Source organism: Pholcus phalangioides, unplaced genomic scaffold (assembly GCF_987345545.1).
Source record: "Pholcus phalangioides strain wild (caught in Gottingen) unplaced genomic scaffold, Ppha-v1.0 ptg000022l_1, whole genome shotgun sequence".
NCBI classification, from domain to species: domain Eukaryota; kingdom Metazoa; phylum Arthropoda; class Arachnida; order Araneae; family Pholcidae; genus Pholcus; species Pholcus phalangioides.
In genome coordinates this window covers 4,298,458-5,293,070 of record NW_028301615.1, presented here as the reverse complement: position 1 = coordinate 5,293,070, position 994,613 = coordinate 4,298,458, and the positions used below count along the sequence as shown (strand labels likewise).

At 37.5% G+C, this 994,613-nt stretch overlaps 16 protein-coding genes and 2 pseudogenes across 21 annotated transcripts; 9 read left to right on the top strand and 9 right to left on the bottom strand.

The window, feature by feature from the left end:
• Positions 1 to 27,099: 27,099 nt before the first annotated feature.
• LOC149069394 (uncharacterized) lies at positions 27,100 to 30,651 on the bottom strand. The gene is made up of 2 exons (XM_089250030.1): positions 28,855 to 30,651; positions 27,100 to 27,174 (listed from the first exon to the last, which is right to left on the bottom strand). Exons 1-2 carry the CDS (start codon positions 30,649 to 30,651, stop codon positions 27,100 to 27,102), a joined length of 1,872 nt encoding a protein of 623 aa, XP_089106156.1.
• A 25,735-nt stretch (positions 30,652 to 56,386) lies between these two features.
• LOC149069393 (U6 snRNA-associated Sm-like protein LSm5) lies at positions 56,387 to 56,961 on the bottom strand. Its single transcript, XM_089249860.1, has one exon. It carries the CDS (start codon positions 56,768 to 56,770, stop codon positions 56,495 to 56,497), a length of 276 nt encoding a protein of 91 aa, XP_089105986.1. The 5' UTR covers positions 56,771 to 56,961; the 3' UTR covers positions 56,387 to 56,494.
• A 48,329-nt stretch (positions 56,962 to 105,290) lies between these two features.
• On the bottom strand, positions 105,291 to 106,406 carry LOC149069392 (uncharacterized). The gene has a single exon (XM_089250027.1). The coding sequence runs from the start codon at positions 106,404 to 106,406 to the stop codon at positions 105,291 to 105,293; it is 1,116 nt and encodes a 371-aa protein (XP_089106153.1).
• A 3,368-nt stretch (positions 106,407 to 109,774) lies between these two features.
• On the top strand, positions 109,775 to 663,053 carry Polr1A (RNA polymerase I subunit RpI1). The gene is made up of 32 exons (XM_089249700.1): positions 109,775 to 109,868; positions 191,169 to 191,331; positions 216,627 to 216,754; positions 235,547 to 235,766; positions 248,216 to 248,447; positions 249,822 to 250,053; positions 261,402 to 261,533; positions 272,837 to 272,980; positions 296,073 to 296,293; positions 305,960 to 306,179; positions 328,212 to 328,465; positions 329,245 to 329,353; positions 364,266 to 364,349; positions 376,656 to 376,823; positions 418,343 to 418,462; positions 428,586 to 428,815; positions 430,075 to 430,159; positions 438,910 to 439,110; positions 441,304 to 441,432; positions 454,839 to 455,024; positions 495,019 to 495,176; positions 503,899 to 504,136; positions 523,786 to 524,010; positions 549,886 to 549,935; positions 559,866 to 560,033; positions 588,885 to 589,117; positions 600,444 to 600,583; positions 614,142 to 614,222; positions 653,896 to 654,063; positions 660,030 to 660,140; positions 660,316 to 660,508; positions 662,866 to 663,053. Exons 2-32 carry the CDS (start codon positions 191,172 to 191,174, stop codon positions 662,994 to 662,996), a joined length of 5,151 nt encoding a protein of 1,716 aa, XP_089105826.1. The 5' UTR covers positions 109,775 to 109,868; positions 191,169 to 191,171; the 3' UTR covers positions 662,997 to 663,053.
• Positions 124,940 to 126,982, top strand: LOC149069391 (uncharacterized). Its single transcript, XM_089250026.1, has one exon. It carries the CDS (start codon positions 124,940 to 124,942, stop codon positions 126,980 to 126,982), a length of 2,043 nt encoding a protein of 680 aa, XP_089106152.1.
• On the top strand, positions 128,376 to 128,801 carry LOC149069390 (uncharacterized). The gene has a single exon (XM_089250025.1). The coding sequence runs from the start codon at positions 128,376 to 128,378 to the stop codon at positions 128,799 to 128,801; it is 426 nt and encodes a 141-aa protein (XP_089106151.1).
• LOC149069389 (uncharacterized) lies at positions 156,232 to 161,229 on the bottom strand. Its single transcript, XM_089250023.1, has one exon. The coding sequence runs from the start codon at positions 161,227 to 161,229 to the stop codon at positions 156,232 to 156,234; it is 4,998 nt and encodes a 1,665-aa protein (XP_089106149.1).
• Positions 279,513 to 284,201, top strand: LOC149069388 (uncharacterized; annotated as a pseudogene).
• On the top strand, positions 386,486 to 387,459 carry LOC149069387 (uncharacterized). Its single transcript, XM_089249701.1, has one exon. It carries the CDS (start codon positions 386,486 to 386,488, stop codon positions 387,233 to 387,235), a length of 750 nt encoding a protein of 249 aa, XP_089105827.1. The 3' UTR covers positions 387,236 to 387,459.
• LOC149069386 (uncharacterized) lies at positions 642,120 to 645,318 on the bottom strand. Its single transcript, XM_089249702.1, has 2 exons — positions 644,320 to 645,318; positions 642,120 to 642,904 (listed from the first exon to the last, which is right to left on the bottom strand). The coding sequence occupies exons 1-2, from the start codon at positions 644,437 to 644,439 to the stop codon at positions 642,401 to 642,403; spliced, it is 624 nt and encodes a 207-aa protein (XP_089105828.1). The 5' UTR covers positions 644,440 to 645,318; the 3' UTR covers positions 642,120 to 642,400.
• Positions 663,054 to 666,089: 3,036 nt separating the features above from the next.
• l(2)10685 (5-methylcytosine rRNA methyltransferase l(2)10685) lies at positions 666,090 to 752,176 on the bottom strand. 2 transcript variants are annotated; one of them, XM_089249347.1, is made up of 6 exons: positions 751,971 to 752,176; positions 741,667 to 742,207; positions 704,378 to 704,509; positions 690,417 to 690,571; positions 673,435 to 673,559; positions 666,090 to 666,376 (listed from the first exon to the last, which is right to left on the bottom strand). In XM_089249347.1, exons 1-6 carry the CDS (start codon positions 752,079 to 752,081, stop codon positions 666,100 to 666,102), a joined length of 1,341 nt encoding a protein of 446 aa, XP_089105473.1. In that variant the 5' UTR covers positions 752,082 to 752,176; the 3' UTR covers positions 666,090 to 666,099. The 2 variants fall into 2 exon arrangements, with proteins under 2 accessions (XP_089105473.1, XP_089105474.1); XM_089249348.1 differs by lacking the exon at positions 704,378 to 704,509.
• Positions 744,517 to 746,655, top strand: LOC149069384 (uncharacterized; annotated as a pseudogene).
• Positions 752,177 to 769,080: 16,904 nt separating the features above from the next.
• On the bottom strand, positions 769,081 to 817,379 carry LOC149069381 (flavin-containing monooxygenase 5-like). Its single transcript, XM_089249438.1, has 3 exons — positions 816,696 to 817,379; positions 779,278 to 779,551; positions 769,081 to 769,922 (listed from the first exon to the last, which is right to left on the bottom strand). Exons 1-3 carry the CDS (start codon positions 817,317 to 817,319, stop codon positions 769,213 to 769,215), a joined length of 1,608 nt encoding a protein of 535 aa, XP_089105564.1. The 5' UTR covers positions 817,320 to 817,379; the 3' UTR covers positions 769,081 to 769,212.
• Positions 770,907 to 772,437, top strand: LOC149069382 (uncharacterized). Its single transcript, XM_089249439.1, has 2 exons — positions 770,907 to 771,428; positions 772,131 to 772,437. The coding sequence occupies exons 1-2, from the start codon at positions 771,318 to 771,320 to the stop codon at positions 772,329 to 772,331; spliced, it is 312 nt and encodes a 103-aa protein (XP_089105565.1). The 5' UTR covers positions 770,907 to 771,317; the 3' UTR covers positions 772,332 to 772,437.
• Positions 817,380 to 818,051: 672 nt separating the features above from the next.
• On the bottom strand, positions 818,052 to 870,217 carry LOC149069379 (large ribosomal subunit protein mL62). Of its 5 annotated transcripts, none has more exons than XM_089249225.1 (6): positions 869,619 to 870,217; positions 858,044 to 858,086; positions 848,460 to 848,519; positions 846,376 to 846,458; positions 823,664 to 823,833; positions 818,052 to 818,184 (listed from the first exon to the last, which is right to left on the bottom strand). In XM_089249225.1, exons 1-6 carry the CDS (start codon positions 869,727 to 869,729, stop codon positions 818,094 to 818,096), a joined length of 558 nt encoding a protein of 185 aa, XP_089105351.1. In that variant the 5' UTR covers positions 869,730 to 870,217; the 3' UTR covers positions 818,052 to 818,093. The 5 variants fall into 5 exon arrangements, with proteins under 5 accessions (XP_089105351.1, XP_089105353.1, XP_089105355.1 ...); XM_089249227.1 differs by having other exon boundaries at positions 869,364 to 869,934; XM_089249228.1 differs by lacking the exon at positions 818,052 to 818,184 and adding an exon at positions 819,782 to 819,884 and having other exon boundaries at positions 869,619 to 869,938.
• LOC149069380 (uncharacterized) lies at positions 834,801 to 840,318 on the bottom strand. Its single transcript, XM_089249923.1, has 3 exons — positions 837,772 to 840,318; positions 835,969 to 836,296; positions 834,801 to 835,343 (listed from the first exon to the last, which is right to left on the bottom strand). Exons 2-3 carry the CDS (start codon positions 836,233 to 836,235, stop codon positions 835,296 to 835,298), a joined length of 315 nt encoding a protein of 104 aa, XP_089106049.1. The 5' UTR covers positions 836,236 to 836,296; positions 837,772 to 840,318; the 3' UTR covers positions 834,801 to 835,295.
• Positions 870,218 to 870,244: 27 nt separating the features above from the next.
• Ubc4 (ubiquitin conjugating enzyme 4) lies at positions 870,245 to 928,558 on the top strand. Its single transcript, XM_089249224.1, has 6 exons — positions 870,245 to 870,386; positions 900,282 to 900,434; positions 904,567 to 904,649; positions 914,697 to 914,860; positions 921,294 to 921,358; positions 928,298 to 928,558. Exons 1-6 carry the CDS (start codon positions 870,324 to 870,326, stop codon positions 928,367 to 928,369), a joined length of 600 nt encoding a protein of 199 aa, XP_089105350.1. The 5' UTR covers positions 870,245 to 870,323; the 3' UTR covers positions 928,370 to 928,558.
• A 14,723-nt stretch (positions 928,559 to 943,281) lies between these two features.
• LOC149069377 (arginine kinase) lies at positions 943,282 to 984,992 on the top strand. The gene is made up of 6 exons (XM_089249223.1): positions 943,282 to 943,663; positions 963,516 to 963,775; positions 969,654 to 969,802; positions 971,131 to 971,296; positions 980,104 to 980,287; positions 984,634 to 984,992. The coding sequence occupies exons 1-6, from the start codon at positions 943,495 to 943,497 to the stop codon at positions 984,777 to 984,779; spliced, it is 1,074 nt and encodes a 357-aa protein (XP_089105349.1). The 5' UTR covers positions 943,282 to 943,494; the 3' UTR covers positions 984,780 to 984,992.
• Positions 984,993 to 994,613: the final 9,621 nt, after the last annotated feature.

The window sequence follows — 994,613 nt, the reverse complement described above, 5'->3', positions numbered from 1 at the left end:
TCATTTGGGGGGCAGGGGACCGTTTCCCCCCCCCCCTGGCTTATTAAAATACACTAAAAATTGTACAACGTTATACACTGCTGGCCACCGTAAATGCAACACCCTGAAGGAAGCATGCAAATAATATGAAATTTACAACATGCATTAGCGGAGGTGAGATATGTAAATGATTAGAATTTCAGCCCAGACGCACATCACACGCGCCTGTGGCGCCACTTCAAAGCGCTATTTAAGGCTTGGAGATTTCGACGATTTGAAGTACGGCAATTGTGTTTTTCTTGTGGTTTTTTCGAAAAAACGATCAATTATGCCTCGTAGAAAACAGCGATCATCTTTTGATCAAGTATCCGAGTTCGACAGAGGAAGGATAGTGGCCTACCGAGATTGTGGATTATCTTTCAGGGAAATCGGTAGTCGTGTTGGACGAAACCAAACAACTGTAATGCGGATATGTGATCGTTGGATGTAGGAGGGTACGACGGACCGACGTGTTCGATCGCATCCACCTCAGTGCACCACTTCACGTGATGACAGGCGTATTGTGCGTATGGCAGTGACGGATCGCTCAGCCACATCACGAACCATAGCACAGCACATTCAGTCTGTACCGCATCATCCAGTGTCTGCGCGTACCATTCGACGCCGTTTACAGCAGAGTGGTCTGTCCGCAAGACGTCCATTGCTTCGTCTACCCTTGACGCAGAACCACAGACGTGTCAGCCGCCAATGGTGTGATGAAAGAAGGATGTGGACGGCACAATGGAATAAAATTGTTTTTACTGACGAGTCACGCTTCTGTCTGCAACACCACGATGGTCGGATTCGAGTCTGGAGACACCGTGGAGAGAGGATGCTGAACAGCTGCGTTATGCACCGCCACACTGGTCCTGCACCGGGTATTATGGTATGGGGCGGTATTGGATATCACTCTCGCACTCCTCTAGTACGCATTGCCGGTACTTTAAAAAGCCAGCGCTACATCTCCGAGGTGTTGGAGCCAGTTGTCCTTCCTTACCTTCAGGGCTTGCCCACAGCCATATTTCAGCAGGATAATGCGCGACCACACGTGGCACGCATTGTCCAAAGGTTCTTCGTCAATCGCCAGATTGAATTGCTTCCCTGGCCAGCTCGCTCTCCGGATCTTTCGCCGATAGAAAACATGTGGTCCATGGTTGCTCAACGATTGACCCAGATTACATCCCCAGCTGCCACACCAGATCAACTTTGGCAACGCGTGGAAGCTGCTTGGTCTGCTGTACCCCAAGAACACATCCAAAGTCTCTTTGAATCAATGCCGAGGCGTGTGGCAGCGGTGATCTCCAACAATGGCGACTACTCTGGCTACTGATTTTGGCAGGAACCACACTTCACAGAAGTCTATAAATTTAATCATTTGATGCTTGGTCAACATGCTATCTACAAAATAAATATTGTTGCGATATCTCTTGTCTTTCTTGGTGTTGCAATTTGGGTGGCCAGCAGTGTATATACATACATTGAGTACATGTGCTTTGCCCCCCCCCCCCCCCAGAAAAAGTTGAAATGACGGTCCTGCTTACTGGCTTAAGAAAGAAAAAAATTCGAAATAAAATATTCATACAACTACATACACTGTTTTTTTTTTACATTTTTCTCATCCACGTTTTTCCTCTCTGCTCTGACGTTCTTCGTGTTTGATTGGATTATTTGAACATTAATTTGAACATGTTGTTGATATGTAAACATTAGGGCTGATCCGATCAATCGATCAAAAGTTAATCCCAGTTGAAAATTTTAGTTGAGTTTATCGGTCCGATCAATTCGATTAAAATTTGCGTGCAGTTTTTGTGGTGTCCTTATAAGAAATGACTAAAAGAACTAAACTGATAAGAACATACAACGCCACCTAGTGTTGTGTAAGGGGAACTAGGGAGTTCCACCTCGGACATCAAGTAGACAAGATGTCTACTGGAGGGACATTGATAGCGACATAGAAAAAGCTGCTAAAAACTGTCCAGATTCAAGTCCGATCCGGTGAAAGCAAGGGTACACCATTGGGAATACCCGAGTGCTCCGTGGGAGAGAATTCATGTAGATTTCGCTGGTCCCATATTCGAGCATATGTTTTTGATCGTAGTCGATGCTCATTCTAAATGGATGGAAGTATACCCGATGAAATCAACAAACACGTTCAAGACAGTTGTATGCCTACGGGACTGTTTCTCTCGATTTGGACTGCCTTTAGTGTTAGTGAGTGACAATGGTCCTCAGTTCACATCGCACGAGTTTGAAATATTCATGAGGAATAACGGAATAAAGCACAAAACGTGTGCTCCCTTCAAACCATCAAGCAACGGGCAGGCAGAGTGATACGTTCACACCTTAAAACAATCCCTTCAGGCGATGCAAAGATTTCCCGGAAACATCTACCAAAAAGTGAGCACGTTTCTGTTGAATTACAGAAAAGCGCCAAATGCGACTACCAAGCAAAGCCCAGGAATGTTATTCCTAAAAAGAGAAATCCGAACTAGGATAGACCTAGTCTTGCCAAATATCAAGAACAGGGTTCAAGAAAGAATCAGAAATTTGGTCACAGACTTCTATGACCGAACTTTCGAGCCAGGAGATCGTGTGGCTGTGCGACATTACAGATCCGCCAATAACAAGTGGAAGTTCGGAACTGTTCTCAACAAAGACGGAGTTCTACACTACACTGTAGATGAAAATGGAACTCTCTTCCGACGTCACATCGACCAGATGAGAGCAGCTGGCAATCAAGTTCAGCCAACCTTGGTGATACCCAGAGTTCCAGGCAAACTTTCATCAACTCCTGTCGCTGCTGACTCCGAAGTACAGATTGCTCCAGAAGAACAGACAACTCCGACAGAGATCAGTAGCGATCTACCAACACCAGCTAAGGCACCAGCGACGTCCAGCAAGCCACCAGCGATGTTTAATTTGATTTACATGACGAAATCAATTAGATGTCATATATAAAATTATGTTTCTATATAGTGTAGTATAGAACCGAGCACACCCAGGCTCTGTCGCTTTTGCGATATAAGCTCACTGATCGTGGGCGTGCCGGAAAAAACTACAGCCGGCCTGGGAAGCACACCCGGTTCGGACCAACATCCCGCCAACCCCCCCAAGCAGCACACCCAAACCCCCAATCTCAGGGCACATCACCGTTCGACAAAGTCAGGACAGCACCGCGGGCGCGACCCCCCCTTCAGCCCCGACACCCGTGACAAGGCCCCGCCGGAACGGCCCACAGCACCCCAACACGCCCCGCGAAGGGAGATCCCCGGACCACCCCCAAGAACTTCCATTGCGGACACGAGAGAGAACTCGCCACAGGACGGGAACACCACCCCTCATCAAGAAAAACATGGAACAGCTCGCGACAAGGGCCCCAATCGGCACGCCACTCCCGACCACGCATAAAGCCATTCGACCCGTCGACACCCAATCCCGCTCCCCCTGCCACTTCCCGCACCTCCGAACGGTCCGGCCTCCCATGGAAGGCCACGCTGAAGTCCAGGAACACAGTTTTTCAGGCGGAGCTCCTGGACATACTGGAAGCTGTCAAGGACGCAGCAAGGAGAGAAGTTCCTGCACACATTAGGACGGACAGCCTTTCCAGCCTACTAGCCCTCAGGAGCCCTATATCAGAACACGAAATGATCAGGCGGGTCAGAAACGTACTGATTAGACATCCAGCTTACATGGGTCAAAGCCCATGAGGGCACCTGGGGCAACGAGATAGCTGACCAAATGGCAAAAGCTGCCACCATAAACGGAACTGAATGGAACACGGTCAAGCTACCACACTCAGCGGCCAAAGCGATGCTAAGGGCAAGTTCACAATATCTACAGACAAAATGTTCGAGAGTCCAGATTCTGCGTCCTGATTGGGCAAAACGAAGGTTGCCGGAGCGCTGTCTGTTTGGCTACTTTCCCCTTTGCTTGGCTAGTTTCTCTTTCCATGTCGTGTCATTCTTTATCAGTGATGGTAACTTGTGGGAAATTTCCCATATTCATGGGAAAAATTGGCAAAAATTTAGCCAAGTGGGAAATTTTGAGAGTTCATCAAGTGAAAGAATTTTTTGAAAAAAATAAAAAATATTAATGCAGTGCAATACTTTTCTATTGTAAATACTTGACTAATTTACACCGGTAGATGGCAGCACAGTTTTTGGAATACGTGGGAAAAATTTAGTTAATACGTGGGAAATTTTGCTGGGAGAAAGAGGTTACCATCACGTTCTTTATACATTTCTCTCGACAAATTTCCTCGCTTTATTTTTCCCCTTTTTGATTTTTATCTTTTAAATTTTTAATCTTACGCTTAATTTTATTAATTTTACAAAAGGCGCTTCTCAGGACCAAATCACATTGATCGCAATGGAGGATCTCCCTAGTAATTACTGTTATAATCAGAAATGACGAGGAGAAAAAAACCGTTGTTTTTAGAGTAAAAGATGTGACAAACAAAGAAACCACTATGGTAAGTACTGTATAACCTTTCCGTTATACCAGGGGTCTTCAACGTCATTTTCTGAAAATAGTTGAAAACATTCAAAAACGATTTATTCCAGAGAATTTTAATTGAAGAAATAATTTTGAAATCAATGAAAAACGTAATTTCAGAATTTATGCAAGAAGAAATAAATACTGTAATTTCGGAATTTAAAAAAGAAATAATTCTAGAATAAATGAAGGAAATAATTCTAGGAATGAATGAAAGAAATCTAAAATTTAGTTAAATTATTCCAAAACTAATCGAAAATTCAGAATTAATGATAGAGATAATTCCAAAATTGATGAGAATCCTGAATTATTAGAATAAATAATTCCAGAATCGATTCAGAAACAAAAAATTTCCTATGTGAAGCTCAAGACAATCAACCACATGATTGAAACACTTCTGACACCATGGAGAAGTGATCAGCCCAGTTTCCCAAACTTTAAATTTTTCCCCCCTTGTCAACCAATAACTTCTGAGGGGGTGATGAAACGGTCCAGAGGAGCGAAGGCTGTAACGAGATGCCTTTGAATTTCCCTATATATTAATGATTTAAAACTCATCTCGCCTATTGCTTGTTAGCGCCCAAGAGTGCTGTTCAACAGCCCAATTGGAAACCGCATTCAAGAATTAACATTATGCTGGGTGTAGTCAAAGCAAGGTCATTGAAAGGGGTAGATTTCTCTCTCCCCGCAGAAAAAATTTCTGGCTATGCAAGAGAACTTCAGATCTTAAACAGCTACCTGAGACGCGGGTGGATGTCTGGCCAAGATTTTCCTGAGGTCCTACGTGACTAAAAATGGTCTGCCTATGAAAATTTACATGTATACTAAAGAAAATTTGAAGACATTCCCGCCAGGCTCGGGTGAGTTTATGTTAAGATGGCACTGTTCCACCCGTGTAAGGCATACATAGAAAAGTTCTGGGGGAAGGGCACAATGATATGCAATATATAATTGTCGCCATGGCCCCGCGAGGTTAGGTAGGGCCCGGGACAATCATTTCCCTTCATGCTACAAATTCACATTTAAAGGGCCCATGAAAAGTTTGGTCTGCGGGCCCACAAAATATCCCAGCCTAGGGGCCTTGCTTCAGGCTGTGGGGGGCCATGATGGTCCATAATCACTGGATTTATTACATTTATGGTAACTTACGCAAAAATTGTATAGGTTACCCCACATTCTTCAGCTGGGATCTTTGGCGTCCCATCCCCCACAGTAAATTTGTTCTGTGAAAAATATAAAAAAGTTAAAAGAATCATCCAGAGCTCTGTCAGACCCGTAATTGTGGGTGGACATGGGTCACCAGCATAGGCGGAGATAAACTTGAACATCTGGGGGGAACGCGATGACGTCAATTCATATATTATATATATATGCCTACGGCTGTGATCTCAGGGCCGCAACCACGGCCCCCACATGGACGGAGCTGACAGGGCTCTTGCTCTGGGGCCCGAGACAATTCTCATTTTTTTTTGCTTTTTCACGCTATAAATTAACTATAGAAGAACCCATGGAAAGTCTGACCGGGGGGAGGGGGGGCCCGTAAAAGATCCCAGCCTAGGGGCCCTGCTCCAAGATGTAGGGGCCATGGCCGCAACTAGGGGGGGCAGGTGGGTCTGGTGTCGCGGGCGCTGAACCAGAAGGGGGCACCGAATTCACCTTTTAACTGTTTCTTCTACATCAAGAGGCGCCAGAATGCCGGCTTGCCCCGGATCACAAAGTATCTAGTTGCGGCCCTGCTCGGGGTATACACCTCAGGAACCAACTTTTGCAAGGGCCCTGGGCAGGGTCCCCACGAGGGTGGGGCTGACAGATCTCCAGCCCTGGGGCCCAGGAATATGGACGAGATGGCCTGGGACGCTTCTCAGTATTTTTCACGTTATAAATTCATCATATAGGGGACCGTGAAAGATCCCAGTCTAGGGAGCCCTGCTCCAGGATGTGAGGACCATGGCCTTGGGCAAAGCAGACATTAACCCCCGCCCCTCTACTTGGGGAAAAGAATTTTTTTTCATTATATAATCTGCACTAATAAATCCGCGTGAACCGAGTAGGATCATTTCCGGTCGGCAGAAACGTAAAATTATGCTAGGTGTTTTTATTTTCCTAGTGTGGCGCATCTGTTCCATCGTTTGTATATCCACATATTTTTTGTCGCTTGACGTCAAATATGACGTGAAAATTTGTTCATTTTCTCTGTATGGCGTCAGTCAAAAAAAAAATCCCGTCAATTAGCCGCTGTGGTGGTCGAGTGGTTATAGTGACGGACCGGATGTGAGGATCCGGGTTCGAACCCCACAGTGGTGGTCGGTTGAAGTTGGTTTTCTGTGGTTCCCAACTTCAAGGCGCAAATGCGAGCCGATCTCCCCGTTAAAAAGTCTCGCCACAGAGAGCAACAGTCCTACAACGATAAATCATTCAATCATAACACTTCACTCATAGTTAGAAAAACTGGTGGCAGATGGCAGCACTACACATAACAAGCATTACAGAGAAACAACAAAAACTTCAGGTCACGTCAGGTTTCACTACACACACACGCACATTCCCGCATGTACCGATTCGTTGGGGGGTTCCGCGGGGGGGGGGGGGATGTAGTAGTAGTAGTAAGTAGGGCCTCCAAAGGATGGCTCGGGGATCCATGGTGTTCTGAAGTCAGCCACCTCGTTGGGCAATTTGCCTGTTGTGGCGTTATATTTGTATTTGTATTCAAAGCCATTTAATGACCACGAACAATAAAGGTCAGGAAATAACGTGATACTTAATGAAATATGACTTTCATGACCTTCATTAGCCATGAAGGTCATGAAATGACGTGATATTAAATGACGTAAATTATTACGCGTCATAAAAATCACGAATTTCTTTCGAACTGAAAAATTCTGTTCCGGATGAAAATATCAAAATTATCCAAAATATTTGTTAATGAACCTTCAGAGAGTGTTTCAAAATTAGCCTAGGCCTATTCGTTACTGGTTGTCACAAGATAAATGAAGTACTTTTAATTGCGATTTTGTTTGAATGGAAATGTAAAAATTTTCAATAAGTAATTGTTCATATAAATTTATCAACACAAATTGTAATTGCATCCATATCATGTTTTTTACGGAAGATCAAAGGATCTGTGAAATCTGTCGACAATTGAAAGAGATGCAACGAATTCTTTGAGCACCCCACAGACGTTTCGAGGGTATAAGTAAACTGGAAAAGCGGGCGTGGCTTCGAAATGCGCACACTTTGAGTCGTATCGTAAATTTTTACGTCATCACTTCTGACCAATTAAGGTGAAAGGGCATGTCTAAAACCTGGACAAAACAACGCCCTGAACGAAAATTTCCTACGGGGAGACTCTTCTGATCCCAAGGACAATGCACTAAATGTTATACAAAAAGGAAAACGCTTAATTACTCACACACATCACATCAAAATAAAAATTAAATTTTACCATAAGATGGGAAATTAATTTCGCGTTCTAATGATAGGTCACATGATATACTTTGACGCAATAAAGATACAGGAAGAATTTCGCCATATGACAAAGAAAATTAAAAAAATTAATTAACACATGATTTTAAATTCAAGTTGACACATTGAATACACTTTCTTGAATTATCTAAATATTTTCCAATCAAAATTATAATCCAAATTCAACCTAAACAAGTATCAATGGCACGAGTGTAAGTTTCTTTTTCGAAAAATATGAAATTATTAATGAATTATCTAAATTAATGACTCCAAAAATTGATTCAGCATGCATATCTTATCCTCTAGAAAAACTCTGATGACATGACAAAAGTTTTCAAACACGAAAAGCGGTAATTTTGTGTGTTTCAACAGCAACAATAAACAAAATAAAAAAAACCTCTCGCTGCATCACCTTTGAGATCGGAAACGAAAGTTCGAAAAATGGCCATCTCCTACCTTACTATGCTGGATCGAATTTAATTTTAACAAACTCTTAATTTCTCCAACGAAGATGCCTCAAAATCGGCTCACACTTGACGCCAAAGGGGAAAATTCCAGAGGATTACTTTAGACAAATCGGCAAAACTCTCCGATATCGGGATCGTATTCAAAATCCAAAATTTTGAAAACACATACAGTGTGTACTAAAAATGGGTGTGTAACCTACACGTTTTCCCAAATGAACAAGGACAAACAAACTAATTTTCCTGAAACACAATACGCATATCTACTATTTGACACAAAAATATCACATATAAATACAAATTGAATAACTCTTGATTACTAAATCTCTGTCATATGTCAAAAGAGGTGGGAAATGTGTCCTATGAATTTTCCACCTTGACAGAAGTGCGGTTTATACGGTGAAAATTAAATATTAATTTAATTGAATTATTAATTAAATATTTCAGGTTCTTATGGAGATACTATAATGATAAATGTTGGTGACTCTCGAAGTGGGGGGGTGGGGGGGTGGGGAGAAACTCTCGAGCTCATGGGGCAGATAGAAATTTACCATTAAAGATAGGCTCACTGTAATTTGGGGAATATCATACAAACCGAAATTTTTCCACATGATATTGAAATTTTAGCACAGCAAAAATCAATTATTTAACATTTCAAATTTTTATATAACTGAATTTTCAAATATAATTAAACTTTTATATGCAGTTAAATTTTTAAATGTAATTGATATTGTAATTTTAATTTCGATGACCTTTCCGCATTGACAAAAACTAATTATTTTCAGTTAATTGCGTGTACACTTTTGTTCATGTTTCTTATTTCACGTGTAAGACAAAACTTACAAGCTCGCGGGGAACATGTACAGTGAAGAATCGACGGTTCGACGAATTGATTCTGCGCTGTAATATATAAATTGACGTCACGACGAATTGACACGGTGACAAACTTGTACAGCTACGAATTGGAGCTGCGACGAATTGACAATCCGACAAATTTGTATTGCGACGAATTTGTACCGCGATGAATTGACACTGCGACAAATTTGTATTGCGACGAATTTGTACAGCGATGAATTGACACTGCGACAAATTTGTATTGCGACGAATTTGTACCGCGATGAATTGACACTGCGACAAATTTGTATCGCGACGAATTGACACTGCGACAAACTTGTACCGCGACAAATTGAGGCGCGACGAGTTGAGCGTGACAAGTTGAGTGCGACAAATTGACCGGCTACGTCGACGTAGTAATGGCGGTCGTGCTGAATTGTTTTTACCGATGAGCCGGACTTAAATAGGGAATTCAGAATAATTTATTAATTATAAGGTGATGAGTGACCGCGTTTAGGTATTAAATATATGTTAAGTAATTATCCCCGATCAATGAAAGCTTTCAACTACTTCTTGAAGCCATCAACAAGTGACGAAAGAAGGTGAGTAATGATACTTTTCTATGATTTCCTTCAAATCTGAACTTTATTCGCTAACAAAATGATCATTATCAAATAATGATAGAATTGTAAGTAGTATACGCAGCGCTTGAGGTACTTTAACGCACATTTCCGCCGCTAGATGGCGCCACCAGAAATGTTTTCTATTTTTCGCGCGTTTTTGACCGACTTCCTTTTTTAGCCGGATTTCGAACCGGATTACCTGTCGACCGTATTTATTTTCAAAATGGCGGTTGGTCTTATTTATTTGGAAAAAAACTTTTTCAGTACCCTATTCGAACCCATGACAACCGATAGAGTATATCGTTCTCCAGGCTAGTGTGTTAACCACTGAACCAAACAGCCTTGCTAGACGAATGCCTTATGAAATAAGTATATAAAAATAATAAAACGTAGAACGTTTAAGGAAGTGTATTAAAGAACGTCGCTCCTAAGTTTGATGTGCCTATGATCGACGATCGGCCACGGAGTTATTGGTGAAAAGTGCGCATATTGTGAACCATATCTACTGTTTTTCAATTATTTTCCACGAACCATTTTTATTTAAATACATTTTTAAAAATTTTCTCAAGATGGTCGATCACGTGACCCACGTTGATGACGATACTAGATGGCAGCACTACCGATATTTAACTTCCGTGAAAATTATTCACTATGTCGTTATATAAAAAAATTTATGAAATGTCGTCCCGATTTTCTCTTTGGACATGAAGCTGTATTAGAAATGAATTTAAAAGAGAAAAAATTAAGTCGCCAAATTACGGCGAAAATGTCAATTTTGGCACCAAACTCTCTAGCTGTTTTCAAATCTCAAGTTTGAAAAGATATAGTTCGTTTGTGGTTGATGATGATGCTAATTAACCACTAGTGTTCAAATTATGCTGCTTCGAGAAGAGCCTTTTTATTAAAAAAATATCCAAGTTAATCAAACATGATTCAAAAAAAACGCTCACTTTCCAAGCGTTATTATTTTTACCCATCGTCTTTGGATCTTTAAGAGATTAGATACCAAAAATATGCACAAAAAAAAACCACACACACAAGTTTTCATTGTCAACATTTCTATATTTCCTTCCATAACGAAACGAGATTTGTAACTACACCCTTAGAAAGCTTATTCTTTAGACATCACTTCTTATACCACATAAATAAGAAAGATATTGTGTCTTCCCGCACTTTATTATTTTATTTCTATTTTAGTTTTTCATTATGTCACTTTATTCATGGCTTTTATTTTATTCACTTCAAACACTTAAAAATTTATTTATTTCACTTTATCAAACTTATTCTATATTTAATTATTCAAACTTTTATTCAAAAATTTTTAATATTTTCTTTATTTTATTATCTTTTTCATTTCGTTTATTTTTAATCATTCAAAATTTTATTTTTTAATGTTTCATCGTTTATCTATTTGATTTTATTATCTTTGTGTGAACATTTTATTTTCATTGATATTATTTTATAAATTTAAACCTACTTTTAGTTTTTCATTATGTCACTTTATTCATGGCTTTTATTTTATTTTTTATTCACTTCAAGCACTTAAAAATTTATTTATTTCACTTTATCCAATTATTCTCTATTTAATTATTCAAACTTATATTCGAAAATTTAATTTTTTCTTTATTTTATCTATTTGATTTTATTATCTTAGTGTCATAATTTTATTTTCAGTGCTAGCTTATTTTTTCATTTTTAGTTTATTTTTATATTACATTCACAACCACTTAAAAATTATTTATTTCACTTGTTTTAGTTCACTTTATTTCCATTGATATATATATATTTTTTTTAATTCAAGCCTTTCCAACTTATTCTATATTTAATTATTCAAACTTTTATTCAAAAATTTTATTTTTTATTTATTTTATCTATTTGATTTTTATTATCTTAGTGTCATCATATTATTTTCATTTCGTTTATTTTTCAATCATTCAAAAAATTTTTTTTTAATGTTTCATCGTTTATCTATTTGATTTTTATTATCTTTGTGTCAACATTTTATTTTCTTTATGTTTTTATCGTTACTATTCATCTATATATCGTTTTTTCATTATCTTCGTTATTTTATTTTTATTTACTTAAAAGTGTTTATTTTGTCGTTTGAAGATTTTACATTTCTTAAATAATATATTTTTTAAATTAAAATGTCATGTGAATAAATTTCACGCGTAGTTCAAAAAATGAGACAGACTACAAGTTTATACAGTTCAAATATTTATTCATATCAAGATATCGATTGCATGCTCGATAAGTTTATACATTTGTCTGGAATTTAAATTAATTCCTTTTATCGTCGGTGTGTTATTGACAAAAACACGAATATCATAAATTGTATTACATCTCGTGAAAAAAACACCATCACCAAGAGATTCGGAACGAGAACAGTTTCCTCTAAATTTGAAGCTGGGGTCGTCGTACACATTCAACGCAAGGCTAGATAACGTGATAATCACGGACACAACGATGATCCCGATCAAGGCTTTTCTCTGGGCCGTCACAGCGCTATCCTTTGATACGTCTTGCATAACTCTGCACGTATCACGATCTCCACTGGAAGTGACAAATGCTAGCGGGATTTCAGCAATTAATATGCTTCAGTATGAAAAATCGACGTGGTCTTTCTTTTGTTAAATTATATTTACGTTGAATTGGGTGTGAAAACCGTGTCTCTGACATGTCTCAATGAATAAAATTTTCATAACTTAAGAAAATATTCATTTCCTGGCGTTTTATGAAATATGAATGTTTCTTACATTTCTGCTGAAAATATTTCTAATGTTTATCAATCCGGAAGGTTACTTCGGCTTACGTACTATGAAATATTATAACTGTATGTTTATTCGAGTTTTTTTTTTTCATGAATTTTATGTTCCTTAGCAGACATTGTTATAACGAGAGGCATGTTTTTTCGAATAGTGATGAGAATAACAAAAGGCTAAAAATAAACTACGGTATCCGATATGATGGGTGTCAACTAAAGAGTGGACACGACATTTTAACTTTTATTCTTTCTCGCATTATTCTATACCGCTACCGCTTTATCAGCGGTACTATTGATACTCGGATAATGAGTATCTATTTTCTGATGAATGTTGAGAGCGCCGAGAACCCCACTGTCGGAACCCCTTTAATGTGTTATCTATTAATTCGTGCCGCCGTCTATACTGTAAAATCGAACTATATATATATATACTATTACGAGTGAAAAACTCGATAAACAATCGTTTTAAGAAAATTTTGAAACAATACGTCATACAAATTCAGTCAAAGCTTCTACTGTTTTAATTTAAGAAGACGTTCGAGGGTTCAGTGTTAAAAAAAATTTATTATTCGCGAATTCGGCGTTGTCAGTATGCATCGACCCGTCGACTACCACAAGCTGGTTAATTTAACTGGTTCGTTTTCGCCTCATGAACTATCAACGCCTTCCAACAACTTCATAAAAAAAAACATACACGGGCTTAGTTACTTTCCTAGGCCTTGGGAGTATGACAGTGGTCACTTACTCCATTTTCAGCAGGTGCCCTCCGAGATTCTCCGTATCTATGACACGGAAAAAACATCTGAAAAGACACTAGTGGGTTATAAAGGAGGTACCTGTGAGGCACAGCTCTTAAACGGTTTAGGGATACCGGCCCTTAACATTGAGAGATTCGGCTGTCCAAAGGCCACCCTGCTGAAAAAGAAGGTTATGAATATCGAGACCGGTGAACCCTGGCGTCTGGCAACATCGATGAGCTGTGGTCATCACATCGACGGGGAGCGACATCACTGCCCATTGGATGAGGTTTATTTGTATAAATCCTGGATAGCATCAGCCCTGGGTGTGAAGTATAGGACGCTGTATGAAATCAGCCTATGAAAGCATGGTGAGTCATATTATTAAGTTTTTTTTTTAATTGTTAATTATATCTTTTCTTGAAATAGAACTATTTTAAAATATATCATACACAGAAATAACGGCTTTAAATTTTAGTCTTATCAGAACGCTCTCAATAAGCTTTGGAAAAAAAAAAAAAATCGAACGTCTTCTTAAATTAACTCTTTCCCTACTATATCCGGCCGATCCGGCTCGTCATGCAGACTACCAGATCCGGCCCAGCCGGCCGAGGTAGGGGGGATAGGCATTTCACATTCTTTTATTCCGTGGGCGGGACGCAGTGACGGATTGTTGACGGCTGCTGAGTGGGGTTCTTGTCGGAGAAAGAGGATTATTTTACAGCTAGTTGCCTGTGAAAGAATGGCTATTGACAATGACAATACCTCGGATGAGCTTTGAGAAAGACGCGTGGTTACTATCCTTTGAAATTTCGCCAACATTCTGATTTTCATTGAAAGTTTTCTTTGAAACTATAGTCCGTTTCAGGTTAACTTTGCAGTGAAGAGGAAGCTACGAGGGAACCGCATCACTCGTTGTTATGGCAACGAAAGCCTCTTAACCTATGTATCGATGCGCGGCCTTGGTAAGGTATGGCTGATTCTCGCCAATCTCGCAGAAAAAAATATTTTTTACGTGTAACGTAATGCTTGTAGAAAAAATTGCAGTCAGTTAGTAACAAAAAATTAGCTAATGAAAAAAAAAAATCATTGTCGATACTTTCAGAAATCAAAGTTGCGGTTTTTGAAATCATTTTTTTTTATTGAAAAGTATCTTAGTAACTCTTATTAACCGGTTTTGACGTTTGAATTTGGGAATAGCCCCAAATAATAATAATAAAAATGATAAGGCAAAATTTAGAATTCTTTTACTCACTTTTCTTGCCGAAATTTCCGTCGCTCATCCACCCGAACGCATATACGTCGATGCCACTTATTATCACTACAGTTTTAGTCATTTTTCACGGATTCCCATTCTATGGAATCCTCACTTGACGTTGTAGAACTATCTTATTAATTGTTGTTGCTCCAACATGTGTTCCATCAGGCCACCTGCAATCCGAAATTCCTATTCTTTTTCAATAACGTGCTTTATGCATTATTGCCAAAAAGAACGGAGAACGTTTTAGCGTGTCTATCTCTGGTGAAAAGCAAGATACAACCGTCACAGAAGAAAAAAATACACTGCAAGCCTAAACCATTGTGGGTCTCTCTCTCTCTCTTGCTTATTTATATTTATCTGGAGAGACACTGAAGGGTCATCTGGAGGAGCAGCCTCTGCTGTGGGGGAGGAAGTTGGTGTGGTGAAAAGAGACATTACTTATGTCAACACCCTCCGCTATCGGCTATTGGAATTCAGAAACCACCCCTATCCTATGAACACGGCAAGAAATAGATATTAAAAAAAGAGAGGGGGGGGGTCTGGAACCGTAACCTACCCCCATAAAGAGAGCCTCACAACGGTATCGGCGCTGTCGTGAAAGAGGGACACTTCCTGTAATCTGTGAGTGAATATCTGAATTCGTTGGAGGTTATTTTCGCGAGAAAAAAAAACCTGATTGAATATTCGTCTGGGTGTGTAGGCCTATAACTACATGCAAAACTGAATGAAAAATTGTATCGGAAAAAATTCAACAAAATGACGATATAATATATATATATAACTGAGCAATCAAAAAAAAAAAAGCACGACAGTGATATTGGCGGGGAAAATTTCTTGGAAATCGCGCCAAAATGTTCTTGAGCTCGCCATGGATTTTTGATAATGGTAACCAATATTTTTCTAATTTAAAAATTTTAAACGAATATACATTGGTTCAAAACGGTATTTTTTCAGTATCTTTTTCAAAATCATAAAAAAATTTGAAATATTCTATATAAATGATCATCATAAACCTCCGATGTATGGAACTATATTTTGCGGCGAAGGAATACACTCTCTACCTTTCTCTCCACTGCAAAGTTAACCTGAAACAAACTATAGTAAAAGATCCGCCAGCTAGCTATAGGTTTAATTAGTAGTCGAAGAATTTTTTCCGTAATACAATAGAAAAAAAAGAACATTAATTTAAATACATCAGAATATCTTAATTTATTTTTCTAATTAAAAACTTACGAAAATTTTATTTTTGACATTTTTTATGAAACACTCAAAAAGTTCAGATGCACTGTACATCGGACCCATTAAATTTTGAAGGAATCAATGTCGAAAAAGACAACTAAATATTATTGTACTTGCACATCACTGTCGTTATTGTTAATTAACTTACGTACAATTTCAAATGATTTCTAGAACTAAGATTACCGAAGTTCGATCTTTCCTTTTTTTTTCTAGCTGTTTGTGTTTTTCTAGCAAAACATACGCACACCAAGAAAATAAGATGTTTCCGTCAAAAAAGTAATTAAATATCTGTAAAACTGAAAGGGAAATTTTTATTTTTTATTTGTTTTGGATTTAGTGCGAATTCCATCTTCCACATCCAACTGCAGTGGTTCTCAACCTTTCGTCAGTCGTGGCCAAACCCCCCCCCCTCCACATATTGAATCAGATTGGCTCGGATCTCCTGCATCACGGGCCTTCTTATGCGGGAGGGGGGAATTAAGAATCATCCCGGACCCCGGGGCTGGTGCCCTGTCAGCTCTACCCTTGTGGGGGTCATGCCAACATCTACTAGAGAATTTTCAAGGTCGCAACACGAGCTCGTGACGTCACTAAACTTAGGCGACTGCTTGCGCTACGCACTGTGGAATCGACTTGATATATGTACCGTACTCATTTATTATTACGCGAGTAAAATTGGTGCTATGAAATATTTCTGCCTTAACGTTTTACTAGATGAATTTAGATTATATATATTTATATTTTTTTATTTTACTCACCCCCCCCCCCATTTTTCAGTTCAGACAAAAATACAAAAAATTCCCTGTACTTGTCTAGGTTCACAGAACCATTGAAAATATGAACCACAGAAAAAAATTATCCTTTTCCTCCTTGAAAATGGTTTTAGGAAAATAAATTTATAACTGAAATGAAATTTTTCTCAATCAAGTTTCATATCACACACCCACAGAGAAAAAAAAATCCACGGAAAGTGGAAGTTTTTTTGTAAATTAATATTTTCTAGTGGGTTTATTATGTTTTCTAGTGGGTGTTGGTCATGCTCGTGCCTCCCTTGCCCTGTTCATAGTTCATCTGTGGCTCGCAAAATAATTTAATATAGATATTGTACATCCATAAAAGAACCACTTCAAAGCATAAATAGGCACACACATACACATCAGTATTTCCAGCTCGTCGTGACACCCCTCACAAAAAAGTGGGAACACCCCCTAGGAGCCACAACGCACATTTTGAGAAACACTGCCCTGTCGGCTTAAAATTGGTGATAACAAAACTAGAATAGATTTTGATAAGCACCACTCCTTGTCTCCAACATTTTCAGCTTCTAATCCACTTGACAGAAGGTTGAGATACTTGAAGAATTCACTATCGCAAAGTGGACAATACATGTATGAGAAGATAAGTAAGGGCTGTTATACAGGCGAGTTCCAAGAAAAATTGGCCTGGCCTATACTCAACACATATATGCTTGTAACAATAGCAGAATTTGGGTTGTGGCTCTCACCATCGGTTTGTTGTGCTGTTTGTTATCCTGCTGCTTTTTCGTGTTTGGACATCTCTTTTCATTTTTAGCTCTCGTTTTGTTTGTATCAAAACAACGGCTGGATTAAGGAAAATATTCGCCCATGGGCAGGGCACTGCAAAAGAAAGACTTCGTGAAAACAGAAAGACTTACGGTGAAAAGATTCGGGGCTTCAAATGATTTGAATGATTTCCTACTGCGATTGGAGTTTGGGAGGTCCTTACTTATCTGAAAACACGGTATTTAAAATTCTTTTCAAAAAAGGGGATTTTTTTTATCGATTCATAGATTGGGAGTGGAGAACTACGGCTCTGTGGGTACGTACACGTGGCTCTTCAGTAAAACTAAGAAAAGCATAATACAGTGTAGTTTACTAGCAAAAAAAAGAAAAACTTTTTGTCTCGTGAATAAGTTTTGAGTTATTGTGAAAGACAGCTTTGAGTCTCCTTGGACTGAAAAGCTAGCTGACCCCAAGTGGCGTGTAATTCAGAGATCTCTATAAGTATTTTGTTGGGAAATGCAAAGGTGTTGTATTAGAGAAAATTTACCTTTATTCTCGTGTATTTCCCAGGGCACCTTTTTTTGACCACCAATGCGTCTGGTATTGGGTTCCATTGTGTGATAAATAAGGATTAAAAGTTTGTGGGATGTTTATATAGTCTAAACTCTGTCTTCTACTAACAGATATGCTACTAGTTATAAGCAATCTTCTTGAATAGATAATGTCCACAACATAGGCGTACCCAGAATTTTCTCGAGGGGGTTTTCAGATTTTTTTCCCTTCTGGGGAGGGGTTTTTACTTTTTTTCCTGCAAAATATTCTGCACTATAATATTGGCTCAACCTTCCCCCCCCCCCCACTACCCTGCGTACGCCAATGGTCCACACAATTCTGTAATGTGATTAGTTTAGGGATTATTTTTAAGCTTCACATTTCTCTAGTTTTCGTCATCTTGTCTTGATACATATTCTGTTTAAAACAGTAGGTCGTAAAATATTTTGTCACTCAGCCTCTTAAATCTTTATCGATTAATAAGTTTAATCCGATTTCTGCTGTCACAAAATGCCGTTGATGAGGACAATTGGCGAAGTTGGTTATGTCAAATAGCATAAGTAGCCAAAACTTTGCATCACGGGAAATTTACTGTGTGAAGAAAGACGAATCTTCTTTTCATACCCGTTCGCTTTGTTTGGTCGGAGAAGAGAGCGTTGAAATACTTTGCTTTCTACGAGTAGTCCAGTCATTGTTGCGAAAGGTTCTACAATGTGCAGCAGAAGAATAGACGAAATAAATATGGGGGGGAAGAAATTTGTCTCGAAGAAGCTCTCCGAAATTCTAGGGTCCATAGATTTGCACCCCTCTGGTAGGTAAAGAGTTAAAACAGTAGAAGCTTTGACTGAATTTGTATGACGTATTGTTTCAAAATTTTCTTAAAACGATTGTTTATCGAGTTTTTCACTCGTAATAGTATATATATATATAGTTCGATTTTACAGTATAGACGGCGGCACGAATTAATAGATAACACATTAAAGGGGTTCCGACAGTGGGGTTCTCGGCGCTCTCAACATTCATCAGAAAATAGATACTCATTATCCGAGTATCAATAGTACCGCTGATAAAGCGGTAGCGGTATAGAATAATGCGAGAAAGAATAAAAGTTAAAATGTCGTGTCCACTCTTTAGTTGACACCCATCATATCGGATACCGTAGTTTATTTTTAGCCTTTTGTTATTCTCATCACTATTCGAAAAAACATGCCTCTCGTTATAACAATGTCTGCTAAGGAACATAAAATTCATGAAAAAAAAAAACTCGAATAAACATACAGTTATAATATTTCATAGTACGTAAGCCGAAGTAACCTTCCGGATTGATAAACATTAGAAATATTTTCAGCAGAAATGTAAGAAACATTCATATTTCATAAAACGCCAGGAAATGAATATTTTCTTAAGTTATGAAAATTTTATTCATTGAGACATGTCAGAGACACGGTTTTCACACCCAATTCAACGTAAATATAATTTAACAAAAGAAAGACCACGTCGATTTTTCATACTGAAGCATATTAATTGCTGAAATCCCGCTAGCATTTGTCACTTCCAGTGGAGATCGTGATACGTGCAGAGTTATGCAAGACGTATCAAAGGATAGCGCTGTGACGGCCCAGAGAAAAGCCTTGATCGGGATCATCGTTGTGTCCGTGATTATCACGTTATCTAGCCTTGCGTTGAATGTGTACGACGACCCCAGCTTCAAATTTAGAGGAAACTGTTCTCGTTCCGAATCTCTTGGTGATGGTGTTTTTTTCACGAGATGTAATACAATTTATGATATTCGTGTTTTTGTCAATAACACACCGACGATAAAAGGAATTAATTTAAATTCCAGACAAATGTATAAACTTATCGAGCATGCAATCGATATCTTGATATGAATAAATATTTGAACTGTATAAACTTGTAGTCTGTCTCATTTTTTGAACTACGCGTGAAATTTATTCACATGACATTTTAATTTAAAAAATATATTATTTAAGAAATGTAAAATCTTCAAACGACAAAATAAACACTTTTAAGTAAATAAAAATAAAATAACGAAGATAATGAAAAAACGATATATAGATGAATAGTAACGATAAAAACATAAAGAAAATAAAATGTTGACACAAAGATAATAAAAATCAAATAGATAAACGATGAAACATTAAAAAAAAATTTTTTGAATGATTGAAAAATAAACGAAATGAAAATAATATGATGACACTAAGATAATAAAAATCAAATAGATAAAATAAATAAAAAATAAAATTTTTGAATAAAAGTTTGAATAATTAAATATAGAATAAGTTGGAAAGGCTTGAATTAAAAAAAATATATATATATCAATGGAAATAAAGTGAACTAAAACAAGTGAAATAAATAATTTTTAAGTGGTTGTGAATGTAATATAAAAATAAACTAAAAATGAAAAAATAAGCTAGCACTGAAAATAAAATTATGACACTAAGATAATAAAATCAAATAGATAAAATAAAGAAAAAATTAAATTTTCGAATATAAGTTTGAATAATTAAATAGAGAATAATTGGATAAAGTGAAATAAATAAATTTTTAAGTGCTTGAAGTGAATAAAAAATAAAATAAAAGCCATGAATAAAGTGACATAATGAAAAACTAAAAGTAGGTTTAAATTTATAAAATAATATCAATGAAAATAAAATGTTCACACAAAGATAATAAAATCAAATAGATAAACGATGAAACATTAAAAAATAAAATTTTGAATGATTAAAAATAAACGAAATGAAAAAGATAATAAAATAAAGAAAATATTAAAAATTTTTGAATAAAAGTTTGAATAATTAAATATAGAATAAGTTTGATAAAGTGAAATAAATAAATTTTTAAGTGTTTGAAGTGAATAAAATAAAAGCCATGAATAAAGTGACATAATGAAAAACTAAAATAGAAATAAAATAATAAAGTGCGGGAAGACACAATATCTTTCTTATTTATGTGGTATAAGAAGTGATGTCTAAAGAATAAGCTTTCTAAGGGTGTAGTTACAAATCTCGTTTCGTTATGGAAGGAAATATAGAAATGTTGACAATGAAAACTTGTGTGTGTGGTTTTTTTTTGTGCATATTTTTGGTATCTAATCTCTTAAAGATCCAAAGACGATGGGTAAAAATAATAACGCTTGGAAAGTGAGCGTTTTTTTTGAATCATGTTTGATTAACTTGGATATTTTTTTAATAAAAAGGCTCTTCTCGAAGCAGCATAATTTGAACACTAGTGGTTAATTAGCATCATCATCAACCACAAACGAACTATATCTTTTCAAACTTGAGATTTGAAAACAGCTAGAGAGTTTGGTGCCAAAATTGACATTTTCGCCGTAATTTGGCGACTTAATTTTTTCTCTTTTAAATTCATTTCTAATACAGCTTCATGTCCAAAGAGAAAATCGGGACGACATTTCATAAATTTTTTTATATAACGACATAGTGAATAATTTTCACGGAAGTTAAATATCGGTAGTGCTGCCATCTAGTATCGTCATCAACGTGGGTCACGTGATCGACCATCTTGAGAAAATTTTTAAAAATGTATTTAAATAAAAATGGTTCGTGGAAAATAATTGTAATAACGTTCTTTAATACACTTCCTTACACGTTCTACGTTTTATTATTTTTATATACTTATTTCATAAGGCATTCGTCTAGCAAGGCTGTTTGGTTCAGTGGTTAACACACTAGCCTGGAGAACGATATACTCTATCGGTTGTCATGGGTTCGAATAGGGTACTGAAAAAGTTTTTTTCCAAATAAATAAGACCAACCGCCATTTTGAAAATAAATACGGTCGACAGGTAATCCGGTTCGAAATCCGGCTAAAAAAGGAAGTCGGTCAAAAACGCGCGAAAAATAGAAAACATTTCTGGTGGCGCCATCTAGCGGCGGAAATGTGCGTTAAAGTACCTCAAGCGCTGCGTATACTACTATTGTATGTGTAATGTATTGATGTTAATGACAAATTCGTCTTTATGGTACCTGAAGCAGGGTCGTAGTGGGCTCTCTCGATGCAGACTTTTTTCTTGAGTGAGGGCCCCTGAAAGTATTATTATGTAAAATAAAATGTACATTTTTGTGAGGGCCCCATTCTCTCGGCCCTTGGAAAGTGCTCCGGTTGCCCCAGCTTATTTACGGTCCTGACCTACAGGTTAAAATGGTGGGGCATAGTGTCACGCTTTTGAAGTTTTTTCCTCCCTGAAAATAATGTATCATGGGTCTGAAAAGAAGTCATGAATATCTCTCTTGAATTGCAGGAATAGTCACTTGTATACAGCTTCGAATTTTCTCAGCATGAATCTTAATTTCTTTTTAGAAAAAAAAAGTCCCTAACCAGGACCATCTTAAGAGCATGATGGGTGGGGCAGCCCGAGACGAGAAATTTTTCTGTGGCCTTACCTGGTAAATTCTAGAAAATTTCAACCAGATCTCATTTTTGTGGGGCCTCCCTTTTCTCTTGAGGAGCCTCATACATTAAGAAGTCACAAAATGTACTAGGCAAAAGCGATCATTACAGTAGTTCATTTTAATTCCTAAACAATACGATATTCACCAACACTCTAAAATATAGATTGGTGTATGAAATGTTTCATCTCTAATATGAAAATATTTATATAAATGCCAAGCAAAATATATTACCTTTTTTTAGCTTTTACCTGTTGGCAGGAATATATATATTACATGATATTTTGCTGCTGTGTGTAAACATGATATTTTCCTTCTATATTTACTCGATCTCGCTTATAACATTCCCACGTATATTTTCCTGCTTAGTACTCGAACTATTTTTTATTAATATTTCCTGTTTAAAGCATTTTCCCCGCTTACATATTTCATTTTAATTTTTTTTTTAAAAAAACAAAAACTCTATATATGACATGAATGTCGCTCTCCACTTGTTAATACAAGATATACAGAACTTCTGTATATCTTGTATTAACAAGTGGGGAGCGACATTCATGTCATATATATAGCCCTCTGGTGGCTCGTCGTCCATGAGCTATTAGCTGATCGGTTTCACCGTCCATTGCACGGTTCCGTTCGACATATATACGCTCTAGCGAAGGAAACTCTCTCTCTTCTGTAGCTTAGCGATCAGAGCACACGTCCGGCAATCGAGGGACCCGGATTCGTCTCCCGGTAGAGACAGAGATGAGTTTTTTTCTTTCCTTAAAAAAAATTAACATCTCAAATAATTAATATCTTCACAACATCCAGTCTTCTGTATATCTTGTAAAAACTCTATAAGCAGAATCCACAGTATTTGCACAAATGAAAACATGCACAACAAAAAATATTTTCTGTGGTGCATTCTCATTATCCAAAATCATACAATTATCAGCTCATTTCATTCTATTTGTGCATCAATATTTTGCATATAATTATTGCAGTTCATTGGTTTATTATTTACAGTTAATCCTCACTACAATGATACTTGATATAACAATAAATCCCTCTACATCGATATTTTGAAAGTCTTGTTTGGAAGCTGATCTTTATCATACATACACTGCTGGCCACCGTAAACGCAACACCCTGAAGGAAGCATGCAAATAATATGAAATTTACAACATGCATTAGCGGAGGTGAGATATGTAAATGATTAGAATTTCAGCCCAGACGCACATCACACGCGCCTGTGGCGCCACTTCAAAGCGCTATTTAAGGCTTGGAGATTTCGACGATTTGAAGTACGGCAATTGTGTTTTTCTTGTGGTTTTTTCGAAAAAACGATCAATTATGCCTCGTAGAAAACAGCGATCATCTTTTGATCAAGTATCCGAGTTCGACAGAGGAAGGATAGTGGCCTACCGAGATTGTGGATTATCTTTCAGGGAAATCGGTAGTCGTGTTGGACGAAACCAAACAACTGTAATGCGGATATGTGATCGTTGGATGTAGGAGGGTACGACGGACCGACGTGTTCGATCGCATCCACCTCAGTGCACCACTTCACGTGATGACAGGCGTATTGTGCGTATGGCAGTGACGGATCGCTCAGCCACATCACGAACCATAGCACAGCACATTCAGTCTGTACCGCATCATCCAGTGTCTGCGCGTACCATTCGACGCCGTTTACAGCAGAGTGGTCTGTCCGCAAGACGTCCATTGCTTCGTCTACCCTTGACGCAGAACCACAGACGTCTCCGCCGCCAATGGTGCGATGAAAGAAGGATGTGGACGGCACAATGGAATGAAATTGTCTTTACTGACGAGTCACGCTTCTGTCTGCAACACCACGATGGTCGGATTCGAGTCTGGAGACACCGTGGAGAGAGGATGCTGAACAGCTGCGTTATGCACCGCCACACTGGTCCTGCACCGGGTATTATGGTATGGGGCGGTATTGGATATCACTCTCGCACTCCTCTAGTACGCATTGCCGGTACTTTAAAAAGCCAGCGCTACATCTCCGAGGTGTTGGAGCCAGTTGTCCTTCCTTACCTTCAGGGCTTGCCCACAGCCATATTTCAGCAGGATAATGCGCGACCACACGTGGCACGCATTGTCCAAAGGTTCTTCGTCAATCGCCAGATTGAATTGCTTCCCTGGCCAGCTCGCTCTCCGGATCTTTCGCCGATAGAAAACATGTGGTCCATGGTTGCTCAACGATTGACCCAGATTACATCCCCAGCTGCCACACCAGATCACCTTTGGCAGCGCGTGGAAGCTGCTTGGTCTGCTGTACCCCAAGAACACATCCAAAGTCTCTTTGAATCAATGCCGAGGCGTGTGGCAGCGGTGATCTCCAACAATGGCGGCTACTCTGGCTACTGATTTTGGCAGGAACCACACTTCACAGAAGTCTATAAATTTAATCATTTGATGCTTGGTCAACATGTTATCTACAAAATAAATATTGTTGCGATATCTCTTGTCTTTCTTGGTGTTGCAATTTGGGTGGCCAGCAGTGTATTTTAAGAGGGGCTATCTCACTTTCGCCAAATGCGGACTTCATCCTTATTCTCCCCTCGCCTTCACTGTCGTCGATCTTAGCCAAATCAGATCTAACGACTGAGACCTGGGTCCCGGAATCGACTACGCCTCTTATTGTCTTCTGACCACATTTCAAACTCACGGTCTGCGGTGTGTCAATGTCCGCACCAACACCAGCTGCCGGCACCGTGATATGTGCTGTTAGGACTGTGGTTTCTTCAATCGTGTCCCCCCTCTTCTGTTTGGACAGAGTTCACCTGGGCCCGACTCAATGGCTCCTGCTGGCCTCTTGCAGGACAAAACCTTGCTATATGGCCTTCTGCTCCACACGCGTAACAAGTGACTGCAGCTCTCTCTCTGGAATTCGAACCCATAGTCACCTTAGATGGGCAGGACTCACCCTGAAGCCTCTGGTTTCCGCTGGCTTTCCATCTCGGATTTTGATGAACAGGTCTTGGGATTCTCGTTCTGTCACTAGGGGAGGGTGTCCTCAGAGTCCTCTTCACATCATCGAACCTATCTAGTTTCTCCGATAGCTCACTTGGAGACACCATATCACTCCATTCGTCCAGATAGTGTTCTTTAAATTCTGCTGGGACGCGTTTTTTCATTTGATCGGTGATGATTAAATCTCTTAGTCGCTCAAACGTTGTGACCCCCAAAGCCGCCATCCATCCATCAAAATAGGTACACAGTTCGTGGTAGAAGTCGCTCCAAGTGCCCTCTTGATTCTTGTGGTGCGAAGAAAACATCTGTCGGAACTTCTCTGTGAGTTTGAATCTCGGCAATAATAATTCTTTAACATGGTTATAGTCCTGTACTTGCTCTTCCGGTTCGCGGGCAATTAACTGGTTCATCTCGTAGGGAAGAAGTCCCAAGAGCTCAGCTAACCAATCTTCCTGTGCCAGGGCCGCGCGACGAGCTTGTCGCTCGAACAGCACCAGGTACAGTCTTCTTCCATCCTGAACTTTTGCATCATGTTCTGGAAATCCCGGCTGGGGGTTCTGCCGTGCCCAGCTTGATTATTCTCCTCTCTTCTGGCTCCTGTCTCGATCCTCAGTCTTTCGAGTTCATGTTCCATCTCCTTTTCTCTACGCCGCTCCTCCATCTCTTTGTCTCTACGCCTCTCCTCCATCTCTTTGTCTCTACTCCTCTCCTCCATTTCCATCTCTCTACGCTTCTCCTCCATCTCTTCTCTTCCTTTCTTATTGCCTATGATCGTTTTCAGCATCTCTCTGCATGTCGCTTCGCTGTACAGTTCACTTTCCTGTATGGTACTCACTAGTTGCATTAAGTTGAACTCCGGTCGGAGTTCTATAGTTCTCAGATCACGAGAAGAGTTACGCGAACCCCCCCTCTCTGGAGAGGATCCATTTCGGCGTGGGGAAAGGATAAAAATTTTCCCGGGTTGCCAGTAAAGGCCGCAAATCGGTTCTCTCTGTGTTATGCGGGAATTCTTCACGCTTCAGTGAACTCCGTCAGTCTTCAGCCTTGAGTGAGCTGCGCTTTTTGTGTTGGCGTTTGTCAAAAGATGAACTCGAAAATTCTTGTTATAAATTTTGGAAGTAAATTAAATTTTTTAATTTAAAAAAATTTGAATTTTTATTAAATTTAATATTTTGAACTAAAATATTTGATACAGAAAAAATTCGAAGGGAGTAGTGATCATTTAGTAATGAAGGGAGTAAAATTACTTTAAGTTAATAATTTAATACAAAAGTAGAGTGTTATTAATATAATAATAATAATTTATTACTACTGTAAATTATATGGCATTTTCTTCCGTTTAATTTGTATACCGCAACGAGAGAATGCCACCTGCTAGCAATTAGCCGTTCTTCTTCTGTTTACCTTCTCTTATAGCTATATCATCGTCTTTTTTTCCTTTTTTACTTTCTCCACAGAAGCTACTCATATGGGCTTTTTAAACATGTGACAAATGCAGTAGTGACAAATAAAAAGATTGAGCATGCCTCCTTATCAAGTTTGCAGTTTCGTCTGTAGCCATCTTAAGGGCATGTTCCCCCAAGGGCAGGACTGACAGGGATCCAGCCCTGGGGCCCTGGATGATTCTAATCATTTTTTACAACTATAAATTCATTTTAGAGTGACCCGTCGAAGATCCCAATCTGAAAGCCCGGCTGCAAGATGTGGCAGCCATGCTTAAGGGCATCGGAAGAATGGTCCTCTCATGCTGCAGCAGGGATCCTGGCTGGGATCTCTCACCGGCCGTCTATTCTGAATTTACAGTGTGGGGAAAAAAAATTATAAGAATTCTCCTATAGGCTGGATTTTGTCAGCCCATCCTTCGTCTTCAGCTCGTCTGCCACTATGAAGGTTACCATCAAGGTCTATGGGTTCGAATCCGGGCACAGGACATGCGAAGCAAGTTCTTTACTTACGGAGCCTAGGTCGACCACCGATAAATGGAGCTTTCATTTCCCACTCAACTCCACTGGTTGGAAATTGCCGTATGGCGATATATGACCGGAGTTGGTGTGCGGTGTAGTAGCCCATCCATCTGGGGGCCATGGTCGAAAATGTTTTATACGATCAGTGTTCAGCTTCAGCTTGATGCATGGAACTGATTATTAAAAAAAGGCTGGAGTTTTCAATCCCTTCTGCGGAATAAAAAATAATTTTTTTGTATTATTTGCCGTGAGTGCTGGAGCAGCCGGGCCGTCTTAAGAGCATCACGGGCCTTCCCGGGCCAAGTGATTTTTCTGAGGCCCTACCACGTAAATTCTGGAAAATTTCAACCAGATCTTATTTTTGTGAATTTAATGCGAGAATGTCTCAAGACGACATTCTCGAACAGCCGGTGTTTACGCAACAAAAACACTGCGATGACGATGTTATCGAGAGCACTGCCGTGGCGCTTTTAGTGAAATTTCTAGGAGGCCAAAATAGCGCAAAAGACGCCAAACGGGAAAGCGCCGTTGCTAATGCGCTATTCTCGATGGGCAGTTGCTTTACCTAAAAGTAAATAATAGAATCGTCCGACGTGACGTAGCCAGTGTTCTTCTCGTGATCGGTGGACTATACCCCCAAGTTGGCGGCCATGGTCTCCAGATCCTAATTGTTCCCTTTTGCCAAATACGCCATCTTTATTTATCGTCTCGATACCGCCGTACAACACTTGCTCCTTTTCCCCTGGGCAGGATTGCCCCTCTCAGCACCGGTTGACTTCACGAAAAAAAAAACAGCATAGGTGCTCGACGCTGCTGCTATCCTTCTATACGAACCGGGGTGGTTCCACCGTCGCTAGGACGCTCTTCTTCGAATTCAGCTCACAATCTTGAGTCGTTGAAGCCACGACCCTATCCTGTCGACTGGAGAAACTGGAGAAACCGCGAGACACCCAGGCTCTGTCGCAAGAAGCAACGTAAGCACTTCGCCCCCCCCGGGGGGGGGGAAACAGGGCATCTCCGGTAAAACCAAAATTTATTGATACGTCAAAGATTACATATAGTGCAAGGAAATCAAAAATTATGTAAACCGAGGAATCAAATTAATCAAGTTAAAGTGAATTGCAACGGGCACGGATAATAAATAATCATGGAAAGTTGTATAAAAATCGTATCGCAAAAGGCGCAATCAGAAATTTGATTGATCAAGGATTGTATCAAATGACAAGAAGGGCAGAGCATCTCATTGCGCTCGGGCAGTTCAATACAGTCAGTCTAATTTCTCCGAGACGTCATTAATTAGGTTTGGGATTCATCCTGCTCCTCGCTCGCAAACAGTGCCACCAGCGCACTGTCAGGGTGAAGACGCGGCGATCTCCTTAACGGCGCTGGTACCGGAGTTGCAGGAGCTGGAGGAGACGGATCCCTTATCTTCTCGGGATGTTCCTCAAGGAATTTCACCATTTTTCTCATCTTTTCCTTTGATTCCTCTCGACGTAGTATGCCAAACATCCATGGTCTGTGTAGACGGGCAGCCGGTGAACAGAAGTGAAAGGGCATCGTTTCTGGACAGCATGTCGTAGTGTAGGGGCGTGCCAGGCTCAAGACAAGAGCATTTATCGCTGGCAATCACTTTAAAGCGATGTAAGGTTGCCGGAAAAGGCCCATGACCGGTGACAAATAAGATGAGCTCTCGTGACCAGCCCCTGCTCCTAGTATCTACTTTCTTTATAACTTCATGAGTTGATCTTCCTGACGCCTCCGGCATATCCCAATGCAATTGCCAATTTGCTATCATGTCCTTCCAGAGGAGTGATTTTGCGTGAGAAGCTGGATATAAGAGTTCGTCGTAAAAGACTCTGGTATTGGTCGCTTCTTTGGCCGCCGCATCCGCAAGCTCGTTTCCCCACTGGCCGTTGTGGGCTTTTACCCAGGAGATGCGTATTGATGGGTGAGATACAAGTATACTCCTTATCTTTCTCGCCATTGCGTTTGCAGAGAGCGGGTTTAGAATGGCCTGGAGACTTGAACGGCTATCCGATCTTATTACAGTCTGCCTCCTGTTTGTAGCTGCATCCAGAGCTGCTGTAAATATAGCGAGCATCTCAGCTTGATATATTGAATTATTTTCTTTTAGTTTAGCAGCCCATTTATGCACGATCTCCGTTCCCATGGTTTTTATACAGGCAGCTCCTGTACCTGATTCCAGTTTAGAGCCATCCGTGTAATATACGACGGATTTCTCCTCAGGTGTATCATCCTCCGAAGATTCTAGGAATACTTGATTGGCCTGCAGAGATTCTGCAGGATGCGAGGTCCAGCCTATAGTTTTTTGCTCGAAGTCGTCCGGGACTAATGTTTCCTCTAACAATGGACATGGCTTGTGAAGCTTTAGAAGACGTGTGACTCTTGCCAGGAATTCTATCTTCAGGGATAATGGCGGGAGCCCCAAGATCACCTGAAGAGCATTCGTAGGTGTAGTTCTATACGCACCAGAGATATATAGCAGGAAGGGCCTTTGTATAGAATCGAGCCGTCTGAACATCTGGGCCTTGGGAGAATGCCATATTGAAGCTCCATAAGCTATCATAGGCTCAATCACTGCCAAGTAGATGGATCTCCTCAGAGCCCGTGTCAGTCCCCACTGTGGTCCAGCCATCACGCGCATCTTCTGAAGAACACGTGACGCCTTTCTCTTCTGTTCTTTGATGTGATCTTCCCAGCTAAGTTGCTTATCGATAAAAACGCCTAAATAACATAGCACGTCCGTTTTCTTGATGGTTTTCCCTTGGAACCAGATGGTGGGAGGTCTTTTCTTTGATATCCACAAGAATTTTGTCTTAGCCATAGAGAGAGTGAGCTTATGCATGTGTAGCCAATTTGACACTGTTCTAAGGGCTTCTTCTGCTAGATCACCTGATCCCTTGACAGTAGGGGCAGATGCAATTACCAAAAGGTCATCAGCATAAGCCTGAACTTTGACGTTTGAGGGCCAATTAATTTTCAACAACTTATCCAGAACAAGATTCCATAACAAGGGGCCGGAACATGAGCCCTGAGGTGCACCCTTTTGAAGCTCTTTCTCAGCTTTTCCCGCATCCGTGACCAACACCACTCGGCGGTGGTTCAAAAGGTCCGATAATATTACCTTGAGCTGTTGTGGTATGGGCGCTATTGCTAGACGGCGGCGTATAGACGAGTATCTGAGGTTATCGAACGCTCCTTCTATATCCAGGGATATGATGGCTACGTCATTACCTCGATTTCTTTGCGTCTTAACCTCTTCCATCATGTCTGCAAGCGCCATTTCTGCTGAACGACTTCTTCTCGGTCGTAGGTCCTCAGCTGTACCTCCTCTACGATTTCAGGACGAAATAACTGGATTCTAGACTCCAAAAAGAAGAAAACAACACTATTTAATTTATTATCCAACACCTCTAACGAAACCTTCCTGTCTCTTCGGTACAAACTTTTACGCTGCCCCTTTTTTCGAATGTCTCAACTCGTTCTCGTTTCTCTCTCCTCGCGACTCCTGTTTCTCCTCGGCCTTTTTCCAACCTCTTTTTTTCCGAACCTTACATGGTGCAATAAGCACTGTGCTGTATTGCCGATGGTGGTGCATTAAGTATTGTGCTTAATTGCTTAATGTGGTACCCTGATATAGTGGTGCATCAAGTATTGTGCTGTATTGCTTAATGTGGTGCCCTGATATTGTGGTACATTAAATATTGTGCTGTATTGCTTAATGTGGTGCCCTGATATAGTGGTGCATTGTTTTTTGTAGTGCCCTTAATATAAGGCTGCACTCCTTATTGTGTTGCATTGCCTAAAATGGTGCATTGCGCATTGCAGCGCATCGCGTGATATATTGCTTACTGTAATGCAGTACTTTTTGCGTATATTATGCAAAAAGCTTCGCTTATTGTGGTGCATTACGTTTTATGCTGTATTGCGGGACACTGTAGATAGTGGTACATTGCTATTTTTGGTGCATTGCTTATTGTAATGCATCGTGTACTGTATTGCTTATTCTAATGCATTGCTTATATGGTGCTTTGCTTATGTGATGCATCGCGTATTGTACTGTATTGCCTATAGTTATATGTACTGTGGTGCATCCCGTGCTGTATTGCTTATTGTGGTGCGTTGCTAATTGTTATGCATTATAGTGTATTGTATTTCTCATTGCAATGCAGTGCTTATTGCGTATTGGGCTGTATTGCTTATTGTGGTGCGTTGCTAATTGTTATGCATTATAGTGTATTGTATTTCTCATTGCAATGCAGTGCTTATTGCGTATTGGGCTGTATTGCTTATTGCGTATTGGGCTGTATTGCTTATTGTGGCGCATTGCGTATTGGGCTGTATTGATTATTGTGGTGTACTGCAAATAGTTGTGCATCGCTGATTATAGCGCACTGCTGATTATAGTGTATCACTTGCTTATTGTGGTGCTTATTGCGATGTATAGTGCTTTATTGCGTATTGAGCTGTATTGCTTATTATGGTGTGTTTTACGTATTGTTATGCATTATGTGTTGTAGTGCATCGCTTACTGTATTATAATGCAGTACGTATTGCGTATTGTGGTGTATTGCGTTTTGTGCTACATTGCGTGTTGCTCGTACATCGTGTGCCGTATTGCTTATTATAATATCGTGCCTACTGCTTATTGTGGTGCACTGCAATATGGTGAATGTGGTGCATTGCGTATTGTTATGCATCAATGCAGTATGCGCATTGTATGGTGCCACACAATACGTAAATTGTGTGGTGCACCGCTGATTGTGTTGCATTGCGTAATGTGGTTCACCGTAGATTGTGGGTACATTGCGTATTGTATGCATTACGTAGTACATCGTGTTCCGTATTGCTTATTATAATGCCGTGTCTACTGCTTATTATGCTGTAGGCCTCATTGTAGTGCACTGCAATATGGTGCATTGCGTATTGTTATGCATCACGTATAGTGCATTGCATGCTGTATTGCTTATTATAATGCAGTGCTTATTCCGTATTGTGGTACATTGTGTATTGTGCTGTATCGCTTACTGTAATGCATTGCGTATTGTGCTGTATTGCTTATTGTAATGCAGTGGGTATTGCTATTGTAATGCAGTGGGTATTGCTATTGTTCTGTATTGCTTATTGTAATGCAGTAGGTATTGCTATTGTGCTGTATTGCTTATTGCGATGTTTCACTGAATGCAGTGCATTTCTGATTTTGCTGGTTGTTGATTTGTACTGTTATGCATTACGTACTGTAGTGCATAACGTGTTGTATTGCTTATTGTAATGCAGTTCTTATTGCGTATTGAGGTGCATTGCGTATTATTCTGCTTTGCTTGATGCGATACATCGCGTTTGCGTATTGTGGTGCATTGCGTATTATTATGCTTTGCTTGATGCGATACATCGCGTTTGCGTATTGTGGTGGATTGCATATTATACTGTATTGCTTATTGTGGTGCACTGCAAATGGGGGTGCATTACTGATTGTAATGCATTGCGTATTGTAGTGCATCGCGCGCTGTATTGCTTATTTTAATGAGTGCTTATCGCATATTGGGGTTTATTGCTTATTGCGGCGTACTGCGAATAGTGGTGCGTCATCACTCTCTCTCAGCTCATTACAATATTATTACTATTTTTTTTTTTTAGAGAATAAATATTTTGATATGCACACCAAAATTGTCATTGAGGACAAAAACAAAAATTCACATGAAAAGTTAAATGAGCTTGTATTCAAAAAATTGCTATTGCACTGGAAATACGATCAATTGCGGTCTAACCTTGTTTTCTCGTTTCCATTTATGTTTAGTGGTTGTCTGATCCATGAGAAAAACCATTCTGACCATCCCTGGTCAGAATCTGGGCTCAAGGTCCCTTGAATGAAATTGGGAGACGAATGAGCAGAACTACTACTTGAAGCAAGGCCAGCTGTCTCGCTATATTTTGATGTCCCTGCGGTACGCATTGTTCTAACCTGAACCACCGTTTTTGCTCGCCCTGTTTCATCTCTATCTCTTAGATTATACGTGTGAGTAGAGCTTGGCGGGAGAGGAGTTACTGGACGTCTTTGATTAGGGGAAGTTGGGAGTATAATGGGAGATATCGCATCCTCCTCATCTTCTGGAACAGTTTCAAGATCAAATTGTCTCCTAACTTCAGGCTGTAGGTATTCAAAAGGTAGGGATGCAAGTAGCTGTAGTTGGTTGTCACCAGTGTCTTCTAGGATATTACTATCGGAATCATTCCTTTCATTTGGAACTGTGTTATTGCCCTCAAACGGTATTGATTCTTGTGGTATAGGATCCTCTATAACTTTTACTTATGTATTTTCCATGTTTCTTCTCCCATCCAAAAATTCCCTTGCTAGGTTAACTTTTGTTAATCTATCAACGTGAATTAGCTGAGTATCCCGAGGATTATTGACATTTTTTACACTAAATAGAACTGGGGACTATTGCTCCTCCACCCGATAGGGTCCCTTTGATCAGGGGGACCGTTGAGGGGAGGAGGAAATCAATGAAACTATATGTAAAGTCCCAACTCGGGGCACCATTGTAATTTTTTTGTGCTGTATGCCATCTATTGTTCCTCCTTTTCGTTTGTACATATTTTTCTTACTTTCGGACTTTCTTATATTGGTCTTGGTGTGAATATAATATGTTGTACCAAATTTAAAATGTTACAATGCATAAATAGTCTTGACTCTGGTGTCGGATAAAAAAAAAATTAAGAGCACTACAATGATCGTATTATTGGCCGAATTTATATTTCTGTCCCCCCCCCCCCCTCCATAATTTAGTTGTCTTTAACATATATTATTGTCGTAGGATCATGACTGTAAAAAACGATTTCGTCGATAATATCTGAGTGAGAAAAAGAAAAACTAGAAAAAAATGAAGCCCGGCATATGGGAGGCTTCAGCTACTCTAAATAATCATTTCCCCTTGAAGGGAATTGTGTGTGTGTAATTTGTGTTTCACCCTTGTATTTCTTGGAAATAGCTAGTTCCTATGCGTGTGGAAAAAAATGAACTCTAAACAAACAAGTACAAAACCCTTTTCCCGCCATTTTTAGAATGAATAAACAACTTACAATTGTAGTTGTCGATTAACAAAACTGGGCATCTCGTGAACGATGCCGAAGTATGCAGCAGTCTACCGAAACCATTATATTCCTTTTACCGAAGCCATTTTATTGTATGTATGGCTTGGGAATGTCTATAGCCTGTCTGTCGTCTGCGGTACTTGAACATAAGCACGGCGGTCTTGTTGAAAGGACACAATAAAATACGCACTCTTTCCTCGAGTATAATTTTCTGCTCTTGTGAAGTAGCCCCAAAGGGACACCTGAATGAGAAGGGGGGTTACAGCTTGTCAATCACGACACAAAGGGTTTTGGGGGAAGGAACTAGCTTTCGCGAGCGTCTAAAGGCGCTCTCGCCCAGAATTGACATGGAAAATTTCGACGTCTTAAAACGCTCCTGCCCAGAAATGACATGGAACATTTGAGCGTCTAAAAGCGCTCCTACCGAAAAGACGGTTAAAACGTGTGGAAGCCATTGATCCCATTCTGATGTTTCGTTTACCATACATGGTAACGTGCGACCTATGGTAGCATGACTTCTTTCATTTTTGCCATTAGTGCTTGGGTGATAAGAAGACGTACTTAATTGCCGAATGTTTAATTTATCTAACATTTCCTTGAATACAGATGCATGCAAATTCTCACCTCTGTCACTTAGAACGTAATCGGGCTTACCGTATCTACAAACGATTTTCGAATAAAAGGTGTCTGCTAACGTTTGAGACCTCGTGTTTGGTAATGCCACCGCTTCTATAAATCGAGAAAAATCGTCCATCATAACAAATATATATTTATTTCCCCTTTCTGTTGTAGGAAATGATCCCATGATGTCTACAGATACAAGTTGGAAAGGGTAGTCGGGTTGAAAATTTCTCATTAATGGGGCTTTCTTATTCGCTTGATAACCTCTGCTTTCAATACATATTCTACAACTTTTTACGTATTTCTGACAGTCACTGTAATAGTTAGGCCAGAAGTACGAAGAACGTAACCTCTCAAAGCCTAAATGGCTGAACAGGTTATCATGAACTTCTTTAAAGATCTCTCTTTTCATAGCTGAGGGAATAACAACTTGCTCTACATATTCCGCACGAATCGGTCGGATGTGACTTGGAGCGTAGTGACAAAGAACACCGTCTTTTAAAAAGTACGCGTCCGAAACTTTCTTAACTGCCAAAGGGGTTTGTTCGGTCAGAGAGTGCATTATAGGAGCTAATTGTGGATCTGTCTTTGGTGATTCTCGAATACGCTTTTGCCGCTGCTCCTTTGTATCTACGGCGATTATGTGCGCTACTTGTCGAGAAAAAGCATCCGCTACCAGATTTTGACTTCCCGCTTTATGGGTAACATCAAAGCTGTATTCACCAAGACTCAGAGTCCACCGGGCTAATCGGGGGTTACCAGTCTTCAAAGACAAAAGGTATTTCAATGGTTTGTGGTCTGATTTCACCGTGAAGTGTCTCCATTTTAAGGTATAAGCGGAAATAATTGATACCCTCCATGATTGCTAATAGCTCTAATTCAATAGCCGGGTAATTTTTCTCTGGAGGTTTCAGTTTCCTTGACATAAATGCTATTGGTCTGAGACCTTCTTCGTGTATTTGATATAAATATGCAGAAATGACTATTTTAGAAGCATCACATCCGAGATAAAAGTGTTCATCAAATTTTGGATATGCTAAAACGGGAGGACTGATTGGAGCAGCTTTTAAATGCTGGAAGGCATTCTTCTCAACTTCAGTCCATCGGAAGTTAACTCCTTTCGTGGTTAAATCTGTTAACGGCTTAGCATTCAACGCGTAATATGGGATATGACGTATAAAAAATCCGCATATGCCGAGGAATCTCCTAACTTCTTTGACTGTTTTAGGGGCTGGGAAATCAACAATGGCTTCACATTATCGTCATGTGGTCAAATGCCCTGTGACCCAATAATATGGCCCTAATACTTTATCTCGGCACGAAAGAACTCGCATTTCTGAGGTGCTAACCGTAAATTATATTTGCGCAACATTTCAAAAACCTTGTGGAGTTTATGTAAGTGCTCTTCAGCAGTTTTTGATGCTATAAGCACATCGTCGATAAAACAAAATATTTTATCATCATGAAGTTCGGAAATGAATGCATGAGCCATTCGCTGAAACGCAGAAGGGGCAGTTTTTAATCCCATCGGCACAGTGTTAAATTGGAAAACCCTCTCCTTGTTCCAAAACGCTAACTTCGGTCTATCTTCTGGTGCAACTTCTAGTTGATAATATGAAGGCGTCATGTCTAAACTACTAAAAATTTGTGCACCATCGAGTTGTGCTAATATGTCTTGAAGTAATGGTAGAGCATAACTATAATTTTCAATTGCCATATTTGTGCGTCGCAAATCTACACACATCCTATATCCACCTTGTTTTTTTTTCACCATCAAAGTCGGAGCTGGGCAAGAGCTTACGCATTTCGATATAATATCTGCTTCTAACATATCATTTATTTGACGTTTTAGTTCCCCTCTGAGGGCATAAGGTGTACGGTATTTTGGTGACACCTGAATAGGTTGACCGTTCCAAGGAATTTTGTGGGTTGCTAAAGATAGGCGACCCAACTCCGTAATGTCTCGGGCAAAAATATCACTATATTGCTTAAGAAGTGCTTCTAACTGAACGCTAAGCTCCTCAGGCACATCGCCTAAATTGAAATCTTTTCCAGATAAGGGGGTAAATTCTTTTTTGTCAAGGGCACTGGTTCTTCCAAACAATTTTTGTCCTCATGAAAAGCTCGAGCAGTTCCTAATTTCATACTTTTATTTAAGTTACCCCACCTCGGACATATTAGAAATTAACACCTTAACTTTTCCTTGGTCATCTACTGTGCCTACCGAATGGGCAATTCTAATATCACTATTTTGTTGTTTGTCAAGGGGTGTGATGAGAACTTCACTACCGACTGGGAACTCTGCAGTGGCTACTGAAATGACCTTTTGTGTACGAGCAGGAACTCGAAATTTCTTTGTCAACGTTAATGTTTTGACAACTTCTTCCCGATCCAACAATGTAGCTACAACATTTTTATTACATAGTATACCTTTCTTCGAATCTAACGAAAATTTGCCATTCTTTAAAAAATCATAACCTAAAATTGCTTCGTACTCGTTACTTAAACTATTTTCAGTGACATATACCTTTTGATTAACGCAAAAGTTATTCAAACAGATCGGTACAATATAATATGCCTTATAATTAAGTGTTTTCCCTGTAACACCTTTTCATCATTTGAATTTTCTCATTTGAATATCATCATTATCTATCTTTACCCTCAAGTAATTTATTCATGAGACTACTTGTAATCAGAGAAATAGAGGCACCAGAGTCACACAATGCTGAAAACGTTTCATCGTAAGCATTTACTTTTATAATAGGAAGGGGAAAAACCTATACATTGGATGACGTTGTGTGACAAGTCGGAACTGAACGGCGAGCTACTGGATTTTCCCCACTTGATTTTCAATTGTTTGTCTGAGGTCCCTGCTGGTTTCGTTCAAAATTTTGGTTCACGGGATTTCCTTGAAAAAATTCACCTCCATGGAAATTTTGCTCGGTCGTGTTTGGTGAAAAAAAAGTAGCTCCGGAGAAATTGTTGGTATTTAACTGCTGAGTGCGTTGGTGTCCGGCTCTCGGACAAAATCTCTTTACGCAATGGCTGGTACTGGATTATTGCCATTGAATCTCTGATTCAAATCTCTTCTGTATCTAACTGTATTATTGTCTCGAGAAGGACGTGCGAAAGGTGAGACAGACATTGAAGCTTTTACCTGTGCAAGTTCCTCAGTTAATTTCTAAATCAACTCCCCCTGTCTCTGAGACTGGTGGAGAACTGTGGCTAATAATTCCTCCATAATTTTAGAATTTGAGGTTTCTACATTTTGTGCACCCGATGCATTCACATCAAAATGTGATTTAGACAAAACTTTCTCATTTCCCTCAATTAAGGCGGCAATGCGTACTGCACTATCAAAATCTGCTGGGTTTTGATTCATTACCGGTAGCTGTATAGTTGGGGTCAGCCCCGCGAGAAATTGGGACAGCCGTGTTCTATCAGCCAATTTTTCTGCTGCTGCATTGGATTCACCATCGCTCTGTAAGAGAGACCAAAAGCTGCCCTGCGTATTCTAGAAGCATATTCTCTCACCGTCTCCCCTTTTTTCTGCTGACAAAATGTAAACTCTCTTAATTTATGAACTAGAGGGAGTTCCTGTTCATGAAATTCTAAAAATGCTTTCTTGAACGTCGAAAAATTTCGCTCTACCCTTAATTCTGGATTATTTGCCAGAAATTCTGCCGTTTCCCGCGTAATTCAGATTTCAGCACAATAATTTTCTCTTGGGAATTCCACCCCGCTAAATCAGCTACTTCTTCTAACTGCGAAATAAAATAGGAAGCCGGATAATCTGCCTCAGAGCCACTAAACATTGGAAGTAATGATATATAACCAGGAATTGTACTCGATTACGAACGTGAACCGTTACTACTACTAAGTTCGTCCATTGCCATGTCAAATATAAATACAATATGTAAATATAAAAACAAATAACTCAAAAATTTACTTCACTATGCATTAAAATATTTGAACGAATAAATTTTCGCGAAACCTCAATGAATGGAATATCAGAATATTATATCCGTCATGGCAATGGCAAGGTCAGCGGCACCATTTATGTCCCAGAGCTGCTCTCAGCATCTGGGGCTGATACTCGAGATACCAATTAATATTACTCAATTATTCAACCCTTGTCCTCAGGTCGGAGTAAAAGATTATTTATTTACAGCTATAACCAATAATGTACATATGAGGATGTTTTTATAAATCTTATAAATCACTTATAAATCAGTTACCGTATATACTCATGTATAAGCCGACCCCCCCCCCCCACTTCAGGACCACCAAAACCGCAATAAATTGAAAACCCGTGTATAAGCCGACCCCAAAAAAATCTGTGCATTTTAGGGAAAAAAATTCTTATATTTTTATGCAAAATGAATAGCTTCCGGAAATTTACAATAGAAAATGATTCAAACTTTTTAATCCATTTCTTCTGAGTCTCCAAGCTCATCGTAATCGATCATATCATCATAGGGGGTGCGGCATCTTCGTTTTTATCTTCATCTGGGCTGACATCGCCATTGTCACTTTCAGAGGATATCATCTTCAGTTCCGTCCATCGCAACACTTTTTGAAGGATCGGATGATAATTTCGGTAAAAACAGAATTCCACTCCATTCTCGTGTACCCATTAGCACACTAGGCCAATGTCAGGTTTCTTCCAGGCACCACCTTTTTGTAGTTGCTTTATCATCAGGATTCACCCATTCGATCCAGAAATTTCTCAGTCTTTGAGAGGATTGTTGATGCTCACATCTAAAGGCTTCACAATCGACGTTAGCCCACCTGGTATAAAAGCCAATGATATTTTCGATTTCTTTGCCTCGGCTTTGACATTATCGGTTCTGTGGGGTTTGAACGTATCCCATACCAATAATGCCGGATTCTCGAACACTGCTCCGGGCCTTTTGTTCCATATTTCCTGGATCCATTGTAGAATGCCCTTTTCATCCATCCAGCCTTTTTCCTGGGCTTTCACGATCTTTCTTGGTGGGAACTTCATGTTCGAAGGAATTTTCTTCCTTTTGAAAATCACAACTGGAGGCAATTTCTTTCCATCGGCCATGCACGATAGCACGACCGTAAATCGTGTTTTTTCGTGCCCAGTTGTTCTAACAAAGATGGTTTTTTTTCCCCCGAGTTCATCAACAGTTCTATTGCTTGAAAAATCGAAAGTAACTGGAGTTTCGTCCATATTACCGATTTGTGACAGTTCAAATCCATGTCTTTTTCGCAGTTCAATTATGAACTTCTGGAAAGATTCAATTCTGCTTTCCAATTTTTCTGGGAGTTTTTGCGCGATCTTTGTTCGCTGGATTTGTGTCTTTGAATTTAACACTCTCAGCTGGTTTCGATGCTTTCGGACGAATGGCTGTCCTTGCCACGATTGTACCTTTCAGTCTGAGGTGTAGCACCCATTCATTCAATTCCTTCTCAAGTTCAATTTAACACCGATACTTTTCCTTGAAGAGTCTTTTTTGTCTTTCGCATGGCTGAAACTTTCTCTTTCATTTTCCGCCATTCTCTCACTTGTTTCTCATTGACGTTATATGTCCGAGCTGCAGCACAGTTATTGTTTTCTTCCGCGAATTTGATAACTTTTAGTTTGAAAGACGCATCATACGGAAATATTTTTGCTTTCTCCATTTTTCTCCATATACTTACTGATACAACACTAGATCAATGATTTTTCTGTGGGTGATCACGACTTGTACTGCCCGGGAAAAAAATTACCACGTGGATTTAACCTGGAAAGTACTAACACTACTAACACAACCGCCATGTATAGCTACAAAAATCACTCTGATGATTTGCAACACCATCTATCGCTACTAATCATTAGCGCCATCTATAGTTACAAAAATGACTACTGATTGCGGAGGTCGATATTTTCCCGTCAAAAACTGACCCGTGTATAAGCCGACCCCCCCCCCCCCACTTGAGGAACGAATTTTTCCACAAAAAAACTCGGCTTATACGGTACTTATAATCAGGATACTTATAAATCAGTACATATGTTTTATGCTACTACTCTTTGAGCGAGAGAGGAATGGAGAAAGCAGTAGGTCAAGACTTACCCCAAGCTTTCGTCATCCCCTACTGGAATCTCGCTGCTGCCCCGATGTATACATACCAATGATAAAATCCATCTACCACTCCTTCTCAAAATACCACTGCCCAAAGGGCAGGGTCATTTCTGAGAATCTGCAAAAGGCGTTGGAAGTAACACCTGTGCATATAGGTGCCTCACCTATTTCTATACACGATATCTGAATAAAAGTCCGACCCAATTTCCAGACTGTCTGGCGTCGTAAATAAAATTATATTCTAAAAGTCTTCATTAAAATTTAATGATTAGGGTGAATTAAATATTAATTAATAATTCTACAAATTAATGCAACAAGTCAGCGAGTAGCTTGTTACACAAGCCCTAACATCGGCTCCAATATTGGCGTTCCCACGAGCGGAGAGAAAATTTATCCTCGACACGGATACAAGTAACGACGGGATCGGAGCTGTTCTATCGCAAGAAGTGGACGGCAAAGAACACGTCATTACCTACTTCAGCAAGAGTTTGACCAAGCCCAAAAGGAATTATTGCGTCACGAGGAAAGAGCTGCTCGCAATCGTCAAAGCCGTCGAGCATTTCCATCACAGCTACGGTCGGAAGTTTCTCCTTTGCACGGATCACGCCTCATTGAGCTGGCTGTTGTACCTCAAGAACCCCGAGGGTCAAGTCGCTCGTTGGATAAAACGGCTGCACAAATACGACATGGAGATCCAGCATGCATCGTAAGGGAGCATCGCATGGAAATGCCGACGCCCTATCGAGAAGGCCGTGTCCACAGAATTGTCATTGCGTCAAGGCTGATGAATCCTATAGCAAGACAGGTAACATCGCAAGTCTCAAGTGACGATCCTTGGAGCAACGAGAACACCCGGAAGGCCCAGCTAGGAGATCCCGATATACGACCGAAAATGGACCTGAAAGAATCCACCGGGAATAAATTAACATGGCAAGACGTCACCTCTTCCAGTACACCGACCAAAAGATACTGGGCGCTATGGGACTCTCTGGAGATGAGAGATGGCGTGCTGTACCGCAAGTGGGAGTCGGAGGACGGGAAAACGTTCCGGTGGCAACTCGTCCTGCCGAGGAGTCGTGTGCAAGAAGTTTTAAAAGAGTGTGTAAAGCGGTGGACATTTCGGCATTACCAAGAGTCTCCAGAAGGTCCGTGAAAGGTTCTATTGGGACAAGTCCAGGACAGATGTAGATAAATGGTGCAAGAACTGCAACGACTGCGCCGCTCGCAAAGAATCTCCGAAGCGCACCCGAGCCCGCCTCCAACGTTACAACGTCCGCGCGCCGTTCGAGAGTATCGCCCTGGACATCCTCGGACCGTTACCCAGAACCCACAATGGTCACAAGTACATACTGGTGACCATGACTATTTTACCAAGTGGCCGGAAGCGTATCCCGTTCCTGATCAAGAAGCAGTGACGATGGCTGAAGTTCTGGTGCGAAATTGGGTGTCTCGAGTCCCAATGCTGATCCATTCTGACCAGGGAAGGAACTTCACTTCTGCGGCTTTCGGCGACATGTGCAAGCTTCTAGGAATGGAGACGACACAAACAACCCCGCTCTACCCGGAATCCGATGGGATGGTCGAGAGATTCAACAGAACCATTCTGAATTATCTCTCGCTCTTCGTGTCGTATAACCAACAAGATTGGGACTCAAAGTTACCGCTTTTCCTGCTGGCCTACCGAACTGCCGTCCACGAAAGCACCGGATTTTCACCAGCACAGATGCTGATGGGACGAGATCTTCGGCTGCCTGCTGTTTGGGCGACCGCCAGATGCTTCTCTTCCACCGGAAGAATACGTCCAGGGACTCCAGGAGCGCCTCGAGGACATGCATCGAATCGCCAGAGACAGGATCAACATCGGCTCCGAAAAGATGAAGAACCGCTACGATGCGAAAGCCACGTCTCATGACTTCAAGGAAGGAGACCTCAGTGGAAAGGACTGTGCCCGAAACTTCAGACGTCATGGGAAGGACCCTACAGAGTCGTGAAGAGACTGAACGACGTCGTAGCTCGGATCCAGAAAACGCCATCTTCGAAGTACAAGGTGGTCCACTTCAACAGACTGGCCTCTTACCACAGCGAATGCAACCCGCCGAACTGAATTGTCGGGATGAACAATTTTAAGAGAGGGGCAATGTTACGAACTATAGACGATAGATGGTACAATTCTTTATCGCAATCTTCCGTTGGCAACGAGAATTGATACTGGTTTCGGTTAATCGGGAAATGATACGATTAGCTGAGAACTAGCGGAGGGCAGGAAGAACATTCTAGAAGGTCCCGCCCCTCCAGACAGTCCGTACGGTGGCGCCGCCGACTTGAAAACTGTAAAATAGAATTTTCTAGAACATTCTTGTTCTCGACGTTTCCACCAGGGTTATAAATAGAGAGGCAATCACAGGGGGGAGAGAGAGATTCGATGAAAAGTCAGTTGTGTTTAAACTTTGCAAGAGTTGTTAGCCCTCTGATTAGGTTGTAAATACGTGTATAAATTGCTGTTCTGTAAATAAATCTGTTTGTCCGTCGAACCGCTTCTTGTTTTGCAATCTCGCCGCTGTGGTGGTCGAGTGGTTATAGTGCCGGACTCGTGATGCGAGAATCCGGGTTCGAACCCCACAGTGGTGGTCGGCTGAAGTTGGTTTTCTATGGTTCCCAACTTCAAGGCGCAAATGCGAGCCGATCTCCCCGTTAAAAAGTCTCGCCACAGAGAGCAACAGTCCTACAACGGTAAATCATTCAACCATAACACTTCACTCATAGTTAGTAAAACTGGGGGCAGATGACAGCACTACACATAACAAGCATTACACAGAAACAAAAACTTTACGTCAGGTTGCACTACACGTACACGCACATTCCCGCATGTACCGATTCGTTAGGGGGGGGTGCATGGGTGGTGTAGCAGTAGTAGGTAGGGGCTCGGGGATCCATGATGTTCTTAAGTCAGCCACCTCGTTGGGCAATTTGCCTGTTGTGGCGTTGTATTTGAAGTCTTGTGGAAAAATAGACTTGAACTTAATCCCTTGATAAAGTGCAGAAAGGAAGCTGCTCTGTTTTTAGATTTTGTGCATGGAAAATGTTGAAGAAAAATATAGGGAGCTAAACTGCACTATATTCAATGCACTGACTAGGGTTCCCATGATTAAAAAACCGAGATTAATTTTTTGTGTAATTCATTGCCCTAGTTGCTGATAATAAATAGATGTTGTACCAACATATCATTGGGCTTTTGACTACTTTTCGTATTAATATTTTGAGTTTGCTCGTTTTTTCACGAAAACTAATTGAATCTGTGAAAGAAGGAAAATGTGTAAACTATTAACACGATGCAAGTCAGAAACACTTCCATTCATTGTGCGAGAAACAATCTTGCCAATAGAATTTATTTTATTCAATTGATGCTGAATGGCCCTTTGGTTGTACATCAAGTGAATTGAGATGTCTACACCAGATTTGTGATACTGAGTTTGCCACCACTCATTCACTTTAATGCAGGGTTGGACAGTTTCTTCTGAAGTGGAAAAAACTGGCCAGAAGAAACTAGTTTTCCTCCAATAATTTGTCACATAAGTTGGAATTTATTCTTTAGATATAGCAAATGCATAATTTTTATAACATTAAGTAAATTTAATTGCACTAATTTAATTATGTATGCAAATTAATAACTACATCAGTCTTTTGAAGAGTTGGATAGTTTCGTCCGCTTGGAAAAAACTGCCAATCCTGCTTCCTTCTCAAGTGGAAGCAACCAGTCTTTACTCAGTATTTACAATTTGCACTACAATGTAAGATATGGCAAATACATTTTAACACCTCTAATAAATTTGTATTAGGCCTATGACAATTTAACTATGCGCATGTAAAATGAATTAGAAAAATTACATCGGACCTTTGACCAAGATCACATATCTAGCTGAAGCTTTCATCAGATCTACGAAATTTCATTGAAAGTTTAAAATCCATTTATCTAATTGAAAATTATTTTTAACTTTTTTACATAACAAAATGATTAAACATTATTCATTTATTAAATGGCACTGATCTCTTCCGTGCTATTGGAAAATGAAAATTAATCTTATATTAAAGATCACTAGAGAAAACAGATTATAAATAATAATTGCACAAAATATCAGAAAATATAAAAATCCTCATTTTCCTCACTGCAGTGCATCATTGGAAAACAAGTGTTTTTAACAGTCGTATGCTGTAATTTTTGATTTCTGAAAAATTTGCCTACTTCCTTTCATACTCATGCAAATCATAAGCTTAATTTACTGCTGTTTCAGGAGCATTTTATCAACTTTAATGTTAATATAGTATCAATTTTGAAAGGTTTTATTTGTTGTATATTTGAATAAAAAGTTCTTATTTATTTTATAAACTTCAAATTATTTTTATTAACAAGAAATATGGTCATTTTTAGAACTGATTGTTCACTTTCATCAGTTCAGTGTGACAAAACCTTTTTTTTGTTATGACAGCCATTAGGCTATTCCAAAGTTGAGTGGGTGAATCCAAAAACATATATAAAATTCTTTTAAAACCTGCCGAATTTACAGAACAACTTAAAAGCATTTCAACACAATCACAGCTTTTTGAGAATTTCAGATATTTAACACATTACTTCTTTACAGGGTTGGCAAGTTTTTGTGGCAAAAATTGATTCCCCCCCCCCCCCCCCCCATTTATGCATGTGAGGCATTACTGTGCATTTGTTCATTTTTTTTAAATGTAAATAAGGTAGTTTTTAACACAAATACACACTTCACGCTGAACTTTACTATAAGAATTAATAAATTTTTGAGTTGATGAGTTTTGCCATTTGCTGGAAAAAACTGCAGCAAAAAATGTCCTGGCAATAATATGTTTTTCCAACAATCAAAACTGATACTTCATACTTTTTTTATACCGCACATCTTGGCGAGATATTTATAATTAAATGTTAAAAAATATTGTTTTTAAAACATATTTGATATTTCACAACTAATGAGGTGAAATGACTAGCATTAATTATGTGTACTTCAACTAAACAGTAATTGATGCAGATGTTTTCAGTTTCTTCCAGTCTCGGAATAAACCCAACCCTGCTTTAATGTTGGTGTGGTTTCATGAATAAACACATTTTTTTTTAATAAAAAAAAATGCTAATCCATGAAGTTAATTTGAGCCCAATGATCTTTCATGTTACATACACAGATTTTTGGTGTTCATATTCTTTGCTTACAGTTTGTTTGTTATTTATTCATTAAATGCTTAATTTTAGCGATTAGGAGAAAAGAAAGCAGGTGATATGAAAATATGTATTATTAATGATTAACAAGATTTGTTTTCATTAATAAGCAGTCAGTTAATTTTAACCAAAAAAATCATGATTTTTTCACACTAGACTGAATGGCCCTCTATGTCTACAAACATTTTAAAATTCTTCGCAACTTAACACTAGTTTACTAAATCACTTGAGGTGTGTATTTTATGCATCCCTTTAAAAAATCGGCAACATTTTAAGAATAATTAAACAGTGACATCTTTGCTAAACAACAAACACAATGACCTTTTTTTCTTTCAAACCAAGCACAACTCTGGTCTATCGCAAAAACAATTTACTCATACTACCGATTGAGTTGTGCAGGAAGTGTATTGAAGTCCGAGTGAGTGTAGTGGTTTTTTTTAGTGGTGCTTTCTATATATACGAATTCTGAGTGAAGTGTAATGTTTTAATACATGTGCTGTTGCTCTCTCTGTGGTGAGACTTCTGGTATAGATACGCTATAATCCAGATAGCTAAGGATGCCAAAGCTAGCATAATGGCATTGGGTTGACATAACTTTTCTCTCGCTTCTAGAGATCATCCATTCCAGGTGGCACTAGTAGCATGGGCACTTCAAGCGGCTAACGCTGTCTTCTCCCTTTGTGTAATATTAGAAATAGTGTCATGCATTTTGTTTCCCATAGTGCCTGTTTCGTCACTAGGGCATTATCTGGATTACACAGCATACTGTCAGGTTGTATTTTTCTGATATATTCTTATTTTTTGTAACTTCTGCCTTTTTTTTCATGCCTTCTGTTTTTAGTCGCATAAATATCATTATTTTAGTTTATTTAAAATAGTGGATAACCCTAGAGCAGTGGTTCGCACCCATAGGGGTGCGGGAGAGTATTTTTGAGGGTGCAAGATGGGGAAAAAATTTTTCAACATGTTGACTGATTATTCAGGAAAATTAAAATGATAAAAACTAAATTTTTCAATTCCTAAAAAAATATGAATCACCAATATTTTGATGCTTCATCTTTCGAGTTCTGCTCACAGAAATGTGTCATGGATTTTATGTTGTAGAAGTTTCTTTTTCTATTAGAAATGCATTATTTGTTTACCATTATGGTTCTGAAAAAATTATTAGCTTTGTTGTGCTTAGGGGCTGTTCAAGTAGTTACATCAGCAAATTTTAGCCATTTTTAACCCCTTCCCCCCCCCCCCATCAGTAAAAGTAGGAAAAACTCTGACCCCCACTCCCTACTTGTCAGCAAGATTTCGTCAGCCCTGCCCTAAAGCATACTGGTGGGATCAGAAACGTACGAAGGAGGTAGTGTATAGGGGCTTGTTAGCTTCCTCCCCAAACAAAAAAACATTTTAATGTAAAAAACATTTTAAAATTAAAATTTTGAAAGAAAATACCTTTATATGTGTGTTATTATTGCAACCCACTCTCTAAGCCATATATGGTAAACCCTTGACTCATGGACCAAATGTGGCCCTGAAGGTTATCTGATCTGGCTTGTCCCCTCAAACCAAATTTTATAAAAATGAACTAAGCAACACATTTACAGAATGCTTAAATGACCCGTGGCACAATTCCAGAACTTTTAAATGGCCCATGACACATTTTCAGATCACTGAAGTAGGCCCGTGGCATATTCAAAGATGTCTGCTTCCATTTCTTCAGTGGGCTTGTACTTCACTGATACATCACCAGATGCCACCTTTTCTCGAATAAAATGTTCTTTGATGTTAATATGTTTCGATTTTGAACTAACAATTGGATTTCTTGACATGTTGTTTGCTGATTTATTGTCATTATATATAATTATCTGGTTTTGATTCAGTCCTAATTCATTTATCAGTTCTTTCAGATGAATCGCTTCTCTGGTAGTTTCTGTAAGGGAGTATATTCAGCTTCACATGATGACAGAGCCACAGTTCTTTGTTTCCTTGATTCCCATGATATAGCAGAACCTCCACACTTGAAACAGTAACCAGTGTAGGACTTACAATCCTCACTACATGAAGCCCATGTTGCATCAGCATATCCAACTATCATCTTCCCAGTCTTTTCTTATAATAATGATAGATTCATGGTTCCTTGTAAATATCTGAGAATTCTTTTTGCTGCCATCCAATGTGATTTTTCATGGCAATTATTGTATTGGCTCAAATAGCTAACAGCGTAGGTGATGTCAGGTTGAGTTCCTATAGATAAATACATAAGTGAACCAATAAGGCTTTGATACGGATATTCAGATGTTATATTTTTTCCTTTTGACAGTTTGAGAGATGATTCCATCGGAGTAGATATTGGCTTACATTCTGACATTCCAAATCTTTCAAGAATGTACTTTTGTTAAGACATTATTATCTTCGATTTCGTTTGAATTCGATTCCAAGACAGTACTGGAGTTCACCTAGGTCATGTATTTCGAAGGATTTCATAAGTTCAATTTTCAATTTTTCAAATTGTTGGACCTTATTCGTGGCTATAATGAGATCATCCACATATATTGCAACAATAGTTTTCTCTCCGCCTTTCAATGAGGAGTATAGACATGGATCAGCATTTAGTGATTGAAACCCACGTTCCTTGAGTTTTTTTGTCAAGTTTTGTAAACCATTGATGTTTGTTTCAGTCTTTATAATGCCTTCTTCAAATGACAGACTTTATGTGTTTCATCATTCCTCAGATCAGAAAGCATCTTTCTAGCTTTCATGAAAACTGTTTGATCAGTGTCTGAGCTGTGTTCCAGCATTATTTCAAAGACAAGATTTTCAAGCATCTCTGGTTTTTCCATGAAAATGTCCTCATTAATTTCTCCATTTAGAAATGCTGTAGAAACATCTAGTTGATGCAGATTCAAATCTTCTTCAACAGCTAATGCCAGTAATAGCCTAATTGAACTTAACTTCGCTACAGGAACATATGTTTCATGGTAATCGAGTTCTGGCTGCTGGTCATAACCTTTTGCAACTAAGCGAGCTTTTCTTCTTTCGAGATCTCCATTAGACTTGTACTTGTTCTTCAGAACCATCTTACATCCAATAATGTTCATCGAATTTTGCTTTTGAACAATTTCAAAAGCATCACTTTTTAGATGTGAAATAATTTCTTTTTTCATAGTATCACTCCATAACTGAGCATCAGGACCTTTGAGTGCTTCTTTCAATTGACAATAAGCTGACATTTCATACTCATTGAACTAAATCGGCGGTCTTCTAGTTCTTTGGATTCTAGTTTTATTCTCATCTTCAATTTTATCAGCTTGGTCTTTGTCATCTCTGTCTATATGTTGATTTTCATCAGATTCCGAGGACCTATCCTGACCAGAGTCCAACACAACATCAAATACTTCACCCATATTTTCATTTGGGATAGGAACTTGAAATTCTGTTTTGTTGGACACTTTTTCTTTTCTTTCTAGAAGGTTGTCAACATTATTTGAGTTCTTGTCATTGTAGAAAGTGTTCAGTACTTTCACATCTCTGGCTATTTCTATCTGCTTTTTGTTATTCATCCATATTCTATAAGCTTTTGAATATTCAGCATAACCTACAAACATGCCAACATTACCTCTTGGATCGAACTTCCCCTTTTTCATTTTCTTGTCTACGACATAAGTCTTTGATCCAAAAACTTGTAGATGCTTTACAGATGGAATTCTTCCAGTCCATCTTTCAAAAGGTGTTTTATGCTTAATCTAATCACTCTTGAAGGCGTTCTGTTACATAAATAATTTGCAGTATTGATGGCTTCAGCCCAAAGTGAAGGTGGAGCTTTAGATTCAATTAGAATGCATCTTGCTTTATCTAGAAGAGTTCTGTTTTTCCTCTCAGCTAGACCATTTTGTTCTGGCATATATGGTGTAGATAATCTTCTCTTGATTCCACATGCTTTTATGAATCACTGAATTCTGTACTACAGTATTCTCCAACTCCATTGTCACTCTGCAAATGTTTGATCTTTTCGCCAGTGTGATTTTCAACTTCATTTTTATATTCTTTGAAGAATTTCAGCACTTCATTTTTGTGTTTCAGGAAGTACACTTTACAATATCTGGAACTTTCATCAATAAAAGTTACGAAGTATTTTGATCTGCCAGGAGATGTTACTCGCATCGGCCCACAAACGTCTGAATGCACTATCTCTAACAAGTCCAGTTCTTTTGGATCTGTTCTCTCAAATGGGACTTTTGTCATCTTTCCTTGAATGCATGCTTCACAGTCATTCAGTTTTTCATTCAGATTAAAATACATTCCTTGGACTGCATTGTTTCTTTGTGCAGATTTAAGATCAACTTCATTGATATGACCTAGTTTCTTGTGCCAGGTCATGATCTTGGATTCTGCTGTATATCTTGAATTTTCTGGTCGATTACTAGCTTCATATGTGTACAGACCATTTTTCTTGGGTACAATCAAAGCTATTTCTCCTTTTTGGTTTTTAACAAGAGCTTCTTTCTTTTTGAAAATGACAGTTTCTCCACATTCAGTGATTTTGTTCACAGATAATAAATTTGTCATTAGTTCAGGAACATACAGCGTATTCTTTAATGTAACTGTAGAGTCTCTGTTGGATTTCAGTTCCACAGTTCCCTTTCCTTGGAATTTGGTGTTTTGACCCACAACTGCTAGATTTATCATTCCAGTATCATAGTCCTCAATGAGATTTTTGAAACTGGAGTCATCACAACACATGTGAGATGTGCTTCCACTATCCAAACACCAGGATGATTTGGCTTGTGGTTTGTCTATATGTGATGACAGACACTTCTCTTCTGCTTTGAAGGAAGAGTTATCTTTTTTTACATTCTTTGACCAGCAATCCCGAGCAAAATGTCCAGGCTTTTGGCACTTGTGGTATCAAAATCGTGTTTCTTTTTCACTTGATAATGTTTTTGTATGCCAAAACCTGCGGTGTGGTTTCCCTTTTCCATAAAATGCATCTTCAGGTTGCCTTTCAGCCTTGGAATGCAAGTTCCTTGCTTTACTTTCCTCTATTATCTTTATTTTCAGGTCTTCTGGTCGTGGCAATTCCTCTCAGCACTATATTGCAACCCGAAAGTTCTCAAATGATTCTGGAAGACTGTATAACATCATTACACACAGCAGATCATCATAGATTGTAACACCCATATCTATCAATTTGTCTACAGTGTCCATAAATGCATTGAGATGCTCTCTTGCACCAGCTTTCTCTTGCATCTTTAATAATATCAATTTTTTTAACAAAGTTGCTTTTCTTGCAGGACCAGAACTTTGATAGATACCTTTTAGTGTATCCCATACATCTTTGGATGTAGCACAATTTTTTACTTATTTCAGTTCTGTAGGGCTGATGATAAGCAACACATAAGATCTTGCCTCTAGATCTTTATCAAGCCAATTTTTGTCTCTCCTCATCTTCAGCTGGTTCTTTGATTTTCCCATTCACATAATCCCATAGTTTACTTTTAATAAGTAAAGCTTGTGCCGGGACCTTCCAGGTGTCATAGTTTTCTTTGGATAGCGGCTGTATATAACTTGAAACTCTGGTGGTTTCCATTTTAATATATTTATTCGGACTCACTAACTTACATTAAGCGCAAGCACTGGGCCCACGACCTAAAGTAACTTCAAACATTTTATTTAGACAGGAAAAATTGTAGTACCTTCAAAAGGAAAGACAAAGAGAATACAAACTACAAAAGGTAAACAAAAAAGACGTTGCCACACATATGTAACATAATACACTCTGAGAGGTGAAGAAGATTAAGTAAAATACTATCAATACATTTAGGTGGCCCATGACACATATTCAAAGATCACTTAAGTAACTTGTGACACAGTTTCAGAACACTTAAACCATCTGTGGCAAATTTAGAGATCCCTTAAGTGACATGTAGCAATTTAGAGAACTTACGCGGCCCCCAGTGCAGTTCTGCATCACTCAAGTTACCCGCGGAACATTCACAGATTACTTAAGTGATCCGTGACATAATTACGAATCACTTGATTATACGTTGCATAATTACAGATTACTTGAGTGATGCATTACACAGTTCCAGAGCACTTAAGCAGCCGGGACACATTTTCTGAGCACTTGAAGGATCCATGAAACATTTATAGCTCGCTGAAGTGGCTCTATAAGGGATTTATCATTAGGGATAATGTTAGTTAAGGTGCCCACAAACTAGCGAAAGATTTTTCTCGTTTTTGGAGCGCTGAGTAAGCTGCCATTAAGAATATTTCATATTTTTATAAAAGGAGGTTGATGACGTAAGCATCATTCAACCCCCCCCCCCCCCCACATCGATGCTGACGTTGTAATACTTGAATGACTCCTTCGATTTAATATTTTCTCGAACACGCATGGAAAAAGTAACAAAAATTAAGTCAATTGTCAAAGAAACATCAATTTTACCGTTGTTGCAGCTGGAATCAATAAGTGCAGGTATTCACAATGAATCTTTTTTTAGTTTTGTTTTCAACTTAAATTTTCCAAAAGAAATGAAGCTAAAATTAGCCATAGCCAAAAAGACAGGAATTAACAATCATTAAAAATTCAACAAAAGAATTCATAGAAATTAGTAATTGCCATATTAATAGCATTGTGGACCCTGGGCCAAGTGATTTTTCTTGGGCCCTTCCAGGTGAATACTCGAAAATTTGAAACGGTTCTAATTTTTTGTGAGGCCCCTCTTCTCTCGTGGCCCGGGTGGGCCCATGCTTTAAAACAGCACTGGTTATTGGATAATTAATGTAACCAATTACAGAGAAAAATCCTGAATTTTCTAACCCATAAAAACTTATTACCCTAGGGGGTGCAGGAAGGAGTCCGCATACATTCCTCTGGGAGTGTGGGAAGGAAAAAGGTTGGGAACCACTGCCTTAGAGACATGCCCCAATCGGTTTATCATTTCAGAGAGAGTCAGCGGGGTTCACTAATTTTTGTAAAAAAATTTCCCCGACTTTTCCAGTCAAATTTTCAAAAAATTCCAGGTATTTTTTTAAATAAAAAAATTCATATAAATTAATATTTACAAAAAAATTATAAAATTATTCATATTAATTATAAAATCAATAATTTTAATTACAATATCATAATTGTAGATTTTTTTACATGCATTTATGCTTTTCAAATACGCCTGATGGAGAAGAAAAATGGAACACACTTAAGAAATGAAAGATTTTTCCCTTTTTGTAAATTTCAATGCCCACAAGATTTAAGCCTTTACAGTTGTTTCCATTGTGACATAATTAATCAAAGATGTAGTTAGTTTCAGTGCATCAAAATTCTTTACAGTTGGCTTGCACTCGCGTAAGACTCGAACCGAGAAGTTTAGCAATCAGGGGTTCCTCATTGAACTCCTCTGATTTCATATGCTTGGAATGCTTTTGGATAACTTATCTGCTCATGTTGCAAGTTTTGCCGCAAAGTTGACACAATTTATACACAATATTTTTGACTGCTTCGATCCAATCAGCCTACTGACGATTCATCCACCCACACAAGTTTTCTTACAACTCATTGTGTTCAAATAAAAATACCCATGTGGAAAATCAAAATATACAAGTGCATCATCCGCCGCTGCTAACTGAAGTCAACTTACGAAATTGTCGCAACTGAGCATTGTACCCATGGCTTTCTACGAAGCACAGTTGTTTCTTCTGGAAGCACTAGAAAGAGTTACGATAAGGTCGTAGCAATACGCTTTTCCAAACGAACTTACTCCTCATTCCTCCTCAGCAGTATCTATAGTTTATTAACAATTTTTTATAGATTATCAATATATTTACGATGTTATCGCAATTGTGCTTTTTTATCCCGACCGAATTTTTTTTTTCTTTTATCAATCTTTTTTCCTGATCAGACGACAATCGTGACGATTTTCCAGGTCATTGTCTGAAATTTCTAGGTTTTAAAACAAAAATGGGCCATTTTCCCTGACTCCGGGTTTTCTTTTTTTATACGAAAAATTTATATTATTATTGTTGGTTTTCAATTTTCTTATGTTTTCTATGCTGGAGATTCTTTTTTCGTAGCATCTGTTTGGCCTTGGCGACTTTCTTTCGGGCCATTGGACATGTTTGGCGCCGAAAAAGTCTCCAAATATCTGAATTATACAGCATAAACCAGTGGTCTGCAAACCGCAGTTCGCGAGCCAAATGCGGCTCTTTGACTCCTTGATTGTGGCTCTTCCACAAAATACCACGTGCAGGCGCACAAAAATTTCAGATTTTTGCAAAATCAAGTTTAGACACGCATTTTGACCATGTTCTCGATCCCTTCCCCTCCCAAGTGAGTAATCTTTTTCACGGGTTTTTGCTGAAAAAAAGAGTGAAAGTCTGACGCTGCTGTCCACGACCAATCATGTCAGTCAAAACTGGGAAGTTCCAGAAAAGGTTGTCAAAAACGAGGTTTTTTTCCTAAGGTACTCGGGGTAGATAGACACAAAAGGCAAGTCTCCTCTCAGAACATGCAATGTTTTCCATACTAAGGAATGTAAACCTCTACCCTGCCAGATCATAGAAGACGCTCCTGAGCTACCACCCCTCATGACGACTCTTCCATGGCCACCTATCTGCATCCAACATCGGTCATTACTGCTAAAGCAATCCACTAGGGACAACCATCCGAAGACTATGCTCTTGGGGGCCTCTGCCCCACAAGACAGCCCGCCTTTGATCAATAACGTCCTCCAGCTAACATCTCGCCGGACAAGCTTACAGTAAACCCGTCTTCCGCACATTTCCCAGAAGGGAGCCAGACATCCGTAAGACAAGTAAAATAATAACTTAATAAACTTTAAGTAAAGTTTATTTAGTTTTAAGAAGCGTTATGGAGTGAAAGAAGATGCAGTGTCTAGGATTGAAAAGTATGTTGCGATGGTTTGGATATGTAGAGAGGATGAACGAAAGGAGATAAGACGAAACAAGTATACAAGACGAGTGTGGATGGGGTCGACCTCAGCAAACATACTTCAATCAGATCAAGGACGTTTTTAGCAAAGGCCAGCTTAGGAGTTCCTTAATTAAGTTAATAACAATGTACCTACCTATATAATTTAAGTTTGAAAAATTTGGCTCTCAAAATAAATTCAATGATTGCACTGTTCATATTTGGCTCTCAAAATAAATTCAATGATTGCACTGTTCATATTTGGCTCTGTTGACTAATGAGTTTGCCGACCACTGGCATAGACCATTGAGCTTATATTACTGGAGGAGTATGACATCAGCTGTCTTCGTCTTGGCGGTGCTGCGAACGCTATCCGCAACATCATTCGTCTGAAGATCATGTGACTCAATGAAAACACACACAATGCCCTGTTATTTTCTTATGGCATAAATAAGAGTTTAAAACAATAAATGAAAAATCAATTCAGCATCAATGAGATAATTCCAAAATTAATGAGATAGTTCCAGAGAATTGATGAAAGAGAATCAGTTCCAAAATAAATGAGTGATAATTCTAAAATTGATAAACGAAATAATTTCAGCATTAATGAAATAATTAATAAAGGTAATAATTCCAGAATTAACGAAAAATTATTCCAGTATTAATGAAATAACTGATTAAATCTTTTTTCATTTTTTAGAAGAATTTTCCATCTTTCTCATTAACCTTTCAAAAGCAATATTTAGAGACTGAACTGTACATCTCAATGGGGAAATTACGAGACAGGAAATGTGTTTTCACCGAGTCGTGATTTCCCTGCATTCGATGTTTCAGCCGTCAAAACGCGGCTGGATGCTCCCTCCAATAATATAAACTTGATGGCATAGACCTTTTAACAGGGAGATTGCCTCGCATTCGCGCCTTGAAGTTAGGAACCACAGAAAACAGCCAACCACCATTTGTGGCAGCAGTGGGGTTTGAGCCCGGTTCCTTGCAATGCTAGTCCATCACTCTGACCACCGAAGCACCAAAAATCTCAATGACTGTACATGACAAGTACACATCATTAAATGAAAGCAACAATCATTTTTCTTTTATTCATAGCACTCACTGATATAACCTTGCACAGCTGGTCACACAATTGGTCAACATACACAGATACAGAGCGAGTTGTTCACAATTCCGGCATTTCGCCACCAGGAACCATCATCGTTATGTTGTTACCGTTCAAGAGAATTTGGTCCAGCTTTGTTATCCTGCGTCCTTCGGGAGTGCTCTCGTATTCAGTAACGTCCTCCAGCACCATATTTACGAAATCATCGAACCCAAGTAACGTTCCGACGATTTCTTTATCGTTCTTCATTATTATATGAATTTTGGAACCGATACACTTGTCTATCAATTCTAGCGGCAACAGCGTTGACGGGTTAGGCAAGTTCGCAGCGGCCATATTTTCTCAATAACTGGAAAGAACTAAAAACTTTAATTACAACTATATCTGTGGTTCCGAGCAAACACACCATACAGTTTAACTGCAACACAGAAGAAAACAGCACAGGGATTTCTCTCTCGCAGTTTTTTTTCTGATATACACGACTCTGACTAAAGATGGGCGATCTGCTCATGAGCCGTCTAGAAGAGCGGCTCTTTTCACAGAGGGAGTGAGCGACGGTTCTTAAAAAAAAAAAAAAAGAACCGAAGCCGGGTTTTCTGTGCCGCGCGCAACATGAATCACAACGCGACACGCCGTCCACTCGCCAATAAGAAAATTAATTTATTCCGCCCCAGTCACCGTCGGGGACGGTCGCAAAAATTCTTGCTCCCAAATGATAGACTAAAATTGTCATTCCAAGGCCCGTACTCAGTCGGAGCCATATCAAACTAAATCAACCAAATAATCGTAATTTCCCCCCATTCTTTTTCTAGTTAACTAAGCTTTGCAATGGATCCCTCAAACGACTGTAAATATATCCCCGTGTGTTTCTTTCACGACGTGATAGAGCAACCAAACAACCCCGGTTGGCGTAAACTCACGGCGGAATTTCGCAGCAAGAAATCCACAGCCGAGCATGTTCTGTCCATGCAAGACTTCTTCGAAGGCATTCATGATGACTACACCAGCCTGCTACAAGCTGACAGCATGACGTCTAAATCGTGCAACAAAGGTCTCACCTTACAGAATACCTTCCTGGACTTTGGGAAAATCGCAGAAACATCGGAGCCAAAGGAGATCAAACGCCTTCAGCTTCTCTCAGAAGGAGGTATCAAGTACCTGATCAATTTTCCGAGCCCATGTTTCTACGACGAGTACCCTGGACTAGCCAACAGAAAAAGACTTGATATCCGGAAAAAGCTGGAAAATCTTGGAATCACCAAAACCGATTTCAGACAACAGGAAAAAAGCCAAATCACCCCTGGCCCCTGCTTCGAAACCACTAACGAAGCCCAAAACACAGGAAATATGCCGGAACCACCGCGAAAACTCTCCCGGAAAAGAAAGCGTCTCCGGAGAACTTTCAATAATCCCAACGGTCATCTTTGAAAACACGACGAAAGCTATCCCACAATGCCTTGCGGCGCAACCGGCAGCATCCCAAAAGCCTGCTGAAACGGACCAATCAAAAAGCGTCCCTGCAAAAGTCGCCACTCCCACCAACGTGAGTGACAGCTCGCAGCCACCGCAAGGAAACAGGTCAAGCTTCGCCGTATACATCTCGGCAGACGACCGCTGGTTTCAGCTAGCCGACCCCCTTAGAAAACTTTGTGCACACGACTTCAACGTTAAGCTAGAAAACGAACTCTACAAAATTTCGTTTCAAAGCAAGAATGATTTCAACTGTGCTACAAAATTCCTCCGCAGCAACGAAGTCGAAATTCCCCAAATCGCAAACAGCGATCAAGACAGCCAGAGCTTCGTTCTCAAAGGCCTCGGCTTAACAACACCTTCCTCAATAATCGAAAAAGAACTTAAAAACCTTGGCTTCTCTGCCCTGAGCATCACACAAATGCCCTCTAAGAAAAAATCCACACGACGTAGAAAACTTCCACTTTGGAAAGTTACACTCCCCCGTGACCAGACGTCCCGCAGCATAATCGAAGTTTCTTCTATAAAATTCGTCACCGTCAAGTTCACCCCTTTTCGACGCTCACCAAGACGGCCCACACCATCCAGATGCACCCGCTGCCAGCGGTGGACCCATCGAGCCGAAAACTGTGAATTTGAGGAACGATGTATCAAGTGCACCAAAAAGCATACGGGACAGCCATGCTCGTACATCTTCGGTGTCCACCAGCCAACTTGTGTGAATTGTAATACTGGAAATCATCCCGCCAGTTACAAGAAATGCAGTGCATACATCGCTGAACTTAAAAAAATGAGAGCAAACCACCCGAAAGTTCAAGACAGTGCACCCGTTTTCAGTGTCACTCAACGTAGCATCGAAAAAAACCCCCCAATTTTCGTGCCTCGCAGTGTTCTGAAAATATCTTCGGCACCAAGGAAAAAAATCTGTGTCTCCCCCACGCCACCGTTGCAACAATCCACCGTTAAACCGCTCGATCCAAGAAAAAAAGACAAGTCCGCAGAGAAAGTGAATTCAAACCGCAGCGAAAAAGTCGACTCTACGGACTTCCGACCATCGAATGGATCTACCGACTTCCAGAAACACTTAGAAAAATCCTCGAAAGCCCCAGCCGAAAGAAATGCCCACGCCAAGAAGCAGCCAGAAGATGCCGAACCCTTGACGGCAACACCGGCCGCCAACAGTGCCGATCTCTCTGACAGTTCTTCCACGTCAGATGACAGCTGCCCAAACTCGACGTATTACATTTTCGAGTACGCAAAATTATGCTTCGAGGACTCTCTACAGTTAAAAACAAAAAAAGAAAGGCAAGCGGTCTACGAGAAATTTCTTGTCGAGGCAGGAAATATAATCAGGCCTAGCTAAAGCCTCATCGAAGCTGCATTTTATAATCGGATTATCTCACTATCTTTTTTCTTTTTCCTTTCCCCATCTTTGCTCTGTCTTAATCAAAAAAAAAAAAAAAAAATTCTCCAAAAAAATTTTAAATATTTTGTGAAAAAAAAAAAAAATCGTGTTGTGAACATATATAATCGTTTTTAATCGACTTTAAATTTTCTCTTCTCTTAGTCGTTTGTCGAAATTCTACCATTTTTCCCAACTTTGTAATAATCGTACTAATTCTATCTCTGCTTTTCCCAGTCTTTGCTTTTTTACTGTATGAAATATGTATCTTTCCAGATTCCAGCCAATAGGGAATCGAGTCAGCGTCTCAGCCAATGAGAGACGCCCTGGTCAACATCAAAGCGTTGCCCGACCGGGCTTCTTCATATGCGAAGCTTCATAATAATACTAAAAAAAATCAACTGGGTCGCCGTGACGAGTGGTCGCATTTTTCGGAGCTCTTCAGCGTTAGTAGTATAACGAGAATCTACGGAGAAGCAGCGAATCGTCAAAATCTACGGTGTTTGGGTGTCCTGCTTGGATCGCATGTGGATAATGCTTCAGCTTGCTGTCAACGAAGATATCTTTTGATGGCGAAGCTTTCTCATCGTGAATCAGTGTGTACAAGTGTCAGTGTTTCAGTTCAGCCGATTTGTGTTCTCCCTGTGATTCCCCCAGTGTTTTCGTCTGCCCCTTTTCCCTTGTGTTTTTCCTTTTCAGATTTTCTTGTTGGATCTATCCAGGTGAGTTCTATTCTTGTAGTAAGTGCTCAATGGGTTTGATTTGTCCTTTTGCAAATGTGGGGAACATTCATGTTGTCAGAGAACTGTGCTCTCTGGCAGAGGATTACCATGATTCCCTTAATAAGAAAGAGGAATTTGAAAAACTTGTATTTAATTGGTTGAAAATCAGTTATGAAGAGGGTAATTCCCTAAATATCAATGACGAATGTGCAATAGCACAAAAACTTGAGGATGTATTTGCTGTATATGTTGTCTTGTTGGAATCCTCCCCTAGTGAGGAGGAAATTTTGCATGAAAAAGTATTAAAAATATCTCATGCATTTTTTGAAGAGGTCAATGCAAGTACATGCATTCATAGTAGCAAGCTTAGATTTAAGTCGGTAATTCCGAAACTTAGTGAAACCCCCACCTCGCCCTCTTGTGAAAAGAGGGCAAGGCGCAAGAAAGATAGGGGCAAAAAGAAAAATGGGAAAATGAGGAATACTGATGAAGAAGTTTCCAAAAAGGGAGATAGTCCGGATAAGTGTTATGATAAGGGGGATGTACATTTCTCTGGGACGAGCACCTCTAAAAGGGCAGGTAGGAGTAAGAAAAAGGTTGTACATAACAAAATAGAGTACGACTCAGTTACTTCGTCGTGCTCCAGTAGTGATACTTGTGATACCTGTACATCGGGTTCTACGGACAGTAGTTCATCTACTGTGTCATCAGATTCACCCCCGCCTGAGAGCTTAAGCGTGCTCATGGGGCTAAATGACTCTAGTGAATATACGCTTCCTATATTAGATATTCAGAATAGTACACTAAATTTTTCGATAAATGACACAATGGCTATGTCAAATGATAACATACCCAATAATAATTCGACGCTGTCTCCTTCTAAATTGTTACTGGAAAATACCTCGGATGTTTCAGAGGCAAATGATATTGGTCAAGTGTTGGCTGAACAATCGGACAGTGCAAATGACACACACAGCACTCCTGTACAAATTAAAACAGGTACAAAAACAAGTAACGACGAAGGATCAGATGGTAATGAAAGATGTGATGAAATTGCTGATAGCAATGATGGACTTTCGGTTATTTTTGGCAAAAAAAAGAAAAAATCAATAGATAACACATTGCACAATACACAACACTTACAGAACTTTCAAGTTAGTGTTCCCACTACAAATTCAGACTCTGATGGCTGTAATGATGATAACGAAGGGTTCATTATGGTAACAAAAAATAAAAAAAAGAGTAACATTCCCCCAATAATACTTTCTGATTGGGGAAACAAGTGGTTACAGGATTTCAGTGAAATTAAAGCAAAATGTGAATTTCCTCCGCAACAGAAGCCAACAGGTGATAAAATGACTTTTCAGGTTTTTTCGGAGAAAGATCACCGTACTGTCACAAAAATTTTTGACGAAAAAAAATACAAATATCATACATATCAGACTAAAGGTAATCGAACCATCAAATTTGTGATAAGAGGTCTGCCTGCGAATATAAAACCGCAGGAGATATCGGATGACCTGTCTAAACAGGGGTATCCCACTGTGAAGGTAGTTAATATGAAGAACTACTCGTCTGGTAGAGTACTACCGTTATTCTTAGTAGAGGTGACGATTGAAAATAAGAAGTTTGCAAATGTAAAAAACATAGGTGATATCCCAATCAGTATCGAACGTTATAGGGGTAACCAGGTGCCTCTTCAATGTAGGAACTGTATGTTGATGGGGCATAGTTCATATTTTTGCAAAAATTTGCCTGTATGTTCGTTCTGCTCAGGCAATCATGAGACTAGAAGTTGCGTTGTCAAAGGTGATAAGAAATATCTGAAGTGTTTTTTCTGTGGAGGAAGCCATACGGCTAGATTTTCAGGATGCAGTGCCAGACCTGGAGTTACAAACAGGAACACACGTACTTTTTTGCCTTTAATACCTACTGGTATTAAAACACCTAATCTTGATGACTTCCCAACCTTAGTTGGACAAGATGAAGAAAATTTCAATATAGGGTCTAATTCACTTTTTGTTAGATCTAAACAAGGGATGGACTTAAAACAACATAATACTCCCCTGTCAGCTCAAATGTGTACAGAAGAGGAAAAACTGGAATTACTGCGTAGACAGGAAGAGTTACACAGTGTTTTACACGAGGGCCCTCACCCTCTGGGTATTGGGAAAACACACAGAACTACTGACGAATGGAAGGAGGAGTTACAAAAAATATTACATCGTGATGTAATGCATGACATCATTACACACACTGAGGAACTTGACATGAGTGGTGTTGAAGTAACAGAGGAAGAAAATGTGCACAGTTCTGAGGAAAGTATGAGAGTGCAGATTGAAAATAATCAAAAAACTGTTAACTTTGGTGCTAAGACATTAGAAGACAAGACACAAAATACTGGTAACGAAGGTACTATGGTCATAGATAAAGTTGTGAACATACTTGAGTCAGCTAAAATTGACTCTGATAAGGTTAAACTGATTATTGCAATTCTAATTCAAACTCTCGAACAGCCTAACAATAGCTCAATTAATTAATGCCCCCCCCAGGCCATTGACCCTAATGGCCTGGAATGCAAATAGCTTAAGAGGAAGTACAAAAGAAATTTTCAAACAAACTCTTTTTGATCATCAAATTGATATAGCATTGATAAATGAGACATGGTTATTGCCTAGCAATAAATACGAAATTAATGGATACCAATGTATAAGAAGGGATAGACTTCATAATAGGGGGGGAGGAGTCGCCTTATTTATTAGGAACAATATCCCTTTTCAGCATTATGCACTCTCTGACTCTTACAATATTGAAGCAGTAGCTGCCACCATATATGTAAACAGAGTGGCTATGAGATTCTGTGCAATTTACAAGCCCCCGAATAACAATTTAGATATGGATCTCTTAAAAGAGATTTTTAACACTACTTTACCTGTCTTGGCAATAGGAGATTGGAACTGTAAATCTTCTCTTTTCTACTCCAGAACAACAAACAGACAGGGTAGGATATTGAGGAAATTCTGTTTGGATAATTTTTTGGAGGTTATATCTTCACCGGAGCCTACACATCACCCTCCTCAAAATTTTGGGTTTCCGGATGTTATAGACTTTGGAATCGCAAAGAACTTTTTACACAATATTAACATGCATGTCAAACCATTGCTTTCATCACCACATAATCCACTTTTCCTCACAATAGATTTCATGATTCCAAGGAAAAAGCTAATCTGGAATCAAATTGACTGGGCCCAGTACACTAACATACTAGAGGAATTACCGATCATTGAATTTAATGATCCAAGTGCTGTGGATATTGACCAAGCAGTTGATCATGTTACTACTGTAATTAATAATACAATAAAAGAAGTAACAACAGTTAAGCAAAGTTCCAAAAACAACTTTGGATTACCAAAAGAAATTCTTGAAAAAATCCAACACAAAAATAGAGTTAGGAAAAAATGGCAAACGTACAGGGGCAATTTGGATAAAATTATACTGAACAGATTACAGAAAGAAATCAAAAAAGAGGTCGCAAATTATGTCAATGAAAGGTTTTCAGAATTCATTGGTAATGCAACTGCAGAGAACGGAGGTCTCTGGAAAGCTTGGAGAATTTGCAAACCCAAAAATACAAGACTTAACAAAATTCAGACAACAGCTGGGAATCTGGTTTTTACTGATCAAGAGATAGCTGACACTTTTGCAGAAGTGTATGAAAATCAGTTCTCCAGGAATCCTAATCAACCAGTAAACACATACCAAAGACTGAGACACAGGGTGGCCTCTTATCTTTATAATGTTGCGAATTCACCACAAGGGCACATGGAACTAACCTCAACTAATGAAATTCGGGACATTATCAAACATCTGGATATTAAAAAAGCAGCTGGTATTGATGGAATTAGCAACAAAGCTTTAAAGTGTTTACCAGACAATACTGTAGAATCGATTAAGAATATATTTAATTCTGCCATACTGAACAATTATTTTCCTTCCCCCTGGAAGAAATCAGTAATCAGGGCAATTCATAAACCTAGTACAGATCCTATATTGGCAGAAAATTATAGACCAATTAGTCTTCTTAGTAATCTTGGCAAATTATTCGAAAGAATTGTGGCACCCAGGCTAATACAGTATATTGACACAAACAATGTCATAAGACCTGAGCAGCATGGGTTCAGGTCCCAACATTCATGCGTTACTCAGCTGATGAGAGTGTCAGAATTTATCACAAATGCATTTAATAATTTTGACCATGTTGCTTCTGCGTTCCTTGATATCTCAAAAGCCTTTGACCGTTGCGACCATGTCACATTACTTGCCAAGCTAATTCATCTTGACTTCCCGCCATATTTTATAATCTTCTTTTATAATTACCTTTTGGGTAGGACCTTTCAGGTTAAGATACAAGATTCTCTATCAGATGTTAAAACCATCCGAGCCTCTGTGCCACAGGGTAGTGTGTTGGGCCCGCAATTGTTCCTCTTATATATCAATGATATACCAGCTCCGCTGAATGGAACAATAGCGTTATTTGCGGACGACTGTGCGGTGTTGTGCAGCAGCAGAAGTGCATCACAAGCAGTGGAAAATTTACAGGATACTCTGGATCGCATCGAATACTGGTGTGATAAATCTGCTATCAAATTAAATGCTGCCAAGTGCAAATTCATGTGGTTTACGCGACGGCGTAAACTTCCCAGACAACTTATCCAAATTGGTGACCAGTTTCTAAGACCAGTAAACCAGGTGAAGTATCTGGGATGTACACTGAACAAAAATCTCTCATTTTCTTCACATATTGAATTTATCAAAAATAAGACTAACGGAGTAATGGGCATGTTAAACAAAATCACATTTCCACAGGCCAAATTGACATTGCATAACAAAATCATCCTCTTTAAATCAATACTCAGACCTACCCTACTTTATGCGTCCCCTGCTTGGGCCCATGCTTGCAAGATGAATATTAAAAACTTACAAACTGTTCAAAATAAAATTCTTAGAAGATTCACAAATGCCCCATGGTTCATCAGAGGTATTAATATTAGGAAAGACTTGGATATCCCACATATATTTGACTATATACAAACTCTAAACAAAGATCAGTTTGACAGAATGAGAGAGTCTACGTACCAACACCTTGCTGACATAGTGGACTATGATGTACAAGCCATAGGGAAATATAGGAGACCACAGCAGATATTCCATTTAAATTGGAATAATCTATAGCTGATACTTGTATATATGAAAATGTTGGCACTATATGTATATATAACGGTAGTTGAAATTTTCTAGTGTATTTTTTAGAAGTTTGAATCTTGTGTTTGTACATAATTCTTAAATTACTGAGCACTTACTGAATAGAACTCTTAAGAATGTATATATCTCACTGTATACTTTTGATATTGAACAATTGGAATAGTAGTGGCATTTTTTGAATGTGGCCATCTGGTTTCTTGACTGCAAACCCTCATGGAATGGAAATGATGTTGGCGAAATACTAACTTACAGTCAGTTATGCTTTTAGGACTGCCATCAACTGAAAGGTACAGAAATAAGTTAGTTTATGGATAATTACATCTTCAAAACGTATATTGAGGTTTTTTGCGCTGCGTCCCCCATGCAGTGTTTTTTTTTCCCCTTTTTCCCCCTGTATAGAATGGACGTTTACGAGTGAAGCTTTCTATGGGTTCTGTTCTTGATGTTTCTGCATAAGGACTGTTGGTTGTGGTGGCATAAAAAAAAAAAAAAAAAATCTCTGGCTTAAATTTGTATAGTCTGACCATTGATGACCAGCTGACGTTTTTCTTTTTTTCTCTTTCTTCTTCTCCCCTTAAGCTTTTTCATTCTTTCCCTCTTCATAGGCCTTCCTGGCCAGTTTGTATGCTGACAGTCGTCCATACAGGATGGGAATCAGCTAAAAGTTCTATTCTGGTCTGGTCTGGTATAATAATACTAACATCGTAAGGAAGTGGTGGCATTTTACATCGTCTAAATTTAATTGTAATTGAAAACCAGTGAACCATTAATTAACTTTTTCAAAAGAGGAATTTCTCCCAACCTTTCCCCTCTCGTACACTCACATACATATTTACACAAACATTACTCCCTTGTCTTTTTTCCTTCATCAGGGGGACGCGACGGGCCCCCAGCCTGTATGGGGAATATATGGCCCGCTTAACCGACTGACGGTCCTGCACGTATATGTACGTGTGAAGTTGATGCCTTCCAAACGGTCCAGGCCGTATTTTTACGTGTGAACATTTTGACTTCCAAATGGTCCTGGCCGTAAATATACCTTGCTTTCCCCCCATAAAGAATCACTAAGCTGGCTTAGCATACACCCCTCTCCTTTCTCCACAAAATGACCATTGTACTCGCAACGGCGCTGGGCGTTGAAAACGACAAAATGGCTTCTGCCTCTTCGGCGGGAGGGGACAGTTTTCAATTAACTTAGCAGATACAGACGTTTGACAGGGAGCTCTTGAATAGTCAGTTCAAAGAAGCCTTAATCCTTTTGTAAACGAAGAGGAATTTTTAGAAAGTATAAAGAAGGCTGCTCTTCAGCAAGAAATGCCCCACCTAAAAGACACGACTTTATCTTATTATATAAATTCTTATCGCTTGATTGTTGGATATGTACTGGCATTCACTTTTATTTTGGCATGAAAAAAAAATATATATCACATTGTATTAAAACTCATTGACTGCGAAACACTGTGACCCCCCTCCCGCGTGCAAAGTGATATTCGGGAAGGGGGGGGGGGGTTCAGTATTTCGATGGAAGTAACAGCTTACATATTTACATACTTTCGAAAATTATTGTATGCCAGAATTTTATCATGTAGGCCCCATGAAGACATTATACTCCTGCTAATACTATACCCAGACTATGCCTGGATCAGCCCATACTTGTGAACCAGAGTTGGGCGAACGTACACAGAGAAAGCATATGGGAACGTATACGCATCACATTTGTGGTAAGGCGTACATAACATGTATGAAATTCTATTAGCTTTGCGCAAACTATGCCATGCTAATGTTCAGTGAAATCAAGAATGCGGCTCATTTGCAATACCTAAATCCACGCATTCAATCTCTGCAACATTTCATTGCTTAGTTGATCATTTTCAGTTAGCACCAGTACTTATACAAATATATACATTTTTATATCATTGTTCATCGCTTCGCTGAGCAATGCTCTAAAAAATAAATAAGGCAAGGGCACTTGTGTGGCACTCGTTTTTTTTTTAATTTTATCGGTTATAGTAAGAATTTTTAAAAAAAACAGTTGGAAGTGGAAATAAATATAAGCATGTTATCACACACATTGTTGACCGGTCATGAGTAAATTCGAACTTTCAAGCAGGATAAACCTGTAACCCAGCGATTCTCAACCGGTGCTCCGCGGAGCCCTTGGGGCTCCGTGTACACTTCCCAGGGGCACCGCGGTGACTCGAGGAAAATAAAACAAATCAGTAACTTTGATAGATAAATAAAAAATAAGAGGCCTACAAGGTTCTACCATAAAAATTATATGCAAAAAGTGCTCCTCGAGTGAAACAGGGCTCCGCCATAGAATTTATATACTGAAAAGGGCTCCGCCCAAAAAGGATGAGAACCGCTGCTGTAACCGTTCATTAAGTGGAAAAACCACAGAAAACGAGCTTCGGTAGACCACCACTCTGCCGCCAGTGAGGTACAAACTTGGATGTTCATGATGAGATCCCAGAATGATGTCCACGCGACGATGCAGTAGCTCTAGAATATACTAAGTGGCCACGGGTGAAAATCCAGTAAAAAAGTATTGTGCTGTAAAAGCTGAGCCACGGCTTATGATTAAGCATTCCGTACAAAAAAAAAATGTGCAGCTCATCTATCAATTCCTCACACTTATGTGACAGGACATGAATAAGTTTGTACGTGTTCATCAAGCACAATGCCTCAACATTGAACGAAAAAAAAAGTACATTTAAATTTAAAAATAAAATATAATATTTTTTTATTGTACCTTTTGGTCATTTATCGCACTTCTTATAAAATGTGTGCTCAGTGTACAAACGAAACATCCAAATGGTTGACTGACTTCTTTTTTTTCCATCTAAGATAGTGATCTGGTGGCCCAGCCATTAGATACGTCGGAAGAGTTACGAAACCGTGGATGCAAAATGAATTTTGGGGGTGCTCAGATCAGTGGTACAAAATACTGTAGGTACTCGAGCACTCACTGCACCCTCTGGCTCCACCCCCACTGCCAGTCATCCCCCTAAATGCCAGAATTTTACTTATATATTGTGGAATCTTGTCTAAGTACTGCACTGTCAGTTCCCTTCCCCCAACCCACAAGAAATTTCTGGCTACGGCTCTTCCAATAGCACCATTGCCCACATAATAGAAAGGTCTTACAGGTCTTGAGGCCAAACAACCTAACATAACATTTATTTGCACAATAATGTTTTTAGGAAGAAATTTAACGATCAAAAACAGTTCAGCTCCTGGATGTAAAACGGGCCACAGCAATTGAATTCAATTAGTGAGAGAAACTAATTTCTTAGTAAAATAATTACCGTATTCCCCCACATTAGCTGGCATGCCGGGAAACAGTGAGGCAGACCAGCATGCTGAAAATATCCATATTTTCCGGAATGCCGATAAATTCGATTCACGGATTCTGGAAAATTCTTGAATATCTTTATTTTTTATTAATTTCTTATCAGGAAAATAGATTATACATATCCACGGAGCCAACCATGATGGCTCTTACTGGATGTTAGTGAAAAGAAACAGTTGAATATTTAATATTAGAATGAATAACTGAATGGGAGGAAGAAGGAAATGAAACATTTCAGAGAGAATCAGAAATATTGTTCAATGTCGGTACTGTAATTGAAAGAAGGTAAAATTTGATTAGTCTTCTATACATGTGTATGAACAGGGCCGCAACTAGATGCTTGGTCACCCGGGGCAAGCATCTTTACGCCCCCTTGTAATGGTAAAGGAGAGGTTTCAGAATGAAATTTGCACCCCCTCGGGTTCAGCGCCCGGGGTACGAGACCCGTTTGCTCCCCTTAGTTGCGGCCCTGTGTGTGAATGAAGGCTGACAGTTGAATTCATATCAAATGGCATAGAGTTATAAAATTCAGGAACTATGTAAATAAAATACTTTCTTTTCAAAGTTTTATGAACACAAGATAATGCATAGATTCAATTTATTCCTGAGGAAGAACGAGACAAATTAATATTTAAAGAAAACTTATTTTTTTGAAAATGAGGAAGTGTGATTTAGAAAAATATACACATATATATATCAACTTTATTCGGAAAATCCACTGATTCAGCTGAATGCATGCTGTGATCCTATTATAACCTCACTTTTTCTGGCATGCCAAAACTGGCCAAGACCACAACATACAAAAAGCTGGAGCCCCTCGTGTTTTACGGTATGCCGGCCAATGCGTGGTAATACGGTAAGTTTGTTGAAATTTTTGAGTAAAATAATTTGGTAGTTGTTCAAATCAGCGCTCGTGTAATCACTTCCATTTTGCCAAGATCTTTACTTGAAAAGTAAAAAATACGTTCGCAGAGGAATGGGAAAAAAGACGAGCCCACAAAAAGCCAAGTATTGTACTTAGTTTGAATCCTTTTACGAGAGAACACACCTTTTCTTTTCCTCTCCTACAAAGAAGCATTCAACAGTGGGCGGAACAAATATTTTAAACCACACAACACTAAATCCGATATCCCGCTGTTTGTACGGGGGGAAGGAAAAATTGTTGGATTTTTTTCGAAGAGGTTTTGTGACAATTACCTGAACCTTTTTCAAGTAGATTTTCTCAACACCCTCAAACCGTCAGTCGGTTAAGGGCCAGGCATCCCCTTAAAATTTTTATTCTGGTTCTGGTTCTGGCGGCCATCATTTGATAAAAATTGTTTTTTCGGGTTCGAAGACCGTCGTCCGTTTGAGTTAGTTCTCAACGTTTCCCCAACACTAGTGGTTGGCATCATCAGGAGAATTGATAAACTGGATCAAAGTCAAGTTTTCCAGACCAGACTCAAAATTTTGCGAAGGTGACTGGCCCTTAAAGCGGGCCATTAGCCTACAAACAGGCTGGGGCCCCTTGGGGACCCCCGGTGAAGAGAAGGACAAGTGAGTAATGTATGTGTAGTTGTGTAAGTGCATGTATGAGAGAGGAAGGTTTGGGAATAAATCCTCTTTTTCAAAAACAATGGTCAATTAATGGTCTGTTGGTTATTGAAAATTAAACGTCGGTAAAATGCCACCAGACCAGAATGTAAATTTCCCTGCCGGTTCCTGGCTAAGCCATCTCGAGGCTTAAGAAGTGGCCCTTCGGACCCTATGAAGAAAGAAAACGAGAGTATATTGAATGTGTGAAAAGAGAATATGTGTATGTGTGTAATGTGTGAAAAAAGAAAAGTCCAGTTAGATTGTTTGGGTGAAAAGTTCTTTTAAGATCAAACCATTCAGCGCCAAAATACAAAATTACTAATCCAGTGAATGAAAACCTTAGAAGCACCATCAAAGTAGGTTGGGATTTGTTTGCATATATCTATCCTTAACCAGTTCAAAGAATCTCTTTCCGCCCAGGGTGGATTTTTTTTTTTTTTTTTTTTTTGAATTTTTAATATTTTTGATTTAAATGCGGTTAAATAATTATATATAAAATGCGGTTAACATGCGATTAAATAAACAAAATACTCAAAGGGAGTTCAAAATACTTCCATTATTCAGGTTGGCTAAATATTTATCAAATTGTATTTACAGTTATGTACAGAAGTTTACAATGATTTTTCTCATTTCCCCATAAATATTAAAGTACTTTAATTATTAGATTTTATGATGGGGGAGGCCAATACAAATGCAGTAATTGCTTTGGTCTTCTATGAGTGGTATGTGTTGCGGATTCGTAATTAACGATTTCTCTGAGATGTTCAAATTCCGAATTTTCCATCGTATTATATTGCGATTGTGCAAGTTCTTTAATGTGATCCAGTATAATTTGTATATTTAAATCTTTTCTAATATTTGAATTTCTTATGAAGTAAGGGGCTTGTACAAAACGTCTTAAAATTTTGTTTTGAAGAATTTGTAATTTATCCATGTTACCCTTTGAAGCAAAAGCCCATGCTGAAGAGGCATAAGTTAAGATTGGTCTTATAATTGTTTTATATAGAACCATTTTATTTTCCAAGGACAGCTTAGCTTGTGGGAATAATATTCTGTTTAACATACCCATTGTCTTGTTAGCCTTATTTATTACATATTTGGTATGCTCATTAAAGTTGAGTAACTTGTCCAGAATAACACCCAAATACTTGATATTATATTTTGGTCTAAGAATTTCATTACCAATGTACAAAAATCTTCCAGGAATTTCTGTTCTTTTTGCAAACCATGTAAAATTGCATTTTTGAAAGTTTAATTGAATGTCTGAGTCCAAACACCATTCCTCCACTTCATCTACTGATTCTTGTAAGTTATCTATAGCATGAAATTTATCCCTGTGACTCGTAAGTATAGCTGCGTCATCTGCATATAAACTGATTATACCGTTATCAGGAGAAGGGAAGTCGTTTACAAAAAGAGAAAATAATATTGGGCCCAAACAAGATCCCTGTGGAACTGAAGCTGTAATTTGCCTGGTACTAGAAGTGTTATTCTGAATTTTTACTGCAAATGTTCTTCCTCTGAGATAGTTATTTATAAAAATTATAAAGTTGTGTGGGATACCCATTTCTAATAATTTGAAAATAAGAGTGTTGTGATTGGTTTTGTCGAAAGCCTTTGATATGTCAAGAAAGAGTGCACTAACATATTCTTTATTATTAAAGGCTGAAGTAATAAACTCGATCACTCTAAGAAGTTGAGTGATACATGAGTGATTATTCCTAAAACCATGTTGCTCAGGTCTAATTATTTGATTGTTATTTAGAAAAGAATTAAATCTCACAATGAAAATTTTTTCAAACAACTTGCTAACACTGCTCAATAACGAAATTGGTCTATATGAGTTTGGAATTAGGGGGTCCGTTCCAGGTTTGTGAATAGTTTTTGCAATTGAAAATTTCCAACTTGAAGGGAAATAATTTATTTTGAGCATATTATTAAAAAGATTAGTTATTGAAAAGATTATGTTAGTAGGTAGATTTTTAATGGCTTTATTTGTGATTTCGTCTGCTCCGGGGGCTTTCTTTGGCTGAAGTTCATTAATGAAGTATTTCACCTCCTCAATTGTGGTAGGATCTGTTTGTGGTATTTCAATTAAGTTATTATCTATTTGATGTTGATAGTTCCTGAGTCTCTGTAAAATTTGATTTTTGACAAATGAAGATTGTTTATTATTTGGAGAAAATTGCTGTTCGTATGTGTTAACAAAAAGTTCTGCTATGTTTGAGGCCTCATAAACTGGTCCATTTGGACCATGAAGTATGTTTACCTGTCTTTTTTTAGGTTTACAAATGTTCCAAGCTTTCCAGAATGAGCCATCCGGTACATTAACTTCTTGAATGAAAGTAGAAAATCTTTGATTGATAAATTCAGAAGTTTAAATTTTTATTTCTTTTTCCAATTTATTTAAAGCCAACTTTAAGTACCTGGTTCTTTGCCTTTGCCAAGCTCTTCTAATTCTGTTTTTAAGTTTAATTTTATTTTTTAGCTCTTTTGAAAGACCAAATTTATTAATTTTGATTGGGATTTTTTGAGACGAGTTTTCAATAGCAGTTTTTATCTTTTGAGTAAGGATGATTATTTCAGTGTCAATTTGATCTTCATTTGGGTTTGTTAATGAAATTATCTCTTCTGATTGAAGTTGTGAAATAAAATTTTCCCAATTAGTAATTTTTTTAGAAGCAAATTCTTTGGGAATGAAGAGTTCAAATTCAAATAAGATTGGATTGTGATCAGAATTACAAACTGACAAGTTAAACGTTCTAACATTACATGTCAAATTTCCTGAAACCCCAAAATCTATTACGTCCGTTGTCCATCTTTCTGGTCTGGGATGATAAGTTGGTATTGATGTTGAATGAACCTCAAGATTTTTATTTTCAATGAATTCTGCCAAAATGTCACCATTACGATTTGATCTTCTAGATTTCCAAAGTTGATTTTTGGAATTCCAGTCTCCCGCTATGATGTGTTTTCTTTAACACTTTTGTGAGCCGAGTGGATAACACATGGGTATTTATTTTGTTGAGTATTTATTATTACGATAGACTTAGATAGATTACATACATATATATAGGAAGAATTTATAAAGCGGAAAGAGCAGAACATTTAGACATCTTGTCTACTTGATGTCCGAGGTGGAACTCCCTAGTTCCCCTTACACAACACTAGGTGGCGTTGTATGTTCTTATCAGTTTAGTTCTTTTAGTCATTTCTTATAAGGACACCACATTCCTCCCCGCTAATTTAAAGATCCAACCGGACAGGAGCTTTCCTGGTTCGTTGGGAACGTCGCAAAGGAATGGGAGTACTGGACATCGCTGGTGGCTTGCTGGACGTCGCTGGTGCCTTAGCTGGTGTTGGTAGATCGCTACTGATCTCTGTCGGCGTTGTCTGTTCTTCTGGAGCAATCTGTACTTCGGAGTCAGCAGCGACAGGAGTTGATGAAAGTTTGCCTGGAACTCTGGGTATCACCAAGGTTAGCTGAACTTGATTGCCAGCTGCTCTCATCTGGTCGATGTGACGTCGGAAGAGAGTTCCATTTTCATCTACAGTGTAGTGTAGAACTCCGTCTTTGTTGAGAACAGTTCCGAACTTCCACTTGTTATTGGCGGATCTGTAATCTCGCTCAGCCACACGATCTCCTGGCTCAAAAGTTTGGTCATAGAAGTCTGTGACCTCATTTCTGATCCTTTCTTGAACCCTGTTCTTGATATTTGGCAAGACTAGGTCTATCCTAGTTCGGATTTCTCTTTTTAGGAATAACATTCCTGGGCTTTGCTTGGTAGTCGCATTTGGCGCTTTTCTGTAATTCAACAGAAACGTGCTCACTTTTTGGTAGATGTTTCCGGGAAATCTTTGCATCGCCTGAAGGGATTGTTTTAAGGTGTGAACGTATCGCTCTGCCTGCCCGTTGCTTGATGGTTTGAAGGGAGCACACGTTTTGTGCTTTATTTCGTTATTCCTCATGAATATTTCAAATTCGTACGATGTGAACTGAGGACCATTGTCACTCACTAACACTAAAGGCAGTCCAAATCGAGAGAAACAGTCCCGTAGGCATACAACTGTCTTGAACGTGTTTGTTGATTTCATCGGGTATACTTCCATCCATTTAGAATGAGCATCGACTACGATCAAAAACATATGCTCGAATATGGGACCAGCGAAATCTACATGAATTCTCTCCCACGGAGCACTCGGGTATTCCCAATGGTGTACCCTTGCTTTCACCGGATCGGACTTGAATCTGGAGCAATCTGGACAGTTTTTAGCAGCTTTTTCTATGTCGCTATCAATGTCCCTCCAGTAGACGTAGGATCGAGCAATTGCTTTCATTTTAACAATGCCCAGATGGCCTTGATGGAGTTCATCAAGAATTTGATTTCTAAATTTCTTCGGAATAAAAACTCTTTGGCCATGCATTATACATCCGTCCTGCAAGGTGTACTCGGCTTCCTTCCCTCCTAAAGGTTCACCGAAATTCAATTTCCTCAGCAATGGACCCAACTCTTCATCATTTTGTGTCTCTTTTGCTAAATGTTGAGCTTTCACTGATAGTGTTTCGATTTGATTCAACTGGAAGAGTTCTATGTCATCCTTGACAACTAAGTCTTCCGACCTTAAAGGTAATCGGGAAAGACAATCTACATTACCATGGTTCTGTGTGTTACGATAGATGATATCGAACTGACATGCTTGTAAGATCAAGGCATAATGCAGAAGTCGAGTAGCCGTCAACACTGGTAGACTTTTCTTCGAGTTGAATATCGCTACCAAAGGCCTATGATCTGTTATGAGAGTAAATCTTCGGCCTTTCAAGTAAAGCATAAATTTCTTTACTGCCCAGATAATTGCCAAAACTTCTTTGTCAATCTGGGAGTATCTCTGTTCCGTTTTCGTCAGCGTACGAGAAGCGAAGGCAATTGGTCTTTCTGTTCCATCTGGTAAGACATGTGATAGAACTGTTCCTATTCCCACTGGAGAAGCATCCGAAGCAAGAGTAAGAGGTAGTGTAGGATCATAGTGCATCAAGATTCGCTTTGAGCAAATTTCCTTTTTGATCTTCTTGAATGCAGTCTCACACTTTTTAGACCAACGCCACGGAACGTCCTTTTTTGTCAGCTCATTGAGAGGATAGGCAATGGTTGCCAGATTAGGACAAAATTTCCCGTAGAAATTTACCATGCCCAGAAAACTTTTTATTTCCTGAACGTTTTTCGATGCGGGAACTTTCAAAATTGCTTCAGTTTTCTCCTTCGTTTCACTTAGGCCATTTTCATCAATTTTGTGACCTAAGAAATTTATTTCTTTTTGAAAAAATGTGCTCTTTTTCAAATTTAACTTCAGCCCATGCTCCTGACATTTTTTGAAAAATTTTTCCAAAGCCCTGAGATGTGACTCGTCATTTGTTCCGGTCACTTTGGCGTCATCCATAAAAACTTTTACACCATCTATTCCTTGGAATAGCCCATCAATGTACCTCTGCCATATTTCTGGAGCTGCATTTAGGCCGTACATCAATCTTTTACAGGCGTATAACCCCTTATGAGTGTTTATGGTTAGGAGTCGTTGACTGTCAGGGTGCACTTTCATTTGCAAATATGCACGACTGAAATCCAATTTTGAAAATCGTTTACCCCCATTTAAACATGAGAATATTTCTTCAAACGTTGGTAAGGGATGCTGAGGCACCTCTAGCTTAGAATTTAATGTGACGGAATAATCTGCACATAACCTTATGGATCCGTCTGGTTTCACCACGGGAACAACTGGTGTAGCCCAATCTGAAGTTTCAACTCGCTCGATAATGCCTTCTCTTTCAAGCCGGTCTATTTCTTTTTCAACCCGGTCTTTTAATGCGAAGGGCACAGTTCTCGCTCTACGAAACTCTGGGGTAACATTTGGTTTTAGCTTTAGTTCCACTTCATGGTTATTTATCTCACCCAATTTGTTGTCGAAAATTTCTTTATAATCATCCAACAATTTTTTGAGATCCATGTCATTAGCGGTCCTCACAGCCTTAAGAGAGTTCCAGTCTAGATTGATTTTGTATAGCCATTCACGGCCAAAAATCGTGTCTAAATTTTCCCTCACTAAATATAAGTTCAAGTGCAACTTTTGTTTTCCGTACTTCACTTTCACAGTGACATATCCCGCTAGGACAATTTTTTCTCCATTGTATGTCCGGAATACTAAATTCGTAGGTTGAACTTTTTTCTTCGAGATTTTTCTGAATCTCTGTAAGCTCATTACTGATACTGTTCCACCCGTATCAACTTCCATACTCACTGGTTTATTGTCTATGTTGACAGTAACCATCATCGGAGGCTTTTTCGGCTCTTCACTCAATACCCACTCTAACCCAAACATGGAAACATTTTCGTTTTCCTCAACTGAAATCTGTTTCTGTTTGTTAGGTGTCGATTGAGTCTTCTTTGCCGCGTAGCAGGCTTTTTCTATATGCCCGATTTTTTTACAGAAGCGACATTTGCTAGCAATAAATCTGCAGGAGACTTTATCGTGATTTGTCCCTGTGCATCGTATACACGGCGGATATTTGACAGCGGCGGCAGAGTAGTTTCTATTTTGCGTGGGCAGTTTCGTTTTCCTCTTCCCCGCTTTCACTACATTCAGTTCTGCCGGCTTCCCGATAATCTCATTCGCCCCCTGAACAGCTTTCTCCATCGCCAGCGCGATCTTTATTGTTTTGTCTAGCTCGATGTCGTCTTCCTCAAATAAACGATCGAGGATCGCTCTATCTCGGAGCCCACTAACGAAAACATCCCGAAGCATGGTGTCAACATCTCTTGTTTATAATCGCACGCGATTGCGAGATGTCGCAATTCGGCTATATACGAACTGATGCTTTCGCCTTCGTTCTGCTTTCTGTTTATAAACATGTGCCTACTCGGTATAATCAATGCTTTAGGATTCAAATGGTTCTTCAAAACATTCTTTAAAATGGCGAATTCTTTCTCCGATGGATTGTCCGGAGACAGTAAATTTTTTAACAAGTTGTAGAGCTTTGCAGAAATGCTCGAAATTAAGACTTTAGCACGTTTTTCTTCTGGGGCATTTTGAATGTCTAAAAACGCCTCGAAACGTTCTATAAACGCATCGAAAGTCTCTGAAGCTTCATCGTATTTATCAAACGAAACCGTCACTTTTTGGTTTGTTGACGTTGAGCCTCGTTGCTCTTTGAGAGCTACCATTAGAACTTGATTCTGTCTTATTAATTCTTCAACTAAATTTTCCATCGTCAGAGATGTATGGAAATTTTTTCTCCTACCTTTTGCAGTCTTCGAGTAAATACTCTATCCAACTTTTAAGATGATCCTCGTCGCCACTTGTTGTGTTTTCTTTAACACTTTTGTGAGCCGAGTGGATAACACATGGGTATTTATTTTGATGAGTATTTATTATTACGTTAGACTTAGATAGATTACATACATATAGATAGAAAGAATTTATAAAGCGGAAAGAACAGAACATTTAGACATCTTGTCTACTTGATGTCTGAGGTGGAACTCACTAGTTCCCCTTACACAACACTAAGTGGCGTTGTATATTCTTATCAGTTCAGTTCTTTTAGTCATTTCTTATAAGGACACCACACCTGTGAAAGAAAAATTCATGTCGATAAGAATCTGAATATGGTGCATAAATTATAATAGCTGCATTGTGTTTATTGGCATGCATTTTAATCTTGTATGATCCTGTAAGATGATCCTCGTCGCCACTTGTTGTGTTTTCTTTAACACTTTTGTGAGCCGAGTGGATAACACATGGGTATTTATTTTGTTGAGTATTTATTATTACGTTAGACTTAGATAGATTACATACATATAGATAGGAAGAATTTATAAAGTGGAAAGAGTAGGCTGACCATATTTCCTCGAGCAAAATACGGGAAATCGCGATTCGAAATACGGGAAAATACGGGACATCGCCAATTATCGCCAAAAATGACGCCAAAACCGAACAAAAATGCTAAATATTTCCGAAGTTACGAAAAATCACAAAAGCGGGAAATGAAGCATTACTGCAAATTGTAGTGGATTAAAATGAATTCCACAATAAAAACGTTCACCAAGACAAATGTGGGAGATTAATATTCTCATTTATAGTTGTAATTATCATAACATAATTTATGAGTTGATTTTCAATCTTTGACTTCAATAAAGAATAAAGATTCAAGTAGGCTTCGTGTAAAATACGGGGAAAACCGGGAAACTTTTGCTAAAAAGTCGGGACGGCCAAAAAATAGAAAATACCGGGACTGTCCCGGGAAATACGGGACGTATGGTCACCCTAGGAAAGAGCAGAACATTTAGACATCTTGTCTACTTGATGTCCGAGGTGGAACTCCCTAGTTCCCCTTACACAACACTAGGTGGCGTTGTATGTTCTTATCAGTTTAGTTCTTTTAGTCATTTCTTACAAGGACACCACACGCTACAAATATGGTATCATGAGTATTAAATACTAAATTTAAAAAGTTTAAGTCAATTGTATTTCTTGGTGGCTTGTAGATCGAACAAAAAATATAAGCTTTCCTATTTATGAAAACCTTTATTGCTGTTGCTTCAAATTGCGTGGAGTTAGGAAGATCAATTAATTGATATGGAATATTATTTCTTATTATTATCGCAACTCCCCCTCCGCTGTTATGCAATCTGTCTTTTCGTAGGCATGTGTAACGTCCAATATTAATCTTTGCACTAGGTTTTAACATAGTTTCATTTAAGAGTGCAATGTCTACATTTCTCTCGAAAAGTATTTCCTTAAATTCTTCAAAACTGGATTTAATCCCTGTAGTGTTCCATGCCATTACTTGTAATGGCCTTATCGGTGAAAAGTTACTACTACTAATTGTTATTTGTTAAAAGTGTAATTAATAAGTTTGAAATCTTATTGTATTTTCTATCTATAATATTTTCTATCTATTTTCTATTTTATAATCTAAATTGTATTTTCTGGAACATTTGAATTTCTCAAAAGTGGAATTATTGTTGAGGTTATTAATGTAATTGTTTTAGTATTATCTACATTTATATTGGATTTATTTTTTTCAAAAACTAATGCTGTGGTTTGTTTATTCTCATCAATTTGGTTAGAATTATAAAAAGTATTTTCGTTGAAAATTTGATTACCTGTAATACCAGTATTTCTTGTACTTTTAACTATAAAATTACTATTCCCCTCATCCAATGTCTCTGATGAACAAATAGTTGTATTAGTAGCAGGTAGAACATCTGTGAGATTAACTTGGTCGTTTATTTGGTTTGAAGATTCTCTGTTTTGATTTTGTATTTCTTCAATAAATTTCTTATTTAAGTTGTTACATTCTATTTCTAATTCTTCCAGAGTTTTTTGCTTTTTGCCTCTACCTAATGGGTGCTTACCTGGTTTTATGCTCGAAACTTTGTTTTGTAGAATATCAGCAAAAGAACCCTGTGCTGTTACAGAATCTACACCCCTACTGTTGATTAATTTGCTCTGAGGAGCATTTTCTACCATATGAGTATTTTCCTCACTCAGTAACTCATATCTGTTTTTATTAACGAGTTTAGGGCTTGGGGATCTAATTTCTGGAGGTATTTTTGGTAAAATAATTCTTCCTTTGTCTATTGGTGGATTTGGACGGAGGGTAGATTCCCCCATACGTACCTGTGTGAGGACCTCTACAAAAATAACAGATTGGCTTGTTATTATTACCTTTAGCTGGACAATTTTTTGTAGAGTGTGACTTTGCACACATTGCACAATTTGGCGTTCTGTGACAGAAATATGAGCTGTGACCGTAATTTAAACAGTTTTTACATTGTATTGGAAAGTCATTTCCTCTATACCTTTCTATTGTTATCGGTATATCTGAAATTTCTGTTATATTAGCAATTTTCTTGGAAGAAACCGGTACTTCAACCAAAAACAGTGGAAGAGGTCTGCCATTAAATCTGTTCCTCATGTTGTTAATTTTCAATACCTGTATTTCCTTTTGAACAAGGTCGTCTTCAATTTCTGAGATGTTTACGTTTGCTGGGAGACCTTTCAGAACAAATTTTAAAGTTCTCTCCGATTGAAGTTGATAAGTATAATATTCGAATCCTTTGTTATCAAGAAATTTAGTAACTTTTCTATGATCAATATCCGAAAAAATATTTAAGTGAATTTTGTCAGTAGTGGGTTTAAAATTCGGACAGTTTTGACATATATTTTTGATTTCTTTGAAATCTTCTATCCAATTATCTCCCCAGTAAGTTAGCACGATGGGAGGAATTTTCTTATTTTTCTTATTTCTATTTACCACTATAAAATCTGAATCATCTTCACTTTCTTCTCTTTCCTCATTTACAACCCTTACTGAGTCTAAATTTTGTACATTTTTGTTACAAACCTTCTGTTGTTTTAAGTTCTGAGAATAACTGAATTTAGGAAAATCTAATCTTTTTGAAACATTTTTTGTACTTGTTGTGCTTGAACATTTTTTTGTTGTTGTATCTGATTCATCACAAGTATTAATTTCTCGGACATCATGAAATACATCAGTGTCTGAATCCCCACTTTCTGAGATCCTGTGTACATTCATATTTTTACCACCTGCACTAATAATTTCACTATCTTCATTTAAAATTGAAGGTTGATCCTCTGTATGCAAAAAATCATTATGTGTATATTTTTCCTCTGCAACTGAAATTTTAGCATTTTCTCTATTGCATACATCTTCTATAACCTGATTTAAGACCAAACTTACCGTGTTTTTCAATACCTTTTTATCATACCCTTTTTCTAATTCCAAATTTCCTTTATTCTGATCCTTTATTTTTTCGGACTCTAATTTTTCCACCCTTTTACCAGTTTTTTGAGCTTTTGTATTTTCTACATTGAAATTCCTCGTATTATCATATGTATTAAAAGCTAACTCATTATAATCACTTTTTTCTGGATTCATAGCTTTTTTGGATGTACTAGGGGTATTTACCCTGGACAAGTCCTCATCAGAAGTACCCCCAATCAAAGGCTCATGATTGAGACTTTTTTTTGGAACGTCTTTTCCTGTTTGAACCCTTTTTCAGAACGTAGCTCCTTAATTTTTTCTTTATAGGATGCGGAGATGAATCACTGTAACTTTCTCTCCCATCTTCACTCCTTTGTCCCACTCTAAACCTGCCCTTACTAAAATGACAACATAGTTCAAATCTCAAATTTTCAAAAAACTCCTGATCATATTTTGTAATGTTAAATAACATTTTTGAGCTCGGATCAATCAAATAAGTGGTGTAGTCAATAATTAGAGACTCGAATTTTCTAGAAACTGGGCAATCCTGATCTAATACTTCGAGAGAGTTACCCTCATTGAATTTTTCCCTTATGAAAACCACAAATTTTTCGCAAAATATTTCCGAGTTATTTGTTTCGTCATCATAAAATCCGTCTGCTAATCTACAAAGTTCCTTTCCTACACAAGATTTTTTCATGTGTCAAAAAAAAAAAATCGTGCTTTTAAACTTTCTCTTCATCGATAATTCTATCTTTTCTCGACTTTGAAAAATAATCGTATTAACACTATCTCTTTTTTTCCCACTCCTTGCCACTAATATATTTTGTGCATAACATGTATCTTTTCAGATTCCAGCCAATAGAGAATCGAGTTAGCGTCCCAATCAATGAGAGACGTCAAGGACAACATCAAGCGTTGCCCGACCGGGCACAAAAACACAACACATGATAACGCCCGAACGAAACGGTCACGCTTCTTTTTCAGCTCTCGTTCCGACGGACACTGTTTTGCTAACGCACGTTCTCCCGTAGGGGTCCGGGTGAGAAGGTATCTCAGCCCGGCCAAGGGAGTAAAACCCGGGGACCTAGGCCACAGTCAGGCCGGACGGGTCCCACTAACTGATCTCGCAAGATCAACTACAACACCGGATAGAGATCGACGCTCTCAACGGTTGTTTTGAAAACAAGGCTGGTGTCACCTGCTCGGGACCGCCGCAGCGACTTTGTACGCGAGGCTCTCCGGTGCGCTAGCCGCAGATCTTCACACGCCACTGTGCTGCATTCGCCCCCCCTCTTCCCCCTGTGACTTTCTCTCCCCCCCCCCCCAGTGCAATGGATTAACACATACTATTGGATTAATATAACAAGGTAAGTGGTCTTACATTGTGCCCTCTCTCTCTCGCCATGAGTGTTCTTTGCCCTTATGCCAGTGTCGAAGAAGATAAGATCTATGCGCAGCTCTCGCGCCAGTCGTTCTCGTATGACGAGCTCTCTAAAGAGCAAAGAATAGACTTTGCAAAGCTCACATGGGCAAAAAGCAAGGAGGACTCACTAAATGTGACCCCTCTCCAACCGCATACAAGCTGCAAGATAGATGCAGCCATCGAGTCACTAGCTACAAGCTATACCGAACTCATTAGTCGCCTTCATCCCAATAATCGAATCGTTAATCTTGACGAAAACGTCAACGAAGTCGAAAAAATTCAAATCGAAAAATTTATCTCGGAAGCCCGAGAATTCTTGGACAAATTTCAAGACGCATCTTGCTGCCACAAAGCGGCCAGAGCGTTCAAACTTGGTTTCTCATCTACCCCAATAATAACCGAAGCAAACCGCCCCCATTAGTCGAAACCCCAAAGAAAAAGGGGAAAAATAAGAAAAAGAAAAAAAGTCGCCCCCAAAATAGTTCGCCCCCTCCCTCGGGAGAAGACTCCTCCAGCGGTGTTGACGAAACGAACGAATTCACTCTTCATCTCTCACTCACTGGGAATTCAACCGGCATCAGTAATAGTGCCCAGTCGCCAGACTCAAGCTCATCACAGTCGTCCAGTGGCGTAACCGAACGCTCAAATTCCTGCTCAGAGGATTCCAGCACCTCTTCATCCACTGATGAACACCCCGCTGATATCCAAACGACAGTCGCGAACAGCCTTCACAACATTTCGGCATCCAGCAGCGACGAACCCCCCTCACCTCCAAATTCGCCCCCAGGGCCAATCCCTGAAATTCCCCTCTCCCAGCCCCAAACCACTGCTGAAAGCCCAGTCGCTAATCCCCCTCGCCCTCCCCCAATCAACCTAGGCGCTAGCACATCCGCTGACACAGCTCCCCCCACGTTGTCCCTTCTCGCCCCCACCGTCCAATCCCACCCCCCCCCCAGAAACCGAGCACGACGACAACGAAGGTTTCACCCTGGTGTCCTACAAGAAGGACAAGAAGAAGTCTTCGCCCCCCCCCGGCTTCACCTCCTCCCGCTCCCAACACCAACGCCGCCCCCAATCGCAACGCAACAGCCGCCCCCAATCGAAAAAAACTCAAAATACCATCGATTATTCTCTCAAGCTGGGGTGAAACATGGCTTCGTGATTTCGCCACCGTACGCAGAATGTGCGAGTACCCCCCTGAAGCCAAGCCTACCCAGAACACAATTGTATTCCAGCCCTTCTCCGAAAATGATCACCGCACTTCTACTAAATTTTTCGATTCCAAAAAATTTGCGTATCACACGTATCAACTTCAAAACGACAAGTCACTGAAATTTGTTATCCGGGGGCTACCCGCTAACGTCAAACCAACCGAAATAGAAGAGGCCCTTAAGGCCCAAGGCGTCCAAACCATCAAGATTACTAATATGCGTAATTACACCACTGGACGCTTTCTACCGCTCTTCCTAGTCGAAGTCTCCGTCGAAAACAAACACTTCGCCAATGTCACGGAGATAGAAGGCGCCCCCATCGAAGTAGAACGCTTCCAGGGGGGCTCCTCGCCCATTCAATGTAGGCGGTGCATGGCCCCCGGGCACTCAGCCTATTTTTGCCGAAACCTGCCCGTATGTGCCTTCTGTGCGGGCCGTCACGAAACAGCCCGATGCACCCTTAAGGGCAATAACAACTTTTTAAAGTGCTTTTTCTGCCGCGGCAAACACACCGCCACGTTCCCGGGATGTCCCGCCCGGCCCGCAGCCCTTAACAGCAACAGTCGAACGATTCTTCCTAAGCTCCCCCCAGCCCTTGCCCCCCCCCCAGCAACTGATTTCCCCCCCTCCCCCCAGCGGCCCCACTCATCAACTTCGATGACGACACATATGAGCACGGAGTCCCCATCGAAATTCGTCCCTCTCGCCCAATCGCTTCAAGTCAACCTACCACCACTGCTGCGCCGCCCCCGTTAAACGAGGCCGAACTACTCCGCAAACAAACCGAACTTCATGCTAAAATTTACCCAGGCGCCCCCCCCCCCCCCCCAAGCAGAGGGGAAACCCATTCTTTCAATGGAAGAAAAAATCGAAATCCTAGAAACCCGTAGAAAATACGCCCTCTGCGTCTACGAAGTAATTTACCAAACGCCACGACTCAATATCAGTGGCGTAAGTGACATCGACTCTACCGCCCACGATTTCACCGAATACCCACCCGCTCCCACAGAGCCCCCCCCCTACCCACTTCAAGCCCCCGCGAGCCCTTTCCCACGACTCAGCCCCCGCCCCCCCTCTTCCAAGACCAACACAACGTCGTCGCCCCCACCAACATCCATCGTCCAAAACCTAGGGATACAATTATCATCCCTTTCGCAGGAAACAATTTCTGCCCTAATCGCCCTCCTCACATCACTTTTAAATAATTGATACCTCGGTCGCCCCCCCAGGCCATTTATCGTAATGGCTTGGAATTGTAACGGTGTCAAAGACCGCATTCGCGAACTCCACTCCGAGGCAACTCGCCACCAAGTGGATGCCATCCTGCTTAGTGAAACTTGGCTCCTACCGAGCAAAAAAATTAAATTCCCCGGGTACTCCATTGTCCGTAACGATCGCCTCCATAACCGTGGAGGAGGAACCGTAAGGAACCGTAACTCTTAATGCAGCTTTGGCTGGGGGCGACTGGAACGCCAAGAGCCACCTCTGGTTTAGCAAAAAAAGGAACGCTGCAGGCACACAACTTCGTCGCTACTGCCTAAATAAATTTCTTGACATCCATTCTACCCCCACCGAGACCCACTTTCCCTCCCACCCCCGTCACGCCCCGGATGTCCTTGACTTCGGAATCTCAAAAAACTTTCTCTTTCACATCACTACGTACACAAAACCGCTTCTTTCGCCCCCGCACAACCCGGTCTTCTTTGAAATCGGCCTCCACGTCCCCAGGGCACAACGAATCATCAAGCAAACCAGCTGGGAACATTTCCAAGAAATTCTCAAAGACGACGCACCCCTTGATCCCGCGCCACCTCTCCCCACCGTCATTGACAACGCCGTCGACAAAATAACTGCTCGAATTCAGCACGCCCTCCACGAGGCTACCACCGAATTACCCAGTAACGACCTACGCTACGGGCTCCCCCGGGACATACTCGAAAAAATTAAATTTAAAAATAAAATAAGGAAAAATTGGCAAACACGACGCCGCCGCTCCGATAAACTTCTCCTTAATCGATTACAGAAGCAGCTCAAAAAAGATATCGATGATTTCGTCAACACACGATTCACGGAATTTATCAGTACAGCTACCGCCGAAAATAGTAACCTCTGGAAAGCCTGGCGGATCTGTCAACCCCGGGTACCCAAACTTAAAAAAGACGACTCTCTCACTTTCGACGATGACGTCATTGCTGAAACTTTCGCCGACGCCTTTGAAATCCAATTTTCACCCAATCGGGTACAACCACTTACTACGTCACGTAATAATCGTCGCAGATGCTCCTCCTTCATCCATCATTTTCTCCAGAGCACTCCTGACCATATGTCCCCCACTAATATTTCTGAAATCGCTGACTTCATACGAAAACTGGAGCCCAAAAAAGCCCCGGGCTACGACGACATCGGAAATAGGGCCCTTAAGCACCTCCCCCCCCATTATCCACTCATTGAAAAACATTTTTAATTGCTGTCTTTCCACTAATTATTTTCCAAAACCGTGGAAGCACGCAATTATCAAGGCGATCCCAAAAAGTGGTAATGACCCCCTTCTCCCCACCTCCTATCGCCCAATCAGCCTTCTCCCTGGGATCAGTAAGCTCTTTGAAAAGGTGGTAGCCCTTAGGCTTAACAGCTTCACAGCCGAACATAATATCCTCCGGCCCGAGCAGCATGGATTTCACCCGGAACATTCCTGTGTCACCCAGCTACTCAGGGTAACGGATTACATCACGAACGCCTTCAACTACGAGGACTCCGTCGCAGCCCTCTTCTGTGACATCTCGAAGGCGTTCGACAAGTGTAATTACGCCACGCTTCTTTCTAAAATGATCGACCTCCGTTTCCCCCCCCCCCATTTCATCGTCTTCTTCTTTCGCTACCTAACGCAGCGCACTTTCCAAGTTCGTCAAAATAAAACCATTTCTACCACCAGAAACATTCGAGCCTCCGTCCCTCAGGGCAGCGTCCTTGGCCCGCAACTTTTTCTATTTTTCATCAATGATTTCCCAACACCCAGAAATGGAAAACTTGCACTTTTCGCAGACGATGCTGTCGCCCTCTGTGGGGCGAGAAACCCATCATACGCTCTTTGGAACTTCCAAGACGCCGCAGCGAATATTGAAGAATGGTGCACCGAATCAGACATAGTTATGAACTTCTCCAAATGTAACTTTATGTGGTTCACACATAGAAAAAAGCTTCTCCCCCATCCCCTCCGCTTTGGTAACCGTAACCTGGACCCAGCCACCACCGTCAAATACCTTGGTTGCACCCTGGACAAAAAGCTTCTGTTCCGGGAACACGTCGCCATCTCCAAAAATAAAACAAACAGCATTTTAGGCATGCTCAACAAAATAACTTTCCCTAATGCCAAACTCTCCATAAACAACAAAGCTGGGAAAGGTTATAACTACATCTGCTCCACATAGATGGCAGCACTACAATTCTTCAACTTCACCATTTCTTCGTCGTTTTCCATGAACATCTAATCGATAATTGCTCTTCCATCGTTCTTCGGCTCCCCCACATCGATTCCACACAATCGTGAGAGAGAGAGGCCTTTGCCTGGCCACTTATTTTGTCTTCCATTTTGTGTTCCTCCCTTGCCTTCTCTTCTTTCCTTTGCCACGTTCTCTCCCCCCCTTACCATGTACTAACATCATTTCCCACTTTCCACCTTTCCTCCACCCCCCTTCACCATCGACCAATCCCTGCATTGCAGGCTCTCCAACGAATCGCATTGCTTCTCCAGTCTCAACGAAGGCTTCTCTTCTTCACAGCTCACTTCGCTATCTCACTTCGCTTTTAACTACTAACACGTGAGGTTGTGCCGCCATTTTACCTGTCGCATTGTCATCGCATAAATTTATGGAAATTGTTAAAATTTCTCCACCGACCAGTTGACCACTCTTATAAATAATTTGTTATAAGAGAAAAAAAAAATAATATCTTCTTTATTTCGGCAATTTGTTATTTAAAAAAAGAGCCTTTGGCCACCTCTTTCCCCCCTCTACATGCACATACACCGTTACACATACATAACTCCCTTGTCTGTCCCTTCATCGGGGGTCCCCAAGGGGCCCCAGCCTTTATGTTGGCTAATGGCCCGCTTTAAGGGCCAGTCACCATCGCGAAAATTTGAGTCTGGTCTGGCCCGACCGGGCTTCTTCACAAGCGAAGCTAATAACGTAAGGCAGTGGTGGCATTTTACCGAACACGAGATTTCGTGGACAGACTTCGTAGAGTAAAGACGTACTGATTTTCGCTCTTCAAAAATGAGTTTCTTGTTACCGTAAAGCGTTAGTATTATAACGAAACGGACTGCAGTGAAGTGAACGATTCTCTACAACGGACGTTACATCATAAACGCCGGATTTTGTTTTTGTGCTTCGCTTTTCAACGGCAAAATTTTGAAACCTTGAAGATGGTTTTTTTTTTTTGACAGAAAAAAGTTGTGGAAAGGAAAAAGAAAAGTATACTTTCCGATTATATGATGAAAAAGGTTTTTTCGATTTTTTTAACGAGGCTTAAGTTTCCGAGATGATGTTCCCGGCCTCGTACATGAATTTTTCGAAAACTGCTCGCCGTTCTTTTTTCGAATTAAGTTTTAGAATGTCCTCGAAGCAGAGCTTCGCATATTCAAACATGTACAGTGTTGAATTTGGGCAGCTATCATCGTCAGTTCCAGAGTCGGGGCCGGTTTTTTCAGCTTTTTTGTTAGCCGGTGATGCCGGGTTTGGTTCGGCTACTTTCTTGCCTTTCTGGACGGCCTTGCTGCTCGAAGTCTGCTGCTTCTGGGATTTTTGTCAAGTCCGTAGAGGTGGAACTCTGCTTGGGATTGGCTCCTGAGGTCTCTTTGGACTTGCGTTTTTCGGTCGTTGCGATGTTCGGACTTGTTTTTTTTGTCGATTTCTTGGGTTTGACTAATTTTTCGGGAAGTGGTACGTCTTTAAGAACTTTAGGTCGTGATGCGTTGATATTTTGCCAAACACTTCTCGGAAGAAAAGGCAGGCGTTCCGGCGATTTTGGAAGGGTTAAGTCAATAGCTATTGAAGGGCGTCCCGTATTTTCCGGTTTTTTGGCTCCGGCTTTTAGCTTTTTGAGTTCGGCTAGAGAAGAGCTGCATTTTTTGTAGCTCGCTGGGTGGCCTTCTTTTTTACAATTTACGCACTCCGGTTGGTGTGTTCCTCGAATTTTACTGCACGGGAGACCGATATGATTTTCCGTGCATTTAATACATCTTGCGATGAAGTTGCACGCGTCGGCTGTGTGCGTCCATCTTTGGCACTTTGTGCCGCGCTGCGGAAGATTGCGGCTTGGGTGTCGCTTGTAGAACACAACACTGATGGGCACAAATTTAAGATGGCGCAGCTGGAAAATGTCTTTCGACTTTTCGTTGCGGGGAAGCACGATTTTCCAGAGGGGTAACTTCCGTTTTTTCGATCGTTTGCGGTAGGAAGAAAGCTGTTGAATGTCTAAGATTTCGTGACCAAGGTGGGCAAGCTCGTCTTTGATCTCCCCGGCTGGTAGTAAATAGGAGAAGAAGAAGAGTGGATGGTTAGTAATAATGTAATTTATTGTGAAATTATGTATATAAAATTCCTTATAGTAAGAAGATTGTATTATAATATTCTCAAATTGTAGTAGTAACTGAATGTTGTAAATATTTTTGTAAGTAATAATTGATTTTGATGATTATTGAAGACTGTATTGTTCTAAATCGCTCCTCAGGCCATGCTAGTAATACATAGTGCTTACAATTTTTTCCATATTTAATGCATATTTTTGATTAAATGTGCTTTTTGCGCTAAGAGGTGAGCGGTTTTTCTACCCAATATCTAGAAAAAATGGGTTTTTTATAACCTTGTTTAACATCAGAAGGTTAATTTTTTTCTCCCATATCTTTAGATTCCACCATCATTATTCTACTGGTTATGGACGGCTTCGTTGTGAAGTGTGTGCTGCGTATGACATTGGACTTGTTGATCTTCCTGGATGTAGACTGACTCCTTCCTCACTGCGGGCGGTATCTTGTGAGAGATTGATCTTCCAAATTGGGACATCTTATATGAACATCTCTTCTACTGACACTTACTTTTCCTGATTTTGACATTTGCTTTCCTTCTGTCCTTTCTTCTTCTACACACACATTACGCACACTAATCTTTACACAACAAATCTCTCCTTCATAGCCGTTTCATGGCACTTCCTAAGAGTGGCAATTGGGAACTTCTCAGGAACCACCAAATTCACAATTCTATTCAGTTCAGAGAGCTGGTGTTGGACCACAATTTTTATACGATGTTTTCACGCTAAAATTAAGTAGTAATTTTGCAGAATTAATTATTTAATTAGCGGAATTATTGTAAATATGGTGTGACAGTCGTTCCCACTTCGTTTTGAGCTGGTGTGTAGTAGAAAGTTCGTATTGAACTCGTCGAAAGTATACTGCAAGCCGTATCGTGTGGTCAACGTTTTCGGTCGCCGTATAGTGTTTTCTTGTCGATTGCTGTTTTTCTTATGGTGGTTCCGGGCTTTCAAGGTAAGTGCTGTGTTTATTGCTAGTTATGGCCTTGAGGTGTCCGATAGTAAATAAGGTGGTAGAGGATGAACTCTCTGATTTGTGCGAAAGTGTACCAATAGCAAATGTTATCCCCTGTCTGAAACAAAGTGTTTCAGCTAAGATATTATCTTACTTGGCAAAACAGTGGCTTGAAACCTCGAAAAATCCTTTGGTTATTGGTGATGATTGTAATTTGGCTTTGATCTTGCAAGATCTAATTAATGAGTATTTGATCTACTTGAATGATAAAAATGATGAACTAGCAGAGTCTATTTTCCAGAAAATGGTGAAAATGGTGGATGCAACTTCAAACAAGGCTTGTATACATGTTACTCAAATGGCTTTTAAGGTTGGAGGTAAAAGCAGTTGTCAGATACCCATTTCAAATTCTCCAATTAATCACAGACTGAGGAGTGGTAAAAAGGGTAAGAAAGGTGTAAATCTTAAAAATCCTCGAGTTTCTGGAAATGAAATTCATAATAAATCTGGAAAAAAGGGAGAAAAATTCATCAAATCTCTTCTAGTGATGAAGAGCTTAATCCTCCGACTATGGTTCCGTTGGTACCATATGCTGACTCGTTGTTAATTGATCAAACGACTGCTGAAATGTATGGTGACCCGCTTGAAGGTACCTCTTCAGGTACAGGTGATACCCTTGTATGTAAAACTAGATTTGATGTATTAAATGAGTTATGTGATGAACAGGAGATTTCATCTCTCATTAAAGGCAGTGGTAGTGGTACTAGTGGTACACATGTCAATATAAAAGGCAAGGTAAGAAAAGGCTCGGTTGTGGTTAATACAGAGCGAGTTGCTTGTGTTAATCAGGATGAGGAAGATAATTCTGAGGGCTTATCTTCTGAAAGTGACTTAAATAGTGATGGATCTGAAGTAAATGAGGAATTCAATATTGTTGATAGATCGAGGAAAAGGAAGGATATTCCTCCTATTTCTTTGAGTACTTGGGGTACTAACTGGCTTGACACTTATTCGCAAATGTGTCGTATTGCAAAATATAAACCAGAATTTAATACTGGTGTTGATAAAATTGTTGTAAAGGTTTTTTCTGAACGAGACCATAGGAAGCTAACTTCCTTCTTTATTAATAACAAATTCAAATACCATACTTATCAACTACAAGCTGATAAAACCATAAAAGTGGTAGTTAGGGGTTTCCCTAGCAATATGCTTAAAGATAACATCAAGCAAGCTTTTGAGAGGAATGGGTTCACGATAGTCAATATTAATCAACTCAGGAATTATCGTGAGAGAAGGCTTCTCCCCATTTTTCTATTGGAAATTCCTGTAAGGGACAAAGGTATTCATAATACAACTGAAATTTCTGGTCTCCCTGTTTCTGTCGAGGCCTATAGGGGTACAAATCGCATACTTCAATGTAGGCGGTGCCCACATTTTTTTCACAGAGATACTGAATGTTTTAATGACCCAAGATGTAGTTTTTGCTCTGGGAAACATTTTACCCGGGACTGTAAGCATAAAGGAAATTCAGATAAACTGAAATGCCTTCACTGTGGCTCAAATGAGCATACTGGTACATATCGAAATTGCCCGAAGCATCCTAAGGTAGAAAAGAATACACGTAATAGGGAATTTGCTCCAATTATTCCCCCATATTTAAATGTGTCACGAGAAAATCTTGATGAACATTTTCCTATACTGAAGGAAAATGATAATAATTATGAAAACTGTGAAGTTAAAGGTACTGATGAAGTTGTATCTGTTAAAAGTTATGCTAACTGTGTATTAAATGTTTCTATGGTAACTGAGAGTGTAAATATGAATGTATTACGAAAAGGGGTACATCCCTTGCATAATGGACAACCGCAAAAGTCAGAGGCAGAGTGGCTAGCCATTCTTCATGAGATGGTGATGCAAGCGGAAGATGCTTCTGAAGATAAGGACTTATGTACTGATGATATAATAAATGATGGACAAAATAATGATGTAGATAATGTATTGGATTCTAATATCGTTTCAAAGTTAGCAACTTGTAAAAATAGTGATGTTGCCTTGCAATGTAAACAGAAAAATATTGATCTGGGAAAGCAAGTTGCTGATGGTATTACTGAGTGTGTATTTGTAAATAATAATTTTGAAAATGTAACGGATATTATTAAAAATGTACCTGATAATGTATACGAGGAACCTGATGATGATTATATGACTTCTATTATAGAAAAATGTGAGTCTGATTTTGAAAATGCAAATACTAGGATTGAAAGAACAAAAATCCTCTCAAAAGGCATTACTAATGCTATAAAAATTTTTCTTCAAACCTCTTATTCTAAACAATAGCTTCTTCGTAGCAGTCTCAAAATTCTCAAATTAATAGGCAGTTAACTTTTCTCAGTTGGAATTGTAATGGTATTAAATCTGACTTGGTGGAATTTCGACACACCATTCGTGAATTTTTTGTTGATATTGTGTTATTACAGGAGACCTTTTTAGTGCCTGGGGATAAGCCAAAATTTTATCATTATACTTGCTACAGGAAAGATCGGCTTCATAATCGGGGCAGTGGAGTACTGATTTTAATTCGGAATAATATTCCTCATGAACTGATGGATCTTCCTAGTTCAAACTCACATGAAGCAATTGCTGTAAAAATCTTTCTTCCTAATTCTTCTCCTATGGTTATTTGTTCATTTTATAAACCGCCGTTAAGGACTTTGGACCTTTCTCTTTTTCAATTCCTTCTTGATCTAAATCTGCCGACATTTATTGCTGGGGATTTTAATAGTAAACATGAACTTTTTAATTCTTATGCTTCAAACCCAGCAGGAAGGCTTTTGGCCTCGTATTGTGTTAAAGAGAATATTGATGTGCATGCTCCTAGGGATCCGACGCACTTTCCATTTAATTCGGATCATAGATTTGAGATTTTAGTTTTTGGACTATCAAAGAGAATACCATGTTATATCTTTGTGGATACCATTCCTACATTACACTCTGATCATGATCCTGTTGTTTTTAAACTTGATTTTTTAATGACTCATACATGCTCCTATGTTGTTAAAACAAATTGGCCTAAATTCACTGAACATCTTCATGGAATGGACGTTATACAAATAAACAATCTCACTGCTGAAGCAATTGAGAGTGCGGTTGAGCACTTTTCTGGGATTATTAAAAATGCAATAACAGAGACTTCCAAACAAATCAAACCTGTTGATAAATTGAACTTGGCATATGAAATTAAAACACTTATAAGAGAGAAAAATTGAGTTCGGAAAAGATGGCATAGATGCAGGAGAAGAGAGGATAAAGTACTTTTAAATAGGTTGGTTAATAATCTAAGAAAGGAAATTACAATGTATACAAATGAAAAATTCAGAAATTTTATTTCTGAGGTTAAACCAAGTGATAACTCACTTTGGAAGGCTTATAAAATTTGTAAGCCAAGAACTCCTAAAATAACAAGAATACATGGTTCAACTGGACTGGTCTATACTGACAAAGATATTGCTGAAGCTTTTTTTAACACCTTAGAACAACAGTTCTCACCGAACACAAATCAACCTCTTGATATTGCCGATCATAATGAGGAGGTAGTGTCAAATTATATTGACTCGTTTAATATGCCACTTGGTGGTGAATTGGCTGCCCCTCCTATTACTTATGATGAATTAAATAAAATCTGAGCTGAGCTGAGCTGAATAAAGCCTATTTTGCCGGTTCCGCGGCACAAATTCTATGGCCGTTCTACCGGTCTTATTAGGGGGTCACTATGGAAGTGACCTATCATGTATCGTGTACGTGCATGAGGTGTATAATGTGTGTTTTGTTGTGTAAAAGTTGGACAAAATCGGGATTCAAAGCTCATAACAACACAATTTTCGCAGGTAAAACGCCGCCGCCTTCTGAAAACAAGAAAGAGTAAGTCATGAGATTAATACGCTATGACAATGGTCAGTTCCGGTTAGTTCGTTCTGAAGCTTAGATGTTATTTCGAGGAAAAACAATACTCGATCTATTTGAGCATGAAAAAACCCCAAGACTTCTTTTGAGGGCCGTTAAAAATAGATTAAAGATAAGATAACAATAAATAATAATAATAAAATCGACCATGCCGATTTGAAGTGACATCATGGAGGTGAACTCTAATTTTAGCTGTTTTGCCTTCTCACAAGTATCAATGTCCATGAATGTTAGGGCGCCATCTATTATCAACATTTAAAGTGACTATTTCTGATATGGGGGAGCAAATCCTCTACAAGGCTTATACACATGTTTCAAATTTATAAAATACAATTAGGTAAAATACAATTAATGAAAAATTAAGGAGAAAAAATATCTACAGTGTATTTACAAATTTCCTATATACAAATTTACACTTGCCAAGTTCTATATAGAAGATTCTGCGGCCTTCCATACCTGAAAATTAGCGCTGGATCATAGTCAACCAGCTCAGCAAGCTGAGCATTCTCTGAGTTTCTCAGAGTTTCATACTGGGTCTCCGCAAGTCTCTTTATATACTCAAAAAATGAATCCATATGAATGTCTCTCCGTATGTCTATGTTCCTCATGTACCAACTGGCACCCGTAAATTTTCTGAAATTTTTATTTTCAAAAATCTGAAGTGTCTGAATATTTTTCTTTGTAGCAAAAGCCCATACAGGCGACGCATAAGAAATAATAGGACGAATAACTGTTCTATATAGATGTAGCTTATTTCTAAGAGAAAGACCACTCTTTGGGAAAAATATTTTGTTTAGCATCCCTAGGTTCTTTGTAGCTTTCATTCTCACTTGCTCAGTGTGAGCTTTGAAGTTAATTTTTCTGTCCATTACCACTCCTAGATATTTGATATGTGGCTTCGGGGCAAGTGTGACATTTCCTAGCTCTATATGGTAATTAGGGCCCATAGGAGGATTGTGTCTTTTATGAAACCAGATAAAGCTACATTTCGAGTGATTCAACGCTATATCCGAGTCTCTGCAGTAATCGTCTATTTCGTCCACAGTTTCTTGTAAGTTATCAAATGCTTTCCGTGCATCTCTGCAGTTCGTACTGATTAAAACATCATCAGCATATTGGCTTAGCAAACCTCTTTGAGGACCAGGAAAATCAGTCACATATAGTGAAAACAGTTGAGGGCCTAGGACACTTCCTTGGGGGACGGAAGCCCTGACTGGTCTAATGGTCGAGTGTGCGTCCCCTATTCGTACTTGGAACTGCCTCCCACTCAAGTAGTTTCGTATAAAGTAAACAAACTTCGTAGGAAAATTCATCCTTATCAGTTTATAGATAAGCGTATCATGGTTTGTTCTGTCAAAAGCCTTTGCAAAGTCCAGAGCCAAAGAACACACATACTCTTTGTGATTCACAGCATCCATTATAAACTCAGTGGTTCTAAGGAGTTGTGTGACACACGAGTGCGCCCCCCTGAATCCATGTTGTTCCGGTCGAATTATTGCATTGTTACTACAGAAATTATTAAACCTCTTGATGTAAATTCTTTCAAACAATTTCCCTACATTAGACAATAAACTGATGGGGCGATAATTTTGTGGGAAGAGCGGATCAGTGCCCGGTTTGTGAATAGCCTTAATAACGGCCATCTTCCAAATCTCAGGAAAATGATTAATCTGCAACATGTTGTTAAAAAGATTGACCAGAGACCTTATGATGTTCGTGGGCAAGGCCTTAAGGGCAAGGTTCGAGATCTTATCACGCCCTGGAGCCTTTCTATTCTTGAGCTTTCTGATAAGCTCATTGACTTCCTCCATGTTAGTAAGCGGTACTTCTGCCGATTCCAAAACCGGGGGTGTGTGTGACTCAGTGTATTCTCTGATACATTCTTGTATCTGTTCCCTCGTCGTTGAGGGTTGCAAGTTATTCGGCGCAAATTGCTCTTCAAATGTGTCAGCAAAAGCTTCCGCAATATCAGGGGGGTTAAAAACAACGCCACCCCTTTGCCTGTGAATTCTGCTAATAATTGTGGCTTTCGGCTTGCAAATCTTAAGGGCCCTCCAGAGAGAGCCGTCAGCAATGTTGACTTCCTGCATAAAAAAGTTAAATCTCTCATGAGTGTATGCTCTGATCTCAGCCCTAATTTCCCTCTCCATGCTATTGAGAAGCAATTTGTCAATTCTGATTCTAAACCTTTGCCACCTCTTCCGAACTTTGTTCTTTGCCCTGATTTTGTTCAATAGCTCCCTTGAGAGCCCAAACTGATGCTCACTAGTTTTAACTTTGATAGTACAACGACAGATGGCGCCATTAATCTCGTCAGTAAGGGAAGCAACACTGTCATCTATTGCTTGCTCCGTGGGATTTTGAAGACTAATTACTGGAACAGCCAAAAGTTCATTAGTGAATTTTTCCCAGTCAGTCTTAAGACTGTAAGGAATCTTCCTTGAGATTAGAAAATCAAGTTGCAGTACAATCGGATTGTGATTTGAATCAACAAGCTCTGGGGGATGTGATCGAAATTGCCGATTCAATGTTTTTCGCTAGCGCAAAATCAATGACCGAAGCACGTTGCAGAGAGCATGATGGGAAGTGTGTGGGGTCCTTGGTCGCAATAATATCAATAACATTGTTTTGACAATAATGAAATAATTTAGTGCCTGCCCTTTGATCGTAGTCACAGTTCCAGGCAGTATGATGTAGATTCCAGTCTCCTGCTATAATAGTGGGGGTGTCTTTGTTAAACAAATGTGTAAGCAAGTTATAATCCAGGTTATTGTTGGGGGGTTTATACAGGGAAACAATATTAATGTTGGTGTTGTTAACACAAATGGTTACTCCCACCGCCTCAGTAGTATTAGAGTTCGGTAATTCAAGTACATCATAGGGAATGTTGTTACGAATGTAAGCAGCGACTCCTCCCCCCCTATTATGAAGTCGATCGCGTCTGACGCACTGGTATCTAGGAATTTTAACAGTGACGCTTGGTATGAGCCATGTCTCCTGACAGAGAAAAACATCCACATTAAATTCTACAAGTGCCTCTGTTAATTCTTTAATGCTGGGTTTGAGACTCGTGGCATTCCACGAGAAAATCGTAAGTGGCCTCGGAGGGCCACAGGTAGGCATTGTTGTTGTTGTACTAATTTTTGGTGCCTTTTGATAGGAAGTTAAGAACTTCAGTGAGACTACGAAGGATTTCAGAGAGAGTCCTTTCGACCTCTTTGGGCGGTTTACAACAGTTTGTTATTTTCTGCATGGATAACATAATAGATTTAATTTCATAATTAACATTAGTCTCTGAGGGAGAGAATTCCATAGAATTAATAGGTTCCTCCTCTCCCCTTTCTAATAATGTGGGCGTGTCTTGTTTGTTTACATCAAATGTGTTTACCACTACAACGGGTCTCTCCACTACCTCCTTGACCATTTCTGTCACAATTTCTTGCACGTCGCTAGCCATCTTTCTATCCAATGCCTTCTCAAGTTCAATGGCATAATCATGTTGCTTCAAGGAGAAGCCCTTGTAGAGAGGGTGTGCCCCCTTTTTGTTATAGTAGTGAGAAATTTTAGTGAAAGCCAAGGAGTTGGGTTTCTCAGTGAGAGGCGTAAACGAATTTCGTCTTACAAGTGGAACGTGTGATGATATCTCCATGGGAGCATCTCCCTCTTCTTCTTCTGCTAGTACGCAGTCCCCAATGGGCGTTCCCCTGATCACTTCAGCAAAAGAGCGGGTTTTATTACTCCGATTTATAAGTGGGTCATCTCTAATAATTGCTGGGAGGGAGGGAATAACTAGCCTACCTGATCCCTGCTGCTGTCTTTGCAGTTTCACAGGGCATCCCCCATAAGTAGAACAATGCTTACCATTACACAAGAAACACTTCTTTAAATTGATGTTGCCTTTATTAGGGCAGTCCCGCCCACTATGCAGTTGCGCACAAAAGGCGCAACGTGATCTTTCTTTGCAAGACACCGATGTGTGCCCTAGGATAAGACAATTTCTACATTGCAGGGTATTCCTGTTTCCTTTATACCTTTCAATTTGTACAGGTATCCCAGCAATCTCTGTAATATTAAATATCTCTTTATCCTTGATTGAGAATTCAACAAGGTATAGTGGGTAGTCATAACCCGTCCTGTAGTTTTTCATTTTTGCTACTTTAATAACCTCATGCCCTTGTGACATGATATCCTCCGCTATATCATCAGGGGGCACATTCACAGGGAGTCCTCTAATCACTATTTTGAGGTTCCTCTCACTTTCCATTTGGAAAGTATGAAATTTGAAATTTTTCTCATTACAGTATCTAGTAACTTTCCTATAGTCATTTTCACAAAATACTTTGATGGACACCGTTGTCGGAGTTGACTTAGACTCCGGCGGGAAATCACACATTCTCCTAATCTCCGCATAATTTTTTAACCATTTGGGGCCCCATTCAGAAAGAACTATTGGTGGGATATTGCTTTTTCTCTTCTTATAACTAACTTGGGTGAAACCATCATTATCATCTGTGTCAAGTACCTCTGAGGGCATGTCTCCACTGTTTATGTTTACATTCTCTTCCGGGAGAGTCTGGGAGCAACTCCTTCGCTGTGATTGATCAACACTATTTATGCCACTGGATATTATGGGAGGAGTTGGTGCCTCCTTATTAGTCTCTTCACTAAGTCTCCTGGGATTGTTAATTTCGGAATCCAGTACCTCACTAGACATCAGGGTACTTCGTCGAGGGGACGGGATAATTGGAGAAGTACCCACTCTAGGAATTGTGGGAGGGCTATCCTCCTGCGATATTATGTGATTGTCCTCCTGCGAACCTTTTTCACCACCCATATTAGCGGTCCCCACGCTAGAATTAGGGCTAGCAGTAATATCTCCTTCATAGCATATAATAGAATCTTGCGTATCATCAGAATCTATAGCAAAAGCTAAAGTCTTCTTTTCTGGGGAAGGGCTGATTACATGCAGCCTTTTCCTCTTACGAGAGGTATCCAATTTTCGAGCAATGCTTTCTGGGGACTTGTCTATTTTGGGTCTCTTGCGAAATTCAAGAGCAAGAATATGACAACATGGTTTGAGGGCAATAAATTCAAAGAACTCGCAAAGGCCTGTCACTAGAGCCGCAGAGGGGTCCTGCTGGAAACTTTCGTCACTGTTTAGATGATCAGAGAACAGAGACAAAATGTTATCAAACTTCTCAGCCGTTTCACAATCAGCATCCTCAATTGGATATAGATTAAGTTGAGCATCATGAAAAAATCCCAACCAGGGTTCAATAATACTAATCAATTCCTCTAGATTTTCATTAAACAACCGGGCAAAATTATCTCTAATATAACAAAACTTATCATCTATATTGCCGCCATCAACGGGACGGATTGCCGGACAAAATCTGACCATCATGAAAAATAGCGCATAATCCCAATTGACTTACCCGGGATGACAAACGCTGGAGATTCGTGGCTTCTCCGCAGATCCTCGATAGAACGTTATAATACTGACGTCGTCGAAGAGCTCCAAATAGTGCGACTGTTCCTCAGCTTTTCAAATGGTCGTCATGTGTTCGTGTTGGGAAATAATTCACCTGTTGCCAAAGATTCTGAACTTTTATTTTTGAATTTGTGTTGTGTTAAATAAAATCATTTCCAAACTTAGTCTAAATAAGGCTCCAGGGTTTGATAGGATTTCAACGCACGCTATTAAGCAACTTCCGAGAAACATGAAACAATCTCTTGTTAATATTTTTAATGCTATGCTTTCTTTATGCTATTTTCCTAATTACTGGAAACTAGCAATTGTTAAGATGATACCCAAAACACAGGAAACTTCACTTTTTCCACAGAATTATAGACCAATTTCATTACTTAGCCATGTTGCTAAACATTTTGAAAGGATTGTAACAAACAGAATTACAGATTACTTGGAAAACAATAATCTGATTAGGCCTGAACAATTTGCTTTTCGAAAGGAACACGGTACGGTTTTGCAAGTCCAGAGACTTGTGGAATTAGTACAAGATGCAAAGATACACAAGGAAATTACTTGTGCTGCATTTTTGGATATAAAGGCTGCTTTTGATAAAATTGATTTTGATACTTTCATATGCAAACTCATTGATTTAAATTTCCCAATGTATCTCATACTTACTTTAAACAGCTATCTTAGAGATAGATTTTTTCAAGTTCAGATCCAAAATGCACTTTCTACAAAAAGACAAATTACTGTTTCTTTACCTCAGGGTTCCATAATTGGTCCGGTATGTTTCAATATTTGCATAAATGATTTTCCAGCACCCCAGAGAGGGGATCTAGCATTGTTTGCTGATGATGCTGCAGTTATTGCTATCACAAATTTGCACATAATGCATTAGAAAACCTTCAGAGTACAATTTTTGATATTGAGGACTGGTGTGACACAAATAGTGTTGTATTAAATCCAAATAAATGTCAGTTTATATGGTTTACAAACAGGACGAAATTCCCACGTGATGCATCAATCACTGTAAATGACACTGTCATAAACACTGTTTCTTGTGTCAAATATCTGGGTGTTCATTTGGACATTAAAATGAATTTCAACAAACATGTATCTCAGGCTATTGTGAAAGCAAACAGAGTTATGAATTTTTTGAACAAAATTTGTTTCAAATACAGAGGTCTTTCTATTAAAAATAAAGTCATCTTATATAAAACGGTCATTCGACCTACCTTACTTTATGGTTGTCAGGCCTATCAAAACAGACCAAATATGTTGGCTCTTCAGGTATGCCAAAATAAGATCTTGAGAAAATTGTTACATGCTCCATATTATATTAGGAATGTTGATATAAGGAAAGATCTTAAGTTAACGGACATGTTAACTTATTCTAAGAAGCTCTTAAAAGCTCAATATAACAAAATGAAAAATTCGCAATATGAGCACATTGGGAAAATAGCACCGTATAGAGCTAGACAACTTTTAAAATATCCAAGGCCAAAAAATCTTTTGGCTAGAAAATGTGACGTAGTAAATAGGAGAAGAAGAAGAGTGGATGGTTAGCAATAATGTAATTTATTGTATAATTATGTATATAGAATTCCTTATAGTAAGAAGATTGTATTATAATATTCTCAAATTGTAGTAGTAACTGAATGTTGTAAATATTTTTGTAAGTAATGATTGATTTTGATGATTATTGAAGACTGTATTGTTCTAAATCGCTTCTCAGGCCATGCTAGTAATACATAGTGCTTACAATTTTTTCCATATTTTAATGCATATTTTTGATTAAATGGGCTTTTTGCGCTCTAAGAGGTGAGCGGTTTTTCTACCCAATATCTAGAAAAAATGGGTTTTTTATAACCTTGTTTAACATCAGAAGGTTAATTTTTTCTCCGATATCTTTAGATTCCACCATCATTATTCTACTGGTTATGGACGGCTTCGTTGTGAAGTGTGTGCTGCGTATGACATTGGACTTGTTGATCTTCCTGGATGTAGACTGACTCCTTCCTCACTGCGGGCGGTATCTTGTGAGAGACTGATCTTCCAATTTGGGACATCTTATATGAACATCTCTTCTACTGACACTTACTTTTCCTGATTTTGACATTTGCTTTCCTTCTATCCTTTCCTCTTCTACACACACATTACACGCACTAATCTTTACACAACAAATCTCTCCTTCATAGCCGTTTCATAGCACTTCCTAAGAGTGGCAATTGGGAACTTCTCAGGAACCACCAAATTCACAATTCTATTCAGTTCAGTTCAGTTCAGAGAGCTGGTGTCCAGGAGAACACAACAACACATTATGAGATAGGCCCCAGATCTCGCAGGGGACGGTCGCAAAATCTTTTTCTTCCAGATGCTACCCTTAATCTAACTTAGCTTCTACAGCCCGTACTCAGTCGGCGCTACATTAACTTAACACCCAAGTTAACCTTAATCTCCCAAAGAAAAAATAACAGTCAAATTGTGAAGTAACAACTCCCCCATGATGTCTGATCTTACTAGTCCAAACAAAATACCCGTATGTCTTTTCCACGACTTCGTCAAACAGCCATCCTACAAGTGCTGGAGCGAACTGACTGCGGTGTATCAACGGAAAGCAGATCTTGGCACCAAGGAGAAGGCGCTGCTTCTTCTACTCAAAGATATCGTCACTAATCACAACAAGGTCATCGAGGCAATTTCCACCTCAGACAAAGCTTGCAAAAGTGGACACACGTTCAGAACAGCCCTGACGGACTTCAAAAAAATCCAGACTCTAAAGGATCCCGAAGAGATCAACCCGAATTTCGAATCTCATCGAAGGAGCCATTAAGTACCTCCTCAACTATCCCGATCCTTGCTACTATGAGGATTATCCTGGGCTGGCTGGAATGAAACTTGAAGAAGTGGCAAGGAAACTCGAACAGCTGAACAGAAAGCAACCCGTCCACACCCCAACGGGAAAACACACATCAAAATCGGTCACCAAAGTCTGCACCAACACCGCAGACACGAGAATCAAGGAAAACACAGCCTTGACTAACCTGAGCCTTCTATCACCGTCGACAGATGCCCCCCCCCCCAGTGGATGCCCATATTCCCACCATCATCTTCGAAAGAAAAATCGATAACGAAGGAAATCCTTCATCGAAATCGAACTTTCCACAGACCACCAAGAGTGATTGCTGCTCAACGGACCAACCAAACCGATCCCCAGAGGAAAACACCACGCCCTCGGCTGTGAGTGACAACTCGCCCACCTCAACGACAGCAAAAAACAGCCACGCCGTCACTTTCGTCGGCGGTGGCCGCTGGTTCCGGATCGCTCGGTCCATCAGTGACATCTGCGCACAACAGTTCGAAATCAAACTTAAAAAAGACTGTTACACGATTCTCCTTAAAAATGAAGTTAACCAAAAGGAAGTCCTGAAATTTCTACGCGAAAAAGGATTCGAAATAATCCACTACGCTACACAAGCAAGCGAGTCAACGGCCGTTTTGCTAAAAGGCCTAGACCCCCAAACACCCACAGGGGAGATCAAGGACGAGCTCGCAAAACTTGGATATAAAATTCTGGACATTCATCAACTCACTTCTCAAAAAAGTAGATTGAAAAAACGCAAACTGCCCCTCTGGAAAATCGTGACTCCTCGTGACGAGAAATCAAGAAGCATTCTTCAATTGCATCAACTTAACTTCGTGCCCATCCGAGTCGAGACCTTTAGACGACACCGAAGCCACATACTTCCCAAGCGCTGCGTAAAATGTCAAAGATGGACGCACACAGCCAACGAATGCAATTTCGCCGAAAGATGCATCAAATGCACAGAAAGTCACGTCGGTCACCCGTGCTACAAAATCAGAGGGACACATCTACCGGAGTGCGTAAACTGTAAGGAAAAAGGCCACCCAGCGAGCTACAAAAAATGTAGCTCTTACATAGCCGAACTCCAAAGGCTAAAATCCGGGAACTCGTTACCCGTAAAAAAGGGACGCCCCATCCAAGCAGTTGACGAAAATCCACCGAAACCGACGGAACGTCCAACGTTTCTCCCGAGATGTGTATGGAGAAACATAAATGCGTCTCGCACCACCGAAAAAAAAGACTTAACACCCGAAGGAAAAATTACCAAGAAATCGATAGAAAATACAAGTCCAGAAGTTGCATCGAAAGAAAAAACAAAGTCCGACGAGAACACAAGAACCAATCCCGAACCGAGTTCAAACTCTACGGACTTCGCAACACATTCTCCATCTACGGACATAACAAAAAACGAGAAATACCGAAACTCTGCTTCGAGGATATTCTCAAGTTCAACTCTAAAAAAGACCGGCGAGCAGTCTTCGATAAATTCTTATACGAGGCCGGGAATATTATCTAATGAAAATAAGCCTCGATTTTCCTCGCCCAAAAAATCGAAGAAACCCTTATAATAATCGGAAAGTATACTATTCTTTTCCGTTTTCCTTTCCTCATCTTTTTATCTATCAAAAAAAAAAACCCACTCTTCAAAAAAACTTTGAAAAATTTTGCTCAAAAAAAAAAAAATCGTGTTTTTAAACTTTCTTCTCATCGAAAATCCTATCTTTTCTGGACTTTAAAAATAATCGTACTAATACTGTCTCTTTTCTTTCCCACTCCTTGCTACTAACATTATTGTGCATTTCATGTTTTCTTGCAGATTCCAACCAATACGGAGTCGGGAACCGTCTAGACCAATACCAGACGAGCAGGCACACATCAAAGACGTTGTCCGACCGAGCTTTCTTCACAAGCGAAGCATAATCATAATAATACTGATAACGTTAGGAAGTGGTGGCATTTTGCATCGATAAAATTTAAATTTAATTGAAAATCAGTGAAACATTAAGTAACTTTTTTTCAAAAGAGGAATTACTCCCAACCTTCCCCCCTCAAACATTCACTTACACATTTACACAAACATTACTCCCTTGTCTTTCTCTTCACCAGGGGGACGCGACGGGCCCCCAGCCCTTATGGGAATAGATGGCCCGCACAAGGGCCAGTTAATTCCCGAAAATTTTTTATTCTGTTCTGGTGGTGTCCAGGATCTGCTCAATTTCTTCTCTTCGATTATAGCTGTTTTTGTGCTTGTATATTTCAATAGCCTCTCTGTAGATTCGTGGGAAGAAGTGGTCAACATTAGCTATTACCTGTGTTTTGCTGAACTGTACACTGTGATTGTCGTAAAGCGCATGCTCTGCCACCGCCGACTTTTCTGTTTGGCCCATTCTGCAGCATCGTTCGTGCTCTTTTATTCTCGTGGCCACAGATCTTTTTGTGGTTCCAATATATACCTCACCACAGGTGCACGGTATTCGGTAGATCCCCGGTGTTGATAGAGGGTCACGATGGTCTTTTGCTGATCGCAGCATTTCACATATTTTTCTGGTTGGTTTGAAAATGGTCTTTATATGATGTTTTTTCATGACCTTGCTGATTCTTGCCGTCACTCCGGGGATAAAAGGCAGCACAGCTTTTCCAATTGATTGTGACTGCTCTTTTTCCGTTGGTGATTCCTTGATGGAGCGCAAGGCTTTCTTGATGTCGTCTTTTGTGTACCCATTAGAGCGGAAAACTGTTAAGTGCTCAATCTCTTTACCTAGATCTTTTCCTTCACATAGTCTTCTTGCCCTCTCGATCAAGGTTTTCAATACGCCTCATTTTTGATGAGGATGATGATTGGAGAGCTTATGAACATATTTGTTGGTGTGAGTAGGCTTGCGATAGATGCTGTGGCCTAAACGTCGACCTTGACGGCTGGCCAGAACGTCCAAGAACGGGATCTGTCCTTCTTTCTCTATTTCCATAGTGAACTTCATGTTCTCATGAATTCCGTTGAGATGGTGCAAGAATCGGTGAAGATTTTCTTCACCATGCCCCCAAACAACGAATGTATCGTCAATGTAGCAGAGCCAAATTGTTGGTTTGAGAGGCGCTGTTGTTACTGCCTGCTCCTCGAATTTTTCCATAAAGAAGTTGGCAACTACCGGGCTCAAGGGGCTTCCCATAGCTACTCCATCCGTCTGTTCATAGATGATGTTGTTCCAGGTGAAATAGGTTGTAGTAAGGCAAAGCTGGAAAAGGCCTACTATATCTTTTTGGAATATTTCATCGAGTAGTGCTAAGACGTCTTTCAGTGGCACCTTGGTGAACAATGATACGATGTCGAAGCTCTCCAGTATATCATCAGGTTGCAAGTTGATATTTCTTATTTTTTCGACGAAGTGACCAGAATCTTTCACAAATATGCTTGTTTTTCCTATGTGCGGCTGCAAGATGGTGGTTAACACCTTGGCTAGATTGTAGGTGGGAGATCCAATGGAACTCACAATCGGCCGCAGCAGAACCAGTTCTTTATGTATTTTCGGCAAACCATAAATGCGAGGAGAAAGTGCTTCTGTTCTGCAGATACCTTTTTTCTCATTCTCAGGTAAAGACGAGGATTTTACCAAACTGTTCATCTTCCTCAGGATCTTTTGTGTTGGGTCTTTTTTGAGCACTCTATACGTTGATGGATCCAAGAGTTCTGTCAGTTTACGGCCGTATTCTTCTGTCTTCATTATTACCGTTGCATTTCCCTTGTCTGCTGACAGAATGAGAATATCTTTATCAGAGTTGAGGCTCCTAATCGCTCGTAGTTCGGCTGCTTTTAGATTTTTCCGGGGTGGCTTGGCTCTTGTCAGAATTCTGGATGTTTCTACTCGTATTTCTTCTGCTTGCTCTTCTGGCATGTTTCTCATGTACTGCTTCAACATTTGCGATGATTTCTTCATTGGGAATTTCCCGTGGGGTGATGGCAAAATTTCCTCCCTTGGCGAGCACTGACACTTCGTTTTCTGTAAGCACTCGATCTGTCAAGTTCACCACAGTCTTTTTCATGTCCATGGGTGGATGCTCAAACCGGCATTGGTTGATCTTATGAAACTTCACTTTTTGACGTTCTGTGTTGCGGTTGATGTGGTTCTCCATACTCCTGTACGTGATCCCATCGATTTTATTCCAGTACTCGGGACTCGGCTTGCTACTCAGGTGATAGAATATATCCAGTATGTTTTTGTCGGTTCTGGCAAGTTCTCTTCGCGTGAAGTGAATACGTTCGCGAAGCAACGATTTCTCCAATCGGTTGTAGATGCGGTGAGCTTATGCAGTAACGAAGAGGCGTTTCATCTTCAGAAAGGCGGGAATGATATTCGAATCTCGGCAACGTGACAAGAATGCGAGCGACGACAGCAGTTGCGCTTTTGATCTCCTAAGTTTACTTAACTTCCGGTAAGACTTGACAACTCCCTCCCCGTAGAGGCGATGTAAATAGTTGATAAGGTTTTCGCGACAATCATTTGATAAAATCAGTTTTCCGCTCTAATGGGTACACAAAAGACGACATCAAGAAAGCCTTACGCTCCATCAAGGAATCACCAACGGAAAATGAGCAGTCACAATCAATTGGAAAAGCTGTGCTGCCTTTTATCCCCGGAGTGACGGCAAGAATCAGCAAGGTCATGAAAAAACATCATATAAAGACCATTTTCAAACCAACCAGAAAAATATGTGAAATGCTGCGATCAGCAAAAGACCACCGTGACCCTCTATCAACACCGGGGATCTACCGAATACCGTGCACCTGTGGTCAGGTATATATTGGAACCACAAAAAGATCTGTGGCCACGAGAATAAAAGAGCACGAACGATGCTGCAGAATGGGCCAAACAACCATTGCCATTGTATGTGATTCGAAGCACCGGTTTTTACCGCATCTTCTTCGTCTTGGGAATTCATAATATGAATTACTGGTAATTAGACATGGCTATATACTCATTATAATTATTTAATGAGTATAGAAAGAGTGGAGACGAGACCCTAACATGACTGGGCGTGGAAAGGTTGGAGCAATGATGGGGATAATCTGGGCTAAATATGGATTATATACTTTATATACAAGCAACATTTCACAGTTATCATGAATTCTTTCTAATTTGCTTTATCGTGTGTTGGACTTGGTATTGTAATTTGTATACCTTGTTTTCTGCTTAAGTATGCATGTTACGAATATTTATTTCCTATAATTTTGCATATGTATTCGTTAAAAGGTCTGGGTTATAAAAATGGATAAATAAAATACACTGCTCAAAACAATTGGGAGAGCAAGCAAAAAAGTGAAGAAAACCGTGCGAGACAGCCACGTATTGGCATACAATGGATAGTACACGCGTATCAATGCGCAATACAGAAAAAAGACGTAAACAAATTTGGAATTAAGCTTTAATTCTTTGAAAATATGGAAAAAACATGAAAAGATGATTTAGGGCAACAATTTGGTTACATGTAAACTATAAAAAAAAGTACTGTTTAGACATGATGCATGAGTTTTAATAGGGCGTGTGGTCTCCTCGAACAGCTAAGACTGCTGCACACCTGTTTGCCATGGATGCGATGAGGTTATCGATCAGACTTTGGAGAATACTGTTCCACTCCTCAAGAAGTGCAATCTGCAAGTCTCGGACAGTAACAGGCGGCCTTGGTCGCGCAGCAATGCGTCGTCCAAGGATTGGATTGGATTCAGGTCAGGAGAGCACGCTGGCCATTCCATACGCTGTATTGTTTCAGCTTCAAGCATGTTCTCCACCAGACGAGCTCTATGCGGTCGGGCATTATCATCCTGGAAAACAAAGGAATCTCCAATGGCTCCAGCGTAAGGGATGACATGAGGTCGCAGTATCTCGTCTGAATACCTTCGGGCCGTCAAAGTGCCATCCCGAATGATATGCAGGTCCGTACGTCCGCCTATGCTGATTCCACCCCATACCATCCAACCAGCTCGTCTGTATTGTGACCTTTCACGAACGAATGCGGGGTTATTTCGAGTGCCCCTGTCCCTCCATACCAGAACACGTCGGGTGTCACACTCCAGACTGAATCGGGACTCGTCTGTAAACAGCACTTGGCTCCAATCATGTTGCTCCCAATCTCGATGTTCAGCAGCCCATCTTCTTCGGGCCGCACGGTGGCGTGGGGTCAACGGAATGCAGACCATTGGCCTACGTGCATAGAGCCCTCCCTCATGAAGCCGATTACGTACTGTTTGGCTGGACACCCTTCGTCCTGTTCACAAGAGCAACCGTCAGCAGCTGCGTAGCATTCTCTGTTCTGTTTCGACGGGCTGTTAACCGTACATACCGGTCATCAGTTGCTGTAGTGGCGCATGGCCGACCTTGCCCTGGTCGACGTCTAACATTTCCTGTTTCTTGGAATCGATTCCACAGCCCTGCAACAACACTTCTGGCGACTCCAACAGCGTCCGCGACACTACGTTGTGTTTGCCCGGATTCCAGTCTGCCTATAACACGCCATGCCATGGATTCCGGTAAATCACGTTGTTGAGACATCAAGTCACGTTGCCTCAAAAAAAAAAAAAATTACTGCGCAATCAAATTTCACAGTTACGGCAGTAAAACAGACGTTTCTGCAACATCCCGATTTCTGCCCTTATCTCCTTTTTCTGGTTTTTGACGTCATGAACTTTGATTTGCATATGAAGTTTTCTTCCGTTTCCTGCTAGGCTTTAAATTATGGATGATTCATTTTATGTTACTTATCGGTATACATCTTTGCGTAATTTTGTTAAAACCATGTGCTCCCCTAATTGTTTTGAGCAGTGTATATACAAGTTATGAGAATATTTTCTCTATGTCGCCATCTGTTGAGGATTCTTTGAGTTCGAAAAGTTCGAATATTTGTTGTCTTGGTTATCAGGAATAATATCTAATATCTGAGGTTTTTTATTTATTTATTTTTTTTATTATTTTATTTTTTATATGTTTTCCTGGATAGTAAAGATTACTAATATATATAGTCTGGGTTAAAATATATACATGTATTGCGAGAAGGGAATTCTCAAGGCAATCTTTTGACTTGATCATTTTATCTGTCTTTGGCGCCATCTATGATTTGCGAGAGAATTACAAATTTTTCATATACTCTTATTTTCTTCTTTTAGCGTTCATACGTAATCTGTTGTGGTCGAGATTAATTTGACCTTATCTATTTTCTTTTCTTTTTTCCCGACGGCCATTGTACTTTGCCTCGGGCGTATTAATGCCTCGTGGTTTTTTTCTTGTTGTATTTAGATCTCTCTCTTTTTTTTTTTTTTTGTTATTAATCGAGTTGAATTTGTTGTTAAAGTTGTTGAGTTTTCTTCGACGCAATATCATGGATTAGTTTATTTACTTCCATTTAGGGTAAGTGGTTTATTATCAATTCATAATTTCTTTTAGTCTTAATTTTTTGAGGTTATTTTCTTGCGGTTTTATTCTGGTGATTGCTTGTGTACTGTTTTTATTTCCTATGACACATGGTTGAGCTGGCTCGCTCGTTTGGCAGACGTGGTCTCGACGCGGTTTCCGTTCTGGTCATCATGGAAGCTCACTTCCAGACTATTTCTCCAGGATCATCCATCTTGTAAGTATCCTCGGGCAACCAGAGTGTTATTCTATAGCACGAAGAAAAAGCTTCAACGTCCGAAAAATTTCGGGAAAAGGGGGGGGGGGATTACTCGGACGGGACGAGGTTTGACTGCCTCCAAAAACAGAGATTGACCGACCAAGGGCGTAGCCGGGGGGGGGGACTTGGGGGTCTGGTCCCCCCCGCCGAAATGTGAGAAAATGACCGAAAAAAGGGAAAAAGATGGCCAAATCCATTGTTCTGTCACTTTGGTTCCCCCCCCGAACGAAATTTCTGGCTACGCCCCTGTGACCGACCCTCCAACGTTTCCGAAGTGTATATCAAAATGCAAAGGGGGCGGGGCTTAGGAATGCGCACCCTTTTGGTTCGTAGCGCAAAATTTTATCACCCAACTTGTGACCAATTGAGATGAAAGGGGCATTCCCTAAATCTGGAGTAGAACACGCCCTGAACCAGAACTAAACTACGGGGCCTTCAACTGAAACATCGAGGGATGATGCACTGAAATATTAACTAAAATACAAAACACTTAATTAAGCACAACACTTTAAATTAAAACACAACATATAAAAATCAAAATTTAAATTTTACCATCTTGTGGGAAATTGATTCAGCTTTACAACAAGAGGTCATACCACCCTTTGCTATATAAATAAAAGTACAGGAAAATATTTTTCCACACGACAAAGAAAATTAAAAAATTAATTAACACTCCATCTTAATTTCACGATGATACATAGAATACACATATTTGAAATATCTGCATGTTTTCTGATCGAAACTACAATTTATATTCATTGTTGACATGTTTTGAAGGCCCGTGTAGAGAACTTTCTTTTTCCAAAAATTTAAAATGTTTAACAAATTACTTAATTATTGCGGAGAAAAATTAGTTCAGTGTGAATACCTCATTCTCTAGTTAACTTCTAATGACAAAATTAAAAAATTCAGACACGAAATACGGTAGTTATGTGTATTTCAAGGCAATAAAATAAACAAAATAAAAAAAAATTCTCTCTCTGCGTCACCTTCGAGATCGGAAACGAAAGCTCGGAAAAAATGGCTATCTCTTGCCTTCTCACGAACGGATGAATTCACATTCACAAAAACTATTAATTTCTTCAACGAAGACACTTCAATTTGGCTCAAAACTTGACACAAAGGAGGGAAAAAAATTGAGGATTAATTTAGTGAAATCGGCTAAACACTCTTAGGCATCGGGACCGTACCCAAATTCCAAAATTTTGAAAAAAAAACATACAGTGTGTACCAAAAGTAGGTGTGCAGCCTACTCGTTTTCCCAAATGACAACTCGAGCTAGCATTTTTCCCGAATATTAACTGAATGGATAATCACAGGATTTAGACCTGCATCATCAAACAAAGACAGTAAACGAATTTTCTTGAGACGAAAAACACATATCTAGGATTTGACAAGAATCACACGTATAGGACATGACTAAATCTTGATTACAAATTCCCTATTTATGTCATATGTCAAAAGAGGGGGGAAAAGTGTCCCACGACTTTTCCACCTTGATATAAATATGCCTCGCAGTACGTATATGTTAGATCTATTATTATGTTTTTATTGTTTAGGGGCCGTTCAAGTATTACGTCATCATCGATGGGGGGGGGGGGTTCCGATTCACTGACTTTTGATGACAAGGGGGGAGGGGGGTTTGGATAATGCTTCCGTCAACAACCACCCTTTATGAAAATATGAGTTAGGATTCAGAGGGACAGAGCTGATGACGAAATTTTGCTGACAAGGGGGGGGGGGGCAAAAATGGCTAAAAATTTGCTTACGTAATACTTGAACGGTCCCTTATTAATTAAAGTATTGTCACGTAGAATTTTGAGTAGTTTCATGTGATGAAATAGTGAATGGTTCCGAGAGGCAAAAAATAAACTGTGAGCAAAACTAGAGGCAAACAACATCAATTGATGTTTATGTTTCAGGGAATGATTTTCCCTGAATACTCCCACACACAAATGTGCGTGTATGTGACCTAAATTACAGACATTCCAAGCAAGGGGGAAAATCGGAGAACATATCCCTATAGAACATATACTTGTTTAGGTACACGTTGTGAAAGTAGACCGTAATTTTAAAATTCCTATATAGGTGCTTACCCAGGGCCGTTTTAAATGTATCATGGGCTCCCGAGCCATGTGCTTTTTTCTGACGCCTTACTTAGCAAATTCACTTGGTTACTCCTGAAATTTTTTTTACCAGATGTAATTTTCGTGACGCCCCATCTTCTTTCGAAACTCCCCAGGGCCGGGCCGTCATTTCAACTTTTCCCGGGGGGGGCAAAGAACATGTACTCAATGTATTTATAATTTTATATATATATATTTGTATATATACTGTCTTTAGTGTATTTTCAAAAGACAGGGTTGGGTGCCCCCTGACCCCCCCCCCCAAATCACGGGCCTGCTCCTGGGGCCAATCCCAGCTGGGCCCCGTGTGTTTACCACAAACCCGTCATTTGAAGGATAGGGGGGCTCTTGACCCCCTCCGGCTTTCAAAAATACGCTAGAAATTATATATATATTTCTTGCGATTTCTACAGACGCAAGGTGTATCTCGGCAGGTGAGCAAGGTGTAGCAATTCAGATCTCGACTAATGACGAACGAACTGACTTAGCGGTACTACATATTTTGGTCGCCAAGTCACCGCCAAAGTTGGCGAGATATCGTAATTCAACACTCCCACCCAATATGTAGCCCATTACTTTTGCGAATACAATTAAAAATTACTCTTGACAATGGCTTTGTCATGATATCAGCCCGTTGATCTCGGGATGGTACATACATCACAGACATTACATTATTTTCACATTTTTCACTCACTGAATGAAATCGAACGTCAGTATGCTTTGATCTACGATGAAATTGCGGATTTTGCACCAGCTTTATAGTACTTTGGTTGTCCACATAGAGAACTGGAATGTTACAGAATCCGATACGTTCTTTGAACAACAGCTTCAACCACACCAGCTCATTAGCAGCTTCACTTGCGGCTACATACTCAGCCTCCGTCGAGGAGATGGCTACACTGTGTTGAAGTCTTGAACACAGGTGATAGTAGCACCTGAATTCAAAGAGACCATTCCAGAAGCTGACCTTCGAGTTTTCTGATCACCAGCATGACCTGCATCACTGTAAACACAGAAGCTTGATCTCAGAGATGAACGATACATCAGGCCCAAATCAGTGGTACCACGAAGGTATCTGTAAATCCTTTTCACACGAATCCAGTGATCTTTTGTTGGTTTGCACAAAGCTCGAGACAAAAGTTACAGCAAACGCTATATCTGGGCGAGTAGCCACAGCTAGATACTGTAAGCACCCAACTGCTTCTCTATGGGGAACATCGACAGGATGAGTCGAGTCCTGAGCTTCACTGGTTTCACATGGAGTAGCTACTGGCTTAGCTTGCTCCATACCAAAACGATGCAAGATTTTCTCAGCATACAGGCCCTGAAATATGAAAATGTCCTCATTTTCTTTCTGTTGAACTTGGACACCCAAGAACGAGTCTAGTGGACCATCAGTTATCTTGAACTCTTGCTTCAGATCAGCGATCAGCTTGTCTATCTCCAACTTGCTTGATCCAGCTACCAGTCCGTCATCAACATATAGAGCGATGATGAGCATCTCTTCCTCAGTCTTTCTAGTAAACAGACAAGGATCAGCCTGAAATTGTTGAAAATTCAACTTGGTGATGAATTGCCCGAATCGACGATTCCAGCATCGAGGAGCTTGCTTTAGTCCATAAAGCGAACGTATAAGGCGACATACTCGACCAGAGCCATCATCATATCCCTCTGGTTGTCGCATATAAATTTCCTCATCAAGAAATCCATACTGGAAAGCTGTTTTCACATCAAATTGATGAATATGTCAAGGTGGGAAAAGTCGTGGGACACTTTTCCCCCTCTTTTGACATATGACAAAGATTTAGTAATCGAAATTGTTCATGTCTAGTGTATGTGACGTTTTTTTGTGTGTCAAATATTGGATATGTGTATTTTGTTTCAAGAAAATTAGTTTGTTGTCCTTGTTCATTAGGGAAAACGATTAGGTTGCATACATATTTTTTGAACACACTGTATGTGTTTTCAAAATTTTTCGACTTTCGATGCGATCTCGATATCGGAAAGTTTGCCGATTTGTCTAAATTAATCCTCTGGAATTTTGCCCCCTTGGTGTCAAGTTTTGAACCTATTTGAGGTGTCTTCGTTGGAAAAAAATTGATAGCTTGTAAAAATTTAAATTCAATCCAGTATGGTAAGGCGAGAGATAGCCATTTCCCCGAGCTCTCAAAGGTGACTCAGTGAGAGGATTTTTTTATTATTTTGTTTATTTTTGCTGTTTGAAACACACAAAATTACCGCATTTCCTGTTTGAAACTTTTGTTATGTCATCAGAGTTTTTCTAGAGGATGAGATAATCATTCTGTGTGTATGTGTGTGTGTGAGTTAATTTTTGGATTCATTAATTAATTAAGTCATTAATAATTTCATATTTTTGGAAAAGGAAAGTTACACACGGGCCTTTGATAATTGTTAACGTTGAATTTTGATTATAATTTTGATTGGAAAATATACGGATATTTCAAGCAAGTGTATTCTACGTGTCATCATGAATTTAAGATCATGTGTTAATAATTTTTTTTAATTTTCTTTGTCGAGTGACAAGATTTTCCTGTACCTTTGTTTATGCACCAAAGTATGTCGTGTGACCTATCGTCGAAACGCGGAATTAATTTCCCATGAAAATTTTAATGCTAAAATTTGATTTTTATTTTGATATGTTTTGTGACGTAATTAAGCGTTTTCTTTTTTGTATAACATTTACAGTGCATTTTCCCTGATGTCAGAAGAGCCCCGTAGGAAGTCAGTTTTCGTTCAGGGCGGCATTTGGTCCAGGTTTTAGACATGCCCCTTCACCTTAATTGGTCAAAAGTGGTGTCGTAAAATGGTACGCCACGCATCAAAGTGTGCGCATTTCGTAGCCACGCCCACTTTTCCAGTTTATATATATATATACTCTCGAAACGTCAGTGGGTTGGTTCAGTTTTCGGGTTTCTCACGACAGGGGCGCGTTCCCTTCGCGATGGAAGTCCCCCCCCCCCTTTCCCCAATAGAAATGTGAATTTTTCCTCGCGAAATGTAGTAAATGTTCGCTACCGTTGTAGTTCTCACATTTTTGCCGATTCTATCATGATGAGGTATCCTGGAGTTTGTCACCATGGCCAGAGCGGAGCCGGAGTACGTGTCTACGCGGGTATCTACCTCAACTAAAAAAGTTCTCGAGAATGTCACTTCTATCTTGGATCGGTCACCTGCTTCCCGGTAGCACAATTCCATTATGTACACAGGTTTAAACCTGGGATACGCTCATTGGCGAAGATCACAATGACGTCATTTAAGATCGAGGGAAATTCTAACTCCGAAACTTTCTCGTGACGTACTAGCCGAAGAGCCGAACATTACCGATTCGGAGCAATGGCTGTTACCCTTCCCGGTACCCATTGGACTTCATTGAGAACTGTACTTGGTACGTCCAGAGGACTCGGAATGCCGACTCCTGAGAGACCAAAGGTAAAGCCACTCGGAATTTGAAGGTATGTGAGATTACTTTCTTGTTTTCTCTCTCATTTACCATTTTGTTTGTGTAGCGGGTCTGGTTGTTAATATTGTAGTGCGTTCTTATCTGTATAGATGGCGCACCCTCCTCACGCTCCTGGTGATTGTAAAAAAAAGAAAATTTGTCAGTTGGAATTGTACTACCGATTTGTATACACGTGTCATCCTTCTCGTTATGTTTCTTTCGTATGTTAAGTCGTTAAGTTTTCATTACGTTTTATGTCGTCACTACAAGCATCGGATCACTGGTGACCTATAGGACGCATCTGATTTTGGACATTGAAGTTTATTTCTCCATCGTTTAAATTTCGTTTTCGCGCCTTGTGCTTTCCGTTCGTACGCTCTTCAAAGATGAAACTTTTCTAATCTCCTAGTCTTTTGGATATATATATGCCACGCCTACTCGTTTCTACCCAATATAGAGATGTTCCTGTAAATTCAAGGTGAGGAATAAACTTTCTACTCTCGATTTGCCGGTCTCCATACTTGCATTTGTCATGGCTCAACCTATTGCATCAGCTGAAGCTTCACGTGTTGCCTTTCGAGCCCCTCCGTTCTGGGAAGCAAATCCAGAGATTTGGTTTCTTCAAATTGAGTCACAATTCAAAACGGCAGGCATAACCGCCGATGAAACTAAATTTCACGCCGTTGTAGGAGCTCTTGGTTGCGAAGTTTTGAACCTTAGATACATAGTTCAAAACTTCGATATATCGACTTTCTAATAAAATAAAATAAAAAACTTTCAATAAAACTTTCTAATATCGTTCGCAATCCTCTTCAACAGCACATGTACGAGACTCTCAAAACTCGGGTGCTGGAGCAGTTTCAACAATCAGAATCTTCCAAATTGCGAATGTTACTCCAGGAGCTTCAACTAGGCGACAAACGCCCGTCCCAGCTTTTGCACGAAATGCAAACGTTAGCTGAGGGTAAAATGGAAAGTGACATTTTGAGAAATCTCTGGATGCAGAGATTACCTTTGCACTCCCAACAAATATTACAAGCTTCTAGTGAACCGTTAATTGGGTTAGCGGAAATAGCTGACAAAATCTGTGAGCTTTCTCATGTTTCATCTAATACTTCAGCTGTGTCTCTTCAGAGTTTGATGATTTGAAAAACGAAATTGCTTCGCTACGGCAATCATTTGAAAGGCTTTCGCGATCTCCTAGACCATCTCGCGGTTATTTTATTTATTTATTTATTATTTACAAACCTGTGCAAGGCCAGTAGGCTCTAACTCCACAGGTGCACAATTCAAACAATCAATAAAATTGGAAAGAGACGGCAGGGAACATCAGTACACATTCATACACACGAATATATGCAAAGAGAAAAATGCATAAAAGATGACGCTAATAAAGAAAAAAAAAATCGGAAACGATCTCAATCTCGTAACCGAAAGAAATTCGGCGATGCTTTGAAAAACGGAAGGCTTTGCTGGTACCATGAGCAGTTTGGAGAAAAAGTTCATAAATGTATTCCTCCATGTCAATTTCAGGAAAACTAGTGGGCTCGTCTGTTTCGGCGACAGCTGACGAAAGCCTTCTCCATAGTCGCCTATTTGTCAGCGACGTTAATACGGGTTTCCGATTTCTAATTGACACTGGCGCATCAATCAGTTGTTTTCCAAAACGCCTGACTAACTTGACAAAACCTCACAACCTCTCACTATATGCTGCAAATGGATCCGAAATCCAAACGTTTGGCAACAAAAATCTAGTTCTGCATCTTGGATTAAGGAGGGACTTTCCTTTCGTTTTCACTGTGGCAGATGTTTCACATCCCATTATTGGAGCCGACTTTTTGGAAAGATTTGGTTTGCTTATAGCTGTTAAAAATTCTCGTTTGATCGATAACGAAACATCGCTATCAGTGAATGGTTTAGAATCCCAAAACGGCTCTTTTGGTTTAACGCCGATCTCTGGTGATTCTCCATACCACCGCATATTAGCCAAATTTCCTCAGCTTACCAGCTCAGTTTTAAATGCAGTTCCAAAGAAACACTCTGTCATGCACTTCATCGAAACTACGGGACCACCGGTTTTCGCAAAAGCTACAAGATTGTCTTCAGAAAAACTTGCAGCTGTTAAAAAAGAATTCAATGAACTGGTGCAAAAAGGTATAATTCGGCCTTCAAAAAGCCCTTGGTCGAGTCCCATCCATCTTGTACCCAAAAAAAGCAACGAATGGAGAATTTGTGGGGACTTCCGCGGACTCAATGCAATAACCATTCCAGATAGATACCCGCTTCTAAATATACAGGATTTTTCCATCAACTTGAGTGGTAAAAAGATTTTTTCAAAAATCGATTTAATAAAAGCATATCACCAAATACCGATCAATCCTAAAGACATTCCCAAAACCGCCATAATTACGCCCATTGGGCTATACGAATATGTTTATATGTGCTTCGGCCTGAAAAATGCAGCTCAAACGTTTCAGCGTTTCATTGACGAAGCATTTCGTGACTTAGATTGTTGTTACGCATATCTCGATGATTTGTTAATCGCTTCCATTGACGAAAAATCTCATAAAGCTGACTTAAAACGTGTTTTTGAAAGACTAAATGACTATGGTATCGTGATCAATCCATCTAAATGTGTATTCGGTCAACGTCAAATTAATTTTCTGGGTTTTCTTATTTCTCCCGATGGGATTGCACCTTTACCAGATCGAGTGCAAACATTGCTCGATTATCCATTCCCATCAACAGTGACTGAATTGAAGCGTTTTTTGGCAATTGTAAATTTCTATCACAGATTCCTTAAAGATGCCGCCAGGGTGCAAGCTCCTTTGCATGAATTAGCAAAAAGCAAGATAAAAAAAGATAAAACTGAAATAGTTTGGTCTGAGGAGGCCAAATCCGCTTTTTTGTCATGCAAGCAATCAATTGCCAACGCCGCACTTCTGGCCCATCCAGTTCCGAATGCAAAATTGTTTTTGACTGCCGATGCTTCCGACACTTCATTGGGTACAGTCCTTCAACAGCAAATAGGAAACAAAACCCAACCATTGTCATTTTTTTCACGCAAGCTCAGTTCGACTGAAAAAAGTACAGTACATATGACAGAGAGCTCTTAGCAATATATTCAGCTGTTAAGCATTTCAAGAGGGAACGACTCGGACCTTTGAGGAGTGAGGTCATGCTAAAATGACCTCCCGCCGACGTGGGCTTCCTTTTTAACTCTGCCGACGTGTGGTGTTAAGGCATTGGCCTAACTTCGTCGTGAGCTACTCGACAACGAAAGGATAAATTTCCTTCTTTCGCGAAGTGATTTTTTAACGTAATAACTCGTCGCCAATTGGATATTTCCTCGTTCTTCCTTGCGAGTGTGTAAAGTGATCCTCCGACCATCTTCGTGTCGAAGTTTGTGATCCTGCGTTCAACGTGGAAAAAGCTACGTGTATTTTCCCGGATCGCCTCTTTTCAGCGGATTTCAATGTTTTCCTATGGACGATGAAGTTTGCCCTCCGCCTGCGTCCCTTCCCAAGAACGACCGCTCCTGTGATTCCTACTGAAGGTAAACAATTTGCTCCCGTATTTTTTACCGTTCTCCGTTTCCTGCTGCGACCAATGGTTCGTCAAATATTCCGCTTTGGAATCCTGTGCGCATCGGCCACCCACGCCACTTCGCTCTCTTCACACAAAGACTGTATTATCCCCTCTCCGGATATCACCAGTTTCGTAGCGTCTCTTCTCGGCCATTGTGAGTAAGTGTCATCATAGTGTCTACATTGTGCGTGTGTATTTATCGGATAGTTGGGTATTATACGAACATTTTTTTTCTTCTTTTTTTTTGTTTGACATGGTCTACTCCTCCCCCTCCGCCTGGGGCTGTAGGAGCTAACTTCTCTCCGGCTGATCCGATCATCCCTGTACTTGGTGAGGAGACTGCTCACATCGTATAAGGGACTGTCAAAGTTGTCCCATTCAGATTGCTCGTCCCGCTCCTGAGTTATCTGGATTTTTTTTTTTTGTGATATTGTACATATTTCTGTGTTTTTGCATCGTGTCTTTTTGCAGTATATATTTTGCATCGTGTCTTTTTGCATCGTGTCTTTTTGCATCGTGTCTTTTTGCATCGTGTCTTTTTGCATCGTGTCTTTTTGCATCGTGTCTTTTTGCAGTGTATATTTTGCATCGTGTCTTTTTGCATCGTGTCTTTTTGCATCGTGTCTTTTTGCATCGTGTCTTTTTGCAGTGTATATTTTGCATCGTGTCTTTTTGCATCGTGTCTTTTTGCATCGTGTCTTTTTGCATCGTGTCTTTTTGCATCGTGTCTTTTTGCAGTGTATATTTTGCATCGTGTCTTTTTGCAGTGTATATTTTGCATCGTGTCTTTTTGCAGTGTATATTTTGCATCGTGTCTTTTTGCAGTGTATATTTTGCATCGTGTCTTTTTGCATCGTGTCTTTTTGCATCGTGTCTTTTTGCATCGTGTCTTTTTGCAGTGTATATTTTGCATCGTGTCTTTTTGCATCGTGTCTTTTTGCATCGTGTCTTTTTGCATCGTGTCTTTTTGCAGTGTATATTTTGCATCGTGTCTTTTTGCAGTGTATATTTTGCATCGTGTCTTTTTGCAGTGTATATTTTGCATCGTGTCTTTTTGCAGTGTATATTTTGCATTGGGTATTTTTGCATTGTGATAATTTTCTAGTGCCCCACACCTATCATTCTGTGCATTTCTGTGTACCCGCCCCCTTGTTTTCGAGCCCGTATTTTCTCCACCCCCGTTTTGCTCTGCTCGATAAGTTTCCTCTTGCCCGAACGGCATGTACTCTAAGCGCTTCTTGAGCATTGTTGAGGGGAAGACCCCTGCCCCCGCAGATAACAAGCAAAATCAGGACTATAGGATGATGAAGAAGCGCATGCGGGCACGCATCCGATCACAGGTGTGGCCCAGTGAGCTGAAGGACTCCCTTCACATCCCCACAGCCTACGAGGATGACAGTGGAAGTGAGTCCTCAACTGCTACTGTCGTCTCCATTTCATCGATCTCGAGCTCCAATGGATCCCTCCTCCTAGACGTACCACCAACCAATACAATCGCTGAGATCGTGCTTTCCCCAGTCTCTACGGACGCCCGGCCGTGCCAGGCCTCCCCGAAAGACAATAGCAGCGGATCACTGGATCTCTCGCGAAAGCTGGACGAGCCTGGCCTGCAACAATTCTTCTGCTCAACCCCCCTTTCGCCCAGGGGTAAGCTACCCTCGAAACGCACTTCATCAACCCTGGCATCCTCCCCGATTCTCCCGGAGAGTCAGAAAACAAGATTACACACCGAAGACGTGGCCGCCGTTGTCTCAACAGCCATGGAGGACATCCTGTCCCGGCCCCCCAACACTTCCCAAGCGCCTGCGACCTCCGAGACCCAGAGGAAGGTCGAGGCCCGGTCTCACGAGCCTCGGGAGTCGTCGAACGACCCAAGGAGCTGACCCCAGAAGGAATCAGCTTCACCAACAACGCCCACTGGGGATGTGAGCTCGTTCTTTGTTTCGCCGCTCGACATTCACGACGAAGAACGATCAGAAGGAGAAACTCACGAACCCTCGTCATCTTTCCCCCCGCCCACATTGTGCGTTCGCACAGCCAAGCATGTGTCTGCCCCCCCGCAGGAAGCCTCGTCATCGGACTTCCTGGCAGCAAAGATACACGAAGACCCGTCATGCTCCCCCGCCGCCGGGAGTCCAAGGGGCGAGAGTCTAGGCAAGAAAGCCAAGAGAAGGAGAGCCCTGGACAACAACCTGGGAATCCCGTACTCCGCTACGGACTCCGGAGAAGACTTTGATCTCCCCCCCCCTCGTCGTCACACGCTCCCCGACATAGATCCCCCTGCAGCGAACGCCCCCAGCCCCAGAGATATGGCACGAACACGCCGGACAACGCTGCCAGCTGACCCAATTACCCCCCTGGAAAGGCATAATGGGCAATCGAAAATCACTGCGAACTCTGACGCTTCCAAGCCGGGCCCAGATAAGATTACGACCTCCCCTACGCGCCGTACGCTGATCAACGTCTCGGATATCATCCAAGAAGTCAGGGAGATTGTCCTGCACGCTTCAGGGAAGGGGAAGAATCTCCGCTACGGCGTCCCCTCAGCCCATAGGAAGACTGCCCTCCGGCACTTAGATACCCTCGCTCTGTGGGCCGACAAGGCGGACCAGATGCCTGTCCCCACGAGATCAGCGACACCGCCTGCCGGAACAGGGTACTACGCCACCTCGCCAACGTTAATGAACTCTGGCGCCCGCCCGAAAGAGTCCAAGCGCAACCAACAGACCCAGACAGACGAAATAAGGGAAAGAACTATCCAGGACATCATGGAAGGAGATGGAATCTTCAGTGCTGCCACCCGCCTACAGGATAACACCCTCAAGGAAAACGTTCCATCACCCAGGCCCCAGAGACCGCAACGAAATCGCATTAGGGGCCGCAACGTATCAACTATGCACCCTACGCCCCCCTTGCGAGGGCCCCCGGGGCCTGGGACTTCTGGAGAAAACTGGCACGCCTCCACAGGACACCTCGGACCCTCCAGCGGACTCGCCAGTGGCGTACGAGGACGATGCACCCATCCCTCCCACCCCGGAATTTGCGGACACCACTAGAGGGCCGACAATCATGCAAGCGACAGCAGCGGACGAGACCTCCAACAGAGCCGCGGACACGACAAGACAGGACAATCCCCCAGCGAGTACACAGGGCCATGTGTTACCTCAGCCGACCGCCTTTCAACTGAGACTTTTGGAACTGGCCGACAGATCGGCACCGGATTTACAATACCGAAGGGAGAACCCTTGGACCGAGGTCACCAGCCAAAAGTTCCGTCGTCGACAGCGTCATGCGCCAAAGCGATCCCGCCACGTCCACTTCGAAACGCCCAGATACCTGAAGGAACACCCCTCGACCTGCCCTCGGAACCCCCCCATTCGCAATAGATACACGGCAACCCCTCATCAAGAACAGAACCTTCGTCAGCACCCTGACCGAAGGCGTCAGCAACAGGAGCGGACTATTGACCCCAACCGGCGCCCCAACATGGTGAGAGGCAATGACTGGGCCCGAACAACACCCACGCATGGGCAGCGCCCGAAACCAACCAGAGCGACGCAATTCCAGAGGGACCGCCCTCGCATTACTGACCACCCCTCCAGCGCCCCGCATCTGAACAGCCGCCCCCAACAGTCTTTCACAATGGATCCTCCTCGCTATATCACGTATGCAAGGGCAGTGGGCAACGCCCATCAAACCTCGCACTTCTCCAGGCAGTGGGCCCTCCACGCATACTTCTTCTCCCCGGAACAGCGCACCAATAGGAAGGTTTACGACGACCTCATGGAGCAAATCCTCCTTTCCAACATCATTTCGCTGGAAGCCAAACCACTAGTCACTGCTAAACTTACCTCAAGTGGCATCACCATCACGGGACAGACCACAACATTCCGTCGCCAAGTGGTACAGGAGATATCAAACAACTTTAAGCTTAAGCATAACATCTACATTGCCTAACTTTTTTCTGTTCTCCTCCGAGCCATTATATGTCTTCATCAACAACTTCTTCCTCAAACTCTGACTCAGACTCCCTACTGGACCCTTCCTCGCTTTCTGGGAGAGGCCTTAAGATCCTACAGATCAATCTGGACAAGGCACATGCCGCCACCTCCAACGCCTACGTCCACGCCAGAAAACATGAATACGACTTCCTCCTTGTGCAAGAGCCAGCCCTACTGCACCACAGAGTGGACTGCCCCAATAACTGGCGTTACTGGCAGTCCCGAAACGCAAAAGCGGCAATCATCCAAATCAACCAGTCCTTTTCCCCCATTATCCTGTTCCACAGCCAAGGGGCAGTTGCCATCAAGTTGTCCCTCCCATCCTCTACGGTGGTCCTCTGCTCGGCATACTGTTCGCCATTAGCGGACATTGACGCGTCCATTGCCGAACTGGACTCTCTCATCCAGGCAGCAGGCCCGGCAGACACTATCTTTGCTACAGACCTCAACGCCCACAGTCCTGTCTGGGGTTATAGAAATCAAGATGACAGGGGCAGAAAAGTCTTGGATTTCCTGTCGTCTTTTAACCTTTTCCTGCTGAATGACCCCTCTTCACCTGCCACATACACGCATGGAACGGGCTTCGGCTGGCCAGATATCGCATTCACAAATTCCAAGCATATCTTTGATCGCACGAAGTGGGCCGTGGACACAAGGAATAAATCCCTTTCCAGCCACAAGTACATCGACATTCACGTCCACGATCGCCATCTTCAACACAACCTGCCAGGACCTATCCGGTATAAAGACACGCAACGATGCCTGCTCAGACTCCGCGCTCATCTCCCTGCAGCACTCAATCAACTCTGCCGGGAATTGTCCTTCATCTCCACAAAAGCGGATCTCGACACGCACGTTACCACGCTGGTTTCTGCTCTTCAAGCGTCCTGCGCATCCACTCTCGGAGTCAAGTTACCCCCAACCTTCACGCAGGGCATACGCTGGTGGTCCCCCCAACTTTCGACAGAGAAAAGGGCCATCAGAGCCCTGGAGAGGCGCATCTCCAGATGCAAAAGGCGCCAACAAGACACGACGGAAGAAACTCTCTCCCTGCGACAACTTCGCGCCAATTTCAAACGGTTGGTTAAACGTACTCGGATCGAATCCTGGAGAAAGCTCTGCACGAAGACAAACACAACATTCGGAACACCTTACAAAGCTATCTTTCGTTCAAAGAAACCGCCGCCATCGCCTCCTACGCCTCATCCCCATCTCTCAGCAAAAGAACTGGCAGCCATGCAGCTCAGGGACTTTTTTCCCGACGTGGAGACAAACATACACATCCAAGCACCGACAATCAATACACACCATGAGCCGCCTTTCCACCCACAGGAGGTCCTCCGCATAGCAAAGGCACTGAAACCCAACAAGGCGTCCGGTCCAGACGGGCTCTCCAACAGAATTGTACAGGCGTTTGTCCAGACAATGTTGGACTACTGGAAAGGAGTGTGCAACAAGTGCCTGGATTTTTCCCTGTTCCCATCCATCTTCAAAAAGGGCCGCCTGGTACTTGTACCTAAGCCTGGTTCCGCACTAACAACGTCATCCCGGCCTATCACGCTGACCTCGAACTGGAAAAACTAATCGCACAGAGGCTGACGTTTTACTTGGAGCAAGGAGAGGCGCTTCATCCGATGCAATTCGGCTTCAGGGCAGGAAGATCAGCAGACGACGCCCTTCGCCACCTGATGACTTCGATCGAGGCAAACCGCAGGGAGAATCTCCTTACGGCAGTCATCTCGCTGGACATCAAGGGAGCCTTTAATAACGTACGCCACGAGAAAGTCATCAGCGCCATCCGCAGCCTTGATGTCCCAGCCCCATTTAGTGCGCTCCTAGAGGATATCCTGCCGGACAGAGAGGTCACCCTGTCTACGGACATGGGCGAGGTATCACGCACTTTAGTGAGTGGCTGCCCGCAAGGTTCATGCACCGGTCCGGCCTTCTGGAACCTCGCATTCGATCCTCTTCTTCACTCATCGTTCCCCCTTCCCCCTGGCACAAAGGCGTTCCTTCAAGCCTATGCCGACGACCTGTTGCTAGTCCTAGCCGCTCGCCAACCGGAGAATGTCACGTCACTGAGACGCATCGTTCTCCCTACGATCTCCAGATGGCTCCAGGAAAACGACCTTCAGGTGGAACCATCCAAATCACTGGTCCTGTGGCCAAACAAGCGCCTGAAGAAGCCCTCGTTCAAACTGAACAACGTCAGGCTAAAGCATACCTCATCAATTAAGGTTCTAGGGATAATTATTGATAAGAACTTTAACTTCCTCTCGCACGTGTCGTACTTGCAGAAGAAGACGGCAAAGATGCTCAAAGACTTCAGGCGCCTCTCAGGCTCGAATTGGGGCTACGGCAAGGAGTTTCGGAATACCCTCTATCGTCAGATAATTGTCAGGCAAGTGGCCTACGGTGCATCCATATGGTATTCCGACCCCGGCGTCAGGCTCTCAAGGGCGGTTCAGGCTCTTCAGCGCCCGCACCTCCTGTTCATCACTCGAGCATACAGGTCCACGTCGAACAAGGTACTCCAGCTGGCCACCCACAACCCTCCTCTGGGCCTCGTTCTGCAAGCGGAGAATCGCCAGGTTCGGCTGCTTAGGTTCAGGGAAGACGTCACGTTTTTTAACACGAGATTCCTGGCCGACAGGTTTGAACGCCCGGTCCCCAGCGTTCCCCAGCACCCGTCAAAGGAGCTGCCCACGGACCAAATTGCTCTTTTCCAGGCGCCATTCAACGAACAACAGTGGCAGATCTTCACAGATGGCTCCAAGAACTCCGACGGCGTGGCCTCTGCATTCGTGGCATTCCGCAACCATGTCCGAGTACAAGACTGGAGCTCCCGACTCAACAATTTCAACTCGATCTTCCAAGCCGAGATTTTTGCCATTCTCCAAGCGGTCCGCTTCGCTTCATCATGCTCTGAACCTTCTATGATCTTCACTGACAGCCTCTCTTCCCTCCACGCCATATCAAACACGTTCAACCGAACCCAACTGGTGAACGACACTCGCAATACCCTCCTCCTGCACCCACGCATACGCCTTTCATGGATTAAAGCCCACCAAGGATTTAAAGGCAACGAGGAGGCCGACACCCTAGCAAAAAGCGCCACGACAGCCACTTCTGCCATCACTCTCCCGCTGCCAGCTTCGCACGCGAAGTCGCATTTTGCTACGCTGGTCCTCCGCAGGTGGCAACTCATATGGAATGCGGAGGAGACTTCCACCAACGTTAACCTCATTGTCCCAACGGTCTCACGTGGTCGGGAGGTGTGGTCAAGGACGAAAATCATCTTTTACACGGAACATGGTCCCTTCCCGACGTACTTGAAGAGGTTTAAGGCCTCGACTAACCACTTCTGCGCCTGCGGGAGAATCGGCGATCTCCATCACTACGTTTCCATATGTACCCTTACGGAATCGTACCACTCCTTCTTCTTGGGAGACTGGAGCGTGCACCAATATGCATGGAAACGACGTATGGTACGCAGCCCCTTCAACTACAACAAAATTGCTGCACTAATTAACTTCTTGGAAGCTTTTTCGCACCTTCTACGTCAAGATACCATGTCTGACCCCCCGTCTAGCGACCCTGACAGCGGAAATACGGATGATCTTGACCCGCCAGTTACCAGATCACGCTCCACCGGTCAACATTTTATGCTGGTGTAATCCGAAACCCCTCAACGAGATGCGATACGACCAACTCACCCACTCACCACACCCAGGGCTTGTGTAAGCTCCCTGATGTCCACGCCGTAACTATAGGATCACATGTGTATTATCGTGTGTATATAGTGTGTATTATAGGATCTCCTGGACATTTTGTATATTTGTATACTGTTCTTTCTTGCACTTTTTTTTTTTCACTTTTTTTTTTTCATCATTTTGGAAATCTGCACAGCACGGGCACTCTGCTTCGCTCAATCTTTTTTTTTTCTTTCCCTGTAACTGTCGTAGAGGGACGGTGCGGTGTCCCCCCTTGGTAAAACTTGGCTCTCCAGCTTCCTGGATGGGAGCGCTCTCTAGCAACGGCTAGATGGGGGCCATCACTCTCTGGCAGACGGCCAACAGAGATGCTCCCCGGCGCAGACGGCCCGGGTGGGAGCCTAGGTCTGGACACCAAGCTCCCTCGAAAGCGGACGCGCTGCTCTGTCACCTTTCCTTTTCTCACATATATCTATCCAAGAATCTTGGACTCGTGATGGGATAGTATTGTCTTCCACGGTTGTGTCCATTCTGTATGGCTCTCGCAGTCAGATTTTCTTTTACTCAATAAACGGTCTCCGGCGCGTCTCCAATACGTTAGAGGTTCTCACGAATATTAACGTGGAGGCGCGTCTGGTCTTTCGGTCTTTCGGTTAAGCATTTCAAGCACATTTTGGAGGGACGCAACTTCATAATTTTCAGTGATCATCGTCCTCTCACGTATCCCTTCAAACAACGTAATGATAAATGTTCTCCCCGGCAACTTAGACATCTTGAATATATTAGTCAGTTTTCGACAGATTTACGATATTTGCCTGGGGATAGTAACGTCATAGCTGATGATTTCTCAAGAATTTGTGAAATCCACACTTCTTGTGCAATCGATTATGCAGAATTGGCACGGGCGCAGGCAGATGATGATGAATTGCATACCTTGCTTCAAAGTGAAACTGGGCTTCAGCTAAAACGCCTCGATATCTCCGGTGTTAATATCTACTGCGATGTGTCTACTGACGATATACGCCCGTATGTACCAGTTTCAATGCGACGTCTAGCGTTCGACTCTGTGCATAATCTGTCCCATCCTGGGACTAAAGCCACTCTAGGTATGGTACGCAAACGATTTATTTGGAAATCGATTGCGAGAGACTGCAAAGATTGGTGTCGTACTTGCATCGCTTGCCAGAAGTCCAAGGTTATCAAACATACAAAGTCTCCTTTAGGCTCTTTCCGGGTTCCTGATTCTAGCTTTGCATACGTTCATCTGGACATTGTCGGACCCTTGCCTCCCTCTAAAGGATACACGTATCTCTTGACATGCGTTGATCGGTACACACGGTGGCCCGAAGCGGTACCAATGTCCAACCAAACCGCTGAAACTACAGCTGAGACATTCTTTTCTACCTGGGTGTGTCGGTTTGGCGTTCCTGAAAAGTTGACCACAGATCAAGGGCGTCAGTTTGAGAGTGATCTATTTCGCTCTCTTGCACGGCTGTGCGGCATCGAAAAATCCCGCACCACTGCCTACAATCCAAAGTGTAACGGTCAGGTTGAGAGATTCCACCGCGATCTCAAAGCCTCTCTGACGTGTGTCCTCAAAGGTAACGAGCACTGGACAGAGGTTCTACCTACAGTCCTGTTGGGGTTACGTTCCAGCATCAAAGAGGACCTCCAAGTATCAACCGCTGAGTTGGTATACGGCACAGCCCTACGCCTTCCTGGTGAACTCTTCCGGCACTCGGATGAGATGAGCGAGACGTCCTACCTCGATATGACTTCTTGAAGAGACTGAGAGACCATTTCTCCCGTGTGATCAATATTTTCAGTAATATCCAAATTCTTTGAGGTTAGATATCCAACTCCCCCTTTGAATTTTTTTTTTTTTTTTTTTTAGTATTGTTTAAGCATAAAAGTTCTTTAAGATGTCTTAATATTAGAGACATTGGTGACAATGCACATGTATGGTTTTTTGGCGGAAAAAATAATTTATTTATTTATTTACAATAACCCCAGAAGGCATGAAATGCACTTATACTGTAAGAAAAAAATAATAATAATAGTCAGTACGGGAAGCACTTCGCATACGGAGTCAGGTCGAAATCCCCAATAGTGGAAGCGAATCTTGCGTAGGAGGCACATACAAGTTCTGATGGAAGACTGTTCCATATTCTTGCCACACGGCATCTATATCCGTGGAAAAATGTGTGTTAATAAATGCCAGGAGCTTGGGTAATAAGAAAGATTTTTTAGAAACTATGATAGTTGTGGAGGGCCTGGATCTTATAGCCATTACAGAATCTTGAGCAAACGATGGGGATGAATCTTTCTTGCACATCTCAGGATACAATTCTTTTTTGAGAAATAGTTCTGATAGGAAAGGGGGTGGGGTGTTGATATACGTGAAATCCTGTTTGAAGGCTAGAGAGTGTAACGTGCAGAGAAGTGATATTGAAACCATATGGGTTGAACTTGAGAACAAAAGACGTCATAAGCTTATTGTTGGGGTTTGTTACAATCCACCGAATAGGGATCAAAACTACACTGCCAAAATGCATGATGAAATTTCCTACATGTGTAAGCGAAAGAGGGTTCTCATACTAGGGGATTTCAATTACCCGGGTATTGATTGGGAGAACCTTTCATCTGGAAATCAGTATGAAAGAGACTTTCTTAAGTTGGTGCTCGAAAATTTTTTGTATCAGCATGTATCAGAAGGCACAAGGGGTACTGCTATTTTGGATTTAGTTCTTACTAGTTCTGAGGATCTAGTTGAACATGTTTCGGTGGGGGAAAAGTTTTCTTCCAGTGATCATCGTATCGTCAGATTTCACTGTAACTTTTCCTCGGGTAAGGTTGATAACAAAAGACTGGTTCCTTGTTTTCGGAGAACTAACTCTGATGTTTTGAGAAGAAGGTTAGCGGAAGTTTTCAAAGACCGGTTGGAATCAGTAGGGGTGGTAAGTCAATGGGAAGAATTTAGTACGAAGCTGTCCTCTGTTTTGCACGACGTCATACCCTTTGTTCGAAAAAAGCGTGTTTGTACATCACACCCTCTATGGTTCACGGATAGCGGGCGGAACCTTTATCTTGAAAAAAAAGAGCATTCAGAGAGTATAAAAGTGGACGAGGTGACCTATCAAAGAAGACTGTTGAAGAAAGCGATAAGGGATAGTAAAAAGGAAGTTGAATCTAGGTTGGCAGATAACATTGGCTCTGACCCAAAATCATTTTTTCGATACGTCAATAATGGATGTAAGGGGACAGTTGGCCCCCTCTCGATAGGAGGCTCTAAGGTAGATAGCAATGTAGGCATGTGTAGTGCTTTCAATGACTTTTTCGCGTCGGTTTTTAATGGAGATAATGATGTTCGATATACGGGTGTTGCATGGGGTAATAAAACCCTCAACGATATTCAAGTAGAAGACGTGGAGGTCCTAAATCTTCTAAGAAATGTATGTGCAAGCAAAGCACCAGGACCAGATGATATCTATCCCAGGGTTCTCAGGGAAGGTGCTAATGAATTGTTGGGGCCAGTCGCACAGATATACAGGAGTAGTGTTGCTGAGGGTATCGTCCCGAGAGATTGGAAACTGGCTAACGTTGTTCCGATATTTAAGAAGGGTAGTAGAGAAGTGGTGTCTAATTATCGTCCAGTGAGTTTGACGAGCTCCCTCTCGAAAATTTTGGAAATTATCATCAAAAGGCAGTTTGTGAAGTGGATAGACGAGAATAATGTATTGTCGGATAATCAGCATGGGTTCAGGAAGGAGAAGTCATGTGTAACTAACCTACTTTGCTTCTATGATTACGTGACTAAGGCTTTGGGTAAGAGCAAAAATGTCGACGTTTACCTTGATTTCCAGAAGGCATTCGATCGGGTCCAACATGGCAAACTCTTGAAGCGTTTACACGAGATTGGAATAGGGGGCAACTTGCTGAATTGGATAGAATCGTGGTTAAGAGATAGGTCGCAACGAGTTATGGTGAACGGGGAATTCTCTGGTTGGACAGACGTCACAAGTGGAGTTCCTCAGGGAAGTGTCCTTGGCCCCATACTTTTTTCACTTTTTATCGACATACTCGATCAGGGTATCGATGGAATTACTAGCAAATTCGCAGATGATGTGAAGTTAATGGGGGTAATCGGGAATGAAAGCGATAGGGAGTTGCTCCAGACCAACTTAAACGAGATTGCAGCATGGGCAAATGAATGGAGCATGCCGTTTAGCGTAGATAAGTGCATGGTCGCTCATTTTGGTTCGAACAACCCACGGTTCTCTTACGAGTTGAATGGTGTCACTATCCCGGATGCAACTAGAGTCACCGATTTGGGAATTCTCATTGACGAGCGACTTAAGTTTTCTGAACATTGTTCAGCGGTTGTCAAAAAAGCGAATAGAATGCTTGGTCTCATTTTCAAAAAGGTCTCTTCGCGTTCTCCTAAAGTCATTCTTCCGCTTTTTCGAGGCTTAGTTCGTCCTGGACTGGAGTATGCTGTAAGGTTTTGGAGACCATACCTACAGAGGGACATAGACTTGGTTGAAAAGCTACGCGTGTGCTTATTGGCACACAGGGCTTGAGTTATGAAGAGAGACTTCATTTTTTGAATATGTTTACATTGGATGAACGCAGGTGTCGAGGAGATATGATCGAAGTGTTCAAAATTTTCAATGGGATGGATAGGATGGACCATAAACGTTTAGTACACCGCCAATCGACTGCTTTTACAAGGGGACACCAGTATCGATTGGTGAGGGACAATGCAAGGTTATGGTGTCGCAGGGAATTTTTCTCTAATAGGGTTGTTAATAAATGGAATAGCTTACCCCCGGAGGTAGTAAATTGTAACACAATTGACACGTTTAAAAAAAAATACGATAAACATGTTTGGGTAAATCGAGAAGCTATCCATTCTTAGAATAAGACAACCATAAGTATTCTTTATGGGCATTGTGTATAATATTTTATCATGTGTGTATATTGTTTATAATTTGTTATTGTTAATTGCATTTTTAATTGGGTTGCTGTATTTTTGAAACATATGACATCCATATTTTTATGGGCATCTTTTTATCAGCCACCTCGTTGGGCATTTTGCCTGTTGTGGCGTTGTATTTGTATTTGTATTTGAAAAAGTAATCCCTTCTAGCCGTTGGTATTCTTATTTGGAAGCGATGCGTACGTAGGTTAACACGCCTGTCCATGATCTCAAAGAAAGGCTCTCTCGATGGTAGATAAACAATTTGGTAGACTAGTTTGTAGCACATCTTCAGATCTGCAGCGATTCTACGCCATTCCAGTGAGTGTAAACCCAGAAATTGAAAACTCTGGCAATAAGATAGACCGCTCATGCCAGGTATTCGTTAAGTAAACGACCTCTGTGGCTTTTCGAGGAGCTGTATGTCCTTGATTTTGTAAGGGCTCCATACTTGCGAACAGAACTCCAGAGTCGGAGTTGGTATGTCTAATTTTCTCTGTTTAAAGTAAAAATTGTTTCATAATTAAGTTGGAAAATCAACTTCCTTCGTGGAGAGACTGTGTTTGAATTTGTACAATGTCAGGCTTGTGAAATAGTTAAGTGTCTCTAAATGGTGTTTTTGTAATTACGGTATCTATAAGAGAAAAGTAATTAAAATTGAATGTGTTCTTTACTTATAATAACTGTGTGTGACTATTAGGATGAGTCCGTGGATCCAGTTGTTGTATGAAGACATGGATATCCTTCACAACGCTTTGCTTTTGCACACCGAAGTTAGGTGGTTGTCCCAAGGTCAAGTCCTAATGTTGCTGTTCGAACTTTGGCACGAGGTAGCCTTTTTTTGGGGAAGTGTTTGAAACACTTCACGATTTATTGTCACAAGCTGAGCTAAATTTAACAGTCGGCCACTTGGGAGGATTGAAATCCTTGCTTGAAAAATATTTTTCAGAACCGGAAATGGGTGATCGGTGGACATCTAATCCTTTTCAAAAAAGAGTATTTTGAACCGTTTTGATTGTTGATTCCAGAAGAGGAGAAATTGCTGGAGCTCGCATCAGATACCCCTCTGAAGATCCTCTTCAATAACGGAATGGCGAACCTAGTCAGTTTTTGGGCTTACCGCGGTGAGAATACGTTGAACTTTCTAGAAAAGCCATATGTCTTTGTTGTCGTCTGTTAGCACGGAGCTTGTTGAACAGGCGTTTTCTTCGTATACTTACATTAAAAATACTCGTAAATATAAGAAGCAAATTGAACGCAGCTCCAGATTTGAGTTTGTATTTATCCTCTTTTGAGCTTAATTTTTCCAAACTTTGTAATTCAATACAGTCCCAAACGTCACATTAATTTTTTTCCCAATCTTTGTGTTAATAATTTGTTTCTTCCTTGAAAAATAAAAAACCGAAATAATGAATTTATTTTATTTAATTCAACATGCACCTTTTTTTGAAGTTTTTCGAAAACTGTTATGGGTGAAACAGATTGGGGGGGGGGTGCCTGGAAGGAGTGGGGGTACGCGGAAAGTAACCGAGCCAGCTGGGGATACGCGGACTGAAAAAGGTTGGGAACCGCTGTTTTAGCCTAACGAACCGCGCCGTGATGAACTGCGAGCGGTGGAAATTCAAATGAACCGTTTCGTGTTGAAACGCCTGAAATTTTTCGGCTATGACCATCGAGCTTATATTACTCGATAGATATGACTCGTAAACCGCTTCGCTTTTTTCGCCATGTTTCCTGCTCCTTATTGGCTACATGGAGGAACGAATAACGAATCGTGACGAATCACGAGCGGCGGAAATTTAAGTGAACCGTTTCCAGTTAAAAGGCCTGCTGAAATGAACCGTGAGCCGCTTCGCTCGCCACTACACTTCTTCAGAACTTACAAACAACTAGTCTTTTTCCAAGTCCCCACCCTCCATTCTGAGAACGCGTGGGCCACCTTTTCTGCTTTTTCTCCCTTTTTTACAAAAGGTTTTATAACCCCCTTTCGCTTGTTTATTTTTTACGTTTACTTTTTTTTCCCCTCTTTCTCCATATATATTTTATTTCCCAAACAGGGAATGTGGGATGACCCTCATGCATAAAGTCCTGTATAATTAAGAAGGAGAAGAACACGTGATAACATGATAGACCATGATATGTCACGTTGTACATAAAAAAAAATATATTCAAGTGTCAAAGATTACGAATTTCTCTTATTGATTGGTGATTGCCGTTGAACAGGTAAAATATTTAAAGTTCGGGTTTCCTCCTAGTTCGATTTAATTTATTTGAACCAAGTTGCGGTAGGGATTTGAGTGGATTGTTGTTTCGAGTTTACCACGTGCAGAGTACGCTTCCGGTTTCACTATGAAGCTATTTCAAAAAGTTAATTTGAGAAATTGCAACATGCATGAATTTGGTCTGTTGTTTGATTCTAATAATGAAGCCGGGTTTTCCTAGGGAGCAATATACAGGGTGATTATGAAAAAACTCTCCCGACATATGGGCCCCTAACCAGGGGCGTCGGAACTGTTTCGAACCTGTGGGTGCCCGTCTTGAGATTCATATAGGAAATTTCGATTTTTGAATCAATTCTGTGGGTGCTCGAACCCGCTCTACAAACTTTCGTGGGTGCTCGAGCACCCCCGGCTCCGACGCCACTGCCCCTAACTATCATACCATTCACAGAAACTGAATGAAATTTTGGCATAAGGTATTTTGATGTATGCGCTCAAGAATGATGTGGAAAACAACAGTGTCACTCTAACAGTTACGGTTACAGTGAGAAAATTTCGAAAATATCAAATGGCAACACTAAGTTTTTTGTATTGGAATGTGATCACCATTGTGAAAAACCCTAAATAGCGTTCGAACGGCAACTGCGGCATGAAAATCACCGGCGGTAGATACGCTAAAAGTGAGGACAACCAATAAGGACAGAGAAGCGGCATAAAATAAAGCATTTTATTGTGTTTCACAAATTTTCCACATGACTTTGTGGAGGACTAATCAGGCTGGGATCTCAGCCGAAGAAACCGTGTGACGAATGAAACGAACATTAATGCTCTGGTGCACGGCAAAGTCCTTTTTACCTTTTCCTTGCCTAGCTCCGGGGATTTTCGTGCTACAGGTGCCATTCCAACGCTATTTAGTGTTTTTCAGTATGGAGATCGTATTCCAATACAAAAAACTTGGTGTTGCATTTGATATTTTCTCACTGTAATCGTAACTGTTAGAGTGAGACTGTTGTTTTCCATATCATTCTTGAGCGCATACCTCAAAATACCTTATGCCAAAATTTCATTCAGTTTCTGTGAATTGTATGATAGTTAGGGGCCCATATGTCGGGATAGTTTTTTTATAATCACCTTGCATTCCGCTCTGCGTGAACCGAATAGGACCATTTCGCATAGCCGGAAAGCAGGGGCGTAGCCAGAAATTTCGTTCGGGGGGGGGGGGGACCAAAGTGACAGAACAATGGATTTGGCCATCTTTTTCCCTTTTTTCGGTCATTTTCTCACATTTCGGGGGGGGGGGGAAACCCGGCGTTACGTCATCTGCATGTTCACTCATTTTTGACATTTTGAGCAATGAAAAAAGATACCGAAATTAAGAAAAAATAACACACAAGTGAAGAGAAGGTCTGTAAAATGCACGACGCATTTGACTCCAGAAGCAATCGGCCAGTCACGCCCGACTTACAACACTGTAGAGTGGACAGCATGTCACGCTGGGTGATTAACGTTGCACACGGTGCAGAAAACCTGCTCCTTTGAAAATCCATCTTAAGAATAGACAAATGCAAATTAGATACATGAACAAGGCTGCAACTAGTCAAGCAAAAATTTTTCCCCCCCACTGTGTAATGTTGAAGTAGCAGTGCAGAGACACCTGACCTGCCTGCTCTCATCTAGTTGCTGCCTTGGGTATGAAATCATTGTGGAGATGTACTTTAAAGTCGGGGGGGGGGGCAATAATGTTAATTCGTATGTATGCATAAGAGGTAATAGCTGTCTTTGAACCATAGGTAGAGATAGACCTGGAAGTCTGGGGGGGGGGGCATGGTCATTATTGCTGGGGGCGCAATGATGATGATGATAATTTATATATGCATATATACATTAGATCAGTCGACTCCACCTTTGACGCTGGAGGGGAGGGGGCAATATCCTTCTTCGCCCCTGTATCTCCGCCCATGCTTTGAACATATACAGCTCGTTGCGGTCATTTGGCTCTGCCTTTGATGCTGGAGGCCCCCACCCACGCATAAGTTAAACTGGCAAAATCCATCTGAAACTAGGTTATGTTCATTAACAAAAATAATTAGGCAGTTATAATTTCCAGCTCTCAAGGAAAGTAAAAAATCAGAACTCACTAAAATCAATCGAAAGTAGTTATGTAGGCTCATTGGGTTGGTTTTTTTTTTGAAGGACAAACTTAATTCATTCCATTCAATTCTGTTCTTGAGAAGGATGATTGCATCCCCCTCTCTGGATCCGCTTCTGCCCAGGGGTCCAGATCAATCTTATTTATAGAATTTTTTTCATTATAAATTTAGTTTAGACTAAATTCAATAAGTAGAAAGGATCTCCCTCTTGGATGGGGAAGCGTGATAAGATGGTGGTGGGGGGGGGGGTCATCAGGGCCTGGCTTAGGAATTTTGTGGCCCTCCAAAAAAATGTTATGCAGTCGCTCCCAAACTTAAACTGAAGGGAAAATTGTTCAGGAACAACTCATTTTATTACATTTATTTTTTCATTATTCCAGGAACGCTTTGATAGTTGAGATCGTAATCAAACACTATATATTGAAAGGAAATTTTGTTTTAATCAATTTGACAAAATTTATAAATGACTAATAATTAGCATGGTCTACATGCTTACACTTACTTCATCATTGCTTGAATCATATTGGACATACTTTTAAAGTGTTTTGTCATCTTTATCAAAGATAAATTACAATTCGATAACTTGATCATTTTTTGAATCTATTATTGTTGTTTCTGCACAACTAATGGAATAAAAGGAATCAAGTACTGGGATTCACGAAAATAAAAGTGCATTCTGTTTAACGTTCCTACTTGGAAAGTTCTCACTGAGAAGGACTTATTTTCATAATTCTAACTTTTACAAACACTTGAAATTTCCTGTTTAAAGCGTTTTCCCACCTACAATGTTTTTGACAAGTTTTTGAAAAAAACGCTTTAAGTGGGATTCATATACGAGCACTCCGATCTTATTATTTGTTTAAAACCAAGATTTTCTGGCCACAAATAATATTCAAGATTGTGATATTAATATTTGAATATTCAAACTTTAAATTCAAAAAGATTCCCTTGTATAGGTTGTCTAATATTAGCAACGCTAGCTGCAATCAGTTTCACCTCAGATATAATTTATTTAATAGTTGGCAAACAAATTTTCTTATCAGAGAATGAACTATCGGGGCTGCAAGCAACATCCTAGCCTACATCATAAATTTTCAGACCTTTGTGCTCTTATGTTTTTATGCAGCAACTCTGACTCTCTGTTCATGAAACAAAATATCGGAACAGCTTTGGTATAAGGGACAGGTTGGCGATTTGCGGCGCCAAACATGTCAGACGACCCCATCAAAAGTCACCAAGGCCGTTAGACACATTCGGGTGGCAGAAAAAAAAAATCTAAATGAACGAAAAGAAAATGAACTGATTTTTTTTCCAACAGTTTTTCAAAGAACAATGCAGCCAATTGGCTGCTTTCAAGCGCTAGGAACACGAAAAAACAACAACCAGCGCCACCACCTGGCAGAATTCAGAACAGCTGTAGAATAGGGTAGAACATTCTGGAACAACAACAACCCAACAGAACAACAACGAACCAGAGCACGCCAACGACGGCAACTTATCGCCGGAAAAAGTCGCCAATTTGGCGTGTCCCAAAGCTGTTCCGCCTCGCCTATATTTTTCTTCAGTTTCTAAAAATTCAGTTCAGTTCTAAAAATTGTCAAAATTTAGAATTCATACATTGTATATCAGTCTTCTGGAATATATGAGAGAATGTGTATATATTGTTTATAATTTTTGTTAATTGTATTTTTAATTGGGTTGCTATATTTTTGAAATATATGACATCCATATTTTTATGGGCATCTTTTTCTCAGCCACCTCGTTGGGTATTTTGCCTGTTGTGGCGTTGTATTTGTATTTGTATAATGGTTCTCAGATGGTGGTGTTTGGAAATTTGAAGTTTTCAAGACTCCTTAGCAGGGCTGTAACTATGCTGGGGCAACTGGGCCGTGACTGGTCTGTCGGGGCAACTGGGGAACTGTCCCAGGGCCCCGAGCCGAATGGGGGGACGCCAGAAAAATACTTTTTTGCTCAATTGAAACCCTTTCAAGAAGGGCTCCAAGGAAAAGTCTGCGGAAAAGCACACTACCGCCTTCCTCCCTAGAGAAACATGACAGTTCCCAGGAAGGTATGCAATTAACACTTGGAAGGACAGTTGATGTTGCCTCACTCCAGGACAGTCGTCATCTAGAGATGTCCATGCCACAGGCTACTATGGCTAATGGAAGCACCAACGGATGAAACAACACATTTCACACACTATTGGTACCTTCAGACCAGATGGTACCCGAATAACTCAATAAAGGAAAAAATTTATAAATTTCAGACAAAAAAATTTTGACGGATGATACTGAAATATCTGAAAATAATTGCCTTTTATTGTATCTATCAAAAATGGGTTAATTATGAACTCAATTTGTGGCGCCTGTTTATTTAGAAAATTTGGCCTGAATTGAAATAAATAAAATGCTATATTATTCATGAAAGCATAAGTGTTATGATTAGAGATGCGAGGTGAGAATATTCTCAGAGAACGAGGATGTTCTGAGAATATTCTCTCGGATGTAAAAATTGGAGAATAATCAAATATTCATTTTTCTTTTAAATAATGAAATTATTTTTACTAATTTTGTTTATATTATGAAACAAGTCAGTTTTCATTTTGCCTGAAATATTTAAAACAGTCATTTTTGGCATGATCATCCCCCACAATGACGACTTTTAGTTCATGAATATTCTCAGAATATTCTGTCGCTCATGGTGAGAGGTTTTAAAAGTTTGGTTACGAAGATTTTAGAAATCTTTAGATTAAAATTAAAAAATGATTTTAAAATTAGATAAATTTTCAGAAATGAGTTAAAAGCAAAAAATTAAACCAAAGTTGATTGGCAAAAGAAATTATACTTGTAAACGCCTAAATTCTAAAAAGATACAGAACCGTTTTCTTCAATGTACATACACTTAACTTCTGTATCACTCGTATTTCTTTAAAAGTGGCATTTAATTTTCAGCCATGTTGGTTTCATTTTCTTGCTTTTAAACTTCAATATTCTGGGATACAAACTTCAGTAATCCCATCTTCTTGACGGGGACAGAGAATATTCTCTCAAAGGACTACTGTTATAAATTACTAGAGAATATTCTTATCGAAAATAATAACTAGAGCCCGGATTATATGCACTAAAAAAAGGGCAAAATATGCAGTAAAAATATGCAAATATGCACTAAAAATATGCAAATATGCCTTAAAAAACGTTGAAATATGCACTAAAAAAACTGAAATATGATATTGAAAATGGAAAAATACGCAGTAAAATTGGCTGCATTGATTGTACCTACAATTTAAAAGAATAACCATGTAATAAAAAATCCAAAACACATATTTAAAAAAGAAAAAATATGCTAATTCCGCGCGCAAAAAAAATTATTTTTCGAAAACCCCCATATGATTTACTACATGTCATTAAGAAATAATTAAAAATATTCTTATACAAAAATATTAACTTACTTCGTCAAGTAGCATAATTCCTGTTGCAATATATAACGATATGCTTTTCAATGTTTTGCATAGTCATGCTCTGTCTCTTATCCTGCAGTAGAATCTTATACGCAGAAAATGTCCTTTCTATGTCCACAGAGCTTACGGGGCAATATTTATAAAATTTGGCTTTCGATTCTTGAATTTCAGATGGTAATTGGACATCTTCCCCATTCAAATAACTGTTAATTGTTTGTAATGTACGAAAACCACAGTTTTTCTCCAACGCCATCTCCAATTTTTCTTTTATGGACTCTCCCATAGAATTTGGAATGTCTAAAATGCATTCTTGAGCTTTCCTTACAACCTGTATGGCTTCATTTAATGAAAGACCTCGGGTTTCCAATTTAATTATGCTGCTCCGCAACCAAAACAAATGTGTTTGAATTAGACTCAGATCTCTTCTCAGCATTTCACTGGAAAAAAAACGCTTTCGCGGCAATTATGGCAGACGAATCATTATCGAAAGAGTCAACCACACTTTTCACATCATCAAAATTTTCAGAATAAAATAATGCTGCTTCCACCCACGTTCCTCATCTAGTCAAAATAGGCTCAGGTGGCAGGGGGATGTTTGGACATGCTTCTTTGTACACTTTTGATCGCAATAGAGTTTTCACAAATATTTTTTTCACGGATGAAATGACTTTGTTCACGGACACATTCAGCTCTCTAACTTTTTCTGTAATGCGATGCAACCCATGAGCTAAGCAAGTCACGTGTACAAGGTTAGGGTAAAACACTTTGAGTGCTTTTCCAGCTTTCACCATGTACGGGACAGCATTACTGATAAAAGCAAGGATGTTTTCACAGGAGGAATCACTTTTCGGCCATAAAATGCGCAAAGAATCATTTATAAATCTGGCGATTCCAGAATGATCCACTTTTTCAAGAGCCTTGCATGCGAGCAAATGTGGTCGAGATGGCCCTTTAAAATCCATTTTTCCACATATCAAATGCGCCACATAGCGACCACAAGCATCAGTGGTTTCATCTACACTTATCCAAATATGGTTGTTTTTCAAATCACTACGAATTTCCTGGACCACTTGATCATACACAATCTCCAAATAATTTTTCCGAACGGTTGATTCATCTGGGACATTCTGATTTTTACAGTACTTTTTTAGAAAATTTCTAAAATTTACATTGTTTAGTTTGTAGAAAGGAATGTTGCTTCCTACCAGAGCATTGCATAAATCCATTGAAAATTCGTTTTTCCCTTCACACTGCGAAGTTGAAACGGTGGTCAACAGTGCCTGCATAGAATGTTGTTCACTCTTTCCTTTCCTAGCAGTATGTCCACTCGTTTTCACGTGCTGGTCAACTTGGAATTTCTTTTCGCAAGCAATATTTTTTTCACATAGCCTGCAATATATTATTTGTCCATCTGTCATCAAATCTTTAGGATTTTCGGAAATCCATTTTCTTAACACATCGCTTCTGCATCCTTTCGTTTTAGGCATTTCCAAGTGCGGTCACTAACGAGAAAAAATCGAAGAAAATCTCTGAAGAAGAAAACACGACTTGCTTACGCCAGTAGAGTAAAGAAAAATAGAAGTGGACGAATATATATATATATGTTTACCTTGCATTTAAAATCCTACTAAAAATAAGTGAATGGTTTCATGGCTTCAACCTAGGGCTTATGTAGTTAAGAAATGGGAGTGGTGATATAGAGTCTGCCACCAGAAAAATGTCGCCAGTTTTTTTTTGTGTTTTTTCATTTGTACTGTTAAAATATTTTTAGAATAGCAATAGAATGGCACAAATATTCTTTCTTTTCCTTTTCCGAGAAACATCAAAATGAAATGAAAATAAGAAAGAAACCCGCTTCTTTATGGTGAGATGAAATATGCCTCTTCATGAAAGTTTGAACAATTATCCTGCGTCTATTGTCCTCTGCCGCCTAACATGTATATGCTAAACGTCGGCTTTTTTTCCGCGTTCGCCAGAGATGCCAAAGCCTCCTGAACACTTCTAGGAAGCTTTGGAGATGCCAGAGTTCCTCACAGGTACAGAGCCTGGGCGTCTTTCTCGGGTCCAGTCAATACCTCCTATAGATACGTATCTCCTCGTGTAGGTATTGGTATATATGAGGTATTGGTCGAGTCAGCGTTTTCTTAACGAGTGAAAAAAAAAAGAATTCATCTATGAAATTTACTTAAATCACCCCCTGAAGTCAAAACGACCGTTTCGGAACATATGGTCACTGTTCACTTTGAACCTTTGACAAGTAATGGATTGCTCTTTACAGACAAGAGAGATCGACACCCCGAAAAGCTAAAAAATATAAATAGTTAAAATGGTAATTTTCTTTTCCGCTTCTTCTCTTATCCTCACTTTGTTGCGGTATGACATATACCCTTCTCGAGAGATCAGTGTTCTTTGCAAGTCCGAAAAAAAATATATACACTTCTGGCCACCCAAATTGCAACACCAAGAAAGACAAGAAATATCGCAACAATATTTATTTTGTAGATAACATGTTGACCAAGCATCAAATGATTAAATTTATAGACTTCTGTGAAGTGTGGTTCCTGCCAAAATAAGTAGCCAGAGTAGCCGCCATTGTTGGAGATCACCGCTGCCACACGCCTCTGCATTGATTCAAAGAGACTTTGGATGTGTTCTTGGGGTACAGCAGACCAAGCAGCTTCCACGCGTTGCCAAAGTTGATCAGGTGTGGCAGCTGGGGATGTAATCTGGGTCAATCGTTGAGCAACCATGGACCACATGTTTTCTATCGGCGAAAGATCCGGAGAGCGAGCTGGCCAGGGAAGCAATTCAATCTGGCGATTGACAAAGAAGGTAAGGAAGGACAACTGGCTCCAACACCTCGGTGTAGCGCTGGCTTTTTAAAGTACCGGCAATGCGTACTAGAGGAGTGCGAGAGTGATATCCAATACCGCCCTATACCATAATACCCGGTGCAGGACCAGTGTGGCGGTGCGTTCAGCATCCTCTCTCCACGGTGTCTCCAGACTCAAATCCGACCATCGTGGTGTTGCAGACAGAAGCGTGACTCGTCAGTAAAAACAATTTTATTCCATTGTGCCGTCCACATCCTTCTTTCATCACACCATTGGCGGCGGACACGTCTGTGGTTCTGCGTCAAGGGTAGACGAAGCAATGGACCTCTTGCGGACAGACCACTCTGCTGTAAACGGCGTCGAATGGTACGCGCAGACACTGGATGATGCGGTACAGACTGAATGTGCTGTGCTATGGTTCGTGATGTGGCTGAGCGATCCGTCACTGCCATATGCACCATACGCCTGTCATCACGTGAAGTGGTGCACTGAGGTGGATGCGATCGAACACGTCGGTCCGTCGTACCCTCCTGCATCCAACGATCATATATCCGCATTACAGTTGTTTGGTTTCGTCCAACACGACTACCGATTTCCCTGAAAGATAATCCACAATCTCGGTAGGCCACTATCCTTACTCTGTCGAACTCGGATACTTGATCAAAAGATGATCGTTGTTTTCTACGAGGCATAATTGATCGTTTTTTTTAAAAAACCACAAGAAAAACACAATTGCCGTACTTCAAATCGTCGAAATCTCCAAGCCTTAAATAGCGCTTTGAAGTGGCGCCACAGGCGCGCGTGATGTGCGTCTGCGCTGAAATTCTAATCATTTGCATATCTCACCTCCGCTAATGCATGGTGTAAATTTCATATTATTTGCATGCTTCCTTCAGGGTGTTGCATTTACGGTGGCCAGCAGTGTAGTTTTATGCATTTATATGCTTTAACGACAAAAAATGCTAAAATATGCAATTGCATATGCTCATATGCATTTGCATATAATCTGGGCTCTAATAATAACTAATCTCAAGTTATAGAGATTATTTGTAATAACATGTATTATAACTAATATTCTTGAGAATACGTTCTCTGGAACAGGATTGCTATTATAAATAACTGAAGAATATTCTCTGGAAGGACTATTATAAATGACTTGAGAATAATTCTTATTATTTTCGATTAGAATATTCCCCAGTAATTTATAAAGTATTCCCTCCAGAGAATATTCTCAAAAGTAATATAACTATATTATAACAGGAGAATATTCTCAAGTAGTAGGCCTATAATAGTAGTCCGTCCAGAGAATATTCCTTCTCAAGAATTTTACATCTCTAAAATTATTAGAGAATATTCTTATCAAAGGTAATGAGAATTATTCTCAAGTTATTTATAGAGATTTATTATAATACATGTATATATTGATTTTCTGTGTGTGTGTATGTTCTCTATCAAATCTACAACTTTAGATCGATTGTCACCAAATTTTGCCTATATACCAAATGGGACCAGACTTGAACGATGGGCAATTTAAAATTTCATCAGAGCAGCGCAAATCCCGAAATGGGCAAAAAAACTGTCGTTCAATAATGGTTTCTCTGCCTCAACAATTATTTTCGGAACGTTTACTTTGGTTACCGTGGTTCCGTAGCAGTGCATTTCAGATGTGTATGGGTTATTCCCAAAAAAAGTGTACAAACTGTTTTGGAGACTTTGTAATTTTTTTTACAAAATTTCAGAGCACTCTGGTGATAATTTAAATTTTTTTTCTAGTTCTTCAGTTAATTCTCTGTCATGCAGTGTTTCTTAATTTGTTTCAGATGGTATATAATTTTTTTTAAAAATCATTGTTTGTAGCAAAACGTCAAAATCTGACTGTCCCAGCTTCAAAAAAATGTTAAACAAAGAGACTTGGTGCAAACCTGGAATTTTTTTTTAGAAAACTTGGAATCACATTTTATATATGTGCCATAGATTAATAAAACTGACAATAAAAATTTTTCTCAATTTATTTCTTATGAAAACTATTTTTTTTGTTTATGTCCCGAAGTTTTTCCCATTTTAAAATGTCCACTCTGTTACGGTTATTTAGGAAATATATTTTTATACCAGATTAAATCTGATAACACTTTTGAGCTCATTGAAAGGTTTACTTTAAATGCGTGATCAACAATTTTGGATTTGACTTTTGCAAAATGACTTAATATTCACGTTATGTCTTTAGTACACAATTTTTCTCTGTCAGATGTCCACTCTTGTTATGTCATTATCATAAATAATTAGGATTTTTTTTCATCAATATCAGCATCTAGTCATAGCACATGGAGATATGCTTCAAAATATAATAAAAGTTTTCACAAGTCATTTAAATTTATAATGAAAAAAAAATAATTTAGGCTAATTTGTCCACTCTGTTACGTGTCCACTGTTACGTCTTCCAAAAACTCAACCAACGCAACAGAATGGAAACTATATGTGTGATTTAAAGTAAAGTATTCTTAGTTAAGAGGTTTTGAAGTTTTAAGTTAAATTTAATAAGTTATCTATTCAATTTAAACCCTTTACAACATTCTCCCCATCTCATATTTTTTCAGTTAAATACGAAAATTAAATAGTAAAGATCGTCAAAATCACTGCCAGGCACAGATCCAGGGAGATTTGACATAAGGGGCATTTTAGTATGAATAAAGGTTGTTATATGACAATATGGCAATACATTCTGTATTTTAAAGGGACCACAATTATTTCCCTATAAAATTATTTAAATTATTTTTGTTTCCTGGCTCTATCCCCCCACCCCAAGTCTCACTGGATATACTCGGGATCACTAATGTGAGAGACATAAACGTGAGATTTATACCAACATCAAATTGCCATTCAATTTCAACAAAAAATTTTGTTGGAAAAGAAAGTTGGAAATAGGTAAACACATGCTTATATATGTTTGCAGCACAATAATTTGAAATATAAATTGATTGCACTATATAAACTGAGATTAATCCAAACAACATCTGAAATCATAGTTGATGATATCACGTGTAGCAGAGAGTCTAAATCTTGTATGTATGGCAAATGTTTGAATTGCCATGACAAGATGGTATCCATGAATGCAATTTCTAAATCGCTGGATGAGAATAGCACTGTACAGTGTGTAGAATGGCATCGCAAACAAGAAAAAGTGGAAAAGAATAGTAAAATGAGACGTTACAAAAATAACAAAAGAGCAGAGATTGTGGAACCTAACAGACTTAATCAAGGTTTTTCAAAAAGAAATTAAATTGTTCAAGAAATACATTTTTAATATTCAACACCAATATAGGGCTTACCAAATGTGTTTTAGAAACATACAAAAACATGAAGCTGTTCTTCATGTGTATTTCAGTGAAAATTATAATTGCAAATTATCTGAAGGAGTGTAAAGTCATCATTTCGGTGGGTCAAGAAATCAAATATGTCTTCATACCTGTGTGCTGTATGTTGCGGAATGTGAGAAGTCAATTTCGTCATGCTCAGTGTCACCAAATTTTGAGCATGGATCATCTATTTGGGCTCGTGTGGAACCGATTTTGAAAGCGATGAAAGAAGAATATGAAATAAATGTGGTTCACTTTTTTTTCTGATGGATCTTGTACTCAGTACAAACAAAAGAAAAATTTTTACTTATTGGACAAATAGGTCTCAAAATATTTCAAGTGGTTTACTTGGAATTTTCTTGAAGCAAACCATGGAAAAGGAGCGGTTGATGGTGATAGTGATATATTGAAAAGGACAGCTGATAGCATGTGGGAATGGCATCAGATACTACTCAGTTTTTCACAATTCTCAAAGATGCCACCAATATAAAATTGTATGAAATCAAAAATGAAGAAATAAAAGGTATAAAAAAAATTATCCTAAATGATATACCTGTGCTGAAAGGCACTATGGCAGGCCACCAAATAGTAGCAACTGGCAATGGATTGTTGCAATACAGAGATGTTTCTTGCTTTTGTGAATGAAATGTTAATCTCTGTGAATGCTACGAAAAGTGAACTTACTCTTGCCAAAGAAGTATAAAACTGGAAGTTCCATAACCGATTTCAGAGTTTGAATCTCTGGAAAATGACACACAAGAAAATAGTGAAAACTATGCTATCGATTCCAAAGAAAATAAATAGCAATGAAGAAATGTCAACTGGTCTAATTAAAGCATGTGTTCGTATGCTCATGAAATTTGATTCTGGTGGTGTATATAAATCTACATACCGATATGTTGTTGTAGCCCAAAATGACATCGAAGATGATGGTGGAGGTCAAAGTTATATGTGCTTCAAAACTATGAATGATGCTAGGAAGTTGTTCAGAGCTGATGACAAAGATATCTCTTACATCCACTTTGACCAGAGCCAAAATTGAAACCACGAGGGGGGGGGGGTAAGTGTGTGTGTTTTGAATTTCCTCATAGCGTGGATGTTTTTCAGATGTCATAGAGGAGTCTCTGGGATACCTTTCATATTGTCTATATAATTGTTGAAAAAATAAGTGTGTTTAGAATAATTGTGATTGCTTACTCCAAGTTAAACAGTTCTGTCCACTCTGTTACAGGAAGCATTTTTGCAGTTCACAGGTAAAAAAATTAAAAAACACTTCAAACTAAGATGTTAAATTATAAGTTATCAACCCATTGTCTGCCAGAAATAAAAAAAAATAATTTTAAGTAGTTGAAAAAAAATGTAAAAAATAAACTTTTCTATGTGCTATTGTGAAAAAGTCATGAAAAACTATCAAAACGACAGAAAAAAAAGTCGAATTTTTTTTAAAACTATTTTTTTTCAGCCCATTTGTAAGAAATAAGCTGATTTAATTATTTTAATGAGTAAAAACAGCAGAAATAATATTTTTTTAAAGCGATATTTGTTTTTGTAACAGAGTGGACAAAATCCATCATTTTCAGTCATAAAACCCAAAAAATAAGATATTATTACAAAATAAAGGTGAAAAATATTTATGAAATATTAAACTTCAAGTCATTGGCTATAATTTGAGATTAGTTTTGTTTTGAAAATTCAACTTTGAATTTTTCATCTCAAAAATGTGGAATGTACACTTTTTTTGGAATGACCCGTATATGCCTTTACAATGGTTTGTCGCTTCTTCAATGTGTATAATGTTTATGCCTTTATAATGGTTTGCCATCTTTTCAATCCTCTCAGTAATGAGAGCTTTTTGAATAGACACCATCATCAGCATCCCTTTGATGGTAAGGCAAAGGATGATCCCTAAAGAAATCAGTGTTAAAATTGCTGATTTTACTGTAGAAATGCAGAAATTTATTGGAGTTTTCTGACAAAATTTTAAAAATTGTATTGAATTCTCAATTTTTGAAATATTAAGTTCACTTAGGATACGAAGCCCAGAAAATTAAATATGAAGTAATTAGCCGGACCTACTTTTGAGTTGGATATGACATTGACTTCAACTGTTTATCATTAATGTCAATGATTGTTTATCATTTACAATTAATGTCTCTGTATTGTCTTTTAATATTCACCTGCATAAATTCATATAGTTTAGGATGTTTTAAAATTAGATATGGGCCCGTAAAGTACATCAAAGAAATTCCACAGCTTTAATTAAGTATTTTTTGAAGCCGAAACAGGCAGATGCATAACTTGAAGTTCGGGGGTGGGGGGGGAATCTAAATACATACCACACCCCCTAAAAAGGAAAAAAATATTAATTTCTATGTTTCTTTTAATCTAGATTTGTTTCTTTCATGAGTCGCTCGAGAAGTCCTCATATTGGTTACCTTAGACACGGTTTGCATGTCCCTTTAAGAACGTGATCCAAAAAGCTTCATTGAAGAAAACCTGGGCAGCGCCGGGTATTATAGCTAGTTACATATATTCTTGAGAATGACTCTCTGGAAGGACTTCTATAACTGGAGAATATTCTCTGAAAGGACTATTATTAATAATGTAAGAATAATTATAAGTTGTTAATAATATTTAAGTTTCGATAATATTTCCCAGTAGTTTATAAAAGTAGTCCTTCCAGAGAATATTTTCGAACATCAAAGTTGGCAAGTTTTTGCTGCAGTGGAAAAAACCGCCGTAAAATCAGCCCCGGCAAAAACAGTTGCCGCCACATTTTTGCCAGTGGCAAAAATTCATAGAATTAAAAAATTAGATTTATCTGTTTCAAACTTTATGAATAATTATAAAGCCTTATACTTATCAATTTCCATAACAAATCTGGATGATGCATATTTTACTTGGATATGTTTTCATATTTTTGGTCGCTCAATATTCATTTTTGTACCATGTGATTTTATAGGTTTAACATGTTTTTTAAGTTTTTAAATTGGAAATAATATTTTGTAATTGAAAAACCAAGCTTGGTATGTCTTGATTAAAAAGAATAATTTTTGCTTTGTTTTTTTCCACTTTTTTGCCACTGCCCGGCAGAAAGGGATTATTGCCGGCAGAAACCCAACCCTGTCATCAAGGATATTATGTATAACTATATTATAAGCTAGCCGTTACTCGCTGCTTCACTCGCGGGAATTTGATAATTCAAAAATTCTTTTGTGAGACCCCTTTATGGAGTGAATTTTGAAAAATCCCTTCTTAGCGAGTATTTGCATCATAAAATGAAGATACTGACCAAATTTCAAATTTATAGTTTCATTGGTTTCGGCGTGGTGATGATGAATCAGTCAGTCAGGATATGTCATTATATATATATTGTTACGATTTATAGCCTAGATCAGTGGTTCTCAACCTTTTTTTGTCCATGGCCCCCTTTCAACCATTTCTCATTCCTGTGGCCCCCTTGCGAACATTAATAATTTTCTACTCCCCCTTCCTTTCTCCCCCCCCCCCTGTTTTCCCATTAGAAGATAGTTATTCAAAAATTGTCTGAAGTATAAATATTTTTGAATTTAATTCGATTAATTTTTAATTTATGAAAATAACGAAAAAGCAAAATAAACATAATAGAATACAGTAAAAATAGAATAAATCCCTTGGGGTCACAAAGGGTCTGTATCATCGTAATGTTACTTTTTGTGAAGTTTATTGTTTTGTGTTTTTCTCAGTTTGATTTGTATGTTTTATGTGTTGTGTCACACAGTCCAATTAAAAAAAAAAATTTAATCAATGTAAACTCTGCGCTTGAAGACGGCACAATGTCATCAAGTTACTGTACTGGATGAAATTTTTATTATTTCCAAATTAGTTTTTTTTGTGTAAAAGATTATGGTTTCATTGAGAAATGTCAGTTGTAGCATCCAAAATACGTATTCTTATAATGATAAAAATCGCAAAAAGTGGTAGCAAGCAGTTTTATTAATTTTATTCTCTTCGTGCGGATAAATGTAGTAATGAGGGAGTAGCCACACAAATGAATCACAATTGAAAAGTTCAACCTTCCAACAATAATACATGTATCAAGGATATAGGTTCATGTTGTAGCCCTACTATAAATTTAAAAAAGAAACTAAAATGCGTGTGAAAATGTTTTTAAATATTTGTTTGAACCATTCACATTCCAGAGAAATCATGTACGCAGTGACAAAACTGTTCGTGTGAACATAATAATGATTCATTATCAGGATTTCAAGCCCATCGGAAAATATAAATAATCAGATTTTCAAATACGAAAATTATCAGTTTGTTGACTTCAATTTCGATACGGTGAAAATCTGATATTTCATTGGATGACAAGCTACCTTCAAGTGGCTTTTTGGTTCATAATGTGACCGCTGTCTCTCAGGCAAACGAAGCAACGTGCGTGTTTGCTTAAACACAACACAATATTTCACATAACACAGTACGTACTATATTTCATATACAGGGCGCATAGGTAACGGAGCATATGTCATTTTACTGGCGAACCATTGGTCTTAGAGGCATACTTTCAGTTGGAAAAAGTATCTGAATAATGTGTAGTACTCAGATATTTGATTCATATTGCCAGGGGTTACAGAGTTATTAAAATAAAAATGTTAACTTTTTATGTGGATACCCTGGGCCCCAAAACCCAACTGGAAAGTTGGTTCCTGGTCTCCGACTAAAAATTCAACGTGTCTAACTTCAAATTTTCACTGAGATATTCCAAGAAAGTTGGAAAAAAACAGCATTAAATGAGGGGAAACCATTTTACCCGCATTGAATGCTGTTTTTTCCCAAATTTCCTCAATTTTCGAATTCACATATCTCGGTGAATATTGCACTTAGAAACATGAAATTAATTTAGTTGGCATCGGGAAAGACAGAGCAACAACTTCTTAATTGGGTTCTTTGGCACACGGGGACGGTATAAAGAGTTGTTTTTTATTTAATTTTATAGCTATACAACCCCTCACAACATGAATGACATATCTGAGTTGGACACGTGATTTGGATACTTTTTCTAGTTGGGTATGTCTCTAAGATTAATGGCTCACCAGTAAAGTGCCATACACCCTGTTACCCATGCAGCCTCCAAATACACGTAAAAAAATAGCTTGAGACGAAATACAGTCAACTCTCATTGTAACAAATACCATTACAATGGGGAAAATATCGTTTTAACGAAAACTTTTCTAATCCCTCGGATAGGTTTACATAGGAACAATATAAAAATATGGAATTCCTTTGTAACGAAATTTCGTTATTACGAAGTGATTTCTCGGGTCTCTTGGAGTTCCGGTCTAATGGAGTTTGACCAAAGCGTATTAATAAAGGGTCTTTAATACGCTTTGGGTTTGACTGTATTTCCCCCCAAAAAAATCGGACATTTTTGTAGTAAAGTAATTGAACTTCAACAATATTTGATCTGAAAAAAGTCCTTTTTATAATGGTTATGTCCTTTTTACTTTTATAAATTTTGGAAGGAAACAAAAGGAAGAAAGGATGGGGAGAAAAAGAAAAATGGTCAAGACGGGCTCGGCTGTGCGTAAATGCCTCGAAATTCCACTTGTGCGCAAAGGGATTAGTGCCTCACTCTCAGTTTTATGACAAAATTTCACATTTATGAGACGTATGACTACGGCACGAGATTAATCTATATATATATAGCTTTCAATATTAAAATATTTCATTCATACGAAGCACAATTTCAATTATTTGACATTTTCATTTTGATTCGAACTCCAAATCTTTGGCATTTAGACATTTCCAGCTATCAAATTCAAGCAGTTTTAGCAGATTGTGTAGACCCGTCGCTGAATTGGTTTTGTATGCTTATTATCAACACTAAAAACCATAAATTTTAGGTTGACAGATACAAAGAGGCGCATTGAGCGGGTTATGGACATTTCAAAGTGAAGACTTAACGTGAGAATTTATTGCACTTTTTGTAGAAATCAGCAGATGCAGTGGGTCTCTAATAAACGGATTTAAATTGCTTTAAATGTAGTCATACACCTTTTTTAAAAAAAATTTCTGATGTCCACAACATTGTTCTTGCAGGATAGGATGAAATTAGTAGGGCAGTGAAAAGGAAGCATTACAGTATCGATTAAAAAAACTTTAAAGATGTGGTGTCAATTTTGGACGAAGTCCCAATACAGGGGCAGCTCGAGCTTACCTGCCGCCCGGGTGCGAAGTCTCATGTGCCGCCCCTACTGGCAACCCTGCCAGGAGTCTGATAGGGATTCGGTGAAGGGCACCTGGAAATATACCTGATTTTTTTTCAGAAGAAAGCCGCACATAATTGTTTACTGTGCAAAATGTGCGTGACCATACGTTTTGAAGTAGAAAATTTTTTGTTCTAGAAAATTTTTTGTTCTAGAATTATTTTACCACTCTTAATAAATGCCAGATAACTTAATCCTTGAAAGAGCACTTATTTTTGTGAGCCATCATCACTTATCCTGTGAAGATGATATTTAACGGGGTAATTTTTATTAAGAAAATTTTTTCAAAGGTGTTTCTGGTATTCCAGGGGCCGGACAAGTGAAAAACCAAAATTTTCCTTTGCCTTCATTTGACTATTGTGGATCAAATTCTGAGTGAGGGTATGGGCCCCTAGGCTGGGATCTTCAGCAGGCCCCCTCCCAGTCAGATTTCTCACGGCCCCTTCTATAGTTAATTTATAGCCTGAAAAAGCCAAAAAAGTATGAGAATTATCCTGGGCTCTTGCGGGGGCCATGGGTGAAGGAAACAAAATGGCCCTTGTAATAGAGTAAACAGGGTGGCACTTTTCCACGCGACCCATTGCGGCCACACGAGGCACCGCTTAAGAGGATGCTAAATCCGGGGTGAATGGGTAAAAAAAAATTCAATTTGCTAAAAAAAAACCAAACTGTCGGCTCTGGAGGGGCGCAAAATCGGAAATGAAGGGCCGAAAAAATGTTTTGTTAAGAATTGTTTGGATACATTGTGAGGGAGGTTCATGACCTTCTAAGGGTAGGGCTGACATATCTCCAGCTTGAGGCACGGAACTAAATCGTTATAACTTTTATTTTTTCACTCTATAAATTAACTGTAGAAGGGCCCCGTGGAAAATCGGGCATGGGCCCCACGAAAGATTCCCTGACGCAGGAGGTAGGGGCTATGGAGGGAGCAATACGTAGGAGGTGCAAAAAATAAGTCCGACACGGGTACAGATTTTGTCTCGAGCCGCCCAGATAGCTTACATTCTTGTTTCTGGTATTACGATCAGAGGCCTTGTCTATTTTCTCAACGTTTCCGTTGTCGAGGTATAGTAGGACTCAAAAGCGTGATGTCGTGAATTTTTACTGTGTTAAATTTTGTTGTCTTAAGTAAAGGCTACGCTGCCGCCCGAGTGCACCACCGCACCCTCGCTTAAGCCGCCCCTGTCCCAATACATTATCACAGCAATGTAGTTTTAAAAAATTTTAAATTTCGCGGGTATTTTTCACCATGTATGATTTGATTTCTTGGAGTTCGTTATAACTGAATTCGACTTTATTTCTTTTTAGCAGAGGTAATGGATTGGCACCCCCTTTCAAAATTCATAAAAAAATACCCCAGAGCAATCATTCTCTATTCGATTTTTATAAATATATTCCCCATCAGACCACTCAGTGCTGGCTGAAGATAGCTTTGTGCTAAACTAGATGGCTATCCATCTGTAATTGCATGAAAACGATGCGTTTTTTTACAAGCTTACATTTTTCCACCCATCTACTTCTTGAATTACATTTACTACCAGCACTCAAAAGAATGTCAATGAATGATCAACAAATCTTTGTCTGTTTTCTTTATGGCAGCCCTCTTTGAATGAAAAGTCTGAACGCACAATCTTCTGTCTTTACAGTTATTCCATTTTGCTTAAACCTCTTCTATAGTTTGTGTCAGGGCCTACTATCACCCCCCAAGTCGTAAAACCACCGAGATTACATGAACCACTTTTTTTTATTTCCTTCCTCATGTTAATGTTACTTGAATGGGGAAAAATTACGAAAAATATATTTTATGCATTTTGTTTGAAATTTAATTTTTTTAGTCACTCTGACTAAAAAAATTTAATGTCACAAATTGGCCGCTGTGGTGGTCGAGTGGTTATAGTGAAGGACTCGCGATGCGAGGATCCGGGTTCGAACCCCACAGTGGTGGTCTGCTGAAGTCTGCTGTGGTTCCCAACTTCAAGGCGCAAATGTGAGCCGATCTCCCTGTTAATAAGTCTCGCCACAGAGAGCAACAGTCCTACAACGATAAATCATTCAATCATAACACTTCACTCATAGTTAGAAAAACTGGTGGCAGATGGCAGCACTACACATAACAAGCATTACAGAGAAACAAAAAACTTCACGTCAGGTTTCACTACACGTACACGCACATTCCCGCATGTACCGATCCGTTGGGGGGGGTGTGGGCGGGGTAGGGGGGTGGTGTAGCAGTAGTAGGTAGGGCCTCCAAAACATGGCTCTCGGGGATCCATGATGTTCTTAAGTCAGCCACCTTGTTGGGCACTTTGCCTGTTGTGGCATTGTATTTGTACTTTGTATTTGTACATTGTATTTGTATAAATTTTTTCGTGGCCCCCCATATCAGTAGCCATGGCTCCCCTTTTGCAAGATTTTCATCCGTGGCCCCCGGTTGAGAACCACTGGCCTAGATGATAGATGGCGCGATTTGTCGATGGCTCTCAGAAATATTGAAATCTGTTGGCAACGGCAGATGATACCGGTTTCGGTTTAGCGCAAGGACATGCGATTGGTGGAAAACGCGGAGGGTTGGCAGGAACATTCCAGAGGGTTCTGCTCCTCCAGACAGTGGCGTCACAAACCTGGTAATATGAAATAGAAATTTTTAGAATATTCTTTTTCTCGAAGTTTCAACCAGAGCTATAAATAGTGAGACGATCAAAAGAGAGAGATTCCAGATTAGAGAGATTTGATGAAAAGTCAGTTGTGTTTGAACTTTGCAAGAAAGTGGTTAGCTCTCTGATTAGCTTGTAAATACGTGTGAATTGCTGTTCTGTAAATCTGTGTTTGCCCGTCGAACCGCTTCTTGTTTTGCAATCTCGAAGTCTTGTGGAAATTATCCAGAGCAATATATATATATAGATAATGACATGTCCTGACTGACATCGTTTTGCACATAAGCAGCATCAGTAAAACTACCATGATAACTCAATTCCCAGCTGTGTTCCACTTCTTCTCACCACAGGGCGTGAGAGAATTTTTAGCTACTGGTTCCTCAGAGTGATGTCGATCAACAGACCATCAATTTCTAATGCTAACCAGTTTGTAATAAAGGCAGGAGAACATCAATATTAGTGATTCTGTAAAAAATCATATTTTTAGAAGCAGAAGCATACAATCGTAATTATTTGCTATAATCATACTAAATACAATAAAATTGTAATGGTTGGAAGATATGACATTATTTTGCATTGAAGACGCATGAATTTTTTTATGAACTTTATTTATTCTTTGAACTTAGTGTTAATTTCATGAAGGAAAATGCATACAGAGCTGTGCTGTAATCCTTGTATTTGGAGGGGGAAGGTAAACTATCTGCAGTCCTCTGAACTACTGGTCGGAAGACCGAAGTTAAGGACAGTGTTCAGTTCGAAACGTGCTGGCCGGGGAAATTAACTGCTACCAGCATCGCGGGTTCAATTATTAATTTGAAGAGCGACAAAAAAACTTAACGTGTTTTTATTTACATCTTTTCAAAGGAACACTCCAAGACTGGACTGGACTCGCCAGCTTGACAAAACTAACTGTTGCCACTCACATGAACAGAAAAATAATAATAATTATAAAAAATATCCGAAAAGCCCATACAAGACTTGACATCCTCCCACCTTAAGTTGTTGGAAAACAACTTAATCCTCATCAAAATCTAAGAACAAACATGATATGCAAAATTGCGACTTCAACTCAAAGGCAAAAAAAATTATTTTCAATTAGTCAAAATAAAAAAAAATGAGACAATTTTCAAAGTTTCAGTCTTGTAGGAGCTTTTACTGTCCTGCCAGACCTAGTCTTCACCTCCTTCATCTTGGACCTTTGAGTATCATCCGCTGAGACTTCTAGGAGGATAAGTCTCTGAACTGGTCTCAGGCATTCACCCTTAGATGTTTTCAGCCGCACCAATCTTTTCACTTGGTCTCTGCCAGGCAATATCTCTGTTACCAGTCCCAATGGCCATTCGATAGATTTTGTTGAATCATTTCCAATGAGCACAATGTCACAGCATTTATCTGCTTGTCATATTTCTTACACTCACCCCTCTGAATCAGAAGCCCCAAATATTCAGATCGAAATATTTTCCGAAGGTCATTTACCAATTGCTGTCGATACTTCATTCTCTTATTAAGACTTTTTTCATCAATTTGATCAACATCAGGCACTCCAGTTTCACAGATGTCTTGCAAGAAACTGTTTGATGATAGCGGAATTAAGCTACTATCCACAGTTGATACATGGGTAAGTGGTCTAGAATTCACTATTGACTCAGTGTCACACAACACAGTCAAAAGTTCTTCATATGACAGAAGAGATCGACCAAGAACCTTTCTCAAAATCTGTTTGGTAACACCAATCAATCGTTCCCAAAAACCACCCCACAAGGCAGCAGTAGGTGGGTTAAAGAACCACTGAATTCTCTTTGTAGTGCTATGTCGGGCAATTTCATCCCAGTCAACCAGTTTCAATTGATTGGAAGCACCCACAAAATTGGTACCGTTATCACAGTAAACAATAGAGGGCCTACCTCTACGTGCAATAAATCTCCGAAAACCTTGCAGGAAAGCCTCAGTAGATAGAGATGATAAAAGTTCAAAATGAACAGCTCGAAATACAGCACAGGTGTATATGCATATCCACGCCTTGATATTTCCCTTCAAGTATAAGGGCCCAGCTGTATCGATTCCAACAATCTCAAAAACACTTGCGTCTTTTATTCTGTTTTCAGGCAGCGAAGATGTTGGAGCAGTCAGTGTCTGTTTGGCATGCCTCAAGCAAACAACACACTTAGCCAAAACAGATCTTACAGTTTTTCTTGCATTCAAAATCCAATAATGTTCTCTTAGAATATTCAACAGCATCTGAGTCCCAGCATGCGAATTCTTCTTATGCTCTGTCATTATTAGTCGCTTTACCACCTTGTGGTCTGAAGGCAAAACGATAGGACTGCGAAAATCAAACGTATCTTTCCTGTAAGTTATCTTGGTTTTCAACCTCAAAAGTCCATCATTATCTGTGAATGGCATTAATGAACTCAATTTCTTTTTGTTCTTTTCATCCAAGAAGTATTCGTTTTGCACAACTTTCAGCAACTTGATTTCTGCTCTTTTGACTTCTTCATACGATAATTCTCCAGTCACTCTCAAAGATTTAGAAACACGACAGTTAGAAATAAATCTCAACATCCAGGCCATCATTCGAATCATCTTGTCATAGCTTGAGAAATAGTAGTCGAATTGAGATGCATCTCCATCTCCTTCAGTAGTTGACTGGCTCAATGAACAAATAGTTACAGAACTTGATGTAGATTTCTTTTTTTCTCTTAAGATAGCATCTCTGTCAAATACAAGTTCTGTAGCAGGCCACTCTGCTTCTGGTTGTGAAAGCCATGTAGGTCCCTTCCACCATTTATTCGACAACAATTGTCTGGCTGAACAGCCTCTTGATGGTAGGTCAGCTGGATTGCTAGTCCCTGGAATATATCTCCAGAGGTCTGGATCTGTCAACTTCCTTATCTCCTGTACTCGATTATGTACAAAAACATTCCACGGTTCATTTTGTTGTATCCAGGTCAATACTGTGGTAGAATCAGTCCAAAAATGTTGTTCAATATCCTTCCACTGGAGCCCCTCTAAAACAGATTTACATAAGCGAGCTCCCACCGTGGCAGCCAACAGTTCTAAACGAGGGATAGAGACGGGCTTCACAGGAGAAACTCTAGATTTAGCTGCCAATAGATGGACTTTGATGCCCTGCAAACACGTAACACGAATGAAGACTGCAGCGGCGTATGCATAGCCACTTGCATCGCAGAAGGTGTGAACACTAACACTTTTCTTACTCTCTGATTCATGCAAAAAATGACGCTCAATGGACACATCCCTCAAAAGAATAAGGTCCACATACCAATCCATAAACTCCTTTTTCAAATCATCTTTCACCTCATTGTCCCATGACAAGCCATCCCTCCACATTCTCTGTAACAACAGCTTAGGTTTCAGCAAAACAGGACACAAGAAACCGATAGGATCAAAAATTTTGTGTGTCACAGAAAGAATTGTCCTTTTGGAAATCTTATCAAATTCGTAAGTCTCCAACCAATCCAAGTTCATTTTAAGAACATCTTTTTCACGATCCCACACAAGTCCTAGAAGTGCTGTGAATTTATCTGGGTTGTCATCTCCTGTGTACTGCCATCCTCTCAAATTGAACTTTCCATCAGCCATGATTGAACGAGCTTGTTCAATGAAATATGGAATTTCAAATTCATTATCCAGACTGATGACAAGATTATCAACATAGAAGTTCTTGAGGAGTTTCTCAGCAGTGTGTTGGAATTTTGAATAATTTAAGTATTTCTTCAAGTGATGATCCAGAACAGCTTCTAAGAGAAATGGACTACTTTTGACGCCAAATACAACTCTAGAATGACGCAGGATCATCAAGTTTTCCTTCTCATTCCACCACAAGAAACGTAGATAATCGCGATCTCCTGGACGTACACTTATTTGTAAAAAAGCCTTCTCAATATCTGCAGTGAGCCCATACTTGAATTCTCTGAATCTTAGAAGAAGGTTAGGGATCAATTCCAACAAGTTGGGACCAGGTTCCAAACACTGATTTAAAGAGGGCGATCCTACCTTCCTAGCTGAAGCATCAAACACAGGACGCACCTTGAAGGTTCCTTGTTTCTTGACAACCGGTCTATGAGGCAAATAATGTTCTTTTTCTACAGCTTCATCTGGTACTTCTTCGATGATACCTAAGGACGCCCATTCCTTGAAGACATCACCATATGAGTTGAACAAATTTTCTGTATGGAGTCTCTTGGTCATGGTGTCCAACCTCTTTACAGCCAAGTCCTTATTAGAGGGTAGGGGTGAATGATCTTCACGCCAAGGTAGAGCAATTTCATACCTGCCATCTGTATTCACCTGGACAGTCTCTTCAAAAAATTGTTTGGTCAGAAACTCCTTCTCTTGCTTCAGTTTTGTGGCAGCGGGATCAGTTATGCCAAGCACATCAAGGTCGAAAAGATCTGATATCTTGGATTCTTTTACAAACATTGCAATGGTCGTTGCTGCTACTGTATCTCCATCTTCCAAATACATATTAGTCTTTCCCAGCAAAGTCCATCCAAGACAGGTCTCCATAGCAACAAGTCCACATTTGAGAACCCTTTTCTTTCCAGTGAATAATCTTCCCGCCACATCAGCTCCAATCAACACGTCAACACCTTTTGTATCTTCAGCATCTTCCACAAAAATTTTCATAGATCTCAATTCCTCCATCCAAGGTCCATTCTGTGCTGAAGGGATGTTGTCACAGATTTCGTCTTGTTCAAGAGCATCAAAGTTGCAGAGGAATTTACCATCCAAACTTCCTAATTCTATCTTATATACATTATGAACTTCTTCACCAATTTTTCTCCCACCAAAAAGAGAATGAGAAAGCACTTGTTGGCGCAAAGGTACATATCCTAAAACAGAAGCTGTCTCTTTTCTAATGTACGATTTTTGAGAGCCGGTGTCAAATAATACTCTCACCTTCAAAGTACGCTTCCCTTTGACTAAATAACAATTAAGCGTTTGCAACAGTACTTTCGGATTTGATTTGGAGAACTTAGCCAAATTGATTGACTCTTCTTTATGTAACTTCACAGCATCTTTGACACGTTCACCTTGACACGTCCCTGTAACTGGTTTGTTACTTGCTAAATCTGGACACATAACAACATGGTGACCCTTAGAACAAATAGCACATTTCACAAATTGTTTACATCTGACAGCTCGATGAGACCCCTTCAAACACTTGAAACAATGTCCCTTATCTTTGAGTAATTTTTGTTTATCTGCAAAAATCATCTTTTGAGCCTTGAAACAATTTGAACTTTCATGCTTACAATTGCAAAAAACACAAACTTTTCCATCACGTACACTTGAAGTAAGCAAACTAGCGGCAGTGGGCACCTTCTCACAAGTTGCTCTATGAGATCCTCCTTTATTTGGCAACACTTCCCTCAAACCAAATCCAGCCATTGCGAGATTGATCCGTTCTTCAGACTCAACTTCAGATTTAACAAACTTGAGCAAGCTCTCCAGTCGGATCTGTGGATCACTTCGATGTTCAACATTTGGACTTCTCTGCCAAGCTCTGAGTAGCTCCTCTGGAAGACAGGATTCCACTAGCGGAAAAAGTAGCGCAGCACTTTTCTCAGTTGTAACTCCCAGAGTCTCGAGGGCACGTATTTGTGACTCCAAGCTATCATAAAGTACACATAACCTGTCTGAATAACCTTGAGATGTGGCATTCTTTAGAACCAACTTCAAAAGTTCCCTGACGTACACCTCTACCAATAAATCATCACGTCCAAACCGACACTTCAAACTGTCCACTGCCTTCTGATAATTTTCCCCGGTGGGTGGAAAACTTTCCGCCACCTCTCTCGCACGAGATCCTTCCACCGTTGATTGCAACAAGTACTGGAACTTGTCCGATTCAGCAATGTCCTTGTCCACGTGGATCTTTTCAAATTGGCTCCAGAACGGCAACCATTCTTTTACCTCACCATCAAATTTTCGCAACTCTAGCTTCGGTAACCTAAACTTTCGGTCCATAACATTTTCACGAATTACCGAGGTGTCAGCACTGCTGTTTCCGTGATGAGGTGTATCGATGATTCTTTGAGCACTTAAACGAATTCTTAAAGCTCTATCACGAAAATCCTCCACAATCTCATACTCAGCCTCAAATTCGGCTTCATCCAGAAGGGCTAAAATAGCCGTGTGCGTGCCGTCCAACCGCTCTGCCTTAGAAATGTTCAGTTCTGCCTCTACCGCCACTGACTGCACATCACTGGTAGAAAGTAACACTTCCAACTTATTATATGATTTCGTATAAGCAGTTCGTTGTGCCGCTCTTGTTTTCTTCAAAGTTTCCATTTCGCGATGAGAAACACACTAGAAACAAATTACGGGAAATACTACACTATTAATCGAAACAGTCCCGCCGAGGGTACCAAAAAATGTTCAGTTCGAAACGTGCTGGCCGGGGAAATTAACTGCTACCAGCATCGCGGGTTCAATTATTAATTTGAAGAGCGACAAAAAAACTTAACGTGTTTTTATTTACATCTTTTCAAAGGAACACTCCAAGACTGGACTGGACTCGCCAGCTTGACAAAACTAACTGTTGCCACTCACATGAACAGAAAAATAATAATAATTATAAAAAATATCCGAAAAGCCCATACAAGACTTGACAGACAGCTTCAACTACTAGTAGTTGATAGCAACCAAGAAGAACTGCAAGTCTCATGACTTAACGTCTTATGTCCTTAACGTCTCATGACTTACAATAGTAGTTGGAGGGAAAGAAAAGTTTTGGTTTCAAGAGTAACAGATCTTTAACCAATCGGGATGCCGTTTGAACTCTACAACTCTTCCTAATCATTTACCAATCATTTTTCTGCAGTGGTTGTGGCAGCGATTTCACATAAATAAACTTTCTTTGTAAACAGAATTTTTTCCGATGGATTTTTTTCTCGCCAAAAATGATTGCCACCTGTGCTTTGCAATTTATTTTTTTACACCGATAATGCTAGCTAGTTTACGTATTTTGTAAACAGGATATAATAATAGTAAAAATGTGTTTTTTGTCCGAGCTCATAGACCCCCCACACCCCCCTTGTTGAAATATTTCCAAGGACCCATGCTTTTGGATACTCGAGGAAACAAGTATCTGAGGCCCCAGCTGCATAGAAGTGGGTCTGATATTGATAAAACACCGAAATTTGAAAATAAATAAAACAAAATATAAAATTATAAATTAAGGTCACTGGTTGAGGCCCCCCCCCCCCAATAGCAATTCTTCCAAGGGCCCTGCTGAATACTATTTTTAATATTGAGTGCTACCTAAAGATAAATTAATTAAATGATTTTTTTGATTATCCAATTTATTACTTTGAAAAGACTTCATTGGAACAAGGAACTGCAAATTCTTTTTGGAGCAACTAAATTTCAAATTAGACAATTTGTAATTAAAAATAATTAACTGCCTTTCATCTTATTGTAATTCTGGTATCTTGAACTGTGGGTTTTTACTCAGTCTTGAGAAAGTATTATCAGAACATAGTTTTCTATAAATGAGCACTTACCCGCTCTAGAACACTTCAATATTTTAAAAATATATATATGTTTATATTAAAGATGTTTTACCAATCTATCTGTTTCATACTTAGCTTCCAACAAATAACTTCACCCGATAACGGTCGTTTGACTGTGTACTTCATTTCAGTTAGTTATTAATGCAAAGCCACAACAATCAAAATGCCCAACGAGGTGGCTGAGAAAAAGATGCCCATAACAAACATGTCATAATTTGATGACACGGATGTCATATATTTCTAAAATACAGCAACCCAATTAAAAATGCAATTACAAAAACTATATAAACGTGATAAAATAGAAAAAAAAATTGAAACATGTCTTAGAAATGAGGAACTTGTGCAAATGATTTGTCATACAAAAATATTTTATTTTAAACATATGTTCATAGAGAGCTATCATAATCACAATTAATTTGAAATTTATGTTTATTAGAAATTGCAGCATTTCAAGAATAGATTATTATTGAATAAAAATACTATCTGGGATTCATTAATTTTCATCTGCATCTTCAAATGTTGATTTACCTGAAATTAGAATGAGAGAAAAAAAATCTTTTATTATGCTTATCAATCTTAAAAATGTTGCACATTTTTTTCAAATTATAACAGTCTTCAGTTGTATAAGTACACATAAATTGTGCGCTATAGCACTTTCAGGTGACCTGCCACCATTTAATCACAGTAAGAACCAAGATATATCAACTGTGTTTGTAATGGAGGCGTGGCATTGCATACAGATGCACATGATCATGTCCAGATGTGTCTACCAAGGGCTTAGCAAATAACAGGAGCCAAGTCACCATGGCAAAAAAAGAATTCATATTGGCACCTAAAATTTTCTATGCGTGATTGTTGAAGAGGTTCACCGGACGCGGCCGGAGATGTAAACGAACTAGTTTCGTAGCACAACATATTATATATTACTAGGCATTATAAACAGGACATTGCGAAAATGATAATAATAACCTTTTCAATTAAAGAATTACAATTTAACTTTATTCATTCATTGAAAATACTTCGACACGGTGAATTACACTAAACTCGATACAATTTATATGAAACATTGGACACTCTCACTTCACCAAATTAAACACACAATAATTATATATATAGTTTGAATCACTCACCGTCATCTCGGGGCAAGGTTTCCTGCGTCCCCTACATTGAGGGATCTCGACCCGGGGTTAGGAGGAGAGAAAGAGTAAATTAACGACTCTTCAAGCGTGACATGTTGGTCGTCCAACCTCCAGCAATACTCTCTCTCTCTGGCAAAAGCCTCGTGTATTCTCAAACCCAAGTTGGTGAAGACCTCTGCTATTGGTCAAAGGCAATCGCCTGATTTCTGTAAGGGGTTTCATTGGCCCAGAGGCACAATGTGTGTGTCTGTAGAGTTGTGATTGTGTTATGTAATTCGTACTTATTCGGTGCTCAAGTGCGTCTTAGAAATACCTGGTGAGGGAAAAATAGAGCACACGTGTTGCATCCCATGTATTAAATTGCCATGTATAGACTGCCATTAAATTTGGCTGACACCTAAAATGGTTTCCTTTTTTTTGAGCCCTGTTTCTACCCTAAAATTTTGTTCACAGAGATGAAGCAAAAAACTATTTCATGCTGATTTTAGCTTCACTCAAACACATTCTTAGCATCAATGCCGCTCATGTATTGTTTCCCTCTCATATTTCAATAAATTTATAGTTAATTTCATCTTGAATTGTCCCTTTATTTATCGATGGTTCGTTTAGCGGAATATGCAGTGCTAGTTACCCTAGACCAGTGTTTCCCAAACTTATTCAGTCCATCGCCCCCTTTTCAAAAACAAAATTTCTCATCACCCCCCCTGGAAGAGATGTTAAAACCCCACTTTTTTAAAAGTTGAAAGATGCAGTGACAAATTTTTGATTTTTTTGCATTATTGTTTTCCTGAAACATTTCTAGTATAAAAAGGGTTAAAAATAATTACAATTAAAAAAATTACAGTAAACTTCATTGCAAAACAAAAAAAAAATAAATTTGTGAATTATAAAATTATAAACATACATATAGCACAAAGCCACCTCTGAGCCTTCTCAGCCACCTCGTTGAGCATTTTGCCTGCTGTGGCGTTGTATTTGTATAAAACATATGCATTTATTGTGATCAATGTAATATTCGCATCACCCAAAAAATATCCATTAATGTTGAAATTATTTAAAAATACAGACGCAAAACTACAATTGTTACTTAGTTTTAATAAAAATAATTTTATTAATAGATGTTTTCTAAGTGTGATGATTATCGCTTGGTTTTATTAAGCAGCATTCTCAAATCCTCACAATTGAATATCTGTAGGTGATTTTGATTTTTGTTGAAGAATTTGTGACTGCATTAAAATGTCTTGCACATGAAAAATCCTCTCAATAATAACGGACACTCACGGCAGGGCTGTCTTAATGGAATCTCCCCCCCCCCCCTCCCCCCGGCCAAGTGATTTTTTTGAGGTCCTGGAAACTTCTCAAAAAATTCAACTACTTCTCGTTTTTCTGAGGCCCCTCTTTTTTTCAAGAGCCCATTCGTTAAGCCGGCACTGACTCACGAGACAGAAAAATTTCACTGCTAACGAGGAGTGTCTGTGTTAATAGATAGTAAAATAATCAGTCTCATATCTGGAGTCCCGTTGACGTAATTCAAAAAGCGTTTGGTAACTGGAGGTGTCCGCTAAAAACGGGGAGTGTCCGTTTTATGGGAGGTTCCACTATATATCCCCATAAATTGCAGGTACATTGTTTGCTTTTGCAGCCAGAAAAATTAACAGCCATCTTCAAATTTGAACCCGTCAGACCGTCTTTTAATGCTATTCCTGTCAGTTTTTCATGTAAATGTGATACTTTTCTTTTCGATCTCCAATAATTATCGAAAATTGTTATTTTTTCATTCAGTACAGATTATTTATTTCATTGAAGATTGTAAGGATCTCTTGGGAATACATGATGATCACGTTACATAAAAAATAAATATTTTAATCTCTCCCCAAGCCCCCTCTCCCTATTGAAATTGTCCAAGTCCGTCGGAATGCACAATGGACATGAATGGGTGCAGGTGATCAGACAGGATGCTTACGTACCTGTCACCTGTCAGAGTCGTATCTAGACGTATCATGGGTCCCATATCATGCCAACTGCACACGCCCCATACCATCACAGAGCCTCCACCAGCTTGAACAGTCCCCTGTTGACATGTAGGGTCCATGGATTCATGAGGTTGTCTCCATACCCGTACACGTCCATCAGCTCAAAGCAATTGGAACCGAGACTCGTCAGACCAGGCAACATGTTTCCAGTTCTCAACAGTCCAATGTCAGAGTTGTCGGGCCCAGGCGAGGCGTAAAGCTTTGTGTCGTGCAGTCATCAAGGGTGCACGAGTGAGCCTTCGGCTCCGAAAGCCCATATCGATGATGTTTCGTTGAATGGTTCACACGCTGACACTTGTTGATGGCCCATCATTGAAATCTGGAGCAATTTGTGGAAGGGTTGCACGTCTGTCATGTTTAATGATTCTCGTCAGTCGTCGTTGGTCCCGTTCTTCCATGACCTTTTCCCGGCCACAGCGATGTCGTAGAATTAATTTTTTACCGGGTTCCCAAAATTCACGGTACACTCGTGAAATGGTCGTACGTGAAAATCCAAATTTCATCGCTACCTCGGAGATGCTATGTCCCATCTCTCGTGCGCAGACTATAACACCACGTTCAAACTCACTTAAATCTCGATAACCTGCCATTGTAGCAGCAGTAACCGATCTAACAACTATGCCAGACACTTGTTGTGTTATATAGGCGTTGCCGATCGCAGCGCCGTACTCTGATTGGTTCCATATCTCTTTATTTGCATACGCATGCCTGTGTACCAGTTTCTTCAGTTTATATACAGCAGACTCTCGGTAACTCGACACCCTAAAAGTACCGACAAACATGTCGACTTAAGCGGATGTCGAGTTAGCAGGGTTTCGCTGTAAATTTTTGTCTGATCGTTTTTGTGTACGTAATTATACGCATTCCAACAATTCGATTGAATAAAATAATAATTCTCTCATTAATTTTAATTCGGGGTTGCTTCATAATAGAATCAAAACATATATAAACAATTTACCTCATCAAAAATAATCAAGTATATTTGTTTGTTTTTCTTTCCACAGAGAGAACAAAAATTCTTCTACACCTTTCAGTTTATCCCGCGATTGTTATTCTTTTTCCTGAGTGTGTAGGAATCGACGTATCACATCTACAGCTTATAATGCATCATGGCGAGATGGTGCACATACTTCTTCATCTGAACTTTCTGTGTGTGATTCTATTTTTTCGGAACATGAAGCACTTCCTCTTTGATTGATTGATTCTAGAATATCATCGTCTTCTAAAAGTCCTGAAGTTACGAAGTCAACGTTCAAAAATTCATCCTCTATAAAATCACCTGTAGCGTTATTTATGCTTTCTCCACACGTAATTTGAGAGGAATCTTCGGAAAAACTATCGTTTTCCAAAGACTTAGAACAAAAACCAACATGACGAAATCAGTTCCGAATGCTTTCGTCGTGACTGACTTCCACGCAGAATCAATCATTTCTAGCATCTAAAACAAATTTTTGCGTCCATTCCAGCATCCACAAATTTTTTTGGTCTGTAATTTTATGTAAAGAGTTTTCATACTTAGGATAATTCCTTGATCCAGTGGTTGTGAAATTGCAGTCGAATTAGGTGGTAAAAAGCATAATTTTATAGCAGAAAGGTCCGCTATTTTTGGATGTGAGCGGTGCAATTATCCAAAATAAATAAAACTTTTCTTTTCTCACTTAAAAATTTTCTATCTAACTTCCTCAACCATTGTTCGGAAATCTCTGATGCCATCCATGCCTTTTTGTTGCCATCATAGTCCACAGCAGTGTCCACACATAATATGCAGTGCTAGTTACCCTAGACCAGTGTTTCCCAAACTTATTCAGTCCATCGCCCCCTTTTCAAAAACAAAATTTCTCATCACCCCCCCTGGAAGAGATGTTAAAACCCCACTTTTTTAAAAGTTGAAAGATGCAGTGACAAATTTTTGATTTTTTTGCATTATTGTTTTCCTGAAACATTTCTAGTATAAAAAGGGTTAAAAATAATTACAATTAAAAAAATTACAGTAAACTTCATTGCAAAACAAAAAAAAATAAATTTGTGAATTATAAAATTATAAACATACATATAGCACAAAGCCACCTCTGAGCCTTCTCAGCCACCTCGTTGAGCATTTTGCCTGCTGTGGCATTGTATTTGTATAAAACATATGCATTTATTGTGATCAATGTAATATTCGCATCACCCAAAAAATATCCATTAATGTTGAAATTATTTAAAAATACAGACGCAAAACTACAATTGTTACTTAGTTTTAATAAAAATAATTTTATTAATAGATGTTTTCTAAGTGTGATGATTATCGCTTGGTTTTATTAAGCAGCATTCTCAAATCCTCACAATTGAATATCTGTAGGTGATTTTGATTTTTGTTGAAGAATTTGTGACTGCATTAAAATGTCTTGCACATGAAAAATCCTCTCAATAATAACGGACACTCACGGCAGGGCTGTCTTAATGGAATCTCTCCCCCCCCCCTCCCCCCGGCCAAGTGATTTTTTTGAGGTCCTGGAAACTTCTCAAAAAATTCAACTACTTCTCGTTTTTCTGAGGCCCCTCTTTTTTTCAAGAGCCCATTCGTTAAGATGGCACTGACTCACGAGACAGAAAAATTTCACTGCTAACGAGGAGTGTCTGTGTTAATAGATAGTAAAATAATCAGTCTCATATCTGGAGTCCCGTTGACGTAATTCAAAAAGCGTTTGGTAACTGGAGGTGTCCGCTAAAAACGGGGAGTGTCCGTTTTATGGGAGGTTCCACTATATATCCCCATAAATTGCAGGTACATTGTTTGCTTTTGCAGCCAGAAAAATTAACAGCCATCTTCAAATTTGAACCCGTCAGACCGTCTTTTAATGCTATTCCTGTCAGTTTTTCATGTAAATGTGATACTTTTCTTTTCGATCTCCAATAATTATCGAAAATTGTTATTTTTTCATTCAGTACAGATTATTTATTTCATTGAAGATTGTAAGGATCTCTTGGGAATACATGATGATCACGTTACATAAAAAATAAATATTTTAATCTCTCCCCAAGCCCCCTCTCCCTATTGAAATTGTCCAAGTCCGTCGGAATGCACAATGGACATGAATGGGTGCAGGTGATCAGACAGGATGCTTACGTACCTGTCACCTGTCAGAGTCGTATCTAGACGTATCATGGGTCCCATATCATGCCAACTGCACACGCCCCATACCATCACAGAGCCTCCACCAGCTTGAACAGTCCCCTGTTGACATGTAGGGTCCATGGATTCATGAGGTTGTCTCCATACCCGTACACGTCCATCAGCTCAAAGCAATTGGAACCGAGACTCGTCAGACCAGGCAACATGTTTCCAGTCCTCAACAGTCCAATGTCAGAGTTGTCGGGCCCAGGCGAGGCGTAAAGCTTTGTGTCGTGCAGTCATCAAGGGTGCACGAGTGAGCCTTCGGCTCCGAAAGCCCATATCGATGATGTTTCGTTGAATGGTTCACACGCTGACACTTGTTGATGGCCCATCATTGAAATCTGGAGCAATTTGTGGAAGGGTTGCACGTCTGTCATGTTTAATGATTCTCGTCAGTCGTCGTTGGTCCCGTTCTTCCATGACCTTTTCCCGGCCACAGCGATGTCGTAGAATTCATTTTTTACCGGGTTCCCAAAATTCACGGTACACTCGTGAAATGGTCGTACGTGAAAATCCAAATTTCATCGCTACCTCGGAGATGCTATGTCCCATCTCTCGTGCGCAGACTATAACACCACGTTCAAACTCACTTAAATCTCGATAACCTGCCATTGTAGCAGCAGTAACCGATCTAACAACTATGCCAGACACTTGTTGTGTTATATAGGCGTTGCCGATCGCAGCGCCGTACTCTGATTGGTTCCATATCTCTTTATTTGCATACGCATGTCTGTGTACCAGTTTCTTCAGTTTATATACAGCAGACTCTCGGTAACTCGACACCCTAAAAGTACCGACAAACATGTCGACTTAAGCGGATGTCGAGTTAGCAGGGTTTCGCTGTAAATTTTTGTCTGATCGTTTTTGTGTACGTAATTATACGCATTCCAACAATTCGATTGAATAAAATAATAATTCTCTCATTAATTTTAATTCGGGGTTGCTTCATAATAGAATCAAAACATATATAAACAATTTACCTCATCAAAAATAATCAAGTATATTTGTTTGTTTTTCTTTCCACAGAGAGAACAAAAATTCTTCTACACCTTTCAGTTTATCCCGCGATTGTTATTCTTTTTCCTGAGTGTGTAGGAATCGACGTATCACATCTACAGCTTATAATGCATCATGGCGAGATGGTGCACATACTTCTTCATCTGAACTTTCTGTGTGTGATTCTATTTTTTCGGAACATGAAGCACTTCCTCTTTGATTGATTGATTCTAGAATATCATCGTCTTCTAAAAGTCCTGAAGTTACGAAGTCAACGTTCAAAAATTCATCCTCTATAAAATCACCTGTAGCGTTATTTATGCTTTCTCCACACGTAATTTGAGAGGAATCTTCGGAAAAACTATCGTTTTCCAAAGACTTAGAACAAAAACCAACATGACGAAATCAGTTCCGAATGCTTTCGTCGTGACTGACTTCCACGCAGAATCAATCATTTCTAGCATCTAAAACAAATTTTTGCGTCCATTCCAGCATCCACAAATTTTTTTGGTCTGTAATTTTATGTAAAGAGTTTTCATACTTAGGATAATTCCTTGATCCAGTGGTTGTGAAATTGCAGTCGAATTAGGTGGTAAAAAGCATAATTTTATAGCAGAAAGGTCCGCTATTTTTGGATGTGAGCGGTGCAATTATCCAAAATAAATAAAACTTTTCTTTTCTCACTTAAAAATTTTCTATCTAACTTCCTCAACCATTGTTCGGAAATCTCTGATGCCATCCATGCCTTTTTGTTGCCATCATAGTCCACAGGAAGAGTTTCAACATTTTTAAAGCACTGCGGGTTTTTTGATTTTCCGAATAACTAACGGTTTCAATTTTTCAGAACCGTCTGAGTTAGCAGCCAACTGTCAAACAATCTTTGTGTTTTTTACCTCCTTCACATTTTTTGCCTTTGAGGGCAAGCGCTTGGTTAGGCAAAATGCGGAAAAATAAACCTGTCTCATCACAATTAAACACATCTGCATCTTTATACCCTTCTATCATTGGTTTCAGAATATTATTCTTCCAATTATCAACAGTTTCTTGAGATGCAGACATGCTCTCTCCACAAACTTTCCTAAAAACAATGCCATGGCGCTCTTTGAATCGGGTCAACCATCCAAGAAATCGTAAAACTGAGTTCCACCGAAAACATTCTTTACAACAGACGATATCAAAACTCCCAATAGATAAGATTTTCATCATTATTGGATGTTGACAATATCCACACTTTTTTTTACCATGAAAAGAATGAAAGACCTTTTTTGGATCCACTAAAATGATAAGCCGGCCAACAACCCCCCCCCCCACTCCCAATGCACAAAAGGGGACCCATCATAGAGAAGAAAGAAACAAAGGATTGTCAAAGTACCCATGAATAATGTCAAAAAATTTTTAGAACTGGTAACACAAGGACAATTGTAAAAACCAGTCGTGGTAAAGTGACAAAAATCGTAATCGACTTAAGCGGAGTTAAGCCAAACATGTATCGAATTAGAGAGGTTTCCCTACACTGAAATTAGTATTGTGCCAACCAAGGGAATAATAGGTGTCGAGTTACCGAGAGTCTACTGTATAATGTATTAAAAATGGAATTGATGCAAACTACTTGGCGGCATCGATTTTATAGTGACCGTCTTAGAAATATGTGCACATGGCTATCCCATTAGAATTAGTGTTGTTGTAACACACTAAATACGCAATCAAATTCACACTCCCTGGATCATGGGGGTCGGCAACCAAATTTACCTGGCAATCTACTGCTTTATGACTTTTCCCCTTCGAAGTGATCAGAGGTTGGACACGAGTCCCAGCTATTTCGTTGTTTTTATTTTAAACACTAGAATACTGCCAAAAAATTATTCTAGTTTTGTCTTTGAATTGTCGATTGGATTTTTACCAATCTTGTACATTTGCAATTAAATACGTTTACAATTTAGAATTGCAATAATACTTTTCCTCATAAATTAAAGAAAGAAGCAACAATAAAGGCAAATAAAGAGGAAAACGCTATGAATTCTCAAAGCATCTCATTATACTATGGGTGCAGTCTTCAAAGAATGAATACAACCACTATCAACGCAGGCCGGGAATCCCACTTGGGTTGATTACCAAATTATAAGCACATCGAAAAAAATACATCAATTCACGTCAGAAACTGTGGTCAGAATCAAGTGTCCTTCGCGTGGGCATTCTGCCCACGGAGATAAGAGCCTACTTTGCTCTTATTCATTTCGATTAGCAATAACACTAATAAATGATTTGAACTCAAAATGTTCAACAATAAAGCTTGTAAAAAAATTTGATCATGAAAATAAATTCATTTTTATTATTATTATTATTATTTGTATAAATTCATTTTTGAAATTATCAATCTTGGAAGCTTGTGAGACATTCGTTGGTGTTTCTGGTTTGTTAACCAAGTAAATTCTGAAACGAACTTGAACGCAAGTATGTTTTGTTATATTACCTTATTTTCTGTCATGTTATTTCGGGTGTGAACCAGGGTTTAAGCTGTATAAAAAATTCCTTTCGCAAAAAAGCGATTATGGGAGGAAAAGCTTTAGCAAAATGCTGCAATGTTAATGTAATGTTTGATGGTTGAATGTCTCATTGCATACCTCCTGTACGCATTTTTGCGAAAGTGGCTGCTACTTTTTGCACATTCTACGATTTTCTTTCGCATTTTGCAAAAAATGCAGCCGTATCTTAAACCCTGGTGTGAACTGTTCGATAGAGAAAATGGAGTTTCTCGCCAAAGAAGATAATGAACGAATGAAAAAAAGGAGACATCTGATATTTTATTTAGATAATTTCCTATACAAAACATTATCTCGGCATTATATTCGCTGGGTAAACGAAATATTTGGACTCAAATCACAGAGGCCCTAATTCCTGCCTTGCCCAGGACCTCTTTGTGTCTAAGTCGGGCTCTGGCTCTAGTTGTCATTTATTTTTCAAATCGCCAGAGTTACTACGATATTATATAGGTCCATATTTTAAGAAAATGTAATTGAGTATACAGGACGACAAGCAACTTTATGCCTCCCCCCCCCCCTCCCAGTGGCGTCGGACAAGCACCCACGGATGTTTGTAGAACGGGTCTGAGCACCCACAGAATTGATTCAAAAATCGAAATTTCCTACATGAATCTCAAGACGGGCACCCACACGTTCGAAACACTTCCAACGTCCCCTGCCCTCTGCAATATTTTTTTCATGTCGCCGCCTCTGATAGATAGTACTGCCCAAGTGCCTTACATAAGTCATGAAAATCGGTCAGTATAAGAGGATTTAGTAATATCAAAATTTTGATGGAAAAAAATACATTATTGTACTTACTGTGTGGATTACACAAACATCTTCCACATTACATTCATTTCTTTCCGAACACCATCGAAATTACAAATGCAAACACAAAGGTTCCAAGAGGCAAATTGCCCAAAGAGGTGGCTGAAAGGCATATTTGAACCATGAAATGGAGGTCCATCTTTTGTGTAACAAACACTTTAGGTATGTGACTTTTTTGCACGAAAATTCAAGACTGCTCGTTTGTAATTCATATTTTGGTACTTCCTCACACGCTATGTTTGGGTTTAAGTAATTCACAAACTTGAACGAATACATTACAAAAAATTTTCTATTACAGCAGTTCCTCAAAGTGAGCATCAGGGATCCTAGTAGTGTCGCGTGACGAGCTGTTGACCATTGGTGTTTGCGTCTGTTCCTAAGCGGTTCTTTTATATAAAAAACCATCATACAACAAGACCATAGCCGTAAGTGAATTAACAGGGATGCTAAAATCATGCCCTTCAAGTGCATCCTGCAGCAGGTTCCTGAGTCCGCGGTTCTAGTGTTAAAACACAATAGTCCAAAATAGTCATATTGTTTCAGCTACACTGGTGAAATAAATTAAGAGAATTTGCATATTTTATCGAATTTCATGAAAAGAACTGAACTGAATGTAAAATCACTGCTTCTAGACAAAAATGCAAATCTTGTACGTCAAATACGTAAGCGTACACGTGTGTGTAGGCGGAGCCAGTAGAGAAACAGGCTTTATAAGCGTGCGTAAGTTAAGACGCATTTCGTTCGCTAGCACACCTCAGCGAATTTTTTGGTGTTGTTTTGCGCAATCGGTTAATTTCAAATTGTAACAGTAAAAATGAGTAACCACCAACGTTTAGATGATGGAATGAGGTGGCGAATTGTGGGGAGGCTAGAAGCAGGCCAAATCTCAAGTCCAGATTTGTAGAGAGTTCAATTTAACGCCCAGCATCGTGTGTAACTTATGGAAACAGTTCCAGGATACCAGAATCCATCGAGAGAAGGTCTGGGCAAGGTCGTCCAAGAGCCACGACGGCCAGAGAATATCGCCATTTGTCGATTATAGCGAGGCGTAACAGGAGTGCTACAGCTTCTCATGACTTGTATGCAGCCACAAGAACCTGTGTATCAAGGGTGACTGTTTCCAAAAGACTTCATGAGAGAGGGCTGTTTGCAAGAAGACCTGCTGTTTGCGTCCCGCTCACTTCTACGGACAGGAGAATCCGTTTATCATGGTGCAGAGACCATAGAGATTGGAGTATGGATCAATGGGCGACCGTTCTCTTCACTGATGAGTCCCGGTTCAGTCTAAGCACCGATTCTCGGCGTACATTCATATAGAGAGAAGCAGGGACCTGCTACCTACCCTCCAATGTCAGTGAAATCGACCATTATGGCAGAGGAGGTGGTCTGGGCAGGCATCACGTGTGTATTACAATTATTGAATGGTTATTTGTTTTGTATTGTATCAATGTATGTACATATCAAATTTCATTAAAATCGGTACAATAGTTCTAGAGATAATCAGCCAAGTCTGCAAATTCTCTTAACCTTTTAACGGCCAATGTTCCCAATTGGGAACATACTTTTGATTAATTCAAAAAAAATATTTCTCTTTAATGAAAATAGCTGATTTTTTTTCCCTGAACATATAAGGTTCTGAACTTAATTTAGAAAAGACAAAAGTTATTCGATTCAGCTCTTATCATATCAATTTATTATTCTAAAATCACCCATTTTCAAGGGAAATTATCTGTAAGTTTATGTTTTAATTATTAAAATAGTTTTTGTAAACATACATGCATCTCAATTTTTTTTTAATTGTAGAATATTGCCAAGAATAAGAATTGCTCAATGAGAGAAAAAAAAAATTTGTTTGAATTCCAGGGAACTTTTCCTACGATTGTTCCCAATTGGGAACATTGGCCACTACTGACTATTCTAAAGTGCAATGCAGGGGAGTGGCATTCCGAAAAAACAATTTATTGCTTTTTCCTTCTCTCTGGTGTGTCTCAAAAGGAAGGAAAAGTATCAAATTTCACATTCCGATGTTTACATGCAGCACCCCCTTTTTTCTGTGACTGACTTTGCCCCCCCCCCCCCCGATCCCCTCCCCTTCAACCTTCCCTCTACGTTTTGAGTAATTTTGTTGGTACGTTGGTCTTTCAGTTCTCAGTTGATATCTGGTCTTGTGACTTTCTACACTTCTTTTTCCCATCTTTTTTGTTATACTAGTAGCTTATTAGACTGAGTTTGAGAGATTCTGATATATCACATCTCTCTGATGAAGAATTCGAAATGTGCCAGCTACTGCCTGATGAAAATGAGCGGGCTACAGATGAGGAAGATATCGATGACAACATGCTTGGCCCGGTCGTTCCTGCAGATGTTTGTGGATATCTGTGTTTTAAAATCACCACGTAGTTCATTTGTGGGTGAATTTGTAGATCCCATCAACATGCCTTCTGCATCAAAATTGCCTTCCAAAGATCAGATAATTACCCAGTCAAAAAATAAGAAAACATCATGTGTCAAGTGCCAAAAGACTAAAATTCATTCAACCGAAGTGGAAAAAAAGTACTGCATTCGACAAAAATATAAGTGAACCTACTGGAGCAATCAGTCATAAGTTTCCTGAGCTAAGTGCAAGCCGACTCGATTGATATTTTTTTTCAAATTTTTACCGCAAGAGTATCTCAGTTACTTGGCTGAGATGACAAATATTTATGTCGCACAACATGGATCGAATTTGAAAATTGAGTGGAAAAAAATCGCAAAGTTTTTTGGATTGGTTTTGCTAAGTGGGTATCACAGAATACCAAGTGAAAATGATTACTGTACTGGGGTACTTTCAGTAGACACAGCAGTACCGATTGTCCCCACTGTTATGCCGAGAAATAACTTTAGAGACATAAAAAATAACTTCCATTTGATGGATAACTCTTTGTTACAACCCGGTGATAAGTTGGCTATCTATGATGAATTAAATGAAAAATTCACACACATTCGGTTTGAGTTGTTCCATGATAAACAAAGCATCGATGAATCAATAGTACCGTATTACGCTCATCATTCAAGTAAGATGTTCATATGGGGAAAACCGATTCGCTTTGGATTTAAAATTTGGATGATTTGCTCAAACAATGTGGTTTCCCATATAAAATGGAAGTATATGCTAGTAAGCAGTCATCGGAGCCTGTGCCTTTAGGTACCAGAGTTGTAAATAATATTTTCTCTCTCTTTATATTTTTAAATAATATCTTTTAATTTAACAAGGGATCCATACAAAAACCTAAATCTGTATGTATGTATTCTTTTGTGAATTTTAGACCAGCATTTCAGCTCGTCATAAGCTCTTTATTATAACCCAGATATACATGCCTTTTGAGTGTATTCAAGAGAAATTTATTTCCATCATTTTTAAAATTCTATATGTATGTTCTTTAATTTTTAAAATAAATTTATTAAATGATGACGAATTTTGCATCATCCTGTAAGATGGCTTCACTGCGAATATTATGTTTAGTCAGATCCGGCCAATGTTCCCAATTGGGAACATTCAAGAAAACGCATAGGGAAATTTTATTTCTTCAATTTCTCGATTGATATCTCTTAACTAAAAAATCAGAAGGAGAAATTAACAAAAAAAATAATGAAAATCACTTGGAATCTGAATTCGGCCGGTAAAAGGTTAATTTCTTACACAAGTGTATTTGATATTCAAAAGACATTCAGGTATAATTATTTAGATACAGGGAAATAACATGAAAAACTTTTATTCATGTTTGTTGTGGGAGTGTAGTTTTAACTTCATGTATATGCTAATGGTAGCATTTTGATATCATATATACACTGCTTGCCATCCAAAATGCAAACTTGAACATGTTGTACTATATGTATGAAATTTTTACCATAATAAATAAACATGTGGATGAGTATGCAATTGAAAAATCAGAAGGAAATATGCTTTATTTCCTTTTTTAGCGAGCTCATTCCATAAAAAACATACCAAAAAATCTCAAAAGTCTGTTGCATTTGACAGACTTTGATTTTCTTCAAACTTGATAGACTTACTGTCAAGGTATAAAACTACCCAAAGTTTCAATGACTGGCTCTAAGTATTTGTGGAGCCACATGAATTTAAATTTTGTAAACAAAAAAAAAAAGATGGTTTTGTTTTTGTCACAAAATTTAAATTCATGTAACTCCAGATCATTGAAACTGTTATAGGGTATTTTCAAACCTTGACAGAGTCTGTATACCCATTTTGAAGGAAATCTCAGTGAGTCAACTGACTTTCAATGTTTTTGGTTGATTTTTTTATGGAATGAGCTCTCTGTAAAACATGAAATCTGCAAATGTTTGCTTTTGATTTTGTGATGATATGCAATCGAACTTGGTTAATTCAAAGTCAAAGTTACTGGAAAAAAGTTAAAATTATTCAAAATTTCAATTGTCCAATTAATTTTTACTGGATCCGTAAAATGACTACAAATTGCAACTTAATCATCAACTTTCATATGGGGGGGGGGAAATAATAGTTATCAGTTATTACAATTTTATCATCAATTATGCAACTGTTTCCCAAATTTTAATCATTTACAACTATAATAATTGATTTTAGCTGCTACATCATTCCACTGTTATAGAATCAGCATCACTGCAGAATTTCTTGACCATGCTCGAGCCTGATTTACGGAAACAGTTCATGATCATGCATTACCAAACTGTTTAACAAATTTTACTTATTAGTCTTATGCTACCAAAGAAACATATTTTCATTAATGTATTATAATTTGCACTTTTGGTTACTTTCCATACTCTCAATGATAATGAAAAAATTCTGATTTCGAAAGGTACACCTTGATTCATAGGTTAAACAAAATTTGTATCAACCCCAAAGCAGAATATGCCAAAATCTGCAACATATGGTGCAGAACAATCAGTGCCACTGCAGAACAGTCTGGAAGAATTTTAAGAAAACGTGTAAAAAACACTATTATGGGGATTTTTACCGCAGAACATTTCGACTCAGGTAAGGGCTCGTTGAAAACATTCTGGTTTAGGGCTGGGTTGTCAAATTTGCTACCCGAGTAGATATCCATCCCCCCCCCCCTCTGCTGAGTTTTTTTGGGAAAATAGTTTGTTTTCGAAGAAAATGTGTTGCTTTCAGGTTAAAATTTTATTTTAAGGTTAGTTTATGTATTCCAAAAATTTCTGCATAGTGCAGGTTTAGAATATGTATATTTTGAAGTATTTTTAAAAAAAGATTTTTTTGGGAGCCAAAATGTGTGATAATTTCTTTGAATCACAAACACGCTTTTTTATAATTCTTCCGACTACCTTTTTTCATGTAAGCATTTAGGTACGCGATTCACATATTAAAATGTTACAAGAAACCACAAACAGAAAATGTAACCACTAACTTAGATATGTACTATACCCCTGATATGTAATATGTGATGAAAATATCCAAAGAAATTACTGCTTATTTTATAATGCATACAGGGGTGGGAACTCTGCGCCAAAACTAATATCTTGCGCCATCCTGCTCCAATAGCGTATTTTCGTATTTTTCTGCGCCAAATAGCGAATTTTGCTTCAGTATGCCCGGAACTCAGGAAAGGACGCCAAAAAATTTTTGTTCCTGCTAGCCACGAAACGATTCTTTTCGAGAAGAGCGTGTTTTATTCCACTGTACCTAAACTATCGGCCCCTCATCGGGCTTTCCATCGTGAAACCCCGATATTGTCCGTGATCGTGGAACTGAAGATGGTTTGCAATGCCTTTCAGCTTTAAATTGCAAATGCGAGAGTTTCCGTTTAAAAAAAAAAGTCGCCACTGGAAGCAGCAGGAATTACTGTAGTCGATTGTCATATGTTAAATCCCGATGTTTCGTGACAAAAATTTTCATTCCGGGAGTAAAAAGCGCGTGTTCGCCGAATTACGAATGTTAGTTCAGAAACTTTGCCGAATAACGAGCGTTAAACCGCCAATTTTGCCGAATAACGAGCGTTAAATCGTCAATATCGCCAAATAACGAGTGTCAGATCGCCAATCTCGCCAGATAATGAGTGCTGAATCGCCAAACTATGTGTTGATTCTTCCGAAATTCTCTCCCATTTTGCAACAATTTCTTTCCAAGTATAAAAAAAATTGAAAACTTATAAAATTCTTTTAACTCTCATTTGAAGTGCTGCTGTTCAAGGCAGCAATTAGTGCCCTCAGTAAGCAAAAATCATCTTAGATACACGGGTGCAAAAAATTTTATGACAGCTGCTCTTTCAAACAAGGTGTCAAAAGCCTAAAACACCAAAAACAAAAATCAAGCTGACGAAAAGATGTTTGATAACAAAAGAGTGTAGTTTTATTTTGAAAAGGGTTGTGGGTTAACGAAAATATTCTTGTTAATTTCACTGCTCCAATTTATAAATATCTGCTCCGAATACCATATTTTGCTGCTCCAAATCCTGAATTTTGCTGCTCCAAAGCTGCTCCAAAATGGACTTAGTCACTTCCCACCCCTGTGCATAGTAATTTACCCCACACACACAAATCCTTGTATAAATAAATTGAAGCCTCTGTGAAGAGAAGTAAACCAATGTATGTAGACTGAATTTTCATTGAAAAAATATTTACATGTTTGCATTGCATTTTTATAAGATTATTAACTGATGGATTATTATTAATCCAAAAAATCTAATGCGCTCAAAAATCCTTAATTTCTACCTCCACTCGTAGTCTCAAGAACCTCATCTCTACCCAAAAGTCCAAGTTCCTAACCCACTCTTGACCAGATTACTTATAAAACAAATCCTACCAAATTTTGGAACTTCCTCAGACCTAAATCTGTTGGACCCACTTCTCTCAAAATCTCAAAAATGTCTCATCTTTTTCAGCTATTGCCACTGAGTTCAATTTGGCTTTCTGCTCAGTTTTTTCAGTTTTTTTTTGTTTTGATCCCACTCCCCCACAATACTCATTCGTCGATACTGTCCATAACTCAAATCCGGTCCTTTTCACGAAAGAAGGTATTTTAAAGTTACTAAAAACACTGAAAACCCATTCTGTAGGCCCCGATTTCATTCCAAACTCCATTTTCAAAAATTGCGCAGATGAAATCTCAGACTATCTTCTAATCTTATTTAATGTCTCACTGTCATCCTCTCCACCGATTGGAAAATCAATAAAATTATTCCCATTCACAAAACCGGTCCCCTCTCCGCCCCCCTTAACTTCAGACCAATATCTATTACTTCATTGTGTTATAAGATATTCGAACATTTTATAACAAAGGAAATCCATGCCCATTTAGACTCCATTAACTCCATTAAACGTTTCAGACGATCCCTTTCTACTGCATCTCAACTGTCCCTTTTCATCCATGACCTTCCCAAGGCCATTGATAATAAGTTACATACCAATATCATCATCTTGGATTTTTCTAAAGCCTATGATAAAATTCCACACAAATAGACTCCTCTTTAAAGTTTCAAATCTTGGTCTTGATGTACAATTGCTCAAATGGTTAGAAGCTTTCCTAAAAAATCGTAAACAGTTTGTTCATTTTAAAGATGGATTCACCTTTTGCCACTGTAAATTCAGGTACTCCTCAAGGAGCGGTTCTCTCGCTTTTATTGTTTTTAATATATATAAACGATCTCCCTGAAACCCTCAACTGCAACACTAGATTTTTTGCTGATGACTGTGTAATCTATAATTAATCATAAATCTGATCAAGAAACTTTCCACGTAATCTTGTTTCCATCTCAGATCGGTGCTCATTTTGGCATATGCCTATCAACCTATCTAAAACAGTTTTCATCAGAGCTACTCGTAAAAATCTTCCCCTCGAATTCTCATACTCGATCAATAACTTAACCATATTTCAAGTTTCTCAATTTAAATATCTGGGAGTCATAAAGTAAAGTTCCCCTCTTCTTCTTATCGGTCGTAGGTCCTCGGCTGTACCTCCACTACGATTCCAGGGCGAAATAACTGGATTCTAGACTCCCAAAAGGAAGAAAACAACACTTTATTTAATTTATTATCCAACACCTCCACGAAACCGTCCTGTCTCTTCGGTACAAACTTTTACACTACTTCTCTTTTTCGAATGTCTCAACTCGTTCTCGTTTCTCTCTCTCGCGACTCCTGTTTCTCCGCGTTTTTTTCCAACCTCTTTTCTCCTGAACCTTACACGTCCCATCATCGAAAAGCACATCCATCATTTTTAAATGATGATGATGCTTCAAGAGCGTAACTCGGTTTCTCACTGCTACTGTGAGAAACTTATCTTACTTATCTTCTAAAAGCATTTTAAGCATCTTTTTAAATTTACAGAAATTGATTACACGCAATGGTGTTTTCTTTTGATATTTTAATTTTTTTTTTCAAAAATGCTTTCAATTTCTGATTGTTTTGTGATAGAGCACGTGCACAGGCGTCGGCATTATCTTGCGTATCACCCTTTCGGGACCCCCAGGCCAACGCATGACGCTATCCGGTAGGCGAGTGTTGTACCGTGCAGTAGCAGCTACTTTGGCGGCGGCCATACCACCCTTGAATGGCAAATAACGGTTGTTCATCCAAGAGTTTATGGGGTGGTGGTCACCACCGGCACAAGAGAAGGATGACCTTTTCCTGCCCTGATTCCTGGGTACGCCGTTGTTGATGATTGAAGATTTAGCCGGTTGGCTTCTGGTTTTCTCGGTCTTCGAGTGCCGGTTCGTAGCTCTGTTGATTCCTTTGGCAAATGGACACGAAAACAATCGCCAGTCCGATTGCTTGGACGTTTCCTGCCTAGCCGGGAACTGGTTCGTTGCCGATCTCCTCCTGTTGACAGCATGACCATCGTCGTATCGTTTCGAGTTCATCTCCTTGAGCTGCGAGGCCTTGCCCTCGGATGCGGACGCGTCCCGATTGGTCTTGCACTTGACGAGGGCGAGCGTCTTCTTCACCATGTTCCCGTTGACGTAGGGACAGCGCCTCGTACAGACATATGGTATCTTGGATCCTCGATTGACGACTGCCACGTCGACGACTTCTCCGTGTTCTGATATAAACTGCGACACTGACTCGGGTGTCATTCCCTCGGATGGCATGTTGCAGACCGGGGTCATTTTAGCGCATCTGGTCTCGCAAGCCGGTACGGGCACAATACAGCGCACTTTAGTGCCTCCTCCGTTGACTTGGAATTTGTTCGAGTTCCTGAGACAGTACCGGACGACCCTCCAGTCCTTGATCAGAGTCTTGACCTTCCTGAAAGATGAGACCAACCTCAGGCTGATGTAGCCCTCCTTGTTTCTCTGGATTTGTTTCAGCAGAAAGTTGTTCTTCATGATGTTGAAGTTGGTGAAGTAGCTCTCGACTTGGGATATGATCCTCTCTTCAAGTTCTTCGTTAGGTATGCAAAAATCGTTGTTATTGCCGTTGTTGGCCTTCTGTTTGCCATCGGCAGATGAAGTACACACACCGTCCCTACGGCTCGGCTCATTGATCGGACTTGGAACTGGTACATTTTCCAAGAGTGTGTCGTATGCCGTCGGACATATTAACATTTCATTTATCAAGCGACTCGACACTGCGCAAGTAATTGGCACGTATCCGTGTTTGCCATCGCTGATCTTCATCATACATATTTTGAGAGGGGCTATCTCACTTTCGCCAAATGCGGACTTGATCCTTATTCTCCCCTCGCCTTCACTGTCGTCGATTTCAACCGAATCAGATCTAACGACTGAGATCTGGGTCCCAGAATCAACTACGCCTCTTATTGTCTTCTGACCACATTTCAAACTCACGGTCTGCGGTGTGTCAATGTCCGCACCAACACCAGCTGCTGGCACCGTGATATGTGCTGTTAGAACTGTGGTTTCTTCAATCGTGTCCCCCTCTTCTGTCTGGACAGAGTTCACCTCGGCCCGACTCAATGGCTCCTGCTGGCCTCTTGCAGAACAAAACCTTGCTATATGGCCTTCTGCTCCACACGCGTAACAAGTGACTGCAGCTCTCTCTCTGGGATTCGAACCCATCGTCGCCTTAGGTGTGAAGGACTCACCCTGAAGCCTATGGTTTCCGCTGGCTTTCCATCTCGGATTTTGATGAACCGGTCTTGGGGTTCTCGTTCTGTCACTAAGGAAGGGTGTCTTCAGAGTCCTCTTCACATCATCGAACCTATCTAGTTTCTCCGATAGCTCACTTGGAGACACCATATCACTCCATTCGTCCAGATAGTGTTCCTTAAAATCTGCTGGGACACGTTTTTTCATTTGATCGGTGATGATTAAATCTCTTAGTTGCTCAAACGTCGTGACCCCCAAAGCCTCCGTCCATCCATCAAAATGGGTACACAGTTCGTGGTAGAAATCTCTCCAGGTGCCCTCTTGATTCTTGTGGCACGAAGAAAACATCTGTCGGAACTTCTCTGGGGTGAGTTTGAATCTCCGCAATAACAATTCCTTAACTTGATTATAGTCCTGTACTTGCTCTTCCGGCTCGCGGGCAATTAACTGGTTCATCTCGTAGGGTAGAAGTCCCAAGAGCTCAGCTAACCAATCTTCCCGTGCCAGGGCCGGGCGACAAGCTTGCCGCTCGAACAGCACCAGGTACAGACTTATGTCTTCTTCCATTCTGAACTTTTGCATCATGTTCTGGAAATCCCGGCTGGGGGTTCTGCCGCGCCCAGCTTGATTATTCTCCTCTCTTATGGCTCCTGTCTCGATCCTCAGTCTTTCGAGTTCATGTTCCATCTCCTTTTCTCTACGCCGCTCCTCCATCTCCTTCTCTCTACGCCTCTCCTCCATCTCCTTCTCTCTAGCCTCTCCATCTCCTTCTCTCTACGCCTCTCCTCCATCTCTTCTCTTTCTTTCCTATTGCCTATGATCGTTTTCAGCATCTCTCTGCACGTCGCTTCGTTGTACAGTTCACTTTCCTGTATGGTACTCACTAGTTGCATTAAGTTGAACTCCGGTCGGACTTCTAACCCCAAGTTGGCGGCCATGGTCTCCAGATCCTCCTTGTTCCCCTTTGCCAAATACGCCATTTTTATTTATCGTCTCGATACCGCCATACAACACCTGCTCCTTTTTGCCTGGGCAGGATTGCCCCCCTCAGCACCGGTTATCGGGTTGACTTCACGGAAAAAAAAAACACAGCGTGGGTGCTTGACGCTGCTACTATCCTTCTATACGAACCGGGTGGTTCCACCGTCGCTAGGACACTCTTCTTCGAATTCAGCTCGCAATCTTGAGTCGTTGAAGCTACGACCTCATCCTGTCGACTGCGCCAGTAAAGTTCCCCTCTTCTTCTTATCGGTCGTAGGTCCTCGGCTGTACCTCCACTACGATTCCAGGGCGAAATAACTGGATTCTAGACTCCCAAAAGGAAGAAAACAACACTTTATTTAATTTATTATCCAACACCTCCACGAAACCGTCCTGTCTCTTCGGTACAAACTTTTACACTACTTCTCTTTTTCGAATGTCTCAACTCGTTCTCGTTTCTCTCTCGCGCGACTCCTGTTTCTCCGCGTTTTTTTCCAACCTCTTTTCTCCTGAACCTTACACATAACCTCGGCTGATATATCTCGCTCACTTGCTCTCTCTCTCTGTGTTAGAATAATCATATAGATTTTGTCTACCAGAAATGTCTCGACAAACTTTTCCTTCGTTGCAACCTCAAACATTCTACTCGTGACGTCCGACTTCTCTGCTACCAAACTTATATTTCTCCCATTCTTTCTTATGCGGCTGAGGTCTGGGACCCCCCACACCTCTAGTAACATCGACAGACTTGAATCTATCCAAAATAAATCTGCCCGCTTTATTCCCAACTGCTGATAATCTTTTAGTTCAGTTTCCGATCTTAAACTCAAACTTAATCTCCACCCACTCGTTACTCATCGACTTATCTCCCGCTTAGCCATATTTTACAAGATTATTCGTGGTCATTTAAATTTCGATACATCCTGTATTATGACTAAGCCTTCCTATGTTTCCAATAGACTTGACCACCCAAAAAATTAAAACCTATTTTTGCCTCTACACAGATTGTTTTAAATTCAGTTTTTTTCCCAATACCATAGTTGAATGGAACAAGCTTCCCTCTACTATTGTTAACACAAATTGTTGTCAAATGTTTCAAAACATTATGTGTACAAATCTACCGCATCCAGGACCATCATTTCAACTTTTTCCAGGGGGGAGGGGGGCAAAGAACATGTACTCATTGTATTTATAATTATATATAAACTGAAGAGCCAAAAAAACTGGTACACTGGCATGCGTATGCAAATAAAGAGATATGGAACCAATCAGAGTACGGCGCTGAGGTCGGCAACGCCGATATAACACAAGTGTCTGGCATAGTTGTTAGATCGGTTACTGCTGCTACAATGGCAGGTTATCAAGATTTAAGTGAGTTTGAACGTGGTGTTATAGTCTGCGCACGAGAGATGGGACATAGCATCTCCTAGGTAGCGATGAAATTTGGATTTTCACGTATGACCATTTCACGAGTGTACCGTGAATATCGGGAATCCGGTAAAAAAATTAATTCTACGACATCGCTGCGGCAGGAAAAAGGTCATGCAAGAACGGGACCAATGACGACTGATGAGAATCATTAAACGTGACAGACGTGCAACCCTTCCACAAATTGCTGCAGATTTCAATGCTGGGCCATCAACAAGTGTCAGTGTGCGAACCATTCATCGATATGGGCTTTCGGAACCGAAGGCCCACTCGTGTACCCTTGATGACTGCACGACACAAAACTTTACGCCTCGCCTGGGCCCGACAACTCTGACATTGGACTGTTGAGGACTGGAAACACGTTGCCTGGTCTGACAAGTCTCGGTCCCAATTGCTTTGAGCTGATGGACGTGTACGGGTATGGAGACAACCTCATGAATCCATGGACCCTACATGTCAACAGGGAATTGTTCAAGCTGGTGGAGGCTCTGTCATGGTATGGGGCGTGTGCAGTTGGCATGATATGTGACCCCTGATACGTCTAGATATGACTCTGACAGGTACGTAAGCATCCTGTCTGATCACCTGCACCCATTCATGTCCATTGTGCATTCCGACGGACTTGGACAATTTCAGCTGGACAATGTGACACCCCACACGTCCAGAATTGCTACAAAGTGGCTCCAGGAACATTCTTCTGACTTTAGACGCTTCCGCTGGCCACCTAAATCCCCAGACATGAACATTATTGAACACTAGCTATAATACCCGGCGCTGCCCGGGTTTTCTTCAATGAGGCTTTTCTGGATCACGTGATATCTCCCTCTCTTTTTCTTGAGGGACATACAAACCGTGTCCAAGTTAACCAATATGGCGACCTGCGCGATTCATGAAATAAACAAATCTAGATTTACACAGAAACGTAGAAATGAATATATTTTTTTCTTTTTTTAAGGGGCGCTAGGTATTTCGATCCCCCCCCCCCCTGAACTTCAAGTTATCCATCTGTCTGTTCCAGCTTCCAAAAATCCTTAGTTAAAGCTGTGGAATTTTTTCGATGCACTTTTCACAGGCTCATAACTAATTTTAAAATATCCTAACCCACATGAATTTATGCAAATAAATATCGAAAGAGACAATATGGAGACATTAATTTTCATACTTGAGAAGATATAAATGAAATCAATGATATTGCTCGAATATCCAACTTAAGAGTATAGGTTTGGCTAATTACTTCATATTTAATCTACTGGGTTTCGTATATCTCTAACCGAACTGAATATTTCAAAAATCGAGAATTCAATACAATTTTTAAAATTATTGATGGTGCGGAAAATCCCACTAATTTCCGCATTTCTACAGTAATATCGACAATTTTAGCACTGATTTCTATGAGGATCACCCTTTTCCTGACTCTCAAAGCGATGCTGATGATGATTATGACGTCTATTGAAAAAGCCTCATTACTGAGAGTATATTGAAAATGTGGCAAACCATTATAAAGGCATAAACTATGACACATATACTAACAGGATTAAAGAAGTGACAAACCGTTGTAAAGGCATATACACGTCTGAAATGCATTGCTAGGGAACCACGGTAACCAAAGTAAATGTTCGGAAAGTGACTGTTGAAGCCCAAAAACCATTGTTGCCAGACAGTTTTTTGCTTATTTGGGGCATTTGCCCTGGGCTGACGAAATTTTAAAGTAGCCTATCGTTCAAGTCAGGTCCCATTTGGTACATATGCAAAATTTGGCGACGATCGATCTAAAATTGTAGATTTGTATGGAGAACATACACACACACAGACAGACAGAAAATCAATTTTATATATATAGATATCTGGGATGCGTTGCAACATGCTGTTCAGAAGAGATCTCCACCCCCCTCTTACTCCTACGGATTTATGGACAGCCCTGCAGGATTCATGGTGTCAATTACCTCCAGCACTACTTCAGGCATTAGTTGAATCCATGCCACGTCGTGTTGCGGCACTTCTGCGTGCTCGCGGAGGCCCTACACGTAGGCAGGATGTATAAGCCCGGATAGCCAAGCGGAGATGTAGTTCGGAAAGAAAATTCACGTTTCTCTGTGGGGAATTGAACCACCAATTTTTCACCGTCCGGGCGAGTGTTCTAACCATTGAACTACAGAGGACAGACATTTTCCTTACTTAGAGCATGTGTATGAATAGGATTGTGCATGGACAGCCTCAAGGGCGTAGCCAGGGGGGGGGGAACTTGGGGGCCTGGTCCCCCCCCCCCCCGAAATGTGAGAAAATGACCGAAGAAAGGGAAAAAGATGGCCAAATCCATTGTTCTGTCACTTTGGTCCCCCCCCCCCCGAAATGAAAGTGGTCTCCCCCCCCCCCCCCCCGAACGAAATTTCTGGCTACGCCCCTGGACAGCCTCCTAGCTTAGCTAATAGCTCTTACGACGTTAGCCCCCAGTATGAAAGTCTGGTTATCGTACTTCGTAATTATTCCCTTGTTGTATGGTCAATTTTATTAATCAAATGCATAGCTGAATGTGCACCAAAAATGTATATGTATGATGTACACATAAAGGATGTACATACATATTTAAATTAGATATTTTGAGGTTATGGAAATAGGAAATTCAATTTTCCCCATTTTGTCCATGAAACCCAGGGTTTTTTACAACCCTGATTTAAACACTCAGTAAGGCCATTGTGGCTAACCTACAATAAGCTTATTCATGTCGTTGACTTATTGTTGTGATGGGAGGATCTCCAATCACCGAAAATCCAGATACCTGCTGGTGACTATGGGGGAAAGCATCGTCTTTCCTAAACAGGCCCTGCGCATTTTTGAAGAATTTATCTGAATTCGCATAACTGTGGAAGGGTTAATAAAGTGGAACCAGTTTATAACAAAGTCGAAAAAACAGTGAAACTATTTGTTATATCTGTACCGGCTTGTAAAAATAATGCATGTAAACAAAATGTAACGTAACTTATACGCACCGACACGTGATTTTCAATAATCTAAGAATTAAAATAGAGATTGAAATAACTTAAAGAAAGTAAAAACATTAATTAAAAAATATTGCATGACTACATCAGCAAACATCAACAAAAAACGTGTGTACATCATTGTTTTTTTCTTGATATGGATTGTAGACGTCAAACGCTTTTTCACTTCTAATGCTGGAACAGCAATACCTCAGAATGAAAAATAATTTTTAAGATTTTCTAAACTCAGAATGGCTACCCGGTTTGCAATATTTTTTATTTCAATAACAGCTTCTCTCTCATCATCTTTGTCATTTAAGATTGTATCATTTTTATTTTGGATTTCATCAGCAAAGTCTGCTTTTGTCATTTTGATTTCCACCAGTATATCCTCATCAATATTTACATAATATTTTGAAAGAAAATTCAGGAACAATCTTTCTTTTTTTACATTAGGTGAATTCAAGTTTTTTCTCCATTCTGTGAACAGCAGAATGGTGAACACTCGATAGATTTTCAGTCCATTCCTGCAAATATCTTATCCACAACCCACACGCCTCCAACAATTCTGAATGGCCACTTTCTAAACCTCATTCCAAGCATTACCTAACATGAGACAAGAGTGGCACACATCAATTATTGCTCCTTCATCTTTTTTCCACACTAATTAAAACTTTCGAAGTACACTTCTTCTGTTCATTATTTTAAGGTTCTTTATTATGCCTTGATCCAGAGGCTGTAACTTGCTCGTGCAATTTGGTGGCAGACAATGAACAGTGATCGATTTCAAAATTACCTTGGTGTTGCAAGATGTACAGTTGTCTGTTAGAAGAAAAAATTTTCGTTTCTTATAAGGCTTATCTCATCGAATTCCCTCAACCATTCAGAAATATTCTCAGAAGTCATCCATGCTTTTTTGTTTGGTAACATCATCACAATCAACATCCAAATCTAGCTACCTAGTGGCACGAGTGCATGAAAGGTGTTAGATTGTTGGAATAAAAACCTTTATTTTTTCTTTCTAATATATAAGGTTTTTTACAGGCAAAATAGGACTTAACAAAGAAAAAGAAGGAAAAAAAGGAAGCAAAGAGGATCATAAACAACATTTAAAAATGTCCTAATAGAACGCCTTCCAAAAAAAAACAATAGTGGGGGGGGGGGGGTCATTGTAGAAAGATTAATCTAACGATAAAGAGGATTTAGATAAGATTCGGGCAAATTCATACTTGAAAGCCACTTAAAAATTTATTATAGGTAGGGTACGCCAATTTAAATCATTTAATTAAGAAAAAATCCATTGATTTAAATCACAAAATTTAAATTTTGTTTTTTCTTTACATAACTTCACTGTTGAAGTAAAAGTAACCTGGTAGGGTTTGCATGTTACTGATATGTGGTAAAGTTCACGATTGGAAGAAGTATAGATCTTTGGGGTAAATATAGGCTTGAACTTAATCCCTAGATACACAGGCAGAAAGGAAGCTGCTGTATTTCTAGATTTTGTGCATGGAAAACATTGAAGAAAACTATAGGAAGATAAGCTTAGCTAAACTGCATTATATTCAATGCATTGCCATGTGGCGCTAGGCTTCCAATAATTAAAAAACAGGAATTATTCTTTGTATAAAGCCTTGAATTCTATGCCCTAATTGTTGTTTCAAAATAATAGATTTTGCACCAACGTAAATATCATTTGGCTTTTGACTACTTTTCGTATTAAAATTTTGAGTTTGCTCGTTTTTTTACCAAAATCCATTACATCTGTGAAAGAATAAAAATGTGTAAACTATATTAAGCAACATCATGCAAGTCAGAAACACATCCATTAAGTATTGAAGAAACAATCTTGCAAATAGAATTTGTTTTATTTAGTTGATGCTGAATGAACCTTTGTGCATAGAGTGAATTGAGATACCTGCATCATATGTGTGATACTGAGTTGCTACCACACATTCACTTTAATGAGAGAGGAGCCTTCATGAATGAAAGCACTTTCTAAAAGACAAGTGTTAATCCATGGAGTTAATTTGGGCTCAACTACCTTTCATGTTATATAAACACAGATTTTTTTATGTTCATATTTTTTGCTTTCAGTTCATTTGTAATTTATTCATTAATACTGAATTAAAGTTGAGCAATTAGGAGAAAAAATGCAGGTGATATGAAAATGTCCATTCTTAATGATTAACAAGATTTTTTTTAATTAATAAGTAGTCAGTTAATAAAAAAATCTCATGTTTTATTTTTTTTTTAATCATGATTTTTTCATACTCTGGCTTATTTGTATATTTTTCGGAAATCTGTATTTGTTATGAACAATTAAAATAACATAGATAAGCACTTTGAAATTTTGGAGACAGAAAAACTTTGTATAAGTGAAAATTCATAATATCCGTTTTCGTTATAAGCGAGTTCAACTGTATCTTACTTTTGTGTATACAATGCATTAAATATTTTTGGTTTCGAAAATGTCATTTTCATGATACACGAATTTTGGTATTGTTTTGTAGATCCTAAAATTTTCTATAAAAATTCTCTTGTATTTGGGAGACAAAGTAAATGATGCATATATTGATGCAATATTTTTACTGATGTATATTATTTCTGTTTCTAGGCCATGGGTATCAGGATTCCACATAGAGAAGTGGAGAATCTGAAATTCTCTGTATATAGACCTCAGGAAGTGAGGAAATTGAGTGTAGTCCAGATCTTGAATCCAACTGCTTTTGATGGCCTAGATCATCCTGTTTCAAAGGGATTATATGATCCTCATATGGGTTAGAAGATTTTTTTTTATATATTGCTGCTTTGCACTTCTTATGTGGGTGATTTTCTGCTATAATGTTGATATTGTTTTATTGTTTCTTTTTAGAGGCAACACTGGCACAGTATTGCAACCCTTTCGACACAGGATTGTGCCATACCCCCCCCCCCCATTTCTTTCTTGCTTTTTTTTCGGTGCCATGTCAGAAATATTTCACTCACGACACTGTATATACAGGGTGCCCTGTAAGTGCTAGCATAGCCTTTATCTCATCAACCATCCGTCGTAGAGGTATGATTCCCATTTAAAAAATACTGAATAGGCTTTCAGAAATTCAAAATTTATGTAGGGTAAGGGATGGAAAAAATACAGGTTGTCTACTATCACGGAATGAGAGAAAGGTTACGGAAAAGTCATAAAATTTGGACGAAGGTCACAGATTTTTTACATCTTAGAAAACGTTTTTTTTCTAAATTACTCTATTTTTCGAGGGCATTCAATATTTTTTTTATCTTCTCAGTTTCTTATTCTTCAGGTTTTTTTCCCCCTGAGGTGGGGGGATGGCTAAACAAAAAAGAAGCAGAAACAAAAACATCATCTGTCAATGTCTATATTGGTGAAGAGGATGGGTATCATTATAGGTAGGGGGAAAAGCTATTTATATAGCTGGATGAACAAAAGAACTTTTTCTTTCTTTGCTTGTTCGGACCTTTCACATCTGTGACCTTTCAAAACTGTCCAAAACCTCCAAGTTTAGAAATGTTATGTGGAAACCTTTGGTTTTTTTTCCATGCTACTAACATATTAAAAAATAATACTAGCAGAAAATAAAACTAACTAAATCAAAAATATTTCAAAAATGTGTCATTTGGTTTTTTTTTTACTAAGTTAACTGTTTCACCAAATTTATGGTTTTAGGCTGGAAAAATCTGATAGTAAATTAATATCACTCATATGTAACTGTTTAAATAAACACTGTTTTAAATTTTTTTAGTTTGTTGTGAATGTTATTTCTACTTCACATCTTATTTTTCATTTTTTCATGTATGATTAGGCCTATGAAGCAGGTACTGTATAAAGGCAGTGCTTGTCCAAAACCCTGCCGAATCTGTCCAAACATCTATCTTTAAAAAATACATTATATTGAAGGTACCAAATACGCATAGTCACAGTTATAAGCATTGTATTATTGTGAAACTAAACATAAATATTTATTAGATACCAATATAATGATGTGAATAAATATCAATGGTGTAGTGTTTATTTAATGCAAATTGTTCTATTTTGACTTATCTAACTTTTTTCTTTAAATTTTCAAGTGACCTTTCTATTTTACATTCTCAATTTTCAAAAACTAATTATAAATAAAGGAAAATATCCAAAGAAAATGAGGCCAATATGTAGAACCTACACATGACTAACAGAACACATTTTCACAAACCCTGATTACGCCTACATGATAAGACCTAAAATTTTTGTTAAATTTAAATTATTGCTCTTATGAGGCTAGAAGCTAATATTTCACCGAATAGATTCAAGCTATATTTATAATTCCATCAAATGGGGGACAGCAATAACAAAAAAAAACTGGAAGAAGGCTTATCAAAAGACTGTCTTTAACACATTGTTTTTTTATTTTCGTGTCCCCCAAGTTATGCATCAATTGAAAGAATATTTTCAAATTTTGTTATCTTAGAAATCATCTTGGCACAGATAAGGCAGCTAAATTTGTTATGTGTTATCAAATGTTAAAAGACGCAGTTGCGCTTATGTTTGCAGATTATTAGTGTTCGATTATTATGTAAGTTTAATTTTATGCAGTAGTGACACGGCGTTCACTCACCGATAAGAAAAGCAGTATGACTGTTTTCCTACAGAGCGCAATACGCCTCACAGCAGTGCTTTACGTTGGGCGTGATTGACCCACTGCTTCTGGAGGAGTCAAATGCGTCGTGCGCTGCGTGTTTTGCCGATGTTCTCTCCACTCTCTCTCTCTCTCTCTCTCTCTCTCATGTTTTCTTTCGCTTCCCTTCAAACCGGAGCATGCAGACGACAGAGTAGCTGATGCCAAGGCCATGTACTATACTATAGCCGCCCTGATCTGATGCATCACGCTAGGAAAACACAAATGAATAGTGTAATTATATAACACATTTCTGCCGGCGTGAAATGGTCTAATTCGGTTCACGCTGTACAAAAAACTTATTCCTAGGAAAACCCGGCTTAAGATGAGGGATATCTAGTTGCTTCCCTGAATGAGGGGCCGTGTACAGAAGTTTCAAATTTTGGTTTTTTATTACCCCTGCAGATTTTCTCCCTTCTGGTTATATATGGGAAATTACGGTACTTTCGCTGCTATCTGCCGGCATTCAAAGACCGCGTCTCTACGGCGTAAACTTGTCTTGTTCCTACAATATTGCGAATGCACATTTTTAAAAAAAAAATCGTAATAGATTAGAATGCCTGTTCAAATTGTAAAACCTTTCCAATATCGTGGGAAAAAAACCTAAACTGTAAATACTCGACCTTGAATAACCAGTTTTGTCATCTAGCTGCTATGCGGTAGGCCTAGTCACCGTTTTGCATCGCGAAAATCATGGGTGTGTACGCAGAATCTGCTTTTGGAGGGGCACCAGAATCAAATTCTTCAGATAGTTGATAGTATAAAATAAATTATTTTATTCGAATATGTTAATTCTCTACAAACATATTAATTTTTGATCTGGGGGGGGGGGAAGGGAGAGGCCCTTTTTATAACCTCCCCCAAATTTTGCTTTTGGTGAAAATCCGTGTTTGGAACTTGCGATTGCGCAATGGTAATCGGCTAAAAATGTGATTTTCTAAAGATTTCAAATTTTGAGTTGGCTATTCCTTTGAAAAAAAACTGGTTGCCATGGCAATCACACAGACCTACAATACGAATATGCATACATTAAACTTCAAATGCACGCATTACCAGTTTGAAGAATAGATGCAGGGCTGCAACTGGAAGGGGCAGGCGGGCCTAGTGTCCTGTGCTCTGGACTATAGGATGCACCAAATTCACCCTTTATAACTGCTTCTTCTACATTACATGGATGTGCCAAAATGTGTACTTGCCCCGTTTGAGAAAGTATCTAGTTGCGACGCTAGATAGATGGCACCTCATACTGAACACAAAACACGCCAAATGCTGAGTACACACACATAAGCACACTATTAAGTTTCTCCAACACAAATCTGACATAGCTCCCATATTCAGGTGTTGAAATATGTGGCAGTTAAATGGCCACGGATCAGAATGGTGGACCATCAGGGAAGGAAAATAAAATCATTTTATCAGGATAACAAAAGTATAAATAGGGAATGAGAAGATGTGTCTGAGAGAGAGGAGAGAGAGAATCTGATTTGCTTTAAATTTTTGATCAGAAGATATTGAAAATGCTAAGATATTTTTAACAAAATGTAAAATCAATCAGAAGGGAATTTATACATTGATTGATAGTAAATATAAATGTTCGCCGATATGTTTTATCTGTGCTCGGTAGTGCAATCAGTAAAGAAATAGGTTTATTTATGTACATTCTATTTAGACAACATTTTCTTTTGATGCACATCGCTATCTAGCGATGAGCGTTGATTTCAACCACAGATCGTTGAACCTATGAAACAAATTGCTTGTCCCTCAACGATGTTGTAAGCTCTTTTGCTGTTTTGAGCCCACTATTGCTATGCGTTGCAGTGCTTCGATGCGCAATACGGACATCATGCACACGGCTTAAATAGGATTTATACATCCTTACAAACTCCTTAAAAAGTTCTAACTTTTCATTTCCCTCTGGAAGGGCCTTTATTGCTCCTTACTTTTTGCAGCCACTCCTGAAAAAGTCCTTTATTTTTTTCTCTGAAGGAATGATCTTTCTTAGAATAGGCATTCTCCATGGTGATTAATAGCATTGCCTAGAAAAATAAGAGGAACCTTCCTCCGAATATAAAGAGGGAGAAAAAAGAAAAACCCGCTTTTGTGATACAAATACAATGCCACAACAGGCAAAATGGCCAACGAGGTGGCTGAGAAAAAGAGGCCCATAAAAATATGGATGTCATATACACTGCTGGCCACCCAAATTGCAACACCAAGAAAGACAAGAGATATCGCAACAATATTTATTTTGTAGATAACATGTTGACCAAGCATCAAATGATTAAATTTATAGACTTCTGTGAAGTGTGGTTCCTGCCAAAATCAGTAGCCAGAGTAGCCGCCATTGTTGGAGATCACCGCTGCCACACGCCTCGGCATTGATTCAAAGAGACTTTGGATGAGTTCTTGGGGTACAGCAGACCAAGCAGCTTCCACGCGTTGCCAAAGTTGATCTGGTGTGGCAGCTGGGGATGTAATCTGGGTCAATCGTTGAGCAACCATGGACCACATGTTTTCTATCGGCGAAAGATCCGGAGAGCGAGCTGGCCAGGGAAGCAATTCAATCTGGCGATTGACGAAGAACCTTTGGACAATGCGTACCACGTGTGGTCGCGCATTATCCAGTTGAAATATGGCTGTGGGCAAGCCCTGAAGGTAAGGAAGGACAACTGGCTCCAACACCTCGGAGATGTAGCGCTGGCTTTTTAAAGTACCGGCAATGCGTACTAGAGGAGTGCGAGAGTGATATCCAATACCGCCCCATACCATAATACCCGATGCAGGACCAGTGTGGCGGTGCTTAACGCAGCTGTTCAGCATCCTCTCTCCACGGTGTCTCCAGACTCGAATCCGACCATCGTGGTGTTGCAGACAGAAGCGTGACTCGTCAGTAAAGACAATTTCATTCCATTGTGCCGTCCACATCCTTCTTTCATCGCACCATTGGTGGCGGAGACATCTGTGGTTCTGCGTCAAGGGTAGACGAAGCAATGGACGTCTTGCGACAGACCACTCTGCTGTAAACGGCGTCAAATGGTACGCGCAGACACTGGATGATGCGGTACAGACTGAATGTGCTGTGCTATGGTTCGTGATGTGGCTGAGCGATCCGTCACTGCCATACGCACAATACGCCTGTCATCACGTGAAGTGGTGCACTGAGGTGGATGCGATCGAACACGTCAGTCCGTCAAACCCTCCTGCATCCAACGATCACATATACGCATTACAGTTGTTTGGTTTCGTCCAACACGACTACCGATTTCCCTGAAAGATAATCCACAATCTCGGTAGGCCACTATCCTTCCTCTGTCGAACTCGGATACTTGATCAAAAGATGATCGATGTTTTCTACGAGGCATAATTGATCCTTTTTTTGAAAAAACCACAAGAAAAACACAATTGCCATACTTCAAATCGTTGAAATCTCCAAGCCTTAAATAGCGCTTTGAAGTGGTGCCACAGGCGCGCGTGATGTGCGTCTGCGCTGAAATTCTAATCATTTGCATATCTCACCTCCGCTAATGCATGTTGTAAATTTCATATTATTTGCATGCTTCCTTCAGGGTGTTGCATTTACGGTGGCCAGAAGTGTATTTCAAAAATATAGCAACCCAATTAAAAATGCAATTAACACAAATTATAAACAATATATACACATGATAAAATATTATACAATGCTCATAAAGAATACTTATGGTTGTCTTATTCTAAGAATGGATAGCTTCTCGATTTACCCCAACATGTTTATCGTATTTCTTTTTAAACGTGTCAATTGTGTTATAATTTACTACCTCTGGGGGTAAGCTATTCCATTTATTAACAACCCTATTAGAGAAAAATTCCCTGTGACACCACAATCTAGAATTGTCCCTGAATCAATCGATATTGGTGTCCCCTTGTAAAAGCAGTCGATTGGTGGTGCACTAAAAGTTCATGGTCCATCCTATCCATCCCATTGAAAATTTTGAACACTTCGATCATATCTCCTCGACACCTGCATTCATCCAATGTGAACATATTCAAAAAATGAAGTCTCTCTTCATATCTCAAGCCCTGTGTGCCAATAAGGACATGAGTAGCTCTTCTCTGCACCCGTTCAACCAAGTCTATGTCCCTCTGTAGGTATGGTCTCCAAAACCTTACAGCATACTCCAGTCCAGGACGAACTAAGCCTCAAAAAAGTGGAAGAATGACTTTAGTAAAATGCGAAGAGACCTTTTTGAAAATGAGACCAAGCATTCTATTCGCTTTTTTGACCACCGCTGAACAATATTCAGAAAACCTAAGCAGCTCATCAATGAGAATTCCCAAATCGGTGACCCTAGTGGCATCCAGGATAGTGACACCATTCAACTCGTAAGAGAACCGTGGGTTGTTCGAACCAAAATGAGCGACCATGCACTTATCTACGCTAAACGTCATGCTCCATTCATTTGCCCATTCTGCAATCTTGTTTAAGTTGGTCTGGAGCAACTCCCTATCGCTTTCATTTCCGATTACCCCCATTAGCTTCACATCATCTGCGAATTTGCTAGTAATTCCATCGATACCCTGATCGAGTTTGTCGATAAAAAGTGAAAAAAGTATGGGGCCAAGGACACTTCCCTGCAAGCGTTCTAAAATATACATCTCGGTTTTAGCGTAATCACGTTAGTTTATGAATGTCATTATAACCGAGTTTCAATGTATGCTCATGTAGGAACCGCTGAATTGACCACCGCTGAACAATATTCAGAAAACCTAAGCAGCTCATCAATGAGAATTCCCAAATCGGTGACCCTAGTGGCATCCAGGATAGTGACACCATTCAACTCGTAAGAGAATCGTGGGTTGTTCGAACCAAAATGAGTGACATGCGCTTATCAACACTAAACGTCATGCTCCATTCATTTGCCCATGCTGCAATCCGGTATGAGGCCAAGGACACTTCCTTGAGGAACTCCACTTGTGATGTCTGTTCAACCAGAGAATTCCCCGTTACAGGAAATTTGAAAGCAAGGGATAGGATGGGAACATCCAATGGTTGTGCATACCTGCCAACCTTTACGATTTTGTCGTATTTAGTAAGATTTTAGCAAATTAAATACAATTATACGCTTTTGCTTCTAAAAATATGATTTTTTACCGAATTGCCAATATTGAAGTTTTCCTGCAATGTATGTCGCAAACTGGTCAGCATTGGAAATCGATGGTCCATTGAACGAATCACTCCTTGGAACCAGTAGCCGAAAATGCCCCACGCCCAGCGGTGATAAAAAGTTGAACTCCGCTAAGAGTATTGTTTACTGGTTTGGCTTATGCTGCGAAACGATGTCTTGAGCTGCCTATATTATGCAGTATGCTGAGTGGCTCCTCAATCCTTTAGCATCTGTTTGATGGATCAATATTTTTCCGAACTTTGTATGCCATCCTAATCCTTTATGCTTTCATGAATTATTTTATACAGCATTTATAATTTTTTATTAATCCAGGCAGAATTTTCTAAATGAACTTGTGTGCCGAAAATTGAGTTCATAATTCACACATTTTTAATATATATTTACAATAATAGACAATTATTTTCCAATATTTGAGTATCGTAAATTTTTACACGTCCGAAATTTTTGGATTACTTTGGATTTTCTGAAATTTTTGACAAAAAATAATATTGCTCTTGATATAGTTCTATCAATATTGATCATTAAGGTGACTCTAGAATGTCTAATTTTTTGTTTTGAATATCAGTTGATTTTCGACCCTTTAGCATCCATCTAATTTTGGAATTAGAATTTTTATGTTTTCACGTGATCAGGAGTGTCCCACTGAGCAAAATCATATTTCAGTTTAGATAAAACGTTACGGTAGAACAAAAGAATTTTTTCATTTTATTTTTTTAAATTAAATCATACCTTTTTTTCTCATGCAGCAAATTTATTTGTTGTGTAATTAATACAAGTGAAAAAATTTTGTCACCCTCACGGGAGTTACAGGAAGTTGATATGGCTCCAGGTCAGGGTCCCTGATGGGGAAGTTGACAGGTTTCATTTCGGGGGTTCCCTGGATGAGTCTCATTGTTTTTGTAGCTTTAGCAAAGTAAGAGTTTACTATTAATCCATGTATCTGGCCCATAAAAAATCTGCATATTCACTTCCCTCTCCTTGGTTGGGGGCCCTTGGATTTCAGTCGTTGGTAAAATGAATGTTAATTAAAATTTTTGTGGTCCTCATGGGGGGGAGGGGGTACAACAGGGCTCCCCAGGCTGGGGACCCTCATTAGGGAAGTTGACCCATTTTGGAAGGGTGCTTGATGAATCTCATTGGTTTTTTTTGTTGCAGATATGCACAACCTGCCAGCTGTTAAGATTTTGTCGTATTTAGTATGATTTTAGCAAATTAATATGATTATATGATTTTGCTTCTAAAAATATGATTTCTTACTGAATTGCTAATATTGATATTTTCCTGCCTTTTTTCACGGCCGGATTAACCATTACGCAAAATAAGCATGTGCTTAGGGCATCACACCATAAAAAATGATCAAATAGTACATTGTGCTTAAATGAACAGTTTTCCCCCAGCATCAAGTTTTTCCACTAGTAGGAAATCCTAAAATTTTTAAAGCACTTGATTGTACAGTTGAAGATTTTTATTGAAAGGTTGGCCAGGGCAGCAATTAAAAGAGGACAGGGTTTGTTTCCCAGGTGCTGGACCAGCAAAGGCGTCGAGTTCATTCTTTTTCCGTTAAAAATTATGGGGGGGGGGGTGCCAAACTATAAACTGGGGGTCATAGTTTTCCAAACTCTTTGTTCCATTGCTCCCTTTTTCAGAATTTTTTTTTCCCTCATTGCCCCCAATTCAAGTAAACCAGCAGGATCCTATGTTATACCCATAGCTTCCCCCCTGACCTCTCTATTGCTCCTTCCCAAGGGGCGATATTGACCACTTTCAGGGCCGGTCTTACACCAAGTGGTGCCCGGTGCAAAAACAGTAGTCAGTGCCCCCCCCCCCCATTCGCGAATCATGTCAGAGGAGGCAATTTTTGCTAGTCATTACTGGCCTGTAAAATACAGGACAGATTTATTCTACCATATTATCAGACTCTTGGTGTGATCATCTAAGCCTCGTCCTGGCCCATTGGGCTATATGACAAGATCTGTTAATCTGACGCTGAGTGAGCAATCCCGCTCAAGATGTTTTCTTTAAAAATTAAATGTCCCTATGTTAGTGGTGCGAAATGGTTGTATATAGAGCTGTGCCATACATCGTCATCATTGTGTCTCCTCTCCTGGGGGCCATTGCTTATCCCCAACCTAAAAAAAAAAAAAAAAAAACACATACCAGGGGTTCTTACTGGGTGCCCATAAACCACATTATCTACTAATTCAATGGCATTTTGTTATGTTCAGATTATAATATAGGCGTATGCCCAGATAATCTATGAAGTTTTTGTATGCTATTCTGTTGTTTCCCAACCTAATTGGTGGCTTTCTCTTAATTTCTTGTCCATATGTGTAAACACAAAAACATGATTTCTCCAAGTTAATTTGGAGTTAATATTTTTCTGTCCATTCATTGACCCTATTCAGCAAGCCTTGACTCATACCTTCTAGATCAGTATAATTGGTTGTAAGCAACGCAATAATTATATCATCGGCGAAAGCCTGAATTCTTTCGTGTTCCTCAAGTTGTCCTTCTAATAGTTCATTTGCCACCATAAGCCACAAGATTGGTCCTAAAGACGAGCCCTGTAGAACTCCAGTACTATATTCTTATGCATCTTCATCTTCAACCTCTATACATCTATCTGATAAAAAGCTCTTGACCATTGTGGCAAGATATTCTGGCACATTGTATACCGCTAAAGTGTCTATTAATCTGGCGATATTCACAGAATTGAAAGCGTTTTTAATATCTAATGATATAAGGCAGATGTATCTATGTTCTATATTATTATGTAGTGTTGAAATAATTCTTTTTAACCCAAGTTCTGCACCCAATCCGCGCCGAAACCCAAATTGGTTTTGTGATAACAAATTATTTGCCTTGAGATGGTACACCAATATGTTAGTCAAGATTTTGTCCAATATCTTCCCCCAAACAGGGAGAAGACATATAGGCCGATATGATCCCGGTTCTAAGGGATCTGTTCCCTGTTTATGAATATAAATAACTTTGGCTTTTTTTCCAAGCTCTAATGAACTCTCTAATGTATAAGCATCTATTTAATACCATCAGGAACCACTCTGGATTAGTGTAATATATTTCACGAATAACACCAAATGTTAGCCCATCTGGGCCCGCGGCCTTGTCCGGTTGGATGTCATTGAGTGTATATATAAGTTCTTCCATTGTAATCTCTATCAGGTCTTGTTGTGTTTCTGGGCGTTCCTCTTGTTCTATTTCGAGGATCATTTCTCCTCTATTTACTCTAAAATGGTGTTCTCTCAGGACTGCGATTGTTTGTGCAACGTGTGATCTTTCCAACCCTCTATTCCTTTCCTCCATATTTCTTTCCTTTTGGTATAAACGTCGGAGTGCTCTCACGTAGCTTCTCTGCATTCACTCTTGGTGTGGTGATCGTCCCCATCACCCCACCCCCCACCTCGTGGTTGGATAGTGACGAAGAAGTCAAAAAAGCTTTCTTCCTAGAATGGGATTACTGCTATTCAACTTGTAAACAAGAATAAAAACCCAACTTATTTTATTTAATTAACAGATTTAGAAACATTTGGAAAGCAAAACGTCACACATTTATGCAGGATACTCATCACAAAGGATCTATCTCCTTCAAACTTATTTTAATTGAATTTTATGGTAAAATTCGTGTAGTGCACCCATCATGTACGGGCTAAGCTGCTAATAAAAGTAGTTAAATTAAAGTGATATTTTTGTATCATTTCTTTCATATTTATAAAACATGAACTTCATTTAAAATTATCCCTTTCAGACCCATTACTAAGAAACAGAAGGGAAGGTAAACACCAGCTAAAGCACCGGGCCTGCAACTTGGGCAGGCCCCCTAACTATTCTGAGGCTACTTGGGTGCTGCCCCAAGCCGAATGTGGGGGTGCTTGTAACTCCTCCTTTTTCTGAACATAACTATTTCAAGGAGACTCCAAAAAAAAAAAAAAAGACTGCTCCCGAGAAAGCAAGCTACGGCCATCGGGAAGGAGCAGAGCTGTCTTAAGGAAACTGTATGTAGTTTTTGTTTTTTGGGAACTGACGTTCCCAAAGGACTAATTTAGTTTTGAACACTTTCACGCAGTCATAAAGATTATGACAAGTAGGTCTTCCCAGTAAGCAGTAGTTTAGAATCTAAACTTTATATAGATCATTCAGATGACCAGTGATATCGACAACAAATGAGAAATCTCTCACCAACTTTTTATCTTGAAACTCTCCTATAAGTTTTCCTTTGGATTCCATGAATTCAACTTCCTCCTCCAAGAAAAACAGATGCTGAAGCATCTTTCCCCAGCTCAACCAGCGTACAATAAATAACATTGCCATGCTCAGCTTCCAAATCGTCTAAGAATTTTTGAAGCTGTCTGTGGTTAAGTCCTTTGGATCGAATGAAGTTAACCGTTTTCACTTCAACAGACATTACATGTTCAAAGTTGGAGAAAAACTTTTTGCACAAGTTTTCCTGGTGTATGATGCAGTGGAAAGCCATCATCTTCGTATTTACGCATTTTCAGCATCTGACTTTATCAATGCAGACCTCGCAGACCTCCTATTTTTCCTACTTTTCTTATTTTTTAGAAATGTCCTATTTCCCTACTTTTGTCACAATCATCCTATTTTATCCCAGTTCTCTCCTACTATTCCTATTTTATCCCTTCCTCTTTTTGTTTATGGCCAATATCTCACTATGAAAATTCCTAGAAACCGCAAAATGTCACTGCTTACTGTCCCTTTTTGACGTGTTTTATTCACATCACATATCGCCACTGAAAAAGGGGGGGAAAATAAAATTTTTTGTCATTTCCACCGGAGCAGGGGACGACGACAAGCATATCTTTTTGCCCCCGCGCTGTATAGTCAGTGCTAAAAAGTCCAGTGGGGAAACCGAATCTGTCTGGGAACTAGCGGCTAAAAATCTGACATTCCCTAGTGAACTCGACCAATCACAGAGGAGCGGGAATGAGTTACTCTCAGTATGGGAATTTAGCGGCATAAACACTGTAAGGTGTAAACAACAGAGTGAAACCTTCCGAGCTGGAGAAAAGTTGAAATAGTTCCAAAAGAAAGTGGCTGGGCCGTAAAGTTCAAGTATTACTTAAGCAAAATAATGGTTTTATTTCCCCTCCCCAACCCCACTTGTTAGGAAAATTAAGTAAACTGGATTAAAACCTTCTAGATTAGTACCGTTATTAACCAACGGGCTTCGGCTGCCCTCCCCCATTCTAGAGAGATACATGGGTGGGGGATATAGTAATATATTGTATAATGTATACCCCCCCCCCCCCCGTAACCTCCAAGTGATAAAAATTGAATTTAAAAATTTAAATTTGAATAATTAAAAAAAAATGAAATATCTTAGAAAAATGTCCGTGTACTGTTTTGATTAATTTCTGTAATTTTAAAATATTTTTTGGAAGCTTGTGATGAGGAAATATTTGACCCTGTGCCCCCCCCCCCTTTAAAGGTAGGTACTGTTTAAGCCCCCTGGCCCTCTTTACTTCTCTTGTTCTGAAGCAACCTAGGAGAATAGATCGAGATTTCAGGGCATGGCACTGCTGAGGTGAGCACCACTAAGAATCAACAAAACAACCATCAATTGCCATTGTGCTTTATATTATTTTACTAAGGGGCCGTTCAAGTATTACGTAAGCATATTTTTAGCCATTTTTGACCCCCTCCCCCCTTTTGTCAGCAAAATTTCGTCATCAGCTCTGCCCCTCTGAATCCTAACTCATATTTTCATAAAGGGTGGTCGATGACGTAAGCATTATCAAAACCCCCCTCCCCCCCTTGTCATCAAAAGTCAGCAAATCGGTAACCCCCCCCCCCCCATCGATGATGAAGTAATACTTGAATGACCCCTAACATCTTGCCAGCAAAACTAAAAATATAACTTTTTGATTCCTTAATAGTGCATGTACATTTTGAATGCCCAGAAGAGCATCGATCAAGTTGGTTTCAAAATCCCTTTGATCTAAACAATAATCTTCCAAGGCATGGTTTGCTGAGCTGTTTACTAATATGTGTAGCATATCTTAGTGCCCTGTGAGTTTCATTAAAATGTCAAATGTGGCTATTACCTTGATTTGGTCCAAGTATTGATGCATTATTTTCCAAATAACATACCAATGCTTTGATTGAAAGGGTGAAGACTGATTCTATTAAAAATCTATCAGTGCGATGAACGCTCAATTAACAGGAAATTGTTGATAATTATGTCTTTAGTTGTGTGAGATACTGTATTAGATTTGGTTGGAAATGAGGACGGGGCTGCAACTGTGGGACAGGCAGGTCTGGTGCCCCGGGTGCTGAACCAGAAGTGGCGCCAAATTCACCCTTTAACTGCTTCCTCTGCATGCAAGGGGCGCCAAAATTCCTGCCTGCCCTGGGTGACATAGTATCTAGTTGCGGCTCTGAATGAGGATACAGTAGGCTACTGTATGAAGAAATTTGTTTCAGAATCACTTTTGTTGGTTGAAACACAATTTCCCATAAGTTTCTATGGAATATTATTTAATTTATTCCAGGTATGGCTCAAAATTCAAAGATAAGTTTTTAAAAATACCAAGGAATATTATAAAGACGATAAAAACTGACCAAATGCTAAAATGAATAGCTTTGAAATTGTAATGAATGAGAATTTATAGGAGTATGAGATACAGATCTTATTTTAAACTATGCACTCAATAAACACCAGCTTTATTTTGCTTAAGCTGGTGTTAACACAGTTAAGTGTGTAGGTGTCCCCCATCTGTTTGTGTTTTGGTACATCTGGAGAAAAGATTACAAAAATTGGATGTGAGTAAATCAATGCTCGAGTGACATACTGACAATGATTAGCTTAAATTCAGCTCATGATGCAGCTGATTTATGTCATTGCTTGCATTTGTATCAAATAAAATGTTCATTTATCGCATCTGTTAGCGAAGGCAGAAAAACTATGAAAAAAAATTATCACTAGCAGATAGGCATTTGTTAGCCAAGGTACTGTAGTTATATGTCCTCAATAAACTGATGATACATTCGATTTTCTTCAAACCTGATTTGAATAAAGCCATGCCAATATGTTCTCATCCAAATGCTTGGATAATTTTCATTCCAATCCCTCCCTTTCTTGTTATTAAAAGCAAATACAAAAATACAAGACCCTATTTTACCCTATTGGTGCTTATGTAATATTTGAACGGTTGTGAGAATAATAGAAATGTACAAATAATTATAAACAGTGAGAGGGAAAAAATTTTTGAACACAAATTTTTTTATTAAGTCATATGTTACTGAATAATGTTTAACATAAGTAAACAAAGTTGCACACACATGTCATAGTCCCAAAGGCAATCTATATATACAAAATTGATTTTCTGTCTGTGTGTCTGTGTATGTTCTCTACACAAATCTACAATTTTGGATCGATCGTCACCAAATTTTGCGTAAATACCAAATGGGACCCGACTTGAACGATAGGCTACTTTAAAATTTTGTCAGAGCAGGGCAAATGCCCCAAATAAGCAAAAAACTGTCTGGCAACAATGGTTTTTGGGCCTCAACTGTCACTTTCCGAACATTTACTTTGGTTATCGTGGTTCCCTAGCAATGCGTTTCAGACGTGTATATGCCTTTACAATGGTTTGTTACTTCTCTAATCCTGTTACTATATGAATAATAATTTATGCCTTTATAATGCTTTGCCACATTTTCAATACTCTCAGTAATGAGGCTTTTTGAATAGACATCATAATCATCATCACTTTGAGGGTCAGGAAAAGGGTGATCCTCATAGAAATCAGTGTTAAACTTGTAGAAATGCGGAAATTTTTGGTGGGGTTTTCCATCACATCAATAGTTTTAGAAATTGTAGTGAATTCTCAATTTTAAAATATTTAGTTTGCTTAGAGATATACGAAGCCCAGGAGATTAAATACAAAGTAATTATCCGGACCTACTTTTGAGTTGGATATTCCATGCCATAACATTGATTTCAACTTTTTATTTACATCTTCTCAAGCATGAAATTTAAGTTCTCCGCATTGTCTTTTTATATTCAACTGCATAAATTGATATAGTTTAGGTTGTTTTAAAATCAATTATGGGTCCGTAAAGTACATCAAAGAAATTCCACAGCTTTAAGCATTTTTGGAAGCAGGAACAGGCAGAAATTCGGGAATTGAAGTTCGGGAGGGGGATCGGCCATTCAACATGATGCCTGCCCAGACCATTAAACCTCCTCTGCCATAATGGTCGATTTCGCGGACATTGGAGGGTAGGTAGCGGGTCCCTGGTTCTCTCCATATGAACGTACGCCGAGAATCGATGCTTAGACTGAACCGGGACTCATCAGTGAAGAGAACAGTCGCCCATTGATCCATACTCCAATCTCTATGCTCTCTGCACCATGATAAACGGATTCTCCTGTCCGTAGAAGTGAGCGGGACGCAAACAGCAGGTCTTCTTGCAAACAGCCCTCTCTCATGAAGTCTTTTGGAAACAGTCACCCTTGATACACAGGTTCCTGTGGCTGCATACAAGTCATGAGAAGCTGTAGCACTCCTGTTACGCCTCGCTATAATAGACAAATGGCGATATTCTCTGGCCGTCGTGGCTCTTGGACGACCTTGCCCAGACCTTCTCTCGATGGATTCTGGTATCCTGGAACTGTTTCCATAAGTTACACACGATGCTGGGCGTTAAATTGAACTCTCTACAAATCTGGACTTGAGATTGGCCTGCTTCTAGCCTCCCCACAATTCGCCACCTCATTCCATCATTTAAACGTTGGTGGTTACTCATGCTACTGTTACAATTTGAAATTAACCGATTGCTGCAAAACAATACCAAGAAATTCGCCGAGGTGTGCTAGCGAACGAAATGCCTCTTAACTTACGCGCGCTTATAAAGCCTGTTTCTCTACTGGCTCCGCTTACACACACGTGTACGCTTATGTATTTGACGTACAAGATTTGCATTTTTGTCTAGAAGCAGTGGTTTTACATTCAGTTCAGTTCTTTTCATGAAATTCGATAAAATATGCAAATTCTCTCAATTTATTTCACCAGTGTAGTTAGAAATAAACATGATTTTATAAATTTTGAAATTGAAATTCTTTTTTAATTGCTGCTTGTATTTCCATAGATTTAAAATGCTATTTTTCATAGTATTTTGTAATACTGTGCAGATGTACGTGGTGTTTTGAATTTTTATACATTATAGAATAAGAAATTTCCTTATATAGCAGAGAGGATCAGACCATCAAAATCAATATGAGATCAGACATTCTATAACATTGAAGATAAACATATACACTATCTACCAATAAGTATTTTTGGACACCTGTGATAGAAAAGAAAAACTAACTTTATTCAAAATCAATAGTTGGTAGACCCTCCACGAGAGGCAATTACAGCGTGAACCCTCCGGGGCATACTTTCCACAAGTCCTTGTGTGACGGCTAGTGGTATTTTCTTCCACTCGGCTTGGAGAAGACATGTCAGTTCCTTCACCGATTTTGGACGGGTAGGGCACCCCTTAATTCGGCGATCCAACTCATCCCAGAGGTTTTTGATAGGGTTCACGTCTGGGCTCTGGGCAGGCTAGTCCATTCGATGAACCCCATTGGCACCATACCAAGCCTTGGTTAACCTCGCAGTATGACAGCTGGCATTGTCGTCCTGGAAGTAACAGGGGTCCACCCTGTAAAACTGCCACAACGTAGGAAGCACATTGTCATCCAAAATAGTGCAGTAGGCATCGGCGTTGAGCTTACCTTGAATGGGGACCAAGGGTCTTAGTGCATACCAAGAGAAACACCCCCCAGACCATAATTCCACCTCCGCGGAACTTGACTGTTGGCACAATGCATTCTGGCAGGAGATTTTCTCCAGGCAGATGCCAGACCCAGACCCTGCCATCCGAACGGTAGAGGGGTGAACCTTGATTTGTCACTCCAAAGAACCCGTTTCCACTGATCTACGGTGCAATTTCGATGTGCTTTTCACCACATTAACCGAGCAACGCGGTTGGATTTTGTGATCAAAGGCTTATGGGCAGCAGCACGACCATGAAAACCAATCAGATGTGCTTCCTTACGGATGGTATTCATTGAAACAATACTCCCGGATGCCTGTTGAAACTCCTCGCGGATGAGGGCCATCGGTTGGGTGCGGTTCTTCCAAATTTCTCTGGACAGCACCCGTCGGTCCCTATCTCCCAGTTTCGTTGGTCTGTCGACTTGGGGCAAATTCCGACAATCACAGCTCACCTTCCACTTCTTAATCACATAGGCCACTGTCGATTTTGGGTACTTCAGCTCGCTAGATATGTCCCTTAAGGATCAGTCATTTTTGTGATACCCGATAATTATACCTTTCTCGAAATCAGAGAGCTCCGAGCTGCGCGACATCTTGCATGCGACTAATGCCGATGTTGTTTCCTACACGATATATACCGGTGGAGGGCGTGACGTATCTCAAGACCGCAGATATCGTCATTTGCATAGGTGTCCAAATACTTATTGGTAGATAGTGTATATACAGTAGATAAACAGAAATTGTGACAGTACCCAATTGTCTGGGGAAAATATGTTGTAAAAATTTTGTATGCTTTTTTTTTTCTTTTTTGACACAAAAGTAAGTGTTCCAGACTCTGCCATGAAGCTGGGCTGGAAGAGATCTTGGCAACAGGATAAGTCCAGTGGCAAAGTTCTGGCGTTCATTCATTCAGTAGATAAACAGATATAAACTGTAGAATGAACAATTATTCTAACAGCCGAGAGGATAAGGCCATCAATAAGACATTGCAGACACGATTCTACAATATTAAAAATACACATGATCATGCATTTTAAATTAATATTATAGACCATGTTGCTCTGCCCGAAGAGACCTTTTTTACCCTTTCAGCTGCAATCCTGAGATATCTTGTCAAACCTGATGTGCTTTATTTCTGTCACCTCAAAATATTTTGTCTCCTATAAAAATGCAGTGAAACTTTTTACAATAAAACATGTTCTCCATTCCCCTCCAACCAATCAACTGTCAGTGGGTGGAGTTAGCTATTGTTCTAGGTTATATAAGAAGAAGCGAGAAAAAAAGAGAGAAATAAATATATGCTCGGTATAAATAATACGAAAAGGTTTCTCTTCATAGAAAGCCACACACGTAATGGCATGGTTTTGCAATATTGAATGTGGCAATTGTAATGCTGATCAGGAAAATTTCAAAAGCCACTTAAAAGGTTAAATGGGAGTTTGGCTTAGATTTGCACCTTAAAATTGCAAAAACCAACTTGAGCTAACTATCCCAAAAGTGGGGCTAAAACAACTCTTAATAACTTACTGCTAATCCCAAAGTATCGGTATGAGGATGTGTTCTATCCATAGTACCAAGTCAAGAAAACCTTAAGGGTTGTGGAAATGATTAGTTTTCTAAATTCAAAAGTCATAAGCTTGTCACAAAAGTTCAGCGATACAAGCAGGAAATGTAGTAAACCACTTTGAAACTGCTCAAATGTTAATGAATTTAGACAGCTTTATTTTTTTTGGTTCCTTCCCACGTAGAATAAATCATAGAAAGGGCATGAGCAAAGAGACTTAGACATTGTAAATTCTATTCTATTTCATCCCAAAGATTTCTTTAATTCTATTGATTCATATTTAAAAGGGGTTCACAGAAATTAAACAAATAGTTAATTACAGGAAAGCATAGGGACATGCAACGGGGGGCATAGGGAAAGCATAGGACAAGCGTACGTAGAATTTTCTCGAGGAGGAGGTTTCAGATTTTTTATCCTTTGCAGGAAAGTATACTTACTGTAGAAAATATAATTACAAGAAAATGTACTTAATATGCAGGAAAAATAAAAACAGAAAAGTACATGTAATGTAGGAAAAGTAAATTACAGGAAAATACACAATGTAGGAAAAATTACAGGAAACTACTTAATGTATGAAAAATAAAAACAGAAAAATGTACATAATATAGGAAAATTAATAACAAGAAAATGTATTTAATGCAGAAAAAAATAAAAACAGAAAAATACACAATGTAGGAAAAATAATTATAAAAAAAAAAATCAATTAATCTAAAATACATAAACGCAAACAAACAGGAAATTGATGAAAAAAAGAGAACTATATAAAAAGAAAGGATTGATGGGGGGGGGGGAAAGATGAGACAGAAAAAAATGAGAAAAAAGAGCGCAGAAATATTATGTTACGAAAACACGCTTGCGCATTGTAAAGCCAGGTTATCCTAGAAGCAGGTTTCTACAGCGCATGCAGCATAAAAACAGTTTCTGAAGTCTTCCACTCGAAGTAGCGACCGGTTCAAGATGAACACACTCCCGCTCCTCTGTGATTGGTCAAGTTTACCAGGGAATGTCGGTATGTCGGATTTTTAGCCGCTAGTGTTTGGGAGATCAGTTGCCATAAATAAGAAGGCAAAAAAAAGGGGGTGGGGTAGAGACAGGCTCTCTTTGTCCGCGCACAAGAAAGATTCCATGAGAGACTATAAGTTTATCTCCCGGTATCTCGTAGCGTGGGTTCAAAGCCGGGTTTTCCTAGTAGACGCCGTGAACCGAACTGGATCATTTCGCTTCAGCAGAAATGTGTTACATAATTACGCTGCACATTTGTTTTCCAAGCGTGGCGCATCAGATCAGGGCAGCTATATTGAGTATATGACCCTGGGGCAGGGCCGCAACTAGATGCTTGGTCGCCCGGGGCAAGTGCACATTTTGGCGCCCCCTTGTAATGTTGAAGGAGAGGGTAGCCCCTGTTTGAGAATAAAATTTGTGCCCCCTCTGTGGGGGACCCCCTAAGGGACAGAGTCTGTGTCATGTCTGGTCTTAAAGCTACTCTATCGGCTGCATGCTCTGGTTTGAAGGGAAGGGAAAGAGAACACAACAAAAATAAAGAGAAGATTGGCGAAACGTGCTGCACACGACGCATTCAACTCCTCCAGAAACAATCCGCCATATCATGCCCAATGTAAAGCGTTTTTATGAGCCGTATTGCGCTCTGTAGGAAAACTGTGCTTTTCTTATTGGTGAGTGGGCGGCCTGTCGCGTTGGGTGATTCACGTTGCGCGCGGCATAGAAAACCTGCTCCTGTGAAAACACTCCTTAGATGCCTTTCACACGGAGTGGACGCGGGTGCGGAAGAAATTTTAACAATTGGAATATGCTGAGCCTTTCAGACGAGTCAAAATATCTCTGCACCTAGGAAATGTTCATGCGGTTCCGGACGTCGTCCGCATGTGTCAAAACCTAAGTGCTGGCTCCGCATCCGCACATAGAAGTCTTGACAATAGGTTTATTCGGAACTATTCACACGATGTGGAGTAAATTCGTCCGCATCTTTGGCTACTTTTTAACGGAATTTTGCTAAATTATTTAGCCATAAATACCCTTAAAAACACCATATGAGCATCCCTGTTCATCAAATATGATGTACGCACATACGTCTATCCCTTTGTTTTCTTCTGAGATTGAGATATAGCAACTTTAACTGCCTGTTGTCCATACTTTTCAATTTTATACAATAAAACTTGTCAACAACGGCCACTGACGGGACCAAACTTAAAAGCTGTTCTGTTCATTATGAATATTTAATTGACTACATACTTTAATAACTTTTAATATAAAAATTGTAATTTTTTTCTTTCTAAATTTTTAAAATTATTTAAAAAGTATAAATTTTAAAAAAAAACCGTTTAATTAAACAACGTTATACACGTACGCCGTTCACTCAGGGCCGGATTAAGACGATTGCAGGCCCTAAGTACTTGAATAGTTTTGGTGCCCCCCGATACCTACAAGTATATTTTACTCAATATTGAGTCTATAAACTAAAAAAAAAAAAAAAAAAATGAAATTTTATATTTCAGAAGTGACTAATCTAAGGATGGGACTTCACTCTAAAAGGTTTATGAAAGTTATTTTATAAAACTTGAAAAAAGCAACCAATTAATTTATCAGCTTATTTGTTGCATTTTTAAGAGGAGAATTATAAAATTTTTATAGTGCAATCTGGGCTTAAGGCCGGGATCACACTATAAAGTTTATAAAATATCTTTTATAAAAGTTGAAAATTCAACCAATAGGCGCATCGTTTGCATTCAAGCAACTGGTGGAATTTGGAACCAATTGGTTGAATTTTTCACGTTTTATCAAACAGCTTCTAAAAAACTTTTAGAGTGTGATCTCTGCTTAAGGCCGGTATTACACCATAAAAGTTTGATAAAATCCCTTTTCTAAAACTAAAAAAATTCAACCAATAAAGCTCATAGGTTACATTCGAATAAATGCAACCGATAATCTTATTGGTGGCATTTTTCAAGTTTTATAAAATTACTTTTATCAAACTTTTATAGTGTAATCCCGTCCTAAGACAGAATTGTGATGTGAATATTTCTAAGCACAGGCGTTTTGAAAGTCTCCACCCCTCCCCTTTTTTTCTACTTACAAATTCTTTGATATCTCCTGAATTTTTTTTTTTTAGAACATCGAATGTTTTGGATTTTTCGAACATTGGATGTTTTTGGAATTTTTCTTTCATATTTTTCCGAAAAGTTTTTTTTTCAAAATCTTTTGAAAATATTTGAAGACATTTTCTCCCATCGACTACTTGTGAAGCAATGAAGACATCTTTATTCCCATATTCTATGTGGCTCTAGATTAAACCACCAAAGAATGGCTCTAGGCTGCCTATGGGCACTGAATCAGGGGTGAAGGAGAAAAATAATTAATGGGTGAAATACCCGCATCTTTAGTGTGGAAGGGTACGCGGATATGCATCCGCTCTGTGTGACGGGACAGAGCCCGAGCCACGTCCGGTCTTACGGGGGGGGGGGGGGGGGTTAGACGAGCCAATTAGCCGCTCGCTAAACTCTCGGGTTTCTTTATCTTCAGAGTCATTTAAGTATTACGTCAGTATCGATGGTGTGGGGGGGGGCGTGTTGTTCCGATTTGCTGACTTTTGATGACGGAGAGGGGGTGTTAGGATGTTTACTTCAGCACCCGCCCTTTAGAAAAATATGAAATATTCTTAAAGGCATCTTACTCAGTGCGCCAAAAACGAGTAAAACTTTTCGCTGGTTTGTTTGCACCTGAACTAACATTCTTCCTATTGAGTCCCTTATAGAACCACTTTAGTGATCTCTAAATACTTAGCGGATCCAAGTGCTCTGGTCCTGTGTCGCGCATCATACAAGTGATACGTGATTATGCCCCGGATCACTAAAGTAATCTGGGAATGGGTTGTGGATAACTTGAGTGATGTAGAGCCGCACTTGTGCCGCGCCAGTGCTCTAAAACTGTGTCACATGTCACTCAAGGGATCTCTAAATGTGTCACGGATAGCTTAAATGGTCTGGAATTGTGTCACGGGTCACTTAAGCAATCTGTGAATGTGCCACTTGGTTCATTTTTACTTAACTAGGTTTGAGAGGGACAGGCCACATTTAGGCCGCACAGGCCAAGTGTTTACCATGGGTCGAGGGTTACTTATGGTCTTAGAGGTAGGGTCGCAATGAATTTCTTAAAAAGAAATTTTGAGTTCTTAGCCTTCAAATAATATTAAAATTAACAGAAATTCATTGTAATAAGATATTTTCTTTCGAAATTTTAATTATTAAAGACATACTTTTGATCGTCTGGGGGGGGGGGGGGGAAGGACCACGTGTGTGTGTGTGTGTCCGTCCCACGTATATCTCTGATCCCACCACTATGCGTTATGAGGTAGGGGTAGAGCACTGACGAAATTTTGCTGAAAGGGGGAGGATCAGTTTTGCTGACTTCCTAACAAGGGGGAAGGGGTCGAAAATCGCTAAAAATTTGCTGACGTAATACTTGAATGGCCCCTTATTTTAAGCATCTTCCCTTTGTGTTCAACCCATGGGCTAAATATGGCATGCCTCAAGTGGCCTTGGTACACTTACAGTTAAATTAAATGTCCCGTGGCACATTTCCAGATCACAAATAATCTGCGGCACTGTTCTAGATCACTTAATTAAGTGGCCTGTGACGCTTTTTCAAATCAGTGAAGTGGTCCCACACTATTCCAAAGGTTGAGTTAAGTTGTAATGTGCCGCGAGTCATTCAAGTGGTCTGAAAGTGTGACGCGGGCCGTTTGAGTCATCTCGAAATGTGCCACAAGTCACTTGAATGATCTGAAAGTGTGCAGCAGGCCATTTTGCAACCTTTATCTTGCATTTCCTGGTTCTTTAGCATTTCTTCCCCCAGTAACCATTGAATGGATAACAACAATGACAGGATTTTGATTAAACTATAAGCATTTATTCAATTATATATTAACTACTGATATAAAATTTTAACAACAATTATCACAATTAAACCTTTTTCTCAATATTATATCAGAACAATAAAACTGAACGGTCTCACCGCCATGTCCAGGTTTCCACGTATTAGTTCACATCGACCGATAGACACTCCCAGGTGTCAACCTCACAGCAGAAGACTCCCAGACACCAGTTTCAGACGGGTTTGGTGTCTCCAAACACACGTTGAGGTCACAGCTCAGCCACTGCATAGGGAACTGGAGGCGAACGTCCACGGGTAGCCGGTCTAGCCACTAACCAATCCACAGGCGACAGGATCACGACGACATTGGGTTTTCACATCCAGCGATGACACGGGTGAGATGCCAAGGGCACACCTCTACAATTTCAATTCATTGTTTTTGAGAGATTTCATTGTTTGTTCAGCCTAAGCACCAATTCTCGCCGTACGTTCATATGGAGAGAACCAGGGACCCGCTACCTAACCTCCAATGTCCGCGAAATCAACCATTATGGAGGAGGAGGTTTAATGGTTTGGGCAGGCATCATGTTGGATGGCCGCACACCTCTCCATGTCTTTGAAAGAGGCACTGTGACTGGTGTGAGGTATAGGGATGAGGTCTTGGAGCCCTATGTTCGCCTTTTCAGGGGTGCAGTTGGCCCTGACTTCATTTTAATAGACGATAACGCAAGACCGCATAGAGCTCTTCTGCTCGACGATTTTCTAGAGAGTGAGGATATTCGCCAGATGGATTGGCCAGCCAGATCTCCAGACCTTAACCCTATAGAGCATGTCTGGGACGCTTTGGGGAGGGCAATTGTAACTCGCAACCCCCCTTCGGGAACCATCCAGGGAATGAAAACAGTGTTGCTGAACGAGTGGGACCAATTGCCACAGGAAATGATAAACAGCCTTATTTCAAGTATGAAATCACGCTGCGAGACCTGTATATCTGTAAGAGGGGACCATACCCCCTATTATCCATCTATTAACCTATTTTTTTGTTTATTCTGCAACCGCTGTTTCATACCTTCCGACTCCAACGAGTGTTACGCACGATCATACGTGTGTATTACAATTATTGAATGGTTATTTGTTTTGTATTGTATCAATGTATGTACATATCAAATTTCATTATAATCGGTACAGTAGTTCTAGAGAAAATCGAACAAGTCTGCAAATTCTCTTAATTTCTTACACCAGTGTATAAATGGTAATATATATGTTTTTTGTACATTGCGTCTGTATTATATGTTGTACATGTGTGTGTGTGTAATAATAAATTTAAAATTTCAAAAAAAAAAAGTTACGAAAAGTCGGCATTCTTCAAAAACTGATGCTTTTTTCGTTCATCTTCTGATGATTTTAGGGTCATTCTCACAGAATGTTTGTTCAGATTGTTTCTGATCGAACACAATATTCTTTTTCTAGATCACCATTGAAGTTTTGGCCTCCAATTTCATTTGTTTTTGTATAGGGATTTTATTTCCAAGGGTTTAACTTCCCTGTGTGTAAAATTCCTATTTTATTTGACTTCCAAGTTTTGAGTAGGGATTTCATTCCCTACACTTCCACTTTTATGTGTGGAAAATCCCTATTTTATTTGGAAAAATCCCTTTTGCATTATTAGGGAGTGGTTTTAGTATAAATTACAAGTCTGTGCGAAAATCTCCATTTTCAAAAGTTGGCAGCTATGCTTTTATCTCTTCGCTCTACTATAACCAGTCTTAGATGGAGCACAGCATATCTCACTTATTACAGCTTTTAAAAACAGATTGACAATGATCTGCATGCTGTAGAGAAAAAAATTAACCCTATTTGTGTGTTATTCAATCAGACATCCCATGCTTTTTTTTTCTCTTTCTGTAAAGTTAGGAATTTTTGATGTTCGAGGTTTTTTATTATAGGGTGACTATGTTATTTCATATATCTTCTTTTTTTATGAAGGTCCATCTGAGCCACATGAAACATGCTTAACTTGTGGCTTAGGAACAATGCACTGTCCAGGACATATTGGGCACATTGAACTGCCATTACCAGTTTATAATCCAGTATTCATAAAGACTTTATACCAGGTGTGTGCAAAATTCTTTTTTTTTTTAATTAACATGTTCCAAGATGGCATGAATTTTGTATTGAATGTGATTTAGATTTGTGTTCAACTAACTTTTTTTAATGTCACTGCAGTATAAATTGCAATTTTGGTAAATTCTGTTAGAATTCGGCAAAATAAGTAACTTAATCTCTTGAATATTAGAAAGATCAATTGTGCACCCCAAAAAATGTGAGGTTTGTATAAAACGTATACCCATAATTTTTTGTATATAAACCAATGAAGCTAGGATAGTCATGGTTTGGTGCAGGGGCGTCATTTCAACTTTTTCCGGGGGGGGGGGGCAAAGCACATGTATATATATGTATATATATATATATACCATTTTTAGTGTGTTTTCAAAAGCCGGGGGGGGGGGGTGCTTAAAAAAAAATTAGATACCATCTGAAACAAATTAAGAAATGCTGTGACAGAGAATTAAATGAAGTACTGGAAAAAAAATGAAAATTACTACCAGAATGCTCTGAAATTTTATTTAAAAAATTAGTCTCAAAAATGGTTTATACATTTTTTTGGGAATGACCCACATGCACTAAACCAGGACCATCATTTAGGGGGGGGGGGGCCCTCCCTATTCATCATCATCATCACACCCATTTGGTTTGGAGGGAGTGCTTCGGATTTTTTTTCACTTTTGGCGCTCTCTCTGCTTTTCGATTCCCATTGTGCTTAACCCAGTCTATCCTAATTTAAAAGTTTGACAATTGTTGTGGTAGCATTTTACGGATTAATTCCCCCCGTCATTTTTTTAGACGTGAATATTTTTCAAAATTTTTCTGGGACTACGAGATAGATTCGTACGTAATAGATTATCTATTGCGAAATATCATATTTCACAAATTTCCGCCCATCCCATATTGCGCTTTTTGCATGGAAAACTACACTATGCGCAAGAGAACTTCTTTCTGACGAACGAACAGTGCTGCAACAAGGAGGGGGGCAGGGGTTGGTCTGGTTTCCCGGGCGTAGTATCAGAAGGGGCGCAAATTCTATCATTCAAATTTCATCTTTTCAATTGTCCCTGAATAGATTTTAATAAAAAACGTACTGCCATGGGACATAGGCACCAGAACATGGTGGGGGGGGGGGGCTGCTGCTATTTCAACCCCCCAATAAATTTTGTGTTGGGGGCAAAGCGTATCAATAATAAGCGTTCCCACCGTGTATCAGAAAGAGAAGCCGATTGACTCGAGCGCCATCTTGTGGGAGAGGGCTGAATTCGAACGGCGCTCCAGACATGCCCACATTAACGTTGATTGACAGCGCTGATTTTCCCCTTCCTGCTACTATAATATCCAACTATTATAGACAGCTTTGCTCTTAACCTCTCAACATTGCATGAGAGGTTGATATAATTTCGCAATTTCTTTACCACTGGTATTCGAGGATGAATAGAAAATCGCGGTTGGATCCAGAATAAATGTCAACGAATATATATTCCGAAGTAAGCGGAATGATAAAAATTAGGTGAAAAAAATTTAAAACTATGGAATTCAGTACCAACCAAAAATTTTGATTTTTGTGAAGAAAAAAAAAGTAAATACGTTCACAGATGCAATCTTTAAAATTTTTTTACCTCAGGAAGATAATTTGATCTTGCCGCGTGCTGGCCATATAACTCATCCTTATAAAAAAGAAATCTCGTTCTTGAAAGTAAACAATATTCTTCACGTTTAATAGAATTACAATGAAATCCCAAGGGGGATGGGGGAAAGAGAATTTCTTGAAGCAAAATTGATACATCAAACACCCCCTTTCCCCACAAAGATGATCCCATCATTATTTCATTTCTTCTACATTATGAAATTGCTCCAGACCATGTACTAATAGTAATAATTGATTAGATTGACAATAGAAAATACAAGCAAGTATGGCAAACATTTTATTACATAACGTGGAAGTACATGAATGAGATCAGCTACATAAGCAGTAAAAAAATCTTCACCAACAGGAGATTGCATTATCATTTATAAATGCTGAAATACATGTGGATATTTTATATACACTATTTAAATCGATCTTCAATGTTTTCTTAAAATGTCATTCCCATTTGCCACTTCAAAACTTATGCATCGCTATCATAAAGTTCTGAAATTAAGCTGGGGAAAAAAATGTCTACATGCCTATCTCTTGGTGTAATAACCACGAGTATTGTCATTACACATTTGTGAAATAAATGTTCGACTTATCTCTTACCACATCTTCCCAAAAGATGAAAAATTAACACTTCATTCGACAGTGTTGCTCTGAAGCAACATGACAAATCATTCATACATTTCTCGAGTGCATTGATGCTTTGAAGCAATTCCTGAACTATTTAGCAATGCTTGCAGTTTTAATGATCACCTATAAAAAATGATCGACTCAAAAAAGTACACATGGTTTCTACTTTTTGGTAAGTCAATAGAGGACGATTGTTAACCGTTGGATTTTGGGGAGTGAAATATTCAGTACGTGTTTTTAATATTTAGATGTTGAAAAGTACCTGCACATTCCTAAACAATGAAACAGTTACATTGTCAAACAATGATATTTTTGAACTATTCTAATCAGGACTGGGTTTTGACATAAAAAAACTGGTTTAAATGGTGTGAATATACTTAAATGTGAATGCTTCTGAATAATGTTTTGAACATAATTTGTATGCGATATGATGAAGCATTTCCTTGTACATTGTGTGTTTCATTTTTAACATTTAATTTATTGCAATGCTCAAAACAAGATATTGGTTGTAATTTGCAATTTTGAATTTTTTTTTGACAAAAAGAGAGGCCTAGAACATATAAAATATAATTTTGTGGTCCATTTCACCTGACCCAACTTTGATCTCACCTGATTTTTTGGAAAAAAAAAAATTGTTCAAGCTGTAAAATAGTTTCGTGCGGTTTTGTATCAAAGAAGAAAGAGCAGCTATATGTAGTTTGCTGTTTCACATCAGTGGTTTTCAACCTTTCTAAAAGATTCCACATTACGTATACAATGACTTACCTACCAGTGCCCACTTAGCTTTTTTATCTGTTAGAAAATTTAGTTTTTATGTAATTCATTACAATAATTATCTGTTAAATAACTTCTATAATTTTTTCTATAACCAATTGCAAACTCTTTCACTTGTTATTTAATGTCACACACATTTTTGGTTCTGGGAAATATTCAGTTTTGGCTTTTGTTTCTGAAAAGTTAAAAAGCTATCTCTGAAACAGTAATTGTTTGTTTTTCGAAGTTAGGGAAAAGGGATAAATGAATAGTGCTTACTATTTCCAGCTGGAATAAATATGCATGGTATGTGTTCAACACTTCATTAAATTTTTATATGCTTTTCTTAAGTCATGCTCATGACAATGTCAAATCTAAGAGACAGTTTTTGACAAAAACTGGTTTAAACCGTCAAAAACCTAAATGAATACCTTTTGATAATGTTCTAAGGTGTAATAGGTATATAACATGATGAAAAACTTACTTTTTTTGCATATCACAATGTTTTTTCGGAAAATTAATTCATTACAATAATTAAAACAAAATATTAATTGTAATTTGCAATTTTGAATTTTTCAACATACGAGTCTGGAGCATAAGATTTTATGGTTTATTTATCTAAGCTGTAATCATTACTTGTGTTCAATTTGCTATGTGGAATAGAGCTGTTTATTCAAAATATGTATAGCAGCACATCAGAGGTTAGATTTTTGACCTCAGAAACTAACTCGGTATTAAAACTGTCAAAACTTACTGTCAATGATGTGAAATAGTTTTTGTTAACCTGATAGCTATGTTAAATAACAAAACACTCAATTTCATGTAAATTGAAGGGTTTTATATTCAGAATTATCATTATACTGAAGAGAAATATCTATTTTTTGATATTTTAAATTTTCTGATGTGCCCAAAATTTAATTCCATATAAAAATTCTCTCACAAAGCATCTGTCTTTTAATACACTAATTAAACTCATTCATTCTCACGTAAAAATTTCTTAGCTCAGGGTGTTTAAATTCACAGAGTTTTGAAGTGTATTTTCAACCACGGCAGAGCTGATAGGACGTGACACCTAAAGCATTTTTTTTTGCATGTTTGGATACAGCTTCAATTGGAAAACCATTGCATTATAAATGTTAGTAAATATCCCATATCTTAGTGCAAAAGCAGGAATAACTAAGTTCAGCTAAAGACAAGTTACTAGAGTTTCTTAAGCATCATATCAGCTAGCATTGTCAAATTACATGATAATTTAGTCCTTTCATTTACTCTATTTTGCTCGCTAGATATATTTTAATGTTCTGCGCAATAAGAGTATCATGGGTACCTATATCATTCAATAATAACAGACACCACCATGAAATATATGATGTAATCAACTTCTTTACACACCTATCTGTTGTAAAAAGAGTACACCAGATGGTTTATATCAATGCACACATATATATAAGCAGTTGAAGAAATTTAGGTTACTTACAATGAATAGTGGGGGGGGGGGGGAATTAAATGTCTTACAAGGTTCCACTAATACGAAAATGGTTAGATTTTCATTCAGAAAAAGTTAAGCGTGACAAAAAAAAAAGTGAAATATAATTACTCTTTGCAACAGATATATTTTGAAACCAATATCAGTTACCATTACATGATTTAATTAATATCCACACTCATTCACATTAACCTCCTCACTTAATTCCACCACTGCTGGAAAAATTCAACAGCATCATATAAACTACTAATTTAATTGAAAATATAATAATAGTTATGACAGCAATTAGAAAACTTTCCCGAATGGTTTGCTCAAGAGTATAAAGAAAATGGTCTCTACTATTACATTTCATACCATCAATTAATTTTCAATATAAATATAAGTTCACACTTTATATAAACTGATGTGATAAGTAATTGCTTAGCTAGTTGTTTGTGCAAACTTACTACTTTTACAAGTGGTAGGCTGCACATTGAGGATGACAACAAAATGCACATAAAAAAAATATTGACATGAAATGTATCTGCAAATACACATCCCAAAATATAAACCATTCCCTCGAAAAACTGTTGAGAAAAATATATTTCCCATAAAATATTATGGTTGTCTTGATCTCGGTAAGGACCAATTCTTGATTAATTCCATCATAGGTATCATATTCCTTTTAAAACAGGACTATTGCAATAGATACCAGTCTAAGCTATTCCATTTATTCACAACAACCCTGTTGCAGAAAAGTTTTCTGAAACAAAATTGCAGGCACAGTAGCCCAGGTCGATTAGACACTCGCCTGAACTAACACAGTAAAGTTTTACTGGTTCATGTTGGAATACCGTGCAATGGGAAAGCAGACACAGCACCTAGAACATCTGTTTAACATCAACAATAGCCTTTTGGTCCCTGTAAGTGACCATTTTTCAGTCCTCCGAAAAGTGGTGCATTGCTGCTGGCAGGAACAATCTGATTAATAATAAGCTGCATGCCATCAGATCCACACTTGGCCATTGCCGTTAAAGCTGCACGAGTTACTGAAAGGAGGAAGACTTGTTAGCCTGGTTATGCATAGGACACAGTTGGCTCGCACAATCATTGCTTTCATTTCGAAAGTCAACCAGAGTGCCCCCATTGTCAGAGTCCATTGAACATTGTTCATGCTTTTTGTCCACACCATCATTATCATTGTATGACAACTTTTGGTCAAAGTCGTCTTTCTCTTCGTGGCATTCCATCTGACCATTGAGATGCATCTCCCATTTCTAAATTCATCAAAGCCATTGGTTTTTACAACAAATTAGTTATTTACAGTCTGCATCGTTGTTTTACATTTTACTTAACATTGTTTTCTTAACGTGCATACTTTGACTTTCCAGACTTGAAAAGAACAAGTTTGATTAATAATTGGTCATTTGTTTTGGCGCAGTTTGGCCTAATTAGTCCCACACTGAAGGGGGTTAGCGCACCAAACTCTGAGCATGGATAAGGCTTCAATGGATTCGGAAGCAGCAATAAATTACAGGTCCCAATCTAATTAGCCCTCGTGTGCAGAAAGTAAGCACGGTGTGACAAAAATTATGAACAAAACAACCTGCAGGGGACTTTACTTTTGGAAGCATTGAATTTGGACAACATTGATTTTTGAAATACGCAAACTCTCGACATGAGAGGAACAAATGAATTTGAATGACCATTGTAATGCATCTCACATTGTTAAATTCATCAAAGCCATTGGTTTTTACAAGAAATTGCAATTGCATCATTGCAATACATCTCACATTTTTAAATTCATCAAAGCCATTGGTTTTTACAAGAAATTGCAATTGCACCATTGCAATACATCTCACATTTTTAAATTCATCAAAGCCATTGGTTTTTATAACAAATTGCAATTGCACCATTGCAATATATCTCACATTTTTAAATTCATCAAAGCCATTGGTTTTCACAACAAATTGCAATTGCACCATTGCAATACATCTCACATTTTTAAATTCATCAAAGCCATTGGTTTTTACAACAAATTGCTGTTGTTTACAATCCATGTTATTGTTTTACATACCACGCAACATTGATTCGACAAATGGCAACACTACTTTACTTATTGTGCATGCTGTTACTGAGATGACAGGAAGAAATTTAACCTTAATAGTCATTTGTTTTGGCGCAGTTTGACCTAATTGGTCTTTTCGCTAAAAAAATCAAATCCACCAAACATTATCTCATTTCTAATTGGTCATTTGTTTTAGCCCAGTTTGACCTAAAAAGCAGAACCAAATCTAACAATTTGAATTAGATGCCACATTTCACACAAAAAAAATAAATAAATAAATAACCACTGCATGCTTCTCACTCATGGTTCATGACAAAGACCAACCAATAACTCACCACAAAGCTGTTCACTGAAAGGAAAAGTTCACCAACAAACAAGTCCCTGACACAAAATTCACTAAAAGGAAAAATCACCTGTGAGAAAATTCAATGCCTCAGAGATCGAGCGAGTGGCTGAGTGATCATGTTGGCCAAGTGATAAAATGAGTAGGAAAGAGCATAACAGGAAAGATGAGTCACTGAGTGAGCAAGTGACAGATTTAGATAGCAAAACAGCGAGCAAGTGATTGGGTCAGCGAGTAAGGAAAAGAAATTATGTGTAACAAAGTTAGTGGGCAAGAGTCACTCGCTCAATCATTTGATCAATTAGTCTGCCACTCACTCAATTCCTCACTTACTCCACCATTCGCCCACGCAATTACAAGTACTTTCTTGCTCACTCTAAGAGTCACTTGCTTACTCACTCACACGATCACTTACTCATTCACCCGCTGAAGCAATCACTCACTCACACATTCACTTTCTTGTGCATTCTGACTATCACTTTCTTACTCACACAATCACTTGTTCATGCACACAACCATACACTTCCTTACTCACACAGTCACTTTCTTGTGCATTCTGACTATCACTTTCTTACTCACACAATCACTTGTTCATGCGCACAACCATACACTTCCTTACTCACACAGTCACTTGCTCATTCACCTGTCCACTCTTACATCCAATCAATTGCTCAGCCACCCACTCACTATCTTATTACTCATTTCTCATTTTCTAACTTACTGGCTCAATCACTTGTTTGATCACTTACTCGCTCATTTGCTCTCTGAATCAGTCACTTGCTCACTCAGTCACTCACCTTGTCTGTCACCTGCTAGCTGGCTCATTCCGTCACTTGACCAGCTCAGTCACTTGGCCCCTTTCTCGATTTCTCAGTCAGGGAATTTTCCTGCAGGGAAATTTGCCCTTGTATGTTGGTGAATTTTTCCTATCATGCTTACACTCTTTTTCTCTTTGCCAGAGTTCGAATGTTTTTAATGTCAAAAGTCGTTGATAACTTTCTATTCCTCTCTCTGAGATATATTTTAAGAAGAAGCTTTGAAGCATGAGTGGTTATTTTTTCTTTTAAAACTTCTGCGTGGGCATCACAATCGATGAAATCCAGAAGCCTCGCCTCACGCACTGTCTGTTTAAGGTGCAGTAACATGCATCCTTTTGATATGGACGAGGCTAGATGGGTTTCAGTGATTGTCATGCCAGCAGCAAAGAATCGCACAAAATTTTCTGATGGACGTTTCAATCCGTAGTCGCTATTGCTGTCGTACTGCTTGAAGTATATATACAGCAGGTGTTCCTTCAACTTAGCAGAGTCAAACATCGCTGTTTCGCACAGCGTGCAACTAACACCAGACAGAGCTCTGCGAGCTATGTAGCCAGCAATGTATGAACATGCATTAACCTCTGTTAATGACATGGCATCCATAGAAGATTTATTGAGCAATTCATCATCTGCATCTGGAGTGGCTGACTCACAGCATGATGGTTGCTCTTCCTCCTCTGATGGAACAAACTGTGAACCAGACGATAGTAAGTGGAACATGAACTTGTCACCATCTGGTTCACAGTTCGTGAACCTGCTGGCTCCCCCTCCCCCCATCTCACTATTTCAGTATACTGTAAGATTGACTCAAACTAAAGCAAAATTACAGAAATGACTTGTTCACAAAAAACAATATTTGGCCAAAACAGTATACTAGCAACTACAGATAATTCTTTTCTGTCTCTCCTCACAATATTTAACATTTTTTATTTTTTGGAGTCTTCTACAGCCCAGTGTAACTACTCTCTTTGACAATTCACATGACAAATTATGAAGATATGTAAGTTTTTAAGAATGAAGCTTTTTTGAGATCACTTCCAAAAGCACAGTGAAAAATGTGTAAATTACACGAACATACAACAGCATATCTGGCCACATGAAAAGGTCACTGTGCCATGAAAAAGTTGAAAGAAGCATTATTTTAGAAATTTTTCTTCAGGTAAAGGTTTTGTTTGTACCTACATTTTTTTGCGACTTGCCCAGCTTTGCTTAAGCCCTAAAAAAATGAGTACACAATTTTGGACTGGTTTCATCAGGAAAAAAAGTTGCTTGGCGTCATTACATTTTGTCACGCCTTAATATAAGACTGAAGTAATTAATTTTTAGCTCTGGGCTTCTTATACATTAATGGATATTAATAATGTAATTATATAGAGCGTACATCTCCATACATGTATATTGGGTTTGTGCAAACCCCCATGGCACCCACATCCTGAAGCAGGGGCCCTACGCTTGATTATGGAAGGGCCCATAGCCCCCACGTCCTGGAGCAGAGCTTCTAGGTGGATATCACTGGTAGGCCCGAAGCCAGACTTTTCATGGGCCCTTCTCTAATGAATTTACAGTACAGAGAAAATTATAATTTTTCCAGGCCCCCAAGATTGAAGCTCTGTTGCCTCCTTCCTCCTCCATGGAGGGCCTGCTGAACAAGGGGTGGCCCGCAAGGTTTATTTTATCATTTATTATTATTAATTATCATTTTCTTTGTACTGTAAATTCATTAGAGAAGGGGCCCATGAAAAGTCTGGCTTCATGCCTACCAGTGATATCCATCCACCTAGAAGCCCTGCTCCAGGACGTGGGGGCTATGGGCCCTTCCATAATCAATTACAGCCTGATAAAAGAAAAAAAAATTATGGTAATTGTTCCGGGCTGGTGCCGTTCCAGCCCCCCCCCCCACCTAAATTTTTCAAAAACTAATACTCATTTGACAATTGTAAGTAGTAGTAAAGAAAGATAAGAAATTCATAACTAACCTGTTGTCTTTAGGAAATCTGAACATATGAGCTCCTTTAGTATTGGAATGCCTTTCACATCCTTGGTAACTACAACGGTTAGAAGTTTTTGCCATCGCAAAAATGAACGTAATTCAAAAAATTAAATAAAAAATAAACTTCAAAAGGGAAAAACACGTTCAGAAAAGTTAAAGAAAAAAAATAATGGCCCTGAAAAGGACTTTTTATTAAAATAATTAAACTAAATGATGAAATTAAACGGGAGAAAAAGAGTACCACGAGTCGCTAATACAAGGAAAAGGAGGTGGAATGTCCTTCAAATTCAAATCCCCCCGCCCCCAACGGCAGTTTCGGAAGTTCTGCCCTCTGCCGACGGTGTCGCATGCCCTTGAAAGGATTGACCTATCATCTCCGAGGAGAGGACCGGTTCCTTCATAGGAGAGAAGACGCTTGTCTTTAATACGCTTTGGTTGGGGGGGCTGAGAACCCCCTTCCCCACCCAATTAATGAATAAATAAAGGTGGGCACTGCATCCTTCTACATACAGGCTCGAGGCTCGTCACGGGACGACTGGCAACTTTCAGCCCTCTTAATGTTTTTTTATGCCCACGCCTTTGCCCTGGGCTGCAAAATGTAAAGGGTGGCAAATTTTTTTAATAATAATAAATTTTTAATAATGTGATCCTCACGTATTCCCAAGTGATCAGCACGATCCGTCCAGGGAATTTGTTAGTGTTAAACATTAATGCTTCGAACCGGGATTCGAGCCCAGACCTGCACATTGAGAGGCTAGCTCCCTAACCACTTGACTGCCAGGCAGTCGGAAATGGAAAATTTTCTGTCGGGAACTGGAAAACCACTAAAAATCATAAGTTATATACCACTATAAATCATTATGCAGTCGCTGGGGCGGAAAAATCCAGTCTTCCCCACAAACACATCAAAAATCTTTTAGAAAGAAAACTTTATCTATATACTGTCTATACCAGCAGTTCTTAACCAGTGCTCCACATTCTCTCAATTAAAGTAAAGTGAATCAGAAAATTTTATGACCAAATGAAAAAAAAAACGTAGCGTACGGGACTCCGTCGTAGAAATTATATACTAAAAAGGGCTCCGTGACTCAGAAAAAAGGTTGAGAATTGCTGGTGGATACTAATTTTTTACTCAATACTGAACATGTTCTTAGAATTTCAACGAAAATTTGTAGATTTTTCCAGGAACGTCATTTCAGCGTTTTCCAGGGGAGGGGGGAAGGCAAAGAACATGAACTCAATGTAAGTATGGGGTGATTATAAAAAAAACTATCCCGACATATGGGCCCCTAACTATCATACCATCCACAGAAACTGAATGAAATTTTGGCATAAGATATTTTGAGGTATGCGCTCAAGAATGATATGGAAAACAACAGTGTCCCTCTAACAGTTACGGTTACAGTGAGAAAATTTCGAAAATATCAAATGGCAACACCAAGTTTTTTTGTATTGGAATGCGATCTCCATACTGAAAAACACTAAATAGTGTTGGAATGGCACCTGTAGCACGAAAATCCCCGGAGCTAGGCAAGGAAAAAGTAAAAAGGACTTTGCCGTGCACCAGAGCATTAATGCTCGTTTCATTCGTCACACCGTTTCTTCGGCTGAGATCCCAGCCTGATTAGTCCTCCACAAGGTCCCTAGTCTGGAATAGATGGCGAACCCCCAAACCAGCTTTTCAGGGGCCCTCTGTGGTTAATTTATACTGTGAAAAATCAGAAAGTGATAAGAATCGTTCCGGCCCCTGTCAGCCCTGCCCTTGCCCCCCTCCCCCCACAGTAGAGAGGTATGTATATGATACATATACATATAACATCAGTGCTCCCAACACACAGGGTCAGGGTACCGGGGGATTGCACATATACCTTAATGGGGAAGTTAAAAGGTTTGATTTACAGGGCCCTTGATGGATCTCGTTGTTTTCTTGCTGCTTTGACATTGAAAAATTTGCGATAGCGGAAGCCCAAGATATATCCAGTCTGGGAACCCCATAAAATTTGGGAATTCGGTCACGGGTAATTGTGGGGGGGGGGCTGGAATGTATTCGTTGGTAAAATGAATACAAATGAACATTTGCCGTGGCACTCACAGGGGTGATGTATGACAAGCTCCGAGTCAGGGGGCCCTGGATGAATCTCATTCTTTTCTGTTATTTAACATTTCAGAATTTGCAACAACGAAAGCCCAAGATAAAGCCAATCTGGGGGCCCACTAAAAGTATGCGAATTGGTGTCCCAGGTAATTGGTTGGAAGCGCTGGATTTTATTCGTTGGTAAAATGAATACAAATGAAGATTTTCATGGCGATCGCAGCGGGGGATGACCGACAAGCTTCCAAGTCGGGAGCCCCATGTTTACAGGTTTCACTTTGGGGGCCCTGGATAAATCTCATTCTTTTCTGTTGTTTAACATTGTAAAATTTGCAACACGTCGGTAGCCCGAGATAAATCCAGCCTGGGCCCCACTAAAATTCAGCGAATTGGAGTCTGGGGATCCCCATGGGAAAGTTTTCTGTGGTACTTGATGAATCACATTTGTTTTTTGTTGTTTTATTATTATAAAATTTGCTTGTTCAGTAAGCTAGTGCTTTCACATGTCCCTTTCCGTAGTACGCTGATGAAGTGGGACGAAATAAACAAAATATGTTGTGATGAGAAAAGGGGGGGGGGTTGGTCGCTAAAGTGTATGTTATAGTGTATTTTCAAAAGCTCTCCCCCCCCTCCCTCAAATGACAGCTCTGGATTTGTCAACACGTTGATGGATTAGCAGGGGTTCTCAAACTGCGCGCGCGCCAACCTTTGTCAGGGGTGCAGCTTCGCAGTGGTCCTGACAAAGGTTTTTCAAAGAAATGCTTTGCTTACAACTGCTCTTCACATAGGCGTACGCAGAATATTCTCTGGCGGGGGGGGGGGGGGGGGGGTTCAAATTTGTTTTTCCTTCTGGGGGGGTTTACGTTTTTTCTGGCAAAATAACACTATAATCTTGGCTTAAGGGGGGGGGTGAGAATCCTAAATCCCCCCCCCCTTTGCGTACGCCAATGGCTCTTCATAAGGGAAATGGGTGGTGCAGGTGAAAAATGTTTGAGATTGAGAACCCGTTTTTAAGAAAACGGATAAACACTGTTTTGATTGCTAATCGCTTACTAACATTGTCGAAACACAGGGTTTCTGTTTTTTTTTCTCTTTTATTTTATTGTACTGAATATCTGTTATTTCCGTGGATTTGAATTGGAATGCCGAGTGTTATGGAAGAGACACGAAATTTTTTTCTGATACAAATAATGAACATCTCACACACAATACATATCTCTGTATTTCTTACAAACTCGAAACCAGTTTATTGCAGCATCTGTGCGTTCATTGAAATTGGTTATGCACAGAACATGCCGGATAAAAGCAGTGCCGTCTTAAGGCATGGGCCCACCAGGACCTCAAGATAAAAAAGGCTTCACAAAAGAGAGATGTGATTGAGATTTTCAAGAATTTGCCTGGTAGGGCCTCAGAAAAATCATTTGGCCCATGATGCTCTTAAGACGGCCCTGCTTATAGGAGGAATCTATAATTCTGGGATGTCATAAATAATGGATCCACACTGATAACTTGTGATTAACGACCACGTATACATTTATCGCTATTAACAATTATTTTCATAATGATACGCTGGCCATAAAAAAATTACGGTTTCATCATCGAGGTGTATGGATAACTTTTCGCTTCATCTTATTAACGGTGACATTTTATTTAGAAAGTATCGAAATTAACTTCTGCGGATTATAGGCATGTATTTTTATTGTGTCTAACTAATTCTGTTGTCTCTCTATCTTGATTGAAGTAAAATTATTTAAATCTTTGTACACATATTATGCAATAATATTCGAAACAACGGTTTGATACAAGAAGTCATTAAAAACATATATCAGAACTTGTAGTCTTTTGAGGATTAACGCGTTTATTGCAGCGCTTCGCTTCTCAACCTTTTTTGACCCTCGGAGCCCTTTCTGGTACGTAATTTCTATGGCAGTCCCAGACGACTATTTTTTATTTATTCATCAAAGTTTCTGTCTTATTTTTATTATTCAAAAATATAAATAATTATTTTTTCAAATTTACTGGGTTTTTTTATTTATTTTCCTTGAGTGGCCACTAGCCCCTGAGAGTTCACACGGGGCCCTGGTTGAGAACCGCTGGTTTATTGGAATCCTCCAATATTGTCAAACTGATTGATTTAGCATGAACAGGCTGGTAGGGTTACTAGTTGACGAGATGTCATGTTTCCCGCTCAAAGGCTTTTCTTCTTTACCCTTCAGAACGCCTGCGGTCATTTTCGCTCTCCTCTGCCTCCTCAGTATGTTAGGGGACATCGATGCTGATCTTGATGTATTTTCTCTTTTGAAATCGCTCTCTTTGTTTGACTCCCCAGTATGTGTTCGGCCTTAAGGGCTTATGTGGTTGTACACACAACATTAAGTACATATAGTGTAGCCCAGTGATATCCAAACATTTTCGGTTCACGGTGCTGTTTGTATTACTGCTGAAAAAAAATTGTGATAATTTTTTTCAGCCCCAGTCCAGCCTTACAGAAAAATAGAACTATAATAGTTCCTCCGAGGCTTGCACCAGGCCTGCGATACACTGCAACATTTTCTTTTTTGGCCACCCAGTCAATGTATATGAACTTTTCTGTTTCAACGTACAAAAACAGATGCCGTACTAATTAAAAACTCTTGTTCCTTGAATCTAGATTTGTCAATATTGGGTTTTATTTCTGCATTAACCATCATCCGGTCTGTGAATTCATTCCATTTCTTATATTTTTTTTCAATCTTTCAAATTTTTCACACATTTTCATTGGTCCACAGATGAGAAAAGGTTTAAGAATACCGATGTACAGTTTATCATAAGAAATGTTTTAATAAATCATACCATTTTTTGAATTACTGAATGTATAGAACACTATGATACTATGGCACACAATTTGGAAACCAATGGTACAGCAAATCTAAGCCTTTTGTTCTCTGCGGACCAAGAAAATATATCGCTGAAGAGCAGTGGCCCTTACCCTTTTTTTTCCATTCTGCTACCCCATGTGCAATATGACTTACCTTCCTACACCTCCTTGGATAATCAATTTTCTATTCGTTATTTCTTTCAATGAATTACAATTATCTGTATTAATTAATTTTTAGTTTTTTTTTTCAGCTACTATCAACATTTATTTGTGGCTGTTTTTTTTCCCCAATAAATTCAAAATTTATACTAAAAAAGAGGTACTGTTTTATAACATTTTTTGAATGAATTGTTATTTACTTATTGATTCCAGCTGGTGCAACAGTATACAGGGTGTCCTTTAAGTTGTGACTCAGCTCTTACCTCATCAAGCGTTCGTCGTAAAGAAATGGTTCCAATTTTAAAAATGCTCAAATTGTATTGGAAAAAAACCACCTTGTACCAATTTAAAAACCACTACTGTAGAGGGATTACCGTTATATCGGGAGGCAGTTTACTTAGACTGCAGGGCATTTCCAAACAAGATTTGAAAAAAATATCGTGGAAGAGGGATTTATTAGGGTATCGAGTATTGTGCTACGGATCGTTTAAGTGTTCTGTAACTGTGTCGTGTGTTACTTAGGTGATCTTTGAATGTGAAAGTGATCTTTGAGGCCTACTTCAGTGATCTGAAAATGTGCCATGGGTCATTTAAGCGATTTGTAAATATGCCGCTTAGTTCATTTTTACAAAATTAGGTTTGGGGGAGCAAGCCACATCAGATAACCTTTAGGGCCATATTTGGTCCGCGGGTCAAGGGTTTACCATGTACAGTCGAATCCTGTTATAACGAATGCCAAGAGACAGGAGGAATCACTTCATTAAAACAAAATTTCGTTATAAAGGAATTCCAGGCTATGTAGCATTGTTCCTATGTAAACTTATTCGGGGTTAAAAAAGTGTTCGTTATAAAACAAGATTTTCGCTATATCGGTATTCGTTAAAACAGGATTTGACTGTACGGCTTAAAGAGTGGGTTGCAATGAATTTCTTAAAGAGAAATTTTGAGTTCTTGCCCTTCAAATAGCATTGAAATTAAAAGAAATTGATTATAATAACATATAAAGGTATTTTCTTTTTAAATACCTTTAAAATTTTTATTTTTTTGTAAAATGTTTTTTGCATTAAAAATTTTTTTTTTTTCATCTGGGGAGGAAGGAGAAGGCACACGAGCCCTCTATGCTCCCTCCTGTGTACATTTCTGATCCCACCAACCACCAATATGCATTAGGAGGTGGGGGCAGTGGTGACAAAATTTTGCTGACGGGGGGAGGGAGTCAAAAATGGCTAAAAATTTTCTTACGTAACGGCTTCGTACTTGAACGGCCCCACAGATAAAATTCATGGGGGGGGGGGGGATGACTAGGAAGCTTAAAATTTTTCGAACATGGATTTATAACAACAAGCAATTTCTGAACTTTAGTTTTTTTTCTGCCATATGGTCACCACCAAATTCAGAGGCTGGTGGAATAAAAAGATTTGTGGTGAAGCGAGTCTGTCTGTCTGCCTGCCTGCCTGCCTGCGTGCGTGCGTGTGTGTGTTGCTAAGCAATACCATTCAAGTGATTGGTATTGCTCGAGCAAATATCTTCCGGCGTCCGTGACGGTTGAATACGGTATTCAACAGGGCTCGGCACGGGTTACTTTTTCCACTAAAAGTCACTTTTTTAAAAACTGGTCACTTTTATTATAAATATTTTTGGCCCAGGTCACTTTTTCCACTTTTTTAGCAGAAAAAACAGCGACCTCGGTCTCTAGCGCTTTTCTGCTGTCAGTGTTTCTCTTTTCTTTAAAAAGGAGGAACTTTACCGGTTCAAGGTCGCTAATTTTCTCCCTCACTTCATTGAAATACTATTGTTGGCGCCCTTCCCGGGAGCATACCATGTCAGCATAACTTGATTTCAATGCACTTAGAATAAAAGCTCCTTGGTTAAAGAGTCGTAATTTTATGGAAAAGGCCGGTCGGAAACAAACTAACATGAAAGATGTACTACAGTAAAGGATTTTTTCCCTTCCTCTACTACCATTCTTTCTTATTTCCCCACGTGCTCACCCATTCTTTCATTTACATCTTATTTTAAAATTTATCCTTTATTTTATTTTATTTTAAAAAGTTTTAATCCCAAGGGCCGAATTCCTTTCTTGAAAAATCGCTCAAGTTACATTTGTTTGTTCTAGCGTTACTTTTTTTTTTTTATCGTTACTTTTGTCAATGTTTTTTAATGTTATTTGAAATGACGATTTAAGAGGGCCGTGTTGAAACCAACTTGTGTGCAGAGGGAGAATACTCTTGTAGCTGGCCAAGGTCAAAGAAGCATGCAGGTATTTTGAATTTACTTGCAATAAAAAAATCATCCGATTGAAAATCTGTTCTATGTAGAAATAAAATTTGTGCTATATTTTCAAATTGGATTTAAATCTCAGCAAGAAACCTTATCCCCAAGTATGATTGAAAAAAGAACTATTTATGAAAAGAACACGGAATCCTGCAATTCAACGTTTAGTTTAACACAAGGGTTTTCAAATCAGACGAAAATTGGTCATTAGGCTGATAAAAACAGTTAATGTGCATTCGAGCCGTAAATAGAGGCGTATTTAATGGTGGACACACAGAGCGGGCCCTAGGCCCCTACTTTATTTTATGTCCAGAGCTGTTATCTGACCTTTATCCTCTTCTGGCCGTAACTTAATATAGAGCATCTTCACGATACTTATTGTTGATTTAATATCGACATCTTACGCTCGATTCTTGGTGTTTAAAAAAATCCCCCTTTTAGACCTCGGAAGTTATTAAAACGTTTTTGTCTCGCAGTAGTGGCTGTTATGACCGCAATAGGAGAGGGCAGGAGTCTGGTTCCACTGGTGCTGAACGAGGAAGGGTGCTGAGTTTACTCTTTTTCTGTTTAAAAAAATGGATACTACACTCAGGCGATAGTAAATTTTTTTTTTTACTTGCAGCCTGGGTTGCTACATACTGTGATCAGATCCAAAACTGGAGGAAGGAAGTGCCTTGGACGGCAATTTTTAGTGGAATGGTATATTTAAGAAAAGCCAATAAATTCCTTTGCAAAATTATATAATTTGACAGTCAAGGGACAGGCAAACAGACAGGCTTGATCGCTGACCTCCCAGAGAGACCATGTAGGGATGGTTTGTGCTCTTTCCCAAAGGGATGGACGGTCTCGGAGAGCAGTCAAAAAGCAGTAAAATTACATTTCCCCTCCAGAAAAAAATTGTATTATGGCCTTGGTAAATCGGGTGCCACAGATGGAGGCGAATTCACTGTTTTTGTTCATTCAAAACTACGGGAGGAGTCAGCACTAACGTGGCGACTTTTTTTCGTGCTAAAATAGGTAACCCTAACAGCAGCATCCGTAAATTCTGTATTAACCTCATTTATAAACCCTGTATGTCGAAGATTCAATTTTTGTGTTCATTTTATCTTAATTTTCCGTATTTCCCGCCATATTTTATCACTTTTTGCACATCGTTGCATATTAGGTTGATTCGTATTATAAATTATATATTTTTTGTAATTTTATGTGCTCTTTTTCAGCCATCTTGAATTGACCACTGTAAAACAGTGATTCCTTGGCACGAAAAAAAGTCGCCACATTGGTGCTTACAAGGTTTCATGGGTAAATTTACAGAGAAATGCTGCGGAGTCTTTTTCCGTTAAAAATTACGGGGGGGGGGGCAAAATTACCAAAATTATACTGTTGCTGGGCAAATGAGTAACTGTGTTTTTTCTCTTTTTTTTCCTGCAGTGGTGTATGCTGTGTGTAAAAAATATATGTATGAAATATGAAAACTTTTTCCCGTTTTGAAGTTTTTCCTTCTTAAATTGATTTTAAGATGGGTTGTGGAAAGCAACATGGGGAAAAGCATTCAACTGCTACTTATAAATGATGTAATGTAGTTACTCTCTCACACATAGTTGTTGATATTATTTCACACTATTGTGTAAAAAAGAAGCAATTTCGATCAGTTCCATTGAAATACAAAGTTTAGTAAAAATTAAGTTCAATTTTTTTACATTTTATTACAGATTCTTCAAGGTAGCTGCTTCAATTGCCACAGACTCATGGCTCCAGAAACAGCGATAACACTTGCTCTCCATCAATTTAGAGCCCTGGATTATGGCTTAGTAGGTGTTGTGAAAGAATTAGCAGAAGTTGTTTCAGATCAATCATCTGTATTGCCGTTGGATGACACATCCAGTGGAATAAAGAGCCGACTGGAGAGTTTTATTTCTGATTCCTTAGCAGGTTGGTAATAGTTTCTTTGAACTGATTCATTGGTATAAAAGTTAAAACTTCATAAACTTCAGAACATGCTCATGGAAAGGGCTAGAAGAATTTGTAGAAAGTAAAGATTTTGATGTAGAAACAAATAAAAAATTGAAAATTTTCTCCTTTTTCCAGAAAGAAACTAATACCCAAGGAACCAAACTGCCACCTTTTGAATTTTTTTTCTTATTATTACTATTACTTATTAAAAGTATTAAGGGGAAGAACTCTTAAAACATTATTCTACCCTCACAGAAAAATTTGTCAAATCTTAATTTGAATGAGGAACATCATTGCAACCCATGACTGACAGCCAGTACTACGGAAATCTTTGTAATGAGTAGATTGAAAAGAGAACATCTTTAATAGCTGATTGTGCTTATTGTTCTTTTGTGTAGTGAAAGCTACTCAGCTCTTTATAAGAGACACAATTTTCATGGAATATATGCACCAGTGGGTCATTCCATTTCAAATCACCCGGCAAAATGCCAAAATGACACCCATAGTCCCAGATTTCAATGATTTTTTTTTATTTGTTGCATTTACCATCCTTATTAACCGTGTGAAATATTATTTGCATATATCTAAAACTTTTTGAGAAAAAAAATGTTGAAATTTATCAAAAACTGATGCAGATGACTTTTCCGAGGCTCAATTTTTAAGCGGCATTGTTTGGAGAAAGTAAATCATAACTTTTTCAATTTTCAGTATATTCAAGTGAAATTTTCACTAAAGTGTTCACAAAAACATACAAAATATGAATAAAAATAATTCATACACTTACATTTGAAATTTACATGCAAAAAAATTATGTAAACTTTGTTTTTGTGGAATTTTTCGTTAGAAAAAATACAATTTTTCAAACTTATTTTTAGACCAGAGGCACAACAGTTACCAAAACAACTTTTATTTTAAATTTCTCCTAAATATATGAAGTAAAATACTGGAGAAAAAAAATAATGGTTTTTTGACCACTAATATGTTTATTCTGGCTCGCAACACAAAATTCATCGAAATAAGACTGGATCGTTCCGATTTCAAATCATTTAACTAGATACTAAAATGCAACCCATCATCCCAGATTCCAATCATTATTTTTTGTTTATTGCTTCTACCATGCTTGTTGACCATGCAAAGTTTCATGTACATATCTTAAAAACTTTTTGAGAAAAAAAATGTTTTCTAACCTCACGAATGACGTCTCTTAGGCTAACCCCATTCAAGCAATATTATTTGTTAAAATATATCATAACTTTGCAGATTTTCAATACATTCAAATGAAATTTCCACTAAAATGCTCACAAAAAAATGCAGATTATGACTAGGAAAGAAAATTTAAACCTTTGTATTAAAAAATTAGATTGCAAAAAAAATTGTTGAAATTTAATGTGATTCTTTTTATAATAAAAACGCAATGGCTCACCTTTGCTTTTTCATTTACAAAAGCTCTCCTGCTTTTCGCACAGCATATTCAGTGATATTGAACTCTTCAGATTTTTTTCCTTGTTCCCCTTTCTTAAAGCAGGGGCCAGAGTTAAAATTTGAGTTTTCCCCTTGTTGTGATGGTTAAATTGAGTCTTATTTCTAATTAACTTTATCAAAATAATCATATTTGCTTTCTGTTTGATACCTTCATTAAGTGTGCTTTGAGATTCATTTTCTGGTAATTCTTCAAAAACTTTACAAACATTTGATTTTAAAGTGTTGCAAGCAGATTCAAGTTTTCTTTTGGCATTGTTTGACTTGCACTGTGGAGCTACCCTATGAAGTTTAATTGGTGACTCTTCTATGTTCTGTAGAGATGAATTTATTTCTTGAATTGCTTCTTGTTTAATAATTGACATTTTTCCAAGTTATTTCTCTACATTACTATCACTGTTCATCTCTTCACAGTATTCAGTTTCTTCACCTAATTTATTGTTGTTTATATTCACTGTCCCTACAGGCATGGCATATTTTTGGAATTTATTTTGTACAACCATTTATTTCATTTATACATGAAAAATACAAGTTTACTATCCTTAAACCTTTTGTTATTTTTTTCTTATGACATTTTAAAGGATTAAAGCATACTTTCGGATATATTTCATAAACTTTGAGAAAAAAGCTCTATGATGCTTAAACACACAGTAGATTAATGTTCAGAACTTGCTCCACTCTTCAATATTGATGTCCGATAGGCCCAATGTTGTAATGGATAACAGATTTTACACTTTTGCATAACACTTTTTATGACAGTCAGATCCAGTTTCTTTTCCAGCACTCACACTTTTCCAACAAATTTCAAGTGTCTTTTCTGACATTTTACTTTGAATTCCAAAATGATGATATAAAATATTTAGCTCAAATGGGAATTGTGTTATCATAAGAAAAATTTGCTAACCCTGGAGTAGGCTACTTTATGGAGCACATTCTGTCTTCAGCAAGATCATAATTGAGACTTGAATCATTTGAGGGGGGGGGGAACAGTTTAGTTCTAACACTTTTGTTTTAGTTTTCCCAATGAAGCAGCAGCAGTGACTTTATCATCACCTGCTGGGATGATAAAGTCTTATAATTAAATAAGACACCAGCTGCCCTCTGAAGGACAAAGACCAGTGTGCCATAGTTTATATCTTCACAGAAGCTATTATTATTTTTTACAATCATCATCACAGCAAGAAACATCACATCTAATATATCACCCCCAGGCATTATATACATTATGTTTTCAATTCTACTCTCTTCCATCTGCCTCATTATTTCATTCTTTGTTATTTAATGCCTCATATTCTGGCTTTTTATCAGCAATTTTAAATTATTTCTTGGGAAAAATATATAGAGGCTTGTGTTAAATATTATAATGTAGATTTTTTTTCACACAAGTATAACCATTTCATATTTATCATATACATTAAATATATGTTTATTAAAATATATACTGTAAAAGTTGAAGTAATTAAAAAAAAATTTAACACTGTTGTGGTAAAATAACTTTATAATTAAGCATGCTAAAAACTTCAAAAATTAACCTATATATATGATTAACATTATCTGGATTTATCAAATACAAAATAATTCTTTATGAAAAAATATATCAGATTGCAAAAGTTTGTCTTTGTTGCATCATAAGAAATATTTATAGATCAACTAAAAGTGAAATTAATTATTTGGAATTTGAACACTTCTAAGAATCTGAACATGAATGTTTAATTTAAAAAATTATTTCATTCACTGAAAACCTTTTTTTTTTCACCAACTCCCATTTGCCACATTACATTAACATTTCTAATTATTTCATGAATTCTTTTAATCCTAGAATTTTAAAATTTATTAATTGTTTTGAATTATTGCATTAACTACTCATGAAACTTAATTTAGTGAATACTGTAATAAATGTATAAGCGTACATGAAAAATAAAATATAAATTTCTTTTTACTAAGCATGAATCATATTAAGTCAAAATGTACAAATATAATTAATGTAGGCATATAAGTACATTGTGTTTCGTTACTCAAATGTATTAACTGTCAAAATAATGTTTACTTTTCTACAGTCTTCTTAATATATTAATAGGATTAAATTTTAAAAAAAATTGAAAATTCATGCTGTGCATCCAAAAAAAAGTGTTTAAAAAATTGTGTTAAAAAAAAAAAAATTAATAAAAAAATTAAATTTAAATGACTTTTTTCCTCTAAGGTTTACATTTTTTTCTATTCATAATCTGCATTTTTTTGTGAGCATTTTAGTGGAAATTTCATTTGAATGTATTGAAAATCTGCAAAGTTATGATATATTTTCACAAATAATATTGCTTGAATGGGGTTAGCCTACCAATTAAACTTCATAGGGTAGCTCCACAGTGCAAGTCAAACAATGCCAAAAGAAAACTTGAATCTGCTTGCAACACTTTAAAATCAAATGTTTGTAAAGTTTTTGAAGAATTACCAGAAAATGAATCTCAAAGCACACTTAATGAAGGTATCAAACAGAAAGCAAATATGATTATTTTGATAAAGTTAATTAGAAATAAGACTCAATTTAACCATCACAACAAGGGGAAAACTCAAATTTTAACTCTGGCCCCTGCTTTAAGAAAGGGGAACAAGGAAAAAAATCTGAAGAGTTCAATATCACTGAATATGCTGTGCGAAAAGCAGGAGAGCTTTTGTAAATGAAAAAGCAAAGGTGAGCCATTGCGTTTTTATTATAAAAAGAATCACATTAAATTTCAACAATTTTTTTTGCAATCTAATTTTTTAATACAAAGGTTTAAATTTTCTTTCCTAGTCATAATCTGCATTTTTTTGTGAGCATTTTAGTGGAAATTTCATTTGAATGTATTGAAAATCTGCAAAGTTATGATATATTTTAACAAATAATATTGCTTGAATGGGGTTAGCCTAAGAGACGTCATTCGTGAGGTTAGAAAACATTTTTTTTCTCAAAAAGTTTTTAAGATATGTACATGAAACTTTGCATGGTCAACAAGCATGGTAGAAGCAATAAACAAAAAATAATGATTGGAATCTGGGATGATGGGTTGCATTTTAGTATCTAGTTAAATGATTTGAAATCGGAACGATCCAGTCTTATTTCGATGAATTTTGTGTTGCGAGCCAGAATAAACATATTAGTGGTCAAAAAACCATTATTTTTTTTCTCCAGTATTTTACTTCATATATTTAGGAGAAATTTAAAATAAAAGTTGTTTTGGTAACTGTTGTGCCTCTGGTCTAAAAATAAGTTTGAAAAATTGTATTTTTTCTAACGAAAAATTCCACAAAAACAAAGTTTACATAATTTTTTTGCATGTAAATTTCAAATGTAAGTGTATGAATTATTTTTATTCATATTTTGTATGTTTTTGTGAACACTTTAGTGAAAATTTCACTTGAATATACTGAAAATTGAAAAAGTTATGATTTACTTTCTCCAAACAATGCCGCTTAAAAATTGAGCCTCGGAAAAGTCATCTGCATCAGTTTTTGATAAATTTCAACATTTTTTTTCTCAAAAAGTTTTAGATATATGCAAATAATATTTCACACGGTTAATAAGGATGGTAAATGCAACAAATAAAAAAAAATCATTGAAATCTGAGACTATGGGTGTCATGGCTGGGTGATTTGACATGGAATGACCCCAGTGTTAGATTGATAGGGATAACATGAACAGAATTTCTGCAAATATTTGCAGGATGATTAACTGTTTCAATGCCAAACTATGAGCAGATTTACTTTTTTGTTTTGAAATTTGGGATTCCATGTTCTTTTACATGCCTATTCATATATCCAATTTAAAATTTCTTTGTTTTTACGGCTCCTTAGGGCAGGCATCTTCAATTCGTTGCTCATGAGCATCACAGTGCTCCCTAAAGTACCCAGAGTGCTCGATGTTTGTGCCCAATTTCATGTTCGTGTGCAATTGGCCAACTTTCCAATTAAAACCCCTTGTAAAAATTTCATTCAAGGATTGAAATTATCCTGAGGTTTCATGCATTTGTATGTGAAACTTGCCATAAGGGTGCTTTTCTTTTGACGGGTACAGGCAGTCTCACAATTGAAGACCTCTGTCTTAGGGAGAGGTGAAGACAGAAACTTGTGCTACCTGTAAGTTATTTTTATATGGTGACATTTCTGAAGTATCATTATAATAAGCAATTTTTTACTTCAAATCACCAATTCATTTGTTTCCCAAAAAATATATATATTTACTGATAATTCACAATTTATTTCTTATGCCTGTGACAAGACGGAAACACTTTTGATAAACCCATTTTTAACTTTGCCAAAGTTTTTTAGCACACAGCACACTGTTTATGTATTTTAGACATAATAATCCATTAAGTGATCTGACTTCTATTCCAGTATAAGGCAATATAAAAGCCTGAGTGGTGGGGGGAGAGGTTTGTACACCATTGGGAGGTTGCCATCAGGCATAGGTGCCAATGCTTCCAATTTACCTGGAAGCCTTCCAATTTTTCAGCCTTATTAAAATCTTCCTGTTGGAAATCCAGTTCTTTTGATTTTTTGTATCCTCATAGAAAAATCCCTAAGAGTAATGAAATTGAGCTTTGTTTGAATGGAAAATCCCTAAAGAACTTACTCTTCCAATTCTTGAAATTTCAGGCTGACCCCATTTCCTCAGGAAAAATATGGGGAATCAGGATTTCAAGTACGAAAAATTGGTAATTGTCGCCAAATATTATGCCAAAAGCAAGCAAAGTGACCAATTATAGCTAAAAAATTGGGACAGCAAAAAATGCATCCTGGAAAAATAGGCTTTATATATGGTCACCCATTGAAATTTCTAAAAAGTCCCCGGTTTCTCTCTTTTATTTGTTTGATACGTTTTCTTTGATGAATGTGTCATCACAGGATAAACTACAGATTTTCCAAGTCTGTGAATTGGCACCTATGCCATCAGGTCACAGGTTTGAACCATGGGAAGAATATTGATAAGATGTTTTTTCATAACAAGCTTGAGGTAACCACTGATAGATGGTGCTTTCATTTTTAACCCGACTTGTTAATGACAATAAATTGTAGTATAGTAATATAGACGGAGTAAGTGTGTGGTGGAGTAGTTGCAGCAGGGCTTTTGGGGGTGGGGAATATTCAAATTCTCCTTCATTGTAGAAAACGTAACTTTTCTATTTGAAATTACAAATAGAAATATGCAGGCACCCTACCTATTTCTCATAATTTTTCAAATATAATTCAACATGATATAGATAGCATGTTCAAAGAATTGCTGAACAACTTCTATCACCATTTATTATTTTTTATTCACATCTATAACTCCAGAGTTGTTTGTCCATTACATCAACACTACACGTTCCTTCATTATTTTTTCAAGATTTGAGGCTTCTGTCTGTCAATCTAACTTTTGTAAGTTCATGAGTGTTCAAAGGTTCATGAGTATAATAGTTCCGGACAACACAACTGCATTAACCAACATACATTGAACCATTGGATTGATAATCTTGTTTGAATTATCTTGAACCAGCTTCATGAAGTTTTAACACTTTATCCTCCTCATCACAAAATATATCAAGCGTTCCGTATACATCAGCTGGTGGTGTTGTCACAAAATTATTTTTAAAAATGTTATTCTCATCCATGTCTCGGGTTCAACAGCAGATAATTGACATATATTTCAGTTCAGCTAACTAGTTAGAACTATATTCGAAGGATGTAAGGAAAAAAAAACCTGCACCCAATATAAACAATCCAACCCAAACAGCCTATTCTTTGGTATAGAACAGTTTCCTAACCTTTTTTTCCCATATTGCCCTTTTTCAAAAATGTTTCTCAAATCACCTCCCACCAATGCAATCTAACCAATAGGATCCTATGTTTTACCTGTAGATTCTACCACCTCCTGGAACATCCCATCGTCCCCCAAGGGGTTAACACCCATGTTGGGAATCATTGGTCTAAAACAGTGGTTCTCAACATTTTTTGGTCCATGGCCCCCTTTCAACCATTTCTCATTCCTGTGGCCCCCTTGTGAACATGAATAATTTTCTACTCCCCCTTCCTTTCTCCCCCTCCCCCATTTTCCCATTAGAAGATAGTTATTCAAAAATTGTCTGAAGTATAAATATTTTTGAATTTAATTTGATTAATTTTTAATTTATGAAAATAACGGGGAAGCAAAATAAACATAATAGAATACAGTAAAAATAGAATAAATCCCTTACGGTCACAAAGTGTCTCTATCATCGTAATGTTACTTTTTGTGAAGTTTATTGTTTTGTGTTTTTCTCAGTTTGATTTGTATATTTTATGTGTTGTGTCACACAGTCCAATTAAAAAAAAAAATTTAATCAATGTAAACTCTGCGCTTGAAGACGGCACAATGTCATCAAGTTACTGTACTGGATGAAATTTTTATTATTTCCAAATTAGTTTTTTTTGTGTAAAAGATTATGGTTTCATTGAGAAATGTCAGTTGTAGCTTCCAAAATATGCATTCTTACAATGATAAAAATCGCAAAAAGTGGTAGAAAGCAGTTTTATTAGTTTTATTCTCTTTATGCGGATAAAAGTAGTAATGAGGGAGTAGCCACACAAATGAATCACAATTGAAAAGTTCAACCTTCCAACAATAATACATGTATCAAGGATATAGGTTCATGTTGTAGCCCTACTATAAATTTAAAAAAAAAACTAAAATGCGTGTGAAAATGTTTTTAAATATTTGTTTGAACCATTCACATTCCAGAGAAATCATGTACGCAGTGACAAAACTGTTCGTGTGAACATAATAATGATTCATTATCAGGATTTCAAGCCCATCGGAAAATATAAATAATCAGATTTTCAAATACGAAAATTATCAGTTTGTTGACTTCAATTTCGATACGGTGAAAATCTGATATTTCATTGGATGACAAGCTACCTTCAAGTGGCTTTTTGGTTCATAATGTGACCGCTGTCTCTCAGGCAAACGAAGCAACGTGCGTGTTTGCTTAAACACAACACAATATTTCACATAACACAGTACGTACTATATTTCATATACAGGGCGCATAGGTAACGGAGCATATGTCATTTTACTGGCGAACCATTGGTCTTAGAGGCATACTTTCAGTTGGAAAAAGTATCTGAATAATGTGTAGTACTCAGATATTTGATTCATATTGCCAGGGGTTACAGAGTTATTAAAATAAAAATGTTAACTTTTTATGTGGATACCCTGGGCCCCAAAACCCAACTGGAAAGTTGGTTCCTGGTCTCCGACTAAAAATTCAACGTGTCTAACTTCAAATTTTCACTGAGATATTCCAAGAAAGTTGGAAAAAAACAGCATTAAATGAGGGGAAACCATTTTACCCGCATTGAATGCTGTTTTTTCCCAAATTTCCTCAATTTTCGAATTCACATATCTCGGTGAATATTGCACTTAGAAACATGAAATTAATTTAGTTGGCATCGGGAAAGACAGAGCAACAACTTCTTAATTGGGTTCTTTGGCACACGGGGACGGTATAAAGAGTTGTTTTTTATTTAATTTTATAGCTATACAACCCCTCACAACATGAATGACATATCTGAGTTGGACACGTGATTTGGATACTTTTTCTAGTTGGGTATGTCTCTAAGATTAATGGCTCACCAGTAAAGTGCCATACACCCTGTTACCCATGCAGCCTCCAAATACACGTAAAAAAATAGCTTGAGACGAAATACAGTCAACTCTCATTGTAACAAATACCATTACAATGGGGAAAATATCGTTTTAACGAAAACTTTTCTAATCCCTCGGATAGGTTTACATAGGAACAATATAAAAATATGGAATTCCTTTGTAACGAAATTTCGTTATTACGAAGTGATTTCTCGGGTCTCTTGGAGTTCCGGTCTAATGGAGTTTGACCAAAGCGTATTAATAAAGGGTCTTTAATACGCTTTGGGTTTGACTGTATTTCCCCCCAAAAAAATCGGACATTTTTGTAGTAAAGTAATTGAACTTCAACAATATTTGATCTGAAAAAAGTCCTTTTTATAATGGTTATGTCCTTTTTACTTTTATAAATTTTGGAAGGAAACAAAAGGAAGAAAGGATGGGGAGAAAAAGAAAAATGGTCAAGACGGGCTCGGCTGTGCGTAAATGCCTCGAAATTCCACTTGTGCGCAAAGGGATTAGTGCCTCACTCTCAGTTTTATGACAAAATTTCACATTTATGAGACGTATGACTACGGCACGAGATTAATCTATATATATATAGCTTTCAATATTAAAATATTTCATTCATACGAAGCACAATTTCAATTATTTGACATTTTCATTTTGATTCGAACTCCAAATCTTTGGCATTTAGACATTTCCAGCTATCAAATTCAAGCAGTTTTAGCAGATTGTGTAGACCCGTCGCTGAATTGGTTTTGTATGCTTATTATCAACACTAAAAACCATAAATTTTAGGTTGACAGATACAAAGAGGCGCATTGAGCGGGTTATGGACATTTCAAAGTGAAGACTTAACGTGAGAATTTATTGCACTTTTTGTAGAAATCAGCAGATGCAGTGAGCCTCTAATAAACGGATTTAAATTGCTGGACAAGTGAAAAACCAAAATTTCCCTTTGTCTTCATTTGACTATTGTGGATCAAATTCTGAGTGAGGGTATGGGCCCCTAGGAAGGGATCTTTCGCAGGCCCCCTCCAAGTCAGATTTTTCACAGCCCCTTCCATAGTTAATTTATAGCCTGAAAAAGCCAAAAAATTATGAGAATTATTCCAGGCTCTTGTGGGGGCCATGGGTGAGAGAACCAAAATAGCCCTTGTAATAGAGTACAGGGGTGGCGCTTGGCCACGCGACTCATACCGGCCACACGGGGCACTGCTTAAGAGGATGCTAAATCCGGGGTGAATGGGTAAAAAAAAATTCAGTTTGCCAAAAAAAACCAAACTGTCGGCTCTGGAGGGGCGCGAAATCGGAAATGAAGGACCGAAAAAATGTTTTGTTAGGAATTGTTTGGATAAATTGTGAGGAAGGGGCATGACCTTCTAAGGGTAGGGCTGACAGGACTCTAGCTTGAGGCCCAGGACTAAATCCTCATAACTTTTCTTTTTTCACTATACAAATTAACTGCAGAAGGGGCTCCGCGGAAAATTGGGCAGGGGCCCCAAGAAAGATTCCCTGACGCAGGAGGTAGGGCTATGGAGGGAGCAATAGGTAGGAGGTGCAAAAAATAAGTCCCATACGGGCACAGATTTTGTCTTGAGCCGCCCAGATAGCTTACATTCTTGTTTCTGGCATTACGATCGTGTCCGTTATCGAGGTATAGTAGGACTCAAAAGCGTGATGTCATGAATTTTTTTACTGTGTCGAGTTTTGTTGTCTTAAGTAAAGTCTATGCTGCCGCCCCTTACAACCTGCCGCCTGGGTGCACCACACCCCTGTCCCAATACATTATCACACAGCAATCTGGTTTTAAAAAATTTTAAATTTTGTGGGTATTTTTCCTTATGTATGATTTGATCTCTTGGAGTTCGTTATAACTGAATTCGACTTTATTTCTTTTCAGCAGAGGCAATGGATTGGCACCCCCCTTTCAAAATTCATAAAAAATACCCCAGAGCAATCATTATTTATTCGATTTTTATAAATATATTCCCCATCAGACCACTCAGTGCTGGCTGAAGATAGCTTTGTGCTAAACTAGATGGCTATCCGTCTGTAATTGCATGAAAACGATAAAACGATGGGTTTTTTACAAGTTTTCATTTTTCACCCATCTACTTCTTGGATTACATTTACTACCAGCACTCAAAAGAATGTCAATGAATGGTAAACAAATCTTTGTCTGTTTTCTTTAATGCAGCCCTCTTTTAATGAAAAGTCTGAACACACACAATTTTCTGTCTACAGTTATTCCATTTTGCTTAAACCTCTTCTATAGTTTGTGTCAGAGCCTACTATCACCCCCAAGTCGTAAAACCACCAAGATTACATGAACCACTTTTTTTATTTATTTCTTCCTCATGTTAATGTTACTTGAATGGGGAAAAATTACGAAAAAGGTATTCTATGTATTTTGTTTGAAATTAAATTTTTTTAGTCACTCTGACTAAAAAAATTTAATGTCACAAATTTCTTCGTGGTCCCGTATCAGTAGCCGTGGCTCCCCTTTTGCAAGATTTTCATACGTGTCTCCCCCCCCCCCGCCGGAATATCCTGGGGCCCCTGGTTGAGAACCACTGGTCTAGAATATAATTTTACCCAAAATTTGTCTCTCTGCACATGATAAATAAACATTAGTTCAAACAAAAATACCAAAAAGCAACCAACATACGTCGGATACTGGCTGCAAATCCTACTCTCTTGAAATACCAATGTTTCATAAATGGAACATGCATTTTTGAATGCACGTAGCGTGTTCATGTGTAACAATACAAAGAAACTGATTGTGATGTAATTCGATTGACCTATTCACTAGTAAAGACAAAAAATAATTTTCAATATACATGAAAACTGAAATTTTAGCAAATTTTAATCAAAATGCAGAAAAAGTCAAATTTCGAAATTCTGTCCAAAAACGTTTATATTAACTTGAAGTGTTTCTAAACATAAAGTATGTTTAGAAACAAATAATCCTATATATGATAAAAAAAACGGAAATGTTTGAATCAATTTTTATCTGATATTTCTGCAAAAAAACTTATGTTCCATTCATGGAGCAGCAGTACATTGTTTCCCATCTCAAGAATGGAAAACAATTCCAGAAAACACCAATTTCTAGTGTTACAGAAACATTCAAAATAGTTTTAAACTTCTGGTAGTTTTTTAACCTGAAGAATGATTTTTCATTTGACTGTGTGCAGGTTTTTTTTCCAAAGATGTGTTAATTTTAATATTTTATTCTTAATGCACTAATTTGGTACATAAAAATGAAAGTTCAATTTTTGCTAGTGTCTTGTTACCATTTTATTAGTTTCAGGCTATCAAGAAGAGTCGAGACACGTTTCACGCACCAAGAATTTGACTGAATGTACCCAACGTGTTATAAAAGAATTTATTCAAACACACTTATTGGAGTCAAAGTCAACTTGTCCATATTGTAATTCTAAGAAGCAAAGGGTTTTTCTTCGCCAAAACCACCGCTTTGTGTGCGGAGTTAAAAACCAAATAACAGTAGCTTCAAAGATGCAGGAACAAAATTTGAGGTGAGCTTATAACAACCGTTTCATTTTTATGCTCTTGAATGATAACTCTTCTTGAGTTGATATCAGTGTTCCCTTTAAACTTCTCACATAGTAAACAAATACTTCAGCATACACTATTTTTGGGGTGCAGAAGAAATATGTTTTAATGTATAGGTCTATTGCAGCAGTTTATTTTGCCTATGATATCAAAATTGTCCAATTAGAAAAAAAAGGTTTATGCTTTATGCAAATCCAACCTATTATGTGGGTCAGCAACCAGTTCATAGCTCTGCAAGCTGGTGCATTATGATGTGATGGAATTGGTGTAGCATAATCTCATTATATATAGTATCACAATAGGTAGCTCTGAAATGTGGAACATGCACTCCAATCACTGCACCGAAAAGAAGAGCAAAAGTGATTGTTTGATGGGTTATTATAGCTGCCAAGTTTTCCCAGATTTTCCGGGTGGCTTCAAAATTTCTATTCTATCTCCTGGACTCCAGAAAAATTCTTATATCTCCTGAATTTTGACCACAATTGTAAAAAATTAGGAGAAGAAAATTATTTCTAAAGAATTTACCTGGAAAAAAAAAAATCATTGCTTTCATTTTTTTATCCCCAAAATGATCTCACTTGTGTAATGTAAATAATTGTCATTGTATCAAATCACTAACAAAAGTATTTTAAGGGAGAAAGCAACAAAATTTACCAAACAGCCTTTGTCAATTTGATGAGATGACTTGTATCTTCACGATATACTCTGTTTTGGGTCCCTAAAGTAATTTTTTTGTTGGCAAGATTTGATGTCAGAGTAGTAATGACAATTAATTCAACCTACTGGTTGGCTGTGATTGACGACTCGCGCTAATAGCAATGGCTGGCACAATTTTACAAAAGGGAAAAATCCCTAAAATTTTACTTTTCCCTTTTTGTCAATCTCTTTATTGTTTTCCAAAATCCCTTTTATTTTTATTTTTGTATGGAATTTGGATCCATGCGATGACCTCCCTAATTCTGATTCTCCAATGTTGGGGTATTTTCTTTTCAGTGCGACAAAGACCTAGATACAAGCACCAGTTTTTTGTGCTCTACTGAAGAAACCAGTGCATATTTTAAATTATGCAGGCCACCCATTCAAGAGCTTGTGTCGAAGTTTTTAACTCGTAAAATTCCTACCTCAACATTTTCAAAGTATTGATCTACTGAAGGGGTAACAAGAATATTATACAACAACATGCTGTTTTCAACAGTATTTAATATGTCAGTGGGATCCGATGCGCGGAAATATGATTTTAGTATATCATTCCCTTTTTGATCTCGGAGTACGTAGAAAGTCAAAACAATTCAAACACATGAATACTTGTAAAGTTTGGCATATGTTTGTCATTTTAGTTTTCCCACACCGGAAAATGAAGAACTTGAAGAAAATGTGGTGAATCACCAGTTTAATACTGATCTGACACCTGTAATAGTAAAAGATCATCTGAAGGAAGTATGGAAAAATGATAGTGCCTTGCTTAGACGATTATTCAGCATTTTGAATGTTCAAGATACAGAAACTGGATGTCCAGTGGATGTGTTCTTCACTGATTACCTAATGGTACCACCTGCCCGATTCCGACCAGTAAGTATTTACTAATTTATTTCTTCTTTAATTTGTTATTAGTTTGAGATATTGTATTTAACACTAGAACCGCGGAGTTGGTCAATTTGACCCAAATCAAAATTTGTTTTCATTTATCTCAAAAACTTACACGCAGATGTTAAAAAAATTTCTTGACTTTTTATGATATCATATGAATTCACTAAAATTTTATCATCTTCACATTTCATGTTTCAGAGGCATAAGCACTTATACCTAGAACCGCGGTTTGGGTCATTTTGACCCAACGTACTATTCCATAGGAAAAAAGAGGTGCAGAATTTTCTTGGAAGTGGTTACCCTTTCTAAAAGTGTGTGTAAATGAAGATAGTGAAGAATAAAGGTCTTTGAAGGTCAAGGCCAATTCATTGTCTGAACAGACAATTTTTTTCAATAGGGTAATGGCACAAGTAGAGCTAAATATTTTTTTTCCTTTGTAAACTAGAATACCTGGAAATCTGACGGGACTCAATGAAGATTTTGAGAGAGTAAAAACTTAAGTCTAGAAAAAACGTGTTGTTAAAATTTCTGTAGGCAAACGATGTCACAGAGAAAGAGTAAACTTCTAGTTTGCACCAAATATGTTTTGCACGGATTTCGAAACCTTGGGAAGTATCAGCGTCCAACGAATCTCTCTTTCAGAGCACATAGTGATGCAACTAATCAAACCATTTGAGAACAAGGGCAGAAATGCCTCAACCGACACCTCTTTTCACTACGCTGAAGCTGGCTCAAATGCTAAAAGCCAAGAAATACGAGCTTAGTAGAGACGATGAGACGAAATCGAAGAGCAATATTATCTCACACAATAAATATAGTGAAACTACAGTTGTATGGAACAATGATGCCACAATGACAATTTATCAAGGAAAGAACAATATAAGTTATTCATTACTCAGCACGCTTCATCTGGCAGTCGATATTGGAAGTAGTTAGCTTCAAAAAGCTTCCTCACACACAGAAACTATTTCATACTACAGTTCAACAAAGTGTGACGATCGTAGTTGTAGCGATCAAATGCCCAGAAAATATTCGGCATCATAGACGTTTTCTATAACATCCTGGATCTCACTATAAAAATATTCCTGTATTTTTTGTAGAGCAGTACAGAAGGCCAGAACTATTTTTTGAAAGCAGTTCCTCTAAAATCTTATTGAAGAGCTGCGTTCATCATATGTGTTGGCCTTGCGCAAAAGGAAACGTTCGTGCGCTCTTGATCATGTATCTGTTCGTGAGCGATCAAAATAGTAATAAATAAAAATAAACGAGTCTTATATGTCAGGTAACATAAAAATGTGGAAACAAAACTGTTAATTTTTGCATGGGTTGTGCAAATGTGCAAGAATATTGGAAAAAAAATTCCTCAACTGCTCATCATAAATTCCACTATCAGTAAGAAATCAATACTTATTTGACAGAATCATATTACAGACTTTTTCATGCTCAATTTGACGTGCTTATTTTACATCTTTGTCATATTATGGGATTGCTGAAAAACCTTTTTGGACTAAATAGAGTAAATAATGTATACTAAATCTTATTTTTACTGAATTACATCATTTTTTTAGCTAATTTTGAAGCCCATTTTATATTCATAAACAAATATAATTTTCCATTATGAATACGCAATTAAACAACAATGATTAAGAGTAGGGAGAAACCCAGAAACCAAAAATAAATATCCGGTATTCACTATGAAACGCTGTTTTTCGGAAACTGTTTCTATGAAACACTGAAGTTTGGGTCAATTTGACCAGTCCGCGGTTCTAGTGTTAAAACACAATAGTCCAAAATAGTCATATTGTTTCAGCTACACTGGTGAAATAAATTAAGAGAATTTGCATATTTTATCGAATTTCATGAAAAGAACTGAACTGAATGTAAAATCACTGCTTCTAGACAAAAATGCAAATCTTGTACGTCAAATACGTAAGCGTACACGTGTGTGTAGGCGGAGCCAGTAGAGAAACAGGCTTTATAAGCGTGCGTAAGTTAAGACGCATTTCGTTCGCTAGCACACCTCAGCGAATTTTTTGGTGTTGTTTTGCGCAATCGGTTAATTTCAAATTGTAACAGTAAAAATGAGTAACCACCAACGTTTAGATGATGGAATGAGGTGGCGAATTGTGGGGAGGCTAGAAGCAGGCCAAATCTCAAGTCCAGATTTGTAGAGAGTTCAATTTAACGCCCAGCATCGTGTGTAACTTATGGAAACAGTTCCAGGATACCAGAATCCATCGAGAGAAGGTCTGGGCAAGGTCGTCCAAGAGCCACGACGGCCAGAGAATATCGCCATTTGTCGATTATAGCGAGGCGTAACAGGAGTGCTACAGCTTCTCATGACTTGTATGCAGCCACAAGAACCTGTGTATCAAGGGTGACTGTTTCCAAAAGACTTCATGAGAGAGGGCTGTTTGCAAGAAGACCTGCTGTTTGCGTCCCGCTCACTTCTACGGACAGGAGAATCCGTTTATCATGGTGCAGAGACCATAGAGATTGGAGTATGGATCAATGGGCGACCGTTCTCTTCACTGATGAGTCCCGGTTCAGTCTAAGCACCGATTCTCAGCGTACATTCATATAGAGAGAAGCAGGGACCCGCTACCTACCCTCCAATGTCCGTGAAATCGACCATTATGGCAGAGGAGGTTTAATGGTCTGGGCAGGCATCACGTGTGTATTACAATTATTGAATGGTTATTTGTTTTGTATTGTATCAATGTATGTACATATCAAATTTCATTAAAATCGGTACAATAGTTCTAGAGATAATCAGCCAAGTCTGCAAATTCTCTTAATTTCTTACACCAGTGTATTTGATATTCAAAAGACATTCAGGTATAATTATTTAGATACAGGGAAATAACATGAAAAACTTTTATTCATGTTTGTTGTGGGAGTGTAGTTTTAACTTCATGTATACGCTAATGGTAGCATTTTGATATCATATATACACTGCTTGCCATCCAAAATGCAAACTTGAACATGTTGTACTATATGTATGAAATTTTTACCATAATAAATAAACATGTGGATGAGTATGCAATCGAAAAATCAGAAGGAAATATGCTTTATTTCCTTTTTTAGCGAGCTCATTCCATAAAAAACATACCAAAAAATCTCAAAAGTCTGTTGCATTTGACAGACTTTGATTTTCTTCAAACTTGATAGACTTACTGTCAAGGTATAAAACTACCCAAAGTTTCAATGACTGGCTCTAAGTATTTGTGGAGCCACATGAATTTAAATTTTGTAAACAAAAAAAAAAAAAGATGGTTTTGTTTTTGTCACAAAATTTAACATGGTTCGTACGGTCCTTGAAAACCTTGAAAAGTCCTTGAAAAAAAAAAGTTCATTTTCAAGGCCTTGAAAGTCCTTGAAAATAAATAAGAGTCCTTGAAAAAGAATTTTTTTTAAAGAATTCTGTGAGAGTCCTTGAAAAATTTATGTTTTCCGAAATAGTTTTCGCCACTTTTTTTTTTTTACTTCGCAAGTGACGTCCTTAAAAAAGTGCAAAGCACAGGGAAAAAGCCTTAGTAGCCAATAACCCTGGATAATTGGATTTAAAGCACGTTTTTCCCCATTATTATAAAGCCGAGTTTTCGTAGGAGCAGGTTTTTTGTGGCGCGTGCAAAGTGAATCGCCCAGCGTGACACGCCGTCCTTTCACCAATAATAAGAAAACCTAGATCCTAGAGAGCGCAACAAGCCTCACACGGCAGGGTTTTATGTCGGGCGTGATTGGCCGACTGTTTCTGGAGGAGTCAAATGCGTTGTGCGCCACTCGTTTTACCGATCTTCTCTTCATTTTTGTTTTCTTTCACTTCCCTTCATCGAGCTCGATGCTTCCCTTCAAACCGGAGCATGCAGATGACAGAGTAGCTGATAGCAGGGCCGTGAGCTGATGCGCCACGGTAGGAATACACAAACGCGTAGTGTGATTATGTAAAACGTTTCTGTCGACGCGAAATGATACAGTTCGGTTCATGCGGCGCCAAAAACCTATGTTGGAATGTTTTTTCCCTTTTTATTCTCTGTGCACGTGGAACCGCTCGGCCCGACGCAATATGTAAATCGCTGACGGCATGCTCTCACCCTCACGGGAGCTCGGCTTTGTACTGTAGGCTGGTTTTTTTCCGCGTCTATGTCGGGATTGTTTTTTTTCTCCCTGAGATTGCCGGTTGTTATTTGTCGGCCGTTTTATTTATTTATTTCTTTTATGATCGTAAATGATCTTGTTTTTTTTCCTTGCAACTTTTATGGAATAAAAGCTAGAGTTCAAAATGAACTTCCGATCGTTGTTTTTTTTCTTCAGCTCAGTCGGCACACTCTGACCCCCCCCCCCCCCCAACAACCAACCAATACCTATTTCTAGAGTAGAAGTCCTTCTGTTCTAGAAGGTATTGCAACAACCCACTTCTAGGAAAACCCGGCTTTATGGTAGCATGTATCCTGTGATCGTATGTAGACGTATTTGGAGTCGTTGGAAGTCATGAAACTTTTGTACAAGGTATTTTTTCTGGAGGACTTGAGAAATCAATATCTTAATAAAAAATTGTCATAATTTTTGCCGAAATAATTTCAGCCTTTCGGTCCGTGCATATATACATTAGATCAGTCAACTTCACATCCCCCCCCCCCCCCGTATCTCCGCCCATGCTGTCTAAGGTTGTATAAGGTTCTTTAAAGAAAGAAAACAAAAAATGAGTAACAAGTGTGTGTACTTTTAATTACTTGTGTGGCTGAAAAATCCCTTCTATCAAGATTGGTTGCTGAGTGTGCCAGACAAAAATGTCGCCAAATGCAAGGTGTATTTCAATGGGTGAATCGGCGCTGAAATCCATTGAGCTTATATTACTGGAGGGAGTATGATGCAGGGCCATAACTAGGATTTTTGTATTGTCTTGCCGCCCCCACCAATTCGGAATTCGATAATTTTATAACGGTGTTCACCTAAAAATTGCCACCCGGGGCAGTTGCCCCCCCCCCCTCCCGCGTTCTAGTACCGGCGCTGGTATGACTTCAGTGGTCTACATAATTACTTGGAAGATCACGTGACGCGTTGAATGTCGGCGCATCTCCGTTATTTTCTAATGGCATCCATAGTTGTTTAAAGGAGTTTAAAACAATAAATGAAAGAAATAATTTCAGTATCGATGATATGATTCCAAAATTAATGAAAGAGATAGTTCCAGAATTAATGAAAGAAAGAATTAAAATTAATGAAAGAATTACAGAATTAATGAAAGAAAGAATTGAAATTAATGAAAGAAAGAATTAAAATTAATGAAAGAATTACGGAATTAATTAAATATAATTCCAGAATTAATGAAATAATTTTAGAATCAATAAAAGAATTCAGCATTAGCGAAAGAAACAAATCCAGAATTGATGAAAGCAATTATTCCAGAATTGTTGAAAGAAATAATTCCAGAATTGATGAAAGAAATAATTCCAGAATTAATGAAAGAAATTATTCCAGCATTAATGAAATAAATAAATTCAGAATTAATGAAAGAAATAATTTAATCTTTTTTTTATCTTTAGAAGAGTTCTTTTTTTTAGTCTTTAAAAAGAAATTAATTGCAATATTTAGAGACTAAACTACGTTTCAATGAGGAAATTGACAGGCACGAACTGTGTTATTCAATGTGTCATATGTTTTGTATGATATATATGTGTATGTGGCCTCCTTTATTCATTACAGATGATGTGAAATAAAGTAGGTAGAAATGTAATCTCTGAAAGTTTTAATCAAAATTAAATATGCGCCTATTCATGTTAAAAATATGCTTTTGTAAAAAAAGTCCTTGAATTTTTAAGTTTTACCTTGAAAAGTGCTTGAATAGTCCTTGAATTTTTTTTCGTTGGAAGAGTACGAACCATGTTTAAATTCATGTAGCTCCAGATCATTGAAACTGTTATAGGGTATTTTCAAACCTTGACAGAGTCTGTATACCGATTTTGAAGGAAATCTCAGTGAGTCAACTGACTTTTAATGTTTTTGGTTGATTTTTTTATGGAATGAGCTCTCTGTAAAACATGAAATCTGCAAATGTTTGCTTTTGATTTTGTGATGATATGCAATCGAACTTGGTTAATTCAAAGTCAAAGTTACTGGAAAAAAGTTAAAATTATTCAAAATTTCAATTGTCCAATTAATTTTTACTGGATCCGTAAAATGACTACAAATTGCAACTTAATCATCAACTTTCATATGGGGGGGGGGGAAATAATAGTTATCAGTTATTACAATTTTATCATCAATTATGCAACTGTTTCCCAAATTTTAATCATTTACAACTATAATAATTGATTTTAGCTGCTACATCATTCCACTGTTATAGAATCAGCATCACTGCAGAATTTCTTGACCATGCTCGAGCCTGATTTACGGAAACAGTTCATGATCATGCATTACCAAACTGTTTAACAAATTTTACTTATTAGTCTTATGCTACCAAAGAAACATATTTTCATTAATGTATTATAATTTGCACTTTTGGTTACTTTCCATACTCTCAATGATAATGAAAAAATTCTGATTTCGAAAGGTACACCTTGATTCATAGGTTAAACAAAATTTGTATCAACCCCAAAGCAGAATATGCCAAAATCTGCGACATATGGTGCAGAACAATCAGTGCCACTGCAGAACAGTCTGGAAGAATTTTAAGAAAACGTGTAAAAAACACTATTATGGGGATTTTTACCGCAGAACATTTCGACTCAGGTAAGGGCTCGTTGAAAACATTCTGGTTTAGGGCTGGGTTGTCAAATTTGCTACCCGAGTAGATATCCATCCCCCCCCCCCCCTCTGCTGAGTTTTTTTGGGAAAATAGTTTGTTTTCGAAGAAAATGTGTTGCTTTCAGGTTAAAATTTTATTTTAAGGTTAGTTTATGTATTCCAAAAATTGCTGCATAGTGCAGGTTTAGAATATGTATATTTTGAAGTATTTTTAAAAAAAGATTTTTTTGGGAGCCAAAATGTGTGATAATTTCTTTGAATCACAAACATGCTTTTTTATAATTCTTCCGACTACCTTTTTTCATGTAAGCATTTAGGTACGCGATTCACATATTAAAATGTTACAAGAAACCACAAACAGAAAATGTAACCATTAACTTAGATATGTACTATACCCCTGATATGTAATATGTGATGAAAATATCCAAAGAAATTACTGCTTATTTTATAATGCATAGTAATTTACCCCACACACACAAATCCTTGTATAAATAAATTGAAGCCTCTGTGAAGAGAAGTAAACCAATGTATGTAGACTGAATTTTCATTGAAAAAATATTTACATGTTTGCATTGCATTTTTATAAGATTATTAACTGATGGATTATTATTAATCCAAAAAATCTAATGCGCTCAAAAATCCTTAATTTCTACCTCCACTCGTAGTCTCAAGAACCTCATCTCTACCCAAAAGTCCAAGTTCCTAACCCACTCTTGACCAGATTACTTATAAAACAAATCCTACCAAATTTTGGAACTTCCTCAGACCTAAATCTGTTGGACCCACTTCTCTCAAAATCTCAAAAATGTCTCATCTTTTTCAGCTATTGCCACTGAGTTCAATTTGGCTTTCTGCTCAGTTTTTTCAGTTTTTTTTTGTTTTGATCCCACTCCCCCACAATACTCATTCGTCGATACTGTCCATAACTCAAATCCGGTCCTTTTCACGAAAGAAGGTATTTTAAAGTTACTAAAAACACTGAAAACCCATTCTGTAGGCCCCGATTTCATTCCAAACTCCATTTTCAAAAATTGCGCAGATGAAATCTCAGACTATCTTCTAATCTTATTTAATGTCTCACTGTCATCCTCTCCACCGATTGGAAAATCAATAAAATTATTCCCATTCACAAAACCGGTCCCCTCTCCGCCCCCCTTAACTTCAGACCAATATCTATTACTTCATTGTGTTATAAGATATTCGAACATTTTATAACAAAGGAAATCCATGCCCATTTAGACTCCATTAACTCCATTAAACGTTTCAGACGATCCCTTTCTACTGCATCTCAACTGTCCCTTTTCATCCATGACCTTCCCAAGGCCATTGATAATAAGTTACATACCAATATCATCATCTTGGATTTTTCTAAAGCCTATGATAAAATTCCACACAAATAGACTCCTCTTTAAAGTTTCAAATCTTGGTCTTGATGTACAATTGCTCAAATGGTTAGAAGCTTTCCTAAAAAATCGTAAACAGTTTGTTCATTTTAAAGATGGATTCACCTTTTGCCACTGTAAATTCAGGTACTCCTCAAGGAGCGGTTCTCTCGCTTTTATTGTTTTTAATATATATAAACGATCTCCCTGAAACCCTCAACTGCAACACTAGATTTTTTGCTGATGACTGTGTAATCTATAATTAATCATAAATCTGATCAAGAAACTTTCCACGTAATCTTGTTTCCATCTCAGATCGGTGCTCATTTTGGCATATGCCTATCAACCTATCTAAAACAGTTTTCATCAGAGCTACTCGTAAAAATCTTCCCCTCGAATTCTCATACTCGATCAATAACTTAACCATATTTCAAGTTTCTCAATTTAAATATCTGGGAGTCATAACCTCGGCTGATATATCTCGCTCACTTGCTCTCTCTCTCTGTGTTAGAATAATCATATAGATTATGTCTACCAGAAATGTCTCGACAAACTTTTCCTTCGTTGCAACCTCAAACATTCTACTCATGACGTCCGACTTCTCTGCTACCAAACTTATATTTCTCCCATTCTTTCTTATGCAGCTGAGGTCTGGGACCCCCCACACCTCTAGTAACATCGACAGACTTGAATCTATCCAAAATAAATCTGCCCGCTTTATTCCCAACTGCTGATAATCTTTTAGTTCAGTTTCCGATCTTAAACTCAAACTTAATCTCCACCCACTCGTTACTCATCGACTTATCTCCCGCTTAGCCATATTTTACAAGATTATTCGTGGTCATTTAAATTTCGATACATCCTGTATTATGACTTGACCACCCAATAGACTTGACCACCCAAAAAATTAAAACCTATTTTTGCCTCTACACAGATTGTTTTAAATTCAGTTTTTTTCCCAATTCAGTTTTTTTCCAGAAGTGTTGTTGCAAGGCTGTGGAATCGATTGCAAGAAACAGAAAATGTTAGACGTCGACCAGGGCAAGGTCGGCCACGCGCTACTAATGACCGGTATATACGGTTAACAGCCCATCGAAACAACAGAGAATGCTACGCAGCTGCAAAGACGTTTGCTCTTGGCAACAGGACGAAGGGTGTCCAGCCGAACAGTATGTAATCGGCTTCATGAGGGAGGGCTCTACGCACGTAGGCCGATGGTCTGCATTCCACTGACCCCATGCCACCGTGCGGCCCGAAGAAGATGGGCTGCTGAACATCGAGATTGGGAGCAACATGATTGGAGCCAAGTGCTGTTTACAGACGAGTCCCGATTCAGTCTGGAGTGTGACACCCGACGTGTTCTGGTATGGAGGGACAGGGGCACTCGAAATAACCCCACATTCGTTCGTGAAAGGTCACAATACAGACGAGCTGGTTGGATGGTATGGGGTGGAATCAGCATAGGCGGACGTACGGACCTGCATATCATTCAGAATGGCACTTTGACGGCCCGAAGGTATGCAGACGAGATACTGCGACCTCATGTCGTCCCTTACACTGGAGCCATTGGAGATTCCTTTGTTTTCCAGGATGATAATGCCCGACCGCATAGAGCTCGTCTGGTGGAGAACATGCTTGAAGCTGAAACAATACAGCGTATGGAATGGCCAGCGTGCTCTCCTGACCTGAACGCATTGCTGCGCGACCAAGGTCGCCTGTTACTGTCCGAGACTTGCAGATTGCACTTCTTGAGGAGTGGTACAGTATTCCCCAAAGTCGGATCGATTACCTCATCGCATCCATGGCAAACAGGTGTGCAGCAGTCTTAGCTGTTCGAGGAGACCACACACCCTATTAAAACTCATGCATCATGTCTAAACAGTACTTTTTTTTATCGTTTACATGTAACCAAATTGTTGCCCTAAATCATCTTTTCATGTTTTTTCCATATTTTCAAAGAATTAAAGCTTAATTCCAAATTTTTTTATGTCTTTTTTCTGTATTGCGCATTGATACGCGTGTACTATCCATTGTATGCCAATACGTGGCTGTCTCACACGGTTTTCTTTACTTTTTTGCTTGCTCTCCTAATTGTTTTGAGCAGTGTACATAGTTTAACATACACCAAAAATGTATATTTAGATATAATATAAGATGTACACATAAATGATGTACATACATGTTTAAGTTACATATTTTGAGGTTGTGGGAAAAAAAATTAAATTTTCCTCCCACTTTGCACAAAAAAACCCATCCCAGGCCATGCCCGAGTGGCATGGTGGTAAGATGCTCATCTACCATTGTGAAGGTTGTTGTCAGGGTCCCGGGTTCGAACCCAAAGGAGGATATAGATAAGATATTTTCCCAAACAAATTCGAGGTGACCACCAATAGACAGCACCTACACTTCCAACCCATCTCACTAATGGCAGTAAATTGTAATATAGCAGTATGGCCAGAATTGGTGTTTGGTGAAGTAGCCCAGGCTGTAAGTGAACAATTATTCCTTTATTGTATGGTCAATTTTATTAATCAAATACAGTTTAACAGTAACAAGAATTTTTATTTAGATAATGTAAGATGTACACATAAAGGATCTACATACATGTTTAAATTATATATGTTGAGATTGTAGAAATAGGAAATTTAATTTTCTCTATTTTGCCCAAAAAACCCTGGTTTAGGGGTTATCAAGTGGTACACATTCTCATTTCATTCTAGCTGTACAAAGTTAAAATGGACATCAATTACATTAATTTAACAAAGAAAGAGTGGAGAAAAATAGAATTTTCAAAACTTTTATTTGTCTTTAAAGATTTGTCTTTTAGCAATTCGGTCAAGAAAAGCAAAGTCTGGCTTCTTGGAGAAATTTTCAAACTAAATTTTCTCTTATAAAAATAATGATCATCTTCCTCCAACTTTGAATTATCTAAGATATTAGAGAAAAAATTTGAATTAAACAAAAAATTTCAACAGTATATATTTTATAGAAAATTTATAGAAATTTATCTATATTTTATAGAAAACTCAAGGAGAGTTTGAATTAATCACCATGTTCTTCTTTACTCGTCTATGTGATTACTTTCTCTGTTAAAAATTTCAAGCACATTCAAGGTTTTTGTATTTTGGATGGCCAGCAGGGTATATTGTAATCATAATTTCAGTATCATAACATCATTCATTTAATTTTTTTTCCCCCCAGATATCTGTGGTTAAAGGTAGAAAATACATGAATGCACAATCAACTGTTCTTAAAGATGTTCTTAATGATGTGGTTTCATTACGAAACTTGTTGAAAAGCATGAAGGGGGAAAAGATTGGAAGTGTTGAACAAGTAATTTTTTTGTAGATTATCTTTAATATTGTAACCTTTAAGAAAGGAGTGACAGATTTTATAGTTTTGTTCATTTTTAACTCGTGTAGTTTTGATAAAGTGTGTTTGACAATTTTGGTTTTACTTGTTGGGTAATTAAGCTATATATATTCTAGCGGGGTGTGTGTGTGGCATATGACTCCATATTGAATATACGAACTTGAAAAGGTTAACAACTATTTATTAAACTATTAGCAATTAAACATTCAACAATCAAACGATTAAATATTGGGATATAATTAATTACATAAAATTTAAGAATTTAGATCATCAGCACGACCAGCGTGGATGTGGTGGCTAGTGGCAGAGAGTGAGGTAAAGACAATCTTCCAGGTTGATTCTGGTTTATATGTGGGTGGACCGCAAATGCTAGATGTGCACATCACAGCACGGCAATTTGCTACGCCACAGGATACCTGAACTGGTGGACGAGGTGCAGGACTGTTCATTCCGGACTGTTCGTGCTGAACACTCTATTTGGATAGTTCTGAATCTTTGGACGAGTGCTCCAAATATGCAGGCTTCAGCCGGTCTAGCAATACTGTAGACATCCGAGTACCAATGAGGACTGTGAAGAATTTCGGATGGCGTTTCAGAACAGCATATGGACCATATAAAAGACACTGTAGTGGCAGTCAAACAGAGTCACGTCTCAGAAAGACGTGACTGCAGGTAGCAAGATCCTTGTGCACGAACATTTTATGGGAACCATGATGGGCCACAGGAGCAGGACGGAGTTTACTCATAAACTCCCTCAGTTTCTCTGTGAAAATGGCTCCGGAACTGCAGGTGGGTTGTGAAGGATCAAAGAACTTGCCTGACAGCTTCAAAGTCGTTCCGTACAGCATCTTCGCTGAACTGAGTCTGATATACTCTTTTACGGCAGCTTGAATGCCCAGGAGGACAAACAGCAAGCATCGTGTCCAAGACGACGAGGGATGGCATCGTATTGCTGACTTTAGTTGTCTGTGATACCGCTTGACCATCCCATTTGACTGAGAATGGTATGCAATGAGGTAAAGATCATTTTCCAGGTTGATTCCTGTTTATATGTGGGTAGACTGCAAGCGCCAGATGTGCACGTCTCAGCACGACATTTGCATACGGCGCAATATTACAGTGTACAGACGAAAGCTCGATGCTTCATGTGCAGTTGCAACAGACGTTAGCGGTACATACAATATTCTTTCTTTTGATTAAAATATCTAAAAGCGAAATGTCTAAGCTTGTAAAACAAAAAGCGTTTGTCCTTGACTTAACAACCTGTGCCATGTCTTGTTAGGTTTGAAGCCTTCTTCTGTATTAAATTATTTGTGTGATTTCTATGGCTGCACAATGTGAATAAAGTAATAAATTGATATTGAAAGAGCTGTTGTTTCGTGTAAATTTGTATCGCATGGGTGTCATACGAGAAAGTGTGCTGACTTATCATGCTTATTTAAATTACAATTTTTCTTATAGAGAGATGATGATGTGATGCCATGCTCTACTATTTATGCAAAGTATGAAATGCTATTCATATGCTATTCAGTCAAAATGCTCTTCTTTGTATGAAGCTATTCATGCAAAGTAGGAAACTAGATGCATTGTGGAGATGATTTTTTTTGGAAGGTAAATTTATAGGCCTCCAAGCAAATAAAACTACCATCCCCCTCTCAATCCGAGTGAGTGTGCTAATCAATACGCTTTTTTTTTCTTTCTTTCGAACCGAGTACAACTCAGGTCTATCACCATCGTCATCTATGGAATATTTACTTCCTAGTGAGTTGTAACTGTGTGTGTACCTTACAGTTTGAGCGCGTATGTAGTGTTGGGCTTGATGTTTCATTATCTCCATCTATATTTCAGAAGTGAAGTAAGTGATGTGTTATGATTGAATTACATTTGTAGGTGTGTTGCTCTCTGTGGCGAGAATTTTTAAAGGGGAGATTGGTTCGCATTCACGCCTTGAAGTTGGAAACCACAGAAAACCAACTTCAGCCGACCACCACTGTGGCGACGGTGGGGTTCGAACCCGGGACCTCGCGACACGAGTCCGTCACTATGACCACTCGGCCACCACAGTGGCTAATCAATACGCTATTGGAGATGGTCCTTTCCTTTGAGCATGTAAGTTACGTGCTAAACAGGACTGTATATGGAATGTCTGACCAAACTCAGCCAATGGCTTGTGACAGCATTGACTATCAGATGGCAACATAAAGAGAGATGTCACTCTCCTCCATTTCATCTGTTCATACTAAGTATAGGAATGTCTGACCAAACTCAGCTAATGGCTTGTGACAACATTGACTATCAGATGGCAACATACAGAGAGATGTCGCACAACAGATAAATAAAGTGTGACCTTCATATAGCACCTTGTCTTCTGACTAAAATTCTACGAACTTCTCATAGTTCTGTGAAAGCAGTGCCTCTTTATAAGCATGGGAAGAGCGAGATTATTCTACCATCTTCTCGGAACATCTTTACTCCTTTGGCAACATTGCAGAATCGGAACTGTTGCCAAACGTGCGAGTTGGTCATTAATTTGGTAAGACTTACAGAGATATATACCACCTATTATTTACAGGTGAAAGATGGTGCAATAAATGATAAATAATCACTATTTACATAATTTCCATAACACTACCCCATTCTTTAGAATTTTGTTCCAGCAATTCAGTCCTTAAGTTGGCGGGCCACCCTTGATCACTCACTATGGTAAGGAGCTAGTCTGTTGAAGTGGACCACCTTGCAATTTGAAGATGGCTTCCTTTGAATCTGAACTACTACATTGTTTAGTTTCTTCACAACTCTGTAGGATCCTCCCCATGATGTCTGGAAATTTGGGCACAGGCCTTTTGGATTTGTGGTTGCCTCAGATTCCTTTCATGCTTTGGGTTCAGCCAGACGAGGTCTCCTTCCTTGAAGTCATAAGATCGGCCTTTGCATCATAACGGTCCTTTATCTTCTGAGAGTCTATGTTGATCCTGTTTCTGGCGATTCAATGCACATATCTTCGAGGTGCTCCTGGAGTCTCTCAACATATTTTTCTGGTGGAAGGGCATCTGGTGGTCGCCCAAACAGCGGGCCATCTAGCAGCAGAAGATCTTGTCCCATGAGCATTTCCAAAGGCGAGAATTCGGTGCTCTCGTGGATGGTTCTTGGTAATGGTTCCAGGACCTTTATGCCGATTGTCTTGAACAGTTCTTCAATGTTGTGGTGTTGAAGGCGGGCTTGGATGCACTTCCGAGGTCCTTTATGAGCGTCGCAGGCATCACAATTCTTGCACCACTCTTCCACATTGGTCCTGTACTTGTCCCAATAGAATCATTCATGGACCTTCTAAAGTTTTGGTTAGGCATCGAGCGTCGCCGGCATCACAATTCTTGAACACTATTCCACATTGGTCCTGTACTTGTCCCAATAGAATCATTCACGGACCTTCTGAAGTCTTAGTTAGGCTGAAATGTCTACCAGTCAGGCTTAAATTTAACTCATTCAAAGCTTCTTTTACATCAGGGTTCGCACATCCTTACAAACTCCTTAAAAACTCCTAACTTTTCATTTCCCTCCGGAAGGGCCTTTATAACTCCTTACTTTTTGCAGCCACGCCTGAAAAAGTCCTTTTTTTTTCTCTGAAGGGATGATCTTTCTTAGAATAGGCATTCCCCATGGCGATGAATAGCATTGCCTAGAAAAATAAGAGGAAGCTTCCCCCGAATATAAAGAGGAGGAAAAGGGGGAAAAAAACGCTCTCTCCCTTTGTAATAGGAAATGTGAAAGCAGGGGATGGGATTGGAACATCCAATGGTTGTGCATACCTGCCAACCGTTACAATTTTGTGGTATTTAGTAAATTAATACGATTATATACTTTTGCTTCTAAAAATACGATTTTTTACCGAATCGCTAGTTTTGACGTGTTTTCCTGCCTGTGTCGCAAACTGGTCAGCATTGGAAATCGATGGTCCATAGAACGACATCACTCCGCTAAGCCAGTAGCCGAAAATTCCCCCATGCCCAGTGGTGAGAAAATTTTTACTTATTCAGCGAAACGATGTCTCGAACCTCCTATATTACGCAGTATACTGAGTGCAGACCTCGCAGCTTTCCTATTTTTCCTACTATTTTCCTACTTTCACCGCAATCGTCTTTTTTTTACCGCAATTCTCTCCTACTATTCCTATTTTATCCCTCCTTCCCATTTGCTTACAGTCAATATCTCACTACGAAAATTCAGAGAAACCGCAAAATGTCACTGCTTTCCACAGTTTTTTAGACGTGTTTTATGTGTTTTATTCACATTACAACTCGCTACTGAAAAAGAAGAAAGAAAACAAAATTTCAGTTCGACTGGAGTAAGGGACGACGACAAGCGTATCTTTTTGCCGCCGCGCCTTAAAAACTGAAGTCCAGTGGAGAAAGCGAATCTGTTTCACAGATTGGTTGCCGTAAATAAAAAGGCAAAAAAAAGAAAGAAAGAGGAACAGGCTCTATCCACACACAAGAGATTCCATGAGAGAGACAATGGGTTTATCTCTCCTGGGATCCCGTAACGAGCGTTCATCCCTGAAGCCAGGTTTTCCTAGGAGTAGGCTTTTTGGGCCGTGTGAACCTAACTGGATCATTTCGTGTAGGCAGAAATGAGTTACATAATGACATTACGTATTTGCGTTTTCCAAGCGTGGCGCATCGACTCAGGACGGCTATATAGTATATGACCCTGGCGTCATCTACTCTATCGGCTGCATGCTCCGGTTTAAAGGGAAGAGACACAACACGAAAATGAAGGGAAGATCGCTGAAACGCTCGGCACACGATGCTTAACTCCTCCAGAAGCAGTCTGCCAATCACGGCCGACGTAAAGCGCTGTCATGAGCCGTATTGCGCTCTGTAGGAAAACAGTCGTACTGCTTTTCATATTGATGAATAGATGCCGTGTCGCGCTGGGTGATTCACGTTGCATGCGCCATAGAAAACCTGCTAGTAAAACCCAGCTTTTAAAAGTGACAGCCCGAGCCACGTCTGGTTTTACAGGAGGAGGGGGGGGGGAGGACGAGCCGATCAGCCGCTATAGCTGAACCCACTTTTTTTAACCTTCAGAAAATAACTTTCAGGTATCTTTATGTTAGGGGTCATTCGAGTATTACGTCAGCATGGATGGGGGATTTTCGATTTGCTGACTTGATGACGTGGAGGGGTTGGATGATTCTTACGTCATCAACCACCCTTTATAAAAAATATGAAATATTCTCAATGGCGTCTTACTCGGTGTGAGAAAAACGAGTAAAACTTTTCACTAGTTTGTGTGCACCTGAACTAACATTCTCCCTATTGAATCCCCTACATAGCCACTCTAGTGATCTTCAAATACTTAGTGGATCCAAATGCTCTGGAGCTGTGCGTCATATCTTATCGCGCGTCATATAAGTGATCCGTGATTATGCCGCAGATCACTTAAGTAATCTGGGAATGTGCCGCGGATAACTTGAGTGATGTAGAACTGCACTGGTGGCAGGACCAATGCTCTAAAACTTTGTCACATGTCACTCAAGGGATCACTTAATGTGCCACAGATCGCTTAAATGGTCTGGAATGGTGCCACGAGTCACTTAAGCGATCTGTAAATGTGTCACTTGGTTCATTGTTACAAAAATAGATTTAGAGATAGGCCACATTATAACACCAGGGCCACATTTGGTCCGCACAGGCCGAATCTTTATTGCGGGTCAAGGGTTACCAAGGGCTTAGAGAGGTAGGGTCGCAATGAATTTTTTGAGCAATTTTGGGTTCTTAGCCTTCAAATAGCATTGAAATTAACAAAAATTGATTATAAAAACATATAAAGATATTTTGTTTCGAAATTGTAAAAAATATTTTTACAATTCTTTTAAAAAATATTTTGTGGATTAAAAAAATAAATTTTTGATCATCTGGGGTAAAGCCCCCAATTCAGATTCAGATTCCACCAATAAGCGTTAGGAGGAAGGGGGCAGAGCGCTGACAGGGGGAGGGTAAGAGTTTTGCTGACTTTTTCTGACAAGAGGGGCGAGTCAAAAATTGCTGTAAATTTTCTGACGTAATACAGCCCCTTATTTTAAAGCATGCATGTGCTCAACACATGGCCTAAATGTGGCCTGCCTCAAGTGGCGCTGGTACACTTTACAGATGAATTAAGTGGCTCGTGGCAAATTCTTACTTCAATCGAGCGGCCTGCGGCACATTCCCAGATTGTTTGAGTGAGTGATTTCTGGGGGGAGGGGAAGGCGCTTTCTTTCTTTCAAACCAAGCTCAACTCAGATCTATTACCATCTATGGGCAATTTACTATCTAGGGAGTTGTGCTGGAAGTGTGTATGCCTAACAGTCTGAGTGCATATGTAGTGTTTGATTTTTTCAGTGCTGCCATCTATATTTCAGACGTGAAGTTAGTGATGTGTTATGATTGAATTACATTTGTACTCAATTGTAGGTTTCTTGCTCTCTATGGAGAGACTTTTTACAGTGGAGATCGGCTCGCATTTGCACCTTGAAGTTGGGAACCACAGAAAACCAGCTTCAGCCTTTTGTAATTTTAGCAGTAAAAGTTTGCTATAAATCAATGTATCGGGCCCATAAAAAAATCTGCATATTGACTTCCCGCTCCTTGGTTGGGGGCTCTTGTATTTTAGTCGTTGGTAAAATGAATATGAATTACAATTTTTTGTGGTACTCATGGGGTGGGGACTTCAGGCTGGGGACCCTCATGAGGGAAGTTGATCCATTTTGGAAGGGTGCTTGATGAATCTCATTGGTTTTTTTGTTGCTTTAAGATTGTAAAATTCCTCAGTAAGCTGGTGCTTTCAAATGCCACTTTTCATTTTCACTCTGATGAAGTGGGACAAAATAAACAAGATATGATGTGAAGAGAAGAAGGTGTTGCCGCCAAAGGGTGCAGGAAGGCTTTGCCCTTCCTCCCAGTATAGCTATGTTCATAAACTTTTCCTCAGTATTTAATTTTTAATAAAAAATTTTTGACTCATTCACAAATGCAGATCATGTGAAGCTGTCATGACTTATAGAAGAAAAAACTGGACGAGTTTTCTTAAAATTCCTTTTTGTGGCTTTCTTGGGAAAAAAAAAACAATGTATAGAAAGGATTTGATTTTTTTATTTTGTAGCTTATGAGCATATTTTCATAAACAGTTTACAGTGATTTAACTCTTATTTGGTTAACATCTGCCCATTCTTTATGGGCATTATATAATATTTTATCACGTGTATATATTGTTTATAATTTTTATTAATTGCATTTTTAATTGGGTTGCTGTATTTTTGAAATATATGGCATCTATATTTTTTTTTTCTCTTCCACCTCGTTGGGCATTTTGCCTGTTGTGGCGTTGTATTTGTATCTCTGTCTGGCAGAAGTGGCCACAGCTCAAGCAAGATAAAAACAAAATTTATTGCAAACTCAGTACATCACTTCAGATTTCTTTAAATCATTTTAATACTATATACTACCGCAACTCTCTCTCTCTCTTCTTTCTTACTACACTTCTCAATACCTAATCTTGATCATCATGCTCTGTTACTGTTCGAATTTGTGTTCTCTTGTCGCTTGTTACTCGCGCATACAGTCACGGCATATCTCTTCCTTTTCAGCTTAAATTCCTACCCATCATACCCTTTATTCTGAAAGTTGAAATCTTGGAAACATTGAAATAGAAATTAAAGAAAAAATACATTTAAATGAAAATCAATTCACATGTGGGCTTCTTTTGTTTTTCTGTGGGCTTCTTTTATTGTCTAGTGGTGAAATTTTTTTTTTCAGAGGTGGCGTGGCCCCATGACACCTTAAAAACTCCTTACTTTTCATTTTGGAAATTTTGTATGAACCCTGAAGAGTTGCTGCAAATATAAATAATTTTGTAAGAAAAATCTTTGTCGGCTGTGGTTTTTATTTTGAATAATTGGAAAGGGAATGAATATCACTTTTAGAATTTTTATAATTTATGTGATGCTGTTATGAGTTATATTTTTGACTAATACTTGAAGGTTTTAGAGCACTTTGGTGATGACAGAAAGCATGTATGTGGATTGATTATTTTATGAATTCTTATGATGCTGGGTAATCAAAACTTGTAATTTTTGAACCATTTCTACATCTATATTTTTGAGAAGAGGGGAAGTTTGTTTGCAAATTAAAAATAAATTTGCATATGTGCCCCGCCCTTTTTTTTTTGCTGTAAAACTTGTAAGTTATGAAGTTTGCCATGACTCCCATTTGCAGTACAGCATGACATCTCCCATCTCCAGGGAGTCCCATAGCCCCCAGTATCATCGGACTGGAAGAGGCGACTTCTTGCCACGTTGGTTTATTCCAGGTGGATTCCTTCCAAATCCATTGTTGGTCGTATGTCTTGTCTCTCCAAGGATTATCACTTGAGACTTTAGATGTTATCTGTCTCACTACAAGGTTCAATGGCCCATATTTCTCTTCTGCCTTGAGGCAATGACAATGGTTCTGTGGACCCGGTTCTCTCGTGAGGGTGTCGGCATTTTCATACAATGTTTCTTCATCTTCATGAGGCTGGATCTTCCTCTTCATGCCATCATTGATGAACTCTTTTTCTGCTTTTGGAATCGCCACCACATTCCGTGGAGGAAATTTGCCATGATCTCACCCGAGTAGGGCGATGCATTCCTTCGGAGTATGTAACTGGTCATTCCTCATGTCCCAAGAAAAATCCATGTTTCCAAGTCCAGTGCGATGATACACAGGTCTTTTATATCGTGCCACAAAGACTGTGTGTTGGTCAGCAACTGTGGTGAACTTCACTGAGATTTCTAATTTTTCCCGCACAGTCATTTTTCTCCGGTCTTCAGCGTCAACAAAAGTGACGTGTAGAAAAATCATTGGTGGAATTTTTGAGCCAGGTTCTTCCTAACTATACTCATTTTGGCTACAGTGTTGATGACATCCTTCATGAAAATCCATCAATTTTGCCTTTCGCATAGAATCCATGGTCTCCATCATTGGCGTACGCAAAGGGAGGGTTTTGGGGTTCTAAACCCCCCCCCCTTCCCCCGAGCCAAGATTCTAGTGTTATTTTACAGGAAAAAGCGTAAACTCCCCCCCCCCCCCTCGAGAAAATTCTGCGTACGCCTATGGTCACCATGCAGGCATGAGATGTGGTAAACTCGCCATGATGAAGCATTGAGGAGGGTGAATGTCCCTGATATCCGATGAGCAATCAGAGTAAGTTAACTGATAGAGCCTTTTGATGTCCATGGCCAGCTCTTGCAATGCCTTGCAAGCTTTCTGGTGCCTGGTCTTCAGTTGCAGATGGTGGAAGCCCTTGAGGTAGTTCTCTCTGAACCTCATCTCAAGTCTGTTCATCAGAGCTGGATCTGTCTTCAGCAGCGAGTGTGTGTAGAACCTCTGTGGCTTCACCTGAAAGTATGGTAGCTAGGTGAAAGTCCTTGTGTACACAATCCCATCTTTTTGCATAGGCAATCATCTCAAATAGGGTCCTGTAAATGGACCATGATGTCCTTCCATCGTACGTCGATGCTCGATGTTCGACCAACTGACTATGGCTAGCAAGACGAAGTGATCATCCGCGGAAGACGTAGGCTCTTCAATTTTCTTCTTGAGCTTCACTATACTTTTTGAGATCTTATCACTGACAGCATTCACCTACTCAAGGACAGAATTTATCTCTTGGGAGAGTTCTTTCACGGTGTAAACTATTCCTTCCATTCTGCTTTCAATGACAACAATGTCTCCCTTCACTCTGGCAATCGATGTGGTAATTTCTTCCTTTACTCTGCTGTCATCAGTGTGGCTATTTCCTCTTTCATTGCATTGACATCTGAGCTTGCCGATTCGATCTTATTCACAGCAGCGGCAACATCTCCCTTAACTTCAACAATAGAGTTTGACATCTTCTTTCATGTCAACGATGTATGTGTTGACAGTGGTTGGAGATTTATTCATCTCTTCCAAGATCCCAGTTTCATCTGGCGCATAACATTTATCAACTGGTTCAGCTGTTCTAGCATACTATCAAATTCTTTCACTCTGATCTTCACCATTCAATTCTGTGAATTACCCCCACTCCTGGCACCAAATTGTTCTGGATAATGTCTCTCACAAGCACTTGAGATGGCAAATCGTGAAGCAATTTCGTGGGAAACAGATTTCTTATACAATACATGTATTTACAAACAGCAGTTTCGAAACATGACTGATAAATAGAGTGACCTACAAATAACACCTTGTCTTCTGACTAAGATTCTACAAACTGCTCATAGTTCCGTAAAAGCGCCGCCACTTTATTAGCACGGGATGAGCTTCAAGATTATTCTACCATCTTCTCGGAACATCTTAGCACTTCTCCTTTAGCATAATGGCATTGCCAAATTGGAGCTGTCGCCAAACTCACCAAGTTTGCCTTTAATTTGGTGGGATTTACAGATGTGTGCCTCTAATTATTTACATGGGAAAGATGATGATATAAATGATAAATAATCAATATTTTCATAATTTTCGTGTAAACAATATTTATGTGTATGCAAAAATAAGCAGTGGTGCTATGCATTTTGTTTTTACTTTAAAAGAAAAAGGGCAAATGTGTGATTCTTGAAACTTGAAAATCAGCAGGAATGGAATAATAGGGAAAATGTATGTGGTCCTCTTGTTAACCTTGGGTAGCATTTTCCAAAGTGCGCAATAATAGTTGCAGGCATAATATAGGAGGGAGGGGAGAATTGAAATTTTCTTTAAGAAACGCAGAAGGGGGGGGGTGTTGATGAACAAGAAAATTGTTGATGAATGTAAGAATAGAAACACCTGTAAATAGGAAAACCTAGTTGAGAGTTTGCGTTAAAATAAAAGCAGATTTCAACAACCCATATAATTAAAGTAAAATACATTTGGTTTTTTAATTTTCAGTATTAATTTGTTGCTGATATTATAATCATGAAATTGTAATTACACAGAAACAGCTGCAAATTATCTCTAAAAATTAAAAAATTCATTTATAAGATTATTTTTCATTATCCAAGATTTGCATTACAATCCTATTTAATAAAGTGGAAAATATTTTGATTTAATAAAATTTGGAACACTTATTCATGCTCCGACATTTAATGCTTTCTGTCTTTTACCTCAGTAACTACCAGTTTAATATCCCATAGAAAAACGTTCAGAAAAATATCTCAAGAATAAACTTCCCGACCTCAGGATTGTCATGATTTTTTTCTTTTAAGATATAATTTTTTTTTTTTCTTCTAGGACCTAGTTGATAAAATACAAGGAAAAACAGATTGGCAGAAAATGAATCACATCTGGCATGAACTACAAATGCATGTAAACTATGTTTATGATAGTGACCTAGATAAGTTGAACAAAGATAAACAAAATCGTGGTGTCAAACAAGTAAATATATAATCAAACCTTATTGATCACAGGGTTTGCAACTATATTTATATAATATCTATATTTTCATATATAGTGAAAATCCTGTATAATGATGCTCTCTATGACAATTGACTGTATAATGTTACTACTCTAGGGTCCTAGCAGTGTTAATAATTAATGTATTCCACCTACAGAGTTGCCAAATGCTATGGATTGTCCGTAGTCTCTAGGGACATCATTTTATTGATTTTCAGTTTTTTATTTTCATGTTGACCTTTACCATAACAATGAATTTGTATATGCATGTGAGAGAGTTCGAGAGAAGACAAACTCAAACTTGAAAGGGGTCTGTAATAAAATGAAGCCTTTCAGTGGGTGTGCTTATGTAGGAGGTAGGCACTCAGTTTTCCTTAGTGTTTCTCCTACATACATGCACTCGCTGGAAGGTTAGAGGAATACGCAATGAAAAGCTTGCAATCCAGGCTGACATCAGAGCATGACAATAGGGTGATAGCAAGTATCTAATATCAGCCTTCGAAAATCAGAAAAGTATCAGTTATATAAGTGAAATCTGTGTGTCCTCATGGATCCCCCATATCTGGTTTAGACGGTTTTGGATACACTCACCATGCTACTCAATGCCCAGGGATGGGAGTGCTATGCCATTAAGAATTTCCTGCTATATAATGTGCCATAACGTTGATTTTTTACAAAAATTTGTCACTTCTGCACCGATCAGGGTTCACTGAAATTTCTCTCTTCAACTTTTGCTTTTGAGAATTTCAGTCTTTTCTCATCATTCGAGTCTCAACCTTTGACATTAACCTTGGCATTGCTACAGCAACTTATAGAGAGCCTTTTTATGTGTTTTCCTGTTTTTGTTTGTAAAATTCATCAAGGTACCGGTTTTGCCAACGCGCATCGTGCCCATCTTTCCGAAATTTTAGTACGTCAAGAAACAGTTTTTTTTCATTGAGAAAAAGTTTTTTTTATTTAGAAGCTGTTTTTTTCCTTGCAACTATAGTCCAGGGCTCATTTGGTACCAAAAAGGATAAGAGGCTCTATTGCACGTGGTTTTAGTTTTTGAAATGGCATATGCGAAGTTGAGAGGTTAGTCAATCAATTAAATTATCAGTATTTTATTAATATAAATTATTAAGTTATCATATAATGCGAGCATTTTTTTCTTTTTCTGTCGTCCGGTATCAAAAACTTGTGTTTAAAGAGACGACGGCTATTGTTATTAGATGTACCTGCTACATCTTTTCATCCATTTCTGTTGAGACTTCCAGCAATGAAAATTGTTTGGAAAATATTAGTTTCTCGAACCATGTTCTGGAAAAACCAAACATTTCTAGAAACATTTTCCGTAAAAACTGAGTGACTTCCCCAATATTTTCCGGCATGCTGGATTTCATGTGGGAATAAGGTATATACTCTTTTGCTTGGTGGGGGGATAGTGATTTGCAAGTCCCAGCACTGCAGTATCAATGCTGACTGTGTGAAACAAAAAAACATATTCAAGCAGCTCACTTTTTTTGAAAGTGAGCTTCTTTAGTTAGCCCTTCCATTTATCTAAAAAAACGGAAAAACATTTTCTCAGTATTTCACTTAAAATTTATGATGATTTTATTGGTTTGTTCAAAATAAACTAGTAAAATGAATGGTATTAAAATTGTAATGGTTGAATGTTTTCAGGGGGAAAAATTGGCGGTAAAGCATTTTTTGTATAATAAACTGAAGAGCCAAAAAAAACTGGTACAGGCATGCGTATGCAAATAAAGAGATGTGGAACTAATCAGAGTACGACGCTGCGTTCGGCAATGCCTTGTCTGGCATAGTTGTTAGACCGGTTACTGCTGCTGCAATGGCAGGTTATCAAGATTTAAGTGAGTTTGAACATGGTGTTATAGACGGCGCACGAGAGATGGGACATAGCATCTCCGAGGTAGCGATGAAATTTGGATTTTCACGTACGACCATTTCACGAGTGTACCATGAATATCGGGAATCCGGTAAAAAATTAAATCTACGACATCGCTGCGCCGGAAAAAGATCATGCAAAAACAGGACCAACGATGACTGACGAGAATCATTAAACGTGACAGACGTGCAACCCTTCCACAAATTGCTGCGGATTTCAATGCTGGGCCATCAACAAGTGTCAGCGTGCGAACCATTCAATGAAACATCAACGATATGGGCTTTCGGAGCCGAAGGCCCACTCGTGTACCCTTGATGGCTGCACGACACAAAGCTTTACGCCTCGCCTGGGCCCGACAACACCGACAGTGGACTGGAAACACGTTGCCTGGTCTGACGAGTCTCGGTTCCAATTGCTTCGAGCTGATGGACAGGTATGGAGACAACCTCATCAATCCATGGACCCTACATGTCAACAGGGGACTGTTGAAGCTGGTGGAGGCTCTGTGATGGTATGGAGCTTGTGCAGTTGGCGTGATATGGGACCCCTGATATGTCTAGATACGACTCTGACAGGTACGTAAGCATCCTGTCTGATCACCTGCACCCATTCATGTCCATTGTGCATTCTGACGGACTTGGACAATTTCAGCAGGACAATGCGACACCCCACACATCCAGAATTGCTACAAAGTGGCTCCAGGAACACTCTTCTGACTTTAGACACTTCCGCTGGCCACCAAAATCCCCAGACATGAACATTATTGAACATATCTGGGATGCCTTGCAACGTGCTGTTCAGAAGAGATCTCCGCCCCCTCTTACTCCTACGGATTTATGGACATCCCTGCAGGATTCATGGTGTGAATTACCTCCATCACTACTTCAGGCATTAGTCGAATCCATGCCACGTCGTGTTGCGGCACTTCTGCGTGCTCGCAGGGGCCCTACACAGTATTAGGCAGGTTTACCAGTTTTTTTGGCTCTTCAGTGTATATAAAAAAAATTTTCATATGACTTATGATCAGGGTTTTAGGGCTATAGTCACATTTTTTGCAAAATGTTAGAGAAGTAGTGGCTACTTTCCCAAAACTGTGTACAGGAGGTATAAAAGGAGTAGACCCATCTATCATTCGATTATCTCCGGGACCACACATTATGGTGATGACACTGGGTGAAGGTCAGGAAGGACAGGGTGGAAAGGCAGACAGAAGGACTCCAGTCAACACTTTATAGTTGGAGGGGATGGCAAAGCTGCATTCTTCAGCTGGTTCTGTTAGGAGTTGTTGGTTCAGTCCCTGGTCAAGTTCATTCATTGCTTTTTTTTTCTGGCGACAGCGACAAAAAAAAAATACTTAGTATTAATTTTGCGACGTCCATCCTCTGGTTATATTATTTTTTATCTTCACTCGACAAGAAATATAATGGATAAATTTCTAATAAGCGCAAGAATTGTGAATCTGATAGAAACATTACTGAAAATAGCCAAACAAAAAAGATTAACTCGGATTTGCCATCTAAACATCTTGTAAGCAAATGGTGTGCGCTTTACGGATGGCTTGAAGTGGAATGGACGGATGAGAAACTTCCTGTTCCTTTTTTCAAATGCAATTATTGTGTACAAGCCAAGAAAAGAAACCTTCTGGCAAGTGATAAAGGTAAGCCAAGTTTTACATGCCGTATAAAAAATTTCTTCGTATTAGCAAACATGGAATTTCATATTCTATTTTTCATTCACTTCCTAATGTGCTAAAATTTTGAAATTATGTATACTGTGCTTTTGTGCTCTCGATGACAATAAAATATTATAAACAAAATTGGTAAATTTTTAGTGTTGAGATGCTATTCTTTCCAGTTCACGATTACAGTGATGTATCATTTTTAGGGCAGAGATTGCTGCGTGCGTGCTGACTGAGTTCAAGAAAAAATAACGATCGGAAGTTCTTTTGGAAGTCTAACTTTTATTTCTTAAAAGTTGCAAGAACAATAAAAAGTTTAACAAGATCATTCACGATCATCATAAATGAAACAGCCGACAAAAACAGCCGGCGATCAAAGGGAGAAAAAACATAAAATCCAGACATACAAGTGGAAAAGAACAGATACGCAACATATACTTGTAGAGAAACACTAGTCTACTATATAAAGCTGCGCTTCCATGTGGGTGAGAGCGTGCCACCGCCGATTTGCATAATGTGTCGGGCCGACCGGTTTCATGTGCATAAAAAGGGGGAACATTCCAACAAAATACTGTATTTCAGCACAAAATGCGTGATGCCGGAAAGTCAAGGCACGCCAGCTTTTTAATTTCCAGAAGTTGGTCTTTTCCGGCATGCTGAGAAAAGCAAGGTTTCTCATTAATACTGAATTTTGACATGAAGTTCATATTTTTAAATACAGAATGACTTAGTTTGTTCTTTTTGAGACAGTTAATGCATAGGTTTTATTTAATTCTTTAATATGATGAATTTTTGTAATTACTGTAATTTGCAAAAATACCTATTTTGCAAATTATAGTGCATCTACCACATAGACCGCTGGGCTGCAGCCTGGTACCGGGAGAAGTCACAAAATGAAAAGCAAATCAAATTTTTTTTATAACTTTCGCGATAAGTTTTCACGTTTGGGTCTTCAAAGAACTGCCTGATCTCGCACCTTCAACTTCCGATGCGGTATGTCCGGATTCCAATCCGAAACAGAAGCATGGTAGGATAATCATTCAGAAAGGCAAAAATTGTAGGTTCAAAAAGTTTTTAGGTATCTCTCTGGCATAAAAATTATTGTGTTCCGACAAAAATGATCTTTTAAAGCAGTGGTTCTCAACTTTTCTTGACTCACAGAGCCCTTTTCAGTCTATAAATTTCTATCCCCGGAAGCCTCTTTCTTTATTTATCAAATTTACTGATTCATTTTATATTGTCCTAGAGCATACATACTCACCCCATGACCCACGGGCCAAATGTGGCCTTCGGAGCCACATTGGCCGAAGTCATGGGGTGAGTATGTATGTATCCGTCGTTTGTTGTGAAGCGACAAATGACCTCAAACATAATTTTGTAAAGCCACGCATACATTAGTGTGCCGATCTTGCAACGTATGACCCCCTGCAGCGTTTCTAATCCATTCGTGGGTAGACGAACTTCCTTTGTGCTCCTTTCTTCCCTTTGTGTTCATTGAAAAAGCAGATTCCAGGTGGGTCCAGTTCAAACAGATCGAAAATAGTTCACAACACCGTACAAATTACTGAACAACCAATTGCAAATGCTTACCTTGCATGATCAATGCGCTAATGTATACACGCCTTAAGAATGAACTAAGCAGCACATTTACAGATCACTCGAGTGAAACGCCGCACAGTTTCAGCTCGCTTAGGTGACCAGCAGTGTAGTTCCATGTCACTTCAGTGGTCCTCGGTACATTTAATAAGTGCCTTGAGTGATCCGCGACAGAGTTTCAGAAAGCATGTAAGCAGCCCGCACAGTTCTGTACATCACTTCAGTTACCAACGGGTTGAAGATGCCTGTTCCAGAGTATCTGTGGAGCTTCCGAAAAGTGCACAAGCGGTGCCTAAGGGCTTCACAGAGCTCAGATTGATGAGAACCCCTGACTTAAAGGATATTAAATGCCTGGTTTTTCCATGGCAGTCAATCAGGCTTTGTTATTGCAATACATGGTCCAACAAATTTGTAATGTTCCAGTAAACTTGCCTAAGTCACTGGTACTACTAAGTTCTGATATATTCTTCCAGCAAATAATTATTGCTATTTTGCATATGTTTTGAAAAGATTGAGCTTGTCACAACTCATGGGTGAATTACATAAATAATAAAACTGATATGATACGTTTTGATATTGCAGGATGTCTTGTTTCTAAGGGGATACCTTGAAAAAACATGAGATAAGTGTGGATCATAATTATGCTGTGGAAGCTAGATCCTTGAATGAAAGTAATGTGTGGCAAAAGTCAGTGGCATCATCATGTGGTAAAGCTGAGGAATCTGTTGTGTCTGCCATGAAGACTGTTTATATATGCAAGCCAAGGAAGACTGTTTATATATGCAAGCCAAGAAAGACTGTTTATATATGCAAGCCAAGGAAGAATGTTTATATATATACAAGCCAAGGAAGAATGTTTATATATATATAGGCAAGCTAAGGAAGACTTGGCAAAAAATTAAGGAAGTAATTTATGCAATTTCAATTGCAAATTTGAATGTGACTTCCAGGGAAGAAGTCACATTCAAACCAGTCACATTATTATGAAAGTTATGACTCAATACAAGATATGGAAGAGGCTAGGGCATTAGTAATCCAAGGAGAAATAGTAGAGCAGATAAAAAAAAAAAAAAAAAAGTGTTTTTTTTCAATTAAGATAGATAAATGCACTGATGTGTCAGTGGAACAAAGTCTCATAATTTATGTGAAATTTGTTCACCAGGGTAAAATATTTACCCACTATTTGTGTTTAGTGGAAATTGAGGAGCTTCTGCCAATGAATTGTATACTTCTGTGGTGAAAACATTGGAGAAATTGGGCATTGATGTATCTAAATGTTCTTCTTTTGCCACAGATGATCCCTCAGTAATGACGAACTATAGCGGAAGTGGCTTCTCTTTTCCAAAAACGCAATGTCCATCTTCTTTCAGTGCATTGTGTTTCATAGGCTGGCACTTGCATCTATCCATGCTGCTGCCGAATTCGTGTATCTGGTAAAATATCAAGACATTTTGTAGCGTGTGCACTTGTATTTTGAAAAGTCTCTTTGTAATCCATGAAAAACAAAATTGGCACACATTTGATGGACTTCCTAGATAAAATTTCTAAAAATTTTGGAGAAAATTTTGAATATGAAATGTGTATTGTGTGTTTCTAACAACCAGAAACAAAGAGAAATTTGAAAGCTTGTTGGAAGAGTTTCTTTCCACACTAATCATGAATATTCAAGACGGATTGGGGGGATATGGACAAAATTTCAATTTTCAATGTTTTTTTGCTAACCAACCTGCCCAAACCTGCTGAATTTGAGACATATGGCAGAGATGAAATGTCTCAAATCTCTAAACTGCTGAGTGAAAATCCTAAACTAATGGAATTTGATTCATCTGATTTGTTATCTGAGTGGGCTTTATTTAAACAAATCATGTACAACATGTGCAAACGAATGTACTTGAAAGTGCTGCTAGACTACATGTTTGTAAATGAAATGTCGTTTGAATATCCATTGATGTGTTCCCTTGTCGAGTACGCTGTAACAATTCTTTTGAATACAACAGACTGTGAAAGAGGTTTCAGTGCATTAAACATAATCGAAACTGACATTCGAAACTGAATCAAATTATGCCATGTCAATGTCGTGATGAGAAAAATTTAAGGGCTGGAAAGAAAAACATTAATTTTGGAAAAGTTTTTGAGAAGTGGGCCAGTTTGAAAGAAAGAAAGGTCTTAAATTCCAAACCCAAGTGTTTTGAAAAAAAATAATTATTTGTTTCATAAAATTGTGTTTGTTATTTGTGTGTCATTTGTTTCTATTGTTATTTTTTGAAGCTACTTGAAAAATGCAGTTATCCTTAACTATTAGATGTAAATTGGCATTTTAGCATTTTGCTAAACCTTTTTTTCCCATTTTCGCTCTTTTGCTAAATAGATTTTTTATCTATCTGAAACCCTACTTATGATAAATAGCCTTTCTGAGAGATTATTTGTGTTTTACCAACTAAGACATATTGGAGTTCGTCTCGAGTGTTATCAAAATTCATAAAAAGAAAATCTATTTTACCCCTTGGGCATATTGGTCTGCTGGGGTATCAGGAAAACTCCTGGGGGGGGGGGGGTCTATTACGCTCACGTTGTTATACAACGAGTTCATTAGTGACGTCACAGCCTTAACGCAAATTCTCAACGAGACCCATAATGCAAATCTCAATGAACATCATTAAAACTTAATTTTTCTCAGCAGCCAGCGGTATGTCGTTATCGATTTTACAAAAAACTCCCTGGTCCGAAAGTTGCGTTCGAAAGGGATGGATCAATCAGATAATTTTCTCCGCTGCTGATAAACATCATCACTATCAACAAGTGCTGAAAAACATGTGCGTAAAATTATTTTATTTTGTGTGCATTGATTGTTCCTAATTTAATAAGCTACAGTTACCTCATATAAGCTACATATAATATATATATTTTTTAGTTCATCCGGATTCTTTTTATTTTTATCATATATTTGAGAAAGAGGTACGCTATACAAGCACGTGAAACTGTCACAGGGAAATTTTCTAAATTATTACGTTTAAAACATGATTTTATGTAAATTTTCAAAATGACTAGCAAAAATATCACCATCATATATTCCCATGTTTTTACATATTTATCTACTGTCTTGATATTAAGACAAAATCTATAACAAGTAACCTTTTATTTACATCATTAATTAGACAATTGGTTTCCTTGTTTCACACAACATGAAAATGAAGTGCCACCAAATTGACACTGTTTTGTTGACGTCTCTTTTATACTCCTATCAGAAAATGCACTCAAGGATTAGAAAAAATTAGTTGATTAATAAAATTTACTTAAATTTTTTATAGTGTACTTGGTGCGCAGAGTATAGTGTGTGTGTGTAAAAGGATGTTTACTGCATTACACTTCTATGTACTGCACAGAAAGTAGCAATACAATTATTTTTACATTATCGGTGATATTACAAAATATCGATGTTATTAAATGAATTGAGAAGGGAAAAATATGAAGACGTTCAAAAATATATTGACATGGATTTAGAATGAGATGTAAAAAAATATTGTAGTGAATTTCAAAATACCTTGAAAACATATCGTGATAGAGAGATATTTACCAGTTAAATAATATTCTTGTATTGAGATGAGTTTAAGATTAAAATAAAGGCATTTCTATGCAAGATGTGAAAAAAAAAACATTGTAGAGTAATTTATATCTTTGTACCAAGTATAATAATTTATAACGATTTATCACTATGAATAATTTTTTCCAATCAGTATGTGTACAGATGACATTTTAAACAATGATGCTGTCTCTGAATCATGTTACTAAATTAAGTAATGTAATTCATTATAATGAAAACTTGATAAATTAATAATGAATAAATAATTTCTAATTCTAACCAATTTGTCTCCGTTGCTCTCACCTTTATCGAAAAATGTATGTGCTAGCGGCCATGTTTATTTCCGTAATGCGAGCTTAATTAGTGGTCTCCGCTTCTCGTTAGCTAACGTTTCACGTAGCAATAACGAAAATCGCTAGTTATGATGTGAGAAAAATCAACCTTTAGCGATGATGATGTAAATCTATCCCACAATGCACTGCAAACCCCAAACACATTTGAAATGCTGGCATAACAACATCAGCGTAATAGACCCCCTGGATTTTAGCATTGGTTTTTCTTATATTAGGACAGGAAAAATTGTCTATATACTATATTTAAAAAAAATTGCAATTTTCTCATGATAACCAGATGAAAAAGAATGTGGAAAACCTGAAATAAATTTGTTTCATTTTTAAAGACTAAACCTATATTTCATTGGTGTGTATGTGTGTTTTTTCTTATTTTTATTTTATTTATTAAATTTTTGTTGTAATTTATGTTCAGAAATTGTAGTTAGGGTTCTGTGAATGTTTATTGGCCTCTAAAATGTGTCATTGCTCAAGAAGATAGAAAACTGCTGATCTAGAGGGTAGGGTGACAAGAAAAAACTCAATTTTTTTTTCTATACTGAAGTTTTCAAAAGGTCCCATGTGAGGTCCTACGATTCTAAAAATGTTATTTTTTCTTTGCCCTTATCTTTTATTGATACAGAATTGATGTATCAGTACTATCTTAAACATTGATGGTGTCTAGTAATTTGTAAGTTCCTTGTAAAAGTTTCATGCAGTTAATTTAAAGCAAGTCTATATTTACAACTCGTATTAGTACTATGGAATTTCCTTTATTTTGCAGATCCCAAATCTGCATGATTTAATGCAGATATCCTTGAAGAAATTGATTTCAATGGAGAAAATATCTGACTGGTGCAGGGAAAGTATGAAACTTGAAGATGGTTATTGTACAGTCTGCAATGTTACAATCAGTTGTAAGCAACATGGTGTGACTGCGATCAAAAATCATGCTCAAGGTAAAAAATATGTGCTGTATTGTGATGGGAAAAGAGATTCCAATGGACATTTAAAGTCAACTAATCAACCTCTTCTAAATTTCCAGGGGAAGAAAAATGAGCATTTGTCATTCAGACCAAGTGTCTATTGCTGATGCTTTGCAATTTCAGTTGCTGCTAACAATATACCATATACATTTGCAGATACTGGAACAAAATGTTATTCCAAGTTATGTTAGGACATTCTAAAATGAGGAACAGTTAAATGAAACAATTTTTTATGCCATAGAAACAAGGTTGCATGTAAGATATAAGATGGCATTGCATCTCATATGAAAAATTTGATGATAGAGGAAATCAATCTGACAAATGCCTTCATGATCATGCAAGTGTATAAAACTTCAGTTGCTGAAAAACATGTCCAGCAGTTTGATATTTTTGTCAGGTATTGCAGTGAATCCTCTAAGAAGGTAGTTGTTGAAATTAAAGCATCTTGAATAATTTAACATTGGGCATGCAGAATCTGACATCTTACATGAAAAGATTGAAACTGCTTTGTTGGCTTGAACTCGGCTCAGGTTATTAGTTTTCATAGTGATGGCCCAAATGTCATGAAAGCATTGAAGAATAAAATGGAGGTATGTTATCCAGAGTTATTGTACATTGGAGAATGCTTTCACCATAAAGTGCATAATGCTCTTGTTCATGGACTGAACTGTTTTGGGGGAGAAATAGAATCTCTCATCAATATCTACTACTTTTTTGAAAGATCTGCCGTACAGAGTAGTGATTCCAGAAATAATCTGCAGTGTGCTTTAGACATCCCAGAGTATACCTGTGTTTGCCAGGTGCATAGCAGAGGCTTACACTAACTGTCTCTTTCATTATTTATCGAGAAGGTGTAGACATTGAAGAAGTTTTTCAAAGTAAGGAGTCCAGACTCATTTCGACTGCATCAAATCCAGGAAGTCCTTTCAGATAAAAGTGTTTTGGTCAAAGCTTCGTTTCTGAAAAAACGTCAGACCTTTTCGGCGGCTTTCTGACATCATTTCAAAAAGTCCCCCCCCCCCACACACACACACACACACACACATTTTCTATGACGAGCTAGAAATTCTTGTTAGAAAAATTATAGGGCATTTCGTGAAACCTGAACATATCCAGAATGTAGAGTTGCAGAGCTCCAGAATGTAGCTGTAGAAAACAGTGAGAACTGGAGGAAAAAGGTGGTGGTTGGTTGTTGGGGCTGACATAGAATCCAAACTTGCTGAGCTGGGGCATCCTTGTTAAAGAGACAGAGGTGCGAACGAGACCAAGACAAGACAATTTATTACAAGATAGGAAAATATACAAGTGCACACACACACACATGCTGATAACTGAAAATGACCGGTTCATGAACATACAGCACCATCTATACAGATCAGATACAACATAGACCAGGGCGACAATACAAATTTGGGCAATGCCTTCGTGAGCATATCAACAATTTGTAATTTTGTGAAAACATATTCAATTTGAATATTATTTTCTTTGATAACATCACATAAAAACTTGAGCTTAATGTCCAAATGCTTTAGCCTACCATGACTGTTCTCATTTGTTACACATTTTTAATACATGATTATTTTTTCATATACAATGACATTTTCAACATTTTATTGCAGAAGATACATTCTTAACCTGGGTTGAAACATGCTATAAGTACTTACACGAGGATGCTCGGTGGGTCTATCGGACCCGGTCAGTCGTTTTTGTTAAATATTACAACAGAGAATGTGTTTTACCACATCAAATGAATTTTCTATGAGAAAACAGACGCTAAGTGTATATTAAAAATAATTATTTACAAAAAATACAATTTATTCAAATTCTTTGCAAATATAAATGGTGTGTTCACTACAGATATTTTTATCGCCCTTGGCAAAACAAATTTCAGATTTTCTGTCTTTTTTACTTGGACAAATGTGGCATCTTTTCCTTTGTCCACGTTTTTGTACCTTGATGGCTCACTAGTCTGACTTGAAGAACAAAGTTCTATCAGTTGTTCTCTCAATTTTCATGGAAGTGATTGCTACATGCTTCAGTTTGGAACATGTTCCTTTATAAGCTCTAAAGCAAGTTCTTTCAAAAATTGTTGCAGACCCTTTGCTGTTTTTGGTTTTTAGCTGGCAATAAAAGCACACGAGCATTTATAGCTGCTGTGTTTAGTACACAAAAAAACACTACCACTGGCCATCTTTTGCTTATTCATGCAGTAGAAAAGTTTTCAGACATTTCATCCAGGACATCTACTACTCCCTTTGTGAAATCATAAAATGTTATGATCTCTGGCTTTTTAGCATCGCCAGTTGCTAAGTCTATTGAATCATCATAGTGCATTGTTGACAAAACATTAACACATTTATTGTTTTTTGGTATATATGAAACTAATGTAATGTGTTTCTGAAAGCTGAAAAAAGACGAATGCACTTCTCAGTTTTTCCTGTGATGAATTCCTTAGGTAATTCTCGCTTATTTTTTCTAATTGTTCCCACAAGTGTGGTTTTTTTTCTTTAGAAGGTCTTTAGCCAAATTATAACTTGTATACCAGTTGTCCACTGTAAGGCTTCCAAAATTTGAGAGCTTTCTCTGTTAATCTCTTTACGATTTCATCAGCAGAATTATTTAGTTTATACAGACCATCAGGTTGTGCACATGCATAAATTTCTAAATTCCAGGTATAAAATGTTCTGGAATCCACAAGAGCAAAGATTTTTTATACCATATTTTGCAGATTTGTTAGGAATGTATTGACGAAAAGAGCATTGCTCTCTAAAAGCTTCATGCTTTTCATCAATTGTTATTTATATATTCACCCACAATATAACATTTTTGGCAGTTTCTTACAAAAGCTTCAAACATATCCCTTACTGGAGTGAGTTTGTCTGTCTCTCTTCTTCTAGTACAGTCTGTAACATTATGGAATCGTAAACACTTCAAAAGGAGTAAAAATTCTGAGACATAGTTCGATGGAAAATGTTGAGACCCAGAGATTTTTCACATTTACATACAACGATTTGTGAAGTCCTCCAAAGTACAAAAGACCAATCACCCAGTTTCTGTTAGTGAAGTTTCTTTGGCATCACGATCTCTCTCAAAATTATTTGCTATAGTCTCTATATACTTATTTGTGCAAATCACGATATCCATTAGAATACTATCATCAATCAATAGTTGCCACGAATCAATTATCAGACATTTTTTTTTTTTGCATCACCAAAGAAGCGGGTCTGGTTTCCTACCAGGCTACCACTGAATCGGGAGAAGTGATTAGATGTCATGTGCGTCAACTATTCAAGCGTGACCACCACCAAACCTACCAATAGTGCAACCTGATGAGGATCTTATACCTGCAAAACCAGAGCCATCGCCATCCCATGAATCGTCAGAGCAGTTCAAGCATGCCGATATGCCATCCGATCATCAGGAGAAATCACAGAACCAGTGCTACAACCTAAACGAACTATCAAAAAACCATCCAGGTTCAAAGACTTTGTATCACTGTAGTTGGAGGAGAGGGGTGTTGCGATCTGATATGCAGATTGAATGCTGTCATATCAATTTGCCGTGGCGTCATCGATCATGAGTGATTCGCCTATATAGGGGAAGATCTCCATACATACACACACACACTTAGTTCTGCCTTCAGTTTGATATCTCGATGCTGTGTGCTCATGAGAGATGTTTTAATTTTAACTGTTTTTTGTTTTATTATGTTAATTCTTGAATAAATTAATCCTAAAACCACTGCATTTCCGCCTCTTTAAACATGATTTTTAAGCTCCTTATCTAAGCCAGCAATTAAGAAATCAAAACAATGATAACGTTCTTATTATCATTAATATTTCAGACAAAAATACACAGTTCAGAAACATTAAATGAAACCTACTTTGACCACAAAGTTGACAAATTTCTGATACCATTGATCTAGGCTATGTTTTAATCCATTGAGATTTTTCTTCAGCTTGCACTTCTGGTCACTGTCGTCGTCATATCCTTGAGGTTGATCCATACAGTTTACTTCATGTAAGTTGCCATTCAAGAAAGTGGTATTTACATCTAACACAAACACTTGTAGAATTCTCTTGAAGTATCACCACAAGTACAAGTGGAGAGCCAAGATATTGATGACTGGTGAATATATTTCATTGTAATCCAGTCCTCCTCTTTGTATGTAGCTGCTAGCTACAAGTCGAGTGTTGTGCTTGCCATCACATTTCTTTCTGAAGACCCACTTACATGAGATTGCTTTCTTTTCTAATAAAAATGAATCTTTCTTATTCCTTTCTAATCTTTCTTATTCCTTTCTAATCTTTCTTATTCCTTTCTAATCTTATTCCTTTCTAATCTTTCTTATTCCTTTCTAATCTTTCTTATTCCTTTCTAATCTTTCTTATTCCTTTCCTGATCTTATTTATGATGTCCTTCAAAGTTCATATGTTTTTCTTGATCACGCATTTCATCTCTTCCTCCAATCGCTTGCTTCCAGGGTCATTGTTCCTCTTTCAAAAATGATTGAATATTGTTGTAGTCAAGCGTTTCTTGACAGGCAATCAATGCCATATAGGTTTCCAGGATCAGAATACTGGAACAGCAGTTTTTTTTCTCTTTTGGATCTCCTTCACTCTGGTGGGGCATGGCCGATTTCATTACTCTTTCCTTCTTCGTTGGATCACCATCACTGTCCTGAGAAGAGAGATTATTTTTCACAGTTGATCGATTGGGTCGTCTATGTTGTCACTGATGATGATAACCTGCCCTTTGCCCTTCATTGAATTTTACATTTCTGGAGACCATGATATGTTTTGTCTCTGAATCCATGAGTCAGTTTCCCATTGTATCTGACGAAGATAATTTTTTTCAATCTCTCGTCCAGTTTCTTTCTTAGAGCTGCAGGAGTTAGCATGTATGCACTGCACCCAAAAACTCGAATATTGCTTAAATCAGGATCAGACCCAAACTTCAGTTTGTACTGTGTATAGTTATGGTATTGCTTGGAATTTGATTATACGTGTACACAATAAGCTCGAATTGCTTCATCCCCCATTTGTTTTGATAAGTTGGCTTCAAAGATGAGGGTCTTTGTCCAACAAAGTTTGATTTGCTTTTTCAGCAATTCTGTTCAACATTGGAGTATAAAGAGGAGCAGGATCAATCAGGATATCATTTTCTGTTGCGTAACAAACAAGTTCATCTTTCACATATTTGCTAGCAATATCACATCTGATTTTCTTTATAGAAGTATTCAGCTTCAGAAATTTTATCAGTTCTGTAGGAATTTTTCTTTTTCAGCAATCACAGCGATCAAACCTGCATTAAAGTATGAGTGATCATCAATAAAAGTGATGAAATACTTCTCCCCCGTGTGGGTCGCTGGAGTGATCGGGCCACAAATATCATTGTGCACCATCATGATAGGCTCTTTTTCTTAGTCCTTTCCCAATCAGTTTAGCGCTTCACTTGAAAAATTTACATACTTCACAAAATAAATCTTCAACTGAAAGCCTGAGTTCTTTCACAGCTGAGTTTGATGGATGACCCGACCTTCAATGCCACATTTTTGCATTAGATTCAGCAACATACGATGAAGCTACGTGAGGAGAGAAACCACTTTCCATACTGTCCTTTTTTTGTTTAGTTGCGCTATGATGAAACTTTCATTTCACCCGAACACAGCTTTCTGAAAAGATAACCATGAATCCAGCTGCTTGAATTTGTTTCACAGACATCAGCTCACCATTGAGATCCGGAACATATTACACATTAGTCAGGGTCCAGATTTTTCCCATCACCAACAAAGTTCTATAACGATAGTTCCAATTTCTTGAATATTCAACTGTTGAGTTTTTGAGGCACAGTCAACAGTTCCATTATGTGATGTCAAAGTTGCAAACCATTCCTTCATACCACACATATGTGACGTAGCACCAGAATCCACGATGAACCTTTTATTGACAGCAACAACAACAAACATCACAGCAGCCTATTCAAACTGCTTTGCAGCAGAATCTTTACAAAATAAACAGACTTTAGTGCCAAAAAACTTTTGATAATAAAGTTCCACAACCAGATGAGAATTATTGGCTAAAAGCAGAGGAAAGCAAGTTGGAAATTCAGTTATGAAAAAGTATGATGAGGACTGCAGAAAAAATTATAGAAGTGGGGATAAAAAGAAAAAAAATTGTGGATATCGGAAGGAAAAGTGTGTTCTTGAGATATTAGAGGAAAATATATAGAAAGAACAGAAAAGAAAAAAATTAAAAAAGTTTGAGTGTCATGAGTTTTTTCTTTTTTTATTGTATGTTTATTTATTTTTTTTATTTGTGAATTTATACTTTCTATTTTTAATTCCAGCTTGGATTATGACTAGTTTTTAAGTCTCTAAGTGGATATGAGTTTTACGGAACACATAAAATTGATTTTGGATAGTAGAACCCTATCACTGGTTGAAATGTTCAAAAATTATGCGAGAACACTTTTTAAATAATCTAATTACCTCAGTTCAAAAAAAATTTCGTTTTTGATTTTGACGAAGGTGATAATGATTCTGTGTGCTGCTCCGAATTCACAGATTCCTGCTTCGAAACACAAAATTTACTGCTCAGAAAAGTGTTAACAGCAATCCCATCCCTGAATGCCTATATGTAAAAAATGGTTTTTGCTGTCAAAATCAATCCCACACTATGGGGTAAAAACAACTTTTGAAACAATTGAGCACAGTGAGTGTGGACCCAGGTTTATTTGCATGTATAGTGCGAGATTGAGGAGAGAATGTTTCATCACAGGTGCTCTGATACAAGGAAAACGGGGCAGGGGCTATAGTTGCTTGATGTTCATATATATATATATATATATATGACCCACCAGGGCATAAGCAGGGTGGGATTGCATTGAATCTTCATGAACTACTAAGGAACTCGAGGACCTCACAAAATTGCTTGGGGAAGAGGGGGGGGTGGGCTCATGTAACATATCCATAGACCCCAGTGGAGAAGTCCTTATCTAGTCATTTTCAGTGCATATTTACCATTACATGCCTTCCTGGGTCGGTCTGCATGATCGCTTGCTGGCGATTGTGGCCGATTGCTGTTGTCAGATTTTAATTGTCACAATCTTTCAATATCGCATGATTATATGTAAATTGTGCTAATCTCATTGATCATGGAGCTGATTGGTTTGTTTGATCACATGTGACTAAGAATTTCCCTTTTAATGCGGGTTGTGTGCATTCGATATTTGCTATTCACTTCCTCTTGTGCTCTCTTGCAGTTATGACCTGAACAATAGCAAAGTACTTTCAACACTTTCTGTTCCTGTGGATGTTAGTAGATAGAATGTGGTAAATCTTGCCTTAGTGATTGCTTGCCATCCTTGCTGCTGATGAACAAATGGATATAGTTTCTTCGTTAAAAATCCTTCTAATACTGCCATTGTCCTGCTTTTACTAGTGATCATAACTACCTCCATTTTCTTCTCTTCCTGAACTGATTGTGGATTGGCACGACGGCACTCTCTCTGATGGTTTTATGGTGTCTGTGGAAAGGTTATGCAGACATATGCATGCATTTCCTAGCCGTTACATGTGATTGTGGTGCTGCAGAAAGGTCGTTCCAGTGTCGAAATGGATTTCCTGATAGGTTCTAGTCGGACAGTTGTTAATTGGGTGAGATCAGTCTGGTTTACCAACTGTGATAAACTTTTTGATATTTTATTAGCTCTAAAACCTAAAAATTGTTTATGTAACTTAAAGTAACTGTAATAAATGTTTCAAGTGGAAAATTGTTATGTTTTTCTTTATTGCCATCAGCCAATGTTCTACTTTGGAAAAAAAAACAAATGAAATAAACCAGAAATGCAACTAGTTTTTTTGGTGCATGTTTGGTGCAGACATTCCAACAATAAATAATAAATCCTGCAGAATGATACCTTCAGTCCCCCAAGCATTATTGTATAAAATTTTCATTTGTACGTTTAATATTTTGGATAAATTAGTGAACCTATTATTGGTTGTGAATGCTTTTAAGCATGATGTAAACTAATGATTTCTTTCACCTAAAAAATTTCATTTGATATTAATGAAATATTTCAAATCTTTTTTGCATTCAAGTGGAGAAGCAATAAGTAATTGCTTTGCTTGGTTGGCTATACTAGCTTAATATTTCCTTATCAAATTATGGGGTGCGTATTCAAGAGTTCTTTTTTGAAACAGTGGCTTCTTGGTTCAATTTATTATATATTGAGGTTTCAGGTATTTTTAAAACCGACATGTTTTTATGAACTAGTCTTCTGATCCAAACAAAATACCATTTTCATAACTGCCAAGTCTCTCAAATTTGTGCTCCATCTCCTGGATTCACAAAATTTCTTATATCTACTGAAGTTTGACCTGAGAAAACGGAAAGAGATGGAAGCAAGTGAGGAGAGAAAACGGAAAGAGATGGAAGCAAGTGAGGAGAGAAAACGGAAAGAGATGGAAGCAAGTGAGGAGAGAAAACGGAAAGAGATGGAAGCTAGTGAGGAGAGACGAATGGAGTTTGAACTCAGAAAAATGCAACTAGAAAATGAAAGGATTCGCATCAGCGCGGCAGGTGAATCCCCGATTAACTCAAGGCCAAGGCTAGAGCTACAGAACATTTTGCAAAAGTTCGATCCGAAGAGCAACGAGATCAGCCTCTACCTGGTGCTGTTTGAAAGACAAGCGGAAAGAGCCGAAATAAAAAGGGAACTTTGGGTTTCATATCTGATTGGACTATTACCTTATGATGTGGCGCAAGTTATTGCTAGAGAAAATGAAGAGACAACAGATGACTATGACCAAGTCAAATCCATTTTGCTTAAGAGATATAAGCTTACTCCCGAGAGGTTTCGACAGATGTTCACGAAGCACAGTAAACGATCGGAAGCAATGTGGTGTGATTTTGCTTATGAACTCAGAAACTTCTTCACTGAATGGATCCGAGGCCTGGAGATTACCACGGTTGAAGAACTGTCTGATTTGATTATTACGGATCAGATAAAACGCAAAGTACCGTCAGAGATTCGAGATCATTTTATTGACAAGTGGTCTCAATTCAAGTGACCCGACATCCTTGCTAATAAGTTGGATGACTATGAGAACGTCAGGGCAGATATCGGCGAGGATAAGAAAGCTTTCTACGGAGAATAAAAGTCATTGTTACAGCAACAACACTTCAGTTATAGAGAGGGACGAGGAACATCAACAAGAACAGCATATCAACCACCAACTCAGAAATATCATAGCAATAAGGACTGGAACAAGACCGAAAACACGATTATCAGAAAAACCCCAAAGGAGTGTTACATCTGTGGACTGAACCATTTCGCTCGAGATTGTGACCGAAGATATAAGGCTAACACAAAAGAGAAATCGGAAGATAATGTGTTGATCGCAGAAATTCGATCGGAATTATTTAATTCCAGTGAATCGAATCTGGATTTGAACCATTTACGTTATGCTGATATTTGTGTAGACGATAGAAAAATCAGAAGCTTAGTGGATTCTGGTTGTCAAATCCCAGTGATTCATTCTGACTGTATACAGGGACCAATAACTAAGAAAGGCAAAATCATCTTAGCGAGTGCATTTGGAGAAAGAGTTGAAGCATCCCTTGTGAATATCAGTGCTTCGCTGGAAATAGGAAATAACGAAGATTTTTGTAAACCTGTTGAAATTCTCGCTGCAGTAACAGATAAAATTCGAGAACAATGCATTATTCCACCAAACGTACATGGACTACTTTGTGAGGCCGCAGACACCAAAGAAGGGCGATTGTCCTTCCCCACTATAAGGGAATATCACAAGCCTCCTGCGACAGAGCGAAGGGAGAAGGGCGTGAGTGTGAATATTGAAGAGGACAAGATGTCATCTCTACCCGAGGACAAATACAAAAGACAGACTGAGCTGATGGATGACCTGACTGAGCATTTTGACACCACCAAAATCTGAGAAACCAAACGCGAGAAGGTTGGAGAAACTCGCCATCTCAATACAACCAAGAGCCAAAGCAAATCTGAGTGCACGCTACAAATGGAATTGGATCTAAGAAGGATCATAGCGGAAGCTCGTTATTATGACGAAATGGCATACTTGTGGACATCTTGGAGAGACGTCACTGATAAACCCGTCAGGAAATATTTCTGGGAATTCGAGAAGCTCAGCAACGAAACCGCGAAGCTTAATGACTTTGAAGACACCATATCCATGTGGCGGGATAGCTACGAGTGTGACATACTCGAAGACGCCATATCTAAGCTGTGGAATCAGGTGAAACCGCCGTACAAGCAACTCCCCGCTTATGTCCAGTGCATGCACAGGAACTGTTATGGTAGCGACAAGATTCAAGAATGCGGACCCGTTCCGGCGCATATTTTAGAGGACATGTGGACCCATCAATGGGGTAGCATTATGGACCACATGAAGCTATTTACCGAGAAGCCATCGGTGGATGTCGCTGTGGCACTAAAAGTGAAGAATATGACGGGGCTAAAAGTGAAGACGGCTGAAGAGTTTTTCACTTCGTTGAGATTGATGTTGAATAGAAGATGTTTATATTCAACAGATCCAAAGGCAAAAAGATGGTTTGCCACGCGTTTGTCCACAAATTGTCCAATGGATTGGACTTCTGGATCAAAATGTTCGCAGACAGAATCGAGGGTGATTTCCTCACTATTCACCATGAGATGGGACACATTCAGTTTTTCATGCAGTACGTGCATCTGCCACACGTTTTCCGGGGCGGAACAAATCCTGGTTTCCACGAGGCCACCGGGGACATCCCCTCGTCCTGCTGTGAATAAAGGGCTTCGACGTGAAACACGAGGGTTTAATCACGTTGATGTCCGACGTGTTGCGGTCGTTTCTGAACATCGACATGAACGTGCTGATTCATATCAATCGGTCTGACAAGTTCTGCGAGTCTACCGTAGGTTGCAGGGATGCGGCGACCGGCAAGATGCTCGAGAAACTCCTCCAAACTAATTACTTCCGAATCTTTGTGATAGATGACGTGGAGATCATCGAGGTGATAACGATCAGGGCATCTAGAGAGTTGATGCTGGACCGTTGCTGAGATACTTCGAGCCGCGCTGTTGGAATTCGTCAAAGAACAGAACAAACAAGAGAGTTCAGTTTGTGTTTATAGGTAAACCCAATCTTGCGTGGGGGGTGTAGTGTTCTGTAGTGCGTCTCTCAGTTGAGAACCTTGACGTAACAATATGGTATAAAGCTCGAGAGCGCAAGAAGAAGAAAAGCCTCAGGAGATGGAAGATTGCAAAAACAAAATTGGACATTCGAAAATAAAGAGAGAGGGAGAAGTGTGTGGGAAAGCAGTCGAGTAAGATCATCGTCGCATATTTACGTTCTTTTTTTAAATTTTTTTATTAATAAATTTTTGTTTATGTTTGTCATGATGAGTGCTCACTATTCAAAGAACATAAGGTCACTACACTGGATATACAACAAGTCACTCACCCATTTTGCTCCACCGAAGCTTGGCCCTTTCCCATTCCAAGAGAGTTAAAAAATGTGACTACCTTATGGAAAAACTTTACCCTCTCTGCCGAAAAGCCTTGTGTGTTTCCACACAAAGTCAGTAAAGCGAAAGCAATCGCCTGATATCTCTAAGACGTTTTCATTGGCTCAGAGGAACAATGTCGGTCTCTGGTGACCAAAGAGAGTTATGGAGTTCCCTGGCGATGGAAAGGTGAACACACATGTTGCTTCCAATGTATTGATGTGTGTTTTGTGGTTTCTCTATGGGAAGGAAAGAGAGGGGGAGATTGAATGTTGGGGTGCACTCGTGACAAGACAAAATTTGCCAAACAACCAGCATCAATTCGTTTTTTTTTGGCATCTGAAATTGGCGAGATGACATGAATCTGAAATTATTATTAATGAAAAATCCCTATATTGTTTTAAAAATCCCTTTTATATTTATTTTTGTACGGGATTTGGACCCGCTTTAAAATCTTCCTAATTTTCATTTTCCATAGTAGGCAACTTTGAGATTCTTTGAGCATCTTTCCCATTTGCAAATTACAGGAGAAAGATTTAATTAGTTTGTCATGTTTGCTTCAACATGGTTATCTTGAATTAGCATAACAGAATATCTTCAGAGCCACTCATAGTTATGTGCAACAGACACAACTGCACTGCGCCCCTCCGTGCTTAAAGGGGCTTTGCACTTGAGGAATTGAAATTGAAAAAAAAAAGTTTTTATTTTCGCAATAAAATAAGTTGATTGCACTTCATCTATAACTATGATCATAAAAATTAATAAAAGCCTGCACAGTAAAGTAAGACCTTGATAATGTAAATTCATTAATTCAATATTCATTGTCAAACTAGTCTCACTATGTTTAATCCAAAAAAATATAGGGAAAGTGAGATCCTTGATATGTGTGTGGAAAAAGAAGGAATATTGCCAATTTATTGTTGAAATTGCCAGTGGACAGGATAAAGGGCTACTGCTCTCACAACCCTTGCAGAGGCATGCAAGGGTGAATATAGAATGAATTATTAGTTCAACAATTAAAAAAATAGTTTGGTTCATAATTAAAAGTCTGAGTCAAGTTCAGGAATGATACTTTTATTAATACATATTTTTTATTATGAATTTTATAGGTTAAACTCTATAAACAGCTATAATATACCCAGCACTGCCGGGTTTTTTTTCTATATACCGGGAGCATTAAAAAAGTTACGAACTATTGTGAAGGAGTAAACATGTCTGAAACACACTGTTTGGGAACCACGGTAACGAAAGTGAACATTCCAGAAGTCATGGTTGAAGCCCAAAACTATTGTTGTTCGAGACAGTTTTTTTTTTTAATTTGCCCAATTCTGACAAACTTTTAATGTATGCTATCACATTCAATCTGGGTCTTGTTTCATATTTATACAAAATTTAGCTTTGCTGAATCTGAAATTGTAGATTTGTATAAAGAAGACACACACATACACAGAAAATCAATTTTATATACATAGATTTGTTTCTTTTCAAGGTTCTTGAGAAGAAAGAAGGTCTCTTTCGCAAGCATATGATGGGAAAAAGAGTAAATTATGCTGCTAGATCAGTTATATCACCAGATCCGTACATAATGGTTGATGAAATTGGAGTACCTTTGGTTTTTGCTCAGAAATTAACTTTTCCAGTACCTGTTACTGATTGGAACATAAAAGACATGATGAATGCTGTCATCAATGGACCTAATGTTTATCCAGGGTAGGTAAAAAATGCATAGAGAATACATCGTAAAAAGTTTCATGAACATACTTGCCACTTGAAAAAGTGTTAAAATAAAATTATTTTCAGTCAGCATAATATCCTGTCAGCAATGAAAGATCAATGGATTTCTTGAATTCACTAGCAAATGTCTCATCCTCAGATTGGAACGTAGGTGGATCAAATCAAAACTTAATTCTGATCTCAAATAACTGACCGCTCCACCACAGTTCATTGTGAATTAATTTATCAGGAGACAAGCCACTTGACACCAGATCTGCTGGATTGTCTCTGGGTCTAACATGGCACCACTTATACCCACTAGTTATTTCCTGATAACTGCCACTCTATTGGCAGGGCCGGTCTTTGACAAAGTGATGCCCTATGCAAGATAAAAATTTGGTGCTCCCCCCTCGTTTTTTTTACTGTGGTGATTTCCAAATGTTGTATTACGACTCCGTTAATAGATAGATAGAACCACTCACAACCTCAGACTGATGCAAAGTAACTTACTTCCATTACCTCAAAAGTGGCAGGGTTGTGTCAGAAAAAGTTGGCAAAGATTTATGGCACTAGTGCCCCTTGCCTTGTTCTCGCAAGTATCAAATCACTCACGTCGTTCTCTCTATGAAGACAGGTATCAACTATATGTAACGTACAAGCCATTTCATTTGACTAAAATAGATAGCTGAACTAAATGACTAGGGAGAAAAATTGCACATGCTCCCAGTGGCAGCACATAAGGGCCGGAGACTGCAGTCTGGAATTTCAAGAAAGAAGTGTGTGGACAGGGCCGTCATTTTAACTTTTTCCGGGGGGGGGGGGGCGCAAAGCACATGTACTCAATGTATGTATATATATATTTGTATATATATATATAAAATGGTGTATATATATATATATATATATATATATATATATATGTATGTATATATATGCACACACACACACCATTTTCAGTGTATTTTCAAGAGCCGGGCCCCCCTAAATGACGGACCTGTGTGTGGAAAAGACTTGTGGGGCACAAGTAAGAAGTAGTAGTTAGCATGTTGAAGTGGGAGAGATTTGAGAATGATCTAAATACACAATATACAGCGCCTTCACTGTGATGGAAAACGAAGAAACAAAGCCAAAAAGAAAAAAAAACTGACCCAGCATTGGCTAAGCAGTTTTGCTTCCCTTTAGTTCTACAGAATATGTGATATACAAACACATGAAAACACACAGAGCCTCCATTCACAGTGCTGAGCATTTACATTTGAATTACTGTCATATATTATTTGCACGTTTTATAAATATTTTCTCTTTTTTATGTAATTGTGAATTCACATAAACATTACAATAAATGCAATACATATTGAGAACAAATGTCATGTGCTCATACTAATATTCATTTACAATATTATTATCATGCTATGCTAGTGTATATACTAAAACATTAGTATTATTCATCTGGTTGTTTACAACAGGGTCGCTGTGTCACTTTTAAAATAGGGTGTGTGAGGACTATATACACTAATTCTTACTTTCAAAAATAGCTCACACACAGATCCTTCATTTCACATCATAAATTATACAGTGTGTATCACTTATATATTATGCTATAGGAGCTGAAGTTGGCCCCTTTATCTTGAATCTGCTATTTCAGATTCTACTTCTGAATCACTGGTACTTTGTTCATTACTTCCAGTTATTATCAAAATAGTTTATTTATTATTCACCAGATAGTTCAAGACTTGTAGTTTTCTCGTTGCAAATCTTTGTAAAATAATTTTCTTTTTCCATAAGATTCGTGGCTCGTAGGGTACCCGACATCAATCAAAAAATATTTCCCTATGTCCCCACATAGGCTCAAATCATCGCAGCATACCGTTAAGACAAGGATTCTCTCTCAATTTTTTTCGACCCGAAAACCTTAACGAATCAAAATCAGCAACACTATCAACTTCGTGACCTATTGAATTCCAATTAATTTTCAAATCATTTCTATCATTTATTTTATTTTGCATTAATTTTAGAATTGTTTTTCCTCAATACACTCAAATAATTTTCCATTAATTATGGAAATGGCTTTCATTAAATCTGGAATAATGTTTTTAAATTAATTTCAAACTTTATGCAGGGCCACATTGAATTAACCTTATACCTAGCGGGATCCGTAGTATGCAAAAAAGGGAGGAAATTCGGTTTTTATATTGATGCAAACATTCAATTTTTTTCTTTTTTCTCTCATTTTTATTCTTTTCATATTTCTCTTCATGATCATTTCTTGAACAATAAAAATTATTTTGAACCATGTCTTACTTTGAAATTTTCAATGCTTTTTAGCACCCCTATCACTCGGTGCCCTGTGCATTTCAACAAGTTGCACTGCCCTAAAACTGCTGCTGCACCCCATGCCCATCCCACATTCAGCAGCAGGTCCCCAGAACAGACTTTTCATGGGCCCCTTTATAGTCAATTTATAATGTGGAAAGAGAAAAAAATTGAATCGTCTTGGGACGAGCCCTGTCAGCCCACCTGTATAGGTGGATCGTGCTGTTATCCAAAGAACTCCAGATGTGTGACTTGCTCAAATTATTTTGACACCCCTAACATTTGGTGTACTGTGCCAAATGTCACAAGTTGCACCCCCTCTGCCACATCCAAGTTACAGAACTGCGTTAGCGGAAGGTCGGTTACTATTTGTCACATGCTTTGCTTGATGCTTTGAATGAAAACAGCGCATCATTTATTCATGCATAAACTATACTTTTAATGTTATTACATTTTTCATGAATAATGTTTACTGTGAAGCTCACACAACTCAAGTATGTTGCCAGAAATCAAAAGGTAGGACCCTGTCAAAAAACATTTTAAGAGTTGAGAAATTTTTCTCTAAGTGATGCAATGTGATCAGCTATTGTGGTCACAGCGACTGTTCTGCCAGTACTGGAACTAGGGGGGGGGGGGGGCAGAAGAGGCAACTTCCCCGGGTGGCAAAATTTGGGGGGGGGGCAGCAGTTTGGCGAGCTGGACAACTAAGGGCATTAAGTAACACTTTTTTTTGTTAAAAACTACATTGAGTAGGAATGAAAATAAACCTGGCCCCACATGAGAGTAAGCTTTCCTTTCTAGTTGCGGCCTTGCTTACAAACCAGATTAATTCTGGGCGTGGTTATCTAGAACTTCAGTCTGTGAAACTCCGAAAGGTGTTCAGTTGTGAATGTGTGGCCTGTTGTAATTTTTCTAATCATGTGCATGCCCTGTTCTGCACCACTAGGAAAGTCTGGTGAGCCTGCAGGCATACCAGTAGTCCAAAGTAATTTGGGAGGCCAAATGCATAGTTTCCCAATGTGAGACTTTTTTTTTCTAATCTGTCCTTGTGAGATGGGTAGAAAAACGGTGCCCAGGTGCAAAATCCCTCTATTCGAACAGGGCCTACAAATAATTACTTCTATTCTCATTCATTTTTTAAAAATATTCCTTACATCAATAGTTGAAAAGGGTACTTAATTTGAGGAGGGGAATTAAGAGAACTCCCAGACGGCGCAGTCAGCCTGGCCATCAAAAAAAAAAAATATATATATATATATCTTTGGAAAAAAAACATAACTTTTTCTTGACTCTCAGCAGCACAGGGAAACACCATTCAGGAAAAATCTGGGGAAACACTTTCTCTTGTTAGCAGAAAAATGGGGGGGGGGGATGGAGGGATACAATTCCAATTCTTTTTATTTTTTCCATGAGCAAAGGGACAACAAAAGAGGAATCAAACTGTTCAGTATCTCTGGGATGCGCTTGATGGAGAAAAAAAGCTAGTGTTGTGTATTCTTATCTTCAAAATTGGTATACAGTAGATGCCGGAATGGTTGAACGCCCCCTTTCCCTCCATGTGCACTTGAACTTTTCCCTCACTGTTATTTTCTATGTATATTTTGTACGATAATTTTTCTTTTTAAATTCCTTAAACATTATTTTCTATTTATGTGAATCTAATTTTTCTTCCTTGTTTTTTGGCATCCCCTATTATTTTCCTGTGCAATTGCATCTGTCTCACTGCCCTAAGACTGCCCTGTCTTAGTGGCTATAAAAGTTTTGAACAAATGAGATGAGGTCAGGGGCGTAAATTTGATAGATAAGTGAATAAAAAAGGCTTACAAGGTTCTGCCATAAAAATTATGTACAAAAAAAGGTTTTCTCCACCAGGAACAGGGCTCCGTGCATCAAAAAAAATTGAGAACCTCTGCTCTAAAGTATAGCTTCCCAACCTTTTTTGTCCCATCGCTCTCCAACACAATGTTATTATACCCGTAGCTTCTACCGCTCCCTGGAACATTATCGCCCCCCAGGGGGTGTTGTTAATGCCCACGTTGGGAATCACTGCTCTAGAGCATCATGTAGCTCATGTGCACCAGACAAGATGTCATCCACATAAAAGTCTAAAACTGCAATCTTGGACACAAAAAAACCGAGATTATTCATCTAGCGCAAGCTGTTTCTGCACATGTGTTGTCAAATACAGAGCACAAGCTGTACTGTAGGTAACAATCAATAATCTAAACATCTCTTAACCGGATCGTTCATATTTTCTTTCTATACAATTCTCTGCAAATCAGAGTGGCTGGATTCAACTAGAATTTGCCAGTACATTGTGACAATGTTCGCGGTGAAAGCATATTTATGTTGACGAAATCTCATCATGATTGAGAACAAATCCTGCTAAATAGTTCCACCATTCATGAGGAAATCATTGAGAGAAAGCCCGAAGAACAAATGGCAGAGGCATCAAAGAGAATGCTAAGTTTTGTACTTTCAGTATCGAGTAGGGGAACGCCATGATGTGTCATATAGTAGGTGTTGTGGTCCACTGCATCATAGGCAAATTCTTCCACGTGTCCCAGATCCTCATACTCCTTCATAAAGGACACGTAGAGTTTCTTCATATCTCTATCCTTGTCTAGTCATTTACACATTGTATTCTATCTTCTAATAGCCATGGCCAAAAAATCTCCCAATTTTGTTTAGTCTGATTTAAGAGGTAGCTGCACTGCATATCTACCTGCCTCGTTTCTAGAATGAGTTTCACAAAAATGCTTTTCGCAAAGAAATTTCTCAGTACTTTCAATAAGCTTGTTTTCGTTTATGGATTCCAAGTCCCGGAATCTGCTCAAGGTGTTATCTAAGTGTTCTAATTCATTCGATAAATGACAATATCAAACATTACTTTCGACTTGGTTTTGCACAACACCCCAAACTATCTAACCAAAAATAGTTTCTTGCAACAATATTTTAATTATGGTAATACAATGTTTGCATAAAATTTCAAAAGAATATTTTGTAAACTAATAAAATGTTGATTCTATTCAGAACATTAAAGTCTGGATCTGCTACTCGTAAATTCTCAGGGAGGGAAACTTCAGATTTGTTGATGTATCTCGAAGAACTGAAACCCATCACTTTCGGAACTATTAGCAACTCTAATGAGCACCTAAATGTGTCACCTGAAGATAAAATTATCACATGCAATTTCTGGTTTATGTTTACTGGAAAGCTGCTCAACAGCGACGAAAATTTAATTTCTTTTCAGCCTATTTGCACATTCAGTTGTAACAAAGCTTGATTGCGATGCACTATCCAACAGCACCCTACATGGTTGTGAACAACCTCTAACGAGTCTTTTTTTTTTTTTAACTCTATGAAGGAGGGTGTGATGTTTGTAACTCTTGGTGTTTTTATAATCGTGCAATTGCAGATGGTTCCATTCCTCATATGCATAAAAACATGAAGATGTATGTAACTGAAGCTGTAGTGGCAAAGATACTGCCTGTGTACCAACGACTTGCTTCCAATGAACTAATCGTGAATTCGTTATTTTAACATGAGCTATAGGCCCTGCATCAATGACATGCTTTTTTCCTTTGGTCATCCTAGTTGTACACATAACTTCAGAATAACGAAAAACATTCTCATTTAATCATTATTCTCCACCACCTTCATTTTCTACACAACGGGACTAATTAGCAGGGCCACAATTAGATACTTTGTCACCCGGGGCAAGCTGGAATTTTGCATGCAGAGGAAGCAGTTAAAGGGTGAATTCAGCACCCCTTATGGTTCAGTGCCCGGGGCACCAGACCCGCCTACTCCCCCTCATTGCGGCCCTGCTAATTAGACGTTACTTATACAGTTCAGAACCGATTCCGAATGGCTTTTTTATGTTTCTCACTGAGAGGTTCGAACTCCAAACGTTTGGTGTGCAGACTTTCCTCAATAGAAATCTGCTGTTTGATCATCATGTCACTGTTTTTGTAATAGTTCTCAAAGCAGAGAAGAGACTGGCGAGGACAAAAGAGGGTTTCGAATGCACAACATCTCTGAGCATCTTATGGCCAGTTCGCAAATACCATATTGACTTATACCAGGGCATCAATATTACTGAAATTATACAATATTGGCTACTATATTCCACTGCTATGTAAGTAGTATTCCACAAATACCCATGGTTTTTCAATCATGGCAACTAATACAAAGTTTCTCTGATTTCTTGTTTAAGTATTACCATTATAATTCACGAAATACAAGCAGTCACAAAAATAACATTGTAAAAAATGTTTCATGAAAATTGGCTTCAATGATAAATAAAGTAACAAAATACAGAACAAAGAAAAAAATTACTACTCTCTGTACTTGGTCACCTGGTTCAGTGTGAATTTTAGCATACACCATTCTCACCTAAAATATGGAATGAAAGGTCCGCAACACCCTTTACAAAGGTTGGCAATGCCCCTGAGAGCCGCGATGCATGGTTTGAGACACTAATGTCCAGTATTTTGGTCCCTTTCTTTTAGACAACTTTTAAAGAGCTAGATTTGATTCATTATCTGCTGTGCTTTTAGATATGGAAAACAGAACAAAAAAAAAAATCTTTCTTGAAAATGTGAAAAATTGTTTTTTTCCAAATATTCAGAAGATCAATATAAGAATACTCAAGATTTAAGTAACGGTGATGTAATGCAAATTACAGTTATTTAAGTTTATTTATAATATCATTTTGAAAAAGTTAATGTGGGGGGGGGGGTAATTATTCTCAAGAATGATTATCATATACCTAACAAAATGCAATTAAAACCATTGAATTTTTGTGACATTGTCTTTGAGGTCTATGGGGCAGGGCATCATTTTCAGTGAATTTCCAGTTGTACGATTTTCTCCCATATACAATGTTTTGACGTGACGTCTTGAACATTGTATAAACAAGATTCCATTTGTGGTAAAGAATCTGTAAAGTGGGAAAAATGACCTCAGGCAAGTTAGAAAGTGAAGCTTTTCCTTTTCTGTGTATTGCGATTGTTACTTAGGATTAGCTATTCAGAAAAACGATAAGAATCTGACATGAAGTTCAATTGGCCATTTGAAAGAAGAGAGGCGGGAGACCACAGAATGCAAAGAAACAATTTAAAAGTTCCATATCTGTGGAGGAAGAGCCTCATGAAATTTTTGCATGCAGGTCTTCAGTTTTTGGAATACCAATTCTGAGGAAGTCTTTTTATAAAATATTGCTTCAGGTGAAACAGTATCAAGAAAAATTTCAGAAAAAATCAGTGTTCCGGGATATTTTGGGTTCCGTCACTTTTGATTCAGCGGAACCCCAAAAAAGCTCTCACAGAACCCTAGGGTTCCTCGGAACACCAGTTGGAAAACCCTCTACTAGTGAGGAAAATGTTGAACGATTTCACCAGCACATAAAAGCAATGGAAGACCAATACCAAGGCAGATGTGATACTCATATGATGTTACATAACTGTTGGAATCTGTAAGAATGCCATGTAAACGAAGTTCACTTAAGAATTCCAAACAGAAGAAACTTTCGGAGTGGAAAAAAATAACTTTTCCTGTTATTTTTATCTGATTTTTTTCATTTCTGATTTTTAATTAAGGTATTAAGATTTACAAGAGTTGCTGTGTGTTTTTCCATCAGTTGAAATGATAAAAATTAATTTTTTTCTTCAATTTAACATGTATACCATAAGCCTAATTAAAGGTGTTAATGTGTGTTAATAACATTATTTTCATATTTCACAAATAAGAGCTGATAGGTGAAAACTAATGTCACATCGGGTTTCAGGACATGAAATACACAGTCAGTTAAAAAACCCTGGTACCAAAATCAGTGTTGCGCAGTGTTATAGATCAAATGTTCTATTTTGCATACGGTTCCTGTAGTTAAAGGATTTTATAGCTAATGTCCTTGATATATTTATAGGTGAATTGTGAGGCTCACAAATGAGCATGGGTTCGCTTGATGCCTTCCGAAAATTAACATCTACTTTCCAAAAACATAATTAAACACTCCCAACTAGTAATTTCTGTATATTTTAGAGTCATTTTGAATTCTTTTCTTTTTTCTCTGTCCGCTTTTCTGAGAATTAAAATTGGATGATATTACTTCACTCAGAGCATCTATTTTAACATTTGCAATGTTGAATGCTCTCAGGTGCTTTAGAACATTATCTAGCAAGGCTCAAGTCTTTAGCCGATTCATGGGCGATTTTAGGGATTTAAACTAATGTGTTGATATGCGTATCAAAAATTAAACGTTTCTTTTCAAATCGTTTCTCTAGTGCAGAGAATAATGAATCGAAGGTGTCCTCAATGCTTTGAACCTGCCTAGCTTCACCTTTTAAGGCAGTTTATAAATAATACATTTTGTACCGGAAAGGTGGTTATTTTTGGTGAGCAGAGCATTGCACTGATTTTTGAACAGTCCACTTTTCATATTTATTGCTAAATTGCGACAGAAGAATTTTCGTTTTGCTCAGAAACACAGTTTCGATTTACTTGGAATGAAACTCAACAAATTCAAACGTATTTAAATGTCCTCTAATTTTTCTTCAGAGCTCTATATTTAGAACTTTGAATTCATCTTTTAACACTTCATAATATTTCAATTTCAAATCTTCAAAATTGTTTTTTGTCGCTGGTAATGTTTCTTGTCTGTATATAATTACTATCTCACTGGTGCTTTCATTATTTGACAAGAATTTATCAAGTCTGGTGATTTGTGTTTTGACGTTGCCCTTACGTCGACTTAACACAGTTAAATTCGCCATCGTGTGAAACAATATCAAATTGGTGAAATTCTACTTACAGGTTCTTGTAATGTTTTGTACAAAACAAAAGTTGAGTTTCCAAAGTATCCAAAGTAATTGATTTTTCGTTAATCATTTATCAATCCATAGTTTCACTGGTGTTCATGTGACAACGGGCCACACACATGGTCACTACCATGAATAAATAATGCACTGTTTTAAAACTTGACAATCAATGCCATAAGAAGGGTGATTCAATAATGTATCGATAAAACGCAGGGGAAAATTACATTGAGAGTTGTCAACATATACACACATTTCTCCTGAGAGAAACATAATAAAAAGAAAAAAAAACAAGAAAAAGAAAAGTTAAAGTTGACATCAACTCTATCTTGTGTCGAGCAAGAGATAAAAAAGTTAGAACAACTATATTTCAATTCGTGGGAGGGAAGAGGGGAAGCAACACACACTTGTATGTGTACTAAATCAGAGGAAGCCCTCTTAGAAAGAAAGATGTGCAATTTTGTTTATTTTCCATTCTCATAATATTATGATGTTAATAGTTAGGTTTTTACTTTTATTTCTTTCATTACAGAGCAGATAAGGTGGAAATAGAAGATGGCAAAATTGTAAAATTGAAAGCTGATGATCCTGTTCAGAGACAAGGGATTGCTTGCAAACTTCTAACACCATCATCACGTCATGATTTACAGCATGGATTTCCTAAAAAAGTTCACAGGCATTTGAAAAATGGTGATATCATGCTATTAAATAGGCAGCCTACCTTGCACAAACCTAGCATAATGGCACATAAAGTATGATTCACATAATTACATTTTAAATTGAATGTTTTTTTGATTCAATCATTTTGAATTTTCCTGATTGAAAAATTACTTAATTTTTATATTCTATATATTGCCGGAAATTTTTCCTTTTGCTCTGGATAAAATTTTCAACATACTGAGACTTTAATCGAATGACATATTAATTTTCTTATGACCAAAATGGGCTATAGCTAATGGCTCATTCTATAGCAACTTGACCAATGAGGGTTGCATGACTAACTCCAATTTTTTTTCAATATACAGAATATACTGTTTTCATAGATACCTAACACCCTTATATTAATACAGCTGCTATACAAAAAACAGCAAGATTAATTTTATTATTTTTTTCGATAGTTCCACAAAATTTTAAATGTAGCTTTACCTATAGGTGTAGCAAGTCGCTGAAAATTTTAGTGTTTTCATTCTTGCACAGCCCCTGTGTATATTCCGAATTTGAAGGAAATCAGAGACAGTCTGACTATCAATTTTTTGGTTGATTCATTATGGAACAAGTCTAATAAAAGTTGAAGCATCTGTTGTTTTTTTTTTGGGGGGGGGGGATGGAGGAGGATCATACACAAAATTATTTCAGAGACAAATTTGACTAATAACTTGTTTATTCATCAGGGAAACTTTTATGTATAAGCCATGTAAAGAGGCCATGACATTATGTAACATTATGTAAGACATTATGTAAAGAAGCCATGTTTGTTATGAGATATATATCTTTATACAGCCCCTTAAAGTTTGGCTAGATTGATAAGGCTGGTCATTCACTGGAAGTGACAACACGTGGCAAGCACTATGAGGAACAACAGCAAACATTGAGTCAGATGACTAGAATGTCTGATGTCGTCCACTGACCTTTACACGCTACTGAATTTGTGACTGTGCTCCTTGCAGATGAGAGAGTGTTCACTAATAATCTTGAAAAAATATTAAAAAACAATTGTAATGAAAAATGGATTCAGAGGACCTGTATTTATCAAGTCCATATTTCAGGGGTGGAAAATTTGCTACAAATTGCTACAATTTCCACAGTTTTTGATTCACAATTTCAATCTGAGACAGTTCCAGAGAACGGTGATCAACCCTTCCAAGATCTGAATACTATGTGAAACATTGGTCTGTATCATAGAATACGATATGATCTAACAAATCTATGAATTAAATCGCCCTGGACTTTTTAATGGTCATCCCAAGCAGCTTACAGTGCTTTGACATGGTTCGTACGGTCCTTGAAAACCTTGAAAAGTCCTTGAAAATAAATAAGTCCTTGAAAAAGAATTTTTTTTTAAGAATTCTGTGAGATTCCTTGAGAAATTTGTGTTTTCCGAAATAGTTTTCGCCACTTTTTTTTTTTACTTCGTAAGTGACGTCCTTAAAAAAGTGAAAAGCACAGGGAAAAAGCCTTAGTAGCCAATAACCCTGGATAATTGGATTTAAAGCACGTTTTTCCCCATTATTATAAAGCCGAGTTTTCATAGGAGCAGGTTTTTTGTGCCGCGTGCAAAGTGAATCGCCCAGCGTGACACGCCGTCCACTCACCAATAATAAGAAAACCTAGATCCTAGAGAGCGCAACAAGCCTCACACGGCAGTGTTTTACGTCGGGCGTGATTGGCCGACTGTTTCTGGAGGAGTCAAATGCGTTGTGCGCCACTCGTTTTACCGATCTTCTCTTCATTTTTATTTTCTTTCACTTCCCTTCATCGAGCTCGATGCTTCCCTTCAAACCGGAGCATGCAGATGACAGAGTAGATGCATGCAGATAGCAGGGCCGTGAGCTGATGCGCCACGGTAGGAATACACAAACGCGTAGTGTGATTATGTAAAACGTTTCTGTCGACACGAAATGATACAGTTCGGTTCATGCGGCGCCAAAAACCTATGTTGGAATGTTTTTTCCCTTTTTATTCTCTGTGCACGTGGAACCGCTCGTCCCGACGCAATATGTAAATCGCTGACGGCATGCTCTCACCCTCACGGGAGCTCAGCTTTGTACTGTAGGCTGGTTTTTTTCCGCGTCTATGTCGGGATTGTTTTTTTTCTCCCTGAGATTGCCGGTTGTTATTTGTCAGCCGTTTTATTTATTTATTTCTTTTATGATCGTAAATGATCTTGTTTTTTTTCCTTGCAACTTTTATGGAATAAAAGCTAGAGTTCAAAATGAACTTCCGATCGTTGTTTTTTTTCTTCAGCTCAGTCGGCACACTCTGACCCCCAACAACCAACCAATACCTATTTCTAGAGTAGAAATCCTTCTGTTCTAGAAGGTATTGCAACAACCCACTTCTAGGAAAACCCGGCTTTATGGTAGCATGTATCATGTGATCGTATGTAGATGTATTTGGAGTCGTTGGAAGTCATTAAACTTTTGTACAAGGTATTTTTTCTGGAGGACTTGAGAAATCAATATCTTAATAAAAAAGTGTCATAATTTTTGCCGAAATAATTTCAGCCTTTCGGTCCGTAAGTGAGCGAAGCTTCCTCTGATTACTGTCAACTATAGGCGGAGATTGACTTGGAAGTCTGGGGGGGGGGGACACGATGATGATGTCAATTCATATATGCATATATACATTAGATCAGTCAACTTCACATCCCCCCCCCCCCGTATCTCCGCCCATGCTGTCTAAGGTTGTATAAGGTTCTTTAAAGAAAGAAAACAAAAAATGAGTAACAAGTGTGTGTACTTTTAATTAATTGTGTGGCTGAAAAATCCCTTCTATCAAGATTGGTTGCTGAGTGTGCCAGACAAAAATGTCGCCAAATGCAAACTGTACTTCAATGGGTGAATCGGCACTGAAATCCATTGAGCTTATATTACTGGAGGGAGTATGACGCAGGGCCATAACTAGGATTTTTGTATTGTCTTGCCGCCCCCACCAATTCGGAATTCGATAATTTTATAACGGTGTTCACCTAAAAACTGCCACCCGGGGCAGTTGCCCCCCCCCCCTCCCGCGTTCTAGTACCGGCGCTGGTATGACTTCAGTGGTCTACATAATTACTTGGAAGATCACGTGACGCGTTGAATGTCGGCGCATCTCCGTTATTTTCTAATGGCATCCATAGTTGTTTAAAGGAGTTTAAAACAATAAATGAAAGAAATAATTTCAGTATCGATGATATGATTCCAAAATTAATGAAAGAGATAGTTCCAGAATTAATGAAAGAAAAAATTACAGAATTAATGAAAGAAAAAATTACAGAATTAATGAAAGAAAGAATTAAAATTAATGAAAGAATTACAGAATTAATGAAAGAAAGAATTAAAATTAATGAAAGAATTACAGAATTAATGAAAGAAAGAATTAAAATTAATGAAAGAATTACAGAATTAATGAAATATAATTCCAGAATTAATGAAATAATTTTAGAATCAATAAAAGAATTCAGCATTAGCGAAAGAAACAAATCCAGAATTGATGAAAGCAATTATTCCAAAAGTTATGAAAAATTATTCCAGAATTGTTGAAAGAAATAATTCCAGAATTGATGAAAAAATTCCAGAATTAATGAAAGAAATTATTCCAGCATTAATGAAATAAATAAATTCAGAATTAATGAAAGAAATAATTTAATCTTTTTCTATCTTTAGAAGAGTTCTTTTTTTCAATCTTTAAAAGAAAATAAGAAAATTAATTGCAATTTTTAGAGACTAAACTACGTTTCAATGAAGAAATTGACAGGCACGAACTGTGTTATTCAATGTGTCATATGTTTTGTATGACATATATGTGTATGTGGCCTCCTTTATTCATTACAGATGATGTGAAATAAAGTAGGTAGAAATGTAATCTCTGAAAGTTTTAATCAAAATTAAATATGCGCCTATTCATGTTAAAAATGCTTTTGTAAAAAAAGTCCTTGAATTTTTAAGTTTTACCTTGAAAAGTGCTTGAATAGTCCTTGAATTTTTTTTCGTTGGAAGAGTACGAACCATGTTTGAAATAGAGCAGTTATACTGACAGCTAGGGGCTTCCACATCTTGGAATTTGGTATGTCTAGGTCATTATTTTCTATGAACAGTCGGTCACAATTTTTCACAGATCCCTTTATTTAAAAAAAAAAGAAATATTCCCTGTTCAATCTAGTGAAGAGGCAGGGAAGGCTCGAGACAAAATTCTCACCTCTGCAAGACATCATTTTGGTGCCTCTCTGACATATAAGTCGCAAGAGTAAAATTATCTGGGGGAATCTCAGATTTGTATATGCCATGAGTAATATGGTGAGAGATAACATAGGCAGTTTAGTCATTGAAGCTCTTATCCTGGGTTTTATATTCACCCATTTTATAAAATTACATATATTTTATTGTATACTTCCTTAGTTGTGTTCCAGCTAGATAAAATGAACCAGAAATTACAATGGTTTCTGCAAATTATTCCATCCACTACAGTCATAGTGAAACTCGCAGAAAAAGTTTTCATTTTCATTCTCGTTTTTGATTTGGAAGTTAAATGGCAACACTTGAATATATAACAAGCACAACACTTACATGCATGATATTTTTCTCCCTTTCAAACCAACCACAACCAGACCATGGTCTAGACCAGCGGTTCTCAACCTTTTGTGACTCGCAGAGCCCTTTTCAGTGAATAATGTCTATGGCGGAGGCATGTTTAATTCGAGGAGCCCTTTTTAGTACATTATTTATATGGTGGTTATTGGCCTTTAGGCCTCTTTTTTTTTGTTTATCAAATTTATTGATTTATTTTATTATTCTCGACTGGCCGTGGGGCCCCTGGGAATTGCACATGCAGCACGGTTGAGAACCGCTGGTCTAGACAATGTAATTTTAATTAATGCTCATTTGGAAACCGTTTTCCATTGAACACTAAAGATTGTGGTGAATGACTTGAAAGGAAATGGCATATCAAGAGAATAAAGTAGTAGAAAATAGGAAACTTGGAAGCAAAATGAGAGACTGAAAATCTGTTGAAGATGCTGGGAGATAAAATACATGGAGCAATCATAAATCAGTTAAAAACAGGGAGTGAAAATGGATTCACCCAAATTGAATTTTTTGTGAAAATAGAATCATTCTATTAAATTTCTAATATTTTAATCATCATTCTTTTGTTTTTATTTCTATAGTTTTTAATCTCTATTAAATTTTTGAGAATTTCTAATAAATATTCTAAGAATGACCCAGCAAAAGAAGTTATCCCAAAGTATGTTGAATCAAACTGAGGTAATGACAACGAGCAAACTCAAAAAGAAACACTTATCATTTAAAATAGGAAATAGGTAAATTCTGGTAAAAGAAGCAAGATCAAACGTTGAAAAATGCGCGAAACTGAATAGTACAAAGGCACAACTTAGACTTGCATCAGCGGCAAAAACAAGAAAAATAATTACTTTTCTAATGAGTGTTTCAAGTCTCTGGTTTAGTGATTTTTTTTTAAATTACTGATTATACCAAGTTTACACAGTAAATCTAAAATTACTCATTTTCAAATTAGTTGTTAAATCTGAAATACCATTTGTTAAAATGTCTTTATGTTAGAAGTCTCGCATTTGTTGATATTGTAGAGAATGTAAAAATATAAATATATCAAGAAGTCTCTCAAAAAATTTCTATGATTAAAAAATAAGTTCTTCTAGAGGAAATCTATGTATTTTGCGCCTTGGGGAGGGGCACCCCCTTCTTCTGAGCTGAGATAACACTGTTTTTTTTTGTGTGTGCGTGTGCGCGATGGTAGGTCAAAAAATAAAATTCACATTTTTTTAGTGGGCCCCGGTGATAAATAAGTACTAAATGGTCTCAAAATAACACTCATGATTTTTTTCTTACATTCTGATTAGTGTAACTGCCTCCGGATTGATATTGACTTTTTGGTTTTTTCCATATTTTTATTTATTTTTCCTAGGTAGGTTTCAGTCAGGGTTTCAACGAATTGCATTACTTTCTACATAGACAATTCGTCGCGTTGTAGTTGTGAGAGAGTCTAGGGAGACCATACGCGCGCATGTGACACCCATGTTTCTCAGTATAACTCCCGCTGAAATAAGGCAAGGTTGTGTTGCATTCGTTTGTGCCATTTTCATCATGGATCATACTGGTTCAAAGTGGAAATGTTCATTTCATGATCCAATTGACTTTAAATGCAATATATTACCAACTTACAAAGATATTATTAAGTTCTATGAGGGAAACCATCATAAAATGAAACGTGATAATGAAATAATAAAAGAGGCCACATAAAGAACTAGAGCACATTGTCAGGGCAAAAATTGAAGAAATATAGTCAAGAGATTCCATTCCTTCTGTCCAACAAAAACGAGTGAAAGTCGTACCATATATGAAATACAAATATCTTTTAAAATCACACTCTAAAATACCAAAGAAGCAATTAGAAGATTTTCGCCGTAAATTATTGTTTGACATTTATTTCATCTTGCAAGTGTAAGAACATTGAAGAGTGTGTTTGCCTTAAATACAAAATATTCCTTTCAGAGAGAAAAGCTTCCTAATCGACCTATGAGTGACCAAAGTCCTGCAAATAACTGCTTTGTACTTCGTCGGATGGAAGGATAAAACTTTAATTATATCAAAAAATGACGGAAAAATGTATAGACAGAGCATTCTTGAAGAGCATATAACTTGTTGATAATGGAACCATCGTCGAAGCACCAACTTCTGGCATATCTGAGTGCTTAAAACAAGCTATCTTAGATTTCTTCTTGGAATCAGAAATATCTATGGAGTCTTTAGTGGCAGTTGGATGTGATGTGGAAAATGTGAACGTTGATTAATATGGAGGGTGTCATACATCTGCTTGAAAAAAATTAGATAAGCTGTGTTGCAGTGGATTATCTGTTTACTGCATATGAACGAATTACCCTTCTGACACTTGTTTCTACATATTGACGGCAGCACATCTGGACCCAAAACATTTTCAGGGAGAATCGGCAAAGATATAGAAATATGTGAAAAAAAACTCGGTGTTTCAAGTTATTTGAAAAGAGTTACCAAAGCTTTCTATTCAAGGTATTAGCACAGACCAAACATATTTGTACAGAATAGTCTCAGCAGTTTCAAAAGGCCTAAGGCTTTGGCAAACAAATCGCCAGGGGGTGCAATAGCCCAGGTCGACAAGATACTCATTTAAAAAACCAAAGAATGTTTAGAGGGTCGCGAGTTCGATACCCGGTTCGTCCTTGTCAGAAAACTTTCCTTACACGGGTACAACTAAAACGGCGATGTGACTGCAGAAAAAGTTTACTACTGTAGGGGAGTTCTCCATTGAGGGGTTAGCGCACCAACCTCTCGATGAGTATAAAAAACAAGCCTGGCATTCAGAATCGGCAATAAATTACAGGTTCCGGTGTAATTAGCCCTCGTGTGCAGAAAAACGACCATGGTGCGGAAATATGATTAACAAATCGCAAGGCAAAATGTCTCATGCCCAATGGCTGACTCATGCTGATCGAATTCTACGTTTGTATATTTTGCTGAAATCTACTGAAAATTTAATTCTAGCAACATATGTCGTCAAGTTTTATGCTTCAACATGGTTTGCTATCAAAACTCACCCTTCCTGTAAAGATGGAACACAGCACCTGTTCAAGCTCATTGCTGCAACTAGGTATTTGCCCATAGAACTGAAAGGCGAAATATATCCAGTTATTCTCAAAGACACACTTACTTCACACACCCTGAAAATTCATTGATCACAATGCTGACCGACTCTGAACCGCACATCCGTGAAGTAACAGCCCACCGCATTCAGAAAAATAGACTCGGACTGTTTCAATTTGCTATTGTAAAACTTGATGAATCTTACATTGATCTCATTGAATGGCAGAAGTAGAATATATCTGATCCATTGTCATATCCTGGCGGTTAGAAATTTTTAGGAATATGGACTGGGTCGCTGTTTCGGTTAATAAGTAATCTCAAAACGCTGTGCCGAAATTCAATAGTAAGAAGGACTTTTGCGCTATTTGAAATATGATGATAATGATATAAATGTCACTTTTTTGTAAACTTTTTCTTATAATAAATAAATTTTACTCATGTGAACCATTAAAATTTTTTTTTAAAACCTTATGTGACAACTCATCAAAAAAATTCTTTTTTCAAAATATGTATTCTTTTAAGTCTATCCGGAGGCAGAAGATAACCCATTCTTAAAAAAATTTATATGTGAGCTAAAAGCATCATTTGGCACCCTTTTTGTGCTGTGCTGGATAGAAATTTAAGAAAAAAATTTTACATAGAATGGTGACCCACCCTAGTGTGCTCGCTACTCAATATGTGCATATGAAAACTATTTTATTTACTGCCAAAGTTTTAAAGTGCTACACAAAACTGATACATGCTGCTACGAAAACGAGTTTCCTGCTACAAAAATAAAGTTTTAATTTTCCACCCCGATACTTGCTGATGTTATGGAATGTAATATCCATATTAAGCACAGTGCACTTATGTGATCATGCAGGCTACTCGTCAGTTCCTATCCTGCCTTCTCACTGTTCGCACGCTTGTATCTTTGTGAGTATGTGATGATCCGGTTTTTCTTTATTATGTACAGCGAACATTTCCATTACATAATATGTGTCTATGGATCTATTTCCCGGCGTTAAGAGGTTATGGACCCAGGCTTATGCCTGTAGACCTTCGTATGAGCGAGGATTAGTTTCTGAAATAAGAAATGTGACGACAAACAAGATTGTGGTTGTGATACATTCTCAGAGCTCTCACTTACTTTTGTCATACTTTCTATGTTTCATCCTACTTTCTCGTTTTTGTCCAACTTTTTTACCAAATCGTATCAGCAAAACTCATGTAATTGATTTTAATTGAAGAGGGAATCATTGATATATTGCAAAATATTGCAAATGCTGAAGATTGCAATTAAGATTCTGCCAAAGCAGACATTTTATTGTTTTTCGCATTATTTGGGGTGTATGTGGATCATTTGGCTTATTAATTTATTTTATTTGCTTAGTTTGAGGGTTTAGCAAGTAGAGCAAGTCATTAAAAACTTTTGTCTGGATAGAAAAAATAATTTTGTGTTTACTACTTCATGGTCTTGGATAGTAACTAGCAGACATCATTCAAAATTATGGTGCACATTTTATGCATAGGTGAAACAACAGTTTGCGTAAAAAAGCAGTTGGATACGTAGGCCTATTCTAGGTTTGGCGATTCTGATGCTACCCAACAGCATTCAATTGTCTTCTGTATTTTTAGAGCATGCAGAGGCATAAACAATAAGTACAATGCTCATCAAAGAGCTTGAAATGAAAGTGCTTCATTTGTCAAAAACGATGACACTGGCATTGAACAGTAAAATATGAAAAAGTCCTTTTTAAGAAAACGATAGACAACACAGTAAAACCATCTGGTTCACCTTAACTTATTTGCAGTGGATCTTGTAATTTACATATTTTGCACTGTGCTTTTGAATGTGGTCTCAAAAGAATTTCATTTTTAAACTTACATGTCTTTATAATTTGCTGTGCATACATTGTTGAAGAGAGTTGACAGACTGTGATTCAACAAAAGAATGGAATATATGTTGGATTTGTAGTTATAGTTCTTTTTGTTATTGGTAGATCACGCTGCGGCATGCAGGGGGAATAAATAGTATTGTAAAAATTAGTTTTGGCAACAAGTGGGTTCGCCGGGAGAAGTTGGCAGGAAAGGCCACGCTTTTTCTTATGTCTGTGTGTGATCATCTTGTATGTTTTGTGCACGTAATAAGTGTTTCGAAAATACAGGCTGTGTGTGTGTTTCTCTGTGAAGAGCCCCACAGAGAAAAATGGATGCTTGGCCGGGATTGATTTGAATTTGCAGATTTGGATGTGAGGGTGAATCTTCTTGATTCGAGTTCCCTCTTCGGGTCGCGCTGATTCAAGTGAACCACCCAGGCTCGGAGGTTCGACGATCGCAAGAAGGTTTCGTCTTTGTCAGAGTCAGCCCGACTCAAGATTTCGTGATCAGTTTCGTCTTCACAAGACGGTCCTGAAGATTTCGCAATTAGTTCCATGTTCACGAGACTGTGCTGAGGATTTCGTCATTGGTTTCATGTTTGCGAGACTGTGCTGAATATTTGGCGACTGGCTTCATGTTTGCGAGACTGTGCTGAGGATTTCACAATCAGTTTCGTCTTCATGAGATTGTGCTGGAGATTTCGCTATCTCTTTCGTCTTCGCCGTGGGTCGTCAAGACTCGAAAAGTGCGCATCTGTGATAAATGTGGATCGCAATAAGTGTTTCACGCCTGTGAAAAAAAGTGTTTCTGACCGAAAGTACACTGCAGTGTCATTTATGTGTAACTAACTTGAGTTTCCCTTGTGGGAATGTTTCCAATTTCATTTTGCATGTATTCGTTTATCTTGTAACTCATCCACATATATCTTTATGAATTGAGCCTTTTACACGAGGTGGCCATGTCTTATTTGACATAGGGCATCAAAGAGGACTTGAAGGTGCTCGCGAGTGAATTGGGGTTGGACACTTCTCCTAATTTCAAAATCACAGATCTCAAGGCCATTCTGAAAAGCAAAAACTATGATGAGGAGTTTGCAAAGAGTTACTGAAAACTATCATAGGTGATAAAAAGGAAGAGAAAAAGAGAAAAGCTGATTTCAAGGAGCAGTGAACAAAAGATGAAATCGAGGAGCAGTGGAGAAGAGACGTAATGGAAGAGCAATGTATGAGACTGGAAATAGAGAAACTGAAAATCAAGGTAAAATCCTGATCAGGTGGAAGGACTCAGTTTGAAAACACTAAAAGTCCAGGCAGAGAGTTCCAAAACCTGATGCAAAGGTTCGATATGAGCGATGATATAAGTCTCTACCTTGTACTCTTTGAGCGGCAAGCTTGCCGGGTATTAGTACCAAAGGAGGAATGGGTCACTCATCTAGGACTGCTACCTCATGAAATAAATCAACTGATTACATGAGAGCCCGAGGAGAATGTGGAAAATCATGACCTTGTAAAAGAACTGTTGATGAAAAGATTTAAATTGATGGCAGAATAGTTTTGTCAGCTGTTTGTCTCGCATCAACAGAAGCAGACCCGTACTTGACGAGACTATCATCATGAATTATGTGCATATTTTGATGGCTACACGGACAGTGATGCAGATTTTCCCCATTTAGAGACCAATCCAAATAATATTTTCAATTTTGAAGACATTGTCCAGAAAAGTAACTTGGTCAAGCGTATAGAGCACCAATTGAACAATCTGCAAAATATTTTCTAATGAGCCAGAGATGACTCATCTGGTCGAACATGATATCACATTTATAATTGATAAGCCCATCAGAGCTAGGCTGTCAAAGAATTATCAACAACAGAATGGTATTTAAAAGACTGAAATTCAATTCAATGAATATTAGATTTGAAAATCATTGAAGTAGGGAAATCGGATTATGCCTTACCAATTATCTTAGTTGAAGCACCACATAAGGATTCCAGACATTGTATTAATTACTGCGGATTAAATGAAGTGATACGTACCAAATTTTTTCAATTGCTAAATATTGAGGGAAGACTTGAATTAGTTTTGTCAACAAAATTCATTACTATAGATTTATACTTAGATTACTTAGTATACTTACTTTCATTACTTAGATTTATCCAAAGGGTACTGCAGATTCCGTTGAGTTCCATAGCTCAAATATTTGCTGCTTTTATTACCAATTTCGGAACATACAGGTCATTACATATGCCATTTGGTCTGGAAAATGCTCCATATTCCTTTAGTAAACTTGTGTCAGAATTACGAAGGAGATACAGAAATTTTACTGCACCATATCTTGATGATATAGCAATATTTTCCGAGTCATGGGAGACTCACCTAAAACATATTGAATTTGTATCAGAATGCTTGAAGGGTACTAAATTAACACCAAAACCATCTAAATGTCATTTTGCCCAAGATCAGGTGAAAACCATGTGAAGCGAAAATTGAGGCAATCGAAAAGTTTTCTACTCTAGGAACAAAAACTGAAATGGGAGCCTTTTTAGGATTGGTAGGATATTATAGTCACTACATTCCTATGTTTTCGGTATCGGCTGCAAAGCAAGAAATTGTTTTGACTCCCGATTGTAATGGAAGTTTCACTTGTTTGAAACAATTTAATAAATCAGCCAGTGCTATATGCACCAGATTTCTCTAAACAGTTTATTGTGTGGACAAATTTTTCTCAGATGATGTTGCATGGAATTTTTTTTATATGCATTATGCTAATAGGACTCCAGGGAGCTTGTATAAAATATTGAATTTCATTATTTTTTGTGCTATATAAATGGTTTCTAGGATGATAGGTGCGATTTATCATTTTCATGATGTTTTTTGTAGTTTTAAGTTCTAAATTTGTAACCTGAAATTCTAGAGGACTAATGGTTTAAGAATTGGACAATGATAGCAGTAGACTCCCTACACAGTTGAATTCTGTTATAATTAATTTCAAGGGACTGAAGAAATTTCATCATGAAGGAATTTCCGATTTTTAACTTTCATTAAAATTCTTTTGTTATAGCAGAATTCAATTCTGTGGAAAAAATTACTTATTTATGTAGCAGGTAATGGAAATAATGAAATTAAATTTCAAAAATAACTTTAATCAGATAGGCATTGAATTTTTTTTTGGACGAGTTATATTTATCCGAGGATGATGTCACTTTCCGCTATCCATACAGAGGTTTTTAACAGCTGGCTAATGTGAAGATATATTTTGGAAAGGGAGAAAATTGAACCGCCCCTACAGGGGAATCGAACCCACATCCTTTCACTTTCCGGGTGAACGCCCTGGACCACTAGACAACAGAGACAACCAATATCTCAATCTCTCCTTGGAACTCATGTGCACTGAACGGGACCTTACATGGATGGTCTGACCTAACTCAGGATAAAGCTCACATTTGCTGACAATGCCACCAGATAGTGTGGGTTTGATGCCTTATAGAGGCAGTTGAATTTCCTCTTTCAAAAATGAATCTTCGCATCAGCCCGCTATAAAAAACCTTTGTATGGACAGCAGAGAGTGACATCATCCTCAGATAAGTCGCCATCTGGTGACATTGTCAGCAATAGTGAGCTTTGGCTTGAGTTAGGTCCGACCATCCATGTATGGTCCCATTCAGTGCACACAAGCTCCAAGGAAAGATTGAGATATTCGTTGCCTCTGTACTCTAAGGCATTTGCCCTGAAAGTGAAAGGACGTGTTTTCAGTTTCCCACAGGGGCAGTTGAATTTCCTCTCTTTTTATATATCTTCACATCAGCCAGCTGTTAAAAACCTTTGTAAGTTTTTATTTACTTAATATATTTGAGGTAAATAATCTATAATTTTTTTTTGTGCAAGTAATGTTTAAACTGTTGAAACAACAAATTTCTCATGCATGCTCAAACGTGTGCAATGCTTGAAACAAATGTTTGGACGATCTTGCATCTAACAGAGCACATGCAAATTCCAAAATCTTTTCTCATATGAGTGGGCCTGTAACTGGCACATTTTGGAAATGAATCTCCTGAAACCATGTGTGTTTCTGGAAAATGTATTGCACCAAATGTCCCAATAAATGCAGCTACATCCACATGTAGAAAATGTTGAAGTCTAGTCCAGGGGTCTGTCAACTTTTTTTGGCTGGTCAAAATCAACCAAAATGTGTTTATTAAGATGATTTCTTGGGTATATACTTTAATATACCTGAATATAATTATATTTTATTTTCAGAAAGTGGGTGACTCGTGGGTCATAGGTTGCAGAGGCCTGGTCTAGTCTTTTTTCTATGGGATCCTGGAAACTGCTGTTTGAATCTGAAATTCCACCTTAGGTCAATTTTACAAAAATGCTGAAAGAGTAAATGGAGATATGCCATATTTAATACCACATAGTTTTCATTTGCTCCAGCATCAACTTCAGAAATGATCTTGAGTTTTTCTTTAATTGGAAACTCTTTCTTTTAGAGGCCACTCATTTTGAAAAGGAAGAAATAAACTGAAGAGTCAAAAAAACTGGTACACAGGCATGCGTATGCAAATAAAGAGATATGGAACCAATCAGAGTATGGCGCTGTGGTCGGCAACGTCGATACAACACAACAAGCGTATGGCATAGTTGTTAGATCGGTTACTGCTGCTACAATGGCAGGTTATCGAGATTTAAGTGAGTTTGATCGTGGTGTTATAGTCAGCGCACGAGAGATGGGACATAGCATCTCCGAGGTAGCGATGAAATTTGGATTTTCACGTACGACCATTTCACGAGTATACCGTGAATAACGGGAATTCCGGTAAAAAATTAAATCTGCAAAATCGCTGCAGCCGGAAAAAGATCTGATCTTTCAGGGGTGCAAGAGCTGCGCCAATTGCGCCAAACTGCGCCGAAACTGTTCTCTTGCTACATGGTGCGCCAAGACGCCAAATCCCTGCGCATTCGCGCCAATTCTTGTTTCTGGTTCGCGTAGGTACCGCTAATCCACTGTAGTGCGTCAAATACCGGGAATTTAGGAAAAAGAAGCATGAAAATTTTGTTCACGGGACGCGTTCTTTCCGAGACACGGAAAAAAAATACGGAGGGAGAAACTTTAATTTTTTTTTCACTTCCCACCATCTACCACAATCGCGTTATGTCGTGACCTTGGAAAGTAGTTCTACTACCTTGAAGTATAAAGTCCTATACTGTTATTGGTTAACCGGCGGGCTATCAAAGTCCCTGAATGAATATGCCGAATTTTCCGATTTCGAAGACCGTTTTTTCTCCTCCAGGTTATATACTGAAAATTACGGTAATTTCGCGGCTGCCAACATGCGTTCTAAGACCGCATACATCGAAAAGAGGATTAGTTTACTCGTTAATTTACCGACATTTTTCGAAGATCATTGGAAAAAAATGGGATCTGTTAAAACTCCAGCTAAAATATTCATAGGTTTGTCATCTAGTCACTATGCGGTCGTGTGATTATCGTCGGCAGTTGCCGATCGTGGCAATTTCACATTGCGAAAATCCGGATTTGGTGAACACAGGGGCAGCTCAAGGAAAACGATTTCTACCCATGTGGAATCTGTTTTTGGCGCTACTGAAGGCGTTTTTTTTTTGGTAAACAAAGCTTTTTTCACCCTTTCAATTCCATTCAGCACCCCTCCTAGAGCGGCGCCCAATATGGCAGCACGGTCCGCCACTGCATTGGTGGGGGAGGGGCATGCTCTTAACAATAGTCAAAGGAAGGAATTAGTACTAGGAGCATGTGCTCATTTTACATAACTTCTGTGAGATACCTTTTTTATATTAATGTCCTACCTTTCCCAAACATGTTGTTGGAGAGAATGAAACGTTTGCACTCCCTCTCGTGCATTGCTGGGATGGTACATTACTCCCTCACGTATTGCTGGGATGTTGCTCAACATTGTATCACCAACAGAACTATTAATTATGTGTGATGAATGGGTTGCAAATACAATGCAAATAATTACAAGAAGTGAAATCAGTTCAGAGAATAGATTGATATTGGGCAGACATATTCAAACTTTATAACCTTGAAAGCAGCCCAAAGTTCAAAATTTTGCCAGTTTTGGTGAAGGCTTTTTTTATCTTCAGCATACGATAATGCAGACAGTGAAAGAGAGTTCATTGTTAACAAATAAATGAAAGTCTGTTTGAACATTGAAAAATCTGTCCATCCAATGCTTTAATGGAATAAGACATATAAAATCTTATGTTCAAGTGCATGAAAAATTTGAAAAAAAATTGTCGTTGAGATGCTGAACTTCTGAAAGCGACTCGTGATTCGTAATCTATTAACATGCTATTTTAGGTTGAGAAATTGTTTAAGTAAATAAGGTATTTATATTTTTCTCGTTTTTTGCATTTTGCTTTTAAATTTAATAATTTCTTTAAATTTTGTGAGAAGCTAATTTTTTTTTCACGAAAACCCTTATTATATTCTGCACGCACTTTTTTTGCTATATCAGGATGAATAAGATTTTGGTGTTCAAGCAGCATAAATTCTTGTTGCCTAGGTTTTTAGTATGCATGTTGCTTAATTTGAAAAGAGTCTCATAATTTTTATTCGTCATTTCAGTAATGCATGTTTTAGTAATGACAGATAAAATTATTCAGAAAAAATTTAAATGGGTTTCAATTTGTGAAGGAAATTTATTTAGAATTATTTGTTTCAACCATTTTTGGCAAAACTTTTTAGGCATTTCACAGAAAAATTACTCCTTATATTGCAGATATAGTTTGTTTTTAGTTCTGTTCCATTTTCAAAATTTCTGCTCCAAAAATGAAATTTGCTGCTCCGAAATAGATGAGGGGCACTTGCACCCCTGAGATCATGAAAGAACGGGACTGACGAGAATCAATAAATGTGACAGACGTGCAACCCTTCCGCAAATTGCCACAGATTTCAATGCTGGGCCATCAACAAGTGTCAGCGTGCGAACCATTCAACGAAACATCATCGATATGGGCTTTCGGAACCGAAGGCCCACTCGTGTACCCTTGGTGACTGCACGACACAAAGCTTTACGCCTCGCCTGGGCCCGACAACACCGACATTGGACTGTTGAGGATTGGAAACACGTTGCCTGGTCTGACGAGTCTCGGTTCCAATTGCTTTGAGCTGATGGACGTGCACGGGTATGGAGACAACCTCATGAATCCATGGACCCTACATGTCAACAGGGAATTGTTCAAGCTGGTGGAGGCTCTGTGATGGTATGGGGCGTGTGCAGTTGGCATGATATGTGACCCCTGATACGTCTAGATACGACTCTGACAGGTACGTAAGCATCCTGTCTGATCACCTGCACCCATTCATGTCCATTGTGCATTCCGACGGACTTGGACAATTTCAGCAGGACAATGCGACACCCCACATGTCCAGAATTGCTACAAAGTGGCTCCAGGAACATTCTTCTGACTTTAGACACTTCCGCTGGCCACCAAAATCCCCAGACATGAACATTATTGAACATATCTGGGATGCCTTGCAACCTGCTGTTCAGAAGAGATCTCCACTCCCTCTTACTCCTACGGATTTATAAACAGCCCTGCAGGATTCATGGTGTCAATTACCTCCAGCACTACTTCACACATTAGTCGGCACTTCTGCGGGCTCGCGGAGACCCTACACGATATTAAGCAGGTTTACCAGTTTTTTAGGCTCTTCAGTGTATGAAACATTCCTAATGTCAGGGGTGGGAACTCTGCGCCAATTGCGCCGCACTGCGCCAAAACTAATATCTTGCGCCATCCTGCTCCAATAGCGTATTTTCGCATTTTTCTGCGCCAAATAGCGAATTTTGCTTCAGTATGCCCGGAATTTCGGAAAGGACGCCAAAAAAATTTTGTTCCTGCTAGCCACGAAACGTTTCTTTACGAGAGAAGAGCGTGTTTTATTCCACTATACTTAAACTATCGGCCCCTGATCGGGCTTTCCATCGCGAAACCCCGATATTGTCCGTGATCGTGGAACTGAAGATGGCTTGCAATGCCTTTCAGCTTTAAAGTGCAAATTCGAGTGTTTCCGTTTAAAAAAAAAAGTCGTCACTGGAAGCAGCAGAAATTACTGTAGTCGATTGTCATTGTGTTAAATCCCGATGTTTCGTGAAAAAAATTTTCATTCCGGGAGTACAAAGCGCATGCCCGCCGAATTACGAATGATAGTTTAGAAACTTTGCCGAATAACGAGCGTTAAATCGCTAATTTTGCCGAATAACGAGCGTTAAATCATCAATATCGCCAAATAACGAGCGTTAAATCGTCAATATCGCCAAATTACGAGCGTTAAATCGTCAATCTCGCCAAATAGCGAGTGTCAGATCGCCAATCTCGCCAGATGAGTGCTGAATCGCCAAACATCGAGTTGATTGTTCCGAAATTCTCTCCCATTTTGCAACAATTTCTTTCCAAGTATAAAAAAATTAAAAACTTATAAAATTTTTTTAGCTCATTTGAAGTGCTGCTGTTCAAGGCAGCAAATAGTGCCCACAGTAAGCAAAAATCATCTTAAATAGACGGGTGCAAAAAATTTTATGATAGCCGCTCTTTCAAACAAGGTGTCAAAAGCCTAAAACACCAAAAATCAAGCTGACGAAAAGATGTTTGATAACAAAAGACAGTGCAGTTTTATTTTGAAAAGGGTTGAGGGTTAACGGAAATATTCTTGTTAATTTCACTGTTCCAATTTATAAATATCTGCTCCGAATCCCATATTTTGCTGCTCCAAATCCTGAATTTGCTGCTCCAAAACTGCTCCAAATCCTGAATTTTGCTGCTCCAAAGCTGCTCCGAAATGGACTTAGTCACTTCCCACCCCTGTAATGTGTATCATTTGCGTTCTACAGGTGTTATTCTTTTTTGCTCACTCACCGTATTGGTTAAATTTTATCTTCACAAGCCATAAAAGAACAATTCTTCTTCCCCAACAGCTCAGCAAGTTAATTCTGTAAAACCAATTCGTTATCAGTTTTTGGAATATTCTGTACTATTTTGTTGATTTTCAGAAACTTGTATTTGAATTCATTATAATCAAGGCCCGGATGTTGACATTTGAATTTTTTTATGTTTCGGGCATCTTTTGGCATTTTTAGAATATTTTCACTTTTCTACAAAAATTTTGAGAGTATAAAAGGTGAAAGAAATTAAATATAGGTGTTTATGCTAATTACATTGAGTAATATTATCGAAAATATCATTTATATAAAAAAAGCTTGAATCAAACAGCTTTTTAAGCAAACTACGACTGTGGTCGTGATAAAAGAATTCAATTTAAACAAAAAACTAAGTACACATAGAAAAATATCTCCATCCAAATTTTGGCACCAGACAGAAAAAGAGCATGGTTTATAATTTTTTTGCAGTCACAGCGTGAAAAATACAACAGTTTGGTATATGAACTTCAAAAGTCTTTCACCGAAGATAAGAAGTCAGTTAAGCCGTTTATCGGCAAGAGAGAGCAAAGGAGAAGAAATGTTTGACTATGAAAATTTATGCATGAAAAGGAAATTAAAAACATGGCCCATTACTTGGAAAGGACTCTCACTTCACGATAGGTGTCTCTTGGGAAGCAACATATTTTTTTCCTGGCACAATGGACACTAACTTGAAAATTTTCGCAACCTTTTGCACCACAGCTTGTGTGCTGAACAAGGATTGCTGAATTTTGAATAATGCCCAAAAGCAAACCATCTAAATTTTGTCTCTTGCAAAAGCTAGTTAAAGAATTTGGGGAGGATGTTTTTTATATTGATCGGATCATTTTGTTTTGCTAAGTGTGTGAAATTAAAGTTGCAGCTGAAAAGAAATTTACTGTTGCACAGCACATTTGAAGGAATAAGCATAAAAAGAAATTTAGAAGAAAGGAAGTAAAAAAAAGTTCAATCGCCTCAACTCTTTGAACAGTGTAAGCATCATCCTCTTCAAAGAAGACATCTTTCTTCAAGAAAATGCACGGTATGTTAATATCAGCTGACACCTTTTGAAAAGCTAAACAATTCAAAGTTTAGGGACTTCTTGGAGAAGTACAGGACATTGTATATCCAATGAATCAACGCTGCAAAAAAAAGTTTGTGAGTGATTGTTTTATTGAAATGATGAACAAGGTAAGATTTTCATAGCAGGCAAAAAAGAATTTGTTTCAATAGATGAAGCAACTGATGCTGAAGCCCACTCTGTTGCTAATATCATCATAGGAATTCTTGTGCTAGATCGTCCAGGAAAATGTTTTCTATTAAATTCTGAGATTATAGAAAAAGTTAATCATTCCACTGTCAACTTTTTGACAAAAGCGTGAAGATTTTGTGGCCAAATGATGTAGAGCACAATAATATTTTACTTTTCTTGACTGATGTTACTCCATATATGATAAAAGCAGGGCAAGCGATTAGAAGCTTCTATCCAAAAGCTGTACCTGTAACTTGCCTTGCAATGCATAGCACCTTTCCAATGTGAAAAGGTTTTTGTGAAATCTCGTTATCACATAATAGCTTTTAAAGCCAAAGCTCCTGCATTAGCTCTGCCTCCAAAGCCAGTTATCGCGCAATGGGGAACATGGCTAAATGATTACATATTCTGCAGTGAAAATTTTCAAATGGTCAAATCCATACTAAATGAATTTGATAAGGAAGTGCTGCATACATTAAAATTTCACAAACTTTGTTTTGCCAAGGGAATATTGAAGGACAGTTGAAGTATATAAGATCAAATTTCAGTATTTTGGTTTCCACTATCCAGTGGAAATTATTAGGTATACCAAAGGCGGGGTAGGCCAATCTGTTGTAGAAAATTTGACAAAGTGACTGAAAAAAACAGTGGACTTACTACCCTCAGAAAAATTTCTGCTGTCTTCACGGGGAAGTCAGAAAATTTCATGATTGAAGAGGAACTAACTGAGTGAATCAGTTCTTTCCCCAAATATACCCCTATAACATCTAAACCTTTGAAAAGATAAGTTTAAATATACCTATTATTTTTTATTCATTGAATGGATAAATAAGTTTTTGCGGTATATATTTGTATATTTCCACTTTCAGATTACATACCCCATTCAAAAATTATAATTTTTGTATTAGGAAAACTGTATTGGTTTTTGAAAAAAATGTAATGTCGGGGGGGGGGGGGGGCCAAAGAAAAAAAACATGTTTTTCTAGGAACATTTTCCTTGGACTTTTGAACATAACTGGTTTTTAAGAACTGTGTGTTGTTATTCTGATGCATGTTTTGAGATTTTTAGGAATTTCTTTTCAAGTTTGATGGTCATCTTTTAGAATTTTTTATGTCAACAACATCCGGGACTTGTTTATAACAGATTTTTAATTTCATAGTATCAGAATTTGCAAAACAGTGGAACTTCAAACAAAAAATGTGTGAATTTTGATTTGATTAACGAGCTGTAATTCATGTTATGCATTTTGTTTATTTAGTTTCATGTTATCACAACTGAGATGATTTTTCACAATCAAATGTGCCTCACTCGAAAAATTAACGCATGTGCAAGTGGGACTGTTGCCAAACTATGATGCGAAACTAGATGTAGCATTGTAACCACATGTATGTGCACTTCAAGTTTTCTCTTCAATTCTGCTCAGAGAAAACTGTGGGCTGATTGTGTTATTGAACGTGACTGAGGAGTTGCTCATGAACAGAAACCACCATTTGTTAAAGAGGTTATGTCCTTGGTGAAGACAGTAGGACTTAAGATCGTGGAATAAAGGTGACATTCAAGAACTAGTGGAGGAGCATGGCTAGGAGTTGACCAGAGACAAAATGATGGATCTCCGTTGTGTACAATAGCAAGAGCTTATGGATAGAATCTCATCTAAGGAAGAGAAGTGAGAAATGAGGAAAAATCCCTCACTTCAAACAGGAATCACTGAGAGATAGGCTATGTTAAATATTGGAAGCAGAGCAAAGTTTTGTAGAAAAGAACCACCAAAAATTAAGCTATAGCAGTGTGTGATCAAGGAATCTACAATGATGATGCAATTTCTCATTTCCAAAAAATCTTAACAAGGCAAAAGCAAGCGTCATTGGATAGGTTCTTTTCAAAGTCACACTAAAAGAATGAGTTTGCAGTTAACAGTAAGTCCTAAATCTTCAGTACTTCTCTCTCATTGTGTTTGGAGTGAGTTAATTAGTAAACATTATTGTATTGTGTTTACTTATGATATTATTGTATTATCTTATTTATAGAATATCTTCCTCTGTGTATTTGTATTATTTATTATTGATTGAGTGCTGTTTTTATCAATAATTTTTATGTGAATGAATAATTGGAACTATGGGGATGTTTTATTTGAATGACGAGCGAGTTGGATAATGGGCATGTTCATGGAATGAATTAAGTTCGTTATTCCAAGTTCCACTGTACATTGTTCCTATGTAAACTTATTTAAGGATTAGAAAATTTTTCGTTACCGCAAGATTTTTGCTATAACGGTATTCAACTGTATATGCATAACTCATGTCAAAAAATTAGACATACTGCTCTCTAATATTTAAACTTCATTTTAATTGATTTTATCTCAGTTGCATCTTTTTTTGCAGGCTAGAGTTTTGCCTGGAGAAAAAACCTTAAGACTTCACTATGCAAATTGTAAAGCATACAATGCTGACTTTGATGGGGATGAGATGAATGCCCATTTTCCACAGAGTGAATTAGCTCGTGCTGAGGGCTACCACATAATGAATGTAAACCATCAGTACTTGGTACCTAAGGATGGCACACCACTTAGTGGTCTTATTCAAGATCATATTATTGCTGGTACTCTCCTCACGTTACGAGACAGATTTTTCACCAGGTTAATGCAAAAATATTTTTTTATTATTATTTTAAATTCATGTAGAGAATTATAAATTTTCAAATACAGTGAAACTTCTGTTTTCCGGACACCCGTGTGACAAAAGAATTTTGTCCGTGAGTGAGAGGTGACCATTAATCAAGTGTTTGAAATACATACTTTTATTATATAAGGGGAAATTATTATTTCACTGTAAAAGAGGAGTGATTGCATCTGAGGGGTGTCTGTTAAGAGGGGTTTTACTGTAAATAGAAGTGAAGTGAATTTTGCAAGATTTGTTCACAACCAAGACATGATTATGAAAAAATTTAATGCCTTTGAAAGAATACGCCATTTTCAATAAAACATTTTTCTCTACAAAAACTTTTTCTGTCTCCTTTGATTTATATTTTTGTTTCAACTACTAAGGACATCAATCAAAAAATATCCCCAAAAAAAGTAAAATAATTAATGAGCCTAATTGTATTGGAATATATGATTAACATAGATTTTTTTATGTGGCAGTTCTGACATATAGCCAGAGCCATAATAAAATATTATGTGTCATGATGCAGATCTTCCCCTCATTCACTTTAATACGGGTTTAAATCTTGGCAAAAGAATTGTAAGCATAGTCCTTTGGAATAAGTTTTGTGCAGGAATCTACTTATCTCTCACGTGCAATAACTGAGTGGTGCATCAAGATGATCAAACTAATTTTTAGTATGTTTAGAATTTATTAGTAGTAAATCTTTGTTTTTATACTCTCATTGATGAAGTATTTTTGTTTTATATGATAGACAAGAATATCACCAGCTGGTGTATGGGGCCATCGATTTTGTTCAAAAAAGTATTTTTACTCTATCACCATGTCTGATTAAACCGAAACAGTTATGGTCTGGAAAACAGGTATGCTTTTTTCTTCACTTACTTTTACACTTGTTCCTTCGCTTTTTGGTTCCATAACTTGTGCAATAGAACCTCTCTGATCTGGACTCTTTCAAGACGTAGGTAATTCCAATTTTGTTTGTTTACCAAATTTTCATTGTTTAAATTAGTAATATGCTTCTTTGAGTGTTTTTATTTATATTTTCCATTAAAACAAGCAATAATTAATAAAGCAATTATTAATAAGCAAATTAATAAAGCAATATACAACAGAGATGCAGCTGTACTCTTAATTTACCTGGGTCATTAAAAAAATCTGGGTCCTTTTTGAATGAAAGTGGATCCCTCTCAAAAACATTTTTTCTTGAAAAAAATTATGCCCCCCCCCCCATAATTCACTGGTATCTGAATTTTCTTCCATGCCCCAGGTCTTTGATGACCTGCTTATATTTCTTCGTTGAGACTGAGCAGTGGGTCACGTTCTGGGTAGGAGAAGGAGGTATCTGTGAATCAAGTATTATTCATTTCTAAAAACATGTTCTATCCAAATGTTCATTTACTTTCATTGTATACCAGTAGGAAGAAGCATATTAGCACTGAGAATTAAACGTATGGAATAATGCACATGTAATAAATCTAAAACAAATATACTGTTGATCCCGCGTATAATGTTTCTCTCATTTAGAATGTTTTTCCACGTAGGACGACGAAAATAAATTTTACTAACAATAAGTAATTTTTTTTCTCATCAAGGTTTTCTATTTACCATGTTTTTTATGACGATTTTTTGAAAAATGTTATAAGCAGGATCCACTGTAATTAACAGTTGGAGGCACACATTTATATATTTACTACTTAATCAATCTATAAATTCCCTTCTGATTGATTTTACATTTCATTAAAAAAATCTTAGCACTTTCAATATCTTCTGATCAAACTTGAAGCAAATTAGATTCTCTCTCTCTATTTTCTGTCAGACCAGACCAGGCACGGATCCAGGGTGATGTGTTGGGGGGGGGGTGATTTTTTACAGTGGAAATGTGATCGGTGAGACCTAACCTGGTGTCCGCAGGTGCCAAAACATACTTAAAATACTTACTTAATACATACTTAAATCTAAATTAAAATTATATTTTTTCAATATGCAATATACTTATTTAAAAAATTACTTGCAGCAACTGGTGTTACAATTAATGAATAAGATGTTTTTGATAATAAATTTGAACATTTGTGCTGGCTACCCTCGCAAAAAATACCGTATGAAAAAAAAGTTTGAGGTGCAGACTGAATAATGTGTGTTATATTTATAAACATTGTAAGAAATTCTGATGCACATTACCAGCTAAAAATGTTTTATTAACAGTATCATGAGCAATTGTACAAATAAATAAAAACTTTGCAGATGAAAAGAGAGCAGAATATGAAAAGCATGTGAAGAATTATTATTTTTTAAAATGTTCCTAGAATCCTACTTCTTCCTCCTTCGCTTGATAAAAATTAAAGCTCACAGTTAACCGGACAAAACAATGTGAACAAATAAAAATTCATCCGGATGTATTCGATAAATGCTTTTTTTCCAGATTTTCAAATCAAAGTAGATAGATACTTTCCGTTTAAATTTAATTTTTTTTATACCTGTGAAAGTATTAAATGTTTCTCTTTGTGACGTTATGATAACAATTAGGCAAAATAATATGAATAAAATAAGGATCTCGGTCAACCAGAGGAAATGAATTCTAAGCTAACTCGGATACAAGAAACCTCGTTTAAGAGAGACGATCCTTGAACATTTGAAGGAAAAAAAATTATATAAAGCCCTGACCATGGCCTCCACATCCTAGAGCGGAGCCCTTAGGCTAAAACCTCTAGTGGGCCCCCAGACCAGACTTTTCACGGGCCCCTTTATGGTTAATTTATAGCTTAAAAAAAACAAAAAAGATGATGAGAATCGTCCCCGGCCCTGTCAGCTCCACCCTTAGGAGCATGAACTTGATGCACAACAACAAAGTAGTTATCAAATAAATAGGTACTACGCACACACAATGACAGCCCTCTTACCCGTAACGGGTCGCACTGAGCTTGTTGTGACCGCTCAAACTTTAAATTACTGCATGCTTTCAGATCCGTACTTGTTCGGTCATTCACAAAGGAAGACGCTCGTTCCTCTGCCTTTGTATTGAAAGCCATAAAAATTATTGCTTCCCCAAAGCCCGAGACGACCGCAGATCCTGACAAAGACTTTTATTATCTTTAACTTTAATTATCTCACCCAGCTTCCCTAGCGAACTCTCGTGGGACGGACCTTTAAAAGAGTGACTTTAACACAGGTGTACTTGCAGGAGTGGGAGGGGGGCTATGACATGGGATGGAAAATTCGTGGATAGAGTAGTCAAGAAAATTAGACTAGAGTGGAAGAAGGGCGGTGAAATTTGTGTAGCTTACAGGCGGCAAAACCGTAAATGCGCTTCTGACTGAACATCAAAATTACTCTCAATCTCCTAACCTGAATCTCTGGTTCGGTTTCAAATAAACAACTCATAAAGGATGAAAACTTTAATTTGGAACCACCTTGTTGTTGTCAAAAACCTATTCAAAAACAGTTTTTCGCTACAGATACGTTAAATAGCAAAAGCTTACTTTCATGCAAATTGGAATGATTTTCATTAATATTTAATTATGATTATCAAGTGCACAATATTAATTTTCAGATTTTTTGTCTGAAATTTAAATTTCAGAGATTTAGATTTTTTGTGGTTAAATTTAATTCCCACAGAACATCCGACACCACACAATCAATTTTATATAGTGGATTCTACTTATAACGTTCCCCAAGGCCGAAACTTTGGAAGAGGAGGTAGGTATGGTGCCCCGGGCGCTGGACCGGAGAGGGGGGGGTATGAATTAAAACCTTTTACCTGCCCTTTAACATTACAAGGGACACCAAGATGCTGACCAAGCATCTGGTTGCGGCACTGCTCTTAGAATCTTTTCCCCGCTTAGTGCGATTCATTTTTGTAGTCCCATCTTCAACTAATGCTCAGACTACAAAGACGTTGCAAGGGGAAAAACGCTTTAAACGGGAAATGTTAATATTAACGTTTAAAGCTTTTTTCTGCTTAAAATGACTTTTATGGCGGTTTTTGGAAAAGCATTATACGCGGGATCCACTTATAACGTTTAATCCAGGTACTTATTTCAAATTATGAACGCTTTAATTATTAGATGGGGCAGAGGCCTATATTTTCATAGATATTATAGAGAAGCTATGTGTGTGTGTTCAAATGCTCACCTTCTGCAGCAGGGCTTTTGAGCTACGCTTTTGGGGGGGGGGGGCTTTGCTGAGATTTTTCATACTTTTAGGCCCTACTATAGTGAATTTGTAGAGTGAAAATCAAAAAATGATAAGAATCGTCCTGAGTCCTGTTAGCCTAACCCTGTGGGGAACTCCCCGTTAATGCCATTATCAGTGAATCCGTAAGCGAATGCAGCGGAAAACCCCAGATGTGCTACAAAAGTAATAGAATTAATTTTCCTAGCACCCATTTATTTTAAAATTTTAACATTTTTGCATACTGAAAACAGTTTTCTTCAAAGATATGGTCATTTTTTGATCCACGTCAAGCTTGCGTATTTCAGGACTGAATTTAAGAAAAATAGATTACAAGGGCTTGAAAACGATGATTCATCTTATTGGATGGCTTGTGCTTTATTTCGCGTTACCAAGAAAACTGAATGGTGTACATATTTTTGCCTCTCTACACAAGCCCGTAGGCACTAGGGGATATGTTGCAGCGAAAAGGCAGCGTGACGGCCGAATCGCATGGAATCTCTGTAGAACCTTAGTGGGAATACAATTGACCCTCCCCCGGCTATGACTTCTTTATTTTTTCGACCTTACCAGCAGAAGAAATCTCCAGGTGGAACTTCTTCGAGTGCACAAATTTTAGGGAAAGGAACTTTGAGAAAAAAAAAGGAAATTAATTTAAAAAATTAGGGATTAATAAAGAAAAAAAGTGAGGTAACTGGAGTTATGCTTGCTTGAAGGCTCTTGGGAGGGGCGATCGCCCCTGAACCTATTGTTTAAAGGCTCTTAGGGGGGGGTGCGATTGCCCCCCCCCCCCCCCCCTGGATCCGCCACTGGACCAGACACGACCCAGGCTCTGCTGACCCTTCTGGGATGTAAGTCTTTTACCCGCGTGGCTTCTCTCTCTATCCGACACTTATCTTCTGATTCCCTATTCATACTTTAGTTTTCCTGGTAAAATGATCTTATTTTCCCTCCCTGATGGTCCACCACTCTGATTTGTTGCCATTTAAATGTCATATATTTTCACACCTGAATATGGGAGCTATGTCATATTTCTGTTTGAGAAACTTGACAATGTGCTTATGTGTGCTTGACCAGTATTTGTGATTTTGTGATCATTAGGTGATGCTATCTATCTAGGGCCGCAACTAGATACTTTCTCAAACGGCACAAGCACACATTTTGGCACCCTGTGTAATGTAGAAGAAACAGTTATAAACGGTGATTTGGTGCCCCCGCTAGTCCAGAGCCTGGGACACTAGACCCACCTGTCCCTCCCAGTTGCGGCCCTGCATCTATCCTCCAAACTGGTAATGCTTGCATTTGAAGTTTAATGTATACATATTTGTGATGTAGGTCTGTATGATCGCTGTGGCAACCATAAGTTTTTTAAAGGAATAGCCAACTCAAAATTTGAAAACCTTAGAAAATCACATTTTTAGCCTATTACCATTGCGCAATCATGGGTTCCAAACCTGGATTTTCACCAAAAGCAAAATTTGGGGGGTTATAAGGGGCCTCTTCCCCCCCCCCTCCCACGAAGATCATAAATTAAAAACATTTTTGTAGGGAATTAAAATATTGGAATAAAATAATTTATTTTATACTATCTGTTAATTTAAAATTGTTTTTCAGTGTTAGTGACTCAGACTTTCTGTGAAGAATTTAGATCCTTGTTCACCTCCAAAAGCTGATTCTGCGTACACACCCATGATTTTCGCAATGCAAAACGGTGACTACCACAGCAGCTAAATTACAAAACTGTGGTTATTCAAAATAGTTTTTAGATTCAGGTTTTTTTCCATGATCTCGGGAAAGTTTTACAATTTTAACAGGTATTCTAGTCCTTTACGATAAAAAGAAAGGAGCATTCGCAATATTGTAGGAACAAAGCAAATTTATGCCGTATAGGCGCTGTCTTTGAATGCTGGCAGACAGCCACGAAAGTGCCGTAATTTCCAGTATGTAACTAGAAGGGAGAAAATCTACAGGGGAATAAAAACTCCAAAATTTGACAATTACCTTCATTCAGGGAAGCAACTAGATATCCCTATTCTTATTCTTAAACAACCCGCATGTATATCAATACAGTACAGTGTACAAAGTAGTAAAACCACTTTTTCAAGGTTGCACAATCATGATAGATGGTAAAAAGAAGAAAAGAAAGGGAAAAAAAGTTGGGGAGGTTTTTCTCTCATCTTAGAACTAGGCAAGAATGCATCCCGGAGGACGCGTGAACAAAATTTTTAGGCGTCCTTTTCCGAAATTATGTGTAATACTCAGATATGTTGTTCATGTTGCAAATGGGTAAACTGTTTTACCTGCATTTAATACAGTTTTTTCTACACTTTCCTCCATTTTTCGAATTCAAATGTCAGGGAATATTGTGTGTCCATATAAAAAGACAATTTTTTCATTTTAATAACTATACAACCCCCTTGCAACATGAATGACATATCCGAGCACTACATGTTATTTACATAGCTGCCAACTTTTGAAAATGAAAATTCGAGAGATTTTCGCGCACACCCGTATTTTATGCTAAAACCACTCCCTAATAAATACAATAGGGATTTTTCCAAATAAAATAGGGATTTTCCAAACATAAAAGTTGAAGCATAGGGAATAAAATCCCTACTCAAAAACTGAAGTCAAATTAAAATAGGGATTTTACACACATGGAAGTTAAACCCTTGGGAATAAAATTCCTACGCAAAAAACAAGTGAAATTGGAGGTCAAAACTTCAATGATGTAAAAATAAATATTGTGTTCAATCAGAAACACTGTGAACAAACATTCTCCGCGAATGACCCCAAAATCATCGGAAGATGAAGGAAAACACCGTCAATTTTTGAAGAACACTGACTTTTTGTGACACTTGCTTGATGGTTTTTTTTCACTTCACGACTGATGATGGCAGTCTTTCCATGACCGATGTTTATGTCCGTAACACAACTTGTACAAAAAGGAAAAATCGACCCTCTTCTGGAACGTTTGATGAAAGAAAATTCATCGGAATAAGTATCTTTAAAATTGATTAAATATGTTTTTGCTTATCATTATTCATGCTTTGTTATATCGCACGTACGTAACTTCAACAAAAGAAATTTTGACCACATGTGCATCACCATAATCTTCAATTATTATCCAGGACTATTGGCTGCTAAGCCATTTCCCTGCACGATAAGACAAACAACTTTCTTGTTACCATCAGAGGGTTTGTAAAACTTCCTTAAAAAGGGAATTTCCCCATTTACGACGTGTGACGTCATTTCGAAAGGGAAAAAAAGAGGCTTCATGCCCCACAAGAAATTTCTTAGGGATTGTTTTCATAAGCAGAGATTTTTTTAATGAAGTAGGGAATTTTTAGGGACAATTAGGGATTTTTGTGATTTTCGTAAAAATTTGGGAGATTTAAGAACATTTCGGGAGATCGAGCGATGAAGATAAAATTCGGGAGATTCCCGAAAAATTCGGGAGACTTGGCAGCTATGTATTTAGATACTTTTTCTAACTGTAAGTGTGCCTCCAGGATCAACAGTTTACCAGTAAAATGTGTGCAACCGGTCAATTTGTCACACTCAACTTGTTGTGGTACAAGTTTGTCGCAGTACAAATTTGAAGCAATTCCAATTAGTCGCGGTTTAAGTTTGTCGCAGTGTCAATTCGTTGCGGTACAAATTTTTCGCAGCTCCAATTCAGCGTGGTACAAGTTCGTTGCATTTTCAATTAGTCGAGTTGCAAATTTGTTGCAACTCCAATACGTAGCTGTACAAGTTTGCTGCCGTGTCAATTTGTGACGTCAATTTATTGCAGAATTAATGTTGCACGCGAGCTTGTATATAGGTTTTTGTCTTAAATGTGAAATAAGAAACATGAACAAAAGTGTACACGCAGTTTACTGAAAATAATTATTTTTTGTCATTGCAGAAAGGTCATCAAAATTAAAATTACAGTATCAATTACATTTAAAAATTTAACAGCATATAAAAATTTGATTATATTTGAAAATTCAGTTATGAAAATTTGAAATGTTAAATAATGATTTTTGCTGTGTTAAAATTTCAATATCATGTGGAAAAATTTTGATTTGTATGATATTCACCAAATTACAGTGAGCCTTATCTTTAACAGTAAATTTCTATATGCCCCATGGGGGGCTCGAGCGTTTCTCCCCTTCTGAGAGTCACTAACATTTACCATCACAGTATCTCCATAAGAACCTGAAATATTTAATTTATAATTCAATTAGATTAAATTTCCACCGTATACGCTGCACTTCCCGTTTCCTGTCAGGATTTCTATTTCTCGCAGCGAAGGGAGTTAGGCGCAGATCAAGGGTAGAAATGTACAGTGCTTATGCATGACGATTCAACAAAGCTTTCATATTGCCCACAGGATGAGCACTGACAAAGACTATATAATCACCAATAAGAAAGACGACTGGGTCAGTCGCATATATATAACCATTAATCTTATGTTTATGGTCAGTCGCATATCTTTGGCTGGCTTGTTTGAATATGTTCACATAGTTTTCATTAGTGTCTAAGCTTTTGGTACAAGGTTTGTGTGCTTAGTCTACATTTTTCTGTTCGCAAAAACATTGAATATTGCAAAACTGAACGTGGAAATGATAAGTTGGTTTGCGTGTGTGTTTAGAAGTTTTTCACCCATAATTCATGTTCTAAAATTAGAAAAACTTTCAATGCAATTGAATGAATTAGCCTATAATTTTTTTTGAGTTGTTTTATTGTATCTTAAAATAGATACGATTATATGGATGAAAAAAAAATGTATTACTTTTTAGATTAAATTGTTTAAATTCAATTTAAATTGCAATAAATTGAAATCTTCTACGTATCGTTAAAAAAAGGAAAAAATTATGGTAGCTTAAAATTGCATTACTTATTATTCTATTAATCATCATCAGGCTTTTTACTGCGATATTCACGTTATATAAGTGTTCAAATAAAATGATACTCAAAGGCACTAAAAATAAACAATGGTTTAGATATTGTGGAGTGTTTATACGTACGATAAATGTAGGCTATAATCAGAGGCGGATTTATAGCTTTGCCTCCTGTGGGCTATTTAAACCTTGCCACCTTTCTCCCTTTCTAATTAATGTTCTTGATCACTAATTACTCAATTTTGGTTACGCCCTTTCACTTGAACTTGTCATCTTGGGATAATGCCCGCGTATCCCCTTCCTACCCAGGAAATATACCTCTGAATATAATCTTATATTGTCTGTTAATATTACAAATACAAATACAACGCCACAACAGGCAAATTGCCCAACGAGGTGGCTGACTTAAGAACATCATGGATCCCCGAGCCCTTTTTTACCCTACCTACGAGCCCTACCTACTACTGCTACACCACACATGCACCCCGCCCACAACCCCCCGCGGAACCCCCCAACGAATCGGTACATGCGGGAATGTGTGTGTACGTGTAGTGAAACCTGACGTGAAGTTTGTTCCTGTGTAATGCTTGTTATGTGTCGTGCTGCCATCTGCCACCAGTTTTTTTCAAACTATGAGTGAAGTGTTATGATTGAATGATTTATCGTTGCAGGACTGTTGCTCTCTGTGGCGAGACTTTTTAACGGGGAGATCGGCTCGCATTTGCGCCTTGAAGTTGGAAACCACAGAAAACCAACTTCAGCCGACCACCACTGCGGGGTTCGAACCCGGATCCTCGCATCGCGAGTCCGTCACTATAACCACTCGACCACCACAGTGGCTATTCAAAGTTAGTGGCTATTCAGTGACATTAATTCACTTGTGTTATAAGAAGAAAATTTTACTAATCGTTGACTGGAGTGTCATGTACATGAAGTTACATACAATGAGCTAATTAAGTCTGATTTCATTCTTTTTACTTGAGAATTTTTACTTTAAAGTTGAAAAAGAAGTTAAAAATTGATTGACATTTGCAGGGATGCTGTGGGTGCCCAGGGTACTTTATGGAATGGGTATGAGCACCCAGAGAAATGATTTAGAAATCAAAATTTCCTACTTAAAGATCAAGACAAGAACTCACAAGTTCCAAACACTTTCAGCACCCTTGGCCAGTCAAAGGTGCAAACATGAAGGAAACATTGAGGGAGAGGGGCTGGAAATCGCCATTCATTCCATATATAAGGAACCCAAACCTGTACTCTGGAGGTGAAATGGTGCATTGCATTGTATATTCATGAGTTATTGAGTGGGGGAGGGGGGGGGGTCAAATGGCATCAGCCCCCAGTTTCTGGTGCCTATGGTGGGAGTGTTTGAATGTTATTTCGGTGTGATAATACAAAGTGATTTTAAATGTACATTGCATTGGAAAAAAAATAATCTGAAAATTAGACTTTTCGTAGCTGTTACTCATAAAACTTAAATAAATTGTCAATAAAAAGATTTCTCAAAGATATATTTAATATTGAATTATGGAAATTTTGCTGGGGGGGGGGGGGACACATTGATCGCAATTTATTATCTTGATGTGCACCCCGATGCCCCTCGTTGCAAGAAATGGAAATCCCTACAGAAAGTGGGAAGCACGGCCTATATGATGGGAACTAAATTTTAAAAATTTATTTGATCCCAATTTATTATCTTGGTTTACTCCCCAATGCCCCCTCACTGTGAGAAATGGAAATCCCTACAGAAATGCAGCTTATATGGGGAAAATCAAATTTTTAGAATTTATTGAATTGCAATTTATTATCTTCTTCGTGTCCCTCGATGACTTCAATGAATACTTTCCTTCATTTGTTAAAAATTAAAATAGAGATGGGAAGTGGGAACATTTCCAGCAAATGAGAAAAAAATTAATTCAATTTTTTACGCCTACAGCAACTATCCTGATAAAGATCACAGCATATAAGATCACAACAAACATTTTAATTTTAAAGGAATTCAAATTTGTCATGATGAATTGACATCACGACGAAATGACTTCGCTACAACTTTGTACAGCGACGAAATGTTCTGCGACAAATTTGTACCACTACGGAATGAGTCTGCGACAAGTTTATAGCATGACAAATTCACGCTGCGACAAGTTGAGAGCAAAGAATTGACTTAGACCCCATATCCGAGTACTACATGTTATTTGGATACTTTTTCTAACTGGAAGTGTGCCTCCAGGATCAACAGTTTACCAGTAAAATGTCATGCACCAATGTTTTTGCTCTTTTTTTCTTTTTACAGCAACTTGATTGGAGTGATATAGGAATAATAAGTATCTAAGTATTTTCTGTATATTCAGAATAAAAATATTGTAACATCAGATTGGAAAGAGGGAAAATCATATCCCCTATCATTTTTCCTGTTGTAACAATATTATTTGGTGAAACTTTCTGTTACATGAATTTCTTTGTATCGCCTTACTTTTTTAGAAATGTTTCAGCTTCAAAGCCATTCTCAGAGCAGAAAATTCAATTTTGTTCAATTTGGCAGCCATTTTTTGCAGAGAGAGCACGCAGATAGAGCTTTCCATTTTATTAGATACAAACAACAGATATGTCTGCTATTCATTGAAAAAATGTACCTTTGGGAAATAAATGCATAAATAGATATTTTGATTACAGCTCTAGAGCAGTAATGTAGTGCGCAAACTGTGGGTCGCATCAATGAACTAGATGGGTCATGAGAGATTCTCCAAAATAAAAACTTCAAATAAGATATTTGTTTTTATTTAAAAATATGTCAAAAACTGAAGAATGCCTTTATTCAGCTGAGCCAATTACCATGTATCACAAAATGTAATTTTATCAAATTCTACTTGCACAATAATCAATATATTCGGCTCTGTCAGAATCATGAATGTGCAATGTCCTTGTAAAAAAAAAGGACGTGGGAAATGACATTTGAAAATGTTTACTCTACCCATATTATTCTATGGAAGTTATTTTCCTAAAATGTTTTGTAACGTGTTTCAATAGGATACACATTTGCATTTCAAACACAAAGTAGATAGCAAAATAAGATATCCAAACAGCTGATAAAAAAAGGAAAATTTGTGCCTTCGTGCTTCTAGCATGCAGTGGACGATATCAAGTTAGTACCTTTACAGAGTCACTTAAAGCGAATCACCCGATTTCCAAATTGTATATTTCTTAAAAATTAAAAACACAGAATCTTGTGTCTTTCTTTGTGTCTTTCTTCGTGTCTCGTGAGTTTTACTTAGCGTGTTGTTTATTTTTGGGTCATATTCTGCTGTGGTTTTCTTTTTTTCAGCGCACGTTGGATTGTGAGATAAGTGGTTTTTTTAATTATATTGCTCTCATTTTTTTTAAATTTTCGTTGTGTATTTTCGATCGACTTAAATTTATTTTTCTCGTTCGCATTTCATTTTCGTTGTTTTTTCGCCAGGTTCGCTCGCTTCTTTGATATAAGTTCGTAGGTTTTTGGACGTTAGTGTTAGCAAACAGTGTATACTTTTTCCCGGGTACTCTCAATAACTTTGTTTTCCTTCCATTTGGGCCTATTGTTGTAGTGTAAGTGTGATGAGATAGTTAGCTAATTCTAATAAGTATAAATTGTACTTCGTAGCTTAGTACTTTTTTTTAGAGGGTGTGGTATTCTTTATATACATATTTATTTTATTCTTCGTGATTTAGTGCTGAGCATTCTACTTTACGTAATTTTTTCGTATAATCTCTTACGTATATTTTGCATAGTAATGTATTTTGCATTATTTTAATTTCCAGTTAACGTTTCTCATTTTCCTATTTTTAAGTATTATTATTATTATTATCTAGCTTTAGCAATAGTGTTAGTATGCCTCGACCTCGACTAGTGTTGTGTAGAGCTTGCGCCGGGAGGTTTCCATGGTCTAGGGGTATAGTAGCTGATAGTTTCAATTGTAAAGGGTGCTTGGTTAGGAAAAGGCTGGAACTCGAGGTCGAAGCTTTACGGGAAAAAGTTAGGGTGCTAGAGGGCCCGGTTATAATGGAGCCTCTGGTCGTCGAGCCACCTGTTGATGAAGAAGCAATCTCCACGAACAACGATATTTTAGAGGGCGAATGGGTGGTCGTGGATGAGGTAGAGGGGGATAGTGATAGGGGTTTAATCATCGGCGATTCTATGGTTAGGGAACTTGGGAACCGAGTGTGTAGGGATTTTCGGGGTTTCGAGCGCTGTTGTCTTCCTGGGGGGAAGATTGGCAACGTTCGAGACGTTTTTCATCGCCGAAAGTTGCCCTTGCGGGTGATTCTGTGGGTGGGAACAAATCAGGTAGGAGCGAATATTAGTGAGTCTCTGTCAGAATACCGGGATTTACTATTATCCGCTAGGGAGGAGAGTTCAGATGTGGCAGTGATTCCAGTGCTGCCAAGGGGTAGTAGGGGATATAGGAGTAGGATCCACCAATTCAATATAGGCCTGAAGGACATTTGCTCCTCACTTGGGGTCACGTTCTTGGAGCTTCCCGCATTTACCGATAGGTGGCTTCGTTCGGATGGGATCCATCTAAATAAGAGAGGTGTGAATGATAATCACAACAGTACTGACGGAAAATTACCCACCTCTGACTTGGATGGCTTCTCGATTGACACTAAATCACCGGGCAAATTAAAATGTGTGTTAATAAATGCCAGGAGCTTGGGTAATAAGAAAGATTTTTTAAAAACTATGATAGTTGTGGAGGGCTTCTTGCACATATCAGGATACAATACTTTTTTGAGAAATAGTTCTGATAGGAAAGGGGGTGGGGTGTTGATATACGTGAAATCATGTTTGAAGGCTAGAGAGTGAAACGTGAAGAGAAATGATATTGAAACTATATGGGTTGATCTTGAACACAAAAGACATCATAAACTTATTGTTGGGGTTTGTTACAATCCACTGAATAGGGCTTCAAACTACATCACGAAATTTCATGATGAAATTTCCTACATGTGTAAGCATAAGAGGGTTCTCATACTAGGGGATTTCAATTACTCAGGTATTGATTGGGAGAACCTTTCTTCTAGAGATCAGTATGAAAGAAACTTTCTTAAGTTCGTGCTCGAAAATTTTTGTATCAGCATGTATCAGTAGCCACTAGGGGTACTGCTATTTTGGATTTAGTTTGTACTAGTTCTGAGGATCTAGTTGAACATGTTTCGGTGGGGGAAGAGTTTTCTTCCAGTGATCATCGTATCGTCAGATTTCACTGTAACTTTTCCTCGGGTAAGGTTGATAACAAAAGACTGGTTCCTTGTTTTCGGAGAACTAACTTTGATGTTTTGAGAAGAAGGTTAGCTGAAGTTTTCAAAGACCGGTTGGAATCAGTAGGGGTGGTAAGTCAATGGGAAGAATTTAGTACGAAGCTGTCCTCTGTTTTGCACGACGTCATACCCTTTGTTCGAAAAAAGCGTGTTTGTACATCACACCCTCTATGGTTCACGGATAGCGTGCGGAACCTTTATCTTGAAAAGAAAAGAGCATTCAGAGAGTATAAAAGTGAACGTGGTGACCTCTCATTGTTTACTGATAAAAGAAGACTGTTGAAGAAAGCGATAAGGGATAGTAAAAAGGAAGTTGAATCTAGGTTGGCAGATAACATTGGCTCTGACCCAAAATCATTTTTTCGATACGTCAATAATGGATGTAAGGGGACAGTTGGCCCCCTCTCGATAGGAGGCTCTAAAGTAGAGAGCAATGTAGGCATGTGTAGTGCTTTCAATGACTTTTTCGTGTCGGTTTTTAATGGAGATAATGATATTCGATATACGGGTGTTGCATGGGGTAATAAAACCCTCAACGATATTCAAGTAGAAGACGTGGAGGTCCTAAATCTTCTAAGAAATGTATGTGCAAGCAAAGCACCAGGACCAGATGATATCTATCCCAGGATTCTCAGGGAAGGTGCTAATTAATTGTTGGGGCCAGTCGCACAGATATTCAGGAGTAGTGTTGCTGAGGGTATCGTCCCGAGAGATTGGAAACTAGCTAACGTTGTTCCGATATTTAAGAAGGGTAGTAGAGAGGTGGTGTCTAATTATCATCCGGTGAGTTTGACGAGCTCCCTCTCGAAAATTTTGGAAATTATCATCAAAAGGCAGTTTGTGAAGTGGATAGACGAGAATAATGTATTGTCGGATAATCAGCATGGGTTCAGGAAGGGGAAGTCATGTGTAACTAACCTCCTTTGCTTCTATGATTACGTGACTAAGGCTTTGGGTAAGAGCAAAAATGTCGACGTTGTTTACCTTGATTTCCAGAAGGCATTCGATCGGGTCCAACATGGCAAACTCTTGAAGCGTTTACACGAGATTGGAATAGGGGGCAACTTGCTGAATTGGATAGAATCGTGGTTAAGAGATAGGTCGCAACGAGTTATGGTGAACGGGGAATTCTCTGGTTGGACAGACGTCACAAGTGGAGTTCCTCAGGGAAGTGTCCTTGGCCCCATACTTTTTTCACTTTTTATCGACAAACTCGATCAGGGTATCGATGGAATTACTAGCAAATTCGCAGATGATGTGAAGCTAATGGGGGTAATCGGGAATGAAAGCAATAGGGAGTTGCTCCAGACCAACTTAAACAAGATTGCAGCATGGGCAAATGAATGGGGCATGACGTTTAGCGTAGATAAGTGCATGGTCGCTCATTTTGGTTCGAACAACCCATGGTTATCTTACGAGTTGAATGGTGTTACTATCCCGGATGCAACTAGAGTCACCGATTTGGGAATTCTCATTGACGAGCGACTTAAGTTTTCTGAACATTGTTCAGCGGTTGTCAAAAAAGCGAATAGAATGATTGGTCTCATTTTCAAAAAGGTCTCTTCGCGTTCTCCTAAAGTCATTCTTCCGCTTTTTCGAGGCTTAGTTCGTCCTGGACTGGAGTATGCTGTAAGGTTTTGGAGACCATACCTACAGAGGGACATAGACTTGATTGAAGGGGTGCAGAGAAGAGCTACGCGTGTCCTTATTGGCACACAGGGCTTGAGTTATGAAGAGAGACTTCATTTTTTGAATATGTTTACATTGGATGAACGCAGGTGTCGAGGAGATATGATCGAAGTGTTCAAAATTTTCAATGGGATGGATAGGATGGACCATGAACTTTTAGTACACCGCCAATCGACTGCTTTTACAAGGGGACACCAGTATCGATTGGTGAGGGACAATGCAAGGTTATGGTGTCGCAGGGAATTTTTCTCTAATAGGGTTGTTAATAAATGGAATAGCTTACCCCCGGAGGTAGTAAATTGTAACACAATTGACACGTTTAAAAAGAAATACGATAAACATGTTGGGGTAAATCGAGAAGCTATCCATTCTTAGAATAAGACAACCATAAGTATTCTTTATGGGCATTGTGTATAATATTTTATCATGTGTATATATTGTTTATAATTTGTTATTGTTAATTGCATTTTTAATTGGGTTGCTGTATTTTTGAAACATATGACATCCATATTTTTATGGGCATCTTTTTATCAGCCACCTCGTTGGGCATTTTGCCTGTTGTGGCGTTGTATTTGTATAATATAGAATGATATGTGAATACGAGTCATTCCCAAAAAAAGAAAATTTCACTTTTTTGAAATGAAAATTTCTAAGGCAAGTTTTGAAAATAAAATTGATCTCAAATTATAGCTAACTAGCTATAATACCCGGCGCTGCCCGGGTTTTCTTCAATGAGGCTTTTTTGGATCACGTGATATCTCCCTCTCTTTTTCTTGAGGGACATACAAACCGTGTCCAAGTTAACCAATATGGCGACCTGCGCGATTCATGAAATAAACAAATGTAGATTTACACAGAAACGTAGAAATAAATATATTTTTTTCTTTTTTTAAGGGGCGCTAGGTATTTCGATCCCCCCCCCCCTTTGAACTTCAAGTTATCCATCTGTCTGTTCCAGCTTCCAAAATCCTTAGTTAAAGCTGTGGAATTTTTTCGATGCATTTTTCACGGGCTCCTAACTAATTTTAAAATATCCTAACCCACATGAATTTATGCAAATAAATATCAAAAGAGACAATATAAAGACATTAATTTTCATACTTGAGAAGATACAAATGAAATCAATGATATTGCTCGAATATCCAACTCAAAAGTATAGGTTTAGCTAATTACTTCATATTTAATCTCCTGGGCTTCGTATATCTCTAAGCGAACTGAATATTTCAAAAATCGAGAATTCAATACAGTTTTTAAAATTATTGATGGGGCGGAAAATCCCACTAATTTCCGCATTTCTACAGTAAAATCGACAATTTTAGTACTGATTTCTATGAAGATCACCCTTTTCCTGACTCTCAAAGCGATGCTGATGATGATTATGACGTCTATTCAAAAAGCCTCATCACTGAGAGTATATTGAAAATGTGGCAAACCATTATAAAGGCATAAACTATTATACATATACTAACAGGATTAAAGAAGTCACAAACCGTTGTAAAGGCTTATACATGTCTGAAACGCATTGCTAGGGAACCACGGTAACCAAAGTAAACGTTCGGAAAGTGATTGTTGAGGCCCAAAAACCATTGTTGCCGGACAGTTTTTTGCCCATTTGGGGCATTTGCCCTGGGCTGACGAAATTTTAAAGTAGCCTATCGTTCAAGTCGGGTCCTGTTTGGTATATATGCAAAATTTGGCAACGATCGATCTAAAATTGTAGATTTGTATAGAGAACATACACACACAGACAGACAGACAATCAATTTTATATATATAGATGACTTGATGTTTAATATTTCTATATGTATAAATTTGATTTTCTGTCTGTCTTGCACGCGTGTGTGTTCTCTATACAAATCTACAATTTTAGATTTATCATTGCCACAAATTTTGCATATATACCAAATGGGACCCAACTTGAATGATAGGCTACTTTAAAAAGTTGTCAGAGCAAGGCAAATGCCTGAAATGGGCCGCAATGATTTCTGGGCTTCAACAATCACTTTTGGAGTGTTTATTTTGGTTGCCATGGTTCCCTATCAATGCGTTTCAGATGTGCATATGCCTTTACAAAATGCTTTGTCACTTCTTCAATGCTGTCAGTATATGTATAATAGTTAATGCCTTTATAATGGTTTGCCACATTTTCAATCCTCCCAGTAATGAGACTTTTTGAATATACGTCAGAATCATCAGCATCACTTTTAGGGTCAGGCAAAGGATGATCCCTTATAATCGATCGGTGTTAAAACTGCCAATTTTACTGCAGAAATGTGGAAATTTAGTGGGGTTTTCCGCCACATTAATAATTTAAAAAATTGTATTGAATTCTTGATTTTTGAAATATTCAACTGCATAAATTCATATAGTTTATGATGTTTTAAAATTAATTAATGAGCCTATAAAGTACATAGAAGAAATTCCAGAGCTTTAACTAAGCATTTTTGGAAGCAGAAACAGGCGAATGGGTAACTTGAAGTTTGGGGGAGGGGGAATCAAAATACCTAGCACCCCTTAAAAAAGTTAAAAAATACAGGGTCTTTCTAAAAGAATCACCCAATTTGAAACACAAATATTACAGAAAATATTAAGCATAGACACTTAAGATTCTTAATTTTATATTACATGGCTAATCATAACTTTTTTTACAAACCAAATTAAAGATGCTCAATATATTTACTTTGGGATGCACAGCATATGTTTATTCCAGGGTTGGGAAGGTTTTGGACAGTACGGTAAAAACTGTCCAAAACCTCCTATTTATAACTATAAGTGAAAAACTTTGCAATTTGATGAAGAAGTAACTTCTATAATAAAATTTAGAAATTCAAAACAGTATGTGCAAAGGGTTATATGACTGATATCAGGTTATCAAACAATTTAAAACTGAACTGTCTTGAAGTTAAATATTAGATTTATGGAAACATGAACGATACAAGAATGGGATAGAAATTTGTCAAATGAAAATTAGAAAAAAGCAATAGATATGACTACAGAATGAAATTAAACATAATAATCGAACACTAATAATTAATCGCAGCTGCGCTTCTTAACATTTGATAACACATAACTAGTTTAGCTGCCGTATCTGTGCGAAGATTTCTAAGATAACAAAATTTGAAAATATTCTTTCAATTGATGCATAACTTTGGGGACACGAAAATAAAAAAAATTTTTAAAGACAGTCTTTTGATAAGCCTTCTTCCACTGTTTTTCTTATTGCTGTCCTCCATGTGATAGAATAGTAAATATAGCTTGAATTTATTTGGTGAAATATTAGCTTCTAGTCTCATAAGAGCAACAATTTAAATTTAACAAAAATTTTGGGTCTTGAAGTCTTTTATCATCATGTAGGCATAATCAGTGTTTGTGAAATTTTGTTCTGTTAGTCATGTGTAGATGCTACATAGTGGCCTCATTTTCTTTGGATATTTTAGCCTTTATTTTTGGTATTTTATTTTGGTATATATGCAAAATTTTGCTACGATCAATCTGAAATTGTAGATTTGTACAGAGAACATACAGACACACTGACAGAAAATCAATTTTATATATATAGATATTAATTTACTATCAGATTTCCAGCCTAAAACCATAAATTTTGTGAAACAATTAACTTTAAAAAAACCAAATGACACCTTTTTGAAATATTTTTGATTTAATTAGTTTTATTTTCTGCTAGTATTTTTTTTAAAAATATGTTAGTATCATGGGGAAAAAAAATCCAAATGTTTCCACATAACATTTTGAAACTTGGAGGTTTCAGACAGTTTTGGACAGTTTATCCCACGTGTCCTGTCCAAAACCCCAACTTTGGTTTATACAGTAGCCAAATTCGTCCTAAACTTTTGCAAGCCTGTTTGCATCCACTGCTGCTGTTATGCATATCTTTAGTTCGGCTGATTTCGGAAGGGGAGGCACATAAACGTAGTCTTTTATAAAGCCCCACAAGAAGAAATTGCACACTGTGAGGACTGGCGATCTTAGAGGTCAGTGATGTTTAACTAAATCATCAAGTCCCGTAGGGCGGATCTATCATTTAGGAATGTGATTGTTCAAAACTTCTCGAACGTCCAAGCTCCAGTGTGGTGATGCCCTGTCCTGCAGGAGAAAATAGTTATCCGAATCGGTTTCTAACTGTGGGAAAAGCCAATCTTGACAAACAGCGATCTTAGAGGTCAGTGATGTTTAACCAAATCGTCAAGTCCCGTAGGGCTGATCTATCATTTAGGAATGTGATTGTTCAAAACTTCTCGAACGTCCAAGCTCCAGTGTGGTGATGCCCTGTCCTGCAGAAGAAAATAGTTATCCGAATCGGTTTCTAACTGTGGGAAAAGCCAATCTTGAAAAACACAGAAGTGGCAGCCGAAGGAAGAGGGTTCGCGCTACATGTCAGCAACTGCGTGAAACTCAAGATTTCCCTTTTTCTGCCTATACATTATTCAATCAAAACAGATTAAAAGCTAAATAGTTATCATTTTTTTAAATCGGATGATTATTTTTGAAACACCCTGTACATCATTTATATGTTTCTTTAAATCTAGATGTGTTTCTTTCATGAGTCTGCAACCATTCAAAGCACTCCCAGAATCCATTTTTATCCTTCAAGTCATATGACAGTGAAGGAACTGACTGAAAGTCATATTTCAAACTAAGACATTTATTCAAATTCTCAAAAATAAAAAATTACTAAATTTTATTAAAAAAAACACCTTGCTAGTGTTACTGAAATTTTTAGTATAATATTAAAAGATTAATATATATTGCAAAAAAGTTTCACATATCACTATTGCACTTATCTGATAATGGGTCCGGAATTTCAGTATGTGACTAGATTTTCACTGTCCATGGGATTTTCAATATCCAGATGTTTGCCGATAGACGTCTTTGGAGTGGTTGAATCGACGGAGACCAGTTCATAGTATTTCCCAAGTGAGCTTAGCTCACTGGACGTTGTATTACCACACACCAAAGCACACTATATGGCATTAGCATAGCATCTAAGCCTGTAGAAATACGATCAATGAAACCAGTCGGACAAGTGATGCAAGGCCATCGGAGGCATCAATCATCGGACGTTTGTTCGAAGATTGCTAATGGACACAATTTGGAGTAGGATTAGAGTCAGGATCCAATGAGATACAGACGTTGAGGATTGCGAGAGTCAACCAATCCAGTTGACATGGTAGACAATGCCAACTTGATCAGCACCGAGTATATATATATGTCAAGACTCTCCGTCATCACACAGTGAGCTTTGAGAAAGCTAAGTCACAGCTCACATTAGAGAATTAGTATTAACTTATCATAAAAAGTCCAAAACTGCCGAGACACAAACGCAAGTTTAGTAAGACATTAGGGGTTATAATTCCAAGCCAAAGGCTAGATGAGATTTCATTACGTATCTACTGATATGTAAAACACTAAAGTACCACTGTGTTACAACATTGCGAAAATAAGTTTGAAAAACAAATACAATTGTTCAATAAACACGAATCCATACTTATAATCATCACAAATAAAATAATCTTGGTACATTTGGACCACGGAAACACTTCATCTCAACAAGAAAAATAATATGTCATATAATGCATATTTAGATATAATTTGCATACACTTTCACAAATATTATCATAACTAAAAAACATTAGTTGGCAACATGCCAAGTGAACTGATCAGGTTTACCCAACATGACGAAGTCTCTCTTAATGTTAAGTATTAACAATAAAAACATGACCCGGAAGCTGTCATGTTACAAGTCACGCAGGAAAGCGCCATATTGGTTAACTTAGACACGATTTGTATGTCCCTCAAAGAAAGAGGGAGATATCACATGATCCAAAAAGCCTCATTGAAAAAAAACCCGGACAGTACTGGGTGTTATAGCTAGTCATAAATGTTTTCACTTTTATTTTGTAATATTTTATTTTTTGAGTTTTATGACTGAAAATCGTGGATTTTGTCCACTTTGCTATGAAAACAAATATTGCTCTTAAAAAAATTGTTATTTCTGCTGTTTTTATCTCTTAAAATAATGAAATCAGCTTATTCCATACATATATGCTAAAAAAAGCAGTTAAAATTTTCTTTTACTTTTTTCTGTCGTTTTGATGATTTTTCATTTTTTCAAAATATCACATGGTTTATTTCCATATATTTAGCTACTTAAAATCAAAACTTTTCAGTTCTGACAGAATGGGTTAGTAATTTATAATTTAACATCTTAGTTTGAAGTGTTCTTAAATTTTTCTGTCTGTGTACTGCAAAAATACTTTCCGTATCAGAGTGGACACGTTTTTACAGAGTGCACAGAAATGTTTAACTGAGAGAAAGATATCTCAAATATTCTAAATAGGCCATGCGAATACTTTTATTTTCCCAAAAATTATATACAAAATCTGATAGATGACCCAGAGACTCCTCTCAATTTAACCTTTGAAAAATGTCTGCCCATAAGAACAAAAAAAAAAAAACACTCATCTCACCCCTTGCAGTTTGAGTTTTGGTCTGGTAAAATGATTAAAATCTGGTCAAAGTGGACATTGGACTTGCTCAGCTGTATATTATATCATTAGGATGATTTTTCTTTCACAGAATTTTTTATTGAAATTGAATAGTAATTTCATGTTAGTATGAATCTCACATTTATTCCTCTCACATTAGGGATCTATAGTAGACTTGGATGGGGGGGAGAGGATTGGGCATGGAAACAAAAGTATAAGAAGATACTGGTTCTGTCCCATAAAATGCAGAATGCATTATCATATAACGACCTTCACTCGTACTAAAATGCCCCTTATGACATCCCTGGATCTGTGCCTGGCAGTGATTTTAATGATCTGTACTACTTTACTTTCGTATTTTATTTAGAAAGTAACATGATAGAGAATATGGTAAAGGTTTTAAATTGAACAGGTTAGTTATTAAATTCAATTTAAACCCTCAAAACCTTCGAACAAAGAAAAATTTACTTTGCCATTGTTTCCATTCTGTTGCATTGCTTGAGTTTTCGGAAGACAAAACATTGTGGTCAAATAACCCTAAATTACTATCTTTTCTATTATATATTTAAATGATTGATGAAAACTTTTTTTATATTTTGAAGCATATCTCCATGTACTATTACTTGATGCTGATCTAGATTCAAAAAAAAATTAACTATTTATGATGAGAGTGGTAAAATCTGGTGCTAAAGGCAACATTAATATTAAGTCGTTTTACAAAAGTTAAATTCAAAATTGTTAAGCATTAAAAGTGAACCTTTCAATGAGCAAAAAGTGTTACCCGATTTAATCTGGCATGAAAATATATTTCCCAAATGACCTTAACACAGTGGACATTTTAAAATGGAAAATTTTTCGGGACGCAAACAAAAAAATAGTTTTTCACAAGAAAACAATTTTTTTTATTGTCAGTTTTATTCATCTATGGCACACATAGAAAACATGATTCAAATTTTTTTGGAAAAAATTCCAGGTTTGTGCACTTTTTTTGTTTAAAACTTTTTTCAAGCTGGAACAACCAGATTTTAAGGTCTTGCTACAAACAATGATTTAAAAAGAAAATTAGATACCATCTGAAACAAATTAAGAAATGCCATATGACAGAATTAAATGAAGTACTAGAAAAAAATTAAAATTACTACCAAAGTACTCAGAAATTTTGTAAAAAAATTACAAAGTCCCGGAAACGATTTGTACACTTTTTTTGGGAATGACCAATATACGGAGAAATGTGTTTACATTTTATGAAAAATTTTTTATTGGTCGATTTCAAGTGTAGAATCATTTTGAAATCGGATGATTCGTATCAACCTGTATATGAAAATCAAGGACCATACATGTCGCTATATTTCCATCTTGCATAAAGGACACTAAGTACATCAAAAAATAAAGTTAATATTTATATCATATTTAAAAAAATTGAATATCTTCGGAAGTCAGTATTGCCTAATTCAAATCAAAACAAGCATTTCAAAAAGTACTTTTGGGGCAGCATATTTACTGACAAAAAAAATCTGAATGTCCCAGAAAACCTGGGCATACAGTCAGCCTTTGTAGGGGACGGCAATAAATTTTTTGATCAAAAGGTGGTCGCGCTTCAGAAAGTTCGCACTTTTTTTTTTTTTTTTTTTTTTTTTTTATTTCCAAATATTTATTTGTTTCCAAAGTTAAATAATACATGAAACAGTGAAATCTCAATATTTGTTGTCAAGAGGCCTGAGCCTGTACAGAGCAACTAATTAAAGATAAAGACGAAAGAAACAAAAAAATAACACAAAACTTATAATAAAAATAAAAAAAATAAAAAAATAAAAAATAGTTAAATAATGAAATGAATTTTCAAATAAATTTTTCTAATAATTATTCTGATATACAAGTTCACATTTGATATAATAACAATTGATATGAGGCAACTACAGGCGTATGGATAATAATATAATTCGCTTCTATAATTGAAAATATACATCTATATCGTCTATTGCTATTAGAAATTCAAAAAGGGATTTTTTAAATGATGCAAACCTAGATATATTCTGCATTACCAACGGTAAAGAGCATATTTAAAAAATTCAATTTTGGCCATGTTGGCAGCCATTTTATTCAGAGAGGGCAAGCAGGTAGAGCTTTACATTTCAGTGGATAAAAACAGATATTTCTACTGTTCATTAAAAAAAATTGATTCTGGAAAATGAACACATAAATAGTTATTGGGATTATGGGCCTAGAGCAGGAGTGTCAAACTCATGATTAAAAAATAATAATAAATTATTTAATAATTTTTTTATCAAAGATGCTGAAGAATTTAAAAGAAGACAAAAAAAAGAAAAAAAAGAGAGAGAGGTTTTACATTTACAAAATCAACTACATATTCGCAAAACAATCCAAGCCTTTGATTGATGGTTCCTTAGTTCAGGAATGGCTGATAAATGCTGCAGAAATGCCTGTCTTAAAATATGTGCTAGCATTTTATGATATTTTTGTATTGAGACATATTGGGGTCAAAAGAATAACAGCAGTAGTTGATAATTTGTGTTACCAGTTGGAAGTAATACCCCAAATGTACATAGCTTCTCAATAGTGGTCCACAAAATTTCCGGTGTTCATGAATGTGGCTTAAATGGGCTGTTGCGAACACAGGGTTCGCACATCCTTACAAACTCCTTAAAAACTCCTAACTTTTCCCTCTGGAAGAGCCCTTATTGCTCCTTACTTTTTGCAGCCACGCCTGAAAAAGTCCTTTTTTTTTCTCTGAAGGGATGATCTTTCTTAGAATAGGCATTCCCAATGGTGATGAATAGCATTGCCTAGAAAAATAAGAGGAAGCTTCCCCCGAATATAAAGAGGAGGAAAAGGGGGAAAAAAAACGCTATCTCCCTTTGTAATAGGAAATGTGAAAGCAGGGGATGGGATTGGAACATCCAATGGTTGTGCATACCTGCCAACCGTTACAATTTTGTGGTATTTAGTAAATTAATACGATTATATGCTTTTGCTTCTAAAAATACGATTTTTTACAGAATCGCTAGTTTTGACGTGTTTTCCTGCCTGTGTCGCAAACTGGTCAGCGTTGGAAATCGATGGTCCGTAGAACGACATCACTCCGCTGAACCAGTAGCCGAAAATTCCCCCATGCCCAGTGGTGAGAAAATTTTTACTTATTCAGCGAAACGATGTCTCAAACCTCCTATATTACGCAGTATACTGAGTGCAGACCTCGCAGCTTTCCTATTTTTCCTACTATTTTCCTACTTTCGCCGCAATCGTCTTTTTTTTACCGCAATTCTCTCCTACTATTCCTATTTTATCCCTCCTTCCCATTTGCTTACAGTCAATATCTCACTACGAAAATTCAGAGAAACCGCAAAATGTCACTGCTTTCCACAGTTTTTTAGACGTGTTTTATGTGTTTTATTCACATTACAACTCGCTACTGAAAAAGAAGAAAGGAAACAAAATTTCAGTTCGACTGGAGTAAGGGACGACGACAAGCGTATCTTTTTGCCGCCGCGCCTTAAAAACTGAAGTCCAGTGGAGAAAGCGAATCTGTTTCACAGATTGGTTGCCGTAAATAAAAAGGCAAAAAAAAAGAAAGAAAGAGGAACAGGCTCTATCCACACACAAGAGATTCCATGAGAGAGACAATGGGTTTATCTCTCCTGGGATCCCGTAACGAGCGTTCATCCCTGAAGCCAGGTTTTCCTAGGAGTAGGCTTTTTGGGCCGCGTGAACCTAACTGGATCATTTCGTGTAGGCAGAAATGAGTTACATAATGACATTACGTATTTGCGTTTTCCAAGCGTGGCGCATCGACTCAGGACGGCTATATAGTATATGACCCTGGCGTCATCTACTCTATCGGCTGCATGCTCCAGTTTAAAGGGAAGAGACACAACACGAAAATGAAGGGAAGATCGCTGAAACGCTCGGCACATGATGCTTAACTCCTCCAGAAGCAGTCTGCCAATCACGGCCGACGTAAAGCACTGTCATGAGCCGTATTGCGCTCTGTAGGAAAACAGTCGTATTGCTTTTCATATTGATGAATAGATGCCGTGTCGCGCTGGGTGATTCACGTTGCATGCGCCATAGAAAACCTGCTAGTAAAACCCAGCTTTTAAAAGTGACAGCCCGAGCCACGTCTGGTTTTACAGGAGGGGGGGGGGAGGACGAGCCGATCAGCCGCTATAGCTGAACCCACTTTTTTTAACCTTCAGAAAATAACTTTCAGCTATCTTTATGTTAGGGGTCATTCGAGTATTACGTCAGCATGGATGAGGATTTTCGATTTGCTGACTTGATGACGTGGGTGGGGGGAGGGGTGAATGATTCTTACATCATTAACCACCCTTTATAAAAAATATGAAATATTCTCAGTGGCATCTTACTCGGTGCAAGAAAAACGAGTAAAACTTTTCACTATTTTGTGGGCACCTGAACTAACATTCTCCCTATTGAGTCCCCTACATAGCCACTCTTGTGATCTTCAAATACTTAGCGGATTCAAATGCTCTGGAGCTGTGCCGCGCGTCATATAAGTGATCCGTGATTATGCCAAAGATCACTTAAGTAATCTGAGAATGTGCCGCGGATAACTATAGTGATGTAGAACCACACTGGTGGCAGGACCAATGCTCTAAAACTTTGTCACATGTCACTCAAGGGATCGCTTAAATGGTCTGGAATTGTGCCACGAGTCACTTAAGCGATCTGTAAATGTATCACTTGGTTCATTGTTACAAAAATAGATTTAGGGACAGGCCACATCATAACGCCAGGGCCACATTTGGTCCGCACAGGCCGAATGTTTACCGCGGGTCAAGGGTTACCAAGGGCTTAGAGAGGTAGGGTCGCAATGAATTTCTTGAGCAATTTTGGATTCTTAGCCTTCAAATAGCATTGAAATTAACAAAAATTGATTATAATAACATATAAAGATATTTTGTTTCAAAATTGTAAAAAATATTTTGTGGATTAAAAAAATAAATTTTTGATCATCTGGGGGGAAGCCCCCAATTCAGATTCCACCAATAAGCGTTAGGAGGAAGGGGGCAGAGCGCTGACAGGGGGAGGGTGAGAGTTTTGCTGACGTTTTCTGACAAGAGGGGCGAGTCAAAAATTGCTGAAAATTTGCTGACGTAGTACTTGAACAGCCCCTTATTTTAAAGCATACTTGTGCTCAACACATGGCCTACATGTGGCGCCGATACACTTTATTTACAGATGAATTAAGTGGCTCGTGGCAAATTCTTACTTCAATTGAACGGGCTGCGGCACATTCCCAGATTGTTTGAGTGAGTGATTTCCGGGGGGGGGGGGGGTAAGTTGTGCTGGAAGTGTGTGTGTGCCTAACAGTCTGAGTGCATATGTAGTGTTTGATTTTTCAGTGCTGCCATCTATATTTCAGAAGTGAAGTTAGTGATGTGTTATGATTGAATTACATTTGTACTCAATTGTAGGTTTCTTGCTCTCTATGGAGAGACTTTTTACAGTGGAGATCGGCTCGCATTTGCACCTTGAAGTTGGGAACCACAGAAAACCAGCTTCAGCCTTTTGTAATTTTAGCAGTAAAAGTTTGCTATAAATCAATGTATCGGGCCCATAAAAAAAATCTGCATATTGACTTCCCGCTCCTTGGTTGGGGGCTCTTGGATTTTAGTCGTTGGTAAAATGAATATGAATTACAATTTTTTGTGGTACTCATGGGGTGGGGACTTCAGGCTGGGGACCCTCATGAGGGAAGTTGACCCATTTTGGAAGGGTGCTTGATGAATCTCATTGGTTTTTTTGTTGCTTTAAGATTGTAAAATTCCTCAGTAAGCTGGTGCTTTCGAATGCCACTTTTCATTTTCACTCTGATGAAGTGGGACAAAATAAACAAGATATGATGTGAAGAGAAAAAGGTGTTGCCGCCAAAGGGTGCAAGAAGGCTTTGCCCTTCCTCCCAGTATAGCTATGTTCATAAACTTTTCCTCAATATTTAATTTTTAATAAAAATTTTTTGACTCATTCACAAATGCAGATCATGTGAAGCTGTCATGACTTTTAGAAGAAAAAACTGGACGAGTTTTCTTAAAATTCCTTTTTGTGGCTTTTTTGGGGAAAAAAAAACAATGTATAGAAAGGATTTGATTTTTTTATTTTGTAGCTTATGAGCATATTTTCATAAACAGTTTACAGTGATTTAACTCTTATTTGGTTAACATCTGCCCATTCTTTATGGGCATTATATAATATTTTATCACGTGTATATATTGTTTATAATTTTTATTGATTGCATTTTTAATTGGGTTGCTGTATTTTTGAAATATATGGCATCTATATTTTTTTCTCTTCCACCTCGTTGGGCATTTTGCCTGTTGTGGCATTGTATTTGTATCTCTGTCTGGCAGAAGTGACCACAGCTCAAGCAAGATAAAAACAAAATTTATTGCAAACTCAGTACATCACTTCAGATTTCTTTAAATCATTTTAATACTATATACTACCGCAACTCTCTCTCTTCTTTCTTACTACACTTCTCAATACCTAATCTTGATCATCATGCTCTGTTACTGTTCGAATTTGTGTTCTCTTGTCGCTTGTTACTCGCGCATACAGTCACGGCATATCTCTTCCTTTTCCGCTGAAATTCCTACCCTTTTTGAAAATGAGACCAAGCATTTTATTCGCTTTTTTCACCACCGCTGAACAATGTTCAGAAAACCTAAACCGCTCATCAATAAGAATTCCCAAATCAGTGACCCTAGTTGCATCCGGGATAGTGATACCATCCAACTCTTAAGAGAACCGTGGGTTGTTCGAACCAAAATGAGCGACCATGCACTTATCTACCATGCCCCATTCATTTGCCCATGCTGCAATCCTGTTTAAGTTGGTCTGCATCAACTTCCTATCACTTTGATTCCAATTACCTCCATTAGCTTCCCGTCATCTGCGAATTTGCTAACAATCGCATCGATACCCTGATCGAGTTTATCTACAAGAAGTGAAAAAAGTATGCGGCCAAGCACACTTCCTTGAGGAACGCCACTTGTGACACTTGTCCAAACAGAGAATTCCCCCATTCACCATAACTTGTTGAGACCTATCTCTTAACCATTGTTCTATCCAATTCAGCAAGTTGCCCCCAATCTCATGTAAACGCTGCAAGAGTTTACCATGTTGGACCTGATCGAATGCCTTCTGGAAATCAAGGTAAACAACATCTACATTTTTGCTCTTACCCCTTGCTTTAGTCACATGATCATAGAAGCAAATGGGATTAGTTACACGTGACTTCCCCTTCCTGAACCCATGCTGATTTTTCGACAATACATTATTCTTGTCTATAATCTTGGACGATAATTGGACACAGCTTCTGTACTACCCTTCTTAAATATCGGAACAACATTAGCAAGTTTCCAATCCCTTGGGACGATATCCTCAGCAACACTGCTCCTATATATCTGTTCTGTGTGACTGGCACCAACAATTCATTAGCACATTCTCCGAGAACCCTCGGATAGATATCATCTGGTCCTGGTGCCTTGCTTGCACATACATTTTTTAGAGGATTCGGGACCTCCACGTCTTCCACTTGAATATCGTTGGGGATTTTATTACCCCATGCAACACCCGTATGTTGAATATAATTATCTCCATTAAAAACCGATGCGAAATAGCCATTGAAAGCACTACACATGTCTACATTGCTCTCTAACCTAGAGCCTCCTATCGAGAGGGGCGCCAACTGCCACCTCTACATCCATTATTGACGTATCAAAAAAATGATTTTGGGTCAGAGCCAATGTTATCTGCCAACCCAGATTCAACGTCCTTTTTACTATCCCTTATTGCTTTCTTCAACACTCTTCTTTTATCAGTAAACAATGATAGGTCACCTCACCCACTTTCATACTCTTTGAATGCTCTTTTCTTTTCAAGATAAAGGTTATGCACGATATCCGTGAATCATAGAGGGTGCGATGTACAAACACTTTTTTTGAACAAAGGGTATGACGTTGTGCAAAACAGAGGACGGTTTCGTACTAAATTCTTCCCATTGACTTACCACCCCTACTGATTTCAACCGGTCTTTGAAAAATTCCGCTAACTTTCCTCTCAAAACATCAAAGTTAGTTCTCTGAAAACAAGGAACCAGTCTTTTGTTATCAACCTTACCCAAGGAAGACTGGTTCCTTCTTTTCAGAGAACTAACTTTGATGTTTTGAGAGAAAAGTTAGCAGAAGTTTTCAAAGACTGGTTGAAATCAGTAGGGGTGGTAAGTCAATGGGAGTATTAGTGAAATATGATGATACGATGATCACTGGAAGAAAACTCTTCTCCCACCAAAATATGTTCAACAGGATCCTCAGAACTAGTACGAACTAAATCCAAAATAGCAGTACCCCTAGTGGCTACTGATACATGCTGATACAAAAATTTTCGAGCACGAACTTAAGAAAGTTTCTTTCATACTGATCTCTAGAAGAAAGGTTCTCCCAATCAATACCTGAGTAATTGAAATCCCCTAGTATGAGAACCCTCTTATGCTTACACATGTAGGAAATTTCATCATGAAATTTTGTGATGTAGTTTGAAGCCCTATTCAGTGGATTGTAACAAACCCCAACAATAAGTTTATGATGTCTTTTGTGTTCAAGATCAACCCATATAGTTTCAATATCATTTCTCTTCACGTTTCACTCTCTAGCCTTCAAACATGATTTCACGTATATCAACACCCCACCCCCTTTCCTATCAGAACTATTTCTCAAAAAAGTATTGTATCCTGATATGTGCAAGAAAGATTCATCCCCATCGTTTGCTCAAGATTCTGTAATGGCTATAAGATCCAGGCCCTTAACAATTCTCATAGTTTCTAAAAAATCTTTCTTATTACCCAAGCTCCAGGCATTAATTAACACACATTTTAATTTGCCCGGTGATTTAATGTCAATCAAGAAGCCATCCAAGTCAGAGGTGGGTAATTCCCTGTCAGTACTGTTGTGATTATAATTAACTAACCCGCATTCTCTACTACGTGGTCTGGGAGTAAAAAACCTGACCTATAAGACTATCGTAAACCTCCCAGACCCACCCCCCTATTATTTAGATGGATCCCCTCCGAATGAAGCCACCTATCGGTAAATGTGGGAAGTGCCAAGAATGTGACCCCAAGTGAGGAGCAAATGTCCTTCAGGCCTATATTGAATTGGTGGATCCTAAAACTATACCACCTACTACCCCTTGGCAGCACTGGAATCACTGCCACATCTGAACTCTCCTCCCTAGCGGATAATAGTAAATCCCGGTATTCTGACAGAGACTCACTAATATTCGCTCCTACCTGATTTGTTCCCACCCACAGAATCACCCGCAAGGGCAACTTTCGGCGATGACAAACGTCTCGAACGTTGCCAATCTTCCTCCCAGGAAGACAACAGTGCTCGAAACCCCGAAAATCCCTACACACTCTGTTCCCAAGTTCTCTAACCATTAATCGCCGATGATTAAACCCCTATCACTGTCCCCCGCTACCTCATCCATGACCACCCATTTGCTCTCTAAACTGTTGTTGTTCATGGAGATTGCTTCTTCATCAACAGGTGGCTCGACGACAAGAGGCTCCATTATAACCGGGCCCTCTAGCACCCCAACTTTTTCCCGTAACGCTTCGACCTCGAGTTCCAATCTTACCCTATCCAAGCACCCTTTACAATTGAAACTGTCAGCTACTATATCCCTAGACCAGGGAAACCTCCCGTCGCAAGCTAACACAACACAACACTAGTCGATGTTAAGGCATACTAACACTATTGCTAAACTAGATAATAATAGTTAAAAATAGGGAAATTAGAAACGTTAGCAAGAAATTGAAAAAGAAATGTAAAATACATTATAATGCGAAATATACGTAGGAGATGGTATCAAAAAATTAAGTAAAATAGAATGTTGAACACTATATCACGAAGAAAAAAAAAATATAATAAAAGAATACAACACACTCTAAAAACGTACTAAGCTGCAAAGTACAATTTATACTTATTAAAACTAGCCAACTATATCTGTTCATTAACCTAAAACAATAGGACCCAAAATGAAAAAAAAATTACTGGGAATACCCAGGAAAACGTTCACTAACACTAATGCCCAAAAAGTCACGAAGATATATCAGAAAACGAGGAAAGAAGACGAAAAATGGCACAAAAAATCATAGACAAAAACAACTGTAACAAACCTGGCGAAAGTACGCTGAAAATGAAAGAAAGAGAGAAAGAAAATAAAATTTAAATCAACCGAAAATACCAACGAAAATTTTAAAAATTGAGAGCAATAAATTAAAAAAAACCACTTATCTAGCAAATCCAAAGATGTGCTAGAAAAAACAAGAAAACACTGCAGAATATGACCAAAAAATAAGAAAAAACACTAAGTAAAACACATGGGAACGAAGAAAAACACTGAGAAAGACAAGTTCCACAAATATGTGGAGTGGGGCGCTGAAAATTTTGGTATTTTCATACCTTGGCACCACCTGTACGTGTGCTGAATTAAAAAAAAATCTGAGTTGGTCATGTACATATAATGATATTACATAGCATTTTCAAGTAAGAAGGATTCCTCTTCCTCTTCTTTAAACATATTTTTTATAGGCATTGCACATATTACATAGCTGCCAAGTCTCCCGAATTTTTCGGGAATCTCCCGAATTTTATCTTCATCGCTCGATCTCCCGAAAAGTTCTTAAATCTCCCAAATTTTTACGAAAATCACAAAAATCCCTAATTGTCCCTAAAAATTCCCTACTTCATTAAAAAAATCTCTGCTTATGAAAACAATCCCTAAGAAATTTCTTGTGGGGCATGAAGCCTCTTTTTTTCCCTTTCGAAATGACGTCACACGTCGTAAATGGGGAAATTCCCTTTTTAAGGAAGTTTTACAAACCCTCTGATGGTAACAAGAAAGTTGTTTGTCTTATCGTGCAGGGAAATGGCTTAGCAGCCAATAGTCCTGGATAATAATTGAAGATTATGGTGATGCACATGTGGTCAAAATTTCTTTTGTTGAAGTTGCGTACGTGCGATATAACAAAGCATGAATAATGATAAGCAAAAACATATTTAATCAATTTTAAAGATACTTATTCCGATGAATTTCCTTTCATCAAACGTTCCAGAAGAGGGCTGACTTTTCATTTTTGTACAAGTTGTGTTACGGATTATAAACATCGGTCATGGAAAGACCCATCGTCAGTCGTGAAGTGAATAAAAAACATCAAGCAAGTGTCACAAAAAGTCAGTGTTCTTCAAAAATTGACAGTGTTTTCCTTCATCTTCCGATGATTTTGTGGTCATTCGCGGAGAATGTTTGTTCACAGCGTTTCTGATTGAACACAATATTTATTTTTACATCATTGAAGTTTTGGCCTCCAATTTCACTTGTTTTTTGCGTAGGAATTTTATTCCCAAGGGTTTAACTTCCATGTGTGTAAAATCCGTATTTTAATTGGACTTCAGTTTTGGAGTAGGGATTTTATTCCCTACGCTTCAACTTTTATGTTTTGAAAATCCCTATTTTATTTGGAAAAATCCCTATTGTATTTATTAGGGAGTGGTTTTAGCATAAATACGGGTGTGCGCGAAAATCTCCTGAATTTTCATTTTCAAAAGTTGGCAGCTATGATATTAAAGAAAAAACCGAAAAAAAAATTTCTGAAGATTTTAGAATCTAGACTTTTTTTGGTTCCATATTCTTCACACAATATTTGTACTGGTTTTCTATGTTCTAACTTTTTCAAAAGTTCAGCTTTCCACATACTTGAAGCTTTGTTTCCCTTTGCAACTTATACCTGCCACATCACTTGACGTTTTCGGCATGTTTGGAAATTTGCTTAGAGAATCACAGAAAATAATAGAACTCTGGACAAGTTCTGAAACACTTGAGGTTAACTCTGCAGCACAGAGAAATGAAATGAAGAAAGAAAAATTATTTTTATCAAGCTTTCTGACTAATCATATTCATTTATATACGCAAGTGACACAAAATTGTTTTCACTTTCTCAAAAGCCTCAAAACCATAGTGGACACCAACAATATATCAGAAAAATGTTTTACAGAAAAGATGGAAAATGGCTGATGTAATAGAAAAACAAACAGAATTTGGGTAAAGAGAAATATCAAAGTTCCTGATTGAAAAAGAAAATTCTCTGCAGATGTGTCTGGATTTGAGAGGTTCTCTATGCATTTATTAAATAAGTATTAGGGCAAGGCTGTAATTTTGGCCAATCAAAACCATTTTCGACCAGAACCTAGTTCAAAAGTAGTTGTAACTGCCTAAAAGTGGTCAAAATAGGTGAAATTGCATTGGCAAAGGCTTTCATGGCTGGTGTCTAATTAAAAGCACAGACTTACCATGCTGTGTGACTGACTGTCTTCTATTTATTCCTGAACTTTATTATTACCCACTGTGTGTGCTGTGGCAGCATCTTCAGAGGTGAAAGTACTATGAGCAGCGATGAGGTGCCCTCCTGCAATGATACTGGTTCAAACCTTGTTGGTGGCACAGTGGTAGTTGACCAAAGTTTGTTGATCTGCGGTTTTCCAATTTAAATGATCAAATGCCAGCCAATTGCTCACTCAAAAAAGTCTTTACGCAAAGAGCAGGCTGATGATCAATAGGATACTTACTTAACATGAAAATTTTGGGCATTTTGCCATTTTTACTTTGAATTATGGAAGACAGATAATGCACATCCTTGCTTATGGTTAGTGCCACTCATATACTGAGAACACACATTCTGGTATGTGATCTCACTGACTTAACAAGATTTAGGGGCTGAGCCCAAGAATTCTTCAAGACTGCTTTTTTTATTTAATGAGCAACAAAATTAAAAAATATATATTGTGTAATATATATTAAGAAAACCTTCTATAATATAGGGCACTTGTTTAACTTGGAGCCACATGACCTATTTGTCAAAACGCTACTGACTATGAGAGTAGTATTGATAGCACAAGCCCATGAAAGACTTTCTCACCCTCTTTTTTTTGGGGGGGGGGGGGATTTCAAAGTGAAGCACAAGCTCTTTTTTGTATCATTCCAAAAAATCTACATGCCTTCAATAAAAAAATATAAAGCATGTTTATGCAACAAATTATGCTTGTAAACTGAAGTTTGACTGCATTGCAATTATTTTTTACAAGTTGTTCAATGATTTATCAGTATTTTGTTGTGTGTTTTTGTATTAGGTTTTTTCAACAGTGGTAATTAATCTTATTCCAACCGGCAAACCACTGCCTACTGTGGAAGGGAAAGCCAAAGTGTCTTCCAAGGTACATTTAATTTTTTTTTAGAAAAAAAACTATGTACTATAGTATTTCTAATTTCTATAATATACTGAACTTTATGATTTATCAGTTATATTTAGTTCAACCTCTTTACTGTGGAACATGTTTTGGAAAAATGCATAAAAAATGGAAATCCTTTTTTCCTTGCGTAATTTCATTCATTATATAGCTGCCAAGTCTCCCAGATGTTTGCTCCTTCTTCTGGACTCCCAAAAAATTCTTATATCGCCTGACTTTTGACCTACTTTTAGGGAAAAATTATTCCCAAAGAATTTTCTCAGAGAAAAGACTTTTGCTCTCATTTTTTATCCACAAAATGATAGCACAATGTAAATTTTCGCTGTTGTCTAGTAACAAAATACAGTATTTCATTTTGGGGGGAAGGGGGCAAATTTGCCCAACAGCCAGCGTCAATTCGGCCTTTTGACATCTGATGTCTTGTATCTGCTTTGACCATTTGTCCCATTAATTCTGTAATCTGTGATTTATTTGTTTTAATGATTTGATTCGTGAGTAGTAATGACAGATGATTTAACCCTCAAGCTTATATTACTATAATATAAGCTCGATAGATTTAACTTGTTGGCAATGATTGCCAATGGCTTGCATGTCACATTTTTGCAAATACGAAAAATCCCTACATTGTTTTTGAAAACTCCCTTATATATTTTTGTGCAGAATTTGGATCTGTGCAAAAAAAATCTCTAATTCTCCGAAGTTGGCAGCTATGGCATTATATCGTAAAAAAAAGAAAAACTGATTTTTTGCATCAAAATAAAGTCTAATCACAAATATTATACTTATCAGTTGGGGTGATACAGGCAAGGTATTAAAAAAGTAAATATTTATATCAACCGTTTTCATAACAGAGTTGAATCTCAGACAAGGATTCCTTCTCAGCAATCTAATCTGCTTCGAGACCAAAACCCAGTCATACCCAGCTCAGTGCCTAGATTAATTTACAAGCACAGGTGACCAAGTTGATTATAATCATTATTATTATTGGTCTGTGTTTATCTAGAACAGTGTTTCCCAAAAAGTGGGCAATATCGCCCCCGGTGGGCGATGGAATGGTCCAGGGGGCCATAGAAGCTACGGATTTAGCATGGGACCTTATGGGTTCACTTGAGTTGGAGGGCGATGACAGAAAAAAAATTCTGGTGAAGGGGGCGATGGAACAAAAAAGTTTGGGAAACTATGATCTAGAACATTGGAAAAGGGGGAAGGGGAAAAATTTTTTGAATATGTTTGTATGAATGACATTTTTGATTCCTTGCTATATGGGGGGTAAATACTATTTTTTAAATACATCTCATACGTTCCACCAAACTTTGATCAGAAGGGGAAAAACTTGTTATATAAGAAAAAGCTTGAACACTAAAACAGTATGAAACAGGTTTTGAAACCTCATGAAAACTTACATTGTGTTTGAGCATTTGAGATCAAAAATAAGCATTCAGTTAAATGATTCAAAATAGTATTTATGTATATGATTTTTTGCATATCACTTTATGGAAATCAGGACTAGAAAAATTTTATATTTACTTTACCAGTTTATCTTCTTATTCAGTATGCACTCACAGAGGCTTGACTGGTTTTTTTTCTATTTATAAATTTTTTATTACTTAGTTGTGTTTGAGACTAAGAAGTTTGTAGCAATTGATTTTAATCAATATGTAATAAAAATATAAAAGAGTATCATTCTTAAAAAAGATGAAAATTATTTTCCCAAATGGAAAAAAAAAAAAAAATTTTCAACTTTACTTTTTGTTTGGTGCAATGTAAAAAGCAGAATGTGAGACTAGTCTGAGAAGTGCTTCGCAGCAAGATTAGTAATCTGTGAGGTATATTATTTTCATTAATATTTTTCAAACAATTGCAGTTGAACCCACTTTGTTATAAGTTGGGAAAAAACAGGGCCAATTCAGTATGCAAACTTTGTTATATCCCTACTGGCTTGCAAAATTAATCATCCCTTTCATTTTCATGTTAATGATGTTTTCCCAAGAAATTTCTAGATTTAAAGTTTATCACATTGAGGCAATATTTGTTTGTATTATTGAGGCCTAATATTAGGGGGGGGGGGAAAGATTTATTGCATGTTTGGGGCTTCGACTTGCTTCTCACCAGCATGACACGTGGAGCATTATCATATTTCCCCATAATTTTTCACTTCCTGACTTTTCGTATATAAATGAAATGAAGAATGGAAATGGGGGAACGCAGTAAGTGCCAAATCATAAATTTTGCAGGAAAATTAAAAATAAATTTCAGGCAACACAGACTAGCATGTTAACTGTTTAACCGCCAATATTCTGTGAATGGAACATAGCCATTATCTGCAAAAATATCAGCTAAACATTAATTCAAACACCTCTGGTTTTATGTTAAAATTTGACAATGTTTTGGGGATCCTTTTCCACATTTTGATTAAAATTTGCCAAAATTTCAATTTAGAAGTTTGAAAATTACTTTGTGTTTCTTTATACTACTGAATATATTAATTGAAGTAAATCAATCAGTTTCTTTGTACTGTTACACATCAACATGGTAGGTGCATTCAAAAATGCATGTTCCATTTATGGAACATTGGCCTTTTAAGGGAAGAGAATTTGCTGCCAGTATCTGATGTATGTTGGCCTGCTTGAATGTTCTTGTTCAAACAAGAACATTGAAAAACTGGGAGTTTGTAAGAAGATGGTAGAATTTTCTCGAAGCTCCTCTTGTGCCTATAAAGTGGCGCCACCAAAAGAGAACTAAGAACAGTTAGTAGAATTTTATTTTGAAGGCGAGTTCTCTATCTCTCTCTCTTATTGGTAAGTCGTGTTTCAAATCTCATTGTTTGTGAATACGTGTGCATAGCTGTTCTGTAACATAAATTTGTGTTTTCCGTGAAATTGCTTCATACTTTGCACATCTTGTGAGAGACCTTAACTGGATCACACACACAATATGCCAGTTATTCGTTGTTGAATCTGGGCCAGTGGGTCTATTACGCTCACATCGTTATACAACGATGTCGTTAGTGACGTCAAACCCTTAACACAAATTCGCAACGAGCCCCATAACGCAAATCTCAACTACCACCATCAAAACTTGATTTTTCTCAGTAAGCCGTGGTATGTTGTTATCTATTTGACGAAAAACTCTCTGGGCCGAGAGTATGTGTTAGGTCTGAAAGAAATGGACAAATCAGATAATTTTCTCCGCTGCTGATAATCATCATCACTATCAACGAGTACTGGAGCACATGCGTTATCATTATTGTATTTTTATTTATTTTGTGCACGTTTGTGTGTGTTGATTGTCCCTAATTCTCGCGTAAGCTTTTTTTTTTTTAATTCATCCGGATTCTTTTTATTTTCACCAAATATTTGAGAAAGAGGTAGGCTATGCGCGCACATGAAACTGGCACGGGGAAATTTTCTAAATTATTACCTTTAAAAAAATGTTCTATTGAAGTTTAATAATGTTATATATGAATTTTCACAACGACTAGCAAAAATATCACCATCGTATATTCCCATGTTTTTACATATATATTTACCGTCTTGATATTAAACCAAAATCAAGAACAAGTAACCTTATATTTACATCATTAATTAGACAATTGGTTTGCTGTTTCACACAACATAAAAATGAAGTGCCACCAAATTTACACTGTTGTTGACTCTTTTATACTCCGATCAGAAAATGCACTCAAGGATTAGAAAAAATTTATTTGTTGATTAATAAAATTGTTAGATTTTTTATAGTGTACTTACTTAGTGCGCAGAGTATACTGTTTGTGTGCGTGTAAGGGTGTTTACTGCATTACACTTCTGTGTACTGCATGGAAAGTAGCAATACAATTATTTTAACATCAGTGATAAAATGACGTATTACAAAATATTGATATTACTGAACGAATTAATAAAAAAAAATCTGGGGATAAGTTTAAAAATATAAACTTCGATTGTGAACGAGATATATAAAAAAAAAAATTGTAGCAAATTTTTCAAAATGTCTTGAAAACATCGCGAGATAGAGAGAGATTTACCAATTAAATAATATTCTTATATTGAGATGAGTTTAACTTAAGAATAAAGGCATTTCCATGCAAGATTTGAGAAAAAAATATCGCTGTAGAGAGATTTATCTTATTTATTTAGTACCGAGTATAATAACTTATAACGATTTATTACTATGAATAATTTTTCCAATCAGTATATGTAATTAGATAACATTTTAAACAGTAATGGTGTCTCTGAATCATGTTACCAAATAAAGTAATGTAATTCAGAGAATTATTATTCATTATAATGAACTTCATAAATTAATAATGAATCAGGGGTGGGAACTGTGCGCCAATTGCGCCGCACTGTACCAAAATTAACATCTTGCGCCATCCTGATCCAATAGTGTAATTTCGTATTTTTCTGTGCCAAATAGCGAATTTTGCTTCACTATACCCGGAATTTCAGAAAGGACACCAAAAATTTTTCGGTCCTGCTTGCCGTGAAACGATTATTTCCGAGAAGGGCGTGTTTTATTCCACTGTACTTGAACTATCACCTTATTTAAACTATCGGCCCCTGCATCTGGCTTTCCATTGCGAAATCCCGATATTATCCGTGATCATGCAACTGAAGATGGTTTGGTTTTTGTTTTGGTCTTTCAGCTTTAAAGCGCATGAACGATAACTCACTCGACAAAAGTGGACTGTAAACACTTATAATAATTTTACGATAATTTTAATTCACAAATATAACAAATTAACTCGCACGAAATCCCGATCGAGGGAATCATTGTACAATTGACCAGCTCGAGGTCTCAACTCATACTCACTCACACACCCACTGTTACACACTTATAAAAACGTTTTTTTCTCTCTCTCCCTCCCTGGGAACGGGAGGGGAGCTCTCATCACCTTTTGACTTCTTCTCTCTCCTTACTTTTCTTCTTTTTTACTATTATTATTATTACGCAGCAACATACCGCCGGGCGTTGCAATGTTCTTTGAACATTCAACCAATTGCAATTATAATGTAATGATACATAAAACTGATCATTTCAAAACTTGAACAAATACAAATTTTAACTAAATACACAGAATAAAGAAAAATGACACACACTCAATTACATTATAAATCAACACTTTCCGATACATAATAAAAGCATAATATACGATATTTACATTAATTTTCTATAGGTAAAATACACAATTTTGAAATAGGTCGCTTATATGTGCCTGGAGCCGTTTTCACAGAAACAACTCTAATCCTGTTTGCCAGGATATGTTTCCGTAATTCGACCTATAGACCATTTACAAGGAGGTAAATTGTCCTCTTTAACAATGACCATGTCACCTATTTTTACGTTTTTCTTTTCGAAGAACCACTTATTCCGTTGCTGTAATGTACTCAAATATTCTCGATGCCACCTTTCCCAAATGACTTGCACGAATTTCGTTGTTTGTTGCCATCGGTTAAGCCGATTTTCTGGCACCGAAGTCAACTTTGGTTCTGGAAGTGAGGTGATAGGTCTTCCAATAAGAAAATGCCCAGGTGTTAGGGCCTCCAAGTCATTGGGTCTTCTGACATGGCAGATATTGGTCTAGAATTTAGGACTCCTTCTATTTGAGTCAAAACAGTAAGAAATTCTTCATAAGTGAGCCTTGTCTGGCCGATGGTGCGTTTTAAGTGGTATTTGCAAGATTTCACTCCTGCTTCGCAGACACCACCGAAGTTTGGTGTTCGGGGAGGAATGAATTTCCAATCTATGCCATCTGAGGATAAATAGCCAGCAAGGTCCTCATCTGGTTGAGCTACAAGATTGTATAACCCTTTCAGCTCAACATTTGCTCCCACAAAATTTTTTGCATTATCTGAATACAACTTAACACACTTTCCCCTTCGAGAAGTGAACCTTTTAAGAGTTGCAATAAATGCAGCAGTGGTAAGATCAGTAACAATATCCAGATGGATCGCTTTCGTAACTAAACATACAAAAATACACACATATATTTTATTCAAGGTACCTTTTCTTTGATTTTTGTACTTTATAGAAAAGGATCCACAAAAATCGACACCAGAAATGTTGAATGCAAAATCTCTCGTTACACAATCCTTAGGTAAAACACCCATAATTTGTTGAGCCGTTATAGGTTTAGCTTTAAAGCACACAATGCAATCATGAACAATTTTTCTACATACACTTTTACCATTTATAACCCAAAACTTTTGTCTGAGTTGATTCAATAATGCTTGTGGTCCTAAATGCAGATACTTATGATAATGTACAACAATCAACTTGGTTAATCGGTGTTTTGTAGGCAATAGAATAGGAAACTTCTGATTATAGCCCAGTGTACTATTACTTAATCTGCTACCAACTCTAAAGATTCCTTTTTCATCCACAAAAGGATTCAAACTTTTTATCGGACCGTCGAAAGGGACCTTACCTTTTTCTTTCAGACCTTTGAGTTCTGGTTTGAACTCCTCACCTTGAATCAATTTCTTGAGATGTAGCTCAGCATTATTGATTTCTTCAGCATCTAAAGCACTATATTTTTTCTTGTTTTTACAATTATTAAGAAACCTAAAAATGAAACTCAAAATACGAACAATCTTAATATACACATTACTTAGATTCAAAATATCACTGATAAATGATCGAACTGAAACACTAAAAGTTTGTATATCACACACATTGTCACTCATACTGCCAACTTTGAATTCACGCTGAAAGTCATCTTGTATGACTGCTGACGGGATCGTTCTGTTTGGGTATTCACTGTCCATAAGAAACTTTGGACCGTTCCACCATAAAACACTTTGTTCCAGTCTCTCTGGAGCTAGACCTCTGGAAATGAGATCTGCGGGATTTTCTTCGGATGAAACATGTCTCCATTTTTGCACAGTTGTTAGTTCCTGTATTGTAGCTACACGATTTGCCAAGAACGTTTTCAGAAGATGTGGTTCTTTGTGGATCCAAGACAGCACAACCATAGAGTCACTCCACAAATACACTGCTGAAACGTCGAGCTTCAGTGAAGCTTTTATACTCTTCATCAACTTAGCTAGCAACACTGCCGCGCACAGTTCCAACTGCGGAATAGTTGTATGTTTAATTGGAGCCACTCTTGATTTGCTCGAAACCATTTTTACTGTCACACATCCTGTAGATGAAGTTGAATTGCAATAGATAACAGCCCCATATGCAGATTCAGAGGCATCTGCAAACCCACGAATCTCGATCGTAGTTGGCTCAGATATCAAAATACATCTATCTATTTTTAGGTTATTTATAGACAGAAGAGATTCAATGAATTCGTTCCACTCTTGTGCCTCTTTTGCTGGAAGTGGATCATTCCAGTCAATTTTCAGAAGCCACAGTTCTTGTATGAAAGTTTTTGCTTTTGATACCACAGGTCCTATCAATCCCAGTGGATCAAAAAGTCTTGCGATGGTAGATAGAACATTCCGTTTGGTGAATACTGTATTGCTGTCAGCTTTCACACTGAAAGAGAAGCAATCCTCACTTGGCTTCCAGGAAATTCCCCGAGCCTTTATTTCACTTGGGTCGGAAAAGGTATAATCACAATCCGAAACTAATTTTGGAATGAGCGCTGGATTATTTCTGCACCACTTATGCAGCTTCATGCCTGCAGTATTGAGGATGGCTATCAGTTGCTGTTGAAGCTATTTAGCCTTATATAGCAAGCTATAACTTATACTAGCAAGGTTGGTGCCTCCGATAGGACGTCATCCAAATAAAAATCACTGGTTAGGACAGGAGCCGCTAGAGGAAAACTGTTTCCTTCATTCTGTGCGAGTTGTTTCAAGGTTCTCATATCGAGAAAGGGTGCGCTCACTGTCCCGTAAGTTACAGTTGACAACTCATAAATTTTTATGGGCTCGTTCTTGCCTTCCTTCCACAAAATTCTTTGAAGGCTTTTTTGATTTGGATGAATTTTTATCATTCGGTACATCTTTTCGATGTCCGCAATGAAAGCAAACTCGTGCTTCCTACATCGAATCATTATTGAAAAAAAGATCCTCTTGGATCACTCCTCCGTTATACTGAAGAGAATTCAAAGAATTGTCCCTTGTGGTAATCGTGGAAGCATTAAAAACAGTTCGTAGTTTTGTAGTCGTTTTATTAGGACGGTATACACCGTGATGGAGCATGTAATATGTGACCTTTGGCTCTGTAGTCTCATTCACCTCACTCATATGACCAAGTTCTAGATATTCTTTGAGAAAATCTGTGTATAATGTCTGATAATTTTTGTCTCTCTTTAACTGATTGCACAGTGAGTTTAGTTGTTTTAACGCCATACTCTTGGACTCTCCAAGGCACCCGGGATCCTCCTTGAGAGGCATGGTGACTATATATTGCCCATTATTGTCTCTCATATGAGTCTCCTCATAATGGGTTTCACAAATTTCGTTTTCTTTTGATATTATTGGCTTTTTTCCAACACTTTCAATTTCCCAAAATTTTTGCATTGTTTTATTCAAGTTCTCTTGCTGAACTAGTCCACAATGTATTGTTTGTTTCTCTTTAGTGGATAATGCGCCACTTACAATGTACCCGAACACTGTATTTTGCAGAATTGAATCGGTACCACTAGGCGAAATTTGTCCTGTCAATAATAGTTCATAAAATATTTCCGCTCCCAACAATATATGTATGCTTCCCGGTTCGTTAAATTCTGGATCAGCTAAATTTACGTCCCTCATCCCCTCAATACACACTTCTAACTTTTGGGAGGGAGTGCTATTTGTTATTTTCTCCACTGTCAAAAGTCCAATTCCCTCTCATAGTCCTTTCTTCTATTAGCGAGAGAGGTTCTCATGCATCCCTTGATTGGCATTGACGCCCCGTTTAAGCAGGATACAACAAGATTTATTTTTTCTTTCTTCAACTCAAGTTTCTCTGCAAACTTTCTGGTTACGAAGTTCAACATAGAGCCCCCATCTAGCAGTGCTCTACCATTGTGGTATTGACCATCCTTATCTTGTACAAGGCATCTCGCTGTACTAAGTAAAACTGTCTTTTTTTGTTTGTTTCCCATGCAGCTGGTGGCTGTTATGGGGTTGGCATTGTGCTGTTTCGCCGTTGTTAAATTGCTCGGGGGAGAATCTGTCATCCCCATTCTTCCTGCAGTAGCAGCAACAACAGTTTCTTCTTTGCGGGGGAAGTGCAGGGTCACATGGTGTCTTTTATTGCACTTGGGGCAAGAGAACCTTGACCTGCATTTTTTCACCCCCATGGGAAGATGACAGACAATTGAAGCACAAATTATTACTTTTTACAATTTTAATTCTCTTGTCTACTGATTTGCTTCTGTAATCAGAACACTTGTACAATGCGTGAGTTTCAATTCCGCATTGTACGCATAATGAGTCTTTTGAATCCGAGAGAAATACCTTTGACACATTTTTATTATTTTTTAAGTGGAAATTTCCTTGGTGTTTTTGAAACCCACTATTGCTCTCAGTGAGAGATCTACCTCGTGAACCAAAATATAAGTCGCTCTCTTTAGCTAATTCAAGCGGTCGAAACCATTTTTCTCCTTGCCTCACACTAATATGAGAAGCAGTTTCTCTATCTAATGTCTCAAACAACTTATCTACAACAATGAGGTCTTTTAATGTGTCAAAATCTGACAATCCTCTGAGCTTCAGATAGTAATCGAAACTTGTTTTTAACCTCAACGCAAATTGCACATGTGTTTCATTATTATGATGAGCCCTTCGAAAATTCTCTAGACAAACCTGCGGTGTAGGCTCGTACTCTCGTAAAATAATTTCTTTTACCTTATCATAATTTGACAGTTCATTATCGCTTATGTGAGACAAAACGTTGGTTGCCTTTTCACCCAACAAATTCAATAAAATTTCTGACTTAAATTTCTCTGGCACTTTTTTTGTGTTGAATGCTCTTTCAAGTGATGCGAAGAAATACCCCCAACCTTCCGGCTGATAGGGCACTCTAACAGAGTTCTCACACTTTTAATGAGAGATTCAATTGTGTTTTCCTGTACTTCGGTTTTATTCTGCTCTGTGCCTTCACAATTAAATTCTACACATACTCTAACTCTAATTCTGTTTTGACGCGCTCTAATTTCATGCGTTCTAATTCAATCTCTCTTAGTTCCTCTGACTTTCTATCTGCTATTATTGTGGCTAGATAGTCTTTTACAAAGTCAGGATCTTTTATACATGCTTGATTTTGCAAAATAAGTTCTTTTAACTCGCTCACCTTCGCATTCTCTAACTTTTTCTCCAAGGTCCTGAGCAACTTGGATCAAGTCCTGCTTTTTGGCTCCAGCGAACATTTTGACAATGAAAGTTACGTATTCCGAATTATGTTAGCACTACTCACAGTTCTTTCGTGGTCACACAAGAACTCAACGAATACAAACTCGCTCCACAGACGTCTTCTCCGATTTGAACGGCATTTTTCACTGTTCTTAGTCTCCGTTTAAGACGGAGCAGCTAAACGATAACTCACTCGAAAAAAGTGGACTGTAAACACTTATAATAATTTTACGATAATTTTAATTCACAAATATAACAAATTAACTCACACGAAATCCCGATCGAGGGAATCGTTGTACAATTGACCAGCTCGAGGTCTCAACTCATACTCACTCACACACACACTGTTACACACTTATAAAAACGTTTTTTTCTCTCTCTCCCTCCCTGGGAACGGGAGGGGAGCTCTCATCACCTTTTGACTTCTGCTCTCTCCTTACTTTTCTTCTTCTGTTTTACTATTATTATTATTACGCAGGAACTGCGAGTCAGTTTCTGTTTTCAAAAAAAAGTCGCCACTGGAAGCAGCAGAAATTACTGTAGTTGATCGTCATTTCGTCAAATCCCGATGTATCGTGAAACAATTTTTCATTCCGGCAGTAAAAAATTTAAAAAATTTGCTGAATAGTAAGCGGTAAATCGCCAATGTTGCAGAATAACGAGTATTGAATCGCTAATATCACCAAATAACTACTGTCAGATCGCCAATCTTGTCAAATAATGAGTGCTGAATTGCCAAACATTGTGTTGATTCTTTCGAAATTCTTTCCCATTTTGCAATAATATCTTTCCGAAGAAAATTATAGAAAATTTGTAGCCCATTTGAAGGGCGGCTGTTCCAGACAGCAACTAGTGCCCTCAGTAAGCAAAAATCATCTGAAATAGACTGGTCCAAAAAATTAAATTTTATGACAGCCGCTCTTTCAAACAAGGTGTCAAAAGCCTGAAACAACAAAAAACAAGCTGATAAAAAGATGTTTGATTAAAAAAAAGACGGTGCAATTGTTTTATTTTGAAAAGGGATGAGGGTTAACGAAAATATTGTTAATTTCGCTGCTCCAAAACTGCTCCGAATCCTCAATTTGCTGCTCCAAAACTGCTCAGAATCCTGAATTTTGCTGCTACGAAATGAACTTTGTCACTTCCCACCCCTGATGAATGAATAATTTCCAATTCTACCAATTAGTCTCCGTTGCTGTCGCCTTCATCGAAAAATGTATGCGCGAGCAGCCATGTTTATTTCCGTAACGTGAACTTAACGAGTGGTCTCCGGTTCTCCCTAGCTAATGTTTCACGTAGCGATAACGAAAATAACATTTTCAAAAATGATTTGGTGACAACTATGCTGGATAAATTTTTAGGATGAAAAAAATGGAGGAATAATTATTAAAACTTCCTGAAGCTTGTTCTCCAAGACAATTTTTTTGGTACTTTTTGCATTTTACATTTTTAAATCTCCTGTTTCCTCAAATTTTTTCAATGAAGCATACTTTAATTTTTAATCTTTTCTAGAATCAGAGATGAAGATGATTTTCGTGATTTATAAATTATGCTATGAAATATGACTATAAATATTGATCTGACAAATTTGCCATGGTTAATTCCCCCCTTTCCCTGTGAGACATTTGAATCACTGCAGATTTGCTGTATCATATATTTCTTGCCAAGCATTGTTCATAAAAAATACACAGTGATTTCAGCTTTAAATGGCAGCATTTTTGAGAGTATTAGCTTTATATTTATGATCCAGATTTCCTGTAATTTGCTTGATAATATATGGTCTTCCAAATTACTTTTCGTCAAAAAGGTTTTTAGATCATCAACCATGGTTCCAACGACAAAATTTCACAGAATCTTTGATGAGGTTATGGACGAGTTTAACCATATTTTCCTTCAAAAATAAGAAATATATATATATTCTAATTCAATTATATTATTCTAATTAAAAAAATTGTTCAATATTTTTCACAATAATTACTAGAATTGGCAAAATGGGAAAGCTAAGAAATGGCATGTTGGAGGAGCACTATCAGGTGATGATATGACAGAGAGTGAAGTTATTATTCGCTCAGGTGAATTGTTATGTGGTATAATTGACAAGGCTCAAGTGGGTCCAACACCATATGGCTTGATTCATTGTTGTTATGAGGTAAGCTAAAATGATCTCATATATACATTTTAATTGTGACTTTTCATTATTTTTTGTGTACTAGAGTGAGTATTTTGATTTGATGATCATCTTTTTTTTTGCTGTGGAATTATGTAAAATGAGTTCCATTTGTGTATAAAAGTGTAGTTATTTGTAGTTTTTCTATAACTTCTCTTATAAAGCACATAACCTAGTCTATAAAACTCAGTCACATATAAACTACACTTACTACTTCAACTAAGTATAGCTAATTATGTATAGTGAAAACAAGAACTTTTTCATCCATAAAAGTTCTTGGCATTCATCCCATTAGTACCACCCTCTTTTCGCAGTAGCTTGTTGTGCCTACTATCAAAGAGCCTCCTAGGTACTACAAGCCTGGAGCATATCTTCGTGATGTCACAACCCTTCTCCTACCACATACACACTTTTCAAGCAGTTAAAACTTGTAATCAACATGTATTTTTTTTACACTTAAAAAGAAAAATTCATGATTTTTTTCCCCTACTACCTTGTATGGTATACGGACACTAAATATTAAATTAATGAATTAAATATGGAAAACATACAGGTTTTGAAATTCTCTGCTAACAAGTAACTCTAGATGTTGTTTCTTTCAAGCAAATATTTTTGAAAAATCTGGCAATATATTTGACTGTTGAGCAACTTTTTTCTAAAAATTTATATAATAGAACTTATTAGAATTTTTAATTAAAATAAAAGGGGGGACATACAGGCAATGCACAGAAAAAACAGTTATTAAATATTTTTTATTCAACTGAATTACATTCATATTTTCAATCTAATTCAAAGGAAAATTGGTTGCCGCTCTAAACATTATCATATAAAATTCTTTGAAAGTTCAAATTTATAAATGTATGAGGAACTTCGAAAACACAACATTTCACAATTTTAATCTGATAATTATCACTATAGTACATATACTTTGAAATTGAATTTTATGGCCGAAATGAATATTTTAAAAAAAAGTGATTTTTGTCTCCTCTCTCTAAGAATCAAACCTGGGTCTCCTTGCATACCAGGAAAGTGTGGAATGTATCGAGACACACTTTCAATTCCTTATAACTCACATTATTAGCGTGAAGTGCTGACGAGACATTGCAGCCTCCACTAACTACAGCAACTTTTGCCCCAGATGACATTTTATTGTAAGAGATGTTTTTCTACCCAAAATATAATAAGAAATTGGATTTTCTGGATGTTATGCCAAAATGAATATTTGGAAAGAAAAGTGATTTGTCTCTTCTGGGAATGGAACCCTGGGTCCCCTTGCATTCTGGGCTAGTGCGTCCACCAGTACACCAGAGAGACACACTTTTCAATTTTCTTATAACACTGTTGCTGAAGTTATATGAAGTTGCAATGTCTCCACTCAGCGCTTCATGTTAATAATGCATGTCATAAGGAATTGAAAAGTGTGTTGCCGGTGTATTAGTTAGCTCTCTTGACTGTATGCAAGGAGACTGGGTTCGATTCCTGGAGAAGACATCACTTTTCTTTCCAACTCTTCGTTTGGCGTAACATCTAGAATATTCAATTTCTTAGTGTAAAAAACACCATTTCTTAATATATATACTTTCTTGCAATATTGCACATTATGAAAAGTCTTATTTATTTTCATTTATATAAAATTTTTATAAAATAAATTTTAGTTTTCAATTTTAAATGGTAAGTTATATATGGACAACATATAAATAACACGTTTTATTTGCAGAAGTTTAGATGGGATGGATTTTTTTAAGTAATAGTTTCAAATCCATAAGAAAGATGTATATCTTCTGAAAAATTTCCATACGTATAATCAAAATGCACCTTTTTAATTTTTACTTAAAATACCCAAAACTATTCAATATAATTAAGATTGTTTTACAGCAGCAAGTTTTCATTTTATTGAAGACTTTTGGTGTGAATGTTATCATTTTTAGATTTTATGTAATTATTAAAAATGTGTTGCATATTACAGTGAAACCTCAATATAACGATACTCTCTGGACATAAAAAAAATGTTCCAGAGGGATCATCATTATATTGAGAGACAGCAGTTTAATATTAGACTTTTGACAGTTCCAAACAAGATTTGAAAAAATATCATTGTAGAGGGATGGTTTTACCATTATATCGAGTATCGTTGTAGCAAGGTTTCACTGTATTTTGATACAATCATTACAGACTTACCACAATCATAAATACCTTTAAATATTGTCCATCACCTTGTGTTGATCTCAAATTGATAGCCAAAACTTTAATTGTGATTTTCTTATAGAATGTTCTTGGCTTAACATAAATTTTGTGCATAATCAAACCAATAAACTTCTTAATTTCGAGAATTTCACCTCATTTTCCTGCTACATCTTTCATAAGCAAAGTTCTCTACACTCTGGAACCACCTACATTTTACAGCAAAACTTGAAGTAATATGTGTGAGTATGTAGGGCTGGCACTAGGTGGCATGATTACAGGAGAGGCATTTTTTATTACAATATTTTCACTCACAAATTTTTACACATCAAAATAATTTTGAAGGGAAAGCACAAAAATAGATAAATAAACGCAAGTAAATACAGTAATTTTCAGTGTTGAAATGCTATTCAGTGCTTAATTCATCTCAATGCACCTCCTTTCCTGCACTTCCAAAAAGTGCCATCTATCTCTAGAGAAGCTGGTTTCTAAAAAAAAATTTTTTTTTTCTTTTGTTTTTTATTAAGTATCTTTTCTCATCACTCTTTATCAACATTTTTTCAATTGACTTCCCTTTTTTTAATCAAATCCTCCAGCACAAGTTATTTTCTGACAAATTCCTCTTTCAGCCAACACCATACTAAGATAAGCTCTTGTGGGCGCTGTTTGGCTCTGGAATGTTCTGACTGCCCATTTCTGAATACCTATATCTGTTCTTTATGTCGGGTTTATAATTTCAATTTTTTCGCAGAAACCTTAATACAGTTATAAGGCTGTTCCATGGAACCCTTGATGATAATGAGGCCGTTGTACATAATTTGAACAAATTTTTGAATATTTTATCCAAAAAAAGTGTCTCTCTACTGCCGTCCTTACAACATCATAACCCCAAGGCAAAATGAAAGAGGGCCACGTAACACCTCTTAGTTTACATATTTTATTGCCATAAATTGTTGTGCTAGATCTTATTGTGGAAGCTTCTATTCAAATGAGGTCCCTCACAAAATGAGTGGGTTAGGCAGGCTTCCTTCTGGGGGTCAGAGGTTATTCTCATCAGATGTGATTCTATTTTTGTTTTTCATGCTACACATTCATATTGAAGGGGGCCACATGAAGAGTCTGACCTGATGTCCAACTGAAGATCTCAGTCTAGGGGCCCTACTACAGCATGTGAGGCCATGAGTCTCTATGCCATGCTCAGTTGAACTCATGGTTGGGACTCACAAGGTTGGAGCCCTGTAAATCTATTGGGAGGCATTTTCATGAATAAAGAGCTTTGATTATAACCATCACCAGACGAAAAGTACCCGTACAAGAACTCAGGCATGTGGCTTTAACTGAAATAATCATTGACTCATAGGGTGTTCATCTGAGTTGTCTGTGAATATCTCCGGAGTATGAAATCAAGCATCTATTCTCAATGGTTTAAGTGAGCACTATGACTCCTACAAGGGTAGGGCTAGCTTGGGGATCCGGGACAAACCTCATTTTTTTTTTTTCACTATAGAGGACGCCTCCACCAAAGATCCGTCTTGGGGAAGAGGCTATCTCTAGGATAAGGGGATGGAGGAAGCATGATGAGCACAGAAATACTCACTGTAAAAAAAAAATGCCCTTTATCTTTTTTTATTTCATATAAGTGTGCAAAAGCATATTTGTAATAATTGAATAAGATCTTTCTTCAAACTATTTTTAGTAAATTTTATGTTGAATTTCAATGTTATATGATATATATGTGCTAAATATAGCTCAATTAATTCTTTTAAATGCAGACATTTTTCCAAAACCCATAGGAAAAAATATAAATAGGTGCATCCACTATAGGACCACCATCCCTCTTTAAAGAAGAGTTATTGTATATATATTTGATCTGATATATATTTACTCATCAGAGTGGCGCCATAGTGGTGGTCGGCTTAAATTGGTTTTCTGTGGTTCTCTCCCCCAGCTTTGAGGCACGAATGCAAGCCAATCTTTGTTAAAAAGTCTCACCACAGAAAGCAACAGGCCTACGAACAGTACAAATATTCAATCATTATGCTTCACTTCTGAAATATAAATCATAGCACTGAAAAATCAGACACAACACTAGATACACACTGAGACTGTTAGGTACTTACACTTCCAACACAACTCACTTAAATTGCCCATAACAGGACCGGGAAATTTGCTGAGATTGCTAGAAGCTGCTGCAATTTCCAACGTCTGCTACAAGAACACTAGAATTCTTCAATTATGCGTCATCTCGCACCAAAAACAAAATTTTCCCTTAAGAAACTTTGAAGTTGCATCACAATAGAAGCTGACTTTTCGATAACATCATTTGTTTTCCATGCAATTTGATTTCTTGGGATCACAAATAGAATTAGCTTAATTCCCTCTCCCCAGGATTTGACGCCCAGGCTTCTGATAACGCATGAAATAGGGTCAAACTATAGAAATTGCAGCTCATCTGCAGAATTTAAAAAAAAGACCTTCAATCGCGGTTTCCAGCTATTTTTTTAACAAAGAAAAGTTTACTCCTTTGATTTATGCGTTCCTTACATTAATTATTTTTAAATTGTATTAATTTCCCCTTACTGGCTGGTGTGTATCCTTTAACAGAATGGAAAAGTTTGGAAAGAACTTATTATTTCACTGGAAAAGCAAGCAATGAGGAATCGGTCTTCACCATCAGAAGTTGCAACACATTTTGTGAAAATAGAATTGTTCTATTAAATTTCTAATAGTTTAATCATTATTCTATAGTTTTTATTTCTATAGTTAAAGTTGAAAATAATTTAAGTCTATAGTTTTTATCACTCTATTAAATTTCTTAGAATTTCTAATAAATATTCTAAGAATGACCCAGCAAAAAATAAGTTATCTCGAAGTATGTTGAATCAAACTGAGGTAATGATCAAGAGCAAGCTAAAAAAGAAGCACATTTTAAATATAAAATGAGTATATTCTGATAAAAGAAGCAAGATCAAACAATCAAAAATGCTTGAAACTGAAGAAAACCAAAGCACAACTTAGTCTTGCATCAGTGGAAAAAACAAGAAAAATAATTACTTTTCTAATGAGTGTTTCAAGTCTCTCCTGTAGGGATTTTTTTTTAAATTAGTGATTACTAAGTCTACAAGCTAAATCTAGAAAACTCATTTTCAAATTAGTTTTGAAATCTGAAATACCATGTGTTAAATGTCTTTATGTTAGAAGCCTCACATTTGTTGATATTGTAGAGAATCTAAAAATATAAATATCAAGAAATCTCTCAAAAAATGTGTATGATTAAAAAATAAAAAAAAAATTCTAGAGCAAATCTATGTATTTTGTGCCTTGGGGAGGGGCACCCCTTCTTCTCTCTCTCTCTCTCTGAGCTAACACTGTTTTTTAAATTAAAAAATCCTGTGTATGCTACTGAATATATGTTTTTTTATTATATTGCTCTCAATTTTTTTTATTTTTCGTTGTGTATTTTCGATCGACTTAAATTTATTTTTCTCGTTCACATTTCATTTTCATTGTTTTTTCGCCAGATTTGTGTTTTCTTGCTTCTTTGATATAAATTTGTAGGTTTTTGGACGTTACTGTTAGCAAACAGTGTATACTTTTTCCCGGGTACTCTCAATAACTTTGTTTTTCCTTCCACTTGGGCCTATTGTTGTAGTGTTGATGATTTGAGATAGTTAGCTAATTCTAATAAGTATAAATTGTACTTTGTAGCTTAATACTTTTTTTTTAGGGTGTTGTATTCTTTATATACATATATATTTTTTTTTCTTGATTTAGTTTTGAGCATTCTATTTTACGTAATTTTTTCGTATAATCTCTTACAAATATTTTGCTTAGTAATGTATTTTACATTATATTAATTTCCAGTTAACGTTTCTCATTTTCCTATTTTTAAGTTTCATTATTATCTAGCTTTAGCAATATTGTTAGTATGCCTCGACCTCGACTAGTGTTGTGTAGAGCTTGCAACGGGAGGTTTCCCTGGTCTAGGGATATAGTAGCTGACAGTTTCAATTGTAAAGGGTGCTTGGATAGGACAAGGCTGGGAGGAAGATTGGCAATGCTCGATATGTTTTTCACCGCCAAAAGTTGTCCTTGCGGGTGATTCTGAGGGTGTGAACGAATCAGGTAGGAGAGAATATTAGTGAGTCTCTGTCAGAGTACAGGAATTTACTATTATCCACTAGGGAGGGGGTTCAGATGTGGCAGTGATTCCAGTGCTGCCAAGGGGTAGTAGGTGGTATAGTTTTAGGATCCACCAATTCAATATAGGCCTGAAGGACATTTGCTCCTCACTTGGGGTCACATTCTTGGCACTTCCCACATTTACCGATAGGTGGCTTCATTCGGAGGGGATCCATCTAAATAAGAGGGGGGGGGGTCTGGGAGGTTTACGATAGTCTTAGGTCAGGTTTTTTACTCCCAGACCACGTAGTCGAGAATGCGGGTTAGTTAATGATAATCACAACAGTACTGACAGGGAATTACACACCTCTGACTTGGATGGCTTCTTGATTGACATTAAATCACCGGGCAAATTAAAATGTGTGTTAATTAATGCCTGGAGCTTGGGTAATAAGAAAGATTTTTTAGAAACTATGAGAATTGTTAAGGGCCTGGATCTTATAGCCATTACAGAATCTTGAGCAAATGATGGGGATGAATCTTTCTTGCACATCTCAGGATACAATACTTTTTTGAGAAATAGTTCTGATAGGAAAGAGGGTGGGGTGTTGATATACGTGAAATCATGTTTGAAGGCTAGAGAGTGAAACGTGAAGAGAAATTATATTGAAACTATATGGGTTGATCTTGAACACAAAAGACATCATAAACTTATTGTTGGGGTTTGTTACAATCCACTGAATAGGGATTCAAACTACATCACGAAATTTCATGATGAAATTTCCTACATGTGTAAGCATAAGAGGGTTCTCATACTAGGGGATTTCAATTACTCAGGTATTGATTGGGAGAACCTTTCTTCTAGAGATCAGTATGAAAGAAACTTTCTTAAGTTCGTGCTCGGAAATTTTTGTATCAGCATGTATCAGTAGCCACTAGGGGTACTGCTATTTTGGATTTAGTTCGTACTAGTTCTGAGGATCCTGTTGAACATATTTTGGTGGGAGAAGAGTTTTCTTCCAGTGATCATCGTATCGTCATATTTCACTGTAACTTTTCCTTGGGTAAGGTTGATAACAAAAGACTGGTTCCTTGTTTTCAGAGAACTAACTTTGATGTTTTGAGAGGAAAGTTAGCGGAATTTTTCAAAGACCGGTTGAAATCAGTAGGGGTGGTAAGTCAATGGGAAGAATTTAGTACGAAACCGTCCTCTGTTTTGCACAACGTCATACCCTTTGTTCAAAAAAAGTGTTTGTACATCGCACCCTCTATGATTCACGGATATCGTGCATAACCTTTATCTTGAAAAGAAAAGAGCATTCAAAGAGTATGAAAGTGGGTGAGGTGACCTATCATTGTTTACTGATAAAAGAAGAGTGTTGAAGAAAGCAATAAGGGATAGTAAAAAGGACGTTGAATCTGGGTTGGCAGATAACATTGGCTCTGACCCAAAATCATTTTTTTGATACGTCAATAATGGATGTAGAGGTGGCAGTTGGCGCCCCTCTCGATAGGAGGCTCTAGGTTAGAGAGCAATGTAGACATGTGTAGTGCTTTCAATGGCTATTTCACATCGGTTTTTAATGGAGATAATTATATTCAATATACGGGTGTTGCATGGGGTAATAAAATCCCCAACGATATTCAAGTGGAAGACGTGGAGGTCCTGAATCCTCTAAAAAATGTATGTGCAAGCAAGGTACCAGGACCAGATGATATCTATCCGAGGGTTCTCGGAGAATGTGCTAATGAATTGTTGGTGCCAGTCACACAGAACAGATATATAGGAGCAGTGTTGCTGAGGGTATCGTCCCAAGGGATTGGAAACTTGCTTCATCGAAAATTTTGGAAATTATCATCAAAAGGCAGTTTGTGGAGTGGATAGACGAGAATAATGTATTGTCAGATAATCAGCATGGGTTCAGGAAGGGGAAGTCATGTGTAACTAACCTCCTTTGCTTCTATGATCATGTGACTAAAACTTTGGTTAAGAGCAAAAATGTAGATGTTGTTTAACTTGATTTCCAGAAGGCATTCGATCTTATCCAACATGGTAAACTCTTGAAGCGTTTACACGAGATTGGAATTGAGGGCAACTTGCTGAATTGGATAGAATCATGGTTAAGAGATAGGTCGCAACGCGTTATGGTGAACAGGGAATTCTCTGGTTGGACAGGTGCCACAATTGGAGTTCCTCAAGGAAGTGCCCTTGACCCCATACGTTTTTCACTTTTTATCGATAAACTTGATCAGGGTATCGATGGGATTACTAGTAAATTCGCAGATGACGTGTAGCTAATGGGGTAATCGTGAATCAAAGCGATGGGGAGTTGCTCGAGACCAACTTAAACAGGATTGCAGCATGGGCAAATGAATGAAGCATGATGTTTAGCGTTGATAAGTTCATGGTCGCTTATTTTGGTTCGAACAACCCACGGTTCTCTTAGGAGTTGAATGGTATCACTATCCCGGGTGCAACTAGGGTCACAGATTTGGGAATTCTTATTGATGAGCGGTTTAGGTTTTCTGAACATTGTTCAGCGGTGGTGAAAAAAGCGAATAAAATGCTTGGTCTCATTTTCAAAAAGGTCTCTTCGCGTTCTCCTAAAGTCATTCTTCCGCTTTTTCGAGGCTTAGTTCATCCTGGACTGGAGTATGCTGTAAGGCTTTGGAGACCATACCTACAGAGGGATGCAGAGAAGAGCTACGTGTGTCCTTATTGGCACACAGGGCTTGAGTTATGAAGAAAGACTTCATTTTTTGAATATGTTTACATTGGACGAGCGCATGTGTCGAGGAGATATGATCGAAGTGTTCAAAATTTTCAATGGGATGGATAGGATGGACCATGAACTTTTAGTACACCGCCAATCGACTGCTTTTACAAGGGGACACCAGTATCGATTGGTGAGGGACAGCAGGGAATTTTTCTCTAATGGGGTTGTTAATAAATGGAATAGCTTACCCCCGGAGGTAGTAAATTGTAACACAATTGACATGTGGCGTCGCCGCCGACGTGTGGGAAAAGAAAGCCATTTCCTCAGAACGAGGATTGATGTACGCGCTCAAAGCGCCATCAGGTGATTATTCTAGTTATTGCGCAGTTCGTTTCTCGTCACGTCATGTATATAGGATGTTGTGTGAAATAAAGTCCGTCCCTTGTGTAAGATATGTCTCTGTAACTACACGCAACCGGTGCGTCTCATAATTCCCGATATTGGTGACCTTGGAAAGTCTGATCATCAGTTGAGACATTATATCTAAAAAAAGAAACAGCGGGCGCATCTCAACGGAAACAACACGTGCTGTTGAACATTCTCGCCCACGCAAAAAGCGAAATCATGGCGGACGTTGCAGCGGTAAAGATACCACCGTACAATTTCGCCGATCCTACACTGTGGTTCCTGATGTGCGAATCAACTTTCGAACTGGAGATTCCGAAACCGGTAACGGACAGTCGCACAAAATTCAACTACATAGTGGCCCATCTACCACCGGAAGCAGCTTCCATCATCCGCGATGTCATTACGAATCCAACGGCAACAGATCCCTACGGACACGTGAAATCGGAGTTAATCAAGCGCAGTGGTGAATCGTCACAGCAAGAGATACGGAAACTTCTCACCGGGGAGCAACTCGGTGATCGTCGTCCAAGCGAACTTTTGCGCGTCATGCGGCGTCGCGCGGAATCACACAGCGTTCCGGACGAGCTCATGTTGGAACTGTTTCTTCAGCATTTGCCGACATCTGTGCAATCCATCCTGGCTGCGGTCACACCACTAACGTTGGACAAAGCGGCCGAAATCGCCGATCGCGTCATGGACGTAGCACCACAAGCGGTAAGTGCCTGTTCTAACTCTTCCGCGAATTCCATCGAGGAACGTCTGTTGTCGGAAATCGAAAAGCTCCATCTGCGAATCGACGAAATTTCCCTAGGGCGAAGTCGTAGCCCGTACCGAAATCGCTACCCGCGACAGCGTAGCAGATCGAAAAATCGCGACGAGTGTTGGTATCATCGACGATTCGGCACCGATGCCAAGAAATGTGTCTCTCCCTGCAAATATTCGGGAAACGAACTCAGCAAAGAGTAGAGGCGACTTGCTCTTTGCCATCTACGTCACGTCGCCTGTTTGTGAAAGACATGAAAACGAATCTATCTTTCCTCGTTGATACGGGCAGTGATGTTTCGATCTTGCCGGCAAGCCTTTCTCAGCGCAAACAACGGCCTGTTCAAGCGTTCGCAGCCGCGAATTCATCATCCATCGAGGTGTACGGCCAACGAATTCTTTCCGTGGATTTCGGCTTGAGACGAAATTTTTCCTGGCCATTTTACATCGCCAATGTGTCAACTCCTATACTGGGTGCGGACTTGCTTCATTATTTCGACTTAGTCCCAGACCTTCGCAACAAGTTCCTACGCGATTTGAAAACGAAATTGAAACGTCCCGGACGCGTCTCAAACGCAAAGTGCATTCATTCGGTGAAAACGATTACCGGTGACTCAGTGTATCACAAGCTGATTTCTGAATTCCCGGAGATCACTAAACTTCCTAATCCAAATGCACCAGTAAAGCACAACACCATCCATCATATATCCACAAAAGGACCGCCTGTGGTGGCGAAACCTCGTAGGTTAGCTCCAGACAGATTAAAAATAGCGAAATCGGAATTTCACAACATGCTGCAACTGGGGCATTTGAGACCTTCGAGGAGTAATTACGCCTCACCACTTCATATGGTACCAAAAAAGGGTACCTTGGAATTTCGACCGGTCGGAGATTTCCGTGCTTTAAATGCACAAACGTTAAAAGACAAATATCCCATTCCTTGCATTACTGATTTCACTGCTGAACTGCATGGTACTAAAATTTTCAGCCATGTGGATCTCATAAAAGCCTACCATCAGATCCCAATAAATCCTGATGACATCCACAAAACAGCAATATGCACACCTTTCGGCTTGTTTGAGAGCACCAGGATGCAATTCGGATTGTGCAACGTTTCTGCAACCTTCCAGCGATTCATCGATGAAGTGACCAGAGGACTTCCTGGAGTTTACGCATTCGTTGACGACATCCTGATTGCATCAAAAGATCCTGATGAACACATCCATCATCTCAAGACTCTCTTCAACAGACTTCAAGAATATGGACTCTGCGTCAACGTCTCCAAGTGCAACTTCGGTAAAGAAACCATCGACTTTCTTGGATTCCGGCTATCTACAAGCGGCATCGAACCTCTGACTGACAGATCGAGTTCAGTGTATCTTGGATTATCCACAGCCAACGACCTTGACACAACTTCGAAGATTTCTCGGTATATACAATTTTTATCGACGTTTCATTCCGAAAGCTGCCGATTTGTTACATCTGTTAATAAAATTTCTCGAAGGTCATAAAAATAAAAAATTACCTCGTTCTGCTCGTGCCAACGACCAACTCGCGTGGACCGATGAAGCAACAAAGTCATTCACTTTGGCCAAAGATGCCATGGCAAATGCCACACTCCTGAGACATCCACTTCCTGGAGCTAAATTAAGTGTTTGGGTAGATGCTTCAGATGTCGCAGTGGGTGGTGCTCTCATGCAATTAGCCGACAAATGGGAACCCATCGCATTCTTCTCTATGAAATTGTCCAAAAGTCAAAACAAATGGTCCGCATACGACCGAGAACTGTTTGTAATTTATTCATCTATAAAAAAATTCAAGCATATGCTCGAAGGCAGGGAGTTCATTATCTACACAGATCAGAGGCCCCTAATTTATGCCTTCAAGCAAAATCCAAACAAATGTTCGCCGCGACAGCTTCGTCATTTGGACTTGATATCCCAGTATTCAACCGATATCCGTCACGTCCAAGGCTCTCAAAATTATGTCGCAGATGCACTGTCAAGAATTGAAATCGACGCAATAACTGGTTCTAAGGACATTAATTTTAAAGAATTTGGGGAATTTCAATCAATCGACCCGGAACTGAAAGAAATTTTGAAGGGTAACAACACATCTCTACAGCTGGAACTGAAGCCCTGTCATCTAACAGATGGTGAATTATGGTGTGACATTTCAACTGGCTCACCCAGACCTTTCGTTCCAGACTCGTATCGAAAGCTGATTTTTGACCACCTTCACAATCTATCGCATCCCGGAATCGCTGTAACAAAAAACCTCATTTGCTCACGATATGTGTGGCCAAACATGAACAAAAACATCACAGCTTGGGTACGCTGCTGCCAATCATGCCAGCGATCGAAAATCCAGAGGCACACAAAAGCACCTCTGAGCACCTTCGCACTTCCCGACGCTCATTTTTCACATGTGCACATTGACATTATAGGCCCTTATCCACCATCAAACGGGAACATCTACTGTCTTACCATGATAGACAGATTTACAAGATGGCCCGAAGTAACACCGATACCGGACATACGCGCCGAAACCATCTGCAAAGCATTCTTTGATTCATGGATCAGTCGTTTTGGTTGTCCCTCAACATTGACCACAGATCGTGGAACTCAATTTGAATCTCATCTCTTCCAGCAGCTCGCAGCACTACTAGGAACAGATCGCATACGAACCACTGCATATCATCCAATTGCCAATGGTCTGGTCGAGCGATTTCATCGCACCCTAAAAAGTGTCATCATTGCTCACGACAATACCAAATGGTCAGAATCGCTTCCGATAGTCCTCCTGGGTCTACGATCCGCTTTCATGGAGGATCTTCAAGCTACCTGTGCCGAACAGGTGTATGGAACCACTATTAGATTGCCATCTGACCTACTTTCAGATGAGGTGTCCAAATCTACACCAGACGCTACCTATGCATCAATGCTGTCTTCGCTCATGAGGAGTTTATCACCTGTATCTCCTTCTCATAAGAATACTTACAAGATTTATGTTCATCCTTCCTTAAAATCTTGATCTCATGTGTTCTTACGCGTAGACAAAGTTCGACCTGCATTAAGCGCACCCTACACTGGACCATATCCTGTAGTGCAAAGGACCGACAAAGTTTTTGTAATCAAAGTAAATGGTAAATCTATCTCAGTGTCTATTGACAGAGTCAAACCTGCATTCGCCATGGATGACAGAGAACCACCTTCAGTCACCGAACTACCAAATGAGATCAGTTCTAAACAGGACTCCAAAAGTCCAGTGTCAACGACAGAAAAAACAGTAACAACTCGTTATGGACGAAGAGTTCATTTTCCAGAACGATTTGTTTCGTATTTTTGATTGCATATGTTTTTACACCCATTTATATTCTTGTGTTATGCCTTTACATTTTCGCATATGTGTATGTATTATTTTTGCATTTCTCGTATAAGTGTTAATTTACATTTTTTTTTTTTTTTTTAAATCATTGCAAACATGTTAACATCGTATACATTCGTATTTTTCATTCGTCTTTGCAAAATATTGAATTCTCAGCTGCCGCAAATATTTATACACACATGCACATTGCTTATTATTTGTTATAATTTTGTATCATCAATATGTGAATGTCAATCTTGTATTTCCTACATTAGCGTTCGCTCGCTCACTGGGGGGATAGTCTGTGGCGTCGCCGCCGACGTGTGGGAAAAGAAAGCCATTTCCTCAGAACGAGGATTGATGTACGTGCTCAAAGCGCCATCAGGTGATTATTCTAGTTATTGCGCAGTTCGTTTCTCGTCATGTATATAGGATGTTGTGTGAAATAAAGTCCGTCCCTTGTGTAAGATATGTCTCTGTAACTACACGCAACCGATGCATCTCATAATTCCCGATAGACAAGTTTAAAAAGAAATACGATAAACATGTTGGGGGCTAAATCGAGTAGCTATCCATACTTAGAATAAGAGAACCATAAGTATCCTTTATGGGCATTGTATAATATTTTATCATGTGTATATATTGTTTAAAATTTTTGTTAATTGCATTTTTAATTGGGTTGCTATATTTTTGAAATATATGACATCCATATTTTTATGGCCATCTTTTTCTCAGCCACCTTGTTGGGAATTTTGCTTGTTGTGACATTGTATTTGTATGCAAAAGCTGTGTATTTTATTTACTGCCTCACTTTCAAAGTGCTACAAAACTGATAAATGCTGCTACAGAAATCAAATTTCCATTTTCCACCCCTGCCAAAGTGATAGACCGGAGTTGTGCTTGGTGGGGGGGGGGGGGGTGAGGGTTTTCTTTGTTTTCCTGAAAATTCACTGCCTGGACAACTGCTTCATCACTTGCTCTAGTTCCCGACACTGCAGTTGTTCATAAGCAGATAGCTACAATCTCTTTGAACTTGAATGAGGGGAGACACAAAAGGTGTGAAAAGTGAGCAAGGAGTGTGATTCTTTACCTCTCTCTTCCCACCTATGGCAGTAATAAAATTTGTTTTTAATTTGGAGGTCTTCCCCATATCCATCTAATGTAGCTTGCTCGGCACATGACTGTTTTTTTTTTAAAAGAATGAAAATAACATCAATGTTAGCAGGTGCAGTTGTGGTTCAAATGTGGTTGTTAATTTACTGCCCAGTTAGATGCCTATTCCTCCACCTCATCCCCTGCTGAGTTTTTTTGCCTGAAAAACAAAGTTTTTTTAAGTTCATTTAATTGAAAAATAGCAGCATATTCCAGTGTTTAAAAAATATACAGACCCAATTGAAAGCATTAAAATAATTTTTTGAAAGTAAAAATGAAATAGTGAAGCATTTGGTTATGTGCAAACACCTTTTTTTATTCAATAGTTAATTAGGTTTTTCCGCAGTCGTTCAATAATAAGATTCTCCTGGGAATCCGGAGCGCAAAGGGGCTATCATGAGTTTGAGGATCAATATTTCCTGATGAAGCAAACTGCTTGTGTTCCATAAATGTTGAGTTGATACTGAAACTCAGGATAGTCAATTATCAATGATATATGATTCAGATAGAAATAATTTGTTCTTAATTATTTTTGATCATGAAACTGGAGGAAAGAATAGAGCTTCTGAGTCAGAACTTGTTGCTTCTATAGATCAAAAAGATGAGTGTCAAGAAGTAGAGGAACAATGAAACTTCATTGATATAGTGTTGAAACTATTCCAGAAGCAATGATTGGTGGCCAAATTCTTGTCAGCTTCACAGATAAAAAGTCAGTAAAGATGTTTGGTAGACAACTAACTGAAGTTAAGACTCGTGAGGAAGGGAAAATTTAGAAGAATCAGTACTACATCTACCTTTCTATGGCTTAACATTCAAGACAAAATTCTGATTAAAATTGATAAGGAAATGATTAGAAGTTTGATAGTTTAGGAAAATTCACATTTCCCTTCTCTCATTTGCCTTATATAATGTCGGGGGATTATTACATAGCGTGTTTTCCAAAGTTGTTAATCGGCATTGTAAGTTTATTGCACACTCTATAGTTGTTAATTAGCTGTATATAACAGAATAATAAAATGTTTGGGTTTTTTATGGTTCAAAGGAATTGTTTTCCCTTTGTTTACACTTCTTTCATTTATGAAGCATCATTTTCTAAATGCTTTCAACAAGCACAATCAGCCATAGGTTCCACTTTCCCCACGAGGCAAGAGGAACTCTTTGCCAAATAAAAATAAAATTAATCTTGAAAAAAGAATACTACAGAAAATAAATTTAGAACATCATTCTTGACAAAAGCATGATTCGAAAAACATTCTGCCATATGTTCAAGAAGTTTCATTGACTTATCCAATGTAGGTGCTAGGTTGAATTCATGCTAATGAAAAAAGTAGTTTCACTTAGCGTCTGTGAGTAGGACAACAGCAGCAACAAACAAGCAGAGCCAGACGTCTTTGACTCTCGAATTCTGTTGTGTTTCCACTAGCAGAAAATAGAATATAAGTATATAAGCTGAGGAGATATTCCAGCACCATTGTGAGGGGAGAACTACAGTATCCCCTCGCAGTCTGAAGGACGAGGAAAGAAGAAAGAAAAAAAAATTAATTTTAAAAGTCACATGCTTCGATGAACGTAGACGATTTTTCCAAACATTTTTGCACGTCTGTGTCTTTTTCACAATGCTTTACGGATGATGGAGGAGGTGTTTGGAATGGATGCATGTGTCTTTTGTAGGGCGGCTGAGGCACACTGTTGATGAGCGGAAAGGCAGGTTTTAACCTGCTGATGAAGGTAGGGTCTCTTTTCACCGCCGTCGTTGGAGTTGGTTGTATGAGACCTCCTTTCTCCATCAACTACCAACATCTCCTCGAACAAAAGTAACTCCACTCATATTTGTGAAAACAAACAATATATTTAATTACCAACTGAGAGTACAAGAAAACCACATTCTCTCTCTCTCCAGCACACACATAAAGAAAAACCCTCCGGCCTTCGTCACCAGAGATGCACCCCCCTACGTCTCTTCTTCTTTTTCTCTTCCTCCGGGGCCCCCAACAAGAATTCACTCCCCCGCAGTCTCTTTTTTCCTTGCTCAGTTCTTTCCTGTAAGATCCCTAGGCATGACACCTCCCCTCCAGTTTACAATTACTGGACAATTGTCCATAATTCGTAAACTCATACACCAAAATAACCAAGGTTCATTCATTATGTTACTCTGAGCCATGATCGGAATTAAAAAAACAAAAATACACTATATGCAGGTAATACATAATATGCAGATAACATATAAATACTTCAAATGCTAATCTAAATACATGAAATGCCAATGACATACAAATACATGAAATGCCAATGACATACAAATACATGAAATGCCAATGACATACAAATACATGAAATGCCAATGACATACAAATACATGAAATGCAAATAACATACAAATACATGAAATGCAAATAACACACAGCACAACGTACATCTTTTTTTTTCTTCGCTTGATATACAATTCACATCTTTCTTTTTTTTTCCACATCCACACTTATTCAATCACATATAAGGTAGATCATACTGGTAAATATAATTTGCTATGACATATTTCCCCTTTTCGTACAACATCATTAGTAGAGCCTGGATAGAGCATCCGCATCTGTATTTTGGCTTCCGGTTTTGTGACTTATAGATAGTTGAAACTTTGAAAGAGCCAGAGCGGATTGTGGTCCGTGTACAGGTGGGTCATCCTACCTAAAATCCAGTGCTCAAATTTTCCCAAAGCCCAAACGACCGCATAAGCCTCTCGTTCTATTGTACTCCATTTACTCTGAGTGGGAGGCAGTTTCTGGCTCACAAAGGCGATCGGTCTGACTTTGCCATCGACCCCTCGCTGCACTAAACAAGCACCAACTCCTGTTTCTGATGCGTCGGTATGGATTTCGAATGGTTTCTCTAAATCGGGCGTGAATAAAGAAACCACACTGCACAATGCTCCTTTTAGTTTCTGAAAAGCGGTGTCTGCCTCTTCCGTCCACGGAACATCATTCGGTATTGACTTCTTCGTTAGATCGGTCAATGGTTTAGCCACGGTCGAGTAATCTTTCATATATTTCCGGTAATAGTTAAACAGTCCTAACACTGACCTCAGCATCTTTTTCGTCTTGGGAACCTTCAGCATTTTTATAGTTGCCAACTTCGCCGGATCAGGACCATGTTTCCCTGAACCAATGACGTTTCCCAGGTACTTCACTTCCGATTTTCCAAATGTACATTTCTCCAGATTGGCCGAGAAGTTCAAAGATTTCAATGTGCTCAGCACTGCTTCCAAGTTAGTCATATGCTCTTCCCAACTACCTGAATAAATAACAATATCATCTATGAAACTCTCTGCGTACCCACTATGTATTCTCAAAGCCTGGTTCATCGTCCTTTGGAACGTTGCCGTCAGCCCCCGATAAATCAAATGCCATCACCTTCCACTGATACTGGCTTCTTGGTGATACGAAACTTGTCAACTCTCTACAACCCTTATCCAAAGGAATTTCCCAATATCCTTTTAAAATATCTAGTGTAGTCAAATAACGTGCCGCTCCTGCTCTGCATTGGAAATGGTACCACCTTACTAGCTGCGTTAAGTGCCCGATAGTCACAACAAAGTCTTACAGTACCATCTTTCTTGGCCACACACACAATAGGGTACACGATCTCAGCTCTAGATGGTTCAATTAGACCCCTATCCAACAACTCTCCAATCTGGCGTTCTACTTGAGGTTTCAGTGCTTCTGGAACTCTGTAGATGTGGGGGCTGTTTCCTTGTTATTCCTGGTTTCAGCTGGATTAAGTGAGACCCTACTTTGGCACGTTTTATTTCCCCTTCAAACAAGGTTTGAAACTTCCCGATAATTTGTTTCAGATCCCTGACCTGTTTTTCATCCAAATGGCTTAATTTTTCCATTCCGTTAGATTTTTCTAATGAACCGTCTACTTTCCGATGCTCAACAGGGACATGCCGAATTTCGCCAAAGTCATCGTCTTCCTCATAGATTAAACCCACCGCCCGTATCGGCTGTATGTATTTGCATAATTTGTTTTGGTGTAAATTCCTTACGCTTCCGTCGGGTAACCTAACAAAATATGAATGGGGACCCCTGATGTCTACGATCTCTCCTGGACCACTCCATTTCGAACAAAGCTTGTTTGTTGAATCTGGGATAAGGACTACCACCTCATCACCCACTTCGAACTTTTCATCCTTAGATCGCAAATTATAATGATGTACATACTTTTCTTGTTGTTTATTAACAGTTGTAGACACATTGTTCTCCTTCCGCTATATTTTCCCGAAGGGATCGCAAATACTGTGACACTAAACCTCCAATACCCTGTGATAAAACCTCATCATCCTCCCAACTAGACCTTAGTATGGCCAAAGGACCTATTGGCATATGACCATGCACAAGCAGAAATAGAGGTACTCCGGTCGTTGAATTGGGAACTTCTCGGTAAGCCCACAGTAAAAACGGTAATTGTTTATCCCATACTCTACCATGACTATGAATTGCGTGATGCAGCATGTTTTTCATCGTTCCCACGAAACGCTCAACCAGCCCATTCGACTGTGGATAACCCGGCATAGAAAACTTAGGGCAGCACCCTAGTCTACTCAAAAATTTCTGTGTGAGACTCGCCGAAAAATTTGTAGCATTATCCATCGCTATAATTCTCGGTATTCCCGTCCGCATGAAAACTTGATAAAAACGTCGCAAGTAGCCTTAGCAGTTAAAGATTTAAATGGTATAGCTTCCAGCCACCTACTGTGTTGGTCCATTATACACAACACACAACTATGCCCTCTTGATGACTTAGGCTCGATGGGCCCTAACACATCCGCGTTGACCACCTGAAATGGTAACTCTGGCCTTCCTACAGCTTCGATGGGTGCTCTATCTTTAATCTTCTCTCTCCGACGCATCTGACAATCATGACATGACTCACACAATTTTTTAACATCAGCTAACAAGCCATCTCACCAAAACGACAAGGCAATCCGGTCTCTGGTCTTCCTATAACCCAGATGACCCACCCGAAGTTTCTTGAGCCAATTTGAGAATTTCCTTTCTCCGGGATTTCGGAATCACCAACTGACTATATTTCTGGCCAGCTACGGACCCTGTATGATACAATATATCAGTCTGCAAATAATATCCGTTTTTCCCCTGCCTGGCTTCCTCAAACGCTCTCTTCAAGGATTCGCATTCTGCTTGTTCTTGCCTAAATTTCTGAGTCTGAGATAATGGGTTATTATTACCTCCTTCTCTCTCCCAGTGTACCTCAACACTTTCGCTTGCCACTGGACACACAGGAACTGCCAGCCTGGCATCAGCACCTTTCCTTGTAAACTCCGCTGATTCCGCCGTGACCTCACCCCCTTCCCGCTCCTCCAGTTGTCTAATTTCTTCAATTACTCCATGATCCCTACTTGGTCTGAAGAAATCAGTCTCTTTTCCAAGGTACTTTATTTTCTGATCCTTTAACAATGTATACACCTCTGGTGTTATTAATGCCATTTCGTTCAGATTTTCAGCCACTGCTACATGAACATTCACAAAGGATCTTATTTCCCCCTCCTCCATCCACAAACTTAGAGGCAATGTTACTAATTTAGATTCTACTTGTGGTTCAAAAGCAGGTCTCAACATAACCTTACCAGCTGATTTGAGATACTCCTTGGGAACCAAGCATTGTCGTAACACTGAGATTTCTGCACCACTATCCACAATGCCCTGAAACTTTCCCGGACCGATCGCCAACTCAATCTTTGACCCTCTTTCGTTCCTCTGTCTGCTATCTCGTCCATCAGTTCCATGGTACTTTTCACTAGAGCGCATGCTTTGTCCCTCTCTTCATTGCTCTTGACTGCAGATTTTGCTATTGTGTTTATTCTTGGACAAAACTTCCGAATATGACCTTCCTGGTTGCATTTGAAACATTTAACAACCTTACCCTGCACCGTTTTAATGGATGAACCATGAAAATCACCAATCTTCCCAGACCTAGCATCAGAACTTCCTAGTCTACCCTTTATATACACCTGCTCAAAACAATTAGGGGAGCACATGGTTTTAACAAAATTACGCAAAGATGTATACCGATAAGTAACATAAAATGAATCATCCATAATTTAAAGCCTAGCAGGAAACGGAAGAAAACTTCATATGCAAATCGAAGTTCATGACGTCAAAAACCAGAAAAAGGAGATAAGGGCAGAAATCGGGATGTTGCAGAAACGTCTGTTTTACTGCCGTAACTGTGAAATTCGATTGCGCAGTATTTTTTTTTTGAGACAAGGTGACTTGAGGATGTCTCAACAACATGATTTACCGGAATCCATGGCATGGCGTGTTATAGGCAGACTGGAATCCGGCAAACACAACGTAGTGTCGCAGACACTGTTGGAGTCGCCAGAAGTGTTGTTGCAAGGCTGTGGAATCGATTCCAAGAAACAGGAAATGTTAGACGTCGACCAGGGCAAGGTCGGCCACGCGCCACTACAGCAACTGATGACCGGTATGTACAGTTAACAGGCCCGTCGAAACAGAACAGAGAATGCTACGCAGCTGCAAAGACGGTTCCTCTTGGCAACAGGACGAAGGGTGTCCAGCCAAACAGTACGTAATCGGCTTCATGAGGAAGGGCTCTATGCACGTAGGCCAATGGTCTGCATTCCGTTGACCCCACGCCACCGTGCGGCCCGAAGAAGATGGGCTGCTGAACATCGAGATTGGGAGCAACATGAGTGGAGCCAAGTGCTGTTTACAGACGAGTCCCGATTCAGTCTGGAGTGTGACACCCGACGTGTTCTGGTATGGAGGGACAGGGGCACTCGAAATAACCCCGCATTCGTTCGTGAAAGGTCACAATACAGACGAGCTAGTTGGATGGTATGGGGTGGAATCAGCATAGGCGGACGTACGGACCTGCATATCATTTGGAATGGCACTTTGACGGCCCGAAGGTATGCAGACGAGATACTGTGACCTCATGTCATCCCTTACGCTGGAGCCATTGGAGATTCCTTTGTTTTCCAGGATGATAATGCCCGACCGCATAGAGCTCATCTGGTGGAGAACATGCTTGAAGCTGAAACAATACAGCGTATGGAATGGCCAGCGTGCTTTCCTGACCTGAATCGACGACGCATTGCTGCTCGACCAAGGCCACCTGTTACTGTCCGAGACTTGCAGATTGCACTTAGTATTCCCCAAAGTCTGATCGATAACCTCATCGCATCCATGGCAAATAGGTGTGTAGCAGTCTTAGTTGTTCGAGGAGACCGCAAGCCCTATTAAAACTCATGCATCATGTCTAAACAGTACTTTTTTTTATCGTTTACATGTAACCAAATTGTTGCCCTAAATCATCTTTTCATGTTTTTTCCTTATTTTCAAAGAATTAAAGCTTAATTCCAAATTTTTTTTACATCTTTTTTCTGTATTGCGCATTGATACGCGTGTACTATCCATTGTATGCCAATACGTGGCTGTCTCGCACGGTTTTCTTCACTTTTTTGCTTGCTCCCCTAATTGTTTTGAGCAATGTATCATACCATTCACAGAAACTGAATGAAATTTTGGCATAAGGTATTTTGAGGTATGCGCTCAAGAATGATATGGAAAACAACAGTGTCACTCTAACAGTTACGGTTACAGTGAGAAAATTTCGAAAATATCAAATGGCAACACACTAGTGTTTGCAATACTGCAAAACACTAAATAGCTTTGGAATGGCACCTGTAGCACGAAAATCCCTGGAGCTAGGCAAGGAAAAAGTAAAAAGGACTTTGCCGTGCACGAGAGCATTAATGTTTGTTTCATTCGTCACACCGTTTCTTCGGCTGAGATCCCAGCCTGATTAATCCTCCACAAGGTCATGTGGAAAATTAGTGAAACACAATAAAATGCTTTATTTTATGCTGCTTCTCTGTCCTTATTGGTTGTCCTCACTTTTAGCCTATCTACTTCCAGTGATTTTCATGCTACAGTTGCCGTTCGAATGCTATTTAGGGTTTTTCACAATGGAGATCTCATTCCAATACAAAAAAACTTGGTGTTGCCATTTGATATTTTTGGAATTTTCTCTAGATTAACCCAGGCTCCTTGTTGTCCAATATATACTTAGAATAAAACGATGACTCATGAAAAGAAAGAATCAGTTAAATTTCAATAGCATTTAATATTTAATCAAATGATCATATGAAAAGAACGAGTTATATTTACTCAAATGATCATATGAGAAGAACAAGTTATATTTACACAAATAAAAAGTCAATTAAAAAAACCATTTCCACGATATCAAATTCTGCATAATACATAGACAGAATACTATATGTTCAATTATAATAATTTTAACTTGATGTTGGAATAACTCTCTTTTAATCACTGTCTCGCACAGTTTTCTTCACTTTTTTGCTTGCTCCCCTAATTCTTTTGAGCAGTGTAGTTCGAATGTGGGGTTATGCCTGCTAATACAAAATTGTCCAGCGCTCTAGCTAACTCTTCCCTCGACAACCAAGTTTCGGTTTCTTTCAAATAGATATGAGACTTGACATCCCTAGGCAGACTATCCTTAACTCTATCTACTATCAACAGGTCCCTCAACATTTTCAAAGTATCCACTTGTCTAGATTCCAAATACAGTTCCTATGCGTGTCCCAATCTATTCATATACTGAGTATACGACTCATTAACCCTTTTTTCACATTTTTCCAGGTTCTTTTTATGTTGTAGGGGGGGGGGGTGATTTGGTGTTCCTTGAGCACACAGTATTTAATTTTTGTATAGTCATCCAACTCATCACCAGTCAACATCGTGCTCAATCCCTTTATCCTTCCCTTTAGAGTGTACAACATAATCTTACCCTGATAAGATTCCGGGACTTCATACAATTTGAACATGGTCTCTACCTGGTGAAAGAAAAATGGCCATTCCTCAGACCGCTCTGGTGGCTCCGGTAGGACTCCCTTGATAACCTTAAACAAATCCATAAGGTTATTGCCAGCCCTATTCACACTGCCACCAGACGCTGAAACCAAATTTTCTTCTCCCCTTTGAGCACCATTCTGATTTTCCAGTTGTCTTAATCTCATCTCATTTTCTTGCCTTTTTCAACTCAAACTCCCGTTCTTCTCTTTTCGATTTTTCCTCACTTTCCTGCTTTTGCAACTCATACTCCCGTTTTTCCTTTGCTAACCTTTCATCGACTATCGCCTTCACTAACTCTCTCACCGCCTCTTCGTCAAATTTGTCAGACCTCAATATCATTTCTTTAATATCATATTTTATTTATACCACCTTTGTATTTGGTGGTACCTCCACTCCTATCTCTTCAGCCAAAACAAGTAAATCTTCCTTCCTTGCCTTACTGAAACAAGCCATGGTTTATTTTTTTCCATTTTTATCTTCTTATAATTATGCAATAATGATAACTATGCATACATAATTCATACAAAAAAAAAATTACCTATATATAATATATACGCATACGTAAAACTTCTATTACTCATGAATACACTAAAAATGGCTCAGAGAACACAAGTATAGGGATTCACTCACCCTGTGTATGAATGACCTTCGCTAGATATTGATCACAAGACCTTGTTCTTTTCCTCAAGATTCGCCGTAGAGAGTTATATTGCCTTGTTGGCGGACGTTTAATCACTAATCACATCACCGACGATTGCTGATCCTCCACCATCCCATTGATACAAGCACACTGGTCGGATATCACTGATCGCATCACCACAGACTATCGCTGACCATCCCGTTGACGAAACCACACCCGTCGCCCATCAAACAACCATCAAGCCTAGCGCGTCTTTCTCCCTGGAAATGGAAGCCATGACACCGGAAATTCGCTACGAAAATACAGCGTTCTCACGGAAAGTTTATGCTATATTGGTTCGAATCCATTGCAACTGCGACACTATGAGATCTCCTTTCTCCATCAACTACCAACATCTCCTCGAACAAAAGTAACTCCACTCATATTTATGAAAACAAACAATATATTTAATTACCAACTGAGAGTACAAGAAAACCACATTCTCTCTCTCTCCAGCACACACATGATACATAAAAAAGAAAAACCCTCCGGCCTTCATCACCAGAGATGCAGATCCCCTACGTCTCTTCTTTTTCTCTTCCTCCGGGGTCCCCCAACAAGAATTCACTCCCGCGCAGTCTATTTTTTTCTTGATCAGTTCTTTCCTGTAAGACCCCTGGGCATGACAGGTTGTAGCTGCTGCATCTGGTCTCTTAGGATGGAGACGAATTCTGTGGTACACGGTATGTTGTTGCTACTGTTGGTGATCAGATTGCCAGGCAGTTGGAGTGCCATATAGGAGTTGCGCTGGTGTGGCTTTGAGATCTTCTTTGTAGCAGGATCGTAGCCCTAACAAGACTGTTGGAAGTTTGTTCACCCAGTTCATGTTCGACCTAGCTATCAGAGCTGCTTTCAGTTGTAGATGAACTCTTGCTATCATCTCGTTAGCTTGAATGTCAAGGAGTTTGGTGAGTTTGTGAAAGGTGAAGCTTTTGAACTGTCGACCTTGGTCTGCTGTTATTTTCTTAGGGGTTCCAAAACAACTGATAAAACCAGAATAGAATGTTGAAGCAACAGTGGCTGCTGTCATGTTTTTCATCAGTAAGACTTCAATCCAACGGCTGAATTGATTGATGCAGGCGAGGCAATGTGAGTAATCTTGGGATGACGGAAGTGAACCAATAATATTGATGTGGACGTGCTTGAAATGAGCATCTGGCATTTCTATTTTTCCCAGACTTGAAACAGATTGTTTGTGCACCTTTGACTTTTGGTAAGGCACACAACATCAAGTCGAGGTACTGCAGGCTTTTCAAATTGAAAGCCATACAAAGCGATCGCAGACAAGACGTGTTGTGTCTTTGATGCCTAGGTGACATAGATGGTGAATAACATCGAAAATGTGTCTTCAAAGTTTATTCGGTATATATGGATGTACTCGATTGGAAGATATGTCACACCAGAGTGGTTTGTCTGTAACCAACTGAACTGCAGATGTTGAGTTTTAATGAGGAGGAATGATTGAGGAAGTCAAGTTCACTGTCTGTCGCTTGAGCTTCTGTGATCTTGAAATAGTCTATTGATGGAGGGCATGCAATGGCTTGTATTCTAGAAAGAGGATCAGAGACTTGGTTCAGTATACCTGATATGTGTCGTATGTTGGTGGAATTTGTCCGATGAAGTAAAGATGTCAGGTTTGTCTGAGAGATGTCTTATGAGGCTTTTGACAAAATGCAAACGTCAAGGGATGATCGGGGTAGAGCCAATACCTTCTAGAGCAGAAGGCCTGACCCCGAGATTTGTGACGTCATCAAATTCCGTCCTAGAATCGTCTTCCCTGTAAGATCGTTTTCCAGCAGCACCACCATGCACTGTGTAACGCCGTTATATATGTATATATATTTTTTTGACTCACCCCGCTGCAATGTACAGTAGACTCTCAGTAACTCGACACGTGGATAACTCGACTATCCGGATAACTCAACATCTATTATTCCCTTGGTTGGCACAATACTAATTTCAATGTAGGAAAACCTCTCTAACTCGACACATGTTTGGCTTAACTCCGCTTAAGTCGACTACGATTTCTGTCTCTTCACCACGACTGGTTTTTACAATTGGCCTTCTATTATCAGTTATAAGAATTTTTTGACATTGTTCATGGGTACTTTGAGAGTTCTTTGTTTCTTTATTCTCTATGATGGGTCCCTTTTTTGCATTGGGGGCGGAGGGGGGTCGTGTATGTGAAGAATGAATGTTTGAAATCTGTTGTCTGGCTAATCATTTTAGTGGAGTTTCCAAAAAAGTTCTTTCACTCTTTTCATGGTCAAAAAAACGTGTGAGTATTGTCAACATCCAATAGGGATGAAAATCTTATCTATTGGGAGTTTTGATACCGTCTGTTGTAAGGAATGTTTTCGGTGGAACTCAGTTTCACGATTTCTTCGAAAAAGAGTAAAAGAAAAAGAGCTAAAGCCTAGTAAGACGCTGAATATGTCATTTGGTTGTCTCTTGAACTCGCCAAAGAATATGGAGTTACGCGGAACACTATTTCAACATTTGCAAAAAATAAGGAAAAATTTTTGTCAGCATTTGAATCTTATGAACCAAGCAGAAAATGCATAAGAAAATCAGACTTCATTGACGTGGAAGCAACTCTTTTGTGGTTCAAATCCACTCGATCTCACTCAATCCCATTATCCAGACCAATAATTCAAGAGAAAGCAAAGGATTTCGCAAAAAATCTCATTCAAGGTATTTTACTGCGAGCAGTGGATGGTTGACCCGATTCAAAGAGCGCCATGGCATTGTTTTTAGGAAAGTTTGTGGAAAGAGCATATCTGCATCTCAAGAAAATGTTGAAAATTGGAAGAATGTTATTCTGAAACCAAAAATGATAGAAGGGTATAAAGATGCAGATGTATTTAATTATGATGAGACAGATTTATTTCTTCGCCTTTTGCCTAACGAAACGCTTGCCTTCGAACGCGAAAAATGTGAAGGAGGTAAAAAACACAAAGATCGTTTGACAGTTCTTTTGGCTGCAAACTAGAAAAATTGAAACCGTTAGTTTTTTTTATCGGAAAATCAAAAACCCGCAGTTCAGATGAAGAAGTATCTACACCATCTCGCCATGATGCATTGAAAGCTGTGATACATCGATTCCTACGCATTCAGGTAAAAGCCTAACAATCGCGGGATAAACTGAACAGTGTAGAATTTTTGTTTTCTCTGCGGAAAGAAAAACAAATATACTTGATTATTTTTCATGAGGTAAATTTATTTATATGTTTTGATTCTATTATGAAACAACCCCAAATTAAAATTAATGAGAGAATTAGCATTTTATTTAATCGAATTGTTTGAATGCGTATACTTTTAGGGTGTCGAGTTACAGACAATCTACTATATTATATTTTTTTTCTTATAAAGAAAGGTTGAATTAGCAAAGAATTGACACTCGAATGGACGAGTTTATACTTATAACTCAACATTATTTTCAAGTATCAATTAAAGCCAGAGTTTTTACGAAAACTTAACATTTGAAAAAATTACCATTTGACATCAAAATTTCCCCAAGAGAATTAATTTTTCGGAATTTCATTTGTTGATTTTAACCAAAAAAATATCCATTGAATACCAAAATTCAACTATATATATAAAATATCCTTTATTTTTCATTTAGACATATGCAATATTCACTATATATTTTGTCGTTTAAAAAAAATATACACTCATTTCCATAAAAATTTGCGCACCAAGAAATAATTGGGGGATCGAAAAGAAAGTTGGCCTGAAGGTACATGTCGGGTAGATGTGCAAATGATTAGAAATGCAGCGTGATTGTGCATTGCGTAATGCCACTAGAGGGCGTTGAACTTCGTTCTCCTTGGAATATAAAACAGGTAAGCAGAGCTTGCTGGAGTGTATTTAATCGTTTGCAAAGGAAATGCTGAGGTAGACATGCCGTTACGCCGCCGTCGAAGACCATATGAGCAGTTGTCAGAGTTCGATAGGGGAAGAATCATCGGGATGATGGAAGCTGGGTGGTCAGCTCGGCGAGTAGCTCGTCAACTAGGCCGTTCTGATTTCACTGTGAGGAGGTGTTGGGACCAGTAGACAGAAGAGACGTCATTTACACGGCGACCAGGTTCAGGACGCCCTCGACAGACCAGTCGTCGAGAAGACCGTCACATCATTCGAAACGCACGCGTAGAGCCAACTGCCTCATTGGCCGCTATCCGGACACAGGCAGCAGCTTCACTACGGGCCCCTGTGTCTTCCCGAACCATCGCAAGGCGCCTGGCTGAAGGACATCTGGTATCACGGCGCCCATTACGTGTGCTGCCAATGACACCCACCCACCAACGCCTCCGTTTGGAGTGGTGTCGAGCACGACGGGATTGGACTGCAACGGAATGGAATCAGGTCGTCTTCAGCGACGAATCGAGATTCAACTTGAGCAGTGATGACAATCGTGTTCGTGTGTGGAGGCCCCGTGGTGAACGCTTCAATCCTGCCTTCGCTTTACAGCGACACACCGCTCCCACAGCTGGTGTCATGGTATGGGGTGCTATTGCTTACGATACACGGTCACCCCTAATATTGATCCATGGCACAATGACAGCTCAGCGGTACGTCCATAACATCCTTCAGCCACATGTGTTGCCACTCATGGCAGGGCTCCCAGGAGTCATTTTTCAACAAGACAATGCTAGGCCACACATAGCAAGGATGTCACAAGACTGCCTCCGTCACATTACCACCCTTCCCTGGCCTGCTCTATCCCCAGATTTGTCACCAATCGAGCATATCTGGGACGGCAAGTTGTACACCCTACGAGGTTGGTCGAACTAGAGGCGCATTTACAGCAACTGTGGAACGAGATGTCTCAGGACATCATACGGAACTTGTATGCCTCAATGCCCGCTCGTATCGCATCGTGCATTCGCGCTAGAGGGGGTCCAACAGAGTACTAAAACTTCTGTTCATCTGTACTTTTTTCTGCAATAAATGATCCTTTTTCTTGGATTTTCTAATCACTTACTTATATCAACGTAGTACTTACATGTGTAAAATTTCGTTTCATTTTGACGACTTCTTCTGGGTGCGCAAATTTTTACGGCAATGAGTGTATATATACAAACTTTTCATGTAATGTGTATTTTATTGAAAGGAAGAAAAAAAAGAACGAATGAACAAATAAATATGCTTTGCTTTGCTCTTTCCAGAAAATTTCAATGTAAACTGTGGATTAAATATAGATTGCATGATTCTCATTCATACACAAATGCATAACATTTAAGTAGTAAAAATCTATTTCAAAAATTTTTTTTTTTCAATATATGCCACCAGTTTCTTCTTTGCATATAAAATTGTTTTATTTATAACTTCTCTTAAAAATTCATTTTTATTCTAAGATTCTTTAGAAATAAGCCAGAAAAAAAAAACCAAGAATACGTACATTAATTTTGAGACTTACGTTATGAAGCAAAGTGTGATCTATGTTCAAGATTATAAATATCATCAGGTTCATATACTATTTAGGCTGGGGAGCGAAAATTCTGTCCAATGTTTTCCACTACACACATGGAATTACACAATAAATAAAATTTTCTAGAATTGAAAAACAATCTTTAATTGAACATTTGCATTTGACATGAATTCAACATCATTTTTTAGTTTCTCAGTCATAATGTAATTATATAGAACATAACTAACAACTACAGGAGTTGGACACGACAAACCCCTTTAACCAAATTTTGTATGATTATGAAACTTCTATTGTTTAAACACATTTCTTTTCAGTAGTTAGATACTCTTTCCACTCTGAGCATTTCAGTTTTTTCATGAAAGCATGTGAGCAATATATATATATTCAGAACTTGATGCCAATTTTCTGTGAACGACTAAAATCGTTACCCACCATCATTTATGTATAACTTTTTTTTTTTAAAAAAAGGGGAGGTGTGAATATACCAGTAATGAGACACTTATTTCAAAGATTTAAAAATAAAAAATGAATTTAAGGTGAATTTTGAGCTGATAATGATGGATAAATGTTTCACTGATATTGAAAAGTAAGTGAGTAAATATTATTTCAAGTTTGGGAGCTAACTATAAGTAATTAAATGTTAAGTGGTCCATTACTTATATATTTACCAAACTTGATCAAAACACTCAAGTTTCCTCTTTGCACATTTTTCATTCCTAATTTCCCCTTTTTTCTTTGTCACCAAATCATTTTTATTCATACACAGATTTTTGAGTAAAATATTAGATAAAATCCATAAAATTTTTTTAGCAATATCAGCTTTCCTGTGACCATTACAACATTCATATACATTTCCTAAAATTTCAAACTCTTCCAAGGTGGTAAAAGCTGTGTTTACAATAACTTCTCTATGCTTACTGTGATTATGATTATTATATTATTATATATGATTATTACTATATATGATATGATTACTATATATGATTATCTGATTGCTGTGATAAATTCAGCAGTATGAGTAAAATGAGGGATATTTCTGTCTGGACCCAATATATTTAAAGCCTCGCAAACAAACTAATTAAAGACTGAGTACAAGTTTGATGTTTTGTCTCTCTAAATTAGAAGGTCTGAGAAATTTCCATGTTAGCCCTCTTGCATATGAGACAACATTTGCAGAGTCTGTCATACAGTTGTTTCAATGATGCAAAAGATGCTGTACAAAAATTGTCAACTGAAAAATCAAAGTTCAGGTAAAAATAGCACTTGCCATCATTTCTTTGATTCAACCAGTTATTTCTGATATTTTTTAACAAATACACACTATCTATAACAAAAAATAGTGGTCTTGATGGACACTGAGGCTGGGGATACATATATAAATTCTTATGTGGCTTTGTGAACAAGCTCATTGCTTTTCTATTGATAGCATTGTTATCAGTGACAACACCAATAACTGTGAAACCAATATTTTCTAAACCTAAAATAACTTAGGATAACATTATGTAACAATACATGATTTATCTTGAACACAGGTAAAATATGCACAACTTCTTTGAAAGAGGACATTAAGCTGGAATCCATAAACACAAAAGCACTCTTTGCAGCTTCTTCTGTATTGAAGGCCATGACAACAGAACCTCCCTTATAATCAAAATAAGGTTTTATGTAAATTTCGTCAACATGGAGAATAACTTTTTTTATCTGCATCAGAAATATATTTTGCTCTGGCTCTTATGTATATCAAGAAATTTTGACTCACCTCCTCGGTTGGTGAAACTGGTAGTCGCTGACTAATTTTCCACAAAGTTGATGGATGAGGCAGTATCATTTTATTGCTAGATCTTATAAATTTGTACGCTAGTGGTGAAATTGAATGTAACAGAGTAGCAAATACTATGATGTCATTAGAGTATTTAAAGTTGTTTTTTGCACAACGACTAATCTTAATTTGTTCCTCTATAAAATTTATCAGTAATTCATTTTCACCAGTCTTCAAACAAGACAGAGCATCATTGAAGAAATCTATTTTAGAGGAATTTTCCTCACACATAGGATTCATACTTTTAAGTGTGTGTAATATATCAATTAAGTCATTGAAATTTGTGAACTTATATGGGAGGGTAAATTTTGAAATTTTTTTCAATGCAATACTTTTTAGATAAACGGAAACATTAAGATTACTTACAACCACTGAATGCGAAATCTGTGGGTATGGTTGTATATCCAAATGATAAACACAAAATTTGTCACTGATTCGCCACTTCATAAAAATTGTCAAGACCAAATGTTTCAACACATCACTGTAGATCTTCCATACTGCTGATTTGTCTCTGTTGAGAATATGTTGCTGCCATAGGAAGTGCCATAGAAGTTGAGGGATATCCTTCGAAGATGCATGGTACAGCGTTCTTTCTTCTCTTAATTTTCAACGGAGCTGTTACAGTCTTGCCACTCTTTTCATCAAAAGCCGTAGATTATGTTATCAAATCCGTGGCCAGAAAATGCAGTTCGCATACCTAGACATAAAATAAGCATAATCAGACTGATGGCTATTGGTAATAACATGAAATTAATTTAGTCTCTGACCATTACTTGTTCTCCATAAGAGATGGGACAAATAATCTGCTGCTAAATTATACATAATATATTACTATTATAACTAGTTAAATACTAGTTCATAAATTATATGGTGCATTACTAGTTAGGAGTAAATAATGATTTACATTTCCTTGATTGGATATGAAATTGTAATTAATTAAAAACAAAAATCATTTTGTAATATTAATGTACTATGTATCTGTCAAATTTTGTCAGTACCATGGCAATATCTCCCAATTACCAGTTTTTCAATCTCTCTCTATTGAAATAAAAAAAATTCCATACTTAAAATTCAATATTTAAAATTATCAATAATTTCATTTTTTAATTAAAAACACCAATTTCATTTACAATTGTGATGAATTTTAAGGAAATTAATATTTGGCCACGAAATATTTGATATCTGGCCAAAACATTAACTGAATATTTGTCCCATCTCTATTCTTAATATCGGAGTTGATTTTTTTGCATTCCGTTGTTTTTTTTTAAATTTTTCTTAAAGAATAAAACAATATAATGTTAGGAAATGAGCACTTACACTACTGCAATCATTCGGTACGAAGTCCTTTCTTTGGATGGCATTCAACCACTTCTTCTTCAGATCTTCACATTTCGGAAAATAAAATACAGATACTTTTGGTCCTGACAGATAATTTCCTCTGCAATACGGGTCAGACATATTTCTATAAAAAAATATCTAATCGACGACCGACCATGTGCCTTCGTTACAACCTGATGTTTTAATGGCGATGGGAGAAGCAGAGCGTGGATCGGGGGAGAATGCAGAGAAGAAGAAATTCTCTTTCTCGTTTAAGCTGGAGTGTGGTGACGTCACAGCATCGAAAATATCGCGGGCGAAGTCTTCCTGCTCTAGAAGGTATTGGTAGAGCGCGGTTTTCCAAACTTTTTGTTCCATCACCCCCTTCAGAAATTTTTTTCTCTCATCATCCCCGACTCATGGGAACCCATAAGATCATGTGTTATACTCGTAGTTTTTGTCGCCCCCCCCCCTGCACCATTCCATCACCCATCAGGGGGCGATATTGCTCATTTTGGGAGACACTGGTGTAGAGGATGAAATGCTTCCTTCGATCTTGTGTTGAAATTGCTTCACTACCGCATAAGCTGCTAGTATCTCTCTGTCGTATACAGGGGTGGGAACTCTGCACCGTAGTGCGCCAAAACTAATATCTTGCGCCATCCTGCTCCAATAGCGTATTTTCGCATTTTTCTGCGCCAAATAGCGAATTTTGCTTCAGTATGCCCGGAATTTCGAAAAGGATGGCAAAAAGTTTTTGTTCTTGCTAGCCACGAAACGTTTCTTTACGAGAAGAGCGTGTTTTATTCCACTATACTTAAACTATTGGCCCAAATGGCCTGATGCACATAACCTCAAAAACAATTTCTCTTTTCACAAAAAATAAATATCCCCCCCCCCCCCCCCAGGATCAAAATTAATGGTAAAAATATTAAATGTGTAAACAATCTCAAATATTTAGGCGTAACCATCCAAAAAATCCTCGGCTGGGAATCACACATCAATGAACACAAACTGAAAGCGACTCGCTTCCATTTTAAACTGACTAAAATAGCAGGAAATCCTGGGGCATCTCACAGACATTAGGAACACCATTTACAAGACGGTAGTCGAGAAATTCTTAGCGCATGGCATCTCAGCTTGGTATAAGCATCCAACCAAAAAAAAAACATCAGGCCTTAGATAGCGCACACAGGAAAATTTTCTTTTAACAATTACGGGGGCCTATGACACAACTGCCATGCTTGGACTCACGGTGATCACAGGCAACTGAATACTACACCTAAAGCTCCAAATAGAAGCAGTCTATACAAATGCAGTTAGGTTTAGGAAAAACATTCAACCAGAACTTCTACACTTTGACCCCAATAACTTTGAAGCACACGGCCACGATATAAAACTAACAAACACCCACATATATACAGATGGCTCCAAAACTGATGAAGGCATCAGGGCAGCTTATTGTGTATACACAAACAATACAGAAAGGCAAGAAGCACTAGATAAAAACAATATTAACTTTCAAGCAGAATTATTAGTGATAGAAGCAGCTACACAATAGGCAACAGGAACAGAAGAACAAGTTCTAATAATAACTGATAGCCTCTCCTGCTTTCCAGCACTTCTAGATCCAACAAATAGAAACACAATAGTATGTAATAGTACACAATAGTACCAGCCAGAGCGAGTCAACCAAACCAACAAGACCGAAGCTGATCCTTAGCTAAGGCTCTCTCCAGACCATCCCCCATTTAAATCAAGCTCACATTGCTCACCAAAATAGGTTTAGGGCGAGACGACTTGACCTGGCAGTTATATATCTATATATATAAAATTGATTTTGTGTGTGTGTGTGTGTGCGTGTGTTTTCTCTCTATACAAATCTACAATTTTAGATTGATCGTCGTCAAATTTTGCATATATACCAAATGGGTTCTGACTTAAATGATAGGCTACTTTAAAATTTCGTCAGAGTAGGGCAAATGCCCGAAATGGGCATAAAACCGTAGGGCAACAACGGTTTTTGGGCCTCAACAATCACTTTCCGAATGTTTACTTTGGTTACCGTGGTTCCCTAGCAATGTGTTTAAGACGTGTATATGCCTTTACAATGGTTTGTCATTTCTTCAACGCTGTCAGTATATGTATAATATTTATGCCTTTATAATGGTTTGCCATATTTTCAATACTCCCAGTAATGAGGTTTTTTGAATGAAGTTGTAATCATCATCAGCATCGCTTTGATGGTCAGGAAAAGGGTGATCCTCATAAAAATCGGTGTTAAAATTTTGATTTTAATGTAGAAATGCGGAAATTTGGTGGGGTTTTCTGTCACATCAATAATTTTAAAAATTGTATTAAATACTCGATTTTTGAAATATTGAGTTCGCTTAGAGATACGAAGCCCAGGAGATTAAATATGAAGTAATTAGCCTGACCTACTTTCGAGTTGAACATTCAATCACGTTGATTTCAACTTTTTATTTATATCCTCTCAAGCATGAAAATTAATGTCTCCATATTGTCTTTTAATCTTCAACTGCTTAAATCCATGTAGGTTAGGATATTTTAAAATTAATTATGGGCCTGTAAAAAGTACATTGAAAAAATTCCACAGCTTCAATTAAGTATTTTTTGAAGCAGAAACAAGCAGAGATGGATAACTTGAAGTTCGGGGGGGGGGGGGGAAATCGAAATACTGAGCACCCTTTTTAAATAAAGAAAAAAAAATATATTTATTTTTACGTTTCTTTAAATCTAGAATTGTTTCTTTCATGAGTCGCGCAGGAAGTCGCCATATTGGTGAACTTAGACACGGTTTGCATGTCCCTCAAAGAAAGAGGGAGATATCACGTGATCCAAAAAAGCCTCATTGAAGAAAACCTGGGCAACACCGGGTATTATAGCTAGTATGTATATAATGTGTGTATATGTGTATTTCTCTTTCCTCTATTCAAATTATTCATGCATTTCATGTCCGCAACACGTGCATACTCATATTGTTGTATTCATTTTGCCCACCGAATAAGGTGCTAAGCAAGATGGCATGGGTGATCCCTAATTGTATATATTCCCCCACACAATATTTCTATTTTGCATGTTTTCATCAAATCCTACCCTGGAGCGAGTGAACTCAACCTAATAAAACTGATGCTGGCTTCTAGTCCGCATGTTATTTAACCCATTTGCTCACCAATAAGGTGTTAAGCGAGACGACTCGCTCCAATGGATATTTTATATTTCACAATGGATATTCTATATATAATATGGCAAGTGTAAGATAACAGATGAGATGGCATGGGGGGCTCTTCAATTGCTTTTGAAAACATACCCCCATCCTAATAATGTGTACATTCATCCGTCTTAACAAAATGCAGAAACTTTTCTCTAACTCCCAACTCCATCATCTATAATTACCACAAAATTTGTTAATCGCGACAGTACCCAATTGTCTGGGGAAAATATGTAGTGAAAAAAAAATTGTTGACACAAAATAAAGTGTTCCAGACTCTACCATGAAGCTGGGCTGGAAGAGATCTCGGCAATGGGATAAGTCCAGTGCCAAAGTTTTGGCATTCATTCGCTAAGCCAGTATAGATCGAGTAGATTTGGGCAATTGTTGCAGGAAGAGTTTTGTCAATAGTTCATTCGAAACGCTGTGAGATTACATTCTTCGTTTCCATTCACAGTGAACGTCAGACAGTTTCTGATCTTCTAATGGCTACATTATTCTAAATTACTTAAAAACAAACCCTACCAAATTTTGGAACTTCCTCAGACCTAGTTGACTGTTGGACCCATTTCTCTCAAAATCTCAAATAAAAATGTCTCTTCTCCTTCAGATATTGCTACTGAATTCAATTTGGCTTTCTGCTCAGTTTTTTCAGTTGATCCCACTCCATCACAATGCTCATTCGTTGATTCTGTCCATAACTAAAATCCGGTCCTTTTTACTAAAGAATGTATTTTGAAGTTACTAAAAAAACTGAAACCCCATTCTGTAGGCCCGATGACATTCCAAACTCTATTTTCAAATATTGTGCGGAAGAAATCTCTGATTATTTTCTAATCTTATTTAACGTCTCACTAAATACCTCCATACTCTCCATCGATTGGAAAATCAATAAAACTATAGAAATGGACCTTTTGGATTTTATAATAGTTGATTAATGAATAATCAACATTAGATTTACCCAAAATTCCGAAACGAACATGGCTATATGATTTCGGAACTGTATGAAGTTCCTTCATCAGTAGCAGAAACAAAGAAGAAAATATTGAAAAACTCCTTATAGCTGGAGTTACTCGCTGTTGTAGACGAGAGTCAAATTCAAAATGAACTGGCAGCAAAAGAGTAGAGGAAGAGGACAGAAAAGAAAAATGACGGAGCCAATCGCAACTGAGAACGTGATAGTGTGATAGTGATGCTGATGGAAAGAATAATTATTGTAGAAACTGTTGCCAGATTTTTGAGAAGGGTGGTGTGCTAGATAGGTTGTTGACCAACTGGTTTGTGTTTTTGTTGATGTGGAATGATTCGAAGAAATCCAAGTCAGATGGTGAGGGACATTTTTGGATTATTTTGGCAGAAGAGAAGTCGAATTTATGGTCAAAGGACCAGCAGTGTTGGGGTAGGGATGAGCGGTTAAAGTCTTGGTTGCTTACGTATCTTCTATGCTCATTTAAACGGTATTTTAGGGAACATTTAGTTTGGCATATATATATATATATATGATAATCCGCATTGGCATGAAATACTGTAGATGCCCCAGTTGTGTCCATGGGATCTTCAGGTTAAGAGAAGCGAAGTTTATTGACGGGGGGTGAAAACCACAGAAAAATTGTATTTTCGAAGGATTTTAGCGATGCGTTGGCTGGTTTTTGGGAAGAAAGGCAAAATGGTCAAGTTTTTGTGTTCAGGTTAAGGCTTGGTTTTAGAATGTTTTTTAATCAGTTTACTGTGTAGATTATCAATGAGAGAGCTGTGGTAGCCACGATCGACTGCTATTGCTCTAAGGATATTCAGTTCAGCATCGAGTAACGTAGGTGAAGAACAGATATTAATGGCTCGCTTCACGTATGTGTAGAACGAGGCATACTTTTGTGCCGGAGAATGCACAGAGAGGTTGTGAGGGGGTAGAGAAACAGCAAACGGTTTGCAAAAGACAGTGGTAGAGAAATTCATTCGTGGCGAGTGATCAATACGTCCAGGAATAAAACTATTCCCATTCACAAAACCTGTCGCCTCTCCTACCCCCTTAACTTCAGACCAATATCTATTACTTTATCCTGTTGTAAGATTTTCGAACATATTATAGCAAAGGAAATCCACGCTCATTTAGACTCCATTAACTTTTTCTTTCTCAACCAACACAGCTTCAGACGATCCCTTTCTACTACATCCCAACTGCCCCTTTTCATCCATGACCTTACAAAGGCCATTGACGGGAAGGTACAAACCGATATCATCTTCTTGGAAGATCTCTAAAGCCTATGATAAAGTTCTGCACAATAAACTCCTCCTTAAACTTTCAAATCTTTGTCTTAATGTACAATTGCTCAAATGGTTAGAGAAGCTTTCCTAAAACATCATAAACAATTCGTTCATTTTAAAGATCATGATTCACTTTTTTCCACCGTAAATTCAGGTACTCCTCAAGGAGTGGTTCTCTCGCCTTTATTGTTTTTAATTTATATAAACGACCTCCATGAAACCCTCAACTGCACCACCAGATTTTTTACTGATGATTGTGTAATCTACCGCGCAATTAATGACAGATCTGATCAAGAAATTCTCCAGCATAATCTTGTTTCCATCTCAGATTGGTGCTCATGTTGGCACATGCCTATTAACCTATCTAAAACAGTTTTCATGAGAGCTACAAGTAAAACTTTTCCCCTCGAATTTTCATACTAGATCAACAACGTAACCATATCCCAAGTTTCTTAATTTAAATATCTGGGAGTCATAATGTCGGCTGATCTCCATTGGAATAATCATATCGATTATGTTTACCAGAAATGCCTCAACAAACTTTTTTCCTTCTCCGCAACCTCAAACATTCTACTCGTGACGTCCGACTTCTCTGCTACCAAACTTATATTTTTCCTGTTCTTTCTTATGCAGCTGAGGTCTGGGACCCCTACACCTCTAGTAACATCAACAAACTTGAATCTATCCAAAATAAATTTGCCCGCTTTATTCCAGACTGCTGGTCATCTTTTAGTTCAGCTTCCGATCTTAAACTTGAACTTAATCTCCCGCTTAGCCATGCTTTACAAGAGTATTCATGGTCATTTAAATTTTGATACATTCGGTATTCTGACTAAGCCTTCCTATGTTTCCAATAGACTCGACCACCCAAAAAATTAAAACCTATTTTTGCCTCTACAGATTGTTTTAAATTCAGTCTCTTTCCCAATACCATAGTTGAATGGAACAAACTTCCCTCTACTATTGTTAACTTCTCCACGATCTCAGATTTCTTGTCAAATGTTTCAAAGCGTACCGCATCCTCTTGTATAAGCCTTGGGCCAACAATATTGTATCAATAAAATAAATAATGGCTCACACGAGAAGTTTCCTAAGCTGTGTAGACGAAGATTCACTGCAACGTGCGACTAGTTAACACTTTAGTTTTTCGTATGGCTCCGAAGTTGGCAGGTTCCTGAGAATGTCTTGTACTAGCGATGCGTTATCAGAAGGTAGATTTTGCAATGATGTAGTTGTATTTTGTTTTTGACTCTGTTATCAGTTTCAGAGTGCCCAAAAGGAAAGTGCTTTCACACATCACAAACCATAACGAAACATCACACATGTTGAATGGCAGTATAACTACAGCACTCACCTCTACCATGGTGATTTTTTTTAATTTCACGTCCGGTGTTTCCAATCTTTAGTTGATCCATGAAATGATTTTGTTTATATATTTACACTTTATTTACAACAGATAATATTTACATAATACAAATGGGAATGCTGGTAGAGAAAAATGTGGCCCATGCATGGAGAGAGACAGACACATGCATCAGCGAGTAGGACAACATCAACAACAAACAAGCAGAGCTAGATGCTTTTGACTTCCGATTTCTGTTGTGTTGCCACCAGCAGAAAATAGAATAATAGCTATATAAGCTGCAGAGATACCCCAGCGTCATCATACGGGGAACACCACAAACTCGTATTATTTAAAAAAGCAGTTTCACTTACTTCGGTTTACCTTAATTAATTAAAATGACAAAATGGATTCTCTTGGATGTATTTAAAACAAATATGAATAATGTTGTGAAATCAAACTCAATATATTTCACTAACAGACATGTTTTAGTAGCACATTAACAATGTAACTCTCCTAAGTACCAAAGGATGTTTAGAGGTGTCACGAGTTCGATACCCTGGTCGTCCTTGTCAAAAAACATTCCTGACACGGGTACAACAGAAATGGCGACAGGACAGCAAAAAAAATTGCTAGCGCAGGGAGTCCCCCATCAAGGGGTTTTCGTACCAACCTCTCGATGAGTATAAAAAACAAGCCTGCCGTTCTGAATTGGCAATAATTTACAGATCCCTCGTGTGCAGAAAATAATCGTGGTGCAACAAAAATAATCAAATTATCATTGACAGTGTCATCAGAATTCTAATTGAAGAAAATGTCAATGAGACTGAAATTGTCATGTTTGCGAAGGACAAGTGGAACTCGATGAATACATGCTAATCTCACATTGGCTTCATCAATTGTGGTATGAAACTTGAGAAATGGATAAAGCTCCAGTCAGCACAAACTGCTTATATGGACCTAAACAGAGATGCTGCTGTCCCGTTATTTGCGAAATCTTAGTCCTTTTTGAGTGAAATTAGATCCCTCTCAAAAAATAAAAATAAAGTATGGTCCTTTTCCTCCCTCATAATCATTTACTGCTATTCCTGTGAAATAAATAGTTAATTTCTAAAAACATGTTGGGAGAAGGGTTTTTCTGTCTTTTTTTTCTTTCTTTGTTGAACCAAATTTTTATGCATCCTTTTCCGAAATTTCGGGTATTTGGCTCATTATAGTATGTTAGCAGCATCTCTGCCTAAAAGATGAGTGCCGAGTAGTACAGGAGCAATGGAACTTCATAGATATATTATTAAAAACCATTTCAGAAGCAAAGGTTGGTGACTAGGTTCTTGCCAACTTCACGAATAAAAAGTCAGTAAAGATGTTTGTTGGGCAATTATTCTAGTTTGGTAGAAGAATCAGTTTTATACCTACCTTCAGACCTTTCTTCCTGCCTTGACTATCCCCAAAGCAGAATGTTTTGCATTGTTCTGCAATGAGCTCTCAGCCTGGCTGAAAATGTTCTGCATTAAAAATTCTTATGAAAATGTTTTCTACACAGAAAAGGGCTTTCCTAAAATTCTTCCAGAGATTGTTCTGCAGTAGCACTGTTTGTTCTGAGATGTGCTGACAGTTTTCAGCTTATTCTGCTTTGGATTCCCTGCCAAATTTTTTATATAAAAAAAAAGAATTCTGCTTGTCAACCAAATCTTGAATGTCATTTTATATAAAGGCAGTAATAATTTGTTTTAGAGTTCTATTTCATATACCTCAGACTATTTTTGGTCCAATTTTAATCTAGATTTTCTTTATTCTAGCTGTATGGTGGTGAAGTTTCAACTGCTTTATTGACAGCTTTAGCAAAGTTATTTACTCACTTCCTTCAAATCCATGCTGGATTTACTCTTGGAATTGAAGATATACTTCTCACTGAAAAGGTTTGTTTTCTTAAGATGGTTTCTATTGATATTTATATTGATGTACAGGGTGTTCCCAAAACTTGACCTACAAAATGAGATGTGTAATGGTACTAGGTATGGGACGAATAGTGATTTGGCCGAATATTCAGCTGATGTTCTCGAATACCAAATATTCGGTGGCCAAATATAGATTTTCTTAAAATTCATAAAAGAGGAAAATAAAATTGTTTTTAATTGTGAATGAGATTATTGGTAATTTTAAATGATATTGCATTTCAATTATGAAATTTATTATTCAAATAAATATTAAAAATCGGAGTAATTGAAAGATTTTTATTCTCATAATACTGAGACAATCAAATTTAACGATGATGTATAATCGAACTTGGTTAATTCAATATCCAAAGTCACTGGAAAGAAGTTTGATTTATCCAAAATTCGAATTATCTAATTATTCTATAGCCTTAATCTGTAAAAAGGCTACAAATTGTAACTGAAACTGTTTCCCAAATTTTAATTATTTATAATTATAATTGATCTTAGCTACTGTTCTGGAATGAACATCACTGCAGAATTTCTTGACCATGCTCAAAGCCTTACTTAAGGAAACAATTAATGATCATCGGTTATGAAACTTTTCTAAATTTTGATTGTCATTCTTATGCTATCAAGGAAGTATACTTTTGTTAATATATTTCAATTTGTACTTTGACTATAAAAAGATTCAGATTTCAAATGGCACACCTTGATTCATAGGTTAAACATCATAATTGGTATCAAGTGGTACACATTCTCGATGCACTCCAGCTGAACAATATCAAAATAGGCATCAAATTATAATAGAAAGAACCAAAAACCGTAAACCGTAATTGGTGAAACAGGGTTCCAATGGATAGTTATAATCCATCAAACCCCCTTCATCATGACTCTGCCAATTCCTGTGCAGTAGTGCGCTTTGCAATGATAGTTAGATTCTAATAAGGTGGGTGAAGATGTAGGTTCACCTGAGACCCAAGGGTTTTTTTTTTTTTCAAAAGTTTTCAAATCTTCATAGACCTGGCAACACAGGTCGAGGCATGTGTAGAAAATTTTTTGGTCTTTTTAATCGTGCTTTGTGTCTACTGTCGTATGATGAAATCTCCACAAGGTGTGGAAATTCAGAATCGTTCAATTTATCAAATAAGTTCTTTGCCAGTTTCTTTGCATATGACGTTACATCAGCCACTCCGGAATCACGTCTGATATTAAAATTTCTAACGTACCAAGGTAGTCCGGTGTATCTCCTCAGAGTCTTGTTCTGAAATCTCTCCAGAGCGATGATATTCATTTTCTTCGAGAACAACCAGACAGGCGCAGCATACAGAAGAATCGGTCTAATTGCCATCTTATGCAGAATAATTTTATTTCGAATTGAAAGACTTGAGTGCCTGTGGCTTAGTCTGTTGAGCATGACCGAGGCCACGGTTGCCCTACGGATGGCATCAACACACTACCGGGAGAAACTGAATCCCTTGTCCATTATCACCCCCAAATATTTATTGTGAATGACTGGGTTGATTATAACTCCTTGTACCTCTATGTGTGCTTGTTGTGGTAATGAGGACTTGTTAGTGAACCACATGAATTTGGTTTTATCTGCATTCAGTTCAACACGGGTTCGCACACACCAGCGCTCGACCAATCTTACCATTTCTTGCAAGTTTGAAAGGGCCTTGCCAGGGTCCCTATCTGTGCAACAAAGGGCACTATCGTCGGCATAAAGAGCGGTGAAACCCTTAGGGGCAACTGGGAAGTCATTCATATGAAAATTGTGTAGGATAGGACCTAACACACTTCCCTGAGCTATTGATGAACGAATCTGTCTAGAATTAGATATTGGGTCATTTATCTGTACACGGAAAGAGCGCGAGTCGAGATAATTGCTCACAAATTTGATGATGTTATACGGCATTCCCATGCGAATCATCTTAAACAGCAGCCCATTGTGCCAAACTTTATCAAAAGATTTCTTTAAATCGAAAAAGGCTACTGCTGCAGTGTCTTTATAAATTTTGGCTTCTTGAATTCGTTCTACGAACCGCAATAATTGAGTGGTGGTCGAGTGCTTGCTGCGGAAACCGTGCTGCTCTGGACCGATAATGTTATTGTCCTCTACAAATTTGTGTAGTCTGATGGCTACCACTCTCTCAAAAAGTTTCCCTAATGAACTGAGAAGTGAGATTGGGCGCCAATTATGTGGATAGTGTAGGTCATGTCCAGCTTTGGGGATGACCTTAACTTTAGCGAGTTTCCATTCTGCCGGAAAGTGGTTTGTACGAAGTAATTCGTTGAATATGTTGACCAGCTGGCGAACCATATTTTCGGGGAGATTCTTGATAGTGTTGTTGGTGATGGTGTCCTGACCAGGTGATTTTTTCTTTTTGAGGTTTTTGATAATGTTTGTTACTTCTTCAGTGTTCGTAGGAAATAAAGCAGAGGGTTGTTCTGGGGGAATATCCCTAAAGAATACTTGAACTTCTCTGTCAACACTGGCAATAAGCTGAGGAGGAGTGTTATCACATGGAGAGAACGGTCTCTCATATGTGTCAGCAAATACTTCCGCTTTATCACTGTCACTATATACTGTTCTGCTTGTGCCGACAATAGGAGGAATCCTCGAATAAGTGGGCTTACATGTTTTATACACTTTGTATAACGTGCCATCAGCACAATTTGCCTCACGTAAAAAGCTGAAGTAACGCTCACTCATAAATTCTTTGATTTCTCTAGATACTTCTCTTTTTATAGATCTGTATCTATCTTGGTAGTACGGATTTAACGTTCTTTGCCATTTCCTCCTAAATTTGTTTTTTAATTTGATGCGTTCCTTAATCCAGCGGGGAATACCCAGTGGATTATTAGTGGGAGCATCTCGGGTGGATTCCTTAGCAGTGTTAGTGATGGTTTCTGTGAGAAACAATAAGTCAGATTCAATTTGATCAATATTGCCACCCGTGAAGGAAGGCAAGGTGATTCTGGCCAGCTTTCGCTTAAATAATGGCCATATCACTATTTTCTTTGGTTTACATATAAAAGGAATATTGAAATCCGCTACCAGAAATATAGGGTTGTGATCAGAATCCGTGACAGGTTGAACGTGAACCGACATAGCAAATGTAAGGTTCTTAGCAAGCGCTATGTCAAGAATATCTGGTGACTGGCCAGCCTGGTCAGGAAAATGAGTTGGAGTGTATGGCGCATAAGGTTGAATGCTCTTTCTGATACAAAAATTTTCGAGCACCCTGCCTTGGGTGTTTGTAGAGTACGAGTTCCACAGAAAGGATTTAGCATTCATGTCGCCACACATTATCACTGGGTACTGACAATTGAAAAATTCGTTAAAAAGTGGAATGTCTATAGTATTTCTCGAAGGTTTATAGCACACTCCTATCCTAATTTTTTTATTGTTTACGTAGATCTCTATTGCTATTACCTCACATTGTGTCGAGGGAGGTAGCTGAATAATATCATAATTAATGTGTCGCTTTCCTTTATATAGCTACTCCTCCTCCTGGACCAAAGCTTCTATCCTGTCTGATACAGTCATAATTTGCTACTTTGGCACTGTGATAAGGACGAAGCCAAGTTTCCCCCACCAGTGCCAAATGAACACCCTCAGTGTCAAGGATGTCCCTGAACTCAGTCATGCTAGAGACCAAGCTTTGGGCATTCCAAGCCATGATCTTCATGTTATGCAACACAACATTTGATGTACTAGACATTCGTGAGTGTTGAAGCAAATAAGTGTTCAGCTGCAGTTAGAAAACAGTTGAAGAAGATTTCTATTTTCTCCTCGTTTGAAGTAGCTCTGAGGATTTTCAGAAAGCAGTCCTTCGTAATAGATATTAGTTGTTGAATCAGGAAAATTATGCTATTAGAGTTCATATTGATATCGTTATTTGCTATTTTCGTGGGTTCTTTTTCCACACGGTTGCCACCACACATGTCAGATCATTGATTCGAAGTTGTTGGTTTCACCACATTGCAGTTTACTTTACTGCTATTGGAAGCTGCTTTGGAGACCCGCACGTCTCTAACAGCTGTTGCCGGTGATTCACTTCGTCGAGGAGGGGACCTCAGTATTTTGGCAAAAGGCACCATCTCGTCGGTAGCCCGCTGAACCACGGCACTCTCGTCATCATGAGTTGGCACTGCCTCGGCCGTTGGTACAGTAGAAGTCCTTTTAGGTTCGTTGAACCTTCCCTACCATCCTTTGGGCCAGCCTCTAGCTGAACTGACGCTTGAGCAGTCATCATCATGGTCATCTTGAGATTTATATTGAGATTTGTGACTTGGTCTCAACTTGTCGGATTGTCTATCATTTTCACGATTATGCATACCAATATGTGGTCTGTTTCTTGGTATATCTGGATGTCTTGTCATGTTTTCATTTCTGGCCATTCTGCCTTTGCTAGTGGGGCACGATAAACAGCCTCTGTAATTTGCACTGTGTTTTCCTCCACAGTTGGTGCATATCGGGTCTTGCTCACCCCGCTTCAGACTGCATTCAGAGGAGTGATGTTCCCCTGGACACTTGACACAGCGTAGATCATTATGACATGACTTCGATGTATGTCGCCAGGCCTGACAATTGAAACACTGCACCACACCCTGGCGTTTTCTATACATCTCAACTCGAATTCTGATGTAGTTCAAAGAAGTCAACTTATAAATTTCCTTACTCCGATTTTTTCGGGGCATTTCCACTAGCCAAATCGGAATTGGTACTACTATTCTGTCAGGGCCCTGTCCTCTATGGCTTTTTAACTGAGCAACATTTATGATTTCGAAGCCCTCGGCTTCCAGCGACTCTTTGATCACTTCACAGGGGGTATTTCTTTCTAAGTCCTTGATAACCACTTTTATTGTCTTATCTGAATGGAGCATGTATGTGCTATACTTTATGTTATTTGCATCGAACATTTTTGTAATCGCACGGTGGTCATTTTCACAGTTCAAAAACATCATATTTTTACCGGCTGTTTTTGCCGAAAAAGTCTCTTGGCAGGTGCTTTTAATTTTTTGCAGCAATTCCATCCAGTTCCCATACTTGGTAAGAGTCAATGGGGGAATGCGAACTTTCTTATGAGAGACTTCTCTCCATTGATTAGGATTATCAGGGTCTGGATCATCAATTTCTTCATTTTTTGAATTATTTCCAGAGTTTCCGATATTTCGTCCTGTATTTCCCGCATTTCCTACGGTACTTGTTGATGGTATAGCTTTAGTGACATCGCTCCTGCGCGTCTTATTGCTGGTTGAGTCCTGATTGGCTGTAGCAATGACGTCACAAGTAGCTTTTTGCCCATTGGCTGGAGCGACCACGTCATTACTGGCTGTTACAGCATTAGCCAAATCGACCTTTGATGCGCTGGCCACAGCGTAGGCACAAACAAGCGGGGATTCGTTTGAACCATCATTACACAGGGTACCCTGGGGCACCTCACACCTTTCTACAATAATGGGCTCACAAATAATGTCCTTCGGGCCATTATCTCTCTTCTTTTTCTTCTTATTTCTCTTTTTCTTCTGACCTCCCTTTCCATTGACGCTATTTGCATCGTCATCAGATGATTGACGGGGAGAAGGGCTGTTTTTGCGAAATATACCACAAGATGATGCCTCGGCATCGAGCACTTCACCCAGTTTCCATATCATAGCATCCTCAATTTCGTATTTGTCATAATCAACTTCACAGTTTACGAGCCTAAAGCCCAGTTCAATAAGTTCACAGAAAGAATTGTTACCACTGCACGCGCCTCTTGAAGACGATTTAATCTCTGCATGTCTCGTACGGACGAATGCATGTCGAGAGTTTTTAGTATGGCGACTATTAGGTCTTGTCTAACACTAGTTTCGTTAGGGGCCTCGTCGTCGTCACTACGTGCGTTCATATCATATTCAAGTAATGAAATATAAGCATTAGATACCTTGTCCCATGCCGCACGATGGCTGGCAAAAGAAATCCCATGCAAAAAACACAGTTTCGACATACTCTTACTTCCCATTTTCAAGCGCACTGACTGCCCAACAAAAATAAAATCGGCATAATCAGAAGACTCACCCCTCACAGCAACCCACGGCGACGAATATTTTCCGACGACGAGGCTGAAGTGAAGTAAAAGTCAACCACACCAGTCCTTGAGCTGCGAAAACGTGACTTATTTGTGTATGACGTTAACACGTTGAATTTTTTAATGTCATTTTAACAAAGTACGACGCATCACTTCTCAGATAGTATCAAAACACTGTGCGAGGGTAAAACTGGGTCGTCCAGTTCAATTCAAACCTATAATAGAAAGAATAGAGAAAAACAGAATATTCAAAACTTTAGCTTTGAAAATTTGTTGTTTAGCAACTTGGTCAAATAAAACAAAGTCTCTGTGTGGCTTTTAGAATTTTTCCAAACTAAATTTGCTGATACAAAAATCAGAATTTTTTTCCCTTTAACTTTGAATGAAACAAGACATTTTAACATTAAATTAGACAAAAAAACTCAAGGAGTGTTTGTAAGAGTTTGAATTATCTAAAATTTGATATAATCGAGTTCAAATTAATCAAGTTCTATAGTGTATTGTATTTTAATAGTACTTAAAAAGAATCAATTTTTTCAATTCTTGTCTCAATTGTACATTTGATCAAAAAAATTTCAACTATTATTTACTCTCAATTAGTAATGCATCATAAAATTTACGACTTATTTTCCCTCTTTAAATGTTCTTTGTCCCTTTTGCCTCTTCCAGTATTTTAATATGTTTCTTTTCTAGGTACATCCTTCAGTTAATGAACTTGTGTGATTCATGCTCACTTCCACTTTATTGCAGTAGGATTCTATTCTCAGTTTCATGCTTTTTTTATCCTAGAAGAATGCCTCTCATACCGAAAGGCAATAATATAAAGGCATATAATCAACAAATTTTTAATTTATGCAAAAAATTCCAATAAATATTGTTTTTTAAAATTAGTTTGTTGCATTTGGATTTATGCAGATATTTGGCCAAATACCTAAGTATTATTTAGTAAGGAGGCTGAATCACTGCAATCTGGAGGGAGGTTACAGTGATTCAGCCTCCCTCCAGAATGAACTCAATATCCTTCGTGACATCGCTTCTAATCGGGGTTTTTCACCTTTTATCATCGACAAGGTCCTCAGAAAAATGACCCAGACATGCACCACGAACCTGCTCCCAGCTGACTCAAAACAGTTTTCTAATACCATTGTTCTTCCATTCGTTTCTTCAAGTTTCATGATCTCTTCTATCTTCAAGAAATTTGACTTCCATACAATATTCCAGCCAACAAATATACTCACCTTTTCCCATCTGAAAGATCCTATCTCACCCTCCAAAGAATCTGGTATCTACTTCATCCCATGCAAGAATTGTGAAAATGGATATATTGGCCAAACTAGAAGAAATCTAAATATTCGAGTTCTCGAACACCGAAAGCATGTTGAGAAGGGACAGACGGATAATTCGGCTATTGCCCAACACTGTTGGCAATATTCACATTATTTTGATTTTGATAAAGCGTTTGTTTTTAAAAAAGCAACACACAATTCTGAATTGAATTTTCTCGAGGGATACTTCATCAGAACATGCCAGAATTTCCTCGTTAATGATGGAAGAAACACACCACCTATTTCGTCAGCTTGGACAGGCTTTATTAACCTCAGTTGTGACAAAACTTTCAACACTTTACAACAGATGGCTCCCCAATTCGCATCCAAAGACCACTCGGACGCAGCAAATACAAAGGCGAACTCTTAGGACGACCAGACGTAAACATCACTCTTCCACGATTCATTCGTGTGAATCCTGACCACGAAGTCCTGATGACGGCTCTCCATTGAAGAGCCGAAACGCGTCGACCATTCGACCAATTGAATTTATTTGTCTTTAAAACGTGGCAATTTTTGTATAAATTAAAACCAGGCAAAGTTACTCATTTTTTGTGATAATATTTTAATACAGTCGAACCTCGCTATGGTGTGCACGGGATATAGTGAACTCTTGGCTATAGTGAACTTTTTCGGTGGTCCCAATTGAACACCTATTCCATTAATGTTATTTTAAATGCTTATAGTGAACTGAGAAAATGAAAGTCTGCTTATAGTGAACGGAAATGTCTTTTCTGCAGATTTTTTCCAGTTTTTCAAAGGTGAGTTTACACTTATATGGACCCTGAACGACATCATTTTTTCCTTGACTTCCATGTCAAATTCTACTTTTTCATCTTCCCCCACCGTTTTTAGGACTCGACTACCAATCCACTACAAGACTCCACTCTTTTCAAACCATCTTTTGAAAAATCAGAACAATAGTGGAACAGACCTAGAAGTAAGATCTTAAGTGCATCAAGCTTATTTTTTTGCCTCCCAATACAACTTCTGTGTTGCAACCGATGGATGGATCAGAGCGTTATTCGTAGCTTCAAATACCACTACAGGAAGCAGTTTGTTATGCGTATTTTGGAAATGTAGGATGAAAACAGTGAGTATAACATCTTTCTTTTAGAAGCAATTGTTTTGCTGGAGAAGTCTTGGAAACGAGTAACCGATGCAACAATTTGCAACTGCTTTCAACACATGGGTCTTTCCAAGAATGTATTGAAGCAAGAAAGAGACAGTATTGTGAATGACGAAGATGAAAACCTATCGATTGATTTATGGCTAGAAAAGCATTGTGAATCTTTTTCCAAAGATGAAATTGAACACTTCGAATCTTGTGATAAGAGTTGTGTACTTCAGATATTTCTATGGATGATGACATTGTATCTGAAGTAAAGCAAAGAACGAAGATTCCCTATCCTCAGAAGAAGAAAGTGAAATGTCAGCACCTTCAATCTCCAAAGTGAAAGGGCTGCAAAGATTTGAATACTTTTTTCCAAGGCAAATGTGAACAAAAAAAATGACTGTTTCCTGATTGTCGATAAGAAAATTGATGAAATTTACTCACAATGGAAATGTATCCAATCAAAAATAACAAATTTTTTTATAGGATGTAAAAATAAAAATAAGTACTACTACTTAAGTTCTTTCTTTTTAATATTTGATTGTCTATTTAAGAAATTACTAATTTATTAGTAAATTGTGTGTTATCACAGTGAATGTTTCCAACAAAGCCACCATCAAATGCTAAGAAATATCAATGTTTCAAAAAATTTGGATATAGTGAACCTTAGGTTATAGTGAACTTTTTATTGGGTCCACAGACAGTTCACTATAATGGGGTTTTCCTGTATAATCAATTATATAACTATTGTAATCAGTTACAGACTGGATTGTCATTTCACATGCTATGTACGTGGTTCGCAAATTTTAGTTGTTTTTTCCAGATATAATTTTTCTTTTATTTCCTCTCCCAATGATGGCCACCTCCCAACAATGTCCACATTTTCACTGTCCCGTTAGTGGCTGTTGTTAGGAGATTTTACTGTATTTAATTTATAAATGTATGTGACAGAAATTTTTTATAGAAAAATATTCTTCTGACAACAAGAGTTGTGGCCATTCATGTGCGCTTTTGAAAACCAACTAACTCCTCATTCTTGACAACCTCGACTCTGTGGTTGGTTTTGACCGATTCCCCTCGCAAACTACATATTTATTGTATAATACCATAGTTATGTTCCCAGCTAGATGCAATGCATCAGAAACTACAGTTTTCTCTTTCAATTACTCCATTCAATACTTTGGTAGTATGAAAATTACCAAAAATATTTTTTTCTACTTTTTCTGTAATTATCAGTTTTTTCTTTTCTCTTCATTTAGCGCCTGTCCTATAGTTATTTCTCCCCCTAGTTATACTGTTTAAGTATAAAAGCATGTGCAAGTAGTTTTCAGGTCAAAATGTGTCATTCTAGAGTTAAGCAATCAAAAATGGCTTCTTTTCTGCTTATACCTGCTGAATACACAAATAGAATGTCATTACTATTTCACATTTTTTTACCCACCATTTGGGCATTTTGTCTGTTATGGCCTTTATATTTATATTTTTCTGTCACATCAAGTTTTTCTTTAAGCCAATATTCCTTGACTAATGATTGAAATAAAAAGATAAATATTTAAATTGAATGAATGCATTTGATATTCTTTAAATAGTTGTTTATTTTGCAGGCGACACAAAAAAGAAGAAAGATAATACATAGTGATGTTGAAGCAGGAAATGAAGTCATTGCTGCATCATTTGATTTGGATGTATCAGCTGTAAAAAATCAAACGATTGTAAACAAGTTTCGTCAAGCACATTTAAAAAGAGAGGATACATTATTGAAATTGCTTGATTTTGAGATGAAAAAAATCACAGACTCTTTAAATAATGATATTAATGGGTGAGTTGATTAGATCTAAACCCCCCCCCCCCCCACACACACACACACAAATTTCTTCAATCTACAGGTGTAAATAAGAAAAACTTTATTTTACTGTAGAGGCACACCTGTAGTACTACTGTTATATGATTATATTTTGCATTGGAAAATAAATTTAAAAAAACTTTATTTATGGCACACAAAGTTTGAGCCGGCAAGAACTGATATGATCTGTGGACAGAGAGAAAAAAAGTATTCAAGGAAACAGTTATTTTCCGGATATTATGCTGAGGTGAGCTCGGAAAGAAAAGTCATCACGTCTCTGCCGGGACACGAACCCAGGCCCTCTTGCATACCGGGCAAGCATGCTACCATCTACACCACTGGAGACACATGAATCTGCCTTCCTAATTTCACGCACTGTGTCGTGAGGCGCTGAAGTAGAGGCATTAGTAGCCTCTCTTAACTTCAGGAAATGGCCCCCGGGTGGGACGGTGTCCCGGCGGAGACGTGATGACTTTTCTTTCCGAGCTCACCTCAGCATAATATCCGAAAAATAACTGTTTCCTTGATATCTCTGGCTGAGAAAAAAGCCATCTATATCTCTCTAAAAAAAGTATTGTTAAGTTTTTTATTTTGTGCTTCAAAGTCACCTTTTTTTCTTTTTTGTCTTCTGTTAATAAATACATGTTGTATTTTTGTAATTTGTAAATATGGTATTCAGTATTTTATTTGTTTGATGGAGTCTGGTTTCTAATCACTTAAACTGTCACATGGTAATGGGTCTAACACAGTGGTTCTCAACCTTTTTGACTTGCAGAGACTTTTTTAGTTTATAACTTCTGTGGCGGAGCACCAATGTTTTTTTTCTTGTTTTTTATTTATTTATCAACTTTACTGTTTTATTTTCCTTGGGCGGTCACAGAGTCCCTCGGAAGGGACACGGAGCACCGGTTGAATTAAAATAAAACCTTCAGGACTCAAGATTTTGGGATTTTAACTCTGCCATGGCTTTTATTTGCAAGCTTGTTTTTCAGAATCCAACTGAAGGCTAAATAAAAATGGTTTGAAAAAATTAACTTCTAAAAATGCTGTTGTAGCAATAACACATAAAATGAGGTTTTGTAAAGCAGAGGTTACCAGTGAATGTTGTTGTAGCAATAACACATAAAATGAAGTTTTGTAAAGCAGAGGTTACCAGTGAATGTTAAAATGGTAATAATTATTATCAAAGCTTATAAAACCTCTTTGTATTTTTAATTTCAAATCATGTTTTACAGGATCTGTATGCCTGATGGTCTTTTGAAAAAGTTTCCAAAAAATAATTTGCAATTGATGGTGCAATCTGGAGCAAAAGGATCAACTGTACGTATACATTTCATGCTGATTCTAATTTTCTGATGAAACATTTTTTTAGGCTGGTTGACTAGTCATTCAACAAACATGATGACTAAACTTTTTATGGAAATTTGATAACAATATGGATACAAATTTAAATTAGATACAGCTTTTTTTTGTTTAACACTACAGTGCATGACTTTTTTTTTTCTTTTGAGCTGATAGCTTTTTCTGTAGTTAATGAAGCATATAGAAAGCTTGAAAAAATATTTTCAAAAAATCTGTTTCAAATTGTACTGCATATATATAGGGTCTTAAAGAGAATGTATAAAGGACATAAAATAAATGTATTGAAGTATGTATTATTACTTTCGAAATTTATAACTACCTTCTTTGGGATTCAAACTATAGAAATGAAAAAAAAAATTGGGTTGCAAACTTCAACCTAAAAAAAGAAAGGCAAACAAAATATTTAAACCCTAGAGTGAGTGCATGATTTTTTTTTTTCACGTAATATTTAAATTTCTTTTTTAATTGGGGAGTTTTACTGCTATCTATGCATGGTTTTCTAATGAAAATGAAAAAAAAAACAAAAAAAAAACTGGAAATAATTAAATGTCTCAAACATGAAGTTGCCAATTGGTAACAGACAAGATTATTTTGGGAATTAGGAAAAAGGAGCTATATCAGTGTTTCCCAAAGTGGGGAACAGGACTATTCGGGGGGGGGGAGTGATACCAATTTCAGATATGTTTGGGGGGCTCCCGATGGAGGGCCATCATGGGTGTCAAAGGTGAAGTTGACTGATCTAATGTATATATGCATATATGAATTGACATCATCATCGTGCCCCCCCCCCCCCCCAGACTTCCAAGTCTATCTCCGCCATGAATGAACATAAGAGGGGCAATGTGAGGATGACAGGAAAATATCAGTTTTCAAAAATTCAGACAATTTTCCCAAGGGAGTTTTCGTAAATAGCCGTGCTTTAGGTAAAAAAAACAAACAAACCAAGAATATTGCACATGGAAAGTGTAATATTCTTGGGCAAGAGAGAGCAAAGAGAGGAAGAAACGGAGTAAAAGTGTTTTTTCCCCCACTTTGAATATGCACTATACATTCCTGATGTACTGTAACTCTAATTAATCAATCAAGTCTTCTGTCACAGGTTTCAACACCATCTGGGTCCAACATTCCCCTGGGGCTGGTTTTACTAATGACTAGGTCATTATTGGAGCTATGGCCCTCATAAATTTGGGGCTGGAATCAAGGTTCTGGTTTAAGGGTCTGAGACGATTCTCATTTTTTTTACATTATAAATTCACAGACCTGCCAACTCTCCGGATTTAGGCGGGACACTCCGGATTTTTCATCCTTCCTCTCGCTCTCCGGATTTGTTAAAATTTCTCCGGATTTTCGCAGAAAATTATTTTGCGCGAGCTTTTAAGCAACTGGAAAAGACGTGACTTTGTGTATGTAGCGCTTATTGGCAATCATTTATCAGGGGCATGACGTTGGTTCTGTATAAATTCCTGTATAATCGTTATTGTATTCCATTAACAGTTGTTCGGTAAACACAAGTTTTTTCACCAGCAGCTTTGTATTTTGAAGTTTTTTAATTATTTCCTCCGATTAAATATGCCTTCAGAAAGAAAATATAAATTTTTAAGGTATATAAAGCTAAGTATAAAGCTTTTAAGAGTTCATATACCCAAGATCATCAATTACTGATGGCATCCACGAAAAGAAACACGTTGAATCCATACTGTGAGTGCATAAATTTTTTTTTTTTTCCTTTTTTTTCAAAATATTTGTTACTAAATCCTCCCATGTTGACCGATTTTCATACCAGCTGGGTGCTATCTGCTCATGCTTATCAAGAATGCTATCTGTATCCTCAGTGATTGTGACAATATAGGGATTTTTATAGCACCAAATTTTGGTACTGCAGTTGACACCTGATACGACGACTCCCTTCGTCCTGTTAAAATGGATATTAAATTTGGTGAGTCATTATTGAAAGTAATAATAACATATATAATAGTCATTCTACAAAAGCATTTGTGACGTATCGTACAGGAAGGGTTATCATCATTGTAATGGAATGATTGCTATAACATAAAGCTGTTATAGGCGAGCATAGACTCCATCTCCGAAAACATGCCTCATTTCTCCTCCGAATATTTTCAGGAAAATAGGGATATACATGCTCTTTCAGCATCCTATGAGAGCATTTTTTTCTCACAATGTTTTTGGTTAATAAAAAAGTATGGTTTTTTTTTTATGAAAACATAGTGTAACATAGTGTTTTTCCTTGAAAGAAAACAATGTGCATTTTCGCATGACTTTTCAAGATTGATTCAACTCAATTCAAAATCAACCCCTTCTGAAGTATAGTACTATATTAATAGTATTACTCAATGATATAATTATATTATCAAGCATATCTCTCGGAAAGAATTTTTAGAATTTTTTAATGTTTAATCAATGTGGTTTCATCTGAATTTTTTTCTTTTAATGTTTGAGCTGATAGTGGAAGTTTGTTGCAATCTAATGTGATTTCTGATATGTTCATAAAACAATTGTAACTTTTAAATAATGATTCTCCCCCCCCCCCCCCATTGTTGCTTGCCAGTTTTAATCAAGAAAGAAGTGATTCATGCCATTTGAAATTATGCAAAATTACATTTTCTTAAAATATGGACCTGAATAATATCGCAGTAACACTGGTGATTTGAAAGATAAATGACAGATAGCTGGAGCCTAATCTAGATACAAGGAGGTCCTGATCAAGGCAGAAATTGAGGCACCTCTGACTTGAGTTCAAATATTTTGGCTATCTGAACTGGCCTAGATAATGTTTTGGATAGGAAACTAACAAAATAAAATATCAGACATGATCTTTTTCCTATTTGTTCATTGCTTGGTGAAACTCCATTTTCTGCTGTGAAATCATTTACACCTGAAATAACATAATAGAAAATAAGGTGATATAATAAGAAAATACTTGCGTTTGAATTCATTTCTCCACCAAAAAAGAACATTAAATGTCTCATGTTATTGAATGGCACAAGCAGCTTGATTGAATATTTCAGCAACTAATTTGATTTTACAATTAAATTTTAATTTTTTTTTTCTTAAACATTATTGCTGAACACTTGGAGTTCAAAGCATTTATTAGTGTTATTGCTAATCAATCCAAACACTAAATATTTTTGGCAGTATTCTGGTGATTAAAAAAAACAACGAAATAGCTGGAACCTATGCCCTATCAAAGTCTATATCTGATAAGGGAAAAGGTCAATAAAGTAGCAGATTGACAAGTAAATTTGGTTGCCGACCCATGCTTCAGAGAGTGAACACGATTACGTATGAAGTGCAACAATACTAATTCTCAAGGAAACAGTTATTTTCCGGATATTATGCTGAGGTGAGCTCGGAAAGAAAAGTCATCACGTCTCCGCCGGGACTCGAACCCAGGCCTCTTGCATACCGGGCAAGCATGCTACCATCTACACCACTGGAGACACATGAATCTGCCTTCCTAATTTCACGCACTTCAGCGCCTCACGACACAGTGCGTGAAATTAGGAAGGCAGATTCATGTGTCTCAAGTGGTGTAGATGGTAGCATGCTTGCCCGGTATGCAAGAGGCCTGGGTTCGAGTCCCGGCGGAGACGTGATGACTTTTCTTTCCGAGCTCACCTCAGCATAATATCCGGAAAATAACTGTTTCCTTGATATCTCTGGCTGAGAAAGAAGCCATCCATATCTCTCTAAAATACTAATTCTAATTGGATAGCCATGTGTGCTCATATCTCTAAGATGGTTATTATAAAATCAAAATCATTGAGTAGCTTGCATCAATTGCATTTTTTTTTAATATTTTAAATTCAGCCAGGTGCAAGTGATTTTCATTGAACTTGAGTAATGAGGATTGGCTGAATTTCATCATCAATGAAGCAGACCTGCGAACTCTCCGGATTTGGGCGGGAGACTCCGGATTTGTTAAAATTTCTCCGGATTTTGGTAGGAAATTAGATTTCACGCGAGCTCTCACGTTGTCATGATGTCAATGACTGCCGTTTTTGTTAGGGAAAAACACCCATAGAGGACAGCTGTGGTCATTTCCATGGAGCAGCCGTAAAAAAAAGTGTTGGCTACCGCATTGAAGCAACTGGCAAAGGCATGACTGTTTATGTGGAGTTTATTGGCAATCCTTTATTAGGGGCGTGATCTTGGTTGCCGAAATTCCTCTATAACTGTTATTGTATTTTATTAGCAGCCGTGTGGTAAACACAATTTTTTTGTCAGCAGTTTTGTGTTTTGAAATTTTTTAATTGTTTCCTCTGATTAAATGTCTTCAGAAAGAAAATATAAAACTTTAAGCTATATATAAAGCTAAATATAAAGCTTTTAAGAGTTCATATACCCAAGATTATCAATCACTGATAGCATCCACAAAAGGAAACACGTTTTGTGAACAGTATGTAGATCTGATTTCTCTATTCTGCATGAAAAAAAAGATTGGCATGGAATTACATTCTGCTCAGGGACAATGCAGAACCTACCTTGGGGGGGGGGACTTTTTCTTAATTGATTAACAATTTTTTTTTTTTTTTTTTTTCCTTATCTAGTCTATTAGTGCTGGGGGAAGTACCCCCTCAGGAGAATCTCAGATTTCTGGATTCCAAAAGTTTTCACATCTGATGAAGGTTTATGCATTCATAAGTCAACTCATCAACACTTTACTTTATTATCTATGTCAAAGTAGAACACTCAAGTCCAACATGCATCGATGGGAATAATTTCGTGTAAAATAAAATTTCTGGGTATGCAATTTCATAAGTGAATATCACATGCTAAATGCAGTTTAAATTATTTCAGGAATATGTGAGGTGAAGTTGACGATAAGTGAGGATGGCGATTAAAGAATAAAAATAACATTTTTCAATCTTCAACAATAACAATAATCGCCTTTACAACAAAATATAGCAGGAATAGCATTAAAAGAAGGTCTGAAGTTCAAATTTAAAGATGACTATTTATTGTTCTGATTAAAAAAGGAAATGCTGTACCTGATCTTTATGGGATATACAGTAGAACCTCCCATAATGGACACTCCCTGTTAGCAGACACCTCCTGTTTTTGACGCTTTTTGAATTAAGCAATTAAGCAATCATAAGCAATTGATTATTTTGCTATCCATTAACACTCTTCATTAGCAGAGACATCTTTTCGTCCCATGAATGTCTGCTATCGAGAGGCTCTAATGCAATGTTTCCCAAAGTGGGCAATATCGTCCCCCTGGTGGGCGATGGAATAGTCCAGGGGGGGCGATGGAAACTATGTTTATATCATTGGATTCTGTGGGCTTCTTAGAGTTGGGGGGCGATGAGAGAGAAAAATTTCTGAAGAAGGGGGCGATGGAACGAAAAAGTTTGGAAAACTATGCTCTAATGTAACACAAATATTTTTAGGTGAGAGATGTTTCAATGCGGTCACAAATCTTTTGACAAAAATCAAGTACAAATATTCAGTTGTGGAGATTTGAGAATGCAAATCTGGTTTTACAGGGGGGGGGGGGGAAGATGAGCCGATTAGCCTCTGAACCCAGTTTTTTGTTTACCTTCAGAAAATGAATTTCAGGCGTGTTTGTTTGGGGTCATTCAAGTATTACGTCAGCATAACTTGAGTGATGTAGAACCGCACTGGTGGCCGCACCAATGCTCTAAAACTGTCACATGTTGCTCAAGGGATCTCTAAATGTGCCACGGATTGCTTAAATTGTCTGGAATTGTGCCGTGGGTCACTTAAGCGATCTGTGAATGTACTGCTTGTTTCATTTTTACAAAATTAGGTTTGAGAGGGACAGACAGCAATATAACCCCAGGGCCACATTTGGTTCGCACGGGCCAAGTGTTTATCGCTGGTCAAGGGTTACCTATGTGGCTTACAGGCAGGGTTGCAATGAATTTCTTAAAAAGAAATTTTGAGTTCTTAGCCTTCAAAGAGCATTGAAATTAACAGAAATTGATTATAATCGATATTTTCGTTGGAATTTTTAATTCTTTTACAAAAATTAATTTTTTGCATTAAAAAAATATATTTTTGATCGTTTTGGGGGGGGGGGCAGACTTGATATTGTGTATCTCTAGAAGCTCTTGCCTGAAGTTTTTAATTAAAATATTTAAAAATAAAAGTAATTTTTACTTGATGCAGATTTTTTTTTGATTAAGAAATAAGATATACATATATAAATTTTTTACGGGGCGGGCAACATCACCGTGTATTAGCTAGTAATCTATACAAAATGCATTGAGCCACTTAAAATGTTAACATATCGCAGACCATTACGTGATCTGTGTTCTGCGAGCCACTCAAGTGATCTTGAAGCGTGCCACGTGCCACTCAAATGATCTGTAAATGTGCCTCCAGCCACTTACAGTAATCTGGAACTGAACTACATGCCACTTAAGTGAACTGGGGGTTTGCTGCAGGTTGCTCAAGTGATTTTGAAATGTGCTTGGGGTCAGTTAGGTGATCTGGAAATGTGCTTGGGGTCACTTAGGTTATCTGGAAATGTGCTTGGGGTCAGTTAGGTGATCTGGAAATGTGCTTGGGGTCACTTAGGTTATCTGGAAATGTGCTTGGGGTCACTTAGGTGATCTGGAAATGTGCTTGGGGTCACTTAGGTGATCTAGAAATGTGCATTGGGTCACTTAGGTGATCTAGAAATGTGCGTTGGGTCACTTAGGTGATCTAGAAATGTGCGTTGGGTCACTTAGGTGATCTGGATATGTACTGTTGGCAGCATGAATGATCTGCAAATGTGCCGCAAGCCATTGAAGTTATCTGGAAATGTGTCCCACTTAAATGATTTGATGATCGTTCATGGGCCACTTGTGTGGTTTTGTTATTTGTCCTGGGCTACGTGAGATGACTGAGGTATATGGGTTAGCATGTTTGTTTTAAGGCATACTAGGTTCGTGCGTATGCTATTGACGACTGCCGTCGTCTTTAAAAAAAAACCAGACATTCGTGAACATATGCAGGCCATTCTAATCGCTGTATCCTTCTGGTTTTATGTAACTCCAGGAGGTGTTACATCAAGGGTGTTCAACATTCGGTGGAATGTGAGCCATTTCATTGATTTTGAAATTTGTCGTGGGTCATTTAAACTGACCTGTAAATATGTCTGTGCCAATTGAGTACTCTGGAATAGTGCCATGGTTATCAGTCAATTTTCCGCAGTTCACCTAAATGATCTGGGAATGTGCCGCAGCACACTGAAAGAATGTGGAACTGTGGCACAGGTTACTTGAGTGATCTTTAAAAGTTTCATGGATCAATTGAGTGCTCTGGAACTGTGCTGCGGTGATCTCTAAATACGCTGTGAAATATTTAATGATCAGGGAATGTGCCGCAGGTCACTTGAATGACGTGTAAATGTACCTCGGTTCACTTGAGTGGTCTGGAACTTTGCCATGAGTCACTTAAGTGTTGGTGAACAGTGTTGTAGGTCACTCAAGTGATCTAGGAATGTGCCACAGCTCACTTAAGTGAAGTGGAACAGCAGCTCGGGTAACTTGAGTAATCTGGAACTGTGCCGTGGTGATCTGTAAATTAATCTTAGCTACTGGTATCGGAGCCACTTGAATGTCCTCAAAATGTGCCACAGGGTCTCTTGAACGATCTGGAAGTGTATCGCTTAGTTCATTTTAACAAAATTAGGTTTGAAAATGTGGGCCACAAAAGATGACTCTGGGGCCATATTTGGCCCATGGACAGTGGGTTAAGATACATGTACTACATTTCTATGGCACCAAGACAGTTTTTTTTCTTACTTCGAAAAGCACAGGGAGAAAAAATGGATCAAGATCATCAAGTGGACTTTTCAATTAACTATAGAAATTTGATTCATTTCTTTTTAGTTTTGCTATTTGCATTGTTTTTGATCCCACATTCTGTGGAAATGAACGATTTTGAAATTCGTTAGAGGGAGAACTTCAGTTTCTTGAAATATCAATAGATAATACTATAATTAAAATATATAAGGTGTGAATTTGAATGGCACGGCATTTTTAAACACCACTATAATTTGGGAATTCCATTTTTTTCTTATTTTTTGTCGGTGGTCATATTTTTCCTTTTTTTTTTTCAAATTTTCACCTCTAGGCCTGTATATGTGTGTATAATAATCACTTTACTTATTGGTATTAGTCCAATTTTGTTTTTTGGTATTCAATTTTTAGACAATTTTTATTGTAATAAAATTTCAAATAACCAATAACAATAGTTTGTGTGAATGATTTTTTTAAGCATGTACATGAGTGTTGCACAGAGATATTGAGACCAGTGTCATCTTAACACATGGGCCCACCCAGGTCTCAAGAGAAGAGGGGTCTCACAAAAATGAGATCCAGTTGAAATTTTCTAGGATTTACCAAGTACGGCCTCCGAAAAACCGCTTCAGTGATGGTCATGATATTTGCTATTTGTGGTTCCTTATGAATAAAATTCTGTCAAATGAGTGATAGTTTTTGTTGTACGAGTAAGCCATGCTACCAGTTGAATGAATCTTCATTTCAAGTTCCCCCAAATATCCATATACCCCTCATTTTTAATTCACTAGATTTATTGTTTTAGTTACACATGTTGCCATACAAGTAAAAAATGATAATGTGGACAGATGAAGAGTTTATTTTATTTTTGTGGTTTTTTGTGAGTTTAACATTATGAAAAGAACAAAATGCTTGAATTTTATTTTTTGAAAGGTGAATGCTATGCAGATATCATGTCTGCTTGGGCAGATAGAATTAGAAGGAAGAAGAGTGCCATTGATGATAAATGGAAGCACTTTACCATCGTTTAAATCATATGACACATCTCCAAGTGCTGGTGGGTTTGTGAATGGACGATTTCTGACTGGAATTCGACCTCAGGAATTTTTCTTCCACTGTATGGCTGGGCGTGAGGTAGGATTATTCATTTCTTATCTTGAATAGTTTTAATATTTCTTTTATTCAAATACGAAGCCACAACAGGCAAAATGCCCAATGAGGTGGCTGAGAAAAAGATGCCCTGCCCATAACAAATATGGCTGTCAATATTTCTGTACAGCAACCTAATCAAAAATGTAATTTTGTGTTTTATTAATCCTCTTTTTTTCCCTCTAATGCATGATAATAATAATGTCACATTAGCTTTTTGTCATATATGATGGTAAAAATAGGGGAAAATAGAATATATATCTTGCAAATACATTATGATACTATTTCAGTTACTATTGCTTTTATAAGAGCATGTTAATTTGTGTGTTAAAAACCTTTAAAAAGCCAAAACATGCTAAGGAACTGCTGTAAATTGTTTTATTTTTGTTTTTGATGTACACTGCACTCAGTGTTAGGCCCATATTGAAAATCTGTGACACCGAACTCACAGACAAATAGTTAATCACTCCCCTTACATTTTCTCTTGCTGAATTCAATCTCAAAATCATTCAAAAAAATGTTTACCCAAAAAGTCTTATTTTACGTTGAACTTGCCTAAACACAGCCATATTTATAGTGAATGCAAATGAAACATTTTTTTAATGAAATTGTTTTCTGAATCTCCATATTGAGTTCTATTTCCTTGAGATATAGATATGAATCAAACAGAAAGAGACGAAGAATTGCTGGGGATAAATAAAAACATTCCTGGTATGAAAAATAATTGTCCTTACATACTCAAGATTTAGATAGCATTATGTTTTTCAAGAGCAAAGCCGCAGTAAAAGTTTGTCTGATATAAATGGCTACACAAAAAAATTTTAATCACCATCTGAGCATCTTTAAACTCAAACAGTCATTGACGTTTTTAGTATTGCTTTTAAATAATTCTTTGAAGCAGGTTTTTCCATAGACTTTTCTTATTTTTTAAGAAACGGTTTTTTCATAATTTTTCTTATTACACTTCTTTTATTAGGGAGATATATCTCGTCCTCAACCCAATCAACTCTAATTTAAATATTCTATGTGTAAACATTGCACTCAGATTTTACCCAATTAACTCGTGTTAATTATTGTTTATGGTTTAATGATCTCGAGTTGATTGGGTAAATCTCAAAATTATCTCCCTCAATTAATTCCATTTAATCATCTCCCTTAATAATCTTTAATTTCATTGACATTCATGTCAATTGAACTAAAAGCACAGTTACGAAAGAATCAGGGTTTAAGCTAGATAAGAAATTCCTTTAGCAAAAAAAGGGGGAGGGAAAACTTTAGCAAAATGCTGCAATGCTAGTGATTGATGGTTTGATGTCTATTCGTTTCGTACCTCCTGTATGCATTTTTGCAAAAGTGGCTACTACTTCTTTCACATTTTGCGAAAAATGCAACCATACCTTAAACCCAGGAAAGAATGTCACGTCATATGAATTGATTGGGTTAAGTAGCTAAAAGGAATAATTTAGAGCTCTTTTCTTTCCTTCTCATCCTGACATGTTGTTGGTAACTCTATGATAGGAATTTTTTTTTTTTCATTTATCTCAGCATTTTCTTTTCTCTCTCACTATTTCCTCTAGTGTTAGCAATATGCAAATTAATTTTCTAAAGTGCAAATCATGTTCAAAGAATGTGAAAGAGGATATGGTTTGATGAGTAAAAATTATGAATCTTGCATGCAGGTACATAGGATAAGGGGTGGTGGATAAATTAGGGTGGGGGGGGCATACCATATTCTCATCTTTTTCTTTCATTTCCTAAATCTTAAAGATATATCGCTTCAGAGATACATTGATGGTACTTCCACTATATAGAGTGCATAGGTAACAGAGCATTGCCATATGCCCTGTTACCTATGCACCCTGTATATTGCCCAATGTTTTTGTTAAAAGCCTGTTAGTAAAGGGGTTAAATAGTTTGTACACTAATCATGCAGTGAGAGTGTGAAAAATAGTTGAAGACTTCTTGTGTTATTAAAAGGAGACAAAAGTAGGTTTGATAAGGTGTAATAGACAGTGCCTGCAGTTATGGTGAACACTGGTCAGTGTATCTGAAGTGAAAAAATTGATGAAAATTATAAAATGATGCAATAAAATAAAATGAAATGATTGACAAAGACCATTTAAAAAATAAAAAGGTTAAAGTTGAATGTCTCTCATTATTATTATTTTTTGTTTTCAGGGTCTTGTAGATACAGCTGTTAAAACCAGTCGAAGTGGGTATCTGCAACGTTGTCTAATCAAGCATTTGGAAGGATTGGTAGTTAACTATGACCTTACTGTGAGAGACAGTGATGGAAGCTTGATTCAGGTATTGGATTAAGATGTTATGTATTTAAAAGTACTGCATTGAATTTTCTCCGTCTCCATTCGATGAAATTAGCTTTTAATAAACTGTCTATGGGTTTCACAGTGTGTCCGATTCTTCAACCTTCTTAAAATCTTCCAGTTGGAAACCGGATTCTTTTAAATTTTCTCATCTTTATAGAAAAATCCCTAAAAATCCTCAAATAGTGCTTTGCTTGAATGAAAAATTTCTAAAGAAAATACTCTCAGTCCTTGCATTTTATGCTGACTTTCAGGAAAAATATGGATATGATGCCATAAGGCAAGCAAAGTTACCAATTTTTGCCAAAATTACGGAAAAATTACCTATGGCGGGAAATAGAGCACTATTGCAAATCACAGTGGATTAAAATGAATTCTATGAGAAAAATGTTCAATATGATAGTGTATTTAAAATTTTTAAAAAACTGGAAAAGATAAATGCCTGCAATGGAAATACATGAATGGAATTGAACAGAAATATTGAGTATAACGTACTTCCAAATTTTCAAGATCCAATGGCTATTAAATTAGTAATGACTTTATTACGAGGAATTGAAATACTAATGAACAAAATAACTATTGTATCCATTGTATGGAACAAAATAAAGCTACAAACAATTCAATCAATTTTATGTTTCTTGCTGATATAAATCAACAAGAATTAAAGCGTGTTATAAGAGATTTGAAGGAGAATAAAGTACGTGGTTATGATAGATTGATCCCAAAAATAATTATAATAATTATGAACTACCACTTATATATATATACCTACCATGAAAAAAATTAATTGATCGTTCTGTATTGAATGAAATCTTTTGCCATGATTTGAAATACTCTCTAGTCCATCCTGTATATAAAGCAGGAGATAGTAATGATTTGATGAATAAAACTAATATCAATACTTTTTTTTCTCAAAAATAATTGAAAAAATTTATAAAAATCACCTGCTTGATTTCCTAAATAGACAAAAAAATTTCTCAACGATATGGATTCAATATGGATTTCAAAAAAAAAAAAAAAAAGAATACATTCAACAATAATAAATATTCCATAACTGTGTTCCTAGATTTGAAAAGAGCATTTGATTTTGTGGATTTGGATATTCTAACAAATAAACTATTTGTAATAGGAGCCAGAAGAAACATACTTGAATGGTTTAAATCATATTATTGCAACAGAAAACAAACAGTTGTAATTCAAAAAGAAGTACTTTTCAAGAAATGAAGATAGATATACCTTAAGTTTCTGTTCTGGGTCCTATATAATTTTTAATATATGCATAAATGATTTATGCAAATCACAATTAGAGGGAAAACTGATAACCCTTGCAGATGATACAGTGCTTTATGTAGAAAATGCTAATACAGCAAATTTATTTTAAAAAGTAGATTATCTAACAAATATTAATAGCTGGTTAATTAAACATAAATTAAAACCTAAAACTTGAAAAACAAAATTTATGCATATAAAGACAAGAAACACTGACAATGATTATGTATATTTATGTTATATTCAGTGCCTAAAAAACAGTCAGTGCCATTGCCAAGAAATAGATATTGAATAAAACTGGCAACAGTAGTTGGAGTGATTGCACACATGTTTTATTTACGCTTTCCAAAGAGGAGAAAGAAAGGTCAAGATTTTTTTTGTCTTCCTTCGTTAGGTTCAATTTTCTAAAAACATTTAAAATATATAATTCGCAACATTTTTAATTCATATGATCCATTTAATGTGCAGTATTTATGTTAGTTAAATCGTACATTAATTATCTAAGCACGAGTTACAAAGCTATCAGTCCAAGTGTAAATTGTGTTCTGAAGTCATTTTTACATTGGATGATCGATGTATGCAAAAATGTATTTAATTTTTTCTGTGGTGGACTAAGTGAAAGATTGTTTTGAAAACATAAACATGATGAAAGTTTTTGGAACTGTTTCAAATGCAAAAACTCATATAAATCATGATGCATCATCAATATCTTCAGCCTCATCGATGCTAACATTAATGACTACAGCAACAGCATTGACATCAATAGTCACACCCAAGATCATAACTAGGATTTTTGCCTCCCCAAAAGTTTAAAATTTGATAATTTTGTAATGGTGTTTTTGTTCCCACCTAAAACTGCCGCCCGGGGCAGTTGACTCCTCTAGTTTCCGCCCTGGTCACACCATTCACAGCTTCATCAGGTGCTGTCAGTACAAGTTTACCATATATCTCTATCTCAACAAACACAGCATCTAGTTTCAACATCATTTCCGCTCATCGGACTGTCAACAGTATCTTACACAGATTGCTCAATATCAGTGAATACCCAAATGCGTTTATCATCTAGCGATGAACAATATTTACAAAACTTGCCATCTGAACTAATACAAATAGTTTATTTAATCAATAAGTCTTTCGAAAACCAAATCATGGCCCTAAAATCGTACATTTCTACTCAGTTCCCTACTTTGACAGAGCAAAACCATCAATATCAAATTCAAATAGCCAACCTCAAAAACAAACACCAGGAAATAATATCAGAAAACTCAGTTTTGAAAACAGACATCACAAAACTGCAAAGTGAAATTGGGGGTCTGCAACAATATTCTAGAAAAGTGTTTCCCAAAGTAGTCAATATTGCTTCTGGTGGGCGATGGAATGGTCCAGGGGGGCGATAGAAGCTACAGACATTGAACCCATAGGATCCTATGGGTTTGCTTGAGTTGGGGGGGGGGGGGCGATGAGAAAAAAAAGTTTTTGGTGAAGAATGCAATGGAAGAAAAAGTTTAGGGAACTATGTTCTAAAAGATGCAACATCGAAATACAAGGATTGTGTGAGTCGCCAGAGGGAAAATGTCAACAATTTAAAAATGAGTATTATGTCTCTAGTTGATTCCAAGATGTCAAATGCCACCACAGCCATCCACCACATTGCGACGAAGATAAAGGACAAAATTAAGCCCATAATTGTCCAGTTTGACAGGAAATCCATCAGAAACAAATTTCTACGAGCCACAAAAAAAAATTGTTAGCGTCATCAATTCATAACAGACTTAGCTTGGTGCCTGTGTATTTTAATTGTACTTGTGTCCATATATGAAGAATTTTTATTACCACTGTAAAGAATTCAAGCAACACATGAATTTTAATCTCTGCTATAAAAATTTTGTAAAACTGGTCAAATCCAAAACAGGATTTGCTAAAATTGAATATTTTATTTATTATTTCACCCAATTTTCAAAATGTAACACTTCCGCTAAACCTTGGAAATTCATTGATAGTATAATTATTAAAACTGATGGTCATAATAAATTGTTTTCTTCAGATTCTGATCCTATTTCAATGGCCCAAAACTTTAATTCCCATTTTGTAAATATTTCCCCACTCAATATCAACATGAATAATGATTTTAAGCAATACATGGAATCGCATGGTCACTCAATATACCATTTTCCAACAACTGCAGATGAAATCTTGACAATTACCCACATCTGGATCCTTTGTAGAAACAATCAACACCAAGGTCTTGAAAATTCTTCCATATACAGTGAAACCTATATAAAACGGAAGGTCAAGAGACTGAAATCATTTTCTGCTCTAGACAGGTTTCCATTTTATAGAAGTGCATATAAAAATATATGCAGTGATTTATTTCTATAGTTTACGAAACTTAAGTTTTGAGAACATCACCGTAACTTGTATGAACTAAGGAGTTCATATGCATGTCTCATAAATAGAGACATGCATTATATATGTATAGCGTATTATTATTTTGAATTTTTTCATGTTTGCTGATTCAAATAACTATACATTTGAAATTTCATATTTAATGCACTGATAGTTAAACTTAAATATAAAACGTTCTCTTGAATAGCAATAGAATGAACACTTTCTTTGGTCAAAAATGAAACATTTTTAATACAGTAAACACCCCCCTCCCCCCCTGATATAACAGTATTCTGCCAACCAAAAAAAAATATCGTTGTAGAGGGATTATATCATTGTATCGAGAGGCAAAATTATCCTTACGTATGATCAAATTTATGCTGTTGTCTTTTCTGCATCAACATTGTTGTTAATATCATCAGAAAATACTTATGTATTTATTCTCCACAAAACATTGTAATTGATTAATTTATAACAAAAATTCAGTAAGATGCTTTGCCCCTGTAGAGAAGTTCACTGCATTGCACTTTCGTGTCTTACACAGAAAGTAGCAATAACGTCCTTCAGCTTTCAGTAATTTTGTAGTGCAAAATATTGATGTTATTAGATGTCTTCAGAAGAAGGGAAACAAGTGACAAAGTTAAAATTAAATTCAAAGCGATTTTGAGCAAAATATTTAAAAAAATATCATTTTTTATATCGGTTTCAGAAATCTTAAAATAATGTTATAGAGAGGGATTTATCGTAGTAAAAGATATTGTTATATTGAGTATCATTGTAGAGAGGTTTCACTGTATTTAAAATAAAAATTGAGAAATTGCATACCTCTTTAAATACTGACAGTGAGATCAAAGACCAAAAAAAGTTTGTGAAAGAAAAATTCTACATATCGGTAGCACTTAAATCTTGCTTTTTTACACCTCTATGAACTCAATTTTTGTGTTTAAATTCAATACACATTTCATGTTGCTGGGCCATCTCTACACTGAGTAAAAATCTTTGAAGTAGCCAAAACACAGTATCTAGAAATTGTGAATAGAATTCAGTCTTTCTCGCATATTACTTTCCCAAAATTATCAGACTTTTTCCAAGAAATAGGAGTGTTTTCTAACAAAAGTTACCATTTCCATCATAAATGAAATACTAAACAAGGTTTTACTAAATTTTGAATAGTAAATCCGCTTCTTCTCAAGACCGCCCCCTTATTCGGGTAGTTAATTAGCATTCATCTTTCGTTTTTCCAAGAAGTGAAAGAGTTCACCTAACAAAAGGGGGATCAGAAAGACATAACTAGAGCCTGGAAGTTCAGGCAAAATATCTTTTTTTACCTACTTTGACACTTTTCTCTAATAATGCCTTTTTTGTACTTTTTCTGCCATAAATGCCTATTTTATCATAGTTTCAAGTTTATTGGTGCATTTCTGAGGCCAATGCTCAAACATCCATCCTGAGGTGTAGGGAACTTTTCTTTGACCGCGGATGGTGTTAGACATTGTGTTTTCAGATTAACGCAGCCCATGTTAGAAAAGCAGAGGAAAATTATAAATTTTTTTCTTCACATGACATGTCTCGCTCAGCCATTGGACTGCATTGTGTATGTATAGCTGACTGATGACTGTCCCAAGAGATGACTGTCAAAAATTCTTTCCCTTTTAGCAGGTTTGTATCTACAGATAGATTAAATATGCCTTCCGTTTCCACGTTAGACAGTTTCCGTCTCAAAGACGTTTCCTATTATTGAAAAACATTAATTATTCATAAGACAAAATATTTGTTCTGCTACAGGTTTCTGTGTAATAGTGTCCGTCTTAGACAGGTTTCACTGTAATATTTTGAATACTCTCTCAGATTTAATTAATATATGTATGTCCAGTGGTGAATTTCCAAGATCTCTAATCTAAAATCAGCTAGCGTTACCCCCCCCCCCCCCATTTATAAATCTGGAGATCTAACTTATTTTAATATTTTCAGGCCAATCTCAGTTTTACTTCCTATCTCAAAAGTATTTGAAACAATTATTAAAAATGGAATTTTTTCAATCTTGTCACATTTCAATTTCTTTAAAAATCAATTTGGATTCCTTTCTAATAAAAATACAAGAACTGCTTGTTGGACATTTACAAAATTTTTGTCGCTGAAAATATTGATAAATAAAGAACCATTGCAATATTTCTTGACATAAGAAAAGCTTTTGATTGTGTGAATCATTATATATTACTAAATGAGTTGCCAAATTATGGAATCAGAGATAATGCTTTAATTGCTTCTTATTTAACCCATAGAACAAAATCGGTCAAAATTCCCAATGAACTTAGCACCTTTTTGGAAATAGTGAAATTTAGTGAATTTCTCCAGGGCTCTGTCTTGGGACCATTATTATTTTTAATATTCATAAATGATTTATGCAACTTAAATATAAATAGCAATATAGTAACTTTCACCGATGACACAGTATTACTTTACTCATATGACGATATCCAATCTCTAACTAACTTAACCAATACTGATTTAATTGTAATTCAAAAGGGATCTGTTTCTAACAACCTACAGATAAACATCAAAAACTAAGTTTATAAATTTCTCTTCTCAAACTAACATTCATTTTAACCCTCATTTAATTTCCCATAATCACAATTGTACTATTCTAATGTAAATTCTGATTGTAATTGTTCACGTCTTTCAACAAGTTATTACAATCAAATACCTTGGCATATACATTGATCACAATCTTGAATGGAAGAGTCAGGTTAATTCTATGGCTCAGCATGATTTAATTAACTTTTAATAAAAAGACTACGGGTAGCAACTTGTAAATTTTACTATCTAAAACCTTACTTGAATCAGTCTTTTTTGCTAACTCTGTATTACTCCTTGTTTCACTCACTCATAATGGCCTAACTGCTCGAGGTTCTGACTATCTTTCAACCCTTTTCCCTATAATCAGCTTCCATGAAAGAATAATTGAAATCATCACAAATGATTTTAATATGCTATCAATACAATGTCATCAACATATCATATCTGCCAAGTCTCCCGAAGTTTAGCTTCATTTCTCGACCTCCCAAAAAGTTCTTAAATTTCCCAAATTTTTAGAAAAATCATAAAAAATCCCTAATTGTCTCTAAAATTCCCTACTTCATCTAAAAAGAATCCTCGCTTCTGAAAACAATCCCTAAGGAATTTCTTGTGGGGCAAAAAGTCTTTTGCCTCTGTTTTTTCCCCCTTTCGAAATGACATCACATGTCATGAATGGGGGAAGAGTGGGAAATTCCTTTTTTAAGGAAGTTTTTACAAACCCTCTAAGGGTAACAAGAAAAATTGTTTTTCTTATCGTGCAGGCAAATAGCTCAGCAGCCAATAGTCCTGGTTACAAATACAATTACAACGCCACAACAGGCAAAATGCCCAACCAGGTGGCTGAAAAAAGATGGCCATAAGAATATGGATGTCATATATTTCAAAAATACAGCAACCCAATTAAAAATGCAATTAACAAAAATTGTAAACAATATATACACATGATAAAATATTATACAATGCCCATGAAGAATACTTATGGTTGTCTTATTCTAAGTATGGATAGCTTCTCGATTTACCTTAACATTTTTATCGTATTTCTTTTTAAACGTTTCATTTGTGCTACAATTTACTACCTCCGGATGTAAGCTATTTCATTTATTAACAACCCCATTAGAGAAAAATTCCCTGTGACACCATAGCCTTGCATTGTCCCTCACTAATCGATACTGGTGTCCCCTTGTAAAAGCAGTCGATTGGCGGTGTACTAAAAGTTTATGGTCCATCCTATCGAAAATTTTGAACACTTCGATCATATTTCCTCGACACCTGCATTCGAGGAGATATTGAATAAGCAGATATTAAATATAGAAGTGATAATTGAAGATTATAGTGATGCGCATGTGGTCAAAACTTCCTCTTTTGTTGAAGTTATGTATGTGCGATAACAAAACATGAATACAGATAAAATATTCCCCGATGAATTTCCTTTCATCAAACATCCCAGAAAAGGGCCGAAAAAGTCTGCCGCTGAGAATTTCTAAATTGATCACCCTAGTTGCATCCAGGATAGTTACACCATTCAACTCAAAAGAGAAAAGTGGGTTGTTCGAACCAAAATGAGCGACCCTGCATTTGTCAACGCTGAACTTCATGCTCCATTCATTTGCCTATGTTCCAATCCTGTTCAAGTGGGTCTGGAGCAACTCCCTATCGCTTTGATGCCCAACTACCACCACTGTGACAACATGATGACCAACATCATCTGCGAATTTGCTAACAATCCCATCAATACCCTTATCGAGTTTATCAATAAAAAGGGGAAAAGTATTGGGCCAAAGAGATTTCATTCAGGAATTCCACTACTGACACCTGTTGAATCCAGGTTGTAAAAAATCCAGCTCGGGCAGGTTTTTCTAAAAAACCGGTGTTTTTTGGGCAAAATAGGTAAAATCGAATTTCTTTTTCCCCCACAACCACAAAATATCTAATTTAAACATGTATGTACATTCTTCATGTGTACATCTTACATTATGCATAAATACATATTTTTAGTGCATGTTAAACTATGTATTTGATTAATAAAATTGGCCATACTATAAGGGAATAATTGTTCACTTACAGCCCGTGTGGGATTTTTAGTCAAAATGGGAGGAAAATTGAATTTCTTTTTTTCCACAACTTCAATATGTAACTTAAACATGTATGTACATTAGGATGGGTTGAAAAAAAAATGAAGTTTTTATTTTCAAATTGCTAAAAATAGTGCAGAAAAGGTCACCTCCTTTAATAAGAAAAACAACATAAAAATTGTAAAATCAGTTGATATCTTATGGTTGTGCATAGTACTTGAAGCTTATGGAAACTGACAAAATTGAATATTTCTCTTAATTTTGTTAATATTACTTAAAATTGAACGATCGACACACAAAAGTTTGTTATGCTTATTTTATGATTCAATAAAGTAAAATAAATTAAAACATCATTAATATTTCAATGTTTATTGGTCGCCCAATGTGTTTGAAAAACGGGAATGACCAAATTTTTGCAAGTTCCATTGTGCAGCTCTTTGCATGCTTTGTCAGAACAAAATGACCCATATTTTACCACGTTGAGGTGGCTGCACATTGAATTTCACCCACACTCTATCCAATTAACCATTCAAAGTAGGAGAGAGCGTTGTAATTGACATTATATTTAAAAAAATTTTACCAAAATTGACATGTTCAAAATCTGACAATTAGGAGAAATCAGGTGTAACTGATCTTGGTAATAGTGTAGATCTGATGTGCCCATTTCTAGCTTCATGTCTACATGCTTTAGTTGAGGCCTCTGTAACAAGTTTTACACATCTCTGGACTGTGAGTGTGACAGGGTAACTTTTTGATGGCTCTGATATTAGTGTCGGAATTGATTAATATAATATTACATACTTCCTGTAGCATTGGGGGATACAACAGGCCATTATTCCAGTAAATAATTTGAAGGTAATCTCTAGCTTTAAAGTTAATCTTAGTTAGCATGAAGTGTCTGAACTGTGAACTGAACAGAACAAACTGAGCACAACCAGGCTTTGTCACATTAGCGATGTAAGCTCAGTACCGAGAAGGGCACAGTCATGCTGGATAAAACTCCAGTCGGTAGTTTGGGCAGTTAATCAAGGGATCAAAAAAAGTGAGAAATTAAAAATGGTAGCACAGAAAATTATAACAATTAAGCTAGGCTAATGCAATTAAGCTTAGCATAAAGTGTTCAATAGTTCTTAATTCAGAGGCGGATTACCTTGCTTCTAAAATTCTTCTATACCCAATCTCTCTTGAATGTGTTCTCTGTCATCAATGATCATAGCCAATAGTAAATTTTCAGGTTGTACAAAGAATGCATTGTGCTCAATTATTGGATTAACAACTTGAAGTAAGTCATCAAATAAATACCTCAATGTTTGAACTGCTAGAAAAACATGATTATCGCGTCACTAAAATACTTTTTATTTTTGATGTTGAACCATGACAGAGGACCAGGATCTCAAATTGGCAAATCCTCTGGTTAATGTCTAATTTTATTGCTTTGGATATGTCTAATAAATACAGTACTGCTGGTCTTTGCATAGCATCTTTCTGGTTACTTCTAGAATCAAATAATCTCATGATTCATACTCCACCACAGTGAGCTTTTCAAACTCAGTAAGCTGTTATCCAATGGGCACAGAAAAAAGATTTTAGTCCGGTATGTGCATCATCTATATGCTGAAAAATATGACGGAAAGGGAGTTCGTTGAAATGGAGTAGACACATGTTGTTGTCTTCCCACATGAAAATCACATATGCTACAGTCCCACTCAGGCAGTCTAGAGATGTGCCTGGCTTGTTACAGAATCCTCAACTAAAGTATGTGGAGATGAAGCTATAGAGATTGCTACACCATATCTACACTGTTATCAAAATTAGTCATACCTATTTTCTCCCAAAAGTTACTTTAAACGTGAAAACTTGGAAAAGAAACAATAGAAGAAACTGTAAACCACTAAATACTAGTCAATTTTGGTAACTATAATGTAAATTACACACACTCTCTACTTTGGATGGTTGATTGGATAGGGTGTGGGTGAAACTCAATGTGCAGCCACCTCAACATGGTAAAATCTGTGTCATTTTGTTCTGACAAAGCATGCAAAGAGCTGCACAATGAAACTTGCAAAAATTTGGTCATTCCCGTTTTTCAAACACATTGGGCGACCAATAAACATTGAAATATTAATGATGTTTTAATTTATTTTACTTTATTGAACCATAAAATAAGCATAACAAACATTTGTGTGTTGATCGTTCAATTTTAAGTAATATTAAAAAAATAAGGAAAGTGTTCAATTTTGTCAATTTTTATAAACTTCAAGTACGATGCACAACCGAAAGATGTCAACAGATGTTAAATTCTTTTATGTCATTTTTATTTTTATCAAAGAAGGAAACTTTTCCGCACTATAGCGATTTGAAAATAAATTTGTTTTTCTGACCCACCCTAATATACATCCTTTATGTGTACATCTTATATTGTGTCTAAATATACATTTTTGGTGCATGTTAAACTATGTATTTGATCAATAAAATTGACCATACTATAATGTTCACACACAAACACACCCACTTGTGTGTAATTGTATCTGAACCTTGAGTTGTATGCAGAACTGTAGCAAGAAGATTGTTTGTGGTAAAATAGATGAATTTAGATAATGAAAATTCGGAGAAATCAGACTGGTGCCTGAATTTTTTTTTCTTCAAATTTTTCTAACCCTGCAGAAAATGTATCCAAAAGTGTCCTGATACATCAAAAATAAAACCTTTAGCTATGTAACCAGGACCAACGTTTTTTTTTTAAATCGAACCCAAACTATCAGGAGCTAAAGTCATGCTTCTCTTTTTCTTGAATTCCTCACTGCTAAAGAATATCCGTACTTCATTCAATTAAATTCTGAAATATTTTCAAAGAATCAGTAATAATTAACAAATGATCTGGCTAAGAGGAGGAGATAGCAGTCATTCTGAGGATTCATTACTCTGGAGGTGTTTTCCACTTGTCCAGATTAGCCATTTTTGGAAACTTGAAACTACAGAATAACTTGAATTATCATTAAATACAAATGTCAATAACATTATTGTATATTAATATCACTTTATACAAGAAAACCTGTCATGTATAGCAACAGACCTACAGAATGTCATCTGGCTGACGATTTCAACAAGCTAATTTTCGGGTTCGGACTTATATTATGAGCATCTTGAAAAATCAAGCTAAGGCTTTTTTTCTGGTTAGGTGTTATTTTCGTAAGAAAAACTATACTTTTTTGTTCTGTGTCACTTGAAGGCATTCGTTACCAATGTTCAATTCAAGAATCCCACAATGTTATTTTCTATTCGTTATGAGTTAATGTTATTTGTGTCTCTTGATATTTCAGTTATGAAAGTCTGATGTACCTGTATTAAACTTACAAAAATGTAATGCAAACATGTAAATATTTTTTGAATGAAAATTCAGTTTACATACATTGGTTTTCTTCTTCACACACGCTTCAATTTATTTATACAAGGATTTGGGTGTGTGTGTGAAAAATTATTGTGTATCATAAATAAGCAATTTCTGTGGGTATGCTTATCACATTTATCAGGTATATTTGTTAAACTAAGGTCCATGGTTACACATTTTCTGTTTGCGATTTCTTGTAACAATTTAATATGTGAATCTCATACCTAAATGCTTACATAGAAAAAGGTAGAAGAATTATAAAAAAGTGTGTTTGTGATTCCAAGAAATTATTTATTATCACATTTTTGTTCCTAAAAAAACATTTAAAAATATACATATTCTAAACACTGCACTATGCAGCAATTTTTGGAATATATAAACTATGCTAAAACTAAAATTTTAATGTGAAAGCAACGCATTTTCTTCAAAAACCAAAAACAAACAATATTTCCCAGAAAACCAGGGGTTTTTAAGGCTAAAAAATCCAGCCCGGGGGGGGGGGGGAAATGATTATCTACCCGGGGAGCAAATTTGACAAACTTGGTTGAATCAGAGAATTCACTGTTCACCATAACCCGTTGTGACCTATCTCTCAACCACAATTCTATCCACTTCAGCAAGTTGCCCTCAATCCCAATCTTGTATAAACACGCCAAGAGTTTATCATGTTAGAGTTTAACAAGGATCACATTATGTATTCAAAAATTTCAAAGAACTTTTATAATAAAAATATTTGAGAATTTTTCAGAATCTGCGATTCAAATTTCCAAACATTCTGGTGTCCCTTGATGTTTCTCAGGATACTGCCTAATGCGGTGGAATACAGTAAAGTGGGCCAGCATGCGAAAGTATAAAATAGAATGGTAAGTGTGGGGGGGGGGCATTTACATCATCCAGTTGACTCGCTCCTTGCTATGACTCCTCCCTGTTTCCAGTTAGGGTGCTACTTAACTACAGGGTTTATTGTAGAAGTGACGGCTTCATCTTTCCTTCTCCAAGTATCAAAAGTCAAGCTCAAACACAATGACAGATTTTTCAAGTTCCTTTGCAAAAAAAAAAAAAGAGAGTCCGAGCTGAGATTGGTCATTGTAATGGATTGAATCATATTTACCGGTCATTACTATATCGGATAAAAAAATGACAGAAATGGGAAAACATTTGGGACCTGTTGTAATGGAAGCGTCATTATAATGAGTGCCAACTGATATAATATAATAAAAAATATGACAAATTTATAACATACATATATATAATAAAAATATACATATAACCCATATTTAATCATAATTTTTAATTTGCAAGGTGACAAGATAATTTTAATTCTTGCTGTCAGTGAAGGATAAAAAATTCGAGAGGCTCTATAGAAATTACAAAAAAAAACAGGATATTTTCATTAAAAAAAGTTGGGACAACAAAAATATATCAGAACCGCCTGAAATGTGTTATATGGTCATGCAATGAAATCCAAAAATCTCTCCAGTTTTCCCTTTTATTTGTATGGAATATTTTCTTTGATGTGAAAGATTTTATCACCTGACAAACTACAGATTTTTCGAATCTTGGAATTTGCACCTATAAATGTCTATAAAGTAAAAATTAATTTATAGCTCTTTTTTTTCTCTGAAATGGTTCTTCTTAATTCTTCTTCTTAATTCATTCATAGTTTATCTCAATTTTTCTTGTAAATTTTTGGTTTAGTTTCTGTATGGAGAAGATGGTCTTGACATTTCTAAGATGCAGATGTTGAAAAAAGAAAAATTCAAATTGATGATTAACAATTCTAATGCTGTGATGAATGAATCCTGTTTGCATGAATTCATTAAGCATCAAGAACAATCATCTTTCACCAGAGGAGATCAAAATCCATTGCTGATGAAAAATGCTGTAAGCATCTGGACTTATTCAATTATTATTTCATATGCATTTTATAAAATTTCCAGTGAATAAGCAGTACCCAGAAATATCATGGAGGAAAAGTTTTCATAGAAGCGCTGCGGGTGTGTGTCCATGATATTCCATACATTTTTATAAAGACTTTTTTTGTTTTGTTCAATAAAACTAAGGTTGTCAGATCTACTGCCCAGGTGGATACCAATTTCTCTCCACCCCCCCCCCCCCCCCCACCTCTCAAGTTTTTTAAATGTTAATATGTATATAGATATAGATATACACACACACACACACACAATCAAACCTCAGTAAGCAGTCATACTTAAGAGAGAAAATATATGACCACAAAAGTGGAGCGGTCCGATATATAGAGCAAGTCATGACCTTGCTACTTCCTTTTCCTTTTCATGCATCTAAACCCAACTTTTTGTTTAATGAGTTCAATCTTGGAAAGTTTCTACATTAATTTTTATTATTTATTTCAGTTTTCTCTTCAATCACAAAATTTGGGTATTACTCCAAGTCCAAGATTGGGTCATTTTGACTGCAAAAGACTTTTATAGTTTTTATGCTATACTCTAATAGTAGTAATAATTAAGGCTCAGATTTTTATGGCCTTTAAATCTTAGAAATATGCAAGCATTTATGGCCTGAAAAACGAAAAAATATGACCTTATAATTTTCCGCATTATTTCATATCTTTTTTTTTTTTCAAAAGTCAATGTTACTTTTACTGGAAACTAATCAGTAAATGCATCAATTTTTTAAAAAATCCAAATGAATTTTAATTAAAACTATCCAACTCAAAATTCAAATGGAAACACTTACCTTATGCACAATTAGTATTCTTTTAGAATGTTCTAGAATTGCACTAAATTATAGGGAGGTAACGAATAGTGATTTGATCGAATATTTGGTGGCCGAATATTAATTTTCCTAAAATTCATCAGCATTATAAATTCAATAAAATTGATGTTTTTAATTTAAAATAAAATTATTGGTAATCTCAAATGATTGATATTGGAGTGTAATTATGCAATTTATTATTGAAATAAATATTAAAAAGCTGGTAACTGAAAGACTTATTGCCATGATACTGACAATCAAATTTAACGATGATGTATTGTATTTTAATATTACAGTGATACCTTGGCTAATGGAGATAATTCGTTCTAGAATAGAGTTTGTATAGTTGTCCCCCATCTATTTGTGATTTGGTCAGCTCATTTCTGTTTGATACATGCAGATGGAAAAGATAAGCTCTTAGAATGTCCAGACTGTTCAGTTGCATCCTAAGAGTAATGCACTGAAAGAACACATGCTCTGAAAACAAGTCCTTCCTTTTTTTTCAGTGAATTTTCTATTTTGGCTGAATCTTTCATCTATATATATCAAATTGATTTTTTTGTATGACTGTGTATGTTCTCTATACAAATCTACAATTTTAGATCGTCGCCAAATTTTGCATATATATCAAATGGGACCCGACTTGAACGATAGGCTACTTTAAAATTTCGTCAGAGCAGGTGCAAATGCCCCAAATGGGCAAAAAACTGTCGAGCAACAATGGTTTTTGGGCCTCAACAAGCACTTTCGGGACGTTTACTTTGGTTACCATGGTTCCCTAGCAATGTGTTTCAGACATGTATATATCTTTACAATGGTTTGTCACTTCTTCAACACTGCCAGTAGTGTGTATGTATAATAGTTTATACCTTTTATAATGGTTTGCCACTTTTTCAATCCTCCCTGTAATGAAAGCTTTTTGAATAGACGTCATAATCATCATCAGCATCACTTTGAGGGTCAGGCAAAGGATGATCCCCAAAGAAATCAGTGTTAAAATTGCAGATTTTACTGTAGAAATGGGGAAATTTAGTGGTATTTTCCGCCACATCAATAATTTTAAAAATTGTATTAAATACTCGATTTTTGAAATATTGAGTTCGCTTAGACATATACGAAGCCCAGGAGATTAAATATGAACTAATTAGCCGCACCTACTTTTGAGTTGGATATCCATGCAATAACGTTGATTTCAACTTTTATTTAAATCTTCTGAAGCGTGAAAATTAATGTCTCCGTATAGTCTTTTGATATTCAACTGCATAAATTGATATAGTTTAAGTTGTATTAAAAATAATTATGGGCCCATAAAGTACATCAAAGAAATTCCACAGCTTTAATTAAGCATTTTTTGAAGCAGAAATAGGCAGATGGATAACTTAAAGTTTGTGGGGGGGGGGGAAGATAGATTGAAATACCTAGTGCCGCTTGAAAAAGGAAAAAAAATATTTTCATTTCTTTGCTTCTTTAAATCTAGATTTGTTTATATCATGAGCCACATAGGAAGTCGCCATATATTGGTTAACGTGGACACTGTTTGTATGTCTCTCAAAGAAAGAGGGAGATATTGCGGGATCTAAAAAGCTCCATTGAAGAAAACCTGGGCAGTGCCGGGTAATATAGCTAGTTTTATATGAAATGGTTCAAAGAATTTGAACATTTCAGAAAAAGAAATGTAGCTTCATCTGAAAGATTCCAAAGTGGACCTAAATTGATCAGGCTCAAGTGACAGTAATTGTGATTATGATTAGGATGTGAAAATTCATCTCAAGACACAGCTATTTTATGTTAGTGCCTTTATATCATTGAAAATATTTGTTAGCTGAATCCCTATTTGTTAGCCGAGGTATCACTGTACTTACCTAGGGTTCATACATCCTTATGAACTTCTTAAAAAGTCCCAACTTTTCATTTTGCTCCGGAGGGGCCCTTATAACTCCTTACTTTTTGCAGCCACTCCTGAAAAAGTCTATTTTTTTTCTCTGAAAGGATGATCTTTCTTAGAATAGGCATTCCCCACGGTGATGAATAGCATTGCCTAGAAAAATAAGAGGAAGCTTCCCCTGAATATGAAGTGGCAGATAAGAGAAAAAAACCCTCTTTTGTAATAGGGAATATGAAAGCAGGGGATGGGATTGGAGCATCCAAGGGTTGTGCATACCAACTTTTATGATTTTGTCATATTTAGCAAGATTTTAGCAAATTAAATATGATTATATGCTTTCGCTTGTAAAAATACGATTTTTCACCAAATCACTAATATTGAAGTTTTCCTGCCTATGTCACAAACTGGTCAGCATTGGAAATCGATGGTCCGTTGAACGACATCACTCCTCGGAACCAGTAGCCAAAAATTCCCTCACGCCCAGCAGTGAAAAAAAGTTGAACACCGCTCAGAGTATTCTTTACTGGTGTGGCTTATGTGGCGAAACAATGTCTCGAGCCGCCTATATTATGCATTATACTGAGTGGCATCTCTTTGATGGATTAATATTTTTCCTAAATTTGTATGCCATCCTTATCCTTTATCCTTTTATGAATTATACAGCATTTAACTTTTTTAATCCAGGCCAAATGAACTTGTGTCAAAAATTTAGTTCATAATTCACGCATTTTTGATATATATTTACAATAATAGACAATTATTTTCTAATATTTAAGTATCGTAAATTTTTTCATGTGTGAAATTTTTTTATTACTTTGGAATTTTGGAAATTTTCGACAAAAAATAATATTTCTTGATATAGTTCTATTAATATTGATCATTCAGGTGACTATAATGTCTAATTTTGAGTTATGAATATCAGTTGATTTTCAACCCTTTAGCATCCATCTAGTTTTGGAATTAGAATTTTTATATTTTCACGTGATCAGGGGTGTCCCAGTGAGCAAAATCATATTTCAGTTTAGATAAAACCTTACGGTAGAACAAAAGATACACAAGCAAACAATTTTTTTGTTTTATTTTTTAAAATTAAGTCATACCTTTTTTTCTCATGCAGCAATTACTTTTTCTAATTGTAATTATATAACTTCCTAATGAATACTATAAAGTATGTTGTCCCCCCACCCAACCTCTTTTTTTCGTGAATTCAAAAACGAGCCATGTTGCACTTTTTATGAATAGAGTAGGATTTTTTCCCTTCAGATGTTGGCAGGTCTGGCTGTGTGTTTGGGAGGGTTGTTAACAATCCAATCATTTCTGTGGGGGGATGGGTAAATCTCATTGTTTTTTTGTTATATAACATTGTAAAATTTGCAACAATGGAAGCCTGAGATAAATTCAGTCAGGTGGCCCTGGAATTTATTTGTTGTGTAATTCATACAAGTGAAAAATTTTCGTGACCCTCATGGGAGTTACGGAAAGTTGATATGGCTCCAGGTCAGGGTTCCCGATGGAGAAGTTGACAGGTTTCATTTCTGGGGCCCCTGGATGAATCTCATTGTTTTTGTAGCTTTAGCTGTAAAAGTTTGCTATAAATGTATGTATCTGGCCCATAAAAAATCTGCATATTGGCTTCCCGCTCCTTGGTTGGTCCTCCCTTGGATTTTAGTCGTTGGTAAAATGAATATGAATTTGAAATTTTTGTGGTCTTCATTGGGGGGGGGGGTGCAACAGGGCTCCAGGCTGGGGGCCCTCATGGGGAAAGTTGACCCATTTTGGAAGGGTGCTTGATGAATCTCGTTGGTTTTTTTGTTGCTTCAAGATTGTAAAATTTCTCAGTAAGCTGGTGCTTTCATATGTCACTTTTTATATCACTCTGACAAAGTGAGACAAAATAAACAAGATATGATGTGACGAGAAAAATGGTGTTGCCATTGAAGGGTGCATGAAGGCTTTGCCCCCTCCCCTCTAGTATAGCTATGTTCATAAACTTTCCCTGATATTTAATTTTTAATAAAAAAATGTTGACTCTTTCACAAATGCAGATCATGTGAAGCTGTCATGACTTGTAGAAGAAAAAACTGGATGAGTTTTCTTAAAAATACATTTTGTGGCGTTTTTGGAAAAAAAACCAATGTATATGAAAGGATTTGAATGAAAAATGAAGTTGTTAGTTATTTTGTAGCTTGTGAGCATATTTTCTTAAACAGTTTACAGTGATTAACATTTGTTATCTCTTTTTCTCGCAGAAGTGGCCACGGCTGAAGCAAGATAAAAACAAATTTTATTACAAACTCAGTACATCACTTCCGATTTCTTTTAAATCATTTTAATACTACAACAGCAACTCTCAGTTTTTTCTTTCTTACTATACTTCTCAATACCTAATCCTGATCATCATGCTCTGTTACTGATCGAATTTGTGTTCCCAAACAGCCGCTTGTTACTCACGCATACAGTCATGGCATATCTCTTCCTTTTCAGCAGCTGAAATTCCTACCCATCATACTTTTAACTCTCAATCTTGGAACCATTGAAATAAAAAAAAAAGACATTTAAATGAAAATCAATCTGCATGTGGGCTTCTTTTCTTTTTAGTCTAGTGGTGCAATTTTTTATCAGGGGGCAGCCCCCACGACTCGTTAAAAACTCTTTACTTCTTGTTTTGAAAATTTTGAATGAACCCTGTCACCGAATCAATTTATTTTTGAAACACTTGTTACAATTTTACGTCTAATTAAGAAATTCACCCATCATTTACTCTTAAGTATTTTTGTGCACCACAAAAATTGAAAATTTTTTCCTCTCTAGATGTTTTTTGTCCATTTGAATAGCTCAATATCTTTCTTGTTTTGGATTCTATTTCACTAGGAAATTTGCCGTGACATAACCTCTTGTACAGAAAGGGATATTCACCACTATTCACCACACAATAAAATATAATCATTAATATTAATCATCAATATTGGGCAAAAAAGCAGAATAGGCTGAATACAGAATAGCAGCCGAATATTCGTCCCATCTCTACTAAGTTATGAAAAATGTATTTCGAAATGTTTAAAAAAAAATGAAAAAAGACAACTGCTATAATTTAATTTCAGTATACTGTGGGGGCGGGGGGGGGGAGGAAGCTGTACCTTAATCGCACATGCAGCTCGTAAGTATCTCGCTGAGGAACTTCTAATGAATTGGTGCATGCCATGTAACATGTAAAATGGTAATTCATTATGTAACTCATTACAGTTATTATACAATTGATTATATTAGAATAATAATTATATTGATGATAATATATATAAATATATTTATCAATCTATAGTACGCTATTTTGGAATCCTATAATATAGGCTTACAATGCTAAGATAGAACACGACAGAAGTGATTGGCGAAAAAAAACTAATATGAACCAAGATGGTGTACCAGCAACCCCAAATAGTTCTTTGTTCCAACTCATAATCAACTACACCATACATGCTTAAACGATAACAAGCTAGTCAAATGTGCCCCCGGAGTCATCTGATGTGGCCTGTGATCTCAAGGGAAATTTTGTAAGAATAAACTAAGCGGCACATTCTCCGATCACTTCAGTGACTCACAGCACATTCACAGATCACTTAAATGACCTGCAGTGCATTTAAATATCCTTAAGTGGGGTTCACAACATATTTTTAGATTACTTAAGTGGCCTGCGGCACATTTACAGATTACTCAAGTTACTTGCAGAGCATATGAAGATCACTTCAGTGGCCTGCTGTACCACTATAGATCACTTAATTGGCCTTTTTTTCCTCTCCACATACTTCAGTAAACCCATCCAGGAAAACAAATCAAAATTCCCCCCATTAAGTTTGGGGAGGGGAAAAAATCCCTTAGAAATCAGTGAAATTTTTTTTTTCTCATCGCAATATGCATATTTTTTTCTGACTCCATCTCCAAAGTGGCTGTTGTTTAGAAATCATTGTTCTGAGGTTACTTGTTATGTATTAAGTCTATGGGGTGCATTCCATTCCTGCAACAGGGGTGCAAGAGCTGCGCCAAACTGCGCCGAAACGGTTCTCTTGCTACATGGTGCGCCACGACGCCAAATCCCTGCGCATTTGTGCCAATTCTTGTTTGTGGTTCTCGGAGGTACTGCTAATGCCCTGTAGTGCGTCAAATATCCGGAATTTAGGAAAAAGAAGCATGAATTTTTTTTTCACTGGACCCGTTCTTTCCGATACACGGAAAAAGATATTGAGGGAAGAAACTTTAATTTTTTTTTTTCACTTCCCACCATCTACCACAATATCGTTATCTCGTGACCTTGGAAAGTAGTTTTACTACCTTGAAGTTTAATGTCCCATACTGTTATTAGCTAACCGGCGGGCTATCAAAGTCCCTGAATGAATATGCCGAATTTTCCGATTTCAGAGACCGTTTTTTCTCCTGCGGGTTATATACTGAAAATAACGGTCATTTCACGGCTGCCAACCTGCGTTCAAAGACGGCATACATCGAAAAAGGGATTGGTTTACTTGTTTAAATTACAGACATTTTTCGAAGATCGTTGGGAAAAAATGGGCTCTGTGAAAACTCCAGCTAAAATATTCGTAGTTTTGTCATCTAGCCACTATGCGGTCGTGTGGTTATCGTCGGCGGTTGGTTGCCGATTGTGGTAATTTCACATTGCAAAAATCCGGATTTGGTGAACGAGGCGGCTCGAGGAAAAAAATTTCTACCCATGAGGAATCTATTTTTGGCGCTACTGACAGCAGTTTTTTTTTGGTCAACAAAGCTTTTTTCATCCTTTCAACTCCATTTGGCACCCCTCCTAGAGCGGTGCGTAATATGGCCGCACAGTCCGCCACTGCATTGGTGGGGGAGGGGCATGCTCTTAAGAATAGTCAAAAGAAGGAGTTTGTACTAGGAGCACGCTTATTTTACATAACTTCTGTGATATACCTTTTTTATATTAATGTCCTACCTTTCCAGAACATGTTGTTGGAGAGAATGAAACGTTTGCACCTTTTCTTGTTTTTTGCACTTCCTCTCGTGCATTGCTGGGATGGTACGTTACTCCCTCACTTATTGCTGGGATGTTGCTTAACATTGTATCACCAACAGAACTATTGATTATGTGTGATGAATGGGTTGCACTACAATGCAAAGAATTACAAGAAGTTAAATCAGTTCAGAGAATAGATAGATAGATATTGGGCCAACATATTCAAACTTTGTAACCTTGAAAGCAGCCCAAAGTTCAAAATTTAGCCAGTTTTGGTGAAGGCTTTTTTATCTTTAGCACATGGTTACGCAGACAGTGAAAGAGTTCAGTGTTAACAAATAAATAAAAGATTGTTTGAACATTGAAAAATCTGTCCATCCAATGCTTTAACCAGCTGAGGGGCCGCAACGCATATGTAAGTCAAAACTCTAGTGTACCAAAAGGGGAAGCAACTCACATATGCGTTCACCAAAAATGGTTTCGAAAGTGCCAGGAACGCACATCTGCGTCGGAGAAAATCAGTTCCTTCCCCCATATCTTTTGTATTGCACCGGACACTAATACTGCCATGTCATACGCCCCTTTCCTTTCTCCATTTTTAATCTTTCAGAATGCCCCTCACTTGAAGATCTCTAAAATAAAAGGACACGGGGAAAAAAGAGTTGTGGAGCACATGTACCTTCCTACACATTGATAACATAAATACTCATACATAGACAAACACAAATGAACAATTGAGTGTTGAGAGGAATGATGTCACTCTCCGCATTTCATACAAAGTACGAAAGCCTGGATAACCAAGCGGAGATCGAGAAGTTGTTCGGAAAGAAAATTCACATTCCTCTGTGGGGAATATGAGTCCCGTTCAGCATTCATGCATATGCTCTAAGGATTGAAAGTGTCTGTCCTCTGTAGTTCAATGGTTAGAACACTCGCCCGGACAGTGAGAGATTGGTGGTTCGATTCCCCACAGAGGAATGTGAATTTTCTTTCCGAACAACTTCTCGATCTCCGCTTGGTTATCCAGGCTTTTGTACTTCGTATGAAAAGCGGAGAGTGACATAGTTTGTCTCTATGTGTCGCCATCTGGGGGCTAACGTCGTAAGGGCTATTAGCTGAGCTTGTAGGCTGTCCATGCGCAGTCCCGTTCAGCATTCATGCATATGCTCTAAGGATTGAAAATGTCTGTCCTTTGTAGTTCAATGGTTAGAACACTCGCCCGGACAGTGAGAGATTGGTGGTTCGATTCCCCACAGAGGAATGTGAATTTTCTTTCCGAACAACTTCTCGATCTCCGCTTGGTTATCCAGGCTTTCGTACTTCGTATGAAAAGCGGAGAGTGACATAGTTTCTCTCTATATGTCGCCATCTGGGGGCTAACGTCGTAAGGGCTATTAGCTGAGCTTGGAGGCTGTCCATGCGCAGTCCCGTTCAGCATTCATGCATACGCTCTAAGGATTGAAAATGTCTGTCCTCTGTAGTTCAATGGTTAGAACACTCGCCCGGACAGTGAGAGATTGGTGGTTCGATTCCCCACAGAGGAATGTGAATTTTCTTTCGGAACAACTTCTCGATCTCCGCTTGGTTATCCAGGCTTTCGTACTTTGTAATTGAGTGTTGTTTGACATCGGTTTTCTTCGAGGATTATCAGGAAGACTACTTTGGGTTGGGGAGGTATTAGGAACTCAGCAGTGAAATGAAAGCATTTTCTTGGGTATCAGATAATTCCAGTCAACAGAGGGAAACAGATTTTCTTGAAAAAAGCATTGATAGATTGTAGCATATTTCATTCTGTCAATTTATCAATGTCGCCAATTTTTATTAAACGTTGTGTTTATCATAGAAATTTTATGCAACCATCCAATAATTGTGTGTCGCAATTTAAAAATTAAATACCTGTAGCAGAGCAATAAAATCATGAGTGGAAACGGGGGGACTGGTCGCCTCTACCGAGTGGCGTATGCAGGATCAACTTTCGGGAGAGGCATAAAAGACTTCGGGGGGGGGGGGCAGAAAAATTTTCTTCCTGAGAAATTCTGAGTTACTACCCTTCAAAAAGCATTTATATTAACAGAAGTTGGTAAATATAACACATAAAGAGTATTTTCTTTTTTGATATTTCAATTTTTTTTATATAAATCTAGTGAAACTTTCATAGGTGGCTAGCCCTATTCTCTGGCCAACTTACCTTTGCGGCAAGTTTTTCTCGGAACGGAAAATAGGCTCCATAGACATGATACAAAAAAGAAAAATAACCCCCTATTTCGTGGCCACCTCTGTATGCGATCATCAGCCAACCTGTCGTCTTAGAGGAGTTTCACTGTATAATTTCTTTTTCCTTATTTTTAATGGGCTTCGGGGGTGGGGGTCGGTGCACGGGCCCAGTCTCCGTGCCCCTTTGCCCCTACAACCCTCTGTTTCCCCAAAAATAAATCTGTATTATCATAGGTGGAGAGTGGAGGAAGAAAATCCGCCCCCCCCCCTCTTTCGAAGTGCCTGCATCCGCTTATGAGTGAAATACAGTGTTAATCCCCTCTCTTGCGGACACCCTGCAGAGCAAAACAACTTGTCCGTAAAAGAGGAGTGACCATAAAGAATGAGTTTTTTGTTTGTGATTGAGAAATTACTTTTTGTAAAGAAATTCATCATTTGAACATCGGTGGCAAAGGGTCCATAGGTGGATCCTTTGATCTCAGATTTATTTTCCTTGTAATCTTGCACATAGTTATGAGCGGGGGGGGGGGGGGGTTCAACATAATTTTTAGGAATTTTTTCAGGTTTATTAGCTTTGCGTTGAGATAAGTAGACCATTCTTCAAATACAGATAAATATCCCGTATTACCTGTACAAAATACATTCCTATTCATTGTACTAGCAAGTTTGAAAGAAACTTAACGTCAGTACCAGCAAGTGAAAGAGATAAAGATTTTCCTTTCGTCTCTAAATCCTCTTCCACAATAAGAGAGAGAGAGAAAGAGTTGGAATTCTTTTTTTCCCCTCCTTTTATTGTTAGCTAAAATTGTTTCTTTCCTGATAAGAAACTATCTCAAAAATGGTTATTCAGTTGCCTATTATCAATTGACTGACTGCTTCATCACCTTCATTTTCACTTGCGACAATATTGAAACAAAGTAAAAAAAAAGTGAGCGACAGAGAAGAGCTTTTATCAAGCTGAGAAAATGAATCATCTAAATCATCCGTTTCCGAGTCGGAAGAGGAAGACAAATGATGTAATATGGACTGGTGCAAACTTATTGCAAGAAATCCTCAAGAAATATGCGAGAATATTATTAATATTGCAAATGTGGCGCTAGTTCCCAAGGCCTTGCAATGCGGAACATTTTACTGAATTTTTGTAGCCTACTCTATTTTCATGGTGCCTTTTCCCTTTTTTTATTTTTCTACTATCGGTTCAATTCACAAATTTAATAATTGCTACTTCAGGTGTCCTTCTTATATTCATTATAATTTTCAAGTACTTCGTTTACCCAACATCTGTATGTTAGAGAAAATACTTCATTGAAAAGCTATCAAAATTCATTTTGTGAGAATGGTATGAACTCATGTGTATATGTTGCAGTAAATATGAAAAATCAGTGATTACCCATAATCATCAGTTATTATGCGTAATCACCAATCGCGTCAGTATAAAGTAGATTCATTTTTCCTACATTTATCACTTTTATCAGTGATTACGCGTAATTCCTGAATGTAGTTGATAAGTAACATAAATATGGAACAAATCACACAAACATGCAGAAATATCCCCAAATTCAACCACGTATCAGTTTTTCCCGTACTTGATGGGAGGAATTAAATTAAATGAAAATAATGTTATAATGATAAAAACATATAAATTATTATCAATCTTGTAATGTTAGCTATCGTTAGAATGTTACCTTTAGAAGGTTGGAATTACCTTTTGGGTGAGACAATACATTAGGGAAACAACGTGAGCATACCAAAAATTAGAAGAGAACAACAGCTAGATGCGTTTCGGAACTGTATGAAGTTCCTTCTTCAGTAGCAGAGACAAATAGTGGAAAGACAAAATAATCTTTATAGCAGGAGTTACTCGCTGTTCAAGACAAAGAGTCGGAGTTTTTGACTCTCTGTCTTGAACATCGGTATTTGTCTATTTATCACCGGTAAATGTGATAAATTCGGAAAATTAAACAAATTTGTCAAAATGGTCTGGAATTATACATAATAACCGAATTTTTCACATTTACCATAAAATATATGCGGGGGGCACAGGTAACGGTACGCACGCCATTTTACTGGCGAACATTGTCACTAGAGGCATACTCCCAATTAGAAAAAGCATCCAAATTGCGAGCATTACTCAGATACGTCATTCATGTTTTAAAGGGTTGTTAGTTACTAAAATAAAACACATTAATTTTTATATGGACACCCTGTGCCCGAAAATCAAATTAAAAAGTTCTACCCTGTCTGTCTCTGTACTGCAGCCAACAAAAACAAATGCCACGTTTCCACGTGGTAAAACAGTTTATCCACATTCCAATGCTATTTTTCTCCAGTTTTTCTAATTCGAATAACTCAGTGAATATTCCACTTAGAAACGTGGAATTTTTTGACATCATAAGGAGAGCGAGGGCAACAACTTTCTAGTTGGATTTTTTGGCATAGTATGTCCGTATAGAAAGTTAAATTTTATATTTTAATAACTATAGTACCCCTTGCAACATGAATGCGTGTCTATGCATTCACGACTTCAGTAAATTTACAAATTTAAATAAAGCCTCGTTGAAAAAAACGGAACAAATTATTTAAAAAAATAATCGGATCAAAAATTACAGGAATGTCCCATAATAGGGGACACATGTGGTCCGAAAAATTGTATAAGACATTTCAGTGGTCCTTGGGTTCAGAAAGGTTGAGAAACACCGAACTAAAAAATTTGAGTCTTGAAAATGGAAATGACATAGCATTAAATTAAATAGGAGTTTTTTTGGCTTTTTTTTGCCATAACACAAATCCAACAGAATGATCAACTTTAGAAGCCTTATATTTTGAATCTGAAAGCGCCTATTAAATACCAATACAAACATCTATAAAAAAGTTTGTATACACCTATACAAACAAAATGTTGAATTTTCATTATTTGTGAAATTAGTGGAACAGCAAATATAAGGTTAGATATAATAGCTTATAATTTAGATGGATTTGTATGACCCATTTCTGAAGTCAATGCGATAAGAACGCCTAAAATAGATTGATGATCTAAAAAAAAAATCAAGCATAAATTATACGTTCAAGATCTATACACACTTTTCCTCCTTTATTTTTTTAACACCTAAATTATAAATTATCTCATGAACACCTAAAATACAAATTTTTCAGCATATTTCCCTCATCTATATTTTTAAATAGTCAAACTGGAACGAGTAAGTAACTCTCTACTCTGTCAGTACGATTGAGCAGGTTCGACAAAAATCCAGAGGTGCACTATTGTTAAGCCTAAAGAATAGATGCATTAAGTGGGCGTTACACAAATGCCACTTCAGTCAAATCCCTAGTACCCCTTGCTCGATGTCCTGCGGAGCAGAAGGGGGGAAAGCATTTTTTAGCTGGCCACTTTTGAAAACCTTTTGTTGAAGGTGAAGTGTTTTTTTTTCTTCTGTGATCCTCAGTGGGTTAACAGGATAACACATACAAAATCTTATGTTCAAGAGATGCTGAACTTCTGAAAGCGACTCGTAATCTATTAACATGCTATTAGGTTTGAGAAATTGTTTAAGTAAATAAGGTATTTATATTTTTCTCGTTTTTTGCATTTTGCTTTTAAATTTGGTAATTCCTTTAAATTATGTGGGAAGCTAATGTTTTTTTCACGGAAACCCTTATTATATTCTGCACGCACTTTTTTGCTATATCAGGATGAATAAGATTTTGGTGTTCAAGTAGCAGTCTTGCTGCCTAGGTTCTTAGTATGCATGTTGCTTAATTTGAAAAGAGTCTAATTTTTATTCGTCATTTTGGTAATGCATATTTTAGTAGTGACAGATAAGATAATTCAGAAAAAATTTAGATGGTTTTTAATTTGTGAAGAAAATTTATTTAGAATTATTTGTTTCAACCATTTTTGGCATTTCACAGAAAAATTACTCCTTATATTGCAGATATAGTTCGTTTTTAGTTCTGCTCCATTTTCAAAATTTCTGCTCCAAGATAACAGAAATGTCAGTAGACGTTACAGTACAGGTCGCCCCCAAGTTATAATGCCGAATGAAGACCGGTATTTGGCAGTAACTGCGAAAAGAAGCAGACGGTGCACAGCATCCGACCAGTCTCGTCAGCTATCTGCAGCCACGGGTACCACAGTTTCAAGGAAAACTGTGTCAGACATTTGGGAGATATTGGTCTATATGCTTGCAGGCCTGTCAGATGTGTTCCGCTCACGGCAACTCACTGTCGGCAGTGATTAGCCTGGAGTAGAGAACATGCATCGTCACAGTGGGCTTGTGTGATGTTTTCCGATGAGTCCAGGTTTAGCTTGCATTCTCGTCGGACATTCATATGGAGAACGCCAGGTACCCGTTACCACCAAGACAACATCATTGAAAGACACCGTTGCGGTGGTGCAGCATTGCTCGTTTGGGGTGGAATTATACTGGGTTCCAGAACAGATCTGCGTGTTCAAACCGGAACCTTGAAAGCCCAAATTTATCGGGACATCATTCTGGAACAACATGTACGTTTTTTTAGGGGTGCCATGGGTGCAGAATTTGTGTTTATGGATGACAACGCCCGTCCTCACGAAGCAAACATCGTAAATGAATGCCTTGAATCTGAGGATATAACCCGTATGGAATGGCCAGCATTCTCACCTGACTTGAATCCGATAAAGCATGTGTGGGACATGCTTGGCCGACGGGTTGCAGCCCGTCAACCACCTCCTACATGTGTACCGGAACTTCGGAGAGCATTGCTTGCTGAGTGGAGTGATCTTCCCCAAGATCAGATCGATAATTTGATACTCAGCATGCCTAGGCGTTGTACGGACTGTATTTCATCGCATGGGAGACATACAATGTATTAACCATCATACCAACCATGTAATAGTAAGTTTTTGTAAAGGAGATATTTTTTACAATTGCTCCAGGGAGCAAAAATCGCAGTTTTTATGAATGGTATCATACATACACCATCATTTTTTTTCTTTATCTTTTGTTTAATAAATGGGCTTTATGAATAAGTAACGTTTGTTTTGTTTCTGAACCCTTATTTGCCGGAGCTGGCATTATCCTCAATTTATGGACATGAGTGTAGATGAGGGGCGCTTGCACCGCTGCTACAAAATGTAGCCATTGTTCGGAGGTGGCCATTAGAAGAGGTTTTATTGTACATGCACAATTTGGTGATGATCTCTCTAAAATTGCTGACAGAAAATCACACAATTTTATGTACATAGATTTATTTTGCCTGTTTCAGGGTAGAAAATCTACTACAATTGCTACAATTTCTGGCATTTGCTATATTTTGCTGCAAAAATGCCAAATTCTACAATTCCACACCATCTTCCTTTTTCTCCCTTAAAAAACTTTGAAGTCGCGTCACAGTAGAAGCTGACTTTTCAGTAACATCATTTGTCCTCCCTGCAGTTTTATTTCTTTGGGCCACAAATGGCATTTGTTTAAGCTCCTCTTCCCCAGGATTTGGTACCCAGGCTTCTGACAACGTATAAAATGGGGTCAAACTATGCTAATTTCCGCTCAGCTGCAGAGAAATGAAAAACCCTTCAATTGCTGTTTCCAGCTACTTTTTACGAAAGAAGATTTACTTCTTTGATTTATGTGTTAGGTTAATTATTTTTTTAATTGCCTCGATTTTCCCTGACCGACTGTATTTGACGAAACATTTGTTATCCTTGAACAGAACAGGAAAAAGTTCATGAAATAATGTATTATTGCACTGGAAAAACTGCCACTTTTTCATCACCTCATCAGGAATTGCGATGCAAAAGCTGCCTGTAAATTCAGGGTGTCTACTATCATAGAAAAGTGACAAAATCCCAGAAAACTAAAAACATGAAATAGCTAAAAAATAGGGAGAGAAAACATGAATTTTTGTGAAAATAATCATTCTATCAAATTTCTAATAGTTTAACACTAGAACCGCGGCACTTTCGGTATACCTAAAACTGTGGACTGGGTCAAATTGACCCAAACTGTGAAAGAACGGTGTTTCATAGCGAAAACAGGAATTTATTTTTGGTTTCTGGCTATAAATAGGCTTCAAAATTAGCTAAAAATGATGCGATTCAGTAAAAATAAGATTTAGAATACATTATTTACTTTATTCAGTCCAAAAACATTTTTCAGTAATTCCATAATATGACATAGATGTAAAATAAGCATGTCAAATTGAATATGAGGAAGTCTATAACACGATTCTGTGAAATAAGTATTGAATTCTTACTGATAAGTGGAATTTATGATCAGTAGTTTGGAGCTATTTTTTTTTTTCATTATTCTTGCATATTCATCGCATGTTGAAGTTGCACAACCCATGCAAAAATTAAGTTTTGTTTCCACATTTTTATGTTACCTGACATCAGACTCATTTATTTTTATTTATTACTATCATTATTATTATTTTTATCATGCACGGACAGTTACATTATCAAGAGCGCACAAATGTTTCCTTTTGTGCAAGGGCACGTATGATGAATGCAGCTCTTCAATAAGATTTTAGAGGAACTGCTTTCAAAAAATAGTTCTGGCCTTCTGTATTGCTCTATACAAAATCCAGGAATATTTTTATTGTGAGATCCAGGATGTTGTAGAAAACATCTAAGATGCCACCTTCACTGAATACTTTCTGGGCATTTGATCGCTACAACTACGATTGTTACACTTTGTTGAATTGTAGTGTGAAATGGAACCAATCAGAGTATGGCGCTGCGGTCGGCAACGTCTATATAACACAACAAGCGTATGGCATAGTTGTTAGATCGGTTACTGCTGATACAATGGCAGGTTATCGAGATTTAAGTGAGTTTGAACGTGGTGTTATAGTCGACGCACAAGAGATGGGACATAGCATCTCCGAGGTAGCTATGAAATTTGGATTTTCACGTACGACCATTTCACGAGTGTACCGGGAATATCGGGAACCCGGTAAAAAATTAAATCTCTCACTGTGATGTGTCACGGTGTCAATTACCTCCAGCACTACTTCAGACATTAGTCGAGTCCATGCCACGTCGTGTTGCGGCACTTCTGCGTGCTAGCGGGGGGTGCCCTACACGATATTGGGCAGGTGCACCAGTTTTTTTTGCTCTTCAGTGTCGTTTCTTGGTGGGTGTGTGTGTGTGTGCATGCATGCAAGCGTTTTGAGGCTAAATTACTGCCAATATCAACTGCCAGATGAAGCGTGCTGAGTAATGAAAAACTTAATCACGTTCTTTCCGTGATAAATTGTCATTGTGGCATCATTGTTCCATACAACTGTAGTTTCACTATATTTATTATATTAATAAATAATATTACTCTTCAATTTCGTCTCACAGTCTCTACTAAGCTCGTATTTTTTGGCTTTTAGCATTGGAGCCAGCTTAAGTGTAGTGAGAAAAGATGTCGGTTGAGGCATTTCTGCCCTTGTTCTCAAATGGCTTGATCAGTTGCATCACTATGTGCTCTGGAAGAGAGAGAGATTTGTTGGACACTGATACTTCCCAAGGTTTGGAAATCCGTGCAAAACGAATTTGGTGCAAGCCAAAAGTGACATCGTTTGCCTACAAAAATTTCAACTTCATGTTTTGTAAGAGAAGCTTTTACTCTCCCAAAATCTATTGAGTCCCGTCAGAATTCCAGTTATTCAAGTTTACAAAGGAAAAAAAAATTTAGCTCTACTTGCCATTCCTCCATTGAAAAAAGATAATATTCTCTGACAATGAATTGGCCTTGACCTTGAAAGACCTTTATTCTTCACTATCTTAATTTACAAATAATTTTAGAAAGGGTAACCACTTCCAAGAAAATTCTACACCCCCTTCTTCCTATAGAATAGTAAGTTGGGTCAATATGACCCAAACCGCGGTTTTAGGTATAAGTGCTTATAGCTCTGAAACACGAAATGTGAAGATAATAAAATTTTTGTGAATTAATATTCATATGATATCATGAAAAGTCATGAAAGTTTTTTAACATCTGCGCATAAGTTTTCGAAGAAAACAAAGTTTGATTTGGATCAAATTCACCCACTCAGCAGTTCTAGTGTTAATCATTATTTTCTGTAGTTTTTATTTTGATAGTTTAAATTAAAAATAATTTAATTCTATAGTTTAAATTACTATAGTTTAACTTATTTACAATAAATATTCTAAGAATGACCCCAGCAAAAGAAGTCGGCTCAAAATATGTTTAATCCAACCAAGGTAATTATTATGAGCGAACTCTTAGAGAAACACTTATTTTAAATATGAAATGGTCAAGTTCTGAGGTAAAAGAAGCAAAATCAAACGTTCAAAAATGCTTGAAACTGAATAGAACAAAAGCCCAACTTATTCTTGCATCAGCTGCAAAAACAAGAAAAATGATTTTATTTTCTAATGAATGTTTCAAGTCTCTCATTTAGTGATTTTTTTTAAATTAGTGATTACCAAGTTTACAAGGTAAATCTAGAAACACTTATTTTTTCATATTGTAGGGAATGTAAAAATGTAAACATCAAGTTTTTATCAAATTTTTTTTATGACCTAAAAATTAAAAACAAATTATTTATCTAGAGGAAATTTCTATGTATTTTGTGCCTTGGAGGCGGGGTGGGGGGTGAGCACCCTCCTTCTTTTGAGCTGAGATAACACTGTTTCCTAAAGTAAAAAAATAATCCCGTGTTCGCTACTGCATATATGTATATGAAAACTGTATATTTTATTTACTGCCAAAATTTTAAAGTGCTACAAAACTGTTGGATACTGTTACAAAAACAACATTTTTGTTGTTACATAAATAAAATTTCCATTTTCCACTTCTGCTGCTTCAACTGTATGTGAATTTTAAAAGTTTTAGCCTGGCTGCTTTCTGTCGAGAGAGTTTTTAAATTGGAATCGGCTCGCATTTGAACCTTTAAGTTCGAAACAGTGGCATCTTAACGCAGTGTTCCATGGCCTGGATGCCTCAAGTGCAGAAGGAGCCTCGTTAAAATGAGATCTGCTTAAAATATTACACAGTAATGGATGTAAATTGGTAAGTAGGTATTTCTAGCAAGGTAAGGGTCTGAAAATAAATCACTTTGCCCAGGTGGCAGTAACAAACCAGGGCCGTGTCAAAAACCCACTGGCACCATGTTGTCAGTGGGGTTTGAACCTGTGTCCTCTCAAAGCAAGTCCATTACAATGCTAACACAACTGCGTAGCAGCGGAAGGGGGTTGTTATCAAAGACTACTACTCAACCACACATGCACCTTGTTCATGTTCCTCTGTGAATTAGTACATGTTGGAATATATGTGTAGTGAAACCTGATGTGAAGTTTGTTTCTGTGTAATGCTTGTTATGTGTAGTGCTGCCATCTGCCACCATCTTTTCTAACTATGAGTGATGTGTAATCAGGGTTCATACAGTGCTTAAAAAGTCATTAATTTTCATTTCCTTTTTAAGGCCCCTTTAAAACTCCTGAAAATCCTTCCAGCTGTTTCTAAAAAGAGTCGGCTTTTCCCCCACCCTGGAATATTTCCTGCTAAGGTCGATGAATGGTTGATGATGAGTAGTACTTGATACTGAAAGAAAGTAATTGAAAAAAAAAGGAAAAAGAAAACACGGCATGTCTGGGGGGGGGGGAAGATTTGTTTATAGGGTTTTCAAGGACACCCTGTAGCAGGTGGGAACAGCTCTGCCGGCGACCAGCGCAGCTAAGAGATAACGGCACCTGATTGGTCGGACTAAAGTCGTCCCACCCGCTTCTGATATGCTAAGAAAAACGGGAAAAGAAGATTGTTGTGTGTGCTGTTGAAAAATTGACGATGAAAGTGAAATAAAGAAGTTGGCTAAGTTACTACTATCATTCCTGCCAGAAAATGATGCTACCAGTGGTGGGAACTCTGTGCCAAAATTAACATCATGCTCCTATAATGTATTTTCATATTTTTCTGCGTCAAATAGAGCAGTGTTTTCATTTTTTTGTGTACTTGGAAACTCCTCGAAATAATTTTATAACTGCCTTGTATGTACCTTAGAGCAGAAATAGAGAAATACTGATACCTTACTCCTCTATGGTATGTAGAATATTTAATGCTCAGCACATTAAATTCCCAGACTTTCTGAAAAGGGCACAAAAATAAAGTTTTAATTTCACGTGCCACGAAACAATTCTTTCCCAGAGAGCGTGTTTTATTCCTTCATATTTCAGTACAACCCCTTCCTCCCATCTTCCATGGTCGCACTTAGATTTGTCTGAGAAAATAATTTTGAAGAGTAATTTTACTCTCCAAAATTTTAAGGGGTATTTTAAAAAAATTTAATATTATTAAATTTTTTTATTTTTTTAAGTATTTTCAGTCCTCTACAAAATTTGGAGGATTGAAATTGAATTTAGATGGGTATTGGATTTTCTCTGCAAGTTCCCTCTCTCGATTTTGTCCCCGAAAATCGGATTGTGGTAACCGCAGCTCTTTATTCAAATTATCGGACCCTCATCGGGCTTTTCATCGTAAATCCCCGATTATATCCTCGATCGTGCAGCTGAAGATGGTTTACATATGATTCTAGTCAGCGTTTCTCCAGTGCAGTCTTAACGTATGGGCCGACCTGGTCATGGCCCAGGGGCCTCATAAAAATGTGATCTCATTAAAATTTACTAGAATTTACCTGGCGGAGTCTCAGAAAAACCTCTTAGCCTGGGGGCCCACGATGCTCTGCGTTGCTCAATTACCGACCACGGTTTCCGTTTTTTTTTTAAAAAGAACTATGGTCGATCGTCATTGCGTCAAATCCCAATGTTTTGTGGGGAAAAAAATGTAATTTAATGAATAAAAGAGCTAGTCCGCTGAATCATGAGTGATATGAATCATGAAATGAATACCACTTAGAATTTTTATAATTTATGTGATGCTGTTAAGAGTTATATTTTTAACCGAAGCTTGAAGATTTTTAAAACACTTTGGTGACAACAGAAAAGTATTTACTATCTTTATGTGGATTATTTTATGAATTCTTATTATGCTGGTTAACAAATCGAAAGTTGTAATTTTAGAACCACTTCTACGTCTATATTTTCGAGAAGAGGGAAAATTTGTTTGGCAAATTAAAAATATAAATTAGCATATGTGCACCACCCTTTTATTTATTTATTTCTTGCTGTATAACTTGTAAGTTATGAAGTTTTTCATGACTCCTTAAAAACTGTTTGTAAACTCCTTAATTTTTATTTAGGAAATTTTGTATGAACCCTGGTAATGATTGAACAATTTATCGTTGTAGGCCTGTTGCTCTCTGTGGCGAGACTTTTTAATGGGGAGATTGGCATTTGCGCTTGAAAGTTGGGAACCACAGGAAACCAACTTTAGCCGACCACCACTATGATGACGGTGGGGCTCGAACTCTGATCCTCGCAATTCAAGTCTGTCACTATGACCACTCGACCACCACAGCGACTGGTATCAAAGACTGCATAACCTAGTTATGACTGACTTTTGACATGATGAAAACGCATCAAACGCAAAGGTTTCGTGTGTCCAAATGAATAAGGTCTTTCACACGTGTTTGGTGTGCCATCCATCTACCTTCAGAAGCTCAGAAGCATAGAAAGGGGTTTTTCCCCTAAAAAAATTTATTTAAAGATACATACATTTCTTCAATTATATACTATATTTTGTATATTGTATAATATACAAATATATTGTATAATAATGTTCTTGCTGTTTGATCTATCAAATTTGATTGTTCAACAAATCAAACTTTTTGGTGATAAATGAACAAAAAATATGTTGGAAATGTCATAAAAATCTAAGCCCTGGTTGTTTTAAATTGTTTAAAACCATCAAAATGGATTGAACAGAATAAAAATATGTTTATTTCATCAATAATTATTAATTAAAGGTACAATTGAAACAACTACCCACTTTACTGAGAAACATAAGTGTATAAGCCGAGTTTTTTTGTTGAAAAATTTGTTCATCAAGTTGGGGGTTCGGCTTATACTCTGGTCAGTTTTTGATGAGAAAATGTCGACCCCACAATCAGTAGTCATTTTTGTAGCAGTGTTCGAGAAACCGGCATTATTGGTAGGGGATATGTTCAAACCCCCGAAAATGTCAAAGACGGGGCAAAGAAATCGAAAACATCATTGGCTTAGATACCAGGTGGGCTAATGTCAATTGGAAAGCCTTATATGAGCATCAACAAGTCTTTCAAGATTATTTGAGGAATTTGTGGATCGAATAGATGAGTTCCGATGATAAAGAAACTACAAAAAAAGTGGTTGTCTTGAAGAAACCTGATATTGGCTTAGTGTGCCAATGGGTACATGAGGCATGGAATTCTGTTTCCACCGAAATTATCATCCGATCCTTCAAAACGTGTTGCATCAGCAATGCAATGGACAGAACTGAAGATGATATCCTCTTTGAAAGTGACAATGGCGATAACAGCCCAGATGAAGATGAAAACAAAGATGCCGCACCCCCTATGATAATTTGATGGATTACGATGAGCTTGGAGAAACGGATTAAAAGGTTTTAATCGTTTTCTATTGTAAATTTCCGTAAACTATTAATTTTTCATGAAAATATAAGAATTAATTTTCTCTGAAATATATTGATTTTTTGGGGTCGGCTTATACACGGGTTTTAAATTTATTGCGATTTTTGTGGTCCTGAAGTGGGGGGGGGGTCGGCTTATATACGAGTCGGCTTATACACGAATATATATGGTAATAGGTTTTTGTTATCATTTCTTCATGATGAGAGCATTATAGACTACTAGGCTGCAACATTGTCGAAACATATTGATAAATGATGAAAATGACTTTTACATGAATGCCTAATTCTTCATTTTCAAAATTCAAAAATTTTTTGACAGCAAAAGGAAACGACTCAACGTCATATTTCACATCAAGACATTTATTCAATCACAAAAAAAAACCCCATGATTACGAAATTTAGTTAAGACCTTGCTAACTATATTAAAATTTAGCAAAATATTAAATGACGAATATATATATCACAGAAACTTTTTCAAGTATCACTATTGCACTTATCTGAAACCAGAATTTCCGCATGCAACCAGAACTTGAATTCCACGCGACTTCCAAAGTCCAACAGCTTCCAGGTGAACATATTATGAGTAGTAGAGCCGATGGAGACGACTCACAATAGTCCCGAGGTGGATGAAACATGCTGGAGGTTGTATCACCACATATCAAGGCGCACTGTCTGGAACTAGCACAAAATCGGAACCAAATAATGAATCTGGCCTGGCAAGTGATGCAAGTCCGTAAGCGAGACGTTGTCATCGGACGTCAGCTCAGAGAATGCCAAAGGACTTGGAGTTAGGTCATGACAAGGCAGATGTTGTTTCATTCAAAAATTGTAAATCTTTGAAATTATGAGAAAGCACAAAATTGAAAAGAAAGAATAATAATATGCAAATAGGCATTATTATTTATTATGTCATCTTTTGCTTGTAAATAGTCATATTCGCATTTCTCTGTAAGTATCGTCAAGTTGGCAAGAAACTGGTGACAGTTCCGATGATTTGGCGATGCCATAACGTCAATAAAAGTGTAAAGATTTCACGAGAATATGGTAGAATTCTCTCAAAGCTTTTCCTATACAAAAGCGACGGCACAGCGGAACTATGTGCACTTTTGTGCGAAGGAAGTTTTACAAACCCTCTGATGGTAACAAGAAAAGTTCTTTGTCTTATCGTGCAGGCAAGTAGCTCAGCAGCCAATAGTCCTGGATTAAAATTGAAGATTATGTAACACAACGACCTCCGGGTCATGTTTTTCTTACTAATCTTAATATCAAGAGAGACTCACCTGGTTACTTGAAAATGTCACCTGGTCTCATTAGGGTTTTGTGTCTTTTTTTTTTCTTTGTGCATTAACTATAAGTTTTTATTGCATGCTCTTAAATATTTAGTTTGCCGGCGGATGGCCGCGGACATCCATTGGTAAATTATTCTTAATTGTCGTTGGTCGTGTTGGGTGAACCTGGCCAGTTTGCCTGGCGTGCTGCCAAACGGTGATTTGTTGTTTACAATAATATTTCTGAATCTTTATGTAAATTGTGTATCGAAATGTACTTTGTGTGACAAAGTGTTTCCGTGATCCAAGTGAACCAAGAATATTTATTTCATGATCCGTATAAATACGGCTGTTTCTTGAACATTCACATTTTCGTTTCACGAGCTTAGTTCTCCGATGTGATAGCACAGTAGTGCTTTAGTGTTTTACGCATCAACTTAAATGTAACGAAACTTCATCTAACCTCAGGCTTGAAAATGTATCCTCTAATGTTTTTCAAAATTTGCATTTGTGTCTCTGCAGGTCCGGATTTCTTTTATGAACTAATAATAACTTCAAGTGAGAGCTGTGACTTAGTTTGATTTAAAGCTCACCCGGTGACAATGAAAAGTCTCAACACCTAGTGTCCCCGGTGCTGAACAAGTTGATATTGTCAACCACATCTAATCGATGGGTCGATTCAAGCTAACCTCAACATCTGCCTTGTCATGACCTAACTCCAAATCTCCTTCAAACCGAGTCCTTTGGCATTCTCTGAGCTGACGTCCGATGACAACGTCTTGTTTACGGACTTGCATCACTTGCCAGGCCAGATTCATTATTTGGTTCCGATTTTGTGCTAGTTCCAGACAGTGCGCCTTGATATGTGGTGATACAACCTCCAGCGTGTTTCATCCACCTCGGGACTATTGTGAGTCGCCTCCATCGGCTCTACTACTCATAATATGTTCACCTGGAAGCTGTTGGACTTTGGAAGTCGCGTGGAATTCAAGTTCTGGTTGCATGCGGAAATTCTGGTTTCAGATAAGTGCAATAGTGATACTTGAAAAAGTTTGTGATATATATACTCGTCATTTAATATTTTGCTAAATTTTAATATAGTTAGCAAGGTCTTAACTAAATTTCGTAATCATGGGGTTTTTTTTTTGTGATTGAATAAATGTCTTGATGTGAAATATGACGTTGAGTCGTTTCCTTTTGCTGTCAAAAAACTTGAGTTAAAAATAGAATCTGGGAGTGCATTTTTTATATAGGTTGCAATTATAGTGACGTGGATGTGGTCAAAACTTCCTCTTTTGTTGAAGCTATGTACGTAAACATGAATACTGATAAGCAAAAAAATATTTAATCAATCATACTTTCATCGAATGTCACAGAAAAAAAGGATTATTTTTCTTTTTATACTAGTTGTGTTACGGACATAAACATCAGTCATGGTGGCAGGGCTGCAACTAGATGCTTGGTCACCTGGGGCAAGCGCATATTTTGACACCCCCCTTGTGATGTTGAAGGAGAGGTTTCAGAATGAAATTTGCGCCCCCCCTGGGGTCTAGCGCCCGGGGCACAAGACCCGCCTGCTCCCCCTAGTTGCAGCCCTGCATGGTATGAAGATTGAAGTCATCGCCCATGTGAAATAAAAAAACATCAAGTCACAAGGAGTCAGTGTTCTTCAAAAATTGATGCTTTTTTCCCTTCATCTTCCAATGATTTTGGGGTCATTCGCGCAGAATGTTTGTTCACATCGTTTCTGATTGAAAACAATATTTATTTTCTTAGATCACCATTAAAATTTTGGTCTCCAATTTCACTTGTTTTTTGCTTAGGGATTTTATTCCCTATGCTTTAACTTTTATGTGTGATCCCTATTTTCCTATTTTATTTGAAAAAATCCCCTTTGAATTTATTAGGGAGTAATTTTAGTATAAAATACGGGTCTGCGCGAAAATCTCCCTAATTTTCGTTTTTAAAAGTTGGCAGCTATGAGGTTACAATCAAACAGTTAACAATAAAAGAATTCTCAAATATTCATACCAGTCCGCATGTAAGTCTGAAGAAATGTCACAGTCTGAAGTAGCAGTTGAAGCTAGATGATGACATTTGAACTACACAGGCCTTTACATCATCTACCTTGAAAAGTGCAGGCAGGGTCATGATTTAATGAGGCTCAATATGTCAGAAATGCGTAGCAAAACAGGACACCAGTAGACCTGACAGTAAGAGCCGGGGCAATGATCAACTCCAAGTAAGATAGCGTATGACTAGAACCAAGCATTGCCGCAACCAGGGTGAGCTGGTGGGTCTCGTGCCCGGGGTGCTGGAGCAGAGGGGGCGCAAGTTTCATTCTGCAATTTCTCCTTCAACATTACAAGGGGGTGTCAAAATGCACGCTTGCCCCGGGTGACCAAGCATCATGCCGAGACAAACAAAAGGAGGAGGGGCAATGTTAAGAAAATTATGTATAAGTAGTCATTATTTATCATTTATTACGGCATTTTTCTCCTGTAAAAAGGCATATCTGCATTTCTCTGTAAATATCACCAAGTTGGAAACAAACTGTTGACGGCTCTGATGATGTGAGAATGTCACAACTTCCAGAAAAGTGTAAAGATCTTACGGAATAGGGTAGAACTCTCTCAAAACTTTTCTCAGCCTATACAAGAGTGCCCCCATAGCTGAACTATGCGCACTTTTGTTGAGATTTCTTATATGGAGAGCGGTAACTCTCTGGTTAGTGTTTCATCAAAATGAGGATAAATGAGTGTGAATAGCTCTTCTGTAAAATAAATCTGCATTGTCCTCGGAATTGCTTCATGCTTTGCCATCTCGAGTGCTTGTGAGAGACATTATCTGGAACAATATCAAGAAATACATCATAATATTTCTAGCATTCTTTCTGAATATTATAAGTACCAATTAGGTTTTTTGATGTCATAGGAAAAAAAGAAAATCTAATTTTTTGGATTAAATTAGCCATACTTGCTGTGTTGTCTTAATGTATGCACCCACCTGAGTATGGCCTGGAGGCCCTCAGCTGCATATACTAACCTCGAATCAATGAGACCGAAATTGAAAAAAATAATGTTTAGTTTTGTAACAGCATACTAGATTCTAAATTATGGGTAGAAAGCAATCAGATTTTCCAAAAAGTGACCTGTAACTGTTGACATGTTATCCAGGTGACCTGCTAACGAGGTTTGACTGTATATACACTGCTGGCCACCCAAATTGCAACACCAAGAAAGACAAGAGATATCGCATTTATTTTGTAGATAACATGTTGACCAAGCATCAAATGATTAAATTTATAGACTTCTGTGAAGTGTGGTTCCTGCCAAAATCAGTAGCCAGACTAGCCGCCATTGTTGGATAACACCGCTGCCACACGCCTCGGCATTGATTCAAAGAGACTTTGGATGTGTTCTTGGGGTACAGCAGACCAAGCAGCTTCCACGCGCTGCCAAAGGTGATCTGGTGTGGCAGCTGATGATGTAATCTGGGTCAATCGTTGAGCAACCATGGACCACATGTTTTCTATCGGCGAAAGATCCGGAGAGCGAGCTGGCCAGGGAAGCAATTCAATCTGGCGATTGACGAAGAACCTTTGGACAATGCGTGCCACGTGTGGTTGCGCATTATCCTGTTGAAATATGGCTGCGGGCAAGCCCTGAAGGTAAGGGAGGACAACTGGCTCCAACACCTCGGAGATGTAGCGCTGGCTTTTTAAAGTACCGGCAATGCGTACTAGAGGAGTGCGAGAGTGATATCCAATACCGCCCTATACCATAATACCCGGTGCAGGACCAGTGTGGCGGTGCATAACGCAGCTGTTCAGCATCCTCTCTCCACGGTGTCTCCAGCCTCGAATCCGACCATCGTGGTGTTGCAGACAGAAGCGCGACTCGTCAGTAAAGACAATTTCATTCCGTTGTGCCGTCCACATCCTTCTTTCATCGCACCATTGGCGGCGGAGACGTCTGTGGTTCTGCGTCAAGGGTAGACGAAGCATTGGACGTCTTGCGAACAGACCACTCTGCTGTAAACGGTGTCGAATGGTACGCGCAGACACTGGATGATGCAGTACAGACTGAATGTGCTGTGCTATGGTTCGTGATGTGGCTGAGCGATCCGTCACTGCCATACGCACAATACGCCTCTCATCACGTGAAGTGGTGCACTGAGGTGGATGCGATCGAACACGTCGGTCCGTCGTACCCTCCTGCATCCAACGATCACATATCCGCATTACAGTTGTTTGGTTTCGTCCAACACGACTACCGATTTCCCTGAAAGATAATCCACAATCTCGGTAGGCCACTATCCTTCCTCTGTCGAACTCGGATACTTGATCAAAAGATGATCGCTGTTTTCTACGAGGCATAATTGATCGTTTTTTTGAAAAAACCACAAGAAAAACACAATTGCCGTACTTCAAATCGTCGAAATCTCCAAGCCTTAAATAGCGCTTTGAAGTGGCGCCACAGGCGCGCGTGATGTGCGTCTGCGCTGAAATTCTAATCATTTGCATATCTCACCTCCGCTAATACATGTTGTAAATTTCATATTATTTGCATGCTTCCTTCAGGGTGTTGCATTTACGGTGGCCAGCAGTGTACTTATGTCAGCCAAATTAAAGAAATTGAATTTTCTCTCTATTGTTCCTAAAAAAGTTCCTAAAAAAATATAACCCAGATCCTGATATGTATGACTCTAATCCTGATAAAAATTCCAACTTGGTCTTCTTTTCCCTTGATTTTTTTCTCTTTCTCTTGTCTAGAATTTATTGTAACAGTTGTACATAACATTGGAACTTCAAATGTATTATCATGTATTTAAAAATGGAAAATATAACGAGAAATTATAAATCAATCTAAATTATAGGTTGTAATCTGAAAACAAAACTTTTGATTTAAATTTTTGTTTCTTTGTGCCTGTCAGTTTTTGTGTCTCCTGTTCATAAAGTGATACCTTCCCCATTAGGGCAAGAGTCCTGTAAACCTCCATCATGATGGGAGGGGAGGGGGGATACATCACAACCATTTGTCTAGTTTTTTCAGTTCTACAGTCAACATGTGAACCGACACGCTTTTACCAACTACATATTCCTGTGGTCCCAAACATATTTCTTTGAACGTTTTTCCCATTTACGATCTTCCAATTTTACAATACTTTTGTGAATTTCAATTCCGTCAATTTCTAAAAATGAGTACCTACTGTATCTCAAAAAGCGGTCCTTTCTCCATCCTGCAGCATAATTTAATTCAAAAAAGTTCAAAAATAATTTTTTTTCTTTAAGATAGTCACAACAGTCATGTTTAAAGCAAAGCAATTTATTGCGATTGGTAACAAAAATAATTAAAATTCATATGCCAAAATTTTCATCCATATTTTGCTATTTATTAATTTAACATTGAATCCAATTATATTAGTATATTTTTCTACTTTGGTAGGTTAAATTTTGGGCAGGCATATACTTACTTTTTCAGTATACTTTCTTTTACAGTTTTTCCTGTGAGATTTTCTATTCGTAATAAATTTATTTTTTTTATTAATGTTACTTACAGAAGAGATTGCTTTGCTTAAAAATATAATAACGAGAACAGGGAGAAGTATTTCTATCCCTATTTTTTTGTAATGCTTGGAAATTCTTCCATCAAAGTGATAAAAAACTAAATATTATATCTATAACCAATATTTCAATAGCTACCTTCTTTCATTTATTAACCTTTCTATATAACGTTTCGTTATAACGTTTGCTATTCAGTAATATTTGAATTAGCTGTTATACATTTTTGCAGCTCACCAACAACTCTCTTAGAGCACTCTGGTTGAAAAACTTTGATGTATAAGTAACGTTCTATTTCTGTGCGCCAAAGTATGCAATTTGTTAACACTTTAATTTGCCAGATACGTAAAAGTAGCAAATAGACTTCAACACATTTATTTCACAGTTGTGTCATTGTTTTGTAATAGCATCATTTCGTATAAGTGAATATTTTTTGTAGTTAAAACACAGTAGAGAAACAAAATACAGTGGAACTTCGGTTAACAAGGTGGTTCAGTTAATGCCCAATTCATATAATGAGCAAAAATTTTGAACAAATTTTTATTTAATTAATGAGTGATGATTCACATTATTAGCAAAAAATTTGGACTTTGTTTATTTATATTTTCACGCTATCATAACTGAGCTAATGGTTTTTCGCTTTTGCCCATACAAGTGCTGTGAAATTGTAGGTAATATACTTACCTACGGTAAGTCTTCGGTCAGCATGCCTAACTCAAAAAATGAACACCCCCTACGAACGTGACTGTTTACGATATCTATGAAACTAGATGCAGCATTGTAACCATGCATATGTGCGCTTGAAGTTTTTTAAATTCTGCGTGGGGAAAAACTTTGGCCTTGATTGCTTTATTGACAGTGACTTTGAGGGGCTAGCTCATGAACAAGGGCCACCATTTCTTGGGAGATTGTGTCCTTGGGGAAGATCATGAGACTGAAGGTGCATGAGCCCAAACGGGGTTCCCAGCGACCTTGAAAGTCAGGGAATCGGAAAACGGTCAGGGAAAATGTTAAATATTTCTCAAAAGTCAGGGAAAATTCTAACTACTTGGGAAAAGTCAGGGAAAATCTGAAGGAGAAAAAAATCAGAGGATAAATCTACCTTCAAGTGGTTTACCTTCACTTTTTTCCATGGAAGATTATTTTTCAGATCCTCAGTGGGAGGGAATAGCGAAAAGATTAATTTACTCTTCTATAAAGGGAAGGGGTAGTGAAACGTCTCTTTCATCAAAATTTTATGCAAGTAAAAATTGATTTCATTGGTTTAAAAAAAGGTTTGGATTACACAATGTAAAAATCACTGGCGATCAAGCCACTGCTGACCAGGAAGCAGCTAGAAAATTTCCAAAGACTTTGTAGAAAATTATTGAAGAGAATTGATATTCACCTCAGCAGATGTTTAACGCTGATAAAACTGCACTATTTTGGAAGAAAAAGCCGTAGAAAACATTTATCACCCATGAAGAAAAGCGAGCCCCTGATTTTAAGGCAGACTTACGGTAGTTAAGGTAGACTTACTATGTTGTTTGTGCAAATGCGTATGGGTACATGGTAAAGCCCACCATCAATTTTAAATCTATGAATCCATGAGCATTGAAGAAAAAGGATAAGTCAAATCTCCTGCACAGTATTTTTGATGAACATTAGAAAAGCTTGGACTACGAAAACACTTTTCTTGGATTGGTTTAAACAATATTTTATTCCAAAAGTCCGGAAGTACCTTGAGAGTGAAGACATGCCATTTAAAGTTCTTTTGATACTGAATAAAACTCTTGGACACCCAGATGTCAATTAGTTCAAAGTTGATGGTGTGGAAGTCTGCTATATGCCTTTTAATACAACATCTATCATTTTAGTCCCCTTGATCAGGGGTAATGCGAGCATTCAAAGCTCACTATATATGTCACTCAATGAAGATGATTGTGCATGCAAATGCAGAAAATATCTTGAAGGTATGGAGGAATTGCGCTATCACTAATGCCATTACTGTCTTCACTAGAACCATGGCAGCTCTTAAGAGAGAAACTATCAACTCAGTTGGATTGATCTTTGGCCACAATGTGCACTCCAGGACACAACCATTTTTACAGAGCCAACTGAAGAGATTATAAAAGACATTGTCATGTTAGCCAAACTGGTGGGTGGAGAAAGGTATAATGATGTGGATATAGAACAGAAGTCGAACAGCTAATTAATAGAAATTCAGAGGCATTGACCGAGGAAGAATTAATGCAGTTGATTGCTCATGAAACAAGCGGAATCAAAATAAAGAAGTAAAATACAAGTTCACCATGAGTAACATGGGGAGGGCTTCGCAAGTTGAAATCAGCGATAGATTATTTTCATGATATAGATCCCTCTATGGTACATTCTTCACATGTAGAAAAATTGGTAGAGGAAGTCTTGTCAACACACTCCAACATACTTGATGATATGAAGAAGAAACAGCAAACAGAAATCGCAATGTTCTATCAGAAAACATCACCAACAATCAATTGCTGCACCCTGTTTTACATTCCCTTATAATTTTGCGTCATCCTGCTCTTTTCATTCATGATGTTCAAGAAACGAGATAAACAAATAAAACTATGTTTTCGGTAATTCGCAGATTTCCCGTATTTTCCCCACCCCCGGAATGTAACACCCATGAATACGGGGGGGGGGGGGTGTGATGATGATAATTTAGAGTGATATTGGATGGTTTAAAGTTATTATGCACGTTACAGTGTACACGCTTTTGGTCAGGGAAATGATCAAGCAGATTTTGCTGGGAACCCTGCCAAAATTCAAGAACAATTGGAGGAACATGATCATATCTACAGACGAATTGATGGATCTCCATTGCACACAACAGCAAGAGCTTATGCACGTAGAGCTTATTAAGAACTTGCTTTTTATGATTAACGCAAGAGATTATTATGATCTGGTCTAAGGAAGATGAAGAGAGAAATGAAAAGTCCCTCACTTGATGAGATTAAGAGATGTGTGAACATGGAAATCTGTGCAAAACTTGTAAAAGAGAGAAGCATCTCAAATAAAACTGTAACAGTGTGAACAATGAAGGCAACAATGATCTCCCATTTCCAAAAATTAAAAAAAAAACAGGCAAAACAAGTGTCATAGATCAGGTTCCATTTGTAAGTCACACAAATAAGTTTACAGACAATGAGTACAATGCGTAAGTCATCCTAAACGATAGTCCTTCTCCTCCTCTGTCTGGTTGTTTAGAATAATTTAATTTGTAAACATTATTGTATTGTATATTTATTTATGGTATTATTTTTTAAATATTGTTATTATATTATTATGTTGCATAATTGAATGAATGAAGGATGTTTTTTTATTAGTCATTTTCATCTGAATTGTGGAACAAATTATCCAATTTTGCATCATTTCCTATGAAGAAGTTTGATTCGCATAATGAGTGATTTGGATAATGAGCATGATTATAGAATGAATTAAGCTCGTTAACCGAAGTTTCACTGTATATTCAAAATACTGTATAATAAAATATTTATTAGCATTAATATTTTTTCTATAGAAAACAATTTCATTCATTTTGCTTGATATTGGGTATCAATTATAAATTTTAACTGAAATAACATAGATGGAAGAAAAATAAATCTTCAATATGGCTGCAGTTTTATTAAGATTGGTTGTATGAACTCACTAAACACGAATCCTATAGTAAGTCCGAAAAAAACCTATTTAGCACAAATATATGAGTTGATATAGCTGCAGCAATGAAATTATCATGAATCTATAAGAAAAACTTAATTCCATTATTTTTTTCAGTCCAGTATAAGTCCATGAAATTACATAAGTTACACAAGACTCTTGAAATATGCAGACACATGCTATGTAAGCATTTGATTCTAGAGGCTACTTCAGCACACCCCCTAACTGCAGCTATTATAATAGCTCCTACTTGCAAGGCAAAACATGAAAAAAGCATTCTTCAGCATACTTTCCACCAGTATTCAGTGGTAACACAGTTGCCATAGTGGTGGTCGGCTGAAGTTGGTTTCCTGTGGTTCCCAACTTCGAGGCGCAAATGCGAGCCGATCTCCTCATTAAAAAGTCTCGCCACAGAGAGCAACAGGCCTACAACGATTAATTATTCAATCATTACACTCGTATTTAGAAAAACTGGTGGCCGATGGCAGAACTACACATAACAAGCATTACACAGAAACAAACTTTACGTCAGGTTTCACTACACGTACACACACATTCCCGCATGTACCAATTCGTTAGAGGTTCCGCAGGGGAATATGAACGAGGTACATGTGTGGTTTAGTAGTAGTAGTAGTGGTAACACAGTTATTCCGCTCTGTCCAAGCCATCTAAGAGGCAGCTATATATTCTAAATATTTTAGAATCACCAATATTCTCATTAACTTTATGCCCATATATGGGGATGTGAATAAATACATTCTGTAGCATTAAAACGGTTTCAGAGACATGAACACAATTACACAAGTACCATAAAAATTACAACTGTGACAACTGTACCAGAATTAACCAATGCTTATGAAAAACATAGAAAACACAGAGCTCTTTCTTTCTCGCTTCCAGGATTTCTCTGTTCTCTTCAAAATAAATTCAGTTTTGTGAAATAAAAATAGATAAATATCTAGTAAAATATTGACAATAATAAACTGTATGTACAAGCATAACATTCTGCTTAATTTGATTGTTTATCTCGTACCCATATTCGTATAAAAACTTCTCTGCTACACCAAGGTCGAAATTTAAAACAATATTTTGCTTCAAGAAAACATTTTTCTGAATTTTATGCTGAGGTGAACACGGAAAGTTATCTGGTCTCAGCTGGACTTGAACCCAGGCCCTCTTGTATACCCGGTAAGCAGGCTACTCTGTACACCACTGGAGACATGACCCTGCCTTCCTTATTTAAGGCACTGTGGCATGAGGCGCTGAAGTGTGGAGTCATTTTTAGCCTTTTTTAACTTCAGCAAATGGCCTCCAAGCCGAATGGTAGAGAGATAGCCTTTTCTAGGCCAACCTACAAGGAAACATATATTTTCTGGATATTATGCCAAGGTGACCTCAGAAAGGAACATCATTTGGTCTCTGCTGGCACTCTGACCCAGGCCCTCTTGCATCATGGGGAAAAACGCATGAAATAAGGAAGGCAGGGTCATATCTCCAGTGGGGTCGATGGTGGCATGCTTGCACGGTATGCAAGAGGGCCTGAGTTGAAGTCCCGGCGGAGACTAGATGACTTTCCTTTCCAAGTTCCCCTCGGCATAGCATCCAAAATAACATGTTTCTTTGATATGTTCAGCTGAGAAAATGCAGTCTATCTCTAATATTTTGTTTGACTTTGTAATAATTTTCAGTTTAAAGTAATTTTCTACATTAAACAATGCCATATGATAATTAATTTTCATATTAAATTTTTCAAAATGTATTTTACAAAACAAAAATTAATGTAGATGCTGTACCAACGTTTGCTTAGCAAGCCACCAAAATAATGTTTTCAAAAATATGAGTACAGCTGAAGCAGGAAATACTGTAACTTTTTTAAAAATTTTAACATTTTATATTGTAGGCCTACTTATGAATATTCTTCAAGTTGTATCCTGAAATTTGAGTAGGTTCCTAATTTATATTATAGTATGGGAGTTTATTGAAGCTCTATAAAATTCAATCTTCTCTATTTGTGGCCTCAAAACTGTTTTGATCAATATTAAAATGTTATACTTATTGTATTGGAAGTTTTAAAACCGTCTGTAGTTGCTCATATAAGTTACAAATGAATTTTTTTTAAATATATTATATAAAATTCAAATGACTTTCTTTGTTAGTTTTGCTCAAGGAACCTATGCTTGGACTTTTTATGTCAAGCTTTTACGAAATGTAAAAACATAGACTAGGATTTATACAGGATTGTATTTAAAAAAAACTTATTTTAACATAGCACGGGCACAACATAAATGTGAGAGAGTTTCCAACCTAGCAATGTTTCTTTCATGATATCCCTGGAGAAATCAACTGCACAAATCACACTTTAACTTTTCAATGCATGAACCTTATATACATCAAAAGTACTATATATTATGAATTATATAAAATTATCATTTTTAACAACGTTTGCACTACGGTAGTTCAACATTAGTTTCAACAGATAATGGCATATTTTTATGTCAATCAAGTAGAATAATCTCTTATTGCAGGATTATGGAATAATTGTAATTAGTCTAAAACAAGTTTAGTCTAAGGCACAACACACACTTCTGACTCGTTTATAACTGATTATATGGAAAGGTTATCAATCACCTTTCTAATTGTTCTTCAATTTATTTAGAATTATAACTTTCATTTAAAATATAAAAACAATGAAATCCTAATTTAATGATGGTCAAGAATCGAGAGAGATTATTATTGTACACAATTTATTGTTATCAATGAAATACAGGGTGGCCAAAAAGTCCACAGAAACTTCAAAAATTCATAAAATTCGGAAAAGTAACCGAAATAAAAATGGTTTGCATGGTTAGCATCGCTAGGTCATGGGAATTTTTTTTTAAGATGGAAGAAAAAAAAACTCAAATACAGCCGATAGATAGGAGCTGACGTAAACAAGTCAAAGAAAAGATATGCAAATAACGAACAGAATACCTCCAAATCGTTTATTACAGCAGTATGTGTTCCACATGACCACCCCCTTGTAAAAGCAGTCCATTGGTGGTGTACTAAAAGTTCATGGTCCATCCCATTGAAATTTTTGAACACTTCGATCATATCTCCTCGACACCTGCGTTCATCCAATGTAAATATATTCAAAAAATGAAGTCTCTCTTCATAACTCAAGCCCTGTGTGCCAATAAGGACACGCGTAGCTCTTCTCTGCACCCCTTCAACCAAGTCTATGTCCCTCTGTAGGTATGGTCTCCAAAAACTTACAGCGTACTCCAGTACAGGACGAACTAAATCTCGAAAAAACAAGAAGAATGACTATAGGAGAACGCGAAGAGACCTTTTTGAAAATGGAACCGAGCATCCTATTCGTTTTTTTTACCACAGCTGAACAATGTTCAGAAAACCTAAGACGCTCGTCAATGAGAATTCCCAAATCGGTGACCCTAGTTGCATCCGGGATAGTGACATCCTTCAACTCGTAAGAGAACAGTGGGTTGTTCGAACCAAAATGAGCGACCATGCACTTATCAACACTAAACGTCATGCTCCATTCATTTGCCCATGCTGCAATCCGGTTTAAGTTGCTCTGCAGCAACTCCCCATCGCTTTGACTCCCGATTACCCCCATTAGCTACACTTCATCTGCGAATTTGCTAGTAATCCCATCGATACCCTGATCGAGTTTATCGATAAAAAGTGAAAAAAGTATGGGGTCAAGGACACTTCCTTGAGGAACTCTACTTGTGGCACCTATCCAACCAGAGAATTCCCCGTTCCCCATAACTTGTTGCGACCTATCTCTTAACCATGATCCTATCCAATTCAGCAAGTTGCCCCCAATTCCAATCTTGTGTAAATGCTTCAAGAGTTTACCTTGTTGGATCCGATCGAATGCCTTCTGGAAATCAAGGTAAACAACATCTACATTTTTGCTCTTACTCAAAAAGTCATTGAAAGCACTACACATGTCTACATTGCATAGCTGCCAAGTCTCCCGAATTTTCCGGGAATCTCCCGAATTTTAGCTTCATCCCTCGACCTCCCGAAAAGTTCTTAAATCTCCCGAAATGTTACGAAAATCAAAAAAATCCCTCTAATTGTCCCTAAAAATTCTCTACTTCATTAAAAAAAATCCCCGCTTATGAAAACAATCCTTAAGGAATTTCTTGTGGGGCATGAAGCCTCTTTTTTTTTTTCTCCTTTCGAAATGATTTCAAACGTCATATAAATGGGGAAATTCCCCATTTTACAAACCCTCTGATGGTAACAAGAAAGTTGTTTGTCTTATCATGCAGGGAAATAGCTTAGCAGCCAATAGTCCTGGATAATAATTGATTATAGTGACGCGCATATGGTCAAAATTTCTTTTGTTGAAGTTACGTACGTGCGATATAACAAAACATGAATACTGATAAGCAAAAACATAGTTAATAAATTTTCAAGATACTTATTCCGATGAATTTCCTTTCATCAAACGTTCCAGAAGAGGGCCGACTTTTCCTTTTTTGTACAAGTTGTGTTACTGACATAAACATCGGTCATGGTGGAAAGACTGACATCATCACCCATGTGAAATGAAAAAAAACATCAAGCAAGTGTCTCCAGAGTCAGTGTTCTTCAAAAATTGACACTCTTTCCCTTCATCTTCCGATGATTTTGGGGTCATTCGCGCAGAATGTTTGTTCACAGCGTTTCTGATTGAACACAGTATTTTTTTTTTTTTTTAGATCACCATTTTGAAGTTTTGGCGTCCAATTTCACTTGTTTTTTGCGTAGAGATTTTATTCCCAAGGGTTTAACTTCCATGTGTGTAAAATCCCTATTTTAATTTGACTTCAGTTTTTCGAGTAGGGATTTTATTCCCCAACGCTTTAACTTTTATGGGTGTAAAATCCCTATTTCATTTGAAAAATCCCTTTCGTATTTATTAGGGAGTGGTTTTAGCATAAAATACGGGTTCGCGCGAAAATCTCCCGAATTTTCATTTTCAAAAGTTGGCAGCTATGACATTGCTCTCTAACCTAGAGCCGCCTATCGAGAGGGTGCCAACTGTCACTACATCCATTATTGACGTATCAAAAAAATGATTTTGGGTCAGAGCCAATGTTATCTGCCAACCTAGATTCAACGTCCTTTTTACTATCCCTTATTGCTTTCTTCAACACTCTTCTTTTATCAGTAAACAATAATAGGTCACCTCGTCCACTTTCATAGTCTTTGAATGCTCTTTTCTTTTCAAGATAATGGTTACTCACTCTATCTGTGAACCATGGAGGGTACGGTGTACAAACACACTTTTTTTGAACAAAGGGTATGATGTCATGCAAAACAGAGGACAGCTTCGTACTAAATTCTTCCCATTGACTTACCACCCCTACTGATTCCAACCGGTCTTTGAAAACTTCTGCTAACCTTCCTCTCAAAACATCAAAGTTAGTTCTTCGAAAACAAGGAACCAGTCTTTTGTTATCAATCTTACGAAAAGTTACAGTGAAATCTGACTATACGATGACCAGTGGTTGAAAATTCTTCCCTTACCAAAACATGCTCAACAAGATCCTCAGAACTAGTAAGAACTAAATCCAAAATAGCAGTACCCCTAGTAGCTTCAAAAATTCAAAATTTTTGCCATGTAAACCAGATGCTTGTACTCGCACTTTCCAGTGAAGATTCAGTCACTAGTACATTTAGGGGACCCAACAATAAATTAACAAAAATATATTTTTCGATCCACCCTGCATCATCGGAAGCTGTATTTTCATAAAATATTTTACTGGCTCTGCGTAATTTTTGCATGCATATTCAGACAATATGAAAATTTCTTTAAAAAATTCTAATTTTATTCATGTTTTGTACTTACAGCATGCAGAATTTTTAATCAAGTTTCATGAAACTGAAAACTTGCAGTTTTTGTATGAAAAAAGATTTACAGAAATTTTAAATGTAAACATTAAATATTCAAAGATACATGTGTGGCAGAATTTCGCCAACGCTTGGCGTAACAAGTGACTGTGCAGATTAGGTGCGCCAAGCAACCGGAAGAAGAAAAGAATATACAGTTGTTGCGTGCATGGCCCCCACAAGGGGTGGGCTGACAAGGCTCCAGCCCTGGGGCCCAGGAGGATTTTAATCATTTTTTTGTTTTTTCACGCTATAAATTCATTTTAAAGGGGGCCTCATAGAAGTCTGGGGGGGGGGGCCCGTAAGAGATCCCAGCCTAGGGGCCCTGCTTCAGGATGTGGGGGCCATGGTTGCGTATCAGTGTATATATATTGATGTTTTTTCGTGTGTGTGATTTTTGTAAATAAATTAATATTGTGATTGTTGACAAGTTGTCTTATAATCAGAGTGGAGTCAGAGATATGCATTATCAAATCCCAAACATGAGCATAACTGGATGATAAGGTATTTTTTGTAAATTACCATTTTGACTTCTTTTTTTTTTGTCAACCTAGTTTTTTTACGTTTTTTACTTTTTACGTTTAATTTACTTACATTTGTTAATTTTGACATCAAACATGTGTTTTATTCTCAAGTATTATTTTGCTTCTCTTATATAGCATTAGACATATGTATTGTTTGTTTGCATAAGGCTGGGATTACACTACATAAGTTTAATAAAAGTTCATTTATAAAACGTAAAAAATGCAACCAATAAGGTTACCAGTTGCATTTGCTTAAATGTATCCGTTCGTCTTATTGGTGTCATTTTCAAGTTTTGTAAATTAAATTTTATGAAAATTTTATAGTGTAATCCCAACCTAATATACAAGGGGATTTATTTCTGAAATGTAATCAAATAACAAAAAATAATCGAAATGACAATTTGTTATAAATTCCTTATCATCCAGCTACTTCCAGAAAGTAACTTAAATACAGCTTTATATATTGTTGTATATTTCTGAGTTTTCAGGATGTTAAACTGAAAATTTCATATAAGTTGCCATGTATATGAGTTGGCAATCAAGGTATAAAAAATTAAAACCCGCTCTCTGGTGTGCATACTAGTTTTGCAATTATGTATTTTTCTTTATGCATTTATTTTAGATAGCCAAATGGAAAAGAAAAACAAGAAAAAGGGAAAAAACTCGTTATTCTCCAATTTCAATATTTGAAGCTGAATATTTCCATCCAGAAAAAGAATGCCAAAATCGAGAAGAGCTTTTAAAAGCATGGCGTCATTTGAAGCCCGAATGCAAAGCAAAGTAAATGTTATTCTTTTTTTTTTTCAATTAAATGCCATACCTTATTTCATAACTGATACGTCCTTTAATTATATGTGTATGACTTTAAGTGTGGAAGCTCTCATGTACTTTTGTGACATGCTTTTTTTTCCTCCTTGCATGTATGCTCATATTTTTTTGTATTATATTTATTTGTGGAACTTCATTATTATTATTTGTATTATTCTTTGCCTTTCTGTATTGCAATGTGCTGTTTATTTTCTTTTGTTTTCACTCCTCTGTTTGGGAATATGCCTGTTGTGTGAGTTTATCAGTAAATAAATAATACAATCCATCTTTCTCATATAATTTTGGATAAAGTATATTGATTATGGGGTGGAAAAATATTCATCTTTGCTAATTTAGGTGTTAGGAAATGAAATTTATTGTTTTATAAGAGCTTTACTTTCAATAATTACTTTTAATTTTCATGAGTTGCACAATGTGAATAATAAATTTTTATGATGAAGTTATGTTCATTACTGTTTGTAATGAAAGATTAGCAGTAAAACTGCTCTGTTGAGGACACTTGTCGGACACTAAAATTCACCCATAAAAGAGGGAGAAAAGGATGTTTCTATTGAAGCCTCTAAAATAGTTCATTTCGAAATAAATACAATTTCAATGATATTAAGTCAGATTGTGTGTGAAACTGGTACATACCTCGCCAAATACTGTTTAATTTAATGGAACAAAAAAAGTACTGTTCTGGATAATTTCTCAAGTCCTTGAAATAAGCAGAGAAACAATTTGCAGGATGTCACAAATTTATTTTATAGAAAACAGCTATTTGCACGACAAATAGAGCTCTCATTGAACATAAAGTCCAACAACTGACCACCCTCTCTATTCCTCTCATGGTTTTTAAAGATACAGGGAATTTTCGAAAAAAAAGTCTACCATAGTTCACAACCAGTAGCACCATCCTCTTGAATTAATTTAAGAGTTTCTAGATCAATCTCTAGAACAGTGGTTCTCAACCTTTTTTGACTCGCGAGCCCTTTTTGGTATATAAATTTCTATAGCGGAGTCGTATTTTTTATTTATACATCCAAGTCACTGATTTATATTTATTTAAAAATATTTGTAATTTAATTTTTTTAATTTTTTTTTATATTATTTTCCTTGATTGGCTGCGTTGCACCTGAGGAGTGCACACTAAGCCATTGGGGCTCCATAGAGTGCTGGATAAGAACTGCTGCTCTAGAAGATTCGCTCCAACTTGATGAGATTTTGAGGTGTTTGTAACAAATTGTGCACTACCAATATTTACAGAAGGACAATGACATAATGATAAAACATAATTTTTGTAACAGTACATATATATACACACACACAAAACATAATTATTTGAAGAAATAAAAATAGAAGATGGAATATATTCTTGTAAGAGTGAGATAGAACCTATGCACTGAGTTGATTGGGGGAACCTCATGCATGGTTTGGAAAAATAGGCATTTCTGAAGGATGCCTAATTGCACTAAAAGTGCCAACCCTTATTTACCAATGCCTGCCTTCTCAAAAAATATTTTGGCAAACAAGTGGAATGAAAAAGTAAGTAAAATAAACACTTACCAAAAAAGGTGAAGTCTTGTGTTTTTTTGTATACTTCTTTCCCATCTATTAATAGTTTTATATATTTTTAGATCCATTAAGTTGATTTTGTCTTCTTTTATGGTTTCCTTCAGAGAAAGCTCTAGAATTTTTTATTTTAGTAATAATAATACTATTCGTTCCTGGCATCACAGAAAAAGTTAGGAAAATCGTGAAGAAACATAATATCAAACAACTACAGGTTAACTAATAGTATAACTAAGGAAAATGAATCTGAACCAACGACAGCCCTTTGTTAAGAGAACCTCTCTTTCTATTTTGTTGATGTTTGGTATTAAAATTCAGCTCATAATATAGATTTTTTATGTTGGTAAATACGTCTACTAAAACATTCGCTAGCCAAATCTATATTTGTTAGCTGAATTTTTGAAAACCGCAGAAAGCATTAGTTTAAAAACATTTGTTAGCTAAAAAACATCTGTAAGCATAGTTGCTTGTCAACAGAGGGAAAAAGTGTGCTATGTAATTACTTTTTTTCCTACAAAACAAGTGTTATGTTTAGAAAATGCTTGCTTTGTAATACTCAGAACTGATTCAGAATACAGTAAAGCCTGTTTATAACGATACTGTAGAGACCTAGCAAAAAATAGTTATAGACCAGTATTGCTGTAGACAGTTTGAGGATTTGTGCATCCAATGTTTTTGTACGTATAATGTGTGCATGTAATAAACTGAAGAGCCAAAAAAACTGGCATAGGCAGGTACTAAGCAGAGCCATGGCCATAATTATACTCTGTTGGCCAGGGCAAGCACATATTTTTGCACCCCCCATGTAATGTTGAAGTGTATCGATGGGCAAAACATTGCTATGACCAAAACATTGCCGAAAATTAAAAAAATATGAATTGAAGAGCCAAAAAAACTGATACAGGCATGCGTATGCATATAAAGAGATATGGAACCAATCAGAGTACGGCGCTGCGGTCGGCAACTCCTATATAACACAACAAGTGTCTGGCACAGTTGTTAGATTGGTTACTGCTGCTACAATGGCAGGTTATCGAGATTTAGGTGAGTTTGAACGTGATGTTATAGTCGGCGCACGAGAAATGGGACATAGCATCTCCGAGGTAGCGATGCAATTCGGATTTTCACGTACGACCATTTCACGAGTGTACCGTGAATATCGGGAATCCGGTAAAAAATTAAATCTACGACATCGCTGCGGCCGGGAAAAGATCATGCAAGAACGGGACTGAGGAGAATCATTAAACGTGACAGACGTGCAACCCTTCCGCAAATTGCTGCAGATTTCAATGCTGGGCCATCAACAAGTGTCAGCGTGCGAACCATTCAACGAAACATCATCAATATGGGCTTTCGGAGCCGAAGGGCCACTCGTGTACCCTTTTTGACTGCACGACACAAAGCTTTATGCATCGCCTGGGCCAGACAACGCTGACATTGGACTGTTGAGGACCGGAAACACGTTGCCTGGTCTGACGAGTCTCGGTTCCAATTGCTTCGAGCTGATGGACGTGTACGGGTATGGAGACAACCTCATGAATCCATGGACCCTACATGTGGTATGAGGCGTGTGCAGTTGGCGTGATATGGGACCCCTGATACGTCTAGATACGACTCTGACAGGTGACAGATACGTAAGCATCCTGTCTGATCACCTGCACCCATTCATGTCCATTGTGCATTCCGATGGACTTGGACAATTTCAGCAGGACAATGTGACACCCCACACGTCCAGAATTGCTACAAAGTGGCTCCAGGAACACTCTTCTGACTTTAGACACTTCCGCTGGCCACCTAAATCCCCAGACATGAACATTATTGAACATATCTGGGATGCCTTGCAACGTGCTGTTCAGAAGAGATCTCCACCCCCTTTTACTCCTACGGATTTATGGACAGCCCTGCAGGATTCATGGTGTCAATTATCTCCAGCACTACTGCAGACATTAGTCGAGTCCATGCCACGTCGTGTTGCGGCACTTCTGCGGGCTCGTGGGGCCCTACTTGATATTAGGCAGGTGAACCAGTTTTTTTGGTTCTTCAGTGTATAACGTATATAGGCTAGTTCTAATTACATTGCACTCTTATTGATTTTTCTTACAGATACTTGCTTATATAAAATTGTATTTTATAAACTTTAAATTATTTAAACTTTTTTTAAGAACTTTAAAGTGAAATTTTTAGTTTAGATTTTTACTAACACTCTCTATACAAAAGTATGCATAAAAGGAAGATGTAAGTGTATTTTATTTCGTAATAAAATTACAGAAAAAAAACTTAATTTTTTTTGTTCACTTGTTGATGCAAATGACACTTGCATACACAGTTTTAGCCCATCAAATTGAGATCAAATGCACATATTGGAAACATTCGCTAATGTTCAAGCAAAATCCTGTAAAGTGTGTATTAGGAATGGCATCCTTAGAAGAAATTTGCAGTTTGTCTTGTGAATTTTGTGTGTGTGTGTGTGTGTGTGTGTGTGTGTGTGTGTGTGTGTGTGTGTGTGTGTGTGTGTGTGTGTGTGTGTGTGTGTGTGTGTGTGTGTGTGTGTGTGTGTGTGTGTGTGTGTGTGTGTGTGTGTGTGTGTGTGTGTGTGTGTGTGTGTGTGTGTGTGTGTGTGTGTGTGTGTGTGTGTGTGTGTGTGTGTGTGTGTGTGTGTGTGTGTGTGTGTGTGTGTGTGTGTGTGTGTGTGTGTGTGTGTGTGTGTGTGTGTGTGTGTGTGTGTGTGTGTGTGTGTGTGTGTGTGTGTGTGTGTGTGTGTGTGTGTGTGTGTGTGTGTGTGTGTGTGTGTGTGTGTGTGTGTGTGTGTGTGTGTGTGTGTGTGTGTGTGTGTGTGTGTGTGTGTGTGTGTGTGTGTGTGTGTGTGTGTGTGTGTGTGTGTGTGTGTGAGAGAGAGAGAGAGAGAGAGAGAGAGAGAGAGAGAGAGAGAGAGAGAGAGAGACACACACACACACACACACACACACTAGCACCTCCTAGAGATAGAAGGCCTCTGCACGGGTTGCCAAGTTCACCTGTAATGTTACTATGACTATCTAGCAAGTTTGCCACATTTGGAACCAGAGCATCCTATTTCGTTCCTTCTTATTTTAGCATAGAATCTTCCTGGTTGGTTCACAAATACTGCATGGTGATAGGATATGGAGCATAGAAATCACCAATTCTGAGCCTGATGATACTGGCACAAGTAGGCAATTTTTCCCTGAATATTCTGAGGGAAAATTGACTACTTTGCTGACAGCATGAGGAGCCTTTTATCTTTAGGAGGTGCTGGTGTGACCTAGTAGTTATCTTCTACAATAATCTCTTCATCACTTGCGCCGGACACTAGCACTTCATTGTCTTAGAATTCTTCAGGGTTAAATGGAAAAGACAGGTTGAATGAGCATTGGTAAGCATTAACACACATGCACATTTCAGTCACTAGCCCTGGCCTCTGCAAAGCCTCCTCTCTCCAATTTCCCTGCAATCATTTCTACCACTTATATGCACAATCTTTTGTTATCTCACATTCTGGACCACAGGATTTTGTTTTGACCACACAAGACGAAATCTGGATTTAATGTATTATCAATTTTCTCAAAAGATAAAGTTATCATTATAGACAGGAGCAGCTTAAGCAAGGGTAGTGGGTGGCAGCTTAGATTGACTTTAGACAGACACTTAATTTTAAAAAAATTTCCAGTTGTAAAAATTCAAATGAAATTAGGCATTTGAGCCATATTTTGATGACGAAAATATTGAGAAAATGTGGGACTGTAATTACCAAAAACAAGAATATACTTTTTCACAAGAGGCTAGTGTGTAATTTTGTGTCTCTGCTGGATTGCGCTCCCACCCAGAAATTTTTCTGGAGCAGTCAAATGAAGACAAAGGAAAAATTTGGCTTCTTGTCTTGCTCTGGAGCACCAAAAACAAATTTGAAATAAATTCCTTGAAAAGTTTTGCCTTGTTATACCTTCTGTTTGCAGGATAAGTGTAAGCAATGATGTCTAATCAGTAGAGCCTGGATTATATGCACTAAAAAGTGGCAAAATATGCTCTAAATAATATGCACTTAAAAATGCAAAAATATGCACTTGAAAATGCAAAAATATGCACTTGAAAATGCAAAAATATGCACTTGAAAATGCAAAAATATGCACTTGAAAATGCAAAAATATGCACTTGAAAATGCAAAAATATGCACTTGAAAATGCAAAAATATGCACTTGAAAATGCAAAAATATGCACTTGAAAATGCAAAAATTAAATTAAACACCCCAGAATAGCACTAGAAATCTTGTAAAAATCAAAAATTCCGAAATATGTACAAAAAATTGAGAAAATATGCATTGAAAAAAATCACCATCCAAAAAAAGATGTGTTTTTAAAAGGCAACTTTTCTATTTCTTAGTGCACATGTATTGATTTGCAAAAAAATATCCCCTCATATGTATATATATAGGCCTATACCGCATATGCAAATGACTTCTACATATTTTTTATTTGGGCATTTTTTAATTTTTAGTTTGTTTTAGCTGCTCAATAACTAAAATAATTGTAAGAAAAGAATTTCGACGCTATTTCTAAAAAAAATTAACACTTTAACATATCTCTAGAAATAGCCTTACAATAAAACAGAATTCGTAAAATACTTTATAAATATGTATTAATTCACTAAATTTCACCTGCAGGGAAAAAGCAGATGTTATGAAAATATTTCGAATAATATTTATTTGAAAAATTATTTAAAAAAATTGAGTGAACTTTTAAATAAACCTCCAAAAATATGCACTTATACAGAAAATTCTTTGATTTTGTTCATTTATATGCATTAATGTTAAAAAAGGCCAAAATATGCATATATGCATTTGCATATAATCCGTGCTTTACTAATCAGTAAGCACTGTAATGGGGGTTAAGTTATCTGGCATAATTTAGAATGGTATAATGATCCTGGATCAAAATGTGGGAGTTTCTTGAAAAGCAGGACATATAGTCAAAGGCATTTCATACGGAAAAATGATGTGCAGCAGTTAATACTAAAAAATTCAGGTTGATAACCGTGTAACCTGAGGTAAATTCCTGTCAGCCCTACTGCAAGGGTAGTCTTTAGGAGCGGCACATGAGGCTTTACAACCGGGTGGCAGGTAGGCTTGAGCCGCCCCCAGTTATAGACAGTTGCATCTGAAAGTGATTATTGCTGTAGGCAGATTCAAAATACACTGCTGGCCTCCGTAAATGCAACACCCTGAAGGAAGCATGTAAATAATATGAAATTTACAACATGCATTAGCGGAGGTGAGATATGCAAATGATTAGAATTTCAGCGCAGGCGCACATCACGCGCGCCTGTGGTGCCACTTCAAAGCGCTATTTAAGGCTTGGATATTTCGACGATTTGAAGTACGGCAATTATGTTTTTCTTGTGGTTTTTTCAAAAAAACGATCAATTATGCCTCGTAGAAAACAGCGATCATCTTTTGATCAAGTATCCGAGTTCGACAGAGGAAGGATAGTGGCCTACCGAGATTGTGGATTATCTTTCAGGGAAATCGGTAGTCGTGTTGGACGAAATCAAACAACTGTAATGCGGATATGTGATCGTTGGATGTAGGAGGGTACGACGGACCGACGTGTTCGATCGCATCCACCTCAGTGCACCACTTCACGTGATGACAGACGTATGGCAGTGACGGATCGCTCAGCCACATCACGAACCATAGCACAGCACATTCAGTCTGTACCGCATCATCCAGTGTCTGCGCGTACCATTCGACGCCATTTACAGCAGAGTGGTCTGTCCGCAAGACGTCCATTGCTTCGTCTACCCTTGACGCAGAACCACAGACGTCTCCGCCGCCAATGGTGCGATGAAAGAAGGATGTGGACGGCACAATGGAATGAAATTGTTTTTACTGACGAGTCACGCTTCTGTCTGCAACACCACGATGGTCGGATTCGAGTCTGGAGACACCGTGGAGAGAGGATGCTGAACAGCTGCGTTATGCACCGCCACACTGGTCCTGCACCGGGTATTATGGTATAGGGCGGTATTGGATATCACTCTCGCACTCCTCTAGTACGCATTGCCGGTACTTTAAAAAGCCAGCACTACATCTCCAAGGTGTTGGAGCCATTTGTCCTTCCTTACCTTCAGGGCTTGCCCACAGCCATATTTCAACAGGATAATGCGCGACCACACGTGGCACGCATTGTCCAAAGGTTCTTCGTCAATCGCCAGATTGAATTGCTTCCCTGGCCAGCTCGCTCTCCGGATCTTTCGCCGATAGAAAACATGTGGTCCATGGTTGCTCAACGATTGACCCAGATTACATCATCAGCTGCCACACCAGATCACCTTTGGCAGCGCGTGGAAGCTGCTTGGTCTGCTGTACCCCAAGAACACATCCAAAGTCTCTTTGAATCAATGCCGAGGCGTGTGGCAGCGGTGATCTCCAACAATGGCGGCTACTCTGGCTACTGATTTTGGCAGGAACCACACTTCACAGAAGTTTATAAATTTAATCATTTGATGCTTGGTCAACATGTTATCTACAAAATAAATATTGTTGCGATATCTCTTGTCTTTCTTGGTGTTGCAATTTGGGTGGCCAGCAGTGTACATTGAATAAATATGAATTTCTTTGAGACAGAAGAAGATGTCATTATAGGCAAATTTATCGTTATAGAGAGTATCATTATACAAAGGTTTCACTGCAGTTGAAATACTCTTCAATTACTATTAGAAATATATAAGATATTCTCAATAAAATTCTTTAATGTTGTGTTTTTTAAAGTAAAAACCAACATATGTTGCCATAAGTAGATACAGGTTCTTCGAACGTACAGGAGAAGAATCACTGAGGGTGTGCTATAGTGGGGGGGAAAAATGTCCAACTTCATTTTGTCTATGCCAATAATATAGTTTTTCATGGAAGTCAGATCAGTGCAAGTTCCGATAATGTTTTGCAAATTTATAAAACATTGCAGAACGTATTCCAAGAAATAATAGCACATGTTCAAAGCATCATTACTGTTTTATTGATGTAAGGGCTTGTTTTTGTTTAAAAAAATCAATCATTGAATTAGTCGGGATGTCTTTTATTGAATTTCACCTAATCTAATTTTTTTCTTTCAGGTGTGTTGTAACAAAATGCCCTGACCCTGTAACTTCAGTATTCAGACCAGATTTAGTTTTTGGAGCTGTTTCTGAAAGATTAGATGGTTTGATTGAAGATTATGTGGCAGAAAAAAAAAAGAAAGCATTCTTAGAAACAGATTCTTTATTAAATGATCGTTTTAAAAATTTGGTATATTACAGGACAGTTAATGCGCTGGCACACCCTGGCGAAGCAGTAGGCTTATTAGCCGCACAAGTAAGTATGTTTAAAAGTGTATAAAATTTGTGTATACAATGGAACCTGTACAAAATGGAATGTCAAGAGAATAAAATAATATTCCATTTTAGACAAGTTTCCATTTTGTAAAGGTGCATATCAATGCACTAATCATTGTTGGGATTATTGTTTGTTTCCACTCAAAATAGATTTCAGTATAGTTACCGAATGAGACAAGTCTACTTTAGAGCCAGCAAAATGAGAATTCAAAAAACTTGTTATAACAAACTTTAGGGACTAGAAATTTAGTTGGCTATACCATAATGTCATCTTATGGTAAAGAATAAAAAATTTTGCTCTTCATATCCAAAAATGCTTTATTGTGCCAGGTATGCTATAGCTGGGTTAGAGTATACAGTAAAACTTTGGTTAACAAGCAATTCGCATAACGAGCAAAAATTTTGGCTCCGTTAGCGAGCGATGATTCACATTACAAGCAAAACTTTTGCTCTTTATTTATTTTCACGTTATCAAAACTGAGGTGACAGTTTTTCTGCTTTCGCCCACACATGTGTTATGGAATTGTGGGTAATATTATCCCCTAAAGTCTCCGGTAAGCATGCCTCACGTCAAAAATTAGCACATGTGCGAGTAAATACTTTTACGATACAAAACTAGATGTAGCATCGCAGACATGCAGTATGTGCACTTGAAGTTATTTTTCAAATTCTGCTTGCATGTGTGAAGAAAAATGTGGGCTGATTGCATTATTGAACATGGGCATCTTTTTCCTCAGCCACCTCGTAGGACATTTTGCCTGTTGTGGCCTTGTATTTGTGATTTTAAGGGTCTAGCTCATGATAAGGAACCACTACTTATCAAAGAGATTGTGTGCTTCAGAGAAAGCCGTGTACTGGTTGTTTATGAGGATGACATTCAAAAACTAATGGTGAAATATGTCTAGGAGTTGCATGGCCCCCACATGCTAGTGCCAGGCCTTAGGTCAGGATTTTTCATGGAGCCCCTCACTCCCAGCTGAGATTATGGTTTATGTTTGCAGTAAAAAAAAACAGAACCTCTTTCAGGAAGGAAAAAAAAGCTAAGTGAATCTCCCCCCCCCCCATGGGGGTGGAGATACTGGAGCATTGGGGCATTCCCCCCCCCCCTCCAGCGTCAGAGGTGGAATCGACTGATCTAATGTATATATGTATAGACATCTATCCAAGTCCATCTCCGCCTATGCCCCCCCCCCAGATGAGAAAATGAGAAAATCCTAAGCAGTTTGTATATAGTAAAACCTCGCTACAACAACACTCAATGATAAATGTTTGTACAATGATATTTTTTAAATCTTGTTTGGAATTGCCTAGTATGATGTCCAACTATCGATACAGGGATATCCTTCGCTTTCTTTCTTTCAAACCGATCACAACTCAGGTCTATCAACATCTATGGGTGATTTACTACCTAGTGAGTTGTGCCGGAAGTGTAACTGTGTGTGTGTACCTAACACAATCTGAGTGCATATGTTGCTGTGTTGTGTTTGATTTTTCAGTGCTGCCATCTATATTTCAGAAGTGAAGTGAGTGATGTGTTATGATTAAATTATAATTTGTACTGTTTGTAGGTCTGTTACTCTCTATGGCGAGACTTTTTAAAGGGGAGATAGGCTCGCATTTGCAATCTCCTTCACTACAATAAATCCCCTCTATAATGATATTGCTTTATGGAATTTGAAACTACTATGCAAAGATATTTTTTTTATATTTCGCTCGAAATTCCCCTGCTATATATTTTTTAATTCTTCAATAGTTTTTGTTCTTTTGGAAGTGTTTATTAAGTTGCAGTGAAGCTACTTTCTGTGTCGTACCCAAAAGGATTGTGCAGTGAATCATTTTATAGTATGGAAGTTTTTGGTGGTGTCCATGGTCACAGGGCCATAAGTGGGGGTGAGGAGAACAAGTGGGTCTCTTCCCCTGAACTAGAAAAGGGCGCAAATTTCACCTTTTAACATCTCGTTGAACATTAAATAGGGGTGATAAAATGTGTGCTTGCCTCAGCTGATCAAGCATCTTGTTGTGGCCCTGGTGGTTGGTATTCAATGTCAGTCGTCTTTCCATTTAACGATAACAGCTCTACTATGATATTTTTCTTCGTCCACAGGATATTGTTATATTGAGATTTCACTTAATTTTATTATGAATATAAACAATGTCAAATTTATCCTTAATTTCTCTCAAATAAGATATCCACCACATCTCATCAGTTTCTTTGCTCATCAAACAAGTATACTCAGACTATTATACTGCAATATTGTTGGGAATAATGTAATTTTATAAAAAGAAATTATTTAGAAAAATGCATTTAACTACAGAAAAATCATTTTTCTCCATTCGGAGTAATTTCAATATTTATAGAACAATCCTTCAAACAATTTGAGCTAGGTACAGTGATCTCTCACCTATGCACCCACTCACTTATACCTTTCCCTCAGTTATAAGACGATTTTCTACATACCTTTCCCTCAGTTATAAGACGATTTTCTACATACCTTTCCCTCAGTTATAAGACGATTTTCTGCACTCCTGGTCAAAGATATACTATTCCATTATACGTGTCTCTCATTTATGCGTCTTTTTTTCTTGTTCCCTGGTGCCGATGCTTAAGTGAGAGATCACTAAGCATTTTATGTTTCAAAATTACAAAAAAACACATTTTACTGACTTAGTTTTGAAACAGAGATTTGCCGTTGCAAAAAGGTTTCACGTCCTGAACTTACGGTGACCCACTAGTTGATGAGTGATTTCAAATGAAAGAAAAATAAAGATCGAATTCAAATTACTTATTTATTCAAGATTCTTACTGTCCTTAAAATTAATGGAAATTTTTTTATCATTTCAAAATGTCTGGGCTTGTCAGTGTTAAAATAAGGGGAATAAGAGAGATTCAAGGGGAATAGAGGCATCTCGTCAATGCTGCAAAGAGGATTAAATACACTGTGTGCTGGTATGCAAGAGGGCCTGGGTTTGAGTCCCGGTGGAGACAAAATGACTTTTCTTTTCGAGTTCACCTCAGCATAATATTCAGAAAATATTTTTCCTTGATATCTTTGGCCGAGAAAATCTGTCTATCTTTCTCTACCGTCCCACCTGAAGGAGCAGGGCATTTCCTGAAGTTATAAGAGGCTGCTAATACTTCTACTTCAGTACCTCACGCCACAGTGCGTGAAATAAGGAAGGCAGGGTCATGTTTCCAGTGCTGTAGATGGTAGCATACTTTACCGGTATGCAAGAGGGCCTGGGTTCATGTCCTGGTGAAGACAAGATGAATTTTCTTTCTGAGTTCATCTCATCATAATATCCAGAAGATGTTTTCCTGCCACTCTGTGCAATTTAATAATTTATCTAATAAGATCAAAGATCAGCTTCTAAAATTCATGCTTCTGGTAATAAAATCTACTTAGGTATGTCTAGTTCAGTATAGAAATGTAATCTAGTTCAACTGTATTCTTTTTCAGGGATCCTGGGAATTCTCCGGTTGCATTTTATTTGAGAAATAACGGGAGAGAAACCCTTTGACATATGTATGAAACTAGAGTCTCTACATAACAAACCACTTTGAACCATCTTTTACACAAAAAACAATTTCTATCCAGACTTTCAATTTTCCTTTAATTTAGAAAAAAATTCAAAGATTATTCCTCTTATATATACATGAATTTTCTATATGACACATTTTTTGATAAAACAAAGTGAATCTGTTATGCCAGGCGATTCACTATGAGCGTCCAAAAAAGAATTTATTGAATTAAAGAGTAAATGGCAGGGCCATAAATCGGCTAGGTCAATCATGGCACTGCCCCTGGACCCCGAGCCGAATGGGGGCTCCACAAATGTTTACATTTGTTTAGCATAATAAGAGGGACCCCCAAGGAAAAGTCTGCCCCGGTCAGGGTTTAAGCTGGATAAAAAATTCCTTTCGCAAAAAAGCGAAAATTGCGGAATAAGCTTTAGCAAAATGCTACAATGCTATGTAATGATTGATGGTTCGATGTCTTACTCATTTCGTACCTCCTGTAAGCATTTTTGCGAAAGTGGCTACTTCTTCTTTCATATTCTACAATTTTCTTTCGCATTTTGCGATAAATGCGACCGTAGCTTAAACCCTGACCCCGGTGCTCAGAGAAAGCATACTACGACCCTGGTAAATGGAAATAATAATACTGAATAACTACAGTAAAACCTCGATAAGTCGTCACCTCAAGTTATCGAAAAATTGTGACGGCTTAAGCGGAGTGCCATCAGTTTAAATGTGCAGTACTGTAAAACTTTATAAAATTTAAATATACAGTTAAACCTCCGTTTTAGGGAATAAAATAAAGAACTACTCTATTTTAAGTCCACTATTCCATGATCTGTCACCTTCAAATATGAATTAATTTACCTTTGAATTAGGGGACACTTCCATGGGTGTCCCTTATTGAGAGGTTACACTGCATAGCATTGTATTAAAGAATAACTTGGATAGAAATGAATTACCTTTTGGGTTTGATAATACGATTGAATAATCGACGTTTGCGTGTACCCAAAATTCCAAGACGAACACAGCTATACGCATTTCGGAACTATATGAAGTTCCTTCATCAGTAGCAGGAAGAAAGAAAAATATTGAAACTCCTTATAGCGGAAGTTACTGGCTGTTGTAGACGCTGTTTTTGAGTTTGACTCTTGTCTACAACAGCAAGTAACTCCCGCTATAAGGAGTTTCAATATTTTTCTTTCTTTCTTTGTTTCAGTTGTTTTGTTGTTGAGCAGAGAGCAGCTATTAAAATAAATAACTTTTTCCTCTAACACATTTAGTGCTTTTAATTCTTCATCGGTTGTTCCTTGCACAGATGTAAGGTAATCTCGAACAGTCTCTAAAGCTTCAAGAACTTTTGTTTTTTTAGGTGGCAAACAAATTTCCTCTATGTCACTTTCGTCACTCGAACTGTTATGTTGTTTTTCCTCTGACAGTTTGGCACATAACACTTTCATGGTCGCTTCTGAGCATATTGCAAGGTTGTTCTCAATGTCTATATAATCAATGATGTTGGGAATATATTAGTTTTGAAGATTTATGTCATCCAGTAAATTGGGAAAAGTATCAGAATCGGGGTCTTCATTTTCAACCACATTTTGCTGATCATTACTCACGAGCCCTGCGTGTTTAAACACATTTTTCACTGTTTTCTGTGATATTAAATTCCAACTTTTGTGGGTATACTTAATTGCATCTAAAACGGACATTTTGAACTTTTAATTTTCTTCAACATTTTTCAGTAAATCTTTAATGAGCAATTTTTTATAAACTCATTTAAATTTTCGAATTACTCCTTGATTGAGAAGCTGGAGAAGTGCGGTAACATTTGGCGGTAAAAATATCATTTCAATGGCTTTCAAATTTTCAAGACGAGTGTGAGCTGGGCAGTTATCTACTATGATAGCAACTTTGCTCCTTTGTTTTGAAAATTGCTTATCCAATTTACGAATTTGCTGTTCCCAAATTATTGATGACATCTAAGCAGTTTGAATTGCTATCATAATCCACTGGGAGGGATTTAATGTTCTTGAAGCACCAAGATCTCCTGCTTTTTCCAATCACCAGAGGCTTTAGCTTTTCAGTTCCATCCATATATTCACACCAAGCAAAATTACCAAACATTGTTTACTTAGTTTACCGGCAGTACACTTTTCTCCCTTAAATGCTAAAGTCTTATCTGGCAAAAGACTGTAATATAGTCCAGTTTCATCCATGTTGAACACATCCGATTCAAAATAACGTGTTAAAATATCCTTCAGGATAGGATTTTTCCAGTGTTCTACCACAATGACATCAACACATGCTGCTTCCCTGTTCACTTTCTTAAAGGAAAGACTATGTCTCTTCTTGAAGCATTCAATCCTGCCTGTACTGGCATTGAAACCTTCAACATCAAGTTCCTTTGTAATTTCTAGGGCTTTTTTTCTCAGAATAACAGCGGAAATTGGGACATTTTCTGATCTAATGAATTTTAACCACTGAGAAGGACCGCTTCGACATCTTAAAATTTTGATTTTCGCAATCGCTTCCTTTGATCCATGCAATCACTTGCCTCTATACTTTCTTTGGACGATAAAATATCGTTTAACATGGTCCGCGGAATACCGTGTTCTTTGGCAAAAGCAGACTTCAAAACATTAGATTTTTCGAAAAGAGCAACCAAATCTTTTTTTAGAAGAGTTGGACCCCTTTGCCCAAGAATATTGAGAAGACACCAACGAATAAGGCAAATACACAAAAAATAATAAAAGTCCTAATGCATTTCAACACCAATGGGTGTCGTCTTCAGAGGAAAAATTTAACCACTAGTCTCACTGACTGAGTTTCCCACTTGGGTTGAATACCAAATCTTCACGCTCGGTTGCTCAGCGGAAGAAGTACGTCTGTTCACTTCAAACTTTGTGGTCAGAATGAAGCTGTGAGCCTGCGTGAGATACTAATGCAGCGTCCTGATTGGACATTTGCGGAATAGTGCTATCCAATTGGTCCATTCGAATTTTCTTGTAATTCCCGCTCGAAATGAATTTAAGCCATGGTGTTGCGATCGGTGGTGTTGATTTATTATCGTTCACTAGTATATTTTTGAAGGCCCGAATATATGTGCCTTCGTAGAAATCTAGATCAACTGTGGACTTGACTTTGTGAAAAACTCTCGCTTCTTGAAATTTGAATTTATGGCCTTCTTGCCAACAGTGAGCGGTGATGGTCGATTTTTCACATTCCTGTTTCTTAACACAGCGAGCATGTTCATTTAATCTTGCTTTTATGGGTGTCCTTGTCTGCCCTATAACCAAGAGAGCAATCACCACATGGAATGTAATAAATGCCCCATTGTTTATTCTGCGCTATAGCATCTCTAGGGGGCAAGGAACCAAAGTTTTTAGTGTGCAGATCTATGGTTGTTAGATTAAACTTTTTACGAATCGGTTTGATCTTCAGTGAGAGTATTGGATCGTAGGGTATGACTACACTTTCTCTGAGTGGTCTCTCTGTAATATTTTCTAGAATGGTTCCTCGTGCCGGTTTCAAGAATTTTCTACTTAATTCGTCAATGATCTTGGGGTTGAACCCCCTGTCTATCGCAATTGCTCTGATGGTTTCAAGTTCATGGTCTAATGTGTTCCGATCTGAACGGATGTTAAATGCTCTCGCTACAAATACGAAAAGCCGAAAGTTTCTGTTGCATGGGATGGCAAGATCTGAAATGAGGTGGTAATGAGACCGCGAAAGGCTTACGATAGACCGAGGTTTGGAACTGTGATTTCTGTTTCGTTACTAATTCCTCCAAGAAAGAGAGTTCATTGTTAGTTTCAAATTCGGCTGTGAACTGAACATGAGGGTCTATGACATTCATAACGAGTAACAATTGTTCCCAGTCATCTTTAGAGCCGTCCCAAAGCACAAAAGTATCGTCCACGTATCTTCGATAAAATGAGAAGGGCACAACGTTCAATAGCTTACTCTCAAAGTCGTCCATATATATATATATATCACACAAAATCGCCGAGATGGGATTGCCCATTGCTAGACCATCTGTCTGGGTGTAAAACTTGTCATCGAAACTGAAGGCTGTTTGTGAGATACATGTGAAGGTGAGATTGTAAATTTCTTCTACTTCAGGCTGTGAAAAATTGTGGGTTTTAAGTCGTCTTACTAGACAACTGATACTACATTGACACTACATCAAAAGACACCATGTTGAGCTGTTTGGGTTCAATTGTACGTATTATTTGAGCGAAGCTAGATGAATTTCTAACTGTATTATTATTTGATTTAGTGAGTGGAGAGAGAATTGGGACAAGGAATTTAGCGAGCTTGTATGACGCTGTACCAATGTTAGAGACTACAGGACGGAGAGATAGTGTTGGTTTGTGCACTTTGGGTAGGCCATAGATCCGTGACGAAATGGCGTTTGATGGAATTACGCTCTTTTTTGCATGCTCCGGAAGAGAGACACTGGTCTTTACCATTTCTTTTCATTTTCTCAAGTGAGAATCAGATGGATCTTTCTTTAATTCTTTATAAGGACCACTGAAAATATGTGATGTCATCAACTCTGAATATTGCTCTTTAGGCATTATCACAATTTGCCCCCCTTTATCTGCTCTAGATATTACGATATTATTATCATTTTGCAGTTGTTTGATGCTTCAACGTTCATCCGGTGAGTAGCCTACAGTGACCTTCTTGTTGTTCTTTCGCTCATTATACACCAAAATGTTGGATATGAGATGTCTCAGGGTGTCTTTTTGTTCAGGTAGAATCTTACTGCGTGAAACTGACTTCTCTATAGGGGCAATGAAATTAATTGGGTTAAATTTAGGTTTGTCGCAGAAATTAATTTCCAGTTCCAAAGCTTTAGTTTGCATTTCTGTCAATTGGTTGCCAGTTAAATTAAGTATTTTAGCTTTATTAACTAATGGGGGTGCAGACAAGAAGCATTAGGAGAGACACTATTAGATTTTAATTTGGAAAATTTCTTGTTGAGGGTGTCATGATGACGTTTGGACTCCTTCACAGTTCACAGTATGAATTTTGCTCTAAGCTAGGGGGATAATGGCAAAGCACGGTGAAATCCCTCGCGTTGAGCTAATTCCAAATGAGACAAATACAAGCCTTCCTCGACGGAGACTAGTGCACTCCTGAGATCTTGTATGAGGCAACGTAGTATAATAATTTTACTGTGATTAAGGCCTTTGTTTACATGGGGGGGGGGCTCTCTCTAACGAGCAGGACAAATTCAAAATTTTCGGGGTGATCCCCGACGACTTACATTTCAACAGTTTTCTTATTTGTTGGTGTCTTCTCAATATTCTTGGGCAAAGTGGATCAACTCTTCTATGTTTTAGACGGCAACGGGTCTATCATCATGAATACTTTTAACATCTTTTTGCAGCTACAAAGGAAGCGTGAACACCGGCTGAATAGGATTCGGTTCCTGTTGAAAGACTTACATCAATATCATCAAGAAAATATATGACCAAGGAACTGCAACCATTCATTTGCATAAAGGAAAAGCAAAGATTAAACTTGGGAAAGGTGTGCGACAGGGTTATACTATCTCACCAAAACTCTTTACCGCTGTTTTAAAAGAAGTATTCAGAAAACTGGATTGGGATAAAAAGGGAATTAAAGTAAATGGAGAATTTCTCAACCATTTGCGTTTTGCAGACGACGACGTTGTTATCGGCAGTAATCCAGGGGGTGAACAATCCCACTTTCCTTATATAATGCCCGTTCCGCACTTGTCGTTAGATAAGGAACTATCGTAAGGAACGTGCTAAGGAAAATTCCTTAAGCGGCACTCTCCCCTTTGCGTTGAGCATTGTCCTTAGGATCACGTGACGGGTTGCAGAGGAAAAAACCGGTCTTTCGGTTCATTTGTTCGTTTCTATGGTTCAGCTCACTATTCAACCAATCAACGTAAAGCAAAAAGTGTACAACTACTACTACGTATTAAAAATCAATATTTTTTCAACATTCGTGGCAACAATTGCTTTATTTACTTTATTTTCATGTAATATATATATTTTTTTACATTGGCATGATCAAAAGTTTCTTCTTATTTTTAATAATTCTTTATAAGATATTTTAATAATTTTCTTACTGGACGTATAAATTTGTTTTAGAGACAATTCAAGTTTTTTTGAATAGAAATTTTAAATTACAATTTTTTCTGAAAGGTAATTTTAATTTCTCATGACGTATTACCAATTAGAGGTTAATACAGCAAGTGTCAGGCTCAATCATGGGGGAAAAATATTGATCTTTCAGGTCTATGAGTTTTAATGGCTCATGTTTTAATGTTAACGATTTTCTCACTTAGGAAAATATATTGAGATTTCTTATCTATCCACTCTTGACATGTTGGAACTGTAGCTATTCCCCCTTATATACATGTTTGGCAAATATTATTTGATACTATATATGTTGATATTGCTTGAGCCATGCCATTCACCATATCTCGCAATAAAATTTTAATTTCTCTCCAATCATCCAATCATTTCATTAAATTTTCTGACAACATAAGTAATCAACTGCAGTGAAACGCTTTGGACAGAAAATTTTGATGAGTCGACAAAATAAGTCATTCTAAATGGAAACGTTATTCGTTTTATGATTTCAGATGCATTTTCATTTAATCAAGAAAATAAATTATATAACTCTGGGTAAAATAAATCAAAACTTCATTGCACTGAGCTGTTTAAATGTTTGCATACAAAACTGTTTTCTTGACAACTAATTCTAGATTTATTGTAGTACAAAAATGTAACATTCATAAACATTTTTTCTAAATATAATCACAAAGAAAACAAACTGATTTACTGCTTACGATCATGGATAAATTTATTAGATAAATGTGTGAACAGTATTTCATGCACATATATGATTGCGGCTGTGTATGAATATACATATAAGTGCTAGTTAATAGAGTTGTTGCTCAAATAACAATTTCTAGTTTTACACTGGTAGGCCATAACTTGTGTCATTGCATTCAACATTTTCACCTGAAATGAAAATGGTAAATTGTATGATAGTTTTGAGTATTGAACTTTGTGCATGTCACAAAAAATTCCAAAGAAAAATGAAAGAGATTCAACTTACCTGCGAAATCTATGGTTTAATCCATCGGAGTACATAAGTACACACCATGAGCACAGATTTCTGTCTTCAACAGGCATGTAATGTCTTCATTTTGCGACTCTCATTTCAGTAGATGGTCAAGAACCTAATAAGCATTTCAAATAGTATATAACAAAGTACCAAAATATATAAATAATAGTACCAAACATATTTCAATGTATCAGCGGTGTGATGGAATAAAATAACATGTTATTTGTCAACTAAATTTGACAACTGCTAATACTACTAAACCACATATACAAGTGATATATTTCTGAGGAATTTCTAATTGACATGTTTTGGAAAGTGTTATGTTGTTATATCGAACCACTGGAAGAATATACGGGTTGATAATGAAAAAACTATCCCGACATATGGGCCCCTAACTACACTGCTCAAAGCAATTAGGAGAGCACATGGTTTTAACAAAATTACACAAAGATGTATACCGATAAGTAACATAAAATTAATCATCCATAATTTAAAGTCTAGCAGGAAACGGAAGAAGAAAACTTCATATGCAAATCAAAGTTCATGACGTCAGAAACCAGAAAAAGGAGATAAGGGCAGAAATCGGGATGTTGCAGAAACGTCTGTTTTACTTCCGTAACTGTGAAATTCGATTGCGCAGTATTTTTTTTTTTTTGAGACAAGGTGACTTGAGGATGTCTCAACAACGTGATTTACCGGAATCCATGGCATGGCGTGTTATAGGCAGACTGGAATCCGGGCAAACACAACGTAGTGTCGCGGATGCTGTTGGAGTCGCCATAAATGTTGTTGTTGCAAGGCTGTGGAATCGATTCCAAGAAACAGAAAATGTTAGACGTCGATCAGGGCAAGGTCGGCCACGCGCCGCTACAGCAACTGATGACCGGTATATACGGTTAACAGCCCGTCGAAACAGAACAGAGAATGCTATGCAGCTTCAAAGACGGTTGGTCAGGCTGCAACAGGACGAAGGGTGTCCAGCCAAACAGTACGTAATCGGCTTCATGAGGGAAGGCTCTATGCACGTAGGCCAATGGTCTGCATTCCGTTGACCCCACGCCACCGTGCGGCCCGAAGAAGATGGGCTGCTGAACATCGAGATTGGGAGCAACATGATTGGAGCCAAGTGCTGTTTACAGACGAGTCCCGATTCAGTCTGGAGTGTGACACCCGACGTGTTCTGGTATGGAGGGACAGGGGCACTCGAAATAACCCAGCATTCGTTCGTGAAAGGTCACAATACAGACGAGCTGGTTGGATGGTATGGTGTGGAATCAGCATATGCGGACGTATGGACCTGCATATCATTCGGAATGGCACTTTGACGGCCCGAAGGTATGCAGACGAGATACTGCGACCTCATGTCATCCCTTACGCTGGAGCCATTGGAGATTCCTTTGTTTTCCAGGATGATAATGCCCGACTGCATAGAGCTCGTCTGGTGGAGAACATGATTGAAGCTGAAACAATACAGCGTATGGAATGGCCAGCGTGCTCTCCTGACCTGAACGCATTTCTGCGCGACCAAGGGCGCCTGTTACTGTCCGAGACTTGCAGATTGCACTTCTTGAGGAGTGGAACAGTATTCCCCAAAGTCTGATCGATAACCTCATCGCATCCATGGCAAACAGGTGTGCAGCAGTCTTAGCTGTTCGAGGAGACCACACGCCCTATTAAAACTCATGCGTCATGTATAAACAGTACTTTTTTTTATCGCTTACATGTAACCAAATTGTTGCCCTAAATCATCTTTTCATGTTTTTTCCATATTTTCAAAGAATTAAAGCTTTATTCCAAATTTTTTTTACATCTTTTTTCTGTATTGCGCATTGATACGCGTGTACTATCCATTGTATGCCAATACGTGGCTGTCTCGCACGGCTTTCTTCACTTTCTTGCTTGCTCCCCTAATTGTTTTGAGCCGTGTATCATACCATTCACAGAAACTGAATGAAATTTTGGCATAAGGTATTTTGAGGTATGCGCTCAAGAATGTTATGGAAAACAACAGTGTCACTCTAACAGTTACGGTTACAGTGAGAAAATTTTGAAAATATCAAATGGCAACACCAAGTTTTTTGTATTGGAATGCGATATCCATACTGAAAAACACTAAATGGCATTGGAATGGCACCTGTAGCACGAAAATCCCCGGAGCTAGGCAAGGAAAAAGTAAAAGGACTTTGCCGTGCACCAGAGCATTCATGTTCGTTTCATTCGTCACACCGTTTCTTCGGCTGAGATCCCAGCCTGATTAATCCTCCACAAGGTCATGTGGAAAATTTGTGAAACACAATAAAATGCTTTATTTTATGCTGCTTCTCTGTCCTTATTGGTTGTCCTCACTTTTAGCCTATCTACTTCCGGTGATTTTCATGCTACAGTTGCCGTTCGAACGCTATTTAGGGTTTTTCACAATGGAGATCACATTCCAATACAAAAAACTTGGTGTTGCCATTTGATATTTTTGGAATTTTCTCTAGATTAACCCAGGCTCCTAGTGGTCCAATACATATTTAGAATAAAACGATGACTCATGAAAAGAAAGAAATCAGTTAAATTTCAATAGCATTTAATATTTAATCAAATGATTATATGAAAAGAACGAGTTATATTTACTCAAATGATCATATGAGAAGAACGAGTTATATTTACACAAATAAAAAGTCAATTAAAAAAACCATTTCCACGATATCAAATTCTGCATAATACATAGACAGAATACTATATGTTCAATTATAATAATTTTGACTTGATGTTGGAATAACTCTCTTTTAATCACTCTTTATGCCTAATTTCGCCATCTGCCCCCTGTTAATTCCTCCTAATTTAGGTTTTAACTAAACGTCTATAATTTACTAAAAATATGGTAAGAATTTCTTTCCTACCCTTCCTCCATCCCTTTCATCACAGATGATCGCCGCTCCTGATGCTGATCGATTGCAATGTGTAAAAACAAAAATCTAACTACATCTTTTCTCAACTAGATTTTTAGCTTGCACTAATCAATCTGCTTTAATTTTTCAAAGATTCCAAAAAGTAAAGTTTTGAGGGGTATCAACCCTCCTTTTCTAATTGGTAGTCCGGCTTCAAAGAAAGATCCTTCCATTGGGTGATGAGGATTACGTAGGTACAAATTAGTATTAATATTGACATCATTGGTCAAGGTTCACCCCCTATGATCTTTCGAAGCATATGGGAGGAAGATGTTTTCTGTGGGGGGGGGGGGAGTTGTACAAGAAAAAAGAGAAGGAAAAGAGAAGAAGAGAGGAAGCAAGAAAGTCAGAAGGCACATATTCCCAAGAAGGGATGCGTACAATAGATGAAATAAAGCCAATAAAGTCAATTGCCTGCAGGTGGCAATTACAATGGTCAAGAGCCAAGAGGCGTCAGTATATAGGGGAGAGAGAGAGAGAGAAAAGAAGAATATGGAGCGGCTATTACGCAAACTTTGAAGGGGCCCTTTAAGTAAGTGGCCATAAAATTAAGGAATGTTGATGGAGGGGAAAGAGCATGTTTTGTACATTTAAATGGCTTAAGTCCCCTTTTCCCTTATTATTATATTATATTGGGCTGGAAATTGGAACTCTCCCGCTTCATCTGATAGTGATGGCTATTGACGCCATAGCAATGCATATCCATCTTGCGGAAAAAGAAAAAAAAGAAAAGAAAAAGAAAATATAATTCGGGAGATTACAATACTGGCAATAAAATTATGTTTGCTCTTCAAAACATGAATGAAAATCTGGTATGTACAAATGTACATCACTTGAAACAAAGGTAAGCAATGTAGGAATGCATTGAAAAGAATACTCGTACCTAGATATACATATGCGAAAAGAAAAATATATTACATATATATTACATATGTGTAATATAAAAATTAGAAGTGAATATACATTTATGTGTTGTAGATATATACATGTGCTTCGATATTGTCGTAAGTGAATTGCAGAAAGATAATATAAGCTGAAATAAAATAATATACAAAAGAGCTTTGCAAAAATCACTGAGCATGAAATACACAGAAGCTTTTAAAAATTTCATGAATTCATAACGTAGATTACGTATCATCCCTTTCGATTATTTATCGGAAGTATTTTTTATTTTTTTTCTTCTCTCGGAATAGCGAAGATACGTATAATTTCTTTGGATAAAGTCACATAAAAATATGAGAATGATATGTTTAGACATAGCAACAAGAAAATCACTGTTGCATTTATCACTGAAATGAATGTAATATTAAGTGTCGCTGAATATGTTTCCCTGATAATGCTGCGCATCGATACTAGATAAGTTACAGCACATTCATTACTCAACTTCAACGTACTTGTTCAGTGCCTCGAGAGTTATTAGTTCAAAAGTGTAAGTTTTCAAAATCCAGCTGTGCAGGAAACAAATTGGCTTGTCGTGGCTCAATCCGCACTAGACCCAATGTCAGGAATCAGTCCTCATGATGTTTAGCGTGGGTTGCACTTTGCAGCGGATGTATATCGTAGAGAGCGTCGAATGTGTTTGTTCTTTTCACATGTCAGTCACTGAATAGAGGACGACGCTGGAGTACTGTCGAAGTGAAAATTATTAAACTAAATTATTGGACCGTTCGTTCGTGTTCAGACGTGCAGTCAGTCCCGAACACTGTTTGTTACACAGACTACTGAGGACAACCAAAGTGTGACACCGGCGAAGCATCTCGTTCCGTAGGCGTATCCAAGAGAAATTGTACGGAAACAATTTCAGTGTATGGTGTCTGGAAATGGCAGTTCAATATGAAGTTTTGAACACATTTGTGAAGTTAGCAAATTTCTTTGCTTGAAGACATCACTGCCAAATTACTCGGTGAACCATCGCATCAACGAGTCTGAGTGATCGATGTCGTTGTCTGCTGAAAAGGAATTTGCATCGTTCGAAGGGCGAGTTTGAAACAGTTGACAACTGTCTCCTCTAAGCAGAGTTAATTGAAATTTGTGAGCAGTGTCCTGAGAGTACGGGCACATTTCACTTATGAATTATGAACGTTGAAGGGATATAGAAACATAGTATATAAAACATTTGGCAGAGAAAGAAAAAATCTTACCACAGTGATCATTTATAATCATTCCCAAATTAAACTTGTTTAAATGCTCAATACAAATATTATAACCCTAATAACTCTGAGGGATTATAGATTCCAACATCAAATTATACTACACTAATACGCAGTATGTTGTATTCTTAACACAATATTGCATATATGCTATATGTGGATATTTACATGAAAGTACTTGCATGCATAAGTGTACAATATTAATACTTTTGTTCCTCATGCACATTTTTAACATTTTGACAATTTTTTTTTCTGTTTTTCTTCACTTCCATTTTTTCTTCTTTCATAATTTAATTTTTTTTCTTCTTTCATAATTTAATTTTTTTTCTTAATTTAATTTTTTTTTCCTTAATTTCATTTTTTTCATCCTTATTTTGTTTTTGTCTTTTTCGTATACTTTCATTTCTTTTTTTTTTTTTCTCTATACTTTCATCTTTTTTCTATAAGTTCAATTTTCCTTTTATAATTTCATTTTTTTTCTTTCATCTTTTTTTCTCATAGTCTCATTTTTTTCTCACACTTTCATAATTTTTTTTTCTCATAATTCCATTATAATTCTACTTTGTTTTCAAGGTTTTAACAATTTTTTCTCAAATATAATAGAGCGAAATTGATTACGCATAGAAATGAACAATGTAAATGCATCCATTAAACACATACTTTTCAATATAAACATAATTTGACAGTCATTTATGTTGAATGCTTCATCTTCTTCTTCTTCAGAAATAGAGATATGTACATATGTGAAACTGTTTTTTTTTTTTTTAAATAAGATGGTGCTTTATCAAACTTGTAGTGCACTTCAATGTCTACCTCAAATTTAATTTGTGAAAGAGAGATAGTGAGTTTGAAGAAAAATTTTGCATGGAAAAAAAAAAGGAAAATTGGAAACAAATAAGTGTTCACCATCCAATGAGGGGCCCTACTCACTGAACAATCAACAGCATATTTGTATCCACGACGGAATTTCAGCAATAAAAAAAAACTTATCACTGAATACAATTATAAAATTCGATGAATTAATTTTCAAATAATCGTTATAGAAGTTTTAAAAAAAATTACCATTTTCAAGTCCCATATTATTTATGTATTTACATACACAACACTTGATTAATATGTTCCAAAAGTGAAAGTGTTAATTTGTGCTGGCCGGTTAGAGCGCAAATTGTATCGATGACCAACAGAACGCTGAGGCAATAAATTACGGGACATATTGTCCAGAGCAGGGGGAGCATCACTTGCTGTACTTGTGGAAGGCCTTTGGGTTTGACATCCTTGAATAGAAGATTGTGGTCTTACAATGGCAGGGTTATCTGTGTTTCAAGAAGGCTCCTCGGAATAGTGCCCAGGGCTACTGCTGGGTGGGTTCCCCACCGAACGTGTGGCACTAGGAGAAATACATTGAAGGTCAGACAATTCATCGAAACTAGCGTGTGGCCTTTGTTGTACAATGGAGTCTGCCGGATTTCTACTATTCTCGTTTTCCCTAATAGCACTGTGCATATAATCCAATTCTTGACGTCTTTCTTTGAATGGGATCAACCTGTTTGCATGTACTTTAATAGGTTTTGCTTTTGGATTTCTTGAATCAATTATTGTAAAATTTACAGGATTGTGAACTGTGAGAATTCTGTAGGGACTGACGAAATTTCTTCTCTTAGGAAGCAAAGCGTGTCTATCAGCGTCGGGTTGATGCAAGAATACTAATTGACCTAGGTGAAAATTCCTATCTTTCGCGAATTTTCGTTGGTAATTTCCCTGCCTCTCTGCTGATGTAATTAGACTTTCACGCACTTTGTTGAATGTGTACTGCAGTTGTGTTGTTTTTTGTGTGAAAAAATCAGAATATGAGACACGTGTATGTGGAGTTGTCTGATTAAGTATGTCTGTTGGAAGTGTAGGGTCGTAGGAAAGATGTAAATACACTGGCTTTTCCTGTGTCGCTTGATGAATAGTTGAATTATAAATTAATTCATAGTAATTAATGTATGCATCCCAATCAGTTGTTCCTAGTGCAAATATAGACAGGGACTTCTTCAAGTTAGAATTTATCCTTTCACTTTGACCATTGGATTGTAGGCACATCTCCGTTGTTTGCAATTTCGTTACCCCTAGGCGACTACAAAGTGTTTTAAAAAGGTCACTCACAAAATTTGAACCTTTGTCTGATAATAATTTCTCAGGAAATCCAAAAGTGCAAGCAAAGTCAAGGAATTTCTCTGCTGTTGTTTTTGATGTTTGGTCGGGAACTGCGTATAGTTTCACAAATTTTGTGAAATGATCAATGAACGTAAGTATATAGCAGTTTCCACGTGAGGTGTTAGGCAATCTTCCGACAAAATCGCAAGAGACATATTCCATTGGTCGAGATGGAATAAAATGACGTTGCAATGGAACAGGTGGTACTCTACAAGGAGATCGGAAAGATATGCAATGTTGGAACATGGTTATAGTTTTGTCACCCCCCCCCCCAAAAGTGTTTATTTTCATGTCTCTCTATCAATCACTATATTCGTAGTGGTTGAAAAATTCTCCTTTTAACTGCCATGACAGCTGCAAATAAGCAAATATGCTTTTCAGTTATAAAATATATGGAAATCTTAACTTGTTTTGAGTATTTTTCTCTGGGTTTATATATATTCAGTTTTGCCTCATGTACTGAATAACTTTTAAATTAAGTGTTTTTCTTTTTTTAGAGAAAGCTTTTTAAAAATCATCAACTTCATTTATGTTTAAAAAGATTTTTATAATGTGTACTTAGAAAAGTCTTTTTTGCTCTACCTTTAGGGTCTGTGAGGAACCTCAAGATATTAAAATATTTTCCTAGATTTTGGTACAATATCTTAAAACCTTGAAAGGCATCTTTTGAATACTAAGGCAACATCAATTTTTAAAAAATGTGAAAAAACACCCACCCTACTGAGGACCTCTGACATAAACCTGTAGTTAATGTAGTAAAAAATTTAGAGGAGACCTTCATCCAGCAGTGGATTGAAAATGGTTGTTGTTGATGATGATGATGATTTACTTATTGATTGAATGCCATTTTTATTAGTCATTTTTATGTGAATTGTGGAAAAAATTATCAGAGTTTCCATTATTCCCTATGGGGAAGTTTGATTCGAATAACGAGCAATTCATATAATGAGCACGTTGGTGGAACAAATTAAGCTTGTTAAAAGTTCCACTGTATATATATATCTTTCAGACCCAGTAGTAAGAAACACATGGTGTTGTTTTTTCTGGTTGTCATTATTCTTGTTTAATCTTAGGAAATTCAGCCTTGACTACAATGATAACACACACATAATTCTTGAAGTTGGCTGAACTCCTGGAGGTTAAAAAATAGTACCTGAAGTGAGTAAAAGCAACCTGCAAGTTTGTACATACAGGAGGCTAGGACCACACATCAATCTTTTGTAACTCATCAAGTTGCTCACCAGTTGAATGCTGTTGCAGACGCTTGCTATAATCAACGAAAGCATCATTCTCATAATTCACTTGAGTCGATGAACATCATTGAACCAGATTATGCTTGAACTTGAACTACCAGACAGATATGCTGATAAACACTTCAACTTCCCTTCTTCATGCATTAACTTTTTTGCCTCAGGTAGTGCCAGTTATTTCTGCTAGTGTTCCAACATTAGATAGATTGTGCAACAGTGACCAAACAAGAAATTCAGTTCAAGAAATGTTTTGTACAGGTGATGTCTTGAACTGAAACAAAAAAGGTTTTTCATGCCTTTGAAAAATAACGGTCTCTTAAGGAATTATTTTAAAATGTCATGATGCCAAGTTGTCAGTTTTTTATTTTGGTTTTTTCAGTCACAGTAGATTGTTTTTCAAATAGAGCTTGGAAATTTGGTGTTATTACCATTTTTTAAACTATTTTTTTCAAATCAAGTCTATAGGTGAACCATCAACTCAGATGACATTGAATACATTCCATTTTGCCGGAAGGGGCGAAATGAATGTGACCTTGGGTATTCCAAGATTAAGGGAAATTCTGATGGTTGCAAGTGCTAATATTGCTACACCCACTATGGATCTTCCATTAAAAGATGTACCACATGTCGAAGATAAAGCAGAGAAACTGCGGTTGAAGTTATCTTCTATTTATTTAAAGCAGGTATGAATATGTGTATGCTTGCTTGTATTTTCCATAAATACATGTTTCATTAAAAGTTAGTTTATAAACATGGCTGAATTAAGAAACCTAGTTCTAAATTTGTCTTCTATAATTTGAATTTCCCTAATCTCAGAGTTTTCTATTGAATATATCTATGTGGTAATAAATTGTCATAATGTAGAATGGGTGCTCTATAAAATTTCAAAATAGATTTTCTCTTTTGTGTTAAAAGACATGTAAATTAGTAATGAAGTTAAATCATCAAAATATTTTCAAAGTTGCTAATACAATCATATTAAGTTGCGGAAATTTTATACAAAATTAAATGAGAGGAGGAGGGGGTATATCCTGCCCCCCCCCCACCACCAAATATAGTATCATTATACTTTAATGGCTTGTTTATTGCCACCACCCCTTGGTTATCAAATTTCATGCATTTTGGATTTTGGTTTCGATTAACCCGTGAGTTTCAGATACATAAATAAATAAGTGAATAAAATTGCTTGACTGATTTTTAGTTATTTATTTATTTTTTTTTTTTTTTGCGTAAAGATTTTTGTGACTTGTTTAATGAATAATATTTTCTTATAGTCTAAGGGGGCAGTCTTCGGTTTGAGTATAGACTCGCTTATAACACATGGTTTGGATTGGTTGCTTTAAATAACTGACACTACTCAGACATATGTAGTGTCATGAAAGAAAAGTCGTGGGACACTCTTCCCTCTGTTGACATAAGTGTATTCAAAACTGTATTTCATGTGCATAAGTATTATAATCCAGACTAGTCGTTTTGTCTAGATATTTGTATGTGTTATCTGTACCACAGATAAAAAAAAATTTTTTAGCTTCATATGATTTTTGTACGCTGGATCAAATCCAGATATTATCCAAACATAATTTTTTTTTTCATGTGTCACAGTTCTGAAGAGAAATTGTGACATTTAATCATAAATCATCACTTGAGTATAGAAGGACACTTATGCATCACACTATGTGTTTGTTGGGAAATCCTGAATGTTAAATGATTCAGATGTCAGAGCAATCTCTCGAGCTCAACGACAAATTCCTAAAATTTTTCTGGTTCTTCCTGTAAAATTTTGGGTGGTTCCGAATTAATTTGAATGAGAAAATGTGTTCTTTTGAATAATATATTTCTTTTGTGAGAGAAATGCCTAATGATCCACAGAAAATCGCGGAAGATATTGCCATATTTGATGAGTCATTTTTGTTGTTCATTCATGCACGAAATATTTCTTATACAAGTAAAATGAAAATTTTTTCCCCTCTCTTCATTTGTTACCCATTAAATATATATTTTTTATTTGAAAACCCAATTTTTCGTCTTCAGAATATTATGAGTCAATATTGTCATATGAGACCTGTGAGTCTTTCAATTTTAAAATTTAATTTTTTTCCCCCCATTCCTTTTCCTCTCTACTGTTTCTGATGCTTGAGAGAAATTGTTGTTATAAAATGTTATGAGAGAGAGAAACTTTAAAATAATGGCATATACGATTGAATTTGGTCTTCATCACAAGAGGGTGTTAAATTTGAAATTTTTTAAAGATTTTCCTTTGTCAATTTTTTGGCATGTTATGAAATAAAAATATTTACATGTGATGTTGGGTATTGTTAGAAAGCTTGTTTTATTTCCCAAATTGAGGTGATAATTTCAAAATTTCATGTAAAATGTGTGATTTAATCAAGATTTTTGAGATCTTAAAATTTTCTTTGTTAGACTACTTACCTGAACTGTTGTCCAACACCTGCAGTAGGAAGAATAATTTTTTTTCTTTTTGTTGTTTTTTGGCACCCCGAGTGGATTAATGTGGGAATAAAGTTTTTTGTGTGTTCCAAATGGTTAAGTTCATTGCTGTAGGTCCTCCCCCTTTTAAAAAGTCAGGAGCAAGATTTTTCCATGACTTCAACTGGAAATATTTTAGCTTTCAGTTGCCAGATAGAGTTGCAGACCTCCTTGAGCCGCTGAAGGAAAGCAGCACGAAGTTGTTGGGAATTTAGCAGAGATGTCGTTTCAAAGCATGAACTGCTCAGCAATTAAATAACTAGTTTATTATAAAAAGATTAATATAATCACACGGAAAAACACAATACAACCATCACGTCTATCGACTAACAAGCCATTCTATATATTGGCGGGAAAACATATATGACCTACTTTCTCGCTGCCACAAACAAACTTCAGAGGAGGTAAGCGGTGAAGAAAACATTACTGTAAATATCTCAATAATCCCCCTCTTGATGTAAAGTTTTCTTTTACAACATATGCAAAACAAATTTCACACAAAAAATTCAATATATATATTCATATACAAACCCCCCCCCCCTCTTAAACATATAACGATCAATGTAATTTTCGTGGCATAATGCAACGAAAAAAAAATAAATATAATTAACATGAAATGCAACACAAAATTTTGAATCAAATAATATGCATTATACAGAATACAATCCTAGCACGCTTACATCATTTTTCATGCTTACCTTTACCAAGTGCTTCCGTGAGCATGTCAGAAAGTATATCCAAAAATGCTAAATATTTTACGTTGATAACACTATTTTCATAAATTTCGCGAACAAAATGGCAACGTATATCAATATGTTACTTCTATAGTTTGTTTCAGGTTAACTTTGCAGTGAAGTGAAAGGTAGAGAGAGTATTCCTTCGCCGCAAAATATAGTTCTCATACATCGGAGGTTTCTGATGATCATTTATATAGAATATTTAAATTTTTTTATGATTTTGAAAAAGATACTGAAAAAATACCGTTTTGAGCCAATGTATATCCGTTTAAAATTTTTAAATTAGAAAAAATATTGATTACCATTATAAAAAATCCATGGTGAGCTCAAGAACATTTTGGCGCGATTTCCTAGAAATTTTCCCCGTCAATATCACTGTCGTGCTTTTTTTTTGGTTGCACAATTATATATATACTAGCTACAATACCCGGCGCTGCCCGGGTTTTCTTCAATGAGGCTTTTTGGATCATGCGATATCTCCCTCTTTCTTTGAGGGACATGCAAACCGTGTCTAAGTTAACCAATATGGCGACGTCCTGCGCGACTCATGAAATAAACAAATCTAAATTTGAAGAAACGTAGAAATGAATAGTCCCCCCCCCCTTTTTTTTTATGGGTGTTAGGTATTTCGATTCCCTCCCCCTGAACTTCAAGTTATCTATTTCTGCCTGTTTCAGCTTCCAAAAATGCTTAATTAAAGCTGTGGAATTTTTTCGATGCACTTTACGGGGCCCATAACTAATTTTAAAAACATCCTAAACTATATGAATTTATGCAAATAAATATCAAAAGACAACATGGAGACATTAATTTTCATGCTTGAGAAGATGTAAGTAAAAAGTTGAAATCAATGTTATTACATGGATATCAAACTCAAAAGTAGATCTGGCAAATTATTCATATTTTTAATTTTCTGGGCTTCGTATCTCCAAGTGAATTCAATATTTCAAAAATCGAGAATTCAATTTAATTTTTAAAATTATTGATGTGGCAGGAAACCCCCCCCCCCCCACTAAATTTCCGTATTTATGCAGTTAAATGGGCAATTTTAATACTGATTTCTATGAGGATCACCCTTTTCCTGACCCTCAAAGCGATGATGGTGATGATTATGACGTCTATTCAAAAAGCCTCATTACTGAGAGTATTGAAAATGTGGCAAACCTAAAGGCATAAACTATTATACATAACTGGCAGGATTAAAGAAGTGACAAACCGTTGTAAAGGCATATACGCGTCTGAAACTCATCGCTAAGGAACCACGGTAACCAAAGTAAAGGTTCGGAAAATGATTGTTGAGGCCCAAAAACCATTGTTGCCGGACAGTTTTTTGCCCATTTGGGGCATTTGCCCTGGTCTGACGAAATTTTAAAGTAGTCTATCGTTCAAGTCGGGTCCCATTTGGTATATATGCAAAATTTGGCGACGATCGATCTAAAATTGTAGATTTGTATAGAGAACATACACACACACACACACAGAAGATCAATTTTATATATATAGATATTATATTGTCATTTTGTTGAATTTTCCAATAGATAAAATTTTTCATCCAGTTTTGCATGTAGTTATAGGCCTTCACACCCAGACGAATATTCAGTCAGTTTTTTTTTCCTCCCGAAAATAGCCTCCAACGAATTCCGATATTCACTCATAGATTACAGAAGTGTCCTTCTTTCATGACAGCACCAATACCGTTGTGAGAGACTCTCTTTATGGGTGTAGGTTACGGTTCCAGGAACCCCTTTTTTTTTTAAATTATCTATTTCTTACCGTGTTCGTAGGATAGGGGTTGCTTCTGAATTCCAATAGCCGATAGCGGAGGGTGTTGACATAAGTAATGTCTATTTTTCACCCACACCAACGTCATCTTCTCCCCCACAGCAGAGGCTGTTCCTCCAGATGCCCCTTCAGTGTGTCTCCAGATAAATATAAATAAGCAAAAGAGAGAGAGACCTACAATGGTTTAGGCTTGCAGTGTATTTTTTCCGCCGCTGTGGTGATTGAGCGGTCATAATGACGGACTCACATCGCGAGGATCCGGGTTCGAACCCCACCCTCGCCATAGTGGTGGTCGGCTGAAGTTGGTTTCCTGTGGTTCTTAACTTCAAGGCGCAAATGCGAGCCAATCTCCCTATTAAAAAGTCTCGCCACAGAGAGCAACAGGCCTACAACGATTAATTATTCAATCATTACACTTCACTCGTATTTAGAAAAAAAAATGGTGGCAGATGGTAGCACTACATGTAACAAGCATCACACAGAAACAAACTTTCTGTCAGGTTTCACTACACGTACACACACATTCCCGCATGTACCAATTCGTTAGAGGTTCCGCAGAGGAATATGAACGAGGTACACATGTGTGGTTTAGTAGTAGTGTATTTTTTCCTTCTATGGCAGCTGTATCTTTTTTTTTTCAGCAGAGATAGACATGCTAAAATGTTCTCCGTTCTGTTCGGCAATAATGCATAAAGCACGTTATTGAAAAAGAAGAGGAATTTTGGATTGCAGGTGGCTTGATGGAACACATGTTGAAGCAACAACAATTAATAAGTAATAGAGAATCTGATAGTTCTTCAACTTCAAATGAGGATTCCATAGAATGGGAATCCGTAAAAAATGACTAAAACTGTAGTGATAACAAGTGGCATCGACGTATATGCGTTCGGGTGGGTGAGCGACAGAAATTCCGGCAAGAAAAGTGAGTAAAAGAATTCGAAATTTTTCCTTATCATTTCTATTATTATTATTTGGGGCTATTCCTAAATTCAAACGTGAAAACCGGGTTAATAGGAGTTACTAAGACACTTTTCAATTTTTAAAAAAATGATTTAAAAACCGCTCTTTAATTTCTCAAAGTATAGACGATGGTTTTTTTTTTAATTAGGTAATTGTTACTAACTGACTGCAATTTTTTCTACAAGCATTAGGTTACACGTAAAAAATATTTTTTCTCAGAGATTGGCGAGAATCAGCCATACCTTACCGAGGCCATGCATCGATACATAGGTTAAGAGGCTTTGGTTGTCATAGCAACGAGTGATGCGGTTCCCTCGTAGCTTCCTCTTCACTGCAAAGTTAACCTGAAACGGACTTTAGCATGAAACACAGGATTTTGCACAAGCTTTGCTGCTGATTGGGTGTCGCAAAACACTGTCATGAGTGCAGTCAATGAACTTGGAGACAGTTCAAGGATGAAATTTTTCAAATATGCAGTCTCTTTTGCAGCTTCGGATAACGGCATGTACTCTGCTTCAGTCGATGATAATGCGACACTTCATTGTTTTCGGGATTCCCAGGTCACGGCTCCTCCAGCTAGTGTGAACACGTATCCAGAGTATGATCTTCTGTCATTGATGTCTGAAGCCCAGTCGGCATCTACATATGCAGTCAATGGCTTTCCCGAATGCTTGAATGCGAGACATTGATCTATGGTGCCCTTAAGGTACCTCAGGATTCTCTTAGCTGCAACCCAATGACATTTTCCGGGGTTGTTGTTGAATTGGCTGAGAAAATTCACAGCATGCGTGATGTCAGGTCTAGTTGCCACAGATAGATACATCAGAGAACCAATCAGACTTCGGTACGGAACATCTTTCATTTCGGATTTTTCCACATCATTTCCAGGACACATCTCTTTAGTCAGTTTGATGCCGCTTTCCATCGGTGTGGATACAAGCTTAGCTTCTTGCATCTTGAACTTCCCCAGGATATCCTCTGTGTACTTCTTTTGAGGCATTTTGATACAGTCCATGGTTTGTTCAAACTCTATGCCCAAACAATAATGCAGCTTTCCAAGATCCTTCATCTTGAAAGAATTCGCGAGATTATCCCTAATGATTTTGTAGTTCTCTTTCTAATTTGTAAACAGAATTAGATCATCAACATATACAATGATTATTGTTTCTGTGGTAGACGTTTTTTTGAAATACACACACTTATCAGAATTTAGAGGATGGAAATTCAGAGATTTCAATTTTTCATCCAATTTCTTGTACCACTTTCTTCCAGATTGCTTCAGTGCGTACAGTAATCGCTTTAACAGACACTTTTTCAGCACTCAATTCATCCTGGAATCCGTCTGGGATTTCCATGTAGATTTCTTTATCTAAATCACCATTCACATATGCCATCACAAAGTCTAGTTGATAACCCATGAGATTATTCTCAACTGCATAGGCGATTACAGTTCTGATTGAACTCAGCCTTGCCACAGGTGAATAATTTTCTGCAAAGTCCACTCCAGGTACTTCAGAGCAAACTTTAGCGATGAGCCTTGCTTTGTATTTTTCTACACTTCTGTCAGGTTCGTACTTTAATTTTAGTGCCCACTCGCAGCCAATCACCTTTTTGTTTCTTGGTCTATTGAGTATTTCCCATGCTTTTTCTTGGGTTAAGGCATCATATTCATCGCTCATGGCTTGTTTCCATTGTGCTCGATGTGGCCCACGCAAAGCTTCAGAAACAGTAGGATTATTATCAGCATCACATCAACCAGCTGCACGGCCTCGTTATCTCAGATTGTTTTCATTTGGTACTCATTTCGCAGTTTTCCTCTTTTCCCCGTCTTGATAAGCTTAGGACGACCAGGTGCTCGCGCTTGAATGGAGGGCAGGGTAGGAGATGCGTCGGTGTCTGACTCATCTTAACCCCCCTCAGAACTTTTTCTAATGGATTGTTATACAGAATGTATATAACAGTGCATAGCTAATTAGTGTAATTAGTGTGTGTTTAGTCCTATTTTCTTTGGTACATATATTTTATTATTTTTTATTTTTCTCCTATGATAATCCTGTATGTATGATAATCCTATGAGTGTATTGTGCTCAATGTTTTCTGATGGATTCATGGCCCCCACATCCTGAAGCAGGGCCCCTAGGCTGGGATCTTTTACGGGCCCCCCGACCAGAATTTCACGGGGCCCCCTTTATGATGAATTTATAGCGTGAAAAAACAAAAAAATGATTAAAATCCTCCCGGGCCCCAGGGCTGGAGCCTTATCAGCCCACCCCTTGTGGGAGCCATGGATGGATTGTTTCCATAGAATGTATATAATGGTGCATAGCCGATTTGTGTAAATTTGCCTTTTTTTCTTTGGTACTTAATTATATTTCATTTTTCTTTTATGTTAATATTGATTGAATTGTGCTCAAAGTTTTCTGATGGATTGTTTCCACAGAATGTATATAATAGTGCATAGCTAATTAGTGCAAATTAGTGTGCATTTAATCTGTTTTCACTGGTTTTGTATTTCATTTTTATATTACATTTCTCTCTTAGTTAATCTTAATTGTATGTATCCTCAAGCTCTTCTGATGGATTGTTTCCATAGAATGTATATTATAATTTTTCATTTGTTGAATAAATAGAAGATGCTCTCTGACACGACTCAGTCTCCTAGGAGGTAAGGAGAGGAAGTTGTCTTGCACAACAGCTCTGGGCGTGAGCGGTCATCAATCAGTCAATCAGAAGAACTTTCGTTCTCACTAGAATCTGAATGAAGTGACAACGGATTTACATCGTTGTTCCTTCTTTCTGTGTTTGTGCTTTCGCGAATGTATACAGGAAATGCGTTTTCACTTTCATCACAATCGCTTTCACTCGTGTCGGTTGGAAATATATATTCGACTTCACCATCAGAAGGAAGATTATTTTCAAACTCGTCAAAGAATTTTATGTCACGGCTTGCAATCACCTTTCTTGATTGCTTGTCCCACAGCCTATACGCTTTCGATTTAGATGCATATCCGATGAAAATATGCTCTTGCAATCTCTGCTCAAATTTGCCTTTTAATCGCTTGTTCATCACGAATGCTTTGTCCAAATACCTTGAAGTAGGATACACTTGGCTTGATGCCAAAAATCTCTTCGTATGGAGTCGTCATCTCTTCGACAACCCTAGTAGGCAAGGGCGTAGCGAGGGGGGGACTTGGGGGTCTGGTTCCCCCCCCCCCCCCCCGAAATGTGAGAAAATGACTGAAAAAAGGGGAAAAGATAGCCAAATCCATTGTTCTGTCACTTTGCCCCCCCCCCGAAATGAAAGTGGTCCCCCCCCCCCACGAACGAAATTTCTGGCTACGCCCCTGCTAGTAGGTGATCGATTTTGGAGGTACACATCAAAATTTACAGCTTCCACCGAGAAACTTGCTGGTAGCTTTGACTGGATCAATAGACATCTTGCCATTTCCACAATTGTATGATTCATACGGTCGGTGACACTGTTTTGTTGAGGAGTGTATGCAGCCGATTTTGCTTCGAGTGGATAATTTTTATCTCCGTCATCTGTTTTTTTAAAATTCATTCAACCTAGTTTTTTGATATGGCATAGAGAGCAATGTACTCACTTGCACTGGAACCTGGCCAGTAATCTTCAACCTCCAAGTTGACTGATAGTTTTCTTCATTAATATCTAAAATTCAAATCCATATCTGACTGGGACATTCCTGAAGTTCGTCGTCGCGACTTTTCCAGTCACACGTCCACCATTTCCTGAAAATGAAGTTCACGACTTTTTCAATCGCACGTCCACTGTTCCCTGGAGTGTGTGAAAATGCAGATTAATGATAATTGGAGAGAAAGCTCCCAGAACTGTTAAAAGGAAATGAACTGACCTCTTGTCATTTATGAAAATTATGTTGAGGTTCTACTCATAGGAGAAACCCAATGTTAGTACCAAAATTTTCTTCCATTTTGAATCTTAGGGGGTGTGTCAGACTGTAGATTAAATGTTAATAATTTCATATAAACTGAAGAGCCAAAAAAACTGGTAACAGGCATGCGTATGCAAATAAAGAGATATGGAACCAATCAGAGTACGGCGCTGCGGTCGGCAATGCCTATATAACACAACAAGTGTCTGGCACAGTTGTTAGATTGGTTACTGCTGCTACAATGGCAGGTTATCGAGATTTAAGTGAGTTTGAACGTGGTGTTATAGTCGGCGCACGAGAGATGGGACATAGCATCTCCGAGGTAGCGATGAAATTTACATTTTCACTTACGACCATTTCACGAGTTTATCGTGAATATCAGGAATCCGGTAAAAAATTGAATCTACGACATCGCTGCGGCCGGAAAAAGATCATGCAAGAACGGGACCCATGACGACTGACGAGAATCATTAAACGTGACAGACGTGAAACCCTTCCGCAAATTGCTGCAGATTTCAATGCTGGGCCATCAACAAGTGTCAGCGTGCGAACCATTCAACGAAACATCATCAATATGGGCTTTCGGAGCCGAAGGGCCACTCGTGTACCCTTTTTGACTGCACGACACAAAGCTTTATGCATCGCCTGGGCCAGACAACACTGACATTGGACTGTTGAGGACCGGAAACACGTTGCCTGGTCTGACGAGTCTCGGTTCCAATTGCTTCGAGCTGATGGACGTGTACGGGTATGGAGACAACCTCATGAATCCATGGACCCTACATGTCAACAGGGGACTGTTCAAGCTGGTGGAGGCTCTGTGATGGTGTGGGGCGTGTGCAGTTGGCTTGATATGGGACCCCTGATACATCTAGATACGACTCTGACAGGTGACAGGTACGTAAGCATCCTGTCTGATCACCTGCACCCATTCATGTCCATTGTGCATTCCGACGGGCTTGCAATTTCAGCAGGACAATGCGACACCCCACACGTCCAGAATTGCTACAAAGTGGCTCCAGGAACACTCTTCTGACTTTAGACACTTCCGCTGGCCACCTAAATCCCCAGACATGAACATTATTGAACATATCTGGGATGCCTTGCAACGTGCTGTTCAGAAGAGATCTCCACCCCCTTTTACTCCTACGGATTTATGGACAGCCCTGCAGGATTCATGGTGTCAATTATCTCCAGCACTACTGCAGACATTAGTCGAGTCCATGCCACGTCGTGTTGCGGCACTTCTGTGGGCTCGTGGGGGCCCTACTTGATATTAGGCAGGTGAACCAGTTTTTTTGGCTCTTCAGTGTATAATACCCTCTATATTTTCCTTTTCTTTTGATGAATTAACTTTAAAATTCAGGCATGTAGTCAGGGTATTTTATTCTGTTTGTGGTTGAAACACACCATAATATTTGCATAACAATAAATGTTTGTTCTTAAGAAAACTTTTTGAATTTGAAACTGTGTGTGTGACATAATTTTTTTCTCTATTTTATTCGACTAGCTGAAAGAGTACAGTTAAGAAATTAAAACACTCAATATTGGTAGTTATGCGAGCATATGATGACAATGCAATGTAAAAACTTTCCACTATACGATTAATAGAAAAATTCAACCGTAACATAAGTCATACTTAAAGTTGCGTGTGAGAGAGCATAAAAAATATGTATAAAAAACCCACCATAACATAATTGGTGTAGAAAAATCTGACCCTTACTTATTGGTACCGTTTTAATATTGTGTTGTGACAGAAAATACCATTTTCCATTGGGTGGAGAAACAAACTATTACAGTAGCGCCCATTCTGATATAGGTATATTGATGAAACTTGGTATATGGACCATGAGGAAAAGATTCAATAAAAAATAAGTTCAATTTTTTACCACCAGGTGAAAAAGTGGTACTTTTCCCGTGTTCAAAATAGCATACAATCGAACCCCATTGTAGCACCAACTCTGCTATGCGCCACAAATTTTCACTGAACAAATCATTCATATAGGGATTATGAGAAAACCCTGTTTTAGAGCCAACTCGTTATAATGTCAAGTGTTGTTTGAATGTATATGAAGTCAATGTGTCATTTACCAAGAATTTCCACTACATTTCTTTTCCCATCATTTTTTTATTTTTTTTTGGAAAGAAGTTACAGGATTTATCCTTTTTTTTTACATTCCACTGTTAGTATCGGTTAACATGTACACACAATAGTTTAGAGCAGAGATTCCTAAACATTTTTTTTTTAGTTCTATCGCCCTCTCCCTCAAAAAAAATTTTCTCATTGCCCCTCTCCCCAATCAAGAGTTCACCCATAGGATCCTATATTAAATCTATAGCTGCGACACCCCCCCCCCCTCGACCATTCCATCACTCCCTTTGGGAAACACTGCTTTAGAGCAAATGACTTGAAAAATAAAGAATGGTGTTGTCTTAGGGGGTTTCAAAAACCACATTGAATACCTGAACATGTATGTAGACCGAAACAACATACGTATTCAATGAAATAGATATATTGATAAGGGAAAGTGTACTATGATAGTATTGCACTAGTTTGTTCAAGGTTGCCAAGAAAAGTTTGTCCAACAGTGCAGTGTTTTTACTCGCAGGTCATTACATTTCGAGTCCTATCATCTTTCTCAATTCTCTCCATTCAAATTGAGTCGAAAGGGGTTTTAAATATGTGAAAAATGGGAAATTTGTGATTATAAATTCAATGTGCTGAAAACAATGCCATCATTATTTCCCTATGTTTATTGTGTTTTTGTACTTATAAAATGTGCAGCACCTAATTATATGACATGATGTCGCTCTCCACTTGTTAATGCAAGATATACAGAAAACTGGATGTTGTGAAGATATTTATTATTTGAGATGTTGATTTTTTTTAAGTAAGGAAAAAACTCATCTCTGCCTCTATCGAGAGTTTTCTGTATATCTTGCATTAACAAGTGGAGAGCGACATCATGTCATATATATATATAGCCATCTGGTAACTTGTCGTCCATGAGCTATTAGCTGATCATGTCACTGTCCATTGCACAGTTCTGTTCGGCATATATACGCTCTAACGAAGGAAAATCTCTATCTCCTCTGTAGCTTAGTGGTCAGAGCACTCGTCCGACAATCAAGGGACCCGAGTTTTACTCCCGGTAGAGGCAGAGATGAGTTTTTTTCCCTTCCTTAAAAAATCATCTCAAATAATAAATATCTTCACAACATCCAGTTTTCTGTATATCTAGCACCTAATTATCCCAAAAATACATATATATATGTGAAACAACAAATGTCACATAAAGGGGAAACATCTGGAAGCATGTTCTGTATCTTGCTTTGCATTATTGCAGCAGCAGTATCTGAGGCATTTCTATTTTGCTTCGATATCGAGCTGGACCGTTGTTAATTCAACAGAGAATGGCAGAACTTTGTCATTACAAGATTTTTATTTCAAACCTCAAAGAACCTTGGCACGTACCCCAACTAATGTGGCTAATTCTACCCCCAAAAGGCAGTGGGTTTTGTCATCATCTGACCTATCGAATGATGGCCATTCTTAGAAATGTGAGTGCGATAATTATTTTTTGGAAATCAAGAATTTGCTGTTATGTAGCACAAGTGCCATGAATGTTCTTAAATCCAAGTTTGACACATTTGAAAAAACTTTGCTCAAACCAAGTCAGATGTTGAAAACTTGAAAACAAGCAAAAAGTGTTTATAAGACCAAAACGAGGAGTTAGAGTCCAAGATCGCCACTCTTAAATGAAAACTGGTTGATCAGGAGCAATACATTCAAATCTGATTTTTTACTTAATAGATGTCAACAAAAACTTGAGCTGTGGTGAATGTGAAGACAGACTCAAGGAATATTTGTGTGATGTGAAAACCCAAATGCGGCCTCTGTAGTATTTGACATTGTGCATGTTCTCCCGCACCGTGGTGATACGAACCCTCCAGTTATTGCACAATTTGTAAAGAGAACTGTAAAAAATCAGGTACTTCAAAGTTATCATAAAATGAAGCTTGCAAAATTCTCAAAATTTGATCCAGTTCTGAATTCAAGTGCCTCCAATATGAATCAAAGCTCAAGTAGAACTAATGACCCATCAGAAATGAGTAATCCAGCAGAGGAAAATTTCAGTGTTACAGCTCTCAATGCATAAAAATTTTGGGAAATTTCTGTCATGTATTTAAAATAATATTAAAACCAATTATGAGGGTAGCTATATCTAAAGGGAAGAAAGCAAGATTACCGAAAGATTGCTTAGTTATAGAAATTATGCATTTTACATTTGGTTAGATTTGAATACTTCGATTTCAACCAATAGTCATGATGTTTTTTTGAGAAAATTAATCAATTATTTACCAGTGAATAATAGACTAACGATTAAGTCCTGAAAAGGCAGCCGAGAGCCTGTAAAATTAAAACTTCGTGTAAATAAATTGTCCAAATATTTTGAGAACCAAAACCCTCCAGTGTATCATAAAGCAAATCCTATGTTAAATAACATAGCTTTTAACGCAGACACTACAGTTTCTAACCAACATGGATGTAATTTGGATGATGTAAGTAATCTTCTGTGATCAGAATATTAATCCTGATGAGAGTAATTTTAATTTTGATTTATTGTTTGCAGATCAAAGTGTTGATTTGTTTACTGTATCTCAAAGTGCTAATTTGAATTTAGTTGATGCACACACTGATTTGATCATTTGCAACCAAAGTGCTGATTTGAGAGTTGATGGTTTGTGCTGTGTTTTTAATATTAACAATCCAAATGTTAATTTATATGAGGAAAATCAAAGTTTTAAATCCAAATAATATAATTAATGGTAACCAGGATAACTCCGATAAAACATTGATTCATCACAAAACTGGATTGTTTGTAAAATTAATAAAATAAAACAAATTAATGTGTCTCTGATCGCTATTGTTGGAGTTTATTTACCCCTGGGCACACAGATCATAATCATTTAATTTTTTCCCTAAAAAATGTAATCTACAATTTGATTGACCAAGGTTTTTAATATAATATTGTTATAATATATAATATACACAAAGACACATATTGGACTAATGACAACTATTAAACCAGACATGCACCTCGTCCATATTCCTCTGCGGAACTACTAACGAATTGGTGGATGTTGGAATGTGTGTGTACCAGGTGTACAAGTATGAAATGCAGTTTTTTTTCAAAAAAATCACGTTAAATTCGGAAGAATGATAAAAAGTGCTTTATTCAAAGTATGCTCCATTGCTTGTTATACATTTCCCCCATCTTTCCTGAAATTTGTGAATACCACACCAGTAAAAATCTTCCCCTTTTGCTGCAAACCATTCATCAAGCTATTTTTTCACGTCTTCGTCCGAACCAAAGCGTTGCTCAGAAACTGCATGACCCATCAATGCAAATAAGTGGTAATTGGAAGGAGCTAAGTCTGGTGAGTAAGCCGCATAGGGTAGAACTTCCAGCTGAGTGCTTCCAATGTGCCGCAAACCGCTTTTGCTGTATGTGATGGAGCATTGCACATTGACCATTGAACATTGTCAAGGAACATTTCACGTTGTGATGGAGCATTGCGATTGGAAACAGCTTGTTGACTAACGCCCAATTGCTCTGCGAGTTGTTTTTGTGTCTGTGTAGTATCATCTTCGTCCAACAATGCTTCCAATTCCATATCTTCTTTTTGGCGGTTTTCCATGTTCCTTGTCTGCAAACATCGAAGTCGCCACTTTTGAAACACCGAAACCATCATTCACACATATCTTGCAATGGAACATGTTCACCATAAGCTTCTCGAAGTAATTGGTATGATTCAGCAGCAGTTTTCTTCAAATAAAAACAAAAAAATTAATGCTGTCCGCAAATGCTCTTTGTTCAGTATAACTTTCGACATATTGAACACAACAATATAACACTATGCACATACTTTTCCAATTTATCACTCGTGCGCATCTGAAACTTGTTGATGACACAACAAAATGGCGCAGTGTCAAATATTTATAGCACAAACTGCATTGGTGCACCATTTGTTTTCTGAAATTCTCATTTCATACTTGTACACCTAGTATAGTGAACCTTCCGTGAAGTTTGTTTTTGTGCAATGCTTGTTATGTGTAGTGCTGCCATCTGCAATCAATTTTTTAAACTATGAGTTTTTTCTGAACTCATTTTCTGTAGTGAGTGAAGTGTAATGAATGAATAGTTGTAACGTTGTAGGCCTGTTGCTCTCTGCAGCGAAACTTTTAACACACATATTGGACTGAAAGACGATCTACATGCTGGAGATAATATATTTTATCATTCAACTTTCATACATCAGTAATCTCTTGATAATAATTTAAATATTCATGAGAAATTATTTTTGGATCTATGTAATGATTGCTCATTGTTAATCCTAAATAGAAGAATGGCAAGTGATTTTATTGGACAATTTATTTTTATTGGGGGACGGATCTAGTGTCATTGATTATGTTACAATCTCTCCTACTTTATTGCAGCTTATGCCTAGGAGATGGTAGATTCTGATTCCAAACTACCCTGACACTGGGCAGCAGCAATGTCAGTACTGGTCTTTGACCAGGTAGCTGTTCACAGAAATGTGGATAGTACTGCAAGAAGAAAGCAATGGCAAGCTACTTCTCATCATTGACAAGAAAACTCTTATGGATAAGACTCAAAAAGAAAATATGTCATGTCGCCGGAAGATGGCCTCCAGGTCGGAAAGCAACCACTTTATTACTGGGAACATGCAAGAAGACTATCCTGGTGGGTCCTGGTCTTTTGATCACAATGACGTAGATAGATCAAAGCCTTTAGGAATATTATCTAATGATGAAAGAAACACTTGGAAATCTTTGAGTTTAACAAAGAAAATATACAGGATGGGAACATGGAATGTTAGGAGTATGAATAATGGAAAATTAGAAGTTGTAAAGAAAGAAATGCAAAGAACAAAGACAGACATTTTCGGATTAAGCGAACTGAAATGAACGGGTGCGAGATTTTTTTCAGTCGGATGACTATACGATTTATTACTCTGGACATGAAAATCATAAAAAAAATGGAGTGGCAATAAGTATTAAAAATAACATTGATGCATCTGTGTAAGGGTATGTCAATCAGAATAAAAAGTAGTCCAATAAATATAACGATCATCCAAGTATATGCGCCATCAACTGATGCTGAAGAAGAAGTTAGCTATGAATTCTATAATGTACTACAACAAATTATTGATCAAACACCCAGTAAAGATATGTTGATGATCATTGGGGATTTAAACGCAAATGTTGGAGATGTGGCAGTTCCAGGTACAACAGGAAACTTTGGGCTTGGAAATAGGAATGAAGCTGACAAAAGTTAATTGAATTCTGTTCATCAAATGATCTTTTCATTGCTAATACTTACTTTAAGCAGCCTAAAAGAAGAATGTACACATGCACATCACCAAATGGCATGTACAAGAACCAAATTGATTACGTAATTGGCAGCAAAAGATGGAAAAGCTCTGTGACAACATGCAAGACTCTGCCAAGTGCTGAATGTGGGTCTGATCACCAGTTACTCATTTTAGAGATCAGACTTAAAATAAAGAAAATCAATAAAGGAAATCGCCAATCATAAAGGAATGGGGGGAAGGCCGGTAACTCCTCTTTTTTCTGAGCATAACCATTTTAAGGAGACTCTAAGAAAAGACTGCCCCGAAAAAGCACGCTACGGCCCTGGGGAAGGGGCAGGGCCGTCTTAAGAGCATCAGGGGCACCCAGGCAAAGTGGTTTTTCTGAGGCCCAACCTAGTAAATTCTAGAAAATTTTAACTAGATCTCATTTTCGTGAGGCCCATCTAGTCTTGAGGCTCCCTGGCCTTGCCCGGATGGGCCCATGCATTAAGACGGCACTGGGAAGGGGGTTATTTTTTTTTTAAACCTCAGGGACCACCTTTATCCTCAACGATAACGCACAATTCTTGAAGTTTGGGCTGAACATCTCTGAGGTTAAAAAAACATATATCCAAAGTGAAAAGAAGCAACCCGCACGTTTGTGCATACAGGGTCTAAAAGGATTATGCATAATTGCTGGTAAAGGTAATAAATGTTGCGAAATTTATCAACTTACTGAGACGATTGGTGATTAGGCATTACCGATATGCTTCACCGATTCAATGCATTTACCCTAATTTACATTTAATTCTATATTTCATCAGCTTCAAAAAAACTAATTTCAAGTTTACATTGATACATATCTGAAATTTCTCTTATTCGAAATAGGTTTGCCCCTTTGTTTTCGATATGTGACTATTTGGATATGGAAGTTCCAATTAACCTATCCCATTCTGCTGCTTATATTCCGTGGGATTATACATTTAAAATAAATTACATTGAAATAAAAACAAAACGTCGGAAATGAATTTTTTAGTGTGGATCAAAGCTGCATGAAGTGTTTCAAGTTTAAAGCGGCTTTAGTGTGGATAAACCATTGCATCTTATCTACAACTCTTTTTTTCTCAGAGAGGTTTCGTTAGTTATAATTACATTAAACATTTATTTACAAAACATATATTTTTTTAATTTTTATAGATGGGGGGGATGTCAGTACAAAAATTGACATTTTTACTACAAAACCATGTTGAACCCCCCCCCCCCCCCATGAGAGAGATTTTATATTCGTAAATGAAATTTTCTCATGTGGGTTATATATACCGCTGCGGGCTATATATGGTGTCTTTTTCCCCTCAAACTAGTGCAGTTTACATCTGCAAATTATAAGCAACAAAATTCGATAGGGGTTTTGTTTAATTCTTATTCAAGATTCACATGGAGAAGAGAGACAAACAGAAAGTGACCCCCCACCCGTATCCAGTGTATGTCAAAGCGTGTGGGTGAGAAAAAAATCTTGTTGACAAAAACTTTTTGTTTATAGGAGTCCAGAGCAGCTGCAAAGAAATGAATTTTCATATGGCTCTGCCAAACAAAATAGACACGCATATTTCATTTATGTCATCAAACAATGAAGAAGAGAAAGCTCTTTCTCTTGCAAGACCTCTTGAAGAAGCGTATATCAAATCTGTTTGCGAATAGGAGTAATAATAAAATGAAACTTCCATTTAAAAAAGGGGGACAGTAATGTTTGAGTGAGAAAGGCGTGTCCTGTCAACGCCCACCCTGAAGACATAGCAGCGAAAACGCTTTGTGACAGATCTTTAAAAAATATTTTTCCCCGTCTTCCAGATGACTTGGATAATATGGAATAAATATTTAAAAAAAATAAATATTATGAGGTATTTTATGGTATGAGAAGCAAACGAGAAAGGACTGTATTTTTGGCTGTGTTGTACAGTAAGAAAAGGTGAAATGTTCTTCAACCAATCATTTTGAGCATCGCACACATGCTTTTATTTACATCAGGACCTAAGTTGGAATGAACAGAGATTAGGGGCATCACCAGCCTTCATCACGAGATTGCGGTGAACTAGAGGTATTGATTTGTGTGTCTATTTATGCTTTGAAGTAGTTTTTTGATAAGTGAAAATATCTATTAAACTACTTTAGCAAACAACAGATGAGCCATAAAGTGAGCAAGGGAGCTGCGAGTGACAAAGCAGGGTTGGGGTTTTGCATGAAAGTGGCAAAAAAGTAGAAAAAACCAGGCAAAAATTAGTAAAAAATTATTCTTTTTACTCAAGATGTGCCAAGCTTAGTTTTTCAATTAGGGGCCGTTCAAGTATTACATCATCGTCGATGGGGGGTGGGGGGTTTCCGAATTGCTGACTTTTGATGACAAGGGGGGTGGGGGTTTGGATAAAGCTTACGTAATCAACCACCCTTTATGAAAATATGAAATATTTTTAATGGCACCTTACTCGGTGCCCCAAAAACGAGAAAAACCTTTTGATAGTTTGTGGGCACTGGAAGTAACATGCCCCCCTATTGATAAGTGCCCTATAGAGCCACTTTAGTGATCTCTAAATGTTTCGTGGATCCAAGTGATCTGGAAATGTGTCCGGGCCGTTTAAGTGCTCTGGAACTGTGCCACGCATCGTTTAAATAATCTGAGAATGTGCCGCGATTAACTTCAGTGATGTAGAACCACACTGGGGGCCACGTCACATGTCACTCAAGGGATCTCTAAATGTGTCACGGATCGCTCAAGTGCTCTGGAACTGTGTCCCTGGTCATTTAAGTGATCTGAAAATATGCCACGGGCTGCTTAAATGTTCTGGTACCACGGGACAGTTAAGGGATCTGTAAATTTGCCGCTTCAGATAACCCCAGGGCCATGTAGCAACCCTTTTTAAACTGTTTATTATCATTTTTTTTTATTATTATTTATGTCAGTGTGGCAACGTGTATTTTTATGCAGTCAAAGCCGACTATCTGTATTGTTTGTTTTGCATTCGGCTTCTCCCATGGAGGAAAGAATAACAGGAGGTGACGCGACCAGCGCCTCCGTTGAGAAAGCGTGGGGAATCTGGGTTGCCAGATGAAGCCAGTGATCGCTCTATTAAAGGGACCAAGTAAGCCCAAACAAACCGTGGCTTCCCATGCTTTCCTATGAGAAACATCCCCGTTTTTAAAAATCATTTAAAAATTTACTATTCACTTTAGGAACTCGATTTTTTTCCCTCAAATTCTTTGGATATATTTATACAATTGAACGAGAGCTTTTACAATTTTAGTTGTTATTTGTTTTCGAATATTAACTTCGACAACATGGAACCTTTTACAAAAATAACCAAAATTTACCCATATCTTGTGCCACAAAATTTCTTCTCGGCATTTTAATTTTTAAAAAAATTATGCCAAAGTATGTAACACCTCAGTGCTGAGAGAAAGACAATGTTTAAGGACACTTGAACAAGCGGTGTTTGAAAAAACCTGACTTTTTTTGCGAAAAACATTATATATGCAAAACGTTAGCATATATAATGCCTTTCAGCTGTATATATTGAAATATTGTAGAAATATTTCTCCATTCCAGGCAAAAACTCTAACACAAATTTAGATTTCAAATTCAATTCGAAACTTTTTTGTCAAATTTTCGTACACATAACACTTTAAAATCAAAGTAATTGATACAAAATGAAGAGAAAAAGAAACAGCCCAGATTATTTTTCTAGATACTATAGGCCAGAGAGATGACTTATCGCGGCTCGTAAAAAAAGTTTCTTATTTTTTAATATTTTTTTCTCAATACATCTACATAACGGAAAGTTCGGATGGGCGGCATATATTTCCAGTAATACGTATTCAAGAATATGAGAGTGGAACAGAAGAAGGGTGGCAAAATTTGTACAGCCTACAGGCAGCAAAACCATAAATACACAGTGGCGGACGACGTTAGAGCACTTGCAGTACTTTCAGGCACAGGGGCGGCAAAATGCTGTTTGCCCCGGACGGCTGAATCATGTTTGCCCGGGTGATAAAAATCCTAGCTACGGCCCTGTCAGAAGGTGCTCGAGCACCTCAGAACTGATTCAGAAATCAAAATTCCTCATGTAAAGCTTAAGACGAGCACCCACGGGCCTGAAACACTTTCGAAATGTCCCGATCCATCATAATGATGAACGAACGAAAGAAAGAGGCAAGATAAACAGTTAAAAGAAAAAAATTATGAAATTGCATTTTATTGCAGCTTCATATTATTTTAATTAATCATATTCCCGTAGACATTAATGTGATGCATCAAATTTTTAAAATAAATTGAAGGCACGGAACTTATGACGAGTTGAGAGTGAAAAGTGATCTTCCCCTTTTTCAAAAATAAATTTAAAATATAACAACCCCTTTTATAAGGATAAGATTTTATTTTTCCCCTTTATTAGATCATGTAGATTACCTGAAGACGCATTAAACAGTCATGGTGCTTAAATTTATTTAGTTATTAATATTTTAAAAGAATTCGATCCGGCAAAACACATGTTAAGTATAGGGAAAAGAGCGGTTTGTTTGGGCTTACTCGTCAGCCCATAGGGTTGCCACAACGGCTTCAATTTTCGTTCCCGATGTCACCTCCTGTTATTCTTTCCTCCATGGGCTTCTCCGTACGTCTGCCACACGCTCCTGCTATTAAAGTTATAATGGTTGTATAAATTGTAAATAAAACATGTAAATAATTAACAATCGCTATATTCTACTTGTGAACGAGCCTACCGAACGACGTTGCGCCCCCAACGTGTAACAGTGGTGACCTGTTTTTTTTTGAACATGTGAGATGCAAGTTGCTCTTTCCCTTTCCCGACCACGTTGTTTGTGCTACGACCGTGAACTTGCGTTTTCGGCTACCAGCGTTTTACGGTTTCCGATGAAAACAGATGCAGTCATCTCACCTTCTGAAGATGTTGTCAAGCATACGGTAGGCTCTTTTTGAACTTTTCTTGATTTTAATTTAGATCAGCAGGAACTCTCGGTCATTTCGGATATCTTAATGAATCCACTGGCTCAAAATAGCTATGATGCCCTGAAAGAGCGGTTGATATCCCAGTATGCCGATTCCGAATCTTCTAAGTTGAGGGCTCTTTTGTAAGGCCTAGTTTTGGGTGACAAGCGCCCGTCACGTTTGCTATTGGAGATGCGCGATTTAGCTGGTAAGCATTTTGATGATAAAATTTTGAAAACGTTGTGGTTACGACAATTGCCAGTAGCAGTTCAGCAGATATTAGCCGTAAGCACTGACGTCTTGCCGAAGCTTGCGGAGATGGCAGACGGCATATTGGACGTTACCAAGCCCACGGAAGTCAGTTCGGTCCAGCCATGCCCAATCGATACCAGATTAGATGAGATCTGCACTCCTGTCTAGATTAGAAACTAGACCTCATGGTCAGCGTTTTCGTTCGCTATCTGTCTCACCAATCTCTCCCAGCGGGACAAACATCTCAAATATGCTGGTACCACAGGAAATTCAGAGAAAAAGTGCACAGCGCCCTGCTCTTACAAGCACTCGTAGAGCTTTCGTTGGGGGCGCATAGCGAAAATGCTAATATTGCAAGTTGCCTATTTGTGTACGATCGTAAAAACGGATTGTACTTCCTTGTTGATACTGGAGCATCGGTATCTGTGTTACCCGCTGAAAAATCTGAATTGTCAAACAAAACCAATTCCTTTCAGTTAACTGCTGCTAATGTCACTCAGATTCCTACATTTGGTACTAAGATACTGAACTTGGACTTTGGTCTGCATAAGAATTTTGTTTGGAAATTTGTTGTGGTCTCAATCAATAAGCCAATCTTAGGCGCTGATTTTCTTAGTCGATACAGCCTTTTGGTTCACATGAACAAATGTCGATTAGTTTCACAAGATTCAAAATTGTCCATATCCGGATCCAGGGCAGAAGTACCCTCCACTGGTTTGACATTTGCTATGCATGATACTACTGATTATCATAAGCTGTTATCCAAATTTCCCGATCTGACTAAGATAAATTTCTCGACCAAGTCGGTTAAACATAACGTTACTCATTTTATCGAGACGACAGGCCCACCTGTGTTTGCCAAGGCCAGACATTTGGCACAAGACAAGCTTACTATCGCTAAATGCGAATTCGCTTACATGGAAAGTCAAGGTTGGTGTCGGCCCTCCAAAAGCAATTGGGCAAGCCCTTTGCATATGGTTGCGAAAGCAGATAGAAGATGGCGTTGTTGCGGGGATTATCGCATGTTAAATGCGAGAACGAAACCCGACCACTACCCAATTCCACACGTTCATGACTTTGCTAATTTTCTCGCTGGCAAAACAATATTCAGTACCCTTGACTTGGTTAAAGCATATTACCAGATTCCTGTACAGCCAGCACACATTGAGTAGACGGCAGTCATCACTCCATTTGGACTGTACGAGTTTCTTTACATGCCTTTCGGTTTGTGCAATGCTGGTCAAACATTGCAAAGGTTCATGAACTCTGTACTTCAAGAATTTGACTTTTGTTTTCTGTACTTGGATGATGTACTTATCGCTTCGACATCTCCAGAGGAACATCTCGTTCACTTAAGATGCATTTTCGAGAAATGCTCCGAATTTGGAATTGTCTTGAATATTGATAAGTGCATTTTCGGAAAATCTGAAGTAGCATTTTTAGGACATACTGTAAGTGAGCACGGTATCAAACCATTGGAAAAGAAAGTTGAAGCTATCCTGAACTATCCACAACCGCAGACTATTCAAGAGCTGCGCCGATTTCTCGGGATGCTTAATTTTTACAGATGCTTTATCCCAAACGGCGCGAAAAAGCAAATTTTGCTCAACGTGTACCTTAAAGATAGCAAAAGGCACGATAAACGTCTCATCGAATGGACTGAAGAATCCAAAATTGCCTTCTGAAAATTGCTAGACTGATTTGGCTAATATAACCCTTTTGTCATATCCACAGCAAAATTCTGTGTTGGCACTGATGGCCGATGGATCCGACTATGCGATTGGAGGTGCCCTTCAACAACAAGTTGGAAATAACTGGCAGCCCATCGCATTTTTCTCTCGTAAATTGTCAAAATCTGAGCAGAACTACAGTGCTTTCGACAGAGAACTATTAGCTATATACGTTGCCGTAAAGCATTTTCTATACCTATTAGAAGGACGGCACTTTATAATTTTTAGTGACCATAAACCATTGTCCTATGCCTTCAGTCACATCAATAAGAACAACTCAGCCAGGCAGATAAGGTATCTGGACTTTATATCGCAATACTCCACCGATATTCGTCATATTACTGGTGTTGAAAATGTTGTTGCTGACGCTTTTTCCCGTATCAGTTCGATCAAATTTCCTTCTCCTCTCGATTATAGGGAAATTGCCAAATCTCAAAGGGAAGATGAAGAGTTGAAACAACTTCACACTTCTACTAGCTTAGAGTTCAAACCCATGCTGATCAACAGCGAAATTGAAATTTTATGCAACGTTTCAACTGGAAAGGTGTGACCTCACATTCCTGAACCATTCAGATTTCAAGCATTCAGCACTGTTCACAACTTGAATCATCCTGGCAAACGAGCTACTGAAAACTTGCTCTGCAGTCGTTTCGTTTGGAAAGATATGAAAAAAGACTGTGCAGAATGGTGCAAGACTTGTCTTGCATGCCAAAAATCTAAAATCATCAAACACATCAAAGCGGCACTTGGAAAATTCCCGTTGTGTGATAAACGTTTTGGACATGTGCACATAGACATTGTGGGACCACTCCCACCCTCCTGTGTATTCCAGTACTGCCTAACAATAGTGGATCGTTTCACTCGATGGCCGGAAGTTATTCCCATGGAGGACATGACAGCAGAAACTGTTGCAAGATGTTTCTTTTCAGGTTGGATCAGCCGTTTCGGTACCCCTGAAACCATCACCAGTGATCAAGGTTGGCAGTTTGAAAGTTCCTTGTTTCGAGCCCTTGCTAGAATTTTTGGTATTAAAAGAATTCGTACACCATTTCCACACCATATCATCCGGCCGCAAATGTGGTTGTGTTGAACGTTTTCATCGTGACCTGAAGACAGCGTTACGCTGCCTCGAAACTGACCACTGGACCAACATGCTTCCTAGCATTCTTCTAGGTATCCGCTCGTGTGTAAAGGAGGACATCGGAGCTTCATCACAAAATGTTTCTAATGATGGTAAGCCTAATAGGCATAAAATTAATATCACTTCTCCCGACATTTTTGTGATAAACAAGCTTTAGAAGTCAAAAGGCAAAAATGAGAATACACAATTAAAACCAAAAAAATATGAATAACAAATGAGTAGCACAATATAAAAATATATATACACAAAGTGTGTAAAAATTGAAAAATGAGAAAAATTGCGGATTGAAGAAAACATACCAAGAGTTATATTTAAAAACATGCCGCCTAAATTAACTATTAGGAAAACGTGGGTGAAATTTTGAAACCCAAAAAAGAAGATGGATAACCGTTGCCACTCAAGATATTTAAAAATTCAGAATATGCTTCTAAAAAATGCTTAGCATTATTACAGGTTTTTTTTATTCTTGAAAGTTGTCCAAAAAATATATTTTTCAAAATTCTAATACTAATATTAGAATTGAAATTAGACAGAAAATTTACTTCAAATTTAAATTCTTTCCTTTTATCGAAAATTTGTAGCATTTCTGTAACTTCTTTAGGAAGTATATTTTCATCTTTATACAAGGTAACCTCTGAACCCTTGGTATACTATTCACATTATGTTTATTGTCTTGTAAATGTATTTTCAAAAAATAATTCAACCTAAATTTTGAGTATTTTCACTCCCTAAGAAAATTTGGTGGGGGGGGGGTTAAAATTAATTTCAGGGGGTGAAATTAAATTAATTTATTGGCGGACACTGTATCTGAATGTGTAGTATCAGTTCATTTATACTTGCCCTGCACAATTTTTTTGTATTTTATTGTTTCAGTTGAGATTTTTTTTTTTTGTAAATTATAGTATTGTATTCGTAGTTATTTTATTTGCATAGTATTACCAAAAATTATTATCTTTCAAATATGATATTTTCATGCTGAAAAAATGAGGCTCTCCATTCTTACCTAAAGGCAACCTTATTTTTATTGGGTGGTATATTTTCTTTTTTTTATAGTTTCTTCATTAAAATTTCATTAATTTTAAACTGCTGTATTTGGAAATAATTGAAATTCCTATTTGTAATTCACAATTTTTGAATTTGTTGTGTTGTTTGAATTTGTTAATAAGAATTTTCTTAATGTAGGTACTTGAAGCAATTGGAGTGGAAGAAACTATTGTTGTTGAACAATCATTGTAAGTTGTTTGTATTTTTATTTATTTATTCAAATACATACTGAGCTACAAAAAACAATCCAATTACACCAAGGTAAGACAGAAATGTAAATACAATAATAAAATGAAACCAGATATAAAACAAAAATAAAAACAAACACAAGTCAATACAAAATAAGTAAAATGAAGGCCTATATAAAAATCACTGGATGAATTAAAAATGAAAATGAATAAAAGCAGATTGACGAGATTAAAAATAAAACTGAATAAAAACACACTGACGAGATTAAAAATAAAAATGAATAAAAACACACTGACAAAATTAAAAATAAAATTGAATAAAAACACACTGCCAAGATTAAAAATAAAAATGAATAAAAACACACTGACAAAATTAAAAATAAAATTGAATAAAAACACACTGCCAAGATTAAAAATAAAAATGAATAAAAACACACTGACAAAATTAAAAATAAAATTGAATAAAAACACACTGCCAAGATTAAAAATAAATGAACAAAATACGAAATATTTTAACAATCACGTACAACAAATCATTTGAAGAAGAAAAAATCGCTCATCAATCAGAGAGAAGCTTTTTAAATTTACCAATAGGTGCTGCGAATATATCAAATTCATCTGGTAAACTATTATATACAATACAAATTTGTTTATACCACAAGAAAAGCCAATTGAGGTCCTAAAGTGTGCTATATGAATTTATGGACATTAATTGCTGGTCTTCTGCTCAGGATTCAATTCCTGGCTTCAATAAATTCTTGTGATACAAACTCTTACTATGAATGTATCAGTTGGTTAGGTTAAATTTAATTTTTAATTTTAAAAAAACTACCTTTTTTTTAAAGAGGAAAAAGTGTCACACATGGTAATGTATTCAATCATTTCTTAATATTTTCTTTTGTTTTTGAGTAATTCTTTTATCATATGCATTAATTCTCAATTAGCAATGTGTTAGCATCCAATGAAAAACTGCAAATTATCGTTAGTTCAACCCTGAACATCAGAAAATCTGATTTTGGAGAAGTAAGAAAAAAAAAAGATTTTTTAAAAGTAATAGTGCATTTACAGGAGTGGGAAATCTGCTACAGTTGCTACAATTTTGACAATTTTCCCCTCATTTGCTACGTACTGCTACAAAAATGCCAGGAATTCTTCAATTCTGCTCCATCTTGCACCCACAAACAAAATTTTCCCTTAGGAAACATTGAAGTTGCATCACAATAGAAGCTGACTTTTTCATGATGCTGTTTGTCCTCCTCGAAATTTTATTTTTTGGGGACCGTAAATGGAATTAGCCTGAGGCCCCCCTCTCCAGGATTTGGTGCCTAAGCTTCTGACAACGTATAAAATGGGGTCAAACTAAGTGCAGACCTGCCAACTCTCCGGATTTAGGCGGGAGAATCCGGATTTTAAACCCTTCCTCCTGCTCTCCAGATTTGTTAAAATTTCTCATGATTTTTCCGCGAGCTTTCACGTTGTCATGACGTCAATGACTACCGTCATCGTTAGGGAAAAAACACATAGAAAGCAGCTGTGGTCATTTCCATCAATCAGCCATAAAAAAAGTATTGGTGTTCACCTTTAAGCAATCCTTTTAAACAATCCTTTTCGTATAAATGATGGTCTTATAGACCGCCAAACCTATATTTAGTATGGTAGGTACTCTAAAAAAATTATTTGTGATGGTTTTCTATTCAATGCGATTCTGTTCGGTATTTCATCTTTGACCATAGTTGCTGAACGTCCCTATGTTCACGAGATTCAGGATTGTCCCCAGCTAGGACATGCATTGTATAGTACAATTACATTGTACATTCATGTATTGTAGGGAAAAGGGACAAGCCCTCTTACAAAGTTTATTGGGGGTAGGTGGAGGGGCCTAAACACCTTGAGTGCTCAGGTTCCTGTGTCTATGTGCAACATGGTGTAAGTAAGATGAACTTCCACCGATATACGTATTTACACAATTTGCATTTAGTAGTGAAAATTATTATTCAAAATATAAAAACAGTTTAGAATTCAAAAGAGTGGCAAACTGGACATTTTTTAATGAAAATTAAAGGAGAGCCAAACAGTATTTCACAGTAATAGAGAAGATTGCTCATGTCCCTTAAAAACAGGACGTATAATCTGCATGTTAGAATGCGTAGAGTAGCATACCCATCGAAAATAATCTTGATTTTGGCACTTGGAAAAAAATTGTCTACTCCTGGTCTAGACCATGGTCATGGTTGGTTTGAGAGGTATTTGATGTAAGATTCCAGTAAAGCTTATTCAGGCAGACTAGCAGAGGTCAACAAAAATTCACAAAACTTTTCTTTGGGTATGTGGTAGACACTCTGAAAATGATACAGTAACAAGCTAGCATCCCTCACAGCTACAGTGACCATTTTTGTCTCATCATTATCATATTCTGCATACCAAGGCTAATTGCATTGGGATCTACAGTTTATAGCCAATTCCAAAACAGATGCAGTTCCAGAGGACAGTGATCGCTCCTTCCAAGATCTGAATACTATGAGAAACATTGATCTGTATCATAAAATACGAGATGATCTAACAAACCTATGAAATAAGTTGCCCTAGCCCTATCCTTTTTTTTAACGGTCATCCCAAGCAGGCTACAATGCTTTTAGTTAGAGCAGTTATGCCGACAGCTAGGAACTTCCACATCTGGGAATGTGGTTTGCCTAGGTCGTTTTATTCTATGGACACCCAGGTCACAATTTTTCACGGGTCCCTTTATTAAAAAAAATATATACTATCTCCTGTGTAATCGTGAAGGAGCAGGGAAGGCTTGAGACAAAATTCTCACCTGTGCAAGACATCATTTTGGTGCCTCTGGCATATAAGCCACATGAGTAAAATTATCTGGGGGGGGGGGGAACTCACAGATTTATATATGCCATGAGTAATATGGTGGGAGATCAGGAGCGGATCTAAAACTTGCTGTTGGGAGGGGTGGTTTTTCCCTCCCCTTGCATTGTTGTGGATGATGATGACGATACGTCTCGTATTGTCCTGTATTTTCGAGCAATTGTGGTTTTCTTTCTCTCCCAACTTTTTTTGAGTAAAATGCCCTGGTTTTTTCAGTTTTTTAGTCCAAGTTTTGTTGAATTTGTTATTTAATCGGTAATAATGATACGAGTAATTTTCAATAGATTTATTAAATATGCAATATTATCATATTCACATGTCTCTTTTGGGGGGGGGGGTGATCAGGGTGACCAACTTCACCCCATAGGTCAATGCCTGTGAGAAATAGCATAGGCAGTTTGGTCATTAAAGCTCTTATCCTAGGCTCTCATTAAAGCTCTTATTCCCTTACTTACATATATTTTTGTATACTATCTGAGTGTTGTTTTAGCTAGATGAAATGAATCAGAAATTACAATGGTTTCTGCTAATTATTTCATCCAAAACAGTCATAGTTTGAAATTTGCAGAAAAGATTTTCATTTTCATTGTAATTTTTGATTTGGAAGATCGTAACATTTCAATAAATAACAAACGCAACACTTACACAAATTATCTTTTCGTTCCTTTGAAACCAACCATGACCATGGTCTAGACCAGTGATTTCCAACGTGGGTGTTAATGCCCCCTGGGGGGACGATAGATTGTTTCAGGGGGCGGTAGAAGCTACAGATATAACATAGGATCCTATGTGTTAGATTGCGTTGGTAAGGTGATGCGACAAAAAGATTGGGAAACTGGTCTAGACAAAGTAATTTTAATTAATGCTCATCTAGAAACTATTTTCCATTAAACACTAAACGTGTCGGTGAATGGCGTAAAAGGAAATGGTATATCAAGAGAATGAACAGTAGAAAATTAATAATAAAAAACTTGGAATTAAAATGGGAGACTTAAAAATCTGTTAAAGATGCTGTAAAATAAAATACATATAGCAACCACAAATCAGTTAAAAAATAAATAGTGACAACAAATGTTCTCGGCTTGAATTTTTTGTGAAAATACATAGAATCACTGTATTAAATTTCTAATCGTTTAATCATTATTTTATAGTTTTTATTTCTGTGTAGTTTAAATTAAAAATAATTTAATTTGTGTTTAAATTACTATAGTTTAAGTTAAAAATAATGTAAGTCTAGTTTTTAATAACTCTATTAAATTTCTGAGAATAAATAAATATTTTAAGAATGACCAAAGAAAAGAAGTTGTCTCAGGGTATGTTGAATCAAATTGAGGTAATATAATCAAGAGCAAACTCAAAAAGAAACACATTTTAAATATTAAATAGGTAAATTCTGGTAAAAGAAGCAGGATCAAAAGTTCAAAAATGCTTGAAACTGAAGGGAACAAAAGCACTACACAGACTTGCATCAACAAGAAAAATAATTACTTTTCTAATGAGTTTCAAACCTCTCCTTTAGTGGTTTTTTTTTTTAATTGCTGATTACCAAGTCTACAAGCTAAATCTAAAAGCACTCATTTCCAAATTATTTTTTGAATCTAAAACACACCATGTGTCTGTATATAAACCCTCTCATTTGTTGATATTGTAGAGAATGTAAAAATATAAATATCAAGAAGTCTCTCAAAATGTTTTTATGCTTTGAAAATATATAATTATTTCTTCTAGATGAAGTCTCTATAAACTTTGTACCTGGTGGGGGGGGGGGGAAGAGACGCCCCCTTCTTCTGAGCTGAGATAACGCTCTTTCTTGAAGTAAAATGTAATCCTGTGTATGATACTGTATATACACTGCTCAAAACAATTAGGGGAGCAAGCAAAAAAGTGAAGAAAACCGTGTGAGACAGCCACGTATTGGCATACAATGGATAGTACACGCTTATCAATGCGCAATACAGAAAAAAGACGTAAAAAAAAAATTTGGAATTAAGCTTTAATTCTTTGAATATATGGAAAAAACATGAAAAGATGATTTAGGGCAACAATTTGGTTACATGTAAACGATAAAAAAAAGTACTGTTTATACATGACGCATGAGTTTTAATAGGACGTGTGGTCTCCTCGAACAGCTAAGACTGCTGCACACCTGTTTGCCATGGATACGATGAGGTTATCGATCAGACTTTGGGGAATACTGTTCCACTCCTCAAGAAGTGCAATCTGCAAGTCTCTGACAGTAACAGGCGGCCTTGGTTGCGCAGCAATGCGTCGTCCGAGCATGTCCCAAACATGCTCGATTGGATTCAGGTCAGGAGAGCACGCTGGCCATTCCATACGCTGTATTGTTTCAGCTTCAAGCATGTTCTCGACCAGACGAGCTCTATGCAGTCTGGCATTATCATCCTGGAAAACAAAGGAATCTCCAATGGCTCCAGCGTAAGGGATGACATGAGGTCGCAGTATCTCGTCTGCATACCTTCGGGCCGTCAAAGTGCCATCCTGAATGATATGCAGGTCCATACGTCCGCCTATGCTGATTCCACCCCATACCATCCAACCAGCTCGTCTGTATTGTGACCTTTCACAAACGAATGCGGGGTTATTTCGAGTGCCCTTGTCCCTCCATACCAGAACACGTCGGGTGTCACACTCCAGACTGAATCGGGACTCGTCTGTAAACAGCACTTGGCTCCAATCATGTTGCTCCCAATCTCGATGTTCAGTAGCCCATCTTCTTCGGGCTGCACGGTGGCGTGGGGTCAACGGAATGCAGACCATTGGCCTACGTGCATAGAGCCCTCCCTCATGAAGCCGATTACGTACTGTTTGGCTGGACACCCTTCGTCCTGTTGCCAAGAGCAACCGTCTTTGCAGCTACGTAGCATTCTTTGTTCGGTTTCGACGGGCTGTTAACCGTACATACTGGTCATCAGTTGCTGTAGTGGAACGTGGCCGACCTTGCCCTGGTCGACGTCTAACATTTTCTGTTTCTTGGAATCGATTCCACAGCCTTGCAACAACACTTCTGGCGACTCCAACAGCGTCCGCGACACTACGTTGTGTTTGCCCGGATTCCAGTCTGCCTATAACACGCCATGCCATGGATTCCGGTAAATCACGTTATTGAGACATCCTCAAGTCACCTTGTCTCAAAAAAAAATACTGCGCAATCTTAATTTCACAGTTACGGCAGTAAAACAGAGTTTCTGCAACATCCCGATTTCTGCCCTTATCTCCTTTTTCTTGTTTTTGACGTCATGAACTTTGATTTGCATATGAAGTTTTCTTCTTCCGTTTCCTGCTAGGCTTTAAATTATGGATGATTCATTTTATGTTACTTATAGGTATACATCTTTGCGTAATTTTGTTAAAACCATGTGCTCCCCTAATGGTTTTGAGCAGCGTATATGTATATAAATACTGTGTATTTTATTTACTGCAAAAATTTTAAATTGCTACAAAACTAATAAATGCTGCTACGAAAATAGTTTTTCCTGCTACAAAAATCAAATTTCCATTTTCCACCCCTGTATTTACGAATTGTCATATTTTAAAAAAATGTCCAACTATACTCGAGATCAAAAAATTTTAGATTTATTAAATTTAAAACAGATTAATTCTAATTCAATTGTATTTAATCTGTAGACAGGGTGAATGTGACATGTAATGTCAAACGGAACGGGGTGATAAACAAGCCCAAGTAGAACATGAAACATCCTATCAACCCAGTTCTATCTCGAACTGTTTTCGAGTTATGAAGGGTAATTGATTATGGAAAAAATATGTGTGACACACACACAAGTCTGAAAGAGCCAGAGTTCGTGAAGTTTCTGAAATACCTACATGCATGCTAAGCAATTTTTTTTTTTTTTTTTTGGGAAGAATGGAAAAAATCTTGCATTTGGATTTAATTGCATATTTGGATTTAAAGGCAAGCTACAAGCGCTGAAAGATTGCCAAAGTTCAAAATCGAATCGTCGTCAATTTTTTCATCACTAACACCCTTCTAGCTACAATCAGCCAAATTTACCAAAAACAACTTGCCCATTCCACTAGCTTTTGAAAGAACTTACAATTAACCATATCGGTGCTCTGGTCAGGAGAAATTTATCCTTTGGTTCGGAATACATCTCTGAAATCAGTATTTCTCAAACTAGATATTCAAATAAAATTTGAAATTGGCCGATATAGATTTTGGTAATGACTTGATTTTGCAGAAAAAATCCTTTTAAGTGATGCTATCACTATCTACAGGATATCTGTATTTAATGGGAAGTTTCAAGTGCTGAGAGTTTGGTGAAGGGAAAAATCAAATTGTTGCCTAAACCTACTACAATTACTTCAAGGGATGTAGATTTCAGTGATGTATTGGAAACGAAATGCTAAATTTCTCCTGAACCAGAACCCTGATGTGATTGATTATAGGCTTTTTAGAAAGCTGGCAGAATGTACAAGTTTTTGGTAAATTTTGACCGATTGTAGCGTGATTGTAGGGTGTTTGCATAATTGGGGATGAGAAATTTTGATGGCAATTCAATTTTGAACTTCGCTAATCTATCATTATCAGGTAGCTGGCTATTAAATCCAAATATTTCAATGAAATTGGTGTCACCTTATAGGATTTTTTTCTGTTCTTTTGAAATATATGTGCTTAGTTTTCATTTAAGTCTTACAAATTTGGGTTTTTCCAGTCTTGACACATTTTTTTCCCATAATCAATTATACACCATAACTAAAAACGGTTTGAGATAGAACAGGGTTAGTGGCAGGAGGGGGGGGGGGCTATGCAGGATCAACCGGTGAAGGAACTCAAAATTATTGGGAGGGGTTTTTCTTCCTAAGAAATTTTGAATTACTACCCTTTAAAAGCATTTAAATTAACGAAAATTGTTTAATATAGCATATAAAGGGTATTTTCATTCAATATTTTTTCCCCAAAATATTAGTTTTTTCCCTCTCAGCTTTCATTGGCTTGTAGGGGAGGAGCACCTTTCCCTATATCCCCTTGCACTTGCATATACCTCTGGTTGATAGAGTTTCATATTCAACTTGGGCTTGTCCATCATGCCTTTTTGTTTAACAGAACATGCCATATTCACCCTGTATAAAAATAAAAGGGCAATTCTCACGAAATTGGCGTGAATTTTGTGTCGCTAGCAATTTACATTAAATATACTTGACACTTTCCATTGAAGTTCTAGTTTCTGACAAGTTATCACTATGTTTTTAATTTTTTCATCAATAGATTTTTAAAATTTGCTTGAACAAATTTTCATTCGTTAAGGAATGGTTTGGATGTCCTGGCTGTCCCTAATCCATTTTTTCTCATTTTAAAATTATAACTGTCTATCTTAAAATAATGTTCTTATTTTCAATAATATATATTTTTAATACCAGTATATATATCCATATTTCATTGTTTTCAAATACTTTTTATCAATAGTTTACAGCCTAATGAACATTTTCCCCAGCTTTTTTTTCCATTCGTGACATTTGGAAAACATTGGTCAAGTCCTACAACACCAGTTGTCAAGACTTACTTGGAAATGTCTATACTGTAATGTTAAACTGCTGCCTCTCTCGTGTTATAATGATAATCCCTTTGCTACGGTATTCTTCTTGGTCCACAGAGTATCATTACATCAAGGTTTCTCTATATAAAATTGATTTTCTCTGTGTTTACTCTATAAAAATCTACTATTTTAGACTGATCCCCATCAAATTTTGCATATATACCAAACAGGACTCAACTTGAATGATGGACTACTTTAAAAGTTTGTCAGAACTAGACCTACATCTAAAACGGGCAAAAAAACTGTTGGGCAATAATGATGCTTCTGCCTTAACAATGACTTTTGAAATGTTTACTTTGGCTACTGTGGTTCCCAAACAATGTGTTTCAGACATGTGTACTACTTTACAATGGTTTGTCTCTTCTGTGCTCCCAGTATATAGAGGAAACCTGAGCAGTGCCTATTATAGCAGTATTTTATAGCTATATAGTATTATAAATCTAAAGTTTTTTCTATAATTTCAAGTAATGTGTTTCTAGAAGCATTCTTAAGATATCAAAGTTCAACTACAAATGAATAAATGCCGCTTTGCTATGTCATACTAGATTGGCCAGGACTAGTTTTTAACATCGTTCATAGGAGTAAAAAATCTTTAATTCTTCAATCTAAATCTTTACCCTGATATTTTTATTTTTTTGCCTCATTGAGCAGCCAGAAAGCCAGTTTCGAAATCACTTATCTAATGCGCTTTCAAATATGATGCATTTATGAATATAAAATTTCTCGTGTGTTATTTCTTATTTTTTTGCTTTTATGAGTATAATATTTCTTATGCTATACAGCAGTGTTTCTCAAAGTGCTCATCACGGCTCCTATGGGCATTGCCAGTTGTTGTTAAGGTCGAGCTGGAGATATTGATCTGCATGCCTATTTATCAGGGTTTAAGCTGGAAACAAAATTCCTTGCACAAAAAAGCAAAAATTGGGGGAAACGCTTTAGCAAAATGCTACATGTAATGATTAATGGTCGGATGTCCAACTCGTTTCGTACCTCCTGTACACATTTTTGCGAAAGTGGCTACTACTAATTTTGCCTTCTAGAATTTATTTTTTTTTGCATTTTGCAAAAAATGCTACCATAGCTTAAACCCTGCTATGTATGCTTTGAAACAGGGCCGTCTTAAGAGTATCATGGGCTCCCTGGCCAATTGATTTTTCTGAGGCCGTACCAAACAAATTCTTGAAAATTTCAACCAGATCTCATTTTGTGAGGTCCCTCTCTGTTTGAGGCCCCTGAGCTGTGCCCAGGTGATCACATGCCTTAAGACGGCACTACTCTGAAATGTTGCTTTTATAAGTGAAACTATTTACGAAACTGTTCTGGGGTGCTGCAGATGAACTTTGAATTAGGCAAGGGAGCCGTGGGTGACAAAAGTTTTAGAATCACTGCTATACAGAGTAAGATAGGCTATATTGTATATGATTCAAAGAACATCTTCTTATCATGTAGTGTGCGCATTTTGATAATTTTTTTATATTAGAAACCGCTTTCGGAAGTATTCTGTAAAATTGAACATTCTGCCATTTGATGCTTACAAAGACGTGTATTACACTAGTCCAACGGAGATTCTAACTTACATTGAGAATGTTTTCATTCATAATGTAATAACAGCCATGAAAAAGAAATATGCAAACTTCAAAGATTCAAAGTGAGTGAAAGTTTTTTATTATTCCGTAATATTGTAAAATATAAAGTTTATTGATATATTACATCGGATTACATAGAATATTTACATCGGATGAGGAAAATTTTGTACGCTCTGAACACTAAGAAACATTGCTCATTGGCCCATTTCTCATGTCATTCCAAAGATAGATGGCAGTACTACTTGACTTTGAAAACCAAACCACCAGACCAATCGTGACCCCCTGCTCTGTGGAGACTTGAGGAAAATGAAATGAGTCAGTAAATCTGATAGATAAGTAAATAAGAGAGGCATACAAGGTTCTGCCATAACAATTATGAACAAAAAAGGGCTCCGCGAGTCAAAAAATTTGAGAACTGTGCCCTAGAGGATATAAGCTGGTCTGGCTCAGGAGATGTGGGCCAACAGTGGAAAAATCCAACGACATCCAAGACCAGCAAACCACCCCCACCAAGCTAACCAGCAGCAGGACTCCTGATTCAACTTCCACCCCCCCCCCCCACATTTCCCTGCTTGTTGTACATGAAATGATCTATCAATAGAAAGATATGGAGGAACATGGGCAAGTGCACAGACACACATCGCCTGCAGGCCATGAATGGGGCCCATGAAAACTAGTTACACAAGTTATATATTTATACACTTATGAGCATGTAGACAACAATGCAACTATGAAAAGATACAAAAGAATTGGAAATGATACGTGGTAATCATATATGCAACAAATACAATGTACAAAATCAGAAATTAAAAAACAGTCCAAAACATTTGATTTGTGCATCATCATCATCCTTTGGCGTCCCAAAAGGGAAGAGCCTAAGCAAATTATGCCCATTGCTCTAACACCAAGTGGTTTAACATGAACCAGGGATGCCGCTGAACTCTAATTTACCTGGGTCCCAGAACCCAGGTTATTTGAAAAATCTGGGTCCTTTTGAGTGAAAGTGGGTCCCTCTCAAAAAAATTTATCTTGAAAAAAATTGTCCCCTTCCCCCATAATTCACTGGTATCTCTATGAATTTTCTTCCAGTATGCCCCAGGTTTTTGATCACCTTCTTATATTTCTTTTTTGAGACTGAATGGTGGATCATGTTCCGGGTAAGAGAAGAAGGTATCTGTGAATCAAGTACATTTCTAAACACATGTTCTATCCAAAGGATCATTTACTTTCATTGTCTACTAGTAGGAAAACTCATTAGCACTGAGAATTTAACGTATGGAATTCCGCACATGTAATAAATCTAAAACAAATATACAGTTGATCCCGCTTATAACGTTTCTCCCATTTAGAATGTATTAACTTATTTTCGTGGTCTTAACATAAATAAGCAATTCTCATTGAGATTTCCCGTTCAAAGTGTTTTCTTATTTATAACATTTTTTATGACGATTTTTGAAAAATGGTATAAGCAGGATCCACTTTAATTAACAGTTGAAGGCATACATTTATATATTTACTTATTTATCACACATTATATTATATACATTATTATTATATCACACATTATATTATATACATTATTATTATATCACACATTATATTATATACATTATTATTATATCACACATTATATATTTTACATATTATATATGTATTAATCAATGTATAAATTCCCTTTTGATTGATTTTACATTTCGTTAAAAATATCAGCATTTTCAATATCTTCTGATAAGATTTAAAGCAAATCAGATTCTTTCTCAGACACTTATCTTCTGATTCCCTATTCATACTTCGGTTTTCCTGGCAAAATGATTTTATTTTCCCTCCCTGGTGGTTCACCATTCTGATCTGTTGCCATTTAGCTGTCACATATTTTAACATCTGAATATGGCAGCTATGTCAGATTTGTGTTGGAGAGACTTAACAGTGTGCTTATGTGTGTAGGCCCAGCATTTGGCATGTTTTTTGTTCAGTAGGTGGTGCCATCTATCTAGTGTTGCAACTAGATACTTTCACAAATGGGGCAAGTACACATTTTGGCACACCCATGTAATGTAGAAGAAGCAGTTATAAAGGGTGAATTTGGTGTCCTCTATAGTCCAGAGTGCAGGACACTAGGCCCGCCTGCCCCTCCCAGTTGCGGCCCTGCATCTATTCTCCAAACTGGTAATGTGTGCATTTGAAGTTCAATGTATTCACATTTGTATTGTAGGTCTGTGTGATCGCCATGGCAACCAGAAGTTTTTTTTCAAAGGAATAGCCAAGTCAAAATTTGAAATCTTTAGAAAATCACATTTTTAGCCAATTATATCTTTCCCCCCCCCCCCCCCCCCCGAGATCAAAAAATAAAAAATATTTTTGTAGAGAATTAAAATATTGGAATAAAATGATTTATTTTATACTATCTGAAGAATTTTATTCTGGTGCCCTACCAAAAGCCGATTCTGCATACACACCTGTGATTTTCGCGATGCAAAACTGTGACTACCGCATAGCAGCTATATGACAAAACTGGATATTCAAGGTCGAGTTTTTACAGATTCCGTTTTTTTTCCACGATATTGGGAAGGTTTTACAATTTGAACGAGCATTCTAATCCTTTACGATTTTTAAAAAAAATGTGCATTCGCAATATTGTGGGAACAAGACGAATTTATGCCGTAGAGATGTGGTCTTTAAATGCTGGCCAATAGCTGCGAAAGTACTGTAACTTCCCGTATATAACCAGAAGGGAAAAAATCTGCAGGGTAATAAAAATCCGAAATTTCAAAATTTCTGTACACAGCATCTCATTCAAGCAACTAGATATCCCTCATCTTAAGCCGGGTTTTCCTAGGAATGAGTTTTTTGCACAGTGGGAACCAAATTAGACCATTTCACGCCGGCAGAAACATGTTACATAATTATGATACGCATTTGTGTTTTCCTAGTGTGGCGCATCAGATTAGGGCGGCTATATTATAGTACATGGCCTTGGCATCAGCTACTCTGTTGTCTGCATGCTCCGGTTTGAAGGGAAGCGAAAGAAAACACGAGAGAGAGTGAATAGAACATCTGCAAAATGCACGACACATTTGACTCCTCCAGAAGCAGTGGGCCAATCACGCCCGACGTAAAGCACTGTCATGAGGCGTATTGCGCTCTGTAGCAAAACGGTCATGCTGCTTTTCTTATCGGTGAGTGGACGGCTTGTAGTGCTAGGCAAATTACGTTGCGCACAGCACAGGAAACCTGCTCCTAGGAAAAAACCCCGGCTTTATTCTTCAACAACCCGCGTGTAATATTATTAACGCAATACAGTACAGTGTACAGAGTAGTAAAACCAGTTTTTCAAGGTTGCGTGATCATGATACACAGTAAAAAGAGGGGGAAAAAAGGGAAAACAGTTGGGGAGGTTTTCTCTCTACTTTTTTCTTCTTAGAACTAGGAAAGAATTCACCCTTTTCCAAAATTCCAGGTATTTGACGTGTTATAATGCGTCAATGGCATCTCTGATGAACTGTGGGTCATGTGAGAAAGAAGTATTATTCTGTGGAAATTCCCAGGGTTTGGTGGCCGCTCTGGGGACAAAAGTTATGGTATCTGTTACCATTATATTGAATCCCTGCATGTAAGGCTGCTCCTGTCTGCGGTACCCTTTTTTTAAAAGGAGCAGAGGAGGAGAGATATGGCCAAGAACTCAACATGAAGTTATTATATATTAACGCATGAGAGTTCAAATTAGAGCAGAATTTAAGCTCACTATGAATTCAGGTGTTTAGTGTAATTGAGAAAATTTACCAGGTTGTAAATGCTTGGAACATTTACAACTTCACTTAGTGTCACTTGATGATCACCGAAGTAGTTCCTTCTTGGGATAGAGAAGGCGGGACATCGTCCCACATAGTGGAGTGGAGTTTCGTCTTCTTCTCCATATGCAGGACAAATTGGTGAATCTACATAGCCACAGTTGTGTAGGTTAGCATGGCCAGTGATGATCTGTATAACCGGTCGAATTTGTTTCCTGTTCAATGAGATAAGTTTTTTGACAATATTCGCTGCCTATTTGCCTATCTGGTCTGCGAGTTCATTCCACTGGAAATTTACATGACCAGGAACCCAGTAAAGGTTGATGTTGTTGTCCAATGCTCCTCCAAAAGTATTTTACACACAGTTGAAACTTGAAGTTGTCAAGAGCCAATAGTGCTGCTTGGCTGTCAGAGAAAATAACAATTTGTTTACCATGATACCCCTTAGAAATCAGGCTTTCAGCTAGTATGGCTGTCGCTAATACTTCAGCTTGGAAGACTGCGGTCGTTTTGCCTACATACAAATGTATCTTATGGAAGTCGTGATCCACTCCAAAGATGCTCCAGCCCCAGTATCAGTAATCCTAGAGCCATCAGTGTAACACTCAATAACTCCTGTTGTGATGTTATCAATTATGTGATCAACTTCATTTCTCCTGGGTATTTGGATAGTGAAGCATTAAGTGAAATTTTTTGTTTTGGAACAGGAGTCTTTTGGCATTAGTAGAGAGGGGATCTCCACTTTTCCCAGTAGACAGCTGTCAAAGTGATTCTTGAAAGAAGGTTTGTATCCCAAATAAGGTTGCACCATGTACCATTTCTTTCCAACCTATACATGGTTTTGAAAGCTTCTCCTTGTAGGTATCATCTTCTTCTTGTAGGTGGTAGCTTGAGAGTAGTTTCAAGGGCGATGGATGGAGAGCTGGGTAAGGCTCCCGTAATAAGAATGCAATCTAGTCTTTGCACTTTTTGTAAGACAGTTTCATAAGAGGTCTTTGATATCGCCTGACGCCATACCACACAACCATAGCTCAGCATTGGGCGTGCAATAGCAGTATAGATCCGCTGGGTGGTTTTAGGGTTTAATCCCCAGGTTTTGCCAAATATTCTTTTGCATAGCATAAGTATATTAGTGGCTCGTTTATCTCATTCTTGAATAGGGGATTTCCAGGAGAGCTTAGAATCTAAATGACAACCAAGGTATTTCACTCCGTCACATATGGTTAATTCTTGTCCCATGAAGGTTAAGTTTTCAATTTCCCATTTTCTATTCCATGTGAAAATAACAATTCTGTTTTTTTCCGTGGAAAATGTTAGTTGGTGTTTGTTACCTTATCTGCTGACAGAGTTTAAAATTTGTTGAGCAAGAATCCAATTGTGGATAAATCATGCCCTTGAATGAGCACGACTATATCGTCTGCATAGGCCTGTGTATATCCTGGTCCTTTTATTAGATCAGGGAGCTGAAGACTATGTTCCATAGAAAAGGAGAAAGGATTCCTCCTTGCGAACAACCTCTTCTGATAGCTCTTTCAGCTTGAGCGTCAAGAACACGAGCAGTGATTGTTTGGCGCCTTACATACAGAGTCAAAAGTAACGTTGTCAAAGGCTCCAACAATGTCCAGAAAAATACCAACAGTAAATTGTCCATTGATAATTGTGTTTTCAATTCTCCAAATCAGTTGATGAATAGCAGAGTCAGTGGAAAACCCTGTATTAAAACCATGCTGGTTCACATTAATCTTACCCATTAAGAGAGGAATATCTTGAAGATGCCAGAGTATCAGTTTTTCTAGTAACTTTAGCTGGAAAGAAGATAATATAATCATTCTGAAGGATGATGATTTATAATAGGTGTCTTTTCCTGGTTTTGGTAGGAAGGCACCTCTGGAGCTCTTCCATACTTTGGGTATATATCCCAAAGCTAAGCTAGCTTTGAAGAGGCGAATCAGCTCAATGCCTATAGCTTCCCATTCTTTTTGTAAAAAGACAGGATATATTCCATCTGTGCCTGATGACTTGAAGGGAGAAAATCAAAGGCTCACCCTCAAGGCTTCGGTACATTTGTTATATTCAACTATCATGTTGGATATTGAGGTGTCTACTGGTTCAAGGATGGGCCTAGTCTGTACACCACAGTCTGGTTCCGTTCGTCCACCTAGGTGATGGTCCAGAAGACATTCCAGCGTCTCCACTGGGCTGGCGATACAGTTACCATCTGGTCGTTCTATGACATTAATTTTATCATAGGAATTGTTTTTGATCAATTTTATGACCCTGGCAGTTTCTGACAGTGAATTCATCTCTGTGCAAAACTTCTTCCAAGAACTATTTTTCACTTTTCTGATTTCTTTCTTGAACTTTCTTTGAACTTCCTTAAAGTAAGTCCAATTCGAATCAAGTTTAGTCCTAACAGCCTTCCTGTGTGCCTTCCTCGTTTCTTTACAGAGGAGTTCAAGATCTTTAGTCCACCAATTTTTTGAGTAGACTTTAGATTTATCAGGCTTGAGTGGACACGCCTGATTTGCGAAGTTCTTGATCACCCCTGTCAGAATGGCAGCATGGTGGTCCAAGTCATCTACTGTTAAGATCTCGTCACCAGGGTTGGCGAGAGTGTTGAGCTGTGTTGAGAGTGTTTCTTTTATAAAGATCCCAGTTTGTGTTCTTGAAATTCTGAAAAAAAGTGGGAATAAATGTTTCTTCGTAGTAGAAGTTTATGAAACTGTGATCAGATAAGGAGGGTTCATCGCTGACCTTCCATCTCTTGATCGTGTTTGCAGTATCTATTGAGACCAGGGTCAGGTCGATAACTTCTTCCTGATTACGTGTATGGAAGGTTGGTATGTGCCCTTGGTTGGCCCAAACCAGATTTGTTTTCATGAGGAGCTCTAGTAATGTTTTTCCTCTCTGGTTTATATCTGAGCTGCCCCACACTGTGTGGTGAGCATTGGCATCACATCCAAATATCATACTCATATTGTGATGTTCACAGTATTCCACCAGTGCACAGAACATTTGCAGAATTTTGAGATCATAGGCCATATAGACTGAGCAGATCATGATAGGGTGATTCTTGTTTAGTTCATTACCCTTTATCAGAACTGGAACAACAACATCTGATGTGAATTGTGGCAATGCCCAGGCATGGTACACACATGCTCTTGGATGAAACACAGTTCCTTTCTTAACGAAGAGTTGGGAATTGGGTAGTTGGCCCATAATCACCCCGTTTCTGACCCATGGTTCTTGAATCAGAGCTGCAAAATGATTGTAGTTGCGAAAGGAGGCAGCAAGATTATAGAATGCAGCTTTGCTATGTTGTAAATTTATCTGCCTAAATAGCATTGGCAAGGTATATTACAAAATTTACTTACCCTTGGGTAAAAATACCACTCGGTGTATAGTTTTAACCAAGGAGGTTGCAAAATGTCCTAAGATAGGTCAGAGTCGGACCTGGTGTTATCCTCCAGGTCCAACACCACTTCCATCTATGGGTCCTTGTCCTTATTTACTTCTAAGGGTCTATAGGTAGACCCCATTTCATCAGTGGGTGCTAGCCATTGGCCTGGCCCACCCTGGCCTGTGCTGTCGAGATGGCTCCCTGAACGTGACAGCACTCAAGCCACAATGCACGGTAAAAGATCTAGTGGCAAGCCACTCCACCATCACTTGCTCCACCCTGATCACCAGGGTATTATCCCTGTTTCCCGGGATGACAGCTCGCAGGTGAAGTTGGCCAGGCACCAGATCCTTATTGCATTTACCGATCAGTTTTAGAGATTTGTTAGGATCCCTGTCTGCAGGAATCCAGACGAAGAATTTTTTCATTGGAGGTCTATTACCAGGTCCTAGAGCAAGGTACTCGGTGTGATCATCAATGTTTGATGGAGGTGGTATACCATTGAGATCGCAGTTTTCAACCACTCTAGGGTGGTCTGGTCTCTGCATATAATGCGAAGACCCTCCTCCCCAAAGATGGTTCGATCAACTTGAGGGAAAATACCCCCAGTGTCCTTCAACATCTGGTCCTCCACTGAGTTGGTAATGTGAGACACATCAGCTGGAGTCATTTTCCTTTCTGGATCCTTAGCCTGGACCTTGAGGGTGATGCCTTTCTTTGTAGCCTTGCTGTAGGAAGGGCCCTTGCAAGGCTTCTTGAAATCTGATTCTGGCGTGTCGTCAGGGACCCTTCCGCGTTTGCGAGAAATGGCCCCCTTTGCTTGTGAGGCCTCTGCATTGCCCGATGCAATTCCTGAGGGTCCGGGCGTGGAGGCCTTCTCCTCATTCCTCACATCATCCTCTGCCAAGGTCACATTTGCCAGAGCTTTCAAATACAAATACAACGCCACAACAGGCAAAATGCCGTATGAGGTGGTTGAGAAAAAGATGCCCATAAAAATATGGATGTCATATATTTAAAAAATATAGCAACCCAATTAAAAATGTAATTAACAAATCTCCAGGTTACGCCTTTCTCTTTGGCGTTTCTTTTTAATTTTCTTCTTCTCGCTGGTCGAGAGAAGTTGATTTCCCTCTACTGGGCTTCCGCTTGTGCTTCCACGGGTGTTTCCACACGTGCTTCAGCTCTCGTTTCCACTCTCACTTCCACCTCTCCTCCTGGTGCAGGGGTTATATGCATTGCGGATTGACATCCTGTATTTTTTTCTCTTTTTTTTTTGGTTGTCCATATTCATGGTTGTTTGTAGAAAGAATGTGCGACCAGTGTCCCTGGGTTTCCTCCGAGAGAGATTTCCTAGAGCTAATCCCAGATTCCTTCATGCAGCAGTGGCCTCGGGAGAGCCCCCCACATCGTCGAGCATTACCCCACCCAGGTGCCACCTGGAAATATAGGACGAGCGGGATTATACACCAGTTGATAGGGCAGCCTCCCTGTTGGCTAGACAGGGTTCGGCCCCTGTACTACCTGGCGGCCCTGCAAACGCTAAACCCAGTTTTTCACCTGTACCCTCTACTGCAGACATCTTCTGAGACCCTATTCCATCCTCCATGGTGTTCCTCCAGTTCTTCTGATCGCACAAGGGAAGAAGCTGCCACTTTCTTTGTTCGAGTGTCGTTGCCTTAGCAAACACAAGATCCCAGGGGGCCCGGGCGTTGAGGTGTAGGTAAGTGGCTTTGACTGCATAGGGCTCACCGAAATTGCCTGCACCAGTCGAGGACTGGGTTTAGGGCCAATATCAACTCCATCAGGGTTTTTGACTCAACAATGTGGAGAGTCCCTGCTAGCCTTTTGCCCCCCTTTGATTTGTGCAAATAAAAATACAAATATAATGAAGGATCGACCAAACACCAATATATGCCAAAATCTCTGTATACAAAATTTTTAGTCCGAATTTTGTATACAGAGAATTACACTTGCTGCATAAACACATTCAAAATCACTTTCCAATAAAACTTTGACAACGGTTCATCGTGATACAACTACAGAACACTGACACAATGGAAATTTTTGCAAATAAATGCATCAAAAGATCTTCAAAATTAAAACCATTTCGCAGAAGGTTTGAAAGATCGACAAAATGTTAAGGTGGGACAAAAACTTTGTACATAAGATTTGGTTGACAATTCAGAAATTAAATATTTGAATAAGAAATGGTATGGAACCAAGAAGAGAGTTGCCAGTGTTCATGACAAATCATTTCACTCGCGACGGAAATCAGCCAAATGTCAGTATCCGTGTGGGTACCAACTGCTTATGGCAAGAAATCTTCATCAGAATTTTACGAGGAGTCAACATCTGGGTCTGTTAGTTGACACCTCAGATATATTATTAATGGAAGAATATTATAAATGGGGAATTATGGAGTCATGATTGTAGTAAACTTTCCCCCAACTTCTTATCGGTCGCAGGCCCTCGGCTGTACCTCCACTACGATTCCAGGATGAAATTACTGGATTCTAGATTCCCAAAAGAAGAAAACAACACTTTGTTTAATTTATTATCCAACACCTCCAACGAAACCGTCCTGTCTCTTTGATACCAACTTTCACACTTCCCTCTTTTTCGAATGTCTCAAATCGTTCTCAGTTCTCTCTCGCGCGACTCCTGTTTCTCTTCTGCCTTTTTCCAACCTCTTTTCTCCTGAACCTTACAATTGTCTTTAATGAAACGAACTAGGTTGGCAATTTGCTGACAGCAGGACTTCTTCTGAAGAAGATGTGGTCTCCAGAGAGTTTTGTTTGCCTCAGAGAATTTCCCAAAGTGAAATTTTTTGGTAAATTGGCACTCCTTGGCATAATGTGTCACATTCTCCTCACCTCCGCACTTACGGGTACTCTGGTTTGCCTTACCAAATTGGTGAAGGTAAGAGGAAAATGGCCTGTGCTCTGTGAAGAAGTAGACCATTTCCCTAGTACATCTGGGACTTCAGAAGGCCACTGCTGGGACGATTTCGTGAACTTTCCTCCTGAAACGAACTGTAGAGTCCCAGTAATGTTGCCATGTATTTAATAGCTCCTTCAACAGCTTTTTGGCCCATGAAACTGGGGGAAGCAGTGAAATACTGATCTCTTCACTCTTTGTTGTTTCTTTGTCCAGTCGACCCGCTGCCTCATTTCCCCAGTTCTGTGCATGTGCCTTGACCCATGGTAAGGATATGTGGGAGTGTTCAGAGCAAGGCATACGAATATCCCTGGCCATGGAGTGGGATGACTGGGGGTTCAGAATAGCATACAGAGAAGAAAGAGATTCCATATACACTGCTCAAAACCATTAGGGGAGCACATGGTTTTAACAAAATTACGCAAAGATGTATACCTATAAGTAACATAAAATGAATCATCCATAATTTAAAGCCTAGCAGGAAACGGAAGAAGAAAACTTCATATGCAAATCAAAGTTCATGACTTCAAAAACAAGAAAAAGGAGATAAGGGCAGAAATCGGGATGTTGCAGAAACTCTGTTTTACTGCCGTAACTGTGAAATTAAGATTGCGCAGTATTTTTTTTTTGAGACAAGGTGACTTGAGGATGTCTCAATAACGTGATTTACCGGAATCCATGGCATGGCGTGTTATAGGCAGACTGGAATCCGGGCAAACACAACGTAGTGTCGCGGACGCTGTTGGAGTCGCCAGAAGTGTTGTTGCAAGGCTGTGGAATCGATTCCAAGAAACAGGAAATGTTAGACGTCGACCAGGGCAAGGTCGGCCACGTTCCACTACAGCAACTGATGACCAGTATGTACGGTTAACAGCCCGTCGAAACCGAACAAAGAATGCTACGTAGCTGCAAAGACGGTTGCTCTTGGCAACAGGACGAAGGGTGTCCAGCCAAACAGTACGTAATCGGCTTCATGAGGGAGGGCTCTATGCACGTAGGCCAATGGTCTGCATTCCGTTGACCCCACGCCACCGTGCAGCCCGAAGAAGATGGGCTACTGAACATCGAGATTGGGAGCAACATGATTGGAGCCAAGTGCTGTTTACAGACAAGTCCCGATTCAGTCTGGAGTGTGACACCCAACGTGTTCTGGTATGGAGGGATTGGGGCACTCGAAATAACCCCCTCATTCGTTCGTGAAAGGTCACAATACAGACGAGCTGATTGGATGGTATGGGGTGGAATCAGCATAGGTGGACGTACGGACCTGCATATCATTCGGAATGGCACTTTGACGGCCCGAAGGTATGCAGACGAGATACTGCGACCTCATGTCATCCCTTACGCTGGAGCCATTGGAGATTCCTTTGTTTTCCAGGATGATAATGCCCGACTGCATAGAGCTCGTCTGGAGGTCGCAGTATCTCGTCTGCATACCTGGATGAAGCAATGCGTCATCCGAGCATGTCCCAAACATGCTCGGATGACGCATTGCTGCGCAACCAAGGCCGCCTGTTACTGTCCGAGACTTGCAGATTGCAGTTCTTGAGGAGTGGAATAGTATTCCCCAAAGTCTGATCGATAACCTCATCGCATCCATGGCAAACAGGTGTGCAGCAGTCTTAGCTGTTCGAGGAGACCACACGCCCTATTAAAACTCATGCATCATGTCTAAACAGTACTTTTTTTTTATCGTTTACATGTAACCAAATTGTTGCCCTAAATCATCTTTTCATGTTTTTTCCATATTTTCAAAGAATTAAAGCTTAATTCCAAAATTTTATTTGTCTTTTTTCTGTATTGCCCATTGATACACGTTTACTGTCCATTTTATGCCAATACGTGGCTGTCTCGCACGGTTTTCTTCGTTTTTTTGCTTGCTCCCCTAATTGTTTTGAACAGTGTAGATGTTTTTGACTTCTCTTGTCCTGGTAGCATATTTAGTGGCCTCCCTTAAGTTGTTGTTTAGTCTGATGGTAGGAGGTCTATGAGAAGAAATCCAAAGAAAATTGGTTATTTCTAATGCAATGGTTAGATGATGATCACGGAGCCAGGCATCTATTATTGGAAGTACCGACGTTGCTCGATCGCCCACTCATTGTAATGTTGGGCCAGAAACTATTAGTAAAATGTCATCCGCATAGGCCTTGATATTCCTCGGCTATTGGATTTTGAGAGGATCAATGACACTGTTCCAAAAGAGAGGTACAGAACAAGAGCCTTGAGGACATTCTCTCGTGAACAAGGCCTGTAGGGGTTTGTAAAGTCACGGTTCTATTTGTTAGAATGTCTGCAGAAATATCAAGCAGCTGGGTGGAAATGGGCGTGGAGCGGAGTCTCTGTCTGATGATGGGATATTCAATGCAGTCGAAAGCATCTTTGATATCTAGCCAGATTATCGTGATGTTATGCTTTTTCAATTTTGTGCCTGTATTGTCTGTTTGATTTGTAGAAGGGTTGTCTCAGTGGAGCGACAGGCTCTGAACCCATGTTGCGCATCACTCCAGAAATTGTTTGATTCTGTATGATATTGAATCTGTTGGACAATAATTTCTTCCAGGACTTTTCCCACTGTGGAGAGCAGATTTATTGCTTTATTCTTTTTCAAAAAAATAGGAGTAAGTTCGCTTTTTTGAAATGTGATGGAAATAAGCTGACTTGAAGACATTTGTTAAACAACTGGAACAGGAATTCCGGAAATTTTTTTATTAATTGCCTTATGCAATACGTTGTTGATTCTGTCTGGACCTGGCGATTTTTTGTCATTGAGTCTATCGATGATGCACCAAATTTCAATGTTAGATATCTTTCTTTCTTGTGTAAAAATGTTTGAAATTGTTTCAGTGGAAGAGAAGTCGACACCATCTGGCAAATCTTCATACGGGAAAATGCGGGAAAGTTGCTCGGCAGCAGCTTCGTCAATGCTGCGGTTGTCGACATTTTCTTTCATTCTCTCCAGGTCGCTCTCCTAGTTCTTCTGATAGTCTTGGTGTATTTGACTCTATTCTTACGAAACACCTCCCACCAGTGGGATTTTGAAGCTGCGTCAGCCCTTAGAAACCTCTTTGCCGCTCTTACCCCCTTTCGAAGAATTCGTAGTTATTGCGTCCATCAGGGGGTTGATTTAATATCATCTGGCCTTTGAACCAGGAGGGTCTTCTCTTGGATGCCGCATGGTTGATAGCGTTAAAGATGTGATTGGTTGTTCAATCAAGGTCCTCTTTATTATTGGATGGCCGGATTGTCCCCGTAATTGTTGGTAAAGATTGTTTAAATAGTTTTGAAAAATTCTCTATTCTTCTTGAGTTGGAAAAGGTCAGTTTATGCGTAGTTGTTGGATTTTGCATAATCTCGATAGAAATATATTTGTGAGGAATCAAAGAGACCTCATCTTCTGTGTGCCAGGAGATATTGTGCAATCCGTGATGTTGACTAGTAAGAGTAATGTCACGGCTCCCAGATGCCTTGAACTGGTATGTAATATCCCCATCATTGAGGATAACTAGATTATGGGATTGGATGAAATCCAACATTTCAAGGTTTTTAATATCCTTGTAGCCAAACAACGTGTGATGACTGATGACATCAGCCCCTAAGAGTAGCTGAGTGTTTTTGGCACAGGCAACGATTGAGTTGAATTCGGCAATCACAATGTTTACCAGTTGGTTTGGAGACAAATAAGCCGACACTAACACCAGTTCTATATCACCCATTTTTATTTTGATGGACACAGAGTTGCTGTTAGTGATGGAAATGGAACCTAGAATTAACTTATTTGGGATTATAATGGCAGCTTTAAGATTAGATGAAGACCATTTCGCCCAATCTGCTGGATAGCCCTTTACCTAAAAGCAGAATATGCCAAAATCTGTTACGTACATCGCAGAATAATCAGTGCTACAGCAGAACAATCTGGAAGGATTTTAAGAAAAATGTAGAAAACTGGATTATGGAAATTTTTATTGCAGAACATTTCCAGTCAGCCAAGGGTTCGTTGCAGAACAATATAAAACATTCTGCTTTGGGGGCCCTTTATAGATTTGTCATTTATCCAAAGTTCTTGAACCAATAAAACATCGTAACTTCTCTCCACTGCCTGTTTAACCAGCAGCCTAGTGGCTTCTATACATTGATTCGCATTGAACTGTAAAATTCTCATGGAAAGTATCATGGAAAAGATGTAGAGATGATGTTATTTAGCACTTGGTTGTTGATATTTACTGTTATAAAAAATCTGCATATCATTTGTAGGATTTCGAATAGTGGAATTCGATCGGGTTGCGTATCCAAATTTGAAATTCGTGGAGTATGTATCTGGCCTTCCTCGTTGAAACTGCACTCGTTGATGTGTTGGGATGATTGCAAAGTACCGCAGTCTCAATGATTTGTTGGTCAGGATCCAATTTTTGATTGCAAAGCAATCCGCCATCGAATTACAAATGGCTATGCCATTTTTAATATTCCTTATACCGTGTATAATACCATGGTACAGATATAAAAACGTATCCTCAAGGTTCTCTTGAGTGTTTCAGTTCCTATTGTTGTATATCAATACGATGTAAGAACATCTACCATGATATCAAGTCTTGTTCTGTGTATACAGTTTTGGATGTCGTCTGGAGTCTTTCCCTTTTGTTTGGCAAGACCATTTTAAAAAGAGTCTGCATCGTCGATAGTAACGGATGAAGCTTCAGCACTACTCCTATTTACAGCCTGAGGCTGCACTTGATTAGCGCCATAGCTCGTACCAAGTTGGAACATTTCGACTATGTTGGAGTCTCTGGCGTTAGAAGTTTGGGTATCCTTCGTGGTTCTCCGACTAGACGTTTCGGTATTATCTTCAGCATTCTCTGCAGGTTTTCCTTGAGAATTGTGAGGGTGTACTTGTGAATATGATGGGATGGTTACGAAGTACCGCTGTCTCAATTGTTTGTTGGTCAGGATCCAATTTTTGATTGCAAAGCAATCCCCCATCGAATTACAATCAACGGCTATGCCATTTTTAATATTCCTTATACCGTGTATAATATCATGGTGCAGATGTAAAAACATGATATAAGCAAGGTTTTCTCGAGTGCTGAAGTTCCTGTTGTTGTATATCAGTACAGTGTGGAGACTTTTATCATATTTAGTCTTGTTCTGTGCAAACAGTCTTGGATTTCTTCTCTAGAGTCTTTTCTTCGGCAAGACCACTTGAAAAGAGTCTTCGTCATCGACAGTGACCTATGAAGCTTCAGAACTACTTGTACTTGCATCCCGAGGCTGCGCTTGATTAGTGTTATAGTTCATACCAAGTTGCAACATTTCGGCTGTATAGGAGTCTATGGCATTACAGGCTTGGGTCTTCTTGGCAGTTTGCCGACTGAACGTGTCGTTTCTGTCTCCAGCTTTCTCAACAGCACATTTCAGGTTTCTCGCAGTAGATGTATTGTCTCTGTGGACAAGATCTTTCTGAGTAGACTTATGCCTCCCTCTAGGCGGCTTTGGGTGGGGCTTCACTGGCTGAAGATGCTTGCCTGTATGATCCAGTACTGGAATCAGTGGTTTTGCATTCTTTATCCTGTTGTTCCACGTTATGGTCTTCGACCCACGACCTGATTTATTCTAGTAGTTTACTTGCTCAAAGCCTTAGAGTTTTAGGGATGTAGTATTTCCTTGAAGCGTCATTAGTAATTCCCCCCCGGGCAAAGATCGACAATACGGTTAATGCAATTCAGCATCTTTAGGACACTCATACATTTTTGAGAGAATGAGAATTCTTTGAATGCCATTTTCTCCTCTGAGTCATTGTTTGCTTTCCGATTTGTAAGCTTAAATAATATTCTGTGATCGTAGGATTCAGTTGAATCCTGTTCTTTGGAGGTTGTTGGAGTTCGAGAAGTGATGTCCTTGCCCTTGAGAGTCTGGATATTGTCGAGTATGATTAGGTGTCTTCTCTACTGTCTGTTTTTCCCTTTGGTGTCCATTCCACTGTGGGTGATATACCTTGAGGAAGAAATTGTTGAGGCGATTCCAACGGATTATCCTCTTTTGCAGATATGCCCACATTATCTTCCAGTGATGTCATCATGTTGATTTCCTCGATGCAGCCTTTGAGGATTTTCCCTTTCTTTCTCTTGTGTTTCTTTTTTCCTTTCTTTTCAAGGTTGTTTTTTGTTGTATCATCTGGAGTAATGGTAGTTCCCCTAAGGTGATCTGTATTGGAATCACCTGATTTGTAACATTCGAAACGGTTTAGGCCATTAGGCTGATTTTCCGGCTGCTTGGATGAAGACTAGTCGTTCGAAGCATTGCAGGGTCCGTTGTCTCCCTCCTCAAAGGCAGAAGCCATTGAATAAGAGTTCAAATTGAGGGAATGATTCTCGAATAAAGACGAGCCCACGATATTTGAGGTTGAAAATCCGAATCGGGCCTGTGTGGCCAACACCTTCTAGAGCAGTAATCCTGACCCCAAGATTTGTGACATCATCAAGATCCGTCATACGAAACTAATCTTCCCTGTAAGATTGTTTTCCAGCAGCACCACACACTAACGCAGATGTTATATATTTGACCCACATATTTTTTCACCCGCTATATTTTTTCTCAATGTTATAGAAAAAGAGGCTGAATTAGTAAAGACTTGAGCACTCGAATAGACACGTTTATACTTATAATTCATTATTTTCAAGTATCAATTAGGGCCAGAGTTTTAATAAAAACTTGACAATATTTGAGAACTTCCCCAAGGGCATTAATTTTTCAGAACTTCATTTCTGTTGATTTTAACCAAAGAAATATCCATTGAATACCAAAAGAAAATTGAGACCAATTCAACTATATAATATCCTTTATTTTTCATCACACATGCAATATATATTTTCAGCCATTTATAAAAAAATATAAATATGTAAAAGGAACTTTTCATGAAATAAATATACGTTGCTTTGCTCCTTCCACTATGGATTGAATATGGATGATTGCACGATTCTCATTCATACACAGAATCTTAAAACTGTCACCAGCTTCCTTTTTGCATGGAATTTTTTTTACTATAATTTTTCTTTAAAAGTGCATTTTTATTTGAAGGTTCTTTAGAAATATGTTAAAAAAAAATCTACAGAATTACCCCCTCCCTCACATTTTAAAACTTACCTCAAAGAAATATTGTTAGTACCTGTCTATATTTCCCACACCTGGCTTTTGAATAAGTATTTGTATATATTTTCCAGTTAAAACATGGAAAACCAAATTCATCAACACAGTATTGTGTAATTTCTAAAGAACCCAAAGTTGTTTATCATAACACATTGCGAGTCTATTTCGAAAAAATCACCACTTGTACCAATCATTGAGAAACGTAGATTAATTTTGAGAATTATATTATGAAGCAACGTGTGATCTATGTTCAAGAAGGGCAAAACATGAATCTCAAGAAATTTATAGTTGGGGCGAAGTTCTTATTTGGGGAAAAAAATACCATTTTTTAATACAGCCAGCTTTTCTTATATTTTTAATCAGATGTACTATCAGGGAAAAAAATGGTCTGGCCCTGTATGTTGAAGGGCGTGGATGAACATGGAAATTTATATGGGGACTGATGGACAAACCCACTATTTTGTTATTAATGCAATTACCAGTTGCGATGGCTACAACAATAAAGCCAATAACATCCAAACGTGGATCAATTTTGAGAATAACATTATAAAGAAACGAGCCATATATGTTCAAGACAGGCAAAATATGTATCTGACCAAATTTATAGACATGGGGCAAAATTATATTTAATACTCTATGATTATACATTACTTCCACATTGATATCAACAATATAATAATCACTTTAATATTTTAAGTTGTTTTATGTGAAGAATTTATGTATAGTTGAAATATCTTGCCTTTTGGTGTTTCCAATAAAGTCAGAGGAAATTAGGTTTCTAATAAAGTTATATGGAAAAATAAATTGACATTTCTTCATCATAATACAGTTGAGCCCAGTTATAACGCCACCACCCATCCCAAGGAATTTTGGCATTATATCGGTTAATATGGTTGGAGTAGTGTTTCAGAGAGGCTTCATTACATAAATTCACACGTTTATAATGAAACACTGTATCTTTGTCTTATTAGCGTTATTCTATAAATATTTCAACACTCATTCAATTTTAAGAAAAGAAAATTCGTGAAATTTTTAAAACTGAACAATATATATTACTTGAATATTTCTTGATATAAAACTTGAGACACATATTTTAAACTTACCTTTGAAATTATTTTAGTTCTACATAACATTATAATCCCTCTGTTTTCTACATTTTAATCCCATTAGGGGCCGTTCAAGTACTACGTCATCATCGATGGGAGGGGGGGGGGGTTTCCGATTTGCTGACTTTTGATGACAAGGGGGGAGGGGGGTTTGGATAATGCTTACGTCATCAACCACCCTTTATGAAAATATGAGTTAGGATTCAGAGGGGCAGAGCTGATGACGAAATTTTGCTGGGAGGGGGTCAGCGTTTTGCTGACTTCTGCTGACAAGGGGGGGGGGGGCGTCAAAAATAGCTAAAATTTTGATTACGCAATACTTGAATGGCCCCTTATGGAAGATGTGTTGATTGAAAATTTTTGGCGACAAGCGGGGTTGGCACTACAACAGGGGGTGCTATAACGAGGTTCAACTGTACTTTCAAAATATGCAGGAACATTGAGGTCATTCACATTTACTGTGAATAAAATCTGGGCATAAGCATGCACCTGTAGTGACTGATTGTATAAGCACAAATAGTTTACCAAAAGACTGTCTTTAGATATTTGAATGTGGCGAAACACTGTTCAGCTCACTGTATTTCAAACGTGTGCTACTTTATATTGTTAATTATATCTAATCAAAATGTTTCACAACACACACTGTTTATGCCCCCCACACACACACATACATCTTGACGTGGTTAGGCCCAATATGCATCATTCCAGACGGTTGCTTGTGTTTCATCATTGGTTGGTAGTTACAATCAATGCTAGCTCCAGCCCTCGCTCTTCTTGGGTGTTTAGCAAATTCACATGATCCTATGATACTGTCCAAGTCATACACACCTATTGACATGAAATAAAAGCATCATTAGACTTTTGAATTTTTCAGAATTTGTGAATGTATTTAGTTGAAATTATAACATTAAAAAAATTTGGGATTTTCATTACTTTGACCCTAGCAGGTCTTACCAAGATCTCCACAGATCTTACCAAGGGACCCAGTTTCAGGAGGGGGCATGAAATAAAATATTTCCTTTCACAAACACACATGTAATTATTTGAAATTCCATCGAAGGCTACAATGAGAAATATTAGTGGGATCCACTAAAAATTTTATCATAGAAGCCCGGCTCCAGGATGTGAGGGGGAGGGGGGGGCATGAAATATATTTTCTGTACTTATTCTAAATTCCCTCCAACTGTTTATTCGTTAAAAATTTCTTACGTTGAAGGATAACATTAAAAAATGATTCTAATAGCACAGCACCAATATTATCAATTAACTTAATAAAGCCCTATCCCACAGCACTGAGTTTATGAAAATTGGGATTATGAGATTAACTATGTTTGTTATAATAATATTACAGACTATTCATCAATGCATTTCATGTAATAGTAAAAAATGAACTCACCTGTGTTATTTTATATGCAGCTGCACAGATAGGCCTATACTTCCTTCACTGAAACTTGCTGGTGGCCGGATTAGCTGTTGTTTTTTTTCAACTATTCTTTTTAAAGGACTTTGGCAACAATATTGTTTATTGCCTTGCCAAGAAATGAATAAAATTAAAGTTTTAAACTAGAAATTTATCATTAAAAAACTGTGCGCATGTGCGTGCTAACGACTGTCAATATGGCGATCAGGGACAAACAGCTACCGAAGGGGAAAAAAACAGGCCGAGGCGTGATAACGTCACAGCATCGAAAATATCGTGGGCGAAGACTTTCTGCTCTAGAAAGTATTGGTGTGGCAGGATTAGGTGGTGTTGCATGTCATTGAAGATCTCCAGCTTGATGCGCAGAATCCAACAATATAGGTGAGACGCCTGGTGAATTGTTCATCTCCGACATTGGGGTGACAGACAAATTAAAAGCCAATGATGTTTGCGTAGGCCCTTTAGCAGTGGAACACATGGAGCGCAGCCATTGGCTTCGTCTGGGTGGATTGGGACAGGTATATCGGATAAAAGATGGGCCTCTGTCACACATTATTGGAGAATCTACACTACTGTTCCGAGAAGCCTGTGCATCGTCAGTTAGCGTCTCTTCGTGATTTGACTAATATTGTCAAGATTCCCAAAAATAGTTGCAAGTTTTTCTGTCGATTTCTGGTTTGCTAAAACATTTTTCAGCTATTTAAAGTGTTCGGAGGATGTGTGACTTATTTTACACTGTTTTTGCACAATAAGTGACAAAAAAAAGTAACAAAAACAGGACAAATAATGGGAATGTGACGTATGGTAACAATGTTCAGATTTCACCATCTAGCACTAAATTTAGTAGGAAACAATTGATTCAACAATGCCAAGAAATGACGTAGTCCCAAATTGAAATATATACAAAAAATTCCAGTTTAAAATATGGTCTGCCTATATAGTAGTGATATAAACACACAATGGTATGCAGTTAAGGTTATTCTCAAATATATTAATGACGCAATATGAATAAAATGTCACAATCTCAGAAAATAAATACATTATGAGTACCATAGGGCCATCATACCACAAAATGTATGATCATGTGAGACACTATGATATGATATATAGATGCATACAATAGACACTGTTTTTTTTCTACATTCTACATCTCGCAAAATTTTAAAATAATATGGTCACCAACCTATTACGGGACTGAGTAATAATCAATGGTTAAATGGTCCACAGGGTACTCAACACTGTTATATGACTTATACATCCATACAATCAGCATATAATGTAAATATACAATGTGCAGATTTTCAATTTAAATTATGGTCTGTCTTCAAATATGGAACTATAGAGTCTAGCTTGCATTCAATTTATAACCTCCAAGTTACAACCCTGTATAATTTTAGCAAGCCTTTGTCCCTGGCCACGTTGCTTAGATAATGGCAACCAAATGTCAAAACCAATGTTGTAATAAGCATTCAAAAATATATATCTTGAATAATAATCATCTCGGAACATAAATAAAGCCAGATTCTGAATCAACAAAAATAATGAATTTTTTAAGACAAACGTTCCGGTTGGATCATAACAATGAAACCTTATAAACCTATTACGTAAGAGAAATTGTTTTGGCTAACAAAGGTGAGGCCGCAGTGTTCAGCTTTCAGAAACGTTTGGCTCCAAATGTTTTGGGTATATTGTTATGAATTTTTTCCAAAGATTTTTTTTTTAGTGATTTCCGTACTTACGGCTCCCGAACATTTCACACCACACGGCCGTGTTAGCCCTAACACCTAGCAACCGCGTGGCATTACCAATATTGAAAACTTTCTTTCAATTCACTCAATTGCACAATTTTATGTATACACTGTTTCTCCTATACACTTAATCAATGCTTATAACACATATACTGCTCGTTGTGTCCTAATATACACATAAAAAAATGTAATTTTTATTCGAGCATGAAAATAATCAAAGTTCCTTCATTATGACTTGACTGGACCTATTCGAAAATCAAACCTAACCCTGACTTGTGACTGAAAAGTGATATCTATTGTAAACTTTATAAGACTTGCTCCACATAAGTGCAGGCGCTTGCCAACCTTTTGATTTTGACCTATTTACATCACACAAGTTTACATAATCATATTATTCAAAATTGCTTGAAACACAGTGACACTTGCTATTGATTGCAAGTTTATAATCCTATCACCATTCTCCCAGCACATTAATTCAAATAACCCTTTTATTGAAATCACTATCACTTTAGAAGCGATCTGGGTCAATTAATACTGATAAGTCACATAGAACAAGGTGACGATGAACACTAGAATCCTACCATGAGGGTTGTACGGAGTGGAAAAGAACCTTCATACAGATATCATTCTGATTGATGGCCAGTCAGTCATAAACAGGGATATGGCCAAAGGCTAGGATTCCCAAATTGTGCTTCGTCAAGGATTTCTGGGTGTTCCACAAAGATATTGAAAAATCAATAAATCATTTTTTCCCAAGAGTATTCCAAAAATTTACATCCATACTATGTTAAAGCTGGGAGCTCTATCAGTGAAAGCAAATGTTATTAATATGGTAAAATGTATGGAGTAAACATCAGATATTGTTTTTGAACTAAACTTTGCATTTGTTTGACCAAAAAATTTCTTTAGTTATTTTTTCTCAGGTTGATCCCTTGTGCCAAAAACAAAATTTTCCCTTAAGAAACTTTGAAGTTGCATCACAATATAAGCTGACTTTTCGATAATATTTGTTCTTCTTGCAATTTGATTTCTTGGGACCACAAATAGAATTAGCTTGAGGCCCCTTCCCCAGGATTTGGCACCCAGGCTTCCGACAATGTATAAAATAACTTGCAAACAGTTTCCGGGTTATTAGGCCATGGTCTAGGAGATTTTCTTCCTGACGTTTCGCCCACATCTGTGGCAGGCATCATCTGAGGTTTCCCACATATGTTCTGCAACGGCTGAACTTTCCGTTTTACCCAGGCGGCAGCTCCTCTGGTGTTCCTTTATTCTTGGAAGGAAGGAACACCAGAGGAGCTGCCGCCTGGGTAAAACGAAAAGTTCAGCCATTGCAGAACATATGTGGGAAACCGGCCACAAAATTAAATTTGAAAAGACCGAGGTAATATCGTCGGAGGTGCACTATCATGCTCGTCTTCATAGAGAAGCCATTGAAATATTCAAGTACCACAACATGAATCGAAAGGAAGAGACGATGAAGGTGCATCCCACTTGGGTCCTGGTACTTCAGCGACGCATAGAGTCAAGATGTGCCCCCGATGAATGCCAGAGAGAAAATGACCTCGACAGCCAATCGTCGCCAGACACCACTTGCAGCCAATCGGCGCACAACACATCCACACAAGCCAACCAATGTGGTTCTTCTGCGGCTGATCAAGTCTCAGAAATGCATATAGAGAACAAGTCGATGACAGTAGATGTACGAAGCCTTTCTCGCTTGCCGTGGAGACTTATGTCCAAATAACCTCAGATGATGCCTGCCATAGATGTGGGCTAAACATCAGGAAGAAAATCTCCTAGACCATGGCCTAATAACCCGGAAACCGTTTGCAAGTCATTTAACGCCGGCCATGAAAGCCTCAGACAATATTTCAATGTATAAAATAGTGTCAAACTATGCAAATTGCCGCTCACCTGCAGAACAATGAATTACCTTCAATCACTGTTTCCAGCTATTTTTTTACAAAAACAAAACCACTTCTTTGATTTATGCGTGCCTTATGTTAATTATTTTTTAAATTTCATCGATTTTCTCTTAGGGGAAACATTTATGTATCCTTTAACAGAATGGAAAAGTTCGCGAAAGAGCATATTACGGTAGAACCTTTCAATAACTGACTTCACTGGGAACGAAATTTTCGTCCACTAACGCGGACTGCCTGTTTTTAGGGAGGTACAATATAGCAATTGATTCCTATATGTTACTGTGTTTAAAAGTGATACAATGGTGGTTTTGCATAACCATCAATCGTATCGATAAAGAAATTTTGATTAAATTTTGCTTCATTTACCACTTCTACTGGCGATTATGCAATCCTCAAGTAAAGTTGGAAACTGATAAATATAGAAAAATTCATAACCTACCTTTCTTCTCTTCATTAAACCAGTTAATTATTTTTATACCCGAACATGATAGTTACACTATGCATATTTTGCAATAAAAATTGAATTAAATTAAAATAAGTGTAAAGAGAAGAAATAAATGTTCAAAACAGCATTATGTTGGCTTTCTTTACATATATCAACAAGTGTAAACAAAACCACTAGTACCATTTGGAATCAGCATCCTGGACAACAGTCATGTTATTATGGTCGTGGATTGCCACATTTACCAATGCAAGCTTGGGACTATACTTAATCACCTTTGAATATGATTAACTCTCGATTTATGAACAAAAATTCCAGTTTGGGATAAAACAAATTATAGTTTGGGGAAAAAAATTAGTTTGCCTGATTAATGTGTCTGCTAATGGGGAGTGAAATACATTAAAGTCCTATCCCATGGGACCAGGAATCAGAGAAGTGCCCATTAAGGAAAGGTGTCTGCTAACATATGCAGTTCTTTACTTCATATATATATGTATATAAAAACTGTGTATTTTATTTACTGCCAAAATTTTAAAGTGCTAGAAAAATAATTTTTCTGCTACAAAAATCAAATTTCCATTTTCCACCCCTGCACTCTATATCCCAAGTCCTTCTGTGTCACCTCTGGACCACCGGTGACTATGGGAAAAAGTGGTCATCATGTCAGTGAAATCTTTGCATCTCCATGCTCTGGTGACATTTCTTGAGGGGTGATGGTACCAATTGCTGCGTTATTCAATGTGATGGGGAGGGGTGATCTGTTGTAAGGTGTGTCCAAAAAAACTGAATTTTTATTTTCGAATCGCTATAGTGGGGAAAAATTGCCTCCTTTAATAAGAAGAAAAATGACGTAAAAAATTTTAAAATTGGTTTATATCTTCCGGTCGCGCATCGAACTTGAAGTTTATGAAAATTTATGAAATCGGGCATTTTTCTTAAATTTTTTAATATTAGATAAAATTCTATGATCAACACGCAAAAGTTTGTTACGCTTATTTTATGGTTCAATAAAGTAAAATAGATTAAAACATCATTAATATTTTAATGTTTATTGGTTGCGCAGCCTGTTCGAAAAAAAGGAATTTACCAAATTTTTGCTGGTTTCATTGTGCAGCTTTTTGTCCATTTTGTCAGAATAAAACGACCCAGAATTCATCACTTGGAGGTGGCTGCACATCGAGTTCCACCCACACGCAACCCAATCAACCATCCAAACTAGGCGTGTGCAATTCACACTATATTTGAAAAATAGTTATTACAATTGACTAGAATTCGGTGGTCTGACCTTTGGAAGAAATCAAGCATGACTGATTTTGATAATAGCGTTGATCTGTGATGTAGCTATCTCTATCTCCATGTAACATCCTTTAGTTGAGGCCTTTGTAACAATTTAGGCATATCCCTCAACTGTCTGAGTCTGACTGGATCACTTGTAAACTGCACGTGGAAAGACCACTATAGTGAATCGTTGATCTACTCCATTTCAACGAAATTCCTCTCCGTCATATTTTTTTCCCGTATATAGATGGTGCAATGAATCAATGAACGTCAGGACTCTGCCATCTGTCTTATCCTGCTGCCGAGATCTCTTCCAGTCCAGCTTCGTTACGAGTCTGGAACAAAATATGTGCACCTGACAATCTGAGCCGTATTTATTGTTGTGCGGGAATGTTTAGTGCTGTCATCTAAATTTGAAATTATGAGTGAAGTGAAATGATTGAATATTTGTACCGTTGTAGGCCTGTTGCTCTCTATGGCAAGATTTTTTAACAGGGAAATCAGCTCGCATTCGCACCTTGGAGTCGGGAACCACAGATGTAGATGGTGCATCTACAGGGCCAAAATCTTTTTCTGGGCCCATTTGATAACAGCTTACTGAATGTGAAAGCTCTCTGTGTTGGAGTATGAATCTGTAGATTGTTGGTTTCTAGAAGTAGACAGAAAGATGCTGAGAAAAGACGAGTAGTACTGTATTTATTAGGCATATCCAAAACAATAAAGCCAGGAAATTTTCCAGGGGATTTGTAAGTTCGAGATCCTGGTTGTCTGTCACATTCTAGATGGCTAAATGCGGCCAATAGAGTGCTAAGGTTATAGGAATACTTAAGTTAGCCAAATCCTTTTGAGAACCAGAAGTTCTCTTCATCTTGAAATCGTACGTGCCTCTGTGGTTCCACATGAAAAAAACAAGTATTTCAATGATGAGCTAAACATGTTTTTCCAGTAGTTCAAAAATTGTGGTATTTGTTTGATGAGAGAGAGAGTATATTAAAGTTGTTAATCCTAGTAGTTGAACCCAATGCGTTCTTTGGACACCCTGAAAATTTACTGTTGGCTATGATTGTTGATGAAATTCGAGAGAACTTGGATATAGAAGAACTTTAACTTTTTTATACCCAGATGGTACTTTAAAGTACCAGGGTAAGTAAATTTGTTTCGAACTGACTAATTTTTTTCAGTTTCTCTTTAATTAGAACTAAAATGACTTACCAAATAATTTACATGATAACTATTTGTTATTGACATCACATTTATGCTTTTATTTTAATTTATTTTAATTTTCCTCTTATTCTACTTCTCACAATGTCAGATATAAAGGGTTAAAGCAAGACAATCCGTCTTTAAAGGAAAAACCATTAGATACTTTGTGCTACGTAACAAAAACTTTAAAGCTACAGAATACACACTGGAATTATTAACCGGAATACTTGCTTGTTGTATCCTTCCCCCAATGCTACGGGAAGTATGTGATGATGATATATTATTCATCAAATCTGACATCGGAGGCATCGAAAGGCTTTACGACGGACTCAGACAGTCGAGGGATGTATCAAACTTGTTACTGAGGCCTGAAATAAAGTATATAGGCACGAGAAGCTTAAACATCAGATCTACGTTATTATCAAGATCAGTTTTATGAATGATTTCTCCCAAAAGTCATATTTTGAACGTGTTAATTTTGATGACTAGCTTTGATATACTGTATAATATAAATTATACGCACACGTCTATTTCGGTGATTGGGTTGCGTGTGTGTGAAACTGGACATGCAACCACCTCCTTGTGATGAATTCTGGGTCGTTTGTTCTAACAAAACGGGCGAAGAGTTACACAACGTAACTTGAAGCAAACAAAACAAAAATTTGGTGAATTCCTTTTTTTCGAACACGTTGCGCAACCAAGGAACATTGAAATATTAATGATGTTTTAGTTTATTTTACTTTATTCGACCATAAAATGAACATAACAAACAATAGCGTGCGATCCTAGAATTTCAAGTAATATTAAGAAATTTCAGAAAAATGTTCAATTCCGTCAATTTCCATAAACTTCAAGTCCGATGCACGACCGGAAGATATCAATCGATTTTTAAATTTTTTACATTGTTTTTCTTCTTATTAAAGGAGGCCACTATAGCGATTTGAAAATAAACATTTCATTTTTTTCGACCCACCCTAGTGATCTGTTCTCCTAGTAACTGGAGTTAGTTTATCATGAACTTGCTCCAGGTTGTTCTCAAGAAATCTTGAAAGATCCCCCCCCCCCCAATAGTCTTAGATGATTGTTGATCCCTCACAACCTTTTGGTAGCACTCCTTGAATAATTCTACCCTCAGTTTAACCATGTGAAACTGGCATGTGTGCAGGCAGGCAGTTACACAATGAAGTGGGCTGCGCACTGCCCCGCATAGTCATCTATCATAGCTTGTCATCTTTATTGCTCCAGGTAGGTCGGAATTGAAGAATGGTGTGAGAAAAACAATTTTTTTTTTTCTCTGGCCCATTCCACTAGTTTCAGATTTACACTGGGCAGCTCTATTTATTCTTTGTCTCCGGATCATCCCAGAACTTCTGCCAACTTGTCCACATCCTTCCACAAAAACTTGCAGAAATGCTCAGATATGAAGCAACTCTCTTGGAAAAAGAGCAGGTAAAATTATCTATCATTTTACCTTGTGGTAGAATAACTAGGATCAAGTAAAAATTAGCGTGAAAAAAAGTTCAGAAAACTGGCAATTTGACTTAATAAAAAAATTACTCTTGGTTTCTAAAAACAGCATTTCTATCAAAACCCGGACATCTGGCCATGGCATACATTCAAACTAAATCGTGGTTGCACACAGTTCAAGCGTGACTTCTGACATTGACTTTAGTGCTCCGCAAATAGTTTTTTGCCCAAAAAACTGCTCTGTGACTCTTGAGAATCACTGGTCTAAGGAAAGAAGAGAATGCTATCTATATATTAAATTGAATAATTAGAATATGCTGAATTATTGCAAATTTAGTTACACTTGGAAGCTTCATTGAAAATCTGTTTAGATTCTTTAAGTAATCATCTTTTGGGGAGAAAGCAAAAAAATCTGAACTTTCTGCGACTGATATTTGAGAGGTATTTCGCAAAATGAGTCATATAAATGAAAAAGAACTAGTATTATTTTCCTATCCCTTCTGGCTGGGAGCACAAAAAATCACCTTATAACTGAGAGAAACGTATAAGTGAGAGATCACTGTATAAAATATTTTTTTAAAACTGATTCAAAAAAAAAACCATCAGGATATTTAAGTGCCTTAAATTAAAATTTTAAACAGATCAAATTAAATAAAATTTACTGTGGTTTTATTATTTTACGTTCTATGGAATATCATATATGAGTAAAGGATATTGTCTTTGTGCAGCCATTCATCGTAAGATTACTAAGGTTATTTGATTTATGGGACTGATGCAATTTTTCTCCATGTTTCACCTGCTTGAATGACTTTTTGATAAAACTTGTCAACCATGTTGACAGAATGACCTTTGAAGCATTGTTGTAGATGAAATTTGTGTGTAAGCTCTTTTTCTCCCCTCCAAATTTTGATCCAGTATTGCATTAAATTTATATTTAGATGAAGGTAAAACAGTCTACTAAATTTCATTGCGCGATGATTTTAGGGTGCATTGTAAAAAAAAATCATGTAAATTTGATCAAGGTTATGGGAAAATTTGTTTGTTTGATATTTCTAGGCTAGTGAGTTATGCTCCTAAGTCACAAAGATCTGCTATGTATAATGAAGACATAGGTCCAGCTCCTGAAGTTGAAAATATTATTTCGGTGAATGAGCCTTCTAATTTGGAAGGTGATTCCTCTGATGATGGGGAAGGAGATGGCGATACTGTTTCAACAAAATTAAAAAATCGTCATAATCAAGAGTCAGAGTATGAAGAACCTAATGAGGAAGAAAAAATAAAGGACACAGGTTAGTTATCATTCCTTTTATTTGAAATACAGCCATTTGCTTACTTGCAAATGTTTCAGAAATGAATCAGATGTTTTGGACCTGAAAAAATAGTTGAAGAAAAACAGAACAATTTTCAACATTCTTTTGGTGTGAGTGCTGAAACTTGCTGTTTGTAATTACTTTTTGAACTCGTCACATAAATAAAAAAAAATTAATATTTTGTATTTTAGTATTATGATTATTGATATAGAGTTAAAACTCATTATGAGGTAAAATTAAACCTCCTAATAATCACTATTTTTTGCATGTTCTACAAACTGAACAATTCAAAACTGAACTTGTCAATTTCTGGAAGAAAAGGACTTAAGAAATAAATAAAAACGGGGTTGATAGGGTTCCAGCTCTGTGGCCTCAGATGGTTATTGGTTTTTTTTTCACACTGTAAATTCCCTATGAAGGGCCCCATGAAAAATCTGACTAGGGTCTACAAGAGATCCCAGCCTAGGGGCCCTGCTGTAGATGCTGGGCCATGATCACATCTGAGTAAGCCCCTCAAGCCTTCTAAATCATGTTTTTAAAAATCCAAATGCTATGTGGGGTAGGCTAAAAAATACAGTATTGTAGAAATACTATCATTTTTCAATTACAGCAACATAAATAGAAATGTTAGTTTTGAAAGAAGATTTCTCTTCTGCATTTTGCATTACAGCTGTGTAATTTAATGAGATGCACCATTAAACAAGGGTATTTAGGGGGGTAAGTTTAATATTGCATGATATGAGAGGGCCATCATAATGCTTACACATGGTTCGAGAGGCACGCCTTTGGTATATGATTAAAATCAAATCACACAATGGAAAAAAATAATAGTTAACACAATGTACTAGATATACCTTAACGTGGAGTTACTTGGGTTCAGATTGTGCTCATTTCTGCATTATCTCCTTTAGGAATTAAAATTTTTTACCAAAAGTTACCACTAGAAAGGTTTTTTTTTCAAGGATACAAATACAACTCCACTCCTATTAACAGGCAAAATGCCCAACAAAGTGGCTGAGGAAAAAGATGTATATAACAAATATGGATGTCATATATTTCAAAAATACAGCAATTCAATTAAAATGCAATTACAAACAATATATATATATATATATATACATGATAAAATATTATACAATGCCCATAAAGAATATGTATGGTTGTCTTATTCCAAGTATATGGATAGCTTCTCGATTTACCCCAACATATCATATTTTTTAAACGTGTCAATTGTGTTGGAATAGCTAACCCCCTGAGGTAGTAAAATTCTATCTATTAACAACCCCATTTAGAGCAAAATTCTCTGCGAAACCATAACCATGCATTGTCCCTTACCAATCGATACTGGTTTCCCCTTGTAAAAGCAGTCGATTGACGGTGTAATAATAATTCATGGTCTATCCTATCCATCCCATCGAAAATTTTGAACACTTTGATCATATCTCCCCGACATCTGTGTTCATCCGATGTAAGCATGTTAAAAAAAATCAAGTCTGTCTTCATAACTCAAGCCCCGTGTGCTGATAAGGACACGTGTAGCTCTTCTCTGCACCCCTTCAACCAAGTCTATGTCTCTCTGTAGGTATGGTATCCAAAACCTTACAGCATACTCCAGTCCAGGACGAACTAAGCCTCAAAAAAGTGGGAGAATGACTTTAGGAGAACGCGAAGATACTTTTTTGAAAATGAAACCAAGCATTCTATTTACTTTTTTGGCCACCGCTGAACAATGTTCAGAAAACCGAGGCCACTCGTCAATGAGAATTCCCAAATCTGTGACCCCAGTTGCATCCGAGGTAGTGACACCAGTCAACTAGTAAGAGACCCGTGGGTTATTCGAATCAAAATGAGCAACCATGCACTTTTCAATGCTAAACGGCATGCTCCATTCATTTGCCCATATTGCAATCCTGTTTAAGTGGGTCTCTGGAGTAACTCCCTATCGCTTTGATTCTTGATTACCTCCATTAGCTTCACGTCATCTGCTAATTTGCTAACAATCCCATTGATACCTTGATCAAGTTTATCTATAGAAAGAGAAAAAGTATGGACCCAATGACATTGCCTTGAGGAACTCCATTTGTGACCATGGGCAGAGATACGGGGTCGTGGCGGAGCATTGCCCCCCAGCGCCAAAGGTGGAGTCGACTGATCTAATGTATATATGAATTGACATCATCATCATGCCCCCCCCCCCCAGACTTCCAAGTCTATCTCCGCCTATGCTTGTGACACCTGTCCAACCAGAAAATTCCCCATTCACCATAACTCGTTGCGACCTATCTCTTAACCACGATTCTATCCAATTCAGCAAGTTGCCACCAATCTCATATAAACGCTTCAAGAGTTTACCATGTTCGACCCTATCGAATGCCATCTGGAAATCGAGATAAACAACATTACATTTTTTCCCTTACTTAAAGCCCTCATTATGTGATCATAGAAGCAAAGGAGAGGTTAGTCTCACATGACTTCCCCTTTCTGAACCCATGCTGATTATCCAACAATACATTATTCTTGTCTATCCACTTCACCAATTGTCTTTTGGTATTAATTTCCAAAATTTTTGAGAGGGAGCTCTTCAAATTCACTGGACGATAATTGGACACAGTTTCTCTACTACCCTTAAATATTGGAACAACATTAGCAAGTTTCCAATCCCTTGGAATGATACCCTCAGCAACACTACTCCTGTATATCTATGCAACTGGCTCCAAAAATTCATTAGCGCATTCCCTGAGGACCCTGGGATAGATATCATCTGGTCCTGGTGCTTTGTTAGCACATACATTTTTTAGAAGATTTAGGACCGCCACGTCTTCCACTTGAATATTGTTGAATGTTTTATTACCCGACACAACACCCATATATTGAATATCATTATCTCTAATTATCACACATTTTAATTTGTCCTGTGATTTAGAGTCAATCGAGAAGCCATTCAAGTCAGTGATGGGTAATTCCCCGTCAATATTGTTGCTATTGTCATTAACTAACCCGCATTCCCGTCTACATGGTCTGGCAGTAAAAAACCTGACCTAAGCCTATCATAAACCTCCCAGACCCCCTCCTATTCAAATGAATCCTATCCCAACAAAGCCACCTATTGTTAAATGCGGGTAGCTCCAAGGATGTGATCCCAAGTGAGGAGCAAATGTCCTTCAGGCCTAAATTGAAATTGTGGATCCACTCTAACCTGATTTGTTCCTGCCCACTGGATTACTCACACGGGGAGCTTTCGACGATGAAAAATGTCTCGAACATTGCTAATCTTTCCCCCAGAAAAACAACAGCACTCGAAAATCCCTATACACTCTGTTCCCCAGTTCTCTAACCATAGAATCACAGATGATTAAACCTCCATCACTATCCCCCTCTAACTCATCCATGATCACCCATTCGCTCTCTAAACTGTCGTTCGTGGAGATTGCTTCTTCATGAACAGGTGGCTCGACGACAAGTGGCTCCATTATAACCGGGCCCTCTAAAACCCTAACTTTTTTCGTAACGCTTTGACCTTGAGTTCCAACTTTGCCTTATCCAAACACCCCTTACACTTGAAACTAGAAACCATCAGCTACTATCCCCCTCATAGGTATACACTGAATTTTCTGGAGGAGGATTCAGATTTTTTCCCTTTTGGGGGTTTACGTTTTTTCTTCCAAAATAACACTATCGATATTTACCCCAACATGTTTATCTTTTTTTTTTAACGTGTTAATTTTGTTAGAATTTATTACCCCTGAGAAGTAAGCTATTCGATTTATTAACAACCCTATCAGAGAATACCCTGCGACACCATAACCCAGAATTGTCCTTTACCAATTGATACCTTGTAATCTAATGTACCAATCTTTACCCCTTGTGAAAGCAGTCTAATTATGTTGTACTAATAATTCATGATGCATCCTCACCATAGGCGTACACAGAATTTTCTCAAGGGGGGTTTCAATTTTTTTTCAGTGGGGTTTAAGTTTTTTTCTGCCAAATAGCACTATATAATCTTGGCTTGGGGGGGGGGGGGTTAGAAAACCTAGCCCCCCTTTGCCTACGCCAATGATCCCTCTAGATCAGAGAAACCTCCTTTCACAAGCTCTACACAACATTAGTTGAGGTTGAGGCATACTATTGCAAAAAACTAGATAATTATACTTAAAAATAGGAAAATGAGAAACATTAACAGAAAATGAAAATAACGTAAAATACATTACGATGCAAAATATATGTAAAAGATTGTGCGAAAAAAATAAAATAAAATAAAATGCTCAACATTGAATCGCAAAAAAATATATATGTATATAAAGAATGAAATACACCCGTAAAAAAGGTATTGAGCTACAAAGTACAATTTATACTTATTAGTATTAGCTAACTATCTCTATTCACTACACTAAAACAATAGGGCCCAAGTGAAATAAAATTACTTAGAGTACCCGGGAAAAAGTATACACTGTTCTCTAACACTAACGTCCAAAAAACCCATGAATTTATATCAAAGAAGAGGGGAAAAACACGAACCTGGTGAAAGTACAATAAAATGAGATGGTTTATTTGTTTATTTTTGGTTCTATTATGATTACAGGGCTTCCACTCGTCCCACTTTTTGTACAATATCCTACTTTTGTCCTATTTTTCCTACTTTTTTTACCAAATCCTATCTACAAAATTTGTGTAATTGAGCTGGGAATCATTAATATATTGCCAAATAGTACAAATGTTGTAGATTACAATTAATGATTCTGCCAAAGTATAAATTGTATCCTTTTCAAGGGTATTTGGGGGGGGGGGGGTGTATGTGGACCATTTGGTTTATTAATTTTTCATTTGCTTAGTTTGAGGGTTCAACAAGTAGAGTAGCCATTAAAACTTCTGTCTGGATGGAAAAAAAAATTTGTATTTACTACTCCATAGTCTTGGATAGTAACAAACATATATCATTCAAAATTATGGTCCACATTTCATGTATAGGTGAAGCAACAGTTTGCATTACAAAGCAGTTGGATGTATAGGCCTATTCTAGTTTTGGTGATTCTGATGCAACCCAACAGCATTCCATTGTCTAGGGCATGCAGAATCATAAACAATGTATACAATACTCAACAAAGAACTAGAAATGAAAGTGCTTCATTTTTCAAAAAGAGTTTCCTAACCTTTTTTGTTCCATCACCCCCCTTCAGAAATTTTTTTCCCATCGCAATCTAACTCATAGGATCCTATGTTATACCTGTAGCTACTACGGCCCCCTTGAACATTCCATAGCTCCCCAGGGAGCGTTAATGCCCACATTGGGAATCATTGGTTTAGACTATCCATGTCATCAATGGTTATTCTTTTTCCTGAAATAACTAATATAAAATACTGTCTTCAAGTCACCCCACAATTCTTAAACATTTCACTAATGAAGCAACTATTAATTAACAAATTCATTTAATTAGATAATTTATCACCCATAATTGAAACAATAAATATACCTACCAAAGCAAACTTCTATCAAGACTGTAACATGCAATCACTAAGCTCTGTAAACAAAGTTTTGCAATGGTTTCATGAAACCTTAAAATGCAGGTTATGATAAAAGTAAGCAAGAAAAAATATGGGGTAATTATATCAGAGATGCCATTGATGTGCTATAATGCACGAAATACCTAAAATTTCAAGAAGGGACACAAAAATTTGGTTCCCACTTCACAAACACTTTGGTTCACACTTGACTTCACTGGTGTGAATTAGTGTGTATCTACATCAATATACTGTATATAAAAATAACATGTCTTGACTGATTCTTCATTACCGAGCCAAAACCGCTGAAGCTATAAATACCAAATTTTGTGAATAGGTTTGTTTTGGGATGGGAAAACTCACTATATAAGAAAGGGTTTCTCCATATTTGACTTAGAAGGAGGATTCAATAATCGAGGGAGTCATACGCACGGTTGTTTGGTTTAAACCATGTGGTTTTTTCAAAAAATCAAATAAAAGTGGCCTAAATATCTTTTATTTTTTATTTTTTTTTGAAAAATATTGTATTGGTTCATTATTAGCCAAAATTTTTCATTGCTACCACATTTTATATCCTTAGGGTACATTCTGATGGTATATCTTTAAATGACATGAGATTTTATAAGTGGTTTTTTCAAAAAGGCTTATAAATGTGGCCAGAATATATATTTTTTTTTCATATGAAGTTTCTTAGTTATTTAAATTTATATACAAAAGCCAAAATTTCTCATTCTTACAACATTGTCTAACCTTTTGCTACATTCTGATGCTCTATATATCTTTAGCAAATTCATGAATAAGGATTGCATCACACATCTAAATTTAGTGGTGTATTATCTCACAGCTTTCTTTTTCCCTTCACAAACAAGCAGCAACAGTAGTGACACCATCATACTAGGGGCAGGTGGTCCTATAATCCAATAGACACCAGCTGTCCTTAAAGGACAAAGACTAGTGTACTAGTAGTTACATTGTTCGAACCCAAGGGAGTATATAGATAAGATATTTTCCCAAAACGAACTGGAGGCGACTACCGATAGACAGCACCTTCACTTCCAACCCATCTCACTAATGGCAGTAAATTGCAATATAGCGATATGGCCAGAGTTGGTGTTTGGTGAAGTAGTAGTTACATTACCTCACATACATTTTCATTTTCTTTCATATAAGAAGTTGCACATCTCCTACTGTATATCTCTCAGTCTTAATATTCAATAGTTGGTTTTTTTTTATACTTTAATGGTAAACCCAGTTAATCAAGTTTCTACTGTGTAATAATAACAGATTTATGAAAAATAATCAGCTGTATACAGGGTGATTATAATTTGAAGTTTTGATTCCAAAACTATTCAATAAGAACTACTGGTCAGAATGACTTGAAAATATGCATAGATACTCCTGAAGCAGTGGAAGTTTCTTTCGCAAAAGGAAAAAAAAGTGCAAGTAGGTGGTGCTGTACTTGGCCAGCAGTATAATCTATTTTGTGCAACCACATCATTTTGGCACTTCCACAGCATCAGTGTGTGGACAGAACTTCTATCAAGATGCACATTGCAATACCAGCAAAGCAGCTGCTGAAGACCCATTTTGACAGGATGCACCTTAACCCTTGCAACTTCTGGCTGTGGGAGGTACCTCAAAATGTCATAAACAGTGGTCAGATTGCGAACTTTGGTGAATTGCAATCTCCAGCACATCAGCTATATGTTAGACGTTCCTCAGAAATATTAACGTGGGACGCGTTTGATTTAATAAAGCTGAAGTTCAAGCACATGCACATCTTAACCATGGCATACTCTGATCTGTTGTTGAACAAGAATTTTTGAGCTTTCACCTCATAGCCAGAACATGGTAGACAACATATTTAACATTTCTTTAGTAAGTTGTAGTTATTTGTTCAATTACTTTGTTTTTTGTGATGTTTCCATGAATTATGAAATCGTGCAATGCTATAATTAAGTTATCATTTTGCCATGGCTGGCTATCGTTTCCATTCTGTGAGCAAATTTCCCACATGTTGGGTGATGTCATTAATTTTACATTTTTAATTATTTTTCCCCTTTACCAAATAAAATTTAATTTTTTCAGGAATATTCATGTCAATTTTCACGTCATTCTGACAATTGTTCTTTTTTTACAGTGTTTTGAAATCAGAACCTTAGTTATAATCATCCTGTATATCGTAAATCATTGCTAATTAATCTGCATTATTTATGCTTCATTAAATACATTATATTCACCTAATTTTTATTACTTTTTGCAAAATAGCTTCCTAATTAAGTCTACTGAAAGTAACTAAAGAAAAACCTTCATATGTTATATGATTAATAATAACATTGAAAGAATTTTCCAACACACAGTAATCCATTGAGTTAAGCAAAAAATAATTAAATTGCAAAAGTTGGTTTTTATTAAAATGTAAAATATTTATTAATTAATATGGGAATAGTGTTAATTACCATTAATAAACATTTTATTATAATAATTAAAAGTTTCAATGATTTTTCAGAACTTTTATTGTTTTTAATGTTAATACTATTTTAAACAAAACAAAAAACTGGTTTAAACCTGGTTTAAACTGAAAAAAACCCTGGTTTTTTGGTTTTTTTACCAACCCTGGCTCATACGTTTGAATCACGCTGAGCTGAAACCACTGAAGTATATAAGTATGCCATTAAATCAGTATTATAATATAGACAATATAATATAGAACAATCATATTTTTTTCATTATTTGTGACACTACTAGGTTAAAAGTAACTAACTAATTCATTCACTCCCTCACTCACTCTCCCGCTTACTCACGCGCACTCAGTAGCTTGCTCACTCATTGATGGACTTACTCGCTTATTGACTCAGTAACTCACTCCCTCTCTCACTCACTCACTCACTCAGTAACTCACTCCCTCTCTCACTCACTGACTCAGTAACTCCATCCCTTGCTAACTGACTCGCATTGAACTGTTGTTGGTGAATTGTTAGTCATGGATTTTCCTAGCTGTGAATTGCATGGTGGTGAATTGTTTGTTGGTGAATTTTCCAGACACAAATATACATGCTGGTTGTTAAAGATATTTAGTTCCTCTTAATGAGGGGCCATGTACAGAATTTTCAAAGAGAATTTCGAAGTTTTTACTCCCCTACGGATTTTCACCCCTCCAGTTATATATTGGAGATTACGGTACTTTTGCGGCTATCTGCCAGCATTCAAAGACAGCTGCCTATACACTGTGAATTCGCCTTGTTCTTACAAGATTGTGAATGCGTAAGTTTGAAAAATCATAAAGGATTTGGAATGCGTGTTCAAATTGTAAAACATTTTCCCCTTCAAGATCCAGCAACAGAATGATGACAACAGCCAATCAGATAAATCTACATCTCTTGGCTAATCAGGTTCTCCCAGCATAAGAACTGTTTTCAATTCGTTGCCAGCCATAGGATCAACTGACCAATCACAAAACAATAGTGTATGTCAAGCCACTCATGTACATAAATACAACCTGAGACACCGGAAAACTTGACTTTTGATCCAGTTTTATCAATTCTACTGATGATGCCAACCATTAGTGTTGGGGAAACGTTGATAATTAAGTAATGGACGACTGTCTTCGAACCCAAACAAACAATTTTCATCAAATGATGGCCGTGAAAACCTTATCAACTATTTTCTGAGATCGTTAAAAAAAATCGAACATGTAAAAACTCTACCTTGAGTATTTGGTTTCGTCATCTAGCTGCTATGTGGTAGTCACTGTTTCATATCGTTAAAATCACTGGTGTGTATGCAGAATTGGCTTTAGGAGGGGCAAAAAGATTTCTTCCACAGAAATTGTGGATCATTGAAGCTCAAAAGAATTTTAAATTAACATAGTATAAATGACTATTTTCTCCAATATTTTAATTTTCTACAAAAATAGTTTTAATTCTTTCTTCCTTGGGGGGGGGGTGCCCTCCCCGATTTTGCATTTGGTGAAAATTCGGGTTTGGAACCCGCGATTGTTTAGTGGTAATTTCGAGAATTCACCCTTTATAACTGCCTCTTCTACATTACACTGGGTGCCGAAATGTGTTCCTGTCTCATTTGAGAAAGTATCTAGTTGCAGCCTTAGATACACTGGTGTAAGATTAAGAGAATTTGCAGACTTGGTCGATTATCTCTAGAACTACTGTACCGATTTTAATGAAATTTGATATGTACATACATTGATACAATACAAAACAAATAACCATTCAATAATTGTAATACACACGCATGATTGTGCGTAACACTCGTTGGAGTCTGAAGGTATGAAACAGTGGTTGCAGAATAAACAAAAAAATAGGTTAATAGGGGGTATGGTCCCCTTTCACAGATATACAGGTCTCGCAGCATGATTTCATACTTGAAATAAGGCAGTTTATCATTTCCTGTGGCAATTGGTCCCTCTCGTTCAGCAACGCTGTGTTCATTCCCTGGATGGTTCCCGGAGGGGGGTTGCGAGTTTCAATTGCCCTCCCCAGAGCGTCTCAGACATGCTCTATAGGGTTAAGGTCTGGAGATCTGGCTGGCCAATCCATCCGGCGAATATCCTCACTCTCTAGAAAATCGTCGAGCAGAAGAGCTCTATGTGGCCTCGCGTTATCGTCCATTAAAATGAACTCAGGGCCAACTGCACCCCTGAAAAGGCGAACATAGGGCTCCAAGACCTCATCCCTATACCTCACACCAGTCACAGTGCCTCTTTCAAAGACATGGAGAAGTGTGTGGCCATCCAACATGATGCCTGCCCAGCATTGAAATCGCTTCGAAAGGATTTGTATGAAATCCTTGCTCATATGAATAGAGAATCGGAAGATAAGTGTCTGAGAGAGTGTGTACTGAATTTTTTTAAAGAAATAAAAAATCAATCGGAAGGGAATTAATAAATCAATCTATTAGTAAATATATAAATGTGTGTTTCTCTAACTTTTAATTACAGTGGGTACTGCTTATAACGTTTTTCAAAAAACTGTTATAAAAAAAGTCGTAAGCAGGAAAACACTTCAAACAGGAAATCTTAATAAGAATTGCTTAAAGTTAGGACCCTATAAAAATCAGTTGTACCAAGTGGAAAAATGTTCTGAATGGGAATGTTATAAGCTGGGTTTAGATTTTTTATATGTGCTACATAACATATGTTAAATTCTCATTAATGGGCTTCTTTGTAAGCTTTTCCTACTAGTAGACGATGAAAGTAAATGAACCTTTTTGGATAGAGCATGTTTTTAGAAATGAATCATTTGATTCACAGAACTGCCTCCTCCTCCTACCAGAACATGGCCCGCTGCTCTGTCTCATTGAAGAGATATAAGCAGGTGATGAAAAACCTGGGGCATGCTGGAAAAAATTCATAGATATACCAGTGAATTATGGGGAGAAATGAGGGTGGGCATACTTTTTTGGGCATGTTTTTCGAGAGGGACTCGCTTTCACTCAAAAGGGACCCACATTTTTTTAATACCCTGGGTTCCGGGACTCAGGTAAATTAAAGTACAGCGGCATCTGTGATTATATGAGAGATCTGGTCAAAATTTTTAGGGAGGCTCACTCTTGTGTTTGGACCTGAAATCACCTTTCATTTTCATTCGCAATGGCTATGGTGTCATGTAAAATAAAAAAATAGAGCAAGAACCCAAGTCACCCCACTTTAAGTTAAATTATTTTATATTATTTTTGCAAGGATTGGGATTTAAGGCATCCAAATCTGGTTTTGGACTAGAAATACAGTTTTACTGTTCATGCATTTATATACTTATTCACTAATTGAATGAGCTATGTTGTTTTTCAGTTGATGATATCTCTGACAATGAGGAAGACTCAATTTGTTTGCAAAATGAAGGAAGCGAAACCAAAACAATTTCACAAAAAAGTGAATCAGAGAGATTAAAAAGTGTTAAAGAAAAGACCATGAAGCAATCACGAATAAAGGCAAGCATAATTCTTTTCTGTGTCACCTCTAGTGTCAATTAGAACTGAACATGTATATGAATGATGTAGAATTTTTAGGGGAAATATTAATCTATGAAAAGAATTGAATGAGTGTACATGTCCATTGCATGTCAATCACAACTGTTTTTTTTTTACAATCTCAATTGAAATTTCTGAAAAACCTTTATCAGAGCCATGGCCATAATTATACTCTGTTGGCCAGGGCAAGCACATATTTTTGCACCCCCATGTAATGTTGAAGTGTATAGATGGGCAAAACATTGCTATGACCAAAACATTGCCGAAAATTAAAAAAATATGAACTGAAGAGCCAAAAAAACTGATACAGGCATGCGTATGCAAATAAAGAGATATGGAACCAATCAGAGTATGGTGCTGCGGTCGGCAACGCCTATATAACACAACAAGTGTCTGGTATAGTTGTTAGATCGGTACTGCTGCTACAATGGCAGGTTATCGGGATTTAAGTGAGTTTGAGCGTGATGTTATAGTCGGCACACGAGAGATGGGACATAGCATCTCCGAGGTAGCGATGAAATTTGGATTTTCACGTACAACCATTTCACGAGTGTACTGTGAATATTGAGAATTCGGTAAAAAATTAAATCTACGACATCGCTGTGGCCGGAAAAAGATCATGCAAGAACCAGACCAACGACGACTGACGAGAATCATTAAACGTGACAGATGTGCAACTCTTTAGCGTGCAAATACCCTTTGTATGCTATTTCAATCGATTTCTGTTAATTAGTGAGTTTGACGAGCTCCCTCTCGAAAATTTTGGAAATTATCATCAAAAGGCAGTTTGTGAAGTGGATAGACGAGAATAATGTATTGTCGGATAATCAGCATGGGTTCAGGAAGGGGAAGTCATGTGTAACTAACCTCCTTTGCTTCTATGATTACGTGACTAAGGCTTTGGGTAAGAGCAAAAATGTCGACGTTGTTTACCTTGATATCCAGAAGGCATTCGATCGGGTCCAACATGGCAAACTCTTGAGGCGTTTACACGAGATTGGAATAGGGGGCAACTTGCTGAATTGGATAGAATCGTGGTTAAGAGATAGGTCGCAACGAGTTATGGTGAACGGGGAATTCTCTGGTTGGACAGACGTCACAAGTGGAGTTCCTCAGGGAAGTGTCCTTGGCCCCATACTTTTTTCACTTTTTATCGATAAACTCGATCAGGGTATCGATGGAATTACTAGCAAATTCGCAGATGATGTGAAGCTAATGGGGGTAATCGGGAATGAAAGCGATAGGGAGTTGCTCCAGACCAACTTAAACAAGATTGCAGCATGGGCAAATGAATGGAGCATGACGTTTAGCGTAGATAAGTGCATGGTCGCTCATTTTGGTTCGAACAACCCACGGTTCTCTTACGAGTTGAATGGTGTCACTATCCCGGATGCAACTAGAGTCACCGATTTGGGAATTCTCATTGACGAGCGACTTAAGTTTTCTGAACATTGTTCAGCGGTTGTCAAAAAATCGAATAAAATGCTTGGTCTCATTTTCAAAAAGGTCTCCTCGCGTTCTCCTAAAGTCATTCTTCCTCTTTTTCGAGGCTTAGTTCGTCCTGGACTGGAGTATGCTGTAAGGTTTTGGAGACCATACCTACAGAGGGACATAGACTTGGTTGAAGGGGTGCAGAGAAGAGCTACGCGTGTCCTTATTGGCACACAGGGCTTGAGTTATGAAGAAAGACTTCATTTTTTGAATATGTTTACATTGGATGAACGCAGGTGTCGAGGAGATATGATCGAAGTGTTCAAAATTTTCAATGGGATGGATAGGATGGACCATGAACTTTTAGTACACCGCCAATCGACTGCTTTTACAAGGGGACACCAGTATCGATTGGTGAGGGACAATGCAAGGTTATGGTGTCGCAGGGAATTTTTCTCCAATAGGGTTGTTAATAAATGGAATAGCTTACCCCCGGAGGTAGTAAATTGTAACACAATTGACACGTTTAAAAAGAAATACGATAAACATGTTGGGGTAAATCGAGAAGCTATCCATTCTTAGAATAAGACAACCATAAGTAATCTTTATGGGCATCGTATAATATTTTATCATGTGTATATATTGTTTGTAATTTGTGTTAATTGCATTTTTAATTGGGTTGCTGTATTTTTGAAACATATGACAACCATATTTTTATGGGCATCTTTTTATCAGCCACCTCGTTGGGCATTTTGCCTGTTGTGGCGTTGTATTTGTTGTATTTGTATAATGCTTTTTGAAGGGTGGTAACTCTTCTCCGGAAAAAAATTCCATGTCTCTCCCCTTCCCCTACAAACCAAAGAGTACCGTAAAGCTCTTCAAACTTTGTCATAACACTGTCATAAACACTGTCTGTACCTCATCATCAAGAGAAGAACACCCTTATGGCAAGTTTGACATACAAATGCATAAAAAATTAGTATGATTTTACCCTTGGCTTTAATTTGTAAAAGGTGTTTAACCCTAGAACCGCGGAGTGGGTCAATTTGACCCGAATCAAACTTTGTTTTCATTTATCTCGAAAACTTACTGGCAGATGTTGAACAAATTTCGTGACTTTTCATGATACCATATGAATGTTAATTCACGAAAATTTTATTATCTTCCCATTTCGCGTTCCAGAGCTATAAGCACTTATACCTAGAACCGTGGTTTGGGTCATTTTGACCCAACGTACTATTCTATAGGAAAAAAAGGGTGTATACTTTTCTTGGAAGTGGTTACCCTTTATAAAAAGTATTTGTAAATGAAGATAGTGAAGAATAAAGGTCTTTCAAGGTCAAGGCCAATTCATTGTTAGAGCAGATTATCTTTTTTCAATGGAGGAATGGCAAGTAGAGCTAAATATTTTTTTTCCTTTGTGTACTTGAATACCTGGAATTCTGATGAGACTCGGTAAAGATTTTTGGGGAGTAAACTCTAGAAAAACCTGTAGTTGACACAGGCGCGGATCCAGGGTGATGTGTTGGGGGGGGCGATTTTTTACAATGAAGATGTCGATCGGTGAGACCCAACCTAGTGTCCGCAGGTGCCAAACGTACTTGAAATAAAAAAACTAATAAAAAATTAATTAAGAATTAAAACTATTTAAAACTTTCAATTAATTTTCATTTAAAAAATTAATTGATTAAAATTAATTACGATTACATTTTAATTGAAAATAAAAATTAATTAAAAAATGAAGGTGGTTAAAAATTAAATCTAAATTAAAATTTATATTTATAAAAATTATATTTTTTCAATATGCAACATACTTATTTAAAAACTTGCTTGCAGCAACTGGTGTTACAATTAATGAATAAGTTGTTTTTGATAATAAATTTGAACGTTTGTGCCGGCTACCCTCGCAAAAAATACCGTACGAAAAAAAAGTTTGAGGTGCAGACTGAATAATGTGTGTTATATTTATAAACATTGTAAGGAATTCTGATGCACATTACCAGTTAAAAATGTTTTTTTATTAACAGTATCATGAGCAATTGCACAAATAAATAAAAACTTTGCAGATGAAAAGAGAGCAGAATATGAAAAGCGTATGAAGAATTGGTATTTTAAAATGTTCCTAGAATACTACTTCCTCCTTCGCTTGATAAAAATTAAAAATTAAGGCTCACAGTTAACCAGACAAAACAATGTGCACAAATAAAAATTCATCCGAATGTATTCGATGAATGCTTTTTCCCAGCTTTTCAAGTCAAAGTAGGGAGATACTTTCCTTTTAAATTTAATTTTTTTTTATCCCTGTGAAAGTATTAAACGTTTCTCTTTGTGACGTTATGATAACAATTAGGCAAAATAATATGAATAAAATAAGGATCTCGGTCAACCAGAGGAAATGAATTCTAAGCTAACTCGGATACAAGAAACCTCGTTTAATAGAGACGATCCTTGAACATTTGAAGGGAAAAAAAATTATCTAAAGCCCTGACCATGGCCTCCACATCCTAGAGCGGGGCCCCTAGGCTAAAGCCTCTAGTGGGCCCCCAGACCAGACTTTTCAAGGGCCCCTTTATAGTTAATTTATAGCTTAAAAAAACAAAAAAAATGATGAGAATCGTCGCCGGCCCTGTCAGCTCCACCCTTGGGAACATGAACTTTACGCACAACAACAAAGTAGTTATCAAATAAATAGGTAGCACTACGCGCACATTGACAGCCCCCTTACCCGTAACGGGTCGCACTGAGCTTGCGAAAAATTCTTGTGACCGCTCAAACTTTAAATGACTTCATGGCTTCAGATAAAAAGCTGAACCTATGCGGCGCAGCTTTTGTCCTCTCATATGTAGGGTCCGTGATAAGGCAGTTTCGGTTTCAGTACAGCACAGGGTAGATGTTTTCCCTGTTCAGATTTTGAATGCCAGTGATGGGATCGGCCAAATGAGCTTTGTTTACATCAGTGATTCCAGGTGAGCCCTCTGGGGTCTGTCTCGTTCGATAGAGAATTCTATCTATTTGCCGGCAGATCCATGTGGGGCCCTCAACTGGCTCTGCTTGTCTCGTACTAATTCATATCAGCTCAGTACTCCCCACTCGGCACTGGACCCGACCAAAGGGACTTTGTTTCCATCCATGGGGTCCCTAAGGTGGTCCCTCTTGTTTCGCTCAATACTTTGTTTAGTATTTACTCATGATCTGCTTGGCGTATGCACTGAAAAGGTTCGGAACCGCTGCTGGAAACTCAAGCATCCAAAGCCGAGCTACACTCACTCCAGCAACTTTTCGTGTTCACGTATACGCTTCGAGGACTTGGCGATTGGTGTAGAGAACTTTAAGCAGTCTTCTTTCAGTTACTCACGTTCTAGACAATTAATTTTTCTTTCTGTGAACAATTTTATAGCACACCAAACTTGTATCCTTTCTTAAAATGAAAATAAGTACTACACACAATAAAACACCCATTTATGACATGTCTGTATTTACAAATAATACCTTTAACTTCCTCATTTATCACTTATAATTTTCAAACGAGGCGATAAAATTTAAAAAATTACAAATTTCCAGCTTTGTATACCCGATTTATGGAAATATTTTGCGTCTGAAACCCATTTTTGTCTGCAAATAAAGTTTCCCATCCTACTACGTATAGAGTCAGACTTTCAATAATCCCTCCAGTAATCCGGTGTTTTTAGGCCGGTTTTCTCCGAGCATAGAAGAGGAAAACATAGTGCGCACATGTTTATGAGCAGAAGTTTGTTATTTAAATGGACTTTTTCAATCAATCTGCAGTAATTCGGTGATTTCGTTAACCCAGTACACCCTGGTGTGATATGTGCCAGATTAGCGAGAGTCTACTGTACTAATAATTCATATCTCTATTTGTTCTAGAAAAATTGAATTCCATCAGTCTTTTTTTTTAGCTGGTAATTTTTCAGTTTTTCCCCTCAATTTTTTTTTGCAACACTGATTTTAACCATCCTCATGCCCCGTTACTGAAGACAATGTCCTATTTACAGGAGAACTAAATGGGCTACAGCCCAGGGCGGCAAGTTCAGAAGGTCGGCAAATTTGAGGATTGAGTGGCCAAGAAAATTAGCAAAATGGGAGAAGGGCGGTGAAATTTTTATAACCCTCAAATAAACCCACCTCTTCCCAGACAGCAAGTGACCGTGTCAGTGAGTGACCTAGAGAGTTTGCAAGCACGTGAATGAGCAAAAGCGTGACTTAGAGCGGGAGTAAGAATGTGAATGGTCAAATGAGTGAGGGACCAGTTCAGTGAGTGGCCTAGAGTCAGCCGTCAGAAGCGTATACTGGGCCCTCGGAAAAAGTAATTTTTCTAAGCCCCCTACCTGGCGAGACACGTTTACTTTTAAAATTTTAAACCAGAGGCCCCTCTGCATTTGAGGCCCCCGCCCGCGGGGAATGCGTTAAGACGGTATTGTCTAGAGCGCGTGTAAGTAACGAAACAATTACCAAAACCAGCGTCAAACACGTGTGACCAAAACAGGGTGCAAACATGTAAATGACTAAAAGGTCCGTCCCACGAGCGTTTGCTAGGGGACGCTGGGTAAGGTAATTAAAGTTAATAAAAGTCTTTGTCGGACATAAACCGCAAAAATAACAGCCGGCATGAAGTAAACCGTGCTTGTTCGGTCATTCACAAAGGAAGACGCTCGTTCCTCTGCCTTTGTATTGAAAGCCTTAAAAATTATTGCTTCCCCGAAGCCCGAGACGACCGCGGATCCTGACAAAGAGATTTATTATCTTTAACTTTAATTATCTTATCCAGCGTCCCCTAACAAACTCTCGTGGGACAGACCTTTAAAAAAGTGACTTTAATACAGGTGTACTTGCAGGAGTGGGGGGAAGGGGGCTATAACATGGGATGGAAAATTCGTGGATAGAGTAGTCGAGAAAATTAGACTTGAGTGGAAGGGCGGTGAAATTTGAATAGCCTTCAAATCGGCAAAACCATAAATGCGCTTCTGACTGAACATCAAAATTACTCTCAATCTTCTAACCTGAATCTCTGGTTCGGTTTCAAATAAACAACTCATAAAGGATGAAAACTTTAATTTGGAACCACCTTAGCATGAATTTCAGGGAATTACTAATCAGGAAATATAAAATCTTGGAAACACAAATACGCGAAATACTAAATGGTAAATCTTGCTTATTCGAATAGGACGTCAAGATAAAATATGAAAATATTTTTAAATATGAAAATATAGCATTGAAAAGTTGAAACAAGTATAGACTGTTTTCGATAACAAGAAATAATTGACACATATTTCAATAAAATATGTGGGTACTAATTTGTCTGCATAATTAAGAAAAATTTAAGAGTAAAAAAACTTCCTAATGAAATTCTAATATTGCGTGATTTAAAATAATAAATTTCTTATTCAATTTTGTGCAGACTATATGGTTGTCAAAAACCTATTCAAAAACAGTTTTTTTAAATAGCAAAAGCTTACTTTCATGCAAATTGGAATGATTTTCATTAATATTTAATTATGATTATCAAGTGCACAATATTAATTTTCAGATGTTTTGTCTGAAAAGATGGTGGTTAAATTTAATTCCCGCAGAACATCCGACACCACACAATCAATTTTATATAGTAGATTCCACTTATAACGTTCCTCAAGGCCGAAACGTGGGAAGAAGAGGTAGGTTTGGTGCCCCGGGCACTGGACCGGAGGGGGGGGGGGGCGTGAATTTCAACCTTTTACCTGCCCTTTAACATTACAAGGGACACCAAGATGCTGACCAAGAATCTGGTTGCGGCACTGCTCTTAGAACCTTTTCCCGCTTAGTGCGATTCATTTTCGTGGTTCCATCTTCAACTAATGCTCAGACTATAGAGACGTTGCAAGCGGAAAAACGCTTTAAAGCGTTTTTCCGCTTAAAACGAATTTATGGCGGTTTTTGGAAAAGCATTATACGTGCGATCCACTTATAATGTTTAATCCAGGTACTTATTTCAAATTACAAAGGCTTTAATTATTAGATGGGGCCGAGGCCTATATTTTCATAGATATATTTACATATAGACATACATTTTCATATAGTGAGAGCTACGTTTTCGAGGAGGGGGGGGGGGGCTTTGCTGAGATTTTTCATACTTTTAGGCCCCACTATAGTGAATTTTTAGAGTGAAAATCAAAAAATGATGAGAATCGTCCTGAGCCCTGTTAGCCTCACTCTGTGGGGAACCCCCCGTTAATGTCATTATCAGTGAATCCGTAAGCGAATGCAGCTTCATTCTCTGGGAAAACCCCAGATGTGCTACAAAAGTAATAGAATTAATTTTCTTAACACCCATTTATTTAAAAATTTTAAAATTTTTACTTACCAAAAACAGTTTTTTTCGAAGATATTTCCATTTTTTGATCTTCGTCAACCTTGCGTGTTTCAGGACTGAATTTAAAAAAAAGAGATAACAAAGGCTAGAAAACGATGATTCATCTTATTGGATGGCTTGTGCTTTATTGCGCATTACCAAGAAAACTGAAGGGTGTACATTTTTTTGCCTCTCTACACGAGCCCTTAGGCGCTAGGCAGCCGAATCGCATTGAATCCCTGTAGAACCTTGGTGGGAATACAATTGACCCTCCTCCGGCTATGACTTCTTTATTTTTTTGACCTTACCAGCAGAAGAAATCTCAAGGTGGAACTTGGGGAACAAATTTTAGGGAAAGGAACTTTGAGAAAAAAAGGAAATTAATTAAAAAATTTAAGGATTAATAAAGAAAAAAAGTGAGGTAACTGGAGTTATGTTTGCTTGAAGGCTCTTGGGAGGGGTGATCGCCCCTTCACCTATTGTTTAAAGGCTCTTGGGGGGGGCGATCGCCCCTATCGCCCCCCCCCCCTGGATCCGCCACTGAGTTGACATTTCTGTAGGCAAACGATGTCACAGAAAAAGAATAAAATTCTGGTCTGCACCAAGTAGGTTTTGAATGGATTTCCCAATCTTGGGAAGTATCAGCGTCCAACGAATCTCTCTCTTTCAGAGCACATAGTGATGCAACTGATTAAGTCATTTGAGAACAAGGGCAGAAATGCCTCAACCGACACCTCTTTTCACTACGCTGAAGCTGGCTCAAATGCTAAAAGCCAAAAAATACGAGCTTAGTAGAGACGGTGAGACGAAATCGAAGAGCAATATTATCTGATGCAATAAAGTTAGTGAAACTACAGTTGTATGGAACAATGATGCCACAATGACAATTTATCAAGGAAAGAACAATATAAGTTTTTCATTACTCAGCACGCTTCATCTGGCAGTCGATATTGGCAGTAGTAGCCCCAAAAAGCTTCCACACACATAGAAACTATTTCACACTACAATTGAACAAAGTGTAACGATCGTAGTTGTAGCAATCAAATACCCAGAAAATATTCGGTGAAGGTGGCATCACAGACGTTTTCTACAACATTCTGGACCTCACTATAAACATATTCCTGTATTTTGTATAGAGCAGTACAGAAGGCCAGAATTAGTTTTTGGAAAGCAGTTCCTCTAAATCTTATTGAAGAACTGCGTTCATCATATGTGTTGCCCTTGCTCAAAAGTATAAATTAATTAATTATTAATAGTAATAAATAAAAATAAACGATCTGATGTGTCAGGTAACATAAAAATGTGGAAACGAAACTGTTAATTTTTGCATGGGATATACAACTTCAACATGCGATGAATGTGCAAGAATAATGAAGAAAAAAATTTGTTCACTGCTCATTATAAATTCCACTTATCAGTAAGAAATCAATACTTATTTGACAGAATCATATTATAGACTTTCTCATGTGCAATGTGACACACTTATTTTACATCTTTGTCCTATTATACGATTACTGAAAAATGTTTTTGGACTGAATATAGTAAATAATGTATACTAAATCTTATTTTTACTTAATTACATCATTTTTTAGCTAATTTTGAAGCCCATTATATATTCATAAACAAATATAATTTTTCATTATGAATACTTAATTAAATAACATTGAATAAGAGTAAGGAAAAACCCAGGAACCAAAAATAAATTCCTCTTTTTTCGCTATGAAATACAGTTTTTTCACAGTTTGGGTCAATTCGACCCAGTCCGCGGTTCTAGGTATACCGAAAGTGCCGCGGTTCTAGTGTTAATCTGGATGTTAAGTGCTCGTGAGCATGAAATCGAGCACTCTGGGTACTTCAGGGAGCACCGTGTTGCTTGCGAGCAATGGGCTCAAGATGCCTGGAGTATCGTGTCTAAACATCCTGAACAATATCATAAATGAAATATTTTTAACTTTAAAAAGTATATAGAATAATCTTGGCCAAAAAAAAGTCATATAAACGAAGAGAATCGTGTAAACAGGGTTTCATTTTAAATAAGTGATTTCGGAAATTTTTCCGTTTTCAATGATTTCAAAATGTCATGAATTTGGAAACTCATATTCCAATCTACGTAGATCACATAAATACAGTGTGTAGCTTAAAATTCAACACTTCATATTTTTTAAATATTGACACTTTTTTTTTTTTTTTTTTTTTTTGTGTCATGAAATGGAATTCAGGGTACCTCACTCGCTTAATATAATCCCTGAAAATTTTTCTCTCCTAGATATTTTTATGCTCGCCAATGAATAGGTTTAGTAAGAATTTCTTTATATTCTATATCAGCGGTTCTCAACCTTTTTTGACTCGCTGAGGTCTTTTTAGTTAAATTCTATGGGGCGTAGTCCCCTATGTTTTAATTATTCATCAAATTTACTGATTTGTTTTGATTATTAAGAAATGCTTATACCATATTTTCCAGCATATAATCTGCAGTGGCACATAATCTGCATGCAAAATTTAAAGAAAGGACAAAAAATCAACATATAATCTATGGCGGCATGTTATCCTCAGGATTTTTATAAAAAAACCTTGTGTTTCAATAATCAATCCATTAGTACGCTAATTAAACTTATTTACGAAAAATAGCATTATTTACACACACAACAAAATTTACAGTTCTGTCAAAAATCTTCAAATTCTGACATGATTCGGCATTAAATAACAGTTCTTCATATAATTCGAAAGAGTCAGTATAATAATCAAGAGTATTTTCATTTTCAGAATCACTGGAGTCCAAAGTTCCAAGTCCACATTTTGTGAATGAACTCACTGATTATAAAATCACCTCTTTCCAGGCATCACTAACCCACTGGCATACATCAGAATAGGAAGCTCGGCGTAAATTTCCACCTTTGTATAGGAATGGATTGCTTCAGTCATCCAACTTTTGACTACAGGCTCTAATAATTTAGCTTTTGAACGACCTGTTTATATTCCTGAATCTAAATTCTACAACTTCTTAGTCAAACCACCAGAAAGACAAGCAACACAATTTTTGAAGCATGTTTTATGTTTTCTTGAATATGAGCTTTCATTGAATCCATAGCTAGGAGAGTCATATTTCAGCAGCTGATAACATCATATTCTGCAGATTATCCACAGCAGTAGATAATCCACATTTTTCAATGTTTAACCACTTTTTTAAGAGATAATCCGCAGATTTTACGAAGTAAAATATGGTAATTATTGTTTTTTAATTTACTGCTTTCTTTATTTTCCTTGAGTGGTCGCGGAGCCCTTGAAGAGTGCACACGGAGCCCAGGTTGAGAACTGCTGTTCTATATGGTTTCGTACAGGGATGTCTTAAAAGCATGAGGTGCCGTGGGGAAAAGTGAAAAATTAGTACCCCCTCGCAAACTATCTGTGTTACTCTTTATTTCACCAGCCTATCAACTTACATAATTTTTCCCCGAAATCATAGATGATTTGAATGACCTGAATACTAGATATCATCATGAGGACTCCAGGCACTTTCGCCCTCCCCTCCCAGCCGCGTGTCCAGATAATTCACCGCCAGCAATTCTCAGACAGCAGTTTGATGCTTGTCAGTGAGAGAGTGAGTAAGTTAGTTACTGGTCAAATAAATGCAAGTCAGTCTGTGAGTGAGAGAGTAAGTGACCTAATGAGTATGTGAGTGAATGAGTGAGTGACCCAGTGAGAGTAAGTAATTGAGTGAGTGAGGGAGTGAATTGGTTAGTTAGTTAGTTCATTAGTTTTTAACCTAAGTAGTGTCACAAATGATTAAAAAATCTGATTGTTTCATATTATGTTGTCTATATTATAGTATTTACCTAATGTTATATTTATAGCTTCAGCGATTTAGGCTCGGCGTGATTTCAACGTATGACTCCCTCCATTTTTGAACCCCTTAAGGGATCGAATATGGAAAAACCCGTTCTTAGTGAGTTTTTACGTCGTGAAACAAAACTGTTCACAAAATGATATTTATAGCTTCAGCAGTTTTGGCTCTGCAATGAAGAATCAGTCAGGACATGTTATTTTTATATACAGTATATAGATGTAGATACACACTAAGACAGGATTTCTGAAAGTTCATCACCCATGGGGATCATCGCTGAATAAATTTGAGATTGCTGAATTCACACCAGTGAAGTCGCAGATAACAGCTAGTTCATCATAAAAAAAATCCATTGGTTACTGATGATCTACAATGTTTTTCTAATATCAAATTGATAACAGGAGATGGTTTTAACCATTTTAGGGGGTTAATATATTGTGTATCAACTTACTTTATTATCTTTTATTTCTGTTGTTTTATTCTTTTTAGCATTTCATTGGAAGTCTCTGAGTAAAACAAAATTTAACGGAATTATTGAATATACTCTCTTGTATTGTGCAACAGCAATTTGTAATTTCTTCCATACCCTCTAAATTTCTTAAAATAGTCATTGTAAAAAATTTCGGTTATATCTTTAGGGTGACTCTCTAGGTCACTCACTCTCTTACTCACTGGGTCACTCACTAGATCATTCATTCACTCACTTACTCACTCATCCTCTCACTCACTGACGGATTCAGTAGCTTGGTCACTCACTCACTCAGAAGCTCGGTCGGTCACTCACTCAGAAGCTCGGTCACTCACTCACTCAGAAGCTCACTCGCTCATGGACTCTGTAGCTCTCTCACTCACTGATTCAGTAACTTAATCGCTCACTCCCTTGCTTACTGACTCGCATCGAACTGTTGTCAGTGAATTGCTAATCAGTGAATTTGATGGTTTTGTTTGCGATGTTTTGACGTAGGCAAATGTTAAAGGTGGGGTAAAAAGTTATTTCCCATAATCTGGTCTTGCTTCTTAGATTGCCCTGCTTCCTCCTTCCTCGTTAGTAGCGGCCCGGAGCCTGAGAACAAATTTATTGGGTCCTGTTTAAATACAGTAAAATCTCCCTTTTGACGGCACCCCTCCGATATGGACGGCTTTTATATAAAAGAACCAAGCGCTATTTATAACATTTTTGAGATATAAGGACATCTGACCTATTGAAAGAGATGGAATTTTTTATCTAAATAGAACCAAGTGACATATAGGCTGTGATACCATCTGTGTGCACTTGAACCAACTACCAAAATGAAGAGAGAACTGAATTGAAGATAACTTTAAATAGTTATTTTCAGTTTTGATTTAATGGCGCTTGGTTCCTTTTATATAAAAACAGTCTATATGATCGCATCTGTTTTACAGGCAAATAGGAATTTCTCCTTGTATAATAAAAGTATGCATTTCACCCCTCTTTTATGGACAAATTGTTTTGTCCATTGGGTGTCCGCAAAAGAGAGGTTTTACTGTTTGAAATTTCATGAAGATTAGCAAAAAATGATTGAAAAAGTTAAAAATGACATCAGTTCAAGATTCATAATTTCCCTATCATCCAGCTGTTATTCATTATATGTTTTGACTCTGTTCTACCAATCAGAAAAAACATTTTAAAATTCTACACTGGTAGAATTCTGGAAAATTGGACACCAAGAATTTGTGTTGGCAGCAATTCATTTGTAAAGTTTTCAAAGTAAAAATATTTAAAGTTTGCTAATCAAATATTTACATATTTTTCATATCGCAAACATTATTTTTTGGTATGACTAAATGTAGATCTATATAATTGCATAACATTATATAGATGAGAGAAACTTTGCAAAAGGTTCAAGCATTTCAATGTTTTTTGTTAATTTTTTTTCTTTCAGCATGTTCAAGAAAAATATGAGTGGATATCAGACTATAATTATTGCTTAAAAAGTGCACCTTTCTGTGAATTCACCATACAGGTAAAATCTCATTGCATTTATAATTATCATGTGTGAGTTCTTTGCAGAACACTCAAGCAGGAACAAATATAGATGCTAATTCCATGGCCAGAATCATAAGAATTATTAGTGTGCTTGTTTTGGACAATGCAAAATGCTTTTACGTCAGTAATAACTCTAGAAAATCTAGAGCAAAAAACTAAAATATAGTAAATTCCAACAGAAGAAGATTTTGTAACTCAGTTGATGAATAGTTTGCAAGACGAGCAAAAGTTTTAACAAGCTCTGAGTTGATTAACAAGCAATGTCTCGCAGGGGGAAGTAAAAATTTAAAAAAATTCAAATATATATTGAGAGCTCCCACTCGTCTTACTTTTGTCACACTTTTTCTGTTATGTCCTACATTCTAGTTTTTGTTCTACTTTTTTACTAAAACCTATCAACAAAATCAGTGTAATAGGTTTTTATTGAAGAGGGAATCATAGATATATTGCCAAATAATACAAATATGTAGTAGATTGCAATTAATGATTTTGCCAAAGCAGAAATTGTTTCGTTTTCAAGTTTATTGGGGGGGGGGCGTATGTGGACCATTTGGTTTATTAATTTTTCATTTGCTTAGTTTGAGGGTTCAACAAGTAGAGTAGCCATTAAAACTTCTGTCTGGATGGAAAAAATAATTTTTTTTTACTACTTCATGGTCTTGGATAGTAACAAACATTCATCATTCAAAATTATGGTCCACATTTCGTATATAGGTGAAGCAACAGTTCTCTTGGAAGTGGTCTAGAAAGTGTCGTTCTTAAAAAACTTACATGTCTTCATAATTTGCTGTGTTCATTGTCAAAGAGGGTTGTTACAGACTGGACTGTGGAAGACCTCAAAAAAGAATATAATTTATATTGTGAGAAGAGACAGAAAATAATCATCTGTGGTTGCTAGTAGTACCCCGTTTGACCAAAAATTGATTTTCTTATCTAGTCATTTCTGTCATTTTTCTTTGGTTTGGGACAGCCCTGATTTTATTTTTCTAGCCGTCCTGATTTTTTTGGCAAAACTTTCCCGGCTTTTCCCGTTTTTTTACATGACGCCTACTTGGATTTTTGTTCTTCATTGAAGTCAAAGATTGAAAATATTTTTGAACTCATAAATTATATTATGATAATTACAACTGCGAATGACAACATTAATCTCCCACATTTGCCTTGGTGAATGTTTTATTTCGGGGAATCCACTGCAATTTGCAGTAATGCTTCGTTTCCCGTCATTGCGATTTTTCCATAATTTCAGCAATATTTGACAGCATTGTTCACTTTTGGCGTCTTTCTTGGCGATGGACAATAATTGGCGATGTACCGTATTTTCACATGTTTGGAATCCTAATTTTCCGTATTTCTCTGGAGGAAATATGGTCAGCCTACTCTTACAGGATACTGAAATAGTGCTAAAAGATTTTTAATAATATTATGCTATGATTACATTGTCTGGGGGGGGGGGGGAGTTACCCTCCCCGTCCTACTTTTTAGTCCTACTTTGTCTAATTTTTTTGAGTAGGATCTCTGTATATTTATTTTTACTTGAATATTTATACATGGGTCATTCTCACAAAGTTGGCCTTGCTTTTCCTAGGCTTAGTTCATCCTACACTGGATTATGCAGTAAGGTTTTGGAGACCATATCTACAGATAGACATAGACTTGGTTGAGGGGGTGCAAACAAGAGCTACGCATGCTCTTGTTGGTACACAAGCCTTGAGCTATGAGTAAAGACTTGATTTCTTGAGTATGTTTACGTTGGAGGAAGGCAGCTGTTCGGCTGGGGGGGGGGAGGGGGGATATGATCAAAGTGTTCAAAATTTCCAATGGGATGGATAAGGTTGACCATGCGTAGGGATATGTATAAATTTGGTATTTATGAAATATCTCTAATAAATGCGACATTTAATTTTTTTTTCTTTCTTTCTTAATAGCCCTATTTACTTGAACAAGATTAGCGTTTCAATGTAGGTGGTTTGTTGCCTACTTGGCATTTTTTCCTCTCGTAGGGAAAAAAAGAAGGAAAAATTTGTAAACCCTCTTGTTCGGTGAATTTTTGTGGTTTCATGCTCCTTTCCCATAATCCTTTGCGATTTTTCCCTATTGGCAAATGAAAAACAGATTTCTTACAGTCAAACCCAGATTTAACAAATGGAAATAAACTGACAATTTCATTTGTTGAATTGAGGAAATTGTTGAATTGGGGTGAAATTTATTAGGAGCTTTATTTATAAGCTCCTAATAAATTTCACCCCAATTCAACAATTTCCTAAGTTACGAAATAGGGTCGCACATAAATAATATTTTATTCAAACTTGGTTATAAATATTAGGTTTTTCGTTAAAGTTCTTTTAGTAACAGAGTTTCTAAAGAAATTTTCGGTCACACCAATTACATAGCGTTGGACCACTGTCACAAGAGTCAAACGATTCAATTGAGAGGTTCATCCCAACCATCTCTCGATGGTGTCACCGCGGTATCGGGCAACAAACGACAACTCCGACGAACTTCCTTGTCAGTAGAGCCAATGTATTCCAGTTCAATCAGTAATGTAGCGGCCATATGAAATCTGACGACCACCATTAGCACATGATGTTGGTAGAGGCGATCGGCAATCAGGCGGAGCCATGTGTAAGTCCGCTACTCAATCAACGGTTCATGACGATGCAAAAGGCTATGTCCGGCGCGCACCCGACCGGGTGAAATGCCTTAGTAAGAGCAGTTCAATGCATTGGTGATTCAGTATATTTGGGCCGTTTCCAACATACCGCCGCTATTTAAAGGGCTATTCCCAGCATCCCCTGCTTCACCATCGAATCAGGATGCACAATCTCCAGCTATGGAAAGGCAAGTGCTATTTGCATAAATATTCAGAATAAAAATACAATGACATGAAATCTGGCAATACTGATATGCAAACAATGGCGGCCAATCGGCGAAAATCTATAGTCTGTTTTAGGTTAACTTTGCAGTGAAGGGGAAGCTACGAGGGAACCGCATCACTCGTTGCTATGGGAACGAAAGCCTCTTAACCAATGTATCGATGCACGGCCTCGGTAAGGTATAGCCGATTCTCGCCAATCTCACTGAGAAAAATATTTTTTACGTGTAACGTAATTGCACAGTTGAATTAGTAATAATTATAGAATTAAAAGAAAACCATTGCCGATACTTTCAGAAATTAAAGTGAGGTTTTTGAAATCATTTGTTTTGTTTTTTGATTAGAAAGTGTTTTAAAATTTAGAAGAAATAATAATCTTCTATCAGCGTGTCACTTACTCTTCATTGATGGGCCGTAAGTAACACTAAAAATATCAAAAAACAGTCATATGTTTCTGCAATATTTCCCTTCCCTCAGCTGAAATTTATTTACAAAAAGAAATCCAAACAATATTATGAAAGCAACGTATAATTTTAAAATACTGTATATTAACTATGGCTCTCAAAAACTTGGGGATTTTTAATTTTTTCTTCAATTTAAATGGAAAAAATTAACGTTAAATAAAATTGAGAAGCAGATTAACTCTGTTTTCACGTGTAAATGCAGGAATAGCACCAAATAATAATAATGATACGGAAAAGTTTAGAATTTTTCTACTCTCTTTTCTTGCCAAAATTTCCGTCGCTGGACTTCCCCACTTCCCCGAACGGTATACGTCGATGCCACTTGTTTTCACGACAGCTTTAGTCTTGTTACGGTTGATGTGGTACTCATGGTTATTACGGATGATTCTTATAGAGTTTTGTTTACAGCGAGTATTCAAAAACCAAAAATATAGTATTCAGGAATGGAAGAGCAGAGAACTTTAGCTTGGCTATCTCTGGTGAAAATAAAGACACAACTGTCACATAAAAGATGAAAGCCCAGACCACTGTGGACCCCCCCCCCCCATTTATTTTATCTGAAGAGACACTAAAGGCAAGGGGCATCGTGAGAAACAGGTGGGTGGAATATCACGTCCGTTCGTGTGAGTGGAAGTCGCGACTCTGTCAACACTCTCCGTGATCGGAAACTAAAACTATCCCATAAACATGGCGAAAAAAAAAAAAATTGAAAAAAAGGAAAACTTAACCAAAACTTCTGCACCCATAAACAGCCTCTCGCAATAGTATCGGCAATCTTGTAGAAGAGAAACACTTCTTGTAATCTATGAGTGAATATCTGAACTCACTGAGCCTATTTTTGGGAGAAAATAAAACTGATTGAATATTCATTTTTATGTAAGCCTATAACTGCATGTAAAACAATGAAAAATTGTATCGTTATGGAAAATTCAACCAAATAACGAAAAAAATATATATATACACTATACAATTGTGTAACGGAAAAAACACGACAGTGATATTGGCGGGGAAAATTTCTAGGATATCGCCCCAAAGTGTCGTTGCCGTTGCTATGAATTTTTGATTATGGTAACCAATATTTTTTACAATTTAAAAATTTTAAACAAGTAAACATCGGTTCAAAACGATGTTTTTTCATTATATTTTTTACTATAAGGAATACACTCTCTACCTTTCTCTTCACTGCAAAGTTAACCTGAAACAGACTATACAGCGGACCGGTTCTTGGAGGTGAATTAAAGGTAAATAAAGATTTCAAAATGACTAGATCTAGGACTGTTCCACGGAGGGCCCAAGGTAATTATAATAACGACGCAGCCGAAACACGGGAAGAACCACACTTTTTGTGCTAGGTGCATTTTCTTTAATTAAGGTATATACACTGCTCAAAACAATTAGGGGAGCACATGGTTTTAACAAAATTACGCAAAGATGTATACCGATAAGTAACATAAAATGAATCATCCATAATTTAAATTATCCGGTTGATCCGGTTTGTTTTTACCGTGAAGTAAAATTGGACGCTATTTGAGGATTGGTCAGTTTTCTCCCTTTTTTTTTCTCCTCGCTCTCTTGTAAAAAAAAAAAACTTCTGAGGGGAAATCATCATCATCATCACACCCATTTGGTTTGGAGGGGGTGATTCGGATTTTTTTCCCACTTTTCGCGCTCTCTCTTCTTTTCCATTTCCATTGTGCTTAACCCAGTCTATCCTAATTTAAAAGTTTGACGATTGTTGTGATAGCATTTTACGGATTAATTCCCCCATCATTTTTTTAAACGAATATTTTTTAAAATTTTACTGGGACTACAAGATATTTAGCAAATTTCCGCCCATCCCATTGCATGGAAAACTACACTATGTGCAAGAGAACTTTTTCACGAACGAACAGTGCTGCAACTAGGAGGGGAGCAGGGGGGGGGTCTGGTTTCCCGGGCGTAGCATCAGAAGAGACGCAAATTTCATCTTTTCAATTGTCCCTGAATAGCTTTTAATAAGATACGTACTGCCATGGGACATAGGCACCAGAACATGGTGGGTGGAGGGGCGGCATTCCAACCCCCCCCCCCCCCAAGAAATTTTGTGTTGGGGGGCTGAGAACCCCCTTCCCCAATTAATGAATAAATAATGCGGGGCACTGCATCCTTCTTCGGGCTCGAGGATCGTCACGGGACGACTGGCAACTTTCAGCCCTCACAATGTTTTTTCATGACCACGCCTTTGCCCTGGGCTGCAAAATGTAAAGGGTGGCAAATTTCTGTCGGAAACTGGAAATCCACTATAAAATCATATATACATAAGTATATACACTGCTCAAAACAATTAAGGGAGCACATGGTTTTAACAAAATTACGCAAAGATGTATACCGATAAGTAACATAAGACGAATCATCCATAATTTAAAGCCTAGCAGGAAACGGAAGAAGAAAACTTCATATGCAAATCAAAGTTCATGACTTCAAAAACCAGAAAAAGGAGATAAGGGCAGAAATCGGGATGTTGCAGAAACGTCTGTTTTACTGCCGCAACTGTGAAATTCGATTGGGCAGTATTTTTTTTGAGACAAGGTGACTTGAGGATATCTCAATAACGTGATTTACTGGAATCCATGGCATGGCGTGTTATAGGCAGACTGGAATCCGGGCAAACACAACGTAGTGTCGCGGACGCTGTTGGAGTCGCCAGAAGTGTTGTTGCAAGGCTGTGGAATCGATTCCAAGAAACAGGAAATGTTAGACGTCGACCAGGGCAAGGTCGGCCACGTTCCACTACAGCAACTGATGACCGGTATATACGGTTAACAGCCCATCGAAACAGAACAGAGAATGCTACGCAGCTCCCTGCAAAGGCGGTTGCTCTTGGCAACAGGACGAAGGGTGTCCAGCCAAACAGTACGTAATCGGCTTCATGAGGGAGGGCTCTATGCACGTAGGCCAATGGTCTGCATTCTGTTGACCCCACGCCACCGTGCGGCCCGAAGAAGATGGGCTACTGAACATCGAGATTGGGAGCAACATGATTGGAGCCAAGTGCTGTTTACAGACATGTCTCGATTCAGTCTGGAGTGTGACACCCGACGTGTTCTGGTATGGAGGGACAGGGGCACTCGAAATAACCCCGCATTCGTTCGTGAAAGGCCACAATACAGATGAGCTGGTTGGATGGTATGGGGTGGAATCAGCATAGGCAGACGTACGGACCTGCATATCATTCGGAATGGCACTTTGATGGCCCGAAGGTATGCAGACGAGATACTGCGACCTCCTGTCATCCCTTACGTTGGAGCCATTGGAGATTCCTTTGTTTTCCAGGATGATAATGCCCGACCGCATAGAGCTCGTCTGGTGGAGAACATGCTTGAAGCTGAAACAATACGGCGTATGGAATGGCCAGCGTGCTCTCCTGACCTGAATCCAATCGAGCATGTTTGGGACATGCTCGGACGACGCATTGCTGCGCGACCAAGGCCGCCTGTTACTGTCCGAGACTTGCAGATTGCACTTCTTGAGGAGTGGAACAGTATTCCCCAAAGTCTGATCGATAACCTCATTGCATCCATGGCAAACAGGTGTGCAGCAGTCTTAGCTGTTCGAGGAGACCACACGCCCTATTAAAACTCATGCATCATGTCTAAACAGTACTTAAGAAACAGTACCAAATTGTTGCCCTAAATCATCTTTTCATGTTTTTTCCATATTTTCAAAGAATTAAAGCTTAATTCCAAAATTTTTTTTACGCCTTTTTTGTGTATTGCGCATTGATACGCGTGTACTATCCATTGTATGCCAATACGTGGCTGTCTCGCACGGTTTTCTTCACTTTTTTGCTTGCTCTCCTAATTGTTTTGAGCAGTGTATTTTATTTATCCATTTTTATAACCCAGACCTTTTAACGAATACATATGCAAAATTATAGGAAATAAATATTCATGACATGCATACTTAAGCAGAAAATTTTGAGCAGTGTATGTTAATTATGTACACTTATTACATCGTAGGTATAATTTGGTTAGCCAGCTCTTCACATGAGCTGCCTACATCCTCTCGTTTGTACGTTCCCTCCTAGAATGTCTCTCTTTTGTCACCTCCTCTTCTTGTCCACCTCTTTCTCTCCTCCGTCCCTCGGCTCCTGGTATGCAGCTGTCCAGTCCCCTTATCTCACCCTTGACCTTTCACACGCTTTCGTTGTGGAAGGACATCACAGATCTCACCTCGTTTGTACGTTTACTCCTAGAATGTCTCTTTTTCCCCTCCTCTCCTTGTCCACCTCTCTCTCTCCTCGGCTCCTGGTGTGCAGTTATCCAGTCCCCTTATCTGACCCTTGACCTTTCACGAGCTTTCATTGTGGAAGGACATCACAGATCTCACCTCGTTTGTAAGTTCACTCCTAGAATGTCTCTTTTTCCCCTCCTCTCCTTGTCCACCTCTCTCTCTCCTCGGCTCCTGGTATGCAGTTGTCCAGTCCCCTTATCTGACCCTTGACCTTTCACAAGCTTTCGTCCTGGAAGGTCATCACCGATCTCACACGCCCAAACACAAGTAAAAACTCTGCCTTCATGGTTGAGTTTTTCTTTCCTCTCCTTGCGCTGTTGTTGGCACCGTAGGATACAATGGACTTGCCAGGATTCGGACACTCTTTGTTTATGCTGGCATATGTATTTCTCAGGTCAAGATGGTGTAGAGAGGGAGAAATAGCCCTGGTGATTGTGCTTCTTCCCACCCTTTTATGACGGGATAGCCTTCTCATTATAGACTCTCCTCATTTTCTCTTTCTTCCAATGCAACAGTTTCCCAACCAGCTGGGAGAATGTGTGGGTGTTTCTTTTCCTTTTTTTTTTTGACGCACACACAACACTGGACCCTTTTCTTGGAATAATAACAGAGTGAAGTGAACAGTTTCCCTCACCCCAAGAAAGCTGGATACTGCATATACCAAATAATAATACTAATAAAAGAAACATTTACTATATTCTAATGATCTACTTATAATTAATATGAAAAAATTATCATAACTAGACTTATTTACAAAAAAAAAGATTTACTCTTTTACAATTTAATCCCAATTTTCTCTACTTAACCTCGATAGAGCATCGGCTCCCAGATGCTGCGCTCCTGCCTTGTGAGTGATATTTAAATTCCATCTTTGCAGGGTTAAGGACCACCGTAACAATTTCGGACTTTTTGGAGTCGTTTTCGGTCAAATACTTTAAAGGATTGTGATCCGTTATAATCTCCACGTTCCGGCCATGGATCCATTTTTCAAACTTTCTCAATCCAAATAATACGGCCCAAGCTTCTTTCTCTATACTGGCCCATCTCTTTTGGGTGTTGTTCAGCTTCTGGATCCCGAAAGCGATAGGCTAGTATCTGCCTTCAACCCCTTGAGTTAAGCAACAACCTACTGCTAAGTCAGATGCGTCAGTGTGTAACTGAAACGGCAGTTCTAAATTTGGTGTTGCCAGCCTGGTCACGTTGCACAGGTGTTCTTTAAGTTTTTCGAAAGCCACATCTGCCTCTTCATCCCACGGGATGGGATTTGAAATATTGGATTTTGTCAGATTTGTCAGGGGAATCGATAACTCTGCAAAATTTTGTATGTAATTTCTATAGAATCCCATAAACCCAAGCACTGATCTAACGTCCTTCTTAGTGACTGGTTTCTTTAGTTCTCTTATAGCCGCAATTTTATCTTCATCTGGAGCGTGATTACCCCCACCTATCTCATGTCCCAAGTATTTCAGTTCCTTCTGAGCAAACTTACATTTCTCTAATTTAACTGTGAAACCTGATTTTCTTAATTCCTGAAAAACTGAAATGAGGTGGCGTTTATGTTCTTCCCAGCTGTTAGAAAAATTATGATATCGTCTATGACATCAAGAGTATGCTTGTGCATATACTGTGGTATGCTTGTGCATACTCTTGGTGGTTTCTCAGAACGTTATTCATTTCCCTTTGAAATGTCCCTGCCGCACCGGATAATCCGAATGGCATTGTTTTCCACTGATATGTGCCGTTATGAGTGGCAAAGGAAGTCAAATGTTTACTGCCCTCATACATCTTAATTTGCCAATAACCACGCAACATATCTAAACTTGTTAACCAGTTTGCCGCTCCAGCCGTATATAGCAATTTTTGTGCATCCTTCATTGGGTAATAAGGCACTCGTGTAATTGCGTTTAGAGCCCTGAAATCAACGCATAACCTTACTGATGAATACTTTTTAGCCACGCAAACGACCGGATGTGCTATTTCGGCTGTGGATGGTTCAATCGAATTCAATTCTAATAATTCCTGGATTTGTTGGTTTACCTCATCTCTATATACCATGGGGAATACTGTAACAATGGGGTTTCTTTTGAGCCGCCCCTTCTACTAACTCTATTCGGTGTTCTCTTACCTTGGCAAGTTTTACTGGACCTTGAAACAACTCTTTAAATTCTATTAGTAATTCTTTCAATTCCTGTTTTTCCCTCGGTCCCAAATCAGAATTTTTTAAATCACATATTTTTTTCTCTACTACAGCTTCCTCCCCATTTACCGGTGTGAATTCTACCTGTCCGAAATCCTCCTCCCCCTCGAAAAGTACATTCACTGCGTTTGCCCTAATTATATATTTCCGAATTTTGTTCTGATGCGCATGTTCGCAACTACCGTCTTCTAGTTCAACTATGAATGAATGTTGGTTCTTTTGTTCCACAATTGTACCTGGCCCTTGCCATCGTGAGTATATCTTATTAGTGGAATCGGGAATCAACAGTATAACTGTATCTCCCACATTAAAAGTTCTATCCGTTGACCTCAGGTTGTAATATTTACCCATACGTTCCTGCATCACCTCCGAAGTTAGCTTAGCTAAATCTGCTGCATTTTGTAGTCGGTCCTTGAGTTTCTGTAGGTATAGCGAAGTGGGCATAGTGTTCAGTTGAGCGTTGTGATATTTTTCGGTCCAGGAAGATTTCAAAATCTATAATGGACCTTCTGGGGGTCTACCATACAGTAGTTGAAACGGTGCCACACCCGTTGTACTGTTAGGTACTTCTCTATAAGCCCATAAAATGTAGGGTACGTGTTCATGCCATTTCCTACCCTTTTCTCTTATGGTATGATGCAACATACGCTTCAATGTTTGATTACATCGTTCCACCAATCCATTGGATTGTGGATACTGAGGGGTCGAAAATCGTGGACTTACCCCAAGTATTTTTTCGAACTCTCTGGTCAAAGACGAATTCAAATTCGTTCCATTATCCGACGCTATCACATTGGGTATCCCAGTTCTAGAAAAGGTTTGCAACAACACTTCACAAATACTTTTTGCCAATAAACTACCTAGTGGAATGGCTTCTGCCCAACGTGTATGCTGGTCCACTAAACATAAAATATACTTATGTCCCTTCGAACTCGGTGGATCTATGGAACCTATTATATCCACATTTACCACTTGGAATGGCAGATCAGGTCTTGCCACTGGGGTAATAGGTGCTCTATCTTTAACCCTTTCTCTTCTCGTTAGCTGGCATGCATTACACGATTCGCAGAATTTTTTTACCTCTGTTGACAAACCATCCCAAAAAAATGAATATTTGATTCTTTGGCTTGTTTTTCGTGCCCCATTGTGTCCTCCGAACACTGAAGCATGGGCTAAATTGATAACTTCTTCGCGCTTACACTTAGGCACTACTAGCTGCCCAACAGCTTCTCCTAAAATATTATCCTTGTGAAATAATAAACCATCTACCACATAGTAGCCCGATTTCTTATTTCTTTCCGCTTCCCAAAATTTCACTAAATCTGGGCAATCCCGTTGCTCTTTTGAGAACCTTTCGGAATTTGATATAGTGTTCTCCGAATCCTGAGGGAAATTACTGATATCCGCCTCTTCAATGACACACAACCCTAACAAATTTGAATCCTTTTCCACTCCGGCTGTTATTCATTCTTCGCTGGTATCTCCTAAGGTTGGATAATCCACATTTTGTCCCTTCAGTTCTTTTAGTGTATTGGGGTGTATGATCATTTCCTCAATCAACTCCGGGGCTACAGCACACATTGTTTCTTGGTGTAACACATTAGTGTTCATCCCTGAAGCAATCGCTACTCGCAATTGTACCAACGGAACCTGAACAGCATTTCCGAAAGCACCTTCATGATAAATGGTTGCCGCCCCCTCTAAAGTTATCCCGGAACCACATCAGCTCTCACGACAGTCATTTCGCTTCCGGAATCAACTAATGCCTGTACCAGTTTCCCGTTAATGCTTAAAGCACACCTTTCGAGTTCATTAAACTGGCTATTACAGCTCCTTAGATACCTTTCCCCGGACACTCTGGCGAGAACTGCCCCCTCCGGAACCTCACCTTTCCCCGATAACGCTTGGTGCACCCCTGTTTTTCCTGATCTCGGATGTCCTCCACTTCCCCCTTGTCCCTTCAACTGTGGGCAAGCCTTTTTGAAGTATCCCTTCAATCCGCAGGAAAAACAGCTCCTGTCACCCCTTACCGGTGAAGCTTGGTTCCCAATTTGGGAGTTTTCTATGATATGAGGGTCTTTCCCTTTTTCCTCATACCTATACATTCCTCCATTGTGCCTAGGTTTCTCTTTATTGAATCCAGAAACCAAAAATGATTTGTTCTTAGCCAAAAAGTACTTGTCGCACTCCTGGGCTATTCCAATGGGTTCCAACCATTTCTCTTTGCTGGTATTCAGCTGGATATGTGCGCCAGTCTCCTGATCTAGGGTGTTGATTAGAGCATCGACAACGATCAATTTATTAACCTTTTCAATCGTGGCGGCCCCCCTAAGTTTACAGTAATGTTCCCACCCTGTGATCAACCTGGATGCGAACTGTACGTGGTTTTCCTCTTGATACCGTTTGGCTTTCCTGAAATTTTCCATGCATGCCTGCGCAGATGGCTCATATTCTCTGAGAATCAGCATCTTCACATCTTCGTAAGAGACTATCGATTCCCCTGACAAATGAGTCAAAATATTTGCCGCTTTACTGCCCAGCAATGTTATCAAAATTTCGGCTTTCAACGGCTCTGGCACATTTTTCGTTCTAAAAGCTCTCTCCAAGCTGAAGAAGAACAAATTCCAGCCTTCGGACTTCCGCAGAACCTCCACCGTGAACGCCCGAATACTTTTCAGATATGTTTCCACGGAACCGCTTTATTCCGTCCTACGAGATCCATAGCCTGATTTTTTTTAGCTCCAACTCATTAGCGAGTCTTAGTTTTTCTAACTCAAGTTGTTGTGATCACTCTTCTTCTTGTTTTCTTTCCTCAACTATAGTTTTTAACCGTTCCTCTACTGCTTCTTCCTCAAAATTTTTACTTTTAAGTATTAACTTTCTGAGTTCAAATACTATGGCATTACCGGGATCTTCACCCAATTCTTTGGCAAGTACCCTTAAATCACATTGTTTTGCTTTCATTAGAAATGACATGATGAAATACTATAAATGTTAATTATACTCTATCAAAAATATTTTAAAATTAACCAAACAACTTGAATTTATCTCATCAGATTCAGCAATCTTAAGGTTTCAGATAAACATGCCACTCACCCCTTATTTCCAGGATCTCCATACAGCCTTGTTGTTCCAATGCGCCAGTCCCTTGTTGAAAACTCTTTCGCACTATTTCACGTCAGTTCGTCCTTTCGGTGTTCCGTCGATTCCTCCGTGCTGATTCTCCTACTGCTGACATCGTCACTCCTCCATCCAAGACAGTGGATTCTATCATCCCACCGCTGCCACCAATATAATAACGACACAGTTAAAACACTGGAAGAACCACACTTTTTGTGCTAGGTGCATTTTCTTTAATTAAGGTACATATGTTAATTATGTACACTTATTACATCGTAGGTATAATTTGGTTAGCCAGCTCTTCACATGAACTGCTTACATCCTCTCGTTTGTACGTTCCCTCCTAGAATGTCTCTCTTTTGTCACCTCCTCTTGTCCACCTCTTTCTCTCCTCCATCCCTCGGCTCCTGGTATGCAGCTGTCCAGTCCCCTTATCTCACCCTTGACCTTTCACACGCTTTCGTCGTGGAAGGTCATCACGGATCTCACCTCGTTTGTACGTTCACTCCTAGAATGTCTTTCTTTTTCCCCTCCTCTCCTTGTCCACCTCTCTCTCTCCTCGGCTCGTGGTATGCAGTTGTCCAGTCCCCTTATCTGACCCTTGACCTTTCACAAGCTTTCGTCGTGGAAGGTCATCACGGATCTCACAGTAATGTTACAGTTCGTCCTTGTCAGAAGACTTCCCTGACACAGGGGTACAACAGAAACACCAACAGGACAGTATAAAAACGATTGCTACCTCAGGGAGTCCCACATTAAGGGGTTATCGCACCAACCTCTCGATGAGTATGAAAAAGTCTGCTGTTTGGAATCTGCAATAAATTGTAGGTCCCAATCTAATTAGCTCTCATGTGCAGAAAATGACTGTGGTTTGCCAAAAATGATTGAAATGACATGATAAGAATATGTTTTAAAGCTAATATTTCTTTCCATACACTTCATCACCCTGCTGTACGTTATTATTTCTCAAAATGTGTGCCTGGTTCAGGTAACCTTCCTTCTGGAGACAATCTCAGATGCAAATATGTTCCAGTTTGTGGAATTTTGAAAAAAGAGACTATAAAACAACATTTGAAAAATAAACCGGTAGTTATAATGGCCGATGAATCATCCGATAAACAAGGGAGGTATGTTTTTTCAGTCTTATTGAAAACCATGATTATGAACCAGAACAATCATGCTACCTGTCTAGCGTATCCTTCTTAGACGTAGTTAGTTCTTCCTTGTGCTCCCAAGCTATAATTGACACCTAAGTAATACAAAATTGAATTCAAGTAAAGGGCCAAGTATCACTCCACCCATTATATGACTGTGTGCTTCAATTTATTGAAAACACTTCTAGGTGACAAAATTTTGCACTACCAATGCTGGGTACATAAAGTGAATCCTGTAGGTGACATATTCATAAAATAGTTCAAAGAATTGAATTCTGTTGTTGCCAAGAGGAAACAACTTTTCTGCACTCAAGAAAAATACAAAGTGCATATTTGAACTACTTAAAAGAAAAAGTATCACAACTGTGCCAGCAAAACTCTTTCCATCATCTGTAGTAACCAGGTGGAATTCATGGTTTTAAGTTGTCATTTATCTAAACGAATATGTAGAACATATTGTTGTTTTTCTCAATAAATATGAAGACGATAACTTGAGCATAAGTTTCTTAAAGAAATGTTTCGTGAATGAAATTGTCTCTCGTAAAATATAAGTTCTGCTGACTTTTGGTTCCGAGTTCTGTGCGAAAATTATGAAGGTAATCAAAAATTTGGAAGGATCAAACAACCCATTCACACACATTTTGTGGAGTAAGTTTTAGTAGACTTCAAATCTTCTCTTGAACGATAAAGTTAAGGACATGTTTAAGAAAAAACAGAATTTTGACAAATGAGAATGGTGAGAAATTGATGTTGAGCTGAAGACAACAGCAGCAGGGAAGAGTTTAAATAAATTGTTAGAATATTATGTTAATGGACAAACAATTTATTCATTTCTGTTTTTGGTATCTGGAAACTCATTATTAGTCAAGTATTTAGTTTCAGAGTTTTGGCAACAGCACAGAAAACATGGCTGCTCAAGTTTGAACAACAACAGATGTTGTCTCTCACTTTAAGTGTTTAAATCTCTATTAAACATGTGTCTCTGTCTTGTCTGTCTCTGTCTATTTTGAATGCAACAAAATGCTGCTACATGAACTTAGCAAAAGCAGCTATCGAAAGCCTTCATAGATCCATTAATAGCTGCTATGGTGGTTGACTGGTCATAGTGACTGACTCCCATTGCGGGAACCCAGGCTCGAGCCCCACCGTCGCCACAATCGTGGTTGGCTGAAGTTAGTTTTCTGTGGTTCCCATCGTCAAGGTGCAAATACGAGTCGTCTCCTCATTCAAAAGTCTCGCCTCAGAGAGCAACTGGCCTACAAACAGTACAAGTATTCAGTCATTGCACTTCACTTGTTCACTTGGGGCCATTCAAGTATTACGTAAGCAGATTTTCAGCCATTTTTGCCCCCCCCCCCCCCGGTCAGAAAAACTCGTCACCAGCTTAGAATATTTCATATCTTCAAAAGGGGTGGTTGATGACGTAAGCAATCTTCAAACCCTCTCCCCCTTGTCATCAAAAGTCAGCAAATCCGAAACCCCCTCCCCCCTCGATACTGACGTAATACTGAGTGATATGTCCATACAATTTCTTTCATATCCTTTCAGCCTCAGTACTAAGAAACGGAAGGGACAGGCCCATAACTAGGTTGAGGCAATTTGTGCTGTGCCTAAGCTAAATGGGGAAGAGGCCCACCTTTCTCTGAGCATAACAATTTCAAGAAGACTCCAAGGAAAGTATGCTGCGGTCCTGGGGACGGGGTTATTTTTCTCTCTGTACATTTTTTTTTAACCTCGGGGACTTCAGCTTTAATTTCAACAATACGCACAGTTCTTAAAGTTTGGGCTGAACATCCCTAAGGTTAAAAGAAAAGAATATCTAAAATGAAAAAAATCAACTAGCACGACTGCATACAGGGCCTAAAAGGATTATGCATAATCACCGGTAAAAGTGATTAAATGTTGTGAAATTTATCAAACTTACCGAGACAATTGTTGCATTACCAATTCCACACATTTACCGTAACAATTATGTTGAAACAAGGAACAAAACATCAGCAGGGCTCTTACTTGTCTCACTTTTCCTACTTTTTGGTAAAATGTCCTACTTTTCTACCAAATTTTATCTACAAAATTTGTGTAATGCCTAACACATACTGGGGAGTCGAACAAAGAGAGCGATTTCAAAAGAGAAAATACATCGAGATGGGCATCGATGTCCCCTCACATACTGACGATGCAGAGGAGAGTGAAAATGACTGCAGGTGTTCTGAAGGGTAAAGAAGAAAAGCCTTTGAGCAGGAAACGTGACATCTCGCCAACTAGTAACCCTACCAGCCTGTTCATGCCAAATCAACCAATTTGGCAATATTATAGGATTCCAATAAACCAGCGGTTCTCAACCAGTACTCTGCAGTGCTCTTATGGCCCTATGTGAACTCCCAGGGGCGCTGCGGCCACTCGAGAAAAATAAATTTTAAAAAAACCAGTAAATTTGAAAAAAATAATATTTTTGAATAATAAAAATAAGTAAGAAACTGATGAATAAATAAAACAATAGGTGTCCGGGGCTCCATATAACTTCTTGTATCAAACTGTTGTTTCGAATATTATTGCGTAATATTTATAAAGATTGAAATAATTATACTTCAATCAAGATAGAGACAACAGAATTAGTTGGACACTGAATACATGCCTATAATCCGCAGAAGCTAATTTCGATACTTTCTAAAGAAAATATCACAGTTAATGAGATGAATCGAGAAGTTATCTATACACCTCTCGATGATGAAACCATAATTTTTTTATGGCCAGTGTATCATTATGAAAATGATTGTTATTAGCGATAAATGTATACATGGTCGTTAATCACAAATTATCAGTGTGGATCCATTATTTATGACATCACAGAATTATACATTCTTCCTATATGCAGGGCTGTCTTAAGAGCATCATAGGCCCCTGGGCCAAATGATTTTTCTGAGGCCCTACCATGCAAATTCTCGAAAATCTCAACCACATCTCACTTTTGTGAAGCCTTTTTTATCTTGACGTCGCCCGTGCCGTGCCCTGGTTTGCCCATGCCTCAAGACGCCAATGCTTATATCCGGCATGTTCTGTGCATAACCAATTTCAATGAACACACTGATGTTGCAATAAACTGGTTTCGATTTTGTAAGAAATAGAGCTATGTGTAGGGACCCTTTTTCAACTATGTTTATTATCATTCTCTTTATTATTATTATTTATGTCAGTGTTGCAACATGTCTATTTTTATGTAGTCAAAGCCGATTATCATTGTTGTTTGTTTACATTCGGCTTACCCGCATGCCTGCCATATGCTCCTGCCGTTAAAGTTATAATGGTTGTATAAATTGTAAATAATTAACAATCGCTGTATTCAACTTGTGAGCTCGCCTACCGAACGAGGTTGCGCTCCCTAACGCGTAACAGTGGTGACCTGTTTTTTTTAACAAGTGAGATGCAAGTTGCTGTTTCCCTTTCCTGACCACGTTGTTTGTGCTACGACCGTGAACTTGTGTTTTTGGCTACTGGCTTCTTACTGTTTCCGATGAAAACAGATGATGTCATCTCACCTTCTGAAGATGTTGTCAAGAATGGGGTAGGCTCTTTTTGAACTTTTCTTGATTTGTGTGTCGCAAGCGCCACGATGCCAAAGACTCAACCCGAATCGACGGAAATCAACCCAGTCGCGGTAAAAATGCCTCCATTTTGGCGAAATCGCCCGGAATTATGGTTCAAACAAATCGAATCGCAATTTTCGCTCTCCAAAATTAGCAGTGACTCGACGAAATTCAACTATGTAATTACTAGTTTAGATCAGCAGGAACTCTCCGCCATTTCGGATATCTTAATGAATCCACCGGCTCAAAATAGCTATGATGCCCTGAAAGAGCGGGTTATATCCCAGTATGCCAATTCCGAATCTTCTAGGTTAAAGGCTCTTTTGCAAGACCTAGTTTTGGGTGACAAGCGCCCGTCACGTTTGCTATTGGAGATGCGCGATTTAGGTGGTAAGCATTTTGATGATAAAATTTTGAAAACCTTGTGGTTACAACAATTGCCAGTAGCTGTCCAGCAAATATTAGCCGTAAGCATTGACGACTTGCCGAAGCTTGCAGAGATGGCAGACAGCATATTGGGCGTTACCAGATTAGATGAGATCTGCACTCTCCTGTCTAAATTAGAAACAAGACCTCATGGTCAGCGTTTTCGCTATCATTCGCGATCTAAGTCTTGCCAATCTCTCTCAGCGGGACAGACATCTCAAATATGCTGGTACCACAGGAAATTCAGAGAAAAGGCGCACAAGTGCACAGCCCCATGCTCTTACAAGCAATCAAAAAACGAGTAGAGCATTCGTTGGGGGGCGCACAGCGAAAATGCTAATATTGCAAGTCGCCTATTTGTGTATGATCGTAAAAACGGATTGCACTTCCTTGTTGCTACTGGAGTGTCAGTATCTGTGTTACCCGCTGAAAAATCAGAATTGTCAACTAAAACCAATTCCTTTCAGTTAACTGCTGCTAATGGCACTCAGATTCCTACATTCGGTACTAAGATATTGAACTTGAACTTTGGTCTGCATAAGAATTTCATTTGGAAATTTGTTGCGCCTCAATCAATAAGCCAAACCTAGGCACTGATTTTCTTAGTCGATACAGCTTTTTGGTTGACATGAACAAATGTTGATAATGCTGACTAAGATAAATTTCACGGACTAAGTCCGTAAAACATAACGTTACTCATTTTATCGAGACGACAGGCCCACCTGTGTTTGCCAAGGCCAGGCGTTTGGCGCAGAACAAGCTTACTATCGCTAAACGCGAATTCGCTTACATGGAAAGTCAAGGTTGGTGTCGCCCTCCAAAAGCAATTGGGCCAGCCCTTTGCACATGGTTGCGAAAGCATATGGAGGATGGAGTTGTTGCGGGGATTATCGCATGTTAAATGCGAGAACGAAACCCGACCGCTACCCAATTCCACACGTTCATGACTTTGCTAATTTTCTCGCTGGCAAAACAATATTCAGTACCCTTGACTTGGTTAAAGCATATTACCAGATTCCTGTACAGCCAGCACACATTGAGTAGACGGCAGTCATCACTCCATTTGGACTGTACGAGTTTCTTTACATGCCTTTCGGTTTGTGCAATGCTGGTCAAACATTGCAAAGGTTCATGAACTCTGTACTTCAAGAATTTGACTTTTGTTTTCTGTACTTGGATGATGTACTTATCGCTTCAACATCTCCAGAGGAACATCTCGTTCACTTAAGATGCATTTTCGAGAAATGCTCCGAATTTGGAATTGTCTTGAATATTGATAAGTGCATTTTCGGAAAATCTGAAGTAGCATTTTTAGGACATACTGTAAGTGAGCACGGTATCAAACCATTGGAAAAGAAAGTTGAAGCTATCCTGAACTATCCACAACCGCAGACTATTCAAGAGCTGCGCCGATTTCTCGGGATGCTTAATTTTTACAGATGCTTTATCCCAAACGGCGCGAAAAAGCAAATTTTGCTCAACATGTACCTTAAAGATAGCAAAAGGCACGATAAACGTCTCATCGAATGGACTGAAGAATCCAAAATTGCCTTCTGAAAATTGCTAGACTGATTTGGCTAATATAACCCTTTTGTCATATCCACAGCAAAATTCTGTGTTGGCACTGATGGCCGATGGATCCGACTATGCGATTGGAGGTGCCCTTCAACAACAAGTTGGAAATAACTGGCAGCCCATCGCATTTTTCTCTCGTAAATTGTCAAAATCTGAGCAGAACTACAGTGCTTTCGACAGAGAACTATTAGCTATATACGCTGCCGTAAAGCATTTTCTATACCTATTAGAAGGACGGCACTTTATAATTTTTAGTGACCATAAACCATTGTCCTATGCCTTCAGTCACATCAATAAGAACAACTCAGCCAGGCAGATAAGGTATCTGGACTTTATATCGCAATACTCCACCGATATTCGTCATATTACTGGTGTTGAAAATGTTGTTGCTGACGCTTTTTCCCTTATCAGTTCGATCGAATTTCCTTCTCCTCTCGATTATAGGGAAATTGCCAAATCTCAAAGGGAAGATGAAGAGTTGAAACAACTTCGCACTTCTACTAGCTTAGAGTTCAAACCCATGCTGATCAACAGCGAAATTGAAATTTTATGCAACGTTTCAACTGGAAAGGTGTGATCTCACATTCCTGAACCATTCAGATTTCAAGCATTCAGCACTGTTCACAACTTGAATCATCCTGGCAAACGAGCTACTGAAACCTTGCTCTGCAGTCGTTTTGTTTGGAAAGATATAGGGGTGGGAACTCTTGCGCCATCCTGCTCCAATAGCGTATTTTCGCATTTTTCTGCGCCAAATAGCGAATTTCGCTTCAGTATGCCCGGAATTTCGAAAAGGACGCCAAAACATTTTTGTTCCTGCTAGCCACGAAACGTTTCTTTACGAGAAAGAGCGTGTTTTATTCCACTATACTTAAACTATCTCCTCATGATCATGCTTTCCATCGCGAAACCCCGATATTGTCCGTGATCGTTTAACTGAAGATGGTTTGCAATGCCTTTCAGCTTTAAAGTGCAAATTCGAGTGTTTCCGTTTAAAAAAAAAAAAGTCGTCACTGGAAGCAGCAGAAATTACTGTAGTCGATTGTCATATGTTAAATCTCGATGTTTCGTGCAAAACATTTTCATTCCGGGAGTAAAAAGCGCGTGTCCGCCGAATTACGAATGTTAGTTTAGAAACTTTGCCGAATAACGAGCGTTAAATTGCCAATGTTGTCGAATAACGAGCGTTAAATCGCTAATGTTGCCGAATAACGAGCGTTAAATCGCCAATTTTGCCGAATAACGAGCGTTAAATCGCTAATGTTGCCGAATAACGAGCGTTAAATCGTCAATATCGCCAAATAACGAGAGTTAAATAGTCACTCTTCGCGAAATAGCGATCGCCAATCTTGCCAGATAATGAGTGCTGAATCGCCAAACATCGAGTTGATTCTTCCGAAATTCTCTCCCATTTTGCAACAATTTTTTTCCAAGTATAAAAAAATTAAAAACTTATAAAATTTTTTTAGCTCATTTGAAGTGCTGCTGTTCCAGACAGCAAATAGTGCCCTCAGTAAGCAAAAATCATCTTAAATAGACGGGTGCAAAACATTTTATGACAGCTGCTCTTTTAAACAAGGTGTCAAAAGCCTAAAACACCAAAAACAAAAATTAAGCTGACGAAAAGATGTTTGATAACAAAAGACAGTGCAGTTTTATTTTGAAAAGGCAGGGGTGGGAACTCTGCCCCGCACTGCGCCAAAATTAACATCTTGCTCCATCCTGCTCCAATAGGGTATTTTCGCATTTTTCTGCGCCAAATAGCGAATTTTGCTTCAGTATGCCCGGAATTTCGGAAAGGACGTCAAAAAATTTTTGTTCCTACTTGCCGCGAAACGATTCTTTCCGAAAAGAGCGTGTTTTATTCCACTGTACTTAAAGTATCGCTTTATTTAAACTATCGGCCCATCATCGGGCTTTTCATCGCGAAACCCCAATAATATCCGTGATCGTGCAACTGAGGATGGTTTGCAGTGGTCTTTCAGCTTTAAAGCGCAAATACGAGTCAGTTTCCGTTTTCCAAAAAAAAGTCGCCATTGGAAATAGCAGAAATTACTGTAGTCGATCTTCATTGCGTCAAATCCCGATGTTTCGTGAAAAAAATGTTCCGGGAGTGAAAAGAGCATGTCCGCCGAATTATGATTGCTAATTCAGAAACTTTGCCGAATAACAAGCGTTAAATCGTGAATGTTGCCGAATAATGAGTGTTAAATCATCAATGTTGCCGAATAACGAGTGTTAAATCGGCAAATAACGAGTAAGATCGCGAATAGCGCCAAATAATGAGTGCTGAATCGCCAACCATCGTGTTGATTCTTACGAAATTCTCTCCCATTTTTTAACAATTTCTTTCTGAGTATAAACAAATTGAAAAACTTGATACAGAAAATTTATAATACCTATAAACACTAGAAAATGTTTAGTCCATTTGAAGGGCTGCTGTTCCAGACAGCAAATAGTGCCCTCAGTAAGCAAAAATCATCTTAAATACACTGGTGCGGAAAATTTTATGACAGCCACTCTTTCAAACAAGGTGTCAAAAGCCTGAAGCACCAAAATCAGAAAACAAGCTAATGAAAAGATCTTTGATAACAAAGGACAGTGCAGTTGTTTTATTTTGAAAAGGGGTGAGGGTTAACGAAAATATTGTTGTTAATTTCGCTGCTCCAATTTATAAATATATGCTCCGAATCCTATATTTTGTTTCTCCAAAACTGCTCCGAGTCCTGAATTTTGCTGCTCCAAAGCTGCTCCGAAATGGACTTTGTCACTTCCCACCCCTGAAAAGGGTTGAGGGTTAACGAAAATATTCTTGTTAATTTCACTGCTCCAATTTATAAATATCTGCTCCGAATCTCATATTTTGCTGCTCCAAAATTGTTCCAATTCCTGAATTTGCTGCTCCACAACTGCTCCAAATCCTGAATTTTGCTGCTCCAAAGCTGCTCTGAAATGGACTTAGTCACTTCCCACCCCTTTGAAAAAAAGACTGGGCAGAATGGTGCAAGACTTGTTTTGCATGCCAAAAATCTAAAATCATCCAACACACCAAAGTGCCACTTGGAAAATTCCCGTTGTGTGATAAATGTTTTGGACATGTGCATATAGATATTGTGGGACCACTCCCACCCTCCCGTGGATTTCGGTACTGCCTAACAATAGTGGATCGTTTCACTCGATGGCCGGAAGTTATTCCCATGGAGGACATGACAGCAGAAACTGTTGCAAGATGTTTCTTTTCAGGTTGGATCAGCCGGTACCCCTGAAACCATCACCAGTGATCAAGGTCGGCAGTTTGAAAGTTCCTTGTTTCGAGCCCTTGCTACAATTCTTGGTATTAAAAGAATTCGTACCACACCATATCATCCGGCAGCAAATGTGGTTGTGTTGAACGTTTTCATCGTGACCTGAAGACAGCGTTACGCTGCCTCGAAACTGACCACTGGACCAACATGCTTCCTAGCATTCTTCTAGGTATCCGCTCATGTGTAAAGGAGGACATCAAAGCTTCATCAGCAGACCTCGTCTATAGGACGGCACTTTGCTTACCTGGGGAGTTTTTCCAGCTCTCCAACGATGTTCCGCCCGATGAATTTGTGGAAACCCTCCACAACACTATGTTGCAAATTCGTCCAGTTCCTACATCCACACATGGCTCGCACAAAATCTTCTAGCATCCAGCTCTAGATGACTGTTCTCACTTTTTTGTGCGATGTGACGCAGTTAAGCCTACTTTGCGGCCGCCTTATGATGGCCCTTACGCAGTCATCAGCAGAGGTGATAGACATTTCACATTGCAGTTCCCGGACCGTGTCACTACCATAAGTGTTGACAGACTGAAACCTACCTGCCTTAATGAAGCCAAAGGACATAATTTCGATCCCACAGAAGATTGTACCCTCAGGCCAAAAAGAAATGGAACTGCGTTCCGGAAAGAAAGTGTGTTTCAACTTATAATTCGTCGAGAACCTATGATCCTCTCGACTGGGAGGGGGTCATGTAGCGACCCTTTTTCAACTATGTTTATTATCATTCTCTTTATTATTATTATTTATGTTAGTGTGGCAACATGTCTATTTTTATGTAGTCAAAGCCGACTATCATTGTTGTTTGTTTACATTCGGCTTACCCGCATGCCTGCCACACGCTCTTGCCGTTAAAGTTATAATGGTTGTATAAATTGTAAATAAAACATGTAAATAATTAACAATCCCTGTATTCAACTTGTGAGCTTGCCTACCAAATGACGTTGCGCCTCCAACAACGTAACGTATGTATTGTGTGTGAGATGTTCATATGTATCAGGAAAAAAAAAAATCGTGTGTCTCTTTCATAACGCATGGCATTCCAATTCAAATCCACGGAAATAACAGATATTCAGTACAATAAAATAGAAAAAAACTGAAACCATGTTTCGACAATGTTAGTAAGCGATGAGCAATCATCACGGTGTTAATCCGTTTTCTTAAAACCCAGGGGTCCTCAATCTCAAACATTTTCCACACGCACTGCCCCTTTCCCTTATGAAGAGCGATTGGCGTACGCAAAGGAAGGATTTGGGGTTCTAACTCTCCCCCCCCCCTCCCTTAAGCCAAGATTATAGTGTTATTTTGCAGGAAAAGACTTAAACCCCCAGAAGGAAAAAGAAATCTGTACAACCCCCCCCCCCCCACCCCCGGAGAAGATTCTGCATACACCTATAAACCTTTGTCAGGACCACTGCGAAGCTGCACCCCCGACAAAGGTTGGCACACACAGTTTGAGAATTGAGAACCCCTGCTAATCCATCAATGTCTTGACAACTCCAGGGCCGTCATTTGAGCGGGGGGGGGGGGGGGTCGGAGGCTTTTGAAAATACACTAAAAATGGTGTATATATACATACTGATGATGATTATGATGTCTATTCCAAAAGCCTCATTATCGTGATGTAATTTCTAAGCTGGAAAGATAATTTTAATCGTTGATTTGAAGAATAAAAAGTGAAGTTGACTTCGTTGAAAATATTTGAAAACTCGGGACATTTCTGCAAAAAAGTCGGGACAGCAAAAAAAACTGAAAAAAACCGGGACTGTCCCGAGAAATACGGGATGTATGGTCACCCTGCTTATTGCTATTCTATCTCTCAAAAAATTGTCAAATGTTGAAAAATTGATAATTATGGTTGAAATTGATGGGAAAGAAATGCTGATGAGTATGTACGAAGAAGGACTACAATAAATTGCTGTAAATAAAAATGTATTTCACGAAATAAATGTTATGTTATTGATATTTTTTTAAAAATGTCTTGTTTTTGTTATGTAAAAAAGAAACACGTCACAAATATGCGACATGAACGTTTATGCTTACAATCATAATTAATCGTACCGTGATTTGTAAGAAATTAAAATTATCTTCCTCCACGTTTTCAGTCAAGATTGATCAAATTTCAGCGAGTCAAGTGAGTTTAGTCGAAAATACGGGACATTTTGAAAAACAAATTCGGGACAGTGAAAATAAAAGATAAATAGCAAAATATAGGCCTACTTAGTAAGCGTTTTGTGGTGACCTTATGCATATGACACATATGTCACGCATTTCCCGGGATATTCCCGTATTTTCACTTTATTTTGGCTGTCCCGACTTTTTTTGCAAGAATGCTGTGGTTTGTCGCGAATGTTCTACATTGTAGAATCTACAAAGCCTACTTTTAGATGCTTATAGTTTTATACTTTATTAAAATCAACTATTGAAATTATTTTTCGACGCATAAATTATATCACTATAATTACAACTATGAATAAGAATATTCACCTCACATACATCATGGTTTTTTTACTTACTTGATAAAGTGATCCTGTATGATCTGTTCAGGGAATTTGTTAATGTTAATAAACATCCATGCCCGAGAGAATCGGGGTTCGAACCAACACTTCCACAGTAAAACGCTAGCTCCCAAACTACTCCACTGCAAGACGGCAAATACTAAACGTTGATTTAATTGTTTGCCCCTTCAAACGTTTTATTTCGTTATTTTACAATGTACTTCGTGGAATACAGTTTTGTTCACTGCAATTCTCTCAGAGTAATGCTTTGTTTCCTGCCATTGGTGTTTTTTAAGGGATTTCTGCAAAAGTTTTCAACTTTGCTTACATTCGGCGTCATTTATGGTGATGATTGGCGATGTTCCGTATTTTACCCGTATTTGAAATCCTGAGTTCCGATATTTTTCTCGAAGAAATTTGGTTAGCCTAAATGTGCAATAAAACTTAGTGACATGGTTTTTACAATCTACCAAAATTGCGAGAATTCTTTGGATAGCAATTTACTTTAGCTTTGGGAGCTTAGGTCAGTGGTGAAATAATTGACGTTATGTGTCTCATCAGGCCCCTAGCCAGAAATTTCATTCCAAGGGGGATCACTTTCATTTCGTGGGGAGGGACCAAAGTGATAGAAAACTGGTTCCAAAATTTTTTACGTCGCAGGGCACTTTTCAGAATTGTTATCATTGAGCACTAAATTTGACAACATTTACAGGTTGGTGCCATGTATAAAATACAGTAATTGTGATAAATCTGGTGATTATGCATAATCGCCGGTTATTATGCACAATAATTTCATCTGTTTTGATCGGTGATTATGTATAGTAATCGATATAAATCCGGTGATTTTGCGTAATTACAGATTTATGCCGTTTTGTTTACGGTAACATATAAAAGGTATTCCACGAAAAACGTCTGAAAGCGATAAAATGTTGTTGTCTGTATCCGATTTGAAATTCCAAAAAGAAATTACCCGCTTAAATTCAGTTGTGATTTATTTTGACGAATGAATTTTAATTTGACGAAAATGTGACATTTCATATCGTCCATCCACAGATCCCTTGTCAATAAAGCCAAAGGAAAAGTTTACAGAAAAAAATTAGGAAAAATTATGTTAAATTGTAATCGTATAAATTGAATATTTTATACCGCCCCAATAAACAGATCCCTTCTCCAGAGAGCCAGACGTTAAGGTTTCCCGGAAAAATCGAAGAAAACTGTGTGAAAATTTAGTTTGACGACACCGCCCCTCAAGGGATTCCTTCTCAAGAGAGTTAAAGGAAAACGTTTCAAATTGAAAACTGTGTGAAATTTTAATTTGACGACACCGCCCCTCAAGGGATCCCTTCTCAAGCCGCGTATACACTAGCGCGCGGATCGTGCAATGCAAGCATTCGCAAGCGCTCGCAATGCATTCAGTGGGTACGATTTCCGAAACGAATCATCATCATCAACGATGGCTCCATCCGAGAGCTGTTTTAACGCCATCTGTAGGTTGTGAGCGGCGGTAACAACTATTGAGGAACGTAGATAGGCTAGTGAGTAGTTTTTGTCATAAAAAAAATGTCTCGTGAGGAAAACTTGGCTTTAGTTGTAATGAGTAGTGCGGTCATATTAATGGCTGGGCTAAATAAAAAAGAGAGAAAACCTCGACGTTGGTGGAGGACGAAGCTGTATAAAAAACGGTCTGGTGCGGAATTAATGTTGGACTTAAAGGCTCAGAGTATGAGTGGGCAATACAAAAATTTCTCAAGGATGTCTCCTTCCGATTTCGAGGATCTTCTCAAGAGAATAGGACCTTTAATTTCGAAGACGGAAACTCGTATGCGTTCTCCTATCTCCGCTCAAGACAGGTAAGCTTATATTGTTCATACGTTTTGCTTGGATTCCCCCCCTTCCCTTTCAATTTTAAAAAGAAAATCAAATCATTGCAAACACAAATTCCTTTTGGAGTTTTATAATTTTCATGTTTAATTCTTTTGTTACATTTATTAGTCAAATTAGTTGCTTATAATTTTGCATATCTTATCAGCTATAAGCAGCACATTTTAAAAAATGTGCTGCGATAAATGTGTAGTTCTTATAGAGCGATTTAGACAAGTTTTGGCGTGAATTTGATAGTAATTGTAGTTGCTTAATAGAAAATAAGCAATACGAAGTCAGCCAATGCATAATGCGAGTATAAATTTATACAGGTTGGCTGTAACGCTGCGATACCTCGCAACTGGAGATTCGTATACCAGTCTGCAGTATCTCTTCAGAATTTCAAAGCAATCAATTGGACGAATAATTCCAGAGGTTTGTGCAGCACTTATCCAAGAATTGAAAGGATACGTTAAGGTAATTTAAAAAAAATTAGCTTGTTCGATATTTTTTATTGGTTTCTTGTGGCTCCAGACTTCCCATTTTAAAAACAGTAAGCATCAGACCCACAACATATATATAACTTCATTACACGTTAATACGGATAATCTCACCACTGGATTTATCACATTGCGGAGATATCTTTCAGCCCAGCTTCGTGGCAAAGTTGAACACATTATGATGTGGTTGACTGCACTACACACATAACTCGCCTCTTCCATAGGAAATGGTAGTGAATTGCAGTATGGACAGTTTGAAAAAATTACTCAAAAATGTTTTCTCAAAAATTTTAGTTTAAATATATTTATTGACAAAAGAAAAAAAAAATTACACATAATCATCGAAATCATCATGTGACTGTTGGCTCATTGTTGAAGTCGATGGTGACTCCATCGAGACAGGCCTTGAAGGGCGCGGTGATGAACTTACCGCAGAAAGATGAGAGATGTGTGGCCTAGATGGCCTATATGTTGTCAAGGCACTTTCACGGGGCCAATCGTACAACCCTTGATCGGCTTTCATCAAAATTTCAAATACTGCGCATTGAACCGCTCTCTGTGCATCTGGAGAAAAGTTTTTTGTTTTCGCTGCGGCATAATTGAAGAAAGATGAAATCTCATCATTCTCTGCTGGCATTTTCTTCAGGTTCGAAGAAGCACTCTTCAGAATAGAAAATGCGCTTGAAAACATTTCTGCGTTGGAATCTTTGTCTTTACTTTTCCGCTTAAGAGGTCTCTGAGGAGTGCCCATTTCCTCTGGTGGAGCATCTTCATCTCCTGCCACAATATATTCCACCTCCAGTTCTTCTTCTCCAACAGCATCCAAATTTTCCTGAAAATACATATAGTGAGAAACCATGAGTTCAATACAATGAACAAATTATTTCATGTTCTTGAAGCAGAGAAAAACCATTCTTAACCACAGCATGTATTTTTTTTGTGTTAGAAAGAAATTTCTCTACTTATGAAGATTAAAAATGATTTATTTCATTTAATGAAATTTAATATGCTCAATGATTAGTCAATGATTTTTGCTTTAGGAAATTATATTGTTTTATTTTATTTCAGCGTCCCAGCACACCCACTGATTGGAAGGAAATCGCTACAGCCTTTGAAAAAATTTGGAATCTGCCTCACTGTGTAGGTGCCCTCGATGGCAAACATGTAACCCTACAAGCCCCCATAAAATCTGGCAGTGACTATTTCAATTACAAATCTTTCTTCAATGTGGTCCTGTTAGCATTGGTGGATGCAGAGTACAATTTCATTTTTGCTGACGCAGGGTGTCAAGGCAGAATATCGGATGGGGGGGTTTTCAAAACATGTAAACTGTACAATATATGCTCACAGAAAATACAATGGGATTGCCATTAGCAGAAGAACTTCCTGGACGCAGTATGAAAGTTCCATACTTCGTTGTAGGTGACAGTGCATTTCCTCTAAGTGAAAACATCATGAAGCCCTATTCGGGAGAGCATCCAAAAGGTTCAGTCAAGAGGATTTTCAACTACAGACTGAGTAGAGCTCGCCGAGTTGTGGAAAATGCTTTCGGAATATCAAGCTCAGTATTTCGGGTACTGAGAAAACCAATGCTTCTGGAGCCGGAGAAGGCAGAGTTGATAATAATGTGCATCATCATGTTACATAATTATTTAAGGGCCAATTCAAAGAATTTATACACACCACCTGGCTCACTAGATCATGAAGAGAATGGTGTTTTAACTATAGGGTCGTGGAGGAACACCGAAGACATGACCTCTATGGTACCGCTGAAAAATACACCTAGAAGATCTTCAGCCTACTTTCACAAAATAAGAGATGAATTAGCTGACTATTGCATGAAAGAAGGGGCTCTGTCCTGGCAGAATTTATATTCATGAACATGGTCAAATCTTGACGAATATGGTAATAAAAATTATTAAACGAATGTGAAGGAATTATTTTGATGCAATTGTATGTCATTACACCAGCGGTTCTCAGATGGTGTTCGGTGGATCCCTTGGGGCTCTGTGTTGACTCCCAGGGACCCCTCGGCCACTCAAGGAAAATAAAAACCAAGTAAGTTTGAAAAAAATATTTTTAAAAATAAACACAAATCAGTATAAAATGGGCCCGAGGCAGGGTAGGGAATCATGTCTTTGAACACTCTTCGGTACAGTAGGGGAGTATTTAATCAACCTATGTTATTGTCCCTACTTGTATTTTAATGAAGTTTGGAACATATAAGTAAAGCTTTATTTTACTCACTGTATCTATTCTACTCCTCGGAGTATCCCTATCCTGTAAAAATCGGAACGCTTCATAAGCAAACCATCTGCTGACAAAAACGTCCGTGGTTCCTAGAAAAAAAATATATTCATGCAACATTTCAATGCCAGTTTATGTAAAAAAATATATTTGGGTGTGTACTCATTAATGTGTGCTGATCGGTTTAACAATCAACAGGTTCAATATTACATCATTTCAATGTTTTTTGCAATTAATTTTGTTCAATCAACACACATTAATCGAGATAACAAAATAATTAGGAGTAAACATTAAGAAATATTATCGAGAGACCATGTTTTACTTCAAGTTAGAACTATAGATAAATATATAGAAATCCTCAATACAAAAAAACCACCTACCTTTTCCTGTTCCTTTACTATTTTTTTCTCTGGCTTTTTCTCTACGGTAGGATGCCAGCAGGCTAATTATTTTCGACTTGCACTCATCTGCTGGTCGGCCCATGGTGCAGCTAATCTCTCGCCACGCATCCTCCTTCAAATTCTTGCGGAAATGATGTACATGGCGAGGATCCCATAATAATGTTTGGGATTTATACATTTCAATCAGCTGAAAACAATCTTCTTCGGTCCACGCCATATGATAAACGAATTTAATGACTATTAAAATGACGATAAATGACTATTAAAAATTACAAATTTATTAGGACTATAAATGGCTTTCGCGAAATAAGACGAGGAAAAAAAAATTGAGGCTATAGATAGGCTCAGAAGCACGTACAAACACGCACACCGATAATGATGCCGTCCAAACTAGAAGGAAGAATCCCTTTGTGTTCGTCGAAAAAACCGACTCCCAGTGGACCGGTTCAAACAGATCAAGAATGATTCGTTAATCGTTCGCAACACCGTACAAATTACTAAACAACCGATTGCGAACGCTTGCATTACACGATCCGCGCGCTAGTGTATACGCGCCTTAAAGAGAGCGAAAGGGAAACGTTTCCGGAAAAAAATGACAAATATTCTGTGAAATTTTAATGTGACGAAATTGTAGTATTTTTACCTCCCCTCAACAGATCCTTTTTCACGAGAGCAAAAGGGAAACGTTTCCGGGAAAAAATGATGAAAATTCTGCGAAATTTTAATTAGAAGAAATTGTAATATTTTATACCGCCCCTCAACAGATCCTTTTTCACGAGAGCAAAAGGGAAACGTTTCCAGAAAAAAAAGAAAATTCTGTGAAATTTTAATTTTATGTAATATTTTGTACCGCTCCTAAAGAGATTTGTTGGAAGAAGATATTTCATACTTTGCCTGGATTGTGTTTAGGCATTCTATAGAATGCCTAGGCAAAGTATAGAATAAAACCGGTATTTCATACTTTGCCTAAAACGACCAGGCATTCTATAGAATACCTGGATTTCATACTTTGCCGGTAACATATACATATTATATAATATACAAAGATATTTTTTTATTAAGTATTTACAGGTACCACATGTATTCTATTGACACATTCATAAACGAAATTAATTATTTGCTTGATTATAAACGAGATAAAGATATGTATTTGATCGGTGACGTGAACATTGATATTTTAAGATCTGAAGACTTAAATATTTTTTCTTGATGTGAATTTGATGTCAAGATCTGGATTTCAGTCGTTAATTAATTCTCCAACTAGAGAAACCGATGAAATGTCACCTTGCATAGATAATATTTTTTGTATATCCACAAATTTAAATTTAAAAAATACTGTACTTTTCGATTTGTGCATAACTGATCATAAAATGGCTTTATTTTATTTAGAAACAGATCATGACAGCAATGACTCAAATTCTGAAACAAGGTGCTTTACCTATCTTGGTAAAAATCAATTAATTGATCTTGTGAAAATGGTTATGGGGGATACTGTTTACAGTTGTGAATCTGCAAACTCGGGAATGAATACTTTCTTGGATTTAATTAAGAATTGTGTTGATGCTTCTACTAGAGTAAAGTATAATAAAATAATATAAGAAAACCCTGGGTTACGAAAAAAGTTTATGAAAAAATTAAAATTAATCATAGAGATTGCTGAAAGAAATTAAAAAGAAACCGTTTGATATTGAGCTGTGATATAATTTCAAAATATTTAGAAATACGAACAATGAGATAAAACAAAATAAGAATGATTATTATACTGCAGCATTTATTCAAGCTAACATCAGATCTGCCAACTCTCCGGATTTTTGAAAATTTCTCCAGATTTTCGCTGAAAATTAGATTTTTGCGAGCTTTCACGTTGTCGTGACGTCAATGAAAGTAGTCGTCGTTAGGGAAAACAACCATAGAGGACAGCCGTGGTCATTTCCATCGAGCAGCCGTATAAAAAAGTGTTGGTGACCGCATTTAAGCAACTGGCAAAGACTTTAAGTAGCGTTTATCGGCAATCATTTATCAGGGGCATGACTTTGGTTGCCGAAATTCCTGTATAATCGTTATTGTATTCCATTAACAGCCATGCGGTAAACACAAGTTTTTTTGTCAGCAGCTTTGTATTTTGAAATTTTTTAATTGTTTCCTCTGATTAAATATGTCTTCAGAAAGAAAATATAAAACTTTAAGCTATATACAGCTAAATATAAAGCTTTTGAGAGTTCATATACTCAAGATTATCAATCACTGATAGCATCCACGAAAGGAAACTTAAGTTTTATTAACAGTATACGTAAATGTGATTTCTCTATTCTGCATGGAAAGACTGACATGGAATTATATTCTGCTGGGGGGGGGGGGGCGGTGGCAATGGAACTTTTTCATAATTTATTTCAAAAAAAATGTTTTCGAAAAAAAAAAAGTTGTGATTTTTTTTTTGATCGAGTCTATGAGTGCCGGGGGTACCCCCCGTCGGAAGATTCTCCGGATTTCTGAATTCCAAAAGTTGGCACGTCTGGAACATTGATTCGAAATCTCAATGGAATTTAATTAACACAATTAGGTGAAGATAAATATAGCAGCACATTGACGCTGTTTTTACTGAAACAACTGGTGAAATAACAAATCTAATTGATATTGGTGAATGTTTTAATGACTTTTTTTCTAATTTTTGTAACAATGATTATCTTCCTCATAATTGTAATTCATTACATTGTTCAAATTTAAATTTTTTTGAGAAATCCTTTTTTGTATACCCTACGGATAGTTATAAAGTATTGAGTATAATAAATTCTTTAGATTCCAAAAAATCATCAGGATTTGACAAAATTAATTCCATAACATTGAAGCGCATTGCACCATTGTAAGTGATGTTATATCGTTTATTTTTAATTTTAGTTTTATCACTGGTGAATTTCCAGAGTGCCTGAAACTTGCAATTGTTTCTCCAATACACAAAAAAGGAGACAAAAACAGTGTTAATAATTACAGACCGATTTCTTTACTCTGTCTTCTCAAAGGTCATAGAAAAAATAATTAAATCCAGAATAATTAAATGTCTTGACAGCATTAATTTTTTTAATGATAATTAATTTCGATTCAGAAAGGCAAAAAGTACAGAGGACGCTCTTGTTAATTTTCTTTCAAATGCGTATATAGCAGATAACAATAATTGTAAAGTTGTGTCATTATTTTTAGAAATCAGCAAAGCTTTTGATACCGTGAATCATAGTATTCTTCTAACAAAACTAGAATATGCAGGAATTCAGGGTTTGCCACTTAAATTTTTCAAAACATCTTACTAACAGAGTTCAAAGTGTGAAAGTATATTCCGTTTTGAGTACTAAAAGACAAATTACATCTGGTGTACCTCAAGAATAAGTACTGGACCTATTTTATTCCTAATATACATAAATGGCCTGTGCAACTTTAATTTGAAAGGAAAAATCACTGCTTTTGCTCTGAAAGCTCTTCAATCAACTTGAGGAATAACATGCAAAATGATCTTAACTCGGTAAATATCTGGTTTAGAAATAATAATTTAAAATTAAATATATATAAAACTAAATATCTGTTATTTGGTTCTGGTACTTTCAATGATTTTGGTGTCCTGAAATATCATAGTGTGATAGAGGGTTGTATCTCTTATTGTATGTGAACAGCTGTAAATAGAGTAGACACCTTTTAAGTATTTAGGGATTTTTTTTAGATTCAAAACTATCCTGAAAACACATATTAATTATTTGATTGTAGAATTAAATCGGAACATTGGGAAATTTTATTTTATCAGGAATAAATGTTCCCATTCCATTTTAAAACTTCTTCATTTTGCATTAGTAGAATCTAGATTGAGTTACGGCTTTACATGTTGGGGTGGGACATACTTCAGCAATCTTTCCTCACTTTTTGTCACACAGAAGTCCTTCATCCGTCTCATTCTGAGTAAAAATAGACTTGCATATACATTTCCACTTTTCAATCAATTGAAACTACTCCCTCTACAACATTTGTACGTTTACAAAAGTTTAAAAATGTTTTATAAAAGAAGTGGCCATCTCAATCTGAAATTACATAAGTCTGGAATGCAATTTAGACGTCATACTATACAGGTACAGAGGCCAAATAAAACTCGTTTCCAAAAATTTTTCCTTTATTTAACTCCCAAAATATTTAATTTACTTCCTCAGTTAATAAAAGAACAATCTTCGTGTACATCTTTTTTTATCAATTTAAAATCTTGGTTGTTAACTCAAGAAGATTTAAATTATCTGTTTGATATTGTAATGTAATCTTTTATCTTGCATAAGCTGCTAAATGCCAAATTTTTTTATTTATCAATTCCATTCCTGTTGCCACTTATTTCTTGGTGGTATATGTATATATATATTTTTTTTTCTCTCGTTATTATTTATGGCGACAGATATGTATCGGATATTGTTTTGTGGGCTCACAAACTTGCTTAGCCCCTAAATGTTTTGTAACTGTGTTTAAAAATCTTAAATAAAAGAAATATCTATCTAAAAAAAATAAAAAATTCTATTAATTTTGCACATGAGTGTATTTAAAACTTTATATATTGATAAAAAAATGGGGAGGGGGAGAAGGGAAATGTATATGTAATGTGATTACACTAATATAAGATAGAATGTAAATGTACACGTAACATGCTGTTAACTAATTCATTGTGCTGTGCTACTTTATATTGAAATAAAAAAAACTAAAAGATTATTTTAATAAATAACATAAAAAAATCCTTGAAAAAAGAGTGATGGTTGCCATGTGCTAAGAGACAATAGATTATTTTTTGTAAACCTACACCCACGTTCCTTAGGGTCACAGAGTGAATGTTCCTAATGGTGTATTGTGACAATCTATAATCCTAGATTGCACATCTTCCGAGAAGTGGCATTTTCCTCACGTCAACATACATATTTTTCTGCTACACTGCTGTACCAGTGTGAAGAGGGAAATCCTTCCTAGTATGCAAATTAGCCTAAATGGCGCTTGCAGTGCTTTAACTTGTATGAAAAGGCGTAGTTCTCCTTCTCGCTTCACTGCATTTGTGCATTGACTGACCTTGAGCATTACTGGTGGACTTTCGAGTGCTTCATCCCTAGAAGCGATCTGCCAAGTCCTTGCTGAGATCTCTGAAAAATACATAGATACGGCTTCTCTTTTCTGAGGACCACCTCCACCAGAAGTTGCCTATGCTGAGTTTTCAGATAGACTCATCTCGATCTACTATGTTAGACTTATCTACTGTTCTTGAACATCCTTGCTTCATGATTATCAGATGGACTAACAGTACCACCGGGAGCCTACGCTTCCATCTCTGCCGACCATACCCTACAATCTCATTGCAGATTGTTTGCAGCTGACTGGACTCTACGACTCCGTCATTCCAGACTGAACCCTACGATCTTGTTGCTTCTGAGCAGACCCTACAGAGTCGTCATCACCTCCAGTCGGACTGTGATCTCATCACAGACTGCACCCTACATATATATATACTTGTTGCCAACTACTCATCATCGCCGATTGCTCATCTCTGCCTACCGGACCCTACTGACTCGTTATTACTTGTTTGTAAACTTGTCTCAACCTCTTTGAATTTCCTGACTCGTGAAAAAAGTGATAAACTTTTCCATTCAGGAAACCTAATAAATTGTTTCTTCATTGTCACTGTTTCTTTTTGCCTGGTCACTTGCAGCGATGTATACAAAAACCTTTAATGTAACTAACACATTGCAATATTTATATGATGGGTTTTTTGTTTGTTTTTGTCTCAGTTTGTACTTGTTGTGTTTTTGTCAAATACAAAAAATGGAGACAAAAATGTCTCTCTACTAGCATTAGGCGACCAGAAGGAAGGTTTGAACGTAAGTTTGACGGGATAAAATGAAAGAAAAAACAGGTTTCTTGATGGCAACATTAAGCTGCAGTAATGTTTCATCTGATGACTTTGCTTTGAGAATGCCTCTCCTGCTCTAGCAAAACAAAGACAAGTTCGAAATCTGTTGACCCCAAGCGAGAAACACAAATTTAAAAAAAAGTGTTATTTTGACAAAAAAAAATTGCTCAGAGTATCAGCACTTGTAAAGAATGAAGATGAGTAACTAAGACAGATGGAACATGATGCTAATGTCAATCACAAATATTAAATCAGTAGTGGTGAAATAGGCAAAATGCCATGTCAGATTTGCATATCTTTTAAGATTGTTAAACTTAGATTAATTTTTTCGACCATTAATTTTGAACAAACTTTGCTGCTGACCATATTTCATTTATCAGGAGGTAAAGAAGTGTCCCTAAGAATTTTTTGGTGGCATGATATTTATTTTTGATACTTTTTTTCATTTTTTGTCGAATTTCGTGGGAATGACCCATATATAGGGTGACCTGGAACTCCATGTACAAACTTGGAGGGGAGGTAGAGAACATCGTTAGGAATCGTCGCATAGGAAAGCATGGTCAGAAATGTCAACCTCAAGGGATAAAGAGACAGTGAGGACGCAATATAGAAAGCAGTATTAAAGTGCTTTATTACCCAAAAAACAGTTCAGTAGTAGCTACAAGCGTCACAGGTGTTGTTGAAAATTCACCCATTGGCATTGATGCACAGATGGCATCTATGTCACATGGATTGCCAAACATTTTCAAAGATCAAACATTTGATTTGGCAGGCGCCTCATCAGAAATCTTTCCCGATAGAAACGTACAGCAGCACGTTCATTTCTGTTAGCTAGATCATACATGAAGTCAATATCGGTCAACTCATAGTTGGTGAAACAATTCATGTTGACTGCACTCAGTCGATGTCTACAATAAGGAACCCGCACGTGTCAACCTTGAGAGGTCACGTACAGTGCCACCTACCCATTTCCAACCATGCTTTCCTATGTGATTATGATTCCTAACAATGTTCTCTACCTCCCCTCCAAGTTTGCACATTGAGTTCCAGGAAACGCATAAATATTTTTTTCAATACAAGTAGTACACATGTCAAAGACTCCTAGATCAACACTATAACTTTACACATTCACTTTGTCTGTCAAGCATTACATGGTCATAACTAATAAGCAGACAGCTTACTTCTGACTGCAAACAAGTCCATCTTAACAAGTCAAATGGCCAAGCTCAAACATGTTTTGGGGTTTCTTATTTTAATGAAAGACAAAATTGAAAAATTTATAAAAGTTTAAGGGGCCCCCCTGTTTGATTTGGGCCTGTTTAAACTCATTATTCATATTGCCAGAGTTATGCTTGTTCTGTACAGTAAAACCTGTCAAGAACCAAGGGACCAAGATTTTTTTCTGTTGAACACAGGTTTCCACTTAATAAGGTTTCAATATATAATGTGTAACAATCTCGTGTGTGATTGAAATAAAATAAAAATAAATTAATCAGAGATAAAATAATTTAAATAAAGAATAAAATAGATAATTAGTCACAACGTTTTTTTTTATAATTACTAAGCATTGTATTTAGATTTTGACAGCATCTGTATAAAATTCCGACCTACACTGCTTTTCTTCTAAAATGACATTTACCTTTTTATAACTTCCTCAAAAATTTTTAATTAGGATGTCAATATTTGTCATGTCAGGATTGGTAATTAATTCCGGCCCTGCATATCATTTGGAAATTCAACCCTTTACACTGATTTCTCCCGTGGAAAAACCTGTTTTTCTGAAAACATCTGTTACCATTTCAGAAAGAAACTGCTTTACTACATATGCCTTATCAAAACCACTGTATCAAGTGCAGAAATGAACTCTCATTCGCAAGCATAGATTGCTTAAAACATTTCGGTGGAGCACTTTACCATTTTGTATGATCCTTTGGTCTATTGTTCGCCGAACATTCAGTGTTGTGTGAAATTTTCCATTAAAGGGTGCATTTTTCCTTTCTCATTTCCACGTTAGACAGGTTCCATTTAATCCAGGTTTTTAAATGTATATTTTGGCATTGAAATCACGGGACCACGTTTTTTTTCTGTTGAAGACAGGTTTCCGTTAAAGACAGGTTTTACTGTATTTTAGTAGTGCTACAACCTGTCTTCCATATTATAAAGTAAAAAGGCCAGATAGCTGATGTAAGTATCATGTTGATGGTCTACCTGCTCTCTGCAGAGAGACTTTTTGAATGGGGGACTGGCCTGCCAGAGACTGAAATTTCTCTGAGGCTTACAGCTCAATACAGGAACAGTGCTCCACCACGTAAAAGGGTGTATATTATACAGTGATTTGGTAGCTAACAACCAGCACCATATGACGAGACCTATTATGGACGAAAGTGTTGCATGAAAACTTTTCAGAATTTTTTGCGTGAAAATGCTCTTACGCTGCTTACCATTGGAACTATCACTTATTTTAGTTTTGAAGTGCTGAAATTTTCTGCCTACAATAAAGATACTGTCAAGATCGGCTGAAGTTGGTTTTCTGTGGTTCCCAACTTCAAGGCGCAAATGCGAGCCGATCTCCCCGTTAAAAAGTCTCGCTACAGGGAGCAACAGTCCTACAACGATAAATCATTCAATCATAACACTTCACTCATAGTTAGAAAAACTGGTGGCAGATGGCAGCACTACACATAAGCATTACAGAGAAACAACAAAAACTTCACGTCAGGTTTCACTACACGTACACGCACATTCCGCATGTACCGATTCGTTGGGGGGTTCCGCGGGGGGGGGGGGTGCTGGCGGGGTGCATGTGTGGTGTAGTAGTAGTAGTAGTAGTAGGTAGGGCCTCCAAAAAATGGTTCGGGGGTCGATGATGTTCTTAAGTCAGCCACCTCGTTGTGCAATTTGCCTGTTGTGGCGTTGTATTTGTATAAAGATACTTTACCAGGTCGTTAATTTTCTACAGAAGAATTCAAGGGAAATTGTACATAAATGTTTGAGTGACTAGCTGAAAACATTCTCCGAAAGAATAGGCAAGCTTGTGGACTGCTGGACCAACTGCATCCAAAAAGGAAGAACATGTATAAAAATTACATACTCGTCCTACCCCATATTTGTATGAATAAATTTTTAAAATAAAGCATGGATCATTTTTGACTTTCATTATAAGAAGAGGTTATGTGGACATTACAGTCGGAATAAGGCAGTTTTGTATTGTGATACAACATCAGTTTTTCCTCCCGTGATATTATCTCTCTTTTTTTTGTTTTGCAGCTACATTTGGAAAACAATAGATTAGATTTACATTCTATTGTTGAAGATGTTGCATCACATTCTGTTCTGTACAGTGTGCCAGGAATCAAGAAAGCTTTCCTCGTAAAGAATTCACATTCTCAGGATACGTCTTCCAAGATGTTGAAAACAGATGGAGTCAATTTCTTAGTGAGACACTTTTATTTCATATATTTTCTTTAAAAAAGTAATCTCTTCTCTCTATGAAAAATATATAAAATTTATTTAGTGACGTAATTATATATATTATAGCTGTTTGTCTTTTTTGCGAGTGATAATTACCTGCATTAGTATTTTATTGTAATCATTCCAATCTCTTCATGTTTCTAAGATGTGTCTGTTGATACAGGTTTAAACTTTTTGGAAGTAGATTAGTTTCTATTATATACTGCTTTCAATACTAAATTGTACCGAGTGGAACATATTTGTTTACAGTTCAGTATAATTTTAAATTTATAATGCAGCGCAATAGTCATGTACTGAATACTCTGTCCTTCCTGAAGCTCAAACATTCATGCCAAATTCATTGTCCCTGGGATAACTTTTGTCTGTTAAGACGACAGGCTGTGATCAAATTGAAAATTTTTACTGCCTCATATCTAATGATGCTTTTATTTTTGAGTGCATTTGACAAGGAGCTAGTACTTTACGATCTGCACAAAAATGTATTCCACACAAGATGTGCCTCTTTCTAGATATATTCGACAAAATCTTGATGCTTTAATGACATTGCCCGAGCACCAACTGTGCTCATACTTACACGTTTCCCCATTCATTATTTAGTTGTAGTTATCAAGTCATTAATAATTTAGAAAAGCACATCACCTGTTGCATGATCGGGAGACCTGCTATGATGGCGAACCTTCAGAAGATAAAAATCTTATACCTTCTTTATGAAAATCCTGTAATTTACTTAAAAATCTGGTAAATCTAATTGTGAATCGTGGTTTGTACTCTCCCAACGAAAAAAAATTCAAGGACTATTCAAGCACTTTTCAAGGTAAAACTTAAAAATTCAAGGACATTTTTTAAAAACGCATTTTTCACATGAATAGGCGCATATTTAATTTTGATTAAAACTTTCAGAGATTACATTTCTACCTACTTTATTTCACATCATCCGTAATGAATAAAAGAGGCCACATACACATATATGTCATACAAAACATATGACACATTGAATAACACAGTTCGTGCCTGTCAATTTCCTCATTGAAACGTAGTTTAGTCTCTAAAAATTGCAATTAATTTTCTTATTTTCTTTTAAAGATTGAAAAAAAGAACTCTTCTAAAGATAGAAAAAGATTAAATTATTTCTTTCATTAATGCTGAAAAAATTTCTTTCGTTAATGCTGGAATAATTTCTTTTATTAATTCTGGAATTTTTTCATCAATTCTAGAATTATTTCTTTCAACAATTCTGGAATTATTTCTTTTATTACATTTGGAATACAGTGAAACCTCGTTAGTGCATCACCCGGTTAACACGTCATTCCACTTACCAGGTCACTTTTTGGAAGTCCCAATTGTCCTCAGGCAGAAATTCGCACAGCTATGGCTCATTCTGTTTAACGAGTCACTCTGTGTACTAAGTCATATTTTTGCTCTCCCAAGAGTGACTCATTAACGAGGTTTTACTGTAATTGCTTTCATCAGTTCTGGATTTGTTTCTTTCGCTAATGCTGAAATTCTATCTTTCATTAATGCTGAATTCTTTTATTGATTCTAAAATTATTTCATTAATTCTAAAATTATTGCTTTATTAATTCTGGAATTATTGCGTTATTAATTTTGGAATTATCTCTCATTAATTTTGGAATTATCTTTCATTAATTCTGTAATTTTTTCTTTCATTAATTCTGGAACTATCTCTCATTAATTTTGGAATTGTATCATCAATACTGAACTTATTTCTTTCATTTACTGTTTTAAACTCCTTTAAACAACTATGGATGCCATTAGAAAATAACGGAGATGCGCAGACATTCAACCCATCACGTGATCTTCCAAGGAATCAAGGAATGATGTAGACCACTGACGTCATACCAGCGCCAGTACTAGAGGGCACAGGGGGGGGGGGGCAACTAGGGGGATATACTGCTCCGGGTGGCAATTTTTAGGTGAACACCGTTATAAAATTATCGAATTCGGAATTGGGGGGGGGCGGCAAGACAATACAAAAATCCTAGTTATGGCCCTGCCTCATACTCCCTCCTTTAATATAAGGTCAAGGGATTTCAGCGCCGATTCACCCATTGAAGCACAGCTTGCATTCGGTGCAGAATTTTTGTCTGGCTCACTCAGCAACCAATCTTGATAGAAGGGATTTTTCAGCCACAAGTAATTAAAAGTACACACACTTGTTACTCATTTTTTGTTTTCTTTCTTTAAAGAATCTTATACAACCTTAGACAGCATGGGCGGAGATACGGGGGGGGGGGATGTGAAGTTGACTGATCTAATGTATATATGCATATATGAATTGACATCATCATCGTGTCCCCCCCCCCCCCCCAGCCTTCCAAGTCAATCTCCGCCTATAGTTGACAGTAATCAGAGGAAGCGAAAGGCTGAAATTATATGGGCGGAGATACAGTGGAGGGGGGGGGCAGCGTGAAAGGTGAAGTTGACTGATCTAATGTATATATGCATACGGGGTGATTATAAAAAAACTATCCCGACATATGGGCCCCTAACTATCATACCATTCACAGAAACTGAATGAAATTTTGGCATAAGGTATTTTGAGGTATGCGCTCAAGAATGATATGGAAAACAACAGTGTCACTCTAACAGTTACGGTTACAGTGAGAAAATTTCGAAAATATCAAATGGCAACACTTGTATTGGAATGCGATCTCCATACTGAAAAACACTAAATAGCATTGGAATGGCACCTGTAGCATGAAAATCCCTGGAGCTAGGCAAGGAAAAAGTAAAAAGGACTTTGCCGTGCACCAGAGCATTAATGTTTGTTTCATTCGTCACACCGTTTCTTCGGCTGAGATCCCAGCCTGATTAGTCCTCCACAAGGTCATGTGGAAAATTTGTGAAACACAATAAAATGCTTTATTTTATGCTGCTTCTCTGTCCTTATTGGTTGTCCTCACTTTTAGCCTATCTACTGCCGGTGATTTTCATGCTACAGTTGCCGTTCGAACGCTATTTAGGGTTTTTCACAATGGAGATCACATTCCAATACAAAAAACTTGGTGTTGCCATTTGATATTTTCGAAATTTTCTCACTGTAACTGTTAGAGTGACACTGTTGTTTTCCATATCATTCTTGAGCGCATACATCAAAATACCTTATGCCAAAATTTCATTCAGTTTCTGTGAATGGTATGATAGTTAGGGGCCCACGTGTCGGGATAGCTTTTTTATAATCACCCTGTATATGAATTAATATCATCATCGTGCCCCCCCCCCCAGACTTCCAAGTCTATCTCCGCCTATGGTTGACAGTAATCAGAGGAAGCTTTGCTCACTTACGGACCGAAAGGCTGAAATTATTTCGGCAAAAATTATGAAACTTTTTTTTCTAAGATATTGATTTCTCAAGTCCTCCAGAAAAAATACCTAGTACAAAAGTTGAATGACTTCTAATGACTCCAAATACGTCTACATACGATCACGGGATACATGCTACCATAAAGCGGGTTTTCCTAGAAGTGGGTTGTTGCAATACCTTCTAGAGCAGAAGGACTTCTACTCTAGAAGGAGGTATTGGTTGTTGGGGGCCAGAGCTTGCCGACTGAGCTGAAGGAAAAAAACAATGATTGAAAGTTCAGTTTGAACTCTAGCTTTTATCCCATAAAAGTTGCAAGGAAAAAAAACAAGATCATTTACGATCATAAAAAAAATAAATAAAACAGCCGACAAATAACAACCGCGGCGATCTCAGGGAAAAAAAAAACAATCTCGACATACACGTGGAATACAGTATAAAGCCGAGCTCCCATGAGGGTGAGAGCACATCACCGGCAATTTACATATTGCTTCGGGCCGAGCGGGTCCATGTGCACAGATATTCTCCGTGCACGAATAAAAGGGGGGGGGGGAAACATTCCAACATAGGTTTTTGGTGCCGCGCATGAAGCGAACTGGATCATTTCGCAGAAATGTGTTACGTAATCACACTACGCATTTGTGTATTCCTACCATGGCGCATCAGCTACTCTGTCATCTGCATGCCCCGGTTTGAAGGGAAGCATAGAGCTCGATGAAGGGAAGTGAAAGAAAACAAAAATGAAACGCATTTGACTCCTCCAGAAGCAGTCGGCCAATCATGCCCGACGTAAAACACTGCCATGAGGCTTGTTGCGTTCTCTAGGAAAACAGTCGAACTTGTATTCTTATTATTGGTGAGTGGACAGCGTGTCACGCTGGGCGATTCACTTTGCACGCGGCACAGAAAACCTGCTCCTAAGAAAACCTGGCTTTATAATAATGGGGGAAAACGTGCTTTAAATCCAATTATCCAGGGTTATTGGCTACTAAGGCCTGTGCTTTGCACTTTTTTAAGGACGTCACTTACGGAGTAAAAAAAAAAGTGGCGAAAACTATTTCAGAAAACACAAATTTTTCAAGGACTCTCACAGAATTCTTAAAAAAAATTTCTTTTTCAAGGACTCTTATGGATTTTCAAGGCCTTGAAAATTAACTTTTTTTTCCAAGGTTTTCAAGGACCGTACGAACCATGTGAATGTTAAAAAAAAATCTATGGCCATTATAAGCACCAAAATAGGATAGTAAGACGTAAGATGACCATATTACCCATATTTTATGAAACTGTCATATTTTTTGTTATCATTTGGTGTCTTACTATTTGGTGCTATTTTATTATTGTTTGTGGGCATTTCTGTTATGTTTTACGTTTTTTCGGTGAAATCATTTTAATGAAACAAGATTTATAGTAGCACTCATTTTCAGCAATAAATTTTATAAGAAACTTTGTGGGAAAAAAGCAACTTTGACCACAAATTTCGATGTCCCTTATTTTCTTGTATATAGATCCCAATTTCCCGTAATTTTCACTATGAAATACAGTTGTATAGTATCATAAAGAGAAAATGTGGTGATTGAATATCAGCCACTTTATGATCAAAGACATATAAAAAATGCTTTCAAAGTGAAGGGTCCACTGTGTTTGGATGCCTTTATTCATCATTCATACAGGCTATCACACATGGATTTCAGGTGTTGCAATATTGCAAGAGTTTTTTCATGAAATGGGTATGAGGGTTGCTTTCTAAAGGAAAAAACAGTGGAAAAAAAGCAAAAGCTATATTTATTTTCTTAATTATTTTGAAGTTTTCATTCTTTCTGTGTTATCATAATAATTTAAAACTGACAATATGAATATGTATATAACCTGGATGCCCTGTAAACCTAGAGAAATCTGACATTGCCTGACTAAATCCAGAAAGTTAACAGCTCTGGATTGGGTAAGGGTTTACATAGCGTGAAATCTTCAAAAACTTTTTTGTGTTACTCTCTGGAAAATGATTCTGAGGTAGAAATGAAATTATCTGGCCCAAGTGACTGTTACTGATTGAATTAATTTTGATCGACAGGAAAATTCAGCTCTTGACGGTGTTTTATGTTAGTGCACGCACTTATATCAATGAAAATGATATAGACGCATGGTAAATATGGTAAATTCTCGGTTAATAACCCAAAATTGATTATTTAGAGTTTGCCTGATTTTACTGTCCACTATCATCCAAAGTGTTTACTAACGTGGCTAGCCCTATTCCATGGAATCGGGGATCAGAAAGAGTTCTTTAATGGGAGGTTCTACTGTATTTCATATTAATTGATTATCATTATTTCAGTCCGATTTGCACATGTATATATATATATATTGTTTTTATTAACAATTCATATCAGTCTTTTTAATTTATTCTGAGATTATTATTGAACCTCGCTTTTCCTGGCAATGAATGGACAAGACCTCTAATATTGAGGAAACTGGTATCTCCTTCCCCCCCCCCCCGCGAGTTTTACGACATGCCGACTAATCCGAGGAATACAGTTAGAAGGTAATAATAAAAAATAATCTGAAACTTTATAATCCTCTAAATCTTTCATTGCATTATTATAATTTTTGTCAGGAAATTTTCAAGTATGATGACATCCTGGACATGCAACAAGTATACAGCAATGATATCCATGCCATCTCAAAAATTTATGGTATTGAAGCTGCTTCAAGAGTCATCGTGAAGGTATATCATATTTTATTGTATTTATGTATTGCATTTGTATGTACATCACAGCACTTTCATTATCGTCTGTTCTTTTATTAGTATTTTAATCAGCATTAATCTATCGCTATTAGTTTGAATAGCTATAATATAGAGAAATCATATGACATTAATTCACATTAAAATTCATCATTAGGAAATAAAGAATGTTTTTGCAACTTATGGAATCGAAGTAGATCCTCGGCATTTACTCCTGATTTCTGATTACATGACATTTGATGGGACTTACAAACCTTGTAATCGAATAGGAATGTCAAATAGTGCTTCTCCCCTCCAACAGATGTCGTTTGAAACCACTATGAATTTTTTGCAGTCTGCTGCTTTATCAGGTATGGTGTGTGATGTGTAAAGATGCATATTTTTCTGTGTTAAAGAGGAGTGTTTTTTTTCTTCTCTCCAATTTGCATATTTTCTCTTAAGTGATTTTTGAACTGTGACTTCTAGAATCTAACCTTTACTTAGAAAAGTGGCTGAATCCAAAAAAAAATAAATTTCTGTGGGGATGTCAACATTTGGTATCCATTTTAAAATGGGGAGGAGCACCCCAAAAACAATCAAAAATGAAAATATTTTGTAAAAAAACCTAGAGAAAATTTTTTTTGCACTATATTTTTTTATTCCCGTTAATTTAAAATGCTTTCTGTAAGTAACTCGAATTTCTGTGGAAGAAAATCTCTACCCCCCTCCCCCAATTTTGATCATTTGTGTTCACCCGTTTACAAGGTGCTTTCTTTAAATATGTATTACAGCAGAAAAAATGATAAAGTAAACAAATAAATGCTAGAGAATTTCTTTAAAAAAAATTCATATTTCTTTGCTCAGCAACGAGTTTTCATTTGCACTGAGTGATAATGCTATGACTAAACTTTTAAGTAATTTATTTTGTAATACTTTTTTTATTGTAATTTATTTTTTATTTCTTTTCTTTTGATTTCTTAAGCAACTTGGAAATAAGGCTCCAGTTGCATTTTGGAAATTTGCTGAAAGGTGTAATTTTCATTATACATTGGTCAATTGCCATTCAATACACTGTTGCAATACACAATTCAATCGTACAAATTCTTTGTCAGACATTGCATCTACAGAAATTTCCAAATTGAAATAATCATCCACTAACACTCGCCCGCATCACCATTGCTGCTGAATGAGAGGGTTTTAGTTCTCATTCAAAATTGTCTTTTCCACATGATCCACATTATCGTTCTTGAAGGATATCGTTGCAAAAACTTCCCTTTTATCGTTGATAATGAGTGTTCGCAGGCTACTTTGCAGATTAAAGGATAGAATGCTTGCTGAGGGCAAGTAGATGGTTAACCCCCAGGATAAAGGAGCTTCCCAATGCATGCTGTATATACACAGTATACTAATAATTATTAGTTTATTTATTAAATGGTTACTGTTATTAACACGCTGTTAACCAGTCACGAGATAACTCATGTTTTTACACTTATACGTAGCCGTATGTGAGTGACCTTTGTAATAAAAAACTGGTCTGTAATGTGTTAAGTGCCTTATCAAAAACAACTGCATTGATTATCAATACATAGATACTAATTGTTCTTACCACGTCCTGGTAAATTCTCAACCCTGCCCAACTACCAACATCGAGCAGAAATCTGTCGGTAGTACAACAGCTTATTTTCACGAGTGGTAAAATTTACTTTGACTTACGTCATTGGTCTTGGGACAAATTACTGTACAGCAGTGGTTCCCTAACTTTTGCCTCCCTCTGCTCTCCATAATAGTTTAGTTGATATTTTAACCAGGGCTTGACAAATCATAAAAATATTTAGGTGATAGCCAAATTTCTTAGAAGCCAAGCATGGTATTTGCCCAAGAAAAACTGTTCTAAATAATGTTTCTTTTACTTTTCCCCTGTTGAAATATATTGCGCAACAAAGTCACAAACTTCTGTGTTACTATTAGACTGCAATCTAGAAATTTACTCAAATTTAGCAATCGCGTTTACAAAATTTTAGATGCCAATAATGATTTTCTAGTTGCTGTAGCAACAACCTGTCACCTCTGAATTTAGTTAATTAAAAACCAATTTCAAAAGCGCACAAATGAATACTGTTGAATCCCATTTGAACAAATATTGCTATAGCGAAAAGCTCGTTGTAACGGAAATGTTTTCTAATCCTTAAATAAGTTTGCATAAGAACAATGTGTTGCAAATTCCAATATTACAAAATGAGAAATTCTTTATATCTTATTTTTATTATCTAGAACATAAATACATTGTTTCTTTGGATTCAAAGTCTGCTACAAAAAAATTGTTATAACGAATGTTAAAGTTCATAAAATCAGAAATTCCTTTATAACAAAATTTTGTGATAACGAAAGTGATTTCTTTGGTGACTTCGAGATCGGGTATAGGGATTGAACTATATCTCCAGCACACGATGATGCTCCCATAGAAGCTGCAACGAACTCTTTGAGAAAACACTGCTGTACAGGGTATTACTGTAATCAGTTATAGAAGTAATAAATATACAGTGAAACTCTTATATAATGATATCACAATCTACAACGCGATTATATTCCTTTATAATGACGTGTTTCTTTGGTTCCTTGAGTATAGTTACATAGGCGAATCACTGTATATTTATAAAGTTATATCTTATTTTTATTTAAATTTTGATCATTCTAGTGCATCATGACTTTAATACTTCTATGTTTGCAGGATCAGTAGAACAACTGAGGTCACCATCATCACGAATTATTGTTGGAAAGTTAGTTTCCAGTGGAACAGGCATCTTTGATTTGTGGCTTAAAATGCAAAACACAAACTCTAAAACTGTGGTGCAAACCTAAAATCGACATGTAAATTTATGGAAATTTTTCTTTTCAATAAATGAGAAATATATGTCAGTTCTTTTTTCAATTTTATATGTTATGCAATGCTTGAATTCTGACAATTTTCTATAGTATTCTACTGGGGAAAAAATGATTGCTAAACTGCACCTTTGTGATCAGATAACACATGTAATCGTCATGTATTCAAAAATCTCATCCATCAACAAAAACAGAGTTCCTTGTGGTTGTGTGGCAGCATATTTTGAAATGAAATACAGTAGATTTTACTTAACTGCTCATCTGAGTTTTTAATTCTCAAATAAATGGTATTTAAAGAGGTAACTGGTTTGGTTTTTCCTTTTTCTTTGAAAACTATGTAGCCAGAAGGTACCCAGACCACACCACTTTGTGAGGATATCTGCAATTTTCCTCACGGACATGTGTACCTCTAGAACATCTTTTATGCAATAAATATTCAATTATAAAAATAAATTGTCAAAATTACAAGATGGCAATCAATTAAAATATTTAATTACTTGTATAAAGATTCATTACAATGTTGATTGGTGTACTGAACGTCCTGTCATGCTGATTGAATGATTGCTAATTTTTAATCTAATTTGAAATCATCTATATGCATTAATTGTCAGTGATTATTCAATAGTCAGTGTCAGGAATCAACATTAGAATGCAGTTATCAAACAGCATAAAAACCGTTCTACCCACATTTAATGCTGTTCTTTCTCAAATTTCCTATTTTTTGAATTTGAATATCTGTGAGTATTGCACTTGGAAAACTGAAATATTTTTTTTTGATGTCATCAGAGAAGAGAGTGGGCAACAACTTTCTAGTTGGGTTCTTGAGCTCATAGGGAACACATAAAAATTTACACTTTTTATTTTGTGACACACTGTATTTCCACTCTCACAACTGCTGCAGACGATGAGAAAAGGCTGTGCTAGCACTTACAGGACACCCTGTATATATGTGTGTGTGTGTGGGAAGTAAATGGCACCATGCTACAAAAAAATTTTTTACAGGAGAGCGACCAGCGCATGGTCACTCATTTTGGTTTACTCAAATAACCCATGTTTCACTTACAAGTTGAATGGTATTACTATCCCGGATGCAACCAGGGACACCGATTTAGCAATTCTCATTGACGAGCGGCTTGGATTTTCTGAACATTGTTCAACAGTGGTTAAAAAATCAGATAGAATGTTCAGTTTCATTCTTATAAAAGTGCCTTCACACTCTGCCTTTCTGAGGCTTGATTCGTCCTGGAATGGGTTATGCTGTAAAGTTTTGGAGACCATACCTACCTACATAGAGGGACAAGTCTATGTGAGTGACCATACACTTATCAATGTCACAATCATATTCCGGTTCGTCTGGAACCTCTCCTTATGGTTTGGATTCTTGACTGCCTTCATTAGCTTTGTCATCTGCAAATTTGCTAATAATCCCATCGATATCCTGAGTTTATAAAAAATGAGAAAAGGATGGGCCCAAAGACACTGTCTTGAGGGACTTCACTTGTGACGCCTGTTCAATCAGAAAATTCCCAGTTCATCATATAACCTGTTATGACCTATCTCGCAGCAACCATGATTCCATCCAATTCAACAAGTTGCCCCAATCTCATGTAAACCCTTTAAGAGTTTACCTGATTGAATGCTTTCTGGAAATCAAGATAAAATATATCAACATTTTTTGCCTTAGCCTTAGTTTCCCAAAGGCTTAGTCGCGTGATCATAGAAACAAAGGAGGTTGGTTACATGTGACTTCCCTTTCTTAAACTCATGCTGGTTTTCTGACATGTTATTCTTGTCTTATCTATTTTTCCAATTGCATTTGAATAATAATTTCCAAAATTTTTGAGAGTGCGTCAAATTCACTGGACGAGAATTCAACACAGCTACTGTACTATACTTTTTAAATATTGGATAATCAGCAAGCTTCCAATCCCTTGGGACAACATTCTCAGCAACACAAATCTGTGTAACTGTTCCCCAACAGTTTATTAGCACATTCTCTAAGGACCCTGGGATAAATATCTAGTCCTAGTATGTGTTTTGCTTGCATACATTTTTTTAGAACATTTTAGGGGACTTCTATTTGAATATTGTCAAGGACTTTATAATGCTATGAAACACCCATACTTTGAATATCACCTTCCCTATTAAAAACTGATGCAAGAAAGTCATCAAACGCACCACACATGCCTACATTGCTCTCTACCCTCCTTTCGATAGGGGGCCAACTATCTCCTTACATCCATTATTGCATATCAAAAAAATGATTTTGGGTCAAAGCCAGTGTTATCTGCCAACCTAGATTCAACTTCCTAATCACCTTCAATGTCCTTTTTTCAGTATGATGCCAGGTCACCCACTCCACTTTTATATATACTCTAAACGCCCTCTTGTTTTCAAGATAAAAATTACTCGTGTTTTTCCTTGAACCAGAGGGGGTGTGATAAACGTGCTTTTCATGAGAAAAAGTTTGATGTCATGCAAGACAGAGGAAGGTTTCGCCTTAAATTTTTCCCATTAACTTACTGCAATAACTCCCACTATCCTTTCTCTGAAGACCAAAATGGGTTTAAAAAAAGAGAACCATTCTCTTCTGCTATCAGCTTTACCCGAAGAAAAGTTACGAAGAAAACTAATGACAAAATGATCACTAGAAAACTCATCCCCCCGCTGAAAAATGTTCAACATGATCCTGTGAACTTTGTGAGAAGTAAATTATTGAGTACTCATATTCATCTCTAGCCAATATTTTCTCCCAATCAATACCCAAAAAATTGAAATCTCTTAATCTGACAACCCTCTTATGCTTACACATGTAGGAAATTTCCTCGTAAAGTTTGATGATGTAGTTTGGATCCCTATTCAGTGGATTGTAACAAATTTGAATCTCGTAATAAAAAGCTCACAATCATTAAAAAAATTTAGTTTTTTTCCAGGCTGTATCTATCTTGAATGAATCAATCGTGAATCAATCACTCAATATTGAAGGGGGGAAAAAGTATTTTAAACGTTGTGTGTGTGAAATAAGAATAAATAATTGAGAATAATAATAATCAAAAAATGAAATTTCATCACTTAAAATGAACTATTTTATTCTACATATTTTACATATGTACATTGGCCCATAATTCAAAGGCAAGAAGGGTACCACCAGTTGTCCATATTTACAGGTTTCGCTGAATTTGAACATTTCTTTCAAGACATAAAATATTTTAGTCAGATCCTTCACAACAAATTCATAGCTACTATCATTGCACAGTTTGTTCAGGGCCATATGAACAACTCCATCATTTTGCATGGGAGACAAAGTACATGTAGAATATACCAGTGAACCTCCAGGTTTCAAAGCTTTCAGAGCATTACTAAAATAACAAATATTATACAAATATAAAGAACAATATCATTACCATTTTGTGAATTATCAAAACAACATTGACGAGAAATATATTGAAGCTAATATCTATATTGTGTAACTTTCCCCCACTTTTAACACAAATACTAAAATTCAAAATGTTTGGCACACATTCCAATAAACAGTAGGCATTTACAATTCACTACAGGTAATATTTACTTGATGTGCAGTCTGAACAAAAAGAATGTAATCTTATATATAAATGTGAAAGTATGTATGTTCTTTATACAAATCTACAGTTTTGCATATATACCAAGTAGGATTGAACCGTAGGCTACTTTAAAAGTCCGTCAGAGCTGGGCAAATGCCCTAAATGGACGAAAAACTGTCTGGCAACAATGGTTTTGGGGCCTCAACAATTACTTTCAGAACGTTTACTTTGGTTACCATGGTTTCCAACAATGTGTTTCAGACTTGTATATATGCTTTTACAATGGTTTGTCACACCTTTAACTCTGTTATTATGACAGTTTATTCCTTTATAACGGTTTGTAACTTTTCCAATCCTCCCAGGAATTGAAGAAAACCCGGGAAGAGCACCGGGTATTTCTGCTAGTCTATATACAGGGTATCTTATAAGTGCTAATGTGGCCTTTATCTCATCAACCGCCCATCGTAGAGGTACAGTTTCAATTTAAAGCTTTTTAATGCTTAAAAGGCGTTTGAATAATATTCGCTGCACAAGCTGGACGTATGACGTCGCTAACAACAGAGAACAACAACTACGATGACAAAATTGGGAATAAAAATGTTTAATGCCAGCTGATGAACTCAATGCTTGCCTCAAATCATCAACACTCTGGCACAAAGTTAAAAATCATCATTATCCACCAACAAGCGAGTTCAACTGCAAAATGACTCGGCACTGCAATCATTTTCACGTCAGTTGATCAAACTTGGCAATGGAAGAATTTCCGTAGACCGAAGCACTGGACTGATTACGTTCCCAAATGGATTTTGCCAGTTGCTAAACTCAGTTCAAGAACTCGCAGACAGTCTTCCCAAACATTGAACAAAATCACCGAAACCATGAGCGGCTTTGTGAGAGAGCGATTCCGGCATAGAAAAATGACAGTGTGAACAAGATCAACGAAAAAATCCTAAAAATTATTCCGGGAGACTCCACATCTTAAAATCGGTTGACACTGTCACAGACTCAGCGCAGACATTTCTGTATCCTGCAGAATTTCTGAACTCTCTTAATATTCCGGGTATGTCACCATACAACTTGACCCTCAAAGTCAGAGCACCTAGAAATTTGGAGACACAGAGACCATGAAATCAATTACCATGAAGAAATTGCATCATTGAAGCAACGATTCTAACTGGATGTGCCAAAGGAGAAGACGTCTTCATTCCACGTATTCCAATTATCACTGAAGAAATGTCATTCACTTTAAAGCGATAACAGTTCCCAATTCGTTCAACTTTTGCCATGACAATCAACAAAGCGCAAGGCCAGTCGTTAGCAGTGGCAGGTATCAACCTACTTGAGCCCTGTATTTCTCACGGCCAGCTTTTCGTCGCCTGTTGGCGTGTTAGTAATCCCAAAAATTTGTACATCTACACACCAGATGGAAAAACAAAAAAATATTGTGTATTCACAAGCGATTGCCTGAATATTTTAATTAAAATATTTAAAAGTAAAAGTAATTTTTTCTTAATTGATGCAGAATTTTTTTTGATTAAAAAATAATACTTATATAAATTTTTTATGTGGCGGGCAACTTCGCCGGGTATCAGCTAGTAAATAATAAAAAGACAAATACAGCGATATATTGACTTGAAAGTTTATTTTCTCACCAATAGAGCATTGCGGGACAAATTTTTCTTTGTGAAAATCGGGAAATCTTTCATTTGTTCTACATTTCTATACTATTGGTTACACCCCAGGCTATCACTAACAAAATGCCAGTCTCCTGCAGTTCTTCTAGATTAAATCCTTCAATCATTAAACTGTTTCGATCTCTTTATAGGCAACTGATACAATATTATCAATTTTTATACAATACATTCCGCTTCATGTGATATAATTAATATTTATAATTTCTGATAACAATGAGTGATTAATAACTGTACCCAAAAAAATAACCTAGGTTGTAAGTACAATCCTGACATGTCCCATTTGGTCAAATGGGATGTATGAAAACTGAACTGTTTTTCTTTGTCACCACATAACTGGTTTCAAGATGTTAAATCATGGAGTTTTTCTTTTTTTCATTTTCCAAAATGAAATTTTTTTCCCTTTCGAGCTGAAACCCTCATTTCAGAAATTGTGAGTAATTAAAATGGAACTGTCTAATGTGTGTATTGCGAAATTACGGTACTTTTTATACTGTACGATATGTGTCAGATTTTTCGAGGTGGTCTTCTGGCCAAGGAACTGACCATGAACTGGAAAGACTTTACCTTACACACGGGTCATTACATTTCAAATCACCCGGCAAAATGCCAAAATGACACCCATAGTCTCAGATTTCAATGATTTTTTTTTATTTGTTGCATTTACCATCCTTATTAACCGTGTGAAATATTATTTGCATATCTCTAAAACTTTTTGAGAAAAAAAATGTTGAAATTTATCAAAAACTGATGCAGATGACTTTTCCGAGACTCAATTTTTAAGCGGCATTGTTTGGAGAAAATAAATCATAACTTTTTCAATTTTCAGTATATTCAAGTGAAATTTTCACTAAAGTGTTCACAAAAACATACAAAATATGAATAAAAATAATTCATACACTTACATTTGAAATTTGCATGCAAAAAAATTATGTAAACTTTGTTTTTGTGGAATTTTTCATTAGAAAAAATACAATTTTTCAAACTTATTTTTAGACCAGAAGCACAGCAGTAACCAAAACAACTTTTATTTTAAATTTCTCCTAAATATATGAAGTAAAATACTGGAGAAAAAAAATAATGGTTTTTTGACCGCTAATATGTTTATTCTGGCTTGCAACACAAAATTCATCGAAATAAAACTGGATCGTTCCGATTTCAAATCATTCAACTAGATACTGAAATGCAACCCATCATCCCGGCCTCCAATCATTATTTTTTGTTTAATGCTTCTACCATGCTTGTTGACCATGCAAAGTTTGATGTACATATCTTAAAAACTTTTTGAGAAAAAAAATGTTTTCTAACCTCACAAATGACGTCTCTTAGGCTAACCCCATTCAAGCAATATTATTTGTGAAAATATATCATAACTTTGCAGATTTTCAATACATTCAAATGAAATTTCCACTAAAATGCTCACAAAAAAATGTAGATTATGACTAGGAAAGAAAATTTAAACCTTTGCATTAACAAATTAGATTGCAAAAAAATTGTTGAAATTTAATTTGATTCTTTTTATAATAAAAACACAATGGCTCACCTTTGCTTTTTCATTTACAAAAGCTCTCCTGCTTTTCGCACAGCATATTCAGTGACATTGAACTCTTCAGATTTTTTTCCTTGTTCCCCTTTCTTAAAGCAGGGGCCAGAGTTAAAATTTACAGTTTTCCCCTTGTTGTGATGGTTAAATTGAGTCTTATTTCTAATTAACTTTATCAAAATAATCATATCATTTGCTTTCTGTTTAATATCTTCATTAAATGTGCTTTGAGATTCATTTTCTGGTAATTTTTCAAAAACTTTACAAACATTTGATTTTAAAGTGTTGCAAGCAGATTCAACTTTTCTTTTGGCATTGTTTGACTTGCACTGTGGAGCTACCCTATGAAGTTTAATTGGTGACTCTTCTATGTTTTGTAGAGATGAATTTATTTCTTCAAGTGCTTCTTGTTTAATAATTGACATTTTTCCAAGTTACTTCTCTACATTACTATCACTGTTCATCTCTTCACAGTATTCAGTTTCTTCACCTAATTTATTGTTGTTTATATTCACTGTCCCTACAGGCATGGCATATTTTTTGCCCTGGAATTGATTTTGTACAACCATTTATTTCATTTATACATGAAAAATACAAGTTTACTATCCTTAAACCTTTTGTTATTTTTTTCTTATGACATTTTAAAGGATTAAAGCATACTTTCGGATATATTTCATAAACTTTGAGAAAAAAAAGCTCTATGATGCTTAAACTAAAATATTTAGCTCAAATGGGAATTGTGTTATCATAAGAAAAATTTGCTAACCCTGGAGTAGGCTACTTTATGGAGCACATTCTGCATTCTGTCTTCAGCAAGATCATAATTGAGACTTGCATCATTTGATGGGGGGGGGGGGAAAGCAGTTTAGTTCGGTGTTTTTCTTTTCTTCAAGGAAGGACTTTAAAGGTTCAAGGTCGCTAATTTTCTCTCTCCCTTCATTGAACTACGATCGTTAGCTCCCTTCCCGTAGAACCAAAGCCTTCAGAGCATCTTCACGATACCGATTGTTGGATTAATATCGGTGTTGTGTAAAACAATCCCCTTTTTAGACCTCGAAAGTTATTAAAAAGTTTGTCTCGAGTCTTTGTTATGACCGCAATAGGAGAGGGCGGGGTCTGGTTCCATGGGTGTTGAACGAGGAAGGGTGCCGAGTTTACTCTTTTTCCGTTAAAAAAATGGATACCGGCCCCGGCAATAGTAAATTTTCGTTCGTACTTGCGCCCGGGTTGCTACATACCGTGATCGGATCCAAAACTGGGGGGGGGGGGGCAATGCCTCGAATGGCATTTTTGATGGAATGGTATATTTAAGAAAAGGCAATCAAATTTATTTGCAAAATTATCGAATTTCACAGTCAAGGGGCAGTAAAATTATGTTTCCCCTCCAGAAAAAAATATCGTATTATGGCCATGGTAAATCGGGAGCCTCGGGTGGGGGGGGGGCAAATTCACTGTTTTTGTTCGTTGAAAATTACGGGAGGAGTCTGAGCTAACGTGGCGACTTTTTTTCACGCTAAAATAGGTAACCCTGACAGCAGCATCCATAAACTCTGTATCAACTGCATTTATAAACCCCGTATGTCGTTGACAGGGCCGTCTTAAGAGTATCATGGGCCCCAGGCCAATTGTTTTTTCGGAGGCCCTACCAAACATTCTCGAAAATTTCAACCAGATCTCATTTTTGTGAGGCCCCTCTTCGCTTGAGGCCCCCGGGTGGGCCCATGCCTTAAGACGGCACTGGTCGTTGATTCGATTTTTGTGTTCATTTTATCCTAATTTTCCGTATTTCCCGATATATTTCTATCGATTTTTGCATATTAGGTTGATTCATATTATAAATTATATATTTTTTTGTAATTTTATGTGCCCTTTGTCAGCCATCTTGAATTGACCGCCGCAAAACGGCGATTGATTGGCGCGGAAAAAAGCCGCCACGTTGGTGCTTACAAGGTTCATGGGAAATTTACCGGGGAAGGCCGCGGAGTCTTTTTCTGTTAAAAATTACGGGTGGAGGGGCCAAAATTATACTGTTTCTGGGTAAAGGAGTAAATGTTTTTTTTGCAGGGGTGTATGTTGTATGCAAAAAAAAAAAAGAAAAATATATATTTACAAATTTTTCTCTCAAACCAAACAATTTCAAAATTTTCTCCCTCACAAAGGGCCTTATTATTTTGGTGCCCCATCCTTCTCAGTCCAGCCATAGACTTGAAGGTTTTAGGGGTGCAGCAGATGACAATGCATCAGTAGGCTTTGCCATTGACGCTGGGGGGTGGATTGTCCTCCCTCAACGTATAACAATTTAAATAATTTAGTTTTTTAATAATTAAAATAATTTAGTTAATTTAATAATTTAAATACTTTATTCAATTTAATAATTTAAATACTTTATTCAATTTAATAATTTAAATACTTTATTCAATTTAATAATTTATTTAATTCAGTAATTTAAGTAATATTTTAATTTAATAATTTAAAATAATATTGTAAAAATGTAATTTTATAGGTCTTTTTTTTAAATCATTATAGTAAATTTCTTAAAATTTGTTGGAATACAAACCTAGGTATGTAAATAAAATTTGTACTAGTTAAAAAAAGTTTGAGTACATTTTGTATACTGTCATTCATAGCATAACATGAATGAAAAATCCACTTGAATGTAGATTGGACAAATTCTCTCATCAAATTTTGTGTTATTTCATTTTTTTTTTCCTTCTTTGGATGTGAAAATTTTTTCCCGTTTTTGAAGTTTTTCCTGCTTAAATTGATTTTAAGATGGGTTGTGGAAAGCTACATGGGGGAAAGGCATTGCTACTGTTACTTAAAAAGGATGTAATGTTACTCTCTCACACATAGTTGTTGATAAATTATTCAAAACTTTTCTGGTTAGCAGAATGCGTTTGAGTTTGATTTTTTTCACACTACTATGTAAAAAAACCCAATTTCAATGAGTTCCATTGAAATACTAAGTTTAGTAAAAACTAAATTCAATTTCAATTCATTGCATTTGGTAATAATCAAAATTCAATGTCCATTTGATCTCTGTCTAAAATTATTTTGGTCACTTTTAAACAATTTGGTCACTATTTGGTCTCTTTTTTTGAACATTTTGGTCACTATTTTCACTAGTTTTGAGGCCATGATCAGTGCTGAGCCCTGAACAGGTGATGCATGCTGTAAGATGTGTCAGACAAATGTACATGGAGAAGCTGATGAAGTGCCTCACCATTGCATTTCCTTATCAAATGAGCAACAGAATTTCCTTTGTTTGTGAGGGCCCTAAGGTAACCCAACGTGGACAATGGACAACTGATAAAACATCCAACTACTGCACCAGAAGTTTCGGGTGTTCCTACCTGCTCAATCATTGTCAGAATCTCTTTGAGTAGAAGCCCAACTTCGATTTTTAAAAGAATAATGTCGTCAAGATTGAAGCAGTTAGTGCACCAACCTTGTTCAGATCATGGGAAAAATGACAGGGTAATTTCTTTCTTTTCTTTCAGTTGCACATTGTATTTTTAACAAATTTGTCTCGCTTGAAACTTTGATTATCCACAAGTTGAGATGCTTGTTATTCGCAGTATCACCATGTATGAGAAAACAAACTTTATAAAATATATATTTACCAAAGCATTTCAGTTTGCGTCTTGGGTAACATCATCCTCTCATTGAAACGAGTTTGTTTGAAAATGCTATTCCCTTCCCTCATAACTGATAAGCGATCATTTGTACAAGGTACATCTAGTAGAATCTGAAAATCCCAAACATATATATTACTTCAGGCGTCATAGCTATATATATAATACTTTATATATTAACATGTAAAGCACTGAATGGTGTTTACTGTTTTGGCCAAGTGTAGAAAAAAGTCTTTGGAGTCCACTGTTAAGACTTTTTATCGGCAGAGACAAAACATAAGGGGGTAAAAAGATCAATTGAAACAAGATGGAAGAAATTAAGATCAGACTCCCATACAACGATATTAAAGATAAGGCACCTTGATAATCAGGCAAACTGATCGTTCTCCTTCTTAGAGGTACAAAACCACTTTTTGGTCAGAGTGTCATGTAATTGTTTAAAAAAGCGGGATAGCAAAAAGTGATTGGCTGTAGTGATTATACTGATGTCATACTTTGCACAAAGATGATGGATAAGTCAGACTGGGTTTCTGGGAGCCTTAGTTGAAAGGACCAGAGAAACACATTGTTACAGATAGAATATATTAATACTATGAAAAGTGGGCAATAGCACCAAGGTTTCTAGAATATATAAGGTTAGGTATTAGCAAGCGCACGCTTCAGAATGAAACTCGTTTTGGCGTCACCCGATTCCTCATGTGACTCACTCAAACCGGAGCATAATGTAAAAAATTGTGGGTCTTTCATGAATTTTTTCGCATAGTTTTCACGCTCAGAACTTCATTTTTTTTGAGCGGATGCCACAAAAACCGCTTATTGTCAAGATTTTTTTTTTTAATTTTTAAACAATTTATTTGATTTTTAATGAATTTTTTTTCCCAACTCATGTATGCTATGCACATTGCTATTTGTACTGCAAATATTCTGCTATTCTGCTGATACTTTTATTGAAAACTGTCTTATTACTACACATAGGCATACGCAGGATTTTCCCAAGGGCTGGGTTCAGGGTTTAATTTTTTTCTGATGGGGGTGGGAGACCCGTCATTGCAATATTAAGTCAATGGAAGCAGCTTCTTTCTTCCATGAGAGGGAAATTCTAGAAACCATGAGGGAAATTATCAGGAACGCATCTTTACAGAGAAAAAAACATACAGGGAAAGAAAATATTAGATACATTTAAAGTGTTTAATAATTTTGATTGAATTAAAAAAAATTTCTTGATAAAATAACAATTATTAATTATTATTATCATTATTTTGAACTCGCCTACACCTGAACTTGTTTAAACAGTTATGATGTAGTGAAATTGATTCCCACACAGTATGCCACGGAACCGTGGGTAAAGGGCAATAACAAGAGGAAGGGATTTTCGTTCGTTTTTAACTGAATTAAAAAAAAGTAATTGCACTCTTTCCTAGTGTATTCTTAACGCAGGGGTCTCACGCAGAGGTGGCCCTCATGATAATGAGATATCGTTTGAGATTAAGCGTGCAAATTGATAAGCAATCATGGGGCTGCAACTAGGGGAGAGCAGTCATGTCTAGTGCCCAGGGCACTAAACCAGAAGGGGTGCAAATTTCAACCTTTAATCTCTCCTTCAATATTAAAAGGAAGCACTAAAATGCGTGCATGCCCTGACTGACCAATCATCTAGTTGCGGCGCTGTGTAACCATTTCTAGTTAGGTAGGGAGGTTGTAAAAAAATAAATTTGCCCGGAGAGCCCCAGATGCTCTTAGGATGACTCTGCTGTTCCCTCCAAGTACGGCAGTGCCACGAGATATGTTAGGGATTATATTGAAGACAGTACAATATACAGTGACAGGGCTGTGATTCCCGAATGATGAGCCACATCATCTTGAGATGCCATTGCTATTTGTATTGCAAATATTCTACTATTCTGCTGATACTTTTATTGAAAACTGTCTTATTACTACACATAGGCATACGCAGGATTTTCCCAAGGGCTGGGGTCAGGGTTTCATTTTTTTCTGATGGGGGTGGGAGACCTGTCATTGCAATATTTTCTGGGGGGGGAGACAAAGAACTTATACTCAATATATGTATACACATATATCGCTTCTATTGCATTTTTTTAAGCCAGGGAAGGGAGCAAGGACCCCCCCCCCCCCGGACTTCCCAAATGATGGGCCTAGGGGTATGTTTTTTCCTGAAAGATAACACTATAATTTCGGCTCTAGAAGGAGGGGTATTATACATCCCCCCCCTTTGCACATGTGAATGTTGCCACATGCAATTACGTTTAATGCTATAATACATTTAGTTAAACCTAGGGTGCACAACTTCCAGCACCCAGTTCCGGAATTGGGCAGCTGCAAAGGGTGCAATTGCACTGGGCCGCAAAATATTAGGAGCCGTAAAAATAGGTTTTACTGCATTGATTATATATAATATTTTACGCTAACTACATACTTCAAAAAGTAAGAACTTAAAATTTTATTGAATCCATTGATGAAAAATATGTTGATTTATTAAAAGACACATATGGTAGTGAATCTGCAGCCCCCACATCCTTGAATGGGGGCCTTAATTTTTGAAAGTACCCCCAGACTAAGATTTTTATCTGGCTTCTTTGGTTTAAATTCAAGAAAATTTATATTTTTATATATTTATAAATATAAGATCGATAACTAAAGCCCCTACAGCCCGGTCTGCCTTTCCCATACATTGGCCATGGCCTTAACACTGTGATAAGCCCTCGGTGCAAGGGACTCGCCCTATCAGACTTAAAGCGCCAGTCATCCAGATTCAAAATCTTATTTCACAGTATTTGACATCAGGGCCGCAACTACATGCTTGGTCAGCCGGGGCAAGCATGCATTTTGGAACCCTCTCATAATGTTGAAGGAGAGATTACAGAGTGAAATTTGCACCCCCTCTAGTACAGCATCCGGGGCACCAGACCCGCCTGCATCCCCCTATTTGCTGCCCTGTTAGACATTATATTGTTTTACATATTTCTTGTTAACGTGAAGCTTTGTAACCACCTGCACTGCCCATGCGCTAGAATGGCCCTACTTACTGGGGTCCCCTCCTCAGAAAGATTTTTTACGGATCCCCAAATTCGAAGATCCCCCACCCCGCCCCTAAAAGAAATTTCGGTGGATTTATAGAGCAAAAATTAGTTAACCCCAGAGCCTAACCCCTATCACCAGGACCACAAAACTGTTCTTGCACCGTGCTGCTGAATGACTAAACCCGGCCTTGACCCCGGGCCATAGACACTGCAACCTGGGGTTGAAGATGTTTGAGCCCCTCCCTAAAAAATAGTGCGAAGGGATTAACCCCTATTAATAAATATATAATGCAACGTACCACTGCCCCTCCTGCATAAGGGCTAGAGTCCCGTATATACTGGACTCTTATGAAAGGAGGGGCAGTGGGACAAGAGATATCATCCGGCTCCATCAACGTGTTGTTAAGTAAGTACCCCCTTCTAAATGCGCACTTGCTTCGGGTGACCAAGCATCTAGTTACAGCTTTGCTTGTAATGTTGATTGAAGGAGAGGTGAAATTTGCCCCCTCCCGGACCAGAGCCACCTGCTCTCCCCCTAGTTACGGCTCTGAATGTAAGGCCGAGTTATAAGAAAAAGATGTAAACTACTTATTTCAATTTATACATTCCCACTGAATGTCCCTGTTTTAGTTAAAGTTTATCTTCACCCTTAGGCTGCAGGAATAGTTGGTAAAAAGCTGCTATTAGTGCAGCTATAAGAAAAAAAATCCTTTTTCAGTTGTCTTTTGTGGAAGATAGATGGCAATCAAACTCAGATTTACAAATTGAATACAATAATTAAAAAAGGTGTGGTTCAAACAGAGAATCTGTTGCGAAACAAGGAGGTGGGTAGACTGGATACATTGAGTATAAATGAAAGACACTCTTCACACAAGGAAACGCAGGTCCTTCAACACCAATTTTATTTACAGGAGCCATTCTTTTAAACATGTTGCCACGATGTGAACTGCAATTCTCTTTATGCTTTTGGCATAACCAGCCATTATAAAACCTTCGCTTTTATATTTTATATCATAACACTCCTCCTCGCCAAAGCATAACATTGATGCGCTTCATCCTTGCTTTCAGTTAGTTTGCTGCTGTTAAATTTGCTGGCCTTTGACTCATTCTTTCTTCCCTCTCGTCTTCTTCGGCACCGTTATCAATGTCGAAATCTTAATTCTTCGACTTCTCAGCTTGGTGACCATCATCCCTTTTCTTGGATGGCAAAACTTCATCCTTTTATTCGCACCCCCGCTCTACCATTTTTTCGTCCTTTTTCTTTTCTGTCTGCCGGCCTCTCGCTTTGGTAATTTCAATTTGTAATTTGAACCCAAACCAGCAATGTCAGCACTGTCCTTCTCCTCGTGTTTGGAACCTTCTTCATCTCTAGCTTTTGTAGCTGCGCCTTGAGCTCACATTTTTCCAGACAGGCTTTCACGATGCCGATACCATTCTTGATGAAGTCGTTGTCTTGGTTGCTTTCCTTGGCAGCTGCTTTAGTGGGTCTAATGTACATTTTCCGACTAGTTATCATCATCATCATCTGTTGTTGACTTTGCAGATTTAGTTGCCTGACCATGTTTCCTGGTTGCCGGTTTCTCTTCAATGGCAGTGTCACTCACCTTGCCAGCTTCCTAAACAGCCACTAGTTCTGCTTCTTGCATCAGATGATTTCATCGATCCTTCGATGGTGGCTGGATCCTTGATCCGAATATCAGCATTAGACTGCGCTTCATTGACAGCTTTGTATGACACTGGGTTCTCGTAACTTGCAGGTCTTCTTAGTCTCTTGCTTCTTCTAACATCAGGAGGTTGATTCGCAGCGACTGTAGGCTGTTTTGAATTTCCAACCATTTGCTCTGCATGCTTTAAGTTGGGTAATGCATCCCTTAGAGAGGTTCCAGGAGATGTCACTTGTACTTGCTGGCCATTTAGATTGTCAACTGAAAGGAAGTGAATTAGTAGTCAATCTATTTGGCTCCTCCTGAATGAAAAAACAGCCTCAACAAACCTCACATTCCTACTGGCGAAAAATATGTCTTTGTCTATGCTCTACAACTTGTATCCCTTGACCCCCCTTCAGGATATCCAATGAAAATGCATTCTTGTGAGCACTTTCCTAACTTTCCATTCACTTGCGTTTTATCAATTTGAGAATATGCTTTGCAACCAAAAATTTTAAGATGACTAGTTTCGACACGCCTTTTGTTAAAAAGTTATTTGGGTATACTTTCCTGTATAGCCTCAGATGAACATTTATTCTGCAAATTGCAGGCGGCAGCGATGGCATCTGTCCACAAGTTGTTTGGGACCTTCGAGTCCAGAAGAAGGCATCTGCTCATATTGAACAGAGTGCAATTCATTTTCTAAGCCGCTCCATTCTGCTCTGGAGACCATGATCTGCCTCAATATTGCATTCTTGATTAAAAAATCGTCAAATGCACAACATATATATTCTCAATTGTTGCTTCGTAGAGTGGCGATTTTAAACTCCATGGAAATGCCAAAGTGGAAAAGTCATAGCACACTTTTCCCCCTCTTTTGACATATGACAGAGTTTTTGTAATTGAGAGTTATTCATATCATATTTATGTGAGATATTTTTGTGTCATATCTACTATTTGTGTTTTGTGTTGTAAGAAAATTAGTTTGTTGTCCTTTTTCAGTTTGGGAAAACGAGTAGGTTACACACCTACTCGTTTTTTGTACACATAGTATGTGTTTTCAAAATTTTGATTTTCGATACGATCCCGATATCGTAGACTTTGACCGATTATTCTAAATTAATCTTTTGGAATTTTCGCTCCTTGGTGTCAAGTGTGAGCCGATTTTGAGGCATCTTCGTTGGAGAAATTAAGAGTTTGTAAAAATATAAATTTGTTCCAGGATAGTAAGGCAGGAGATGGCCATTTTTCGAACTTTCGTTTCCGATCTCGAAGGTGACACAGAATTTTTTTTTGTTTATTTTTGCAGATGGAAACACACAAAATTACCGCTTTTCGTGTTTGAAACTTTTGCCATGTCATCAGAATTTTTCTGGAGGATGAGACATACATGCTGAACTATTTTGTGGAGTCATTAATTAAGTAATTCATTAATAATTTCATTTTTTTTAAGGAAACTTACACACGTGCCGTTGATATTTGTTAACATTGAATTTGGATAATACAAGAAAGTGTATTCTAAGTGTCATCTTGAATTTAAAATCATGTGTTAATTAATTTTCTTTGTCATATGACGAAATTCTTCCTGTATCATTAATTATGCGTCGAAGTATGTGATCTATCATTGGAACGCGGAAATAATTTCCCATCTAATGGTAAAATTTGATTTGTATTTTATAATGATGTGTGTGCGTAATTAAGCGTTTTCCTTTTTGTATAACATTTAGTGCATTGTCCTTGGGATCAGAAGAGTCTCCCCATAGGAAGAAAGTTTCGTTCAGGGTGTTATTTTTGTCCGGATTTTAGACTTGCCCTTTCACCTTAATTGGTCAAAAGTGATGTCGTAAAAAATTACGCCACGAATCAAAGTGTGCGCATTTCGAAGCCATGCCCACTTTTCAATTTACTTATACCCTCGAAACGTCGGTGGGTTGGTTCAGTCTTCCATTTTCTCTCGTCGAAAAAAAGCGGTCCATTCGATGTTAGTAATGTGAAATCGTTTTCGCGAGATGTTGCTGTTTGCTACCACAGTTCTCCCATTTTGTTGCCGAGGCGATCCTGAAGCCTGTCAACATGTCCTGAGCAGAGCCTGAGAGCGTTCTATGCCAGCTGAGAAGGATCCGGAGAGTTTTGTCCTATCTGGGATAGGCCACCTGTTTCCCGATGTCACTCGAACTTGACTCAAGATCCAAGAACTGTGGCAGTTACCTTTAGAGGATATGGGACACTGACCCCTGGGTGGCAGAACATCAAGTCACTCGGAATTTGTAAGTATGTGGAAGTTATTCCCTTGGTTTTATCTCTCATTCACCATTTTTCTTTTTAGTTCGTGGCGGTGATCTGAGAATTTGTAATTTTTTGTTAAGATCATGATTCATTGAGGTTAGATCGAACTCCCCCCCCCCCCCCCGTTGAAATTTTCGGTTAAGTATAAAGTTCTTTAAGGTGTCTTAATTCTAATGATCTCTATGACAATGCACAATTTCGGGTTGATTTTGATATGTTTGTTTCGCTGTTTAAGGTAAAGGTTTGTTAAATGTTGATGTTGGAAAAGCATTTTTTCTGCAATGAGAGACTGTTTTGAATTTGCGCAATGTCAGTTTTTGAAGTATTTTAAATGATGCTGCTGTATTGTTAAAATATCTCGTTGAGGAAGAAAAGTAATTAAAATTTAATTATCTTAACTATTATAAATGTGTATGTGTGACTTGTAGTAATTTGGTTCTTTTTACTTGTTTTCATGTGGTAAAACCTAATTAAGATGGAACTCTAGCACTCCCCGTAGATAAGGGTTATTTTGTGGTCAAGGTAACTACGCTCTGTAGGCCTATGCCCTATTCGAATCACTCACTGGCCTAGGTGTTGAAAGATACTCATATAAGGAGCAAAATAGTCATAGTTCTCATAAATAATATTGTTTTGGTGAAATAGTGTCTCTTTGGGAACTAACATGATATAATATATTAGTGCTGTGATTGTGTAAGTTAAAATTTTCAGAGAGTAACTTAAGCAAGAGAACTTATAACATATTGGTAACGTGTAATTTTTTTTTTGTGATATAAAATCCAACATCACAGAAATTCTCAACAGTCCTTTTGAATTCGATGAATTTTTTGAGGACTTGACATTTGGATTTTATAGGCTTAACTACAGCATACCATGAGTAGTCGTCAACAAAGGTGGCAATATACCTTGACCCTCCTTTAGATGTAGGCATGATAAGTCCTGTGACATCACTATGAATGAGTTGAAGTGGTGTTGTTGCATGTTGGCCAGATAGAATGTTTCTCGACCACAGGATTCAAAATAATATCACCTTTTCCACCTACTTCCATTTTCTCGGGATTATCTATTTCTACTTCGAGACTTTATAGTCGAGGAACTTATATTTTTGTGAACACATGTGCTCTGTTGCACCACTGTCTAGATACGAATTGCAGCTAGGCTTCTTGTTACCAGTATTGCCAGTCAGTACTCAATTTACATTCTGCGAAACCACCTTGGCCTGATGAGACCTATTCTTCGAAGTGCAGTTTCCGGCTATGTGTTCTCAAACACCACAGGAAAAACATTGAATTCTTCCCTCATTGTTTCTATCTCCCTGATTGTATGCAAGTTTTTTCTACATCGTCAGTTTTAAAAGCTCTCTCGCCCATCGCCAGCGTTTCGTTTCACCATTCGTTTGTGTATATATAGTCACACAGTAGCTTCTTCTCTTCCACAATTAGACTCGATTTTACCATTTTTGTGGACAGTTCATTCTGATCATGCTCTAAGTTCGGTATCAGGCATTCGTACTCTAGACCCGTTAACATCACAAGAGCAATGCTCCTGTCGGTAAAACCTTATCTATAGGACATCACCTTTCAATGCAAGTGCATCAATCTTCCTAAGTATGCACTTACGCATTCGTCAGGTCTCATCGCAACATTACAAAACTCTCTAAGAAGCTGAAACCAGGGTTGGCAGGTTTTTGACACATGTCACGTCAAAAACCTCAAATACTGCTTTTCGATATAAAAATTCCCATTGGAAATGCACACATTAATTGCATGTAATGTTTAAAGTGACTGTTATACAAATAATAAATATTTAATATGATTCTAAAATAATTTTCTACTCTTTAAAGAATTATTTTGGACAATATATATGTGTTTTTTTTCTTATAAAATTTGAATAAAGCATAACATGAACATTGAAGGGAAAACTGTGGAACGATTTGACATTCTTTGATTCAAGATGATTCTTGACCTTCCAAAATTTCTTCAACTGCTTATATATGTTTGCGTTGATATAAACCGTCTGCTGTCCTCTTTTTACAACAGATAAGTGTTTAAAAAAGTTAATAACAGAAATCAACATTACATACATGATGTAATAATTAAATTATCTAGATAACCACTGATACTTAAAACGATACTTTTATTGTGCATAACATTGAAATATATCTAGCGATCGAAATACTAAATTGTTGGACTAAAATGTCATTTAATTTGGCAATGCTAGCTTGTATATGCCAAACTTAGTTATTCTTACTTTTGCAATATGATATGGTGCATTTACTAGCATTTATAATGCAATGGTTTTCCAATTGAAGCTGTATTCAAATGTGCAAAACAAATGCTCTGGGTATCAAGTCTTGAAAATATTCTTAAAAACTCTGAATTTATACACTCTGAGCTCTCTAAGAAATTTTTAGATGAAAAAAAATGAGTTTAATTAGTGTATTAGCAGATGCTGCATGAGAATTTTTATATGGAATAAAACTTTAGGCGGATCAGAAAATTTAAAATATCAAAATAGATATTTTCCTCAGTAATTATCATTCTGAATATAAAACCCTTTAATCTAAATAAAAGTAAGTGTTTTGTTGTTTAACATATCTATCAAGTTAACAAAAACTATTTGACAGCTAATGAGTAGCTTAGATAAATAAACCATAAAATTATATTTTATATGTTCTAGGCTCTTATGTTGAAGAATTCAAAATTGCAAATTATAATTAATATTTTGTTTTAATTATTGTTATAAATTAATGTTTAAAAACAAAACATTGTTATATGTAAAAAGTAAGTTTTTCATCATGTTGTATACCTATTGTGTTCAAAACATTATCAAAAGGCATTCATTTAGGTTTTCGACGGTTTTCAACAGTTTTTAATGGTTTAAACCAGTTTTTGATGTCAAAAACCCAACCCTGGCTGTAGTGTGTGTAATAATCCAAACTTTGTGTGAATGCCCTTCTGGGATACTCAAGCATCCCTCGCTCTTGCCCAGTCTGACTCCAGACATTGTAATTGTCCCCATTGGGCTTTGGAATCTTCAATTCCCCCATCTCTATTGAGCTTATTTTCGAGCGTGTAGAATTTCCTAGAATCCTTTGTGAAACTAGATTTCAGTTATCTATGTACTTCCACTTAGCGATGAAACATTATCCAAGAGCCGCTGTGCTGATAATGTCTTGCGAAACAATGGGGTGGGTAGACTGGATACATTTAGTGGGGGTACCCCCTCCCCGGGCACTCATAGACTCGATCAAAAATAAAAAAATTTTCACAAAAAACTTTTTCAATCAATTAAGAAAAAGTTCATTCATCCCCCCCCCTCAAGGCAGGTTCTGCATTGCCCCTGAGCAGAATATAATTCTATGTCAGTCTTTCCATGCTGAATAGAGAAATCACATCTACACTGTTCATAAAACAAGTGTTTCCTTTCATGGATGCTATCAGTAGGAATACGTAAATTTCGCAAAAAAAAATTTTTTTTAATCATAACTTTTGCATTTATTTGCAAAATAAAAAAAATAAAAAAATAAATAAATTCAGGTCAGAAATTTCGTAGTTTACAAAAAAAATTCATTTTTTCACAAAAAATAAAAATTTTAAAAAATAAAATTTTATTTTTTTAAATTATATATTATTTAAAATTTATTTTAATAATTTTTTTTAATATATTAAAAAATATCATATAGGCCCTTGGCTAAAATGATTTGCATGAGGCCCCCTCCACACTTGAGGTTTCTGGGCCGTGCGCATGCATTAAGACGGCACTGGTTGGATGTCATGTGTGAAGTCAATTTATTTTAACTCTTTTCTGCTGCTGTGTCTTCAGTAGAATGCTATGCTGTTCATCAATTCCAACATACAATAGAATCTCATTTATCCGACCTTCCGTATTATCAGACATCCCACGGAAAAAAAAATTTATCAAGCACCAACTGTTGAGCTTTCAGAATTTTACATAACGCTGGAGTTAAGGCTCTAGAAACTGCAATTAAATACATTGAGCAACAAGAAGAAGCTACAGGAATCGACATAATCATGCTGCAAAGATGGCGAGATTTGGCAACGAAGAAACAGCACTCATTAGGAAAGCAGACTACGATCAAAAATTTTTCTAAATCATCACAGGACTGAACTTTTTAAAGTACTGTATTTGACTTGAAAATATTCTGTAACAGTAAGTTCATTTTCTCACTAAATTTTTTTCTGTTTTGCTGTAAACATGATTATTAGGTTCGTAATGTGCAAAATTATAACATAGTTTGACGTTTAATAGGCTTTTCCTTAACACCTCCGTATTATCTGACGTTCTGCCAGCCCGTTTATGTCCGATAAACGAGACTCTGCTGTACTCATTTGTGTCAATTTTTTTTTTCTCGTAAAAATACCCTTGAAATTTTAGACCAAAAGATTTCAAATCTACTAACTTACTTCAGAAAACATGCGCAAAAGAAAAGTTTGATCCTTTCAAAAAAATTGTCAATTATCATAACTTTCCTACAGAACTCTGAAATGAAAGTCAATTGAACTCTTATTTTATGAGCTAGAATTTCATTGTCAAAACTTCAGAAACTTATGCTGGAGTAATCGTCTTCATATTTATTGAGAAAAGCAGCAATATATGATATTCGCTCAGATGGATGACACCTTTGAACCACGAATTCTGCTTTGTTACTACAGGCGTTGGGAAGAATTTCACTGTCAGTAATAGACTACTTATACAGTGATAGTGGTAGCTTAAATACGCGCTGCTCGTTTTTTGAGTGCAAAAAAACGTTATCTTCGTCTTGGCCACAACAGAATTAAATTCTTTACTGAATGCATCACCCACAAGATTCACTTTATGCGCCCAGCATTGGTTAGTGCAAAATGTTGTCACCAAGAAGTGTTTTTAATAACTTGAAGCACACAGTCATGTAACGCACGGAGTCTGATAATAGATCCTTTATTTTCGTAATTAGTTTCATATTCATTTAAGGTGTCAGTTATAGCTTGGAAATACATGGAAGAATTAACGGTAACATTTAAATTATCGAGATTTTGCAGAAAAGTAATAAAAATGCAAATTTTTACATTTATTCGTCAAAATTAACAAAAAATTCGCATTTATCACATTTATTTGGTGAATTTCGCATTTATTACGGTTATTTCGTAAATACGAAGTTTACATATCCCTAGCTACAGGCCTAGAATTAAAAAAAAAAAAAAAAGTAGGAAAAATAAGAAAAAAATAGGAGGGAAAAAATGGAATTGCCAAATTATCATAGCATATAAAAATGTTGTGCCATTAAGATTCACACCTTATATACTTTAATTATAGTATTATCTATAGATATTTTAAGAAACTCAAGTTCTCTAACAAATTTAAAAATCTTTCATTTTCCCAGAATGTGGTATCGAAAACAATGTAAATAAGCAAAACTAAAAAGAAATTAATCAAATTGCTACTGTTACTTGAAAAGTCCAACTATTGATCGTGATCCATTTTTCCCTGTGCTTTTCGAAGAAAGAAAAAAACCTGTCTAGGTGCCATAGAAATGTAACCCATGCATGCTTAACCCATTGTCCAAGGGCCGAATGTGGCCCAGGAGTGATCTGTTGTGGCTCACAACTTTAAATCTTTTTTTGTAAAAATGAACCAAGCGACACTTCCAGATCGTTCAAGAAACCCTGCAGCACAGATTCAGGTCATTCAAGTGGCTCTCTTCACATTCACAGATCACCGCGGCACAGTTCCAGATTACTGAAGGTACCCCAGCTGCTGTTTTACTGCACTTAAATGACTGTGGCACATTCCTAGATCACTTAAGTGACTCACGGCAGAGTTCCAGACCCCTCAAGGACCTGCGGCACGTTTACACGTCATTCAAGTGAGCCGCGGCACAGTTCCAGAGCATTCAATTGACCCATGAAACTTTTAAAAGAACACTCAAGTAACCTGCATCACAGTTCTACATTCTTAGTATACTGCTGCACATTCCCAGATCATTTAGGTGACCCACGGAAAATTTACAGATCACCGCGGCACAGTTCCAGAGCATTCAATTGACCCAGACATATTTACAGGTCAGCTTAACTGACCCGCGCCACATTTCAAAATCAATGAAATGGCCCACTCTCTACTAAATGTTGAACATCTTTGATGCAACACCTCCTGGCGTTACATTACACCCGAAGGATACAACGATTAGAATGGCCTGCGTATTAAGTTCATGAATGTTTTTCTTTCAAGACAACGTCGTCAATAGCGTACACACGAACCTAGTTATGCCTTAAAACACACATGCTAACCAATGGCCCTCAGAGTTATCTTATATGGCCCAGGACGAATAACAAAACCACACAAGTGGCTCAAGAGCGATCATCAAATCATTTAAGTAGGACTCATTTCCAGATTACTTCAGTGGCAAGCAGCATATATCCAGATCACCTAAGTGACCTCAAGCACATTTCCAGATCACCTAAGTGACCCCAAGCACATTTCCAGATCATTTAAGTGACACCATGCACATTTGCAAATCACTTATGCGACCCGCGACAAACCCCCAGTTCACTTGAGCGGCTGGAGGCACATTTACATATCATTTTGGCGGCACGCTTTGAGATCACTTGAGTGGCTCGCAGCACATAGATCACCTAATGGTCTGCAATACATTAACACTTTAAGTGGCTTGATGCATTTTTCATAGATTATTTCAGTGGCGATTAGTGATTATTAGATTGATTATTATTATTATTATTATTATTATTATTATTGTGTGATTTTAGTGATTATTTTAGATTATTTTATTCAAGTGGCCGCTGCACACTTTCAGATTATCCAAGTGACTTGTGGCACATTTCCAAATGACTCAAGCGGCACCTTTCCAGATGACTCAAACGGCCCGGGCACACTTACAGACCACCTGAATGACTCGCAGCATATTACAATTTAACTCAACCTTTTCAAGAGTGTGGGGCCACTTCATTGATTTTAAAACGTGTCGCGGGCCACTTAATTAAGTGATCCAGAACAGCGCCGCAGATTATTTGTGTGATCTGTAAATGTGCCGCGGGTCACTCAAGTCACCTGGAAATGTGCAGCGGGCCACTTAAGTGCTCTGGAAATTTGCCTCGGGCCACTTAATTGAAGTAAGAATGCGCCGGGAGCCCCTTGAGTGATCTGGAAATATGCCGCGCGTCATTTAAATGATGTAAGAATATGCCGCGAGCCACTTAATTTATCCGTAAGTGTACCGAGGCCACTTAAGGCACGCGACATTTAGGAAGTGGGTTGAGCACATGCTTAAAATAAGCGGCCGTTCAAGTATTACGGCAGCAAAGTTTCAGCGATTTTTGACCCCTCTTGTTAGGAAAAGTCAGAAAAAATCTGACTTTCCCCCTATCAGCAAAATTTCGTTAGCACTCTGCCTCTTACCTCCTAACGCATAGTGGTGGGATCAGAGACGTACGTGGGAGGGGAGATCTTGGTTGGGAGGCTCGTGGTCCTCCCCCCCCCCCCCCCCCCAGACGATCAAAAATATATTTTTTAATCAATATTATTTGAAAACTAAGAACTCAAAATTTATTTTTAAGAAATTCATTGCGACCCTACCTCTAAGCCCATAGGTAATCCTTGACTTGCGGTAAACACTTGGCCTGTGCCGGCTCAAATGTGGCCTGTCCCTCTCAAACCTAATTTTGTAAAAATGAACCAAGTGGCACATTCACAGATCGCTTAAGTGACCCGTGACACATTTAGAGATCCCTTGAGTGATTTGTGGAGAGCACTGGCGCGGCCACAAGTGCGGTTTTACGTCACTCAAGTAATCCGCGGCCCATTCCCAGATTTACTTAAATGATCCACGGCATAATCACGGATCACTTGTATAACGCGCGGCACAGGTCCAAAGCACTTGGATCCGCTAAGTATTTAGAGATCACTAACGTGGGTCTGTAGGGGACTCAGTAGGGAGAATATTAGTTCAGGTGCCCACAAACTAGCGAAAACTTTTACTCGTTTTTGGCACACCGAGTAAGATGCCATTAAGAATATTTCATATTTTTATAAAAGGAGGTTGATGACGTAAGCATCATTCAACCCCCCCCCCCCCCACACACACATCGATGCTGACGTAATAATTGAATGACCCCGAAAATAACGAAACCTGAAAGATATTTTTCTGAAGGTTAAAAAACCCCCCGTGAAACCAGATGTTGCTCGGGCTCTGCCCCGTAAAGCCGGGTTTTCCTAGGAGTAGAACTTTTGCGCCGTGTGCAGCGTGAAAACGCTGATTGGTTAAAAACTTGAAATTCTGGTTTTTTTTTACCAATCAGAGTTTTCCCGATGCGCCCACTGTAGAAACCTGTTCCTATGAGCAGGTTTTCGATGCCGTGCGCAACGTGAATCACCCAGCGCGACACGCCGTCTCCTCACCAATAAAGAAGGCACTGCTGTTTTCCTACAGAGCGCAATACGGCTCACGACAACGCTTTACGACGGGCCTGACTGGCGGATTGCTTCTGAAGGAGTTGAATGCGTCGTGTGCCGCGCGTTTCACCGATCTTCTTTTCATTTTTGTTGTGTTCTCTTTCCCTTTCCGTCAAACCGGAGCATGCAGCCGATAGAGTAGCTGACCCCAGGGTCATATACTACAATATAGCTGCCCTAATCTGATGCGCCACGCTTGGAAAACACAAATGCGTAGCGTGATTATGTAACACATTTCTGCTGAAGCGAAATGATCCAGTTCGGTTCACGTGGCGCGAAACGCCTACTAGGAAAACCCGGCTTTGAACGCTCATTACGAGATACCGAGAGAGAAACCTATAGTCTCTCATGGAACCTCTTGTGTGTGGATAAAGCCTGTCCCTACCCCCCCCCCTTTTTCACCACCTTATTTATGACAACCGATCTCCCAAACAGATTCTCTTTCCTCACTGGACTTCAGTTTTTAGCACTTTGACTATACGGTGTGGGGGCGAAAAGATACACTTGTCGTCGTCCCCTGCTCCAATAGAACTGAAAAAAAAATTCCCCTCTTTTTTTTCAGTAGCCAGTTGTGATGTGACTAAAACACGTGAAAGAGGGACATTTTGTGGTTTCTCGGAATTTTCGTAGACATCGGCCGTAAACAAAAGGAGGAAGGGATAAAATAGGAATAGTAGGAAAGAATTGGAATAAAATAGGACGACTGGGAGGAAAATAGGAGGACATTTCTAAAAAATAGGAAAAGTAGGAAAAATAGGAGCGCTGCGAGGTCTGTAGCTATCAGCGATGGATAATCTTGGGTATATGAAGTCTTAAAAGCTTTATATTTAGCTTTTTATAGCTTAAAGTTTTATATTTTCTTTTTGAAGACATATTTAATCAGAGGAAACAATTTAAAAATTTCAAAATACAAAGCTGCTGACGAAAAAACTTGTGTACCGCACGGCTGTTAATGGAATACAATAACGATTATACAGGAATTTCCAGCAGCCAAGGGCTACCCCCTGATAAATGATTGCTGATATACGCTACGTAAAACAGTCACAACTTTGCTAGTTGCTTAAATGAGGTCACCAAGACTTTTTTATGGCTGCTCGATGGAAATGACCACGGCTGTCCTCTATGGGTGTTTTTCCTAACAGCGATGGAATTCATTGACGTCACAACAACGTGAAAGCTCACATAAAATCTAATTTTCTGCCAAAATCGGGAGAAATTTTAACAAATCCAGAGATCAGGAGGAAGGATGAAAAATCCGAAGTCTCCCGCCTAAATCTGGAGAGCTGGCAAGTCTGCACTACTCAATAATATACACCTGTCCAATACAAGCAAACCTGTCAGAAAATACAGAAACAATCCCAAAACAAAAAACTAGAATATAAATAGAATATATAAATGTGTGTGCACTCCATCTATGTCATTTAACGAATTTCATCTTAAAAGAAAATAATTGTAATCATCCCTACGCAGCAGCATGCTGAGGGTTTAAGAAAACCTTTTTCATGCAGATCGCAGACGATAAAATGTGACTTACTTTATCAAATGTTCCAAACATATGCCACGAACAAACATCAACATTAGAAACCAATATTTTTCTATTCCATTCCTGAGCATATGGTAAATAAGAATTCAATACGGTCTTCAGCTTCTTCACCCTAGATGGACTTGCATCGTTGCAAACTATTTTTCCTAACAGATGAAATTTAAAAAATGAATAATTTTCATGATCCGTAATGACTAATCTACTTTATTGATGAATGTACACAACCCCAGTCCGTTGCCACAGAGTTAACCTAAAATTGAGGATCCATCACAAAACTAGACATGACTCCTTGTCCATTTACTCGAGGCAGAATTTGCTGCATTGATACAAAAATCAGTCAGTTAAGACTCAAGTAGAAGTCAAGTGGTAGCAGCAGTTTTTTTTTTGCAATGCACATCAGTTTTTGTTTATAGAGCGAAACCTTGCTACAACAATAAAATCCATCTACACTGCTCAAAACAATTAGGGGAGCACATGGTTTTAACAAAATTATGAAAAGATGTATACCGATAAGTAACATAAAATGAATCATCCATAATTTAAAGCCTAGCAGGAAACGGAAGAAGAAAACTTCATATGCAAATCAAAGTTCATGACGTCAAAAACCAGAAAAAGGAGATAAGGGCAGAAATCGGGATGTTGCAGAAACGTCTGCTTTACTGCCTTAACTGTGAAATTCGATTGCGCAGTATTTTTTTTTTTTTGAGACAAGGTGACTTGAGGATGTCTCAACAATGTGATTTACCGGAATCCATGGCATGGTGTGTTATAGGCAGACTGGAATCCGGGCAAACACAACGTAGTGTCCAGACGCTGTTGGAGTCGCCAGAAGTGTTGTTGCAAGGCTGTGGAATCGATTCCAAGAAACAAGAAATGTTAGACGTCGACCAGGGCAAGGTCGGCCACGCACCACTACAGCAACTGATGACCGGTATATACGGTTAACAGCCCGTCGAAACAGAACACAGAATGCTACGCAGCTGCAAAGACGGTTGCTCTTGGCAACAGGACGAAGGGTGTCCAGCCAAATAGTACGTAATCGGCTTCATGAGGGAGGGCTCTATGCACGTAGGCCAATGGTCTGCATTCCGTTGACCCCATTCCACCGCGTGGCCCGAAGAAGATGGGCTGCTGAACATCGAGAATGGGAGCAACATGATTGGAGCCAAGTGCTGTTTACAGACGAATCCCGATTCAGTCTGGAGTGTGACACCCGACGTGTTCTGGTATGGAGGGACAGGGGCACTCGAAATAACCCCGCATTCGTTCGTGAAAGGTCACAATACAGACGAGCTGGTTGGATGGTATGGGGTGGAATCAGCATAGGCGGACGTACGGACCTGCATATCATTCGGAATGGCACTTTGACGGCCCGAAGGTATGCAGATGAGATACTGCGACCTCATGTCATCCCTTACGCTGGAGCCATTGGAGATTCCTTTGTTTTCCCAGGATGATAATGCCCGACCGCATAGAGCTCGTCTGGTGGAGAACATGCTTGAAGCTGAAACAATACAGCGTATGGAATGGCCAGCGTGCTCTCCTGACCTGAATCCAATCGAGCATGTCATGCTCGGACGACGCATTGCTGCGCGACCAAGGCCGCCTGTTACTGTCCGAGACTTGCAGATTGCACTTCTTGAGGAGTGGAACAGTATTCTCCAAAGTCTGATCGATAACCTCATCGCATCCATGGCAAACAGGTGTGCAGCAGTCTTAGCTGTTCGAGGAGACCACACGCCCTATTAAAACTCATGCATCATGTCTAAACAGTACTTTTTTTTTTATAGTTTACATGTAACCAAATTGTTGCCCTAAATCATCTTTTTTCCATATTTTCAAAGAATTAAAGCTTAACTCCAAATTTTTTTTACGTCTTTTTTCTGTATTGCGCATTGATACGCGTGTACTATCCATTGTATGCCAATATGTGACTGTCTCGCATGGTTTTCTTCACTTTTTTGCTTGCTCCCCTAAATGTTTTGAGCAGTGTGCAATAGGTGCAGGACCAATCCCAGGCGCCACGTCTGGAGATTGGTGCCTTTTTTTTTTTTATGTTTGATAACTCGGAAACACAAAATTTTCTGAAATTAAGTCAGACACTCCACTAGCAAGAAAAGGGGTCTCCAAGAAAGATGGAGGGATTACACTATTTTGGATAAATTTTTTCTGAGGCATAATTCCATTGATTAGAATAAATCGTTAATTAATAATGAATCATTAAATTAAAATAAATTAACAAAAATAATTGATTGAATAAACATTACCCTGGAAGTTCTTTTATAAATTATTTTCAAGAGATTTTGGCCTTTTTTTTGGTTGAAATACATTAACAAAACCTTAATAATTTCATACTGACAATATTTTTGTATACACGTTGCGGCACACACCACCAGGTTTCCAAAATAACTTACTTCATCTAGATAATTTGAAATGGGTGTCAAACTCGTGGGCCGCATGCGGCCCCCAAAGGAATAATTTGTGGCCTGGGACAAGACCAGAAAAATAGTGTCTTTATTTTATTAAAAAAATGTAATGTACACAGATAAATTCTTAATGCTTTTTTATTTCAAACTAGCTATAATACCCGGCTCTGCCTGGGTTTTCTTCAATGAGGCTGTTTGGATCATGTGATATCTCCCTCTTTCTTTGAGGGACATGCAAACTGTGTCTAAATTTAATCAATATGGTGACTTCCTGCGCGACTCATGAAATAAACAAATCTACATTTAAAGAAACGTGGAAATGAATAGTCCCCCCCCCCACCCCCTTTTTTTTATGGGTGCTAGGTATTTCGATTCCCTCCCCCTGAACTTCAAGTTATCTATTTCTGCCTGTTTCAGCTTCCAAAAATGCTTAAAGTTGTAGAATTTCTTCGATGTACTTTTGGGGCCCATAATTAATTTTAAAACATCCTAAACTATATGAATTTATGCAGTTGAATATTAACAGATAATACGGGGAGACATTAATTTTCGTTTTTCGAGAAGATGTAAGTAAAAAGTTGAAATCAATGTCATTGCATGGATATCCAACGCAAAAGTAGGTCCTGGGTTAATTACTTCCTATTTAATCTCCTGGGCTTCGTATATCTCTAAGCGAACTCAATATTTCGAAAATCTAGAATTCAATAAAATTTTTAAACTTATTGATGTGGCGGAAAAACCCCACCAAATTTCCGCATTTCTACAGTAAAATCGACAATTTTAACACTGATTTCTATGGGGATCATCCTTTGCCTGACCATCAAAGTGATGCTGATAATGATTATGGCATCTATTCAAAAAGTCTCATTACTGGGAGGATTGAAAAAGTGGCAAACCATTATAAAGGCATATACACGTCTGAAATGCATCGCTAGGGAACCACGGTAACCAAAGTAAACGTTCCAAAAAGGATTGTTGAGGCCCAAAAACCATTGTTGCCCAACAGTTTTTTTGCCCATTTGGGGCACTTGCCCTGCTCTGACGAAATTTTAAAGTAGCCTATCATTCAAGTCGGGCCCCATTTGGTATATATGCAAAATTTGGTGACGATTGATCTAAAATTGTAGATTTGTATAGAGAACATACACACACAGAAAATCAATTTTATATATATAGATAAAAATTACTCCAAATGAATTGGCAGTGAGAGCTGCTACATTATATGAAATCAGCCACATATTTGTGAGAAATTCCAAGCTTTTTAGCGAAGGTTTCTTTTTTAAGCAATGAATGATAAATGCTGCAGAAAATGTGTGTCTTTAGTATATGCAAGCATTTGTCATGTTACTTCGTATACCGAGATGTATTGTGATTGAAAGAATAACAACAATGTTGAGAATTTGTGATCAGTAGCAAGTAATATCCTCAAATGAATCAAATTTTGGGTGTTGAAGGAGTGGCTCAAATGACTCCGGTTCTTCAGCTTGTGATGCCAATTTTTATATCACTGAAGTTTTAGAAATTTTTTCTATTCATGAAGCCACCAGGGAAGTGGGGAGATATTTCCAAGGCGTCATGGCAAAGTGTATCAAATTAATCATTTGATCATTGTCGCACAACTATTTTCCTGCACATGAGGACTAATTAGACTGGGACTCACAATTTATTGAATTCTGAATGGCAGCCTTTATTTTTATACTCACCGAGACAATGGTGTTCTAACTCCTTTGATTTCGATGTAGGACTCCCTGCGGTAACAATCTTTTTCTGTGGTTGTCACTGTTTCTGTTGTACCCGTGTCAGGAAAGTTTCTGACAAGGACACGAAATGACAAAAGGCTGTCCGCAAGGGTCCTGCTCCAGACTCACAATGTGGTGCTTGACAGTTTAGTAAAGCTGACATGGCCAGAAAATACCAGGGTCCAGGCCTTTGAGGACGATATCACTATCACTGTCTCAGGCCCTATGATCAAGAATACAGTTAACCACACTGCCACTGAAACTCCGGAGAGTTGACAGCTGGCTGACCGGCAAAGGGCTAAAACTGGCAACTGACAAGTCCAAATATTTGTGGCATACCCACAAAAAGCCGAGTTTAGCTCTCAAATTGAATGGCTCTAATATCAAACGGTAAAGCTCCTAAAATACCTTGGGGTCCACATTGACCCAGTTCTCACATTCAAGAAGCATGTCAGCAAACAGGCAGACACAAAGCCAACACGATACTGTCCAAAACTTCTCTCCTGTGCTGGCACCAATTGGGATATCAACAGTAGTATGCATCGGACCCTATACGTGACTGTAATTCAGAGAATACTTGCTTACACAGTGCCGGTCTGGGGAGTGAGACTCACCAAGGATACAGGCAAAATTTGACTCAGCTCAAAGGGATTTCCTCCTCTATAACTAAGGCCTACTGTACGATTCCAAACACCCTCCAGGTGATCTTAGGTCTTCCCCCTTTGAGTCTATGGGTCAAATACAAAGCAAAGGTGGGCCTGCTGACAAGAATGAAACAGAATGTGGACAACTTCCAACACGTACAGATCCAGCAGAGACAGACAGGATGGTCAGTCCACCCACCCAGCCAATGAAATCAAGGAGAACCAGATTTCATTCAGGTGTGACAAGTCCCTGGAATCCATTAATATGTCCACTAACAGGTCTAAGATGGAGGAGAAAACTGGTGCAGCCTTCATTGTGTGACGGACAGGCAGACACACACACACACACGCTGCACACAAAATCACTCCACTTCTGAACGCTACCTGATGAAAACATACAGCTTTGGAGGGCACAGCTCATGGGCGGGACTCCCACAGCATCAAAGGTGAAGTCGACTAATCTAATGTATATGTGTATATATGAATGAAAGTCCATCTCTGCCTATTGCACAGCTACTATAAACAAAAAGCTGCACTAATAGAATAGGACAGCTCCTCACTCCACTGGAAAAAAATCAGGAAGAGTTTATATTTAAAGAGGCCTGCCAGTGTCCAACAAGACGAAGACTTGTCAGATCCAGAGACCTGACCCTACTACAGCTGAAGGCGAGAAGTGGCGAATCTTACCTGATCAAGAGCAGAGACACAACAAAATAGTCTTTTCTGAATATATATATATGTGTGTGTGTGTATGTATATATTTAATTTCCTCATTGAGAGTATGTTTTAACTATGACATGAATGTCGCTCTCCACTTGTTAATACAAGATATACAGAAGACTGGATGTTGTGAAGATATTTATTATTTGAGATGTTAATTTTTTAAGGAAGGGACCCGGGTTCGACTCCCGGTAGAGGCAAAGATGAGTTTTTTCCTTCCTTAAAAAAAATGAACACCTCAAATAATAAATATCTTCACAACACGCAGTCTTCTGTATATCTTGTATTAACAAGTGGAGAGCGACATTCATGTCATATATATAGCCCTCTGGTGGCTCGTCGTCCATGAGCTATTAGCTGATCGGTTTCACCGTCCATTGCACGGTTCCGTTCGGCATATATACGCTCTAGCAAAGGAAAATCTCTATCTCCTCTGTAGCTTAGTGGTCAGAGCACTCGTCCGGCAATCGAGGGACCCGGGTTCGACTCCCGGTAGAGCAGAGATGAGTTTTTTCCTTCCTTAAAAAATTAACATCTCAAATAATAAATATCTTCATAACATCCAGTCTTCTGTATATCTTGTATTAACAAGTGGAGAGCAACATTCACGTCATATATACAGCCCTCTGGTTGCTCGTCGTCCATGAGCTATTAGCTGATCGGTTTCACCGTCCATTGCACGGTTCCGTTCGGCATATATATGTTCTAGCGAAGGAAAATCTCTATCTCCTCTGTAGCTTAGTGGTCAGAGCACTCGTCCGGCAATCGAGGGACCCGGGTTCGACTCCCGGTAGAGCAGAGATGAGTTTTTTCCTTCCTTAAAAAATTAACATCTCAAATAATAAATATCTTCATAACATCCAGTCTTCTGTATATCTTGTATTAACAAGTGGAGAGCGACATTCACGTCATATATACAGCCCTCTGGTTGCTCGTCGTCCATGAGCTATTAGCTGATCGGTTTCACCGTCCATTGCACGGTTCCGTTCGGCATATATACGCTCTAGCGAAGGAAAATCTCTATCTCCTCTGTAGCTTAGTGGTCAGAGCACTCGTCCGGCAATTGAGGGACCCGGGTTCGACTCCCGGTAGAGGCAGAGATGAGTTTTTTCCTTCCTTAAAAAATTAACATCTCAAATAATAAATATCTTCACAACATCCAGTCTTCTGTATATCTTGTATGTTTTAACTATGCTGTGCGTCAAACTGTGCGTATACAATTTATAATAGTGATCATAAATATCGTTGCACTGTGTAGAGCGCTGTGCACTGAATAGACTTGCATCAATTATTGTACGGAACCCACATTGTATTATATGGTACCACATTTTGATTTGTGAAATTCCACATGTATGGTATACACTGGTGTAAGAAATTAATAGAATTTGCAGACTTGGTCGATTATCTCTAGAACTACTGTACCGATTTTAATGAAATTTGATATGTACATACATTGGTACAATACAAAACAAATAACTATTCAATAATTGTAAAATACACACACATGATCGTGCCTAACACTCGTTGGAGTCGGAAGGTATGAAACAGCGGATGCAGAATAAACAAAAAAATGGGTTAATAGATGGGTTAATAGGGGGTATGGTCCCCTCTTACAGATATACAGGTCTCGCAGCGTGATTTCATACTTGAAATAAGGCAGTTTGAAATTTCCTGTGGCAATTGGTCCCACTCTTTCAGCAACGCTGTTTTAAATTCCCTGGATGGTTCCCAGAGGGGGGTTGCGAGTTGCAATTGCCCTCCCCAGAGCGTCCCAGATATGCTCTATAGGGTTGAGGTCTGGAGATCTGGCTGGCCAATCCATCCGGCAAATATCCTCACTCTCTAGAAAATCGTCGAGCAGAAGAACTCTATGTGGCCTCATGTTATCATCCATTAAAATGAACTCAGGGCCAACTGCACCCCTGAAGTGAGCGGGATGCAAACGGCAGGTCTTCTTGCAAACAACCCTCTCTCATGAAGTCTTTTGGAAACAGTCACCCTTGATACACAGGTTCGTGTGGCTGCATACAAGTCACGAGAGACCTGAGAAGCTGTAGCACTCATGTTACGCCTCGCTATAATCGACAAACGGCGATCTTCTCTGGCTGTCGTGGCTCTTGAACGACCTTGCCCAGGCTTTCTCTCCATGGATCAGGTATCTTGGAACTGTTTCCATAAGTTACACATGACGCTGGGCGTTAAATTGAACTCTCTACAAATCTGGACTTAAGATTGGCCTGCTTCTAGCCTCCCCACAATTCACCACCTCATTCCATCATCTAAACGTTGGTGGTTACTCATTTTTACTGTTACAATTTGAAATTAACCGATTGCTGCAAAATAACACCAAGAAATTCGCCGAGGTGTGCTAGCGAACGAAATGTGTCTTAACTTACGCGCGCTTATAAAGCCTGTTTCTCTACTGGCCCCACCTACACACACGTGTATGCTTACATATTTGACATACAAGATTTTCATTTTTGTCTAGAAGCAGTGGTTTTACATTCAGTTCAGTTCTATTCAGTTCATGAAATTCGATAAAATATGAAAATTCTCTTAATTTATTTCACCAGTGTAGTTCTGTACCATGTATGTACGAAATTGATTCATGTATTTTGTATCGCATCTTCTATTGCACAAATAATATTGTATCAAGTAATGTATAGCGCAACAGTGTGTACTGTAAAGCATTGCATCCTGCCATACTGCATCAAGAATCAAATACTATAGTAATAGGTATAGACCAGTATTAAAACATCTGCCATACAACTTTTCATTGCATAAGTTTGAATAGAATTGTATCATATATTATGTAGTCCTGCATCATTCAACACAAATGTATGTACAAAATTCAGACATATTTTGTATTGTGCATCATAAACTGAAGAGCCAAAAACACTGGTACAGGCATACGTATGCAAATAAAGAGATATGGAACCAATCAGAGTACGGCACTGCTGTCGGCAACGCCTATATAACACAACAAGTGTCTGGCATAGTTGTTAGATCGGTTACTGCTGCCACAATGGCAGGTTATCGAGATTTAAGTGAGTTTGAACGTGGTGTTATAGTCGGCGCACGAGAGATGGGACATAGCACCTCCGATGTAGCAATGAAATTTGGATTTTCAAGTACGACCATTTCACGAGTGTAGCGTGAATATTGGGAATCCGGTAAAAAATTAAATCTATGACATCGCTGCGGCTGGGAAAAGATCATGCAAGAACGGGACCAAAGACAACTGACGAGAATCATTAAATGTGACAGACGTGCAACCCTTCCGCAAATTGCCGCAGATTTCAATGCTGGGCCATCAACAAGTGTCAGCGTGCGAACCATTCAGCGAAACATCATAGATATGGGCTTTCGGAGCCGAAGGCCCACTTGTGTACCCTTGATGACTGCACAACACAAAGCTTTATGCCTTGCGACAACACCGACATTGGACTGTTGAGGACTGGAAACACGTTGCCTGGTCTGACGAGTCTCGGTTCCAATTGCTTCGAGCTGATGGACGTGTACGGGTATGGAGACAACCTCATGAATCCATGGACCCTACATGTCAACAGGGAATTGTTCAAGCTGGTGGAGGCTCTGTCATGGTATGGGGCGTGTGCAGTTGGCATGATATGGGACCCCTGATACATACGTAAGCATCCTGTCTGATCACCTGCACCCATTCATGTCCATTGTGCATTCCGACGGACTTGGACAATTTCAGCAGGACAATACAATACCCCACACGTCCAGAATTGCTACAAAGTGGCTACAAGAACACTCTTCTGACTTTAGACACTTCCGCTGGCCACCTAAATCCCCAGACATGAACATTATTGAACATATCTGGGATGCCTTGCAACGTGCTGTTCAGAAGAGATCTCCACCCCCTCTTACTCCTACGGATTTATGGACAGCCCTGCAGGATTCATGGTGTCAATTATCTCCAGCACTACTTCAGACATTAGTCGAGTCCATGCCACGTCGTGTTGCGGCACTTCTGCGGGCGACCTTACTTGATATTAGGCAGGTGAATCAGTTTTTTTTGGCTCTTCAGTGTATATATAGTACACATAGTACCATATCGTGCAACGTACAAAGTTATTTGCCAATGTGGCACAGTGGAGTGGATTGCACAATATAATATCATGTCATATCGCAGCAAGTATTTAATAATATTACAAGTATAGCTCAGTATTACAATATGTAGCATACAATTTCAATTTGTGGGATTTTGAATAGAATAGCATCATATATTTCACAGTTCCGTATCAAGTATTATGAAATTCAGCATAATGTTATGCATCATATTTAGTATGGCCCAGCAGGCCCGCACTGCATCTTTTGTTCTGCTTTATGCTTTGCTTCATATACCATATTGTTCCACATCATACATTGGAGTCTCACACTAGTAGTCATCGCATCATGAATGTATAATACCGAACCATGTATTTTGTATTGCACACATAATACTGAAATACCTAATGAAAATATCTAATATAGTATCTCCTCATGTAATGTATAATATCGCATTGTATATTGTGTATTGTACAGCATAGCAAAATGTCATATTGCATCATCTAAGACAGCAATCAACAACAGATTTGAACAGAACGTGGGCTGGTCACATTAGACTCTCTTACTCCATAAGGACAATCGACAGAGATGTCACAATATATGTGCCCTGAAGGGTAAATTTTCTGTATAGAGGACTTTTTGGACTTTGAGGACTTCTGTATAGAGGAGAAGAGAGATTTTTGTGCGATAGGAAGAAAACAAATATGTAAGCCGCACCCTGCTGGGGCAATTGTCGCACACAGCAAGTAGCCAAGACTCGATTCAAAATGCTGAATGTACTACACATGTAAATAAAGAAACCTGGATAATTGCAGAAGGGGGGGGGGGGGGTCTGCTGGGGACTCAACATGACAAGTATCAAAAACTGGTTTAAACCGTCAAAAACCTGAAGAAATGCTTTTGGATAATATTTTGAACACAATAGGTTGATAATATGAGAAACTTACTTTTTGTATATTACGTTTTATTTAAAACACTAATTTTATAACAATTATTAAAACAAGATATTAATTATTTTCAATTTTGAATTTTTTGACAGTCTGAAACATATATAAATTCATGGTCCATTTTGTCTAAACTACTGATTATCTGTGTTCAATTTACTAAGCGAAATAGAGTTGTTTGTTCAAAATATGTGTGATAGGAGATCATAACTTTAGATTTTTACGATCAGAAACTTACTCAGTACTAAAAGTCAAACTTATTGCCAATCTTACTTTTGCACTTAGAATAAGTACGTTTTTTTCTTAAGTATCATATGCAATCAGTAATTCTAAATTAAAGGACATTTTAGTCCTACAATTTAGTATTTCTATTACAATGTTATATGCGCAATAAGGGTATCATTTTAAGTATCAGTGATTATCTCTAGAAGATTTAATAACAAAAATCAACATTACATGCATGGCATAAAAGAACTTATCAAATACATTTCTGTTATAAGAATAGTACAGCAGATAGTTTATATCAATACACATATCTAAGCAGTTTTAAAAATTTTGGAGGGTTGAGAATCATGTTGAATTGAAGTAAAACATAGTACATAAACTATCAAATAGTTCTATAGTTTTTCCTTCAACTTTTATGATATGCTCTATTGAAATTGTATATTTTACATGAAAAAATACACATATATTGTCCAAAATAATTTGGTAGAGAGCAGAAATTATTTTACAATCATATTAAGTATTTATTATTTGTATAACAGTGACTTTAAACATTACATGCAATCAATGTGTGTAGTTTCAAAGGGAATTTTTGTATTGAAAAGCAATATTTAAGGTTTTTAACAGAGGTGTTTGACGTAAAACTGTCATGCATCAAAAACCTGCCAACCCTGGATGTAATGCAAGTCACACATGACCCCTGGGTGAAAATGTTTGGTGCCTATGAAATTTTGCTGGTGTCTAAATATTAACCCAGTTTGTCATTCCCTACTCTACAATATTTTTTCAAATCTAGTTTGGAATGGCTTATAGTCTAATGTTAAATTCCTCTGGATAAAATGATATCCTTTAAATATATAAAGAATCTATATGCATAAAATTGATTTTCTCTATGTGTATATATGTGTTTTCTATACAAATCTACAATTTTAGATCGATAGTCGCGAAATTTCGCATATATACCAAATTGGACCCGACTTGAACAATAGGCTACTTTAAAAGTTCATCAGAGTAGGGCAAATGTCCTAAATGGGCAAAAACTGTCAGGCAACAATGGTTTCTGGGCCTTAGCAATCACTGTTGGAATGTTTATTTTAGTTACTGTGATTCATCATTGAGTTTCAGACGTGCATATGGCTTTACAAAATGGTTTATCACACTTCAATGATCCCAGTATATGTGTAATAGCTTATGCCTTTATAATGGTTTGCCACACTTTCAGTCCTCCCAGTAATGAGAGCTTTTTGAATAGAAATCAGCATCACTTTGAGGGTCAGGCAAAAGATGATCCCCATAGAAATCAGTGTTAAAATTGCTGATTCTACTGTAGAAATGTAAATTTTTAAAATAATGAGTTCGCTTAGAGATACGAAGCCCAGAAAATGAAATATGAAGTAATTAGCCAGACCTACTTTTGAGTTAGATATCCATGCAATAATGTTGATTTCAACCATTTATTCACATCTTCTCAAGCATGAAAATTAATTTCTTCTACTTGTTTTTTAATATTCAAATGCATAAATTCATATAGTTTAGGATGTGTTAAAATTAATTATGGGCCCGTAACGTACATCAAAGAAATTCCACACACACAGCTTTAATTGAGCATTTTTAGAAGCAAAAACAGACAGATGGATAACATGAAGTTCAGGGGGGAGGGGGAATCAAAATACCCAGCACGCCCCCTGAAAAAAGGGGAAGTACAGGGTGTTTCAAAAGGAATCACCTGATTTGAAATGCGTATATTACGAAAAATATTAAACATAGACATTTAAGATTAATTTTATATTACATAGCTAATCTTAAGGTTTTTTACAAACCAAATTAAACGTGCTCAATACATCCACCTTCGGATGCAAGGCTGGTCTATAAGGTAGTCAAATTTGTCTCCTAAACTTTTGCAAGCATGTTTGCATCCACTGCTTCTGTTATATGTATCTTCAGTTAGGCTAATGTAGCTGAAGGAGAGGCACATAAACGTAGTCTTTTACAAACCCCCACAAGAATAAATCACACACTGAGATCTGGCGATCATCACCGAGTCCAGTGATGTTTAACTGAATCGTCAGGTCCTGTACGACCGATTCATCGTTTAGGAATGTAATTGTTCAAAAATTCTCGAACATCCAAGCTAGAGTGTGGTGGTGCCCAGTCCTGCTGGAAAATGAAGTCATCAGAATCAGTTTCTAACTGTGGGAAAAGCCAATCTTGACAAACACTGAAGTAGCGACCTAAGGAAGAGCGTTAGCACTACCTGTCGCAACTGCATGAAACTCAAGATTTCCCTCTTTCTATCTATACATTAATCAATCAAAACAGATTAAAAGCTGAATAATATAATAATAAGTTAAGATTCTGAATCCCTGTATATTCACTTCTACGTTTTTTTAAATCTAGATTTGTTTCTTTCATGAGTCGTGCAGGAAGGCTAACCATAGATACGGTTTGTGTGTCCTCAAAGAAAGAGGGGAGATATCACATGATCCGAAAAGCCTCATTTTTGGATAAACCAGGACAGTGCTGGTCATTATAGCTAGTATATATATATATATATATATATATAATAGATCCCTCTATATAATGTTAATTTTTAGGCAATTTTTTAAAACTGCTACGACGATTTTTAAAAAAAAATTTTGCTGGAAATATCTTTTGATATATTTTAAAACTCGTCACATATTTTAGTTCGTCAGAGGACCTCTAATAATATCTGTATTTTGGTACCACCTGATCACAGAAAGTGTTGATAAAATTTTTGATATTGCTACTTTTTATGTGATACACCAAAGTGAATTGCGATAAAACTCTTTACACAGGCAATACACACGTAACTGAATTTTGTTTATCAACTGATCAATTAAAATTTTTTGTGGCAAATAAATACTCAATCTAATTTTGAGGTGGTACTAACAATGCTGATTTAGAAAAGATGTTAGCAACAGCAGCATAAATTTGATGACATGTGATGATAATGTTGCCTCTCGATATAGGCTCATGATAATCCTTCTACAAACTAATTTTTTCTTGGTCTGCGGGATGCTGCTATACAGTATCAAGGTTTCACTGTATCCTGCTATGGGGGATTCAATTAGGTTGTATAGTTAAAATTATATTGTGTATCATGATGTATACTAAACTGCGTCAGTAACAAATGAAACTTTATTTTTTTCCCTGCACACCTACCAAATTTCATCCCAAATATTACTGCCAATGCTTTTCCACCTGGAGATGCACAGAAATCTCCAACAGTATCCCCTTTTTGAATACTGAGTGCTAGGACCGGAAGAATGGAAGCACCATCCATCAAGTAGTAATCTAGTAGTATATGCAAAAATTATATATATACATGAACAAATTATATTCAACTATGAACAAGAAACAATTAACAAACAACTATCAGCAAGAAATAATACAATTAATACACAGGTACTTCCAGAATTATGATTGTAATAGATTTACAGAGGCTCTACTACTATTTCTCCTCTAATATTCAATATTTCAAGAGTATTATCCAAGAGGCAATATCCACTTAGTATAGAATATAGTCGTCCCCTGGTATTTGCAGGGTTACATTCCAGGATGGGGGAGGCAGGGTCACTGCGAATAGTGCAAACCACAAACTTTTGTAAAGAGAAACAATGTCACTCTCCACTGTTCATACGAAGTACGAAAGCCTGGATAACCAAGAGGAGATTGAGAAGTAGTTCGGAAAGAAAATTCACATTCCTCTGTGGGGAATCGAACCACCAATCTTACTGTCTGGGAGAGTGTTCTAACCATTGAACTACAGAGGACAGACATTTTCCTTCCTTAGTTCACTCCCAGCATTCATACATATGCTCTATCTCTGCGGTCCTTAGCCGAAAAAAAGTAGTTAAGCACCGATTTGTCCTTAGCTGGCCAGTAGTTCGACTTTTCGATACTATCTCTAAGCTAAAGACTTTTTTTAGTAGTTACTTAAGACCGCTGCTAAGGACTAAGGACTGCCTAGCACCAGCCGTAAAGCAGCAAGAAAAGTAGCTCACGGCGGCCATTTTGGAAAAGAGGAAATTTCGCCCCTGGCCGCGAGCTCTCGCTGTGATATTTAGCAATGAAATATGCTGTTTTTTTTCGAATTAAACAATTTTTTATGATAATAATGACAGATAAAACTTAGATTATATTTTCGGTGTCATCAAAGTTGAAGTGATTCATCGTTATATCCTCCAAAACCTATGGTATACGTGTATGTTGACATCGGCGATCGAAGCCACGACGAAGTGCTAGCATGTTCATTACTGAGGTAAGAATTATTTTATTGCTATCGAACTATATGAGAAAAGTGTTTAGAAATAGTCTTAATATTTTTTGGCTCGGTAAAGGCGTTATTTAAAAATATAAATGGACATAATGTCACGCAATCAATAGGGCAGTGGATCCCACTTGGTAATGCTGAAAAATATCAAATAGCCCATGTATATTTTGGATTGTATTGAAAATATTTACATGGCAAATGAAACATAAATCTGCAATTGCCATAATATCAGATCGAAATTTTACATTCTATGTTTTTATGTCTAAATAAATTGAGCATGTGTGTAAATAAATAATTTGAATATTGTTGGCACAATAAAAATTGTGCTTGGATGACTATGCTATAAATAATCGCTTATAAATAAGGAAATTGAAAATTTGTGTTTCAGATCAACCTCCCTTCAATGCACAAAGTAACTAATAAGCTACAATTCATTGATAATAAATTATAGCACCTAAATGATAAAAATTTTAATTATTTTTTTGTGATGAGTAATGGTGAAATTTAAATAAAGCATGGTAAAAAAAAATTGGCAGTAATGTTAAATATTAATTTTTGTAAAACTCATGCACTAAAGGATTAAAATATAGATTTGATATTTTGAACTGTTCAATATTGTAATACTTAGTGGAAGTTAAATTTTTAGAAAAAAAAATCATGTGCCACTTCTTGAAAAATTGCACTCTGTAACTCGCTATGAGATGAGGAATATTTAATAAGGAATCATTATATTGTTTTGTTGATATAAAAAATGAAATTAGTATAATGGGACTAAAAAACAAAGTTGGAATTTCAGGCACAGTTTTTATTGAGATATATACATTATAATGAGAGGAAGCAGATTAGTGTTCGAAACATATTACTACTTCAGTATTTGGGTTATGGCCTTGCTGTGTGTGTTCAAATTTAATTTTTTGCCAAAAATTGTTTTTGATTTTGTGTATGGGTAAACACAGAAAAAAAATTTCCATGTCGAATATTTAAGAACTTTAAAATATAACATTGAGATGTTATGGAACTGAAACTTTTAACAAGCATTGTTTTTTTAACAATGTTAGTAAACAGCTGATATATATATATATATACAGTCAAACCTCGTTAATGAGTCACTCTTGGGAGAGCAAAAATATGACTTGATATGCGGAGTGGCTCATTAAAAGGAATAGGCCATAGCTGTGCCATTTCCTGCCTGAAGATAATAGGGACTTCCAAAAAGTGATCCGGTAAGAGGAATGACGTGTTAACCGGGTGAGGACTAACGAGGTTTGACTGTATTTATATATATTGTATATACATTTGTGAGACTTTTCTAACTCTTGAAAAATTTTATTTCCCAGGAACTTGGCTGTAGGTAGCTACAAAGTTATGTGAAGGTTTTCAAGGTTACCAAACAATTCTACCAGAGCAAACAAAGGTAATTTTAATTATTTGTATTAAACTTTGAGCAAAAGTTTCTATTATTATTTTCATGTAAAATAAAATATTTCCATGCGTGATTTAATGACATAAATTTTAACAATCATCATTTTCACTGATTTCATTTGTATCAACAACCCTAGTGGAACAAATACAGTAGAACCCTGATTTAACACCACCATCCCTCCCATAGAATTTTGACGTTATATCTGATTATAGTCATAACAGTGTTTCGGAGAGGTTGTATTACATAAATTCACATGTTTATTAAGAAATGTTGTATTTCAGTGTCTTATTTATGTTGCACCATGATTAAAATAACCTATTTCATACACATTCAATTTTAAGTTGAGAAAATTCATAAAAATTGTAAACTGTACAATCACTTGAATATTTCTCAATATAAAACTCAACAGAAACATACTTCCCTCTGAAATTATTGTAATTTCAGCGACACATTTTATATGTGCAAAAACAAAATAAGCAGGGGGGGGGGGAAGGTGGCATTGTTTTTAGTCCATACCATATTGGTTTTTTTCGAGAAATATCTTGCTATGAGTAATTTTCTTTATAATCATAATTTTTTTAGATACTATTGAAAGAACAACTCTTTTTGACATAATTGAATTGAGCAAATTAAGATAGACGATTTCTTAATGGCTACCTGTACCACTCAAAATTTGACCAGTTCAAGCAAAAACATGTACTGTTGAAAAACTTGTCTTGCTATATAAATGAGAGGGGGGGACATTAAAAAAAACCTTTAGAAGCTTTGCTAACTGAAAAGCAATATTAACTCTTTGAAAAAGTTATTATATTTACTGATGAGCAAATTTTGTGAATGGAAATATTAAAACAATCAATATACTTGATGACAAATAATACATAACGAGACCATACAATTCTGCAAAATTTCTATGTTAATTTAAATAGGGGTTCCCCGATCCACAAGAGGTTGCTAAGGATGTGTTTTAGAGCAAAGCTGAAAGTACAGTGAAAATATAAAGTAAGCTGCGTGCCAATAGGTTTTTTCACTTCATCTGTCCTGACCAAAATTTTAGGGTAGAAACATGGCTCGAAAATTGAAAAACATTTTGGCACCGGCCAAATTTGTTGGCAGCCAAGCATATTTTTAGGAGAAATAGTCCAAAGTAAAAGAAATTATATTAAACTTTTTCAGCACTTAGTGATGATCTTAACATGTTTTTTTTTTTTTTTTCCAAACCGAGCACAACTCAGGTCTATTGCCATAGGCAATTTTCTACCTAGTGAGTTGTGCCGGAAGTGTAAGTGTGTGTACCTAACCGTCTGAGTGCGTATCTAGCGTTGTGTATGATTTTTCAGTGCTGCCATCTATATCTCAGAAGTGAAGTGAGTGATGTGTCGTGACTGAATATTTGTACTGTTACTCTCTGTGGCGAGACTTTTTAATGGGGAGATCGGCTCGCATTTGCGCCTCGAAGTTGGGAACCACAGAAAACCAACTTCAGCCGACCACCACTGTGGTGACGGTGGGGCTCGAACCCGGGTCCCCGCGATGCGAGTCCGTCACTATGACCACTCGACCACCACAGCGGCGATCTTAACATGTTGGAAGATTCAGACATAAACTCCAAATATTTTGTGATCTGCATAGAAAATTTTAGGTGTCGGTATGAATTTTTTTTGTAATGTTGGCTCCTAAGATTTGTCAATCCCTAGGTAAATACATCTAGACATGAACATGTGCATCTGTGTGCAATACCAGGCTTCGCTTGCAAAACACAGTTGATACATTTTGGATCCTACTGTGATAAAATGGTGGTGAGTCAACTCAATGTCGACAAAGTGCTATCGTGTATGAATTATCTCTACTCATACAACTAAAGACTGTATTATAATTTGAAATAAAATATACAGTACATTTAAAGATTGATAAGCATAATAAAAGGGTTTTTTTCTTCCTCTTTCTAATTTCAGGTAAATCAACATTTGAGGATGCAGATGAAAATTTATGAATCTCAAAAAATTATATTCTTGAAAAGTGTGATTTCTAAGAAAAGTACAACAAATAAATTGTGATTATGATAACTTTCTATGAACATATGTTTGAAATAAAATGTTTTTGTATGACAAATCATGTGTGCAAGTTGTTATTTAATTCATGTTTCTATTACTCAACTTCAATCAATCATTCATCTTCTAATCAACTCAAATGAAATATACTGTCAAATGAAAGTTATATATATCAGGTGAAATTATTTGTTGGAAGCCAAATATGAAACAGATAAATTGAAATATTTTTAATATAGACGTATATATATTTTAAATATTGAAGTATTCACTTGTGTGCATTAACAGGTAAGTGCTCATTCATAGAAAATCATGTTCTGGTAATATTTTTTAATACTGAGGAGAAACCCATAGTTTAAAATACAGAACTACAATATGCAGTAGTATAAAATAGGCAGTTAATTCTTTTAGTTATAAATTATCAATAATTTAATATTTTAGTTGCTCCAAAAATAATTAGCAATTCATTGTTTCAATGAATTTAAAAGGAATAAAAATGGATAATAAAAAATCATTTAATAAATTGGTCTTTAAAAAAAAAGTGGCACTCAATATTAAAAATAGTATTCAGCTGGGGTCTCAGGGTCCCCGAGGCAAATAGGGGGCCCAAAAATCTACAATTATTTTGCATAATAACCCTTTCAAGAAGAGCTCCCCCCCCCCAAAAAAAAAGGGGAAGTCTGCCCCGAAAAGACACTACGGCCATAGGCTCAACTAGTGCCGGTAACCTTAATTCGAAATATTACATTTTGTTATAAGAATTTTTTTTTTCAAATTTTGATTTTATCAGTATGCGACCCACTTATATGTTGCTGGGGTCCCAGATACTCGCTTTTCAAGTATCCAAAAGTGGGGTCCATGAGCTCGGACAAGAAAAATACTGAATCTTATTCTAAAAAAAAGTTGCAAGATGAAAAATGCAACGTCCTCATACGTTTACAAAATAATTAAACTAGCTAACGATATTAGAGTAAAAAAATTGCAAAGCACGGGTGACAAAAAATGTATGGTAAGTCCCTCGGAAAAAAAAGTTTGTTTACAATCAGTTGTAAACATGAAATCGCTGCCACCACCCACTGCGGAAAAACGATTGTTAAATAATTAGTAGTAGTTGTAGGCTTTAAACAGCATTCCAATTGGTTAGAGATCTGTTACACTCGAAACTAAAAATTTTCTCCCCCTCTAACTACTGTTCCACATCACATGACCTTAAGGACTGGTAGTTTATAGTACCGTTTAACTACTAGTAGTTGAAGCGGTCCTTAGCTTCAGTCTTAAGACCGGTAGTTCATTAGGACTAGTAGTTACTAAGGACTGCAGAGATAGTTCACCCCCTGAATGGGACTGTGCATGGACAGCCTCCAAGCTCAGCTAATAACTGTTACGATGTTAGCCCCCCAGATGGTGACATATAGAGAAACGATGTCACGCTCCGCTGCTGTTCATTATGACATTAGCCCCCCAGATGGCAACATATAGAGAGAAGCTACGTCACTCTCTATATAAGCTGAGCTAGGAGGCTGTCCATGCACAGTCCCTTTCATGCTCTAAGGAAGGAAAATGTCCTGTGTAGTTCAATGGCTAGAACACTCGCCCGGACAGTGAGAGATTGGTGGTTCTATTCCCTACAGAGGAATGTGAATTTTCTTTCCGAACTACATCTCAATCTCTGTTTGGTTAGCCAGGCTTTTTTACTTCATAAACTTTTTTGTTTTGTTTTTTTAGGCATCTTGATTGCATCTTGTGTGGCAGAAGTAGGAGGGTGTCCAGTGATTATTGGTGATGTTTTCTGAAAGAACAACATAATGCCTGTTGCCCATTTTTTTCTTTATTTCAGTAATTTGTTGAGTATAGTAACAAGCAGGGCATGAAAAAATGATTTTTTTTTTAAAAATTCAGATTTTTTAAATCAAACTTGACTGATTATTAATTAAAACTAATCTTTTTAATCATTAAGAATGCATATTTTCATATCACCTGTTTTTTCTCTTAATTGCTCAAATTTGATAAAGCATTAATGAATAAACTACAAGCGAACTACAAGCAAAAAATATGAATGCCAAAAATCAGGTTTATGTAACAGAAAGGTCATTCAGCTCAAATCAACTTCATAGATTATAATTTTTTTATATAGAGACAAGTGCTTTTATTCATGAGCCCCCCCCCCCCCACATTAAAATGAGAGTGGTGGCAACTCAGTGTCACATATATGGTATGGGTATTGTGACGGTGTCGACTGGGGAAGGGGCACGAAATGAAAAACAATTAAATTTACGATTAAGGACTATTTTTGCGTTGTGTTTTGTGACGTCCGTCAACAAAGAAATTGACCATTGAAAACTAATAGAATTCACACGAAGGGGTTAGTAATAACAAAGTAATTTAATCAATTAACAATTAAAAATAAGAGCTATTCAAAGAGGAGATCCTTATCCAACATGATATAACGCCATCGCACATACATACATGAACTTGACAGGCCGAATTTTAAGTGATTAATTATCTGCATAGAAATGGAACTTAGATTATTTACTGAGAGAGATAATCCTGAGACTATATTTATACGGCACTCACCACCAAATCTTTCGGACCCATCTCAATCCTGATCGTCCGTACTCATCACCAGAGATTCCCTTCGTTCTCCTCTCACCTCGACTCTTCTCACTTCCTTTACGACTACGGGGAAAAAGACCCTGTTTTTAGCAGCGTCCCACCTTATATAGGCCCGATGGTACCAGCGGTTCCTCAGAAGAATTGCTTCTCGGAACTCGCCGGTTCCCTTCATGTCGGCGGCTCTATTATTACGAGAGACCGTCGAGGCGCCAGAAACTGTAACACCGTCTGCGTCTCGCAGTGTTACATACCTTTCTCCTTCATGGAAATCTACACCGTAGATTTATAGATACGTCGGTATTCATCGTCATATAGCTCACATATTAAACATAAAAATCAATATCCTAATGGTGGTGAGGCCCTGATTTTCATACTTCTATCTCTCTAGTTATATAAATACCCTGTAAAACTCAAATTCAACAAAAACATACATGTCAACCTATTCTTGCAAAAGAAAAAACAACATACAATCACTCGCTCTATATACATTGGTTATACAGATTACATACATAACTATTAATTTGCTCTTTTGCAACACAATGATAAACTTCAGTCCCATGCATAACAACTTCCAATATTACGGTATATATAATTCCTATACAAGCAAAAATAAAAATGTATCTCAACCATAAATTGTAGAGTGAGGAAAAGAAAAGGCTTTGCTATGGAAAGAGTACACAAAACACTTTCGGAATAGTCTCCATCATTTTTTTTTTTTCTTCTTAGTTCACTAATCCCGACACTTCTTTCAAACCCGAAAACACTGTGAAGAAGTTATGTTCTTTCCCTGAACAACACTGAATTCCGTCATTCAGATGGCACACGCACTACACTTTTCAAGTCTCTTTGTGGATCAAGTCTCTCTATGGGAGTCTTTATTGCGACACAAAGCATATCGATTCCGACGTGGCGACAAGCCGTCTCGAGCGTCCGACAAGACAACACAGTCTCTTCGCGCACACATTGATGTTCGTCTTCTTTGTGGTTTTGTTTTCACAGGCCGACTTGACCGGGCGGTTTTGGATTGTCGGAGATGCCTCCCATCAATCCACAGGTGTTGCGGATAAGAAGACCTACCCAGTCTTCCTCAGGGACCCATCAGTCACCTTATCACAACTATGTGCCGGCGCCCAATCATAGTAACCACCTGGCATTGCATTAACCTTCCGACTTTTCCATCAGCATGTTCCAGATGTCGGCAAACCATTTTCGTCGTCGTTAAGCTGAACACAAAGAGGTGCGGTTCCAAAAAAAATGTTTCAGAACTGCTTCCGGACTGTTTTGTTTGAGTATATACACATCACGAGAGAAAATTGCCGCGAAGAGGGATGGGCTGTTACTTTAGCTACCATCATCATCGTGAAAGTCCCGACATTGAGTGACAAAACTATTGTTTGCTTAGGGAATCCGCATTCACAATGGTCACTTTGGTGGTGTAAACTGTCATTAAACATAATAGAGACATATACATATATACATAAAGTAGTGAGTGCCATAAGAAGAAAAAGAAATTTCTCTCTCATTACAAGGTTAAAATGTCATTGCAATTTACATGTGTCAAGATATACATATACATATATATAATTATATATTTTTTTACGATACAAATACAATACGATACCCTAACAATTATTAACAACACATTAAAAGGCATTTCAAATTCATAATGCGCTGAAATAATCCAAATACTTCGAAAACAAGTACTATATACACGTGTTTCTAATATTAAAAAAAAATTTCTCACTCTTCAATTATTATTCGTCATCCCAGAACCATTTCAACACTCTCTCCGTGAGAGAGGCAGGGTATTTAACAGCTGTTTGATTTACATCAGTGCTTTCTACATGCGCTATGCGAGTGTGTCGTGGTCTGAGATTGTATCTGCTATGAGTGGCCTCAGTCGATTGCTGTTCAGGCCCGTACTGCGGTTCCTCATAAGAATTGCTTCTCGGAACTCGCCGGTTCCCTTCATGTCGGCGGCTCTATTATTACGAGAGACCGTCGAGGCGCCAGAAACTGTAACACCGTCTGCATCTCGCAGTGTTACAGTATCTCTCAATTCACTTGATGCACAACCAAAGGGCCATTCAGCATCAACTAAATAAAACATTCTATTAGCAAGATCGTTTCTTGCATAATTAATGAATGTGTTTCTGACTTGCATAATGTTGCTTAATAGTTTACACATTTTTATTTTCTCACAGATGTAATGGGTTTTGGTAAAAAAAACGAGAAAACTCAAAATTTTAATACGAAAAGTAAAGTCAAAGGCCCAATGATATTTATATATTTATATATTGGTGCAACATCTATTTATTTTGAATCAACAATTAGGGCATAGAATTCAAGGCTTTATACAAAAAATAATTCCTCTTTTTTTAAATCAAAGAAACCCTTGTAATGCACTGAAAATACTTAGTGCAGTTAAGATAAGTGCTTAGTTCAACTTTCCCTATTAATTTTCTGAAATTTTTTTTCCATGCAACAAAATCTAGAAATAGAGCAGTTTTATTTCTGCACTGTGCCAGGGATAAAGTTCAAGTCTATATTTACCCCGAAAGAGATCTATATTTTAATCACAAACTTTACCACATATCAATAAAACACGTATACCATACCAGGTTACTTTTACTTCAATATCATTGAAGTTATGTAAAGAAAAAAACAAAATTAAAATTTTTAAATTTAAATCAATAATTCTTTTTAAATAAAGTGATTTAAATCAAGCTGATTTAAATTGGTGTACCCTATAGTAACAAGGCTTCCTCTACCAATTTTTCCACTCATGAAAAGTGTACCATAAATGGATCAATGTCATGGAAACAATCCATTACCAATTTAAACTTATGAGCAACATGACGCAAGGGTTTCACAAGACATTTCTTGCATTTGAAACTTCTTTGATCGCTTGCACAATCATCGAGTAATGTGTATAGTGAGTCATAGATTTTCGCATAACTCCTGATCAAGCACCTGAACGCTAGATGTTGAGTTATAAGGAATATAGAGGACTTCAATGCCGCAGTGTTCAAGGGCATTATATAGCATTCAACAAACTTTAAATAGTATATCTTAAATGTGTGTCAAGGTGCCTTCTGACTTTGGGAAAGAAGCACTGTTTAACTAATGTTACTACTGCCACACTGAAACTAATCCAGGAAAAATGTTTTTGTAATGCCACCTTTTCTATATTGTTCATATAGAATACTTATTTTTTTACTGTGATATAATCGATGCCTGCAGATGTTCAGATTTAATAATGATGGTTATTATATGCAATACATAACCTGCATACCTTTTTTAATCGCACCCTCAGAAAAAACAGCACTTTCTACGCGAGAGACATGTGGATTCAGGGCTATATAGCAGCAGGTCTAGCTACAGCAATGGCTGATCAAATTTGAAGTTTTTTTTCTCTTGATGAATCTTACTGTAATGATGCCACAGCAATGAAGCCAACCACTGTCAACATTTTAAATTTTTCTTTCAAAATTTTTATTTTCAGAATCATTTGAATAAAGACTTTTAGAGACATTTACAGAAGCACTGGAAAAATTTTTAGGAGGGGTTTTTAAAACGTTTGTTTACCATACACAATTTGTATTTTGTTCGGATATAAGAACTGGCACTACAATTGCGTTTTCTTGAAAACTGGGAAAGAGACCACGAATATGAGATACACAAATACTTAGGGCTGAGCAGGGTTTAAGCTACGGTCACATGTTTCGCAAAATGCGAAAGAAAATTGTAGAATGGAAAAAAGTAGTAGCCACTTCTGCAAAAATGCGTACAGAAGGTACGCAATGAGTAGACATCCATCAATCATTACATTAGCATTGTAGCATTTTGCTAAAGCTTTTCTCCCCATTTTCACTTTTTTGCGAAAGGAATTTTTTATCCAGCTTAAACCCTGGGGCTGACTGTATACGATACACAGGCTGTCCCGAGTTTGAAGTTTGTACAACGAATATCACCACAAGCATTGACTTAAGAAACATATTTCCAATTAAAAAATACTTTCAAATGAAGTGCATCATTCAGAATGCCATAAATTTTCTGAGGGGGTTGTATACATGAAAAAATAGAAAAATTATCTTTTTTATGTAGACCCCCCATGTGCTAAAACTTCTAATTAGTGAAATAAGAGAACCTGCTCAGTAAAGTCATTTGCAAAAAAAACCCATATTTTTAAATGCAATGTTCATAGAAATAATAAAAATGAAAAATTATAATGTTTTGGCAATTTACTGCTGCCTCAGCGAGTTCACATCAAAGAAAACATGTCAAACAAATAAAAGGGGAAAACTGGGGACCTTTTTTTTTGAAATTGCAACGGGTGACCATATATAAATCCCGTTTTTCCAGGATGCATTTTTCCATCCTGATTTTTTCAGCAATAATTACCCCTTGCTGGGAATCAGACCCTGTCCTTTGCCGGGTGAGCACCCAGGACCATTAAACTACAAAGCCAATGAATCCTCTTTCCTTAAGCTTGTGTGCACTGAACCAACACCATCTATAGCAGGCCTCTGCGCGTAGCTTTGACGTCATTAAAGAAGTCCATTTCACCTGTAGCCATTCGATATGGCAGGCAGACACATGTGATATCTTTACCATTTTTTGCAGTATATCCGATTACTATATGTGAAAAGGAATTCTTCAGTGACATCACGAGCTTCGCGCAGACGCTTTCTGCTGTAGATGGTGCTGGCTGGACAGCAAGACCTGACTCAGGCTAAAGCTCACATTGCTGACATTGTCACCAGATGGTGACTTATCCAATTAGTCTGTCATGCATGAGAGTAATTAATTTGACTTAAAATTTTTTTAAAGACTTTAAGTGGACTGTCATATGTTTTTTATTTATCTCCATAACATATCGTAGCACACCAGTTGGGAAACACTAATCTAAACCATCAGAACTTTTTTGCTCTTAACCAGTATGGTTTTCAAAAAAATAAAAATACAGAAATGGCAATAGTTGAATTAAATGATTACTTAAATAAAGGATTTAACAAGAATAAATATTCTATTTCTAGATTTAAGAAGAGCATTCAATTTTGTGGACTTGGATATACTAACTAGAAAATTATCAATAATAGGTATAGAAGGCCATATGTTAAAATGGTTTGTAACCTAGTAGTATAATAGATTTCTGTGGTTCCCAACTTCGAGGTGAGAATGCAAGCTGATCTCCCCATTAAAAAGTCTCGCCGCAGAGAGCAACAGGCATACAATGATAAAATCTTCAAACATTGCACTTCACTCATCTTTTGCTGATGATACTGTGCTATATGTTGAGGAGTCTGAATTAGAAAGTGTCGTAAAAAAGGTAGACGAGGACTTGATTAACATCAACTTATGACTTGTCAAACATAAACTAAAATTAAATACAAAAAACTAAACACATGTGTTCAAAAACCAGAAACACAAACACTAACAGACATCTGCATTAAAATACACACCCACTGCCACTGTCAACAACCCATTGTAACTGTCAAGAAATAGCGTATCGGAATATGATTATTTGGGCATAATTATACATGACAATTTGAAATGGACTTTGCATTGCAAGAAAGTAATTTAAAAAAATAAGAAATTTTTAGTTTTCTTGTATAAACTTAAGTATATTGTTGATAAAAAATTTCTCAAAGATGTATTTTAAGTATGGATTTAATCAATTGTGAATTACGTAATTTGTGATTGGGGGCATACGATAGCAACATATATAAACTGAACAACACATACAATAGAATAAGGTCCCAAATAATAAATAATTCTAATCCAAATAAAATAGAATGCCATGCCTTAACACTCAAAGTTATATATATACAGGATTTTAAAATTTATATTAATAAATAATAATTGATTAATAAAAAAACCAAAATAGAAATTAAGATATAGAGGGACCAGACACACTTTGCTTTCCATCTCAGAGATATCAAAGCTTTCCTGGGGATGGGTGTATCCAAAAATTTATTAATTTATGTGAAAATAACAAGCAACGATATACATATATGCAATAAAGAATCTGAAGTAAAAATTGTGATCGTAGCATAGAAATTCAGACACGCATATTAAAATATAACGACAAAGCAATGTTATAAACCAACTCTACAACACCATAGTAACCAACGCTGTTGCATTGTAACTACAGTATGTGCCTCATCTAGATCTGATGGAAGGATTGCAAAATCCCTATAGGTCACAAAGTGTGTATGTGTTCATTTTTCTATTTTTTGTTTATATTATAGTGTTTTGGTGTATGATTGTCTGTGTAGTTGAAATAAAAAAGTCAAGAATCATCTTGAATCAGAGAATGTCACATCATTCCATAGTTTTCCCTTCAGTGTTTAGTGGTTTAAACCATCAAAAACGGCAATATGTCAAAAACTTGCCAACCCTGATCTATTTATACAGATATCTGATTTTTTCTTAATTAATGAATCATATGTATGATTTCATCATCTTTGAAGTTATTGGAAAAGTGTTTTCAATTCTCTCAGTGGAATTTCTTGGAAATAAACTAGCACCTAACTTTTGAGGGCTGTCACGACCCCCCCCCCCCAAATGATGTATTTTTTTAACGTGAAAAAGTTGTATAAATGGATACATTTAATTACCAATACCTTGAATTATAAAAAAAAAATGGCACACATTTTTACCTATTGAGCTCTTGTTTATTGGGGACTTCCGAAATTTCCGTGTCTTCAGAATTTTCATGTTTACATTCAGCTGAAATTGTACCTTGTAATTTTTATCCCCATCAGTCACCCTTCACAAGAAACACCCAGTGTACATTGCAATTCCCCCCCCCCTCTCCCACTTTCAGATGCACAGGCATGAGCGAGTAGCATTAGAACTACTACTAAACCACATATACATCTTGCCCATTCCTTTGCAGAACTTCTAACAAATTGGTGCATGTTGAAATGTGTGTGTACATGTAGCGAACCTGACAACATGAGGCTTTGTTCCTATTCAATGCTTATTATGTGTAGTGCTGCCACGAATTTTTCAAAATACAGTCGAATCCTGTTATAACGAACTCCAAGAGACAGAAGAAATCACTTACTTTGTTATAAAGGAAAGTCTTAAAAACGTGGCAATTTTTGTATAAAAAATATAAAGAAATTGCCAATTTTTAACATGTGCAAAAAAAAAAATCATGATAGCAAAATTTAATTCTAAGGAAAAAACTACATCTTTACATTCTAGATAATAAAAAGAATAAAGTTGAATTTTAAACATAACACAAAGCTACTAAAATCAATTAAGCACTGAAGTTTTTGCATAAGTTTTACTTAATTAACATTTTAGAAGCAAATAATTCGTAATTATTTTTTTGCACAAGTATTGCAGAAGCAGAGGAAACAACAAATTTCTCTAAAGTATGCGCATGATCAAACAAATTGTCCAGAAGAATCTCATAAATATTGTTTTAGAGTTCCAAATTGGCCAAGGCTTCAGATGCTGTAGGTACCAAAGCTTACTCTTCTACATCACTGCTATCCGCAAGCGATTGTTCATTGTTTTCTTGTATCATAGGAAAAAATATCATTGCCCATTAACAGTTCCGAAATGAAAACGTCATCGTCAGAGAAAACTAATCGTCCAGCATCCATTTGGAAAGGACGTTTCTTTTGCGATATGTTCCCACAAAAGCTGCAAAGCGATGGATGCACTTTCATCAGCTTTATTCAGTGTTTCACAGAATTTTGTTTTGATCAAATTGGCTTTCTTCTACCCATTACATAACTTTTTGTGCAATATTCTTCCAAGCTCCAGTTATCATATACATAGCTTGCTTTGGTCAGGCCTCACTATTTCTTCTTTATTATCAAGCTGGTGAATACATGTATATATTCGATGAAAATGCACTCTAATTTTGAAGATTTAATGTGTGCCGTACAATTGGTGATAAGAAGCAGGATCTGTTTCTATTTTTTTCACTTCATTTTTCCATAAAATTTAACTAGCCCCTCATTTAAAATTCTTGTAGTCATCCAAGCCCTTCAACTTGATTTTTAATTACAAAGCAGTGACTTCATGTTCTTCAGGCACCACGGATTCACAAATTTTCCACAGTCACCATAACTTTTTTTTTCCGGTTCCGTTCATGTTGCAGCAAAACAAAGCAATAAGAGTTGCTTGGAGTTTTTGCCACCAATGCACTTGTCTTTTTTTAAATGTCAAATTTTTGTTAGGTAACAGTTGGAAAAAGATACCGGCTTTGTCTGCATTGAATACGTCAGAAGGATCATATGACTTTTATCACTTTTGCTATTTCACCAGCTTTCCATTCATTATATTTTTCATATCAACTGAATTTGCCTCCCTGCAAATCTGTTTTGCTACCATACCATACCTTTCTTTGAAATGATTCAGCCAGCCAACACTTGCTTGAAAGATTTTGCATCCAAAAGCACGTGTGAATTCCAAAACCTCTTCTCCTATGAAGAGGACTGGTAACTGGCACATTTGAGGAACGAATGTCCTGAAACCAGGTAAAGACAGCTGCATCCACATCTGGTAAATTTGAAAGTTAGCTCTTTTTCCTTGGAGATCCTATAACTACTGTTTGAATTTGCAATTTCTTTTGATTTTTGCAAAACCATTGAAAAAATAGATGGATATAGACTCTTTTTTCTCGGACACTTGTTTTTGAGTTCGTTATAACAGATTTTTCATTTCGTTATATTGGAAACGCGCAATACATTGTTGCTATGTAAATTGATTTGAAGGATTGGAAAAGTTTTCGTTACGAGATTTTTGCTATAATCAACAGGATCCAACTGTATAAGTGAAGTGTAATAATGGAATAATTGTACCCTTTGTAGGCCTGTTGCTCTCTGCAGTGAGACTTTGTTAAAGGGGAGATTGGCTCGCATTTGCACCTCAAGTTGGGAACCAACATCAACCAACCATCACTGTAGTGACCATACAACCAGATCCTTGCAATGTGATTGTCACTATGACCACTTGACCACCAGAGTGGCAGTAATGTTAAAGCAGCTTTAGGTGGCCAGCTGATGGCATGCCAATTATTTCTCCAAAAAATCAAATAAATTATATTTAACTATTTAAATTCTCTCAGATTTCAGAACCATCTTTTACTTATCAATTATTGTCTTGTAGGCTACAAAACTTATATTCAGTATGATTGGCCTTATTAACAATAACACAACTCAACATGAATGTGGGGTTTGCAGAATGGCAGATGTTTTTTAGTAAAGCAGCCACTTTAATCACAAAAATGAAATTTGTTTTTTTCCCCATCACCAACAGATTTTTCACAAATAAAAAAACAGAGGGAAGTCTATCTAATAACATTATTGTGAAATATGATAAATTCTAATAACAATGTATTTTATTCCAACATTTTTGAGTAAAATGATAATTATTATAAAATACAATGCTATAGTGCCATTGGCATAAGCAGGGGCAGGGTCGCAACTAGATGCTTGGTCACCCGGGGCAAGTGCACATTTTGGCGCCCCCCTTGTAATGTTAAAGGAGAGGTTTGAGAATAAAATTTTCGCCCCCCTTTGGGCACGAGACCCCCCTGCTCTCCCCCCCCTAGTTGTGGCCCTGAGCAGCGGGTCTTAAGCCAGGATTACAGAATTATTTTCCAAGAAAAAAAAATAAACTCCCCCTCTTAAGAAAAAAAAATTAACCCATCCCCCCAAGAAAATTCTGCATACGAATATGGGTGGCGCCACTCAATGTTCTATTTCACCTCGCTCTTTTTTCATCCGCACATGTAGTGATTATACACTTATTTTGTTAGCTTATTTTACAGCAATATGGCATCAAGAGGTTGTATAAATAACCCAGACGGCTTTTGTTACATTTGTGGTAAATACTTTGTGAAGAAAAGGCAATGTTGCATAACTGGCTTTGTTAGAAAGGCATATCATGCTTACTTCGGTATGCAACTTAACGACCAGGAGAAGAAATGGGCTCCGCATAAAGTGTCACACTTGTGCTGAACATTTACAGAAATAAATTTTAGGTGAAAAAACTCTCTTCCATTAGCTATTCCAAATGTTAGGCAAGAGCCAGCAAGTCAAGATGATTGGTATTTCTGTTTAACCAACATGAAAGGCTACAATAGCAAAAACAAAGGTAATGTTGTCTACACAGAAATCATTTCAGCCATTAGACCCCATGGTCCTGATTTACCTGTGCTTGTACCTTCCACATCCTTTCATTTATCATCTGATTCTGAAGAATTAAGCAGCAATGAAACTGGAATCTTATACACAAGCCAAGAAACAAACATAGAAGCACAAAAGTTTAAACAAAGTGAGTTAAGTGATTTAGTGCAGGATTTAAATCTTTCAAAAGAAAGTTCTCAAGTTATAGAACCATGACTTAAAAATAAAAATGTACTTGTCACAGGGACATTATTTCTTGGTACAGAAATCAAGAAAAAGAATTTACCAGGTATTTTTTCGCAAAAAAAATCACTTGTATACGGTGTGGATATCCTGGAACTCGCAGCTCATTTGTCTTCCTCCGCCACTGATCATGATCCATCTCAGTGGAGACTATTTATTGATTGCAGAGTAAGAGAAGCTTAAAAGGTGTCTTATTGCATAATGGTAATGATCTTGCTTCAATTCGTGTAGCTCATTCAGTAATATCAAAAGAATCATATGAAAACCTTGGGGAAAATTTGGGTAAATTTAAAAATGTTTCCTATATGAATGGGATAGTAGAGCTAAAAACTAACACTGGATAAGGAAAGAAAGGCCTCCAAGGGAAAATTTGAATCCAAGATCAAAGAATGCGATTCAGCAGAACTTGGTGGATCCAAAAAAAAGTCCTCTTACCACCGTCGCACATAAAACTAGGTTTAATGAAACAATCTGTGATAGCTTTGGACAAAAATTTGCGATTTATTTTGTTATTTATTTGATGTTTTTCCACACCAGAGGAATGGGAAACCACAAAGAAGGAAATCCATATCGGAAGGCAAAATCAAAGGTGGTGTGTTCGTTAGCCCAGATATAAGATGGTTGATGGACCACAAATTTGAGGAAGAAATGAAATCAATCAAGATAAAATCATGGGTTAGTTTCAAAGACGTCACAGAGATTTTTAGGAAATAACAAAGATCTTAACTATACAATGATAGTGTAAAAATGCTGCAAAACTTTAAAAAACTGGGTTGTAACATGAGCTTGAACATACAATTTTTACACTCCCATCTTGAATATTTCCCAGAAAATCATAGTGCATTGAGCAAGGAACAAGGTGAGAGATTTGGCTAGGACATAAAATGCATGGGAAAATGATATCAAAGACACTGGAATGTCAAAATGATGGCAGATTACTGTTGGGCATTAAAAAGAGAGATTGCACCAGTTTCAAAAAAAGGACAGGCATTCTTTTGGAGGAAAAGAATAATTTATTGTGTAAAATATTTAACCTAATTTCTTTTGGGTCATTCCACGTGACCAACGTAACATTCACAGCCAAAATGAGCTCTGTTTTTCGCTTGAAAGTAATATAATTTTATAAAAAGATAATTTATAAAACTTAAAACCATCTCAGGAAATGGTATAAAAATTGTTGAATGCATATAATTTTTACTCAATCTATTAATTTTTTTCGTAAATAGTGGCTGTGACTAATGTAGCAGCTTTTATACCCCCTTAAAAAACACTTCATTTCTTGTAGCAATTCCTCTGAATCTACATGTTTTCAAGTCTAATTTTTTCACAAAATAAAGCTTTCAAGTGTTTAATTTAATGCTTTGGCAGGTATATAACTTTAAAAAAAATTTTTTTTATTTGTGCTGAAGTGCGTGTGACCAACGTAACTTGCAAAATTGTAATATAAAAAATACATGTAAGCAGAGTAAATAAAGCCAAATTCTTTTTATTTGCAAAGTATTGCTTTTAAATTGATGTTTTCTGCAAATGGAATTAGGTCTCCAGTGTTTGTGTATGTGTTAACACGCAACTTTAGATACCAAAAGGGAAGATTTAATTCCATTTAGTGGATTCCTCCCTCTAAACAGTTTTTCCATTTCTGCCATCTTATTATCAATGACATCTGTGGAGATATATATGCATTTGATGTTCAGGCTACTTTGGTTCACTTCTTTGAAGAATTCACTTGCATCAGCTATGTGAGTTTTACCTTGCTTTTTCCAAACATGGCGCTTCAGGACCGCACCAATGCCATCATGAGGACCTTTTCCATGGTAAGATGCACAAAAGTTCCACTCTGAAATTAAATTCGAACACGACATTGCAGCAATTGAGTAAAAATTCTTGAAATGTGTAGCAGCGCCATTGCTCCAAATTATAGCCTTTCCTACAACATTAGTGATTTTTTGAGAAAATCTGCTATCAAATACTCATTAAAAATCTTGACTTCATAGGATGTATGTTTTTTGTGTTGGATATAATGACATGTATGACTTTTTTTCAAAATCATCTATTTGTTTTCTGTAATATATTACAGCAGTATATATGGTTACAGTTGGGTTCTTGTCACTTCATTTTGGTGTTTCATTTGATCGTTTTGAGCAAAATCTGTTTGGAGTAGGATCTCATTTGGCAGCAAATTATCTTTCTGCTTTCTCAGCTCTTTTGCTTGGCAAGTTATGTTGTAGACATGTTCTGCAATTATCATAGTCTGTTTTGCTAACTCTAAACTAGGGGTGAATTTCTTGCTTCTAATTTACTTCCATTCCACTGCTGCACACACCTTCAGGTTTAACTTCCACAGAGTTAGAAATTGCCTCAAAAAACTGTGATGAACATGTTTCACATTCTGCTTACATACAATCAGCAGACTTCGTATCACATACGATCATTACCAAAAGATCATTCAGATTTAATATTGGAATTTCCCCATCCACACATGAATGTATCAGAAAAGACATGTTTTCACAATAAGGGCAACAACAAACTTCTTGATCTTTAGAACTGATGGTATTTACTTCCACTGGTCTGAATTGACAAAATTTAGAAACACCTATTGAAGCATCAGCATTTTCAGCTTTGAATAATTCATACACCTCATTCAAATTGAACATTAGAAGACGTCTTGCCAAAAATCTTTCTCCTTAGTTACAGGGTCTCTAATTGATTTTACATCTTTTTTCCTGGAAGCTGATGGGAAATATCATCTCTATAATAAAATTCTTCAACCTTACTTACCACTTTCTATTATACTCATTACCAGAAATTGGAATCCCTAAATCAGTAGCCATTTTTTTAACAAGTGCAACTTTTTTTCTTGCACTCTTTAGTTTTTTGGAGAGCCTTTCCAAAGCTCTGAGAACTTCTGAAAAGATTTGCTTTGGGTATCTGTGAAAATAAATTTTTTTTACGTATTTTTTGCATTCTCAATTTTGATGCATGGTGCTCTTTCTCTATCCATTTTGCATTGTTTTTTCTCTTTAGTCGCAATAACTTCAACTCTAGCCTTTTCTCTTTCTCCAACTTTTTGTCTGGGGTTTGGTTAGCACAACTTTTCCTTTTTTGTTATTTTATCACTCATTGGCACCATTTTTTTTCCTTAAAAAAAGCAAAAAAAAAAAAAAAAAAAAAAAAATTCTCAGCTGTGCATCATATCATAACTTAAAATTGAAGGAGAAAATTTTAAATAAATAAAAAATAATGTGAACATAGAAATTCATAAAAGCAAAACTTTATTCAGTTACGTTGGTCACACAAATATTGTTCGTTAGTCTCTCTCTCACAGCTATAGAAATTGAAATAATTTTACTAAAATGTTTTTGAGATATTTTTCCAGTAGACCAGAGCTTAGAAAAAAAGAAAATGAAAATTTCTATTCATAAAATTGTTCGACTCAAAACAAAAAACAATTTTTGTGACCAATGTAACATGTAAAGCAACAAAGAGAAATAAAATAACATAAAATACATACCTTTAGTATTCTTCAAAGCCAGTAATGAATTATAGTTTATTTTTGTCTGTTGCTGAAAATAAGACAATATTCAAGATAAATTTTTTTTTTAATATTCACAAAAATGACTGATTCTGCAGCATCAAATTCAAGATCTAAATCCCATAAACTACAATCTTGTGCATTTCAAGTCTGAACTGTTGCCAGATTTTGATACTAGAATATGTGTGAAATAAAATGGTGTGCCATATTCAAAGATTTCTTAAACTTTTTTCGTCATTTTTGACTTCATTGCCGTGGAATGATCCTTTTCAGACATATATCTGATTTCATTATTCATTTGACTTTTTTCAAGTGATTTTTAAAGTAAAAAAATACATGTTTTGCAATTTGTATATGCGAATATTTATAAAAATGTATCAAATTCGAATTTTTTAGTTTCACAATTGTAAAAAATCCTTACGGGATACAGAAAAATTGATATTATATTTGTTTATAGTTCTGTAACTCACTACCAGATGGCGTTTGTGTTCTTTTTTTTATATTATTTCATGTTAATTTTCTTGTGCAGATGTTTGGTGCTCGGCACTAAGTGTGTTGTTGTTACTGCCGTTCGAGAAGCATGGCAGATAAATTTTTCATCTGATCAATTCAAAGTTGTTGTTTCGCTTAAACCTGGAATTATATTCTTTCGCAGCCACAAATTTTTTTGGGGGGCTCGTCCAGGATCCGAATCGGAATCAGATCATCTTGCCTGAAAATGCAGACAGAAATTGCCAAGCTACGAGGTTGAGAAAAGACCGCTCTGACTCACATTGCCAGTTTCGCAGCATTGCTGGAGGACTCTACACCAATGGAAGCAGTCCTGGTGAGACTAGAACAGATTGAAGATGCCTTCAACAGGTTTCTGGACTATGACCAAGCACTTCTAGACGAGTTATCTGAGATGGGAGAAGTCAAAGATCAGTATTTCACGTCAAAACGAAGATGAACAGATTCATCAATGCCAAGATGGTGGAGGCGTCGAACTCCAACTACTCATCTCAAGTCCAGAACCCGGTCATTGGGTCAAGTGGGTTCAAACTCCCGAAGCTGCACATTTCTGCATTCAGCGTAGATTACATGGAATGGCTCAGCTTCAAGTACATGTATCTAGGTGTTGTGCATAATAACGAAACTCTCAGCCCAATACAGAAGTTTCATTATTTGAAAGAACTCCTCGAGAAAGCTCCAGCCGATATCATCTGCCACATTCCAATGTCGGAGACTAGCTATCAAGAAGCTTGGGGAAGGCTGGTGGAGAGCTACAACAAGAGAAAGCAAATAGCCAGCTCGCTGGTTTCTACTTTCTTGAATCAACCCAGGGTCACCAGTGGGATATCTAACTCACGATGTATAGCCGACACTTCCGAGCAAGTCGTTCGGGGCTTGAAAACTCTTGGTGATAGGCTCATCAAATTCGCAATCACTTCTAATTCGCACAGAGCTGGATGCAGATTGTGATGACCACAATATTGCAATAGACAGCAATGAACAGTCCAAGGTATTGGGATTGAACTGGAACTCTGGATGATGCATTTTTTTTCACATTATGTTTGAACATTGATGTTCCCTTGACGAAATGCAAAGTCCTCTCTAGATCTGCTCAGATATTAGATTCAATGGGATTAATTTCCCCATGCATGGATCAAAATATTCTACCAAAAGTTGTGGGTGGCGAAATGTGATTGGGATGATCCATTACCCGATGTTCTAAAGAAGGAATGGCTTGAGTTTCAAGCTCATTTCAATGTAATAAATGTGCGAAAGGTGCCTCGGTGTGTATCAGCATCAGAGGGTCCGGTATCATTACATGGATTTTGTGATTCCTCAGCTCAAGCTTATGCTGCTGTGATTTATTACTGTCAAGGAAATTCTGAGCATACTAAGGTCACTATGTTTATGTCAAAGACTAAGGTAGCACGTGTGAAACAACTATCAATCCCAAAACTTGAACTCTGGTATACATTCCTGCTAGCTCAGCTGTTCAAATCGGTGCTGAAAATTATCAAGCTACCAGACATTCAAGTTTTTGCGTGAACTGATTCCAGAATGATTTTGTCCTGGTTATCGTCACACCCACGAAGATGGAAAACCTTTGTTGCCTACGGGACTTCAGAGATTCTCGATACGCTCCCAGTAAGTGTGTGGAATCATGTCGCATCAAAGAACAACCCGGCTGATCTTGCGTCTCGAGGAACTATTCCTGAGCTGCTGCAAAGAATGTGAACTCTGGTGGCATGGACCACCATTTCTCCATGCTCCATCTACGACCTGGTCTAAGACAAATGACGACTTGCTCAAATCATCACCTATACCTGAACAAAGACTGGATCCAATATACCCATACGCAACATCGATCAACGACACTGAGTGATTTATTTGAAAAATGCTCATTTCTGTCCAAAATCATTCGTATAGTTGCATACTGTTTCAGATTTTTGTCAAAATGCTTCGGGACAAAACCCACTGGCAGCAACATCATGAAACCCACTGTGAAGCCATTGCAGTTGTCCAAGATAGAACATGCAAAGAAGATCATTCGGTGGGTTCAAGACTGTTCCTTCAACGATGAGATAAATTGCACTCGTAACGAAAGACCATGGAACTGTAAAAGCATTCTTGGAGCACTGAATCCATTTATCGATAAAGATGGTGTTTTATGAGCAGAAGGCAGGATTCAACGATCAAAATTGACTTATGGAGCCACACCCAATCATTCTGCCAAAAGATCATCAAATTAGTCTGCTTATTATTCGTGAATCCCACATTGTGAATCTGCATGCTGGTCTTGAACAATCGTATTGGATTATTGGAGCTAAGAGGATAATTCATAGCGTTATTCATAAGTGCATTGTGTGTTTCCGGTTCCATTGCAAATCAACTTCTCAGCTGATGGCTGATTTACCAGGTCCTCGAGTCACCATGAGCAGACCATTCACAAACTATGGTGTGGATTTTGCTGGCCCTATCAAGATAAAGCTTAATAAGGGTTGTGGATCCAAATTCGTGAAGGGATACATTGCTCTTTTCATATGCTTGGCAACTAAGGCTGTACACCTAGAAATTGGGGGAGTGATCTCTCATCAAATTCTTTCATTGCGGCCTTGAAGAGATTAAATGCGTGACGTGGCTCGCCATTGAATATGTACTGGGATAATGCAACGAACTTCATTGATGCACGGCATAAGCTTGATGAATTAACGTTGTTCGCAAAGGAGATAAACAACAATCCAAAAATCTCATATTTCCTCAACCAACGTTCCATTCAGTGGCACATGATACCACCTTCCTCTCCTCATTTCGGAGCGCTTTGGGAGGCCATTATTAAATCAGTCAAGTTTCATTTAAAAAGAGTCCTTGGAAATTCACGCTTGACATTTGAAGAGCTATCTACTCTAGTGTAAAATCGAAAGGATACTCAATTCCAGACCATTGGTGACTCACAACGACGAAAACATAGACTCTGTGCAAGTGTTGAAACCCTCTCATTTTTTGACTGGCGATATTCTGTGCTCAGTTCCAGAAGTCGACGATATCAAACATCCATCAATGAGATGACAACTTGTTCAGAATCAGAAGAATAGTTTCTGGAAACTATGGCACACTTGATGTCTCTGCAACAAAGGCATAAATGGAAGAACACCTGCCTTAACGTGTCTGTAGGTGATATTGTGGTACTTAAGGAGAGCAACCTTCCACCATTAACCAGGCTGATTGCTAAAATTGTGGAAACACATCCCGGAACTGATGGACTCGTTCATGTAGTCACGGCGAAGACTTACTAGGGCCTCTACAAGCGGACTATCACCAAGATCATCAAGCTTCCCTTGCGAATCTAAGGTATAATAATTAATAGTAATTAATTAGGGCAGGAGTATTTTTATAGTTCTGTAACTCACCACCAGATGGTGTTTGAATTCTTATTTTTTATCTTCTTTCTTGTTAATTTTCTTGTGCAGATGTTTGGTGCTTGGCGCTAAGTGTGTCCGAGTGTTGTTGTTATCGCCGTTCGAGAAGCATGGCAGCTAATTTTTTCATCTGATCAATTCAGAGTTAAATAAAGTTCGTTGTTTCGTTTAAACCCGGAATTCTATTCTTTCACAGACGCGAACGGAACAATATTTGAAACTGGCATATCATATTTCATCTACATTATCTAAATTTATGTAAACCCCACACAAAAAGTTAAATTTTGTAGGCCTGTGTAATTAAGATAACTTGAATAAAAATTAAAAGTTATCTTAAGTTTATTTAATTTTATTCGAACGAAAACACATTGAAAAGAAGTCATGAGACAAGCAAGGGTTGTCTAAGTAGCCCTATCGGCCTCCTGAGCAGATTATATTGGGTCTCTACATAGCTCAAAGTATCTGTCTACTCTGATTTCTGATTACTATATTTACTTTCAATAATCAGTACCAATCTCATTATCGCGAGACCTCGCCCATCCAGAGACATTCATAGGATCAACCTTTGGAGAGAGCACAAAAGAGTCAGAGGGGGGGGGGGGGGGGGGGAAGCACAAAAAATTTTTACAGGTAAATTTTGTTACCACCCTTCAAACTACATTTAAATTAACAGAAATTGGTTAAAATAGAATATAAAAGGTATTTTGATATATTTCAATTTTTTTTACCAAAATGTTAATTTTTTCTAATTTTGGTTTCCTTGGGAGGGGAGGACAGGGGTCCCCTACACCCCCCACCATATACTTTAAGGCTCCCAGGCTACCATGCATTGAGACAGCCATGTAGAGAATGTTTATTAAATGGGTTTTGGTTGTTTTTAATTTGAAAACAAAGGTGAAAAAAGAGTATTGGGGATAGGGATGGGAGGCTAGGTCGCTGGACGTCTCATATGTACGAAATTCAAGGGCATCCCCACAGATTGCATTTTATATTCATGGAATTATTAGGAGTGGGGTAGTACCGAGGGCCAGGATTTAAGCTATGGTTGCATTTTTCGCGAAATGCAAAAGAAAATCTTTCTAGAACAAAAAAATACGTACAGGAGATACAAAATGAGCAGACATTCAACCATCAATCATTAGCATTGTAGCATTTTGCTAAAGCTCCCCCCATTTTCACTCTTTTGCTAAAGGAATTTTTTTTATCTAGCTTGGACCCTGCCCAGAGCCTCCAGGTTTTGGTGCCTATGCATAACATATTGTACATAAAATGAGCTTCTATCAATGGAAGTACACGATTTGCACTATGAAAATTTAGATTTGTGACCTAGAAATAAAAAAAAAAAAAAAAAAAAAATATTTTGCTTAAAAAAGGTGACGAAACACGCATGGTTGTGAAATTAAGAAGATAGCCGAAACATTGTGAAAGGAAGATGCTATATCCTGTAATAGCGGAACGTGTGGTCTGCGTATTGGAGTTTTCGAGTAGTGGCACGAATATCAAATATTTTCTTTATAGTGCTATGGCTTGAGAGGAGGTTGGCCATCAATGAATTAAAAGATTATTTGTGCTATCTATATATATAAAATATATTTTGTGTGTGTGTGTTCTCTATACAAATCTACAATTTTAGACTGTCACCAAATTTTGTATATATACCAAACAGAGAACGCGGATTGAACGATAAGGTACTTTGAAAGTTTGTCAGAGCTGGCCAAAAACCTGTCTGGCAATAATGGTTTCTGAGTTTTAGAATGTTTACTTTGGTTACTGTGGTTCCCTAACAATGTGTTTGACATGTATATGCCTTTATAATGGTTTGTAAATTCTTTAATATGCTCCCAGTGTATAGAAAAAACCCAGGCAGTGCCAGGTATTACAGCTAGTTGCTTATAAAATTGCTTATTATGTAAGTACTAGGTGTTCTGCATTATACTCTCCAAAAAAATTCTCTGTGACCTAAAAATTTTGGGAAACACTGGTTGAAGATATATTTTATTTCGCATGAATGTGCAAATTCCGGGGGGGGGGGGGGAGAAAGAACGTAAGGAATGGCATTTGAATATTTACTCTCTTCACGTACACTATGGAAGTTATTTTCCTGAAATGTTTTGTAACATGTGTTTCAGTAGGGATACAAATTTGCATTTCTGGCAAAACTTAGATAGCTAAACAAGGGATCTTATCACCACTTAACTGTACATGCACCTCGTACACATTCCTCTGCAGAATTTTCAGACGAATTGTTACATTCCGGAATTTATTGTGCGTATGCCTGGCCCCAACATATATTGTCAGAATTGTGCTTGTTTTCTAATCTGCTGGTGCTGCCATCTGTCTTAAATATTTTGAAGTACATATAGTAAATTCTGTATTTTCATGTTGTGTCAGCATCTTGTTGAAGGTCTGTATGCTCTCTGCAGAGAGACTGGCTCGCATTCGCACATTGAAATTGGAAATTCACAGAAAACACCAACTTCAGCCGATCACCACATTGTTCAAACCTGTGCAACATAAGAATAATAAAGTTGCATTCCTGGATTCATATCGGATCCAAATTGCTAGACAGCAAAATGGAAACAAATCATTTCTAACAAAAACGATTTATTTTTCTATTATAATCAAATTTTCCGATCTCACCCAAAAGATCCAGCAGTCCATAGTTTTCAATATAAAATTGAGCATTTCAGTCCTCTGTTTGACAACGCAAGAATTGTCAGCTTTCCTCAGGAACCGGTTCGGCAGTTATGGACGCGAAGCTGCACCGTAGATGATTCAACCAAGTTCCCCGAGTGGTTGTCTATTGGTAGTTTTGGCAAACTACGTCACCTCCAAGTCTTAGTGCATTGTCGTAGAGGATGGATCGCCTAATATCCAGTCTTCATCGGACGTTCTCTATCACCACGATTTGACATCGTGTCAACGTTAGAATCAACAATGACGGCCTTAGGCCCCTTTCACATGGAGTGGATGCGGGTCCACATACCCTTTCAAACGAGCACTGAAGATGCGGACGAATCGCCCGCATCTTTAGTTCGAAATTCGTGCATAAAAACTGTTTTTTCGCAATTTTTGTAATTATTTTTCTCCTTCACCCCTGATTCAGTGCCCATAGGCATTCTTTGGTGGTTTAACCTAGAGCCACATAGAATATGGGAATAAAGATGTCTTCATTCCAATCCTCACAAGTAGTCGATGGGAGAAAATGTCTTCAAATATTTTCAAAATATTCTGAAAAATATGGAAGAAAAATTCCAAAAACATCCAATGTTTGAAAAATCAAATCCAAAAACATCCAAAACATTCGATGTCCAAAAAAAAGAAAAAAAATTTGGGAGATATCAAAGAATTTGCAAGTAGTAAAAAAGGGGAGGGGTAGAGACTTTCAAAATGCCTGTGCTTAGAAATATTCACATCACAATTAGGCCGGGATTACACTATAAAAGTTCGTTTATAAAACTTGAAAAATGCAACCAATAGGCGGATCAGTTAAGTTCTCTCGAATGTAACAGATGTGTTTATTGGTTACATTTTTCAAGTTTTATAAAATAACTTTCATAAACCTTTTAAAGTGAAATCCCATCCTTAGATTAGTCACTTCTGAAATATAAAATTTCATTTTTTTTTGTCAGTTTATAGACTGAATATCGAGTAAAATAAACTTGTAGGTATCGGGGGAACCACCAAAAATATTCAAGTGCTAGGGTCTTCAAACGACTTAATCCGGCCCTGAGTGAACACCGTACGTGGATAACGTTGTTTAATAAAAGTATTTTTTCTAAAGTTTAAAAAAATTAACAGATTAAAAATATAAAAAAATAAATATTTCAGATATTCATATTTTTAAATAATTTTAAAAATTTAAAAAGAAAAAAATTAAAATTTTTAAATTAAATTTAAAAGTTATTATAGTATGTAGTCAATTAAATATTCATAATGAACAAAACGGCTTATGATTTTGGTCCCGTCAGTGGCCATTGTTGGCAGGTTTTATTGTATAAAATTCTGAAATATGGACAAAAGGCAGTTAAAGTTACTATATCTCCATCTCAGAAGGAAACGGAGGGATAGACATATGTAGGTACATTATATTAATGAGCAGGGACCATCATATGGTGTTTTTAAGGGTATTTATGGCAAATAATTAAAAAAATTCAGTGAAAAATCACCTTCAAAAAGTAGCCAAAGATGCAGACGAATTCGCTCCGCATCCGCATCGTGTGAATAACTCCAAATAAACCTCTTGTCAAAACTTCCATGTGCGGATGCGGAGCCCGCACTTAGGTTTTGACACATGCGGATGACGTCCGACCCGCATGAACATTTCTTAGGTGCGGAGATCTTTCGGCTCGTCTGAAAGGCACAGTATATTCCAATTGTTAAAACTTCTTTCAGACCCGCGTCTGCATCCGCATCAGCTCCGTGTGAAAGGCCTCTTAGGCAAAGGACCCTTATTGTCCTCAACGAGATCGTCCCCACTTGGTCTGCAGTAGAGCTCAACATTATTTTGTAAAGTACCAGCCAGTAGGAGTGCCTCGGCACGATCAATTAGCATTTTCATATCATGTTAACTTCAATCGGAAAGAGTAGCAGGTCGCAACCGACTTGAAACAAATATTTATACATTAAGGAACCGGTATTTTTCAAGGCATAATCGGATTACCTATACCTTACGTCTCGGGGTACAAAAATACGTTATAGTCGAAATATCAGCAAAATTTACATATTTCAAATTGAAACAATCGATACTAGTTGTTCGCAATCGCCGATCGTACGGCAATCACGATAGATCTCTGGGAAAACAAAGGTAATAATTTATACATATTCACTCAACTAACATAACACTATTAACTTAAACCACCGATCAGATTGAATCAAAAGGTGAACTTTTGCGCCAGGGGACTAACGATACTTTACACCTGGATCCTGAGGAGTCCAGAACGATGCACACATGACCACTCAGCGATAAAGGATCCAACCAGCTCATAAAAAATTTTTTTTGCACATTTTTGTTTCTGACGTGAGGGAGACTATATGGAAATATAAGATGCAGTTACAAAAACCTAAAGCAATGTTAGAATATGTTTACCGTTACAGTAAGTATAGTCATCCACGCCCAAGATCAGACTTGACCAAGTCACATCAGATGGTTCTATACTTATAGTTAAAGGGCTTGCACATCATGTCACCTTTCTTCCTACATCTTGAAAAATGGTATATAAACAGCGAATACTCTGGTTTTAAGTGTATTGTCCAAAACCTCGCCAACTGTAAATTGTAGATTATTCTTTGATTTTTTACCTTTTTATATGACTTGAATTAAATTTTATTCAAATTAATAGTAATTCTTTATTTAAATACAATTAAATTATTAACTAATTTGCATTTAAATGTTCATTCTTTATTTCTTCAGTCGTTAATTGAGAGAGAGAGAGAGAGAATTGGGTTATTTTTCTATTTCTTTTAATGGTACAGTTGATTACAATAATTTGATTACAGACATACGCAAATATATGATGATAACGGACACACAATTACACAGATACTATCATAACAACGCAGTGCGAACTGACTAAACGTCCGATAGCAGTGATACAATACAATGGCATGGTAGTGCCATCTGTCTGACAATAAGGGAACCACACACGTCTCCTCCCTTTCTTAGCATTGCATATGTCACCTTCATAATCCATAATCCAAGTCGGTCTGGAGGCTTTCTTTTTCAGGTGGACCTATAAAGCACAGAATGGTTGGCTCGACGCCCAATGACAATATTACCAGTCTCATTTTCAACTGTCTCGTCCTCAGCTGTGTGTGGCGATCCTCCACTCCAGGTCGGCTGTCAATACCAGTGTGAGAACCTGAAAAACCTGATCATTATTACTACAAGTAGCCATTGACTGTTCTGTCGTCCTTTACAGCTTTTCTGGATTTGGTCGACATGACGTCTCCAGATTTCAGCTCCTGCTTGCATGCTGTATGACAGGGCACCATCTCTGTTCAGTACAGTTCCAAACTCCCATTTCTCAACACCACGATAGTTCCTAACAGAAACTTTTTCTCCCGCTAAAAATTCATGATGGAATGCACGTGTGTGTGATTCTTGTTTTCTCTGCACATCCCCTCTCACATCAGGATGCATCAAGTCCAATCTGATAAGCATCTCTCTTTTCAAAAACAACATACTCAGCTTTTCGCCAGTTAGTGAGTGTGGTATTATTCTATACATCAGTAAGAATTGTTGCAATCTCTTATGTAGAACCGATTCTGTAAGAAAGGTAGATTTTATTGAACACTTGAATGACTAGACCATTCTTTCAGCCTGACCATTCGTAGCATGATGGTATGAAGCCTAGAGATGCGAGGTGAGAATATTCTTCTGGATGTAAAAATTGGAGAAAATATATATATATAATCAAGAATATTTATTTCTTTTAAATAATTCCATTTTTTTTATTAATTTTGTTTATATTGTGAAATATAAATCAGTTTTCATCGCCTGAAACATTTACAACAAAACAATTTTTGGTGTAATCACCCCCAATGACAACTTTTAGTTCGAGAATATTCTCCAGGTCATGATGAGAGGTTTTAAAAGTTTGATTACGAAGATTTTAGAAATCTTTAGATTAAAACCTTAAAAAATTATTTTAAAATTAGATAAATTTTCAGAAATAAGTTCAAAACAAAAGAAATTAAACCAAAAGTGATTGATAAAGGACACTATTCTTATACAATTACTTTCATTTTAAGAAGATACAGAACTGTTGTTATCTTCGTTGCACATACACTTAATTTCTGTATCACTCACATTTCTTTAAAAGTTGTGCAAATCAGCCTTGTTGGTTTAATTTTCATGCTTTTGAACTTTAATATTGTGGTGTCTACAGACTTCAATATTCCCATCTTCTTGACGAGGACAGAGAATATTCTCTCAAAGGACTACTATTATAAATTACTACAGAATATTCTTATTGAAAATAATTATTCTAAAGTTATTTATCGAGATTATTTATTATAATACATGTTATTACACATATTCTTGATAATACTCTCTGGAAAGATTTCAGTATAACTGAAGAATATTCTCATCGAGGAGAACATTCTGTGGAAGGACTATTATTAACTTCAGAGAATAATTCTTATTATTTTCTATAAGAATATTCCTCAGTAATTAAATAATGAGAATAATCCTTCCAGAGAATATTCTCAAGGATATCATATGTAACTATATTATAAATAACAGGAGAATATTCTCATCAAGAACTTATAAGAATATTCTCAAGTTATTTATAATAGTAGTCTTACCAGAGAATATTCTCGAATATTCTCATCGGAGTATTCTTGAGAATATTCTACAAATAATCTTTTGGAGATTATTCTTGAGAATTTTACATCTCTAATGAAGCCGATACTACGTGTTTGATCCCATTTGACTTGAGAAATTCCTGAAACTCCATGCTCGTGAAATTTGTTCCATTATCAGAAACCAAAGTTTGAGGCAAACCGAAGTGAGCAAACATTTTACGAAGTTGATACAGTGGTACTAGCAGTTATGTTTGGTGTTATAATGAGTTCAGTCCACTTGGAATATGCATCACAAACTACAAGAAACATTTTTCCGAAATATGAATCTGCATAATCGATGTGTATTCATTGCCAAGGACCATTTGGCCATTTTCAGGGATGTCTCAAATCTTTTGGTGGTTCTTTTGTTTTCTGACAAGATTCACAATTTGATACAAAAATCTTGATACCTCCGCCTATACCAGACCAAAAGCAATGACTTTGTGCTAAAGCCTTCATTTTAATTATAACAGGATGACCTACATGTAGTTCAAGAACTTTCTGTCTAAACTTTTGTGGAATGATGACCCTATTTCCAAGTGAAATACATCCATGTTGCAACGAAAATTCAATCTATTTTGTTTTCCAAGATGCAGGGTAGTTCAGTCCCTATAAGCAAGCAGTGATATAGTTCAGAAAGATTTTTTATGTTGGGTAGTCCTGGAAATTTCTTGAGCAGTCAGAGGCACACACAGTTTCAATCTGCATTACATTGAAACAGTCAACTTCATTATAACCGTCCTCTTGACTATCCACAGGAAGTCCCGAAATAGCATTAGCATTCCAATGATCCAAAAGTTGGCACGTCTGTGTGTAGGTTCTTATCATGGCAATAAAATGACAAATATAAATTGCGAAAAAAATTTCGTAAGTAAATGGCGAAAAAAAAATTCTCTGCATTTTGTTCAAAGTTACATTTTTTTGTCATTCCTTTCACAAATTTATTCGTGCCCCCCCCCCCCCCTATCAGCAGCTGTGGCTCCCCTTTTGCGAGATTTTCATCTATGCCCTACTGAAATATTCTAGGGTCCCCGGTTGATAACCACTGCTCTTGACCATTCAGAAAAAATCTCAGAAGTCATCCATGCTTTTTTTTCTTTGCTGTGTATGATACAGGAAGTTCCCCCCCCCCTTTATAAAGCATCATGGATTTTTAGATTTCCCTATGATGAGAATTTTTTTTTTTCACTGCCATCCTCCATGTTCGTACATACCATAGCAGATAGGCGAAGTTTGAATTTTTACCACTTCTGCATTCTTCTCTTGAAAGCCATAGTTTTTGGAGAAGGCAACTGATAAAATATTCCAGTCTCATTTGCATTATACACATCCACAGGTTTGTAACAGTAAATCGTAGCTGCCAACTTTGGAGAATGAGAATTTGGGAGTTTTTTGTGCGGATCGAAATTCCGTACAAAAATAAATGTAAAAGGTGTCTTTTAAAACATTTTAGGGATTTTCCATTAGTAAAAGGGAAATTTCATGGATATTTCCTGTTGCAAAAACTGTGACACTGTGCAAGCCATCGCTAATCATGGCCAACAAGTAGGTTAAAGTCCTTGGGTTAAATTACCTCTCAAAAATAAAATCTAGCAAACCAAAAAATTGCTGTCGGGCCCAAAATGGGACACATGGATAAAGCAGATTCAGGTGATCGTGCCAATTTTGGATTTTGAAAGGCGGGATTGATGCTTGTTGAGTGGCAAATTTTGAAGCAGCAGTTTTTTTTTTTTTTTGAGTAAATTCCTGGGGAATAATATATTTTCCAAATGTAGGGATTTTTTTACAATCACAGACGAAATTCAGGAGATAAAAGAATTTTTTGGGAGCCTGAGAGATAGAGTAGAAATTTGGGAGACTTGGCAGCTATGGTAAATAAGTTCTTTACTGGTTTTTAACCATTTTTCAACAGCTTCACTGTCAACCGAAACACTTTAGCTGGAAATTAATTCACCTGTGATACCATGGTGATCTTTAAATCTTTGTAACCAGTCGCGTTAAAATCATTTTTGCCTATTAAGCATACAAAATGTAATGCTTTTTCTTGGTCTGTTACTGGAACCTTTTTTCTGGCTCACTTCTTCAAACTTTTTCAAAAGAGCTGCTTCCACATCAATATGAGCTGCTCCTCTGAATCTCTTCTTGGAGATGGCTAGCTCGCCATCTAAAAAGTTTCTTTTCAATTCCTATTTTGTCTTTAAAATTGTGGGTATCGAACTTGGAAGAATTCCAAATTTCTTTGAAACCTTTTTTTTCTACATTTTCTGCTCTCAACCAACTACTACTAAACCAGACATGCACCTTGTCCATATTACTCTGCAGAACTTCTAATGAATTGGTACATGTTGGAATGTGTGTGTGCATTGTATAGAACCTTCCGTGAAGTTTGTTTCTGTGCAGTGTTTGCTATGTGTAATGCTGCCATCTGCCATTAATTTTCCTAACTGTGCATGAAGTGTAATGATTAAATAGTATATCATTGTAGGCCTGTTGCTCTGTGGCGAGACTTTTTAACAGAACAGGTGTTCGACATTGCAGCATGCAAATGTGATTTTAAAGACTTTAAGTGTGACAAGTTGAGAAAGGTCCCAAATTTAGAGCGAGATTTCTTGCAAGATCAAAGAAGTACCCGCAAGATGGCCCCTTGGTCGAGTAGATGTCCTAACAACGAAGAAATTGAAAAACAATGAACAAAGGAAAATGAAAATTGTATCCCATTTGAAGAAGAAACGGCGGAAACTAGTTCATCAACCACTGAAAACTCATCTATATCCAACGATTCTGAGGAAAGTGATCTGTATAAGCCAAAGCACAGTTTACCGTTGAAGTTAACATTTCCATCTACTAGTACTGAAGCTGGTCCATCAATCGGTGCCGAAGCAAGTACTTCATTTGCTTCTGAACAACTCCAAGAAGCAGTAGAGCAAGGGATATAAAGTCATCAATAATAGACTTTTTGAAGCAAGATTTTGATACGAAGGAATTGATGGCAATCGGATGCGATGGGACTGTTACCAATACTGGTTATAAAAATGGTGTTATCAAATTAATAGAGAAAAAAATAGGCCATATCCATTGCAATGGCTTATTTGTCTTTTTCACTTTAATTAGTTACCTCTAAGGCATCTTGTGAAGCATCTAGATCAGTGATTCCCAACGTGGGTGTTAACGACCCCTGTGGGGCGATGGAATGTTCCGGGGGGGGGGGGGAGCGGTGTAGAAGCTACGGGTATAACATGGGATCCTATGGGTTAGATTATGTTTGGGGCAATGGGCGAAAAAACTTCTATGTCCACCCAGAGAATTTATTGCTCTCATTACTCTCAGATGAGAATCTCATTTACAAAAACTGGGAATCAAGAGAATTTTGAAAATTAGAAATGAAGGATTATCAGAATCAGAAATCTGTATATCCCATGTTTCGAAAATAAACTTTTCTGCTAAGGACTATTCGGAACTATGTGCGAGTGACTGAACCCCCTATTGTAAAAAATCAGCAAATGGACCCACAAAAATGATCCGAACCTGCTTTTCCATCTATACCGAATTTTCCGTGTCACACATAAGCAGTTGAACGGTGCGTACGACTCGTAACTGAAGCACCTCTTGCTGTATCAACAACTGAGAGTCGTAAAGGCTTCATTCAAGCCAGAATAAAATCAAGGAGTACTTTTCCATCATTTGAAAAAAAAAGCGGACCACTACAAAAAAGTGAAATGTAATAACAGTGTGATAACAGAGGAAGCAATAGAGGCATTCTCCTGACACCTACAACATCAAACTGTTTTTTTTGTTTTTATAATTTGGAATATGGTTATAGTTTTGTCTCCCCCCCCCCACAAAAAAGGGTTTATTTTATTTATATATATATATTTAAAAAGATTTTTATAATGTGCACTTCTTAGAAAAGTCTTTTTGCTCGACCTTTAGGGTTTGTGAGGAACCTCAAGATATTAAAATATTTTCCTAGATTTTGGTACAACATCTTAAAACCTTGAAAGGCATCTTTTGAATACTAAGGCAACATCAATTTCCAAAGAGAGTAAAAAAACCACCCTAGTAGAATGACTTCTAAGAAGAAAAAAAAAGGGGCATTATCAGTTGCAGCTACGCATTGTAGAAAAGTAGATTTACTGATAAGAAGATTTAGATAAGATTACAAAGAAATTCTGGGAAATTTGTGGTTAAAAGCTGGTTGAAAATTTGTTATAGGCATACTTTGCTGAAATCTGTGTTCATTATAAGCAATCAAAATAACACAGATAAGCACTTCATACTTCTTGAAACATGGAAAAACTGTCATAAGTGAAAATTCATAATATCTGTGTTTGTTGTGAGTTTGACTGTATTTTTTAACAAATTCGGCTTCCTTCCATTTTCCAGCAAGTGTATACAAGAAAAGGTTGTAAGGAAGAGTGTGCCATTGAGAAATCAACTCTACAAAATATCTAGGCTTGTCAATGCTAAAATATGAGGCTTTTAAGGAGGCGAGAAACCTCATCAATGCCGCTGAATGGGTAAGCCAATCTCGTGTAACCACTTTTTGAGAATCGAAGAGAAAAAATTTGAGGTTTGAGTTTTTACTACTTGAAGTGGTTGAAACTGGAACATTGATACAACCCTGGGTATGGTCCGAAAAAAAAAAGTTGTATTCTTATCTAAATAAACCAAGATGTTATCAAAACATTCAAAGTGTACCACATATGAACATGACGTTCATTTCCTTAGATATCTTAGGGGCTACAGATTTTTCAAGGATTAGACCACAGTCACAAGGCAAGCCAGATTCTACGAAGCCTTCAATAGTGAAATAATTTTTTTTTCATTCAATTATATATAGTGCAGGAATAACTTCAGCTTCAATTACTGGTCTATGCTATAAGAAAAAATAAAAGTGTCATACTAACTCAACAATCCGGAAGCATCCTGAACAGGTGAAGGGAACTCTTTTGACTTGCCTCGAGGAAACATATAGACATCCAAGTGTTCTGGGTATTCGATAGGTTCTTCTTCGTAGGCTATTTTGAAATCCCCAATACTCGAAAGATACGATGAATAATCGAATGGCTCTTCAACAACATCATTGAGATCTTTCAGTTTTGTAACTGGAACAAAATCATCATCACCTGGTTCATCCAAGAATGTATTGGATGCTTCATCAGATTCATGGTTCATTTCCTGAAGCAATTGATGTTCTGAAATACCACTGAGGTGCGAATCGCCTAATCTTTCTTTGCATTTATCGATGTCATACATGTCTGTCATTTTAAGAGCCCCCATTTCATAGAAAAATTCAGAGTTGTGCTTAAAGTCAGAGAAAGAGTTCACAACTGCACAATAGTTGTGTGGACAGAGTAGTGCAAGTCGAATGGAAGTCCAGTCATTGAAAGTTGGTCCATAAAAGTTGTCAAAATGATTCAAAGCAAAGTCTTTTGCACGAGTCTTCGCCTGTAAAAAATAAACACCATAAAATCATTATTATTTTGTTTCTGTTTTTCCTTATTCCTCTTTCTCGCTGCTGCTATTATGTTTCCTCATAATCCAGGGATCTACAAATCCTAGACACTAGGTTGCCATGATTACTGCAAAATTAAAATTAGGGCCTAAAGTTTTCTATATGTGATTGCTTAATTGGAGGCTCTGGAGATTACACAAAATTTTCTGATTTCATGGCAGTGAATATGGGGAAGGAGTGTTTGGTCTTGAAAAAGTAGAAAAACTTTGACTTTTTTTTAGAAAAAACCATGCTTTTTTTTTTGTCAAGTCGTCTTTAACCTCCAACTAAGCCTGGCCCAAATCACTTAAGCGCTATTTTGTTATTATTTTAACTTAACCTTTCAAGCCGGTTCAGAAAATTTAATCAAAGGGAATAGTTATGATGATTCATCTTCCAAAAGGCCAAAGCTAGCTATATGAATAGTACAGCAGAAAAAATCTCAACAGAGAGTGTGGAGCAAGACATACAGCAATCCGCAAATGGGGCCTACTACTTGTGGCTTACCATGCAGAGGAGTTAATATAGTCAGAAAAATATTTAAAAAATAAAAATTTTAATTCAGATTCTTTAAGCAGTTGAAGTGAGAGAAAATTTTTTTTAGAAATAAACTTTTTTTACGAGCCGCGATAAGTCATCTCTCTGGCCTATAGTATTTAGGAAAATAATCACTTGGGCTGTTGTTTTCGTCGGAACATTGTTTCTTTCGTCTGAAGATTACGTGGCTGTGAAAACAAACACAATCCCCTGTTATTTTCTTATGGCATCCACAAGAATTTAAAACAATAAATGAAAGAAATAATTTTGGCATCGATGAGATAGAGATAATTCCAGAATTAATGAAAAAAATAATAAAATTAATGAAAGATAATTCCAGAATTAAAGAAAGAGACTAATGAAAGAAAAGTCTAGAATAAATGAAAGATAATTCCAGAACTAATGAAAGAAATAAAATTGATGAAAGAATTCCAGAATGAAGGAAAGATAATTCCAAAATTAATGAGTGATATTTCCAAAATTAATGAAAGAGATAATTCCAGAATTAATGAGAGAGATAATTCCAGAATTAATGAAAGAGATAATTCCAGAATTAATGAGGTATAATTTCAGAATCAATCAAAAATAATTCCAATATTAATAAAATAATTTCAGCATTAATGAAACAAATTCAGAATTAATACAAGAAATTATTCCAGAAGTAATGAAAAGAAATAAAAGAAATAATTCGAGAATTGATGAAAGAAACTTTGAAGAATGAATGAAGGAAAATTCAAGAATTGATGAAAGAAATTTTTCAGCATTAACTAAAGAAATTATTCCAGAATTAATGAAATAAATAATTTAATCTTTTTTCATCATTAGATGAGTTCTCCATCCTTTTTTTTAATCTTTAAAACCCAATAGTTAGAGACTGAACTGTACATTTCTATGGGCCAACACGAACCAGGCACGAACTTTGTTTTCACAGTCACATGATTTCCTTGCATATGATGTCACTGCCGTGGCGGCGGCTGGACGCTCCCTCTGATAATATAAGCTTGATGGGTAGATCAGGAAGCATAAAAATTATTTCAATCTATTTATACATCTGCCACTTTCACTTCGATTCAGAAGATGGACAATGTGACATTTCAATGCGAGTAACGTATTTAGCCTCAGACATACTTAAATACATTATGAGCACAGCAATTTCTGGCACACACCAATTTGTTCAAAATTCCTAAACACTGGTTCCCAAACCTTTTTGGATTCATGGCACCCTTTGCTTGTGCATCTGCAATCTAGTATCATACGATAGCCACTGTGCACATCATGATGGGCTCGTATCGTGATGACTCAGAATTGAACCATAGCAGCAGCACAGTGGTGGTTGGCTGGAGCGAGTTTTGTCTCAGTTTTCCAACTTCGAGGTACAAATACTAGCCGGTCTTTTGTTTCATTTGTACTTGAAAAGTTTCAAAGCAAAAAGCAGGCAGGATTTCAATGTGGTATTTGCATAACACAAAACTTCAGGCATCTGCCAGTTTTACTTCTAATATGAAAAACTGATAGCAAAAAAAAAAAACCTTTCTACCACAAACCACTCATAACCAGTGGTGTAGCCAGGGTGCGCAGCCGTAACCCTCGAAAACTGAGATGACCTGCGCACCTCTTTCGCTATCGTTTGTGACGTCAGCAACAGAAGATCCACTATTGTCCAGTGTACAGAACCAGTTGTACACTTGACATTGGCACGTGATGGTGATGCTCGTGGCCACGTGTCTCGATTTAATTTCATTATAAAAGATCATTCAAATCATTTTTATAGTTTAATGATAATTTTAAATTAAGGATGCCGACTCCATGCTGCGTTCCACGATGTAATGGAAATTATAAAAATGGGCCCTCAGTTAAAGTTTATAGTTTCCCCTGCAACGATGATGTGAGAGCAAAATGGACGAAAGCTATCAACAGAAAAGATTTTACGCCAACAAAATATAGCAAGGTAAGATTCTCCAATTCATTATTTTGTGTGTGCTTGAACTATTATTTCCTAAATATAATACCAAATATTTATAATATTGCACCAAATAATTATATACACAGTATAGTTATTCTAATTCTGAAATTTTCAAGCTTTTCTGCTAAGAAATGAGTTGCTATTCAATGGTTAATAATTTTTTCACACATGATATCACAGTAATTAGACAGTTTTGTGTGTTGGCTGAGTCATGAGCCACTAATTGTGATTTATTAATCAAGCATGTTACGCTTTTAAGGCGACACAGGACATGCGAAAGGCAATAAATGCAGCATGTAATTAAAAATTCCTGGTTAGGAAATAGGAAACATAGTTCATGAGATATCGTGCTCACAGCGACAAAAATTGATTTGAGAAAAATGCGTTTAAAGATTGAAGTATGAATTTTGATTAAATTATTTTTTCTCGAGCCCAATACCATACGGATTCATGGGAATAGCCTCAATGTTCAATAATATAATCAGTTTTTAACATTGCCATCATGTTTCCATACTTTAATTTAGCATTTTAATGTTTTGAGATGACTGCCACCTCAAACGCTCAACACACAGCAAGTTGAGAAAAGCCACAGATTAAATAAAGAACTAATGAGGCAAAAATTCACTTGAATTTATTTTTCAGTCCGTATTATTTTACCATTTAATGTGTTCTGTGAGTAATATTTGAAATTTATTATCAACTAACCCAAGAAAACTGACAAGAAATTAGTTGGCATAGTCAAGGACTCGTTGATTTGTGAATTTGTGGTAAAAAAAATCTCAGTGTGTGTGTGAGGTTTTTCTTCATATAAGTAGTGGCGGCATTAGCATGAATAGATTTTGAGATTTTGTGGTAACATTTTGATAGAAGAAACATGATTACAGTTTATTTTGGAAGACAAAGTGTGCAAAAGTTTGTGGACGAGAAAGTTTTCGAAAACTATCAACAACAAATCTCATTGCATTGACATGCAAGTGCATGACATTTCAATTTACCTAATATTATTTACTAGAGATTGCTTCTATAGTTTTTCTAATTTATCTTGTATTGTAGGTTTGTGAAAGGCATTTTCTTGAGCAAGACTTCCAATTCTATGCCGAGGCTTTTGATGAGAAAAAAAATGTCTCCATAAGAGTCAAGCTGGAAAGACCACATTTGAGGGCTGGAGTTATACCATCACAGTTTCCAAATCAGCCATCCTATTTATCACAGCCTTCGTCATCAAGAAGGGTGAGTCCAGAGGCAAAGAGACAGAAGCGAGAGAAAGCACACTTCTTTGCTGCCCTTGAAGAAAGCCTTCGACAGAAGGATGAACTGGAAAAACTCAAGCAATTTGCATCACTCTCAGAATTTGCAAGTAAAATTGAATTTCTGGACACTGTATACTGGACAGTCATCAACAGAGGTAATGAAATTCTATTGTGCCACATTGTCGATGCACCTGCTCCAACAATTCAGAGTTCTATAGTAATTTCTAATGATCTCAACATCACTCTGTACTGTAATAACATCAAACTGGAAAAACTTGGCAACTGGCAGTTTCCACTAAAGGTTTCGAATACTGATGAAGTGAATAACATTTTGAGTTTCATGAAAAGTCTTGATTCACCTGATCATGTTTTTGATGCAGTTGATCTAGTAATATCAATTTTAAGTTCTGGTGCATTTCACACTTTCAATGAGAGTTGTATATCTTTTATGAAAGAGCAATTGTCATTGCTTATAGCCCCTCCTAACTCTAAACGATATTCCTCAGACATAATGGTGTTTGCCTCTCTTCTGTTCACTATTTCACCTCAAGCATATAAATTTATTCGTAATTCCCAATTTTTCATCATGCCTCACCCATCCACAATCAGAAGAGTATGTTCTTCTTATAATGTAAAGCCTCAACATGAGCAACTAAATTCTAAATTTTGTTCGTATGTAAAACAAAAATCAGGTACTTTGAAAAATTCGGACAAAAATGTTGTTTTGATGATAGACGAAATTCACTTAAAGCAATGTGTGGATTATTCAGGAGGAAACATTATTGGTCTAGCACAAACATCTGATTTTGTTTCTAGTGCCCACGTTTTTATGATCAGTAGTATCCTGTCCCCTTATAAAGATGTGGTACACGTTTTACCAGTTAAGAACATAGATGCTGAAATCTTGTATGCATACACAAAAAATGTTATCATAGAATTAGAAAAAGTGGGCTTTCATGTAATATGTATAATCACAGATAATAATTCTATCAATCGGAAAGCTGCTTCCATGTTTGTCTCTCCATCAAAATTGCAAATTGTATATACAAATCCACTACGACCTAACAAACCATTATTTTATATGATTGACACAGTACATATATTTAAATGTGTCCGCAATAATTGGGTAAATCAGAAAAATAGTGGAACATGTATATTTTATCCAAAATTCAAGTTTTTTGAAACTGGCGAATCCACAGATGACAAAACATTTTCTACAGCTTCATGGTCAACCTTGAGAAGGTTGCATGCTGCTGAAGTGGACAATTTAGTAAAGTACAGTTATTCTCTGTCGTTCAAAAGTCTCAATCCAAATAACTTTGAAAAGCAGAATGTGAGCTTGGTGGTCCAAGTGTTCAATGAGCATGTCATTCAAGCTCTATGTGAAATAGGTCAAAATCTTAACTTAGAGCACTATAAAAGGTACTGCAGATTTCATAAAAATATTTGTGACATGGTGGTCTATTGTTAATGTCAAATTTTCATACAAGGGGCATTTACATAATGATGATTACCAAACTCCATTAACATGTCTTCAGTCTGATAAAAAGGTCAAATTTTTGAGTTATTTTTTGGATTGGTTAGATGACTGGGAAAATATGAAATGTACCACTGGAATGTTGACCAAAGAAACTCACACAGCATTAAAATTAAGTACGTATAGTCTTTTAGAAATAGCTTCGTACTGTATCACAGAATTGAATCTGACGTATATTTTAACAGGGAAATTTCAAACAGATAATTTAGAAGGTAGATTTGGATTGTATAGGCAAATGGCGGGTAGCCAATACCACATCTCACTGAGACAATTGTTTGAATCAGAAAACAAGCTTAGAGTGAAATCACTATTGAATCTAAAAATAAATAGCAGAATGTTTGGAGAAATTGTTCTTGATGATTATAATATTGATAATGATGTTTCAAATGATGAATGCCATATGTTTCATGTTTCTGTTCTCCCATCAGATGTTGAAAGTATTAAAATTCATTTGCCAGTACTAACTTATATTGCTGGATATTGTGTTTTCAAGATTCTGAAAAAATTAAAATGTCACTGGTGTTCTTCAGAGCTATTGACAGATAAAGAGCTCTGCTTCACCGAGAGTGACTACAATTTGATAAAAAACTTGGACCGAGGGAAACTATCCTGTCCTGATAACTTTGTTGTTAAAATAATAATATTCAATTTCATTATTGTGAGTAAACTCATAACAGATTTTGAAAATGATTTCCTAAAAGCCACCAAACAAAAACAGGTTGCTGCATCCCTAACAATGGCAGCATTAACAGCGAATGAAATGTTTCCCGATAATGAATTTTGTAAGGAGAAGCATAGTATGGAACTAAATGTAGAAAAAATAATTTGGTGTGCGTGTAATATATTTTTAAATAATTACTGCAAAATACAGAATGATAAATTATTGCAGTCAGCAAAGGTAAAAATATGTAAATCAAAAGAAAGTAAAATGAATAGGAAATTAGAAGTGCTAAAAAAATGAAGGGGTTAATGAAAGTGATATAAGTAGGACTGACTGTATATGTTCATAACTGTAGTCAACTTAAGCAGTGATTACCCATCTTGTGCCAGTTATAGATTTCTCCCCTATTAAATTTAGTATTGTGCCAACCATGAGAATAACAAATGCCAGTTTATCAGAGTTATTGAGTTATGCAGGTTCTACTGTATATATAAATAAAACTTGTAAAATTCTATTGAATTATGTAATGCGCAAATGTCATATTTTTTCTAGTACAATGATATTGAAATATTAATGTTGCTCATTATGGTCCAGCAACTATGTTGTTGATAGTGAAACCTCACAACAACGATACTTGGATATAATGATAAATCCCTCTACAACAATATTTTCACAAGTCTCGTTTGGAAATGTTTATACTGTTATTGTTAAACTGCTGCCTCTCTTTATAACAATCTCTCTGCAACGACATTTTTATTTTGATCCAAAGAGTAAAATGAATAGGAAATTAGAAGTGCTAAAAAAATGAAGGGGTTAATGAAAGTGATATAAGTAGGACTGACTGTATATGTTCATAACTGTAGTCAAGGTTTCACATCGAGGTTTCTCTGTAATTTGATGTAGCCTACATAGTTGAAATTAGAGCATGATATAAATGTGATTCAATGAAAGCAAGCTATTTTCCAAGCGTGGAAATCCAACTTATTTTTCTGAAATGTGTTGTCTTTTGATATGTTGAAATAAAATTTATTTCCCAACAAATTGTTTTTTAATGAATTTTTTCATTCCTTGGGATGAGAGCAACAAATTTATAGATGTGTCATAATAGTCTAAGTTATGATAAAAAGAAGTATTTTTTTTTCATTGAATGTAGCGAAATCTCGGATGAAATAAAGGCATTAACCTTTTTAATAAACCTTTCACTAGCCGAATCCACATTTGGATTGATTTTCATTTTTCTCCCATCTGATCTTAGTTAACTATCAAATTATTATTTAACTACCGAATTATTAGATCAAATGAGAAATTTTCAGATTTTTTTTCTCATGTCAATATAAATTGGAATTAGGGAATTCGGTGCTCTTGAGATAAAAAACACCCGAGGTCAAACTCAACGACAGGGTTTGTTCCAGGAAATGGAAGGTGGGTCTCCAAGTAAAAGAGCTCCAAGGCCTAGAAGTTCAAGTTGTTGTGTGCCTTCAAAATGATTACAATGAGATAGTAAATGACAACTGTGTTGTTGGATCCACCGACACACATGTCCGCCCAGACCGACATTGTAGATCAAATCAGTAGATAATTCTTTTGCCCCCTCTGCAGGTCTGCACGGTCTGGTGTCAAAATGACATTTTTCCCAAGGGGATGAGCGGCTTCAGGGAGCACAATATATATGGCAGAAATTATTCAAAGAAAATGACTGACGCCTTCATCTCTTCCCCATATGTACTTGATGGCAGTGTACATACAATCAAAGATAGACACAATTAAGCATACACTATACAATTGATAAAAGCAAGTTTTTGAGTAAGGAAAAAAAGAGGGCTTAGAATACACATGGACTGCGGTTGTCACAAAGCTTCTTCTAACTTCTTCCAGAAGCTTGTGTTCGTTTTATAGTATCATTGCTCTTCTCTACCACTTCAATACTGATATCTTCATACCCTAAGTTGAGTACTAAATTATTTTTTCATCAAGTGGTCAATATTTTTTCTAGATAATTTCTTTTCCTTAAATTTCCTTAATATTTGATCGGTTAATACATTTTTGAATACATATTTTTTCTTTGAGTTCATACAATATAAACTACTATTAATATTTGTTTATACAGTAGCCTCCATAAACCAGCAGTGCACCAGTCTGGCCCGACCAGTAATGTGGCATTTACGGATGGGCAGACTTCCCGGTTGTACTGTGTCTGGAAGTGGAAAAACTGTTACAGTCTCTCCAAGACCCGACTTTGATATGAGGAGCCATGGAGAAAACAAAAACTATGGGACTCTTGCAACTTAGGTCAAAGATGTTTCATTAGTCAATGAATATATGTTTTACCTTCCGGACCCCTAAAATTATGATACCCGGGGAAAAATCCCTCTTCCCCCTGCGGAAATCATGCTTTGTTCGCATCTATGCGCAGAAATTTGCAGCACATTTTTTTTTCAACTACCTTCCAATAATGTGGTGGTTTCAGTACCTCATCATAACCCTAGTCTTATATGTGTGGGATTAGGTGAGAGTCCACTGTATACTTTTTGAGATCTTCGAAGCAATTTTTTTTCTTTTAGAAACCTCTGCAAAGGTATGTTGGACGACATAAAGGCATTGAATATCAGCACAATACTAAAATTCATTACACATGTAATGAACACAATTTCTACAAATATGGAAAAATTATACTGACTTTATCTAACTTTGCCAATCAGCAGCTCTTCTGCAGAAAGATCATTCAGCAGGTTGAAAATTATAAAATCTTATTTAAGATTGACCATGAAAGAAGAAAGATTAACAGGATTAGCTTCGTTGTCGATAGAAAGGAAATTAGCCAATGAGCTTGATATTCAAAAGTAATCGAGCACTTTTCAAAGATGAAAAAAAAGCAGAAAAGTTCAGATTTATGTATTTTGCTCTTGCCAAATTTACGTCAAAACTCAGAGAGGAAGTGGATCATATTAGGTTTTAATCAAACATTTTCAGCTTCACTTACAAGTGCAAAACTGTTGCATAAACATCCCACGATAAAAGCAATGTTACATTGTTCTAGAGACCCATAAATTTTTTTTCACTGTCATGACAAGTTCAATTTCTTTAGGATTTTTTGTTCCGCATATCTTGTAGTTTACACCACACACACACAAACTATTATTTACATTTTTATTTTCAGTTAAAAAAGTTGTGTGAAAAATAAACATGAAAACAAAATGCAAACAAATTAAGTTTTTATTGAAATTTTAATAAGTACTTAATTTTTTTTTTAATTTTGCCTAAATGAGGAACAGAATAAGGCGCCTTATTATATTTCGCTCCCCCACTGACAAAAACCTGACTACGCCACTGCTCATAACCATGACATCATAGATATATTATGGGCACACATAAGAACTTCCCACCATGCACCAATTTTCTAGAAATTCTACAGAAAAATGTTTTGTACAATTGAATAGTACAGCGGTTCCCAACCTCGCGGAGCCTTTGCTAATAAAAAATTTCTATGGTGGAGCCAAGTGGGTATATTTTTTATTTATTCGTCAAAGATACCGATTTATTTATTTTTATGATTTTAAAATATTTATTTATTTTTTTTCAAATTTACTGTTTTTTTAAAATTTTCCTCGAGCGGCCGCGGAGCACCGGTTGAAGTAGTACTCAATACTGTACATTTACTCTCTTTCATCATTTTATGGAGCCCCATCCCGGCAAGATTGGCCTGTTGCTTTGCAAATGAGCATAAAAAATAATAGAGGTTTACATAATAATAATCTTGTAAACAACTCACCTTAGTGGACGAAACAGATTTCCTGTTGTGTGAAGTGAATCCGTGTGAACACAGAATCCGTAGTTTTGTCCAACTCCGAGCGGGAATCCAGCAGTATTCGTACATCATCATGCAGATGACTCTTTGATTGACATCTCTATGTACTATTCAATCAGAATTCTGTATTCTTTCCTCCATGCTGGTCGCCGGTCGGAGCGTTTAGAGAGCAAAGTGAGCATTGCGAGGTTGCTTTAAAATTGGCGTCTAAAATTGGCGAAAAGGCGTAGAATTGAAGGTTGGCGAAGAAAATCGCGTTCTGCTTTTTTTCGTTCAGCCATTTTTTTTGTCTAGTGTTTGTCGTTGTTTTCTTGCTTGTTTCTGCTATTTATTTTTCTGTTGCCGTCTTTGTTATGTCATCCGATCATGGAAATAAACGGCCCTTATCAGGACCAAATACGTCTTCTGATACGTTAGAATACGGGGAATCGCTCAGAATTACGATGCAATTTGTGCGAGTCTGTGTTTTCCTGGGCAAATACCTTGAAAAGGCATATGCGAACAATCCATTCAATGTCGGTTACAGCCGTGGAAAAATTGAAGTGCCCCGAATGTGAAGCTATGTTCGGTCGGCACCATGTAATCATCTGCATGAAAATCATGGTCTGGTGATAGAGTATGAGGAGCACGTATTTTCATCCATCCAAGGTGAGTTTATTTGTCGATGGTGTTCCTTATATATAGAGGCGTAGGCAGGGAGGTGTGCCTCTGCGCTTAGTTTAGAAATTTAATTACAATTACTGACACTAAACCATTTGAAAATTTTGGATATTATGATTAACGACTGGGTGATTTCTCTGTTACACTCCCAAAAGGTTAAAACTTGTAATTGTCCCAAGGACCCACATTCCCTTCATTATTTGCATCCATCTTGATAACTAGAGAAATATTGAATTTATGTAAACAGCTATTTACTCTGCCGTGGCTGATTTAAATGCCATCCTCATTTCCAAAGGCAACTCTTGGACTGTGTAGACTCTTGCACAGTGCATAGCCCTAAGGCTGGAGTTGTAGTAGAGCGAAGAGATAAGCAGGTGATTTGGAAGGAGAAAATGCATTAGGGCAGAGGAAGAGGTGCCCACACATAGTAAACACGGTGGGGAAGAGCAAAAATTACCGGAGTGTTCTGAAATGTAAGGAGGTGATGATACCTCTGCAGAAGAGGGAGGGAGAAACAAACCAAACAGTAGGTAGAGAAAAACCTTACCTCACGAGGGAAACAAGTATTATTTTTACTTCCAATCCTTGTTGAGTGGGCTCTTTGTCTCTCTGCTCGAGTATGTGAGGTGTACAACAAAACAATTGTTTTTGATGCGCTTCTCTAGCTCTTACCGTTTTGCTGCAGTATGTGTTCAGTCTACGAGGGGATGTCAAATCCCAGTCCAGTTGAAGGAGTTCAAAGTTTTTTGGTGAGAAGAAGTGCCAGAAATATTAGTCCCACACAGGTTGATTTTTCTCTGGAACCGCTCAGCTCATTTCAGTCATCTAAACAACCAACTATCTCTACCCTGTTGCTCCCCAAAACACCTAAATGTCAATGCTTATGTCTGATTTCACTGTTTGCAGGCGTTTGATAAGCATTTAAATTAAACATCTTTGAAAATTGTATCCAAGGATTATAATTATGTTAATTTCAGGTATGTTTGTCAAAATTGCCTTGAAGGTGCTCTTCATTTGATGGTGGGCATAAATAGTGCTCACTGCTCAGGAAGGTTTAAGACCCTTAATCTAAATACTCCAACTCAAAGTTGTTTTTTCATTGGTAATTTTTGTCAAGGTTATCAATCTAGTATTTAAAAGTGACAGGTATGAAGTTATTTATAATTTTGAAACTGATGGGTTTTTTTGTTTTGTTGCAGATTTTGATCTGTGGAAAGTGGAAATGGAGAAGCAGTCGAAATGTTTCTGTCAAAGGCACCATCAGTATAGCATAAAAGGAGGAATGTGGAAGACCTTTGTCTGTCATAGGTCGGGAAATTTCATTAGCAAATCCACTGGCCAGAGATGTTGTAAAAGTCAAGGTAGCAGAAAGATTGATGCCTGGTGTCCTGCAGAAATAATACTTCTAGTGAGCTCTGAAAAGGTTCAAGTACAGCATTGGAAAAGTCACTGGAGATACTAATGATTTAGAAGATCCAAATCTTACTAAAGCAGAGAGGCAAGAAGTTGCAAGTGAGTTCATATTCATTTTTTCTTTCATGTATTTTTATTTCATTTGCCCTCTCCTTGTATCCGCCTATGAAGGGAAGTTTGACATTTGAACAATCAAAGGACCAAGCCAATCATTTTGATCTCGCTTCATTTTCATTATGAACCAGATTGTTTAGAATGTTGAAATTATACAACTTTTTCTAAAACTACTACTAGACCTACATGCATATCATACATATTCCTCAGAATTTCTAACAAATCTGTACATGTCAGAATGTTATGTGTGTGTTTCATATTTTCCATAAAAATACTGAAACATTATGGTGTTCATCTTTATACAGTTTAAAAAATAAAATCAAGATATTCTTAGTTCTATTCAAAGGAACCATGGCCAGTCAATTCGACCAGAACATTATAAACACTTTCATTGCTTGCACAGCTAATATTTTGTTGAATCATGAAATTTTGGACTACAAAAATTTTGTCAATCAAATTGTCACTGATATAGATGTTCAAGCTTTGGCTAGTTTTTTTTATAAATCACTCTAGAATATTTTCATTGAGGATAATACTGGAGGACGACTATTATTTAAATAACTTGAGAAGATTATTATTTACAGGGCCATAACTGGGACTTGCGTGAGGAAGGAAGCAAACATGATTTTGCTGTCCCCCACCATTGTAAAATTTTATTTTATTCCAGTGCTTAGTTGCCCTTGGTCCCTCGATGCTCTGAAAGTAGGTGACCAATCACAGATAAGCACACGATATAGTCTTTGGCGCGATTGTTGATTGGCACTATTGGCGATTAACTTATTATTTATTATTGCCTTTTTTCGTTATTGAAGTTGGCAACAGCACTGATTATATTTTCATCCACGTTTTTATTTTCTGTAATCCGGTGGTTGTACCGCTGATTATATTTTTAATTTTTTAATACTTCAATTTTTTTTCATATTTTTCGTAGTTTTCAGTTTTTTTCGTCATGTCAACCTTCGAAGAAAAGACTCTGTCCTTTTCAGGGCCATCCACTTACGATTCGCGTTCACTGGCTCAGAAATAACGAATTATGTTGTTTATAAATTGCCACAGGAGTTCAATTCAGACTATCCGGACTTTAAAGGTGATTTCATCCTAGGCTACATGAATGAAGCTCAAGAGGAGACATAAAATATATGGCGAAGAGGTAATTTTTATTGATTCTACACGGCACAAACAAATACATCATTAGATACAAGATTAAAATGCATGCCAATAAACACAATGCAGCTATTATAATTTATGCACCATATTCAGATTCTTATCGACATGAATTTTTCTTTCACAGGGTCATCCCGAGACACTATCTTAAGGAGAAGGCAATACACATCCTGGCAGCATGTGTAAAGACCAGGAGGAAAAAGATGAAAGAGGACCCACCAGGATGAAGCAGCTGCCAAGACCCAATCCAAGGATAGAGAATATATTAACACAACTAAGCCGAAGAAGTAAGTCAAGATTGAAATGCATGCCAATAATACCTTTAATTTGTACCCTTCGTGCGAATCGGTGATTTTATGTATGTTATTTTTCCATTGAATTAACATGCAGATATGTAAGTTTTGAGCCTTAATAGAATTCGGTATTCTAAACAATTTTTTTCATCTCACCCTCATGTATGTGCCAGAAAAGGATTAAAAAGTCTAAACGGGTGATAGTTTTGTCTCCTCCCAACCTGTTCATCAATAGCCAGTGGGGTTGACAAATGTTTGCCGTAGCGGTAAAAATCATGGGGAGAAAGAAAAACTCAGCAAAAATAGTTTTTATAGTGGCGAAATTAAAATGCAGTCAAATCCTGTTTTAGCAAACTCCATGAGACTGGAGAACAGGGTTGGTGAAAAAAACTTTTTCTTGGTTTAAACCAGGTTTTTTCAAACTTCTAATAATTAATTAAAATAAAATGTTTATTAATGTAACTAACACTATTCCCATATTAATCTACAAATATTTCTTACATTGTAACAAAAATCCACTTCTGAAGTTTAGTTATTTTTTTGCTTAACTCAATAAATTACTTTGTTTGACAATTCTTAATGTTATTAACCATATAATACAAATGTTTTTCCTCCAGTTACTTTCAGTATGCTTAATTAAGAAGTTATTTTGCAAAAACTGCTATAAAAATTAGGTGAATATATTGTATTTAATGAAGCTGAAATAATGCAGATTAATTAGCAGTGATTTATGATATACATGGTGATTATAACCCCCAAAGCAGAATGTTTAGTACTGTTCTGTGGCGAGATATCAGCTGACGAAATGTTCTGCGGTAAAAATCCCCATACATGTAATAGTGCATTTTTGCACTTTTTCTTAAAATTCTTCCTAATTGTTCTGCGACGTACGTCGCAGATTTTGGCACATTCTGCTTTAGGGATTATAACTAAAGTTCTGGTTTCAAAACACTTTTTAGAAAAGCCAGTATCAGAATGACTCGAATTTACATGGGAAAAATATTTAAAAATATAAAATTAACGACACTGTACTCATTCAACATGTGGGAAGTTTCCTAGCAGAATGCAAATGATAGCCAGTCAGAGCAAAATAATTTAATTAGCATTGCACAATTTCATATAATTCATGGAAACATTACAAAAATGAAGTAATTGAATAAATAAAACTGAACTTGCTTAAGAAATGTTAAATATATTACCCACTGTGTTCTGGCAATGAGGTGAAAGCGTAAACATGCTTGTTCAACAACAGATCAGAGTATGTCATGATGTGGATGTGCTTGCAATTCAACCACTGTTCATAACATAATTCCAAGGTTATGGACGGAAAGTTAAAGTATAAATAGTCTATCTGCGTTTTTTTATTTTTTATGGTGATTTCACCATTTGCAATCCAAGATAGAGGTCATGAAATGCAATTCAGCTATATTAAATAATAATGACTAATTAATTTTTAAATCACGATGCTTGAATGATGAATCGGTTTCCTTTGTAATTCGATAGTAACGCCGCTTGAAAAGTTTTCTTTGGTGATGAGTTAATTCTCACATCATTGACGGCTGATTTAGCAGCGAAAATCCGTGGAAAAATGACGTAATCAGCAGTACAGGAAAGGGGGAGCCACGGCCATTAATCTGAAAGTTTTCCCTTCCGCTTCGCAGATGGCGTTGCCATTCTTTAACATTCAGTGAATACGCTTACGTTTCAAGTGTCTTTGACTTGCACATTTTGCACTTTTTCCTTTTTGCCGAAAAAAATTCTCATTGCTTCAGAAGTATCCATGTAAATTTTCAAGTTATTCTGACCAGTAGTTCTTATTGTATAGTTTTAGAATCAAAACTTTAAATTATAATCAACCTGTATAATAATCTGTATAAATCTGTTACTACTATACAGGAGAACCTTGATTAACTGGGCTTAATGGTGAAAGTATGAAAAAAAAATTATTGAATATTAAGAGTGATATACAGAACCAGATAATGTTGCTTCTTATGGGAAAGAAAATGAAAATATCTGTGAGATAATGCAACTACCAGTAAAATGGTCTCTGTCCTGATTTTTTCAGTGTAATGGGATTTGACTGCAATTCAAAATTTGAATGTTTACTTTTACTTCCATGGGGATAGTTCTAAAAAAAATAACTTGAAATAAATTTAAATTTGCTACATTATATAAGATCTTGGTTAACAACCTTTGAATATGTTTTTGCACTAAAAAAGCAAATTCTTTTAGCATATACTATTTTTCGGTTATTGTTGCTAAGGGAAATGAGCTTGTTAAAAACTGTGCTTAAAATATATACATTTTACATGAAAAGTTACCACAATTAATACTATTCGTGTTGACTTGGTTGTGATGGGAGCTTCCACTATGATATTCCGAATATACAATAAAACCTTGTTAAGTCGTCACTCCGGTTAAATCGTCATTTTTCTTCAGACCCTTCCAGCTCTCATAGACCACAATGTTATTAAACCCTCATTTACTCATCGCTAATTTCGGTTAAGTTGTACTATGAAAAAGTTATGAGAAAGAGAAACAGAATATTTTTATGGCTCCCATTAAAAAAAGAGCTTGTTAACAGCATTGCCATATGCTTAAAAGTCACCATAAAATCCTATATACCCAAACGGAACAATTTAAGTAACAAAAGTTACGCTGGGGAAGTTCATTTGCCAAATAAGGTTTTTGGAACGTTGGGGACTGTTCAGGCTAGATCTCATTTCTGCCTGGGCTCCATTAGAGAAACTGGACAAACCCCGAGACACCCAAGCTCTGTCGCAAGAAGCAACGTAAGCACTTCGGGGAGGGGGGGGGGGCATCTCTGGAAAAACCAAAATTTATTGATATGTCAAAGATTACATATAGTGCAAGGAAATCAAAAATTATGTATAAATCGAAGAATCAAATTAATCAAGTTAAAGTCAAATTTCAACGTAGGCGCCGGAAATAAATAATCATAGAAAGCATGGAATCTACTAATTTAGGGCTTGAAATTTAAACAAAATATCTTTGTTGAAAAAATTAGACATGCTTTCCCAAGTTGAGGTCTTCTGTTTACTTTTCCCTGCCCAGGGCCCCTCCACCAAGTCAAAAGTGTTCGAGATTACTTTGTAGTTGCATCATGAACTACTGATGAAGAATTCAAACACTAAAATTAAATCAGATGTATATGTAAAATTAATGTGCAATTGAGAGTTCTGTTATGAAGAAAAGCTACATATTCAAACAGTTGCTCTTTTAGTCTATAAATTAAAAATTACTAGTTTAAATCTAAATGTACAGTATATTTCACTACACAAGTAATAAGAGATAAAAAAGGTAAAAAATTTCTATTATTTTTTCTTTCGCAATCTATAAATTTTATTAATATTGTTATTTTGATTCATACTTTAATAAATGTCATATTACTTTAAATTTATACGATTTTCATAACGTTGCACATTAAATCTGACGGAACTCCGCTTAAGCCGTCATAATTTTTCTTTAACTTGAGGTGACGACTTATCGAGGTTTTACTGTATTTGAGTATGCTATGAGCAGAGGCCGATTTAATGGCAGTGGCACGCCCGGGGCCCGACTTAAGAGAACTGCAAAATACCCATGCCTTTTCTGATTAAAGGGGCCCCTCCAAAGCGTATTAAAGACGCTTTATTATTGATACGCTTTGGGCCCCTCCTTCTGCGCTCGAGATCTCAAACGACCTTAATCCGCTTTTGGTTATAACGACATATTTTCCATACGGCATTTCTATAAATCGATAAAATTATGATGTAAAAATCTTTGCCAAGCATTTGAACTCATAATGGAACAAATTTTTTTCATTTATCAGATCTTAATTTCATTTAATCGCCCGTTTTACGACCCCTGATATTTTGCGGCCTAGTAATATATGTGCGACCGCTGACTTTTGTAAGTTCGGCGCTGATTCAGGCTTGTAAGAAGACTGGGGCAACCGGGGAACTGCCCTAAGGGCCCAAGCCAAATGGGCCAGAAAATGTACACATATTTAGCATAACAATAGATCTTTTTAAGGGAGTCGTAAGAAAAGTCTGCATGGGGGGGGGGGGGGGCGCCCTATAAGGCACGCTACGGATCTGTACTGATGTAATGATGTAATAACCATATTTCCCAAAACGCGGCAGTGAATGATTTTTGTTGAGGTGAAACATTTCTAATTAAAAAAATATTTTAACACATTTCTCTAAGGCCGGTATTACAAACTCTGATAAAATCCCTTTTATAAAACTTTTATAGTGCAAACAAATTCCCCCTAATTCCGGGATTAGGCCGGTATTACACTATAAAAGTTTGATAAAATCCCTATTATAAAACTTGAAAAATCTAACCTATAAGGTTATTGGTTACATTCTAGAAAATACAACCGTTGACCTTATTGGCTGCATTTATCAAGTTTTATAATAGTACTTTTATCAAACTTTTATAGTGTAATACCGGCCTTACACTACAAAATTTTAATAAAAATACTTTTATATAACTTGAAAAATGCCAATAATAAGATTATTGGTTACATTCTAGAAAATGCAACCCATGATCTCATTGGTAGCATTTTTCAAGTTTTATAAAAGGACTTTTATCATATCAAACTTTCATAGTGTAATCCCGTATTTTGATTGAAATGAAATAAATTTTTATACCGTAAAATACAGAAAATATGGTCATCTAGTTTTCTTGAGCAAGTTTTTGTTTTAAGAGTTGGCAACAAATCATCTCTATCTTTCTTGGCGACAAGAGCCCATGCGATAAGCTATTTATTGTGGTAACCTTGACTGGAGCTAACGCAAAGGATTCTGGGACTGTTTTTCCCTGAGAACAATAGGCTCACTTTACTCTGCAAAGGGTCCTGTCGCCGGTACGGATACAATAATAATTATACAGGGCTTTCGGATACTATGACCATACCCCAAAGCCGCTTGTAAGTTAATGCAGCTTTGCCATACCCTGATCATGAGAAAAAAATAGAGGAGAAAATTGATAGGTCAAAAGATATGTGCATCTAAAAGGCTTAGAGGAGAAATAAGGAGAATCCTCTCATTGATCTAAGGTGACTTGATAAGAATTATCCACCGAGCTATAAGTAACTTATAGCTCAGTGGGATTATCTAGTGCAGTGGTTCCCAACCGGGGGTACGCGTACCCCACGGCCATCCATCTAAAAAACGAGCAAAATGATTAAAAAACAAAAATAATTTTTAAAAGTAGGTAGAGGTTTTTACTAATATTGTCAATTGTAATATATTGACTTCGCCATCAATAAAATCCTCTATAACCGAGGGGGTAGCGTCTGCTGGAAGGTTCGGCCAGTAGTAGAGTTTTGTGCGTTTCTGGAGTGGTCCCGTTGTTTTTTGGTGCGTTTCTGGAGTGGTCTGAATTCCATCCTTCTATATATTGCTTTTCACATAACATAATTGCTTCTTTGTTTAGTTCCCGGCCCGTGAAGATATAAAATTAACACACCTCACAATGGTTGATAGAAAAATACGATTTTATTTGATCGTGATATCTTTTCTGTTCGTTTTATTTCTCACCATCTATGTTGTGCTTACTAGAGTTGACGTTTCTCCTGCTGGTTTTCCACCTGTCAACATAACAAACACTTCTTGTTATAGGTCCATACACTTGGGTAGACGCATATATTCCCATAAAACCTTGGTTTTTAGAAGAAAATTATTTAGATATACATTTCCATCAAGAGCTGCCCGAAGATTTCGATAATTATGATTCAATAATTATAGACGACCTTTTAGAAGTTGTGGTTAGATTTGATTTGTATTTTATCTCACAGGTGGCAGCACTTGTAAAGCCGATGCCATCCTATTGTCACGCGAGAAATCGGGAATTGGCCACGCAAGTTCACCATATCTACAGACAAAATGTTCGAGAGTCCAGATTCTGCGCCCTGATTGGGCGAAACGAAGGTTGCCGGAGCGCTGTCTGTTTGGCTACTTTCCATTTGCTTGGCTAGTCCCTCTTTCCATATCGTGTCATTCTTTATCAGTGATGGTAACTCATGGGAAATTTCCCATATTCGTGGGGAAAATTGGCCAAAATTTGGCCAAGTGGGAAATTTCTTAGCATTTGTGGGAAATTTTGAAAGTTCATCAAGCAAAATAATTTTTTGAAAAAAATAAAAAATATTAATGTACTGCAATACTTTTCTGTTGTAAAATACTTGACTAATTTTCACCGGTAGATGGCAGCACATTTTTTGGAATGCGTGGGAAAAATTTAGTCAAAAGGGAAATTTTTGCAAGAAATTTTGCTGGGAAATGTTACCATCACGTTCTTTATACATTTCTCTCGGCAAATTTTCTCTCTTTATTTTCCCCCTTTTTGATTTTTATCTTTCAAATTTTTAATCTGACGCTTAATTTTATTAATTTAACAAAATGCGCTTCTCAGGACCAAATCACATTGATCGCAATGGAGGATTTTCCTAGTAATTACTGTTGTATAGTAATCAGAAATGACGAGGAGAGAAAAACCGTTGTTTTTAGAGTAAAAGATGTGACAAACAAAGAAACCGCTATGGTAAGTACTGTATAGCCTTTCCGTTATACCAGGAGTCTTCAACGTGTGGCCCGCTGATCATTTTCTGAAAATAGTTGAAAACATTGAAAAACGATTTATTCCAGAGAATTAATTGTAGAAATAATTTCGAAATCAGTGAAAAAAGTAATTTCAGAATTTATGCAAGAAGAAATAAATACTGTAATTTCGGAATTTATAAAATAAATAATTCTAGAATAAATGAAGGAAATAATTCTAGGAATGAATGGAAGAAATCTAAAATTCAGTTAAGAAATTATTCCAAAACTAATCGAAAATTCAGAATTAATGATAGAGATAATTCCAAAATTGATGAGAATCCTGAATTATTAGAATAAATTCCAGAATCGATTCAGAAATAAAAAATTTCCTATGTTAAGCTCAAGACAATCACCCACATGATTGAAACACTTCTGACACCATGGAGTGTTTCCACCACTCAGTTTCCCAAACTTAAAATTTTTTCCTCCTTGTCAACCAATAACTTCTTAGGGGGTGATGAAATGGTCTAGAGCAGTGGTTCTCAACCGGGGGCCATATGACCACCCCAGTGGTACTGGGATACTTCAAGGGGGCCACGGAAGAAAATGGAGAAAGGGGCCATAACAGGTGGTTTGGAGGGCTGCAGAGGGCTGAGAAGAAAAATTAATATGTGAAGAAATAAAGCTTTTATATTAGTGACTATATACATTACAGAATCGTCTATAATGTAGTGACTATACATAACAAGGCCGTCTTATGGAATGGACCCACCCGGGCCTCACCGCCTACATTTTGCAGCAGGTTCGCTAGATTGGGGTTTTTCGCAGGCCCCCGGCTACATTTTTCACAGTCCCCTCAACTATATTAATATAGTGTGAAAAACAAAAAAATGATGAAAACCATATCAAGTCCCGTGCTGCAGCTCTGTGAGTCCGAGTCTTGTGAGCGGTCATGCCCGGGGGTCTTATGTCCATAAGTGACCCCACCTTATAATATTTTGTATAGTACAGTAAATTTTGAAAATAAGTAGGCTGTTTATTTCCAGCTAAGTATTGGGACTACCATAGCATCACTTTGCCTGAGGGGGCTCATGATGTTGACACTGCTCTGAATAGAACTTGGACTGGCGGGGAGCTCAATAAATTCTAGGCCATTGATCTGGAGGCCAATCTTATTTGCAAAATTTTTATTTAGTATAAATTCACTGAAAAAATCAATTCAATGCGCATAAAGAATCTTGCTTCTAGATGAGGGTCGAAGACTCTGGATAAAACAGGGGAGCCACGAGAAAAAAAATGTTTCAAAGGGGGGCCACGGGCAAAAAAAGGTTAAGAAACACTGGTCTAGAGGAGCGAAGGCTGTAACGAGATGCCTTTGAATTTCCCTATAGATTAATGGTTTAAAACTCATCTCGCCTGTTGCTTGTTAGCACCCAAGAGTGCTGTTCAACAGCCCAATTGGAAACCACTTCAAGAATTAACATTATGCTATGTGTAGTCAAAGCAAGGTCACTAAAGGGGTAGATTTCTCTCTCCCCGCAGAAAAAATTTCTGGTTATGTAAGAGATCTTAAACAGCTACCTGAGACGCGGGTGGATGTTTGGCCAAGATATTTCTGAGGTCCTACCTGACTAAAAATGGCCTGCCTATGAATTTACATGTATACTAAAGAAAATTTGAAAACGATCCCGCCAGGCTCGGATGAGTTTGTGTTAAGATGACACTGTTCCAGCCGTGTAAGCAGGGCCGGGGTGCGAAAGGTGCGGTCGCACCGGGCCTCAAAATTTCAGGGACCGCAATTCTTCCGGAAGAAACCATTTTCTTTCTCAGCAGATGTTTTGGAAATTTTTGATAAATATTTAATTTTCCCCCTATCAAACTATTATTGATTGTGAAAGGAGGCTTTCAGTTAGAAGCCCTATAATATCATTTTTAGTGTTATTAGGTATGGCATTAGGTTATTTCAAACAGGAAAAGAGTGTATGCAAGTGGTCACATTCTTTACCCCTGAAAAAAGTCTGGCCTTTATTTTTTTTCTGCTATTAAAGATATAACAGGGCTGCATCAACCAAGTTAAAAAACATGCTTAGGACATCAAACGAAAGGGACACCACAAAAGAAATCTAGTAATTTTTTCCCAATGACAACCTCCCCTCTCATTGGAGTTACCATCTGGTCTGAAGGTACCAATAGTGCTCACAATGCGTAGTTTCATCCGGTGGTGCTTCCATTAGTTATAGTAGCCTGTGACATGGATAGCTCTAGATGACGACTGCCTCAGAATGAGGCAACTTCGACTGTCCTTCGGAGTGTTAATTGCATACTTTCCTGAGAACTGTCATGATGTTTTCCTAGGGAGCAAGGCCGTAGTGTGCCTTTCCGGGGCAGACTTTTCTTTGGAGCCCTTCTTGAAAGGGTTTCTATTAATCAAAATAAATGTAAATTTTTTGGAGTCCCCCCCATTCGGCTCGGTGCCCCTGGGGCAGTGCCCTGGTTGCCCCAGCCTAGTTACTGGCCTGCTTGGGAGGTTTGAAAGCTTCTCCGAAATTTCCGAATGCCACCATCTGAGAATAATTCCCTCATATATCCCGGAAGACGGATATACAATGTACGAATTCTAAATTGTGACAATTTTTAGAACTGAGCTTTCGAAAAAAAAAAGGTAAGACGTCTCTTCCTCTGATTTTTTTTTCTCAATCTAATTACTCATTTAGTACAGTACCGACATTAGAGATATTTTGTTTCATGAACAGGGAGTCCATGCATAAAAACATTTAAGAGCACAAAAATTTAAACTGAACACAAATTTAAAACTCAGACCTGGCATGAAGGACGTGAGCGAACAATATATTACTATGGTTGATAAACGAAAACTGCTTGTGGCTAAAAAAATTATTCCAGTCAAAAGCATCAAAGAAAACATCAATAAAGACTTGAAATTCTTTGATATTATAAATGATAATATCAACATGGTTATGATAAAAGGCGTTGTGCATTTTTCTCTTGGTGAAAGTGAAAGATATGTGACTGTAATAGTATCGCCAGGGTTTGAAGTTATCATTGATAAAGACAGCTGCGATTCCTTTGCTGCACTGCTGAGTTTGAAAACAAATGCTACGATACTGACAGGAACTTCTTTTCTTTTTTATGCAGGATCAACAGTGAATATAGATTCGGGTGATTACTTCGAAATAAGAAAAACTATACTTAGAACAAAGGTCATGAAAACAAAAAACTTTTCTTTACCTCAAGGTTTATATTCAAACGGGAAACAACTTTCAAAGTATATCGATAAAATGAAAATCGACGTTTTAAAAAATGATACAGTTAAATTAACAGTTCAAGATGATCATGAATTAGTTTTATCAAGAGAGTTCGCCGATATTCTAGGTTTCGAAGAAATAAAATTTGGAGTTGGTGAACACGTAGCCCAATATCGTCTTCAACTGCAGGCGGGAATATCTGAAGTTTTCGTATACACCCACTTGATATCGAGTCAAATAGTTGGAAACACAATGGCACCATTACTAAAAATTATTCCAGTATTAAAAGAAAAAGAGGGTGATCAGGTCCATGGCCCCCACTCACTCTGTGAGTTCCTGCCGGCTTATTAATATTAATTGAGTTAACCAAGCTTTCAGTTTGTGGCAAGCCAATTTCGTGAAGAACAATTGAATTCAGGGACGGTCTTATACCTAGTGGCGCCCGGTGCAAAAACAGTACCCCCCTCCCCCAGGCTCAAATCCAGAGTGACGTGTCAGAGGAGGCAATTTTTGCTAGTCATTACTGTCATTAATTAAAATACGGGACAGATTCATCGTACCATATTATCAGACTCGAGGCGTGGTGATCATCCCCATCGCCCCCCCCCCACCTCTTGGTTGGATATTAAGGGACGAAGAAGTCGGAAAAGCTTCTAGAATGGGATTACTGCTATTTAACTAGTAAACAAGCATAAAACCCCAACTTGTTTGATTTAATTACGAGATTTAGAAACATTAAAAAAGCAAAACGTCACACATTCATGCAGGATACTCATCACAAAGGATCTATCTTCATCATACTTATTTTAATTGAATTTTATGGTAAAATTCATGTAGTGTACGGGCAAAGCTGATAATAAAAGTGGTTAAATTAAAGTGAAATTACGTATGATTTCTTTCATATTTATATATAAGACTCATTTGAAATTATCCCTTTCAGACCCAGTACTAAGAAACAGAAGGGACAGACAAACACCAGCTAAAGCACCGGGCCTTGCAACTTGGGCAAGCCCGTAACTATTCTGAGGCAACTTGGGCGGTACCCCGAGCCGAATGGGAGGGGGAGACGCGCTCTTAACTCCTCCTTTTTCTGAGCATAATTATTTCAAGGAGACTCCAAGAAAAGACTGCTCCCGAGAAAGCACGCTACGGCCCTGGGAAGGGGCAGGGCCATCTGAAGAGCATCATGCATCCCCCCTCCACGGGCCAAGGGGTTTTTCTGAGGCCCTACCTAGTAAATTCTAGAAAATTTTAACTAGATCTCATTTTCGTGAGGCCCCTCTACTCTTGAGGCTCCCGGGTGGCACCATGCATTAAGACGGCACTGGGAAGAGGTTGTTTTTTTCACTCTGTAGATTTTTCTTTAACCTCAGGGACACTTCGGCTTTAATTTCAACGATGACGCACAAAATACTTATTACTATTAATTCAACAATAAGTGGCATTCACACTAGTAATTATAATTATTGAACAATTATTAATTAATCAAGATGGGTGGGGAACTATTAAGTTAATGATGTTAAATTAATTCATTTAAAATGGGCTTTAACTAGTAGGAGTAAATTAATTACGAGCATCAATTACTTGAATAGCGTCCAAAACTCATCATGGTGGTTATTTCGTTTGTTAATTCAGTATTTGTTTATAATTATTAATTTATTATTCATAAACTATAATCAGCATTAGGAACTAATAAGTTCGTGATGATTAACTGATTCATTTAAAATGGACTTTGACTTGGTAAAAATCCGAAATGAAAACGTTTACAAGCGTTTTTTGGACTTTCACCAACTCGCCTTGGTAAATACTTTTAAAACCTGCGTTTAGGATCTTACCGTCACGTATAAGCCGCAATAAGTAATATGATGAAACATGGACAATTTAGTCGCTAAACTTTCACTCTGGGCGTTGTGTTTGTGCATTCCTCAATTTCTTCATAAACGGACATATTCATTGTTCATTAAGTTGCGTTCCCAGCTAGATGTAATGCATCAGAATAATTAGCTTCTTCCGCAAATTATCCATCATGCAATCATCCACACAATTTCGTCGGAGCCAGGAGTGCTGTAGGTGCTCAAGCACACATAGTAATTTGTGTCATGGATCTGAGCACCCTTAGAATTGATTCAGAAATTATAATTTCCGATATAAAACTAAAGACGATCACCCACAGTTTGGATACACTTCCGACGCTCCTGCATCCACGTAAGCTTCATGTTTTTTAAAACCGAAGCCATTAGAGAGGTTGCAAATGATAAATTTCCTATAGCAAATGTTAAAAAAAATTTCTTCATCCGTAACTACTACCAGCAACAGCACAACACTAACGAAGACTGACAAACTGAGGAAAATTTTTGCAAAAACAATTTTATACAAATCTTTTATATTGTAATGTGGTCCATTTCCTTTATAAATTTTATCAAAAATATTTGAATATAAAATTTATTAAAGATTTTTGTCAAATTTTATAAAATAAATTTTATAAAACTTTTAGTGTAATACCGGCCTTAAAGAAACATAGAAATGAATCGTTTTTTTTTAACGGGAGCTAAATATTCCGAATTTTTTTTTTTCAACTTCAAGTTATCGATCTGCCTGTTTTTGCTTCAAAAACTGTTTGACTGAAGCTGCGGAATTTCTTCAAAGTAATTTATATGGGCCCATAATTAATTTCAAAACACCCTGAACTATATGGATTGATGAAATTGGATATTATAAGACAATACGGAGACATTAATTCTCATTTTCACGCTTGAGAAGATATAAATAAAAATTTGAAATCAATGTTATAGCACGGATATCCACCTCAAAAGTGGATCTGGCTCATTAGTTTATATTTAATTTCCTGGGCTTCATATCTCTAAGCGAACTCAATATTTCGAAAATCAAAAATTCAATTCAGTTTTTAAAATTATTGATGTGGCGGAAAACTCCACTAAATTTCCGCATTTCTACGTTAAAATCGGCGATTTAACATTGATATCTATGGGGATCATCTACGTGGCCGTATTCACCGTCACGTTTCAGAACGCGATCCAGGATTCTAAACCGCGTTTCACCTCAAAAATGGTATTCACAGCCCCTGAATCGAGATCCATGGACAAGTTTTTGGAGCCTGATATTCGAACCCCGTTGACGTCACAGTGGTGGTCGGCTGAAGATGGTTTTCTGCGGTGTTCCAGCTTCGAGGCACGTACGTGTATTTGTGGGAGCCGGTCTCCCATTTGAAAAAGTCTCTCCGCTGAGAGCAGGCAGGCGTACAACACAATACTGACAAAACATGAAAATTCGAGCATTTTCATCTTTACTTCAGAAAATGGAAGCCAGATGACAGCATGAACACGAAACAAGCGCAACTCACCAGCATAAATACGTTAGGGCCAAGCATACACTCAGAACTCACATTCCGTCATGTGGCGATTCTTTAGAAATTCCGTAGAGGAATGCGTACGAGGTGCATGTTCGGTTAAGTAGTAGTAGTAGTGGATTGAAAATGGTTGATGTTGACACGCTATAACCTTTGTTTTTAACTCAGTTTAGAGCTTTGTAGCAATCGGAAAATTTTCAAATCGTGGCTGTAATTGGCAGAAGTGAATGTAAGACGATGACAAAGGAATAAAATAATAGAATGTTTTATTAATACATTTTAAGACAAAAAAATCCTTACAAACTGATGTTTTTGTTCTTGTCGCCAAGCCATAGGAATGCTACATACATGGAGTGAATGAGACAAACGACCGCATGCTACTCAAATCGTCCACGAAAACAGCAAGAGAGCCACTATCAACAAAATCAGTGGAACGAGTATGTGTAAAAAGCCATGGTTGACACAAGAAACACTATTTGCGACTTTTCTAGATTCAAAGGGACTTTTCACTCTATCTTCGTAGGTCAGGATGGCTTTTCTGGCTCCCGGCCAAGAATGGTACCCCACTAATCGATATTGATAAGGCAGGCAAGGTCCCATAATACACGCATACGCAAGAAGAGGGTCTTCGAAGGCCATCTTGAAAAGGTTTGGTTTCACACCAGTCAAGCTTGCAAGATCGTCCATATAGTTGATCCAGTCCATTTGTATAGTGTGCCTAGGCCCAGAGAAATATCTCAGCTTCATAGATGCATCTTTGCTTCTGATGTCCGCCATCATCTGCTGACACGAAGGGAGGGCGACTCGCTTTGTCATGACGAGAGCGAACAGTCTCGACTGTAATTCTGAAATGGGAAAAAGAGCTCCGACTGGCTGGCCAAGTCCTATCAGTACCAAAGTGTTGTGCTTATGCTTCGGAGGAAACACGAATTTGTAGAGCTCCACTTTGTTGTCTTCCCATACGGGCACGTCGTCGGCATTCAAATAAGGAAATTGTATTTTATAGCCCGTAGCTAATATCACGGCATCGATCGGCACCTCTTCGCCGTCTTCGAAAACAACGCTCTTAGAAGTCAGCTTCTTGACATCACCTGCATCATGTACATAAAGACAAATAAACAAAAAGACGATCGGTTATAAATTAAATCGACGAGTTTTTTAGATTAAATTCATAAACTACAAAAATTACAAACACACATACGCACACCATAGGTGGAGATAGACTTGGAAGTCGGGTGGGGGGGGGCACGATGATGATGTGAGTTCATATATACACTCATTGCCATAAAAATTTGCGCACCAAGAAATAATTGCGGGATCGAAACGAAAGTTGGCCTGAAGGTACATGTCGGGCAGATATGCAAATGATTAGAAATGCAGCGTGATTGCGCATTGCGTAATGCCACTAGAGGGCGTTGAACTTCGTTCTCCTTGGAGTATAAAACAGGTAAGCAGAGCTTGCTGGAGTGTATTTAATCGTTTGCAAAGGAAATGCTGAGGTAGACATGCCGTTACGCCGCCGTCGAAGACCATATGAGCAGTTGTCAGAGTTCGATAGGGGAAGAATCATCGGGATGATGGAAGCTGGGTGGTCAGCTCGGCGAGTAGCTCGTCAACTAGGCCGTTCTGATTTCACTGTGAGGAGGTGTTGGGACCAGTGGACAGAAGAGACGTCATTTACACGGCGACCAGGTTCAGGACGCCCTCGACAGACCAGTCGTCGAGAAGACCGTCACATCATTCGAAACGCACGCGTAGAGCCAACTGCCTCATTGGCCGCTATCCGGACACAGGCAGCAGCTTCACTACGGGCCCCTGTGTCTTCCCGAACCATCGCAAGGCGCCTGGCTGAAGGACATCTGGTATCGCGGCGCCCATTACGTGTGCTGCCAATGACACCCACCCACCAACGCCTCCGTTTGGAGTGGTGTCGAGCACGACGGGATTGGACTGCAACGGAATGGAATCAGGTCGTCTTCAGCGACGAATCGAGATTCAACTTGAGCAGTGATGACAATCGTGTTCGTGTGTGGAGGGCCCCGTGGTGAACGCTTCAATCCTGCCTTCGCTTTACAGCGACACACCGCTCCCACAGCTGGTGTCATGGTATGGGGTGCTGTTGCTTACGATACACGGTCACCCCTAATATTGATCCATGGCACAATGACAGCTCAGCGGTACGTCCATAACATCCTTCAGCCACATGTGTTGCCACTCATGGCAGGGCTCCCAGGAGCCATTTTTCAACAAGACAATGCTAGGCCACACACAGCAAGGATGTCACAAGACTGCCTCCGTCCAATACCTTCTAGAGTAGAAGGCCTTCGCCCGCGATATTTTCTATGCTGTGACGTCACCACACTCCGGCTTAAACGAGAAAGAGAATTTCTTCTCGGCATTCTCCCCCGATCCACGCTCTGCTTCTCCCAAGAAATCGCCATTAACGAAGGCACGTGGTCGTCGATTAGATATTTTTTTATAGAAATATGTCTGACCCAAAAGTATCTGTATTTTATTTTCCGAAATGTGAAGATCTGAAGAAGAAGTGGTTGAATTCCATCCAAAGAAAGGACTTCGTACTGAATGATCGCAGTAGTGTATGTGCTCATTTCGTAAACATTATATTGTTTTATTCTTTAAGAAAAATTAAAGAAAAATACAACGGAATGCAAAAAAATCAACTCCGATATTAAGAAGAAATGGGACAAATAGTGATTCGGCGGAATAACCGAGTACCAAATATTCAGATAATGTTTTGGCCAGATATCAAATATTTCGTGGCCGAATATTAATTTCCTTAAAATTCATCACAATTGTAAATGAAATTAGTGTTTTTAATTAAGAAATGAAATTATTGGTAACTTTAAATATTGAATTTTAAGTATTTATTAATTAATATTTATAATTTTAAGTATTATAACTTAATTAATAATTAAGTAATTTTTTTATTTCAATAGATATTGAAAAACTGGTAATTGGGAGATATTGCCATGATACTGACAAAATTTGACAATGATACATCATAGTACATTAATATTACCAAATGATTTTTGTTTTTAATTAATTACAATTTCATATCCAATCAAGGAAATGTAAATCATTATTTACTCCTAACTAGTAATGCACCATATAATTTATGAACTAGTATTTAACTAGTTATAATAATAGTATATTATATATAATTTAGCAGCAGATTATTTGTCCCATCTCTTATGGAGAACAAGTAATAGTCAGAGACTAAATTAATTTCATGTTATTACCAATAGCCATCAGTCTGATTATGCTTATTTTATGTCTAGGTATGTGAACTGCATTTTCTGGCCACGGATTTGGTAACAAAATCTTCGGCTTTTGATGATAAAAGTGGTAAGACTTTAGCAGCTCCGTTGAAAATTAAGAGAAGAAAGAACGCTGTGCCGTGCCTCTTCGAAGGATATCCCTCAACTTCTATGACACTTCCAATTAAACGAAGGTTATCTCCAAACTACAAAAAACACTGAAAGAATGAACGCTTAAAAACGGCCCTTGAGGAAAGTGTGACTAATGCAGCAACATTTTCTCAACAGAGACAAATCAGCAGTATGGAAGATCTACAGTGATGTGTTGAAACATTTGGTCTTGAAAATTTTTATGAAGTGTCGAATCAGTGAAAAATTTTGTGTTTATCATTTGGATATACAACCATATCCACAGATTTCGCATTCAGTGGTTGTAAGTAATCTTAATGTTTCTGTTTATCTAAAAAGTATTGCATTGAAAAGAATTTCAAAATTTACCCTCCCATATAAGTTATAGAGGAACAAATTAAGATTGGTCGTTGTGCAAAAAACAACTTGAAATACTCTAATGACATCATATATTTGCTACTCTGTTACATTCAATTTCGCCACAAGTGTACAAATTTATAAGATCTAGCAATAAAATAATACTGCCTCATCCATCAACTTTGAGGAAAATGAAAATTAGTCAGCGACTACCAGTTTCACCAACCGAGGAGGTGAGTCAAAATTTCTTGATGTACATAAAAGCCAGAGCAAAATATATTTCTGATGCAGATAAAGTTATTTTTCTTGTTGACGAAATTTACATAAAACCTTATTTTGATTATAAGGGAGGTTCTGTTGTTGGCATGGCCCTCAACACAGAAGATTAACAGGCCATTTAACATTTAATTAGTTAGCTCCCAAACTTGAAATAATATTTACTCAATTACTTTTCAATATCAGTCAAACATTTATCCATCATTATCAGCTCAAAATTTCAAATTCACCTTAAATTCATTTTTTATTTTTAAATCTTTGAAATAAGTGTCTTATTACTGGTACATTTTACACCTCCCTTTTTTTCTTAAAAAAAAGTTATACATAAATGATGGTGGTTATGATTTTAGTCGTTCACAGAAAATTGGCATCAAGTTCTGAATATATATGTGTTGCTCATATGCTTTCATGAAAAAACTTAAATGCTCAGAGTGGAAAGAGTATCTAAGTACTGAAAAAGAAATGTGTTTATGTGTGAAGATGGAAGTTTCATAATCATACGAAATTTGGTTAAAAGGGTTTGTCGTGTCAACTCCTGTAGTTGTTAGTTATGTTCTATATAATGACGTTGTGACTGAGAAACTGAAAAATGATGTTGAATTCATGTTTAATGCAAATGTTCAATTAAAGATTGTTTTTCAATTCTAGCAAGTTTTATTTCTTGTGTAATTCCATGTGTGTAGTGAAAAACATTGGATAGAATTTTTGCTCCCCAGCCTAAATAAAATATGAACCTGATGATATTTATAATCTTGAACATAGATCACACTTTGCTTCATAACAAACCTCAAAATTAATCTACGTATTCTTGGTTTGTTTTTTTTCTGGCTTATTTCTAAAGAATCTTCAAATAAAAATGAATTTTTAAGAGAAGTTATAAATAATAAAACAATTTTATGCAAAGAAGAAACCAGTGACATTGAAGAAAAAAACTATTTTTGAAATGGATTTTTACTACTTGAATGTTATGAATTTTTGTACGAATGAGAATCATGCAATCTATATCTAATCCATAGTTTCCATTGAAATTTTCTGGAAGGAGCAAAGCATATTTGTTCATTCGTTCTTTTTTCTTCCTTTCAATAAAATACACATTACGTGAAAAGTTTGTATATACTGTATATATTTTTTAAATAAAATATATAGTGAATATTACATATGTCTATCTTAATGAAAAATAAAGGATATTTTATATATACTTAAATTTTGGTATTCAATGGATATTTTTTTGGTTAAAATCAACAAATGAAATTCCGAAAAATTCTCTTGGGGAAATTTTGATGTCAAATGGTAATTTCTTCAAAGTTTTCGTAAAAACTCTGGCTCTAACTGATACTTGAAAATAATGTTGAATTATGAGTATAAACTCGTCCATTCGAGTGCTAAATTCTAAGGTAATTCAACCTTTTTTTTTATAAGAAAAAAATATATATTACAGCGGGGTGGGTCAAAAAAAAATATTTGTATATATAACGGCGTTACAGTGTGTGGTGCTGCTGGAAAACGATCTTACAGGGAAGACGATTTTAGGACGGAATTCGATGACGTCACGAATCTCGGGGTCAGGCCTTCTGCTCTAGAAGGTATTGCTCCGTCACATTACCACCCTTCCCTGGCCTGCTCTATCCCCAGATTTGTCACCAATCGAGCATATCTGGGACGGTAAGTTGTACACCCTACGAGGTTGGTCGAACTAGAGGCGCATTTACAGCAACTGTGGAACGAGATGTCTCAGGACATCATACGGAACTTGTATGCCTCAATGCCCGCTCGTATCGCATCGTGCATTCGCGCTAGAGGGGGTCCAACAGAGTACTAAAACTTCTGTTCATCTGTACTTTTTTCTGCAATAAATGATCCTTTTTCTTGGATTTTCTAATCACTTACTTATATCAACGTAGTACGTCCATGTGTAAAATTTCGTTTCATTTTGACGACTTCTGGGTGCGCAAATTTTTATGGCAATGAGTGTACATTAGATCAGTCGACACTGGGAGGCATTGCCACTCCCCCCCCCCGAATCTCCGCCCATGATGCACACGCATAGAAATGAATTCACAAAAAAATGAACAATTAGTTCATTCGTTAGAATCCCTAGTACGTAAGACATATGCTGAATCATGCCCCCCCCCCCGGAGTCATCTGATGTGGCTCGCGACTTCACACCTAATTTCGTAAAAATGAACTAAGCTGTACATTATTGCCAGATCACTTAAGTGACCCACACTGCAGTTCTACATGAGTGGCACATTTCCTAATCACTTAAGCAGGGCCGCAACTAGGAGCAGCAGGCGGATCTGTTGCCCCGGGCGCAGGATCAGAAGAAACGCAAATTTCATCTGTTAACCTCCCCTTCAACATTCCTGGGATGGCGCCAAAATGCGGGCTTGTCCCGACTCACGAAACATCTAGTTGCGGCCCTGAGGAAAACCTGCAAAACTGTTTAGATGCAATTAGATTTGTTGAAATAAACCAAAAGCAAGCTGCAGATAACTTTAAAATACCTTGAAGCACCATTAATCTCTTTACGATAACAGAAATAATATCGCGAGCACTGCCCTTGTACCCGTCATCAAAAGAAGAGCACCCTTAGCTAAAAATCAGAAATCACGCCACGTGAAAACTTGCATTGGGTTGCTATCCACCAAAACGCGTTTACCTTACCGAAAAACAAATCATCCACAACGTAGCCGGTCAATTTGTCGCATTCAACTTGTTGCGTTCAACTCGTCGCGCCTCAGTTTGTTGTGGTACAAATTTGTCGCAGCTCCATTTCGTTGCGATACAAGTTTGTCGCAATGTCAATTCGTCGTGACGTCAGTTTATCGCAGAATGAATTCGTGGAAAAGTCGATTCTTCACTGTACATATTCCACGCGATCTTGTATGTAGGTTTTGTCTTAAACGTCAAGTAAGAAACATGAACAAAAGTGTCCACACGCAGTTACTAAAAATAATTATTTTTAGTCATTGCGGAAAGGTCATCGAAATTAAAATTTCAATTGATATTAATATTCTATTATTTATTGTAATTACTAGAGTCCGAAAGTTCAGGCAAAATGCCATAAATGCCTTTTTTCCCTATTTTCAAACTTTTTTGGTAAAAATGCCTTTCTTGAAGTTTTCAGGGGTTTGCGGCAACAAATGCGGCCACACAGGGCTCGGCGCTTGAAGGAGTCCCGCATACATGGTAACATAAAAAAAAATATTTTTTTTACTACATTAGAACAAGGTGGCTATGTTTCAACTATAGAAATGATAATGATCATTCCAAATACAACAAATAAACGAAAGTTATTCGCAACTTGGAGTCCCACAGGACATTTTCTCTACGGGCTCCGCGTCTGGTAATTGTGGTCCTGGAATTATTGACCTCATAATGAGGGTCAACTGACATTTTATTTTGGGCTTGAAATGAGTTATTATAAACCATAATTAAAGCAGTAGATTAAATGCAACCAATTTTTCAGCTAGTTTTTATACCCTTAATGCCTTAGTTTTTTTTATTTTTCCTTTTTTCCATAAATTATAAATGCCTTTTTTAGTGCCTATTTTAAGCATTTTTAGTGTCTACACTTCCGGGCTCTAGTAATTACCATATCAATTACATTTAAAAATTTAACTGTATATAAAAATTTAATTATATTTGAAAATTTAGTGATTAAAAAAAATTTATATGTTAAATAATATTGATTTTTGCTATGATAAAATTTCAATATTATGTGGACAAATTTCGATTTTCACGATATTCCACAAATAACAGTGGAGCCTCTCTTTAACTGTGAACTTCTATTCGCCTCATTAGCCTCAGAGTTTCTTTCCCCCCCCCTCTTCCGAGAGTCACCAGCATTTACCACTACAGTATCTCCATAAGAACTTTGAATTATTAATTAAATATTTTATTAAATTAACATTTAATTTCCACCGTATAAGCCGCACTTCCCGCTTCCTGTCAGGATTTCCAGGCGCAGACCGAGGGTAGAAATGTAAAGTGCTTATGAATGACGATTCGATGAAGCTTTCATGATGAGCACAGGATGAGCACCGACAAAAGCCATATAATCGCCAATAAGAAAATGACGACTATAGGTCAGTCGCATATCTTTGGTTGGCTTGTTTGAATATTTTCCAGTTTTCATTAGTATCAAGTTTTTGGTAGTGAAGGTTGGTGTTCTTGGTCTACATTTTTCTGTTGGCAAAAGCATGGAATATTGCAAAACCGAACGTGGAAATGATATGTTGGTTTGTGTGTGTGCGTTTAAAAGTCCCCCCCCCTTTCATAATTCAGTTTCGAAAGTATAAAAACTTTTCATGCAATTGAATGAATTAGCCTATAATTAATTTTCTTTTCTTTATTTGAGTTTTTTGTTGTATCATAAAATAGATACGATTATACGGATGAAAAAAAATAATGTAGTACTTTTTAAATGAAGATTAAATTGTTTAAATTCAATTTAAATTGCAATAAATTAAAATCTTCTCCTACCTATCGTGAAGAAAAAAAAATTATGGTAGTTTTTAAAACAGCATTACTTATTATTCTATTAAGCATCATCAGGCGTTTTACTGCGATGTTCACGTTATATAAGTGTTTAAATAAAATGATACTCAAAGGCACTAAAAATAAACAAAGGTATATGTTTAAACAAAGGTAAATGTAATATATTTTGGAGTGTTTATACATACAATATGAATTTTATAAAATTAAAATTACCCCGATAAATGTTCAGAGGCGGATTTATAGCTTTGCCACTTTGTGTGGGTTATTCAAACCTTTCCTCCCTTCTCTCTTTCTAATTCATGTTTTTGATCACCAATTACTCAATTTTGGTTACGCCCTTTCGCTTGAACTTGTTATCTAGAGTAGAGCCCGCATACCCCCTCCCCACCCAGGAAATATGTATGTCTCTGAATATAATCCTATATTGTTTGTTAATGTTAATTCACTTGGGTTGTAAGAAGTTTTTACTAATCGTTGACTAGAGCCGTATGAGAGTCATGTACAAGAAGTTACATATAATGGGCCTCTGATTTCATTCTTTTTACTTGAGAGTTATTAATTTAGAGTTGAAAAAAAACAATCAAATCAAAAATCGATTGACATTTTCAGTGGTGTCAGAGACAGGGATGCTGTGGGTGTCCACGGTGCTCCATGGAATGGGTATGAACACCCAGAGAATTGATTCAGAAATCAAAGTTTCCTACTAAAGATCAAGAGAAGCACCCACAAGTTCCAAACACTTCCGTCACCCTTGGCCAGTCAAAGGTGCCGACATGAAGAAAACATTGAGGGGGGGGGCTGAAAATTGCCATTTATTCCGTATATAAGGGACTCAAACCCGTACGCAGGAGGCGGAATGGTTCATTGCAATGTGTATTCATGAGTTATTAGGGTGGGGAGCTCAAATGGCATCAGCCCCCCTCCAGGTTCTGCGCCTATGGCCGGTGGCCGGAGTGTTTGAATATTATTTCGGCATAATAATACGAAGTGATTTGAAATGTACATTCCATTGCAAAAAAATAATTTAAAAATAAGGCTTTTCGCAGCGGTTATACATAAAACTTGGATACATTGTCGATAAAAAATTCCTCAAAGATGCATTGATATATTCAATAGTGATTTATGGAAATTGTGCTAGGAGGGGCACATTGATCGCAATTTATTATCTTGATGTGCGCCCCGACGCCTCTGGCTGCAAGAAATGGAAATTTCGACAGAAACGGGAGATGCGGCTTATATGATGGAAATCAATTTTTTAAATTATTGAATCCCAAGTTATTTGTGTACGTTCCAACGTCCCTCGATAACGTCAATTAATACTTTTCTTCATTTGTTAAAAAATAAAATAGAGATGGGGAGGAGGAACATTTCCATTAAATGAGAAAAAAAATAATTAGTTCCATTTTTTACCCCTATAACAAATACCCTATTTATAAGATCACAACAAACATTTGAATTTTAAATCAATTCAAATTTTTCGTGACGAAATGGCTCCGCGACAAATTTGTACCGCAACGAGTTTGTAGCACGACGAATTAACCTACAAGGGGTGGGCTGGCAAGGCTCCAGCCTTGGGGCCCGGGACGATTTTCATCATATTTTTTTGTTTTTTCCCGCTATAAATCCACCATAAAAGGGCCCATCATGAAGGGCCCAGGGTCTGATCGGGGGCCCACAAAAGATACCAGCCTAGGGCCCTACTCCAGGATGTGGGGCCATGCCCCACTACACTTGTTTTACATCAGCACTAGGAAGTTGATCTTCAACTTAAATATTGACAGAATGAAGCAGCTCAAGCGCATGGATTGAGAGGACGGGTCCACTAAAAAAAGGATGGGGGGGGGGGGGTCTGTAGATGTAACGCCACATCACGAATTACAAAGAAACTTCAAACTCATATCCTCACCTTTTAGTTGAACGGTGCCGCTTAGTATGCGATTGGGCAGAGCATCATTGACCATCGGATGTTGACCAAAGATTCGATGCTCAGGTTTTAGTTTGTAGAGCTCGTGATCGAAGCGCTGGTTTATTTTTCGTTCGACGACGCTGCAAACGATACGGAAAGGCACGTAATTGAACAAGTAATTCCAAGATCGTCGCATATATGATATGTCTAAAGGAATGCCTTTCGGACCAACTCTGTGGATGACCCAGCAGCCTCTTCTCGAACTCAGGTACACCTATGAACACAAACAAATTGTCCAACAATTAGTAATACTGAAACGGCATAAGAAGTGAACAGTTGAAGTGAGTGCGGTTTTGTTCGCATTTTATCTCTTGTGTAGCCCGGCGTAATTACAGTCCCAACATTCTTAGTAACACAAGTGGCATTAGCACGCCGTTGATTGGTTACTACGAGCGAAAAAGCTAGCAAGACGTCGCGAGGGGCGGAGTTTTTGGTGAAACTGAATGTAGTAGTTCATTAACGAAAAATGAAGGCATTTTTTTAGTGAATAGCCACAGCTTTTCGCGAGCCGTTATTATTGTCTTCTTGATGCACCTGAACAGCATTTGATTAAATCAGAAAAAAAAATGAAAGCATTTTTTTAGTAAATCAATAAATGACAGCAAAGATGGAAGGATGGGGGAGGGGGGGGGGGAACCTCGGATGGGTTTAAGAGATGGACGTAATGGTTCATCACTCATTTCGATCAATCACGATGCGCTAAATTTCTATAATGTAGCTAGGAATGTAGAATTTGTTTATAAGCTGCCCGGTGTGTGTAGAAGACTATGGTCGTGTTATTTTTCATTAGTGGGGGGGGGGGGGGAGAGGGAAGCGGAATGATTCAACCCTTGTAAATTCTTTTGTTAAGTCGGGTCCATAGTCCCCCCCCCCACATCCTGTAACAGGGCCCCTACGCTGGTATCTTTGGCGGGGACTCCCCTCTGTAGTGAATTTATAGCGTGAAAAAACAGATGAGAATCGCCCCGAGCCCTGTCAGCTGCACCCTTGAAGGTGGTGGGGACATGGTATGGATGATATTACTACCAGATTTTGGCAATGGCCATCTCTCTCAAAGCGCTGAGCATTGGCGATGTCGAATTTTCTTTCAAACAGCATACGGGACATAAACATGTAAAAAAAGTTTGTACATTGTTTTAAAATGCATTGTTCGGTTGTTTAGAACAGCGTTTCTCATCCTATGATCCGTGAACCATAGGTGGTCTGTAAAGGTGTTAGTCACGAGCACCAATGTAATGGTTGGTGTTCATTTAAGTTTTGTCAACACTCCATTTTTAAAATGAAATTAGATTTACTGTTTGAAAGGCACCAATTACGTTGTGGTTAAAAATTATAGGGTGCTATTTAAACTGACAGTACCCCCCAAAAAAAAAACTTTGGCCTGGTGATCATAATAGTGGGGATACTATTTTGCGTTGTTGCCATTGCCAGCAACAACCCTTTGTGTGACGGTAAGTAATTCTCCTGTTCAAATATGCTCCAGAGCATTTCAACCTTAAGAATTAAGTCACAAACAACGAAAAGATTATGTCAACACAGAGATTTAAGTTTCAAATAGTTATTTAATTTTTAGCATACTTTTAATTTTTAGCATGTTTAGTATGCATCAAAGAGAAAATTAAAATTAACAAATCAGCTTTCAATGAAAACTTTTTTAAAAAACAGATTTCAATGAAAAATTTCAAAAGTTAGAGTATCGCGCCACAAAAGGCTGCTTTATACACATAACCCGAAATATTATGAAAAGGTGAAACATGAGAAGTTGTTGAAAAATTGAAAAAGGAAGATATATGGAAGAATATGGATCAATGAGGAGGTCGTTCTCAAGGGGGAACCCCCCACATTGCTCCAAATTGCAAAAATGTTTCTAATGATGGTAAGCCTAATAGGCAAAAAATTACCATCAGTTCCCCCGACATTTTTGCGAGAAACAAGCTTTGGAAGTCAAACAGCAAAAATGACAAAATATAATAAGAATCAAAATATGAAATAATGAAAAACAAATGAGTTAAAAAACACACAATATACATACACAAAGTGTGTTAAAAATAGAAAAAATGAGAAAACTTGAAAAAAAACATATCCAGATTAAGAATCTTTTTGGAGCATGCCGCCCGAATAGAAGTACTTGGGTGATATTTTAAAACCCAGAAAAGAAGATGGAAATCCGTTGCCACTCAAGATATTTAAAAATTGAGAATATGCTTCTAAATAATCTTTAGCATTATTGCAAGTTTTTTTAATTCTTGAAAGTTGTCCAAAAAATATATTTTTCAAAATTCTAATACTAATATTAGAATTGAAATTAGTTAGAAAATTGACTTTAAATTGAAATTCTTTCCTTTTGTCGAAAATACCGAAAAAAGCTATGTTATTAGATAAGTGAATTTTAAGCTCTGGGAAGTCCGTAGATGATAGATTGTGATTGGTTTTCTTGAGTGTCAAATCCGTAGGGTAAATTCCACCGCTAAGATCAAGAAAATTCACAAAATTGAAAATAATGAGATCATCGATATATCTAAAGCCCATGATTTTATGTTTAGTGAAAATTTTAGTTTCATGGAAATGTAGAAAAATATTTGCAAAAGCACTAGAGAAGCAAGTGCCCATGGGTATACCTTTGATCTGATTAAATATATCGATGCCATTATGTAAGTAATTTTCGAAAATACAGAACTTTACAAGATTATTCCAGGTGTTTTTTTCCAAGTTAATAATATTTTTGTATTTCTCAAATAAATTATCACAGATATTTATGATGTTTTTTATGAGGAATATTAGTAAATAAGTTTTCAAAATCAAATACTTTTGATTTTGGTTTTCTTCTAAGACATTTTTTTATTTTCAAAAGAATAAAGTTTCTAAAAAGTTTAAAAAAAAAGTTAAAGTTTCTAAATGTTCAGCACTTGTATGGTGAACGAATGACGGGAAAGTTTTGAATTACAGGACGACATGTCTATATGACCATTTTTACTAGACAGGATCTGCAAAACTTGATGCGGTATGGTCCGCCTCGACTTTGGTGAGGTCTGATGAAGAACGTTCGGTTACTGCTTGACTGTCCAACTAAAAACGAAAATGTAGGCGATCACACTGTCCAGATATTTGAGAGGAAAGTGGTCACTTGGACGGGTTGATTTCCGGATACCTGGTCGAAAGAGTCCAATTTTCCATTGAAAGTCACGGTGAAGTGAAATCCGAAGACAACACCTAGCGGAGATTCAGTAGATTTTGGTGTGGAGACAACTTTAGTGGCACCGGTGTCTGTGTTTCATCTCAAGAAAAGAATGGGAAAATTGCCTAGATTTAGAGGGCAAAGTTGCTAGCTATTTTTTTTTTTTCGTTTGAAACTACATTTTCGCCATCGCAAACGGTGATTCGAGATGAAGGGTCCTAGACCCTGTTAAGCAACAGAAAATTACAGGAGAGAGAGAGAAAAAGATTTCTGTCTCCCGACTATATAAAGGGGGCAGTATCTAAGAAACCGCACCCGATCATGAAGTCGGCGGGAAAGGCTGTGTTTTTTGTTGTATCTGTGTGTGATCGTCTTGTATGTTTCGTGCGCGTAATAAATGCTTAGAAAATGGAGGCTGTGTGTTTTTCTCTGTGAAGAGCCCACATATATACGACACATGTTATGAAACGTCCCACTGTATGATCATTTTAAAATCAACATTTCTGTTTCCTATGACATTAAAATATTACAACAAAACACAGAAAGAACATTTGTTTTTTAATTAATTTTCAAGCAAATTAATTAACTGATGTAAAAAATAATCATCTCTGAATGATTACGTTCCTTCAATCTTAAATTCTGACGAAAAATTTCATGTTTTAGACACGAAATTGCGGTATTTCATGTACAACAAAAGCGAGCCAGATAATAAAAAAAAAAGTTATTCCTTCCGCTTCACGCGGAGAAAAGGAAAAAAAATCGTCTCTTATTAATGTCTTCTAACTTCTTATCAGTTAAATAGCCGCCTTTCTTCCTGACCTTACCTCGGAGTGTCGTTTCATTGAGCTCTTTTCGTGTGCAGGGAATTAAATTTTCACAAACTCGGCTTTTTCTCATCAAAACTTATCCACAAACAACTCAAAATTTCACACACTGGATCCAAATTTTCCAAGGATTATTTTTGTGAAGTCGAAAAAATTAAAAAACAACAAGATCATATCTCAATTTTCCGAAGAAGACATACAGTGTGCACAACAAAGAATGTGTGTCCACTCTACACAAGCGATCGGTGGTTCAGATTTTTAGGCATTTTGGAATATTGGACGGAATGAAAACACAAGAGGGAAGGAACTAGACACCCACGAGATTCAGCTCAGCCTTCCACAATAAAATAAAAACAAAAGCCTAATAATTATTCACACGACAAACACAATTAAATCTACATTCGGCAAATTACACTTATTAGACATGACTATTCTGGGTTAAAAATATGTCAAGCTTTTTTGTCAAAGGGGGGAAAGTGTCCCATGACTTTCCCACCTTGACAGGTCCGCAGGTAGACTTAATAATTCAATTCTAACTCTGAATGAAAAATTATTCAATTGTTGTGATTGATATAGTATCCACAATGGTTCAAATGAAAAATGTACCCTCATACTTAAAATACCTCATCAAGGAAAATGTAATCCTAAATACGGGATATCACTGATTGTAGTCAAAAAATGTAACTTGTGACAAATTTGTTAATTACTGTGATAATGGATGGGGGTGGGGGGGGGGGAATAAAGGACTGCTACAAGTCACAGTAAACAAAAATGTATTTGACGAAAAAAAAATTCAAATGAATAGATGACCATATTTAATTGAGAAAAGAGAACTGGGATCTTAAATACTATAAAATATAGGACGTCGCCAATTGTCATCAAAAATGTTGCCATAAGTCCGCAAAATCCTTAATTGTAGTTAAAGTCACTGAAAAGTCGAGCAAAAACGTTAAACCTGACAAATACTTGAGATGAATATTTGTATTTATAGCCATAATTATCACAATAAGTATAAAAGGAAAACTGTTCATTCACGAGCTAAACAAAAATTACGAATTAAAATAAGCATCGTTGAAGAAACTGGACAAATATATAAAAACAATTCGGAACACAATTGAAAATACTGGAATATCTCCCATAATGTCGTAATCGGGGGTACAAGTGGTACATTCTTGCCTCGACGTTTGACTTGAACATGCGTATAGGTTTTCGTTCCGCTTAGCAACCAAGGTTGAAGATTTGGCACTCAATCCAAGTGGGAAACTCGGTCAGCGTGATACTCCTATCCTCTGAAGACGACACCCATAGTGTGTCGAAAAGCATTAGGAATTTTTTAGTATATCCTGGTATTTGCCGTATTTGTTGACGATTTTTTGAGTATTATTAGGCAAAGTTATCTACTCTTCCGTCGAATTGTTTCATACGATGGAACCAGACTGAGAGAATGAGGACGAAACCCGTGCAGCCAGGCTAGGCGGCCCTGTACCACGACCACCTAGATAACCACCTAATGTGTAATTTAGGTGGTCGTGTCTATACGTGGGTCGACGCGGGATGCTGGCCGAGCTCTCCTGAACACTCGTTAACTCGATGTGGCTGAATTCCAGTATACAATTCATGTTGACCTCTCACGGGCCGCCTTACAAAAGCGATATTGACCTCTCACGGGCCGCCTTACAAAAGCGGTATTGACTCTGCTACAGAACTTTACTTACTGAACTAGGGAAACTCGAGTGAGGACACCGCGAGCCGTCCCTATGCGACCGCATCATCCCCGCTTTGAAGCGAAATAGGCAAAACATTCACCGAGCATGTAAATGCAATGGAGGAATTCAAACTATGAGACTTTTATACATTACGTTTTTCTTTTTTTGCGTATTATTATGCATTCTCTTCCGCTTTAAAGAAATTAAATACAATGAATACTTACACTTTTAAAAAAGCACAAAACACTTTTTTTAGAAAATTTAAAAGGTACTACTTCACCACAAAAATTAAAAAGAAAACACTATTTCTATTGATATTTACGCAATATTTTGATATATACATTACTAAAACCCGGAAGTTCAGTCAAAATGCCATAAATGCCTTTTTTGTCTATTTTCAAACTTTTTTGGTAACAATGCCTTTTTTGATGTTTTCCTGCCATAAATGCCTATTTTAACATATTTTTAACTTTATTAGTGAATTTCAGAGGCCATTATATAAGAAGCCCCTATAAAACTTGAATATTTCGAGCATTGAGAACAAAAGAATTGCTGTTTTTAAAATTCTCCAACTCTCTAGGTACTAATTATCATCAAAAAGCTCCACCCTTCCAGCCCTAGGCCCGTCATTTAAGGGTGGGGGGTCGGGGGAGGGGGCAACGCTTTTGAAAATACACTAAAAATGATATATATATATATATATATATATATATATATACACATTGAGTACATGTCTTTGCCCCCGTCCCCCGGAAAAAGTTGAAATGACGGCCCTGTGTCCATCCCCCATTAAATTCCCCCCCCCCTATTTTTGTAGAACTTAAAATATTATTAATAAAATAATGTTATAAGTTTTACAAAAATAAGGGGGAAAAAACAGAAATATAAAAGAACAACAACACCAATCTCTCATACCCACAAGACTATTTTTTTCCTCTCATCGCCCCTAACTCAAATGAGCTCATAGGATCCTATGTTAAGTCCGTAGCTTCTATCGCCCCTGGACCATTTCATCGCCCACCGGGAGCCATATTGCCCACTTTGGTAAACACGGGTTTAGAGCGAGACGACTCGACTTGGCAGTTATATATATGTGTGTATTTCTCTTTTCTCTATTCAAGTTATTCATGCATTTCATGTCCCCAACACACGTGCGTACTCATATTGTCGTATTCATGTTGCTCATCAAATAAGGTACTAAGCGAGATGGCACGGGTGATCCCTAATTGTATATATTCCCCCGCACAATATTTCTATTTTGCATATTTTCATCAAATCCACCGGAGCGAGTGAATTCAACCCAATAAAACTGATGCTGGCTTCAAACCCATTTTGCAAAGTTATCAAACCCATTTGTTCACCAATAAGGTGTTAAGCAAAATGACTCGCTCCGATGGATATTTTATATTTCACTATAAGATTCTCATTTCGTTGTTTTTTTGGGGTTTTTTTTTTGTATCCTGTGTATATAATATGGCAAGTGTAAGATAACATGAGATGGCCTGGGGGAGAGGGGCCTCAATTGCTTATAAAAACATACCTCCATCCATCCTAATATGCATACATTCATCCGTGTTAACGAAACCCGAAACTTTTCTCCAAGTCTCAACCCCATCTCGTCTGTAATCACCACAAAATTTATTAATCACGTCAGTACCCAATTGTCCGGGGAAAACATGTTGTAAAAATTTTGTATGTTATTTTTTTTTTCTTTTTGATACAAAATAAAGTGTTCCAGACTCTGCCACGAAACTGGGCTGGAAGAGATCATGGCAACGGGATAAGTCCAGCGACAAAGCACTGGCGTTCATTCATTCAGCCCCCGTTTAAACAAGGATAAGTCATTTGAGAGATAGAGGACATGGTGTTGCCGTGCATTAACTTTGACCGGATCGTGTTAGACGTGAATGATTTTGTTTCAGACGAACGCAGCCCATGTTAACAAAGCAGAGGAAAATTTTGTTTCTCCACATGCTTCACATGAACATGTCTCGCTCAGGCAATGGAATGGACTGCATTGTATATGTATAGCAGACCAAATGACTCTCCCAAGAGGTCATCAATTGACGTCATGGCTCACACAAGGCGCAGTAGGAGCAGACAGAGCTCTGAGGCCCATGTTGTTCTTTACACCATAAATGCACTGCAAACAACCACGGCTATTTATCTTATGATAACAAATATTTATTTACGTATTTAACAAACATGAATTACACAATTATTTTTTAAAATAACTGAACTATTTTGTTTACGCAGGAACCAACAGTGCTCATGTAGTAGTATTAGTAAAACACCTCGTAACAACGCTGTTGTGCGGAGATATAGTTTACCCTCGGGCATAACACTGTATATGAAATGGAGATATTTTCTGGATAAAAATAAAATTATGAGGAACGTGTGTGAAGTTATACCTCGATGAGCATATAAAATTTCGCACTAGTTTTCTGCTATTCCCGTTTAACTTTCTCACCATAAAGTTTATATCTTTGGTCACCATGTATAAAACTGGTTTATTCTGTCTGATGTATGACATAACGTACCAGGACTTGACAAATCCAGAAACAATTAGGAGCCAGATTAATTTCTTTGATCCAAGTACAATATTTCTTCTAATTTTCTTGGATATATTGACTCTGCCCCCCCCCTTCCCCCGTCCATATTTATTTACAAGCTAACATAAATTCTAAAAATTTTGTGTTGCCCTCAAACTCCAACTCGGTAATCGCGCGTGAAAAATTTTGTGATACTGACTTCTCAGGCAAAACGTGACTATTCGCAAGTTATTTGTCAAACTCTGTAACATAATAATGTATTGTCAATATTATGGTGTTGATTTAACGTTTTTTGGTTGATATAGGTGGTTTCATATACGTTAATGTATCTTGCTAACTTCTGCAAAAAGAGGGGAGGCAGTAATCTACTTAATTTGCAGATAAAAATTTGAAAGTTAATTGTGAAAACAACGTAAGACTTAAGAGTTCTCAAGATATGCTGATACAACTTTTTTCTTTGATATGAAATGCTTTAGTTTTTGAAAGTTGAGAACCAAAAAATTTCTATTGAGAAAGGAAAAATTGCTTTGTTCCCAACTCACTTAAGGGTACGTCCATGGTTGAGTGTAATTAATATACGTTTCTTAAAAGTGGTACAGTTCTTAGCGGTCGGCAACCCGCCGATCGTGATTGAGCAGTAGTTCGCGAACTCTATTTCAGTTGACCGAAGACTATATTTTTCTCACGATTTTACTTTGGTGCAATCCTCACAATTAAAATTTAAGAAAGCATAAATATTGTAAACATGTTTGCGAAATCGCGCGCGGCAATAATCCCATAAAAACAAAAGTAAAATAATGTTTTAGTGTGGTATTCCTGGCAGTAAAAAATACAACTTAGAGAAGACTTCTGCCTCATCGGAGTCGATCTCTGATAAGCGAAAAAGCTACAAAATAACATATTTCCCAGTAAATTTGGTCGACCCCAGAGGCGGCTCGAGAAAAAATCTTTACCCGTGCGTAACCTATTTTTGACACCCCAACCCAAGTTCTTTTTGATCGACAAAGCTTTTTTTCGCCCTTTTATAGTCCGGATTTGGTGCCCCGTACAGCCGAACGACTTAAGAGCCACCCCTGACCGGCATCTGTAAGTAAAACAGCTGCTATGTAATCGGACTAACAGAGTTAATTTGCATCAATCACAATTAAAACATTTTTCAAAATTAATTTAAGCCAAGTGTGGTAGTGGAACTTGAAGGAAAAATAAAAGAGTAATAAGTAATTTAATTTAAATTAATTTGCTTATTAACTAAATTTTGTTATCAATGAAGCATTTATTGTATTCATCGAAATTGAACTCATCAACACCAGTTTTTACTTTATGCTTCATATGGAAGCAGAACACCTATAGGTCGAACAGGAAGTAAAAATGATGTTTCCTAATATACGATATTGTAAAAAACTAAGCATGTAAGATATTTAAAATCTAGTTTAAATTGTTTCTGGAATTTTTGTGAGAAGTATTTAATAATGGGGGGGGGGGGGTGTATAAAATATTGAAAAAATTTATAATGCTACTTCTTTTAATCTTTCGTATTGATCTTACCATCACATACAGAGCAAACTACGAACTAGGTGTGAAATTGAATATCAGTATTTTAGTAAAAACTCAAATTTTTACACATTTATTACAAATATTTCTATACAGTTTATGCAAATCTTATGCATATTTATGTCTTTTTCAGCTTATTCTAGTAATACAATGGTAGTACCAGTGCCGTCTTGGTGCACGGGCCCACCCGGGCACGGGCGGAGGGGGGTGTTAAAGTGCAGACAAGGCCTCGTGAAAATTAGATCTAGTTAAAATTTTCGAAAGCAAGCATGCTAATTGGGAGTCAGGTAGAGGCCTCTGAAAAATCACTTAGCCCGGAGGCCCATGATGCTCTTAAGACGGCCCTGCGTAGCACAAGGGAAAATTCTATCTTTATTTCTAAACACGATGTTGTCGTGAATAACTGGTTATTTTCTTCTCCAGTAGTTAAGTACATACATTCATTCAACTATTGCAATTTATAAGGTACAATATAATACTCAATTATTTTATTGACGAACACGCATGTAAAAATTCTGAAATCAGTAATTCCATAACTTATGCAATATTATACTCGTAGTAGGCGTACAACATTTGACTCCCCTTTCACAGGTGCAAAATATTTTCTTATGTATGTCATCTTTAGTCAATAAAGATGTACTGTCAAGAGTGTAAAATTAAAAATATTCATCGTAAAATGTTTGTACATATCATTTAAAAAAGAAAAATAACACATTGAATGAACACGGTTTTAGGATGATACTTTGCCCAGATACTTGGGTATTGTATCAAAGGATTATCAGATGTGTCACGAGTGTTCCATATCCTTGTCAGAATCTTTCCTTACACGTAGGTACAAGAGCAACAACGACGATAAGATGGTTACAGGAAGTCCTTCCCCCTCCGGAGTTTACGCACTTATCTTTCGGCGAAACGAAACCTGTGTCTTCATATGTGTACAAAACAAATGGAATGCCTAGTTTGGAACCGGCAGTAAACTGTAGATTCCGGTCTAATTAGTTCCCGTGTGCAGAAAATGGCCGCGGGGCAACAAAAATGATCAGGGATGCACGGTTCATTATAAGAAACTAATTTATATATGCGTAAATCGATTGGTGAATGCTTTGAGCGTTAATAAGAAATCACTGATTAAATTTTATGGCATATAGTTTTATCCACTTACTGAATTATATTATTAACAAATTTTAATTGCACAGAAAGTTTTGTTGATTATTTTTTGAAGAATTTAGTTTGGTAATTTGACAGTTTGATATCGGATTTGCAAGTTGATGTTGAGTGGAGAATAAACCCACGTAATGACAATACCACCCCCCTCCTCTCATGCACCCCACCCTCATCCAGAATCGAGGATTGGATTGGATTTCGATTTTTGTGGCGCAAGGACCAATTAGGTCAAACTGCACCAAAATAAATGACCAATTAAGAAAATAATTGTTCTTGTCATGTCAGGAAAGTAAAAGCACGTATAATAAACAATGATGCTTGAAACGGAAATCCATCCAAGGGATCTTGAATTAATTATTTGAATAAATTTATATTGAACAATTTTTTTTTTATAAATTAGGTCAGTCTCCGGACCCTAGCGAGCTTCCCTTTTGTCTTGGTAGACGCAGAATTGTCTGACATTGTGAGCCCTGGGCAAAGTGATGTCCTTGGGGGGATACTTATAGCTGCTAGAAATAACAGCTTACATTTTTTTCCCCTCAAAAATTATAGATCAGTTCTCATCATGCAGGCCATGGGATCACAGGAACCATGCATTGAAATTACGTAAGTTACACATTAAAATTACACAGGTTCTATGGGCAGTTCTGCCGCATTCTGAACATATAGTCACACTTTTTCCATATCATATTTAAGTTAAACGCTTTGTTTCGTCACCTCGAAATTTTTTCACAGCTCTCTGTGATCTCTTCACTACCTGTTATAGCCCATTTTTCACTAAATTTTAATTTTGGCATCCTTAGGATATTCCAGGACCACGCTACAGAGGCTTTCTCGCATATTTGAAAGAAGTTGTCCCAGACGTATATTCGTTGGGCACTGCGTCATTCATCGCCAACATTCAGATGCACATCCACAGTTTTAGATCAAATGTATTGCGCAGATGACATGATATGATTGATATTCTAATGAAATAACTGATGCGAAAAATTCTGGTTTTGAAAAGGGATAACGCGATCACAATATCTTGTTTTTATTTTATTAGAATAGTTCCAAAGTATGACATTTCTCTCTACTCTAAAAAAATACGTTTTTATTTAATTTATTTTTATTTTTTATTTTTTGCAGAGAATGCAACCGAACCTAAGAAAAAATGTAGGCAATATAATGTCGAATATTTGAACTACGGTTTTATTCAGTCACCAACAAAAGCAATACGTTACCAATTTGCCTGATTTGCCAAAAAGTTTTATCAAATGAAGCTATGAAGCCTTCGAGACTTGATTAGAGTTCATGCGGATAAAAAAGATAAGTGTTTGTCTTATTTTCAAGCACTTGAAGAAAGATTTTTGAAACAATGGAAACTAGAGGAACTTTTTTCAACGGCATCCAAACAAGATGACGATGGGCTGCAAGCCTCTTACAATATTGCTTTACTTATTGCAAAATCGGGAAAACCACATACTATTGGTGAAGAACTAATTCTACCGGCAATAAGTGAGGTAATACGTACAGTGCCACATAAGCCAGATTATGATATTATCAAGAAAATTCCTTTGAGCAATAACACAGTTCAAAGAAGAATCGACGAAATGGCTAAAGATGTCGAAGATTCGTTATGCCATTATTTAAAATCATTACAGTTCTCTTTACAACTCGACGAATCCACATTACCAGGAAATGAAGCTTTGCTTCTTGCGTATGTGCGATTCATAAAGGAAGAAAAAATTTGTCAGGAATTACTGTTTGCTAAAAACTTGCAAACTGATACAAAGGGACAGTCCATATTTAAAGTGTTGGAAACGTTTTTCAAAGAAAAAGAAATCCCTTTGAGCAATATCCTACCAATAGCTACTGATGGTGCTCCAGCGATGATAGGACGCTACAGAGGCCTTCTCGCATATTTGAAAGAAGTGGTCCCAGACGTGTGCTATGACTATTCACAGACTATTCACTGTGCACTGCGTCATTCATCGCCAACATTTAGTTGCCAAAAATTTGAGTGAACGTTTGCATATATCTTTGCATTATGCTATTCAAGCCATCAACAAAATCAGAAGTAATGCATTGAACAACAGATTGTTTGGGCAGCTATGCATCGAAAACGATGAAGAATTCAATCATTTGCTGCTTCACACTGAAATTCGTTGGCTGTCGAAAGGATCCTGTTTAAACAGATTCTACAAGCTCTTTACTGAAGACTCAGTTCTGGAGTTCTTTCAAAATAAGGACGACACTTTACGAGCCAACTTAATCAATGCCAAAAGTGACCTTGCTTATCTGACAGACTTGTTCAGTAAATTTAATGAGACAAATCTGCAGCTGCAAGGTGACGAACTCAATTTGATTAAAACAAAATCTATCATTTCTGCCTTTGTGGCAAAATTAAATCTGTTCAAGCGAAATTGGGGAGAGGAGAATTTCACCATTTTCCAAATTTATCTTCTGTCACAAAAAAAACGGGGGATTTAATTGTATATTGCCAGCACTTGAATGCTCTCCATGACGATTTCAAGAAAAGATTTAAAGACATTCTTCAAATGAAAATACCCGCATGGATTTTGGATCCATTTTCATATACAGTAGTAGAGGAATCCTCTCATTTGCAAGAACAATTGATAGAAATAGGATTAAACGAGGAACTGAAATTTAAGTTTAAAGATGGTTATCAATTATTCTGGTTGCAGAAGCAAATACCCGAACTTTTTCCCGCATTGTGGGAAATAGTACAAAAGTTTTTAATTGCATTTCCTTCGTCGTACTTAGTACAGAGAGGGTTCAGCGCAGTCACAAATTTGTTGACAAAAAAAAGAAATCAACTGCAAATATGCAACCGTGGGGATTTAAGAATGCTGCTCACTAAAATACAGCCTAGCATTAGTAAACTAATGGTGGCACATCAGGCTCACCCTTCTCATTAGTGTTGTTATTTGTAGTTTTTTCTTTTAAATCTTAAAATTATTAACATTTTTCAAGCGGATGCGAACATCACTGACTGTAATTAGTATATATATGAAAATCTTTAATAATAAAATCTTTTAATAATTTAGCATTCGGTAAAATTTAATTTTTTGTAATGAAATACTGTAATTTTATAATTGTTTTCAACGATGAACCTTTTTTATTAGTTACAGGACGAAAAAGTAAAAGCTATCTAAACATATTGATGCAAAAGAAATCGAAATTTGCCACGGCATCTTTCCAGTTTTTTCAACGTCGCTTCCAGGGGGGCGATGAATAATTTTTAATTTGGAAAGGGGGTGGTTGGGCAAATAAGTTTGGGAAACACTGTGCTATACTCTTCCCGCGTTTTTCCCCCCTTTCATTCGTTGCTTTGCTCGCCCTCCCACTATGTTCTTAGCCTAAATAGTACATAATATTGTAAGATTTCGCAATTTCTTGTGTATTTCGTGGTTTCCTTCCCATGAATTTACCATCCTTACGGCTAATGAGTGCTTGGGTGCCAGAAGCCAAGCATTTGACAAAAAACACAACATTAGGTTATTCAGATCAGAATGTAATTAGCATTAGGTAATAGTAATAATAATCATAACAAACGTATAAAACGCTAGTGGAAAAAAAGCAAAGAATGAAAAAGCGGTTGTGTCATGAATGACCGAATTTTTGTTTTTTTTTTTCGTTTATGTAACATTTCTTTTTCTTTTTTAGCTTTTTTTTTTATGGTTTGATGTTTTGAGGTCGTAAGCTCAAGGTCGGGTCTCGGTACTATTCTGCCTGTGTGCCACCGCCATCGCCTTTTTCCTCCTTTATCTCTCTCTCTCTCACGCGTATGCCAGTTCGTCTCAGTGAAGCGTGTTTCAACGAACACGAGCCACTTATAAAGGGGGGGGGGGGGACGAAGACGAGAAATACGTAAAAAAAAAGTCGAGTTTCTCAACATTGGATTCGGTCAGTCGGTCAAGTCATTTCCCATAGCTCATCAAATGCGTCATAATAAATAGAGTTATATAATGCAATATACAGTCCTACGGCTCGAAATGCAGGGCATAGATGGAACCAGGGAGGGGGGTGGCCCTCCATCTTTCCCTAAAAAATTTGTATGACTAGCATAGGCGGAAGGGTGGAGGTAAAAGAATTGGCTATCCCTCCCCGTTCACTATACCAGTGGGACGCGACTGGTCAATCAACTAGCGAGGTCGCGAGAGATTCTCCAAAATAAAAATTCCCAAACAAGAAATTCATTTTATTCAAAAATATGTCAAAACTAAAGAACGCCTTTATTCAGTTGAGCTAATTACCATGTATCAGATAGTGTGATTTTAACAAATTCTACTTGTACAATAGGGTGGAACGAAAAAGGGTGTTTTTTCACTTTTTTTAGAAATTGATGTTGCCTTAGTGTTCAAAAGACGCCTTTCAATGTTTTAAGATGTTGTACCAAAATCTAGAAAAATATTTTAATATCTTGAGGTTCCTCACAGACCCTGAAGGTCGAGCAAAAATACTTTTCTAAGTACACATTATAAAAATCTTTTTAAACATAAACGAAGTTGACGATTTTTAAAAAGCATTCTCTAAAAAAAAGAAAAACACTTAATTTAAAAGTTATTCAGTACATGAGGCAAAACTGAATATATATATATTTTTTAAAAATTGTCAATTTCGTTTATGTTTAAAAATATTTTTACAATGTGTACTCAGAAAAGTATTTTTGCTCGACCTTCAGGGTCTGTGAGGAACCCAGAGAAATGCTCACAAAAGTTAAGATTTCAATATATGTTACAACTGACAAGCTTATTTGCAGCTGTCATGGCAGTTGAAAGGAGAATTTTTCAAGCACTCCGAATATAGTGATTGATAGAGGGAGATGAAAATAAACTCCTTTTTTTTGGTGAGGTGGGGCCAAAACTATACCATGTTCCAAATTTACAAAAAGAACATAGTTTGACGATATAGGTGTCAACAAGGAGAATGCCTCTATTGCTTCTTCTGTTATCCCACTGTTGTTACATTTCACTTTTTCGCAAAATAGTCCGCTTTTTTTTCAAACGATGGAAGAGTACTCCTTGATTTTATTCTGGCTTGAATGAAGCCTTCACGACCCTCGGTTGTTGACACAGCAAGAGGTGCTTCAGTTACGAGTCGTACGCACCGTTCAACTGCTTGTGTGTGAGACGGAAAATTCGGTATAGATGGAAAAGCAGGTTCGGATCATTTATGTGGGTCCATTTGCTGATTTTTTACAATAGGTGGTTCAGTCACTCGCACTTGATCCCATGCACATAGTTCCGAATAGTCTTTAGCAGAAAAGTTTATTTTCGAAACATGGAATGTACGGATTCCTGCTTCTGATAATCCTTCATTTCTAATTTTCAAAATTCTCTTGATTCCCAGTTTTTGTAACAGTGCCCGAAAAAAACAGTGTAAAAGAACAGCGCTCGAGTGGCATGGTGGTAAGATGCTCGTCTACCATCGTGAAGGTTGTTGTCAGGGTCCCGGGTTCGAACCCAAGGGAGGATATAGATAAGATATTTTCCCTAACAAACTCTAGGCGACTACCGATAGACAGCGCCTTTGCTTCCAACCCATCTCACTAATGGCAGTAAATTGCAATATAGCGATACGGCAAGAGTTGGTGTTTGGTGAAGTAGTTTTTGTAAATGAGATTCTCATCTGAGAGTAATGAGAGTAATAAATTCTCTGGGTGGACGTAGAAGTTTTTTTCTCCCATCCCCCCAAACACAATCTAACCCATAGGATCCCATGTTATACCCGTAGCTTCTACCGGCCCCTGGAACATTCCATCGCCCCCCCAGGGGGCGTTAACACCCACGTTGGGAATCACTGATCTCGATGCTTCACAACATGCCTTAGAGGTAACTCATTCAAGTGAAAAAGACAAATAAGCCATTGCAAGGGATATGGCCTATTTTTTTCTCTGTTAATTTGATAACACCATTTTTATAACCAGTATTGGTAACAGTCCCGTCGCATCCGATCGCCATCAATTCCTTCGTATCAAAATCTTGCTTCAAAAGTCTAGGATTGATGACTTTATATCCCTTGATCTACTGCTTCTTGGAGTTGTTCAGAAGCAAATGAAGTACTTGTTTCGGCACCGATTGATGGACCAGCTTCAGTACTGTGGATGGAAATGCTAACTTCAACGGTAAACTGTGCTTTGGCTCATACAGATCACTTTCCTCAGAATCGTTGGATATAGATGAGTTTTCAGTGGTTGATGAACTAGTTTCCGCCGTTTCTTCTTGAGATGACTTCAAATGGGATACAATTTTCATTTTCCTTCGTTCATTGTTTTTCAATTTCTTCGTTGTTAGGACATCTACTCGACCAAGGGGCCATCTTGCGGGTACTTCTTTGATCTTGCAAGAAATCTCGCTCTAAATTTGGGACCTTTCTCAACTTGTCACACTTAAAGTCTTCAAAATCACATTTGCATGCTGCAATGTCGAACAATTTCCGTGCTTCGAACGAAATGAAAACATTTTAAGTTCAACTTGAAAGCTTGAGAATCTTTCCTTGCTCTCATATTTTCCTGAAGATTCTTGTATTTACAATAAAAGTCTTTGAAAATTTTGCATATCCGTTGGGGAGAAACCGTAGGAATTGAAGTAATTTTTCAAATATTTTCTATCTTTGACACGATAATTTCAAGAATGTCTGCAATAGCTGGATCTTTTCTTGATTGTTGTGCCTTCATATTGCGTTGAGTCAGCAAATAACAAAGCATAACATCGCCATAGGTGGGCAAGACTCGAGAATCCAACTGTTTAGGATTTCATAAAATGTCACAACAATAAAAGCTTCTGGTCATCATTTCGACTGCTATATACCCTCTCAGTTAAGGGGTAAGATTGCAAATGAATACTGAAAACAAGAGAAAAACATCGAGGTCACTGAACGAATCACGTGTTAAGGGGAAAGCCTTCTCCGCGGTGTCATGTTACAGAATTCTACACGTGCGTAAAACTTCAGGGGCGATGAGGAATCTCAAGAAGTTTGAATTTTGGGGAACAAAATTAGGAATGGCATTTCCTCACATAAAAGCATATTTTAAATTCTATTAAAATGGCGATTTCGAAATTTTTTTTTTCGTTCCACCCTATTGTACAATCTATCTATAGGCCTATACATAAAATTGATTTTCTGTCTGTGTGTATGTTCTCTATACAAATCTACAATTTTGGAGCGATCGTCGCTAAATTTTGCATACATACCAAATGGGATCCGACTTGAACGACAGGCTACTTTAAAATTTCGTCAGAGCAACACAAATACCCAAATTTGCAAAAAACTTTCGGACAACAGTGGTTTTTGGGCCTCAAAAATCATTTTCGGAACGTTTACTTTGGTTACCGTGGTTCCCCAGCAATGCGTTTCAGACGTGTATATGCCTTTACGATGGTTTGTCCCTGCTTTAACGCTGCCAGTGTGTATGTATATAATGGTTTGTCACTTTTCAATCTTCCCAGTAATTTTTGAAATATTGAGTTCGCTTAGAGATACGAATCCCAGAAGATTAAATATGAAGTAATTCGCCGGACCTACTTTTGTGTTGGATATTCATGCAATAACATTGATTTCAACCTTTTTTTTTACCACTTTTCAAGCTCGAAAATGAAAATGTGTCTGTATTGTCTTTTAATATTCAACTGCTTAAATTCATATAGTTTAGATTGTTTTAAAATTAATTATGGGCCCATAAAGTACATCAAAGAAATTCCACAGCTTTAACTAAGCATTTTTGGAAGCTGAAATAGGCAGATGGATAACTTACAAGTTTAGGGGGGGGGAGGGAATCGAAATACCCAGTGCCCCTTGAAAAAAGGAAAAAAAAAATTCATTTCTACGTTTGTTTAAATCTAGATTTGTTTATTTCATGAAACCACATTGGTTAACGTGGACACGGTTTGTATGTCCCTCAAAGAAAGAGGGAGATATCATATGATCCAAAAAGCCTCATTGAAGAAAACCCGGGCAGTGCCGGGTATTATAGCTAGTAATCAATATTATCGGCTTCGTCATGCCAGAATCACAAATGTGCAATGTCCTTGCGAAAAAAGTACGTTCGAATGTTTACTCTACCCATGTTACTCTATGCAAGTTATTCTCCTAAAATGTTTTGTAACGCGTGTTTCAATAATGCCCTATCGAAACACACACGTGTGTTATATTCGCGTTTCAGGCACAACTTAGATAGCAAAACAAGGTACCCAAACAGCTGATTAAAAAAAAGGAAAATTTGTACATTCGGTGCTTCTGGTATGCGGTGGACGATATCAAGTTAGTACTTTTACAGGGTGACTTAGGGAGAATCACCCGTTTTCAAAATTATATATTTCTTAAAAATTAAAAACACAATAGAATGATAAGTGATATGTGAATATACGGGGAAAAATGTGTCTACGTTTTATGAGAAAATGTTTGTGAATGGTCGATTTGAAGTATAGAATCATTTTGAAATCAGATTATTCTTTCTTAATCACCCTATATACGAAAATCGAGGAGAGATCATGCACCTCGCTACACTTCAATTTTTGCATATGGGGCACTAAGCACATCAAAAAACAAAGTAAATATTTATATGATATAAAAAAATTGAATATCTTTGGAAGTCAGTATCGCCTAATCAAAATCAGGAAATAAGCGTTCCGAAAAGGGCTTTCGGGACAGCACGCGTACTGGCAAACAATTGGGATGTTCCCGAAAACCGAGACATATAGTCAGCCTATGTAGGTCGGCGATAAATTTTTTGGTCTAAAAGGGGTCGCGCTTCAAAACGTTTGCGCACCACTGCACTATCCTACCACCTCCCTCGTTCGGAGAGCCTGTACCCGCTTATGATGCAGGGGCTTGACTATTTACTAGACACAATTAATAGTAACTATGACCTGAATGTCGCTCTCCACTTGTTAATACAAGATATACGGAAGACTGGATGTTGTGAAGATATTTATTACTTGAGATGTTAATTTTTTTAAGGAAGGAAAAAACTCATCTCTGCCTCTACCGGGAGTCGAACCCGGGTCCCTCTTAGTGGCCAGAGCACTCGTCCGGCAATCGAGGGACCCGGGTTCGACTCCCGGTAGAGGCAGAGATGAGTTTTTTCCTTCCTTAAAAAAATTAACATCTCAAATAATAAATATCTTCACAACATCCAGTCTTCCGTATATCTTGTAGTAATAGTAACTAGATGAAAAGAAGAGAGATATTTTTCTCTCTCTCCCTCTTCCATAGAACACAGTAAGAACCTTATTCAAAAAGCGTAGTTTAATGTCTCGAGGAATCTCAGATAGAACATTAATATGTTGAGACACTGGTTCACAATTACTTGAAAAACAACGAATGTTATTCTGAGTACAGGTAGGCCGTCAACAGATGTCTATCCATAAGCATTTGCAAATATGGTAAGTGACGTGAGAAAAGTGAAGTGACTTCATTCTTTTTTCCAACTGCATTTACATTGATCTAATTGAAAGAAATAATATTTATGAAAAAAGCACGTGTGAATTTTTGAATGAGTTTCTTAGATATCGGTTCTCATTATCTCCGAAAAAGAATAAAAGAATTTGAAACATTCCGACTAGCTCTGTTTTTTTAAAATCGCAATTTTCCATCTGGCTGGTTCTTCCCCCCCTCCCCCCCTCCCCCCCCCCCCCATCATTATAGGTTGTCGTCCAAGAAGACACTCCTGAACGAGATGTAGCGATAAGATCCGAAAGATGGTAAGAGTTATTAGCTGGACGGTGAAAGCATCAGACGGAAAAAAATTTGCAGAGAACTTCAACACGATACTTAAGAAAAAACACGAAAAATTTACACATTTTTCACTTGAACTTCAAAATATGCAGGACGTATGGGAGCACCATTACAACACGAAACCGGCATAAAGGTCGAAACACACTATGCTGACGTGACGTGTTACCACACGTTAATGCGTGTGATATAAAGTTCCGTCACTGAAGTCATCTGTAGGTACGTTCATACTGTGCTGACGTGATGTGGTAAACTCTGTGTGATGTAATCTGACGTAACACGCAAAAATCCGTGCACACTACTTTGACGTGACGTGGGACCACGTAGAAATGCGTGCGATATAAATTCCACCTATGAGCCTTCTGTAGGTACGTTCACACTGTGTTGACATGACGTGGGAATGTGTCAGATTATGAAATCTGAAGTAACACGCTTTTTGCTTCGTTCGTTGTTTTGATCAATTTTGTTTTTTGTTCGCGTTTTGATTCACTTGAGTATTTTTTTTCGTGTTTTCACTTATTTCTTTTTTTTGTTCGCGTTTCAACGATGAAAGAGGCACTTATCGAACACGTTCGGTCAAATTTTCTGCTGTATGATCCTACCAACACCGTCTATAGCATAAAGTCTCCGCGCGAAGCTCGTGACATCACTGAAGTCGTCCATTTCACCTATAGCCACTAGAATAAGGCCCTTATCAAAGCACCTTAATTTCACCTATAGTCATTGAATATACTGCAAAACAATAAAGTTTTTTGTAAGGTAAAGTTCTTTTTTTACCGGTAGATGGCGCTGCGGCACGCAGGGGAATCAGTATTGTAAAGATTAGGTTTGGCAACCGGGAGTTTGACGGGAGAAGTCGGCAGGACAGGCCGCGTTTTTTGTTATATCTGTGTGTGATCGTCTTGTATGTTTTGTGCGCGTAATAAATGTTTAGAAAATGGAGGCCGTGTATTTTTCTCTGTGAAGAACCCACATTTATGAGAATCAGAGCCGCCCTTAAGGGTGTGGGACAGGTGCGGTCGCACCGGGCTCTGCGTTTTGGGGAGGGGACCCACATTTACAGTAGCAATGATTTCTTTCATAAATTCTGGAAATTTTCATTTAGAAAGAAATAGTTCTGAATTTCCATCATATCTCGAATTGTTTTTTTAATAATTTCTGAATTTTCCATTAATTCTGGAATTACAGTGAAACTTCGATATAACGATATTCTGTTTACCTAGGAAAAATATTGTAGAGAGATTATGGTTATATCGAGAGGCAGCCGTTTTACATTCGAATATAGATATTTCTGAGCAAGATTTGAAAAAATATCGTTGTAGAGGGATTTGTCGTTGTATCGAGTAACGTTGTGGCAAGGTTTCACTATATTTCTGTAGGAAGGAAGACGTCCATCTCTCTCGGTAAGATAAGAGCGCCCTCTCACGATGTGTAAGGAGCTGACGTCGACGTGGCCTCCCGGACTGACGCTTTTGTTTTATTATTTTTTTCGTATTTTTAATCAAGATCAACAGAATAGTGTGTGTCTTAGTGTCCCGTTAAAGGTGTTTTAGTGATCATTCCCCACATTTGGGGGCTCGTCCTTTCAACCCAACTATCGCCTAGATAAATGACTTGTGTAGTGAAGTGTCGTTGACGAGACGAAAATCAAGTGCTATTCCGCGTGTGTGTGTGCCTCAGGATTACTTGCCGATTTTTTTTCATCAGACTGTTTGAGCTCAGTATTTTCTTAAAATGGAGATTTCTCTAAAATTTGGTAAATCTACAATCATAAAGCTCTTAAATGACATAATTTTTGACGAACCCTTCGATCGAAGCAGCAGAAAAAAGCGAGCTTTCAAGGGATTTCCTTCGTATGTTGATGTTCCCGAACGAAAAAAAATAATTATTGAATCATTTAATTTGTCCCAGTTAATTTCAGTCGGAAATGCCCTGCATTTGGAAATCCCAGAAACAAAGGAACAGATTTGCGACGAAATTTTTAATTTTTTGTCGAATGTGCAAGACTTTCACAATTATAATACTTTCATCGGAGAAGTGGAGAAGAATTTTTTGCTTTTTCCTTCCCTAAACGAACAACAAAAAATCATGCTCGTAAAACGAAACCTTGTAGGACCCGCGAAAATGTTCGTGCAGTCCCAAAGAGGGCTAACCACGTGGAAACCATTAAACGGGGCACTACTTGAGGAATTTAGCATGAAGATAAACAGTGCTGAATTGCATAGACGACTTCAGCAACGGAAAATGCGTCCGTCAGAAACCCTTTCCGAATATTTTATAGCTATTCGAGAATTAGCTAGCCATGGCAATGGTACTATCGATGATGCGTCGATTATAGAGTATTGTATAATACTCTATAATAGGTATTTCTGATTTACCAGCAAATAAATTTCTACTCTATGGGTGCCAGACGATTGCCGAATTCAGAACAAAATTAATGATGTATGAAAAAGTATTTAATGAAACAAGCCGTAGCCGATCTTCAACTGGATTTCATCATCCAACTAATGCTCTTGACGTAAACAATCGATTCCACAAGCGCGACCCGAAATTAAGCAGTCAAAAACCAAACCCGAGTTTCGAAACTTTCATACACCTAGGCAGTGCTGTCTTAACGCATGGGCCCACCCGGGGGCCTCACAAAAATGAGAATTAGTTGAAATTTTGAGAATTTGCCTGGTAGGGCCTCAAAAAAATCATTTGGCCCGGGGCCCCATGATGCTCTTAAGACGGCCCTGCACCTAGGCAATCAAAGCAGATGACATGTTTTAATTGCAATGGAAATGGTCATATTTATAGACTATGTCCAGAGAAACATCGAGGACCAAAGTGTATTTCTTGTTCCGAATTTGGTCATAAATCTGACGCGTGTCCACAAACCATCCGAAAATCCTTACATGCCACTGACGTAAATAATATCTACCAAGCTACTCCACTAGATAAAATGTGCAAAGATGTTCGAATCATGGGTCCTAAAATAAAATGCCTAGTTGATACAGGAAGCCAAATGACTTTCATGGATCCATCTGGGATCACCAAAGCTAACAACGAATATTAGTGTTCTAACTGGATTTGGTTATTCACAAATTCGTGTCATTGGTTCTTTTCAAACGACGCTTTCCATCGACGATCAGAACCTTACTGCTCAGATACACATTGTGCCGAATTCGTCCATGATATTTGATATTATCCTCGGTTGTGATATCATAAAACAAAGCCAAACTCACTATTACACCCGATGGTGTGATATTTTCCAACCTTCAGAAGCAGACGTCTGACGATGCACATAAACCACTCGTTTATGCGATACACATTCCGGCATGTACTAATATAATCGTTAAAAATTCTCCGGAGGAATGTTTATAAGATGCATGCACGGTTAAGTACAGGGTGGGCAAAAAGTCCGTAGAAACTTTAAAAATTCATAAAAACGGGGGAAAAAAAAATCGAAATAAAAAACGGTTTGCAGGTTTAGCATCGATAGGTCACGGGAATTTTTTTGATAGGGAAAAAATAACCAAAAAACAGCCGATAGGTGGTGCTGGTACGAGCGACTTCGGTGGAAATATGCAAATGAGACGGTTAAAAGCAAAGCGGCTCGAGACTATCTTTAATACAGCTTTGGTTATAAGAACTTGCGCTCCTAATCCACAATCCGTTCATGTGGAGCTGCTGCACTGTGCCGTTGCTGGGGAACACATACTGCTGTAATTTGGAGGCATTCCGTTCGTTATTTCCGTATGTTTTTTTTGACTTGTGTACGTCAGTGCCACCTATCAGATGTTTTTTGAGTTTTTTGTCCTGTCAAAAAAATTCCCGTGACCTAGCGATGCTAACCCTCCGAACCGTTTTTTATTTCGGTTATTTTTCCGGTTTTTATAAATTTTTAAAGTTCCTACGGACTTTTTGTCCACCCTGTAACAGTAGAGCGTTGAAAATGTTATCGAACACGAAACACATATTAAAATGGCTTCCCACGATGTCTGGAACCAGGCGGCGCCTTTGGGCCCCGGTGTGCAGCAATCATTTTTATTTTTTTCAATACAAAGACCATAGAATAATGACGGAACGGGTGGATCGTTTGCACTGCTGCGTATTATGCCCACAATTATGCGGCGAAGAATTAGAACGTGTGCAAAGAAACAAAGTGCAGTGCAAAAGGCGGTGATGAATGACGTCAGCCAATAAGAACCGCAACAGGTAATTGAAATTCAAAATTAAACATCAATTTTCAAGTAAAGAATTTTAATTTATAGTAAGTCTAACAACCGTAATTTAACAAAGAAATTGCTTTGAGTGAAATTATCTCATCAAATTGTATTTTATTAACTGAATCCTATCTTCTTGGTCCTAAACTGAAGTTTATGCATCATGTCCGAAAAATCTTATAAATTCAATGACAAATATTATCAAAAATATTTAAAAAAAATATTACAAAAATTATCACATTCACTAATACTATCTGGGGCTCTTTATACCGATATAAATGTGATAAATTCTCTATATTCATCAAACTTGCCAAAAAGGTCGGTGATTATGTGAAATAATCGGTAATTATGCATAACCTTCCAATGCAGCACATTTACCGTAACATTTAATTGAATTAATCTTAATTATTCTGTCTGGAGAGCGGTACGAGTCGTGCAGTGCATCCATGTTGACGTAACATACAAGACCGTAGACTTAGGGGTCTGCCCTCCCCGAAATGTGAAAAAATGGCCGAAAAAATAGAAAACGATGGCCAAATCTATTGTTCTATCACTTTGGTCTCCCCCCCCCCCCCGAAATGAAAGTGGTTCCCCTCCGAATGAAATTCCTGGCTGCGGGCCTGGCAAAATAACACAACGATATTGATGAATAATGGCTCGCTCGGAAATCTCGTCACATCAAATTAAACACCATTTTTTATTAATACAATTTTTTTTCAACTATCCGTTACGAATGACGTCCGTTATAATAACAATAGGGTCCGTTTCATGAAATTCTACTTTATTCAATTTTTACTCTAAATTATTATTAATTCTTCAATTGTTTCTTCATCAAATATTATTTTGAATTAATTCTTATAAATTAATTTTTTGATTAATCATTAACTCTGAAATTTCAGATTAATGTATATGTATTAATCTGCAATAACTAGAATTTTTCATTAATTTTGAATTGTCATGAAATACTTTTTTTTTTCACCAATGCTGAAATTATTTCCTCCGAAAATTTTGAAAACTATTTCGTTATGGAGATTTGTTTTACAATTACTTCTATAAATGCTGTAACCAGGGCAGGATTAAGACACTTGAAGGCCCTAAGCACTTAAGTAATATTTTGGTTCTCCCTCTCCCACCATTTATTTCATGATGGTGTTTTCGTGCCATTGTTCTTCGACTTTTTCATTTAAAGGCTATAGTTTACTTTGAGGCTTTCACATTTAGCTTTATTTTTCAATTGACAATATCGGATATTGCCGATTCTCTCCAGGGCTCCGTATTTCCCATTGAATCAATTGAAATATATATATATATTAGGGTGGCCCTTATTATAATGGTGAAAACTTTACTTAACATTTTTTAAACGCCCACCCCTCAATTTTTTTCCTTTTACCATAATATGAAAGTATACCACATATTTTTTCAATACATAAAGATTAACCCGTGCCTCATCGAGCTTGATTAAATGAAGATGTAGGAGAAAAAATTTGCTAAAAATTAAGCATTTGAAAATGTTTATTTATTACTCATATTTAGAAATTGCATAATTTTGCTATAAAATTATGGAATAGCATCTTTAAAAGGGCATATGAAACAAAAAATTCACTTTTTAATAATATATTTAAATAAATTTTCGTTTAAGAGTAGCCTTCTTGCAGTAAGGGTACTGCTTTCTGTGGTCTTCCGCACACTGGAGAAGAAATTTTCTCTGCTCTTCATCCACAGTTAAGAGCCCATTAAAATCTTGCATCAATTTCACCCCTCTTTCGGCTGTGTCATTAACAACATTGAGATACCGGAATGTTTCTTGTGACTTTAAATAAGAACCGTCCATATCTCAAAGATCTGTTTGGCCCTCGGCTCCCGGCTCTCTTTGACTCAGTAAAAATTTTGTGTCTTCTTCAATTTCTATAATTTCCAAAGCATTAGTGTGAGTAATGTCAAATAATTTATTCAAATTTGATATAAACTTACGTTCATGTTCTTTCTGCGTGTCTGACGTATGACGGCATTTTTTTGAAGATTGCGCCAATAAGAGAGTACATATTCATAATTTTTTCTACACAATGAGGTATCGTTCTTGTAGGAATCCTTGCCTTCTCCCAAAAAATGGGGCATTCGCGCCCATACTACTACTACGTTCCCACTTTTCCTTAGGGACAGTTTAACCTCCCGTAAACTATAAAATAGCACCGATAGTATTTGCCTGTTAAATGGAAGTTTGCTTTCGGTAATTTGGTGACACTCACTGCCAATTAAAAAAATATCTCTATCACCACTTCTCAAATTAGAAGCCATAATTACACTCGTAGTTGGCTCGGACAGCAACTAGAGCAGACTGTGGGCGAGAGGCCGGCTGAAGGTGGAGCACCACATGAACGAACAATTCACTGCCTGCACCCACCAAGGTGCTTGAAGAATAAACTGCATCAATATGCATTGGATTCCAGATGAAATAAAGGAGATAGAATAACCATAAACTCCAAAAAAATATCGTAAGTAAAAGATAATACTAAGTAATTTAGCCTTGAGAAGGGCCTTCTGATAAATTAGTTAAAAAAAAAGCTAAAATTTTTTTGAAAATGAAATGAGACGGAAGTTCAAGCGAAATGTCATAAATGCCTTTTTTTGCTTATTTTCAAACTTTTTTGGTGAAAATGCTGTTTTTGAAATTTCCGTGCCATAAATGCCTATTTCAACATAGTTTAAAGTTTATTAGAGAATTTCAGAGGCCATAATCTATAAAACTTGGATATTTTGAGCACTGAGAACTTCAAAAGAGTATTGCACCGTTTAAAATTTTCTAACTCTCAGTATTAGTTATCATCAGAGAAAGCCCCCTCCCTTTAAAGCCCCATTCAGACGCAAATAAATGGTCTGTGATAGTAGTGTTGCCATGCATTAGCTTTGCTTTGACCGGATGGCGTTAGACGTGAATGATTTTGTTTCAGATCAACAGTCCGTGTTAGGAAAGCAGAGGAAAATTAGAAATTTTTGTTTCTCCACATGCTTCCCATGCCTAGCTCAGGCATTGGACTGCGTTGTATATGTATAGCTGACCGATGACTGCCCCAAGATGTTATCAATTGACGTCATGGCTCACACAAAGCGGAGTAGGAGCATAGAGGGTGACCCATGTTGTTTTAATTTTTTTTTTACCATAAATGAACTGCCAATCACCATGGCTATTTATTAAACATACATATTTTGTATTCGATTGAATTGACCAACATTAGATACGCACTCAGACTATTAGGTACACACACTTACACTTCCGGTGCAACTCACTAGGTAGTAAATTGCCCATGGCGATATACCTGAGTTGTGCTCGGTTTGAAGAAGAAGATTGAATTGACCAGAATCGCCTCAGTGGTGTGTGGCCGCGGCCCCGCGCTTGAAGGAGTATGTGGTAATATAAAAAAATTACTTTTGTTTTTACAAAAATAGAACAAAATAGTCATGTTTCAACTATAGAAATGACAAAGATTATTCATAGTAATACAACAAATGAACGAGGATTATTCGTAACTCGTATATATATATATATATAGGAGCCCCACAGATAATTTTCTCAACCGGCTCAGCGTCTGGTAATGGTGGCCCTGGAATTGGTCTAATCCTGAGGGTCTACTATTATTTTCTTCTGGACTTGAAATCAATTTTATTTGGATAATAACGCAATTTTTATAAACCATCATTAAAGCAATAGCCGGACTAAGTGCTCTAATTGTAGTTTTAGTGAGTTATAGAGTAGTTTTCATCCCTCCAGCTTTGGCGCAAGCTTACGACCTGCTTCGCCATTGAAGTGACAATGCTTTACCTTCAAGCGCTTTGACACTCACTGGCTTCCCACTTCTACCGCGATGAGGCACAGGTTCCCAAACTCTGATTTGAACAAATGAGTTTGTTGTTTTTTCCAACAAATTGTTTCTTGGAATAAAAGGAAAAAAAAATGGGGGATGGATGAACTGAAATTAAAACTTCAAAAATAAGGGCCACCCTAGTATATATATATATAACCTCCCATAACGAATACTCTCCTCAAGTGGATATACCTCCCGTTAATAGACACTTTTTTGAATTACATCAACAGGATTCAATGCATTTCACTATCTATTAATTGACAATTCCCGTTAATAAAACGGAACAAAATTTTTGGTCCCAAGGGTGTCCATTATCGAGAGGTTCCCTGTATTTCTTCAGCTACTTTTTCACATAATTTCCTTGTTTCTGAAAGATCTGACAAAACACGCGACTGAGTTTTAAAAGATCCATGACTGCGTCAGAGTAGTGTTTTGTAACCTCATGTAGGTAGAAGGACAATTATTTGATGTATCAGTCTGCGGATTGTGGAACGGTGAAGGGAAGGGACCCTGCGAAATGTATAAATTGCGGAGGCCCTAATACGGCATATTATGGAGGGTGCTCTAGGGCCGCTCCATAATATGCCTGATGAGAAGTAACAAGCCCCCCAAAGCGAGACTCTTTGGCCTAAAGATGGGCTGAATAAACGCAGAACCGAAAGGGCACCTTGGTCACGAAAACGGAGGATGAGATCCTGAATGGGAGGATCGAAGATATCAGTGGCGTCAGAGCCGTCATGTAGAACGGGCCCTCTTGTAGAACAACCTTGTCACACCCTCTTATAGAACGGGGCAGAGCATCCACAGAATTAATTCAGAAATAAAAATCTCTTACATAGATTTCTGATTTTTTCCCGCAAATATCGAACAGGAAAAAAAAATTTTTTTTTTTAAACTGCCTGTTTCCTCTCTAAGCCTCTTGAATCTTGCTGGAGACTCAAGCCTTTTTTTACATGTTAATTGGTGGAGATTTTGCCCCACCAGTGAAGATAAAAAATTACCACTGGTGGGGCAAAGCCCTTTTCTTGTTTTCCTGAAGCAGCTTCAACTTCAAACATTACCAATATGAAGGGAGTCAAAGAAAATAGTCGGACGAAAAGAACAGATGGAGGATGGCCGAGGCAAAGGATATGATAATTGATTGAATTTTTTTTATGCTCATTAAAGTGAAAACGATTTAGTAAAATAATCCTCCGAGTAGAAAGGATCTAAAGTTACCGGGTTGTCATCAGATGCCGGGGTTAAAACATTCAATTTTAGAGCAATATACAGGGTGATTATGAAAAAACTATCCCGACATATGGGCCCCTAACTATCATACCATTCACAGAAACTGAATGAAATTTTGGCATAAGGTATTTTGATGTATGCGCTCAAGAATGATGTGGAAAACAACAGTGTCACTCTAACAGTTACGGTTACAGTGAGAAAATTTCGAAAATATCAAATGGCAACACCAAGTTTTTTGTATTGGAATGTGATCTCCATTGTGAAAAACCCTAAATAGCGTTCGAACGGCAACTGTAGCATGAAAATCACCGGCAGTAGATAGGCTAAAAGTGAGGCCAACCAATAAGGACAGAGAAGCAGCATAAAATAAAGCATTTTATTGTGTTTCACAAATTTTCCACATGACCTTGTGGAGGATTAATCAGGCTGGGATCTCAGCCGAAGAAACGGTGTGACGAATGAAACGAACATTAATGCTCTGGTGCACGGCAAAGTCCTTTTTTCTTGTCTAGCTCCGGGGATTTTCGTGCTACAGGTGCCATTCCAACGCTATTTAGTATTTTTCAGTATGGAGATCGCATTCCAATACAAAAAACTTGGTGTTGCCATTTGATATTTTCGAAATTTTCTCACTGTAACCGTAACTGTTAGAGTGACACTGTTGTTTTCCATATCATTCTTGAGCGCATACCTCAAAATACCTTATGCCAAAATTTCATTCAGTTTCTGTGAATGGTATGATAGTTAGGGGCCCATATGTCGGGATAGTTTTTTTATAATCACCCCGTAGATAAACATCAGTGTAGTAGCACAAAACCATTCAAATTCGGACATTGGTTGGTCTCCAGATCTGAAGAGAGGGGAATGAAGAAAAAAAATACAGTGAAGAGAGAACACCGTTTGCTTCCGAGAGACCAAATCACGGCATAGTTTTTATTTAGTCGTGATTCCTACATAGTTTTTATTTAACTTTCGGATTATGCTTAAAAGTAATCTGAATATGAAGAAAACAATGAAAGGTCATATGAGATTATTTTTTGATACATTTAATCCAATGATGACTTTTGCCTTTACTTTGATCTTTTTATTTCAGGATTCTTACGATTATTTTACATACGACAAAAAAAGAAAATTAAAAACAAATTCGTAAGATTTTCTGCAAACAATACTGTTTATGTTCAGATTTATTTTTAACATATTTTTTTTGCAAGTCTCCAAAAGTAACTCGGCATATTTAATTTCATCACAAGTTTCACTCTTTCATAAATCCAGATTTTTTTTTGTCAAAATTTTCATTTTACGTTCAAGAGAGAAAAGGAAGGGAAAGGGGCATTTCGTTTTTCAGAAATTAAGAAATGCTGATTCCACGCAGCCAGCTAGCAAGCAAGATACCACAATCAAAGGAAATTCTACTGGAAATGAAAGATCGAACTCATGTATATGTATCCGATAAACTTTCTCGAGGGTTTTATGAAACGTACCTTACGTAATAAAAAAAAAAAATCAAAATTCACATTAAACAGTTCAATTCTGAACTATCACAATGGCTGAATCGAATATATAGGCTACTTGTTTCTCACCTCCAGACCAACCATGGCCCCCCGCTCTGTCCCCCTAGGCAGGGGATATAAGCTGGTTCGTCTCAGGAGACGTGGGCCTTGTTTCTCACCAGCAGACCAGTTGCAAATGCTTCGGAATAACACTGGGAAACGAAGCAATGCAAAAACTCGGAAGGAACATGTAGTACGCGAAAAAGTAGTATGTTCGGTACATCTAGTATAGTTGCCTTTCGACAAATGTAAACTATTTTGTTTATGGGTCGCCGCGTTTCTCCGTAGTTCTCAAAAACTTGCAATAAACAATCCATTTTAGAGCCCACTTTAAAGGAGTCAGCTTGGAGCTTGCTGAATGTTTATGTTTACAATCATACTAAAAATTGTCTTTCTGGCGATAATATTTGTAAAATATTAATTTCAGTGACGTCTTTTGCTACATACATACAAAAAAAAAAAAAAAAATTAAATCCTGTCGACAGAAATGAAATTTTTACTGAGTTTCTGGGTTCCAGTTGAAATGAAAACGATGTGCAATTGATGTGTTGTGCGTCTAATAAACTAAATATTTTAGCATTAATATTTATAGTTTTATGAGTAAACTGAGTATGTCTCGTGTATACTGAGCCCCACTATATGAGACTCAAAGTATTAGACAAGTATTGTATAATATACAATACTTGAAGAGTGATTCAGTCGCTATTGAATCTCAAATGTTTGTGAAAATTAGAGAGGTGGGGGAAGGGGAGAATGTCATGGCGTCTATTTTTCACAGTATTTCTTTGTGATGAAATTAGCCAATAGTCACTCTCAAGCGGGGCCATACCGTAATAACAAGCCATAAAAAATACCTATCAAGATCTGGGGTATTATATGTCAACGCCTTTTTAGGAGAAGCTGCGTTACGTAAGATGAAATTTTGAAAAACGTTAAAATTTTCTGCATGTGCATCCCCAATGTCATCTTGCTTCCTTTTGTATTTGCAATAATTTTCTACCTCGCATGTTTTTTTTATATTGTTTTTAATCAATACCAACACCACGCAACCCTCTCCGATCATGCCACACACTCTTGTTTTTGCCTATTTAGTGCATTCTTGCAGTATTTATGCATGTATCTATTGTAAATAGTATGTGTATACATGTATCTATTTTTGCAAATTTTATACACTCTTGTTCTGCATGTGTTTCACCATCCCTCCTTTTGTACATGCAATAATTTTCTACTCGCATGTTGTTTATATTGTTAATAATTGTGCATAATTTTTGATTGCAGCTCGCTCTGTAAACTTTGTGATAGATTTCTTGCTATGCTTTTTTTTCAAATTTGTACATCGTCACCCTCCTTGTTTTGCATTAACAGAGAGAGAGTTATAATTAATTAACGAGTTTAATAATTAATAATTTTATTAGTCAATACTTTTATTAATTAAAATTTTTGTTAATTAATAATTTATTAATTAAAATTTTTGTTAATTAATAATTTATTAATTAAAATTTTTAATTAATTAATAATTTTATTAAAATTTTAAATTTTCGCCTACTATGTCATTTGTACGAACACACTGGAGCTTACTCCGCTTCGACTGCCCTTTTTTTCTGGTGCCCCACCGGTTCAAATTTTTTATAAAATGGCCTGCCGTGCTTTCAGATGGAGAGCTTGAAAGAAATTTTAAAAAAATGACAGTAATTAAGTTCCTTTACTTCTCTCTCTCGAATGAACAGAACAAATACAGTCACAGTGAAACTGCAAGAGGAAGCCTGTATATGAAATTTCTTATCTTTCTCACTTAGGGGCCGTTCAAGTATTACGTAAGCAAATTTTTAGCCTTTTGGACCCCCTTCCCCCCCTTTGCAGCGAAATTTCGTCATAAGCTATGCTCCTCTGAATCCTAACGCATATTGGTGAGATCAGAGATGTACACGGGGAGCCATGGGAGGGCTCGTGCCCCCCTCCCCGACGATCAAAAATTTATTTTTTTAATGCAAACAATTTTTTTTTTAAATCGAAATTTCGGAAGAAAATACCTTTATATGTTATTATAATCAATTTCTGTTAATTTCAATGTTATTTGAAGGCTATGAACTCAAAATTTATCTTTAATTGTGACCCACCCTCCAATCCATATAATGATGAATCCATAAAGGCCCGCGGACCAAATATGGCCCTGGGGTTATCTGATGCGGCCTGTCTTCCTCAAACCTAATTTTCTAAAAATGAACTAAGCGGCACATTTACAGATCGCTTAAGTGTCCCGTGGTACAATTCCAGAGCATTTAAGCGGCCCGTGGCACATTTTCAGATCACTTAAGTGGCCCCCCAGTGCGGTTCTACATCGCTCAAGTCATCCACGACACATAATTACTGATCACTTGTGTGATCTGTGAAACATTTAGAGATCACTAAAGTGGCTTTGCAGGGCACTTATCAATGGGGAAATGTTACTTCAAGAGAGAGAGAGTGCCATTAAGAATATTTCCTATTTTCATAAAGGGTGGTTGATGACGTAAGCATTATCCAAACCCCCTTTCCCCCTTGTCATCAACAGTCAGCAAATCGGAACCCCCCATCGATGCTGACGTAATACTTGAATGACCTCTTTAGGGGTATTCATCCTCTCAGTCAACGGAGGAAGAAATTAAAGAATTTATTTTTTTCTGATTTTTCTTTTCAGGAATCAAAAGTCATTAAGGAGAATAGGCGCCAATCCAGGCAAAACTTTAACTGAGGGAACAATCACTCCCCCCTGGCTACGCCACTGATTATATGTCAAGTTTTCATATTCTTTCGCAAGACGACAGGTATAATAGCGATAGGACTAAATGAGTACGAGTGATGGTGACCCGTATTCACTTGCTGGCGCGCGTGTTCCAGTAACCTTGGTTCGAACTGACCTGTCTTATGAGAGAGAGAGAGAGAGAGAGAGAGGGGGGGGGTATGCAATGGAAGAATATCAGGCGAAATCATCCGTGATTGTGAAAATCGTTCATTTCAATACGTCAATCACCTCTTACTCGTGCAATCGATTTTTCTTGAGCAAAACTTGTTGCGAATTATACAATTTAATTAGATTTAAGGCATTTTAACAAGATGAAAATATTTCATTGGTTATTGTTCAATATTACATAATATTGTTTTGTGTATAAAAACTTATACAAAAAAGCAGGGCCGTAGCGTACCTTTTTGGCCCCCCTAAAATGGAAAAAATTATGAAAAATAAGTGTGAATTTTTTGTGAGGCCTCCATTTGGCTCGGGCCTCGGTTGCTCAGCCTAATTACGGTCCAGACAAAAAGCTATTCGTATTTGAGCGACGATCAAGGACAAGCTTCGGAAGTATTTCAGACCCGTGGGTGCTCGTCCTCAGCTTCAAGTGAGAAATTGACCTACGAATTAATTCTGGGGAGTCTAAGCACCCACGGCTCCGTCCCCACTGGCTATTACTTAACCTAACATGCACCTCGTAAACTCTTTTTATGGGCATTGTATTATATTTTACCATGTATATGTAATCTTCAGTTTTATAATTGCATTTTTAATTGAAGGTCGCTGTATTTTAGAAATGTGTTACATCCATATTTGTTATAGGCATTTTGCCTCTGTTGTGGAATTATATTTGTTTTTAAAGAATTGGCACATGCCAGAACGTGTTGTGTATTTATGATGCCAGAGTTATTCGAATTTCATGTTCTTAATGGTGCGACACTTTTTCAAATTCGCGCTTCGAAGTTTGAAAACCGCAGAACTGGCTGCCGGTCCAACCGGCTGTGATCGCGAATAAAAAGAAAAAAGGAAAACCAGAAAGAAAATATCCTCTCTTTCCTCTATTACGACCGAGATCTTCAATTTTTTCAAATCGCGAGCTCCACCCAACAAAACGAAAACAATTGTTATACACCCCACATACTCGAGAGGAAGAGAAGGAGCACCCAATGTCGAGGCGAGGGATTTTCGTTATCTGCTGATTGGTCCGTGTTTCTCCCCTTTCTCTCCCTCTTCTGTGGAGGCATCATCACACCCTTATACTTCAGAACCCCTCCACCCTATGCATTTTTTCCTCCCTAATGGCAATTCTCGTACAACTTACCTCTTCACTCTACTATAAAGGTCTTCAACCTTTCTCTAGTCGTGAGCACTGCCTGTACCCATCATCCAAAGAAGCCCTTTTTAACATTAGCCAAGCAAGTTTAACATTCTTGAATGCAATTCGTACAAGATGTTGTATTGTAACGTTGATCAAGTGCTCGCGAGCAACGGGTTGAAGATGCCTGTTCTACTATAATCGCAGCCTTAGTCTTCCGCAGCTTCCTTGCATCCACGGCTCCAAAAAATAGTAAAACAAAGAACCACTTTATTGTATTAATGACAGCCCAAGGTACCGCGGACAACACTTTGAGAACCACTGACTCAGACTTTCAAACCGAGCACAACTCAGGTCTATCACCTGACTTAGACTATATGTAGCACATGTATCTCCTCGTACACATTCTTCTCGGGAATTTCTAACGAATTATTGATGCATGCTGGTAAGTGTTGTTCTACGTATCACCACTCTCGTCGCGGGGGTCCACGTTCGAACCCAGTTGACGACACAGTGGTGGTCAGCTGAAGTTGGTTTTCTTCGGTTTTCCAGCTTCGAGGCACGAATGTGAGCCGCTTCCATTTGAAAGTCTCTCTGCTGAGAGCAGGCAGGCCCAGGGCCGCAACTAGATGCTTCGTCACCCGGGGCAAGTGCGCATTTTGGCGCCCCCTTGTAATGTTGAAGGAGAAGTTTGAGAATAAAATTTACGCCCCCTCTGGTAAAGCGCCCGAGGCACGAGACCCGCCTGCTCCCTCCTAGTTGCGGCCCTGGGCAGGCCTACAACACGATACTGACAAAACATGAAAATTCAAGCATTTCTATCTTTACTTCAGAAAATGGAAGCCAGATGGCAGCGTGAACACGAAACAAGCGCAACTCTACAATATAGATACTTGAGGCCACACATACACTCAGAACACATATTCCGGCATGTGCCGATTCGTTTGAAATTCCGAAGAGGAATGTATACGAGGTGCATGTACGGTTAAAGAGTAGTATATGTATCACCAACAGGGGCGTACGCTGGATCGACCTTTGAAGGCGGCACAAGAAATCGCTCTCTTCGAGAGAAATTTCCAGTCACTAACCTTCAAAAAAGCATACTAAATCAATAGAAATTGATTTCATGCATGTAGAAGTAATTTCTTTCGACATTTTTGTGAGTGTCGTGTTGCACATTTCTCTTTACTGAATTCTAAGGAGACAATTTCTAAGTGTATGAACGAAGCCTTGGTCTGAACAGAGCCATCTCAAGCTATAGATGACGCGCGTTCGAAACAACGCAACCACGTACATGGAATTCGATCTCACTCACCCCACCCCCGTTTCAATTTAAAATATTGTGGCAGTGAAATAGGTGAAGATAGGGCTGGAGGCACGATGATGTCAATATATTTTTCCACATATGTATATCAGATCACTCGCACACATCTTTAATTTTGGGGAGGCGGAACACACTCATCGTATCTCCACCCATGCGCAGCGAGTAATAGACCATACAATATTCACTTTTAGTTGAGAACACTAGTTAGGTTCAGCTCTAAACGAAACGGCCGCAACTAGATGCTTGGTCAACTGGAGCAAGTGCGCATTTTGGCGCCCCTTGTAATTTTGAAGGAAAAGTTGAAATTGACATCCCCACTGGTCCAGTATCCGGGTCCCCCCCCCCCTCCCATTTGCGACCCGGTATGAGATAGCAGAATAGATAACATACATACCTGTGAAGCTACACTGCTGAGTTCGACAGCAACGTCGCCGCCTGAATTCCCGACTCCGACAACGAGAACTCGCTTATCATCGTATCCACTGGGTTTCTTGTAGGAGTGCGTATGCGTTATGGTTCCTAGAAATTCCTCTTGGCCAGCAAACTTGGGAATTATCGGGAAGACGTGATGCCCCGCGCACACCATGACACCGTCGAATGTCTCTCGGAAGGGCTCGTCATCCCCGACGCGTTGTACAGTGATGATCCAACGTCCCGTGATATCGTAATCCTCTGCCCGTTGCACGTGCTTCACCCGATGGCCGAACTTTATGCAGCCGGCTAGGCCGAAGGTTTCTGCATACAGCTCGAGATAGCGGATCATCTTGGAGTTGTGCATGTAATTCGGATATTCTCGAGGGGGCGGGAAATCACTGAAAGCGCTCATTTCTTTGCTGCTGTTTATTATAGTGGATCTCATGACGGATGCAAGTCCATGAACGTCATCCTCACGGTAACGCCACAGGCCTCCGAGATGCTGCGTCCATTCGAAGCACACCGCATCCAGACCTTCTTCCTTGCAGGCTTTGATGGCCGTTAGGCCACTGGCTCCGGCTCCCACGATACAAATCTTCGGCATCTTCCTCGGAATCGCAGCTGCCGAATGAAGTCAGAATTCAGTTTCTTCAGACTTCTTTCTGACGTCCTCACGCAGCGGAAATCTCGGTCAATTACTACTGGTGGCAAAGGCCGGTCAAACAAGTTCATCTCGCCATAATGAGTCTCGAACCGTAAACTTTTTTCCGGGTCGCAGAAGGCGGAAGAAAAAAAAAGCACGAAGTGTGGAGGGATGGAGAAAAACAAAATATAAAACCGGAACGTTATATACTTAACCGACCAAAAAAAACCATTTTGAGTGAAGCGTAAATACAGATTTAAATTATGATATTCAGTTTTTCAGGCGCATATTTTCTCTTCATTCAACTTCAACATTCCAGAGCCGCGGGGTTTCTTTTATTTTTCTGTACAAAATCGCGGGATATTTTTATTCGTTATATACTATATAGAACGCGATAATATTGTACCCCATGAAATTTTACAGAATACGTGAAACTCTATATCTGTGTTGCCCGCAGCTAGAGGATTAACATATAAAAAAATGAGTTGCAATGCATATTTTTCATCAAATTGAAGGAAAGTAAAGCGTTTCATCCCTATGAACCTATAAAAAAAACCTCCAGCAATCATTGACTATCCCCAGACCAGAATTTTGTATATTAACGAAGTAAATGTTAAAAAAATGTTATAAATATTAAAAAAATGTTATAAATGTTAAAAAAATGTTATAAATGTTAAAAAAATGTAAAAAATGTTATAAATGTTAAAAAAATGTTATAAACGCTAAATAATTTTTTTATTCAAAATCATTGGTTGTGTCTTTCAATCTTTTGTGTAAGCCTCTTAATTTTTTTTCTGTCAGCCTCCTGGCAGCTACCTCATCTTTTCTGAAATAATGAAACACATAAAACCATAATCATTTCTCACATAACACTGAATTTTAATTTTTACAAAATAACGCACTTTAGATGGGAAAAATTTCGAATCACATTATGAATAGTGATTACTAGCAGATCTCAGTACAAGTACAGTCTTTTTTAAAAAGATTAGGCAAAGTATGCAACTAACAGAAAACTAGATAACACTGCAAAACAAAAAAATATCTTGAGATTTATTTACGCACCCACAAGGCTGCATATACATAGCATCAAATTTCGAAATGTGAATAAATATATACAGCTTGTTCCAAAGTATGTCAAAGTTTACAAGTGTGTCAAAAGTTTAGGCACAATTAAAAAAAAAGGTTTCTTAATTCCTAGATCCAACACAAAATGTTTTACATATAATATAGTTACCTTAGTATTAGATCACTTCAAATGCATTCTTTCCAAGGACAGAACAGGATTTTACAAACTTTTTGAAGCAAAGAATGCTATGATGCCTTCATAGCTGCTTTCAGTTTCATGACAGCTTGGTAATCTTTCCCATTGTTGGTCATTGGTTGGGATAAGATAGCTTCACACATTCTCTATTGCAGTGGTGCACTAACTTTTTGAAGCGTGACCCCTTTTGACCGAAAATTTTTTCGGCGACCCCTACATAAGCTACCCATAAGTCCTGGCTTTCCGGGACATACCCATTTTTTGCCAGTAAATGTGCTGTCCCAAAAGCATTTTTCGGAAAACTTTTTGATTTTTATTAGGAGATATTGACTTCCAAAGATATTTAATTTTTTTAATACGCATTATATAAATATTTACTTTATTTTTTGATGTACTTGATGTCCTTTATGCAAGATGGAAGTGTAGCGAGATGTATGGTCCTTGATTTTCAAATACAGGGTGATTAAGAAAGAATCCAAAAAAGTTTAACAGCTGGCTGATGTGACGATATATTTAGGAAAGAGAGAAAACTCAACTGCCCCTGTGGGGAATCAAACCCACATCCTTTCACTTTCTGGGAGAACGTCCTAGACTGCAGATGCAACGAATATCTGTATCTTTCCTTGGAGCTTACATGCACTGAATGGGTCTGTATATAGACAGTTACCAACCTAACTCAGGCCAAAGTTCACAATTGCTGACAATGCCACCAAATGGCGACTTATCCGAGGATGATGTCACTTTCCACTATCCATACGAAGGTTTTTAACAGCTGGCTGACGTGAACATATATTTAGGAAAAAGACAAAATTCAACTGCCCCTAGGGGAATCAAACCCACGTCCTTTCACTTTCCGGGTGAACGCCCTAGACTACTAGACTACAGAGACAACGAATATCTCAATCTTTCCTTACAGCCGACCAGCTGTCAAAAACCTTTGTATGGATAGTGGAGAGTGACATCATCGTCGGAAAGAATCATCTGATTTTGAAATGATTCTACACTTGAAATCGACAAATAAAAAAATTGTTTATAAAACATAGACACATTTCCCCCACCCCCATATTCACATATCACTTATCATTCTATTTTGTTTCTAATTTTTAAGAAATATACTATTTCAAAATCGGGTGATTCTCTCCAAGTCACCCTGTAAAAGTACTAACTTGATATAGTCCGCCGCATGCCAGAAGCAACGAATGTACTATTTTTCCTTTCTTTTTTATTAGTTGTTTGTACACCTTGTTTTGCTATCTAAGTTGTGCCTGAAATGGGAATGTAACACACGTGCTTCAATAATGCCCTATTGAGACACACGTTACAAAACATTTTAGGAAAATAGCGTCCATAGAGTAACTATTCAAACGCGATTTCCCACGTTCCTTATTTTTGCAAGGCAATTGCACGTTCATGATTCTGACATGACAGAGCTGATATATTTATTACTGTACAAGTAGAATTTGATAAAATTGCATTGCATGACACATGGTAATTTTGGAAGTTTTTATTTTGGAGAACCCCTCTCTCGCAACCCCTCTAGTTCATTAACACGACCCTCGTAGGGTCATGACCCACGATTTGCGCACCACTGCTCTATTGGATTGAGACCAGTTACCCGCTAGTCTCAACAAGGCGAGTTGCGCTTTAAAAGCCACTGCTTTGTAGAAGTGGAAATATGAATCAAGACACCATCTTGTTGAAATACCCATTAATCCCCCGCTACAATTACTTCATTAAATGCAGGAAAATCACACTCAAGAGTTTACTGATAATTTTCAGACTCCTAAAAAAGACAATGAAGTCTGTTCACTGAATTAAAATACTCAATAAAACATTCCAGGCTTTCATAACTATTGGTATCATATAAATGCAAGCACTTATGATGCGAGTTCTATCTTTTGTGTTTAAAGGTTAATTGGCAAGACGAGCGAATCATTTCCTTCAAACCAATGTGTTCGATACATTTGATTTGAGCAGGCCCGTCATATATATAAATATATATATACACACACATTGAGTACATGTGCTTTGCCCCCCCCCCCGGAAAAAGTTGAAATGACGGCCCTGGATTTGAGGGTGAATTGTTGATGCATATTTGTGTAGTCAAGGCCATTTTTTATCTGAGGCAGAGACATTTTCTGATCAAAAATTTTATTCTTACATTATAGTTTTAGTGGTTGTATGTAGCCTTCCACATTGTGATTTTGGCTCAGAATCTTCATTACTGGCTCTAACACAGGATAAATACTTCATTTGAACCATTGTAAAGCATTCAAAAAATATTTCAATGCCCCTGCCATTTATTTTGAACTTCCGTTATCTACAAACTGCAGTCTTGGTTTTGTGATGAATTCAACATTTCAATTCATTGATGAAATTAGTTCTACTTTTATATCACACCATAGGTGCCAATTCACAGACTTGGAAAATCTGTAGTTTATCATGGGATGGGATATTTTGTATCAAAGAAAACATGGCACTAATAAAAGGGGAAAAACAAAGGGATTTTTTTTGGGATTGTAAAGGTTGACCATATATAAATCCCGCTTTTTTCGGGACACATTTTTCCGAATGCTGTCCTGAGTTTTTAGCAATAATTGGCCACTTTGCTTGCTTTTGGCATCATATTCAGCGAAAATTACAGATTTTTCATATAATCCTGAGAGAGAGAGAGAAAGATTCCCCCATATTTTTCCTGAGAAACTGGGGTCAGCCTCAAATTGCAAAGACTGGAAGAATATTTTCTTTAGGAATTTTCCATTAAAAAAAAGCACAATTTGAGGACTTCAAGGGATTTTACTATGAAAATGAAAAATTGGAAGAATCTGATTTCCGACCGGACGATTTTTATAAGGCCGAAAAATCGGAAGCATTGGCACCTATGTCACACACAGGAAACATAATTTTGATCATTCAATTACTCATAGCCATTAATTTGCATAAAATAATGTTGGTGCCTGAACTTTTGAAATGGACTCTAAAATCACATGGATTAAAATATAAATTTAGAAAAAATCCAGATTTACTATCCACTTCTGCTGAATAGTGTTTGAAATATTACTTAGTAAAGTAATTACAGTGCGTTTTGATATGAGGAGTCAGCTTCCCCAGTAAGGGGACGTTCAAGTATTACATCAGAATATTTTTAGCCATTTTTGACACCCCCCCCCTTGTCAGCAAAATTTCGTCAGCACTGTCCCCACCTCCTAATGCATATTGGTGGGATCAAAAACGTACGCGGGAGGGGAAATAGGGGCCTCGTGCACCCCCCCCCTCCCCAGATGAAAAAAATTTGATGCAATACATTTTTAAAAAAAATTAAAATTTCGAAAGAAAATACCTTTATATGTTATTATAATTAATTTCTGTTAATTTAAATGCTATTTGAAGGTTAAGAATTCAAAATTTCTCTTTAAGAAATTCACTGCGACCCACCCTTTAAGCCATATATGGTAAACCTGCAGACCAAATGTGGCCCTGAAGGTTATCTAATGTGGTTCGCCCCCCAAACCTAATCTTGTAAAAATGAACTAAGCGGCACATTTATAAATAGCTTAAATGACCCGTGGTACAATTCCAGAGCATTTAAGTGGCCTGTGGCACATTTTCAGATCACTGAAGTAGGCCTCAAAGATCACTTTCACATTCAAAGATCACTTAAGTAACCTGAGACGCAGTTCCAGAACACATACACAATCCGTGGCACATTTAGAGATCCCTTGAGTGACATGTGGCACAGTTTTAGAGCACTTAAGCAGCCCCCATTGCGGTTCTACATCATTCAAGTTACCCGCAGAACATTCCCAGTTTACTTAAGTGATCCGTGGCATAATTACGGATCACTTGAGTGATACGTGACACAGTTCCAGAGCACTTAAGCAGCCCGGACACACTTCCAGAACACTTGAGTGGCCCGGACACATTTCCAGAGCACTTGAGTGGCCTGGACACATTTCCAGAGCACTTGAGTGGCCCGGACACATTTCCAGAGCACTTGAAGGATCAGTGAAACATTTAGAGATCACTAAAGTGGCTTTCTAGGGGACATATCAATAGGGAGACTGTTAGTTCAGGTGCCCAATAACTATCTAAAGGTTTTTTTTCGCTTTTGGTGCACCAAATAAGATGCCATTAAGAATATTTCATATTTTCATAAAGGGTGGTTAATGATGTAAGCATTATCCAAACCCCCCTCCCTCATGCTTTGAAGGACAAATTTCTCTTACACAGTATAATGGCTTCTGTATTGCAAAAAGGGAATTTCACTCTCAAGTTTATATCAAAATAAAATTGTCTTAAACCAGAAATATAGAAGACTTGTAGTAGAAGAGCAAAGATCTCATGTCTTGAAGCTCAAAGGGTTCAAGCGAATGATGACCAAAGTTTTCGAATCTTATAATAAATACCTCCACAATCAAGAGTTTTGTGAATATTCTGGATATAACACTTGATGCTCACATGAAAATTTGCCTCTATCAAAACAGAATGGTTTCCACTTATTTATTTTTTATTTTTGACAAGTTCCTCTTTACAATATCATCAACAGTATTGATGATATAATTTCTGATTTTTATTTTCTAGCATGCATACTTTCGAGCAAGAATATTGAAGCATTTCATATAGATAGTCTAAGGAATATCCATCATGAACAGCAATTTTTTTTTTATTTAATAAAAACAGAATAGCTTACTTTTTTGAAAACTACAGCAATTAAGTTTCTTACTAAAAATATTTCAGTAGATTTAGAATGTGTGGATGCCAGTCACAGGTGATATCCAACCAAATTATTAATTAAAATTATATCCAAAAGATTAAAACAAACACAAATTACACTTATTGAAAACAGCTGTGTAAGGAAAAATATTTCAATACATTATAGTTTGATTGTTGGCTTTATCTTTCAATAACTATTAAATGGTTTTATTCACATGTCTCACATAATCAACAGAGTGATTTTCTTCTGTTTCTTGGGAAACAGAAAACTCAAAGAACATATACACAGCCTAAAAAAATTTTCACATAAATCAAACTGAAATTAACTAACCGTTCTTTAGAGCCAATTATAGTTTCTGGTAAATTTTCAGGGGGAGGTTCAGCAGCTTCTTGAAGATAACATCGTATTTTGTCCAAACAATCAGCTAGATTAAGTGTCTGCATTCGTGTCTTATCGGACTTCACTATGAAATATCCATCTTTTGTGATCTTATAACAGTGCTATATAAAGAAAAAAATGAATCATACATTATCTTTACCATAAAAAAAAACTGCTACAATATAATGCTCATTCAGTCTAATATACTAAAGAAATTTTTAGCAAAGTCTTTCTCATAAGAAAAGCAAAATACTTTGAGAAGACTTATATATGCCTGTCATAATCATTCCATAAAGAACTTCCTTCTCCTCGAAAGAAAGATGCATGATGGTTCACACTGAGCCTTGTTTAAAACTACACTGCGTTAGACAAAACCAAAGCCAGGCAATTTTTTTTTCAAGTGAAACAGTCCCGAATAGTTTTTTTCTTCACAATTTCCTTGACTTTTGACCCTTTTCCATGTTTTCAGATATGCTGACAGAAATTCTGAAACTTGTGTTCACCTTGAATATCAATTTAATAATCACAAATAGAAATTTTAGGCACTAGTGACAATTCTTTAGTCACAAGGGGGATCTGATACCTGAGATTTTTCAAACCCTAGTTTATAGATACCATAGTCTATAACAAACAGTACTCGCTTGGTACCAGGGAAAAAAAATATTTTTTCAAATGTGTTTCAATACTTTCTATAAGTCATGGTTTTTGTCTGTATCCTCATTACTATTTTCATTTAATTCTCATGAGAATCTGATATTATTGAATGTAATCTATTCCAAAAATATGTCCCTAAAATATTTTCTTGTGTCATAATTAATTATCCACACATATGTTGTAATTATATGCATTATTATGTAAAATTCATAAGGGGAAAAATATTCATATAGAAAATAAATGAAAATACAGTAGATGCTGCTTATTGGAGTCACAGATAATGATGTCATTCAGTTATTGTTATCACTTTTGTGAAGTGCCAAATAGACTAATATCATGACATGGGAAAAAATTGTTTATAATTATCAGGACTTTGGCTTATGTTATCAATATATTTAAAAAATATATATTTTTACGCATTTTGGAGCCATGTGCTATGGCGTCGATAGCCATCGCTATCAGATGAAGCGGGAGAGTTCCAATTTCCAGCCTAATATAATAATAATAAGAGAAAAGGGGACTTAAGCCATTTAAATTGTACAAAACATGCTCTTTCGCCTCCATCAACACTTTTTATGGCCACTTACTTAAGGGGTCCCTCCAAAGATTGCGTAATAGCCGCTCCGTATTCTTCTTTCTCTCTCTCCCCCCTATAATACTGAAATTTCTTCATCATTGTATTTGCCACCTGCAGGCAATTGACTTTATAATAGCTGACTTTCTTTGCTTCCTCTCTACTTTTCTTTTCCTTCTTTTTTTTTTTGTATGCCCCCCCCCCCCACAGCTTCGAAAGATCGTAAGGGGTGAACTTGAGCAATGATGTCAATATTAATACTAATTTGCACCTACATAATCCTCATCACCCAATGGAAGGATCTTTCTTTGAAGCCGGACTACCAATTAGAAATAGGGGGTTGGTACCCCTCAAAACTTTACTTTTTGGAATCTTTGAAAAATATTGAAGTAGATTGATTAGTGCAAGCTAGAAATCAAGTTGAGAAAAAGATGTAGTCAGATTTTTGTTTTTAGACATTGAAATTCGATTCCCATCAGGAGTGACGATCATCAAGTTGACAAAAGCGATGGAGGAAAGGTAGGAAAGAAATTCTTACCACATTTTAAGTACATTATGGGGGGTTTAGTTAAAACCTAAATTATGAGGATTTAACAGGGGGGCGGATGGCGAAATTAGGTATAGAGAGTGATTAAAAGAGATTTATTCCAACATCAAGTTAAAATTATTATAATTGAACATATAGTATTCTGTCTATGTATTATGCAGATTTTGGTATCGTGGAAATGTTTTTTTTTTTTTATTGACTTTTTATTTGTGTAAATATAACTCGTTCTTTTCATAATGTGGTTTAACCAGACTTATTTCTTTCTCTGTAAGTTATCGTTATCAGCCTGCAAGACTATGGGCGGTATTCACCGACATGGTTTAAACTATAGTCACAATTTTTTGATAAGAGATCCACACGGATTGGTTAAATTCAGGTTCTTAACCAATTTACGTTGATCGCTTATCCAAAAATTGACTACAGGCTAAACCGTGTCAGTGAATACGGCCCTATGTAAAAGGTTAGAAGATGTACTCTTTCCCCCTTCGCGCTTGTTGACAATCATTTCCTTAATTCGTGTTGTCCTAATCGGGGCATACGTGACATAGAAGCAGCTACAATCTATGTGCATGTAGAGCTGTTTTTGCAATGGTCTTTCTACAGCAGGGCTGTATTTATGTTTCTGCCATCTGTGGGCTACACAAATTTTTCCGCCCCTAGCATTTCAGTCCAACTTTTTTTACCCCCCCCCCCCCCGTCATTATTTAATCATAAACAAAAGGATAGGTGCACCTAAATTTTATTTTTCTGTTCTGTATTGGTATCTTATTCTAATCCATAATGATTGCCGTTTAACGGTGGTGCTCAATCTCCGGCCCCTAGGCATCTACACATAGATGAGAAACACTGATAAATTTAATTAGCATGTATGGTGCATATTTTCTGCGCACTTGGTTAGAGTTTAGCAACAAAATCAATAATGCATTACATAATTTCTATATATACTATCTTTAACTGCACGCTTTGAAGTGTGTTTTGAAATAATGAAATACATTATGAAAATTATTTCTTGGATCAATTAAAATTCTCAACTGGGCCCACCAGTGGTTTGTGGACTCATGTGATTTAAATGCTTGTATGACTTGAATATACAGATTGTGTCCCACAACCCCCTGATGATTTTGAAAATGGGAATAGCAAGAAAACTGTGACAGATATTAAACTCATTCTTGCAGAATGTAAATGTGCAAAGTCAGTAATTTCAGCTACGCATTCATGTTTCAAGGGATTGTATAGTTATTAAAATAAAAATAACTTTTATATGGACAACCTGCGTCCAAAAACCAAATTGAAAATTTGTTGCCCTTACTCTTCTGATGAAAATGAAGAAATTTCCATGTTTCTCAATGCAATATTCGCAGAAATATCTGAATTCAAAATCAGACAAAAGTTTGGAAAAAAGCGTTGTCCATTAGTTTTTGTTGCTTCCCTCCCCCAACTTTTCTCCGATTTTCGAATTCAAATATCTCAATGAATACTTAAAACAAGGAAATTCTCATTATTTAAACTGCTTTTGTTCTCAATGCCCCTTTTTTCCCTTTTTATATCAAAAGCAACATGATAAAAAATATAATAATACAAGCATTATATGTGTAAAAAATTCTTTGAAAAGTTAATTTAGTATTTAAAAGGTTAGAATAATACATATTTTATAGATTTTTTTCTGTTATACCGAAATCAATTTTTGTGAAAATCTTTACATGATAGTCAAAAATGAGTCGCGTTCAAAATCAGTGACCAAAAATGCATCACAAAACTTTATGGTTTCCAAAACTTGGTCATCAGTTTCCATACAATTTGCGATAATTTCAATTCTACAGGTCTGGGTAATCAAATTTATATTATACTAGCTACGAGTATAATACCCTCTGTCAGACCAGACACGACCCAAGCTATGTCACTTCCGGGATGTAAGCCTTTTACCAGTGTGAGTTCGGTCGTGTGAAAAAGAGTGAGGGTGCTGGGCCAGGGCGCCCGCCGGTGAATCACCAGAAGGCGCCCTATTCCTTTATGATGAATGGATGAGCATCTTACCACGGTGCCACTCGGGCACAAGGTGCCCCATCCCGGCACCCACGACGACCCTCTGTCTAAGTCCTAGCTGCAAGCGCGAAGCCTGGTCTTTTAGGGTGTCCTTAAGGGGCGGCGGCAGCAGCATCCTCACCCCAAGCAGCCAGCCCCGGAGAACGGGCCCACAAACCTAAGCGACGACCAGGGGGGGGGGGCACCAAGACCCCCGATACCAAAAATCCCCTGGGTGTTTTTATTTATCTTAAGAATACTTACAGCATATCATTAATAATGTGATGCTTCGTGGCCGCTAATGCACCAAGTGCCACCACGGGGCGCAGCTTTCTTATTTACATAGTGTTCAGCCCCGTATCGGAAAGCGGTTGATGTTTTCTATCTGTGTAATTTTCAAAGTCTTTCCTCAGAGTGATAAGTCTCTACGTAGCCAACCCAGGTGTTGGCTAGATGGCTCTGCTAGGCTCGCTGATTCTTCGTGGCCAGCCCGGATGCTTATAGAACAAACAATTTGAGCGAGGTACAGTATATCTCTCACCTATACACCCTCTCACTTATATGTTTCTTTCGGTTATAAGAGGATTTCTTCATTCCCAGTCAAAGATATGCTATTCTATTATATGCGTCTTTTTTTGTTGTTCTCTTGCTCCAACGCTTAACCCTTTAACCGGTCAATTTTTTAACCAGAAATGTTCACCAAAAAGTCATATTTTTTTACTGCATATAATTAAACACAATACTTAATAGAATAAGAAAATGGGAGAATTTCTTTTTTATTTTCAATTTTATTATTTTTATACCATCTTTTATTTCATGATTTTGAAATGCAAAAACCCCTAAATGTTTGCTTTTTGAAAGTACATTCTTCATGGTATGAGGAATATTTTACGTATGTTACAAAATTTCTCTCTGACTTACTATACATTTTGAAGTTTACACTTTTCCAAACTGTTCAGAAGTCTTTTTTTGTGTGGTACAATTTGAAGCACGGTGAAAGGCAAAGTCCTACGTCACAATCAGGGCAGAAATATCGTGTTTCTTTGCGGATTCTCTTCCCATCTTCATTTCTTTTCGAACAGCAAACTGCACATTGTCTTGCAGGCCTCAGTTTCTTATCTGTGGGAGCAATGATTTCTATAAAATGCCTCTCTGTCAGTCTCAGAGGATTAGGCTCAGAACCTGGTCGTCCACGCCTGAAATTGATTCCTGAATGATATTTTTCAATAATGCTGTCAATGAGTTCAAGTCTAAACTCTAGTTGTGTGTTTTTCCCTCCTTTCTTACAGTAGACTACATACGAATTCCATATAGCAATGTCCAAAAGGTGGAAAAAAATCTTTCTGTAATATTTTTTCCCCCTTTTTTTGATAATTTCAAAATTTTTCAAATTTTGATCCATGCGATCTACTCCTCCCATTGTATTATTATAGTCCATAACGATTTTTGGTTTCTCTTTTGTCTCAGAGTGGACTTGAATTTGTTCCATTTCAGTATTATGAATTGTGGAAAGTAATGAAACGTTTTTTTTATCCATCCACTTCATCACAGTAACTTTTCCTCTCTGAAAAGCTATAATTTCCCCTTTTTTCAATTTTCTTTCCTGCATTTCCCTTGGGACTTCTTTTCTCTTGAGGTTTAGTGTGCCGTATGTGTCTGTTCGGCATGAAACCAATTTGTCTGCTAATTCTGGCGAAGAATAATAATTGTCTATCGTAAGACAGTATCCTTTATGAAGCAAGGGCTCCAGCATTGTCAAGACAACTTGAGATGAAACGCAGAGTTGAGAATACTCAGGTTTCAGAATTGTGTCTTTACCTGTGTATATTATTATTGACCACACATAACCAGAAATTGATTCGCACAGCATAAAACATTTTACTCCAAATCTTGCTCTTTTGAGGGGAATAAATTGTTTCCATCCTAGTCGCCCTTTGAATAGCATAAGGCTCTCGTCTATTGCTACATCTCGCTCTGGTGTCACCGCTTCGCTAAATTTCTTATTGAGATGTTTCAGAACTGGCCAAAATTTTACTAGTTTAGGGCATTCATGATTTTGTGGGTCAAATGCTGCATTATCAGAAAAATGCAAATATCGTTGCAAAAGAAGGAATCGACGATGAGACATTATTTGAGCGAAAAAAGGTGTGCAAGTTGAATGCCTTTTGCTCCAATATTGATCAATTCCAGGTTTCTTTACAATTCCTTGAAGTATATTTAGAGCGAAAAACACATGCAGCTCTTCCAGAGTTGTTTCTTCCCAAAATTTACTCTTTGAGAACTTTCTTTTGACACCCGATTCGATGCACTGTTTAGCATATTTATTTGTCTCTTCCACGATTGTATTTATGAGAGCAGAATCTATGAATGTTTCGTAAAATGAAAGAACATTAGAATTGTCATCAAGTTGCACATGCACAGAAGGAATACCTGTAAATTTGAAACGAGGACAAGGAGGAGGTGGATTTTTCACATTTACCTTGGTAAAAGTTCTGGCAGATTTCAATTCTTCTTCATAGCTGAGCTCACTACACGTGTCATCAGACGAATAATCCAGATCATTGGAAGAAAGTTCTGAATCTGTATTAGAATCATCTAACAGGAAAGTATCTTCTTCGTTCGCTTCATCCATAATATCCAAAAATATTACAACAGTTTATATAACAATTTACAAAAAAAAGTGCTGCATACACACTAGAACAAAAATTCTTGCTTCCGTAGAGAAAAATGCTTTTTATTGAATGGCCTGGCACCTGCACATGTGAATATATATTTTCGGAAAAAACCCGGATGAAAAACATTTTAGTTTCATGGACAACTTGTGCCATCTGTTGCAAAATATTGATACTAAATAATCTTTACAAGAATTAAAAATACGGGCAAACCAGAAAATGAAAGGAGAAAATATTGATGCCCGTACAGCGTACGGGCAAACCAGATAGGGACAAGTTTGGGTAGCCCGTACACTATACGGGCAAACCGGTTAAAGGGTTAAGAAAGATATCCCTGCCCATTTTATGTTTCAAAATTAAAACTAAAAAACACACTTTACTGACTTAGTTTTGAAACAGAGATTTGCCGTTGCAGAAAGGTTTCACATCCTGAACTTACGGTGGCCACTAGTTAATGAATGAATTTAAATGAATGAAAAATGAAGACCAAATTCAAGTTACTTATTTATTCCAGATTCTTACTGGCCATCAAATTAATGGAAATTTTTTCAACATTTCAAAATGTATGGGCTTGTCAGTGCTAAAATTAGGGGAAAGAGAAAAAGGGTTAAATACAGTGTCGGTTTCATTTTCAATGACTGATTGTCACAATCATAAGCACTGCCTATGATTGCTGCACCATACTTTTATATATATTACTTGGTTTAATCATAATTTTCAACAATAAACATTATACTATTTACACGTCCTCCTCGCTTACAGCGAGCCTTTGAAATTACCTCCTGAGTCCACAGGAGCCATTCTCTAACTAACTGAAAACACATCAAGCTTCTTTTCTCTTCCCGTTGAGGGCCTTTCTCCCCCACCCACACTTTCTAACCCCATCATGCTCCTTCCCGATGGGGGGACAACCTTACATACACTGTGTACCGGTATGCAGGAGGGCCTGGGTCCAAGTCCTGGTGAAGACAAGGTGACTTTTCTTTTCGAGTCCACCTCAGCATAATATCCAGAAAATATGTTTCTTTGATATCTTGAGCTGAGAAAAGCTATCTATCTCTTTCTACCGTCTCACCTGAGGGAAGAGGGGCATTTTTTCTGAAGTTAAGAGAGGCTACTAATGCTTCTACATCAGCGCCTCATGCCACAGTGCGTGAAATAAGGAAGGCAGGGTTGTGTCTCTAGTGCTGTAAATGGTTTTTTTTTCTTCTCCAGTGTGGTCAAACCTCTCGGGGTAAAAGGCTTATATCTCTCATGGGACCGAACCTGGGCCACGACTGGTCTTACAGTGGTGTAGATGGTAACAGGGCCGCAACAAGGGGGAGCAGGCAGGTCTCGTGCCACGGGTGCTGGACCAGAGGGGGTGCAAATTTTATTCTCAAACCTCTCCTTCAACATTACAAAAGGGCGCCAAAATGCACACTTGCCCCTGGTGACCAAGCATCTAGTTGTGGCCCTGGATAGTATTGTGCTTTACCTTATGCAAGAGGGCCTGGGTTTGAGTCCTGGTGGAGACAAGATGAATTTTCTTTCCGAGTTCATCTCCCCACAATATCCAGAAAATGCTTCCTTGACACTGTGTGCAATCTAATAAGATCAATTTTATTCAAAATTGAATGATAGCAGCTTCTAAAATACATGCTTCTGGTGATAAAAACTACTTAGGAATGTCTAGTTCAGTATAGAAATGTAATCTAGTCCAACCGTATTCTTTTTCAGGGATCTGGGAAATGAGTTCAGATTCCCGAGAATTTCCCAGTTGCATTTCTTTTTGCAGAATAATGGGCGAGAAACCCTCAACACATGTATGAAACTGTAGAGTCTCTAAATAATGAACCACTTTGAATCGTCTTTTATACAAAACAAAATTTCAATTTTCCTTTGATTTAGAAAAGAAATTAAAGATTATTCCTCTCACATAAATTTTCTATAATTAATCCTTTATGTAAGTACTTCACGTACAACTAACTTACTAAAAGATTTCAAACAATCCAATAACTGTATTTTGTCAGATGTGAACGATAAACATTTTTTGGTCCAACTCAGAAGTTTTGCGGGGAAATGTGTTCTCTCAAGACAGTACAGAGCCTTAAAAAGACGATGCGGAATGTAGCCTCTTTTTTCAGAAGCAAGGAAAAGAAACCCCTCGATTTTTTTTGGACTGGGAGGGAGGAAGGATATTGTTATACAAAAAATTGCAGCAAAGCTGTTGACCAGGGCTGTCTTAAGAGCATAAGTGATTTTTCTGAGGCCCTACCAGCCGAATTCTTGAAAATTTGAACCGGTTCCCATTTTTGTGAGGCCTGGATGGGGCCCATGCGTTAAGATGGCCTGGCCTGAACCATTCTCATTTTTTTTTTCACACTATAGATTCACTATGGGGGGAAGGCCCCATTTCAGGATGGTGGGGGGAGGGTGCCATGTGCTTTATCAGCGCCAACAGGTATAGGCGTAAACTTATTGAAAATGTTGGGGGCTCAGGCTCAAATAATGGAACCTCGTTTATACGACACGTCGTATAAATGCAAAAACCATATAACTGGAACTTTTTTGAAAATTACCCCAGGGCCGTCATTTCAACTTTTTCCGGGGGGGGGGGGGGCGGGGCGGGACAAAGACTCCATCATTTTTAGTGTATTTTCAAAAGCTGCTGACCCCCCCCCCCCCCAAATGACGGGCCTGGAAATTCAATCGGGGCAAGAAAGCATTTTGGCATCCACATGTAATGTAGAAGCAGTTTGAAAAGGGGCATTCAGTGCCCTCTTTCATCCAGCACCCAGGGCACAAGACCTGCCTGCTCCTCCCTAGTTGGGGGCCTGCCAACACCCTCTAATAAATCCCTCCAAAGAAGATACCCCCCACCTTCTTTAAGGGATGTCAGCTGAACTCTGCCGTTTTTCTAACACCAGTTATCTGAAATGAGTGTTGCTTTGCTTCGCTGGATGCCTACTTACCCTTCCACCTCTACTTGTGACAATACTATTTGGGAAGGCAGTAAATAACACTGTAATAAGGTGGTTAGGTAATCATACATTTTTTCACTTCAATGGCAGTTTGTGTGAAAAAAACACAAACAAATAAAAATAAACAATATGGTTTATTAATTATATATTATTTACGATGGAAATGACACATGGCCCTTCCACGCGTTTACGAAACGTGAATTAAAAAAAAAAATTCTCTCTCCCTCGTTTCTATACTTCAAAATTTGCCACACCCCTGTAAATACACTACTGTTCTACAGTGGAGGCAAATAGAAGGTATAAAAAAATCCCTTTCCATCGGTTTTGCCAGTTTCTTTTAGTTGTTTAAAATCATGTCAGAAAGACATTCTCAAGGGATCAATGGAACTTAATAACTCATTTAAAAAAGCACACATCATAATTCATGAAACATGAGCAGTTACATTCTAACTGCACTATTATGAGTTCTAACTCCACCACTCAGTAGCAAAGAATGAAACACTAAGAAACCATTCAGAAAATAACCAGAAACCAATTTAGTAATATTACATAGAAATTTTATTTGGCAATACCTAAACCCATCAACATACCTAAGCATAAATCTTGCCAGCTATTTTTATATTGTACAGTGAAATCACTGTTCTACAGACACTGGTAGTATAAAAAATTGTCCTTAAAGGGGGTGGGACAGTTAAAAAATTTTACCTTGTAATTTATGAAATATAGTTAATTTATTAAATATGTTTTGTTTATAAAACCAAAAGTTTTGTTTCCTGCTGATGTTAGAAAAATTACAGAAACGAAATAAGGAAATATTGCATTTAATCGCTTAAACTAAATTTTTTTTTTATCAACATCTCTGAAAGGAAAAAAAATCTAATGTAATTGTTTTTTATGTGGTTTATATGAACAATGGTAGAATGTTACAAAAATTAACAGCGGTCCAAACAGGCTTTTTTGAATCTGGTTTTTGAAGGTTGAATTAATGTGGCAGTTATGCATAGGATGATTATTTAAACCACAACATTTCTTTTTGTGTAGACATGGACTCACTACAAGAGTGCTGTGAAAAAAAAAAGTGAAATTCACTTCATCCCATGTCACATTTTCTCACAAGCGAAGAGCTTCTTTACATTGCGATCTCATTAAATTTCACTTTTGGGACACGGTGCCTATTACCTCTGGCATACAGAAATGTTTCACGCATTTCCAATTGGGTTTTGTGGTCTTCCAGTTAGTGCCGTCTTAATGCATAGGCCCCCCCACCAGGTTTGAGACTGCCCTGCATTTTCAGAAACTTATATATCCCTTACTGTTCCTTCCCATCAAGAGGAAACAGCCTCAGCTTCATTGAACAGGACGCCACAACGGAAAAAAAAGAGGATGCGATGGAAGAGCTCCCTACAGGCACAGGAGGAAACTGCAATAACCTTCAAAGAAGTACCCACTTCTATAAACAATCTTTCATCACAGTTATGTAACATGTTTAAAGATTTTATTGAAGTATATAAGAAAAATTAAAATTGTGATTTTCTTCCTTTTTATTGATTGAATTTGTATTGCTGTATTTCATTTAGATAGGTCACTTTTTAAAATGCAGTTTAATCTCCCACCATTTAAAAATTCATGAAATGTATGCATCGGCTAACAGAGATCAGGAAATAATAACAGATCGGAAAGTTAAAATGATCAAACATAGGGAAGGATCAAGATCACTAAAAATATTTTAATAAAAACTATTTCCGATATCTTTTTAAAACCAAAATCAATGAATTCCTCACACCTTGATTAAGTAATGAGTCAACTCTCAGTCACATTGTTTCATTGTGCATTTATTATTTTCTTTTCTTGCAAAATTTGAGGTATGGCAAGAATTTAACTGCCAGGACAATACATTGCAGCATAAAACATTCGAAACACAAGACATTTTATAAGCAATACTATATTCAAAAACTGAAAACATCACAATCAAAAATTCACAAAGATAAAACTTGGAAGACAAACGCAACATTTGTGCATGCCCCTCTGATCAATAACGCTTCCCTCCCTATTTTTGACTGCATTCACACATATAGGTTGGAAAAACACACCCGCAGTCAGTGTTTACCGCTCAAAAAAAAAAAACCACACAGTTAACTGGCAATAGTCATCATTACCGCTGAGCATCCATTGCCTCGATGTTGAGAGTCAGAAGTTCTGTCTGAAATAATAAAAAAACTATGTAATGATAGTTAAAAAGACTGCATAGAAGCATGTGAATTCCAAAAACCTGACATTTTGTCAGACAGAAATCGTTACAAATATCCTGAAATTTAGTAATGGAAAAAAATTTCTTTACATAAAGGTTGAGAACAGTGTTTAGACAATATACGTGTATAGTACTACAAGAACAAATTCTGTTTGATAGTTTGTATAAATATATCACACTTTTTCTTATTTTATGTCATTGCATATTGACAGTTTTCATGGAACGTATCATAAATGACTACTAAACCAGACATGCACCTCAGCCATATTGCTCTGCGGAACTTCTACCAAATTGATACATGTTTGAATGTGCGTGTCCGTGTTGTGAACCTAATGTGAAGCTTGTTTCTGTCTAATGTTTATTATAGTGATGCCATGTGGCACCCATGGGCATAAACTCATTGAAAATTTGGAGGGGGGGTTCAGGCTCAAATAATGGTGTCGTATAAATGCAAAAACCATTTAACTGACGCTTTTAAAAAATTAACCCCCCCCCTCCCCTTTCCACAGACGTTTCCCAAAATTGAAAATCATAAAGGATGATTATTGGCAAGAAGTTGAAATACTATATTTCTCACCAATTGTGCGTTGACAGAGTGAAACTGCTTCCCGTTGACGTAGGAAGGCTCTGGATACTTCTTGTCAAACTTTGATGGTGCCACAACAGGAATGCGTATACAGTCTATGGCACAGATAACTCCCAGGAATTTGAACTTCTCCCAAAAATTCTCTTGCAGGTCAACATATTGGGACATCTCAGGAAAGGACACATACTTATGTAGCATCAACGTATTGATGGCCTCAGTAACTGTATGGATAGAGTTACTCACAGACTGTTCGTACATCCCCAAACAGACGTCTTGGCTCAGGCTTCTTTGGTAGGCACCAGTGGCATGCACATAGAACCTGCGCAAAAGTTAAATCAAACATGAGGTAGTCGTTCAAGATATATTGTGAAACTATTATATTTGAATAAACTAATGTTATGGTAAAGTGCTACGAGAAACTTCTGTTAGAAACAAATGCTAACGAGCTTACGTAAAATGTAACCACCCCCCCCCCCAAAAAAAAAAAACATGAAAAACAATGACATATAGTGTGGCTATCGTTCTATCCATTTTTTTTGCCTCCCATCTCCAAAAGAAATAAGCGGCTTTATTGTGCCTTCAATACCTTCTTGCAACACCCAACATTCACTTCTCTTAAATCTTTGTTTATACAGTGTCCTCCTGGTTGTTGTAATGGAATGGTTGCTATTAAACGAGGTCATTATAACGAGCATAGACTGTATACCGTATCTCTCACTCATCCCCCAGTGCAAAAGTACAAGGGGAAAACATGCATAAGTGAGAGCAGATGGGTCTCAGGCACTAGACCCGAGGGGGAGGGGTGCAAATTTCATTCTGATACCTCTCCTTCAAAATGTTACAAAGGGGGGTCAAAATACTCGCTTGCCCCGGGTGACCAAGCATCTAGTTGTGGCCCTCAGTGAGAGAGGCATACAAGCGAATAGCATTATTATCCATGCAGTGTGCAATCGCTTCAGTACTCACAAAAATAGGTAAACCATTAAGTGAATATTTCATTGGAACAACTGTGATGGACAAAGGGTGACCTAAACAAAATACTGTAAACTTGTTTAGGGTACTTATTAATTTTACACACACACACACACACACACACACACATATATACACAGGCAAGGCTTGACAAATGGAAAAAATATTTAGGCGCCAGCCCAATTTCTTAGCTGCCCTGCAAAATTTGGGAATCACATGACTGGGGTTGTCTCAAGAACGCAATGGGCCCATGTGTGCCCCCATTCTGCAGGACCCCTACGCTTGGATCTTTGCTGGTCCTTTCCAGAAAAGGTTAATTTAGAGTGTAAAACAACGAAAAATGATAGAAATCGTCCCCGGGCCCCTTCAGCCCCACTCTTGTGGGTACACAGGAATGGGCCTCAGGCAAAGTTATATTCTAGGAACCCCCTAATTAACTGAAAGGGCCTACAGCTTATAAATTTTATGCTTTCCTCGCGAGAATCATAGCACCAACTCTCACTCTTACGAGACCACTTATGCACATCGGGTCGTGCCCGGAAGGGGCCCCACGTGTTAAGACGGCACTGCGCAGAACTACATATTTTGTGCATGAGTTTTTCAAAATACTTTTATTTTGAAAGCCTAGTGTTTTTTAATGAAAATCAAAATTACCTGAAAACATCGTGAACATAAAAAATGTATAGGCCTAAATAGGCTTACGTTAAGTACTTGATTAGTTTTCCATTATTAATAAAAAAACATTCATTCAAAATGAAACACCACTACAACGAATAATTTCTGATTATAATTATTTTAATTTAAACATTAATTATTACTTACCTTTCTCTCAACTGTCAGCGGTGTCTCGAGTTCCGACCTATGGGCCAACATCGGCGCAATTCCTCGAACACTTTCCTCGTAGCATTTTTCTTCAACCTAAAAAGGTTCACGAATTCTTTATCCGACAGCTCTAAGGCATCCATGACGTATCTATTTCAAACCGGAGCACATGCAGGCATTTGAGAATCATAATAATCATTTAACAACACGTAAGTCGACGCCATCACCATTGTTAAGCCTACTGAAATAATTGTCCTTCCGCTGAACGAGAGGTTCCCGGCTCTCGTTCATAATTGTCCCTCCCAGCGATCCGCATTTATCGTTCATGAAGAATATGGTCGCAAAAACTTCCCTTTTATCGCTCATAACGAGAAATCGCTGAGTGAACGACAGAATCGTTACCGGGGACAAGTAGATGGTCGGGCCCCAGGCATCACTTTATACATAAACACAACATTAAACATATAACATTCAATCTACAACAAGCACGTCAGGCATACTCACAGACTAACATTGCAACAGAAAAAAAAAACCAGTGAACTACCCCTTTTTTACCCGTAGTGCCCCATCTCTCGTTAAATTTTAACAGTACCCATTTGAATCTTTAAAATTCTTCATTGTAAAATAAACACAATTTTAATAACATAGAGATTGTGAGTGAATAAATACACTGCTGGCGACCGTAAATGCAACACCCTGAAGGAAGCATGCAAATAATATGAAATTTACAACATGCATTAGCGGAGGCGAGATATGCAAATGATTCGAATTTCAGCGCTGACGCACATCACGCGCGCCTGTGGCGCCACTTCAAAGCGCTATTTAAGGCTTGGAGATTTCGACGATTTGAAGTACGGCAATTGTGTTTTTCTTGTGGTTTTTAAAAAAAAACGATCAATTATGCCTCGTAGAAAACAGCGATCATCTTTTGATCAAGTATCCGAGTTCGACAGAGGAAGGATAGTGGCCTACCGAGATTGTGGATTATCTTTCAGGGAAATCGGTAGTCGTGTTGGACGAAACCAAACAACTGTAATGCGGATATGTGATCGTTGGATGCAGGAGGGTACGACAGACCGACGTGTTCGATCGCATCCACCTCAGTGCACCACTTCACGTGATGACAGGCGTATTGTGCGTATGGCAGTGACGGATCGCTCAGCCACATCACGAACCATAGCACAGCACATTCAGTCTGTACCGCATCATCCAGTGTTTGCGCATACCATTCGACGCCGTTTACAGCAGAGTGGTCTGTCCGCAAGACGTCCATTGCTTCATCTACCCTTGACGCAGAACCACAGACGTCTCCGCCGCCAATGGTGCAATGAAAGAAGGATGTGGACGGCACAATGGAATGAAACTGTCTTTACTGACGAGTCACGCTTCTGTCTGCAACACCACGATGGTCGGATTTGAGTCTGGAGACACCGTGGAGAGAGGATGCTGAACAGCTGTGTTATGCATCGCCACACTGGTCCTGCACCGGGTATTATGGTATGGGGCGATATTGGATATCACTCTCGCACTCCTCTAGTACGCATTGCCGGTACTTTAAAAAGCCAGCACTACATCTCCGAGGTGTTGGAGCCAGTTGTCCTTCCTTACCTTCAGGGCTTGCCCACAGCCATATTTCAACAGGATAATGTGCGACCACACGTGGCACGCATTGTCCAAAGGTTCTTCGTCAATCGCCAGATTGAATTGCTTCCCTGGCCAGCTCGCTCTCCGGATCTTTTGCTGATAGAAAACATGTGGTCCATGGTTGCTCAACGATTGACCCAGATTACATCCCCAGCTGCCACACCAGATCAACTTTGGCAACGCGTGGAAGCTGCTTGGTCTGCTGTACCCCAAGAACACATCCAAAGTCTCTTTGAATCAATGCCGAGGCGTGTGGCAGCGGTGATTTCCAACAATGGCGGCTAATCTGGCTACTGATTTTGGCAGGAACCACACTTCACAGAAGTCTATAAATTTAATCATTTGATGCTTGGTCAACATGTTATCTACAAAATAAATATTGTTGCGATATCTCTTGTCTTTCTTGGTGTTGCAATTTGGGTGGCCAGCAGTGTACTTTTGTACAAATATGTAATTCAATGTGCAGTGAAACATAAGAATGAAATTACAGTACTTTCTAGCAAATAAGTTGCATCTGGAAAAATATCTGGGGAAAATAAAAAATTATGGAAACACAGACTTTTCACACGCTGCAGCTTTGCATGAGTCATTTTCATTCAAGAACTGATTGATAAAACACTAAAATTTAGTAAAATTTAAAATTTTGTATGCATAACTTTCTACATAAGTTTCCTTAAAACTTTTTATAATAATATTGATTAAACATAGGGCATTCAAGGGCATAGCGGGACGGGGGGCTTGAAGGTATGGTCCCACCCCCCGAAATGTGAGAAAATGGCTGAAAAAAGGGAAAAAGATGGCCAAATCTATTGTTCTATCAGTTTGGTCCCCCCTCCCCCCGAACAAAATTTCTGGCTACGCCCCTGAAGGCATTATTTATTTAAACAGCAATAAATACAACATCAAAATTTGTATGTAATTTAAATTAATAAGAATTTATTGAAATCCATCGTATAAATTAAAAAATATTATTGAACAGTTTTGAATTACCTATAAGAGCTGAAGTTAAAGCTGACTGAATGAGATAGCTCGTGATACATGACAAGAAATTTTTTGACGAGTCAAAATTTATTATAAAAATATTTTTATACAACACCCTAACATTTTAATAACACAGTCATGATCACATTTTAATAACACAGTCATGATCACATTTTCTCTCCCCCTCTCCCTCAGTGAAACCACAAACCACACGCTTCATACATAGATACATTGGAAGCAATATGTGTTTTGAATTTCTTTCCCTTGCCAGGAACTTTATGATGCATTATTCTTTGTATAGAGATATGTACAACATTGCACAACACGATCACACATTTCTGTTATCATCTGAGACAGACAGCTGAAAAGTCATGTTTTTCAAAACGTGCCTCTGAACCAATGAGGAGCCCCTTGTTGGATATTATGCAATAGTGTTCAACCAATGAGAGGAGTTTCCATCGACTTAGAGAAAAACACACAATGCTTTTTCATCAGAGAGTGATCGTTTTACATGGGTAAAGTCACGTTTCGAACTCACTCTCTCGGCATGGGGGAAGGGTAAAGATGACCCAACAAATACGTCAAGCACAGATGGAGCTGAAAATGGGTGAGTGATCAAGTTTTTTTTGTTTTGCTGTGAGAGTGGCCAAATGTTGTTATTGCCTTGTACTAAGTTTGTGTAAGGTACCATGATTAGAGATAACCAGGGTTGGTAAAGAAAAACGTTTTTTTTTAAAAAACCAAAAACTGGGTTTTTTTGGTTTAAACCAGTTTTTTGTTTTAAATAACATTAACATTAAAAGCAATAAAATTTCTGAAAAATCATTCAAACTTCCAACAATTAATTAAAATAAAATGTTTATTAATGTAATCAACACTATCCCCATATTAATTAATAAATAAATATTTCTTACATATTAACAAAAACCAACTTCTGCAATTTAATTAATTTTTGCTTAACTCAATGGATTACTTTGTGTGTTTGAAAATTCTTTTAATGTTATTATTAATCATATAATAAAAAGATGTTTTCTCCAGTTACTTCCTTCCAGTATGCTTAATTAGGAAGCTATTTTACAAAAAGTAATAAAAATTAGGAGAATATAATGTATTTAATGAAGCATAAATAATGCAGATTAATTAGCGATGATTTATGATATACAGAGTGATTATAACTAAGGTTCTGATTTCAAAACACTATAAAAAAGAACGATTGTCAGAATGACTTGAAAATTGACATGAATATTCATGAAGAAATTGAATTTTATTAAGTAAAGAGGAAAAAATACTTAAAAATTTAAAATTAATGACATCCAACATGTGGGAAATTTGATCACAGAATGGAAACAATAGGCAGTCATGGCAAAATGATAACTTAATTATAGCATTACACAATTACATAATTCACGAAAACCACAAAAAAAGTGAAGTAATCAAACAAATAACTATAACTTACTCAAGAAATGTTAAATATGTTGTCCACCATGTTATGCCTATGAGGTGAAAGCACAAAAATTCTTGTTCAACAACAGATCAGAGTATGCCATGGTCATGATGTAGTTGCACTTGCAATTCATCTTTATTAAACCAAACGCGCCCCCATGTTAATATTCCTGAGGAACTTCTAACATATAGGGGGATACGCTGAAGCTTGCAATTCACCAAAGTTTGCAATCCGACTACTCTTCATAACATTTTGAGGTATCCCCCACAGCCTGAAGTTGCAAGGGTTAAGGTCAAGTGAACTGACGGCCAGCCAGGTGTCATGCCATCCTGTTATTGTCAAAATGGCTGTTCAGCAGCTGCTTTGCTGGTATTGCAATGTGCATCTTGATAGAAGTTGTTCTATCCACACACTGATGCTGTGGATGTGGCGAAGTGATGTGGTTGCACAAAATAGATTATATTGGCCAAGTACAGCATCATCTACTTGCACTTCTTTTTTTTTTTTGCGAAAGAAATTTTCATTGCTTCAGGAGTATCCATGCAAATTTTCGTCATTCTGACCAGTACTTATTGTATAGTTTTGGAATCAAAACTTGAATTATAATCACCCTATATATAGCTGATTATTTTTCATAAATCTGTTACTACTATACAGTAGAACCTTGATTAACTGGGCTTAACCATGAAAGTATAAAAAAAACTGTTGAATATTAAGGATGGGAGATATACAGTAGATGTGCTACTTCTTATGGGAAAGAAAATGAAAATGTATGTGAGGTAATGTAACTACTAGTACACTAGTCTTTGTCCTTTAAGGACAGCTGGTGTATTTATTGTATTATAGGACCACCTGCCCCTAGCATGATGGTGTCACTACTGTAGCTGCTTCTTTGTGAAGGGAAAAAGAAACCCTGTGAGATAATACACCACTACATTTAGATGTGTGATGCAATCCTTATTCATGAATTTGTTAAAGATAGAGCATCAGAATGTAGCCAAAGGTTAGAAAATGTTGTAAGAATGAGAAATTTTGGCTTTTATATATAACTTTAAATAACTAAGATACTTCATATGAAAAATATATATATATATTCTGGCCACTTTTATGAGACTTTTTGAAAAAAAAAAACACATACCATCTTATGCCATTTAAAGATATACCATAAAAATGTACCCCAAGAATATAAAATGTGGTAAAAATGAAAAAAGTTTGCTAATAATGAACCAATATTATATTTTTCAAGGAAAAAATTATATTTAGGCCACTTTTATTTGATCTTTTGAAAAAAAAACCCTCGGTTTAAACCATAGTTTCCCAACCTTTTTTGTCCCATCTCCCCCTTCTTCAGAATTTTTTTTGTCTCAGCGCCCCCCAACGCAATGTAACCCATAGGACCCTATGTTATACCCGCAGCTTCTACCGCCCCCCTGGAACATTCCATTGCCCCCCAGGGGGCGTTAACGCCCACCTTGGGAATCACTGATTTAAACCAAACAACCCTGGGGATAACCATGAATAAATTTAACTTGTAATGCTAAAAGAGAAAATGAAGTAATCTTGTTTATTTTCGCAATGTTCTTTCATAATTTCTGTATCATATATGTTCCCATGTACCATTACCGCAACATATAAGTGGTTCCAACCGGTTCAAACCTGTGATTTTATTGTGATACCCTAGTTATATTAGTATTTATTGGTATGTCTATGTTGATTTCGAATTTGTATATATATGCAGTAACGTACACAGGATTGCTTTTTACTTTAAAAAACAGTGTTATCTCAGCTTAGAAGAAGGGGGTTGACCCCCATCCCTGGAAGGCACAAAATACATAGAGATTTCCTTTAGAAGAGAAATTATTTCTTAATTTTCAAATCATAAAAATATTTTGAGAGACTTCTTTATATTTTTATTTTTACACACATTCTCTACAATATCAACAAATGAGAGTCTTCTAACATAGAGACATTTTAACATATGGTATTTCAGATTTCAAAAATAATTTGAAAATGAGTGTTTTTAGATTTACCTTGTAAAACTTGGTAATCACTAATTTTAAAAAAAATCACTACAGGAGAGACTTGAAACACTCATTAGACAAGTAATTATTTTTCTTGTTTTTGCCACTGATGCAAGTATAAGTTGTGCTTTTGTTCTCTTCAGTTTCAAGCATTTTTGAATGTTTGATCTTGCTTCTTTTACCAGAATCTATCCATTTTATATTTAAAATCATGTGTTTCTTTTTGAGCTCACTCTTGATCATTACCTCAGTTTGATTCAACATACTTTGAGATGACTTCTTTTGCTGGGTCATTAGAACATTTATTACAAATTTAATGGAGTGATTAAAAACTATAGACTTAAATGATTTTCAACTTGGCATGAACTAGTCATTCAAACTATAGAATTAAATTCCTTTTAATTTGAACTACAGAAATCAAAACTATAGAACAATGATTAAACTATTAGAAATTTAATGGAATGATTCTATTTTCACAAAGAATTCAATCCGAGTACATCTGTTTTCACTGTGTATTTTTCACTTATTTCATGACCCTTTTCTCATTTCGTCACTTTCCATGATCGTACACACTCTGAATTTACTGACGGCCTTTCTGTCGCAACTCCTGGTGGTAAGACAGATTAGTCATTGCTGTTTTTCCAATGCGATAATACATTCTTTTGTGAACTTTTCCATTCTGTTAAAGGATACATCAATGTTTCATCAAGTAAATCCAGTCAGGAAAAATTGGTGCAATTTAAAAAATAATTAATGTAAGGAACCCATAAATCAAAGGAGTCAACCTTCTTTCATAAAAAAAATAACTGGAAACAGCGATTGAAGGTTTTTTTTGTTTTTGTTTTCTGCGGGTGAGTGGCAATTCGTGCAATTTGACTCCATGGTACACTGGTGAAATAAATTAAGAGAATTTGCATATTTTATCGAATTTCATGAACTGAACTGAATGTAAAACCACTGCTTCTAGACAAAAATACAAATCTTGTACGTCAAATACGTAAGCGTACACCTGTGTGTAGGCGGAGCCAGTAGAGAAACAGGCTTTATAAGCGCTCGTAAGTTAATACGCATTTCGTTCGCTAGCACACCTCGGCGAATTTCTAGGTGTTATTTTGCAGCAATCTGTTAATTTCAAATTGTAACAGTAAAAATGAGTAACCACCAACGTTTAGATGATGGAATGAGGTGGCGAATTGTGGGGAGGCTAGAAGCAGGCCAATCTCAAGTCCAGATTTGTAGAGAGTTCAATTTAACGCCCAGCGTCGTGCGTAACATATGGAAACAGTTCCAGGATACCAGATCCGTCGAGAGAAAGCCTGGGCAAGGTCATTCAAGAGCCACGACGGCCAGAAAAGATCGCCATTTGTCGATTATAGCGAAGCGTAACATGAGTGCTACAGCTTCTCAGCTCTCTCGTGACTTGTATGCAGCCACAGGAACCCGTGTATCAAGGGTGACTGTTTCCAAAAGACTTCATGAGAGAGGGTTGTTTGCAAGAAGACCTGCTGTTTGCGTCCCGCTCACTTTTACGCACAGGAGAATCCGTTTATCAGGGTGCAGAGAGCATAGAGATTGGAGTATGGATCAATGGGCGACCGTTCTCTTCACTGATGAGTCCCGGTTCAGCCTAAGCACCGATTCTCGCCGTACGTTCATATGGAGAGAACCAGGGACCCGCTACCTACCCTCCAATGTCAGCGAAATCTACCATTATGGTAGAGGAGGTTTAATGGTCTGGGCAGGCATCATGTTGGATGGCCGCACACCTCTGAAAACAGCGTTGTTGAACGAGTGGGACCAATTGCCACAGGAAATGATAAACTGCCTTATTTCAAGTATGAAATCACCTTATGAGACCTTGTATATCTGTAAGAGGGCACCATACCCCCTATTAACCCATTTTTTGTTTATTCTGCAACCGCTGTTTGATACCTTCCAACTCCAACGAGTGTTACGCACGATCATGCGTGTGTATTACAATTATTGAATGGTTATTTGTTTTGTATTGTATCAATGTATGCACATATCAAATTTCATTAAAATCGGTACAGTAGTTCTAGAGATAATCGACCAAGTCTGCAGTGTCTCTTAATTTCTTACACCAGTGTATATGTTGTCAGAAGCCTAGGCTTCGAATCCTGGGGAGGGGGGCCTCAAGCTAATTCCATTTGTGGCCACAAGAAAAAAAATTAGGGGGAGGACAGATGATATCAAAAAGTCGGCTTCTATTGTGACGAAACTTCAAAGTTTCTTAAAGGAAAATTTTGTTTTGGCACAAAATGGCGCAGAACTGAAGAATTTCGGCATTTTTCTAGCAAAATGTAGCAAACGGCCAAAAATTGTAGCAGATTTTCCACCCCTGAATTACTGCAACAACACCCTAAATGTATCTTGCGATGCATCAATAGTTTTATATTACACTTTAAAAAATTTTTAAATTGTACTTATTAATAATACAAGTAACTCTACATCTGACATGAAAAAAATTTAATTTTTATCTAAAACAATACTCACAAGTTCTTGAAATTTTGTTTTTACATCATCTGCTATCCAACTAGCTGATCCAACATGAAATCGTACTTCAACTTTTGAGTTCACTGCCAGGTTCCGAATATGAAAAGAAAAAAAAATCATGCCGTTATTTCCCACAGGCTGTTTAATAAAAAGTTTGTTTCAAAGTGCTGAGACGATCTAACAATGCTTTTTATTTAGAAACTCACCAAAAATTTTTAATCTAAAAATACAACCAGCAACTAGATGAGGTGTGTATTAAAACTATGAAAAATTTACTGCATATTAAATTATATTTTCAATCATTATTCAAGCTATAGCTTTCAACAGCACATTTCCTGACTAACAAACTAGTTTTATTTATAGTTTATGATGATGAAAACAATTTATATCCAACACACCACACTGCAGAGGCTTGAAAATGTATCAATCTGAAGGTTATAAAGACCTGATTCAGTACTAATTGTCTTTCAAATAATTGTGGTCTTCACTGATTCGATTATACAAATGAATATTATGTCGCTTCTAACCTCTATACTCAAAGATGCCACTGACGCTCACTATAACACGTCAAATACACGGAATTTCAGAAAAGGACACATAAAAATTTGGTTTATGCGTCCTTTTCTAGTTCCAAGAAAAAAGTAGAGAGAAAAAACCTTCCCAACTCCCTCCCCCAACTTCTAAATGAAAAAGTTTTTTTACTACTTGGGAGTACAAATGAAGAATTTTACTGTAATTGTATTGATATATATGCGCGATTGATATATATATGCGAAGAATAAGATGACAGATATCTGGTTGCGTCCCTATATGAGGTGCCGTACACCAAATTTTCAAATTTCAGAGTTTTTATTCCCCTCCAGTTACATACCAGAAACTATGGTATGTTCACGGCTATCTGCCAGCATTCATACGTCTATATGGCGTAAATTTGCGTCGTTCTTACAGGATTACGAATGCGTATTTTTGGAAAAATCTTAATGGATTAGAACGCCCGTTCAAATTGTAAAAAAATTTTCAAGATTTTTGAGAAAAAAAAACCAAATCTGCAAAACCATACCTTGAATATCCACAGTTTTGTCATCTAGCTGCTTACCAAGTGAGAAAACGTTTTATAATGGGAACAATATAACTGGGATCGACAGTATATTTGTTTTAGATTTATTACCATGTGTTAAATTCTCAAAGTTAATGGGCTTTCTTGCAAGCTTTTTATACTAGCAGACAATGAAAGTAAAAAAACCTAGTTATAAGCTAGTAAATTAATCTTTTTTTTTCAAAGAACCTTTGGATGGAACGTGTTTTCAGAAATGAATTGTTTGATTTGCAGAGATACCTCCACCTCCTAACCAGAACTTGGCTCGCCAAGTCTCAACCAAGAAAAAATTCATACAGATGCCAGTGAATGATGGGGGACGGGAGGACCATATTTTTTTTCGAGAGAGATCCACTTTCACTCAAAAAGAACCCAGACTTTGCCAATAACCTGGGTCCCAGGAAAATTAGAGTACAGCGGCATCTCCGATCTATACTGAACAAAATTAAAATAATTTAATTTTACACAAATATGTGCAATATTAAAAAAATTAGTGTTAAAATAAACTTCAAACTACAAGAACTAAATTCTATAATACAACCACCCCCCCCCCACCCTACACATTTCATGCTCATTTACTGCAAAAGAGGTAAATTTTTTTTCAATCACAGGTGGTGGGTATAGTGAATGGGTGGAGAGAGGCAATGATCACCTTTCACCAAACACTTGTATCAACTTATGCCCCTGAATTTACAATATGGAATGTCATAATTTTACAAACTATAAAAAATTCAAATTTATTTTCCAGAAATTTTAACAATGGAATCCCCTCCAATAACCATCACATTTTCATAGCAGTCAGTTGGAAAGTATCACTGCCTTAATAAATTTCTATTGTATTTCAAACTCTGTTTAATTGCTGCTAACGGTACTTCTTTTTAGTAGATCCCTCCGACTTTGCTATAAGTTGATCTAATTATATTTCATCAACTGAGAAATGGCAAAGCTGGAACATGCATACACATATCAAAATACAATGAAGCCATACACTTATTCACATTCTGCCCTCCGGGTCCACTGCTTCTCATGTATTTTACCTGGAGCTGACCTGCAACAAGGCAAAAATACTTTATAGGTTCATTGCACATGAAGTTCGAAATTCATAAAAAAATTCTAATATGTAAGCCTGTAACAGCCCAAATAATAGGAAATACAGTGAAACCTCAATATAATGTTATTCTGTTGAACAAGGAAAAAGTATAGTTGTAGAGAAATTCAGATTACTGTTATATCACGAGGCAGCAGTTTAACATTTGAGTATAGATATTTGCAAACAGGAATTGAAAAAATATCGTTGTAGAAGGATTTATTGTCACATTGAGTATGTTTGTAGTGAGGTTTCACTGTATACTGAGCAAGAAAAAAACATACTCCCCTCCCCTCATATCACAAATTATCAGGAAGCGATTCAGCAGGCTACTATGCTCATCTATTTTAGATAGGATGTCTAAATGACACGCCACCCTTTTTCTTGCTACAATTTCTATTTATGCATAATTAGACTAATTTTAAACACATAGTTTGAAATTAGTTTTGATTTGAATGGCTATGCTTCAACTGGATTTGAACCACTTGTTTTTGACACTGGATTCTATACAATGTGATAGAAAAGTTCCAGAACTGAGGTTGTAAAATGTTCTTCACTGAGTTTTCATTTTACTGTAATAGATTTATTTAAAAGTTATCTTCTTGGTCTTGATCAGGGTTGGGTTTTTGACGTGACAAGTGTCAAAAACTGGTTTAAACTGTCAAAAACTTTCGAAAACCGTCAAACACCTAAATGAATGCTTTTTGATAATGTTTGAACACAGTAGGTATATAACATGACGAAAAACTTACATTTTATATATTACAATGTTTTATTTTTAAACATTAATTTATTACAATAATTAAAACAAAATATTAATTACAATTTGCAATTTTTCAACATAAAAGTCTACAAAATATGAAATATAGTTTTGTGGTTAATTTTATCTAAGCTACCGATTACCTGTGTTCAATTTGCTACATGAATAGAGCTGCTTATTGAAAATATGTTTGATAGGGACATCACAGAGTTAGGTTTTCGACTTGAGAAACTATAAATCAGTATTAAAACAGTAAAAACTTATTGTCAATGTTGTAAAATACACTGCTCAAAACAATTAGGGGAGCACATGGTTTTAACAAAATTACGCAAAGATGTATACCGATAAGTAACATAAAATGAATCATCCATAATTTAAAGCCTAGCAGGAAACGGAAGAAGAAAACTTCATATGCAAATCAAAGTTCATGACGTCAAAAACCAGAAAAAGGAGATAAGGGCAGAAATCGGGATGTTGCAGAAACGTCTGTTTCACTGTTTTAACATCTGCCGTAACTGTGAAATTCGATTGCGCAGTATTTTTTTTTTGAGACAAGGTGACTTGAGGATGTCTCAACAACGTGATTTACCGGAATCCATGGCCTGGCGTGTTATAGGCAGACTGGAATCTGGGCAAACACAATGTAGTGTTGTGGACGCTGTTGGAGTCGCGAGAAGTGTTGTTGCAAGGCTGTGGAATCGATTCCAAGAAACAGGAAATGTTAGACCTCGATCAGGGCAAGGTCGGCCACGTGCCACTACAGCAACTGATGACCGGTATATATGGTTAACAGCCCGTTGAAACAGAACAGAGAATGCTATGCAGCTGCAAAGACGGTTGCTCTTGGCAACAGGACGAAGGGTGTCCAGCCAAACAGTACATAATCGGCTTCATGAGGAAGGGCTCTATGCACGCAGACCAGGCCAATGGGCTGCATTCCGTTGACTCCGCGCCACCGTGCGGCCCGAAGATGGGCTGTTGAACATCGAGATTGGGAGCAACATGATTGGAGCCAAGTGCTGTTTACAGACGAGTCCCGATTCAGTCTGGAATGTGACACCTGACGTGTTCTGGTATGGCGTTACAGGGGCACTCGAAATAACCCTGCATTCATTCGTGAAAGGTCACAATACAGACGAGCTGGTTGGATGGTTGGTATGGGGTGGAATCAGCATAGACGGACGTACGGACCTGCATATCATTCGGAATGGCACTTTGAAGGCCCGAAGGTATGCAGATGAGATACTGCGACTTCATGTCATCCCTTACGCTGGAGCCATTGGAGATTCCTTTGTTTTCCAGGATGATAATGCCTGACCGCATAGAGCTCGTCTGGTGGAGAACATGCTTGAAGCTGAAACAATACAGCGTATGGAATGGCCAGCGTGCTCTCCTGACCTGAATCCAATCGAGCATGTTTGGGACATGCTCGGACGTCGCATTGCTGTGCGACCAAGGCCGCCTGTTACTGTCCGAGACTTGCAGATTGCACTTCTTGAGGAGTGGAACAGTATTCCTCAAAGTCTGATCGATAACCTCATCGCATCCATGGCAAACAGGTGTGCAGCAGTCTTAGCTGTTCGAGGAGACGACACGCCCTATTAAAACTCATGCATCATGTCTACACAGTACTTTCTTTTATCATTTACATGTAACCAAATTGTTGCCCTAAATCATCTTTTCATGTTTTTTCCATATTTTCAAAGAATTAAGGCTTAATTCCAAATTTTTTTACGTGTTTTTTCTGTATTGCGCATTGATATGCATGTACTATCCATTGTATGCCAATACGTGGCTGTCTCGCACGGTTTTCTTCACTTTTTTGCTTGCTCCCCTAATTGTTTTGAGCAGTGTAGTTTTTTAACCTGATAGATATGCTAAATAAAAAACCATTACTTTTAATGTAGATTAAAGGGTTTTATATTCGGAATTATAATTACTGAGAATCTACACTGCTGGACACCGTAAATGCAACACTCTGAAGGAAGCATGCAAATAATATGAAATTTACAACATGCATTAGCGGAGGTGAGATATGCAAATAATTAGAATGTCAGCGCAGACGCACATCACGCGCGCCTGTGGCGCCACTTCAAAGCGCTATGTAAGGCTTGGAGATTTCGACGATTTGAAGTACGGCAATTGTGTTTTTCTTGTGGTTTTTTCAAAAAAACGATCAATTATGCCTCATAGAAAACAGCGATCATCTTTTGATCAAGTATCCAAGTTCGACAGAGGAAGGATAGTGGCCTACCGAGATTGTGGATTATCTTTCAGGGAAATCGGTAGTCGTGTTGGACGAAACCAAACAACTGTAATGCGGATATGTGATCGTTGGATGCAGGAGGGTACGACGGACCGACGTGTTCGATCGCATCCACCTCAGTGCACCACTTCACGTGATGAGAGGCGTATTGTGCGTATGGAAGTGACGGATCGCTCAGCCACATCACGAACCATAGCACAGCACATTCAGTCTGTGCCGCATCATCCAGTGTCTGCGCGTACCATTCGACGCCGTTTACAGCAGAGTGGTCTGTCCGCAAGACGTCCATTGCTTCGTCTACCCTTGACGCAGAACCACAGACGTCTCCGCCGCCAATGGTGCGATGAAAGAAGGATGTGGACGGCACAATGGAATGAAATTGTCTTTACTGACGAGTCACGCTTCTGTCTGCAACACCACGATGGTCGGATTCGAGTCTGGAGACACAGTGGAGAGAGGATGCTGAACAGCTGCGTTATGCACCGCCACACTGGTCCTGCACCGGTTATTATGGTATGGGGCGGTATTGGATATCACCCTCGCACTCCTCTAATACGCATTGCCGGTACTTTAAAAAGCCAGCACTACATCTCCGAGGTGTTGGAGCCAGTTGTCCTTCCTTACCTTCAGGGCTTGCCCACAGCCATATTTCAACAGGATAATGCGCGACCACACGTGGCACGCATTGTCCAAAGGTTCTTCGTCAATCGCCAGATTAAATTGCTTCCCTGGCCAGCTCGCTCTCCGGATCTTTCGCCGATAGAAAACATATGGTCCATGGTTGCTCAACGATTGACCCAGATTACATCCCCAGCTGCCACACCAGATCAACTTTGGCAACGCGTGGAAGCTGCTTGGTCTGCTGTACCCGAAGAACACATCCAAAGTCTCTTTGAATCAATGCCAAGGCGTGTGGCAGCGGTGATCTCCAACAATGGCAGCTACTCTGGCTACTGATTTTGGCAGGAACCACACTTCACAGAAGTCTATAAATTTAATCATTTGATGCTTGGTCAACATGTTATCTACAAAATAAATATTGTTGCGATATCTCTTGTCTTTCTTGGTGTTGCAATTTGGGTGGCCAGCAGTGTATTTTGATATTTTAAATTTTCTGATCTGCCCAAAATTTTATTTCATATAAAAATTCTCTTTCAGCATCTGCTAATACACTAATTAAACTCATTTTTTTTTTCATCAATAAATTTCTTAGAGCTCAGGGTGTATAAATTCAGTTTTTAAGAGTATTTTCAACCAAAGCAGAGCCGACAAGACTTGATACCCAAAGCATTTGTTTTGCACATTTAAAATTAAATACAGCTTCAATTGGAAAATCATTGCATTATAAATGCTAGTAAATATACCATATCATAATGCAGAAGCAAGAATAACTAAGTTTGACTAAGGATAAGTAACAGGAGTTGCTTAAGCGTCATGTACAAGCTAGCATTGGCAAATTAAATGATATTTTAGTTCTACAATTTAGTATTTTGATCACTAGATATATTTCAATAAGAGTATCTCAGTGATTTATCTAGAACAGAAATCAACATTACATATATGTAATGAACTTTTTTAAACACTTATCTCTTGTAAAAAGAGTACACCAGGTGGTTTATATCAAAGCACATATACACTGAAGAGCCAAAAAAACTGGTTCACCTGCCTAATATCGCGTAGGGCCCCCACGAGCACGCAGAAGTGCCGCAACACGACGTGGCATGGACTCGACTAATGTCTGAAGTAGTGCTGGAGGTAATTGACACCATGAATCCTGCAGGGCTATCCATAAATCCGTAGGAGTAAGAGGGGGTGGAGATCTCTTCTGAACAGCACGTTGCAAGGCATCCCAGATATGTTCACTAATGTTCATGTCTGGGGATTAAGGTGGCCAGCGGAAGTGTCTAAAGTCAGAAGAGTGTTCCTGGAGCCACTTTGTAGCAATTCTGGACGTGTGGGGTGTCGCATTGTCCTGCTGCAATTGTCCAAGTCCGTCGGAATGCACATTAGACATGAATGGGTGCAGGTGGTCAGACAGGATGCTTACGTACCTGTCACCTGTCAGAGTAGTATCTAGACGTATCAGGGGTCCCATATCACGCCAACTGCACACGCCTCATACCACATGTAGGGTCCATGGATTCATGAGGTTGTCTCCATACCCGTACACGTCCATCAGCTCGAAGCAATTGGAACCGAGACTCGTCAGACCAGGCAACGTGTTTCCAGTCCTCAACAGTCCAATGTCGGTGTTGTCTGGCCCAGGCGAGGCATAAAGTTTTGTGTCGTGCAATCATCAAGGGTACACGAGTGGGCATTCGGCTCCGAAAGCCCATATCGATGATGTTTCGTTGAATGGTTCGCACACTGACACTTATTGATGGCCCAGCATTGAAATATGCAGCAATTTGTGGAAGGGTTGCACGTCTGTCACACTTAATGATTCTCGTCAGTCGTCGTTGGTCGCGTTCTTGCATGATCTTTCTCCGGCCGCAACGATGTTGTAGATTTAATTTTTTACTGGATTCCCGATATTCATGGTTCACTCGTGAAATGGTCGTACGTGAAAACGAAACCTACATCACTACCTCTGAGATGCTATGTCCCATCTCTTGTGCTCCGACTATAACACCACGTTCAAACTGACTTAAATCTCAATAACCTACCATTGTAGCAGCAGTAACCGATCTAACAACTATGCCAGACACTTGTTGTATTATATAGGCGTTGCTGACCGCAGCGCCGTACTCTGATTGGTAATAAAATGTTTATTGATAAAATATTTATTAATGTAATTAACACTATTCCCATGCTAATTAATCAACAAACATTTATTACATTTTAACAAAAACCAACTTTTGCAATTTAATTATTTTTTGCTTACCTCAATGGATTACTGTGTGTTTGAAAATTCTTTTAATGTTATTATTAATCATATAATATATAAGGTTTTTCTCCAGTTACTTTCAGTATACTTAATTAGGAAGCTATTTTACAAAAAGTAATAAAAATTAGGAGAATATAATGTATTTAATGAAGCATAAATAATGCAGATTAATTAGCAATGATTTACGATATACAGGGTGATTATAACTAAGGTTCTGATTTCAAAACACTGTAAAAAAAGAACGATTGTCAAAATGACTTGAAAATTGACATGAATATTCCTGAAAAAATTAAATTTTATTTGATAAAAGGGAAAAAATACTTAAAAACGTAAAATTAATGACATCATCCAACATGTGGGAAATTTGCTCGCAGAATGAAAACGATAGCCAGTCATGGCAGAATGATACCTTAATTATAGCATTTCACGATTTCATAATTCATGGAAACATCATAAAAAACTAAGTAATTGAACAAATAACTACAACTTACTTAAGAAATGTTAAATATGTTGTTCACCGTGTTTTGGCTATGAGGTGAAAGCACAAAAATTCTTGTTCAACAACAGATCAGAGTATGCCATGATCATGATGTGGATGTGCTTGCAATTCATCTTTATTAAACCAAACGCGCCCCCATGTTAATATTCCTGAGGAACTTCTAACATATAGGGGATGCACTGAAGCTTACAATTCACAAAAGTTTGCAATTCGACCACTGTTCATAACATTTTGAGGTACCCCCCCCCCCCAGCCAGAATTTGCAAGGGTTAAATGTGCATATTGATAGAAGTTCTATCCACACACTGATGCTGTGGAAGTGCCGAAATGATGTGGTTGCACAAAATAGATTATACTGCTGGCCAAGTACATCATCATCTACTTGCACATTTTGCACTTTTTTCTTTTGCGAAAGAAACTTCCATTGCTTCAGGAGTATCCATGCAAATTTTCAAGTCATTCTGATCAGTACTTATTGTATAGTTTTGGAATCAAAACTTTAATTATAATCACCCTGTATATAGCTGATTATTTTTCATAAATCTGTTGCTACTATACAGTAGAACCTCGATTAACTCGGCTTAACAGTGTGTGTGTGAAAGTATAAAAAAAACAACTATTGAATATTAAGACTACTACTTCACTGCACACCCACTCCGGTCATATATCGCCATACAGCAATTTCCAACCAGTGGAGTTGGGTGGGAAATGAAGGCTCCATCCATCGGTGGTCGCCGTAGGTTCGGTAGGTAAAGAACTTGCTTCTGATGTTCTATGCCCGGATTCGAACCCATGGACATTGATGGTAACCTTCATAGTGGAAGATGAGCATCTTTACCACTGCGCCACTTGGGCGGAATATTAAGATTGGGAGATATACAGTAGGAGATGTGCTACTTCTTATGGGAAAGAAAATGAAAATGTATGTGAGGTAATGTAACTACTAGTACACTAGTCTTTGTCCTTTAAGGACAGCTGGTGTCTTTATTGTATTATAGGACCACCTGCCCCTAGCATGATGGTGTCACTACTGTAGCTGCTTCTTTGTGAAGGGAAAAAGAAACCCTGTGAGATAATACACCACTACATTTAGATGTGTGATGCAATCCTTATTCATGAATTTGTTAAAGATAGAGCATCAGAATGTAGCCAAAGGTTAGAAAATGTTGTAAGAATGAGAAATTTTGGCTTTTGTATATAACTTTAAATAACTAAGATACTTCATATGAAAAATATATATATATATTCTGGCCACTTTTATGAGACTTTTTGAAAAAAAAACACTTATAAAATCTTATGTCATTTAAAGATATACCATCAGAATGTACCCTAAGGATATAAAATGTGGTAAAAATGAAACATTTCAGCTGATAAGGAACCAATATGATATTTTTCAAGGGAAAAAATGATATTTAGGCAACTTTTATTTGATATTTTGAAAAAAACCAAAGTGGTTTTTTTAAAAAAACCTGGTCCCTCGATTGCCGGACGAGTGCTACGTCCGACAATCGAGGGACAGACTCCCGGTAGAGGCAGAGATGAGTTTTTTCCTTCCTTAAAAAATTAACATCTAAAATAATAAATATCTTCACAACATCCAGTCTTCTGTATATCTTGTATTAACAAGTGGAGAGCGACATTCATGTCAAATACATTATCTATACCACTTATTCATAAAACAGTAAAGAGAAATCACTTTACGTTTCTTGTTCCGAAATTTTACAACAATCTGCCATCTGACATTTTTCACTGCACTTTAATATTTGTATTAAAAAAACGTCTCAAACAATATTTGCTTTCTATAAATGATATTGAAAGCTATTTTTAATATGCAATATATTTTTTTTTTCCCCTATTGAGCTCTCGCAAAAAAGGAAAACACTACCCTATCACTCAAAAAATTTCTGAATGGCACCTTCCGTTGTTGCCATTATTTATTTCAATACTAATACTTATTATTTGCTTCATTTATAATTTATTTTACTTATATTAATAAAACAAATCACTAATTTTAATTTAAATCAATGTAACATTTTGTGTCTGCATGTGTGTATGTATGTCATATTCATTAGATGATTTCTCTCTGTCTTGCGTTTTTTCATTGTTTTGTTTGTTACTTATTTATTTCAGTTTATTATTAATATTTACTATTCGTGTTTAAAAATTAACTCAATAATAATCATGTCCACCAGTATGGATCGACAATGATCCCTTGGATGGATTTTCTTCGTTTCGCCAATGTAAGTTTTATGATGTGATGAATAAAATAGAATTGAAATTGAAATTTTTTGAGTATATTTTAATCATATCTGTTCATTTTTTAATCATGAAAGTTGCGTTCAAAGAATGTAATACATAAGTTAAAAAAAACGTCAAAAGTCATACATCTCTCCATTTTTTTCGAATGTGTGTCAGTGAAAGACCATTTTTGAGAAAATAAAGAAATTTGAAAAATTATTTCGTGAATTGTTAGATGAACAGAGTCATGTAAAAAACCCATTACTTTTATGAAAAATTCTTTTGCTGATTTTTTAAATGCATTAACACTTGCTGGGGTCAAAATTGCACCATGATGCCAGTTATGCCCAGAACTTTCATAACGCCAGTTAAGGGTTAAATTGTATTATTCATGTAATTTATTCTTTTTAATCTGGATTTTATGTATATACATTTATATTTCATTTCCATTGTAAATATGCCTTATATGAAATATTACAGCAGTACTGGAAATATATAGTATCTGTATTTATGTACATGTATGTTGTCTAGAAGGCAAAATCAATTTCAGGCCCCTCTGTGTGGAGGGAGTTTAGTTTTGGTACTTTTATTATGCAAGAGAAATTATTTGGCCCATTTTAAAAAAAAGGTGACCTCCATCTAAGAGATGACATTTAAGAGGGGATTTACTGTATAATTTGGTCACATAAATAGGCAATACAGTATTTTGAGAGAATTTTATAGATGTCCTCGTTTGGTCACCTTATTTAAAATTAATGTTTGTAGCACATTTTTTGAAACCTAGCAATTTAAACTGCAAATGTTACATAGCATTAGATTGGAGACATAGACTTACTAAGTGGAATGTATCCACTGGATTGACGTTGTTGAAATTCCACCTGCAGAAAAAGAAAAGCCAATATTATAATTATATAAATGTGAAAGCATGTATGTATGTATACGAAGGTTTTAACAACTGGCTGTTGCAATGATGAATTTTTGGAAAGAGAGAAAATTCAACTGCCTTGTGGGGAATCGAACCCACGTCCTTTCACTTTCTGGGTGAATGCCCCAGACCACTAAACTACAAAAGCAATGAATCTCTCAATCTTTCCTTGGAGCTCGTGCACACTGAAAGGGGCCGTACATGGATAGCTGGACTAAGGCCAAGCTCACAACTACTGACGCTGCCACCAGATGGCGACTTATGAAAGGACCTCTCTTTGCAAAGTTCAACACTGTTTCCAAAAATTCATCTTCGCAATAGCCAGTTGTTAAAACCTTAGCGGTGTATTAAACCTTAAACCGTATAGATAAGCGGAGAGTGGAGTTATCCTTTGCATGTATGTATGTATGTATGTTTGTCCTTTATACAAATCTACAATTTTAAGGCCGATTGGTGCCACATTTTGCATATATATGGGATTGAACAATAGGCTACTTTAAAAGTTCGTCAGAGTTGGGCAAATGCCTGAAATGAGCAAAAAGCAGTCTGGCAACAATGGTTCCTGGCTTTCAACAATCACTTTCGGAATGTTTACTTTGGCTAGCATCGTGCTCCAAAGAAAATGCATTTCAAGCATGTATATGCCTTTAAAATGGTTTGCCTCTTCTTTAATGCTGCCAGTATTATGTATAAGTCTATTTATTCCTTTATAATGGCTTGTCACTTTTTCAATCTTCCTAGTAATTGAAGGTAATTGAATTGAATTGGGACAACTGCCCTGGGCAGAAACCTCAGGGAACAGAACAAGAAATACTGTCATAAAGCAATCAAAATTTATAGTGAAGAGGGTAGCAAATTCATGCATGCTGGTTCCCTTTCTAAAGTTCTGGTTATGCCCTTCTGTGTGCAAGTGGTTGGTTGTCCCTGCTCTTATTGATAAAAAATGTATGAACTCATACTGCTCGCATCACCATGTGCACATTTCACCAACTCAGAGGTTATCGTCACAACTAGAACCTGGTTTAATTTAATGGAATAAAAAAAGTGGCCAAATATGCTCTTAAAATCATTAAAAATTTGTTAAAGACTTTGAAATGTGTACTAAAACTCAGAAAAATATGCAAAGAAAACTAAAAAACAAATCACCATGCAAAAAAACAAGTGTTTTTAAAATGCACATTTTCTATTTCTTTGTGCATATTCAAGGAAAGGAAAAAACATTCATGGAAAAGAAAAAACTTTCATGTAAATAACTTATACGTATGTAGGAATTACTCTAGATGCTCACTAATAAGAAAAAAAATGTTTGTTCTAAAGAGAAATGAAATATACATGCGCACCATTAACTATAAACAGAAATGTCTCATTTAAGATTTAAAGCTGTTTACCGTACACACTCTAAGTGATTAAGTAGTTTACCAAATTTTAAGTCTGAAACCTGGGGGGGGGGGGGGTCTGAGGCTATTTCAGCCCCGCAAAAAATTTTGTGAGGGGGCTGGCCCCCTCCCCCAATAATGAATGGATATAGCCTACAATGCAATGCACCTCTCCTCACTTCTGCATAAAGGCTTAAGTCCATATATACAAAATGACTGCCAATTTTTAACCCCCCCCCCCCCAATGTTTTCTTCATATTGGTGCCTCTGTATACAAAAGTGCTCTAAAATCTGTCCCAATGTAAGTATGTAAGTAATCAAGTAATGAATGCAAAGTACAATTGACTGGAGAGTGTCAAACTGAGGAATAACCAGGTCACATCGCCATATAGGCTCATTGTCCTCATGTAATGGGTACCTCTGACTGGGTACCAAATGAAGGTGAACTTTAGAATGAAAATTCACATTCCTCTGTGAGGGAATTGAACCACCAACCTGTCACAGTCTTGACATCATTAAGCTACAGAGGATAGACATTTTTTTCTCCAGAACATATGTTAATGCTAAACGAGACTGCACTGTAAACACCTCCTAACTTAGCAACAGTTCAAAACAACATTAGCTCTTAGATGGCGACGTACAACACAACAATGAGTTGCTGTTACTGAGTTAAGAGGCTATCTACAGTTTAGTCCCATTCAGCATTAACATATGTTCTAGGGAAGAAAAATGCCAGTTCTCCATAGATTAATGGTGGAGCACTCATCTGAACTGTGAGAGGTTGGTAGTTTGATTCCCCTCAGAAGATGAATTTTGTTTCTGAAATTCATATTTGCTTGGTCCAATCAATTGTACTTTGTATAATTAGAGGAGAGGATCATTGTTTTGAAGTAGTGAATGATCATTAAAGAATATAAGGCCACACCCAGTGGCACAGAAACATAATGCCTGAATTAATTTTTAAAAATAGACCAGACACTCTATTATACTGATCTACTTGATCATTTACCAGCCAATTCCATGTAAACAGCCCTTATTGTAAGCCTTATTTGACAATTAAAATTCAGTTAACTACTTAATCAATAAACAGATACGAATGGACCTTCAGTGTGCAAAAAGGACTATTGATAAACAAGGAAATACTGTTTAATTTTTCATTTCTATATGCAACACCCTTACATAAATACCAAGCAATTTTTTTGTTGTAGATGAATATGTTCTAGCTCCTCCTACAGAAAGATGCCTAAAGTAGGCTACAATCTATGGAGTCTACACGGTTGATATAGAAATATAGTATCCTATAACTATCCAAAATGTCAGATTTTGGACCACAGCATTTGTTATAACGACTATGCGTTATTGCGACCATCCCATTAGAATGACCAGAACAATAAGTCTCACTAAACACCAGGACTATCGCACCAGTCATTGACTGTTTTTCAAACTTTGATCACCATTTGCAATTAAATTTTTCAAAATTTGAAAATTTCACTTCTGTGATTTTTCTTAATTACTGGAAAGTAATCCTTATTCTTCCATATCATTTTAGGTCCTTCCGTTGATTTTTGAGAACTACTTCTATTCTACCTAGAACCACGGAGTGGTCATTTTGACTCGGGAACTCACCCAGAAAGTGAGAGAATGTGGGTTCGATTCCCCACAAATAGCAGTTGAATTTTCTCTTTTCTAAAATACATTTTTGCAGTTTGTATTTTATGAACTTGAGGGAGATAGTTCATATTCAAATTCACGCTTGCTTGTGCCACCACAAATCTTAGTTTATTGTGAGAATGTTGGATACAGAGCATATTCGTTTTCAAAATTGGGCAGTTGAATTTTCTCTCTTTCCTAAAATGTATCTTTGCATCAGCCACGTAGAAAAACCCTTGTATGCATTGAAATAATCTATTTTTTGTCTTATAAATACTTTGTGGAAAATATGGCACAAAGGTGCCGAATGCCCTTAGCCAAGGAAGTGAATCCCATTTTTCCGAAATCAATGAATAATACGCAACATAAATTAGTATATATATATATATATATATATATATATATATATATATATATATGTATATATACAATTTTTTCACAGTGTCCCTCAAAATCCCCACACAACAATGTTTCAAGACAGACAACCCTAGCTCTTATGACACTTGTTTTAATCCAAAATAAATCGACGTTTACAGCTGAATCATGAATTTTTGCAACAGCGGTCGAAAAGACCGCTCCAGTACTTTTAGGCTGTATGGAAATTCTGACATTTTTGTTTAACACAGATAATCACTGCAGGATCGTAATTTTCTATGCTTACACATATAAAGCCAGATTTTCCTAGGATCAGGTTTTTCTGTACTGCGTGAACTGAATAGGATCATTTCATGCCAGCAGAAACATGTATCTTTATCACGCTTTGTGTTTTCTTAGCATGGTACATAATCTGTTCTGTTGTCTGCACATCAACATATTTTTGCACAACAAGAGAGGAAAGCAGAAAGAAAGGGAAACAGAAAACACAACAAAAGGTTTTTGGCACTGTATGCAATGTAAATCGCTCAGCGTGACACACCGTCCACTCACCAATAGATAAAGTATTATGACTTCCCTGATTTATGTGCTACTAGCTGATACCCGGCGACGTTGCCCACCCCGTAAAAAATTTATATATGTATAGCTTATTAATTATTTCTTAATCAAAAAAATTTCTGCATCAAGTAAGAGAAAATTACTTTTACTTTTAAATATTTTAATTAAAATCTTCAGGCAATCGCTTGTGAATACACAATATTTTTTCTTTTTCCAACTGGTGTGTAGATGTACAAATTTTTGGGATTACCAACACGCGAACAGGTGACGAAAAGGTGTCCGTGTGAAAAACAGGGCTCAAGTAAGTTGATACCTGCCACTGCTAACGACTGCCCTTGCGCTTTGTTGATTGTCATGGCAAAAGCTAAACGAAACGGGAACTGTAATCGCTTGAAAGTGAATGACATTTCTTCGGTGATAATTGGGATACGTGGAATGAAGACTTCTTTTTCTTTGTCACATCCAGTTAGAATCGTTGCTTCAATGATGCAATTTCTTCACGCAGAGTCTGGTGCCATTGCAGAGTCTCAGTGTGTCCAAATTTCTTAAAAGCATTATAGGTGCTCCGACTTAGAGGGTCAAATTGTGTGGTGGCACACCCGGAATATCCAAAGGAGTTCAGAAATTCTGCAGGATGCAGAACTAAATGTTTGTGCCGTGTCTGTGACAGTGTCAACCGATTTGTAAGATGAGGAGTCTCCTGGAATAATTTTTAGGATTTTTTCGTTGATCTTGTTCACACTGTCATTTTTCGGTGCCAGAATCGCTCTCAGAAAGCCACTCATGGTTTTGGTCATTTTGTTGAATGTTTGGGAAGACTTTGTCTGCAAGTTCTTGAACTGAGTTTAACAACTGGCAAAATCCATTTGGGAACGTAATCGGTCCAGTGCTTGGGTCTACTGGTTGGTCAACTGATTTGAAAATGATAGCAGTGCTGAGTCATTTTGCAGTTGAACTCGCATGTTGGTGGATAATGATAATTTTTTTAACTTCGTGCCAGAGCGTTGATGATTTGAGGCAAGCATTGAGTTCATCAGTTGGCGTTGAACATTTTTATTCCCAGTTTTGTCAGCGTAGTTGCTGTTCTCTGTTGTTAGCGACGGCATACGTCCAGCTTCTGCAACGAATATTATTCAAACGCCTTTACACATTTTTTAAATTGAAACTATACCTATACAATGAGCGGCTGATACCCGGCGACGTTACCCGCCCCATAAAAAATGTATATATGTATAGCTTATTAATTATTTCTTAATCAAAAGAATTTTCTGCATCAAGTAAGAAAAAATTACTTTTATTTTTAAATATTTTAATTAAAAACTTCAGGCAATTGCTTGTGGATACACAATATTTTTTGTTTTTCCATCTGGTGTGTAGATGTACAAATTTTTGGGATTACCAACACGCGAACAGGCGATGAAAAGCTGTCCGTGAAAAATACAGGGCTCAAGTAGTATCCAAAGACTTCAGAAATTCTGCAGGATACAGAACTGTCTGCGCTGAGTCTGTGAAAGTGTCAACCGATTTGTAAGATGTGGTCTCCAGGAATAATTTTTAGGATTTTTTCGTTGATCTTGTTCACACTGTCATTTTTGGATGCCAGAATCGCTCTCTCACAAAGCCACTCATGGTTTCTGTGATTTTGTTGAATGTTTGGGAAGACTGTCTGAGTAAATTCTTGAACTGAGTTCAACAATTGGCAAAATCCATTTGGGAACGTAATCAATCCAGTGCTTGGGTCTACGGGAATTCTTCCATTGCCAAGTTTGATCAACTGATGTGAAAATGATAGCAGTGCTGAGTCATTTTGCAGTTTAACTCGCATGTTGGTGGATAATGATAACTTTTTAACTTCGTACCAGAGTGTCAACATTGTGCCAGAGTTTTTTAAATTGGAACTATACCTATACGATGGGCAGTTGATAAGATAAAGGCTGCATTATCACTTACAGAACACCCTGTATATAGTCTAGCTGAAATACCCGGCACTTCCCGTGTTTTCTTCAATTACTGGGAGGATTGGAAAAGTGATAAACCGTTATAAAGAAATAAACTGTTATAATAACAGAATTAAAGGTGTGACAAACCATTGTAAAGGCATATATACACGTCTGAAACGCATTGTTGGAAACCACGGTAACCAAAGTATTTGTTCCGAAAGTAATTGTTGACGCCCCAAAACCATTGTTGCCCGACAGTTTTTTTGCGCATTTCGGGCATTTGCCCAGCTCTGACGAACTTTTAAAGTAGCCTACGGTTCAATCCCGGACCTGTTTGGTATATACGCAAAATCTGGCGACCATCGGTCTAAAACTGTAGATTTGTATAAAGAGCATACATACATACTTTCACATTTATATATAAGATTATTCTTCTTATTTATGTGTTCTTCTACAGGAAGCAACATGCCTCTTGTTAGCGCTTAACGCCAGACATGATTGGCCGACTGCTTCTGGAGGAGTCAAATGCGTCATGCACTGCTCGTTCTTTAACTTCATATTTCTGTCATGTTTCCTTTCCCGTCTTTTGTGTCTCTCTCATGGCTCCCACTCAAAAAATGATAAAACATAAGAAAACGCAGGACTGAAAAGTAGGATGGGGGGGGGGTAACCCCCTTAGACAATATAATCATAGCATAATGGAAAAAAATCCCTAAAAAAAATTGTTTTTAATTTTTCAAATTATTAAAAAAAAAATTTAATTTTGAATTAATTTTTTTTTTTCAAAGCACTATTTCAGTTTCCTATAAGATTGACTCAAGCCAAAGCAAAGCAAAATGACAAATGGCTTAGTTACAAAACCAATTTTTGGTCAAAACAGTGCACTAGCAACAACAACAGATAATTCTTTGCTGTCTCTCCTCATATACAGTAAAACCTTGTTAAGTCGTCACTCCGGTTAAGTCGTCATTTTTCTACAGGCTATTCCACCTCTCATAGACAACAATGTTATTAAACCCTCGTTTATTCGTCGCGTAATTTCGGTTAACTCGTCACTATGAAAAAATTTGAGAAAGTGGAACAAACTATTTTTATGGCTCCCATTAAAAAAGAGCTTGTTAACAGCATTGCCATATGCTTAAAAGCAGGGCCGGACTTAGGGGGGTGCGAAAGGTGCGGTCGTATCGGGACGCAAAATTTCAAGGGCCGCAATTCTTCCTAAAGAAAACCTTTTCTTTCTCAGCAGTTGTTTTGGAAATTTTTGATTAAAACTTAATTTTTTTTCCCCATCGAACTATTATTGATTGTGAAAGGAGGCTTTCAGTTAGAAGCCCCCCTATAATATCATTTTTTGTATTATTAGGTATATATACTAGCTTATTTCGAACAGGAAAAGAGCGTATGCAGGTGGTCACATTTTTTACCCTTAAAAAAATCGTTCTAGCTTTTCTTTCTGCCATTAAAGATAGCGTTTCTCAACCTATAGTCCGTGGACCAAAAGTGGTCCGCAAGTAGACTTCATAATTTAATTCTGACTGAATGAAAAATTATTCAACCATTGTGGTTGATAGGCCTAATAACGATATGGAGTTATCTAAAAATTATGCCTTCATGCGTTACACGTAATAACGTATAAACATCTAATAAAATATCGTGTAGTAATAATGATGTATGTAGGTTCACCATAGATCTATGAAAATGCAATTTTAAATTCGGGATGTTTCTAAAATTTACCAAAAAATTCAATTGCTGAAAAATAAACGGCTGCTAAAAATCACAGTTAAAAAATGTACACAAAAAAATTATTCAAATGAACGAATCACTTTATTTCATTGAGAAAAAAATATGGTAACTAGAATCTCTTAAATGGAGTAAAATACGGAAGATCGGGAATTGTCACCGAAATCCGCGCCAGAAGTAGACACAACTACCAATTTGTGTTAAAATCGCTGAAAAATTGTGGAAAAAACGTTGAACTTGTCAAATACATGAGATATATATATAAATATGTATCTCACGTATTTATATTTAAAATATAAATTTATATTTTTTTGCAATAATTATCATAATATAATTTATATGTAATGAAAATGATGTGTATGCATTACTTCAGTGAATATTACAAATTCAAATAAACTGGACAAACGAGACAATATGTATAAAAAAACTGGTACAACCAAAATTACAGGAATGTCCCGTAATACGGGACAAAAGTGGTCCACCAATTTGTTTCAGACAGTTTAATGGTCTTTGGGTTCTGAAATGTTGAAAAACACTGATTAAAGATATAACAGCTACATCAACCAAGAAAAAAAAACATGCTTAGGACATCAAACAAAAGGGACGCCAGAAAAGAAATCTAGTAATTTTATCCTTCCCTCATTGGAGTTACCATCTGGTCTAAAGGTACCAATAGTGCGCACAATGTGTAGTTTCATCCGGTGGTGCCTCCATTAGCCATAGTAGCCTGTGGCATGGACATCTCTAAATGATGACTGCCCCGGAGTGAGGTAATGTCGGAGTGTTAATTGCATACCTTCATGGGAACTGTCATGATGTTTTCCTAGGGAGCAAGGCCGTAGTGTACCTTTCCGGGGCAGACTTTTCCTTGGAGCCCTTCGGAAAGGGTTTCTATTAAGCAAAAAGAATTTAAATTTTTTGGAGTTCCCCCCTATTACGCTCGGGGTCCTGGAGCAATGCCCCGGTTGCCCCAACTTAGTTACGGCCCTGCTAGGGAGGCTTGAAAACTTTTCCGAAATTTCTTAACACCACCATCTGAGAATCATTCTCTCATACATTCCGGAAGGCAAATATACAATGTATTAATTGAATTTTTGAATTTCAAGTTTGAATATTCAAATATTGAGATTACAATCTTGGATATTACTTGTGGCTTTTTCAAAAACTCATCATAAAAAACGTTGTAGGCAGGAAAATGCTCTAAACGGAAAATTTTATGTGTTAGTAAAAGGTAGAATTACGAAAATAAAAGTCGTACTCACAGCGAGAACTTTCCAAGTGGGAACGTTAAACGGAATACACTTTATTTGTGTGAATACCAGTGAATCCCAGTACTCTTGATTCCTTTACTACTATTATATACATTAGTTCAGCAAAAACAACAATAAAAGATTCGAAAAATGATCAAAGTTATCGAATTGTAACATATCTTTGCTAAAGATGATGCAACGCTTTAAAAGTACATCAGAAATGTATGTCTGTTCAATATGATTCGAGCCACGAAGAAGTGTAAGCAAGTGGACCACGCCAATTATTATTAGTCATTTATAAATTTCGTCAAATTAATTAAAACGCGATTTCCATTCAATATATTGTGTTTGATTACGATCTCAACTATCAATGCGTTCCTGAAATAATTAAAAAATAAGTGTAATGAAACGAGTTCTTTTCCTGAACAATTTTTTCCCCTTCAAGATTTATGTTCGTAAGTCTAAAAATTTACAAGTTGGAGAGTGACTGATAAACTTTTTTTTTGCACTGGGCCGCAAAATTCCTAAGCCCGGCCCTGCTTAAAAGTCACCATAAAATCCTATATATCCAAACGGAACAGTTTAAGTAACGAAAGTTATGCTGGGGAAGTTAATTTGTCAACTAAGGTTTTTGGAACGTTGGGGACTGTTCAAGCTAGATCTCATTTCTGCATGGGCTCTACTCGAGAAACTGCAAGACACCCAGGCTCTGTCGCAAGAAGCAACGTAAGCACTTCGGCCCCACCAGGGCATCTCTAGCAAAACCAAAATTTATTGATACGTCAAAGATTATGTAAATCGAAGAATCAAATTAATCAAGTCAAAGTGCAACGGCTATAGATAATAAATAATCATAGAAAGCATGGGCTCTACTAATTTAGGGCTTGAAATTTAAACAAAATATCTTTGTTGAAAAAAATTAGACATTCTTTCCCAAGTTGAGGTCTTTACTTTTCCCTGCCCAGAGCCCGTCCACCAAGTCAAAAGTGTTTAAAATTACTTTATAGTTGTATCATGAACTGATGAAGAATTAAGTAAAATTAATGTGCAATAGAGAGTTCTATTATGAAGAAAAGCTACTTATAGCTACTTGAAGCTACTTAAATCTTTAGACTAACAGTTGCTCTGTTAGTCTAAATTAAAAATTACTAGTATAAATCAAAGTGTACAGTACATTTTACCACAATAATTTAAGTAATAGGACATAAAAAAGATTAAAAAATTACTATTATTTTTTCTTTTGCGATCTATAAATTTTATTAATACTGTTATTTTGATTCATACTTTAATTTCATATTACTTTAAATTAATACGATTTTCACAACATTGCACATTGAAAGTGGCGGCACTCCGCTTAAGCCATCATAATTTTTAGATAACTTGAGGTGATGACTCATCGAGGTTTTACTGTATATTACTGTATTTTTTTGGAGTCTTCTAAAGTGCAGAGCTTGTCAACTCTTTTCGACAATGCACAGCAAATTTTGAAGACGTACGTTTTTTAAGAATGACGCTCCTTCGCAAGGGCGTAGCCAGGGGGGGGGGAACTTGGGGGTCTGGTCCCCCCTCGAAATGTGAGAAAATGACCGAAAAAAGGGGAAAAGATGGCCAAATCCATTGTTCTGTCACTTTGGTCCCCCCCCCCCCCCGAACGAAATTTCTGGCTACGCCCCTGCTCCTTCGAGACCACTTTCAAAAGCACAGTGCAAAATGTGTAGATTACAAGATCTGATGTAAATAACACAAGGTGAACCAGATAGTTTTACTGCGTTGTCCATCATTTTTTAAAGGGATTTGTGTTCACATTTTACTGTTCAATGCCAGTAATCATTTTTGACAAATGAAGCACTTCGATTTCTAGCTCTTTGCTGAGCATTGTTTATGCCTCTTCATGCCTTAAAAATACAGAAGACAACTGAATGCTATTGGGAGCATCAGAATCACAAAACTTAGAATAGCCTATGTATCCAACTGCTTTGAAATGCAAACTGTTGTTTCACCTATTTTCACCGTAATTTTGAATGATGAATGTTAGTTACTGTCCAAGACCATGAAGTAATAAATACAAAATTATTTTTCCATCCAGACAGAAGTTTTAATGACTACTATACTTGTTGAACCCTCAAACTAAGCAAATTAAACATTAATCAACCAAATGTCCCCCCCCCCCCAAATACCCTTAAAAATGATAAAATTTCTGCTTTGGCAGAATCATTAATTGCATTCTCCAACATTTGTAATATTTGGAAATATATAAATGATTTCGTGCTCAATTAAAATCAATTACACAAATTTTGTGGATAGGATTTGTTAAAAAAGTAGTAAAAGTAGGACATTTTACCAAAAAAATAGGAAAGTAGGACGAATGGGAGCCCTGCTCGCTATACAGGTGACCGAACAACTGACGCGCCATGGAATATAAAAACGCGTAGCGTGATAAACTTATACGTTTCTGCCGACGTAAAAAATTCCCCTTTTCGGTTCAAGAGGAGCAAAAACCTACTACTAGACTTTTTGTTTTTACTGGTGGCGAAACATGCGTCAAGTACGAGACGAAATTTACAAAATAAGAACGTGCAAATCATTCGCCGATTACCGAGTCCTTGGAGTAATTGCTACTGCCCATCATCACTAGCCTTGGTGGAGTTATTTTGAAAAGTGAACGTCTCCATAAATCCGATCGGATCAGCGTCGCTGTCAATGACATCGCGGAGCTCGACTGGACACGTTGTGTTTTGATGAAAGCAAATCTGCGGCGTTTTCTAAAACTCGATGATGTTCCTACACGTCCCTCGACGTCGCAAACTCGACTTGGTTGAAGTAAATAGCAGTCATGATTAATCAAATTTTGCTCAACTTCAACTTGTTAATTCCTCAACAATGAGACCAGTTTGTTTACACTACAGGTGACTACGCAGTGTTGCCAACCGTAAAAAAGTTAAACAACTAGTTGAAATTGTACTATTGGATTGCACTAGTTGAAATTTTCATTAAAAAAAACTAAAAGCTTCATCTAAACAATTGATTTTATAATTACTTAACCGAATATTTTTACAACTGGATGGGAACTATTTTCAACCAAATATGGTCAGCCAAATGATAATAGAGTGATAGGGTACGTGTTAAAACAGATCACAACATCGGTTCACTCGCGAACGACGCGCTGAGGTGACTGCAAAATTAGCAGTGTTGAGACAAATTTGTAAATTATCAGTTTCCCTAGAAGAGAGGGAAAAAAAATCCGCAATTTTATACATTTGATCTGGAGCAGTTGTCGCTTTGATGGAGGCGGCGAAAAGACATGGCCAACATAGCCGTTCAAAGAATTAAAAGGGAGTTCAAAGAAGTTGTGAGTAGTGAAGAGGTAAGTTCGAACGAGAGACACCCCCTGTGTCTTCACTCCCTCCCGAGGGGGGGGGGGAAACCGGATTCGCTTACAAATAACTCCATTTCGAGTAAATTCAATCATAGAAACAAACTTTTACTACAATGCAATCGAAATGTCGATGTTCGCAAGCTTATTCCACACTCAAAACATTGAATTGTGTGAATTTTTAAGGGAAAAAATTTGATTTGTTAAGAAGAGAAAAGTTATTATTACGTGCAATAAGGAAACTCATAATCGCAAATTATGAAGTACATTGAAAGAATAGTGATCAAATTATATCCACCAATAACTTGATTATTTGTGTTGTGCCATCTTTTCCTCAAAACACTAAAAAAAGAAGAATGCATTAGCTTTTTTTTAGGTCGATAAGGCACTCGCCTATGAAAGGATGGTCACAGGTTTTGCAAATTTGATTCTCCACTCAGTGCTTGCCAGAATATGTCTAGGAACAGAGTTGCTATAGCAATATCGCCAAGACTACACACAATGCATTGCTAATGCTTAATCCCACATACACTTCATAAACATTCCTATGGAGAATTTGTAACAAATTTATACATGTCACAAGTGTTCTGAATATATGTGTGGCCCATGTAAGTAGCTTGTTGAAAGTCTGCCATTTCTCTGTGGAGAGACTTATTCAAATGGAAAACCACAGAAAAACAACTTCAGCTGACCATCACTGTGTCTCCAATGGGGTTTGGACCTGGATCCACGCAAATCCAGTCCAATGTTCAGTTCGAAATGTGCTGGCTGGGGAAATTAACTGCTATTAACAGCATTGTGGGTTCAATTATTATTCAACCTGTCTTTATTTACATCTTTTCAAAGGAGTACAATGACCGAAGTAGACTCACCAGCTTGACAAACTAGCTGTTGCCACTCACATGAACAGAAAAATAACAGTTATAAAAATATCCGAACAGCTTACACAATACTTGACATCCTCCCACCTTAAGTTGTTGGAAAACAACTTAACCCTCATGAAAATCTAAGTAAGAAAAAACACACATTGTGACTTAACTCGAAAGCAAAAAAAAATATTTACAATTATTTGTCCAAAGAAAAAATGAGACACAATTTTCAGTCTTGTGGAAGCTTTTACTGTCCTGCCAGATCTAGTCTTTACCTCCTGCATCTTGGGCCTTTGAGTATCATCCTCTGAGACTTCTAGGAGGATAAGTCTCTGGATTGGTCTCAGGCATTCACTCGTAGATGTTTTCAAATGCACCAATCTCTTCACTTGGTCTCTTCCAGGTAATATCTCGGTTACCAGTCCTAATGGCCATTCGAGACATTTTATTGAATCATTTCCAATGAGCACAATGTCAGCAACATTTACGTACTTGTTATATTTCTTACCCCTCTGAATCAGAAGTCCCAAATATTCAGATTGAAATCTTTTCTAAAGGTCATTTAGCAATTGTTGTCGATACTTCATTCTATTATTAAGACTTTTTTCATCAATTTGATCAATATCAGGCATTCCAGTTTCACAGATGTCTTGCGAGAAACTGTTTGGTGATAGCATAATGAGGCTACTCCATAGTTGATACATGGATAAGTGGTCTAGAATTCACTATAGACTCAGTGTCACATAACACAGTCAAAAGTTCTTCATATGACAGAAGAGATCGACCAAGAACCTTTCTTAGGATCTGTTTGGTAACACCAATCAATCTTTCCCAAAAACCACCCACCAGGCAGTACTAGGTGAGTTAAAGAACCACTGAATCCTCTGTAGTGCGCTGTGTCGCACAGTTTCATCCCAGTCAACCAGTTTCAACTGATTGGAGGCACCCACAAAATTAGTGCTGTTATCACTGTAAACAATAGATGGCTTACCTCTACGTGCAATAAACCTCCAAAAACCTTGCAGGAAAGCCTCAGTAGATAGAGATGACAGAAGCTCAAAATGAACAGCTCGAAATACAGCACAGGTGTATATGCATATCCACACCTTGATATTTCCCCTCAAGTATAAGGGCCCAGCTGTATCGATTCCAACAATCTCAAAAACACTTGTCTTTTATTCTGTTTTCAGGCAGCGAAGATGTTGGAGCAGCCAGTATCTGTTTAGCATGCCTCAAGCAAATAACACACTTAGCCAAAACAGATCTTAGTTTTTCTTGCATTCAAAATCTAATAATGCTCTCTTAGAATATTCAACAGCATCTGAGTCCCAGCATGTGAATTCTTCTTATGCTCTGTCATTATTAGTTGTTTTACCACCTTGTGGTCTGAAGGTAAAATAATGGGACTGCAAAAATCAAATGTATATTTCCTGTAAGTTATCTTGGTTTTTAATCCTCAACAATCCATTATTATCTGTGAATGGCATTAATGAACTCAATTTCTTTTTGTTCTTTTCATCCAAGAAGTATTCCTTTTGCACAACTCTCAACAACTTGATTTTTGCTCTTTTGACTTCTTCATAAGATAATTCTCCAGTCACTCTCAAAGATTTAGAAACACGACAGTTACAAATAAATCTCAGTATCCAGGCTATCATTCGAATCATCTTGTCATAGCTTGAGAAATAGCAGTTGAATTGAGATGCATTTCCATCTCCTTCAGTAGTCGACTGGCTCAATGAACAAATAGTTACAGAACTTGATGTAGATTTCTTTTTCTCTCTTAAGATAGCATCTCTGTCAAATACAAGTTCTGTAGAAGATCACTCTGCTTCTGGTTGTGAAAGCCATGTAGGTCGCTCCCACCATTTATTTGACAACAATTGTCTGGCTGAACAGTCTCTTGATGGAGATCAGCAGGTTTGCTAGTCCCTGGGCCCAAAGCAGAATGTTTAGTACTGTTCTGCGACGAGCCCTCAGCTGACTGGAAATGTTCTGCGGTAAAAATCCCCATACATGTAATAGTTTTTTTTTTACACTTTTAAAATTCTTCCAAATTGTTCTGCAGTAGCGGTAATTGTTCTGCGACGTATGTCGCAGATTTTGGCACATTCTGCTTTGGGGGTCCCTGGAATATGTTTCTAGAGGTCTGGATCTGTCAACTTCCTTATATCTCCTGTACTTGATTATGGACAAAAACATTCCATGGTTCATTTTGTTGTATCCAAGTCAATACTGTGGTAGAATCAGTCCAAAAAATATTGTTCACTATCCTTCCACTGGAGCCCCTCTAAAACAGATTTACATAAGCGAGCTCTCACCGTGGCAGCCAATAGTTCCAAATGAGGGATAGAGACAGGTTTCACAGGAGAAACTCTAGATTTAGCTGCCAATACATGGACCTTGATGCCCTGCAAACACTTAACATGAAAGAAAACTGCAGCGGCATATGCATAGGCACTTGCATCGCAGAAGGTGTGAACACTAACACTTTTCTTACTCTATGATTCACGCAAAAATATGACGCTCGATGGACACATCCCTCAAAAGAAGCTCTACATACCAATCCATAAACTCATTTTTCAAATCATCTTTCACCTCACAGTGCCATGACAAGCCATCCTTCCACATTCTCTGTAACAACAGCTTAGGTTTCAGCAAAACAGGGCACAAGAAACCGATGGGATCAAAAATATTGTTAGTCACAGAAAGAATTTTCCTTTTGGAAATCTTATCAAATTCATGTCTCCAGCCAATCCAAGTTCATTTTAAGAACATCTTTTTCACGATCCCACACAAGTCCTAGAAGTGATGTGAATTTATCTGGGTTGTCATCTCCTGTGTATTGCCATCCTCTCAAATTGAACTTCCCTTCAGCCATGATTAAACGAGCTTGTTTAATGAAACATGGGAATTTCACATTCATTATCCAGACCAATGACAAGATTATCTACATAGAAGTTCTTGAGGAGTTTCTCAGCAGTGTGTTGAAATTTTGAATAATTTAAGTATTTCTTAAGTGATGTATCAACTTATGTATGTATTAACTTAAGTGATGATCTAGAACAACTTCTAAGAGAAATGGACTACTTTTAATGTCAAACACAACTCTAGAATGACACAGGACCATCAAGTTTTCCTTCTCATTCCACCCCAAGAAACATACACTTATTTGTAGAAAAGCTTTCTCAATATCTGCAGTGAGCCCATACTTGAATTCTCTGAATCTTGAAGGTTAGGGATCAATTCCAACAAATTGGAACCAGGCTCCAAACACTGATTTAAAGAGGGAGATCCTACTTTCCTAGCTGAAACATCAAACACAGGATGCACCTTGAATGTTCCATGTTTCTTGACAACTGTAAGACCAGTCGTGGCCCAGGCTCTGTCCCATGAGGGATATAAGCCTTTTACTCCAAGGGGTTGGACCACACTGGAGAGAGTTTCTTGACAACCGGTCTATGAGACAAATAATGGTTTTTTTTGTACAGCTTCATCTGGTACTTCTTCGATGATACCTAAGGACCCCCATTCCTTGAAGACATCGCCATACGAATTGAACAAATTTTCTGTGTGGAGTCTCTTCGTCATGGTGTCCAACCTCTTCACAGCCAAGTCCTTATTAGCAGGGTTGTCAAATTTGCTCCCCGGGTAGATACATATTTACCCCCCCCCCCCCCCCCCGGGCTGGGTTTTTTTTTGGGGAAAATGGATTTTTTGTAGGGAATATTGTTTGTTTTCGAAGAAAATGTGTTACTTTCAGGTTAAATTTTAGTTTGAGCTTAGTTTATGTATTCCAAAAATTGCTGCATAGTGCAGTGTTTAGAATATGTATATTTTGAGATAATTTTTAATGATTTTTTAGGAACAAAAATGTGATAATAAATAATTTCTTGGAATCACAAACACCCTTTTTTATAATTCTTCTACCTTGTGATAAGCATACCTACAGAAATTTATTTATAATACACAATAATTTTTCACACACACACAAATCCTTGTATAAATAAATTGAAGCATCTGTGAAGTAAACCAATGTATGTAAACTGAATTTTCATTCAAAAAATATTTACATGCTTTTGCACTACTTATACAGGTACATCAGACTTGTGAATAACTTATCTCCTCTTAGCCAGATCATTTTTTAATTATCACTGCTCCTTTAAAAATATTTCAGAATTTAATTTAATGGTGTAGGGATATTCTTTAACAGTAAGGAATTTAAGAAAAAGAGAAGCATGAGACTTTAGCTCCTGAAAGTTTGGGTTCCATTATTAAAAAAAAAAAAAAAAACTGGTTCTGGTTACATAGCTGAAAGGTTTTATTTTTGACTTATCAGGACTATTTTGGTTACATTTTCTGCGGGGTCTGAAAAATTTGGAGAAAAAAAAATTCAGGCACCATTCTGATTTCTCAGAATTTTTATTATCTCCAAATTCATTTATTTTACCACACACAATTTTCTTGCTGTAGTTCTGCATACAACTCAAGGTTCAGATATAATTACACAGAAGTGTGTGTTTTTGTGTGTGAACAATTATTCCCTTACTTATAATCATGGTCAATTTTATTGATCAAATACATAGTTTAACATTCACCAAAAATGTATATTTAGACATAATATAAGATGTACACACAAAGGATATGCATTAGGGTGGGTCAAAAAAAATATTTTATTTGCAAATCGCTAAAAGTAGCCTCCTTTAATAAAAAGAAAAATGACAAAAATATTTAAAATCGGTTGATATCTTCCAGTCGTGCATCGTACTTGAAGTTTATGAAAATTGACAAAATTGAACATTTTTCTTAAATTCTTTTAATATTACTTAAAATTTGATGATTGATGTGCAAAAGTTTCTTATGCTTATTTTATGGTTCAATAAAGTAAAATAAATTAAAACATCATTGATATTGCAATGTTTATCGGTCGCACAATGTGTTCGAAAAACTGGAATTGACCAAATTTTTGCAAGTTTCATTGTACAGCTCTTCGCATGCTTTGTCAGAACAAAATGACCCAGAATTAACCATGAAGAGGTGGCTGCAGATTGAGTTCCACCTACACTCTATCCAATCAACCATCCAAAGTAGGAGAGTGTATGTACTTTACATTATAGTTACCAAAATTGACTAGGATTTACTGGTTTACAGTTTCTTCTATTGTTTCTTTTCCAAGTGTTCACGTTTAAAGTCAAACTTTTGCACAATGAAACTTGCAAAAATTTGGTCAATTCCAGTTTTTCGGACAGATTGCGCGACCGATAAACATCGAAATATCAATGATGTTTTAATTTATTTTACTTTATTGAACCATGAAATAAGCATAACAAACTTTTGCATGTCGATCGTCAAATTTTAAGTAATATTAAAAAATTAAGAAAAATGTTCAATTTTGTCAATTTTCATAATCTTCAAGTACGACCGGAAGATATCAACTGATCTTAAAAGTTTTTCTTCTTATTAAAAGAGGCAACTTTTCAGCACTATAGCAATTTGAAAATGAAACTTCATTTTTTTTTTCAACCCACCCTGTTGTACATACATGTTTAATACGAGATATACAGAAGACTGGATGTTGTGAAGATATTTATTATTTGAGATGTTAATTTTTTAAGGAAGGAAAAAACTCATCTCTGCCTCTACCGAGAGTCGAACCCGGGTCCCTCGATTGCCGGACGAGTGCTCTGACCACTAAGCTACAGAGGAGATAGAGATTTTCCTTCGCTAGAGCGTATATATGCCGAACGGAACCGTGCAATGGACGGTGAAACCGATCAGCTAATAGCTCATGGAATTTTTCCTTCCTTAAAAAATTAACATCTCAAATAATAAATATCTTCACAACATCCAGTCTTCTGTATATCTCGTATTAACAAGTGGAGAGCGACATTCACGTCATATACATGTTTAAGTTACATATTTTGAAGTTGTGGAAAAAGAAAATTCAATTTTCCTCCCATTTTGCCCAAAAATCCCGCCTGGGCTGTAAGTGAACAATTATTCTCTTACAAGATATACGGAAGACTGGATGTTGTGAAGATATTTATTATTTCAGATGTTTATTTTTTAAGGAAGGAAAAAACTCATCTCTGCCTCCACCGGGAGTCGAACCCGGGTCCCTCGATTGCCGGACGAGTGCTCTGACCACTAAGCTACAGAGGAGATAGAGATTTTCCTTCGCTAGAGCGTATATATGCCGAACGGAACCGTGCAATGGACTAGGAAAATCTTCTAGCGAAGGAAAATCTCTATCTCCTCTGTAGCTTAGTGGTCAGAGCACTCGTCCGGCAATCGAGGGACCCGGGTTCGACTCCCGGTGGAGGCAGAGATGAGTTTTTTCCTTCCTTAAAAAATAAACATCTGAAATAATAAATATCTTCACAACATCCAGTCTTCCGTATATCTTGTATTAACAAGTGGAGAGCGACATTCATGTCATAAATTATTCTCTTATTTTATTATTCCCAATTTTATTAATGAAATACATAGTTCAGCATGCACTAAAAATATATATTTAGGCATAATGCAAGATGTACACATGTTTAAATTAGATACAAGTATATTTTGTGGTTGTGGAAAAAGAAAATTCAATTTTGCCCAAAAAAACCCGGGTTTTTTACAACCCTGCTTATTAGAGGGTAGGGGTGGATGATCTTCACACCAAGGTAGAGCAGTTTCATACCTGCCATCTGTATTTACCCGGACAGTCTCTTCAAAAAATTGTTTGGTCAGAAACTCCTTCTCTTGCTTCAGCTTTGTGGCAATGGAATCAGTTATGCCAATCACGTCAAAGTCGAAAAGGTCTGATATCTTGGATTCTTTTATAAACATTGCAATGGTCGTTCCTGCTACTGTGTCTTCATCTTCAGAATACATAGTCTTTTCCAGCAAAGTCCATCCAAGACAGGTCTCCATAGCAACCAGTCTACGTTTGAGAACCCTTTTCTTTCCAGTGAATAACCTTCCCGCCACATCAGCTTCAATCAGCACGTCAACTCCTTTTGCATCTTCAACAAAAATTTTCATAGATCTTAATTCGTCCATCCAAGGTCCATTTTGTACTGAATGGATGTTGTCACAGATGTCGCCTTGTTCAAGAGCATTGAAGTTGCAGAGGAGTTTACCATCCAAACTTTCTAATTCTATCTCATATACATTATGAAATTCTTCAGTTTTTTCTCCCTCCAAACATAGAATGAGAAAGCACTTGTTGACGCAAAGGTACATATCCTAAAACAGCAGCTGTCTCCTTTCTAATGTATGATTTTTGAGAGCCTGTGTCAAATAATACTCTCACCTTCAAGGTATGCTCCCTTTCAACCAAATAACAACTAAGCGTTTGCAGCAGGACTTTTAGATTTGAGTTGGAGAATTTAGCCAAATTTATTGACTCTTCTTGATGCAACTTCACAGAGTCTTAGATACATTCACCATTCCCTGTAACTGGTTTGTTACTTGCTAAATCTGTACACATAACAACGTGATGACCCTTAGAACAAACAGCACATTTCACAAATTGTTTACATCTGATAGCTCGATGAGACCGCTTCAAACACTTGAAACAATGTCCCTTATCTTTGAGTAATTTTTGTTTATCTGTAAAAGTCATCTTTTGTGCCTTGAAACAATTTTAACTTTCATGTTTTCAATTGTAAAAAACAAACTTTTCCATCACATGCACTTGAAGTAAACAAACTAGCAGCAGTGGGCACCTTCTTACAAGTTGCTCTATGAAATCCACCTTTATTTGGGGACACTTCCTTCAAACGAAATCCAGCCATTGCGAGATTGATCCGTTCTTCCGACTCAACTTCAGATTTCACAAACTTGAGCAGGCTCTCCAGTCAGATCTGTGGACCACTTCAATGTTTAACATTCAGACTTCTCTGCCAAGCTCTCAGTAGTTTCTCTGGAAGACAGAATTCCACTAGTGGAAAAAGTAGCACAGTACTTTTCTCAGTTGTAACTCTCAGAGTTTCGAGAGCATGTATTTGTGACTCCAAGCTATCATAAAGTACACATAACCTCTCTGATTAACCATGAGATGTGGCATTCTTTAGAACCAACTTCAAAAGTTCCCTAACTTACACCAAGTAACTTATCCTCTACCAATAAATAATCGCACCCAAACCGACACTTCAAACTGTCCACTGCCTTCTGATAATTTTCCCCGGTGGGTAGAAAACTTTCTGCCACCTCTCTCTCGCACGAGATCTTTCCACCGTTGATTGCAATAAGTACTGGAACTAATCCGATTCAGCAATGTCTGCGTGAGTCTTTTCAAATTGGCTCCAAAACAGCAACCATTCTTTCACTTCACCATCAAATTTTCGCAACTCTAGTTTTGGTAACCTAAACTTTCAGTCCGAAGCATTTTAATGAATTACCGAGGTGTCAGTGCTGCTGTTTCCGTGATGAGGAATATCAATGATTTTTTGAGCGCCTAAACAAATTCTTAAAGCTCTATCTCGAAAATCTTCCACGATTTCATACTTGGCGTCAAATTCGGCTTCATCTACAAGTGCTAAAGTAGCTGTGTGCGTACCGTCCAACTGCTCTGCATTAGAAATAAAAATGTTCAGTTCTGTCCCTACTGATTACACATCATTGGTAGAAAGCAACACTTTCAACTTATATGATTTTGTATAAGCAGTTCGTTGTGCTGCTTTTGTTTTCTTCAAAGTTTCCATGCCGCGATGAGAAACGCACCGGAAACAAATTACAGGAAATACAACTATTAATCGAAACACTCCCGCCAAGTGTACCAAAAAATGTTCAGTTCGAAACTTGCTGGTGGGAAAATTAACTACTACCAGCATCGCGGTATCAATTATTAATTTTAAGAGCAACAAAACAATGTGTCTTTATTTACATCTCTTTTCAAAGGAATACAATGACTGGATTAGACTCACCAGCTTGACAAACTAACTGTTGCCACTCACAAACAGAAAAATAATAACAATTATAAAAAATATCTGAACAGCCTACGCAAGACTTGACATCATAACTCGATTATGGGGGGTTGTGCCATCTTTTCCTCAAAACACTAGAAAAAGAAGAATGCATTAGCTTTTTTTTAGGTCGATAAGGCACTCGCCTATGAAAGGATGGTCACAGGTTTTGCAAATTTGATTCTCCACTCAGTGCTTGCCAGAATATGTCTAGGAACAGAGTTGCTATAGCAATATCGCCAAGACTACACACAATGCATTGCTAATGCTTAATCCCACATGCACTTCATAAACATTCCTATGGAGAATTTGTAACAAATTTATACATGTCACAAGTGTTCTGAATATATGTGTGGCCCATGTAAGTAGCTTGTTGAAAGTCTGCCATTTCTCTGTGGAGAGACTTATTCAAATGGAAAACCACAGAAAAACAACTTCAGCTGACCATCACTGTCTCTCCAATGGGGTTTGGACCTGGATCCAAGCAAATCAAGTCCAACGCATCACTACTACTTTATCCACCATGCATCTCGCACACATTCCTTTGGGAATCAGTACACACACACAGGTGCAGATCCAGGATAATATGTCAGGAGAGGGAAATCGTGTCCTTTGTATTGTCCCATATTTTACAGGACAGGCTGATTTTCCCATTCTGCTCTTGAGAGATGTGGTCGTTCCTTCCTATTGCTGGATCCATGCCTAAGTGAAGGCAGGCATCTTCCGCTTTGAATGAAGATGAGGCAGATATATGCAGCTGCTAATGAGGGGGTCCATCTCTTTGGAAAAAAGAGCGCAAACCAAACCATCCCAAGATTATCTCACTAGATGGTCAGTGGTCATGTCTGCTAATGGCAGTGAAGCAACTCATTGTGTAAGGGCATGGATCATCCCATATTTTACATTGCAGACAAATTTCTACCATATTACTTGACTCTTGGGAGGGGTGATGCCTCCCTTTTGAATCTGCACTTACATGCAGGAACATGTTGTGTGAATGTAAGCTATATGCAGGGTTAGCACGGTATTTGTCATTGATGCTTTTTACTGCTCAGGAAAAACCCATGGTTTTTACACCTTCAGAGAAATTTTTGGTCAATTCCCAATATATGGTTCATATGCGCCAAAACAGTGATATGTCGTAATTCTTCCAGGTCCTAAAATGTAGATGGCGCTACTGTGCCCGATTTCTCCCCCTCCCCCCCAGCTTATTGTTGCTGTTTCGTTTTGCTTATCCATTTCACTCAAAGCTGGTCTTGCTTTTTCCATGCTGTTTTTTCACGCTATTTCCTGTTTTTTTATGTATTTCCTGTTTACTAAATTTTTTTTTAATTGCAAAAACAGTGATTTATCTCTCTTTTTTCATTTTTCCTGGAAAAATTCATAATTTTAATACAATGTTGTGTGAACACAGAACACTGAAATTATATCAGGGGTGGGAACCCTGCAGTAATTGTAGTGCACCGCGCCAAAATTAACATCTTTTGCCATCCTTCTCCAATAGTGTATTTTAGTATTTTTCTGTGCCAAATAGGCAAAATTAGAGGTGTGTGGTGAGAATATTCTCCGGAGAATATAAATATTTAGTATTTTATTCTATAAAAATTAGAATATTCTCTGAACAAGAATATAATCAGAATATTCTCTATACAAAATTAATACAAAAAATTTCATTATTTAAAAGAAAAATGAATATTCTCGATTATTATAAAGTGGAGAGTAATCGAGAATATTCATTTTTCTTTTAAATAATGAAATTTTTTGTATTAATTTTTTTTTTTTTTACAGTAGACTCTCAGTAACTCAACACGTGGATAACTCAACTATCCAGATAACTTGACATCTATTATTTCCTTGGTTGGCACAATACTAATTTCAACGTAGGGAAACTTCTCTAACTCGACACATGTTTGGTTTAACTCCGCTTAAGTCGACTACAATTTTTGTCCCTTCACCACGACTGGTTTTTACAATTGGCCTTCTGTTACCAGTTGTAAGAATTTTTTGACATTGTTCATAGGTACTTTGACAATCCTTTGTTTCTTTGTTCTCTATGATGGGTCCCTTTTTTTGCATTGGGGGCGTAGGGCGTGTATGTGAAGAATGAATGTTTTAAACCTGTTGGCCTGCTTATCATTTTAGTGGAGTTTCAAAAAAAGGTCTTTCATTCTTTTCATGGTAAAAAAAAAGTGTGGATATTGTCAACATCCAATAAAGATAAAAAATCTTATCTATTGTGAGTTTTGATATTGTCTGTTATAAAGAATGTTTTCGGTGGAACTCAGTTTTACGATTTCTTGGAAAAGGAGTAAAAGAAAAAGAGCTAAAGCCTGGTTAGACGCTGAATATGTAATTTGGTTTTCATCTAGAGCAGCGGTTCTTAACCGGGGGCCATATGGCCCGAAGGAGGGGCCCCCCAGGATATTCCAGGGGACCATGGAGGAAAAAGTCACAAAAGGGGAGCCACGGCTGCTGATAAGGGGTCTCTGAAGAAATTTATTAAAAGAGTGACCAAAAAATTTAATTTCAAACAAAATGCATGGAATATTTTTTTTGCCATTTTTTCTTTATTTAAGTAACATTAATATAAAGATTTGATTGGTTGGCAGGATATTTCAACACCAAGCTAAGGATCTGAGTAGTTGAAAGATGAAATTTAGCACTTGAATTATCAAAAATTTTAAGAGTTTCACGAAAACAAGCACAATGATTTTTTTTTTGTGTGTGTGTTCATTCAATTTCTCATAAGTAGGGCTCTGATTTTTATGGCCTAAAGATAAAACATCGTTGCTATAAGTTATATAATATAAGTTATTAGCAATGATTCGAATCCCGGAATCATCAACCTCGCTACTTCTCCTGAACACTTACGGAAATCAGTCGTTTCCAATATTCCAAATACACTTGAAGTCTCACTAAACCCAGTTTGAAGACGTGCTAAGTTTCTTCTTTAGGTCATGAAAATCAGTCTTAGTCATAAGCTTGTGTTATCAATAATTATAAGGTATGGAGATGGACGTATTTATATATACAGTGCCACTTTGTTGACAGTAACATTTATTTGAAGACAACCAACCAAAAAAACAACGTTAAATGCAGATGAAACGATTTTGTTGGTATCAGGAGAGACAGGACAACAACTTTCTAATTGGGTTTTTGAGTACAGGGGTGTGCGTATAAAAAGTTAACATTTTTATTTTAATAACTACACAACCCTCTCACAACATGAATGGTATGTCTGAGTACTATACGTTATTTGGATAATTTTTCTAATTGAAAATATTCCTGTAGGGTGAACACGGTTTGCCAGTAAAATACCATACGTCTTGTTACCTATGCACGCTGTACATTACATGTAGTAGTGTCTGTTATGTGAAATATTGTGTAAGCCAAAAACTCACACGTTGCTTCGTTTGCCTGCGAGACAGAAGCATGAACCAAAAGGCCATTTGGAGATAGCTTGTCATCCAACGAGACATCCGATTTTCACGATGAATGTAAATCTCACTGCATCGAAATTATAATCAATAAGCCAATAATTTTCTTATTCAAAATATGATTATTTATAATTTCTAATTAGTCTGAAATTCTGATTTACCCAAATTCAAATTTACCAAAGAAAGGCTAATTTGTAAATAAATCAAACTTCATCCTGTACAGTAACCTGATGACATTATGCCGTCTTCAAGTGCAAAGTTTACATTGATTGAAAACAATTTATTATGTATTTTTATTAATGTGTTGTATTATGTTTATTTTGTTTTTTCGTTATTTTCATAAATTAAAAATTAATTAAATTCAAACATATATTTATACTTCAAACAATATTAGAATAATTGTTTTTTAACGGGAAAACAGGGAAGGGGTAGGAAATTAATCATGGTCGCGAGGGAGCCACGGGAATGAGAAATGGTTGAAAGGGGGTCACCGAGAACCACTGATCTAGAGTATCGACGGCCGTGAATACAATAATTCCACTTAAACTTCACACTTTAAGTTTAAAATCAAAAGTTGAAATTTTGAAAAAACTAGAATCGGGTAAAACTCAGAGTGAACTCGTCAAAGAATATGGAGTTGCATGGAACACTATTTCAACATTTGTAAAAAATAAGGAAAAAATTTTGTCAGTATTTGAATCTTCTTATGAACCAAGCAGAAAATGCATAAAAAAATAAATCAGGCTTTAGTGACGTAGAAGAAGCAACTCTTTTGTGGTTCAAATCCGCTCAATCCCACTCAATCCCATTATCAGGACCAATAATTCAAGAGGAAAGCAAAGGATTTCGCAAAAAGTCTCAATCAAGGTTATTTTACTGTGAGCAGTGGATGGTTGACCAGATTCAAAGAGTGTCATGGCATTGTTTTTAGGAAAGTTTGTGGAGAGAGCATGTTTGCATCTCAAGAAACTGTTGAAAATTGGAAGAATGATATTCTGAAATCAATGATAAAAGGGTATTAAGATGCAGATGTGTTTATTGTGACTGGTTTATGTTTTAGTTTTTTGTCTAACCAAACGCTTGCCTTCAAAGGCGAAAAATGTGAAGGTGAAAAACACAAAGATCGTTTGACAGTTCTTTTGGCTGCAAACTCAGACGGTTCTGAAAAATTAAAACCGTTGGTTATCGGAAAATCAAAAAACCTGCAGTGCTTTAAAAATGTTAAAACTGTTCCTGTGGACTATTGATTATATGATGGCAACAAAAAGGCATGGATGACATCAGAGATTTTCGAACAATGGTTGAGAAAGTTAGATAGAAAATTTTCAAGTGAGAAAAGAAAAGTTTTATTTATTTTTGATAATTGCACCGCTCATCCAAAAATAACGGACCTTTCTGCAATAAAATTATGTTTTTTGCCACCTAATTAAACAGCAATTTCACAACCACTGGATCAAGGAATTATCCTAAGCACGAAAACTTTTTACAGAAAATTACAGACCAAAAAAATTTGGAATAGACTCAAAAATTTCTGTTTTAGATGCTATTGAAATGATTGATTCTGCATGGAACTCAGGCTTGAGTGCCACTATTCGGAACTGCTTTCGTCATGTTGGTTTTTGTTCCGAGTCTTTGGAAAGCGATAATTTAACCGAAGATTTCTCTCAAATTACATGTGGAGAAAGCATAAATAACGCTACAGGTGATTTTATAGAGGATGAATTTGTGAACTTTGATCTTGTAACTTCAGGACTTTTAGAAGACGACGATATTCTAGAATCAATCAAAGAGGAAGTGCTTCATGTTCCGAAGAAATAGAATCACACAGAAAGTTCAGATGAATAAGTATCTGTACCAGAGATGCCACTGGACTCTAATTTACCTGGGTCCCGGGACCCAGGTTATTTGAAAAATCTGGGTCCTTTATGAGTGAAAATGGGTCCCTCTCAAAAGAAATATTATCTTGAAATTTATCTATGAATTTCATTCCAGTATTCCAGTATGCCCCAGGTTTTTGATCACCTGCTTATATTTCTTTGTTGAGACTGAGCAGTGGGTCATGTTCTGAGTAAGAGAAGAAGGTATATGTGAATCAAGTAATTCATTTCTAAAAACAGGTGTTCTATCTAAAGGTTCATTTACTTTCATCGTCTACTAGTAGGAAAAACTTGCAAAGAAGCTCATTAACACTGAGAATTTAACATATGGAATTCCGCACATGTAATAAATCTAAAACAAATATATAGTTGATCCCGCTTATAACATTTCTCCCATTTAGATTGTTTTTCCACTTAGTAAAACTTATTTTCATGGTCCTAACAATAAGTAACTTCCATTGTGATTTCCTGTTTTCCTATTTATAACATTTTTTATGATGGTTTTTGAAAAATGTTATAAGCAGGATCCACTTTAATTAACAGTTGAAGGCACACATTTATATATTTACTAATAATCAATGTATAAATTCCCTTCTGATTGATTTTACATTTTGTTAAAAATATCTTAGCATTTTCAATATCTTCTGATCAAAAATTTAAAGCAAATCAGATTCTCTCTCTCAGACACATCTTCTCATTCCCTATTTATACTTTTGTTATCCTGATAAAATGATTTTATTTTCCTTCCCTGATGGTCCACCATTCTGATCCGTGGCCATTTAACTGCCACATATTTCAACACCTGAATATGGGAGCTATGTCAGATTTGTGTTGGAGAAACTTAATAGTGTGCTTATGTGTGTGTGCCCAGCATTTGGCGTGTTTTGTGTTCAGTAGGCGGTGCCATCCCCCAAAGCAGAATGTGCCAAAATCTGCGTCATACGTCGCAGAACAAGTAGCGCTATTGCAGAACAATTCGGAAGAATTTTAAGAAAAAGTGCAAAAAAACACTATTACATGTATGGGGATTTTTACCGCAGGACATTTCCAGTCAGCCGAGGGCTCGTCGCAGAACAGTGCTAAACATTCTGCTTTGGGGGTGCTATCTATCTAGCGCCGCAACTAGGTACTTTCTCAAACGGGGCAAGTACACATTCTGGCACACCCATGAAATGTAGAAGCAGTTATAAAGGGTGAATTTGGTGCCCCCCTCTAGTCCCGAGCTCAGGACACTAGGCCCACCTGCCCCTCCCAGTTGTGGCCCTGCGTCTATTCACCAAACTGGTAATGCGTGTATTTGAAGTTCAATGTACGCATATTTGTTGTAGGTCTGTGTGATCACCGTGGCAACCAGAAGTTTTTTCAAAGGAATAGCCAACTCAAAATTTGAAACCCTTAGAAATCACATTTTTAGCCATTGCGCTATCGCAAGTTCCAAACACGGATTTTCACCAAAAGCAAAATTTGGGGGGGGGGGGGTTTATAAGCCTCCCCCCCACCCCCCCGGAGATAAAAAATTAAAAATATTTTTGTGGAGAATTAAATTATTGGAATAAAATAATTCCTTTCCTGTGCCCCTCCAAAAGCTGATTCTGCACACGCACCCATGATTTTCCGTGACTACCACATAGCAGCTAGATGACAAAACTGGATATTCAAGGTCGAGTTTTTACAGATTCGGTTTTTTTCTACGATATTGGGAAGGTTTTACAATTTGAACGGGCGTTCCAATCCTTTACGATTTAAAAAAAAAAAAAATGTGCATTTGCAATATTGTAGGAACAAGACGAATTTACGCCGTATAAACGCGGTTTTTGAATGCCAGCCGATAGCCGCAAAAGTACCGTAATTTCCCGTATATAGCAGGAAGGGAAAAAATCTGCAGGGTCATAAAATTCCGAAATTTGAAATTTCTGTACACGGCCCCTCATTCAAGGAAGCAACCAAATATCCCTCATCAAAAGGCCCGTTTACACAAGACAAGTGCTTTAGTTGGTAACTTAATTTTAACTTACCGATTCTTCTTGAAAGTGTCCACATGATAAGTGGTAAGTAGACGCTCATTGGATAATTTTTACGGAGGTGAGCGCAGTTAGCGCATGCGCACTTCAGTCTCCTCAAATCCACGGGGAGAGAGAGAGAGAGAGATGCACAACGCGTGGGAGAATAATGGTAATAATTTTTTATTTATCTGGCATTTAGAGAGGTGCTTTTTTTAAAGCTCATAGCTTTTGTAACGATGGATGAAGATGATCAGGTAGAACTTACGAATACTGTGATCAGAGCCGCATTATATGATATTTTTTTTAAAGAATATAAATTTATTCACTTTCACTTACCCAAGAGGGGGAAAAAGAATACACAACATATAAACTAATACACAACAACTAAAATCCTCCACACCCGATATATATTTTTGAATCTGCAAATTTTTTTAACTCCTGACATCACGTCGACAGAATATTCCATAGCTTTTCCAACATCAAATAATTTTAGCTTGTTTGTTAAGGTAATTTTCATTTCTATAGTTCAACAAACATGGCGAAGATATTTTTCAACAAACTTGAAGATTGTGTCCTCTGGCCACCTTGCCATCCAATATTTCCGGGGAATTCTAGCGAAACTTCAGGAGACGATGGAGTATGAACAGGTTCACGCTTGAGATCAAAATAAACCCTTCCGTGAGAGAGCAAAGAGACCCCTCCAAGAGCGGCAGGTCACACCCACTGGCGCATGCGCATAGGTCTACTTAACCGGAAAAAATAGAACCGTTCTTATCTCACTTACCAACTAAATCACTTGCGCACTTGACAATTAAAGCCGTGTAAACTGCCCTTATTGTCTGCATACATTGTATCGTACTTGGCAACTTAAAATTAAGTTGCCAACTAAAGCACTTGCCTCTTGTAAACGAGCCTTTATTTTTCAATAACCCGCGTATATATTAATACAGTAGTGTACAAAGTAGTAAAACCAGTTTTTCAAGGTCGCGCGATCATCATACATGGTAAAAAGAAGGGGAAAAGTTGGGGATATTTTTCTCTCTACTTTTTTCTTAGAACTAGGAAAGAACGCGTCCCGGAGGACGCGTGAACAAAATTTTTACGCGTCCTTTTCTGAAATTCAGAGTATTTGATGTGTTATAACGCGTCTATGGCATCTCTGTGCACCATCTCGCCATGATGCAGTAAAAACTGTAGATGTGATAACGTCGATTTCTACGCACTCAGGAAAAAGCCAAACAATCGTGGATAAACTGAACAGTATAGAAGAATTTTTGTTTTCTCTACGGAAAGAAAAACAAACAAATATACTTGATTATTTTTTTATGAGGTAAATTTTTTTGTTTTGAGTCTATTATGAAACAACCCCAAATTAAAATTAATGAGAGAATTAGCATTTTATTTAATCAAATTGTTTGAATGCATATAATTACGTACACAAAAACGATCGGACAAAAATTTAGAGCAAAATCCAGCTAACTCAACATCCGCTTAAGTCGACATGTTTTTCGATACTTTTAGGGTGTCGAGTTACAGAGTCTACTGTATTATGAAATATAAATCAGTTTTTATTGCCTGAAATATTTAAAACAACAATTGTCATAATCACCTCATAATGACAACTTTTAGTTCGAGAATATTCTCAATATTCTCTTGGTCATGGTGAGAGGTTTTAAAAGTTTGGTTACAAAGATTTTAGAAACTTTCAGATTAAAACCTTAAAAAGTTATTTAAAATTAGATAAATTTTCAGAAATTAGTTCAAAGCAAAGAGTAAAACTCGAAGTTGATTGACAAAGGAATAATCACTTTCATTCTAAGAAGATACAGAACTGGGTTGTTTTCTACAATGTGTGTATGTACATACACTTAAATTCTGTATCACTCACATATCTTTTAAAAGTTGTGCAATTCAGCCATGTTGGTTTCATTTTCTTGCTTTCAAACTTCAATATTATGGGCTACAAACTTCAATATTGTCTGTCTTCTTGACAGGAAGAGAGATGGGGACAGAGAATAGTCTCAAGGATAATTCTTGATGGACTACTACAGGGTGTTTCAAAAATAATCACCCGATTTGAAATGCGTAGGCTATATTACGAAAATATTGAACATAGACACTTAAGATTAATTTTGTTACATGGCTAATCATAAAGTTTTTACAAATTAAATTAAAGGCACTCAATATGTCCACCTTGGGATGCACGACATATGTTTATACAGTAGTCAAATATTCATCCCAAATTTTTGCGAGCATGTTTGCTTCCACTACTGCTGTTATGCGTATCTTCAGTTCGGCAGGGTTTAAGCTGGATAAAAAATTCCTTTTGCGAAAAAGCGAAAATAGAGAGAAAAGCTTTAGCAAAATGCTACAATGCTAATGTAATAATTGATGGTTGTATGTCTACTCGTTTCTTACCTCCTTTATGCATTTTTGCAAAAGTGGCTATTACTTCTTTCGCATTTTGCAAAAAATGCGACAGTAGCTTAAACCCTGCAGTTCGACTAATGTGTAGCTGTAAGAGGAGGCACATGAATGTAGTCTTTTATAAACCCTCACAAGAAGAAATTGCACACTGTGAGTTCCAGAAATCTTGGAGGCCAGGGATGTTTAACTGAGAATCCTCAAGTCTCGTACGGCCAATCCATCATTTAGGAATGCAATTGTGCAAAAGTTCTCGACCGTCCAAGTTCCAGTGTGGTGGTGCCTGTCTTGCTGGACAATGAAGTCATCTGAATCAGTTTCTGTGGAATCTTGACAAACACTGAAGGAAGAGCAGTAGCACTACCTGTCGGCAACTGCGTGAAACTCTAGATTTCCCTCTTTCTACCTATACATTATTCGATCAAAACGGATTAAAAGTTGAATAGTTATGATTTTTTTAAATCGGATGATTCTTTTTGAAACACCCTGTATTATAAATTACTAGAGAATATATTCTTATCATAAAATATAATATGAATTATTCTCAAGAGAGAGTTATTTATAGAGATTATTTATTATAATGCATGTGTGTGTGTTATTACAAATATTCTTGAGAATTCTCTGAAAAGACTGTTATAAATAACTTGAGCATAATTCTTATTTTCTATAAGAATATTCCCCAGTAATTTGTAAAAATAGTCCTTCCAGTAAATATTTTCAAGGATATTATATATATTTATATTATAAATAACAGGAGAAGATTCTCATCAAGAATAAGCAAGTAATGGGGGGTCTTTCCAAAGAATATTCTCTTCGGTGAGAACATTCTCAAAATTTTACATCTCTAGCCAAAATAGCGAATTTTGCTTCAGTATACCCGGAATTTTAGAAAGGACGCCAAAAATTTTTTGTTCCTGCTTGCCACAAAATGATTCTTTCCAAGAAGAGCATGTTTTATTTCTCTGTACTTAAACTCTCTATCCCCTTATTTAAACTATCGCCTCTCATTGAGCTTTCCATCTCGAAACACTGATAATACCCTAATACCCATGATCGTGAAACAGAAAATGGTTTGCAATGGTCTTTCAGCTTTAAAGCGCATCCAGTTTTCACCACTGGAAACAGCAGAATTACTGTAGTCGATCATCATTGCGTCAAATCCCAATGTTTCGTGAAACCTATTTTAATTCCAGGAGTAAAAGAGCATGTCCACCGAATTACAAATGCTAATTTAGAAACTAATAAAGAACTGAATAACCAGCTTTAAATTGCCAATGTTGCCAAATGATGAGTATTAAATCACCAATATTTGCAAACAATGAGTGTTAAATCGCCAATATTTGCAAACAATGAGTGTTAAATCGCCAATATTTGCAAACAATGAGTGTTAAATCGCCAATATTCCCAAACAATGAATGTCAAGTCTCAATCTCGCCGAGTAATGAGTGCTGAATCGCCAAACATTGTGTTGATTCTTCTAAAATTCTTTCCCATTTTGCAAGAATTTCTTTTCAAGTGTAAAAAAAATTGAAAACTTATAAAAAAATTTTAGCCCATTTTAACTGTTGCTGTTCCAGACAACAAATAGTGCCCTCAGGAAGCAAAAATCATCTTAAATGGACTGGTATGAAAAATTGTTTATGACAGCCGCTCTTTCAAACAAGGTGTGGAAAGTCTGAAACAACAAAAAACATGCTGATAAAAAGATGTTTGATAACAAAAGACAGTGCAATTGTTTAATGCAGGGGTGGGGGTTAACGAAAATATTCTTGTAAGTTAATTTCGCTGCTCTAATTTATAAATATCTGCTCTAAAACTGCTCTGAATCCTATATTTTGCTGCTCCAAAATGGACTTTTGTCACTTCCCACCCCTGTTATATTCTTACTATCATGCATATTAAATTATAATATGCTCATTTGATCTTATTGCTATAGGTTTTCCTGCCTAAAGCAGGGCTTGACCCGTGGTGTCAAGTCGTCATGGCGACTGGAAAATCTGCATTGGCACTCTAAAATTTTCTTTATTTAATTGTTCAGTTGAAGTCTATAGTTGACACAAAATTTTCTGATTTCATGACAGTGTCTTTAGCAAAGAAAATAAAAAGGGATATTTAAAAGTAAAAAGTGAACACTATTTAGTACCATTAGGGCAAAGAATTATGCTTGGCTCCTAAGCAATTTAGCTAGTGCATAAATAGGCCTATATATTTTTGATTTGTCAGGTGCTGCCATAAAGATAGTCTCATATTGTCATCATATGCTGATGGATTAAAAGAGAAAATGTAGATGTTATAAATTCTAGTTAAAGTATCTGTTTTTAATTAGCAGACATATTTATGACTTTCACCTGCTGACTACTAAAATTTTACCGCCCTTCTTCTGTTTCAAATTGATGTTTCGAGACCACAAATTACTTAAATTCACTGCCCTGGACCGCTTAGGCGCCCTTTCCTTCATAAATAATGCCTCTGATAGTCGTTTTAAATGTAATCCAGGGCACCCACTCATCCTACTTTTCCTAATTTTTGGTAAAATGTCCTACTTTCTAGTTTTTGTCGTACTTTTTTTACTAAAACCTTATTCATTTTAATTAAGAATTAAAATGAATAAGGTTATTATTCATAAGGTCTTTTTTAAGGTAAATGAATAAGGTCTTATTCATTTTAATCAAAATTCTTATTTATTTTAATTGAGGAGGGAATCATTGATATAATGCCAAATAATACAAATATAGTAGATTGCAATTAATGATTCTGCGGAAACAGATATTGTATCGTTTTTCAGTTTATTTGGGGGGGGGGGAGTATATCTGTGTGTGTGTCTCATTTGATTTATTAATTTTTCATTTGCTTAGTTTGAGGGTTTAACAAGTAGAGTAGTCATTAAAACTTCTGTCTGGATGGAAAAAAATAATTTTGTATTTACTATTTCATGGTCTTGGGCAGTAACTAATATTCATCATTCAAAATTATGGCGCACATTCTGTGTATAGGTGTTCACATAGCAAAGCAGTTGGGTACATAGGCTTATTCTAGGTTTTGTGACTCTGATGGTACCCAATAACATTCAATTGTCCCCTGTATTTTTTTTTTTTTTTTTTTTGGACATGCTGAGGTTTAAACAATTTTTAAGCTTCCTCTTCACTGCAAAGTTAACCTGAAACAGACTATAGGTAGGAGAAGAAGGTATGTCTGTGAATCAAATAATTCTTTTCTAAAAACATTTTCTATCCAAAGGTTCATTCACTTTCATTCTCTACTAGTATGAAAAGCCTCTGAGAATTGAACATGTAATAAATCAAAACAAATATACACTCGATCCCATTTACAACTTTCCCATTTAGAACGTTTTCCCACTTAGTACGACTTATTTCCGTCTTCCCAACTCTAAATAATTCTCATTGAGATTTCCTGTTTAAAGTGTTTTCTTACTACAACGTTTTTATGACAGTTTGTTGAAAAATGTTATAAGCAGGATTCACTGTAATTAAAAGTTAGAGGCACACATTTATGTATTTATTAAAAATCAATCTATAAATTCCCTTCTTATTTATTTTCCATTTCCTTAAAAAAATCTTGGCTCAATAATATCTTCTGATTTAAGTTTAAAGTAAATGAGATGCCCTCTCTCAGACACTTACTTCAGATTTCCTATTTGTATAAATCCTTGTGAAGCAATTTCCTGGTAGAATGACTTTATTTTCCCTCCCTGATGATCCACCACTCTGATCTGTTGCCATTTAACTGCTACATATTTTCACACATGAATATGGGAGGTATGTCAGATTTGTGTTTGTGGAACTCAAGTGTGCGTGTGTGCGCCCAGCATTCAGCGTGTTTTGTGTTCAGTAGGTGGTGCTATCTATCTAGGGCTGCAACTAGATACTTTCTCAAATGGGACAAGCAAACATTTTGGCACATCTGTGATGCAGAAGCAGTTATAAAGGGGGAATTCAACGCCTCCACTAGTCCAGAGCCCGGGGGGGGGCACTAGACCCACCTGCTTCCCCCCCCCCCCACACACACACACACACACACACATCAAAGTTGTGGCCATGCATCTATCCTCCAAATTGGTAATGCATGGACAACTCAAAATTGGAAAACTTTAGAAAATCATATTTTTAGCCGATTACTACTGTGCAATCGTTGAGGCCAAACCTGGATTTTCAACAAAGGCAAAATCAGGGGGGTGTGTCCAAGCCCCCAAGAAAATTACAAATATTTTTGTATAAAATATTGGAGAAAATGGTCTTTTATATACTGTTTTAATTTAAAATTCGTTTTGAGCATTAGTGACCCATAATTTCTGTGGAAGAAATCTTTGTGCCCTTCCAAAAGCCGATTCTACATACACACCAGTGATTTTCATGCTGTGAAACATTGACTACCACATAGCAGCTAGATGGCAAAACTAGATATTCAAGGTAGAGTTTTTACATTTTCATTTTTTTTTTTGTTTGAACAATCTCGAAAAATGTTTTACACTTTGAACAGGTGTTTTAAATCCTTTATGATTTTTCAAAAATGTTCATTGGCAATCTTGTAGGAACAAGTTGAATTTATGCTGTATAGACAGTCTTTGAATGCCGACAGATAGCCACGAAAGGACAGTAATTTCCAGTATGTAACCGGAGGGGAGAAAATTCGCAGGGGAATAGAGACTCAGAAATTTGAAAATTCTGTACATGACCCCTCATTTAGGGAAGCAACGAAATATCTTAATGACCCGCGTGATTTTATCAATACAATACAGTATACGAAGTAGTAAAACCACTTTTCAAGGTCGCGCAATCATGGTCGACTGTAAAAAGGAAAAGAAGAGAGGAAAAGTTGCCATTTTCTCTCTCTACTTTTTTCTTCTTGGAACTAGGAAAGAACACGCCCTGTGGGACAGACACGTGATCCAAATTTTTATGCATCCTTTTCCAAAATGTGTGTCACTATATTTAACTTGTAACGATAACTCCTTCATAACAATTTCTTTCTCTGGTCCTTTTGAGTATCATTATATAGGCTTTTCACTGTAGTATGTTTAATTATATATCAATTGTATGAAACATAAGTTTCATTAGAATTTATACATATAAAGAAAGGGCACAAAGAAATAAAAATAGGTTTTACATCAACTTAATTCAAAGTGTGCTGCTGATAAAGATCTGAACATTGGTAGTGTTACAACAGTTTTGCTTCTAAAATTCTTATTTTTCTTATTTAATTAAGGCTTAAATTTATTTGAATTTTTTATGATAATTATTATCATCTCAGCCACCTCATTGGGCATTTTGCCTGTTGTGGCGTTGTATTTGTATTTAAATAACTATTAATCATCATCAACTGTTATTCTGCATGTTAGTTATCAACACATAGAAGATAATTATGTATGATGAAAACGATAAAAGCCTTGTGTAATGTGTATTGATGTATATACAAGGTTTTACAGTGTTTACCATGGTATTTGGTTTTTACCTGTAAAAAGCAGGGTTGGGTTTTGGGATGACAAGCATCAAAAACTGATGTAAACTACTGTCAAATCTGTCAAAAACCTAAATGAATGCTTTTTCATAATGTTTTGAACATAATAGGTATGTAAAACTTACTGATGAAAAACTTACTTTTTTGTGTATTACAATGTTTTATTTTTAAACATTAATTTATTACAATAATTAAAACAAAATATTAATTATACTTTGAAATTTTGAATTTTTCAACATAAAAGTATAGAACATATAAAATATAGTTTTGTGGTTCATTTTTATCTAAGCTATTGATTACCTGTGTTTAATTTGCTAAGGGGAATAGAGCTGCTTATTCAAAATATATATGATAGGGGCATCACAGAGTTAGGTTTTAGACTTCAGAAACTATAGATCAGCATTAAAACAGTAAAAACTTATTGTCAATGTTGTCAAGTAGTTTTTTAACCTGATAGATGTGCTAAATGAAAAGACACTTACTTTTATGTAGATTAAAAGGTTTTATATTCCGAATTATAATTACTGAGAATCTATTTTGATGTTTTAAATTTTCTGATCTGCCTAAAATTTTATTCCATCTAAAAGTTCTCACACAGAATCTGTTAATACACTGATTAAACTCATTTATTTTCATCTAAAAATTTCTTAGAGCTCAGGCTGTATAAATTCAGAGTTTTAAAGAGTATTTTCAACCAAAGCAGAGCCAACAGGACTTGATACTCAAAGCATTTGTTTTGCACGTTTAAATACAGCTTCAATTAGAAAGCCATTGCATTATAAATGCTAGTAAATATAACATATAGTGCAGAAGTAAGAATAACTAACTTTGACTAAGGATAAATTACAGGAGTTTCTTAAGCTTCATGTACAAGCTAGCATTGCCAAATTAATTGACATTTTGGTTCTACAATTTAGTATTTTGATCGTTAGATGCACAATAAAAGTATTTCTGTGATTATCTAACAATAACTTAATAATAAACAGAAATCAAACATTACATATATGATGTCCCCAAATCAGAATGTTTTATATTGTTCTGCAATGAAGCCTTTGCTGACTGGAAATGTTCTACAACAAAAATTCTCATAATCAAGTTTTCTACATTTTCTTAAAATTCTTCCAGATTGTTCTGCTGATTATTCTGCGACATATGTCGCAAATTTCAGCATATTCTGCTTTGACGTATGATGTAATAAACTTTTTTAAACACTTATCTGTTGTAAAAAGAGTACAGCAGATGGTTTATATCAAAGCACATATAAAAGTAGTTGAAGAAATTTTAGCAGGTCAAGAATCATCTTGAATCAAAGAATGTCAAATCATTCCATAGTTTTCCCTTCAGTGTTTATGCTATGCTTTATTCAAATTGTATATTTTATAAGAAAAAAAACCAAACATATTTTGTGCAATATTCTGTAGAGAGTAGAAAATTATTTTAGAATCATATTAAATATTTATTCTTTGTATAACAGTCACTTTAAATATTGTCAAAAACCTGCCAACCCTGGTAAAAACCCACTCCTGGCTATATGTAGACCTTATTTTGTTAGAGTGATGCTTTTTATGTTATACTGATGCTGCTATCAGGTTTTTTTTCCAAATGGAAGTGGCAAATTCGAAGATAATGTCACTCTCTGCTCTACCTTCATAAGAAATGGCAAATACCCAAATTTTCATGTTATGTAAGTAGTCCTATAAATGTTGGGGGGTTTGCTTCAAACCCAATATTTCATAGGGCAGTGGTTCTCAAACTTTTGTCTTCTGCAGCTTTTCCGGAATGGTCTATCAATGAACCTCTTCATGAGGGCCCTCCCCCCCCGAAATGTGAGAATATGATTGAAAAAAGGGAAAAAGATGTCAATTCTATTGTTCTATCACTTTGGTCCCCCCATGAAATTTCTGGCTACTGGCCTGTCATTAATGCTCGAAATTTTTTTTAAATTAGCATAGTATAAGACTATTCTTTTCCAATATTTTAGTTCTCTACAAAAATATTTTCAATTTTTCATTTTCTTGGGGGGGGGGGCTTTGCCTTTGGTGAAAATCTGGGGTTGGAACTCGCGATTGCGATTGCACAAGTGGTAATCGACTGCTTAGAAAATTAGAAAATATGATTAGAAAGAAACCTTAGAAACCTTAGAAAATATGATTTTCTAAGGTTTTCTGATTTTGAGTCTGCTATTCCTTTGAAAAAGGCTCTGGTTGCCAAGACAATCACGCAAACCTACAACACAAATAAGTATACATTAAATCCATGCATTACCGATTTGGAGAATAGATGCAGACCTGCATCTAGGGGGGAGAGCAGACAGGTTTAGTGGCCCCCAGGCTCTGGACTAGAGGCGGTGCCGAATTCACCCTTTATAACTCCTCCTCCTACATTATGCAGGGTGCTAAAATGTGTTTGCCCCGTTTGAGAAAGTATTTAGTTGCGGCTCTAAATAGATTGCACCACCTACTGAACACAAAACATGCTAAATGCTGGGCACACAAACACACAAGTTTTACCAACACAAATCTGACATACCTCCAATATTCAAGTGGGAAAATATGTGGCAGTTAAATGGTGACAGATGAGAGCGATGAACCATCAGAGAGATAAAATAAAATCATTCTATACCAGGAAATCGCTTCAAAAGGATTTGTATGAAATCCTTGCTCGTATGAATAGAGAATCGGAAGATAAGTGTCTGAGAGAGTATGTACTGAATTTTTTTAAAGAAATGAAAAATCAATCGGAAGGGAATTAATAAATCAATCTGTTAGTAAATATATAAATGTGTGTTTCTCTAACTTTTAATTACAGTGGATCCTGCTTATAACGTTTTTCAAAACACTGTCATAAAAAAGTTGTAAGCAGGAAAACACTTCAGACAGGAAATCTTAATAAGAATTGCTTAAAGTTAGGACCATGAAAATCAGTTGTACTAAGTGGAGAAATGGTCTGAATGGGAATGTTATAAGCGTGATCAACTGTATATTTGGTTTAGATTTGTTATATGTGCTACATTTACATGTGTTAAATTCTCATTATTGGGCTTCTTTGCAAGCTTTTCCTACTAGTAGACAATGAAAGTAAATGAACCTTTGGATAGAACCTGTTCTTAGAGATGAATTATTTGATTCACAGATACCTCCTTCTCTTATCCAGAACATGACCTGCTGCTCTGTCTCAACGAAGAGATATAAGCAGGTGATCATAGACCTGGGGCATGCTGGAAAAAAAATTCATAGAGATACCAGAGTGAATTATGGGGAAGAGGGGGCATACTTTTTTCAAGATAATTTTTTTCGAGAGGGATCCACTTCCACTCAAAAGGGATCCAGATTTTTTGAATACCCTGGGTCCCGGGACCCAGATAAATTAAAGTACAGCAGCATCTCTGATATATATATATGAAGATGGGGGAGGAGCTTGAATCAATGAATTGAATACAATTTTATGATTATTACCCTCTCTAGATGGGTGGGGTGATTGAAATAATAAGTTCTGTGAAATTCTCCCAATCACGTTTGAAGCAAAGTAAAAAAAGTATACATGCACTCCAACATATAAGCAAAAAAGAGAAAAAAAATTATTTTCTGTCCACTGTGTTTTATGAGGTTTGTTCAAAAAGTATCCTACCATAATCTTTTGTGCATGAAGCTTTTGTGTGTGCAGGTGGGGTTTGGTGCACATATGTAGGAAATCCTAGTGCGCAAAATGCTCAAATTTTTTCCCACCTGCAGAAGCTGCCAGTCACAGGCAGACAGTCAAGGAAGTGTATATGAGCACTGTCGCATTTTGACAGAATAGCCGGAAAAACCTGAACAACACTACTGCATTAATTGCGATTGATCTGTAAATTGTGATGCAGAACCTCGTGGTAGTACTTTTTTATGATAGTTGTGCCACTCAGTGCATACTCATGGTGAACCAGGCCACTGAAGCCAAAAGGGACTGTCAGCATATCTTTGATATTGCATCTCCTGAAGACCAAATCATCCTTCAAAATGGACTGAACGGATTCAATGCTAATGCTCACCTTGTTTTCAAGTTCCCTAATTATGATTCGATGATCCTGCATCAACAGGGTCTTCACATGGTCAATAACAACCTCATTTATGGATATTGAGGGTCTACCAGAACATGCTTCATTTTCCATTGATATGCAGCTAATTTTGAAGTGCTCCTTTATCAGTATGGTACCCATTTCTTCATCTCCGAAAGTCTGTTGAGTTTTGCGGATTGTTTCGGTTTGGGAATCACCAAGCTTCGCTTAAAATTCAATGCAGTAGCATTGTGTTCAAGCTTTTCCTGCTATTTTGTCAAAAACAAAAATACAATGATTCACTTAAATTTCCTCATTAATTGGCGGTCTCCTTGCAACTGGCAGCTTCTGGAGACAGGTTAAAATTCAAACATGTGCATTAGGATCACTTACATACATTCATCAAACCATTCCTCTAGCTTTATTAGTTTATTCAAGAAAAATTATAGTCCGATACTTTTTGAACAAATCATGTTTATGCTCTTTGATTCAGTTTTTTTACTTTTCTCCTTCAAGTACTGGAAATACCTGTAGAGAGATCAATGGCAGCAGCGAAATAACATTAGTGCAAAATTTGATGCCAGAAATTCTTGAACAGTATGTATTGTAATATTGATGGAGACTTCATAAAAAAGCCAGCATAAAATTAGAAAAAAGTACTCTTTAGTACTGTTGATGCTAAGATACTCGTGTGCAGCTGGTTCAAGGTGCCTGCCTTTGTAGTTCATGTCTTGACAAAAAACCAAGATGAGCCCCATGCAATATAATTTTTCTTACAATGGTTGTTTTATGACAGCTTTTGATCTTTTTTTTCCAGGCCGCCAAGTGTGCTATCAAACTAGAACTAGTGAATGATAATTATACAGAACTCAAAGGGGAAATAGCTGGACCCCCAGATACTCCATATGAATTTGGAAATTTCATCTTAGAAATCAAAGTACCAGAGACATACCCTTTTAACCCTCCAAAGGTAATTTTAGTTATTTTCAAATATTTATATCATTGATTTTCCATGCTTGGAATTTGGAAAGCTGCCAACTTTCCAAATTTAGCCTGGCAATGCCAGATTTTACGACATCCATAGAGGGTTTCTGGCTTATGAATTTATATTGCCGGTTTTAAATCGTCGTCAACTTGAAAAGAATAAAAACTTAAAAAAAGGGAAGAAAAGAAATATATAGTAAAACCCATTGATACGTCTTTACTCAAGTTATGGCATCTTAAGCCGAGTGATGACTTAAATAATGACCAAGTCCCATCAGTTTCAATGTTATAAATTAGAAAATATTTAAAATATTATTATAAATTTAAAATATTATTATAAATCTAAAATATTATTATAAATTTAAAATATTATTATAAATTTAAAATATTATTATAAATTTAAAATAATATACCATTTACCAAAGTATGAATTAAAACTACATTAATAAAATTTATAGAGGATAAAAGAAAATTTTTCGAATTTTTTAAGCATTTAGTATTGAATTTACTGTATTATGGGTAAATACACTGGTAAACTTACAAATATCAGTATTTTTCAATTTACACTAACCAGAGCAAATAGTTAGCATTTCATTTCTCTACTGCACAATTTAATACACACTGATTTTATATGTACATGGCATATTTAATTTTTAGTGATGAATTTATTATTAGTGGTTTGTTCATGGCACACAAATATGAAGTAATCTCAAGAAACACAGAGGCAAATTTTGAATTGAGTGGTTCCCAGGCAGGGCAAAACCAACATTTAGGGAACCTTCTCAACTGGGGAAAAAATGTCTGATTTGTCAACGAAGATATTTTGTTTAAGTTTGAAGCCCCAAATTAATGTTGGCCTGTGCACGAATCAAGTCCAGCTTGAACAGTCTCTAACGCTTCAAGAACATCTGTCTTTTTAGTCAGACTTTCTAAATGAACTTCCTCACTGTCACTATCTTTATTAGAGCTTTTCCATTTTGGTATACAAGGCTTTTATGGTCACTTTCGAACATATAGCAGTGTTATCAAGATTTTTCTTCAAAGGAAACCATAGAGAAATCATCTCTCTGAAAGTTTTCCATACTGGCAAGCTAACCAAAATTAGAGACGAGTAACCGAAGGTTTAATAACATTGTTATCTATGGAAGCCAGACGAGAGACCACCAAACAAAAATGAGGACTTAACTGGAGGGACGATTCATTAGGGTGATGACTTACAGACGTTTTACTGTATTAAGTTTACTGTTTTTATCTTTAGAAAGTGACCCTCCCCACCCCCCATCCACATTACATGAAAATACAGATTGTGATAAATCGCAGAAGCCAAAATAAGAATGCCACATTGACAAAAACAATGAAAAAACCCAGTAAAGCAGAGATGGCATTGACCCACTATAGCGCGGATATATACCCGGATATAAACCCACTATATACCCGGAATTTCGGAAGAGGACGCATAAAAATTTGGTTCACGCATCCTATGAGACTATTATTTCCTAGTTCCAAGAAGAAAAAAAAAGAAACCTCTCCAACTTCTTTTCTTACCACTTGCGTGAATTGCGGGACCTTGAAAACCAGTTTTACTACTTTGAAGTACAGAAGAGAAGCATTTTACTGTATTGTATTGATATAATCTGCAGGTTGTTGAAGAATTAGATAACAAGGCATATCCAGTTGCGTCCCTGAATGAGGTGCTGTCTAACGAATTTCTCAAGTTCAGAGTGTTTTTTCCTTCGAGTTACATACTGGAAATAACAGTACTCTCGTGGCTATCTACCGGCATTCCAAGACAGTGTCTATACACCGTAAATTTGCCTCTTTATCCTACAATATTGGGAATGCACATTTTTTTTAAATCAAAAAATTGGAACGCCTGTTCAAATTGTAAAACTTTCCAGAGATCATGGAAAAAAAACCGAATCTGTAAAAACTTGACCTTGAATATTCACAGTTGTGTCATCTAGCTGCTTTGTAGTATTCACCTTTTCACATCACGAAATTCACGGGTGTGTATGCAGAATTGGCTTTTGGAGGGGCACAAGGATCTAATTCTTCACAGAAAGTTTGAGTCACTAACACTCAAAAAACAATTTTTAATTAACATTGTATAAACTAAATTATTTTATTCCAATATTTTAATTCTCTACAAATTTTTTTTTAATTTTTCATCTTAGAGGGGGAAGGGAAGAGGCCCCTTATAGCCTACCCCCTAAATAAATTTTGCTTTTGGTGAAAATCCAGGTTTGGAACTCGTGATTGTGCAATGGTAATAGGCTAAAAATTTGATTTTCTAAGGGTTTCAAATTTTGAGGTGGCTATTCCTTTGAAAAAAACTTCTGGTTGTGTGCAAGGACGATCACACTGACCAACAACATAAATATGTATACATTAAATTTCAAATGCACGCATTACCAGTTTAGAGGATAGATGCAGGGCCGCAACTGGGAGGAGGGTTCTAGTGTTTCGGACTCTGGACTAGAGGGGGGCACCCAATTCACCCTTTATAACTGCTTCTTCTACATAACATGGGTGTGCCAAAATGTGTGTTTGCCCCGTAAGAAAGTATCTAGTTGTGGTGCTAGATACCACAACTGAACCTACTGAACACAAAACATGCCAAATGCTGGGCACACACACATAAGCACATTTGTTAAGTTTTTCCAACACATATCTGACATAGCTCCCATATTCAGGTGTGAAAATATGTGGCAGTTAAATGGCAACAGATCAGAGTGGTGGACCAGCATAAAATGAAAATAAAATAATTTTACCAGGAAAACCAAAGTATAAATAGGGAATCAGAAGATAAATTTCTGAGAGAGAGAGAATATAATTTGCTTTAAATTTGATCAGAAGATATTGAAAGTGCTAAGATTTTTTTAACGAAATATAAAATGAATCAGAAGGGAATTTATAGATTGATTTATTAGTAAATATATAAATGTGTGCCTCAAACTGTTAATTAAAGTGGATTCTGCTTATAATGTTTTAAAAAAAACCGTCATAAAAACATTGTAACCACAGGAAAACACTTTAAACTGGGAAATCTTAATGAGAATTACTTATTGTTAGGACCATGAAAATAAGTTGTACTAAATGGAAAACATTCTAAATGGGAGAACGTTATAAGCGGGATCAACTGTATATTTGTTTTAGATTTATTACATGCGTGAAATTCCATACATTAAATTCTCAGTGCTAATGAGCTTCTTTGCAAGCTTTTCCTACTAGTAGACAATGAAAGTAAATGAACCCTTGCATAGAACATGTTTTTAGAAATGAATTTTACTTGATTCACAGATACTTTCTTCTCCTACCCAGAACTTGACCCACCACTCAGTCTCAACGAAGAAATATAAGCAGGTGATCAAAGACCTGGGGCATACTGGAAGAAAATTCATGGAGATACAAGTGATTTATGGGGGAAAGGCATAATTTTCTTCAAGATAAATTTTTTTTTGAGAGGAACCAGCTTTCATTCAAAAAGGAGCCAGATTTTTCAAATAACCTGGGTCCCTGGACAATTAGAGTTCAGCGGCATCTCTGATATATATATATATACAGTGAAATTTTCTTGTATAATGAATGATACTCAAAAGACCGGAGAAACAAATAATTATAAATGGAATATATATATTTAAATACAGTAAAAAGTGCAGTGATTTGAGAGTATCCCCAAAAGCAGAATATACCGAAATCTGCGGCGTACATAGCAAAACAATCTGGAAGAATTTTAAGAAAACTGTAAAAAATACTGTTATGGAAATTTTTACTGCAGAACATTTCAAGTCAACCAAGGACTCATTGCAGAACATTGCAAAACATTCTGCTTTGGGGGAGAATAATATAATTATATGAGCAATTATATCATTATATACCATATCTGTGATATATATATAGGCCAGGGATTTACAAATTGGAAAAAAAAAATTGGCTCCAGCCAAATTTTAGGAGCCAAACATTTTTTTTAGAAAAATGGTCTGAAATAATCGGCCAAATTAGTGAAATTTGCAAGTGTAGATTATGGGTGGACTTTATCAGTGTAACAAAATTTGAAAGTGCAGATTATGTTCAGGAAACTATGGTACTCATATGTAATGCATTATCATATTATTTAGGTTAGATTTGTTACCAAAATATGGCATCCAAATATCAGTTCAGCAACAGGGGCGATATGTCTTGACATATTGAAAGATCAGTGGTGAGTATAAATATGCAGATCTCTGTATTCGAATTTATATAACTTATTATGTATCATAGCTATAGCTGGAAGTTTAGGCATTAAAAATGAGACCAGCACTAGAAAAGGTATTTATAATTAATGGAAGAAAGGAAAAATAACTAAAAGCTCATATATTGAGTATCCGAACACATGCTAAAAATTGGTTGCTTTACTCTGCTGTTTCAATTACAGCTCAAAATAATTGTAATATTTTAAAAATTAAATTGATTTCATTCCAAAAGTAAAGTTTGTGATCCCATAGGATTAGCTGATTCCAGGGCCAGCATTACCATATGTGGAGTCCATGGAAAAAATTATTCTCTAGCTCTTTGAGTTATGAATGATTTTCGATTAGGCCTATTTTTTGCATTATTTAGAAAATTCGTCATAATTTTTGTAGCTAACATAGCTACTTTTAATTTAAAAAAAAAAAAAATTTCCATTCATATTTCCATATTTAATGCTCATACTTCAAGGGCAGGGTTTAGTGTGGCTGCACCTGTCTCACACACCCCTTGAGGGCGTCTCTGGTCAGTTCAATAGAACACTAAAATAACATGCCATGGTTGCTTGCAATGTATTTGTGGTGAAAAAAAGCCCCCCCCCCCCCAAGTCCAGAGCCTTCTCAACTCTGGCAAGGCCTGTGTGAGCTAAAACTTCAACTGATGACCTCTTGGGGTCATCTATTGTTCAGCTATGCATATACAATACATTCCAGTGCATGAGCAAGATCTGTTTCACACTTACTTCAAATTTTTCTCAGCTTCTCTCATACATGGGCATGGTTCATTTGGAATAAAAACATTCACGTCCAACACTATTCGGCCTAAGCAAAGTTAATGTAGGACAACACCAAGTTTTTCTTTCTCAGGCACTTGTACCTATTCGAGTTTAAATTGGACTGGAAGGATGGGGAAGGGGACAAGAGAGTTAGCCCTCTCCCCCCCCCCCCAAAAAAAAAAGATCATATTTTGAAGTTCTCCATGCTCAAAATATCCAAATGCTATGGTCTCTGAAATTCACAAGCAAACTTAAAATAATGTTGAAATAGATATTTATAGCAGGAAAAATTTTAAACTATTTTTGCAAAAAAGTTTGAAAATAAGCATTTATAGCATTTTGCCTAAACTTCCAGGTTCTAATTAATAACTCATTACAGTCAAACATCTGTATGTAGATACCAGATTAACTGGTCAAGTCAGTGTTTTCCAAAGTGGGCAGTATCACCTCATGAAGGTTGATAATGGTTATAGATTACAATATATAGCGGTATTTTTCAACCTGTGGTTGGCGACCCCAGAGATGCATGAGTATTGCAGGGAGTTTTTCTCCAATAGGGTTGCTACTAAATGGAATAGCTTACCCCTGGAGGTAGTAAATTGTAATACAATTGACACATTTAAAAAAGAAATATGATAAACATGTTGTGGGGTAAATCGAGAAGCTATCCATACTTAGAATAAGACAACCATAAGTATTCTTTATGGGCATTGTATAATATTTTATCATGTATATATTGTTTATAATTTTTGTGATTGTGTTTTTAATTGGGTTGCTGTATTTTAAAATATGTGACATCCATATTTGTTATGGACATCTTTTTCTCAGCCACCTTGTTGAGCATTTTGCCTGTTGTGGCGTTATATTTATTTGTAAATATAATTTGTAAGGCCCCTTTACACGTACGCTTTTGCGCTCGCGATAGATGTAAACAACTTCAGAACCGCCTTCAAGAGTGTGTGTGTAAAGGCGAAAAAAGCGTGCGGTTAGGAGTGCGTGCAGGAACTGGTCATTCCAGCGTTCAATCGCAAATTCAAAATCATACTTCTAAACGCAAACCCACCCTACGGGCAAAAACGGAGCGAATCCCTCGGCTCCTGCGTCATCTTCCTTCATTATCGTTCTAAAAAAAGATGTATACAATGTAGATAATTTTTTTCAGCGATAATATTTATTGCAATTTTTTTTCCAGAGTCTATTTGACGATTTTTCTTCCTTTTTCCAAAGAATTGTTTTTTTTTAAAGAAATTATAAATTAGTTTTTCAAATGCCGTAATTACATTTATTAGGTTATTGTAATAATTTTCGAACTTTGATTTGGTTCCTTTATCTACAAACATTATTATATCAGATTTATAGATATGTTAAATTATAAATTACTATTATTATTTTGATAACTTCGCAAGCTTTTATTTACCCTCAGGGTGTGGGAAAAATTTAAAATAGTTTAACTATGGGCTCTTAACCACGAGTTCTATTTTTTCTTTTTAAAGAAAATAATTGCTTTTTTTATAGAAAATAAATATTTTAAGAAAGATCAGTTTCAAAATTTGAAATTAACCATAGAAGTATGTACATAAATCCATAATTAATGCAAAATAATGCGAGAATTGATGAAAGAAATTATTCCAAAATTAATAAAAATCCAGAAGTGAAAAAAGAAATAATTTCAGAATAGATAAAAAGCCTTTCAATAATTTGGGGCCCCTTTTTGATTTGGCACTCGTTCCATTTCCGTTCACTCACCCGTTAAGACGCCTCTCACTGGCTACAGAAATTTAAAAAAAAAAAAAACATTTTATTATTTAAAAATTTATTCAATAAGCATATTTAAATAGAATATTTGAAATAGATCTGGGGAACACATAGTTGATGTTTTTAAGTCGCTGCTAAAAAGGTTAAGAACATCTGATTTAAATTTAACAGTATGAATTTGACTTCAACACATTAGAAAAAAACTTTAAAAGGGATATAGGGTTGTGGAAAAAACTTCCATTATCTGAATGTCTGAAGGTTAACAATGATACTGTTTAAAAAGAAGCACCCTATTCACTAGATCCAGCCAACTCTGCATTCATAGCAGGTGTTCAGTGGACATGTGCTGTATTTTTTCATGATAAGATCACAAAAGATGTCCAAGGTCAAGTGATGTTCAAAATATCAAGTAAAAGGGATGTTTCATGTTATAAGATTAGACACACAACGGAATGTTTTACACGGGTAAGAATATGTGTATTTAGAGTTTTAAAAATTTGAAAAAAATTATGCTTCAATTTATTTGTTATTTTTTGTATTGTTATTATGCTCAACAACATTAAACTGAAATGATTTTTTGAGGATATGAATACAACCAAGAGAAATTTATCAAGAATTTCTTAAAAATATCTGAAATAAAGCCCTACAAAATAACACCAAAATTTCAAAAAAAGTGCAGTGAAACCTCGATATAACGATACTCAGTGGACCAAGAAAAATATATTGTTGTAGAGGGATTATCGTTATATCGGGAAGCAGCGGTTTAACATTAGAATATAGACACTTCCAAAAAAGATTTGAAGATATATCGTTGTAGAAGGATTCATCGTTAATATCGAGAATCGTTGTAGAAGGATTTATCGTTATATCGAGAATCGTTGTAGCGAGGTTTCAATGTAATAATTTTGTAATGCTTTTTATCTATTTTTCTGGCTGGTAATATTAAAAAACACATCGGCTGCACACTGAGTCAATAATTGTGTGTGTGAGATGGAAGAAAAAAATCTGATTTTTTCTTGTTTCGGTAAAATTATAATATTAAGTATATAAACAATTAAATTCAGAAAATGTAGTTAAGAGCTAATTACAGCAATTAAAGTCAAATGACAAATGAAAGTCGAATCAAATAAAAATTCGAAATTAACGATCACAGAAATTTTATTTCTGAATTTCTTATCACTTGCATATAAAAAATTACTATAAATTTGTAACAGTAATTTCAAAAAATAATTATTGAAATTATTTTTAAAAACGAATAATCCACGTAGTAATAATAAGCTTTTGAAATCTATATTTTTTTCGAGCAAACGTCAGCCGACTTCGATCTTCCAACAGGGAAAAAACTTTGGCCAGGAACGTGGAGTTTTGTGCTTCCCCGAAAGTCAGTGCCACGCAAAAGCGTATGAATTTCGCCACACGCTTCCCTTTACACGCACAATTCTGAGCGGGGCCTTCTATCGTGCAGGAGAGAGAGCGCGCAAGAATGTGTCTCTTTTTAACAACGCGCTCTTGAACGCACGTTCCTAACCGCCCTCCAATCTTTCGCGCAAGAACGTCCCGCTCCGGGCGTGCGGGGAAGATTGTGCGTGTAAAGGGGCCTTTAGTAAGAGGGTCTGTGGGATCATTTTCATTTACTTCCATTGCAGTGAGTGACGCATTTTCTACTGTGAAATTCAATTTATTCATTTCTTTGTGGTATGAAATTATATATAAAAAAAATAAAAACAAACAAGGAAAAACATTTTTTGCATTTTATGAGAGGGTGGCGTTGAAATAGATTCTGACACCATACGGGGTTTGTGACATCAAAAAGGCTAGAAGAAACACCTATGGGATTGTTCAGGAAGGAGGGGGAGATAAATTGAGGAATCATGGGTTAAGGGGCCTAATTTCCTCTAAACCTATCCCATACACATTACAAAAGAAAAATTTGACAATTACAAAATTTTAAAGAAAATAAAATATTTCGGTGCAGGTTGTCTATAAGTTGGCATGTTCTGAGTTGTCTACAGCCTTAATTATTTATCAGAAAGTCACAAGGCTTTAAAGAAGGGACAGGAAACAAAGTGATTAATCAGGGTCCAGAGCACAGTTTTCCAACCTTTTTTTGTCTCCCCCCCCCCCCCCCCCACTCAGAAATTTTTTTCAAACAACATAGGATCCTATGTTGTACCCATAGCTTCTACTGCCCCCTGGAACTTTCCATCACCCCTAACAGGGCATTAACGCGTACATTGGGAATCACTGGTCCAGAGCAACCTGGAAAGTCAGAGAAAATGTTAATATTTGGCAAAAGTCGGGAAAAATGTTAATATTTGGCAAAGGTCGGGAAAAATGTAAAATATTTGATAAAAGTGAGGGAAAAATATGAAATAGGAATTGACCAAAACATTTGGAAGTTAAGGATTTGGGATTATATTCCTTATCTTCTGCAAAAGCAGTATAATCACAGTTATTTTGCCCTGGTTACCCAAAGTACAGTGAAACCTGTATAAAACAGAATGTAAACAGACTGAAATTATTTTTTGTTTTAGGCAGGTTTCCAGTTTATAAAGGTGCACACAAAAATATTGCAATGATATTTTAACACAATGATTATTTCTATCGTGTTGTGAAACTTAAATTTTGAAAATATCACCCTAAATATTATAAACCATAGTTTCCCAAACTTTTTATTCCATAGCCCTTTCTTCAGAAATTTCTTTCTTCCCCCCCCCCAACTCAAGTGAACCCATAGGATACTATGTTAAATCCGTAGCTTCTATCCCCCCCCCCTCAAACCATTCCATTGCCCACGGAGGGGGGGGGGGGAATATTTCCCACTTTAGGAAAAAACTGCTATAAACCAACAAGTATTAATCCCAATAGCAGCAATCCTGCGGTATCTTGTCAAACTTGATCTGCTTTATTTCAGTCACCCCGAAATATCTTGAGTTCTTAACTTTCTTAATCTTTTATTTCCAATATGGCAGTTATAATGCAGATCAGGAAAATTTTAAAAACTGCTTAAAAGGTTAAACAGAGACTTGCATATTATGATTTTTTTTTTCATTTCTCAAATTACTATACATTTGAAATTTCATATTTAATTTGCTAATTGTTGAAATTTAATAAAAATTTTCCTAAATAGCAATGGAATGCTCTTTTTTAAAAGTGAAATATTTTTTAATATTTAAAATATAGAATTGGGAAATTGCATACCTTTTTAAAAATAGTCACAATGAGATCAAGAAGCAACAACGTTTGTGAAAGAAAGATTCCACATTCCAAAGATTCCGTCTAACACTTAAATTTTGTTTTTTTTAAGCTTCTGTGACCTACATTTGGTTTTAAATCCAAGACGTATTTCTTGCGGCAGGTGGCCATCTCTACACAAAATGAAACATTAAAACATGGTATTGTTGAAATTATGAATCCCTCCCCATTCCTCTCCCAAACTAGTTTAAATGGAAATTATCAACATTTTTTTAAGAAACAGGAGTGTTCTAACAAATGTCATCATTTTTATAATAAACTAGCTATGATACCCGGCGCTGCCCAGGTTTTCTTCTATGAGGCTTTTTGGATCACGTGATATCTTCCTCTTTCTTAAAGGGACATACAAACCATGTCTAAGGTAACCAATATGAAGACTTCCTGCGCAACTCATGAAAGAAACAAATCTAGATTTAAAGAAATGTAGAAATGAATGAATTAAAAGACATAAACTATTATACATATGGTAACAGGATTAGAAAAGTGACAAACCATTGTAAAGGCATATATACGTCTGAAACGCATTGCTAGGGAACCACGGTAACCAAAGTAAACGTTCGGAAAGTAATTGTTGAGGCCCAAAAACCATTGTTGCCCCACAGTTTTTTTGCCCAGCTCTGACGGAATTTTAAAGTAGCCTATCATTCAAGTTGGGTCTCATTTGGTATACATGCAAAATTTGGGGACGATCGATCTAAAATTGTAGATTTGTATAGAGAACACACACACAGACAGAAAATGAATTTTATATACGGGGTGATCAGCGAATAAGCCCTTATTTCAAAATTAAGTATCTCTACAACAAAGATCAATAGAATTATGCGGTAAATGGTACGTTTATTAGCAAAACTGTAAGAATGTTGTACAGAAATTTCGAAAATTTAGTTTCTTTTTTTAATTTTTTAAAATTTAGAAAAAAAAACAAAACTGGAGATTTTGGGGTTCCGAAAATTCTCATTTGTGTGAAGAGAAACCACTGCATTCGCCTAAAGTTACTGCATGGGCTGCGGTATGCGCCAGAGGCATTATCGGACCCTTCTTTGTGCGAGAAACGATTACTATTGAACGTTACGTTAAAATTTTGGAACAATTTGTCAGCACACATGGCGCATACCACAGCCCATGCAGTAACTTTAGGCGAATGCAGTGGTTTCTCTTCACACAAATGAGGATATTCAGAACCCCAAAATCTTCAGTTTTGTTTTTTATTTCTAAATTTTAAAAAATTAAAAAAGAAACTAAATTTTCGAAATTTCTGTACAACACTCTTACAGTTTTACTAATAAACGCACCGTTTACCGCATAATTCTATTGATCTTTGTTGTAGAGATATTTAATTTTGAAATAAGGGCTTATTCGCTGATCACCCTGTATATAGATGAAGTGCTAAACAGGCTTTTACTAGATAATAGTTCTGCTTCCATCCAAACCCATTCCCTTAAGGTCCGTTTTACACGAGGCAAGCGCTTTAGTGGGCAACTTAATTTTAACTTACCGATTTTTCTTGAAACTGTCCACACGATGAATGGCAAGTAGGCGCTCATTGGATAATTTTTACGGAGGTGAGCGCAGTTAGCGCATCCGCGCTTCAGTCTACTCAAATCCACGGAGAGAGACAGACGCACAACGCGCGGGAGTATAATAGTAATAATTTTTTATTTATCTGGCATTCAGAGAGGTGCTTTTTTTAAAGCTCATAGCTTTCGTAATGATGGATGAAGATGATCAGGTAGAACTTAAGAATACTGTGATCAGAGCCACATTATATGATATTTTTTTTGAAGAATATAAATTTATTCACTTAAATAAATTTATTCAATAAAAAAGGGGAAACTTTTTTCTCACTTGCACGAGAGCAACACACTGAGCAAGAAGTAGGTCACGCAAGGGAAACAGTTCGCTTGTCCCCTTTTTTCGCCTCTGCACCCACGTAAGGGGGGCGAGAGATGACGAGAGGGAAAAAAGAATACACAACATATTATAAACTTATGTAAGTCATCGAGAAGAAATATAAGATTTCTCTATTTCTCGTCCAAGTTGTAAATATCAATTATATGATATTTTAATCGAAGTTGAAGAGGAGATAAATTATGAATTATGTAAGGCGAAAATACGGGAGAAGATTCTTGGCATTCGTAGGAAGTTCTAAGGGTTAAAAATTAAATAATAAAAATTCATTAAACAAAAATTATTTCCAAATTTTCGAAATCATTATTATTTTTTAATTTAATCTATAGAGATGACATCTTTATGTTAAATATTTGATCATGTATTTTTACAACAGATGGCAGCAAATTCGTTCTGGACGAGAGAAATATTCGAAACCCCCCTCCAGTTTTTAATATATAAATCCTCCCCACCCGATATATATTTTTGAATCTTCAATTTTTTTCCACTCCTGATATCACGTCGACAGAATATTCCATAGCTTTTTCCAACATCGAATAATTTTTAGCTTGTTTGTTAAGGTAATTTTCATTTCTATAGTTCAACAAACATTCATGGCGAAGATATTTTTCAACAAACTTGAAGGTTGTGTCCTCTGGCCACTTCACCATACAATATTTCCGCGGAATTCTAGCGAAACTTCAGGAGACGACGGAGTATGAACAGGTTCATGCTTGAGATCAAAATAAACCCCTCGGTGAGAGAGCAAAAAGACCCCTCCAGCCCAGCAGGTCACACCCACTGGCGCATGCGCATAGGTCTACTTAACCGGAAAACATAGAACCGTTCTTATCTGACTTACCAACTAAATCACTTCTGCACTTGCGCACTTGTCAACTAAAGCCGCGTAAACGGCCCTTATCGTCTGCATACATTGTATCGTACTTGGCAACTAAAAATTAAGTTACCAACTAAAGCGCTTGCCTCGTGTAAACGGGCCTTTACTTCCAGAACCAGTTCAGATACAATAGTAAGCATTCATCATTTTTCCAAGAAGTAAAAGAGTTCCCTAACAAATAAGGGGATCAATCAGTACGACTAACTTTTTCTTATTTGAAGGACAAAACTTTTCTTTCTAAGGACAAAAACCAACAATTCTTTCAGTTTCAGCAAGGTTTTTTTTTTTAAATCCAAAAATAGACTGAGAGAATATGCCTTCCATGTTGGACAGTTTTTGTCTTAAAGCTTAAAGAGATTTCCCATGATTGAAAAAGCATTAATTATCTAAAAGACTATTTCTCTGTTCCATTCAAGACAGGTTTTTGTCTCATGCCGTGTCTGTCTTAAACTGGTTTCACTGTACGTTGCATAAACAAGAAATGTTTCATGCATTTCATTTTACTCACAAATGAGCATCTAGTATTCTGCATTTCTTCTTTTGTACAAAATGTTGAGTACCTCCTTGTAACGGAGAGGAGAAGATTATGAAGGTAAAAAATAACTTCTGAATGTGAAGTTTTTAATATGTTGATCAAACAAATGCAGGAAATTTTATTCTAAAAAATGAATGTGAAAATTTTGCAAAGTGAGATCAGATGAAATTGACATCAACTAGTTTTCTAGACCTTGGCAAATTAGCGTGAAAATATCATGTGTTGTCTCTAATAGTGACGCTGAAAGTTAAAAATGAAAAAGTTAGAGATTTGTAATTATTCCCTGTACCATATTTAAAACACAAACCATTTACGATCTCATTCAGACTTGTGTTCCTTGGAGAAAAAAAACTAAGACTACATGCATATATATTTTTAAGAGGGAAAGTTATAAAAATTGTCTGTTTACTCAAATTATTGTGTACAATCATAACGTGAGCAGTTTATATATTTTTATACATTTTATGCACCATTACACATTTATATATGCTTATTTCTTGGTACTGTATTTCCCCCTGCATGCTGAAAAAAAGTAAGGTAGACTAGCATACTAGATAAACTTTTATTTTCTAGCAGGCCTGGGACATTTGAGTTAGAGATTCAACAGAATGTTAGAGAAACAATTTTTAAATATCTGGACTTAAGAATGGACTGGTTAGAAGCTTGTCTGTTCTCTGCATCTTGGGTCCTTTCTGTTTCACGAACTGTGTGTTCATATATTTTGAGCTTTATTTAATCTTGTTTTTTCAAATATGTCACGTATACTAAACATGTGTGTGCATAAAATTTTGGTAACATTCACAAGTTTAAATGAGGCTGAGTAACATACAAAAGGGAAAATTAGAAATTTTGCATGGAATTTGAATAGACATGGGTTATTTATTCAATTTTATAATTCACTTGACTCTTATTTCAGGGCAGCAGCCATGACTTTGCGCACTGTGCTTCTTTCACTTCAAGCTTTATTGGCTGCAGCTGAACCTGATGATCCGCAAGATGCTGTGGTTGCTAAACAATTCAAAGAAGATCCAGATATGTACAGGTTGACTGCTAAATATTGGACTCATGTATATGCAGGTGGTATGTCAAAAATTCAAATTTATTTTTGCAATAACATATTCTTTCTGCTTAGTTTAAAACTTATTTCTAAAAAAAGGTCTAAACAATACTGTGAATCTCCTTTCAAATATTTATTTTTAGACCACTATTTTTTCCGAAAATGTATTGAATATAAACCGATTCAAGTTACATGGAAAAAAAATTGTATTCACTTTCTAAAACAAAAAATGATTGTCAACCATTGCATAAATGGGGGATTGAAGATTGCTTACGACATCAACCACCCGTTTTTGAAGATATAAAATATTCTAAGCTGCTGATGAAGTTTTGCTGACGTTTGCTGGTGGGGGGTCAAAAATGGCTAAAAATCTGCTGACGCAATACCTGAATGGCCTTAATCAGTTTTAGTGATTAACACAATGAGCTGTGACACTGATAATACATCAAATATTGTTCATATTGATGCAATGTTTCTTAAACATTGAACACTTGCATCTCCATTGCCACAGTCATCATATACTAGTCCCACACTTATGACAATAAAATTTTTATAAGTCAGGTTAGCTCTCATTCTTTCTAGTTACTAAGTAGGAACACGTCAATGTTCTTGTATCTGTCCTTTATAGAGTTTAATTTTTTATCCTTCTGGAAACGAACTCTTTGAGAATTAAAAGATATGTTCTTTTTTTTTTAAATTTGAGTAGTATGGTGTCGTGCTTCTCCCATTTTATAATTTTTTGTGTTATGTAGTCTATTAGTAGTTATGTAATAAAAATGTATCTAGTATATGTACGAGTGGGAAGGTGGTGTTTTATTTCCTCTTCAAACAAAAATGTTTAGCGCATTTCAAAAGTAAGGGTTGATTGTTTATAAAATGATATAAGTAAAAGAAAAAAGATTTATTAATGTCAGTTATTTGTTATGATGTATATAGAGGTTTAGAGTGCATTTGACTTCTTAATTGTATGGGATCACTCATTTTCTTTCTTGCGCATATCCTTACCATTCTCCAGTCACCTTTCCTATAATTAATAATAGGGCCGGTCTGATTAATCGGGTCGATTAATCGATCAATTGTTAATCGCAATTAAAAATTTCAGTTGATTTAATTGACTCAATTCAATTATAATTTTTATTAAAAGTTTGTGAATCAACTTGATTTGTTTGAAAAATGGGAAAACCGATTAGTTGTTTTACACATTACATTCTTATACATAACATTTTGTATAAGTGGCCATATTAAAAATATTTGAATCAATATTTTGATAAAAAATTTTGACAAGTCAATGCAACGAAAACTGATTTCAATTTCAAATTGACTTTGAAGACATGACCAAACTTTATCGCCTCCACTGTGAGCAGTACTTTTTCATATTCTTGGAAGCATCAGTTTCTCTTCTTTTATGTATCACTTGAAAGCAATTTCAGCAGTCATTTGAGAGCAGTGCAAGCAACAGTATTCTTATTCAGTCATTAAATTTAAAATCGAAAATTCCGAGTCGAGTTGGGCCAGGTTAAAAATAAACTATCGGTGTCAAAGCCGGTTTTATTCACAGCAAGTAAGTATGTACAAATAATAAACATCAGTCAGTCTATATATACAGTCAGTAATCCGTCCACTTGGCACTACGAACAAAACAACTAATTAAAACAGGTTCACTCGGCACCGTATTAAAAAATAAAGATAGCGTCTGCATCAGAGAGAAGGAAAAAAAGGAAAGAAAAAAATACTTTATAGCTCGACACGAGCGGAAAAACATGTGTGATCGTGGTAAAAAAAAATCTGCATTTCTGCCTAACAACTGCCCTCCCTCACGTGATCACACAAAATAAAAAAAGTTCATAATCATAATATATCTTTTTTTTTTATTTTTCAACATCAAATTCAACAATTTTCAATGCAAAATCGTATCGAAAAAAGTATTGATATATAAAGAAAAACTTCACACACAGAAATTTGAATGATCGTTCTCTTAAACATAATATTTAAACTTTCATGAAAATTTTATCAACAAATTTTTTTAATCCATATTTACACAAAGATTTTGTAAAAACATTGGCTAGATTGATAAAAATTGTTTTTTCGGGTTCGAAGACCGTCGTCCGTTTGAGTTTGTTCTCAACGTTTCCCCAACACTAGTGGTTGGCATCATCAGGAGAATTGATAAACTGGATCAAAGTCAAGTTTTCCGGAGTCTCAGGTTGTATTTATGCACATAAGTGGCTTGAACTACACTATTGTTTTGCGATTGGTCAGTTGATTCTATGGCTGGCAGCGTATTGTAAACAGTTGTTATGCTGGTAGAACCTGATTGGCCGAGAGATGTGGAGTTATCTGATTGGCTGTTGTCATCATTCTGTTGCTGGACCTTGAAGGGGAAGGTTCTTGTTCTTCTGAGAGCTGGTGTCCAGGATCTGCTCAATTTCAAAGTTTCTTCTCTTCTATTATAGCTGTTTTTGTGCTTGTATATTTCAATAGCCTCTCTGTAGATTCGTGGGAAGAAGTGGTCAACATTAGCTATTACCTGTGTTTTGCTGAACTGTAGACTGTGGTTGTCGTAAAGCGCATGCTCTGCCACCGCCGACTTTTCTGTTGTTGGTTGGTTTGAAAATGGTCTTTCCAACCAAAAACCAACTGAAATGAAAAACCAAATGAATTTCCAAATGAAAAACCAACCAGAAAAATATGTGAAATGCTGCGATCAGCAAAAGACCACCGTGACCCTCTATCAACACCGGGGATCTACCGAATACCTGTGGTCAGGTATATATTGGAACCACAAAAAGATCTGTGGCCACGAGAATAAAAGAGCATGAACGATGCTGCAGAATGGGCCAAACAGAAAAGTCGGCAGAACCTTCCCCTTCAAGGTCCAGCAACAGAATGATGACAACAGCCAATCAGATAACTCCACATCTCTCGGCCAATCAGGTTCTACCAGCATAACAACTGTTTACAATACGCTGCCAGCCATAGAATCAACTGACCAATCGCAAAACAATAGTGTAGTTCAAGCCACTTATGTGCATAAATACAACCTGAGACTCCGGAAAACTTGACTTTGATCCAGTTTATCAATTCTCCTGATGATGCCAACCACTAGTGTTGGGGAAACGTTGAGAACAAACTCAAACGGACGACGGTCTTCGAACCCGAAAAAACAATTTTTATCAAATGATGGCCGCGAAAACCTTATAGACTATTGGCTAGATTGTTTTTACTATTAATTTTATATAAATCAAATTTTCGTTCATACACAAGATTTCTTGAAAAATGATATATTTATGTGCTTATATATAGTTCTATTATTTTCAATGGGAGAATTAAAAAATCCATCGCTGCTTGATTGTTGCACAAGAGTTCATTTTTGTAATTTGAAGGAAGTTTAAATAAATTCAGATCATTGCATTCAGCATTCATTTATTATTTGAACAATCCACATCAATTCCTTTGTGGCTTCAGTCAAGGTGACGTACTCAGCTTTCATGGTTGAAAGACTTGCACACTTTTGTTTAAATGTCCTCCACATGATAGGTACATGATCCAATAACAAAATACCTCCGATGGAAACACGATCGTCTCTGTTAGCTGCAAAGTCGGAATCGCTGTAACATGTGATATTAAAATTTTCTATGCTAGACAAGTACTTGACAATTCGCCAATACAATTCCACATGGAGGGACAATGTCAAAGTCCTTCTGATGGAAAAAGGTGCCTGGTTTTAATTCCGCAATTAGTGGCCACGTGCCCCTTTTTATGACACATGAAGCAAGTTATTTCCTTATAGGTGTTTTTTGCTTTAGGCTTATTTTTAGTAATTGGAAATTTATCAGAGTCATTCTTTTCTATCTTGACATGCAAAGTCTGTCTGAATCGCTGTAACATGTGATATTAAAATTTTCTATGTTAGACAAGTCAAGTTTCAAGTACTTTGTATTTTCCATATAGGCTAATAATTTCATTAGACAGTTCCAATGCGCCAATCCAGGATTTTCTTGAAATTGTGAGAGGATATTTAACAGTGAAACTGATATCTGGCCTTGTATGACCAGTGATATACAATAAACATCCTATCATATTTCTATATGGGAATTTTGCTATTTCTCTGGTCTCAGCCTCGGAGTTGGGACAGCTTAATTTGGATAACAAAGTTCCCTCAGCGATTGGCAAAGATGATGTAGGAAATTTAAATTTTCTATAAATATCACACATTTTACCGATATAATCTATCTGATGAATGAAAAACCTTCCTTCAGTGGCCTTCCTCAAAATTGGCACCTAGGAGTTTCCTAGTTTTCCCTAATATTTTTAAATCAAAGTTTGATTTTAATTTAGATATAGTCTCTTCAATATCACAATTTCATTTACCAAAAACAACAATATCATCCACGTAAAGTAATAATACTTTGCCGTCTTAAGTGTATACACAATTACACCAATTCAATTTCTTAAAGTTCAGTTTTTCTAAAACACTGTGAATCTCAAAAAACCACCCTCGACCACTTTGGCGCAATCCGTAAATAGCTTTATTCAACTTACAGACATAATCTGGATACTTGTTGCTGGTAAAACCTTGCGATTGATGCATAAGGATTTCTTCATTGAGATTCGCGTATAAACATGCATATTTTACATCAAGTTGACAGTGTGTCCAGCCAAGCAAGCAATCTAATAATGTGAAAAATAATTGTATTATTGAAAAATTAACGACAGGGCAAAAAACTTTGTCGTATGTTTCCCCTTTATGCTGTCTAAATCCCTGATCAACAAGACGAGCCTTATACCACAGGGGTATAACTCGGTCTTATACCGTAGAGGTATATTCCTTCTCAATGGTGAGGTAGATCATCGAATAGGCTCAATCTTTTCGCAGGTTATAGTTTCTGAGTTCCTTGCTGGTTACAGTGTCAGGATCAGGCTCCGATTCTTCACCAGTGATAAATTCCTAGGCACCTTTTTCTATCAGAAAGACTTTGACATCGTCCCTCCATGTGGAGTAATTATCTCCATGCATCTTTTCTATCGATTCTATATGACAGCTCCCCCGTCAATGTAATCCTCAGAAAATGCTAACTATAAGTTTAGATAAAATTTTTAAAAGATGATGACTAATAAATGGCTGTAGCCAATCTTATTCAGTAATTAAATTTTAAACAAAATTACAAGTAGAGTTGGGCTCGACTCGTAAACTATCGGCATCAAAGCCGGTTTTATTCACGGCAAGTAAGTACAAATAATAAACATCAGTCAGTCTATATATACAGTCAGTAATCTGTCCAACTGGCGCTACAAACAAAACAACCAATGAAAACAGGTTCACTCGGTGCCGTATTCAAAAATAAAGATAATTACATCAGCATCAGAGAGAAGGGGGAAAAAAGGAAAGAAAATAAATATGCACACTTTACATCAAGTTGACAGTGTGTCCAGCCAAGCAAACAAACTAATATTTTTTGAATAATAATACAATTATTTTTCACATTAGTTTGCTTGCTTGGCTGAACACACTGTCAAACTGATGTAAAATGTGCATATTTATACGCTAATCTCAATGAAGAAATCTTTATCACTCGACGAGAGCAGACAAACATAAGATGCATGATCATGGGAAAAGAAAATTGGCATTTTTGCCTAACAAGTATGATTAAAATTAGTTTTGACATCAGTGAGTAACATAAAATAACTGATTAAAAAATGAACGATAAGATTCAAGTGAAGAAATTATGGGTTTTCACAAAAATATGTTCATTAAATTTTGTCAAGCAGGTACCCCTAATTTCCTTAATCTATTCCTATAGGCCTATTTGTTTAAATCTGCCGGGTAAGTGTGTAAAATGACTGAAAATATATTTTTATAGCATCTTATTAATATTATAGGGTCACAAAAATATTTGATTGAAATTTGATTAATCAATCGATCAACTGAAACACTTTGATTAACTAATTAAAAATTTTAATCCCCAGCCTTAATTAATAATCTAGACCCTTTCAGTGTAAGAGTTAGGATGTCTATAGACAGGGTTGGGTTTTGACAAGCGTCAAAACTGGTTGACATGACAAGTGTCAAAAACTGGTTTAAACCATCAAAAACCTAAATGAATGTTTTTTGATAATGTTTTAAACACAATCGGTATATAACATAATGAAAAACTTACTTTTTTTGCATATTACTGTTATATCGGACCACTGGAAGCAACGCCATAGTATTACGATATTTTATTTTTGAACATTAATTTATTACAATAATTAAAACAAAATATTAATTATTTGCAACTTTGAATTTTTCAACATAAAGAGTCTAAAACTCATTTTTTAACACTCAACCCTCTTTTACAGATAATTGTTTTTTGTCCTATTATTGTTCGCTGAAGAAAGATTTTACTGTACATATATTTATGACAGCTATGTAATAATTATAAATTGTGATGCTAGTACTATTAATTTCTTGAACAGCATCTTTCAAATTTCCTGAGTTTGATGATAAAGTTAGAAGATTAGTTGATATGGGTGCAGAAGAAGTAAGTAGTAATAATTTCGTGTAAATATCATGTAACTTTTTTAGTTATGTGAAGGGATGTCAATTAAACACCTTCACAATTTCATTGTGTTTTATTGTCAAGTTTTTCGGGCTCGAGATCATTTTAATTGATTATCTCAGAATGAAATGCTTGCTAATGTAATGGGTATTCAGATATAATTTGAATGCATAACAACCATAAAACTTTTTTCTGTTAAAGCTGGCGTTAAAAGCCTCATATACTTAATTTTCACAGTTTATTTTCTGAAACGAGCTTGCAACTAAAAGTGTGACTTTGTTAAATTATGTGTTATGTATTTAAGGATGCAGATGAGAAAAATGTGCATAAAAATGTTGAGATTTAACCAATAAATATTATTTGGAAATGGAATTTACAAAAATAGAGGGAAAGTCAGCAGCATCTTATTGTTGAGTGCATTAGACAGCTTTCATCACAATAATTTCAGGACTGCCTCTCAAAAAATTAGAAAATTAGGGGAGGGGTTTCCCCTTCAGATAACATAATCATAGTACAATAATAAATAAATATTAAAAAAAATCCATACCACTATTTCAGTATCCTATAATATTGACTCGAGCCAAAGCAAAATGACAGAAATGACTTGCTAACAAAAACAATTTTTGGCCGAAACAGTACTACTACTTCACCAAAAACAAACCCTGGCCATATCGCTATATTGAAATTTACTGCCATTAATGAGATGGGTTGGAAATTAAGGCCCTGTCTACCGCCTCAAGCTTGTTAGGGAAATATCTATATCCTCCCTCTGGTTCGAACCTGGGACCATGACAGCAACCTTCTTGGTGGTAGACGAGCATCTTACTACCATCCCTCAGGCACTGACCTAAACCGTACTAGCAACCATAGATAATTCTTTTTTATGTCTCTCCTCAATATATTGGTTTTTTTTCAAGGAGTCTTCCAAAGTCCACTCTGTCAACTCTTTTCTTTGAGTCACAACAAATTATGAGGACATTTAAGTTTTTTAAAAATATGATGCTTCTTTGAGACCACTTCCAAAAGCACCTGCAAAATGTGTAAACTACAATGTCCAATATAAATAAGTCAAAATGAACCAGATAGTTTTACTGCACTGTCCATTTTTTTTTAAAGGGATTTACTCATATTTTTTACTGTTGAATGTGACAGCATAATTGTTTTTTGACAAATGAAGCATTTTCATTTCTAGCTCTTTGCAGAGCTTTGTAAACATTGTTTATGCCCCTGCATATCCTAAAAATACAGAAGCAACTGAATGCTATTGACTAGCATCAGAATCACAAAACCTAGAATATGCATTCAAGTATCCAATTGCTTTGTAATACAAAATGTTTCACCTATATACAAAATGTGCACCATAATTTTGAATGATGAATGTTACTTACTGTCCAAGACCATGAAGTAGTAAATACAAAATTAATTTTTCCATTCAGACAGAAGTTTTTAATGACTTCTGTAATGTCAGACAACTATAGTCCAAAATACAGTTGAATCCCATTTTAACGAATACAGTTATAGCGAAAATCTCGTTTTAACAAACACCCTTCTAATCCCCCAGATAAGTTTACATAGGAAAGATGCAAAAAACCTAGAATTCCTTTATAATGAAATTTCGTTTTAACGAAGTGATTTCTCCGGTCTCTTGGAGTTCGTTATAACAGGATTTGACTGTAACACCATTTGTAGATTAATCATAACTTTTGTATTCAAGCTATTCAAAAATTTTTTTTTACTGATATTGCCTGTAGAAAGATCAAGTATTAATGTTAAACACTTTTTTTATTCCTTATGTGGCTCAAATATGGATTTTTAAAAAATTAAATTTTGGATAATAGTTGTGTTACCAAGTTCCAACTATATAATCCATCGAATATAGTTGAGAGAATGTACTACAACTATATCATATATCCATCTTCATCCTTTTTGCTAGAAGAAGATGAGGGGGGGGGGGGGGTTCAAAGAGAAATCACACCAGGCCAAAAGTGCTAAAGTTATCATGAAATTTGGTCAGAAGTTTCGTTTCGTGACGTAAAGACTAACTAGGAAAGGGTTTTTTTCTGAAATCCAACCACTAAGGAGTTCATAAGTGGGGTTCTCAATAGTTGGGGTTTTCTGGAGAAATCAGCTGAGCCAAAATCAAAATTCAACCCCCTAAGAAAGGGAGGATTCAAAGGTTATATGGAGCAATCATCACTGATCCGAAATCACTGAAAGCCATAAATATGAAATTTAGTGAATAATATATTTTATAAAGTAGATACCCACTAAGATGGGATTTTTGAAAATCCATTCCCAAGGGGGTCATGAGGGGGTTCAAATGTTATATGAGGGAATCATTGATGAGTATTTTTCAGATTACCAAATCCGCGTGAGTGAAGCTGCGGGTAACAGCTTGTGGTCCATAAAAATGGTTGGACCATAGTTGAGAGCAAAGTACAATTTTCTATTATTTTTCCTACAAATATTTTTATACGCACGCAGCAGTCAAAATGTTTATTAAACAAATGTAAGTACTAAATTACCTGTAATACAGGACATCAGTAGTGCAGAACAGCTTGTTGCATCTTGTAGCTGACAAGATAACGTGAAAAACATAACTTCTAACTAACAGCTGATTCACGGGAAAGTATCGGAGGGAGGGCATCCTAACCACATCTCCATATTACACTATCTATGCTCTTTGCTTTATTAATTAAATAGTCCATTAGATGTTGTTAGCATTTCGATTATCCATGTTTTAGTGAGCACAGGTGTTTGGACCATAGTTATGTGAAATTATGGTACTCTACTTGTTAAACCTTCAAACTAAGCAAAAGAAAAATTAATAAGCCAAATGGTTCACATACACCCCACTCCCAAATAACCTTAACAAATGCAATTTCTGCTATGGTAGAATCATTAATTGCACTCTACTACATTTGTATTATTTGGCAATATATCGATTTTTTGGGTGTGGGTCATAATCCAGACAAGTCACAATCCCGACAGGCCAAAATCCTGACAGGGTTGAAATCTTGGCACAGTCTGAATGCGTATAAGCTGCACTTTGCGCTTTCTGTAGGGATTTTCATTTCTCACTGCAAGGGGCATTAGGGTGCCGATAATAATAATAAATTGTGGGCAAATAAATTTTCAAATTTTAATTTCACCGTATAAGTCGCACTTTGCGCTTTCTGTCAAGATTTGCATTTCTCGCGGTGGTTGCCGTTGGGGCACCCTGGAAGAGATAATAAATTATCAGAAAATTCCTAAATTTATTTGATAGTGCACCGCGGCAAAAATCGAAGGATTCCCAAGCAGAAAGTTTTGACCAGATCTCATTGTCATGAGGCCATTTCTGCTGTCCCGGACACTGGTTCTTTTCTAAATGCATAGTTCTTGGGTTAGTTCTTACATGGGAAGGAAAATATTGCTACTGCCCTGTGGCCACATGATGAATATATTTTTTTACGTTATGAAAATGATGAAAATTCATTTTTATGAATATTTATGTGCTGAATATATTTCAAAATTGGATTAAAGTGAAAAGGTTAAGAAAAAATGACTTCAAAGTAATTAAATGTCTTATTTTGGTCCCCTGCTTAAACCGTGTTCCAGTTTTTCCGTTGCACACTGAATTAAGCCAGATCCAGAATTGTTGGCCCGTCAGCTTCATGGAGAATTCTAATTCCAGCTGTAGTCTGTTCTACACTGTTCTAGATGAGAGACATAAAATTTGTTCATCTCTTAAAAAGAGCCACCTTACCATTTATCTCTCCAGAAAGTGGCATTTTGTAAGAAAAAAAGATGAACATTGGTGAAAAATAGGAAGTGGCAAATGAGAAAGAGAGATAACATTGATATCCCAGGGGAATCAAATAAGAAACTGGTACAGATTAGAATTGAATGAACACAGACGATAGCATGACCAAAAGACCATTGGAAGTTGGGAGGGCGGGGGAACTATTATAGCGTGCATTTCCAAAATCTTTGAAGTATTTTTTCCCTTCGTTTTATCACACTCCTTTTGAAGAGGAAAAAACAAAGAATATTTTTGTGTGAGTTCAAAAAAGAAACAGTAGCCATGGTTTGATTCATTCACTTGTCACCCATTGTATGTCGATTGTATACAGCATTCCCTTAGGACAGTGTTTCTCGAGGTATGTGTGATGGTGAGCTGGTGATATTTGTTTGTGTCTGTGTTTTGAATAGGTACTTTGTCTAGGAGGGTACACCTTTGTCTACAGTACTCATAAGGAGTCATGTGTATGCTATGACTGGATAAAGGAGCCGGTGAAGAAAGTATGAGAATGTTTGCCTAGAGTCAAGACTAGAGCAAAGCTGGTACTCATGCAGACTGATCTATTATATATCACTTGAAACAGCACATGCACGAATGTCGAGTACCCAAGAATATCACACCTACACTCGAAAACAGCTCCTCTTGATGGTCGCTGATCCTTTGACAAACTGATTAGATATGGGGTATGAATGATCAAACGGCAGCATTCGAGGCTGCTTCAATCGGATGCTAACCAGAACCAAACAAATGCTATGCTAGTTGTACATATTCAAAAAAGTTTTTTTTGTCATGTGTTTCTGTGTGTCAGACATTTTTTTTTTTTGACCGATGGTTCTATAATACACCCGGGTAGGCCTGAGCAAACCCGGACATGCTTACCAATGAAATAAATTCTGATTGGGTGAACATTCGGTATAGCTATCTCAGAGGCCACGCATTCAAAGTTTGTTGCACTCTTAGTTTGTCTCAGCTTCATAATTTGTCAGTTCGTTATTATTTCTCACTTTATTTTTTCAAAATGGCCGAAATTTGCAAAATTGTCCCTTCGCAAAAACAGAGTATCAAAATTAATGCGCTTGGTTATTTAATGGTGAAAGACAAGAATCGCAATGATTTCTACTATTGGTGCTGTGAAAAAAGAAAGTCAGAAAAGTGCAACAGTCGCTTGACAACTATACTCTTGAACGGAAAACATTATATCCGTAAATTCACGGACCATAACCATAGTCCACGAACTAGTACTACTATCGCAAGAACCGTGGACCGCTTGAAAGAAGAGGCGTGATGCTCGAAAAATCCACCGAGCCAAATAATCCAAGATGGAATTGTGAACACTGATCAGGACATTCGTCCATACCTTCTCTCGAAAGACGCTCCGATACAAAAAATCAAATGAGTGAGGATGAAAGAAACATGTCCATAGCTCCAATAATTGGATGAAATCAATGTTTCATCTAATTTGCGGAAAACTTTGCAAGGTAAATTGTGTGTTTCTAGTAAGAGATTCTACAATTGCAGAAGAAACTTTCGATTCTCCTTTGCACGACAGTGGCAAACGTTGAACATTTGTCACAGGCCCCTTACTGGATCATGGATGGGACATTCAATTTCCAGTTTTCAATTTACATTTTCTGTTCCAGCAATTTTTTATCAGCTTTGGTCTGAGAATTGTAGAATTCTTCCTCTGTTGTACACTTTAACAGCCAGTGAAAGCGAAGAAATCTGTAAGGTTATTTCAAGACCTAATTGATTTTGCTGGAGAGAACGGCCTACAACTTTGACCACCAAAAATCCTCACTGACCTAGAGAAAGCAGCTAAAAATGCAACAAAATCTGAGTCTCCATAGGTGATAAGCAAAGCTTGTTTTTTTCCACCTTTGCCAGTGTGGCTGGAGAAAAATCCAAGCATATGGATTGGCAACTAGCTACGGGCATGACGAATATTTTAACCTGATGCTGCGCCATTTATTTACTCTAGCATTCGCTCCAGCAAATGATATTCTTGTAGTATTTGACTTTTTAGCTCAATGTATGCCACAGACAGCCCAGGATTTGGTTCAGTGGTTTGAAACAAATTATGTGAAAGGACGACTACGAGACGTTGCATGGGCAACAGCACTGCTGTTTGAGCACCATTATTATTCTGAACAACATTCAAGTGCGTCTACGATTCAATAGAATTGGGAACTCCACGCATGCAAAATACAGTAGACGAGTTTCACACACAGCACAGAAGATGGGAAACATTGGTGGGGCTTGCTCATATTGGACTTCACAGTATGATAGAGGAGTTCCAGAAAAAACAGGAGCAAGTGGAATTTCAGGTTGAACGAATTCTTTGAGGAGAGCAACCGGTCAAGCAAAGAAAAATTGATATCAAAAGAGAAAAAAGAATCTTAACTGTGGTGAACAATTATGGTAATCAACCTCTGATGGACTACCTGATAGGTATAGCTCACAACTTGTCGCTCTGAATGTTTTCTCAACTTGAATTAACTTTCATAATTTGAGTTTCCGTTTAAATTTTTTTTAGTCTTTAACATTTAAGATACGCTAAGGTAAGGGAAACAACTATTTTCAGCAGCCTATACGGCGAAATTAAAATTTCAAAATTTATTATTCTTATTGGTGCCCCAACAGCCCTCTTAGCGAGAAATAAATTTCCCTACAGAAAGCGCGAAGCGTGGCTTATACGGCGAAATTAAATTTGGAAAATTTATTTGATTGTAATTTACTATTCTTATCGGCACCCTAACACACATCGTGAAATGAAAATTCCAACAGAAAGAGCGAAGTGTGGCTCGCGAAGTGAAATTAAATTTTTCAATTTGATCGGGTCTGGATTTCGTCTGTTTGGATTGTGGTTTGTCGGAATTACTAATGGAACTGCGATTTTTTTATCTTCATTTAAAAACCTTTACGTAAATTTTGTTGACAGGATTTGGTAAAAAATTGGGAAAAGTAAAACAACGTAGAAAGTAGGACACAAAAGGGAGACATTTTTCTAATATAGCAAGTCAAGTGGGATCTCTGCAATTTTTTTAAAATGTTGACAGTGCCATCAGAATTCAATTGTAATCTATAAATCATTTTTTATGATAGCATATTGAAGTCAAATTCATTTTTTTTTTTTTTAGCACAAAGCTCGTGTGGCCTTATCATCTTGTTCCTGGGACATTGAAAAAGCATCGGAAACATTATTTACATAGAAATAGATATATATGTGTGTGTGTGTGTGTGTGTGTGTGCGCGCGTTTTGTGTGCCTCGTACACATTTCTACGAACAAAATCAGCTTTAGTGAACGAATCGCATGCCACTTGTGCTTGAAATGTGTCTTCATGAACATCAAGATTTATTGGCACATATTGAGAATTAAAAATAAAAATTGTTATTCTTATTTGCAATATGCTTCACTTCATTAAAGGGTGGAGGATTTATTTGAAATTGGCTCGATTCTAAAAATTTCAATGTAAAGAAAGAAAAATCTGATGTTATTTTGACTTAGATGAATGTGAATAATTTGTAGAAAAAACACATTTTTGTGTCTTTTTTTTCATCGAATGAAATGTTTCAGTTTTGATACAATGCTGTCGGCAAACTACACTTTCAATAGACTTCAATCATAATTTTAACAAAACTATTCTATTAATTAGCTGCAGTCTCCGTCACTTATTTTCTCTGTTAATTTCTATCAAATTTGTTATTCAGTTTTTCAGACTTTTTTTTATCAAGAAATTCTTTTTTTTTTCTTTTACTTTTAATCAAATGGATCTCAAAACATCAGAAAAGATTTATCTTATATATTTATAATTTCATTACACAAAAACAGATTGGACTCAAACCTGTAGTTTCCCGACAGCCATACACACATTCTGTGGTTAAACTTTTTCATTTAGTGACAGAAACTTTTAATTGGGTATTGCATTTTGTGCTTTGAAACAAACTTTTCAAAGCACTTACCAATAACACAAAATTATTAGTTTTTATAAATATTCTTTATTGGTGGTTCAACATATCACAAAGTAGAACTCTACCAGTTTTAACTCACAAATAAGGACATCAAAGAGCACTATTTCTCAGAATTACATTGGGCTTTTGTAGATAAAATAGCTTTTTGAAAAAAAATTGTGAGGCGAGAGAGAGATGTATGTAAACCTTTTTTTATTTTCACTGCCACTTGTAATCTCCTTTAGACTTTTTATAGCACAATGTTTTAAAAAAATGAACAAAGTTCATAATTTTTCATACTTGGATTACATGACATTCATGTAAAAATTTGCATTACAAATACTGCTTTCAAGTTTCTAACTGATATGCCTTGATCATTTCGAAAAGCATGTCTATGCTTCCCATGAGAATTTATCTTTCCATAAAATTTATTGGCCTTGGCCTTTACGATCTATTTAAAAAGTAATTAAAAATAGTGTGAATTTGTGTTCTGTCAATGTACGAAGAATATAGACTAATGCTGGTTGCTCATAGACGTGTCTATTTTCAACTATGCTAATTGTTTGTTTCGCAATAATCTCAAGGAAATGATATCGTTACACGAACTGAAAAGGCTCTTTTTGGGTAGGGATGCTACTACCTCTCCTTGTTTTGCTTTGTATGTTGTATTGCGCATTATAATTAAAGTTTTATTTTAAATCAATTGGTATACACATGATGCTTAAAAAAAGTACAGAAATACAGTGCATTTTGCTCATTTTAATCTTTACAGCACCAATCCAGAGATATCTCGTTAAACTTGATTTGCTTTATTTCGGTCACCCCAAAATATCTTAGGTTCTTAACATGCTTTTATTTCCAATGTGACAGGTTATAATGCGGATCAGGAATTTTTAAAAACTGCTTAAAAAAAAAGGGGTTAAAGAAGACCTGTGAAATGGTGTTTAAAATATTTTTTTCTCATAAGCTTAGCAAAGGCTATATATTTTATCAATATTTTGTTTATAAATTATAAAATTTATCTTTAACTTATGACTAAGCTGTTCAAAACATACTATATTGTCGTGTTACCGCTGTTAATTGGTGTAGAGCAGTGTTTCTCAACCTTTTGATATCATAGACCCATTGTGGTGAAGGTCAATTTTGATGTCCCTTTCAAAAGAAAAAAAAAAGCTGGGCTAGAAGCGATCTTGGTAGCAGGATAAGTCCTAGCGGCCAAGTTATGGTGTCCATTCATTGTTTGTGCTCTCCCCCCCCCCCTTATAAAATCCAAAAAATATTTTTTAATTTTACATATAAGAAGTTGGAGCAATAAATTACAATTCATAGCACTAAATGTGTCATTCATGCAATGGTAGTAAAGGAAAATGATCCTGTGAACCACAAGTTGAAAAACACTGCATTAGAGGTTTCTGCATTCAACTCTATCTGCAGAAGAACTTTGGTAAAGGAAGGAAGATCTCCATTTACTTAACACAGCATTTCTCAAAATGCGAATTTGTTTCTCAAGCACGTCGAGCTGAACAATGTTGCAATTGAAAAATAAAAGTCACTGGCCAGGGGACCAGTGAATACGAAGACCTACTAGTCCGCAGACATCATGACTAGTCCGTTAAATGAAATCTCCTCTAAATAATAATTCATATTCCTGTACCAGACATCATGACTAGTCCGTTAAATGAAATCTCCTCTAAATGATATTAATTCATTTTCCTGTATATATATATCACCAAGGGGCACAAAAAGCCATAAAAAACAATTAGGACTGCAGCAAAACCTTAAAAAACCCACCACTATTGATTCTGTGGCTCTATCAATGAACAAGTATGGAGGTTTAAAGAGAGCCATTCTCTTGTTTGAATTACATTTTCAGGAAACATTCTGCGAAAGATATTTTCTTCTAAGAAAATATATATTGAATAGTTTGCTAAGTTAATTCAAAGATCAACATTAATTAAAATATCTTCATAAATGCAGTTTTTTTTAGCATATTTAGCAAAAAAATAAAACATTTTCAGGTGTCAAAGCTTCCAAGACACACAAAAAAAAGACAGACTCTGGAATATATGAACTATCTATGCACCCTGTGGAATAAGAGGGGGGGAGGGGGTTGAAAAAGAACCACCCACATCTTTATCCCAGACAGAAAAGAAAAAATTTATTAGGTGGATGCTAAAGGATTGAGAATTGGCTTGATATTCACTGCTAAAAATATTGTAGGGCAATGTTATTTTTCAGACAAACTCAATAAAAAGTAATTTTGTGTTTCAAACATGATAAAGTTTAAAGGACACCAAGGATTTTCTCGTGCAGTGAGGATTCGTTTATATAACTTCATAAAAACACTATCTTGGCTCGGGTACATCCCACTTCCTGCTGTCTTTTCTTTCAAATTAAGTACAACTGGTGTCTATCGCCATGGGTAATTTACTACCTAGCAAGTTGTGCCGGAAGTGTAAGTGTGTGTGCCTAAATGAATGAATGTTACGATTAACAAATTTTGTGGTGATTTCAGACGAGATGAGGTTGGGAGTTCGGAGAAAAGTTTCTGGGTTTCATTAAGACGGAGAAATGTACGCATATTAGGATAGAGGTATACGTATTTTAAAAGAAATTGAAGGGGGGGGGGCCCTCACACACATGCCATCTCATCTGTTATCTTACACTTGCCATATTATATACACAGGATACAAAAACAAAATCAGAATCTCTTATTGTGAAATATAAAATATCCATCGGAGCGAGTCATTTTGCTTAACACCTTATTGGTGAACAAACGGGTTTGATAACTTTTCAAAATGGGTTTGAAGCCAGCATCAGTTTTATTGGGTTGAGTTCACTCACTCCGCAGGGCCGTCATTCAACAACATGAAATGCGTAAAAAACTTGAATAGGGGAAAGAAATACACACACACATATATAACTGCCAGGTGTCGAGTCGTCTCGCTCTAAACCTATTTTGGTGAGCAATGTGGGATTAGTTTAAATGGGGAATTGTCTGGAGAGAGCTTTAGCTAAGGATCAGCTTCGGTCTTGTTGTTTTAGTTGACTCGCTCTGACTGGTTATATTTATTAAAGAAAAAAAAAAGATACATGTGTGTGTGTAATGGTTATTATGAAACCATTCGTGTCCCCTCCCTCCTAGCACCCTCGCTAGAAGAGCTAAATGGAGGACACTTGTAGTTATCGCATTTACATCATTGTTACCGGAATGTCGTAAAAATTCTTGTTCACTTCCCAGTTAATACATGCTATATCTTGTACATGTAATGGTTATGCATATATACATTTTTTCTCAATAATGTGCACACATTACAAAAAAAAAAACCATAGCCAATTCAGCTTTTTCTTTGTCATATTCGTATTCAGCACATTGAATTAATTGGAAAATGGCCATTTTCATCTCGGAAGCAGAAAATTTTTGAAATTTTGCTGCCCAGGGTTTTCAGAGCATAAAACTTGCCTATGCGAATTATGAGATAAATTTTTTTCTCAAAGTCTTGAAATTTGCATCTGCGTATTAAAATACGAATTATTAACGGTAGATACGAAATTAAGGTAAATTTTTCTCAAATAAGAAAAAGTTTATTTCGTCCTGAAGCTCTTCTTCTCATAACTTTTATTTTATTCATGTAAACAGAAGAGGAAAAATCCAATGCATAGACTTAATATACAGTCGAACTTGGTTAATTCAAAGTCTAAAGTCACTAGAAAAAAAGTTAAAATTATTCAAAAAGTTTGAATTATCCGATTTATCTATCCTGGATCCTTAAAATGACTACAAATTGCATCAACATTCACACACGAAATGATTATCAATTGTTAAAATTTTATCATCAGTTACGAAAGAGTTGCCAAAAAGTTTAATAATTTATCATTATAATAAAATTGGTCTTAGCTGCTACATTGCTCAACTGCTCTAGAATCAACATCACTGACGAATTCCCTGACCATGCAACCCGATTTACAGATACAGTTCATGATCATCCGTTACGAAACTGTGTTCCAAATTTTGCTTATTATACGTACATATGTTATCAAGGATATATACAGTCAATTCGCGAGAAGTCGAATTCCGATAACTCGAATATGTGTTTAAGTCGAAGTTTTCACTCAGACCCAGACTTTTTCCCTCGTTAAAATTTTCTTTCAACTCGAAGTTTTCGGGAATGACAGAGACAGACTTAAAATTTAGCAATGAAATTTAGAAGTTAAAATTTAGCATTTAGAAATAGAAATCAGCATTTGGAAATAAAAATCAGCATTTGGAAATAAAAATCAGCATTTAATGGAGAATTTAGTATTTAGCAATATATAATTTATCAGATTCATAGAGAGTGCATTCATTTGTCTGCTTGCAAAAAGTGAATGACCTCACGGAAGACAAAAAAGGGAGAAAAAGTCAAAAATCGAATTTTTTTACAGAAAATAATCTTGTATACACTTTATTTATAAGTTCATTTCTCATTTATACGAGCATCGTGTAAACGTGCGTTTCCATAATAAAGAGCATTGTACGTCTAGTTTATTTCTGAATACATTATCGTCCAATAATTAAATATGATCAAATTAGATTAATTTATCTTTTCAAATTTTTCGTATATAATACTGTTATTTTAACAAATCTTTCTTTTTCCCACTCAGAAATCGGAATTTTAATCGGATAAGTCAAACCTCTACGATAACGCAGAGTTTTTTTGTTGGCCTCTGCACATGTCGACTTATCGAGATTTCACTGTACTTTCATTAACGTATTGCAATTTGTGCTTCCCTATACTTTCCATACTCTTGATGACGATAAAAAGATTCAGATTTTGAATGGTACACCTTGATCACAGAGTAAGAATAATATAGAGAGCGCGCGAGGGGTTACAATGTGAAGCAAAGATCCGGAGTCACGTGACTCCGGTCAAAAGGCTGGTCAGGGAATCTCGCTTTCAATGCTTTCCTTATGGCTATTCGTATGATGATCTACACGCGCTGTCTTATTTTTGATTAGAATGGCCAACACTTGCGTAGCTTTCGGATGTTCTGAACGGTTTAGAAAAGGGGAACCAGTATCCTTTTACAAGGGAATACTTTTTTGCTTATTCCCCTTCTTATAAATTAAAAATTGTAATATTAAATTGACGATTCAATGGATTTCTGACGTAGTCTGTTTTTAACAATTCCATTTTGGATTTAATTCAATTAAAGTTCCAAGTTTTGGTAAAATTCAAATGTCATGAGCCATTATTAAATGTTTTAATAGAATTTTTGGTAGTAAATGATTGAAGTAATGAGTTTTATTAACTTTTAACTGAAATATACGTCTCCGCAAGATTTGGCGAGCTAGTGAGTTTATTCGAGTTTCACTCAACTTGAAGAAAATATGCTTTCCAGAATGAGGAATTTATGGCAAATATTTTATTTAAATAGAATGTAATGAAAACTCACCCTCTAGACAATGGCAGTTTTGCATAAAAATGTATAACTACCTCTAAAAATAGTATTTTTACCTCTCTTCATGCTTGAGATAAAACTATTACAGAAAAGAAATTTTTTTATTGATTAATTTGTGTTTGCATTGTGCGTGTGAAATTGCCCTCAAACAAGAAAAATCAATTAATTAATTGATTAATTAATGTTCAGTCAATATCTTTATTAGGACCATCTGAGTTAAGATCTGAAGTCACTATGTGTACCTCAGATGTTAACTTGAAGAAAGAATCATTCTAAAAACTACTTAATGCCCAAAAAAAATGAAGATTCACATATGTATACTTCTGGAGCGAAGAGGTTACATAAATGTCACATGTAACATACATTTACGTACTCTAAATTATTACATATATACGCTACACGAAATTTCATTTCTTATAATTTAGAAAAGTACTGACGATGAGGTATTGCAATTTTTTTGAAAAATTCATTTTATTCCTGAAATATTATGTAAGTGTTCATATTTTTGTGTGATAAGGTTATAAAAGGTTTTTCAAGAATGACTTTTACTTATTGTTTAAATATTGCATGACTGAATATGGTATGAGTGTGAATGTGTTACATTACATAACATAATATGATGCATTATAATTATATACTCAAAATAAATGTATTATTAAAGTAATTTTAATGTTCTTGGAAGATAATTTTTATGTTTTAATAACCCCTAGTTAAAATAAATTTTCGAAATTAAAAGTGACAAAGTGAATGAGAAGAGAATATTTAAAAATATAAATGAAATAGGCTGTATATATAAGAGGTAGGTTATATAATAAGATTTAAAAACTCAAAAGTCTTAAATTATTAGGAATTATCCCTTTTGGAAAATAAAACAATTTCGTTTTTCAATATTTTTTTATATTATATAGAATTGATTTTTTTTTTAAATCCCACATTCCCTAAATATTTTACAAAAGAATGAATGAAATTCATTGAACAAATGAAGGAAAGGAAACTGTTATTTTCCGGATATTATGCTGAGGTGAGCTCGGAAAGAAAAGTCATCACGTCTCCGCCGGGACTCGACCCCAGGCCCTCTTGCATACCGGGCTTCCTAATTTCACGTGAAATTAGGAAGGCAGATTCATGTGTCTCCAGTGGTGTAGATGGTAGCATGCTTGCCCGGTATGCAAGAGGGCCTGGGTTCGAGTCCCGGCGGAGACGTGATGACTTTTCTTTCTGAGCTCACCTCAGCATAATATCCGGAAAATAACAGTTTCCTTGATATCTCTGGCTGAAAAAAGCCATCTATATCTCTCTAAATGAAGGAAAGTTTTCATCAACTCGATCGAGTCAAATTTCGTTACAGCAACATCCTAGCACTAACACGAAATCACTATGTTCTGCGAAAACGAGCCAAATGTAATAGCGTAGAACCTGTTCTTCCCCCGACAATACAGCTCATCTTTTCTTCACGTTCGACAAGTTTTATGAATAGCGTGCGCGGTCTATTTATATCTTTAGTCTATGACCTTGATACAACATAATCGGTATTAAGCGATATACAGTGATACCTCGGTTTTCGCCGATAATCCGTTCGAAAACAATCGGTGAAATCCGAAACCGAGGCAATTATTTCCATATGAATCAATGTAAATTCAATTAACTTGTTCTACTCCCCAAAATAATACAAAAAAACCACATTTTATAGAGAATAAATATAGTGAGTAATATTAAAAATAATAAGAAATTATTTTTAATATTTTAAAAATGAATATAAAAGACTAATGTAAAGAATAAATTAAAATTTAACATGTAATTCACATTTTTATACCTTTCTGAACACTGTTCTAGGCATATGGAAGACGACGAGAATGTTGGGGGAGGCGGGATAGAGGTGTAGATATTATTGTTTGGAAGAGGAATCCCCCTCCATAAGGATATCAAGGTATCATCTAGGGTCACTTCCTGGAGCACTATCTGAGTTCACTTGTATTCGGACACAAATGTTTTCGGCCCCAGACTTGTCCGAACTCGCACCTGCGCCGTGCCAAGTAACACTGTGCATGCCAGTGCACTGTTTGAATTTTTCGAACCAGCCTCTACTGGCCTTAAAATAATCAACCCGCAAGGGTAAAAGGCTTATATCCCGGGAGGGACAGAGCCTGGGTCGTGACTGGTCTGTCGGGCCTTAAAATAAGTAAGTACACTAGCACTCGTCCGAGACATTTTCTTAATGAGATCGGCATATAACAGTTTGGCCTTTCCACATATGATGGCCCCCGAAACAGAATTGCCATCTAAATTTTTCCGATTGACCCAAATTAGTAGTAACTGTTCGACATCTTCAATTGTTTTGTGATCCCTATTTCGTTGGCACATTCAAACTTTTCAGCCTTCTTTATTGCTTACTTTTCCACCACAATGGTACCTATCGTGGATGGTGACATCCCATACATGCTTCCGATTGCAGCAATCTTATTTCTCTCGTAATATCAAAGAATGAGTAGAGAAAAATAGAATTTTCAAACTTACTATCAGTCTTTAAAGATTTTTTAGTTGATAATTTGGTCGAGAAAATCAAAGGCTGGCTTCTTATAAAATGTTTCCAAACCACCAAATTTGTCAAAATTTTTTTTCCTCTCCAACTTCGAATTATCAAAAACATTCGAAAAAAATAAATAAATAATGTGTGTGTATATATATACAGTATATACTAACTATCGACCGCCCAATAATAACACACGTGATTCCTTGTGAAAAACTAATATGAAAAGTGTTTTCGTTTTTTGATTTTTGACGCATAATTAATGAGTTATAACGCTTTAAAAATTGATGACGTCACTTAAAAACCCGGCCAAATTCACCAAATGTATAACTTGGTGTTTTAAACAATGCTAAAAATGTATTAACCCTGCTATACAGAAAACGAAAGAGATATAAAAACCAGTTTTTTTTCCCCTCTCACTTTTCAGGAAAGAGAAAAAACTTTTTTTACAAGTCGGAACAGGTTGTTTGCATCTCACAAAGCTAGCTTCACAGATAAGCGTTAGTCGTTTTGTTTTATTCTCCAGAAAGTACTGCGTCTAATTATTTATTGTTATAATTTCTAATTTGATGGCATTCAGCATACAAGAATATTGTGACATGCACCTTATATTAGGTGATTGCCACGAATTAGCCTTGCAAGCAGCAAGGTTAACAGTCAACGGTATCCAACGCGAAAGCACCCAGACCATAAAGTTATTTTGCGACTGAACCGCCGATTGCGCGAGTCAGGGTGTGTATTACCACAACCAAACGTAGACACTGGGCCAGTATCGTCCGTAAGAACACCGGCTTTCGAAGATAACGTGTTGTCGTTGATTGAATCGGATCCAACGACCAGCAGTCAAGCGATCGCACGAGAATTAAATTCAAGTCACGTAACGGTCTTAAACGTTTTGCAAGATGAGTTTTTGAATCCGTATCATTACACACGGGTGCAAGCATTTTCATCAGATTATCCGCGAAGGAAAGAATTCTGTCAATGGCTGCTTCAACAGCATTCCAATGACATCACTTTCCTAAATGGGATTCTATGGACTGACGAAGCAACATTTACTCGTGAAGGTGTCTTAACAGTCATAACAGCTATATCTGGGATTTTTCTAAAAAATATCTATGCAACACGTCCAAATGCTCATCAGGTTCGTTGGGGATTTAATGTTTGGTGCGGCATTATTGTAAACAACAATCTTCTGGGACCATATCTGCTTCCACAACGTCTGATTACTGGAAACTACCTCGTTTTCTAGAGAGATTGCCCCCCAGACTTCCTTGTCGACCTTCCCTTGGCTATCTTGCGAAATCTTTGGCTGCAGCATGATAGGGCACCGACCCATTACGCATCTAATGTCCGCGAGTGGTTAAAGCAAGAATACTCAAATCGGTGGATTGGCCGCGGTGGCCCAATACAGTGGCTTGCTAGATCCCTTGACCTAAACCCTTTAGATTTTTTTTATGGGGCTCATCTTAAAGCGCGTGTGTATAGGCATACGCTTGAATCGCAAGAAGACCTCGTAGCCGCCTTGCATGCGGCAGTGAGAACAGTGACACCGTCCATGCTGGAGCGGGTTCAGCTCTCCATCACACGCCGTACTTCTTCATGTATCTCAATGGACGGAGCACATTTTGAGCACTTACTAATGTAAGATGCAATCTTCCTTTTAGCCACTGTGTGGTGGTTGAGTAATCATAGTGACAGACTCGCATCACGAGGTCCCGGGTTCAAACCCCACCGTCGCCACAGTCGTGGTCGGCTGTAGTTAGTTTTCTGTGGTTCCCAACTTCGAGGTGCTAATGCGAGCCGATCTCCCGTTAAAAAGTCTCGCAAAAGATAGCAACAGACCTAAAAAAAACGGTACAAATATTCAATCATTACACCTCACTCATAATTTGAAATATAGATGACAGCACTGAAACGCCAGACACAACGCTAGATACTCAACCAGACTGTTAGGCACACACACACTCACATTCCCGGCAGAACTCACTTGGTAGTAAATTGGTCATAGCGATGGATCGAAATTTTGTTCGGTTTGAGAGAAAGAAACTTCCTTTTACCAAACTGACCTTAAAAAATTTTGAGAGTGATGAAATTATTCTTCAAAGTTGTTTTTTTCGAATAATACTGGCTCTAATAACTACCATAAAACTAAACGTTTGGGAATTAAACTTTGTGATTAAAATATCAAAATTTTAGGCCTGAAAATAAAATATTTTCATGTTTCCAAGGGAATTTTAATGGTTTTAGGATATATTAGGGTGGCTGATTTGAAAGACGCTGATGGTTTCGGTAAAGTATCAATATCTTCAATGTAGTCTGCAGCCATTAATTTTTACGTAGAAATTTTTCTTCCCAACTTTTATTCACTTTCCTATTTTATTCAACACATTATCACATTTATATCATTACCAGACATCAGTGATCTTTATGTATTGATATTAAGTTTAGTGGTCACGGTAGCCCAGGTCCATAAGATACTCGCCTAAAAGTACCAAAGGTTGTTTAGAGGTGTCGCGCGTTCGATACCCGGTTCGTTCTCGTCAGAAACTTTCCTGGCACAGGGGTACAACAGAAACGGTGACATGACCACAGAAAAGGATTGCTACCGCAGGGAGTCCCACATCCAGAGGTTAGCGCACCAACCTCTCGGTGAGTATTAAAAAAAAGCTGCCGTTCGGAATCGGCAATAAATTGCGTGGTCTAATTAGCCCTTGCATGCAGAAAATGACCATCTTGCGAGAAAAATGATCAAATGATGATTACGTTTATAAATGATTCACACACACATATAGTACAGTTCCAACGTGATTTGCATGCTGGCTTATGGCCTGAGTGGATCGAGAGTTCGCTGTTGGTACTTAAAATAAGTACCAAAGTACTTTGAGTACTTAAAAATAAGATTTTTTATGATATAAAAAGTAAAAATAAATAAAATGAGCTAGTCACTGTGAATAGGATGACCAAACCTCCTTCATTTTGTCTCGTATTTTCCGGAATAGACTCGTTATTTCTGTTTTTTCTCCGTCCCGAATTTTTTTTTTTTAAATGTAGTGGTTTTTCCTATTTTTTAGTCAAAGTTCTCTTGAATTTCTTATTTAATCAAAAACGTCGATACAGGTAATTTTCAACGGATTGATTTAATGCAATATTATCATGTAGAAGTTCCGAAAATTTCATGAATTATCGCATTTTGCTTCGCCCCCCCCCCCAATAGAAACGCGTTTTACTTATGGTATAACCATCGAAATTCAACTTTCATTCACTCAAAAACTAGAGCCGATCTGATAAAACCAATGTCAGATTCAGAATCAGTGCTCCAAAAAAATCACTGAAATATCCTTGAGAAAAAAATCACAGTTGAATAGTGTGAATCAACAAAAAAATTCGAAACCAAAAATTATTTTGAATACGTAACGTAATAAGTTTGATTAAAAACTTCTGATTGAATCGTTATTATTTTACTGTTTCCACTAAGTCACACCTTCGTCAAGTTACCATTTTTACATCCCTCGTTGAAGCTTTTTACAAGCAACAGTTTCGATGAAAGTTCAAAAAAACCAAAAAAAAAAAACCTGCCGTTTTTTATTGATCAACATTGTAATCTGATTAAAACAACAACGTAAAATAATGATCGCACAATAAACACCTACGCACTGTATGCACCTTCCCTCAGAAAATTAGACTTAATATAGTGAAGGTAAAAGATCTCATTTGGCTAACATGGTACAAATCTTGCGATAAATTTGCCAACATAAAAGACGAAGTTAACACGTAAGCGATACGTAATAGGAAGGTTATAGTATCACACTAAATGGAGGGAAAAAGTGCCAATCGTGAAGGAAGAAGGCAGAACTTGGCTTCTAATGGGATTGAATATTTCAGTTCATTTTTAAGAAGTGACAACCCGCTGCTGGCGGAGAAATGCACTTCGGTTCGGTGTTTGGCATATAAATGACCGTTAGAAAAATGACACGTCACAAAATTTTAAAAGCTTAATATTCGTCCGATCGAAAAACGGGAAACACTTTTCTATATTATTTTTTTACAAGGAATCACGTGTGTAATTATTGGGTGGTCAATAGTCACCACCCTGTATATATATACAGTCAAACCTCGTTACTGCGTCACCCGGTTAACACGTCACTCCGCTTAACGGGCCACGTTTTGGAAGTCCCAATTTTCCTCAGGCAGGAATTGGCGCAGCTATGGCTTACTCCGTTTAACGAGTCACTCCGCTTAATAAGTCATATTTTTGCTCTCCCAAGAGTGACTCATTAACGAGGTTCGATTGTATATATATATATAAATAATTTAACAAGAAATTTTAACAATAAACTATATAGAAAACTCAAGGGGAGTTCGTAAAAGATCGAATTATCGAAAATTCGAATGAACCAGATTCGAATTAACCACGTTCTACTGCTAAACCATACATGCACCTCGTCCATATTCTTCTGCGAACTTCTAATGAATTGGTATATGTGTTGGAATGCGCGCGCGTTTGTGTGTGTGCGTATAGTGAACCTTCCGTGAAGTTTGTTTCTGCATAATGTTTGTTATGTGTAGTTCTGCCATCTGCCATCAATTTCATCATAGTGTAATGATTGAATAGTATACCGTTTTAGGCCTGTTACTCTCTGCGGCGAGACTTTTTAACGGGGAGATCGGCTCACATTTGTGCCTCGAAGTTGGGAACCAATCACGTTCTACTGCATATAGGAATTGTGTGTGGTTTCACTCTTTCGTTCCACTCCTTTTTTATGGACAAGTATTGAATTTCCATTGAAGCACATTTTCAGCAACTGCGTCAGTCATTTAACCGGTTTTCAAGTTAAATTATTGCACTGATTAACTTGAAATAACATCAATGGTGTTATGCCCTATTGCTTATACGCTAGATCTCTCTCAGTGTTTCCTCGACCTTTCTGAATGCAGTGAAATGTCTGAAACAATTTGACGGATCACTTGTGTGTAATACTGTAATTTTCGCTGTTCCGATTTTTAATCGAGGGTCTACCAGTCCCTGACATACTTCTGAAACGTATGATTTAAAATCAATTCTTGCTACAACCTTCTTTAACTTATGTGTGTCCTCCCTTAACTATTATCTTCCCTTTCATGCCCCACGACTTCGGTCGGGAAATACTACGGTTTTTATTTCGCTCGGGAATAAGACGGAACCCTGTGCACTACACAAATTTTGCCTCCATTCTCTCGTTCTAGTCAAATTTTCTGGACCACTCGCTCCTCAAATTTTCCACCCTAATTTATAGCTCCAATTCCTGTTTTCAGGTCACTCTTTTGATCACTCACATGCTTGTAAATTCTTTTGGTCACTCTTCAGGTCAAACCCTGACCTGGCCCCCGCTCTCTTGGTCGCTCTTTTGGGCATTCACATGCTTGCACACTATTTTGATCAACAATACACTTTCTAATTCTCTAGGTCACTTTTCTAGTCATTCACCGACATGATCCCTCGTTCTCTAGTTCATTCTTTTGGTCATTCAAACTCTTTCGGGTAATCACGTCCATTGCTCTCTAGGTCACTCACATGCTTGCACTCACAAACTCTGCAGGTAGCTCACTGACATGGCCGCTTGCTCTCTCTAGGTCACTGACTGACCTAGTTCCTTGCTCTCTAGGTCACTGACTGACCTAGTTCCTTGCTCTCTAGGTCACTGACTGACCTAGTTCCTTGCTCTCTAGGCCACTCGTTTGGTCACTCACGTAATACCTCGCGTTCTACGCAGAAGCGGCCTGTGGGCTATATGAATTTTGCCGCTCCTCTCCCATTCTACTCATTGACCGACCATTCTTCAAATTTGCTGCCCTGGGCCCGCTAATGCGCTCCTCCGTATATAACCCGGAACTATTTTTCTACATTCCGATCAAGAGGAAGAAATGTTCTGGCAGTGGTTTTAGATTTTTCCTATATTAGATCCCTCTGCAGATAAAATTTTAATTTAAATGATTTTTAAATTAAACTTTTATCTGCAGAGGGAAATCCCCTCCTTTTGATTTAATTCTATTCTTAGTTTAGCGAGTGGCTCAACAGCCCAGAAGGAATCAACCAATGTCGGAACCTGGGCTACGTATGTCGTCAGAGCCGTATTTTACGCAAAACGGATTTCTTTTTCGCTGCCAGAAGTTGCTGATCAGGTGAGTAGCGGACCCTCCCCCCCCCCCACCTTTTTCTCTTTCTCAACGAGTCTCGAGGCTCCGTGATGAGGTACTTCGTTGAGTTATTCTGGCAACTTTCTTTTTTTTTTTCTGGGCATCCCGCTCCCTGAAATTACCCACAATACTCCATCATTGCGGTATAAATTTAGCAGGAAATTCCACTCCTCTTGCATTTCTCTTCAAGTCGCGTCTGTTGTAGAATCTGTAAAGGACTAGTTAAAGTACTCGCATCGAAGATGGTGGACAAGGCAGTTTTGGACAAGTTGGAAGCCGGTTTCCAGAAACTTCAGGCGGCAACTGATTGCAAATCCCTCCTGAAGAAATACCTTAGCAAAGAAGTTTTCGATGCTTGCAAGAATCGCAAGACTGGCCTCGGAGCGACGCTGCTCGACGTCATTCAGTCAGGTGAATGATTTAGCCTACTCCTTTTTCATTGCCTCTTTAGTGGAATGCCATTCATCTCACTCATTAATGAGTTCCAACTAAATTAGTGACAGACGAATTCGTTAATGAATCATCGAACGAGTAAATTGCTACTCGCTTGAAATTCTCTGGTAGCTGCCGACGCAACAACGCGTTTTTCTTTTCTCATATAACATCTTATTTTTGTTTTAATATTTCTTCAAGTTGTTAACCCTTTATCTACCATATTATGAAAAGTGGAATAAGAAGAAAATTATAATAAATATAAATACAATGAATTAATAAATAATTATCATGTAAATTATTTGGTCGGCCATTTCAGTTCTAATTAAAGGCAAGACACTAAAAAAAATACTGTTTTGTCAACAATAAGTTAGTACTGTTACATAACGAATTATCTAATATGGTACTTTAAAGTACCGAAAGTTTTCGTTCATTCCTGAGAAGGATCACAAAACCGTATGCGAGGAATCAGTGCCGTAACTAGAAATTTTTGAGGTGGGAAAACACACACTCGTAATTTTGCCACCCTCTCCACTAAAATTTTCTCGATTTCCCCATAAAGTTGCCCCCCCCCCTCCTAAAGTTTTCTGCACTGGGCAGTTTTCCTACTACGGTTTCGGTTGTCTGGAAATTGTTTAAATTCGTTACAATAAACCATTTCGCCCGTTTCTGTGATGTAATTAACTCATCTCTAGCTTCTTCGGACCTGACTGAAAGAATTTTACTTCTGCAACTCAGTTATGAAACTCGAAGAAAATAATTATAAAATCCACGTTGTGAAGTCTGCTTCTATCGTTCGAAGAATCCAGCTCTTGTACCGTGGGTGATTAATGTCTAGGAATAAAAAAAGTTTTTCTTCGTTCTTTTGGCCACGGCCCAACCGATCCTTCCTCAAGCAGACAATCGGTCCCCTTGATGGGAATCATTTCCTTAAAATGCTCTTTTAAACACTTCAGTTTTCATCGCCGGATTTTGATCCGAATGCTTCGTTCTTTTCAACGCTCCGTTCTTTGAAACTGATGACGTTGTTCATTGGTTCGGAAACCGATCCGAAAAACTAAATATATCGTAACTTACAATTTATATTTGAAAAATAAACACATAAAGGTTAAAATTAATGTAAAGTAAATTAAAAAAAACAAATAAATTAAACATTTCTCTGGCGTAAGCAAGGTAGAGTGACCATCTCAGCAAGACTGGGTGAGTAAATGGGGAGGCGATGACCCTAATCTGAGATATTTTCGTATTTTTGCTGTAAAAAATGAACGAACCCCCCTTCCCCCCAGCGAAAATCATGCGTACGAAAATGGAGTTAAAAGATAAGGTTTTAATAAAAATCTAACGAGGCTAACGTGCAAGGTTTGGGATCGCTGCTGCACACAGATAAGTGTTCCGTTTATACTACATTGTCAATATTGTTCTATTATTCATCTTATTCCTTACGTATAATCCCCACTTGTGCAAATTTCGTTCGTCGATAATGTTCGAGTAGTGGTGAGGAATCGTAGTTGGTCACGGTTTTTTTAATAAAAAAATGTCGATTCTTCTACTTGCATGTATACGCCAGCGGAGAAAAGAAAAGGTTGCAGCAGCCTATAAAATCCACAGTAAGGAATTCAGATGTTTTTTAATACAGATGATTATACGTAGGGAATCGCATATATGATATAATCATCATCAACGGTCCAAAATGCAGTTAACATCCGCCTGATAATTCTCCTAAATTTTCCTACTTTCCTGGCCGATGCTTTTTTCCGTCTGCTTAATTAATTTTTACTCCCCATCTTGTTTTGGATCTGCATTCACGTACATTCAAGTTTTCAGTGATTACAATTTAGTGTGCTTACAGTCTATTTGTACGGCCTACGCGACAACAACTCGTGGCATTCAACGCACGCGGACAGACCGCCACCAACGGAACTTTGGTTATCAAGTCCAGACATGTGTGCTAAGGACGCTACAATATCAATTTAGACTTCGATTCTTAGACCACGATTCATCGTAATTATTTTGTTGATTTATACGCTTGCGCTCGGACTTGTTACTCTGTTTTATAGAAATTTATATGTATAGAAAAATGTGCATTATGTGAGTGGAAAATTGATTTTTGTCGAAACTCCACCTATACCAGCGCCATAGGCAGAATGAATGAACGCCAGAACTTTGCCACTGGACTTATCCCGTTGCCGAGATCTCTTCCAGCGCAGCTTCGTGGCAGAGTCTGGAACAGGTCACAGGCAGCTGTAATATGCAGTGTAGTGAAAAAACATTGTAAAAGTTTCATTGTTTATGCATGAAAAACTGAAAACAAATTAATTATGTGAATTGGAAATTGAAAATTTCAAACTTTGGAATGAAAAAAAATCGAAGAATTCAAAAATGGAAGGAGTCGTACCCAGTGTCTAGGGCTCTCATTAGGGAGGAACACCCCGACATTGGCTTAACACAGAACGTTTCTGAGAGCATCCCTTGGCCTCCAAAGCCTAAATAGATGGTCGATCCCCCGACGTTCTGGTGTAGTACCACTGAATTCAAAAATACTGATTTTTATATACGATTTTTATATTTGATTATTAAATACTGATAATATTGACTACAACTTTGCTTTTTTTCAAACTTGACAAAAAACTTTGCTTTGGCTTTCTATTTTTGAATTCAATGGTACTACAGCAGAACGTCGGGGGATCGAGCATCTATTTAGGCTTTGGAGGCCAAGGGATGGTCTCAGAAACGTTCTGTGTTAAGCCAATGTCAGGGTGTTCCCCCCGATGACATTGGCTACGACTCTTTACATTTTTGAATTCTTCGATTTTTTTTCATTCTAAAGTTTTGAAATTTTCAATTTCCAATTCACATAATTAATTTGTTTTCAGTTTTTCATGCATAAACAATGAAACTTTAACAATATATATATACATATATTCATTTTTAATAAAATTCCGGATGCACCCATCTTTCGGGAACGCTTCGATGTCTCCTTGAGATGGGAAGCGGGGTGTGTCCGATTCTTCAATGTGCAGTCTATCTGCTGTTCTCCTAATATATATTTTTTGTCATTATCCTTTTTTCAGTCTATTTCATGTGTGTGTCTGGCCCTACAGAAATGCAGCTATCCTTCGAATCTCTAGTCTCTCCATTTTATTTGTGAGTTGCACCGATTTGGACCCCCATATTTGCAACGTTTTATTCTTTCCATGACATAATTTTTCTTATATTTTATACCTTTCTTAAATGTTTCATAATTTTCCATCCATCCTTGTAATGCCTGTCATATCTTTCTATGCTCCTTTGTGTTATCTGCATTTTTTATCACTGGTGGATGTTCGTGCTCAAGTTATTGCTGGTAGCACACACTAGTTGAATATTTTTTTTCTGGAAAAGTGATCTCTTCAGAATCGCGCCGTTTTTGCCAAAAGCACTCTCCATCCAATCTTCATTTTTCTGTTTTTTTTCATTTGTGAGTGATATCGTTATCCGTAGTTATTTCCTGTTCTAAGAACAAGTAATTTTGTATTCTTCCATCTCTGTTGTTTAACAAAATATTCTTCAAAGCAAACGCGTTGATTATCTTCATACAGAGTGCATAGCTAACTCCTCATGCCGCAAATTACCGGTGAACCGTAGGTCCTAGAAGCATACTTTCAATTAGAAAAATTATCAAAATAACGCGTATACGTATATATATATAGACCTCAGATATACATCATTCACATTGCGAGGGATTGTTTTTTATTGCAATGAAAAAAATTAGCTTTTTATATGGACAACCTGTCTTCAAAACCCAATTATAAAGTTGTTGCTCCGTCTCTCCTGAGGCCAAAAAAAAAAAAAACCGTTTCCAATAGTACAATATTCTATTTCCAAGTACAATATTCTCTGAGGTGTTTGAATTAAAAAAATCGGAGGGAAAAAGTAAAGAACAATAGGTATAGATGCGAGAAAAGAGCGTTGTCGGGTAGTTTTACTGATTGGAAGTATGCCCAGGGCCATCTTAACAGCACAACAGAACACCGGGCAAAGTAATTTTTTGGGTATATTTTTCCCCCATACGTTAAGACGGCACTGAGTATGCTTCTAGGACCAACGGTTTGCCAGTAATTGGCGGCAAGGGGTACAGAGAGGTATGAACTCTGTATATTTTTATGGATGGCCACTCTGGGTATGTTCTCAATGCAAATCTTGAATTTTTGACTAATCTTCACGAAATTTTGAATGGACATGACTTAAGCGATAGGCTACTTTAGAACTTTGAAACATTAAATTTAATTCAAAAAACGGTCTCTAACTAATTGTTTCCCTATTCATTAAGGCAGGGGTCTTCAGCGTATGGCCCTCGGAGCTTTTTGTTGTGGCCCACCGATCATTGTCAGAAAATGGTTGAAAACATTGAAAAATGACTAATTCTGGAAGAAATAATTCCAGAATAGATGAAAATTCAGAATTACTGAAAGAAATAATTTAAGAATTAGTGAGAAAAATAACTTCATAATTTCTGATAGAAATTATTTCACAATCAATAAAAGAGTAATTGCTTAGTTATTGAAAGAAATGTTTTCAAGATAAAGTATAGCGAGAAGGAAAATAATTTCAGAATTACTCACTTTAATAATTAAATAATCATTTATAGTGATTTTAGATTGAAATTAATCCGAATTAATTAATTTAATCCGTAATTAATCAAAAACATTTTCAGAATTGGTGAAAAAATTATTTCAGAACTAATCAAAATTAATAATTAATAAAAAATAATTTCAGAATAAATAAAAGTCTTCAATTATTTTTGTCCCCGTTTAACTCGGGGCCTCATTGGCCCCTTCTATTGAGATGTCTCTAAATTATATGAATTGATGGCCCGCGGGCTTCATGGGAAGTTTCAATTTGGCCAGTCATGTATGAAGTGTTGAAGACCCCTGTATTAAGGTGATGAAGAAACTGAAAGCGCAGTTTCCTTTAACTCATAGCGTAGGACAGAAAACCTCGTTTTGAAGACTGCTGAAAAAAAGTTCTGCCTGCAGAAAGCGGTTTTTTTTTAAAGTGCGTTTAAGAATCTTCATCACCCCCCCCCCCCTCTCAAAAAAAAGCAAAGGATGTTTGGAGGGAGAGGGAAAGATAACTTTAAAAGTGTTTTTTTAGGGGGTGGTGTGCCAGATCCCTGTCTGAACCATGAAAGATGTTCATATACGCATTGATAAACACGACTCATACTTTGCATATTTACCACTTTTGCCGGGCAACGCCGGGTATTTAAAAGAATTTTATTAAAAAACGGGAGGGGAGCGAATGCCCCCCCCCTTACCTTCCGCCTATGCATGTCAAAAATTTTTTTCACTGAACGGAGGGGGGGGGGGGTGGCGATTGCACCCTTCGTTTCCCCCGTATCCCCCTATGAGATAGAGCCTGTGATGAGCAACTCTGATAGATTCGTCGTTTTTGTTTCGACTCGAATCTCCCCATAATTCTTTTAGTCGTCATTGAAATCTAATGCTAAGCATATTTTCGCTACAAAAATTTGCAAATTATACAGTAAGGTGGTGAATAAAACATCACGGCGAGATCCAAGGATCTTGACCTACTCCTTGCTAGTTGAAACGCTCGAATGCGTTCGTCCTTGATTGATTTTATTTCATTTATTTTATTGGTGTTTCCGATGAATGTGCACGCAGAAATGGATAACGACCGACCAAGTCCCCGCACAACAAACATCGTAGGAAATCAGGAAGCCGATCGGTTATTTAAAGCACCACATTAACCTACAAATCAAAATTTTAAACATTACCAAAGTGGGCATTTCGTGAATTTCCGCTCTTCTTCATAAATGAAGGCATTTTGGTTCCATAGTTTCGAAGCGTCCGTTTCATAAGATTCATATGAATTGATTAAAAATAAAACCACGTGTGAAAGGTTGGAATTCACCATAAATCGTTCTTTTTCTCGACATAGTACTCTACAATGAAGTGAGTTACCGTTTTTTAAGTAAGAACTGCTTTTTCTAGCAATCACACAACGGAACGAGGATGACTTCTTAATCTCATCGTGGTTTGTTGCTTTGGTGTTCGGTAATTTCCTGCCTGAAATTCGCGTATTGAAAAATGAGTTTAATCGAGTTTAAAATGAGTAATAGATAAATGAGTTTTTTAGTGTCGATTAACTGGAATTATATTGTCTGCACCTTTTTCTTCAATTAGAGCATGCATCTTCAACCTATTGTTCGCGAGCACCGCGGTGCTCCCTAAAGAAGTCTTAGTATTCTTTTCCCATGTTTGACTTCGTGCTCGCGAGCACTTAATCAACGTCCCGATCAAACACCTTGTACAAATTGCATTCAAGGATTAACATCATCCTTATTTCCTGCATTCGTATATCAAACTTGCCGTAAGGATGCTCTTCTTGTGATGATGAATACAGGCAGCGACATGACTAGAAAAAGTTTGAAGACCTCTGCCTATTAGGCCGGGATTACACTATAAAGTTTGATAAAAGATCTTTTACAAAACAAAAAAACAAGCAATAAGCCCATTAGTTACATTCACTCGAATGTAACCGATTCTCTTACTGGTTGAATTTTTGTAAATTTGTGTAAAAGAACTGTTATAAAACTTTTATAGTGTAATCTCGGCCTTATAGAGGTTGGTGTAAAAATAAATATTTTGTAAAATAATTCACAAAAATAATTTCTGCGATTTGTGTTCTGATGTGTCTGGAAGAACAGACGTTGTTTATCGGGTTTTTCCCTAGGGAAAAGAAATCTCTTTCATTTCGAAAGATTTCGTATGTGGATTAGGTACACGCCACTGCATTTTCTCCCCAAAGAAACGAAATTCGCATTGAAGGATTTTTATGCTCAGGAAATCACCGTAAATAGTGATAATACAAAGCAATAGTGAACAATCAACAAGTAGTAACGACCCTGGACGAATCCGAACTCGTACTAATTTTAGAAGAGATCACTCGTAGACAGAACAAAGGGGGGGGGGGTTGCGGTGCGTGCAGGTGTATACAATATAATTCGGTCGATCGAGTCTGAAATCGCGTTTTTTTTCCCTTGGTGTTTTCTTTCATTTGTTCTAAAAGTGGTTTCTAGATCCTTTTTTTTTTCCGGTGGCGGGTCCCGAAAATAACTTGTCGCTATTTCTTGTTGGCACCGGCTCCTTGGATCCTTATAAGGCGGCTGCTGAAAACAACGATATGCACGTGGCTCGGGAATAAGAAAGCCAATCCCTCATCGGATTCGGAAAGTTCAAGTTCAAGACTTTTCCCACTCTTTCTTGGATCGGCGACAAATTTATTCGTTCACTTTATAGTAGGCGCATGATTTCGAAGGCCAACGTAAAATTCGATGCTTAAGTAAATGCAGGTATGTGTAAATAAAACTTTTCCGCGAATGGGAGAGGTATGGAAATGTCAACACTATATCAATAGCAAAGCCAATATAGAATGTATTCGTATCCTATTAAAACATCTCATCCCAACCTCGTCTGTCTTGAATGTATTTCATCTCCCTACCGCAGAAACGTGAACTTGAAACATTATAATTATAATGTTTTATTGTGAATGAAATAATGAAAAATTATAATCCGAATTCAAACGCGGGATAAAATTTAGGGACTCTACGAATTCAGCATTCCACATTTTTTTTTCGATCCACAGACTGTAATACGGGTGAGTATTACAGTGCCCAGGGCCGGAATAACCATTAAGCAAAATAAGAACGTGCTTAGGGCATCAGAAGAAAAGGGGCACCCAAAAAATGATAAAATAGTACATTGTTTTGAAACGAACAATTTTTTTCCCGTCATCAACCATCCAATAGAAAATCCTAAAATTTTAAGCTCAATTGATTTCACAATTGAAGGTTTTTATCGAAATGTTGACCAGGGCCACAACTAAAAGGGGGCAGGGGGAGGGTCTGTTCCCGCCGGTGTTGGACCAGGAAGGGCATCAAGTTTACTTTTTCCCTTGAAAATTATGGGAAGGGGTGCCAGAATGAATACAGACCCTCTCCAAGCAATAGAGTAAATTTTCGTTTCTACTTACGGCCTTGTGGGTGACGAGAAACTAAGTTAATTGCGAACAAGAATTCGTATTTACTACTCAATTTTTGGATTGAGATTTCGCTATATTTCCATAAAGTAAGCCCAGAGCCATACAACAGCATCATAGGCCCCCGGGTAAATTAAATTTTTCTCAGGGCCCCCTCCCCCCTCCCACCTAGCTTATACATACCTGCCTCCCAATTTGCATATTTACACTCTTCAAAATTTTAACCAGATAAAATTGTTATGAGGCCTTTCCGGCACTGAAGGCTCCTGAGTCGTGGCATCGCAGGCTTCGGACAAAATTTCTAATTCTTCTAAACCACCCTCCCCCCACCCCACCTAAAAATACCTGCTTGCCAATTTGCATAGCCTATTTACAGAACCCGACTTTGATTAGATGGTGGAGGTACCATGGGCAAAAGAGGAATTGGTGGGGGCCTCTTTCGATTGTGGTCGAAGAGGTTTGGTACGTCAGAAAATGCAGCACGTGTTGTTTGTGAACACATGAAAAAGGGGGATATGCGCTATTTTAAATGGGAAATGTAATGTAAAATTCTCCACATGAAATATTTCACACAATACATTTTTTTTTCGCAGTCTCATATGAGCAAATCATTGATAATGTCATCAAAATCTAATTTTTGAGTTCTCTCAGCTTCAATGCACAGTAAAGCTGAAAGAGATGACAGTTTCTCTTGTAAAAGACTTGATCGAATAGATGATTTTATCCTTTTTTAATAAGAAAAACGATTTTTCTCCAGAACAGTTTGATATATTGGTGATGTTGTTAATGATGATTCAATGCTGCCTCAAAATTTCGAAACGTCCCTTCTAAACCTCTCTATCGTTATTTAACATTCGGAACATTGTGTCACCAACCTGAACCAAGGATGAAGATTGTTGCAGTCCACCTGAAAAAGTGTTTACAAGATCAGATGCATCAAGTTTCGCATATTTCACAAATATAACAAAATCTTCATGAAGATTTGAGGATTTCATGTTGATCACATATGCAAAATTTCTTACCATCATTTCATAAATCATTTTACGTTCAGAAAGATGTGAAATTGAACAAAAGACTGACACATTGAAAAGTATTTTTGTCGTGAAGTTAATATTACAATAGGTGCATTATATACGTTCTGTGTAAAGTCTATTATTGATTGGTATAATATTAAAAATCATTATTGAATAGGATTTGCTAATAATGGGCACTTTAGAAATAGTATGATGTGATTTAAGGGAGAACTCTTTGATTTTCTTTACCAAATAAAATTTATATAAATTTGAGTAAAATATATACTATATTACAAATTATGGGACCCCCTACAACATGGGAGCCCCTGGGTAAAGAGTAAAGGGGACGGGAGGGGCACTAAAATTACTTGCGTGCTTAGGGCTGTCATATGGGTTAATCCGGCCGTGGCAGTGCTTCATAGAAAGCTGTTGGCACAACCCCTACTGTACAGCATAGTTTCCCAAACCTTTTTTCCATCTCTCTCACTGCCCCCCCCCTTCCTCAAAACTGCGTCTCCCTCTCGTTCCCTCCATTCTCCCAAGCATTACCATTTTTTCTAGTGAGTCTTCTGTTCGTATTACATGGCCAAAGTAAGAGAGTTTCTGTTTAATGATTGTTGCTTCTAGACAATAGTCAACCTTGACTTCTTCGATAACCGATTTGTTTTGTCCTTTTAGCTGTCCATGGAATTCTCAGCATCCTCCTCCAGCACCAAAGTTCGAAGGAATCAATTATTTTCTTATCTGCTTTCCGTAGTGACCAGCTCTCACATCCATACATAAAGACAGGAAAGACCAACGCATTTATAATTCTAATTTTTGTTTTCATTCATACATCTTTGTCTTTCATGATTATATTAAGCTTTCTTATGGCTGTTCTACCCAGAACTACTCGTCTTTTTATTTCTTCTGTGCAAGTTCCCTCTTTCACAATTCTTAATCCTAGGAAATCAAATCTGTCCACAATCTCAAAACCTTCGCCATCTAGTTGAAGACTGTAAATATCTGCTGTACTAATGATCTTTGTTTTTATCGTATTTAGGTAGAGTCCAAGCTTCTCACTTTCTGTTTTTACTCTTGATATAATGTTCTTCAGGTCCTCTTCGAATTCTGCCATCAGAGCTGTGTCATCAGCATATCTAAGGTTGTTGATCACTCTTCCTCCAATTTTAACACCTGCCTCTAATTCCTCTAAATCGGATGCTCCCATTACATATTCTCCATAGAAAGTAAATAAGTTTGGAGAAAGGACGCATCCTTGTCGAACCCCTTTTTCAATTCCAAACCATTCAGTTAAGCCATAGTTTGTTCTTACACTTGCCTCTTGGTTAATATATAAATTTCTGATCCAGCAGACGAGGTGATTAGGCACTCCCATTGTTCCAAGAATATCCCAAAGCTTATCATGATCAACACAGTCAAAGGCCTTTGTATAATCGATGAAACAAAAATGTAACTTCTTTTGACGTTCTTTTGCTGCCTCCATTATTTATCTTATATTGGCAATTTGGTCTATAGTTCCCCTATTTCTTCTGAAACCTGTTTACTCCGCTGCTAATTCTTTTTCTATAACGGTTTCGAATCTTTTCTAAATAATTTTCAGTAGAATCTTGCTAGCATGTGGTATTAGGGCGATTGTTCTGTAAGTGGAGCATTCTCTAAAATCACCTTTTTTGTGAATGGGTATTTTGTGAATATAGATATTTTTCCAGTCTTTGGGCCACTCTATTTTCTCCCAAATTTGTTGACAGAGTGATGTTAGTGCATCGATATTTTACCCTGTCTTTTTCAGAAGCTCTGCTGGAATATTGTCAATACCTGGAGCTTTGCAATTCTTTAGTTGATTTGTTGCCCATCTGACTTCGTCCTTTGTAACTGGTGGTTCATGATTTATTTCTATATTGCTATTTATTATCTTTCTATCTGATTTCTTATAAAAATTTTCTGTGTATTCTTTCCATCTGTTTACAATGTCTTTTCCAGAAGACATTTCCATTCTTGTCTTTTATGATACCGAAACGTGGATTTCGGTATGTGGATTTGCCAGTTATTTCATTAATCCTCCTCTAGTTCTCCTCTTGTTCTCCTTAGTCTGTTGTCTTCTTCAATTTGTCTACATTTTGAACTAAAAAAATTCTCTATGTCTTTCCTAGCCTGTCTTTGAAATTGGGCTTTAAATTCCTTGGTTTCATTCACTTCTCCAGCAGCCTTAGCTATTCTTCTTTTTTTTTTTTCGGCAATTTCAAGAGCTTCTTCTGACAGCCAAGATGTTCTCTTCTTTTTATTTACTGGAATATTTCTCTTTGCTTCTTCCTGATCAAGGTCATCTACCAGATCAAGGTCATTAAAATGGTTTCTTGTTGAAATTCTATATTCCTCTGGTACATTATCTAACCTGCACCTAGCTTTTTTTTTTTTTCAAGCCGAGCACAACTCAGGTCTATCACCATTTATGGGCGATTTACTACCTAGTCAGTTATGCCGGAGGTGTAACTGTGTGTGTACCTAACAGTCCGAGTGCGTATGTAGTGTTGTGTTTGATTTTTCGGTGCTGCTATCTATATTTCAGAAGGGAAGTGAGTGATGCGTTATGCTTTAATTACATTTGTGCTCTTTGTAGGTCTGTTGCTCTCTGTGGCGAGACTTTTTAACGGGGAGATCGGCTCGCATTCGCGCCTTGAAGTTGGGAACCACAGAAAACCAACTTCAGCCGACCACCACTACGGCGACGGTGGGGCTCGAACCCGCCTGTACCTAGCTGGCGCTTTTCCATTACTGATTTTCTTTATTTTAAGTCTCATTTCTAAAATGAGTAACTGGTGATTAGACCCACATTCAGCACTCGGCAGAATCTTACATGTTGTCACTGAGCTTTTCCATCTTTTGCTGCCAATTACGTAATCAATTTGGTTCTTGTATATGGTGATGTCCAGATGTCCATGTGTACATTCTTCTTTTAGGCTGCTTAAAGAAAGTATTAGCAATGAAAAGATCATTTGATGAACAGAATTCAATTAACTTTTGTCCAGCTTCATTCCTATTTCCAAGCCCAAAGTTTCCTGTTGTACCTGGAACTGCCACATCTCCAACCTTTGCGTTTAAATCCCCAATGATCATCAACGTATCTTTACTGGGTGTTTGATCAATAATTTGTTGCAGTACATTATACAATTCATAGCTAACTTCTTCTTCAGCATCAGTTGATGGCGCATATACTTGGATGATCGTTATATTTATTGGACTACTTTTTATTCTGATTGACATACCCTAACACAGATGCATCAATGTTATTTTTAATACTTATTGCCACTCCATTTTTTTTATGATTTTCATGTCCAGAGTAATAAATCGTATAGTCATCCGACTGAAAAAAATCCCGCACCTGTTCATTTCAGTTCGCTTAATCCGAAAATGTCTGTCTTTGTTCTTTGCATTTCTTCCTTTACAACTTCTAATTTTCCATTAGGGGCCGTTCAAGTATTACGTAAGCAAATTTTTAGCCATTTTTGACCCCCCCCCCCCTTGTCAGCAAGATTTCGTCATCAGCTCTGCCCCTCTGAATCCAACTCATATTTTCATAAAGGGTGGTTGATGACGTAAGCATTATCCAAACCCCCCCCCCTTATCATCAAAAGTCAACAAATCGGAACCCCCCCCCCATCGATGATGACGTAATAATTGAACGGCCCCTTATTCATACTCCTAACATTCCATGTTCCCATTCTGTATTTTTTCTTTGTTAAACTCAAAGATTTCCTAGTATTTCTTTCATCATTAGATAAAATTCCTAAAGGCTTTGATCTATCTACGTCATTGTGGTCAAAAGACCACGATAGTCTTCTTGCATCTTCCCAGTAATAAAGTGGTTGCTTTCCGACCTGGGGGCCATCTTCCGGCAACATGACATATTTTCTTTTTGAGCCTTATCCATAAGAGTTTTCTTGGCAGTGATGAGAAGTAGCTTGCCATTGCTTTCTTCTTACAGTACTATCCACATTTCTGTGAACAGCTATCTGGTCAAAGACCAGTACTGACATTGCTGCTGCCCAGTGTCAGGGTAGTTTGGAGTCTACCATCTCCTAGGCACCTCTCTTAGTCTGACTCCTAACCCGCAGAGACCTGTCCGGCTTGGGAGGCCCTTCCAGTAGCTAAGCTACCGCCGGCATAGCTCTCGGGGTTGTCAGAGCGCTCGAGCGCACCCACCACGGCAAGGTGAAAGTACCATTCGGGCGGTACTTTTTACGAGTGAAAAAAAAAGAAATTACTCGTTACCAATGGCCACTCCTTGGGTGGATCCAAGAATACTTAAACGATCTTCCGAAACTACAAAATATCAATGTGTCGTTAAAAGCGATTAACGATTCATCGAAGGTAGCAATGATACCTTGCATATGGAAGCCTCATTTCGCAATTTCCTTGAATATATATGAATTTTTAGTCAATTAAATGTTTCACTATCACATTATCCACTCGATATTTCGTTTCTAAAAGAGTAAGTTTCTTACCTTTCAATGGCTAGAAATGCATCATTTCAAATGAATATAATTACGTAAAATTTATATTTCTAAAAACGATTATTGAAAAAATCACCAAAAATAATTTTGGCATCATTATCGCGATTTTTTTTACGTCTTGTTTTCAGAATGCAAAATGTCCAACTCTCGCGCACTTTCAGAAATGAATTTGATGAGAAATAGTTTCGTAAAAATTTCGTACTATTTATGCGTGCGCTGCGCGAGATTTTATGACTTTTCAAACCAACTTATTTCAAATAATTTTAAATTATTTAAAATGTGTGTGAAAGGTGTTCACGGGAAAGACAGTCGCGCGCAAAAAGAGACAACCCACAAAAATTTGCTTATTAAATTAAAAGAAAATCAAACTCTGAGTAGGGAATATTTCTAACTTATGGTAGTGGTTTTTTTGTGGAATCTAAAAACCACTTTTAGAACAATTGGTTCTATTTTTTTTTTGTGTACTACCGCTTCTTAAATTTTTTCCCCATCTTTTCTGAATCAGCCTGCATATTCGAGGAAACTGCGAAATGAGGCTTTCATATGCAAGGTATTGTTGCCACCTTTGATGAAGCTTTAATCGCTTTCAACAACACATTGGTATTTTGTAGTTTCGGGAGATCGTTTAAGTATTCTTGGATCCACCCAAGGAGTGGTCGTTGGAATAACAAGTAATTTCTTCTTTTCATTCGTAAAAGTGTTCACTCGTCACGTTATTAGATGCAGGTAGGGACGGGCTTAAGTATTTTGAGGCCCGGTGCAGAAACAGATTTGCGGCCCTCTAAAACGGAGTTTTCCAATCCCCCCCCCCCCAGTAGCCATGAACCCCATGGTGCTCGTCAGGTTTACATGGGCACCAGAGACTAATGCACCATCAAACTAATGTTTCATGGTCATAAAAAAAACATTCGGCAATAAATTTGGACAATATTGCTCACCGCCCAACAAAAATAATGCAAGTGAGTCCCCAGCCACTTAAAGATTGTTGGGGAGGGAGGTTCCTAGAGAACCAATTATCTGTCCAGGGCTGAAATTAGATTATCTTTCAGCCGGGCCAAGCATGCATTATGCCTCCCTAGTGTAATTTTGAATAATTAAGAAAACAATTTAGCACTGCTTTTGATTCACCGCCCGGACAACTGTATCCACCTGCATCCTACTCTTGACTGGGGGGGGGGGGGAAGGATTTTGTGGAAACCTAGGCAAGAGGGGTTCGATGTCTGAATTTTAGAGGTCTAGAACAGAATTTTAAGCTATTTGCTTTGTTAAAACGTTTTGGTCAAAATGTAATAAAGCCTGCCTAAGTCCGGCCCTGGGTGCAGGAAACACAAAGCAACCCTGTGTGCTCAAACTAGTAGTTATATTATATTTATGACTAAACCCAAAACTTCTACCGCCCCAATGGACATTCCATCCCCCCCCCCATCTATAGAAGAAGACCATCTTGCCTATAGCCATTGGATATGTTACTGCCAAATTCCGAAGTTCTGCCAATTCGTGACGGTACCGGCCTATTCGTGAATTCGCCAAGAGTTTTGGCTAAAGTGCAAATAGTAGAAATGATTTGGAGCCAAATACATTTTTTTAATCGTCAACGTGTGATACATGTCTACGTATAGCAGTTTTATTGGATTAGCTTCATGTGACGAGAGAAAAAAAGTGGGATTTGAGAGAAAAAATTATAAAACAATTACATAAACATATAGTTTTTATGCCAAATTTGGGATAAAAAAATTATTCCCGCATAATGACTGTGGTTTGATGGGTTACCATCATGGCCCCCCACATGGGGGGGGGGCTGACAGGGCCCGTGGAAAGGTCTCTTTGATTTTTCTTCTTTCAGATATTTCTCATAGGAAAATAAACAGGACTCTTTAATATCAATCATATCAATTTGTGTGTGTACTCCTATGGACGGATATCTTGAATTACGTACCTTCTATTCTCATTGAAATTTTTTTTAACTATACACATGTACAAGTAAACGAAAAAAAAACGGAAATGAAGAAAAGAACATTGTACAAGGGTACAACCCCCCCCCCTCGGGTGGCAGTCGTTCTCCTAGAAAGGAAGGGCATTGTGATGGTCATGGCTACTGACATCAAGGACACCAGCATTTTGTGTGTCCTCAGGGCTACCGCGCGACCCCTGCTGTTTCAGTTCCTAGAAGGCCATAATGTCTGGATAGAATGAAAATTGGGGTAAACAGACGTCGTATTCCACAGTGAAATTGCCTTTATGGGTGCCGATAAAGCACATGAACCCCCCCCCCCCCATCCTGGAACAGGGGGCCCCGTAAAAGGGGGCCCCCCGTAGGCTGCGCTCTTCAGCGAACCCCCCCCCCTCTATAAAGTGAACTAATAGTGGGAAAAAAAGACAAAAATGGTCCAGGCCCCAGGCCTGAAGCTCCGCCAGCCCCACTCTCGTGGGCGGGTTATAATACTGAGACAGCTTCGTTGCAAGCTTTTGTACAAAATACAGTGGATCCCGCATATAACGTTTTCCTCCTTAGCGCGACTTATTTTGCGACTCTCTGGTGCCAACTCTTATTACTGATACTCATCGAGATTTCTCGTTTAAAGCGTTTTCCCGCAAAAAGTATTATACGGAATGGCTGTAATGACGTGTATACTGAATCACGTGATTTCGCTCACGTCCCCTCTAATAATCCCCTCCCTCTCCCAGTCCGAACAAATCAAGGGGTTTTTTCCTTGCTTCTGAAAAAAATGCTACATTCTGCATCAGCCTTTTTTACGAGTTTGCGTACATAAAGGATTAATTTTTTCCCCACGCGGATGAATCCTACGGTTCTAGCCCAAAAGAACGGTAAGCAAAACTAAAAATTTGAATTTTTGTTAAAATTTTTATTTTGAGCACATTAACAGTTAACTATAATAAATATATGTCCGAAGAGTTTGGCCCTGCCTCGAGGCCAGTTGCGATGTTTGTTGAATTGTGTTTAATAGAGTTTGAAAACGCTTATTTTTAATAGGGCATATCTACAAATGACAGAGTAACCTCGTTCATACGTCACTCAGTTATACGACTTTCATGTTTATACGACGTTTAACTTTGATAGCAATTGGCAACGATACATTTTAAACAACAATGCAACAAATAAATTTTAATGTTAAAATATTTCATTCATTTATTTAACGTAAAACCTCAATTATTCGACGTTTTCACTTCGACTCAAACTCGGAAACTTTTGAAAGAAAGAAAAACGTAATTTATATCCACACAACAAATGCGCACAAAATTTTTGTATGCAGTGAAAAAGCGTTACTGCAACAGTTCTTGCATATTGTCACCGCAAAAGACATAAATTTTAGGGTGATTGCTGACGTATACGAAAATTGCCAGTGAGATCACTGATGAGTGATGACCATTTAGAGTGGACACTTAGGTGATTTGTTTATTGCCTCTTTCTGAAAATACGCAGATGTGGAGAGTCCCGAGGAAATGGGTTTCAATTGTTTTGACGGCCATATGACCTTTCAGAATTTTTTCTCTCCCTATGTTTTCAACGTTATCCCGAGAGGGTGAGAAAGTTTACTATAATCATTTGGGGTGGTACAGGCCTGCCGAAAATAGACAGATACGGTACACATGCACAGTAAGTTCTTTCGATAATTTCCTGTAGAACTTTCTTTCGATGTGGTGCTTTACTTGCTGACGGGGCCGTCTTAAGAGCACCATGGGCCCCGGGCCAATTGATTTTTCTGAGGCCCAACCTGGAGAATTCTCGAAAATTTCAATTAGTTCCCATTTTTGTGAGGAACCTCTTCTCTTGAGGCCTCCGGACCGTGCTCGGGTGGGGCCATGCGTTCATACGGCACTGCTTGCTGACTGTGTCAAATCCGTCGTTCGTAATGCCGGAAAAACAAAATACGCTCTCTCTAAAAAAACTGGGAATTTTGGAAGAATTCAACAAGAATTTTAAATTGATAACAAAAGTTCATCTTGCAAACAGGCCCGTCATTTGGGGGGGCCGGCTTTTGAAAATACACTAAAAATGGTATAATATTATATATATCCGGTCAAAGTTAGGGAACTTGGTTTTGCCATGACCGGACCGGATGGTGTTAGACGTGAATGATTTTGTTTCAGATGAACGCAGCCCATGTTAGCAAAGCAGAGGAAAATTTTGTTTCTCCACATGCTTCACATGAACATGTTTCGCTCAGGCAATGGATTGCATTGTATATGTATAGCTGACCGATGACTGTACCAAGAGGTCATCAATTGACGTCATGGCTCACACAAGGCAGAGTAGGAGCAGACAGAGCTCTGAGGCCCATGTTGTTCTTTACACCATAAATGCACTGTAAACAACCACGGCTATTTATCTTACATACATATTTACTTATTGGATTAAATTTACGTCACCCTCAGGGGTGTGCGACAAATGCGGCCACACAGGGTCCCCCGCTTGCAGGAGTCCCGCATATAAAAAAAGCTAATTTTTTTTTTCTGCATTAGAACAAGGTAGCTATGTTTCAACTATAAAAATGATCATTCCAAATAATACAATCGAAACTCGAAGGAGCCCAACAGGCCAGTTTCTCTACAGGTTCCAATTCTGGTAATTGTGGTCCTGGAATTGACCTATTAATGAGGGTGTACTGGAATTTTATTTTGGGCTTGAAATTAATTTAACTTGCGTTATAATGCAGTTATTACAAACTATAATTAAAGCAGTAGATTAAATGCAACCAATTTTAGTTATTTTTCCTTTTTCCCGTAAATTATGCCTTTTTTTAGTACCTAAATTTCTGGGCTCTAGACATAACTATCACGAAATAATACGCCAACTTGCCAATGATCCCACCACCAAACCAGAACATGGCTCCCAAACGAAGCCACGCTGGAAAAAAATGAGAAGAAAGAAAAAAAACAACTAAAATAAAAAAAAAATTGTAGTATTTGTTGCGGACAAACACGCAAAGATACCCGCGCCACCAGCTAGGAATTCAAGTCCACTGCTGGTCGAGAAGATTTTCAACATTTCAAGAATGAAGATAGTGAGAGAGAGTCACACACAAACACTCCACCGCTCTTCATCTTGTTAAAATGATTTCCTCTCTGAAATAGAAAAAATATTAGACAGGATTAAACGTATATGTGTAACAGAAATCAGTGAAAATCACGATGAACATCACTGTCCAGTAGAGGAAAAGATATTGCAACGGGGATATACGTACAACATTATAAGGACCCTCGTAGTTCATAGTCAGAATGTGCGCATGAGTCATTGAGCACTTCTTGCTGGGCTCTTGGCACTATTATTTTGTCCCGATTGTCATTGATGAATTTCATCAGGGTACATAGCTTGTCACGAATTTCTTTGTTACTGAGGATAGATTTTTTCCAAGCTATGATATCTTCAGTTGGGCAATGCAGGGGAAGTCGTTGAGTAACTGGGCACTCTATGGTGAGGTGTAAAACGCTGCCCATTTCCCCCACATTGACGATGATCCCGAATTATGTGTTTTGTTATCGGACTATGGTTAGGGATCACCGGTCACTTCGCGAACTGATCGACCATCCGAAATTCGGACATTGACCAGGTCAATATTTAACGAAATTGGTCAATTCGCCAAGTGGCCGGCCCCGTCGCGAATTGGCCGATTTCGAGAGATATATTGCAAAAAAGGGTAAAGATGGTGCATGCGTCGGGGCCTGCTATAGCTAATGGCTATACGTGAGATAGCCTTTTTCGGTCATGTCACGAGCTTGAGGCCTTCTTCTATAGGTGGGTGGTGCCCCCAGGGGATGATATTACCCACTTTGGGAAGCAATGCTGTAAAGCATAACACAAAAAATGTAGAAAGAACGAGTTAATTTTTTTCATCCAAGCTCACGAACTCTAAAAATCTCCATGGACCCCTGCTTTAGAACCACTGCTCTATAGACTCTCCAGAGTCATTTGTGAGCCTACTGAACTGACGGCCTCAAGACAGATTTGCCCTTGCATGTACGTATAGTTAAAAGTCGTTTATAATCATTTTAGCTAATACTTAGGGTTCAAGTGTGGTGCAGACATTTGGCCATGAATCTAAGGTGACTACAAAGTGTCGTGAAAGACATGCTACGAAATGGAAAATTACTGGCATTTGTAAATTAATTATAATTACTGGCATTTGTAACACATCACGGGATTCGCGATCAACTTGTTGCTTAGAAGGAAAATAGACAAATATCACACTTACATTAGTTATTGTGTTAGGACTTTGTGTCGAGCTCACTTGTCTTTTTCAACAGGTGTCGAGAATCTGGACAGTGGCGTCGGAATCTACGCTCCGGATGCCGAGTCCTACAACACGTTCTCCGAACTTTTCAACCCAATCATAGAGGACTATCATGCGGGCTTCAAACCCACCGACAAGCATCCACCAACGGATTTCGGAGACATAAACACTCTGGTGAATGTTGACCCAACCAGCGAATTCGTTGTTTCTACCAGGGTGAGATGCGGTCGCAGTTTGCAAGGCTACGCTTTCAACCCTTGCCTCACGGAACAGGTAGGAATTTTATAAACATAAATATTATACATATATATATGCATATACAAGTAGGCCTAGAAACCTCGCTGTATTAATCGTAGGAAAAATGTCTGGAGTCGACAGGTCTAATTCGATCAACTAGAGACGATGCCATAAATTCGTAAATTCATGAAAATTGAAGGAATTAATGTGATTTGAGATGTGTTATGTGTGTATTGTGAGATTCTTCCAAAAAAGAAAATTATCCTCGTTGGGGAAGAACTATTTTTTTGGAACAGGAGAAAAAATTAGTCTACATTTTTGTCGATAGAGGGCCCTGCACGAAAGCAAATCACTGGAAATATGCAAATCACAGTCCTGTAAAATGCAGGAGGTACGATTAACAGCTCATTTTAGAATTTTCCTGCTACTGGCGCTTACATAAGGTTTTCATTGTGATGGATACCATTGGTGGGCAAAGGCCACTATTGGTAAAGTTTTACCTCAGCCGCAATCGCGCTTCAGAAGCTTTACGAAAGTTTCGACGCAGAAGAGATGGAAGAAAGGTTCAGTGAAGTAATTTGGAGATTTTATTTCGTGCAGCGCTCTCTATCGGCTAAAATTGGAACAAAATTTCTTCTGTTTCCCTTCCCTCCAGGAACGATGAAATGGTCCATGGGCGGTTGAAGTTACGGATAGGGATCCGATGGGTTAGCTTGAGTTGGGGGCAGGGAGCGATGAGAAAAATAAAATTTCTTTCTTTCTTTCCTTCCAAACCGATCACAACTCCAGTCTATCACCATCTATGGGTGATTTACTACCTAGTGAGTTGTGTTGGAAGTGTAGCTGTGAGCGTACCTAGCAGTCTGAGTGCGTATGTAGTGTTGCGTTTGTTTTTTCAGTGCTGCCATCTATATTTCAGAAGTGAAGTACATTTATACTGTTTGTAGGTATGTTGCTCTCTGTGGCGAGACTGGGGAGATCGGATCACATTAAAAAAAGGAGGAAGTCGAACAAAGTTTGTAAAAGTGACGGATGATGATACCTCTCCGCTATTCATACAAGGATTTTAGATAATTGGCTCATGTGCACGAAGATGAATTCAGGAGGACTAAAAAGTCATATTCGACAGCCTCTGCGGGGCATTGAACTGCGATCGTCCATCAGCTGAATGGATTCTGTCACCTTCGGCGGTAGAAGGGGGGTACACGGCCTTATAATGGGTGGAAACAGGGATTTCCGAAATATTTTAGGTCCGTGGGAATGGATGCTCGAATTGAGTTTCGCGGGTAAGTTTTTGGTTTTCCAACTACATGATGCATCATTGTTAAAAGGCATCGTTGTTCATTAATAAAGCTTCCACTTCTTTGGCAAACTTTCATGCGTTAAATGATCTTTCAAACAGATGAAACAAATTTTATTCATGAAACTATTCTATGAGATCAACAACCAATAACGTTTGTGAAGGAAAAATTGGAATTGATTGGTTCATTAACCCTGACAGCGGCAATCCCGAGTTATCTCGTCAAACGTAATCTGCTTTATTACGGTCACCCGAAATGTCTCGGTTTCTTAACACGCTTTCATTTCCAATGTGGTAGTTATAAAATGCGGATCAGAAAAATTTTAAGAACCGCTTAAGGGGTCTCACTACTCTTTCGACTCGAAAAAGTCGAATTTTTTCAAAAAAATGACTTCGAAAGATATTTCATTCAACTGCAAATAAAATACTAAAAATTTCGTGTCAATCGGTCAATTTGTTTGTTTATAATAAAAGAAATAAATAAATAAAATGAATTTTATGGTGCGTAAACGTACACAAGAAAAAACACTTTGAACGCGATTTTCTCAGATTGCAGTTTTTGAGCTGACCCGTAAGATTTAAAGAAAAATACTGCCCCAAAAATTCAGAATTTTTGCAGGGAAATTTAGCAGATATGTGTTGGTAGAATAGACCTCGGATTTAACAACTGACTAATGGGAAGTATTTTTTTAAAAATGTTGAATTTAGATTTTTGAAATTCATATATTTTTTCAAACTTTAAAAATTTATAAAATGCTAACGAATGGTCAGATATCAAAGTCCGAGGTCTATTCTACCAACACATATCTGCTAAATTTCCCTGCAAAAATTCTGAATTTTTGGGGCAGTATTTTTCTTTAAATCTTACGGGTCAGCTCAAAAACTGCAATCTGAGAAAATCGCGTTCAAAGTGTTTTTTCTTGTGTACGTTTACGCACCATAAAATTCATTTTATTCATTTATTTCTTTTATTATAAACAAACAAATTGACCGATTGACACGAAATTTTTAGTATTTTATTTGCAGTTGAATGAAATATCTTTCGAAGTCATTTTTTTGAAAAAATTCGACTTTTTCGAGTCGAAAAAACGGTGAGTACTTAAAGCAGGGGGTTCTGAAACTGCACCGCGGCGTCCTGGTGCCCCTTCAACCTCTTGTTGTTAGGGGCGCCACGAAGCGGTGACCCTGACAAAGATTTTTCGAAGAGAGATTCTTTGTTAAACAGCTCTGGGGAGCCGGTGGAGCTCGCAGATTAGCATTGGATAGGGAAACACGGCGCCGGGGGGGGGGGGGGAGTTTGAGAACCCCTGGCTGAATAAAATTCAGTCAGATGCATTGTCCCTGTAAAGTTGCTTATCGCATTACACTCTGTGTGTCCTGCATAGAAAGTATTACCAATAAACTCCCTTTGCTCGCTCTCGGTGATCCTGTGCCTGTGGTGCAAATTACCGATGTTACTAAATGCCTTCAGAAGAACGAAAAGTGACGAAGTTAAAATAAAATTCAAAACGAATTTGAGCAGAATATAAAAAAATATCGTTGTAACCGGTTTAAAATCTCCCCAAAAATATCGTTATAAAGGGATTTATCGTAGTAGATGATATCGTTGTATCGAAAGGAGTTTAACATTGGACTATAGGCAGTGCCGTCTTAACGCATGGGCCCACCCGGGCACAGCCCGGGGGCCTCAAGAGAATAGGGGCCTCACAAAAATGAGAACTAATTGAAATTTTCGAGAATTTTCCAGGTAGGGCCTCAGAATAACCTATTGGCCCGGGGGCCCATGATGCTGTTAAGACGGCCCTGACTATAGGCAATTCCAAACAATATTTGAAAAAACATCGTTGTAGAGGGATTTATCGTTATATCGAGTATCGTTGTAGCGAGGTTTCACTGTACACGCTATCAATTGTATACTACTATAATGTTTAAAATCATTATAGTGCGAGTAACATACTGTACCTAATACGACTGATAAATAATTTTAGATTTCTTCAGATTATGTATAGCTAGGCTCTTGGAAGGAGATGTCCCGGTTTTTCGCCATTAAATTCACTGTCCCTGTCCCGGTTTTTCTTTGCGCAATCAAAGATCGGATGAAATGGAATCATATACAAATATAGTCCTTCCGCTTAAATGGATAAAATCCTCTGCGACCGAAATTTTATGGTTCTCCGCGAAACTGAATATCAAATGTTTCCCCGCTTCAGTCGAATACAGTCAAACCTCGTTAATGAGTCACTCTTGGGAGAGCATAAATATGACTTAGTAAGCGGAGTGACTCGTTAAGCGGAGTAAGCCATAGCTGTGCCAATTCCTGCATGAGGACAATTGGGACTTACAAAAAGTGATCCCCGTAAGTGGAGTGACGTGTTAACCGGGTGACGCACTAACGAGGTTTTACTGTACTACGATTCACACGACAACTGTAAACGTATGCTATGGTTCAATATTACGTTATGGTAAGTATATTTAGCCACTCTTCTATGTACATAATATTTTTATTAGATAAAACATTTGAAAATTATGGCGAATATATTGGCAGTTAAGACTTACAAATAACCCAGACTTTAGGACTGGAAGTATCCAAGCTGTGTCTTCAGTACATACATTCAATTACTTTAGTTTATTTTTGTTCTCTGTAGGGTCAATAGAGGGCGCTAACATTTTCAGTGACAGTAAAAATCTAAAAAAAAACAAAAAAAAAACTGCACAAATGCCATATCTTCAAATTAGAAAAATGATCGAGAAAAGATAGGATTTCTGTTTGTGCAACTAATTTGGGTTGCAAGTTTTGGTTTAAAGTTTGGTAAAAAGTCTATTGCAATAAAAAATCCCCCCCCCCCCCCACGGTGGGGGCTCTTTTATACCGTATATACTGGACGTCCGACATTCATAGCCCTACCCTTTTACTCATTTTGGCACCTTTGTGTAGAAGCAAAGTGATAATATTTTAGTAATACAATTGTAAGTTTACAATTTTATACCGTAATGTCCGTCAAAAAGTGGTTTCTAAAATGTCCCCAGTTTTGTCCCGGTTTTTATTAACGGATTCCGCGTTTTGTCCCGGCTTTTAATTACGAATTCCGAGATTTGTCCCGGTTTCTCAGGTACCTCATCTGGTTCCCTATGTATTATATCACACTGCTTAAGATAATCTGTTGCTCTTTTTTTTCTTAACAAAACGTGTTTAAAAATGTCGTAAGATGTTGAGAGATGAGATGATAAGTGCTACCAACTTATCTGTACACAGGGGCGTAGCCAGAAATTTCGTTCGGGAGGGGACCACTTTCATTTCGGGGGGGGGGACCAAAGTGACAGAACAATAGATTTGGCCATCTTTTTCCCTTTTTTCGGTCATTTTCTCACATTTAGGGGGGGGACCAGACCCCCAAGTCCCCCCCCCCCTGGCTACGCCCTTGTCTGTACAATTCAAACATTTAAAACTCTTTGTATTTAAACGTTAAATTGCGCATACATGTTATCCAAGGACGATGTCACTCTCCGCTATCCATACGAAGGTTTTCAACAGCTGGCCTGATGCGAAGATGCATTCAGGAAAGAAAGAAAATTCAACTGCCCTCTTGCGGGGAATCGACCCCACGTTCTCTCACTTGCTGGGTGAGCGTCCTAGACCACTAGACCAGGGGTTCTCAATCTTTTTACACCCGCGGCGCCCGTTTCCTATTCAGTGCTTATCCGCGAGCTCCACTGGCTCCCTAGAGCTGTTTAACAAAGAATATTTTCGAAAACTTTTGTCAGGGTGATCGCTCCTCGGCGCTCCTGACAAAGGTTGGAGGCGCGCCAGGGTTCCGCGGCGCACAGTTTGAGAACCCCTGCACTAGACGACAAAGGCAACGAATGCCAACGTGGGTTCGATTTCCAAGTTGAATTTTCTTTTTTCCCGAATGCATCTTCGCATCAGGCCAGCTGTTAAAAACCTTCATACAAAATAATGGAAGGAGTAATGTGCGAAATTTTGGCTCACAAATAGGCAACAGAAAATAAAGTTAACGGATGCTTGCCAGTGCTAACTGCATATGAAATGCTCACCCGAGTGTCGTGATGGTAAGATGCTCATCTACCACCGTGAAGGTTAACATCAGATCCCAGGTTCGATCGCGGGGCTAACGAGCTTGAGACGACCATCGATAGATGACACTTTCATTTCCAACCCAACTCTTAACGAGTTGGGTTGGAAATAGGCAGTAAATTGTGTATAGCGGTATGGCCAGAGTTGGTGAAGTAGTACATCTTTTCCGTCCCCACTTCTTATGCTAAAATTTGAAATCTTAGCTGGGAAATCTTTCGGGTCTGGATCGAAATTAATTATTATATGTTTTCGGATAGCATTTTCAATGAGTCTAACTAAAGATAACACGAAGTTTTTCGTCAACCCCCGCTTATTCGACTGGCTTAGATTCCACTGTATACGCATGCTGTGAACCAGGAATGAGGAGAGAGAAGAGCTCGTGGCTAGTTGATAAAACATTAAAGCAAATCGATGGTCATTACGGATTGAATCGGATAATAAAAACTGTGGGTAACGATTTGATTCACTTCGGGGGTGTGTGCGAGACTCCATTAACTACTTGGTTTTCCCTCTCATTTCAGAACTACAAGGAGATGGAACAGAAAGTGAGCAGCACGCTGAGCAGCATGGAAGGTGAATTGAAGGGAACTTATTTCCCCCTGACTGGTATGGACAAGGCAACTCAGCAGCAGCTCATCGACGATCATTTCTTGTTCAAAGAAGGCGACAGGTGAGACTAATTTAACTCTATCCATTGTCGGACATTCCCTGGGCATTTCCAGAAGCGAGGGAAATCTTCGATACTGTCACTTATTCGGAAAGGTTATTGTTTCAACAAGCGTGCAATGCCATTGGAAATGCTCCCATTTATTAAATTTTTTTGACACGAACAAGTCTTTTAAATCGTCCGATGGTACTGGGTGCCATAGGCGTACGCAGAATTTTCTGGGGGGGGGGGTTCGTTTTTTCCTGCAAAATAACTCTATAATCTCGGCTTGGGAGGGGGTGCTTAGAACCCCTTCCTTTGCGTACGCCAATGCTGGATGCATTCCCAAAAGGTTGCGCAACGAAATGACTTGAACGCAGCAAGTATATCAGTGTTTTTGATGTCTGTGGGTGGATCTTACAGAAAGACTTGAATTTTTTTGTTCCTGTGAACGTGTGAGATTCCAAAAAAAAAACCTTTTAATTTACAAAACAACAAAAATTTCATTCATTTCAGAATTTATGCCATAAATTTAGTTTTTTTTAAGGAAGAATAAAATTTTATTTTTTTTGTTTTCAATTTTAATGTTGTTTCTGTTAAACGAAAGTATCAGAAGGAAAAAATTTTGGGAATCAATTTATATATATATATATATATAAATCTTAATTCGGCCGGTTCTTCTGGTGCGGGGACCAGGCCAACACCCCCTACCCCGTCTTTAGGGGGTGTTGACCAGGCTCGCGGCCCGCTTTCGTAACGAAATCCTTTTACGCTATATCTCGGGAGGTTCGCACCGCAAATTGAAGCCAGTGGTGTCTAGCGATAGATATTTTTTGTGGCAAATTCAATGGTGAAAACTCTGTTTTTTAATACCTTTTCCTAATCATTTTTTAAAATAAATCTTGTTTTTCGCATGTGCATAAATATGAATTCATATTCCAATAAAGAACTGAGAGATTTCAATCCAGGTGTAACTTGTATTCTATAAACTTGATACAATATTCTATTAGCCAGTGATTCTTAAAGTGTGAGCTGAGGGAAGCTGGCGATATTAATGTATACCAGTTTGGTATTGTACTTTGAAACGGTCCTTTGTTAGACGATTCCGAGCAGCCACGGATCAGCGTTGACGAGGGTAAGGGAGTCGTGGCCTTTTAGCGTGAAGGCTTAAAAAGTCAGACCTCTGACCTGGCAGAAACATATGATCTCTCTCGTTCGTTATACTGGCGTAAAGTTTATTTTTGGAGGAAGCACGCATTTCCACCATAAGAACTTTCTATTCATTTCTGGCGACTGTAATATTAAACCTTTCTCATGTAATGTCTTCTAATTGAGAATCATTTTTATTGTAGGTTCCTGCAGGCAGCGAATGCCTGTCGTTATTGGCCGACTGGAAGAGGAATTTTCCACAACGATGCTAAGACTTTCTTGGTCTGGTGTAACGAAGAAGATCACTTGCGTATAATTTCTATGCAAAAAGGTGGAGACCTTAAAGCAGTCTTCGCGCGACTCGTCAACGTGAGTTTCCTCTCAATTCGTTCCTTGTTGACTTTATATTGAATGTATAGTACGAGTATGTCAACGTGCGAGTCATGGGCTCAGGTGCAGGGGGGAAGGGGAAAATGAGATCTGGCGCTATGGTTTTCAAGAATATGTACTGACGAGTGTACATACTTCTAGAAGGTAGAGGGTGGGGCTCCCTAACAGACGGCGACTGAATTGCCAGTGTTTACAATACTCGAGAAAAAAATCGGCAAGTTTTCGGGATCGTCTTCTTGGTTCGGAGTGGAGCCGAAAAGATGTGTCGCAGGGGCAAGAATTTTGTCTCGAGTCGCCCCTGTCGAAACCGTCTGTGATTTTCATATTGTGTGCGCACCCGCATTTATCTGTCCTAATAAGCAAAAACTATTTTATTCTGCCTAGTACCATATTCTGTACTACGCTGATTGAATTTTATAACTGCACGTGGAACTTTGGTTAACGAGCATAATTCGTTCTTTGAACGTGCTTGTTATGAAGGGTTCATTCGAAATTTCTTTCAACTGTGCATCTCTACCCGAGAAACAAACGCAGTTGTCTTTTGACACGAAGGATGAACTTGATTAAAATATTATTTAATACACATGATACATACTGTACAAATTCTCTAGCACATTCGAAAAAAGACTGCTTCCATTCGAGCCGAAAGCATCGTTTCAACTATATCTTGTACACTACAGACAGAAAGAGAGAAAAGCAAAAACAAAACACAGAGGGAGAGGGGTTTCGTTAATGACGTCACAATCGTCTGGGTCAAATCTGACACCACAAAATATATGAGAAAAACATCTTCTCTCTCCCACGCACATACACTCATACACTGATTCGCGACATCCTCCCACCTTGAGTTTATGCCAATCAAACTCAATATTCTCAGATCAAAATAAACATTATACTAATTGCATAAAATTTTCACAAAAATATTCAGATATATCACAATACTTACCAAAATAAATGATAAAGAGTTTTCTCGAAGCATAATGACATGAACTCTCAAAAAAATGTAAAAAATTCCGAATAGCATATTAAAATATCGAAATCATTAAAAAAAAATCATCACAAAGTACGCAATAAAATTTAACTATAACTCAAACGTTCAGGAACAGTCACTTTTCTTCCGCTTTTTGTTCGCAAAACTGGATCCGGGGGCGATTGTTCTTCCAGTTTATGTTCGATCTCCATATGGTAAAGCCTCTGAATCGGTCTCAGAAGTTCACCAGTGTCCGTTTTTACTCGAACAAGTCTAGTGTGACCATCTTTCCCTGGAATCAGATCTATCACACGAGCCAAGGACCAGTATGAACGTTTTCTGTCACTTTCTACGAGAACAACATCACCAACAGAGAGAGACTTGACTTTTCCTCTACGGAACGTTTGTTGACGCAACTGTCCCAGATATTCTGAACGAAATCTTTGTCTTAGCAAATCTCGCAACTTCTGTCGGTATAAGGCTCTTTTATTCAACTCTTTGGTATTCACAGCATCCAGGTCCGCAACGCTTGATGATCGTATCTCCATCAGGAACATCGATGGTGTCAACGGTGCCAGATCTTCAACATCTTCTGTCACATACGTAAGAGGTCTGTCATTGACAACAGACTCACAATCACAGAGTGCTGTGATCAGCTCTTCGTAGGATAGAGATGCTCGTCCTAATACTCTTCTTAGGATGCGTTTTACCATTTGGATCAACCGCTCCCACCATCCTCCCCACCAAGCAGCAGTAGGAGGATTAAATTTCCAACTAATCCTTTGAATAGCCACTGCAGCAGAGATCTCATCCCAGTTAATGCTTGAGAATGCCTTATTCGCTCCAACGAAATTTGTTCCATTGTCCGAATAGATTGTGGATGGTCTTCCCCTCCTAGCAATGAAACGTCGCAAGCTTTGGAGAAAGGCTTCAGTTGATAGTGATGTCACAAGCTCTAAGTGTACAGCTCGGTACACCGCACATGTATATAACACGATCCATGATTTCTGGCCCTCTTTCAGATACAATGGACCGGCCAGATCAACTCCCACTATCTGAAATACTGCTGCGTCTTGCACTCTGTTTTCCGGCAAGGCTATAGGAACAGACTCTACTTTACGTGCATTGAACCTCTTACATGTCACACAACGTTGAACAACAAACCGAACCGTTTTCCTTGCTTTTATGATCCAATATTTTTCACGTAAACTGCTCATCAAGAGAGAAACTCCGGCATGTAGAAGTTCCTTATGTTTCCACGAAATCAGGGTATGTACAACTGGATGATCCGAAGGCAGAAGGACTGGATATCTGAAGTTTTTGGTGTCTTTTCTGTACATAACTGGCGTTTTTATTCTGATTATACCAAATTCATCAACGACTGGCCTCAATACTCGTATTTTTTCATCATCGAAACCCTTGAATGCTTCCTTCTGAATCAGTATAACAAGCATTCTTTCTGCGCGCTGTATTTCAAAACAGTTGATGTCCAACTCTTTCGAAACATCCATTTTTTTCAAATTATTGATGAACCTTAGGATCCAAGCCAGCATTCGTACTATTTTCAAGTACGATGAAAAATACCTGTAATACCAGTTATCTGGTTTCGAACTTTCATTATGTGCAATCAATACACCTTTTCGCTTTTCAGAATTGACAACTTCTTCATCTGGCAATTCGACAACCCGTTGCCAAGTAGACTCGGGCTCACTCAACCATGCTGGTCCCTCCCACCATCTTAGATTTAATAGATGTTCAACCGAACAACCTCTTGAGGGAAGGTCAGCAGGATTTTGTTTTCCAGCGATATGCCTCCATTCGTTTATATGAGTTAACTTTCTTATTTCAAGTACACGATTATAAACGAATACACCCCAGTGTACATCTCTTTGGATCCAACTTAAAGCAGTTGTCGAGTCACTCCAATAGTAAACCTTCAGTTCCGGTATGTCCATGTCAGAAATAACGGTGCTGCCTAATCTCGCCCCAATACAACATGCTAAAAGTTCTAAGCGAGGAATTGTTATGCTCTTCAACGGAGCAACTCTGGTACGTGATTGAACGAAATTCACTGAAACACAGTCCGTTGTTTCGATTCTCAAAAAAATGCAAGTAGAATAAGCATATTTGCTTGCGTCACAAAATATGTGAATACTGACTTTCTTATCAGTAAATCGACCTAGATTCACCCATCTCGGTATACTAATAGTAGGAATCAATCGTATGCCTTTTACCCATTTCCAAAATTGTTTGGCCAAATGGTCGGGTAAATTTTCATCCCACTTCAACTCTAGTTTCCAGCACTCTTGTAAAATTAACTTAGGAAGCAAAGTGATCGGTGAAGTAAATCCAATGGGATCGAATACTCTATTTGCCAATGAAAGCAAAACTCGTTTCGTAGCTACAATTTTCTCTTCTTCCGGTAGCTCGACTCTGCAGGAAAGTAGGTCATTCTCTGAATCCCAGTTTAGGCCAAGAACTGGAACGGGATCCGTACTATGTGATGTAGTGATAATACCAAGAGAATGATTGGACCTCCAGTCTCTTAGATTGAATTTTGCGGATGAAAGAAGTAGTTGCGATTCTATTATAAACTTATTCGCATCATCAACTGAGTTCAGGCTGCACACACAGTTGTCTACGTAAAAAGATTCTTTCAGAGTTCTAGCTGTAGTGGATAGGCCATCAGGAGCCTTGTCAAGATGATGATTCAGTGTAGCAGCTAATAAGAAAGGACTGCAATTGACTCCGAACACTACACGCTTATGCCTGTACACAACTATCTGATCTTTATCCCTTTTCCACAAAAATCGCAAATAATCTCTATCTTTTTCTCTAACACTAATCTGTAGAAAAGCTTTTTCAATGTCAGAGGTTACTGCAATAGGAAATTTCCGGAAACGATTCAATAACGTTGGAATTATCTCGATTAAATTTGGACCCTTACATAAGCAGTCGTTCAGTGAAGGAGACCCAGTAACGTGAGCTGATGCGTCAAAAACAGGTCTCACTTTTGTAGTCTCACTCGATTCCTTGAATACTGGTCTATGCGGGAGAAAATGAACCTGCATTTGTTTTTCGTCAGTCACCCTTTCGATAATTTGCTCTTTCAACCACGAATCAAAAACTTCCTGATAGATATCAGTTTTATTCGAAACAATTAGTTTCTTATAAGTAGTTGAAAGTCGTTTCTCTGCCAAGCCTTTGTTTGTGGGCAAATGCGAATTATCCAATATCCACGGCAACGCAACTTCATACCTTCCATCACAATCAACATTTAAGGTATTTTTGAAATATTGTATTGTCTGCTCATGGATTTCAGATGTTGTTTGTGACTCAACGGGATCAGTGATGCCTAAAGTGTCCAATCTCCATAATTCTGTACAGGAAGCATTGAGAAATAACGATGTTGTTAACAAAGCATGATTTGGAGTGTTTTTCTCAATTACTCTGGGCATTTTTCCCATTAGAGTCCATCCCAGATGGGTTTGTACAGCAACTGGACCACTTTTCAATGATTTAATATTTCCCGTTAGCAATTTACCAGCTATATCTGCACCTATAAGCAATTTGATATCGGGTTCAACGCGATATGATAGATTTTCCATGTCAGTGATATGAATACCACATTTGGTCAATTCACTGATCCATGGACCGTTTGATATACTCCTGATATCGGAACATATTTTTGTCTGATCTAAACAGAACATATTGCAACTCCATTGGTTGTTAAGACTCTTAACATGAACTTTGTATTTATGGTGTAATTTTTCTTTTGTCTCAACACCACCAAACAGTTTATGGACCAATTTAATCTCGTCACAACTGTCAAGTTTCAAAAAATCAATGACATCTTTTTTCAAATATGTTCTCTCGGACCCGGTATCAATGATGGCTCTAATAGATTTCTCTCGATCACCATGCTTTACTCTAACTATCAGAGTCTGCAATAAAACATCAGAATCGGTTGCTTGATTTGTCAGTACGTTATCTCCCTTCTCTAATTTAGTACTTTCTAATTCTACATTTTTAACCTCAGTGGGAAAGTCTCCTTGACACATTACTGACAAATGTCTTCTATTGCAATTAGAACATCTGACTTTGGCTCTACAGTTTCGCGAGATATGATTTCTCTTAAGGCATGCAAAACAAGCTCCCCTTTTCATAATCAAATTTCGCTTTTCATCGTATGATAGTGAGCTTGTCTTAAAACACTTATCTGACGAATGAAATTTACCACAAAATATACAAGATTCGTCAGTCTTTTTAAGCATGCGTTGTTTATCAATCTTATGATGGACCATTAAATCATTAGCTGTGGCAATACAAAGCTCTTCAGCGACGAGCTTGCTTGGTCTCTTGGTTTTTTCAAAGCCAAGTCCGGCATGAGCCAAAACAACTCGCTCTTCCGATATCACTTCGTTTCTCAAAAATTCTAAGATAGAATCCAAGTCACTCTTACCTTCTATCTTTCCTCGCTCTCTTTCCCAAACTCTCAAGATATCCACAGGAAGGCATGATTCAACTAGTGGAAAAAGAATACTTGCAAATTTATCCTCAGTGACACCTAGAGTCTCTAATGATCGTAATTTTGTCTCCAGGCTGTCGTATAGATTTGCGAGCTTGAACTCCTTCCTGGAACCACTGTTGTTGCTCAAGACAAGATGAAGAAGATCGCGCACATAAACTTGGATTAGTGTATCCTCACGACCGAAGCGATTCTTCATTTGCGTAATAGCCTTTTCGTAGTTCTCCGCTGTCATTGGAAAACTGTTGATGACCTGCGAAGCTCGAGAATTCGGAACATGGTACACTGCGAGAGATAGTGAAACTTGTCTTCCGTAGCGATATCTGGATCTTCGTGAATTTTTTCAAACTGGCTCCAGAATCCAAGATATTCTCTGGCATCCCCAGAAAACTTTTTTAGTTCCAGTTTCGGAAGCTTGAACTTTCGCTTTGTTGTAAAAGCAGCTACACTCACCACGCTATCGTCATCGACTTGCGATTTCGCTCCTTGTGAAAAAACCTTGTTTTCTAGTCTCAATTTGAGAGCTAGAAATCGATCACGGTAGGTTTCAGCTTGAAGGAAGTCTCTTTCAAATTCTTCTTCCTCAAACAGTTCAGAAATGCTTGTTTGGACGGAATCCAATCTCTCAAATTTATCGCACATCTGATTGAGAAGAACTTGAAGATTTTCTGAATCACAAGTGTCTTTTTGCAGCTCTTCTGCAATAGCGTTCATTGCTACCGTCAGCGACGTGCGAAGAGATTTTCTTTTTACTTTCAGTGCTTCCATGGTCGGCTCAGCGAAACTCAAAATAAAAAAAAAAGAAAGCACTATGTATCTGTGTTCGTAAGTTCACGATGTCCTTCGTGTCCCTGTCCGGGCGCCAAAAAATGTTATGAAGGGTTCATTCGAAATTTCTTTCAACTGTGCATCTCTACCCGAGAAACAAACGCAGTTGTCTTTTGACACGAAGGATGAACTTGATTAAAATATTATTTAATACACATGATACATACTGTACAAATTCTCTAGCACATTCGAAAAAAGACTGCTTCCATTCGAGCCGAAAGCATCGTTTCAACTATATCTTGTACACTACAGACAGAAAGAGAGAAAAGCAAAAACAAAACACAGAGGGAGAGGGGTTTCGTTAATGACGTCACAATCGTCTGGGTCAAATCTGACACCACAAAATATATGAGAAAAACATCTTCTCTCTCCCACGCACATACACTCATACACTGATTCGCGACAGTGCTCATCATTCGAATCACTCGTACATCGAATCAAATTCCCCCGTAGGAAACAATGGGAACTCGGATAATTCGTTCCACTGTTATTCATTCATAAAAATGAACAATAGAAACGGCAATATAAATCAGTAATACAACACAATAACAATAAATACTACAATTACTTAACCGTACCAACAGGGGTGTTGACCGTACACGCACCTCGTACACATTCCTCTACGGAATTTCTGACAAATCGGCACATGCCGGAATGAGTGTTCTGACCTATGTGTGGCCCTAACGTATTTCTGTTGTCGAGTTGGGCTTGTTTTGTGTTCGTGCTGCCATCTGTCTTTCATTTGCTGAGGTAAAGACGGAAATGCTTAATGATATGCCAGTATCGTGTTATTAGTCTGCCTGCTCTCTGCGGAGAGACTTTTCCAAATAGGAAGCCGGCTTGCATTCGCACCTCGAAGCTGGAAAAAACCGCAGAAAAACACACTAAATACTGCAATATATTTATATGCAGGCGTTCACTCTTATCGTTGTCCAATGGCTATCTCCTGAACCGTTGGTTTGTGGCTGGAAAGGCGTCTCCAAGACAACTTTCAATTAGAAAAAATATTTCAAATGAGGTCAACTGTCATCTGAAATGACGTTCAAATAAAATAAAAAAGTTACGAATTTTACAGTTTCATGCGGTCCCGCTGTGTTCCCAATTACTAAGTTATTGCCCTGTCTCTCCTGAGGCCAAAAAAATGCCCATGTTTGTGGGTGCAATATTCGCGCAATATATGCCGAGGTATTTTTTGAATTCGAATAACAGAGGAAAAAGAGGAAAGGACAACATTTTAAATGGGAGAAAGAAGCGTTGTCCGTTAGTTTATGCAGTTCTTCCCCCTCCCCCAATTTTCCTCCGATTTTTCTATTCAAATATCTCTGCGAATATTGCACTGAGAAATTTCTATTTTTTTTATACAGGGCAACAACTTTCAACAACACAGCGGGACGGACAGCATTAAACTGTAAAATTCGTAACTTTTTATTGATATTTTTTTTATTTGAACGGCATTTCAGATGATGGGTGACATCATTTAAAACATTTTTTCTAATTAAAAGTCGTTTTGGAGACGCCTTTCCAACAACAAACCAATGGCTACAGGAAGCAGCCATTCGATAACGATAAGAGTGGACGCCCTGTATAATATTAACGCCATAAATAAACATACAATACGATAATGTTTACAAAGGGGCCATTCAAGTATTACGTCAGCAGATTTTGTGCCCTTTTCGACCCCCCCCCCTCCCCCCAGCAAAATTCGTCAGCTCTGCCCCGCCCTCCTACCACACATTGGGATCAAAGGAGCAGGGGGGGGGGGGGCTCGTGTCATCTCCGCGAAGACGATCAAAATTTATTTTTGATGCAAAAAATATAAAAAAAATTAAAAAATCGAAAGAAAATACTTTTAAATGCTAATATAATCAATTTCTGCTAATTTTTCAACGCTATTTGTAGGCTCAAAATTTCTCTTTAAAAAATTCCGTGTGCCCCACCACTCAAGGTTTTTTTGCCCCCTTCGGCGTACCCCGATTTAATTTCGACCCCCTCCCTGGATGTCCCCTTATTCAGGGAAACTTGTTTGTGATCTTGCTTCGTCGCGCAACGAGGTTTTAAATTATTTCCAATACGTCATTCGTTTCAACTTCGATTGCGAACCCGAGGTTAAAAAAAGAAAGCAAAAAGGTGCCATATTGATATACGTTTTTCCAAAATGTTTATTCCTCCATCTCCATTTTCTTATTTTCCTCATGGTGGGAAAAGAAAAATCTTAAGATGAAAAATGATCGTGATAATAATAAAAATATTATAAGAAATGTGTTTGCGAAGGAAAATTAAATTGCTCCTCCGTACGATTAATTAAAGATATATATAAAGAATTTCTTTTTTTTTTTCGCGTCGCTCTCGGACATAAAAAGGCGAAAATAATAAAGAAATTATTTATTATTTTCGCCTCATTATTCATGAGAACCGAATCGAAAACTTTGAAATTGATGGGTTTGCGCGGTTTTTTCGTAGGCCGTCAATACCATCGAGAAGAAGATCCCGTTCTCCAGGGACGACCGTCTCGGATACCTGACTTTCTGCCCGACCAATCTCGGCACCACGATCAGAGCTTCGGTGCACATCGCCCTGCCCAAACTGGCCAAGGACAAGAAGGTGCTTGAAGACGTCGCTTCCAAGTTCAATCTACAAGTCAGAGGTGAGCACTGAACTTTTATAATATCAAACCGGAAGAATTATACTATTCAAATGAATCAATTTTTTCCGCGGCATAGGAGAAATCACTTTAAATCAGGGTTGTCAAATTTGCTCCCTGGGTAGATACCCATTCCCCCCCCCCCCCTCTGGGCTGGGTTTTTCAGGGGGAAATTGTTTGTTTTCGAAGAAAATGTGTTGCTTTCAGGTTAAAATTTTATTTTAAAGTTAGTTTATATATTCCAAAAATTGCTGGATAGTGCAGTGTTCAGAATATGTGTATTTTGAAGTATTTTTAAAAGGGTTTTTTTTGGGAGCAAAAATGTGTGATAAATAATTTCTTGGAATCACAACACACTTTTTTATATAAGTCTTTTGACTACCTTTTCTTATGTAAGCATTTAGGTGCGCGATTCGCTTATTAAAATGTTACAAGAAACCGCAAACACAAAATGTAACCTTGAACTTAGATATGTAATATATGTATTATACCTGATGTGATAAACATATCCGCGCGCGAAGAAATTATTGCTTATTTATAATACACAATAATTTTTCACACACACACACACACACACACACACACACACACACACACACACACACACACACACACACACACACACACACACACACACACACACACACACACACACACACACACACACACACACAAATCCTTGCATAAATAAATTGAAGATTTTCGAATTGAATGAACATTGGTAACGACCACCTTCAAGTGAAACAGAACAAAAAGTATAGTTTTCTCCGAAAATAAGACCTAACCAGAAAATAAGCCCTAGCTTGATTTTTCAAGCTGCTCATAATATAAGCTCAACCCCCCTGAAAATTGGCCCGTTAAAATCATCAGCCAGATGAAGGCATTCTGCAGGTCTGTTGCTATACATGACAGATTGTCTTGTATAAAGTGATATTAATATACAATAATGTTATTGACATTTGTATTTAATGATAATTCATGTTATTCTGCAGTTTTAAGTTCCCAGAAATGGCTAATTTGGACAAGTGGAAAACACCTCCAGAGTAATGAATCCTCAGAATGTGACTACTATCTCCTTCTCTTAACCAGATCATTTTTTAATTATCACTGCTCCTTTAAAAATATTTCAGAATTTAATTTAATGATGTAGGGATATTCTTTAACAGTGAGGAATTTAAGAAAAAGAGAAGCATGAGACTTTAGCTCCTGAAAGTTTGGGTTTGATTAAAAAAACAAAAACTTTATGGTTCTGGTTACATAGCTAAAGTTTTTATTTTTGACGGATCAGGACACTTTTGGATACATTTTCTTCAGGGTTTGAAAAATTTGGAGAAAAAAAAATTCAGGCACCATCTCCTGATTTCTCAGAATTTTCATTATCCGAATTCATTTATTTTACCACAACCAATCTTCTTGCTACAGTTCTGCATACAATTCAAGGTTCAGATACAATTATGCAGAAGCGGGTGTGTGTGTGTGTGTGTGTGAACAATTATTACCTTATTGCAGTGGTTCCCAACCTTTTTCAGTCCGTGTAGCCCCAGCTAGCTCGGTTCCTTTCCGCTTACCCCCAACCCCGAATCCTCCCCCCCCCCCCAATCTGTTTCGACCATTACAGTTTTCGAAAAACTTCAAAACAAGGTACATGTTGAATTAAATAAAATAAATTCATTACTTAGCTGTTTTTTTATTTTTGAAGTAAGCGAACGAATTAACGCAAAGATCGGGAAAAAAATTAATGTGATGTTTGAGACTGTAAATTGAATTATTACAAAGTTTTGAAAAATTAAGCTCAAAAGAGGATCAATACAAACTCAAATGCGTTCAATTTGCTTCTATATTTATTTTTTATGTAGCCTAAGTATACGAAGAAAACGTATTGTTCAATAAGATCGAACCTGTTCAATAAGCTCCGTGCTAACAAACGGCATTATGGCTTTTCTAGAAAGTTCAACGTATTCTCACCGCGGCAAGCCCAAAAACTGACTAGGTTCGCCATTCCGCCATTGAAAAGGATCTTCAGAGTGGTATCTAATGCGAGCTCTAGCAATTTCTCTTTTTCTAGAATCAACAATGAAGCCGGTTCAAAATACTCTTGTTTGAAAAAGATTAGATGACCACCGATCACCCATTTCCGGCTCTGAAAAATATTTTTCAAACGAGGATTTTAATCCTTCCAAGTGGCCGACTGTTAAATTTAGCTCAGCTTGTGGCAAGAAATCGTGAAGTGTTTCAAACACTTCCTAAAAAAAGGGCTTCATCGTGCCGAAGTTCGAACAGCAACGTCAGGACTTCGGGACAACCACCTAACTTCGGTATGCAAAAGCAAAGGGTTGTGAAGGATGTCCATGTGTAGAAGGATGTCCTACCAACCTGTAGTTGGTAGGATTCACCTTGAAAAAGTTGACAACCTTGACCGCTTCATCAAGAACGCTTCGCAAATTTGGAGGCAACGGTTTCGATGCAGGGATCTGTCTGCGAATATAGCAGTGATTCCATTTCATTTTGGGAGCGACTTCTGCCACGACGGCCTGAGTAGCAGCAAATTTCCGTGGATTTCCCTACATCTGTTGTGAGCCCAATGCATTTTGACAATTGAATTCTTTTTTCATCGAAATAATGATTAATTGCTTCAAATAAGTCTTTAACAGTCGTACGACCCCTTCGATGGGTGACAAATAGAAAGATTTACTTCAAATTCTCTTTCAAGTACTTAGCAATTACAAGTAGCACAGAATATTCTGCAACGTCGGTACTTTCGTCGACTTGGATGAAAAGAAAATATTTGACAGAGGTATTAAACTCATTATATGATCACTTTCCTCTGCAAACATGCATCTGACAGCATCTTTTCACCAATAGTGTGATTTTTTCCTCGTCTCGCAATACGACAGCTAATGTAGTAGGAGGTTTCGGTAGCTTTGGCAGAAACTTTTGGAAGATTCAAAATATGTTTTCACCTTTACAGGTGCAAGGTGCATTTTGGTGTTTCAGTTCACTTCCGCACAGATCTAGTTTTTAGCCACTGATCCATAGCGCAAATCACGTGAGTAGTAGGTGCTTGGTGGAAAAGTTGACGTAGAAAATTGTGGGACTAATACACATACGCCTCAATACAAACACCCACAACAAAAGTTAAACACAACACGAATTAATTCTTAGCTTTTATGCGCAGCCCGGCATGCGTCAACAATCAAATCTGAAACGGCGAAGGAAAGTAAACCGAGGAAGGAGTTCACGAATTCCGACGCGGGCGGGAGGAGGGAAGGCCGAACCTGTTATAGAAGATTTCATTGATATAGGGAAAGGTCAATATATTGCAACTGACAATATCAGTAAAAACCTCTACCTACTTTTAAAATTTCTTTTTAATCTTTTTAATTACTTTGTTCTTTTTTTTAGATGGATGGCCGCCATTACCATTTTCTTTTTGCGTACCCCCTAACGGCCTCTCGCGTACCCTATGTTGGGAACTGCTGCCTTATTGTATGGTCAGTTGGACATTGTTGTAATTATGAAGAGGAAAAAAACCCTTTTAATTAGTTATGAAAAGTTTTGTTTCGATTTCAAAAAAGTTCCCCACGTCATTTCATTCACAGGACCGCAATTAGAAGGGGCGAAGGAAGAAACTGCCCGGACAAATTTTAGGAGAACAAAAACACCATTATATATGAAATGATCGAATTTTATAGTGGTGGGGGCGGCAAAATCATGTTTGCCCGCCCCCAACAAGAATCCTAGTTACATCCGTCATTCATGTCTGTTTATTGCAAGCCAGGCGTTCGTTTATTCACTGAAATATGTTTTTTTCCTAATGATATGTAAACTGATTGTCTGAGGCCTTTATGGCCAGATGACTTGCAAGCGGTTTCCGGGCTATTAGGCCATAGTCTAGCCAGTGCCGTCTTAACGCATGGGCCCACCCGGGCACGGCCCGGGGCCTCAAGAAAAGAGGGACCTCACAAAAATGAGAACCGGCGCAAATTTTCGAGAATTCGCCAAGTAGGGCCTCAGAAAAATCATCTGGCCCGGGTGCGCATGATGCTCTTAAGACGGCCCTGGGTCTAGCACATTTTCTTCCTAACGTTTCGGGCACATCTGTGGCAAGGGAGAAAGGTTTTTTCTTGCTTGTTGTGGAGACCTTCGTCCGTTTAACCTCAGAAGATGCCTGCCACAGATGTGGGCGAAACGTTAGAAAGAAAGTTAGAAAGAAAGACCACATGGCCTAATAGCCCGGAAACCGCTTGCAAGTCATGTAAACTGATTTTTCTGAAATTTCCTGTATACTGCTGCCCCCAAACACGACTTAAATTACACGAGCATTAATTTTTCTTTTTAAATTTGTGTAGGCACCAGAGGAGAGCACACCGAGAGTGAAGGTGGCGTTTACGACATATCCAACAAGCGTCGCATGGGCCTCACCGAGTACCAGGCCGTCCGAGAAATGCAAGACGGTATCTTGGAGATGATCAAGATGGAAAAAGCCGCTTCCTAAGGAGACACCTCCGTTCGATCGGAAGAAATCGGAGATTGATCCTCGTTGACCCTCTGGCGATCCTTTGTTGACATTCTATTATAGTTCGCTTTCCCCCAACTTCTTCAGTACGATTTGCCACCGACCAGTGCGGAGCATTTTATTTGTTGATTGTGTAACTTCGGATCATTTTGTTGATTGAAATCATTTAAAAATTATTGTTCTACACCGAAACATCGACGGATGTTTGTGTTGATGGCCTCTTTTGATTGACTACTTCTTTGTTTTTCGGTGCGACAAATGATACGCGTGTATCCGTTTCGTCAAATTATGATTTTTATTGGTGACTAGCCATAGTATACCCGGTGCTTCCCGGGGTTTTTTCAATTACCGCGGGGATTTTAAAAGTGACAAACCATTATAAAGGAATAAACTATAATACTGGCAAGCATCACACACACAAAGATGGGGCAAACCATTGTAAAGGCATGTCTGAAACGCATTGTTAGGGAATAACGGTAACCGAAGTAAACATTACGAAAGCGACTGTTGGGGCTCAGGAACCATTGTGGTCCGATGGTTTTTCGCCCATTTATGGCATTTGCCCAGCTCTGACGAATTTTTAAAATAGCCTATGGTTCAATCCTGGTCCTGTTTGGTATGGCGACGATCGGTCTAAAATTGTAGATTTGTATAAAGAACAAACATACACATACTTTCGCATTTATATACAGGGTGTTCTGTTAATGGACCGACAAACTAAGAGAGTTGTTAGTAGGAATGAAGAGGAACAAAAACATGCAATAGAACATGTTGGTGTCGCAAACCACGTTGAGAGGGTGAAAATCGCGAAAAACGCATGCAGGTTTCGACGCCACGCTGGAACGACAAAAAGTACAATAATAACTACCAAAAGATTTATTTGATTAATTATTACAAGAGTTGTTGGAAGTGGCGGCCGCTGACGTCATTGCACAGTCTACAACGGCGTAAAAACGATTCCCAGATGTCTCCCGTAGTAGCCGATCGATCGTGGCGAAGGTAGTAGACAGCGCCTCATCGAACGCTGTTGGTACACCCGCGGTGTTAAGCGGTGGTAATGGGCGCTTAGCCCATTGCCATCTGCTCGACCGTAAATCAGATGCATATCATCTGTCGAATGAATTTGGTGTCCAGGGCCGGTCTTAGAAATTCTGCCTCCTGAGGCGAATAATATTTTGCCGCCCTTAAGAAACGACTATCTGAAAAAAGTTTTCTTTCTTCACCTTTTTATTACCTTAATACAGTGGTTTCGAAAGCGTTGGTCACGACCCCCTTGGTGGGGGGGGGGTAACGTTGATGATTTAAGATGTCGCGAGAGAATTCTAAATGAAAACGTTCTGATGAAAGTAAATATATCAAATCAATATAATCTCCTTTGAAGGGAGGGTGGTTCCCCCAGTGCCGTCTTAACGCATGGCCCGGGGGCCTCAAGGGAAGAGGGGCCTCAGGGAAATTAGAACCGGTCGAAATCTTCGAAAATTTGTCTGGTAGGGCCTCAGAAAAATCACTTGGCTCGGGCGCCCATGATGCTCTTAAGACGGCCCTGGTGGCTCCCATAGAGTAGATCGCACCTGTTTACATTTTTTCCTATGGGCTTCGGAAAAATGTCTACCCTTGAAAGGATTAATTGAACTATTTCGCACGTATATATGATATAGCGCATTAAAAAATGTAACAAAATTTACTAAAAGTAATATGAACAAAAATCTTATTCAATCAAGTAGGCCTATCACAAATGTGCTTTTACGCACTTTTATGAGAAAACATGAAAATTAATATTTATTCAGAATCTAAAGACAAAATTTAGACATTGAAAATCGGAAAATCATTTCCTAGTTTTTGAAATCGTGATTATCCGCGTTATGTTGCCTTTACACGCTTAGCATAAAGATAAGTTTTCCCTATCTTTCTATTTATACCTTGCTGCGAATTTTTCTAGCGAAGTAGCAGCTCTGTTAGTTCCTACGTTTGTGACCAGAGGCGTACGCAGGAGAGAACGGGGAGGGTGGGGGCCACGCGTGCCCTCCCCAAGACGATTAAAAATATTTTCAAGTATTTTAGTAGAAAATTAAAATATAGAAAAAAAATCTCTCGATATTGTATGTTATCTTCACATTCGTTTCTGTTAATTTGAAATGGTTTTCAAAGGTTAGTTGCTCAAAATTTCTCTGGGAGAGATTCCTTGTGCCCCCAAAACCCAAATGTGCGCCCTCCCCTAAAGGTCGGTCATGCTCGTGACCAAGGTGCAGGGTATTGTAATGCAAGTAGGTCTTCTCATGGTGCAACTTGGGTGACGCAAATTCTACCACCAGTCATTGTACCGCTCGACCAGTGTTTGGCGCAACATGACGTTCCTTGTTACCAAAGAAAAAAAACAAACTCCAATCCAATCCAATCCGAAGGTACGTATGCACCGTCTAATGCTTGATGGCACATATCGCAGCAAATACGCCGGGAAAATATAATATTTGCTTTTGGTAAAAACAAGTTATGTTGCGCACTCTCTATATAATGACCACCCTCTACTGGCTTTGCTATTACGATTCAACCGCACATTCTATGATTAAAAATGCTTGTTTATGTTTGCCCTGTATTACATTTGAGAAACATAATGATATAGAACCACTTCCATCACCCATCAAATAAAAAATTACAATTCTTCGATTGAAATTAGCGACCGGATTTTTATTAATGTCCCGCGTGAAGTAAAACGATATAATATAATATTGGTTACTATTTTATAAGCAATACCATTAGTTAAATTTTCGAAATTTATCAGTTGACATTTGTGTGCGGTGAAACAGCATTAGTAAAACTCGCAAAGCATAGTCATCCTAGGTTTTCCGTGATTGTAAAAAAAATGTGAATGTACCCATGTGTGTAGAGGGCCAATGCTCACTTAAACCATTGAGGATAGATGCATGATTTCATACTCGGGAAATATTCACCGACAACTCAGATGAACACCCTATGACTCAATGATTAGCATCATGACTATTTCAGTTAAAGCCACGCGTCAGAGTTCTTGCACGAGTGCTTTTCTTCTGATGATGGTTATAATCAAATTACTTGATTTGCGAATATGCCTCCTGCCCTCCCAATAGGCTGACTCCAACCTCCTGAGTCACAATCATGAGTTCAGCCGGGCACGGCACGGAGACCCATGGCCCCACATCCCGCAGTATGGCCCCCCAGGTCAGACTCTTCTCCCCCCCCCCTCCAATATGAATTTCTGTAGTGTGGAAAACAAAAATAGAATCGCATCTGATGAGAATTATCGCGGGTTCGTGGGCAGGAACCCTGTCAGACCCCCCCCCCCCCGATTTGTGCGGGCCATGCAGGGACCTCAGTCGAGTAGGAGCTTCCACATTAAGATCTGGCACAGTGATTTCTGACAATAAGTATGTAAATGAAGAGGTGGTGCCTAAGTCCTCTTTTATTTTGCCCTGGAGCTATGATGTTGTTGGGACGGCAATAAGGCCATAATTTTTTTCGATAAATTTTCAAAAATTTGTTCGAATTATGTAGAACAGCCTCATTGTCATCAAGGGTTTCGCGAGAAGCTTTACTCTGGTATAGAGAACAGATATATATAGGTATACGGAAATATGCAGTCAGACCATCCAGGAGCCACACTAGAGATGCTTCTACGTAGTATGGTGTTGGTTGAAAGAGGCATTTGTCGGAAGATGAACAAGAAATCCAAACACGTGGTGGTGGGGAATCGACAGAAAAAAGGAAAATCAATTATAAAAATGTTGATAAAGAGCGAGAGAAACCTGACTTTTTTTTTTCACAAACCCCAGCTTCTGTAGAGATAGGTGGCACTTTTTGGAAGTGCAAGAAAGGAGGTGTGTTGAGATGAATTAAGCATTGAATGTAGCAAAGAGTGTTGAATTCAGCATTGCAACGCTGAAAAGTGTTTCATTTAGGGCTGTGTTCACCGACATGGTTTAAACTGTAGTCACTATTTTTGGATAAGAGATCGACACGGATTGGTTAAAAACCTGAATTTAACCAATCTGTGTCGATCTCTCATCAAAAAATTGTGACCATAGTTTAAACCATAGTTCCCAACCTTTTTTGTCCCATCGCCCCCTTCTTCAGAAAATTTTTTCTCCCGCCGCCCCCCAACACAATCAAACCCATAGAATCCTATGTTATACCCATAGCTTCTACCGCCCCCCCCCGGAACATTCCATCGCCCCCAGGGGGCATTAACGCCCACGTTGGGAATCACTGGTTTAAACCATGTCGGTGAATACCGCCCTTACCTGCTCTTATTTATCCACTCGCCGTAAGTTGGTGATGCTGGGTTTCGAAGGTTTTCAACAGCTGGTTGATGCAAACATTAGTTTAGGGAACAAAGAAAATTTAAACTAGCCCTGCGGGAAATTGAACCTACGTCCTCTCACTTGCCGGGTGAACGCCCTAGACCAGTGATTTTTAAACGTTGAAAGCCCGCGGCCCGGTTTCATTTATATTTGTTAGTGGAAGACCCTGCCAAACACACGACTAACGGAAAATGAATGGGACAAAAAAGAAACGGCCAATCACTCGCGGCCCGGTACTAATAGTGTCTGGGCCCGGTGCGTCCAGAAACACTGCTCTAGACCACTAGACTACAAAGGAATGCAACGAACATCAATTTTTTTTCCTTTTTTTTGTGATGGATGTTCGTTGCCTTTTTAGCTAGGGCACGCACCCAGCAACTGAGAGGACGTGGGTTCGATTCCCCGCAAGGGCAGTTGAATTTTATTTCTTTCCTGAATTCGTCTTTGCATCAGCCAGTTGTTGAAAACCTTCGTATGGATAGCGGAGAGGGACATCATCTTTTACAGATATAAGTCGGATTCCTCCACGAAATCCTCGTGGTGCTGCTCGAACGAACTGGCTCAGATCTATCCCAAAACCCGGGACGCTTTGTACGTTTTTTCTTCGCCCGAGCTTACGGGTTTCGGCACAGCATTTAAACTAAACTAAACACTCTTGCACGTGAATCTTATATGAGGACACAAATATTTTCTGTTTTAAAATATCAATCACAGACATAACCAGGTGTAACGTTTAAACGTAATTCTCATCTGAGGATGCGAAATAGGTTCCATATATTATTTTAATAATACGTCGGGAATATCACTGTATACTCACTGTATCATGTGCTTCGACAGTTTTCCAATAAATTAATAAAATAAAGTTCGGATAGGAGAGAGAGACGGGCAGTCTCTTAACCCTTTAAGCGGCACTGTAGAAGTCACTTGTCCCCCTTCAAATGACAAATCTTTTTTAATGGAGTAGGGTAGGCTTTCTCCCGATTTCCATCGGGTGGAAACTAAAGGAAAAGTGTTCTATTGAGAAATCAACTTTACAAAATATTTGGGCTTGCCAATTCTAAAATAAGCTTTTAAGGAAGCGAGATATCTCGTCAATGCAACTCACAGGATTAACAGTCCCATGGTCTCGTTCGTCAACATGCTTCTCATGTGTCTCGGCCCTAGCAAGTGAGGGATCAGTTACCGATCGGCTCATATTCGCCTCTGCGTGGTGGAAAGTAAACCACCACAAAGATTGGAATTTCCTTTGGGGTCGCCCAATGCATTTTTATGTCAGCGATTCCAAGGCAACACTGGAATAAATCGATCGATCATTTTTTTTTGATGAAAACACGAGAAAATATAGTAAATCACGAGAACCACAATCGCGTCTGTTGCCCTGCATGTAACCCGTACATCGTTCCGATCGATCGATCGGACGAAAATTCATAAAACGATGGATGCGTTTATTACGCTACGTGTGTCTTTTTTTGTTGACACACACACATTGCTCTTGTCGTCGCTCGGTTGGTCGCCGACAGAACAAACCACTTCGTTCTGTTTCAATGTCGTCGTCGCCACTCTATATAAAGCTGCTTCTTCCGGGATTGGAAAAATCCCAAACAATAGATGAGTACAGCCTACTATTTTTCCCGGGCGGACTAAACTTGTACCGGAAACGACATCAAGGACATACAGGAAGGGCCAAATGTCTATGCAGGGCCCGATTTCCGAATTGGCAACATGGGTCCCATGTTTTAAGGGCGCCCACAAATTTATAATGGACTATATACTGTATTTTACTCAAATTTGAATAAATTTTATTTGGCAAAATTTTGGAAAATTAAAGCTTTTCCCTAAATCGCATCATACTACTTCCAAAGTACCCATTATTAGCAAACCCCTGTCAAATATCAATTTTATTGTTATGCGTACCAATCAGTAATAGACTTTACAGAGCATGTACATTATACAATGCACTTATTGCAATATTAACTCCGCGGCAAAAATATGTTTCAATGTGTCAGTCTTTTGTTCGATTCTTCAATTTCACATCTTTTTGACCGTAACATGATTTATGAAACTATGACAAGAAAGTTTGCAGGTTTGATCAACATGCAATCCTCAAATCTTCATGAAGATTCTGCAAGATATTTGCAATGCGAAACTTCATGCATCTTGATCTTGCAGAAACCCTTTTATCAGACGAAGTGCAACAATTTTCATCTTTGGTTCAGGTTGGTGACACAATGCCACAAATGTTAAATAACGCTAGAGGTTTAGAAGAGACGTGTCCAAATGTTGAGACAGCATTGACATCACCACCATCAAAAAAACTGTTGTACAGAAAGATCACTTTACTTAATAAAAAGGGTAAAAGCATCTGTTCGTTCAAGTCTTTCTACAAGAAAAACTGCCATCTTTAGCTTTACTTTGTGTATTGAAGCTGAGAGAACTCAAAAATTAGATTTTTATCACATTATCAATGTTTTTGCTAATACAGTATAAGTGCGAAAAAAGCTTTTATTGTAAGATATTTCACGCGCAAAATATTTGACATTAAATTTCTCATTTAAACCGTGCGTATCCTTTTTTAGATGTGCTTACAACGTGAACTGTATTTGCTTATGTACAGACACCAAACGTCAGTCACCACAGTCGAGTGCTCCCCCTCCCCTCAATTCCACTTTTGCCCAGGGCCCCATCAAGTCAAAGTCGAACCCTGTGTCTATGAAACATTTCTAAAATTCGTTCAAAATCAACAGTTTGGCGTTCGCGAGTGTGGTTGGGAATGAAATTTAAACACTGATGGGTTGCAATAATTAACGTGGACATAATTATCACGAAAAATACGCCAACTTGACGATGATCCCGATAATCATGCCTTTTGTTACCTTTATAGTGTAATCCCGGCCTTAAGCCCGGATTACACTATAAAAATTTTATAATAATTTTTTAAAAATGCAACCAATAAGCTGATCGGTTGGATTTGCTCGAATAAATTTATTGGTTGTTTTTTTTTTTCAAGTTTTATAAAATAACTTTCATAAACCTTTTAGAGTGAAATCCCATCCTTAGATTAGTCACTTCTGAAACATAAAATTTCACTTTTTTCAAGTTTATAGACTGAATATCGAGTAAAATAAACTTGTAGGTATCGGAGGGGCGGGGGGGGGCGCACCAAAAATATTCAAGTGCTTGGGGCCTTCAAACGATTTTAATCTTTTAAAAAATTGAAAGATTTAAAAAAATATATACATATATATTTATTTCTTTATTTATACAAGGATGACGTCACTCTTCGCTACCATACGAAGGTCATGGCTGTTGCGAAGATAAATTTCGGAAAGAGGGAAAATTCAACTGCCCCTGCGGGGAATCGAACCCACGTCCTTTCACTTTCTGGGTTACCCGGAAAGTGAAAGGAATCCTTGTGACGTCATCCTTGTATAAATAAATAAATATATATATATATTTATTTATTTATTTATATTTTTTAAATAATTTTAGAAATTTAAAAAGAATATATATGTATGTATATATTTGTATATATACATACATATATGTGTATATGTGTATATATACATATATATGTATATATTTTTTTAAATCTTTCAATTTTTTAAAAGATTAAAATCGTTTGAAGGCCCTAAGCACTTGAATATTTTTGGTGCGCCCCCCCCCCCCGCCCCTCCGATACCTACAAGTTTATTTTACTCGATATTCAGTCTATAAACTTGAAAAAAGTGAAATTTTATGTTTCAGAAGTGACTAATCTAAGGATGGGATTTCACTCTAAAAGGTTTATGAAAGTTATTTTATAAAACTCGAAAAAAAAAAACAACCAATAAATTTATTCGAGCAAATCCAACCGATCAGTTTATTGGTTGCATTTTTAAAAAATTATTATAAAATTTTTATAGTGTAATCCGGGCTTAAGGCCGGGATTACACTATAAAGTTTTATAAAAGTTGAAAAATTCAGCCAATAGGCGTATCGGTTGCATTCAAGCAAAGTTTTATGAAATAATTTTTAGTAAACTTTTATAGTGTAATCATCTTTAGTTCTTATTCTAATAAGACAGAATTGTGATGTGAATATTTCTAAGCACAGGCATTTTGAAAGTCTCTACCCCTCCCCTTTTTTACTACTTGCAAATTCTTTGATATCTCCTGAATTTTTTTTTTCTTTTTTTTGGAACATCGAAAGTTTTGGATGTTTTTGGATTGGATTTTTCAAACATTGGATGTTTTTGGAATTTTTCTTCCATATTTTTCAGAAAAGACGGATTTTTTTTAAAAAATATTTTGAAAATATTTGAAGACATTTTCTCCCATCGACTACTTGTGAGGATCGGAATGAAGACATCTTTATTCCCATATTCTATTTGGCTCCAACCAAAGAATGCCTCTAGGCTGCCAATGGGCACTGAATCGGGGTGAAGGAGAAAAATAATTACAAAAATTGTGAAAAAACAGTTTTTATGCATGAATTTCGAACTAAAGATGCGGGCGATTCGTCCGCATCTTCAGTGCTCGGTTGGAAGGGTATGCGGACCCGCGTCCGCATCCGCTCCGTGTGAAAGGGGGCCTTGCGTTTTTACGTACAAGTAATACGTGAATAAAAACTTTAAACCTGTTTTACGACGAATGCTATTTTTGACATTTTACTTCAGTTTAAAACATGATTTCTAAAAACTCTTTCATATAGTATCGTTACAAAATTTTAATATGATATTTTGCTGTATATTGTTGAGGTTATGAACGAAAATCTAAGGTCTACTCCATATATTTGTCTAATTACAGTGCTTTGAACACGATATGTCAAACGTAACTTTTGAGAAAATTCACACGTACATTTACAGATCTGAGTGTAACTTTTGAGCATATCATACAATCCCTTATAACTTTTAGTTCATAACCTGCACCATTACTACAGCTAAATGTACTGTGAAAATGACGAAACGTTCCATTCATAGAATTTTTTGCGATCGTATTTCGAGTACGAATTTTGCTTAAAATTTGACACAAAAATGATTTTTCCATAGAAAATGATGACGTATAGGTAGTTCAAAACCATTCCTGGAACATTATATTAAAAAATGTTATTAAAGTTCGATCCATTGCCATTTTAAAGAAAAGTTAAAACGAGAAAGGTAGTCTCGGAGATACCTATATATAAGCATAATGAAAATTAAGGTTCCGTGCAAATTGAATACGAGGGCGTGTAGTGCGGAAAAGAGTGTAACATGCCTTTAAAAATCTCAGATCAACAGCCTCACGATTACCGAGCAGGGCCGTCATTTCAACTTTTTCCAGGGGGTGGTGGGGGGGGGGGCAAAGCACATGTATTCAATGTATATATATTTGTACATATATTTATATACCATTTTTAGTGTGTTTTCAAAGGCCGGGGGACCCCAATTTCAACAACCGTGTAGACCGATCGACTGAACCAGAGCTTCAAACATCCTGAATTTATCACGAAATCTGACGAGATG

Bases quoted from the DNA above. Each gene is read 5' to 3' on its own strand.
- LOC149069381 (XM_089249438.1), bottom strand. From the start codon at position 817,319: ATGCCGAAGATTTGTATCGTGGGAGCCGGAGCCAGTGGCCTAACGGCC. The intron at 779,552-816,695 runs GTATGTATGTTA...TTGTGTTCATAG, and splicing joins TCAGCAGTGTAGCTTCACAG to GTGTACCTGAGTTCGAGAAG. The intron at 769,923-779,277 runs GTGAGGATATGA...TACATGATGCAG, and splicing joins CGGCACCGTTCAACTAAAAG to GTGATGTCAAGAAGCTGACT.
- LOC149069386 (XM_089249702.1), bottom strand. From the start codon at position 644,439: ATGTTGCATGAATATATTTTTTTTCTAGGAACCACGGACGTTTTTGTC. The intron at 642,905-644,319 runs GTGAGTAAAATA...ATGTATTTTCAG, and splicing joins CGAGGAGTAGAATAGATACA to GAAAATTTGGATGCTGTTGG.
- LOC149069379 (XM_089249225.1), bottom strand. From the start codon at position 869,729: ATGTCATTGACAGCGACGCTGATCCGATCGGATTTATGGAGACGTTCA. The intron at 848,520-858,043 runs GTAAGTCTATGT...GCCTTGTTGCAG, and splicing joins CAGTGGATACATTCCACTTA to GTCAGCTCCAGGTAAAATAC. The intron at 846,459-848,459 runs GTATGGCTTCAT...GGAACCTGGCAG, and splicing joins AGGGCAGAATGTGAATAAGT to TGAACTCAAAAGTTGAAGTA.
- LOC149069391 (XM_089250026.1), top strand. From the start codon at position 124,940: ATGCAATTCGGCTTCAGGGCAGGAAGATCAGCAGACGACGCCCTTCGC.
- LOC149069380 (XM_089249923.1), bottom strand. From the start codon at position 836,235: ATGTACGAACAGTCTGTGAGTAACTCTATCCATACAGTTACTGAGGCC. The intron at 835,344-835,968 runs GTGAGAAATATA...TTATTATTTCAG, and splicing joins ACTCTGTCAACGCACAATTG to ACAGAACTTCTGACTCTCAA.
- LOC149069392 (XM_089250027.1), bottom strand. From the start codon at position 106,406: ATGAAGAAATCATCGCAAATGTTGAAGCAGTACATGAGAAACATGCCA.
- LOC149069389 (XM_089250023.1), bottom strand. From the start codon at position 161,229: ATGGAAACTTTGAAGAAAACAAGAGCGGCACAACGAACTGCTTATACG.
- LOC149069393 (XM_089249860.1), bottom strand. From the start codon at position 56,770: ATGGCCGCTGCGAACTTGCCTAACCCGTCAACGCTGTTGCCGCTAGAA.
- LOC149069394 (XM_089250030.1), bottom strand. From the start codon at position 30,651: ATGGCGCTTGCAGACATGATGGAAGAGGTTAAGACGCAAAGAAATCGA. The intron at 27,175-28,854 runs GTTTGGCATACT...CTGTAAATTCAG, and splicing joins CGTCTACACAGACCATGGAT to AATAGACGGCCGGTGAGAGA.
- LOC149069382 (XM_089249439.1), top strand. From the start codon at position 771,318: ATGTCTGACCCAAAAGTATCTGTATTTTATTTTCCGAAATGTGAAGAT. The intron at 771,429-772,130 runs GTATGTGCTCAT...TTTTATGTCTAG, and splicing joins TACTGAATGATCGCAGTAGT to GTATGTGAACTGCATTTTCT.
- Polr1A (XM_089249700.1), top strand. From the start codon at position 191,172: ATGGGTATCAGGATTCCACATAGAGAAGTGGAGAATCTGAAATTCTCT. The intron at 428,816-430,074 runs GTGAGTTGATTA...CATGTTTTACAG, and splicing joins TTAAATAATGATATTAATGG to GATCTGTATGCCTGATGGTC. The intron at 495,177-503,898 runs GTAAATGTTATT...TTTTTCTTTCAG, and splicing joins AAGCCCGAATGCAAAGCAAA to GTGTGTTGTAACAAAATGCC.
- Ubc4 (XM_089249224.1), top strand. From the start codon at position 870,324: ATGGCCAACATAGCCGTTCAAAGAATTAAAAGGGAGTTCAAAGAAGTT. The intron at 904,650-914,696 runs GTGAGTATAAAT...CTCTTATTTCAG, and splicing joins GACATATTGAAAGATCAGTG to GGCAGCAGCCATGACTTTGC. The intron at 914,861-921,293 runs GTATGTCAAAAA...TTTCTTGAACAG, and splicing joins GACTCATGTATATGCAGGTG to CATCTTTCAAATTTCCTGAG.
- LOC149069387 (XM_089249701.1), top strand. From the start codon at position 386,486: ATGGCGGACGTTGCAGCGGTAAAGATACCACCGTACAATTTCGCCGAT.
- LOC149069377 (XM_089249223.1), top strand. From the start codon at position 943,495: ATGGTGGACAAGGCAGTTTTGGACAAGTTGGAAGCCGGTTTCCAGAAA. The intron at 943,664-963,515 runs GTGAATGATTTA...CTTTTTCAACAG, and splicing joins GCTCGACGTCATTCAGTCAG to GTGTCGAGAATCTGGACAGT. The intron at 963,776-969,653 runs GTAGGAATTTTA...CTCTCATTTCAG, and splicing joins ACCCTTGCCTCACGGAACAG to AACTACAAGGAGATGGAACA.
- LOC149069390 (XM_089250025.1), top strand. From the start codon at position 128,376: ATGTCCAACCAAACCGCTGAAACTACAGCTGAGACATTCTTTTCTACC.